General features: G+C 39.5%; 14 protein-coding genes and 5 long non-coding RNA genes across 63 annotated transcripts in view; 10 read left to right on the top strand and 9 right to left on the bottom strand.

Annotated features, from left to right (window-relative positions):
• The first annotated feature begins 1,208 nt into the window (after positions 1-1,208).
• LOC114011079 (uncharacterized) lies at positions 1,209-23,624 on the top strand. The gene is made up of 4 exons (XR_008749833.1): positions 1,209-3,008; positions 12,094-13,670; positions 22,206-22,308; positions 23,478-23,624. It is a non-coding gene; the product is annotated as an uncharacterized LOC114011079 (long non-coding RNA).
• SMPD3 (sphingomyelin phosphodiesterase 3) lies at positions 10,930-131,697 on the bottom strand. The gene is made up of 8 exons (XM_055818951.1): positions 131,393-131,697; positions 47,632-49,253; positions 35,192-35,267; positions 27,633-27,788; positions 23,451-23,540; positions 22,538-22,601; positions 17,091-17,253; positions 10,930-15,619 (listed from the first exon to the last, which is right to left on the bottom strand). The coding sequence occupies exons 2-8, from the start codon at positions 48,964-48,966 to the stop codon at positions 15,518-15,520; spliced, it is 1,986 nt and encodes a 661-aa protein (XP_055674926.1). The 5' UTR covers positions 48,967-49,253; positions 131,393-131,697; the 3' UTR covers positions 10,930-15,517.
• On the top strand, positions 23,802-39,154 carry LOC114011080 (uncharacterized). The gene is made up of 5 exons (XR_008749832.1): positions 23,802-23,936; positions 24,395-24,505; positions 27,600-27,718; positions 28,357-33,894; positions 36,637-39,154. It is a non-coding gene; the product is annotated as an uncharacterized LOC114011080 (long non-coding RNA).
• Positions 131,698-131,885: 188 nt separating the features above from the next.
• Positions 131,886-231,544, top strand: LOC129785641 (uncharacterized). The gene is made up of 5 exons (XR_008749794.1): positions 131,886-132,008; positions 132,991-133,091; positions 167,442-167,511; positions 227,259-227,304; positions 230,746-231,544. It is a non-coding gene; the product is annotated as an uncharacterized LOC129785641 (long non-coding RNA).
• Positions 199,992-220,387, bottom strand: PLA2G15 (phospholipase A2 group XV). The gene is made up of 6 exons (XM_055818695.1): positions 220,124-220,387; positions 212,029-212,185; positions 210,418-210,536; positions 208,748-208,846; positions 208,109-208,333; positions 199,992-204,240 (listed from the first exon to the last, which is right to left on the bottom strand). The coding sequence occupies exons 1-6, from the start codon at positions 220,257-220,259 to the stop codon at positions 203,729-203,731; spliced, it is 1,248 nt and encodes a 415-aa protein (XP_055674670.1). The 5' UTR covers positions 220,260-220,387; the 3' UTR covers positions 199,992-203,728.
• Positions 231,545-236,344: 4,800 nt separating the features above from the next.
• LOC101911679 (leukotriene B4 receptor 1-like) lies at positions 236,345-238,854 on the top strand. The gene has a single exon (XM_005233510.3). It carries the CDS (start codon positions 236,514-236,516, stop codon positions 237,522-237,524), a length of 1,011 nt encoding a protein of 336 aa, XP_005233567.1. The 5' UTR covers positions 236,345-236,513; the 3' UTR covers positions 237,525-238,854.
• Positions 238,855-251,330: 12,476 nt separating this feature from the next.
• LOC114011086 (uncharacterized) lies at positions 251,331-264,901 on the top strand. Of its 4 annotated transcripts, XR_008749866.1 has the most exons (8): positions 251,331-251,418; positions 253,285-253,370; positions 257,506-257,637; positions 260,978-261,359; positions 261,810-261,884; positions 263,112-263,204; positions 263,968-264,461; positions 264,788-264,901. It is a non-coding gene; the product is annotated as an uncharacterized LOC114011086 (long non-coding RNA). The 4 variants fall into 4 exon arrangements; XR_008749865.1 differs by lacking the exons at positions 251,331-251,418; positions 253,285-253,370 and adding an exon at positions 255,882-257,377 and having other exon boundaries at positions 264,342-264,461; XR_008749867.1 differs by lacking the exons at positions 251,331-251,418; positions 253,285-253,370; positions 261,810-261,884 and adding an exon at positions 255,882-257,377 and having other exon boundaries at positions 264,342-264,461.
• A 4,398-nt stretch (positions 264,902-269,299) lies between these two features.
• Positions 269,300-329,081, top strand: ESRP2 (epithelial splicing regulatory protein 2). 5 transcript variants are annotated; one of them, XM_055818679.1, is made up of 20 exons: positions 269,300-269,398; positions 270,316-270,440; positions 279,466-279,643; positions 280,902-281,016; positions 282,736-282,888; positions 283,870-283,998; positions 303,041-303,154; positions 304,997-305,111; positions 305,900-305,998; positions 306,120-306,174; positions 307,007-307,117; positions 307,956-308,088; positions 308,269-308,311; positions 308,817-309,118; positions 311,240-311,461; positions 312,767-312,965; positions 314,179-314,371; positions 315,389-315,566; positions 324,594-324,705; positions 327,708-329,081. In XM_055818679.1, exons 5-19 carry the CDS (start codon positions 282,754-282,756, stop codon positions 324,681-324,683), a joined length of 2,118 nt encoding a protein of 705 aa, XP_055674654.1. In that variant the 5' UTR covers positions 269,300-269,398; positions 270,316-270,440; positions 279,466-279,643; positions 280,902-281,016; positions 282,736-282,753; the 3' UTR covers positions 324,684-324,705; positions 327,708-329,081. The 5 variants fall into 5 exon arrangements, with proteins under 5 accessions (XP_055674654.1, XP_027636895.2, XP_027636896.2 ...); XM_027781094.2 differs by lacking the exons at positions 269,300-269,398; positions 270,316-270,440; positions 279,466-279,643; positions 280,902-281,016 and adding an exon at positions 282,389-282,522; XM_027781095.2 differs by lacking the exons at positions 269,300-269,398; positions 270,316-270,440; positions 279,466-279,643; positions 280,902-281,016; positions 327,708-329,081 and adding exons at positions 282,389-282,522; positions 317,763-317,796 and having other exon boundaries at positions 324,594-324,697.
• A 20,610-nt stretch (positions 329,082-349,691) lies between these two features.
• On the bottom strand, positions 349,692-453,642 carry NFATC3 (nuclear factor of activated T cells 3). Of its 3 annotated transcripts, none has more exons than XM_055818898.1 (11): positions 453,615-453,642; positions 406,789-407,920; positions 395,666-395,828; positions 379,652-379,851; positions 378,320-378,492; positions 377,348-377,488; positions 375,380-375,435; positions 374,612-374,738; positions 371,696-372,748; positions 362,781-362,882; positions 349,692-353,157 (listed from the first exon to the last, which is right to left on the bottom strand). In XM_055818898.1, exons 1-11 carry the CDS (start codon positions 453,625-453,627, stop codon positions 353,033-353,035), a joined length of 3,285 nt encoding a protein of 1,094 aa, XP_055674873.1. In that variant the 5' UTR covers positions 453,628-453,642; the 3' UTR covers positions 349,692-353,032. The 3 variants fall into 3 exon arrangements, with proteins under 3 accessions (XP_055674873.1, XP_055674872.1, XP_055674874.1); XM_055818897.1 differs by lacking the exon at positions 453,615-453,642 and adding an exon at positions 423,770-424,108; XM_055818899.1 differs by lacking the exons at positions 362,781-362,882; positions 453,615-453,642 and adding an exon at positions 423,770-424,108.
• Positions 453,643-454,044: 402 nt separating this feature from the next.
• DUS2 (dihydrouridine synthase 2) lies at positions 454,045-481,222 on the bottom strand. Of its 4 annotated transcripts, none has more exons than XM_055818904.1 (16): positions 481,098-481,222; positions 479,910-480,049; positions 476,567-476,612; positions 474,965-475,056; positions 473,961-474,004; positions 473,094-473,158; positions 469,682-469,725; positions 466,322-466,387; positions 463,611-463,681; positions 463,044-463,130; positions 461,566-461,734; positions 460,498-460,619; positions 457,646-457,789; positions 456,426-456,513; positions 455,728-455,801; positions 454,045-454,528 (listed from the first exon to the last, which is right to left on the bottom strand). In XM_055818904.1, exons 2-16 carry the CDS (start codon positions 480,030-480,032, stop codon positions 454,291-454,293), a joined length of 1,473 nt encoding a protein of 490 aa, XP_055674879.1. In that variant the 5' UTR covers positions 480,033-480,049; positions 481,098-481,222; the 3' UTR covers positions 454,045-454,290. The 4 variants fall into 4 exon arrangements, with proteins under 4 accessions (XP_055674879.1, XP_055674875.1, XP_055674876.1 ...); XM_055818900.1 differs by lacking the exon at positions 481,098-481,222 and adding an exon at positions 480,440-480,570; XM_055818901.1 differs by lacking the exon at positions 481,098-481,222 and adding an exon at positions 480,163-480,427.
• Positions 480,437-482,889, top strand: DDX28 (DEAD-box helicase 28; the record flags this gene model as incomplete). The annotated part of the gene is given in 3 exon segments (XM_005233513.4): positions 480,437-480,466; positions 480,469-480,540; positions 480,543-482,889. Coding segments are annotated over 3 exon segments (1,728 nt in total), but the record flags the coding sequence as incomplete, so codon positions are not given.
• Positions 482,890-484,103: 1,214 nt separating this feature from the next.
• Positions 484,104-515,266, bottom strand: LOC101923523 (galanin receptor type 1-like). 4 transcript variants are annotated; one of them, XM_055819032.1, is made up of 5 exons: positions 515,203-515,266; positions 514,075-514,216; positions 502,133-503,744; positions 500,408-500,473; positions 484,104-485,698 (listed from the first exon to the last, which is right to left on the bottom strand). In XM_055819032.1, the coding sequence occupies exons 3-5, from the start codon at positions 502,835-502,837 to the stop codon at positions 485,381-485,383; spliced, it is 1,089 nt and encodes a 362-aa protein (XP_055675007.1). In that variant the 5' UTR covers positions 502,838-503,744; positions 514,075-514,216; positions 515,203-515,266; the 3' UTR covers positions 484,104-485,380. The 4 variants fall into 4 exon arrangements, with proteins under 4 accessions (XP_055675007.1, XP_055675010.1, XP_055675008.1 ...); XM_055819035.1 differs by having other exon boundaries at positions 502,133-502,531; XM_055819034.1 differs by lacking the exon at positions 484,104-485,698 and adding an exon at positions 497,983-498,276.
• Positions 515,267-515,437: 171 nt separating this feature from the next.
• LOC101923693 (dipeptidase 2) lies at positions 515,438-540,285 on the top strand. 11 transcript variants are annotated; one of them, XM_055818926.1, is made up of 13 exons: positions 515,443-515,695; positions 517,242-517,366; positions 519,983-520,159; positions 524,693-524,982; positions 526,285-526,411; positions 526,848-526,977; positions 527,296-527,437; positions 528,288-528,357; positions 528,854-529,030; positions 529,570-529,657; positions 530,296-530,371; positions 537,374-537,509; positions 539,102-540,285. In XM_055818926.1, exons 4-13 carry the CDS (start codon positions 524,837-524,839, stop codon positions 539,294-539,296), a joined length of 1,287 nt encoding a protein of 428 aa, XP_055674901.1. In that variant the 5' UTR covers positions 515,443-515,695; positions 517,242-517,366; positions 519,983-520,159; positions 524,693-524,836; the 3' UTR covers positions 539,297-540,285. The 11 variants fall into 11 exon arrangements, with proteins under 11 accessions (XP_027636865.2, XP_055674901.1, XP_055674902.1 ...); XM_055818927.1 differs by lacking the exon at positions 517,242-517,366; XM_055818929.1 differs by lacking the exon at positions 517,242-517,366 and having other exon boundaries at positions 515,458-515,488.
• Positions 540,286-542,794: 2,509 nt separating this feature from the next.
• Positions 542,795-601,427, top strand: SLC12A4 (solute carrier family 12 member 4). 12 transcript variants are annotated; one of them, XM_013295998.3, is made up of 27 exons: positions 542,795-543,255; positions 547,250-547,323; positions 548,768-548,858; positions 568,088-568,365; positions 571,899-571,993; positions 574,239-574,370; positions 580,859-581,005; positions 581,603-581,657; positions 581,983-582,113; positions 582,447-582,688; positions 584,584-584,798; positions 585,782-585,946; positions 586,028-586,126; positions 588,225-588,282; positions 588,807-588,981; positions 589,382-589,500; positions 589,985-590,083; positions 590,442-590,561; positions 591,304-591,408; positions 592,436-592,604; positions 593,684-593,879; positions 594,589-594,758; positions 594,933-595,064; positions 595,163-595,270; positions 596,077-596,261; positions 599,007-599,140; positions 600,260-601,427. In XM_013295998.3, exons 4-27 carry the CDS (start codon positions 568,194-568,196, stop codon positions 600,349-600,351), a joined length of 3,315 nt encoding a protein of 1,104 aa, XP_013151452.1. In that variant the 5' UTR covers positions 542,795-543,255; positions 547,250-547,323; positions 548,768-548,858; positions 568,088-568,193; the 3' UTR covers positions 600,352-601,427. The 12 variants fall into 12 exon arrangements, 11 of the variants coding, with proteins under 11 accessions (XP_013151452.1, XP_055674896.1, XP_055674889.1 ...); XM_055818921.1 differs by lacking the exon at positions 568,088-568,365 and having other exon boundaries at positions 542,797-543,255; XR_008749829.1 differs by lacking the exons at positions 542,795-543,255; positions 547,250-547,323; positions 548,768-548,858; positions 568,088-568,365 and adding an exon at positions 550,760-551,530 and having other exon boundaries at positions 600,260-600,435; positions 601,160-601,427.
• A 23,476-nt stretch (positions 601,428-624,903) lies between these two features.
• Positions 624,904-938,979, top strand: part of LOC129785618 (uncharacterized) — a 786,935-nt gene continuing 472,859 nt past the window's right edge. For all 7 annotated transcript variants that reach the window (XR_008749761.1, XR_008749763.1, XR_008749764.1 and 4 more), the window contains exons 1-4: positions 624,904-626,048; positions 627,222-627,333; positions 801,701-801,891; positions 830,781-830,932. This is a non-coding gene — a long non-coding RNA (uncharacterized LOC129785618). The remainder of the gene's footprint in view (positions 626,049-627,221; positions 627,334-801,700; positions 801,892-830,780; positions 830,933-938,979) is intronic.
• Positions 663,409-741,386, bottom strand: SLC6A2 (solute carrier family 6 member 2). The gene is given in 15 exon segments (XM_055818449.1): positions 663,409-670,724; positions 672,320-672,391; positions 674,940-675,107; positions 677,892-677,992; positions 686,771-686,870; positions 689,513-689,641; positions 692,103-692,215; positions 692,982-693,106; positions 695,667-695,770; positions 700,233-700,367; positions 701,187-701,325; positions 714,857-715,094; positions 718,881-719,012; positions 741,023-741,158; positions 741,160-741,386. Coding segments are annotated over 15 exon segments (1,887 nt in total). The 5' UTR covers positions 741,331-741,386; the 3' UTR covers positions 663,409-670,700.
• On the bottom strand, positions 765,541-798,289 carry LPCAT2 (lysophosphatidylcholine acyltransferase 2). Of its 3 annotated transcripts, none has more exons than XM_055818444.1 (15): positions 798,101-798,289; positions 796,500-796,520; positions 791,907-792,046; positions 790,653-790,870; positions 789,269-789,381; positions 786,301-786,361; positions 785,243-785,301; positions 783,924-783,958; positions 781,595-781,649; positions 778,255-778,337; positions 777,576-777,701; positions 776,320-776,473; positions 769,315-769,413; positions 767,408-767,549; positions 765,541-767,147 (listed from the first exon to the last, which is right to left on the bottom strand). In XM_055818444.1, exons 1-15 carry the CDS (start codon positions 798,206-798,208, stop codon positions 766,900-766,902), a joined length of 1,662 nt encoding a protein of 553 aa, XP_055674419.1. In that variant the 5' UTR covers positions 798,209-798,289; the 3' UTR covers positions 765,541-766,899. The 3 variants fall into 3 exon arrangements, with proteins under 3 accessions (XP_055674419.1, XP_055674421.1, XP_055674420.1); XM_055818446.1 differs by lacking the exon at positions 796,500-796,520 and adding an exon at positions 792,342-792,423 and having other exon boundaries at positions 798,101-798,224; XM_055818445.1 differs by lacking the exon at positions 796,500-796,520 and having other exon boundaries at positions 798,101-798,287.
• CAPNS2 (calpain small subunit 2) lies at positions 769,421-776,306 on the bottom strand. The gene has a single exon (XM_013300401.3). The coding sequence runs from the start codon at positions 774,767-774,769 to the stop codon at positions 774,017-774,019; it is 753 nt and encodes a 250-aa protein (XP_013155855.1). The 5' UTR covers positions 774,770-776,306; the 3' UTR covers positions 769,421-774,016.
• On the bottom strand, positions 827,805-863,409 carry MMP2 (matrix metallopeptidase 2). The gene is made up of 13 exons (XM_005238887.3): positions 863,083-863,409; positions 858,576-858,802; positions 857,036-857,184; positions 854,768-854,896; positions 852,971-853,144; positions 847,005-847,178; positions 844,840-845,013; positions 843,584-843,739; positions 841,670-841,811; positions 835,747-835,883; positions 833,707-833,866; positions 830,129-830,238; positions 827,805-828,822 (listed from the first exon to the last, which is right to left on the bottom strand). Exons 1-13 carry the CDS (start codon positions 863,224-863,226, stop codon positions 828,719-828,721), a joined length of 1,980 nt encoding a protein of 659 aa, XP_005238944.1. The 5' UTR covers positions 863,227-863,409; the 3' UTR covers positions 827,805-828,718.

Genomic DNA, 938,979 nt, shown 5'->3' with positions numbered 1-938,979 from the left:
ACAGAGGGCACAGAGACAATTGTGTGTGTGTCTACCCTGGCTTCTGTGAATTCTTCATGTTGGACTTAAAAAACTTTGTGTGATCTGTAAATCGCGTGGGAAAGAGCTGCTTGTAAGGGTTATAGTGGCTGTTCCTTATACATGTGTGCAAAACCAAAAAAAGTACTTCTGCCTCTGTCCTCTTCCACGGGGCGTTTGACTGCAAGCACACACGTGGGGGAGGAAAGCCACTTTATCAGGAAAAAACCCCATCTACTCAGTAGCAGCATTCAGACTCCTATTTGTTCTCAGGCCTGACAGAAGCATTGTGATGATTTGCTGAGTTGGCAGGGCTGCTGGCTACTGGTATCTTAGTAAGCAGAGCAAGACTCCTATTTTTTCTTGCAAGGAACTTACTCTGTGTAACCACCACAGGCAGGTTTTTTTCTAAATGGCAACAGGTTTGATCCTGACTAGGCCTGCAGGCGTAGATGCATGTTTTAATAAAAACAGGATCCCCTGCCACTACTGACCTAATAGTGTTACAGTTCATATATTGCATGACAGCCAGTGTATAACTGGCAGATTTTTTTTAATGTGGCACAAGAGATGCTTGTGCTAAAGATGCAGGTTTTATTCGGGTATTAAAAATAATCATAAATAACCAAGTTTTGCCGTTCACATTTAACTTTCCTGTTGTAGTTTTGCTGCAGAAGTAATAACTTTTCTGTAGCTCTGAACTGTAATGAACGTTTTACTAGTCCTTGGTGGTTATCATACCACAAATCCACGAGAGGGTGCTGAGAATCCACTTTTAATTTCTAGTGCGTTTTCAAATTGTGTTTACTTCAAATAAGGAAAAGTGTGCAGGTTTACAATGCAGCTGTCTTGTGCAAATAAAACGCTCATTTTGTTAGGAGATACACTGTGCATACATGCACGAAAGTGGAAAACCAGTACAAAAAGTGACAACTGCTAGTAAAACTAATTTGGACTTGCCCGTACCATAAAAACCAGGCAGGCAACAGTGTCTCATGCTGAATACCAAGAATTAATAATAATCTTAGGACAGTGAAATTGTCATGGTCCTAATGAAGGACAAGTCTTGCATTTTAAAGGGTGTTTTCTAAGTCATGGCAGCTGCAAGATTTGTTCCTTTATTTGCAGAACTGGTACCTTTTGTCTGAAGGCTAGGCAGTTCAAGGGCTAAGATCCTCGAGCTTGCTTTTCTCCTTCATTAGTCCCTTTGAAACTGCTCTGCGTAGGCTTCCTGCATTTAACAAGATAGAGGATGCAGTTCAGGACTAATTAATTTAGTCACTCATCTTTTGTATTCTATTTGTAGTTACAGCGGGTTGTTAGGCGAGGAAGAGACAGCTTCCTAGTATTAGATCTTTCTGGTGTCGACTGTGAGCTGAATACAGTGGGTGCTTGCATTGTCATTCTACCTTATTGACTCCACTGTCATTGCAAAATACTAATTTGGTTTGGTACTTAATCATTTTAAATCTTCACATTTCCAAGCATTTAATGCAGATTAACGATTAAGATGCTTCTCAGGGAGAGGTGTGTTGTGTCATCCCTGGGTTTTTAGATGAGAAAAAACTGTGTGCTTTGTGTGGGTGTTCAAGTATTTCATCTGCCCCAGGCTCGCTATAAGATTAGGGCCTCAGAGCTAAAAATGACTTGCTCAAGGCCACGCAGAATAAACTAATCCCCTGACTCCCTTGCTCTGCTTTAATCATTTGTTTTCTTAGCACAGCGTGATTTCAAATGGAGCCTTACGAGGTTTGACCGAGATAGAGCAGATAAAGGCTGAGAGGCAGCAGATCCTTGGATATCTCAGTAATTAAAACAATGGGCTTTTTAACATTTTTGAAAAAAAATATATAAATATATATTACATACAAATTATATTTTTAATCGATAATATAGATGTATTTACAAGGCTGTATAGGGCTTTGGTTTTGTCTTGAAAGGCTGTCATGAAGATGACCCACTTTTTTTTCCACTTTTTTTTCCCCCCCCAGCAGGATTCAGTCTAGGATTTGAGAGCCCTGAAGATGCTTCTTTTGTGGACAAGGGCACTAATGAAAGAATAAGAGCTGATTATCTTCCTGCATGCAAAGGGAAGGCCCTGCAATTGCAGCTCTGATGGTGCTCTTCGCAGTGGCGTGGGCACAGTCCCAGGGTATCTTAGCTCTGAAGTCAGGCACGAGAGCGGCCGCGTAACCTCCTGTTCTGCGGGGGTTTGCTGGAGCGCAGCTGTGTAAGTGTTTGCTCGGGTTTTTGTCTTTCGCTCCTGATCTTTTTCTGCGGCCTCTGGTCTTTCTTGCCTTGCGCATCCCTCTAGATGAAGCATCGCACTCGCGCTTTGGAAGGAGTGGGTGCTGCCGTTTGTGGAGCAGATCCTGCTGGATCTCTACTCCCATAAAGTGACTGAGAGAGTATTGGAGAAACCCATTATTCACAACGCGGAGACTCGGCAAATAAATCAAGCTGCAGCGGCGAACAGGGTGGGAGGGACGGGCCAGCAGCCTTCACCGCAGCGCTCGGAAGTGCCGTGTTTCTTCTCAGGTGCGGTGGTTCTGGAAGCGCTGAGGCGGTGGCCCGGCGGCCTGCGGGCGCGCTCCGACGGGCAGCCGCAGAGCCGCTGGTAGCGGAGCGCTGACGGCGGGAAGGGCGCTGAGCGCAGCCAGGTTAATTAGTAATAAACCGACTCGCCCGTCGCCTCCCCGGGCGGCCGTTTGGCCGGGGATGCCGAAGGACTCTCGGGGACCGGACCGGGCGCGCCCCCGGCGCCCCCTTCTCTCCCGGGAGCGCGCCTGCCCATGCCCGCCCAGGGCGCGCGCCCCGCTCCTGATTGGCCGAGCCCCCTCCTCAGGCGCTGGCCGCCATTTTGGCCTCCCGCCGCCTCGGGGGGGGCAGACATGTTCTTCCCCGTACCCCCCCACGCCGCCGCCCGCCGCCGCGCCGAGGGAGCAGCCGGTGTGGGTAGCGGCGGGCGTCTGCGCCGCGGGAAGGCCGCTGTAAGCCGGGCCGGGGAGGCGTTGCGCTGCGGGGACGGCGGGGCTGGGCTGGCCGAGCCGCGGCGGGCGGCCCCGGGCGTCGAGCGGTTTGCGGGCAGGGCCGGGGGGGCCCGCACCTGGGCTGGGGCTGGCCGGGCGTCAGCCCTGGCGGGTCTGCGCCTCCCAGCGAGCCCGGTCGTTTCCTACATTAAATAAGTTGTGTCAGCACCTGCTTCCAAAGTCCACGGGTTTGCACAAGGGAGCCAAAAAGAAAAAAACCCAACCCCAAATAACTTCAAGCTGAGAGGCCTGCTTTGTTACATAACTAGCAGTGGGACTTGAGTAACAGAAGTTCGTGTGTTGAGTGTGTCTGTGTGACTTTCGACTGAGGAAACCAAGTGTGTGTATGGGTAGGGAGCTGGTATGAAAAGAATATTCATACCATACAATTTTGCTTGGTATTTTGCCACGTGTACATCCTGGCATGCTGGGACGTTGTACCGAGCAGTGAGGACCAAGGCAGTGGCTTTAGTACTGAATGTTCATGACCCTGCTGGTAATGTTTAGGGTCTCTTATCTCCTCATCTGATGTTTAAGAGCTCTCCATAATACTTCTCACAGCCTGTTTCCTGTGAGTGGAGCCTCTGTCCTATGGCCTTTTAGTGGAAAACTTAAGCTTGTGAAGAGGAAAGAACGTTTTGAACACACTTAGCCTTTTTCTTTAGAGGTATAAAACATAAGACTTAATTTGTTCGGTTGTTTCTGAGCTTAGTTGCTTTTAGGTCTAATTTGCTGCAAAGTTTATTTTTTTCTTCTGGAAATGTCTTTACAAATAATAAAATAGGTCTAAACAGCTGTTTTCCAAACAACGCTGACCAACAAAAAGGCCGACAGTGTGTAAGAATTTTTTGTGGGTTCTGCCCCCTTTTAAGATACTTTTCTGTTACGGCTACCGTTTGTATCATAGCTTTCTTTGCCCTAGTGGGAAGAAGGGGAAGTGGGGGATAAAAAAAAATAGTTGCAGAGCCCAGTTTTGGGTTAAATTTAGTGTTAAGTTTGTTGTAAACTATAGACGCAAGGCTGAAAACTCAGGGGAAGGGTTCTTTATGTTAAAGTCTAATTGTCCCTAGCTTGTTTTAAAGCATTTTTTCCCCCGTTTTGAAAACAAATGATCATAGCAGCTTTGTCAAACCTCTGTTAAGTGACACGGATCAGCTGCAGCTGCCTACATCTACAGCTGCCTCCGTTACTATGTGTCTCTGGTAGCATCTTCTTAGAGTAATTAAAATGATCTTTGGACTCCAGATCTAAGAGTTTGATTCTGTTAAGAGAGTTTAAGTGATAGTCCCTTAAGTGACCCTTTTGGCATTGCTCCTCACTAAGCCTCAGCCTTGTTTAAAAATCAGCGGCCATCTCTTTCATTCTTCCAGCCTCCCTTACGCCCTGTTGACCAGGCAGTCAGTCCTGAGAGCAAAGCAGAGTTTGCAGAGACTAACAGGAAAGCAAGCCAGGAAGTCTCACAGTTGGGCAGGGATTTGTACTTGTCTGAAGGCACTGATGAGGCATGGGGGAAAGTGCGGTAAGATTGTATCGCAGTTACCTTGTGCAGCGTGTGTATGGTTAGAGAGCACTAATCCTCTGTCTCTAGGCGTAGCATGCCAGAGGATGAAGATCTTGGTGGAAGTATATGTTAATACATTGTGGTCTCATGTTGAAAACTACTGGTATATTGCATTATGATGGCTTAGTATGTGTTTCTGTCTTGTATGAAACCATTAGGGAAGTTGTATCTCTTCTCCTTTATGCATTAAATAAATAAATAATATCTTTTTTTTAGATTTCTCCCCCTGCCCTTCACTTTTTGCATAATACTGGCTAGTGCTCAACAAAAACTAGCACTTCCTTCTGTGTTGCACAGCAGAATAAATGAACCATAAGGTCAACTTCTACATTAAATGTTACTTTTTCACCTTTTCTTGCATTATCTTGGTGTGTACTGTGCAATATACATTAAAAAAAGCTCCAAAAAGGGAAGAAGGCAGACAGCGATCTAGGAAAGATCATGTGGTTGTGTTCCAATACAAAATAGGCTTGCTCTGCAGGTTTCATGGGTATAAACTCATAAAACATCTGATTTTTGAGTGTTTTGTTTTGTGCTTGCCATGGACAGGAAGCTCTTCAAGGCCAGTCTCTTACTGGATTTGTATGCAATGCCTGCACTGCCAGGCTATGGGTTTTATTTGATGTTTATAGACTATATGAATGAAACAGCCTGGCAGAGGTGTAAGTACCATTTCCCGTCCAAAAGGGGCACCAGCACCTTGGATCTTCTAAGCAGTTCTTCCTAAACCGGGTTAGTGTCAGGGCTGCATTATGGAGAGTTGAACTTCTCTTATTATTTGTTGTAGATATGTTGACATGCAGATGTGGTTGGCAGCATGTGCCGTGTTCCATAGTGCGGTAAGGATGTGGTGTAGTCTTTTTGGGTGCTCTTTAGCCCATTCTCTTTCTTTGAAGCCTCCCATGATGACAGAACGTGTTCCTGTTCAGGATGCTGCCATTTTTGTATTTGTCAGTGTGCCAGTCAGCTAGGCTGTGTAGTCTGCCTGAATAAATAAAGGTATTTTCTCACAGGAGATCATCTGTTCAAATCGATGCGCTGCCTTATATCCACTGCCAGCTTCCTGCTGCTTTCTTGGATGCTGCTGCCTGTATCCCTTTGCTTATGGGGAGAATATTCCACTTGTGTCTCTGCTTCCTATCTGGGAACTAGATACACTGCTCCATTGTTTACCTCCCCTTAAAAGCTGGGAGCTTTGACTCTCTTTTTGAGACAGTCTATATTTGCATTCCCTGGGTTGGCTGGGCAACAGCTAATCAAATAATTATGTTTAAAACAAAATTTAATAAAAAAGCATCTCTAAAACCAAAAGCCAGGTGTAGTCATGCTTTTCACCAACAAAACTAGTCAGCAATGTAAATACTGTGGAATGTTTCCCAAATAACTTAAGGGCCATTTAATCTTTCTTAATGTTCTTCACTTTTTTGTTGCTGCGCTGTTGTTTTCTTTCCTTTTTAGATGCTCTCATATCTTTGTAGTGTGTCTGCAGTTTGAGTGTCTCCTCTTTCCATTCCGTTTTCTTTTTCCATTCCCCCCTGCCCCCCCCCCCCTTCCCCCCCACTTTAAGTACAGTCTTCTGACCTAGAGCCTTGACAGGAAGCTATTCATACTTGAAGAGTTTCTGCTAGTAGAACCAGTTCTGACCATATTTAAGATGTGTATAAAAGTATCAGGGTTTTTTTTAAAAAGAATAAACTGAAGGTCCAGACAGATAATTATGCTTGGGCTTGTAAATAATCATAACCCAGAAGCAGAAAAAATTCTGTACTTTTCCCCTGTCCTCAAATCAAACACAGGACTGAGTGGGACCTTCTGGATTGCCCTGTATAGTCCCTTTATGTAGTAGGGCTTGTGCATAAAATCTCTCTTTAAAAATACATCAAACTCTTATTTTAAAAGCACTGGGGTTTCAGAGAGGAATTTTTGTTTGTTTTGCATTCCATTGTGGTCATTTGGAAGCTGGTTTTGAACTTAACTGGTCTCGTGGTCAGAAACCACCTTCTAATTGTCAGTCCCTGGGAACCCAGGCCTGGACAAGGACCTTACACTGGGTGTGGAGCCCACTGCCCAGCACTTAACCAGACTCAGCGTTTCTTTCTGTCACTGTATAATAAGTGCTACATTTACAGCTTCTAATTTGCTCTAACATTGGAACACACAGCTGCAGAACGGTGAGGCCAAGGTTTTTGCAGTGAGGTGGAAGGACACTCAAGGTCAGCTGTGGGCAAGAGGGGTCTCACTGCGGTAAGCACTGTTAGTTCAATAAAGCTGCAAAGTTCCAAGAACACCAGTCTGATAATTAATGAAGTAGCTGCAGCATGAACTCCTTCTTTTGTGCTTATTGTGGGGTACAAGACACGTTTTGTTAAAAGTCTGAGTTTGCTGTGGTTATAAATAACTTTCTCGGCAAATGTGGAAAAGAGAAATTATATGTAACCAAGGAGTAACAGAAAATAGAGTTTAAATACCTGTTTCATAACCGTCTTATTTTTTGGCTGAGATAATGGACCGGGCTGCATACTGAGAATTAGTTTATCTTATGTGATATACCTTTCATTAGAAATATATTTAGCGTAGTGCTTGGCACCATGCTAGGTTTAGGATTTTTTTTCAGTTGGTGCCTTGCAGACCTTGCAGCTGCCTTTTGTTCCTTGATATCCTGAAGGTCCTTACTCTAAGCAATGTAAAGCACCCTCTGTTGGCTTTGCTGAAGCTGGTGACGGTGTGGCCGGTGACTTCAGCAGAAGTTTTTAATTGTAGAGAAAGGTCCAGCTGGATTTTGCTGGATATTCAAAATTCTGGAGTGGCATTTGAGAGGTATTCAAGAATCTGTTGCAGCAAAACACAAAGGAGGTAACAATTATACCTAGTTAGATCCGAAAAGTTAGTGAGTTTTTTACCCAAATTGTAGTAGGGCTGAGGTGTTCAAAGTCGTCTGCTGATTTAGAAGTTCATGAACATCTTTAATGAGAACAACGGTACCAAATTACATGTCGTCTTCCCCTCATTGTGCGTGTCTCTTTCTGTTCATTGCAGTGGGATCTGTTCAAAATATACTGCCCTTGGCTGATTTCAGGTTCTGAACTCCCACATCGCTGCTTTTCAAATGCCACAGTGCTCGGCGGGTGCCCATGCAGGCGCTGTAGCATGCAATGCTGTGGTAGTGTTGGAAACCCTGCAGTTGTTTTTACTACATCATCTAAAATCTTAACATTACAGAAGTATTGTTGTGGAACAGAGCAGTTTTTACTGTAGTTGCATCCTGAACTCTATAAGAGTCATTCTGTTAGGCATTTGTGGAATCACAGCTCACAGGTTGAATGTGATTGGGGCGGGGAGGTGTCCATGCCCCCCCCCTTCACAAACATGTTGTTATCCTTCCTGCAGGCAGCTCTGTTTCTCTGGTGCAGCACTGCAATGTCTTAGCCATCATCTTCCATTTTATGTTGTTAGAGCAGAAGGATTTATACCAGTTACCAGCTAATACAGTGTTTAATGTGTGTATCTGTGAGGCAGATTCCATTTTAGTGGGTGGAAAGCGGTCAGAGATATCAATATTCAGTATACTAATGACAGTGCGGCATTCAGGATTACATTAAGGTCGCTATTGAGCTCATCAGACTGATGCATCTTGCTGGGATTTGGAAAAGTCAAAACATTTGCGAATAGGAATGGGACTTTAAGGCTTCTGGTTGCTTTAGACATGCTGCCATGACTTGAAGAGCTTTAGCAGAGCTTTGCAAAAACACTGTTGTAACAGATGTAGTGTAACAGGGAAACTGCTGTGAAGCTTGAGGCTTTTGTTGCAGTGTTTATACAGGTAAAGGATCTTGTGATGCAGCTAGCTTACCAGCTGTGCTGTAGCACTTGAAGCAGTTTGGAGTTGTTCTGCTGGGTTTGGCTTTGGAGAAGTCAAAGGTTTACTTAAAAAAGGTAAAGAGAGGGGGGCTTGGCAGTGGTGGAAATTTCACGTGTGTGTTGGCGAGTATGAGATGCCCATGTGGGGAGTGAGGGAAGGTGAAGCATCAGCTTATGGACTTTCCAGAGGAACAGAGTAAGCAGGTGCTCTTTTCTAGGAATGATGCAGTTTACAGACAGGAAAGCCATCTGAAAGCTAGTATGTTAATAGGAACATGTCCTTTTATTTTATGTGTTTATATTCAGTTATCTTATCCTTTAAAGCACACAGGAAGGCTGTAGCATTTTTATACTACAGTTAGTCTCCTCTTTTGTTTAGTTTAGTGTTTAGATGTTTCTTGGTGCCTAGGGACCATTTTCCTTGGCTGTGTAGTGCTGGGTGCTGTATAAAAGACAGGGCAGTGACACGGTCATGTGCCCCAAAGAGCCTGTGTGTCAGGCGGGAGGAGGGTGAGGGGACAGAACATGGTGCAGGCAGACAGGTCGGGCTCATGGGTTGAGAGGCAGGTGGTTCCAGCATGGGCACAGTGGCAGGCGTAGGGCTGAGCACAGCCTCAGCAGCACATACGATTTGCAGTACAAAATGTTCGTCAGACCTTTAAAGGGGTTTGGGCACATCTGGGAGGAGGAAAAGGGAATGAATTATACGGCCCAGATCAAATGTTGACAGAGATTAATCTTCTTTAGGTCTGTGTACAATGTGTAACTATCCTCAGATACCTTTTTCTTCTCCCTTTTTCTTCTAATCTTACCTGTCATTAATGCCTGTTTCTTCCTGTCCACATTTAATGGTTTTAAAGGAGCAGTTGTTAAATCTGCCATTATGTAAAAGATGAGAAAGGGGATTCTTGTTTTCCTGCCAGTCTTCCTAGCAAGTCCTGCTCACCAATTCACAAATGGCTGCTTGAAGCCTACCCTAAATGTCAGGGAAAGTATGGAAGCAAATGGGCGTACAGCTTCAGGAGCAGTAGACGGGAAATCTGGAGTAGTCAAAAACAACAGTAGAGAGTAAGAGCACATCTTTTGAAAGGCCAGGAATACGCAGACAAGCAACTTGAAAATGCAGCAGCAAGGAGAACTGGTACATCAAAGTATTAAATAGGCCTATTAAAAGAAGAGGGCTAGAAGATGAGCAGTTTCAGCAGCATTCTGAACAGGAACTTCAGTTGGATAGGGAAGTCTGTGTTTTAATAGGTGCTTTGCCAAGCGAATCTGTAAAACAGCCAACGAGGCAGATGGCATCGCAGTTACAGTGCTGACTGGCAGGCAGCTGTGGGCATCAGTTCATAATAAACAACACTACAGCTCCCGGGGCAGAGGGAGCAGGAAGGAGTTACAATGTTCTGTACTTTCTCCTCTTGGTTAAATGCCTGGAAGATACAAACTGTCTGAGAAATGATTGTTTTACGTCTTGTGGTCCTGTGGCGCTTCATGGAGCGGAACCCGCTGGTGAGCCACTCAAATAATAATGTAAAAGGCAACAACAGAAGAACAGATGAGGTACTGCAGGAGAGGCACATGCTGGCCTCCCACCGCTGGACAATGAGGTCTGCCAACGTGCAACGCAACGGTAGTGTCAGCACGCAGACAAACCCCACCTGTACAGCAATGGAGGAAGCCACAGAGCTCCACCTCTAACATCCTGTCTCACAAGATGGAGCGGTTCCTTCCTGAGCTTATGACAAGAAGCTTGTGTGCTGTGCTCTTCCCTAATCACTTGCATTCCACCGATTTCCTCCTCTCTGCTTGTGGGAAACATAAATTCTTCCAGGTGGAGGCTGCTGTAAAGGGCTCTGAGGACTGTTCAGAAAGACTGAATCAGTACAATGGATTCTTTTCCCTTGACATGGTTTTGTTAAATCACTGGATTTCTTAAGGACAGATGTATGGGAAGGGAGTGAGGGGTTTTTTCTTTTTTAATTATCTTTGATTGGGCAGTATAAAGATAAAAACCTGCTGTTCGTTCAGAGACTGGATAACCGTTGAGATGGTAAGAGCACAGCTGCATAGTAAGAAACTGTTCTTGTGGCCTTGGGTCAAATGCTAGCAGGATGCAGTGCAGGGCGGATCTCCTCATACCCAGAGTGCGGACTGGCATGAGATGCGGGGTTCAGGCATGCGGTGGGCACCGCCAGGGCTTGGGTGAGGGCTGCAGGCCTTGCAAACCGAGCGGGGTGCATCAGTGCAGGGGGATGTCCACTGCAGAGGCCACAGTGGAGGGCGGGCGGACGAAAAGCACTGGTTTCTTTCACCCTTTATTTCCTGCAGATTGACCAGAATAGGCATAGCGCAGTGAGACCGTACTTGACCCACCCACTAGACTGCATCTTAAGAGTCAGATTTCTTGTTAGTGACGTCAGACTCCGCATCACAAAACCAGAAAAAGTGGACTGGACAGAATCATTTGAGCCTTAAAATTTTATTATCTTGTTTGCATCAACCAGTTATTCCTTTCAGCACCAATAAAAGACAAAAACCCCTCCCTGTTGTTCAAAATACCTTGTTTCTATCAGGTCTGAGATTGTGGTTTTCTTGCAGGTAAAGAAACCAATGAAAATATTTAAATTTTTCTTTTTTTTTTAATACATTTATAACAAAATGTCAGAAGGTGTGTGCTTACCATATAAAAACATTAGGTTCCATAAGGATACAATACCGAAAAAATCATTGAAATAAAAAAGGTTATTCTTATAGGATTTCTAAACCTCAGCAATAATACAAGTCTTTAAAAGCATCAAGATTATATTTAAAACAAGATGGCATGGAAAAATGAGACCTTCAGTAACAATTTGACCCTTACTGGAGTGGATGATAAAATTGGGAGTTTTTCAAAGTGCTTGAATTGTATTTCTGTTCTCATCCTGTAGTGCCAGGAGGAGGTAAAAACGCTTCGTTTCTGAGCTGATGATATGTGCTGACACTGCTGTGCTGCCGTGTGATCCCAGGGCAGCTCAGAGACCAAACCAGGGACAGTCAGATCGGCTTAATCTGGACCACCAAACAAAGGCCGTTTAAAAAGAAAATAATTCTTTATTGGAATTGCAAGTTCCTTACATCTTACTGTCTTACCCAGTCAGTAGGACTGAGGGTGTAGCCAGGCCAGCTGAGAGTGCTTCAGGGGCAAAACCTTGTAGCACTAGCAGGAGAGAGGTGAACTCGTTCCCTGGACAGCAGGCCGCAGGCTTCTCCTTGGAGCCCATCAGGTTACGTTTGCATGCTTTAGACAGCGTCAGTTAAGCATCCAGTTTGTGATGGAATGAAACTAGTTGGCCACCACGTGAACTAGTTCTAGTAAACGCTTTTTCAAATAGCACTGAGCTGCACACTAGGCATTACTGCCCTGGTATTCAGGGACTGAGCTGTGGTGCAAAGCAGGTGGATCATGTGTCCTTCAAACAGTGCACGGACTAACTGGATGTGAACGTGCCCGAGGGGCTGTGTTCTGTAGGTCCTGTTTTTGAAGTGATCTAAAGGTACCAGCTTGGTAAGGACCTGATGTCCTTGAAACTTCTGGAAGTTCTTAGTTTTTGGCTGTCCTCATTTGTGTCTTTTGTTCACTTGTTCTAGAAGTGCTGTTGTAAAATGCAAATTGAACATGAGAAACAGAAGATGCTACCGAGCTTTTATAAAAACAGATGACGCTTCATCTACAGTATCCCTGTTGAGCAGCAGCTATTAAACCAAGAATAGCGTTACCACCCACTTCTTGAAGATACCTGAAATTGCTGTACAGAGTGGGGTAAGCATAGTAGAGTAAGCTTAACTCATGTTTCTTATAAATAACATCCTACTGATAAACGGGGTCATGCTGTCCTTAAGTGAAGTGGGATTGACATCTGAAAAGGCTATCCAGGCTTCGGTTGCCTGGGCATGTTGTCACTCCCCCACCCCACCCCCCTTTTATTTAAATGCAAAGACTCTATTACGTAGTATCTGTCTAAGGCTTGCAATGATTGATATCCTGCGGTACAGGCGTTGCTTGAATGATTCGCTGTGAGACAGTCTGTGGAGCTGTGGTGGTAGTGTAGACAAACCTTGTTTTTCTCCAGGAGGTTACTCCCCTGGGAAGGGAAGCCTGTTGGTTACAGTTCACCGGTACAGCCGCTCTCTGACTCCTGCAAGCATACCAAGGCATCGGAAGGCACAGGATCAATGCAAAAAAGCAAGGAACATCTGTACAATGGTGCTGCAATGCTGTACCTCCCAGCATCACTCTCTTGCAAAGTTAGATCCTTAAGACAGTAAATTAGTAAGAACTACCTCAACTGATTAAATGTATGTGTATTGTTTAGAGAGAACACTTTACGACTGTTTCTTGATCACTGAGAATCTTAAGAACATCACAATCTAAAACGGTCTACTTCAGATTTGAAAAAATGTTTCTCAAAAAGTTGACAAAAGTGCCTGGTTTTTAGTCAGCACAAAGCCACAGAACTGATTTAAAAGTAATTCAGACCTTATTAGTTTTACTGTAAATAATGTAACATTGTTTGGCAGTAGATTTACGATTAGATCCCACACAGTGTCAAATTCAGCTCCTGCAACTGATACTTGGTGAAGTTGATATCAAATTGTAAATTACATTGTTAGGAAAGCTATTAAAAATACTGTACCTTATATTTAATCTTACTAGTGAGAAATAGCTGCTGGGCAGCACACAAATTGCTACTGATACTGTTTGGTTTTTTTAAAAAGGTTAATAAAATACAAGCAAGGTAGAAAATAGGATTAAAAGCACTGTTTCAGGTACAAGTTTTTCTGAACTGGGTGAGAGATAAGAAACCAGAAAAACACACTGCACATATGTGCACCCTCTGTATAAAGAGAAACGTACAAAGTGGGAAACTGGTGGTGCACTGGGATAGTACACTGAAGTCTCTGATGCTGTAAACTTGAATTCCGAATTTTATCAAAAAGGGGAATTGAGTCTGGTTCCATTTTTGAGTCCCCGTGGGTTACACTTGCAGACTACCCCGTGGTTTGGCACAGTACACTTGGAAGAGGCAGTCTCTGCTGAAGGGACGCTAGGACTGGAAGAGGAGGCGTAAAACATGTCAAGACCGGGTGCAGTGGGAGAGCGTGAGCAGTGGTCTACTACCTACTGGGAATTAGCCAGCGCTGTTGGCCTGGTACTTTCAATACTGGTAAGAGTTTTCACTACTTGGAAAAATCAGGCTGATGTAAGTAAAAGTTCTGTTGTTTACCATAGCTACTTAAGCCTGTACCAGAGGCTGTGCAGACTGGGATTCCTAATTTAAATCTATTCTGATTTAGCGCAGGCTGATTCCTAGTAGGTGTAAACTAAACCACAACAAGAGCATCTCAAGGAGTTTGTGGCCAGCGTAACTAAAACAGTTGACTTAATGGAGTAAGTATTTAGTATTAGATTAACTCTTCTCTTTTTTAATACAGGGAATTTGTCATGTAAGAGGTAATAACCCTAAAATGGAACAGGAAGTAGGCAGAAGAAACGAAGTATCGGTTAAAATGCAAGGGGTTACATTGTTACATCTGCAACACAAACTGGTCTGATTTTAATTCCCTAAAAAAAGGCCAGGTCTTGCTATGGACCCGAGTCTCAGCTTTTCCTCAGTTTTGTTAAGGTTACAGAGGCTGGTAGGTCAGGTCACAGGAGTAAGATGGCAGAAGGGAGCCCCATGTTTGAAGAGCTGCAGTGGAAAGAACATTATGAATTAGATGGCAGGACCCCTGTTAAAGTCTGTGAGTGCGTAACAAACGGAGAATTGTGTCTCACAGACATTAAACAAACCCTCTGCTCCAAGGAAGTAGCCACTGAAGGCCGAGAGTCACAGTTCTAGTCTCTACTCTAACTAGCCATGCTACACTTCCCCTTTAAGTGTACCGATTCCTTTAGGAAATTGTTAGGTTATCCTGCCTTATCCATCATACACTGTTCTACACTTTTTTTGCCCCCAAATGTCACTTATGTTTATTTTAACTCTAATATCTAGCATGCATTTTACAAGCTATTTCCCACTTACTCTTTCTAGCTAAGGCAGAATGTTGGCTCTGGTGTTACCAATGGTACTACAGGAATCTATTCACTCTACTGTAACATACATATCATCCCATACCATAATTCAGAACTGCCCCACATAGGGGAAAGAAAGAAAAGACATTACAGGGGAACTATATTTCTTCTTAAGGGAACAAGTTGCGCTTAGAAAGCTAAAGGCCTGATTCTGGAGTCATTATTCAGACAAAACACTTCATAGTTTCAGTGGGAACACAGCTGGAATAAGGGTAGAACTGCATTTGTAAAGTCTTAATTCCAAATCTTTTAAGTATCCTTAAATTGGACAGGAAGATACTGGTCTGCAAATTGAATAGAGTGTGTGTGTGTTTGTTTTAAGATCTATCTGTAATGACAGAAGGGTTTGCCAGTCCCAGAATGCCTCGCTTTGGCTGGTATCTGATTTTTTGAACTCACTTCCATTCTGATATTCCCCATGGTATCTTACTATTTTATCTCAGAGTGGCATGCAGTGCGGGCGCATGCTACTGATGCAAGCACGCTACTACAACTTTTAACAGGCTAAAAAAAGAAAAAAAGCTTTAGCTTCTTAGTTATACAAAGAAATTATGCAAAAAACCATTGAGCAGCACTAACTCACAGACTAATTACAAACTAAATTGTGCTATATATTAGTATAAAAACATGTTTTAGTAAGAATGGCACTGGTTCAGAAGGAATTAGGATTTCCATCTTGGTTCCGTTCGGTCCACAGTGAAAGCATTGGAGTACAGGCCTGCCCTGTTGCCTGAGCAACTTGTGACAGTGGCTTTTGGCCACAACCCCTTCGTTTCTCCCCTTCTTATATCCGCCACTGTTGGTACGTTCTGGGAGTAGCCCAGGTCAGGTCTGGTCATCTTTCCTAATGTGGCACCAGAATAGTTCGTTCTTATCCTCTGATATTTTCTTAATATCGTTAAACGTTTCCCTCTTCTAAGCTCTCAAAGCTGGTCCGTTTTAAGGGTCGTCTTCTCCTGTAGACACCATGAGGCGCATTGCTACTGGTAGGTGGTCTGTCAAGCCTGCTAACTGGGTAATAAAGCTGAACTCTTCCACTTCCTGCAGAAGGAAAACAAAAGTAAGGAGGAGGGAACTGGAAGACTGGTCTGTGATACCGCACACCAGGACTCAGCTGTTATACCTCTTTTTGGTTTACTTTGAACTGTTTCAACTGTATTAGTAGATGTACGGGCCTGGTCCAGCTTGGCTGGGCTGACGGTGAGCTGTCTGCCCCACGGAGCATGTCAGTGTGTTGCGGCGGATGGGCTGAACCGTCCCTGTGACACACGGCTGAGCTACCCTGGATGAAATCTGTGGCACCTTTGCTTCCCACGTACGCTAACAGCTGTGTTGTTCCAGGCAGACCGATCTGTAGTGCTGCAGTAGGTACCTGTGTGTGAGGGAGGAGGCACTCCCCTGGGAGGAGGCGCTGGCCACACCGTGCCATTCAGCACGCAGCTAAAAGGGAAGCCTGTCCTCACTAGATTGAGGTGTTCAAATTGGTGGGAACTCCAGGTGATTGGGACCCTGCTCCTGGTGTCTCTGAGTGCCAGCTTTAATTCTGGCAACACTTTGTAGGCCAAGTTAAAGTTCTATAGGAAATACCGCGTGCTTCCCAGCCTCGGAAAGCTGGATGGAGGAACCCTGACGCTCACCTCTGCAATGCAGTTGTTCCCTCCTACAGCAGGTGCTTACTTTGCTGGTCCTCTGGGAAGTGCTTCCATGAAGCACAGATATTTTAGTTCTCTTTATGCTGCCAGCATGAGCCTTATCAACGACCTAATCTGGGTCAGAACCATTCAAGTATTGGTTTTGCTGCTGTTTGTGCAAACCTAAGATGGGTTTACCATGTAGATGCACCCTGAGCAATTGTGCATCTGAGACGGGAAGCCTCAGAAGAATTTATCTGCTAAGCTGCTGCGTCCACAGAGTGCATGCAGACAGTACAGACTGCGGTATCATGCCCTGAGCTATGCTGAACTGCTCTGTTGCCGCAGCTGCGACAGGGTACGGTAAGTGTGAACTAGTTTCTCATTTTCCTCATGGAATTCTGTATAAGGCATGGCCCTACACCAGGGAGCAGACAGTGCGCTACAAGTTCTCATTCTGGTTGGCCCATGTAAAAATCTGCCTGTGTATCGCAGGCTTGTAACTGAGCTTGGTTTTCATAGGCACAGTAAGAGCATCCAGACACTTGAAAAGATAAAAAAATATTCAGACTGCTGGCATGGAAAACATTAGCCAAAACACTTGGTCTGGCAAAAGTTTAGGGAATGAAAACAGGGATTTTTCTTTGGTTTTGAAGAGCGCTGCATCTACCAGTGTTGCTACCAGAATCCCTGTACTCATCTTAATTTTGTTTATGCACTAGGTTTACAAACTCAATACTTACATGCAGAAGCAGAAAATAGCAAAGCAGCAAGCTCTCCTTGGAGTATGAATTTGATCCCAGGCAGGGCAGGCTGCAGTGCCATCCAGACAAGTTTGTTGTGTGAGTTACGGCTCTGTTTTTGCCAACTCTGAAACTCACCACTTTCCACTCCAGGTAGAGACCTTCCTCTGTATAGAGCATATAGTCGATCCTCCTCCCATTTCCTTTCAGTGATGCCTTCCTCCCCTTTTGACTGGAGCTGTGGTTCTTGCTGGTGGGATAGACTAAGTATCCTTTCCTTCCTTCTTCACTTTCCAGTACTCTGTTTCATCAAAAAACAAAACAAGTGCTTTAAATGTTTGCTCCTTCCATCCCTTTGTGCGTTACGCTAGCTTGTCTCGAAATCCCTGGTAAAGGTAATGCCTGTCCAGAAGGACTGTGAAGCTCATAAAGCACATCTTCCAAACGTGTTTTGCAGTACGAGGCTGTACTAACTGCTGACAGTGCTCTTAAAGCCTCATGGCGGGTCTGGCATCGCTGGTGCTGTACTGGTGGACCTACCCTTGTAGCCTGGAGGACACCTGAGGCGAGGCCCTTGCCTGCCCGCTAGCTGCAGTATATTGCAGCCCACAGCCCCTGCGCTGGTTTCCGCTGTTGCTGCATCTAGCAGACTGTTCCATGGGTTACTGCAGAACAACCCTGAGTGCTCTGATACAAACCTCTCCGTTCTGATCAGAGCAGCTCCTTCGGAAATGCAGACAACCAGGTTCACAGACAGGGTACGGATGAGGAATGGTTTTCAGGAGCAGACATTTGGGCGTGTGGTAGTTGGTTTTGTGCAAGCCTCAGCATCAGATTACTGTGGTTTGGACCCTGAGCTCTTGCTTCACTAATAATGACAGCGCAATTTGTTTGATTCCTGTGTGTGACACCCACTAAACACCTCTACAGAGCTGCACTTACTGGGTGGGTGTGGTAGCGCTGCCTCCATTTTGCAAAGAGAATATGCAGCCCCAGACCATATACAGAAGCAGTCAGAATGAAGAACCAGTTTTCTAGGTACCAGTCTTGTGTTCAGGCAAACAGTAAGCTGCAGCTGTCCCACCAAGATGTTTAGTTTGGGTGCTTACACCTTAACAGTAGGTTTTATGCTGGAGACTATTAAGGCCCTGAGGAACTCGTTAGCCCTGCTTTGAACGTGACTTTGGACCAGATAACCCACAAAGGTCCCTGTCACTCTATTTTTACGATAATTCGATGTTGCTGTGCTGTTCTGTATTGTTTTGCTGTTGTGCTGCTTTAAAAGGAAATTCTGTTTACCTCCTCGTATTCTATTTAAACGACGTACCAAAAGAACGCTACAGGCAGCAGGCACCACTGCGCATGCAAAAGCGGGAACTGCCCCTGTAGGGCGTTACGCAGACAGGTAACTATCTAGTACAACCACAGCTGGTTTGCTGTGCGCAGAGAGGGACAGCTTAGGCTGTGGTTTTGCTGTCTGGCTTGAAGCATGAACAAAGTGCTTTCAAAACCACCTCCCTGAAAATTATTCTCCTTCACTTTCACTTACCGGCCAAAACCTGAGCTCAAGGTTCTGTGGTTTCCCTTGTAAGAGTTGATTACGCCATTAAGCTGCTACATCAACTGTCGCAGGAGAAACACTGAGCCATGAACTTGGGTCCTAGCAGATACAAAGCCTTTAATTTCACCTTGGAAAAAAAGTAAGATATTTTTGATCACCCAGTTCTTAAGACTCGACTCTGGATGAGTTTTATGGGGTTGGGTTTAGGAATTTTTTAATGCATGCATGTGAGCACACAGAACGAAGGAAAAACAAGAGACAAAACACCAGACTCTTGTGATGTGTTTTAATGTTTGAGATTCAAATGGATCCTTCATCAAATTTTGTCTCTTGGGAATGATCTGAATGGTGGCAGAGAGGGCACAGCACATGCTACAGTCGTGTTACGATCTGTAAGTTTGGGTCAGTTGATATATACTTCATGGGTCTTCAGAAGGTGACAGTGACAAAATTCTGGTCACGTGGGTATTTATCAGAACTTTTGTTAACCCGCTTTGGACTTGGTGAGGTCTTGAAGGTTCTCAGAGTTTACTGTAACCAGTTGATGACAGTAAGTTTCCTTTTATGTATTACTCAGTTTTAGACTGTCATCTAGTAACTCATGCTAAATTAGGTTACGATCTGCACCCCGTTTGCAAGCTACAGAGAGCTACTGCAGATGATTCGCTTTTTTTTTCTAGATTCAAGAAAGCAAGCTCTTTGATGGGACTGACCTCCTTCAAAAACTGTATTTATATTTGGCAAAGCTAATTAAGTAACAAAGTAGAAGAAACTGCTGATTAGCACTGCAGTACTACTGCAAAAAAATCTGATCTGCATTAATTTAAAAGATGGATTTGTTTTAGCTTCAATTATGTCCTTTTAAAAGTCTGTGAACGCTGGGCATTCACTTAACTTGCACAACTGCTCATGGAACAGAAACGTTGATTTCAAATACATGAGGAAAACAACTTCTAAATGTGTGTGCATCTACTCCTGACTCAAACTTGGAGCACCTTACATGCAGTGGTTTGTTGTTTGTCTCTACAGAACTAGGCACAAGTACTGGACATATGGCTATGCTATGCTAACAGTTAAATGCTAACAATTTAAGTGAACATAACTAATTGTGACTGAGTTGCACAAGTAAACGTGAGTTTTGGCAGTGTAATTATGTTGATTCATAGGACACAAAAAAAGGGAGGATAAAGAGTAGTTGGAACTTTCTTTTTTCCTTGAAAGGTTTTCAGTCCCAAGTAACTCTGAAGTTTAGACGTATGACAATTCTGTCACACGGCTCTGTGGCCAGCAGCTGGTTTGTAGTGCTGACCACAGCTGCCACGAGCAAAGGAGCACGAAGGGCAGCATGTGTAAGGGAGCCATGAAGCTCAAGGGACCAGCTCTCACTTAGGTGAGAAGCACCTGAGCTAAGGAAGACTTCTCTTCCTGCCGTTGCAGCCTGGTGCCCAGAACTGTGAGCCACTGCCCAGCAGTGGAGACTGGAAAAATGTTGCATTTCCAGCTTGTTTCTTAGCTGTGCTGTAACGAGCTCTCCCGTGCCAGGCTCTGTTCAGGGTTCAGGGATGAAAACAGGCTTATGCCAGTGCTTTGCGTGACGGTGATGATGGTCTTTGTGAGATGAGATTATTTGTGTGCGTTTCATGAAGCCTTTCTGAACAGAAGCTTGTGTGGCTTCCAGCACTGTGGCAGGGCCCAGATTGTTACATCTAGCTTATTAATTGTTCTATAATTATGACTTGCTCATTATTTGTACCGAGTATGTTGTTCTAGTCTGATGTTTTACGTACACTGTACTTAACATGAAAGAGATATTTAAGTACTAGTTGTTCTGCTGCTTTTATGGCCTAATTAGTTTAGTAATGTGAACTACTTAATTTTATTTATAAACTAGAGAAGAGTGCTGATGAAGAAATAATTCTCTGGATAGCTTACGTTGCTGATTTAAATATCTGTTTCAAACGTCTGTAACATTTTTTCAAGATTTATTGAAAAATTTGAGAACAGATCAGTTTTAGGCTGAACCCTGTTCTGCTGTGTGTATGTATGATACCAGTTAGCTAGACAGTGCTCCACAGCTTCTGTGCTATTGAAGATTTTAATGTCTTTAAAGCCCACAATCCATGAATGGCTTTAAACTTTACTGAACTTACTGGTAATTTTGATGTTTACCAGTTCCTTGGAGAGATGGGAGGCCAGGCTCTCTTGGCCGCAATGGTTTCTTTAATATATAAGCACCTCTACGTAACGTACAGATGCAGGTCCCTGTTGCCCTGCAGAGCTGCGTACAAAGCTAGTGGGGTTTCTGGTCCAATAGAGTGTTTTTTCATCCGTTTGAGAGAATTACAACGTATTGCAGAAAACCGAAAGCCACATTTGGTAGGCCAGAAGTCTTACGTGTATGGGGTTACCAACACTCAAGAGTGTTTCCCAGTTGTCTCATACTGAGGTGCTGTACGTACACATAGGTAGTAGGAGTGATACTCTATTGATCATTTGATGGCTTTTTATCCATCAGTCATGTATTTGCAGTGGAACTTAATTACTGAACACAAGTAGCTCTGCAGGGAATAAAACAAAATACCCCAAAAGTAATTTGGTGACAGATTGTCTTAAAAGGTGGTTTGAAAACGCAGGGGCTTGGGTTTGTTTTGGTGTTTTTTTCAAGTTATTTTTTTAAAGAGCTCCAAGCCTGCTCTTGGAACTATAAAATAGAATGTTACACCCACATACAGATTTGCATTTGCAAACTTGATTGTAGGGCCAAATTACCTTACTTTTGCTTTCCAGAAATCCCTTTCACATGTACCAAATTCACGTTTTCAACATGTGAATAGAAATGCCTGAAAGTTTTGCAGGCTCTCGAACGTGCAAAGCGTGACTTGCTGTAACAGATCCTTATTTTGAATATAAACTAAGCCAAACCTTATGTCTACAGTTCAGTTTCTTTGTTCAAAACGGATACAAAGATGACTTCAAGGGGTAGCCTCAGCTAATATATTCAACTAAGTGTCTGTGCAGTGTACCGAGTGAGTAAATATGCCAACATAAACTGTGCCTCTATAATGTACCATTTCCATTATGTGTGTTAACTGAAGCATCTGCACAGCCTCATTAACTTTATTAACTCAAATAACTTTACCTCTTTAGTATATTTTGGTAACGAACAGCTAGAGCATCTTTTATAGTTAGTCACGCTAACAACATACTTAGTCCATTAAACTAGCCTTCAAGGTCGAGAAGGTGCAAAAGGATTACTACGTTAATTAAATAATTAAATGCTGCTCTCGAATATACAAAGCTTATTGATTTCTCTCCACTGGCATATTATTTAACAAACAGTACAGGTATTCAAGAAATTTATCTTAAGACTTCTGCAAATTAAGTTGTTTTCTTATTTCTCTGAAGTCCACTAGCTGAAACCAAAGATACCTGTCTCTCAATGTCAAACACTCCTCAGAAGTAATGCTGGTCAAGTATCACTAACAGAAATTAAGCTATAGTCCTAGTTACATCTGAAGTGCTATTTAATTCCTCTCTGTATTTGTGAGCTTGCGTTTTTAGGTCTATCACATTCTGCAAGCATTCTAGAAATGGGTAGTTAGTTTTTGAGTTGGGGGGTGGTGTTTTACACTTTCGGGTTTTTTTTTTTATTTGAGGAATACTACCTTTCCTTTTGTTGCTCTTCGTTACAGGGCTGTGACCAGCGAGCTGGCTGCCTGCAGAAAGACTGAGACAAGCTGGCCACGTACCCTTTTCAGTAGCGCTTGGAGTTTCCTGTCCTATGGGCCTGTCCAGGTAGGACCAACTCTAAAGACAAAACCACTGCCTGCAGTTGCTCTCATCTTTTTACCCATTGAAGCCAGTTCTGTTAGACTGAGAAAAGCAAACACTTCTCCTTCCCTTTTTTTCCTCTTCCCCAAGTACCCCTGAGTAAAAAAAAATGTTTGGTGGTTTGTAGGTTATTTTTAACAGTCTTTTTTTAAGGAATTTTCTAAAGCATGTAAGAGTTTTAGGAATCGCGTACTTCTGTAGGTTATCTGGAGTGCACACTTCTTCATCATATAATCCTTCGGGATCCAACAAGGTACCTGTAAACAGAAAGGGAGATGTAACTGTCCCAGCGTATGTGACCTGCCTCTCCAGAAGCTTCTGGGGGTGGGGAGCTGTGACGGCAGCATCTGTGCGGGCAGAGGGGACTGCTCGGAGAGCTCTTTGTGTTCCCTTCCCCTCTATCCTGACCTCCCTGCTGCCTGCCACCTTTCAAACCGTGGCCTCTGCCCTTCCGGTTTCTCAGCCCCAATACCTGATTATTTTTTTTTTTGTTTCTCTGCTACAGCAGAGTAAAGCCACGTTATTAAACAGTTCTGCATTCTTGCCTTTACTATCTCAGTTATAATTACTCCACTAGAGGAAGTCTAATTCCCAAGTTAAGATTTCACCAAGTTCAGCTGAGTTTCACCAACTATGAATATCTTGGAGTTGCATGAAATCTTTTACAAGATGAACCCTACAGGTTCGTAGCACTGAATTGCTTTGTTACATCCTCAGTTACGGTATTTATAGAACACCACATGGAACATTCTGATCAAAAGCTGCAGAAAGTACAGAAACAATGATTTGGCCTCCCCCCCGCCGCCAAAGTAATCTAGAGATTATTGTTAAAAAAGCAGAACAGGTGTAGGAAGGCATTCAGGCAGCTTGATACGCAAGTTCTAGAATGTGGACTGAAGTTTGAGATCTCTGTTTGGCTCTTAATTAAAACTCAGCGAGACACGGTTAAGCTTTATAAAATGTATGTTGCAGAAATAGCCCTTGTAAATACTTGGTGTCCACCAAATTCTTACTGCCAGTTAGCTGAGCTACCTGCTGCTTCCAGAGGTCGCCTGAGTGACACGACAAGTAAATGTTCACACACCGATAGCTCGAGAAGGTCTTACCGATTGCCCATGGTTTATCCTCCCCAGGACCAATTCGACATGGGTCTTTGTAGTGTGTAAACAGAGAATGCTGTTGCTCCAGCTTGTCCTCTGCAGGGAAAGAAGGAGCCCAAGAAAAGGCGCATCAGCTACATGTTGTGAACCTGTGGATAACTGCGTGTTCTGCCCCAGCAGAAAAGGCAAGTCCTCCTTCCTACTCACTGTACGTATATAGTATAGGTTGCATTTGAACTGGTTCAGTAGTACCTTTACTGCATAGCAGTATCTTGTCTTGATCAGAAATTTCAAGAAATGACTGCTAATGACAGTGCTTCCTGCAAAGCCTTTCTATGACAGGCATTTTTTAATAGTTTCTAGCTGTGAACTGAAGTGACGGTTCTGCAACGTTTCCTCACCCTGCCACTGACGTCGCATTGCTTACGCCCAGACAACGCTTTGGTCCAGCTAGCTGACACTACGGCAATGGAAATGGCTGTTTGTGGCTCGGTAAGTTTGAAGATAAAAGCTTGTGCTTTACTTACTTCAGAAGAATTCCCTGACTCAACGTTTTCCAAGCTGTAATAGATAAGAGAAAGGCCATGCAACTGCTAATTTGCTTGGGATATTGTCTATAGCATTAAAGCCATTCTAAACATCATCAGCATGACCTATCAACTTTAAATTAATTTCTTCCTAGATGCTGCTGTGAGCCTTGCATTAGATACAGTGCATCAAGCTCCTAGGATTATTTAGTAAGCTAACCTACAAAAATGTATACATCAGAATTTCAGATGCTGCACAAAGAAGTTAGTCAGGCTCTAGTTCTGCATGTGCTGTTTGATGCAGCAATCAGTATGCCTGGGAAGCAAGTGCCACCAGAACCTGCAAATACCACCTGCTACAATTCCATTTTTGTTACATGGTAAGAAACTGGCAACAGCTCCTGCTACCTTTCTTTCCTGCAGCACTTACACCTTTTACAAGGTTAAAACTTGTTAGCAACGCTTGAAGACTCTCCAGGGATGAGCAGAATATTCACCTGTTTGTCACTGCCTATTGCCAAGACAACAGACTAGGTAAGTACGCATGCAAACAGGTCCTCTGAAGGCAGAACTGTCACTGTTGTATCTGAGACATTGCATCTCCTTGTGTAAAACACTGCTCTGGCCAAGTGAAGCAGCTGTTGACCTCTCCCTACTAAGAAGGAAGCGGAACACAGACATGGAGCACAGCAGTGCTCTGTTCAGAGCTGGAGGCACTGTTATCGTCAGTAATACAGCTGGCTGTCCTTCAGCTGCTGCATCCACACCAGCTGATCTGGCTCATGACATCTTTCTAGTTTCCCCCACCTCCCCACCAGCCTTGTCATTGCAGGGAGACTGAAAACTCCATTTGCCAGGGTATCCTGGAGTGGGGGCAGAGGCTCGGCGGCCTGACCCTCCCTAGGATGTGCCACGTGTGCAATGCAGAGAACTGCTCTGTCTGTCTGAAAAGCTGTGCAATTGCTCGTTTCTCCAAGTTTTCCCTTGTTATGTCATACATCTACAAAATTTCCCTCAAAACCAAGACAGATTAAAGTTTTGTCACAAGGTTAATTTGTGACTCTGGCACTGACAGTGACAAGTCAGAGCTGATGAGACAAACTTAACCCATCTGACTGGAAGGCTTTTCATCCTGCACTAAAAGTCAGTCCAAAGCAACCTGACAGTAACTTTCTAATGATGTTCCCACTCATTGTGAATTCACTGTACGAATGTTGTCACAATGTTCTGTAAAGCTGGAGGGGAAAACAGAGTTGCAGAAAATTTCTCATAAGCATAAGGTCACTCGTGGACCTGGAGATCTTTGAAAACTGTACTGGCAGTGCATCTAAGAATAGAAGCTTGATATTCACCGAAACATTAATTACTTGCTGTATCAGTCTGTGGAGTGGGAAAGAATACAGAAAATCATATATAGATTACAGGAAGCAGATTACTGCTGAAGAAAAACTTAAGATGTTCAGTTCCCTATAATGCTAACAAATGTCCCTAAAACAATGAGTAATGTAAAAACGGAGGAGAAAGCTTTAAAACACTGCATTAATCTTGCTCAGTGCATAAGGAAAGAAAGTAATGTAAAAAAAAACAAAAAATGAAATAGCCAGCTTAATTTCAGCTTCCAGGCTGAGTGAAGTTTAAAGGAGAGGGGGACATAAAGAAGCAGCAGAGATAGAAAAATTAAAATGGATTTCTATAACCTATTTTCCAGTTCTCTCTAGTAGTCGTAGATTTACAACTGTTATTTACCAAAGCAAGTAGTTGGTTTTAATTTTTCTTTAAGAAGGCAAATCACAACAGCACTAATTATATACTCTGTGCTTCTCATGCAAGATCTTGGTTAGGGTGCCAGAACTCCTTAGGTGGAGGATACTGACCGTATGTTCTGCCTCACCGCTCCACTCCCCCCTCTCCCTCTGCGTGCTGCATAGCCCCATTCACTTTTCAATTTGCGATCTGGCCAGGCACTCTCCCCTTCGGTCTGCAGCAGATTGTTTATTTCCTTGGTGGCCACCTTTGCCTCCAGGCCACTCCGACCATACAACAGTATTGCAAGTGAGACAGTCAAATCGCAGCAGATGTGTCGCCTCCCTTCCCTCCTCGGCCTGTCTGGGCAGCAGCTTGGCTAGCTGAAGACCTGTTATTCACCACATTTCTTCCTCTCACTGCTGCTGTTGTATTTTTTCCTAATGCATGTTTAACTACACTATTCTGTAGCCATTACCACTTACTGTTCACCTCCATAGTGCCTAATTGATTCTTCTACCAGTTGGCGGCAGTTGCCAGCACCTGCTCAGACCATTTTGCAGTTACTTTGGATCATAGAGTTGTGACAGATTCATTTTTTTGTACATATGAGCTAGAAGTGAACAACAGAAGGGCTGTGTTTTGGGTTGATGGGCTTTTCTACCCAATTATATGTTTTTCAACTTTGAGAAAATCTTCCATTGTAAGTATCTGATACAAGTCATGAGATTAGAGAACACTAATGAGATCAGATGATGCTTGCTTTTTGTTTCTTAAAATTATTTTTGGTACCGTTGTTGCTCTCAGTCTCAGTTACCTGGGCTTCTTACGAAGTCTACAGAATTCACGCTGGATGCTGTTCACAAATCCACTCATTTATCCACAAACTCCGGTCTGAATTGCTTGATGCCACTTCAACCGCGGCAGCCTGAGCACACCTGTGCACTGCCCCTCTCCCCGGTGACGCAGCACAGCCAGAATCCCTCTGACGACCCCCCCTCGCTGCGCCAGCCTTGTGCTCTTTGTGCCTCAGTCCTTCCAGTGTGGCCCAGTCATGCCAAAGGCCTTTCAGCCACCAGCCTTGCGGGAGGCTGGCCGCTGGCCACCACTGATCCATGGGCCAGCTCCAAACCGGCAGAGTCAACTGCCAGGGTGCAAAGCCAGCAAGGACTCTGCTGGATGAGCCGCACCGAGCAGGAGGGCTGAGAGGATGCACAAACACAATGCTCTGCGCTCTGCGCTGGCAACTGAACTGTTAACAGAGCTTAGTGCTTACGTTTGGAAAAGGCTCCCATCTCTGTGAACTCACCACCCGTTAATTAGGGTTTGGTGGAGTTGTTTTTCTAGTACCCTCAGCATACAAATCTAGAAAAGTAAATATTAAAAATTTATTAAAATAAAAAAACCCCAGAAGTACCCAACATCAGTTATTTTTTTCCCAGACTGATTCAGCAATCTTTAGTTCTCCCTGCAGCGGTGATCTCCTATGTCTGTGTATATGCACCATCAAATTATTTTTAAACAGCATGAATTTACTACTTTTTCTCCACAAAAACCCCTTAACATTACGGGTATTTCATTTGTAACTAAAATTCTAGGACAGCAGGTGTCTACCTAATTGAAGTACAGCTAAACCACTGGATTTGTCCTCATTATTGCTACCATCAGTCACAAATTATCACCCTTTGTGCCTTAAAAACTGTCATGCTTCATAACTCAGCAGAGTGCCTAAGTGTGAGCTTCTCTCCTCGGCTCAGCTCAAGGCTGGTACCTATTTCAGAAGCAGCTGTAGCAATTAGGTCTTCCCTTGCAAAAGCCAGTCACTCTCTAGTATATTTCTGTAGTCCACAGGAATCTAGAGCCTTCCTGTTTCTTTTTGGAATAGGTAGACACCAGGAAGAGGAAAACCTTGTCTTACCAGAGGAGCAGTTATCGAAGTTGAGATCTCCGCAGATTACATCAAAAGCCACCAGCTCCTCTGGATTGGCTGTACTGGAGGAGGAGGTAGATTTTCTGAATTCAGACAGCCAATCTTGAAGCATATCCAGCTGCTCGCATCGAACAGTAGTATCTCCTGTAGCAAATAACGAAAACAAGAAATAAGACCTCCTTTTAGCATGTTACTCAGCCACATGTGGATTAGTTGCTAAGCTACTGCTAGACACCTTGAGAAAAAGGGTGCAAGATAAAAAATGTGTGGCGAATAGTATCCTCAGTACCTAGTGCTTAGCCCATTATGCGGTTCATTAGGAACCACACTTTCTGATGACCTGCGTATCTCCTGGAATCGATCGCACTGGGCACATCGGAAGAAATGAGCAGACAGGGCACGTGCTGCAGCCGGCCAGCCAAGGTGATGACGTTTCGATGATGCGCTACACGTAATCTGGTGTTCAGAGTTAGGATCCTACTTCAGACAAAACCGGACAGCCTGTTCTGGGGTAAACCACCTGATCTTTCTTTCCTTTGCTTTCTCATTTTTAAAAATGAAAAAATTTAAGTTTCAAGTGTTTCTAGTAAATACACATCAATAGTATATTTACTACTATTGCTCAACACTGCAGTAGTCTCTCCGAGGAAGGGTTCTATTTATGTTCAACTAAGAGTGCCTAAACTGGAAGTATTTTTTCATATTTTTACAGGTATGTGTAAGTACAGGTTTTGGTGGGCAGGACTTCAGCAAGAACGAACCAGATCCTGTTCACCAGTTGCAAGGAAGTTACTCCAGGCTACGTGTGCTGTGGATGTGCCCCCGTTCATGGAAGTGACGGGAGAGGGTTGAGACTGACTGGTTGCCAAGTATTTTTCGTTTGTGAAGCCATGTGGCACACAAAACAGCTCTTTAATTACAGCAGCTAACCACACTTAATTTCAAGCACATTAGGTGACATGAAGTCTAAAAAAAAAATTAATTACTGGCTCTCTTAAAATGATTACAGCAAAAGCTTGATGTGGGGAAAGGAGCATGAAGAACATATTCTAGAAATAATTGTTTACCGTCTTGTCTTCCCTTTCCTTTTGTTCTCACTGTACTTACAGTTGACAGTTTTGCTTGTTTCAGATTTGATATCTCAAGTCAGAACAACATTACTTTTCTTCAAAATCAAAGGTTTGTTTTCAAATGCCACAATCGGGAGAGCAGCAGACCCAGATGACTTATTCTGACTACAGTTTTATTTTAACCTGATTTACTGCTTTGTGCTAGCTATTACAAAGGCGTAAAACGCAATTAAAAACATTAGTTCTGTATGTCCAAAGCTGCTTTCAGTGGCCACTATGGAGATGGCGAACATTTAAGTCTATATGCTCCACAGCTTGTTAATCACTAGTCTCAACCGCTTAAATGTGAGCTCCGCAGCACGCTGTAACTGTGTTAGTGGACAGATAAACTTCAGAGTTTAGGACTTCACCTTCCTACCACTATTAAACGGTGAAGGGTGGGATTTTCTAGGGAGTAGAGGGGTAAAACAACAGTTAAATACAAAGTGAATCAGAAATGTTCAACCAAGCATGATTTGATACAATTCTAAATGAAAGAAATATCAAAAAGAACACGACTAGGGACAGAGCGAGCTCTAAGCAGGTTCTGACACCAACTTACCTCTTCAGGCTGGTAACTCCCAACAGCAAAGAATCTTGGTGGTTTTTTTTTTCTTTCACTCGTGTTATTCCCAACAAATCTTTATCAGTTGGGCTGTAATATAAAAGCAGCTACAAGTGCTTCCTGGATCTATTCCCCAACCTACAGTTTCTAGCTCCTTGTACCTCCAGTTCATGCAGTACCCCAATCGCACAAATCCAGACCGGTGTATTCTGGGGAAAACCCCTTGCTACAACAGCACAAGAAAGCCCTACCGTGAAGATGTAGCTAGACAAAAGCACAAAAAATAGGTCATGTGGAATAATACAGCCCGGAGCAGGTGACACCAACCACAAAAGGTGTGCGTGACTAACATATACGTTCTGCTTAACTCGAGCTACAGATAAAACTACAGGTTCACAGAAAGCATGAGCTTGAAAGGGAGCGCTGGAGATCGGCTAGGCTGACCCCTCTGCTCAAGTGGGGGCACCTGCAGCAGGCTGCTCAGGACCGTGCCCAGTCAGGCTTTGAGTATCTCCTATGGCCAGAGGCACCATAACCTCTGGGTAACCTGTGCCAGTGCTTAGTCACCCTTGCAGTAACAAACATTTTCCTTTGTTTAAATGACATTTCTTGCATTTCAGTTTGTGCCCATTGCCTCTTGTCCTGTCACTGGGCCCCACTGGAGAGGCTACCTCCATCTTCTGTACACCCTCCCATCAGGTATTTACACACTTTGACAAGCTCCTTCCTGAGCCGCCTCCTGAAACTGAGCAGTCCCAGCTTTCTGGTGAGGCCTATTTACAGTCGTGGACTACCCTCCTTTGGCAGCACCTGAATCTTTCTATCCTACCTCATGTCCCTAGGCCAGTACTTTCATCCGGCCTGCCTTTTTTTTACTCATAACAAAACTTTTAAGCATGGCGCATCTACTGCATACAATGCAGTAGCATCTTCCTCCCCCCACAAAGTCCTGAATATATGAATTGCTTAACTCTCCGAGACTGACTTTTACATCCCTGAACTGTCAAGGTTTTTTTCATTTTCGGTGAATTATCCATCTAGCATGGCTTCACTAGGATGAATGATAAAATAATGCAGCTGTTACCATATGGGCATAAAACTCAGGCAGCAACCTGTCACAGATCAGTGTGAAGAATGTAGCAAACCCACTGAACTGAAACACAAAGGTAAAATTCTCTAAAACAGAAAACTTGAGAAAAACAAAAGACGGACAGGCAAAAACATTTTAGGAGGATATTGTGAAAGGTGTCTGGTAACATGCATTGCTGTTACTGAAAAAGCATGAACTTTAGCGACATACATGCCCCTCGGTAAGAATGCTGAGCCCTTGCAGCAGCAGCGTACACCAGATAACCTCAGGGCTCTACAGAAAAATCGCAGCCTTGGAACTCCAGAAGCCCATGACACTTACTTTCATGTCTTTGGAGAAAAAGTGCAGACCTTTTGATGGTCTGGCATATCTGATTATCCCCACTAGAGGTCATAGAAGTAATTGCACTTCAGTACACTGCGGGGAGCGTGTGCAACGCAGTGAGCTGCATTTCCATGACAAACGGTGGGATCCTCTACTGCGACTCGAATATAACTGTTCTCTGAGATTAATATTAAACTACCGCTACCCAGATCACTGCAGCTACACAGCAGGTACTGCATCTATCTGTATGCAAAAGTTACTCGTGAGACTCAGCATCTTACCAACTCCCAATGATCAGTAGCTTTGGAGATGAAGATAACTGAACTAATCAGGCACCTAAGTAGAAGAGAAGCCAAACCTGAATGCAGAACAGTCAGGGGAGCGGACATTTCAGAAACTGCTGCTGAAATGAAATAGCATCAGTATATATTAACAGAAGAAATCTAGGTACTAGCTCCCAACACTAACATTCAACTTCTCTTTCCAGCCTTCAGCTCTAATTAAACATTCAGATAGAATCACCGATCTGACTGATTGCCACCAGTGATTAACCAGAGAATAGAGATTTGTGCTAATTGCTCTACACTCTTTTCGTCAGTAACTGGCCTGGAAAAATGCAAATAATTGTGTTGTGACTGGTTCCTGCAGTCAGTATTTCTGAATTCTTTGCAACTTCCCTTCAGCTTCAGGTTTTGTGGAAGGATGAAAGGGTAGTGTCGGAAACGCCAGCCAACATAAATACCTACTTTACCTTTGTTCATTATAGGATAATCTTGCTTGCCCTTTCCATTCACTTCAGAAATAAGTGGAATCCTGGCTTTAGTTAGAACTGCAGGTAGGTGCTACACACCGAGGAACTGTTCTGTCCTGCTCTGAAAGACATTAGAAGCAGCACTGTGGTGGCTGAGCAAAGCAGCTGACAGGCCTCATCAGAGGAAATTAAAAGATCCAGTGGAGGTTTTTAAAACCAGAATTCTCAGCACTGATAAGCACTACGGGATATACTGGCAGGGAACCAGGGGAAGATGAGCAAAAAAAAGCTTGTAAAATGCAGGGTGTAAAGCCTAGTCACAAGGAAAAATTGTTCGCAAGACACAGCCAAAGGCTTTGGTTTAGCCGTGAGACGGGCTGTGTCACACCTGACTGTGACAGATGAAGCAGATCCCTACATCTCCAACATACTTAACCCGGGCTAGGCTGGGAAAGCAAAACAACGTAAAAACAAACCACCCAAAAAGCTGAAGCAACAAACCCCCTTCTGTTCTGCCGGGTTACCTTTCAGCCTGGTCAAGTCCCCCCGTCCAGTGCAACACAGCCCACAGCTGCTGTGTTAGCACAACCGAGGGCAGGGGGCAAGGCCAGGCTGCCGCGCCATGGGTACGGCAGCTTTGCCCACCTCAGAAATGTTCGCGGAATCGCTGCCTAAGGACGCTGAGCGCTCACGTTCCTCCTGATGGCACCATCAGAATTTCAGACACTGAGGGATCTCTCTCATTCCTGAGCTGAGTTCTGCTTAAGCTGCATGCAGGCTTGTGGAACCTGAAGCTGGTGCTAGAGAAGCCTGCACGGCCAGTGCCTGTACTGCTAATGACTAGACTGCCACTGAACGCAGAGCAGGGAGGTGAACGAGGTTATGAGATAGCATCCAGCATGCTACGTCATCCGGACCTGGGCTGGAATAGCTTGAGGCTTACTCTGTTCTGATGGCTCGGTGGGCTGCCTGGAAGCCATGACTCAAAGGGACTTGGGAGCTGGATGGAGCCTAGGCAGCAAAACCTGTCCAGAACATTAATCACTGACTTAATTGAAAGACATAAAAGAACCATGTAAACTTAACAGCCCCTTGAAAATAATTACATTCAAGTCTCATTAAAGATCCCTTCATTTGTCACTGAAACGCAGCTATTTCCACAGTGGAAATGAAGAGCTGCTTCATAGCACCATTCAGTAATAGGCAGAGATTGAGAGGATGAGCTGCATCTAATTCTGAAGTTTTATTGGAAAAGGAGAGTGTCAGGTCTGAAAAAACAGTAATTGCTCAGAACAGAGTTGGGCCAGCGCACCTCTTGAGAAGAAGCATTAGTAGTTGGTCCCCGACCGTAAGCAGTTGGATCCCTTCACTTCATACTCATGCAAGTATCAGACCTGTCAAGTGTAAGTTTATGTATCCTAGAAGGGAAGCCAAATTCCACTCAGCCACATATGACAAGATGATTTAAACGGCTAACCTTTTAAACAGTACTTGTTTTTATAGATACCACATCTTTACATCGCTGAACTGGTTCTTGAGTAATTTTTTAAATGTGTGAAATGTTATGAATCAGATGATACAAATCAGAAAGCACAGCTCTGCCAAAGTTATGAACTTTAGTTTTCCATTTCATTACATAAACTAATATGATATATCAAAGGACGGTTAGACTCTTAAATCATTGTCTGCTCTATTTGAATGTAGTTTGAACCAGATAAGCCTAAAAATATAGAGCAAGAACATAAGTAGGAAAATGAAAGGTTGCATTTTACCCTTGACTGACTTTGAAAATAGAATATTACTTCCCCGTTCTTCTTCTTTCCCCCCTCTTCCCCTTTAATATTTTAGGGATTTCACAAGGTGGTTATCAAAGACTAACTAAGAATACATGACTAGGTAGTAAAAAGGAACAGAACTAAAAATGGAGGTTTATAACCTAAACTAGAACAGCAACAAAATCTCTGCTCCGCAGCAGCAATCTCACAGTACGTAACCATAATTTCAGAGTTAAAAATAGAAAACCAGAGAAGGACGTTACATTGTTAAAATGTAGCTGAAAAATTCATGAACCTTCTTTAGAACTAGCCAGTCTCTCTAATGTACTTCAGGGACTGGCAGTTTTGTTCCCAAGTCTGTCTGTCTACAACTGAAGCACTGACAAAGTGGAATGAATGCGAGCTGCCTGACTGGGTTAACCCGGACATGCTGCAGCGCGTCGGCTCGGAGTTCTATCATTTATAATACATTACTGTCTTTCCTCAGTCTGCAGCACACATGCTGTCTTCGTGCGCTCTAGGAGGGCTGTGTCATGCTCCCCAGCATGCAGGAGCACAGCACTCGTGGTTGCATCAAGTAAAACTATGGCTATCCATCCCTCTGGCTAAGAAAGTCTGATCTCGCACAAAGGAAAGGTTTGTAGATGTAGCTTTTACTACTACAACTGCTCTTAAGTACAGAACTGATAGTGTTGATGGAAAAGGTAGGAAAGCCCCATCCCTGGAAGAGTTCAGGGCCAGGCTGGATGGGGCTTGGAGCAACCTGGTCTAGTGGCAGGGGTCCCTGCCCACGGCAGGGGGGTTGGAACTAGATGACCTTTCACATCCCTTCCAGCACAAACCCTCCTATGATTCTGATTTTTTTCCATAAACATCCCAAGAATTCCAAGAATCGGTCAACTTTAATTAATGAATGTTCAGGTAAACAGCTAAAATGGAGAAGCATCTTGATTTCAAAATGGAATAAACAAACTGACCCTAGTATCTATAAAAGTTACTAACTTTTTTCCCCCGTTGCTTTCTGGACTTGGGTTGTAAAATGGAGGTAAGGCCACCCATCTACTGCAATCTTGCTCTGAGTATTAACATTAAAAGAAGAGCTGGGTGCTGAGCCACTATCATTAAAAAAGGTCATAAGATGGTTGAGGAGGCTGAGGTGGATGGATGTGGCTCTACCGCAACCTGACAGAGCTATGTGAAACTCCAGTCTGGTTATGGGAAGCAGTGGAGTCCACGTATCTCACAGAACCAGAAATCTGCTATTGAAGAACATCTCATTGTTTTCTAAGATTAAAGTTGAAGTGGAAATAAAAAAAATAATTAAAAAAAAAAGCCTTCCACAGCCTGCTAAGACATTTTGCACTTCATATATCTTCAATGGCCTTAGAAAACAGTTTCATGAAACACAGGATACACAGCGTACTGCGTCCTGCTGTAGTAAACGTAATAGTGGAACTGCTTTTAAACACGACCAAGAGAATTTTTCAATGAGTTCATTAACTTGCAAGCCATTTATGTATGAAGTTTACAGGTCAAAAACCCAGGGAATTCGGGCTGCTGATTTCTGGTGGAAAAACTGTCCCAACTTGCATCTTCTGATAATCCCCAGTTATGTACAAAGAAATCATAGTTTAACTGCCAATACAGTATGGGTTGCTGAATGCGTTGAGTGATGATGATAGTAATGTATTCGCTAAAATAACAGTATTTGGTTAAGAGGAAGCAAAGAGAAGAAAAGCTCTCAAGGGGTACTTTTTGTGTACCAAAACCATGAAGGGTTAGGGATGTACTTGTCTGCCTTTCACTGGTATTTGCAACACACACTGCACTTTGTCAGAAACACTGGAGGAGCAGTGCTTGCTACTTTTGCAGAAGAGTATCACCACAGGCCTAGGAACAGTGAAACACTAAGGTAGGGAAATTAGGACAGTACCTGCAATAGCTTGCAAGTGAGTGCAGGAAATGTATCCCACGATTCTTTGGTCCTGAGGTGTACTTCCCACTTGCACCTGGAACGGAAGGAAGAAATGAAAAGGCGGTTAATGGAAGACCTTGTACAACTCCACTTCCAACCCCGGCTGCGCAGCCTCTGTGCGCAGTACTGGCCTTGTTCACCGCTCTTGCCTTCTAGCTCCATTTCGAACCCACGGACACACAGAACCACCAGAGACACGCGCTGGGGCTCACTGGGGCCCCACCTGCTGCTAGCACAGCGATTCCTTCCTGGCCACCACCACTGCACATTCTGATTCTGATCTGCAGCACGTGCACAAACGTGACTTTCTCCTGCTCTTGGCAGTCCCAGTGGTTCTCTGGCCCAGTTGCGTTGCCACCCTTGCGCGTCACAGCTCTTGTTCATATGCAAGATTCAGGCCCGCCGAGTGCCGTGTAAAATATTATCAGCGGTCTAATTCTTGGTGTCTGTGTAAGACTAGAATGCAGAAGCAAAAAATGCCAAGGGAGTCTGGGGAAAAGGATGAAACAGGAAATAAATACTGTGTTTGGCCATGTTTTCTCTACTCCACAGCAAGTTTTGGATTTTGATGGATTTTTTACATTCTTCTTACAAAGTCACTGGGGATTTTTCCTATGTCTCAGCAAAGTGTTTATATTCTTCAGCCCACAGCACAGCCCCCATGTCTGTCAGCCAGATGAAAACACAACATGCACCCCTGCCCTTACACATGGAAGAAGCAGGGCTTCCAGGGAAGTTGGAATGGAGCATAATTCCTCATCTACTGCATATATTATGATCTTTTACAAATATATTTGCTGGTGGACACACAGGCAAATTGGAATCAAGTTCTGATTTAGGTTTTCAACTCTGTTGAAGGTTTTGGCAGTTCAGGACTTGTGCAGCTGCAGACCAAAATTCCTAATGATTTGAGGATCAAGATTTGGAATGAGGCAAGAAACCAATCTGAGCATATGTTTTCCCTCTTGACAATTGATGTGGCAACATTGCATCGACTACTTAAGAAAATGCCCACAGAGGAAAGCTGTACCCAGGGCTCTGAAAGGAAAACCACAGATGACTCCCTGGCACAAGGCTAGGCTCAGATTTCATCTGACACCTCTACATAACTCGCAGAGCTCCATTTCATACAGACAGAGTTTTGTCAGCTTGGTTGGTTTTCTCATTCTTCAGCTATCCAAGAACCATCTGATTCACTTTATAACTGGAAAGTCAGCTTTGCAGTAAGTGAATTTAGAAGTCGTTTGTACTCAACAATGCCTTGTTAACTTTCCATTTTTGTTCCAGCTAGAAGAGTATGTAATAAACAACTTACATTATTCTGTCCTCAGTCTGTTCAGTCCTCTTTTAGACAGTTTTCCAAATGGCTACTGATGGTGTTCTTTATTGCTGTTCCCATACAGTTAACCTGCTTCAGGGAGGGTGAAGGCAGAGGAAGACAAGGAAAATACACGCAGTCACTGTGGATCTACCCCTAAGCCAGAGGACTGTAGCAGAGTCTCAAAGGACGTGCCCATCTGCTGCGCGGCAGATTTCCTGGCCCCCTGGCCCTTCAGGACTGCCTCCCAAGGGACTCTGCCCACCAGGCTTTTAAACAGGCCAAAGTCGGCCCTTTGGGAGTCCAAGGTAGTGGTTCTGCTGAGCCCCCTTCCTTACTTCTGCAAGAACTGAAAACTTCATCACCTCATGATCGCTATGTCCAAGATGTCCTCCGACCACCACATCACCCAGCAGTCCTTCCCTGCTGTACATCTTTCAATGCCATCTACTGTAACCACGCTGAAAACACTGCACGTAATTTTTTCTGTCTTTATAACAAGAATGTACTGCTTATAATCCTCTTATTGACTAAAGCAGATGGAATCATTTTCAGTGTCTCTATCCAAAAAGCATAAAAGATTTAAGTCTAAAAGCTGAACATCCAAACATAAATTATTGTCAGTTGAGAAAAAGAAGTCAACTCAAATTGGCTTTAGAATTTCCTATGCAGCCTTAATGGAGTGCCTGACAAGGCCTCGTACCCATCAGCCAATTTATGCATGGGATCGCACTCATTTCCATTAGTCATAAATAAATACGTATCTTACAGTGTCCCTGTGTGCACAGATCTATACTGAAACGGACTCAGCATCTTCCCCCTCAAAAGAATGACAAGAAATGGCCTGGAAGAATGACTGACGGCCACTATACACACGTGGGTGAGTGCAACATACGCCCCTCGGGATTGCCACCATAGGGGAACAGTGCCCCTGGGCTGCTGAGCACTTGCTAGGAACAACGGCTGCTTTACACACCTCCCCCCAGAGGAAAAGGGAAGGGGCCTTCATAAGCACTTTGCTAATTAAAAAGAGAAATAAATATAAAAAAAAAAAAGCTCCAAAGCAAGAGCTGAAGACATTAACATAATTAGAATTTCCTTGGAAAGTGCCAGCATGGAAGTACATCCAAAGCAGCTTGTCTCCCAGATTTCACAATTTGTCCAACTTTTTTGTCTTGTGGGATTGAGGTGTTGGGGTTTTTTGGAGTGGCAGTATTGATGTAAACCGCCAAGCAGAGTCATTTTGAGTATAATAATCATCATAATGGAGGCAAATATTTGTGACAACTACTAAGAGAGAAGATAAATATCCTTGCAGCCTCCTAGTGAGTTCTCAGCTACAGTAGAAGCACTAGTGTATTAAATATGGTCTGAAATAAAATAGAAAGGTCTGATTATTCAGTCTAATTTGGTATTTCACAGATGAACAAGGTCTATGGGATGTGCAGACAGGAAAACTACTTGACCTCTGGAATATTACAAGCCCTGTAATTCTGCATAAAAACATTCCTTTGTGTGGCCAAATACTGTAGCTACTTTTAGACTGTTCCATTTTCAAGGGTATATTATATTGTGGTGACTCGGCCTGAGCAGCTACGTGGCAGCCCTGCAGGAAAGCAACACTTGAGCGTTCTTTTCAGCCTGCAACGTGGATCTTGGCAGAAAAGTTCCACTTCCGCCAAACCAAGTCAGCACTTCACACTAAATACAGAAGAAATTTCTAAATTCACATTTACGAAGAAAATAAAAGTCAGCAAATAAGCCAGAGTGGCTCCTTCCCCAGGAGCCTGACTTAAGTTCACCTCACCTGTTCTACCTTTGTAGCTTTGTGTCAATTCACAGGGTAATTCACTGAATTACCCTTCTGTAGGGAACTACTTCCAATACTGCTTTCTAAAAATCATTGTATAGTGTTAGTTGTGTCACGGACCACTCTTCTATGTCTGAAAATTTATATGAAGGCAGTATCTAAATATATTTATAAGTTCCCAATGTTTTAAAACAGGGTAATTATTATAGGAGGAAAAAGTTGTATGTGATACCCTGTTAAACTCTGATGTTACCTAGAGGTAAAGTTAAAACTGAGAGAACATACCTGTGGTTCTTAAAATTATATAATTTTATATATAACTTAATAACTTTTATAACTTAAAGTGTCTTAATTATATAATTTTTGACAAACAAATCAACGTTTTTCAATATTATGCTGACATATGCAAAATATATTCCAATTCTCAGTACATCTGCAGAGGTTAAGTCATCAAACCAGTCAAACCTTCGGAGGCTAGGAGTGGATCCTGATCACAGTTTGTTACACCTCTAACATTTTGTTAGCTCTTGGGGTGCGAGGGTATAAAAAGCTCATTACAGATGAGCAAGAGGCTTTCTTTTGCAAAGAGGAAAGCCTGTTAGGGTTCCGTTTGAAATTCAGAATGCCAGTTTCTACTGCAACGTATTTACATTTGTCCCCTACCTGTAAATTAAATAAGTGCAAAACTGACAGTTCTGAATTTTTATTTTCAGTTAAGAGCACTGACTGTGTGAAGTACACAAAAGCGCTTGACATCAAGTAGTTCTAATAAAGATTTCACTTCTATGCCATAGCATATTAGTACAGTCTGTTGAAAAGACCATGCTGATACTGTGCAAAATTGTCTGTGTTCCTGGAATTGTGTATCAAAAACTTGTCCTGTCTGGACTAAAGAGTGGTATGTCCTCCAGTTAGACTGGTATCAGGGAATAAACGGTGCTCGTGAAAGAAATCAGATTAACAAGGCTACGGCAGAAAGATTCTTGTTGGCAAGAAAAAAAAAAAATTAATGAGAAGCAACAGTTGAAATTTTAGAGCTAGAGTGAAGGCAATAGGTTTGAATTCAATCGCATTACTTGCTATCATGGGAATTGTCTGAGCTAACTGGAAAATCTTGCACATCTCATGTTTACCATACTCTGGTATAGTAAGCATACAAAGCTGCAAACATGACAAATGTCTTTAACAGTTTATATTTACACCGTTTCTATTACATCTGGATGTCAAGAAAAGCATCAACAGATACTTAAAAACACACACATACACACACACACACACAAAAAAGAAATGCTACCTAAATAGCAGGGGTATTTCAATACCAGCTTAAAAACCAGCTTCAAGAATGTCGCTGCTGTGTTAATAAATCATCAGCTACTTGGAAGAAAATGTTCCTCAGTGCTGAAAAATTTGGGCCATGCCATAACATGAGAAACCTCACTCAGTTAAAGAAAATAGATTCTCAAAGCTGACCAATAATGTGTAGACAAAACCAGAAGGTTTGCTACAAAGGTTAACTTAACCTTTTAGTGACATTTTCTAGAAGCTTCACATTGCCAGGAGGTAGCCATTCCAAACAATCCTGAGTAGACAGTTTCTTAAACATGCACCCTCCGATCTAGGTACTACAGTCTAGTATATATACATGTCCAAGCACATGCCACTGCCACTTTCTTCATGGGAAGCAAATCCAGGTGTGCAAACCAGAAGAGAGCTAAAATTTTGGCATACTCCTGGAAAAAGATCTCCAGAGTTTATCACCCCACAATCTACATGCGGTCAATAAACCCAAAGCTGGGAAAGCTAAATAATCTGAAAGCCATGTTAAGAATCCTTCAGGGAGATGGGATGCTATGCAGAATCGCTCTAGCTTTGGCCATTATAGTTTAATCACTTCTCAGACTCTAAATGAGCAAAACCATTCATTTCATCAGCTTAGTTGTCCATGAAGGTGTCAATTTCGCCATTGGAATAAATGTGCACTGTAGGACCAACTCCTGCATTATTCTTTTGAAGAGAGTATGTCTCCAAAGTATCCAGCTCTATGGCAAGCAAATTTATGGTGATGACAACAACAAAGCTGATGATGTCCATGTTTTGAAAAAGAAACGAGCCAGGCTGAAAAGCACACCTGCACGCTCTGTGGGGAAAAAAAACTCTCCTTAAAAACAAAAGCATGAGCACTGCATTTGCAAAGAACATCATCTAAGCAGGGGCCTTGAGTTCCTGTTTGTCTTAGAAATAAACTGCCACAGACAGACATTAAGAGCAGGGCACAGAAACAGACTTTACAGTAGATGTGACAGTGACTTACTCCCACAGAAATGTTTATCCTACCATATGTAGCCAATATTGTTTAAGTTCAAGGGAAGCTCCATTAAAAATATAGCAGCCTAAGATTGAACCGCATTACTGCAAATGAAGCAACTGTACGTGCAGAAGCAGTGGTAGCTGCACACACCTGTCGCTCAGACCTGCTGGCTTTGATGCTGAGACATGCCTGTAACAGCACGCTGTTTACACCTCTCTATTTTGACCACTGTGGGAATATCATTATACACATCCTATGTAATTATGACGAGCAAATGATAGAGTAAGGAAGATAACAGAAAGCAACGGAAAATACAGTTTGTCTTTCCAGTACAGCTTTTCCATCATCTCCCAAACTGTATCCACCCTTCCTTGACATTTTTTTCCCATTTCAGCCATTTCCCAAGACAAACAGGAGTCAGCACCAAGAAACTAGCTGGAATAGCCGGTCAAACCGTGTGCCCAAGTCCTCCTTCCTGTTACTCTTAAGAGAAGATGCCAAGGAAAACCTGCAACTACTTACATTCACAATTCAAACGTTCCTGTCGCATGAGGATGACTTAGATTAGCAGTAACTTCCAAGAAAGATGTGTTTTATTCCTGTACTTTATGTTCTTTGTAGTGGTTTTTTGGTTAGCTTAGACGTAGTGGAAAAAGATTGATCTTACTTTCAGTACTTTGACAGCTCTGCCTTTTGCCTTCAGGCATATGTAGCAGCTTCTAAAGAAGACACATTAGTTAAATTATAAATACGTTATTTAAGCATATTAAGTAAAGTAGTTTGAAATGTTATAGAGGTCAGCTCAAAATTCTGTTTGGTGCTCTGCAATTCTTTCCAGCCACATCTGCACTTGATGATTTTAGAATTCTGTTTTTCCCTTCCTACCACATGACAACAGTTACTGTTCCATGAACTCAGAGAATTAGTTATTTGGCAAAGCTCCATTAAACTTACACATGAGGGGAAGCAGCTGTAAATTGGTGCTGTGAACGAGGGGCTCATCCTCTTCTGAAGAGGAGCAAGCCCACAACTCACATTCTCTCAAATCTGTATTTGATTCTGCACAACAGTTTTAATTTGTCCCCATTATGAAGGAGAAAAAGACCATGATTAATGACGAAAAAAGACCGTGATTAATAACATTAATTATATCAAGGTGAAGGAACATGGTACAGTGCCATGGTAGGGTCTTTTTTTTTTCTTTTTTAAAAAAACATCTCGGGCAGGTTCTTGGACTCTATCCAATTCCTGCATTAACATTTTATAGCAGAAACTGAACTTGTGGAAAATGTTTAGGTTACCCTCCTGACTTAAATGGCACAGCTTTAGAGTTACCTAAACAAATCCATGAACAGCACTAGACATTTTTTAATACATCTTGGGATGACTGTAGATACTGGAAAACTCATCAAGGACAAGAAAATCTAACGACTGAAATCTCTAGATGATCTTTTCATGGGGTCAGAAAACAGCCATTCCCCTTTTCTGTGGAATCCTTGGACAAAAAAAGCCTCCCCTCGGTATACTGTGCCACTGTACAGCAGAAGTTGCCCCTTCACTCTCAGCCACAACACACTGAGTTGGCACGGGACAGCGAGGACAGCTTACGCGACCCAAGCCAAATGTATCTGCATCAGTAACAGCAATAAGGAGAACCACAGCGGTTAATTCGGGGAACCCTCATTTTGTCGTACAAAGCAGGCACCTCGAGAGTAGCAAATAGTAAAAACTGTGCTTCATAGCAGTTCTGCAATTAGAGCTACGGCTCCTTCTGCCATCTGTTACCACCGTATCAGCTCTTTTGGAAGCAAGTGTAGCTTTGCACATAAAGCAAAGGTTGCTAGGTTTCCTTTAAGCGATGAATAATATGTTCTCTACACAATTACTGTACTCCCTGGGAACAGCATTAATTTTCAGAGAATTTGAAAAGTAAATCTGTTAATAACCTTAGGAATTACTATTAATTAAACACAAGTCCTTTCAGAAATTTAGCAAAACCCACAAGACATATTTTCTCCTTCTGATTCCTTTTGATTTTGTTAGAATACTATTAGCTGTTCAGACTTCCCACATCAGACTGCAGTTTAGCTTTTGCTCTATGTTCACATACTGTGTTTTAAGCAAGAATTCTTATTTTTGCTGAACTTATCTCTCTGGGCAGATGCCAAACCCAAGAATAATTTCCTCCTAAGAACGGCAGGAAGAACTGCCTTCTATACAACATACTTCCATATCTCCCGGTCTCAGCAGGAGGAAAACCACTCCAAAACCTCTCCTCAGTTAAGAACCATTTTGAGAATGATACCTCTTTTGTTCCCTTCCCTACCCCCAAGTATGCATTTACTTGTCTTCTATGGTTTAGATCTACATTGCAGTTACAGCTATTACAATTTAAGGGTAAGAGAGAGGCAAACTTCTGTCAACAGAATTGACAGTTTTTATTAGATTGATACGTCTGGGAAAATACGGACAAGCTCTCTAACTCAGTAACTCATCAGGGCAAGGTAAGGATGTTTCCCGCTTTCATTGCACTACTGTCCAAAACTTACACAAACATCCCCGAAAGACAGTGTAACTAAGGCTACACACTAATCCCTCTATCTAAAAATGAACGTTGACGTTCTGAAACCTCCTAGTAAATTACAAACAGGTGATGCATTACACAATTTCTGCTCAGCACTCATGGATACCTTTTAAAATTGATTTGACTGCAAAATCATCATCCAGTTTCTGAAAGGGACATATATTTTACAACTCCCCTTTAAATCCATCAGAACCACTGTGCATTAAAATTATGTATGTGTCAAACCAACAGCTGCAGAGTAACCGAGGCCACTGCGATCTGCATCACGTTATATACAGATACATACAAGCTAGCTTTTTTAGTTTGAATCCCCAGCACAGGCTAGCATCTGTGTCAGTCTCGCTTCCCTCCTCTATCTGCAGCACAGCACCAGCAAGAGACAATTGAAGTGATAAAACCTGCAAAGCAGACTCAAGGGTTTTCTTAGGCATTTTAAATTAATGTGAAATGCAATGCTAGAACAGAGAGTCACGGCAGAGTGTCCCAAGGGCCCAGACTGTCAAAGTATGAAAATGGATTGGCTGATTTATATATTTGCTAACTTCTCCTCTGAGTCTTTAGCGGCAACTAGGAAGAGTGGTTTAACACTTCAGACCTGTCACTTGCATCTAAGTGACGGTTTCATTTCCCCCCCTTCTTAAATGCTATTTTTTCTGTGCCTGTGTCCCTCTTATGTCCCAATGAGACCCTCAGATTGGAGACAGATACATTGCTAGAGTCTGAAGAGATCAAAGTGCTGAATGAAAATCAGTTCTCCTGTAACACAGAAAACAGGCTTTATACAAGGGCTACTCACAACTATGTCATCCTCATGCCTCCCGCCTGATCTGGAAAGCATCAGCCCATACAGATGGAAAAAACGGTCTCTGATCTCTGTCAGGAAAATGGCAGCAGTGGCAACTTTCGTGGCAGACATTTTTAGGAAGAGAACAGATGAAGGCTAGCAAAATTCCTTTGAACAGCTCTCCGGTTAGCACTTGGCTAGCATGAAATCAGTAGCATGAAACAGTCTTAAAAGCCTTTGTAATTTACTTCCAACTTTCCCTTGGCTGTGACACCCCAGGTGTTAAGCCACAATCAAATCACTTGACCTTCCTGTGCTTTAGTTTCTCCTTCTATTAAGCAGATATTGACCTCTCTTCACTATGCACTCTGCGACATATGAATGAAAAGTAGTATGTAAGAGTTGATTGTTATTATAGCTACTAATAATAACCGCTGAGCTCTCTAAGTCTCTCAGGTAAAATAGTTCCGTATGACTAAGCAAATCTCTCAAATCCTTCCAAATCTCCACTTGAACTTCACAATCTAGATGGCGAAGGCAGGCCAGGAAAGGGGAGGGGGGGAATATGGAAATGGAAAATAATTTCCACTTCTGGAAACAGAACCTATTCCAACAGGAAAAAAAATGTGTGAAATACCTGTACCCTGGCAGTAGGGATCTGGTTTGTAAGCAAACTCCCCCAAAACAGTTTTGCCTTTTTGTTCAAAATAATTAAATTTTCATTGAATTTTTAGTTCTGAGATCTTTAATTTATCTCCTTAACAGTTACATTTATGGTAAGGATACCAACTGTACTCATTAAATGAGAGCCATTTCTCTGAACATTTTTTTGAATTTGGATGTTGGATCCTTCCTGAGGTTCAGAAAGATTTGAATAAAGGCTTCATCTTCCTCATGAGTGGAAACATTAAGTTTTATTTATATTTACTAAATATACAAGTCTTCTCCTCTGATTGCTTTTTACAATTGTGGAGTTTTTTTGAAATAATAGAGAGCAATTGCTCCCTTACGCAGAGATGCAAGCTACGCAAGGGGAACAGTCTTCCTAGGTATACTTCCAAACCAAAACTGAACTGATGTCTTTTCGACTTCAGAAATGGGAATGCTGTGCTTTCCACTGGAGTCAGGCACTTAAAAACACGGAGTTTGCATAGGACAGAGAGACTTAACTCCATGCCACTACTGAATGGAAAGCAATTAGGAGACCCTTGTTCTGCAAGGCTCTCTCTTCCCATCTTCCAAACCACACTGAGATTAATGCGTGACTAGATCGTGTTATATGCATACAAGGTCTTTTAAGAGGCAGTAAGTTACCTAAAAGCAGTGATAGAAGCTGTGCATTTTGAATGACAGAGTACCTTGCAATGACACCTTCCAACCACAGTTCCGATAGCTTTGCTAGCTTGCTGCTGTCCCACCGTAAGACCTCAAGACTTCTGAAGGTAATTAATTAGTTCTCACTGACTTCAAAAAGTAACCAGGCTTTTACTTACTGTAGCTTTTGTCTCTGGAGTCCACACACACTCAGTTGCTGATAAAGCACTTCAAGAAAAACAACCTTTAAACCTACTTTGTTTCAAAGCTAAAATTAAACAGATCATTCCTACTTTTTGTTGTTGTTGTTGTTGTTGAAGAAATGACCAATGATCACTTAATGTACAATTAAGAAAGGCAGGCACTGCGTGTCAGGACAGACTTACTCAGAATGAAAAAAAAATAATTTAGGTATAAAGTACAGTATGTCAGAATGACACAGACATAATGAAAAACAGCCTTTTAGCTGGGTCAGAATTCTGTCGTATTTAGAAGAATGTGGTAGTCTTCAAATCTTCATAATAATTAGTCCCTGCTCAACTGTAACGTTATTTAACAACTTGGATCCATAATTAAGTTCATCATCCCAGTGGAATTTTGAAAAGAGGCTTAATTTTCTCCAAGAGAAATAGAGACATCGCGGCCTGCCTAGCAGGTTAGTAAATCAATGACTCAGCATTGGGCAGTTGAAAGCAGATTGTTTTTAATCTTTTAATCCCCTATATATGCATATGTTGAAGGGTAGTTTTGTGACCCTGGTAATATGGGCATGTTTAGGGTACACTTCCTCTGACCTATTTTAGATACCTACAGTAGGAAGAGAGGAATCCTGCCCCACAGGTGGCTGGCTGTCGAGGAAGCTGGGGATGACCAGCTCCAAAGTCTAAAGTACCTACATTTGACCACAGAATTCCCATACTTCGTAAGTATTTAATTCTTTGGAGTGACTCGTTACAGTGTCTTAGTTTTACTACACAACATGTATGTTCATTGTTGCATGCAGCACTTTAGGACAGAAAACCCAAAATTTAGCTGTTTATAAACAGAAGAGTACAGTACAGAAAGCTTAGGCCCAATTTTTGGAGACCTGTATATAGATACGGATAGGCTTTTGTTTATGTCAAATGTATACAAAATACTGAACTATTATCAGACTGCAAATTCTAATATTTGTGCTTTTTATGCAAGCCACAATACCAGAAGCTTTTGCTTTGTTGACAAATTAGAACAGCAGGTACAAAAATCCTCACTGATCCTTATTAACAATCCATATTCTTAAAGGCTATTAATGGCTTTTGTTGAGGACCTGTGAGTGTATGCACTAGAAAGTACGTGTGATCTGAGCACCTGATGTATTTGGCTAGCATTAAGAAAAAAGTTCAGGTTTTAGTTAGTGAAACCCATTCCAAAGTAACAAAATCACAAAATCTGAAATCCAGTATTCTAGGAGATTTTCAGACGTGTCTAAATTTGCGTCTCTGCGCAAAGTTTTCGTTCTTCATTAATCACAAATTAGCAGAGCCAGCTTTCCAGTTTATGAAAAGCACGGCCAGATTCTCCCAAGAATTAAGCCTGAACAGCCACCAGTCTTGGAAAAGCAAAGCACTGCATGAAGATTTCTATTTCTGCTTTTCATGATAAACAGACATATAACCCCAGGCTTCCTGTTCTACCATTACTTCATTTAAGTCAACTGTGTTTAAAAAGCAAAAAAAGCTCTGTGCTCCCCAGTGTCCCAGGCAGGTGGTTGGTTGTTTTTTTTTGTTTACTCTTCTTTGCATCTCTCTTTAACAATTGTTGTCTTCTGCAACCAAGACAAAGGGATAGCCATGCATTTCATTGCAATTCTTTCACTTCTATTCTACTGACATTTAGACTTTTGATTGTCTTTTGATTTCCACATAAATGCACAACATGCATAAGCTGGTTTCCAACAGTAATGCCCATTGTACTATACTCATGTTACAAAGCTTAGAATTTGTGCATTTTATTAGAGATAGTTCTGTAAAGAAAGAAATTAAAATGACATTAAAACCACTTCAAATTTTGACACTTGAAATTATACTAAGTTTACCTCCAAAAGTCCCTCATTATGTCACGCACATCCATCACTAACACAGTGTCTAGGCCACAAAACCATATATATACGTTGTATCAGGTAGTCTGGACCTCAATATTGACTCTTTGAACTCTTCACAGAAATGACTGAGAGAAAATAACATAATTTATAACTTGTCACGTATACAGAATCAATATTTATGGCTTCAGAAAGGCTCTTACCTTGAGAAACAAGGCTCCCTTGGAAGCCAAGGAGTCTGTTCCTCTTCCATTGGGGTAACAGTGATAGGCAGCATCCATAACAGGATAGCGGCTGGCAAAAAGGAGACCACTGTTCACAAACTTAAAGCTACAGCAGCCATGGCAACTGTAGACCCCAACATCATAGACAATGTATTCAAAATAGTGATGAAGCTGCTCTTTCAATTTCTCCGCAGCTCTTTTGTCAAACACTTCCTGCAAACACAGAAAGTCCAAGTTGGCAGGGAAGAAAGCAGAGATCTCATGATCAAAGGTCTCATCCGTATGTTTCTTTTTCCGCACTGAAGTCTTCTTCATGATTGAAGCCTTGTAGAGGAGCTTGTTGTTGACAGTGCTTTGGTCCACTGTACCATCTCCAACACGCACTTTAACTAAGGACTCTCGTGAGGCAGAATAGCTGTCTAAACTCCCAGAATCTCCTTCCTTCTGTTTGTGGTTAGGTGTTTTTGAGATCTCTGCATCACCTTCCGGTGAGGGCTCTGCTGGGCCACTGGCATGCGCCTGGCCATTGACGGTATCTGTTTCTGTGTCTGACATGTGGCCATTATCCTCTCCATTTATGCGGACAATGCAAGTGTTCTCTTCTCCCTCGTTTGGCTCTCCAGCTCCACCTTTATCTTCTCTGTCCTCACTGTTGTTTGAGCCTGAATTGTCTCCTTTATACTCCATTGATGTTGTCCTTTTGATGCCAGCATTAACAGTACGATTAGCGCTATCTCCACCCTGGGGGGAGACCAAGCTGCTAAAACTTGCTGCACTGATGGATGTGTTGGTAGGAGAATCTATATATATTTTGATCTGTGGTCTGCTTGCCCCATTTCTGATCCTCCGGCCAATCTCTTTAGCTCTAGCCTGTGTATTGAAAACATTATTAAATCTTGCCAGAGAATCTGGCAGCAGGCAAACGTTGGCACTGCCGAAGCAGAAGCTTTTCCCATTCCCTGCAGCCTTCCATTCAGTGAGCAGTGTGGCTCCATTGGCATGGTTCTTGTCTTCTAGCCTGGAGTAGATATATGGCCTTCTGGCTGACTGGAGCGGGGACCATAGCAAGAAGCCAATCAGAGCAAAAGGAAGAGAGGCTACCAACAGTGCCAAGTAGATGGGAGTGGTAATAATGATGCAGAGTGCATGAAAATAGCACGGATCGTCTGCTCTTTGACGTTTTTCATAGGTGGTTGGAACAAAAGAGGCCACAAGCCTATCTGCTAACCAGTAACATGGGAAAATCAGGCCCCAGGAAAAAGAATGCAGAACCGACAGAAAGCTGTTGGGAAATGGGGAAGTGTATAAAACCATTGCAACTTAATTATGACAACACTTCAGGGCCTACTACATGATGTCACTGTATCAAGCATCCATAAGAACACTGGGCAGGGGCTGGGGAAGAAAGGTCCAGTCAGGAGTTTGTTTTTTTCCAGTGAGAGTCAATAACAAAACTTTAAGAGCACCATTTCACTGTGTTGGAGTAAAAATGAAACAAGGCCACTGTTTTCGTCTGGCTTTTTGGCATCTATATTTGTCGAAGGATGTCATTGTTCACTGGAGGCTGCCATAACGAAACACTCCGGAGGCAAAAAGGAAATCTGTAAAAGCAAAAGCAAAATATAAATTAATCATGATTAAGATTATTTAAGATTATTGGTTTTAAACTGCAGATTGCAGCTTTGAAGAAAACAATGCTAATTGAATATAGCAAATAAGAAAAACAGTTTCACATTTTTGCTCTGAAGACAGATGAGGTCTTTCAAAAGTTGTCTTACCAGTTGAAAAGTTGTCTTACCAGTTGGGAAATTCTGACCCAAGGTATTTAGCAAATGTCATGATTAACCAAAAACATTCAAACTGTCAGGGGCCTGATCTTACAAAAAAATGCTTGGCAGTATACATACAGCTTTTTTTCTTTCTTTTTTTTCTGTTCGTTAAGTAATTTAAGTCATCTCAACAACATCATAATTTGAGGTTTTAACACTGGTTTTGATAATATGAAATGCAGAACATTTTAAAAAAACAAGTACTCATATTCATCAAACTGATCAACCATTGGTGATGGCATCACCAGTGAGCGCAATGTCACCCTCCATAAGCTTAAGCTGTGCTGTTACCCTTTAAGAGGAGCAAAGCTAGATGGCTGACAAAGGCAGAATTCCCATTGACAATGTTTCAAGTTTCAAACCTAGCATGTAAATAACATTAAGCAGCACTGGATAAAAAACATTCACCAAATACGCAAGAGAGAGGATGTACATTGGCCCATGCTTTAACACCCATCTTTATTTTTGACATCTTGGAGAGATGAAAATTACATACAAATATTTATTGGCATGAGTTCAATTAAAATTTGGGGCACTCAGGTGGTCAAAATTAAGGAAGTGGCAGTTTGATGTGCATTTTAAACATTCTGCAGGGCACCCAGAGACAGAAGGCCATTTCTATTTCTATTTAATAGCAAATAAAACAATTATACGGGACACAGAAGAAATACCCTTTTACAAAGCAATGTCACCTTAGAATAAAAATGCAATTCTTCCATTTTCTCTCACTTTTTAGATTTCTGCTTCTTGAAACCAAGCCCTTGCAACTGGTTTATGTTCCTGCTCTCAGCGCATTTTTTACCTGTGGTACACATGCGAGACTGACAACACAGAGTATACTGTACAGGTCAAAAGTGGTGAGGCAGGCATTAACATACATGGCTTCACTAGCTCTCTTTTTACCACACATATTTTTTTCGTTTATTAATGATAAGAAAGTTCTTCCTCAGACCAGAGTCCCAATCAGCAGGACTGACTCCTCGTAGCACATCAGATTTGCAGCCATACAGTTCTGGTAGGCACCATGGCACAGAATTTTTTTAAAAGGAACAGATGAAGATGAGATAGTTTTGCAGATACTTCTTCCCAGAAGTGAAACACAACCCTGGGGCAAGCAAGCAAACATTAGTCTGAAAAAATCTAGCAAGATGGCGACAGGGGCTCCTAAGAAAAATTGACTGGAGATAGGAATCAAGCTCTAAAATAGAATGAGAAAAACCAGGTTGGGTGGGGACAAGACCTTCAGAAGTGAAACCAAGTAGTTGGTTGGTACCCAAATACTATAGAGAAGGAAAAGTCAGGAAGTGCATGCGTTAAAAAGGATGGCAGTACCACAACAGAAAATGGCATTTAACTACTGTGTTCTGGGCATGAAACATGGGGGATAGAAGAAAAAGGAGCTGTTTTACTGCAGCAACACACACCTGGCCTTCCAAGTGTAAGAATAACACCCCTGTAACTGCTCACAGCCAGCTGCACATTTTGCCAACACCAGGCAGTCAATTACATTTAATGGAATATACAGTCCTGTGTATTTGCACCTTGACGGTACTGGACACTGGAAAGGTGGGATTAAGGGAGGTGGGGTTTTTTTGTTTTAATTATTAGCTTAGCATAACTTCCACAATCTTATGCAACATGTTTGAGTTTAAATAAATGAGTGACTAGTCAAGTGCCAAATAACAAATGCTTGGCATTTATTCATTGCCAAGGGCATTTTGGAATGTTGATAATAGGGGGAAGCCTAGCAGATTTGTTTTCCTGAATGATTTTTAGGACTCTTTAATAAGAATGTTCAAAAGAAACTCTGGCATCTACATATCAGATAGAAAAAAATAACTTAAAACCTGTCCCAATTATGTAATTACCATTAGAAAAGAAAAAACTGTAAAGAAGCTATTTGGTTCTATTGGACGCTTAAAATGCTTTATAAAAGCACTGTCTATTTACATAATCACTCAGCACACCAGAAAGGTTCTTGTTTACAACGGTGCCAAGGGTAAACAGAACACTGTTGTTTGGGGTATGTGAAATGAGGACAGACTGCAAACCTTATACTCCAACTTTCAGGCTAAAAACCTTTCTGGTGAAACCTGCGGTTGTGCTGCAGAAGATAAGGTCGATTTGACTTTGACTATTTTAAAATTACACATCAGAAAAAATGCAGAACCACAGTGGACCCATAACAATTTGTCTAATTAGGTCTTCTATAGATAAGTATTTTCTTAATTATATGATGACAGGGTGTTACAACTCCTAGGGAAACGTGACATCAAGTGACAGTTCTGTAAATAAAGTAGTCAACGCCTGCTCGATGATGTGATGAAGTAAAAAAATCAATCCAACATAACTCATGCTGTTTCTGTTATGGACTGCAGCATCAATAATCTATGAGATAAACAGCTGTCCAGCAAACCATAAGACACTCCACTAAAATGGCCTCACGAAAGCAATTATCCAGATTATGGGGGCATACTAAATCAAAGGGATTCATGCTTACTGTGGGTCCAGTATACTGTCATGTGTATTAGTAAAAAAGGAAGAAAAATGAAGGCAATCAGAAATCCTTTCACAGGATAAGATTACAGACCAAGTGCCATAAAGCAAAGCAGTTCAGACTGAGGTCTGTTTTAACAACATTTAGCGAGAATGTAATCCTTTATAAACACTAAGGACTGAATGATGGTTCAAGGCCACATTGGTGACTTGTACATTTCCTCTGCCTTAAACAGGGATAGTAGCTTTGAAAAGCAGGAATTTGCTGGACAGTTTTTGACTAGGTGCCAGCTGCACTCCTCCCTGCTAGCCTGCTCAAGTGGGGAGGCAATGGGGATTTGAGTATGGAGACACATTCCATCCGTTTTTCAATGAATTTGTATAGAATTCTCACAACTAATGATACAGAAGTACAAAAACTCCGATACCACAGCAAGTTTTGGACTATGATAGCTGGAGAAAAGGGAGGAGGGAATCACAGATGTCCTTTAAATTTTTGCATGGTGCAGACAGAAGACATCACCACATCAAGGCCCAAATGAAAAGCGCTCCTCTTGCAAGTAAAATATTATCTTAATTTATTAATCTTATAGATGAAGGAAATAGCACAACTTGCCAAAGCTCTGCTACAGACTCACTGGCGTGCACACAAACAAGAAGTTTCCTACTCTTCTCTCTTGGCTACAAAACCAGATGCGTGGTACTGCCTCAAAGCCATCCAAACCCAGAGAATTAAGAGAGTCATGAGAGACATATTTTATCTCAACAAGATCTTGAAGGGTGAGGGAAGGCACCATGTGAGTCAACTGCGACTTGGAAAACATGACGTCAGTAACATCTCTCCTAATGCAACGGTTTAGATGGAGCCTAAAGCTAAAGTGCCTAATTCCTTGTGATGAAGGGTATTACTTGGTAATCCAATGCTTTATTCATAGGGGTTTGAGAGATTAAGGGAGAATTTAAGATATTGCAATGAAACAGATATTTTTGTATGCTACAAAGATGTAAACTGCAGTCTTGTTTAGTTGCTTTTATTATTTTCTAAATGCTTGAAGGCTAAAAAGAGAGTTTATTTAATTCTTTTTTTATGGTGGAACATCTCTAACTTTATGGAACATCTCAACTTTAGTGATAACAAGACATAAGGTGGAAAGGTTTCAAAGATTTTTATGATTATAATTATGCCCAGAAGTATGCTAGAGACATCATAGATCAAAAGAGATGTTCCTAGCTCCAACATCACTTACAAACTAAAGGACAATACAAGTCAACAAATGATATAGAAGAAAAACAACAAATGTTGCAATAATAAGGTTATGCAGACAGTCTAGAAATAGAAAAGTTTTAACTCTCTTTTCTTAGAGAACTAAAACACACTTTCAAATTCAGGTAACTCAAATTTCTTCAAACTTACTAACATCTCAACTGTATTTTTAAAATACTTGTAAATCACTACAAGAACAGCTGTTTTTAAAAAACAGAATAGAACTGTTACAGTGACTAACTGATTGGGAAAGTTACTCTATGGGTAACCTCACATAATAATTTACATATATTCATTAAAACTAGGTTTTCTTGAATTCTGAAAATTACTTGGTCTTCACTGAAAGTCGTAGCAGTATAAAACTGGATTCTAGGAAAGTAATTTATTTAGACTGTGTTGACTTTGTTAGCTTTATATCGTTGTCACTGTAATTCAAAGCAGACAAGTGCAGTTTACAACAATGCTACTACTATGCCATGCAAACCAGCAAAAAATTAGTGTGTGAAACTAACAGGTGAAATTAAGATCTGAATGGAGAGAGAATTCTTACTCAGGCTCCCATCACTGCTTATTAGACAAAGCACAACTTAATTTCTGCTTTCCTCCATGGTCTCATCTGATTTTGCTCCCACACACACTTAATAAAGTCTTTCTCTCTTCATTCAGTCTATTTCCCCTGATTATTCTTATAGATGCTTTTAATTAGTCTAGTTCAACAACTAACTACCCTTCTGGAAAAAAAACAAAACCCAAACCTGCTCCAAAAGGCAATATACATGTGACCTGTTTTCCATTAGGCTTGATTACCTGACTGTAATTACAGAGATCCAGCCACCTCAAGGTGTCAGTGGCTCTAATGGAGATCCTTTCTTGCTCCCTTGAACATCGCTTCACAGCCTGGTGTTTTAACTGAAATCCCGCCATCCTGACTCATTCCATGAAGCAGTTTAAGATGTATGGTAAGGGAGTTTAAGCAGTACTTACTGGCTCATCTTAACTTTCACTTAAGTCAGTAACATTTTACAGCTTATGAAAATCTTAGTAAAAATGTGGATCCACTATGATGAGAGAAGTTGAATTAGGTGTATTACTGATACTGATGAATACAGCACTACTCATTCAAACTAAGGATTTGTCAGAAGGAGAAGGGAAGGAGGAAAGTGTTTTTGCAGACATGCATCGTGATGTTAATTTCCCAGTTTCTCCCTAAACTTTCTTCCTTCTTTCTAAAGAAGGTAATCAAACATCGCCTAGCTGCTCTGCAGCTTGTCTCTTTTATGTCTATAGGCCACCATCAGGCAAGAAGCCATTATAAACAAGATGTCTAGCTTAAATGAACTAACCTGTAAGAAAATAAAATATTAAGAAGTGTGAATTTACAAGTCTCAGTGAATACGAGTGATGTCAGCAGTTAAGTACATGTCTGCAGGGGAAAAAACACCCCCACAAGTTCACACAGCCTGCTCAAGCCTCTGGCGTACTTAGTAAGGAGTGGAGTTATGACAATGCAATCTCTGTTCAAAATATAGAGGCATCAAACACTTGGGCTAAATGTTCAAAAGGAGCCTTTGGAACCTCAGTGATGCCTCTTGCTGAGTTGCTGTAAAAGCTGCACATTTAGGCAGATACGATGCTGTTATTAACCACAGCCCTGGCAGCTTAAGGGACCTATGAGGTCCATCTACTACTCGGAGCGTATCAGCCCTTCTGTAGCGGAGCCCACCACACTGCGGTTGGATGGGTAGTGGTAGGAGGTAGTAATCATGTTCATTTGACAAAAGATTAGCTGTAGCTGGTCTCCTGATCAGTCATCTTCAGAGAAAAGCTAAGCTCCATACTGGCATGGTATCCTACATACCTCCTCACCCCAAATGGGAGTTTTTCTATCACAAAGCTGAAACTTTGCTTATGATCAGCCTGTAAAACTTGCTCTGTGCTTTACAGTTAAGTGTGGCATGGCAACAGATTCTCATTTCCAAAAGCAAGTTGTCTCAATTTGGTAGTCCCAGATCATATTCCTAGGCCAAAACCCATACCCACACACCTTCTGCTACCTAAATTAAATTGGATTAAGTGTTAAAGTTAATATTAAAATATAAATGTAATTATGTTAATGTATGGAAACACACATTAAAAATATACCTAAACAATTCTAACTAATTGAAAAACATGACAAACATGACATTTTTTTCTCTTTTTTTCTTTCAAAATGGATGGAAAATTGAAGCTGAATTCATTACTGCAGAAAACAACCAGCTTTTATATTCCAGCAAGCAACCTTGATTCCACCCTGACACACCAGGCATCGCTTGCTTAAAACTTACATCTGGAGTCATAAATGCAGAGGGGATATATCGTATCTTTCAACCCTTGAAGAGTTTTACTCTTCACATGTACAAGCTGCAGTTCCAACAATGAACAGATAAGATAGTTGGTGTGCCTACACTGAGCTACACACCAGCTGTGCTAATGGCCCTCAGCAAGCCCAACCCAAACACAAAAAGCTTCACCAGTCCAACTCCAAATTCTAAAATATACCTTGAAAACTTTGTGCATTCAGAAAACCGTGACTGTGAGTGTGCCAATACCACCCTGTAAACATATACTGACTAGGCAGATACATGCCATGTGGGAACTTTTTTAATAGGGCATTTAGTTCTACTTAATAGGGCACAAAGATCTACAAATCTGAACTCCAGAAACTTTCATCAATTATTTTTATCTTTGTGGAAACAGAAGCAGACTGACAGCTTCTTTTGTATTTTAGAAGGGCCAATGGCACAGATGCTTCTAAAAATATTATTGTCATGCAAACTAAGTAACACAACAACCAATGACAGTTACTATCAGCAAGGACACACTTTAAAATACAGATTTAAGTGCACCATTTGAGTAACTTCTTCAGGAATTCAGAAAAATAATCCTAATCAGCAAAACTGTCTCTTCTGGTACTGGAGACAAAATCACATATTTGCAAATTACCATTCATATTCATGGCCTTAAGAGTTAGTAAGAAGTAGCATCAACAGCATATCTAATGGCTGAAAAAACCCTGCAAATACTTCATACAGCTTTAAGTTTTCAGAAAAGCTTTGCTATTAGGCAAGATTTAGAATGATAAAAAAAAAAAAATAATTATCTGACCACTTCGTGATCTCACTCAGTACCTGGAAAGCTAAACATTCTCTACTTTGAGACCTTATTTGGTGTACTTCAGTAGTGAGACAACTGCAGCTTACAAATGCATGAATCTGAGACACTAAGCTCTGTTTATACAATAGAAGTGGAATGGGGTCTATTTACAAAATCAGCTTTTAGTGTGCTTTAGCCCTCTATTTTACAGGAGCTGGAGTAATTCAATAATGGCTAAATAAATCTGATCTTTGTAATCTGATCTTTGTAGATGGTTTGTTTAACAAATCTTAGTGAGATGGAACAGTATTACCTTTGGGTGCCCAAGACAGAATTGGAGATAAAATTTTTCCTACTCATCTTTCAACATCTAAAACCTACCAAGGCCTGACTGCAGCCATGCCTAGTCCATAAATTGTCAGGGGTCATAGGCTCCCTGTAAAATGAAAAGCTGTACTTTCTCAAGCAGCACTCAAGCCTTCAGACATCTGGTTAGTCCAATATGGCTCATCAGATAGATTATAAAGTAATCAATTCTTCCCAGAGTGGGTATTTTTATACTGTTGAAGTTCTTAACAGCTGGCAAAGAACAGTTCTTTTAGCCTACAGTAAATCCAACACATTCCCTGCCAATAAATATCTGTTCTTCTATAAAAAAGCTCACCTACAATTCTAAAAATACTTTATAAAGAAAACTAAGATACAACACAAATTAATTAAAACACAGCTACCCCTACAAAGAAAATTGAAGTACGCTTACTCATGTACTACATACAGAAAACTGGAAAAACAGAGCATTTGTAGCTTAAGTAAGTTTTCATAGAAACCCTGAAATTAGACTCCTTAACTCACAACCTTCTGCCCTACCAACAAAGGTATAGTTCCTCAGGGTTCGTAGGGATCTATTTGTATGGCGGAGAATCATAAAAGAATCAGCATTACTCAAAACTCAAGACGTAAATACTAAACCTTTCCCCCAAAACTTGTTACCATATCAGCCTCTCTGACAAAAATGCAAGAATTCAAACTAAAAATTCTTTTAAGATTAAATTTTTCTGAGATAGGCTGAGTATTTTTGTTGCGTATTTTTGAGCAGCTAAATATAAGTCTATTAAGATTCTGTTTAAAGAAAAAAAACAACCCAGAGTACTCTATACTTTTGACTTTCTAATGTGGTAACAAATTCAAGCAAAATTACTTTGTTTGCTTATTTGTAAATCCATTTCACTGTAATACCCTGGTAGACTGAAGTACACCCCCATCCTCTCAAATTTTAATTCCTTCTTATAAAGTAAGACATAAAAAAAGGCAGTTAGCATTACTTTTTTTTAAATAACCCATCCAATCAGTTTGTACTTTGTCTAAGAGAACATTTGTTGCCATCTTTACATAAAGCATGGCTGAATTTTGCCAAGCTATTACAAAGCTATTCATCTCTCAAATACTCGTGAATGAAATATTTAAAACCACAGAATTTTTTTGGTGATTTGTCTTAAAATCACTTTTAAGAAAGCAGAGAGAAGATTTTGTGCAGATTTATTCTAGGAATGTCCTCATGCCATGTTGTAACTACATAATCTTCACTGTCTACAATGGAGTAACATGCTACTCTTTGTTACACTGGGTACCTCTGGAAAAGCAGTAAGTTATATTTTTTAAGACCCATGCCAGGTATCTACTTACCATCTAACTATATGACCGCTTCTACACATTTGTAGAGACCCTGCAGTGTTGGTTTTTTTAAAATGTGTTCACTAGGAAAATAGCATTCTTGAAAAAAAATCATATAGAGTCTCACAAGAATGCAAACAGAAGGACTGCAATATGTTTCCCACTCATCCTAAAACTTATTTCACTTTTTATTAAGCTTTGGGTTATATAGAAAATGCTGATCCTTCCTCTTGCCCTTCCGAGACATCCTGACAAACTGGAAAATGCGCTCAGTGTGTTCTGGACGCCTTACTGTTACAGCACAGGAAGCAATGTTCAGTCACAAAGCATCCTTTGAAGTCTGCTGACACTGCCTCGTAAGAACCAGGTTTCTGGCACTCTCCATGAAATTGCCAGAGTCTCCCATATTTTCTGCTGGCAGAACAGATCCTGGATCACGTCTGGATGCTTCCAACCTTTGTTTCAGAGACTCTTACTCCACATACATCACTGGTTTTGTGCATGAGTTGCAAGGGGGATTCAGTAGAGCAAAGTGAATGAAAAATGTAGGTGGGGTGGGGGTAGGGAGAGGGAGAAACTTATTTCTGAGTCAAAAGATTTTATCTATCTGTGGAAAAGCAAGTATAAAAGGGAAATCTCATTTTTGTACTTTGGACAGCATGATGTTTAATCCGTAACACACCCTGAAATATCAAAACTGTTGTTGTTACTCAAAGCAGTCCATGTTTAGAAAAGAAACAAGAGAAGCTACACGGAACATTCTAACACTTCTACCACTAGCTTAGAGAGTAGCATAAGCCAGTAAAAGAACTTGACAAGAACTTAAAAGGAAAAAAACATTTAACAAGTGAAAATGAGCAGCTACTTCAATTGCGCATGTATATCTGCACACAAAGTTCATCTTACTGTTCTGTGGACTTTTATTTTCTGTAAAAATACAGGAACTGTTTAGGTTTTTTCTGTTATTAAATACATTTGTAAAGATCAGGACAACCTACAGGTGTTTCGTTTTATACCCCTGATGCCCATTTTTTAATTACTCTTGCAACTACAATGAAACCAGGAAGTTTTCTACACCCAGAATGAGCAGGAGGGACAGAGTAGTTTATTTACATATTTAAAAGGAATCCCTGTAGTGTTCTTGTATGATCACCAACAGATGATGCATACTAGATGCCCCTCTAAGCCATTCGCAGAAAAAAATTGTTTAAATATTTAACACGCTTTTAAAAATTTCTCCTGACTCAAACCATTACCAGTTTTTTTCATTGTGACTGGAAGTAAAATGTATAATTGAAATAGCTGTTACTTAATAAATAACCAGAAGCTGTGCACACAAATGCATAGTATTTCCAAATCAGATCTTCACGCATACTTCATGCATGTTATTTTCCATATGCTAGAATATAAGACAAGTCTAAGTAAGATCTCAATCCAAATAACAAAACTTTATAGAGAACCAGAGGCACTGACTCCAAAATAGACCTGGGTCTATCTCCTGTATAAACAACTTGATCTCAGGAATACATTTAGGATGCAAAGCAAGCATCCGCGAACCTCACTGCTGCCTTTACTCAGTCAGGTAAGCCTTACTGTTGGCACTGTTTAGCAAGAAGACAAGATACTACAAATAAATACTGCTATTCCAGGGAAGAAAAAAACCTGACTGCATTAAAATCTGGTCAAAACATGGTCAGGAAAACAAAAAAGTGGGACTTAGTTTTTTTTACCAGATCTCTGATTCACAGTGCAAGCAACTAATTTTAGCTTCAAAAAGGTTGGGTTTAGTAACCTCTATGCAGCCAGTTCTACCATGGTAAATTAAATGGGTTTTGGTTTAACCTGTGTTTGTCAAGTTTGTTCCATGGACTAACTGTGCAGTCCACTATTTTCAAGGTGCATCCTCAGACAAGTATAATACCTGTATAAATTATTAGGGTTATAAAAGTGCTAAGAAGTACAGCACTCACCCAGCAGAATTTTTAATAGCGATGCCTAACGCTGGAAAGCCTTTTGCTACATCTTCCAAACCAACAGTCTCATCCTGTTGTTAAATAAAGTCACTTTACACTGTGATTCACTTCAGAATTCAATTTTTAAGAGTCATTTTGTAGAGCAGAAATACATTCCTACAAAATTAAATTCTCTTTACTAGAAAAGCAGGCCTTCATACATTGAATGCTGTGATCTTGGAACTGAAGCTCTTCAGCACTGAAATGAAATTTATATTCCAGGGTAAGTTTGCATTATCTCCTGCATGTGACAGGACAGTGGTCAAAGAAAAAGGGGCAAGTCATGGAATGCTACATTTCTGATACTTTTAATCTCCTTATTTTAGGATTATCTGATCCCCACTACATACCTGAACTTGTCACATACTAATATCTGTGTCTGTGTTATGAATGGTACAGCTTCAGTGATGAAACAGCAATATCTTTTTTCCAGTTACCTTTTATTAGCTATAAGTTGCATTTCTACCTCTGCTAACTGCTCCTTGCCTATGCTACACTTCACAGGACGTACATTTACTTGAGTTTTGCAGGCAGAGATGCCATTTGTTTGCTGGTCATGGCTTGTACTCCTATATTGCATTTAAACAGGACTACTCCCTGAGATAAATTTGCATTAGTAACACATACTGGAAAAGTATCACAGAACTGTTCGACAGAATAACATTATTTATATAATTCTGATTATTATCCACCCCAAATTTTGTAAGATTTGAAATGATGTAGAGGGAACATACTGTTAGTATCCTACATAAAATTTATCCTGATCACTCAAATAGTTTCTTAAAACACCATCCCCTGGATGCCTCCTTTTGAAATGTTTAACGAGGTATACATAAAGAGGGTAATAATTATAATGGGGGTGTAATGAGCTTCACTATCAACGGGAGTCGAGTACAGTAGATTTTTATTTCAGATAGTTATCGCTATGTGCAGTAAACACAGCAGCAAAACCAAAGAAATACAGCCTTTGAATTACCTCTAGTGAAGGGAATTCACAAAAGAGAGCATTAATTTTTATTCTTCATTTGTTATATGAATCTGTCAGGTGTTAAGCTAATAAATCAGAGACTGGAAGCCTCATGTACTGACATACAGCTATATAGTACAGCACACAAAGTAGAAATTTGAATTCCAGTGTGTCATGGCTACAGGTTACAAGAAACCACTTGTGCCTATGCAATTAAACATCAGTTTCCACACCAAAAAGACAACTCCTTGTAACACGATCAAGAGAAACAACTGCCTTACCTACTAGCAGCAGACCGCGATCACAAGAGATAGCCAGGGACCACCATAATACACGAGCTATACAGTTACCCTAGAATGAACGACCTTTTCCTAGGGAAGACAAGACATTTATTTACAAGCCATATTCACTCACTCTCGAGCCCTACAGCCAAAACAACTGCACAGTTCCTAAATGCTGCTGATGCATTTTGTAGTAAGTGTTGTCAAGCTGGTCAGGGCCTGGGCTGAGATCTCTGAACTCACGCAAGACACTGAAAGCAGGTACCACCAGCTGGTTACACTGCTCATTCTGGTTAACAGGATTATTGAACTGTTTTGATGGGAAATACTACTGGGCAAAAGCCATAAGGCCAGTATGTGTAAAATCAAGCCATCTCAACCTTCCAAAGATAAAAAACTTGTACTAAAATAAAAATGTTTGTGCTCTTGTTTTTTGTTCAGTGTTCCATTTTTCCTAATGAGTAATTTTTCCTTTGTATTTCAGACAGTCTCATGCATTTAAAGAAGTAATTTTGTAGCTGAGATTAAAATTACTCTCTGAAGTTATTATCCTGAAACTAATTGAGAATTACGAATGGCACCACTATGGCAAAGAAGTCCAACTGGTAAGCAGTGAAGACAATAAGCCTTTACTGCTCACTCAGCTGATAACACAACTCTACTTTCAGCATTATGAGCAATTAAACAAACAACTCACGCTGGTCAGTTTGAAAGCTCCAACCTAATCTCGCAAAGCTATTCTGGTAAACCACAAAGCTGTCAAGGTTCCTTCATATGCTGCTTAGCATATTAATTATGTCATTATGTTTTTAAATACACAGTTGATACATAACAATGAAATTACAAGGAATTGACAGAAGAAAGGAAGGTATAAATACAAGCTAGGTAAATTCAAAGCAAATTCATTTAAGTTCCAAACACACATCTTCAGTATGAAAGTCATTCTTTAATGTCAACTTTTATTTAAATGCTGTCTTACTGATTATTCTTTTCCTACATCCCAAGATCTTCTGTGCTGCTACATTATCTGTAAACAAACAAAGCAGAACAAAGACTAAAAGCACTAATTACACACGAATACTTCTCAGAAGCCAAATAGCTGCCTTGTTTTACCACATACATCCCTCCTTTCAATTGCAAGAACTCTGATGAACAAGTTTTGAGGAAACAACTGCTTTTGTAATCAACATTGATCTTCACAAGCAAAAGTGTATTGGCTGTTCCCTGTCTTAGGCCTCTAGTAAGCTGTTATTTCATGTTCACCAGCTACATTACAGCTACTTGATACCGTTATATAACACATACTTATACTTTTATTTAACACGTATGTACTGGAAACTGAAGTATTTAAGTCAGGATCCACTTTTCAAGTTTTTCATTGAGTCTACCTACAACAGCTCATACACACTGATCTACACAACTGATGTGCAACAAGTAATTCAGCCAGGTCTAAACATTTTTCAGACTGCAGCTGTGGCATTTCAAGCATGCCATTCTGAGCACTAACTCGCCAGTCAGCTACAGTCAGTATCAGTCTCTGAAGAAACACAACATCACCTACCTGTGGCAACACCCACATGAAAAAAGTACTTTGAAGCAAAACTTGTCTTGGTTGAGGAAAAAAGAACAAGAACCTCCAACTTTGCATTACTCTAACAGCACAGATGCTGATCAGCCTACATGATAGACTTCAACTCAAAACACTTCTCATGCTGTGTTGCGCTCAGTAGAATATTTGAAAAGTTGAAATAACAAAGGTTTATGGGCTTTCTGGGAGGAAGCATCTATAAAAAAAAATCTTAAAATTTTTTAATTTTTTTTTTCCTGACCTCCTACCCATACATGTACCTCCTAAGCAACCTCCCACTGGGGCTCAGAACAAGACCTTCTTTTGTAATCTTGGGATATGCTTGAAAAAATAAGTTTGAAGACACAGATTAATACTCATAAGTACCAGTGGTACATTTTAAAATAGATCTCAGAGTAAAGTGCTTGAATAACACTGAATGCAAAATGCTCACTTTCCCTTTTATTACTACACACAAAAGGCGATGACACCTGAAAATTTAGTTAATACCACAGCAGCTGAATGCCAGCTTCTGTCACCAGGACACAAGGGACCTGGATACAGGCGTCAGATGCCAAGGGAGATCTCCTATTACTGACCTTTTCTTCCTTAATTCAATTGCATTTCAAAAAAAGGCATGTTAAAAACATCATTAGAAAGGCTAACAGAGTAACATGCTGAGAAGTCAAATAGATTTGATTTAAGATAGCTTGTACCTATCACCTGCAAACCCAAACACAAGGAAGCACTGAGATGAACTACTCAACTCGATCCTTACTTCACTAGGTTTTGGAACTCTAAACGCATAGCAATGACTCATGAATGTGAATTAAGAATTCACCTATAAAGACCTAGGCTTTAGTAAGCCATACTACAAATAGAAATAAAAAATTGCCATCAAAGTGCACAGAAGGCTTTATAAATGAATTGAGGTGATAATGTTCCACTAAGTAGAATGACCCTTTCCTAAATCTCATCACTGCAGCAGTCATCCACATGGGCCCCTGCTGACACTAAGAGATAGCAGCATTAGATTTTAAACTACACTGATCCAAAGACTGGACATCATGTTCACTATCCTGGATGTGTTCCTGACTGGAAACAGGACATTTGAAAATAAATTACTTTTGCATGCATATATTTGGCTCAAAGATCCACTGTGATTACTACCTTACACAGAACACTGTGATTACATACAAACCTCTGGCTTTATGTGAAGGGCAGAGTGCTGGCACATTTTAAATTGTGAAAGCTTAGAATGACACTGATCATGTGTCAGCTTGCTGTGTAAGCCTAAGATTTTAGTGTCCAAATGCTTTCAATAATTACCAGAAAAACTGCATTACATAATTTCTGAGATAATCAGAATAATCAAACTTTAGTTACCGACTGTACTGATATCTTGGTTGCTTGGTACATCAGTAGACTTTTTTTTTTAATTCAGTCATCTCTCCCCATCACAATGTAAAGAGAAGAGAGCTCTAGTTAGTTCTCTAATTACATCCTTGCCTCCTTTTACAAAATACACAATGCTTCATGCATTAGCAGAAAAATCAAAACAGAACTCTGTCACCATTAAGTAATTTTTATGATACGTAAAAACTGTATTCCCTTAAAAGCTAACTTACAAACTACAGACTGCAGCACATTTCCCAGACAGGCACTGAGTAGTCAAACTCTCAAACATTAAACTATGACTGTCTTCAGTATACACTGATTCTTAAAAACGAAATACATTTGTATTCCGAATACCCTCAGTCTGAACTCTCCAATTACCTATAAAATACCTGGCCTCTGTCTGAAGCAACACACTTGAGACTTCCCAGGAAGCACAACATACAGTAGCAGTCATCAGCTGTAACTCTAGCAACCACAGGGAAGAAGAGTTGAGGAGGATTATTTGATATTGTGCCTCATACAAGGCAACTGCAACCTGATGCTTTCAGTTTCATGCAGTGAGGCTAGGACAGACTTTACGCTTTAATTCAATGAAAATAAAAAAAATCTCTTATTTATAAATGGATAATCTAGGCAATGTTTCCATCAAATCCTCAAAGTAATCACAATGCAGGATGCGTGACTTTATTTTGTTTGATCATACAGACCTGTTAGCCCTAGTTTTTAGTGATTTACTAGTTATTGGACATATTACCCACCATTTCTTTTTCCCTATGGTCTGTGACCACATCTTTCTTTCCCTCAGAAAAATCCTTTGAATCACTTCTATTTCATGAGGAATTATATCTGTATTATTATTATTTCTTTATGGAAATTCCTAAACCAAGAACAGGTTAAGTATACCTACACAAAAAAGATCATCACCAACCAAAGACTTAGCTATCACACAGCAGGAAACCTGAATCTTACAACATGCCTTGTTTTTTCCTGTGCCTAACACTTTCTATGTCGCAGTTTTAATGCACACAGACATGTTAAGTACCATTAATACATCTTGTTTCTACTCACTCATAGTTACACAGCATACAACTGCTTTTAAAGTAGCACTTTTACCTACTTTTAGATTTAAAACCCTACCTTCAAGACATGCTAAATTAAAGAGAAATATTACAGGAATGAACCAGAGATGCATCTCTTGTCACTAGCTTTGATATCGAAGTGGTAATGATGGAATTAAAAACTAACTGAACTCTTAGGCCAGGACTAAAGGTTGAGCTCCACAACAGAATAACACTGTAATTCTAAATAACTTGCATTACTTTTTTTAATTGCATCAGGAGGATAAACCTGATGATCAAAGTAATGACCAGGTTATGGCAGCCAATATAGAACAAAGCACCAATTCACAAAATTCTAGACACGTTTTACTGTTTCTGACACCTCTGTATCATCCATGGTCCCAACTCAAATACTGCCCTGCCTTTGCCTCTTTGCCACTGCACAACATAAGCAGCTGAGACAGGGTGATCCAGAAACTGCCGAGCAGGAGCTGGGGCAGAAACATAAAGCAAAGCACATTCCTGCTCCCGCACCTGCCACTGGCCCCTAGGCGAGCTCTTGGACCTCAGCGTGCACCTCCTCATTCACTGCCCAATTTCCCAGGCCAAGCTGCCTTCCCTGCTTGAGTTCTGTGCTGTGTTAGACCTTGAATTTAGGCACAGATTGTTAGGAAGGCACCACACTGATCAGGAGCCCAATGAACCAGTGAACCTGCAGCCAGTAGGCATATCAGAAGACAAGCTGCTCTCTGAATAGACAATTTTATTCTTTGAGGCAACAATCAGCTGTGCAATGTCAGTCAAGCAACTTTCCCCACTGAGATCACTTGATTTCTTGCCCTGTGTCTCACCCCTTCACACCACAAGCTTTTAGAAGTGCGTAACTGTCTGTATCTTGGCGTCTTGGATGGACAAATTATTATTCATTGTAGAAGATTTCCCATCATATATATAAAAAGATGTATTTCATACTCATCACATTAAAAACTGACGCATTTTCATCAACATAATTAATGTTTGTTGTATTATCACTCAAATAATTATATACAGTTGTGGTTCGAGAACAACACTCAGCTCTGAAATAGCACTCCATCTGTAGATCAATGCAAATGCAGCTGGTAATTCAGCTTTTGTGAACAGGTCATCAGCATGACTAGCATATTAACGTCTCAGCCAAGGAGCAACACTTAGAGGCATTCTTTTAAAGGTTAATGAAATGGCTCAATATGTACTTCAGCAGTAATTATTTCCAAGAAACTGGTTAAAAGCAAATGGGCCTCACTTAAATTTTAATTCAAATTATAATTTTAATATGAACAGTTAATATAGGTGTTGACTGGTTGTTATGAATATATGCTTGCTCCTGATCCTTTTGTAACCTGCTAGATTTGTTCAAGTTAATTGCGTATGGCATCACTGATTAAATTCCCTGGAAAAGGATGCAATACTTACATATAATGACTAATTCTCTCAGCTTATTGATTCTAAGTTCAGAATCATTACGTCAGTACCAATGCAGAATATGTGAAAGACAGATGCTATACTTGGTTCACAGAGAAAGCTCACATCAAGAGTAGCTCCTAGTAGCCATAACTATTTAAGATTAAATTTGTAAGCTGTTATCTACTTAATTTCACATTGATTTGGCCACCCACCAAAATAGTTTTCTGACAAAACAAATACATACATACACACACTGCAAACATCCGTTTGAAAGCATTCAGCATATTAATATATTGTTCACTGTAAAGACCCACATTAGAGTCCTCCAATGAGCTGTCATTACAAACAGATAAAAGCACATCAGTTCCAAAGACCTGAAGACTAAGGTTCCTTCAAGCATCCTACCTGCTGCTACACTAAAGTTACAATTATCTTTCGTATTTCTTCATCTAGACAGTATGTCTCTTGTAGAGTAAGCTTCACCTTTGCAGCCTGAAATCTTTGAGGGCTTCTTCGAAACACATCCTCATAAAGATCAGACCCTTGATGTAGAACTGCATTATTCCTTGAGTTACAACGCCCCAGATTACTGAGAAACTGATGAACAAAGGCTCAGTTAAGTCAACCGGCTAGCATTTCAGCTACAAGAAGAGCTGAGACTATATCGTAAATGCAGAGACCCTGAACGACTCTTGAAATTAATACTTTCTAATTGCACATGGGAATACAGCAAACAGAAGAAAGAATTAAAAGAAAGGAATTCTTCCTATGTCTTACTGAGGGGAAACATAAATGTTATGGCCAGCTTATCCTAGCCTCATTATCTTCTAAGGAGAAGTGTTCTATCTGCTGAAGGGTACCTACCTCAGTAAATTCTGGGGATTTGCTTTTTAACCAAAGGTTTGTCAATCTAAGTCTCCTGAGACCCTCCAATTTTTATCTGGTATCACACCCTGAGATATGGGAGATAAAACTTCAAAGCACTTCGCACAGTCTACTAAACGTTGTCAAAGGGATTATTTAAAGCTACTCCCTGTCTCCTGCCAACATAAGGCGCGAATTTAGCAAGAGATAACCCTTAGAATGCAAATAGCAAAGCAACATGGAACACTAAGAAACAACAATAAAGAGGCAAGCAATATTATATTCATAAAAATAATGCAGGAAGTTTCCAACAAAGAAATAATACTTCTTGCTTAACCAGCATGATTGCTGCCTATGTTTCACAAGAACAAGGCTGTTACAATATCTCTAGGAAATTCTGTACAAAATGCTATTTAGCATCTCTTGAAGTGTTCAGTAGCACGCATTGTTTGTCAGATTTGTTGTTTTATGTGCTTGCACTGGAAATGCTAAGCAGAAATTTTTCACCAACAGTACAGTTTTAAAAACAGATGTAGATAGTAACAGCCAAAAAACCCCTACCAGTATTGAGGTTACATGTAAGTATGAGACACGAAACACTATCTGCTACTATTTCTGTGGTGGTCTATTTCTTTGCAAGCGTTAGTAAAGAACTGGCCTTGACAGAAATGTTGTGCATGAAGAAGGAAAAGATGGAGCTCCACAATCACTGCAGAAATACAGGGATATTTTTTTTTTTCTCTCCCCCCCCCCCCCCGCATTTTTGTTATGTATTCTGCTTTATTTTTTAACTGCCACCTGTTTTAACATTCTGGAATTTATTATCTAGTGTTCTGTACTTCCTGTATTGTGTGCTGACTTTATGGAAGCATGAGGTAACCTAAATTATTTTAATTAAAATGTCTGTTTGCATCTACAAAATTGTTAAATAATTTTCTATCCTACTGCTCTTACTGTATATTACTATTATTTAAAAAGGCATTTTAAAAGTCTTCAGGTGATTTCTGTTATTACTATAAATCAAGTAAGTATGGGTACTATATAAATTAAACATGACACTTGGAATCAAATCTTACAATCTCCGCTAGGCAAAATTCCCAATTGAATTAACAAAGCTTTACCTGAGCTATACCTAAGTAAGAGCTAGAGGAGATGGTCACAGTTACCAGCTACCAACTCTTAAAAATAAATAATAATTTAAAAAATCATTCTAATGCATATACTTATTTTTTCCAAGCTCAATTAACTTCTTTAGGTATCACTGAAATCATCTGACAGTAACACCTAGCATCCAAGATACCCGAAAGTAAGCTGAATAATCTGTACAGACAAGAAGAAATGTAATTAGCTAAAATCCATAAGCATGTGCAGTTCAAGAATATAGTTATGATAAACAACCTAACCTGACTTTTAGATTTTCTATTACTCAAGCGCAATCTGCTCCTCACACCTCAGCGGATTAGGCACCCTCAGTGGGAATACACAGTTGCAGCCAATAGCAGACCAACAGCAACATTTTTAGTCTTGCATATTTTACTCTCTTAGGCCAGCTTTTATCCTTGCATTTCTGTGAGCAGCTCAGGCCTGAGCAAGTGGGAGCTGTACAGAGCCAAAGACAGTTGTCCACCAGTCCTAACTGGGTTGCCTGTCCCACTGGAGCAGATCACGACACTGACACAACTTTGACAGTAATGAAGACAAAAGGAAAGAGCTGGGAGACATGTCAAAAACAATTAGAAGCACTGGAAAACTTCTCTTCAAAAGGGAACTTACTGTGCATCATGCTAAAACATGCTTATGACTTTCCTTACCTAAGACTTGATCTATATGAACTGACAAGTGTGTAGGTGTGCATGAACTTTCATGTATGTATTTGCATACATTAACATTGACTAGCAGAACTGTTAAGCTGTTTTATAATCGCTCATAGAAAAGCTGTAGGAAAGAACTGGTGGATTTACTGTGGTACATATGTGCATGTTAATACTGCCAGCCCATCCTTCTCCCTAGTATTAAATTATTCCTTTCATTCAGACAAGGGCAAAGTATTTTTACTTTATGATATATAATCTTGCTAAAAACAACAGAAAGATACTAAAAGTAATTACAGATAATATGTAAAGAACAAAAAAATACCTAAAACTCAGCAGCAATGTATCTCTTTACTGTGTACAGGGATCCCAAGGGAGAAGGGGCTGGGGAAGAGGAAATTCCCTCATGTTCAAATCCCTTCTGGAGATTAATTCAATACATGCTCCCCTGTGGGTTAAGAAACTCCACATACATAAAGTGTACATTCACCTGTTCATTTTCTCCCAAATATGGAGAAGAGATACGTCCTTCAAGAGACACTAAGACAGAAACAAGAATCTCCCTCTCTTTAACTCATTAAGGAACTAAACAACTGACTGTCCCCTTTATGGCTCTGAAAACCTCCTCCTATTAATATCAACTTAAATGCTACTGTAATGGGTGCTGATCTACATAATGTTATGGTAACACATGCAGTTTCTTTCTCTAAACAAAAGATGTTGTTTTTCCAAACTAACTTGAAATCAACCCACTAAAAATTGCTTACAACGAAAAGCTACATTACTAGACTATCTTTTCATAACTGTTAGTTTATATTCATCTCAACGATAAAGATAATTTAAACTATGAAATGAAGTGTTCCATGCAGCTCAGAATTATAGAGTTGTGCTTTGGATAGCCATCCTTCAATAGCCTTGCTGTCCCTTCCAAACGGGTAAGAGGTTTATATACAGTGTCAATATACATATTTATATATGCGTGTCAACTAGTGGCTCATTTTTACTTTCAGAAATGCAGTTGGAAATAAGTAAACTGCAAAAATTTGCAAGTCTTCTGAATCCTGCCCTCAGTTAATTTTAAGTGCTTTTTTTTTTTCTCGCAATTTCTATGCAATTCATTACACACTGGTTTTTCTTCTTGGCCATAATAAAACCTGACACAGTAGTTCACTTTCTTCTTAATTATTTTTTGCTTTGTTTTAAGGTTTTGGGAAGTGCTTTATCTTTATCGTCTTTGACAGGGAGGGTACATGAACTAAAAATACTCTGTGGGCCTTTCTGCACCAGCTCTTTTCCTCTCTGTGCTGCCTGCAATTGTGAGGGCTTTTTATTTGATAACCCAGATGGTCTCTTCTAGTTTTACATTCCTTAAAAAGGACACCAAGTACTGTAAACTGATGCCACATGGCATACAAAAATCACAAAATTCTTTAAAATGTCATGCAGTTATTGAGCAAGTTTTAGCCCCATTCATGTAACTTCCCTAAATGAAAAATATCATTTTCAAATGCAGTTTGTCTTAACAAGCTCTGAAATCAGAAAATTAAGCTGCCTCTACTATATTAAACAACAAAGGCATAAATGCAGCACGTCTCCCCCAGATCTGCAGCAGAAGTACCGTGATTATTGAAAATACATTCCATCCTGACAATATGCAAAAGCAACATTTTTTTGGACATGATGATCCTGAAAATAGACACCAAGATGTATTTTTGTGTGGAGACAAGTATTTGACAAATACAGGAAGAGCAATCCTCCATCACTATTATTATGATCTACATCTTGTCCTCAGAGGTTATTCTTTGCAGTAACTATCTTTTAATGATCTGTCAATATGCCAGCAAGCACAGTTAGGTCCTGAACTCACAGGAACCCCTTACATGGAATGCAATGTAAGTGAACAACACAACTGATTTTGTGTTAGGAAACTGAGTTTGTAATCCAAGAGTAGCATCATTCCTGTGCATATTCTAGTTGTTCATGGAAGCTATGCTGGTAATGGGTAGCTCAAGACTGGTAAGAACTTTCAGATGGATAACCCTGACTAGACCAAAACACCATTAACACGTGATGACAACAAAATACAAAAAAATTCAGTAAGAGTCAAGCCAACACGGTTTAGAAGCTAGGAATAAGCTAGTAAGGAAACATGAAGAAAAGCACTGAATCCAATTAACAATAAATATGAAGATGTGCACTGGAAAATTTAAAACACATCTATGTAACAGTCAACAAGGAACTAAAGCACTGCTCTCTGTTAGGTATCTCCTTCAGGGTACACTGCTCACAACTCACCCTCTTCTGGGATGCAGGTCAGGTAACCAAACATTTGGTATGGCTGCCTCATTACTAAGAACGCATGTGAGAAAGCGTTTGTTGTTTAGTAGCCATTAGATTTAGAAGGTTTGTCCTGAAATTGTGAAACCAGTAAGAAGCCTTGTCAAAGGCTTTCCAACTGAAAAGCCTTTTTAAATCACCTTTGTTTTCACTCGAGGGATTTTTAAAAAGGCACAAAGAACAGCTTGGTGCTCAAACGCCTTTAAAAGTGTCTTTGACAGAAAGCCACCAGGGAAGTCATTCAGTGTTACAGCTCTGACTTTTTCCAACACTACAAATCAGTGCTTTGTTCCTCCTCTACAAAAAGAGCCACACGGATTTATGCAGTTTCTTCAAATTAAGAAAGAAACCTACCCATCCTCACACACAAAGCACGAAGGTGGGATTTTCTCATCTCCTCAGAAGTCAACAGGTCAAATAAGACTCCATCTTTACCTTTCAGGGCTCAGACAACTTAACTCTTATGCCAGTTTGCAACAGTGGTAACAACCCTATCCCTTCCTTCCAGATGCAGGCTGACCTACTTCAGCAAGACCAATAGAAATTAAAAATAAATAAATAATAATGTTTAAAAATATAATCAAAGAGAATAAGACAAATTCTTGAAAAGTATCTGCAATTAACAGTAGCAGAAAGAAACTACAGCAATAAGCAAGAAAAACTTTGCATCAGCAGAAGAATTCTTCACATGCCTACATGGGAAAAAGTACCAGGCTGTCATACCCACTGTGAGCAGCTGCTTAGGAACAATTACACACTGTCTGGATCACTTTTTTCCCCCCAAAGTCTGCCCACTGAAAGACCAACTGATGTTAAGTTCAGTGACTAGTTCATGATGGGACTTTACAAGAGAATAATTAGGTTGCCTTCCTATCACTCAGTAAGTTATGGTAAAACAATCAGTAACACTTTAAAATTTTAAATGCTGCTGCTCTGCAAACCCTGAAAACACTAACACACAAAAAAGCTTTTTGTGCTTGTGCTAACTAAAGGAAGATCTGGATGAAGCTGGCATCACATGCATACCACAAACGTGTAAAACAATCCACTGAACAATTTTACAGAATGCAGCAAGACTGTTTTCCTATCATCACCAGAACAAAAGCTTAAGTGCTGAACAATTATAATTAAAAGCCTAATAATCCAAAGACGTGACAAAAAGACACATGCCTGAAAACTACTTAGAAACATAAGTCCTGTTTGAAGGTCTCGAATCTGCTGGCTATGCCTGAATGAGTAAAGAGCATGATAATGAAGAATTGAACTAGCACAGTTGTACAAACATACTGCTTTGATTTCTGCAAAATCGTAGTATTGCCCAGTTAGCTCACAGTTTTGAAATCAAAGCTGTCACGGAAAAACAAGTATCTCTGAAAAGCCTTAAGGATCTTAACTCAACGACAGATATTTGTACTACTGAAGTAGACATCAAAGTTTATGTTACTGGCTGTTAGCTCTGGTTTTGGACAAGCAAACTTTATATAAAAGGGAAACACAAGTTTTATATAAACTGGGTTACTACAGAGGGATTTATTTTCAAGGTTTAGTATCATCTTTAGACTGAAACAAAATATCATTTGCAATAGATAAGGACTTTATCCCCAAATCCACTCTCAATGTCAGCCTTTGAAAACTGATCCACTTCACTCTTCAAGGTCACTACTGAACTGGAAACATTTTACAGTAATCACTTTTATTTAAAAAAGAAAAAAAAAATCTGTTCCATTCCTACAGTCATCACTTGCCAGCAGAGCTATATAAAGTGAGACCATTTTCAAAATTATTTGCTGAAATCAGTTTCTGGAGGCTAAAGTGGATCCTTACAGGGTGCTAGGAATATAGTTGCTGCTAACATGCTTAACTACCACGTGATATAAATGGAAGCACAGCCAACAGCTTATTCTGCATCTCAGGAGGCCAGGAGACTTTAAGAAAGAGTCAGAAGAAGCACTTGCAACATTTTTATTTAAAAAAAAAAAAAAAGACAAACAAAAAAAAACCCTTAGAAAAAACACTAGGTCAGTCCATCACTTCCCATGTATAAATAAAAGTTGTACATGTACACTTTTACTTTTTACAAGGAATATACATACAAAAATACATATATATTTGTGTAATACATATATGTACACACACATATATATTTATCCATATACACATACTTCATCTTTTCATTTCCAGACCCTCTAAAAAGATTTAAAAGTCTGATTCAGGAAGATGCTTTTCCTTTTGATCTCAACCTGTTAATGCAACCTTTTTCTATACCTTGAGTTTACTCTATAAACTGAATCTACAGCCAGATGAAGCAGATGATTTTTCAAGTAGGACCTAAAAAAAATTTTTACAAAATCTTGCTTAGCTGTTAGGGTAAAACCTAATGAGGCCTCTGTAAAGAACTTTCAAAGGAGTGTTTATTTCATAATAATCAAAGTACATATTCCAAACAGAAGCACTGTTTTTAAAATGGATATTCCAGCTGCCTGGAATTTAAATGAAAAAGTGTGACTTATTCCTCAAATTTATGCTTCATTAACATGAAGTTTGCAGAGAATAATAGTAATTACACTAGAAGCACACAAGCTTGGGTGAAATAGTGTTTTTTAAACTGTATGAAAAGAAGGAGGTCATTTGTTTGACACTACCTTTTTATGACATTAATCTGCTTTACAATGGCAGTTCTTGCAGCATATCTGAGTGATGGATGAAGAATCTGAGTACAAGACCATTATCATGCTGCTGCCACATTTGCCCTTAAATTCTTTTTTAAAAAATCGTATTTCACCCTCTTTCTGTGCTGAGACATACTGTGCTCTCTTTTCCTAATTATAGGAATGCAATGAGTTACAATACATTTTCATACCTTAGCCTCTTACACGTGCTCTGAGAAGGGTAGCTAATCTCAGGTGCTTTAAAGCTGAGTTATTTTATCACCTAAAGCATTACACGGGGAAGGGAGTATGGGGGAAGAAAGACAGATGAAAGGTTATTTTCTAAGGATGTCCTGGACAGGTAGAGAAACTGGCTGTGATCTAACAGAAAACTTCTGTTCTTACAGACACCTGAAAGCCATTTCATTCCTTAGCCTTCAGGCGCCTGGGCTTCAGAGAGGAACCCTGTGAACTAGACACTTAGGTTTGCCAGACAGCTCATACTGACAGCTATCTTTAGAGTTCAGAATTCAAAGTAACTGATAACATGAGCAAGAAACTAGCTGGAATTAGCTGTTTAAAGATATTCTGTTACTTGGTTAAAATTCTGACAAGCACCTTATAAGGTTGCAGAAAACTCACCCTGTTGGCCTCCACAGGCTTGTTCATCCATTGCCAATAGGCATCGGTACACTTTCAAATGAACTGAGCTGAGCTCAGTTAAAGGCTTATCAAGAGCACTCACCTAGTGGAGGTATTTGCAATCATACAGCTGCTGGATAGAAGTAACTACATGAAACAGTCCTGGAAGCAGACAGTAGAACACAAGCTGTCCTCAAGACACAGTGTTGTTCATTCTTTAAGCCTTTAGCATTCTCTGAAGAATCACAGGGAGAACATGACAGAGTGGAAACACTACCCAAAAAGGTCTCATAACGATGGTCAGCTGCTGATGTACAGTATTTACTTTCTTTGAGCAACCTCGGCTAGTTTCCACCATTATCTTTTCCAACATTCTTTTCTGAGCATCTCTTGTTTAAATTCACTAGTATCAGCCCACAACAGTCATTTAATTAATGATTTGTTCACTTTCCCCACTGACTTACACTAACATGGTCAGATAGCTTTTTGTCCTTGACAGGACCAAGGAAATACAAGGCCAAACCTCCCCAGTATACAGCACTGTCCATAGGAAATATTAATATAAACAATTCCAAAGCACAGCAGAAGACAGCAAGATCACTCAGAGAAATACGCTAGGAGAAAGCAAAATCCCCAATTTTGTAGAGAGTAACAATTAAAGCAGCTGCTCTCAAATACTGGGAAGTGGAAGGTCCCTGCTTCCTATCACTAAACAACAGGACAACATGAACAAAGGTGTTAACTGCAGGGTTCTCCAAAATACACCCACAGGACTACTCTCATCATTTATATTTGGGGGGTATTCTTATTTAAGGTCACTAGCAAGTTTTTCCTGTCATTTACTCAACCACACTTCACCTAACAGGCTAGGATAAAGGTCAGAGGACCAGCAAGCACACAGTTCACCTGAAAAGGATTACAAAATAATGACTTCAACTGCAAAGAGCTTTTCCTAATGCGTATATACACTACATAACATCTGAATTTTTAGGGTGTGGGTTACTTCAGTCAAAGCTTTGCTCTGTCAGGTTGGAACTGTCACATTGCAATTCCAGATTTGAACTTGGGTCTAACATGCTTCACTCCTAGCCTTTCACGTTCTTAGTTGCAACTTTCAAAAATTCAGTCTTTTTCTCCCATGTTTGTTTTGCTTTTTAGTATTTTATATTAAGTTGGAGCTATAAATAGATTTAGGCAAGTGGTTACATAGAAAGAAAACTGTGCCTTTACAAATGTCTTTAAAACATAAACTTAAAAGATTTTTTTTTTAAAAAAAAAAAAAAAAGGTGATTCATGTAATACAAGCCTGCTATCTGTACACATACTTCGAAAAAATCTGGATATATTTATGAAGGGATGATGAAGAAGCGTTAGAAAAAAACTTAAAGAATTCTTAACTCAACTTAAAGAATTTTTCTCCTAACAGATGCTCTGCATATGGTTACCTACTTACTGCAACATCCTTTCTTTTCATACACTAAGTAACTCTTTGGGCTTTTTTCTTTACCGTTCCCAAGGAATCAACAGTCCCACACGAAAATATGCTCCAACTGGGAATGTTATGATCACAGATCTTTATATGCAAGTCTTCTCAAGTCTTATACACAAGCATTCTACAGAAAACATCTGTAAATCTCCCCCAGTCACACTGCATAACCTATGAATCTACAAAAATGTGCTGTAAGCGCCTCTCTCCCTTCTGATGTGGGTTCTATCCACCAGTCTCCAAATCCTTTTATTTACTGATCAGAATTTGTCTACTTTGTGCAATTAGATCTAGACTGCCTTGACATATAGTCATGCCAAATATAACACCAAATGATTACTCTGAGATTCATGTCTTCTCGTATCACAAAAATATCCCCAAACCCTGATCCTGTAACAATGCAATACTGTAACCAGTTTTCTTATACTGCTATATGTATTTCCAGACACACATACACCTAATTCAAACAATAAAGGTGCTGTTATCCTTCTGAGTTACTCTCATCTTAACCCAATATATCGTGTTCATTTTAAAATCTGCATTTAGAAGTTTTCAAGATTTATCTTTTACATCTTTTCTCTTTGAAGCAGCATTTGTTTTCTTGATGAGAGGAAAGAGAGAGAAGGAAGAGGGTAAAAGATTATTCTGTTTTTTCCAGTGATCATTAATCTTTCCCTGTCTTGCAAGAAGTTGACTTACCACAGGCTAACAGTCCCAGAACTTCTTACTCCCTTATAACCTTCTGTTAGTCTTTGGTTTCTCACCCCACCTATGCCCTCAGACATCAGTCTCGAGCATATCTTGAGTTTACAAGCACTTTGCTACTGTCCTTAACAAAAGAACTCCCCCCAAAAGTGCACTATTCACAGCCGGCTGAATCTGCAATAAATTGCATCGATGCAAATCATGGCTTGCAGGAGTTTATCCTCTTTGAACACCAAAAGAGTGGGTTGCCACAACTACACCAAAGGCTGTAATCAGGGCAAAGCCTCTGACTTCCTTCCTCCCTCATGGAGGAAGTGGGGGAAAGCAGATATCGTAACAGTTTTACATATGTTGATAGGTTTCTCCCAGTGCTGCACAAGGGCTCTAGAACAAAAAGAAGTTTAGCTCCAGGAGGCCTAGCAAGGCTGGGGATACAACTAACGGAGGGCTGAAAGTTTTGACCACTTTGTAACCCAAACTTCCTGTACAATGGAATGGACTGCAGTTTTATACCCTAAACAATTAAAATCTACATTTGATATTCAAGAAACACTTATCTGCAGCAAGAATTTTCCCATTAAGTTTAGTAATTTTGACATTTTGAAAGAAAAATTTCATATTCTTTCCAGCACATTCACTCCAATATTAGCTCCTTCCTCATCACAATGTGAAATAAAAAATTCTATTAGCTAGCATGTTTACCAAGCCTTGCCAGTTTGTCTTAACTGAACAGCCACAGCAATAACACACATGCATCTGCATAAGCAATGGTTATAAAGCAATCAGATTACATTATCAATTATGAAGGTAACAGACTGAAAAATTTGTAGCTAAGCTGTGCTGTATTTCACATATTTCAAAAAGATACAGAACCTCATAAGAATGAGTTTCAAGTTAAAATTTCAAGTTGTCCACAAATTATAAGAAGATCCTTTGGCAGCAAGAAATCAAAATAATGAGCAGAAAACTCATTATATAACTGTTTTCTACAACTTATTTCATACATGGTCTGAACGACAAAACTATAAAATTTAACAAATGGAATTAAGTAGCCTTTTTTGTTGACATTTCTTAACCTGTCCCAAGATTAATTCATTTGACATTTTCAAGTGGTTTCAAGATACACTGATAAGTATAACAGCTAAATTTTCAAAATCTAACTTGTGGTTAAGAAGTTTCTCCCACCATGTAACTTGTTATTTATTCTCTCTTTTTCATAGTTTATGACTTATCAAACATGCAGCGAAGACTGAACTTCAGATCATGTATTTATTGAAACACATTGACAGGTTATTTCATTTTAGTGAACCAGTGAATTCAAAGTTTTTCTCCACTCACTACTCAATTGTTACATCAACTTCAGTACACAGATCAACAGTCTGTGAAGGTCTAAACAAAATTAGTTCTCATACATCATACAAATCTTAAGTTTATTCAGTTACATTTAAGAAAAGTACAAAACAAGGAAATCGGGGGTGGGAGGCTGTAGGAGGGTGGGATTAGGGTTCCAGTGAAATGTGGAAAGCACTAGAGAACATACGAAGTTACTCTAAATACTGGTATTGGAAGATTTTCTCAGCATCATGGCTGAGACTTCCAAGGAACCAAGGAGAAATCTGGAAAAGGAAAAAAAAAAAAAAAAGCAAAGGAAGACAACAAAGTCCAACAGATTTCCAGGGGAGATTCTGCAGGTCTAGAAACTAAAATATGGATTTGAGCTCTTGAACTTGCTGGTTGACAAAAAATATCTTTGTGTGACACAGTGCCCTGCTTACACACGTCATTCAAGACAACCCACAGACTGTCTAGAAGTCTCTGATTATTCTTTTAGATATGTATAGGACAAAATATATCGTATTATCTCTGATGATCATAATGCCCACCAGAATCAATTTATATGACTATAGTCATCACAGAATGGAGAAACAATGCTAGTAAAATATATCACATAAAATGAAGAGTTTAAGTAGGTGCAGGGCATACGTAACAGGGAGTTTTCCAGAAAGTAGAAAAGATACTTTTATTTGCTGACTGCAAGGAAAGCACCCAGTGTCCTATTGAGTGCTTGTAGTATTGATCCTTATAGTATTCACCTAGTTTCACAAATACTGCAGAAAGAGGAAATTTCTGTTTACATATATATATGTTTGCATACATATATACATTACATTCCTGATTTTCTGCTTCAATAAAAATCATTAAACACTTACTGATTCCTCCACCTCTATTTTATTGATTTACAGATAGGATCAAACTTAAAAATTTCACCTGCTCATAGCAAGTATGAAAGGCTTTGGGAAAAAGCTCGGTACTTTTCCAAGATCAATTGATCAAGTGCTTTCAGAATCCAGCAGCAAAACCCAGAAATCTTGACAAGAGCACTGCAATCAGAGTACTAATGGAACACAGGTTGCCATCACAGTACAGACAAAAGAGGAGAATTGCTGTTATTAGTTTTTAATACTAAACCCTGCACGCCTGGACGTCTATTTGCAAACACATGCATAGCATAAGCTTCAAGGAAAATAAAACTACAAGAGTACAAGCATAAGCAAAAAACTGTAACATAAATGCATGAACAAATAAAGAAGAAAAATCCCACAGTATAAGCTCTTCTTGGTAGTTTACAAATATAATACACAGTGCAATAAAACACTGGGATAGAGTTTTCAGCTCAAGTGTATTTTCTCTCAAAGGTCACCAGCATAGACTTCCACTTTCTACACAGTCATGTTGAAGTGTTTTAGAGTAGAGACTCCCTAAACAAATCAGAGAATGTCAAATATCTCTTACGTATCTGTTAGTCTTTTTACGATGAAGACACCATATGTAATTGCATTTTAACTGCTCATCTCCTTACACTGACCATCTTGTATTCTGCATCCTTCATCAGCTCTGCCATCCAAATTTAATATTGCTTATTAATATTACTTTATAATAATGTTACTACTGTAATATTGCTTTATTATTACAGTATTTTTTCCTCACTTATAGATTTCCTTCTCTCTTTCTCCATTACAATCACTCATGTTTAATTTAGCTATTGCTGTGTATTTTGATGGACGGTTACATAAAGCTCCAGTTTAATAAGTTTGTTATATAAACACTGTGAATAATGAACACACTGAAATTACTTGTATGTATGTTAGGACCAACTCTACCCAATGTGTCAATGGACTATGTTGATACTGGTTTACATTATTTTTTTCAAGATGAGCTGCATTAACGCTTATTTAATTCTTGAATACTGTGACTACTGCCTTCATAGCTGAAGATGTTCAACACCATTATTGTAAAACAACATTAAAGAGTGACAATTACATAAAATTTCCAAGTATTCTGATGACTAATGTTACCAAAATGAAATTTTAAGTACTGGCATTAAGACAACACCTTTCAAAACTAAAGAATAAATAATTAATTTGTAGAAGCTGGTGTTTCATTTAGCACAGCTACCTCATTACCAGTACCAACATCAACATAAGACATTCAGACAGTTTAGGGCTGGGTTTTTTTTTGTTAATAGCTAGCAAGATCTGCTAGCAGGGCTGGACCAATCAGCTTTCCTAACATCAAAAACATCAAGCAGCACTGAGACCTGTCAGGCAGCATCATACAGAGACTCAGAACCACTTTCCCCTGATATCAGAAATTACAAGCATGTTATAGAAGTCTTAATTATTTTCTCAGACATATAGTTCAAGTCCAGCTTTCTTGCTTGGGCAGTAATTAAGTGAGGTAAATTTTATTCTTAGACTGTAGAACTGCATGGGGATTCTCAACAGACTTTACTATCATCTTGGGAAGTCCTAATCACACAACTCTGCTGCACTGGCTTTAAATATTCAAAGAGATTCCTATGAGAGCAACCCATTGCCAGTTTAATGTGACTCATAACTTTTCTACTATAATCTTTACTGCCAGCACTGGATTACGATCAACTGAGTCCAGCTCCTTTTTAGCCCATTCTTTGACTGCTATTTTCTCCTTCACTCTTCATTTGCAAATCAAGGCTTATTTAGTAACATACAATCTCTATTTTAAGTACATCTTTCAGGATTTACGTCTGAGAGCAGCTCAGCACATAAAGATTAGTACATGAGCACATGCTAGGATCAAGCTGCAAACTCTAAGGTTCTGGTCTTTATTTGACAAATAAATCCACTACAGGAAAACTCAAGTGATGATTTTTTGAAAACATTCCTGAAGAAAATGGGAGGGGATAAAGGGTAACACATGTTAAAGAGAAGGCATCTGTTTACTAACTAGATGTTGTAATATACTTTCTACTTTTTACAATGCAGTTAGAGTTCGTATGTATGAGGTACACTTTCAATCAGGTGGTTAATTTCCGCATTCAGACAATCTGATGCCTTTTAATTCAGAGGCATATTTCACTTATGCATCAGAATACCAAGCTCATTTCCTGTGTAGTGGAAGGTAGATAGATGTAGTGCATAGAGTTACCACTTAAATCATGTTTCCAGGTGTTCCACCTGACGACACATGATGTAAAGACTAAAGTATCCTCTGTGAGCTGATTTCCTGTGATTCACAATTAAAAACTTTGCACTGACCAGTAAGGGCTAAAAATTTCAGATTCATTTCAGGTACACATGATTCATCTAGCTGTCGTGTCCTGCTGTTGCTGGCTTCTTCCCATTAAAGTAGCTGCAAAAGTTGCATTACTCTCTACAGAAAGTAAATTTATACATCTTGGTTTACGTTATTACACTTGAGGCCTGCTCAGTTCATTAGCTGTATGACCAAATGAAAGCGTTTTGAAAAACACACAGCTTGCTTCATTCATATGTTTTACAGGAAAGGACTGGGGTTACAAAAATCTTTGTTAAGTCAAAATTACAGCTGCCGCACTTTCACAGTCAAATTTTGTGGACAAATAAGGAGCCGGGTGCAACTGCTCAAGGAATTCACTCATCATATAGAGTCACAGGAAAATAGCTTACCATGCAAATGAGACAGTTCAAGACAGACTATCTATCCAAGACAAGAATTATATGCATCACACATAAAATATATCATTAATTAGTTTATGATCTGTGTATTGTTTTTATGTCTGTACTGTGTGTCAATATAACAGTTGTTACGCAGCAGCTCCTAAGCAGATTTTCTGCACTTGTCCCCCTTTCTATAGTTTAGGCTCATTAACACAACACTTGCAGATACCAAGAATAATTTCATTGAGCCTGGCACAATATAAACACTTAAATACATGAAGGTCTGGGTGCCATCGCAGAAAAACACTCCCAGAACAAACCAGTGGTTGACAGGAAACAGTCAGATGCGTTAGTATCTTAGTCATCTTTAAACTTTAATTTGTAAGTCTAAAGTATACACAGCTGCACCCAGTAGATCTAAACCACAATCCACATGTTCTGGTTTGATAAGCTTCTATCTACTAGCAGACCAGATTTTTAAACTTCATTGTGATATATATTAATCCCTTTCATAATTCCACATAACTAACAGTAATAGATTTAGTTACCTTTTTGGCTGAGATCTTACGTTTTAGCTGCATTTTCAATATTTAATAATAAACACTGAGAAAGTGCACTTGCTGCTGTGCTGAACATTTCTTAGTGTAACTGTGTCTGGAAGGAAAGAAACCTCATTGGGACATTATGTAAGTGCCATTACCATTAATTTCACTCTTTTGCCTTATGCCTTTTGCAAAAATCAGTATGCAAAAACACAGCAATTTACGTATTTTTAATTAGCTGCTATTGCATTAAAGACTGTTTTCCTTAATATGACCTGTGAAAAATCTAAACAGACTCAAATTTTGGAGCCACAGGAGCTTTATGATGCTTTCAGTCTAAATCTTCAAGACTGGCATTTCTAGTGCATAAAGTAACCTCTTAGAGACTTTGAAAAAGTGTTAGTAAAATATCCCACAGAATTTCCAGTTACATAAACAATCCACTGTCTTTCAAGAAAGTTCAAGTAAGTAAACTTGGCAAGCTCACCATGTTATAAACAGCTCTGTCTGTACTTTGCATGCATTTTTGAGTGGAGGATTGAGAAACAAAGCAGCAGGGGAAAAAAAATGAGCTGTTGAACTCCTAGAAAGGATTTGCTTCAAGAAGTGACCAAGTTTGTGAAGGTATTAAAAGGTACTTTCCAAAGCAGTGACTAAATCAAAACATTCAAATACGACATTATTGAATTGTAACATACAATTCTAATCAAGGTCTGTGAAGACCTTAGAGATTTATGGCCTGCTTAAAAACTTACTGAGAACTATACTCCCTAACCTCTTGTCATCTTCCCCCAACCCAGAAAGCACAAACACAGGGTGAGAGAGAGGAAAATGTAGAACAGTGCCCTTTTCTCAAATCTAAGGAAGGAGTACATGTGCAGTGAGGAAGGAGTAAGCTATGACTCCAAAGGGGGATGCAGCATTAGGTACACACATCTAGAATATTAAGAAAAAGGAGGTTTGTCTTTAATATTTGACAAATACCTAAAGATCAGCTGCAGGCAAATGTAGAAGAGTCACAAATAAGAACAGAAAAACACTTAAACTAAATTTTGTCCTGCATCACTTTCTTATGTATTAGTTTTGCTAGTGGTTCTCTTTTGAAAGACTTTGCTTATCCCCATATTGCCCCCACAAACAGACTGCATGTCCAAAGTAAACGAGAGCAGAGTACAACTCCAACAACTTTACAGAGACAACTTGATGGCGGGCAGAATTTGAGTCAGAAGCCACTCTTTCATCATATCCCATCTATTTTATAATCCATTTTTCATGGATCTTACTATACACTGTATATTCTGAAATGCCAAGTTCTCTTACACCCCATGAAAATAGCCAACTGTAGTGTGCACACAGAGGGAGAAGGGAACAACAGAAAGACCAAGTTTGCACATAATATTGAACATACAAATGGTAAAATATAACGTACATGAAAGCCTCAAATACTGCACAGTCACATGGAAAGGTACCTCCTACCTATCACACAGAGCTTAATTTCACAGCATCCATCTCTGTGTGGCTACACCCCAGGGAACAGTGTTGGCATGGTAACTGCAAGCTCTATGGCTTGCTTGCTTGGGTTTTTTTTCCTATTAGAAGTCATACACATTTTTTGTTAGCTTCAGGATCAAGTAAATTTGGACTGATAGAACTGTTGATTTGGAGCAAAAAGGAAAAGGGGGGGTTTGCCTGAAAACACAACCAAACCTGCAGGAGGGAGAAGCAGAAGCGCAGCGTAGATTAAAAAAACCCCAAACCATAAGGAAAAGTTATACATGGCTGTACTCCTCAAAACAGTGTCAAGAAAGAATATGCATGAAAACTTTTTCAATCTGACCAGAGCCACATTAAGGACAGAATGGGATAAATTTCATTTCTGCTCTGGTGCCTTCATTATCACTTTCAGTGGAAAAGCAGAAGAGTGGTCAGAAATAGAAAAAAGACTTTAAAAGATAGTTCATTTTATTTAAAAGTGACTTGTGTAAATGAGGATGTTTTTCAAACAAGTTTGACCCTAAGCTACCTTCACAGCCATCGTATTTGCAGATGTCAGGTCTAACATTTTTTAAAACAAAGAAAGAAAGGGGGAAAAAAAAAAAAGAAAAAAAAAAGAAAAAAAAAAAGAGTGCCTCATACCACGCTTCCATTATTTTTACTACAGAAAAGTAACTGGCAGACTAATGAAACAGTACATATGAGAAAAAATGTCTAGAAATCACCACGCATACAGTTTAAATTTATCAGTAACACTGTCTCAAGGATGCCCTCAATGTCCCAGTGAATGATTTCCTGTTAGCATTGCCCCTTTCTACATTCCATTTGCACAATATACACAAACTTGACCCAGTCAAAGTCACATAGTACATAACAAATTATACAAGAATTCACAAGACAATGCTTTCAGTGGATATGCTGTGGAGATGGCAAGGGGCTACTAATATATCCCCGTGACAAGTACCAAACAAATTAAGGAATCTTGTCAATCTAAAGGTTTACATAACTTTCTCTTTTATACATGCAGGGGTTTACTCAGCAGTTCAAAAATGCACTGAATAAAGTTATACTCTATGCATTTCAGGTACCTATAACATGTGATGCCTCTGCACTGCCACATAGTAACATCACCATCTCTCCTTGCAGAAACAAATAGAGAACATGATTCTGGTATCTTCTGGAAATTTCTGTGACTGTGAATTAGACAAGCTGTCACACTGGTATCCCAACTACGTTTTGTTCTTCCAAAGCATATCTCATTTGCCAGACGATGACATAAGAAAGAGAGAGCAATAACAGATTCTCTTTCTTTTTTAAAACTCAAATCCATTTCAAAATCATTTTATCAATTTCTTTCATTAATGGTCTAGGTGGCCATTAATCAAATCTCAACTTCATTCTTTCCCAGTTACAGCTTTAAAAAAAAGAAAAGCAATATAATTAACAGAAGTGCCTTGGCAGCTTGTAAGATCTCTCCCATGTCTTATTTCTTCCACTTTACCTCCCCTACTCTCTAAAACATTAGATCTCAAAAACCAATGTCCTTTCTTGCTACCCGCTAATAAAGCTAACCTTCCTCAAAAACATTCAAACTACTTTGGCCACCATCAGTGGGGACAAATGGACATGGAAATACTTCTGTGTTCATGTTCACACAATCCAACAATTGCTATCTGACAAAGAGAAGCTATAATGCCTGGCCATTCGTAGTGCTGTGTGCCTAATGTTTGCAGAAACAGCAGTGTGCAAGAAGGGGCTCGTTGGTGGGTTTCATGCCATGCTGTTACTTGACTGTTCCATTTTGTAGAACTCAAAGCGCAACCATTGGTAAGCCAACATTAGAGCGGTTCAGAGCATTACACTTCCTGTCTATTAGAAAGATGAATACTCCCAAAGAAAATCCTTTTAGCAAAAACAAGCAGCTGAAAAAGGAGGGGTTATTATTTGTGTTTCAAACAAACATTTATGAGACAAAGAACTGAAGTGACCTGGCACATTTACATTTTTACTACCAAGGAAAAAAAAAAACCAAACCCAAAACAAACGCAAACTTGTTCTGATTAGTACTGACAATCCCCACTTTTCTAGAGAGCCTGTTTCTCACCAGTACAGGTTCTTGGCAGCATACTGATTAAGCAGGTATGGCCAAAAGCCAACCAGGAACCCAAGTAAGTATTTAAGAGCTTTGCTTCTTGATTAAACAGTAAGGTCCTCCACCTCCACTTGAGCTCAGTTCAGCTTCATAAACAGTCCCTCTGCAGAGCTCCACTGTTTCTTGTAGTTAAAGAGTCCAGGCTTGTTCAGTGTGGGTTACCCAGTATTTCTGACTCACTGAATTCTGTACAGTAGCTGTACAGCAGCTTTGGGATGAATTTGCCTTCTAAACATCTAATTTCTTACACAGACATTGAGAGTGGAAAAAGAAAAAAAAAAAAACCACACATCACTTTCCCATAAAGTTTAAGTGGTTCCACTCAATTCCATATTCTTCCCCTCAGCCAGAAACACCTTATTTAAATATTATTACAGAATTCAATATGGTCATCTACTTCTTTTCATAATTTAGCATTTTTAATAATTCTTTACCAGATGGGGCCATTTCAATTTGTGTGTTAGAGAGGACACCAATGGAAGTGCAAGATTAACTTCAAAAAACCTAGTGGGGAAAAAGTTGTTCATTTGCAAATAGCAAATTTATAACTTAAAGCAATACTGGGTGCCATTCTATGCCTTTTTCTATTACCAACTTCATTGTAATGAAGGTTTGAATTGTAGGTCATAGTGTTCACTTCTTTCCATAGCTACTGTAGTTCCACACATAGAATAGTGTGCTACATTTAAAAAAGAGTGTATTTCAGAGTTAATAAAAAGGATACAGTGGCAAGTGAACATGAATCATAAATAAGACATAATTTCTTCAAATTCATTTTGGAATGGTCTATGAAACATTTGAATGACAGAAGGCCAAGTAAGTAGAGTATCCACATTTCAATGCAACGTGATCTATGAGCCTCTAGAAACTATCATAAAAAAGCTCAGACCCTGATTAGACACATTCATCAGCTTATTTTCCATGCTAAGACTCTGACTAAAGGCTAAGACCATGTTGTCTTGTTATCTAGGAAGGCTGGGACCAGTCAAGTGACAAATCTTGCATTATATAACCACATTCTTTTAAAACTCAGAACGATTCTTGTTCTGCCCATCACCAGGTTCTGTTATCTGCATTGCTTTTTGTTTTGTGGAGTTTGGGTTGGTTTTTTTCCTAAATTATTAGGAAATCTATACATATTTGTCACATGAGTTACACATCTGTATCTTACCAGTGAACTGAGCAGAGTGTTCTCACCTTTCCAATACAAAATCATTTCTTTCTATAACTAAGAAAAAAAACCCCTGCAACAATAACTTTACCTCATTCTTAAGATGAAACACCAGTACAGTTTTAAAAATGAATGCTAGGACAGTTGGTATTTAAGAAGCACTCAAATCGTGTAAAACTAGATATCTAGAAAATACTGACTAGAAGACCTAGTTACCTGGAGCTTTCTTATCCACATTACCGTTACACCAGATTGATTATCACACTGAGATCTGACTGCAAATGACTGGACATAATGATAGAATACTGCAAGCTATTTGTCAGTATTTCTGGGTTTTATATGTAAATAATTAATTTCATATACATGCTAGTCTTCACTGTCTAAATTATTATGACCAAAATCATTCACTAGAACCCCTTACAACATGGTATTTCATAGCATGGCCTAATCATATGCTATAGCAAAATAAGATTTGGTAAAGGCAGTACAGGAAATAAAGGAAATAAGATTACACTAATTCAAACACTGAATAAAGAATGGAATGACTGTCTTAATTCAGGCAATTTGAATTATTAATAAACTGTTTGCATCTGTAGAGATTTACTCTATTAGAAAGATTTCCTCAACCATCTGGATCAGGAAATTGGAACCTCAACTTCTGAAGGTCAGATACAACAAAATGGAAAGAGCTGCTCTTTTCCAGAACTTACTACTTTGACTCAAACAAAATTACCTGGAAGTTCATCCTCCCAAGTGGGTAACAAAGTGCCACAGTAAAAAGAGGGATATTGAGATAGCAAGGTAAACAGACTGTTCCAAAATTATTCTCAAATACCATAAGGAGATGGCGTTTCTAACACCAAAATACCATAGCAGCAGAGCAACAGGTGCAGATGTCACTTTTGTATCTGAGTTTTGTATGTCTGTCATCATTCATTAGTTAACAGTCGCTGCAAGAATAGAAGACCTACTTCCTCCTGCATGTGGTGCCCTCACCTTTCTGCTCCAAAGAAGAATACCTGCTGTGAAAGCTGATAGGCCATAACAGTTTTAGTCAGCCCATTAACCACTTTGAGAATAGAGAGAAAGCTTTTCACTCATGAACAAATGTTGAGTTCATTTGTTCATTCTTCTCACTGGAAGCATCTTAGATGTAAAATCACTCAGAATATGTAAATCACTTGATCTACATATTAGTAGACCTCTAGGCTTACAATAATAACCTAACTTTTTTCTCTATATGTAGCAAATTCTACTTCAAGAACAGCACTATTCAGCAATGTCCAAATTTGACTGAGACTTCCCATGAGAAATTTGTTGTCATTGTTGCCAACATGGCTAAAAAGAAACCATCAGTCCTTCGTGATAGATATCCTATCCCTTTAATCTTGCTTCACTGTATCTTTTTTTTTAAGTATTTTATTTATTATTTTTGACCTCTCCACATGCCATTCTTTCAGTAATTTGCCAATCTTCTTTACAGTTACTTCCACTTCAAAAAATGCCCTCCTTTCTAATGTTACTCTTCCCTTTTACACTGAAACCAATATTCAAAACTTACTTTATTTTGTAATTGCAATGAGAGACACAATTCTCTTCTACTAAGCCAATAATTATTACAGAGATTCAGGTAAAGAAACAGAGGTAATGTGTTAGGAGTTTCAAAATGTTTTTGCAGCCCTGAAGTCAGGTTTTGCACTCAGGACCAGAAGCTGTCTCTTCCTGATGGTTTATGAGACGCTACTAGAAAAAAACACAGATAACTGCCATACACACAGGGTGTACTGTAAATAAGCAATGATATTTAAAAGAAATCCAGTACCAAGCTTTAGAATGTTACATACAAAAGTTAATAAATATCCTCTGAATATATGTGTCACGCATTGTTCAAACATGTATGCCTTGTAATCAATACAACCCTCAGAAGAGATGCATACAATTAGAAAATGCTGTCATTGATTTAGGCATACCAGTTGGTAAATATACATCAAATGTACCATAAGAGAGTTCTACTACCATCTGCACTAGGAAAAAAAAAAAGTAATGATCACTTTTTATGATGCTTTGAAGTCAGCTGACATGGATAATTTTCTCATCCACATTGTAAAAAACTATTAGAGCTACAGGATCCTGCACATTCCAGCACTGCAGCTTCTAAAACTACGTAAACAGAAATCTTGGAAGTAAGACAATCAGAAGATAAAAGGACAGACGGTATTAGCAGTCTAGCATCACTGGGGCTTAGATTAACCACTTCCCTAACAGAGTTCCCCTATATCTCATCCTATCCCACTGCATCTTCTACACATCTGTTAAATGACAGCAATTCTAATTATGTTCTTGGCAAATCTTTTCCATCAAGTACAGTATTCCCAACAGTAATCAAAAGTTATGTTTCCAAGCCTGCATTCACCAGTACATTTGTCATGTATAATAGACATCTTAGATTTTCCTGATGAACGTTAAGTCACAAAAGCCAAATAAATTGCATGACATTTGTTTTGTACTTCCAACTGTATCACTCACTCAACCCTGCCATTCGTTTCTGCCATGACTGAGACATTCACACATCAACATTTTGCAGTTACGATATTCTTAAAACAAACCAACCCGCATAAAAACCCCAAACTCAACCAAAAAAATACATTACTGCCAATATGCTTGCCTTGCTATCATTCATATAAGACATTTTTACTATTCTTTCATAAATGTCAGAAATGCCTGTTCAAGAGGAAAGCTGCAAGAGAAAACACAGTAGATTTCTGCTGGAAAAGGACTATGCAGCAAACAACAGCATTTTCAGAGCTGTAGGAAAGGTATGTGGCAAAGCATGGTCATTAAAGCAGTTTTCAGTAATCAGGTAATCAAAGGTTTTACTTTATACTAATGCATCATTCTTGACATATAGCTGTATGGTTTTGTTCTACCATCAAGTTGCACAGATCTTAGATGGAGTTACTGAGCACTTCATGCACAGTCCACAGTGATTAGGGCTTTACAATTAGTATTTCTGAAATAAAATATGCTCTAACTACATAAGAAACTTCTTATAAAAAAAGTAGCATTAGCAAAATGAAACATACAACCAACTTCCAAGCTGAACAGTTACCACAAGCAGTTGTCAGAAACCCTTTACACAGTTCCACACCATCCTCTACAGAAGACTGGATAGCCTTATACAGTCACCACTTGAACTGTATACATGAACATACAGCACAAAAGCGGTAAGACAAAATAACAACTGTTTTTCATTGTGCCTCTGAACTACTTGGTTCTGAAGCCAGACAGACAAGCATACTCTTCTCCTTATTAGTTTTCAGAGGCACTGATTCAACATTTTGCATAAGAACCCAGGAAAATTTAACTGTGCAGATGCTTCTTAAATTTGCAGGTATCAGTAGAACACATTAACTTCTCAAAGGTTTAAAAAAATTCATTTATTTATAATACTAATACCTCAGCTACATTTCCAATGTTTATTCAATATGAATATCCCTAAACAATGTTTAACATTCCACAACACGTCAGAAGTTTCAGGCCTTTTTTTAAAGAATATCCATTTTTCTTTTGCACGTTCAGCACCCAGCCATGGATATTTCCAGCAGTGGGCTCAGCATCCTCTTCTCTCCGCAGCAGTATTCAGCACATTGCATTATGTTTCTGACACTGCAGAAAATTACCATAGTTTTGCCGAGAGATCTTGACTGCAACCAGTTCCTGCTGTACTTGCAGAGAGAGAGTACATGCAACTCTCTATGAATGCTGACCACATCAGAAGACAGAACCTTCCAAGACCTATCAGGGATCACATACCCCAGCTTCCCTGGACTGAAGAGCTAAAGAAGTTTGCTAAGTTCTTTTATCAGTAGGAATCACACAGGTGAATATTCACATCAAGTCCTGTATTTCTGATTTTAACAATTAATGCCAGCCTACCAAAGGTAAGAATAGTTCTCTAGTCAGGGACTAGTGGGAGAAAAATTATATCTGAATTATTATGAATACATAAAAATTATTTGGTTATTCAAATAAGGCTTTAAGGAAGAAAAAGTTTCTGTAACGATACTAAGATTTTTATCGTACAAACACCAATCAATTTATATGCACAAATCTTTGCAAACTCAAGAGCTACCAACAGCTTTCCTGAAAACAAAAAAGATCCCTCCCATCAGCCTATTACAAAGATTCCTCAGCTACTTGTACATTTAAACGTTCCTGAACACATACCATTACCAAATTCTTGAGAAAATTTGAAAAACAAAACAAAACCAAATGACATTCCCAACCCTAGCAGTTTGGTGTTTCTCCACAAAACCAGACTATGCTGTCAGTCCCCCAAAATACTAATTTCTGTAAAAAGCACTGCAGCATAGACAACCTAATGCTCCACAATATATTTCTAATGCAGAATTTATTACATTTAATACCAGACAACAGGAGCATTGTATATTTCCCAATAAACATTTTGCTTTCTAATTTTGAAGACATATTTGGAAATCATTATGCAGCAACCTTTTCTCCTCAGTGGGATTCAGCAACAGATTAGCAGCAGTTAAAAGTCTGAGATTTGTACCCTGTGGTTAAGCAAAGGGAAAAGCCATGCTGGTTGCTAATATTTTGGTCAAATCTGACTTTAAAGAAAATAGGCTTGAGACTACCAACTGTGATTTAAGTACTATCCTACATGGGACAAGTTCAACCTTTGCAATAATAGAACAAATTTTTTGATGACAGGTTCTAGAATCATTCTACGACTTTCTGCAGGGGAACAGTTGGACATACAAAAGTCATGCTGCTAATCGCTGTGGCTGTTTGTGAACTTGGTTCACGTACAAGTGAATCTGAATTCCTGCTGACTTCCCTAGCAACTACATTTGGCTTTATACAAGCAACACCTGGAAGTACAATTCTGCAGTTTGTCTGTGAATATGGCTGAGCTGATTATTTTACCTTAAGCCCACAATGTCTGTGAATTCTTGTGAGATGAAAAAAAGCCTATATACACAAAAATGGTTTCTAAACACGTAAAAATCCTTAAAAATTGTGAGCCAGTTGTGAAGATCTCTGGAAAACTTTAACAGAAAAAAGAAAGCAACCTACTAGTAATCTCCCCAAACAATATAAAAGTAATAAACAAGCTAAGTGGATCATGTTGTTTACAAAATTATCTAGAAATGGTTTTCATCTTTCTCTGTATGTTCAGGAAACAGACTTCAAATTTCCGTTCCTTTCATTTCAGTAGAGCAAGTAGTAGTAGCAACACATTGTCATTGTCATAAACACATTATCAAAGCCCTTCATATTATGAAGGATAAATTTCCTTTCCAGGTTTTTTTTCAGAAGGGACCAGACTTCTCCAGAGGGTGATCCCCATTATGCAATCTCTACTCTCTGGACAAACAGCCACTAGGCAACCTCTAAGCACCCTATTCAGTACAAGGTGTGCCTCCAGTCCAGTGTTTTCTTTCCCTTATGCCTCGTTACGTAGAGCTGCTGGGCCTCCATACCGATGTAAGATCAGTTTTCTGCTTCACTGTTTTCTATTTGGACCGTTCTGGTCTCTTTCCCTTGGAAAGTCCCTATTCAAACTGTGAAGCCTTTGGGACACACCCTGCCCTTCATATCAGCCTCATAAAAGTTATCAGGAATTATTCTGGCCCAGAAGCAGCTAGAAATTATGGGAAAAAAAATGGGGTGCACGGGGTGGGGGAAGAAAATAAGGAGAAAAAAAGAAAAAAAAACCCTACAGAATGAAGCAAACTGTACGAGAAATTAAATGAAAAATGCAAAAAAGTAATTTGATCTGTCCTTGTAAAAAGACAGCATCGCTCAAAGAAAGCAAACACAGATACCCTTCCCCCCCAAAAAAAACAGCACACTATAGGATTCAAAAGACAGCCTGCACTTGAAAAAAAGCACAAAAAAACCAATGCAAGAAACATGAGAGAATTCTCTATTTAAGTGACAAGAGAGCTAAAACATGCAGTGTAAAGCCTGTGGGAAAGAGCAGATCTGTTCCCCTCTTCCACTTCAAGTCTTGCAATTGTTCAGACAGAATCGCTTGATTACATCCCTAGGCTAATGTTTACATTCTGGTTCTGTCCATGGCTCTTACAGCCCTCTCTGAGATTGCAACAGGTTGGCTTTCCTCTCTCCATCCCCTGCGTTGCCATGTGTTCTCACCAACCTAAATGGACAAGACAGACTTTTTTGGAGCAGACACTGCCTTCTTACATTTTTGTACAATGCTGGTCAAAATTACTAGTCTCTAAAAGATCTAACTAATGAAGCGTCCAGAATCAAGAATTTGCCGCGACGCAGTACTGCACTAGATGCTGATCTCAACTGTTATCATGACTAGTTACACAGACATCTGAAAATACATTTGGGTTTAGGTTTTAAAAGTAGTCTAGAACATGCAAGATTCTGTCTTCTGTGAACGCCTATGAAAAGCTCTGTATGAAATTATCTTCTCCAATCAGTAAAAATCTAAAATAATGAAATATTTCATCAAAAGTGGAAATTTTTCAACTGTCTACCCTCTCCATCTTAATTTTGGTTCAAAATAATTGGTTTAATTTTAAATAATTGTATTTTGGTTTTAGGACTTTTCTTCTCCAGAAAATAACTGCAAAACCTGATTTTTTATTGAGAACACTAAATATTTCATTTTGAAAATAAATGTAAAGGTACATTAATTTTGGTTCAAAAATTTTTTTCTAAATGTGGGAGATAAATGGAAAACAATCCTATTTGGCAAATGATTTGCAATTAATCCATATTTTGACATACAAGAGACATAAGAGTTATGTAGAAAAAAAATAATCAGGAAGGTCTATTTCCTTTGTCTACAATATTCTTCAGTAGGAACTGATGATGATTCAGAGTTTGCATAATCAGATTTTTAATTTACACAGAGGTTTCAGCCTCTTGGGGGGAAAGAAGAAAAAAAAAAAAAAAAAAGACTATTTGCCTGGAATACAGAAGTGATTCAAAGACCCTAACATTGCTTATGGCAGTTGCCTCAATCTGGCACAAGGAGAAGGCCACAGGAAAAAAATCCTGCTGGATTTTTAAGTACACAGTAGATTTGGGTGCAGAAGAAACACCCAGGGCCAATAACCCAGAGGTCAATGGACTAAAAGCATTCTCTGCTATGATCTAGCACCCTGCCAAGGCACCAGGCCTAAAGCCTGGCTTTTCGGTACAATTGGGGCACCAGCTGAGGTCCCACCTTCCCTCAAACCAACAGAACTGTATGATCATTTGCAACATCACTAAATATGGAAGTACAGCATGGCAGACTGTGGAGGTTTGCATTTCTGGTTTTTGCTAGGTATTAAGGCGGGAACATCCTGTCCTCTTTCAAAGCTGTGTCCTGAGCAGGAAGCATATCTGAGGAATAACCAGTGCTCCCAGCTAAGCATGGTATATTAATATCCAGCTCACTCTCAAAGTCATTCAATCTGCACTTTCCCCGCTCCCTCTCTATTAATTTGACTTCGGCACCCGGTTGGCAAGATGAGGACCTGGATTTAAGGAGAAATTGTAACTGCTACTTTTCTCAACTGTGTGAAGACTGGGAAGCCACAGCTATAAATTACCTAGTCAACATCAGCAGGTGAATAGTCAAATACTTGGACTAATAGACCTAGTTTAGATTTATACTTTACATATACAATTAGCCATACCACTCCATTTTTATACTACATGGATATTAATGACATTGTTACACTTGTAATCATACAGTTTGCTTTAATGCATACAAGTTCCCCACGTACTAAATTTACCTTACTGAGCAATAATAAACTTCACATATTCAATGATGTATGCACTATGCAGTCTTCTTATTAGTAAGTGTCATTAAAGTGCCAAGCACTTGTGCTAGTAGTAAACAGTTATCACATCACCATTTTAACAGATGGGAACTCAGGTTTTACTGTGTCAAACTACTACCATAAAACAATTCTAGCATACCAATGAGCCATATTACTACTGGCTGTTCTTGAACTTGATTATTCATGATCACTTACCATCATTTAGGTTGAGCATCAGGATTGTTCAGCACCAACCCTGTTCAGAAGACATTGTACCATCCCAAACTAAGCAACCTTTTTACTTTGCATCTCACCTAAGAATTATTCAGTTTAAAAAGCTTAGCTCATTTTCAGATTAATGAAGAAACTGTCCCCCAAACAGGTTTCACCACACATCCAAATGTCTAAGTCCTTAGTAGCCTCTCCATAGTCATATAAGATCATGGGAAATCCAACTTGGAAGGAACCTCAGCAGGCCTGTAGTCCAAACTCTGGCTCAATGTAGGCTCAGCTATGAGGTCAGACCAGGTTATTCAGGTTTTATTGAGTCTCAAGTCCTTTCATTAATAAGAGCAAGGACAAATACAAGTGTATTTAGCCCATGCATACAAACATTCTTTGAGCTAACGCAATAGAAGCAAACCTCAATACCAGGAGCATAGTGCAGAGAAATCTGAGCTGGATCCACATGATCCAGGTTGATTCACAAAACACTTGTGGGCCGAGCTGATAAGTTTCAGCACAGTTCACAGTGAAATTACTACAATATTTCTGGTTCCCATGCTAGGAAGGATGCACAGAACTTGGGCGTTTGCTCCTCCTACTTTAAACTATCAGCTAGTGTCATCAAGAAAAGTGCTTATCCATTTTTTCCAAATCAAAAGAGAATTACAGTTTCTTCAGGAAGAAATACGTAGGTAACTCAGCCTGTTTCCTAGGCCTGTTCTTCATGCACTGGTACATGAGAAGACCATGAAATAAAGAAAAAAAACCGCATGCCTAAATAAGGTGTAAGGTTAGTTCTTGATGATTGAACCTTTTCCCAGTCCTCACTTGTTTCTGCATAAGACTATTGTTTCTTAACCAGAAATTAGATTTATGTAACTCAAAATCACTGAGGAATAAGTTAACATCATTTTCATCAAATAAAAATTAATACAAGAATCATAACAATCTAATATTTGAAACATTTTTAGAACAGTGTGTGTAAAACATCCAATTATATAACTTTTTTCTCCCTACAGGTCGAAAGAAATTAGATTTCCTAAAATAGATGCAGAAGTAAAATTTGATGTTTATAATACACAAAGTATAATTATGGTGATAGAGAATCAGTAGCACATACAGGTTTTTGCTAGTAGTGAATAAATGCAAGGGCTGAAGCTGTAGGAGAGCAAGGGGATAGATCTTCAAGTTTCTTGCTGCAGTTCACAAGATTAAAATTTAAGCAATCCACAGAATGAGCAAGCTTTATATTCAAATATTTCTGGCTGTTCAAATTTAGTCTCTTGTTAAGGCTCTATCAAGAACCTTTCAGATGCAAACAATGGGCTTTTCAAAAATAAGACAGCAAATCTCTGATAAAAGAAGCCAACTTCGAGTCAAACAAATGAAGATTATTAAACTTATTTTAATAACTGAAAGCATGAAATAATTTTTTCTCCTTAAAAATGTAAGAATTCACACATAGCTATCAGTCAATAACTGTCAATAGATTTAAGGGAAAGCAGTTATTAGTCTTCTATTTTAAATTGGTTCATATGTATCTGAAATAATCCAACTGCATATTACATAGTTAAAGTGCTTTTGTATATAATTTTTTTCATGTGACTGCCAATTTTGAGAAATTATTACATTTCACATAGAAAAGAGTTCTAAAAAGTTACAGAATGAAAACACCTTCATTCTGCTTGTACTAAGTCTGAACAACAAACTTCCACCTAACATACTGAAATTAGTGAATCCACCAACCCTGAAGGATGGGCTCAGAAACTACAGCTGAGGAATTGCTTCAGTGCAGCTACTACTGCAGTCTACTGGCTGGAAAACTACCAAGCTTCTGAACCTTCCCTGCAGCACTTTAAAACCAGAAGCAGAGGAGAAAAACAGCAGAGAGAGAGCATCAGCTGCCTGACAGGGACTGAGCACTCTCCACTCTTTTTAGTTTCAATTTCTGATCAATTTTTTAAACTAAACAGCTACATGCGTCCTGCCACTGCAAGCTAAGAAGTTATTAGCTACAATCATCTTCTCACTGAAGGCAGCAGCAAACAACTTCCATCAGTGTTAATAGATGCAAGAACAACAGCTGCTGCTATCATCGTTACACCTGTTCAGTGCACAGTTCCTGTCCCACTCCTTAGAAGAAACCATTGAAGAAAACTATGCAGCTTCCACTCAAGTCTACTACCACACTGGCTTCTAAGCCATCACCAACCAACCAAATACAAGTTAGATATTCGAAGCCTGTGAACAGCTTTCCCCTGTTGTGACCCAATTGCTAGCTGCAGTCTGAGAACAGAATGTAGTCCATGAAAGGATCACAAAACTTGATTTAAAACCATCATTTTCCCTGCAATACACACATTCATCGACATGATAAAATGGGAGGGAGGAATGAAGATGTAACAAATATTCAAACATTACTCCTATTTTTCAGTAAAGAAAAGCCTTTGTGATTAGATTGCAAAATAGCACATATGGATTTTTCTTTCATCAAAGTAACATGACTCACAGCTTTTTCTTTTTTCTGTAGTAAGATCACTTTATATTAAAGAAGGTACAGCAACATTGCAGTAAAGATTGATGTCTGTAGTATACAGCATACACAAAAATGCCTGTATAGCGTGTGCTACATGATACATATCATACAGACATGTATGATACATATCATACAAAGCAAGCAACAAACAGAAGGTATTTCAGCCTGAGAAACCAAACTTTTGATACTTCCCAGGTCCTTCAGCAGGGTGTGTGCCAGACAACAATACTAAGCTTTGTATACTCTAGGAGAAATTGTTCCGCCCCAACAGAGACCTTCAAGTAAGACTGTATATTATATACATGAAGCTAAGTAGTGGAAGTTGTACTATATTTTCTGTGAACAAAACCTTAAATATCTTCTGATATTTAAGTAATTTAAATTGTATTAAATGGTAATATTAAATATCTGCAACTTCAAATGTAGTTTTCTATATGCAAATTATTTCGGTATATACATCTTTTTTCCTCCTCTTACAAACAATAATCCTAAAGTCACTTCCCTTAGCATACAAAAATGTCCTAAATTTCCCTGCTAAGTCTCTCTGAATTCTAACATGTATCAAAAATTCATGCAGAGAAAGCAATGTCTAGAATAACAATTATGGACCTAGATAATTGGGGGGATAAGCCCCAGTATGTAGCTGCACTTTCCCAGGTCTAAGTCTACCAGCTGAAGCAGACATAGAACTAGCAAGGAAGAGTTTGAAGCAGCCTGGAACTACAGATTCCATCCTCTCCCAGAAGCATTTACTGATGCAACTCACAAAAGGGTTGAGACTGACTTGCAAGCACTGGGCAGAAGCAGCACCATCTCTGTAACTCCTGTCCCTACCATTACTTTTTGTTATTATAATTCTGTGGATGTTTTGTAAGGCCATGCCCCTCCCACAGTAAAACAATGAAAGCATATTAGTTAAGGTATCAACTGAATATACAATTAAGAGGCATGGGGAAGTGGTCCTCCCATATTCCTCAAGTTAACTCCCTTTAGTGAGACCAAGTCATGCACCAGGTTGCATATTATTATTATTACTTATTATATAATTGCATAACATTATATATATACATTCATACATTGCTCAGATTCTTATTATACAAGTTGATTCAGAAAGACTGTATGGAAATTAAGTATATCACACGCAGTTATTAGTGTGCTATGCTTGAAAGATCCAAACTGCTTTAGAACGTACATAAAATGATCAAAACCACTCAACTCATCCCACAAACAAAAAGGTGCATGGATTTTCTGGAAGATGGCAGTAATCATGCAAAATTTTTGCATCTTACTTGTAGAAATGGGAAGAAGGAGCTCTCTAGGTAACTAGCACTCTCACAAGATGTTATTTGTATCCATAGGATCTAAAGCAGCTACAAAATTTGCTCAATTCAAAACAAGCCTGTAAAGTCTTAAAACCTAACACACTGATTTTTACATTTGGTATTTTATCCTCCTGAAGAGGCTATATTAACACAAACTGGGACTGGAGTCTAAATTATCAGACACAAACTTTAAAAGACAGCTGCCTTGGCAATAAAAGAGGTATTTTTTTGCTAAGTAACTCACTGAACCATGGTGAAAAAAAATTGCAGCACTGAAAAGAGGACTTCTGACTTCACATTTGACTTGGGAAGAGAAAAGGTCACCTCTTGCAATATAGCTCTTGATGAAAGCCTACAACAAGTATAAAATCTTTTCAAGGTCATGCATTTCCAACCCATGAAAAGCAATCTGGTTAAACTCAATTACCTGTTTACTACCATCTTAGTTCCAAACAATTCAAATTTTATATGTGAAAGCTTTAACTCAGGCCTTAAAAAGTATTTAAAGGAAAATAAATACACCTCCAATTCCTGAGTGAATTGCTAATGCTAAGAGCCAGTGATATTTTAAAATCAACTCCAGACTTGATTATTCATACTCTGATAGCTGAACTACAGCAGTAGAATGAAAAAAGCACACTACCAGATCCACAGAACATGTGAGACAAGATTAAATTAAATCAGAAATACCATAATATCAAACTGAAGGCTTTAGAAGCCTCATGTACCACAGGCCAGTAACAGGAATGAAATGCTGTTACAGCCTTTTAAACCAAACAGAACACACAAAAAACCCCAACCCTTTTCTACAGTTTGGCTATCTGCAAATAGCTTTTAACACTTCAGCCAAAGAAAATGTTATTTTAAACACAGTCAGTCCTACAAAAATACAAAAAGCCCCGTAAAACACAAATAAAAACTTCAGGAACTTCTGCAGTAAAGCACTTATTTCTTTACATAGAATTAATTATGCTGGAAATCAGAACAAACTACAGAGGTAAGTATCTGAGCAGGAGAAGCATTCTTTTGGTGATGTAAAGGATTGAAAACTTTTTTTTTCCTTTTTTCTACTTCCCAGTTAACTCTACTAAAAACATGTAGGGCAGACTGATGTTACTTCCAAAATGTTCTTTGTGCATCATATTAGTCAACATTGCTTCTTATCAAAAATCCTCAAGGTATCTTGAGGACAAAAAAAAACCAAAATCATTACGCCAGTGTGAGCAATCGCCTTTCTAACTGAAATGGTTCAAACCTCAAACAGCACGTAGATACCTTAGAAAAAAATTAGTGACCAAAAGTCTTTCCCATAGAAGATATGACCATGAAGAGAGCTTCACAAGGAAGAAAAATACTGATGATGTCCACATGTGTTCAACAGTGCCTGTAAAAAAAGTATTATAAAGAAAATTTATTTTCCATTGTGCTGCCTGGCATTGCGCCTAACTACTGTGGTAAAAAAGAAAAAGGGATGAAAAACGATCCTGCACAGCTTTAACTCTCCATAAGCTCTAACTTGAAAATTATATTTGCTCTCAAAAAATGTTAATTTATCTGCTAAAAAATATCTAGGATTGCCAAGAGGTTAACGACATAGATTTTAAGTAATAGTTTAATATATTTTATTATAGCAAGACAGTAATTACATTTTATTAATGAGAAAGCAGTAAATCCAAAGTTAGACTTTTTATGGGCCTTTTCCCTGAAACATCTCCAGTCATTTTATAATTACCTCAGTCACAACCCAAATAAAATTCCAATTGGAAATTGCTTCATATCCAGCTCCCATGGTGTTTGGTTCTGACTCCAGAAAACTGATTTAATGGTAAGACACTAACCAACCTGAGCTGTCAACTTCTGCATTTTGTGCTTTTTGGATTTTGTTTAATTAAAAGAGAGACTCTCAAAAGTCTCAAACCCCTTTACACTGTACTTCTTGGCCTGAACATGCTGCTATATGTATTCAAAAGACTATCTGCTGGCTTGAGCATACAGTCAGTTCTACAGCTTAACATTAAGCCCATTTGGCAGACAGTTTCAACTAGGCTCCTAAGTGTTTTACCCACCATCATAAAGCAAAGCACTGAATGGAAGATAATGATGCTATAAATCCTCTAAGTACATCCACAGAATTTAACATACCTTTGCAGTTCTCAGTTAAGTCTAACAGCAGGTGGGCAACCAAGTAAGCAAGTCACTGAACTGAAACAGGTAACTCTGACATCAATCAACTCTGACATCAAACTTTTTTTTCCTTAAAGTGAGAGAATAGTTAACAAAAGCTACATGTATTTCTATTAGAACTTCTGATATAGACTTGAGACATAATTAACAAATTGACAGCTTTACTTAAAGTAATTCACCTTGAGGGCTGTTGCAGGATATCAGGTTGTACTTGTCTCTTCCATTACTGGGGAAGAATGATGCATAACAGCAGTTCTGAAATTATGCTTGTTCTGTATCCTGTCAGCATTCTATTTTATTAATTCTGTCAATGAGAAACAGACGCTATGCTTGTTTTTCTCCTGACAACAGTTCAATGGGGGAAGGCAACAAGCTTGAAGATAGCTCAGGAATTGTTTAATTGCTTTGCAAAATAGGATGCTACAGGACTCACCCTGAGTGCAAAGTAGCACATGAACAGAATACCTATCAACTTCAGTAAGTTTAGGACTGTACCCTAAATAATATTCATATTACACTGCACAATGACAATATTTCATGGGAAGAGGTCAGCATCGTTACTGAACAAATGACACACAACAGACATTAGGAGTATTACTGCCACTGTGCTCACCTCCTAAAGGTTAGCCATGTTCCACCAGCATGGTACCCACTAAGTTATCCAATAGATGCAGTCTCCTTTTTCTAGCATGAAAAAGTCTACAGAAAGTACTCTTCCAGGAAAGCTCTCAGAAAAACAAAAGTGTTTTTTTTCTGTTAGAAGTTAATTATTGTTTTCTCTTTGGATTGGTAAACACTGGCTATTAAGTCTTTCACAACAATATTTCACATTTTATTCATGGTTCAATCTGATGAGAAAAATATACCAAATTTCCTTTTCTTTACTTACAGTGACCAATGTATGGAGTATTTTTGTCTGGTAAAGCATTTGTGAAGCATTTACTTTATTTTCTGTTTCCTCTTCCATCCCAATCCTTCAAAGGGCTTTAAACAGCTTCCTGAAGTCACCAAAAACTCAAGATTTGCCTTCAATCTGACTGCAATGTGCCCACATTCTCAAGTACCATTCATAATGAATTCACAACTAGGTTGATTTCTCCTCACTCCCAGGTTTTAGAAGCAAGGCTTTTCCTTCATTGTTAGTTGCTAGCTATAGTAGGTTTATATGGCTTAGCTGTGTTAGCGTTGTGTCCCTGATAAACCATGATGCTACGCAGCTAATCATCTTCTCCCTCCTTTCCAACACCCTTCTTCAATACAAGTTGCTGCCTTTTTTCAGCTGCCCCACTCCCTGACCTTACAGACCTATTGATCTTTTAACATTTTGGGAGACAGCTGTAGAATGTGTTGCAGACTATTAGTTGTCTTATTGCATCTTAAGAAATTGATGATTCTGTTACTGTCTAAATCAAACAATCAGATACATACTTTCACCTTGTAGCCTTAAGTAACCATCACCACACTGTAAAGGCTACACAGTTAAATCAGTGTCTCCATTTCTGAATCACAAGAACTAGTGTTGGATCAGAAGCAGACAAGACAACGGAATGACTCTGGTCACTTTCTTACCCTTCTTCCCCAATTTTCAGGCCAAACCCGCTTCTACTGTAATAAATTTGAGGGAATAAATAGATGACAATATAACTTTCCCACCATTCCTAACTGCAGATTACTAAGGAAAACAGTACTGACCCATGGTGTAATCATCTTCTATGCCAGACCATCTTTGTGAATCTGTACCTTTCTCAAAATGAATCTTGGAAAGGGCAAGACTAGGATAGAAAGCAGAATCAAGTAGACATAGTGCTATTCATCCTATCTTGCAAGTCATTTCTCAGGGGCAGAACACAGAGAACCAACCAAACAGCTGCTTAAAGGAGCTATCTCACTATTATGAACTGTAGTGAAAGAACCATACTGTAAGCTACATACATCTCACTGCAGAGATAAAATTGTTCCGTATGGTTGTTGGTAGGGTTAAGTATTGTCTAGGAGATAATGAGCACACTCTGTTCTTGCTGAATATCATTTTGTACAAAATAGCAATGGAAAGGATTTTCCTCATTAATGAACCATGATGGGGGGAAGAATGAAACTTAAGACAGCTAATTTTTCCAGGATTATAATGTTCTTCATTTTTAGGTCATTTGAGTTCCATATTAATTATAGAAAGATGGAGGCTTTACATTCCCCCCGCTCCCTCTCTCATTACATATGTAATTGTAAAAGCTACCTTGCTGTAATAAAACATTAATCTCTGTACTACTTATTATGGGATCACAGACTTACAGTGATGGATGACCATGTGTCAGAGCATACTTCCACAGTACACTGTAGTATCACTGAGTCATCATTTAGAATGGCAAAGCCTGAGTCCAGAATCTTAGCTAAACTACCCTTTGCTTGTTTTAGAATGACTTGTTAAAGTAGCTTCTGAATGGTAACATATAGATACCTGACATGTTATTTAGGCGTAGTCATACCTCACTGAGTAATTCTGCACATGTACAAATACACAGAACTGTAACTATCTTCTGAAACGGGCCTTCCTTGCAGCATTAAAGGCAGAATTCATTATACCCATAACAGTAGTACAGGACATGGGCATGAATGTTATGCAGACTTAAACAAAAAAGACTGGAGAGATACTATTTCATTGCAGTTGATATGACAGTGCTTGCTTTGTAATGCAGTAATGACAGAAATTAGGACACTTGTTAACTTATTTGAAGATATATCCATGCAGTTCATATCATCTGCAGAAAAAAAAAAAAAATTGCCATGCATCTTCATTCAGCTGGTGTTCAAATACAATTTCTCATTGTGGCTTTTTAATCTTTTTTCATATGCTGTGTGGTCCTGGACAGCCACAATCTATAAATATGTCTGGAAGATACATTTACCCATCTACAATAGCTACCTACAGCTGCTTCTATATTAATAATATAAAAGAACCCAAACAAACCAAAAAAAACCCCATACTAAACTGAAGAAGTGTGTCAGTCAGCAGCTTTCACTAAAAAATAGTAAAAATAAGCAAATACTTGATTCCCAAGTTCTCCGAAGCCTGGACTGAGCGCTATAGAAAAGTCTAAGTTCAAAATTCTCTCAGCCTAAGATTCCTAAATCTTTAATTAAGAACAATCTTCACACAAAGTTAAGTACAGTTCTTTCAAATATCATACCTCTCAAGGCTCACTGCCTGGGTCATTGAAATTACAGTGTGCCGGTGAGCCAACTTCAGAAGTCTTAAAGTAAGAACAAATTTTAATTTTGGGGAAAAGACAAAAGAAACATGGCTCCTTGGTCCTTTTGTCTGAAGGAAAACTGGGACCTAACTGTAGTGCTAGTGATGACAATTTTTTAGATGAATACACATAAATATCAAAATAAGAAACATACAATATAACCAATGTACAGGCATATACATATATACACACAGGTACATATATTCTCAGCAAGTTCTACGCAACTTACATAAACAGGTCTTCTGAAAGAGGCAGGGGGCAGGGCCAAACTAAAAAAAACCTCCAGAATTTAATCTATGTTATATATCTAACTGCATATGTATAATCTGTTAAGTATGCATAAATCAGACTCACACACACTACCTATACAGAATATGCAAATCTCCCACACCTCTGAAAAGAGAAAACAAATAACAAAACCACACCATCTTGTTGATTTTTACAAAAAGGAAGGTTTACAGTGGGAAATCCCAGTCTTTGGATCAAACCAGTCAAAATCAGCATCACATTAGTAACAATGGGATGATGTTGCGTTGACAATCTTTTCTTCTCTGCAACTGAAATTATATGTGTATACATATATAACCTTTACAGAATATTTTCCTTTCGTCCTATCCAACACAAGACGTTGAGTTTCATTTACCCTTCAGTGTGTCCTCTTTTGTAGGGCTATATTAATGGTAAATAATTTTTTTAAAAAAGAGTCTGAAGTTCTAACTAAGCATTTAACATTTTCGCTGCTTATCCAAACTGAGTTATATTGTAAATTCTTATTTTCTCAATAATTAAGCAGAAAATACAGTGCAGTAAGTATTTATTTTTAGAGAAAGATCTTAACATAATATAAAATAAAAAATAAAGGTATAACATTCACATCTTCAGGTTTCACTATCAGTGGACATCATTCACATAATGCACTTAAGAACTACTTATGGAGGAGTGACTATAACAAATAAAGGGTGCCCATGGTCATTTACCTTTTGCAAAAGCAAATGTGCTATGCTGGGAAACAACAGCCATCTGAGAGACCTATGCAGTACTTTTAGATTAAGGCTAAAGAAATCCATGGTAAGACTTTTACTGCAGACATGTAAGCAGGACGCAGGAATGGCAAACTGTGTATTTCTTATCATCATTCCACAAAACTTCAGTGTTCATAACCTAACAGGCATCAGCCTTTAAGGATTCAAAAAACACTGATTTCTTTACTATTTTATACTTTCTATCACAGTTCATCTAAGCAAACAAGTCAAAAGTAACAAACTGTTTGGAAACCGCAACTTCTCGTTATTTATATTAGAAATTTTATGTCTGCTTTAGTTTTAAGTAACACTAAAACGCTCTCTTTTCATAGACATGTTGTTTCTTCATAATTTATTCCTGACGTACTTCAATTAATTGTTGCTTTTAGCACAAGCATTAGAATTAACAATACAACACATCAACATACTCCTGACATCAAGAAGAAGGGGTAAACACAGCCAATAACCAAATGTTCCACCTTTAAAATGAAAGACCTATGTTACTCACTTCATAGAACAAGCATGCCTTGCTGGTGCCACAACTCTTTGTGAAGGGGTGACAGTCACTTAGTTGTGCAGTATGTTAGTAACTGCAATCTGTTACAAGTGATTAGGTTTTGGACAGAACATATTCAAAGTAAATCTGTTCTGTGTTTACATATGTCTGTCCTGAGTATGGTTAATTTAATCAACATACGAAATGATATAAGACACAGCCAAATATGTTGTGCTCTTTTCCCCCTACAAAAATATCCAATATCCAAGAACTTTTATGGGCATAACAGGGCAGACTGCTCTGATCTCTGTAAGGTGGCTATTTTCACTCAGATTTACAAAGTTGAAATGAACTGCAGCCTGAAGTGCTTATGTCTTTCTGCTGACAATAAAGGTTGTACAGATGATTAGCTCAGAAGCTGTGTAGACCATGTGTTTATACCGTAGTTGCACAAAGCTAGACAAGTGGAATACCCCTCACAAAAGTGTAACCTGTGTGTTTTCCCTGGCTTTTTAAACTACTTTGAACTATTCTGTCTTGAACTTTCTGCCAGAACACCTGTTTCTTTGTTCTTGTTCTCTTGAAGATACAGCAGAAAAGGTCACTTGTACTAATAAATCCATGCCAGTTTTAAAATTTTAACTGTTATTAAACTATAGAAAAACACTATCATGAAGAGACAAACACCTGAGTATTTAAAGAATGGCTTTATATTTAGATAAAGTACTGGTAGTTACAGTTTTCATATAAAGGGGACAGCACAAGGCCTCATACAACTCGAACACTTAAAAATAAAGCTAATTAATGTATATGCTTTCTAACAATCATCTGTAAATTGGTACATTTTCCACAAATAATTCTTCAGCATTTCTAAAGGCAGGAGGGAACAAGAGTTCAAAATGTCACACACAGAAAACATCAGGGAAAAAGAATCCATATCTCCCAATTCCTAAATCTTAATGTTCAGACCATTAAGCCTCTTCAGGTTTCTTTTCAGGAACCATAGTTTAACACAAAGACAGTCTAAATTATGTGAATTTCAGCCCCAAAAACTTAATTAAATTTCAGCCTTTTTTACACCAAAGACTAAGAGCAAGAATAAAGGTTCCATACAGAAATGAGACAAAAAAAAGCTGAAAGGATTATTTTGCCTCTGTCTGAAAACATTTTTTCACAGGTCAGATTTACAGCAAAGGAAAATGAGTAATTGTGAACAGTAGAGCAGAACTAATTTCTGAAACCAGGAAAATCTTTCAAACAGGATTTACTATGAAAAAGAAAGCATGCTACACAGAATGCTATCTCAAATAGGGATTAGAAATAGGAAGCTCTCATGTAAATTTATTTTTCTAAAGAGGCAGATCAAACAATAACCAGAAATCTGCAAGTTCCATGAGATGCTGCCATTAAAGTAAGAAAAGGTATAATATATCTTAAGGAAAAGTACTCCTCTGGTGATTTGCCACTTGAAAATACTTGAATTTCTGATTCTAAAACAATACACCAAAGATACTAGAACCAGTAGGAACAGTTTTAATGGTATCTCATTTTTTTCTTTTCCAATGTCAAGCAGTAAAGAATGAAGGATACAACAGTGATTATCAGTGGACAAAAACTGAGGAACATGGAATACTGGTAATGTTTGAGACAAAGCCATACCAAAACACCTAATACCCAGGGGGAAAAAATAACCTCTGCTACAAACTAAACCATTTGTCTTACTTCTCCATGCATTCCCTTCCCCCTCCCTAGAGTGTTTACTACTCCCCCTCAATTTTTATGATAAAAACATGAAAGATATTCCTCATACAAAGGGTGGTTTACAATTATACTGAAGAGCCACAGACATTTCAAAGAACACCTAAATCTTAAGAGGCCAGAAATACAGTCTCACGACATTCACTATTACAAGTGTTTATGACCTTCAATCTTTAGTGAATTCCTCTGGTTCTGAAAGCTGTAGTGCAACACCAGCTTATATGCACGTTTTTGTTGGCTATTTGACTTCAAAAGCAAAAGGCAGATTTGGGTCAGATGCTAATTTATTATTTCCTTTATTTAAAACTTCATTAAAAGTAGTCATCGAAACAGTTCAGGAGAGAAACTCCATCAAAGGAAACTCTATTTTGGAATCTAGATCTCTGATAAACATTTAAGTTGCATATGGCGAAGCAGATGATACCTCCATACTGAAGTAGTTCAGAACTAGCTGCTCATCTTACCCATCAGAGGCACTTTTTCCAGTTTCAGATTTGCATTAAACCTTGAGATCAGAATCTTCTTGGGTTTAAATCTGTATTATACCATGGATTCTACACTATTTTTTTTGGTAGCAATTACTAAATTTGCTGCCAAACATCTGCAAAGTAAGTGCTCATTAACATAATCCAGGTAAGAATCGACTCTACAAAAACATGTGTAGTCACCACTGGAGCCCAACTATCTCAGGCAAAGAGAATAGCTGAGTATAATCCTTAGAAAAAATGCAGACATTGCTACAGTACCCAAATGATAGTGACAGATGATAGAGAAAGAAAAATGAAGAGAAAATTTTAAAAATTAAGCCACTTATTTGGGGCTCTAAAATATGACTTTGTTTTTAAAAATTTAATCAGGTCAAGAATACTGGTAGACATATGTATTTCCTAGAAATTTTAATCCACATAGCTGTAGATACTTCTGTCTAGGAGACCAGCAGGAATTGTTCTCTGTTGAGCATGGTTTATGTATGTCATCCATTAGCAACCTAAGCTTTTGAAGTTATGAACAACATTTCTGTACAGTCTTAAAAGACCTAATAGTACTTTTTGATGCCAAAGAACTATTTAATATTTTATAAGGAACATAATACAAATTAAAATAAGTAACACCTTTCATGTCTTGAATCACTAAAAGCTACAGGGATTCACATGGTATTTTTCAAAGTAATAGAGCACAAGACTGATGCTCACAGCTCCATTAGAAACATTTATATGCAAAACACTGTTTTTTCCAATCATGAATTTCTTTTGAGATTCATTATTGCCCTATAGTACATTTGTCTGAAAAGAGACTCTAGGGAGATGACACTTTCCTTGGTTAGTATTGTTGTCACTGCCAGAATGCATAAAAGGCAAACCGCTTTTTCTCCAGCTTTCAGCCTGAGCCAATCAAATGCAGACATTCTTGGCCTCTTCTAATCTTGAATTCTGGATTTTGAAGTTTACAGAATAATTGTAGCTTTCGAGCATGGAATAATTTTGTCACATAGCCCATTCTAGCTCACAAAAATGCTACTGGTGTCCTAAATCCCATCAATAAAAAAAATCCCAACTTGTTCTTTGCATTGTAGACATGTCAGCCTGATTAAAAATGATTGCATATTGTTAGCATTAATGCACATTTCATTATGAAGAAATGATCCCTGAAGGCACCTTATGCTCACCTTCCTATCAAAAAAAATAATTCATACCTGGAAATGTTTTTTCTTCTCTCTTGAGCTGGTATTATAGGCCCCTGCCTGGATTCCTGGGCCCTGCTGTGTTAAACACTTATACAAAAAGACAATCTCTGTACTGAAGAGCTTACAGATTCTTTCATTTTATTTTTAGACAACACCACAGAGTGACTGGAAAGTACAAGTAACAAGATGATTTTGAACATCATGATAAGCACTGTTTAATCACTGTAAAGGCTTTATAGGTATCACAGCAAATGAGAGTTTCAAAAGGATGGACTTGAAAGGAAAGGAGGTGACCTCAAGGGATATTCAGAGGCAGCTTCTTCTAAACACAAGGGAAGGTGAAACAAAAGAGGCTTGTTAGAAAGCTTGATACATAAACAACCAGGACACTTTGACTGCTCATTTGTAGTTCAGAATAAAAACAAACAGCAAGTGAGGGAACAGATAAGGCAGAGCAGACAGTAAGTAAGCAGATTGGAAGTAAATGGGAAGTTCTTGTCACAAGTATGCTAAAGAGGCATGGTAGGGAATCCACGCAGGGTGGCTAACTCAAGAACCATGCAAATTACCTTAGCAGAAGAGTTCTACATTGATGTTAACCACACAAAACTGAATTCAAGGTTCATGAAGGGGGGGGGGGGGGGGGGGGGGGGGGCAGGGAGGGTATTCAGAGTGAGGGAGAAGTCTGTGATTTGGTAAGCTGGTTTTGGGGGTCTGTTTCTGGTTTTGCTCCCGTTCATTGCAAGGTACTGTGGCAAGTTATTAATGACAGCAGCATTTAACATCACCCTGGAGTTCAATGCTTAAGAAAAAACAAGGACCTACTTCATTAACAGGGGCACCTCAAGCTACACCTACACTATCGTTTCACCGCTGGCTTCTCAGTTGTTATAATAAGCCCCATGAGTTGAAAAGCCACCTAGAGAATAAAGGTCTATAAAGGTCAAGACAACCCAAGTACCAGAAAGATACTTCATCATATACTGGGACAGAAGAAAAGCCAGAGTTGAGCAGGCAGTGTAATCTAGCCCAAGCCTGAAAATAATACAGACGCCTGAGCTGATACCAGTTCAGCTAATGCAGCCATATGGTGTAGCTCAGTCCTGTGTGGACACAACGGGACACAAAGAAACTAAGTTTCATTAACACAGCACTGAGGGTAAGCTAACAAACTACCTCTCTGCAAGCCCTACTACCTTCCCAACAGTCTACCACGTTCACTGCAAGCTCAGCGATTCTGTACTGCACTCCATTGCTCTATGTTACGCACCAACAACCAACGATGTTCAACAGTAACTGCAGCCATCTGTTTCCCTTTTCCAGGCCCCCACTGAAAACATTTCTGACATCAGCACTGTCTCCATAGCACCTAGAATACTTAAGTGAATTTTTCCGGTTTTCAAGCAAACCAGAGCTGAAAACTGGAGAGATTTAAATGCAAGATGACATCTAATAATGTAATAAACTACTCCAAATGGCAAGGAGTAACTGAACTATGTGCAAGTTCACTTTTTGTATGTTCACAGAATTTCTGACTCAGCCACTGTGAACCTGTGTAGCCACCAGAAAGGACTGTTCTTCACATCTTCCTTCCTGCTATACGCATTTTCACCATATCCTTTGCACTGACACTAGCACCTCAAGCAGCCCTGCACAGTCAACTAAACCAAGGAACTGATGCCACTAAAAACTGCGTAGCAGCACTAATTTGCATCATCCTAAAATCGAGCATGATCTGCAACCCCAAAGTACTATATTGTATCAGAGCATGTCACACTGCAGCTGAGAAATCTGAAATCTTTATGTGACTATTTGTAGATAAAAAAGGGCAAGAAGAGTATCTAAATGAAATTTGCTATTACTTGCTATTCTGCCAGTTGGCAGTCTTTCTATTCATATGCCACTGGGTCCCTTCCTCCGTCAGAAATACCTCAAGTGTGACATACACCTCCTCTGAAAAGAATGTGCAGCTTTTGCCTCTGCTTCTGCCACTTTTCTTAGACTTCACTCTTTACTGTACCAAAATAAAGTTATTTCCTTGCTGCTCAGGTTTATTTCATTTTCTCTGGCCTCTGTGGGTCTGTTTTTTCTTCAGAAATACTTATATTTTGGAAGTGGTATTGAATCACTTGATATTACACATGTAATTTATATGGACTCTGCCCCCTATTGATAGTTACTATCCCTCTGCTTCCTCCAATTCATTTAGTTCACTGTGGCACATTCAGAACAGCCTCAACAAAACGATCCTACAGCAGGCAGGAACTTCTCTAAAAATCTATCCTGTAGGATGCTGTAACAGTCTCAAAAAATTCTACTCACACAAGAGAAAGGACTTTTTGGAAAGGCATACAAAGTTAGTTTCTAATACCTTAAACCACAGAAGACAGCTACATTGATTTTATACCAGTGCTAGTAAATATTTGTGTTTTCTAGAGCACAAATAAATCATCTGACACTAAATATTTTAAAAACTGAAAGCACATTAAACACTAAAGCAGAAAATATGCTTCCATGTTATTTTTTTGAAGTGTATCTTAGACATTATTCTCACAAACTAAAGAAACATCATGGTAACAAACTGCTTGACCTTGTTACAGTAGAAGTGCTATGCAGTACATAGAACTATAGAAACTGTAGATCTGCATCTGAGAAAAATTCCAGTCTGTAGCCTTGATGAACAGATAATGGCACAGTAGTAATGTTTAACACTAACACTTCTTCCGCACTCTTTCAAAGCAGCCACTTAGGAAAAATGGCCTTGTTATTAGTGTAGTAGATTATTTTTTTCTTTTTGCCTCATTTTAAATTCTTGCCACACTGCTCTGGGTATGTACCCTTTATTACTAGGACACTTCTTACCTGCATGCCTGTAATTGGAGAGTAATGATGCCATAATGGGCTCACAATGTCAGTGAGGTGGCAGCTGAAACAGATTCACTATATTAGCCTCACCAAATTAAATCTTCATTTGCAGAAGGACATTCAAGGGATACAGATGTAAAACAGAGCTAAGTTACACCCCCAAAAGTGTGACAAAGAAAGCTCAATCTCGTAAGTACATCAAATACTTTGTCCAAAATGAGGCTTGTGACTGCTGTGAGATTTCTCTGAACTTCTGTGATAATTTTTTTACAAATTTGTAATATGTTCAGTCTTTGTGATGAAAGAGGAAAGATGTATAAAACATTCCCTTTCTCAAGGCTTATGTATTCACCACTGTGACAACCGTGTACATACCACAAAAGACAAGAGAGAAAATGCAGTGACCCAATGACGTGTCTGGGAAAATAGCTTTCACTGATCTACAGAGCATGTACAGGCTATGTGTTGCAATTTTAGTGTTCAAGTTCTACACTAAAAAAAAAAAACAAACCCAAACAAACCACATCACAAGATGAAACATTAGCAACTGCTACATGAAATTGATCACAATAATTTTAGAATCTACATGTCACTGACTTCAGAGCACATATTACATGTGTTTATCAGCGTGCACATAAGCAACACTAGAAGAATAACTGAAACTCTGAACCTTGTGTCCACGCTAACAATGAACACAACAATATTTCTCAAAGTCCAATCAAAATCTTAAATATTAAGCTTGCTTGCACGTGACACCAACAAAACAGAACAACATCATATCATCACAGGTAAGTTGCAAGTAAGGTACTGTCTCCATTCAGCCACAGAGACAGGCTCTGAAGCAAAATGGAAGGACCTGGACCTCGTTGAGTTGTAACAGTGCTTATGGGCAGTCCTCTCTGTGTCAGTTTTCTCAAGCTGTACAAACAACACACTATTCTAACTACATTTTTTGAAAGCCTAGAATTTGCTCCAGCTAACACTGGCAGGCTTGAAATAGCATGTCTTAAATCTCCAGTCTAATTTTATGAAAGCGGCTGTAAAGCAGTTAACAATTCATCTCTTTTCCCTTATCACATTTATTTGAATGTTTCTGAATCTTACAGCTCTGAGTTACTGATTTATAATTAGCCGTTTTATTTTTATTTGTTTATCTGAGTGTCACTCAGCTATTCTGCAAGAGCAACAGCAGCATATAGACAGGTATCCCATGTTCCTACCTAAGAATTACAGTATTATAGTCTGCTTAATCTGGATTATTTAAAGTCCATATTTAAACTGTGCAAACACAGCACAAAAGTAGTACAATACATGCAAAAATAGAGCTCTGTTTTGATTTGTTTTATCTTGTCTTTTCTTTTTCCCTCAAAAGTCCACAGAAAATTACTGGCTTGTTTTCTTCAGTTGCAAAAATTAATAATTCATTTTCCAGAGTTTATGCTGGCATTAAGTGACAGAGATAATGTATAAATTTTGTCCAAGAGCATGCTAAATAACATGGCTGTTTTATAATAATTTTCTCCTGCATTTAAAACAGAGGGTTTACTTTTCCCATGACAAATAATTTTCTATCAAATAAAGTTGATAAATATTTTTTTCCTGCTTCTATGAAAGCAGGACTAGAAAATTTTACAAGGAATCTCACACTACATTCCCACTTGGCAAAATGGGCACATCATGCACAGCTTCTATTCACTAATAAGGCATTGCAAAGTTTGTGGGACTGTAAACTAAGTAAGAAAAAAAATGTACGTAAGCTTAAGGAAACTGTCTTTCTGTGGCTTGACTTGGCACAGACATTACTTCTGGAAGTGTGAACTTTGCAAATTCATAATTATAATTTGTGCCCTGATAATAAAAGTTAAATACTAAATCCTTACACAGAATTCATATAACTACAGTAAGCACTTCTCATAAATGCAAACTAATCTCCAACCATGCAAAATGTATTTAACTATTCAATATCTAATCAGACACAGTGATGTTTAAGGGACCAAAGACAAGGCCAAAACACTGCACAAATGGACAAATAGACTAATTTCAAGTTACACAAATTATTCAAAAAGAACTAAAAATCTTCTACAGTACCTGAATCTGGAATAATAAGTTGCATAACTAGCCAGAAAGACCACAAGAATCAATATTACTATCTTGTAATAGCTCTGCCATTAAAAAAGATGGCTGATTGAAGGAAGTTTATTCCAACACAAAACATTCATTTTATTTGTACTGCAACTATTTTAATACAGGACTCAACACTGTTAAATCAAACTTAGTAGGAATAGCATCACTGATTACGTGAAAGGGAATCAAAGTGTTTATCCCAACCTCTAAGCCGGAAGGCTGCACAACTCTAGAAGGTGTGGTGGTATCTCAATATTATCACAATATTATTAATGGTTACTTAAGTAAACTTTAATGAAAGCATTTTACTCCTGTACTTTCCCAAACACATATGACGTTTTGCACTCTTATAACTAGCAGCCTCCCTGTCACAAAAGCTTGTACTTTAAATGAACACACCACCAGAACAGAGACAGCAAAACAAGTTACCTTCACTGTCAACTTTGGTCTCAACCCAGAAAATCACTTGCCTGCACATACCAGACACATACCCTGTCTTACTCTGTACTGGTTGGCAGCTTTGGGGTACTGAACTGAGTGGGGGCTGTTGTATAGCTACTTTTTTTTTTTTTTTCCCCATGTGTTATTACTGCCCTCACGGCATTCTAAGAATGTCATGCTTAGCTATAGAGACCAGATTTTCAACACATCAGTTCAGTTAGGCACAAAACCAAAATGGACAAATCTTCACAAGAGCTCAGAACAGTCAGTGCTAATCGTTTTTGAAAATCTGTCCCCAATTATAGATGCCAAGTACTTGAAAACCTGGCTCCAAGCTCTTAAAAATCTGTTTTCATGTGCTCAAACCCAACACTGCTTGGAACTCCTGACACTATGTATTTCCATGAGGGGAGGAGCAAAGCAAGAGGCAACCTACAACAAACTGAATAATAAGTAAGAAAGCTTACTACTACTACAGGTACTGGCACTGTCCACAGGCCAATTTTGGCTTAGCCCCTGTTTTATTTATATATTAGTCTTTCTGACCTAGAACTGAGCACCTCTTCCTTTTGCCAGTTCCTCACTAGTGTCAGCTTATGGTGTTGCCAGTAAGAGTAGATTAGAGCCAGAACAATGCACTGGCCTGAAAGAAAATGCAGCAATCCCTCAAAACTTTATTTTCCTGTAAACAAATCAGGTTGAATCTATGTAAATGAACTGAGTTTACACAACGTGGCCACAAAAGACAAGAATAGAATATTCATCCAACTGAAAATTTATACAATTGCAAAACAGAACATAGCCATTTGTTATTTAAGTGGACTATGATGGTATCACTTAGCTTTACCACATGCTCCAGGAATCACTTCCTAAAAGAAACTGCTGTGCAAAATGAGATTGAATTATACATTTTGAAGCTTTCACAACAACTTTGAATTTTAATATAAAATACGGAATATCAAGGCCAAAATTCTGCCTTCAGCACAATTCTTTGTCCCAAAAACATGAATAAAAGTTGTTTTGTTATTGGAGTTTCTTTAAGGATATCTGAATTTAGCAGTACAGTAGTTGCTTAAACTTTGATGTTCAAATGTAAAACTGAAATGACAGCTTTGGCCAGTTCATAAAGTTACTACACTATAAAGTCAGATTCCATTAATTCCCTGAACAGCCACACAGAAAAAGTAGAATCATCGGACTTTTTTGCATGCTGTGATCAGAACTATAAGGAGAAGTCTCCAAGCATCTTTTAAGGAACTCTTGCCTTTAAAAGATGTGCATGACATCTAATGTAGAAGTGTTTGGCTTTTTACTACTACCACCTGCTCTAATAATTTAAACGTTATTTTCCTAACACAAACTCTCTTTACCCCAGTTAAAAATATAGACTTTTTAAAGAGCCAATGTTAATTCTAGCTTATCTAAACATAGATGATTCTTATGAGACAACAAAAACATCAGGGACTTAATGTAAAAACCTTCTAATACCCTAGCGTATAATTACATTATTCATTAGCAAGTAACTTCAAGTGGGTGTAATTTAATGTTTCCTTCCTGCCCCTTGAGCAAACATAACACAGAATAGTTAATCAATTTGATCCTCAGTTCCTAATATCCACTGTCTCAATAAAATCTAATACAGACTCAGAGAAAAGCTCCACCACAGCCTACCCTCAAGATCAAGAGCGTTTATCCAACTTACAGGTTCACCCACTGAAGAGGAAGAGGACCACAGACAGACTCTACTTCTTTCATTTTTCAGTAAATTCAGCAGAAAGAAATTCCCCTCTAAGATTTATTTATCATCAGTTGTTCGTTTTGATTAACTCTGTGTTTTGTGGGATGGGCTGGTCACTCATGAGATGCACTACAAGCAGGCACATCGATTCTCACCTCAGACCTCCCCTTTCAACAAAAACAACAACCAGGTTGCTTTGATCTCAGCCTGGTACAGTCTGGGTAAGGATCCTCACATGAGAAAAACCCAAAGCCTCAGTGTCTTACACAATCTTCCTATTAAAGCAGTGCTTATTTAGTAACAAATTATTTAATAAAGCATTTAATGATTTAATAAAGCTATTTCCATTTAAACATCTTTCCTCCATGCTGCCTAGCAGGGTTAATTTCCCAAGGACAATAATGGAGAAACATAATTAAGAGAGCTTTACACACAGAAATTGACACTCCGAGGAGCAGGGTAATGGAGGAAGCCTGACAATAGCAGGCCTTCCCACTCCCTGACTCTCTTCACATCCCGGGTCTCCTCAGCCTCTCTCTCAGCTGCCGCTATTTTCTGTGCTCCTCCACACTTTTTTCTCCCCTCTCCTCTCTTTTTTTTTTTTTTCTTCCCCTTCTTCTGCAAGGCTAGGGTGATAAGGCCAAGGGAGAGATGAACGAAGGAAGCCAGTTTTGGTTACCGCCTACGGGCTTACCTCCCCTGAGGCGGCTGCACGTTCAAACTGAACCGGTCCTCGCCTGCCCTGAGGACGCTGCAATGGTGGCCTCGCTCCCCAACAGGCGCGACAGCGGAGAGCCCGCCTTCCCGCCAGCCCCGCTCTGATTGGCCGCTCGGCAGCAGAGGCGGAGACACGCCGAGAAAGCACCAACCAGAGGCGAGGGCAGCGCTGTGTGACAGCTGTAAGGCTGAGGAGGGTGTGAAGTGATGGTGGTTAACGCTGTGAGGCGGCGTGGTGAAAGAAAGACTTCGTTCTTCTTGGGAGCCAAATGCCTAACTTTGGTGAAGAGTGAAACATCAGCTGGTGTTCTCCAGATGAAGCATAATCTGTATGTTATTCTTCTCAATGTTGTATTTGTTTGGAGGTATCTAATGGTAGCTTCAGAAGTAAAGTGTCAGTGCCCTCTTGAGGAATAGCCTTGCTTTACCTTAGCTATATCTTTACAATACTATCAAACTTCTAACATCGCAGGCTGTTTCTAAACCAGGAAGGAGATGCCTTAACCGATTATGATTAAAGGACTCTGCCATCTTCATTGATACCAAACAGCCTGGCTGCCTTGCTGACTATTAGCCCACTTCTACCAGTTCCTAAACTGGGAGGTGACTAAGGTATGGAATCGGATTACTGAGTGTAAGCCTGGCAGAAGTTGACTGCATTAAGTGTGGGCTGCATGGGAGAGATAGTAATCCTCTCTGGGATGTAGAAGAGCTGCTGATGTTACCTGTTTGGCGTTTTAACATTTTTTGTCACTGAGTCCCTCCTGGCATCCTTTCTATGGCTACCTGAAAGGAGGCTGTAGCAAGGTGGCTGTTGATCTCCTCTCCCAAGTAATAAGCAATAGGACAAGAGGAAATGGCCTCAAGTTATGCAAGGGGAGATTTAAATTGGTTATTAGGAAAAATTCCCTCACCAAAAGGGTTGTCAAGCACTGGAACATGCTGCCCAGGGAGGTGGCTGAGTCACCATCCCTCAAGGTATTTAAAAGATGTGTAGGTGTAGCGCTTAGGGACATGGCTTCATGGTGGACTTGGCAGTGCTGGGTTAACAGTTGGACCTGATGATACCAAAGGTCTTTTCCAGCCTAAATGATTCTGTGATTTCCATGTAGCAGCAATGGCTTTCCTTCCCTCTCACTTGCTTCGTGTTGCTGTGACCTAGCAGAACTAGAATGCAACAAAAAGCTAGGAAAAGGAAACTTGTGATGGCCTGAAGAAGAAGAAGGGAAATACCATGAAAGTATGTTTTAATTTCTGATACATCTATAGATAGATAGTGGGGTGTGGGGTTTGTGGGGAGGTTGAGCTCTATCAGCTCTCTGTGAGCCTGTTTCCACTTAATGCAAGAAACTTCCAATTGATATACAAGTTCTCTATAGTTTTCGGAGAGAATGGTTTCAGCTAAGACTTGTACTACCTGCCTCTTTAAAGTAGCTTGATTAGTAGTAGACTTAGGTAGTCTTGCTGATGATGACTCTTAAACTGCTTTTTTTCCCTCTGAGCTGTAAGCATGTTAATTAGTTTTTGTCAGTCACACTGACTTATTTTTGTCATTCTGATGATGATTTTTATACTCATTATAACATTAGTGGTTTGTCTAAATCTATTTTATGTACTCAAAAGCCTGGGATAGGTACTTCATAATTATGTTGGCTTTTTGCATTAACATGTGATCTATAATGTTTTGGAGCCATCCCATACTGTTTATTTCATTAGGTTGCCTGGCCTGTGTATTAAAAATCTTTCTGCGTCTTGGAAAGTAATCTAATTTTCCAAATACCAGAAAGATAATCTTATTCTGTAAGAAATTTGACAGGATTTTTAATATTCTACTTGTCCATGCCATAGCCATTTTTCCTCTGCAGTAGTGGTAAACATCTCAGCACAGCTTAAAAAGAATTTCGGAAGAGCTGTCTTCAACAATGAACTTTTTATCTTGAACTTTCCAGCTTAAACACTCTTTAATATTATACAGTACAAGTACACGTTTCATGAAAACAGCATGTACTGAAGTATATAACCCTATAGTAATGCAACTGTAAATACATAAACAACATCGCAGACTCAAAAGAAGGATGCAGCTTTCTTATTGTTCTCAATGAATGGCAGCAGTAATGGGCTGGAAAAGTAGTAAGAAAAAGTAAATTGGCCAATCAGTAGTCAATGTAGAAACTTTTTTTTAGGTGCCCATTTAGGGTGTTATTATGTATCTCCATTTTTGACAGAACTATTGCTTCTTATGATGGTATCAAGTGCTAATAAAATTTAAGATCAGTTTTCATGAGATCTCAGGACACCTCCCTGTGCATTCTCAATTCTTGTTCTTCCTGCAACTGCCACCCCCTGTACATTTAAGTCACTCTGTTTCCAAGAATATGGCCAGATTTTCCAGGGTATTTTATTTGTAAATATGAAGAGACACGGATTGCACTATTTGTAGGATTTGAAAGCATGATTTTTGATTACACATATTATTGATTGAAAATTCGATTACAAATATTAAGTAAGTCTCAAGATCCAGGTATTGCGGTTGACTGCTATGAACATCTGGAAGTAAATCTGTAGTTGTGAGAAGTACAAGCTTTGTGGAAACTATTTTCTTTTTAGAAGACTTTAGATTGAGGGGCAGACTTTAAATTGGCAGGGCGGGAGTCACAATTCTTAGCTTCTGACACCATTTTTCGTATTGAATACCAAAAGCTAGCTTTTTGCAAATTAATTCTAGGTGATAGATTTATCTTTTTGGTGTTTATGTCTATTGAGCATTTTCTGTACTCACTTGTGAAATCACTTCTACATCTCTGAACTGTTCCCTGCTGGTTTTTTCGGGTAATATGTGACCTTTTTATCATTCCATTGTCTCTTTGCTTCTCCACTGATGCTGAACTGTCAGGCTTGGGGTCGCTTACACATTTCCGGCAGTTCAGCACATCATCCACATTTTTATAGAAACTGTTGAAATTGCATGATTCCTCTCACTTCACTTACGTGCTTGGCAGCAGTTCCTTCATGGGTATAGCTGTTGTTTTTCCTTTTTACTGAATGTTCTAGCTCTTGCAGTGTCAGTTCCTTCACCAGCCATCTGTCTTGCTGGCTCACTCGCTATCTTAACAGCCCTCCTTCTCAGACTAGATGCAAGTCCTAGTGCATACACCATCAGCTGTTAATTTTTTATTCAGAAGCTTTTAAAACAATTGTTGCTGCACACAAATATAGGATATTTCAATCCTCCCTATTTGGTCCTTGGCACTTATGGCTGCTTTCTTCAGCCTTCTGCTTTTTCCAGGTTCTTTTGTGACTTGTCTGTCTATCACTTCATTTCTTTTCCTGAAATTTTGAGAGATTTTCTTCAATTTGACAACCTAGCTTGCCCCTGAATTCCCGCTGGATAGTGCATGTCTGAATGCAAGGGAAGTCTAATCCAGTTCTGTTCTAATCCATTATTCAAAATCTCTGAAAGAGGCATCTAAATACTAGATGTAAGTCAGGTAACAGCGCCTGAGAAATGTAAAATGGATATCTTTTATCAAGAAGTTAGAGAACAACTTCTTTGTAGTAGTATCAGGGTTGCAGATAGGATATATTGTCTTGTAGCTCAGGGGCTGGCATATTGCTAAACAACCTAGCAATGTTTTTGATGAAAAGTTCTATTTGCTTGTAAGCTTCTTGGGCCTGGATGCAGAATTGCTTTATGAAGACCCTTATTATAGTAGTGGTTTATTTTTGTACACTATACCTGCTTTATAACTGCCAATATCTGCTGTTCGTTTAGATAGTGTTTAGAGCATTACAAACTAACACTTGGTGTTAGTGCAATTTTCAGGGGTAGAAATGTATTACATAGATAGTAATACAAATAAAGATAGAAGCATACCAGATATTTTTTTTATGTGTGTTGATAATCCTTTCTCAAACCCTCTGCTCCTTACCGTGACAAATTCAAATATTTTTTATTGCTAGCACCAATTAGTCAGGCAAGCAGCTGTCCTCATGAAGAAGGTCCCAGGAGATTAAAACTCCTGGGATACTGATTTGCATGCTAGACGTTGCTGTTTGTCATCTTCTAAGTGTCTTTCACACGTATTGTTTCTTAATGATAAAGAAAACTGCATGTGCTTACAGTGGTAACTAATAGTAAGCTGGATTTTATTTCCCCACTGTGCTTATGACCTCCAGGGTGAATTTAGGCCTGTTAGTTAATACCCCTCGTGAGGCACTTTCTATGCAAGGAAGGTTTGTTTCCAAACTAAACCACTGCAGCTGAAACAGGTCTTTTCCCATTGTGATGGTGTTATGCTGGTGAAGATGTGTTCATCATAGATTGGTCTGTTCTGGGCTAGGAAGTTAAAAGGTGTATTACTATAATGATAATAGGATTTCTGCTAGTATAATTCTTCCAGTGGTACAGAAAAGCTTGTAGTCTCACCAGAAGTTACACAGTGTCTTTCTGGCACTGCCCAGGTCTTTTTTGTGCAGTCTTTGTGCACAGGAAATGAAAACAGTCAAGTAAGACAGCAGCATGGAGGAGGGTGAGAGTGCAAATTAGTTTATTTCATGTCTTTCTCTCAGATAAAAAAACTTCCTGCCCCCAGGATGTGACTTCCAATAAGAAGGTGGCATAGTGCTAGTATTTGAGGCTGCAGAAGTTGTCTTCAAAACCCTGTTAACTGAGGTTCTCAAGTGTGGTCATGACAAGCCTTAAGATAGGACTGTGAGAGGTAGATGAATCTGGAAATGTCCAGAAGTCTGCAACTATGAACTGGTAACTAATAAACTTTTCCTCTCGTTATGTGAAGCTGCAGATATGCTAAAAAAATGCAAGTAGTGAAACCCAGGAAAGCTGCAGGCAGAAGTTGGTGAGCTACAGCTTGTCTTCCCTCCTTGTTACTAGGATGTACTCTGTAGCCTAGGTCAAATTAAGCATTATCTCATTAATATCAAGGAATGACATCGTTAGGTGAACACACTGCCTATGTTAATTTTCTGTGCTGGAAATACCAAGTAAACTTGCTACAGAAGAATAAAACTATTCACCAGAATGTGATTGGAAGGGTATTTTAAGAGCAGACAAAATTCACTTATGTGCTAGGCTAGAAGGAGCTAGCTACTATTTAGTCCTATTAACTAAAAGGAATCTCTCAATTAATTCCCTCTGCAAAAAGAAAAATCATTAGGCCTCACAAGATTTCAAAGTTTTGTGCTTTAAATAATCTCAGTTACCAAAGAGTATTCCTGTTAATAAATCAGTCAAAATCTGAACCAATATAGTTAAGGAAGTGTGAAGTGAATAAAAACTTAACTTTTGCATTAGGTTAATAAAATCTTTCTGTCGTGGAAAATACAGAGGCTTTAGCTTCATCATAGTTTTTACATTGTATTCTAATGAAACAGATGTACATTTTATTAAAACTACCTGAATAAGCCACACTTCCAGTTACCAAGACATGCTTGTCTGCAACATCCTGAAGTAACAGAAGCATCACTGTGTAGAGCTTATTAATCTTTTTTATACTTTCTAAAACAAGGCAGGCTATTCCACTCACTTATAATGGGTTCAATAAGAAGTTAGATTAAATAATTTTCCATATTCTGTAAAAATGAATTATATGATATAACTTGTGGTGCAGACATAAAGACTCTGCATAGGTAAGTTTTGAATGAAAAAATCTGGAGCTGGGCCCTGCAGCATTGTTGGAAGTAGCTCTTCAGAAGGCAGATTATGAAATTAGATCTGTAATCTCTGCTTGACATAGAGTTAATATGCAGCCTTTCCAGGGCCAAAGCTGTTTACTGGTTCTTCCATCTGTCAGGATTTTCCTAGCTTCTATGGGAAAGAAATGCATACATTTGAAAATGAGGAAAGCTTTCTTTGTGGACATGTTACGGAACACTTTCTAAGAACTGTAGGTAGCTACTGGCAGACCACCAGGTGAAGGAGCGAATGGATCTAATGGAAGTAGTTATTAACAATAACTAAACAAACAAAAAATCCTTTTTCCCCCTCTGTGGTGTGACACTTGAAACTTACTTGTGTGAGAGAAAATAGAGGGGAAAATAATAACCAAAAGCATTAGGACCTAAGGAGAATTATTAACTTGAATGGAAACCTATGGGGTGTTTTTTTAGTTTGTTTCTTTTAGGACTGAGCTTAGCTTTTTCTTTCTGAGAAAGTTTAGTGTGAAAAGCCTGCAAGATTAATGAAGGACCTTACCATTGTGAAATAATGAAATCAAGCATCATATCAGCTGGCAGAGATGAACTCTTCATGTTTGTGGTAACTTGGTGGTGCAAACTGTCTTGCAAAGTCAAAACAGTGAGCACATGAAGGAATATTTATTTTGTGCTGACCTAGTGATCTGGTAAGTAGTGTTCTGCACCTGTAGATTGACTTGTGTGTTCCATAGCCTTTTCTTGCAGGACTGAAATGAAGACTAATGTAATTAGATGTGTGGCAGCCTGTGGGCTGTGTGTCAGGGAAACTTCAGTACAGGTTTCTATGTTCAATAAAGATTTAGCTGTACCTGTACCATTTCACCTTATGTACCTTGGCTGCATTACTGTTTTGCTTTGGAAAAGCTGGAGGTTCTGAGAAGTGATCAGAAGGCTGGTTTTTAAAAAGTTGCAATTATCTATTTCTGTCACTCATGTTATTTGAAAATTACTAGTTTAACAAGGAAGCTGAAATGAAAAATTAAGGGCTTTCAGTGAATAAAAATCGTTTTATACCCAAGATATGCCCATCCATTTACAGCAGTATACAATTGGAATTAGGTCTGCCGGTCTGTGGTAGGTAGCCAACTACTTGTGCTTCATTTTCATTGTACATTGTTCTTTCAAAGGAATGCTTATCGTATAGCTGATACCCTGGCAGCAACTAGAGTAATCTACATAATTGCACCTTATCAGGACAGGCTTTTTTCAGTAATTTTTCCACCTTTGGTGTGGGAGTAAGAAAAGTTTCCCCAGGACTGGAAACAATGAAGTGCTGTTTTTAGATAATACAGTCATCTTTACTGTTGCATTGCCTTGCCATGTTTGAAGGGTACATGCAGCTTAAAGTTAAAGCTCTAAAGAACATTATGTTTCATCATGAAAATGTGATGGTATATGCATCCTGTATGACTAGAGAAAAGAATCCTCGTCTCCAGTGTGTGTCAGCAAAATATGTATATTTATGCTCAGGACTTAATTATGGGCACTAATTGTCAGGGTTTTTTCCTCTCTTTCTTTCTCTCTCAGATTCAAAGGGATTCCAACATGGATTTTATCCTTCTTTGCTCTCACTCCTGGGGACAAGAGAACACAACCTTTTTTCTACTTTCTGAATAGATTTACAAACATGTCCCAGCCCACATGGAAATAATAAAATCAAGAAGATTCTTATCTATCTTTATTGTTCTCTGCCAGTTCTTTAGCTTGGATAAGATACTTATGACTTTGTTGTGTTTTCTAGACTCTCCCTGCTTTTCCTTCTGCTGGTAGGGTCATCAGTGGAGTTCAGCTTTGAGCTGGATGAAGCACTTCTATAGAGAAAGCTATGACACTCTGATCTCTTATCTTTATGACAGGACCAATTTCACGGAAGTTAACTGTGCTGAGGAGCCAGGAACTGATTAATTTTTTTTTTCCAGTCTGTGATATTTGAAGTGTTTCAGGGCACACTTACTATTTTGATGTGTCTTCACTTATCATTAGAATTTCTCATTGATTTTGGTATCAGTGACAGACAGTTCTGACTAGCAATAGGGGAAGGGTGGAGTAGCCTGTATAGAAAACTACAGCCCCTCAACTGATAGCTGCTAATTTTTTTGAGGTAGTATTACCTCTTCCCAGGCAGGATTAAACTGCCTTTTCTCCATCCAGTAACTACTTTGTAAAGAAAGAAAACAAGCCGTACAACTTCCTGTGGTGAGTGATCTTTCTGCTAGCCTCTTTGCAGTTACCCTAAAGGAGTCTATGGATTTTTACCCCTTTTTCCAACATGGCTTTGACAATGTTTGGGTAAGCAAAGGGAGTAAAGTTACTATTTAACTCCTCTTTTGGCAGAGAGATTAAAGCAAGACATTCTGCTTAAAAGTGAATAGCTTCTACTGTACTTGAAGCACAGCATAGGTGGAAAAGAACCAAAAAAACCCCAAACATTTGAAGCAAAACTGTTAATCAAATGTTAACTTGTTAAGAAATAGTCAAGAGGGACAGATGGAATCCTGTGATTCTCTCTCTTCTCCTTGAGTCAGTTTCTAAAATACATTAAAAACTTGTGTACTTTTGAGTGGCAGATATGGCTTGTCACTTTGGAGGTTATTTTTGCTATTGTTAATACTGAAATAGATTATGCTTGAGTTGCAATAGTTGACAGAAATCTTAAGTAGCACAGAGAAAATACTTGTCTTGCATTTATTATCTCAGCTTTCAGATTTAAGGAGCTGTATGTAGTTAAACTTTGAAATTATGTAACAGTAACAGAATCCTGTTCAAGTTGGTGCCTTTTAGCAGGCAAGGGAGTGGGGGGGGGGTGATTATACAGTAAACACATTAAACTTTTTCCTTAAGTGTATTCTTTAAGGCAGCATTCAGCTACTCAGAACAGTGCCTAGCACATGCTCTCTGCAGTTTGCACTGAACTCACAGTGCATCTTGTGGTATTTTTCCCATGAAACAGTGATATAAGTCTGAGCCTTGGTGTACTTCATATTTAAATCAGAACTTCTCGGCTTATGTTGTCTAATTGTAACCCATTTTCTGGTAACATATTTCTGGAGTAAACATCCTCTTGATTATATGAAGAACATGCACTCTGAATGATCTCAGAACTGAATAGTTGTTAAATCTTGTTCTGGTTCTGTAATTGAGCTGTGTCATAGGTCACATGCTAATTTCCAAAGTGCAAGTTTAAACATATGCTGTGGGAATGTTAACAAAGGGCACCTTTAAGATTTTTTTCCCCATATTTTTAGGATGCCAATTTAATGTTTATTCACTCTGTATTTGCAATGCTGAAATTTTAATGCACATTCAAAGTAAAGATACCAAATTATGTCACCAGAGCTGCTCCCCACCTGCAAATGTAAGCAAGAATAATCCCTATCTGCAGGTGTAAAGCTAAATGGACAGACAGGCTATCTTGTACATAGATGTATAAGTTTGTACATCTATGCTTGTACATAGATGACTCTTCTTTTATAATGCCTGAGGCATCTTGGGTCCAAATCTAAAGACTGTATAACCATCTTAAACTGAAGCTAATGGAAATTCTGGCTGTTTCAGAAATTTTAAAGAATTTGGTCCTGTGTGTTTCATATGGAATAGCTAAGATGGCTGTATTTGCAAGTGTTACGAAGTTGCATTTTTTTGAGGACAAGTAGCAGGAGGTTTAAGTAAAAAAAGGAACCCACTAACTTTTTAATAGCAGCCTCAGACAAGTCTCAAAAAAAAAAGCAAAAAAGAAACCTGAAGAATGACAGAGTAAGTTATTTTGTGCAGTTCTTGCAAACAGGTGCTAGTCCAGGCACATCATCTATGCAATCTGTAGAATAGCAGGTGAGTGAAGAAGACAAAGTAGCATTTAACCTGAAGCCTAGTAGGCCAGCAGCCAGAGGGAATAATCATCACAGAGGCAGAACAGCAGGCATGCTGCCCAGGCATCCACTCCCATTGAGGAGACTGGGGTCAGCTCACACACTGAGTGCTTTCTCTCTGTTCTTTAAATATACTTGTTAAACCTCAGATTTGTAGTACAGGATTCAAGACTGAGAGATTTCACAGCTTCTCTCACCTTCACTGAGATTTCCTATAATCATGAAGTTGCTTGCTTCTGCTTTGACTTAAGAGGATGTTTGCCGATCACTTCATTAAGGTATGGCAGCATTCTGCCTGCTTTTAGAGTAAAATCTGAGTGACCCTGACAGCATAGCCATCAAAGGGTAGTATTTGCATGATTAAGTGGGGAACATTAAAATCTGATTACTTCCCAGTGAATAAATACAACTTTATGTGCAGAGTTTGTCTGTTATCCCACCATCTTTTTCTTACCCCCCATCCCAAACACTAGAAACAAAGTTGAGTAGAACTTAAGCAGGAAGGAAGATCTTGTATTCATTGTAATTCTGCATAGATACTGTCCCCAAGCTACATGTTTCTCAGAAACTTGTTGTTCAAGACAAAATAAAACAGAATTGAATATTTCTGCACAAAGCTTTGTCAGCATTATATTGTCAGATCAAATTACGGACTCTTCCTTTTTACAACAATGGCATAGTTCAACCATAGTCTAACGTTTTCCCAGATTTTACAGTGAGTCTGACCTGTGATACATAAAACTACAGGATTATAGCAATCATGCTTGGAGAGCAGCTACAATTTTCTTCTGTTTACTTTTCAGTATTGCAGAGAACTTGCTACAAATGCTTAAAACTTATAGTTAAATATTTGCAAGTTAGGAGCTGTACCTTCAAAAATTACTGAGACTATTACTTCCTACTTGAAGCAAGTCACTGGGATTACTCCTTTTGAGTTAGCAGGCCCTCTCTTGTAAGAGTTCAGTAACTGCTTATTGCATTGTGCATTTAAATATCTTCTGTGAAGGGTGGAATTGGGAGTATCATACTAACAATTTAAAGATATTTATGGGGATAAGTCAAGTCTAGCTATATTTAATGCCAAACATTGCTAGAATTCAAGCAGGAAATTGGAACTATACAATACATAAAATTATTTGTTTCTCTGTTTAGAGTTGTAGAAAATACTTAGGCCATCTCGGCCATAATCCAGGTAGCAGAACACCATATTAAAAGATCTTTTTAGTAATGCAGGGTACCCCGGTTCTCTTTCATAAAGGTATGTGTCTTGCCAATCTCCCTCATACAGACAACAGTAAAAAAGCACTAGTCTCTGCTCTTCAACAGCACCTGTTGATTTTTAACTGTAGCATTTTTGTACAGATTGTGCTTATAAGGATTTTTTTAATCTTTAAAAAAAACGCTTACTATGTTGCTGCATATTGTGACCATAACTGTGGCTCTAATGTTGAAAATATTTCCAGGTCAGTTTTTTGTGCAAGTCTTTTTGAAAAACGGGCTTTTACTTAAGTGTAATGGAAACATTTCCATGACTTCAGCAGTCTACTATAGAAGTTAAAATAAACATTTCCACAAAGAGATTGCAACTTGAGATTTACTGTACTGTGCTGAATGCATAACTGGACAGGGAAAGTTGCAATGGATCCTAAATCAGAAAAATATTGATTGTTTATTGCCTGAGCTGACATATAAGTAATTAGCATAAATGTTCCATTTGCAATAGCCTTTAGCATAAACAATGTCAGGGTAACAGAAGTGTCCTTTTTAAGATATTTTGGGAAGACCAGATCAGATTATTAAAAGCATTCTGCACTAGCTTTATTAGCACAAAGCAGCTTTGTCTTTGTCCTCACTGACCAGGTAAAAATACAAATGTGGCAGCAAGCACAGAGTCTCAGTTTATGAATTATGGCAATGTAGGGGTGTGGTCAGAGCATGCTGCTTAGCCCTTCTGATATTTTAGGGGCTTCTCAAGAGCTGTTGCAGGCAGCAGCAACTGAAAATACACAACTGAAATGTCTACAGTGCCCTTCTGGTATTAAGCCTCTTTCATTCCTATGCAAAAATGAGAACCTATTTTAAGATTTAACAGTGTCCTTTTCAATTAGAAGCAAACTGCCACAGTGAGATACTGAGACTGGGTTAAGCAGTGTATGCTATGGTTACCATCACTAAACAGAGCTAGATCTGTTAAGATCAAAATGGTTGACTTGTCATTCTATAGTAACTGTTCCCCATGGAAAAAATTCAATAGTATAGCTTAAATCACACATAGCTGATCATGTGCTCTGAGGCTTCTATGGTGCTGAGACTAAAAGGCAGAGGTAGGGAGGAGCTATGTCAGGAAATCTTTTAATTCTATTGGCCTGGGGTGGGGTGGGGGGGTGGGGGGAGGGCGTGGAGCTTACCTTGCATGCAGTCATATGTCATATGCACACATTTATTTTTAATTTTACAGTTAATGTGCTATTATAATTGTTAACTCAATTCCTAAAAGGCTGCTTTTAAGGGCCTGATGTTATGCCTCTGCATGTCCAAGGTGCCCACTGGATGGGGAGTTTTTGGATGTGCAGTGACTGTGAGATGGTACTCAATCTGTTCACCTTCCTTTATTACAGTAAAGCACAAAAACTGTTGAAGTGCAGCCTATATGAAACAAATTAAGTGCATGCTATCCTGGAAATGAATTATGTACTTGAACCTTATAATCAGTAGTAAAAAAAAAAAAAAACAAGTCAATGAAATATGAGAACAACTATGTTTCTATCCAGGCTGGAGAATCTTTAATAACATGGGAACTGCTGTGAGTCACGACAACTTAGTTTTAAACACCTGCCTTTCTGATCCCAGCAATTGCCTTTCTGGCTCTTTTTGCTGGTTTAATACATGATATACTACCATGGGAAGCAGGGGATGCCTTATACACAAAGAAATTCTTTCTTGATACAGGGCAGAAGCATTAAGAGTACGCTAATTAGACTGCCTTTGATTTTCTAAAGGAAGCACTTTTAAAATCTTCATTTGGTCCTTCAGTTTCTTGTCAAAATCAGCACAGAAATGGTGCAAGTTCCTTGTCTGGCTGCATGAAGTCTCCTAGGTTAAACTTTTCTCACTATCTACACCCAAGAAAACTGCTGTTTCTGTTTTGCCAACCTCCCCCTTCCCATGCCACTCTGAAAAATTGTAAGTCATCCTGTATTACTGATTTAAATATATATATATATGTACAGCTGCAGCCTACTTTATCTAGGGTAGCTAAGGAATACTCACCAATCCTTTGACAACACAAGCTACTACACACACAAGTGGTTAAGAACACTTGCTGCTTGATTATGGGTGTTTAATATGCTTGCTCAGTTCCCTGTTCATCACCCAGCACTAAGAGGAAGCCTTAAGTATCAGGCATAGCAGCACAACGCTTGGCTGTAAATGACTTCATGTAGGATGTAACTTGCCTTAAATACAGTGGAATTTTTTCCTCTCTTTCCTGATGCCTATTCACAGAAACACTGTGCCTGCTACTCTGGCTCTAACCTTCTGCTGCTTATCCTAGCTCTTTGGTGGGGCTAGTAAGTAAGAAATTCTTGCCATGCAAAATCTGTATGAGCACTACAGCTAAGGAGAGGGTACTCAAGGAAACCATTTTGCAGTCTTGACTATAGCACTACCTTACCTGTGTGACAAACACTGCCTTTATCTTTTCTGCTGCCTAACATGATTCCAAGAGCAAATCAATATATTTAGGTGGTTTGTTTCCTGAATATAGCCAAGCAGGGATATTTGCAGTTAACCAGCCGTCCCTCTCTTCTCTTCCCTTCCCACCCCCACCCCCCCCCGGAAATCAAAATAACGAAACTACTTAAAAAGCATATGCACTGCACCGCTTTGTTCCCCGCGGTCCCCCTGCCCGCGCTCGCTCCCTGCCAGGCAACTCGCGTCTCCATCAGCCTCCGGCTCTCGGGCAGGCAAAAGCCCCTGGAGCCGGGCCCCGCGGGCAGCTCGGGGCAGCGGGGCGGCGGGGATGCAATGCGGATGGGCGGGGAGGGAGAGCCTTTACCTGCCGCGTTCCCGCGCGGAGCCAGGGGCGCCTGGAGCTGCTGCATCCACGCCGGGGAGCGGCGGGCGGGCGGGCGCTCAGAGTGCCTGGCGGAGGCGGCTGAGCGCCGGGGCCATGGCCGCGCCGGGAAGCGGTGGGCAGGGAGCGCCGCCGGAGCCTCCGTAAGCCGGGGGGAGACTCAGCACCTGGGCGCTGAACAGCTCCACGGAGCGCCACAGGCGGGGCCGGCGCCGCGCTCCCCGCCCCTGGGCGCGGGAGGGCCGCGCCGCCGCCCGCCTCCCGCCTCGCTGTGCGGCGCTGCGGCTGCTCCGCCCCGCCCCGCTGCCGCCGCAGGCGGAGACCCGGCAGCGCGGGCGCGGCCGAGCAGAAAGGGCGGGAATGGCCACGCTTCCCAGCCGCCCCCGCGGCGGGGGGAGGTGGCCGTGCTCCCGCGGGCGGCCGGGAGCTGTAGTCCCGTGGCTGGCGGAGCGCCGGGGCTCGGTTGGGCGGCGCCTCCTGCCGTGAGGGGGCCACTGCCCCCCGGCCCGCCTGGCCGCCGCAGCCCTGCGCCTCTCCGGCGGTGGGTTCCCTCGGAGCGACAGCGCGCCTCCCGCCCTGCCGGGGCTGCTCCGCGCCGGTACGTCCTCCGTGGGTCGCTACGCTCTTTGTGGAGGCTTTTCAAAACGTTTCTTTGTTGTTTGGTTTCTTTTATTCCCCCTTTTTAAAATCAAAAGCTTGGGATATTACAGCCCTGCGGTGTTAGGGGCTTGCTTAGGGGAGAGGGCAAAAAAGTGATATTATAGTTCTTACGGTCTTTGAGAAAGTCCTGAAAGCTGTGCTCCCTCCCGCCCTCCCTCTCACCGAGATTCACAAGCTAGAAGATACACGTAAGCAGCTAAACAGTCAGGACTGCCTTGCTAATCAAATGCAAAGCCCTGTAAAAAACATAGCAAACCCGACTGTAACCCAATTGCAGCTGCCTTTCAGAAAGGCATCTCTAATACTAATGTTTATACAGAGCTCTTCAGATAGTTATGAAGCATTTTATGAAGCAGGGTGTGTTAGTTAATGTATTGGTTCATTTATAAGTTATTCCCAAGCAGATTTCCTATTTACTTGCTCATCAAAAGAAAAAGCCATTATTCAGTGCAGTTTTAGTTAGAAGTTAATGTACACTTTTGGTAATAATCACAACAGAAGACTCTTTCAAGAGTTGTTTAAGAAAAGTTAAGTTTAACAAGTTAATTTAGAAGTTTGAGGACTAGCCCATCTCTCGCCCTGAATTACGTGGCATTGAAAGGTGCTGAAGGCTTACATACAGATTCCTATATGTTTGGGTTACATGTGTGCCCCTGCTATTGCTGCTTTGAAACCCTGACGTCCAACCTTCATCTAGGTTGGTTTTTTAGCAACTGTATTGCAAGCAATATGACAGAAAGCTAGGACAATCAAATTAAACTAAGCAGTGTGTTTTATTTATGCTACATTAGCAAAACCTTCCTTTAGGTTGTCTTCATTCCTGTGTGGTTTATTCTAAGCTAGTGATGCAGAAGAAGTTAGGTTTACTGCTTTTTTTTTTCATTGGGTAGAGATTACAATGATTTCTCACCCCCTTTCAGGTGCTTTCTTGGATAGTTCTTAAATGTAATGGGTTTTGTTGATAGCAACTTGATCACCCAGCCCTACTGAGCAAGTTCACTTCTGCAGGTATCCTGAAAAGGTGAGAAGTTGACACTGACCCTGATATTACATGTTGCTTAGTGATTCTTGGATTTAAAGCACTGTCTGATTTGTGTTGTAAGGGATGCCTGCTCTGGTACTACATTATATGCCACCAGCGTACTAACTTGATCACGGTGTAAGTAAAGTCTGTGAAATATATACAGCTGTTTGATAATTGTTCTAATCTTTGCTAAATGATGACTACTAAATTGCTTCCTGAAGTACCTTCCCCAGTGTTTCCACAAGACTCACTTAGAACAGAATTACGTATCCTCAGTTCCCTAACTGGAATTTTTCAGCGTAATACAGTTTTAGCTAAGTTTGGTAGGTAAGTTTAAAACAGTATTTAATTTATTACAACTTCTATTTGATGGAAGCGAACTGTAGGTGTGGAAAGTATGGAACTATAAGGCAAATGCTTCACTTTCAGTACTGACTCTTAAAAATTAGTCATTGGTATAGTGAAGAACAAATAATGCAAAACAATTTCTTCCTTTTGTCATTTCCTTCACATTCAAGTAAGAATAGAATGTACTTCCTCAAAAGTAGGGCTTTGGTGTGCTATTTGAGTGCCCTCTCCAGCGAGTGTATGCTGTGTCTGAGGCAGTAGGAAACTTGCACTGATAAAGAGCCTCATTCAGGTAAACTGTATAGTTGAGGAAAACCTTCAGTAGTATGTGCAGCTGTGGGCACTCCCAAATTACAAGACAACAAATAAGCAAGCCTTTTGGTGCTAATGTGGAGGAGAGCCACTACAACTCCCTGCTCATTGCTTTTTGTTTCCCTCCACCATTAATCTTAATGAAGCCAGGTTTGCCCTTCTGTCAGCTGAAAGGGTCCTACTAAAGCAATAACCATTTTCTGCTTTGCAAAGCAGAAAAATTGAAATAGAAACACATGCATAATACTTTCAAACTAGTTGTGAATAATTAAATGTATTATTCAAACAGTAACACAGCTCAGATTATCTTTCAATTAAAGGACCAAAGCAATTTTATACAAGTTGCAGGTAATCTAGTTAATCCAAACCTCAGATCTCACATCTTTCCTACTCTCCTCTTCTCTTTCATACCCCCAGTTCTGAACTGTAACTTTTTGAGCACCAAAATAGAAGAACAAACATCACTTTGCTTCCAAACTCACATAGAAATTCCTGAGAATTACCTTTGAAACTGGAGTTTGGACTGCCTTCATTAAGTTTGTTACAGTTATACATGATTCTATACAGAAGTAAAAGTGGAATACCTTTATCAAATCAAATATGAAAAGTTCTTTAAGATCTTAACACAGGCAGTTGTCAGCTATTCAAGTACAGCTGAATAACTGGATTCATGGATCCTAGTTTCTGCTAACAGCAGCTGTAGTGTGCTGTTGTCAGCAGCAACCGGTCTGCTTACCCTGCAGACAGACTCCCATTTTCCTGCACATGTAAAACAGATTCAGGGAAACCCAGAGAGAAGATTAAATTTCTTCCCAATTTCAATCAAATTTCTGTGTTTATCTGAGCAGTTCATCTATCTTATGAAGGAAAGCAAGAAAAGATTATTAATGTTATTTTCTACAGATATCTCAATGTGTTGCTTCTTTTCAGTTTGTTATACATCCAAATTCTTATTGATGGGCTTAGTAAACGTTTAATTAGACATACTGAAGGATCACTGATCATTCTGTCTAAGGATTGCCCAATTGTGCTTCCACAGGTTTTCTTTCATTAAGTGAAAGAACAGCAGATGTCATGATTCATCCTCGCTACCTCCATTTTCTCATCCTAGATAAACTATAACCATACAGGGTCAACCCTTTCTTTTCCTTGCAAAGAAATAAACTGAGAAATTGAAATAAAGGAAGAAGAATCTCTGTCTAATTGATAACAGAATAGAAAAGCAGAGATTGTGCCAAATGGTATAGCTAAAATAAATGACACAGTCATATACAGTAAGAAGGATATATAAAGGAATAAATTCAAGGTAATTACTCAAAAATGCAACAAGCGCTTTAAAAAAATCCTTCTTAGAGACAACCTTGATCTGCCCTTAAGCAGTCACTATCTAAATAAGGTTTTGAAATTTTTTTTAGACCTAGTTCACATAGAGAATACTGAAAACTGATTTGAGATGTCCTGCATAACTCTTTCATGATTCTGCCATTTGAAGTTAAATCTTTTATCAGTATGAGATACCATGGCACAGTATTCTATGCATGTAGTTGTAATGGTTTGTTTATCATTATTGAAGCATAGATATCAAATACACAGAAAAAAACTGGCTGAACTGAGAAAGCAATTGCTTCTAGAGTATCAGTTAATAAACCAGGAGCAAAAAAGTGTGAAATAGTTGTAGATGTGCAAGATTTAAGAGTCATGAAAGGCAAAATGTCAGAAAATAATGCTAAAAGGCACTAATTAGACAGTCCAGCATTTTCTGGTAATTCTCAAAGAATTGGGGAATGCAAGAAGATGATTGAGTTGACTTCACAGAAGGTGACTACAGCTGTCGTGTTAGCAGAAATGAAATGGGGCACAGTGCAGTGTCTCTAATTGTGTGGTATTGTTGGAAAGCAGTCAGGTAAGCGAATTAAAGCAGAGAACAAAACCAGCAGAGAAAGCAAGCTATAGTGAAGACTAAGGTAATGGGGTAAGTATTGGAATTATTGCCTGCAATTTCTGTTCTGTCACTGCTATGAAAACATTTTTTTAATTATAATATGATTTAATTGTATACTTTCATTTATTAGTATCCACAGTGGGGAATTAATTTTTCAGTCTACCTTTATGCTGTGGCTCCTAACACCCTCATTGTGGAGCCTACATGAAGAGCAAAAAAACTTGAGTCAGGAATATTTTTTTGTAAGAGAGAAAGACCTATCTATGCCTTGTTCATCATAAGGCAGCTGTCCTTTTTGTAAAGAAAAGAGAACTGATTATACTGACTGTTCTGCTGTCAGCAAAGAAGGAAGGATAAGGGGTCTCATAATGACTATACCATATCTGGAACTATTAGGAAGTAAAAGTTAATCAGGAGAATAAAGTTAGGTTGGTCTTCCATTAATAGTGTTGTATTGATCATGAAAAATATTTTACTGGCAAAGCTGCCAAAAACCAAGTTCCCTTAATCTTCTGCTGCACCTTTAGTTTAACTTCTTTAATGGAGTGGCATTTCAAGTCTCTGTTTCTGAAGGGCAGGCAAACATGACATGACTCCATAATTAAGTTTAGGAAAAGGTATGTGCTAATTGAACATCAAATCTGTAAAAATAAAAATACTATTTAATTCAGCTTCCTAGCCACACAGTCAAAATAATGCCTATAAACCCTGACTTTCAATATTACTTGGATTTGCATGACGAGAGAGTAGCAATTGCTTCTAAATTCAGCTTACCATCAAGAACTGAAGGCCTGTAGTGTATAAAACCATTATTACAGCCTTATAAAATTGATTTTAAATCACTTACTGGACCATACAACCGGAAGGCAAGTTACCATAGATTAAGACATGAAGACATCTAGTACTTGACAGTTAGTATTCTCATTTGGTATTTATGGTACATGAAGTTAGCTTGAGGCTGCCTATAATTTATGGAGGGAAATTTTTATTGGTATGGATGAGAATTATCTTTCTTTAGCAGGGGAAAAAAAAGCAATACTTACAATCTAAGAACATTTTTGAGCATGACAGGTTATTTCTATTGCAGTCTAAAGGGCGGGGGGGAGGGGACGGGACGGACAGACACACCGTTTCAGTGTTGTTACTGGGTACAGCCCAATAAAACTTTCTTCAGGCTACCACCAGAAACTTCATTTTAATCACTTTTATGCTTTTAACTACAAGCTTTTTTATCAAAAGTGATATGTTGTTGAAAGGTTTCACAAATACAAATTGCAATCAAATCAACTATATAGAGCAGACTGTATTTAGAAAATGTTGAGTTAAAAATAACTACAATAAAGCGCCTTTTTTGTACTTTTTTTCTCTCAATCTTTCTCTCAGCTCTGAGTTTATATTCAAGACAACAATAGTGCTAAAAATTTTACTAAGGTCAAAATCATAAGAGGTTTTGTTACCTCTTTTGAGGTGACCAAGGTGAGTGATTTATCCAGTATGTGGATGATATCTTCAGGGAACAAGATGTTTTCAGGTTTGTAGGTAAGGGGTTTTTTCTACCTCATCAGTGTTGGAAAGCAGTCTGAAATCTATTTATTTTTTTGGTCTTTTTCTTTCTCTCTCAACCTTTCTCTTATTTGTTCATTAGAAATCTAAGTGATCTCATTTCAAAGCCCAGCTGACAAATGTCTTGAGGTCTTTGCAGATCTTAGTGGAAAACCAGGTAAAAGTGAATGATTATAATTAGAGAGTAACTACAGGAAAACACATAAGCTTAGGTTGAGGGCACACAATCCATTATTGTGTTCCTTGGTAGAGTGTACAAAAGACAGTGAAGCAGGAGTCAAACATTTATTTTCAGCTTCAGAGCTTGTTGTCACTCAGCAAATTGAACAATTATGGTTGGATCTGTCAATTTTTAAGCAGTGTATTTATCCAGAGTAGTAGACTCTGCTTCAGATTTCTGTAAGAATATTTATCTTTTTTCAAGTCCAGGATAACTGTAGCATCCAAGTGAGCAACAGAACACAAGGATAGTTATTAGCCTTGCCCTAATAATCAGAGACAGCAGGGCATGTCACGCTCTTGTCCTGTGAACAATTTTAATGAGGTGTAGTAGATACGACAAACCTGGTTTCACTGGATAAATAAAAATGACTGATTTTTGATCCTCCTGTTGAGAGCTGTACACTCATCTGTATTCCTTCTTCTTCACTGTCCATCCTTGGGAATGCGGACAGATTCCTTCATTACTGGATTTATATATTATATAAAGGTCCCCAGTAAAGGGGTCATTCCCCTTTATTTAAAAAACAAAACAAAACAGAATCAGCATACGCCCAGTGCATGAAACACACTTACAGCTCAGTTACTAAATTTAAGCATTTTTCTGATTAGTCGTTTGTACTTTTGAGTGATTACTACTTTATTATGTTGATTTTTTTAAATGCTTGTCCCTTCTTGATTTTGGGGCTTGCCATTTAATCAGAACTGAAATTAGTATCAATTAGTGAGTGTAATCGCTGAAGTTGATTTTTGGCAGTTCTCTCCCCTTGCAAGTATTGCCAGGTTTTGAGGATTACAGCTATTTCAAGATAATGGGCTACCTTCTTCGTAGGACTCAGATTTTGTTGATTATTTCCCTTCATTTTTAGTGTTTGAATTGCCCTTACAGAGAGAAGGAGCATGAACAGCTTCTGTTTAAAGCTTGAGACAAATAACATTAAAACAATGATTTGTCAGCAAATCTAAAAATTTGTCCTTGCATTTGGCTTTAAAGCTCTCCAAATTATGCTTAATATTTATTTTTATGGATAGCCCAGTGGTGGGGGAACTTACAGGTGCCTACAGATCTATCACTCAACACAATCAAAAGATGTATACTTTAATAACTTGGAAATTTAAGTGACTGTAGAGAAAGTGGGAAATTCAGGTATAAAACAAAGATTATTTTTTTTTAATGAATGAATGAAGTGTATTAAGAGGTCAGATATTTTAATGTAAAGTAGGAGCTCTATGGCTTTTTAAACCTGCTGAGAAATTGTTCTGAATTCGTTGAACATGATGGATTTGTGAGTTAGATTGTTACTTTCAAAATACCGGAAAAGTTTATTTTTATATATATTAAAATAGGTATCAAGGAACACACTTCACTGCCAGCCATCAGTAAAAAGCTCCTTGTTTTGGAACACATTACCACTTTCTGTCTGTGAGATATTTAAAATACCCTTCTGGGTAATCACGTAAATGATGGGTTGCCACAGAAATAGTGAGTGTTCATTCCGAGATGATTTTCTTAAGTGGTTCAGCAAAATCCCCATTAAAAACCTTCATGAAAGGTTACTTGCTTTCAAGAAGTTAGTGACAAGGCATGATTTAATTGAGAGTTTCTTGTATGGTTTTCTAAAGTCTGCCAAATGTTTTACTTAAGATGACATTGTAGAGATAAAATGTTTAAAATGTCCCAAAGTTCAGTACAACCGTTGTCCTATAGCATGAGTAACTAGATGGGAAGCTTTTCAGTTATACTAGATAAATGACCAATTTTAGAAAGGGTTTTTGATAGTGCGAATATCAGAGAACTGTGTGAAAGACATTTGGACTCAAAAAGATGTTTGGCTTTTGCTCAGCAAAATCAAAAATATTAAGATTTGGGTTGTGACTTATTGAAATAATTCCAAATAAGAGGCCCTTCCTTTGAGGTTGTAACTTCTACCTCACTTCACATCTTCCCAGTCCCTATAGCACTTTACATTTTGGGGTTTTTTTGGAACCGTATAGGAGATACTTTTCTGCAGCAGTACTGCTTTTGAGAGAAAGAGAGGAAAAGGAGGGCAGACAGGCAGATAGGAGAAGACGGACAAACGGCTTTGCATTTGATACACAGTGCTATCCATGCTGGATAGACATTTATGATTTGGAACACAGAAGAGGGAAAAACATTATTTAAACAGCTTGGCATAAATTAGGCAAAATGGCAGCCATGAATATGGAAGTACTTCAAGGGGAAAAAAATGGATCCTGAATAAAACCTTAACAATGATTGTATCACAAGAGATTTGTCTGTCAGATAACAAACACAATGTGGGCATGCTATGCAAATACTGTGTAAATATTAGATCCTATTTTAAAAGAATATCCTAAGATTTTTATAGGCAACTTTTTTAAGTACCAAGGAGCAATTTCAATCTGTTGCTAGCCTTTAGAAGGGCAAGTATCTTAACACTATTGAGCTGAATGAATCCATAGAATAACAGAGAAGTAATTATCACTGCAATGTAATTTTTCCATCAGATATCAACAGTGCTTTAATGCTAACAAAGGCCAAAAATTCAGTCTGAATACTTATTTTCAGATTTTGCATCTTTTCAGCTCTAAAAACTGCTTTTATTTGCATACCTAAACCAGTTTTACTACTGTGCCTAGAAATGGAACTAGAGCTATATTTCCAGTTGTAATTTGGATGCAGTCATTCTTGGGAGTACCTGATGTAACACTTTTATGGTGGACAATTCTGATCATTCTCTAAAAATGTTATCCAGTCCCAGTCAGAGCTAGATCACTTCTGGAAGAGTAGCTCTCTATGCTTGACTTCAAGAACACAAACTGGAAAATATTGGCTGGACTCTATAGTTAATATTTCAGAGGTCAGTTTAAATTTTTGTACATAGTTGGATGTTTGTCACGTTGTCAAAGAACAGCACTAGTTAAAATGTGCAGTGGCTTGAATATTTGAATGTTCTTGTTTCTGGTTCTTGCTGTTCCTAGGAAGAATGTGTGTTCATTTTATCAGATGTGATCTTTTATTAGAATTCCCCTTTATAACACAACCAGATAATTTCTTACCCCACAGATAAAATGGCTCTACCTTCTTCTGGGCCCAAAATGTTTAATAGCAGTAAAAACTGATAAGCTGAACTTTCCCTCTGTGTTGTGACAAACACTTCACAGAAATCTTAAACTCCAAAATGTTTTGTTCCTTTTTCTCCAAGTTCAAATCATGTTAATAAAGTCCAGCCAGTCAAACAAAGCTTCAGAAAATTTGAACATCCTTCACAAGGAGAAGTCAGTAAGCTAAATGGGGGGTGCTGGAAAATATTTGTGTTGCTTTTTCCTTTAAAAAAAAAAACAACAAAACAAAACAACAAAAAGCCCAAATGAATTTAATTCCTGGCTTACTGCTTTTGGCAATGGCTCCTGTATCTCACACTAAGCTTCTAGGAGGATTATTGATTGTATATGGTAAGAGCTTCCAGTTTCCACATTAGCCCTAGGAGGAAATTAGATGATCTATAAGTAAGTATTGTAAGCATAAAAACTGTGCTGAAGCCTTTCATTATTCATTTGAATTGGATGTTTTTGTTTTTAGGAGGCAACATTGATGTTATGGGTGGTTTTACTGTTTTGTGTAATGTTTTATTTATGTTGGAGTATAAAGCTACTTATGTTACTTTTTAATACAAGAACATTAAAATATAATTCTTTTGTGAATATTAAAATATAATATCAAAATACAGTTCTTTCTGTGAGCTGTTTGGGAAATGAAAACCAAGTATTTGCCACTTTCATAACCCTTCGAAAATTTTGAGTTTGTGCAAGTTTTAATTAGTTTAGCCTTATTAGGCAATAAAATAATTAGTGTATTTGAAAAGCTATACCATTAATTTAGATATGTAAGCATAGATCAAGCTGCCTATGTTTGGACATCCAAGGTGGGAAATTACAGAATCCTTTATAATTCGCATTTAGTTTAATATTGAATAATTGCTATAAACATTTTTCCTTCTTAGGTTCTAGTAAAAAAATGACTTTGATTCTCAGATTAATTTTGAATAACAGATTATTTCAGGAAAATTTGATCTGAGTATAGATTGTTAACTGGTACAGGGAGGGGGGAAGGATTAAGCTAATTAAAACAGGATTCATTAGGTATTAGTCCATAGTGAAACCATATGCTATCTGGTGAAAAATTTGCTGTTACAAAAAGTTAGGACAAAGTTTAACAAGGTTCATGGAATAGATTTCATTACCTGCTAAAACAGAAACATCTGAGAAAATAATGTTAGAGGGATGAGACTTAATTAACATATTGCATAATGATGCAAATTAAAAGATCAGACCAAAGTCTAGAACTCAGCAGCTTCTCTATTTCCTTCGAATTTTCTTGATGAAAAAAAAATAGATTTGAATATATTTGTGGCTACTTTTCCTTGGTTTGGGTGATCTTGCTAGTTGGCTTTCCTGCTAGATCTGTTTGCTTCTTGAAGATGAAAAAAAGTTAAGTTCTTAAGTAACTACGAGCTCTCCTCTACCACCCAAATACTGTCTATGATATTTTCTCCTGTATTTTCTGGGTTTGGAAGATTTTGGCATTTAAAGCCGTATGTTCTACAAGTTTTTTATTTAAGATGTTCCCATTAGGCGTTTAGTTTTAAAAACTTACTGATTATTTAAATTCTGAATTCCTCTAAAGATGTAATTCAACAAGATAATCAGGAGGCATAATGAATGTGAACATATGAATTTGGTAGAAATCTCAGTGACTTGCTGATTCAGATTTTGAGGGGTTAATTTTTTTCTGGTATGACATAATATTCTCTTTCAGTGAAATATCTTTAGTTTGTACTATCAGAGAGAGATTTGTTTTTCAAGTGATAAACTGCCAAGTTCCTTGCTTTTATCTCCTGCAGACACTTGAGTGCATTTTTTGAAACTGTTAGCTTTGGTAGGTGTAAAACTACGTCAAACCATACAATAGGTGCAAGATCATCTCAGCTGCAGAATATTGTTGAGGTTAAATGCTCAGTGAAGACTAAAAACTCGTTCCAGATTGGATTTCTGTGCTAAATACTTCCTTTCTCCAGTGGTAACTAAAAGAATGTGAAGATGATATTGAACACCCTGATTTATTTTCCAGAGTGCTTTTTCTGTGTGACATCCTGCTTGAATTTCCAGGTTTAGTGTTTTAGCAGTTTCACACTCGGTGACAAAAAAATGAATTGAATCAGCAAAACAATGTAATCAGTTTCTTGTGATTTTATGATACCTTCCAAAATATCTGCAGTTAACCAAAAAATAAAATGGATTTGAACAGCAGGCAAATTGTTATTAGAACGATTATGAACTTTTATCTATGCTGAGCATTTGCCACAAGACATTTAGTTGTGAAATTGAGAACAAACAGAAATGTGTTTTCATTTAAAGCCATTTAGATAACTCCTCATTTCTCCTTCTCAACTCTGTTTTATTTTTACAATTGTATCTTCACTGATTTCTGAATAAAAAAATTGGACTGGAGGGGGGGCAAGTTATTACTCCAAGGAAAATTTTCCCTAGTCTATCACTAATAGCTTTCATAAAGGCATACACTCTAGAAAAGTAGTAAGTCAGCATTTCAAGGGAATGTGATAGTAGAAGTGCCAGAAATTGCAAGCTGTTTAATCACCACTGCCATTGGAATATTCCCTGCTAAAAACAAGCTTTCCAATACTCAAATTGTATATTTAAAATCTAGAAGTCCTGATGATACAATTTTGCTATTTTGGAAAAAGTGTTTATTTACCCTCTGCTTTAACTGGGAGATAAGCTTGTCAACCCTGTAATAATTACTTTAGTAAGAAATTAAAGTTAATGCTCTGCATTATTCTTTCAACTGCATTTTAAGTAGGTTGCTGTTTATTTGGCTGGCTGTTTCCTAGGTATAACAGTAGTCTTGTAGTTGTAGAGTTTTCTGGCATGAAGACCCCTGTTCTTAATCCCCAAAGAACTACAGCATTAAGTAGCTTATTTATAACCAGCTTTGTGCATCCTACTTTTTTCCAACTTGGTAGGTTAGCACCCTTTAGTCTGGAAAAGAGGCAAGTAGAGGAAGTAGGATGAAGGTCTAAAAATTGGAGAGGGTGAACAGCAATTGTCTCATCAAGTACAAAGAAGAGGCAGTCACTCAGAAATAGCAGGAAGCATATTTAAGTCAAAAATATTCTTTACCAAGGTAAGCTATAATGCAGCTGAGAATCTGAACTAATTTACACAGTATGAACTTAGTGCTGAGTTTCAAATTTATGGAGAGAATAGAATATATACAGTCCTGCCCTAAGATTAGGTAATGTATTGCTGGAGATGATTTTCAAGTGGCCATAAGGCATAGTGTTGTCCATTGCAAAAACAGTTCTGAAATTCAAAATCAGAGCAGATTCTAGGAGACAAGGAAGTAAAAGTTAGAAAAGCTGTGTAGCTCCTTATGGCCATGAGCAGTAGACTGGCTGTGCGACAATATTAGTATATAAGTAAAATGATATGGTTGCTGAACAAGTGCATCACAAGCGTCCCAAAGATTTAATACAGATCAGCACCTTTCTTGAAAGTGATAGCATTAAAAAGCCAAATAATGAATGATTGTAAGTATTTAACTATTTCTTCACACATGGAACCCAAAGTGTTGGATTTAGTTGTGTTGAAGAGATATTAAGTACCTTCTATGCTAATTACTATATACCATTTAGGGTTGAGCAGTTTTGTAAAAGGTATTTGTCAGTTTATTGGAACAGGCCTGCCTAATTTATGCTATGAACCTCCCCAGATCATTGGTGTCAAAGGTTCTGTAATGTATTTGGGCAGATGGGTGAAATACTTTCATTTTCAAATGCTTAGAATGCCCAAGTAATCAAGGGAATTCTGCAACTTATGCAGAAATAAAATATACTCTTTTGATCATCTTTATGTGTATTTGTTGAACATGGTATGAAGTTAATTTATGCAGATTTTTGTAAAGGATAGGGAATGAGAACTGAAAAAAGCATTAGCTCCTCTAACAGAATTTTAAAACTTTTAGTGTAGGGTTTGCTTTAAAGGTTTGTTCTTAATGAAAGCATGCTCAATATTAGCCAAAAGAGGTAGACTGACTGTTGGGGTTTTCATTATCTATTTTTGTGCATTGTGTCCAGAAGATTTTTGTCAAGATGTGCATGATCTCCTCATTAAGCTTATTTAACACCTGGCAGTTCTGCTCATATTAACACTGTGTGCTTTGCATCATAAAAACCCCTTATTTCCTGTATCTTGCAAGTTCATTTTTTTCCAATTTGCTTCCTCAGAGCTGAACAAAGCATAGGTTCAGAGTAAAGGAAGGCAACACAAAACCTTTCCATTCTGCAAACATACCTTTGCACAAACACATGACACACAGACTTTACTCTAGAAAATCACGTCACAATTAAGCACAGTACTTACCCAAGAAGAGAAGAATTTGGGCCCTCAAGAGCTCATCTAAATAAAAGGTTACAGCGGAGTAAAGATTCAAACTGGATTAAGTCCTATCAGCTCTTACTGAAACAGTAACGTTTCAATCTCCTCTGCATTCCAGCAAAGTTCAGCAAGTAAAAGACATAATATTGTCTTATGTTTTAACAGCTCACGGGTGGCTTTTAGAGCAGAAGTTGCTCATCTGTTCACTATGAAACTCCTGCAAGCAGGTGCTGTCAAGTCTCATGACAGAGGTGATGGAATGCAGTTTCTAATTACAGGAATCATAACTTAGAATTATGCAACTTTCATTTCAAACCTAAACTAGCTTAGCATTATATCAGTTCTGATTTGTATGTTTATTTCCTTATCTAACAAAAAAAATTCTTTGTATTTGTTTTTGTTGTCTTTCTGATATGAAAGGTGCTCTTCTGAGGTAAGGTACCATACAACAGAGTGGCAGTGGCTCTCCTAAGTTGGCTGGGAAAATGAACGTAGCATCTAAACCATTTCCCTATTTTCTGAATCCAGTGAAATGGATTTATTTTTTACTGTACTTGACAATAATTACCATTACCAACAGTTGTATGCTGTGGTGCTGGTACCCTGTTCACTTAGTTAAGACTTGTTAGAATTATGCATCATCCAGTTGCCACTTGACATTAAAACTTAGCAGGAAATATGTTTACTTACCATTTAATCTAACTCTAATACAGAAGAGGTGCAGAGTTAATCATAGGTCATGAACTGAAATAAGACAGCTGTTCTTTGTGTTGTTACTAAATCACAGAGGTTTTCTGTTTTCTGAACATCAGGGTGTTGTCATTAGGCATCACTTGCCAAGGCTTATACCACAGGACCAAGAGAAATTACATTTTCAGTCAGGAGACCAAAATAAAAAGTGTTGGAAAAATACTTGTAGTCCTCTGGAAACACTTCTTGGACATAGAAATTAAATAGCATCTTTAGTTTAATGATGGGTTGGGGTTTTTCTTCCCCTTTGACTATTTTAAGATAATGGTATGGAATGTATTTAAGAATGAACTAGCAGGTACAAAGACTTGATATTCTGTACAGTTTCTCAGTCAGAAAATGTAGAAATCATGTACGTTTTCATATGCCCTCCACTTACTGGAAAGGAGCCCTGCACAGCTGTCAGGTCCTTTTATCTGTGTTTATTATCAAAGAGACTGTGAAGTAGACCTATAACTTCTTCTGCAAATGAGAGAGACTTTCTGCCAAATAGCCTTTTTTTCATTCCTTGTTACTGTGTGTATCTTGACAACAGTGTGTTTTGCATAGCTTGTGTGTGCAAAAGCCGTGGTGGAACACAACACAATTCTTGTTATTTCTTGAAGATTACTGTCTGTGAGCCAAAGAATAAAAAGACACTATCAACAGCACACTGAGAAATATAATCTCGTCCCTGAACTTTGACATTTTGCATTTGAGCTCTGATCTCTAAATGATTTGCTTTCAGGGTGCAGCTCCTAGTATTTGTTTCTTCACGAGTATTTATCTGTAAATGTGTGAAATCCCACAAGGAAATACTGAGGCAAACATGCTGTCTGGATGGCCAGGAGCTTGGATGTTAGGAGCTAGGTTTGAATTTAACTAAACCAAGGATTTGCATCTGAATTTGTTGGTGAGTACCTTGGCTGCAAACCAGGTGTTTCTGGGAGTAGTGTTCCCTCTCCTTATACTTTCATGAACACTTCGACAGTCTTGATTTCATTGTCATCTGCAGTGGATTTGTTTTTCATGTCAGAACACAAAGCAATAGGAAAAACATTAATCTGTTAGCTTTACTTTTAACAGTAACTCCTCTTTTTCTGCTAATACAGAGTGTTCCTACTTACAATAGATTTTTGAGATTGTTTTAGACTTACGTATGTGCTTCATTAAATGAGACTTAATTTGGTATTTGAAATATGCTAGTTGTCCTGCTCATTTCAGAAATTCTGACTTGCAGGTTAAGTTTCTACTAAAAGGCATAGCATTGACACTAATCTTCCAGTAAATTAATTAAATTGTTAAATGCCATGAGCACTGTTAAAGTTTTAATCAAATAAAAAAGTAATCTCTGTGCAAAATGTTCCCATCTTTCACTAGGACAAGCTATGCCTGATTTTGTTTACTTTTTTCTTGCACTGTTTTGTGGGACCTTCAGCAGGGATCTTCCTGGCTGCCACAAAAATTCTTGAGAAACACCTTATTTCAAATGTATAACTGGTTACATAGTTATGTAAACTAGCATGTTTTACAAATAAGTAAGATATTTACCTTTGTCATGTTTTCCTTTCCCCTCCTTTTGCTCGTATGTGGTCTGAAATCACTTGGTATATCAAAACGATACATTTTTCCAATTCTGTGATCTTCTCCCTGTTTTATCAAGCTGAAAGACTGAGTTATGGAACACAGTAAATATATGCAAATATAGTATGTTACAGTGTAACATGAAATCTAATGTAGCTCTTACTGTAACTAAAAGTAGAAAAGTGAAACAGATCCAGTTGCTCTGGTGTCTTAAAATGGGATCGTATCTTTTTGTAGGCAATTCATGGCCTACAAAAAGATAAGGAAATGGGAACAACCTACAAGCATCATGGAAAAGGAGGACTAAAGTATTCACAGCACACTGGCTGTCACAGAAAGTACTACTTAAAGCATTTTTGAAAGAAATTCATTATTTGATCCTAGTCACCAAGACAATAATGAAGATCTCTTTCTCATAGGTTGGGCCTGAGAACTGTTTAGTTATGTGTTACTGTGGTTATAGCTTAAAGGAGGCTCAAAAACATGCAGGGAAATTCAGGCTCCGTTGTACAGCTCCACTTTTCAGTTTAGAAAGGACTGCCTTTCCTATACATGTACTTCTTATGAAGTCTTCTCTGAAGCCTTCCTCAGTTCTTTTCAGCTGTGACTTTTCTGTATTCGTTCCTGTGGACAGACTGGGTTCTGCAGTGCCTATTAAGTCTGCCATAGTTTTCTCTTCTACCACAAATACTATATACCATTTTACCTTCTCTCTTCAGTAGACTGTCAGTCCATCTTCTAATCTGTAAAACGTTGCTCCCACTATCTAGAAGTTGAATTGGTAAATAGTTAAGAAGTAGACTTTAGAGCCCTTTAGAAGACAGCCACTCCTAAGCTGGTTTTTAGTTTTTTCTGGTTTGAACTGCAGAGCTGAATTTTGCCTTTTTATATATTTTAATGTGCTTTATACTACATTAATGTTGGGTTTTTTTAAGAATGTGTTGTGTAACTTTCACCTATAAAGCAAATGGAGAATTGGAACCTAACACAATAATGCCCTGTTTTATCTACAAAGTGGATTCAAAATTCCTAGTCATTTTGCAATCGGTGTCTGATACTGACCAGTGTCAGAGGCAAGGCTGAGCTAATTACAGGTATACTCAAGCGAATATAACATTTCTTGTCTTTCTAGCTTCTTGATCAGTATAATAAAAATATCATCAGAAAGGCCTGGTTTTGAAGTCTTTGCTCAAGCAGATAACTTAATCTTCTGTGTCTAAAATAACAATTAAACAGTATTTAAGGCCTAAGAAATGTAAAATAAAAGTTGTAAAACCACTAGTCACCCTGAATAGATCAAGACAGCACAAGGAAAGAGCAACTCCAGTCGTCTTTGAAAAGCCACGATGCATCATCCACTTTCTCTTTTCAGTTCTGAAATCTATATGCAAATGTATTAGACATACGTGGTCTGTTTTTGTATGAGACTGAAATCACTTTCTTTGCATCATTTGGCCTAATTCTGATCTCTGTGACTATATTATGGAAATGAGAAAACAACACAAAAGATAACATGAGTAATTTAATTTCTTCAGTTTTACTAACTAAAGCTCACAAATGGCTACATATGAGAATGCAAAACTGTTGCAGTTCTTAAGCTTGATTGATTTATGGGTGGAAGGCAACCGTATATTCCATACAGTATCTGACACCAGAATAAAATACAGTAGCAAAGTTACAGACCTAATGATGAAATGTTCCTTGATAAACAGCAAGAAAGCTTTGCTTGACAGCAGGCTGAAAATAAAGCAGAAATTAAATTCTTCGTTTCGTCATTCATGTGAACCTTTTTAATCTTTAGACGCTGGGGTTTTTGGGAGGACCCTAACCTGTCCAAATTGAGTTTTGACTTTTGTTTGCTTTTTGTCAGCCAGAGTAATTTCCAGAAGAGGTTCTGTAATGGCTCAGTAGCCTGTGATTTCTTGGCCTGTAAGTATGTGTAGACAAGCAGATATACTAGCAAGAATTCTGACTGAACTACAGGAACAGTTTTCTTGAGGTTAATGTTAAAGGATTTTTGTAGATTGTTCTAAGCATTCACTAGCCAGAGAGAGCTTAGTTAGGTTTCACAGTAACAGCTTGCCTAAGCTGTCTACTTAGCAGATCAGGACCATATACTTTCACGTGTACTAAATATGACCTATTAAAAAGATTTAGTGATCCTGTGAGATAGTCTGTGGAATTCACTAATGCCTTCTAAAAACATGGGTAGCACTACACAGAAATGGGTTTTAGTTTGACTGAAGTACAAGTGGACTATAAAATACAGAAATCGGTAAGAACTCAGGCTGTACTTCCTAGGAAGCTGAAGGCAAAACCCAGCCATCTGTGATGACAAGTTTCCAACCTGCTGCTGGTCTGACACTGATGCATATGTGGTACTGTGGTTGTGCTTTTCAGAAAACTGGTCTTTGGTGAAGATTTAGTTTTCCACTCCCAAATTAGTTAACTGTATGTGCCTGTGCTGCTGGAAGGAAGGGGGCTGAAAGAAAGATCCCTTATAAAAGAGAGATAGCAGGAATGCAGAAGCCCCTTTGATGGTGCATTTCCCTGTCACTTCAGGGACATTATTGTTCTGTTCAACTTGGCATAAGTGGGTGTTTTCCTTGGTCCAAGCGCTAGGTTTGTTCTGACTGGTTTGGATACTGACAGCTGTTAGGCTGCATTAGCGTGGCATTCTGCTTCAGCTAACACATCCCTAACTTGAAGTAACTGAAGTAGAGGAGACGTTTTGGTAGGATACTGCATTGGTTTATGTACATATAATGTTCTTCACATCCTAGAGGATATCAGAAATCAGTCAAGGGGCACAGATATCTTTGGTAGAGCTATACTTTCTAAATGAGCTGGTCTGTTCAGCTGGAATAGATTTCTTGAAAATGCAGGGTGTTTGTTTCAGCAAGAAGCTTATTATGTTCCTGTTTGCTGTGGCAGTGTCTCAGGACCACCTGCTACAGTTGGCCAACCTTGCTCATTCACAGGATTTTGCTACCTGTTCTGGTAACAGCTGTGATATGACAACATCTTTCTTCTTGTGATATGTGGTCCAATGATTGAAGCAGAAGGGCCAAAGTTCTGCTTAGGTTGTGACATTGAGTAGTTCTAGCTTTTGAAAGAATTTTTGCAATGAAATTAAATGGAGTTTGAGTGGCAACTACAGTGGCTGTGTTGCACTCAAGGCACCAAAATCTAGCTTGAAACAAACTGGCCTGTGATTAACTACTGCTGAGGAAAGTGTTTCTATGCTACTTTGAAAAATTTTACTTTGGTATGCAAAAGTAGTTTTAATTGCTCTGCTTTCCTGTACTCCTGAGAATTGTCACCATTCTTGCAGTTATGTTGGGTGTCGCCACACAGAAACAAGTTTAAAAGTTTTCCCAAACTATAGAAATTAAAGGCCCCTGACACTAGTTTAAGCCAGTCATACTTTTTGGTTTGTGGCATCTGTGCAGCCAGCAGCTAGCAAGACAGTGTTTTAAATCCTTAATTTCCTGCTCTTGCCTAAGCTTTATTTTTCTAATTCTGAATTTAATGCCTGTCTGTGTAATAACAGCTAGCACTTCTTATAGTAAAATGCTAGAATTACTTTTTGAAGCAAAAATGTTTACTCTTTATTTATCAAGTTAGGGGAGTAATTTCAAAGATGGATGTGGTCCAAAACATCTTTGCTAACTAGTGTATTTTGATCTTCTAATTTAAGCAATAAAGAGTGAAACTGAGGACACATTGGAGTCTACCATTAGTTTAAGGAGAAGCAAGCCTTGCAATTCTAGCCTTCTGCTATAGATAGACCTGCCATTCAGATCAATTATGAGATCTTTAATTTGGACTCTGCAGTGACTTTTATATAATTATGTTCTCTTTGAACTGCATTGATGTGGGTCACTAGCAAGCATTAAAAAACAAATCTGAAAACTGAGATGCTGTGGTTACAAAGCAAACAGTGAGAGCTGCCGTCATGACTGTAATTTCTGTCTCCCTTGATCTCCTGGGAAATCATAACAAATGAACAGAAAGCTTTTGGCTTCTGAAGCAAGAGGAAAGAAGAATCATCATCCTTCAGTGAGCGATGAGAAATGAGGAAACTGCACTCTGTTTCACACCATTAAGCTTTCAGTTAATACTCGGTCAGCTTCTAGGTTTATGCGTTTTAAAAACAGTTACAGAAGAGGGCTATCAATACTGAGACAAGCAGAAGAGAGCTTACAAATATGTCTCTTGTTCTAATGTTGCAAAACGATCATACTCCTCGGATTTATGTACCATGTGTTCTGTCTTTCCAACAATATTAATTCCTTGGTGAATTTCCAATTGGTGCCTTTCTCAGAATTAAATCTCAAGAAGGTGCTTTTTTAATGATAGTCATTCCAGTTACCTTTCCAGAAAATACAACTGTTAAATGTACTGTTAACTCTAAGATCAGTTCCTTTGATGTGATAATTTCAGATTTGGTCCCAAGTGAGTTAATTATTTCCTTTTTAGTTGAAACTGTTAGAAAGTTGTGTGAACCCACAGACATGATTGTGTTTATGGTCCTACACTTTGCCTTTGTAACAACCAAAAGATCCATTACCAAAACTGAAGTCTTCCCCACTGAGGCTGCTTCACCAGTATAAGGTAATAAAGATAGTCTTAGTAGAACACAGGACAAGTCTCTTTGTGGAAAGATAGTTAGGTAGTAAGTTTTGTAACATCAAAACACCTGCTTTCTGTCTGTCTTCCAGAAGCAATGCAGAAAGGTTGGCTGGGATGTGATGTTCTAACATTCCCTGAAAAAAAGTATGGTTGTCTTCGTTTTCTGTGATCAGTGTCCAGGTTTGTGTCAGTAGCTGGAAGGTTCAGGAAGCACTCCTAGAAACTCCTTTTTCCTACAGTAAAGGATATAGCTCACCTCGTATTGGGTATTTGCACATTTTGCCTGTATCTAGATGATACACAGCCGGTTTACGTGCTGTAGTTCTTCTGTTCCCTACAGCACACAGAGGCCAACAGCAGGAAAATGATGATGTTGTTTGTGCAGGTACTGAAGAAAATGCAAATGAAGGAGTTCTTATAACTCAGTAATTTGCTGAAATAGATTCTAAAATATCTTAAAGAATTAAAACCATGTCAAACTAAATAAAACATCTGAGAGCATAGGTCACAGCAAAGGATTGTGCACATTATTCTTTGGTTACAGTAAAGGATGGAAGTACACATTATTTACCCACTGCCACAAGTTGGCAAAAATCACTCCGAGTACACAAGAGACTGGAGTAAAGGTTGCCAATTCTAGAGCTATTACACACAAAATTTTATGAAGTTCTTTGTTTTAACCTGTTGTAAAGCATATGAGGATTAGTTCAGTAGTTTGGTAAGTGTTGAGGAGATGAAGCATTTGAGATGCAGAGATTGCTAAGCAGTGGGAAGTCCCTTAATTGATCAGAATGTGAAAATATATGGTTTCCAGTATGAAATGACAGCCTATGTTAAGGAAAGCATTTTCTAATACTACTTGTTCTAAGGACAACATTTTTAGAAAACTTAAATCTTTCTAGCTTCAATTCCGTTCTCACCTAGCTGAAAACATGGGCCTGATGAGCAAGGAACAGCCTATGTTCCTTTGGCAGGGTGATTTTTTTAGTGGTTGGCATTATATATGTATAATAAAATTATTTTTGGTATTATTACTGTTCTCTAGAGTGAACTATGCCATACCACAGAAACTGACCAACTCCCCTACCATAGGTCTTTTAACAGAAACCATTCCGTTGTAGCCTGAAGATAAAGTACGGTGAGTCTCTCTTCAGATGAAAATCCCACGTTGCAAAAATGCTCCAGGTTCTAGGGTCTATGCAAATTCCAGCTTAAATAAGTGATGCTTTTCTTACTAAAATCAGAAATACTTTTTTCCTCTTGAGAAAATTTTCTCAGAATTCTGGATGGTCAACTGCTAAAAACTTGTGAGGTATTTTAAATGTTTAGGCATTTGCCTTGAAATACAGCAGGATAATGCAGAAATTTTCTAGCTAACACTGGTCACAAGAAGGCTTTTTTCCACAGCAATTTTATGCATTATCAGCTCTTTAATTAGTCTGGAATTTCTGCTGTCCTTTTAATGCCTTTTAAATTTCTTTGGGCTCCGGAAGACTGGTCAAACACCCAAAGGAATGGAATTGAGTAGCTTATGTTACATTCATGGATTTAAGGGCACGTTTTCTTTAAGATAAATGTGTGCAATGATGGAATAATTGCAAAAAGATGTTTTCAGACACTTCAGTCACCTAAATAGAAGCAAGTTTTAAATTCTGATTAGCTAAGATGGAATGATCTTAGAGCTACATTTGGCTCAGTCATAACAGCCTACTTCTAACCTAGGATGTAATTTTTATTTCTTCCTCTTTATTTACCTGATCCTCATTTTCTGTGACTGGGTACTTGAGATAGTACAAGATATTACTTGGGATAAAAATTTTCTCTGCCTCCTTCCCTTCCCTGCCACCCTCAGCTTGTGAAGCCTGAAGTTTTATGGTATTTCTTAAACAGCACGTTAACTGCTTTCTTTTCGTTATACTTCCGTAAAGTGGGAATGGTTGGAATGATAAATTCAGTATGAGAAGCATGGCTGATGCAGACTCCTTTTCAAAATTTATAGTTGAGCTTTTATGAACTTTGCACAAAGATTGGATGTGACATAAAACAACAGAAGATTTGGGGGGGGGGGGGGGGGTGGAGTGTTTTTAGATAGATTTGTTAAAATGGCTGAAATCCTGGATCATGTTTAGTTAGAATTCTGGGAATCAGGTGATAAAATAATCAGTCCAGTATTCTGGAGCTTTGTTATAGAACATCATATTTTCAAAAACAGATGACTAGCCTATTAAGATTTGAATGTTCTGATGAAGTTTTGGAATGTAGCAGCAAAAGCGTGTCTGTCTTTGTATTTCATTGCAACCTTTGTAATTGAGGTTTTTACCAAACCTTCAGTTTGATTCCAAAACTGATACAGATTCAATACAATGACTTTTGAATGCTATATTTAGGGGTTTATTTTCTTTCATTATAAGAAATACCTCCTTACTCTGGGACTAGTCTCATTGTCTTGAGTAGAACTACTCAGAACAAATATTCATTTAATAACATATACATTTGAGGAAATACTTCAGTCTTCTCTATGGAAAAAAAAAATCATTGAGGATTATGGTAGTGAATACCTATCAGCTGTATTTTCATAGGATTGCTAAATGTAGCTGTCAATCTTGGAAATTTAGCCAGGCAAGTAACATTCCTGATGCAAGGTGCTTATGAATAACTCTTTGGGATTTGATTAATGGAGACCTTGGAAAACCTTGCTTTACTGCAGCACATGGGTTTTAGAAGCTGATTTGTTCTTGTGAGGTTTAAGGGAGGAGGGGGAAGAATCCTAAAAAAAAACAAACAAACCAGCACTGCAGTTACTCTAGAAACCATGTAAACATTGGTAATGGTAAACTTGCCAACAGTACACTGATGAGTACATAGGATTGCTTCACTGTATGAATTGTCCATCTTGTTAAATGGTACTAAATTTATTGTTAGCATAAATGGCCACAGTAATCTAGTTAAGATGCTTTTTCAACAATTTTATTTATTATTTTTTTTCATATTTGCTGTCTGGTTATGGATAAAGTATCTGCATTAAGTAGAGAGTATTTTTTTTTAATGGGTAGAGTACTGTGTAATCTCAGAAATACTTTGGTGCTGCAGGTTTTGACAGCAGTGTTTGCTAGAAGAGGGAAGAAACGGGCAAAGAGTGTCTAAATGTTATTTCTGTATGTCTTCCAATGTGTCAGTTACTTGTATTTGGAATATTGAGAACATAAGGTTATTAAAAGTCCCTGTGTCGGTAACTTTCTATTGTTCAAGTAATGGATCTCCTGTGTAGGAAAAAATTAATTTAGTGCCTTAAAAAAAAAAGAAAGATTTTTTTAAAAAAAAAAACTTTCTGCATCCTACCCTGAAGAGTATGCCATGAAGAGCTGTGAATGTAGCTTCAGTACTTCATGGACTCAGTCTAGCTGAAAACTGAGCTGGATGCTCAGAATTAATTTATGCTGGAATCTCACTGCTTCACAAGTACAATTATTCAGAAGTGGAGATTTCATTACTTTGCTGTTTTCTTCACAGACTGCTGCTGATTAACCAGAGCTTTAAGATTTTCTTTCTGTGTCTGATGAAGCTATTTTTGCTTCTTCAAAGTAAAACCTGCTGAGATGGAGTGCCAAAGGCACTGATGATATAAATGGCACACTGTGTCAGCTCTTACCTCAATCAGCTTTAAATAAACATTTGTTTCAAATGGTGAAACAATTAATGTAAACACAAAGTATCGAGTTCAGCTTTGCAATGCCAGTGCCTGTCTACTGACTCCAGCTGGTTTATACTGCTGTTGAATATGAACACGATTATGTCTCTCATAACTGGTGAGGCTTCCAAATGAACCACCCTTCAGACAGACATTGGTAGAAGAAGATCTAACAGGAGAAGGGATAAAATAACAGTAACTGGAAAATGAATCAAAGTTCACAATTGGGCAGGAACCATTAGGGACAGAAATAATTTTATAGTGCTGAGATCTGTTTCTTAGGAAGAGCGATGAAACGAGGAGGATTCTTCCATCATGCTGTTTTAGCTAATGTGAAGTTTTAGCCAAAGACATTTTGACAGAGGAATTCTGCAGAGGCAGCTGAATATAAGAGATGAAGGATTATGCTCTATATTCTATATATTGTAATGTATTGAAAGTTTTCACGAATTTGAAGTCTGGGGTTTTTTTAGAGGGATGTATAACAGTTGATCAAGCACAGGCTAGTCTGATCCCCTGTGATCAAAGGGACTTCATATGCTTACTGTGCTGCTCTTGACTCCTTAGGTCTTCAGAATTTAGCCATCCCATCTACATGGACAATTATTTAAAGGCTGGCTTCAGTTTTCTCTTTCAGCTGTGAACAATTTCAGAATTTCAAACAGGGGAAAAAAAGTATCCAGAAATAGAAATATGAGTTAAAAGTGTTTCAAACACCGTGGTGCTAGTGACTTCAGTAATAGATGCTTCAGTACTATTTAATGGTTCTTACTTTAAAAAAAGGAACATTGCTCTTTAATATGGAATTTCATCCCAAGTAGCCCTTTTTCATCAGCAGAAAGATGTTGAACTCAAATATTTTTCACTTCTGTGCAATAGGCAAAGCTGGAATTCTGCATTATTTTTGGAGCAGAGACCTTAAATTCAGTCATTGCTAAGCGGTAGTGTTTATTCTGTAGAAAACTCTAGCCAGGGCTGTGTCCAATAAGTTTTCACATCTCCCAGTTGATCTGTGTTTCAGATGTCTGCCATGCCAGTTTGGGAAAAGAGCTATTTCTGCAAAAGAAGCACAAAATAAGATTCTCGGAGGGGGCGAGGGGGAATCAAAGAATACTTTAAAAAAAAAAATGCAGTACTTTTACCATTCTACTGGCTGTCTTACTCAGGCACCTTTTTATTACTGCTGTGGTGGAATTAAGAGCAATAGTTCCTTTTTTTCTGTAACAGATGACTGATTTATGTATAGCAGATCAGAAAAATGTGCACAAAGGGTGGAGAGTTGATTTTTTTTTCTTTGTCTCTGCCCTTGGTTTTTAATACATGTCATTAAGATATACCAAAAAAAGGATTTAGTTCTATAAATGAAAAGAAGCTTCCAGATAAGCTCAGTAAATTGGGTTCTGGACTAGTCAGAGAAGCATTTTCACAGGAAAGGCTTGCAACTTCATTGAAAGTAACATAAATGTTGTGAACCATTGTTTGCAACACCTGAATTTTCCTCAGTCCATCCTATATGCAATCTGCTTCAGGCAGAAATGTTTGGCTATATGAATCTCAGAATAAATGATATAAGTTGAGGGTAATCTTTTAAAACATAGGATTTAATACTTTTTCTCCCTGTCTATTGCTAAACTGTTTAGTGTATAGTCCAACAATTTTCACAATAGTCCTTCCCAGCAATCGCTTGCTATAGCTGAACAGGTTCATCTTACTTAACCCATGACATATGATTAACCAACTTCTTCATGGTAGCGATCGAATTGTTTGCTTGATCTGTAGTTCCATATTAAAGGCAAATGCACTTCTAGAAGATATAGATTATATCCATTACAAAGGAAGGTATCCTGCAGCCTCAATGAAAAGCTAAATAAACATATTTAAAATTATAACAAGACATTTTGTTGACCGTACCAGTACAGGAAAACCTAATTGAAAGATCAGCTTGTCATATTATAAATAATAATAAGCTGTATTTTGAATCCTTCATCAAAATAGTATGGTTTCATTTTGAAAGACTAGCCAAGGGAACTGAAGTTTTGCCAGTCTAGTACAAATATCATTGCGTTTTTCAAATTTTGAAATGGAAAATTGTTACATATTCTCTATATCCCAAGACATGGCTATATACATGGAGGTTGCAGGGCTTGAATCTCATTTTGTGTAGAGGCCTTTTAGAAACAAGGCCTTGTAAATTCAAGGATGGTTCGGTCATGGAATTAGAGTAAGAATATATTTATAAGTTATTAATACTATGTGCCCTAGAAATGCTTTGTTCTGCTTCATAGGATGAACATATACATTAGCTTTCTCTATACTGTAATATCTGCAATACATGATATACCTTCATTGCCACACTTCTTTTTTATTCAGTGACATTTTTCCTTCTTTCATTCAGTTTTATCTCTAGTCATAAAAAGCAATCTATATTTAATATGGCTGTATCCAGCCAGGGGATTAAAAATCTAAAAATATTTTTACTCCAGCATGTGCCTGCAGGCTTGTAATTCATTGCATTCACTGTCAGAGCAGAGAAGGATGTGTTCAGGAGGAAATTGGCTAGTCTTTTGATCAGACAGAATATTACCTGAATAATTTTAAGAGCTCACGGAGAAAGGTTTCTTACCAGACCAAATTTGCTTTGCTGGACAAGGCAGCCTACATTAAAATGTTGTTAATAAGTAATATCCTGTCTCTCAAACCCCTCTATAATAGCTGTACATGTATCCTAAGGGAGAGTGGCTTGGAAGTATTCCATGTTAGTGTCTAAAAAGTTCTATTAAGTGTACTGTGAGCTCTAGAAATTTACTTATAGAATAGAAATGGGTGAAGGATGTGTGGACTATTTATCTCTCATTGAAGTGTGTGTTGAGAAATTAATGATTACTAAGTGCCTATACTCAGCACTGGTGAAGTAGCACCTGGCATACCGTGTCTAATTCTGGGCTGCCCACTACACGAGAAAAAGAAAGCTGCTGGAGAGAGTCCAACAAACAGCCACAAAAATGGTTAAGGGACTGGAGCGTCTTTCCTGTGAGGAAACAGAGAAAACTGGGGCTGTTTAGGCTAGAAGAAAGAAGGCTCGGGGGGCACCTCTTCACTGTGCATAAACCTCTGAAGGGAAGGTGTAAAGAAGGTGGAACTAGGCTTTTTTTCCATGGTGCCCAGTGACATGGAAAGAGGCAATGAGTGCAAACCAAAACACAAGGGGTTCTGTCTGCACATAAGGAAACAGTTTGTTTTGTGTTGGGGTTTTTTCTTACTGTGCAGGTAACTGAGCACTGGAACAAGTTGTTCATAGGTGGAGTCTCCACCCATGGAGATGCTCAAAAGCTGTCTGGACATGGTCCTGGGCAACCAGCTATAGGTGACCCTGCACAAGCAGGAGGGTTGGACAAGCTGACTTCCAAAGGTCCCTTCCAAACTCAATCATTCACCAATTCTGTGAGCAGTTTTATCTCTGCACTCTCCAGTAGGACTGTTGCAGGTAATATTGTATGCTCAGTTAAACTGATAGACCGTCAGCTTCAGTACATCAGGCACGCTCGTTTCATTATCGTTATTCTGCATGTTGTCTGTCCTAGTGGCAACATGTCTCACTGAGCTTTATGATGCACAGGGGACAGAAATTTGGGATAGGAACTGTGCAAAAGTGTGATGCAGAAATGCTATAATCCTGATTAAATTATTTGTAAATACTTATCGTAAGTTTTATTGTAAGAAAAAAAAATTACAAAAATTACTTGAAATTTTACATCAATTTTACACAGCAACAAATGTGTACTCAGTGTTTAACAGATTTTGTCTTTTCTGCCTTTAGTGATTCCCAAGTTTTACTCTTTGTACCACATAGATTTGTCATTAGAATTCTGAAAATAATGACTATAACTGAAGCTGCTGTGAACAAATACAAAATTATATTTCACTTTGTGAACATGAATTTAGAGGTATAAAATGTCATTTTGAAGCAATTACGTTTATGGTATAGAAAAATGTCCATTTCCATTTTGAAGTGTAGACTGTATAGACAAGCATACTTGCCATCTCCATCAGTTTTTGCCATCTTAATGGGAAAAGATCCAAATACTCTGCTTTTATTTACTTGAATATTCATAAGATTATTTGTTATATTTTACTATGTACGATAGTTTTGAGTGGTTATTCACTAAACATATTAACGACTAAAACTGAAGAAAGACTTGAAATGAGGAATAGATATTTTTGATGGATCTTGCTGAAAATATGTGTCTGTATAGATTGCTGGTTTTTAGAAATTTATTGTAGGTAAAATACAAAGGGTGCTGGTTTGAAGAATTTGATTTAAACAATATAAACTTGGAACAGCCTGGTAATTCTGTGCATTATCATGTTTAGTGAAATAAATGCTTAACTCTTTGTTCATCATAAACACCACCTCCACCCCCCTATCCTTAGATGTATTTGCAGAATGTTTCATTTTTATTTATGCCATGGGCTCATGAAAATCGATCACACTGTTCATGTAAGTGCAATTTTCTGGATCAGTTTCCAGTTATTGGCAGATTAATGCAGTAACTCTACTGAAGTCACAGGCAATTGCTGCTGCTTGCTCTTGCATGCTTAGTGATAAAGCATAAATATGGTGGTAACCAAAGCTCATCTATTACTAACATTGATAGGAGGATGAGTGAAGAAAGATTACAGCTTGAAAGAAGGTGTCATAGAGATAAGGGCAGAAGCAGTGCTGTTGTAGTAGATCCTAAATAAAACGCTAGCAGGTTTTCTGGATGGCCAGATGAACTTGATACATGTGAGGCTGTTTCTGTTTGTTGTTGTGTTCCCCACCATGCCACATATAGTGAAATACAATGAAAGCACAAAAGCTATCGGGGAAAATTATCAGCTGTCTACAAAAGACACCTGTAAGAAAGCAAGCTGATTTTCTTATGTGTGCAAAATCTGTCTGGATTTCACAAAGAACTGGATCTTTCCCAGTATTGTCTGCATTGTTCTGTGAAAGCTTACTCTGGAGTTCCAAGAAGGTTCAAGAAAGAATTGAAGTAGTCACTATTTGTGAAGTAACTTATGTGTAAATACCATAAACTTGGTGAATAGTTGTTTGCATGAATGATAATGGTTTTTTAATTATTTTTTGTCTTTCCCAGTCAGGACCTTAAATCACTGCTCTGTGCTATGTAGAGTATAGAAAGTTCTCCCCACCTTTCAGGCATGTTCCATGTAGCAGGAGGGAACCAACAACATATGTCAGGATAATCTCTCTGAAGGTCCATGTCTCTGTTACTTAAATAATTAACCCTATCAAAGACAAAGATTCTCTAATCTACTTTCCTGAAATTGATAAGAGATGCAGCCCGTATAAGTAGTTTAAAAATGAGCTATAGAAGTATTTTGCAGTGATTTTTTTTTCAAAGTTGTTTGTCTTGGAGTATGATTTTATAGTTCATAAAAAAATACCCTGTAATTGCATAGATTACTTGTCTTGAAATGTTACAGGTGTCTTTACATGCTTCAGTTTTGCTCCTTTTTGGAGGAAGGGCACTTTTCCTGCTGTTCTTATTGATAGCTGTAAATTACATGTGCATGTGTGGTTGTTGGTGTAGCTAGAGTCATAGGAAAACATAAGGTACTGATCTCACTACCTGATATAAGGAATGTGAAAAGAATGCCACTTTTGACAGACTGTTGCTGTCCAAATTCTAATTGTGCTGCTGTGCTTTATATCACTGTATGTTATCTGTTCTTACCTAGTTTTCATATTTCTTTTTGCCACACAGTGCATTCTGATTAAGTTCAGCTTAGAAAACAGTATATTGTGATATCCTGTAGAATTATTAAAGAAGGTGAAGTATTTAACATCTGTCCATAACAAAGTATTATGGGAGTCAGGTTGACTGCTGAAATACGCCTAAATTACTCTTTCTATTACGGTCTGCTTATTTTAGCTATACTTACTCAAAGCAGACTTGTTAAAAAAAAAAACCAAACAAACCACAACACAGCCAACACAACTTCACTGATCATACCTTGTTTCTGTTCCAAGTCACAGCTCAAAGCTTGGTCTGAGCAAATGAGCCAGGTTGTGGGCAAATGTGCCAGGGCCCAAAGAACAGGAATCATAGTCACAGTCATTTCCAACTTTATGCAACAAGCTACATTTGCAGCAAACACTGTTGGTTTTATTTCCACTGGGTTCTTTTCAAATGGGTGAGAATTAGAACCTTGTTTTTCCTCTCACATAGTTTTATATATACTTGCTGGGAAGTGAGTTATTGCCCAATATAGCTTATAGGGCTGCAGCAGAATCTTTCCAGTCTGGCTGTCTGCCAAAAAATAAAAAAGGTTCAGAAAATGTAGGGCTATCATATTTGCCTCAGATTTACTAGGAAGTTGTACGTGTATAGGCTCTATGGAACACACATGCAGTAAGCCTAATGTTTCCCCAAAAGACTGTGCTTACTGTGCTACTGATATATTGTTAAAATTGTGATTACTGTATTTCTGAACAAATGTATATGTTCAAGGTAGTAGATCAAATACATTTTGGAATGTACACACGGTAACAAATGTATGTGGAATTTTTGGACATATGGTGACCTGTTTGGTGCTGCTGTGTATGCGTAGCTGATGTGACCTAAATACAAAGTAAGCAGGGTATGTATGTACGAATAACAGAGTGGGGAATCCCAGAGGAACTGGGAAAACCTCAGCAGAGACTTGCAGGGATATGCTACATAAAACCTCATGGCTGAGAATCTGTATGTTACAATTCTTAGGATCTGAGGAGAAATGATTAATGAAAGAACTGTAGAGGAGTTATGTGGCTCAGTGTCTATGTATTATCTGTCCAACAACAGCTAATGTCATTATTGGTATTCAGGAATTATATCACCATCAACATTTTGTCTGTTATAATTTGCTGTGTTCACAGATGGGACCTCTAAACAGACGTTTCCAAGTATAATTCCAGTCATAATTCAGTTTTCATAGTACTTTGCATAAATGTCTATTTTTGATGATACACTGCTCTAATTCATTATAGCATTTTTGTCAGTTCTAGATTGGGCAAACTGACAAGAAAAGCTAATTGCTTTTCATATAGTATTATTGGTTTCTGAGAGATTTTGAGAACCAAATTGCACAGACATATGTCAGAGGGAAATATAATCCTGTGTACAATTTATGTACTTCTTGGTGTTGAGCAAGGAAGGCTAAGTACAGAAAATAGTGCTTTATAGTTAATCTGAAAACCTATTGATTTGAAGCACCTTAATTTTAAGAAAAACAACTGTCTGGCTAATTTACATAAAATATTGCAGTTATCCTTATAATGAATAAGCTCATTAATATTTAAACTACACATTAGCTGCATCTCTTACAAGGAGATAATATTCCCCATAACTTCCATTAATTATAACCAAATTAACATGAACTGAGAATAACTGATTGGGAGTAAATCTTTCATGGTTCAAGCCAAATCTTAGTAGAAGTAGTAAGGATACTTACGTTACAAGTAACAGTTATGGTAGTTATTCTTTATTAACTGTACATTAAGAAAGAGCACTCCACTCATGTTGCTCAGCTCAGGAAATTGTAGAACACACCTGAAGTAAAAGTAAAATAGTACAATGCCAACACTTGTATAATATCCATCCACATGTGTTTTCCTGTTCTTCAAACAATCCTGAAAAGGGCCAGTTTAGAGAATTTACAGAAAGTTGTTGTCATAGAACATAAAATCATTTAGATTGGAAAAGACCTTTAAGATCATCAAGTCCGATTGTTAATCCAGGACTGCCATGTCCCTAAGTACTGCATCTGTGTGGTTTTTTTAAACACCTCCAGGGATGGTGATTCCACCACCTCCCTGGGCAGCCAATGCTTGACCAACCTTTCGGTAAAGAAATTTTTCCTAGTACCCAAGAAGAGACCAACCCCCACCTGCCTTACAACATCCTTTCATGTAGTTGTGGAGAGCAGTAAGATCCCCCCCTGAGTCTTCTCCTCTCCTGGCTAAACAACCCCAGTTCCCTCAGAAGCCTGGTGCTCCAGCCCCCTTCCCAGCCCTGCTGCCCGTCCCTGGACACCCCCAGCCCCTCTGCGTCCCCCCTGCCCTGAGGGGCCCAGAACTGAGCCCAGGGCTCAAGGTGTGGCCTCACTGATGCCAAGTGCAGGGGGACAATTACTGCCCTTGTCCTGCTGGCCACACTGTCTCAGATACAAGCCAGGACACTATTGGCCTTCTTGGCCACCTGGGCATACTTCTGTCTCGTATTCAGCTGGCCATCAGCCAGTACCCCCAGATCCTTTTCCTCCAGGCATCGTTCCAGCCACCCTTCCCCAAGCCTGTAGTGTTGTGTGGTGTTGTTGTGACCCAAGGGCAGGACCTGGCCCTAAACCTCGTTGAACCTCACACAGTTGGCCTTGGCTGATCAGTCCAGCCTGCCCAGATCCCTCTGCAGAGCCTGCCAGCCCTCCAGCAGATCAACATTCCCCCCCCAGGTTGGTGTTGTCTGCAAACTTACTGAGGGTGCACTCAATCCCCTCATCCAGATCGTCAATAAAGATATTAAACAGGACTGGCCCTAGTACTCAGCCCTGGCGTATGCCCTGCATGACTGGCTGCCAGCTGGATGTAACTCCACTTGCTACTGCTTTTTAGGCTTGGCTGTCCAGCCAGCTTTTTACCCAGAGTAGAGTACACCCATCCAAGGCCATGAGCAGCCAGTTTCTCCAGGAGAATGCTGGAAGAAACATTATATTTTTAAATTATGAAAAACAACATTCTCTCATCCTGTCAGAGAGCACAGTTTAGAGTAGATTTGGTTTTGCTGTTGTTTCACATGATGCTTAGACCTTGCTTGGGCAAAAATTCAGTGTCTTGGGTGAGAGTATTCAGGTGTCCTCTGTTAGCAAAGTTAAACATACAACGCTTTCTCAGATTGGATTTGTTCTGGCAAACACTGGATCAATCTGAAGTTCTGGTAGAGATGTCAAAGGTGTATAAACTATTGAAGAGTCATAGGATGGTTTTGATTGGAAGGGACTGCTGGAGGTCATCTTCTCCAACCCCCTGTTCAGGCAGGGTCACCTAGATCATATCCAGAAGACTTCTGATTATCTCCACGAATGGAGATTCCACAACACTCAGTCCCCTTCTCAGTAAAATAATGTTTCTGTTCTACTGTTTTGCCACCTTTGTGCGGAAAAAAACCTATTTTGGTCTGGTTGAAACTTTCCATATTCCAAGCTGAGTCTGTTGCCCCTTGTCCTCCAAGAAGAGTCTGGCTCCACTTTCTCTGTACCTTGTCACTGGGTAGTTGAAGTCTCCCCTGGGCCTTCTCTTCTTAAAGCTGGACAAATCCTGTACTCTGAGCTTCTCCTTGTATGTCATATGCTTCAGCTCCCTGATCGTCCTGGTGGTCCACATGAGCTTCATTCAGTCTGTTGTGTCTTTCAGTACTGAGTTGCCAAAAATAAGACACAGTGCTCCAACGATGGTCTTGGAAGCGGCAAACAAGTTGTGCTTCCCTTAACCTGCTGGCTATGCTTTTGCATAGCATGCAACTGTTGTTCTTCACTGCCAAGAACACACTGCTGACTCATGTTCAGCTTACTGTCATCTGAGATATTTACTGCAAAGCTGTTTTCAGTCCAATCATTCCAGTCTGTACTGTTGTATTTGCATTTGTTCAACTTCATGAGGTCCTTGAAAGCCCATTTTTTTTGCCTGTTGAGGTATCTCTGACAGTGGCTGTAATCTCCAGCAAATCAGACAATCCCCCTGATTTTATATTGTCCAAATTGCATTCTGTCTAGGTCGCTAATAAAGACTTTGAAAAGTACTGTCCCTGGTATTTGTCTCTGAAGGACACCCCTAGTAACTGGCTGCCAGCTGGTCTTTGTACTGATCACCACCTTTTAAGCTGTATGGCCAGGCCAGTTTTCTGCTCTGCTCTTAGTCTACTTTACCAGTCCGTATCCTCACCATTTTGGCTCTAAGGATACAATGGGAGACTATGCCAAAGGCCCTCTGCAGGTTTGCTGGTGTTACCAAACTGGGAGGAGTGGCTGATACACTGGACTTTGTGCTGCCATGCAGCATGACCTCAACAGGCTGGAGAAATGGGTTGACAGGAACCTCACACAGTTCAGCAAAGGGCAATGCAAAGACCTGCACCTCGGGAGGAATGACCCCAGGCACAGGTCCATACTGGGGGCTGACTGACTGGAAAGCAGCTTTATGAAAACGTCTGGGAGTACTGATGGATGGCAAGTTGACAATGAGCTGACAATGTGCCCTTGTGGCAAAGAGTGCTAACGGTGTCCTGGGCTGTGGTCAGGGTGTTTGCCATCAGGCTGAGGGAGGTGATCCTTCCCCTCTGTTCAGCACTGGTGAGGCCATACCCAGCATAGTATGTCCAGTTCTAGGCCGCCCACTACAACAGAGAAGGTAAGCTGCTGGAGAGAGTCCAGCATAATGGACTGGAGCATCTTTCCTGTGAGGAAAGGCAGAGAGAGCTGCGTCTGTTTAGCCTAGAAGAGAGGAGCCTCGGGGGGGGCACCTCTTCAATGTGCATAAATCTCTGAAGAGAGGGTGTAAAGAAGGTGGAACTAGGCTTTTTTCCATGGTGCCCAGTGACATGGAAAGAGGCAATGAGTGCAAACTGAAACACAAGGGGTTCTGTCTGAACATAAGGAAACAATTTTTTTCTTACTGTGCGGGTGACTGAGCACTGAAATAGGTTGGTCAGATAACTCAAAAGATGTCTGGACATGGTCTGCTCTACATGACCCTGCATGAGCAGGAGGGTTGGACAAGCTGACCTCTAGAGGTCCCTTCCAACGTCAACCACTTTATGATTCTGTGAAATAAATATCCAGAGGAACTGCAAGCGTGGTATGCTTCCTAAATAGAGATGAAGCTCAGGTTTGATATAATGCATGGAAGAAAACTGTCAGTGCTAGCCAGTATGTGCGTTTGTGGATTAGGAAAGATGGCATCCAAAAACTCCAGTGATTCCTACCTGCCATAATCTTCTTCGGGGCCACTAACCCCTTATTTTAGAGTACATCAGTTTTAAAACTGATGCAACCTAATTTTGAGTAGGGATTGGATGACCCTGGAGTTTGGATAGTGGTCTTCTTATCCCATATTGGTTTCAGTTATGATTTTGTTTTATGTTACTATCTACTTGCATATTCTAAATGAGCCTAAATTTGATATATATGTAATAGCTGTGATCTTGCAGAACTGCAGTATTTATGTTTACTTAATACCTGTTGATCTGTTTATAATATCAAGGTTAAAATATGCAGTTGCATAGAGACTTGTGTTAATTGTAAGTTTATGATATCTAGCTGTACTTTCTAGAGAAAGCTTGCCCTATGGGTAGGATGTCAACTGAACCTTTTCTCAATACAATCCAAATTTTATGAGCTGCCACATAGAAACCAGTTTTTCTGCAATGACCTGAGTGGACAATCTGAAGCGGTACTCCATGCTCTGCTTTATTTATTTGTTTTTCATATTAAACATAATTCCTGCAGGGAATTCTGTTTCAGCCACAGAATGAAGGCCTGTGAACAGCTTCTTTCTGCCTGAATGTTCCCCTATGAATTGCTGATGGTTAGGAAAGCTCACAGTGACAGAACAGGAGACAGCAGCTTTGTACTTAGATGACAATAGTCTGTGTCTGTGCTAACTGCAGCTGGCACCATTAACTACCTAGCCATAGACTGAAATAAAAACAATTATCACTGCATGCATTAGAATGATGAAATCCACTCTGTTTCTATAGTAACAGGAGTGAAAATTTATATTATGAGCTTAAGAAAGTAGAATGTGACCATCTCTTTTTTTTATTTTTTGCAGTTTTACAAGGTGCAGCAATTCACAGAGAAAATAATGTTTAAGATGATACACATAATTGAAAAAGATAAAGGTAAGGTGCTTTACTGGTAACAAAACGATGCACAACATACATTCAAGTTGGAATGTTGATGTTTTTCTTTTAAGTATTCTGTTACGCTGAGACATACCCAATTTAGTGCTGTTTGAAGTAGATTCTCTTTTTGTTTATTACAAATGATCTTTAAGTGGAAGCTTTACAAAAAATCGAATGAGAGAGAAAAGTGAGGGCTTTAGCAAGTCAAAAATTTTAGATTGTTTTGCCATCTGGTCTGATTTAATGTATCATATGAAAAAACAGTTGTACATTTTGAGCTTTTGACTTCAGAAGCACATTGAGGTATCAAAACACTGTAAGAGATTTCTTTGTGGATATGATTATTATATTGCAGCATTTTCAAGTCTATCCAAGCTATCATCAATCTAGTTATTTTTTTTTATTAGTAGCAGGAAAGCTGTGGCAAAATATTTATCAATCTTAGCTAGGATTTGGGGGATGTATCTTTACTGATACTTATGAAGTAGAATATAATATTATAGACCTATCAAGAGAGCAGAGTTCCTGAGTTCTTTAGACTGATTTCAGCATTCAGTTTGAATATTGCTTTGTTTCCAAATCACCTCCCTTTACGAAAGATATAGCATGTTTAACTGTGCAATCAGTTGGTAACAGGCATAATTTTTGAAGCATTTAATAATTTACAACCTTCCCTCACACTACATATTTGTCTTGCCCAAAACCTCTTTCCTCATTATGTGCTAAATACATAGAGTGCTTTTACGAGAAACTCTGGAGCTAGGATCATCTCTGCTATGCGTAAAGGATTATGGAATATCTCTTCAAGTTACCTAAAGCTGCAGGAGCGTGACAGTAATCCATGCCTGTTGGTATTTCCTTGCATGCATTAGAGATGATCAGATAAAGAACTAACTCATTTCTAACTCTGTGCTAAAATATCCTGTACAGTCACTTGATGTTCTTTCTTTAGATGAAGTAATTAATTATATTGAATTTATAGGATATTTTTTTTTTTAGTAAGGTTAATTATTATCATTGATTGTAATTCCAGGGGTGTCTATAAGCACGTGTTTTAGAGAACAGCTAATTTTTAAAATTCATTTCACTGCAGTAGAGCATGAAATACAACATCATACTGTATCTTAACATGCCTTTCTAAGTTCAGGCTTAGATTGCTGATTTAACTGCATGTTTTTAAGTGTATGGATGTTTTATTTTTTTTTATATTATGCATCCCAAACATAGAAATAGGTCTTTTCTGTGTCTGCAGTTATAGTAATAAACACAGACATTCTTTAAAAACTGCAAATAATTTCATTTTAGGTAATAAACAAGTGGTTTGTTCCAAATCTGAAATATTCAAGGAATATTATCTCCGTTTCTAAGAGGATTCAAGTAAGCTTATCAGAAAAGTTTAGTAAGAGTAACAATTATGAATATTTCTAGCATCTAGATTTACACATTAAGTATCTAGTCAGTTATACCAAAATAAATCTTGTAGTTTACAAATCAGATCATACATCACATGTGAATTAGGAGATTATGTGACTGTCACCAGAACAAGAAAAGAAACTGCCTAAATAGAGCAGGAAGAATGAAGAAAAGTGCTTTTGTTCATGTATAAAAGAGCAATACTTTAAATCCACGTAACACAGTTCCTCTTTTGAAGCACAGATGGAATTAAGAATTCTATTTAAGGCACATAATGGCACTTCAGTTTCTAACTTGGTGAGATCAAGTGTGGTCTAGAAAATGGAGAAGTCTGGTTACTCTAACTGTACATTCTTCATTCTGATTTTGATGAGTCTTACGTATGTATGTTCTGCACTCCTGTGACAGTTCATCTCTAGATGGAAATATGGAAGATTAGCAGGAGAATTTGTGTGGAATGAGAAAAAAGAAATGTAGATTGCTTGCTTATGCTGTTCTTGGAATTCCAGTGACAGGATTATATTTTCATAGTTACATATTTATTTCACTTATTTTAGCTTGCTTGTTTGTAGAAAATGTGTAGAAATGTTTATTTGTACTTCCCTGTGTTTCTGTAATTACAAAAGCTGGTATACCTTACTCAAACTGTGTAGTATGTCCCAGTTTGGTGTTTACATGTCTGGAGTTGACTGCCCAAAAAAGACATGTGGGTCAAAATGAGAGTTTTGTGAATGAATACTTAAGGTTACAATTGGCATGCAAGTACTATATAAATCTTCCAAATTCCAATTAAATTTAGAATTTAGCAAATCAAAGTCCAGCTAATAATATCTTTAGAACTATACACAAGATTAAATAGTTAAGCTGTGAACACTCATGAGTACACATTGCTTTTTAAGCCAGATATTTTCCTACCATGAAAAGATGAATGATCATAACAACGTTAACCAGTAGATTCTGTTCGCATACACAGCTATGCATCAATAAAATATTATTGTAGAGAGATTTATTATTTTACATTAACGAACCGTGTGTTGTAATAAGCAGTAAACTGAAGAAGGGCTATGGTAAGGGTAGGTAATTACTGTGTTTTGTCAAGGCAAAATTTATTGCTTAATATGTCTAATTTTAGTTAGCACTTTAGTTAGTATGTAGCAGATCGACTTTATATTTTAGTGACAGTTTTCTATTTGCTGAGCATCTTTTTGTTCATTCAGTTTTTAGAAAATAAAATAATTCTTTCTTAATCCCTACAACACAACCCATCATTAATAAATATTCCAGGTTTTTCCCCCACATTGATAGATATGCAAATATATGTCATTGTTTACTCACTGATCCTTCAAAAACAAACACCAGAGGAAAAAATGAAACTACACCTTTCTTTATGAAAACATCTCAAGGAAATCTAGTTTTGGAAAATCATAGAGAGGATCAGGGAACAGGATCCTTTTCAAACCAGATCACCCTTTGGAAATGAAACTGAAAAAAATAGAAGTGAATGAATCACAGGTCATTTTATTCTGCTGGATATGATCATCTCAGATTAACATGCATAATATTTGCAGTTCATTCTTGTTTGCCTAAAAATTCTGCTTGAGATCCTGCATGTTAACACACACTTTGGATTGCCATTAGTATCCCTGTTTAACCTCTGCAGCTAGAAAGGCTCATAAACAGTTCGGCCTTTTGGCATGGAACTATGCAGAGAGAGAGTCTATAATGACAGCCTTCAGTGAAGAGCAAGTACAGAGAAAGTTCAGTAAAGTGCAAGATTATGGTTCCAGTTTCCAAAAGTATAGAAGAGCAAGGCTCTAGGCAAGACAGCTGTGCCAGCTTCTAAAAGGCACATGGAAGAGCAGAGATTTACAGCCTCCTTTGAGTCCCAAGAGCCATTGGACAGCATGGCTTTCAGTATAACTGGAAGTTTCCATTTTGTGGGTTTAAACATAAGAATTTAAAATTCATCTAGGGTGACTTTGATCTGGTGGGATTTTATTATATGGAATTTATTTCTAAGTCTTCCTGATATCTTTCTTTAACCGTAATCTTGCCTTCTATTCTTTCTAAGAATTATTCTCAAATTATACAGACCTATAAAAGAGGGAAGTATTTTTAAATTTAAGTAATGAGAATGCCAAAGGCTAATCTAATTAATAATCTGATTTTTACCCATGCTCCACCATTTCTTCAACATCCTTTAAAATATTAATTTGATATAAAACCAAAATGTCACACTACTTGCATATGCATATGAATGCAAGTCGCGTCTTCATGGCATATGGTATTCAGTTAAGCCTGGTATGGTTGACATATGTCTAAGTAAAGTCTCTTTCTGGTATTAGATATTTAAATTTATTCATTTGGATTTTGCTGTGGATAAGATGACACTGGGCATTTATGGCACTTCTAGAGATAACAGTTTTCTTGAACAAACGTTTCCTGTTTATTTAAACCTTTCAAGAGGGTTACTGGAAAATTTTTGCTATGCAGAATGGAAGTCCCAAAACTCCACTGTTGGTAATAAATTCAATTTGCAATGAACTAGTCCAATCTGACATACTCTGGTGAGTTTCACTGGACTGTTAAGTTTGTAGGTACTGGTCCATAAATCTATGCTATTTCAAAGAATAGCAGACTTTACAATGTCTCCCTCTTCTGCTGTCATTGCATGCTGTTCTATGATGAGGGGGTTCGCTGACATTTTTTTGAAAAAGATATTGGTAGTCTGGTCATTGTAGTCTTAAATGTTTTACCTTTGATTTCTTGTTTGTTTCTAGGCCAGTATTAAATGTGTGAACATCTGCAGTGTCCAGCAGAGCACCTTGCATAGTTCTTTTAATCCTTAATTCTTGATTGTGATAAGCAGCACTGGGTCCCAGAACTGAACTGTTAGCTTGTCATACTCCAAAAACGTCTGGATAATGCAGCTTTTCAGAAATTGTACTCACTTCTCTAACATTGCCATTGCAATACCATTCTGCAAATTCCTAAGTGAAAGTTTTTAACTTAATGTGAATAACTTCATTAGGGAAAGAGCACTTAAAAGTTCTAGATCTATGTGTTCTACTTTCCTAGACATCCATAATAACAAGGTACTTTAATTTTAATTTGTTTTAGTAAAACTAATGAGAGCAAATAATTCTTTAGTGGGAGAGTATAATGTGTTTTAAATATGTAGTCTGCAATGAATGCAAAAAATGTAGAATGCCATTTGTAAAGTTAAAACACACTAGAAGAAAGTACTCAGTAATTTCATAGCTGCATGAACTACACTTGAGTGATAATAGTCTTCTGCTCTTAGATTTATTTCCTCAGAAGAGTAAGATAAATTCAGATAGGATAGAGGAGATCTGTTCAAATTAAAACTGCATTGTTCAGCATAGGCTTAGTAAGAAGCTTGAACTAATACCATGAGTTTGAGATGTTTTGATCTAGACAAAAATCTTTGGGGCCTCAAACTTCAGATTGTACTTCAAATTGGGGGTACAGGCCCATATCTGACTCATTTTTATTCTCTCCTAAGTCAGATTATTTTTGGGTTGTTTGCAGTATACGCAGTACTTTATAACTGGGTAGGGAAAAGTTTGTTTTCTGTGAAAAGTTAAAGAATTTATGCTGCTTATCCAAATACCAATTGTTCATTTGATGAACATATCTGAGGCATATACCTGCTGAAAATATGTTCACCCAAGATTTACTTTTTGGTTCCATAGCATTTTGAAATGAAGGTTTATTTAAGTTTCTTGTGCAAAGAATGGGTGACACATAAGCATCCCATTTGGGTATTTGGGATTTATTCATTGAAAAGTATTCTGTCTACTACTGTGAACAGATTCCTAATCCAAGCGTGTACATTGTCTTCTTTTATTTCCTCCTTAATCAGCTTTGAACTGTGATCAACATTCCAGCTTTTGCTTTTTGCTGATTTATACACTTGGAATGTTAAAAAGAAATATACCCTTTACAATGAAAGACAGAAATCAGTATTGTCAGGATAAATCCGCCAGATCTTTAGCTACCTAGTGTTTATTAAGGATGCAAAGCTAATGAGGGCTCCTAATTGGCATGCCACAAATCTTGCTTTTATGTTAGCAAATGTGTAGGGCTTTTGTTGCTGCAAATAAGGTAGTACTGCAGTACAGTCATTGCAGCACTGTGGTTCCAGTAAAAGACTAGACAACAACTTGCTTGGAGTAGTTCTAGTTTTTTAGAACTATGTTTCAAAGGAAAATGTTTTTCAAATAGCTATTCTCCACACTGCATCAAGGATCATATTTCACAAGAGCTTAATTCATATCTAGAACCCAAAATTAAACAGTGATACTGTAAAAAACATGAACTGATTAGAACTTGCTGGTTGATCAGCATTTTAGGAAACTTAGCTACTTCTCTTTCTATCCTAAATGGAAACTGCTGACTTCTTTGAAAAATGTCTCTATAATTGTATACTTTGGTTGCTAACAGAAGGCTGAAAATCTGGGCTTGAAATGGTAAAGTACAAAGCACACAGTTTTAGTGATTTTTGAAAGAGTGGCTTTTAAATCTGTTTATTGGGTTTCGTGTTCTTTGTTCTTTGCTATTTAAAGTTTGCACATATGGTTGTGCTACTGTATGATACTACAGTGACCTTAGAATAGTTAGTGGTAGTTATCCTCAAAACCTAGACTGCTGCCCTATAGTACAGGAGTATGTTATTAGTCCAGGGCTATGTTATTATCTCTGAATCTTTTTGCATCCTTAGATTTTCTGCTTATAAATTTAATGCACTCACTAACGAGAGTAACACAAGTAACATGGAGTCTTTCCAAACCAATTGATGATTGTCAGCTTATGTACCCATATGTATCTGGTTGGTGACTAAGATTAGCGATAGATCTCCCTAATACTTATTATTTGTATTTGATTTGTCCAATACTAGGACATAATGCTACAATTAAAACATAATTTCTATATAAATTCTTTAAAAAGCACCCTAACATTTTGACAACTTAACAGTGAACATGGCTCTTTCATTAATAATCTGTTAGCATCAGTTGCTCATGAGGAAGCTGACTATCTTCCAACTTCCATTTTGCCTCTTAGGTTACAGGGACAAAATGGCATACACTAAACTGTCTGAATAAGAGTGTAATTTTGTTGGAAACAGGACCCCATTGATGAGCAGTACAAGCCAGCATGTTTCTTCAAAAATAATGGAATTCAAGGGATTATGCTGGTTATAGCCACAACAGTATGACAGGAGAGAGGTTATCTTTAGATGACATTATCCTAGCTACTATTTTGTCATTTCAGAGTCCCAACACATTTTACTAAAGGAATATTTTATTTTAAACAGAGAGGAAACTTCCTTCTACAAAAAGGACGACGTAAATCAGCACATGTATTGGGAAGGAAAAAAAAGCCTGTATTTTTGGTTTGCCACAGAGTTGTTTGCAATGCAAAACTGCCTGTAATTTCAGCATACAAATGCAAGCCTGATTACTGTGTTTGAGGGAAAGCTATTTTCAACAATATGACCTCCTTGAATGATACAGTTTTAACCACATTATCTTTGTGGATCCCACATCTTTGTAAGGTGCTGTTGCTACCAAAATAGCTATGGTTAGTATGTTGGCTGCCTAACTGTACTTAGAGCACTGTGGGCTTTTTTTCCTATGTTAGTGGAGAAAACCACGTTATACAGCTAGGGAGTCTTATTCTAGGCTGGGTATCTACACGAAGAGAAGAAAAACCATGCTAAGAAAATCAATAAGGCTGTAACTTTTTAACCACAGCTATTTTTGCATAGCAAAGTGAACTGGATGTTAAAGTACTCTTTTCCAGTCTTGTTTTTAACATGTGAAATGTTTAACAGTGTGATGTATTATCCCAAGGGTGTCTGGCCTTACCAGTTTAAGAGATTAAACAGTGGAATAGACTTCTGAAGAAAACCCGCTGATACAGCACTAACAGAGATAAATTCAGAGTTAGTTCAGAGTTAAGATTAAATATAAAAAAAGGAAAGCATATCAAGGCATTTGAAGGCAGCCATGGCAACCATATAACTTCTCTGTCTTGCAATTACATTGTCATTTAAAACATTTTAGGTTTAGGTCTCAGTTCACATGAAATTGAGTTCTAAACATTATTTTTCTTTTCCAGAAAAAAATCACATTTTCTCCTATGTCTTAACTCTCATTTCCTTGCGTTTATATGAAGGCAACCATAAGCAGCGTTTTCCACTGACTGATTTCCTGACAAGATCTTGCTTTATCTCCCATTTTGAAAGGAGAGGCTCTCTTCTTTTATTCTTAGGAATAGAGTTTAAAATAAGTGCATGCCAGTTCTTACTCGATTATTTTGCGTTTTGTTACAGGATTCATGCATCAGACATCAGTGTAGCTTAAAAATACTCTGACTGCTACATTCTTACTTAAATCTTTCCAAGCTGTTACAAGGCATATGAAATACAGGTCTAATTTAAACGTTTTTGCGCAACCATGTATCACAAATATAATACCTAGGTGAATCATGGGTATTTATTTACAGATTTAAAAATACATTTAGTAGTTGCCTTGTGAATGAAGTATACTGGTTGCCTAGAAAGCTCCAAACCTTGAGCAGTAAAGTTTTCACCATAGGATCTACTGTGGTTAGAAAAGGTTACTGTTAAAAATTATGCTTGCAATGCACAGCCATGATGTGGGGAGTACAACTACACAAATAAATTTGCATTTTTGGGACTGGAGTCTTGGGTCTTTAATGGAGGAGGAAGGTAAAAAAGAGAAAAGACCAATAAGTTAAGGCATTTTCATCGCTTGATAAGTGGGTAGGAGGAATCGCTGTGTATTGATTATGCTCCATGTCTGGTGCATTTAATTGGTATGTGTGATCATAACATTTGTTTATGCAGATAAATGTTTAAATATCTAAATTGTGGCCTGTGCTGCAGATTTAGAAGTACAGTGTACAGAAGTATGAACTGTGTGAAGGATGTATCTCAGTTTCTGAGGTAGATGTTAGTGAATTTATAGTCCATGAATTCTGAGCTTTCAAAGGATATTGATCTCATGTTTGTTGGACCGATGTTTCAGTTCTATATAATGTTAGTTCAGTGGTACCCTTGTGTCTATTCCTTATCAGCATTGTTCAGCACAGTAGTCTTGTCTGGAGAGCAAGACAAGCTTGAAAATGATTAAGGACTACTCATGCAAGAGTAAGAACAATGTTTAATGTATCCTTAAAGGACAGTTCATTATCTTTATAGTAATTTTTTGCCATATTAATGAAATCTAACTGTGCTGCCAAGGACTGTGGGGAACCTAGTAAATGAAGGCTTATTTTTATTTTTGTGTAAATTCTTCCTTTGATAACTGAATATCTCACACAAAAGTATATAGGAATTCTTCTAGCCGTTGTATTTTAAAGAAAGAAATTCTTGCAGAATCAGAAAACTAAGACCCAGACATGTAAAACATGGTTTAAATAGCTCCAGTGTAATAAAATCCCTCTTAAATAAGAAACACCACCTTTAGAAATACTTGTGTTTCTGTAAGAAGCAAGGAAAAATGTGTTTCTTACAGGTTTCTTAAATACAAATAATTTCTGTTATGTTCTCCAATCAATGCAGTGAAAATACTGAGTTTATGTGAAAAAATTATGTGTTTATGTTATATATAATATTTTAGTTAGTTGATAATTATTTTTGTTCGCATGCCTTTACCTACAGTGTGTGTATGAACATTTATATTGTGTTGGTTGAGGCATCAGTTGAAAATAATGCTTGCTTAGCTTCTGAGCTTTGTGGTTTATTTTGTCTATGAGTGATCTGACATTACCTAGGAAAAGATGAGCTCTGGAGAACTACAGCTCAACTTCATAGTCTTACTAATTTTTAATGTGAAAAAAACACTGTGTTGCTACCAGTTCCGAGTTCCAAATTTGGTAATTATATTTGATGCTATAAATTATGAAATAAAATATTTTTATATAGGGATGCGTAAGTAGTGAAATTAAAACACAGTATTATTTTGCAAAAAGTTGTGTAAGAAAAGCATAATTTAGTACTTACAACTCTTCTGTGGATATTGGACTATTTTAGTATCAGCTAATGTAATAGATGTTTAATATATAATAAAACCTGGTAGGATTTATTTAGTAGTAAATTCAAGAGAAACATCTACCTATGAATACTCTATGAAATTTATTCTTGAAGGGCCTTTTTCAGAAGTTGACCTAGTGTCTGTTACATCACCTCTGTATCCTTCAGCCATAGTTGAAGCATACCTTATAAAAATAAGACAAGGAGCTGATATGGAAGTGTTACTGTATTGATTTAAGGAGCTTTTCAAATTACTAGTCTGGTCTAGTACATGCAATATTTGCTTGCTGTTCATTACACATTTCGCGGTGTGATCTGCCATCTAGTGTATATTCCCCAAAAGGAGCAAAACTGCAAAATCCTGATACTAGCTTCAACAGTCCACTTTGAGAGTTACTGAATTTTCTGAAACATTAGGTGCTCAGGAATGTACTGTGTATATACAGTAGAATGAAGAGACAAGGTTTACTTCTGGTTTTACTGACTTTATTTTAATATTTGCCATCTAGCACTCTATCCAATTACCCTTATTGTCTGTGGATATATAGCGATTCAAAAACTGTTTTCCCAGTAGTATGATGTTTATGTCTCAGGTAATGTTGATACCTGCAGTGGCCTTTGTAAGAGTGCACACTTATGTTATATTCACAAAGAAGTTAAATTACAAAGAGTTTTCTGAGGGCTTCTAAATGCATCTGGCTGGGTAGGGAAAAATGTAATAATGTTAGCGATTTTGTAAGGAAGACTTACAGAATGCGTTTTGTAATGAAATAGAATATCCTTGTAATAAGCTGAATATGATAGCATTGACTTACTCTGCTTCTGTCATACAGACAGAGGTGCGATACCATGCATACAAGTAGAATGTTGCTTTAAAAGTGTGTTCTTCTGAAGAAAAAAAGGCTTCTGTATTTGGGGGCAAGGAAGTAGTGTCAAAAATTTGAAAAACTAAGGCTAACAGTGCCACAGTGAGCAATTTCCTTTCCTTTCCTTAGTTGAATAATTCAAAATGCAGGAGCAAATTGTGCAGATGAGTTAACTTTCTCTAAGGCAACAAAAACTGGGGCGCATGGTTCTGTCCCCAAGTTGAGATTCAAGCAAAAGTAAAATTAAATAAATATTTTCTAAATTATGTTTCCGTAAGGGTTTTAAACATGTTTCTTTTCTGTGCTGAATCAGAGCCATAATGTGTCTTTTTCATTGGGTACTATGCTATATATCCTCAATGTGTTCAGGAAATAGCCATAACTTACAAATTTAGTCACCAATCCATGTCATGGATTTAACTTAAAAATTGTCATTTCGTGAGCATCCATTACAGGTCATGTATGAAACTGAATTCTAACAAACAAGGATAACGGTTTGAAGAAATTACATGTTGATATATTCAACCGTAGTGATGTTCTGCAGTAGTCTTAGGTTTCTGTTTAAAGGGGAAAGGATTTGCGATACCTCCCCACTTAACATCCACCTTAAAATCATTCTTGCTTTGAAAAGAACTCAACCTTCCGTCTAAAAGCCAGCATTTTTGTCTCAAGGGCAGCGCCAGTGTGTAAGTAATGTTAACCTAGAGCTTTTAGGTTAAAAACTTCTTAATTCATATGAGCTTCTGAAATAATACTGTTAAAAAGCATAAATTAAAAAGTTTTCAAAAATCTTTATTTTAAGAAAATGAAACCGGATCTTGACATTTTAAAAGGAATGTTTTATTGCTTAGTAAGCCTGATGTTCAAAACTACAACAAAAAGATAAATTTTAGCACTTCTTTAAGAATCTGGATTCATTACAGGAATGGATGTTACCTGTTTTGATAAGTAGTTGGGTATGTGAAGCTGTTGTTGACAACTTTGGTGTCTTTTTACAAAGTTGATTTTATTAACACCTGGTACTTTTATTTTCCTTCCTCATGCCATAAATCACATAAGGATGTGTCATTCTTTTTGATCAAAGGAAGAGGGAGAAATGAAGAAACTCACTGTATCCAAGCTCTTTGTGTTTCTGATATTTTTCTGTATTGTGTCAGTTTTCTAAATTAGCCTCACTTTTTAACAGTTTCAGGCGAAGTGGTGTAGAAGCAGCTTGTTTTGTAATCTGGCAGTCATCTAATCTGAAATGGGAACTATTCAAAGTACTTGTCAGACAAATATAACTTTCTCTTGATTCTAGTTGAGGAAAGGAAATGGCTTTTACAGTGAGGGAATGAAGGCTACTATGAAGGCAAACTTTAGAATCACTGTATGTGTTAGCAGCAGTTGAAGTTATAGAGTGTAAATGGAAAAGATGAAATAGTATCTCTTACAAAAATGCAATACACAATTCCATTTGAAAGTTAATGCCCTAGAAAACTGCAGATATTGCTTTTTTAATTAATTGGATGCATTAAGTGTAAACAGGGTAACTCAGAAACCTATTTGTATATGTATAAGCCAATTATAACACTACTCTTGTTGCATGTTAAGTTTTGTAAAAACTTAAGTTGACTCTTCTGTGTTTCTATAAACTCTGCTATGCCCATTAGGAGGCTTTTGTCACAGCTGGATGTGACTCTGTGGGCATCAGTTTTTATTGATCCAGGTTAGGTCTTTCATAATTATAGACTAAAGGTAGCTCTGACAAACCTCTTTGGAAGTCATATACTTTACCTCCTTACGATAAAATGAATATGACTTTTCCTTTAGAAGGAAGGTAGAGTTTCACCTGTACAGCATGCCAGCCCAGATAGGCACTGAGAACCGAGTATCTATAACTCACTGAAAAGTGAGTTTTACTATCGTATAAAGATCTATTATTTGCTTCTTAGAGGAAAGGCAAAAAGTGAATCATACAATTCACTATCACTCAACCAAATTGGTGTTATATACCTGTTCAGTGGATATTCATATAGACGTCACTCATACTCACAGTTTTTAAATGTTTATTAAGTATGTACGTGAATTTAGAATTATCTGACTAAAATTCCAGTTCGCTGAGATTTAAAAACGTTACCTTACAAAATTAGTTTTTATGGGAATTATAATAGAGTAATAGTAAGAGTGTGAAAGACCAAATTGTTCTGTTCATTAGAAAATCTGTCTGCAGAATTCTAATTTCGCAATATTTATTGGTAGTGGTGGTGTAAGTATTGTGTGTCACAGAAGGAGCTTAGCCTGACTGTTCAGATCCCAGATGGAACTTGAGCTGCTGGCAGTTTAAAAATTCTGTATTTGACTTACAAATTCCTGCAAATGTTGATGCAGAGAAATAATCATGGAACAAAAAGAAATCAGAAAACTGGAAAAATAGAGCTGATCTGAATATATTACCTTCCACTTCAGATAATGTTTTCTTGACACTGCTGATGTCTGACTAACAGTTTGAAATGTCAAAGAGAGTACAATATGACTTCTATAGCTAAGGACAGGATGCTATTTGTGCAAGTTACTAGTTTATAGAGCTCTTCAATGCATAGGAAGTCTTACTAAGACACAAAATACCAATTCTAATGTCAAATCCCTCAAAAATCGTTAGTATAATTTCTGTGGACATATGAAAAGAAGGAATTGATGAAACAGATTTCTGGAATACTGCTACATTGGCCCTTTAGCTATTCTTAACCTGCCTGCCTTTTAGTTTCAAAGCTTTGGGGGATGTAAGCTTTTGAAACACTGTGCTAGGATGTAAACGTTATATCAGTTTACAGAAAACATCATCTCCGCTACTATATGCAGTAGAAAAGAACCCTGCAAAGTGGATGTATTGAGGGATTTTGAAAGAATAAATGAAAGTGGTTTTGCTACAGTTCATTTACTACATAAAACAAAAACCAATGATGGTATCTATTTAGAAAAATAATACAGAATGTGGAATATAGCTTTGTAACATGATTCTAAGAGTGCTAAAACCAAGTCACCACAAACAAAATGCTTGTTTAAGGGTTTGGGATAATATCCACGGCAAATCTTTACATTAGTTTTCACCTGACATGCAGATTAAACTGACAGAACTAGCTTACAAATCATATAAATGTATCCCAAACCAAACTTGGGTTAGGCTATCATCTTCAACTGTTTAGTTTTACTTTCTCTGTAGATGACCTCAAGTCATTTCCATATAATTTTTCAGATGCCAGCTGCTAGTATTGATAAAGCACTGACTCAAGTAATTTGGCCTCCTCTCTGCCAGCCATGCAGAAACTGAACCAGGGAGAGCATTAATTCTTATGGGTGCATTTTGCTTGAGGATTCCCTGAGGCCTCTTTCCGTGAGAGACGTAATCCCATCTCTCATGTTGCCTTTTGAGGAAACAGGAGGAAGAAATACGCATTCAGTTTTGTCACATGAAAAAATAACACTCCAAGTGTTATTACTGTGGCTCTGGATGTACGTAGGCCTCCCTGTTGGGGGAAGTGTATATAGTGCTGTGTGTTTTGTCAGGGTGTAACACTGTGGGAGGAGGTAGACTGCAAAATACACAAAAGAGGGTTGAAAAGTCCTGAAAAAACATTTACACAGCAAGAAAGAGAGGCAGAAAGAAAGAGGTGTACAATGGACAGGAAGAAGGCATAGACAAATGAGCATTATGAATACACTTAGGGGAAAACGAACAAAAGGGGACGACTTGATAACAAGATAGGAAATTACAAATGAATGGTAAAGAATATAAACATGAGGGGAAAGAGTTCTTACGCACCTGGAAGGCTGCACCTGGAAGCAAGCAGTGGTTGTAGAATCCTTACCAAAAAGAAAAAAAAAAAAAAAGTGTAATGCAAAATTATCAACAAAAATTCATTATAGGTCAGGGCATAAAAGCCTTTTAGCCTTATGCTTTGCCATGTTTGCTATCCACCTTGACATAACATGTACAAAACCCATCCAAAAATGTGCTGCCTGTCATGTGTGATCTCCTGCTTTTGTTGAGAACCTGTTCCCATAGCAACATTGCTATCGCATTATAGCCTAGGTACACAAGTATAGCAAATTAAATTTACATTTGTATGTGTGCACATACTTCTTTTTGTCTGAATAAACAGGCACACATAGTGTGTGGGTATTTGGGTGGCATACTGTATGTACCTTTTGGAGCCCAGGACACTTGGTTGAGATCTCTTCTCATCCAGAAATAGAGGTGTACTATATCTTCATGAAGAAATACATTTAAATAATACCACACCCCCTGAAGCCAGAAGACCTAGAACTGTAGATTAATTTCATAATTAGCTGTATATTCTGAAATTTTCAAAACATATTTTTGAAGCAAATAAATATTCTGTGGAAGTAGGTTATGTATCGCAAACCTGAAATTCTGCCCATTTTAAAGATTTTCATTTAACTCGTGTATGTGTAAGTTACATCTTGAGTTACAAATGTTGTGATAACCCAGTTTCAGCTTTGTACAGTTCTACATATTGGACTGCTTTAGTGGAAAGCTACACTGTTCTGTGATCACACCTTGTAAACATTATAATTACACTTTTTTCCAAATAATCTAATCAGGGTTCCCTCTATGGTAGGTATAGAAACCATTATCATTTCACCTGGCTGAGAGAGTTACATTAGGTATTTTGAAAGGTAATTACAGTGACTGGGTTATGGAGCTAGAATTCTAATGAGAGGATTTAGTGTTACTGAGAATGCAAAATGTGTTTAACAATTCCTTGTCCAAATACTAGGGTGCAAAAACAGCAAGTGAGAAAATAATAAAATAAAATACACAGTAAGCTTAGAGTGCAAAAATGAATTTCATACCAGCTCTCTTCCTTCAGGTATTGGTGGGAAATATCATGGTAGTATGCAGTAGTAGGAACTGTAGGATGCTGCAGCCATCTCATACTTGAATTCACTTGAATACAGTGCAGCTGTAGTTCCACATCTTCTTCCAGCTCTTTCAAAAAGCTGAGTGTTTTCATGTAAGTATCGCAGCTGACAGGAGCTAAGTCTCAGTTTTACCATGCAGAACAGAAGCTGTTTTTCAGCAGCTGCAGCAAAAACAGTGCATTATTTTCTCACAGGTGAATTTAGTGGAGTAATTAACTAATAATTATTGTGCCTTCTAGGTGATCTTATGTAACAGCTTTGGATGTGTTAAGTCCCATACTTCATACGGTACTTTGAAATATTTTGTGTATTACATTTGTAGAAGGATAGGGTAAAATTACAGAATCACAGAATGTGTGAATTTCTTCAGCCTTAAAGCTTTCTGCATCTGATCAGTGCTGAGTGTTACGATCGATAGCCATGATGCTAATACATATTTAGCAGATTAAGTGGCTCCCTGACTAGTACTCCTCTAACTCTTTTTCCCCATCATCAGTATCGTTTAAGGACCTGCACTGTCATAAAGAAAACTAGCAAGAATAAGAAACAACTGTCCTTTGCTTCGAGCTTTAGATGATGTGCTAACATTCTTTTGGTACGTACAGGCAATAGTAATAGATTGGTTTTATGTATCTGCTGAAGAGAAGACAACTTCTCTGTACTTTTGTAGCAGTTACAGTATAAGTTGGGTATAAGAATTTTTCTTTCATTGAAAGTAAACATTGTAACGGACTCTTAAAAGAACTGGTGCCTCTATTGATAGACACTTGTAAAAACCAAATTACATGAATAGCTGCTGCAGATAGTTTCGGTGTATGTGATGTAGCTTCATTTAGCTAGGGGAATGTAAATGTGTACAACACGTCACTTTTCTGGTTTTCTATTACTCTGATGTGTTTCCTGAAATGCAGTTTTAGGCTGTATCCAAACACTATGTTTCAGTGCTAGCCATAATAGCTGCTGATATATTATTACTCTGTAATTAAGTGCTTTTCTTTGAAGATAGGGAGATAATAACTTTTTCATTAATTTCCTTTTTGTAGAAAGAGTTATTACTTGATCCAAGAGAATTATGTGGGGGTGGGTGTATATATAAATTCATTTTCTTTAGCTGTTGACAAAGAAAGAGAAAAAATGAGATGGAACATAGAGGAAGAGGGAACTGACTGATGTGTTGCAAAACCTTCTCAAGGTAATTTATCAACATTTGTAAAAAATATGTAATTGTCAAGTATGGTATGGGACTTCTTCCTTAACAGGTTATTTCCAAGTAGGAGGAATACAATGAACTTACTTTTAGATTCATAAATCCAACAGAACTTTAGTTATTGCACTTGGGTCACAAATCGAAATATTTGAGGAACTACTATGCTAAATGTTAGCATAGATTTTAAAAAAGTAATATAGAGTAAAAAGCATGTCTAGTTTGAATTCTGCTTCTGTCTAGTGCCTTGTTTAAATGAAAAAAGATATGGCTGGCAGATTTTATTGGTGTGATACAGGAAACAGTCAATGTGGGGAATTACTCTCATCTTACTAGAATCTTTTCTGATTGCCCTGGGCAGCCAATACTTAGGAGACTGTAAACCACCTGATATGAATAAACTGGCCATTTTTTTAAGTCATTCTAAGTCCAAGCACATCAGGAGCCTTATAATGATGATTAAAATACATATAAAGAAAATAGTGCTACTTAATATATAGTTAAAAGAACCTACCAGACACTGTGAGGTACTAAGTTACCTGCTGTTTGCCATCTATGCGACATATCTTAGAGTGCAAGTGTCTCTTAACAAATGTGTACTAGTGGCTCAGAAAAAAAGGCTCAGGAGGTGTTTTCTTAACTTACCAGAGATGGCTGACCAAATGTCCCTTTGTACCTGCATGAAGCAAAGGTATATTATTACATAAATTATTAGAAATAAATTACCCAGTCTTTTGAATAATTTCCTCAACCAATATAGAATCAACAAGTATATGTAAGTTGATTCTAGCAGTTCTTAAAGGTATAGTTGTATGTCTGAGGCAACATTTCCATAGAATTCTCTTTATTTGCCCTGCACTAAGGGAGTCTATCCAGCTTTGATAGAAAAAAGTAAAACCAAAAAGCATGGATAATGCAGTATTGAGTATACCTTGTGGCTACACCTCAGCGTTTTCCAGTCCTCAGTTTCTAGGGACGTTAACATTTTAATCTGTACACATTTTTGAATGTAGCAACACTTGACTGATTAAAAACGTACCAAGGTTCTTAACCACAGCATATTGCAGTGGAAATCAGGCTTAGTAAGTAGTCTGCATGATGAATTCCTGGAACCAGGTAAAGTCTGCAGCATTAACTGAGAGATATTTTTTATTGCTTTTTTTTCTTTTATTCAAGTAGTGATGAAAATATAAAAGGTAGCGTATGTAATAATAATGTAGTAATAACTACAAAGGTGCAGAACAGTATTTCTCATGCCAACTTTTTATGTAAACTTGCACAAATCACTTAACTCTCTACCCCTCCTTCACTTCGTCCAGCTGTGTATGATGATAATGCTACTTGAGTGTCTTATGACTGACTGCAAGTCAAAAATGAACAAACTGATGAAAACAAGTGGGGAGGGGGTCTCTGTTGACTCTAAAGGGAACAGGAGTTTGTGTACTATTATATAAATGCTAAATAGGCATCCAAATCTGATTATTTTCATTTACAATTTCCTACATGTGAAACTTGTAGCCTGCATCATCTACTTCTGTGTCTAGCTGCATTAAATACCTCTGAACTTGGGTTTAGTAAAGAGCAAGTTGCACAGATTCAGATCAGATAGGTTATCTTGAGATGTATACCTTGTATTGTATAACAATATTACCTTTCTAAAAGAAATTACATCCTACTGAATCCTAGAGAAGCATATTTAAGGCTTAGCAGGCTGTTTCTGCAGGGAGGTGCCTGCATCAAATCAGCCCTGAGCTGACAAGCATGTGTTGCTATAGCAATGGAGACTATTGACTGTTAGCGTGCTGCTCCAGCTATGTGAGAAATACAAGTTCTAAGATCTGTGATACACATTTTCATTTTTTAAAGCATGTGTCTTCTATACTTTTCCCTTAAAAATTTGATAGCAAGGAATCGGTTTTTTTCTTTCTAATATTTTCATTGGTTGCAAGTTCACTATGGCAAGCTTCAAACTTGCCTACAGAGCATATTTATGAACAAAACTACTGAATAAAAGCAGCACAGTGTTTTACAGGTTGCAGGTTTATCGATGCTTCTATTAAACACTGGAAGCTTATATACTATTTAATGTACACTTTTAATACAATACTTTGTATAACTGATGTTAAAAGGCAGCAAAATTGGCTTTTATGTTAATGATGCTTGGTGTCAAAGGAAAACAAACATCATGCGTGTAAGCTGTGTTAACTGTCTATGTGCAGTGGCCTATTTCAAGTTAGATTATTTGTCCTTCGCCATTTGCAGGTCATAAATAATTCTCTGCTAAATGACAAAATAGGACTTGAGTGTTTGTAAGACATGAAAATTACCATAATGTAAATGAGACACACACTTTTTATTTTTTCACCCTGCCACTGTTGCTGGACATATCTGGAAAGGCAGAGAGATTTGGACTCTAAACAATATCTGTTCCCTAAAAATTGATGTAAATGCTCTTTGAGCATTAGAATGCATTCTTTCTTAAACATTGTCCTTGAAGGTTTATGCTAAAGGGAAAAAATGGATGGCTTTATGGATAGCTTTTGGTGTCTGATTATCACAATCCCTTTTACATCCAACAGTCTGCTGCAAATTGGATTTTGGTGGACAGTATTGCTTCGTAGGCATTTCTGCAAGACAGATTTTCTTGATTCTGTGCAATGCTTGGCTCTTTGCAGTCTCAGAAATATATACTCCATTGTTCGCTCTGATAATAAGATTAAACGCTTGTTATTTTTGTCTTTCCTTGCTCTGTTCTTTTCCGATTTCATGACTACTCATTTCGCAAATGGTATAGAATTCTTTCATTGTATACGTATGAATCTCACCACACGCTTACTTCCCCACATGTGATCGTAGTACAAAGAGCACCCACAAATAAAACATCTGCCTGTGCGTGCCCCCGTGAAAGGCCCAAGAGTTCTCACCAGAGCTGTATTTGTATTAACCTCACTTCCCATCATAAATCTTTGACACGTGAGTTAAAGATCAATTTTCCACATGTGTTTTCAGGGATTGCTTTGTAAACCATCCAGTACAAAGGCCGTAATTAAATTAGTTGCCATGAGCTTGCTATCAAAGCTAATCCAGGACAACTGAAGTTTGTAAACAAGGGGGTTTTTGTTGAACATTAATGAAAAAATACGGTGATTAAATGTGGAACTTTGGAGCAATTGCCACAGGTTTTATATTGCTGTAGTGTAAAGCAGATGGTATACAGTAATTTCATTGTCTGAGAAGATAATTTTTGATGTGGGCTTACACTTAAGATACACAATGACTAAAGACAGCATTACTCCCCCCACCACCACCAGATTAACTATACTGTGCAATTACTATAGAAATTAATGATTTTCTAGATTTCCTTTAGAGCATTCTTTTAACAATTTTTATGCAAAAATAATATATTCTTATATCTCAGAGGGCTTTACCACAGTGCACTAATAATGACTAAAAATACTGTGGTATCTCTTAGTGACAGAAATTTGCTTTCATACTACAAAATTATAATTTAATTGAAGAAATTATTTTAAAATTACATTTTCTGCTTTCAATGTATAAACTACTAATTTGGATATTTCTGTGGCTTTGTAAATAAAAGAAAGTTTCCTTTCTGATTTAAAATGTTCATAAATATTTTTTGTCTCAGAATTTGGCAGTGTTTTAATCAGGTACTCCAGAGTATTTGCTTAATAGACAAGTTAACTGCATGGTGTGGAGAACTGACATCTTCCAGATGCAAAAATTCTTGTAGGAACCTCTTTTAATTAATTAAACATTATTTTTTTCTTTTACCTAGTATTGGTATATAATGCTATTCCTTAGGAGTACAATTTTTCTGAAGGTAAGCCTAGCCTGTATCTGATAAATTTTATGTAGTGTTTTGAATTTGAGTTCAGAGAGAGATCCAGGTGTTTTTCGCTCAAGTCACTCTCAGATGCTTTACTAGTCATTTTTTATCTTTTGGGACTTTGCTGAGGGTGGCAGGAGGAGCAGGTTGAATTTTTTTCAGAACAAATTATTTTTTATCTTAACATGAAGAGAAGATTTTGATCATCAGTCAGCCTTAGGAGTTCTATGTTAACTTTTAGAGTAAATTAGAACATTCTTAAAAGTGAGCATGTTCACCGTAACAGTGAAAAAAATATGATATATAGTTTTCCTGTCTTAGCGTCAACTGAAGAAGATAATAGAAAATACTTAAATATGGAAAACAATTTGTAAAGCAAAGTAGCAAGCATCAATCTTTGTAAATACATTCTTATCTGTACGTTCAACCTGTCTTAATCATTGCATTAGCTATGCCAAATCATCTTCTAGCTGGCAGTTGCATGAGGAAAAATTAGTCAGTCTGAAAAGGAATACCTTGGTTTCCATGGAGCTGCTCTTGTCTTTATGGACATGTTGGTAGGTTAGAATCGTACTGTAGGTAGAAAAAGCAGCTCTGAAATAAGTGGGGAGCAGAAGTGTTGTGTAAAACGATTGAACAATACCTGATATTTAGTATTAGGCACATCACAGGTAAATACTTCTACAAGAATCAAGTTACTGTCAGATCACTTTTGTCAGGTAGATAAATATTTCTTTCTTCTTAACCTCTCTGGATTTTATTTGTGAAGAGTCAAAGACATTGTATATTATTAGCAACATAGAAATAAAACATCAGGAACTCCTCAGCTGTCATGTTCTATTTTGTAGTTTTGTGGTCAGTTGGTGCTATATTGTGCCCCATTATTTCTGAGCTGCCATCAGGTGCAGGGTAAGAAAGTTTCCATCAGCTCATGGGCTCATATACCTGATGCTAACAATTCTGAATGAAAGAACAGGAATAGAATACCTTAATCTAGGCTCCTCTTGGGCTAAGTATCTTAGTGAGTGATTTTTCTATTAAAGACACCACCTTTCCCCCAAAATCCCAACTGACAAAAAATACTGTCAAGCTCAGTAACAACACAATTGATGGACAATTTGATTTTTAAAAAAAAGTAAAGAAAGAAACAAACTTTTCTGTAATAGAGAATCACCATTTTTATAGTGGAGTATGAAAATTAGCAGTATTCCCGTTAGCTTTGCAGATTTCAAGATGCCAGTTCTTGGTGGTCAATGTTCTTTGTCAAAAGGCAACTGTGTCTGACTGGACATCCAAATCAATTGACCACTTCGGCCAACATACATGCACCTAACTATTTGAGCTAATTGAGCCTCCCCCCATAAATCTAATTATAAATATAAACAATATCGTCAAGGGCTTATTAAGACCATAATTACTAGTTTTGGAAACATCTATAATGAAACCTTGCCATTCTAGAAGTGCAATCTAAATCCACAAGGTAATTTTAAAGCGTCACCTAATAAGTCTCTGGAATTAATTAGTCCTTTCAGGCAGAAGTTTTGCCAGAAATAGAGAATTCAGTAACAAATTGTAATACGTGCTTTCTACTATACTTGGCCTGTAATTTCAGTGACCAGAACTGACAGTAAAGCTAATGAGACTTCTAAACGTAGTCAGCTCAGATTTGAATTTTGTGTAGAAGGAGAAAAGCATAAACACAGAAATTCAGAATCGATTGTGACTGCTTAAAAACGCAGTCATTGGTCACAGGTATAAACACAGTCTGTCCAAACAGCAAGCCTTGGTGCTTTTGTTGCTCTAGAATCATGCAGACACACAGCTATCTTCCCTTCTATAGCTGTGCAGTGTTCGGATTCAAACACTGCTATTTTCTTAGGATAACTTTTTAGCAGTAAAAAATTCACTTGCCAGCTCTTGGGTAGTTCTAACGCCTGTATGAACTAAGAAGCAAAGTTGCATTTCTTGCCTTGTCCACTGAAAGCTTATATTACAATATGTGACTCGTAAATTACATTACAAATTAATATGAGTAGTAATTAGTTGGAACAATTACGCAAAAGTGGCTGCAATAATGCTGCTTGTACAAAGCAATCTTACATTAGGGAAGATGACAATTTGTTACTGCTGTTCTAAGAGAGAAGTGTGATTTTCAAAGCTCCGCCCCACATTCATAGGAAGAACTCCCTGATATGATCTAAGTCATTGCTGCCACCTCAAGACTCGCCCTTGCTATAGTGCTTATTTCAACCCTCTTCATCAGAGCTAGAGGTTTTCCACCTTGCGTTGTTACAGCTCTTTTTAACACAGGAAAAGCCATGTCCATTTTTCCACCTTTAGTTTTATTTTCTGCATTGACCCTTCTCATTTTTGCTTGTCTTTCAACTATAAGCCCTTCATATTCTCTCCCATTTTATGTAATCTGTAGCACAACAGTACTTGTTGGTCTGCCATAAAATATGAATGTCTTTAAATTCAACTGTAGCAGAATTGTACATCTTTGTGATTCCTGTATAGTAACTGACAACTACAAGCTAGGTTTGGAACTTGCTTTGGGAGCTGGTTCATCATCTTTCAGTAAAATTTTGCTTATTAAATTTAAAGAGAAGAGGAAGTGGGAGTAAAGACAGGTTTGCATCAAGAATGTGGCACTTCTATTCAGCCTTGAAATAACCCTGTGAAGTAAGAGTGCTTAGGAAGTAAAAAGTGGAACAAGTAATTGAATACAGAAATAAAGAGCAAGGAAAATTTTTCAAGTGATTCAGTACCTTCCTCTGTTCTGAAGTTTGCCCACCCACTCCTACATACCACCTCCTGTGGTGCAGGACATTTTAATGCAATGTGGGAGGTTAGCATACAAAGTCCTACTGACTGCATTTGTGCATAGCTTCCCACACACCTTTTGAAGTAGGGTCCGTTATTTAGAAAAATTAACAAGTTTTATAGCTATATCCCAAACTACAAATGCGGTGGGTTGAAAATTACCTGTTACCTCCATTTTGAATTACTTGGTGTTGCATAATTTTTAACTTTGTTACTGAGAGAAGTTTGTGCACCTACCACAAGCAGTCAGTAACATGGAGAAGGGTGGTATTGTGCTGAGGACTGGAAAGCCACATGCTGCATCTTGAAACAGGTACCTTGCAAAGGATGCTGCCCAGTGAAGTTAAACACGCTCTGATGCTGATTCACTGCTTGCATTGATGACACACAGAGCTTAAGGGAAAACAGTGATTTCTTTGTAACTACTTCATAACAGTGATACAGTAAAGATGACATAAGTCAACACCAAAGATGTAATTAACAGCTTATCAGTAAAACTTAGTGACAAGTCTCATCAGCTTTCAAGGACATGCATGCTTTTGACTGTTTCAGTCAGTTTTCTGCCTTACAGGAAGCTAACATACTCTGCTCTTTGCTGAACCAGCCAGAGCTTTCCAGTCTGTTTTGCTTTAATAGGTTCCTGGTTCACAACTGGAGCTCAAGACTGTTACATTAAAGCAGATGGAATGTAAGGTCAGGTCTAAACCCTACGCTTTTATTATTTATCACAGCTTGACTAATTTCATCAGATAAAATATGGCATTTCCTGTTTTCAACCTGCCACTTCACTGTAAAAGAGTATTTTATGGGTTGTGTGTTTGTATATTTCTGAGAAGTCAATCTGAGCCAGCCCATACCTTCTACTGATTAGTGAAGCCAGACAAATCACTTTAATTTCTTAATTTACTAATTAGAGTACAAGAAATAGAAACAAACAACAAATGGTAGCAAATTAAATTTTCTTCTATTGGTCTGAAACATTCAGGAAAAATAGACTGAACATACATTTAGCATTTACAAAAACATTTCTGAAAGGAATAAACCTATAGTATCTTACTCAATTCCATTAATGTAACTTGCTTAAGGGCCTGATGCTAAATACTTATTCCCAAGAGCAGCCCCACATTAAGTCTTTTTGAGACTTTTTCCAATAGATCAAGGCTTTGATCCCAAATTCTGGCTGCTTCATTGCACAGGAATATTGTTATGTTAAACCTTAAGAAGTATTACAGAAACTGTATCTTGCTGAAAAACTAAATACATTTGTGATCTACCTCAGAAGGACTGGGGGTGGAGTGTCTTGGCAACGGTATTCTTGTGCACCTCACTGTTCTGTGCTTTTGAAAAAAACCAAACATGTTGCTACTACTTTGTCATACTTGGACATGTGTCTGACAGGTGTCGTTACCACCTTGAAAAAACAGAATAATTTTATGGATTAACAAAACTTGGGAATTTTTTTTTTTAGAAATAGATTAGGTAAAACTATCTCCAACTTTTACTATGGGTCAAATTTCCTCACCTAACCTCTATGGGATTTAATCTCAAAACATACACATTTTGCAAGTTGAATCCTTGTAGATTACTAATAAACATATGAAGTACAGGTGATAAAACTTGTCTTTTATTCTATTGTTAAGCTGCAACAGAGAAAACTCCTCTAAATTAGGAGGTAATCCTTTTTTAGAGATGTATACTACTGTCATGTATGTTTATGCCCTTGTCTCAGATGTGGTCATACATCAGCGATCATCCTCAGAAAGTTAATAATAAAGACAGCTGAACAAGGAATATAACATGATGACCTTGGATTTGTCGCACAGGCTGGTCTGAACTGGGAGATGAAATAAACTGTGGTCTGTGCTCTTAAAATGGAAGATATTAAAAAATTGGCAAAATACACTGAGGCATGTGGCCCTTAGGTGAGTCTCAACTCCTCAGCTAGGAATCTGAGACATCTTCAGAGCTGAAACCTAGAGACTAGAGCTAGGCAAATTAGCCACCATGAATACTAAAGGTCTCTGGAATGTGGAAGTCACACACAGTTCAGCGCCTTGTATTAAAATTAGTTTTAGCTAGGTGGAGATAGCAAACATTATACCTCATTAAGTTTCTCTTTCTCCACATGTAAATCCAGATTCTTTGGTGCTTCTCACAGGAAAGATGCTCTTAAGATACACAGTCTATACAAGTATCTTGTGCAGATATTTGATAACTTCAGGATTCCCAGACAGCTGCAGTCTTTACTGTTCAGCAGTCCAAGATCAGCCACTGCTGGCCAAGGCTTTCTAGGCAAGAACCCAGGGAGCTTTAAATTAGCACTTGCTAAGCAGATTTTGATGGAGGATAGTCAAATACCAGTAATGCAGTCCAGCTAGCTACTTGTTTTTAACTCATCTCCTCCAGAGTCAGATTTTTCCTTCTGCTTTGATGAAATAGATTTTAACAACAAACACAAATACATCATAGCCTGACAGACATCATTCTACCAACCTAGCCTCCCACTTCCTCCTGCTGCCTTTCTGACATTTCAGTTATTTCTTTTCTGTTTCTTGACACCCTTAAGCTCTGAGCTAAATTCTGTCTTTGTATTGGCATGCCTGCTAGGAAAACATGGGTTTCTTAAAATTTCATTTGCCATTATTGAAGCATTTGGTCTCTCTCCAAAAAGAAACTGTGCATAACATTTCATTGTTATCGATTTGCTTCTGTCTGTGTGGAAGATTTTCATGTAGCATTTGGCTTTGAAAGGTTTATTTGAGCTTAAGGTGCTGAAATTTTGCTAACTATTTGAGCAGGGGAAAAAAGCTTGGGCTCAGTGACAACAGCTGGGTCAGAAAGGCTTGAATCAAAGGCAGGAAGATGAGTGTTTGGGTCACTAGATTAGGAGCCAAAACTAGACTGAGAGATTTTTAATGGAATGTTTTCTGTTTATGTCCTATATTTTATCATATTTTAGTTTTTTTCTTTGTGGTATCATAATCTGGCATAGAAGTGCAAATAGACATAATAGAAATGCAGAAAATGTGAAGTGACATATACTGCAATATTTACCAGTGGACGAAAAATCAAGGATGCATTATCTTCACATGGGATTAACTGCTTTGAAATTTAGAGTTAGTTCAGCAAGATAAATTTACTAACAAGGAATGTGTTATGCAAAAAATATGTTCATTTACACGCTACTTTTTTCTCAAGTACTCTTTCTTCTATCAGTGTAACATGCCTGCATTGCCCTTGCTCATTAGTGAATGATTGTTCTGTAGACTGAAGGTGGTTTTAATGACAAAAGCACTAGCTTTGAAGTTAGAGGTACACAATTAGATACTGCCTAAGGGAATGTGAACAAGTTACCTGTGTTTGTCTCAAACAGGGACAACAGTACTGCCTTCATCTACAAATATGGCAAGAGCTCAAGACTGAAGCAGGTACAACAGAAGCAAGGATTTCACATATGTACCAGTTTATTACATTCTTTATCATTTTACCCTCACTAAAACTTCTTTTAACACTCCACTACACAATTTTACCTTCTAAAGATCCTTCCAAACACCTGAACTCTGTAAAGCAGGGTGACTAATCCATGTTTTGCAACCTACAGGTACATGTTTCAGTTTGGTCTGGGAAAATATTCCCCAGCCATGTTGATAGGCAGGGATCCCTTATTACTGCCCCTTGCCAGCCTTGTCTCCCAGATCTGTTTTGAGATTCCACCGTCATCTTTAATCTGCTCTGGTCATGGTAGTTTAAGTATTTATTGACATTTCCTATATTCTATCTTGCCTTTTTTTATTCAGATACAAAGAATCTGCTAACACAGTTAAAATAACAGTAGTGTTCCTGGCTCATCTTAAACTGCTTAGACCAATACTAGAATCCTTTGACTACCTCAGACAAAGCAGTTTCAAAAATAATAATAGTGCTGAAAATACTTAGCCTGTAGGCACAGTAGTTTCATACAGCTGAATGTACCATCTGGCTTGGTGACTGTAGATACTTACACTTTACTAAGTAAGGTAACATTTTTAGTTACACGTGCAATTGCAGATTGGTCACTAATTCTGCCTTCCCAGGAAGGTTACTAGGTGTGAGTCAGTGGTTACAAGCAAATGGAAAACTTTGAAGTACAAGATTCATCCATTGTTCAGCAGTGCACTAAGAAAACAGACCGAGAAGCATTTACAGCATTTTTTTAAAGGCATGATCAGTTTTGTACATCATAGCACCATACACTGAGTATATTTATACATCCATTCGATGTAGCTGTTAGAGAAGAGTGTGTCCAAGTGACAGGTTACAGACCTGTAAAATTCAGCAGTGTAGATCCATGCTTCATTGTTGGTGCATAGCCATAACACTTAATACTCAAAATTCTGACAGCAATGTCCAATTTATGCTTTACTCTGAGCAGGTAGAGGGGAGTGGATATATAATTCATGCCTCAAATTCTTATACTCAGTTTGAATCAAGCTGAAGTTTCTTGCTTTTTGTGTCAGAACGAACAATTTTTGCTTTACTGTTTAAAGTTCCTCCAAAACCAGAATCTCTATATGGACCATTGCTTCAGGACAGGAAACATTTTGTGGATATCAAACTTAGGTCTTCGTTTCCCAGTAATCCTGGATTTCTCAGGTGCAGTTAACACAGATGCCATTCAACATTACCAAACAAACCTCTAACTTAGATACTACTGCCATCTACTGCATTTTTTAATATAAATCAGAAAAGTATGCATCAACTCACACCATAAAAGTCACGGTTCTTGTCAGGTTTATGAGGATCCTTCATGTCGTCATTCAACCAGCCCACCTGTACAGCAAAACTATAAAATAAAAAGTATTCAAAGTTTTGGAGAAGAAAAATCACAATGTGTCTGAACCAGGAAAACCAAAATACCCAAGTATTTGTGTAGTTGTATTCATTAAGTCTCCCATAATTAAAAGCACCTTCCAATCAGTTCTAGCTGCTCAAATACAAGTTGGAAAAAACCCCAAACCCTATAGATGTGAAACACAGCCAAGATTAATGCCTTCAGATTATCTGAGGTTCATAACTCTCTAATGCTACCGATTCATGACACAATGTCTACCAGTACAAAAGATGTAAGTCTACACTAACGTATTTCTCTCCCAGGAACTGAGGTTTTTGTGTTATTGAATGTGGCTCATATCCAGGATTTGTCTTGGAATAAATGACAGTAGAACAAACCAGCTGTTAAGTCTTTTAATTCAGTTCCCCAGGAACTGATGTTTTGTTTCAGTATATGAATGAGATTTCTGCAGGGCATGAGGCACTTTAGACTTAGCTTAGTTCCTCCAATATTTATAAAGCATTCTGCACACTCCTACATCACTCCTTTCTAATGGAGAATGGGCAGGTTGAAGTAGAAAGACAGTGCCTCATATTTGTCATTAAAATATATAGGATTAAAGTCAGGTAAATAACTTTCCTTGATGCTATCCTGCTAGGGAATGTTTTTCTTCTACCTTCGCTTTCACTGTCACGACTAAACCTTGCCATTCCTTGCCACGACTTTGCACTGGAGTATTTGTTGGGACGCTCCTCCCTCTGGTGGGGACTTGATTAGTTGTGCTGCAAAGCCAGAGCCAAAGTCTGCATGAAACAGTTCCATTCATCTTTTTATAAAGTCGTTTACAATCCTATGGCTGTTTCCCAGAAGTGAAGTAAATACCGATTTTGATAACAAAAAGAGTCCTGCCGCACAGAATTTTAACCCGAGCAGCACTGTATCCCAGGAGGGAAGCTATGATTTTAGATACTGTTGCCAATGTTTAAATTCCAGACTTCCCAAGTATTTCCAGACAAAGCAGATGTAAGCTTTCTAAAAATTTCGATGTGAAATTGATGAAGCAGTTACAGCCTCAAGGTCATGACGTCACTGGGTATGATAATTCTTCCTTATCAAAAAACCATTATCTTTCTAAGCCCTCATGTTTAAAACAGAAGATTTAAGTGAACACACACAAAAAGCTCAAAAGCTATTGACCACTGAGAATATCCCATTTTCTTTTGTTACAAATTCATAATTGGTAAGCAAGCTTTACAATTGCATGAAGCTGGGGGAAGAATGGTAGATCAGTGTGATTTTTCAGTGGTTAAGACCGAGTATACTAGCACATTCTAAAGCATTGTACAAACATTGACCAAATTTAAGTAGCCCTGGAATTAACAGAAAAAGTAAAACTGATGGTCAAGTTCTGCTCAAGGCAATGCAGTAAATTACCAGGCAGACAGGATTACAACTGCTTTGAAAATTACTAGACGTAACATCTTACACTTTCTCCCCCCAGGCTTTGATTACAGATAGAAATCAAGGATTACTTTGATTTGGCTTTACTGTTCAAAACAGTTAATTTTTGTCTTGGATAGCTATCGGATTCATGCCTTCAGAGGGTACAGCTGACCTTTGATGTTTACCACTTCTGAGTGGATAAAACCTGTTTGCCTGGAAAGTTTGTATCTTTGGACCTCCAGTGCATTAGTTACCTCCATATTCATGTTTGACGAAGAGTAGCTTGCTGTCAAGGTATTAATCAAGGCAGAATAAGAAATGGAAGTAGCCAAGCATTAAAAAATAATAATAATAAAATAAATATCTCTTAGGCACAATCACATTGGCTCAACCGTATTAGTTGCATCGCAGGAGTGGGCAGTTCAATAGTGGTTGTGAAGCCTGGGTGAGAAAGTGACTGGCTTTAACACTTTCTCCACTGAGGCAGCCAGTCTTTGGTACATGTGAGAGGAATGATGTTGAAGTGTAATGGGTAGGAAAACTAACTAATTTTTGGTTCTTTTATCAACACATACCAAAAGACATTCGAGATGTGGTCAGATATTGTTAAGGGATGATGGGGGCAGGGTGGGGCATGTTTTATGGTTTCGGGTTTTCTTGTTTGGCTTGCTTTTTTAAATTCAGTTGTCAAACACTAGCAAAATCAGCCAGTGTTTTTCACTACTAGTAAGGCTCAATGCTGTACACACAAATGCAAACTAGCTCTGTCAGATGGCCTTGTTTTGTAAAAGCCTAGATTTCCAAGTTGTTCGAGTTACAGTAGTCAAACTCCGGCTGATATATAGTGTGTAACATCCGACTTCCTCACATGCATTAATTCCATCAAAACTAATAGTCATTGCATAAGTTGGGCTGTTGAAGAATCATCAGTAAAACAGTTTCTAGTTTGGATTGCTTTGTCAAAGGCATAAAGATGTATTTCCTATTTGCATTTTTAATCTACTGAACTGACTCAAGTTTTCAAATGTCATTAGGGACTTCATGTTACTGCTGTTCATCTAATTTTAGCTTACTGTACTTTTCCAATTTATGTAACACAAGTACAAAGGTTCATTAGTTCACCAGCTACTCTGTAACAACTTACAAAGCTACAGAAGTATTTTATTTATAATTTGGCTTTTCAGTATCCTAATATTTAAAATTATCTGCCGCTTTCCAGATTTTCAGCAGTACCTCTTTAACAGCCCTGCTAACATGCTATACAGTCAAAACCTAAATTAAAGAATTTGCTCCGCTATACAGAGGTCATTATAGAAATAACAGATTATTGTCTATGATTGTTAGCTGAGAGTGACAGTGAGACACATCAAGCACCTTTAAGTGCTGTATATACATACATACATATATATACACCAGAACATGCAAGCAGTACTGGTATATATAACTGAATAGAACCTGCAAAAGTGCTGGAAGTATGAATATGATACTATTATTGCTTCCAAATCTGCTGAGGTGGGGAGAGTAACTCAAGCTATTTGAGAACTAATCCCTAAAACCTGAAAGTACCTTCCTAAGCAATTTCACACAAAATTAGTGATCACCTGTTACACAAGAAGGAAAAAGAGTTCAGGTTTGGGACATTCTGCTCGGATGCTGCACTTTTTAGAACAAAAAGCTGGCAAGCAGCATCAATATAGACAAACATAAGATCAATGTTCAGAGTAAAACACTGCATATTCTTTTCTTGAATTTCCTGGGCTCATGATACGTTCTGCTTTTGCCTGAAGAATGCCAATTTGGGAACTAAACATTCCACTTAACTCTCATTTGTTGATCTGAATAACCACAAAATAAATTAGTCTTCAAACAGTCTATTAAGCTAGAACTTTGGAGGAAAACTATTTCAAGCAAAAGAGAAAGTCAACATAATTTCTAAAAACTATAATTCCATCATGAAAGCAAGCACTTAAGATAGCACAGCAAAACAGCATCAGGCAATATGCAACTATAACTTTGTTATATGTCGTATGTATGTTGTAACCCGCACTAGTGCCAGTGTTACGTCAACATTCTAGCATTACACAGGTCATCAGCCTTTCACATGGCTTAGCATCGCTCTAGCCAGGCCTCATTATCATTCTGTCCCCCCTTCCCTGTGCTCTCAGCCTTCCTAGATTCATCTGAGAACTGGCCCAGTGCTTCAGTGCAGGACTTCCCCAGGTTTAATAGGGAGCTGGAGGAAGGCCAAATTCCCCTTTCTCCTGCAGTCACATGGGGTCAATGAACCTTGAGGAGGGCATGAACAAGTACTGTATGGGACGAGATGTGTGATTAACAGGGATCTAAGGCACAGAGAGGAGTAACAATCACTAACACATCTTGTATCACAGTCTTTATCGTATCAAAAAAGCCCCCACAAGGCAAGTTTCAGCCTCATCATTTTTTTTTTTTTTTTTTTCCTCTTTCTCAGGAGTTATAAGGAACTATTTGTACTATAGGTCAAGTGAAGCATCCAGGCCAGCCACCAGAGGCTGTTTGCCCAACAGGCTTTTAGATTGCTTTGATAAAGGAGATGGTGCATTGTGGCTCTGAAGAGACTTTAATGGTAGACAATGATTCTGTAGGGCAAAACTCTGGAAACTATTTTAATTGCAAAAAGATTGTTTCATACAGCCACAAAACTATGGCCAACATGCATGGGTTTGTGGATGAGTTTGGAAACTAACAGTATAAAGATGACTGCGTTTAGGACACTTTAGGATTGAGGGACTAATTTCGAAATGATTACCTGAACAGAAGTGTGAGGCATCCCAAGAACTTTTTTTTTCTCCATATAAGAGGAGCAAGAAAAAAAGCAAACAAAAGATATTGATTAATCTCAGTCCCACATCTCCATAAAATCAAGAACAATTAACAGAGAACTCCAGATGTACTACAAGGTAGTAGGCAGCAGATACTGTGAGAAAATGAGACACCAAAAATCCCCAAGGAAGAAAAGCAGCAACAAGCTGACATTCCGTCTGGGCAGTGAGACAACACGTTATTCACAACAGGAGACAAGCTGTATTAGATCAACTTTATTATGTTATCAAAGATTGACAATAAAATATTCAAAATCTATTGAATGCATTCAATACACAAAAAGAGCATAGAAAATGCTAGGTCTCAGAATATGTTCCATACAAAATACTGTTAAGTGTAGAGCAGCAAAGTCATTGCCAAACATTCCCTGAATTTAAGAGGGCCTTGAACACACCGTGCTCCAAGAACTACCTTAATACCAAACATTCCTTCCTTTGGCCTGCAAGTCCTTTGCAATTATTGCTAGTTATTGAAGCTTTCTATTTTTTTTAGCAGAATCACACAGTGACTCTGAACCTCTTCAGAAGTATTACAATGACAGCTAAAAGCTTCTTCAGCATTTTCTATACATTTTGTCAAAAATAAGAAATACATTTGGTCCACAAGAGTATTTTTGGTTTCTTAAAGTATCCTGGAAGAATAAAACCAAGGAAAAATTATGGAAAGAGATAGATGATCAGTACGTGTTAGGTATAACACAAAGACGTATCGGTAAATTCAAACATTTCAACTGTGTAGTGTGGCAAAGCACCTCAGTTACTCCTCTTAAGGAAGTGCCACATTGTCCTCAAAGATTTATTTCTTAAAGACCTCTCTCCCCACAAGAATCTAGGCTGCTCCAATGCACCTGGCTCTAGCAGGCCTGTAACAGTAATGCTAAATACTCTTGCCTTGTAGAGGAACATGCCATAGTCAGTAAGCTCTTCTCAACATGCCGAGTGAAGTGGTTCAGTTTCAGCTACTAGAATAACGCAGTTTTACTTCCTGCATTCACTTTTCAATGAGAACTCCATCCTAATATGCAAGACACTTAAAATGAAAGGGTTGGAGATGATTTGGTAGAAAAATCACAACTTCTGGACATCAAACAGAACTATACCCTGCAGAACCGTGACATCCAATCAAAGTCTCGCCAGAAGCACCGTGCTTGCTCTAACACAGTACTCAGAACTCTGGTACACACATTCTTGCACAACAAGGCTTTATCGTGACAAACAAACAAAACAAGCCCTGAAAAACTTTCCACTTCATTTTACCAGGTTAACACAAGTTTATTTAAAGAAACACACTCTAGGGCATCTCAACTAATGGAAAGCTGATTTACAATCTTAAAAGATACAATCAACTGATCTCAGAAACACAGTAATACTAGGTTGCCAAAAATTAAAGAGCAAGAGGTTTCAGGTTTTTTTCTTCTGGGGCACAAAACCTAGTATTAAAAAGGAGTAGTAAAGGAAAAAAGGACAACAACAAAATAAGACCATCTTTTGGAATCCTGTATTTTAGAATTTCGAATCACAAAACCCCCTGAAGCTAAACTCTTAGTATAAAGAAAAAATGCCACAGGTTAATAGGCAAGGATCTAAATGAAGTTCAGAAACATTCCCTAGATCAGGTTAAGAACTGTTTATCTATGAGGTTTTTCAATTTTTTTCAGCCTTTCATGCCCATGTTGGTATCCTGCAATACGGCTCCACTCATTCCAGTGCTTATTAACAGGCATTCTACTGCAGCATGAAATACAGATTGTGATAAGCTGTTCTCTGTAATTTCTTTCTGTTGTAAACCAGTAACATAGCAATGTATTCAAAAATTGAGTCAGACCACAGGAAAAGCTTTATTGTCTTTGAGCAGTCTTGGAACACAAACTTGAAGCTTATCCAGCTGACAGCCCTGCGTAAAATAGAACACTTGGCTAAAGGACTTGGGGTGGGTGGGGGTGGGGGTGTGTGTGTGTGGGGGGGTGTTACTATTGTTGTTTGGTGTTGGGGTGGTGGTTGGTTGTTAGTTTTTTTATTTCAACATTATCAATTACAAATGGCTTGGGGCAGCTCAGTAATTACTCTGGAAAAGTTTAGGCAATATTGCTGCTGAACTATAGGTTCCTTGGCAACTGAGAAGATAAACATTCTGTTTTAAAAATCAGGAAAACTGTACTCTCCCTCAGCAAAAGTAATAGGGAAAATGCAGGAGGAAAAGTTAAGCTATGTAAGGAAGATACTTGGCTTATCTGTGACCCTAGTTCAAGTTGTTATGGATTTAAGTCATTTCTGAATTAAACCTTAAAGCCTGAAACCTACCTCCTATGCCAAAATGTTTGCATTCTGTAGTAACAAGGGTTCAAGCCTGTCATTTCAACACATCTTACTTAAACATCTAATGGCAGCAAACATTTTATGCATGCTACCAGAATAGTTAAAAACTTTACCCTTTAGACAACTTCAGTTTCTTAAGAAATGAATCCTTAATAGTTCTGATGAGTTTCTAAAACTCTTTAAACATTTTTCTTGGAGGACCTAGCATTTTGAAAGCATTTAAAACTGTGTTTTCAGAAGACTTAAGTGCAGTCTAACTGGGTGACTGGTTTTAAAGCAAGCAAGAGAGAATCTTTGAGTGAAACTCTCCAACAGGACTTCTGTAATCAAGGTTGTAAATACGGTGGCCTTTAGGCTATCATTTCTGTGGAGCTGAGAACTGAATTACTATTTTTTAAACATTGAGTAAAACAATACTGTAGCAAATTAACACAGCTGCATGTTCAGCAATTTATAGAAACATTTAAGGAACAGCGTATCCCAACTTGTTCAAAAAGCAATAATGGAAATTGTAATCTATGGGAAATTAGTGTTAAAACAGAGTTCCTTTTCAGCTGAATGTACTGTTGATCCAATCAGCAGTTGGTCAGTAGCTGGATCAGAGCCTAAGCTAAGATCAGAGTCTGACTGAGAACAAGGTTTACACTTCATACCGTATTATGCTGCCTTCTATTCCTCACCCCATTTCAGGAAGTTGACTCTTCTTTTTGAATTAACGCCCACCATCCCTTATAATTTCCACTACAGGAGATTGTTTTTCACCCAAAAATGCAATTCTGCACTGTATGGATTGATTGCCAATATTCAATTAACTTTATGTGCTACTCCACACAGCTACAGTTACTGCAAGCACCAACCACTGTTTAGCTTCTTTCCCTCATTGATCGATAAAGCACAAGGTATTCCTCCGATTCCAAATCATATGTAATCAGGTTCTAGAAGTTAACGAGCAAACAATTTCTCCTTCTTTTAAAAAAGAAAACAAAAAAAGGTGCCTAGTAAGAAGCTTCAAGTAATTCACACATCTATCTTTTTCCCCAAAAGCTGTAATAAAAGAAAGGCTGGATTATGACAAAAAGCACAGTACCAGGCAGAGCTCTTCCCTATCTTACCTAGTAGACATGCACATTTACAAACTAAGGTACTGGGAGCTGCGAATCAGAATATGCAATACCCTTTAAGAAGTTTACTGTGCTTCCCAAATTGTTAATATCATTCCCTTGTTTAATGGGCATCTGAAATTGCGATCCATCCTAGCCCTCCCACTCCACACCCTGCAAAGACCACACAAAGGAACTCTGGTATCTATGATTCTACGTAGTATGTGCAAGGGGCTGCACAATCTCCAAATGAAAGTCTGTATGAATATTGGACACAACACTAGAGGCACCAAAATGCATATTTGACCAAATTTGCAGAATATGGAAGTACCATATAAGCATCATAAACACAAATCAGAGACAAACAATCATTTAGGACACCAAACAACTTCTTAAACACAGCCTTAAAAAAACCCACAAAATAAATAATTCAAATATCTAAATATCAAGGGATTAAAAGGCATTTTCCCATATTTAAGGGAAGGCATCACAGGTGAGGAAAATAATTGTCAACACAAGGTATCACAAATTAAAAAGCAGCTTTTTCACATAGGAGATAGTAGTATCATTAGATAGCATCTGAATATGCTCATTTCCTGAAAGCTCAAGTATCATGACTTCCTGTTTTTGCATGTCCACCCACTTTTGACATTGCAAGGCACTCTGTAAGTTTACGGTACCGTCCCCATCGCTGTAAAGAATCTTGGGTTCTTTGTCAGGAAAGCTTTCATAATGGAAAGAATCAGGTGTTTCCACGCCAGTACCATAAAGACAGTGTATACGCACACCAGGTGGTGTCATCTGGTAGACCAAGGGTTCAGTGTCTTGTCTCATGAGCCAGCCATCTTCAAAATTGATGTCCCTGTAGAATTTTCGGTAATCCCGAAGAGTATAGTTAGCTGTAGGTGTGCTTACAAAGACCTTATCTGGAGGCCATGTGTAGTTGTAGGGGAGCATCCAATTTGTGGAAACCGCTGATCTCTGCTGGTCTCTAATCTTGAGCGAACTGATAACAGGTATTCTATTGTTGTCACCTTAAAAAAAAGACGAATTTCATTATCCACAAAGTAAAGCATGAATCTTAACCAGCAGCAATTACTACCACTCACAGTGATAGCATGAATAAAAAGATTATTCCCTTTGCTTACAGTGATAATTCCAGGTTTTCCTCATTTATGATTGTCTTCAATCTCTGCAAACTAACTTCTGATAACTTGCAAATTTAAATACAAGGTGATGAATGACTGACAAACCAAGAACACTGCTGCCCTTTCAATATGCTCCTTTTTAAAGGAGAACATATTTCCTATATAAGCCATGTAAGAAGTCAGCTTTTATTAGGTATTATTGAAACCATTTGCAAGTTTTGTCTTGAATGCTCTTCTGGAAATGTATTTTACAGCAATTCTGATACATAGATCATGTTTTTGCTGAAAGAAAACATATAAAAACTTGTGAAAAGACTTTATAGGCTTAACAAAATGTTTAAATGTTTGCATATTCAAAACAAGCAGAGTAGCAGTATTTCATTCAGGATAGCTATAAAAATTACTATATGGTTTATTTACCACTTGGCATAGTGTTTTACCCAGTTTATATACTCCCTTCATAACAAAACCTACCAGAACATGCCTACAATTGGAAGAAAATAGCAGATTCTTAATAGCGTACCTAAAAAGGTAACTATCATAAAAGGAAACAGAAGCGAAGCAAGTATTACGGTCTCTGCTTATGCTATCAAGTAAGAATGCTGCACTCTGTGACCAATCCAGTCTCTATGTGTAATACATTGGCAGAAGAAGAGTTAGAGCTTGTTAGCTTCTGGTGGAAACCATGGAAAACTGCCAGTATCAGCACCTTCCCTTCCAGTCAGAATTTCAATACTGCTAACTTGCTCAGAACACAGTTTTTCCTCTAATTTAGCACTAATATTTTCTAGCAACTCTGGCAACCTAGTCTACATCTTTGCCAAGCAGGGACAGACAAAACCAACAGTTCTTAAAAGACCAGTTGATAGTTACTATACTTGGAAAATGTTTTCTGCTGGCCAAGCTTTTTTTCCAAGGCATTATACTTTCTTAATATAAATATCTAGAGAACTTATTATCAATAAAGGTCTTAAGTTATCCAATACCAAATAAAACACAAAATTGTAAATTTTACCAAATTTAGACTTACTATTATTACAGAACTAGCATTTGACCAAAACATTTCAAGAATTTCTGTAGACATCAAGTCCATTCTTTTCTTTGTAGTTTGTACCAAAGAAGGCTCAAACTAACACATGACTAAGTTATAAATTATATGCATCTCTTCATATTTTAACTATTGGTCTTATATCTTCACAAAATTAAAAGCTACTTAATAAGTGGCAGATACAGTGACTACTAGAAACATTTTTTTTAAGAAAAAACTCTGAAGACAGATCTAAGTTAATTTTCATGGTGACTGTCTGGTCAGATCTATCTTCCATTATCACTATGGCTGGCAGACCTCAATTCTTTTGTCAGTGGAAACTTGAATCAGATTTTCCGTTATTAGATCCAGGTGGTTACAGCACGGTGATCCAGGTCAACTACACCATAAAAACTGAAATACGGAAACTGAAACTGCTATTCCTGAAATAACACCAAGGTGTATTTTTCAGTTCCGTAAGGTGGCACTATTACTTCACAAGGAGACAGACCTAAAGCACAGTCATCGAAGTGCTTATGAGGACTATGTGAAGACATTGCTAGTGTAACTGGGAAACAGATAAAAAGGAAACTCACAAGAGCACACCAAGAATTACAAAGGTCCTGTAGAATGTGTTTCATATTGCTGTGTGGTATACACACTTAACTGTGCACACTCACTACTAAGATACAGAATACTACTTACAAGTTTTCAGCAAAGACCAAGTTCTGAATTGAATAGTGGAAGGAACGTGTGCAAAACTTATTTCCAGTAGAATAACCAAATACAGAACCTGATTATCCCTGCCTTCTCTTACAGAACTGTTAGAAAATGCTTATCCGATCCTCTACTTTTCTCCGAAGTGCAGAATCACCGTATGACCAATACCATGCTCAAGGTAGCAGGCACAACATTTAGTCAACAACTGACATTTAGTGAACAAAATATTAGTTCTAAGGAAGACACTGCTAGGATCTCAAGCTGGAAAAAAAATAAAAGCAAAAACCAAGCCAAACACCAAACCAACCAACCACCACAATGTGCCTGCTCACTGTAGTGGGAAGCACATCCTAACTTTATTAGCACCGGAATTGTAACGATATAAGTATTGATCCTGCAAAGCACATGAACAAGTTAGCAGAAAGTGTCACAGAAGATAAAGTAATTCCACTTATGTAGCGTTTAGCAGTTTTGATAACAGAACTGTGGATTTGGCATGAACTTGCTAGCCATTAACGTATTATACACAGGAATGCAAGCAACAAGAATGCATTCATAGCTTGCCTTATCTTTCCTGCAGCAATGCAGTATTTTTCTTTAAAGCAACAATTCTTCTGCATACTAACACCCTAATAAGGTCAATTTTAGAAATTCTTTAACAGACTAATGTAATCCAAGTGTTAATGCCTGGTTGAGACAGAACTAGTCTGAATATATGCATTTTGATTTAAACTTTGCTACATGATGAAGTTTCTGCTCTAAAACACAGTTCAGTACAACAGACATACAGATTAAAAGAATTACTACATTTTAGTAGAAATTTAGCTATTCATTATGTATTTGTATAGCTAGCCACTTTGGATGAGATGCATTATAAAGGATAAATAAGATATGAAGCACAAAAGTTTAATCCAACAGAAATCTGAGACTAGACTTTTATATAATCATGTGGGATTTTATGAAGGTGATATTAATATTGCTCACTTCCTGCCATTTCTGTAGCATGCAAACTTGTCAGACAAAGCCTGTGGGAAAATGGAAATCAATTTTTACAGTGCCATTGCAATAGATTTAACAAGGTACAACTCAATACAAACATCCAATTTAAGTTTTATAGTTAGCAACTGAGCTGTGCGCTACTATTCAGAATCAAATGCCTTTGCTAAGCAAAGTATTCTTTGATCTGTCCATGCATGGCTAGTGGCTGCTGCGTGTTCTGTGTTTTGATGAAGTCCAGTTTCTGATGTCAGCTTTGTTTAGGAAGAAGCTAGTGATACCCAAAGCTAGCAAGTCAGAAACAAGCTAAAAAAACCAAGGCAGAAGCATCATGAACTAAGTGCAAAAGCACATGAAATAATTATATTATGTTATCACATGATAGGGTAAGTGAACTTTTTCCAGTCATTTGCAGTTACCTAGTGTAATAAATAAATACATTATGCTGCTTTATTCAATTTTTTATTTATTTATTTAGTCTTGGGCATATCCAGTAAGCCATACCCAAGACCTCAAAGATTCATTTTCATTATCTGTAGAGTTACAACTTTTGACAGGCATTTGTGCTGTGGGCACCATGTCTACAAGTTTCCCTTCACATAAACCTCAAGCAGCTGTGTGATCTTTAATCAAAGGAAACTACTAAATGCTCCAGAGTCCTTGTTAGCTTTGCAATTCTGAACAGAGAGCAATTAGGCAGGAGGCAGAAGTGGCAGAAATAGAAGACACCAGGCCAAACTGCAGATGACAATCTGCTGAAAAAAGGGTAGGAGAGGTCAAGAGGCAATGCAGCTCCTGGTTAAGGGATGTAAAAAAAATTCAGTCTGTTCCCATGAACATAAAAAAATGACAGTACGGTCACAGGGCTTAAAACATCAAGTTGCCATCACTTATGAAAAAAATTTTAACGTCATAGTACCTTGAATTCTTATCCTCCAGGCTTACAATTAACAGCCTAGTTTGTATCTTGCACGACTAATAAAATACATTGTAAACATTCAAGCCACCTACCTGAAGCCAGCACACGGAGAGTTTTAGCCACTCCTCCCCATGGAGCGCCTAATGACACATAATCCCTTATGTACTTGTCTTTCCAATCCTGAGTCTGATGGTTGAGGAAGTAGAGGGTGTACATATTACCCATACTGTGGGCAATTAAAACAACAGGACTTCCATACTGCTCATACATTAACTCTATCATCTTGCGAAGGGCCACAAAATAGTCTCCATTCTCATCTAAAGTAAACATACACAGGTTACACAGTTAATAATTAATCGTGAATGCTGAACTTTTTCAAAAATAGCTTTCTAGAGAATTGTGTTGAACTGTCTGTGAAGTTAATAACACAGACCTTAGAAATGCTAGCATTAAGTGAAAGGAGTGGGTGTTTTTGTGCGGACGTGTTTTGGTGATGTGGGGTTTTTTGTTTTGTTTTTAAGTCAGTCTTTAAGTAACAGCTTGCTTAAAGCAAAAAAAAAAGAAAACATACTACAGAGTTTTGATCTGGGTCCAGGGGTACCCAGACCCCCAGAACCAGTCAAAATTAAGTTTAAGTATAATTGTACAAGTGGGATGGGAGAAGAGACCCAAAACATTATTTGCTGACTGGGAGGGTAAAAATTTCATTCAAGTAACAGTATCTTATTTACTTGGTGCCTTTCGCCAGTCATAAGGTGCTCCTCTTACGTCTTCATCGCGTTTGTAGCCCCAATCTACTAAACTCTGCACCAGCATATAAAAGTAACTGCCTGTATCAGAGGAAAGAAACAGAACAGTGAAAAGATTAGCAGCCATCAGACCATCTCAAAACAAAGTTCTGGAGGCATTATCTCTGATACCATATATACAGACATTAAAACTGTAATCTTAGACTTTGACAATCTAGAAGGCTGCTTATTAAACAAAATGAATTATGCTCGCTGTTCCCCAAAAGTGAGAGAACACCATTACTCAAACTTCTTACTAATTGCCTGATCTATCAATCAAACATGGCAGTGAAGCATAGCACAGAACGGATAAATCTTCCCCAGCAGAATTATGTCTTAGCCTTGAACTGTAAAGAATACCCCTCAAATTACTGTGTTAGTTGTTGATTTTTGTTGCCTTTGTTGATTGCAGGTTAACATCAGGCAGGGTATATAATACATTCATGAAGATGGCCTGGACTTCACCAGTATTTATTCTCAGAGACAAATGCTTACAGCATACCCCAGGGCAAAATTCTGAAAACTACCCCAAAATTATTTTTCTCTCTCTCAGGTAGCAGACTAAGACTTAAATGACTGAACATACTGCTTTAATAGCAAAGAAAGGAAACAGTTGCAGACTGCCTGATGTTATATATTGAAAGATGTTACATATTACAAGCTTTGACACATAGGATTTTAGTATTACCACAAATAAATGCTTTAGTAACAGTCTGAAAAAATTGTCAAAGCATCCTATTGAACATCACTGCCATATTTAAATTTTGAGCAGAACCTCACTCCTTAGTCTTAAATGCTTATCATATAGTCCCTGAAGTGAACAGAGGCAATTTTAAATATGGCCCTGTTCTAGTTAAGTGCCATCTAGTGAAAATCATTAAGCACATTACTGCCCTTTTGGCGGTTGCTCCCTAAAGAAATCCATGCTATGAAGCATGTGAAGCTCGGCGCATTACTATTAAATTACTTAAAGTCTTCAGCCACAGCTAATAACACCTCACAAAAGCTTAGAGTCAGTGTTTTCTGAAAGACTACTACTCCAAAAAACACTAAACAAAAAAAAAACCACCCTCTGCAAATACATTAATGCAGAAATCTTCTGCAGCACAAATATAACTCTTAATAATTACTCTGACACCAACAAAAGAGAAGGAACTATAGGGTATGGTACTGTATCTCCCAAGCCCATTAACTCATTCTTAAGGCCAAAGAGTGTCTTACTCAGAACCAAGCTGAAGTGTGTTTATTTTGGTTTTGTTTGTCAAGCTTCAGTCACAGAATTTTCTACTCAATCCATCTCATTTTCCAAAAGCATCTGTCTTCAAAATGCCTATTCAAGTTTCATCCCGAGAACTGAAATTTGGCACAAGACTAGTAACATGGAATTTTCTTGTCTCTATCGGGTGAAACAACAGGCAAAATACAATGCAATGAAAACATTTAAAAGCCAAGTGAACCATGCGCTACCCTACTACACACACAAAAAAATAATTCAGTTTTTCTACTTCTAAACAGAACAGTAATTTGAAGTCACATTTCAGTAGCTTGTTGTATAAGACACACTAGATAAATCCTACAGCTAACAAAGCACTTCAGACACAGCTTGTACATACCAACGCTCCTTTTACTTGGGTCGAGGAATTCCAGGGAAAATGTCTGCCCAAACCCTGGCACTCTGATATCCACTCCATCTGGTGGTTCTGTAATCTTACTTGTTCGATTATATACCAGCCTGGGGGTAAAAAAAGAAAGAGGAAAAACATGAAACATGTCATACTACCACATGACAACTCTCAAGTGTATTGAGTCTTACATTCTGAGTGCGGTAACAAGAACTTTAAGTGCTATCATCCAGAAGGGGAAAAAGACCCAGGCAGACATTATAAGCCAATAATGGCTAAGAGGTTATACAATGTAAACAGTTATTTCAATTAGTTTAATGTTTGACATGCAGAATCTGAGACTTCTCTATAAAACTCAGTATGGAGAATTGTGGCTGAACTTCAACATTACTATATAAGCTACTTTATATAGTTCTATACCATTTCATTTTGCATGAAGCCACGTAATGGAGAAAATAATGTCAAGAAATAAGACTGTGGCAGTGGAAGATAAAATACCTGTAAAATCAGATATGAGAAAAATTCTTCTAGATAAGGAGTAATTCATTTCTGCTTAACTAGAACACCCATATCAGCCTAAGGGAGTACTTGACATTTCTTGATTAATAACCTCAGGAAACACATAGAGGTTTTAAGTGTTTTGTAGATACTTTTCAAATCAATTTGAGATATGAAAAATCTGGAGCATTGTGTCAGGGTTGTTTTGTTGGTTTTTTGTTATTGCTGGTTTGGTTTTGTTAATTTGTTTTGTTTTGTTATTGGTGGTTTGGTTGGTTTTAATACTATATCAATACAATTGCCATTCCTGAATGGAAGGTTTTACCCCTAGATGGAGTCTTAAAATCTGAATTGATACTCAAATCTTCATACACCAAAAATCTCTCTAACCTGTAAGGCATATAGCAAGACGTAAAGCAGAGGTACAACTACACAACAGCTTGGTATAGTCATATAAGAGAGCAACAAGGCAATACAATATTTTCAAATTGCAAAAGCTAAGCATTTCTTGTTTTCATAGAGATATTTATATGATTTTTATTGGAACATTAATGAAGCAGTTCGAACAATGAAATAGTCTGGAAGCTTTAAATTAGACAATGTTTTAAACCAAAAGAATTCTGGAAAGATACCTCCAGACTACCCTTGAAGGACTGACTGACCCTGTGTGCCTCCAGTGCCCATAAGACCGCTCTCTAATGACACATTGCCAGCAAAAGTGCAAGCTCACGTTCCTCCTGCCTGTCCCCTCTGAGCTGCCCAATGTACCCCCTTCCCCCATGCCTCATCAAAAAAGCAGAAAATGTTCTGCTTTAGATAAGCCTAGAGAAGTACTTGTCTGATAACTGCCCAAACAAACACTGGGTAACTGGTAGGAGATAAAGCGGAAGAAACGAAGAGAACCTCTGCTTTTCATCAGTGATGAAGTTACCTCATACAAAGCACATCTTCCGATTCATCCAATTACTCTACCTAGCAGAATTCCAAGTCATTTCTTTCAAGGGCCTTGAATCAGAAAAGCAACTTCAAGGCAGCCATCCCATACAAAGTATGTCAGTCTAAGGAAAAGGAGATAACTGCAAAGAGCAACATTTCTGGTCTTACCTGATATTATCAATCCAGCAGTCAATGATGACTGGCAGAAGCAATTCTAAATTCAGCCAGAGTGTAAAATAACTGTCTGTCTTCTTAGAGCAGAGATAATGCACTACCGATGGCTTATCTAACTTGGCTTCCAACTGATTACCCAAGTCTCCTGGAACTGAAAGATATAAAAAGGAGTCACTTTTAATTTTAGAGTGTATAACATTCTACATTATAATAGACACATCTTAATACTGTAGCCTTAATATGCACTACCACTGCATCCAGGGACACCATTAATTTTTATAACTGGATAAAAAATATTAGAGAAGAACAAAGTACTGCATGCACATCTTCCACTGAAAATATCTGGATTTTCAAAAGTTAGTAGCTGGGGAACCACCATGTAGAATAATTCTGGATCAACAGTTTGTAAGTTCAAAGAGCAGACTAAATAGGAACAGGTCACATTAGGCCACGGGTATGAAAAACAGATGGTCTCTGACATTATCAATATTATCTGTGTTTTAAACTACAAACTGAATCTTTCTGAAAGACTTTTTTTCTTCAGAATACTACACCTGCACATGCAAATCTTCCTGTTCTTTTTAGACAGCTGCCCACAAAGTAGCAATTTGACATGAAAATGTGAAAGCAGCTCTGTATTTTTTTTCCCTACTTCTTCACCTCCAAGCACACTTTTGCTACATAAGATTTAGTTGGCTAACATAATAATCCAGATACATAGTTTCATCTCTTTTACATTCAGGTTTGGATGCAACAACAGTTTTGATCTTCACTTTTTTTTCTCCTGATACATTACGTGAGAAACACTTGGAGGGAAGGGTCTTGTATTTGCATGCTCTCTGAAGTGCACTGTTCTTAAGGCATATACTAAATACAAGTACTCCCTTGATGAAGTTTTATTTTCCTTTCTTTTAAACACTAGATGGAGACAGGAATGTTATTTCTAAATTAGAACGAAATTTTAAAAATGCTCTTAATTTTCAGCAGCAAGTTTCAAGAGAAACTTCTTAACATTCTGTTATGTTTAACCATTTTTTCCTCAAGAACAGAAAGGCAAAGATACTCCAGCAACTGAAAGTTACTCTGTGTTAGAAAAAAAAAAAAAAAAATAGGCGTTAGGTACTTAAGGGTTCCCCCCCCCCCCTTTCAGCTCCACATATCCCCATCTTTTTGGATGAGTGTATAACTGTATCCTATTTTACTTGGCAATGTTTAATTTTTAGTGTTTTAATGCAGACCTACCCATACAGTTGCTTCCCACTTCAGTAAATTATTTAATCAAAACAGTTAAAGTTCTCTAGAACACTCATACTTAGTAATGGTTTAAAGAAAGAGATAATACCTTTTAGTGGAAAACCCAATTTAACTGGAAAAACAGATATGCTCTCAGAGAAACACTTACTGCAGAACTGAAAAAAGGGCAGAACTTCAGACTATAGACCTGGACAACCACACTGTTACAACCTTCAGCCACTGCAGGTTACGCCCCCCCACCACAAGAGGTATACCTCAGGATTTCTTTATTAACTACCCCTACTTTCTCATTAGGTTTTTAGTGTTTTTATTTCTGTAGTCTTAAGTGAAACGTTAAAAGACCCAGTAGCTGACCGCAGTTTATTTTAGGTCATATTTCAAGGACTCTGATACACTGGAAAGCATAGTAAGGGAGATTATAGTATTGCATCACACCCTAGAAAGTTTACTGAAGTTCAGTCTTGTAACCTCACAAAATGCTGTTTAGTTATTGCTTATAGAACTGTAAGGCAACAGCTTTTCCACAGTCTTGTGCCTGTGCTGTATCAGTGCTTTTAATTAGAAAATGAGCAGAATGCAATTCTATTTATATCAATCATTCATGGCTGGCCAGTCTCAGCAGCAGATCTGCCAAGGACAGAACAGGTTGATTCTGTCTTCAGTTTCAATGCAAAACAAAGTAGAAGAGTGACACTCTGTTCTACCCTGGAATCTCATTTCCTTGGGTAAAAATCAAGTTCTTTCAGCAAAGATACCTTTCAAAGACTTAGACAAACATGTGGAGTATCACAGTTTTAAGACTTGCTGAGGTTTCCAAACAGCTCTCAAATAATCATAAGCATGCCTGCTCAGAGTAGGAAGACTCACAACTGAAGAAGTTTAAAATTATGATGAAGATACATTTATCAACAAGAGTACTGAAAACAGGAAACCACACACTCTGACTTCATGGAGTCATCTTAGATTAGCTGCAAATTCAATTTAGTTAAGATATTTTATCCCCAAGCTTCTTGACAATAGAGGCTGTGCTCCTGTGTCCAATTCAGAGCAGAAGATGAGAAACATTACATACTAATTTTTACTCTAGAGATAAGGAACAAGTGGAAGAGTGGTAATTTTATGTAATTCTAAACAAAAGATAAGAGGCTAGTTCCACCTTTACTGAGATACAATACTCAAGTTTAAGAAAGTAGTGTTTCATATACATGTACAGCTGTGATGCCTGTTTGCTTATAAAGCAGGGATTAAAAAAAAAAGGGAGGGGGTGGGGTTCAGGTTTAACATTTCCTTATTAACAGTGTAACTGCTAATCACTGTAATTCACAACTTTAGGTTAATTTTCTAAATTATCTTCTGCAAGCTAAAGAATTCATGATGAAGCTATAGGGAATAAAATGCAAATTTTCATTTTTGGGAGTATGGAAAGAAACATGCAAGATCTTCAGTCCTCACTCCACACAATTAAACATTGTTAATGATTTACATTTTGGCTGGAGAACTACTTCGTGGCTTTTTGATAAGTAACAAGTTAAAAAAATATCACATTGAAGATTAATTCTGTAGGGTAAGGACATACCTCTGAATTGTCTGTGATGGAATTTATTTGAGAGCAGTAGAAAAAAAACATTTCTCTTTACTTTCAGACCATATACAGAAAGCATCTGTGGGCAGAGTAATCCGTAAGACTTTTTCTCCTCATCCTCTCATCTACCAATATTGGTAGTTTCCAAGCCTTTTACATTTGAAACATTATAGCAAGTTCTTACTTTTAAAAACTTGCAGACTGGCCCGGTAAACATACAAAATAACTGGTGAGTGGAGTTCTGCAAAATACATCAGCGCTAGAGAACTGGACATCCAAGAAAAGATCTCAAGCAGAACCCTTGCTTCCCTCATTTGCAGTTGTGTAATATGGGTATTGGCTTCTGAACTGCAACATGTAGAAATATAATGAGATTTCACATTTAGCAGAAAAAAAACCTGTTTCCATCAGATCTGACGATTTATCAGTTCTAGCATATCCTCATTTTTCCACAAAGACTGCAATCCCAACAGAACTTGTTCTAATACATCAATAAGCCCAATTCACTTCCAGTATTATAGTATCCTTTGCTGGCATTTTATTTTTTCTCTATTGCCCTGACAAAACTAGTAGATCTGCTTCTGGGATCTGTGCCTGTTTAGTTAAACCTTACAGAAAGCACATTTACAAGTTTCACTTGAGAATTTTAAAGATGCTACAGACTTTTCCAAGTCTGGGAACTACAATAACTAGTTTTATGATATACTGATACTCCTGCCTATCGCTATCCTTAAGTCTCAATGACTTATTCACAGTTCTTAGCAGAAGACAGTAAGCAAATTGCAGCTTGGAAAGTGACTTGCCTTAATACCACTCAGGAAACTAAGAAAAAAAAAAAGAAAAAAAAAAAAGGACATTCAAAAAAAGCCATGAATAGCAGAATCTTAATTTGGAAAAAGAAAAAATAGTACCTATATAATAACATGGGGGTGGTGAGCTATTCTTTTTGTGGCAAAAAGGCCATCAATTGATACTGGTTTTTTTAGTATTCTCTGCAATGCAAATGCCTTTGGATGTATATCAACTATCATAACTTTTAAACTGGTATGATTTCCTCAACTGTCATCTTTCTGGTTCTATAATTTACCCTTCCTTTAAAATGAACCAAGTTTTCTGGAAAATTTTAAACTCTGACCAAGTTCTTCAAGGAGAACCTCTCAAAGTAGCTCATAGACTCAGTGATAGACTGCCACAGAAAATGCTTGTGTTTAAAATTAGGAACAAGAAAGCAAACAACATCTCACATGATACTTCTAGATACCTCAGATCACATGAGGCATAAACATTTAAATCACTCCTGACATCTAGCCAGCTGACCATTCAAACACACACACCTCAATTAGTAGTCAGCAGGAATTCACAGGCAAGCCTCCTTTGCATGTAAATCAATTATTAACAAACTTAATTTAGGTGTCTTTCTAGAAAACTTTAGCCAAGTACCTGACAAATTGTTTGCAGAAGGTATCAGAACATTGATATAGTAATTGTGTTGAGTCAGCTCTAAAAGGTAAAGAGTTCAGTGAATCCGCTGCTGATCTTATAAGGTTATCAGCTCCCAAAATTGATAAGACATGAGATAGTATGCAGTGACTATCGATGGACTATATGAGAAAATGAAGGAGGAAGAACAGCCACAAAATAAAGAAACTTACCGTGAACATTAGAAGGCAAGCGTGTTGAATACATAACTAAACCGATAAGAGAAGCGCAAAAGTATTATAATTGCATGTAAACATGAAGCAGATACCCAGAAGTACTTGCACAGAATATATACATATATATACACCAATTTTTAGTAGGTATTGTCAGTAGAGCAGAGGTTTTCGGTAGGTTGCCCTGGTTCTTAAGTGAGATCTTACTGTGTGAATATATTGTGCTGGCTGAATAGGAAACAACAACAAAAAAAAGCGCAGCATGAAAGTAATTCAGTACCTTAAGTAGTCCTCCTTTTCCCCAAACATACTTGGGAGGAACTCCAAGACAATCAGCTTACATTTTAATGAGCCTTGTGGCTTTGATATCAAGCCTTCAAGCAGGACTCTGGAAGTAAGGTTTTGACTTTGACTCTCATGCTTCTTCTCCAGTACCGCTATTATATGACTACCCTTTGATGCTTTGTTGTTTAAATCTGGGGAAACTGAGCCACAGCATTGCAGTATTTTGCTGTCAGTTACTGCCCATGTCAGTTTGGTCCCTGCTCTTGCTCCCTTGCTATGTACAAACATGATCTTCACGCATAGTAGCTCCTGCTACTAAGGCACCATTTGATTACGCACAGACCAGCTTAAAAAATAACCTAATCCAAATGGATCGGTGCTGCTCTCCACATTCCTTGTACCAGCTGCTCCATTAAGGTAATTCAACTACAAAATTAATCACTGCTTCCTCAACAGGTTCATTTTTTCCTGCTTTAGCAAAACAAGTAACTCCACAAAGTGGCCAACAAGCAGGCACAAAGGAAAGCTCATTAGTGCTCCCCCAGCTATTAGATTGGCTTGGCTGTTTCACAGAACACCCTTCACCTGAGCCAGTGCAGGGACTCCACAAATCTACAATTTGTTGCCACCACAACTACAGCCAATAGTTACAAGGTTGTATTTAAGCAGCTCATCTGTTTTCAGATTTGACATTCCTAGAAGCAGTGGTTTTGTTAGTACTTTGGGAGCAGGACGAAGTTACCCATATATAGATGAGTTCCCATATTTGCGAGCTACTACTCTACTTCCTCCTCCGTTACTTGGGTAAGCACAGGTTGCAAATGCAAGTGGGGTGATTACATGAAAAATATGAGAACAAGTTACACTGGGTCTTGTGACCATCACTGGTCTAAAACATTTATGAAGTCGTCATTATGTTGACAACATTCCTTTCACCAGCATTCCTTCTTTCTTTATTCCTTAAGAGCAGATGGCCTACTTGCCATGCATAGAATAAGATCAAACTTGTTAACTCCCCTTTCTACTTAAGTTTTCACTTCCAAACAGACTAAGAGTGACTGTTTAGATCACCAGGCCACGTTTACAACAAGATAAAACCCTACTTAAAAACAGAACACATCGTGTGAGGAATTAAGGGTCTCTATGGCAGCCTGTTAAGTCAGGAGGACCAGCTCTGCATCTCCCTTTTGCATGGTCTCCAAAACCATCTCAGGCTTGTATAATGTACCCTTACATATACCTCTGAATCTGCTTTTGCATTTGTGATTCCAATGTAGTATGTGTTTTTCTCCCCTTTCCCAAACACCTGTTAGGCTAGCACTTAGAATGCCTCCCCAAATGATTCTCCTAAACCCTCCTACCATCCTCATCTCAGTAATTCCTAAAAAGCTTATCTTAACATGTCACATACGCAAGAAGGGTGAAGAAAAGGTCACAAGAAGTTAACTAGCACCAGGATGAGAACATTTCATACAGAACCAGCGAGTAACCACCAGTCACTCCTCCTTTATTTGTTTGACCTTCACTGCCCATGTCATGTCTAATTGAAGCTAAGCTCTTAGTGCAGGTGCCTTTACAATGTCAGTCATTTCTATACATAAAAAAACCCATAGTATTTTACAGTAGGAAGTTACGGCAAAGAGTGCCTACTTTCTCAAACGTACCAACAACCCAGAAAAGTTATTTATGTTAAAAACTATTGAATCTTCACTTTCTGGACAGGCCAGGACTGGGCAGCAGCGAACAGCAAATTTTAAACCACAGATGCTGACTAGAATAGGAAGAGATGCAAGTTCTTGCTGTTACAGTGAATTGTCATCAAATGCTACAGAAAATCTGTGTTTTAAACCCCTCACTGATAAACGTATGCTCAGCCACGCAGTATTTATCAGAATGTCTCTTAGGAAAGCAAAATGTAGGTCAGCCACAGTTTCTAAAAGCATCCTTAGGGAACATAGATACTTGCAATAGATCCATCAGTAGTAACTCCATGCTTCTATAATCAGTAACCTTTTATCCCAATTGCTTTTAAGTAGCCTTTGATTCCTTCATAGCTAGAATTGAACATTGGATGAGTGATAAAACACTCACCTGTTCATCAAGAAGCTTGCAGTGGAATAATTGCCAAATCTTATTGCTAAACCCCAGCATTACAGAGCTGAAAGATGGGATAACAGATTGCTTCCAGCTTTCACAGGCAGGACCCAAGAACTTTTGTTTGCATTTTAACTGCAGCGTCTTTAAGACATCCTTTTGCATTTTCTACTTCAGAATCTACAGCCTCTCAGTTAGTTCAGCCATCTCTTAAGACTTGTGAATTTGTACATGGGAGTCCCCTGATACGCAGCATCTTTAAAAGAGTTCTTGTTTAACATTTACCCTTTTTTGTCAAAAGTTTGTAACAGTAGGAATAAAGTCAACAGCAGAGCCTAAATTATTGTAAATAAGAGGAGCTTAAACTGAACATCATGCTATGATTATCCTTTTCCCATTTTATTTTTGTCTTCTCCCTCATCGAGATCAGTTGCATAATAAGAACATACAGCACATGAGTACATTCACAGGACAGACTACTGACACCAGTACCACCAAACGCACTTAATGTATTAGAGGAATTACAGGTTACGTAGTAAAGTTACTAAAACATTTAAAATTTATTTCTGATTCCTATCAACGGATACAAAAAGCATCTAACAAATATCACTTGGTAATTAGAGGAATACTTTCTATGTATTTGTTAGAAAGTATTTTGTTTGTATTAACAGGTGAAACAATGGGCCAGTAATCAACAGTCATTTTATGTCAAGCGATGGGATATGCATATTATTTTTCAAATACTTGTAGTTTGACTGCTCTAACACCCGCTCCCTCCCCTTTCCCCCTCCGACTGCAGCTTCTGCCACCAAAGGTTGACGCAGAGCAAAAACGTACGAAGCGACAGGCTGGTTTTAGTTAACGAGCTAAAAATATATTTAAGCCAGCCCGGTTCTTCCCGTACCCACCGAAAAACGGAGGCCACCCCACACTGCCAGCGTGGTCGTGCCCCCCCACCCCCCGTGTTGCCAACCCCCCGCCCCGGGCCTGCATTTCTGGCGTTGGCTGCCGGGTCGGGCAGCGTTATGGAGCTGCGGCTCCGTGCGCAGCGGCGGCGCCCCCCGGTACCGCACCAGCCGGGGCGATCCCGCCCGGCGGAACACGCCGCTGGCAGCGGGCTGGGCCGGGCGGGGCGCGCACCCCCCCAGGCCGCCCGCCGCCTCCGGCGACAGCGGGCTCGGCCGGGCCCGCGGCGCACCCACCGCCGACCCCCGGCTCTTACCCAGCACCACGGGCGGCCCCGCGGGCCGGCGGCGCGGCAGGCACCCGCCGCCGGGGCAGAGCAGCAGCAGCAGGAGGCTGAGGAGGGGGCTCCCGCCCGGGAGCGGGAGGAGCCTGGCGCCGGCCGGCGGGACCATCACCCCAGCGCATAACCCCGGGGCCGGGAGCCACCGCCACCCCGCGCCGGGCGCGTCGCAGTCGCTCCGTCGGGGCTGCCGCGGCCGCCACCGGAGTGCGGCCCCGCCGCCCGGCCCGGCCGAAAAAGGGCCGCCCCGCCCCGGCGGCAGCGGCGCCGCCCCCGCAGGCGTCACCAGCCGAGCGCGGAGGGCCCGACCGGCGCGGCCTCGCCTCCCGCAGCGGCCCGGGCGGGACCGGCTCCCCGCGCTGCCGCCGGCAGCCCCGCCGCGCCCCCGCCCCCACGGCCCTGCGCGGTGCCCAGCCCCGCAGCAACCGCTGTAAATGTGGCCGCCCCGTCGCCTGTCGCAGGGCCCGGCTGCCGCGGCCCCGGCCCGGCCCAGCCCGTGCGAGGCGGAGCGGACAGGCGGAGCACCCCGGGCAGGTAGAGTACTCAGGGCACGCGGGGCACCCCGGGCAGGTAGGGCACCCCGCAGGTCTCGGCCGGGGCCTCTGGTCCCTGCTGGCACACGCACTTCGGGAGGGGGACCCTTGTCTCAAGTTGCTACACCTGCAGCTGTGGTTGCTGCGAGTGAAGGAAGGGGCTGTTGCTGCAAAACTTACGTCTAAAAATAAGTAGCATGTAGGAGTCGTGGTCAGAATGGTTTAAGGAAAACCAAAAATAATCAGCAAAGCTGGGAATTTTAATATTACATAGCCAAGAGATTGAGCATCTGATATAAAAGCTTATGGGTATAGCTGTATTTCAGGCAATGCCAGACTAATGTGACAGCTAATTGGTACAGACTATCATCAAGATCAGGCATTTGGCAATACTGGAAAAAAAATCGTTAGACCTTTATACACATAACAAGAACAAGTAGACTTGTAATTACAGTAATTTTAAACCAGAAAGGGTATAAGCCTTTGTGCTTTGGCAATACCAGTTAGTAGGAGTTAGGTGCTCCATGTCTCGTTGGTGGGTGTCTGGTTGTGGAGGGGAAGGAAGAAAGGTATCCACAGAAGCAGAAACAAAACAGGGGGAAAAATGGTGCTTGGAATCAGTGTAGTCACATCTCATGATCAGTTGTGGTTGCGCTGATGGGCAGTACAAGGTTTCCTTGGTTCAGTCATAAATCTGCTCCCATTGTGGATGTAGTAACACTTTCTGAGCCCGGGCTTACCAACAAATGCTCAGAGTACAGCTATTTCCAACAGTGTTACATTGCAACACGGGCACTGCAGTGTCTGCTTCACAGCTTCCTACATCCCTCAATGTGTCTACTAATTTTCAGAAATATTCCTCACTTGAATAGTTAATACACTCGCATGAACAATATCACAAATGAAAACACAGGAGTAGAAAAGTACTCATTGACTTGGTAACTCCTGCATGCACTGTAAAGTATCAAATTCTTGCCTCACTGAATTCATTATTCAACAACATCTGTAATTCCTGCAGAAAGACATGTCAAAAAGATCTCTGTGTGAAGGCAGGATCTGGTAGAACAGATACACAACTGATTGACAGGAGTTTGGAAAAATGATGGGAGGTGGCTTGGCGCTGACATGGGAGGAGGAGGAGGACACATCCTCCTGTTACAAGACAGAGGAAGAAAATGCAATAAATCACTCAAGGAAACTAAGGCTAAGTCTAAATCTAGACTTACTTTTTTCAAGGCAGCTGCCACACCTTGTATATTTACAGTGTGTGGAAAGGCGTCAACATCCAACAAACCCAAAGGCATGTCCCAAAGACAGGTGCTTAGTCACCATGCAAGTGCTGACTTGAAATTACCCCCTACTAAAACAAACTACAGGTTGTACAAGTATGACTGACTAAAACTGATTGCAACATTGAGCCCCGTGTAGGAATGAAATGTTACAAAACATAGCAAAAGACTTTGTGGAAGGGTAAAACTACTTAATGAAAACTGATTTCAGTCACACAAGTCATTCTTTTATACCCCTGCACATGTCCAAATAGTCAGGGCAGGATCACTTGTGCTATGACATGAGGTTCAAGGAATGCCAGCTGTCAGGTCCTCACTACATCTTGTGAGCAGTTTCTGGACAGATCTTCTGTGCCTTTTAGGAGGGAGTTATTATGGTGTGATTTTTTTTTGTTTTGGTCTCACTTTTATTTCACCCTCTGTAAATTGTTACCTGTTGTCTTTGTTCCCTCCTTTTGAAGTATCTGACTGTCTTCCTGCTGAGCTAACAGAAAGAGATATGACTTACTATAAACTTGTTGCCACTCGTACCCAGAAGGCAGGTCTGCTGATAAGGCATTTCTGTTGTAGGCGGCTCAGAGCGCAGGCCTTTCGGTCTTGATGTAAACACTGCATTTGTCAGCATTTACTGGTTTGATTGCTCTTACTTGTGTCTTTGAATATCATGTATGTTTAATTTTTGCAACCTTGCCTTATTGATTCTACTCAAGATATCACACAGACATATCTATACTCACTTCAAACCAATCTTAATGTTTCTTTTACAAACCTTTATGCTGTTCTGGTAGCTGGGAATATCTTCGCACTTCTCTAAAAACCTTTCCACCTTCCTTTTCTCTAGGGAAAGCCTGCTAAGCACACAATTGCTATTTCTCCTGCTCTGCAAGCCCAGACTCTAGGTAACGGTCTTTCAGCTGATGAATCAAGCAGTGTATGTTAGTTATTTCTTTTGTTGTCTCCTTGTGGGAGATCAGGATCATTCACATTAAAAAACAAAGTAAATTAAGCTCTTTCCCTTCGTAAGGTTGTTCAAATATGCACAGCAAATTTCTGTTTTCACATTGAGTGCCTGGTTCTATTGTCACACGAAGAACGCAAAGAACCTTGACACACTGAAGGGTCCCTTAGCATTGCTTTATAGTTGATGATACCTTGCTATTAATCGAGTTAGTGTAACTATTTCTAAGAGCCATTAGAAGGGCAGTCCTCACCAGCAGGGCATTTGTAGATTAACAGCAGTTCAGGAACATGACCATGTGCAGCTACAGGACAGAATTCTACTAGTCATCATCATCATCCAAGGCAAATTCAAGAAATAACAGAACCAACTACAAGTCTGAACTGCCAGTAAAATGCCAGCAAGCTTGTTATTATACAAAGCACATGCTGTATACTGCTTCCTTCACATGTTTTGTATCCAAAGTTACAAGAAATGAAAAAAAAAAAGAAGTTGTTACAGTTGAAACTACTGACAAAAGCAGTACTGTACCTTCCTCACTTATATATGAGGTGGAAAAAGTCATTATTCATACTCTAGAGGCCAGTTTATTACCACTTTAGAGAATTTTTTTAATGTACATAATCAGTCTTCTAGGAAAATATATTCTTACTTCTTTCAAAAAATCCCAACAGAAACAAGCTAGGTTAAACACCAGAAACTACAATATCATTAGCGTTATCTTTGTTTAAGTCTCCTTGAGGGCTTGCACTGGCAACTTGACAAAAACTGTGAATTGGATATGAGTGTGCACGCTGGTTATTTAGAAGAAACAATCCTTTCTAGAAAACTAATATTTGCTTAAACATCTTTTATTTGATTGAACAGAATTCTCTGTTTGCTTCTGATCTTTGCCATTTAAGTAGTGTTTGTATTGGCTCAAATACCCCCAGGCATGATTGCACTGAGCTAGTCACACTAGTAGAAAACCAGCAAGTTTCAAAGGAAGATGTGAAGGCAAGCAAAGTGTTGGCGCAGATCTACACTGTAGGCAGAAGCCCATGTCATCACTGTCCCCATTTTAACATGTTTCATTCAGGATTTTACCAAGTTCAGAATATGTTAACACAACCATTATCATTTATATCTCTCAGAAATGTGCTGTCTTAACTTTACCACCTCACAGGATTTTACCAGCCATCCTAATTTTTGCATTTGACTTTACACCAGTACAAGTTATCCCTGAGACCCAGAATCCAGCCTTAATGAAAATGTGCATAGTGAAATAGATACTTGCAGAAGCCGCTTAGACAAGAAAGAAGGCAAAAGACTTAACAAGATGCTTATTATCATGTATACAAAAGATATTTGGGTCAATTTTCAGTGATTTCCTTGAATCATCTTCGTTGTTACTGAGTGTATAGACAGTGTCTGCTGCCCATCTCATTTTTTCCTGAAGATACCACTATGACATCTCTTCTTGAGTTCCCCTAAATTCTCTTTGTCTTTGGAAAATATTATAATACAGAGCTGTGATATTTCTTTCCTTCCAACATCACAGACTAGCCCAAGTATTCAGCTTTAAATAAGTGATGTTCATATGCACAATTTTGATCTTGTGCCCAAGGCCAGGAAGGAATCAACTGGTGAGAAGTCAGGCCTACCCAAAAACCTCCATAAGCCTATGCACTGATAAAAACTAACGTATACAGGGGTGTAAGGCACTTAGGAAGACAAGAGCTATACATTTTGTTTTCATTTGCCACAAGTAGACAATTCTTAAAGTTCACATTCAGAACAGCGGACTTGTTTGGTTTTAAGCTTCATTAAGAGAATACAGATTTTTTCTAAAGAACCTGGGAATTGCCCCAGCCCCCTAATAATTATTTTCTCTGTACCACAAGGATTTCCAGTGCTCCTTGACACAACAGATTTACCCTTCTAAGTTTTCCTACATCATTAGGCATCCTGGCCATTGTTTACTCATGACTTTATTTTGAAAAAGAAGTGCTAAAATAAAAGCGCACACCAGTATGATCTTTCTTCACTGTCCACAGATCAAGATAATTGCTTAGGTTTTTTTAAACAAAGATCAGCCCTTGCAACTCAACTCAGGAGGCAAAAAGCAAGTTTAATCCCTTCTTTCTCAAGAATGGTTTGAGGCCCAGTTGAAGTCAGTCATACTTTTACAACGTATTTTGGGTTTAGTACAATTGTGACAGACCTGTAATAATACTTACATGTTGCAGCTGACCTGAAAGGGGGACAGTCATAAACAAGTATTTTTCTTAAGAGCTGAGTGTGCATTTTTTTAATAGCAACACTGGGTTATGTAATAATATTTCTTCAGAGTAAAACTTTAAATATAGAAGATCCCATAAATATGCCAGACATTCAGTTCAATTTATAGCCTGGTTTTCTGAAATTAGCCAGAGGATGGTTCCACTTCTGGACTGCCTGAAGAGGATATTGACTTCTTACCTTTAGCACAGATATGTTTTTTCAAATGTTGGATGGGTTAGCAGACTTTTTAGAAAGTCACTGGTCTTGTTAACTCAGGCTGTAGTTGCAGTAGTGCAGTCCCAGAACACAATCTGACATGTGTTTGAGCCAGGGCTGCAAGGATACTTCCCCTTCCTTTCCCTTCTCCCTGCTTCCTCAGCACTTTACATACTGTTCCCCATGCTGCTGCTGCCTAGCATTAGGACAGTAAACAAGGCTTGAAATAGGTTCCTCAGTGTCTTTCAGGCTAAATTTGGTTACAGTGGGGAACAGGGTCAGAAAGAAGGGAAGAGAGCAACTGGTCAGTGGGAGTACAGAAATGCAGGCTTGCATGAGCATCAACCTAGAACATCAGAGCCTAGCCGTTTGCCAAGGTAGAATAGCCACAATTAATAGATCCCATCACTGTCATCTCTCCTATCTTCAAACCCTTAATCTGTATTAAAGATATCTTATTACTCTTTTGGCTCACATTTTGCCAAAGCAAATCAATTCGTCCTTGTAAATCATCCATGTAATAGGGCTTCACAGAAAATTGTGAGGATCTAATGGCTAACAAGCTGAATTGCAGAATTCCTCCTCAGTCAAAGAGAATTTTTTAAGAATCTGCAAGTGAGAAATTCATAGCAAGATTGCTGGGATTTCAGGTACTGGGAGTTTTACTCCAGATTTACTCAGAGTTGGTGTTCTGGGTTGGACCTCTGAAGAATTTTGAAATTGAAGCTAGGCAAAATATGGAATTAAAAAAATAATAATAAAAGGTGGCACAGGAAGATGGAAAAGGGAGATAGGATTTTGTGTAGGAAGAATATATGGGGAGAAGGATTTGAAATGATGTTGTGTTGAAAACTGAATAGGTTGAACCCTCAGGGACAGCTTATGTTTTGCACAAGTTTGCATGAATTACAACTTCCCAGCATGTTGCGTGAGTGATAGAACTTGGCATTTTCTGCTGTGCAGAGAAACTGTTTGCACCCTCGGAGGCAGACAGCTAAGGTGGTTTTGATCTGCAGGCAAGATACTTTTCAGGTGAAGAGAAGATTTGGAGAAAAAGAATTCAGCATGCTGTTGTAAGGCTAACAAGTCTTAGAAGACTGTAGGAGTGGCCAGGGCACAGTGACATACTTGTCCAGGAAAGCAAAAGAAATCTTGTTTGTCATGTGGCATGAGTCAAACAGAAGCATTTCAGGATTCTAGCTCACATATAATGAAAAGGCAAGGAGACCACTATTCTTCTGTTTAATAAGCAATTTCATTCAGTGTCACACCTTCTTTGGTATCCCAGTTGGGCAGGGTGTCAGAGGAGTTGCTGAGAAATACGGGGCTTAGGAAATTTGCTAGTTCAAACTGAAAAGACACAACACTGCTGCTGCTAGATCCAAGTGTTTACTGACAAAAGTGAATCCATTTCTGGAAACACAAGTGCATCCAGAAGAACTGAAACTGATGTTAGTCATTTAGTAACTTACTGAGGGGAATGTTGGTCTTTATCTAGTCTCATTAAGGTTTCACTCACTCATTTTCAGTGCTAAATTGTTCAAACACTAAAGGAAGGAAAAAAGATCTGACCCTGATCATAGTTATTGAGAGACTTCACTGCAGCCTATAAGAAACAACCTGAGAGTTCCTCTTTAGTGAGTGCATTAAAAAATGAACTGATGAAAGTGTAACTGAGTTTAAGGGATGTGTAAAGTTGGGGTTTTTTTCTTCATTTTATAATTATGGCTCTTTGGATCTGAAACATGTATGTAATCCCACTAACAGATGCATCTATAAAGCAAATGGTCTTCTTAGGTGTGGAGATGTAATGTACATAGACCACCCATTTATTTTCTATCCTTTAAATCCAGATGATCACATCAAAAAACTGGACAGGAGTACGGAAACTGACTACAGGTAAGAAACAAATAAGAAAGACCCAGATTTTACCAAAGTTTCTTTCATTAAAAAACCAAACAAAATTAACAAGATTAGCAAAATTAATTGTTAAGATCTGAGCTTCAGCTGTCAGTGCATGTAAAAGTAAGTGCCTGATCTGCTGTTTGGCTGATATCACTTCCCAATGAAAGAGATAGGTAGCCTATACATGCATCTAAATTGTGTAGACACTTACTGTCCCATCCTTTGGGCGTGTTAAGTTAAAAATTGCTGCTTGATGATTCCTGTGAGGACATACTTCCCTTCTAGTTTGGGGGACACAGGCAGCTGGGAATGGTTAATCATGGGAAAACGGTTTAATCAGCAGCATCCTGAGTAACATTGTGTCAGGCTGTGTCAAACGTGTCAGTGCAAAAACATAATTGTAGGAAAATCAGGGTTGGAAGGGGATTTTGAAGGTCATCATTCTAATCCTTTTATTCAAATCATAGCTAGGATCAAACTTAAATCAGGACAATTATTCTGATAGCTCTAGTGGGAAAATAATACAAGGACAGTAAAAAATGACAATTCTAATAAAATTCCACCATTTCATTTAACCCACTTCTAGGATTAACACTGAGTGAAGGGCATTTTGAACAGAGGGCAGTGAACTAACCTATCATGTTTTAAACTGCAAAATGGTATTTTAGAGACATCTGTGGACACGTTGGAAAGGGGAAGCTTCCCAGAGACAGTCTGGACATAGTACTTTAGGAAAGTGGATTTAGTGGGTAAACTTTTTTTTACTTTTTTTTTTTTATCAATATGCTATAAACAGCTTAGGATGCTTTAAATATTGCTACCATGCTGCGTTGCCAATACATTACTAGACAAATACTCCTAAGAGCTTCATGGTATGGTGAAAGTGATTTGGCTGTCAGTGTTTGGCAGCTGGAAGTGAAGCTGCTCAGATTACAAGCCGAAGAAGCAGCAGAAAATATATACTGCTATCGTGTGACATAAAAGCAAATTTTCTGCTGAAAGCAAGAAATCTGTATGAGCTTTCTTGTGGCAGATAAATTGGTCTCATGATTTCCTGTCAAAGGATATACCATTGTGAGGCAATTTCACTCTTCTGCTTAGACCTCATCCTAACATAATGTGTGAAAAGTTTTGCTGTGTTCGTGGGCTGCAAAGATGCCTTGCTGAGCTGAGAAAAAATTCTCTCAAAGAGTATATCTGACTCCATTTTATTGGATATTTCCTCATTTTGGCAAGCTTACGGAAGGTGATTGCTCTCAGATAACATAGAAAGGGCGAGCAGTTTTCAAAATTTAAGTTCTGTTTGAAAGTCTGTTTAAATTCTGGGTTTATATGCTTTGGAGTTTTCTTCTTGATGTCTGTATAACCTTGTATAGAAGATAGTACTACAGGATGATAAGCAGTAACCTAGCAATCCTCCTAAACTATAGATTCAACCTAACATTGTTCAAAACCTGAATCAGAGAACTAGAATTTGGATAAAGTTTGTGACTGGATCTGTGATTTATCAGAGGGAGGAAGCTAATGATTTGAGCAACTGACACTCAGCATTGGTGTCTAGCCCAGTTTTCTCTACTATATAGTCTGTTTTTCACACAGTAACAGACCTCAAAATATGCCCCAAACCAGCGCTCTGTGTATAGATTTATTACACATAGCAAACATTTTGCTATACCAACATGAAGTACATCCAGCTAATACGAAGGGGAACCAAGGCAGCAGAGCTGTAGCAATAGTTGCAGTAGTTTTGTGGTCGGATACCACACAAATTGGTTAATATATAGCAACTCAAAAGACAGGAAACCAGCAATCGTGAAAAAAGTAGTCACACAGTTTCTGTGTAGGGAAAGAACAGATATTAAAGATAAACCATTCAATACCATTGAGGAGAAATGCTTCTCAGATGGGTATAAGAAGGCACAAAGGACCAAGAAAAAACAACACAGTTAAAACTGGTTTTCACACAATACCAAATAACGGCATATTTAAATGATACTTGACTTTTAATGGTTTAAGCATGAAATTGGACACAGCAAACAGATACAAAGCTCTACCAGACAGAGGACAACCTGTGGTTTAAGGATTACATGGTAATTGCATCACATGAGGAATTCTATGATTGTGGAGCATCTGGACTAAGTGAAAGAAGAATGACACAGTGACCTTTGGAACAATGTCTTCTAAATGCTACAGCACAGACTGGGATTGAGGCAAAAAAGCACAAATTATTATTTTTGTGGTTTGAACGTAAACTAAACTAAACTAATCCCCAATTTTCAAAACAATAAGAATATTTTTGACAGTAGTTGAAGTACTGACATCCAAGCTATCCTCCTTTTTACACTGTAGCAGGGTGAAACAGACTTGAAATGAGGGATATTACACCTCCACGAAACTTAGTTTCTTTCATTCTCCCCCTGCAGAACACTGCAGTTTACCTGAACTCTTGAACTTCAGAGCTAGTGTGTTGCTCTGTTTCAAAGAGAATATAAAAGAACTGAATGAGGAGAGAAGGCAACAGGAATGATTAAAAGTGTGGAATGGTTTCTATATAGGCATTGATGATGTATGCAAGAACTCTTCAGTCTGGAAATAAGGAATCACTGACAGATGTAGGGTTTAATCAAATAAGGACTGTGAAAAGGATGAACAGGGATCAACTATTCACTGTTTCTTCCAACATATGAACTGTGAGGGCCAGACAAAGCTAACAGGAGACCAGCAAACAAAAAAAAAACGGAGGTGCTTCTTCACATAGCATGTACCAAAACTGCACTGCTAAAAGTTTACACCAAATCAAGGACAGACTTAGAAAGCCTACAGAGTAAATGTCCACAAAGCTTTACAAAACATGCAGAAACCATACCTGGCTTAGGAAACTCCTCAGCTGTAATTGGCTAAATGGCAGAGAGTATGTGGGGCAAGTATGTGGCTTGTCCTTATGTTCTTCCCATGGCAGCTGGTTTTGGCTGCTGAAAGGACTTTTTGGTCTGACTCAATACTAGAACATAAGAAATAAGAATGCCTAAACCCAGATCACGTTATTAGACTGAAGAGTCAAATGTAAGAATAATATGAGATTGGATGACTTCAGAGTCTATTAGCCTTAAAGTCTCTTAAAATCCATACATAATTAGATTATAATGCATATATAATAAGAAAATGGTGCTAGAAACTTCTGCCAGTAAAAACATTTGCTTCATTTAATGGAGAAGTTATCATTATTCACAGCCATTTCTAATATTAAATAAAAATTCTGTAGATTCTGTAGAAGGAATAAATCACATTACAGAATGATTAAAAAATTACCTGTGACTGAAGATTGTGTATATTACACTTTTTCTGTACAATGTATTATGTGTGATTTTAGTAAGTAGCTGTTACTGTAGCTGTGTGAAGCATCTCAGAATCAATCCTGGCTACTTTTTATTTCAGATTAAGGATGCTTGGACAAGAACATTGTGAAAAGCAGCATGGTACAGTGTGCTAGCCTCTCTAGCTATGCAGAACAACATACAGGTATGTTAATTACTAAGTGGCTGAGGGTGTAAGCATTCCTCTCTCAGTTTCTTTGGCTAACACACCTATGGTGGCTGCCACAGAGCACGAGAAAATCCTTATATTCCTCATAAAATTAGTAATCTTTCTACTTTCAGCACAGTTAACAAGCTTTCTGATGTAAGTCCACAAAACCAAGACTTCATATCACACTAGGGCCCAAGGTAGTGGCTCAATGCTTGTGTATTGAAGGAATTCAATAAAACCCAGAAGCTGCTCATATCTGCTGATTTGATCATGTTGCTTCACAGCATGGGAGATTGCAATTTGATCTGCTTTTCAAAGAGACTACAAGAACTATGCTAATGCAAACTACACGGAAGGACCAATTGTTAATATAATTGCCAAACTTTGCTACTTCAGAGGCATAGAAAATTAAATCAGATTCCAAGTTATTTTTGTTGTGCAAGGTGCTGCCCTTATTGTATTAGTTACAGCAGAATATAACATTGGAAATGCACATATATCAAAGCAGAACTAAGAGAGCTATAAATATGAGTATTTAGAAAATAGCATGATATGCAAGATGGGAAAGACATTGTGATTTTTATCTAAAAGTTGTCAATAAATGAGAAACAATATTGACATATAAGTCGGAACCATCTAACCTCCTTATGTGACAGAATGAGTTCTGTGGGTCTCAGCCCTGAACATGGTGCACCACGGCTACACTGCCGTGGCCTGCAGTCTGAGCCAAAAAACCGACAGATGGTTCCCCAGTGCCTCCCTGTGCTGAAAACACATAACTACATTGGCAGATCCTTTTACCTACCAGTATGCCATAGTAAATAGTGTATGCCTGGTTTACATGCAAAACAACAGCTACCACCTGTTGCTGCAGCACATGCATGGCAAGGCATTTTTAAATCACAGCTCCTTCATTAAGAGATACAATGCTAAAGACTTTCTTCCGTTACATTGCTGAATAACAGAGTCATTGATCCTATAGTAATATAATGCAATCCTATCAAACGAGGTGGGAATGGCAGTAGGTCTAGCTAAACAGTAAAGAAAAATCAAGTAACATTTGGCAGAAAATCATCCAAGCAGTATTTGTCATCAGTAATTTATTACTCAAAAGGAAGAGGACATACACAGTGGTTTTGATAAACCCAGGAGCAATTGCGGTGCCAGATATGCTTGTATATGTGAGGGTTTTGGCTAGTGACAGTTTGTGTACATACAAATAGCAACTTAGTGATAACTGATTTAGAACAGGCCAAAGTCTCACACTAAATTGTAACAAATGTGTATGTTTACTGCTTGAAAGCTTGTACTATGAATAACAGAAAGTTAAAACTATATGTTTTCATCATAATGTTGAGAAAAGATATTTTTAAGTTTTTCCATAATCTCTGTATATTCTTATTCATATTCCTGCTTATAGTCAGAATTATAAATACAGTTCGCCACTATCTTAATTAGCAACTCTACTCTCATGAACCTAGTATGTCTGTACAAGGAAAATATTTCACCATATACTTGGAATAGTTTCACAACTGCTGGAAACATGTTTTGATTGTCTGTGATCATTCTGTTAGGGTAAGAAAGGTACCAATATGTAAGCATGTGTTGATGCACATACAAGAGATGCCTTGTAAGCACTCCTTCTATCAGAAGCTCTAAAACAGTTTTCCCGGAACATAACAAACAGGAAGTCTTTTCTGTGGCCAGTTGTGTGAAACTGGCATTATTTGCTACTGACCTGGGTAAGGGGTATCATTTTGTAATATTATTAGAAGAGTGATTAACAACAATGCACATGGCACAGAATGTTTCAAACTTTCTATTTGTAGTGCAAGGTACACATCTTTTATTACGTTCTGGAACTGATCCCAGGGTAACTCTTCACCAAGTTGTTTTCTCTGGTGATAAAGAAGCACTGAGAGTGTTCCCATTTGTACTTGCTACCTCATGGGCTGCTGTCACAAACAGTGTTTGCAAGAGCTTAGAAATGTCTGGTATGTGTCTTTTCCTGCACTGCACTTTCCTTTGCAGTAGTTGCAAAGCAGAGACATTTTTAGCTGTTGTGCACCACCATGAGATCCCATTTATATCAGAGACCCTCCTGTAATCAAGAAGGCAACATTTACATCAGCTATGAACTAGCTCATAATTCTCTGATCAAGGCAAAATGTGCCATTTTCACACTGTCATTAATAGCACCATTCAACTGAGTTTGTTGTAAGATAGCTATACCAAGCCTGCTTCAATGGCTGAAGGACTAAGGTTTAGACTAGTAACTTCCTCCCTTCGGCTTTAGCAGGCAAACAGGGTTACTAACATCAGCTTCCAGCATCTCAGCAGATACGTGATACTTGGTGATCAGTATTGTACCATCACTTACTATGTGAATATCCAGGGGTTCCTTCTGAAGACAAATATTAGAGAGGATTTTAAAAGTCTTTTTGGTACAGCTATTCATACAAGTTACACGATACAGATTTCCCATGCATCAGCTACTCTATAAACTATTACAGGCATGTTCTTACTGCGTGGAGGGGTGAATGCATTTTGAGCAGAGGCTGTTAGCCCAAAGGCTCTCAGCATCTTGAAGTGAAATTCTGATTCTCAGAATAAATATGCAAAAGCTGGAAATATCAATTGTAATTTACAGTTAATGGTCCAAACACAACTATCTGAAAATCTTAGTAGCAGTGTAAATTACAAACCATCCAGCAGAGGGAGGCTCATGCATGTATACAAAGAAAAATAAGTAATTTCAAGGATGAATGAAATCCCCCCTAATATTTAAGCCAAAGCAAATTCTGCTCAAAATGTTTCTTGTGCAGTAGCGAGACTTCTTCTAGAGCTTGGAAATTTTTTAGAAGTTATTTGCCAATCTAAAGGTAACAGACTTAACAGAAAGTTTCTCATGTTAATGACTGAATTGTTTTTCACTGCTGTTAATAGAATTAGACCAGAGCTTATGTGGTCAGAAGTCCAACTGCATGTTCATACATTGAAAACCCCACCCACATCTGGTCACTAGAATGAGTAAAATACCGGTTGTTCAGCCACTGTGGTGTTTAGCATGTTGTTGAACATGCTACGCTGCTCCCCATGTTAATGGAAGTATTTGTCAAATTTCCCATACAGCTCGTGTCCTACTAGTGTACATTTGACAAGTCAGACACTTTTAGAGATTATCAAAGACAGCTTACAAACACTGTGAAGTTTTCATGGTGATCCAACAGTCACATAGATCTCTTCAGAAACACGCTCCCTAGCTAATGTTAATTCTAATATCTGTGATATTAAGTCTAATAGCCTGTCTTCAGAGTCTTACTCAAGGAAGTCTTAGCATTTCAACACCTGTCTGGGATCTTTTGTGAAAGAGAAATCTCAGGCTGTTGCTGCAGTTCTGAGATTCATTTGTTTTCTTGTTATAATGAAAGAGACAGCCGGAGGCAGAGGCCATCTGGCAAGCAAACTTCAACTAGAGAAACATGTTTCCGAAAAATCTAAGGACAGATGCCTCAGAAGTTCAACCAGATCCGTACACCACCAGATTAGAACTGTGTTAATACTGGTAGCAATAGTTGTGCAGGCAACTGCTCTTTGCCACCGAAATTAAAGTTTGATAGAGGAGAATCTTACAGAGGTTTCACCCAGTGCTACAGGAGCATACAGGTACTTTTAGGGATCCTTGATAGAATGAGGACTGGCCACAGGGTTGTAGTTACAATTAGAGCTTTATTATGACATAAAAAAAATAATTATCAGCATAATCATTATGATTGTCAACAATTTCTAGCAGTTAGCATAGCTTATTGTTACACAATATTTTTAGCAATTATCATAACTTGCAGTTAAGCAGAATTTCTAGTAATCAGTATAGCTTTCTTATTATCTAGAGTCTTTAGTTACCTAGGCTTTTAGTCACCTGGGCCCTCTGCAGATCAGGTCAAATGCCTAATAATTGGTGTGTGATATAATAATCACAATCTAGTTTCAGACTTTACCTAAAAGAACCTGCCTGTCCCTGTAGCATTGGGCAACAGGAGGTACCAGGCATCTCTCCTTGAATAATTTTTTTTTCCTATAAAAATCTGCAATTTAGTTCAATCTAGCTATACCACTGGCAATAAATTAATCAAGAGCCCTTCCAAAGTTACTTCAGGAGAAATAATGATTTCTGTATAGACGATAATGGTGATTTCATTAGAAGAAGAGACATTGCCCAGCACTTCCTCTCATTACTTGCTTTTGTCAAGTGGTTTTCAGAAATTCCCTTTAGAATACAAACAACTGGTTTGGGTTTTACCTTTACCCGATCTGTATTAAATGTAGTTAAAAATAAAAGCAACTGGAATTATCAGATTAAATCCAAATTAAATCTTTATTACACAAATAGTATTTTGAAGTTACAATACTTGACTTCAGTGGAGTTATTCTGGATTTGCTTTCAATCTCATTATACTCTTATGAGATCAAAACCAGCTAAGCAAACTAATTTGAGGGTGATGGTGTTGCAATCCTTTTTCCATGGTGAAAGATACTTTTCAACTTAATATTCTGCACTACATTTGCCAGGTTTGTAAAATCCTGCCTCAATACTTAGGGAAGAAAGAAAGCTATGCATAACTCCTTTTTTCTGTGCATCTTTTTATGGCAAATACCCTTCCAGTTTCACTTCTGTGACTTAAACATTTCTGTTGGTGCTGCTGTTTTAGTTCCTCCTTTAACTTTTTAGAAATTGACTTTAAAAGATGTTTTGACATTAGGATAACAAAATATTTTCATATTCCATGGCCAGACACTGAAGAATATAGGATTCACACAGGAATTGAATACTGCACTGACTACCAAACTTTCTGGGAGGTAAAGTCATAGCTCATTGCTGGCGCAGCAGGAGGACAGCATAATAATAAATTTTCTCTCAGACATGGAGCATTTCCTCCTATAACTCTATATTTGATGGTTATTGTTAGGCTAAAAGCCTGCAATTTCCCAGAGCATTAGAAATACAACTCCCACCCACTTTATTGTAGCAGTACAGTCTTGCTATAGGACAAATGTTGAGCTCCTTTATGCCAGCATATTTCTAAAGCACGATTGACTGTTTTCTGCTGAATTAAAAAAGATGACATGAAGGCAGTAAGCACAGCAGTTTTATGCTTTAGAATGGAATTTCACATCAAACATATAATGCACATTTGTGGTTTATCTGCCACCTCTCTTATTTTTGGCTTTGAATAAAATAAAATATGGAGTTAACCATAAAACAAGTAGAACAGCATAAAGAAGGTTTCTTTCTTCTCGTAGCTGTTGATTAGATCAGTAACTTTAACAACGTAACAAGCTTCTTTAAATAGGGACACTCTTGAAAGACCACCGACGTGCTTTAAAATCTGCTGAAGTATGACAGATGTATAACTAAAAGTAAAGTCAGGTGCTGCGCTGTATTTTTTATTTTTGCTTTGTATGCAAAAATGCACAGTCTTCCTAAACAACAGGAACTGCCGTATGTGGTCAAGTGTTTGTAAGAGTGAGCATTAGGATGTGAGCTCAATGCCATATTAGTCTGCAGAATGTCAGTTAGAGAACTTTCTCTCAAGTAGTTCACTAACACCTTCAGAATAAAAGCAGAGTGTAACTCACCGAGGATATTGGCAACCGAGAAGAACTGAATAATTTCCAGAATGAGTCAAGCTGAGGAAAGCAGTATCCACTCAACATGGAATATTGTGCGGTCAGTAGTCTGCATAATACTGAGCTTGTCGTTTATTATTGGGACCCCTGGAAATTGCATCGTCATCTGGACTGTTTGTACAAAAATGAAGAAAGTATCTCCTTCAGTCCTGCTGATCTTAAATCTGGCCATTGCGGATGTCCTTGTGCTGATTACTTTACCAGTTTGGATTTACTCCTTTGCTGACTCATGGGTTTTTGGAGTCATCTTCTGCAAAATACTGGTTTTCATTATTTACTGCAGCATGTATGCGAGTATATTTCTAATTACAGCACTGAGCTTGGAGCGGTTAATGGCTGTGTTTTACCCTTTCACAATTCAAAGATACAAAACAAAAGAAAAAATTTCTTTAATCATGTTCCTCATTTGGTTCCTGTCTATTACTTTTGGCATTTCTGTCATTCCATTTCAAGAGACGGAAGAAACGAACGGTCGACTACTATGCACATGTCGTAACTACTCTTCTAACAGACAGAAAGTGTCATATCTTTTGCTGGAGACTCTTGCAGGTTTTGTAATCCCTTTTTTAATTATTTGCACTTGTTACGTGTGTGTTGCAAGAAGAATAAGCAGAATGACTTACCAATCTAAGCAGCGATCAGAACGGCTCATTGCCAGCATTGTGGTGGCATTCATTTTATGCTGGTTCCCTCATCATCTCTTTAACATCCTAGATATTATTTCAATTCAGATAGAACTCTCTAACAAGGAACTATCTTTGGCACTGGATGAAATTGTAGGCAGAGGAGTGTACATCTCTGGTGCACTTGTATTCATCAGTAGCTGTATTAACCCTCTACTTTATGCTTTTGCTGCCCAAAAATTTCAGAACCACCTGAGATTTGCCAAGATATCAAAGCTGTTTGAACAGATGAGTCAGACTGTAACAGAGGAAGACAAGAAAAAAAGTTTGGGTGCAGCCAAACAAGAAGAAACTTTAGCAAGCACAGAAAATCTTTAACAGGGAACTTTGTGAATAGACTTAGTGAATAATGTGATTCTGCATCATGCCTTCATTAGTCCTTTCTCCTCGTACTCTCAGTTTTGTTTACTAAGCAGTCTGGGTAAAGCTAGAGCCAGGTAAAAGATTTTAAAGTTTGTTTTGTGTGTTATAAAACAATTGGCATTGACAGCCAAGTTCAGTTCCTAAGTTAATATGCAGATCATGAAACTAGCACTTGTACTTTCCATTAAAATTATTTGTGATTTCTAGAATGTGTGCAGAAATCAGAAAAGGACCATATGTGGACCACAGAAGCTTTGAAAGTTTAAAACTAAGTTTTTCTTCAGAAAAAGATGTTAGCTGTTCAAAAATCCTTATGTAATCTAAAGTTTTAAGAGAGCATACTGAAATTTTTGATATGGGTAAGAATGGTTTTCAAGTACATTAATAACACATAAAACTTTGAGTAGATGGAAAATATAAAGCTATTTTTATTCATTGCTTTATTTAGGTTTGAAAGTAATAAGGGTTGTTTACACAGTTAGGCTCATTTGCTGAATTCTCTTTTGCTAATAGGTTTTAACAAGTAAAATGTGAACTGTGACATGCCTCTTCAGAAAAAATCAGGAGGTACAAGAATTGTGCTGTATGACAAACACAGTTACAGCCTTCATGCTATATTTGATGTCACATACATTGCATACTTCAGTGGCAAACTATTGATATATTAAATATACATACTATGGGTATCCTCAAAGTTTCCAAGATGTCTATTACATTATGGAGGAATTGGATTAGGCTCTGCTGGGAGGGAAGGAGAGATCCTTGATACTATTTTTATGTGTAAGAAAATTATGGTAGTGATACAAAGTGTCTAATATCATAAGAACTTCACCTTCCAAATAAAAGCATTCTTTTCTTTTTCTTTTCTTGTAGAATAGAATAGACTTCGCCATAAGAAACCGATAAATTTAGCGCTTGCAAGGACTTTATTTTAGTTTTGTGCATGTGTGCAAACTCACTGTGGAAAAACTGCATGGCATCAAGTGTTTGCTTTTGAAGTTTTTTTTTCAGTTATGCCTAACATTTTTTATGCTTCTTGCTTATTTTTAAGTCAATAATTTGTAATAAGATCAAAATAACTACTGATTACTAAGAAACATACTGTAATTTCCTGTACGTTGTTCTGGAGAGCTGCTAAATGGGCATGTTACTTATCTTTACAAAGCAATTACAAATACTAGCTAGAACTTAATTTTAAAAATCCAGTTATGTAACAGCTAAGGATATTTGAGTTGTATTAATTTAGCTTGTAAATGGAAATAAACACGGGGCAGTAAAATCCTTACCTGCTGATGGAAGAATATTTCTCTAAAATTTGCATATGTATTTGTTATTCCTGCTTATTATTAAAAATTAATTTTTTTTTCTTAATAGGAAAAAAGTCCACACGGCAGAAGGCTTTCCATCAATAGGACTCCTTCACTAAAACTGACGTAAATAAAACTTTAGCCAGGCCTTATTTGCAACAAAGAGTAAGCAGCAGATGAAATCCCTTAGACTTTACCCCATCCACCTACCACTCTTTTTTCACCCCTCAAATGGCCCTGTAATTGCTATTAGTATATTTGCTATAGCAATGTGGCATCACCTCACAATAAAGGCAGCAACTTTAGTTATCTACAGCATAAAAAAGTGAAGCTGTGTTTCCCAATATGTTCTTGAGATAGGAGCCACTCACTGTTCAACCACACAGAACAAATGAGGAGATAGTAAGCATATGAACACTTCTGCAACTGAACCAGAGTTCTAGGCCGCAAAGAGCCAAACATTTCACAACTTACAGGTTGGGAAAAGACCCAGACAAACTTTAGTACAAGCTACCTGACCAGAATTTTCCTTTCTATCAGTCTGTGCCCTATACCTAGGTGTAATCAACCTTCTTATTAGGAATTAGGCTAAATCCTTAACCATCTCGGGGGGTGTATCACCTATGTCATGAACGAAGCCGTCTTTTTTTGTGCCATTTGCTATACAACAAGCCTTTGGGGAGCACTGGCTGCAGAGTAAGTGCCTTATGCTCAGCTATGCCAAACCCTGGACAGACTGTAAAGGGATCAGTGACCAGATATATACTCTGTGCAATACTGCCTACTGCAGTGGTGTTTGGGTTTCATTTGGTTTTTAGATCGATGGATAAGGAATAGTGAGTCAGACCTTTTTTCTTTTGATCCTGTCACTCACAGACAAGGGAACTTTGCTGCTGAGGCCGCATCCTGCCCAGCATTCAGCACCGTTAAAAACAGAACTAGTAACATCAGTATATCAGTAAATACATTCTAGGGAATAATGAAATATTAGTTAAGGCAGTTTTGAATTGAAAGCTGTTACTCTGAGGATTCCAAATCATTTACTACCAGGTGCTGCTCTTCCACTGGAATTACAATACTTAGTATAGAGACCTAAACTAAGTTAACTAAACAATGAGACTGTTTCTTATGGTCAACAGAATAAAAAGCAGCACATTAGCTATATTCAACTTTTGTGCTTTGACAGTAGATAGCATGAATTTTCTGCCTCAATATTCAGTTCTCACATTTTCTCCACTGCTTTTTACCTGCAGCTGCAGTACTGAATACTTGTAAAACATTAATCCCATCAAGGAGCTAGGAACTTCTGTCCATATTAATGGCCTTGGGTGGCTGCCTGCGGTAGTCAGTCATCTTTAAGAACTATGTTTCCTTTGAAGACTGTTTGAGGAGTGGTACAAGATGCTAAAACAGCAACCTTACCTAATTTCACTTTTCTACAGAGCAAATACAGTTAATTCTTGCAAACGTTGGTATGCACAGATAAAACCCCACTATTTTTGGCAGCACAGCCGTAACGTAACTGGGCTCATATGAGTCAGTGTAGAAATATAAGCTGGTGACATGGTTGACTGCTGTGTCCTTTGACAGGTATATATCCAGCCTATCAATGTAGTGAGATTTACCACATCATCTGTGCTAACATGCTCTATCATAAAACTACAGGGCTTCCAAAGGGCCCGTTCAGCCAATGGACTGTGGATATTCTCATCTCCTGAAGCACTGAATCCCAGCCAAACCTAAGACCTAGCATAGATTTGGTCCAAAATGCTGCATCTTAAGACAGTGATACTACATGCTTCTTGTTGACTACATTACATAACCATCTTATAGATTATATTGGAAGATCGATAGAAAGCAAAGACTTTCCTCGATTGTTCAGGCTAGTTCAAAGCAGTGACTTGGAGGTGTGAGCAGTCTTACTAGTAACTCCTGAGACACTCGTACCCTTCTGAGGAAAATGAGGTTTCGTCTCATGTGAGTTCCTGTTATTTTTTTTTAGTTCCTAACTTTTCTGTACTTGTTTATGAAGTCTGTCTGTAGTTTCAGTGTCTGGCTATTTCTCATGACACAGCATGGAGGAAGGCTGAGCTAAGAGAGGGCCGCTTCAGTCACCTGAGTGAAATCACCTCAGATTACACTGAAGTACAGGGAACATTATGTCAAATCAGTGCAACATTTCTTAGAACACCGAGTACTAGGGGGTGATCAGATGGTTTGAATTTCTCACGTTTGCAAAAATTAATAATCTTCTAACATTAAAGTCTTACCCAGCCTGAAACTTGCTGTGAAAATTCCATGGGTATACATCAGGAATTTATTACGTGTACTGCTGTAGAATCATGCTGCATAAAGTGAATTCATGCTGTATCAATGGGATTGAAGGAGACTCTGAAGTATTTTTAGTTCATACATAGCCAATATACAAGAAGGATAAAAAAAGAACACAAAGAAAAAGTATCAGTCTTATTGTTGCCTGCTGACATCAAAAGTTTCCTGTAAGCATCATGGTAAAATAGTTATTACAGAGGTCTGGAATAAAGCAGTGGAACTTTGTGCATATTTAGAGGCAACTTGTAATTTAAAAAGTAACATAAGGGAAGTCACAGAGTTCCTTATTTGCAGGCAGAAACAGGGCAACTGCATTATACTAAAAAATATATTTTTTTTTTTTCTGTAACAAAACCAACAGATCATTGTCTAGGAACAAGTAGAGCAAAAGTTAATAGACATTTTAAAGACAGTTAAGACTACAGCTCTGGAACTCTTAGGATCACTATTAACAGGATTAGAAAAAAGATTTGCATGCAGGACTTGGGTGAAAGGAATAAAAGAACCTGGAAGCTAACAGATGGCATGGAGACAACACAGGCACACAAATTCTTAAGAATCTGATCCATAATAAATATTTCAGAAGATTTATAAGTGGAATTAGCAAATACTAACAATGGTGAAGTTTTTCTTTGGTTGTATATGCTACAACTCTTGTATTACTTCCTTTTCTGCAAGTATCAGGAAAAGGAGAGAGTAAGGAAAAATTTAGATTGGATTGGAGTGGAAAAGGAAGTGAGAAATAAGTCATTTAAGGTTATTAAAAAGAAAATGACTTTAGTATGAAATTGAGAAGTTCAGCTGTGAAAATGGAATATACAAAGTGAACAGAGAGGGAAGTGAGAACTATTCTGTTGGAAGGCAGTTTCAGGTTTTTGGAAATTATTTCTTGTCAGAACAGTTCTTTATAAGAAGACTCCCCAGCTAGATCTCCACTGGTTGTTAACAGGTTAGAGAAAAAAATCCAATAAAACACAGTTTAGAGAGACATAACCCTGTACTCTGAGAGGGTGTCTTATGCTGCTTCTGTTAGCACTAGGAGTTGGGTGTGACCAGGACTATGATGGTGGCCACTAAGATTTCATAAACTTTACAACACTGTTTACAATACTAAGAAAATTCTTGCACTGATAGGTAGGGAGATAATAGAATCATATGCTATTTGATGCCTTGGTGTCTTCTTTCCTCTTAAATCAATTATTTTAAAAGTTTTGCTAATAGTTCTTAGTAAGGATTCATTTAAGTTTTAAACTAGATTCATTTCAGTTGAAAAAAGGTTCAGAATAGAATTGTTTTTATGGAATGTGTGAAGTCAGTGATTTAAGTGATGGAATTAATGGAAAGGATGCTATAAAGTCTTTTAGTACAGGTTAAACAGTCACAACTCTTAACTTAGCAAGATTATACAGCTGCTACAGCTGCAAAATCCACTTATTCTTAATTTAATAGAAAGCAGCTACCTGAACATCCTGATTGTAAAGCTTGCACTCCAGTTTTGGCTGCAATTGTGTAAGTACTAACAGTGTCTACAACTAAGTACATTACTATTTCCATTGACTATTAACTAGAAAACAGTGCTAACTGTACTGAGATGTCTAGAAACATTAGTGTGTTGTAATTATGGATGTCCATATGTCCAGATGGTCTTAAATCAAAGGATAAGTAGTTTGGACTTAGTAGATTTAGTGAAAAATCTGACTTTTCATTTTTGTATAGCAGACCTATTCATAGTGTGGCATATTACATAAAAAAAGAAGGGCTAAATATTTCATTTTCAGATTTGAAGTATCATTTATGGCCTGTTACTAACCTGGTAGTGTCACCATTAAAGTGACAATAGGAAAATAGCTATGTGAAGTTCACTTCTAGTCATTGACACCTCATGCTATGGTAAGATGTGGCAGTGTAGGCAATCTCAAAACATGCTCCAGATTCCATGTCTTAACTGTACTACGTAACTTCAACAATTAATGTAATATTAACATTCACTGTGTAATTCCCTATTGAACTTGATGAGTAGTGTCAGAAACTTAAAAGTCATAGGCATTTTTTTTTACACGTTATAACTAATGATTTATGTTTGTGCCGTTAGACTTAAAAATATAGCCACAAACCAACCATTAGTCATGCTGTAGGAAGGAGTGTTATGTAGTTGAAATGAAGTGTTTAGCGGAGCAATTTTTGTACATGCTTGTTCTCTCCTGCCACCATGTGGCTCTTCTATTTTAAAAAGTTAGGCCTAAGTCACTGGAACAACCATGCAAGTACTTTGTTTATTGTTTCAGTTGTGAACCATATTTTAAGGTTCAGGTCACTGGGACAGAAAGGTACACAAAAAACCACAACAGTATGTTAAGTATCCAAGTTCTGTTCATTTCAGAGTGATCTAGTTGATTCTTTCCTTACTTTCCAGGAACCCAAGCCCACATTATTTAAAACATTGTGTAAATTAGGCAGGCTGAGAATTTGTGACAGAGGATAATTATCTCATGCCAATTTGAGAAAAGCCTATGCTGAAAACAACTTTTTTCTTCCTCCTGACAAGCATCAATAAGCGTGTTGAGCTAGACCCCCGATTCTTGAACTTACATAGCTCATGTCTCGTCCCAGGTGGTAGTATTGATTTCTATGCTCTTGGTAGTTTTGATGTGCTCTCAAAAAGTTTCAAGAGGTCTTGACTTCATTGTGGTAAAATTAGGAATAGTTTTTTGCAGTCTTGAAGGTGTCCATGATAAGAAAATCACGAAAGCTTTGTCTGTAAGATGAAAGGAGAAATGTTAAGAGTAAAGCAGAAAACAGTGATTTCATTCCAAATTCCCTTTTCTCTATGGCAATGTTTAGTTTCTGTATGTAATGCTTTTAGACTCTGTCTATGAACATGGCTTGGCTTAATCCTCTTACATTTGTCACGTTGACTAGCATTATACTAATTGATTAATCCTACTTTTAAAAAGCCTACTTCTGAACAGAATCAGAAGAAACTGCTTTTGCTGAAGGACTACTCGTAGGCACTTCTAGGAAGAAGAGCTCAAGAACTGAAGGGTTCTACCCATCTTTCCGTAAATATCCATTCTACCCCAAGCCTTGCATTGTATATCACACTAAAACCCAGCCATTTCACATTACACACCTTATTGCTCTGTGGTGACTAAAGTAACATGAAAACTGAAGATTTGCTTTCTCTGTGCATTCACGTAGGGCTCCTGTTGTTTGTTGTTATGCAGTCAGGGCTGGTCCAGTTCTCAAGCCAAGGTGTCAGTGTGTACATCAGGGTCAGGATCAGGTCCGTCGAGAATAACCAGCATCAAATACAGCCCAGTGACCACCAAGCGGGACCACAGGGGTTAGTCAGGACTGAGGGCAAGCTGGGAAGTCAGTCCATAGGTCAGGGCTTGTATCAACAAGGTACATGGCCAAGCACCAGCATGGCTGTTGCAGAATTCAAAACAGGCACTCCAGCAGTTTGGCTCAAGCAGGGGCTGAACTCTGGGACCTATAGGCAGGGTCTGTGCCATGGAGACCCCAGGGGTAGCTAATCAGGGTCAATAAGGGTTATTAGTGCACTTAGGGACCTGATAGCTTCTCATCACCAATGCAAACACTAAAGAATAAGAACAGGATAATGCAAATTATTTGTGGAATAATGCCCACGCTATTTTATTATCACATGCCATTTTATGTAATGGCTTAAGTTGAGCAACTTTGTATAAAGAGGGGGAGCCTCAAATCAAAAATTACGTTGATTTTGCCTTTTAACATTTCACTTTTTCACTGGTATTTACATTCCTTGTAAATTTAATATTGCATCTGAAGAAGTTTAATGTAAGAACTTCGGAGTTTTTTTCCTACATCTAACCCTTTTTCTTTCCTTAACTTTTCAAGACTTACCAAGAGTGTTTGAAAAACAGCAAGATACTTCGCTTCCTCTGAGTTACAGAAAATTTAACTCCTAACTTTTCACCATTGGAAACACATGGAAATTCTATGGGCGAAAGAGCTAGGAAAGCGTACACTGTTCTGATCATAAAGATGTTATCACAAACTGCACTGAGAATTTCACCTGCTTTGGATCACTGAACTTTAACTGGAGTTAACCAGATGATTAAATAACCCAGTGTAACTGTCAGATTGGCCATGTGATACGATCTTTCATTTCATTCAGGTGAATGCCATTGGTTGAATGAAGTTAAATATTTAGCATCCAGAGCACAACAGCAAAAAAGCAAAAATGCTTGGTATGTGTTTGAAAACATAATGATGCATTTCCCAAGCATCAAATTCATATTGCATTAGCTATAAAATTCTTGTTTCCTTGTTTTTATATAAACTTTCGCACATAAATAGTTTTAGGCACACTGATAGTTTCACAGAGAAGTAGTGATGTTATTTTAATGTTTTAAATTACTGGTGTTATCCACATGCATTAAGCTACATCAAAGGGAATGAAACAGTTTAAGATCCCACAGAGCATTCTCCTGCCTTTTTTACCAGTAGGTGAGGGAGCTGCAAGAGATGAGCAGACCTCTAGCCCGAGCTGACCTGACAGCATGGTCTGGTTTACACTTTCCTCACACACACAGACATTCCTCCTTACATTAGGGGAGATAACACCCCTTTCTGTGCTTCAGCTGCTCTTGTAGTAGCTTAGTTCCTAAATCTTTATGGCAGCTTGGAAACACCATTTCTGAAGGAGGTGGGACCCTGCTACCCCAGGCCAGGGGTCACCCTCTGCCAGACCTCCCAGCGCTGCAACAGTGCATTTGATTTCAGGGGTACTCGTTTCTAGCTCTTTTTCAGCACGTTGGAGTAGCATAGTGAGACAACGGCAAACAGATACACCTCCAAATTACTTTGCCATTACTTTTTGTATGCTGAGGAAATCCCTTCTCATTTTCTAAATTTACAGGCAAAATGAAATACACAGAGAGTGGCAGTGATAAGCTTAGGAATACTTTCATGCTTTCAGGCAATTACTTTTCACCTTAGCTGCTTTAGCCAAAACCACTTCCTTTTCTTTCTACTTCTTCCCCTTCCCACATGTAAAGTGGCTCACCATCATTCCTGTTTAAGAAGTGTGATGGTGTCTCTGTTGGCTGGTATAGGTTGTAACTGTGCCATGGAAACATGCCCCAGATCAGTATTTTTCTGTAAGGTGGACCACAAAAAAAAAAAGAAACCCAATTTGATTTGTCTGAATCAAAAGATAAATATTAGCTTCTTAAACTAGCAACTTCCCATATTTTGATTAATATTACAGTTTATTTAGTTTTTCAAAGAGCTGTATTATAGAAATAGAAATTACTGAAGTATCCAATGGCAGGAAAACCTAAGGATTTACCTTGTTTTCTATAACATCATGAACTGTTTTGAACAGTTAATTATCTATCTCTGAAATCTGTTGTTTAAACGCTAACTCTGGATGTGTAATTAATGATTACATGATAACAAATAAACCAATACAGCATTAAAATACTTTTTTTTTTTTTTTAAGGAAGAAGGATTTTAACTTGCATAAAAACAGGCTCAGGAAATGGTAAATTGCCTCTTTGCAGTGGTTAACAGAACTGAAGAGATTCCATTCAATCAACAAGAAAATAGAGGGAAGCCATAGTAAGAAAGGCAGTGAAAGTAAAGAACTGTTTCTCTACTAAATTTATAACTGGCCTATGGAAACCAGGCTGCAGGTGTTCATGGTAACACGTAGTGTTGCAGGAATTTTAAAACTATAATTTTATGACCAGTTATACAAGCTAAGGCAGTGATATGAAGTAACCCTATCTGCTGCCTGAGAATATAAACTGGGGGTCAGGAGGGCACTCCTTTTAATGCCCCAACATCACCTGTATCATGAAGAAGAATTCTGTTTGTGTTTTTTCTGAGTAGAATTCACATTCCTAAAATCTTCAAATGCTTGATGGTGCTGGACAAAGAGTTCAGTTTTGTGTATAATATAAAACATTTCCGTAGAAATTCCATCATTTCTCAAAATGTAAGCCAGAGGTAAGAACAGATTACAGCTGCTGCCACGATGACCTGCATGCAAGCAAAAACCCTCTGCACAGCTGACAGAGGCTGTTTGTGACACCAGTCTGTGCTATTATTACTCCCAGTTTACACAGAGGAAAATGGAAGGTGAAAGGAAGTACCCAAGGCTACACAAGTGTCAGGGTAAGAGTTAGAAAACTGTAATGATATATTACCATGGAGAAGTATAGGTCTAACGAAAGTGTCAACATACAGCACAGGTAATTATATTATTAAAAGAATTTGCTGACTTTTTCTAGAATTGGTATTTCAGGAAGGACATCTTAAACTAGTACGGAATTAAACTTAGTAGGCTTTTGCAAGTGGCTTCCTGGATTGAGAATAATGGAGAAATAATAACAGAGAAAGTTACATTAAAATGTTAAAATTAACATTTTCTCACAGTATAGTTAGAATGAACAAAGAGTTGTATATATAAAGTATATATTAAGTATATACATATATGTTAAGTATATAAATAATTGTCTTTACAGGCAAAGCTTGCCACATCTTAATTAAAGAAGAAGTTTTAGCCTTTGATTGCCAAAGTCTCTAAGTAATTTTTAAACACAAGCAAGGAATATATAGTCACAAAGCAATTTTAGCAACTTTTATCTGGAAAAATAATTTTGCAGAAACTAAAAAACAACAAGTCTTCAGAGTGAACACCTACTCTTCAGGTATTTGATTTCAACATGTCTCAGAGGTCAGACTGGAATCCCAGGTTATTATTCCTTACATTTACAGGGTTCATACATAAGTAGTTGTTTAAGTCCATCACATATAACTCCTCCTTTTAGAAATGAGCCCAGAGGCTGCCTTAAGATGCCTTAGAGGCCCACAGAGCAAAAGGAGTGATTTTTATTCTGGTTTAAGGCTAGAACAAAAAAACCGTTGCAGACCCAGACTTGTAACACATTAGAAATATGCTCCAAAGCCTAGCATTTTTCACTGATAATAAAAGCTTTAATTTTTAAAATTACTAATATATTAAAGACCTCTCTTGTATCATCCCTGATTTTTACTTTCTGAAAGTATATTTTCTGGTATGCTGTGTCATGAATTGTTGTTTTAACATCAGACCTCTAAAATTATGTTTCAGACTGGTTGTGTATTTTCCATTTAGATGTAATGAGCGCAATAGTACAGGACAGATTTTTCGTAGATGGGTTTAATTTTGAGCAATTTCTACTTCAGAGAAGCCAAAGAAGATGAAGGCTACATCTCTTATAAGACCATACAAAGTGGATTTCCTTCTCAGTCTACAATTATTAATTGTATTAATCTCATGTGTATTAATCTCAGGTATTACCTTAGTTTCAGGTATTTATCACGGACAGTTTTCTTCAGGAGTGTAAACATCATCTCCAAGTCTGACTGCCCATTATGAATCATTGCATTTAGAAAAAACAATCCAATGGGAATCTAGTTTTGCTGGTGTTTTGTTCATGCCTTCTCAGCTCTCCATTTTTCACCCTTTTGCTCAGTATGTTGAACTGGGCGGATGCTGCAAATGACACACAACTCTCACTTAGCTTTCAGTTCTATGTAACGTACCTATCTCATTGCCTCTGGCATTTATTTACTTTATAACCTCCAATATTTGCATATTCACTAGAATATGGAGAAGATGATACATATTTAGAAAAGATTTAATGAGCTAATGAATGGTCTCAATCAACACAAGGAACCAGTCAGTGGACAATAACAGTTTGTGTTTGTGTGCACACATCTGTATTCATGCACGTACATTGTTGTATACAGGGAGAGATTGCATATATAGTGTCATGTTTTTTCACAGGATAAACAGCTTTTTTTTACTAAAGTTATAAGTCAATCAAATGCATATGTTATAAAAGGAAGGAAAATCCCTAATTGTGCAAGGAATTTGTTCCTGCATAACTGTTGTGTGCGTTATTGTTCTCACTGACTTTAATGTGACCACTCCTAAGCTTAAAATTAAATATGTGCTGAATGTTCTGATTTTCAGAGGAACCACAGTATAAAAATCTTCCTAACCAGAAAGCTAGTTCCAAGGATTTTTTTCTTTTGGAAGAATTTTGTAAGATGTATTTACTCTGCCTGATGGTGTTTCTGATATCTACAACCGTGTCTTTGCATGTGTAGTCTATTGCCATGTGCATGTCTTTGAAATATGAGATGTATCTACTGTCTAAAAATATTTAAAAGCTGTAACTCCCAGAAAGAAATGATTTTGTATCTTAAGAAAGAAGGCCCCAGTGTGGTCACCTAGCCTGAAAATGTATCTATTGTACACAAGTTCCTGTTGGCTAGCAAAGTATCATAAAGTCCGCTTTTGTGTAGTAATAGCACAAAATAAACTAGAGAAAGAACAGGTTGCAGACAAGTTCTGCAGAGCATGTGATGTGCTACGTGTTCACACCCTAGCACACCCTGTAGTAGCTTGTTTGTACATCTGTACCTATAGGCAGTAGAATCCTTGTTTCACCTTTTGCTCAAATTTCATGTAATAGTTACAAGCAGCCAGGGTAGTAGAAATAGAAAAAAATTAGTATTATGTTGGCCAAATTTAGTGTGAATACCATACAAAGCCTTCCTGACTAAGGTATATCAAAGTATATATAAGGTATATCAAAGAAGCAGGGAAATTTTTAATATATAACCAAAGTCTCTATAAAAAAGAAAATGGTGAACACTACTGAGAAAGGAAAACTTGAAAATGCAGATTCTAATCTATTTGCATAATGTAAGAGTTTGAGGCTAAAAATAAAACCCAACAGGCGTAATGAGATTTGCAATAAAAAACACAAGTGTGCAAATCTAATGCTAGTTTCCTCTTGAAAGCATGTAATACTTCAAGTAATATAATAAAAAAGCAGTGCTGTGGAACAAAATGGCAAATGAGAGGTTGGCAGTTTAGGATGCTACTAATTCTACTTTACTCAAAGTTTGGGGGGCATGATTTGGTTAACATGAATAGAAAAGACATCAGAATCTGAAGGTGTAAGTTTGAAAAGTATTTAAGAACACTAATAAACCCTCTTCTATGGGCAGAAATGATGGCAGTGTCACAGTTCTCACCATCTAACTTAAGGTATTGCACTAAGGTGGTTATGTTAAAAAACTGGGTCCCTATAAGCTCAGGGGATGTCTTAAATTAAATTAAAGGCTTGATGCTGCCAAGAAGGAATTCTTTCTTCCCTCCACCCTTCTGTAACCCTCTCTGCTCTTGGCTACGTGATCCCAATGCTTACCTTGAGCCACTTCTGGAACTCATCTGACTGCAGATTGTTCAATCTGATAAAACAGGAAAAAATTGCCCTTGCACACCTTCCAAAGGTGCACATTTTTGCCAGGTTAGTGAGTTTTGTTGCCTGACCTTGAAATCAATCAGATACAACTCCAGAGGCAATACAAGAAAGATGGGGGAGAAAAGAAAAAGAAGCCAGAAAGGACTGGATGCCCTCCTTCCAAGAACTGTTAATTTGGCTCAGCCACTTGTCACCCTCTGGACTTCTTGTTTAACCTGTAGGAAGAAGTCTCCTGGAGCAATTTAGAGGAGTACCTTATTCATCTGTCAACTATGTTAAAAAATAAGGAGATTACTTTCCCAATTGATTTTCTTAAACTAAAGGTTTAACTTTATGTGGTATAAATACCCCACCTTCATCTTCCATATTCCAATCCAGTCTCCAGAGCAATCTGGAAAACAGTCTATGGCCCTCAATTACTTTTTTCCATTGTTAATCTTTTCTGTTCGACATCTCTTCTTTCTGGTGACATTTTCTCCTCTCAGTATTCCTTTTGTTTACATTTCCAAGTGCTGTGCTTTATTTATTTATTTTATTTTTTGTTGAACTCATTCACTCAATATTTATTTTTTACTTCAGTGTCTGACTTCCATTTTTATTAACAATACATCTTTTGTTCTCATTATTACTCTTCTAGGTATATAATTGTATTTGCATTCTTCTCTAGTTGCTTTGCCTACACCTGTTTGAATTTTCTGCTGTGAATACTGTTTGCTGTTGGGCAACATAGTGCTCTCTACAATTGCTTACTTTCTGCATAACCTTTAATTTACAGTATTTTTCCAATTATATATTTTTTTCTATTTCAGTCCTTTTTTTTCCCAGCAAAAAAACCATAGGAAGTTGTAACTAAGCAAGACACCACTAGCAAATAGGAAAAAAGCCTCAGGAAAAGTAAGTGACAACACTTTTTATCTCATTTAACCCCTGTCAAATAGGCTGAGTCAGAGATTTGACTTTGTCCTGGTGTCATGGATCTACCCAAATATTTGGTTCAAAAGATGCTTCCATCAGCCTAGAGATTTGAATTTCTCCAGTTCTGTAGCATGTTACATCTGTAGCTCCATAAACAGGAGATCTCCTCAAGCGAACAGCAGCCTGTCTTCGTGCCATAGATCACATAGCACAGGTGCCTTAGTTCAGATGATGTGGGAAAGTGCTGGGGCTGTAGGCTGGGGGGTTTGGGTTGGGGCTGTGACTGACAGGTGTCTGTCTGCCAGTGAGATGAGGGGAGAGCAGGGAAGCTGCAGCACTGGTCAGCAGCTGTGCAGAGGGCTGGCTGTATGGGAACAGGTGTTTGGAGGCAACTGTGTAAATCTCATTTTCAGTACATGAAGCTTAATAGGTTTTAAGATTACTTTTTTTAATATATATTTATTTATTACACATGTATAAGGTTTTTATATTCCTGTGTTTGCCTATCAGATAAGTATTCTTTCTGATTTTACAGACAGAAAATGTAGTAGATTAAGTAACCTCTTTAGGATTTTTTAGAACCATTGTAGGTAATTTGAAATAGAATCAAGACTTTCTGATTCTACAGCAGCTCTTTTCCCATTAGAATGTCTTTCTCATGTACATCATCATACTCCACTGATATTTTTGGTGTACTTGTTCCTTGTATCAACATGTTCTCTTTGTGTATCTCTCCTGACAGTTATATGTAATTTTTTAAACTTTTATTTTCTCCTACATCCATCTTCTTGTTTCTCCCTTATTTCCTTATCCACATCTTTCAGTCATTCAGGTCCCCCGATGAGAGGTTTTACAGCACCTTTTTCATATTGGTGCTAAAAGAAGGAAGCTCACAATCTAAAATATCAGAAGAGGGATCAAAAAGATGGGTTAGAGCTACTGTATCAATAAGGCATTAGTGCAAGTCCTGCTAAGCCTGTGTTTTGTAAAACTATATAATAAATTTTCCTTCTGTCATAGCTTGAATTTGCAAATGAGAACAGGCTCACATAGCATTTGACAACAGAGGCTATACTATGACACAGGACTGATTAATTCTGCTCAGCATTTTGTATGTCTATTTTCTTGCCTTTTGTCCTCATAAATGCATGACATCATGCATAAATTGAATAGTCTTTCTAACTACAAAACAAATATGTGAATCACCCTTTTAACACTCTGTAGCTACTACTGCAATAATAAAGGTTGTTATCTGTAAACTGTGTCTCAACCTATTGCTGTGTAGACCATAACATATGCTTTTGGAAAAGTTATGGAAGCTTTCATGTCTATTAACCCTGTACATCCCTGGCGTACTAAGATGGGAATTCCACAGAGTCTCCTAACAAGCTATTTATCAAGGTATTTTTCACATAGCAAACCATAAAGAGTTCTCTTCTCTTCTCTTCTGGGCCAGTGTTTCCTGGGACAATGTTCTTAGGTAATGCTTCCATTGTTAATCATTAACATGGTAATGCTAAAAGAATTGTTTTGATCTATTAACATTTGGAAGAGTCTGAATTTGCTAACATGCTAGATTCTGCAGGTCTATACATTCCCCTGAAAATATTCAAAAATGGTGTACATTCACAGGATGAGGAGCAGCCCTTTCCCAGTGTGTATGTGTATGGTATGCACAGAAAATACATTAGAAATCAGGAATAAACTGAGTTTTGGCTTATAAAATTCAGGGATTGGTGATTTTCCTTTTGTACAGGATAATATAGTATCAGATTATTTTATTATGGTGAAGCTTAGTTGATCTGATAGAGTTTGGTCTATTTCATTTCCTTTCGTGTTTTACAGATGACTGAATTTTTCCCTTGGGATATGGGGTGAGGACTGAAGTAAGCAGGCTTTGGTCCTTCAACTCCTTTCTCAAAGTAAGGCAGGTAAAAGTAAAATTTACAATATCTCACTAACCGCTGTAAGAAAAGAACAACTTTGCTTCTAAATTTAGCTGAAATTGGTATGGGTCTCAAAAAAAAAAAAAGTTAATTGTGCACAGCGCTACCATGAGTATAAATGTTAATTAGGCAACTTTGATTCTGGCACATGGATATTACTTAATACAACCACAGTATCAAACAGAAGAGACAGCAATAGCCAACTTTCTGTCTCATGTTCTTAATACCATGCACAGAGATTTATTTCCTTTAGTATGTTGCAGTAGCTGTAGTAAACTAATTTAATGGAAGAAACAAGAAACAACACAAAGCAACAAGTCTAGTGATTTGCATACCTAGTAGACTTCCTGAAGCTGGAAGTAAACAGTGTTTATGGTATCAAAATTCCCTGCATGCAATCTTCCTCTCAACTGTTAACTGGCAGTTTACTGTAAGCATCAAAGTAAAAACATGTCTTGAGGCTGGATTTTAAGTTGAGTACTAATTAATTTGAGCAGGGTTTTCTAGGTTTAAGGGATAGTGTGAAAGGCAGCTTTTGGCATAAATAAATAAACAAGCAGCAAAAACTGGCGTCGAGCTGGAAATGTTGGGATAGCAGGTGAAAACAACCATGGAGGACCAACCTGAGAGGCCTGTAAATGTAAGGGTGAGGTGAGGGCAAAAAAGAAAGATGTTAGCAGAACCTCTGACTGATTTTAACAGCATTTTTTTGAAAGATTAAAATATAATATGGATATGACTAGTGTCAAAATTTGTTTTGCATGTATTCTGATTAGTTTTATGATTAGTCCATGACATTTTGATTAGTCCATGTATTTAATCATTTCATTTCCCAGATCTTGGATGACAGGCTTCCCTAGCACTTCCTACCTGTGAGAATATCCCAGCCTAATAGCCTGGGATATCAAGAAATAAGAAGAACAAAGCAATGATGACAGAAATATTATTTAATTTAGCTCAAACAATACTTTTGAAATTATTTAATGGTTCTGGTTTTATAAGCAATTATTTCAGAACATTATGAAATGCCCTAAAAACATGAAGCTTGTGTCACCTGAAAACAATTTTGCATTTTGGATGAGACTGAGTTAACAGCCTGAGGCTCCACTAGGTTTCAGAAGCTGGAGGCTGCACTAGGTTTCAGAAGCTCTAAAAAGATACTTTTTTTTTACTAGGGCTTCTCCATATCCTTCATAGAATTGGGAAATCTTGCAGATTTGGTTTCTCAGTTTTAAAGTATTTCTTTGTTCCACTGTTTTGATCTCTTGAAAACGTGTCTCAAAGTAATAAGAAACCTTCATCTTTTTGTTAGTGGGATCACAAGCTTTCCAGTGAATGTGACTGAACATACCAACCATATTTGCATGCTGACAGGTGGGGTAGCTATTCTTCCCTTGGGGCAGGGTTGGTGGATTTGAGGTTGTAAGTAAAAACATGTCTGTTGCAGTGAGTAATTGCTGTTGGGAAGAGCTTGCTTCAACAGCAGTTTTAGCCAGGCTAGCAATGAAGGTGGCTCTTCCCTCTGTGTTAATTTTGGATGCAAATTAAAAGAATCAGCTGAAATATCTTTTGTCAGAATCCTAATTAGGCTGGACAAAATGGCTGGAGCTTTTGAGGATTTAAAAGTTTCAGGTCGCCAGAGGAATTATTAAGTAGATACTCTAAATAACACTCTTTTTTCACTGTGGTGATCACTAGTTTTTACACATAAACTAGTGCATACGGGCATAAAATAAGAAGAAAATAACTTGTTTCTGTTCTTAGCTTTGCCTCAGGCCTTGGTTTAATGGTCTGGTCCAACCTAGCTTCAGCTGGCTCCCAAGGTCTCTAGACCTGTGTATCTGCTACTGTCTCTACTCAGAGGATGACTGACAGCTCGAATTCACAAGCAGGGACACTTCTCTTTGGGTGATTGCAGTTGTTCACACCCATTCTCTCCACCTTACTGGTCTTCAGGGATGCTACAGCTATTAACACTTGATTATTGCTTATTTTTGGACATATTTTTCTGTATTTTACAGCCTGCCATGTTAAAGAACACCAAAATCTGTGATATTTTTCTTCAGTGTGTTAGACTGTAAATTGCAGCAGTACAGCTACTGCTTCACAGGCTTCACAGCTGCTTCACAAGCAGCTGTGCTGAACCTCTGGAAAGAATATAGAGGCAAGTTACACATCTAGCTTAGCCTCTTTGTTACTTAGAACTGCAAAGCCACTCTCAGATCACCTCCTAGATTGCAGTTTGTAGCAAGGTGTTCTGAAACTAGGGTAGGTCAGGGGCTGATCTTTTAAAGCCAGCTGAACCTTTATGCAGAAGAAATGAGGTGTATACCTAGAAACAGTATTTTCATCAGCACCCTAAGCTCATGCATCCCTGTGACTAGTTACCTTCTGGTAATTTGGTGATATGTGTTATGGGCATAGGAAAGAAAACACCTGAAGTATTTTGATGAAAAAATAACACCAGTTCTGCATACTCATATTAAAAAGTATGCGGGTCCCAATAAAGTTAATAGCAGGTATAAAGATAGTAACATAAAAACATCTGAATGGTCAGAGGTTATAAGTGATATTATTTTTATCTCAGTTTAGAAGAGAAAACTAGACAGGCAATCCTGATTCTGTGAGGTTGCTGAGTTTCATTCTCTCATTTTCACACTAATATAGTACTGGAAAAACCTGATGCTAAAAGTTGAGTCATATTCATTGGTATGAGTCTATCATCACAAAATAAGCAGACATCATGGTTTTGTAAGTTTCAGAAACCAAAATTTCTGTATAAACCTGAAGTCATTTATATTTTCTAAATTAATATAACAAAAAGAGCATCAAGTTTATGTATGTAAACATAAACAGTGGCAACAATTTAAAGGCTCTTATAATTAATTTTAAAAACAGAAACCTCAGTTAAAAGGCCCTTATAATTAACATTCTAATTATATTTTTAGATGGTTAATATATATTCAGTCTTTCATATGCTGAGTATCTTTTGTAAGTTAGTAACTGGGCTGTATAAAGTGTATGACATCGTTTTTTATAAGACATTAATTGAGATCCCTATTTTCCTGAGGTGATTATTTACCCTGGGTCAGGGTACAGGTCTCTCAGGTAGCCTGCGCTATCCTTAGTCAGGGTCCAGGTCCACAGCGATTTAAGATGACAAGGACGATTTCTGTGTCAGCACAGTGACAGCTCCATCCCTCCCATCCCATGCCATACACATCCTCTCCCCATCAACAACAACCTTTCACTAGCTTATTTTCAGAAGTCTATATTTGCTTATATTTGCTTTTATCTGACCCTGTCAAATTCAACTGAGTCAGATTTTCCCACATTTTTATCATTACCTTGGCCATTCTTACTATAAATATCCAAGTCATCTTTTTATATAACGGTAGTTTTCTGGAGAAAGAAAAGTTTCAGTGATAGGTATTAAAGCAGTTTTCAGCCATGAGCCAGTCTTAAGTGGAAAGGGAACTTTCAGGAGCTGTCCAGGTGTTGGAGCTTTCTACAGGGAGGCTGGGGAAGCAGTTGGTAGTTCTTTTTTGGTAATATACAAGAAATATGTAAATTTCTCCAGCTTTAAGTGTTGACCTCTGTTAAAGCCAATCAATTCTTACAAGCTTTTTAGAAGAATCTTAGTGAAAATTATTTTTTTACTAGAACATTTTTGTAGAAAGACATGTTCTAAACTATATGTAAAAACAAAATAAAAAATACATGATAGAAAGCTTGTAGATTTGTGAACAATGGCTTTGATACAATTACGTAGACTTGTTTTTTTTAATTTTTAATTTAATGATAAAACCTCAATTGTTTTGTTTTTCTATTTCATGTAAATTTTAGTTTGGAGAAAAAAGGCTTTCTGACAATATTGGATTTGTTTTTTTGATGAAAGTGGCAGCTTTTTAGAAAAAGGCAAAGCCAAGTTTTTTCCTGCCTGCGGTCATCAAAAATCCCTGATTCCCTATGAAAGTAGAATTTCAGTCCAGGTATTGTTGCCAAATTTCAGCACGCTAATTACATTTCCTACCCGAATTCTTCCCTCTGATTTCAATTAGACAAGGTTTTCTCCACTCTCTGTGTTCAGATGTCTATGTTTCTGGTTCCCTCCCTTCAGGCACCTGACTTACACTTCAAGAGGACCACATTTCAGTGTGGCAGAGGCAGATCCTATAAACAGTGTGTGCACATCACTGCTTTATAAAACTTCCTCTGTGTCTGGCCTGTGGAAACGAAAAGCAATGGAAAGGTGAGATCATGCTATTCTGAACAGACAGTAGCATGGGAGTAGGGGCTGGTAAGGCATCGTTTCACACGATAATATTCAATATTCAGTAGTATGATAGTATTCAGTATTCCAAACATGACAAGGTAACAGAGATACACTGAAAGGCAACAGAAATGTAATAAAGAGCAGCTAATATGCAAACACCTTAACTTTCAGGAGATTGACCATCAAAACATAAAAGTCAGTTCCAGCAAGTTTTGACTGCTGAAATATCTGGCTAGATTGGGAAGAGATAATAAAATCTAGACAGCGTAATCTTCTCTGTCCCTACCCGAGGGCTTGCTTGCTGATGGGAAACGTCAGTTGTGTTACAAAGCTATTGCAATCCAGAATCCTTGAACAGAACAGAGATCATGGAATATACTTGGTAAAATTCAAGGCGTTGTGCCACAAATCCCTTTGATCCACTCTGATGATCAGTGTTTGCTGTCATATGAGGCTGTAACCTGAATGTGGGCTTTGCCTCTGGGTTGTTGTCGAGCTGCTCTCAACTTGATCCAGCAAACTATGTAGCTACTTCCCTGTAATAGGATGTTCATGAGGAAAGCTGCAGCCCTAGGTGAAGGAATAGAAAATAATTTTTTTGTGTCCCAGAATTCTAGCATTGCATGTCAAGAATAGCACAGCATTTTGAAGGTGTTTTACATCCTTTCCTTCCTGTTTTCACTTCCTTCATGTACTTGCAGTCACTAGGAAAAAACTTTTAATGTCTAGGTATGTTGGATCTGAGCACTTTCTGGTTAGTACATTCCTGGCAAGCTTGTCATGTTTGATACTGTGTCTGTAACTCCTGTGCCATTGTCAGCATACCATTAGCTGGTCATCTTGCACAGCAGATTTGCAGCAGATATCTGTTATTTGTGCACGGAAACAGAACCTGATGCTTGCCTTTACTGGCTGAACCAAATCTGTGGAGAGTTGTAGGCTAACTCACAGTGCTGCTGCTCCCCGAGTAGTATTGCTTTTATGAATAAAAAAGATTTTATCATCCTAAGCAGGAATCTTTCAGTAATAGGAAGGTTTATTTCAGTTGTTGGTTTCTAATGAAGATTCTTCATTGCTAGAATTTCTCTGTTGAACTGAAGATGGCTGAGTAAAGGCTCTCCAGTTTTTTCAATATCCTAGGCAAGATGCCAATTTCAGAGCATTTCTCTGAACTACTTATTCATGCTTACAAAACTGGCCCTAGTGAAAGAAAACAAAACCTGTTTTTCAGATGGAGAAGACTGAGGCACAGATGTTTACTGCTCTACCCAAAGTTCCATGTAAAAATTAAGTGGCAGAAGAAATGAAACTGAGGTTTCTTGACAGCTCTTAAATTTTAATGGTTCAAGGATCTTTTCCTATTGTATCCTTCTGTTAGTTTATGGTTGATTCTTAAGGGACCATGACCAATAGCAGAGGTTGAATCTCAACTGGTTTATCAGCTTTCCAGAACGTATTGTGGCAGATGACTTTTGAAAAACTTACTAAAGGGAGGCAGCTGAGGGAAGACCTCAGAATTGAGAGAACATACTCTATGTTCCAGGTTTCCAGCCTTACCAGATGTTTAAATGTAAAACTTGTATGTGCAACATAAGATCTTGGGGAGAAAAGCAATCATATAATAACTTGGAGTTCCAATGGTGGGTAAAGAAGAGTCCCATTTTCATTTTTATTGTTTTCTATGAGTCATGAATGTTCAGCTTTGAATTTTCTGACATAAGTTTAAAAAGAAAAAATGGAAACTGGTATTCCTGTCAGAAGGAAAATTTGGAGAATAACATTTTTGGAATGTGATGAACCATTATTTGAGAGATTAACCAGACAAAAAGGCAAAATGTAAGATACACTGAGATAGTAGAGTATGGTTTCCAACTTTCATGAAGTGTGAATGAACATACAGACTGGGTTATGGGGAATTTTGAAAAGCAATCTATATTACACTCAGCTGTACTGGATAATATTCTGAGAAGAAAGAGTTTATTTCTTTTACATCACAGACTTCATATGGAAGAATCTCAGAAGAAGATCAGGACCAAATAAATAAATGTAACTCAAATTAACATAACAGAAGGCCTATCTATGTGTACACACAGCTGCTCCGTCACTTTTCAGGTTCTAAACTATCAACAGGAAGGCCACAAGGCTAATTACAAAGTAATTCAGTTCTTACCCATAACAAAGGACCAAATATCACACTTGATTGCACTATCTTACTATACTCAAAAAGATATATAGAGGAGTACTTCAGATTGTGAATGCCTGTGTTCTTTTGTACTTACCAGCATTGTCTGGACAATCTGAAATCAGCTGGAAGCTTTTTTTCCTGTACAGCTCATTTAAAACCTAGAGATTAGCTAAAATGGATGACTGTCAAGCTTGGAGGGTGCTGTTATCAATGCAGTGAGCTGCAGTGCCTTCCTATTGAATGGCCTTGTCTCGGGTTACCGCACCATCACCTGTCGGGATGCCCAGAGGGCTTATTCCCTTACCACCAGAACAGGAAATAGCTCTGGCCTTAAGCCGATGAAGGAAAAGGTAAAGGGGTCTTACTATCCTTTGTAAGAAAAGAAAAGAGTAAGACAGGAAGAAAGGTAAAAGTAGTTACGATGCAGTTTTGGTTTGGGAAGCTCAAAGGCAGATGGGAGTGACCCCTGTAGCCGTACTGGGGGTATATGCAAATTGTTTGGTTGTTTCCTGTCCTAGTCAGATAAGGGCAATTTGTATTAATCTTTTCTGTAATTTCACTGAGGTTCGAGAAACTTTAGGTGAAGACTCTCACATAAAACACATTCCCCCATACGGCTTGCTCAGAATTGAACCGTGTAAATACGATATAGTAACACATTTATAGTAGCAAGTTTTTTATACTAGCAAGAGGTTTAAAGAGTCTGAGGATTCCTTTCTAGGATATAAAGAGTATTGGTCATTCATGACATGTTTGACATGCAGACATAAAATAAGAATTTTGCTGGCCTCATTGTGAGAGCTAACTTCGGGTCTGAAGCAATTGATGCATGTAATGATGCCCCGCTCTCTCCTCCCAGTGCAAAAAAGATGGATTTTTTTCTTTTGTTTGTACATTCCAAACATGTAAACAAAAGCCAAGATTTATAAAGTTCAAAAGTTACTGACTTTGTGCTTCCAAGGTTGGCCTCAACTACAAGCAAGGTCAGTGGCTGCTTTTGATTCCATGTATGACATCTGTAGAAGCAGCAGCCTAAAATTCAGTAAACTAACAGATACATTACTCTCATTGAAAGCTCATCCCTATGAAGCCTTCATTTTAACTTTTTTTATGGTTTATTATTTATTTCAGTGTCTGAGTGCCTGTGACAGAAGTTCTCCAAGACTTATCCTGAAATCTACCTGGCTCTTTCACAGAAGAGAAAAATAATGTGATGTTTTCACAACAAAATACAAAAATAATCTTTAAATTTCCTCAACAAATTTTATTCTCATATGACAACATGATCAAGTCATTTGAGCCTGCTGGAAATAATCAGATTGATTGTTACCCTTGACCTCTGAGAGTTCCTAAAAATTATCCTGAGCAGTGCTACCTATGAACTAAAACCAGAAATACTGGGTAAACCAGTTACGCTAGTACAACAGGAGCCAGGTGATGAATTCTGGTAATCTCCTACCTCACAAAAGAACAGCACTAATTACACATCTGAAGATACTTTTTTCTGCACTTTGTAAGTACAAGTTTCAGTTTACTTCCTAATCCAGAAGATTATACTTATAAATTACAGTTCTATTTTGGAAGAAAGAAATATTTCAGGAAAATAGATACGCACGTTAATTTCTCTTTGAAATAAATATTAGTGTATGTTATTGCATATAATCATTCTTATGGATTTTACTAATAGAAAAATTATAGAATATATAGTTTGGGAGGGACTTCTGGCATACAATCAAGTTACACAGGTCTTGTCTGATAAAGTCTTGACTGATGAATATCTCCAACACAGAGATTTCACAACCTCTCTGGGTCCACGTTTGGACATTTGACCACCTCATGGTGAAAAATACATCTCCTAGTATGTCATCAGAATGTCCTTTTCTGCAACCTGTGCCTCTGTCCTTTCACTCACCCTCCAAGAAGTGTCTGATTCTGTCTTCTCTATTCTTTCTAACCTTTACAGTTTAATTTATTTACAAAAATTAAACATCCTCAGAGGCTGACATAAGGGATATCTCAGATGAGTTTCATTCACATGGTGAGTGTACATTTCTGATAATCTGATTCTACCTGTAACCATTAAAATTAATGTGTATTGTAAATATTCTCTGTTTTCAACAGTAAGAAGCCAGTGGTAATGTCTCAGATAAGATGATAATTTCTTGCTTTCCAAAACTGAAGAGCTTGATTATTGTAATATTTATTTTTCAAGAAGAGCATTGCCTCCAGGCTGTAACCACAAATCATTTAGTATTTTTCTATTTTATTTTAAAATACAGTATTCAGAGCTACTGGGGAAGATATCAAGTGTGCAGAATGAAGATAAGTTATACATGGAACCTATGCCCAGAGCTAGGTACCTAGGGTACCTGCTGCACTGACAGGCCATTCTTGCTCCAGCCAGCATCACGCGGGGGCTCCACCACAGCCCTTGCCAGTTGGTCCAGGAGCCCTATTTCAGCCCAGGCCTGAGAAGCTGTTCCTGGCCTGAGCTCCCTGTCAAGAAGCAGCATGAGTGGGGCTGCTCTGTGGGTCTGGGAGCGGCCAGCAGCCCTGGAGGTACAGGTGACTGTTGTGCAGGTTGCCCCTTTGCTGGGCGAGGGCTAGTCCTGCAATACCTGACTTGGGTGTGCAGTGATCCTTCAGCAGCACCAGATGAAGCAAGTTAACAAACCAGGGTCCGTTCTGGGAGATCCAGTCAGCAGCAGGAGGAGATGGGGCCAGGAATCACACTGCAAAGAGACAAGCTACCTAAGGCACAGATACATGTACAGCATGGCTAAGGAAAGGGCTCAGGGCTGAGCTGGAATGGGCTCTTGTCCTGTTACATGGGTGGAAGCTCCAGCTGAGCTGAGTCTGGTCACCTAAGGCCTACTGGTGTACTTGGGGTGCTGACAGTGAATATAGTATAAGCAGAAATTAAAAAAGCCTTTCTGAAGTACCTTGCCACAGTTGGTTTCCTGAATGGGTTAATGATGGCTAAATCAAACTGTTCTGATGAGTCTATATGGTAAGAACCGGATTGGGATTGTTATCTGTGAAATCTATGTGCTTGGTTTTGATCTTCTTTCTGGCACAATGTTCTCTACGAGCCACCTATTAAATGAGGAAGGATACTCGTGTACTGTGTGAATAGCTCAGCGCTGTAGTTTTTGCAGTAAGAGGCAGTAATAGAGATGCTGATTTGAAACGTAAGATTTCTTTCACTGGCTGCTTTCCTGTGTGCTGCCTCATCCTGCTCACACATGTAATACTTTTCCTTCAGGGAAGCATCAGCCACTCCAGTGAAGGTGAATATGTAGAAGAAAAGCAACAGGACTATTTTACTACCCAGTCTCTGGATGCAGATAGCAGAGAGGTCAGTTACTACCCTTGCAATTTCATTCTCTACAAGATACTGCTCCACAGTGTGTAGCCTGCCTTACATGGGTCAGATACTGTTTCACTAATGAGTTCACACAGTATCACAAATTGACTCCTAATAGTGTATAATTAGAAGGCAAGCAACTGGGGCTTATCAGTCCCCAATAAGCTTAATTTTGATCTTCAAGGCATATCTTAAGCCTCCATCTTTTCACCTAATGCCTCCTAAAGATTTCAAAAGGAGTCTAGCTAGTCTGTGACTCTAACATCTCCAATACCTACCTATTCTGATTAAATGAAAGGACAGCTAAAAAGACTTTCATAGTGCACTAGTTTTCTGGTGAACAATTGCTATGTTTACTAGATTGTTGTTGCAGGTTCACAAATTGTAGATTTTTGAAGTTGTGAATGGAATAGGAATTCCTAGAAGAGTTTCACATTAGAGTATGAGATATCTTGGAAATTTTGCATCTGTTTAGTATGGGAAATTTGTAGCATCTTTGAAGAATGTATACATAAAGTCCAAGATAAATATTATTGTCAGAAAATTATTTTTTTTTCTTCCCCTCACTGCACTTGGAACAAATCACACCCCCTGTGGCTCTTTCTTCTTTCTTTGCTTTGGTTTTATGCATTTCCTGTAAGCCATTACCAGAATGTAAATGCTTCAGGATCGAATCAACTTTTATGGCACAGAGGTCAATGTTATTGGTTTATAATCTTTCTACTGTCTTTCTCCCTCCTTGTTCGTGGGCCAGCACGTGGTCAAGAGCATCCTGGGCATCGCTGTGCAAGGTATGAGCAGGTACCCGCTGCAGCACGTGGTGACAGTCTAGGGTAGCTCCTATGGTGAGCCACTAGAGGCTGCTCAATAAACGCAGCCCACAGCCTCGCTCCTCGAGGAGGGCAGGCGAGATATGTGCACAACTGAAGAAAACCACTGCTACAGCAGCTGCCTGAAAGACAACATGTTCTTCCTGGTTGGGATAGTGAGGAATTACAAGGATAGAAGTAAAGAAAAAAAAAGTTGAGATTTCCTTTTCTGATTTCTGGGTCATTTTATTTGCTGGTTATAAGCGTTAACAGTTGAAGACAAGATCTTGCTGACTGACGCTATTTCTATTACACATAGGCCATTCTGCTTGACGAAATTGTGGGGGGGAAATAATGCACAGGAACAAGCTAGAACTCCAGCAAAAACATCAACGGATTTCATCCTTGGCCATCCTTTTGAATAGCTGCTTGGGAAAAGGTGTGTATATGTACTTATATAATACACATTTTATATATATATGTGTGTATATATATAAATACATACGCATGTTGTTGAGGAAAGGGTTCCTAACAAATCCATTGATCCTTCTGTCCTCTTGTTTCCATCATCCATGGGAGTTTCTTGTAGTTTCTTGTTAAGCTTGGATGAGAAAGAGAAATTCTTTTCTGTTCATTGGAACTTCTGTCTCTTCAGTGCCTCTACCAAGAGATTACTTTACATTGATGTTTAATAATGTCCTGTGGGGAATCACTGTAGGTATTATACTAAACCCTGAATCCCTAAACTTCAAAATAATTTTCTAGGAGCTTTCCAGCTAAGAAGAACAAAAACTATACAGCTGTCATGAGTTCTGAAAAGCAGAATGAACTACATCGTAGAAATGAATTCATTTACCAGAATCTAGGAACAGATTCAAAAAGAGGTAAGAAAGTATCAGAGGCAAATGTGGGCTCTAGAATGACCTTTCAAAGTGGAGCTCATCTGAGTTCTGACACTTTCATCAGTAAATTTAATATTGTGGAGGTGAAGGGACAGTAGAGTCAAAAGCTTACTAGTAGCTCCGTGGTGATTCATCTGGAGTGTTAAATGTTGCATTAGTTAAGCAACAATTGAGAAAGAAGCTGTTTCCTGGAGATTAACAGGTGATGGGGAAGACCTGATGGCCTGAGGCTGCTTTTGTTTTTAAAAGGTGGGATGGAGAGGAAAAAAGCTGGCTGCATGGTATTTAGTCATGAGCAAAGCTGGTTAACAAATAAGTACAGGATGTTTCTAAAATGACCGTTCCAGCCATCAGATTGGAGTCCCTTCTTGAAAACCTGAATCACTTCATAGCAGACTAAAATTACACTTAAAGAAAGCAACTGTTCAAAAGGGTATGTCTGACATACTGCTATAGATGCGTGTTCAGAACTACCTAAGGGGAACACTCAAAATACATATGCTTGTGCATCTGATATGTTGAAAAGATCTGTCCTTCATACCATCAGGTTTTTGTGATATTCTGGGAAACAAACTGACATTCTTGTCCAAGATCAGTTTCTGTCTCATACATCAATAGTATAAAAAGTTTAAGGATAGTGCTGTACTATTCTTTTTCTTCAGCTGTTAAATGTGTGCTTTAGCTATCACTCAAAAGATTTTAAAATGTAAAATTCTGAAAGTAATTTGAAAGACCCAGAAGCTGAAATAGCTCCTGTGGGTATTTCAAAATACTGCTAGCTAGCTATGAGTGCATGACCCATTAACTAATGAAGAGTTTGTCTGCTTACTGTTTAATCTCACTTTATTGCTTTGTTTCCTTCTGTACATGCATCTGAAGTAAATAAGTTATGTCTTTAGATAAATATGGTCTGTACTGAACTGATTAGGATGTATGCCATAACACTTCAGTTAAGGAACTTCCTTAAGGAAGTCTGTTCTTATGTCACTAATGTTATATTTGTGGGAAGGATCATATAAGGGCACAATATCATGATCATTCTTCTTCACAGCAGTACTTGCTAAAGCAGCTTAAAGTGAAAACATCATTTCCAGCCCCAACCAACCCCCAAAAGAAAAAGGTTGTGAGACTGCAACTTAATTTAACTAAACGATAGTTAGGGAGTCAAGGCTTCTGAAAGTTCCCCAAAAAATTTACTAGCCAAAACAAGTTTTAAGCTCCTGGTTACAAACAAAAATCAGGTTTTTTGTATTGTGTAAGTAATAAGAGAGATGTTGCATGATGGCTTTGGCCAGTCTTATGGTTTGCTGAAAGTTCTTCCACTCCTGACTGTACGCCCCTCTATTTATGTAGGCTGCGGCAGTAACAGACTCTGTGTAGAACAAAGTCAGCTTGGTGGCAAAAAGGTGTTTTACTGGTGAATTTACGAGTTGCATTGGCTTAGCTAGAGTCTGACCACAACCACAGCAGGTACAAAGAGGTGGAAGACGTGAAACTGGGAAAGAGGAGTGGGGAGACAAGAAGGACCTTCCACTTCTGGCAGTGGCAAGCTGTCAGACCAGCTTAGCTGTAGTATTTAACCTCAAGAATTGTGCTCTGAAGTTTTGCTTGAACAGGCAAGTGTCAAATTAAAGATTTTTCTGAACAGAGTTTAAGTTCAGAATTCAATTCAGTTTCGCAGGTAGTCATGTGAGCCTGTTGTCTGGTAACAAATCAAACCACTGAAGTTTTATACTTAGGTATCATATCTATATTAAAGTTTTAAAATTTTCCCTTGTAATACAATGCAATTAAAAAAGACATACAGAGACTTCAATACCCTCAGCCAGTTTTGAGTAAACTTACCATGCCCAATAAGATGAAAAGTGGCAGAGCAACGTATCAGTTTACTATGATTTTAACAGTTTCTTAAACTCTGATCCAGCATTCTGTTAGCAACGCTGCTGAGCCTATTGAATATGCTATCACCCGTAACTTGTGTTTTCATTCCTGTCATCTGGAGCAGTTCTAAGCAGCAGAACTACTGAGCACTTCTGGCAGCAGAAAGGATCTTATGAATGTTCCCTAGTACTCTATGGGTAAAATCATCCCAAATGTCATACAATGTCTTTGTTGGCCTTTTAAACTGAAGCAGCTAACTTTGAAGGAAATTGGATAGTGTGTACCTGCCTTTTCTGACAGTACACCAAAGAAGGCTGCGCTTTCTGCTGTAGGAGCTCTGACAAGTAGATGGGATGTGTTATTGTTTTCAGCTGACAAAACTGTTCGTAAAGTAAACTTTATCTATTACCAAGTCTGGAAACATTTTCCTTATTCTGAGGCTGAATAGATCTTTGAAATGCTTTTGCCAGGCCAACTATTAGTATGTATTTGTGTTAACTAGTTACAATTCACACAAAATATGAAAAATCGTAGGCTGTTAGCCACATGAGAGCTGAATTAAGTTGTGAATTGTGTTTGCCTTCTGGATCACAGCTTGACTACCCTGATCTACATAGTAAAAAATGTTCAAGCAGAGAATACCATATTATTCAGCTGTAAGGGTTAATGTAGTAATGACGAAAGGTAAACTCAGCAAATAAATGGACATTTACTATTTAACATATGTGATGTAGTATTTCCACTAACAAATGCTGACAGTGCTGAATGTTCCTATGGACTGAAATTTTTTCTCTCAGTTTTTTGGAGCCACAATTTAAGACAAAAGATTCAGATTTTCTTTTTCCCTAACAAGCTGAAATACTCCTTTTCTTGTCCTGCCTCATTGAGACAAACTGTACAGCAGTGCCACAGCAGTATGTTTGTCCTCTTGCCTTGGGTGAATTGCGCAGTCACTGCCTAAGAACATTTTCAAAGGTGACCCAATTCTGGGTGGGCTGTAAAGAAAAATGCCTGTTTAAAAAGGGAAAGGGAAAGAATATCCATGGACTCTTCAAGGCTTCTGTCTATCACCTCTATATTATGAAAGCCTTGTATCTGATTCCCACATGTCATTATTATGTGTATATAAACATACATATTTTATATTTAAAATTGGATTATGTCTATTATTCTGTGGTTTTCTTTGTAGTGCATATGAAGTGTGAGACTTTTTACTGTTTGAACATGCCTCCTGTATTTTTTAGATACATCTACTTGTTTTGATACTCTTCTTCAGGGTAAAAAATTCAAATTTGTCCAGAGAACACACAAACCTGGGGGAAAAGTCTAATCATTGGGTAGAATTTTACTGTCATCTTCCCAAGACATTAAGGAGAATTATTACAATTAAGTTGAAGGAAGCAAAGAGAAAGAGAAGCCAAAAGATATTGTGCAACTGTTGAGCAGAGTTTTCTTCTATAATGCTTTGTAAAGCAAACAAAACCAAGAATCTCTTTATGTGAGGTTAGTCATTTAAGACTGACCATGCAAATCTGAATGGTGTTTGATCCATAGTGGTCCATACTGTGCTACCATATATAGACTACCATAAAAGTAGTGTAGGTACAGCTTAATGTTACATCCTTCTACTATTTCCTGAACACCATAAAAATTAGTATGTATTATTATTTGAATGAGTCCCTAGGAGAAAATCCACGATGAGATGTTTGTCCTGTTGATGGCACTTATTATTTGCTTGGAAGTTAAGACAGTAACTGCAGAGCACTGGTATGGGATACTGTGCTGCTACCTTCTTCCAGAGTATGTCTTATAAGAGGTTCACAATTTTATGGCTAAACACAAATGCATTATGATATGATTTCTATTTAAAGGCCTTACACACTAATTTCAGCTTTTTAGAGCATACTTCACTGAATTCCGAAGCCAGTGTGTGGTCTTGCAGTGATTAAATGGCAGTTATGTCTCATTAATATAATCCTACCCTTTAGCCACGGGCAAAGCACATAGTTTTGGAATTTTCAAAATGACAATGAAGGCAAGTATTACAAATATCCTTAAAACCTGCATTCACTGCATATCTTACCATGGTGGAATAAAATGCATCTAAATAGTGCAAAGCAGTAGGGTACATTAAGCGTGACAGTAGCAATGCATTCTTTATTCAGAATGGATACGGAGTCCAGGAATTATAATATAACTAATTTATTTAAAGTAATGGCAATAAAAGTTTTCCTTTCTTGCTTTAGCTTTCAACAGAAATTCACCCATGTACTATTCAGGACTAGTAAATGAATTTTTACAAGGCCCACTGGAATCTTTTATCTGCTGATTTCTATTCAGTCTGCTTAGCAGGAAGCAATAGTTGAACTTGAATGCAACAAGCTAGCTATGTGCTGAATGCTGCCTTCGCAACTGACCTATGTCATCTCACAATGAAACTTCTTGAGAAACTGTGCAAACGGTAAGAAATACGAGATTTTTTTTGCAGGAATGTGGTTTCCATCACATTTGGGATCTTTGCATGGCCTAGGAAAAATTCAGTCATCATCCAGCTTTGGACGTAAGCCTGCCATTGGAGTTGACTTGATACACAGTGAGTTCTTTTCTACATTCGTAATCAATAGAAGCGTATCCTCATCCCCTTCCAAAGGCCCCATTTGGCACACCTTTTGAATTGTGGCTAAAATATAATTTCACACTATTTTCGAGTAGGAGCAGGTACCCTGATTTTCTGAATCGTCACAGAGAATTCTGCCAGTCATGCCTTCTGTTATACCAAGGATATCAAATTGAAGCACATGGACTGCCACTGTGGCCGTGTGTCGGCATGTGTGTACACAGAGGAAGGATAATGAGACAGAAAGATAAGACATTAAACACCTATTCTATGTAGTACTTGTAGTTCATAACTGACATATGAAAAAAATAAATTGCTTTGAGTCAAGCAGTTCAGAAGTAATCCTTACTATGCTGACATAACTTAATTTTACTATGTTTTTAAGGTGCAGCCATATGTAGAGTAGGTGACAAAAGCATAATCCAGATGGAAAGCAATTATTAATGGCTACACAAGGAGCAACAGTTGCATAGGTATACTGACTGCAGAATGAAGCGGCTTAAACAGGAAGGCATTGCTGGGAGGGGTGGAGGAAAGGTATCATAAAGAAGCATTTATGTGAAAGGAGCACATCTCCTAGGCAGTCATCCTAAAAAAGGGTCCTGTGTACTGCTGGTAGAAAAGTGAGAGAGTCATATTCAAATCAAATGTAAAAGTAATAAGTGTATAATGGCATTGTAGCAGGTGTGAATTTCACCCTGTTAAGGCAGTTTTTCTTTGAAGTGTCATTTCCTTTCACTGCGGGGAAGAGGGAGACAGTGATGACTGTGTTATGAATGTGTTAAGTATTACTTAATTCATACTTGTAACACTATTGTGGGAAACTTGTGATCTCTACAGACTTTTGATCATTCTGTATTGCTATATACTCAGCTAATATTCTGCATTTTCAGATACTTGAGAGAAAGTATAAAAAAATATAAACCGAAGGAAAGCTGAGGAAGCCAGAAATGGTAAAAGGGAACAGACCAAGCGTCTGCCTTTGGCCCAAAGTTGAAAACTCCGAGGAAGCAGAAAGGTGAGGTATGAAAATGAATATGTAACAAAGGATCTATGTATATGTGCATGTAGGTATACATCCATATTTGTCTGTAATATGGAATCATGTATTGTGGTGAGTTTGCTGTCTAAACGTTAACATTGCCTTGGTTGAAATAAGATATATTTTGATTTAGGAAATAGATTAGGAAACTGAACTGGTATATTTTGATTCTTAGAAATTTGTTTTGGAGTCATTGAAGTTCTTCAAACAGTATATGTCTTTATTCTCTAAAGGGCTAAAGAAATGAAACAAATAGATCCCCGAGCTCTGATTTTTCCTTCGTGTATAAACAATGCTCTTGAAATGACTGGATTTTGTCTCACTCAAGGACACTGGATCAAGTAAACTCCTCAGTGTTTCACCCCCGTACAAATCTTTCTTGATACATGCTGAAGTTTTTATTTCATGTTAAAAATTAAGGCAGCAACTGAAGGTTTATAAGTTTGAGAGCATTCCAGTACACATCCCTTGCCTCAGTATTCCTGACCCATTGCACAAACCATCATGCCCAATACCATGCCAAGTTCCCTGTTGAAATGTGACAAATGTTTTTTGTCATCTAGCCTTGATTGTATTTTGGAAAGAAAAATGGAGACTGAAGAACAAATTTTATATTAATTAGCACTACTTGGCAATAAATGTTTGTTGCCCAAAAACCAGGAACTGTGGGCCTGACTTGCAGAATTGTTGGCTCAATTATCCCTTTTCCTAAAACAAACTTAATGCTTTTTGTCAGTGGTCATACAATATTTTTTTTCGACTGAGACCGTGTAATCCTGCATGCCTAATCCACAACCCAGATATTGCCAGTTCTTTAGGATTCTTGTAAGAAAGGGATGCTTTCTCTTCTACATGAGAGAGAAAACAAGTCTATCTTATGCAGCATATTGTCCTTACAGCAATGAAGAAGTTATTCTGTGACTCTGGGTGAGTGTATGCAGTGGTTTTGTAAATCCCTTTGAGCCTAGTCTTGAGAAAGGCCACTAATCCCAGTAAAAGGGTATTGCTTCATATGAAATTTTTACCGAGCTGTGGAATACATTCCTCCACCCCCATTGCCCAGGCTGTTTGCATACTGGGGCTTTGGTTGCCACTGCAGATAAACTGCACAAATAAATGAAACTGGTTGTTATTTTACACCCACTAGTTTTGTTCCAAGCATGTATATGCTCACAACCTCCTTCTTTCGCCCTGCCTCCCAGTAGTATATTGTGACTATTCTGGAAACTGCTGTTCCTTTGAAGCAATGAAGATGCATCTTCAAATGCATTGTCTGTCTCCTCTACTGCTTTTAGGTCTGTGCAACCAAGTTGTAATTCTTAAAGTATGAGTACTTTCCCATTGCATTTGAGCCTACATCATCCTAATGTGTACTGCAGGTTTCATTCTCAGAAAAGCAAAAGTAACAGTAAAGTAACTGATTCCCAATATTTAATTTTCTATGATTGTCTGCCCAATATATTTTCCTCTTTAAAGAAATCTTGGAGGAAACTTGCATTAAAATGCTGTTGATTTTCTGTCCTTTCTTTTAATTGCTGTGATTACAAAATACTTTCATGCCCATGAGCTGGAAGATTCTGATTAAATTCCCACAGAATACAATTACTCACACCTACTCCACCTTACTGCTGTGCTAGTAACTGCATCTTATTAATCATCCTTACAATCCACCCAAGCCTTAGCAGCTACTATAATTTGTAACATGTCACAAAAACGGTAAGAAATACTTGGTGGTAGCCTGAAGTCCCATTTGCAGTATGCAGTGGCAACAAAAAAAAGATAGTTTCATATCCTGAATCAGAGGGAAGAGTAAAGGGGGAAATCTTTGAAAGTACAGGAATGATTCATCAGTAAGAACGTTTCTAATATGAATGTTCAATGTGCTTTAGGCATTTTTAGGCAGCTTAAGTTTCAGCGGCGAGTGCCACGCTTTGATTATTTTTTTAAGTCGTACTGAATGAGTGTGTTTAAAATTTTTTTCTTTAGGTATACTATGGTTAAAAAAAGAAAACAAAAAAACCCCCAAACACCAAACCCCCCAACCCCTAAACCAACAGTCACAACAACTTTCTGAGATTTGTTTAAATACTGGACATCGACAGGACTGACGAATAGTTTTATATAATAATTTAAATTAAAGATGAACCAGAAAAAGAAGGATGCAAGTGATCTAGCAATTATACGGTGGTGCTGCCTCAGAGCACGGAGAGGGTTGGTTACATATAATGAACCCTTAGCCTGTCTGCTGGAACTGCCAGCCAGCCTGCCATTACTCTCATACAGCGTATGTATCAGCCCAGGGGGATTTGAGAGGAACCCATTCATTCATTTTCATCTAGTCACAAAGCAGCCACTGATGGACGAGCTGGATTCAAACTGATGAAAGGGAAGGAAATGTATTATCAGTATCCCAAGCATCAAATATTTTTGAAAAATACATCTCATGGTAAACATTTCCCCAGAACTTTGCGTGAACTATTTAACAAAAGCTCAAAGACAGGTGATACGCACTGGCTTTGCCAGCCAGCCAAGATCTTAAGATGGAGCCGTTTATGCTTTTTTATCTCCAGTTATCTCTCTGGAGTATAGGCGACTGCTCTTAGGGTTGCACAGTGCAGGAAGTGCTAAGTATGTTCATAAAGGTGTGGCTTAGCTCCCTAGCAATTCCATGGCAACAGGGCGTAGTAAACTAGCCTTAAGTAAAACAAACAGGCTTTGTGGAAATCAGAAGTTGAGAATGCAAGCTGTTCACATCTCTGTGATTAAAGCAGCTAATCTCTGATTGAAGGTGGTGGGCTCTGCAGGGAAAGGCTTGTTCCCCTACACCCAACAGGTTCACAAGGGTTGAACAGATAAATCTTGTGCTTTCAATACCAATGCAAAGGAATGTTTTTTAAAGTCATTTTTGCAAGAACAAGAGATTGAATTTACACATTATTTCATCACAAACATAATGTTAAATAAGAAGAAAAACCCAGTATCATTTATTAAAAATCTCATCACCCTGTACAGAACAGCCCATCTTACACTGACAGGAAAAGAGCAGAGCCCATAATACTGAAAAAAATCTCCACCTTTTGTTATTGAGCCCTTTTGCCTTGTTTTCCCCAGAAATTGTACTTTTAACAGTACAAGTTCAGCTCTTACATAAGGCGAAGCAGATTGCTGCGACTTTGATCTAGCTAGCAAAAATTGAATTTATAGACAGTTTTCCCTTCTCCAGGAATCTAGATGGCATAAGCACATTTTTCCTGCTATAGATACACCCTAGATATAGATAGATAGATATAGATATAGATATAGATGATATAGACAGGGATTCCTGCATAGATAGAAAGCAGTCGAGAGATCTGAAGAGGCAAGACCTGATCTTCACAGTCTTACAGCTTCTACAGACAACAGTCTATACAGAGTAGGTGTCAAATGCTACCCGCTGTGACTCATCCGTAACAGTGATAGCCAGCCTGATTGCCCTCAGTGACAGCTGCAGGTGTGCAGCAGTAACTGGCCGGAGGAAATCTCCATGTCCCCTGAGGCCATGCATTCGTGACGCTACAAGGCAGCAGTACCCCTTTTGGTTTCGCATTCCCATGAGTCACTGTCTTGTTTTTGCCAGACTGTTTGTGGGACCAGCCTCCGAACCAAATGAGGGAATGGATCCATCTTAAGGAATGCTCCACCAAGTTGAGGTGGTGTGGCACTCCCTGTGGTTTTAGCTGGATCAGACCCAGCTTTCTGAAACTGGATCAATATTTCAAAGCTGATTGATTCACGGTGTAGCGCCACAAGTAGTAGTGCAGAAGAATCAGAGGGGACAATGAGCCATAGGATAAGAATAATATCTTATACGATATTTATATAAAGGATAAGAATGAATAGCTGAGTCTGGATGAACAAGGTATGCCTGTAATTTATATTTATGTCAAACATTTTATTATGATACATGTGGCTGAAGTGTATGGTTTGTCATATGTGACAGGCCCAACCAACTCCTGACCACCCCCATGTCATCAGTAGAGGTATGTTTGTTTATAGTGTATACTAGGGTTTAATCTATCTGAAAATTAACGGAGGAATAGATCGGACTCCTCTGCCTCCATGCGCTTACACAAAGCAAAATGCTAGAGAATGGAAAGGAGCGGGTGAAAGATAAACTTATGTCCTAGACATCTACTTCCCCCAGAGTGTTAGCAGTAAGTTCACCCTAGTCACTGTGTAGCCGCAACCAGGACGTGCTGGGCAACTTTCTCTTGCCTGTGCCCCAGGATTCTTTCTCTTTTCCTCACCACCATATATTTCAGCGTAGAAAAGGCAAAACCTTGATGCATGTTAACTATGTCACCCCAAGGCTGAAATAATTACTTGAGAAAAGCAAGGAATGACTGAACAGAAGGTGACATTTCCCATCAAACAAGGGTGTGCCACATTGGCAGAGGGTTGTGGATAAGAAGGTGTGGTGGTACTGGCACTTATAAAACAGCCCTGTCATGGTACGTTATCACAACTCCAGCTTACTGTGAAGGGAAAGGGCAGAACTTCTTGCACCTGCCTGCCATGTGCTTCGTTATTATCTGTGTTTATAAAGCAGTTTTGTGGCTATTAAGTATTAAAATGCACTGAATTGAATCATATGGCATCTTAAATTTAAAATTTCTGCAGTATACCAAAGGAAAGAATCTAGGTAGAGCTGTACTCTTTTTTTTTTTTTTTTCCCCTTTTTTTTTTCATATTTTTGTTTTTTACTTGAACACATTTACTGACTGTGAAATATGTTACTTTGAGAATGTTTTTTCTCAGGAGTTCATATCACTCTCTAGTATCAGCCAGATGTATCGGTAAAGACACTACTTCCATCTTACTTCCACTGTCTATTCCACAGTATTTAAAATCTATCATCAGGCCAAAGGAAGAAGCATATTTGCTCAACCATGCTCAGAGGTTAAACTGAAGAGAGGATTTGTTGAATAGAAACAAGAGAATGTGTTTGAGTAAGAAACTGAGGACTCTACTGACATAACTGTAACTATATAATACATTTCAGTGTAAACTAGTCTTCCATGCAAGCAATTGGATCTAGAGGTGCTGTAGAAAAAAAAGAGGTATCTTTGCAAAACCTGTAGTTGTCTTATCAAGTTACAAATGGTAGAGCAGGAAATAAACTCATCTAATCTTCCTAGAAATTGGCATATTAATTCTGCTAGAGTCTGGTAGCAACAAGTCAGGCAACTTTTTAAAGACCATGTACTTACAAGATAAAGGTGGTAAAAACAAAAATACAAAAGTGTATCAGAGGCCTGATTCCTTGGGGAAATTGTTCCATCCTTGTAACTGGAGAGAACAGGGCCTCAAACATGTTCGAAATCCCCCTGTCAGATCCCAAGTATGTAATAATGGTAGTAGAAATGAAGTGGAGCAAAATAAACATAATCAAGATGAAAGACCAAGAAAGCATTGAATGACAGGTCTTCTATCATGTCTGTTTTGGACGCACATAATTGTATTCATCAGGTTATTATACAAAATACTTCGATTAAATGTTTTTAAAGCCTAAGTACTTCAACAGGTGGTTAGGTTTTGCTTAAGTTTTGCATTTGTATTTTACTTGTATTTATACTGCGGTGAGAAAAAGATGTGCATTAGCATATCTGTATGTGGAATAAGTTTAATTAAATTATAATGAAGAAACAGGTTAAATATCAGAGCAGCTAAATCAAATGGGAACGAAGTATTGTAGGAACACACCCTCCTTTTTTATCAGGGTTTTAAAGTAAGCTGAGAGCTTGTGGTACAATCTGAATAAAAAACCAGAGCTTAGTAATTTCTGCCAAGATACTCTCATGGGGCTAGTATTGGCCAGTTGTCAGTAAAGCTTGAGAAAATGTAACTTGCATAAATTCATTAATTGTGTAATACATACAGTTGGGTTTTTTGCCTTGAGCAGTTTGGACTTCCAGTATACAGTCCTTTGTATTCACTTGGGGATCAGTTCTTTCATCACTGCTATATTACAGAATTGATTATTAGCTCTCAGTAAGTAAGATATAGCATGCAGATCTTTTCATGTAGGTAGTGACATTCCTATTTCTTATGTTGTCTAATTAGTTTTTGTGTTTGCATGCAAGGCGACTGGAGTTGGATATCCAAAGTTCCAGGTTGCTTTGGCTCTCTGACTTTGAAACATCAGTGATTCTGTGTTTCAATGAACTTGCGAGAACTTTCTAGGTCTACAGTGTGAATGCATTTATATGGGGGAAAATGGGCGGCTGAATATCATTAATTCAGTGAAGGAATGAATACAAAATTTCTTTTGTAAAAAGTTAAAGGACTGCTGGGTTTCCTGTCTTGCTATTCCTATGACTGGAGGTCTCTGAGTTTCTCTGTTAAATATGAGGCATAAAATGACGCAGACTAAACCCTTCATGTAGACATCAGGTCATTCTCATTTTCTGTTATGAGTTAACCACTTGATTTTTCACAAGAGGATATAAGGTTTATCCTGTTGAACCTTCAGCATGCAAAGTAATTTTAAATTTTCTTGTTTATAAATTAATAAGATTATTTTATTTAATTGCATTTAAATAGTAATAAATCAAAGCCAGCATTTTGGCTTTTAGCTATTGCAGTGAATTATGTAATTAATATATGTATTTACTGGTTTTGCTGAAGTGTGATAGTGGTGGTAGCAGGGATGGTGGTAGTGGGTTTTTTTCTTTATAGCTGGTGTAACAACTCATTGTATTCAACCTCATCATTAATTTTTTACTGTTGGATATTCAGTCACACTGACAGATTTGTAAACTGCTATATCCTTTCAATGGACAAAGGGAGGATGGTTTAGTAATAATAATAAAAGTAGTAAGTGGTTTAATCTAAGGCTGAACATCAATTTGCTTAAAAACCTGCTACAGAAATAATATTTTCCATTGCATTTCCATTTTCATATTATACCTGAGACTAGTAAAACAGTGACCAATTGCAGTGAAGATTCATTTAGGCAGGTTCTAGGGGCAGTAAGGCTTCGCACAAAGTGAATTTTCGGTCACAGGTAAGGTAGATTACTACCTGAAACTTTCACTTGCATATTCATCTCATTAGGTAACAGAAATTGTATCACATGGCTTGTCTAACCACAACTTGAAGATCCTGTCTCAACTAGTTGCAGTGAATTATTTAAAAATTTAGCAGTGAGATCAGACTAGCCGCTAGGAGGTTTCTCACCAGCAAAGCAGTATGGCATTGGAACAGGTCATGCAGGGAGGTTTTCAAGACGCAGTTAGACAAAGCGTTAGCTGGTTCAGTATAGTGTTGGCACTAGTCCAGCTGTGGGCACAGTGTTGGGTAAGAGGACTTCCAGAGGTCCCCACCAGCTAACGTTTCAATAATTCTGGTTCCAGAAAGCTGTTTAGTAAGTTATCTGAAGGAAAGCTGCATTTCTGATGAGAAAAAAATTTAAATTCACTGTGTATTTGTTGTAAACTGTTAACTTTAATGTAAATCTAGAATAATATTGATGAAAGACACTACTATGCAGCATGTTTTATCTGTCCATAAATCTGATAGAAAAGTAAATGCTTAGATCTTTCAAAGCCTGATACCTGTAATCTAGAGAAATGTGGCCAAACAGCATACACTTGCACGCAAATGGGATCTGAGCATGTATAAAACCTTTGTAGGATTAAGACTCTGGATTGATTGTCATCCCATGAAGGAGAGAAGCTATGTAAAATAATAGGGGAAGTAATTTATTTTTTTTTTATTTTGCCTAGTCACCAATTCTATGTTTTAATTTACTTTTGAGTCAATAGAAATTAAATTCCAACTGGTACAGGATTCTAAGTGAGTGCTTTCAGAATGGCTTGATGGGGCTAATACATGCAAGCTAATACTCCATTGGAAACCACCTTTCTGAAGCACTTCTGCACATTGCCGAGCTTTTGTGAATATCCCAGTGGAAATTATTTCATGTTTCTACACTGCATTGTAATCATGACAGACCTACCAGGCAGACCGAAAAATCAGATCTCTCTAAACATCTGGACGGCAATCAAAGAACACCGTTAAGCAGTTGTTCCCATGCCCTTTCCCACTCATTTGCTGTTAAAGAAAGGATGCCAGAAAATTCTTTACATATGGGTTTATGTTTCAGGAATTACACTAAGCTCCTCCTTCAGAAAAGATTGCTACAGTTGCTTATAATCCCATCCAGGAGCCAAGGACTGAAAGGGTGTGAAATCTATATGTCTTTTCACATTTACCTGCAGCTCACTTACAGAACTTTTACTTCCTGTGCCAGTTCAGTTTGGAGGTGCTGAGGCACACAGATAATTTATTACTATCCCTACTGTGCAAATAGACACCAAAGTCCATACTTCCTTAATTTAGCATCTCTGTTTCTCAGAACTGCAGAATAATTTCAGCTAGGAGAGACCTCTAGAGGTCATTTGGTCCAACCTCCCTGCCCCACCAGCATGGCCAATTCTGAAGTTAGACCCAAATTCAAAGATAGTTCATTTTTCTCAGGGCATTTCAAACCATTTTACAAGGTTAAACATCATCATAATCATTGTCTTCTTTTTAACTGATGAGTGAAATATTTGTAAGGAAGACAAATAACTTCTCAATATTATACAAGTTCAGAATAGAAGATTGACTTCTAGTTTTCCTGAAAGGTAATTAAAGTATTGCTGAATGTGGCCAGGATATTACTCCAGATCTCATGTCTCCAAGTTTCTTACTCCTTTTATTAGGCTATAATAAAAGGGCTTCAGTGATCAGGACATTCTGTCCACAGGGGTTTTTAACAATACTGTAGTAAAGGTAAAAGGGGTGGTGTTGTTTTCTATTTTTTTTGTCTTTGTTTGGCTTGATTCATGAAGCAGTATAGTGTGTATAGTGAGAATGAATTTGTCACTACAGATTTGTCCATTGCAAGCACAATGCGTTTAATGAGCTTCTTCATCATTCTCATGTGATCTAACTGTAAATCCATTCTATTTTCCAGTTTTGTTTGTTTGCTTAAAAAAGAAACAAAATAATCACAATACTGAACTTGCATAACAATGGATGTCCATCTTGAAAACTTCTATTCTCCACCCAGTTACATTTATGAGACATTATCCTTGTATGAAGCCTACAAACAAGAACCTCTATAAATATGCCTGCCAAGATGAAAGCTAAAGGTGAGCAATAACTCTTTATTTCAGCAAGATCTTGGTTACAAATTAACTTTGCTAATGCTTAGTGTACAGAGGCTTGTCCCACATGTTGTTGCAGGAAATGGATCCTGTTGCTGTTGGGTGAACACATACGATGTCATTCCTTTAAATTTTTTAGATCAATAACATTGCAGAGACTGGTATAATTAAGGGTTGCATGCAGAGAGATGGAGGGTTGTAGATAGGAGGTGAATGGGAAACTGGTTGCATAATCTGATACTTGAAAATGTCTGAAATCCCAGGAAGGCCAGCATTTATTTAAATTTTTCTTTTAAACATTTTAGAGTATGTTTGAAGTCCATTTAGCTAGAATAGTTTTGAGAAGTCAGTTACAGTAGAATTATATGAGTCAAGATAGTCTAGGAGTAGAAACCAGATGGGTTTTGTAGGAAGAGCTACTACATTTTATTAGATGAGCTAATATAATTGTGAAAAGCATACAAGCTTTTGGGCTCACTAGCCTCTGATACCATGCATAGATCTGAAGTAAGTTTTCAAGGGTCTTTGGCATTGATATGAATAGTACTCCTTTAATTTGACAGGTTGCTGTAAGTGAATTATGCTACCTTTGTCTTTCACATTAGATCCTAAAAGACAATTGCAAACGTATTGGCATTCTCTGTGCCAGTTCACTGAGGCCTGTGAGCATATATGTCAAGCTGGCCAAGAATAATGACGTGTATGATCTTCTACAGAAATCTGCTAATTATAATCCCTTTTCTACGAAGTAATTACATATTAGGGCTATGAAATGACACCCTCACGAAGGCAGCTAAATTGTAGCAGACTGGTACTTCTGCGAACATAGCTACAGGTAAAATCTGTGTGTACATTTGCGTGTACAGACACTGCCTCCCCCAAACACCCCCATGGTATATGTGTTTTCAGGAAGAGTGAAATAGGTTGGATAAGAGGAACAGTTCTCACACTTGAAGGCAATGGTTTTTTATGGTTTTTATTACAGACTTAAGGAATAAGAATCATCCCATACACAATGAACAGGCTGTTATGCTTTTATTCAGGTTTTCATTTTATGAAGGACTTCTAGACAAGTATTGACAGAGGAAAATACAGCTGTTGTGTAAATTCAGCGATGCCAGAAAATAAATTGCTGAAAACATTTTGAGTATATAAATATATATGTTACAAATCCAAGTTTTCATGTCTGAGTGGGAATTTGCCCTTTCTGTAACAATGATCTATCTCCAGGACTTTTTTTCAGGCAGCTGTGCATGTGAGCAGCAGAGACAACAGCTGAGAGGCATTAAACAATTACCCTGTAATGTTCAGTGAGATACACCTGTGCACTGTGAAGCTCCCTGCATGGCCTCTGCCAGGTACATACTTGCAATACATGAATTCTAAGATAATTCACATGAGACAGCATCTTTGCTGTACTTCACTTTCATTGAAATAAATGGAAATAGTCTTGGTGATGGTGTTAGCATGTGAATCAGTGTTTGCCAAAGGAGGTCCATAATAACTGCTATAACTAACCAACTATAAAATTGGCATGTTAACAAGAGAAAATTTGATGTTAATATTTAAACCCATCAGACATTCACAGTTAAATGTCCAGCTCTGCATTTTCCTATGGTAGACATCAGTAGCTAAATAGCCGCACCATTTTTCATTCAGTGAAAACTGTATTTCAACACAACACTAATATTAAAGTACAAACTGAAGATTTAGTTGATGAAAAGAAAAATTATGACTGATCTAACTTGCAGCATTTGGACTTTAAAAATGGTTAGTAACTCATCAGTGGTGGCAGTAAAAAAAACAACAAACCACCAACCAAAACCATGGTCAAAACAGTTTAGAGGCTTTTTGATTGTTATGTCTGCTTTAAAATAAATTTGAGTTTGAGAGTATCTCCAAAAATTGTTTCATTCCCCAGTGTTACAAAGATTACTGCTGCTCCCATTGAGCAGAAATGCTTATAGTAGCTAAACTAGGTGGTGTTTTCCCATTGGGGAGTCTCCCCCGTGAACCAGAAGAGATGTAGAGAACAACTGCTGGCCGTGAGCTGCAGTTAATGCCCAGGAGGCAGTTCTTCACCGAGCTGTTGCAGGGTAGGGAACACAGGGCTTTAGATTTCTATTTTGCAAAAAGTCCTAGATGCACTCATTCTCAAAACCCAAAATTATTTTACTAGGACCTGCATTTGCAAACCGTATGCAGAGCAGGCCCTAAAATGCAAAGTACCTTCTGCCTGCAACAGCCCTTAAAGATTCCTGTATAATACTACACTTGTATTATACATTAACGCTGGCCTCGGTAGCTCAGTGCAGGCGCAGCTACGCGCGCAAAAGGCGATTAACGAGCAGGTGAAGACTCGCGCGTGTCCCAGAGCAAAGCCGTCGGTGGTGTTTGAGCCACTGCACGTGTGTACTCCTCAGCTTTCCGACAAGCCGGGCGCGGCTGGAGCACAGGGAGCCCCGCAAGCCCCCCAGGGGCCGCGGTCCCGCAGAACCGAAAGCAGGTAAGAGGCGCTTCCTACAGGCGGAATGACCGAGGGAAAAGGGAGTTTTCCTCTGATCTGCCTCAAAAACCAATCAGGCCGGATCCGCCAGGCGCTGATGCTCCCTGCGTCCCTCCTACACCTTTCGCAGAGGCCCAATGGCCTTGGCCCTCTGGGAGATTGACTAGAGTCACATGAGCTGCACCGAGGGCAGGTAACTCAGGAGAGGGAAAGGGGAAGGGGGAAGGGAAAAAAAAAAAAAAAAAAAAAGCCCAAGCCCAGGCTGGGCTTCTGCCATGATGTCAGAGGGAAAGAAACCCACAGCTTGCTAATTTCACCTCCCAATCAGCCCCGGGAAGAAGGAGATCACCGGGAGCAGGTAGAGATGCGAGCTTTCTCCATTTTTTTTGCCTCCAACACCCTCCCTCCTAAAGAGCTCTTTCTCCTCTCTTGATATTGTGACTCCTCGTTCGCTCCTTTCCCCTTTGATCACTTGGAGGTAGGGGGTGAGCCTTGTGGGGTTTTTTTTTTGTTGTTTGTGTCTTTCTTTTATTTTTTTCTCTCTTTTTTTGACCTCTGCTTTTGATTGTAGTTGTTTCCCCCTGTGGTCATGACGGCTTCGCACAGTGACTCTTTGGTGGTGTTGTTTGGGGCAACAGCTGGTGCATATGGGGCTAAACTGGGTTCGGATGAGAGGGAACTAATTCTCTTGGTGTGGCAAGTTGTGGATCTACACAGCAAGAAGGTATGGCTTCGACACCCGGTCCGAGGCGCGTTGCCCGGCCGCAGGGCGAGCAGGCGAGCCCGGCCGCTCGCCACCACCCCGCAGCCGCTCGTTCCTTTCGCAAACGCACCGAGGGGGGAGGGGGGCTCGGGGCCCGGCCCCGGGGGTCCCTCGCTCCCGGGTTATTCCCCCTAGAAAGCTCCCGGGTTTAGTCCTTTTGAAAGGAAGAAGTAACTTGGAAAGAAAGTTTGGTCGCTTCCAAACCCCCCTGCCCCCCGTCCCCCTTTGCACGTCTGTAGCTTCCAAAAGATCTATGGACTTTTGAACCTTTAAAACAAAAAGCTGACCCCCCTTTCCCCTCCCCGCCCCCCCCCCCCCTTCCCCCCGCCCCGGGCTGCAGGCGTGGGGCTCCCCGGCAGCTCCGCTGGGTAACCGTTGGACCCTTTGCGGCCTTGTTGCGGGAGACTTTTTTTTTTTTTTTTTTTTTTAATTTTCTCAAACCCAACGTTCAGATAACCTTTAAGACTTCCATGAATTTGTAGGTTAATCTGAAAATACGCGCTATTTTTTTTTCTCCTTCCAAAAGCCCTATCACAAACAAGCCCCCCCCCCCCCCCATCCCCAGGGCTTTGATAATACAAACACGACTATCGATTTCACGAATAGATTCGGGAAACTGCGTTCATACTATGAGATTTCTCCCTTTTGCAGTTTCCTCCCGCAGAAATGGGCGCTCGGTGCAGGAGGCATGGCATGGGAGCGGGCTGCGGTTCAGCGGGGCAGGGAGCGCGGCTCTCCTGGGGGGGGGGGGGGGGGGCGGGGGGGGGAACCGGAGCAAAAGGTTTCCCTTTGTGAAATCGCCAGATGCTTTTGCCTCGTTGCGATCGTTATCGGGGACGTGATACTGCACCTTTCTGATTTTTCTGCGGCCTGACCGCCTTGTTAAAAAGAGCTACCTTGATGGCTCTTCACTTCTGTCCGTAATTTCTGAAATGTTTTTAGGTGGGGACGCTACATAAATCCCTGGTGAAAGCAGACAACTTGGACTTAACGGAGCAGTGTCGCGAAGTGAGTGGCTTAACACCAGAGGGGCTGAGCAAAGCTGAACCACTGGACCGGGTTCTTCAGCAGGTGAGGTGCTGCTGTGGGAGCAGGGGTTATTCAGGGTGAAGCCTGGGGACAAGACTCAGTTGATCTGATAAAAGAAATAGACTTTAATTTTGCCTTTCGCTTTGAAATTGCTAGCAAGTTGTTGTGCTTATTTTAAAGTAAACCCAAAGGAGACCTGAACCATTTGAAATGGGAACTCCATAATTCTGAGTTATGTGCAGTACCAGAGTATTTGAGCTGATGCACTGGTCCTTGGAAGATCTAGCTCCTGATTGTTTTGATGGGTCTCCCTTTATTCCCAATTTTTCTTAATCAAGCCTTAAAACAGTAGGCCAATAAGAGCACTATTTAATTTAGCAGTGCTAATCACACTTTCAAAATCCAGGTGGCGTGTTTTAATCTATAGGTTCACTGCTATAATGTGTATTCAAAAACTTGACCTTTTCTCCTTTGTTGTTCTTAAACTTAGTTGAAATCTTCAAAACTGTACTTTCATAAAACATCAGCTGTGCTTGTTGTGTATCACTTTTCTAGATGGGCTTGGTTTAGTGGATTATGAAGTGATTGGGTTTTCTGTTTCTATGATTTGCTCTTTGGCTCACTTAATATCACACTGAAACAGGAAACTGTAAATTTGTATCATCCTCGTGGTTCAAGAGGCCCCAAGTTGCCTAAGAAAATTCAATGCAAGTGGCATATAGGTAGGCAGTTCCTGAGCTTGCTTGCTTTCACTGTATTTTCCATATCCGAAATGTGCTTGAATGGAAAAATACAATAGTGCATTTTTGTGTAACACACAAAGCTGGCTTTCCACACCTTGTCTGAATCATTCGTAGGTGTGTTTCAGCAAGAAACTTGCTTAGGCGGTAGAACAGGTTCATGTTGCTGTAACTTCTGGTGACACAGATAACTTGGCAGACTAGGTCCTAACCCTGTCTGATATTGAGTAGTTAACACTTGCACTCAGGAGTATCTTTGAAAATAGAAACGTGTAACTTCTGTGTGTCTTGAAATCTGTCAACATTAGCTGCAGATGGCGTTTATTCTCTTTCTACTTGCACTAGTCATGCTAGAGTCCAAAACCAAGAGGTGAGATTTTTTTTTTTTTTTTAAGCTTCAGAATAACCCCTGAGAAAATGTGCAGCTGCAGGTTTGATCTTGTCCCAGATCTTGCACTAAAGACATCTGGAACAGCTTAGCCTAGTACACTCTGTTTACCTTTATAACAGACACACTTTAATTATACTCAATACTTTATGAGAGATTGTATCTTATTGCTGTAAATTGCACTGTAGGTGGGTCTGCTTTAGCAAATAAACGGAAATACTACCTTTGTGTGTAGGTGGGTAGAGACTCTTGAAAAACAACCATTTTTTTCCTTTTTGTTTGGCATATCTGTGGAGCTAAATAATGATTTTGCTATTAATTGCTGGATGCCAGTTGTGATGTGGCCAGTTCCATTGTAGGTCTTCTGGAACACACTTTACCTAAGCTCATCTCCATTCTCCATGTTTCCTGACTCGGTGAGATTTAGGTGAGAATTGATTCATCCTCCCACTTGCAATGGTGGCAAAAAGCACAATTCCGTGTTCTTTAGTACTAGATCTTTTTCTGCATTTTTGAAGATAAGTCAATCCATATCAATTGCATTGTGTATTTTAAGGATAACTCAGGTATTTGTCAAAACATACTTTTTTTTTTCTCTCCCCACCCCCCCCACCCCCCAAGTGTTTTGATTAGCAAAAGCCCAGGTGGGTGAAGTGGTTATTTGAAAAGGCAGAGGAAAAGGAAGTAGACTCTTACCTTGATTTGAGATAATGTTATAGAGTATGTGAAATTAGCTTTCCACGCCCTCCTTGGATTGTGGTAGAAAATTTGATGATGTAGCTGAAAATCACTCACTTAAGCACACATCTCAGTCATGGTAATGAAAGTTTCAGTGCCTGCTTCTGGCTTTTGCCTTGTGTTCCCAGTCTCTGCATGTAGAGGGAAGTGAGAATCGCTAAGCACAAATCTGTTGTAATTTTTCTCTGGTCTCTCCCAACCTCAACCATTCTGTGATTCTGATGCTGTGATTTGTAACTGGTAAGCAGTAGATCAGCTACTGTGGGTCTGGAGTTTTTCCACTGATAACAGAAAGCCTCCATTTATTGCCATTTAGTTCACTTTCCAGCAATGATAGGGTCTACCAAAAGCCTGTAAACTGTGGTTAAGTCTGCTCTGCTTGTAACAACACAGGAATGATGCATCATTTCAATTTTACTTCGTATTCTTACAGTGTTGCGTCTCACATGACTTTCTACTTGAGTTAGTCTTAAGAAATATTCTAAAATATGGTTCCCCACTGATATATTTTTGCTGTGTAATTTTACAAAGTAAGATGCTGAAGCACAGTGCTCCCGAATAACTGAGCTGTTTTCTGCAGTGTATATTCTATACATTTTGCTGCAAGTTTTTAAATACTGTATAGGGTAATAAGCTTTTGATTTTGCAGATGCTAGTGTATCTATGGGATCCAGCTGTATTTTCTAATAGGTGATGTGCAGTGTTTTGATAGCTACGTTTTGGGTTGGGAGGGGATATCCAGATAATGTGCAAGTATTAGAGACAGTTACCTGAAGTCATAAAATGTGTGCCCTTTGGAAGCAGTCTGCTTGATGAATTCAGTTCAAAATGGCATTAATATTTTATCTCTGTTGTTGGACCAATAATGGTGAACTTACAGCTGCTGACTGGGATGTGTTGTAGTTGCAGAATGCTACCGAGTAGAAAAATGTGAGGATTTTTTTTTTTTTTAACAAAGTAAGTAGGAGATCTCTTGATCAAATATGTATTTGGAACTGTCTTGAACCTGTGATGTAATTACCCACCCTACTTACTAAAGGGAATAGTGTCCCACATTTCTTGCGTTACTGGGACATTCTTGCTAAGTTGTTCAGATCCTCATGTTGCAGGACTGGCTTTTTCAGCATGTTATTTATATTTTTCTAAATAACTGCTGGAGCTTTATGGTTTCCAAGCTTTTAAGGAAGGAAATTATTTTCAGATTGCTCTCTGAAACCTTGCAGGAACGGAAGCTTGCTTTTAAAGAACAAAACCAAAATGAACTTTGCCTTTTTCTCAGCCCCATTACTCTGTCATCAAAAAGCTGACATCTTCATGGGCTTCTCTGATTCTAGCCATGGCGGTTGGAAGTTAAAGATAGAATACCAAGTTGGAAGTGTGGATTTCTTAAGCCTTCCCATACAGAAAACCTGGCTGAATCAGCATGACTTGCCTTAAGACATGTTAGTTTCCTTTTGCAAGGCAGTATTTGCATGTCTCCCTGACAAAGGATAAGTCTCAGAAGAGCTAATAATTTTGGAGAGCTGTCTGTAGTATTTAGCTGTAATTACCATCTTTCTTTGAACGATATATATAAAAGGAGAGGCTCTCATGAGAGCTGGCTCTGGTTTTGAACCTATTGAAAGCATCCAAACTTAATCTGTGGATTGACATTTAAGTATTAAAAAAATTGTTTGAAAGACTGACCTACTCTTGCTATCTTTCATCCCATTGTACGTTGAATGCAATACACCAATGACAGATTTGATTCATACACGTAAACATAGAAAGACAAAGCTGGGCCTTTTTTCCCCTACTCCTAAACTATGCATAAACTGAAAACACTGTTGGGGTTGCCACTTCATCAGGTGATAGCAAATTACCAGTTCTCTAAACAGCCTTTGGCTGCCTATTGATCATCCAGCTGAGCTGCAGGTGCAATTTATTTTCTCACATATCAACAAATACAGCAAGAAACAAGCTGGTTAGATGAGCATTTGGAAACAAATGGGGTTGGGGGAGAGGTGGAAGAACCAGTGAATTCCTCTAACCTGATAAACCTGTTACAGCTTTTTTTTTTTTTTTTTTTTAAGAGGAACTTGTTCTGCAGCCTCTTCTTCACAAAGCACTAGCAAAAAGTTTTCTTGGCCAGCTTACCAGCTGTCACACCTTCATTTTGGATAAATGATTTTTTGAATATAGTTTTTTTTTTTATACGCCTCTGAACCTTCAGACTGCAGAAAGAAGCCTCAATATGCAGGAGGTGGGCTTTTGGCTTTGGAGGGGTGTGTGGGTTTTTTCTTTGTTTGCTTTTTTGTGAGTCTTGTGGTTGCTCTTCCAACTTCAGATTGGTGACGGCATCATGTCAAGAAAACTCCTAACATAGTCTGTATTTTTGAATGTGTGCTGGGTGTGAGTGCTGAAGTTTTGGAGCAGGTGTTTGACAAACCTTTGGCAAGTGTTACTGAGCCGGCTGTTCTCTCCACAACAAATACTTAGGGTGTAGTTTCACAAGATTTGGCTTCAGCAGTGAAGCCAGCTTCTTTCTTGCCCCTACACCATACTTTCCCATCTTTTTGTTGTGTCAGTAAAACTCTTTGTGAAGCTGTGCTGTAAACAGGAGCCCTGAAATGAGCAGGTAGGGTGGGAACTTCTAAGCTGCTTTGCTGTCCAAGCTCACGTCCCATGAAGCTACACCCTTTGGTTGTACTTTCATGATCCAACATGTTTGATGGTGATACCAGCCTAAGGTATTCCTGCCCCCGCATCATGTTCTCAGCTGCAGTTGTATGAAAACTTTTTAGTGGCATTTTTCACTTGGGTAGGTGCTGCTGCACGGACCTCCTTCACCTGGCTTCTGCCAATGCAGAATTTTTCAGGACTGCATGTGAAACTGAGGCAGGGCACTGCTCTGAGTTAAAACCAGCTCTGGTGCGGAGCAGTTCTGCCTGATGTACAGCGTGGCAGATCAGGTAGTCTTTCTGAGGGCAGTGGTAACGCCAAGGTGTGGGCAAGCAGTGTGGGTGAAAGAAGTGTTTTAAGACAGGTTGGGCTCCCAGGCAGTTTGTATTGTGAAACTGTGCCCTTGGTTGGGTATCAGCAGTGAGCGATGAGGATTTCCTGATAGACACAAGGCAGCCTTCAGGTTGTCAGGGCATAAACTCCTGCTCTTATAGGAGGGCAGAGTGGACTCTGGGCATGTAGCCTTATGCAGGGCTCTTACTATACATTAGCATCTCATAGCTCCCTACTTCCTTTGATAAACTTACATGAGCATTGCTTAAATTAGGTCTGATACCTAATAATCGTCAGTCTTCGTTTGTGGGGAAGTATGGATGTGCTAATGCATCCTGTAGCTGCTGGCTGTTACAGTGTGGATTTTTTTTTTCTTTGGCAATGAAAATGGATAGCTAACTTTTCTTTCAGAACCCTGGTTGTCATCCTGTTGTTGATGGTATAGGTAAAGTATTTTTCCCTTTACAAATCCTCTGTGCTCCCTAGCTCCCACTACGTGATTGCTGAAACATTCAAATCTGTTCTCTTAAAAAGAGAAGAGTTAATAGCAGAAACAGTTCCTCTGTTATGTATATTATATATATGTATATATGAATATACATGTGTAGATCACGTGAATGCATTTGTTAGTGGCAGCTTTTATGTTCTGTTAGTATTGCATCCTTCAGAGAAGCTAAAGTTATCACTTTTCCACAAAACCTTTCACTTGAATTCCTCAAGTATTCCCTTAAACCTTGGTTTGTTCATATATTAAGGTGCTTTTCACCTCAAAATGAGCAGTTAGATAAAGAAATTTGTCTAAAGCTGCATATTCTTTTCTTTGCATGCATAAAAATGTGATAGTCTTGGCTAGCTGGGCTGTCTTCTCTTAAAATTAAAAGTGCCAGCACTCATTAGAAGTGAATAATTTGGCCTTGTGATTTGAGGATGAGCCTGAGTAGACTTTTTGTGATAGTGGATGCTGCTGCTTGTTCTGGCGAAGTTAAACAGTAATGTTAAATCCCTTACCGAGTCTGGGTGCATTAGCATATATAGAAAAATAAACTTTACTATGACCTGTGCAGAGTAGCCTGAAATGCCTGTCTTCACACAGTGTGATGCTGTGCAGCATTTGAAAACTGTGTCATTAGGACATTTGAGTGTTCTTGCAGCTGTAATATTATAGCTGTATACCTGAATTTTTCTTGAAATTGTATTTGAGCTTTTTATTTAAAGAAAGCTTCATTGGAAGACAGTTTAACACACTATAGAAGCCTTTTAATACAGAGATTGCTGGACTACATGATCCTCAAAGACTTTGAACTTCTTTCCTCTAAACTTGCTGTACATAGGTACTGAAAAAGTCACTGAAAATCTGTTAATGAACTATTGTCAGGGTTTTGAGAGGTGACTGAGGAAAAATAAATGAGAAACTAAGGGATTTGTATCCTGCCATTTTGGCAAGAAGTATACATGCAGTGCTTCTACAGGTTCTTAGATGTTAACATTGAAGCATCTTAGAAAACTTTGTGTGGATACCGTGGATTGTCTGCAAACCTCTACTGCTGCTCTTTTCCTTTGGTAGCATTTTTTATGGTTCTTGTCGCAGCTTTTGAAAGGGTTGTACAGTCCTTGCATCTGTGTGTTGGTTTAGTTGGATTTCCACCCCCACCCCCCCCCACCCCCCACCCCCTTTAATTAAAAAAAACCGAACACCAAAGGACCTGGGTAGTGAAGTGCTGTCAAATGAGGGCAACATCTCTGTCAACGTGTTGCAGCACTTCTTTACTGAACAGTTAGGTTTAAGACTGATGCATAGATCCTGGAATTGATATTGCTAGCAAAGCAGTGCTGTGGCCAAAACTGAAAATGCTGCTTGGAGATTAATATTTTTTTTTTTTAGCAACATTATGTCAACCTTGTTTTATTGTATAATTTCTGTGGTTAAAATTGGAACTTTTGTGTCTCTTAATTGGAAACATAAACAGTAATTCTCCTACTTTGCATTCATATCTTTGCCATCTCCTGTCTGCTCTGGAAGAGCTTTATTTTTTTCTTTGTAATAGTTGCTGCTTTGCATAAAAACTGCAGAGATACAATGTTGTTTTCCATCATGATCAATTTCTGTTAGCTGCAGCCTTATTTCAAGAAAGGAGGAAAATATTGGTACTCTGAAAGGCTTCTTCATGTGTGTGTCCTAAGAAACATGACTGAATCAGAAGTCATGTTTGCTCTACAAGCCATTTTATCAGTGCTTTGCTCTGATAAATCTGTGTTGATGTTCTTTAAACTGTTCACAACTTACCCCAATATACTTATATACAATAGACTCTGTTCTTGCTTTGTTTGTAAACAGTGGCTTTACTAATCTGCCCTTCATTCATTAGTTCCCCCTGCTGTGAAGGTGTGAGTTATAAGATAAATATTACACAAAAGGTATTGGGAATTGAAATTTAAATGCTCACCAGTTGTGATGAATGACAAAACACAGAAAAAACAACCCTGCTGGTTCTCCTAAAATTTTGTTTTAAAATATTTTAGTTTCTTTTCCCCCCTGCTGCCTTCTTTGTTAAGCTGCAGCGAGCAGAGAGGGGCAAAAAGTGTTGAGAAGTGGATATTGTGTTAGCATTAAAATGTTGGAAAGAAACTTAATTTTAAGGTTAAGGAACAGCTCTATTCTCTCTTGCAAAACCTTGGCTTCTGTGATGATCTTAGACACCTGTTAGCTTAAAAGAAAAGGTTCTATTACTTGAGCTCTAGGGCAGTCTCTGAATTAAGTTATCATTCTTACAGAAGTGAAATAAAAACTTAATTAGTGGTGTTTCCAACCTCTGGTTCTAATTCTAGAGACATTGAAGCATGTGCTTTAACATTGTAATGAATTGTGTAGACATTGGCAGTGTGTGAAATTAAATGTCTTTACAGAGGCTTTCCTGCTAAGTAATTCTGTTGCGGTGAATTGCACTAAGAGTAAAGTAGAGCTACAGTATGCAACTTGGGAAATAAAAGTGCAAAAACCACTGTGGGGGTTTTGCTTTGTGAGCAGATCTTACTGTAGCTGTGTACCTGAAAGCCTGAAAGTTAATTTAGGACCTCTTGGCAGCTGAAGAGAGACACAAAACAGTGTATAACACATCTAACATCTTGAATCAAATAACTGTTGGAGCGGGATGCATGGGATTGAGAACTGGAAAAGACATAGCAGTCACAAGAATATGACTATGACAGAGTTTGGGGGTTTGTTTGATTGATTACTCGAGTGTATTAGCCGATGTTATTTCTTAGAGCAGAATTAAACTGCTTACAGGATAAACTTTTGCGTATGCTTAAAGCATGTGAAATGGCACCATGTAAATATAAGTGGAGGAGAAAAAAGTTGCTGCTCTTGTGGTATGCTTAAAGAAATAAAAGAGAATATAAATTGAACCCCCTCTTCCTATAAACCTCAGATGCTGAGAGTTGATTACAAGAAGCTGTGTGACTTGCCTTATATTCCAGAGAATGCCTAAGTCTTTTCAGTCATAATGAACACACTTTGGAAACAAGGAACTACCTGAAAGAGAGGATGTAGTTCTGTAAGAGGAAGCAATGTCTAAATGATGTCACTGTTAATGTCCTTGTTCTGTATTGGACAGGTCTTAATCCCTTGGAAGTGTAAATCTTGATGTTACTCAGTTATGAACTGTTAAAATATTAGAGATGATAATTTCTTACACTCATTTTTCCTTTTTTTTTTTTTTTCCCCCCCCCAAACGATCAGTTCCTCATGTATGGGATTGTTGGCCTGATCTGTGAGTTTTAAAATTTTGCAGATTAAAGGCAAACTGATTTAGGGATCTGCTACTACTTTTCCATGTTTTCGTGAAAGCTTGTTGAATGAGAAAGGGAAAACTCCCCATTTCTGAATCAGAGAAGAGACAGTTTATAAAAGTTTGACTTTGTTGCTGATGTTTGTAAGGGTTTGAGCAAGAATCACTTGGATTCTTATATAAGCAAAGATACTTCATGAATCTGAAGGCTGTTATTCAGGAAAGGCCATGCCTATGAGATTTTACAGTATTAAGTTTAATGGAAAGGCAGGAATATGAAAGAATCTTAAAGGAACCTGAGTGGTGGATAATAGGTATGTCTTCCTTCTTTTTATGTCTTCTCTTCTTACTTTCCTTGGATATTACTACAAAAAAAAACCCTGAAAAACAACCCAACAGGAAAAAAAAAAAAGCTTTAATTTTGCAGGTATTGGCTATTCCCCTACAACTGGTTAAGCTTGCACTACAAACAATGAGGTAGTGTTGAGCAAATAGAGCAGTACCATGCATTACAGTCAATAGAGCCAGTGCTAAAGATCACGTTGCTAATGAAAGTTTGTCCTTGAAACAGAGGTAAGTGGGAGTGGGGGAGGTATAGAACACTGTGTGAGAGAGCTTGTGCTTAAATCAAGACTTTAGGAAATATAGCAGTCAGTGTTAATTAAAACCTAGAGTTTGGAAGGTATGTTCAACCTTGTCTTTCAGGCTGTAATGACTCGCTGTGTGAGTTGAGCTGATAGCAAGCAGCCTGTGAGGAGTGTGAGGCACCAATGTAATCCTGCTTGAAATGTAGGTAAAAGGTTGGCAGAGTATGGATTGTTTTGCATTACTAATATTCAGAGTTTCCTTTTGCTTAAAGGCAGACTCATGAATAATCTGTGCTAACAAATATGAAGGTATTCTGCAAGATACACATTTTTTTGTGTGGTTTTTTTTGTTGTTTTTGATAGCTAGTGGGCTCTTTCATACAGTTTAATTTAAAGGTGAAAATTTATTTTATCTCAGTATTTCCTTATTTAGCAGTTTCCTGACACATAATATAGTAGTAAAGCAAGTCTAGAAACTGAAATTCTTATGTTGCTGGACTGGGGTGCCTTATCTTACACAAGGGTAACTTCAAGTAGCTTATTTGATGGAGTACTCTGCATATTTCAACACTCTCTTATTAAAACTGATTGTGCTTTTGAAGATAAAAGCTGTGACCTGATTGCTGTGACATTTAGATGGTCTGAACCATGGTCTTGCCTTTTATGCTTAATGCATTACTTGAATTAGATGCTGTAGATACCATAGCTGGAAAGCATGCAAATAATCTGGTGTTGCAAACTTCCATCTAAGAAATAATTAATCAAAAATGGTCATAAAATGCTCAAGTAGCATGGCTTGGACAGATCTTTGTCTTGGCAGAAGGTTAGATTTTTGCATTCTTTCCTAGGAAGAATTAAAACTTTTAGTTAGCTATTTACTTTGTCCCACAAAGACCTAAGCCCAATTTAAATGAGCCAAAGAAAAAGAAATAATAGGGAAGTTTCACCCTTAAGACAGTCCTGAGTCACAGTGGTCGGTTTTCAAAGCTCTACAAACTGTCACTGGGCAGATAAAGCTTGACAACTGTTGCTCCATTTCTGTATTACGTATCCTGCCTGTTGCTGAACCATGCTAAACAAACTTATTTTTATGCAGAAAATGAGCTGTAGGCTGCCCTCACCTAAGCTTAGTTTCCAGTCCTTCTGTGTAATTCTGAAGGAGCATGATTCATTCTAAAGTGCTGTTCTATGTTTTGTTGAATGGAAGGATGTGATAAACTTGAAGAGTACCTTCCATTTTTCTCCCTTGAACTCTTGCAATCAAGGTATACATGGGCTGTGTGGAGAACTCTGTGGTGACCTCTGTGATGACAGTGAGGAGGACAACAGGGGACAGGGTGCTATTACCTCCTGGAACTTCAGCTTCCCAAGAAAGTAAAAGATAAAATAAGAATTTTGTTTGCATCCCCTTTTTAAATGACTACTTCTGAAGTTTTGTGATATTTGGAATTCTGTGACAGAACCCCAAGCATAGGATAGTTGAGACCTTAACCCTGTTACTTTTGTTAGCTTATGCCATGGGTGGAAAATAATTGGTTTCTCTTCTGTGAGAGAGGCAACAGTATGAGTTTGTGTCTATACAGGCACCCAGTGTAGATGAAGCTGCTTTGGAACAGCAGCAGAAGCAGCAGGGTGTGTGGTACCACCTGGTTTGCTGTTGTTGGACCTTTGTTCAGGACAGAAGACAAAATGACAAGAAGATTAGTAGGTAATAAGAAGCAGCATAACATACTTGAGGAGAGGACAGTCACGGTGCTTGAAGCTCAGTGCCACGTCCTTCATCTCCCTGAGACTGAGGAGAGCAAATTCCAAAGTTGTGTGGAAATGCTGGCTGGTTTGGGGAAATACGTACTCGAGAGAGATGTATGTTTAGGGTGGCCATTGTGACTGATTACTCCTTTAGTTGTTTAATACAGCTCATAGTACCTCAAGAGGCATAAGGTGATACAGAACTTCACTGGTCATATTGAGCAGTTATATTGTCTGTGGCATGTTGGCAATGAAAACCATGCTTTTGTCCAGGCTAGTCTTTAGTCACCGAATCTCAGGCATTAGTGTTCAGTGGAGCAAAAAATTGCTTTCCTCTTAATAGGAGAAATCAGACTGGCCATACTGGTTTTGAACATTTCTAGTGAGCGGACCTGCGCTGCTTCTGTCATCTTCTGCAAGTTTTCCTTCCAAAGAAATAAAATCAGGGGGCAATTTCTTTTTCATGTTTGTGTCTGTATAGTATCTAAATACAGTATTTTTTCCCTATTTTGCTAGAAGGGGGAAAAAAAAAAAAGATAGCTGCAGCTTGTGGCTGCACTGTGGCTTGCACTGTTTTTTTTCCATCCAGCAATTTCAGTACAAGGTCACCACGTATCCATTATCAGATATGTGGAATAGCAGTTAACAGATGAACAAAGGCAAGGGCTTACTATAGGATTCTCTGTTTAAAAAGTTACCTAGCACAATAAAGGGTTATCATACTTGTAAATACTGCTGAAATGCAGTCTGTGCACCTCCCAGTAGTATTGACATGCTTTAAATTCCTCCATAGCATGGATAAGGCTGACATTATCACTAGGGTTTGAAGACTGAAGGAGCAGAAAACTGCCCTTGGAGAGTATTGTAAATAAATGTGAAACCCTCATGGGTGTAGGATCTGAGGCACAAAGTCCAGGTGAAAATATTTCCCAAAGCTGACATGTCATGGTATGTTGTGTGTGTTCAAGCTTTGTATAGCAAACCTGTGGCTTGTTACTCTTGAGATTTCTCATGCTGTATTAGTGCCTTTAAGTCTTAAGGGAGACTTCAGAGTTGTTTGGATATTTGGTTTTCAGTGGTGCTTCAATCTTTTCATGTTTTGGTGGCAGTAAAGTTCTGTTAATCAATTTTGGCTGCATCTCACCTCTTGATTCCCCCCCACCCCTGGTGACGTTGATGTAATGATCTTTAGTGTAGCTGCAGAGTATGCAAAATGGCAAGAGTCCAAAAGAGATTACAGAATCACACAATTGCTGAGGTTGGAAGTGACGTATAGATGTCGTTCCAGTCCAGCCTCTGGAAGCAGGGTCAGCTAGAGCAGGCTGCCAAGGACCGTGTCCAGCTGGGTCTTGAATATCTCCAAGGACGGAGACTCTGCAGCTTCTCTGGGCAGCCTATTTCAGTGTTCAGCCCCTGGAGATCTCCTTTCAGGAACCATACCTGCAACTATGCAATTGGTTTTCTGTGTTTTCTGGCAATAAATTGTAGAGGACTTTGCATAAAATCAGGCTTTGAGGCAAGAACTGCAATATCTCTGCCCGTTGAAACAGAACGTGTAGTACGGAGTTTTTGGAGTCTGTAATTTGGTTTCCATGCTTCTCTTAGCTGAAAGAAGACAGATCATTGTTACATGCTTTATGCTACAAGCAAAGAATGACCCACACCAAAGACCTAAAAGGCAGTCTAAAACTCTAATATAGTGAATTACAGTGATGTCTAGTAAGTCATGATGATTTTTTTAAACACAAGCAAGACTGGATATTGTATATGGCTATAGACAGTATGGCTTTAGTCAAAGCACCCGTGATGTGCGTTGCAAAGTGGCAGTGTATATGATGTTCATGGGTGAAGTATGTGGTCTTATTGCTAGGAGAGCTGCAATTAGAAAAGTTTAACATCTCTTTTTCAAGTGGCAATTCACGAGTGGCAAAGTGTGAGAGTATGCTTAAGACTGAACCCTGTTTCTGGACTGAAAAAGAAGTGCTTTATGTGGTCGCTACTTAAGTTGTTTCTACAACATAAACCACTGCTATATATGTGCAATTCTGTACATATCTTGTTGTATTATTGATTTGTTTTGTTAAATTCTATGTGATAATCTGATAGACCGCAAGCTGTAGTTCTCAAACTTCATAATGCTAATAAAATGTAACAAATTGCTTAAAGGAAATGTTGAGAAATACAGTGATTTAAAATTTAGAAATACTCTGGATTGTTAAACATGCAAACATGAAAGCTCAGCTGGTCTGATGAGATTTTTAGTATTATAATTTGTGTCACTATATATAATTCTATACATAAACATATGCACAGAGATACACATATCTGTATATTAGAGCTGCCTGCCTGCAATGGTTTTTATGCTACCTTCCACCTTTCTTTCTAATAATTAATTACTGGAGGAAGTCTCTTGGGTAGGTAAAATAATTTGCAGAAGAAAGCTGAAATAGATCTCTAGTTTCTGCTTCACATGGAGATGTATGCTGGCCAGAGTGGACATTTATTCTTGATTTCTTAAAATGAATGTGGAAAAAACCCGCACATGTAGCTAAATTTTTACAGGTTTGAGGAAAATGGATGTAAGCACGTGCTTTTAGGTGCCTCAGATAAAACCTCTTTCATTTCAAACAGTGTATTTTACTGATCTGTGGAGTATATTTTCACTTTCTCTAGGACAGTTGTGTACTCGTAATAAGAGTTCTTTAAGCTCGAGGGAATACATTAAAATACATGAGCCTAGATGAGCCAAAATAACTTTTCTTTTAAGTTACCGCTGAAAGTTTTCCTTTTTAATAATGACCAAGAGATGTCACTCCAGAATAATTTTGTTTTGTTTTGGTAGGGGTTTTTTTTGGTTGTGTTTTTTTTTTGTTTGGGTTTTTTTTGATGTTTTTTCCAAAAGACTGATCTAGAATGCTAAGCCTTTCCAAATTCTTTTGACAGGCTTTATCCCAAATCAAGTATCATCTGTCTGTCTGGTGTCTTAAGTGTCTTAATTTTTGGCAGGACCAGGTGTGATTTGTCTTCCCGCTTAAGTCTAAAGATGGCATAGAAGTCAAAATGAGCACTTTTGATATGCTAATTTGGCAGAAACTTGATAACCTATTAACAAGTAATCACCAAAATGTTATCTCTGGGCAACTTAGTAACATGCCTGTCCCTACTACTGATTTGAAACCACATCCCCACATCCTGGCAGCCATCCTTTGTGCAAAGAATATTGATAAATCTTATAACTCATCTTCTACTTGGGAATAGATGCATGTCTAGCTTAAGTGTGGGCTGCAAGCTAAGCTTCTTTCTGCGTTTTCATGTTATGCCTTAGCGTAGCGTTCCAAACCTGGTTTAATTGCAAGGATGCCTTTCATTCTGAAGCTTTGTGAATAATTTTGTGTCTTGTCTGGTGCTGTTAGCTGTGATGGGTCAGTAAGGCTGGATGAAGCAAAACAGAGAAACTTTGTTCAGTGCTAAGGGAAAGGATCTCATTTATAAGATACACTAGGAGCTGCTGTAGGTCTGGTGAGTAAGAAGCAGCCAATTGTCTGTTATTTCCTAGAGATAAATTAAAGGGAGAATTCCCCAGAGTATCTTGGTGACAGTATGGGTGCATCTCAGTATTTCAGTACAATATCAGGCACAGATACAGTGCAGATGCAGTGGCCTTTCTCAAGGATGAGAGCTATTTTTAGTTAGGGAAATGGGAATATCCAAGCAGCCAGAGGTTTATTTTAGTGCTTTGTGCATCGTAACTCTAGAAAGAACTTAATGAAGAACCTTCTTATTTCTCTGAGATCCACAGGTTCTGTTATAGTTAAGGCAACACGAAGGGGGCTGTGCCTTTTCAGCCACTTGGGATTCATTTGCAGCAAACAGCAGCTCCTGCTGGCTCCCATCCAGCTGTGGTCTGGCGAAACATGTCTCTGCTCTCTTTGTACTCTCAGCTACATGACCAAAATCCTGTTTAGCCAGTTTTTCAAACTGGTGCTTAAACTCTGTCCTTTCCTCTCACCACCTTTTCTCTGACAATTGTTTTAGGTTTTGTGGAGGTAAATGTACAGAGCAGCTTGTTTGATTCTTCCTCTTATCTCTGTTCAGTTTTTAATCTCTGTATTGAATTATTGAACGTATTCCTTTAAATATGGAATGATTCATTAGAGCTCTGCTAGAGAGACTGATCTGGTGGAATAAGCAATAAAGGGTGGAGGGTGATGCCTCCACTGTGGCTCTTGCAGTCCAAATGAGGGCTGGTTGTAAGATGCAAACAGGGGTAATTAACACTCCTGTATAACTCTGTTGCTATGAAATGAGTAGATTAACAGGGGAGACACGGGGTTTATAAGCTTGGTGGAGGCAGTCTTAAGGTGGGGCAGCTTTGCATGCTGCAGTGGGGGAATGCTATGGAGGACAGCATGAAGATGACTGATGGGAGCTAAATAGCTGAGGTGGTTTTTATTAGCGGAGTGAAGGAGATGTGGATAGAATTTGCAAAATGACAGTTGTGGACAGGTTGTTCAACATGTGAAACAGAAAAATTAAATGTAAATCTGGCACCAGTCTTAACTTGTCCTTCGCTTGCTACATCTGGGTGTATGCTGGTTCGAAGTTGTTTTTTGAGATGCTGGCTGAAATTCCTAGTGTGAGAAAGGAGGCTGAAGATGGCTTTTCCACGGAACACTGAATTGTTTAATTGTATTTCAGTGTGGCTTTATAAACACATCTGCACTAGTTGCTTTAACTCCTTTTGATACATGTGATAGGCTGTGTCTATTGCCTGAAAGACTTAAGGGTCCAGTGTAATCTATAGCAACGAGAGCTAGTCCAAAGCTATGTTTTTCACACTTAACCTTTCCAGAATTTGGAGGCATCTCATGTAGGTGAAAGAAGCCTGTTCAGGCTCGTCTCAAATATCTGTCGTCCCTCTGTGGCAGTGTTACGCTTGCTGTTTTGCCCCGTGCTCTTCTCCTAGGTGAATCTTCCCATTCACACTCTGCTACCTCATTCCTCAGTTAGCCCATGTGATAGCTGAGCTGTTTCGGATAGGAAGGATTGCCTAGATCTCCCGACTGTTCTTCCCACACTCCTTTTGCCCTCTTCTGGAGCAGTACACCCCAAAGTTTGAAAAAGGCTGGTCTTAAAATAGAAGTTTCTAAATAAGCACTCAGCAAGGCCTGGCAGCCTTGTGGCATTTTATCTTAAGGCACTTCAAGCTGCTAGCTTCTCCTAAGGAAAGTAGAGGATTGTTTTGATATGTCAATTGTCCCATTGGAAAGGAGTTAGCAATGTTGAATGTTATCACTGACGTTTAATAAATATGCAGTGCAAATACTTAGGCTCAGTTAAAAATAAAAACAGATGCTGCTTCTCATGCCTTCTTTAAACCTTAGTACACTTGAAGTATTGGGCTTATTGGTGTCCTTATGCCATATTTCACTCTTCTTGGTGTCTTCTCACCAGGGGCTTCTGAAAATAGTTGTGTATCTGTCATCTTAGCTGTATGTTGTGTGGGAACACAGTCTGGAAAATGTGAATATTTTCAGTGCAACAGCCTTGATTTTTTTTTTTTTTTTTTTACCAACTTGACTTACACTGTTTGGCTTGAGCGTTTCTTCCCTTGTCCAAATGTTCTTCTCTTTTTGTCTTCTAACTTGGTGAAACCTTTTGAGCTGCAGGTCTTTCACTTTACTTGGAAAGAAGGATACTGTGTACATTTGGTGGTGCTTACCTCAAATTGTATGTGTTGGATTTCTTCGTGTATCGGATCAAAACAGCTCGCCAGCTGCACTCTTTACATGAGCTCTTGTGCATCTTCAGAAGCACAGGGTACAAAGTTGAAGGCTTGGGGAGTGTTTTATTACTATTCATCAGTAAGACTCTGCTTCCTTTTGGCAAGGATCCCTGTATATCTTCTGGAGGCTAATTCCTATCATCATTTCCAATTCCTTTTTACAAATATTTGCTCTTTACTGTGCCCAAAAGTTAAAACAGAAAGTAACAAGGTGCTGCATTTAGTAAGAAGTCAGTTCTCCTCGTGTCTGTTATTGTGGTGAGAGTATTTGTTGTTGGTTTGTGACTCTGGCAGTCCCCAGAACTTCATTTCTGAAGTGGTTCCTTCTGAGTCCTCGGGAATTTTCTTCTTTTTCTGGTGTTTACACATCAGCTGAGGTATTTTGAGCACTCTCACATCTCATTTTTCTGACTTTAAATCATCCTTAAATAATGACTTGTTTTATAGCCTCAGGTTCTTCAAGATTTCAACTTGTAGTAGGAACACAGCCTGAACTAGCAGTCAGGAGGAAACTGGCTTTCTGAATCTGCAAGAGTTTGGGTTGTTTTGCATTTTTTTTTGTGTTTTGTTGGTTGGGGTTTTTTTTTGGGGGGTGTGTGTGTGTGTTTTTGTGTATTTTGGTGGTGTGCAAAGATCTACTTTGTAAAGGGTTTTTTTGGGGGGGGATATTTCACCCTTCTTGAAGGTTCAAACATCTTCTGTTTGCTATTAAAAAGAAGTTATTTATAGATATATTTATATCTGTGTATATAAATATCTGCAAATTAATCAACTTGCACATAGATGCTGATGTACGTGCCTCTCCTTACCCAGCTCTGCCCCTCAGTTCTCTGTCTTGATACGTAGTAGCCATCATTACAGCATTTCTGAGCCCAAAATGGTAGTGGGATGCTGGTTAGCTGTCCAAGCCTAGAAAAGGGCCTGAACTGAATTTGAGCAGGTAGGTTGAAATAAAGCCTGGGTAGTCGTGTCTCTGTTCCTACTAAATCATGTTCAATAAGCGATTTCTCCCTCGTGGAGCCTTACCTTTGGAGCACAGATGCTGCAACATTTGTTCACGCAGCAAACACCACGTAACTGCAGGATCAGATCATTAGAACATCATCTTTCCTGAGCAGAGATGTAACTATGTAATGTGTCACACATGTTGATTAAACAAACCGACCCTCTCTTCTTTTTCCCCCATACACAGGTTAAAAGACGGCATCAAGATGTTGTCTGAGCTTCAAGTCAACTTGTAATTTGCTCTTGAGGGTGGTTGTTTTGGAGTTGTAAGCTCTTGCTGAGAGCAGTGGATGGCTGCTGCATCCTGATGTTAATTATTGTTTTGTTTGTGAGGTGTGATGCTTTCCTGGGAGGGATTAGCACCAAGGATGAACCTTAAAATAATTATTTGTCCCCCTGAAATTTAGCTAACAAGCTACTGTTTACTGATTTGATACATGTAGGTACTACAATACGTTAGCTGACTATTATGAGCGAGGAATTTAACACCGGTATGGAGTAATAAAAGGCTAGAAACTTGTATAAGGAACATACATAACTAATGTTGAACAAGACAGATGGAGCCCTTTCCTCTTGAGAATTATTTACTGTTGAGGGTTATCCATTCTACAGCTAGGGAATAATTTTGTTTTACCTAGTGTTTGTAACACTGCATCTCTACCAAGAACTTTCATTGGCTTGGATCTGACTTGATTATAATTTCACTTTTGAAGGTATAAACCAGAATTTGTTTGGCTTTTCTTGGCATATAACCTCTGAAACATTAGTAAATCCTCATGGGTAGCTTTTTTATTTTTGAAGTTCAAATTTAAAAAATAAAGGACATAGCCTTTTTTCACCTATGGCACCTTTGACTTTGGTTATTGCAAAATCAGTGTTGTGATTGATCTTGAAAGGTTTTTTCTTTCAAAATATTTCATAGCTTTTATTCTAGTGAGTTCAGATTTTGAGCATTACCATTTTAATACCATGACCATTCATATGAACTGATAATTCTGCCATAGCGTTCACCATACTGCTGGTGTTCTCATTTTCTATTCTGCAAATGCATATAGTTTATTTGCCTACCTTTATCAGGAGCCCAAATCTGTTCTCCACCATGTTTTTTCAAAAGCTGTTACAAAGCGCTGAATTATTTTATCTACACCCTCCTCCTGCTGCTCCCCACCCCGCCAAAAAAAACCCCCAAAACCCCCCAAAAAACCAAAAACCAAACCAACAAACAACGCATTGCAATAATGGTAAGTGCTTGCTTTATGAAATTATCTGTATCATTCGGTACAATGAAATGTATCACTTTTATTTTTCAGTTTAGTCAGCTGGTATCCAGTGATTTGAAAGTACTTGGAAGGAGCTCTTACACACTCTGCAGTGATGGCCAGTTACTCATTAGACAAGTCCTCCACCCAGAAACATCTAAGAAGGTATGAGATCAGAACTGATGCAGAAGGGCAGTACTTACTGTGTTTTAAGGATGTCAAAGAAAGTAGCTTCTGTGAGTTTGAGTCAACCTTGGGAACTACAGTGCTCCAACAATATTTAAGATGATCTCCCTGTCTCAACCCTGAGTAATAGAGGAGTAGTTCTTGGCACTTGCTCTGGGAAGTCAGCTAGAGCACTTGAGGACTCCCTGATTAGCATAATGAAGAGGAAAATTAGGAAAGACAGGATAGAGATGGGAACAATACAAGTCTTCTGAATTCTTTGTCTCAAGAAATGAAAGCAAAGGTAGAGATCTAACCTCAGCAGAGGTGATGGAGAGCTATTGCTTTGTTTAGGCTTGAGTTAAATCACACACAGGTTCTGTGCAGAGCCGTGGGTTTTTACCAAGATCTGAAATTGGTAGGAGCCGTGTGTCAATGTCCTGTACAGAGTAAAAACACAGGCAGTGACTTGTCCTGGGGGATGGCAGTGGTTCCCCATCTGCATTTCTTCAGCAGGAAGCGGTGCTGCAGCTTATTTGCTACTCCCACACAAAGCAGCAGTTTCCACTCCTTAAGTTCCTGCAAGGGCAGGCTCCCTTGCGCAGGGAGAAGGGTCTCGCCTTGGCAGGGTTGAGTTAGCCTCTTAGCGGGGTCTGCAGGAGCCGCGCAGGAATGGGAGCTGCTGATATGGAAGGAGTTGACTGATCAGTTGTACTTTTTTTTTTTTTACCTATATAAGGCTATTGGTTCATGCTGAATTTCTACAAATATTTCTTGGCATTTGTGTTCTGTTAAAACATAACACTGCCTTTTTATGAAAAGCGCATGTTTATGAAGGGATGAAGCAAGTAAGGAAACACGAATAAATTTAACATTCAAACATGATGATACACTTTTTTTTTTTTTTTCCCCTTGGTGGGTAATTCTTTAAATTCTTGAAACATATGGATTAAACCAAAACAAACACTGTCATGTTGTGGTAGAAATAACTGCCTATGCCAGATGAAGGAATGGATCTGATAGTGTTGAATCTCTTAATGCATTTCTTTGTCTTTTTTCTTTTTTTCTCCTTCAATACTTTTTCACTTGCAAAGTTTATTTCTCCCTGCACATTAAATGTTACTAAGCCTCAGACCTTAGCTCTTGCTATTTCTACCATTCTGAGAAGCATTATCTTGTGACTTTTCTCAATTCTTTATTTACAAAGGTGGGTGCTGTTTGGCTAGACAGAAGACAAACTTTTATATAGTAAAGCAGTTGGAGAGCTTGAGAGAAATAGTAGTGAATTAAACTAGAATTATTTGGTTTATTCATTGAAAAAAATAAGCCAAGGTGCTAGTGAATGTTTAAATGTTTGTTTAATGATGTTATATAATTGAAGTTCTTATCCAATGCACAACAGTTTGTACACTGTAACAATATTTATTTAAACTTTGTTATCATGTTTTGGTACAATTATGCTTTCCAATGTAGCCACAAAAGAGAAAATACAGTATCCTAAGTGGGGACATTTCTAAAGCAGCAAAACCTAGGTAATTCCATGCCCCCCTCTTTTTTTTCTTTCTCTCTCCATCCCCCCCCCCCCCCCCCCAGCTGCCTTCTCTAGCTGTTTTGCACAGGTCTGCCCCTCAGAAGCTATTTGGTTTTGCTCATCTAGAGATCTAATTCTGTAAGGCTATGGAATTTGAACTGTGTTACAGAGGAACTAAACTGGTCTATCATAGACAAGCTGATGACATGCAACTATGTGATTTTTGAGACTGCCTCATTCAGTCCAAAAATATTAATGGGAATTTAAAGGAATGGTGTGTGTACAAAACAAACTTTTTGCCTTCGTTGTAGAACTTCTTGCTGTCAGACTGCTTCTATTCCTTTTACGATCTGCGCAAAGAATTTCACACTTGCTACCCTAGTTCAGCCACCGTGAAAGATCAGACTATCAAGACCATGGCAGAATGTATCCTTTTGCTGCAGTTTTTACACCAAAATCAATTAAGCTTCCTTAGGTTTTATCTCTGGATGTTACAGGTTTTAGTCTTCTAAAGGAAGACATGTGTTATCAAAACTCACAGGTAAAATGGAAGGAATGTTTGCTGAAGCGTGTGTTGGGGGGAGCGGCTCTGCTTGTAATAATTCTTTCCCCCTCCTCAATTTGAGTCTAACGCTGAGTTCTAAACCATGTTTAGTAAATCCACTAAAGAAAGACATCACTTGCCCTGATACTTGATCTTAAAGGAAAGCCTTAGCTATCAGTGGGCCCTTTCAGCACCACTTGGCCTGCAAGTTTCTGCTGTTCGTAGGTAGTCATAGTTCTCTTGTATAATCCTGACTGAACTGAGTTTAAAACAAAACCAAACAAAAAAAAAAAAAGCAAACCACCACAAAACCCCAGCACCCTACATCTAAATTTTAGGAGACTTGTTGTGGCTCAGCTGAATGTGGTTAAAGTTCAGTTATGTTTGAAGTGATAGGGATTTACTCAGCTTTCTTTTTTTTTTTTTTTTTTTTTTTCTTCTCCAAACTGTTAACTCTGAAATGATGTAAGCTATCAATAGTTTTTAGGCTGTTGACTGTTAAAGTGAATATTAACCAGTTTATGAGCAGAGTAACAAATGTCTAATGGTCATGTGTCCCTGCTAAGACCAATAAATTTGATTACCAGTTCCGTGTTAATATCAGGAAAGCCTTATGACTTGTTTACAAATGATTGTGCAAGTCTGTTATTTTCTGTGACTGCCTGTTTAGATCTAGGCTTGGGGACAGATGAAACAGAGGAGGACTTTGGTGTGTGGCAAGTGAAAACCATGGTGGCTATCATTTTCAGCATGCTGTCTGAAAGCTGTGGTAAGTGAACTATTCATACAGAACGCAGAAATCTTTCTTTTCTGTAAGAATTGGCAGTGGTACTGTCATTCTTAACTAATCTCTGACCCTGGTTATATTTAAACTTCCTGTTTTCTTGTAGATCATGTATTTACTGAGCCTGAAACTGTGAAATACAAGTACGAAACAGGTCCTTGGTAAGTGCCCTTGTTGCTGCTGTTTACAACAAAAGATGAGTCTTGTCTGCAGCAAGGAAAGGTTGTGACTGCCTCCCCGCAGTCCCTGTGACAGTAGGTCGGTTCCTGAGAACAGCAGCAGTGGTCTAGTGTGGACAGGCTGCGGCTGGGATGTTGAATAATGTACTTTAGTCTGGCTCTTTAAAGTCAGTGGAAGTTAAACGCTCTTTGTTCTCTAGCTTCTGTTTTGCATGGCAGCGAGGCTGACTTATCTTGCCCAGTGGTGAAGAAATATTTGTGAACTTTCCCTAAGTCAACAGGGGTAACGGCTGGTGCACCCGACATGCAGCTGAACTGGTGGTGCTTCTGAAAAGTGGGCTAACGCACTGTATTGCCTAGCGGGCTTAGGGGGAGAAGGAACAGCATGGTTCTTTGTTTTCAACTACGTTGCAGTAACTGGAGAATGAAACATCCAAGTAATACGTATTCGTATCTAGGAGTCCTTTGTAATCCTCTATGTTGGCTTGTTAGAATTTTCAAATAAAATTAAGTTGGTTCCTTATTACTTCACTTTGAGACAGTCTTCCTTTTTTTTTTTTTTTTTTTTTTTAAGGAATTGCAATGTGGTGACAACATAGTGCATCTTAGGTGTTGTATATTTAAAAGGATTATCCCCATTATCTTTCCTTTCTTTATTGAAATGAGTAACGGGATTAGAAGAATCTCAACAGCAAATATAGTCCTGGTTTAAAAGTTAAATTAGTTGCAAACTGATATTTGGTAAGATAATGGAAAACCTAGATTAAAGTTACTTTGACTTTTTTTCTTTTTTTTTTTCTTTTTTTCTATGCAGTAGTAAATCTGAAACAGTGGACAGCGAGACAGTAATACGTGCCAGAGGCTTGCCATGGCAGTCTTCAGACCAAGATATTGCTCGATTTTTCAAAGGACTCAATATTGCCAAGTAAGACAATAAGAATTTGCCTTGTTTTATCACTTCATCTTTAATAGTGAATTCATTTAATTAATTTATTTATTAATGCTCATCTGCCACACCCTGAACTAGAGTCCTTGCTTCTACTGGTTTCCCCCACCCAGGCCCCTTCCCACTCTGGGGTCATAACTGAACAGGTTTGCCAGCCTTGGGTGTGCAAGGAAGAGTTTTGGAGTGTGTGAAGAAGAAAAGAGACTTGGCAATTGAAACCAGATGTACATTCATTTATTGCTAGTACCTAAAGGGAGAAACTCCTACTGCATTAATCAAGGCAGAGTCCAAAATTTAACAGAAGATTACATTTTGTGCCAACTCTTCAGTATTGTTTTACCCCCTAATCAGGTCTCCAAGTGCTGTTTGGAAGAAATTTTCATATGACTGATGTGTGAGCACCTGTATAGAAATGTGTGTATATATAGAGAAAGTGAGTTTAATTCAGCATACCTGTCACTTAATATATATTTTCAGATTCTCAACACTAAGAAATACTTTTTTTTAATTATTTTTTAGAGGTATGCGGAAATTCAAGTTTGTATCTCTGAGGTGTTAGGAAGGGCTTGCAAATTTACATCTGCAAGGAAGTTGAGAAAGTGGTGAACGGCATGAGAGCCAAGATGTCACTAAACTGGATTCTGAAGTATAGTTGTGTTACATTAAAAATGAAATCAAGTTGTGGATAGTAGCAGTTTTCTTTTACAATCTGTAAACTCCGTATTAAAGTCTGCTTTATCTACTACTCTTATGGAATTGTTTATTAAATGTATTAAAGATTCAAACTAAGTTTATTTTTGTTGGCTTCACCTTCCAGAGGTGGTGTGGCTCTTTGTCTGAACGCTCAAGGAAGAAGAAATGGGGAAGCATTAGTTCGGTTTGTCAGTTCTGAACAGAGAGATCTTGCACTGGAAAGACATAAGCATCACATGGGCAGCAGATACATTGAGGTAAAATGTAGTGACTTAAAATAAATTATTTGCAGAGCAACTTGAATATTTTAGACTGCAGTTTTAAATGAGAATAAACTGCAGTTCTGTTTTGCTCAAAATACAAACGTCTTACATATGGAAGAGTGCGTGAGTTGAATGTTGTAATTTTCACGTGTGTTTTTTCTTTTTCTCTTTAAGGTTTACAAAGCAACTGGGGAAGAATTCTTAAAAATTGCAGGAGGTAAGTGATGCTGGGTTCAGTGTGGTTACTTAAATTCATAGGGGTGTTCTAGTTCTGGTATGGGTGGTATTTTTTTTTCCTCCTTGACTGAGGACACAAATGGTTAATGAAGTAGCTTTTCCTGTTTTGCTTTCCAAGAATACTTAACCCTGTCAAGTTCTGGTTTCACATGGTTGAATTTGAGCTGTGAGCATTTGGACTGATGTTCACAGACAGGTCTTGCTGTTTGGGAGGAAGATGAGTCTTTGCAGTGGGAGCATCTGTGTGCTTTGTATAAGTTCACATTGATCTCATCTTTGTTCCAGATTCGTTAAAATATGAAACACTTTCAGGGTAAGGGATTTTCACTTCAAAATAGATTGCTGGGAGTTAGTAATGTCTCGGGGTCTTCCGTGGGTTTGTTGTTGGCTAATTGCCTCCTGTATTGCTGCTTAATGCTTTGCTGCTTCTGTGTCCTGTGGAATCAACTGACCAGCATGACCATGTGCTGTTATCTTTCTACTAGGCACCTCCAATGAAGTGGCCCAGTTCTTATCTAAGGAGAATCAAGTTATCATCCGGATGCGAGGCCTTCCATTCACTGCTACTCAGGAGGATGTCTTAGGGTTTCTGGGGCCAGAATGCCCAGTCACAGGAGGGAAAGAGGGACTTCTTTTTGTCAAGTACCCAGATGGCAGACCCACAGGAGACGCATTTGTGTTATTTTCCTGTGAAGAATATGCACAGAATGCACTTAAAAAGCACAAAGAAATACTTGGAAAACGTTACATTGAACTCTTCAGGAGCACGGCAGCAGAAGTCCAACAGGTTGTAACTATTGGATGTGAGACTCCAGACTTAACAGTTAAAACGTTTCTTCTGACAATTGCATGCAAATATGTTGTAGACAACCATGAAAATCTATTGTAGTGAAGATACTACGTTCTAGAAAGGGCAGTATGTGCTTCCTGATTGGCATGGAAAATTGCGCAGCATTGCTTTTGTGGGTTTTTTTTTTGTTTTTTTTTTCCTGCCACAGTTTTTTGGTGGCTTTTTAAACATCCCTCAGATTGTAAAGTAAAAAGCCTTGGATAATTTCCTTCTACTTCTTAAAGGCTGACTGAAATCACAAAAAGAATCCCAAAAATATACTAGATTGATAGTATTGTAGTAATGATTCTTGAAAATCTGCAGTATTGTCTTTAAATTCTGATCTCCATGTACAGCATTTCTAATATGAAATCCAAATCTGGACGCATTAAATCAACTTTTCCTGCAGCTGTTCCCTTGGAAACTGAGAATTACCAGGACGTATCTGACCTTTTGGTGAAAGGAAGTGAAATACTTGTTTTCATAAGACAATATAATTCACTTCCCCCCTGTCCTTTACCAGTTTCTATCATCACCACCTTAATCTGGTAAAACCATTTTATTTTGGCACCAGCAACTCAAGCCTGTGAGAAACATCGCATGCTGCATTTTTCTGCATGACACAGACTATTTCTACACTGATAATGCCAAAGGGAACAGTTAGGAGATTCTGGCTACAAAAACTTAATACAGTTACTGTTTCAACCAACCTATGTCACATGAGAAGCCTATTCCACAGAAGGGATGGGGCAAGGGAAGGAATATCCAGACCTGTAGACCTGCCGTTTACCCTTAGTACTGTATACAGAGATCAGAACAGCCAAGGATCTGAGGTGTGTATCATGAAAACTAAGTGAAATGGTGTGGTGAGGTATTGTTTTTCCTTTGTTTCACACCCACCCACCCCTCTCTCGAGAGAATGAGACTAAATCCTCTAAGGATCAAAACCACTCTGTCACAATGACCAAGTCTTTGCCCTCACTTTTGTTAGGGAGACCTGGATAAAACTTATATTCTACCAATATGTCATTACTTCTTCCTCTGTGATGGCAGTCCAGGGTGACCACCCTGGGTTTTTTTTGCTGCTTGAGCAAGAGATGATTTTTTTAGGCTATTACAGGTTGCTTGTTTGAGTAAAGAAGAGGTAAAGCCATCTCTCCTCTACTTTGTGTTAGTACAAAGTAATTGCAATATTCTATACACAAGGGAGGGAGAAGATTTCTGGCCTGAAATGTGCCACAAGCAGATTCTTAAAAAAAGGCTTCTGTTGAGACAGGCTCTCTAGGCTGCATCATTATTGACAAAACTAAAGTTCATAACCTTTTTTTTGGTACCTCTTTCAGTGGAATGTGTCTGTTTATTTCTGATAATCATTGCTAGATATGTTTTTCAGCAGTAGGCCCAAACAGCAACTTATGTTCCCTTTGGCATTTGGGAACGAGTCAAGAGAAAATAGAATGTTGAGATCAAGATCTCCTATAGGTCTTTTTTTTTTTTTTTTAAACATGTTTTTTTCCTTGCCCCTCCGCCCCCTGCCCAAACCCCTGTACTTAGAGATGAGCCGTCAGGTTAAAAAAAACAAGCACCCTCACTTAAAACAATGAGGTTTTATGAAGGAATTAGAGCTAGTGTTTTTACTTATTTAGTTATTTCAGGTCTTTTGAAATGACTGGGTTTAATTTACCTGAATTTTAGTAAGAACCGTATGTGACAATGCAGGTTTATTAGCACAAATGGTGGGTTTTCCAGTGTTCCCTTTTGGGATATTCTAAAATGAACCGTAATCTGCTCTTAACGTCTTTTTAATGAGATTAGAAGGATCTGTTACTAGGCTTTAGCAAATTAAATTTGTTACATTTCCCCTCTTCCCTTTGGAGTTTGAAACTTTCAATTGCCCAACAGGAAACTATCCACAATAATTTGGTTTAAGAAGGTTGTGGGTGGGTGTTTGGGTTTTCCCCCCTCCCCCGATTCTGGAAGTGAATTTGTTTAAATGTGTGAAATAGTACTGTGAGAACTGATTTGTGCCCAGCCAGATGACATGTAGATCTCTATCAATGTGGGTTTTTTTGCCAACAGGTACTTAATCGATATATGTCAACACCTCTTATTCCCACTCTCCCAACTCCCATCATTCCTGTCATACCCCCGCCATACACCATTGCCACGGGCAGCATACGTGACTGTGTACGGCTCAGAGGCCTTCCTTACACTGCGGGCATCGATGACATCCTGGAATTTATGGGGGACGCCACAGGTGATATCAAGCCCCATGGAGTTCACATGGTCCTTAATCAGCAGGTAACAGCGTTTTGCAGGGCTAACTTCCCAGGTACTGAACAGGGGTAGAAGTCAGGGTAGCTTGGCTGTTCTTGGCTGTGCTTTAGGTCTTCCATAACCTTGAGAAGATACTGTGCTCTGTTTTGTCTGTCTTCATTTCTCTTCTCCTTTTACATACACACTTGCTTTTCTTTCTATAGTTGTATAAATAAGATGGGAGGATGAAACTTGTTCTTCTAATGATAGCTTTAGCCTGTCTTAAATAGTCCCGTGTATTTCAGCCGAGTGCTGGAAATACAAAAGATGGAAATGTCTCATGTTAGATGGCCTAGCTGCTCTGTCAGCTTCAGGGTTTCTGCGTGATGGTAGCTGTGTTGTTTGAGTGGTATTTGTGGGAAATACAGTTTTTCCTAACTTCTAACTTGATTAAAGACTTCTCAGACTTTAAAGGAAGCTGATAGTTTAAAGTTGTGTTTTGGATATATGTTAATGACATAATCATAGAGATATCTTTTCCCTGTTGTCTTGTGTTAAAAATAAACTCTAATAGCCACAGAAATATTGAGGTATTAAAGAAAAAAAAGACATATCTACTATATTTGCTTTGCCTTTTTGTTAAGAAATTTTTTAATATTCCATATTAAATATGCACATACTTTCACAGTATAATACACACAAAAACATCTCTCCAGTTGCAGAAAATCAGACCTGGAAATCAATTTATAATGTAGCTATGGACTTTACTAAAGCATGTCTAGAGCTTTATGCTGTTGTACTATTATCTGAAAGTAGTTACAGGGAAGGGAAAGCCAGACTCTTCCTAGGGCTTCACAGCAAAAGAATAAGATACAGTGTTAATAAACTGCATCAAGGAAAATTCCAATTGGGTGAAAAGGGAAAAAAAACCAAAACCACAATGAGAAATTAGTTAAGCACCTGAGTTGGGTGTCCAGAGATGCTGTGGAATCAGGAACCCCTGGAGATGCTCAGATTTCAAGTGGAGAAGGCTATGAGTGACCTGATAAAACTTGAAAGTTAGCCCTGCTTTGAACAGCGTTTGGATTAGAGGCCTCCAACCTTTGTTTCCATTAAATTATTCTCTGTTTCTTTCTGCAAAAGATGGAAGCAGTGTGTCAATTGGGTACCGGTTACGTGAGTCTTGCCTTTCTGCTCTTAAAAATAATTGTGAGTTATTAGTCATAGGTGCCAGATGAGGAAGAACAATACAGACTTTCGGTAGGCGTTTGATCTTAGTATTTCCTGCATTTCTTGTGCTCTGGGTATGTTAGTAACAGACTGAATTATGATGATTTCCCCTCCCCCCAGGGACGACCATCAGGTGATGCTTTTATCCAAATGAAATCTGCTGACAAAGCCTTTATGGTGGCTCAAAAATGTCACAAAAAAATGATGAAGGACCGTTATGTGGAAGTATTCCAGTGTTCGGGAGAGGAGATGAACTTTGTTTTAATGGGTGGCACTTTAAATCGTAGTGGCTTATCCCCACCGCCATGTAAGTTACCATGTAAGTCTCCAATTCTTCTGCTCTCTGCTGCTAAAGGCTGATATGTGGTAGGTGCTGAAGCTTTGTGGCCTTTCACCTTTTGACTTGGGTTTTGCCATGATCAATAATCATCCATCTGTATACATGCTGAGATTGGAATTGTTCCCTTTGGGCAATGATGGGACTGATCAGAGGCATTTTTATTGTATTTTCGGTGGTGAGTACAGGGCAGCAAGGCCTTGCCAGTGAAATTGTTGCACACTGCTTTTTACGGGTGTACTGTTCTTCTGAGCTCTGCGGTAGACTTGCCTGTAGCGAAACCTACTTGGAATTAGAGGGATTTAAAAGGGGGACAAATTCTATATTCCTAGCTGTCGATGAGTGCTCTTGCTATCTTGCCTTAGAGCATTGAGAAGGTACTCTTTGGGCTTATTTTTGAAGGAAAACACCCATAGGAATGATATGTTAATAGACCACAGAGAAGCGAAGTTGGATGGATTTTTATATTTTTATTTTATTTAAGATTGCAGTGAACCTTATTGTGGACTTATAATGGAACTTTACCGTACCATTCTAACCAGTATTACTATGAAAACACTAAGCAGATACCGATGCATATTTTCTAAACAGTAAAAAGCTGCCAAATATTATTTAAAAACAGTTCGACTGCACACCAAGCCAAGCTTTATGTTCCTATACAAACCAGATATTTGTTCATCAAAATGCTAGTGATCTAGTGAGGTTTTCTTTTTACCATTTGCTACATCCTAAAAATACTTTTTAAAGCTGCATGAGGGCTTATACATTAAGACGGATGGTCAGCAGTTGCGGATGCCCACATGTAGCCGACATTTCCATGCTTTTGTCCCACAGAGTACAACTTCTGTTAGAAAGAACACAGGATGTGTTGGTGTGCTGCTTTCTCTATGCACATGGCTTTATGCTTTCTTTGAATAACTCTGAAGTTCCCTACTTTCTATTTGCATATGGGCAAGGCTGCTCAGTTCTAGAAGTTGTGAACTCTTAAGAATTGCTTGTTTTGAATGCCCTGGTTGTCATTCATGGTGATAAAGCAGGGGTCTCCAGGGGAAAGGCTAGAGAGCAGTCTTTGTACAAGTGTTCCTTAACCGTGTCCAGATGGTATTAATCATGCTGGGGTGAATAATTCCTTTCCTATAGCAGAGAACTGCATTCTGATTGGGTGTTTTTTTGCTGTGTTCTGGTTTGGTTTTAGGTCTTTCTCCACCAGCTTACGCTGCTTTCCAAACAGCAGCTGTGATTCCAGCAGAAGCAGCGCTTTACCAGCCTCAAGCCCTCTTGCCAGCCACCAGAACTCCCCAGGCCTCTGCAGCTGCTCCACCAACTGTTACCTACTACCCAGCTCAGGCTGCTCAGCTCTATATGAATTACACAGCTTACTACCCCAGGTAACCACCAGACTTAGCTGCTTCTCTTGACGTTTCATCTCGGTGGAGCAGGCAACTGTGGGGTCATCTGTGAACAGCTTTTAAATTTCTACTTCTGGTGTAAAAATGATCCTGGGAAGCTGGTGGTCACCAGCAGAGGCAGTAGCCATTTTAACCCATTCTCTGTGGCCGTGTAATGAAGTTCAGCTTTTCTATAGGTTCTGTTTGAATCTGGCGATAATGTTAGTCTAATATTTAACAAGTGTGTTTGGCATTGGGGTAATGTCATCAGGGTGGTTCTATTTCTTGGCCAAACGAGAAGCTGTGTCAATACATGCCTCTATCCTCATCCCTTAGTTTGGTCTTGTGTGTGCGGTACTGTTCCCATACTGAAAACCTCGTCATAGGTGTGTACTAGGTTTGATATATCAGCGAGACCAAAGAGCACTTTACGTGTGTAAGCAAAGCACATGATCTCTGCCTTTTCCCTTCTCATACGTGGTATCAACATGGCTCATTGAACTCTGGTACTTGGCTCTGTGAGGAAATAGCTTGTTCATTGACAGTTCCTAGGCTTGTGACACACTGGCCTGAGTACCTGGTGAATTGTGACAGGCCCTGACCAGAGATGCTACTTTTTTTTACTCACTGTTTTGTGCCTCAGAAGTACTAGATTTGGGCCCTTGCCTGTTTTTCCATACTGTGATTCCACCCCCCACCCCCTGCTTCGTGGTTTTGTTGATGATCTTAGAACAAGTCATCTGTAGCTACTTATTTTTCTCCTCCCCTGTGAAATAACAAGTGCCATTCTTTGTCTTCAACTACAAATGTTGTCGTTTTCCTTTCCCTTCCTCCTCTGAAAATAAATTGTCAGATGCTGAAGAGAAATAAAGTCTGTAAAGCAGTCTACATCAGGGCTGCTTGTTTTTCTACGGGCTTATTCTCTCATCTAAATTTTGCGTTTCATCTTTTGCATATTCAGAGTACTAAAACCAGTTATTGGTTTTCATAATCATTTTGCCCTTCCTTCTCTTTCAGTCCTCCAGTATCCCCCACCACGGTGGGGTACATTGCAGCTCCTCCAGGAGCTGTAGCTGCTGCTGCCACTGCCACCCACACTCCGATTCTGCCCCAGCCTGGAGCATTAGTCCGTATGCAGGGCTTGCCATATAACACAGGAATGAAGGAGATACTCAGTTTCTTCCAGGGGTACCAGGTTAGTATGCAGTCCCTCTCCTTGATACTGTGTTTGGACCTCTGAGTAATGATCAGTGGGGATCAAACTGAGCAAGTGAGTGCTTTTGGAGGTTGCTGAACAAGTGTGCAAGCTCAATTTTGTACATTTAACGGGCAGATCAAAGTGTAATATACGATTTGCCTTCCTTCTTATATCATAAGCATGTCCTGATTTGAAAGCAGTGATTTAAGTGCCTAGGCGTTAGGGTTTGAGTTTGGAAAGGGAGAAGGCACAGAGCCCTGGTGTGAGTGGGGCTGTGAAGGGGCTGCCAGACGAAGGTGGTGAGGGCTCTCGGTCCTGGCCACTTTTTGGTGGGATCCTTAGGTAGGGCCAGTGTTTTGACCTTCAAGGCTTAAGTGTTTTAAGTCTGCGGAGAGCAAATTTCTAGTACAAAAGGCTGACCTAGGTGTGGTGACTTGCTTGCAAAAGGAGAGAGACAGGTGCCTTTGTCAGATGCTTTTTCAGTGTCTAATTATTTTGGTTACAGGCACGAACATTTTTCACTAAAACAGCATTATGTTGCAGCCTGAAGGAAAACTGTTCCACAAACCATTTTGGGCTGATAGCAAATATTCTATGTGCTATAGGTAACTTCAGTCAGTATATACTGATTCAGTGCTCTAGGTGGGTGTCTACCAGAGGGACATTATGGGAAAAAAAAAAAAAAAAAAAAAAAGCATCATGTACAAACATGGATTTTTTTCCAGCAGCACTAGTTTGGATTCATGGAATGGGTCTTGCCATGTCTTCTGCCTTTCGTCTCAGAAGATACTTTATTTATATCTTGTTTTGTCGTTACATGTTTGCTAAAGGGAAAGATAACTGAATATGGTATATGCTGGTTCTGTGGATAACAGCACTTACACAAATACCGGATCTGCCCTTTTGGTACTACTCAGAAGCCCTGACTTAAAAATCCTCTTGGTGGGTCTCAAGCCACTGTTCTAGTGATGTGTGAAAAGATGACAATTTTTGAGTGTATGTCCTTCAAAATTCTGTTAAGTTGGATAATGGTGATACTGCTGAAGGGTAAGAGGCAGATGGATTCTTTTTAATGCATAGCAGCAGTTAATGCAAAACTGTGAGGCGTGGTATGTTTTATTTTTTCTTTTTCTTTTAGGGTTCTTAAAGGACAATGGGCTTTAATTTATAGAGCAAGATGTCCGCTATGTAAATGAATGTAGACTGAGAACAGATGCTTAAATGTGTACATTCCAGGTTTTGAGTATTTGGAATATACGGTGCTCTACCTATTGTGGCTTCATTTCAAATGTTACATTTATGTTTGAAAGTAGTTTCGCATACTTGGGTTTTCAGTGGAAAAATTTGAAAGTGTGAATTCTGACAAACATAAAGAAACTAAATGTTGTTGTACGTTAGGGCTTTTTCTTCAACAGATATTTCCAGAGTTCAAACCAAATTCAGTTACTCGTGGCTTTCATGATTTCCAGACAAAGAGAAGTAACTATGCATCTGTTGCTTAGCCATTGATGTATTTTACTTTTTTTCAACTGACTGGGCGTTTTGGTGGATGGATTGCGGGTGTATAAAACCTTAAGTGGGGAAGCCTATTTTCCAAATTGAAATTCAGCTAGAAGTGTAAGTGCACCATTGAAAAATGTGACCTGAACCTGTCTGTGCATGGAACAGGTCAGTAACAATGTCTGCTAGCTCTTGTCTTCCACTAAATCTTCAGTGTAGTGAATCTGGACTTCAGGTCTGGTGCCGAATTTGCCTTTTTCCTTGTTTCTGCTTTAGAGAGCAGTTAATAGTGTTTGTATTGCACAATTAAATGTTTCAAATTAATAGAAATTTTGCCACAAGGTGAAAACCATGTTCTTCTGTTGCAACCTCCTGTCATCATCAGTTACTGTTATTAAATTGGTCACCTCTTTGATTTCTTTAGAAGATGTTGTCCAAATGAGATCGGGTTCAGTATCTTATAAAGGAGCCAAGGAATTATTTTGAATTGTTCTTGGAATCCCGCATGTGGTAATGCTAGTTTATACTCAATCATTCCTTTAGGGGAAAAAAAGAGGTGGTGACTTAATGTATTGGGACAATATTATGTCTCTGGAGCAATAACTAATCTTTTTTTCTTTTTTTTTTTTTTTCCTCCCCTTTCCTTTCTCCTCATGTTATTTTTTGTTTGTTTGTTTTCTGCTGCTGCCCAAGGATTTATTGCACGATGCTTCTGCTCGTTTATAAAGTGAGCCCCCAAAAATTGTCAGTGGTTTGGGCATGGTTTTAATCTCTGTGTAACTAATTGATGTTGGTATTCTGGGAACCAGATCGGAGATGCTGAGATTGAAGGGTGATTTTTGTCTTTGTATGTCATTGTGTGAAAGGAACAGGTTTTAAGTTTTAGTTCTTGCTTTATTCTCTTCTGTTTTCTTCCTTCAGTCTTCATGGGCTCTGGATATTGCATGTATGCACATGTTGCTACTTAAGTGAAAGCACCTTTCATACCAGACCTGCCTCTTAAGAGATAGACTGCTTATCATGGGCTTCAACAAGCTGGTCTCAACATCAGTACATGCTTCTAATAAAAAATAATGTAAAAATTTGCAGGTCAGCATTTGGATTTAGTATTATCAACACTAGCCTCTTGTTTAGTGGTTCAGCAGCTTGATTTCTTCTTGTAGTCCTGCTTTCTTGCTTTTATTGCTGAAAATTCTCTCCAGCTTGCATATTTAGTGTATGTTACATTAAACAATCTTGAAAAACCTGTGAAGAATTTTAATAGTAAGTCTTGGAGATGGGTAACTTTCCACATCGCCTTTCTGTATAATACTGTAGTGTACTGTAATCTTCAAAAGCGCTAATATTAGTACCCTTCGATTTAGTAAGTAATCCACCTCAAACTGCTTTTTAGTTGTATTGTAATGCAACAGGACTATTGATTTGACTGCAGTCATATACTGGCTACATAGCTAAGGGATGCTTAGGAAAAAAAAAAACAACCACCAGCAACAAAATAACCACCCAACAAAACCCAAAACCACCATCACAACAAACCCCACTGTACGATTCGGATAGGACAATGATGACAGTAGTTGCTTTGCCAGATGATGAAACACCAGCTGCTCAGCAGACACTGATCTTTGGGCATTATGTTGAAGTAAGTGATCTATTGATGTTTACAGGCAGCTTGCCTTATAATTTGAAAAATAAGTGAGTGTGAATTAAGAGGGATCATTTATGTTTCAGATCCTATGAGGAAAAATTTTGAGGAAGAAGTGGTGCAAAAATAGTAATGGCAAAGGCTTCTCAGTGTTACTTTAGGCCATCACTGTACAGTTGTAGAAGCAGTGAGAGTAATCAAGTAAATAAGGAACAGGTGTAGTATTTGGGTGATGAATTTGTGATGTTGTTTGTGCGTATCAGAACAATTTTTTTCAATAAAAGGTGTTTTTCTTTATTGGATAAATCCTCTGTGGATTTTACTCTTTAGCCACTAAATAAATCGATAAGAAATATTTCTACTTTTCAAATAATGACTTTTTTTAGTCACATGAGAATTTAGTTTTATTGCTAACATGGACAGAGTTGATATTCTATGTTAGGTTTATGTTATGTTAAGTTCTCTTAACAAGAACTGTTAGGTTTATGTACAAGTGGATGCAATTTAACTCTGCTCGTGGTCTTAGCTGACCAAAAGCTGGCTCACAACTGTTATCTTGCTGGGATTCACCATGCATTTAGTAGTAGTTGCCCAGTTTCTTGGAGGCTGGCATGAATGTAAAGTGAGCTCACAGCTGCCTGAAAAAGACCATGTGGATTAGTTCTTAGAAAGCAGCTATTGCTTTCTAAAGCTTGCTATTTAGATGCATATTTAATTCAGGACTAGTTAAAAAAATAAACTAGGTGAAGACTACAATTTAGGCACTACAGTCACCATATGAGCTTTATTGAAAGCCTCCTGAATTTGCTGAAAAAGGCTAGGGTGGAAATGTAGGGACTTCTTTGCGTACACGTTTTTATGTAGGAGAAGCTTAAAATAACTGCTATTCTTTAAATCTGCACTGAGCTTAGGTGCCTTTTATCTGCAGCTAAAAAGAGCTTTTGCAGTATATTAATCCTCCATGTCTTCAGAGACCCAGAATTCAAGGCTTGTCATTGCGGGGGGAGGAGGGTGGCCTGTGCTTAAAACAGTAATAAGGAAGCGAAGGGGAGTGGATGGATGGCTAAATTCCAAGGGCATTAACAACATTTCTGCCTTGTATCAGGACAGCGGCCTTCATTGTTACTGACTTTTTAGGGATTAGGTTTTTTTTCTCTGAAATGCACGCTTGAACAAAGAAGTATTCTCTATTTCCTATGGGTTCCTTTTGAAATCTGATGCTTCATAGTCTGAGAGGGATGCCCCATCCTCTCTGTGCCAATCCTAGGCATAGCACCTTCTGAAGGGAAAGAAGATGTGATAGAGGAAGAATTCCCTATTACTGGTATTTGAAGTCATCTGGCAACATAGATGTTACTATATGTTCACCCCCACGGACTTGGAATAGACTATGCTGTTTGTTTTGCTTTATTTCTCAGTTTATCTTCCAGCTGGAAATGTTGCCTGTGTGGTGAAAGCATCTGTGAGACTGGGTGTAGTAAATTAGTGGTTACTGTTTCTGTCTGTTGCCTCCCCTGCTTGAAGCAAGAGACTAAGCGGCACCATCTTCAAGCTGTATTCTTGGGAACAGACGTTACGTGTTTCACGATCTGTGCCACAGAGCACTCAGGTGGTTGCCGGTGCTTGTATCGGTGCTCTTTTAAGGTACAATTGCTGTGCTGCAGTGGCAAAGTGGGTTCAGGGTAATTTTTCCTGACTCTTGTGCCAAAGGTTACAGTTACCTAGTCATTAAATTGGGTTCTGCCTTCCAGACTTACTATATCTAGACCTTTTTCCAAAGCCCGAGAGATACATTTCTTCCTTTTGGGAACTGTTCTGTGACAGAGTTTATCAGTAGTTTAGGCTAGAATTACAGCTGCAGTCCTGAAGAAACAGGCAGTTTTGCCTATGATTTATTGCTTTCCAGGTGGGAACTAATTTCAGCTTTCATTTCCCTCCCTTTTTTTTTTTCCCAGTTGGGGCATGTCCAAATATCCTTTCTAATTCTAATTGTGGTTTTAGCAGTGTTTGGGTTTTTTCCCTAGATTGCTTTGCATATGCTGTTTTAGACTTTGAATGTCCACTGTAGGAACTACAAAAATGAAATGGAAGTCAATGTCTCGCTGGTTAGTGACCTGGTTAAAATCTCTGCACAGTTTGAGAGTCCCATATTTCTCTCAATGCAGCAGGTATTCCTGAAAGAAGTAAAATGTACAAGGAGAGAGTGTAGTATATCTCCTTTATTAACCAGTTTGTGTCTGATTCATATAATTCTGAAAAGTTTTGCACTGCAGTAAGCGTAGCAGATAGCCCGTCTGGGAGATGCTACCATACCGGAGGTAATTTTTGGTTAGAAATGGCCATCTCTCTTAGGAGAGAGGAGTTACTGTTATTCAATATACATCTGTCATTTATGTTATAATGTAGTTTACATAATATGTTATCTAATATTATAAGCATTATTTTATCTAGAAGTTGAAATATCTCTGCCATTTCAAATGTTAATACCTAGAAAGGTATTTACCTTATGCATGTAAGGTGAGCTGCTGATTCTGTAAAGAAGCAACATGTCCTTCAGGAAACATCATTTTGCCGTTATTAACAGACATGTCTTAAGCTATAAAAGTCCCCGCTTTTATAGCTTAAGATATACCTTAACAACAAGAAGAATGTAGGGAACAGGAAACACCATTCTTCACTATGCAGAGCAATCTCTGTTCCAGTCCGCTGTGGTTTTTCCCCTGGTGTGTATGCATATTCTTGTTGCCATCTTGCAGCCTGCCATGGAGCTAATTGTTGACCCCAGGATCTTGTTTAGTAAACACTTGCAAGGTTCTGTTTTGCTTCCTTCTCCTGGGTTAGATTCTAAATGCAAACATTATCCCATACCTAGTTTCCATCTTTCTTTATCCTAGCTCCCATCTCTGATCACTGGAAGAAGTCAGTGTAGGACTGGAGCACGTGCTGAGAAGCATACCTTGATGCTCTTCAGTCTGAGGCTGACTTTTCTAATGGAGCTCCTAATTTAACACTGGTGTTCTGTCCGGCCTTCCTTACTAGGCTAAGCTAGGCTTCTCGATTGCTGCTTCAAGGGGGAAGGAGAAGTCGCTCTATTGTCTGTATTTACTTCTGCATTCTCCTTCAGTTATTCTAGGAAACGGATCTTGCCTGTTAATCATCTATGAGCGTGTGAGTAGCCAGTTTAAAAGGATGAGATGAAAGAAGACTTTGATAGAGATTGTATTTCATAGATTGTCATTGCTTAAAAAGCAGGATTTGCCACTGTGTCCTTCCAGTAGGCCGCTATATTCTGCTGCTGCTGTTGATATACTCAGAGTAAGCGGAAACCCCTGGGTGAGGAAGATTCACAGAATCTTTTGGGTTGGAAGGGAAGCCCAACCCCCTAAGAGCTGGGAGCTCAAAGGTAGGAGAGGAGAAGGCAGCAGCTCTGAGGAAAGTCTGTATTTCAGTTCAGAGAAGCAAGGAAGGTGGGAATGAGATGATAGTAGGATAAGGGGAGGGTAGCAGAGACACAGTGAGGTCTGTTTTTAATTTCATTTCACTTAAATTTAAAGGTATTGCGGTATTTGGTAACTTTTTACCAGTTACTTGGGCATTAAGGGTAGGTATTTGAAAACGCTACTTCAAGTTTCATATTATCTTGGTATGGCCTTACTGTCTCAGGTCTCAGTAATACTTACACTGGAAACAAACTGCTAGAACCTAGCTCAGTGAACTTGCAACTGGTTATATTGGGAGGTTACATCACTAGGTGGTGGTTTTGAGATCTGAATGGAAGCAGAAGTGGGCCTACTGCATTGCAGGTGAAGCTAGCAAAACTGTATTTCCGTTCTGAGCAATGAGTTTACAGGTTTACCCTTGGCTTTACATTGTCTGATGTGGTTGGATCATTTTGTTTTGTTCTTCTGGGTTTCTGAAATACAGACAGAATCAGAAGTATTTGGGAACTTCCTCAGACAGGTTACGGTAGTTTCCATTTCATTCACAGGGAATAAGACTGACTCCATTTTATTTCCTAGCTTGGTTTGCAGTACTACTTTTTGGAATCTGTAAGTCTGAAGAATTTACTGTTCCACAACTTCCGTTTTAATTAACTGCAGTCTCTCAACCTATCTTTCTTGCGATTTAAAGTTGCTTCTGTTGCTAGGTATTTTGATCTGTCTTTCTTTCCCTCTTTCTTTCTTTAGGCCTAGGTCTAAGCTCTGACAACTTTGACGTTTCTGTCCAGGATAGTTTTCCCACTTTCATGTTTTCCACATTGTTCAAGTTTCGGGTGTAACCTTTTAAACACTGTCCCTCACAAGAGACGATAGATCTTTACCTGCTGTACATCTACTGATAATCTAAAGTATGTACTATCTTGAGACATTCCTTCCAAAGAGTAAATGTACATTTTGTAGATTTGTTTCAAGGGCAGGTCTGGGAACTGATAAATCTAATATTTGCACGGTCTGGTTGCCCTGGCAGAGACTATCTAGAACACACTTCTTATATTTGTCTTTTACTTAATGGCATGGGTCTAGATGTGAAGGTGGCTAGAATTCAGTAGTAAAAATTCTGGGAGGTTCTCTTCTTTTATGTTCTCTGGGCTCTTGGTTGTTGTTCTTTGTGGAAGGTGTATACTGTGATGGTTGGTTTTTTTCTTTTCAACTTCACTTTGGATGGATACCATGTGTCCTGTATGCCCAAATATAATACCTTTTTCTCCCTAAGCTGGCAGGAGACTTTTTGTATTATAGAAATTTCCAAAGGAAGGCAGCATAGTATGTCTACGTTGTGTGCGTTTGGCAATCCTCTAAAATGTTAGTGCAAACCAGACAATTTCTGGGGACATAGGAAGCTCTTCTTGCCACTGAAAGGATATTCTATAATGTGGGTTATGCTAAACATTTTGTCTTCTGGATTACAGGAGCCACTCCGGTAGTCTTTGTAGCATGTGCAAGAATGCTCGGTCCCTTTCCAGGATATGTAATTTGGATAGATTATGAGACAAACACAAAACCATGTTCATATTCCCCAAAATCTGTTTTCTGACTACAGATTTCATATTTGTACCAGGCCCTCCAATAGTGTGCATGATTAGTGTTCAGATTCAGGATCTCAAATATTTCTTAGATCTAATCTAATCCACGTGTGGTTTTTTTTTCTTTTAATTTATTGGTGTGACTGTACTGTAGAGTCACTATTGTTGTTTTAGTGTTCTTCTACTACAAATCTATCATGACGCAGTTACACTGTGTAGTTTATTTCTGTTTCCTATGTGGAAATTTACTATACTGGTATAAATGCTATTTTATCTTTTAAGTGTATTCATGCCAGGACATGGATTTTTCTTTAACTACCTTGGTGTAGTCTGTGTAAGTGTTATATGCAGCTAAAGTGTTTATCACTCTACCCTAGAGAAGCTGCAGTTTGTTTCCATGACTACATAGAAAAATCTGAATGAGATCCATATAATTCTTCGAATCCCCCACTTCAATATGCATGCTGGAAGATGCTCATTTGTCCCAGTGCGAGTCATTACTGGAAACACGATTATGCAAACTTAAGAGTTTTGTTACCTAATGCTCTGTCTCATGAGGAGAAGGAAAAAAGGAACACTTCATGGTCTGAACTATTCCCCTTCCTTGATAAGGAACAGTTCAAATACATAGTTTGGAATATTCCCCACATGTGTTTACTTTAAATCTATTTCTAGAACCAGTAATGCAGTTAATGTATTTTTATCTTGCATAAAAATAGTATCTGTCAAATTCACTGTCTCCTGCCAGTTGTTATAGCTGATGCTCTTAATTATGGTTGCAAATGATCGTCTGTGTGGCTTGCTGTACCAGAACTGTTCCTTCTCTTGCTGATTATCATATATCACACTTGTACTGTAGTATGCACCTGATGACTACAATGGCCTTATTCAGCTGAGTGATCAAACAAGGAGTGTGTTACAAGCACCGAAAGAGTGGGTCTGTTTGTAACTCTTTGTAACTTCTGAAGAAGGTAAGATGCGAATGGCAGAAACTGGGTCTCCAGTGGTGAGTGGGAGGGGAAAGAAGGGCTTGGCGATACAACTTTTCGCTTATGGCTTTTTCCCTTTCGTTTGCCTTGGGATCCTTGCTTTAAGCTTTCTGCTTATGTCCCGCTAAAAAAAATAATAAATCAAGTAACCTGCGGAAACAGGCTGATTATGATCTGTAGTTGATGGGATGGTAGTGGTGGAGGTAGTGTGATTGCCTGGTTCTGCTCAGATGGTGTGTTAAACTTCCAGTAGTTTATTTGTGCTTGTTTCTCATGTGAAGCTTTCTGTTGAATATCTTATTTAGCATAGCAGTAGAAGGTGATTTATTTATTTATTTATTTATTTATTTATTTATTTATTTATTTCCCCCCTGATGTGGCTACAAAGCGCACACAAATGTGTGTGCAAAAACCCTCAAACTTCTGGCTTTCTCTTTCCTGCATCATATAGCTGCCTGGAAATTAATTTCTATGCATCTTGATGTCCCTAATGCAATGTGAACTACTACACTTTCCTTTTTTTTAGGAGAGGGTTTTTTTTTGTATAGTGGCTTTTAAATGCAACTAACTAAATTTGTTAATAGTAAACTTCCCTGCATTTTTGGCACTAACACATAATTCCTAAAGAAATTTTGTTGTGACCTGCATGCTGCATGAAGCTCGTGACGTCCCAATACTATTGGATTCCATGCAAAATGCTACTGATTAGCTACTATGTTTTTTTCCTCCTGATATATACACACACACAAAAAAAACCTCAGTACAAAAGATGGCAATCAAATACTGTGCCTTGATGGAATCATCTTCATAGATAATGAAGATCAGCTCACATAACGGATCTGAAAACAACTGAGCTGATGTTTGATTTCTCATGATACTGTTAGATCTGCTAGGGACAAGATAGACTAGAGGCTGTGTGGCCTGGCAGTGTGCAGAACACCCGTTATTACTCTGAATATTTCCATATTTATGTGACCTTGGACAATCCGTTTGGCACTCTCCTTTTACCCAGATTAACTGGAAAACCAGATCAGCAATATGATTCTACTATGTGTGAGATGGAAAGAGTCTCTGACTAGAAAATAATCCACAGAGTAGCACATCCTGAATTTTAAGCAGTCCAGAGTGGTATCTTACAGACCACTTTTTTTTTTAGAATAAAAATTCCAGAAAAAAAATGTGTATGGATTTGAATCTATATTTCAAATAATATATGTACATAAATAAAATATGTTTCTACCTATAAATCTATATAAATATGAACGTAAAACTAGCGTGCCTTAACATAAAATGGAAGGGTTTTATTTAATTCTTTTAATTAAATTGCTCGCAGAATGTGTAGACTTCTCTGCTAACCTTCTATGCAACTCTTATAACATGGATTTCCAGAGCCTTACATTGATATTACACCGATGCTGCTATTTAAACTACGTCTTAAAGCTTTCCGCTTCGCTCCATGTGTGTTTTCAGCTGACTCTGAACAGCAATATTAAACTTACATTTGGGACTGGTGGGAAATGACTTGGTCCCATATGGATTAATAGCAAAGAGCTGGTCTAGAGCAGACCGGCTTTTAGCTCAGATTTGCGGCTCAACCCAAACTGTGCACAGTGGTGTTCTGAAATAAACCACGATCACTTCCAAACCTGAACTGGGCTTCAGACATGATGGTTTTTATTTGTCTTTGAATTTGTTTCTGCATGCTATTTCTTGATTAAAATCGGTTCTGCAAGAAGAAATTATATGAAGTCTGTACTAACTGTCTTATACGTGCTTTTAGTTTCTGAAGTGTACTGTTGCTTATTTCTTAAAAATACTACTGCCTATTAAGTGCTTGGGTGAGTGAAGCTCTGGAATGTACTTGCTTTATTTCCATATGTTTGCATGTAAAGCTGATCAGAAACTGCTACTGGTAATAACTGAGAAGTCTGACATTTCTTGTCATATACCAGGCACGCATAAATTCTACAAAAAGTGAAACCCTCAAATAATTTAACCTTTTATAAACTCATGAGGATGACTTAAATCACGTGATCTTAGCCGGAGTTGGGTTAACACCTATAAAACTAGTTGGTTTTCCACCATAGGCCATATGTTTTGTCTGGCACCGATTTCTCCAACAAACAAGCTTTGTATGCTGAGCTTTTGATCCCTCAACCTTTGGTTTTGAAACTTCACTGAGATCCATTTCTATGCAAAAAACGGGTCCTCCAAACTTAGTTTGGAAATAATTCGAGCATGTTATGGGAAATGGCTGGGGTACCATAGGGCGGACAGATGTCTGCTTTAAACTCGGCATTTTGGAACTGTCCTTTAAGAATTCATAAGGGCAAACACACTCCAAAGTAAATCGGCTCCAACTACTAAATAATCTCATTTGCTAGCCTGCTTTTTTCTTAGCCTTGTTAAAATTACAATAAACATTTAATTCAGTTGGACTGCAACAAACTCGTTTTGCTGAACTTGCACTGCATGCCTGTATTAATTTCAGCTCGTCCTCCCAACACAGAACTCTCGTACAACTCTATCATTTTTTCTTTTTTTTTCTTTTAAGCTTTGCATGGGAGTATTCATATGCCTTGTAGCCTTTGTCACTTGGCCAGTAGTCCACATACTACAAGAATTATTCACTGAATGCATGGACTTTCTGGCTCCCTTTATCCTTTATTAACATCTAAGTCTTTGTTTTCTTATCAACCTTTAACCTGAATTATTTCTTTAGCAAAATCTTTGCATGGAATCATGTCTACATCATTCTGTTCAGCACACCAGCAGAATAAGAGCTGCTGCTGTTCAGCAAGGTAAAAGCTGAATTCTTTTAATCTTCGGTCCCTTCTCCTTACTATTATCACATCCAGAATCTTTTTGCCACAGACACAGGAGTGGAGTGAACCAGATAGATGCACAGCATTAAAAACTGCATTTCTGAGCGTGTTCTGTGGTCTTAATAGTTTTCCTTCTTTTGTCTTCTTGCACCGTTGCAGCTCCAAGCAGATTCCATCCTCGTGCTTTACAACTTTAGTGGCCAGCCCAGTGGAGAGGCATTGGTGACTTTTCCAAGCCTGGAACTAGCTAAGAAAGCAGTGGCTGAGAAAAACGGACAGCTCCTGGGAGGCCGCTATGTAGAACTGTACCTGGTCTGACTTAAACACTCTCTGGGGGATGGGGAAGGAATGGTGCACTAAACACCGTGCCTTTGCAAAATGTGTCTTCCCTTGCCACCCAGGCAGCAGCAAATGTGCCTTTTCAGCATGATATGTTGGAATGTAGAGCGGTACATGTCCTGTATTTAATTTGAAAAATGGCATATCCTATGCCAAAGATAAAGTGAAACCAAAAATCATGTAGTTAATTTCCTTAATTTCTAATGTACTTGTTTAAAAATAAGCAAACTCGCTCCTGGCATCTGGTTAATTCTGAAGACAATCTAATAGCACTTCAGCTATCTCAGTCATGGGAGAAACCTGTTCAGTAGCAATTGAAGTGGAAAGCCAAGCTTGAGTCATTCAGATTCTTTGTTTAGTTTTTAAGAGTTTACACTTGACTAAGTGTCTGGTTGTTGTAGAGTTTAAATGTCTTTAGAAAGGTCTTCTGGAATGCATAGCTTTCCCTCTTTGAAGTGTAGATCATATTGATTTGTTTTGTTTTGTTCTTGACTAGAAAATATCAGGATGCTGGACCCCAAATGCAATTGTACTTTCTCATGTTTTCATTATACGTTGTTTTGCAAAAGCCATATTTGTCTTTCTTACCAATGTACTGCTGCCAACAATGTAAAGCAAAAAAATAAAACCAGCAAAACCAGAAAAATCTTCCCTGCCCACCCATAACTCCCTGCCCCAGCCCCAACTTTTAATCTCTACATGACAAAAATGGCACATAAACCTGAGTACTAATAAGTTATATTTTTTTATTTAAGCATAATAGCTTTCAGATACTGTATTAAAGATTTTGCTCTAGTTTATGTGCATGCAATTTGTTTACATCTTTAACTACTTTATTTGTATATTATGAAACAAGATATGTTGAAATTAAATCCTCTAGTGCATGCTTTTTTCTCTCCCCGTGTGTGTATATATATAAGCTAGAAGAAGTACTTTTATGTCATGTAGCATGTGTTTAAAAAAAGACATCTGCTGTAGAAGCACTAAATGACTTTGTTTTTACTGTGCCTTACTTCAAAACCATTCCAAGTGCAATACCAGCAGAGCAAAATGTTATGAATCCTGTTGTGACATGTTCACGGATGTCTGAATTGATCTTTTTTTGTTAGTGTACAATTTGAGTTGTACTTAAAAGAACTGAATGATGTATGCTTCTTTATATTACAACAAATAAAAGAGATGCTTAATGATGCATATTGGCTTTTGAAAGTTACTTATGCTATGTTTTAATGTTTTCTATGGGGCATCATTCTCTGATAACCTTTTGTTCATTTATCTTTCTCTTAGGTTTAGGTAAGCCTATGTGCCTTGCGAGATCAGTGTGATTTTTTTTTTTTTTTTTTTTCCCCCCCTCTTCCCTACCCCCTCTCCCCCTTTCTTTTTTGTACGTGCTGCTAAGCCAGAAATAAGCATGATACACACTTCACTTGTAGCGGAACACATGTTAGACAATGTGATGCAACTGTTGACACGCTTAGTTCACTTGTTCTGGTGCTAGAGGAAACAAAGTATTGAACTTGAAATTGTGTTCATGTTTGGATTTAATTGCCCTAATGGGTCACTAGCTTTTCTGCGCAACTCAAAATGCTATGTCTATGTCACTATCTAGCCAGACAACCTTTCTGTAGTAAAAATGGAGGAAGGGAGGGTGGGCATCATATAAAGATAATAAGGTTTGTTTCTTTCCAGTCAAAAGCATCCCAGTGCCAGATGCCATTTCATCGTTAAAACCTCCTAACCAAAGTTTTATCACAATCAGGTGGGACTGGAGGGAAGCTTTTCCATTATTTTAAAATGGGACTCTTTACATTAGTATGTTTCCAAGATTTGTCTTGGTGAAATCTATGGAAATCTGAGTATTAAAGTAATTTGAATACTAGAGAGGACTGCATCATTACAATTAACATTCTCATTGTGCCTTTGAGGAGAATGCTTTCCTCCCTTTAAATATTTTGGGAAGCTCCAGCCTGAGCAATGCAGTACCTATGCCATGTAGCTACTACCTGTCCATTTATTACCCTTACAGTCTGTCATGGTCCAGATGGTCACATCTTGTCTCAAATGATGGCAAAGCTATAACCGTCATAATCTGTACGGAACTTGTGGTTTTCTGTTAACAAAAGTGATGTTTAACCTAGTGAAAGGTCCTAGTCTTTTTACAGCTCCTGTTACCGCTTACATGTGCTCTTGGCCCTCCTTGGCAGGTGGGACAAGCTCAGCCAGGGCTGGAATGGAGCTCCTCAGCAAAGGCATCAGCTGTGTTTGAGGTGTATGCATTCCCTTTACGCTTCTACACTTTCACGTCAACAATGATTGCCGTTTAGGTGCATTCCCATGCTAGCATGAACTGAAACGATGAACAGACTGTGGTACCTGCAAGGTCTGGGCCTAACTATGTGTTAAAGTAGAGGCTTAGCTCTCGCCAGCTGCAGCTTTAATCCCTCTCTCCTGTGAGATGGTGGCAACAAGTCCCAGAAATCAAATTCAGCTGTTCCAGGCTGGGTGTTTGGTTTGTATAGAACTTAACAGGGGCTTTCTTGTGAGTAGAGAGCATTTTTCTTTTTTTAGAAGTTGCCTGTGCAAAGGGGTGCAGGGGTGGTGACAGCACCCTGGTTCAGCTGGAGCCCCCCACGGAGCCCTGACTGCCGGCCAGGCCAGCTGCTGCTCTTCCTCTGAACCGCTCTGTGGTCTTGTCTAAAAGCATGAAAGAAAATTACAGTAAAAGCCTGAACAGTGGAATAGCTCAGTTCAATGCATATTGCTCCGGTATTAAGAGAAAACAGGGCGCCAAGGGAGGCCGGGGCGCGGCCGCGGGAGGGCCAGGGCGGGCCCGGCCGTTGCTCCCCTCGGGGCCGGTGGCGGGAGAGCTCCCCTCAGGCGGGTTGCTCCCCTCAGGCGGGTGGCGGGAGAGCTCCCCTCAGGCGGGTGGCGGGAGAGCTCCCCTCAGGCGGGTGGCGGGAGAGCTCCCCTCAGGCGGGTGGCTCCCCGCAGGGCAGGTGGCTGGCGAGCGGGCCGCCGCTGGCCTGTGGCCCTTGGCCACCATAACAATGAGGCGGGCCCGGCTGCAGGGCTGGCGGGGCAGGGGCCCGGGGGAGGCCGCGTCTCCCCGCCATGTCGGAGGTGCCAGCCTCCCGATACACCTGACGGCAAGCAGGTTATTTCCCTACAGCCGCTTGTACAGGCAGACTGCGTTTGCAGGTGGCATTTGCAGCTGAAGCAAGAGGTTAATCAAATCCCCCATAATCGAGCCGTGCGGCCCAGCTGTGAGGGACAGGGCTGTGGTAGCAAGCCTGTTTCAGACGCTGGAGGCTTCAGGTATAGCAAGTAACTTGTGGAAGTTAAAGTGTTTAATTTATACCTTACCCACGCTTCTAGCAGCAGTGTGCACCGGTCGTACCGTCCGCTGGGAGCTGCTTACCTGCAGTTTGGCAGCAGAGGCCTCACTGGAGCCTTCAGATCCAGGAGTTCTTCACAAATGGAACCTAAACACTTGCTTCACGCACCTTTGAATGATGGCTCACTGCACTGGAGAAGGCTGGGAACTTGGGGTAGGACCTAAGTGTATTTTTTTTCTCTTTGATGTTTGCATTTATTCCTTGCATTTGAACTTTTAGACCATGCTGTGTTGTGGAAGCCTTATGAAAGGCATTGCTGTCTTTACATGCATGTGGATTAATGGAGCAAGAAAAACAAGGGCAGAAAGTGTGAAGTTTTAACTGTTTCACCAAAGTAGAGGTGAAGTTTGGGAAAGAACTGTGGTTTGACTGTTGCTGTTGTTACAGAAAGGGTCCTCAGGCTCTGTCATCAGCCACAAAACTTGTTTCTCAAAAAGGAGCTTACTCTGTGCTCACAACCAGCAAGATGCCTTACCTGTGCTTGTATTGCCGTATTATATAATTGGAGAACAGAATTAGCCTTGTTTATATTTTGTCTCTTAGTCTTACGCTTCTCACGGTGCTAGTTTGGAGATGATACCTGCACTCATGTGGTTCTGCTCCCATTCTCTTGATACTGACAGTTTTACCTAGAAATTATTTATACGTTGGTTGGTCCCATGTGGTGTACCTCCCCAGGTTAGAGAGAAGATAGTTGATTCTTAGTACTTTTGGTTGAGGTGGGGTGAGACTGAAGAGTCTGACATGGCCAATCTGTATTTTAATAGTTGCAGCTGTGCTTCCAGATCAGGTGTTTTGCGTTGGAATTTCTTTTGCAGAGCAGACTCACAGGCATATAAGTTTTGCTTGTTTATGTGAACAAAGATATTTTCAACAAACTTCTATTAGTGAAACACAGTGCCTGATTTTTTTAAAAGAAAAAACCCAACCTTTAAACACCTTTATTTTTTAAATAGTATTTGTTTCATTTCAGTCAGTTAAAATGAGTCACAAGGCTTACTGTTTGACCAGTTGCATCCTGTTTTGCATAGATCTGTATTTGACAAAATCTGTGGTCATGAATTTTGAATCTACTGCTTACAGTATCTTCTAAAAGCTGTTTGCATCTAAAGATAGCCTGAAACTTTTTAAAGCAAAAAACTCTTCTGATACGTGGCAAGATTTGTCTGTAGTAAATTTAAAATTATTCCTTTTTAAATTTACTTGTTATATGGATTTTTAGAAACAAACCCCAAATAAACCAGAGGCCTGATTTTATTTTTTTTTCCTTTTTTGTTTTTATATAATCAGTCAGGTGAGGGCCACTGTATTATTTAGGTAGATATGCAGTTGGAAACATAAATATTCAAATGAAGATGATGGCGTGTTAATCTAGACTTGCCAGTTGCCATTTCTTATATTGGTGTGTTATTATATGCCTTTTTCATTTTACTTTATATACTTAATGTTTTTTTCCAAAATATCTGGTTATTTGATGTTGCTTTATGTGTGTTTGCTGATAATAAAAAGGAGAGTTTAAATAAAATGCCTTTCCTTCTGTAAATATTACTAAAGTACTGTTCTAATTTTGTCTATTTAATGTTTAGCTGTGTCTTTGGAAGAATATCTTTTGTTGTGTTTTTTGTGTTTTTTTTTTGGTTTTGCTTTTTTTCCCTGTTTTTTAGCAATCTTTATTTAGTGGCAGGAGTAGGAGTTCTTATGTTTGTCAGGAGGATCAGTGGAATTTTAGTTTGGTATTGGAATTCTGTGAAACGGTTGGTTTGGTGCTCACCTACTCACGCTGATCTTTGCTACCAGTAGATGTCCCTTGTTGACCAGGGTTTGCAAGCAGTGTATTTGCAATACAAATGCTTGGAGGCCTGTGAGTTTCCTTGTTAGCAACTGCAGTAGAAGCTCCTTTATACAAATGTCAGTAAATAATCTGGTGTCTCTTAGTCTAAAAATCGGAGGTCGTTGTGTTTCCCATAAAACAGTTGATTTTTTTATTTTGTTCTTGTTTTCCTATATTAAATGTTTTCCATGGAGAGTGGTGTTTTTATTGATATTTGATAGGGTTGCTTTGAAATGTGCAAATTCATTTCAAATTGTGAAGATGACAGCAGTATCTGACTCTACTTACTTGGAAAAATAAACTTTTAAAAACTGCTCTACAAAAAGAAATCATTGAAATATCTAACAGAAATCTGGTGGAAATGGTTGGAAAAAAGGAGCGCTTTAAGTGTGACCCAAATTTGATCATACTGTCACAGAATGTAAGAAACTAAGGGACCAGGATATGAAAGCAAAATGACCCTTTAGTCATCTGGCTTTAAGGAAGAAAAAATGTACACCAATAGCATGAAGTTGAGGGTTTATGACTGATTAGATAGAAAAACCCCTATGATTGCAGCCTAAATTGGACATGTGTTTGATTGCAGTGGCTCTCTGCTCCCAACTCTTAGATCTGAGTGTGGTGTTCGTGCTTTGCTGATTGATTTACTTGCTCTTGGCCTTGCGGTTGCTTCTTGATTTCCTTGTGCGGTATAATGGCCTCAGTATTGGCAGGGTTTCTCTCAAAGAGGTGGTGACTTTCTCAAGCTGCTTGTTCAGCTTCTGGTTGCTGGGGGTTGTAAACTACTGTTAGCAGAGAGCAAATTTGCTGTTCTTGTTGTTTTGAATCCTGTTTCCAGCCTACTCCAGATCCACAGCTGCAGGATATTCCTGGCATGGTGGCCAGATATACAGGGGTGCTGGTACTTGTCCTCCTCCTGATGCTGCCTTTTCAGAGCAGGCTGTGCATATGGCTCAGAGCGCCAGCTAAGAATGAGAAGAACCAGGCTTGACATTTACTTTGTGCTTCTGTCTAAGGCCCATGTCTGATGTTCTGAATCACCCTGTATGTGTTAATTTCCCCTTGTAAAGAAAAAGCCAATTTGTTGGTGTAGGCTTGTTCTCATTTTCAGCCTTTGCCCCATTTCTTGGGTCATTTCCTTTAGTCGTGTTGAGCACTGTCAACTGGCAATCTTCAGAAATTCTCCTTGTAGAGGATCTCGTGCAAGTTAGTCACACAGACTGTAGTGAGCATATAGTATAAAATATCATAAAAAAAAGGGAGGGGTTCTTAGTGTTCAGTATTAGATCTTCTTGTGTTGCTTTGCCCGTTGCCACACTTTGGGACTGCCTCATTTGTTCAAGGGAGAATCCTGTGCAATTAGGAATGACTGGGGGGCCCAGGGAGTTGTATATCAATAGTTCTGCTATGTAAAAAAATCAAAACCACACTCTCACACAACCCTTAACCTTCAAACACATGAGTTGTCTTTGTAGATTTTTGTTGCTTTGAAGCGTTCCCTGTATGGAGTGTCATCATGTTTCCCATACAGTTCAAGAATAAGTAGAGTACCTTTAACTCCTTTAAAATGTGAACGTAGCAATAATAACTATAAGGAAAAATCATTAGCTCCTGAAGTGAAGAGTTTATAAAAGAAACTTGTGTTTCAGTTTTTTTTTTTAAAAAAAAAGCTCATTTGCAAGGTATATTTTTAAGTGAAAGTGTATGAAACAGTAATTTTTTACTTTGGAAGTTCTAGTTTTAAAATGCAGAGGTTTTTCTCTTTCTTTTTTTTTCCTCCTCCTCCTTCCTGTAAGTGTTAAGAGTGTCCATTTTACTCAGGCTTCTGACCCTGGACTAAGAACGTTGAGGTAGCAGAAAATACAAAGGGATGGTTAGAAACAAGTGAGGCTGAGCCAATACCAATACAATAAAAATCCAGACTTATAAGAATGCAACCCACCTTGTGTCAAAAGTCTGGGAACATTCAACAGGGCCTTCTACTGCTTGTAGACCTTCAAGGACATTCTTCCCTTGTTGAGCAATGAGTAAAAATGTGAACAACATGTTGTGTTGCTTTTATTTTGGGAGAGCAGCTTTTACAATAGACCAGATGATTATGCAGTTGTTCAGGTTTATATCAGTTTCTTGCACTGGTCCCTACCTTTTGGCTTGACTCTTACAACATTGTAACTTCTGAAAAATTTTTTGTTGTTGCTGTTTGTTTGTTTTTAATAATCACTTGTTATAAACATTGAATTTTCTCTTTGCTGGGGGTGGGGGAAATGCTAATGTGCTATTGTCATGGGTCACTTGTGTGTGTATATTCCCTTTTAAAATAACTTAGGCTGCTTGAAATTCATGCAAATGTGGCTTTAAAAATATATATTTATGTGCAAAAAGCTTCAAAATCTTTGGCTGCTTTTAAAAGAATATTTTAAAGCATGCAAGAACAAAATGAAGGAAACATTGTTATCTTTCTTATTACCACCATCCACAAGAACACCACTAGAGGTGGGAGGAAACAAGACTGGAATAATTGAGGGGAGGAAGAGTGAAGTGTACGATGGTATTTCGGGGAAGGGGAAACTTACAGGCATTTTCTTCCAGAAGGTCTGAAAATCTGTAGCTTGGTTTGTCGGAAAAGTCCCTCTGATGTGTGCAATGGAGTAGCGGTAAAATTTTGCTTTCTTTGCTACTTGAAGGCTAGCCCTTGTGGGCTTGTCAGGAAGAGCGAGATTTCTTCCTGATGTTTTCTGTGCTGATTCACTGTTGGGGATCTGCCTTCCTAGGTGCCGGTGTGGGCTGCCTTCGTTATGGATGGCAGATACCCAAAGACCTGCTGTGGGAGAAGAGTAAAGGTGTGGTGTAACTGAGTAGCAGAAAGGTAAGCAAGGGGTAGGTGCTTCCTCATCTCTAGTCAGGGCATGAGGGGTTAAGTGAGGAAAGGACAGTTTGAGTCTCATCTTGAATGTAACATCTGTTGCTACAACTTAATCCACTGAATTCTTATTTAAACATGCTCTGAAAATGTGGGTCTCGTTCCCATTGGATTAGGTGTGTCTTTCTTTTGTTTGATGCAATGCAGTCCTTGTGCAATCGTGAATTTTACTGTGAAAATCCACACAAACTACATTGAATATTAATTGTAGTAACAGCATTCATTTAAAATGGCCTTGAAAAGGTCAGGGCTACCTTTTTTGAAAAGTAATGCAGAAACTTAAAAATACAATCACTTTTGCCTAATTTTTACTGATACTGAAGTAATCTGTGCCTGGTGATTAGAAGCTGTAAGATTACTTACAGTGCTGTTTGTTTTGAGTGTGGTATTTACCTCTTAGGTCCTTCTCAAATGACTTACCAGAAGTTAAGTACGTTGTATTCCTGGTGGGATCTGGAGTGCAGGTTAGATGATGATCTGCAGGCTGTAAGTAGATAGATCCTAAACAAGTAGTAAAAAGTTGGTATTGTATCTGGTAGCACTCATGTGAATAACAGACCATTTGTCTTGCTTGTGAGGAGGAAAGGGCTTATAAGGGTGGCGGCGTCCATGTTTTCAGTGAAAAATGATTTCTGCTTGTCTCTAAATTGTAGCTGAGTGAAAAGATTAAAGATATTGTTGACTGAGAGATGTCATGTTGACTGAGCATGTCAGTGGTTTTATTAGAGTAACCTGATCTTGCTTTGTAAGAAGTAAACCCCCAGAAAATAAAGGATTCTGAATTGTGAGGTTGTGGGGATAGTTTTGGAGCTGGTTTGGAAAAGAAAGTAAATTATAATGCCATGGGCCTAGACGCTCCTGACAGCACCACAGAGTCAGTGTGTTAAGAACAGGGGACCTTGTGAATGCAGTGAAGGCAATGCTGAGTTGGGTTTTGTGGTGGTGGTGGGTTTGGTTTGTTTCCCACCTTGTTCTGTTCACTGGTGCCAGGAGATCATCCAGTTGTCCTTTTATAAAAAGCCACTCTGAGGGACTAGCACAGTGGTATTGTAGTGTAGTAACTCACAACACAACTGAAGGGGGCCTGAAGACCTTCCAACTACAGGGCAAGTTCTGTTTTCATATTGTGGCTTTCAGGCCGTTTGTAATGACTCTGCTATTTTGGGCAGTGGCACAGAGATTAACATCAGTCTCCTAAGGATTTGGAAGGTGGTATGATTTTCTGACCTGTTTTGAACAGGAAAAGCAGGTTGGAAATACGCTGGGGAGGCAATATTAGAGATATTAGCCAATACTGTGGGTAGGATGGGATGAGCTGGAGGCAGAGGATGTTACCACTGGCAGACTGTTCTTGGAGTAATTCTGGATAAGCCAGAAATGGGGCAGTGAAAGTGAGGAGAAACATCAGTCGAAGCACTTTGTAGATTTAACTAAACCAACTTGGAGCTGAGTAGCTCTGCAACTGCCAGCAACAACAGCCTCAGCAGCACTGAGTGTAGTTATATCAAAAAGCCGGACAAGTAGGGGTGCAGTTAACAGCACAGAGGTCATTCTGCTCCTGTTGCTGGTCTCATGAGCTGCAGTCACAACTGATCATAAAATTATGGTCTGTAGATTTTTGGAGACGATTAAGATAAACCAAAGTGGGGAAAAGGTTGATGGGTGCAACTGCAGTTTGTTCTTTGGACGTCTGTCATTGAGCATAAATGAAGATTTGGCCTCCAGATAACAGAAAAGGAAATTGGATTTGAAATCAGAAGGAAGAGCCAAGGAACAGCTTTTCTTATGCCAGCACCTCAGTTTTCATCCCTGTAAAACAAGGCTTATTTAGCAAGAGGGGATGTGTAATATTTGTATTGATGTCAATGTAAAAAGTGCATAACTTTGAGGTATAATTACGGAGCTGGTAATGCAGCAGACGCCCTTGGATCTTAGAACCCTTGAATTGGTGACTCTGGCAATTGAGTCAGAAATTATTCAGGAAAGCTGTTACTGAATCAGAAGAACTTTTGAACTTAATTGTATTTAGCAAGCACAGCATGTCTCTTCAGAAATTCTTCTCATTCCTCTGTATTGTTACCAATTTCAGAAATAGTCAGTTTTGTATTAGCTATAGATACAAAAATTGTGAAGTATACAGGAAAAATATGGTTGCTTGCTGTTTAACAGACTATGCCACTGAAAACTGAAGACTACAAACTCTTTGTGTAATAGGACTTGCATTTTTTCTCAATGCGCAAAACCACTGCCCTCCCTGCCCCCACTTGAATGTTTTTCTCTATTGTTCAGCGTACCCAGGAAAAATAAGATTCTGTGGTTTATAATTAATTTTTATTTTTTACCCACATAAACCATAGGGTGTTTTTGAATTTTCTTATTAAAAACACTCCATCCTTGGTCCCCCCAAATCAACAGCGGAACACTGATACCCGAGAGATTAGTTTTTGAGTACAGTTGTTGATGTAAGTAACGCAGGGTGCTTCGCAGATCCCTGTTGTTCAGATAGCATTGTGACCGAGTAGCTGTGCTGTGCAGAATGGTGAGTAGTATGACAATCTGCTTCACTGGAAGATAAGAATGTTGGAGAAAATACCAGTTATCCTCTCTTCTCTCTTAAATGGGTTCTGCTGATGTGCTTTAGGAGTTACACAATAAAGTTGCATGCTTGCTACCCTTCAGTCACTTCAGATTTCATAGGTTAACCACAAGGTGTTTTTCTTGAATGACAAATCTGAGATCTGAAGCTCAACCTTGCTGCTTCTTCTCTGATGGCAAGGTTTGCAAATAGATAGCCATGAATAATATGGAAAATAATCCAAACTTCTCCCTGTCACTGTGGTGGCTTTGCAGTGCTAAAAGGTGTAAAGCACGGTAGGGTGGTTGGTTTGTTTTGAATATGAAAATGGAAGTGGCAATTTATACCAAGGGCGATATAATAAAATCAGTGCAAAAGGAAAGCTTTTGTCCTACTCCTGTATGGTGGACGCTTCGTAACCTCTGCATAGCAAGCCTTTTAGATCAAGTTATCTGGTGTGTGATTTTCTTGAATCTTTCTCTGAATGGATTTCACAAGTAGTCTAGGCCAGCAATCTGCCCAAAGTAACAGTCATCTCTGCCCAGGTTTCCTCCGACATTCCCTAAATCTAGACTTGGTTTGTGAAAGGAGTTCATCTGGTTTTGGCTACATTTGAGTACATTTGAAGCATGATGTTGACATTTAGTTTAAAATTATCTTTTGTTTTCCACATAGTATCTCAACAGTGAGTAAGATGTGTAACTCATGACTATTTTTTTTAGATCACTCCCCCCAGATAACTTGTTCAGACCTTCATCTAGGAGCATGAAGAAAGAACTTTTTTAAAAAATGTTATTTTCTAGATGAATACAGTAAATGCAGTCCATTTTGGAGCAATAGTCAAACCGCACATATAGCCTTTTGATTCAAACATATTAAAGTATTGAAGATAATGTTCTCTTGATAATGCTTCATGATGGGAAAACATTCCTCCCTTGCAAAAAGTGCCTTTGCATTTATCTCACCGCAGCGTTTCCTAAAAGATTGCTAATGTGGAGCTTTATAAATAATCCTTTCTGCACTGCTGTAAGAGTAATTTAATGGACGTTTCTGGGAGGACATGCTGATGGGAAGATATTTATAGGAAGTATCAAGGGGTGCCTGACAAAATGAGGTGCAGGGTTTGGTTTTCAGTCAGAGCTCAGAGCCGAGGGGAGGGTGTTAGTGAGTAGACAGTTCGCTGCTGTGCAGTGTGAGCACACTCTGTGCCTACTGTTCCCAGCCCACCCACCATGTTCTGAGAAGAGCTCAGCTCTTCCACTGCTGTAAACATCGCTGCAGCTGCGTAAAGCCAGTGGAGTGGCTATGCTAGTTGCTGGAAGGCCAACTAAGGCCAGCCTTAATTATGCAGACTTTTAAGAGAAAATAATTTAGATGTTCCCAACATTGAGCAAACAAAGATTTCCTCTTAACCCTACTATAGCAGGAAGCCCTTTTCATAAAGGACAAGTTTTTTCCTTTCGGAATGGCTTCTCTTCCTGAAAGCCCTCACTGAATCACCAGTCCTACCTGGCCATGCCTCTGAATCCAGCCCCTCTTGCCAGGTATCTTCTTTCTTACAAAGGGAGATTTCTCCATGCGACATTCTGTACTAATTTTTAGACAAATAAGACTGTAGAGGGTTGGTTTGTTTGTTTTCCTCAATTTTTTGAGACATGCACTGTGGTAAATTTTGGGATACATGAATCTGTTCTGTAAGATGTAATGCTGCCTTTCATAAACAGACCTTCATGCATCCTTCTCTTTAGTTGCACGTTTGTTCTGTGGAAGCCGCCAGTTGTGTAGCGCTGTCGGTCAGGCAGCAGCCTGTGTGCCGGGGGGGGTGAAGGCTTCCTGAGCAATTGTTTAGCATGCCTGGTGTTGGAGGCAATCGTTCCATGTGGTTTGGATGGTTCTGTACTGTTGCAGGAACAAGAAAGGGACATTGCATTAATTGTTTCTATATAAATTATTGATTGCTTTTAAATTAATGAAACTGAGAGAAGCACGTGTTAAAAATTTCTGGGGTTCGTCAACCACCATCTGTTACTTAAGTGAATGTTATGTTGGGGCATAAATAAGGCATTAGGTGAACCTGAGTATCTTTCAGTAACAGCAGAATTTTGGAGCTGAAAAGGGGGACTGTATATACAAAATAATAGCAACAGAACGGAGTGAGATAATGTTCTCTAACCAAAGAGCTGACAGGAGGCATTACTGCCATTGTAGATGCGTGTCACAGAGAGTACAAGCCCTTGAATAGCACTATCCTGTCCCCTTACCCACACATCTGCTGCTTAGCAGGTTGCTTCCTCTGTGAGCACAGTGAGAGCTGGGGACCTGGGGAGAGTGCTTTGTCTGAACCTATCTAGTCCTGGGTTTTGAACTGGGGTTCCTAACTGGGAGGATCTGTATCACTGGTCCTTCTCCTCCCAAGTGGAGTCTGACAGGATTCACTAAGTGGCATGGAGGGGGAAAGAAGGAATTATCCTTCCATTAGTACCTTAATTTTTCTCTGCTTTGGGACTGACTTTAAATGGTGAATCTATCTAGGGGGAGGGAGGGAAATCATTGGTGAAGCTGTGGATGGTTGGAAGTCTGCATTACGGGAAAGACTGGTGATGGAACAGTTCATGATCAATATGTGGTGTGTTGACAAATACTGAGACTAAAAGGTGCGCGTCATAACCGGTAAGACTCTAAAATGCTTTATATATGTGACCTGAAATATCAGTGAAGACACATACTGAGTTCTGGGGATCACAGTATTTACCAGAGATTTTATGTTATCTCTGTGGGACGTAGTTGGAAATAACTTGTTGGAATTCAGAAAACGTTCCACGTGAGTGGCCTACACAAACTCAGATAATTATGTAATACCTACTTGAAACACATCTGTGTTTCAGCTAGCTGCGGTATTTCTTCATTTCTGGACTTCCTATGATGTCTGTGAGGGATAGCTGTCTCTTTGGTGACTAACATGAATTTTTTCATTTGAAATATCTCATAATGGAAACTGGGTTAAAACCAAATTATAGCACAAATCATCTATGGTACAGTAATACTAGAAATTTAGTAGATCCTACAAAGCTTATTAAATGCTGTGACGTTCTGCCCCCTGTGAGCCTTGGGGTTCAAGTATGTGCCCAATAACTGATTGCCCAGCAGGGAGCCTCCAGTATGGCCAGCAGTTTCTAGGAGTTATTTTTGCCTCTTTGGCACGTGTGCTGACAGCTTTCCCCTGAGCTGTGCCTTTTGAATTGGGATCCCGCTGTGTCACTATTTCAATGGAGTGGAAGGAGCCCTGGGAAGCTGGGTCACTTGCTGAAGTGCCCTGAAGTCTCAGTTTATAGATTCACCCCCTGTCAGGGGAAGGAATGCCTTGCTGTGACCCAGGTTACCTTAACCAGCGTGATTTAGATTGTGAATACTGTGTTTTACCATAATGCTCAGAGCACCCAGGTCTGTCATTGTCTGGCTTTGGTTTTTTGTTTTTAGTAAAAGATATAGGAGTAGAAATGAACGAACAACCCCATGTTTAGCCTAGTTGCATTTATGCTATGTGAGAAAACTCTCTTTTTGTGCGGTAAATGGCTTTGCTCTTTCCCCTTTGGATAAGAGCTACTTAAGGGTTTGGCCTTTGTGTCTTTGCTATTTTGGTGGGGCATCCTTAGCTTTTACAGCCATTATTCTCTTTCAAGTCTTCTAGAGGATTTATACCAGTTTAATCACTCCTGCTACCTCTTTTTTTCCAGAGCCTATTATTTTCTGGACTAGGGAACAGTCGGATTACCCTCTGAGAATAAAGGCTGTTTCCCTTCGGTATGTTTGTAAATGTTTCCACCTATTAAGCATCAGTTCTTTTACTAAACTGCTTAGTTTTTGCCTCGATGAGGTGTTAAACGCTCCTCTTTCCCCTTGATGGATACTGCCCTGCATTCTGTATCAGCCTGTGCTGAAGGCATCCTGCTGCAGTCATACACAGCTTGTTATGGGCTCTTGGTAGAGCCCAGGTGTTCCCACCACTCAGGGTAGCAGCTTGTCAACCTTTTCCTCTTTGTAGGCTTCCTAGTGTTTTCTTATCCTAAAAGCAAGTCTCCAGTGAACTCTTCTGCTTTGCTCTCCTCAGCCTTGTGATTAAGTGTATGTGGCTGCCATGTTAGCAGTGGTACCAGAAATTTGGGCTTTGCTTTCAGCTGGAGACGTCGTAGCTCAGTTAGCTGTCATTCCATTAGCGTCCTACGATTAGCTGTCATTCCGTTAGTGTCCTCTGGGAAAGGCCATTTGCCATCACTGTTTATGGTCTGAAAAAGGGGTAAAATAGTCCAGTCCTTAGTGAATTAGGAGTAGGAGCAGCAGTGGCTTTGCTGGAGCTTGGTGCAGAGGGACACTGTAGAAGCTGTGAACCTCCTGATAAGCTCTGTTGGGTTCAGTACAAGCGAGCCAAAGCTGTTTTCCTCAGTGACCTTTCTGCACGTGAGATTTCATCTCCTATTCCTGCTTGCTTATGTTTATTTTGTGGGAGTCATACTGAGAATAAAATGACAAAATACACAAATGGGGGAGAAATAATTCAAACTGCATGCCATCCTAAACCTCCTTCTCAGTTGCAAATAGAGAGCCAAAGCTGGTGTGCCATTAGCTTCTCCCTCTGCCGGATGCCTGTGCCTTTGAGAGGCTCACAAAGTATAAGCTGGATTCGGGCATGTGTTTTGTGAGCACTTGCACCTCATTTGCTAGACAAAAGAGACTCCAGAGAAGTGTCCTGAAAACTTGGTGAAAAAATGAGTTGTATCTAATTGTTTGTGAACTTTCTTTTTACCCCTGACTTTTCTTGGGGGGAATTGGAACAGCAGGCATAAAGATGGGATCTCTGTGTTGATTAAATGTTGTAGCAGCCACACGCCCACCCCCCAAGCTGCAGTTTGCCTTCTTTAAAAAAAAAAAAAAAAAAGTAGTAATCCTAAAACAATCAGTATGCTGTTGAGAGTAGAAAACTCGATTGTATATGCCTTACTCAGTAGAGTGCCAGCAATACCAAATGAAGATTTGAAGGTGCTTGCTTGTTTTAAACAACTTTACAAGCTTGAGGACCACTTCCAGAACGGTGCACCAAGTGAGCTCCACATATCTCAATAATGTGATTTCTTTTTTTTTTTTTTTTTTTAACATCACCACTGAGTATTTTTTGTGTTGCATGATACCCAGTTCTGGTTGTGCCTGCTTGGGCCCATCCACAGCAGATCTCCACTGTCTGCAAAGTGGCCTTGGGTGATGCACAAGCTACCCTAGTGTTGTATTTCTGATGAAAGAAACACAATGTAGCTTCAAATCTACCCTACCAGCTGAATGGAAAGAGAGAATTTAATTGCCTTTTTTCATTTTTGCTACTTTGTTTATGAAAGATTTAGTCACTGTTTAAATATTTAGTATCACTTAGTATTGTACTGCATTTAGGCTGTGTCCTCCCAACCCAATGGGATTTTTTTTTTTGTTACAACTGATACAATTCCATGTTACTCCACTACTCCAAATATTGTTTGAACTGCTAAGAGTTTATGTACTTGGGAAAAATCTTGGGCTTAGTGTAATCTATGTGCAAGTGATACAAAGCAATGAGGGCACAGTCTCTGTAGAGAGAATCCACAAGGGAGGGCAAAAATGGCACAGAAAAATTGAACAATAAACACTGGAACATGCCCTGCTTAGCCAGTGATCTGTTTAACTGTTGCTTATCTAAAGGGTATTTTATACAGCTTATCTAAAGGGTATTTTATACAGCTTAACTGTTATCTAAAAACTATTGCTAAAAATTCTGTGAGAGATTTTTTTTTCTGCATTCTGCTATGAAGTAGGGGTTGAGGTTAACCTTTTGTAGTGATGGAAGCCTGCAATTTGAGGAAGCCTTGCGCAGTAACCAAAAAGTTGGGTTGTGAGGTGTTGTCCCCTTGGCATGTTCTGTATTCTTTCTGGCTAAGGAAACCATATTGGTCTCCAGTGTCATTTTAGCAGCTGGATTAGTTCCAGAGGGTTTAGGTTCAGACAATCAGTATTTTAGACTCTCAGTGAAACTCTGCTGACAGCCACAAAATATATGCCTGTCTCTGCCACTCCAAACCACGATGTCATTCAGCCCAGTATTTGGCCAGTGTTGGATTGCTTGTTTCCTTCATTGTCTGTGCAACTTTTCCATTATAACTTTTGTCAGTGGTGAGGTCAGATGGCAATGATGACGTGCTTGGCATAGCTTCTTTTTTTCATATTCTTAGAAAAAATAATCCCATAGTAGCACTTAATTCAGTTTCAGTATTGCCTTATTTGTCCTATTGGCGTGATGACTTGTGCTCCTCATCCAGCTACTGTGACTACAGCCAGGCAAATGTCACAGGGGCGGTATTTGCTGTTGCTTGAATAAAGTTGTCCTTGACCTCTCATATTTGCTTTCTGTTGAAGATTTTATAAGCAAATTTTTATTCCTGGTAAGGGAAGAAGTGGTGGGAACATGGAACTGCACAAATGCGTGGATCAGCCAAACAGTAAGCGTGCCAATTAGTGCAGCTAGAGACAGAAACAGTTACAGTTACTATGAGAACTTTAGGCTATCACACAGTACAGACCTGAACACAAACTGTTGTAAGTAACAGGCAGTTGTAAGGGTTAATGTCTTGTGAGCAACCAGTACACACAGAGACACAGCATAAAAAGCACACAGTGAACATGTTGAATTAATGGCAGTTAAAATGGAAATGCACATCTCTTGTGAACTGAAACTGTTTCTGATTTCTAAATGGTTGCACCTTTATTATGATGCATTTCTTACAATGCTGGACCTTAAAACTAAAACATAATTTGTTAAATCGTAGAAAACCAGTGCTTTGGAGCAGGCTGTGCAGCAGCTTTGAAGGCACTAGTTCAAATGATGGAAGACTGGAAAAATCTGTTCTTACATCATACTCACAAATTTCCTACTTAAAAGCAATGACATACTGACTTCTAAAAGTTTGCGTTGTCCTTTTCCAGCACATTGTAAGAAAGACTTGGCTGGTGGATACACCAGGGAGTTCATGGAATATTTACAAACAGATCCTTTTATTGCAATAAGGAAAAATCTATGATGCACGTAAGAGAACTGGGAGGACACTCAGCTACTCTGTGCTGTTGTGTTTCTTCCAGTGTTGTTGCCACCTTGGCAGAGAGAATCCCTCATGCCTTTTGTAGCGAGCTACGTTAAGTTTAGGAAGGCAACCCTGACTTTTCATGCCTTTTCCTAAATAATGCTCGATGACACATTAAATCCTGAAAGCTGATGTTAGTGTTAGAGCCAGTGCTCTGCTAGCTCTACTCTTGCTGCTTGCAGAAGACCTAGTACATTAAGTTTGGCTTAGGAACTTGTGTGTTTGGTACCAGATGCTACAGTTGTTAAGGTGTGGAGGTGCTTATTGTTTTTTTTTAAAGTACCTGTTTTCTAGAAACATTTGCTTTCCTGACTGTCAGGATCTTCAGTAGTCTGCTTCCTTGTCTTCTCTGCTTTTAATTAAAAGAAAGACTTTTTCAAGTCATTAGATATTTCTCATTCCAGTGACACAAGAACTTCTGAAAGTAGTTTCTCCTTTTTTAGCTTTTCTCCCTTTTCTCCCTCCATCTTACTTCATGTGATACAACTGATTATCCAGCACCACATTCCCGAGCAATATTTTCATGAATGTCGGAGCTTACTTTAGGTACATCACATTTCTTTGAAAATTATGACACAATCAAGAATTACAGAAAAGAAGGTTGACTCACAGTAGCTTTTCTCATGTACTAGAGCTCAGGTGGATAGGAAAGAGCATGAGTGCACCGAATGATGAAACCACACTGACACTAGAGACAGAAATGGAGACCGATTACTAAGACTGGTGGAAAAACAACCCCCAAAAGCAAACAACCAGCAAACAGCACCTGGGGTTCAAATACTCGCTGTCAATTATTTGCAGTATGACCTATCAGAGAGTTACCTGTTGGCATTGAACTTCTTGATGCAAGGGGCAGGACCTCTCTGATCAGAACTGCTCTTTATTAGTCTTGCCTGTATCATTTTCAGGCCCTTTAGCCCATGCTCCTCACTCTCTTCCCTAGAAAATCAGTCTGTCCAACCTGCAGGAATTTTCCATGCTGTACATCTTTTTGATTTCTTCCAGACCCAACTTTTTATACTTTCATTGGTTCCCTTTTATCTTTATGGATAATGCAGCTCCTGCATGCAGAAGTCTTTATTGTCAATATTTTTGGTGTTTTTTTTTAATTATTTGCTTAGTCACAGTGAATCTTTCTGTAAGAAAAGGTGAATGGCAACAAAAGTTGAATGGCTGAAAAAAACAAACCATGACTCTCAAGATATTTTTTTTTGTTCTTTGCCTGTTTGCTTACCCAGTTTTATTATTCTCCTTTTAAATGCCTGTGTTTCATTATCACCATGTATATGTGATTCTGTGAGCTGTTCCAACTTGTTTTTTTATGGAAGGTGTAACAGTGTTAAACCTTCTTTATGGAAGGTTTCTGCAGTGTATTAAGAGGCCAGGACTAAGTTACTGGATGTGCACAGCAGGTAATGCAGCTTGCTAACAGGCTAAGCTGTGCACGGGCAGCTTGACGTGCCTTCTGTCTGGCTTAGCCTTCTTCAGCTAAGAACTACCAAAGTTTTCTTGTACCCACAAATATATGCATTTCTCTGTGGTACACATCAGTTGCACCAACGCTTAACTAGGTAATTTTATTCATAAAGTTGTCAAATGAGAAATGTCATAAGTTACTTTTTCTGGAGGGAGAGCCCTTGTAATGGGAGCAAGCGGAGCCTACACACACTCTACCAGCTCTTACCAGCAGATGTCACAGCAGTGACAGTAAGGAAAAGGTGGGGTTTGGTTTGTGGTTTTTTTTTTTTCTTTTCAGTGTCCAGACAATATTTAACGATAATAAATTTAAATAATAATTAATAATAAACCAACAAAAACTTGACACTAATTTTTCAGAAACTTGTATAGCTGACTTCTCTAGCAGATCAGCCTTTTCTAAAACAAAACAAGCCTTTGCAAAGCAAGTGTCTTATTTTTATCGCTTCTTAAAGTCTGGTTAGTTTTTTGGTTTTTTGGGGGTTTTTTCTGTTCTTTTACATGTAGCAGATATTACCGGTAACAAAGGTAACAGTAGGTTGTTGTAAAATAATTTGTTTCTTAGAGAATCTTGGCAAATGGCAATGCTTTTTGTGTGTTAAGAGTAGCTGATGAACGTTATCCTTTTTAGTAGGCACAATAAAGTTCAGTGTTAACTTCCATTACCAGAGAAGCCTGTATGCAAAACTATGCATGAATTTAAATATATTAGAAATTCTTTTCCATGTTGGACTGAGTACGCTTTTAACAGCCTTTCACATACCTTAATACTTCAATCACTACAGCAGTGGCTAGTTCCTGAATGATATTCTTCTAAATTAATTAAAGCCAAGGCGGCGGGGGAGGGGGGGGGGGCGGGGCGAGGGGGAAGGTGGGGGACCACTCGGGAAAGATCTCAGTTCTCACCTAATTTGCTACAGAGGAGCAAGTGCTGGATTCAAAGCACACGCTGGTATTTTGAGTTAGGCTGGGTGAGATGGCAGGAAGGATAGGAGCCTGGAAACAGGGAAGCAGACAGCACAAGCAGTGCTGGGGAATACTGTAAGGCAATACCAGCTACAGTAAGAGAATTAAAAGGCCGTGATTTCTGCCAGCACCTCCTCTGCATTGGGGTCCTAAATGAGCAGAAACTTCTAATACTCTTGTAAAGAAACTGACATTCCTTCTCTCTGAAATGACAGAACAGTCTTTCTCGAAGTAGAATTGAAGTTTTCATAATGCCTGGAATAAAGTCCCCTCTCTGCAGTGCAGCAGCCAGGGGTGTCAGGGTGAGTGCCCAGGGCTAGTCATGCTCAGCTTTAAAAGCCCTGGCGTGACTGCACATCCTATCATCAATCCTGTCTTATCATCAATCCTGTCCTATCAATCTCAGTGAATCAGCCTTCAGCCTGTTTGCACCTAAAAGGCGACTTGAATTGACAGCGAAGTATACGCAGTCAATCCATGGATTATTACTAGTGTTGGCATATGCTAATTATATACTGGGTAATCATACTAGAAAACATGTGGAAGAGCTTTTAGACAGCTTGTGCTATTTTTAGTAAAACTCAGATATAATTACTTTGCATTCAGTTACTGGCACTGTAGCTACCTCTTTCTGCTATATTTATAGATAAAAAACATTGGCGAAGGTAATCAGTCAGGACGTGCGCTCTAAATAAGAACCTAATCCTGAAGTGGCCTGTGTTCTCCCTGCACAAGGTGAGCACATCCCGGTGGGATGGTGGCTCTCTGCTCTCTCGTCAGGTGTGCATTGCTAACCAAAGGCCAGAACTGCTTCAGTGTGCAGTTTGGAACAGGCGTGTACCTTAATATGCCTGGGGATCCCACAGACAAGTAAAAAACCCTGTAACAAAGCTGCGAGGGAGATAAAAATAATATCTTTTCAGTAACACTAATATCACTGAGACTAGAGAGAGATTTTTAAGACCTCAATCTACTATACCATCAGCCAAGATTTGGCAAACAATTTAGACTTTGTAGGAATTTTACATCTATTTTTGAAACAGTTTAACTGCACTTGCCTATGATAATATCCTTTCAGGAGTGGAAATTACCCTTTATGATGTGCTCCCTGAATAGTCATTTCTGGTATATTAATTTCTCTAAATAATCTTGTGATCGTCTAATTGAAACAATGATACCTGCAAATAGGAAATCACTGTTGTGCAGACCGATGCTGTGTCAGCGCTGCTGATCGTTCCTTGCGCAGGTACAGGCTTGCTGTTGCTGGCTTTGAGTCCCAAACTGAAATTGCTTCAGAACTGCTGCCCTTCAAGGGGCCATGGTAAATGTCCCTCATTTGGTATGTCACACCTGAGCATAGCTGTTCACCACTGCATCACAGATAGGGAGTTTCTTCCCACTCTGCATTCGGGTCTGCATTTTAAATAAATGACAATACATTTGCATTATTTTTTTTTTATTTGAACACTATGATTTAAGAGCCTAAATGCAAGTTTTTCCCTTTATTTCTGCAAGTAGCACTGCAATCATAACTTACAAAAATGTTTAAAATACAAAATGTACATGAAATTACAATACAAGGCTCTGTAAACATCTAGAACTTAATCTTTATTGTCCCACATTTTTAAATATAAAATTTCAATTTGAATGATTTCTGAACCTCAAGGAATGACATCCATTATGAGTATCAAAAATAGAGTTTCAAAGCTTTGTTTGTATCAGAACAAAACTGTCATGTTATTTTCATTCTTTGGTTTAAAAAGGATGGCAGTTCCCCTGATAACATGAAAATTTTACTACAGAAATTCAGATTGCTAGTTTATGGTAATTTCATGAAATCACACCGCACCCTCCCACCCTCCCCACCCCCCCCGGATTAATATACTACCCTTTATTTGTTTTTAACATTGATCTTTGACCCTCCTTATAGAAAAGCTACCTCATCATTAAGGCTTTCCTTCAGGATAATCTAAATTATTACAAAGTTTTGGAAAAGTACTCGGGGAGAAGAAAGGACTTAAGGGCAAGGGAGTGGATGCCAACAAAGTATCAACAGTTGCCGGGTTCTGTTGTTTAATTAAATTTGCATAGTCCAATAGAGATTGTGTGCTTTTTATATCACTAAAATTATACAAGAGTAACAGTCTTTACCTACGTTATCACACAAGCTAAAATAAGACCCTTGTACTGAAGCTTTTACAAGGCAAATACAAAACTGCTTTAGTATCCAAAGCTATATATTTTTTTTTATTTAATTTTTAAATAGGAAAGCGTCTCTATGTCTACAGGCATCAAGGTATTTAAAGGCATCAGAAAATTTAGTGCATAGCAACTCCGGATTGTTTGGGCTCCTATAATTTAGGTACAGTGAATTCCAGCTACTTGGAGAACTTGCAAGGAGAGTCTGTACCAGTAGGATAAAGGAGCATAAATCCCATACAGTATGAAAAGCTGTTCAGTTAGAATTCTCCTACAAACAACGGTTAATGCAAAAGACCCAATACATGAATGAAAACTGGAACATGCCTTGCCACCAGCACGTAGCCAGAAGACAATTACGTAGCTTACAGTGTTGTGTGGTGGTTTTTGTACTTTTTTTATTTCTAAGGTGTCAAAACCATAAGTAGATGTATTTCTGTGTGAATCCTTTTCTAGGATCTTTAGTAGAGGACAGAGGAAAGCACCATTGCTGAGGGACAATTACAATATCACGCTTTTCAGATTACAGCCCTGCCAACTTTTTCCTGCAAATTTTAAATTTGCATTATTGGACAATACATTCACAAAAAGGATGCTTAAGATTCCCAACACACACATAGTGGCCTTGCATTAAGTTGTTTGAAATAACTATGAAATGTCAAGATAGTAGCCTTAGGCTGCACTCTTAAGTGGAAGTACATGATAAAAGTTGTAATTTCACCTGTTTAATGTGTGGTCTTTTTAAAAGTTCATGATTCGGTTATTACAAAGAGGCAATTATAGCTACTTTCATGGTATTGCTTGGGTGTGACTTAAATTTAGGTGTAAAATTTTGCCTGCAAAAGGCTCAACGGATAGTCTTCCCCATGACTGTCTGCCAAAATGAAGCATTGGTGGAATTTGTTTGCTCTTACAGGTATTACAATTCAGTAACAGTATCTGCTTTAAGACCATTTTGCTGTAATTTTAAGTTTACAGTAATTTTCTACAGAAAGAGGCGTGTACTCCATGTATGTTAAACCACTGAAATGTCCACAATTGTCTGAACTAGTTTCAATGCAAACACACTGTCTACATTCCAAAATTTTGGAGTGCATTCACTTTTAATTTTCGTTAGAGCATCATGGCTCACCCAAATGAGGAACTACAACTAACATCTTAAATGCTTTGAGGTTCCATGTATTTCTGGTCTTATTTTGCCATTATTGTTGTACCCTGTATGTTCCGTATCAGAAAGCTTTGTAAACGACAGCGTCTTCTGGGGGAGGGAAATATTTGTGGCCTAAGCAGGCAGTTTCAGATCCTCTCCTAGGTTTCTAATCATAGAGGCCTGAGATTTTTACTAACTATGTAAACAGATAGTCTCAAATGTCTGGGATGATGTGGGTAAGGGAAACGCATCCTTTGAACTGCTATGGATCTTGTCTATTTCTTTGGTAGCTTCTGCTTCACACGTTTACAATGAAACATGAGCAAACCATACTACCTAATCACAAATTGACAGCAAATTACTTGTTAGCAAACTGATGTTTATAAACAGCTTAAATTTAAGGAACGGTAATTTTCATCTCCATAGGACTTCTGAGTGGCATGGTCATCAGGCATACAGCGTGTAAAAGAAACAGATGTGATCAAGTGATTTATTGCATGGAAAACTCAAATGCCACTGAATTGGTGATTTCAAAACCATATTCTGCAGGGAAAGCAGGAACACTTAGATCCTCAGCAAATATTAAAATTTCTCCTGTATCTAACATGGCTTTGATGTTGCTGTTCTTTAATCTAAAATCCTACTGCTCAAATTTGATTACAAATGTAACTTTCTAAGAAAAAGCTATTTCAAGAAGGAGCCTGTGCTAATAAAGAACAGGAAGATTATCCACAAAGTTATAAAAGTTATATTTTGGAATGTCATTTCTATCCCAACACTTTCATGATGGAATGGTCTTTTTGCAGCCTATCAAGTAACATTTTCAGTTTATAAACAAGTGCAGATCTACATTTGGCTTTGCTTCCTATGAATCTAAGAAAGAAAACGCTACAGTATTTGTATACACAATGGCTTCCGTGGCATTGGCTTCAGATGACAGGTATGACTGATTTGCCATTGGAAGATCATATTAAAAAAAAATTAAACAATAGAAGCTTTAAAGGTTTTCCAAAATGACCAAAAGGTGTTACAAATCATCAGTTACAAACTACACTATCTCTAAGGGAAAGCAGCACACTGAAGATGTGTATTAAATCTTTTTCCACATTCAGTACTGTGAATATTATATGAGCAAACTAACATCTCCCCACATCTGAAGCACTTACAATATAAAAGTATTCTATTTAAATGCAAAAAGCAAAGCTTGTTTGTAACTTTAAAACAGTTAAAATATCTGGTGTAGATTCTGTGTGTCCATTTTAAGAAGTCTCTTTACAGCATCTCAGGAACTATAATTAAAATGCTCTGTCTCTACATCAAAAATGTAACCCACTAAAAGGGCTTTGCAAGGATCCACTGTTCCAGTTCATAAAGGCCACAGAGTTGGAAGCACAGTAAGTCTAAAGAGGAGGAAGAGGATGAAGAAATATTCAGAGAAACTGTTAAGTTTTCATGGATGTTCCGTTGTAAGCTTATCCGTTACTGGATTCCATCAGATATTCTTGTCTCCAGAGATCCAGGACATGCACGTGCAGACTGGCCAGCCATTGTTGTTCCATGTGACACTGAGATCTGTGACATATCTCTTCCTATAATCTCATTCACTAAAAAAAAAGCAAAAAAAAAAAAAAAAAAAAGCAAAAAAATGACTTTTTATGCTTTTGAAAAGGCAGGACTCATCAGTGTATCACTTCTAAAAAGAAATATTTCAGTGCTAAGCCTTGATGCAGTTAAGAAACAGAGGATGAATGAGGAACCTAACCTCAGTAACAGTTGAGCAAGGGGGAAACCCCCCCCAGTCCTATTTTCTCCTAGTTTTGCACTTTGTACTTACCAAATCCGTGTCGATGGATCCCTAAAACACTTGAAGAAAATAAGCACATGCATATGCGTGACAACCAGGTAATCCAAAGGCACAGCACAGGTCGGTTCAGTACAATTTCCCCACGGAATTCCTTCTGTTCAAGAGTGTTACAGGCACAAGTAACTAACTCTTGGCTCTTTCAAGCTACTTACAGAACTTCCTCAGAACTTGGATTTGGGTTAACAGAATATTCTTTTTAATACTATATACCTATTTAATTGGCCAGTTTTCTTAATAATTGCATTTCTGAAACTGCAGTAATAAACTTTTTTAGTTATCAGTCAACTTTTCTATAGTGAAATGATTGACTAATGATTGACTAATGCAGGTCGCATCAGTTTGTGTGTGTGTGAAATTCACAAAGATTAGCAAACTATTACTATTTACAAGTGAGGGACACCACTGTGAATATGATGAAGTAGCACTTAAGTTATCAGCAAACAACGATTTTGGAATGTTACCCTAAAGCTTAGATAATTGATTGCAGTATAATTGAGTCTGGAAGATGACAAACCCAATTATTCTAATGGATAAGTGTAAATGGAGTGATATGAGTATCTGTTTTAGAAAGTTGGCAATGGTAAGTTTAAGAAACAGTAGTATTCTAAGTGGAGATGAAAAATACCACATTAATGACAAAGTTTAGATAACTATTGGATTATAAGAAAAATAGGATTATTATTTAATAGTTAGAAGAGGCATGTTGTTTTCCATGATTGAGTCGCAGTAGGTAAACAGCATCTCTTATTCAGCAAGACTTTGAATGTGCTGGATTATAGCAATAAAAGAAAAGCCTCTGCCATGAGTCTGTCTGGATCCCTTTCATGGGATCCTTTTGTTGAGTAAGGACCATTCCCAGTAGAAACAAAATAAATTTTGCTTTGCTAGTAATCTGCTCCTACTGGAAATCTTAAGACGTGTGGAACCTAGGCTTTTTGCTCTTTTGTTCTCTATTTGCAGAACAATATTGATATACTTCACCACCTTTCTTAATGCTTCCTTAATTTTCCATAGCAGGATTTAGCTTCCTACTAACCATTCCTCTCTGGCAGAAGCATAACAAAATTAATCTACTGGTAGTGTAAATTGCTCTTTATGTTTATAGTGTTCAACAGTCTGAGCGTTGTCTTTTGCTGCAGCGGTAGCCTAAGTGGGTCTGAAAGAAAATGCAGTAGTATTGCGAATGCTCTGAAATACTTGTGAGATATACAAAATCTAACTCTGAAAACAAGTTTGGTTTATATTTTTTTAGTTTACTTAGAAAAGCTTTAAAATCACCTTAGGTCATATACCCGTATGTAACCACAGAGCAGGTATTTGTTATCTAAAAGTGAATCGGTGGCAGTGGTATTCCCTTGCATGAATGCAAGGACAGCTTGTTAAAAATACACATTATTGCAGGCCAAAGGTGAAAATAGTTCAGACCAGCTATGTAATAACAGAGTCCCTCGAGCGTTGCAAGGCTTGCAATTTATTGGCCTTCAAAAAAATCTTTCCGTCAGTGAACTTAACCGCATGAGCGCAGGTAGGGTACTTTTTCCAACTATTTTTATTACGTCAACACAATGCATAAGTGAGCAGCCATTAAAAAACAAGACTTTTTTTTTGTTTTTTAAACAAAATTTAGTTGTTCACTTATAAGAAGGATGCTCCACCAGCTTCTGTCAGGGCGCTCGTTAAGTTGCTCTGACTACAGGACCTCTAACAGCTATTACCAGCTGTACGCTGCTGAATAGTCGCTTTGTGCAAATCAGATACTGCAGCTGTTCAGCACTACTAAAACTTTCATGAGCCATACAATAAAAAGCAATATAGCTAAATGTCTTTTATATTTTGAAATTATGAAGATGGTTACTTCCTTTAAGTTTTGATAGGTGATACGTGTCTGTACTGATGACACTAGAGCACGCTGGTCTATACTGTTGCAACGGTTTGTAGGTCCCACAGGCAAAGGTGTTTCACTGAACAGCACGTAGCCACGTGGCATTAAGTTTTCCTCAAATCACATTACACTGTGAATACAATAGCTGGGTCATATGGTGCTTTATTTGCCAAAGTTCTGCATAATTCATTATGTGGAGTACTAAATTCAAGTTATAGGTTAATTTGGCTTTTTTGTTTGTTTGGTTTTGAGATTATTTTTTTTTAATAACCATGGATTTGTTTACAATAAGCTGTTATATAGCGGAGTTCAATAGCTCTGTCATGCCTTTCATTTTGCTGTTGGAGAACTATTTTTAGCAACGTTTCTAGCATGTAGCCAATATAGGTTTATCTGATTATATGTATTTCCATTTGAAACATGTACCGTCTCTAAGGGAAATGCTGTACCTTCTCTTCTTCTCAACAGAAAATTCTGGTGGAGTAGTTTTACTTGCCATAGTAATTTTGTTAGGATTGCTGATTTTTAAACCCAACCAGTATTCAAGTGTGCTTTTTTTTTTTAAAAAGAAGAATCTTAATCAGTGTTTTGTCAGAGTGCCGTGCAGGCCTAAGTAAAAGGCCAGAATAACTTTTCTGCTGTGCCTGGCAAAGGTGTTTTTTCACTTTTTCACAGACCGTAGCCTCCTGACTAACACATCTTCCAATTTTATACTTTCCAAGAGTGCCCTGTCTGGAAATCTGTAAGCAACAAAGGGATGGGGGAAGCTTGCAGACTCTGGAGGACTGCGTGTTGATTTAGATTATGTACAGATGATGGTACAAACGCTTTGAAGGAAGCACAGCCTGCAGAACCCAGCGGCTGAGATCCAAGTGCTCTGACCTTGTGCGGTGCAGCAGCCTGGCTGCCGGCCGTCAGAGCCCTGGGCAGGGGGTGCGGGCAGTGATGCCCTAACAGGCACAGGGTGGCCGCGCCAGCTGCCTGGCTGGCAGTGCCCAACACTCTTGGGAGCGCTGGGAGGGATCAACAGGGACAGTGCGGGGCAATGAACCAGCATGTGGGCTAGCAGGTGCCGGAATGGGCATTTAAACCAAAGCTGGTCTTTTAAAGACTGAAAAAACCCAAAGAAGCCATATTGAGTATTTACCAAAATTAGGCAGCCTGGAAGTCCTTTGGAACAGCTCACTGAAGAGATGTACAACTCTGCTTTATGGCAGCAGATAATGAGATGCCTGCATGTATCTAAGCTGGGAAGCATTTGGCTTTATATGAAGGACATTCTGTGTCTACCAGCATTACTGTCGTTAACTTGTCTGACTTAAAGAAGTTTAAAATATAAATCAAGTAGTCGGTAGGAAGAGTTAAAATTCTGCATAGAAATGTACATGACTGAAGGTAAAGTCATAAGGTGTTTTACTTTTTGTATTAATTTGTGATGGAGAAAATCATATTACATTATTTTTAAAGACTAAAACAGAAACGCAAAGGTTAGTATCTGAATGCATGACATATTACCCTCTTCCACACAGGGTCAGTCTCGGAACATTTAGTAGTCTGTGTTTGAAACTGAAAACTTAATTCATGAACGTAAACACAGGTCTTCTATAATGTTGTCTAGCAAAATCCAAGTTCTTAGGTGATGAATTGGGAGAGGAAGTCAGTATCTACAGTCCTGAGACAGGACAGAGCTCAGGCTATGCTAAGGATGCCTTACAAACAAAAGATGACTTCTTTTCTACACTTCCCAGAATACTTTATCCCACCTTTCTGATTTTCAACTATGGGTTGCGTGGGCTATGTTGTCCTAGAAGTGTAATTAGAAAGATTTCATATACCTTTTGCTTAACCTTAAAAGCCATCCAGTTAGCAATTACATACTGGGAAACCAAGTTGCGTGGCTTTTTTAATACATGCAATTATTTTTTTTTATAAAATTTCCTTCCTTTCTTCAGCACAAGTTTCAAGGGGAAGGCTGCAGAGCTTGTTTGGGATTCAGTAATACAGAGCTCAGTTATGCTGTTAAGGTTCTCTGTGGTCTGTCTGCCAGGTTCATTTGTGGCATTTATACTTCTGTTGGCTCTCTGAAGAGAGCCAGGCTCATGAGACTTAAGATGCAGGTGAACTGTCCTGTGAGTAGACCCTGACTCTTTCAGTCTACCTTCTTCCCTGCTTTTCCCCCAGTTCAGTCACTGCCTGGTTGGTGCCAGGTGTTCTGACTGTTAATCCCATACCCTGAACTTCATATTTTGCATACTAATTATAGAGGCCTAACTACTATTTAGTACTCATTTACTATATACTGATCACCTAAAACTGTTTTGGATGATCAGTGTCAACTGAGTGGACAGCATCAAAAGCGTCATCAAATGTTTTAGGCGGCAACCTTTAATAATAACTGGATCAGATCAAAAGGGAGAGGGGGTGGCACACGCTGCACTGTATAGAAATGTGGCAGATTCCTCCACTGCTGTGATAAATGCATTTTGAAAACTTATACAGTTTTTTTTTTGTTTGGTATTTTTGTTTTGTTTTGTTTTCAAATTGGGCTGTGAAATGGAAATGATTTTTAACAACTTTCCTAAGTCTATTTAATTGACCTCTTTGGTAGTTATCCCACATTTGAGAATTTCAGCTGTTACTTTATTTGCTATAGTTTCACCTTTTTCTTATGCAGAGTGTAAGCTGGCTGGTAAATTTATACTAATAGTTAAATTCTTAAATTTTGTTCTGCACAATCTATTTTTAACATGGTGGGGGAAAACCTTCTGCTACAAAGATTAGATTGGACTCGTCAACGCTAGTGATACTGTAGTATTGTGTTGCAAAGGTTTTTGTGGTTTTTTTTTGGTTTTGTTCTTTCCCCTTTGTGTTGCATCAAAAAAGCATGAACATGCTGCATTGAAAAAGGCACTGAAAGTCATCTGGAGGCTCAAACCCCTATAATCTTGCAAAAAAATTAAGCCGCATACTAACATCAATACCAGTGGACCAGAGTAGAGGAGAACTAGCTCTGACTTTTGGATCTGCTGTCAAGCTTGTAAAATGAAAGCAACCACGTATTCTTACTGCATTGTTCCCATTGTTTTGATTTCACATAGTGTTCTGTTTGCTTTTTTAAGTCCCTGCTAAGTGCACACGTGAAAGCCAAGCCACTGAGACTCACAGAAAACTGGGCCACAGCTCCTGGGAGGCCTCGTGCCCCCTGCTCCTGCCTGTACCTTCTGGGCAGAGAGCTTTGCCTCTTGGTCACTGAAGCCTTGCACCAGGGCAGCTGATAGTTACTGCTCCAGCTGTTTGCTGCATGAACTGCCAGACTGTTCATGAAGTTCTCTTAAAACTGTCGCAATTTGCAGTCCAAAGTTTTAAGATAACTAAAATTAGGTTGAACAGCCCAGCCTTTTGTGCTGTCAGTGACACATATAGCTAGGGGCAGTAATCTTATCAGCTGTTTCAAGAGATGCCTCCTGTGAGCAGTAGTGACCAACCTCTCTGGAGAAATTCTCACCTACAAAAAGTTACTCACATCAGCCAATTTGAACAGAACAAAGCTCTTGCGTTAAGAAGCATGACAACATCATGAAAGCTGGTGCTTTTAATAATAAGTTGCTGTGTATTTTGGATAAATTAAAAAAAAAATTACAAATTTAGACAAACAAGTTCCTCTTTTAAGAACTGGAGCTTTGAAATGTTTGTAGTATCTATGCCTTTTTTCCCCACTGTTAATCAGTTCTACAAATGTCACCTTAATTTATTCTCTCAGTCTGAGACCAACCCATAATTTATCAAGTCAACATATACCTGTGCCACCTTACTGAATAGTTTATATTAGAATAAAAAGATATTTAGACATAGCATGATCTCCAGCATGGGTGTTTGAAGTTCTAACATCAGAAGTAAAGGCATTATCTTTTTAAATCAAATGCCAACCAAATATGAGCATGCTTCTAGATTGCTCTACTTAATTCCCCCCCTAGAGCTGTGAATGCTAAGGGAACAAATACTTTGTATTGGAGCACAAAGGAAAAGATGAGCAATTCCTGAAGCTAAAGGCCTTTCTGGGAATAGCGCAAGTGACCTCTCATTCCCTTGCAGGAAGCCAGTAATCTATAATCAGCATCTATACTTTCTACAAGACAACAGAATCTCTCTAATAGGCAGTTACCACCAAGCATTTTAGGGTTTTGTTAGGTCAAAAATACTGCCTGAAAACCTCCATGGAGAACTATAAGCCAGCCAGTTCAACAACTAATGGGTTGTAATGGGTAATAGTAGAGACCTGAGGAAAACACATCATGATGCCTCTGCAGGATGTTCCACCAGCCTCCAACATGTGTTTGTCCTAGGGAATTCCCAGGCCAGAGACATCTTCTGTGCCGAGTGGTCCTGTTTGGATTTTTCTCCCCAGGGTCTTCAAGGTCTGTGCAAAATTCTGTCATCCACTCTACTCTGAGACAGTGAGTTCCAAAGTTTAACTATGTAGAGCTGTAGTAATGCTTTGTATATGCGTTGAACTTGCCGCAGGATTGCTTGGTGGACACTTTTATTATTTTGTCTCCCAAGAAGTATTTTGCATCACCTTTCCTGTGCCACCCATTCATTTTATTATACTTAGCGTGTTCTCCTCGTTCATTTTTCTGGCTGGAGCGTCCTAGCTGATTCAATGTAACTTCTGTTCTAAATCTTTGGTCGTGCTAATTGTCCTTGACCAAAACACCACGTATGCATCCAATTCTTTTGTGACGTCAGGGCATGATGCGGGCACATCACAGATCTGTATTAGCAGTATTTGTTTGTTCTTGGCTGGTTCCCTAAGCATTCCCAGCATTTATTCACCTTTTTAAGACTACTTTTAACACTCCTGAGCAAGTTTTCATAGACTTGTCCATTTAAATTCAAGATGGCTTTAAATAAGAATAGTTCAGAGAGCTTGTCGCGGTATGTATGGAATTAGGGCAGGTTGGTCTTTTTGCCTTCCCTTACCCTAATTTCCACTCCTTTAACTGATTTTCTTTAATCACAAGGCCTTCCTGGAGAGGTTTCTAGACACTTTTTGGTTTTCACTAGTCTGAATAGCTAAGCAGCAGTGTCATCACACTGACCAACTTCCAGTCCCCTGGCTTTAAACCAGATTTAAGCAAGAGGCTATACATTACAGTTAATAGTTCAACGGTTGCTTACTCTTTCAGAGTTGTTGTCTGGCATATCATCTAGCTGAGGTGAACTGTGTCACTGCCTGTTTATCTGTCTGTTCTGAAACCTTTTGACTGATACTTCAACTTGAGACAGGTCCTGCAACATGTCCCTTTTCCAAAGGACTTTGGCATGAGAATCTCTAGTTCCTCAACTGCAAACATCAATACAAAAGTTTTCTAAATTAAATTATTGAATTTTAACTTAATTCCTGAATTGTCTTCTATCTGCTGGCCAGGTTTCACATTTAACCTAATAATTTTCATGTTCTTTTCTGAATTTGAAAGCAGCTTGCAGTCTCACTGCAGAATAGTTGTACGCTTAATCTGAACCTTCATAAACAGTTTGCGGACTGTTTGCAACTATTTTTCTTAACTTTGTTTTCCTGTAACTCCCCTTTTTTTAGTTTGTCAGAGCCTGTAATGCTGAAACTGCTACAAAACAAAGAAAAAAAATTAAAAAATCTTTTAAGCAGTTACTGCATGCTTCTGTGGACCAAATAAAGAGATGTTTCCCCTTGTGGGTTCCTCTCATGACTTAGTGCTCCATGAAGCAGTCACACTTAGCCATTCTATAAAGGATGACTCAAGTATTCCATTAGCGTATTTCCTGCCGTTGCAGATTGTCTGATCTCCTGCAGCATGCACGCTATGGTTATGGTTCCTCTCCTGTTCAGCAGTATAATTTAGAAGCGATACTCTTCCTAGTTTAAGCTGAACATTAAATCTGTAAGCATTCTCTACCACTAGTTGATACAGTTGGCTTGTCTGATGTGACACTAAGGTTTACACAGGAAAGGTAGTAGAATGGTTCTGTACCCTGAAGAATGCTATCTCTTGCAGTAGCACCACACTGACTATCTTTCTTACACCAAATACCTAAAATACCTGTTATTTAATTTTTTTAAAATGCCAGTCTCTCCATTGTATTTTTCAGATGCTAGCATTTGTGTGTGTGCATATTCTCCTACGGGGCTGGTTTTCGCTTTGTGCGCCCTTTTAAAAAGGGACCTGTCGGTGTATATTTCCTAATTCTAAGTTTGGGGGTTGCCAACCTGTGTGTTACTCTTTAGTTGATGATACTGGTATTTGGGGGTTATTTTATTATTGAATTGAGTTTAAATTTTTCAAGAACTCCTGTTCTTCAACAATTATTCTGTACCTACCAGAGAGATTCTGAGCACATGTTCTTCCACAGGATATAGGCTAGAACACAGAAATAATCTAAGCCATAACTGGTATTTTACTAATTGATCTGCTGTTTCTAGATACAGAAATGTCGACTTAGTGTACAGAGCCCTTTCCCTAGTTTTGCCATTCTGAACAGCAGCTACTTACCTTACTAATAACATTTTGATGTGTAAGGAAAGAGAACTAAGTCAGTTTTTTTGAAAGACCAACATCGCAATTTACTTCAGTTTCATGGGCAAACTTAAGATCACTCTACACACTAATTGTGTGAGAGTTTTATTAAGGCTATACACAGAGCTTGGTTACTTTACTGTTAACAATCCCAGATCTACTGTACACTTACAAGTATCCCCTTTAAAAACCTATGGGGAAAGTAAAGTGAAATGTGTTATATGTGTTTATATATATATGTGTGTGTATATTTATATTGGAAAAAAAGAACAGTATAGTTCTTTGGCATTTTAGGCATGTTTGTAATAAAGTGAAAAACACTTAAGAGGAATGGGTATAAACACAAACACGACCAATATACTGTGTGCCAATTTTTAATATTATTACCATTTAAGAGAGTCATAGTGCGTAATCTTGTTTATATGTGAAATAAAGAAGTTGAAAGCATCTTAAAATAAATCCAGGTGATCTTTCACAATTGTAGTGCACATTCAACTAGAAATCTACTTATGAATCTGTATTCCAAATACTTAGGTATTCCATTTGTTTAAATTGACATGGCTTCATCCTTTTAAAAAAGGATAACCATTCTAAATTTCTCATGGTTAACTGATCTGGCCACTCTATGCCCTTGCCCATATTTGGCTTAAGATTTTCATATCCTCTTCTGTTTTACTAGATCCTACATCACTCAGGAAGTTCTGTGGCAGCTACACATACTGTAAGTGGAGGTTTTTACTGCGTGAGTGTACACCTGGTTCACAACTTCTGAATTTTCAACTATTTCAGAATACACAGGTGTCCAATTATAGCAATACTTAAGTATTACATAGTGCTTTTCACTTGTAGATGTTAAGACTGTTACAACACTTTCCCCTTTCCTTCGTGCTCCAATTTCAAACATTGAAGCGTTTCAGTAAGCAGACTCACCCTCTAGATTTTCCACATAGGAGTTGGACATGAGTGCTGAATGTTGAGTCCATTTCTCTGTTGAACCTGATGGCTGGTATTCCAGGTCAGAGATAAAACTGTCTGTGTCAGAGAAGAAGACAGACATAACTACTGACTGGACTAAATCAAGAAGTTACAGTTCACTCAACCAGGAAGTGACTTTCAGTTTTCTTTTAATAGCACTAACTTTAAATACTCAGTTTCATTCACAACTACTACATATGTTGACATAATTAACTATTTATAAATTATCAGAGTGCCTATTAAAAACAGTATCACTTATCTTGTATATTTAGTTAGTTTTCAGTTAGCAGCCAGAGCCATAAAGGTAACTGTTAATATTTTTGGATGTCTTCCTAGTTGTATCATCATGGATTTTGTACTAGATAAAGTTCATTTTACCATTTGTGTTAGTTTAGAACCTTCTTTCTGCAATTTTCTCAATCTGCTTTACTTACTGTGGTCAAATTAAAAGTGCTTATGCCCCTTGACAGCACCTCTACTGAACCAGGTAGGTGAAAGAGTACTAGTAAATAAAACCTTTATTTTTCCTACAATTTAAACACAGGAAACTGTTGCTGTAAACAGCCGTTAGTTTCCCCTTTCCCTGTCAGACTGTCTGTACCATTTGCCCAAGGTACTGATCCGCAGTCAGGCCACACACAGGTTGAGGTGTTGGAAAACTGAGTATTATCTTGGTATAGGTGGCTCTATCAGACCAAGGCAATGTGAGAAGCCAAGTAGGAAGCAGAGAACTGCATTCCACTGAGTTGTTTCTCTTGGGAGGAAAAATGTACAGTATATTTATTACTTTAGCCAACAAGTGCATGTTTATTCAGTTACAATTAGCGATTATGCAGAGGTTACTATAGTATGCTGGGTTGGGTTTGGGGTTTTTTTCCTGCCCAAGACAGAGCTGCATGTTTAGTAAACTAGGATTTAATACAATTAACAAAATTGCTCTAGAAACTGGCTAATTTGTGCCTTCTGGATAGAGCCACACGATTGCTTTGCCAGCATGGTTTCTAAGCCCTGCTTAGGGATGACTCCTGGGAAAACGAGAGTCTATTTTTACTTCCTCCTGAAACTCAAGCGGTACCAATTACCCCTTTGGATGACTCCTCATGCTTAACTGTTTAAAGCATAAAGTTATGTGTATTGAAACAGGAAGAGGAAAGCACCATCTGGGTTTCAATGGAAATGTCCACTGCCAGCTTGAAGGAAAGGAGTAGACGGAGGACAAATGCTCGTCAAATAATAGGACGTTAAGAACATTTTCCCCCACCAACTGTAGTAGAACTGCAAGACAGTGACATTTAAATAAAGATTTAATGAATCTAGGGAGATCTGCAGAAAAATACCTTGGGATGAAACAAATTAACTTTTACCAGCAATCCTCTTTAAAGCTCAGGGTTTCAAAGGAGCAGACAACAAACATGCTGACAAAAAGCCTCCAGAGAGAACAGTGAAGTTAATTAGCTCTTTTAGGCAACAGTCTCTGTACCGTAAGTCTGCATTGCTTATATAGCAAGGATTACCTGTCACTTTAGCAAAGAAATATGATTCTGAGCATTTTTTTCTAATTAATTTCATAGAGGGATTCTGAGGTTCTTGCATGTCTTAACAAAGCTGCTGACAGCAGTCAGTTTTTGCTTTTCTAAATCCCTGACAAAGTCACGTGTAACACATGTAACCTGTCTCCAGCCAGCACCTTCTGGAATGGAGCATGCGCTTGCCTTGGGCACGCAGTATTTGTTGTTCGTGAAACGTGGTAAATAAAGCAACAGCCTTTTAAAGTGTGTAATATAGCATAAAGATTTTGTTCAATGCATGCTAAAGTTAGATAGAACTTGAGGTACCAGATAAATACACATTAAAAAGACCTTTCTACCTCGTAATTTTATGAACATTTGGGAAAGGTTTATACTTCCTTAAGCAATATTAAATGTGTATTGTACTGAAAGAATATAACATTAAAATTAAAGCTATTAAACTGAAATAGAACTCAAGAAAAATGACATCCTGTACATATATCTATTTAACCAACCAAAATGTCATACTTTTATGAACCACGTCTTTGTCTTGGCTCTTCCCTTAAGTACAGAAAGGTTAGGGAAAATGTAAACCCTCTATTACCTGCACCAGATTTGGGTCAAAGCAGTAAGTCAACTTAAAATGACGGTTCTATTACAGATACAGACCAAAAAGCTACTGGAGTTACACCATTTGGTTTTCAGGATCTCTTCCTACAAGAGTCAAACAACTTCATTTTTTGTATCACGTGATTAAAAGTTTAGCCTGCGCATCCTTTACTACTACTGCTGCAGTATGATGCGTGGGAAATGGGACTTAATGTAGAAGATGTCACTGGTTTTAGAAAAGTAGATCCCCAAATATATTCTAGAAGGCGTGATGGATTTGCAGTGTTGCTCAAGTACTTGGTATCCTTTGCAAAAAGAAGTTTGATATAATGGTTTGGCAGATCATATCAACTGTCTAGGTTTGGTAGTATTGCTGCATCCACCTAGGAATTCATGCATTTTAGGGGACAGATGAGTCAACTGCTGTATTTACAGAGGCAGTGAGGATCAGTAAACCTCAAAGAACATTATGGATAGACTGCAGCGCATGCTTCTGTGAACATAGGCCTTCTTTGTCAGCTCCAGATAGAACTCTATCAGCTGCATCTCTGTGACGATCCCTGCAGCTAGATCCCATTTGTTAGGGCAGTATATTTAGCCTGCTTTTGACTCCGCATGACCAGCAAGTAGTACAGGGTCAACTTTCCCTTTAAAAAAAAAAAAAAAAAGCTGCCAGGCTATAATTAATGCTCAGTCTTCTCTGCTGTGGAGCAGGCAGCTGATTCTGCTGGTTTGTGATCAAAACCAGTCACATGGCAGGCCATGGCTGCAATGGCAAGCGTTCAGGACATGGTAGGTTGCCTTGCAAGTCACCATGCCACACCAGGCTTACTTTTAGTAATTTCAAGTTCAATGCCAACTTTGCTAAGTCCTATTTTTTTTTTTAATTGATAAAATGAGGCTGTACAAAATGTTAGGAGGAGTATGGACTTCCTGTGCACATTACAATTATAGCTATAGAGAGAGGCTGAATGTGCCTGTGGAGCACAAATATATATAGGATATACAACAAATATCCTTGTTCACATTATGATTATGACTCTGTATTTACGTACCATAGTGAAACCAACTCATTTAAGTCATATGTTTATCCCTTTCTCTCACGCAAGAAGATAGACGAGTCTAACATGGTAAGTATTAAGTGTGTGCCATGGAGCTAGAGCATACGTGCTGCGCAGCGGAAAGCAGTGCGGAGGTGTCCAAGCGTATTTTTCCCAGCGTCACAAGGGCATGCCTAACGCCTTCCAGTTCTGCTACTATTGCAAGTGCCTGCACCATGATGTAGTCACGTCACTTGCATTCACAGAGTAAGTTTCTAACCTCTTCTAGTTCTTAAATAGGAATCTTTTTGCAGTGGTGCAACTATTTGAGCTTACTTTGAATTATTTGAGGTGTTCTGTGGCTCGCGGAGGGCAATAGGAAGTTTGATACGTTTGCTGGTCATGGGTACTTGAGGACTGAAGAGACTTGTCTGAAGTTCTTTACACATCAGCAGTCTGCAACCTGTCTTCTCAATAGATGCCTTGCTGGCACAGATTTTATGAACACAGTGAATTAATCCACTGGAAGACACGGTTACAGCATTCTTTAACTGCTGAGAACCCCAGACAGTAACATTCTTTTCATTCACCCTTCCTCACTGTTTCAACCTTTTCCTTTTAATCTACTGCTTAGTCTGGAGATGTTTAATTCCTAGCACCTATTTACTAAAAGCAGATTCCCAATTCTCTTCCAATACATTTCAGGTTCTGCCTCATCACCTTACTCAAATTCAACATCTCACTGCAGAAGCCCATAAGCTTACGAGAAGAATTAGCAGTAAAAAGCAGTTTACAATTCTATCTCCATACTGCTTGATAATATATATATAATATACAGATTACTAAGAAAGGAGGAGTTTGGACAAAACCTTACTAAACAATTTATACTAGTATAATTTTTGGAATGCCTTTTATCAACAGGAATAATCCAGGAGTTCCATGTACAATGTAGGCTCAAGTTCTTGTCACACATATGCATGTCAGGCATGCTGCAAGATGCAACGTTTTGTTCCATACTTAGGAGAGTAAAAAAAACGCCTTGAGTTTGAGATGTACATCTTAAGAACATCTCAAATTTGAGTTACACTCAAACAAGACATTTTTGAGCCACTCTCCTCCATCCTAAGCTAGACTCCAGCATTCGGTATTTTTTGTTTCTGTAGGCCTTCAATGCTGTTTGGCAGGACACTGCCTTAATTAAGAATGACCTGTTAATGCACAATTTTTAAATACTTAGATAAATACAAAGTACAATCATTCTCCAGTACTTTCCTATTAGTTTCTACTGGGATTGTCCAGAAGTTAAGCTGAAGCTACAGTAAAAAGCTACCTGTAAAGATGTACATATTTTCTAGCAAAAAATCAGAATAATCCCTGAGCTTCCCAGCAAGAGAATTTATCAACTAGAGAATTATCACAGAACTATTAAAATGAATGAATGCAAATGGCTTAGAATTCTACATGGAATGTGTCTGACAAAACAACTTACTGCTTTATGTACACAAAACTGTTAGAGGATTTCTAGTTATGATTTATATCAAGTCCACATACTCTATTTTCTAATCTCCAGCTTTATGTAATGGAGATGCAATGAGTAACAAAATGTAAGAGGATTAGTAGAAGGTCATCCTGATTTGCTGAATACAGCCTAACATAATACCTTAAAAACAGTTACATGCAGTTGTACACGTTAGAAATCTCATCGCTGAAGAAAGCTATAAAATCCAAGGTAAACTCACTCCTAAACTGCAAGCCACAAGAGATTAAATTTTAGATCAACAGTATTCGATAGATTTAAATCTAAAACTTGACAGTGGGATGGGTAGGTAAACCACCACACTAGAAGCACTGTTTAAAAACAATGGGGAAAAAAAAATTAACAAGGCCTCACCATAGAACTAGACTGATTCTAACCGACTAGCTTGCCTTTTTTTTTTCCTCCAAGTGGGAAGAAATGGGACCTTTATTAGATAAGCATACAACAGAGCACCGTATGGATGATGGATATGGGAAAGGACAGAAATGACCAGCTGCCTGCTTCTTGTCACTTAAGCTGCCTTGTTTACACCTATTTGCAGCCCTAAATATTCCACTGTCCACACAGGGAAACATTAGCCTGGGGAGCGGGGCAGAGGGCAGGCTTGCTGAAAGATGTTAAAAAAAAAAAAAAAGGCAGCCAAACAGCCCAGGGGCAGGGGAGGAAAAGCAGAGGGGACAACTAAAGAGCAAGAAGCTGCTTTTATGTAGTTCCCGTCCAAACATCCACCAGCTTGTACAGATTGACTATTGCAAAGATCTAAGCGGAAAAAAGTACTGGTTTTCAGAACACCTTTTAAGTAGCAGCATACAGCGTAAGTTACTTTGAAATTGTTATTGGTAATGTCATCTGAATTTCCTATCCAGGTGCCTCATGCATTCTGATCCCTTGTTTCTTCAAGTGAATTAGCGTTTCCTGTAGGAATGAAGGATGGGAAGAGGGGAAGCCAAACAAAAGAGCACGTTCAAAGGTGGAGATTAGAAAAGCCTAAAGACATTAACCAGATCCTGTTGAAAAACAAGAGAACAAAGACCGGCACAAACTTCAGCAGTAAAAAAAAAAAGGGGGTGTGTGGAGGGATGGGTGGGTTTGGGGGGGGGTGGGGGGTGGGCAAGTAGTATACTTTATGTAGACGCCCAGGTAGAGGTTCTGCCTCATTCTTTTCCGCTCATATCCCAAACAGAGCCCAGCTTGCTCTAACTGGTAAAGGGCAAAGGAAGGCAACAAAGTTTGAAAAGAGACTCCATTCCGGCCATCAGCAAGTGTATTTGTCTTGGCAGAGAAGTTATAAAGGATCCAGGAGACGCTGGATCAAAACTAATGCAGATGCTCTTGGCTTGAACACCTATGGATTAAGCAGTTTGTAGTTCTGTAGTAAATAGTAGTGTTTTTTTGGTGTGTTCTGAAGAAAAAGCCTTAATGTTGGCTGAAGAGGCACTAAGATTCAGTTTTAGGAGTCTTGCTTACAGGAATTTATGCAACTACTATCCGGACTGCCACTTCTGTAGGTGGGATTGTTTGGGGTTTGGTTTTTGTTTGGTTGGTTTGGGTTTTTTTGCTTATTTGTTATTTTAAAACAATTTTAAACTACACTCTGTCAAGCTAAACAGCTTAGTAATTCTGGGACTAATTTTGTCATGAGGTAGCACTTCTATACTATGCTCAAATTTTGTTCAACGTTTTCTTAAAATATTTTCTTTGCCAAGAAAATATCTACTATGCTAATTTTTCAAAAGCGCACATTAACTAAAAGAAAGAAGATTATTTATGCTGTCAATGTTTTTTTTTGAGTTTGTTTACTTTTTTTTCCAGACTGCTGCCTGAAGTATTTAAGGTCAGTAATCCAGACATGATTTATACTATATTCAATTGGCTTTGCCTTACTGTTTTGAGAGGTTTATTCACCTTAACTGGTAACCCTTAAAAACCTATTTTCCAACTAAATATAGCTTTGAGATATTAGCTGGGAGAACATACTGTATCAACATTCATTTATGTATGCAATTATGTTTGGATTTTTTTCCTTTGTTATTGTAACATTAATGTAGAATAACTGATTTCGCTATTTGTGTCTAGCTCTATTTGTACAGAAACTAAAATTTGATTATGCACAAAAGAAAAATACTGAAATTATTTTTAAAACCGCAGTAACATGTTAGATAAGTTATAAAAAAAGCATTCTTGTCTAAACATGTTTTCTTTATTTAAAGCTGATTAAGCAGAGGAAACATTTACTCAAGTTTGAGAGAATTGAGCAGCTTGTGTCCTGTCACTGTGCCCTTCAAGATTTTTGGACGAGCAGGTTTAAGGCGAGACATCTGATTTGTATTTGCAGATTGGAAATGAAGAAAAAAACCCAACAAACCACCCCCCAAACGCAGCCCCCCAAGCACTCATCGAATGGCCGTAATATGAAACTGAAATGAAGGTAATCTCTGTGCTTGCAAATGTACTGTTGCTGCCAAGTGCTAGTTCAGCATTTAAAATCATGTTCAATTTTCCCTATAGGAAGTGTACAGTTTAATCATCAGTTACCAGATCTTCTTTAAACTTCTATAGCAAGCATTATTTTTTAAAAAATAAATTAATAAAGCTATGGCCATTTGACTCATATGTATATTGATTATACTTCTCTAAAATCAACTGATATCTTTGATGCAGGGGGAAAAAATTGGTTTTCTTTTCTGGTTTTTTCTGTGCATTAATTTCTGAACAAGTATAAACAAACTGCCAAGATGCTCATAAATGCTGAACGCTTCTGCTTCTATTGTGAAAAGTTTAACTACAGTATTTAGTTCTGTTTTATTTCTACATCTTTTTTGCGGGTGTGGAGGGTAGGAGGATGAGAAAAAGGTAGGTCCTAATGTGACACTTAGGGAAAAATTAATCTTTCTCACTGCTCTAGTACGGAAGCAGAAAATGCTATTTTTCTGTTGCATTCTGTTTCATAGAGCCTTGTTCTCCTCCCCTCAGGAAGTCCTTGATAGAATCAGTCCCTTCCTTTCTAAATAAAGTTACCTTGATTGATAAACAGTGTTTCTAAAAAGAAAGCTTTGTTTAATTAGGGTGGCCGTTTAATTGAAAGCCCAACTGTATTACCAGTTTCTCTCATTTTCTTCCCAGTACGCTGTGTCTGTTTTCTTACTAAGTTTTCTCATTACTGACTGAAGGTAGCAACAGCAAATTTCCATTTATGAAGGAACTGGGACCGATAAGGATATTTAACAGGTTACCCACACTGAATTCTTTACACTACTGCTGATGCAATTAAGTAATTACTAGGGATGATTAAAAAACCCCAAACCCCACAACATTTAATGCTATTGTAGAAAAGAGATATTAATAAGTTTCCCACCATCAACACTGAACACCTTTAACACACACCTTTTAAGGCCAGGCCTTCTGTTCTTCCAGCCTTATTAACATGACGTGTTCTTTAATAGCCTTGTATCTATGCCTCAAATACGCTGATGTTTAGGACCTGACATAATTCATTTTTTTTCCCACTTGGTTGGACAAGTTCTGTAAATTAACACTGTCCAAGTGTTTAGAGAACTTTATTGCCTGGACTTTAGCACTAGAATATCCTTGTTCTGTTTATGTTAAACAAGTGAATTTCTCAAAAAGGCAGCTAGAGTGGTATGGAGAAAGCAAACAGCTACTGTGAGCAGAGGTGCTGAATGCTGACAGCGTATCTACGGTACATCTGTGAAGAGACTATGACAGTGCCAAAATGCATGTGATGTATTTTCAGAAAATGAGCCTGCCCTTCAAAACTGGGACAACTCCAAGAAACAAGACTCCAAACTACATCTGTGCAACTTAGATATATTACTGTGACTTTCACTGAAACGTACCAACAAGACCGTCAGGAAAGGCTTCAAATTAATTCCTTATCTTTAAGGTATCAATGCGTAGGAGTTAATCCTCAAGCCCTGTTTTAAGTCTATGGGCAAATTAGACTAAAGTATTTGAACTGTGTAACTATGGTTTGCAGCTGGTATCGTTAGGTTTAAATAAGTTGTTGCTTTCACAAATGTATGACTCCATTTTGATGATACAAATTTACTTCTGTGAAGAGGAGTGTTTTCTAAACAAAACAGAGCAACCCTCCCACACCCACTTTGTAGCTTAAGGTAGATTATATCCCAGTATTAAAACATTATATCCACTTACCATCATCTAGTGTGATGTCTTGTAGTCCTATTGTTTGAAAATTCAATTCTCGATCTTCAGGTTCTGGTTTAATGTTAATAGCTGCCCCGTCTGGTGAAAACGGAGATGAATCGCATACGGTATGGTGTATTAGGGATGATGCTGCGTTAAGACCTCCCAGCGCTGGACTATGTGCTTGAGGGGAGTGCTGTCCCGAGTGACTCACAGCGGTTGGCGGGGGAGATGAGGCAGGTCCTGAGCTAGGAGACTGGTAAGGCATAGGCTGTAGCTGGGGTGAAGAAGGTCCAGACAGCGGCGAATGGACCAAAGAGTGGGAAGCTGTGGGGGATGGGGATGAAGCGGATGCTGGATTTGTCGAATGGTACGGGACTTGCTGCAGCTGGGGAGAAGACTGCCCAAGGGACCGGCTCATTGCAGAAGGGATGGAGCCCTGCCCCGCGCTTGGGCAGTGGTATCCCATCGACGGTAGGTGAGAAGATGACTGTCCCGAATGAGCTGGGTGTGCTAGCGGATGCCCTGCTGTACTTGGTGTCGCCACAGAACCTGGATTTGAAGAATGAAACTGCATTGGTGGTAGAGCTTGGCAGCTAAGATTTATCAAATGAGGTACAGCTGTGTCTTGCTGAAATGAAATAGCATCGAATCCTTGGCTGGAGGCAGAGTTCATAGGAAGACCAGACTGTCCGTTGTATACATCGTTAGACTGCATAGGCTGGTAAGAAGGCCTCACAGGAGGTGCTGATGTTACCTGAAAAGACTGAACCACAGCAGGAGGCAAAACATGACACTCTTCACTTGGACTAAGGTTTCTACCTTGCATATGTGGCAGGTGGGATACTGCGGAGGTCACCATTGCTGTGTATGGAGGTTGGACCGGACACACAAGGCTCCTGGGTGACGTGGACAGTAAGTTGTCATGTGGATGCCCTTGCTCTGGTGAGGGCAATTGAGTTCGGATAGAATGCAGGCCCTGGACGTTGCTCGCGTGAGGCAGGGCCAAAGATGGAACAGCAGACAAATCCACATCATCTCTGTGCTCTTGTTTCATTATAACTAGAAAAAGTAAAACAATTGTTACAATTCCAACCCATTGGTATCCTGTGATAAACGCACACTAATTGCTGCTTTACAGCCGCAAACAGTACTGCTCACGTCCTTGCTCCAGTTTCCCTTCTTTTGCTCTGCTTTCATTTTCTTTGACTTTACACCGGCTCTATCAACCCTTAAAAGTCAGGAACTCTCCTAGCACTTACTCAAAGGCAGTTATCTTCCTTTCTAAAATATCCTCCCATGCAATTCATGTTTTCACGGACACGTGCAACCCAGCCACAGAAAGTCCAGTACGTCAAAAGGACACACACATGGAGGGTGGCTGCTGCTGCGGGGCTCAGCAACACCAGGCAGGCACGAGCTCGGTCTCAGGCGCTAGGAAACGGTGAATGACATTTCTTAGCAGGCTTCAAACTTTGCTCAGCCTCTGATGAAAATGACAGATGAACTTTGGCAACACACTTAAACTAGTCTGGGTAGTGCGTGTTGTTTTAATTACAGCAGCCCTTTCAGCATATCCTCCAATTTCAATGATGGCAACAACTGTTCTTATAACACACACAAATTGACACACTTTCAGTTACAGGATTATTATTATTTTTTCAAGCTACCGGCACGCTCTTGAAAAAGACACTGATTTTTAAGTACAAACAGTGGAAAAATGTTAACACAACTGCCTAATTACTGCTTTATAAAATACAGTTACTTAATCTGCTATATATATTTATAGAAAAAATGTATTTTAAAATGTTTGTGCAATAACAGCTGCAGTTATAATTAAAACTTACTTCTTACTTAAGCAGTGTCATTACTTCATTCCACCATTTAAGTATGGAGTTCTCGAACAAAAATATAGTTTAAATGTGTTTAATAACTACCTTGGAAGCTGACATTCTTAAGAATGGTTGAAAAATACCACAAATCTGACACCACAATTATATAAAAGTATACTTAGTGTACCAGAAACCTAGGTAGCATTGCGTAAATTACACGTGAAGGTATGAAGTAGGTAATTTTAGAGCACAACAAGTGAGCAAAACTTAGCTGACATGATTCAAAAAAAACCACGTCAGGTAATGGAAGTTGGCTTTGTCAGCATACCTATTAGCTTTAAGAAGAATACATAAATATCCATATCTGACTTTTAAGACTCATCTACCTATCTGACTTAAAGTCTTCCAAACCGTACTAAAGGGTCCAGCACCAGCACTTGCACCTTGTGAATTCTGACTACTCTAAACGGGTAAAAATTTCTTAAAAGAAAAGACAGTAAGTGGCAGGCAAAGGAGCCGGCGTTGCATATCTAGTAGTAACCACTTCCTCATACCAAACAAAAGGGATTAAGATGTTTTAACTACACGTACAGTTAACAGAGCTAGAAGCAAAAACTGTACAAGTTAAACTATTTTCTCTCAAAATGCTGCAGTGTGTCCAGAAGCAGGGAAAATATTTTTATCGTCTTCCTTGTATTTAAACCTCTTCACGGTTTTTTGATATTTGAGGTGGGGGGAAAAAAAATAAATGTGTAAAACCTGTTCTTCTATGATCTCACTATTCTCGACATCATCACTAGGGTTATTTACAGAGCAGCTTCTGAGATTCATCATCACTTTCAAAAAAAAAAAAAAAGTAAGATGCAAATTATTCTGTAAAAAGTGCAACAAAGAGATACGTGGCTGTAATCATAGTATTGCAGCTTATTACTCTAGATATCAGCTTTTTAATTAGACAAACTGAAGTTGTTTTACAAAAAATTCAAGGCTGGTCTTCTCTACTTGTCAAAGGTACAAGGACTGTCTGAATTACTTTCAAATATCTCCTTTAAAAACCAAAGTAAAACTCAACCTTTTATTTTTTATTTAATACCTGGTGTATAAGTAAAACGTTGAGACTGGCTTTTTTTCCTCTTGCCGTTGCAGAGATAAAACTGCACCTGAACTGCAGCTGTAATGGTTTTGTTATGGTATGGAGGAACTTCAAGTATGATGTTTGCCTATGTGAAAGTTGAAACGAAAAAGTTTTACATATAGAATATAAGTGAAACAGCTATTAATTACAGAAAACACTAAAACACTTATTGCAAAAAACTAAAGCACACTGATATTTTGAAATGGGTAAACTTCAAGTTTATGCATATTATATAGTAACACAGTACTATAAGCAAACTTCTATTTGGAGACTTTTTGCTTCTTTTAGACACAAGTGTTCTGAAAGTAATGCTTTTAATTAGACACATCATCTAAAGGATGCTTTGCTCGTCTGCCACAGCCTAAAAAAAACTCCAGCAGTCAACGAATTGCTTTTTCAATCACTAAGCTTTTAAGAAAAAATTTAATGCACTGGAAATTATTTGTCATCTTGGCAAAATTATCTTCAGTTTTCTTTTTCCAATTTTCAATTTCTTTTTTTATTGCTTTCACAACAAACATACTGCTTCCAGTTCCTTCAGAGCATCATCTTAATGGCTATTTTATAGTATTAAGCCAATTTAGAAGTCTCCAACTGTCTGTCTGAATCAGCCAATGACCTACTTACTTTACTAAATTAATTCTAAATTTCAGAACAACAGTGAAGATGTTTGGTTTCTCATTTTAAAACAGAAAGCTTTCTAAAGTAAGAAAAATTGTTTCTCACCCCTTGACACTTTTCCCTAATTATTTTCCCTTCTACCTCCCACTGAGGTCGTCCATCTGTTGAGAGAAATTTGCAAATAATTCAAGCAAAAAGCATTCTCTGAAACACTTAAATACTTTATCTTAAAAAAACTTAAATACTTAATATAAAACTGCATTTATTTTCAGTCATAGAGGCCATTCAACTGACAGAGCTGTATCGTAACCGAAGCATGAAGTATAGAGATGCTTTAGGAGTTTCAACACTACAGCTGTTGTCCATATAAGGTGACAGTTGTGCAGGATTCTGCATTTTCACAGAACCTGCTGATGACATAGAATTAGATTTAATTCCAAAGGAGGCAATGTGTACTACAAGCGTACAGAGGGAGTTTCCCCCCTCCCCCCATTTTTCTAAAAACATTTTTGAAAGGTAGTTAAAGTACTACTAACACTTGTGATTAGTCAAACAAATGTGCTGATGACTTACAGTTTAAGTCACCATGCGAGAGAGAGAGAACGCATGCCATGCTTTCGTGCGCATACCCACAGGTTATACGCTTAAAACTAACACCCTCCACTGAGCTGAAAGACCCCGCAGTAGCTCAAACACCAGGGACGTCGTCTGTGTTGCGAGGGAAGTAAGTGGCCTTGGTGAACCTCTCTGCCCAGCTCTAGCGTAACCCGTTACCGTTAGTCTAACACTGGTCTCTGCTACTGGGTTTTGTACAGGTTTTCAGGGGACCTACTGTCAAGCAGCAGTACTTCTTAAAAAGGCATTCAAGTCGGCGTCAAAATACATTATTACATTAAACCCCCACTTCTGTGGGATTTGCTAATAAAAAAATCCACCCCAAGTCTTTTACTTAAATATTTAAGGAAATAAGAAGACGTAGAAGAATTGGACTTGGCTGCAAGCTTTTATTTTTAAGGATTTACTTTGCACTGTTTTCCCTGAAGTTCAAGTCAGGTATTCAAGCCAGATCAATGATAATTAAGTTAATCAAACGTTACGCTCTCTGTATTAAAGGGACAATCAGGGAAGAAAAGGAACTCTCATGTATTACATAAAGCTAGTCCTAAATTTTCAACTGTTTTTCATGCAGTTAAATTCTTCTACAGGTTTCGCTGCACGAAGGAAACGCTGTCTTTAGCACACCCTAACTGAAACGCATGCCTGCAATATAATTTTTAATTCTGCTAATATACAAGGGTAAGGTGCTGCAGTTCCCTCCCATGGCTAAGTGTGGAAGATTGAACCTGGGTCCTAGCGAACTGGCTATAATATCGCTGATTTCCTGGCAATTAAATACGTGACCAGCTTGTCAAGTACATACATGTTTAATAGGCGTTCAAGAGGTCGCTGTTGTTCGTACCACTGCTTTTCCACAGGATTTGAAGGAGACGCACACTTGCCTGCTTGCAGATGCAGATGAGGCAGAGACACGGCTGAAGCAGATGCTTCACACCAGATCTGAGCCAGATCTTGAGACTTTTAGTAAAAAATGCATCCCTTAAGAGTAACTTCTATAGAAAATCTTACGCAAACGTAGGGGAAAAAAAAATCTGTAGTGTTTTCTAACTAATATTTATTTCATTAGCTCCGGAGTAAGTCAGTTCCTACACAATGATTAAATCAGATGTAACACGACATCAATATCAAACAGCGCATTTCCATTATTTCCCTTTTTCATTTTTTTAATAAGGACAAAATACATGCTATCATCTTTCAAATGACAGATGTTCAGATGAACAGCGTCTTTCAAATACACACAATTCCAAGTCAGATAGCCTCTCACTGCCTTCCTGAATCAGAAGTACTACTCCATTAACAACCGTCACCCAGCTTATAGACCAGTGCCCAAACTGGTTTCAGATTACTACTGGTGACTTAACTTTACTTCCTTTTTTAAACCTCCTTACTTCCTAAAATCAAGCTCAGGTAGTGGTTTTGGGTTTGTTTTCAAGAAAAATGTAAGACAGTACTTACCTTGTCCTTTTTCAAAAAATATAATTTTGGATTCTGGAAGAAAATTGGATCCTGTCACCACCATTTCATGGCCTCCATTTACTGAGCAGCTATTGATGCTGTACTTCTCGATCTGAGGAAGTTCTTGAGCAGATCGCTGAGCTTTAAAAAAGAAAACCAAGGGAAAATTATTATTTGTGATTTCAATCATAGTGACATTTCTTTGATAATCCTAACTTGAAGAATCAGGAGTGAAACTAAACCAACCATTTATTTACATACATAAATCATATTTGTGTACGGTTTATTTTTTTTAAATTTTTTTTAATTACACTGATACTAGATACACTGATACATAGAAAAGAAACACCAAGAAGCCATGAATTCCAACAGTCTCTACTGTTGAAGGAAATGAAATTTTTAGTTTAGGAATACTGTTGTGGGTTTTTTGGGGTTTTTTTTTGGGGGGGGTTGTTGGGTTTTTTTGTTTTATAAAATTTAAAGTTACTTCAGTAATTTATAGACAAAATTCAAATTGTTTAAGGTCATGTTTTGATTCTTTAGGGCCAGCATTTAACAAATAAGCTCTCTAGAAGTTCAGCTGTTTGTTAGATAATATTACATAAAGACAAGTAATGGTATAGGCTCTTGGAAACGAAATGGTATTAGTTCTTCCTGAAATGAATATTTATTGTCACTGACATCTATCAGCTGCCTCTGCTCACATACAGGAACTTCTGAAGCTGCTAGCTGCGACTGCAGTATCGGGTTTAAAGCTGAAAACACTGCTTTTGTCTCCAAACCCTGAGGCTGCCACTTGACAAGTACCATCTTTAAATAAAGATATATTATTTTTCGATAATTTAGCTCTTTACACACAATGCTTTTTACATACATGTTATATATAATTCTGACAATAAATACTGTCAGAATGACAATACTACTGATACATGCACAAAACATGAGTATAAATTATATTTAAAGCAATCTTACAGCATTCAACAGGTATGGAAGCAGTCTGCAGAGATAAGACTTTTCCACTAGGCTGTGGGATGTGAACACGAAACACAAGTCGCACTCTGGTATTCTTTCTTCCAATATCTGTCTCTCCTTTACGGAGCTCTATATCTGAATTGCGAAGTTTCAAAATACCAGCACAATCGATACTGGAGATAGGTGAGGACGGATGGATCAGAAGAGAAATGGAAGAAAATGAATCAAACTATTGCCAAAGTATACTCTGAAGCCTTTCTTTTGTTAAAGAATGAAGAGCATTCTACTTTTTCCCATGTTATGCTATTTTAAATGTCTGAGATTAAAAGATCTGTTAGTGTCAAAAACGGCAGCAAGTACTCTGGTGAAACATTTAGTCTTGTAAATATCTAGCTGCTGCTTTTTTGAGCCTTTAAAAGATCATGTGTTACTGCACATTGTTTAGCCTTCGAAGTAAGTTACTTAAAACATCATTTACAAGGAGCAACAGACTTAAGATTTAGTTCTGCCTTAGGAAGGGCTAGAGAATGACAAGAGCGTAGCCATCAGATCCCAGCTACCACTCCACGTAGTTACTCACGACACACATACTTCAATCAAGTAACACATATACATAAACATGCGAGGAGTGTTATCTTGCGCATCATCGTGGGTTCACAGCACTCAATGGAACTAGCATGAAGTCTGCAACTAGGAAAATTTAAGCTGACTTCAGAAGTCACAGCAGAAATAAATGCGCTACATAAATAATTGTGCTTTAGCCTGCTCACTGAGCCTCCAGCTAGAGCAGGGCACTTACATTGTTGCTGTAACAAACCACTGAACTATTATTTAGCACATTCTATCTGGCAAGACCTGAAAAGTCAGAATAATGGAACTGCTAAAAATAAAAAAAATAACCAAAACAAGGAAAAGGCCTACCAAGATACCAGAAGTTAAATGACCACATTCAATCAAGAAAAAAACCAGCTAAACTCTATGACTGTGTTTTCATAGGAAGAGGTCTTACATACTCATAAAAAAACCAAAACAAAACTCTGCTGGCCAGTAACCCACATGCAGTTCTACATATGTAGAGTCCTATATACGTATGGATTGAACGGGGAAGTACAATCCCAGAAGCACTCATCTATCCCCCATCAATCTTACGAGCTTCCCTGGCTCTCTACTTCTTTCCTTCTGACTGCCTAAACATTAGGCACATCTCTTTGAACATGCCATCTTCATAGAAAATATGCTATTTCGCAAGATTTTTCTTTCACCTTTGCACAAATGAAAAAACAACCAACCAACCACATAGCAATTAACCAGCTAATTTATGCTGTGATGTACCTGGCTGACATATTGTTTTCAGGAAGAAGCGGTATTTCCAGAACTTTTGTGCTGGCAATTATTATCTCTTGACTAGCTGTTGCAACTGTTTTTCCAGTGATTCGGTGCACCTGGTAGAACGCATGAGGTCTTAAGTAGCGATCATCTGCTGTTCCGATGAACATTTGTAGGTTTACTGGCTTTTCGCTGTAGCCCAGGAGCTGATGAAAAAGTAGATGCAGTATTAAAATATTAGTTGACTTTTTCTGCATTTATGTGTGCATAATACAAATACAGAACTAGTACAAAGACTTAAGAGTCAAAGAGTAGTATTTAATTACAAACTCCAACCTCTTCAGATATCAGAAAACTGAGTACACGTCAGTTCCCCAACACCAGTATCAGCAACAACACTTACCAGAACAAATGTATCAAAATATCTTTATTACTTTTGAATCTTTCAAAGAGAAAAGAATTGTTTTATCTACAGAATTTCTACATCAAAGCTATGCTATGTTATAGGTGCATTTCTGATATTGTTTGTAATCAAAGCCAAATTATCAGTTCTACTAAGATACACCTAGTATGTTCTAGTATTTCTAGTAATACTAAAAGTATTTTCAAGTTTAGTTTTTCTACTATGGAATGCGATAGTGAGTTTTATTAAATTTAAGAAGTTTTGTGAATGCAAAAGTATTAGGGTAAGACAAAGAAAACCTAATTTAAAGTCTAATTCTAAATCAGGAAGCTGAGTATTGTTTATTTTTGCTAAAGAAAATGTTTTAAAACCCAGAATTTGATAAATATCAAGTTAATCCACGCATCTTTCCTTTTCTTACCTAAAAAACCTAACCACCCACGCACTTGACTGTCACAAAACCACCTGCTGCTTGTGCTAACAGTAGTAAGTCTAGGCACAAAACACATTGAAACAGAAAACACAGAAAAAGAAAAATCCCAAACTCTAAAAGAAAAGGTTAGTTTTATGACAGCTCATTGGTAACGTATTGTCCAGAAGAAAACAAATTTAACCAACAGCAACACGCAAGTTTCCTTTAGCCACCGCATTTTTAAATCTGAAGCCTATAAAATAGGTCTTATAAATCCATGAAGTTTACTTCACCTTCCTGCAACTGGCAGATTAATGCACACTGCAAGTTATATAATTTCTAAAAAAGCAATGCAGCAGATTTACGTTTCATTGACTTTGACATCAACTTATGATCAAACTGGAGGGAGGGCCAGGCAGTCATTCTTTAAATGTGTTTTTGTCATGTCAATATTTTTGTCTCTAGGGAGAGTTATTTGGTCACACAACAATATTATCCAAGCTCTTTACAGAACTAACACTTAAAAAACAAACAAAACCATGTCAATTTAACCTACTTAGAAGAGTCATTTAGTGCCAGTAGAGTCAGCAGCACAAAACCCAACGCACATCCACACCCAGAAAGCAGAAGCACCAGCGTAGGGTCCTTTATCTTGATGCACTACTATTGGCAGTAAGTTTTACGTAGACCATACAAATGCCTGTATCCTGTATTCAAGTTACAGCTATGACAGCACCTACCAGTCTTATCCCTTTTATTAGAGCTTTCTCAATCAAGAACAGAAATTTGGTTTCTGCCAGAAGTCTGGAACTTTAAAGAGTCATTCTCAAAGCTTTCCAAGTGACATGAATGCTTTTGTCCAAGATACAATACTTGCTCGTTAATTAACCCACTAGACACAACAGCATGCTCGTACTTCCTCTCTATTAATATTAGGTTTTGTTCTTTCCATTTACCCAATGGAGTTAAATGTGATTGAGAAGCAGAAGAGCTAAATCTAGACCACCCAAGGCAAATAAATTTGAGTTTGCTCAAATAAACCCAAAACACCACGTGAGGCTTGTTCTTTACCTCTTCATATTCAGCACACACACACACAATCTAAAATAATTCCTAAGACTGATTCCCGCGACTGCAGGAATGCTACTACAGATAAAAATCTACAGCCAAGCTGCAGCACGGAACTGTTGGTGAGCAACAACCTACATATCTTGAGCGGCTGACACAAAAGCTCAATAGATCAAATACATGATTTGCTATAGTCACAGCATTATGAGATTGCTCTAAAAAAAAACCCCACCAACCTAGAACGGGCATTTTCTCTAAGTGAGCAGAGAGGAAAGAACAGACACAGTTCAGGATTACTGCTTCTGTTGCTTTTCTGGGCTGGGAGATCTCTAGATGATTACTGTGGTAAGGAGACTGTGCTGCTTTTCATGGTTGTAGACAAAGAATTCTCAATTCTGTTGTCCTCAAATCTCCCCATACCTTTCTTGGGAGGCGTACAACATCTCCCAGCTGCCGTGCCTTTAAGAGTCCAGTCCCGGTCAACGCTTACCGTAAAGCGTAGCCTACATTTGTACTGCATCGTAGGTAGACTATAGAGGAGGTTGCGCTAAAGCAGACTGGTTCCTGCCCTTAAACTCAATGAATTCTCATCTGTCTCCCCAGCTGATTTCAGCTACCAGCAAGAATTCATGCATCCCCAGGCAAGCAGAGCAAACTTTTTTTGGTTATAAATTTGTATAAACCAAAGTTTAATAACATTATCTGCCACAAACAGCCAAGCAATCTGTAAAAGTCACGGCAGCTTTTATCAAATACAATGTCCTGTCCTGTAATTGGCCTATTTCCAACCAAGTTCTTAAATGATCTCATTTATTTGCATTTATATATGTATGTCTATCATTTGCAGGCTTTTATTCTGTCAAATATGTAAAATCTTTTTGTTCTCCCTAAAGTTCTCAGTACAAAGAGAGCTTAATCCAGAAAAAAAAAACCCAAAACCAACAAACAAAAAAACCCCCTCAGCCACTGAGTGGTGACAGTCTAGATTATCAGTTGCCTCCCATGTAAATAAATGGGATATTCCAGCATTTCCAAATGTTACAGTGGAGACACGGGAGGTTTCCTGTGACCATCAGCGTACAGGCAGGTTTCTATTCTTCATCTGTCAGATGTCACCTGTGATCTATGCAACCACAATGGACTTCACTCTTAGCTCTCGTCATGTTGATAGCGAAGCATAGAGACTCTTGTATCAAATACATAAACACCTAAGTTCCTTCCTGTACTTGATGCACGTCTCCAGAATCTTTCAAAAAGATTTAAAAAAACCCCAACAAGTAAGTATTTTCATGTTTTCCATGAGTCTTAATTATTATGGAAGTTTAAAGAAAATTTAAGGACACGTGTTAGTTCAGCATTTACAGCAGCCATCTTGTCGCCAGTTCTTAACACTGACTCCACCATCCATTTTCCTCAGAGTTAAAATTAAATCTTAACACAATGGAACACAGCCTAAACGTGACGCTTGTTAAGTATGTTCACTCTAATACTGGAAATTATATAATTTACAAGCCAGACCTATTCAAAAATTTGAACAGCTTCCAAATGGGGTCACTGTGACAAAACTAATTTCCAGTTAAAGCTATCTTCCCCTTCCTTAACAATGGACATATCCACAATGTTCTAGAGATACTAGTGATAGGAGAGAGAGAGAAAGAGGGAGGTGGGGGGCAGGGATACTCATAAAACTAAGCTGGTCCATCTACAGTCAGCAGAGAAGCTGTCCTCTACAGAAGCCTACGCAGAGCAGGAACCTGGATTCAGTGAAGCAAAATATACGCCACGCCAGCAGCCGCAGTAGTACTGGAATCGCTCGAAGCCAAAGCCATGTCTAACGCTAGTTTTGCTTTTATTGTTCTTGAGCAAATTTCACCCTCTCTGACGCTATTATGGACAACATACAGGGCCTGGCTTATGCAAAGCATGTTACGGCAGGGGAAAGTGGCAGGAAAGTCTGACAAAAATGCCCACCCCACCAGCAGGTTAGGTACGTATCAATAGGTTATCAACTGCATTTTCTGTACCATGCTCTTGTGATGCAAGCTTGTGCATTAGAAATTTGAAACTATGTTACTACAGCTTCAGAAGAAATAATAAACTCCCCACAACCAGACCCCCCACAGTAGTACCACCTTCAGTCACTTTCCTTCTGGTTTATATATTAAATCGAATGAAAACAAGAAACCTAATGTCCCACGCAAACTACAAGGAAGAATACTATAATGTAACAGAAAACACTTGTATAGTAATTTAGAAGAACCCTATGCATGTTATAATGCAAACCCACATAAATAAGGCATCTCATAATCACAAATGATCTGTAATAACATCAGGACAACCCCCTGAAAATTTCACACATCCTTAAAAGCCATGCTAGTGTAAACCAGTCTCAAAACAAGCCAACGAGCTCCCCCCCCCCGCCCCCTATGTCAATCAGATGCTCACACAACAGCTTTGTCTCAAATGAATTGCTGTAATGGATCTGCAAATAAGTCCTGTTAAAGGTAGCAGAATATATAAATAAATAAATAAATAAATAAATAAGGCAGAGTAGTAACATATTGGCAAGGTAGCAGAGATTTCATAAATTTATACTTTGCATTACAGATGATTTATCACATTTATTTAAGGTTTAAAATAAAAAGCAAGCATTAAATGTATGCTCGTACAACGTAAAGCTATAAACAGAACCAATATGTGCAAGCAGATGTGGCAAATTAAACTGGGGGGTGGGGAAGGGAAGAAGAACCCCATCTCCCACATTATACGGTGTAATTCAGGGCCTGATCACAGTACCTGATCACAGTAGGGGGGGCCACATAAGAAGGAGACATACCACAGTCTGAGACAAGCAATGAGCAGGTTGCACAGTTTCCTTGTGATTCCAACAGCTGTACTGACAGTAAAAAAGACAGTAAGTTTAATAGGCTATGGATGCTAATGAGACAGCCGGATGTGCTAGCGAGAAGTTTGAGGCAGCTGGAGAGACTGAAAAAAAAAATGTAAAAAAAATCCCAAATCCAAACTTTAGTATACCAATCTGTGCTTTAGAATTAACATTTCCCACTTAAATCTTGTCTAAGAAGTGAGCTGACAACTCTAGGCATGACATGGATTCTGCAAGGGTCAGATCAAAAATTTACGGCGTCTGTCATCAAAGACGTGTGTGCGGGGGCCAGTGAGCAGGTAGAAAATGATCCAATAGCTTGTGGAGAGGACGCCTGCACATCCCATGTCATTTCTGTCACGCCATCATTCAAAGCCTTCAGCGCTCATTCCTAGCACCACAAATTAAAGGCAGCCCTTGTCATACCATTCCTGAGAACAAAGGACAGGGCTGGATTACGTTGTTAATTGTCTGGAAGTACCCCGACTATTTAACTGCAGGTACGTCCAGTAGTTTGCCGAAGAGCTGAAAATATTCTGAAGTCCCTTACATGAATAATCCTGGGGAGAGTAAGCCTCGGGTGTCTGTCCCTACACAACCTGCACACAGTAAGCAGAGCGGAACTGTCTGCCCACCACACTTGGTCCCCACTGGGGACTGAATTATCACAGAATCTGAGCTACCTTCCACGTCCAGGATGGTGTCATCTCTCCCCTGAAAGAAAAATGGTATTTGGAGCCTGAATTGCCATTTTTGATGCCATACCTCTCTTGTGAATAATGGAGACTTACTAGCCCAAATCAACTTCAAATCAGGAAAAATTACGTATTTTGGGATTTAAAATTCATTCCTTTTAAATACAGTTCTGTTTTCATAGAGAAAGAGTTGATTGTTCTTTGTTTCATTGACAGTGGGGTGACACCTTATTATCTCATTTGCTTTATGCACAATTCTGCACGTTGAATAGCCCAAACATTTTAGTCAGTTAAAAAAAAAAAAAAAAAAAAAAAAAAAAGTCGTTCTTCAGTGAAAATACCTACATAATTAACTTGAAAACAGATGCTACATTTTGTTCAAACACCTAATGAAGCCATGGTAATCTGTACCTTTAGTTCACCTTCGTAAAGAATACATACTATATACAAGTAAGAACAGATTGTCTCTACACGCACCACAGGTATTTAAACTAACAGCACTTTACAATCTACTGGTAAGTGCTGCAGAATCACCGCGATGAAGATGCATCACAATTACCTGCTGCAATATCAGCCTGCCCGAGATTCAGTCATCGGTCGCTTACAGAAAGACAGTACCTTAAAGCTACTGGTGAACACTCGGTGTATTTTCATGTATACCTTCCAGCACTTACTCTAAACACGCAATCCTAGAGCTGCATACTACAAAAAAAGTTAACTTAAATTGTACTTTAAAAAACCCCCATATACCACTCTCCCAGGAGCAGCAAACAGTGTGCTGTAGACAAGTAGTAAGTTACTGCACGCTGTCACTACTGACCTCTAGAAACCCTCCTCTGTAATAGAACACTGATCCACCACCCACTGCTTTGCGGAGGAAACTCGGCCAAGTTGTTTTTGTGTTTCTATATCGTTTCCATAGCAAAGGTCAGTGCATGCGTAAGTTAAACTAAAGCTGGAAGGCTAAAGACTGAAGGTCACTACAGGATAAGCCAGAAGGGCTCCACGCCAAAGCAGTTCCAGGCATATTACTATACTGCATACAGTAAACGCATGCATGCATGTAAAAAAACCCCAACCTTTATCACAAACTCGTGCATTAGAATTAACGTTTTCCCCTTCAGTCTTGTCTAATAAGTGAGCTGACAACTCTAGGCATGACATGGATTCTGCAAGAGTAAAAATCAAAAATTTATAGTGTCTAATCAAAGAGAAGAATCTCTGGGGGCCAGTAAGCCAAGGGGTACAAACTGCAAAGTTAATAAGAGAATTTTTTGATCATCAAGTTGTATTTTGTTTTACAAAAACTTTCGTATGTTCTTAATGCACATATGGAAAAATCCCTTAAAAAAAAAAAAAGTACAACACTAGAGAATATAGATTAATTCAACCACTGAAGACTGTGGTCTTCACAGTCTTTAATTAATTAAATTAATTAATTAAAAGTAATTAATTCAACACTGAAGCATTTAAACTTGGAATTTTGTGGCAGTGGTGAGAACCTTTTCCTTGCTGAGGAAAGCAAACAGGTCACATTAAAAAGAGGCATCAATCCAGAGCAAAGAAGTTAGCATTTTTCCAGATTACAGGCAGATTACATTAGGGCCATATCTGGCTCACGTGTCATCAATTCCATGCTCTGATCTACAGCAACCCTTGCAACACTTGACAAGCTTCTGAGAAGACTTTTTTTTAGTCTCCAGTATTTGAAAGTTCTACCTCTGCTCCCCACCTTTTTTTAAATAAATGGAAAACATAGAACCTGCTTTATTGTTGCAGGCCAAGCATTACCAGTCTCTGTGCAAATGTGTTACCTATCCACAAGATTTCTTAAGACCTATAACAAGACTTGAGAAAAATACCCAACAGAAAATACACACTTCACAGTAAACAGGGGCTCATCACACACTGCTACTGTATGTTGAAATAGTCTGGTTTTCTGAACCAACCCCCCCTTTGTTTATTTTTTTAAAAAACCTCAATACCTAATAGTGTCACTGAATCCTTTCACATGCCTACTCTTTCAGACTAAGAACTAAAGAGAAAAAAAAAAAGGAACTAAAACTTAGGGGGGAGGTTAGAAAAATCATGTCATTAGCCAAGTTTCATGCTCAGCAATCAAGCAATACTACGATACTAATGACATTCAGACGGTGCCAAAACCTATTTGATCGTATTTTTAAAGTAATTTTCAGGCAAAACTTTCCAGCATTTATTAGGAAATGGCCATGTTTAACCAAACTTTGTCTGGGGTTTAATACTCATGTTTTATCTTTCATGTGCCTTTTCTTTGCTTGCTAATGGAAGAAGAAGATTCTATCAACACTTCAGTGCTCCTTCACCTCTGCACAATTAATGCACTGCTTACGGCATTACTGGATTGGTAAAGTAGGCTGATTAGAAAGAAAGCTTTTACACACAAATAGGCCTCCCTAAAAATAGGGCATAGTCTTGAAATAAAAGACATGTCACTTTGGGATAACAGTCTTTGTTCACTCAAGTTCACAACTCTATCTTCCCCAAATGCACCAGTATCCATATAAAAACCTCTGTGAAGAACGGGGAAGGAAAGACGGCTATATAAAGAACTATCAGCACTTACTAAGCATTTACTTCAGATGGAGACTTCCTAGGCTTTTCAACACCTTGACATGAAAAGCATGTTGTAACTCGTTATTTCCTCCTTGACAGTCTCATGGCAGCTGGATGCATTTCAGTGACTTTTGTATTCCTTAGAACAGCACCCAAAGTGGTGTAAATGAGGGAAGGAGGCTAACAAGGAGAACGGAGGCAAAAGGAAAGATAAAGCTGGTCTCTTAAACTAGGTATTTTTACTATTACTTTAGACGACTGTATGAGTAAAGATATGGTATAATTCACCATGAAACCTAAACAATCCTGAAGGAAAACAACTTTTACTGCTTAGATTTTAGTCCACTTCTAGGTTTTTGTTTGTTGGGTTTTTGGGTTTTTTTTAGATTTCTTTTAAATAAAATGGCACACCAGGCCTTTGAAGTGTTTTGCCCTCTGAGACAACAGAGATGTGACCCATAAGCTGGAATCTTGCTGACAGCAATACCAAAGAGGCACTGGTGCACAGCTTTGAAGAACCAAACTTTTTTTCTGACTTTTCTCCACAAGAATTTCACATTTGAGTGGTGTGCAGTGACTTTCTTAAAGAACTGTGAAGACTGCTGGTTTAAAAGCTGAAGGGTTACTCTGCCAAGCTTAACAGCCACCTATTAACAATAACTTGGGAATAAAAGCAAGGGATGACAAAGATCCAAAGGCATGAAGATCAACATAATTTGAAACAAAAGACACACAATGACTAACACCAGTGGTACAATTTATCATGGATTTATCAACAGTTGCAGTTTGAAAAGCTTGAAACAAATCATACATATAAAACCAAGAAATGAAGAGTTCAGTGAAGTTATTGAAAGTCAGACTGACCGCAGAGATCAGTGAGTGCTGACCTATAATCTTCAGTGGACTGTTTAAAAGAAACTAGAGAAATTTGTGGAAGAAAACTTCATTCAGACCTATTAAGCAATACTCCAGCCACTGGCTCAGAAAGTCTTAACAGCACGTGGGAATTTTTTTATTATTTCATTCTGACTCTGAAAAGGTTAGTGTTACAAAAAGTTAAATCTCTGATTTAAAATTACATATGTTAAACCAAAATATTTTCTTTCCCTTCCTGACGTGCAGTACTATTTTCTATCACTTATTTCACGTACCTTTCCACCAACTGAGAAGGAAAAGCATGCCCATGAAAAAAGCACCCTCCTTCCCCTTTTGCTAAATAAACTTATCAAGTAGACTGACTTAAAGACTTTAAAATAGTACAGACTTTTGGAATTCTGAAAAAAATAGCAAGACAGAAAAAGAACAAACTTTAATAAACTATTAGGTAGTGGCACAGGTCCAACTTTAGAAACATTTTAAAGGTCAGCACAAAGACAATCGGGTCCTGCAAAGGACTAAAGCAAACAAGTCATTGCAAATATCAGTGCATTACTGGTCATGATACCGTATGTTTACACAACGTACTGAACATCCTTCAGGGTTTAAAAACTTGGAATTCTATTTCTGAAGTCTCACACCTTTGCGCACTCACTCACTGCTTGCAGCCAGGACTGAAAGTTTTAAATACTGTATTTTGAAGTGTTTTAGCTCAGAGTTCTGTCCCATTCTACATTACCCAAAAAAGGAGATCAATTCGTAGCTGAAATAGTGTAAGACTAATACTACAATTCCTGCAGTGCAGCATTGCCAGTCAAATCTAACTAGGCATCACAATGCACTTTCCATCTGCAGTTTGCTCGACACTCTTGATAAAAAACCCGTGCTATTCCTGAAACACCAACTCCCAAAGCTAAATCATGCTATGGAAAGTTTTTGGACAAGCACTTCCAGGATAGAAACAGGTTATTCCCATATAACCTATAGATAACCACCCCCCCCCAAATTGTTTTTACTTTGGGAAAAGATTACTGCTTTTCCACATTTTTGTAAACATATGATACAAAAAGCAGATGACTGTGTTGTCCAGTGTGCCACTCAATGTTTTTCATATTAATTAATGCATTTTCTCAACTGAGTATTCAAACATATAGCAGATGCATCAATATGTCTTTTACTATCTATTTTGGGGATTCTGGAGCAGAAGATGCCTAAAGAGTCATCAAACTGTTCTTGAAAGATACGTGTTTTTAGAATCTCATCCAAAGGTCAGTGTTTTTCCCAACACTGACCACTACATGGTTCACACAGGCTGAGACTTACCTTCTGCCTTCTGGACTTATTTGCAGGTTGTTGTCACCAAACAGTAGGTAATTGGAGCTGGAATACAGCCTGCCTTCTGGTGATGTACAAAATAGGGAAGAATTCAAAACAAAAATACAAACAGAAAAGTGAAGAGCAGGAAGAATGGGAAGGGCCACGAAGCACAGAAGCAGCGCACTGTGTATCTGGCTTAGAGAACAGGGAGAACTCCGATATAGCTGTTAGTGAAGTAGTTACGTGAATTGGCCACACAGAACACCTGAGAAAAGATGACAGCCACAGAATTACAGGCCAGGAAACAGACACTCATTTAGACAATCCTTCGTCAATTTATTTGTGTCGGATCATCTCTGACATTACTCAATTAGATCCTCTCTTGTAGGTTAGAGTTTCTTTCACCAGAGCTCAGGCAGACTTTGACAGGCTTATTGAGAATGCATTCCTGTTTCAGAATTTTCATAGTAGGTCAAAATTAGTTTCCTTTAGCTCAGTTAGTTTACTTTTTCTTCCACAGCAGCTTTTCAGTCATGACTTCAAGCTCTGCGATCACTTTAAACAGCGCTGACATTCACTCCCTCTTTCACAGGTCTCCATTAAACCTCACTCAGAAGGTTACTGTTCGCTTGTCAGGGAGTAGAAGCATATAACCACTTAAATAAACTAGGTTTTATTTATCACTTCTTTAATTTTTGATCTTGCAGCTTTCTTCAGCTGTAATACTGTGAGTTGTCCATATGGATTACATGATGCTTCCCCTCCTCTGTTACTGAGAATCAACTACAGTAAGAATTTTCCTTATGGCAGAGGAATTGATGGACGATTCTATCCTTAAACCCTTCGCAACGTGGCAAAAAGACACTTACAGTACAGGCAAATTCTTAATAGCTATCACTGCCCCAAAGTTGTCATGCATGCACAGGGCACCAGTGGATTCTATACAGCGCCTGTTGCAGACACATCATCAATTTTAAAATAAATTACCCTTATCATCGGTTCACATCTAGAACAGGTTCCCACTGTGGTACACGGCATGGCCACAGGACCGATATTCCTTCTTGCATACGGAATGGTGCTAACAAGTCAGCGGTTACCCCAGCAGTCCCTCGGTATATCACATTGTACAGTTACCAGGAAGAGTATCACGTAGATCACCACCTCACTAGTAGCAGGACAAAAGATAAAAAGGAAATACTTCTTGCTCTGCACAACACAGTTTATGGAATTTACTATCAAAAGATATCATTAAATTTAAAATACTTAAGAAAACTCAGAAAATTGCAGAAGTTGATATAAGTACCAGGAACAGGAGTATACAAAACAAGTTTGTTCATTTTAAAAAAGTCACAAACCCAAAATACACAAGTAAAAAAAAACCAAACAACACCCAAAACCCAACTATCCCTGAGAGACCCTTATTGTGTGCCCACCTTCTCTACAATTCTCCTGTGGTTTTGATCATAAGCATTATCCAAGTGAAGTCTCATGAAGAACCCTAACCAATTCAGCCAACAGTAAAAACTCATTCTAGCAAGTGGTAAGTTTTTATGTACGATTTGACCAATGGGAAGGGTGGGAATTTCAAGCAATGATGATCTTTCCTTTAAAGTCATATGAAAAGTCGCAGCTATTTGCTTTGTAGATGGGTAAAGTACTCTAACCTACTCAATTACGACGGAAAAGGCAGACAGTGCTCAGAGCCTTTCTGTGTCTCCTGACAATGCAATACAAAATTTCCACATAATCTGGATGACGAACTTTCAGCATGCCACCCTTCTCCTTGCTAACTATTCTGCCAAGTTTTTTATTCCTTCCCTGTGAAAATTGCCAGCACTATCTTGCAGATTCTCTACCAAGGTAAAAGAAATTGTTCCAGATGACATGGATTAGCTGGAACATACTCCCAAGAAAGCAGAGATTAAAGTGACAGGAATCTGCTATTTAGAACATTTTGCATTAAAAAAGCTGAAAACAAGAGCATTACAGAATTTGCTTCCTTAAAGTCAATGGACTTACAAAACAAAGCACGATACTCCACTCATTTCTCCTCACATTTGGAAATAAGCTGATTAAACATCCTCACAACAGATGATGCCAAATTTATCAGAAGCTTAGTCTCCTAGCAACAGGTATGGTACAGTATTAGTAATAGATTAATGACATGCACTAATAGATTAACGGCTTGAAGCTATGCACTGTCTTAAAATCTTTAGTTTAAATAATACATCAACTGCACATGCAGAACTACAGAGGTTTCACAATTCAGAAATTAAATACGCTAGCTTTCTATAAAGTAACGTACAAGAGTAAAAGAAATTGTGTAGGAAGAAAAAGTACACAGGCCTTCAGACAGCCAAAGATGCAGCAGTTAGACTTGATGATCATTATAGGTCCCTTCCAACTGAAATATTCTATTCTATTTTATTTGCCCACATGCTTTCTTGTCTCTGACACTAGTTAACATACAGTTATTTCACACAAGAAAATTGTGCGTACTCTGTTGCAACGCTCACACACATGGCAGTGACTGGTATAAACCAAAGAGCAGCAAAAAGAAAAGGCAGGAACAAATAGTAATGAATATCTTGAATTGGATTTGCATAATAAGCTTCCAGAAGTGCTGGAAAAGAATTTCACTTTTGTATTTAAATAAAGTAATTTTCATCTGGTCGCAGCTATTTAGTATTTACCTTTCACACCAAACTTGGCCCTTAGCATATTGTTTTTCCCAGCAGTGAGTAAAAAGTTAATACAAATCGATGTTTTGTTTCGTAACAACTTCCTCTCTCCCATCAAGCATTAATTTCTAAACCAGCTGGAAGAGACCAAATTGCAAAATAGAGTATTGATTTGTATTTGCATTCATTTTAATTTAGAGAGGCATAGTACAATCCATGTGTTTAAAGCATGAGACTGTCAGACACATAAACACTACCCCCATTTTTAAAACCAGTCTTATTATAGCAAGGTATTTCACAATGGTAATGCAAATAAATAGCTTTTAAATCGTTGGTGTAATTCACATAGATCACAGATCTGTTTTTTCTAACTTGAATCTGGTACTGCAGCTTAGAAGCATGTAGTTCTGCAAGCAAAAGAAAGCTTACATACATTTGTCAAATCTTATAAACATCAGGAAAACAATTTCCCTTAATACAAACATTAGTGCAAGATATAAGCACTCGGGGTGGGGGCGTGGGGGGGAAGTAAAAAATTAGAGTGCAGTTCACAAAAGCTCAGCAGAGACTTGTATATCCGCTAAAATCTCTCAAGTTTCTGTCCTCATTATGTGTTAAACTTCAGTGCCAGCACCTTGGCTTGTGAAAGTTGTGTCTACTTGTTCTCCACAGACTAAAGCAACACAGGAAGAAATGTGTCCGGCCGACCTTCAGATTCCAGCCCAGTCCTGGCAGCCTCAATTTTCTCTAGTTTGCAGCACAGACTTTCCTCATAAGCACCTGACCCTTGCCTCTGCTGTGCTGAGAAATCTAGTAGGTCTGACAATAGGAGAAAGTTGGAGCTGGTTAGACCATGCTATTGTAATGAGAAGGAAAACATTGAGCAGCTTTGTAGACAACATGAAATTTGGGTGAACAGCTCAGATTAAGAATGGAAATGGAAGGACAAGTAAAGACATTCAAAAAAGAAGACGGAAAGCAGATAATCAGCCTTTTTTTTGAGGGAGAGAAAGGAAATATACAAGGTCTTAAGAGAAAAAAAAGGAAGAATGAAAAGAGTTCAAGGTAGATTATCAGAGAACAAACAGTTTGATAAATAGCCCACAGAATATGATTAGGAGTCAGACTGAGAGAAGAAATTCATCAGATGAAGAGCTTGGAGGGAGGAGATTGCTTAGGCAAGGAAAAAGTAGGTAGTCCAAGACATTTAAACTCTGCCCATACATCTTTATTTATATAGGTATAACATTCGAGCTGTTCCAAAACTGATGTAATTACAAAGCACGACAGAATTCACTGGCCAGAGAGAAGGCATAAACTATAAGGAGAAAAAGCAATAACATATTTATACTACAGTATGAGTAGGAGAAAGAGAATGGGGACTGATTATGCCAATCCTATTAGCACTTTGCATCTGGTCTCAAATAGTAATGAGTTACTTCCAACTACTGGAATAGGATAAACACATCAAATACATTTTAATGTATAGACTGCTATAGTTAAAGATTAAGCACTGAAACCCTGACTGCCATTTTTTGAAAAGAACAGGAAATACCCTGAATTTGGGGAAAAAGACAAACCCTGCTGTAACCTTAATGTAATCAGACTAGTATTTTTTTCTACTACTTGTCTTATAAAGATCTTATAACTCTTGTCTGATTTGACTTACAAATGAAGCATTAAATTTTATCTTAACCTGGTTTAGGATTAAGACAAAGACCATTAAGCAAGATTAAAGTGACAATTCAAAAAAGAGACATTGCTTTCACCCAAGTGTGGCAAACTGATAAATCAAGGCACCATAAGAAGCCCCACAGCCCCTCAGCACAACCTTCCCCATGCCCAGTGGATGAGGGTGGGTTCCCTTCCAAGCTGCACGAGCCAGTTGGCACTGTAGATATGAAAGGAGACATCAGTGATTACCCCTAACTAATCCAGAGCCCTTCCCAGCACACAGCAAGATATTTCTGCACAGACCTGAACTCTGAAAGTCAGCAAGGAGCACAGCACAGCTTGCACACACAGTTACACCTACAATGCCAAACCCACGCATCTTTCCCTCCAAAGAGTATGATGGCAAAGCTAAAGCTTTCTTATGAAAGCCAAGCCTAATTTACGACCTTATATTTAATCCTGAACTCAACAATAATTGGATGGTGTTTGCAAAGTATTTAAATAACACAATTTAGATGCCATTAGCATTTGGAACATTTGGCAATAAAGAACCCAGCCACAGCAACGGTTAATGGCAGGTACCAGTTACCAAGAGTCAGACCCCCACCCTCTGGTCAGCCGGATGAGGACCACTGCCTGCCCTACTGCATTTTCTTGAAACTGACTGAAACTGTTCTAAGAGACAACAGAACTTGCATGATTCTGTTAAGACAATGGAAATCATGTCCAAAAAAAAAAAAAAGAAAGAAAGAAAGAAGTAAGTCTTACTTGCTGTTACAGATAACCAATCAAAATCTAAAGAAGCTAGGTGACGCCTTACTTTCTAAGGAGGTAGATACCATTAAACAGCGAGTAATAACCTTTGGTTCATGCTAAAGGAAGAGAACAGTTCAGTTTAATTGACTCCAAACATTTAAGTGAAAAGTTAACAGAATTTATGGGTTTCCATTTCACAGAAATAACCTAACGAAAAAAACAAACAAGAGGCATTTATAGTATTCAGAAGCCGTCTCAACACCAAAAGATGATCTCTGATTCAAATGAAGCTATATTGTATTTCAGTATAGCTCAAACTAATCTGTTATGACCTTTCTTACCTGCCCCCATGCACACTCCTTCCTCCTTAAAGTTCATGTTGAATATGTTTGAGTAATGCACTATTGTGCTGTGAATCCATTCACAAACATAGAACTGCACAGAGCATAAAATTGTGATATGCACTGTAACTGTAGTAAGCTGTAAATCTTTAAACATCTAAACCCAACTTTTGTATTGAACAATTTACATTTAAAGGAGAAAAATCTTACCCAGGGAGGACTGTAAGCTTCACACAAGGCAACAATTCACAGCATTGTAAACAGCACCAATTGTGGTTAAAAAATTACCTTCCATTCAAAAAAAGGGAGACTTCCTACCTTCACGACAGGGTGTCCTCCAGTAGATGCTTTTACTGCTCCTCTGCTTCCTTCTGTTTCATAGTGAGCTCTGTGATGAGTTTTAGGCTGGACTTCTATTTTCAGTTCACACTGCCCATAATGACTTGGTAAAGGCCAGTCAAGGGGTGGCAATGAAGATGTGCTGCAATCAAGACAAGCACGCTATGGTTAATGAACTATGACACATGGCCACAGCACAAGCAAAGTAACTTCACTGTAAGACACAGACAATGATGTCACTTTCCTAACAAATGATAACCAAATAAGAATAGCTAGTAGCCTAAAATTGTTACTTGACAGTTCCAAATTTTTGCTGGTTCATTAAGTATTTCTTTTGGGGTTGTTTGAGTGGGATTTCAAAAGAAAGGTCACCAGTGCTATTCTATAATGCCTTTATATGACTTTTTTTATCCTCAAGTATATCAGCAAGCAAATGTTGTTTAGATGGAACAGTGTAAATTCAATCTGCAAGTCATTAAGTTTTAACTCTCTGCATTATTATCTTCCAGCCTGTTGTTTTTGTTTTTCAAAGATAGTTAACGAAGCGCAGTGCTTACCAATCGTTACAATGAACACTATATGATGATCCAAATTTTTAAAGCTAGCAGCCCTATCTGGGTGTAAGGACTTACTGCAACAGACACCAAAGACACCTAAAGTACATGCTTAGCTTATCCATAGATTATATTCACCCTTACACACAGCAGCAAAGTCACTTCAGGGAAGAAGGACAAAACACAGTTAATAGAAGTAATATGGAAGAACCTCAAAGGAAAATAAATCACATTACGTCACCAATGTTTTCATACCTACCCTTTTACCTGCACAGATTTATAGACTTATGATTCCAGTAAGGTGAACAAGTCACATTCAAGTCAGTCATTACATGGCAGAACAAATTAATTTATGAACATTTAAAAGTGAACATTCATAGCATCACATATCAAACAAGGATATTTACAATAAAAATAAGCTTTTAGTAAAATAGTTTTGTACTACCTTACTCTGACCAACAGGGAAAGCAAATTATGTTTTAAAGAGATGGACAAATACTGGTTTGTGTTGTCATCTGAGAAAGCTCAATTCCATTTCACAGGAAGTCAGGAAAAACCCACCACCAATCCATGCAACTTTCCACAAATACAAATAGCCACAGGTCCAAGATAAACTATATCTTCTGGAGAATTTAGCTAAGACCTATAAAAGACATCCACAATCGAGAAAGAAGATAATGTTTGGACAGAACAAAAAAAGAAAAGAAATCTCTGTCTTTAGCAAGTATCTGGATGGACTTGGGCTCAGCCTGCAGCACCATGTATCTACCTTTTACTATAAAAATCCATGTCACTAAGCATGGAAAAGAGGAAGAAGAAACAGCACCACTTGCTGGCCTCCTCCTACAGAACAACCTACAAGCCTGTTGACCTGCTGCTTCATGGAGCACCTCTACTGTGCGGTTCAGGAGAGAGCAAACATGACAATATAAGCCTTATCTCCTGAAGCACCCTTCTGAGAGCAATGGGAGGAGTAAGTATTTCCCTTTCTTCTTCCCGAAGGGAAGGAATGTAAGCAATAAATCATCCCACAAGCATTCAGCGTACAGCAAAGACTCTTCTTCCCCCAGTAAGGAGGTCTGATGTCTGGTCCTTCCACAGCAGTAGTATTTACTGGGTAGGAGAGGACTGCTGATGTCAGCAATAGAAGAGGAAACTGACAGGAATGCAGTATAAGCCCAATCCTTCCAGATACTTACCACAGGCCAAGACGCACTGCCTAAATGCTACTACTGGCTATCAACTAGACTTTGCCATTCACTTTTATAGCTACTGAAGGAGGACTCAAGTCTTCAGTCTGAAAAAGGAAAGAAAATGTCAGGATTAGAAGATACTAAAAGGAGTTTAAAAAGAAATGTAGCATGCAAGAAAATTTTCTTTAGTATTTCTGGAAACCTGTCTCCCCCCCCGCCATATAACCAAATATTCTGTCAAAACAGTTACGTCAACACACTGAACAGATACGATCCCCTAAGAGAACTTGGTATAACGCACACACCACAGACTGTATACCAATTATTGGGAGGCATTACTGAAAACTTAATAGTAAACTCAGTTAAGAAAAAAGTATTTGTTGCTTTTGATCACTCTCCATACAGCTTCTCAGAGAGGTTTAGTCCTTCTGCAATTAACTAATAGAAATGTGGCACAAGCTGTATCAGACTCCTATTATCTCCTGAAAAAATATTTGGAATACTAGAACAAACACAGAGACAGGAAAATAACCAAGTCTCAAGATTTTGTCATTCTTTGAAAACAAATACAAAATATCAGCATGAGAGAGCAAGCAAGCACACAACATATGTGCAGATGCCTAAGACATCAAAAAATTGGAAAGCTTTCAAAACACAGTTCTCCAAATAAATTACATAGCCTTTGAGGCTGTGCTGCATCAAACTAACGTCTCCTAGATGCAGCAGGCTAGAGTTACAGCTGCTTCCCTTTGGAGTTTGATGTTGGATACCCAAACTGTTATTTCTTTCTTAATGTTTTTCTTGCTGTTTCCATCACCCTCAACTTCTCAGCAGCAGTGGAATCTTAGAAAGTTTTAGGGTACATGGTCATGCACTTCTCTGCCCTGTGAGGCTATCAGTTTAATGTATTTCTGCTTCCACATCTCCCTTTCACTTTTTTTTTTTTTTTTTTTTTTTTTTAGATAAATGCTGATGAACTAGATCAGTGATCTAACATTATTTCATTTGGAAAGGTGAATTTTTTAATCCTATTAATTTACCAGGGCCCCAGTTGTCTATACAGCTTCTTCAAATAGAACTAGTGGGAGGGAGGCAGTGGGAACTTCCTAGCCAGCACTGTCACCTTCTGCAGGTCACATGCATCCACAAGCTTGGACACTAAATAGATTTAAAAAATATTAGAATACAAACTCTCAAGTTTTGTTTTTTTTTAATACTGTGTAGAAAAGGCTATCATGTCAGTATTTGGGGGGCAAAGATGTAACAAGTTTGCATATATTTTGAACACTTTTCAATATGAAGTAACACTATTTCGGTACCAGATGCTGAATATGGGAAAGTAAGTCTGATGCCGCTAGCTGTACTGCATTTAAGGATCTGTTCTCAAGAAAATACTGTTCAGTCTCTACTGCTAGGTGAGGATCAGCAGAAAAACTGCTAGACCTTTAACTCACCGCAGTTTTTTTTATCAGTGCTGAACTGTGCATTGAACTCCAGTGATCTCTGATAGTTTGGAACTTGGCTAAGTTCAAGATTTAGTGCTGCATTACTTTTAAAATACCTGGAACGTGTTTAAGAATAAGCTCACCTGCTTCAGAAATGAGCAAAAATTTGGTGTTACAAAAGGATTTCTGTCTCCCCCAGCTTACACACAGCACAATGGCATTTGCATTATCGATAAAGCCATCTAAGTTCGCATTCAGAACCCAGATTAACTGCTGAATGTTGGGTTCCTTGATGTCATTTTAAATCAGAAGACTGAAAGAAATAACAATTTTTGTTATTTAAATCTCCTCACTTTTCAGCCTTGATGGGGAGGAACACATTTGTAGACACTTCCACATGTTTCATTACAAAATTTTACCAGGTTCATTGCCAAATTACCATTACAATAGCTTGTGACTTAGTCTTCTACATAAGTTTCTCTACTTTTTTGTTTTCTTTAAATGAGTAAAAACCTTATAAACGTTGCAGTGAACTACTAGTAAAGCACCAAATTACGTGTCAGGAAACAGAAATAATGAGTGACAGTCATTCTAGAACTTTCATTAAATCAGATCTTAACACGCTGTTGAAACAGCACCAATCTGTAAACCTACAAACGTCAGGGTTGGACTAGATGATCTTTAAAGGTCCCTTCCAACCCAAACCATTCTGTGATTCTTCCAGTAACACCAAGGGAGTTGTATAGTTTGATTAATGCAAGCCTCCAAAAGCTCATACTCCTATCACATCAAGAATAAAGGCTTCAGGGAACAGCAGCTATTAAAAGAAACTCAGAAGGAGGGTAGTACCCTCAGCAGAAGCCACTGCATTTAAAATCATCACTTCAGTGATAATTTAACCAATATTAATTGAACAGATCCCTTCTGACTCTGCCTCTCTCACAGGAAGCGACAAACCCCAGAAATAAGGCTGCTGGTTTGCATTTGGCTGTGTCCCCACAGCAGTACACGTGGGACAGAAGGAAGAACAAAGCCTATGAGAACCATTACAAGTAATCCAGTTAAAAACTTAAAACAGTTACTTTCCATTCGTAGCGCTCATCCTGGGTAATTCATGGGATAAGTAGCTGGGGCTCTGTGCAGACAAACTGCTAAGCGCTGGTACCTCAGCTGAAGCACGTGTGCCATGAGCTCCGTTTTAGTCTAATGCTCTCCTGGACTCCTTGCTTAGAAAGTTTTTGAACACAGGTGGAACTGATAGAAGAACCCATTTTAGCCACTCTGTATGAACATGTTCCTGCCCCTTTGTAGTCACTAATTCTAGTAATAACCTTTCATATATACCCACTAGGATCTCAAGATGCTTCTGAAAGTTATTTCCTTAGCTGGTTGAGATTCACAGATCTCCTAGAGTGATTCTTTTATTATTTCTTAGTTGCAGCAAAAATAACATTTTCCACTTGCAGCTCCTCCCAACACATCAAAAGGAAAAAGCTCACTGACCATACAATGGATATTCCACATCTTTTCCTCATCCCAAATTCTTGCAGAGATTAACCAATAGCATATCCTGTGACAAGTCAGTGTTGCAACGCAGCAAACCCCTGAGAATCTCAAATAGTAACTATGATTCAATACCGTGGTCCTTTTCAAGAGTGCTTGCAGAGCCAAAATACTGCTGCAGTTGCTCTTCACTACCCAGAACAAAACAACATTTTCCCAGTAATTCTGGAGTTAAGAATTCTGAGGCCATTCCAGTTGCCACAGTGGCTTATCAATAGACTTTTTAAATATTGTTGACACCAAAAATATCACTGTTCTACTACTAGCAGACCCACAGTTAACTAGGCTTTCAGAGTACTGATTCAGTGTACTGCCAAGTAAAATCCATATTCTATCACTGCAGAACAAAGTCGAGAGCTGGATCACATGTACAGCACAAAGGTCCCATAATAAACACTACCTGAATTTCTCCGAATTCATTGATGGTGTGTAAACAACAGCCTAGCGTATTAAAAATATAAGAGGTTCAAAGTTCTTTTGCTTGTCTCACTTAAGTGGGTCCTTATCTTCAAAGTCAGCAATTTGCAAACATTTTCACTTTCCAGCTTTGCTAATGTAGCATAGCTGGTGTTATTTCTATTTATCAAAATAAAATGGTAAGTACTTAGCAGACTAAGTCTGCCTATAGTCCACTCACATTGAAAAAAAATATTATTTTTAAAGTTAAAACCAAAGTTCTAATATTTATGTTAAAAATAGAATCTAATTCTATTCCTCTCTACTTCCCAGACTTCTGAGAGAAGAATCCAGACAAGTGAAGAAACGTTTCCAAGTATTCAGCAATCTACCACTATATGTAAACGATTATTTTTTTCCTCCTGACAGAGTAAGCAACATTGTCAGCAATCCTAGATTCCAGCAGTAACTGCCAGGTAAAATAGTTTCAAGTTGCCATTAAGTATCCATCATTTAGGAGATTCCTGAGCTGTAAATACATCTATCAAAGCACGTTTGTTCATCACCACTGGAACAAAGAAACTACTTGATATCACGCACTTCTCAGTGCTCTAGATTAGATTTGTGACACCGCAGTCTGAAGACAAACATCAGTTTATATAGCAGTTTTTAAATCAATGTATAATTCTCTAAGAATTTCATGAGGGAAGACACAGTAGAAGAAACTAGATTTCTGACCATTAATGAATATTGCCTGGTTATCTACCAGACAGAAAATCACCATTTGTTCCCATAAAATGTTTCAGGGGTTAAAGAAAGAAAGAAAAAAAAGAATCAATGACCCATTAATTTTACTATTCTGCAAAGTGCCTGTTAGCTTAAGACAGATTAGATTCTCCAGATCTGCTTTAGAAAACCTGAAACTTAAGTGTTCCACCAACCACTCATGTTAAAAGCCATAAGCTTAAAGCAAAAGAAAACAAAACAACAAACCTAAAAGCAGAAGTTGCATCATCATTGACCATTCTAACTAAATGCCCCATGTTACCTACATCAGTGCTGGCCATGTCTGTGATGGTTGTTAACTCTGGAACACTGTAACCACGGTTGTTAACACCATAAATGTTGCTGTTCTGTTATGAGTTGTACTTTTAGTGACAAATCCTCCCAAAGTTATGGTACGGTACAGGATTAATTGCTCAGTACCGGTTTCTGAGTCATCCCTATACTCTTTTTATTCCCCTTGATGAAGTTTAAAGAAAGTATTGTAAAACAGACTTTCTATTTATTTTTTTTTTTTTTTTACTTTCTGGAAATCTTATGACTGTGAACTTGTTTCAGAAAGATGGATCACACAGAAAATCTATATACATTGTAACTGAGAACATTAACATCTGTAAAACAAGCACATGTATCACTTCAAAATACTATTTTGCTACTGATCTTCCTCATACAGCAGCCTTCTACTTGAGGAGGCTGACTGGAATCTAACAAGAAAATTTTAATAAAAGGGATCAGTCTTAAAGAGCTTCCCAATATTACATGGTTTCATAAATATTTACTAAATATTGAATAGAAATTTCACAAAGTTTCAAAGACTTAAGAATACACTTAAGATAATTCACATGCACATACAGATCCTTTTCTGATGGTGCCAGATAGTATGAGCAAGCAGATCAAATTTAGATATTTGAATATGAATAGACTTTATGAAGAAACACTTTCTCTGGTATTCTTCTAGACTATTTATAACCTATACCGACACAGGCTATCTAAGAAAATGAACTTGAAGCATCCCAAAAGAAAGGGATTTTCCAAGTGGAGGGTGGAGGGGAGGGAAACATGAGACACACAGATAAGGTCAATTCTTATCCCTTATCCTGGGAGAAGGAAGAAAGTGGTAACTGAAATAACAGTCATAAGAATAACAATGTAATTAATCAAATTATCAAATAACTTCATTGCTGAATATTCTGTAAGATGACCAATTTATTCTGCCATTGAAAGAGTGCTCATCTGCCCAGGTACTTGGTTAATGACATCACCAACAGATACCTTCACCATTCCCAGGTACAGAAGACACTACCCAGTTCCTTTCTACCTAACTGAAAGGAGTCGTTGCACTGGTTCTGCCCGTTGCCACTTGCCTAGACTTACCTTTGGCAAGGAAACAGAAACGTGACTCAGGGCACAGAATACACACACATATTTTACATGCTGGCAGATTATGAGTTTGTGACCAAATAACAAGCTGTCATGTAACAAGATTGTTTGGCTGGCATCTGAAATATGACTAAAATGCTCAAAAAGCATGGTACACATTTTAAATTTATTTAAAGTATTGCACACTTACTGAACATCAAAGAAAGAAGGCAAACATGGTCAGGACTTCACAGATAAACTAAATTACAGATGTACAAAACTTTAGATGGCATTCAGAGAAGAGTGTGAGGCAAGTTATCCCCACTTCTACCAGGGGTCGGTTTATTGCAGCTGGGTGTGCACACTGGTCACAGTCACTTCATATGCATGGAATCAATACTCCGGTTTACTACATGCACTACTTCGTACTTGACAATACAATCAAGACATTTAAAAAAGCATATAAATTGTTATATATATTGTAATATTATTACAACTAACATATTACTATATAGAATATGTAATAAAGATATAAATTGCAAATAATATCTAACTCCCTATGACAACTGTGGTGATCACTTTTGGTCACTGTCAAACTACTTAAACAGTGGATCTTCTTACATTTCAATTTTATTTGTAAGAGTCAACTTAGCTCCCCTACATTATAAGCATCAAAATCATAAAATATTATATGACAGAATTAAATGTTTTAACATACTGAAGATGCTTACTCTCATAACACCTGTGGAAAAGGCTACAACTGCTAAGTAATTCAACATTTCACTGAGGATACAGCTGCCATTGCAGCCACTTCCACTAATTCAACAGCCAGACTACGCTTTTGGCAGCAAATGTATACAGCGTAATAGTTTTATTTATTTTACTTGTGAATAAGTGTAGTCTTTATTGTCTTCTGCCCGTTTGCCTATTTTGTATTTAGACAAGTTCTTCAGTGCCAGCTTCTAAATGAATTGACATTTGTAAAAAATTTTTTACTTCTTAATGAAAACGGTAAAATTGATTTTTACTTGCTTCTGCTCAGTTCTCCCCACTACAACAGGAAACCAGTTTAACTGAATATCCATTTTTGTAACTATTTTGGTCATCCCACAAAAGAACCATAGATCCACACCCCATCTTGCCACATGCCTATACAGTTACGTGCTTTTTACCCTTCAGCAGTGCTCACTTTTTATGAACTATTTTATTTAGCCTGTGAGCTAACAAAAATGCCATGTTAGGACTCCTGAGTACCCTACATAAATACTATACAATTCCAAAATATACAATTAAGGAAAAGTACTTATTATTTTAGTTAGAATAAAAGGATTCTAGTAACAGTCTGAACACCTTTTATTAACAGGTGAGCAGACTCCAACAGAATTTAAAAAAACCAACAAACCACTTCAAGACAGTTAACGTATCTGTCAACACAGTAGTTTCAGATCTGGTAAAACAGAATTTTCCAGCTAGCAGCTTTGCATCTTTACTGCTCAACTTCACATTCATAAACAGTTATGCAGAAGAACGTTAGAGGGGGAATAAAATAATAATACTCCCACTCACTAAAATCAATACATTTCTGATGAGAGGAGAAATTAGTATCTGTGGTATGCAATTATGCAAAAATGACAACATGGCTGAATAAGCATTGTTTAAATATATTTAGATATTAACAATCTAAACTGGTTGAACTAAAGGATTTATATAAAACAAGTTTTAAAATTAACAGAAGTCTAGTATTAATAAAAATGAGCCTTGTATGTGACACTGATGTATGAACACACAGGAATACGTTCAGCAGTAAAACTGCAAAGGTCATTGTTAGAACTCAGATGAACACTGGAGTCTATTTAATAGTACCCATTAAAAGTTACCCTTCTACTATCAAGCTCTTAAAGCTATGATTCATTTATCTTCCATTTGTTTCAAGGATGTTTCGCTGTACCCTGAAAGTATGGGTTTGTATTTCACCCTTGTGTGTTTGTAACTTCCTTCATCAGTACTTAATAGCAAAAGTTACAGCTGAATTTTCTCCATTAGTTCTCTGCCTGTAACACGTGGGAAGGGTCAGCTGTAGCAATCTTTAAGAGATGACTAAGTGCTTCTGTATTTCACAAGATGTACACCCCAAAAATATTCACGTACCCAACAGAGAACAAGAACAAGTATTCTAAAACATTTTTTTCCAACAGGCTTGTTCATCTGACAAGTCATCAGGAAATAATACATCAAGACATTAAAATGATGCACGAATGATATCTGAATTTGGAACAAGGCACTAGGAAAGGGGAAATACACACAAACTAGCATGTCGCCGTGAAAGCTAGCATTGACTTTTTATCAAGTTGTGCTTTTGAGGGAAGTCCCCAAAAAAGAATACCTCTTCAGTAAGCTCATCTTACTGGACAACAGTTAATTCTAGTTTTCTGCTAAGAATTTAAAACTGAGTGGCAGGAAAAGCGCCTCCTATAGAGCATCTCTGAAACTTGGTCATAAACATTTCTTCACTTTGCGGGAGGAAAATGCTAAAACCATGAATAATTTCTAAGCCATTCTTTCTAAAATTAGAAATACAGATTGTGAAAACAAATGCTTTGCAACGATGATTTTGCAATAGAAGAACACTACTTTGTCATCAACTTTTAGGACTTAAACTTTGCGTTTTTCAAAATAAAGCATATACGTGGAGAATCCTACCCTATATTCCCCACACACACACTCCAAGCAAGAGTAATCTCTTCATCCACTACATCCTTGAAGAGCAAATCTTAAGCAGTGCCTGTGGACAGAATGATACTATTTTAATCAAAGTTATTTTAAAATCAATATAGACTAGCATGGAAGCACTGACATTTAAACCTATAATATGTTTTTTATACGGATAATTGTGCTTTACAGATATTAGTCTAATGTACCTTTCTTGCAAAGTGTCCACACAAAAAACATCTGCAGCTTCTTCTTCCCAGTACCTCCCTACCCCTTATTTTTAAAAGCTAGCAGAGCAAGAAAAGAGTTCAGCAATCAAATGAATAACTTGAGCTGAGTAATCACAGCATCTGTCCATCCAGCAGCAACGTTGCTTAAGGAGTTTACATTTCTACTCCACCCACTGCATTGTACTGGCAAAGTGATTCCAGAAGCTATATGGTTGGAATATAGCAAGTTTTTCCCCCGATGAACTAATTCCCTTTTCTGAGCCTCCACAACTCATTCTGCTAGCACATGACAGGACTACAAAAGGAAAAGAGCTAGTTAACTCAGCACCACAGTGGTGGCGATACTCTTGGAACTGCAGCCTAGAAGTTAATTCTTTCTGGACCATTTTCAGTATGGCATGCAAATATTTTTTGCTATTCTAATTCTAGAATTCTACCAGCCCAAAGCAGCAAGTAAAAACAAAAGCAAATAAACTCCCCATCTCTTCTGTCTCACAGTTTTATAAAATCACGTAAGTCAGGTTTCCCTAGCTATACTAAAATGTTAACTGCTCAGATTAGATGGAAGTGCAAAGCATGCACAAAATCTGCAGGCTTTCGATTCAGCTGGGCTTTGTGCATGTGCGCAAACAAACTTTATTTAAATAAAACTAATCCTATATTAAAATACATCTACTGTATTTTTAAAAGAAGAAAAAGATGGATATTTGGTCTCTCAAGTTATTTTTTCCCAATTATATCATCTACCTGCCTACAAGAAGTTTTCTTAAGGAAGTCTTAATGCACCGCTGAAATATAAATGCATTCATATGCCTATTTAAAATGCATTGGAGAAGAAAAATGGGAGGGGAGGACCTTCTAATCACTTACCGAAATATAGGTGTGTGACCAGGCTTTGGTTTGTTCCAAGTAAAGTGCGAAGGAACAGAAAGAAATTGGTCTCCGGGCAAATCTTTTTTCAAGGCGTGCTGAGTACCAGAGCAATCATCTACTGCAGTTTCAAGGGATGATGATAAGTTACCCTGTTCTTCAGGACAGATATCTATTTTTCCCGATAAAGTGGCAGTCTGATCCTCTGAGGTCTTTCTTGTTTTTAGAGGAATATCAGTCTCTGTACAACACTGAAATGGTGAAAGGCCAGAATTAAGGCCTTGTACGTTATGGATGGAAGTGTTTAGCCACGTGTCTTCAGTTATGCTTCCTCTGGGAGAATGGCCAGGTGATGGAGTTGGAGAGTGGTGAGGAGAGAGAGAACCAGCATAGCAAATCTCAGCACTGGAGTGTCGTCGTTTCCCACAGGGAGATGTAGGTCTTGATGAGGGCCTTGATGTTGGTCTAGGGCTTAGCCAATTTTCATCTGTAATGCTAGTTCTAGGCGAATGACAGGGTGACTGTCTAGGTGACAAGGCATGCCCAAATCCATAAGGCTGCTGCCAAGATTCATCATTGGGACCTCGTGGAGAACCACCGGGAGATGCCAAAGGAGAGCCAAGGGTAAATCGAGCAGCTGCTTCATTTAGCTCTGAGTCTACATCATCATAAACGTGGGAAATGGATTCGCAAGAGGAAGCATCTGAAAACCAACTTCTGGACGAAATGCTGCTGGCGGGGCTTGGACTGAGGGATGATTCCCTATATGATGGCTCAAGAGGAAGATAGAGATGGTCCCGTGAAGGCCTTTCCATATACTCATTTTCAGTGCCATTTGTGTGCAATTCATCTTCATTGGCTTCAATCCCCTGATGACAGTTAGGTGAAATAGATGTAATTTGAATACTAGGGCACTCAAAGGGCTTGGGTCCACCTAGTGGGCTGTACTTGGATTCTGGTACCTCACAAGTTCCTTCATAGTTCTTATGACTCTGAAGTCTTGTAGGTGGTGACAGAGGAGAGGAGTGAGACTGCAACCCATGGCGAGGAATACAAATTGGCTGATTTACAGAGGATGATGGTTGGTCTACATTAAAGATGTATATGGACGCACAGTCATCTGACTCAAGATCTGAAAACAAAAGGGGGGGGGGGGGGGGGAGGGAAGAAAAAAACAAAGAGGAACAGAGTCAGAATGTAATACTTGGGGAAAAAATGCCATAAACAAAAACCTTTGTTTCCCAGGTATAGCCTGTTTTCAACATCTTTGACATTTCCCATTACAGTAGCCACACAAAAGAAAACCAATTCTTAATTTAAGATTTTCCCCAGCCATATTTACAGCTAAATAGGGCTACAGTATAGTATTCTGTCAGAAATCTTGTTTTCAACCAGATTCCACGTTTTATACACATCTTCAGTGGTTGAAAACATAATACACACAGCAAATGGGTTTATAAATCTTGAAAGGATCTAAGCTGGAATACTCAATTCAAACTTTAATTTTCATAACTACACTCCATTCATAATTGAGCATTTTTAATCATAATCCATTAACAATTAATTTGTGACATGAATAGGAAGGACTATGATACTTTCTGCAAGCCCCCTACTCAATACTTACAAGCACTGAAATATCACATACATAATATTTATCTCCTTTAACACTAGAAAGCATCTTACAGTGACTCAGATTTCAATGAAGATTATAAAGAACTAAAAACATTCAATCAAAAGAGGCCTAGGAAAGATTATTATTAAAGATACGAAGAACCTTATTCCAAAGATATTTTTTTGGTTGCTTAGAAAACTCTAAAGTGCTCACCCCATAGAACAGCATTTCTCAAGTGCAATCTCGCAAAGTTTGAGCACAAGTTGTTCAGCAAAAAACGCAAAACAAAATATTCTCAGATCTCACTAACTTATCCAAAACACAGGAAATATTCCAAAGAAAAACAAGCAATTGAGAGGGAGTGCAAGCCCTGTTAACAAAATCAGCAGCTTTGTCTCACAGAACCGAAGCAGATTTTCTTGCCCCACTTCTTAATACTGAATTAACTGCCACTATGAGACATTTGTCCAAAAGGAGAGTAGAAAACACAGGTTTCTTTCTTACTTTGTAACCACTATGCTTTCACTCTTGTTTTCTCTCTCCTTGTAAAGTAGACCCTTCTCAATATTTAAGTATAGAAAGTAAGTATGCAAGAGACCTCAGGTACTTCACTAGTCTATCATCTAGCAGATGAAATTAAATGTACTCAGACCACTCCCATTAGACACTGAAACTACTCTCAACACCTGTTAACAATATTGTCTCTGCAACCCAAGTAATTTGTTTTAATGCTGAATCACTGAGAGCTTTTGACCCATCACTAACATTTAACATAATCCTTAAAATTATACAGTTTCTAGTGCTTTGTGTATGGGGTTTTATTTTTTTAAAGTATTTTTTTTCAGTAGTAAGGGAATATTACACAGACACATAAACATTTCTGCAAACTAAAATGCTCCTATGTCAAATGTGACAGTGAGGCATCAAGTTCATACTATCATTTTCCATAAATCCAGACTGCATGACATTAATCACTATCAAAACTGCATTTTCCTATCCTTTCACTAGGATAGCAAACATTTTAAAAACACTTTTATTGAGGGTCTTCCTTTTTGCCATTTCCCATAACAAAACATGAAATGCTGACAGTAGTGAGCTACAGGTTTTCCCCATCTATTGGTACATTCATGTGCAAGATCAAATGCTCTTGCTTCTTAAATCATTAGTATTAGAAGCATAGGTCAACAGAAGAAAAATGCAATCCTAATAAAAGCAATTATCCAGCTTCTCAAAATTTAGAAATAAAACAGTTACAGGTACAGAAATTTTGAAATAATAACGTTGTAGGAAAAGAACACTTGGAATACTTCAAGTCCTGTGTGTAACCATTTACTGTCATTAACGGCCTTAGGAACAGTAGCAGCACATTGTGCTAGAACTCTCACCGCTGCAAAGAGTCTTATTTCTCTTGCAGCAATAATCATGAAATCTTAAAATATTTAAGACAATTTGTCCACTTTTGATGTCACTGGGATTTACAAAAAGCAGATGTACATTCAAAATTTAAGTTTCAAGGAGCTGAGATGGAGAGATCAGCCTAGCACAGATTTATCAACACCAGCTAGGAAGAACTTGGGGGAAGAGATGCAGAAGGCAGGAGAGCACTCTTCTGACTCGGGCTTCTTTGGTCCCTCTCCACGAAAAACAACTTCTAATGAGTTTGGCACCGTGCTCTGCCATTACCCCTCCTCAGCAGCATACACACACACACACTCAAAAAAACAGGAAGCTAGAAACCTAGAGTAAGAATTATGCATCTAATGAACACCAAATCCCAAAAGACTGTGGAAACAATATATTTTGAAGTCCAAATCATGCAAACCATTTTCAGATACAACCAATAAACAAGTAGATATATTTTAGTTTTCACACACAAACCCTCCCCGTTACAGTCATGTATTAAAATAACCTGTTAGTTGCTCATACAAAGGACAACACTAAGCTTTAAAAATTCTGTCGTTAATTCTACTAGGCTATTTACCAATAACTATTTTTGTACTATTAAAGACTGTAGAGAGAATTCAGTCTGGAAGAGCCCTCTAACCTTGAAGGAACTAGCAAACATACAAAGATGAATGGAACTTGGATGAAAGAAATGGGGGGGAGCAGGACAACATGACAGGACTCGCACAAAAAAACCCACCACCAAACCCAAACAGCTCACAACCCTTAAGATGGAAAGGAGAACAGCTCAATAAAAAAGTAACGCAGGGCTTCCAGAAAGCAGCAGGTAAACAAATTCAGGGGAGTCTCACAACAGGCAAGTGCAAAGCAAAAAAAAAAGCTATGGAGAAGCCCAAGGGAAAAAAATGGAGTTATGGAAATCTGGTTACTTAATAGGAGAGCTATTACATCCAAACAATCCTACTGGGGGAGGAAAGACCGTAAAGCAGCGAAGCTGGCCAAGTCATGAGGCCTTCACTGACCGTAAAATATAAGAAAGAAGCATTCAAGAAACAGAAACTAGGTCAGATTACTAAGGTAGACCATAAAAACTACCACAAGAGCATGGGGGTAAGATGCTACGATAGGACAGACAGCAAAACACAAAGCCCAAGAGAAGCAGTGCCATTCACATCAAAAGCCTACCATGACCCTGAAAAGGCAGGTGTGTTAAATGCTTTTTCTCTACTTAAGTCAACCAAGTAAATTGATAAGAAAGTTAACAGCAATGCAGAGTAAAGAAAACTGGACTAAATAAAAGGTTAAAAAGTACCAAAGAAGTACGGGCCAATAAGTTTAGATTCAGTTTTAGAAGTGGTATTAATAGCTTATTTGTTCCAGTAAGCATTTAAAAGGAGACAGGGAAACAAAACAAGAAGTCGATGTTTGCAAAGAACAAAATCGCGTCAAACAAATTTTGTTTTACGATCAAAGGAGGTCTTCTGGATAGCTAGCACAGAAAGTAACTCAGCTTTGTTTTAACTTAAGATTTTTAACACTGCCATGCATGGAAAAGCCACTCTGTCTTCAGAAATTTAGCAAAGCTGCCTTCTCCACCTGCTGAGATCAGGTTTACTACCGAGTGATCACAAAAGTTAGCAGATGTTCTGTGTTCACATAGTGCATATAAGCTATATAAAGCTGCAGACTTGCAGTGCAATCTTACATCAGGCATCTGTGTCATCCTTTATCAATGAGAACCAGAAGGTCTGTCACTTTGACTGTACATTTGCTACTGTCTGGAAACAGACCAGTCTGCAGAAGCTCCTGTTCAGTATTAAAACAACACTGGCTCATCCCTTACTAAGCTGCTAACTACACTTCAACGTAAGCGGTCTAACTGGAGAATATAATTAAATAATATCCAGAACAACTGCTCCTAAAGTACATTTTGCTCACTATTTGCCATATCAGACTGCATATTCAGGACTAGTAATGCTTGCCCACCAGTTGTTCGCTCCTCAGCGATGTGCTGGCACATGCGTATGTGCAGCTGTGCAGCGAGCCGGATTTCTCCACAGAAGGAAGGTCAATTACTATCAAATGTCTGAACACAGGCCCAGGGTTTGTAAGCGCATAAACAAACAGGTTCAGACAATAGGAGTCGGTATATAGTACTAAGAAAGCGCAACACAGCCTAGGTCTTATAAAAATGCTACTGTGAAAAAAGCATCAGTAATCCAAGGCCTTTAAATAGCATGAGGAAAGACTTGAGCATTGCCACAGACATCATGTGTGTTCTCAGGCAAGTCACATAATCTGTCTCCACTCCCAAACCCTAAAAAGAACAACCACCTCTTCTTTCTCAGTTCTGTCACAACCGTTACCACTATCTCTTTCTGAACGTGATGGTATTAAAGAATGCCACAGAAATATCTGCCAATAAGAACAAAAAGCATAGGCAGCTCCATTTTTTAATTTCATTATCCTACTGATTTGCAGCAGTTAATGTATTTTTGGGGATGAAAGGCTAGTCTTAATCTTCACAAAGAACACAAAACACCCAATAGTCAGTTTTACTTTTGTGCATTTAAAAAGAAAAATCAGAGTGTATACCATGCTAAAGCTCTATAATTGGATATTTAACTCCAGTTCTCTGCTGCAAGCTGTAAATTCTCCAGATATGCCTCCTACAAATTTAAACATAAACTTAAAAAACACAACCAAGAAAAAAAAACCCTGAAAGATACAGCAATGCATTAGTTTATAAGCAGTACAACTGACTAGTAAGTCACCAAATATGGGACTAGTAAGGTATAAATTGTGAAAACAATTCAAGTAGCATGGTAGAGCAGGGGGAAGGCACATCCTTATAGACCAAGTTCAGCAACACACAAAACAGTGTGAAAGTTTAAGCTTTCAGAAAAGGATGATTTACAACAACTGTCATTTTATGAAGCAGTTCTCCCTCTTCAATGATTTTGTGTTCTGTTTTATGGCCATATCAGATTACGCAAAAAGGATAAAAATAAATTTTACTTCTGTCAATCATGTACACTAGAGGCAGCTCTGTCATGTCCATCAGAAGTTCATTTGTTTACTTGTGTTAAGAACACTGGAAAGGTACAAGAAAAACCATGTTCTCAATAGCGGGAGCTCATCAATGCAGAATAATAATGAAGCTGCACTAGTTTAAGCAATTTAAACAACAAAATAATACAGCATATCAGATGTTTACAACTGACACTGAATAAAACAGGAACATGCTGGGTCTCAGGGTGTAACTACATGTTGTGTTTTTTTCAGCAGCAACTACCCTCCCACACAGGCTCACACACAAAGCAGGAGGGGAAACGAGAAGAGTGGTATTTTTAACCCAGATGATTTTGGCAATCAGATTTGCAGTGCACCGACATAAACACCTGTATATACACAACTGACAGGATGGCAAGCTTTAGGACATGGGGAGAAGTGAGCAACCAGGACAGGAACTGCAGGTGTTTTCACCATAAAATAAAAATGTAACATGCAACTAAACCCTCAGGCCATAGCCTGGTATGCATTTAAACTAGAATGGCTGTCCTAGTATACATCCAGCTTCAGCCTGAAGCAACAGAATTAAGTTCTGAATAGGGAAATAACAGTAATGAAATTTTATTTGGCTTGTAAGAACAAACTAAATAAACATGAAAATCAAATGGATCTGCTCAAGTCATAAGCACGTTTCAGAAAATTAGGTACTTCTGTCACAGCAAATGGAGTTAATCTCATTTGAGGTTTTTTCCTTTTCTTACAACACCTACATTCTCATAATCTTTCATAGCAGAGTGCTTTGAGATACATCGGTAAAAAGTGACGTACAAAGCAGGTAAAGAATCCAGCTTGTAACCATAAGATTCAACAAGAATTAGTCATTTAAAGTTCAGTTACAAGAACAGAAAATAGCAACAGAAGTGCTAGGCAGTGTTTACACCCGTGCCTTCTCCCGCTCTCCTGGTATTTCTGGTTGATTATGAAGCATGTATTTATATGAACATTTATAGAGCTTGTCATTCAGTATTTAAGAACTATTCCTTAATACTCATAACAGGTTAAAAAATATTTACTTTTTGCTTTAAAAATCTGTAATTCTCCAGGGTCTTCTTTGCTTCCATTTTTCTCTGTGGGTGTGTCAGTGAACAGGGCACAGTATTTTACTGCATAACACATAAAACAGGAGCTGTTGCCCTCCAGTTTGATGAAGCCTCATTTGTCATTCAGTGTTAGATAGAAAGTCAGCCTAACATGACCCAGGAGTTCAAAGATATTAAGAAATACACTACAGCCTTTTGGAAGATTCTTAAAATGACACAATACATCTGTGCAGTAGTTACTAACACATAGTATTAACATCCTATTTGCCACTGCTATTCTGAAGATGAACTACATTATTCTATACAACCAGTTGTTAGACTTTGTGAAAGGACTGCAGCCCTGCAACCCCAGAGCATCTGGCATGTGTAGACATGGGAACTGGGAAAAGACTGAGCACTCCAAAACTGGTGTGTTGTGCCTGACCCACAGGAAGAAGACTGATCGTAAAGATAAGCGAGAACATCAGGCAAATACTGACTGAAGAGAACAAGGGAATTATGTGCTGTAGTTGCCAGCCAAAGGTTTGTCTAGACTCTTGATATTGCAGGCCAATTTATCACCCACAGCCTAACTCTTCCTTTGTGGGGGCAAAATGAGCAGATTCCATAAAAGGCTCTCCAGTTATTCCAAGTTCTGGTTTATATTGCACCTATAAACTGAAATTCTCACCTAACTACTGAAATGGATGTGTTCACCGCTGATCAGCTTCTGACACCAACGAGCTTGCTGACAGCAACCTGCTGCCCTGCACAGAGACAACTTCAGGTTTGCAGTCTGCTCCAGTCCTGAACCAAGCGCTGAGCAGAATCCAAGTTTCCAAGATCAGAATGTGTAAGTAGGGCCATAGCAAGCAAAACAAGACAGGAATGTACAAGAAAATGGATATTTCAGTTCATAGGAGAGTATGGTGACATAGGCTAGGGTCTGTGTGAAAGGCAGTAGAAAAGGAATGCAATAAGCCAAGGCAAGAAGTTTGAGTGGAGAGGGTTACACAGTAAAGGGAGGGGAGACTGAAACAGGCGCATGCCTCTTTCTGTTTATCATACAGAGCATGGCACAGAGGCTGAGAACCAGTATGGACAGTATTCGAACAAACTAGTTTGGGAACTCTTCACACCTCAGCAAAATTACACTGTACTTCTGCAGCTGTCCTACAACATGACAGAGGGCAAACTATTCCACAGCAGGCAATCCTACCGTATAGTTAGCTCAGGATTTCAAACCATTAATATTACAGCTTTTCACCAGTATAGTTTATAATACAGCTTTAATGTCGACTTCAGGTGCACAAAACTGAAAGGCTCCATACATCAAAGGACTGAAAGAAGCAGAAAGTTATCTGAAACTTTCCTGTCTTCCCAGCTGCTCACATGAATGTAGAATCAGAAACACCTTGAATTCACTTTGCTAAAACTGACACAGGCAGAAACAGGAACCAAACGAGAAAAGGGGAGGCTGAAGCTGAGCACGAACACTATTTTTCCAGCAACTTTCAGAAAGTTTCCCCCAAAATACAAGGGAGACCATATTAGTGTGCCTCACAACAATGCAAGCCCTGAAACTGCATCTCTTCACAGAGTCCTAAATAGCTTGTGTTTATTCCAGCAGGACTGGAGGTTTCACTTCATACCGTACCTAATCAGCCTCACCTCCTGCCCCCAACCAAAAAAGCTAGGCAACCTGGAAGACAGTAGCATTTGCTCTCAGAAGTCTAAATTTGACAAATTGCACTGATGAAATACAAAGACTCTGACCTAATTTAAAGAAGCTATGCAAAATACAAAATGGTGACAAGATTTGCTTAGTGGTTCTTTGGATTAAGCCACACATTCTCTTGTGGCCTTGTCACTCGAGTACAGTTATCCCAAATGACACCGTTACAAGCCTTTTGCAATCATACACAGTTACTCCATCTCCTCATCTCTTCTGAGTTTCTGATTTAGGGAACAACTCCTAGAAAGCATCTAAGATACACATGAGTAGCTATAAATCACTGTAGAGATTGTTACAGCCCATTATGCAGCCATCAAAAGCAGTGAAACACTGTTGCTAATGGTCAATAAGTGCACCCTGACTGCCTTATCAGCTCATCATTCTGTTCTTAGATTATGCTTTCATTTTGGGTAGATACAAAGGGTTACTCTGTAAAACAACTTCAGTTAGCAAGTAAAAGTTTGTTCTCTGTCCCAGCTACAAAGAGTCACAATTCTGTTCCCTCTCCAGCATGGTACAAATGTTGCCTGTCACTGAACTTATGTTTTAGTGGTCTTCCCATTTTCTTCTATTTACCAAAACCATTACAAAAAATAAAATCTAGGATTAAAAAACACTTATCCCAGCATTTGTTCCTAAAAAGGAAAGTTAGCAGCCACTAAAACATGAAGAATCATTAAGCCGGGAACTTAAAATTATTTGCTTCCTGCAATCTCGAATAACCTCATACATATGAAAAACGGAAAGAACTCTGTTTGAAAGGACCTAAGAGTAAGTCTAAAGAGGAATATTTACAAGATTTTGGAAATAACCCTCTCCACCAATCTATTAAAAAACAAACAGAAAAATTCAATTCCATCCAGCAATTTTGCTACATTAAAAGTATTTCTCATTTTTAGAAGTGATGACTATCACACAAAATGCAGTCTGAGAGGCTATTTTTTAAACAAAAGTAATTGCTATTAATCTAAATATTAATATGAATAACATGTTTCTACATTTCTGGGACTAATAAATTAGCTGTAAGTATCTGCATATGTTTCTACCTACGAATGTATTTTATGAAGTTCATATGAAGTTTTTGTTTCTGCTTCCAACAACCAAAACCAAAACCCCAACACCACCCAAACCAAATCCAGAGTTCTATTTTCACAAATTTGTTGCTGAAAGATCATGGGTTTATATAAAGTCAGATCTCCAGGAAGTTGATTCTTCTCTCCTTCCCCCCCCCCACATAAAAATGAGGACTGGGCCTCCCAAACTAAACTGACAAAAGTATCTTCTCTTCTACCACACCTATCGTCCTTTGTCTGGAAAGTAACCATAAGCATTCAGTGCCACCAAGACATTTAATCAGAAGAGCCACGTAAATGATTAAGTTCAGCTGTTCAGTTAACTCGCGAGATGTGCGAGACACAACACAGCCCAAAGCCCTGCGTATCGACCAGTCCTACACTTCAGATTTAAACTGATCTTCCCTGAATGACTTTGAACAATTCCACAATTTTTTTTTAATGTTCTCTTTTGCCAGAATTTCACAATACTCACAGATCTGTGTACTAAAGGTAGAAAAGAACACTGGCTTGTTAATAAGCTTGCTCCTGCCGTGCAGTTTTACTTAGCCTTACTGATCATTTCACTCATCTTAAATTCCACTGTCATCCGAACCCCACATGGCATGCCTGGACAAATGCAAGGACTTGGATGTTGTTTTACAGGCTGGGCTCACTGCCAGGTCTGCTCCACGCACTTCCCTGGCCCACTAGGGCAGCTTTAGGCAATGACTCCCATATTTATGTTGTTCCTGTGAAGGGCTAAACTGCTGCTTACTATCGAACCAGGCCCCATCTACCCTCATTTCTCACTCGTTCACAGCAACATTACTTATTTGGCTGCTCTCCGAGTGGGATATGACAAACTGCTTGCAGTTGTACAACACAAACAAAAGGAAAAGATGACCGTCATGTTTTAAGCAGAGGGCTACTTATTACTTTGAAGAAAGAAAGGGCTTATTTCTAATTTTCAGAAATCATGCAAGATAAAACCAGTAGCACAAATGCTTTTGTACCCTGCCCATCTCCCACATCCCAACAGTCAGGATTTGTTTCCATTTGCACTGTGCCCACAACTCAGATGGGAGGGAAGGGGACAGAGGGTGAGGTGCAATTATGATTTCACACACAAAATAAGCAAATTTGTCAAACCAGGGATCTTTTTCAAATCCCCGCACTATGCAGTGACTCACTACATAGTGCTCTCAATGCACTGTGTAGTGGTTCAAGAACCATATGCCAAACCATAAAAGTTATGAAATCAGATCAGGTGCAACTACAACTGCTTTGCAACAGCACACAAGAGAGTTTGGTATTTTCCCAAGTGGTCTCATCCTGGTCAAGCTTTATCCAAATAGGCAAGATGTGATTTAGCCAGCATGCCATGAAAAAACACAATGTATTCAAACACATCAGCTTCCCAGGAATACCATTTTAATGTTACTCTTTGTGGTGAGGCAACTGACTCCATTGACACCAGATTTGACTTTAATACACTTTTTCCTCTGGTTCTTCGTCAGTGAAATCTTTTCTTAAGTTATCTTGAAGTCACAAGGTTCTTGACACAGACCCTCTATTTTTGGCGAGATGCAGCTGTTTGGTTTACCCTCCTCCCCTCCATCAGCAGATTATATAACCGCAGCCTAAGACTGGATTTGCTTTATGTCCCTGCGCGTCAATCTTTTACGTGCACAGATACCAGCATCCGCTAGCTTGTACAATAAAATCGTAATAACTAAATTACCCTCAAGTGGTGGTTTCCATTACAATACATTTAATGCTCAACATCTAATAAATAAACAAACATTTATGTTAAAAAGTATGGTTTATGTCTAAGGGAGGAAAAAAAAGAAACTGACTCAAGCGACTTGTCCATTCATTCCTTTCTTAAAGTTGCACCAGTTGATCCCATCTTAATCCACATGAGCACTCTTTTGTAAAGCAAATGTTTAAAGACCAGCACACACAGCTCTATTTATATGTGTGGCTCAAATTATACATATTAACCACCGAGTTACTATCTTGTGCAAAGGCTTTCTCTCCTACCCATTTATATATAGGCAACCAAATCTAAACAGAATAAAAAGACTTTAAAAAGGAATAAAACTTCAGGTGAACCACACAGGTGTGCAAGATGGTCTGTTAAAAAAGTACTTCAGAAGATCATGTCTCACAAGTTTCTCTCAGCTAAGGAAAGCAAACTTTTTAGCAGTTCTGGATCAGAAATATTTGATCACAAAAATGAATTTCACCAAGAGCAACCCTCAGTCAGCTCACACCTCAGGTTCACAATTACTGCCAGCATTGAGCCTTTAATTATCCACTCAGTCTAACCGTGAGACTGCTCTCTTTCCCACCACAACTTGCTTAGTATCACTTACCTTAATCACCATCTCAGGGAAAAGAACAAAAAGTTCAAGCACACTGCAAACTTCTGGAAACAGCTTAGGCTGTTTTCTACTGTCTACCAACAAACCCTGACAGCAATACCTGTCATGAATACACATTTAAGAAGTGAAGAATATTTTACATATTCATGATCAAGGCAAAGGTATAAAGACTAGTATTGTGGTGGTGTTTCAGTACAAGGCATTGGTTTTAAGACTTCTACTATGTATCTAAATTAAACGACACTTATATTGTGCCAGTTTTTGCCACAGAGCTTGCTTCAGAGCACTCAACACCATGGGAGGGAGGTAACTGCCGAGCAGCCCAAGCAGCCTGCACACGCTCATAGAGAAAGAAGGTCAGACACAGAAACCTTCAAAAGAAAAGATCAGGTATTACTTTGACAGTCACAATAGCAACATGTGTATTTCCATTTTGATCCTTAGTAACAGCCTCAGGCCAACTAATAGGTCTAAGCTAAAAGACAAAAAAAAAAACCTCAAAGGAGAGCAACAGTATAGAAGTTTTCAAACAAACTAAAGATCCAAATCCAGATACACTGTCCATATCCAGAGCGAGGCTCCAGCTTGCAAAGATGTTTTGAATTGTCACTAAATTCATCACAGAACTGGGATATTTTTCATACTTCTCATACCATGCTTTTCAGGAGAAAAGTGAGATTGTGAGATTTCATCTGTAACAAGATTACCAAATAGTATTACTCAACCAAATATTAAGTCACAGGAAACAAGGAGAACCTCTTTTCAGCTTGTTTCATGGTTTCCAAGAAAATAAAACAGATATTATGAATCAGAAGTCCAAGGAGGGTATTTTTATCAGCCCTCATATTTTGAGAAAACAAATATACAGAATCAACGAAGGATGACTATTTAAATTGAAAGACAATAAGAACTTCTCCTCCTCTGCTTCACAACCCAAGAACAAAAGGTGGGTGTTAGGGTGAAATTCCACATATTGCTCTATTTTACTGGGTAGCAAAACCTTAGCCTGTCTTTCACTCTTAGAGGACCTCATCACAAGTAAGAGGAATGTTTTAGATAGGATTCTAAACAGCAATGCCAATACCCCCTCTGTCAGAATTTCCTGCGTAATGAAATAATTCATTTTCTGGATATGGAACAGTTTGCAGCCTCTAATTTTAAGTCAGTCCCCACTTCACATACCAAGAAGAAACAATTTTGGATGTTACAGAACCGTACAAGATCCTGAATTCCCAGCTTAGTACTACATACCCCAAGTTCTTTGAAGACCCTTACTTTGTAAAAACTCATTATTTAAAACGGGAGCTGAACCCTTAAAATAAAAATTTGGCTAAAGAAACAATCATAGCAACTTGCATTTGCTCCCCTTTTGCACAGTTTGGCATTTAAACAGTATGCCGCACCCTCAGCGGAGTTTTTAGCAGTAGCGTGAAGACCTTAATGCAGTTTATTTGTTTAATGTTTAATAAATTCTAGGCAAACTTCCAAAAATTATATTGAATAGTAATGCAAAACTGGGGGGGTGAAAGGGATGGAGACATCATTAGAAAAGCATTCCAAATTAAATTTGATTATTCAAGTGTCACACATGACATCTTAAAAAAATCTCTTCATTAAAGAGACCAAACATGGTGGCTTCTCAAATACATTAATTGAAAAAGTTAGTTACATGACCATCTATTTTAGTAGAGGGTACAGACCTGAATGATACTGTCATTCAAATACTTACTCGGGCATTACAAATGCAACTGATACAAGGTGGCAAGATGCAATCAGATGCGACTGCAACTAACCCAAAGGGTTTGGAGGAAAAGAGTATACCAAAGAGATTTGGTTCGCTTCAGAGTGAGTGCTCTATAGCATTACCCTTGCACACCGGAGGCCCGAGTTATTTTGTCAGGAAAAGATGAAGCTTTTTAGTACCTAGAACTGTACCACCTGTTTTGAGTGCTGAACACTACCAAAAAAAAAAAAAAAAAAAAAAAAGTGCCAATTTCTTTCCTCTTTGAGACAAGGGCACTAAACTGTCTAAGAAGAAGAGTGCAAGATTTTGCGGAAGGTGCTTAGTACCTAACTTCTACTTAAAAGCAGCTGAAGAGCTTTTGACAGTCTCTAATTTGGCAACCATTTGAGCAAATTTGCACTTCAGCTTACAAGCTATATGGAATGGGCTATGCCTTAGATTTCAGGCAAAGTATGCTACAAAGACTGCAGTATTTGACTACAGACTGCCAAGCATATTTAAACCATCTTTCGTGCATTCCCCTCTGCAGCAGGAACTACAACTTTCAGATCAAACACACAAGCACTACTGCAGAACATTAGTCTCAATTCCTGCCAGTTAGCACAAAACTAAACAGAATAGCTCACTTTTTCTTGCTTTTGGTTAAAAATACAGTTAAAGATAAAATCTACATATATATACATGCTTATGTACATACATACATAACAGAATAAAATCCTCAAAACACGACAGAAGTCTCAACATAAAAGAAAGCATTAACATAGATTTCCATGTTATTTACACAAGAACTTAGTACTAGACGCTTCTTTCACAAGGGTGCCAATCCCAGACACTTCTTCAGATACAGCACAAAGCATGAGGAACATGTTTTCAAGTATTCGCCGCGATCATGGATGACTTGGTATTTTTAACATTATTTATTTCAGATTAAGCAATGTTCCCTGTGACCTACATGTTTTTTTTTTATTCTCATACATTAGAAAAAAAAAAATCCTCACTTTGCTGCACAACGGACAACATCATTGAAGTGAGTGATACGGGCTTATGAGACCCAAGAACTTTAGTTTATCTAGCTAATATACTCGGAAGAGGAATAAGGGGGAAATGTAAGACTTCCAATATAAGTCCTCTCTTATGTGAAATCTATTTCTTCAGATGTAAAATTAACGGACAGAATTAACAGCTAAACTCTGGCAATCCTTTTAATAAAATACTTGAAGCCAGAGCCCTATTCTAACCCTTTCCCCTGAAGGCCACATCTGTGCACAGCAGGCGAGATCATCGCCAGTATTCCACAAAACAGTGAAATTACTGAGTTACAGATGCAGGATTTCTTACTGAAAGATCAGTTTATGGTCTGAGTATCACATTTTCAAAATCTGCCTTAGAAATAGTTTTAACTTATCAAGCACATAAAAATTCACCATATTCGGAGTAATAGCTGAACTGCTTCTTAAGGAATGCTACCAAAATACAAATATTATAAAAGGGAATTGAGTACCACTAGTATTTCCAGTTTTCTGAGCAACTTGTTTTCACATTCTCATCTATCATCAACTGAGGAACATAGCTAAGACCACTAGCTTTGTGTAGAAAAAAAAAACCACAACAGGAATAGGGGGGTGTCAAGTATTGTACTCTATTAACAGTCCCCATTGTTTCATATGGCACTGTAATACTTTCATTTGGCTAGCAGATCTCAGGCCCCCTTCCCAGAAGGGCCATCTGCTACTCCTGCCTATTCTAGGCAAAGAAAAATCTCCCTGTATCTGAAAGAATCTGTAAACTAAGTCTTAGCACCAAGAAAGTTAGAGATTTTGCAACAAATTAATTCTGAGTGTTCGCACTGGATTATATATGGACCGTATCGAACATTTTGTTTTCTAATCAACTTATGCAGGCAACCGAGTCAGAGAACAAAACAACATGGCTGCATCATTTAGCCTGGATCCAGCCGTGTTTCAGAGCTATCTTATCATCTAACTAGTTAGACTTAGTGCACTACCAATTAATACTTATTTCAAGTAGGTCAGAAAAAAAAAAGCACGCAGCCGTCGACCCGTGGTCCAGCCGCACACGGCACAGCTGGCTCTTCTGGATTCCCCGCAACATAGTTTGCAGGGAATACTTTATTTTCTGCAGTTTAAAGAAACATGAGGCTTTTTAAACGGGGTTTTCAGGCTCCGATACTACCAAACAGAATAAAATGGAAGGGCTCCGAGACGTGTGTATCGGCACACACGGACCCAGCAGCCCCCCCACCTCATCGCGCAGCGTTTGGCCCATCCACACGCACGTACACAAGTTTGTAAGAACACACTGGAGTAACGACGATGCGTTATACACGGGGAAGGGTTCGGTTGAAACTTTTAACCGCCAGAGCGCCAGACCAGCCCGCAGCCCGGCCCCGCCGCTGCCCTCCCGGTGCCAAGTGTAACGGCACGCTGTGCTCACCGGGACCCCCCGGCCGCCCCCCCGGGCGCTGCAACGCCGCCCCAGCCGGGCGCCGGCAGCACGGTGGCTCGCAGGCGGGTCCCTCCTCAGCCCCCGGCCCGGGATGGGGGAGCAGGCCCGCCAGACCCAACCGGCCCCTGCCCCCACGACTGCAGGGGGGTCCCCCCCCCACGCCCGCCCCGAGGGGTGCTCCTCCCGCACGGCGGAGTCCTCGGGTTTCTTTACTCGAGGAAAGTTGTAAGGGCGGCCCGGGGAGCCCCGATGGCGGATCGCCCCCCTCAGCCCCCCAGGTCCCGTGAGGCGGCCGCAGCCTGAGGGAGCAGGGAGGAGGGAGAGGAGGGCCGGCGCCGCTTCCCCGCCCCGCCACCCCCCGCCCCGCTCTCCCGCGGCGGGGCAGGCGGCAGCCCCCCCTCCCCGCCCTCGCCTCGCTCGGAGGAAAACAGGAAGCCGACCCCGACGGCCGGGGCGGCGGGAGCGGAGCGGCCGCGGCGGAGCGCACCTGCAGGCCCCAGCGGCGGCCCGGGGCCGGGCTGCCCGTCCTCCCCGAAGATCAGCCTGAAATCGAACTCGTCGGTGGCGCCGCAGTTTGCCGTAGTCATGGGTTTGGCCGGCGAAGCGAAACGAGACCCCCTCGCCCTGCCGGGCCGCGCCGGACTCCTGCCGGGCTGCGCTCCCCGCCGCTGCCCCTCAGGGCCGCCTCATAACACCGGATGGCGCCGCGGTCGGGAGGGGAGGGGGTGGGCGGGGGAGGGGAGGGCGCGGGGAGGCGGCAGCGCGAGCGGCGGCTCGGGCCCCAGCGCGAGCTCCCGTGCCTGGGCGCCTTCTGTCACTCAGCGGGGGTGGGAGGGCGCCTACTACGGGCCGCGGCTGGCCCCGCCCCGCCCGGCCCCGCCCCGCGCCGTGCCCCCGGGCAGCCCCCCGCCCCTCGGCGGCGGTTCCCACAGTTGGGCGCTCTCACGCGGTGACGTCGGCGGCCCCGGTGCGGCGGAGGGAGGGAGGGAGGGGTGGGGGGCACCCAGCGCTCGCCCCGCCCCGCGCCGCGCGGGCTGCCGGGGCTTGTAGTTGGTTGGTTGGCCCGCAGCGGGCGCCCAATCCGGTGGAGCCAGCTGAGCACAAAGGGGCGGGGCAGCGCCGCGGGGCGCGGGTGCCACGTGTCGCCCCGCCGGGGCCGGGAGCGCCAGTCCGGGACGCGGCAGCTCCGGGGGCCCGGCCGTCAGCCCCCTGCAAGGCGCACGCAGCCCCCGGGCAGAGCGAAGGGGTCTCGGGCTGCGCGCTGCTTTTCTAAAAAAAAAAAAAAATAAAATAAATAAAAAAAATATTTGTATGTAAATAGGTGGTGTTCTAGGCACCAATTCACGGCTTGGATAATTAGATAAGTTGGCGCAAGCTGAGGAATGTGGCTTGGGTAACACATGCCGTGAAGGGCGCTAAGCTGTCCACCACCTTCCAGGCTGCTGGGAAACAGTGGCGGTGCGGCAACTGTAAGGAGACTAATCGCAATACTTCTAGCAGCGTGTGCCATCAATGAAGGCAGCCCAGCAGCCGTTGGGAAGAGCACAGAAGTTCCAGAATGTTCTGCCTGCACAGTAACATACCATCATCTATTTTGCCTCACATTAAGCTTAAAAGACAAATACAAGAATGAAAGAAAACGTAGTTTAAGTTGTTCATATAGCAGAAGCATCATTGCCAGCAGTGGATGGCAGGGTAGAAACTGTAATTGGCCCAATCTGCCTGGAATTTGCAGTCTAAGAAATCCTAGAGCAAGTTAACGAAACTGGGTGCTGTGGCATTAATAAAAGATTAACTCTCAACACATGTGACCTAGGAGGATTTTAGGTTTGTGCAAAAACTTGGGCATTGATGGGAATTAAACTGCTACTCACAGCCCGTCACGTTTGCTTATAGATAGTGATGTGATAGTACAGTTTTATTTACATTATGGACTGAAACTTGCATTAAACAGAAATACCATTGCAATGTCCTTTAAACATTAAAGGACCGGGTTTTGTTACTTAGTTGAAAAATTAACTGAATGAAAGTTACTGTGTCATGACTTTATGGCCATGCGGAAATTATAGCTTTATCTGTTAAAACTGGGTGACCCATAAATAACTAATTGGAATTGTTTCTATGCACAGGGTCTTTTTGTGTTTGCTGCTGTTCAGGTGGATCCAAGCAGGTGTATTGTAAAACCCCTCCCGGGACAGGAGGGGTTTGCCCAAGTGAAAACGGGAGCTGCTTTTATTGCCCAGAATACAAAACAGCCATATGTTTATCTTTTTCTTAACCTACTAATGCACCATCCTTTCTATTGTCACTTCCCAGCACCGCTAGCTATTTCTTTACCTAAAATACATGAGCAGCTACAGCTACTGTTTCTACAATACTTAAACCGAAGGCTGATGCTCTTGTTAGGGCAGCCAACTGCCTCTCCTGAAGGAAGCCCAAACCTTTATAAGATGCTCGCACCCAGTTAGCCTGTAGCCTCTTTTTACCTCTAAATCCAAGGTCATGTAGCAAGACAAGCTGGTAAAGAATGTGTAATTGGATTAACCGTGGTTAAGAAAAACCCTTGTGCATTCCTGAATGAAAACAGGTCTACAATGAACAATTCAGTAAAACATCATACATATAAAATGGTTCTTAGCAGCTAGCTTCTGTCTAAAAACTTTTGGGTAATCTTTCACATTTTCAAAGCAGCTATGTTAGAATTTGTCTTATTGTTAAATAATTGTTGTGTCAGATTACAGCACATGGAGTAACCATAGTAGTTCCCTGTTCTGCTATACCAGTAGGTTATTCATTATGCATGTCCCTGGAGAAAAATACAACCAAACTTGTTCTCTCCACAGGGGGAAATGTGAACACAAGCAAGTATTTAATCTATGTTCTTTGATAAGATGCTCAGTGTGTATTTCTAAAGAGTATGTTAAATTAAAAATATGGGTATTATTGTCTTGTTCCTTTGCCTTAACTGTAAAACAAATCTTTTCTCCCCTGTTTGAGACATTATTCATTCTGAAAACTAAGACACATGCAGGTCATCAGGCAGTGCTTTTAGTCCTACCTACAGATGTCAATTAAAAAGAAAAAGGACCATACATCCTAAAATAAAAGAGTTACTGGTTATGTCATGACCACCTAGCTAACAAGGTAAGAATTTACAGAATATGTAGAAGGAAAGGTGGCATTGTAAGCAATTAATAGTTACTTACAGTAATCTTTATAAAGCTTTTTACATCAAAATAAGATACATCTGTCCGAGTTCAGAACTTCCATTTCTTGCCAGCAACATCCTTTATTTTTGTCTTCACCATATTTTTCATTTTGCTGTCCCTTTCTTACTGCACCAAAATGCGCATCCTTCCTGCATTTGAATTTTTAGAAGAAAAACACCTTCAGACCCTTTCTATACAGCTGAAGAGTAATTGGGGCATGACTGAGAGTGAGTTGGCAGAATCCCTAGAACAACTGACGTGAGCTTACATCAATTTCCAGGGACTTATGTCAACCTCGAGGTCCACAGCATGGATGCTGATTCGTGCTATCGAGAAGAAACAGTGGCAGTAACAAGGGAAACTTTATTTTTTTGTGGTTTTGCGAGGAGGGGTGCTTTTATTTATTTATTTAGTATGCATAGGTGGTTTCTGTCCTTGTTGCTTTTAGGCTATGTTATTGCATCCAGATGGGGATACACCTTGATCTGGTCAGAAGCTGGAGTTATTGCATGTGCTTTGAGAAGGAAGGAACATGCTTCCTGTGGTATTTGAATCTTTTCCAAACTGGGGCTATTTTCTAGGCGTGTTGTGACTTTCAGCTCCAAAAACCTGAGGGCTACATTGTGCTGTGTTTTATTTTCCACACATCATCCTATGCTGGATAGCTAGGAATTCTGGATCTGCAGCCACATCCCAGATCTGTATTTGTCTTGGAGTAATAGGGATTCCTCCCCCCTTCCTACGGGCAGCAAATCAAACCCAGCTGTGCAATTGTAGCCAGAATAGGCTTTGGAAGAAGCATGGTCAGGCATTCGTTCTGCATGATTCAATAAACCAAACAGCCTCAAATTAAGAATATAACGCATAAGGTTGTATTTCATGTGCTTGATATCGTTCCCGTTTGTGGTTGAATCTGGACCTGTTTAGAAGCCACACACACCAGCGTGGCATAGAAAGGGCAGATGAGAAAGCACAAAGAAAGACTCCTGGAATCAGCAGATAGTGTTCCTTGGCTGCATCTATGGCTCTGCCTTTTACAGCTGCTATTGAAAAAAGCACCAGTGCAACAAGGGAAAGTTTTTGACTGGTGTGAATGTATACTTAAACATTTAAACTCATTTGCAAATGGCATACAAACAAAATAATCGCAGCCTTTATGTCTTACAGTTAACGAGACACATCCATTGTTTAAGCATGCAGAATGGTGTTTGTGGGAGAAAGATACTATTTCACCACGGATGCTATGTTCAGGAAAGTGAAATCCAGCAGTCATATAGGAAAGAGGCTTCCATTCTGCACACAAGGTCATAGGGCATTTATATTTAATATGTGACATCTGGCATTTTAAATAATTTCCTTGGCTAATTACCAGTGCCTGCGTGAAATATGAATCTTCTGCCATTGGGGAATTAAAAGGAAAACAAAAACAAAACTAGATTGCATAGCATTGGAAAGTTTTGTAGGAAAATTAGAAGTTGTCCTAATTCAGGCATTAGAATACATGGTAACAGTAGATAGAGTAAAAGGGAGTAATTTGACTGAACTTGGATAAATTTTAAGTTTTTCATGAAAATCTAGTCATCCTTTTAAGACTCCCTATGCCATGGCTACTAATTACAACACTCCTATCTAGATCTTGTGCTCAGCATTTGATCAATGGGGCATTTGTAATAGCAAGGTTACAAAGTTGGGTGTTTGGTTTTTTTAAATGCCTACAAGGTGTGTGTTGACAAAAACATAACTACATAAAAACTTAATGAGGTCACAGTCTCATTTAACCATTTTATAGTTTTCCCCAAGAAGTTTCATCACTCTCCTAAACTTACTGCAGTCATATAAGTACACTTTAATATATTTTTCTTCAATATATTTTTACATTAAACAATCATTGCTTTGCTTTATTGTTTGTTTAACATTGTGCCATGTAAAGCAGACATTACTTCATAAAGTTTGCTGCTGCTTTATATTTCTATCGGTTTACAGAGCAGGTTGGAATCCTCCCATCTGGAGGTTACCATTGCACATGTAAAAAAAGATCACAGGGTCTAGAAATCTGGCACTTAACTGCATGGCTCTCTTCACAGGCTTTATATTCATAGCACTGTGTTCTCGGATCATCAAGTGAAAGCAAAGTAAAATTATCAGCTGCATTATTACTGATATCCATATACAAGGACACTCCAGGCACGAGTATTTACTTCTGAAATGATTGCTTTTACAGATACCTTAGAGTCTTATCACAAAGCCTAAAGTGGTTTGTGAGTGAAATCAGATGACAACTGAGATTGCTACCAGAACAAGAACAAACTCCTCTAAAGCACAGTGATATTTGCATAATATAAATATTTGCAGAAACTCAAACGGGGTTTCATATAAGTTCTTAGGCTTGATACAAAGACCAAGGTGGCGTTTTACTTACTTTCCCATATTTTAACTTTCATTTTTAACTATTCATTAGCCAGCAGACAGTCCTCTCGTACAGCAGTGGGACACAGAAAATACAGGTTCCATTCCAAGCTTCCAATTCTCTGTAGTCCAATTTTTAGTCTTTCTTAAAGCAGCACAAGTAACTTGCTATTTATGTAGACACTTAAAACACTGCCTTAGCTGCCTTTCTAAGGTGAGGGTAATACAACTTCTATTGTTCCTCTTTCTACTTAGATTGTAAATGCCTCAGAGTAAGGCCTCTCAGGTCTGGAATACTTCTTATGCACTGTTTGAACAGCCAAGCAGCCTGGCTAGATGATTTGAAGTTATTGGAAAAAGAAAAGCATCACACAACTGTTACAGCAAAATGGAACCCCAGTCTCCGAGCCTTTAGCTGTTCTGTTCCAGGATCTATATCTATTATGATACTCCTATGATACGGTTCTGCTTTGTCAGAGTGTAGTGCACGTACAGTTTAAGGTGCACCGTTTTTTCTGCATTCCATACATACATTTGATGTCCTTTGATTAGCTCAGACACAACCACAATCTCACGTGCTTACATCTTTCCTCCTTGTATAGTGTAATTTAATAAATTATATATCACCTTTGCTTATCAGTAAATTAAAGTTGCTTTATTGCTATGTTAATTGTCTTCAGGGGTAGCAAAAGAGTATTTCCCCTCATTGCAGCTTTTCACCGTAATTCAGAATAAGCAACCAGAAGAAATGCATTACTAATCTTTTCCTGACATGCCTGTTGCCAGGTTTGTGCGTGAAGCCTCATGGGCTCGCTTTCCAGTGGGGACTGTCGGCCTTGTGCAAATCACTCTTTTGTCCTTGACTAGGATCAGACTAAGCCAACATAAAACAATAGGTTCTAATACTGCCGAAAACTTCAAAGGCTCCCCGGTAGTTCGGATCTTGGACTTCTACCTTTTCTCTGTGAAACTGGATCCATTTTACAGCCGTTAGATCACATATGCTCACACCACTTGCTTAGTCTGTGCCTAATGAGCCTTCTGACCCAACATCTTAATTTGGATACAACAGGTTTTAGCTGAGAGGCGACAGGTGTTGAACACGACTGCAATATCCCAGCTGTGGCAGGTGCTTGTGTGTCTTTTTTGCTGTGATCCATTCCACAATGAAGTCAAACAGGCCAGCCAGGTGCTCTACATTTATTTTTTCCTTTGCATTGGAATAGAGGCAATAGTTTTCATTAGCAGCTATTACCTCTCAGGTTTTTAGTTGATTTGAGTTTCTGCCTGGCTTGCTGTCCAGACTGTATGTAAAAGGGTTGATTCTTTGACAGAACGAGGGCTGGGAGGTTTAACTATTCAATCTGGTCACAAAATCAATCCTCACTACAAGCAGTCATCTGATACTATACTGCTGGTCCCGGTCCTTATCTTACAACCCTATCCCCTTCCCAGGAATAGGCTTAGCTGCATCATCTGGCTCCTTATGTGTCAGACTGGATTGGGATAAACACACTGCTGTATATTTAAAATTTATGGAAAGCAGAAAAGACAAAGCGCAGAAATGAATAACTGATTAAATACTATCTCGGTATTCTTCCACAGAAATGAATAACTGACTAAATAGTATCTCAGTATTCTTCCAAGCTGGAACATGAGCTATTCAATTAATGAAATGATCCCAGTCAGCTTTGGAAGAATATGAATCAGTAAAGGGTCACCCAGTTTAAAATGTATTTATTTTTGCTGTGTTTGTAGATCCTATATATTTATTCATCAACTAAGTATAAAGAATCATCTAGCTGTTAATTTACATTGAACAAAACAACAGAGTTTCAATGAATGCTCACATAAAATGGATTTTTCACATGTATTCAAGCTAGAAATCTTATCCCAAGGATCTATGTCATCTAGTTGGCAAGCAGAAACAGATCATATTATCAGTCTTTTTGCTTTTATTATCAAAAAGGCCACAGATGTCTGAACATGCACAAATCATCTGTCTACAAATGCAAAATAAAATGTTTGACCTGCTGCTTACTCCTTTGGGGACAAGGGCCTGGTGTTCCCATATGCTAAGAAGCAGTAGTAATACCAATAAGCCACAAGGAGGTAACTAATGGTAAGCTGCAGAACAAATATTTTTAGATTAAGAAATCTGGTAAGAGAAAAAGCTAAACTTGTTAAATTCTACATTATGACATTATCTGATCAGTAAATAGTTTTGTGAGGTCCTTACCAAATTTAAATAGATTATCTTCTCACGAAAAAATGAAAACTGCCTGAAATAATTGTATAAACCATGACATTAACAGTGATTCATGTTAAAATAAAGATACATCCATTCTAAAGCATGATATGGACTTCAAAGCAGTCAAAAATCTTTTTTCCAATGTACTTCATTGCATAATGTCCTTTTGAGGCATTAAAATTGCTTGGGTTTGACAGATTGAAGATATGAATATGTATACAATATGTTATGTGCCTTTACCACATAAAATGTTATCTAGTTTACATTTGAAGTGTTCAAGACTGCACTGGTTTACTGGTAAAAAATCTTAACTATTCATTTTTACTCAGTTTGATTTTTTGAGAAAGCATTCGCTGGTGCTAAGGTTCACAATCTGTCAATCAATTATAGAAAGCAGCCAACAATTGCAAAATGCATCATTAGAAAACTGCTCAGCATGCAGTCAACTCTCTAATCTTGTTAACTACATTTAGTTTCCATCATTGTTAGGCAAAAATGTCATAGTGGTTATATCCAGAACAGCAGTAACAATTGGGAGGCAAGCATATAAGGAATGGAAACTGGTCACCTCCATGATAAAGGTAAGTGATTGGTAACAAGTAGCTTAATATCCCTAAATGAAAGGCACTATATCAAACTTAAAAGCTATTTAGGGAGAAAGTAGAATGGAAGACAAAAATCTCTATATATTATATACGTAACATCCAAAAGGTAGCAGAAACGCAGCAAAATGATGTTTTGTCCTTGAAAAACTAAGTTCCTTACACAAAAGCAAGAGAGAGACGAGGTTTGTAAAAGATGCTGGGTTGACAATGCCAAAGAAGAGTAATTAGCACAAAACCCAGTTTAGGCTGCAAATTATCAACAAACCAGTGCCCTACGCTGTGAAGTCCAGCGAATACACTTCAGTGATCTTCAGTCCATAGTAGGAAGACTGACATTTTCAATAATGATACCAGAGATGGAGGTGTCTTTGATGTATTGACACCTGCAGACTAACACTGCGAAACTATTGGCTGGAAAGAGATTCTGGGGGCAGAACTGACGTGGTATGGCTTCAACCAATATCATGAATATTAAAAGATGCCGTACACTTCTGCAAACCATCTTCAAGCACTTTTCCACAGACGGAAGACTAAAACAAACCAGAGCTTTAGCAGCAATTGCTATGAAACAAATATCTGGATGAAAAAGAATGCAAAACCCCTGAAGATCTAAAGAAAATCAGAACTAATGCATGGCACGGAGTAAAGTGTTCTTTCATAGGGACATAATGAGATTTTAAAGACATGTTTTTAATAATAAAGATAATAAAATGGGGGGTAAATCACAGAAAGACAGTGTTTTATGACCATTTGTGGAAGAAAAAAAAAATATCAAGAAAACAGCAATAAAATTATTCAGACTGGGAATTTATCTAATTACAAGGAAAAAATATTGAAGACTATTGTTTTGTCCTATTCTGTCTCCCTTTACTATTTCTATTTTTATAGACTAAAAGCCAAGCAAAACATTATCAAAAAGATGAATGTTTTTTCCAAGTAAAATATCTACTGCTGATATGGCATGTAACTTTTATACTATTATAAACAAAGAAAATAGGCAGACTGTAGGTACATCTGACAGTGCCCTCCACAGAAGCACATCAAATAAACTAATGGAAAGAGGTGCCACATATACAGACTCTTACCTGGTCAGCCACTGAGCCAGCAGGAATAGAGGGTACTGGACAGAAATCCAAGGTAGGACAACAAAGGACACATTTTCAAAAAACTACAGTAGTATGACTAAAGCACTGTCACTGTAAATAGATGTTCACGGCACACTAGCTGGTGATAATACCTATCAGGATGATAACAGCTTATTTCCTATTTAAATAAAACCAAACATGCCTCTTTTCCAAGTTTTGTTCAGTCTGCAACTGAACAGTCCAGAATATTTTCTGAAATGGGTAAAGAAAAAGATTTTAATAAGGGGAGGATCCTGAGGAATAATGTGTGTTTTAGCAACAGTGTGCACAGTAGTAATACACATTTGGTTAAGTTCCTTTTAGAGTAGGAAGTTATGGGTTGAAGCAGTTAAAGTGAAAATACCTCATAGATACTGTTGAAAAAAAGGAATTAATTAACCCATAAAACCACCAAAATGACAGGTTTCTAAACAGAAGGATGGAAGCTACATTTTCTGAAAAAATATTTTAATATTTATAACGTAACACAAAATAATAAATTCCATGGAGGTCCTCATACTTTCACGAAAATGCCTTCATTAACTTAATAAGCCTTTTTTCTGAACTAAATATACTCACAGACAAGAAAAGGCGAGGTCTCTGGAATCTGCTACTTTGTTTTCCATTTGAATTAAAACATATACATCTTTTCCAGTTTTGCTCAATTAAAACAGAAGAAACAATCCATCAGCCATGAAGTGGTTTCTGCTGGGCAGGGATTCAGCAGGAAGTAGTCAGCAGGACTGTGTATACCCACGACCACTGCAACGCATGACTTTTTTAGCATGTAGTAGCATTAAGCTGCCCTGATGGCTTGACATGCTTTTGCTCAGCAAAAAAATGCTGAAGAGAACAGCTGCCCTTCTTGGTGCTCTCCTGCAGGCAGACTCTAATCCTCTGGGTTTATACAGTTGTTCAAGAAATATTAAAAGGAAAAGCCTTCTAAAGCACCAGAGGCACCAAACAGGAAACTGCTTGCTCAGAGTTTTATCTATATCAAGAAAAAGTGTATTTGATGCTTTTAAAATTTTTACAGTAGCATCTTCCAAAACCAGTCAATATATTAAAGATCCGTATCACAGAATACTGTTTCATGTTTATTATCACAAAGGGAGGGGTGCGTCTGCTACAGTATGACCATACACTGGAAATTAATCTTTTCCAGTCAAGACAGTACATGAAAGTTATTTGTCTAGCAGCTTCCAAAGTTGTAAACCCAGTTCAACTGGCTACCAGGCTCTGACTGTGCTTGGTACAAAACTATTGGTATGCACCAGTGAATCAGACAAAAGATCAAACTAAAAATAGTTTCAACATCAGTATTTATATACCTTCAGAGTATTAAAAACAGTCTTACTGTTCCTGATTTCTTGAACTTTTTTCTCATTGGGAATGCTCTTAACAAATTATACCGAGGCTGTTATAAAATTGATTGTAAAAGTTTAAAATTAAGCTTTTAGATTAGAGTAGAAAATAATTGGAAGCCACAAAATGTTAGAGTAAAGCTTGAAAGAAATCCAAACTTCTTAAGGCACACAATTTCATGTACTATATCCAAGCAATGTTAACTCTTTCCTATGGCAGTCCTTTAAGTTGGAAAATAAATTTGATCCATCTTTGAAACATGATTTTAATCTGGGATTACAATCCCTTATTACAGAAAATTATGTCAAACATTTAGTATTAATTTCAGTGTTTCTGGTGTTAACAACTTTGTGAAATATTTAAAACTCTTCTGTTAATCAAATGTAACATCCGTTCACTGCGTGAGGCTTCATGTTAGGAAATAGTAGCTATATGTGGTTTATATTGCTAGAGAAAATCACAAATAAGAAGGATCCTAAAAGGAAAAGAATTGTTGCCAGTAAACTGTACAAGACCAAAGGTTAAGTAACTCTCAGAACACAAGGTTACGGGTCAAAGTAGTTAAAGGGAAAATATCCCAGAAATACATTTCAGAAAATGAACTAATTAATCCATAAAAACACTAGAATGACAGGTATTTAAAGAAAAGGGTGGGAATAATTCCTTTTTGGGAAATGTACTTCAGTATTTGTAACACAACTGGCCCAAATACGACTCAAAATTAAAAATGAAATTCAAATTGTGTAGGATTTAAATTCCTTTGTACTTAATATATCCGCATATCTCAGTAGTGGCTCGATCACTCAAGAAAACCAGTATTCTTAAAGGGAAGGTTTTGCATTTTTTCTGCTTCAGTTTAGGGTGTATTTCTGTAACACCTTAAGCCAACCTCATTTATAGTTGCCGTAGCCTGGCCCTCCACCCTACCCTGAGCTGCTTGGTGCTTTGTGCTGATGTGAGCACTGTGCAGTCAGTCAGCTCAGGGATTTGAGCCAGTTAAAAAACAGCTCTCCAAAGAAAGCAACTTTTTGTCTCAGTTCCCTGAACTGGCTCATTATATGGTAGCATGAGTGGCACAAGGGAGGGACCTCAGCTAACTCCGTTCCACACATGTTTGATATAAGGTCCTAAAGAGCCCCTGGGCCCATCGGCTGTCCAACAGTCAGTGGCTAACCATCTTTATACGAGCCCCATAGTTCACAGTCTAAATAGTGACTTAAACTATAATTAGCTTTAGGTTCCTCTAATAGGGCAGCTAGTAAATTGAACAGATGAAACCTCACAAAATCTTAACACTTCTGACAAGGGAACTGTACCATCTTTCAGCAGCAACTCAAAAATCACCCACCGTGACTTGTTACTAATTGTTGGCTGGAACCAACAGAGTGAAGGTACACGAGATAGCTGCCTGACAGAGACGCCAGCCTCACGCTTGCTGTCTCTCCTATGACCCTCAGAGAACCGACTTAACTCACTAAACCAGACGGAAGTGCCTCGCTCACCTTTGCCAGGTTAATTTTTCGCCTGGGGCAGTGTAAGGTGGGAAGGGAAGCACTTTTGGGAGCAGCAGTTTTTTTCAGCTCAGCTCAGCCTGTCGCCTTTGCCTCTGAGGCTACGGATGCTTGCGCCGGTCTGATCACTGCTGTGTTTGGTGAAAAGGTTACCTCTCCCAGCCACCTACACAGCCAAGCGGGGAACACTCCCTTTTCAGCTAGTTAAAATAAGCCTTGTTAGCCCACACAGCTTAAACAGCAGATCTTTCTTAACTCCCTTTGAAAATCAGGATGGAACCTGTATCATGATCATTACTTTATCACCTTAGTTTTCTTCACCAGCAACCCACCTGCCTATGCCCCAGAGCCAGTTCTCTGAGCTATCTTAGGGGCGTGTACCAGAGCTCTCTCATTATGCACCTATTTTGCAATGAGGCCACAACAGACGCGTGAAAGACACGGCTTTGCATAGAGCCCTTTCCTGTTCCTCTGTTGTTGTGCCTTCTACACACCACCTCCACTCAAAAAAGAAGAAGATTAAAAAAAAAAAAAAGTAATTTGTACCAACTGAACATACCCAGGTTTAAAAAAATAAGGTACTGATAAGGATGAACCTGCTGCTTCAACATAAATTGTTGATTGCTTGCCTTGTGCTAAAGTGCGTGTGTACATGGAAGCTTTTAAAACATTGGGTATCTGCAAGCTGGATCAAAGAACAACCTACAGAGAAGAAACACAGGGCAGCAAATGCACAATCACAGATTTTGTGACCTACAAGACTTGCAGGAAAAGCCAGTCCAAGTCAGGTACAGCACAAAAATCACTGGAATTGGTTCCATTTGACTGAATGCCAGAGCACACTCTAATCTAGGGAACAAAGCCAGACCTGACCCCATTTGCAGGACCTCTGTTGCTGTTTTAAACATGTATCTTTGCTGTGCCCGATAACAAACCAATGACGACAATAACTTAGCAATTAAAGAATAATTAGCAAAAGAAGCAATGCTTTGATCTGCACCAGTTAGTCTGCCATTAATGCCAGCTGGGTATATTAAGTATAGGTCTTTCTCTAACAGCATTTTAATCAATTTGAATAAACAAACTAATTTACACTACATGATAAATTGTAACAGCTAAGTCTCAAAGCCCCCTCCTTTATTCATTTATACTTAAAATCAGCAACTTAGCCACTAAGGTAAATTGCAGTTATAACAACAAGTAGTAGGAAATTAATATTTACATCTGTTTGTACTTGGAGACTAATAAGACTATGGTGCTAGGCAATACCAGCTTAATGGTTTCTCCCTTCCCTCTGCACCATAGAAGCATGCCATCTGGTTAGTTCTTTTGGCACAATCATTTGTGAGACCACCCTGTGAGCCAGACCAAGGGAAGTGACCCAGCTTCATTCTTTATTTGGGGGGAGCGGCGGAGGATTGCTCAGGTCAGGGAAGTTCCCTGATCTGATCCACAGTGTGGCCCCACAAAAAGCTGTGTCAGCACAACTGTTCAGGGATGGTGCAGTGGCTGCAGTAAGCAACGCAGACCAAGGATATCTGAAGTTAGCACTGCTGCCAAATGCTTTGTGTCACAAGACAAATGTACAAGAGCAGTACTAGTCACTGTGCATGCCCAGAATGGGCAAGAGCTAGAGAAAAACACTCCAATACACTGCTGTTGTGTCCATGTTCTTTACAAACGCCGGTAAAAAAGTACTGTGAACAAGTATGTAAGTGAACAGGTGGTATGCCAAGGATAAACCCAGTGACTATGATGCTGTAGAGTGACTTCAGAAGAAAACCTGTGATAAGGCTGATCAATAGTGAACTTAGAGAAAGTAAGTCCGAAAAGTAAGTAACGAGGTTTTCTGCAAATGATAAAAATAGAATTATTTGCTATAGGATTTTCTCGTGTTAATATAAGTTTTAGAGATACAGTTTGCATTCAGTAAAAAGAAGGATAATCACTTCAAAGGATCATTGTCAGAAAGAAGTATTATGCAATAGCAAATCATGAGGAAACACAGACTGAAACTTAGTTCATAAGACAGAATCTTTAAAGCACTCAGACAACAGTTCATTAATTTATCCCCCTTCCCACAATTCATACCAGTAATTCTGAAAACAATCTACTCGCTAGGGATGATTGTTGTTCTAAGCCATGGCCCTGATGAACATATTTTTTAGTCTCAGATATAAGTAAGAGCTACAAAAGGTTAAAAAAATGTGGGTATAGTTCAGATAAACATCTAAGAATTTGGAATTTCATCTGAATGCTTTCTGTCAGAAAAAAATGTGCTGTAAGTCTCATGAGAAAAAGTCTTATTTGTGATGTCGCTTGCACTTTTGTTTCTGTTCTCAGCTGGAATAGGATAAGAGTAGTCAACTCACACGGTGTTTTGTCTTCAAGCGTTGTGGGGAAAATTCAGTTCTAAGAATAGGATATTATGGTAAGACATCCCACATAAACTGACTTTGCCTCTTGTTACTAAAGGAAACAACAGTAAAATTTTGGTGAAAACTGAAAAGTTGCATGCAGTTCAAAAAGAAATCATTGCATTCATTTTACAAGTTAAAAAAGTCCCCACGTATTCCACTTGAAAGGCAACTTCTGATTTTTGGTTACATAGCACTAAATAAAAAATGCCTCTCAACTAACTTGAATAATAATTCTGACAACCACCAGGTTCTTATGGCAGTGCCTTGAAATGAAGGTTGACTATACACAGCAGTAGGACGAGCGTCTTAGCTATGGATGGAGTACACTGTCTACAGTAGGTAAGTTACCTCTCCAAAAGCTAAATTTAATTTCCAAAATGCCTTAGAAATTTGTCAGTCTTTCATTATAAGTCAGTGGCATGTAGTCTCCAATATTAGTCCTGAAAATGGAACTTGAACTTTTAAATTACCTAAGTAATACAAGAAAGAAATTTTTTCACCAGCAGCTTTATGTGACTAATACACGTATTTGCAGGGACAGACTATGGTGTACATGTGCACATACATTTTCATGCTGTGGCTCCAGCAGACTGCTTTACCTTACCAAGCGCAGCTAGAGAAACAGCACATCACTTCCATAGCAGCAATTCTCCCTTTTGACAGATCAGGTATATTTTTTGCTGAAACTGATGGGTATGGTCTATACTTCTTCAGACTAGCTCTACTGGCAAATCTTTAACAGATCTCTAATGTCACAGACATCCACATCAACCAGGTAATCAATATCTATGGGACATCATCTGGTAAATACTGCTTTTGTCAGCAGTGCTGACTTAAACCACCCTTGCCTCCAGGTTCCTTGTTCCCTTCTTTTTCTTTGTTCCTCGTTGGAACAAAGAAGGGTTGCTGGAGAGGGTGTGGAGAAGAGGTTGTTTTTAACCTCTATCAATTCCCTTGTCTGTTTTACCACAATATCCCATGAACAATTGTACTGCCACAACTGAGAAAGAAGAAAAGATTTTCATCAAACTACAGCAGCCATCCTGTCTGAGCGTAAGATGTTTCTGCTACTTATATAGGCAGCCAGTTAAAGGATAATTCTTGGAAAGCAAAAAAGTGTCAGTAAAAGATGGCAACAAAAGGTGCCCTTTAAGTAATAAAACTCTTCTAAGCTGAAACCTTAGGGGTGCCATTTAAATTGTCTGAGTGGAATTCAGGGACTTCCTTGCAAATACACTCCTTCGGCTGCTGCTTTGCAAATCCATATTATAGCACATTTGTGCATGTGTGCAAAACTGGGCTTGTTTACCCAGGGCTTGTGTGGTAGAGACAGTCCTTATTAACATTTAAAAAATTGTAAAAGGTCATATCTCTCAATGCTATGTATTCAGAACTCATAGTTCAGCTGGCATTTTGTCTGTGCCCAAAATACAGGATGTTGCCCTTTGTTCCAAAAAAGAATATCCATCTATAATTCAGACTTGTGTTAGGAGGACCAAGGAGATGCCCACTTAAAAAGGGTCACACAGAGTTAAGATCACATTATAATAAACTCACTCTGCTTAGTCTTCAAGGGGGTCTCTCCTTCTCTCTCCCACCCTAAACGCTATTGCAGTTGCATGCTGCTTTTGTATGAACAAGTTTGTTGTTACTGACTCTTGCAGTTTATTGGAAAATTAAAAATTAAAATATGCAGACTATTTTATAACCACACATAAATTTACAGACTTCCAAGATCCAGTATGTTTGCCTATCCCCAAACCAGATTACACAATACAGGCATTTGTAGGGAAAAATTCATAGACAGATTTTTAAAGGCTCTATAACACTCAGAAAAGAACTGTTTAGCAGCTGCTCATTCCCCACATTTATGAATACAGGGCTGAGTTATTACTCCATATAATACAGTACTTGTTTTGGCATAAGGTAGGAGGTAATCCCTAATGCTTAGTCTGTTTACAGGTCATATCTGCCTCCTCAGCGATACTGCCAGAGGCTGGTAAATTTTCTGAAGGGCAGTGGGACTAGACTTAAGTATCTTTCACATACTGATCAGCATATATGCTCCCTATATAGAATCTCTATAAAGAGATTGCAAAGAATATGCTTTTGTTTTAGGGAACAGAGGGATATTTTTGTTTTGCTCCTCCTCTCCCAAATCTTTCCCTTCAGCAAAGACTCTTGCTAATCCTGCATGTTTGGGGTTTTTTAATCTACAAACAAAAATATGGAGCCAGGAGTCAGATGAACACTAAAATGCATACATCCTTTCAAAAGAACTTCTATCTTATCTTCGGCTTATACAGATGTGGTAGGAACACGGAGACTGGAGCCAATTGTATTATTTTTGCCAATCTGCCTTAAGTTTAAGAGTGAATAATGTCAAGAAGTTTAGATACTTTCCCAGATACATGTTATATTGTTCACAGATAATGTCTAGTTTGTCTGTCACCTATCTCAGCAGCTCTAAGTACCACCTGGATTCATCAGGAAGACATACTGTAGAAGATATCAACACCTCATTAGTTTAAAAAATAAGAGATTCTCAAAAGCAGCATTAAAGAGTATTTAAAAAACGTTAGTGTGGGTCCTGGAACAAGTTTTCTTTCAAATCTTTTCCCTGAACCTTTGCCTTCTTATATTTTTCCATCCCTAATGCTCTTTGGGACCAGTCCAATATGGAGGATCTCTCTGCAAACCTTGGCTTCACTCATAGCCAAGTAAAGCAAAGGATCAAGCTCATTTGCCTGTCAAGAGCAACCAGAACTTCAAGTTTATCATTCAGAAATCATATGGACCATAAACTGAGAGTTTCTTTGGCTTTTTTTTTTTTTTTTTTTAAGAAGAACTGGTATCACAAGGAACCTTGAGAATGGACTTTCTATCTTCCCTACCTTGATCTGAAAAGGAGCATTACCCATCTTGAGGACAAGATCAGACTTACGCAGCTGATCTGTACTAAGTAGTGACCTCCTCCACACCGCCTGTAGTTGCTCTCAGACCTGCCAGTCTGACTGCACATGGCGCCACTCCCTAACCTGGTTCTGTCAAAATAATCTGTTTTTTGTGGCAAACGATCAGAGAACCATAGGAAAGGAATGAAAAGAAAAAAGTTCCTTTCTGTTGGATCCTGTACTCTAGGGACTGGACAGGGTTCTCCCTGACAGTTGGTTACCATGGCTATTAATACCCTGACACAAAGTGAATGAATACCATGATTTAGAAGAAACAAGTAAAGCCTCACTAGGAAACCTTAGGAATATCATTGGAGTAGGCAACTGTATAGCAGTTTCTTAAAAGAGAGAAACTGATGATCATTTGGAAAAAAGTCTTTAGATTTTAATGATCTGTAAAGTTTAGCCTCTGGCAGTTCCATTTTAAAAATAATCTTTTTCAATTAAAACCAGTTAACTCAGAAATTGCTGCAAGATGAAATATATTTGATCTCTTGTCCACATTTTGAACTGCCACAACTTTTGTTTGCTGCAGACTAACCCCCCCCTCCAAATATTAAATGCTGATGACTTACGTGCATACAGAAGACCCACAGCATCTGTTATACAGTCAAGAAACAACTCTGACCGCCTTACTGCCAGGAAAGACAACTCACTTTGTACAAGAATGCTATTTGTCTGTTAGCCATGCAAGAATCCACTTAGCTTCCATTTCAGCTCATTTGTAGTTGCCAATATCTACCCTTTAAATACTTACAGCTGCCACTTCTGTGTTGAAAAAGTATCTATTTTCATATTTCATTTAGGAGTGAGGCACTGTCCAAAGCATCTGGTAATGTGAACTGTGGGGCCCTGGATAGCCCAGGAACTATATCGTCTGGTTCAGAGTCATCCTAGATGAGAATAAAAGTGTTTCCTAAGTGGTTCTTCTGGCAGCAGGGGCCCCTGGTTATCAAAAAATTCCACCCAACAAACCCACTATTTTGCTGGCTTGTTTTTACCCTGCATCAGGTCCCCAGTCTAGTTAGCCCAATAATTGTACGCATAGTTACACTTGCGGAACTGAGATGGCGATGCCAGGGCAGGAAAAGATGTCCAGGGTTACCTCTCTAGAATTGACTTCCCAAGACACGCTTGTAAAACTGACTTGACCCCACTGTATCTGAATCACAGGCAAAGGACTTCAGCCTAAACAGACACTAATGCAAACCTTTTCCAAAGCATTAATTCTCTGAACAAACATTCAGAAGTGTGCTGTGAATTCAATAATTATTTCAAAATATTCTTGGTTTTCAGGAAACAACAGTGAGAGCAAAAGAGGTAAAACAAGGCATTTAATTTTAGATTCTACACTTGAATTCTTTATCAGCTGCCATGATCCATACTGTAGATTGGAAGAGGCAATAAACTATCTATGGTTTAAAAGATAGTCTGCCCTAAAATCAGTCTGTGCTCAGAAATGGAGATTTCCACCACAAACTCGATGGGTAGTCCATCAGAATTACAATTATTTTACCATAAAATAATGCACATAGTGGCCCACGAACTTCTGCTCCTGTGACTGGAAGCGTATGTACGCTACACATTTTTAGATCCACAGCTCATGCAGGCACAGCCAGCCTGGCTGTAAAGCTGCTGTGTTAGCTGTTGCTAACAGAACCCCTGCAGCACAGATTTCATTGCAGGGGTGCATGACGTTCTACAAAACTGAATAAAATACTTGAGAAGTTTAGCCAGCTCTGAGATCCATTTCAGTCTGGCTGTTCTGCCAGTAGCCAGTCATTTTAACTGGTATTTTAACAATACAACTTCAGTTACACGGAGATAACATTTGGCTTAGTTTGCTTAGCAAGTTCTGTTATTTCTGGGAGCAGCTGTTTTCCAATGTACAGTGTTCTTATTCAGCAGGGCTCTATTGCCATGATTCTCACCATTTGCAGGGATGATGTGATGCAGAAAAATTACCGATTTGACTAATACAAACATTGCCTGTAAAAAAGATCTACAAATGCAAAGGTTAGGCTGCCAGGAGGTACTTCTCTGGGCCTGAAGCTAATGAGGCTGTGGCTGTACCAGCCTTTCCTAGGTGATGAATATTGACTTCAGTGGTCCCTATATCCCCCTCCTTCGGCACTCTCCATTCCCAGGTACCCTTTCTTGCCTAGGTGCCATCCTTGCTGTTGTGCCACCACTAATACTTATGTGGTCTCAGAGTGAATCAGAACAGGGAACTGATTCACCAGAAAAATAAAAGCAACCATAAGCAAGTATCTGTGCTGGTACAGTGGAGGAGGTAATAGGTGATGGAGGCTGCAACAAGAAGCAGGAGGGAAGGACTTGATAACTTGGTTTGCACCACAGCCTATTATGTGAGCCTTGAAAACATACGATGTCTCTATGCTGCAACTGGAACTGTAGAGGGATGAAATTACTGGTGTGTCTGAATAGCTCAATGAAAGAGCTCAGCATAGATGTCATCAGCGTGCATAGTCCCTTGCCTTAGTTATATCTCCATACTTCTCAAGAAAGAAAATGTTGAATGTGTTTGAATTGAATGCTATGGTAGTTTATTTAGCAGCTTTAAGTGCCTCTGAAAATTGTGTGTTATTTGTTTTAGGAATAATTAGTCCCAAGAATATACTGGCAACATAGTTCAAATGCAGTGCTATTCTAACACACCTATGAGACTCAAGGACAGGTAGCAACTTCCTTAACCGATGGTCATTCAATATCCCTTTTTGGCATTCTTCAGTTCACCTCCCATCTCAGTAAAATACAATACATTTCAAGAAAAATCTCGCACAGTTCTCATGAAGTATTGGATACCAGTTCCTTCTTTTTAAGCACACAGTTTAAAATTTTCAAATAGGAAAGGGCTTAAGGCAAAAAATCCTTGCCTAAATAGCTTTTAAGCTTGTGAGAACTTAGATCCAAAATACATTACTTTAATCCATCTAACTTATGCAGCATTTTATCCTTTATAAGTAATTTGGTCTAAAGCTTTATAGTCAACTAACGAAAACTTGTAACAATACTGATCTCCATTTTAAACCATTCCCTGTCAAGAATCACGTAAGAAAGTATGTTGCTATTTCCCATATTTGTAGTGGGTAGTTCTGAATTCAGGACATTACCCCGCATCTTAGGACCATATCTAAATCACCAATAAAAGCCTTCAGGGAGATGGTAAATCATTTTACTCTAACACTGATATGGCTTCATGTAACCCCAGTTCCAGATCCCTGACCATTTCAACTTTCTTCTCTCTGGTTCATCCAACATCATGTTGTTTAAACTGCTTTACATGAAGTTTTTCTTTCTCCCATGACTTGATTATGATGAGTCCACTCCAAGTCCCTCATCTTTTTCCTCCTTTACACCACATCCACCTTTGCCTGTCATACAGAGCACAAAAAGATGTACTCCAGCTTCTCCTCTGTGAAAAACGGGTCAGTCAGCTTTGTGCTCCTCCCTGCCTTCTACCCTCTCTCTACAGTTATATCCTGTCTGCCCTACCCTTCATGTTTCTTCTCTTAGACGGTAAATTCTTCATAGCAGATGCTCCATATACTCTTAACACCTGGCCTATTTTGGATGTTGCTATAATATAGATAATAAAACTATATTCCACACGGACCTGAATTTGATCTCACAGTAACAACAACCCCCCCACCCCACCCCCAAAACCCCAAAAGCAACCCCAAACCCTGTGCATAATTGCTGAAGTTTTTTAAGTCATAAAATGCTGGAGTCTATTTTTAGACATTATCAAAAGTGAGTGAAACTGAACACAATCTGCATTTTCCTTTTATGGAGTCATGTTTTGTTTATAGTTTAGAAATTGTGTGTTAGATCTCACATGATGACCTTTAAAATAAACTGAGCTTAACATCTTGATATCCACAATGGTGTGGGAGTCTAGAGATGTGGTTGAAGATACTTGTTTCTCGTTAGGAGGAAACTAATGACAGATCATGCCACTTCCTCGCTTATCAAGGAAGATCCTCTTGGTGCTAGTTTTATGTTAAAACTACAGCAGTTCATGATGCACTGTAAGTGTATTTATAATATATACACACAGGTTGTTGACAGAGCTCAATACTGTATGTTGTTTGTTAATTGACTAATCTATATGAATCAGTAGAATAAAGTTGATAGATTTAATCTACTATGCAAAGGTTATGAACTTGTCCACAAAATACTGAATAGTCAATAAATGGGAAGTATACTGGGCAGAAATATGCCAGACATTCCTCAGTTCCATATCTTGATTCAATAGGAAGCACATCAGACAGCTGCACTTCCACTCACTTGGTCTGTGTCTTCTCACCGTGCTAATTTGCACAGAAGTATCAAAGAATGAATTACTATTACTACATTCTTTGAGGAGACCAGCTACATCATAGACTGCAACAGTCCAAACTCCACAGAAGCCCGTATCAGTGACCCTAAGTCTTGACCTGAAGATGATGTACTTGAAAGGACTAACAAAAATTTTACTGATTTTAATTGCCCTTTTCTTTTTCTGCCACTGATGTTTGTGCTGCGGTTGTCAACAGGATGTTTCATGCTAAGAACTGGGCTGCAACCAGCAGCTCATTCCAGTTGAGTTAAATACCTGCATAGGTACTATTGTGAGTGCAGGTGCTAGAGCAAAAGGTTCCCAATCCAGTTGTGGTTTTCACCTTCGTAAGCCATCTGAGGTATTCCTGCTATATTGCTGTTCTAGCCAGTCTTTACAGGTCAAGCAAGGTGTTTAAGGTGGTGACTAACATTTGGTGGCAGATTTTGTTGGGGCCAGCCAAGGTGGTGGCCACTTTCAGCTGTCTGCTCTGCCCCTATGCTAGATGCCCCTGCTGAAGGGACAGATGCATGCTTTTGAGGACCCCAGTTACAGCATAAGGAAGTAACATAACAAAACCCAACACAGACACCAGCTGAATGCTACCAGCTGTGCACTACAGAAGTCAACAAAGAAATATTTATGCTGTTTAATGATCTCTGCCTACAGAGGCAATCATTGCCAGGCAAAAATTGGAAGACAACAGCTACACCTTTTTTGTCATTCCAGCTAAATGCCCTCTTGAATGGAAGTCAACACCTGCACAATACCGTTGTAGTAACTCAGGTGTAACAGCTGAATCCCAAATTCATTTTAGTTCTCCCAGGGATGCAAGAAAAGCTTGCAGTGGAAATTCAGGGATTAACAAGGTGGCTATTTATGTTCGGATAAAAAGATCAGTCAGCTCGACATGCCTACTCTAAATATTGAGGTGGAAGAAAAGAATGGTATTTACAAAAGCTAACTTTAGCATAGTGAGGCTAAGAAAACAACTGAGCAGAAACTATTCTGAATTACTATTTGAAAACCCTCTCTTCCCCACCCACACTGACCTGCATGAAAAGCAGCCTCAATAAGCTAAGATTAGCTTTTGTCAGTATCCCAAAATCTATTAAAAGTTAAGGAAAACTCTGAAGGCTGAGCTGTATTTAGTGAAAATCAGTTTGAGTCAGTTATAGAAAAGCTAACCATACTTACTAAAGCAAGAAGAGTTAGCTGCTTTCCATGAGCCTAGGATCCTAGAACTGTAAAAAAATCCAAACAAAAACCAAAACAAACCAAAAAAGCCCTGGTATCACTCCATACTAAACTGAGAAACAGAGGAATAGCCCTCCTATTTGCTGATAGACACTCTTATCTCTGCAACCAGCAGGAATAAACTACAGAATTAGGTGAGAATTCTGGCCTTCCAACATAAACATTTTGCATTGGCCCCAGGTACCCAGTTTGAAAGAATGTAATTAGAGGATTAGAATGTCCTAAAACCAGACTGCTATGTTACCTCTCTTATTTTCCCAGAGGGGAGGTTTTCACGGCTCGAGGATCAGGTTTGGCTCCCATAAACCCTGTAAAATTTGTAAAGGAGAGTGTTCGCTTTTCATACACACATTCACACAGAAACATCATTATTGTCTGGTTTTGTCGGGCCGTGTAAGACGTCAGTACAATGACAACATGCACGTGGGGTTCTAAAGCACAGGGGAAGTGAAAAGAGTGAACTGTGTGGGCGACATGTTCTCTCCGACCAGGCGATCTGCTGAACTCACAGGCTGGGCTGAGGGGGAAATAGTACGCATAATGGCAGGCTAGCAGCGATAGGTGAAGATACGAGATGTTTTTAACAGGATGAGGTTAGCTCTTCCTTTCATGGAAATACATCAACCCTTTCTGGAAAATCTCCTTTTCATCTAAATTACTTTTTTTTTTTAAAAAAAAATTAAGATGTATGAAAAAATAACAAAGTGGGGGTGGAACAAATCTGTTTGTCTTCAGTGTGTTTCTCTGCAAGAAGAAATGAAATGGAAACTCAGTCTTCCATCGTACTTTGAGCTCCGTTTCTGTCTGTAACGGAGTGGCATAGGGCATCATTTTAAATAAATTGTGTGTTAGATATTTGTCTCTAACAGAATGGAGATTCCTTCTATTGTGGACTCACAGTTTAAATACTGAATAGCAACATGAGGAAAGTGGCTAAGTGCTGAATCTATGGGTAAATGCTGAACAAGTACTATTGCACAGAAAGATGTCACTGACTAGTTTTCCTTTTTTTTTTTGTCCCCTCTATCCCTTCACCCCAGCATGACTGCCATTACAGGATATGCACACATCTCGGGTCACACTGCATAGTCTGGCACCTATAGCAGTGAGCAAACTGCCACAGATTTTACAGTCTGCTCTGCAACATTTGGCATGCTGATAAAAGTTAATGGGAAAGAAGATAATTTATTAAGTCTCTATTAATTCTGCGTTCATAACACAGTATTTATATGGCCTATGGGCTATAAACATTGCAAGCACTACAACTGTTTTCCATGCTTAGGCAGAGAAAAATATGAAAGTGGGCATCAACTGTAATAAGAGAATGTCACAGGACAACAAGACAGTAAACTAGAATTACAATGTCACTGGTATGACAGGTAGGCATCACGGTCTAACTATACAGTGATTTAGTGGCTTAACCCTGCAGTCTCAATATTCCAACTTTCTGAAATAGTGTGATTCTGATGTCCCTGCAGACACTCCATCTGCCATTCCCTCTCACCTAAGGATCTCAACACTAAATTGAGAATTAACTCAATGTTCAATTAACTTCTGGAAAAAAATTACAAAAACCCCAGCATTATATGCCATACAGGGGAAATAAATGCACGCTTCTGCTGAAGTGAAACAGTCCCATATTGTTTTTAACACTCTTAAGATCTCATGGGTTTTGTGGTTCATATAGGTACCTCTACCCAGACATGTTTACTTGTGTTCTGTCTGGTGTCCATGATTTGGCTCTACTTCAGCACAGTGAGAAGAAAACGATGACAATGGTTTCAGCTTTTAAATTGTTTGCTGCCTGGGACTTAAATGAGCACGTAACTAGAGCAGATACACAGATGGCCAGGAAATTTGCTGTAAATTTTATAATGATTCAGACAGCTAGTGAAACAGTAAAGTACTAAATGGCATTCATGTCTTTGCTGCCTGAGAAACTTAAGAAATTAACTACTACAGTTTTCTCTAAGTAAATAAGTATGCGCTGAATCAAATCACATAAGTCACTGAGAAGCTTCCCAAAGAAGTTTGATTACAGCCTAATTTCTTTTTTTTCTATTTTTCTCAAAATTTTTCAAAAGAACATTTTCTAACACTTGACATTTAAAAAGGTTAAAAAGTACTAGCTTTTAGTTTACTATCTTTGTAACTCTCGCTTTTCTCAGACCACAATTAGGGAAACCATTTTATCAGTTTCTGTTTAACATAAAGACCTATGACCAAATACTAACAATCCTTGCTAACATCTGTAGAGCATAGAATGCTGTGGCAAGTATACAGGCATGCATGGCACATACAGCATCTTAACACTGCACAGATAATCTTACAAATCAACAAAAAAACTTAAATAGGAACAGTAAAATGTTTGTACAGTTTTAAAACTGGTAAGAAGTACAGATTGAAGACCTATATCAAATGTAGTTGTCAGCTCTGCATAATAGAATACTAATCAAAACCCCATGTTCACAACTATAGATAGATTATAACCACTTCAGTTACAATCACCAAGTAATAATTTTTAAAGGTAGTTAAACAGGAAGCTCATTTTTCATAGCAAACAATGACACGCTGAAGCATTTAAAAATTTATGGAGACTATCAAGGAAAAATAAGTTAAAAGCAGTAAAGTGAAAGATTTGTACTACCGTGCTTTGTAAACTCACACAAGAGGCTATGTCTCAGACAATAACTTTCTAAAAATGGAAAACAGAGACTCTCCCACCATGCCAGGGCAAGGGAGAAGTATTTATTTAACTAATAGATATTTAACAGGCAGATTCACATTAACTCCTGCAACACAGTTTCATTTGGGAGCTAAGTGAACACCATAAACGTATACTTTTTAAGCCTCTTCTCATAAAAACACTGAGATTAATGCTCCTTTGAGTAAGGATGACTGGACTAGACTCCCTCTGGAGCTCATCAGTTCTTTTCCTTAACTGACCTAGGCAACTGCTGTTTAACAATACATGAGGCACTCCCTCCTCACCAAAGGCTTTGGGTCTTACTTTTAGTGTTTTTCATCAGCTTTGTCATCAGAAACTCTGAATAAAAGCCTCAAACATTGGCTTCCTGCGCCATGGTACAGATGGAAACTTAAGCCTTACAGGCCACCTCATTGACATAGCTTCTTGACTCGGAGTCCAAATATAAGCAGACTCCTGTTTAGAGAATCAACAGTTCTCAAGTATGTTGAGCTTGTAGATTTGATTAAAGAAGTAGTGAAAAACTGTTTTTGTGAACGAAGACTTCTTTCTAGTTAACACCTGTTTGGGGCCTCTTGCAATCTTGCTAGTTAAGGTCTTTGAAAAGCATGCCCTTCTGCAGGTCATAAAGAGTAAGTAAAACCAAACCAAAACAAAAAACATCCTTACCTCTCCCTCCTCCCCCAGCAACCCAAGGCATGCTCACACTTTGAATCAGAGAGCAGCTGAGCTGACATGTGGCTCACTTGCCAGCTTTCTGAAATTGCAGTACTGGGGAACTCTAGGATTTTGATATTCAAACTCTGTATTGGTACCGCCAACATTTAACCTCACATTCCAGGGCGGGGTTGGGCTCAGAGCCCGGGACATTCCAAAAAGCATTCCAACCAGCAAGGCCCTGGAGGTAGCCCCACAGTGAGCACATCCATGCTAAAAGGCTAGTAAAAATGTCTTTGCATTCCCATTCACATGCATACATGTACGCTACAGGGAGGACAAGTTACAGTTCTCCCCATACCCACGGATCACGCTTTGCAAGGTATGGTTACAAATAGTTTCTGCAGCATCAGTATAAAGAAACAAAAACACAACTGTTTTGTTGCTTGCTTGCTGTAGCCCTGTGACAGAAAAAAACCAGTTGCTTCACTGAGTTCCATAGGATTAATAGTGAAACATTTTCACTAAGCAAATACTTAAAATAGAGCATAGCTTTCATTAGTATTGACCAAGTATCACATTCACACCACAATAAAAAAAAAAAAAAAAAAAAGTTCTCTGAAGTGTGAGGCTAAACATCCTCCAACCCAACTGTGGTCTCAATTGCCACCCTATGCAAGAATGCAGAAGTGCAACGGCTGGATCGTTAAATACTGTACAAGTCAGCGTATTTTTCTGGGAAAAAAAAAAATCTGCCACCTTCTGTTTATGAAAGGTACAGCAGAAAAGAGAACCACAGGAGAAACTCGTACAGATGAGTCACATGTGTAGTTTGCTGGTTTAAAACATTAGTTTAAAACTAATATGAATAGAACAATTTCTAGAAAGAAAGTACCAGTCACTAAAGCAATTACTTTAAAACCAGTGCTGAGAAGGGAACGTACGTGGCAAATACAATTATCCTATCTATAGAACTGGTTAGGATGAATTGAATGATCAAAGTAGGACAGTAAGTCACACGTGAGTTGTAACAGAGTTGAGAGGAATGAAAGTATGTAGCAAAGTCATTAATTCAAAACATTCTGACATGCGCACGCACATATATTACAATTGCAACTCTTCTTTAGTTCTTTTTGAAACTCATCAAGGGTGCCAAACACGTTGTGCTTTCTAGCCATTTGCCAGAATTTACAGCCCTTCTATATTTAGCATTGAATGCTCATTCCAACAGAGTGACTCCTCACTCTCATCGCCACATGCTCTGTTTGGCCTAGCTATGGCCATCCATAATTACAGCACAGACAGCCTCATTAATGTATACAACTATTACAACGAACTAGAAGGAGTAATTGCAAGCATGAGTACCACATAAGAATTTAAGTAAGGATTTAAAAACATTTAAAAACATTTGAAAACTTATCAGAAAACAGAAACACCCCTCCCCAAAATTTTAGCACCCATTTGATTTAATATAAATACAATACATATACTTTGCAGACTAGTGTTAATATAGTACTTGTTTCAGCTCACAGAGGACTATATATCCAGTATTCTCCAGTTCTCTCCATCAACACAACCAAGGCACACATTCTGTAACATCAGATGACAAGTAAAGCATCTACATGCTAGGGTATTCACACAACCTCAGATTTTTAGGTAACTATGTTCAGCTACAGCTCCATGTGAATTTCTGACAGCACACTGCTGAAATCTGTTCAGATGTTCATCATAAAACTGAATTTTACACATTCCCAAGTGCCCCTGGAGTCACCTATCTCTCACAGTAAACATGTGCTCTGAATTGCATTTTAAGTCAATTGCTGGAAAGAAACAATGTGAAAAGTCTACATAGGCTACACCCTGCTAAGGAGACAGGAAAGATGCACGTTCACATCACATGACAAAACACCAGGAGTAAAAAAGAAAAGGTACAAATACTGTCATGAAGGCCTTGGCTCCTATACTGAATGATTCTATCTCTTTTCTGAAAGAGGTCCATATCAGCAGTAGCAGAATTCCTCCTTATTGATTAATTTTTTTTTTTTTTTTTGGGGGGGGGGGGCTTTTTTATAAGCCAAAACAGAAACTACACACTTCCTATGGTTGGCTTCTCTACAAATCCGTCCCAATCCACTGTAATTTCTAGCAACCCATAGTAATTGCTGTCACACAAGTCCACACAAGCACCACCACCTATAATAATTGGGCTTTATCCAAAGATTAAATTTTAATTTTAGACAAACAATGATGACAAGAGACGAAGCCAGATTCTTCTAAGCGGCAGGACAAGAGACAATGAGCACAAACCGAAATAGAGAACAGTCCATGTAGACACAAGAAGAAAAAAAATGACTTTTTTTTACCGCAAGTGCGATCAAACACTGGAACAGGCTGCCAAGAAAGGTTGTCAACAGAGCCTCAGTCCTTGGAGAGATGTGAAACGCAGCTAGACACAGTTCCTGGGAAACTTGCTCTAGTTGACCTTGCTTTGAGCACAGGGGTTGGACCAGATGCTCCCATCTCCAGTGGTCCCTTCCAAGCTCAAATATTTTATGATATTAGACCTTGTAAGCCATACTTCTAGCAGGATCTAAGAATCACTTTTTTTTTCCCTATTACTCTATGATGGCTCCAAAGAGTCCTGACAAAACCAAGAGAGCACTCACAACAGCAAAATGGCTGCTTCCAAACTTTCTGATTAATACTGCTAATTCTTTTGCTCCTTCAGAGTAAAATTCTAGTGCTCAAATTATAGCAAATATAAGTATATTTAACTGCATTTACTGCAGTGTACAAAATGAAAAAACTTTCTTCTTAGACCACACAGATTTACTATAAATTACTCTGATCTAAACAGCAGACATATTAAATATGAAGACACATCTATTTAATTTCACAATCCTGAACATTATTTGGTGAGATATTGTTCTTCTATTGTAAAAGAATGGTTTAGCACTATCACTTGAGGAAGAAGATTCAGATTTTTAAATAGGAAGACTATTTATGAACTACATCCAAATGAATTATATTTTGTATGTTCTTAATACAAAATACTTTATAGAGATCATGGCATGATATCTCTGCCATTTTGTTTTCAGACCAGAACCGATAATCTGAAGATCTCTCACCCTGTTGAGGGATACTAAACCACCACTTCAATACCCCATTAATAACCGGAATCCCTAAATTCTCCTAATTCATTAGAACATTCTTTTGGAGATTCAAAACTTTAATTTAAATCGGACAAGCTCAGCTGGATTGCCATGAAATCAGACTGGATCTGCATCCTCTCTTGGCATATAGCACGTACTTACGGTTTACCTTAATAGTAAGTTATGATGATGGCAAATTTAAGAAGAGAACATGTGCTTTTGATTAAGACCACCAGTATCACCAGCTAAATACTGAGGCAAACTAGGTCACATTTCAAGAACAAACACATAAGGCTGTATTTGGATGCCTGCTTTTGCAATTAATACACATGTAGACATATACTAGAACTTCCAAGTTCCAAATACCTTCACTCAACAAAAACATGGCTACCAGGCTCAGCTCCAATTCCTTACTGGAAAGGCACAACTGTAATACCTAAGACCCAAAAAGGATGGTTAATTCTATCGTCATATTTCTGGAGGGTAAACTGTAAAAGAAATTATGAAAGAAGAATGTTATTTTCATGCTTATTGTTATAATTTCTAAGTCCTCCTCCCTGCAAAAACCTTTTTCTTGATGTCAATAAAGCTTGCAAGACATGCATAAAACTCATTTGACAAAATCATGTCTACTTGGCTACTAATATTTTCCTACATTAATTTTTCTGATTAACTACATAGTTCCATAATAAACCCATTTGCTTGTGGACGATGTATTCATGCATCTCGTACCAGCACACTGCAGACTTCTTAAAAATAAAAAATAGGTAATAAAACCAACAACAAAATTGCTTTTAAAATATTTGATATTTTTTAAAAATTTATTATTTGGGATACTCTTAATGTTCTTTAAAATCAAGTTGCTAATTTATCCTGTCTGAAAGGCACCATAGGGACCATGAGTGGTGAACAGTAAACATCTCATTGGCACTTTTACAGCTGGGGAATTTACCAGTCTCTGAGATAATCCAAATGAAATGTGAACAGCAAGATATATAAACAGGAGCTAATCTGTAGCGGCACAGGTGTGAAACCTCTAATTTCCATGCTATCGTGGCACCTTAGGCACATTAATGTCAGAAGTTTCTTCAATAAAGTTAGCTTTTTTATGGGAAGGCTCAGCAAGGTCTTCTCCATGGTCTCTGTTATTCAAGCTCTCCTGATCTTCCCTCTTGCGTTTGTTAATCAGGTGATTTTCACCCTCACACAGCTTTCCCTCTGGGACACCCAATGTTCTCAGGCAGACAATAGCTGCAGCCTGTTCTGCTAGTTTCTTTGACTTGTCCCTGAAGAGCAAGCAGATAGAGCACAGGTAAAAGTAGAAACAAGTCTCTACACTGCCAAGAGACAATCAATTTCCTGTCTCTGATGCAACATCATGAAATAAAAGGCATTTGTAGTCATCTCACAGCAGAACAAAAAAATAGGTCAGTTAATCACATGAATCTTGCTAGACATCAGTGTTGGTGCATCACTCCTGATGTAATATTCCTAGAAAATCTGCTTCTGTCATGTCTTGTGTCTCAAACACTCTTCATTTCAAAGTTATAAAGTCAAGGTGTGTTTGGCCCAAGTGACTGCAATCCTCAGAAAGTTAACTTTTACAAATACAATTACTAAACAAAACTGAGTTTTGAAGGCTCGTTTTTCTTGAAAGATAGCCTGGCTCAAGCAGCAACTGTTTCATAATAATAAAAGTTCTGTCATTTCCAACAGGGACTGCAGATTATACATTTGTGAAATTCAGCATTTGAAAACCATTTTCTTTGCAAAGTTTCATATCAGCATTTGAAAACCATTTTCTTTGCGAAGTTTCATATCAGCTGAGCTTAACTTCCTAAAGTCTCTGAACAGGATGTACAAACACCAGTAACTGTTGCGTGCATTTGTCCTCTTTAAAATGTTCAATGCTGAGCTCTAGCTTTGCAGTTAAATCAAGATCAACTTAGGTGTAAATGCCTGAAGTCAACTCCAGTATTACTACATGATTGTATGAAATGCTGTCATGAAATTTTAGAGCAGCCCTGGATGAGACTGTTGATTAACTGTGATCTCTGAGAAGCCACTAAACTGTCCTCTGCCTCACTGTACATAAGACACTTTATTGTGACTTGTTATTGAGAATGGATCTGCTGTAGTGGCTGAAGACATTTTCCCCTCCACCTCCCTTGGTTAGTTTCTGAGCAGTTCACAGACACAGCTGGATCAGGTCTCCTATTTGCTGCCCCTTTGTGGGCCAATATACTATGTGAATTAAAATCTGTAACTGTTTACTTGATTATGCCAAATCTTACTTCTTCTCACAATAATTTCTCAGAAATTTTTAATCCTTTCTCCCCCCCAGAGGTAGCTTTAGAAGGTAGCTTTTAGCTGACTTTGATAAAAGTCAATTGGAATAAACTGGAGTACCCTTTCACTGCAAGTTTTAAGCAACATTTCAGAAACAATTACAATACAGCTGCTAAAACCATTAAAGATAGCTTACCACAGAGTTGATCGGTATTTTTGCTCAGCTACTGTCACTACTGAACAAAATAATTTATCCAGTGGTCTTTGAACCTGGAGAAAAAAAGAATTAAAAGGAAGGGGAATGTCAAAAAACAATCATGTCATTTACAGAACAAACAACATTGCCAAGGTTCCTTGTTTTTCTTGTCTTTATACCACAGTCAAGTAACACCTTCAAAATTACTGTAATTCATACCAGAAATTTAACCTTGTGTATTTAAGATTAAAAAATAAGAAGCTGTCCAAGCTGCAAATCTTTTTGCTTAGAAAAACCCAAACAACAAATAACGTCCCCATCTAACAAAGCAATTGCTCCTGTCCAGTATAGTTTCTACTTATAACAGTGTGCAACAACAGAGAAAACATTCTGAATCCAAATTCTTTAAATCACAGAAGTACTAAAAGAAAGTCTGTCGTGGACTCCTATGTAATCACTTGCAGTTGCAGCAACTTCTTTCATACATGAATAAAAGCGACACTGACTTTTAAATTTTTACTTTCTAATAAAATAAGGTGCTATTTCCGTATATATGTGTATCACTATTTCTGAAGCTGCCTATTCAAAAACTATGCCAGACTGGTAAGCAGAATTTTTCACTACCTTGAGTCCTAAATTAGACAATTTCGTAAACAATGCAGAGGAAGAGGTTTGAAAGGGTTTCTTCATTGACTCACAGTTTCATAAACAGGCTGAGGATGCTTTTCTTTCCTACACCATTCCAGAAGATACATTTTTGGAGTAATCTGTGGTGGATATTCTCGCCTAGACAGAAAAATTTGTGGTCAACCACTGTGCATAGCGTTCTATTTTAAAACAAATTGTGCTGCTTGTTATACTACTTCTACCAGTTATACTTCGTGGTTTAATTTTACAGCTCAAATTATGAGAAAAACGCTGCTTCCTTATTAGATAATTCAAGTAATATGTCTGACATAACATCTAAAATAAAATGTAAACTTGTCTATTAATTCTTTCCAAACATTCACATTCTGTAGTATTACAACAAGAGAAAAGATACTTACCAGAAAGGAGATGCTAACTAAATATATGACACAGAAGAGAGATACAGCTTGACACTGCTTATTATAAGCAATAACATAAGATTAAACACTAGAAGAAAGAAAAGAAGCTGCTTCTGTTATGAAAGAGTTATCAAATAAAAAGGAGCAGTTGTCATTGATTCAGTTACTGACATGGAACTACAGCCCCTTGTATTTAGCAGAAAACAGAAATACTATTATGACTGGATTTGAGGAGCATTTTATATCACACCTCTTCTTGAGCTGTTTGAAAGACTTAATAGCAAAAATAGCAAGAATAACAAACATGGGTATAATATGGAAAGTAAGAGCAATTCTATAGGCTTCACAGATTATTATCAAAGGTTACTTAAAAGAATATTGTACATAACTCCATGAACTACTTTGTCAAGGAATACCTTATTAGTGGAATACGTTTAGAAGACTGCAGATGAGCACATATTTTTATCTGCTTAGAAAAGAGTATTATGAAGTTTGTGCAGGTCATAAAAAGTATTTATTTAAATCTCACTACAAATAACTGAAGTCTTTATCTTTGTATATACTCACATTCTTCTACATACAGATGTTTGAATTTTTTTTTAAATCGCTCAGCACTTTTAATATGTTAACTGAGAGAATTCAGCAGTCTCAGGAAGCCCAGAACTGAAGAACATCTTACAACATCCAAACAGCACAGGAAAAGTGGTGATGCTAGGGATTATGTCATGATGTACATAAATTCCTTCATAAAAATCCACTCAGTAAGAGCTGATACGTAAACTGTTATATTCAAAAAAACTTTAAGGCTTTGTCACATTCACAGGTTTTATTTACAGATGCAAGATAGTGAAAAACTTAATTTGCGTGCTTACTTGTCAAATCTAACAGCCATTTTTATTACATCTGGATCTTCCATTTGGTCATCTTCATCTTGTGTCTCAGTTTCTAATGATGCTTTCTTTGCTTCAAAAACAGCTGTTGTTTCTTCATAGAAGTCAGCCATTTCAAAGACTTCACTATTCAAACAGAATTCCTTTGTATTAGAGATCAGATTATAATTTTTTGTATCATATTATGATAAAAGTATAGAAATCAGTTGCATTTAAATAGAGTGTATGTGTACACGGAATTACATGAATGTATGGCAATATTCTGCACAGTGAGATTATATTGTTTCTCCTCCAATTCTTATCAGACACTGTTGAGCTACAAGTAGAAAAAGAATGTTCTCATTTCCAGCACTATATATTCAACTTATAGCCTGAAAGCCCAGCAGAATCAATCAGAAATACAGGTCCTGCAATATTCAAGTTATTAGCTCAATTACTGACTTGCAGGTGAACGAATTGGCAAAGAGCATCTCCAAGTGACTCCGGGTGCATCTGCTCCACAAGGGCAACACAAATGCAAAGTAGAAAAGAGATTCTTCTCCTAATTTTAGTATTTAAAAATACTATAAGCAATAAACCCCATAACATCAAAATACCTTAAAATCTCAGATTTTCTGACTTCAGAGTATTATTCACAAGCCCCAATACAAAGCAGGAAGCAACTAGTATTTGTGTCAAATGAAAAAGCCTCAAATCCTTTTAAATTTCAGATCCATGGCAGGCTGCATGTAGTTTGAAAAACGGAGAGCATTCTTTTTCTACAAATAACAACAAAACCTGCAGCAAAAGAAAACTTTTAATTTCTGACTGCTACGAGAACCCTCATAGCAGTTCATAGTAGGAGAGCGTAGTAGCAGAGCATAGTTCATAGTAGGAGGCTGTTCAACAACAAAATAATTCTGGCCACAAAGCCATCTCCAATGCTCTAAGTGGAAAAGCAATGAAGCTGAATAATGCTAACTGATGCCTCTAGAAGATAACTTATTTTGTACTGTTACGTACATTTTTTTTGCCTGAAATGCAGCAGGCTGTTCTCTTGCATTGAGTACTGAGGTTAAAACCCCTAATGGCTGTAACATCCCGTCACCACCAGGAGACAGCAGTACTAACATTTTTTGTCTGAAGATGTGTATGTAACTACATATTAGATAACTGAACGTTCCTCAGTTAGCTGGACATTAAACAGGCTGTTTAGAACATTGGTTAAAAAACTGAGTCTGCTGAGAGAAAGCAGTTTTAAAAACTTTCAAGTGGCTCTGTCCTGCTCTCATGCACACACGCTGCTCAAGCTGATTTTGAAATTGGTATTGCATCACATGTACAAAAGCTGATTATGTTCAATTTTGGAAGCCCCTAAAGAATTGTTACACATAGCACATAAACCCAGAAGTTTTACACTACACCTCTATCCAGTGTTTATGTGTATAAACTGTTACTCTTCTAATTACCTATTTAAAGGCTTGCCTCTTACCTCACAATTTATTTTCTTTACATACTACGCATTACTGTTCATTCATTAGAGAACATCACCACCTTTTTGGCTAAGATTTATTTGAAGTTGTAAAAGATTGTTTCAGTTTCAATCTAGACTATATCTCTTCTAATCAAATTGATAAATTATAAGCAAAATAGATGAACGATTTTTAGTACCGTAACTTACTATTAACTTCTGCAATGTAAAAAGTAACTTGCAAAGTTTAAATGTTGTTCATGGATTACAGTGCTCCTATAATTATGAATAATGAAGACTAGCTCCTTTTACATATAAAATGCAAATTCCTTTCATTGTATTGTAATGAAACAATCATGGATGACAGTGTTTATAGAGAGCCAAAACTGATAAATCACAACAAAATGGCAAAAGGATTGCAGGCATTTCCATTCATTTTGAACATGAACAGAATGCTGATTAGGGTTTGCTGGAAAACAATAACTCCATTTGCAAAATATTTCAAGCTTTCAACATTTCTATCCATTTTCATACACATAACAGTTTCAGACTGTTTATTTTATAAAAACAAAGAGACTCTCTTGCCTTCCATTCCATCAGAAGGATAATTACAGCACACAACATGGATATGACACACGCAAGCTCAGACCTCTATTTTGTTCAGTTTGGGATGGGTCCAAACTGGATTCCCCTCCATCCTGCGTGACTTCTTTAATCACATGTCTATTTTATGATTTCTCTCAAACTTTCCTTCTTCCTTTTCTGTCTTTGCCTTTGAGAAATTTCATCCAGACTGTTTCAGGTGTCCAGGATGAAAAGACTCATTAAAGCTACTGTATTTCCTCAAAACGGTTGTCAGCATCCATTACGGTATTGCAGGTATGAAAAGCAGCACGAAAGAAATATATTTAAGTATCATATGGGTGACCTTCATAAATTATTCTGAGTTTATCTCTAAGTGTTCATTCAAAACAAATATCTTGTCATAAATAAAACCCCACATGAAAAAGGGAAAATTAAAACAGGTAAGTATCTCTGGAAGATGACAAGCTCCTACACACTATTAGCCTCCAGTCTAACACTAGAGAATGCTGAAACTCTTCTTAATCAGTTAATGCAAATATTGGATAAATGCCTGTCACTCCGTGAAGTTTTATGAAATCAGTATGTTGAATACATAGACAGTTTTAGGGTTAAAGCTTTAACATCTGAGCATGATAGAAACACAAAAAGGTTAATTGTATTATTCCACGTCACTAACTGGATTTGGTTTTGTTGTTTGGTTTATTTTCGAGTTTTATGAAATGCCATACAGTGCTACAGACAAAGAACTGGTTTGCAAGTTTGGCAGAGTGCAATTCCTATTTCTGAAGTACACGCTTACCAGATCTCCTGTGTGGACTGCGCAGCATGGAGCTTCTTACCCTGAGTAGTTTCCAGCTGTTCCCTCAACATCTGACACAAACAATATTTTGTGTTGGTATAGTGATTATCGTATCTCACTGCCTGAAGGAGAGAGACAAAGTATATAAACCCATGCCAAATGTATCTTATATAATGCTCATGTCTCTCAATGAATTACAGAATTACTTTTGAAAGGTAAACCAGAACGCACAGTTTCCTCAATAACATATTCAAACCTACTTATGAATGTGAGTATTAATCTGTTTTGGCATGCTTTCATGAACAGAAGTTCAACTTATTCATATACTTATGAAGAAAGGGTTGACCAGTTGACCGTAACTGACTAGCAATGCAGTGATATTTCAAAACCAAAAAAAATTTAACTTGATGACAGATCAAAGCCAGATTTCTGATTAATTTCCTATTATGTTATTAAAATTGTATATTTTGAAGAGTAGATAAAACTTTATATATGGAGCTACTACAATACAGCATCACTCTGTTGGCAAATCATTCGCTTTGCTTCCCTGCTGTTAAAAATTCTTGACAGTATTTGTAAAAAGCAATTAATTTCTAAAAATGAATTAAGCAACAACTGAGTATTTAATATTCCTTCACTTTTCTGTTCAGTATTATTTGCACAACTGTAACATTAACAGAGTTGGCCTACATCTCATTATCTTTTCAAATTCCTAGACATTTTTAGATAGCCTTGTAAGCCTCATAAATGTTCCCAAGAAACTAGGGCTAAAAAGCATGGTACAAAAGATACCATGGTACATAATGTACATGGTACATAATGTACAAGGTACATAATGATCAGGAAAAACTGTTTTCTGAACACAGACTTCTGAACATTTTTTTTTCTGAAGAAAATAAAACAGAGGAAGCAGTGGTTGATTTGTTAGACTCGTGTCACACACAATATGTTAAAATACCCCCAGAGCCCAAGTCTTCAAAATGAAGAGGAGTTAAGATACTGTAGTAAGATTTGGATTAGCAGTCCTAAACAATGTTAACTACAAGTAAGATCTTCCAAAAAACATACGTATTTGATGTAATCTTGCATGACTTCCTTCAAGGGGAAAAGACCTTCTTTTCTGAAGATAGATGGGTTCCACATGGCAGCACGAGCTATCATTACTGATGAGGCAGCTGTTGCTTTCTGAAAGGTCTCAATGTCTGTATATTCTTTGATGAAGTCATGAGATCCTCCACTAAAAATTAACATCATTTTTATAATCATGAAAGTATTATTTGCTATTACTTGTGCTTTACACAGCCTTGTATTTTCAGTGTGATATTACACTAACAGTGGCAGAGTCTATTTAGGACATTATGTCAAACCTGCGGGGTCTGAGAGTTTTACTAGAACTTATTGAAACAAAAACAAAAAAATATATAATATTTGTCATTATCTGCATACTTCCCTTAAAAACAGAAGACTTTTCATGAAGAAAGAATATAGTTTGTGTTCTATGCAAACTGTGTGCTTTCACAGAGTTCTTAATAGATAAGGCTCACAGAGAATCACTTCTATGTTATTTCAAAAATGGTACCTTGTCATTGCCAGTTCTGTAACCTTCAACTGCATGCTTATTCTCTTGGCATAAGTGATACTGAAAACAAGTTAAGTATGGACAGCATCCCTTTCACTCTGGCACTAATATACGGCCAGTAACTACAAGTAATACTTCTCGATCAGTCACAGAACACTTTGAACTTAAAAGAAGGTTGCACTGCTTCTGTTGTACTGCCTCTGCTTTCAAGTCAGCAAGCCAGATGTGTTAGCAAGCAAAACGGACACTCAAACCACTTTTCCTTTCTCTTAAAAATTCTCTTCTCCACATCTCTTCAATGTAAAATAAAAGTTGGACTTTTGAACTAAAAACAGTAGGATCTTTATCCCTTCAAAAGTAGAAACACTGTCAAATTCAAAATAAAAACTAGAGAATCATAAATTACTTTAAAACCAGACATTTATATTGTGAAGACAGAACAAGCAAGCTTCCTGCACTAACAAAAGATTATTCCATAAACACAGCACCATTCTAGAAATCAGAGTATCAATTCAAATTTTCTTGCCCTCTTTTAGCACCATTCTACTTCCTTTTATTCACTCCTGTATATTTCCTGACTAAGCTTGAGGTACAAGTAGTTAAAATTCTCAAATAAGTTACGGCAGGGATCAAATATATTTAATCAGCAGGATTCCAAGTTGCACATTTATATTTCTTTAGAAAGGGAAAATTTCACTAAGTGGATTTAAAACAAAGACCATATCCTTTCCAGAGAACCATAAAAAACCCAGGACTGCTAAGGATTAATTAGAAGCAATTTATCAACAATAAACCTCTGATTTTTTATATCTTAATTGCACTTTGCATCATAAGAAGTACTCATACAGAGCTGACTCTTGTGACATGCATAAAATCTAAGAAAAATTGATAACCTCATCTTTTACCTAGGCAAACAAAGGATTCCTGGCAACGCACAATGTGAGTTTTGCTTTTAAGTCCAACTTACTTTGCTATTACTGGAATGGAGACTGCTTCAGATATGGCTTTGATCACATCACAGTGGACAGGGTGCTGAGGCCTCTCCTCCTTCTTCCTTTCCAACAAACAAAAAAAGGCAAGACCCAAGATTTCCTACGGAACTTGCAGATATCCAAATCACAGCAGACATGACTCAAGGATAATTGGTACATACTTATTTCCACTTATTTACTTTATATATTTGAAGTAATTTTCCCTTTTTTTATTTAAGCACAAGATAACTTTTTCATATCAAATAAATTTTAAAACATTGTTACTGTAACTCTATATCCAGATAAGCAGCATTTTTAGATACAGAGTATGCAAGATAATTCTAGTTTTATTCGGTCTTGCAGACAAAAATTTTAGAGAAATAGCAGCAAGTGGTTCAGTTCTTTAATTATTGGCCTGATTTTCTACACTGATTTAGTTAAAAGTTGAAATTAGAACCGTGTATTACATGTAGAGTACACTCCGGTCATATCTTAACTGTACCACATTTGTCAGCAAACTAAAAAAAAAAAATCTAAGTTTCTCTTGCCTAAAATTGATTTACCTTCCATGGACCGCAATGGCAGCAATACCAGTTTTTTCTATTCTTTTTACCAGGTTCACAGTATCCTCAACCTGAGCGATAAGAGAGAACAATGTGATTTTAGTTCAAAGAAAAAGGAGTAACTATCATGCGATCACTGTACAAACAAATGTTGGAAGCCTTTCATTTTATCAAGAGGGATACGATTCCTATGTTTCAACAGTAATGCACAACATGCACAACTGTTTAATATATACTTCAATTAAAGAACTACATATTATACAAAAATAAGAATCTATTTTCAATACTTCCTTGAAAGTATACATAGCAAACTTTCCCTAACCAGGTAACACAACGTTCTGTAGCAGGGAGAGTATTTTCCAACAAGTCTTTAGACTGTCGTTTGAAAATGATACAAAACACTTTATTAGCAAGTCCTCTCTAATGACTACTCTGTAAACTGTAATTGAAACGCATCTTAGTAAGAGGATGCATTCTGAAATCAGTGTGACATGCAATCACACGTCTATAAATATTCTTCTCAGATGTGTCTTAAAGAAGTTAACTAGTATCTAGAAAATTCTAAAGACATTCATACATGACCTGAGCAGGGAAAAGGGGAAGCTCCCAGTACATCTTCAAAGAGGAAAGATGCTCTTAAATGGCAGAAAGAAATATCACACTGCTAGATTGGCCTCTCTTACGCAGCTTTGCAGAAAAAGAGAATGAAAAGCAAATTTTCTCTTCAGAAGCTGGAGAATGATCTGTGGCTCATCAGAAAAATAGCACATTCAGTCCTTGAAAAAATGTAACATCTACCAGGTGGCATGGACACAGAGGCAGAAGCTCACCTGCTGTTCTGATAGATGTCGTTATGCAAAAGCAGCTTGAAACAAAAAGGAAGAGGCTCTTGCATAGTTGTATAAAATAAAAAGGTGAGGTGCCAGTTCTCTGATTCATACTTCAGTACCAAAATGATCTTAGAGTTACTGATTCTTTTCACACAGGCTTCATTTAAACATTTCAAGTGCATGTGTAAATAACTTTTCAACAATAGCTAGCTCAGTCACAGTTCATCCATCTACAGTAATATCTATTCAGGTCATATGCAATCACAGCATCTAGGCAGGCAATTAAATACACAATTGCAAAATAATCAGTCATTAAAAGAGAAGGCACGTCACCTTCTGGAGGCTTAAAATTATGTAGGGAATTCAACTGGAAAAAAAAAATCCAGTAAGAAAGCTGTATCAGCTGTAAAAAAAGAAAAGAACCTATGTATTTTCACTACATTCTTAGCAGTTAAATTCTAGAAAAATACTGACAAAACAAAATGTTACAGCTTTAGCAATACCATATTCTTACCATAATTTCTTCAAAATGAATTATCATACCCAGGAATCTATCCAGAAAAAAAGTAATTCTAATTGCAAGGAAGGTGTTGCAAGGAAGATTACGAACCTCTTTGTATAAGCTAGCAATTTCAGTGCTTCAATCTGTCAGATTTCTACAAAGGCTACAGAAGTTGTTTTTAACTTGCGTAACATTTGTAGTATTTATTGCTGTCATTGCACATACAGTAAATCAGGAGTCAATGCAAAATTTCCTTGCATTGTAGAGTATGAATAGTTTATAGAGCATATGGAGTTTCTTTCATAAACACAATTTCACTATTGAAAACTTCATCATTAACATGAGTGTTGGAAGTTGGAGAAGTAACATTAGGGTTTGGTCTTCCCCTATTGAAGTTTAAACTTCAAGCAGACTGTCAAGAAATTCCAAGTTCATCACACTGTGTTTATGTACATGTACTCAGTCAATTCCACATTTGGCAGTTGTTTTCAAAAATAGGAATGCACTTTTCCTTTTTATTTTCATTTAGTATTATCCACCAGCAAAAGCTTTGGGATTAACTCCATGGATTACAATAAACAGGAATAAAATATTTTTAATAGAAATATCTCCATTTGGACTTCAACAGAATAAAGCCAAGTGCAGATATCTAATGTTTAGTATTTTCTTGACATTTTAAATTAGAGAGGAGAAATGAAATTTGGCATCTGATGTGAGCAGCCAGAAAAGCAACCTGGTTGGAAGGGTAAAATTGCTTAACAGAAGAAAATATCTTCTGAAAAATACTGAGAGAGAAAATGCCTGCCAGCCTGAAAACCACTAGCCTGGGAACTAGAATCAGAATCAGAAGCATCCCCGGTAAGTGCAACTGGGTACCTAGAAACCAGAGACATCCTGACATACCATTGGGAAGTGCAAAAATCAAGGAACTGTAACAGCAACTTATCAACTGAAAAGGTAAGAAATAGTCTGGAAAAAGGGGAAAACATCCTGAGAAAGAAATAATCTGTAACTGGCTATTCTGACTGCAGGTACAGGAAAACTGTCTGGAAAAAAAATATAAATTGATCTGAGTTAGAGAAAACAATCATCTGTTGGCTGCCCCAGGTGAGAAATAGGAATTAACAACACCTCCTGGCTGCTCAAGGGGTGGCATCCTACACCCTCTTGTGTCTCTATGACATAAAAATCACGAACTTTATACACCCACTAACTGTTTAGGTCATGACAGCACCCCAAACAAATTATAATTCCAAGTGCTATTTCACAAAAACAGATCTAAAAGGCCAATAGATTAGAATGTCATATTTCTAACTTATCTTAAGATCACAGAAATAAACAACAACTAAACAGTTTAACATTATGATTTATGTTCTTACTGAGGGCAAAATGCGGATTTTGCAGGTTACTGGTTTACAAATTCCTTTAACAAGGGTAGTCAGTATCTGGAAAAAGAAAAAAAGACAAAACCATGATCATAGCAGTAACATTAATAAAGCCCTCCTTCCCCTCTTGAAGACACAAAGAAATTAGAACAATGTAACACCAGTTACTCTCCCTATAAACTTACCTACTAGATGGACGCATGCAGTCTGTATCGAGTGTATCACTTTATCCGATAGATATACAAACCTATTTCTAGTCAAAGCCATTTTTATTTGACTTTTTGATTTTAACTGGATTTTTACAGAGCAGTTAACTGCTGCTAGAGTTTTAACACTGCTTTTAATGCGGTGACCAGTAAACTCTGATATTATTAAAACAAAATGCAGAAGCTTTACATCTTCATGAAACTGTTTTCAATCTTATATTAGAGTTGTGACTTTCTTATGAAAACATAATGTAAGTATTCCCTAAAAAGAAATTTTATTTTAAGAAAAAGGCCAAAATGGAAAAAAAAAGGGATATACCAAGCAACATTACTGAATCTTCTAAAAGAAAACAAAAATTGTAAACTGAATTCCGTGCTTGACACAAAGCACATTTTATTCATTAAAAACAAACTCAGAATAAGCAGACAAATGAGCAGTTGTTAGTTTAACCATTCAAGAACCAAGCTATGGAAAGAATCTCCTTTTCACAGGCTGAATTTGAGTCCAACAGACCACACTTAAAAGGGCCATGTAATGGCCTATACATGTTTAAATCACTTATGAGTACACAATATGTGGTACCAGAAATCTATACAAATATCTACATAAATCGCACTCTAAAATATGAGTGGAAACCAGCTGATCCTGACTGTTATTAGAAAAAATTGTGGTTTTCAACTGGTTTTTGATATATTATCATGCATGTTATTCTGAATACACTTCCCTTGTATAAAATGGATGGAACTGCAGGTAAATTATTTCTTTCAGAACTGCATATACTATGAAACTTGAATTTTGGTTAATGTTACTGCACTTACTAGGTTCCCAATACAGAAATGAGCTGTTATAGCTAGCATTCACAAGTTCTTATACTCAGAACAACTACCAAGTAATTCACATCACCTTGCACTGTCTACTTAAATCTTTTCTCAGTGGTATTCACTCAAATGAAACAGTAAGATCCAAGACAATGATCTAAAACCCCTCTCTCTACTATTTTTAATTTCTATTACTTTTTGCATATAAATCAAAGTAAAATGACATCATTTTCCAAACATCATCACTATATTTTTCTTACAACAGCATCATCAGCAAATCTTCTAAGTCTTCAGTGTCAGCCTCATTAAGGATTCCAATGCGAGAACCAAACCCTACACCTTTTAATTGTATGGAAAGCTTGATTTGGAGCTGCAATTTGACGTCTTTTGCAGGCTATGAGTTTAGTTATCCCTTCACAGTTGGCTAAGAGTAATTTTCATGCTTAAGATTTTGCTGCCTATTAACACCTTACATTGAAAAGGGCAATTCCAAATTTTTGAATATCAGGTTTCTTGCTCTTCTGAAGATCAAAACAAAATGTAACGGTTGTAGAGGGGAAAAGAAACTGTAAGCAGTCATATTTAAAACTGGGTCTCATTCCTATGAGAAATACTTTTGCCAGATTTACTTCTAGCCTGCTAAATATTTTCCTCTCAATTCCCACTCCTGATTTTTTTTTCTTTCAGCCTTCATCACCTCATGCTTCATAAATTACAATTTAATTCTGCATGCTATTACCCCCCTTACTTAATTCATGGAACATCATACAGGCCTCAAAAAATTGGGTTCTGGTTCCAGTTCTGTTGCCTGTATTATTAGCTGACTTTCTGCAGGATAGTAACATTTATTTGATTCTGTTTCTCTTTCAAAAAATTGAGACTGATACCAAACTTCTACAAAAATGTTTTGTGATCAAGACTGGATCACTTGTACTTTTGCTTTTCCCGTCACCTAACGAAAGAGAGAGTAATAGGTCCAGTCTATTTCATTTGCTTTGACACACTTAATTTCATTTGCTTTGACACACTTAATAATGTTTCCAGTTCCTGAATGGTCAGTTTATACATCTCAGCTACCAACGTGGCTCTTGACAGCAAAAGATTCTTACATTTAGCAAAAGACTAACACTCCATCATGGTTATAACTTTGATGACATGCTCTTCTAATGGCGTGTCCTCGGAGAATGAAATAAATGACAAAGAACAACCTGTTTTCATGTCTGAGCTTACAAAGAATAGTTACTAAGCAATAGAACAGCTTGTTGAAACTGTGTAAGTCCTAATAGCCTACAAAGCTGAATGGTGTTATTACAATAAGAGGAAGGACTTACAGAAGAAAAATTGACTCAACACCCACTTTAGACAGAAGAAAAAGGCATGAGCTGCAGGGATCAGAAAAAGACTATCATTCAGAAAATGTCATGCAGATGAGTGAAAAGAGTCTGGTGTCTTCAAAGGACTGACCTACATCAAACAACCCTTAAAACAAAACACACCAAAAAGCCACATGGAAAAAGACAAAGCAATGCTTTTGGTATTCTTGTTTTGTCCAGATCTGCATATTTTTGACAGTACAAGAAATAAAGAATAACTACCTTGAAACATTTGGCACTGTGTACCGTGACTCAGTTATTACTGAGGTCAACTGTAACTAGAACTGCCCTCAAAAATGCTGAAGGAGGATACAGTGAGCAACTAGAAGCTAAGGGAAAATAAGACAAATTTCACAGTCAACTCATGTGAGCTATGAAGAATCAGGTCTTTAAACAGAAAGAAAATAAAAGAACTATATGCTAACAATGCTCCTGGAAAGCCAGAGCGATGTCTGGACTCCATTTAATCTCAGGAAGCTGAGAAGTCCTTAGGACAAAACCAACCAAACAAAACATATTATCTATCTATATTATGTAGAGATAGATGTATACGTATCTTTTTTATATAGGCTCATACAGGGTTTTAAGGATATATATTAAAGAATACATAAGGACATAGATATATACATACATATAAATCTTTTTCATACTGGATCACATAGGGTTTTATACAGATTTACATACATATGCGCATAAAACTCCTCCCACTGGAAATACAGCACCACACTGTGAAAGTTTTTAAACTGAAAAGGAAGAAGGCGACAATTTTACAGCCCAGACAATGACAAGGAGAACTAATCAGGATTATTTATCCATAACCTTAATGTCAGTATTCAGAAGTGGTTATTCCACTCTAGCTTTTCCAAATTTGTCTTCTATGCATTCATTCCTGCTTCCAGTAGAGCACAGTACATGTATTTCCCAAGGCAGTTCAAAACACACAAGGTGATACTTACAGACTCTATTTTGTCAGGATCAGATAGCAGTGCTGCTCCCATACCTCCCTGGGAAAATACACAGAAACATTACACACTAGGCAAGCACATTTTTCAACTCCATTATTTTGTCTAGGTCATGGTTTAACCTGGCAGGCAGTTAAAACACCACACAGCCCTCGATCAGTCCTGCCCCCCCCACAGTGATATGGGGGAGGGGGAAGTAAAATACATGGGTTGAGATAAAGACAGTTTAATAGGACAGAAAAGGAAGGGAAAATAAAATAATAACAGAATTAGAATACACAAAACAAGTGATGCTTGGTCACCACCTGCCGAATGATGCCCAGCCAGTTTCCAAACAGCAGCCCCTGACCAGCTTTCCCCCCAGCTTTACATACTGAGCATGATATCCTATGGTATGGAATATCCCTTGGGTCAGCTGGGCTCAGCTGACCCAGCTGTGTCCCCTCCCAACTTCTTGTGCCCCCCAGCCTACTCACTAAGGGGGTGAGTCAGAAAAGGCCTTGACTCAGTGTAAGCACTGCTCAGTGATAACAAAACATCTCTGAATTATGAACACTGTTTTCCACACAAATTCAAAACACAGCCCCATACTCGCTGCTATCCAGAAAATTAACTCTATCCTAGCCAAAACCAGCAGAGCCTAATAGCAGACCACAGCAAAAGGACGATGTTATGTTAATGAAAAAAGAGAAAACAGCAATATCTAAAATGCAGGAGCACTACTGAACACTTTGGTGAAACATTTCCTAGAACCATATCAGAATAATTAAGCAGTAATTTAAGGCACCAACTTGCTCCCATCACTTTATGGAGCAGACAGGATTTCAAAAAGCCATTTTTAGCAACTGTAATTATCTGGTTTCTATTCATTAAGTGATAGCTGAACAGGTTCATTGTTTTAACATTACACACCCCATTTGAGAGGTCTTGATGTCAGTAGTTTCCGTCTACACAGTATATTTAGAAAAACAGGCCAAGACAAATTAAATGGCTGTATTGAACACAAATTACAAAAAACAAAAAAAAATTGTTAATTTAGCATTTCAGCTGTTCTTTCTGCCCTATTTCATCTGCATACATAGATCTAGAAGCCAACAGGCAGACACAAGAAATAAGTTCAAAATTCTATGAACTTTTTTGATCCAAAACTACTGCTGCAGAATAACCATTCGCCAGCACTGAAATTTTTGATCTTTCATCCTTATACAGGGTGGATTTTTTGGTGTTTTGTTCTTAATTATTATTCTGTGAAAAGATAGAATAGTCTTCCATGTAATTAGTTATAATACAGAAGAAAGTAATTAAGGCTAAAGAAAACACTACTGGAAATATCACCAGACCATTATGAATTTAATGACATGTACTCAGCATTACTACAGTTCCTTGGTAATACCACTTTATCTCAAGCCACCTGGCAGAAAAACAGAGGAAGTTCAGAAACAACAGAATCTAAGTACATAAATAAAAAGACTCCGGAACAGGGGAAATTAAAATTTGAGTTTAAAAGAATGTGAAATATTATTTGCACCATACCTCACTTACCTTGTCATTTTCATAACTTATCATTGAAACAAAAAAGTTAATGGGATTAAAACAGAAAAGACCTTAGAAATGTATGTGAGTAAAATTAATGACAAGTTAGATGGGTTTTGGTCATGTAATTAAACATACCATATGTTTAGTATTAGAAGAATTTAAGCAATTATTCTTCAGAGTGCAAGCCAACCTACAAAACTAAGAAGTAGTGAAACAGAAAATCCCCCTACAAATTGATCCATCCTATGCCTTTCTTGCACCATCACCTGGTACTTTCAACAATGACCATTGTCAGATCCAGGGTGAAAAACTATGAACCGCTACAGTGAAGATACTAGATACCTGAAAGGTATCCAACGTTCTTACACACCTCACATGCTCCAAGGGAAAACCAATCTTTGTGATGGGAAAACATCAGCCTCTCTTGATATACACTATGTACAATCACTAGGACCCTTTGGTTCTTCTGTTCCAAAACTCCATGACATTATTTGTTCTTGTATTTCTTTAAGGCAACATGATCTGAAACAAACCCTTTTCAAGTAGTTTTAACAAAAGATATGTCATTAATGGAAAATACATCCATTTAGACAGAGCATCCTTTTCTCTTGGCTGAAAAACTGCGAAAGGAGGATGATATACTTATGTGGAGTAAAGTCTGTACAGCATCACCGCACCATGCAAGGTAGAGGCATATTTGGCAGTGTCAGCTTTGGCCTTTACTATTCCATTTTAACAATATCACTTTAATGCGTTTCTATCAGCCATGTTTTTATGCTCCAGGTACAATAAACTACCACAGAATTCTATTTTTTTCTACTGTGAAAGGGGACAGGGGGGAAAAAGTAGCTTTACTTGGTCCACAGGCAACTTGGTTTCACGAAAGAAAATACGTAAGCTCTATAAAATCTTAGGCTGACAATAGGAATTAGGGCAGATTTCCAGTTACCATTTACATTCATGCTCTTGCTTCAGTAAAAGTTCAGTAAAGAGCTTCCAGATGTAAAGATAGGTAACACAGAATTAGAAAGTAAAAGTACTGCCTATGTGGATATATTGCTTTTTTTCCAACTGAAGGATGAAGCATTACAGCTTCACATGACAGAGAACTTACTCCAAATGCTAAAAATGCCAATACTACAAAGATCAGAGGATAGAAAGTTTAAATGCAACAGCCAGACGACTTCTCCGGAATGAATTTTAAAGTCTTCTAAGTTAAAGTTCTTTTTCTTTGACAGTAAGTGCTAAATTTGTCTTTTCTATTCTGCATGAACATGACATCAAAATGGAGCTCCATGGCCTAATTCATTGATCTTTTGTCTGTACACCAACTGGCTTAACAGTGCTAACAACCAGTTTGACTACTTTGTTTTAGCCACAAATGACAGAGGACTAGTTTAGAATTGCATGTGCTTAACTACAATATCACCAAGTTTTAACTGATCCAAATAAAACTGACCAATAATTGAACTCAGCATTGCTAAGTTGCGAATGTTTACTTGCTTGGATGACAAACTGTGAGTCTTGTTTTTCTTAAGGCCAAGAAGAACATATTTCATTCATCCAACAAATTAATGAACTCAGGAAAACACTAAAAAAAACAACCCAACCACAAACAAACCATTTTATTTTATCCTGCCTTACAGGATTTACTTTTAAATGTAACATACAACACAGATTTCTAATAGACCATGTTATTTTACTGTATTAGGGCCATGACACCTTCAAGACTCTTTTGTTTATTGCAAGAAAATAAACTCACATTTATCTGCATGAAAATTTTACTGCTTTTGTTCAACCCAGAAAACAAGAACATGCATTCCACACCTCTAAGAAACAAAAATCTTAAATAGGAGTAATCAAAATCCACTTGCCTTAGTAGAATATTCTTTTGGGCATCCCATGTTGATATCAATACCAGCTACATCGGTCTCTCTAAAAGACAATAAACAATTAAAATATTTCTCAGCATATTAGAACAAGAATCAGGAAATGGACATCTTTCCAGGGAACTTGTTTCATCATCATTAAGGCTTAAATGAGAATTTAAGATGAAGTTTTTATTGGAACTTCTGAATTTCTAACTTCTTTCTTACATAATTTACATATTTATTTTAATAGCAGACTGAAGATGAGTCTGTCCACAGGCTTCAATGACCAGTGCCTTGCAGAAGCTGCAAATACTCATCTTAAATACGTTTATATAGGATTTAGTATACATAAATATATCAATCACTAAATTCACCGTCACTAAAGAAGTTTCAATAGGACTTGCTATCTACTTAAAATGGAGGCTTAAAAACGCCTTTTAATAAGGTTTGAGAGAGACTTTCCTGGTTTGCACACTTTACTGGGGGCTTCAAACCACAAACAGTAGGAGACATTTTCAGACATACTGGTCTTACTTGCAGCTGTGCAATACCCAGGGAAATTTCATATTGGAGAGATGCAGGACACAATTACTGCACTAGCAAAAAGCTATCAATCCCAGTATAGAACTTATGTAGCTGCTGCTTCAAACAAGAATTATTTTAAATAGAAATTGCAGTTAAACCATTATACCACTGGTCTTTTGATATGCTACTTTACTGTGCAGCTCCTACAGAACTTTTCTTAGTCCTATCAAGACCTACCTTGATCCTCTCAATCATAAGAAAATGTCTTCTACAATAATTCCTCTGTACAAAAAAACCTCTAAACAAACCCATGGTGGGAAGAGGGTGAGACGAGAACTTACACAAGCTTAGCTACAGCCAGTGCTCTTTCAGCATCTGCTGAACCCTGTTGGTAAAACAAGAGGATTTATAATTATAAAATATAACCAAATTAATTAAAAAATGTGCTTATTTGCACATGTGTATAACTACATTTGCTCTAAGCATTTAGTGTAAAGTGACAGAGACCCATTCACAGCACAACAGACAGCTAAAACATTTATCCAAAGCATGTACTAAAGCCAGCCACTGAATGACAGAAGGTGATGCAAAAAGGGATCCAGAGAAGTCTGTCCACCCTCTTAACCTACAGCAGTATCCAATGTTCTTAGCCCATCACTATTAGATATTAATTTATTATGGTCTTAAGAAGCTCCACTAATAACAATTCTACAGCCTCTACAAGCGACCTATTCCGGACGATCATTACCTTTGAAAAAGGTCTTTTTCAATATCTAACACAGTCCACACTTCTCCCTCCCTCCCTCCAGCCCCCATCATCTCTTGTCCTACACAGTGGTCTTGAAGAGCAAATTGCTGTCTTTTTATCTCCAGCAGCCTTTAACCCATTTGTGCAATGTTAATGCACACATTAATCCTCTCTTATCTACACTAAACAATGCCATTTATTTCAGTCTTTCCAGTGAGACTGTTTACTGGACAATGCAAGACTTAAGCATGTGATCAAATAACAGCATAATTTATTTTTGGTACCTATATGTTCAGAAATATATCAAAGACAACTATTACAGAAACAAGCTACTGTTAGAGAGCAAGGAATTCATCTTAATTACCTCTTCTAAAAAGAGCTGTACAGAGAGCTTATAATGTATCATATCTTGACCACATGTGTACCAACAGCTTATGAATTCTGCAACATATTTGGCATGAAACTTTACCTCCACCTGAAGCATCAAGAAATTGATAGTCTGCAATGGAGAGTGGCTTCAGACTTAGATTAATGTTACTAGCGCTACCTTGTGTAACTATGTTGCTATTAGAAGAGTAGCTGAGGTGGGTTTCTTACCATTTGAAAGACAACATGGTGCCTCTCCCTTTCACAAGTTCTGAAAACAACTCTTTCATTAGGTGCGACGAAGTCTACCGTTTCAAGTACTTCTACATGAAACGAGAAACAGATAAAACAGAAAAAATTATATACAAATGTAATCACAAAGTAATATGATTATGTAACTTGTATCCAAATGAAATGCTATCACAGAAGTCTTCTGTGAACAGCAGAACTAATGGCACCCTACCTCCTACATGTCCTTGAAGTACGTTTCTTGGTGTTGCTCTTTCCCTCCCATAGTACTCCCTAACATCCCCCCAGCCTGTCTCTTGGACAAGCATCAGCACCAGAACAAGTCTAATGATGAATCAGGCAGAATGAACATAATGGTGCTATTCTGGGGAAGGGGTAGGAGGGGAAAGCAGATTTGTAGTGGACTTCTGTTTCCCAACAGAAACACTATGAACAACTGCTTCTCATGCCACTCAGCTGGGGAGGTCTCAAAGACATCTTTTTAAGAACTTGTCTGTGAAAATCACATTAGGCCAAATCCAGGCCATGCATGTCAAGTTAATAAAAGAACGATAAACAGCAAGATCTTGTACGTCTTGCTTCTTTACTGCAGTAGACTAAAAGGCACGTAAGTTACAATGTTACAGACAGCTAACACCTACAAAGACTCATGATTGAAAACTCTCTACTGCAGTTCAAATTAATTTGGTTCCTGGACACTATCAAACTTTTCTTGAAAAATTAAAATGCTTTGTGACCAATATTAGTAGCTTTTCTCAGAAAATTGTGTTTTCCATTAGCACATACACGTGAAAAATCTCTGAAAAAAAACCTCAAACAACAAAAACCCCAAACCAAGTTTTCTGTTTACTTTGTAGTATACTAGCATACCAAGGCAGTAGAGAGGCTGAAGTCAGTACGTAGATACAGAATTGAGGGTTACCTCTTAACAAAATTTTATTATTTGTCTTGTTAACCCACATTAAACTGTTTCAGATTTTAAACAATGCACTGGAACTTTAATGTCCTGTTTATTCTAACTACTAGTTTCTTTCACCTGCTACCAGGAAGCACCATGTGAAACATGAGTAATGGCTTTCCACACTGATCCCATTTTTCTTCCTAAAAAGAGGAAGACATCATTCCAGGAGCTAAAATTATGCAGTCTTTCACTTTAGAGGGCCTGCACACCCAGTGACCTGATTGCTGTCAGAGTTTACCAAAAACCTCATTGAATCCTTGTAATAAATTAAGTCAATGGTGGAGAAAAACCTTATTATAGGGCCCTAAAAAGAATAGCAAACTGTCAATTACTATTAAATTAGCCCTATCCTCCAAAAACATTTATAGTTTTCCCAAGGGATATTAACTGGACTATTGAAATTCCTTTAAAAGGGAAACTGAAAGTTTGAAACTGTATAGCGGCAGACAGGTGTAAGGTAGTGGTTCAAAAGCTTATTTTAAGTCCCTAGACACAATTTAGAGAGATGAGATGTACTGATACCTCATTGTAATCACTATAAAATTACTTCAGAAAAATAATTACTTTTTCTCTTAACTAGAAAGAATGTTTACAGATATTAACAAAAGAAATGCCATACTTGCCATTTATAACCCTCTTACACTGCAGCATCTTTATGTCAATCAGCTCCTGAGAAGAAAGAATAAAATATCTCAGTGAGTTGAAGTGTTTAAACCACCCAGCTCTAAACAGTTGCCCATTTTATTAAATAACTCTCACAGGACACCAAATACAGAAAAAAAAAACCGCAAACAAAACCAAGAAAACTATGTAACACACTCAACTGAAGTTTCAAAATATGAATAGTACACATGAACATGACATGTTTGCATGGTTCTAGAAGAACCATTTTGTTCAAATACCTATCTAGCAAGCTAGAAACAAACCACTTGGAGTGGAAGGGGACGATAACAACACTATAACCACAGAATCAATGTACATCTATACTGGCTAAGCACATAGGTGAACAGAACAGCAGTATTATGCTTTAAAATTTTTTAACCTTACTCTTGAGTTTCAACAGTTCTCCACATTTGTTAAAAGACAAAATAAAGCTTTGCGTTAACCTTTACTGGAGAACCTACCATTCAGTCACCATTTGCTCTAGAACTAGTGACTTTTCTTTAGAAGGAACCAGGACTTCTACCTACATATATAAGCTTAACTACAGATGTATGCATTCACTTTATTAAGGAATTTGAGTCCTTTTTTCATATGTATCTCATCAACTTGATTATAGGTGAGCTTTAAGACAAACTGACTGCCTTTAATTAATAACTTATATGCTGAAATATGCAGCTGCTAATCCAACTGTTACATAAACCGGGAAAAAAGCCCACTACACTGTAGTGTTGTACTAGGTTTTTGTGGCAAGGTAGTAGTAGCAAGGGGGCTAAGGGGTGGCTTCTGTGAGAAGCTGCTAGAAGCTTCCCCTATGTCCAACAGAGCCAATGCTTGCTGGCTCCAAGACAGACCTGCTGCTGGCCAAGGCAGCCCATCAGCGACAGCGGTAGTGCCTCTGGGATAACATATTTAAGGGGGAAAAGTTACTGCGCAACAGCAATTGCAGCTGGAGAGAGAATATGTGAAACAACTCTGCAGACACCAAGGTCAGTGCCAACGGGCACCTGGTGTCCAGCCAGGGTCAGCCCACCACAAATGTTAGGTACTTGAAGTTGTTTAGTCTACTAGAGAATCTTTCTTTTAGCAAATAAGACAAGGTTTAAGACCTGCTGATGTACACGTACGGACTAAATGAGCAATAAATTAGACTAATTGCAATTTGTTTGCATTATACCATAGGTCTTAAGAGCAGTGCTTTTAATTTAAGCTTTTAACTAATGCTTCTCATCAGGTAACGTTCACTTTAAGTTCTGAAACACCTCTGAGTTCCAAAATTGAGGGGGTTGGGGGGAAAGGATTAGAAAACAAAAGGATAAATTGGAAAAACAAGTTTTAATGTACAGAAATAAAATTACAAAATGCAGTTATCCATGCTGTTCTGTTGCCAAACAACTGCAGTGTAATTGCCTAAAAGTATTTTATACTGTCTTGTCAGTTCTTAAGAAAACACACAAAGCATAGTTTTTCTGACAAAATTTATTAAGACAGATAACTAACTGCAAACACTACCCCATGTCAATGGCATCTTAACTCTCCTGTGTCTCAACAGCAATATGGAAAAAAGAAGAGACAATTTTTTTTTTTTTTTTTTTGAGCTGACATTAGGAAAACTACAACAGGGTTTTGGCTACAGGAATAACTTACATCCTACAAGTTTTGTTACATACTGCAACTTGTTAAGGAAGTTTGAGGGTCTCCTCTTTTGAGGCATTGTTCTCTGGAATTGTGGCAAAAAGCATGTGAAGGAGAAACTGCTTTAGCTATACAGTTTACAGCACTGGATTAAATAGCTTCTTATATTCTATGACTTCACCAGTAAGCAAAGCAATACTTTTATGTTTGTGTCCTGTTGTGGTTTGGGTCGTTTTTTCTAAAAAAGGACAACACAACAATTTCTACATTACTATCTTCTGCTCACTTCCTATACAATGGCCCTGTCAAATCTGATTAGTGAAATCCAGTAGCTGCTCAGTAACAAGGTTTTTTGTTGCTACTAAGAAGTGTAAGACACTGGAAAAGTACAAATGGTGTCTGAAGCCTGACTCACTTTTAGTGTTTAAGATGTCTAGATTCTGAAACTATGCTTTTGGTTTCTCTATACATGATCTACAGTTAGCCTCCCAGAGAATGAAAAAATGTATAGTCTCACTTAATCCCATGTACAGCAGTGAGGTCATAATTCATCAACTGGGAAACTGTTAATTATTATTTCTCAAAGAAGAAAAACACCTTATTACTCCCAATTTTATGACATCCAGCAGTAACTATTCTACTGAATTTTGAGATTTCTTCTGAATCACCCAGCAATAACTATTTTTCACATGGAGTTGATCCAACTAATTAAGTATCATTTGTAATTCTAGAAACTAGAGACAAGTGGCAAGACAAACAGCATATTATCTGTCTGAGAACAAATCTTTCCTTCCCCTCCAAAAAGGGCAATGAATTAACTACAAGAGAGCTGCTGTGAATTCCTGGAGAACATCATAAACAACAGATTCTGACAGTTTGTTTCAGTCTGTTCTACTGGCACAGATCAAACACTTTGCCAGGAAAGCCAGTATTTAAGCCACGTTTATGTTATGTTTAACTCTACTGTTGCGGGTTTTGTTTGGTGGTTTGTGCTTTTTTTTTTTTTTTAAATCTCAGCTGAGTCATTTAACTTGTACCCATGCCTACATTTGAGAAGAGCTAATAATAGCACTGAAGGGGAAAATGGGAATACTGATGCACTGCAACAATGACAGTGAAGACAAAGTACCTAGTCCTACCAATAATATCTGTGGCAAATGTCTCAGCTTCACCCAGCTTTACAAAAAGTTGTTAAGCAAGGACAGCAGCGCTGTGAGGGGTACATATGGATGCTCTGGCTTAGCACAGCAGAACTAACCAGGCGAGACGGCTGGTCAGTCTAAGACTTCCCTCAAAATTGTGAGACTACTCAAAAACAGAAAAAAACCCAAACCACAATCACCCATCCCCCCCCAGAAAAAACACAGTAGAATGTGAGGAAATCATTATGGTGAATCGAAATCATTGAACAGTCTTAAAATGAGTTTGCCATAACTTTTTGTTGTTTTGTCCAAATTAATTGAAATTATTGAAAAGTCTTCAAATAAGGGTTTGTCATAACTCGAAGACTGCTCAAAGGGAAATGCCTTAAGCCACGGCGATTCTTCTTTCCCCATTTTTCTGATGAAAACTATGTGTAAGAAGAAAAAATCCTACAATAAACAAAGCCTATTTGTACTTTTCTTAACAATGTTATCAGGTAAGACTGCCTCATCTGCTCATCCTTCGTACCTCACAGTACACGATATCGGCACCGTAGTCCAGAGCAAGAAGACGCATGGGTAACGTTCCCACCCGCACCATTGGAGCCAGGATCTTCTTTCCCATAAAGCACAGAGGTGCGTTCACCGTCATTCCCGTCGCGGTACTACCTGAAAGAGAGAAATCAGGGGGAACAGCCACGGAATAGAACTTCCCGCCGCCGAACGCCCCGGGCTTCCCTTTGGCGGGAAGCGGGCAGGGGCAGCGCGCGGTCCTGTCCCACCTGACAGGCTCCCCGAGCGGCCCGGCGGCCCCGCGGCTGCTCACCCGGCCCCTGCGGGAGCCCGGCGGCGCTCTGAGGCGCCGGGGCGGCCCGTAGGGGAGCTCCCGCCGCCCCGGCTCCTGCCCCCGAGCGAGGGGCGCCGGGGCCGCCTCCGCCAGAGCCCCTCAGGGCCACGGCGGCTCCCGCGGGGCTCAGCCCCCAGCCGGCAGCTGAAAAGGCGAAGGGCGCGTCGCTCCCTGAGGTACCAGCCGAGCGCCCCCCCGCCCGCGGCACTCACCCTCCCAGCGTGGCGCAGCCGCGGCTCCGGGGGGCGGGGGGAAACCGGAGGGAAGCGTCTCCTCACGGCGTCATCGGGCAGCGCCGCCGCCACCACGTGAGGGGCCGCCATGGCGCTGAGCCGCGGCGGGGCGGCGGTCGCGCTGCCGCGGCGAGCGGCGGCCACCCGGGCGGCAGCGGCGGGCGGGCAGCCCCCCGGCAGCGTGGTGCGCGTCCCCTGGGCCCTGCGGCTGCGCCTGCAGCGGGGCGAGCAGCGGCGGCGGCGCGGGAAGGGGGAGGCGGTGCCGGCGCGGCCCGGGAAGCTGCTGCTGCGGAGCCGGCGGCCGGAGCTGAGCCAGCCCCGCTGGCAGACGGTGGGGCGCTGGGAGCGGCCGCCGCTGGTGTCGGCGGGCTGGAAGCACAGGAAGGCTTGCGGGGACTACTTCCAGCTGGAGCCCTCGCAGGAGGCGGCTCCCGCCCTGCAGGCGCCGCCGGCTGACGCGGAGCGGGAGGGCCCGTCCTTCGCCGAGATGGGGCTGGCGCCGGCGCTGCTGGCCGGCCTGGAGGGCCTCTCCGTGTGCCGCCCGACGGCCGTGCAGCGCCTCGCCATCCCCGCGCTGCGCCGCGGCCGCAGCGCCCTCTGCGCCGCCGAGACCGGCAGCGGCAAGACGCTGGCCTACCTGCTGCCCCTGCTGAACAGGCTGCTCTGCCACCCCGAGGGGCCGACGGAGGCGCCGGCGGAGGGGCTGGCGTCGCCCCGCGGGCTGGTGGTGCTGCCGTCGCGGGAGCTGGCGGCGCAGGTGGGCGCGGTGACGGCGGCGCTGTGCCGGCCGGCGGGGCTGCAGGTGCGCGGGCTGACGGGCGGCGGCGCGGCGGGCGGGCTGTGGAGGCAGCTGCGGGCGCCGCCGCCGGGGGTAGCCGTGCTGCTGGGCACCCCCGGGGCGCTGTGGCGGGCGCTGCGGATGCGCTTCCTGGCCCTGGGGCGGCTGCGCTGGATGGTGCTGGATGAGGTGGACGCCCTGATGATGGACGACACCTTCGTGGAGCCGCTGGAGGAGATCCTGGCACATGCGCCTCTGGCTGCCGGTGCTCCCGGGCTGGCCGGCCCCGGGGAGGTGAGGACGCAGGTGGTGGTGGTTGGAGCCACCTTCCCCACAGGGCTGAGCCAGACTCTGGGGAAGTACACCGATGTGGGCCAGTTTGTCACCCTCGCCACCCAGAGCCTGCACCGCCTGCCATCCCACGTCCTGCAGAAGTTTGTCCGCCTCAAAGGCCAGGACAAGTTGCCTGAACTGCTGCAGCTACTCAAAGACCACCCAGCATCTGGTGGGGCTATTCTTATCTTCTGCAACAGTGCCAGCACCGTCAACTGGCTGGGCTATGTCCTGGATGACCACAAAATCAAGCACCTGAGGTTGCAGGGACAGATGTTAGCAGCTGCTAGAGCTGGCATTTTCGCCTCCTTCCAGAAGGGCGATGTGTCTGTCCTTGTATGCACTGACCTTGCCTCACGGGGGCTGGACACCAGCAGTGTGCAGCTAGTGGTCAACTATGACTTCCCAAACACCCTGCAGGATTACTTGCACCGCGTGGGACGAGTTGGACGGGTGGGAAGCAAGGGTCCGGGAACCGTGGTTAGTTTTGTCACCCATCGGTGGGATGTGGACCTGGTGCGGAAAATAGAGACTGCAGCCCGGAAAAGGAGAGGTCTCCCAGGCATGGACTCCTCTGTTAATAAGCCTCCAGGTTAAAGGAGCTTGATGCAGTTTCCCAAGTGGTGATATAATAGTCGAAGGGACTTCGGTCTAATGGCCTTGTGGGCCAAGCTTGAAGTCACTTAAGGCAGAGCAGAGGAGCTTCTCTGTGTAAGCTAGACTGGAAGAATAAAGAGTTGAGTTTCAGAACCACTTGATCAGGTTAACTTTGTGCACTGTTCTGGAAGCTGCAGTTGTCATTTCCATAGGCATCACAACTCATGGCTTTCCAAAAGGAAGCTAGTAATTAACAAAATACCTTTGGAGAAGACTGAAGAGTGATCTCATCTATTGATTTTGTTTAATTTTGTTGAGGCTTTTAACTTAAATTCAAAGCAGAATGAAAATGTGCCTGTGTGATGGGCAGCTCTGTTGTATTTCATTGCTTCCCACCACCAGCAGCTAAAAATTCATTATTAAAACTTAAAAATCACTATTGTTGGCAGGGGAAAAATAAAAGAAAACATTTTTCCTAATTTTGCTATACCGTTGGCCAATTAAAGACTGAAAGACAAATTATATTTGATTTTCTTGTAATGTAGCAGTTCATTCAGAGAATTCTACACCAGTTATCGCTAAGGTTTGGGGGAACGAGAAGGCACAATAAAGCTTGAAGTTTTTTTAAGGCCTTAATTTGTAATTTTATGTTTACCTTTCACTGAGAAAGGGTATCTTGCTGCTTCATGTTCTATTAAATAAAAAAAAAAGGAAGCCTTAAGTGTATGCTCATTTTTTCTGCTTGCTGTAGTGACATGTCCAGTCTCTGAACTGATTGTAAAAACGAAAAACCCCAACACACAAAAAAAGTCTCCTGTTAAAGGAAAGAAGCATGTTGACTCTGGATGCTGATGACTCACTGGTAACAGTGAGTACAAGATTTCTTTTGAATATAGTGCTATTGTTCTTTTTCTCCTTTTAACTCAAAGGACTAGAGTGAGGCTGAGGTTATTTCCTACCTAGCTGCTAGTTTGTATCCATGGTAAATAATCACACAAAAATAGCGCTTTAGCTCTGATTTCTGTTGCAGTGATTTATCACAGCCTTTTCTTTTAGTGGTTGTTTTTCCCATGCTATCTGCTTTAGCCTGTGCTAAAACTGGGTCTGTAGAAAGAGTAAGCTGTTAAATGAAAAGATCACAGCACAGTATCTAAATCATTGGTTTCAGAGGAAATAAGGTACTGGAGATAATCTTATTCTTGGTATACTGTGAGTAAAAACTAAACAAACAGAAAACTTGCCCAGGTAATCACGTTAAGTCTAAGGCTGTATAACCTTATCCTAGATATTGTACACGTGTGGTCCGTTCATACTGCAGTTAAGGGGCTCCTAGGGGAAGTTACAAGCTGCAGTAAAATCATGTCATACAACAGAAAGCTTTCAAATTTTAAAAATACAGTGGAAAAGTGATCCGCTCAGAGGCTGAAAGCCTTTGTATTTTCCACCCATATTTGATTCTCATCTGTGGTTCATTTCACTGCAAATCAGGCAGTTTATACAGGTCGGCTTCTGTTGTGGACACATAAGAATAGGGTAAATCCTTAAACAGAAACCTGGGGACAGTCTAGTAGGCTAATTTACAGGAGATCCTGTTTCCATTTCTTAATATGTATCTTGCATTATACCAGGTAGTCTGAACTGCTGAGAAATAGCTTCACTTAACTGTAGACACACATATTAATTTAAATGAGGTAAATTGTATTCCAAACATTCCAGATAAGAAATTCTAATATTAGCTTGCCTGCTTTTGCCTAAGCAATTTCAGGCTGACTCCATCTCAAGTGTCACATCATTTGAATCTGAATTTTTTCAAAGCTGTAGTGCTTCACTTGCGTTAGCATAAATACCCAGTTAATACCTGCTTCAGAGTGTCTTTCTTCTCTGAGGCAGCTGGTGATGGTGACTGTGCTTCCCAGTTCAATATACAGAGTTGCCTTTTCAAGTTTCTGAGGGATTTAAGTTGCTGCTTGGGATCTCACATGTCCAGCTTCAAGTATTTGTCTTCTCATTGAATACAACGTTTTACTTGGATATTTTTGTTGTGGTTTTTAGATGTATAATTTGTGGTTTAACTTCTGTAACTCACTTTTAAAAAACCAGTAACGTAGTCTATGAATCTGGAATTGTTACAGTGAATCCTATGACAGGTTAATCTGGATTGCAGGACACTGCTATCAAATTAGACAACAGAGTGAAACAATGAAGTCCTTTCAGCCATATGCTTCTTAATTTTGAAGTAATATGCACTTTATATATTTACAAACAATAACCTTGAACTAAGTACAAATGCTCTAAACTGATTGTTGCTTGGATGCTGTTGATCAAACCAGTTTATCCCCAAAAAAACTCCACCAAAAACCACCCAGAAAAATTTTAGCATTTATATACTAAAGTGACCAATAAAAAGCTTTGGATAAATATACTCAGAGAACACCATATTTACCAATAAAGCCTTTTGTAAATATTACTTTCCAACAAAACCACAGTTCTTTTAAGCGTATATTGAGAAACACCACTTTCCTACTGTTGCTCACAGACAGTTACTGGAGGCAGTGATTAACAGCAGTAATTATGTTGAGCACACAGGCGTTCAAACTGATACAGAGCCACCAAATGCAGACATCCACATGACACGTCTCACATGAAAGGTTTTACTACCCAATACATAAATACTATAGCAAAGCCTTCAAGGAGATTTAGAGACCCTATTGCAGCTAATGAGCTAAAAATGTATGTAGCTTGCATATGGTCCAACTTGTTTAAGAAACAAAGACATATTCAAAGACTTTTTAGTTTGACTTCTCCCAAACTGCTTTTCAGTGCTCTCTAAATGTCATATCGCTCATCGTTCACATTCCTAATGACTCTCTACAGACATAATTAACTGTTCTTGTCTGTCCATATGCTACCTTCTGTGTAACTTATTTTAGACTTTATGGGCATAACTGCAACTGGATACGAGTTCTATCTTATGGGCACCGCAAGGACATTCAGATATTTCTGTTGCACAGAGCCCAGTGCCTTGCAATGTACCCTAGGAGAAGCTATGTCAAGTGTCCTAACAGCCAGGTGGAAGAATGCCTCCTACCACCTTAGTAATCTGACAAAGTCCACATTGCTGCAGGCTGCAACTCCCTAAAATGGACTTGTATACCTGTTCTCCCCAGACAGCACCCTTTCCCCTTCTCTAGAAAGGCATTTGTGAGTCCAATTTACATTTTAGTGGTTGAGTGCGTGGTAGAGAAGTTCTCCATGCGTATCCTGACCAGTTTCTCGGTGGTATCCGGCCACAGGAAGAACCTGCAGGTGAAGACTTGCCGGCAGGCCTTGCGGAAGTTTTCTGAGAGGAAAGCGTAAATGATGGGGTTGATGCAAGAGTTCCCGTAGGCCAAGCAGTGAGAGATGATGCGGAAGGTGAAGGAGATGTTGTTCAGGGGAAACTGCCCGAACTCTGCCCACATCGTGATGATGTGGTGTGGCAGCCAGGAGAGCAGGAACACAGCCACCACGAGAAGCACCGTCTGCACCGTCTGAAAAAGGCAAGATGACACATCAAATGGTCGCAGCGATCGAGCAAGTCTGTGATACGAGTTTGCCTCCCCTCTTGTCAGTAGTGAAGGCAACATCACACAGGCAACGCTGACCACTGCCAGGTGGGCAAATTATGACAATATGAAAAAGGATGCCAAAAAACAACCCTCCTGCCTGGAAAACAAGGGTTGCCTGGTTTTGGCTCAAGCAAATAACACTATAGGCAATGGAGACAGCGCCTGTAAAAATCTCAAACAATACAGAGGCTGCAATAGTAATGCTAATTATGTTACATGGAAGGCTGGAAGTAATATTTCCTAGCATTTGGAGGGTGAGGAACATTAAAGCTATCGAAAGTAACTGCAGGCGAAAAAATGGCTACAAGGAAACATGCCACTGAGAGGAGTAACAAAGGCTGACCTGAGGAGAAAGATTTTTCTAGTAGCTTCCCTTTTACAGGAAAACCCAAGAAAAACAATGCATAGAGGATTTTTTTTTTTTTAATATGCAGATGCTCTTTGGTTAGAAATATTCCTAGCCCGATGATTACCTGAGGGAGGCTCACTGTGTGTGCCGGCTGGGTTAGAGGTGCGCCCCTCAGTGCTTGCTCTCCAGTTAAGCTGGGTAAGCCCCACAGTTTGACGTGAGGTAAAATTTTCCTGAAAACAGTGGTTTTTGAGGTCACCATCCAAAGTGAGGGTTAACATGAGGTGAGCTGTTGACTGCAGCTGTGGTAGCCCCACAGCTGCAGCCGGGAAAGAGGAATGAGGGCTGAGGTGGGGCCTTGTCAGGGCTGAGGAACACGGCAGAGTAGTGTGTAGGGGGTGGCTGGGTGGGAAGGGTGCAGGGAGAGGCTGGTCCTTGACCAAAGGTAGGTGGTAGGAGCTGCTTGAGTTGTTTTGGTGTGAATTTTAGCAGACTGTTTCTTTGGGCTTTGTTCCTTTTGTTGAGGGGAAATGGTAGCTTGGGGAGAGGGGCTGAAGGCAAAGACTGGGGCACCTGTACTTTGGAGGTGCGAGTCCAAGCTGTCCCTAAGTGGAGATCCTGGCTGAGGTAGGCCAAGTTCCTTGCCATGTAAATATTGCTGTGGAGCTAATGTTTAGGGGATCTGCAGGATGCATACCAAGGAATAACTTCATTGAACAAGTCTTTCTCCTCTTGAACAAAAACTCCTCAGCCTGGCATAGTTAAGGGTATGTGTTACAACTAAAGCACTCTTGGTTAAATTTTTTGGATTTTTAAAAGATTATTATTATTTTCCTGGAAGCCTTTGAAGAGAATGAAGAATTAATTTTATTTTCTGTAAGCTACAGTAAATATCCTTTTATTCTATTAAAGTGAACTATTTATTTCAGCTTCCTTTCTGTAAGACTCTAAGGCCTATAGGAGCAGGACCTTGCTTTTCAAGCTCAAGAAGGCTGAGGGTGTTGCTTTTATCTCGCTTTCTACTTCTAGCACACTCCTAGCAAGCCTCAGTGGTTACGACCTGGGGACCCTGAGCGCCTTTCCTAATGTTTTTATAAGGCTTGTTCCACTTGACTTCGGGCATTTTCAAGAATACTAGTGGTAATGGAAGGTGAACATTTCTTTACGTATTTAAGCCCTCCATTTTGGGGTACTGTAGCAGATGCAGAGCAGGTGACTTCCCTCTGCTCCCTTCACCTTATTCTCAGCAAAATGTATGCTTTTCAACTTCAGTATTTAGTGTTTCTCATTTGTATTTCGTCATTTTAATAAATACAAAAATTTGCAAATATGCAGGTGATATCCTTCCCCTAAGGAGAATTGTTGTATAGGTAGCAGAAAAGCAATGGAGGAAAATTGAAGCTTGGAATTCATTTCATCTTAAGGTTTACAGCCTTACTAGTCTAAGTCAACACTTTTGTCAATAATTCCCTGCATGATTTCAAATGAATAGTGTGTAATTACCTTCCTAGAAAAGGGATAATTTTCCAGTGAACGAAACCTCATTTAATCAGTGGTTATAATTACTATATCTGGTTTATCTAGTTGTTTTGTCTGCTGGAGAAGACCTGCAGGATTTCATACCTTGTTTTAAAGCACTCTATCACTATACCTGTTATGCTAAAATGTATAAATAGAAGTTATAAAGACTTAAGCTTACATATATTTCACACCTTAACTGGAATGATCTTTTAGAAGGGAAATGTTTTTCTCAGTCCCCCCAAAAAACAACAAACACAACAGCTGCTGCAAAACTTCTGTGTGTTCACTGACCTTTCTGCAGCACTGGGCAGTTGGTGTGACTTACCAAATTAAGCATGTCTCCCAGGCAGTATGTCAGTGGTGACACAGGTGGCTGAGTAGAGCTGGACTCAGGAAGGAGATTTTCTTGTATTCCCCATGAAACTAGGAGGGCCTTTCATGGGTTGTTTGGTCCTGTCTTGGTACCCTCTGTGGCTGTGTGCTTTGGGTGAGATGGAAATTGCAGCATGTTTTGCTAAGTCTGCCCCTCTATGGCATATGTTTGGCCTTGTTGGAAATGTAATATGAGGAGAATAAGGGAGTAATGAGTACCAGAACTAATGAAGCAAGGTTTCCTAAGGAATTAAGTCTTAGATGGATCCTCTGATGCCCTGAAACACAGTAGTGACATGACAGAAGTACTTCACAGCAGAGTATCTGCAGTCTTTCCCTTTGTCAGTGGATCTCCAAATACTTAATAAAGTTTCTTTCTTCTAGAGCCTACTTTATCAATGGCTTTTGTTGTCTTCCTGTACCAATGAGCTACTGTGTTCATGAATATTTACTGGCTAACAGAAGGCTTCTGTATTGCAGGCTAAATACCAGGATCATGTTCTGCAGATGATGACAGCATGGAGAAATGACAGCATGCTCCAGGGAAGAGCGGAGTGACATTACTTCATAGCAGAAAGAACACAAGGTGATTAGATCTTGGTGCATAACATCTGGGATTGTTAACAACTGATTGCAGTCCCATACACCAAAACAGTGGGAGACACTGCTAAAATACTTATGAAGTCTTATGTTTATAACCTGGCTTATCCAGAGGGGTTGGAGATATGGGGTGAAACGGCGGGAAATATATTTGTCTTCCAGATTCTTCTGTTTCACTTTAGTAACTGTCCAATAATGCTCTTGAAGTTTCTTAAGATTATTTAGAACTTTTAAAACCTTTTTTCTTTTTTTAATGGTAAATTTTATGGTTGTTTTTTTAATTAAAATTTTAATGTTAAAATACTTCAAAAGCTGCTTGAAGCTCTAGGAAGCTGCTATACTTCCGTGTTCAGATATAGTTCTTTATTAAGTATCTGGCTAGTGCTTACTTTATCTAGACAATTGGAGCTGGATCAAGACCTTCATATTATGCTGACCTTCCTAAGTAACAGTATTAAAACCTGCAGAACATGATAGCACACTAGAATTCTAATTATTGTTTGTAGCATATATTTAATCTGAACCTATATCTGAGTGAATCACACTGAAATGTTTACAGTATATTCTGCTTGTTAGGACAGTAGTAATATGGGGGAAGGATAAAATGTGCTTTACACATCAACTGCTTTTTCTTCTACTTGTTTAACACTGCAGAAGAATCAGTGGCATGATAAAGGGAAGTTTTCTCTGTGTTGGACAGGGACCCTTTTTGCTGTGTTTACATATGGTCTGCAGCAATGATCTCCTGCAATAAAACCAGATGATTATTGAAGTGAAAAATGTGTTTGGATGTGAGCCAAAAGTAGCACCCTCATTTCTCTTAGCTACATTAACAAGCCAGTTAAATCTGTTAACCTCTTTAGGAAGATGTTATTGCATTGGATCAAGACTTCTGTGCAGATAAGAGAAAATGGTTACCTACAATACAAGTTAAAAAAAGAAGGGATTTTTGTTAAACAGGTTTCTCAAGTAAGTCTGTATTAATTTTGAAAGGCAATAACCTGTAGGTTCATCCTGTACCTGGCATACTTCAGGTGCTTCCTTGTTTTGCCTGCTAGAATTCTGTCTGACATATGAGGTGACAAAGCATGTTTCCATGTGACTGAACAACCTCAGCTCTCAAACATCCTCAAACTGGCCACACTGGGATCCTTAAAATGCCCTTAAAAATATACTGGTATGATTAGAAGTTGGTGGAACTGAAAGACATAGATGTAGTCTTGTGGTGTCTAGCTCATCTACTGTGGTATGATGGGTACTAAAGAAATTATTAATAGGTCTCATCCTTAGCTTTCACCAGTAATAATGGTGCTGCTTTTTGACCCTCTGGCAATATTATGTAGCTTAGGCTTGTTACCAGAGCAACCTTTCACAGCATCCTTCTGCTTAAATTAGGGGGCACTATGCTGAAATACTCTTTCGAATAAAGGATATATACCTAGATTCTTTTTTCCTTTTATTATGAAACAACAAGCTGTGCATTTAACAAGGGCTGAGTACTAAAAAAATGAATTTGCAGTTGCTAGGTATTAGCACAAAGCTGTTTCTGAGGCTATTTGGGATTTTACAGGTGAAAAGAGACAATACTTGAGCAATAATATATAATTCATGACTCAAGAAACACATTTTGGAAACTGAACTTGTGTCTTTTTTCAGGTTAGGGAATGTCTAGTTAAGGTAGAGGTTAACTGAAACAAAACATTATGTTTGGCTTTTCATGTGGCAACTATGTAGCTAAAACTAATGTTAATAGAGACTGTGACCAGCTGCAGAGGACTGAACCAAATAGCTTGTGTACTGTTCGTTCAGTGGGCTGTGATAATTTGCACAGTTAATGGGTTACTGTTGGTCTAGCTGTGCCTGCTTAATGGTAGCTAGCCTTCTGGTTCTTCTCTGAGGGTTCAGTGGATCCGTAATAGACATGTACAATGGTCACTACTGGATTATCTAACTCTTTTTAAATACTCCTAGAAGTCTTTCAAGCAGCTTCACAAAATCACAGTGCATTATTTGTTGTGCAAAGTGTGCTTAAGCTATACAGTGAATGAACAGCATGGGTTCTGACTAAAAGAGTAATAAATTATTTTTTTGCATCAAATGAATGGATAAACTTCTCTCTTATTCAAGCCCTTGTTTCTGCCATGCAGATTGTCTAAAATATAAAAATCACAAAACAACAAGCAAGTATAGGTAATCTGACTCTCATCTATGCTTTCCTGCTTTTCTTTGTCTATTTTCCCTTTGATTAATTTTTTCAGCCCTGGGGAAGCTATTTCTTGCTTTTAGCCTTCCCCTGTCCTTCAAAAAGCAATGGGAAGTGTGTTTAAAAATGCTTTTTAGGAGAGATGCCTCATTCTGGAGGAAGATGAAGTCTTTAGCATTTAACTGTGTTTTGAGCTGTTGTCCTTGATAAGCTTCTAATGAAGCTGCTTCAACTTGTCAGGCAACTTGTCAAGGGCAAAATTAAGATTCCCCAGTAATGAGTCAAATGCTTCAAGTATTCCATGGGCTTGCCTATCTTTGGCAGAACTACCTGATGTGTTTGATTAATAAATGTAAACATTCCTAGAATTAGACTGCTTTGTCCGCTCTGTGTTTCAATGGTAGAGAGATTGTCACTTTCCTGATCTAGTCATAGTTTGATGCAGCTAGCTGCACATCTTTTTTCAGAGCTGATCAGACTATCCATTTGTACTGTGCACCTGAGTCACGCAGAAATGGGAAAGGACATTCAAGGAGGTTTTCATTAAACAGTACATTCTCACTACCTTGCAGAAAAACTGGACTTCATTAGTGAGGCAACTTCTGGTTTCTGAATATGGTGGAAGGCTTTTTTTCTCTTTTTTTTTTTCTTTTTTTTTTCCTTCCATGATTCTGATGGAAGAAGCATGAAGAAGCCTATGCCTGTTCTTCCACGTTGTCTCATCAGCAAATAATAACTGACCCTTCCTTTATTACTGCTCTGTGGGAGGTTGGGGGGTATAATGAACTTGTTTTGGACTTTCGGTCATCCTTACCTTTATTCCCCAAATGTAGTTTCAAGCAATAATGTTCTGCTGTGACTCCAAAGGCAGACTTATTCTAGCTGATGCTGCTTCCTCACACCATACCAGACTTCCTCAGCCTTTGTGCGTGGGCCAGGAATTTTCTCTTGGCTTCTAATACAAAGCCTGTCTAATGATGTCTTTTTTGATAAGTTATTTTTTCCTGTTAGGCTCATCTCTAACTTGCATCTGCCCTTCCCTAAAGTTTGAGAGACAATCAGTGCACATTTTGATTGCCCCATACTTGATTTGGGTAAGCTACAGAGTTTCAGACTTGGCTATATATGTCATACTTTTACTGTAGTGAAGGCTTGGCAAAAATATAGTGACCCATAGTACCCCAGGCTTTTGCTTTTCGATACTGCAGGTACGCTCTGTCAGTGCCCAGGAAGGATGTGTGACTTAGCGCAATCTACTAGTGTACTGATGGAAGTGCTTGCCAGCTTCTGAGGAAAACAATTTTTGTGGCGTTAGAATCTGGGATTCTCTGTTTTCTGGAGACAGAAATCAATCAAGAGCATCCCTTTGCTTAAAGTCCCTCTTTAAGCCAGTGTGCAAAGTGAGAACTGACAGTTTCTTCTCTCCTGATGCCAGGTTCTTCTCTCCTTTGATCACAAATCTGACTGCCCCAATGCACTTGCAAACATCCTTTTCCTTTCTACCCCTGAAGTTCTAACAGAAAGGCCCCAAAGCACAATTTCATCTTTAGAAATGTCCTTATACCTCAGCAATAAATGCACCACGTTTCAAACAGCTGATTCAAAACCCACCATACCTATCCTTAACTAACTTAAATGTTGGATAGCAGCTTCCTCTGCTTCAGAACAAGCACATCTGTTAATTACTTCTGAAGCACTTCTGAGTGCCCATTGGTTTCTTTTTATACCTGAGTGTGATAGTACTTTTCAGTGGTCTGAAAATGTTCTTTTTCTATTATTCTGTATTTTCCTTCTTGCAATCAGAGATGGCAGCTGGCTGTCATGAAGAAGCAGGTTTTCAGTTATCAGTTCATTTTGGCAACTTGCACTGTGCGCTGAGAGGTGGACTCTTCATTTACCAGCAGCTTGCTTGCACTGTTTTAACTGCTCATCTGCACATCTCTCATTCTGTGATTATGTCACTAAGCTCCTTTGCTGATGCCCTTAATACTTACTTTGTATTCATAAATGCCTCTGAGCATTACGATATTCTTATTATCCGCTAATTGGTAATGATGCTCTCAATTCCTGCTACCCTAGGCTTTTGTTAGCAAAACAACTTGCAGTGTTTCCCTTCAGATTAATATTCTGTTGCTGGATGGATCCCAGGATCACATGTGTTCCTTTGTTCTACTTACAGCTGTTCAAGTGCCAAGGCCTTGGACATCGCATGTATTAAGCCTATATGAAAACCTTCCATTTGTGTGAACAGAAGCCAAAGAAACAGTTCAGCATCTAGGAAAGCAGTTACCGTGCAACTTTTGTCTGCCTCTCTTGGCCAAGATATTCAGGAATACCATCTGTCTTGAAGGAGTTCTGTATGTTTTACCTCAAGCTGTTGTATGACCTTCAAAATGCAGTGCTCCAGGGCGGGTCCCAAATCAACTCTGTATTTGTGTTTACTTAGCTCTGGGAGCGATGAACAGCTAATTTGCATATAAGTAAATGTAAGGTGGTGAATATATGAGCCGAGGAAAAGTCAGCTTCATAGAGAGAGTTGTGCTTTGAGCTGACCATTACCATTTAGGAGCAAGATCCTGGGCCTATGATAGTTTTTTGAACAGCTTTGTTCTCAAGTAGTGGCTATAAGAGGGGAAATTTAAAATAAGTAATAAAATAAGGCAAATACAGTTTTAGGAGTTATTAGGAAAGGAATAGAGAACAAGAGACACTTCTCTCCACCAGGTAAGCATGCTTCACCTTTCTATTGTAGTTAAACAATAGAAAAGCATGGTACTAATTTGTTAGCTTTAAATGGCTCAATTGCTCTGTTAATTGAACTAGATTCCAGAACTACTGTCCTTTTAAAGGGTCTTGCAAAATAGCTGTGAAATGCTCATCCCCACAAACATTCTTAAACTTGAAAAAGCATTTCAGATTGTTCAGCTTGCAAGTCTTGTTACTTGTTCTTTAAAGATGTGCAGAACAGAACTGAGTAAGCGTTCAGGAACCCTGGTGTGCTCCAGAGACCAGTAAACACCACAGGGCCATTTCATGATCAGAGTAGACCTTGGGTTGCATTAATTTCCATTGTTAAATCATCTTATTTACTGCAAATGTACGTTCAGAGTTCCTAGGGCTGGGCTGTTATGAAACACTTTTCAGCGCTGTCAGACAGGGAATTGTTAACTTTCCTTTGAGCCAAATTATAGACTCCCTGTACTCTGCATAATGTGGAAAGAAAGTAACAGAACTGAAACATTTATTTATGATAGAGGGGTGCATAGGATTTCTCAGCATGTAATCTTGCTGGCTGGCCTCAAGAAACGTTTATCCAAAACAAAACGATTATCCAAAACTGCAAAGGGGAATCCTGCAGCATCACACCATCTCAATTGTAAGGATGGCAACTTGTGCAGCTAGTATGGCATTAAATGGGGAAACAGGCAGCCATATCTCTTCTGTAAGCATATTCTTAGATCATCATGCAGAATTTCAGCCTAAGCTTGCAAAAAATCCTAAACTTCTTCCTTGATCTAATGCACAAGCATTACATATAAATGGAAAAAGTGTATTAAATTGAGCATTTCCAACATGGACATGTAGATGTCAAGCATATATAAAAAATAATAAAGTGGGGATCTGAATTAAAGGCCAAACTCTTTTGATAGTGGAACATGAAGTCAGGATGCAAAAGAAACTTTGTGCAAGGGAAATTTTTGCGAAATCTCACGTGTGTGTAAACTGAAAAAGCTGCTGTAGTTTGTACATAATCATACTGTAGATTACAAATTGCAACCTTTTTTTGTGTCATATATGTGCCTGGAAGATTGTATGTCATCTGTAGGATTCTGTTAAATACAAACTTGTTCTTTTCAGTGAGTGCTTGAGCACTGACTTCGAGGGAGTGGCTGTCAGAGCTTTCCAAGCTGCTTATATACTGGGCCCACTCAAACAAAATGTGTTTGTAATTAACTTTACAATCATGTATCTAAACATTGCCTACAGTAGGTTGGCCTTAGAAAACAGGGCCCTCCTAGCTGTCCTAGTCCCTACATGTCTTCAAATACCACAAACTTTCAGTACAATATTTTGTCAAATGGGACAATGATAGCATAAAGATCACAAATAACGGAAGAGAAGGGAAAGGTGACTTTGCAAACGTCATGCACAGAATGAAATCCACGCTGGGACCCCAGGTATATCTGTGGCAATGTTGTCTGGGAGACAACAGCAGGGTCTTCAAATCCTGCTGAAGTGAAACCTATCATTTAAGACTTATTTAGAGATATATACTTCATATACCATGATGCTTGACAAGGGCCCCTTGAGGGGAAACTGAGTGGCAGTGCCGCTCTTTTTTTAGGTGTATGTGTCAGAGCTCTTCTTAATTGTGCAGATAGCTAAAAAACTTAAGATTGTTTTAACTGGGTTTTGTTTCATACTCGGATAACAGACCGTAGGCACTCTTGTTTGCGTGTGCAGCTCTGCTTGGTCCCTGGGTAGCTGGTGCTCCTGGGCTGGGTGCAGACAGTGCATACCAGGTAAGCCTGTGTGGAAGGCTGAGCACAGCACTGTGAGGACAGGCACAGGAAAACCATGCTGCGCCAGAAAAAGGCAGAAAGAAGTGGTAAAGAGCAAGAGCATTCTTAGAATAACAGATTTCTAGTACTGTAGATAATTAATCTTTTTTTCTGCAGGTTTGATTTATTAAAAAAAAGAAACTTTTTTTTTTAATAATAAAAAAATGTTGATACAGATTACTATTACAATATGATCTTTAAAGGGAGAGGCTGAGCTACAGTACCAAGTGTCTGGTATCTGGTCTTCAGTAATACACTTCACATGCTCAGAGTCACTTAAATCCAGTGTTATTTTGCTTTTCTTACTACAGCAATGCAACTAGGAAAGTCAGGCATATACTTACGCAACACAGACTGTTCATTTGGCCATGCTATCATCATCTCTTCAGAAATCACCCTCGGTCTGCATCTAGCAGTTTCTTTCACTTGTTCCGTAAGTGTTTGCCTTCTGGAGATTAACGTGTTGTTTCCAGATTGACAGAATGTACTAATAGCAGCTGCAATACTGGCTCCTCTATGACCTTTTGGGTGGCTTGAATTTGGATTTGTCCCTGTAATCCTTATTGCACGTGTTTCTGTGTTCCGTGACTCGAGCTGTGTATTAGGGTGATGTTTCTTCTGCCTGTTATATCAGTGTTTACAGGATTTGGGGGTGGAGGGAATGATATTATACTAAGACTCCAACAAGATCAATGAAAGCTATAGGTTCAGAAACGAGTCATGACACTTTAAAAAATCTTACCCAATATTACTGGGCTTTTTTAGAAGCAGCCTATAATGGAGAATAATAGCAACATGTTTTTAGCCAGCATGTGGAATGCTGCTCAACGAGAAGTCCCTTCCCTAAGCTCTATGACACTTTGTTTTTTGTTTGCTTTGTTTCTTAACTATGTTTTGTCTTGAAGTGTTCTATCCCAGGGAGGGCATTTAGCACAAAGCAGAAGAGATTTTAGTTTTTCAAATTCTGAATGATAAAACAAACTGTTTGCAGTGGTAATGCAGGCAGCCATTCACTGGAAAATCTTGCTCAACAAGGACTCTGAATCTGCAATTTGATTTTTTTGAGACCTGTACTCATGTATGTAGCCCAGGTGAATGTTCAGTGAGATCTGAACAAATAGCTGTTTGCAAAATTTACTACTTATTCTGTAAAAAAAAAACAACCACCAAAACGGACAAAACAAACAGAAAAAACAAACAGGAAAAAAATGAAATTGACCAGACCCAAACCCCTTTCCTGTAGGGGTGGACAGAGGAAAATTAGCTCAAGTGTCCTGCTTTCTTGAAATCACAGGCGTGAAGTAGAAACTGAGTGGTCACAGTTCCAGACTGTACTCTTCTGTACCAGTATGACACTTTGTTTTCCATATCAGTGTGGTCAAGATACATGCTGTGAATTAATAGATGTGAATTAGGTAATTTTATCACCTCATATTGGACGACTTTGCTGTTGTGTTACAATTTCTTTTGATAGATCAAGGCAATTAGGGTTTGGCCACTGAAGTCACACACATATTTTAGAACAAGCTAGACATTCTGTACATGCTATATTAACCTTTCAAAGGTAGAGCAAGATTCATTTGTCATACATCTTTGAGCAAAATAAGCAAAAGCTGTTCACTTAATCTCTGATGAAGTTTATGAATTACAACCAAACAAAACTACTTGTCACTAATAGACCAATTAACTACATATGAAGGAAGCTAATTTAACAGAACTGACACACATACAAATTTCTTGTTAGGCTTTAATGTGAAGTGTTCTTAAGGTGATCTGCTTTAAATGATTGACACTCGATGTGTTTCAAGTATACTTTGAAAGCATATACAGGAATTGAGTGAGTCTGCAACCTACCCAAGAAAGACTTCTTATGAAGTGGTAAGAGAAGTGGTTGAAATAAAAAATACTTGAAATAGGTATGCTAAAGATGCTGTTTGACCTGCAGAAAGGCTAGATGAGCAGTTTCTACACAGGAAGTGTTGGAAGGACACAAACTGCGAAAGAATGTTTGTGTATAGAGGAATGTATTTGATTTTTCTTTCATCTGAAAGGATCACCTATTTAATTGGGCCTAACTGTGCCAAATGGAACAAGAATTACTACTGGGTATTCCAGAATTATGGACAGCAAAATACTTAAGGTGAGGGAGGAAAAAGTGCTGTACCATTAACTTGTCTGAACAGGTCAAGTGAAAGTATTTTTTTTTAAGATTGGCTGTCTCAGTCTTATCTAATCAGGAAACCCAAAGCTGAAGAAACTGTAGAGCGTTTTTTTCATCTAACTCTACAGGTCAAATCTGAAAATAATGCAGATTCATTTATGACATTCATTTTTTAAATGTTATTTTGTAACTTCCTGCTTTATGGGAAAATGACAGTAGTAATTTTCAACTGTTGGTAGCGTTCTCTTCAAATATAACAAAGAAATGGGTAGTGGGCCATTCATATATAGGTAAGGAAAGACAGAAGGGGAATTTAAACCAACCAGACTGTTGAGGGATTTATTTGTGATCTTGAGACCTAAAGCAACTTTTCAAAATAATGAAGTCATGAAATTATTCTGAAAAATGACAGCGCTTCTTAGCACTTTATTTGCTGTATTTTACGTGAACAGAATTGTCAACATATCTTGGTTGCCTTTTCTCATGGTAGCTATTAAACACACAGAACTCTGCCTGAGCTTTCTGCTTGTAGTCTGCACTGTCTGCCCAGAAATTATACTCTTGGTTCTCAGATTTTAATTCATACTATATGTGTGGCAGCATCACTGTTCATCAGAAAGTCAGTAGGCAAAATAAGGTGTGGTATTCTTCAGCGTAGTCTGTTCCATGTAGGTCTAGTGGTGGTCCAGCAGCAGGCAATACATAGCAGCTAATTCTTGTATAATTTATTGCCTTAGAAAAGGTGATTAAAAGAATGTTTATCAGAATCCACTCAAAATCAGATGAGCTGGACTAATAACATGAATCTCAACAAGATTCAGGAACAAGCAGAATAACAAAGTGGTATTTGTGAGGCTTTACGCTTATTTTGTGAACTTAGCAACTGTGAAGAAAACTTGATCAAAAAACACTTCTAAGGGGAGAGGGAAAGTAACTCACATCAAGGAAATATTGTGTGTGGTGTATTATAACTTTTATGTTCATCTTGTATTGTGAGATAATATTGCAAATATCAGTTGACTTCTATCCTTACAGGCAGTGTAGGTACAAGACCAATTGTGGATCGATAGTCCAAAGTGTACTACCAATAAAACTGAGCATATGTTAGTAAATGTAACGAACCAGTAGAAACTAAATATAATCTATAGTTAAATCTGGTTAGGATTTATAGGCATAAAGGACTCCGTAATAGATCTAAATCAACTAGAAGCAGCACAGGCCAGACCATTAAAACTCTAGCAAAATATTGTAGAGGATGTACCTGAAAGATATTATTTTTGTATTAAAACCCCTGGAGTTTTGTTTGAGGTGCTACCATAGCTGCTAAAAAGCACAGTTAACCTCCTAAAGTACCTCTGTTCTTTCCTGAATAGGTTGATCATGAAGACATGTATGTTGATGGGAACTGTGTGTTTTTCTGTGATACCTTAGCTGCATACCTAACATTAACCTACTAAGACTGGTTTCTTTCTGAGATAAGGAACATATGGCTATGTTATGTTTAGGGATATAACAGTAATTTTTTTTTTTCTCCATTATAGTGAGTCTCTGGTGAAAGAGAAATCAACAGAGGTGCCACTTCAGGTTATTATGAGGTATAGCTGCAGCATGCTGAAAATCTAGTATCTTGAATTCCTCGTCTTGTGAATGGTCTAGGTTTAGAGAGGCGTCCTGTAATGCTAGAGAATAAATCATTGGACGCAACTTGTCATGCTCAGAAGTGGTTCTGTGTTTCAAAACATCTGTAGCTTGTTGCAGCTGTGGTACCACTGTCTGTCTTTTTTTGCTGGAGTCACATCAAAGCTTTAATTTCAGTGTCTTGTACCCTTTTCAATCAAATGGCCATGTTTGCTGTAATGACCCTCATTTTTGTCACAGAATTATGATGACATCTTGTAAGGCTGCTGTAATATTGCAGGCAGCCACTGAAACCAGCCAATGCATTGGCTGAGAGCAAGTCAAAGCATTCCCTCATCATCTCCACTGATGTCACATCTGCTTGGGGGACACATGTGCTGCTCCTTTGGGTTGTACTGTTGCTGTGCCACTGGCACAGAGTGTGACCTGACAGCAGCTAATGATAGTACTCCATTACTTGCTGTCTTTGAGTAGCCAGAAAGCCTATGGTTTCACTTATCAATGCATTCTCAGCAAGTGTAACATTTCTGACTGAAGCAGCATTTTCCCCTTTCACGTCAGGTAAATCTGGTGTTACATCACTGAAATCAGTGAGTTCTGCTACCTGAAAACTTCTATTAATTACAGCTTATTCACTCTAAGAATCTTAGAAAAGATTCTATCCTTAACATTTTCCCCATTAAATACTTGCAATTTGGCCTCTTTCATGCAGCTTGAGCCAGGAATAACCCTGTTCTTTGGCTTGCAAAGGGATCAAACCAGGATCTGAATTTACCACTTACTTAGATGCAAACATTTAGAAAGATCTTAAATGCAAACTGCAGCAAAACTGAAGTACTTCAGTTTCAGTTCTTCAGGTATTTTTGTTTCAGCTTGCTGAGGTGTACTCAAAACACCTGGATATTTTTATAGTTGGAGTATCTTACTGGCTGCCAATGTAAAAAGATGGTATTTGTGAGGTTCTATTATAGCACAATAAATCAAAACGCAGTCCAGCAGGCATGTATATAGAGATCAGTATAGCATTTCAATAATGGCATCATTATGTACTGTGTTTATAAAGATATAACAAGCTGTCAACATGAATTCTGAACCTGAACTGAAAGACTGGTACATGAACAACACTTCAGTACATGGGTGGAGCTTGAAAAGGCTGTTAGTTATTTTGGAAACCTGACACATCTATTATTATAGTCAGTGTACAGATTAAACCAAAGTTATTTACCTTCCTTTTTGATCTCTCTGACTTCTTGGAAACGTTCTTTACTTTCGTATGGAGATGATATAAAACCTTTGGGGGGAGAAAGGAGCAATATATTGAATGGGAAATTGATATGTGTATATTAGCATTTGAACTTTTCATACAAGCACCAAAAATTAAAATAATTGTTTTAGCATGACTTCAACCAAAGTTGAATTTGATGCTTTGAGACTTCTAATTCTAAGCCCTCCACAGTTCTTTATCTTTCAAGAAACATTGTTTGGAAAAAGCATTAAAACAGCTGTATTTACAGAAGATGTAGTTCAGCATGTTATTAAGAGCTTGGCTGGCACAGCGCTGAAATCCACAGCAGCCTTGGAGTCATGGAGGAGTCAAAATCTTCCATGGATTTTGATTTTTAGATTGTGCTTCAGATTATCTATATTTATCCTCTAGGCTGGTTCTATACACAGGCAGAGAGCAGGCTGCCAGTACTGTACCCTGGTGTGACTGTCCTGCCGCACCTGAATGCAGCACTAACAAATGGGGCAGGCAGAGTGGCTTCTCCTTTCAGAGGGAGAGTCATAAGAAATGTTAGAGCACTGTAGGGAAATTCTCAATTAACAACTTCTAGATTGAGCTTTTGAAATCTGATTACGGCATGGCAGTAATGTGGTAATATTTCTACTTCAGCCTTTGGAGCTAACAGACTAAATTTTCTGAATCAATTATGAACAAAAGTATGCCTCTTAAATGCAGCTTATATTCCAGTTGCTGCTTACCTAGGGCAGCAAGGGAACAAACTACTGGAGCTACAGTGTCAGGAGATAAGAATTCTAGTGGCTTTTCCCTCATGACAAGCAAAGCCTGAAGTTTAGAGATTTTTTTTAGCTTAAATCTAAGTGCCTTGTCCTGTCTTTAGCATTGATTATAGCAGAATAGATGAGAATTGAAAGTAATGTATTTTTTGATTAAACAGACATGAACTTAAATTCCAGGAAAACTGTTTTTTTTCCAGGAGGGTAGACCTGCAACTGACTAGTGACAAGGAAGTCCAGTCCCTAGCAGTCCCATGGCACACCACAATAGGGTATTAACTAAAAATTCACAGAAAACTTATTCTGCATGCTAGCCCAACTCATCGACTTACTATCAGTCTTAAACTTGCTAAAGATTAGTAGGGGGAAACCAAAAATTCGACTGATAGCAATCCACAAGAAGAAATGAAGAGGTTTATTGCTGACTAAAACTGATTCTAACATGTCTTTTTGCAAACCTTCACAACACACAGTGTCTGAGTTTTGTGTCCAAAGGAGGGGAAAAAAAAAAAGAGAGAGAGAGAAAGAAAAGAAAGAAATTGGGGAGATGTCTTTATCTAATACTGTTCCTGTACACTCTCTGCATAGTTTCTCCCTCCATGGGTTTATCCTTTTACCAGGAACAAATATTTGTTATCAAAAAAGAACAAACTGAAACATAGGAAAACCAGCAAGAATCTTTAGGAGTTTTACTTGTCAGGCTGGGTGTCAACTTAACTGTTATAATCCTTTCTGTGAGCTGATGTAATTTCATTCTGTTTTCCTTCCCTCCCCCTGCCTCAGAGAAGTATTCTATACCAGGAGAGAATATGGAAAGGACTGAATTTATTATTTGTTGGCTGGGTAGCTTGAGTGTACACATCCAAGCCACCAAGAGTCTGGGAGTGATCTTTCCCTCCGTTTAAAAATTACTCACATCCCTTTCACCCACCTTGGCATAGCAGCAGGTGATGAGCACCAGGGGCAGGAGGTATCCCACCAGCAGGATGGTAATCTTGTATATCTGCTTGGCTGTTGAACCGTTTGCCCAGTACTCCCAGCAGAAGGAGCTGTTGGGTGCTTGATGATGTCCACTCATGAGGGCCTGGTGCTGGGCCACAGGGATGGCAATGAGTAGAGACAGCAGCCAAATGACACCCACACCAAAGGCAGCATTACGCTTGCTGCGGATGCAGAGTGAACGCTTGGCGTGGACCACAGCAATGTATCTGTCCACAGACATAGCCACCAGAGTAAAGATGCTGACCAGCATTGTTGCCATAGCCAAGTAATGAACCCACTTGCAAAAGAAGGCGCCAAAGATCCATTCTGGCAGGGAGTAGATGGTGGCCTGGAAGGGGACACAGAAAAGCAGAAAGGAGAAGTCTGCAATGCTCAAGTTCAGGATGAAGATGTTGGTAGTGCTGCGTGATGGGCGTCCCCCAGATCGGAGACGCCCCAAAACAACCAACACCAATGTGTTTCCCACCATTCCCAGGAAGAAAATCAACCCAAAAAGCACCGGTACAATCACCACCTCTGGGCCACCCCTGGTTGCTCCTGACCAGCATGTTGGGGCTGTTTGGTTGGTCTCAAGGCTGCACTTGCTGGTGTTGGCTCCAAAGGAAAACACAAAGTTGTCTTCCTGCTCCTCCATGGAGACAGGCTGCCTGGAAGGCAGGGAGCAGTCGCTGTAGCCCTGACTGCTATCGGGCAGGTCTACGTTTGTTAGTGGTGGCCAGTCTGAATGCTTGGGGTTTCCAGTGCTTTGTCTTTTGTGAGCAATTTTCTCCAGATGATTCTTCCAAGCTCTGTCTGATCCTGGTGCAGATTATTCCAGGAACTGGCAAAAAAGGCAGCTGAGGAATTGCAGCTACAGGTTTGGCAGTTGGTGCTGGAGAAGCTTATGTGGCAGAGAAAAAGTCTGTGCCAGAAGGGCTGAGGATGAGGCTGCTCTGGAAGCTTGGAGCAGAGGCAGAGCCACTGCAGCTCAGCTTCTTCATGCCCCTCCTCTTCTGCTTCCCTCCCACACCAGTCCCTGGATCTGCAGCTGTCGTACCTGCTTTCCCAGCTCTGATCGGTGCTTTGGCATAAAACCCAAATGCTGTCTGTGACCTGATCCTTTCAGAAAATAACTCCTGATCAGCTCTGTCCCCATAGGTTATTACTCACCGGGAGGGGAAGAGCAGAGCAAAAACAAGTTCTCACCCAAAGGGATAGGTCAAGCAGCAGCTGCTGAGCAATACCGTGTGCAGTTCTGTGAGGAGCAGCATTGGAACTGGCTGCGTGAGGAGGAAAAACGCTAAAATAACGGTTTTTATCAACGAGCAGGTTTTTTGGTTTTTTTTGTTCCATAGTCTTTAATGTGCTCACATTAGAGCACAAAGCAATCTGAATAGTTGGGTTTTCAGCACAAAAAGCTGGGAAAGACTTAGATTCTGCAGCTGGGTGGTCCTGTCACTTCTTGGACATCTGCCCAAATTCCTTACCGCCTGAATATTCGTGGATCTTGTTGATCCAGCTGTAAAGAAGTTCTTCATTCAGCCCAGTAATGCCAAGAGCATCTGCACTGGAAAAGGAAACGTTCAGTCTTTCTAGCTGTGAGGAGCTCTAATATTCCCTGCCAGGGAACAGAGATAGGGATTTTTTATATATATATATATTATTTTTTTTTTAGAAAAGTGTTATTAAGGATTAATGGCTAGTTATTGTGGGGGTTATGTTTACTTATAGAAACAGTATGTATGTTTTAGAAGGCACTGAGTAACTTGGTTTTGACGGTCTGTTTCCTTATATTTCCTGACCGATTTTGTGAACTCTACAGGCAGTAAGGAGGGAACAAAGTTTAGGCAAATACTAACAGTACCGGCACACAGTGATTTATGCATACAGGGTAGCTTCTTGCTCAGAAGGGTACACATCTCTCTCAGTGGTTACAGGTCTTTGTCATGGTGGGCCACCACTGGCTTCTGTGGATGCGAGGTTTAGGCTGGAGGGAGCCCTTTAATTTTTGAAACAAAGTTTGGTATTGCCCTGCCTTGTGACTTCTTTCCAAGCTGCTGTTGAGAGGTAATTGGGCTGCCTTCTTTAGCCTGCTCTGATACACTCTTGTTTAAAATCTGTTATGAAGCTAGACTCCTGATTTTCCCCCGTGGTTTTGAGGCAGGTTATGGGGTGACGTGGGAAGTGGCCAGGGAGTGAGAGATACCTAAGTTGCAATGGAAAAATGTATCTACCCTTGTTGTGTGCCAGCGAGCAGATCACTGTAGCTGGACCATCTGTCTAGATGACACCTGCATTTCTCTTGGTCTTCTGCGGCCCGGCTGCCTTGTAAGCTGTGGCACAGCACCTCAGACACCATGAAGTCTTCCAGTCCCCCAAATCTGTCTGTTTGCTGGGTTCTCTGCCCTCCGCTGACAGCTGCTTGCAACGCTCCGCATTTCAGGGACCCTGCAAGCTCTGGGGCCGTGATGCAGATCCGAGTGCCATCTGCTGGCGTTTCCCCTTCACTGCTTTCAGGCGGCTCCCGTGGTGGCCCTTGGCCTTCCTTTCCCTCAAACGTCCAGTCAGTCCCGCTGTTCAGTAATGAACTCTGTCTGCTGCTGTTTTCCTCTCGTCCTCGTGCACGTACACACCCTTAAATCATGAAACTTAAATATACTTGCTTTTCCTTTTGTGGTAATATGTGAGCACTGTACGGTTATTTCTTATAATACTATTTATATGACTTCCTGTAACATTTTAGAGAAGGGTATTGACAGTGATTTCAATTGATGTTTCTGTATTTTAGACCTGTTTGGGTTTTTTTCACCCCTTTTCTTTATTGGGCAGCCATATCAGAATATATTATTTAAGAAGAACCTGTAGCAATCACAGCAAATGGGAGCGTGAGTGTGAACAAAATAATAAAAACTGCATCACGAGTGATTTCTACTGCAGTACACAGTGAGGAGGAACAGATCATAGGAATGTTTAGATTTCTAAAACATTTTTTAAAAAATCTCCTAAATTCTTACAGAAGCACATTACCAGCTTGCTTCTCCATCTTCAGAATTTTATTCATTTTTTTTTAATGGATTGCTCCAGGGTTGGTTTTTTTTCAGATTTCAGTGAGAGTGTTATAACTGGTGGAGTGGAAGGAAAGGTGAATATTCTGGATGGAAGGTGGCAGTGACCTGCTGAATTAGACAGCCACTAAACTAAGTGCAAAAAGCTTGCTTTCACCAGGGAACTGAGATGCTCCAAATGTGACTTCAAATGGAGGTTGGCTGGTGTGGGAGTATTCCTGGCTGATCTTACTTGAGAGGAAAAAATTTCCAGCAGTAATTTACATGCTTTGCTGAAAACTTATCCTGAACTTGTGCTTACTGTGGCATTCAAAAGTTCCGAAAAAGGTCAAGATTCCTTATTCTGTTTGTCTCTTTCTGCCACTTCTCAACTGCTTTAAATGGTGTGTTTTTGACAGAGAGAAATCCCCTGTCCTCAAGAATTCACAGCCCAAATGCAGTTGGAAGGGAACTGTCCATGCTTAGACAAAGTACTTGCCATAAGACATATTTATTAGTCCAACTAGGCAAAGAAGATCAGGTCACTTCACTGAGTGCAGGAGCACAAACAGCAAGTGAACCTGTAATGTCTGATTTGTTGGGGACATTCACATTATGTGGTACTTGAAAATTTGTGGTGTTTCACCTGAAAACTATGAAAAATTAATGCACTGTGGACTGGGGTCCATGAAATATCTCAGCCCTACAAATTCTGCTGTTCTTTAGAAACTCCGTTGCTTCCTGGATGAAGACAACAAACATTTAAAAATGAGTAAGATGCTGGAAGAAAAGGAAACTGAATATTCTTTGTGGGAGGAAAAATAAGGTAGAAGTTTGAGAGTCGTCATCTAGGTTGAGACTGAACTGGAAGCCAGATGCTGTTGCCTTTGTCTGAGCTGGTGTTGGGCCAAATGAAAGCATTGGGCTCACATGCTGAGTCCCTGACTAAACAGGCATTGGAGGTGTCTTGTTGAGAGAGGACAGCACTGGACCTCTATGGATAAATTGACAATCCCACAGTAAGGAGAAGAGGGGGAGAATGTCAGCCCTAGGAACAAGAATGGTGGGAAAAAATCCAAAACATTAGATGGTAGTATTTAAATGGTAACATTTTTAGCCTATGTAGGTACAAACTAATTTGTCCATTTTCTGATTGCTAATGGGTGCTTCAGCTCCTGAGTATGCTGAATATCAGCGTAAATCACTCTTACTCTTTTGATAGTGATGGTTCAGCTTTTTGATAACTGTGCATTAGCTCTCTAAGCCTCTTTTGAGTGGAAGGAGGTCACTCAAGCATAACAGTGGGCAAGAACCCTACTGTCACACTTCCTTCTTTCTCTCCCTGGAGAATGTGGGTTGCATCTCAGATCCAGATCCATTTAAGGAAAACAAACAGACATCCAGCCCCAAAAGTCCAATTCGTGGCTTTGAGTTCAGCAGCTGCTTTTCTATACTCTGCTTTTCAGAAAGCTAACTTGGGCTGAAGAGCCCTTTAGGCTGAGTAATGAGCTACTTAGATGCACCCACTAGGAAACAAGCAATGGTAGGTCTGAAATCTCTGCACCTGGATTGTAGCAACCCTCTCCAATTGTGATCTCAAGCTTGATTGTGCATGGGGAGAGAAGGTGAAGTGTCCATTCCCCTTGAAGTATGACCCCAAGAGGGGCACAAGGTCCTGCTGCCTGCTCTGCATATATTGGCCCAAAAAATGAGAGCCCAGATTAAATCCCTTTCTCACCCTACATAATCCCTTTCCTAAAGAAACTAAAACCTTCATCCTCTAGACACTAAGTTACTTGTCCACCAGGCCATAAATCAAGGTGTTTGGGGTACTCTTGCCCATGTGCGAGCTGTGATGAAGTGCTGCAGCAAGTACAAATGTCACAGGGCCAGAGAAAAAAATAGACTCTTAAAGCTAGGCGCTTGGTGGAGGAAAGAGTGAGTTCTGAAATATGACTTCTCTGCTTGGTGAGTTTTAGAGTTAAAAGGTCAATATAATGATAAGTAAATCCTCTCAAATTTTGTGAGTTATGAAGTTTGAGTCTCTTGTGTGGAGGATTGGAGCTGAACCCTTGTATTTCTCTCTGACCATGGAAATGTCAAACATTGTGTGTCATGAAAAGATAGAAACATCTTTTATGGGAAGTCTGAAATTGTTAATGTGCTATGTCAGTGTGTGAACTAAACTGGAACCTTAGGGGTCATAAATAGCCATTCCCTCTCGCTTGTGGATCTCAGAGGGCTGGACATCAGTTTGGTAAGTAGATATCAATTTGGCACAAGCCTGTGCATGTGTGCACAAGGGAGAGACTTCAAAACACGGAACAGGCTGGTTTCATCAAACAGCTGTCTGAGAGGGTACTCTCCTGCATATGGGTACCTAAAGTCACAAGTACCAAAGATCAATCACTTGGTATCTTTTGAAGTGTTTCAACTTGATCTGAACAATTTATTAGGCTGTAAAACTCTTTCCTGATGAAAGAGGTTTAGACTGTACATAACTGAGAAGAGAGTCCTTTCATTTTAATTGCTGACAGCTTCTAACACAGCTGCTCTGAGTCCTGTGATGTTGCCATTGAGATGGTACAGTAAGGATTTAAAGCAGATGGAGGTTTACTAATTAATTCTTAACCTATTAGATCAGTTCATACTATTTTTAAAAAAACTTAATCATGGAACTGTTTGAGTGGGCTGTTGGCTGGCTCTGTGGATGTGCGTGTTTGTATTGCTTAAGTGTTAGTTGAGGTGAAAGCTCATGGCATGTACAGCCATGTAACAACAGAAAAACAAAGCAAGTTCTTAAATGTAAATATAGGCTAAATACTGAAATTGTGACAAACCAAGCAATAGCATTCTGTGCTTTCCATCCCCAGCAAGGACAGGAAGATCACAAGGGTGTACCTACACAAATTTGCATCACACTTCTGGATTGAGACTGCTAATTGTTCCTGCTTTTTGTGGCTTGTACCATAATCACTCTCCAAATCAGCTTCTAATGGCCTGTACTACTTCCTAGCAAACACATAACCTAAAATATGATAAACTGAACTTGGGAAATATACTGATCTGGCAGAACTTCATGTTTATGTCACTCTAAAATTTGCATGGAGCTCATCTGAAGTTAGTATTTTTTCCCTCAAATCGTTAAACCATTAATCTGTTTCCACAGGTTAAATAATTTTAGATAAAATTCTAGCTGATTTTTGACTGTTATTCAAAGAAAGGTCTTATTTAGTAGAAGGTACTTTGAACTAAGAAAAGTCCTTTTGGTTCCAAGTCCTTCAGTACTATATCTGCACTGCTCTCAGGAGTACGCTCCTTTCCAGGAGTTTGAGAGTGTGAGCTCTTGTGAATTCTGGCTTTCACCCATTTTAATAGGTAGGGAGGGGGAGCTGAAGTGTACCATCAGTTCAGCTTCACGTAGATTTATAGAACAGTCTTGGTTTTTCAGACAAACTATTTTGTTTTGCTCAGTATCTCAGTGAAGGTATTGCTGAATTGTTTTCTATATGTTGTACATCTTCAGATTATTCACTAGAAACGACCTGTGGGTAGTTTATCTATTTTGCAGGTGTCTTAGCACATAAATTATGGTAAGGACTCAGTCTTCATTCCCTGAGGGAATTCCATTAAAACAGGGAATATTTCTAAAAATCTCTTAGGAGGCCTTATAGGTGATTCAGGCCACAGGACTGAATATGTCATCTGCATGTTGTCTGCCTGACCTGCTTATATGTAATCACTGAGTGCAGGCAGTGTATTTCAGAAGAAAAAAAAACTGTCCTGAATAATGTAGGCTGAGTGAAAATTGTTACCTGTAGCAGTGGGGAGACAAATCCAACTTTACAGAACATTCTTTGATGTATGAGAAAAAACGAAGGTAGTTATTCAGAAGCTTATGGAACAGATAGAATTTTAAAAAGCAAACCAACAACCAGACAACTTCTAAAGATTACTACTTCATTGTGCACATAATTTGGCATCAACTAAAGCACAGACATATGCTGCTCGTGTTCAAACAGTTGTCTTTAAAAGTGTGTCTGTAGAAAGCTTCAAAACAACTCAGAGATTTGCCTTTTTCATCCTTAAAGAGCTGTTTTATGGTGACTTGTAAAGTCAGTCTCCAAGGTAGAAAATTATGTTGGTAATAAACAGATCACATTCAACCTGATGCAGATCAAGGGAGCAGAAACATTTTGTTCAATCCTCCTCTGAGCAGTTTACCATATTGTTACTAAAACAACTGATAATAATCTCTTTGCCAAGCTCTTTTATCTCTTGAGGTAGTGTTTCATATCGTATGCTAAGATAAAGACTTTCTTTCTCTGCCAGAACCTCCTGTCTCCTGATGAAGGAAACTTAAATATATATTCTGGTAAAAGGCTTGAGGCTCTCAGTAACTCTTACACACTTCATATGCCCTGCTAAAATAGCTTATCTGCTATTTTTTTTAAAAAATATCTTTATTTTCTGTAGAATGGGCTGGGACTATTTTTTTGAAAAACAAAACCAAACCAAAACCAGAATATCTTTTGTTCCTTGTTTTATGTGACTTGAATGATCGAAGTTCTGAATGCTTTTTTACAGTTTAACTTCATGCTGTGTTCAGCTTATTCTAATTTAACTTCTTCGCTAGAAATAGAAAGTAAGTCACATGAGACTTACACTGATTTATAGTATAGGTTTTAGAGTCAGTATGCAGCCTATGCTTAGGCCAGTGAAGGTTGTAATATGCCTAAGCTGCTTCAGTCTTCTGTGATTAGATACTCTGTAAAGTCACATGGGAGAGTGTTTTTAGTTATCTCCAGTTGTTTTATACAAACAATCATGTAATTCAAAACTAATGGTGAATAACATAAATAACCTGCATCCTTCTCTCTACATTGCAGGAGCTCTAGGTAATATAAAGGGTAATTTTTCAAAATCCATTTTAACTTAACCCGTGTTTGAAATCTTCCAACTCCCACAGTGTATGACCCAGTAACACAAGATCTGATTCTTTTGTTTAACTTCCTTAGTAATTATCTAGGTTAACTATATGTACACGAGAACTCTGGAGTACGTTTTCCTGTGAACTCCAGTGCGAGTCTCTTAAAAGTGAGGCACAACTCAGCCTTACTGGCAGAAATAGATCCAAGCTGAATCACTGACTAGGAAGACTGAACTGTTGAACTATTCAGCTATTTTTGATTTGTTAGTCATATATACCTTCTAGTGAAACATTTTCCTTTTGGTAAAAATCAGTAACAATACTTTCCAATTACTTGAGAATGTGCTCAAAATACCCACAGAGATCTTTTGCCACATTGATGAATTATCAGACTGCTAAGAAATGAAATTAGTACTTCAGTGAAAGTTTTTCAGCTTTAGCTAGATACTCAGTCAACAGTCTAAGTCCCATCAGCTCCACTCTTGAAGCAAGAAGCAATAGCAGCTTGAAAACTGTAAGAACTCAAAATTCAGACAGTGACTTTTCTTTGATTAATAGGTATCATGGTTGCATACATGAATAAAAGCAGCAGTGCAGAAATACTGGGTTCTCTTTATGCAAACTGAAGTGTGTGATGCCATTGACTTTGTTTTAGGCCCTTTGACAACTTCTTTTGAGGCAGTTAAGTGAATTAAGAACTGGTGAGTTCCCTGTCTCTCCCAAACTGGCTCTATCAGAGGCATGATGAGGCAAGTCTGGTTAAACACAGAGGAGTTTAAATGCTCCTTAGTGTGGGGATTAATCCTTCATATGACACTTTCATGTCTTCCTTACTGGACAGGTAGATGCATGGCAGATATTGCTGATTATAAATACCCTACAAAGTACTTTTCCCTTACCTAGACTTTAAAAGAAAAATAAAACAACTCCATTTGAACAGCCACAAGCATTGTATCTATGCTTTGTTTGCAGACTTTCTTCTGCAGTTTAATTTTTGATAAGGCAGGTAGAGTTGTTTAATAAAGCTTGTTATTCATTTACAACCAACCAAGTAACAAATTATGATCTTGGTTGCAATGGAAATCATATTGGAATAAAGCTACAGAAGGTGAAGATTGTTGGGTATACAGTGTTGGCAGGTATATATAACAAACTAGGACAAGAAAATGCCAAAACCATAATAAACCTCAAAACAGGATGCTTGTTGATACTTGTTGCTTATTCTGTAGAGAATAAGGGAAGTGTTCTGGCTTGTGTCATGAGATTCAAGACAACATATCTTTCCTGTGTGTTTTTGTGGTTTTTGTCCAGCTCTTTTGTGAACTGAGTGTGGTCAGAGTGATGAGAGTGATATCTCACATTTTGGCCTTATACAGAAGAATGTCTTGATTTGGGTCCTCATATGTGATACATTTGTAAACATATATGACTATGCAAAGGGCAATCGAATCCCAATGCAGAGTCTGAGGAGACATACTTGTGTTGTGAAAGCTGGCAGCAGAATGTCATTCTGGAGAGGCACTGCTCCGCTTGTTAAATACCAGACTTGCTGGTGTTTAGAGGAAAAAAGCTGAGAAGGTATTACAGCTTCACTAGAGTTATCGGCTTGGTCCATCCTCATTTGAAAAATAGATCACTCTATGACAGCATGAAAACACTTAGCTTCTCATGGTGATAACCTAGTTTAGGGCTGGTTAACAAACCTGTTTTCCCTGCATGTGTATCAATTTTGGTTTACCTAGCTGGTTGGGTAAGATCACTTGTCTTGTTCATCTCCTAATACTCCTCTTTCTATAACAAGATACACTGTCAACTGGCTAGTTCTGGAGAATAACAAAATTCTGCAGTAGCTCTCCTGAGTAAGTCTTGGTCTTTTGCTGTGCAAATACCCCTTTTACTCAGGCTATTATCACAAAATGCTGCTTGTTGAGAAAGAAGAGATGTAAGTGTACATGCTGCTCTTTAATAGGAAAAAGTTTCCATGGTGATTTTCTCTCATAGCTGCAAGGGAGCTCTCTTTCCAATAGAACCACATCAATTGTCTGTCTACTGCCTTATTCAGATTACTGCCAAATTCCTCAGTTAAAAAAGCCCTGTCCTTAAGCATCACAGTATGTTGTGTAGATGATAATCAGAAACAATGGATCCTAAGTTGGTAAATTTTCTGGTCTAACAAAGACATCCTAAGACAAAGGTACTTTGAAGTCTCTCAACAAGACTTCTGTAAAAAAAAAAATAAAATAAAAATTTGCCCCCAGCTCAGGATGTTTAAGAGCACATGCAAAATATCCAGAAGATACCATCCTCTCTGCCACCATAATCTGTCTGTTATGTGACAGTAGATTTGAAGCATTTTGTGGAGACAGTCTTAAGCACCGGTGAACGCAGTAGCCTAAAGGTCACACCTAGTAACTTGCTTGCTGCTGACACCATAGTGTGAGTGACTTCAGTGGATGAAGCACTCCTGTCTTTCCTGAGCTGTATGATCTTCCATTTTCCCAGAATAACCTGGGAGTAAACACAAGTTAAAAAAAACCCCAAACCTAACAACAACAAACCCTCAAAAAAGCTCAGTACAAATGCCAATATTACACAGGCCAAAGTACAGAAATGTAATTTGCAATGCTGTGTTCATGAACACTGGTCAGTTCATATCACTGAAAGATTTAGGCTAGGTCTATGCTTAAACTTACACTTCCAGAGCTGCCAGCTGTGAGTGCAGGGGTAAAACATCTCTAAACCCAGTGTAGCTGCTGTATTTCACAGTAAGGGAGGGAATAAAGAGGACTCAGGTCTGGGTCAAGGATCACCTGGACATATCTACAGATCTGAGATAATGATCATGATTTAGGCCTCCCACTAAAAATCAAAGCAAAGTCTTTGAAACTCAAATTAAAAACCCGACCTGTTACTAAGTGGCAGAAATTAAGCTGATGAAGCAGACTTGCTCTAAACTGGGTTTTCTCATTGATACCAAAAGGATTTGCTCTTCTTGGAAACCTGTGCTGAGCAGGACACGTGGCATTCAGTGGAGCTTGCTGCCCTGCATGGCTGTAGGTGCCTAATGTTGCAAGGGCAGCTGCTACTTTAATAGAAATGGCTTTGCTGTTGCTGAAAATTGGTGTGGCAAGTCGCAGAACTAGAGTTTTGAGAATTCTGCTTTTAAACAGGAAAGAGTGCCTATATACGAAACAATCCAGAATGGGAAAGCAATGTTTCTAAGTTTTGGGTTTTGTTTGGTTTCTTTTTTTTTTTTTTTAACTGTTTCTGGAAACCTTTTTAGTTATAATTCCTGACCTGTGCAGGCAACAATTCCTGCTGTCTGCAAGGCTTTTGTGATCTCTTCTATTGCTATTTTAAGAGATCTTTCTTTTTATTTTCTTGTTATGGGGAAAAAAACCCAACAAAAAACCTAAACAAACCCTCCCACCTATCTGAAGCAAGTTAGCTTGCATCTTGGTTCACAGAAATGGTCTATAGTCCTGATAATTAGCAATCTGTAATCAGATCACGGATTGGGTGTGACTTTATTTGGGAAGCTCCTGCCACCTTGTGGCAAAAACTTGCATCTTTCTTGAGTCAAAATAATTCATTTGGATGCCTAATAACTTTGTTGAAAAAAATGTATAGCCAAACAAAAAGGAAGCAAGGAGACAGGATGATTTGCTTGGTTTGCTTCGCTATTTGGGCATCATCACTTGTAAATATTACACGTATTTTAAAATTAGCATGATTTACATGGATAGATAAGCTTATTGCAACTTTTTTTCCTGTAGCTGCTTTGCCCATCTTTCTTTCCAACACACTACAGAAATTAATTCTGTGAAAGTATTGAGCCAGGAGAACCCACAACAACTTCGGTGTTTGTATAAGAAGTTGTTGACAAGAGTCATTGATGAATGTCGCAGTAGTACTTACATGTGTCATCCTGCAAGGTATCTGCTTTCATTATGGCACTCTTCGCTTTCAACTGTAGAAAACGTTCAGCTAGCGATTACAAAGCTTCTTAGTGACTGCAAAGCTTTTGTGACATCTTGATATGCTCCATGAAGCCTTTTCTCTGTTCAGAAGACAGGAAAATAAAATTCGCATCAGTGAAGAGAAACGTTCATGTTTGTACTCCTTCATGTTTCTTTTGCATTTGGTAATTGGTGTCAACTGATGTGGTTCTGTACGTGCATATGCTGAGAGTGTACGGCATCATCTGAACTGTTTTCACAGATGCTGCTCAAACTAGGGTTGTGAAACTGTGGCAGCTTCAGCCACCCACAAGTGAGAGTAACGTGGGGAAAAGTAGGTTCTTGCTGACTTGGTTTGTAACCTCTTTGATTTCCCAAGCTTAGCTTAATATTTCTTGCAAGGTCTTACCTGAGAAATATGTTGCAGCTATGCTGATTTAAATAATTATAACAACCAATGAACCTCCCATCACCAACCCCTCCAAGTGTGAGCACACTCCATTTCAAGACCTGAAACTAATACTGAGATAATTAGAAGAAACAGATGGAATTTAATTTGCAATAGTTAAGGCTCCTGTATTGCTATTTTTGTGCAAATGGAAATTTTGTTACATGAGATTTCCTCTAACATGTTGTAGCAGTTTCTAGTTAAAACACTGATAGCTATGCTCAAGAAATGCCAAACTGACAGCCTGGGACATTGCCATCTTTACATGGAAGTCAGATACCAAGTTTGGATACTTGATAAACAGCATTTATAATACTATGTTTAAGTGGCTTGTTCCCAAGCCATTTCAACCACTGTATGTGGTTTTAAAGCTGATTCCCACAAAAAACTATATCCATGTCAAATGCTGGAGTGCTCTTATGCAGGATAGGTGATGTCATGAGCTGGTAGAGTATAAGGATTTATGGAGAAACCAAATTGCAGTTAAAAATGGCTGCCCAAGTAAGCATCTGCATTTGCAAAGCCCTACTTTCCCAGCTGTAGTAATCTACAATTTAATCTGTGCTGGCAGTAAAAACACTAGTGCTTTGGACATGTAAGCATTGAGATTAGCGGAGCTAGTCTGTGGCTGGAACAAACCTTCCTAGTGTGAAAAATAGTTCCAACACATTAAGTTATCCCTCTGTGTCCTGACAGCAGCTGGTATGAGTTTAAGTGCTGCAGTTATTTTATAGCTTCTTAGGGTGCTCCAAAATATGTCTGAGGTGAATATAACATGAGATAAACATAGGGATAGCTGTTATCAGGGAGAGACAGCTGTGTAACAACATTCTGGGCAGTAAAGATAGCTCTCAGGATATTTATTAAGAGAACAGTCCTGCCAGATGGACTCTGCAGGAAGGATGTAAATTACGAGTGCCACATGGTAAGAATTACACACAAACAGCTGCTAAGATTCATCCAAGGCTATTGGAATAAAAAGACAGAAGAAACATGACTGTAAGACAAAGGAAGAATTTTTTTTAGCATCTTTAAAAACCAGTTACATTCTGAATCTGCAAAGAGGTGAACTGTTAGAAGACCAAGCAGGAGCTTAGTGACTCAGCAAAGGCTGTTCTTGAACGAGGAGTCAGTGAGTTTAGTTTTGCTGGAGGCATGTGGAAAACACAGAGTTTTAGGCAGAAATCACATCAGAGACTGAACTTGATTTTGTAAGGAGAGAAAATTGACAAAATAGGAAAAATAAATTGCAAGCAATGATGATTATATGACATTTACTTGCTTTGGAAGAAGGGGATGAGAATTTGAAAAGTTGAACATTAAGAAGGAAAAATGAGCTAGAACTAGACCACAGGTGGGAAAATTAATCTGAGCCTGTTTATTTGCTGCTTTAAATTAAGTTTGGGAGATAGTTTCCCATCATAGGCATAAAAATGGACTTGGCCTGGATCAAGATTCAGATTAGGTAGAGGTTTTTTCTTGAATAAAATCTTTGTTTTTTCTCTTGGTACTAAATTTGTGTTGTTTAGGGTTGTATTGATGGGAAATGTTTATAAGCCAAGTTCACCAAATTAGCAATGTGAACCAGAATTCCAGCTGATGTTTCTGTTTAAGTTTTCCAATTACTGGGAACTAGAGGACTGATGACAAACGTATGTTCTAGTTAAGACATGACTTGCGCAATGGCTCAGTGGGAGTTTTGATAGTGAGATGTGATTCTTTCTCTGCAGTGGAATCATAAACAAAAACATGATGCCTGTTTAGTTTTCTGTACAAAGTATGAAATAAAATAAAAATTATGGTAAGCAAACCTTATGTCTTATGAAATGACAGGATCATGTTTTTGCATGTATTTCTTTGTTTCCAAACTGTCAGCTCCCACAAAGATGATGAAAAGTCCCAGTAGGTTCGGAGCCATAAGTATCTTTGAAAAGGTAACCTGTACTTTGTGAGCATTTTGACCTTTACAAATATACAATGGCACAGTAAGTCCTGTTTAAAATCCAGCAGGTATAGTAACAAGGGGTAGATATTTATTGGCTTAGGTATAGTCAATGTGGCAATATCAGGTCAGCAGTAAGGTGCATACCTATACCTCTGTTTATTGTAAGTTCAAATCTAAGATACTCATCTCAGAGCAGGTCAGCAAGAGTATGAGAGGCAACCGCCACAGATTGCAGCAAGGGAGATTCCAGTTGAATATAAGGGGGTGTGGGGGGAATAAATCACAATGTGAACAAGCAAGCATCAGAACAGGCACATGGACAGGTTGTATATGTAATCTTTTTCCTCAAAGACATCGAAACTTCCACTGGATAAGGGCCTGAGCAACCTGACCTAACTTTGAAATTACCTTAGGTGGGATCGGGTGGCTGGCCCAGATGACATTCCACCAGAAATCCCTTCCAACCTAAATTATTCTGTGATGAGGGGCGCCTATTTCTAAACCATATGAACAAAGCAGTGTTCAACACATGTTAGTGAGCAGATGCACGATGGACAGCACAGACAGACTGCCACAAGAGGGAGGAAATAACTGGTTTTGAGAACTGCACAACACAAGGCTTGTGGTTTCCTGGGTGGGTGGCAGCTGAGCTGAAAGCTCTCTGGCAGACCTTGTGTCTTTGAAAGGGGAAATCTCCAACTGTTTGTTAACTGTGAAGTCTGTGATATGTGAGTTAAAGAAACAGAGGACGTTTCTTGGTTGCTGCCCTGACGCCAGGAGGATCTGGTGCCAAGCTTTAGCGGTTGCATCCAACACAGTGATATGTGGATTTCGACTTCACTGCATTTTCCTAAGAAGGTAACCTGCTCCAAGGAGCCTTTAGATAAAAAAGAGAAAGCTATAAATCTCATGTCAGCTTCCACTTTTCAACTCTGCTCAGTCAGCACGGAAAAAAGCTGTGTGGGTTTTGTATTTCGAATGTTGTTTAAACAGGGATGCCTAAAATACCATATTCTTAATTTTGTGTAGTGCTTGCAATACTCCTTCAATTTGCAAGGATTGATTTCTGAATGATGTTATACTTATTTGCCTTTGAAACTGTTCAGGCAAAAAAAGCACAAGTCTTACTGTCAAAGCATAAAGAATATTTTGCATGAAACATAGAAGGTACTTCTGTGTAGCAAATCTGTAGGAAATTGTTGCAGCTACCAAGAACAGCAGTTTTGTACAAATACACTGAATGTAGAATTGGTAATATATAGGTAAGTATAATTTCTGTTAGCAGTCAGACTGCTTAAAGAACATGTATTGTACTTCCTGCCTAAAAATCTTCCTGAAAATAGCTATGGACTTCTTATTGATGGAGAAATAGTAAATATTTGGACCAAAATTTACAACGTGTAATGGTTTTTACATCAGAACAGTGTTATTGTGTGAACAAGGCTTGCTGCTTTTTCCTTAAGCATTTTGAACTGACAAATCATGTGGATTTCTGGAATAGCAGTTAAATGGTACTATGCCACAGAGTATACAATAAACTATAAAATCTTAGTGTTCCCTTTAGAATCCTTTTGTCACGTTTTGGCAGAGTCTTAGAGATACAGGTTGTACATCTGATCTGTATTTTGGGTTGATGACTTTGAAAACAAAAAAAACCTGTAGAAACTTATTTGCCTTTGTGATGCCAGCTTGTGAGAATTCTGATGCTTGGGTAATTTTTTGAGCTTTCCTTTTTAACATTTTGCATGCTGATCTGCCTCAAACAAATTTAACATTTTTCTAGACTAGAGATACAAGGATTTTTTTTCACTGTGATAACAAAGTCTGCATTTGTGGTCAAAAGGTAAGTTGTATTTGTTCTTTGACATTTGAGGGAAATCTCTACAGTTGACACAAGGCAGAAAAGGAACAACTTCTGACTGCTCTCTATCCTTCACAGTTCTGTAGAAGTGCTGTTTCACTAAAGTTTTTGGACCTCACAATGCATGTGTATTTCTGACACATGTTTATGGAAAAAAACTTCTCTAAGACTGCACTTCCATCTGAAGTTTGTTACCTCCTGTGAAAGCAATAGTTCCACTGGCTGCATCCATTATGGCAAAACTTCATTGTTAATGCTCAGTAATGCTCATCCTTGTGGCTTTTGTAGCATTGTTTTTTTAAAGATTTATCCAGAATATTAGAAATACTTCGGAACTGTGCAAAATGAATGAGTGTGTCAGGAGTTCTTCCACTCTTTTTGGAGAGGGTCCAGTTATGAAGGTGATGAGGGAAGTGGAGCATCTCCCTTATGAGGAAAGGCCGAGAAAGCTGGGCCTGTTTAGCCTAGAGAAGACTGAGAGGGGATCTTAGCAATGCACACCAATGCCTTAAGGGTGTGTCAAGAGGATGGGGGCAGGCTCTTTTCTGTAATGTTCAGTGACAGGACAAGGGGCAATGGGCACAAACCACAACACAAAAAGTTCCATCTGAATATGAGGAAAAATAACTTTATTGTGAGGGTGACAGAGCACTGGAACAAGCTGCCCACAGAGGTGGTGGAGTCTTCTTTCCTGGAGACATATAAAACCCACCTGGACACAACTCTGTGCCTGATTTAGGTGAACCTAATTAGCAGGGGATTGGACTAGACCTCCAGAGGCCCCTTCCAACCCTGACCATTCTGTGAGCAGGGGCTGGAGAAAACATGGTTTGCACTGACCCTGGCATGGAGAAAAGCCTGTGTTAAAACAAGGGACAGAAGCATGGGACAGGCAGCCTAAATGGAGTGGCTGGGAGGAACAGCATTCCTTTCGTTTAATCTGTCTGTAGCTTTGAAGTCTGCGGTGGACCATACACTAGGGAGCACAGTCACAGAGGGGAACCCTGGCACAGTTGGTGGCTCAAGTCTGTACATTCTGTTCTACGAGTTCTGGTTTGCGTTCCAGGAAATCAGTATCACCAGGTCTGAGAAAGAGGACATTGCGTATTAACAAAGGAGCCAGCTGGCTCCCTGCATCCGGCCACTATATTGGCCAGCCCTTCCACTGAGGTCAGCACTCAAGCTCAGTTTCACCTCATGACATGTGGTCCACTACAGTGCTATAGAAGTAGTTGTTAAGACTCTTCTCCTTTATTCTGCCTTTAGGAAATTATGTCATAAAGCATATCTGTATTGAAGTTAAAAGAATTTCAGTAACTTCGGATTTCTGAGAAAATAGTCATCATTATTAGCAATGAGATAAAAAAATGCATAGCATTAGCAGAGCTCCTATTTACTTTAAAACTACTGGATTGGGCAATTTGATTTGTGAGGAAGTCTTAAATTAAGACTGTGGACAGGAAAAAACCACAGTGAAGTAAAAGATGAGAACCTAATAGGAAAGAAATTCAGTAGCTGTCCTTTTCTTAAGGGAAGTTATGAAAAAATCTTTCTAGAGTTAAAATGTAATTTTTATTTGTAATAATAAAATTTCTTATGGAATTGTTTTACAGCAATGAATCTCCTATACTTCAGTTGCAAAGAAGTTTTGCCAACTGAGGTTATATTGCATCTGAAAAACTTGCAGTCTACATGCATGGTGGATAGCATGTGAAATACCTAAGGTGCACTTTTGGATTCAAGGCTGAAAGCTAAGATCACCTCATATTTAAGTGCTGTACTTGCCCCCAGTAAGTCTGGGACATGACATCCTGCTAGTTCCTTTCTTTATCCAAGAGATCCTGAAATGCCTTGCACCCACTCCTGTATCTATTCCCTTTTATCCCTGCTTTAAGCAATAAATTATTGTTTAATTTTTTTCTCATTGCTTGGTGGCACTTCATTGCACCTTTGCATAGGCAGGGAAGGAATAGCAGGTTGGAAATTATTAATTATAATACAGCACTAAAGGTTTCTAAGCAGGGGAACAGATAAACCTGACATGACTCAGGGTTGGTGATGGTGAAAGGAATTTCAAGCAAAAATTGAGAGAGATCATGAAAGACTATCTTGATGACAAGGTGAATTTCAAAGGGATCAGTATCTTTTCTTAAAAAAGTATTTCACAGCATGATGCATGTGTTCTGCTCCTAAAAGCATGTTTAATATTTATGTATTACTAATTATGTTTAATTATTATTTAAGGAATAGGGAGAATCCGTATTTCTGCGAGCAGTCAGCAGGAAGGTTTTCACCTAGGGTCCTGCTGGTGTAACTAAGCTGCTGCCATGATCTGACGTAGTTAATTCAGACCTACACTGGGATTATCTATGTGAGATCTCAGCATAAGTGGACTGGGGGCAGGAGGATGAACCTTCTTCATTTTTCAGGATATATTACTATCTTGAGCTGTGAGCTCTATTTTATTGCAGTTTATATATCTGATTTGGCACAATAATTCAACACATTTTCGTATTAATGTAATGGCTGTCATGAAGCATTTTAATAAATAACAAAATGGAAAATAAGGACTTCAAATGGATGAAAAGAATGTGATTCCTAACTGAGATTTGCTGCACTTAAACAGCAGCTGTTTACTGACCCTTCTGCACTGAGGTCTGGCCTGCCTGCTGGAAAGGAGAAAAGGGGGCAGGCACACTTGCCCAAACTTCCGAAGATGGTAAATGACAGAAGCATGCAAGAAAACTTTCCCTTTTTACTGTGAAAGTTTCAGTTAAAATGTATCTATTTTAAAAGCGCAAACCCCCTTGCTGCATCCTTATATGGCCGATACGGCCATCCTGCTGCATTATAGCTCTGTCGTCCCTGATGTGGGAATGCTCAGTTTAAGGTACGCTTTCTCAGTATTCATATTTTTAATGATAGTAACTTCCTAGCTGTTCATGAAGAGCTTGAGGAATGTAAGCCAATGGAGAAACTAACTAGTGTGAAGTAGCAAAATGTTATTTCTGTAGTGTGAGTCTGCAAAGACTCACTCTGCCTATCGTGGCTCTCCAAGGACTGTCTTTGTTTATTTTGGGCTGTGGGCTGACACCCCAAAATTGCTGAGGCTATCCTGTGGGCAGAGGTATGGTGGGGATGAAAAGCAGTTACGCTCTGAATGAGAGATGCAAATGTAGATACAGGAAGAGACAGAAGTTTTTGCTCTGAAGTGTAATGCAAAGAAGAGATAAAATCGCATTTTGCACCCTCAATCCTTATCTCTTCCACACTGTGTGCATCTGTATGTTGCATGTCTGTGAGGTTTTGCATAGCTGGAGTGGAGCTGAAAGTAAGAGGAAAGTTTTGTGTTTGTGCTCGTTGCCCTTTGTAGTGGACGACTTTGGGACAGACTTCTTTGGGACAGACTTATGTTCTGTGGGAGACTCAGCTGCGGTGCTTAACTCAGAACTGAAGAGAAGTACTTCAGTTGCTGGAGCAGCACCATGAGGCCGCCTCTGGGTTTGTCCCATGGGGACTAGTGGTGCACTTTGCTTTACAACCCCAGGTCTGGGAGAGAGGAGCTTGACCAGGGAAGTAGGAGGGGCCTTGCTGGGCCTGCTTTACTTTATATCCCCGCTGCCTAGTACCTTATGCAGAAAGCAGGAGGTTAATTGAAATAAATCAATTGTAAACAAACTGCTGCAGTTTTAAATGCATATAAGATTCTGGTAGGATTCTGTTTATCCTTTTTTCCATTGTGCCCTCTTGTTTAATCAATTTTATTGCAAGCAAGTAAGAGAAGGAAATCAAACACCATGTCATACAAGCACAACAGGGCTCATATTTTGAACATGGATGTCACTGTACCTAGATATAATGTGTAAGCCCACATATTGGCGACATGCCTCGTTTTTTCCCAAATACATAATCTATAAATATTAATTTTATTTGAGTACAAGTAATAACAGAGGTCAGCTTGCTCAGCATTGATGCATCACAATCAATAATCAATGAGAAAAACCCCGATACATAGACTTCTGATGTAAACTGATTCCCATACTGTCTCAAGGGCCTAGCCAAAAACTCTTAAGTTTTGGACAAATGAGAAGAAACTTGGAGTCAATCACTTCTGTTATGTTTCTTAATGAATGAGAACATAGACTGTTAAGCATCCTTGAAGGATTAATCTGTTTCTGGAGCGCTTTCCTCTATGTAGCATTAGACCCCTGTACTTCATAGATACTCTCTGTGCCATTTCTTACATTATGTTTTGCTTGTAGGAAACACTAAGGCATGAGGGTTATTAATTTGCTTTAGTTAGTGCCACAGCTCCCCTGGTATCATATCTATATTGGGTCTCCATTTGTCTGTGCACGCTACTGTGTTTATTCAGCTGTCCTAGAGCTGCTTCCTGAGACCACTTCAGGGCTGATTTTAAACCTGCTTCTCCATCTGTGCTCCTTTTTGTAGAAGGTTGTATGTTCCCACTGTTCAAAAGTACTTCCTGCCAGATGATCCCACAATTTCATGCATTCCCAAATCCTGTGAAACAGAAAAGGCCTGAGCCAGTTTCTCAAAAGAGGAACCTTAGGAAGTTTTGTCAAAGTTAAAGGATTTTTTTAGAATAGCAGTTTGCATCTTTCTAAACACATTGTGACATATCTTAATTTTTTTTAACTTTTGCATTACTTTGATGTAGAGATAAAATACATGCAAAATGGATTAATTTTTATTTTAAAACATTCTAATTGCACAGCTTGATTAAACTTATTCTGGCTTATTAAATGTAAGCCCTTTACAAATTTATTTACATTTTACCAAGCATAGGAAGGGCAAATAAGCCAGTTAACTTTTCCTTTGATTTATACTCTGCACATTGCAGGTGACAGGAAAATGGAATAATACATAGGCTGGAAATGTAAGAATCTTAATAATATGACTTTCACTGTGCTGCTTTTCAATATCCTGGTTACAGGCTTACTCTTATTTTGGCTTTGATTTTTATAATCAAAATGTTCTGGTAAGGGAAAGAAAGAAATGTGTGTAGAACAGGATGCCATCAATAGGTCATCTGCTTAGCATGACTTGAATTTGCTTCTAATCCACCAACACCTATGATTCTCTCTTGAGATACCTGTGACTTTATTGATGAACATGTGGCTTCATATTGGGAAACCACTTCCTGGGTTTATGTCCACCTCCTGTTGCTTTAGAAAATTTGCTGAAAGAAGAGAAGCAAAGCATGCAGGCAAGGTGAATTGCCTTGTAATGTTATCATGTCTTGGATATTTGCTATTTGTTTTTACCTCTGCAGACAAGGAATACGTAAAACCAACTTCCTTTATTAACAAACACAAACTTTTGTGATGCTAGAAGAAAGTTGATTAATATAAACTTTACTGACTCATCGTGGAAAACAAATGAAGAGTCAACTTTTTTTTTTTTCCTTTTTTTTTTCCCCTTGTCTTTTGGAAAAAATTTGAGCATTGACTCACTATACTAGAATTCTAGCCAAACTTTTTTGTTTTGAAAGAATTCACATGGCACATGCGTCTAGTTAGGATGTCACTCCAATGAATTAAGGGGGTGACTGCTCCTCAGCTTTATAGGTAATGCTGCCAGTAACTCTGAATGTGGCAGGGGGAAAACACCCAACCTTTTGCCTGAAAAGGCATTTTCACCTCCTAGCTTTACATAGAAAAGGAGGCATTTCTAATCTGTGAAAAAGTTTTTTGACTGACACCTGAAAGGCTGTTAATCCAAGTGTTTGAGTACTGTATTTTGAAAAAGTGCGGGGGGGGGGGGGGGGGGGGGGGGGGGGCTTGAATTACTCTTGAAGTCGCTACCATACCCATTTCCTCATGGAAATAAAGTGATCCTTTCAAATTTGGCACGTATTGTCCTTCCTAAGGTATGGAAAAGTGTTGGATTTCAACAGCTTTCCTCTTAAATACTCTGACATGACATGTGTTTCAACAATACAATTCAGTCAGAAGAAGCTGATTTTTGGAATTTCTCAAAAACAGTTTCAGTGTTCATTTCGGTGTGAGGTTTCCTAAACAATGAAAACAAACTAGTTAATGTAATGCAAAATCTATGTTATTGTGCTATTTTGGGAGGTGTGAGTCCAGGGTCCGTCAGGCTCACCCTGCCAGCTCTGACTGATGGGTTGGTTCCCTTCAGCAATCAGCTGGTGGCAGCAGCAGAGTTTAAGGAGTGGTTATATGTGCAAAATACAATAGCCAGAGACCTTAAAATCTTTGGGAGAAGGTAGCTGGTTTACAGTTTCCACCACTACCTTCCCTTCTGTTTAACTATTTCTTTCTTTTTTCCTCCTGCAGAATTCACCCCAGCTGTATCAGAAGGAGAGGCACTTCAGCTCTGGCTATACTATTAAGCCTGCAGCTTCCACAGACAGGAAATTCTGCTGTTTCATTGTCATCAGCAAGTAATTGTGGTACCTCTTTGCTTTAGCAAACTGGAAAATGGAAATGAAGAGAAATACAACAAAGTTGCTGTGGCTGTTGACGTTCTTCTCTGATATTGTGCCATTCAGCTATGAAAGCCATTCAGCCTTCTCGATGAGAGAGCAAGCTATTGAGCTAATGCAAGAAGCTCGTTTAATTGATGGGTATATAAAATATGTTCAACTAAACCCTCTTTGTGAATCTTGACAAGTGAGGAGGAAATGCTAAAGTGTGTTTGGATCAGTAGAGACATAAGCTGTTACTAGCACATAGCAGTTAGCTACTGTTGCAGCGATTTATTCAAAAGGAATTTTGATTCAGAGGGTACTTACTATGGGATCAGGTTATTCTAAATGGATTTGTGATTTTCTGGTCAGGTGTCATGGTTTAACCCCAGCCACTAAGCCCCACACAGCTGCTTGCTCGCTCCTCCCTACCCCACTGGGGCAAGGGAGAGAACTGGAAGAGTAAAAGTGAGAAAACGCATGGGTTGAGATAAAGACAGTTTAATAGATCAAGCAAAAGCTGTGGGCTCAAGCAAAGCAAAAAAAGGAATTCATTCACCACTTCCCATCGGCAGGCAGGTGTTCAGCTGCCTCTGGAAAGCAGGGCTTCATCACACATGATGGTTACCTGGGAAGACAAACACCATCACTCCAAAAATCCACCCCCTTCCTTCACCCGGCTTTGTATACTGAGCATGACGTCATACGGTATGGAATATTCCCTTGGTCAGTTGTTGTCAGCTGTCCCAGCTGTGTCCCCTCCCAGTTTCTCATGCCCCCCAGCCTGTTCACTCGTAGGGTGGGGTGAGGGGCAGGAAAGGCCCTGACTCTGTGTAAGCACTGCTCAGCAGTAACGAAAACATCTCTGCATTATCAACACTGCTTTCAGCACAAATCCAAAACAGCCCCATGCTAGCTACTGTCAAGAAAATTAACTCTATTCCAGCCAAAACCAGCACATCACGTCTTACCACTTAATTATTGTTTCCTTTTACATACTGTTCTTGTCTCCTTCCCAGAAATTAATGGCATCTTTCACTAGCGATGACTTCTGTGCAGAGCTAGAAAGCAGGCATCATACCTTGAAAGGATACCCTTGAAACGTGAAGGAGCGGTGTCTGTGGTGTGTGTATTTTGACCTGGGAACACAGACACTGATTATTCTAGCACACGCAGCACTGATTATTCTACCACAAGTATTTGTTTCTGAAGAGCATAGTAATGACGATAGGGAGAAAAATAAATACAGAAGCACAACAGGTACGGGAGAAGCAAAAGAAAGTGTCTTGCTGTCCTAACAAAAGCTTGTTTGCAAAAGAAGGGAGATTTTCAAGCATATGTGACTGCAGGACTATTGGCAATTAATGGTCTAAGGGACTGCGAAGAGTGGAAAAAATTATGCCTGGGTTGGAAGGGGAACAACTTATTTCTATCACAAATCCTATTTGTTTTCAATTCTAGCCACAATGACTTTGTACTGCGGCTGAGAATACTTTACCAAAATAAGCTCAGTAGAGTCAACTTAAGAGAACTCAACAAGACCCACACAAACCTTGTGAAACTTCAGGCTGGTTATGTGGGAGCTCAGGTACGTACTGCTATGGTTCTGGGTCTGAGAATATATTCTTACGTTTGCCTCCTTCCCAGTCACAGAAGTACTCCTGGCTGTGGTTTCAGCTCTTTCTGTTGAAAAAGAAAAAACAATGAAATTGAACAGCCACAAACATTCTTCCATCACTTGGGTTTCAAAATTTGTGTTTTATAAGCCAGGTACCCTTAACCAAAACAGTGGCATTTGTTTTGTGGTAAATAAAATTACATCTGCTTTCCTGTGTGTTAGGAGGCTTTAGTCATGTCTGGAGTGGATGCTCTTGCCTTGCATCCTAACTCTTTCTTTGGGGGAAAAAATTATAGTGTCAAATCCCTTGTAAACTGTAGGAAAATATTTTGGTCTGTGCTCGTGAAATGAAGATTTCCAAGTTGAAACACAAGTTATCTAGTTTACTTGTCAATGTCTCTTTCAGTTTTGGTCAGTGTATGTTCTTTGCAGCGCTCAGAACAAGGATGCTGTGCGTCTGACCTTAGAGCAAATTGATGTTGTCAAGAGGATGTGTAACAACTACGAAGAGCTGGAGCTTGTGACAACTTCCCAAGGTGATGTGTTTTCCTGCAACAGAAATGTTTTAGATGGGGTTGCAGGAGGTATGTGCAAAAGACAGATTGCTGAAAGCAGGCATGTTATCCTGCTTTAAAGAGTAACTTTAACTTCAGTTTTTACGTACCTATGCACAGTCCTGGACCACTGCAGTCATAAGAAAATTTGCCATATAAACATGCACTAGTATAAGCTCCTGTTTTATGAAAATGTCAATATTATTGCTTGCAATTTACAATATCAATTGTTGCGTAGTAGTGCCGGCTTCTTATCTGTTATGAAATTACTTTGGAATTATCTTGCTTTGGTGTTTCCAGGAATCTCTGACAGTAGAAGGATTGCGTGTCTGATTGGAATAGAAGGTGGTCACTCCATTGACAGCAGTTTGGCAACACTGAGGATGTATTATGACCTGGGTGTTCGTTACATGACTTTAACACATACCTGCAATACACCTTGGTAACTAATGTGCATGTTTTTGTGTGACCATCCAAATTATGGATTCAGACAGAATTCACCTGTGAAAGACAGAACTAAGTCAACGATGATATGTTTTTAGGGTAAATCACTTGCCATGTGTCAGGTGGGAGACTGAGGATCTGTTATGTACTGCTTGCTATGCTGGCAATTTGGGAACTTTTAAACCTTGTTAACAAAACAAAGATGGCAAAATTGCTATCCCCTTTGCTTTATTAGGAAAGTTATATTGGGCAAAACAAGCCTAAACCCCCCCCCCAAAACCAATTAGAAATGCATACAATGTAAATAAAAGAAGGTAAATGCTATGTAAAAACTCAGCAGTCAGCAGCCTTCAACACTGTCCACTCTGGCCAGCTCAAAAGTACAGGTGTCCATATATGCAACTACAGAGATGCATATTTAGTCCCTGTATTAGAATATTAGCACCAACTCTTTGCTGGATTGACAAAATTCCTTCTTCTACTGACTCAGGGAAAAGGGAATTATGTGCACAGAAGGCTGAAAAGTAGGCTTTCTGGCTGACAGGTAACTGACTTTTCAGTGTATCTTTGTTCTCTGGTGAAGGTTTGTGTGATCAGAAGATTTCTTGTCTTGCATTGCTTCACAAATGTACAACAGTCCTGAACCTGAAGGCATAACATCCAGAAAACAGTTACGAACATGAAAAACGTTGTGTGTAAACAAGATACGTATTAGGTAGCTCGTTATCCCTACATTTGGCTGTGTGACATGGTAATGATTTTTATTGTGTGTAGCATAAGAAGTTTCAGTTGCTGTTACTATGGTCTCCAGAATAAAATGATTCACCTTCCTCACTCCCCTTTTTAAGGTCTGAATCGTCATCCAAAGGAATACACAACTTTTATCCTAGTGTTACTGGTCTGACTGCATTTGGCCAAGTAAGGATCTCTTTTGAATGCTAATCTAAGCAATCTTTCACGCAACTAACAACTTAGGCCTTATCTTTTCAAAAGCAACTTGTAATTAAAAATTAATTACTGGAAGTTCTTGATAGTTAGGAGGTGATCAGGGTTCAGTCAAACCAAATTCTCTGTGATGTTCCTTAGGGTAAAAGAAGCACTAGATGTAATTATAACTATTGTTTTAATACAGATCAAATGTATTAATTAATATGCTGAAGTAGTGTGATGTGGTTCAAATGATTGATTTTAGATGACTAAGTTTTTTAAGTTTTGAGCATGTGGTGGTGTGCTAGTTAACTGTGAGTGAATAAATTACTGTTAGGTTAACAGATGAATAGAAACCCATAGAGGCACTGCATGGTTATGACTAGCTGACAGCTGCAGATTTTTTTTATCTGTTTACATATATCAGCTAAATGGTTTCCTTTAAATAAACTTTATACTGACACTGTTGTCTGTAAATCTGTTTTAGGAAGTGGTAAAGGAGATGAATCGCCTGGGCATGCTGATAGATTTATCTCATACTTCATATTCCACAGCAAAAGCTGCACTGAGTATCTCAAAAGCACCAGTAATTTTCAGCCATGCTTCAGCATTTTCTGTTTGTAATCACTCAAGAAATGTTCCAGATGATATCCTCCAGCAACTGGTGAGTTCTATGGGTTTGGGTTGTTGGTTGGGGTTTTTTTTGGAGGGGTGGTGGGTGGTGGTATTTGTTTAGTTTTGTGGGTTCAGGATGGTTTTTTTTTAGTTTTAATGGGAACATTTGGCTAGTCGTAGGCAAACTTGTGTGTACAAGTCATCGTATTTAGCTTTTCACTTTCCATCTCTGCATTGGATTTATAAGCAGATCCCTGGGCAGCAAGTTACACGTTTGCTTCTGAGACATTTTCTTTGGGTTGTGCTTTATTTTTGGATACAAGAATAAAGTATTTGAAAATACTTTGTAATTCTGGTTGAGTTTCTTTGATGTAGTCACTAGATTTCTGCTTATTCAGGCTACGTGAGGATATAACGAATCCAGGGTCAAGGACAGAAAGGCAACGCCTTGTGTTGCCATCTGAGCTTTGACTTAAAGTGTTGTTATGCTCACTGATGGACGGACGTAGAAAGATCTATATGACATGTCTGTGAGGTCTGCAGGACACATGAGCGTCCACTCATCACCTGTCTCTTCATATCTTTCAGAAAAAGAACAAGGGAATTATCATGGTGACTTTCAATGCAGATATACTGGCCTGTGGCAGAAAAGTTGTTAATGTTTCTACCGTTGCAGGTTTGAAGTTAATATACTGTAGTTTCTGTGGGTAGCTTCTACAAATTTCCTGGTGTCTGCGTCATTTTTAAGACTGCATAAATTATACTGCTTGTTTATTCCTTTCTAGCTCTAGGCATTTTTGGAGCTAATATTCCTTAAACAATAACAAGAGGTACAAGGTGTGTAGCTGGAGGACATGATGTTCCCAAATGGAGCCAAGAGCCATTAACCCCAAAGTAGTTATTACTTTCTGGAAAAAACCTTAAACCTTTGTAATTTAAAGTGGAAAACATAGGTATAGGTAATGAAAAGTTTATTGTTATATGTAGGCTACTTGTTGGGAATTAATGTGCTGTGATGATCATGTCTTTTTCCTCATTTGCAGCTCATCAGTGTAGCTGTTATTTTGAAGACTGCTGCCTGATATGCTTAATAACAGATAATATCTAGTTAAGCAGCAGTAACTATCCAGAATATGTCAACTACATTATTAAATTTTAACCTGTATTATCAGGATGTCTTTTGACTTTTCTATAAAGGATTTTATTAAGAATCCATGGTTAAGGAGAAGAGTTGCCTAGTGCTAATATGTCTGAACTGTATGATTTCTTCTTGCTGGGTGCTTAGATATTGTTTTCTTTGATATTATCTTTCAGATCATTTTGACCACATAAAGAAAATTGCAGGTTCAGAATCGATAGGAATTGGTGGTGACTATGATGGAGTGGAACGGTTAGTAGAATTGTACATATGCTGGCATCTGCTCCTTAAATTATGAAAGCTTGATTCTGTTTGGGGAAAAAAAGAAAGCAGACCAAAAATTGTAGGAAGTTGTCTTGTGATGAGTATCAAAACAAGTTCTGTGAAAGAGGGGTACAATGATTCATTTCTGGAACTGTATGAAGCAGTGCTACAAATGTAGAAACAGATCCTAATGCCTCTGCAGTTGTGTGTCTAGGCAGTGTTTTGCACATAGAAAAACAGTGATAGAGGTGCTTTCCTCCAGAAGCCAAAGCTGAATGACAAAAAAGCTGCCTCAGACTTTAGGTGGTAAACAGGTTAGGCCAGGGAGATGCTGCAAAATTCTTTTTATCTTTCTGTTGAATCTTCATCTCCTTTTGGCACATCAGCTTTTCAGTCAAATATTTATAGAGAGGTTCTACACCCCAGTGGGTTACTTCATTCTCTTTCTGAATAATTAACCAAGCTGACAACTCAGGGATTATGATCTTCCTGTCAGGAGTGTAGAATCACCCCTCTTTCCTACTCCCGTCTAAGTCTTGTATCATTTTGTGATCTTCCTTAGAGTATTCTGGTGTTATTTCATGCACAGGTTTTTCTGTCTTACCTTCAGGGATCAATGGTGTTTTTGTTACCATCTGTTCTGCTGTCCGTTTTGCCATTTGGTCCACAAAGTTATTTCCCATTTCCTGAAGAGTGTTACCTTTTTGATGGCTCCTACAGTGGATGACAGCCACCTCCTCTGGTTCATTCACCACTTCGAATAACTTCAGAATTTCAGTAGCATATTTTATTCCTTTCCCTTGGGCCAATAAGAGCCCTTGATCCTTCCAGATAGCTCCATGAGCACATACCACTCCAAAGGTGTACTTCAAGTCTGTCCATATGTTAATTCTTTTGCCCTTGGCCAACGTTAAGGCCCTTGTTAATGTTAGCAGTTCTGCCTTCTGGGCCGATGTTCTGGCAGGTTTTGATTACTTTCTGGTAGGTAGTTACCACATATCTAGCTTTTCGTTGTCCCTGCTGCATGTAACTGCTTCCATCAACATACCAGTCCTCAGCATCCTTGATAGGTTGGATCTTTTAGATCCAGACGACTGGAATATACCTCCTCTATTGTTTATAGACAGTCATGCTCTATAGGTCCAGCATCATTGTCACTAAGGAAAGAAGCTGAATTGACAAGGTTAGTAGTTGTGATGGTGACATCAGGTTTTACCAGAATGGCTTGGTATTTCAAAAAATGAGAGTGGGATAACCAATGGTTACCCTTTTGTTCTAAAACAGCAGTTACCACATGGGACACTAAGACAGTCATTCCTTGCCCCAGTGTAAACTTTTGTGTTTCCTGTACATTCAGGATTACTGCTGCTACTGCCTTCAGGCAGCCTGGCCATCCTTTAGCTACTTCATCCAACTGTTTGGAGAAGTATGCAACATTAATATGGCCCCATCTCTTGGGACAGAACTCCCAGAGCTACTCCTTGTTTTTCATAGGAGAACAAAAGAAACAACTTGGTTACATATGGGAGACCCAAAGTGGGGGGTCTTCATTAACTCCTGCTTCAATTGCTGAAAAGCTTTTCTGGATTCTTTAGTCTATTCTAACCAAGTTGGGTTTCCTTTTAATATCTGGTATAATGACTTAATCAATAGTCCATAATTATATATCCAAAAAGAGCACCACCCAGTCATACCCAAAAAGGTTCGTAGCTCCTTTACTGTGGTGAGCTCAGACGTTTGACAAATAACTTCTTTCTGTTCTGTCCCCAGTTCTTGTCCTCCAGATACCTCATATCCCAGAAAAGTTACACAAGTTTGCATTATTTGAACCTTTTGCTGGGATAGTTGGTATCCACTTAATCCCAGGAAATTAAGTAGGTTACCGTCCATCAGCAACAATTTTCTTTAATAGGGGTAGCGATTAAGAGATCATCCACATATTTTAATGAAGTCCCATTTTCAGAGGGAGGACTTCAGTCTTCTAATTCTTTGGCTAATTGATTTCCAAAAATAGTTGGGCTGTTTTTAAAACCTTGGGGTAACAATGTCCAGGTTAACTTGGTCTTTTTCCCCAAATCTGGGTTTTCCCATTCAAAAGCAAATAGCTTTTGAGTGCTCTCGGCCAACGGGAGACAGAAGAAGGCATCTTTGAGATCCAACACCGAAAACCATTTCCACCCAGGTTTTAATTTTGTTAATACGGATTGGCCAGCACTGGGTGTAAATCTTCCACAATTTGATTTATTGTTCTCAAATCCTGCACCAGTCTATACCCTTTCCCATCGGGTTTCTTGATGGGCAGGACTGGTGTATTATATTCTGATTCACATTCTTTTAATAACCCATTCAGTATAAAATTATCAATTATTTATCTTACTCCTCATCTGTCTTCCAATTTCAAGGGGTATTGTTTTACTCTTGCTGGAGTTGCACCAGGTTTGAGTCTCACCTCAATGGGTTTTGCTCGTTTGGACCTTCCTGGTACCTTAGAGGCCCAGACCTCTGGAAATACCTGATCCATCACTTGAGTGGTGATTTCTATTTGTTTTACATCAGTTATTAAGGCTAAACTCATTATTTTGGCAAATCTTTTTTCTTTTACTTTAGATTTCATTTGTTCATTATAAAACTTTATTTCAACATCTAATTGCCCCAACAAATCTCAGCCCAATAGTGATTTTGGGGAGTTAGACAAACAAAAATTAATGTACTCCCACTTGCAACCATTACATGTATTGTAATGGTTTTGGAAAATGAGCCTTTTTGACCTAACCAGTTGCTCCCACAATATTGGCAGCGTTATTTCCCTCAGGTTCCAACCCTTGATTCAACACAGAATATGAAGCACTGGTATTAACTAAAAATTCCGCTTCCTTATTCTGTGCCCCTAGCTTTATTTTAACCAGTGGATCTGCTAGGGTAGATTCCCCAGGTTCCCATCATTCAGTATCAGCTTTGGCTATGAGCCTTAATTTTCCTGATTTACCCAATTTTGGACAGTCTCTTTTCCAATGGACCAGTTCCTTACAGTAGGCACATTGTCCAGAGGCCCACTTGGGAAGGACCAAATTTTACTGATTGTTTCTTTTCACAGGTGGGTCATTCCCTTGCTGCATTACTGCAGCTATTGTATGCCCCATCTTTTTACGTTCTATCTCATCCTGGTTCCAAAATACCCTCCAGGCCTCCTCAAGCAGCCTTTCTCAATTCCTGACATCCAGTTATTTTGTTTACTGAAGTTTCTTTCGGATATCAGGGGTAGACTGCCTCAAAAATAGTGATATTAATTGCTGTTTCCCCCCATCAGATGAGGGAACCATAGTGGTGTATTTTCTCATTGATGTCCTAAGTCACGCTGAAAACTCAGCGGGTGTTTCCTCCGGCTTTTGTTTTACCTCATATAGGGTTGCATAATTTACTGATTTAGGAACTGTATTAGCCAATCTAGATTGTTCCCATTCTTGGTATTTCTTTAGAAGTTTATACACTGTGCTAAGTTTGAGTCCCAGTTTGGATTGACTAAGGGCAAATGCACATCCACCCTGCCTTTTAGGGTGTCAGCATCTGAGTCATCCCGGTATCCTTTTACTGCCTCTTTCCATGAATCTAACTTGGACATAGTAAATGGGACTTGGATTGCGACAGTTCCCATGGGACCCATAGCCTCATGAAGAGGAGTTTGAAGAGCTGGTCTTGTTTTATTACGGATATGGCTTGTGATTGGGGAATAATCACCCCCTCTTCCTTGGGTATCCCTAGATCCCCCATCACTCTCCTAATCTGAATCTTCATTCTTCTCTTCTGAAAAGGGGAATACAAGATTCTTTAGCATCCCTTCATCCTCCTCTCTCTTCCTTTCTACATTCCTAATACACCTTTGTCCAATGCTGCAAGTTGAGCAACATCTCTTGAGTCATTTCATTTCCTTAATTTTTTTTGCCTTCTGTTTTTCCAAAGCTAAAACCAGGGAAGCCTGCAGGGCTAGATTAAATCTGCGATTTCTCTGCCATTCTGGTTTCATAAGGTAAAGAACATATCAGCATACATTATTTCATACCATTTGCCTTCTCTTCTTAAAAACAACATTAGTTGTAACAAAGTATTATATTCTATAGTTCCATTAAGTGGCCACTTCTCTCTGTCATCTAGTTTATACAGTGGCCAACATTAGTTACAGTACTTAGGAAGATCTGCTTTTCTTTCAGTGCCCCCTGGGGACCCACCTATTTCCTTCCAGTGCCTCAAGATACACCCAAGGGGGCTTTTCTTAAGGATGCTGCCACTCAGTTGATTCCCCATTGTTCAAATAGGTCCCATACAGATGACCACGGTGATTTCCAGTTCCCATCTACTAGTTGTCCCTCTGCCTATCCAGTTGTCCGATAGTCCCCTTAGTTCCCCCAACTTAGACTGATGAGTTCTTTTCCACTGTCTGTCCCAATGGCAGGTATGACAACACTCACACTGCCACACACCCCAGTCTTGCGAGTCATGAAAAATTATTCCTATCCCATCCCGGTCCCCCTGGCCACCTTCTGCGAATCCCCTCCTTCCTAACTCAGAACACCGAGGACATGCTGCTTACAGTGACCACAGTCTTGACAAAGAGAGACCCCTGCTGTTCCTTCCAATAAGTGCACTCAACCGTTGGCCTAAACAAGACATTCACCTATTATTCACAATTTTCTCGAATTATGCCATTTGTCTCCATCGTGATGGGCAACAGCAGGACAACGGAACCATGGATCAGAACTCTGCAGTCGCTTCGCAGTTTCACCGCATCTCAGTCCTTACACTCCAGAGCTAGCTCAGCCATGCACTACATTCAAATACAATACATAAACCCCTTATTTAAACAAACCAGCATCAAAAGGGTGATTATTCTGCAAGCTATCACCACGTATGCTTCTATTTCCATTTTTTCCCAGGGCAGTTTCTCCTGTAGTAAAGACAGACGAACCCCACTGTTAATAAAAACAGACATGCAATCAGGGCTAGTACTCATGCAAAGTCATAAACACAGGTAGAATGATTACACTGGTACAACAATAGTTTTAAATTTGCCTTAAGGGGGCTTACCATGCTCCAAATATTCCCTAGAACCAATTATTAAACAGTCTGGGCATCCCCAACACTTTAGAACCAAATTGGGAGTCTCATAAAATACACAAATTCCTAATACCAGAACAAAGAATACCTTCTGCTGAATGGTCTGTCATCCACTCCTGCAGTGATCCAGTTGAAGTGGGGGGTCCCTCCGGGAAATCCTGGGGGTACCACAGCCAAGCAGAGACAGTCCCACCTGGGTTGCCAAATTGATACCAGAGATCAGAGTTTTGAGACCCCTTGCTTTCTAGCACTCCTTGTTGAGGTGGGAGGTTAGGTGTGGCTGGGCCAGGATTCCAAGATAAAACTCAGTAACAAGAGTCATTATTGAGCAGGTATTCTTTATTTGTGGCACCGGGTGCGTAGGGGGCTGCTGCTTCTAGTGTGTACTCCCCAGCTCTGGTTCTCACTATTTTTATGCTACAATCTAATACACATGCAATAACATTCCCTGGAAAAGGAATACATATTCAAACTATTTCCTCAAAATGTTTTACATATTTTTCCATCTCCTCGCACATGTGTGCTGCCACCTTGAGGGTCTTCTTGGAGGGTCTTCTCATGAAGGCTCAAAGTCTTTGTCAACATAAACTTTCAGCTTGGGGTCTCTTGCACATGCGCAGTTCATTTCTACTGACTTAAAAACTTCTTATCCTATTGTTCTGAAAAAACCATCCTGTTTGCTAGTTAAAGAAAAACTGTATTTTCCTTTGCAGTGCTTGTTTACTGTTGTCAGAGGTTATTTATGACATCCCCTTATCTAAACTCCCAGACCACAAGTATGTAGCAACTAAGTATTTCCCTACATTCTACATACATTAGCACATTGTACAAAGGTTAGTGAACCTCTGCCCACTCACCAAAGTTGGCCAATTTCTTATTCTTTTAACCTTACATATTAATCAGAGTTAGTTATCATAGCTCTGAAACTATAATCTCTGAAATAAATACACAGTTTGCAACAAAAGGACACATTTTACTGTATGCATTTTGAAAAAGACCATAATTTGCATTGGTGGTGGGGTTGCTAAGTTCCCAAGTCCTGGAAGAAAGTAATGGCATACATTCCCTGAGATACACATATCACCGCACCTCCACAGAAAAGAAAATTAACAGAAAATATTAGTTATCTCAAAACAAAGTCAGAGCCTCATGGAAATACAATTTAAAGCAGCTGTTTAATGCAGGTTTTGCAGCTTCTTCTAATTCCTTTTTATTCTGGTAAGAACTAGCACAAGACATAGGTCAGTTTTGCTTATTGTGATTTCTTCAGCAAAGAGTTCTGAATAGCTTTCTTTTCACTGCCTAAACTGCTGAATTCAAAACAGTATTAATATTCTAATTGTATTTTCTTTGGAAAAATGACTTTGTGAACGACAGCACACAAAATTGCTTGCAACTCCTTAGCGCATCCTGTGTTTGCAGGTTCCCTTTTGTTCTGTTACACAAGTGGATTGCACCAACTCCATCTGTCATGCAGCTGTTTCCTCTTACTCTAAAGGCCAGATATAAAAAGCAGATTAATGCATACATGAGTTTGTTGGTGGGGTTTTCTTTCCTTTCCTCTCCCCTCTCCCCTCTCCCCTTCTTTTCTTCCTACATGATGTTGTTCTGCCTATACATAAGTACACCTTCATTCCAGAATACACAGTTGTGTTCTGCTTATGGGATCCTCTGTACAGAAGAAGCCTTTCACTGTATCCCAGTTCTGCTTGTTTATGTCAGTTGAATTCTTAATTATTTTTTTTAAATTCTCAGAGGAAGAATTGGGTCCAAAGTGAGCTCACTCCAAAACTGAATATGTGCAAAATACTAATTAAAAATCTTTTTCTACATTTTTCCAGTGATGTGTGTTTAATATTCTTGTCTGACTCCTGTCAACAGTTTCCCTGAGGGTTTGGAAGATGTTTCTAAATACCCTTCTTTGATTGAGGAACTTCTTAGAAGAGGATGGAGTGAAACTGAACTGAAAGGGGTCTTAAGGGAGAACTTTCTCCGTGTCTTCAGGGAAGTGGAAAATGTAAGACTAAAAACCAAACTGAAATCTTGACTCTTACTAAGAGGGAGAGAGGATTTGTTGGTGGGGTTTTTTTCCCTGTTTCGTTTTTTGGTTTTGGTTTTTTTTGGGTTTTTTTTTTCTCTCAATGAGAGAGCTATGAGGGAATGTAAGCACTTAATGCAATAATTCCAAATGCTGGGAAAGAAACCAAGATGGCAAGAGAGAGTTAGCAGGATAAAGGAAAGTGAGAGAGAGCAGACAAAGCTCTTTGGAACTTTTTCTCTGTGGTAATCTGATAAGTACACATCACTGACTTCTAAATAGAATCACTTCATGGTTTGGAGAAACTGTGAACGTACCAGTGTCACAGTCTGGCTGTGTTCGCCGGTGCAGTAAGGAATGCTGACTCCTGCAAATCAATTTAATTCTTGTCATGGGATTGGGCTACTGTCCAAAAGGCTCCTGTCATGCCCAGATCACTAACAAGCCATAAACGTAACTACTAGATCATAAGGAGCTTTAAGTGTTACTGGTAGAAGCTAATCCAGAAGGATGAGAGAGGAGAGGAAGGAAAGAGACTGTATGAGAGTAAAGACCACCTAAACAGTAACTTTTTCAAAGCCTCTGTTGAAACTTGGAAACTGCTTGCCGCCTCCTGTTTTTATTTACAGGAATAATTAAGTAGATATTATACACAAAGCCTTATAGACAACATAGAATTAACAGACTTTTTTTCCATTTGCCTTTTTCGGGTATGTTAGAATGAACAGAAATCTGGGAATTTTGTACGGTTCCACTTAATCTGCCAAAATATCTAGCTAATGCTGAGTTGCACGTGGCAGGCTGACATTATCATTGAATCATAGGATGGTTTGGGTTGGAAGGGACCTCAAAGATCATCTAGTTCCAACCCCCTGCCACTAGACCAGGTTGCTCCAAGACCTGTCCAGCCTGGCCTTGAACATTTCCAGGGATGGGGCATCCACAGCTGCTCTGGCAACCCGTGCCTGTATCTCATCACCCTCACAGTAAAGAATTTCTTCCTGATATCTAATCTAGATCTACCCTTTTTTGGTTTATAACCATTACCCCTTGTCCTGTCACTACAGGCCCTACTAAAATGTCTGTCCCCATCTTTCTTATAAGCCCCCTTTAAGAACTGAAAGGCCACAATAAGGTTTCCCTGGAGCCTTATGAAGAGGTTGAAATTCATCACACGTAACTGATCCGTGAGATTTAGTCATTTTTTTCCTTCTAAATTAGAGACATTTGAAGGTCTGTCTTGAGGCTGTGAGTTGACTTTGGGGTACAAAGCTCATGAGTTGGTCTGCTTAAGGTTTTCCAGCTAACGCATCCATATGTGGAGGGAGCCAAGATAAAGAACAGCCAGACCTGTGACTCTTGCTTGTAATGTATCTGCAGTGAATTCTGGGAAGTGTTTAATAGGAATGCAAACATCGGGATAGTGTTGTTCATTTCCTCAAATTCAGATGTGGTTTTGCAATACAGTTTGAGTTGGTTCACTTGAAATAGCATTGAATTTGCTAGCTGCATAAAGTTTTGTGCTGTTGTGCCAGTCTGGCTTTCAGGGGCAACCTTTTGAATTTTTCTAGGTGCGGAACCTTAGTAAACTAATGGATGTAGGTGAAAGTGAAATCCTGCAAGAAGAAGTACAAAATTCCTGTCGCCTAGATCTACATAATTATCGGTTTCAGACAGCTAAGTCTTTTGGATTGCCTTCTGTGGCACAACCTTTTAGTCTGACACTTGTAATTGTATCATATTTAATACTGAATTATGAATCATAAGATCTATGGTGTCTACAGAGAGCTATATAGAGCAATCTGCAATGCAACTGGTTACCTTTTTTGGGTTTTGTTAATGTAAAGCTATGCTGACTTTTTTGTGTATTTCTATAAATTCACCTGCATACTTGAAAGTTAATGTAGATTTTAAATGTTGTAGCAAAAACATTTGGAATTTGAAGTGATAAATTCTGTGTCATCTTGGCTAAACCAGGACCAATATTGTTAATGGAAAGTAATCACATCTAATGAATAAATTCTGTAATGCGTGACACATGGTTTTGGTACCCATACTGTGGCACTTGATATAAATACTGAATCCAGAATCAGCAGTTCCACACAAGAACTAGAGAATATGATTAAGACATGTGTGCTAAGATGTTTTCAGATATTACTTCTTGTAAAATCATACAGCTTTCATCATCAGTCAATGGCTTAATCAGACAAGACCACCCCCCTGGTACATGTAGAAGAGTGGTTTTTTGGTTTCGTTTTGTTTTTTTTTTTTTTTCTTTTTTAAGATGACAAGATGGATGACACTGCTACTTCTATTTGGATTTCATCCCTACCACTAGCTTTAGGGATCCATCCTGCAGCACTAAACTCTTATTTTTGAAGCCTGACCAGGACAGTGGGCAACTGGAGAGTTATTGAAGGGTGGAGGTAGGTGTTTTGCATTCAGGTACAGGTGAGCAGGCAATGTTGTAGATACTTTTCTGTAATTTGGGAACTTCTATTTGCTGCATGTTCATGAAGCTAGGAGCAAGAATAAGGTAGGACCAAGCAGGAATTCTGGCTAGTCAGAGTGTGAAATCTTGTTCTGATATTTTTATTGCAGTCTGAAGAGTATAAAATCAGTATTTAAATAAAATTTTTGTTAGAATGTTCCACAGCTTTGTGGAAATATTTCCATATTTTTTAAAAAATATCCTTGTCAATATGAGGTTTTATTATTTTATTTTTGTTCTAGCTGGCTAATATCAGACCATTGCCAAAGGATTCATAGACATGAGATTAAAAAGAAATCTTTTTATAATAAATCTTCTGCTGTTTCAGCCTTCAGAACACATTATCAAATACACAAGGTATGTGAGGTTAGAAGCTACTGTTATACAGAAAAGCATATATTGCGATAGGCCCATTCTTGGTAGGCTAATATGGTTTAAATCTTAATTTTTAGTCAAATATCGTGAGACTCCTGATGAAATTGTAAGACAGCAGCACTATATCTTCTGGGGTCATTTCCCAGTTCTTGCTGGTAAATGCCTTCTCATGATACTTGCCGTTAATTGTGATTTTTATCCCATGATATGTGCCTTTATTTACTGATATGACATCTACAGAATTTAGCCTTAGTATAAAATAAAAGTTCTGTAATTGTTTTAAGGACAGCATTTGTAAATGCAAAGTATTTAACAACTGAAAGACAAGACTAAGCATGAACAGAATGGAAACAGCAAGTCAGTTATTTTCTAGAGTCACCTGAGACTGTTCCTGGCTGTATTACACGTATAAGTAGGGTTTCTGGAAGAAGACATGTTCTTTTATTGCTTCAAAATGAAGCTTCATTAATTCTTCTGATAAGGTGGTCTCCTTGATAAGTATATTCTGAATATACTACTGCCACTTACAGAATTCTTTACAAACCATGCCGAATAATCCAGTTGCATACAAGCCAAGTTTTAAAGAACATTTTCTCAATAAATCCTGGTTATGCATCTACAGTGGGGAATTACTGCACTGACTCGGAAGTCTTGCCTTCCCAAAAATGCTTGACTGCATCAGAACTTGTTTTACTGGTAAAATGATTTCAATAGGGCAAACACTTATTTCCCATCAGTACTTCTGCTAATAGCTTCACAAAGCATTGGAAAGCTGCCATCCATGGTCTCTTTCCACAGAATTAGTACTGTGATAGTAACTTCATTATATATTTGAGACATGCTTTGTTATTCCTTCCAGCCTTTTTCTTTCTACCGTGTCATCAAATTCCTCCCTGCTAACTTCTAACTTTTTCCCCATACTAAAGCATGGATTAAAAATGTATTCCTTTTCTTAAAGATATGAATAATACTTTTATATGACTGATTCCACCATACTATAGATATTTGTAGTTTATTTCATTGTTTTATCTACAGTGTATTGCACTTATTTGTTTGACTGCTTTGTGCCTTGTGGCAAAAAATATAAATGAAATTTAAATAAAATACTGTTTAAAATTGTGTATAGATGCTGGTGTAATCTCACAAAACAATGTGAATGTTTAGAACTCCAGGAAACGCTGAAACAACCGTGCAACTCTGCTGCAGAAGGAAAGCCAGGGTAACATGAGGGCTCTGAGTCTGTTCTTCACGGTGAAGGTAGCCTACCCCATGGCAGGCAGGAGAAAGTCAGGTATGTTTAACCCTAGAGCATCCTGGCTGTAGGCAGTCAGCCTCATCTTCTCTCAGATACCACCTAACCTGTAGAGAATTCCAAGCAAGTGCCTATGGAAAGAGAACGTGGATGACTCGGTCATTGCAGTGAGTCCATGATGACAGTGGTGACTGCAGCAAATCACTTGGTCAAGCTACTCAAGCCACAGTGGACAAGGCTTATGGGGAAGCAGACAGGTTGCCTGCACCAAGGTTGGGATAACCTCTACTTCACGGCATTGCTCACAGATGTGTGAAGATCTGGAAGTCCCTTTTTACGTTGCTAGTTACAATGTAAATTCAGAATGCTTCAAATAAGCTGCTTGTGGGAAACTGACACCCGAGCACAAAATCGTCAAACAAGAAATGGTAACTTGTGCGTCGTGCAATGATTATGCATGTGGTTTCTAGCTTATCTAATAGATGCGGTTAGTTATTTTTCTTAAACAATCAAAATCACACCACCTGAAACATGGTAGAAAGGCATCTCTTTAGAGTTCCATTTCAAAAATACAATTGTGTAAGATACGGCTACCACTGCTGCCAGAAAAACTATAGTGTCCCTTCAGTCTGAGTGCTAGTGTCTCAGTCCTACTGACAGCAGCTTGCAGTAGTCGTCACGACACTGCATTTCTAACAGCTCAGGCATAAAATGATTGCACTCTGATTTCTGCCTCCCAATGGAGAGGATGATTCATCCTGAAATTGAATGCTTTTGCACTGCACCAATTAATAAAAGCAATTTGCATTGGTAATTTTGAAACACATGCTAGCTCAACTGACAGATTCGATTATGGCTAGTGGTATCCATGAAGTATCAGATATAACTGAGATATCAACTTTGTAATAAGCTTTGCTGGCTGCCAAAAGGAAGAATGCAAGTCATTATTTACCTCTTCTAAATAATGAGGTGTGCTAACGTGAATTCTGAAAATAGTTATTACTATTTCTGTAAATCTCAAAATCGATGTACTATCAAGTACTTCAGGCTGATTTTCTAAATAAGACCCAAACTTCAAGGCATCTGTAACAATCCAAGGCCCATGCTTTCACATGTGTGATAAGACCCAAACTTCAAGGCATCTGTAACAATCCAAGGCCCATGCTTTCACATGTGTGATATGAACAGCCAAAAACTACAGATGGAATATTGATGCAGACTATTGATCTGATTCTAAAAGGCTGACGCCAGCACCATTCCCCCAGTACTGTCCTTTTCCAGACTAATGGGCTATAGCAGCCACAGAAAAAACCAACTTCAATTCTCAGTTGTCTCATCTGGGTAAGTGGGTGATGCTAGAAACTAAGCCTAACAAGTCTGTTGCCAGTTTAACATATACAGCTGATCTGTTCTGCAAAATCCGAGTAGTTCGGTTCACGTATCTTAACTTCTGATCAGTAGGTGACTTGTTTGGGCCACGGAAGGACTTTTGCATGTTTTACATTGGATACGGACTACTGAACTGTGCTGGTGCTTAACATCTGCACTCCTTCTTGCATATTATTGAGCTGCCTAAGCAACATGCCAGCATATTTCTATGTTTCAAGGTCAGTAAACATCACACGTTAAGTCTAATGACTCATATAAAAATTTATTAACTTCTGTCTGATCTTAAACATAAGGTTCAGTGGCCATCTACAGCACGGAACCAACTTGGAAAAGCTGGGTATTATTGCAGCTCCATCACTTTCTGGAGCAGGGTGCAGTGATGTAGCAGTTTAAGCCAGTGTCAACTTTGGCTGGTGCATTCCTGCCCTGTTTCTTTGCTGCATGTTGTCTCCCCTGTCCCTTGTGACAACACTCGTGTTTGTGTAACTATATGGTAAGCTGGTCCAAGGAGCTGATCTAGCTGAAAACTAGTTGGTTTCCTCCCTCAAGTGATGGGTTTCCTGCGGATCATGTCAGTGATTGGGTTAACCACGTTCAGCGTTAGTGGAGGGGAGGAGCGGCAGAGCAGAGCAGACTGCAGCAACTTGGATTTCTTCCATTTGCTATTGAAAGCAGCAGCTCCTCTGTTTGCTCTTCTTGGATTTATACATATGGAAATGATCAAATTGCTTCAAAATTTGAAAATGTAACATGTCTAAACTACAAAAAATATTAAATGATCAGAAGATTCTTGCCACTAACAGTGAATTTCATTTGCTATTAAAATTTGTTGGATTTAATTTGAAGACCCAGAGCAGTATGTCAGTGGATCTGCTGAACTGTTTTCAGGACAGACTGTGACGCTGAATAACCCCTTCTTGGATTCAGTGTTTCAAGAACATTTTTTTCCTAATGTGGTCTTGATTTTTGTCTTGTTATTTTACCTACAAACCTTACATCTACATAAAACAACTTGAGATGGTGTGGTAGGTGTCTGGTGCTCCTATAATTTTCTTTTTTTATATCTTTTTGAAACCAGATAAATGGAAAAGCTTCTACTAACTTTCATATTTATTTATAAAGTTCATTATGTAATTTATGTCAGAGGAAAAACAACTGGTGGCAATGGGAAACATTTTTGGCCCATTTCTGTATTTCACAGATGTTCAGGATCTTTGGTGATTGATCTAGAACCTCTCAGTCATTTGGTCCGGTATTACCAGATGAGCCTGTTTTGAGCCTGTTTCACTTCCTGGCACTCAAACTGCAAATGTTGCAATTCTTTCCCCAATGTCTGTACTGTTTGAGAAATTATTACAACCTGTTAAGTCTTTTTTTGTTGTTGTTGTTGCAAAGCAAAAGCAACAAACAACCCCTCTTCCTAAAGCTGTGACCTCAGAGAGATACTAGACCTGGTTCAGCTGCTTCTGTCATGAGTCAACAAATAGTGGGGAAAAAACCCGCCTAAGTAAACAAAAGTTCAGCATTTAGCTAACATCGCAGAAATGCTTCTGCCTTCTTCTAGTCAAGGCTCTTAGCCCTAGTGATCAAAACTCAAATGAGAAGTCACTTAAATTTGCTCTGTTTCTGTTGCTTCTCCCCAAATTGCTTTGTCAACTTCACTAGGATGACTCTTTCCCACATATAATGGGTAAGTATTTTTCCCTGAAGCCCTTTCTCAGCACCTGGTCTCGCTGTTTTCACAAAGCATTTCTTTTGCCGGTTCTGCAATGAAAGAAAAGCACAGGAAACAAGAATTCAAGTTCCCCTGTGGGTTGTTGCTGAGAAACAAAGACTAAAATAGCTAAGATTAAAACTGAAGCTGATACAGGTTTTGTCAGACAAATCAAAACAAAGTCCCTTTAGACGGCAATACAAACATTCAAAAGAAAAACTTTAATACAGCTTTGAAGATTTCATTTGAATTAACTTTCCTGAGTGTCCTCCTGTAGCTAAACTCAACATCTAAAGAATCTTGTCTAGGCCCGTGCTCAGTTTCTTCTCTGAGCTCTTTATTAAAAATTAAACAGATGATGACAAATCTGTCCGTACTAAAAATGTAACTGCACTGAAAATTGATCCCCGGAAAAAAGAAAAATACACAGCAAACCACTGAGTAGTGTTTTTCCAGCATCTTAATCCTACCCTGAAAAGTACTGCCATGTTTAACAAGTTTAGTGGAGAAAACCTGACTGAGTGTGGGAAAAAAATAATCTCAAAGATTTAATAACTTTTCAGTCTCTAAAGATGAGATTAAGGTATCGTGGCAGAAATGGCTATGCCACATATCAAATACAGTTATGAGTATAAATGGGGCAGAAGTTCCTTGAAGTGACTAAATTTTGAAGTGGCACCATAGTGTCCTCTTGTGGTCTTTTAATGTCTAAGCTGTGATGTGTTTTCTGTGAGAACAGCAGCAAAATTTTCAGCTGCAGTTAGTGTAGGAGCTCCTGTATACAGGTGTAATGTGACCTTCCCTTGCCTTATTTTTCTCCTGGAAATGGTGTGTGGAGGTTTGCACATTGCATCTCCCATAAGCTCTTACTGCTCTGTCCCCAGTTCTTTACATGTGGGTATACGCGTTGTGGTCCTCTCCAAAGGACCTCTTTCAGTAGCTGCTTAGCTTTGCCACGAATGAAATAGATCCTGATCTTTGTTAGTGAGAAACCTTTGCTGCAAGGTTGCTGGTTTCTGGCCTGCTTTGTCCACACAGCTGGTGTGATCCTTGGATGAGGAGCAGCAGGAATGTGCTGAAAACGGAAGTTCGCTATGGTGAAATGCTGGTCATGAACTTGCAAAATTTCTGCCAAGCCTCGTGTTGAGGGAGGCTGTACCTTGGCAGTGGCAATTTTTGTTTTGTTATTTTTTCTGATGGTCAGCACTGGGGTGTTTGTCACCCAGGTTCTACTCTGGCAGAAAAAATCTTTCAAAACAATAGTTATGGATCTACTGCAGTGCATATCCCAGCCTTCCTCTTTACACAGTTTTAAATATCTGTATTTACATTTTGATATTGGTTCAAAACTTGCAAGTATGTAATTCTTTCAGGTGTCAGGGCTTTGTGCCTAAATGTGTGGGAGATAACTGAGCAGGGTTTCAGTTTCCCAGAGAATTTTTTACTATGTTAGATCAATGCTATAGAATCTGCAAGTCTATAAATCTGCAAACCTTTCCACTAACCAACAATCCTGTTTCTGTTCTACCTGGATTATTTTTTTTTTTCTGGGCCACTACCCTGCTACTAAGTTGATAATCCAGGATATCTCAGAAATACTTTTCATATCGTATGGTTTAGAAATTTCCCATGGTTTCCACGCATAATCCATAGATTCATAGATTCACAATTCATAGATTGTCCCATTGACAAAGAAGAGAGAAGCATTATACTGGCCTGTATTGAGAGAGATGCAATTTGGTTATTATCTAAAAGATCAGAATGCAGGTATTCCACTCAAGAAGTTTTACATATTTTGGATAAACACAATTATGGATGTTAAGTCTCAGGCTTCTCTAGGGCACTGTACATATACCTCTAGGCAAGCCACATATTCTGCCTGGGGACATAAACATTACAGTCAGCAATGACACAGTAATTGGGCAGGTTACTCCACCAATGAGGCATTTCAAAGCTTCATGCACAGAATTATTTTTTTTTGTAATGTAATTAAAAGCACTCCAAACAATGTTAGGGGCAAAACAATTTTACAGATGAAGGTAAAAAAAAACCAAACAAAAAACCCCCAAAATAATCTGAATTGTAATTTTATGACATACTTATTTCTAAGGATGACACTTCTTGCTTGGCCTTGATTTTCCTAGTTAGAAAAAATAAATTATTTTCTTTAAAATTAGGCATCTCCCCACAAAGAAGGGAAGATAAGAAAAGCTGTCCTCAAACACAGTTTCAGATGCTGGCTCCTTCTATCCTTAAGCAAATGACAAAGCACTTTCATTGAGAAGGAGTTGAAATAATGTTACTTTTTGTTGTTTGCTTGAAGTTAACGTTATATATTGCGAGTCCATAGGCTAACAATAATCCACAGCTCATTTGCAGGGGCCTCCCAATGCGTGTACCACCTCCCTTTGCGAAGGCTGCGGCAGGCTGTTCCCTCCACTATATCTTTAAAAGCACTCCATGATACTAATATTAATTCTATGTTTACTTTCTCCTAGGATGACTGTATGCACACCACACGAGAACCTGTGAATTGCTGTCTGTCAGGGAAAGCCTGAAACACCTTGCACAAGTAAGTCAAATCTGTTTCTGTAACAGCCAATGCAGCGTGCAGTCAGGCTGTAAAAGCCAAGCTGCTTTTTTTTTAATATTTGAGTGGTGTCACCTGTAAAAAGAAGTGTTCAAGGCAAACTTGACCTTGCTTGCCTGCCCTGCAGATTTAAGTTAATTTAAACTCTTCAGCAGTTTACCAAATTACCCTTCTAGAAGACTCAGAGTTTCTCATAGAACCTTTTCCTTCTGGCATAGTTGTTTACTCTGGAAGCATACTGACCCTTCAGCTGGAAGCTTATACCTACTTAAGGCAGTTCACAAATACACAGTGGCTTACTAGTTAAGAACTGAACTGGGTCTTTGCTTATATGATTTCTAGGTAATAAACGATTTAGAAAGCAGTTCCTGATCGTGTATCAGAGGGGAGACCATGGATTTGCTGATTGTTAGGTTGCTGATTTCACTGATGCTCTTAACATATATTAGAGTACCAAGAATTTAGGCCTTTTCTTATCTAATAAGCCTTGATTTTCTAAGCTGGTCTCAGTGTTTTTCGCAGTGAAACCACAAGACTTTCTTAGCAGTTCAGTTTTTCTCTGTTGGGGGTGGGCTGTCTGGTGTATAGACAGGAGGGGGAAAAAAAAGCAATTAGTATTATTTTCTCTGCTCTTTCACTGACCAGTCTGTACCCTAATGAAACCATAATCCTGAATTCCATTTAGATCTGTAGAAAACAGGTATTTTTTGTATAAATTTGTAGAAAAAGGTAATTTTTGTAGAAATTTGTAGAAAAAGGACATCCCCATTACTTAATGAGAGGTAGTGGTGTTGTCTCAGGTAAATGCTGTAGTATTATAGATCATCTGGTTTCGTTGCAGCCTCATATTCGTATCAGACAGCTTTTAAACTTACCATGGCCACTCATACCTTCAGATGTAACAAATCAGTATTCGTACTCAGGGGTAAAACAAACAAACAAAAAAGTCAGTCACCCAGGCTGAAATTTCAGTTCTCTTACAAACCAGATGCTAAACAACAAAGTTCATATGGGTAGATAACGTCTTATCTGTAAATATGGGTTTTCTCCAAGTCTGTAAAGAACCAGTCTTCAGACAAAAGAAATATTTTTGCTTCAATAAACCTGAATTGTTTCCTAGGGCTAAATTCTCTCCTAAGACACTTGGATATAGTTTCCATTCCAGAGAGAGGAGTTGCTGGTATACATGCATGAGCTTGATTTTTTTTTTTCCCCTCATGCCATACAATTTCAGTGCCATTGTTTTGTGGTGGCATAGATGCATTTTTTGGTGCCTAAAGACAGCTCCTTGCTTTTGAAAGCTGGTCTGGCAAGATGAGAAGGAAGTACCCGGTTTAATTCTTCATCCTGAATAAGCATGACTCCAAAAACATTAACTCTTGAGACTTATTTCAATTCCTTTTTCAATCTCCTTTTTCTTGGACAGGTTACTTAGACCAGAGTTTCACTCAAAAGCTTTATAAAGTGGAAAGCAGGAAAGAAGACAGAAGACTAAGCACGAACTAACTTGCTCAGTGGTGAGTTATCACCTTGCCCTTTTTCTATGTAAAATTCTTTGCCACCTGTTATTCAATCTTCCTGTTTTCCTGGTAGACTCTAGCTTATTAGGTCATACTTACTGTGAACACTAATGAAACATAACTCAGCAAAAGAGGGTTAAACAGAAAATGCTACTTTTTGGCCAACTGTTCCACTTTCCTCTGGGGAAAAAAATATTGAAGATATTAGACAGTGGACTAAGCGGTGCACTGGGATGTTTCCAGCCTGTCAGAACTCATGTCAGAACATTAACAGAAATGCTTTCTAGATTATCAAAATTGGCCTAATTTGCCCACAGAAATTGCTGGTAAAACTTTACAGACCTCATTGAGATTGTATTTCCAAATATGCTCATTTTAGGGTTACTGTGGGGAAAAAAAATAATCTCACCCTAGGTCTTCAAGATACCATGAGTTCTGAATGGAGGAAAACCTGGGGTTTTTTTATCTCCTCCAAAACTGATGCAGCTGTTACTGAAATGCACGTGGCCACATGAAGATTATTGTTGTTTTCCTTAACAGAGCAAAGATATAAAGTAAAATGTAGGTATATGAAAGCACAGGAGTCTTAGAAGCCTTTCCACCGTCTGATCAATACTAACAGGTGTCATTGCTCTGGCTTTCCCCAGGGGTGGTCTACTAGCAAGTTTGTGTTAAGTGAACTGAGAGACCCATACGCCCTTATCAGCAGTCACACCACAGCATGGATCTTTCTTGTTTATTTCAAACCCCAGCTATTTAAAAGCAGACTTACTACTCAGTTCTTGTGAACGAACCATTCTCCCTCATTTGTCTCTCTTCTGCTCCTTACACAATTTCTTTCTTTCAGCGGCCTGGGGATTGCTTTGTCAAAAAGGTAGGCCAGATTGAGAAAGCTAGGGATAAGGTTCTTCTGAGCGTGGGAAATGTCTAGTCTTACCCTCCTCCTCTGCCCTAAGCCTCCCACCGACCCCTGTGCAATCTGAAGGCAAAACTTACATCAGTGCCGGACTGACCTGTCAACGTACACTGATTTCTTGATTAAGGGGTATTGCAGTCACTAATCTGCAAAACTAGTTTGAGCTGATAATTCCATAGTAAAACGCACACACCGCTCCCTAGAGCTTTTTTCAGACAGCTGCAGAACGCGTTAAAAGGGATCCTTTATTTTCAAGGCTAGCTTTCAAACAACACAGGCTATCAATTGCGTTATCAGCTATTAATTCATAATTAAACTCCCTGTGAAGGCTGCTGTGGACGAAACGCAGCCAAGATACCCATCGCTGGCGCCAGCTTTTTGAAACGCGAAGGCGAAATTGCATTTCGCTCCCCCCGGGCCAAGAGATGAAGCGGCTGGGCTGGTGGCCCCCGCCGCCACTCAGGCGCCCACCCCGCTGCAGGGAGGGGGGGGCGCCCCCCGCTGCCCCCGTTATGAAGGGGGGGGAGCACAACGGTGCGCGCCCGGCTGCCAGCCCGCTGGCGGAGCATCAGGGCCAGCGCGCCCGGCCCTGCCAGCCCGCTGCCTTAGCAACTGGCTGCTTTGCGTGTGGCTGGAGAGGAGATCCCCCCGGCTCCAGCCGGCGCTCCAGTTTCCCCGGTGCAGCGTTTTACCCCACGCTCCCCCTTTCCCTGGGGCTCGCCCCCTCGCCAGGGGAGCCCCCCGCTGCCGCTACCCGGGCGGGAAGCGGGGACCTCTGCGCGCCGGGACCGAGCGTGCAGCGCAGCACAGCGGCTGGCGGGGGGCGGCGCTGCCCTGCCGAGCGCCGCCCTTCCACGGTCCGAGGGGAGCCCCAAGATTTATTGTTGTTTTTTAATGGTGTCTCTGCTCCCTCAAAGCGCCGCAGGGCTCCCGGTTCCTCCGCCCGCGCCGCCCGGCCCCCGCCAGCGGAGCCACCGCCCCGCCCGGCCCCGGCGCCGTGGTCGTCCGCAGGCGCCCCCCCGGGCTGGGCGCGGCACCGCCCTCCCCGCGCCGCTGCTGCCCAGCAAATGGCGGCGGGGGCGTGTGTGGTGCGTGCTGGAGGCAGCCCGGGGCACGGCGGAGCGAAATTTCCGCCCCGAGGCGGCCCGGCAGCGCCGGCAAGGGAGGGCCGCGGGCGGAGGGCGCCGAGGGGGCCCGCCCCTCCCCGCCCCGCTCCCGGCGCGCCGCGGCTCCCGCCGCCCCCAGGCCCGGCGCCCGTCACGATGACTGCGGGAGGAAGGCTCCCCCTTCCCCGCGCCGCCTCGCCGCCTCCGGCCCCTCCTCCGCGCCCCCGCTGCTGAGCGCGGCCGCCCGGCGGAGCGACCCCCTCCCCCGCGCCCGGTCCTCGCTGCGGGGCCGCCCCGGCCTTGCCCGTCCGCCCGGCGGCTCGGGGGCGGCGGCCGCCGCTCCGCCTCGCCGCCCCGGCGGCTCGGAGGGGGAATGGGTGGAGTTGAGGAGCGCGGTTTCCTGAGAGGAAGTGACCGCACGGGGCAGGAATGCGCCGCCGGCTCCGCGCCGCGTCCCGCCTGCCTCGCTGCGGTGCCGCGGGGAGCCCTCGCCGCCCCGCCAGCCATGCCGCACTTCACCGTGGTACCGGTGGAGGACAAGCACCGCGCCGAGTACGACAGCGTAGAAGGGCTCAGCTGGGTGGACTACCGGGAGCCGGCCGCGGCGCCCGCCACCGGCGACTCCTACGACACCGTCAGCTCCGACGGTGAGCGGGGCATGGGCGGGGGGGCGGCGGTGCCGGCCGCTCCCGGGGCGGGGGGCCGGGGGCGAGCCTGCCTTCCTCCGCTCCGCATCGCTACCGCACACAAAGGCGAGGGGCGGCGAGGGGCGCCGCGCCCGGAGGAGCAGCCCTCTCCCCCGCACCCTCCGCGGGCTCCTCCGGGGCGGGCGGCGGCCCCGCTCGTTGCCAGGGCCGGGACGCCGCCGTGGCGCGGCCCGCGGGGGAGCTCGGCCCGGCGGAGGAGCGTCGCCGCCGGCCGTCAGCCAGCCCGGGCCGGGCGGCGGGTGGGCTCGGGGTGCGGTGGCTGGGGTGGCCCCGCCGGGCCGGGACCCGCCCCGGGGATGCCCCTCCACTTGTTGGTAGCCGTAGCCCGGGGCCGGCTGTTATCGCGGCTCCCGCAGGCTGCAGTCATCAGAGGCGATAAGAGCCCGCGGAGATACGCTCAAACGTCTCCAGCGCTCCTCAGCCCGCACGGACGGGTGACAGAATTCGGTTGAATGAGCCGAATCCCAGGTGACTGCTTTTCTTGCTTATGTCATTCCCAACGCGCCTGCCCAGCCGGGGCTCGCTGCCTCTCGCCGGCCCCGGCGCACCGCAGCGTGCTGGGCTGGCTGTGGCTCGCACAGCTGCCCCGGCTCGGCGGAGCTGCTTTGTGTGCGCCGCTAATACATTCCGCTTACAGAAGAGGAGCACGTAAGTAGGAGGGGATTTTGGGTGGTGAGAAGTACGTCCTTTCATTAGGCAGCTCGTATGGTGCTCAGCCTGTCTTGGTGTGCGGCTGTGACTTTTAGGTATAAATCAGTTTAAATACGGCAAGTCTTTTTACGGTAAAACTGAAGGCTGCTTACATCTGGAGAGTAGAGCAGTTCTGGTAAAAAGGCTAGTTTAGCTCTTTGTGGGATCTGTTTCTTTTTTCTGCCTTGGTTATTACGTTTAGCCCTGTAACCTCTTCAGGAAGATCTTCCCACGGGCTCAGCTGGTGGATTTGACTTACCCTCTGTGAATCATGTGTGACTTTAGGCAACAAAAGAAAAATCAGTAAACACCTGACCTGTTCTTCCTTGCCTGTGCAGTCAAACTTTTCAAGAGTGCGAATGTTATTCAGCACACAGTAATCCCTGAAGGGAGCCTGCGCTGCTCAGGCCTGTGCTTAAGGAAGCGAGCAAGCTTATTTTGCTGAGTGATGTTCGACTGTCATGAGATCAAGGTCCAATTCCTGCCTTGTCACCTTGTTCAGTTCTCTGCGAATCTGTGCCTCTGTCTCCAATATGCGCCATTCTTTTTCTTTCTCTTTTTTTCCCTTTCTTTCTTTGCATCGTTTTCAAGCAAATTTTAAATTTCATACACCAAGTAGCTTACGTAGGCCTAATGTCCATTGTGTCGGTTCTTTTCTAGCGTGGGCATTTTGGAATGAGGAAAGGTGGGTGCTTTTCCCATCTTGTGTGTTGTCACAGACAAGGTGAGCTCTAGCCCTAAAGGCTGTGCAGGGCTTTGACTTCATTTTGTCAAAAAAGGTCTGTTTTATTCTTGGGTTACTGAACATGCAGTTCCTGCATATGAAAGTAACAGGTGTTTTTCACCCATCTCAGCAGGTTGAGGCGGAGACCTGGTGGAGTACTTTCTCCACTAGCTAGCCTTGGCCATGGCTTGGTAAGTGTGACTTTGTGGAAGCCACTGCTGTGGCGGATAAGGGAAGGTCAGTTCAAACCGCCTGTCATTTGGATATCAGACTGTCTGTAGGATGTTTGCAAACAACACGCTGCAAGATACTTGGCTCCCTGTCTCACAGTCTTATCAGCAGCCAGCAAGCTGTGATCTCTTAAGTGCTGCTATTCCGACTGCAGCATGGAACCACGCTGCTGGAAGTTAGCTGAGTCTCTTTATTTTAAACAAACTGATAAATATCTAGTAACATCTCTATTAATATATGGTAGTTAGTTCTGTTTCAGTTTGAACTGTAGCTGCCTTCTATTTTTTAATTTACTTTCACAGTAATTAAGCGTTGTTTCATATCCTCAGGGTGTATGTATAAAGATATGTTGTCTTGCCTACTTGTACTGACAAGCATGTTCTTCTTCCCTGCAGCCTTTTCTGTCTCTTCCTAGGTTTCTTGGGTTCGTGGCTCTGTAGAGGGGAATCTGAACTCCCTTGTGTTATTCCTTTGGGTTTCGGTGCTTCGTTCTACATCCTGTGCAGAGTACCGCAGCCTCTTGTACTGGGGGAGCATTGATAACGTGACATAGTGGGGGGGTCGAAGCTCCTGTTGACCACAGAAGTATCTCACAGCTGTTTAGCACTGGCTGGAGCAGCGCTGTGGACCAGAGGGAGGAGAGTGACCCTCCAGAGCCTTCTGGAGCCGCTGGTTGTGGGGTTCGTGGAGGGATTTGTTGGTGTTGGTGATGCCCCTGGTTCCAGCCAAGGTAAACTGTGACTTGAGTATGCAATTCCAGAGTTTTAGGTTGTGGCCCTAGCACAGGGCATGTGGTTTGTATGGCGGTGCGTGAGTGCACACAGAGCTGCCTGAGCAATGCCAATTGTCCAGTCTTTCTGTGCGATCAAGTAGCGCCACTGCAGTCGGGACGAGTTGTTAGTTGTGATTGTTCTGATGAATCTTCTCCACGCAAGGTTTTGTTTTATCAGCTTGCTATTCAGAACCTTATTTAAAGACTTCTTTGGATTGATCAGAGATGGGTTAGTCATATGGCCCTTCGTGACGGTCTGTCATGGTAATGTAACTGTTCATAGCGGGTGTGTAACAGCGTGTGAAGCAGTTACTTTATTGTTCAGTACTCCTTGCGCAATCTCTTAGGCTGTTGCTTATGATTCTGACCGATCCTGGTTTCACTCTGCCCTTTTTGCTCCAACCTTTATTTGTCATAGCCTTGGTTTTGAATGTTTTTTTTTTTTTCTGAATTTTGCTTTCTTTAGGACATCAAATGATACGGTGTTACCTAAACGCTACAGACGTGGAGCCATTCTGCAATAGAATTTCTTGTCAACCATTTCCATAAGAAGACATTAGTCAGTGTGCAATAATTTAGCCTTCCCAGACAGCTCCAGTGCTTACTTGTGAATAAAATCAGCCTTTTTTTTCTTTTTCTAAGCATGTTCCACCAACTACCACTGCTTGTAATAGATTTTGACATCTTCCATTTAGCAAAAGGAGTACAAAGAATTATTCTGTGATCCTATGATAAACATGTGAGCCCTGCTTTATGGATCGGCAGGGATGAGAAATGTGAGTTTGGCATCCCTTCAGTCTTTGAAATAATGCCAGCACATTAAGTTGGGTACAGAGGGTAGGAAGAGGGACAGTGGGGCCTGAATAGTGTTTAAAAAAACCAAATAAGCTTTGCTTTAATAGGAATCTCAGCTCCACAGTGATTGTGCACCCTGTTAACCCAAGCGCAGCCATGTCATGTGTCCTGTGGGAAGTTATTTATTTTCCCGTGACTTTTGTTTGTGGAAATGAGACACTAATCAGCTTGGTGTCACTAACCAGCTTTGGTCAGCTGCCACCCTTGGGTTTTGCCAATGAATTGCTCTGCTTATGTTCCAGTTATACATGGCTTCCTTTCAGCCCAGAGTTTTCTAAGTAAACTTGAGACCTTTTCCTCACGCTTACAGTCTACATCAGTATGTACAGTGCCCTTGTGCAGCAACAGGTTGTGCTGGTCATTTGCAGTAAGCTGTTTTCAAGAAGATGGGTGAAGAAAGTTCTGGTGTGATAGCAGTGTGCTTATACCTTAGGTTTCTTCCCATTTCACTGCTTTTTAATATGTGGCAACTTACTAGTAAAGGTTTTAAGCCTTTTGCAAGACTTGAAATAAAGCTCACATAAAATATGTCTGAAGATACTTTCAGTGGGGATGCACAAACCATTCAAAAATTCCTTTTCAAAGGGCTTAATTTGTATATGTAGGTGTTTTGGCAAAGTCCAGAGATAGATAAAATTAGTGATGTGATGAATCAGGTACTACATCTAAATAGTAGTGACAGAAAAATATGTGCAAACACATTTTAGGTTATCTTAAATTCAAGAACTTCTGCTAGCAGCCATGTGGGTAAATGGCAGTTACAGTGGTCATAGGAGGATATTTTTGCGGAACCTCTGTAGCACGTGCATCTTCAGCAGCTTTAATACTGCCTTAAGATTGCAGAAAGAAGTCACGGAGGAGGGAGCCTGGGGAGAAGTTGAAACAGCAGCTCTGATTTGTTTGGGAGGAAAGAAGGTAACCCGAGAATAGAAATGTGCAGATGTCAGTGAACTGGCTTTTCGTTGATTTGTTTACTATTGTCTTGCTGAAAATGGTTTGGAGACTGTACCTTCTTCAGTTTGGTTGCATTTTGATGAGGAAGGAGGGAGTTTTGTGTTCTGCTAAGCTTGGCATCCGTTTTCCCTCTCTGTTAAGTTTAATGGGTGAATTTGAGATATTAAAGGTGTCCTGTCAGTGCTAAATATGTCAATATTCATCCCAGTCCTATAAGGGATACTTGTAGGATACACAGCAATTTTTTTATCATTTCAGATGCAGATCCTGAAAGGGGTCTTAGCAGTAGCATCATCAGTGTGAAGTCCTGTATCGTTTTTTCTTTTTTTTGTTAGTGCAGTCAGCAGCTAGCACAGCACTGAGAGCGGTGCTGAACTCTGCACTACTTTTCTCAGCAATACAGGTGCATAGATAAGTGGGCTCTTGCTTTCAGATAAGGAAAGATAAGAGTGGGGTATGTGAAAAATGAGAGTGGAGAAGTGTTCTGTGAGACAGTTGGCTGTTTATAACACTTGCGTGGGTGAAGCAGGTGGTATATACTTTCTTTATAGCTTGTAAGCAAAGGAATTTCTCAGAGAAGCTCATTTTAAGTGCAGCCCATGGTGAATACCTCAAATTTCTTATAGCAGCATGAGTGTCATAAGGTTTAATTCATCTATTAAAATGCTTGCCTAGGAAAAGAAAAAAGTTCATGTTACTGCATAAACTGTGACTTTTGCTAAGCATGTCTCTCACACCTCTTCTGATTTGTGTGGTGATACAGGCAGAGCTGGAGAGGCTGCAGCTGTCCAGTACCAAGGGGATCTGGGTGCCAACTGCTGGCGGCCAGGAGACTTGGCTAAATATAGAAAAACATGGGCCTTTTTGTGGGTTCTCTGGCATTTCAGTCATTTGGGAAAGCTCTGGGAAGGATCTTTGTGATAGGTCTAAGTGATCTGAAAGCAGCTTCTGTAACTGTACGTGTGTGTGTATGTTGCAAAAAAAAAAAAATAAATCTGAGAGAAGATAAGAAAAAAATTTCCAAACAACCCTTTGTTGGTCTTTGGTAGCTGCTGAGGTTTTGTGCTTCTGAGAACACCTGCCTATAGAAGACTAAGCAAATGCACATGAAAAGACATGGATTTTCCATCTAACTCTACCTGCAAATGCTCTCGTTTTGGTTTGCTAAGCGCCCATTTCAAACCTGATTTGAGACTAAATTTGGGGTTTTTTTTTATATGCCGAAGCTATACCTTTTATTCAATCTCTGCACTTTTCTAAAGAAATTCAAATAAATTTTGGGATTTCTTACCGTGTTTGTAGTACATATCTCTCTCATGTATAAAATTGGTCTCGGTGTGTGTTATTCAATTTCCCTTACAAATTTTTTCAGTGTTTCACTTCCTTAAAGAAAATGGTGACATTTCCATTCTATTCCTCACTGCAACAAAATTAAAGAATATATTTTTGCATGCTCTTAAATGTGAAGTTTAAATCTGCCTTTTGCTCTAAAGTTCTATGTAGAGTCGAGATTAAGGTCCTTTGCAGCCTCATTGACCAGGAAATGTAGCCAACTAGTAAATGCCACTAGCTGAAGTTAAAGAACCACCACCACTGAGGAAGTTAACACTTAGTGATCACTGCTTTAAGTGTGTAACAGAATGGGTGACACCCAGTGCCACAGGGAGGGAAAAGCTGCATTTGGTGAGCTTCCCCTTCCAAGACCAAGTTAAAGGTTTACACCTCTTCTTGACTGTGATGTAACAAATAATTTAATGTACAGGCTGATCTATATTACAGAGAAATTGCTGTTATCACCAGTATGTGGGAACAAGATTTATTTGACCCAAGGGTTCGTGTCTTCAACTTGATGGTTCAAGATTTTGCTTTAAATACTTTGATTTGTGACCTGAGCTACAGAGGAAAAAAAAATATGTACCACTTTAAGACATGGTCTAAAGCCTATTGGAATTACGTTTTAGGGATGTTTCCATTCAGTAACCTTTGAATTGCACGTTTTGAATCTCTTAATTGTACTAAGCTGAGTTTTATTTTCACAAATAAGAAAGTTTCAGGGTTTTTTTGTTTGATTGATTGATTTAGTAATAAACCCTCTTAATTATTATTTTTCAATAGGCATCTGTTTAAATGATGCCAAGTGATCCCTTAGCAATGAGTAGTTCTGTTCTTGTTCTTTCAGTTGAGCTGCTTTGGATGATTTCTTTCAGTATACTTGGATTTTGTCATGCATGGAGAACTGTGCATCTTTCACAGTGGCTGCTGTACTGGCTGCTAAGCAAACAATATCTTCTTTTTAAGCAAGCAAAATAACGAAATACCATACACACAAAAATATTAGTCTTTTAATGAAAGCAAATAATTGACATACATTTAATGTGTTCTGTCTTTAATTATGAAAAGTCTACGTGACCAGGAAAAATACAGCTTTTAGAATGCATGTGGAGTAAACTTCTCCAGGTTTTGGATATGATAGCATTTTGTATACTGTTGTGTAGCACAGGTCCCCTTTCTTCGGCCATTCTCCGCACCCTTATCCGCAAGTTATTTTGTAGGCTGTCTACTGCCTGTTTGTCCTCAGCGACTCTTAGTTTACACGCTGTTTCACAAGTCTCATGCTGTCACTTCTGAACCATAAAAAGAAGTTAAAGGAGTAGCAATTTTTCCTGATAGGTCACATAATAGGGCTTTAGATTTTGTGGTAGGTATTGGGTTTGGCCTGGAGAAGAAGACTGTTTGCTTTCCAGCAGTCTTAATTCATGTCTGAGCAACAGAGGTATAGGTTAGAACAGTTCTGGGTATAATTTTGTTCACAGTTGTTGGTACCGTTAAAGGTGCTTGGTGGTTTTTTTTTCTTAATCATCTTTTGATCTTCCTTCTGCTCCGTAGGACAGAGAAGTGAAGTTCAATCTGCAGAAGAGAGTGCTTATTGCCCAAAAGGAGCTTTAGCTTATGGATGAATGGGGGAGGTTCAGAAGTCGGCAGTTTTGCCAAGTTAGTTATGCTTTGCTGACTGGAAGCAGCCTAAGACTTGTCCAAAATGTAAATGAAATGGCATTTTGCAGAGCAGAAGATGAGAGGCTGGTGCCAGCTTGGGCTGGGCAGCTGGGGCAGGGGGTGAGGGAGGAGACTGCTGGTACTGTTGAGGGGACAGTCATCATCCCACCCTCGTATTGGTGGTCACAGTGATGTGATAGGAAACTGGGAAGCTCATATGCTTAGGGCATGGCTTAGCAGCATTTCCAAAGGTATTCAGATTCTGGGTTTGCCTAACGTCCCCTGGAAGGCTGTCTCACAGGTCCGTCCCCTTCATTCCAGAATGCTTAGTTGACCCCCTTCTCCCCGCTCACCCGAGTGACCTAGAAGCTCAACTTTTTCATTGATTGACATATGGTCTCTAATATAATTAGAATGCAATCCATTGATTACTTTGGAAATTAGAATCAAAGCTATAAGCTGATGTTGGAAGCTGACTTGCAGGGAACCATTGCAGAGGTTGTATAACAAGATCCTGGGACAGGAGAGGTGGCACACATCTCTGTGTTCAGGGCAGAGGGATGCTTTGCTATGTATAGATTCAAGCTAATTATGCCTGAACAAACCTGTATGTATTGGGTTTTTTTTCCTGCAGTCTAATTGCCAACCTTCATTTTCATCTCCTACCAGTAGCCAGCGATTTCTTATCTGAGGGGTTTGGAACATATGCCTCTTTATTGTGAAGCAAGTTAGACCATCCAAACTTTTGTCTTTCGCTTCCACATCGAAGGGAAAAAGGGATTTTTATGGTGTGCCATTAGAAGCTGCCCTTTTGCTCAGAGTAACTCCTAAGGAGGGCAAACTTGTTGAGACTTGCTCTTGCACGCTTTAAATTGCTGATTGCTGCAGTATAACTTTTTTTTTTTTTAATGCCCTGGAGTATAATTGTTTTTCATAAAATTATCTATAGCAGTGCTACTCTCTGTTATGACACTGTCTCTGCTTGCAAGCTGAGCAGCCCCGAGCTTAGCTCCTGTGTGCAAAGTCCACTTTTGGATTTCCCATGTAGGAGGTCAGATCCGAGTCAGGACTCAGAGTAATTCAAGAAGATGGTGTAGCTGCTGCTGTCTCTGGTGGAGGACAGCACATCAGTGTTTCTCCTCCGCCTTCTACCTTTGCATTCAGGAGCTTTGCCTTCTTGATACACTTCTAAATAATAGAATGCACATCCCTTTTACTATTCCTTACTATAGTATATATTTGTATCCAGAGCTGATGCAGAGGGCAAAGGTAGAGGTTCTTTAATAGTCTTGCAGGTCTGATTTAAGAACCTACTGCTCCCAAACGTTTTCTGCTTTCTCCTGCTAAAGTTTTCACTGTCCAGTCTGTGATTTCACAATACAAAGTGTTCAGCAGCAGTACCACTTGTCTGTCTCCTCCTGGCACGTCCCCTTCTTTTCCCTTGATTTGCATTTGTGTTCTGCACCCTGTACTGGGGCATGATCCCCAGGGCACAGCTGTTTTTAGAGCATCACAAGCCAACCTTTGCCAGGCTTATCCCAATTCAGTTCCCACATGGATCTAGCTTATATCTTGGCTACTTTGCCTAGGCGGACACAAACCATTCACTTTTGATGTGGCGGTATGTTCCAGAGAGTGTGGTGGTAATGGCAGGGATTAATTTCAGGGACATTGCAGCCAAACATGAAGGGAGGTATAGCTGAGCTATGTTTGGGAAGTCCTGTTACTCTATGACCAGACAGTGGGATGATTATCTGCTATGTGTTAAGATGTCTTTTAGCATACATGCAGGGAGCTTTGAAGCTGTAACTCAAGGCAACACGTGGAGAGTAGTTGCGGTATTTTGCCTCTGCCCTTTTAAGACACTGTATTCTGTACTTGGTGGTAGGAGCATATGTTTAGCAGGAGCAAATTGACTGTTATATGTCCCTGAGGTTCTTCTGACTTTGGTTCTGTTGCATTGCTTGATGTAATTCCTCGCTGTTGGAGCAGAAGGCAGGTGGTCTCATGTTGCCTATTGCTCCTTGAAGAGTTTCTATAATCTAGCGTGCTGTACTCGTTTTGCTTTGATCCTCTTGCAAACCGATGAACTTCTTGTAAAATGATGATAAAAGCCCTTGTGGCTTCTCCATGTATCTGACTTTGTCTTGATCTGTGCTGTGTGTTGCACACTGAAATATTTTCTGCTATTTTGGAAGACCTGTGAGCTCTTCGTAAACACGGCTTTGAATATATGTATTTTACAAATGCTGTGGTTTGTTGCTTATTGTGTGCAATATCAGAGCGCTCTCTGTCCTCTAAAATGCTCGGTGGGATGGAGTGACTTCCTTTGCCTGGGGAAGTCTCATGCTGACTTGTACTTTCTTTAAGTATTATGACAAGAGTTACAGTGAGTTTTGGCTGGTTTTAGTACTTCATGCTGAAAGGTCAGCTCTTCATCCTTGGAGCAGATACAACTTAGCTCTGTTTTGTCTTTCTCTCTCTTTTTTTTTTTTTTTCCTTTCCCCCCCCCCCCCCTTAGCTTAAAAAAAAAATCTCTCACACACTTTGTTTTCACATGCAAGAGTACTTCTCAAATGTAAGAAAAATCTGATGTTCAGCACTTTCTGTGTGAGATAACTGAATACAGTTAAAATATTCAGGGCTTCACAATAAGCTGTAAGTGATTACAGATGTCTTTTTACTGTTTTCTAGGAATGGATAGTAGATGTCTGTTAATATACTTTGTGTAGTATGTAACACATAGAATGTACATGCACTGAAATTTCCAAAGTGATTAAACCTCCTTTTTCTGTTATTTTCTGTACGTCTGGAGATATTTAGCAGTCTGGCTCATATCTCCTCTATTTCTGCTTGTTCCCTGTAGGAAATTTTTTGAGCTGGCGGCAATACTGAATTAATGGTTGCTGTTCCCATCTCCTTGTCACTCACACAATTGTGCCTGTACAATTGTTTCTTTGGCACATGTTGATCTGGAGAAGGGAGTAGTTCTGTCTGAAATTGTGGTGTGTGCTGTGGGTTGGTTGTTTTGGTGTGGTTTTTTGTTTTGTTTTTTTGTTTGTTTTTTTTTAGTTTGGATTTTGTTGTTCTCTCACCCGTCTTACTGTGCAGCCATGGTCAGCTGAGCAGGTATAGGGCTGAAAAAGATTTCTGTGCTTGGTATGGGAGAGGTGAATTGAGTATCGCATGGAATCTGCATGCTGGTCTCATAGAGATGTATGTTGCTATCTCTCAGAGAAAATGAGAACATTCTACAGCAAGGTCAGAGGCTTTTCCTGAGGCAGGGAAAATACTGGAATGCTTCTCCCTATACAGCACACCCCGTCTCAGAGTATCTGAGGTGCCTTCATGCATGTGAAGGGATGGAGTTTCAGGGAGGATAGTCGTGAGAAATGATTTGGAGTCGTTCCACATGAAAGAACCTCTGAAGTGGATTACAGTGAAGTACAAAGGTTGTTTTTATAGTGTTTTTTTCAGCTGGCAATGACAAGTTACATTATGAAAGCTCCTAAGTGATGTGAGTTCCTAAATCCAATTTTTCAGAAGTGACTTGGCATCTAATTTATATAGGCATTCACCTACTGGATAGGTCTCAGTGTGGTGTGTGCCATCCAGAGGACCTCGCTACGAATGAGCAGAATGGGAGGGGGTTCTAGTAATTAGGAACTGCTTAGAATCATTACGTTAGTATTTACTTATGTATCTTATATAAACCTCCATTTCATCGTGCTGATGCATTTTTTTTTTTCTTTGTGGTCTTGCATACAATTCATCCATTAATTGGTAATCATAGTAAAAAGTATTGAAGATGGAAAGAAATACATCACTGGTTTCACTTGAAAGCCGAAATGCCTGAAGGGCTAACGTCACAGAGCTATACTTTTCCTGGCATTAACAGGTTTTAAACGCTGTCTTATTTCACACTGGGCAAGCAGCACATTTGTGGCATTTGCTTTCCTGAATAAGTGTGCAAACAGCTGGCAATGTGCCTCTTAAATGTGGCTGGTTCGGGATTTCACAAATAGCGTTTTCAGTAAGATCCTGACATTTGTGTATTTTTCTCAAGTGTTGAAGAGATTAGAATGGCAGGATTATATCTGTGTCAGTTTAGCTTTCTGTGAGAAACCCTTTTGCTTCCTGAAAGAGATCAGTCCCATTCAACATTGCAGCCAGCAGCCAGTTTGTCAGAGGAGGTAGAAAAAAGTTATGTTGGGAATATGATGCTATGAAATTTGTCCGATCCTCAGGACTTCACAGAGGCGGCATTTACTAAAGCATGTACTAAGAGCAGAAGGAAGAATAATGGTAAACCAAATTACTGAAAATGGCAAAGAGCTATTGCTAAAGGGTAAGTACTTCATGTTGATATTAGTAACGACAAAGGATTATAGTGTTCAGAAACTATCGGTGTATCTTAACTGAAGAATAAAATCATTGTGCTTTCTGAAACACAGGATTAAATCCTTTGAGTTGTGCAGTGTTGGTCAACTTGATTGGTAAAGCTGTTCTCTAATCTAGTTTTGCAAAGTACAGTAGAAGTCTGATATAACTTCACGCGTGTTTATCTAGGGATAAATCAAAGATCTGTGCTTAATTGTACACTTAATTCTGTGCTCTGGTGCAGCCTAACTGTTGCATAGGGTGTTCTGTGGGAAGGCTTTGGCTGTTGCTTTTATGTAGAACACAAACAAGCGCAGCCTTTAAAACTCTGAACTGTTTCGGGGGAACTAATATATTATCAACAATAGACCTTTTTAATTTACTTTTTGGCAAACCTGTGCTTTGTGTCAATTTTGTAGATGCCAAAGCTGTCGCTGATTATAAATATATACGTGATGCCTGTGGTGTAGTGTGTAATGAATTTTAAGTAGTACACCTTTCCTAGTCGGGTTAAGTTCAGTAAAACTCAAAACTTTAATGACAATGTCAGTCTAGCAGTGAAGTACATAATGTTACGTGTTAGTCTGAAATGATGAATGAACACACTATGATCTTAAAATACTCATGAATGCCGGTAGTTTGGCCTTTAAGCTGCAGTTTCTGGTGGAAGCGTGTGTCTGGATGCGGCATGGGGGAGTTCAGTGTCAGTGGGGCTGATAGTTTGAGCCAGTTTCAAACGTAGAGGATCTCTTTGCTGTCTAAAAGCTATCCAGGTGTCTCTCCTCTCACATAGCCTTATTGTTGCGTGGGCTGTTATCTAGTGCAACTTCAGCCTTTATTTCCATAAAATACTGGGTCAGCCTGGAATTTGCAGCTCATGCGTCCTGCCACCCTCAGTGAAAAAGACCTGGTAGCCCAAGGTCTTCAAAGTGAACTAGCATTAACAAAATTTAGTTATTTCATTACCAACACCTAGTGTGCAAGTGTGGATGAGTTGTATCAGATGCAATGCTATATTTCCTGTTTTTCCTAATTCTGATGTAAATATAATACTACTAATTAAAAAAAACAAAACCACCCTCCAACACCCCCCCCCAAAAAAAACCCCAAAACCAACCCAACAACCCAACCCACCACAAACAAACCACCAAACCCCACAAACAACTGAACACCTAAACCACCCCAAGCCTAAGATCTTAGTATTTGGAAATATTTTGAGAACTGTTTTTTCTCAGCTTGGAATGTCACTATCAATCTTCTGCTACTGCAAAATAGCGCAGTTCACATTTTCAGTTTTGAAAAAACTGAAGATTAAATCCAAAATCATGACTTTGTTTTTGCATGAAAAAAGTGCTTTGGAAAATAAGGACTGCTTTGTAGCTGAAGTGAAAATAAGTGTTTGTCATTGCCAGATTTGTGATGTCAGGTGCCTGTTCTGCTGCCATCAATGAGTTGGTAATCAGAATTTTCATTTCAGAAATGCTTCCCGTTTCTGGCTACCTGTGTGTTGTCCATGGAGAAACAAACATTTCTAATAGGCTGTCTTTTTTATTATTTTTAAATAAGTTCTCTACTTTGGCCTAAGGATTTTTACTAAGCAATTGAAAGTGTAATTTAAGAAAAGAATCAATATCTGATTTCTGTTTATGAAATTTATGGATAATGATATCTGCAAAAATACATTTGTAATCAAATCAGTTGTTGTAGTCTCCTGAATGAACCAAGAAAGAGGTTTCATAACAGTTCTGAGGGTGAGTAAGGGTTTTGTTTAGCCCAGCCACATGTGAAGAACCACATAAATAAAGTATGTAAGCCAATTTAGAATGTATTTGAAATCAAATTGTCATCTACATGTTTCTCAAGTTATCTTAACCTGAGAGTCTGCTGATACCCTTCAACAATACTCTTGAATGCTTTGCTGCATTGAAGTGTGGAGATACCAGCGTTCTTGGAACTACTAGCAAAAGGCCAAGGAACTTGTTAGGGTTTTCTGTTCTTCAGCAGTGCTCAGTTCTGCAAAACTTTACTGCTGGTGGCAATGAGAAAGCATGCTATCTGAACATAGCACGGCCTTTTTGGAGTTTTATCTCACAATACAAGTGCTCGGGAAAGCAGTATCGTTGTTAACATCTGGAAAGTGCTTTCTCAAGAACTGTGTTAGAACAGTTTCTTTTGTAGAAGCAAACAAACCAAAACCCCAAAGTGTAGTTAAAATGGACATGGACAGCTTTTTCTATTAAAACTTTACCCTTAAGGCTGTGAACAAGTGTCCTCAAAGATAATGTTGTGACTAATAAAGTTACCCGATTATGCAAGGAAGAAATATTCTGCCTGAAAAGAATTTCTGTTTGCAGCAATCCTGTTGTTCCTCTGACTTTTTTTTTCCTCCCTATAGAATACCTATCTTGGGTGTAGTCATTTGCTTGTCGTCTTGTGAGAACAGGAAATGTAGCAAACCTATTTTGGTTTTTTGTGGTCAAAAAAATCAAACTGAATTCTGCCCTAATTACCAGTTGCGTAGAAAGTTGCAGAAGACCTTGACACATGAAAATCTGGAAAAGCATAAATAAATTGGAACGGAACTGGCTAGCTTTCAAAGTAGGATAAATTTTGCATACCTTAAACCATCCATAAATCAGGTTTTTGTTGAAGTTAGAGTCTCTTTAGAGGTAAGTTGCAGCAGGCCGAGATGTGTGTGAAGGAGAGGCACCGCAGGGATCAGCGAACTGAGCCATCCCTTAGTAAAAGGTGCGCCTACACGGTTAGTTGAATATAGCTGCCTCTGTTTAGATTGCTGAAATTAGCTTAAAGGAAGCCCATGCCAACTGCTTGGGTATCACCTCTTAATTTCTAATCTTAGATTCCAGTGTTATTGGTAGATGAAATATTACAAGTACAATTTTTATTTTTTTTAATAGTAAAAAAGTAAGAGTAAATAATGTTCTCTGTGCATGAAAATAGCTCAGTGTGTGTCCCTAGCTATCACAGGCTTCGTGGCCAGTGATGCTTGTAAAATAGTGTGTGAATAACAGAAAAAAGTGGTGTTAGCTCCTACACAGTCAATTTCATTACAGTTGTTTTTTTTTTTTTTTTTTTTACTGTGGTGTACACAGAGGAGTCTGTACGTGCATGGTACAATTACAAGTGAGGTAGTAACCCGTATGCTGCTCCAGAAATTCAATTACATTGAGGGGAGGAGTGTTGGGCTGTCCTTTGAGTTGGTTTTCTAGTAAATATCTGCTGTTTGTTAGTTACAGAGAGGTAAATAAACCAATGCATTTCTTTGTCAAGCCTAGCATTTCACTTCGAATTCTGATTTGTGCTCTGGTTCACCCTAAAGTTCTTTAAAGATATTTAGGCCCTCAGTTAAGATTTAGCTCTTGATATTTTGGGCAGGGAGAACGATGGCAACTCTACATGCCATGGCCACAGGCTGTAGCCATATCTGGAGCTTTGTCCAGCATACCTGCCTAGCCAAGCATGTCTGAGGGTCTCTGCGTTCCTCTTGAGAGGCTTAGCATGGAGTAGGTACCGCACCAACTTGGTGTAATTATCTCAGGCATATATGCTTGTGAAAGCCAAGCGGCGTAAGTTTGTTATCAAAGTTCAGTCCTCCTGGGAATCTTTATTTATTTTTTTTGAATATGTTTTAAGCCTTACCACAGCTCAGTTAGCATTACTCTGTTTTTCACTTGTTATCTGTGCTGTGTCCGTCTGGGCTTTCGGCATGCCCTAACTTGTCAGCTAGGTAGAGCCTCCCTAACAACTAGGTGGGCGTCTCTCTGAGTTAATCGTGTCCAAATGGAAAGATCTAAAGTTGTTGTAAGATGCGCTCATTTCCACTTACTGAACTGAACATGATGAAGTAGGGGAGTGGTGGTTTTCTTTAAAGGAATTCAAAAACTGACAATAAAGGAGAATAAAACCTGGACAGGCTGAGTCATGCAGCCATTCCTGCCACCTTCTCACAGGGATGAGTATTCTCTTAGTAGTCTGGCTGAGCAGACTTTATCACTGTGAAGCTTCCTGGTCTTTCTTTCCAGTAGTCTCGCTGTGCCTCATTGTTCAGCTTTTATTTATCCTCACTAATCTCTCTTTCTTATAGTTACTTTCATATACATGTTTTGTTTGTAATTCTCTCTAAATTCCGGTTTTCATCCCTCAAGTTACTGAAGAAAACACAATGGCTTGCACAAAGACTTGCACTTGGCATGCTGAAGCAGCAGAACTGTGTCTCTCTGGCCTAATATTCTTCCAGAAGGAAAGCAGTGACATGAACACTGTCCTCTGTGTTACTAATCTTTTTTTCTTTTCTTTTTTTCTTGTAAAGTAAAGACAACATAAACTTTTTGGAGAACAACAAAAAACCAGTCAGTAGAATATCTGCTACAGTTTTGCCTCAGTCTTTTTTCTTGGCAATGAGATGAAAGTTAGGCAAAAGTTTGGACATCCATTTATTGCTTTTATTCTGTCTCCTGGGCTTGTGTGTTTGCGTGTGTGGGAGTATGCATGCTTAAGAGTTTTAGGTTTTGTACCGTGGACCATCTTTGATATTTTATGGAACTCAGGTGATCCACATGACAATGAACTTCGTTCTACAGACCTGTGTCCATACCTGAGTAGGGGAGCTCTAAAATGTTCAGGGAGCTGTGGTGGAGATGTTTAGATCAACTGTGTAATTGTAGTGGTGGCCGCAAATAGAATTCTTTGGTTTGGAAGAGAACTGGTAGCACTCAGAAATAAAATGCCTTAATTATTGAAAGATAACAAAGAATGAAAGAATGAGAAGAATGAAACAAGTGGAAAGGAAACATTAACCTACTTGGAATATAGCTTGCCTGTCTCAAAAATTGGGATTAATTAGGGACTAAGGCAAATAAACTATTCTCTGTTGCAGAGTGTATAGCTCGCTCTTTAAGAAATGTTCCTTCCAAAACAATCTTGCATGAGGAAAACTAACACCACATAGCTACTGTCCAAGACCAAAGACTTGATAACTAAAAATGTGGAAAACTGTACGCATGTCACAAGATGGTGCTTGCCCAGGAGACTTCATGCTTCAGAATGTAAACTGTCCTCGTGTGAAGCTGGGGCAAGAATTCCCCGGAGTAGCTTTCCGAGGCCACCTCCGCTCTCTTCCAAAACTGATGGAGAAAACAAGCTCTTCCCATGCAAGTAAGTCTCTTTGAAGCTGCTGGTATTGCTCATTGGCAGATGGAATATACTAGACAAATCCTTTATTGCAGTATGTATTATATACTATGCTTTTTATTCTGTTTTATCAAAGTACATTTGTGGAGGAAATGGTCATCTGCCATAGTTTTTACTCATGAAATTGCAAACAGAATATGGAAAGAGGGAAAATGAGACGAACACTTTGACGATGTGATTTAGGATGTGTCTGAAAAGGAGATTGCACCGAATGTGCAGCTGTGATGAAGGTGGTTTTGGCTATCATTTAATTAGCGGTATTTAACTTAGCAGTGTAGTACTCCTCTTGAATCAGCACACATCTCTGCAGCACTCAGTTCTACGTGTTGGTGAAGTTAAAATAGGGTATCACTGTAAAGAACTTGAATATGAACTTATGCTCCTTTGCTTCCTGTTGAAAGTGTTCAGTGCTTGAGGGGGATTTAATGCAGCGCTTCATTGGATCGGTAGAATCATACAGTTTGAAAATTCACTTTTTATTTTTGCATTGTCCGCAGTAATTAACAATCTGTACAGACTTTCAGGATAATGGAGCTAGTGCCGTGAATGTGGTAAAAAGCCAGCTCTATTTCTCCGTTACCTGAACTTCCTTTCCATCGAGAAGAAAACGTGCCCTAGCAATTGCAAAAACAATATTCTCTTTCCAATGACTAGTTGTACTGATTTTTCTATTGCAGTTTGCTTTGTGTGGGCTTCCTGTGTGCAGGAAGATGTATAGAGCAAGCTCACCAAGGAAAAGTCTTAATGGGAAGGAACTGGGTGATGCTTGAGGAAGCAAATGGAGAATGGAGAGGAGTTGGAGGGGGGAGGGGAGGCGAGGGGAAGAGAGAGAGCATGCTTCTGAAGAGACCAATTGCGAAAAATTTAATGCAGTTAAAATGAAGATGCATATGAAAAATAATGCCAATTAACATGAAGATTCATCTTAAGTCACTGGTCTTTGTCAGGCTCAGAGGTGGTACAAAGTAATCTTTCTGAACTCTAAGGGTAGGTTATACCAATGCCGGTAATGAGAGGCTTTGCATTTTGAAGGAGCAGAACAATTTTCATCTTATATAAAAATCTGAGATTGAACGTATGAGTTATCTTGACAACAGTGTGATTTTATACATAAAAAGCATGAGAGTTTCTGTAAGCATTACAAGTAAAGGAATGCCCATTATACTTTTTTGAGGTAGTGGTAAGCTGCTTCTGTAAGGTAAAGTTGCTGACGGAAGAGCAAGGAAAGCTAAGACAGCAAAGAACTGATTTCAAGATCACTCAGTGATTTAAACAACAACAAAGAAAATACTTTGATTTTTTTTTTTTCCCCCAAACGTTCAGTTACCAGAGCTAGTATATAGGAAATGAGAAAACAAAACAAAATTACTCATGAACTTGGCGGTGTTTGGTAAGTGCAATGATGAGAAGATAAGGTATAGACCAGAGTCTTGAAGAATCCAGTAGGCACTATTTCTGTTGATGTTGTCGTTATCATTTGCAGCTGTGTCCAATTCAATGAGTAACACCTGGATGGCCAATAATTCCATTTCCTCAGCAAAAATCACAAATTTACTTCAACCACAGAAGGACAGAATGGACTGTGGCATGGCTTATAATACATACTGCAATAAAATCGCTCCTGTCTGCGTCTCCCGCCAATGTAGACCCAACAAATACAGCAAGCAAGTAGTTTTTGCGGCTTTTTTAGTAAATATTTACCTTTGCTGAAGTTGATAACTATTTTGATGCTGTGTTGCTAAGCTTGCTGATGTTTTTCTAGTTGTGCACAAAATTCTACACCGTGCAGCGATGTGAACATCTCTTGCACGTTGGTGGGGTCAGCAGATCAGCCGAGCCCACTTGTGCAAGGCAGCTGCTCAGTAACGTGTTGGTGTTGCCAGAGCTGTGAGAAAAGCGACAGGCACGCAAGCACAGTAGACCGCTATCTGCAAATATTTTTGGTCAGCTAAGTGTTTACTTCCAGAAGCTTAAAAAGACCTCTGTTGCTTGTGAAGAATGTTTTTCCAACAGTTGTGTTCAAAACACTTGTCAGCAATTCCCAGCAAGTTGTGTTCCTTCCCCTGTGTTCCCTTCCTGTCAGTAAGAGTAGTACTGAACTTTCTCATCATTTTTTTGCTTGTAGCAGTTACTTTTGTAACAGTGTGGCATATGCTGACCACTGGGTGTGGGGAGGAGTCTTCTCTTTGCCCGTTAGGTTCATTTTGGAAGTTGATTCAGATTGCAAAATGGAGAGGTACTTTCCCTTCAGTTACATTAATTTAGTGCAGCCTTGTTGTTTACCTTAGTCACTGAAAATATACACCAAAAAATTCAGCTGTTCAATATCTTGCTTTTTATGTATTCAGTGTACAATACTACTTTTAACTTCCAGTATTTTCATTTGAGATAATAATCTTTTTTTTAATTTTCAATTTCTTTAGTGCTTACTTTTTTTTGTAAATGGAAAAAAAAAGTATTCCTTGGATTAATCATTTTTTAAGGAGATACTCTTGGAGATCTCTTTAGTTTGTATTGGCTGAAAGAGCAGGGAGTGAAGAGTTACAGGCGAAAGAAAGGAATTTTTGTTTTTCAAGCAGAGTGTAATGGGAGTCATAGGTCTGAGAACTTCTGAATACTGGAATCAACTTCTTGCTTTTTTTTTTTTTTCCTCCTCCAGAGCTTATTTTACACTATAGTGCCCTTATGTGTTTTTGGTTTTGTGAGTTGTTTTTTTTGTTTGTTTGTTTGTTTTGTAAGCTACTACTTGTTACAAACAGCTCCACTGATCTTGGATGTAATTTTTTTTTTTAACATTGTTAATTGCATATGTGAATGCTTTGCTTTTGCTATACCTGATGTTAGGTTTTAACTTAAAAGCATAAAAGGAGTCTGAAGAATGCAGTCTAAATGTTCAAACTACAATAAAGGGTAAAAGCATCTTGAAGTGAGCACGTTTGATGTTTAGGGTTAGTGGGCATAGTAAAAACCCAAACAACAGCAAAACACCAACAGCAAAAAAAAGAAGGGGGAGAGGGAAGGGCTTTGGTCGATTTTTACCTGTATTGTAATAACAGAATCTAGTCTTTGAATGCTCAGGGTTACTAAATCTACTTAATCTGTTTGAACATGCTGCTCTAAATTTGCGCTTAGTGTTAGTAGTGATTTGTAAGTGCATGAGAATTGACCTGTTGCTTGTCACTGTTCTATGTAAGAGATGGTTTTAAAAGGGAATGTTAGAGAATAATGGTACAGATAGTGTTATAGCTGTGAGAGTACCTGTAAATTTTTCTTTGAGGTGACTTTTTTTTTTCCTATGAAAATGGAGGATTAGAAATAACTCTATTTCTGTTTCTAATACCAGAGTAACACCTCCAATATTGAGAATGTTGCATAACTTCAGACACTGAAAAGAAACAGATTCAGTTGTCCAAACAAATTTATTCCCTATGGTTTTTGTCAAGGTTACAACGTCTGTCTTTCTGCACTTACCAAAACCTGCTTTTTTTTCTTTGTAGGTCATGGCAACCATAAGGAGAACAGTCCTTTTCTGAACAGTTCAGAAGCTGGCAAGGGAGGTGATTACTATGACAGAAATCTGGCCTTGTTTGAGGTAATTTCCGTTTTTTTTTACTTCTAATGTGATTTGTGATCTTCCCAGATGGGAGGATTGAGCACATGGTATGAAGTGGAAGAGAGCATTGCAATGCTCCAGGCGGTGGGTCAGTACCTGAGGTGCCTGGTTCTCACTGCGGGACAGATCTAAAAGCCATTGGTATGGTCAAGGGTGTGTCTACAAAGTAAAAAAAAAAAATAAAATAATGGCAACACAGGTGATCTGAAAATTTAAACAGTGAAGCTGTGGCACTGTGGGCTAATTGGTATGGAAAACAAGCATGGGCTTGTTCCCTGTGTTGAGAAGGGCTGTGTTATTCTGTAGGAAAGTGCCTAAATTCAGGTGCCCAGGCTAGCCTGGGTATCCTGCGTTACAGCTGCAGCATGTAGGTGAGCCTGGGTATCCTGCATTACAGCTACAGTGTATCAGTAACACCTGTTTCTCTCCCATGTGCTTTTTTGTGGGTTGCTATCTGTTGTCTGAGAGACCAGTAGGCAGAGATACCCCGTGTGGTAGAAGAGCTCAGGTATTGTGCCCACTTGGACTGTGAGGCAGAGGTATGACTGTTTGCACGTGGAAGCAGAGAGGACCAGGCTGCCATGTGGGAAGCCAGCTGGAGCCACGCCAAGTCCAGCAGAATCCTCCTCCCCACCCTCCCCTCACTGGCACTGCATTAAGTGCCAATATATTGTGGTGCATTAAGACCAATTATTAATTCTAAAATATTTAATTCCAAAAAAATGTTTTCAGAAACTCAGGTGCTGCGGAGTGGCACAGAGTGTCACAGTGTGTGGCTCTGCAGCTGCTTTCCAGCTGGGCTGCCTCTGAGTTACAGCTGCACAGCAATGCTGGCAACAGGCACCCCGTGTTTCCCATTCTGGGAACTCGGCATGGGGCAGCCTGAGCTGGCTGTACACCCTGCCAGGCTGGCGCCTGCAGAGTTCAGCTGTGTGGCGTAGAGCCTGGACAAGTACAACTGACCTGCTGCTAAACGGGAACTTACTGTGGAAATGCTGCAACCATGTTTGCAGGCGGTGTGGTAGAGCTAAAAGACTTGGAAGCATGGTGCCAGCTGGGCTGTCTCCTCCCTCCGAGGCACGGTAAATCTGTGGTCAGGTTAAACTCTCTTGTAGGTCATGGATTGCTGGTCATTTGTGGCTGCTGCTAGTCACACACCTGTCTCTTTCACGAGCAGTAACACAGCACCACAGCAGTTCTGCAGGCTCTTTCTGTGGTACTAAGGAGAGGGAGGAGTGTGCTGAAGGCCATGCTGCTCAACTGAACGGGAGGCGTATGTTGCCTCGACCTCTGCCTGGCAGGAGCTGTAATTAGGTTTTCAAAGATGTGAACTGCAGATCAGATCAGAGGACACAGTAAGAAAAGGGGTGCTTGGCTCATGGCATCTGTTTAGCCATTTGGGGTCAGTTTCTGCATAGGTACAAAGTACATAACGCTACTGATACTACCAGTAACTGTAACAAAAGGTAGGATAAAACTCCAGATAGTGAAGTCTTTCTTAATTGGTTTGTATTTCCTGTGTAGAACATTGTTTCTGATTACCATGCACTACCTACTGTGCAATTAGATGTGTAACAAATTTTAACTCCAGAGAGAAAGGAGAAAGAAATTTTTTCGTTCTTTTTTTTTTTTTTTTTTTTCTTTTTTTCTCCTTGAACTTACTTTCAGCAAGAGAGGTTGACTGGAATGAATGTAAAGGTGTGAGGCCTCTGTAGTTGTGGCTTTTGGGATTTCAATCTAGAGCCACAAGAATTAGATGACATAGTTTAAAAAATGTAATAAAATTATCAGAGTGCATGCATGCCTACAGTGACCGCAGTTTAATCACTAAATCTCTGATTTGTTTGGCAACCCGACCTTTTTAAAAGTGCATCTGTTGATGTAAGCTGGCATTAGAGACACATGCAAGGTACACATTCATTTTCTTAGAGTCCCAAGGCTCAAACTTCTGGATTGTTCTAACTCATGCCTTTCAGTGCCTAAAGAGAAGGATGTACATGGTGCAGAGCTGTTGGTGTAACCTTTTCCTGTCAGGGTTGCCCTCCTCTCAGAAGATTACATCCTCTCATCAGTGGTTCAGACACAGTGAAATATTCTGTCATTCCCTGGATGATTCTTCTGTGTACTGCCCGGCAGCCTCGGGCATACCAAGGCAGACGTGACCCCGGCCACTCTTCATAAATGCTGTGAATTGCAGAAGCTGACTTGTTGTCTTCTTCCACAGGAAGAACTTGATATACGACCAAAAGTGTCATCTCTGCTTGGCAAGTTGGTCAACTACACAAATCTTACCCAAGGTGTTAAGGAACATGAAGAAGCTGAAAGTACTGATGGCTCGAAGAAGAAAGTATCAAAAGTAAGTAAAGATTCTCTCCGTGCCAGCTGTTGGGCGGGATGATCGCCGCTGTGATGGTTGGGGAGCTCGACTCCTTTCTGGTTTACCGTAACCTCTGTCAGGAGCCACACAGTGTGAAGAGGTAGCACAGAACTCTGTAGGTAACCAGATGTTGCCAAAGAATTGGGCAGATATAGTGGTTAAGCGGTACAGTGCAGTTACGTACACTTGGTATGCATTCAGATAAGGAGGACAGGCTTTTAGTGGTGCATTGAATAAACAACAGAACACCCCCAACACCCCCCACCCCACCCCCCCAGTTTTTTCTTGGTGCTGTTTTAGTTGCCCAGCAGTATCTGACACATCTCTACAAGCCTGGTAGGTATGACACAGGACTTACAGGTGGCAACACCCTTCTGGAGTGGTGGGTGGAGGTCAGATTGGACACCCTGGGGCAGCCGGAGTCATTCTGGTGTTAGGCACTTCAGCAACTGCCTTCTGCCCCAAAGGATCAGCATTCAGATGGGTAGCCCATTTGGGCTGGCCTTGTAATAACTAGGGAGAAGGTGGGGTTTGATTGTTGGTAGTTAGATTTCTATCAGGAGAGTTATGTTCTAACTGCTCTCCTTACTGCTCTTGGCGGTCTGGCAAGTGTTTCACTTAACAATAAACCCTCAAGTGGTATGGTTGCATTTTATGGCACCTGCATACCTGTCAGTTTGCTTGGAAGTTCTGTCAAAACAAACTTTTCCAAAAAGCTAAGATAGCACTTGAATTCTGCAGATTTTATAGTATTTCCCTGTCAAAGTTTGAGCCGTTTCAGAAAGAGATGGCAGTGATAATGTTGAAAAACAGCACATTGTTCTCAAGGAGAATGGCTGTTACCCCATGCTGAATGCTGGATTCCAGCTCCCTTACACTCCAGTTCCTTACTCTGCATGGTTTTACGCGGGGGGTTAACAAAGTCGTTCAGTCAACACAGAGCTTGACATTCGGTTTTATCTGAGACCACGTGCACTGAAGTGCTGTAACATTGTGGTTAATATGACATCATTACAAGAAGGAGTAAAGGTCGTCTGGGTGCAGTAACTGCGTTCTGGTACTCTAAGCTTACATTAAAAAAGTGAAACTTTTTAATTGTGAGTTTCTTTTGTGTGGTCCTTGGTATTACACTAATCACTGAGTCCATCCAAAGTTTTTGCCTTTGCATTACTAATATGAAATGTCAGCTGCAGCTCTGTTTTGGCATGCTTTTGGTGGGAATAGTGTCAGGCATCAGCTGTTAATACGGTGTTATTGCATATTCTAAAACAATTTTCAGCCTCTTAATATCAAAAGCAGATTGATTATTACCCTAACAAAGATAGAATGGAGGGGGATAGATACGATAGGTACAGTCCTTACTATTTTGAGAAAGCTCTGATCACTTCTGCTGTTTATTTCCTTCGTAATTGCCTGACCAGAATACCTGGGTAAGATGCAGTCTAATCAGAAAGCTAGTCACTTACTTCCCTGTTGAAGAATTGGGAGAATTTGGTGATGGTCTGTAGTGTAAAATTTTTTAAAGTAAAGGTGGTAGAGCTTTGTAGGGTGAAAATGGGGCAAACGACAGGAAACAAGACATTTTAAAGCCCTGGTAGCGTAATATGTAAGGTATGGGTTTAATATTTCTACATCTTGGTATGATTTCTTCAAACACTTGCATATTTTCCAACTGTTCAGCACCATAAAAAAGGGCTGTTGTCCTTGTTAAAGCTATGCTTCTGTGGCAGAGTAGACTTCGGGCTTAATACGTGGGTAGTCCTGAATTACGCTTTCCTGTGTCCCAGAAATGTGTGTTTGCAGACTTCTCAGATGTTTTTTGTAGACTGGGCTGGGTAACCACTCCAAAAGTGACAATATCAATCTGTGTTAATATCTCTATATTTTCTGTGTAAACACTGCAGTTTCCTTAAGTGAATCTTGGCCGAGCATGTCTGTCACTGAGATAAATTACCTCAGCTGCAAAATCGTAACTGTAGTTTGCAGTATTTCTCCCTCTCTTGCCATAAGCAATATGTAATTTTAAGTATCTTTTAGAATATAAGAAGGTTGAATATGACCTTGGTCAATAATTATGAACATTAAAACCAGGAAATTCAAAAGCAGTAACTGCACAACGCTATGGATTGAAGGTATCCGGACACCATGCAAATGGGATTCTTCTACACATTTGCTTTTGATCGTCTTTGAAGCATAAATCAATGCGCTGCTGTTACTTTACCCTTCCCGTTTGACCATTAGCACGGAAGCATGAATATCCACCCCAGCACGACAGCAGGTTCTGTTTTTAAGTGCCGGCATTGTTAACTGACTCACTGCTGAGTGCAGTACTGGGTGCGCTCAGCAAATAGGTACCCAGCCAGCGTGACAGCAGGTGAGCTGCTCGTCCTGATGTGTCACCGACTGGAACTGGCATCTCATAGACAAGAACTGGAGCAAGGAGGGTGAGCAGACTCTAGACCTGGTATTCAAAAATGGAATGAAGAAAGCAGCTCTTTCAGTAAATGACTAATAAAATGCTCCATCCGAACAGGTAGGGCAGGTCTCTCAGTGAATACCTTTTCATGACCTAGCGCACCCTCGCCCACCAAATCATGTCCCTTCAAGTGACAGAAATCCCCACCCAAAACCAAACCAACAAAAAACCCAAACCAACCAAAAAACACACACAGACAAAAAAAGAGATGAGGCAGTTGTGTGTACATGAAGTGATCAAATCTCTGAGGGGCAGGTATCGAAAAAATGAGATCTTTATTTGGAAGTTTAAGCTCAAAGGCCTAGGGAATGATGTGCTTCAGCTTGTGGGGATCGTTGTTGTCAGCACCTGCTCTCTACAGTGACAAGACCAAAAGAGACCTGAACATTTCCACAAGCTCTGGAAAACGCATTACGTGGCTTATCCCCCTTCTAATCTCTTGGAGCAATTGTTGCAGAGTTTGTGGCAGATGCAAATGAAGATAAGGACAGTTTCAGTGCAAAACAGCTTAGTATAAATATACTTCCCTGTTTCAGCATTCCCATTAAAGATTTTTGATAGTGGCATTCTGTATTAGGTACACATCAGACAAAATTGATGCTACTCCATGTAATAGGGTAGAAACTGGGTTGCTTTTTATCTTTTCTATATACAGTTTTGTATTAAAGCACTTAATGGTTATGGTGCTGTAAAAATATCCCCTTCTCATGATGGAAAAAATTAGATTAACTATTTTAGTTTGTGTATCTTCAATAAGGCAGTTCATTTCTGTGCTGCTCTCTGTCCTCATGCTACAGAGCAACCGTAAGAGCTGTCATTACTGATCAATGTCCCTGAGCCCTGCAGCCAAGTGCTTTGATAACCTATCATGCTGGCACAATGGAAACGGTGTCCTTCAGACTCAGATCAATATTTGTATCAATTATGTGTCTGCAGCTGATTAAAGTGAATCTGCATCACTGACATTTAGGCTGGTTTCGAGATTTTTCAGTCCCTTCTGTCTAAACCAGCATTCTTCATAATGTCTTTGTGTTTTATTTCCTTTGTGCAGCACGGGGTGTTACCTTTTTTTCATTTGGTACTGTTGAGACTGAACAGAACATCCTTATTTCAGATTGCGTTCCCTTGAGACTTCAGCGCTGGTTTAGTGTCACTTACCGTAAGATGCTATAAAAAAGGGTCGAGTCGCTGCAGCTTACTGGTGTTAAATATCTCTGTGAACAAGCCTGGTTCAAGTAGTGTTTGTGGATCATTCTTTCATACCCGTATTTTTATTTCTGCAGGGTAGGAAAATCCAGAGTAAATGCTTATGCCCGAGGTACACTTAGTAACGCTGTGGCATGGGTTTTGTCTGCGGGCAGGCGCTTACGCATTGCCAAGGCTGCGCTGCTCTGCAGTAGTCTCAGCTGTCCAGCTCATGCACAATTTCTCTTCCCCTGTGGCTGGAGTTAGCGCGTAACTGGATCTGCACGAGAGGCCACTGCAGAGGGAAGGGGAGGATATGATGAACACGGGAGCAAAGCTGCAGGGACCACACAGGGCAGAAGATAGGGAAGAGCTGAGCTCAGGTGAATTCTTGTGCGAAGGAGGCAGGTGTTGGGAGGTGAGGTTTCAGCCTGCCCTTTACACACCCGCTTTGATAGCGTTTGGAAGACTGTTGTATCAAATACATGACTGTGCTCCACTTGCTTCCACTTGCTTCTCCTGTGTAGGAGCAGTAGGTTGGGCTTTTTTCCTTTCCCAGATGCCAGTTGTGACAAACTCTTAGAAACACCCATACCTCTGAGGCACCCACACATCTGATAAATTCACTTGATGCTGGCTGCTGGGTTCAGAGGTGTTGAGAGGGAGTGGCTGACAGGTGAGTGGTCAGATAGATGCTAAAATTATGTGGAATGTCTCTTTAAGAAGGGCAAAGAGTACATCAGTGTGACGGTGGGAAGCCCTTAGGCAGGGCAAAATCTGCCCAGTGCCAGACTACACCATTTAGTCCTTTCTCAGTGTTTATGCAGTTGGGGACACGAGGTGAATCAGATGAGGGTGTTAGCATCAAAAGTATCTGAACCTTCCCTTCTCCAGGAAGCAGGTACACTAGAAATACTACTCTGAGAAGGTCCTCCTTTGCTGTAGCACTGGAGCAACTAATTTACAAATCCTTACCTTACCCTGATCAGGATACTTATGTCCAGGTGTCATTTCTGGATCAGAAGGCGACAGTTCCTTTGGTCCTTAGGCGTAACCTCGGCAAAGCCGATCAGGTTTGCTCTGCGGGTTGGTAATTTCTGTACCACTGGCTGGTGATGTTTCAGGGATATTTGTGCTGTGGCAGTGGGACAGCCGAGTAACAGCTCTCTGGCCCCGTGCTGGTGGGTCTTGCAGGGTGAGGTTGCTGCAGACTGTCGCCCCCCGGTTCTGTTGTCCAGGTCACTTCAGGCGGTTCACCCGAGTTGGAGGGTGGACGGGAAGGTCTGGGTGACCCGAGCTAGCTTGAGTCACACAAGGAATTCAGAGCTGACTTCCTGGCATTCCTAACAAAGAACTGTTCAGGTCATGTTCTCTTAGGCACAGTTTTCTTTCATCTCCGGCAGGGCAGATTCCTAATGCAGGTGGGGACGTTTTGAACTCTTAACATGTAGTTGCAAGTTGAAGCACTTAAATTCCTAGGTTGCTTATTTTGACCTGGTGATCTTATGACCATTTCATTCTTCCAGGATTTTGCTTTGTGTAATAAAATATACTCTTGATTTAATCTTAGGTAACTAAATTCTTCCATAGTGAAGAGAGGGTGAGAATAAAGTTTTTGACAGCTGTTTTACTGCTTACAGAGTAATATGCTTGTCTTAAGTACTTTTGCTTTTGTTTCATGAATAATTTATCTATAAGGGTGCATGTAATCTGTTTGTTTTTGCATTTAGTTAATGCCCTGTGGAAGCAAGTATGAGCAAGTGTGGTCACCTCCCTATAATATCCTTCTCATTTAGATGGTTGTTCATGGGTTTCTTTAAATGCTGTCTATCTGTAATATGTTTTGGAATTTTTATTTATAGGAAGTTTATATAGAGTAATTATAGAAAGGTTTATTTATAGGAAGAGGTATGAAAAGAGATGAGCCTTTGAGAAGTTACACTCTCTATTCCCACTATGTTTCAGCCCTTTGGATAATTTGAAATGCAAAAGAAAACCTCAGAAATTAAAAGCAATGAAATGCCTTGGCAGGAAACCACAGAGATTCGGGACTGCTGATGCCAGGTGTGCCAGCGCAGGGAACGCTTCTGTATTCCCTGAACTAACCCCCTACCAGTGGCGTTCTGATAGCAGTGTTTTGGGTCTGACTGTCCTCTGACCATCACTGTTAGGGCAAAGGAGAATTCTACAGGATACTACGTTGAATGCCAGTCTTGTGCAGTTCCTGTGAAGTCACGTAATTAAGTTGTATTTTCTTGGTCACTGTCAAAAGTAATTCAGAGTCTGATGTGAACATTAAACATCAGAAAAGTTAGAATAATGTGTTTTAGGTGGTATATATAATGTGGAAGAAAATACATGATCTATGTCTCCAGATTGCTTCCAAATGTGTATTACAACCATAAAAGTAAGTTTTCCATGAAACTAATCTGTAAACTCTGGGGAATAGGGTGGCATCTACCTTACTTGCGGTCTGCAGCACTCTGCAGGCTGCATACTAGAAATTCTGTGGTTCTACAATAAAACAAATACATATATGTTCTGTTGTTACTAATTGGTGTTAAATGCTGAGTATAATTACTTCAAATGTGAAGAGGTGATAGGGTCAGCATTTTGTTCAGAAATTCGTGGGTTTGGAGCTTGCTTCATGTTTTGTGGAAGTCCAGCACAATAGTATTGTTGCGTGCCTACCTAATGTTTCCCAGTTTTCTACCATTTGAAAAATGGAGGTTGTAGGTGTTTTTTAGCTGTGCTTTGAATCATTCTAGTTAATGAATGTCCATGATTTTATTTTTTTTTTTTTCAGTCACCCAGCATGGGCACCCTGATGGGGGTGTATTTACCATGCATGCAGAATATCTTCGGGGTTATTCTCTTCCTTCGGCTGACTTGGATGGTAGGAATGGCTGGAGTTCTTCAGTCGTTCCTGATTGTATTACTTTGCTGCTGTTGTGTAAGTATATAGGTAAAATAATAACGTGATGTAACCTCTGTGAAACAGTTGAGAAACTTGGAGAGGCTGCATTGTAGATGCATGTGTAAAGAAAAGCCAGCTTTATGCTAGACGCTTCTATGTTTGCAGCCATGTGATTTTGGGTTTTTCTTCTTTTTTTTTTTTTTTTTTCTTTGCTAGTATTTCTAAACTGCCAAACTGTATCTAGTGTAGATATAGTCTTAAAAATAGTGTTTGTTTAGCAAACAGCTGTTTTCTGTGCTTATGCCAGCGCATGGCTGCCTCTTTTGCTGGACTAGCCAGTGGTGGAATTTCAGCTCTGCAGATGGAGGGCCACCTGCCGCCTTTTATCTTGCTTTGTCTGCGGACATCCATTACTTGACCTGATAAAGCGGCGGTCATTTCAAGCAGAATTCTCAACAGCTTGATGATGAAACTCCTGCTACCCTTGTTTTCTTTTAGATAATGACTTGTCAAGGTGGAATAAATAGAAACATTGTATCCTATAGGCAGCGGCAGCTTTACTTTATCAAGAAATAAGTTACTTTTTAAAAAATGATGTTGACACAATTGTTTTCTTTTCCTTGTTTTCCCCAGACTATGCTTACAACCATATCAATGAGTGCTATTGCCACCAATGGTGTTGTTCCGGGTAAGTGTAATTAGCAAACTTCTCATTTGTGTTTAAGAAGAAAAAAAAAAAAATGTTATAAGCTGTTAATGTGGTTTTATTCCAGATAAATTTTTTAAGCCAAGATACAAAGCCTGAACTCACATTAGTGTTTCTTCTTTGTGTCAACTAGTCTAAATATTAATTTATTTGGTTTTTAGTTCCCCCTTTGCTAACAAAAAGATACTTCAATTGAACCCCTAAAAAGCAGATATACAGTGTATAATTTTGTTGTATTCTTGTTGTGAAATTTTGCAATTTATAATAAATAAATGATAATTTTACTCTCATTTTTCTTGTTTCGTAGCTGGTGGCTCCTATTTCATGATATCCAGGTCATTGGGCCCAGAGTTTGGTGGAGCTGTAGGGCTGTGCTTTTATTTGGGAACAACATTTGCAGGAGCAATGTATATCCTTGGTGCCATTGAGATTTTATTGGTGAGTAGTGCCAGAGTAGTCCTGCTTTTAAGGCAAATAGCATATAGAAAATACCCCACCTATATATAACAAAATAAAAAATAAATAAGGAAGTAGTATTCAGTCAAAGACACAAGCTCATCATTGCTAAACATGGCTCAGTTGCACTAGTGAAACAGAATGGGCTGTTACGTTATCCCTTGACTTTTCCTCTAAACTGAAGGTTCCTGGTGAAAAGCATGTTGCAAATTGGAAAGCAGTTTACATTTCTAGCATAGGTACAATATCGCTGCAGTAATATAGACAGAGTCCTGTTCCTGTGTCCCTTCAGCTTGCTTTTTCTTCTTCTTTCAGACATACATTGTGCCACAAGCAGCAATCTTTCATCCATCCGGGGCACATGATGCATCCAGTGCTATGCTGAACAACATGAGGGTGTATGGCACTGTGTTCCTCATCCTGATGGCAGTGGTGGTCTTTGTAGGCGTGAAATATGTTAACAAATTTGCCTCCCTCTTCTTGGCCTGCGTAGTAATATCCATCCTGTCCATTTATGCTGGAGCTATCAAGTCCATCTTTGATCCACCTGCATTTCCGTGAGTAATGTTTCTGGATGGGGACATAGCTTTGCCTACGTGTCTGGAACGTGGGGTTCAATGGAAGTTACTCAAATCTTGTGCCTAATACGTTGTCAAGCTACCTTTTTTGTGAATTACTTCAGATTTTTTTAAGCTGTTTGTAGTGACAGCGGTAGTATTCCGCATAAGCTCTTGGAATAGCAGTTTCTTAGGGTAAAATGAATGTATTATTACATTGTTTAACTGTTTGGGTAAAATGAAGTCTCGTGGTGAGTATACAGATTGATGGAGGCTGATGTTTCTCTGCTTCCTGCAAAGACAATCCAGTATCTTAGCCCAAGGCTGTTGAATTAAGCCAGCAAAAGTCTTGCTAAAATTTGTTTAAGGCAGTTAGTAGGAAGCAGTTTGGCAGGTCCATTTTCCCCGGGCCAGTCAGACATGATGTGCTGCTTTTGCGGTTGGAAAGTGGTGGTGTGATGCAGCTGCTTGCTGAGAAATAGGGCATCTCTTGGGAATGTGGGAGGCGAGGGGGGGGGCGTGCTGAGGCTCCAGCAAAGCCTCCCCTTGGTCTGAGAGCAGGTTAGCCTGCCGTATGGGTAGCGGTGCTCTGAACACGACATGTGCTTCTTGGCATGTTGGCGGTTCAGCATGTAATATGGTTGCTTAAATTCAGAGCTGGAGCAGCAATAACACAAATACATGCGTTTTACCAGAAATGCAAACAGTAGTTCCTGATACTGCTGACAAGAGATGAATGGAATGGAAATAGAGGAGTTGAGTCTGCATAATTGTTCACAACTTAAAATACTGTGACCATAACTAAGTATTTGCAACCCTCAAGTGCTCCCTTTAGATGTTTATTATAATGTTTTACAACAGTGGCAGGTTTACAGCAGTAAAAATAAAACGGTGCCTCTACCTCCCCCTCATTATCTCTTGGGCTGTTCTTTAAATGTGCTCCCCGTCTTTCTTAGCTGAGCTGTACTCCTTTTTCTTCTCCTGAAATAACTAGATGCTATATTTATTCTTATATTTTCTTATTCTTATTCTGGAGGGGAAGGCTTCTCTGAAGTTACAGTTCACAGGCCTGCAAACCCTACAAAAATGCCCCAGTCTCTTCCATTTCCACGACTTTAGTGATTGAGAACACCTGTGGAAAAATTACACTTACTAAAATGGAGGATTTTTTTTTTCCCTGTGAGTGTTTTCGGGCCCTGGGAAGAGAAGCTGAATGAACTGTTAGTGGCAGCAAGCTGTTAGGCTATACCGCCATGTCTGGTGGAACCGTCCTTGGAGAAGTGGATTAAAATTTTCAGTGCCGCAATAAACTGTTTGTGGTTAGGTGAAACACAACAGGCACTGGAGGATTTTAGCAACTATGTATAGTTATCTTCAGTTTATCAAAGTTTATTGAAGAAGCAGCTTTGCTTGTTGTGATTGAAATGTATATTCCTAATTCTGAAGCTAAAATGTCAGGTTATTTGAATACTACTGTACAGAAACTGGGATAATGCAATTCCAAATATCTTTAGATATTCTAAATATCCAGTAATTTGAATGCTGGTATTCTTCAGATCTCTTCCAGTCCAGTAGTTCTGTTAAACTGGGGGGAGAGTGGCCTAATCTTTATTTTTCATTGTTCAAGGTAAATGTACCAAATTCAATAAATAACACTGATACAGCTTTTTATACCTCTCCTAAAATTGTTGGAAAAGTAGCTTTATACTTCGGACCCTTAAAAGAAACATACACAGTCTTTGTCCTGCTGCCACCACCTTTTCGAAGCTGAGGAATGATGTAGCAGACTAGAGGCACTTGAAGTTTCCATGTTAAGAAAGAGGAATTATGGAGAAGGGGGAATTTCAGTTTCTCGGTACCATATAATAGCGCTGGTTTTCGTGTTTCCCTTCCAGGATTTGCATGTTGGGCAACAGGACTTTGTCAAGAGATCAGTTTGATGTTTGTGCCAAAACCATAGTGAAGGATAACATTACTGTGGCCTCTAAGCTTTGGGAGCTCTTCTGCCACAGTACGAACTTAACCACTGAGCACTGTGATGAATATTTCCTAATGAACAATGTCTCCGAGATAGCAGGAATTCCAGGAGCTGCTAGTGGCATTTTAAAAGGTATGATAGATTTTTTTTGTTTTTCCCTTAAAGAGGAGGCATGCTGAGCAGTTGAAATAAGTTGAACTGTTCCCTGCTGGTTAAGAAAGAGGGACTGAAGAAATGTAATTACAGTGAAGAAAATTATCTTCAACAGCGAAAACCAAGTGTTAGGATTTTTAAAAAGAGGAGATGGCACTTCTGTCCTGATACAGTGCTTGTCTGCTGTAGAATTGATTAAATTTGCCGTGTACATCTCATAATTTCAGCAGAAAATCAGCTATAATTATGATCTATACCAATATGAGTAAGTTGTTAATATCTTTCAAAACTCTGTGTATCTGTGACTCACTGTTTTGGACAGGTTAAGATACATCCTGAAAGATAAGAGCACTTGTATAAAAATAGTGTGCCTCTTTCTTTGCCCACTCTTGAATATAATATCATTGAAAAATGTTCACAATTGAAATGAACTCCAGAGAACAGTTGCTTTGTGCCAGTGCCGAGTGCCCAAGGTTCTCATTTTCACAGAAACCACGTTTCTAAAATGGATTCAGCATTTATTAGTGAAATTTCAAATGCCAACCACATAATTCTGTAGTTCTTCCACTGGATAAAGGACAAATCTGTTTACATCTAGAAAGCTCATCAGTATTGCTGCTTTGGGCTCTCTGAGCTACTGTGTGTGGGTGTGGTGGTTCGTTAAAAATATGTAGTGTATTTCTTGGGGTTAAAACAGGTATGAAGTTAAAGTTACATTTAGTAATATTAAAGGGTAAGAAATGCTAGGACTTTGTAGGCTGTTAATATGTATTTGTTGTTTTTGTTATGGATTCCCTTGAAAGCATGCAATGTAATTTTTCTTTCATGTAACTTGTATATGTCTTTATTTGTGTTGATCGTTGAATTGCATTTGTAATCTTCAGTTGTAGACTCGTTATAATGAGAACAGGTTTGAACTGAAACATGCCTTTCTTTTCTGTGGTGTAATAATAACATTGAAGACAACTTATGGAGCAATTATTTGGAGAAAGGAGAGATACTGGAGAAAGCACATCACCCATCTGTTGATGTAGCAGGCCAGAAGAACAACCTCCATCTATATGTGCTTTCAGATATAGCTACTTCATTCATGGTGCTGGTTGGCATCTTCTTCCCTTCGGTGACCGGTGAGAATACTGGGACAGAAGGGCATCTCGGGTCTCTGAACTTTCTTCTCCCATGATCTTATGTTCAAAATGTATTTTCAGGTATCATGGCTGGTTCAAACAGATCAGGGGACCTCAAAGATGCACAGAAATCCATTCCTGTTGGAACAATTCTTGCTATTGTCACCACATCGCTAGTCTGTATCCTTTTAAAATTAGTAGAGTCCTGACATGTTGTAAGCGGCTCGGATGAATGGCTGTGTATCTGATTGTGGAACTGCTTTCAGGTGACTGAATTATCGGTGTGAGTGTGATTGGTCAATGGAAGAAAAACAGTCCTTGAGCTGAAAGTATTGGAATTATTATCTTGTTGTTTTCCATCCCATTTTTTGTTTTGTTCTTTTGCATTGCTGTTGCTTTTCTTTGCTATGCAGCGGTCTATAGCTTTTCAGGCTGGTGGAATATAGGTACATGTTTTTTAGGATGCAGCGAGTCGACCGTGAAGATGAGGGAAGGCTTTAAAGGGGAGAGATGATAAATCTCAGTTCCTTGGAGCAAAAAAAAGTGCCTTTTAACTTGGGTGAGATGAAGGAGTATAGACGTTCTTGAACATTTTAGGGCAAGATAAACTGAATTTAGAAATGAGACTAGATGTTCCCCAAGTGGGTTTTTTTTGGAAGTGGGGGAAGGTTCATGTGTAGAGGTAGCTGCTCACCAATGAATTTGTGTATTTATTTTTTTTTTATGTCAGTGAAATAAGATCATTTAACCTCAGCTTACAGGACTGTATTTTTTTTCCCCTTGGTTTTTAATACATGCATCTGATTTAATGCGATTTAATGATTCTTAGACACATCCCCAGCTGGCACGCCTGGAAGTGTTACACGCACTGTGCTCAGTAGTGAGCTCCGTGTAGCTGTCAATGACTCATGGTTTCCTGCCTGTTTCCACTGAGTCTGGAGCATTTAATGTGCAGAGTATGACCGTGTTCCTCATACCAGATTTCTGGGTGCTGAGTGTGCGCTCAGAGAAACAGTCTTGATCCCAGTTGAAGTTGCTGGGTTTTGTATGTAGTTCAGGGCTTAGGACCACAGGAGCTTTGCTCAGGAAAGACTCTTCATCTCTTCTCTGCTGCTAGAGAAGAGATGAGGCCAAGGTCTTTCAGCTACATCTCGCTGTTGGGGTCCTAACTACAATTTCTCAACCTAGGAGATTGAACGCCTTTTGCCTTTTCTTTTTTTTTCTTTCCTTTTAATATGAGCAAGGACTTCCAGACTTCTTTGTAAGAGCTTTCTGAATAAATCCCACCCAAAAAGGGCAGCTGGCCGAGATGGTGACTGTCCAGGCAATTCTGCTGTTTCAAAGCTGTTTTTTGCCAAAACTTGTCAAGCTGTAAATCGGGATCCTAGCTCTCTTGTCCCAGCTTCTTAGCACAGCCTTTTCCAGATGTGGCTTTGGGAACTGACCCTGTACCAAGAAGTCTTCATTTCCTATGAATGTAATAAATCTATATTGAAACAGGCCACAGACGTAACCCCCAGTTCTGGTGTTGAAATATTTACAGTTCAGAGCTTGTTTGGTGGTGGGTGACTTTCTGTGTAGGTATCTGTATGCCACCCAGTGGAAGGCTTACACCGTAATGTCTAGGAGTGGTCCATGTTTCTCTCTCTTCGTATTTTAAAATTGCACTTCAGGGGTGGAGTTCAGGATTTAACCATTCATGGAAACTTAAATCACAAGATCAAAAAATTTACTTGAATTCCAGATCCCAAAAACCTGGAGTATTTTGTGCTCCCCAATGCAGAAGTAGTACAGTAGAATAACAAACCCCATATTCAAGGACTCGCTGGTGATGTGAATGCCATCGGAGACCACAAAACGAGATGGTGCGGTGTAATGGTTTGCTGTTTGTCCAAAAGATTTTCAGACGCAGGAGAAGGAGAGAGAAAAGGATGGTATTTAAATATCGGTTTCTGTTTTATACTAGCAGATTAAATGGATGTTTACGTAGGAAAATATTTCTGTGAAGTTACCTCCTTTATCATAAAGTTTAAACCTGTGTTTTTTCAAAAATTGAAACTTAGAATTATTATACTTATTATAATAACTTTGTCACTTTAATGTTAGAAGGTATACATGTTTGTTTACTCGCCAGCTTTACCAGGTACTTAGGGAGGTGCTGCAGTGTAAATACTGTAGGACAGAGGCACATCCTGAACTTCCCACAACACTTTCTATGGTTGTTTTCATCTGCCGTGTCTAAAGAAATCCAGCTTCCTTAGCACAGCCTGCACTCCAGACTTCAGCTGTGTGTTATTATTTGGAGCCTGCATAGAAGGCGTAGTCCTGAGAGATAAGTAAGTTTTACTGCTTTGATACTCTCCTTTCTTTTTCTTTTTTGCAGGGAAGGTGTGCTCTTTCCCATCTCACCCCTCCTCACTCTGTTTTTCTTTTTTCTTTTTTTCTTTTCCCTGTAACTTTTACTTCTGGGTGCCTTTTAAATCATGTTTGTATGTAAATTATAAACAATGTTTTGGGTACCTTCTTGTATTTGATTTGATAATTTCTGGCATGGCTCCCTCAGATCTTCCATCCTATATCTTAGTTCCTGCATCTTTCTAGGTGAAAGTGGAAAATGATGTTGTGATAATAAGAATTTTATGATATATAATAAAAAAAAAGTTGTTGAATTGTTGAAATCAGGCTGCAGACACTTCCTATCTGTGTATCAAAAGGAACTCTGATTGTTCACAACTTTCTGTATTTCCTAATCAAGAAAATACATAATATTTAAATGGTATCTTAAACCTGACCTAAACCCCCAAACTTTACTGTCAAAATACTCCTCCGACTAGGAATGTCTCACTGTTCCTCTCCGCAGGTACGGCGACGCAGTGAACAAGAACTTGGTGGTGGGCACCCTTTCGTGGCCCTCGCCATGGGTCATTGTCATAGGCTCCTTCTTCTCCACCTGCGGAGCAGGTCTGCAGAGCCTTACGGGAGCCCCTCGGCTGCTGCAGGCCATAGCAAAGGACAACATCATTCCTTTCCTCTGGGTTCGTACATCTTCAAAATAATATTTCTTTTTTTTAAAAAAAGATTCTGTGTATAGTAACTAGCTGTTTGACTTCATGCCCTTGCAAATCAGATTTATTTTCTCTAGTTTGCCCAGCATTGAAGTGAAGGTCAGTATTTTTTATTTTAATGCTTTGTTTTCTTTTCTTAAAAACTAGGACTATTTTTAAAGGAGTTTGAATAGACACATATGGTCATTTTATGAAGAAGTCTAACATCTAATTCTGTGAAGCATAGAAAACCATTAGAATAATTTTCCTTGCTCTAGAGAAGGAAGTATGTAGGAAAATTACTACTGTATTTTGAAATTTAATTTTTGTTTTTTTAATTATAGCCTTGTGAAATACTTGGAAGATAGGCATAATGTTTCTGTTTCTTTAGATTTTTGGTCATGGAAAAGCAAATGGTGAACCGACATGGGCTCTTCTGCTCACGGCATTAATCGCTGAGCTGGGGATCCTTATTGCTTCACTTGACATGGTGGCTCCGATTCTCTCAATGTAAGAAACAGGCTGGTTGCTGTTTAAGGGGTGAGGGGAAAGAACGATGTTCTTGAGTTCTGCTAATTTGATTGTCTTTCAGAACTGTATCTTCAACCAGTAAAGCAAGTTACTGGAGCCTGAGTTCCACATCTATTATTTCTATGAATTCTCTGACTTCAGGCTCTACGTATTAATCTGTTTCTGCTCTGGAATATTCTGTGAATAAACATGTCTTTAGTATATTGTCATTTTGTTTGGGAAAATGTTATTTTTATCACAGACCAAAGATTGTGTTGATGTTGTAGCTAATCTAACTTGATCCAATCAAAAAACTCTTCTGACTGCTTTATACTGATGATTCAGGCTAATAAAAATCATAGGGATAGGCACACATGACAGGCAGATGTATTTTCACTGTAAGTCATTCATGTGATTCAAGTATGTGCCAGAATCTATAAATATGTGTGCTAAAAAGTTTTGTGCCTTTTTTTTGCTTTTGCAGGTTTTTCTTGATGTGTTACCTCTTTGTTAATCTCGCATGTGCAGTGCAAACGCTTCTTAGAACTCCAAACTGGCGGCCGCGATTTAAATACTATCACTGGTAAGCAAAAGGCCAGCATGCTCAACGCCTGGGCTGTTACCTGTGGGTTTTAGAAGAGCAAGAGCAGCCCTCCCTGTGAGGGCTGTGGGCATCTTTTATTTCTCTGGGTATCTGTTCTAGACAAGAGTACGTTGATGTAATAGTCATAGTGGACCAGACTCAGGTATTTAATGGCTTGAGAGTTTCGTTGCAGCAACAGGGTGCTAAAACTCTTAAGGACTGGTGGGATTCATTGGAAGCTTTACTTCCACTGCCAGTGCAGAATAGACAATATATAGAAAAAAGAGCAAGAGAGTAATTGACTTATTTTTAAGTTTTTTACCCCGCTACTTACTAATATCTGTGTTTTTCTTTGTAGGGCTCTCTCATTTTTAGGCATGAGTATTTGCCTGGCACTGATGTTTATTTCATCTTGGTATTATGCTTTGGTAGCTATGCTTATTGCAGGCATGATTTACAAGTACATTGAATACCAAGGGTAAGTGTTAACTGGATAGAAAAGGGTAGGAAAAGGGTCCTTTTTTTTTTTTAGCAATTATCTCTAGCCCTTCACATTTGGAGAAGGAACTGTCCAGAGATATTACTTAGAAGGCTTTCCTTTTTAGTTATTTTTTTTCATTGTTTTGCTGTGTCAGTGCTAAACAGCAGCCCCTGAAGTGCTTTGTTGTTAAGCCTCTAAAGGTGTCCGGTGAAATTTGAGTCACTGGAAGCAGAAACCTGGTTAGGAGCTATCCTGCTGTCTTACCACACGCAGTTATTTCGGGCCCAGAACAGCTGAAGGCAGCATTCCAGTGTATCTGGTGCAAAGGTCTGTTCTAGAACAGTCCTTGAGAAGCTGAATCTGCAGGTGAGGTTGCCCAGGGTTGTTAATATCCGACGGAGTCAGGCTGCAGCATGGCTGTATAACTTAATTTTAACAAGTTGGGTATTGAAATACCTGATGTTTGTTTATGCTGGGGAAGCCTTCTCTGTAGTGGAGTGTTGATTACAAATTAAGCACAGAATGGTGGTGGTGGGATATACGTTGGACTGAAACATTTGCATTTTTCTCATGTGATACATGGCAGGTATCACAGACACACATGCACAAATGATAAATACACATGCCATGCGTGCTGTGTATCACATTCTTAAACTTTCTGTATAGCGTGACTGTAAATGTGCAATTAAACACTCATGAAACCACAGTCACAGCTGGCTAAACTGTGTGTCCTTCACAGTGCGGAGAAGGAATGGGGTGATGGCATCCGCGGGCTTTCGCTCAGCGCAGCACGATACGCCTTGCTCAGGCTGGAGGAGGGCCCGCCGCACACAAAGAACTGGAGGTACTGCTTTGGGACTAATAAAATGCACTGTCATGGTTATCTGCTTACGCTGAAGGAGTGAAACTGGACTCCAAACAAGACGCTGTTGGTCTGTGTGAATGAATTTAAATGCCCAGAATATTAAGAAAAACCCAAACAAACAAGTGTTGAGCCTGCGGGAAGCTGCCATGTCACTGCCCCAGCCCTGCTGTGCAGAGCCTGTGTGGCCACACCTGGTGTGTCCTTTGGATCTCTAATCTGACTCTGAACTTGCAAATTCAGAAGTGGAACTTGGGGAAACTGGAGATCTCCAAATCCAGAGGTCCAGAGGCCGTGGTAATTTGCACTGGGGGCCCAAAGAAGTCACTGCTGTCATTCTACAGTTAAAAACAGGAACAGTGGCCAAAATTTTTCCCCTCTGGCTTTGTCTGTTGAGGACAGACCAAGTGGGCAAGAACTCTCCTCTCACTCCCGCATCGCACAACTCGTAGGCTCTGAGCAAGAGGACTACGAATCTACCAAAGAAGAGAGTTTTATAAATCCTTTTGCACTGGCTCAACCATAGCTTAAGACAGAAAATAACTTAGTTGATGTGTAGCAATGCCTTAAGGGCATAAGGCAGGTGGGATTTGTGTTTAGATGAGAATGTTTGTGTTCCCCAGTTGTTTGGCCCCGGTATCCAGCTAGATCTGGAAGGACAGCCTTATGGCATGAACACAGTGTGTGCTCTAATAGTACTTGAGCGAGCCTTGAAAATCAGTCACGGAAATAAAACACTAACGCGAGCCTTTTAAGCTAAGTAAGTACATGAAAGGGTATTATTACTGTCAAAACAATGCAGCAGAATTTCCTCAATGCTTCAAACCTGGTTTGAATCAAGAGAAATAAAATATTAATTAAAACCCCTCTAATTTGTGAGATACAGAAAGAATGTACTGTTTCAGAGTTAATATTCAAGCACAATTAAAGTGATGTGAGATGCTTTTTTCTAGAAGTGTTTTTGTTAAAGCCTTAGTAAAAAATATATTCCCTTTATTATTTCCTCCAGACCTCAGTTGCTGGTGCTTCTGAAACTTGACGAAGATTTGCACGTAAAATACCCTAGACTGTTAACATTTGCGTCCCAGCTGAAAGCTGGTAAAGGTTTGACTATCATAGGATCAGTGATCCAGGGGAATTTCTTGGAAACTTACGGAGAAGCCCAGGCTGCTGAACAGGTCAGTGTCTTAAACAATTTCCTAAAGTAAAAAGGGGTGAGCGGGCAGATAAGTTTCATAATCAAACGTGGAAAAAAGTGTATCAGAGGCACCTGCGACGTGCAGGACTGATTGAGGAGTACTGCAGCTGTGCAGAAAGGGGCTTGCAAACAAGTTGCAGCTGCCAGTTGCAGCTTTGGGAATACAGTAAGGTCAATGCTGCAACTTGTGTAAACAGCTTTACTGCATAAAACTCTTCATTTATAAGAAATAATTACTACGGAAGTATATATATGCTGATTAACAGACGAAAGAGGACTGTTTAGCTTCCTGAAATACCAAGAAACATTTCATTAACTGTCAGTTATTGCGAACTTAGCAAATGTGCTGTGTCTCTTGCAGTGTGGTGATAAATGTATTACAAAAAGCACTGAAGGACGGTCCTGAAAATTTCTTAAGAAACCATTTCATGTTTCGCACTGTTGAACCATGACATTGTGGCCCTGCTTGCATCTGTACGGTATCAGTGCATGACTGTTACCTTCCCCGGAGGCTTTCTGTACAGGAAAACTGTTATAAAGGGAAAAGTAATTCATGCGTTGACCAAGTTGGTTTAGTTTTTAAACAAATAAAGGTGTTCTTGATAGGTGTGGGAGGTTTGGTGCTTATATTTGTAAGTTGAATATAATAACACAGCATATTACATAGAAATCTGAAACTGAAAATCTGAAGGAAGTTAATGAATCTTGGGTTTAAAAAGGTGAGTGTTTTAGGATTAGAAAACGGAAAGTGAGATAGTAACGCAGATATCACTACTACTATGAGTAAGAGATTATAGCACAAGCCAAGAAACCCTTATCTTAATGTCTTAGAAATAATTGTCTTTTGAAGGGAACTCTGTGTGTTCTAAACAAGTATTGTACGCAATTAGTGGGCATTTTCTCTTCTGTTTTATTAAGGAAGGTAGATGAGCAGAACTTCACTTTGAAATGTGTTTTACCTGTGGACGTGTGAACCAGAAATTTACACTGTAACCACATGGTAGAGGAAAACTAAAGAGTTCCATTTGGTTGTAAGGTTTTTCCTTGCCTGTCTTGCAGACTATTAAGAATATGATGGACATTGAGAAGGTGAAAGGATTTTGTCAAGTAGTTGTAGCCAATAAAGTTCGAGAAGGAATTGCCCACTTGATCCAGTCCTGTGGACTGGGTGGCATGAAACATAATACTGTGGTTTTGGGATGGCCGTATGGCTGGAGGCAAAGTGAAGATCCAAGGTCATGGAAGACGTTTATAGGTGAGCTTTAAAGGTTCTGTGCGATCAAACATTGTGAACTGCGACGTTTATTACACGCATGGTACACACAGGGGATTTTAACAGAATCCTTGTGAAACTGCTTTTGGTTTTTAGTCTGTTTTTACCAGTATTGATTGTGAAGTAGATGATTTCTTGCAAAACTGCTCTGTGTTTGGAATACCACTTCTTGTAGGTAAAAGACCTACGAAAGATCTTCAAAGATTAATCTAGCAGCCAGAGTTCATCTCTGTAATGAATGGTTTACAAATTACAGACTTGAGAGGCGCTGTTTTAATGGCAAACTATAATTTGTTTCCTAAACAGTCTTTCTTTTCACTGGTCCTACCCTATCCGTCTCTCTTCACTACTGGAGCTAACACGCTCCTTGCCTGTATCCCTTTCCTTCCTCTGTGGTGCACTGATTTAACACAGATTAGAGCAGAGCAGGTGCTTTCTCCTCACGCTTAGCTTTGAAGATTGCTGCTTTTATTTCAGGCACAAAATAGGGCTTGTGTAAGTCTGCTTTATCCTGGCTCTGCCATTTGGTCTGATCTGTCTATGCAAGCCTTGCTGTACATGCTTTATGTAAGCAATGACTTTTATGGTTTGCTGGCACTTACTCAGTGAGTAGCTTTTTTCTTCTTTTTTTAAACCGTAGATCACTCTTGCAGAATTGGAAGTAACTGTTTGTTCTCCCCTTTTTGGGCAGGTACCGTTCGGTGCACAACTGCAGCCCATCTGGCTCTGCTGGTTCCCAAAAATGTGTCTTTCTACCCCAGCAACCATGAGCGTTACAATGAAGGCAACATTGATGTGTGGTGGATTGTACATGATGGAGGCATGTTGATGTTGCTTCCTTTTCTTCTCAAACAGCACAAAGTAAGGAGCTAGCCAAAGAATCTCACCCAGCTACTGCTGTGTGCAGTAGTTTAAAGAAACAAGGTCCAGTAATAGAGCCTGTATCGATAAACGAGAGTGGATATATTGATAAGTTTGTTTCATAGAGCAAAATATTACTGTTTCAGATACTGAGAGTTTGCATTCCCTCACCAGGTTTGGAGAAAATGCAAAATGAGAATTTTTACTGTAGCTCAGATGGATGATAACAGCATCCAGATGAAGAAAGACTTGGCTACTTTCCTCTATCAACTCCGAATAGAGGCAGAGGTAGAAGTGGTAGAAATGGTAAGGGATATGAGCCTGTTTTTCACTTTATGATGCAAATGGTGGTATTTGGTTATGACTTGATTGCAAGCACAATGATTTTTTTCTTATTTCTGCAGCACAATAGTGATATCTCAGCATATACTTATGAGAGAACTCTTATGATGGAGCAGAGATCTCAGATGCTGAGGCAAATGAGGCTGACAAAAACAGAGAGGGAAAGGGAGGTATGTCATTTGTGGTTGATTGCTATGGGCTGCTGAGGTGGATGACACAAAGTGCCTTCCTAGTAGCGTTTTATATAGCTGCTGCTTAAATTTAACTCCTGTGTTCTGAAGATGTAAGGAAATACTTTGTGTAGCGTTTTTGTTTCCCAAAATTGCGTGTAGCCATTGAATAGCCTGACTGTACCTGTAAAACCATGCTAGAGATCATTTGTTTTGGGGGAAGATGATGGCGGTATAGGCATTGTGGAAACAATTTGTGTGTTCCCCTTGGTGACGTAAATGATACTCGATAACTTGAGGATGTGAGTCTCAACCCTTTCTTGACCTTTTGCTTTATATGGAATGTCTGGAGTTTGCCTCAATTTATAGTATATCCTGTTTTCTTGCTGAAGATTTCATTCCAGTGTGGATGGTTAGGACACGTAGCTATGAAAGGTGCAGGTGATCTAATTTTTCTGCATGCGTTCGTCCAGCTTGCTTTTGTTGTCAGTTTTGAGTCAGACTCGTCCATTGTTGCAGACCATGTCATGATGTGAGTTAGACTGTCTTTTCTTCCTGTGTAGATACAGGCTTCTGTCAGTCCAAATTCTGCATGGCTTGCACCCATCAAAACTGTTGAGTCCGTTTGGTGTGTAAGATTATCGGCCTGGGCAGATGCCTGGTATCCTGGTGTCAGAGGTGTTCTAAAGGCTATATTAACCATAAAAAATAAAGGGTGCAATGGCACAAAAAGTCTTTCGTTGCTTAAACAGAACCAGAGAACATAAAGTCTTGAGACTTCACCTTGTCATTCATGTGCCCTCTAGGCTCAGCTGGTAAAGGACAGACATTCAATAGCACGTCTGGAGAGCCTCTACTCAGATGAAGAAGATGAGGGGGACTCAGTTCCTGAGAACATCCAGATGACCTGGACAAAAGAGAAATGTGACGCTGAGAAGCGGAACCGAGGCAGTGCCGTGGGAAGCTTTAGAGATCTCATCAGCATTAAGCCGTGAGTCTTGCCTAAATCAACAGCTCGCACCTCCTGGCTCTCTAGATGCGCTGTGCTTTTGTTATCCTTTGTCTCCTAATCATTGGTTTAAACTTGCACCGTAAACATTGAGACCCAACTACTGAAAAGACAGCAGTTAGCCTCCTGAGAAATCTCTGACCAATTAAATGTGGCACACGTCCCTTGATATTTTACTTGGTATAGTCCAATTCTAAATTGGAGCTGTTAAATCCTGTTACAACTTTCCTCCTGTCTCCCAAATACCTCAACAAAACACACAATTAAAAACCAGTCTGATAACTTCACTGATCTAATCAGAACTTTAAAGAAGACCAGTAATTTCACTATCTAATGTGCAGTGTGGATGTTTAACACAGCAAGGAAGAAGCGGTGGAGATAGTGAAGAATGGTTGTGAGTAGAGTATGTGTGTGGTAAAACCCTCGAAGATGGGCTTGTTGTTGAAGGAGCGCTGACATGTAACGATAGTCTTAGTATTACCACGTGTGTGCCCCTCGAATAGCTAGAAGTAAAGGTCTGTTTTAGCTTTGTATAAAAATGTGTGACTCTCCTGTGACCTACTGTAATCTACTACGTCTTACACGAAGAATTCACTCAGTTGGTTTTGCATACTTGGCAAAGTTCCGGATTTTTCTTCCTAATAAAACAGTGAGAATTCAAATCTGTTTTAGGCTGAATCATACTGTAGAAATTCTGATGAATTTGGTGTTAACTACCTCTACTTTTTCCTCTTCCATGCTTTCAGAGAGTGGGAAAACTTGTAAGTTTGTTATTTAACTTAGAAGTACGTTAAGATGGTTGAGAGGGAAGACTTCATTTTCTCAACTAAAAGCAGGAAAATTATACGTAATTATGGAAGAAAAAGAGTCAAGAGTTGAGCAGTCTTAGTAATGTTTTTAAAAGCAGCAGGATTTGCCACTTAAGCTTGAAGTGTCATTATAAATAGCAAGTAACAAAATACGAGAGTTGTCCTGACAAGAACTAAGTCAGGATAGAGGCGGTTGCAGGTCTGAACCTATTTTCTTGAGCAGAGCGTGACGCAGGAAGCGGGATACATCACCCATTTAGAGGAGCTCTCGTTCCACAACACCGCTGTGATGTTTTTTCTGGCAGTTTCTGAACACTAACCAAACCCTTTCCTTATAGCCTACACCTTCAAGTTGCTGGGGAGATGCCAATTTTAAATGTCACTTTAGAGAATACCAAACCTTCAGTTTTTCAATTCTTTTTCCAAAACTCTACGTAGATAATAACAGTATATTGTTTCTGGGGCTGGTGTCTTCCTTACTTCCTGTAAACATAATCTGGCCTCTGTGTTGTCCCTGGCTTGCTGAAGCTGACGTAGTGAAGACAGAGGGTGTTCTGGCTCTGAGTTAAATAAGAACGTGAAATAACAGGGAGGCAATTCCCAGTGAGTAAATTGTGCTGTTAGTATAATAAACATTATTCTTACTGTTGCATCTTCTATTTTCTGTCTATATAAAAGACTTCTTTGCAAACCTAAATGTTTGGAAGACCAGTGAGGGTTACTAAAGACTTTCACTCAAAACATGTAAAGCTGAATTAACAAATCTATAAGTTCATATTAGATTTGTTTCCACTAATATTTGTTTTTTAATGTATTAATACAAAGGAACCAAAACCCCTGTAAGTTGAAGAAGATCCTCAAAGCTGCAAATATAATCTCCCTTTGATTAGGTCTATTTCTGTGTTGGTTTTCCTTTTTATGTTACCAAAATAATGGTTGATTTCCTGTAGGAAGGAAACATTCCCTGGCTCATAATCCCCAAAGGAAACTTTCCAGTTCTGTTCCTGCATGAATTGATGTTACTTTGTGATAAGAGATTCTGAATAATTAGTCCTGTTACCTCTCTCAGCCTGGATTCTTAAGGAGTGGAAGCTTACAGGATCATACTGCATCTATTCCTTCTCTCCCATAACTTTTGAACCAAGTGGCTACTCAAATTTGAAAGCATGATTGAGATTTTAAAGATATTTGGGTTATAAGTGTTTCCTGTAATAGCCTGGCAGAGTGGTTGATTAGTGTCCAACTGAAGGAAAGATTAAAATCCTTGTTATAGACCAGAAAGGCCCCAGAAGCAGGGATACATCCAGGCGTTTGTAGGCTGCGTTCCAGCCCACAAACGTGTAGGCAACCAGGCTTTCTCTGGAGATGTCAGCTGCTGTTCAACACAAAAAGACAAGCGCACCCGTGGGAGGCGTGGACTGAGCGCAGCGGTGCCGCTGCCCTGCTTGGTTCCGATGGGTCTCGGGCAGTTCTTCGGTGCTGAGTCCGGAGCGGTGCGTGGTCTGTGCAGCCGTAGGGGTGAGGGGATCTGGAGAGGGCTGCCCAAAGGCAAGGCTCTGCAGCCACGGGTGTCCGCAGTCAAAGAGCATGTCCCCTTGTGCAGATGTGGTTTAACCTCTTATGCAAGACTTTTATAAAATGCGCTTCTTGAAGAGCAATGTAACTTGGGAAACTGGAGACTTGGCTCCAGGGATTTTAAACCGATGGACTTAGCCGTACCTGAAGAATGCTGTGAAATCTCTTCTGTATCTTCATTGTTAAGTTTGAAAAAAATTACTGCGTGCTGAGCTGACATTTAACAGGGTATTTAGGAGATGTAAGGTATGCTTTTAAGGGCATTTTTATTAAGGGCCTATTTAATAATGCAGTTTTCAGAGGCGTGTTTCTAACAGTAAGTCTGAATGTGCTTCTTCTGCAGGAACCAGTCTAATGTCCGAAGGATGCACACAGCAGTGAAGCTAAATGAAGTTATTGTAAATAGATCCCATGATGCCAGACTTGTTCTCCTCAACATGCCTGGTCCTCCAAAGAATACTGATGGAGATGAAAACTGTATCCTTTCAGGCAAGGCCTGGTCCACCTGGCAGAGCATGTTTAATCTGTGCTTTTGACTTCATTTTGCCGCAAATGCTGTGACGCAGCGTCCGCTGAGCGGAGGGTACTGTCTTGTGCCTGTTATGTAGTAATTGCTGAAAGAGAAAGTTGCCGCTGGTTGCTCTGGAAGCCTTGGAGGTTTGAATTGAGTCGTGTCTAAATCCTTACTTCTTTTATTTATTTATTAAATTAAATTTATTGCTTTAATTCTCGATAGCGGATGTAGCAGATGTTTAAGAAGGCGTTGGCAGCAGCCAGCGCTCCGGGCAGAGCAGTGTCTGAACTCAAGCGAGGAGGAAGGTCCTGAAGGAGAGGGCTTATCTCGGGTGTAGCTCACGCGGCAGAATTTGGGAGCTTAGCTCCAAGTGCAGTGCTCTGGTAAGATAAAAATTCAAACCCGCGGTATTTGGGCACTGCGGAGGGGTACTTGCACTGTGCCCCTAAGCAAGCAGAGCTGTGATCTGGTGAGCCGGCTGGCGCTGCGGTTCTCTGTCACAGCCACCCTTCAGCCTTGGTTTGTACCGTTAAGTTAGCAAGCCTTTCACTGCCCTGTGCCAAAGAAAATGTATGTCACAGGTCACAAATCACAGACTAAATGATGGGTTTCTCCTAAATCTGTGTAGTAGTAGTAGTAGTAGTAACAGCTGTTTCACAGCGGTGTGCTGGCCAAAGGATAAAATCGTTCCTCTTGGCATAAGGGGGCTTCAACCACAGCTACTACAGCTCAGGAGAGTTGAGGTTGTGGATGGGGACGCTTATTCCTCCACCCTTCCCTGGAGAGGCTGAGCCGCTGTGCCTGAAAGCTGCTCGGTATCCGTGGAGCGTAGCAGGGAGGGAGTGTGACTCTGTAACCTGGTGCCACCAGCACCACTAACGGGCTCAGCTTTGGGCAGGTTCGTTTTGGAGCCAGCTGAGGCAGGCTTTGGCTGACACAGGGGCAGCCCCGGCCTCATCTCACAGAGGATGCCTCTGCAGCCTCCCCACTACCAAAACCTTGCCGCGTGAAGCCAGTACGGAAGCTAATGGCTGTGTATTTTGGGTTGCCTATTTCTTTTGTCCTTGACTTTACTGAAACAGACATGGAGTTTCTTGAAGTCTTGACTGAGGGTCTGGAGAGAGTATTACTTGTTAGAGGAGGCGGCAGAGAAGTCATCACCATTTACTCCTGATTTAGTACAAGCTTCTAGCACTGGTCTACATTTACCTTCTTGGCGATAACGGACATTCCAGTTTTAAATGGAGAAGAAAAAAAGGTTTTTTTGCCTAACTTTCTCCTCATCCAGTCCTATTCATAGTCTTTCCATTTGCAACATACATATCTTTTGGGATTGCAGTATTGTTACACCATCCAATTAGCAACATAAGTTAATTGTGAAGCTGCCACATTATTTTCTGCTTTGGTACTCCAGCATTTGTGCATGTAGTTTAAACACTAAACCTATTTTTAGTCAGCACTGCTATGTGCAGTATTTTTAGTAACTGTATGTAAAGTTAGGACATGAAAGCCAGTTACTGTAAAAAGATTTTAAAAGCTTTTTATATTAGGTTTGGGGGATAGAATTACATTATATAGCAGCTAGTTTCTGCTAAAGTTCAGCTATAAAGCATTTTCTAAGAGCACACTAAAACGTAAGAGAGGACTGAAAAAACTTTGTTTTTCTGGGTTTATTTCCAGAACTAAACTCTCAGTATTGGATAAGAATTTATACTTTTAATACATTTATTGATAGAGATTTAAATAAATTATGTTGATATAGTTGAAATTATGTATGTAGCTTGCTACAAATTGTGTTGCTTCTGAGACTTGAGGTTCTGTGAGGCCAGATCCCTATTTATTTTTGTATTTATTTGTCAGAAATATTGGATATGCAGATGCAGACTGTTTAGGATAACAGAGATCTCACAATAAATTTTGAGTTATCAGTGGATTGAAGGACCAGTCCTGTGCAGTTCTTCCATGCTTTAAATTTCTTGCAGACCATCCATCAAAGTACATTGAGCATGCTGGAGTCCCGTGTGTAGAGCCAGGTGCTATGCTGCACGCACAGCGATGGGATTGCACTTGCACAAGTACAGGGGACCTGCTGCTTCATTGTATGCTTTATGCCCTTAGAGGAAAAAGAAGAAAAGAAGACCCATATTAACCAATAAGTCTCTGGAGATTTTTTTCAAGCCCATTAAGTTGTACTTTATGTACAGAACATTCGTATTTTTTCAATAAAATGTTGCATACACTTTGAACCTATTTTCTGTTCTGTGTGCTGTGGTGAAGTAGCTAGGAAACCCCATCTGTCCTTCCCTGCACAGCACTGCTGTGGTCAGAGTTCAGCATCACCAGTAGATCCACCTCAGCATCAGCATCACCGGTAGATCCACTGCATGAGGGGAAGGTGGTGGGGACCTGTCGGTGCAAGTACCGCATGGTGGAGGTGCCAGCTTGGCCTTAAAGCGGCCTGGGGGCGTGCATGAGTGAGGCAAGGCTGCTGGCTCTGGAGTTACTACGGTGTGTAATAGCCAGGTAGAGCTCTGCACCTCTAGGCTATGAAACACACACACAAGCTGGTGCCCCCTCGAGATCTCCGGCTGTCGGGGAAAGCAGTGATCCCATGCGAGGGGCAGGTGTGAGCTGCCCTCCGTGGGATGCAATAGTATGGCAAGAAAGGTGGGGACAGGCAGACATCTGCCCCGAGTGCTCTTGCCAGCTGCTGTACTGGTTCTCTCAACCCCATTGTGACAGTGCTCCGGATTCTTTCACCGGTAACAGCGTGACCAATTCGTCCGTGAGACAGAAATCTGAGGCATATATCTTGAAGAATAATGTAATAATAAAAAAAAGCTTTTAATAAGAGTTTTATACTTAAAAGCCTAAGTTTGTTCTCTCTGCAAAACAGAACATACCTGATGGGAGCAGGATGGTATTGGTGCATGTGCGTTCCTGGCCAAGTTCCCTGCAAGACAACAGCCAGGAAACAACTCTAGGGTGTGCTCTCTACTGGGTATTTTTTATTTTCATTTTTTAACAACAGACTTTGCTTTTTTGGTTTTGAAAACCAAAATGCATTTCACTTACATTTTAAAACCAATGGAGAGAATAAAGTTTGATTATTTGTAAACAGAGTACTATTTGTAGAGAGATCATCATGTCTTCAGAGGACGGAGTAGTAGTATGCAAGTGTAAGCAATCATGATAGTTAACACCAATCTGCAAGCGTTATTTTATAGGAGTAATTAAAGTTTATGAAAACATCTTTATTCCTCTGTCTTTTGTAGCTCTCAGCATGATATATTAACTTTCTTTTACCAAATGTAAACTTCTAATATAAACACGCTGAGAAACAGTAAGTTCCATAAGGAATATGTCTGTTTGGATGATGTAACCCTACCTCACAGAAGGATTTCCGTGCCTGACCCAGGTAACCTGGTTGTGGCTCTATTCTTTTGAGTATCAAACCAACCAAATTACTATCCTTACAGATACATGACATTAGGTTTTCAGAGGTGATTCTATGCAATGTGGATTAAAAAAAAAATTGCCTTAATTCAGAACTTTATTAAAACTAAGGTTTTAATAGGCTCCAGTTGCTTAAGACGTCTCTGTAGATAGAAGGTTCAAAACAAGTCCCTCTGACGCTTGACTCCACCTTTGGTGTAAGCTTAGGGGTGCACCTCGGTGAAAACTGGCAGTAGCGTGTAAAAAGTCATGTAAGAAAAACATCGGTGATAAAGATAATATCTAGTTGAGTCAGCTTCTGTGAGGGTAACTGAATGGTCATCTTCCATTCCTGTTCCTATGCTAACGCCTTTTTTTGCTAAGGCGATGAGAACACTGCAATTAAAAAACATGACCGTGCTGATTTAAACTCTGCATATGTGTATAGGGAATCACACTTAAACCCGCTGTGGTACAGTTCTAATAATCAGGGAGTCATAAAAAAACGCACCCTACGGTAGCACGGAGATGTCCCTTTGCTTTATCTTTCATCTCCAGGACCCCCACCATCAATAAAACCTGCGATCAAAACGCTGTTTCCCTTCCTGTAGGGAGCAGGGTGCTGCTCCCCCCCGCAGCGGCGCGGTGTGCAGAGCGCTGTGCCGCCGGGCTCCACCAGGGGGCGCCCGACCGCCGCCCGGGGCCCTTCCCGGCGCGGAGCAAGCGGGGACCCAGGGCACGCAGGGCACCGAGGGCACGCAGGGCACGCAGGGCACCCGGGGCACCCGGGGCACTCGGGGCACGCAGGGCACGCAGGGCACCCAGGGCACCCGGGGCACCCAGGGCACTCGGGGCACCCAGGGCACTCAGGGCACGCAGGACACCCAGGGCACGCAGGGCACGCAGGGCACCCAGGGCACCCAGGGCACCCAGGGCACTCAGGGCACGCAGGACACCCAGGGCACCCAGGGCACGCAGGGCACCGAGGGCACCCAGGGCACGCAGGGCACCCAGGGCACCCAGGGCACGCAGGGCACGCAGGACACCCAGGGCACGCAGGGCACCCAGGGCACGCAGGGCACCGAGGGCACCCAGGGCACGCAGGGCACCCAGGGCACCCAGGGCACGCAGGGCACGCAGGGCACCCAGGGTACGCAAGGTGCTGGTGAATTCCTCTGGACTGGTAATTTTATTTTTCATACTGCCCATCTTAACAGTGCTACTTTGAGTTCTAAATGCGCTGATAGGAAATGAAACGTGATAAATTAAAAAAATAAAAATCCATTTAAACAATACATCCTCCCCCCCTGTCCCCATTTCTCATTTTCTCATCTGCGTCATCCATAACAATGTTTGCTTCTTCAGCAGTTCCCTCGGGAAGGGACAAACTGCCTCGTGCTCTGCTCTGGAGGTCAAAAGCTCTCGTTCTGTTCTGGAGTAATAATCCCCTTGTACAGTCACTGGTCCAGGACTGTGGGCGGATGCTGCCAGCACAAAGTGCCGCTTTCCCCAGGGAAGAGGTACCCCACTGCTCAGGATTCGCCACATCAGATCACAGCCGCCAGAACCGCGCTGCAGCCCCACAGGTGACGGGTTTCCAACAGAAATTTCCCATTGCAGCCGCACTCTGTACCCAGGCTCAGGCAGCTCTCTGAACTATGTGCCCTAAGTGGACGATCAACTAAACCAGTGTCTATGGTTGGCAATGTCTGTCCAAAATTATCTTTCCCCTCTTGCTGTTGGGAGAAGTGTCCTAAGGGCACATCTCTTCCTCCAGCCAGGCAGACACTGCCTGCTCCTGGCCGGCTGATGTTCACTTCTCCTGCCAGCTCCTGAAACAAGCCTGTCCCAGTGCTTCAAGAAGTGCCAACCGGCCAGTGCACTTACTGCGCGTGGTGGGCTAAGGCTGACCTGAGAAATGGGTGAAAGGCTGAGCAAACAGGACAATTCCAAAGGTGAAGGGGTACCTGGCTAGTGCTGAGTGGCAATGGGAGGTGTCCCTAATTTATCTCCCCATGGGCTTTTGTCTGAGCTTCTCTGTCACTTCTCTGCATCATCTGGTGGGACTCCCAAGACAGCTGTCAGTGTTTGACTCCATGAGGTCTGAGCCTCTCCAGCCTGCGGTGGTTTCTGGTATTCCCTGGCAATGTCAGTAATATAATGTCAGTAGTGAAACAGATGTGGCAAGATGTGTCCATGGCCCACAGAGATGGCATCGCTAACAGGTTATTAAGAAAGTTGGAGACCTCAGGTGGAGGTCTCAACCTTTTAGAGGTCTGTGTTGTGCAAATGGGCCAGTGATTCCATGATGATAAAAGAAACGTAAGAGGGAGATGGGACCACCTGCTGCATAAACCTTATCTGTTTTTAAATAAGTAAACCAAATTCATCTCACCAAAGGAAGTGTTTTTACAGAATTGCTAGAAGAGGAAAATACCAGCTGGGCCACTAATCTTCTAGGTGAAGGCAGTCAAGATCTATGACAGGATATTCTGGGTTAGCTTCAACAGGGAGATGAAAGCAGCTACCACTTCGATGCACAAATGTCCAGTGCTTGGAGCCGATTCATGTTTCCCTTCACCCAACCCAGGAGCTGCCTGTGTTTCTGCTGTCAGATACACACACAACCATTTAATTCTAGCTCAACAGTCCTCTCAGCTCAAATCTAGGGACTTTCATGAAAGGTTTTGAATTACGATAGCTTGCTGCTGCTTCTGGAGGCAGTCCTGCCTGCCCTTTCCTGCTTCTTCTTGTGTCTTCTACCCTTGCCCATTTTGTACTGGCACAAGCAGTCAAACAACCATGTCATAATGGGATGGGATCATGCCTTTTGGCAGCGGCAGCAAGTGATGCCTGTTTCAGCTGTGGCATTGGATATGAGACCAAAGTTAAATGTCTGGCAAAGTCAGGCATAAAATGATGCTTTTTAAGAAGAACCAAAGCAGACAATTCACCACATATTTTGCCTGCCAGCTCCAAGCTAGCAGATGTCCTCTTGATGTAGCTTTTTCTCTTGCCAATAAAGTACCACTGCCAGGAGGACACAACACTGTCTGTTTGTCTGTACACTCCAGGCATAAGGCAATCTCCACGGTTCGCACACGGTAAAGTTCTGGAGGGATTTGAGCCCTAGCTGTCACAGTGTAGGGAATGTGCCGTACACCCTCTTAGTGGGAGGGTTCAAGAGAAACACCAGCTTCATATTTTTGTAGGATGGGGTTGGCCTGCTCTTGACACTTCTGCAGGAGGTCAGGGCAGTGAATCTGAGTGAAGGTCCAGCCTGACCCAGACACTGAAGTTTCAAAAAGCGACACCTTTGAAAAGCTTTTGTCTTTAGCAAACTGAAACGTAAGAGCTGAGGTGAGCCTCTCTCAAGAAATGCTGTTTTCCACGTGACCTAATACAAGAGTGTCTGCATCTGTCATACAGACTGTGACTTACATTGAGCATTTGTGTATGATGTTGCGTATGGTGGTGTCAATGCTAGAGATGTGTGGTCCCTCTCTGACAACTTCACCCTTTGCATTGTGCAATAACAAGAGGTAAACCCAGCAGCCAGCAGAGCACGTGAATGAAAAAACAGTTTGTAAAAACAGAAAAAGAAATAAAGAACCCAAAATTAAGAAGCTTATGAAACATGAATGTAGTACTTTGCCATGCTTGCCTGCTTTAGATAGCCAAATACACAGGATTTTCTTGTCATACATCTGAAACAATTTCCTAAGTGTAACAATTAATTTCATTCTGCTTTGAAATTTACAGTATAATTAAATACTTTGATTTGCTTTCTATTGGATTAAAAAAAACCCAAACAGTTAATACGGAATCAGTTGCTGAGGCTTTAAAAGAAAGAAATTCACCACAGTAACATTAAAGATCTAAATGGAATATGTAAATAGTCCCCATCAAAATAAGCTGGCTACAATCAGGACTGAATATATTTTTAGTTGGCTCCTTTCATGTCCTTCACCAGAGTCCACAGAAGCTGTTCCCACAATATAACTCTTTGTGGCTTATCTGCTCTTTTCTCTTTCAAGAACAAGTACAATTAGCTTCCTCAGAGGCCAGCTGTGCGAGGGGTGAAACGTGGTCCTGTTTATCGTTTGTGGACTTTAAACCAGCACAACTCTTGCCTTGTCAGAGTGGCTTCAGCTCTGTTTTTCATAAAAGTGTGTTTGGGGGGGCTCCATTCATTACCATTTTCCACAAGTTGCTTGCGTTTATGGTGATATTTCTCACCTCAGACTGCTTACTGAAGTGGCCAGCCGGGCCAGCCAACTAAAATGAACATACTGAAAATAAAAAGCAGATGAGCTTTACTCCAGCCTCTCTTAGGTGGGTTCAGTTTAACTCCCATGTCCTGTTTTTCACACACTAAAGCTAAAACTGTCTTAAGATTCTGCCGTGAGGAAAGCTTAGCAGTTATATTGTTCCCAGAGTTGTGCATCGTTTCTACAATGTGGTGTTTTTTACCTCAGACTTTAAAAACAACTCCTTTAAACAGGCATGATTTACTCCTTGTGTCTGGGGACAGAACGCTCCCTTCACCTACTTTTTTCTGTCAGCTGTTGTGTCAGTAATCAATGGAAACCGACATAAAATTCACATCATTGAGTGCTTTACCTCAGCATATATACCATCAGGCCATACATCTTAAAAATGCAGACTGAGAGTACATAACGTTGTCTTGCAAGTCAGTATGGTCACATCCTTAGTAGCTAAATCAGATTCTGATGCTTGCATCTCGTGACAGAATTCCTTCTGATTTTCTGTAGAGACTGTGTTTTGGGTGCCATGGGAGCCCAGAACGGTGGCTTCAGAGAAAGCAGATTACTCTTTTTGTAACAGTTAGAGATCTTCCACTTTGAAGGCTCCTTGATCCCGATCCCCATGGATGTAAACTTCTAGGCAAAGTCAGGGAGATTAATTGAAAGTTCAGTCTCTGATCTAAAGCCCGTGCCGTTTTTTAATGTACATAAGTAAATGCTGTTGCTGTTGAAAAGTGCGTAAGACAGACCTTGTTACTTGAAATGGGTCTCAGGGCTGTAAAGACTACTACTTGGTGGGGAGGAGGTGGAAGAAGGATAGGTATGTGAGATGAAAATGCCAAGTTGTAAGTTTTAGATCACATACCCTCTAAGGCATTTATATCCTCTTTATATATTTCTGGATTTATATCCCTGCACTTTCCCCTCCCCTTGAGCTTGTCTCTAACACCAGAGTGGTGTTCATTTTCCTGAAACCCTCATTTTGCATGAAGTTTGAACAAAAATGAGAGTAGAAGTGACAGAGATGTTCTTTACTGTTACTTCTGTCCTGTGCAGAAGTAGGAAGTCAGAGAAAACTTTCTGGGAGACTGAAGTTAGAGGTAGTCTTATTTCTGTTTTAATTCACCTCTGTCACTGAAGTCTGCAGAGAGAACAAATCCTGTTAGAATGCACAATGCTTGTTTAATTGGACATTTGTGGTTACACCCAGAGTTAATTCTAGTAGGAGTATGTGTGAGGTGGCCTTTTTCATATTGCAATTCTGTGCTGTGGGGCTACAAAATGAATAATTTGTGTGTGTGATTTTATAGCTTAATGAGCAATGTACCTGCATTTATCAAGTTACATTTAGTGTCGCAATCCAGTTAAAGAGAGGCAGCTCTTAGTGCAGTCTGTAAAGAGGAAAAAGTCACTCCTGTAATCTCCTCAAAGTCTAACATGATTAAGAGACTGACCCTTCTCACACCAGGCTTAAGTATCAAAATCTAATTAGAATCTCATTACTAACCATATGTCCACAATCAAATCCTGGGTACTACAACTTGCCTGTCAGTATTTTTAGGGAAACTCAATAATGTCTTTAAATTGGGCACACAGAGGCAAATTATTTTCAAGAAGCAGAGAAGCAAACTTAGAAAAAAATTAGAAGTCGATAGTCCTACAGATAAAAGGTTTAGAGGAAAAAGTCTACACATTATAGCAAAGTTGACCTTTTCTTGATGCTGACATTTCTTTAGCTTTAAGGTGTATCTTTACAGATACCAAAATTGGTCAAGAAATTGATCTCACCTTTGTAAATAAAGAATTAGACTACTTCAATCCCTGATGTCCAGGTCATTTTGTACACTGGCATCATCAAAGAAACCCATGTCAAATACTCATAAAGAGACTCCAAACCTGCTGCGTTAGGGCAGGTAGCCTGTAACATCTATATATTTCTCGGAGATAGTAGAGCTCAAAGATGTTGTTCAGCTCCTCAGGAAACATGACTCAGGCATCATCAAGCTAGTATGGGTCAATTCTTTGGTTAAATTTTGATGTTTAAAATGAACATTTGATGTTCAGTTTGAAATCAGAAATTATTCCAAGTGCAATACTGTGAGTCTGAGTTACAGGTTGAAATGGAATGTGGATGAAAATTCTGCAGGCTGAGGGCATCTCCACAGGCTATTCATACCACAAATAAAACAGAAAAGAAACCTTAAGAGGTTCAGGTACCTCTGCTAAGCCAAAGGAAGGGGCTAGAATTTTTCTTGCGTTAAACTCATCAGAATTATATTTGGAAACCTTATTTACTAGCACAGATACACGGTCCTTCATACTGCTTGCTTTAGCACTGAAAACCAAACCGACAGCAGCAACATAAAAATCCAGCTTCTGTTTCCGTCAGCAGGTCCCATAGTCGCGTGTTCAAATAACCGTTACTTTCAAAAGGGCAGTTCAAATATGCTAGGTTTGCCTTTGTTGCCATACTAGGGATGTGAAATAAACCTCATCTCCATCATTGCCTGATGGACTGCGCACATCCTGAGGGAGAAGCTGAGGTTTCCCATCTCTGCTCTCAGCAAAACAAGTCTCTGACTCCAGCCCAGACGGTGCAGTGGCCACTCCCGGTACGTCAAATGAATGAAGTAACAAACCCTTTCTGCAGCCAGGCTCAAAAGCAAGGAGAACCCCCATGCTTTTTATTTGTTGCTTTTTTTGGTAACGAATGTTAAACATATTATGAATGGCCACAACTTCCACGAACGTAACTGGGAAAGTGACAATACCTATGTCATATCTCCAGCAGTCTCTTTAGCAACTTCCAAAAGCATTCTGAAGAAAACAAGGATGTGCTCAGTGCTCCGATGTCGTATTTCTTGTGACATGCCATAGGAATGGAAGCCTTGGGAATTTATGTAATTTCTTGTTCACAAACAGAATTGTGCAATTAAATGTTGCTTATTCTTTCACATTTCAAAATGTGCTGTTCATGTGTTCACTGGTAACTTGATGAAGTTTTGTATTTGAACACCTGCTTTCAGGAAGAAGTTTGTTTTTCCCTGAACTGAAACATTTTAACAAGGGGTCTCCTAAACAGAATTTGCCAGATGCTCAGTGTATCACTATGATGAAATGTGAATATGGGCAGTCAGTAGTGCTGCTCCATAGCTGCCTGTTTGCTTGGACGACAGTGTTAGACCCATCACATCATTGAGTTCATCTCTGTTCCAACATCTGCTCTTGATAATGTTAATAGAAGGTCTCTCTTTCCTCAGTAAAAGGCTGATCCTCCTCTGCTCCAGCATTTTCTCTCCAGTACCTTGTCCATACTGTACGTTTGCACTCTTTCTGAGCGCAAGGCTTACAGTCTGGCCTCCAGGTTACCTTCTGCATGCTGCTTGGCAGTAGCCTTAGCTACTTTGGATGTCCTGGACCATGAGAGCAAAGAAACCCAACTGGTTACTACTGGTATGGAGAAGAGTCCTGAGTACCCAGAGAGGGCATCTGGAGGTACCACAGGTGACCAGAGGACAGCAATGATAATTAGCTGCTTGAGGTTTCTATAGGCCAGCAGTGACTGCCACTCAGGTCTGCAGCTGTGTTGATGAGTATTAATACCACCTGTGGTAGAAACAGTTCTGTTTTCTCAAGGCTGTGGCTGTGTTTTTGGAGCTTGTGGCTAGTGCAGCTTTTGGCTTGGTTAAAATGGAGTCTCACCTACACCAGTGTGTCCTTCCTGATGGCAAAGTCCTTGGGAACAGCATGGCGCTGTGCTCCAGCGGTGTCTGTCCGTGGTTAGTTGTTTATCTTCCTCTTCTCTTTGGAAGTACTGGTTGTCTTCTGAGGCTTGTAAAGAGCTATTTGCCTTACTGTTCCTTATGAAAGCAAGTGTTAACTTCTCTGGTGTTTAGAGAGCTTATGATTTGGGAACTTGATTATTTTTTGATACCTCTTTTTCTATGGTTAGTCTTGATGATCTTAAAGGTCTTTTCTAACCTAAATGATTCTATGATTCTACCTAGAAGCCCTAGTGCTCTGCTGCAGGTATCTGCTATTAAAGGATTTTAAGCTTTTTATGGTGCAGTGCTACACATGCTTATAAGAATTCTGCAAGACTACAGCTCTTGCTCAACAACTTTGTGAGAGGCATTATTTGTGATACGTGTGATGACCACGGCTAAAGCTCCTCCTTATTCCTAGCTTATGTGGAGCTATGGAGTGTTTTGGCCTTTTGGAGGACTGAATAGCAAGCTGTTGTCAAAGGTGCAGCTGGATGTTTGGAGTAGCTATACTGTTCCTATGCATGTCTGTTATTCTGCCTTTTTAGAATGAACGTTTAAAGAACTGCTTGTGCCACTTCACATGCAGAAACAGAAAGGGGTTTGACCTTAGGGACTCTGTTTGGAGTAAGTTAACAAGCATGTGCATTTGAAGCATGGACTAGTAACTGGGGAGGAGGCAAGTCCATTAAATACCTAAAACTCAGATGGAAAAAGTCAGCTGTTCTACTGACTAGTTTATTAGCAGCAAATATGGAAATGGGCTTCCTGGTGTCCTTTCTCTTTAGTCAAATCACTTTATACATGATTATATGGTCCTGAAAGAGCAGACCTACAAGGAGGGGTTATGTGTGGAGAAGCTTCTCAGGTATCAGAAAAGATAAGAGCAAGATACATACCAGGTATCTTGTAGGATGGTGGAGTAAGCCACTGCTTTTAAAACCTAAGATCAGCGTGGCAGTTTCATAGGAGAACTAACTGGGAAAGGTATAGAGACTAAAAGCTCAAAACCTCTGAAGTAATCGATCAAAAACTCTTCCTATATATAGAGAGATATGTGAGAAGCAGTTTGGCTACTTAATCCCATAGTTTTGGCTGCATTGGCCTAGAGATTTTTGTGGTGAAAAGCTTAGACTTAGCCTTCACGCAAAGGCTAAACTGGCTACAGCGTAAGCAAGCTGCCTTGCTTTTCTTCCCTGCCCCGTTTACGTGCATACCTGTATTACTGACTGTCGATAGCTCCCGCAGAGCTAACCAAACAGCAGAACTTTTCTTTCAGTGAGAGGATAGGTGTAGCTTTTCAAAACACTGTGCCTTGGGGAAAGGTGCCTAAATGAGAAATAGAAATGCTGCTGGTGCCACTTTTTTGTTTTCCCGTTTATCAGAGGCCAGAACAGGATTATCGAGGGAACAGCACAGAGGCTTCACAAGATGCCCTGCAGCTAAAGGAAACCAACCAGGCCCTGCTAGACAGGTCAGCTAGTGACAGAATGTGACTCTGGTGTGAGGGCTCACAGCTACGGGAGAAATGAGGCACCAGAATGCCATGCCTTTGCCTTTTTACTGTCATCTAAGCAAGGTGTGAAGAGCTCTTCAAGAAAAAGCTGACTGCAGCTCAAGCAAAAGGATTCCACAGCTTGTCTTTCAAGTTTTGAGGTAATCCCAAAGAGGTTTTTTTTTTTTTCCTCTGCATCTTCAAGAATTTCTGGTGCCTCAGTATCAGCACCGAGCAAAGCTGCCATTTTTTTGTATAAGTTGTGGCACAAGCATAAGATTTTTGCTTGGTTAAACTTGTGCTCCCACAGTCACTGCAGAGCTTCCTTTGAGAAGCAGGCATATGAAACTGCGAGGAGGCCAAAGTAGCACAGAACCCAGTTAAGAAAATCAAAGACACATGACCTTGTAAGCAATCAGAATAAAAGGCAACCTGTTGCTACTTTGTGCTGTTTGGTGATACTGGAAATACTGATACTAAATCTTGTTTTGTGTGCAGAACTCAGATGTTCTATGGGAAAACTTATGTGATTTATCTTAGGAAATGATCAGAAGGGTGTGGTGAAAATGTATTACTTTGCCTAAGTTGTAGGATGCAAAAGAAGAAAATGTGTTACCTTGCAGTGAGCAGTTGATTTGGCTTTTCAGTTATGAAATTCATTCTGAAATCATCACTACTGAGTATTGACTCATGCTGGGATGGTGAGGGGGAGAGAAGAAGAATTGTAGTAAGAGCTTGTTTGTAGCACTGCACTCTTATGTGGGTTGTAAACAGTGTGCTGTGTTCACAAAGCATGTGTCACAGAACAGGTGAAACTGCCAGTTCAGAAAGGTCTTGTGTGGTTCTCAATTCTGTGTACGCTGCTGTACGGTAAGCCCTTATTTTTGAGCCTTTTAACATGTAAAATTGCACTGGTCGCTTTATCTCAGTCTCAATAGCCTGTATATAGCCTATTGCAAGAGCTGTTAAGTCTTAAGAGCTCCAAAATAGGTATTAAGACTCAAAAGCTCCAGTGAGATTTGCTGGTTATTGTAAACAAAAACCTGTCCTGTTTACCTTTTTCTAGCTTAATATTTGCAAACTCCTATTACGATTGCTTTCAAGCAAGTGGAGAGTACACTGCTGACTTGCCCTCTTCAGCATCATCTCCCTAGAAGCTCCACTGACTGCTAAGTTATGAGCCTTTCAGGATAAGTGAGATTTGTATCAATATGTTTGAGAGAGCTGATTAAATGTCAGAAGGACTTCTCTGATATGGGGACATTACCTCAAATAGCCTACTTCCAACATCTTCTGTGGTTATGAGAGCAGAAGTCTGCAACAACAGTTAATAAGAAGAGTCTATGAATAGGAATAACCTCGACTGTGGACATCATCTTTCTGGAGTTCACACTGGAGACCATTGACTCTGAATAGTTAAGAGCCCACATACTACAACAGAAATAAGGAGTAGTTATTTAGCAGAAACTGTAGTCTGCAGTAGTGTTCTTGAAATGGTGCTAAAGATACCCTGTATGAACTCTAAGGTTTGTCTGCACTGTTGCAAAAAGTCCAGAAGTGTGAAGAAAGGAACTAATGTCTTCCCTGTCACTGAAAGATATTACACATGGACTTGTTTACAGCTGCTGCAAAATGTTCTGTTTCCAGAATGGTACCCCATTCAATAACTTCCAGGTTGTCACCTCCTCATGACTGCAAATCCATCCAGAGCCTGCCTGGCGTTCTACTTTTTTCTAAACTGATGCTAGTACTACTTGGGGGGGGGAGGGGGGGGGGGGGGAGGAGTAGTATGATTTCTTTGCTGTCACCTGCTCTTCTAATGCTGCTAGAGCTTGTCTTTTTGTTTCTTTGAGAGAAGTCAGCAAGGCATGAACAGTAATTGCTGCTCTGGAAAAAGCAGTTCGGCTAGAACGGCTTCTTCTTTTAGTCTCCTGCTTTTCTGTGCCCTCCAGGTATGAACTGTTGCAGTAGTTCTTTGTGTGGCTAGTATTAAACAGCAAAGGTTGCAAATGCACTGGAAAAGGCTCCTACCCAGCTCCTTTTCTGTGACGGAGTATGGAAAATCCCCTTTTTTTCCTCAGCACGCTATGATGATCTGAGAGCTGTAATCCTATCCTACAGCGCAGGAAAGGATATGTAGAGGTAAATGGCTTATATGTAGAGCTTATAGTGTTTTTGGCTGGCCTGCATAAAAGATGTGGCAATCAAATAGCTAGCTGGTTGTTATGGCTTAGAGAAGCAGTTCATCTGTTGGGAATACATATTAGTGGTAAACAAGCTAGGTCAGAATGGTATGAAGGTTGTCACCAAGCTGTGAGCTATCAGCAGTTGTGCCCCCTGCTGTCACTGCTTCTGCTCAGGGCTGTAAAAAAAAAAAAATTAAAAAAATATCTGGGGTATCCTTAGCATAGACTTCTGTTTGAAGTATTTAATTTTTCAGGATACTTTAAGTATATATTATTTTCGAGATGGACAGCTGCAGGGAAGTGGTACTTATGATTCAAGTATACCTAGATTTTTTTTTTTTCCTGCAATTGAAGCAATAGAAAAAAAATATCTTAGAGCTGAACAGTAAGGACAAGGAAGGTGGAGCTGGGACAGCTCAAACCAGCAGGATTCTGGTTTCTTTATACTTGGAAGACAGTAATTTTACCCCTGCCAAAATACATGTTTATGATATATTTAGTGTGAGAACCATAATCAGAGCTGGATGAGAGACAAAATTTCTACATTATGCAAAAAAAACTTTAGTTTACAAAAACATATCCCAAATGGAGCCAAAGCAGAAAATAAGACCATTTGTACGATGAAACTTGCTGATTAACAGCCTGCAATAAAGTAAACTCGACAGCATCCTTGTCGATCTGATTTGTATTGCCCTGTTCCAGATGTGTACATGGTATACACTTGAGCTGTCAGAGCAAAGCAGATCTTTGCCAAAATTTTTTATGAGTTTTTCCTCCACAGAATCATCACTTTGACAGCCATTGTATCAGAATAAATGATTCCATTGACATCCTTTCTTCAAGAAAGATGTCAAAGCTGGAGCTGTATGGAAGAAGTGTAGCAATGTTTCTGGAATGCTGGTACCCATAAGACTGATGGCACCGATCTCTACTCCTGTTGCACTGAAACTTTGTTATAAAACTGGGACCACTTGTATTTCTTCTGTGAAAGCTGCAAAGCAAATACATAGATGTGAAGTAACCAAAGTTAAAAGGTGTCCTGTGAGCTGGTAGTGAAGTTTGATTTGGGAAGAATGTACTGATGTCAAGCTGCATGGCTGAAAAAGGTTAAGTGGGGAGACAAGCATTAATTTGACTGAAATTAAAGGTATTAAATCTAAGGGAAAAAAGAAAAAGGAATGAAGCAAACTCTGCCTTCCCCTCTACCCAAACAGCCTTAATTCTCAGTCCAACTCCTGAGACACAGAGCCTGTCATCAGTGAGCTGCAGTCACAACGCAGCTGGTAGGGGCTGTGCTGCTTCTGGGTGGGAACAACTGTCAGTTATGGCGGATGCTTTTACTGGCCAGAATTAAAGGCTATGTAAGGCAGGGAAGGGAAAGGAAGGCTGCTTTTCTAAATGTTCTAAAATTAACTATGTTTTTGGTAGAGCAGGAGGCAGCACTAAGCAAACTCAAGTTTTGCTTGAGTGCTAAGTTGCCTCCAGGAAGCCTGTGGGTTTTTGAGTGGCCATATTACAGTTCCCAGTTCTTCCTGAACGCCCATTTTGGATAGGAACGTGGAGTTTTCAGACTCAAGAAGGGAGAGGGCCTGCTCGAGGCTTTTGTCAGCAATAGAAGCAAGGTAAACCCTGCAGCAGTGTGACTTCCTAAACAATACAGAACTCAACAGACCTGTGAGTTGATATGCCCCAGAGATCTCATCCTGGAAACGTAGCACAGCAGGTGATGATACCTCTTTGATGATGTTCACAGGGAGAACAATTAAATTGAATTCTGTTTTTTTGCAGGAGTCCAGCCTCTGCTGGTTCACTTGTAGCAAAGACTGGGTTTTGCAGTACATTATAAACTATTATACATCATTTGACAGCCTCATTATTGTGGTATTGTGGGATTTCTTCCAGCTGTAGGAGGGAAGAATGTGTGGAGAAGTTGTGAAAAGTCAAGTAACCTTTATAAGGCCAGTAGGGGTTCTGCATTAATGCTTTGTGGTGGGTGATGAAAGGAGGTAAGTGTGAGGCACAGGAGGAGGATGTTATGAGAGACAAGAGGGTGAAATCTCTCATGCAGTAAAAACCTATTCCCAAACTATGCTTGCTCTACCCTCTTCCCTAAATATCAAAATATTCCCAGGGCACTTTGTGTCAATTGTTGTGACTTTTGTTCAGGCTTAGCCCATCTGTGATGTTATACAGTACTATTCCTATCCAAGATAACATTGTTACATTAATTTTAGTGATAGGTTTACTGATGAAATAGGTAAGATAAAGTGATGCCCTTGTTCCTTGCCATTAGGAACTTTCTACCACAAATAATGGTGGAGAATTCCAGGAGAAATGCTGTCAGGGCAAAATCCAGAGCAGTTGCAGAAGCCTAATGAACCTCATGGAATAAGGCTTTATATTAAGCACATATGTATGATTGCACTGATGACTTGTTTTGTTCTATAATTTTTATTACTAGCAAAATATCCTATTTCTTCCCCTCATAGGATTCTTTAATTCCATCTGGAAGATCTCTCAGCTCATGCACTGAAATGGCTAGAGATAGTTTCTGATATTTTAGACTTGTGGTGACTGATTTTCTTTAGCCAGGGAATGTACTGTGGCTATCCTCAGTTCTCAGAACAGCAGAAATAAAATAACTGGCTCATACATTGAGTTTGGGGCAGCATATTGGCTTGCCCAAAAGTTAGTGAGTTGTAAATGATGACCGGACTGAACTAAATCTAATTATTCTGTGGACGTGAGAAAACAGGATGCATTCTTTTCCAACCTGAGTTCTACATTTCATATATATGGGGTTTTTGGTCTAGCTACTAAGATATGAGGTCTAGTTCAAGAACTCTTCTCAAGCCTTCTAATTTCTAACCTAGATTTATTCCTAGTTGATGGCCACTTGCTCTCATAACAAATCTGCCCTTTAGCTTAAATAACTCTTCACCCTCAATAGGGTTTTTTCCGGGTAATATTTATAGATGACAACAGAGTCCTATTGTTTAGCTTTAATTCAGCTGTTTTTCCTAGACTGGCAAAGTCTATAGAAGAGAGTTTATGATCTGTATCAGCTTAAGAAGAAGAAAAGGATAACAATAAAAACAGGAATACTGCCTTTACTGAGATCCTAACAACTCCTGGATTCACCTAGTATTTAGTAATACTATCTGACGTAACACTGCAGTATGGGAAAGCAGAAAGGAATATTCATCTGATCATGTTGCTTGTGAGCCTTCTCAGCATCGTGCATTCTCATTTTTTCCTGTGATTCTGTCTTGGACTTAGTTCTTATTGCTACTGTTCTGCTGGAACTCATGAAAAGAGTCTGATGATCCATGAGGGGATTACAAAGAATTTTAAGACAAGGCTTTTGGAATTCCATGTTCCTACTACTACTCATTGTTTATAGGAACAACAAAGGTGTGTACTGCTAAGAATGATCCACATGCAGAGTACCAGAGCTGGGCGAGTGAAGACAGCAACCCCTTACCTCCTCCTGGAATAAGAGATTTCAGTCTTAGCTTTGAGCCACCAGGCTGTTCTGCTGAGCAGACAGGGGAAAAAACATTTCCTCGTTATAATGAGTCAAATTATAATGAGTATCTATTCTCAGAATAGATACTGTAGTATGAATGGGAATAGAGAAACAACTACGTACAGATCAGAGGCCATGACTCAAGTCTGGTTTTCTGTGAATGCAAGCTAACAATGGAGGAAAACTATACCTATCCTGACTGGAACTGTACTCCAGTATTTGATTGCTCTTTGGAGGATAAATCAATACAAGTTATGAGACAGGGAAGTTTTTCACATCCTTCCTGGGCTCTTGCTATTAGTGTGTATTTCTTCCCTGCTGTTCTCTGTTACACTGCTCTATCTTGTTTGGGGCCCAATAGCTTTGTCTCACTATTTTTGTTTGATTATATCGCATCTGTAAGATTCCTTTGGTCTGTAGCATAAATTTAAGTTTGATTCAAGTTTATTGTTAATAACCCCAATCTGAGAAGATCTTCAGTCAATTTAGGTAATGGCATACAGGCTGTAATCCTACTGGAGTTGTGGATTCTTTGGGATGATTGGATTAATTTCAAAACAAGGTTGGTGTCATGAGACACTACTTGAATTACAAGACAAAAGAGGAGTATCAATCCTTTCAGACCCTTCATTTCTTGAAATAATCAATGTATTTACACAGCTATCCCAATAAAGGCACATCAACAATTACTGTTATTTCAAACAGTATTGTTAATTTCTGAGCACACTCTATTCCTATGCAAAATTTCTCCAAAATCTAAGTGCAGTTACTTTAAAGTTTTCTAGTCAAAAGAACTTTAAGGTGACCAGGCTGTTTGGAAGTCCACCTCCTGATCTGAAGTGGGTGCCCTTTTAACCCTTGTGTGATGAATCAAAGAGTTTATTCCCTCTGCCTTTACTGCAGTGTAAATTCTTAACAGTACTGTGTAAGGTCTTTTCTACTTCCTCATAGGTTCATTGTTCCAAGTTTGAATATACAGAATGTCCCCTGGCTGAACCGGTGTGTCCAACAGGAGGGAGGCCTTTTGATTCAGATACCTGCGTAGCGAAGACCAAGTCTGTGAAAGAGAGATCAAATACTCTTTAATATCTGTCTGTCCTTTTGCATGCATTTGGTCTCCTCTAGTAACCAAAAGGTTTGCGGGGTGTTGTAGGCTTTTCTATACATACTAGCCTTCTAATTTTCACCTTAGTAATGTTAAATTTTTAGAACTTTCTTAGGAATTCTATTATTGGATTTTGAGAACAATAATCTACTTTTATAAATGAACAGAAATATTATTTGCAGTAAAATTAATAGTCTTAACAAGATAAACATTCCTTGAGGATAGTTTGATTCTCCATGGGCATATTACGAGTCTCAGGTACAGTTTATGGACTAAATTCACAGGAGACTCAAGATTTAATCAGTTTTGAAAATTTCCATTTCAAATCCACTGCAGGCCTAACAGTCCACTGTTTTTCTGGAGGAGCTTTCTTTACTCCTGTGTAATGTATCCAAGAGTTAATTCTGTCGATCTTTATTTCTGTATAGGTAGTCAAAAGTACAAGATATGGTCCCTTCCAAGTTTCTTTTAATGGTTTATCTCTCCAAGTTCAAACGTGGATGGAATCTCCAGGTTGGAATTAATGTATGGCAGTATTTAGAGGTAATGGTGCTGCTGTACTTAGATACTGGTGCAGGCTTGACAGTACCTTAGAAAGATATATCATATAAGTTTGCTTAACTCTATTTCCCATTACATGCATCTGGTTACCTTTCCCCCAAACAGAATTAACTGGGTATGGCTTCCTGTAAAGGATCTCAAAAGGGCTTTTTCTTTACTTCTAGGAGTGATTTGGATTCTCATTAATGCTGTTGGTGATACCTCTATCCACTCCAAATGGGTCTCTTGGCACAACTTAGCAATTTATCATTTGAGAGTTTGTTTCATTCTTTCTACTTTCCCATTTGACTAAGGTCTCCAGGGTGTATGCAGTTCCCATTTAATTTGAACGAACTTGGATATTTCTTGCACTATGTCAGCAATAAAATGGGGGTCTGTTATCTGATGATAGTACTTCTGGTATTCCAAATTGGGGAATTGTTTAAAAAATACCTTAACTACCTCCCTTGCCTGATTGGTGCAACATGAGAAAGCTTCTGGCCAGCCTGAAAAGGTATCAACCAGAACAAGAAGGTATTTATACCTATTACAATTAGGCAATTCAGAAAAGTTTATTTGCTAATGTTCTCCAGGAGTGACTACGTTTTTTGGGTTGCCAGGTGGTGGCCTTTGCTGAATTTTTGGATTAGTTTTACGAGAAACAAGACATTTTCTAGTAACGATGTCTGCCAGTGTCTGTGGTTTTGGTTCTATAGCATACCATCTAATGCTATTGTCCATTGGCTCTGCTCCTATACAAGTTTCTTTTTGCAAATCAGTGAGAATAGAATTAATTGGGGAGTGACTAGGACCTGGTGGGTGGGTGTCACCCTCCATCCTTTATTTTTACTACAATGTAATATTTCAATCAGTTTACTGTCTTTTTCTGAATACCGTGGCAGTTCTATCTCCAATTTCCTTGTAATGCTCCTTGGATCCCTTCCCATAAGGCTGCTGGTTTTGCTGCTGAATCTGCCTAGTGGTTGCCTTGAATTATATTCCCTTGACCCTTCTGGTGGGCTGTACTATGGATTATAGCCACTTCTTTTGGTTCCAATACTGCTTGCAAGAGATCTGAAGTCTCACATTCATATTCATGGGTGTTCCTTGGGAGTTCAGTTATCTCTCCTTCCAGATGGCTCCGTAAGTGTGTACAACTGAAGGTGTATTTGGAGTCTGTATATTTATTGGTTATTTGATTGTGTCCAATTCTTAGAGCTGATAGCTCTCACCTGAGCACTGCCTTTTGGGCTGAAGTATTTCAATGTATTACAGCATACCTAACCTTTCTCACTCCTCCATGCTCAAAACTGCTGCTGCCATCAGTGTGTAATTCCAGTTCTGTGTTGGGTTCTCCAAGGGTTGATCCTTCAGGATCATTCAGTCGTAGCCATGCAGTCATGATGTAAAGTTTCTTCTTCAGCTATTGGTAATAAAGTAGCAGGATTGAAACCTGGTGTTGTGTTCAGAATTGAGTCATTCTGCCCTAACACTAAGGCTTGGATTTAGCTAGCTGGTTGGGAGAAATCAATCGATATCCCTTATGTTCCAATATTGCTATCACTGTATGTGGGACCAATGCTGTGATGGGCTGACTCAAAGTGAGTCTGTGAGCTTCTTTAACTAGCATAGCTGTAGCTACTACTGCTTGCGAACATGCTGGCCAGCCTTTGTTTACCTCATCCAACTGTTCTGAAAAATAGGCCACTGACCTTTTTCTGTCCCCAGGGGACTGTACAAGCACTCCCAAGGCCACACGTTGCCACTCGTGTACATAAAATTTAGAAAGATTTAGTTGGATCTAGTAAGCCTAGGGCTGGGGCCTGCATTAATTCTTTCTTGATCTCATCAGAACTTTTTTGGGATTTAGGTGTCCATTCAAGGAGATCACCTGGGTCCTTAATAGCAGCATTTAAGGGTTCAGCTATCAGTCCACAATCAGGAATCTACGTTTCACACCAGCTAGCCATTCCAAGAAATCCTCTCAATTCCTGTTTTGATCTTGAAAGCGCACTTCTACAGATTGCTTCTTTTTGTTCCATCCCAAATTCTCGCTAGCTTTTAGAAATTTCATCTCAAATACTGGATTCATTCTTGTGCCATCTGTGCCTTTTTCTTGGACACGCAATATCCAGCTAGATCCAAAATGTTCAGTAAATCAATAGTGGCTTTCAGACAATCATCTTTCTGGTCCACCCCAATTCAGATACCATCTACATATATAACAATATAATGTTCTGTTGGTTACCTTGCCATTGTTGCAGTTCTTTTGATAGTACATTACCAAATAGTGTAGACCTGTTCTTGAATCCTTGTGGTAGCATGGTCCAGCATAACTGATTTTCTCCATGTCATTGGGGTCTCCCATTCGAAGACAAACAGCATCTGACTCTGTTTGCTTATTGGAATGCAAAATGTGGCATCTTTTAAATCTAATACAATAAAATATACAGTAGTCTCTGGAATCATAGTCAATGAGGTATAAAGGTTAGGTACCACTGGATGAAGATCAGCTGTGATCTGATCAACTGCCTGCAGATCTTGCACTAATCAGTATTCTTGGGATTTAGGCTTTCTTACTGACAAAATCAGGGTATTCTTATTGACATTCCTGCAAAAGTCCGAGTTCTAGGAAGGTGGAAATTAAGGGTTCTAACCCCTCCCTAGACTCCCACTGTACTGGATATTACCTCTTTCTTTCCCACCAGGGTCTGGGCTTCAATCCTATATTTATGGGATTCATGTTTTTCATTCTTCATCATTTCTTTGTAACCCAAACCAATGGGATTACTGCACACATAACCGACCTCTACTGGAAAGAAGATAACCATTTCATGTTGACAACAATGAGATAACAGGGATTGAATGCATAGCTAGACATCAGTAGTAGGTCTTCCCCAAAGAACAGCAAGAGCCCCTGTGATGACAAGACTTCTTGGGCTCTTCAGAAGTCAGGGCTTGTATACAATCTTAGCATATCCTCCCCCTTCTAAAGATGCATGTTTTTTCCTGCTCCTCTTAAGTAGTATGAAAGTCTTGGCACTAGATAGGCCTTCTAAAAATACAGAGCCTGCTGGTTACCTTTCTGCCTAAGTGATGGAATTGGAGAGCAGTCTGCCCTACCTGCTTAAAAGTGTCTTTTTCAGCTGATGGCTGTTGCTCAGAGATGTGCTCTCTCATTTATCCAGCTGACTTTTTCATGACTTCTTTTGTAGCCAGGATCACAAGAAATAGCTGCTGAGTTAAAGATTTACTTCATGTAGCAACTTTGGACTGAAAAAAATGTAGGACAGGAAATTGTTCCTTTTGTTTCATACAACAACCCTATTATTTGATAATGTAGCAACCAGCAGTCCTTTGCCTGACTAATTTCCAAACATTTATTTCATAATCTATTCCCATGTTAGACCATGTGCAACACTAAGGAAGTAAAGGGTGGCAACTTCTGGCTAAATATTCTGGCTAAATAGTAGCTTGCCTTTAACACTGCAACAACAAACAAGCCTCGATTGCTTTTCCAACAGTGAGCACGCTGTATAAAAGTCTTGTTTGTTCCTTGTGCATGTGATTTAAAAGAAAATGTTAACTGCTGTGACTTAATTCCTTCAGCTGAATCAGACCAGAAGAACAGCCCAGGGAGGCATCTACCTCAGAAGTAGACACTCAAGCTTTTCAAGCTGCACAGCCTGTAAGAAAAGGAGAAACTGCAGAATACATCTGCTGTGTCTTGGAATTGCTTTCCCTTACAACGTCTTATTCTCTATTCATGCTGCAGTGAGCCAATAGGACTTGAATTTTTATTCTAAACACTGATATGCAGTAAATCTCATGAACTAAATATAAATTCTAAGGGACTCCAGCATAACAAATACATTTACTGTACAAAGCTTTCCAGCAATCAGAAAACTTGACAATATCAAGATTAATAAAACTAGTAAGCCATGCACTCTTGAAAGGGGGTGCATGGCTACAGTCCACTCCCTGGGTACTCACCTTGTTTTTTTTCTTCTGACTGTATAGGCAAAGCATTTCTTACTGTGATAGGTGAAAGCAAAACTGTTTCATAGTTTTGAGAACAGAGCAACAAGTTGTCAGAAAGTAAGCTCAGCAAACAAGGTTTTATTCTGTCTGAGTTTGGGCATCACTTGCTTGAGCTAGTGGTACTTCAGTATATGTACCCTTACAATGCTGTAAAAAGGATTACCCATATGTAGATGTTAAATGGTGGCCTCACAACACTGAACTAGGGCTGTGTTCTTTGATCTAATAGTTTCTATGTAGCTACAGCTCTGGTGGCTGCAGACTTTCTCAAAAAGCTTGTCTAAAGAATAACCATACTAGAAAGTACCTGTGTGTAGGAATAATTTTAGTTTCTCCTGCAGTGTTCATTCTTTGAGAAGGTTTGTGATATTTTAGCACAAAATAAATTTTGAGAACTAGACACAAAGCAAACAGAAAGTGCTAAAAAGGTCACCTTAGTTCTAATTGTTAACATAAAACATAAGTAAATTTCCAACTTGCTGCCTTTACTAACTACTTATATTTAGTAAAAATGTTGGTCTGAAAAATGGTATTGATAAGTGTTTGTTTTCCACCATAAAATTAGTCCAGAAATCTGATTAGTATGGGGGAAACAGTAATTTTAGTGTTGCTGATATCTGGGGAGAAGGAGCTCACCAAGTTAGACAATTGTGCTAATGTTACTGATGAATTTGCAATCATAAGTGGCTAATTTGCGAGAGTGGTGAGACACTGGCACAGGCTGCCCAGAGCAGCAGTGGATGCCCCATCCCTGGAAGCGTTCAAGGCCAGGCTGGACGGGGCTTGGAGCAACCTGGTCTAGGGGAAGGTGTCCCTGCCCAAGGCAGGAGGGCTGGAACTAGGTGATCTTTGAGGTCCCTTCCAACCAACCCATTCTATGATTCTATTTCTTCCCTCCACCCTAAATGCTACAGCTGATAACCAGGCAAGCCTGCAGAGATTCAAAAAGAAGGTGGAGGGGACCTCTCCTGCCCTTCAGTTTTCTTTTGCACTGATAAATGGCATTTACTATAGGCATGTTACCTGTGAATCTAATTCCAGATCTTTAAGTAGATTGTAGACATTGATCTCTAGTTACGTACAGCATATGGTTAGACAGGAACATTTAGGAAAACAATACTGACTGCTTGGACTCAGATCTCTCGCTTCTCTTGCCCTCTTTTTCTCCTTTATTCACTACCTCTTGCTTTTTGCAGTTGGTGGGAAGGGAAGACCCAGATGCTGTCTATATAAAGATCCATAAGGATACTTGGAATTCAAGAACTTCAGTTTTAGTAGGGACACATTTGGTCCCTATTAATCCTCCAAGGATTCTTCTATGGCAGTAATAGAGGACGGGGGGGGTGGGGGGGTGGAAGGAATGACAAGTTGACATGATTTGAAATATAACTAATGATAGCTGTTACTGAACTGGCAAAAAGTGTGTATAAGTTGTTTTTCCTCTATAAATGAGGTGCAAAGATGTAGTCTTGAGCACTCCAGCTTTTAAGGCTGAGGCAGCTCTGTCTGCCAGGTGATACTTGTGTATCAACTCTGAGATTTCTATCAGCGTTTCACTCCCTCCTGTCAGCTTCTGCAAGGTTAGATTAATTGCTCAGGCTGTTATCCCAGCAGACAATTAATTCTCCAGTGAACAAGTGCTTTGGTGTCTCAGGCTGCTGTTGGAGCTACCCAGGAGCAGGCCGCGCTGCTGGGATGCGCTGCTAGGGAAGGCCAGCGTGGTGAGAGGGAAGTTCTATGGCTGAGGTAGCACCAGCTGCTGGGATGCGCTTTCATTTCCGAATAACTCCGGTGGCACCTCATTCAGCCCCCACCCCGTAACCACCTCTGACTTACAGTTCACCGCATCTGTCGCGGCTGCAGAGTAGCCCCGGGGGCAGCGGGGCGGCGGGTGGGCAAGGCGGGCTGAGTGGAGGCGCCGCCGGGGGGCGCTGGGGAGGAGGGCGGAGGCCGTCGGGGGGGCGAGGCGGGCGCGTGGCGCCTCGCGCTTCCCGCCCGGCGCCCTGGCTGGCCCCGGGGCAGGGAGGCAGCTGAGGCGGCGGGCGGGGGTCGCCGCGGCTCCCGCGGCCGGGCGGCTTGGAGAGGCGTGAGGGGGCTTGGAGCCGGCGGAGGTGCAAAGGCGGCTGCACCCCTCAGGCGGAGGCGCGAAGCGGCCGCTCCGAGCCCGGCGGTGCCGCCGGGAATCTGAGCGCTCAGCGGCTCCGTGTGACACTGGCGGTGGCTTCTGTGGGTTTATGCAGGCAGACCCTGAAACTTCCATTCCAGGCGGTGCTTGTCCCCTGTTGACCAAAAGCACTCGGTCGGCTCCGTGGCTGCCGGCGGGCTCGATAAGCGAGGGCTGTTACCCTCAGTGCCTCACGCAGCGCCGCTGGCTGGAAGCGCCCCAAGATGGCACGGGAGGGAACCTGCTTCACTGGTACACTGGGGAGCAGAAACCACACCGTGTGCTTCGTACAGAAGAGCTTGCTCGGAGAGAAACTGAAAAATAGACTTTGAACTTCGAGTATGGTAAATAAATGGCAGCTTCAGGTTACAGCACGTAACTAGAAGCGAAATGCTATGCTGCTAGAGAAAATACAATCAATACGTGACTGGTGAATCGTGGAGTTCCCACAGTTTCCCTCATTTAATGAGTATAACTTTAGCTGCATCATATACAGGTTTTAATTTTAAATTGGTAGTTGTCTTGCAAGAGGCAGTTAAGTTGCTGAATCTTGTCTGTGGTGGTACTGCTTGTCTACTTTGTTGAAAGTGTTTTCTTTAAAACACTGGGCAGGAACTGCCAGGTGTACTCCTGTAGTAGAAAAGCTTTGGGAATGCTTTGAGATGATATTTGGCTTTGCCTTCATTTTCACATCTACTCTGGAGCAGGCACTGTGAGAGGTTAGTGTCAAATGATGGCAAACACAAAGACTGGGTGCCATCATAGAACATTTTTAAAATTCTGTTTTTAAGCAAGAGCCGACTTGTGCATGCGGTGGTACTTTTGATAGCTGGAGCTCTGTAGAAAAACAAAAGAAGCAAATAATATATCCAGATCTAGGGCCCAAGTTATTTTGGGCTGTGTGAGAGTTGGCTTATGACTGAAAGGTAGAATCTAAAAGTTAAGCTCTAGGCAAGGATCTACTAATACACTTGGTGATAAACTAGCCCTGACTCAATCACTCATAAACTTCAGCTGGAAAATTCTGTGACTGTATAAAAAATTATTTGTATTTTTATAAGTACTTCAATTATTTTATGATGTAATGAAACATGAGCCTTTTATTTTTGAGAGAAACTGAACATATTTTGGTTCTTTTTTCTTACCCCACTCTACCCATAGAAAAAGCCCCTTATTTTTTTCTGGATAGCAAATAATATGTCGATTAGGTTACCGTTAATAGATCAAAAATTGGGATTAGGACCTGGGCAAGCAAATTCTGAAAACTTTGACTGGTAGGATATTGGTTGTGGGTTGTTATAGATTTCCCCCATGGATTTGAAATTATGTTGTGAGAACATGAATTAGGCTTCCACATAATTATGGTCAAAACTTACGATTGCAAGGTTATATGTATTATTTTTTTTATAATTCTTCTGGTTCCATAGGAGATGTTGTATTTGGAACTGTTGCCTTCTTATGTAGGCTGTTGTCCCTTAAAAATGAGATTTTAAAACTGCTTTTTGTATTTCTTTTAGTCTTACTGGTGAGACCTTGGTGAAATTACCCTGGGATAAATTTTTAGGCTCTTCAAGGAGTAGCCTGTGACCTGACAGAACTGGAACTTATTACAATGAGCATGTAATCAAGGTAAGCCTAAAACATAACTTGAATAAAACACCTACAGCTGATATTGCAGAAACAAAGTTTTAAAGGTGGCATGGATTGAATGTCTTTTTTATTTAAATGCTTTCTGTTTGCAATTATGAGCCCTGCTGGGATAATCTGGCTTGTTTTGCTAGTATAATAACACTAAGTTATCAGGTATGTTACTTTTTACAGTCTGGTGGCTTTTCTGAAACGATTCTCTCTGAGCTCTTCTGGCATATAAGCAGTTTTGCTGAAATTATAGCTGGTTGTCTACGAAGTTGCTGGCTAATAAGTCTTTTTGACTTTGTTTTGAAGCGCTTGATTTATTGCCCTAAGAAAATTATATAGGGAGTTGGTTATTTTCTTGACTCTTTCAATTGCTTTTAAATCTGGATCTAAAGGCTTTTAAGTATGACATGGATATTCTGCCAATATTATGGTTTATAGAAAAAACCCTTGTCATGGCTTTGCCTAACTACAAAATCTTCTAACCTTAAAAGTATAAGATGGAGCAAAGCAACATAATGTTTTTCTTGCTTTTAGTAGATGTAAATATCATCAAGAAAAGAGAATGTGTGCCACAAACAACACATAATTGTTTTCTGTCCCAGTGTAAGCATCTGTCCTTAAATAATAGTAGCAATTGTAGAAACTTTCTGATTGTGGACAGTTACACAGCTTGTTCAGAGAGTATCAACAGACCACTGCTTCCTGTTATTTCGTACAAGTACTTTTGGTTATGTGAGGTTGTGTTACGTGCTTGTAAAGTAAGAGAGTGCTGTTTTTACTGCCTTGAGAATTGGTCTCATGCTTAGTAACTATTTGGCTGTCTGGAATCTTTTCTGGGTTGCTAATTTGGTAATGTGGCTTGAAACTGACCTACTGCATTTACCTCTGTAGGCAGAAGGTACTCTCTCCTTGATCTTCTTTTCAAGAATGGCAATGGCAGTGTGTTGGCCCAGAATAGTATTTATTCCCCCTTCTGCTCACATAGGGATTAATTTTTTAAGAAGTACTGGATGTTAATAGGACTTTAGCTTCCTAACTTTGGCATTTCATTATGTCTTCTGGTTATTCCTACAAAACTAGTTTGTCTTCCACTAACAGTATTTACTTGGCTCCTGGTATTTCCTAACTGAAAATGTACTCTGAGGCTTTCATTAATGCTTGTTTGGTGTTATGTTTTGAAAGTGACATGACCTAGAAATATATTATCAGCCAGGTACTTCAACTGCCACACTATCTCAGAGAAATTATGAAGAGTAGGTGTGGGTGGAATGCACCATAGCTAGACACTGAAAGGGAGAATGCCATATCCTATTTGAACTCAAGGACAAACTCTAGCAAGGCAAGCAGCAGCTGTTCAAGCCAAATTAAAATCGGGAAAAACAGCAGCAGAAAACTGACTAATTAAAAAAATGAAAACACTTCTGATGCACTGAAAATGCTTAAGGAAGAACTTTACCCCAAATTACCCAAAACATAATTGAAAATGCATTTCTCTACCAAAAGTTTTTTCAGGGAATTATTTATGATCCCTCAAAGACACATATATAGTACATGCCAAGTAAGTAAATGGTTAAGTAAAAGTAGACTAAAAAACAATAATGCTGTTGTAGATGGGGAGTGTTTGGAATCCCTGTAAGAGCTTGTATTCGTTAATTATATAGTTAGGCAGAAGTAAAATAGAAATGAATTGTGGTTCCTCTTCCAAAGAACATAAAGGGAGACAAAGGTTTTAAATTATTCCAGAACATCAGAATTAAAATTTTTACTGTGGATATGGATTCAAATTTCTGCTGCTCTAGATGTGGAGCACAGAGGGGCAAATGTAAAATGACTGCTCAACTGCTGGCTGCAATTGCTGAGTTAGTTTTGCGTCCTTTGATTCTGCTGTCTTTTAATTTTTTTTTAAGTTTTAAATTTTTGTTTGGATGCAGAACAAAACCGTAGAAACTGCATTTTCTTATTTTCTGGCCAGGACTCATTTAACAAAACTTGTTTTAAAATGGTCTTTTTCCTTTTTTACTATATAACATTTTAGTGTTCTTTTCTAGACTTCATTCACGCTTGGAAATCTGTAGCTATGAAATACTGTAACAGGAGTTGCTTTTCTTCTTTTCCTGCTTTTCTTTCACGACCCCTGCCCTGCCTTGTGTGATAGTAGAAAGCTCATCAATATGCCTGCTCTCCTGAGATTTCTAGTTGCAGCAAAAAGTTGAAGCTTATGTGTTAAGTCAGATCCAGCTGTTTTGAAGTTCACCTTTGGAAATTGAAAACTCCATCTGGCTGAGTTCCATAGCTGAAAATACTTCATGCTGGTTTATGAGCGAGTTGGCTAATATTCAGTAAAGGAAATATTAAACAACAAAAAAGTGAAAGCATTAAAGCTATGATACCAGCTATGTTCATTCATGGATAAATGCTTTCAGCTTGCACATGACAGGTGCTGTGTCAAGCTGTGATCTGTTCCTTCATTTGGTGGTTTGGTGGTCATTCTACCTGTTGCTTTTTAGCTGGGAAGAGTGGGGTAAGCTGTATCCCCCTCTGCAGCTGTTCTTGTGGTATAATTGGACTGAAGACTAAGTGAAGAGTTAGGATGGAAAGGGCAGTTAGAAGAAAGTGTAGAGGAAAGTCAGCTGTGTGTGGGACAGTAGGACTTCCTGTGGCAATTTTTTTGCTTACTCAGCAGGGGTGATGGTGAGGCTCAAGACCTCCTACTGAAAGAACCTCTTTTGAGGAAAGCACTTTCTCCAAGTGTCAGATGGAACACTTGGTTCATTTGGTGCCTCCATCTGTTCTGTTTTGACAATTTGCAGGCTTGTGGCTTGTGTGAGTAAGCCTTTCTATTTAGATATAACATTAGTGTTCATAACTTTCACCGTACTTGAATAGTTGAGCTCAGAGTCAATCTTCATGTGTTATTTGTTACGGCACAACAATTCCTGATAACCTCATTTCAAGTATTAAGTTATGTGGCTTCAAAAACAAGCTGTGTGCCATGAAAAGTTTATATAAAGTAGATAGTTTGTATTATGCTGTGCTATCCTTGTTGCTTTAAAGTAATTCCCAGAGTGACCAGATTAATCAGAAGCATCACTGAAGCATTTTAGTGACTTGGATTAATTTTTCATGAATTCCTGTTGTGTTGATGTGGTAACTTCAATAGTTTAGAAAGCTAGCTTGTGAAATGCTGCCACAGCCCCACTCCCCCCTAGGCTGCGAGTTCCCACCACTGCTGTAGTTATCCATTGAGGCTATTTTTCTGGAAACACCCCTGAAGCCAGATCACTAAAGTCAGCAGAGTTAAACAAAAATTAAATTTTTGGAGGGCTGCAATCTGTGGAGGATGTGTGAGACAATGACCTGCAAGCCTGCTTTGCAGAAATAACAAATCCTGGAGTGTGGCCTGGATTCCCCACTGTGTACTGACGGAGATGCTTACAGTGTAGTTTTTTTATTTGTTCTAAGGCACTGAATAAGATTATCCTTATTACGACTGCAACTATAGCAAGAAGGCATAGCTACAGGCCTCAAAAGGGTGTAACCTGTGTCCTCTATCCAAGCAAACAAATATTTTAAGTCCCAATCTGTGGAACTCAATGCAGTCAGGTGTAGAAGTTTGGTTTAGAAATGTTTCTTTGAATTGCAGTATGCTCAGGGACATGTAAATTAGACTGATTATAAGAAAATACAAATCGTCTTACAGCAAAGAGAAACTAGTAGATGATAGAGGATAGTGGGAGGAAACAAATCCCATAACTGCCTATGTGATGTCTCCTGTGATTCTTGCCACTGATCAGACTGCTGAGGTATCTTGAATTAGAAGTGTTGGTATGTTCTGCCACAGTGAGGTTATTCAAATAGTACTAGTGTACTAGCTTTCTTTCTGTGTATTACTATTCCAGGCTACTATGCATTGGTCTATTATATGGCTTGCTTTTTCAGCCACTCTTGCCAACATTTCAGTTGAAAGACAGTTTGTTTTCCATAGGAATGGATGCACCTCTCACTTGCCCTGCTCTCTGTCCTTAAGTGGTATCAATAGCTTTTGTTGGCAGTAATAGATTATCTAATACTGATTATGATCCAGCTAAGGAGAGGTGATGGCTCTTAAACATCTTGCACACTTCAAATTATTTTCTAAGGTTTTGTTTTAAATCTTTGTTTCAAGTTGGTAATTAGACATGTAGAAATGACAGTTACTCAGAAATGACATTACTAAAAACAATAAATTAGGCAATTATTTACTCTCAACAGGAGTATATTTTACTACTTAAAAAAATCAAATGTTTTTTTCAAATTGCTGGTGGATTTGGCTGCAGACTGAAGAGTAGGTGCTATGGAAAATTCCAGGAAAAGGTGTAAAATGATGAGTGAAAAATGTCAAGGGTAATATTTGTTTAATGTGATTTCATTCATACGTTTATATCAAAAAATGTCTCTTTAGACCATCTGGGAGTTGTACTGTTGAGTCATGTTAGCCCTTTCCTTTTTTCACATTTACTCCATTTTGTTTGTACTTCCCAAATCTATTTTATTTTTCTCATTTTCTTTTACCCTGCTGGTTTGTTCTTTCTTGGCTTTATTTTTAATTAGTTAAACAGAAGTGGCCTTTGACATAGCAAAGATTATGAAAACAGTGGGACATTGGTTACTGCTTTGAAAGAATAAAGCAAATATTTTTGTGTGCGTGTTCTCCTTTGTCTGTTACCTCTCTCCTGGGGTTGTATTGTCAGTGAGTGAAGTAAAGGAGCCTCTTGGAGGGAGCAAAGGGAGTTTATTCAGAATCTTACTTAGTTTTCTGTGTATTATGGCTAGAGGCCCTAATAAATTTTAGTTCCACTGTGCTGAGCAAAGCTACAAATGCATAATGATAGCCTCTGAAGCTTACAGCATGAAGTATTATGATAGACCAGACCTGGCAAGGAGAAGAATTTTTTAGTTTTATGCATGCAGATCAACAACCAAGGATTTGGAGCCAGCATCTAATCGTGTTTAAGATCTCTTGAAAATCTGCCCTGCTACGATGGAAGCTTCTGTATGAAAGCTAGCCTCCTGGAAATCTTGCCTTTTATAGTCATTTCAGGGTCACAGGGGGAGACAGTGACATGAGGTCTGACAATGTTTCCCAGCTCTGGTGCCAGTCCAGCATTGTAAGCTTGAGAATATACCCTTTCACTCACTCCAAACCTCGTCATATCCAGGACCAAATGTGGTGAGCCAGTGCATGTTTGGTCTTAATTTGAGATTTGTGTTGCATTTCATTTGAAACTGCAGCATTTCATCATGACCAAAGGTGGTGGGAATTGAGATGTCTGATTTTGTTGCAAATGACCAGTAGAGCTCCCTGAACAATAAAGGCATGCATACTGTTCCCTTGCTTGACTTAAAAGTTGATACTGAGATTCTGCTTGTTAAGTAAAACTTAAATTTTGGCAAAATGAACATGCAAAATAGTCGCAGAATCCTGCATCTGTCTGTATGTTTCTCTGCAAGGGAACCAGTTAGCCTCAAAGAGGTTCAAGAGTGTTTCCTCAGGGATTTACCAAAAGAGGGAAGACCTATACTTTTGTTGCCTTCCTAGAGAAAGCTTTTGGGAATTAACCATTGCTGCTTGTCACAGGGGAGAAGTATTAAGTGCCTTGTGATTTGCATAGAGGGATCTTCACAGGTTGCCCAGAGAGGCTGTAGCTAGAAAAACATTCAAGGTCAGGTTGGATGGGGCTCTGAGTAACCTGATCTCACTGCAGGGGGGTTGGACTAGATGACTGTTAAAGGTCCCTTCCAACCCAAACCATTCTATGAGTCGATGTTCTTTTGAATTTTGTCTGCTGAAACTGAACAGGCCCGTTGCAGGTGACCGAAAAGACTAATTTTCCTTATCCTGGCTGTACAACCCTCAGCTCTGAGAGGTATTACATTTTAAGCATAACTCATGGCCTTCCACAGTTTGAATACAATGCAGCATGACTAACGAAAGACTGGAAATGAGCATGTGCCACATAAAATAACAGGATTCATATATTGTATATGTGAAAGTGTACATGAAATGTCCAGTGGATTGCTAAACTCTGAGGTTTTAAATCATGATCATTAATAAATACTAATCTGTTTTGTACTCAGTCACAGTAGTCATACATGTTAATGTGGTCTCTGCTTTCTGGGCCTCAAAAATCAAGGATGGAATTGGAGTTCTACTTTGCAGAAGGCCTTGAAGCGTCAATGAACCTCTAAGGACTCAGTTTCCTGCAGCTCGTCAGCAGCTTGAATTTGAAAAACAGCAAACAGTCTGTTACCCTGCTGCTGTAGGTAGAAGCTAGGTGGTGGTATACAGAAGTGGAACACTCCATGCTCCATGGAAATAATGTATGTTCTTATGAAGATGCACTATGAAAGAAGGCTAATAACAGAAGCACTGATTCAGCTGCAACAATGCCACTCCAAAGTGCCCCCTGCTGCCTGATTAGAGTTCTTAAGAAATGCAAACTTTGAAGCTGTATAAAGAATTTTAAAATATAAAGCTCCACACTTTGAAGATTGCACAGATGGGAGCTAAAACCAAAGGAAATACACTCAGTAGGAAATTGTATTATCTGGGTTTTTTTAGCAGTGACCAACTACAATCACTGACACACTTTCTAATGTATTCTAAGGTGTTTGCCAATGTAGGCTGTGAAGACTGTAAAGAAGGGTTCAGAGATAACGACCTTCTTATCAGCCCTGTTCATTCCAGAGCCTTTATCCAATTCACATACCTGGATTTCAGTATTTCTGCAGAATGAGTTTTTTGCTTCCGCTTTACAACTAGCGGCAGGAGTAAAGTGCCAGTTTATTTTACTGAACTGGCAGAGGGCGGCCCCATTTAGTCTCAGTTCTTGCCCTAAACCTTTGTCAGTCGTGAGAGAAAAGGTGGGTGAAGCTCAGGAGAAGAAAGGCCATACAGACTGTTCCTGAGAACATAGTCTTATCATCCAGCTCTGAATGTACTCGACAAACAGAAAGGACACAGAAAAAAGAGCTGGAGTACAGAAAGGAAGGTTGTATGCCATGTGTAACTGATCCAAGCTTCAAAATCCAGCATTCCTGCTCAATACTTCATTAGCTGCTTGAGTTAACTCTGAGAAGATTTGGGACACGATTAATTTTTAGTCTAAACATGGGCCTGGAAGCATGGGGTTTAAGCAGTGGAAAAGCATCATTTAAAGTAGTATAGTAAAACTACTGTGACTTGGTAGCTGTACTTTCTTTGCATGATAGCTGACATAGGTGGATATTGGGAATTAAGTTGGAATTATTTTTGAATAACTCAATGACATTCAGAAACTATCATATTTCTACTGTTCTGAGGGAAGTAAGTTTGTATGTTTATCTAGTTTATGATGGCCAAATATGTAGTTTCTTGGAATTAAAGCGAGCAAATGTACCCTGTGCAATTCTAACCATCCCCTCTAATGTTTTTGTCCGTTGTTATCGGGAAATCCTTCTACATTTGCATCTAAAACATTATCTGGCCCTTGTTTGTTTTGAACAGTATTATTTTCTCTGTTAATCTCCAGATTAGTTCTGTTATAAACTGAGTTTAAAGGTGATTGAAATGTCAGCTTTGTAGGCAGAAGCAAATACTAATTACTGTCTAGAGATTTGATTCAAGCGTTATAGAAATGAGCGTAAAGATTGAGGCAGTGAAGTTGCCAGAACAATGAAAGCAAATGCAGTCCATAGCATTTACGTATTAACCTCATATGGAGGGACTGTGTCTGAGGATGATCTTAAAGCTGCTGATCTAATGATGTTAGTCACTCCTGGAAATAAAATTTATGGCTTCATTTGTTACAGTGCAGAAATGGTGGTGGTGGTGGGGGGACTAAGAAATGAACCTGATGCTGAGGATTAATGCAAAACAGGAAGAATATTCCAGTGCATCTGTTTAGCAGAGTTTACTCAGTGCTGGGCTTCTGTTCTCACTCCTGCAAGATTTATTTTCTTTTGTGTAGGAAGCACATCTTTCAGGGAGTGCTTGTAAGCTTATAGCTCTAATGTTTCTGTCCAAGACATGCCTTGTTCTATTTTGTAAGCAGGAATTGAGCAAGGGCTGTTTGCTAGAAGCAGAGTGGGGAGAGAGAAGAGCCTTAATGCAGTCAGCTGTCACTGAGTTTTGTGAGACTGCAGATCTGTGGTAAAGGCATTTCTGAACTCTTAGAAAACTACGTTACTTTCACATATGAAGTGGTTTTGATACTATTTGTTGTTGTTTTTAAGATAGCCAAAAGTAGTGATTTTTGCTTAATGTTATGGTAGTTTGAGCTTATGGTTCTCTATGGTTAGTAGTTAGTTCTCAGCACTCGAGGCTGTATGACCATAAGAATTAATTTGTGTAGTATTTCCAAGAGCTGCATGTTGGTATTTCCCTAATCACCTAGTTCAGAGTGGTGCACTTTTCAGCATGGTCAGTATCATCCTGTTTCTCCCATTGAACTGAAGGAAAACAGAGACAGAGTTTGGAATTAATCCTTTCATAAATACCATTGCACCATGGAGTTGATGGTGATGAGACTACTACCAGCTTGGCATTAGTCATGCGCAATTGTAATTCTACACTGTAGAAATTATGTGCTCTAGACAGAAGGGAGAAGAGTGATGACGCTGGAAGAGAAGGTACAAGAAGGGCTTTGCCTTTATTTATTCTGGCTACCATAAAAGGTGAAATGAAATAATCTTTGTTTGGGACATACATACTTGAATTAAATTGTACATAACATTGTCTTGAAGGAACTGGTGAAAATTAAAAAGAAATTCCACAATATGAACTTTTAACAAAATGGACAGTGTGTTTTAAATGATAAAGGGCTCCTGCTAAAGTGTTAGAAATATAAAATAGTTGACATTTAAAATGTCAATAGTTTCAGCATTTACCATAGAGTTCTGACATTTTGAGTGACCATTGGAGCTTTTATTTGTTTTAAATGCTTCACTTAAATTCTTTTAGCAAATTATTGGTAATCTGGTCATCTTTGAAAAGTGGCATCTTCTTCTGGGACTACAGTTTATTGGGGAAACAGAGCTCTTAATTTTGATGGTTACAGTCAGTGAAATAAAGTCAGCCATGTAAAGATGGGCACTTGTTTCCTACTGCTTGCATTTACACTTTGCTCTGGGCAGGAAGAAAAACTCAGCAGGAGGTAATTTTTTCTTAACCCCCCCCCCCCCCCCCCCCTTCTTTTCTTTTTTTCCTTTTTCTTTTTTTTTCTCCCTCACCCCCCCAAAAAAAATAAAAAAATTGTGATGTGTATTAAAACCTTTTCTTAATGGTCAACAATAGTAGACTGAATCTTGGAAGACCTCCTTCCTCCCTGAATTTGGCTGGCTGGCTTTTGCAAATACCTTTACTCTATGTCTTAGTTTTCAAGGTTTAAGAAGGTTTAGGAAGTTTAAGTGATGATGGTATTCTTTAAAAAAGCATATTGAAGTTAGTGTTAGGAAGAAATTAAGTTTTACAACATTATTGTAGAGACTATATAGAGGCTTCTTACACTATTTTAGAAGATGACAGCTGTGTTTTCCCTATTGAGAACTTAACCTATACTCAGTTACTCAGTGTTTTATGACCACTAATCAAGGGTTTATACTGAAAGTTTTTGTTATTGTAATATTGAATGCAAATGACACTGAACTAACACTTCTATCAGGAAGATGCTGGGAAAACCAATATAGCTAAACAAATAATTCAGTGCCATTCTCACTTCCAGTGCATATACTTGTTTCACATATACTCCTAATACAGTTTCTGCAATATCTTTGTATCTTAAGGGCTCCTGAATGCTCATTTAGCCCAACAAAGTAAAATGTCTGGTGTGAGGATCCATTCCACAAAGTTTCATGTCTACATCATGTGCACAGTAAAAGGAATCCCCATCCCCAGTTCCACATGGGGAAGTGAAGCAAAGTTCAAGTAAGTGCCTTTTGGCTGAAGCAAACTGCACATCATGGCTTGTCAAAGTATACTTATTCTACATGAAACTTTGTGGGATTGCAGCTTTTCTGCAGACTGAATTCTTGTGAATGCATAGTATATTTTGGTTGTTCCTATTTTTGGCTTTCTTCATGAAAGAAACAGCATATAAGCTATTACTGCTATTTATGAAAGCACTTTGTGACCCTATACCATAGCACTGAACTGTAAACAGACTGCCTGCCAGTTTTTGAATCAAAAAATTTAACATTGCAGCTGAACAAAAGCTGATAATGGCAACTCTGACTCTTTTTTAAAAAAAATCCTATTTGGTTAAAATTCATCAATGTAGAAATAGTTTTAAAAAAATTAAATTTCTGTTATAACTCATAAAATGCTGTGTTTAAGAGTTTGGGGTTTTTTTCATAAATGTGATTTTTAATGTGTCCTGGAGATTTTATCTATTTAATTATAATTTAGAGTGTTTTCGGTGCCTGTTAAGGCTTTGGGAGTCCTGACTGTGGCAATGTGGCAAATGAATTGCTTCACTTAAGTAGAAAGTGTGGTGGGAATCTTCTGGCTTCTGTACCTGAAGAGGTGAATCTAAGATTCTTTAACTGTGCTCAGCTGATGGGTTTATATTGGATCTTGAAATATTTCAATCTTCAGAAGGAAATCCCCCATTAAATTTGAGATCCTTTTCCCTTTGAGGTGAACACTGTTTAATAAAGGGCGTGTATAAGCCATCTCTAATTCCATGAACAGAAAGACTTATAATAATTCCTATTCTCTGGCATATCAGTTCATTGCAGATCTTAAATATTGCACGAGCAACTTGAATTAAAAGGTGTGTGAATGATGGAAATGAACATGATGTTTCAATATTACCACTTTAATTTGTGTTAGCAAATGGAAGGAAACAATGAAGGGGGCAGTAGCTGTCTGTGTGTTTTCCTGCTCAGACTCAACAGAAGCACTTGCAACCCAAAATGTCTGGCCAGTCCCTTGATTCAAAGAAATTTATTTAGCACAATGGCAGACTCATTCAGTCTCCTCTTCTGTGGCTCCCACATAGAGGAGCTGCTAAGGAAAATGAAGGAAACATACTTCTGTAGACTGGGATAGTCTGGGCGACACCACCCATTTGTTTTGACATCTCTGTTTCATTACTTTTCCATCATCAGGACCAAACACTCTACTGAACTCAAATGCATAGTCTATGGCAGCATGTTTGACAAAATCAATAATTTCTGAGGAGTTTGCCCCTGTAAAATGGTAACTGCATTTTTGTGTGTGAGGACTGTTATGTGAGCAGGGCAAGAAAGAGTTCGGCTTGCTTTACTTAGGCCTTATCCTGACATAGAAAGCCTATTACCTACAACAGGAGACCTTACCACAGCCCAGTTTTTTTGTGATTTTTTTTTAATTTTATTTCCATCTTTCCTGTTCTGCTAAAGTACGTGCATTAAGATATTTTTAAATGAGTTTATTAAATATGATTTGTAATTTAGATTCAAGGTGAAAGATTCAAATATCTGTTCTGTACTCTGTGCCCAAGTTTAATTCAGTTGGCATTAATAAGATATATATGTGCACATTTGTGGACATAGTGCTTCAGATAAACTTTTATGGGTTGAGAGATACCACATGAAAGGCTATTATCTCTGACTCAGCTGTGATGATATTTTTAAAGGAGCATTTACCAGACTTCGATCCATAGACTGATTGCCATATATTGATAACTTCTTGGTTTTGTCTGCTAAGTTACAAGATAAGAGTTTAAAATCCTTTGACTTGGCATAGTTTCTTTGCTGTTGTTGGGACAGGAAGCTGTGCTATTACAAATGGGCATGTAGCTGGTTCCCATTTCTAACTATGTAAAAGATTTGAGACTCCCTGCTATATAAAGTTCAGTATGAAATGTCTTCCTTTGGTGACCAAAATCCTGTGTTTGATGACACAAAGCTTTGCCATCAAGTGGGATCAAAACTAGGCATGTCCTATAGGTCCTAATAAATGGTCTAACTGGGAAAGTACTGGCTTGCTAGAATTGTTGTCTAGAGACAGAGGGGGTGCATGAAAGACGGATCTGTGGAAGTTGTGTTACAAAGTCCTGAAATATTCAAGCGCGCTAGAAGTGACTGGCAAAACAGAAAGGTCTATGTGTGGTAGAATATGGTAGATGAGAAGAAAGATATAGTGGAGAGATCTGAATGGAAACCCAAAATCAGTATAGTAGTAGGCAAATAGTTGGTATTAATGCACAAATCTTGAATGGGCTGAGGAAAGTGAGATGAGAACTGAAGTGAGACAACAGCGTCCTGGCTTCTTCAGAAGAGGCTATTAGGGGTTCTATGTGAGTGATAGATGAGAATGGCAGATGACTCTGATTTGGCCATCTGGATGTGCAGGGTAAAAAACACACTGAAGGTGAGCCACCTCTCTCTGAGTGGAATTGGTGGAAGATTAGAACCAAATCTTGACATTGATCTAATTCCTTTGGAAGAGAAGAGAATTTGCATTTGTACCTTCCCTCCCCTTCTACAGCAATAAGCACTATGGTCTCTGCCTCTGAAATAATCTTAAAAGTCTGTAGAGACACCAACATCCTGGTGCCCTGTCATAGTTATACTACTGTTTGAAATTGTACATAACTGGCCATAGGACCCCTGAAGTGAAAGCTGTGTAACTTTTTTGTGTATCTTTTCTGGCAAAGACAATTAGTTTGTCTCTTTCTTAAAGAAAACAAACAAACAAACAACAAACAAAACCAACCAACAAACAAAAACAACAAAAGCTTGCAGCATGCCTTCTGCATGGACTGCAGGGAGAAGAGGAGCTGGCAGAGACACTCATGCGTGAATGAGGGAGAGTCTGTTTGTGTGGAATGTCATGAGAGGAAGGTCATTCAGGCCCATTTCTCAAGGAAATAGATGTAACTGAATCTGCTTTACACTGTTTCTCTCTTGGTACTACTGTTGCTCACCTTTCCAAATTGTTTGGAAGCCAATGCAGCTGTGTTGCATTGTAGATGTGACTGCCCTAAGGTTATAAGGGGAACAGATACAGATGGCGTTGAATAACCTTTTTTGAACACACTTTTGCACACTCTGATTAATTCTGCTGTGTCAGTGGCCTTGAAATGCTGCTGGAGACGCTGTGGTGCCTGCAGGTTTTCCCAGCAGCTTTAGTCTCTGTGTCATGGAAAGATTAATGCTGTGAGACACATGGCATAAGGGTATAAACTGACCTCATATGACCCATGATGACTTCTGGAATTGGTAGATAAGATTGTTTTCCAGCTTACTTGTTTTTAAGGGGCTATTCTCTTCCTGCAGAATCTTGCAAATAGTGCAGTGACTTCTCAGTAATACATAAGGGCTAAAAAGATGTCCTTTTATAGTACTCTCTCAGATATCATTCAGTCTTCAGTAAGAAGTTAACTTTGGAAGATTGTTACTGCTACAGTGGATCACACAGGCAAGTTTCCCTTTTTGTCTTTGGTTGTAAAGTCTAGAAGGAGAGCAAAAAACCTTGAGGTAAAGTTCCTGATGACTTTAACACCTACACAACCTATGAATGACAGGGAAAAGGGATTGTCAGCCTATTCCTCCAGCCAGAAAGAAGCGAATACAGCAGCTGTAATGGATTCTTATTACTCGTATTTTCAGAAGCCTTGATCCAGACCAAACCCTCCAGAGCCAAAGCTCTGTAGCTTTGGATGATCACCCTTGAGCAGAAGACAAGGAAGCAGCAGCTTTTACTTTAGAAGGCCCTTTTGGTATGCTAATGAAATCCTGCAGGTGACATGATTAATAGTTTTCTCTGCTTCCTCCTGAGGGGGAATTTTTAGAGATGCTTAAGTGTTTTTTTTTTTAAGAATAAGGACTCTGAAAATTAAGGGTCTATTTTCTGGGAGCCTTTTCTATTGAACTTCAATACAAATCCATAGCTTCCCTTTTGTTTTATAGAAAATGAGTGGGAAGGAAAGAGTTTGGATAACTAGTCAAAAATCTTACCATGTTTTAAACTGTCCTAGAATGGCTTTCACCAGCAGAACTATTTACTGTCCATGGTTTAACAGGTGACAGTATAATTTTTTTTTTCTCTCAGAAGGTGAAACTGCCAGTTACAGCTCTAGTTGCTATATAGTATGCAGCAGGTTCTGCTTATAAAGACTCATAAAACTGTGGAAAGTTTCCATGTGAGGGGACTGAATGTTGAAAAATAGTTCTCGTTTCAGAGCACACTTCTGTCTTGTTTAAACGCATATCTTTTTGCATTATTCATTCTTTTGACTTCAGTTTGAACAAAACTAGCCTGAAGTAGCAAGGTTTTTGCTTAGATTTATGTGCATTTTTATAGCCATCAGATTCTTTTGTTGCAAAAGTGCTTCTTACCATATTAAAAATCAGGATAAAAACAAATAAGGTTTTCTTTATTCAGAAATATTACACAAGATTTGAAGGATATGGATTGTTGTCCATTTTTAAATGTCATGTGTCTTTGCAAATCTTATGACATCCCTTGATTAGATTTTGTCTGTCTTTTATAGATAGTTTTAAAAGTTCGTTTCAGAACTAAATCATATATTGGCATGACTGGCACTCTGGCTGCTTTTCCTGATAGCAACGTTTCAGAAATTGATATATAAAATGCATATTTAGCTGTGAAGACTTAAAAATGGGGGGGTGGGGGCGGGCATGCACGGAATACCTGTAGCAGTGTCTCTAAAATCTGAAAAGCTTTCCTTGCTTGCTGACGTCCTGTCAGAGCTAGCTTCTGCAAAGTATGTTGATAGTTGTCTGGTGTCTGTCTTAACACTATATGCCCTGGTAGTGAATAGATGTACAGAAAAGGGAGTAAATGATGACTTGGCAATCCAGCCTTTGCTTCTCCCTTGCTTTCCAGACTCAGCTGTTGTGGGTCTTTCTAACACTGGAGGGGGAAAAAAAGTTAGATGAGGTGGGTCATAGCTCTTCCATTTTATCTATTGTGTCTATTGTTTCCTCACCTGTGTGAAAGACCAGTGCCCTAACCATCATGATGTAAGTGGGTCTTGTAAGTTGACCAAGTAAGCGGCAGAATTGTGACCTGCCTGGTAGTAAATGCAACTTTGTCACATATTCTTTCTGTAATCATTTTATCTAGACCCTTAGAGGAATCTCAACGTTTTTTGCCTTGGCTGAAATGTACTTGTTTGTCTAATAATTGTAAGGTAGACTGAATTGGGAGCTTTCCTACTTGACTGAGCTCTTGCCTTGGATGTCAGTGCTTGCCTTACTGAAATAAGAGGATGTTAACTGGTCTGAGTCAACCCAAATTAAACTTTTAGGTGATAGTAAAATGGGTTCCTGGTGCTTATGGCTTTTGCTTCTCACTTGCATTATTAGATGGGTTGGGTTTTCTGTTGAAAAGAATGATCTTGGTCTAGTCTTACTTTCCTGAAGATGCCATGTTTCCAGCCTAGTAAGGATGTCAGAAATTCTGGGCAGAGGGAGGTTTCTGAATAATCCAGCAGGAGAATGGCACTGATAAGATAGGAGCATGATCTTATGTGTAATCAACAGGGTTGGCAAGGAGAAGGCATAGCGAAGAACTGTGAGTCAGGAGTTAAAGCTTGTAGCAGATTGTGTGCATAAAATTATCTGCTGAATTGCAAGGGGCACTTAAAATCAGTTTAGTATAAAATTCATTTGAGTTCGGACCATAATTTTTTTTTTCAGCAGTTCTGACAATGAAGCTTGTGAGGACATATTCTGAGGCTTCTCATTTGGGCCAGAATTGTTACTACAATTTAAGTTAGGAGATAACTTGTTATTGACCCAGTCCTCCTGTTCAGCTCAACACTGGCAGATAAGCTTTATCAGGAACTGAGAGCCTCAGTGTAACTGAGAGGCAAATTCATCCCGGAGGTAACTCCATTGAAGTCGGCGGGTTATAACAGCCCACAGGAATATTCAGCACCCAATTAATTTCTATGTAACTAAGAAATTTTATTAAAGAGGTAGATTAATGGGAATTAGTTTTTAAATCTGTGGTCTATTATGTTTTTGTCTTCTCAGCCCTGTTCACTTCAGCAGGAGCTGCCATTCCAGTCAATAGTAAGTAGTGTGTCTCTATGGCAACTTTCAATAAAAGAATGATTTATTTGTACACACACATTTTGTACCTCATTTTTAACTTGGGGGATATGTCTGAATCCCTGCAAACATAAAGATTTATAGTTAGATCTTTTAAATAAATCAAACTCTACCCTGTGCCAGGGACACCAAGGGAGAATACTAAGCGATTGAGACTTGTGCAGAGAAGAGGAAACTGATGTGCTGTAGGAATGTTAGATCTGGATGAGGGGGCATATACACTGGCGCTTTACTGAACACTTACATGTTCAGAGACTTCAAGCTGTGTAAATTGTGTTCCTCTAATCTTTGGAATTTGAGGAGCGATTCTCAAGCTGAACGAATCAAAGATGGGATTTGTAAAGATCAGCTCCACTCGCTTCCTAAAGATATTAGTTATTAGTCACAATTTGTATTTCTCACTGCTGTTTTAGCGTGTACAGTTATAAGCTTGTTCCATGTGAAGATACATGGTATAAAAGCTGAATTACTTGTAAGTTTTTCCCGGAGTGCAAAATGCATATTTCATTTTTATATATATAATCTGCCTTTTATTTAATTGTAGTTATGTAAAACCTATTTTTTAATGTATTCCATTGCTTCTGAGTGATTCTAATCTTTGTATAGGTTCATTAGGCCAAAACTGCTTTTGTTTTTACTTGTGTAATTGAGCTAGCTGCTGTTTCCTGAGGTTGAGCTGAAGGTAGAAGTAGGCTCCATAAGTTGAGTAGGCCTGCATTGCAGAAAAAATTAGGTTAACAAACTTATTGTAAGTTAATATATTTGCAAGTGTATGGTTGATTGTATGGGAGAGAAAAGCAGTATTACCCAAGTAAAAGGCTGCAACCAAAATGAATCAAGAATAACAGCTGTGTATAGAGTGTATTAACCAGAAAAGCTGTGAAATTGTGTTAAATTTACTGATTTTTCTTTGGAGGGTTCATAGAACTTCAATGAATAATCAAATTTTTGTGAAGCAATCAAATACCACAGTATTTGCTTTATAGGGGAAGAATAAGGCACGACAGGGTTACCTAAACATATGCCATGAGTCTAAATGTACCTTCAGGTAACATTATGGAGCTTGATGTGCATTTAAAATTGCATAAGGCTTAGTCCACATTAAAAAAAAAAAAAAAAATCTTTGTACTGTTATGTATTTCAGACTCTTATCTAACACCAAATTTTGCTATAGGTGGGATATGCTAGAAAGAAGTGCTTCCTGAAGCCAGAAGTACTTGTTAGTGCTCAAGAGCTATTCTCTGCCTGTAGATACTGTTGTCTAAATAGTTTTTGTAATAAAAAGCCCCAGTAGGTCATGTCAGGCTTGTTTAGTATCATTACTCCTAAAATTTCTTTGGTGTTATTTTCATGAAAGCCAAACAGTGTCACAAAAAAGCTGTGGAGCCCTATGGCACTAAGAAACCCTGAAAATGAGTCAGCCTTAAATAATTTGTAGCAGACAACAATTGCTCTGTCTTCCAAATATGTGAAAACTATTAGCAGTTACTACGCAAGTTTAATTTGACATATAATTACATGGTATTTGTCTGTGAGCCAGCAAATATATAGAGCGAGCTTTGCTTGTTGTCTTGTTATGCACCAAAAACATGTGCTTGTCAGCTTACCCTTAGGATAAATACCAGCTTCAGCAAGGGTTTTTCCATTGGGAGCCCTACTCTGTAGTGGAACTGCAACTTTTTAAGAAGTTTGCTGCATGAAGTGATCTGTAACCTGGCTTACTTTATAGTTGGCAAGACATGAGGAGAAGGATGTATGAGTTGAAGTAAAATTGTGTATCGTGTTTTTTGCCATGTGGATCTGTTTCTTAGGCATCCGTGGCGCTGTGTCTTAGGAGGCAGAATTCACCATGTTTGTGTATCTTGCACATCAACATAAAGTAATATATATGTGTTGTGAGACTGGTTTTAACAGCAGTCCTGAAGTTACTGCTTTTCCTCCTGGTCATGTCAGTTATATCCAGTAAGAGCCTGTGATGGTGACTAATTTCAAAGACGGGATGACAGAGCTCCTTTTTGGGCCAGTAAAACCCTTCTGCAACTCGACACAGCCCTTGCTAGTTCAGTTGTCTTCATGTCTCCATATAAGTTTTATTTACTCGGAAGGCAGTGGTCATTTTGTTTTACAGGTTATAGCTTTTCTAGCGCTTCAGGTTTGCTTGCTAGCTCAGAGGCTTGAAATTGTTTGCCCATGTATAGCAGGAGTACAGTTTCTGTGTTTCTAAACCCTTTAAACATTATAATCTGGTGACTTCAGAACAATTAATAGTTTTGGTAATGAACTTTGATAGATAGTTGACAAGAAAAGTGCTGTTTGTATTGCATAGCTCATAGTAAGCCTTGTTTATAAATGGCTGAGGCTTTTTTTCTTCGAGAATGCAGTTGAATATTACTGAGATGGGGAAAGGAAAGGTTCTTTCTAGAATTCTAATAATGCTGTTCTAGATTAAAAATAAATAAATAAATAATTCCAGCAACAACTACTGAAAAACTTTCATTTGTTTGTTATATGTACCACATACAACACAATTGTATGTACATAACCTGATGCTTTTGTAATCCTGGAGATGTTTTTCTGGGATACGTGCTTTTTCTTTGGTTTGGGTGAGATTGTAAGAGGAGTCCATTTGTTTTCTTGGAGAAAAGGGTGGTCTCATATCACTTTCAGAAAAAGTAAGATAGGGTACACGATTCCTTAAAAATGTTCAGAAAATATTTTCACGTACTCTTCTACCAAGGCCCAGGAAGCATGGAATGAACTACAGATATTGTTTACTATCTCAACTGATAAGCTAATAGTGTAAGTTTTTTTACTATTTTAAAATAGTACAGAATGCAAAATATAGCCATATTTAGTGTGAAATTATAGGAATAACTATGGTTTCAGATTAAATGTTCAGAGATAAATTTACTCTGTTCTTGAATTGGTGCCTTTTCCATGTATTTGTGTAAAATGTACATTTTATAACCAATAAGATTTAAACAACTAATTAAACAGAACAAAGTCTGAAGTTCTTCAGGTAATAGGAAATCATACATTGTGAACTGTTGGAAGATTTGCTCATCTGCTTTGTATATTAGGCTGCAAAACACAGCTATCAGGCTGTTAGTGGCTCACAATTGAACCCCTCCGCCCCTCCTTTTATTGGTATGAAACTTCTGTTAAATAAAATCCTTGAATGCATTTATTGTTCAAAGTTCTTATTATGTTTTTCTGCGATTAAATTTTTTTATTATTCTTTGAAATGGTTAATTCAAATGTATGCTTATTTATCTGGACCACTCAGGAGTACTTGTGTTCTCAGACTGTCCATATCAGAAAACATGTCTGCAAACAGTGCTTGTTGGCATATCCAGCTTTTTCAAAAGTGTTGATGCTGGGGAGGGTTAAAATTTGGTGGGTCAGTTACGTTGTTATTTCATACACAATGTGAACCTATCATATTATAACTGGGACTTATTAGGCTCTAGTTGATGAAGAGCAAATACAAAGAATCCAGGAAGCAATTCAGCCTATTAAAGATCTGAATCTTTGATGTTGTCTAGTGGTGCCTTTTTCTACTGACTGTAGAGGAAGTCTAAATGTGTATACATTAGTATTTACATTCAGATCAGGACTGTGCTTTTAACACACATTTCCTGTTTGTGTCTCCTTGTATGTTTTGGCTTGCATTGCGCAATATCAGAGCTGTCTTCAGTGCACCTTACCTTCTGTGGTGCTGTCCATGGAAGGTCATGATCACACTGTTTTCAGTAATATATTAGGTATTTGCCTTTGCCTATGACTTTATAAAGTCATATGATCAGGAAAAAAAAAGGAACATAGTCATCTAAGCTTGTAACTGCACTTTCTCCAAGGTGCGTGATTGCACAGGTTCGTGGTCCTAAATTATTCTGTAGGAGTTTAACATGTGCTATTGGTAGAATGGAAGTTAACCTCTCAGGAGCTTCTTTCAAGTCCTTGCGCGAAAAATCTTTCATGTTTGCAGAAACTTCTCAGTTCCAAATTTCATGTTCAATTGCAATGTATATTTGTGCATGATGTTCCCCTTTATTTCCTCTGCCCCACATTTTATCTGTCTTTGTGAACATTCCAGAGCAGTTTGTTTGGTCAGTGACCATATCTGCAAAGTTTCTGCAGATCTTCTAAATGGCTTTTGCTAGGAAGATACAGGTATGCTCACACAATTAGATGTGTGTATATTTCTGGGTTGTTATTTTATGAGAGTATTGATGCTGTGGAAATTCTTGAAAATAATGAAAGCCCCCTCTCTAGGGATTATGCTAACTGTGATCAGTGGATTTGATTTTATAGTTTATTATAGCCAGGTCTAATTTTAGAATTTTATCTTGAAGCAAATAGGCATTGATCTAGTTGCCACCGGTTGGACACACAAAATAAACAAGAAATAAGGAGGAACCTCTAACTCTGCATACTTGATTTGTAATAGGGACAGAGTTGGAATGAAATGTTTTCTGAGATTTGAAGAAACTTGCAACAACAGCTGAGATTTTTTTTTTATAAAGTTCTTTTTTTGTGGAAGTCCTCTTGTAAAGAAGCTTTCTATGAATTGCCACATTGCATTGCTTGATATCAGGCTATTCTGTTGTATTTTGTATGTTGTATGAATATATACAAATTATATTAATGGTAATCATATATAGAAAAAACACTCTTCAGGAACTTTAGCTTCAGGACTTACTTTGCTTTCTTAGATATTTCTTCACTACCTTAAATTTGGGGTGGTGTTTAATGTTCAGTATTTATAGATGATGGAAAGAGCTTTTCTGGAGGCTTGTACAAGAATCAAAATAATGTGCTTGCACATAATTTTTCCTGCTGGAAGATGTTTGACATATTTTTGTACAGCTTGAAAACATTCAAATAAGATCAGTTGCAAGTTTTTGAGAATGGTAGCTTTTAGATCAGGAACCAGACAGATTGATGTTTTGTGAATTGGATTAGAGTTGAAAATGTCTGAATGAGTTTGATACCAGACAGCTAACCAAAATTTTTTTCTTCTTGAATTGGATTAAACTGTTGTAGTCACAGCAATTATGCTGTGGTTTGTGGGCAGTTTACTGACTTCTATTATTTAAATAAATTTTAAGGAATTTTGTAAGTTTGACCTTTTGTAACATCAGATAGCAGCAGGAGATTGGAAGGAAACCAACTGGCTAAAGAACTGTTGAAAAGCCAGATTTTTTTTCAAGCATATAATTGTTAATGAAGATGGATTATATTAAAATTGCAGAAGATCTTTGAAAGCTCTCAAATAGTTCTAAGGGACATCTACCTAATTTTTAGTGTTTAGTTCATGTAAGTTCTTATTTATTGCTATGTTGGAAATGAAGCCTTGGAAATCAAGAAATACTAGGTGGTAATTGCTATTCCAAATACTTTACCTTTCTGATGCATTTGTTCTAGCTAGGTAGTAACTACTTATTCTGCTTGCATACAAAAATTGTTAACATCCTCCACAAATGAAGGAAGAAAATCCCTGGGAAGGTCTGACAGTCTCTGTGAAATTCTTACTTATTTCACTCCAAACGGAAATATGGCAGGAAGAGACTTAAAGAAGGATCATGAAAACTTGAATTGTGAGTACAGAGTTGTTTCAAACCCAACACAAGCAGTAGAAAAATCAGTGAAGTTAATAGCAATTGATTTCTACTGATTTTGTGTGTACAGGATCAAAATCTGTATGGAACAATGTTTTTGTGTGTGGAGTCTAATAAACATCCTTTTAGGTGGTCATTTCATATTTGGCCCAGAAATGGGAATGTAGCATGAGTTAAAGGAACTCAGGATCCAATCAAAGTCATTTCACTTTCTCTGTCATCTATACTGATTCTGTATAACATATTCTGGTCTTGCTAAATACGTAAGTAAAGTTAGCTATTCAGTATACATAAAAGGACTATTTTTTTAAAATTGTAGCAAAATGTTATGTAGAAAAAAGCAGGAAATAATCTCTCCCCTGCTTTATAAAGAAAAAATTTCTGAAACAAAATTTTGGGAGGTCTAGCTTGGTTTTCATGACAGAAGCTTTAACTTGCCTAAAAATACAGTCTTGTATTTTACAAAATATTTAGTTCATAATCAATTTTTGTTAGACTGAAGCTTTATTTTGGTCAATTCTAACTTTAATCCCATGAAGACTGAGGATGCTAACAAAATAAAAGGTCTATTCTGGTGTGCTATAGGATGTGTGAGCTGGGTTCACGTTATTCCTGAATATCGAACTGGTATTGCTGATAGATAAGTACTAATGAGATCTAATAAAAAATAATGGTGATAACTCATTTGTCATGGACTAGAACTCAAACCCCAGAGAAAATGGAAATATGCCTCTTTAAAATATGAAACTGAAGTCTTTCAGAAGTCTTTTGGACAGGCCTTATATAATGCCTGAGTAGACTTTTCAAAGGCTATTACTTAAAGCAAAATATTTAGAAGAGGTGGTAAGGTGTCTCTGAAGCTTTGTCGTACATGGGACTCCTATGTCTGGGGAAAAATACCCCAAAAGCCAACCCACAGAACCGAGCCTGAACTGAACTTTTTCTGACCTGAACTTGCCTGCTATCCTCATTTGTATTGTGAGGAATGTCAGAGCTGATATATCTCCAACAGGACTCTGCACGGAAGGGGTGAATGGGAGCAGAAATGGTTGATCATTATTCTTTTTTCTTTTTCCTTTCAGTTGCTTAATTGTATCTTGGCTTTGTGTACAGTGACTTTTCTGTGCTACCTTTTTCTTGATGACAGCGTTGTGTACTTAAAGGGTAATGTCATTTGGGCTTCAGAAAGCATTGAAAAGTCAGTGGACGACATGAACTACTGAACTGGCATATTGCAAGGACAAAAACATCGGATCAGATGAGCAGGAAACGGCTTATTCTGTTCTTGGATAATGAAAAATAACCTACAAGCCTGAAAGGGACATTAATATTTCAGGTTTAATTTTTAAATAGATTTTAAAACAAAGAACAAAATAGTTCAAGGGATTCAGGATCATTTCAGTAGGTGCATTCAATTATTTGCTCTGTAACATTTAACAAAAAGCAAAAGAGCAAAATAGCAATTTAAAGATAGTTTGAAATTCCTAGGCTCTTAAGTGTTTCAGACTAGAGCAGGGCTGATGTGGACTTCTGGCCTTTCTATGTAGATACATTGGCATTCAGTCAGCACCCAAACTTTTCTTGCCATTCTTTTGGATGAGACAACTAGAAACTGAAAAAAAGTTTGTCCTTTTCCAAAAATAGGAAATCAGAGTTTTCATACAGTCAATTATCCACCTTATTTACTATCCCAACAGGAATGGGGCCATTGAAGCCCACTGGAACAGGAAGCCAAATGGTAGTATTTACATAATAAATCAAATCAGCTCTCTATAAAATTCAAACTTCATAATTTTAAAATGCAGACCCTTATCTATGTTTTCTTAGATTGTTTTACAGAAAACATAATGCTTCATTCTGTTTCAAAGGGATGGCAGGTTACCTTTCTATCATACTCTATTATTTGCCCTAGACCAAATGAGCTACCAATGGTTTAAATAGCTTAGCTGACATGAATCCTTTTGAGTAAAGAGGATTAGGAAACCCATACACAGGCTGCATAGCTGGCAAACCTGGGCTGACAAAAGCAGTAAGGCATCCTGTAGCACAGAGCAGCGTAGTTAGGGGACGGTATTAGTGTCAGCTAGCAGAGCTGATGCCAGTCAGTGTGTGCCGTGGCCTTACTCCATTAATACTGTATGTTTATTTAGAGGGCTCCCCTTTCACTGTGTGAAACTCTTGGTGATCTGTTTTTCACCACACAGCCCTACAATGCCTTTGTCACCTTCAGAATTTTCATTGCTGATGATGAAAGCTTAGTGACAGCAGAATTAAAAATTGTCTGTAAAGTTAAATCAATATACTCTTTACAGTCAGGTTTAATTAACTTCATGGTTTGAAAGCAGAAGCTTAAGGGAAGCTGTCAGTGACCTCTTAGCAGAACATGGAAGACTGAATGCTGTTCAGCTCTCGGGACCAAAGTTCTAATGAGGACAGTAGGTGGCAGAAAAATCAATCAGTTCTAGGAACTGAAACCAGGACAAGATCTGTTATCTTGCAGTCAGTGCCTGCTGCACCTCGGGCTCAAAAATTCTGGTCTGTGGTTCTTTTAATGTGTGTTCTGGAAAGAAGTCAGGAAATCGTTTAGATACGCATGTATTTGGTTGCAATCAGATCACTCATATTTACTTTAAGCTTTGAGGTAAGATAAGCTTCTCTTCTCAAGGAGGGAGGAATTGGTATTACATGTATATTGAACAGATTTCACTTTTTCGTCCCTTTATACATACCCCTTTTATATATGACGTGGAGAAAGAATAGAAGCTTTCTGTATAACTGGGCCACCTGCACTCAGAATATCCTCTGAGTCAGGAGTTCCTAGAGAGCCGCTTTAACTCTCTGTTTTGGTGACTCTTGCCCCATAAACAGAGTAGGTTCACTGTAGGGAATTTTTCAGTCTCCCACAATTGACTCATGCACAATGGCTAATAGTCATAATGAAATCTTTGATCTTTTCTTTTAGATTTTCTGTTTTTCCCCATATAAATAGAAGAATGAAGTACCACTCATTTGTAGTATGACTTTGAATTTTTTTAAAGTGATTTTTTGCTTGCCTTTGTCACTTGACAGAACACTGGGTACTGTGGCAGGTTTATGTTGGTCACTGTCTGCATATGCGATCGCAGTAACAGTGGTAAGGCTTGCTCTGTTATGGGCTGGATTTGTCACACACTTTCTTCAGGAAGAGGCTAATACTCTTGTCAGGCCACTGCTGTATTCCAGTTCACCGGCTCTCGTGCTTATCAACCTGTAGCAGCTTTGCCAAAACTAGTTTTATTTCCGTGTCTTTTGTCTGCTTTGGGGGTGAAATGCCAGTGTAAGTTTTTTTTTTTTTTTTTTTGAGTTCATTAGTTAATGATTGACTTGGAAGTGATTAATGGTCATAATGACATCCCTGGACCTTTTGATCTTGCAGAGACTGTTTTGCCTTTCTGTTCTTTCTGTATATACATGTGTATGTGTAGATAGGCACTGGGCAATGCACGCAATTGTCTTGGAAGACTTTGTCAGCAGCTTCCATTTTATCTTGCTGACCTGAAGCATCTTTTAAAAAAAACAGTGTTTTGTTGTCAATTCTTTTATCTATCAAAGCAGAAAATCGTTTGTAGGAAAAACCACTGATATTTCAGAAAGAAGAAATTATCCTTAAACTCTACTACATTTATACCCAGACACTTCCTATTAGAACTTTTGTGTAAAGTAAAATACCCAGAGTTGTTATAGTCAGACTTAAAAGGATGTGTAGGATAGCTTTCTTAGTTGTAAAAGATAATGTGTTCATATTTTTAAGGTGGCCTGTTGATAATAAGCAACAGTTGCTCAGGTGCAAGCATTAATGACAAAAGATAGATAACTGGGAATGAAAAAGAATGCTGCTGGCACATACATCAATCTGCAGATTAGGTACTTCAGCTGCTGTAGCAGAGGTTTTACATGCAGATAAACTGTGACTAATAGATAGTTTATATTAAGTATGGTCAGTAGTAGTCAGCTTTGCCCGTGGAGGTAAGCTGTTTCAGGTCTTTTAAAAGGCTGTGCTACCACGTGTGGGGTTTTGTTCTTTTTGTTATTAAATTTGCTTGACATTCCCATTTTTTTGAATAGGCTTACTATGTGTAATAATAATATGTGGGTTACTGCTGATTAAGGCTCTATTAATGACAAGACCACATGGCTTGTGATACTTCACAAAATTGTCTCTTCTGGCTACAATGTTGGTAGTTTAGTGGAGCATCCATATGCTTCTGTCAGAAGGGAAGGGAGAATTTTGACAGTATTAGCACAGGAGTGTGTGGCTCCTCCTCTTCTAATATGCTCACTAATACTGTAAAGCGTAATAGTACATAACTTTCTTAGCTGTAAAGTTCTTACTGTATGAAGTATTACATTGTGATAAAGTGATGTCTTCCTGTAATTTTTAAGGGTTCTTTGGACCATAAGATGCCAAAGTAAAGTTTGGCTACACATGAAACTTTTACTAAAGGCTGCGTGAGAGAAGAGAGGGAACTATGGAGACAGGGTTAAATTTAGTCCCACATTTTATATCATACATTTTTTGGATCCTTGCAAAATTTCCTTCATGTTGAATAATGGTAATTGAGCCTCTCTGCAGAGGTTTTGAGATGGGCAGCTCTCTCACTAAGGGATTCAGTATTATCAGAGACTCCTACTATTGCAGGAATAGAGATTATAATAGAAACACCTTTTTTGGTTTGTAAACCTTTTCCTGTCTATGATTTTTTTTCATTTTTCCAAATTAAAAAAATAACTGAAAACATGCAATGTCAATTCTGAAGCTTTCAATTTTGCAATTAAATAGCTGTAACTGTGATTGTTTCCAGTCACGTTCCGTGTCAAATCACACAAATTTCTCAAAAGATCTGCTTTCATGTGCACCACAGAATGAAGTGTCAAGCATCTTCCAATACTCAAAAAGTGGGCCTACAAGAAAGCTGGAGAGGGAGTTTTTAGTAGGACATATAGTAACAGGACAACAGGTAATGGTCCTAAGCTGAAAGAGGATAGATTTAGATTAGATATTGGGAAGAAATTCTTTACTGTGAGGGTGATGAGGCACTGGAACAGGTTGCCCAGAGAAGCTGTGGATGCCCCATCCCTGGGGGGATGAACAGGTTCAAGGCCAGGCTGGATGGGGCTTTGAGCAACCTGGTCTAGTGGGAGGTGTCCCTGCCCATGGCAGGAGGGTTGGAACTAGATGATCTTTGAGGTCCCTTCCAATGCAAACCATCCTATGATTCTATGATCTCTTCTTTGAAAAGTAGTAGTATAATTTCTTTGCCAGAAATTGTAGCTTTTTGTGACTTTTGCTATCTAATGTGCTTTAATTCTGCTGTACTGTCTGGGAAGGTTTAGGTAGAAGGCCATGAAAAGCAAGATTTAATGGGAATATATTGATGTAGGTGAAACTTTCAAAGGGAATTGAATTTCCATTTGATGTTAGACAGGTGACAGTAACAGGAAAACTTAAACTGCACAGTCACTACCAAATTCAGAACAGGATCAGGAACAGCTCATTGTAATATTTGGGCTGAAAGCCAACCTGTGGCACTAAATCACAATGCATAATGTTCTGTAGATAGACAAACACTTAAGAGTGGGATTAAAACCAGGTCTGCTTGGGTTAGAATAGGATTTGGACCTGGACCTGTTGTATTCTGTACAAGTACCTATTTATCAATTGGATACAGGGAGTAAGAAATACAGCAATCTCTTTGTGTGTTGAGAGTATGCACATAGATGAAAAATCGAAAGCAAGACATTTTAAAAAACCCAAACAACCAAACCAGCGTTCTTTATTTTCATTGAGTCCTACTCTGTAATGTACAAAAAAATGTTGAATATGCAGGTAATGACTCACACCAATTTCACGGTTGTCTCAGTGTTCTCTTAAGTATATATTAATTTCATGTCCCCTGATCTAAGCTTTGATTTTGAAAAGTCATTGGGAAGCACCTTAGTAACTTTGTGTAGGTGACAATTCTGTTCTTGAAATTAAACTGTCAGTCCAAAGCTTAATTGATCATTTGGCAAATAGGATTGTTACTTTTTAGATTTTAATGTTTTTTCATAAAACATCTGCTGCAGCATAATACAACTATTACCTTTAGAAGCAATCTGTTGCAGTCAGATTACAGTGTGTGGTTTATATCTAATGGGATCTGAAAATTGGTTATTACATCTTCAGAGAACAAGCTTGATTCAAAGTTACTCATTGCATCTATATGATGAACTATCATGCATGGCTGAGAAAAATGTGTGAATATCTTATTTCTTTAACAATGATATAGTTTGTCATTGTAGTGAATATGTAGATGTCACATGCATCTTTTAATAAGGGAATGATTTGTCTAGATCATGAATGTCTGAATAATCATCCTTTGGAAGTAACACAGAACAGGCTGTTATGATCCCTTCTTTAGACATGCTCTTTTTCTTTGTCAAGTTTATACAATAAACAAAGCAGTGACACAAATTGGATTTTTTCCTTAAAAGCCAAGCCAGGTTTTTTTGCAAGCTTACTTCTGTATGAAATTCAGTCTTTTTAAAGTACAAATATTACAAGAACAAATACTTGCATGAAATGGGTTGGAATTACTGAGTTGAAGCATTCAGGTTGGAAATATTTCTTCCTTCTGACTTTAAAGCTCAGCTGTTAAATCTTTTTCTCTGTACGGAAATAATTATGCTGAACTAAAAAGGCAACCTCTTTAAACATGTTATTCACTGTTCTTAATCTTTCAAGTGGAAGAATTGGCAGTTAATCGGTCAAATGGGGCCTTAATTCCATCTGCCTTATGCTTACTGAGGCTGACCAATGTAGAGAAAAGGGTGTAATCAGTCTCCAAGGGCTCTAATGAATCCTCATATGAATTAGGCTAGTGTAGCTGATCTTTCACCATCTGCAGCATAGCAGACCTGGAAAATGACTGGTCACATGTCAGTACTACTGTTCACCAGAAAAATCCTAGTCCTTGTTTGAATTCACATAGTTAAGACTCAATTTAAAGATACTCTGACTCTTCCATGATCCTGGTGTGTTTCTCAACTGCCCAGAATCAGTGAATTGCAAAAATGGCTTCACTGTGGGAATGGTCGAGTTCTGCATATTCAGTTCGACAGGAAAAGTCCACAAAGTCATTTAATAATAAAAAGTATTTTCTGTGTTAGAATAAAGGACCATGTAATGAAACTTGATTTCAGGAGTGGTTTTTAAGTGCAGATGTGTACAACACAGAAGTTCCCGAGGGACTAGAACACTCCTCTGCTGCACTGGAAAAGCAACGTCAGCCACGCAAATAGTCACGAGGACCAAAAACTAACCTGTAGTGTTGTACTCCAAGCTATTTGACTTGCAAAAGCCCAGCTGAACAAGTATTTCCCAACACTGTTAGTGAATAACCACTTTGACCAAAACGTCAGTTTTGTTCTCTGTTTATAAAAACTGTTGTGTTCACATTTGTTAATGTTGTTGCAGATAGTTTCTTGCAGAAATATCTGTAGAAGCAGTAATTTTCATGTAACTTTCATTGTGGAAAGCAAGCACTTATTTGGATAAAACTGAAAACCTAATTCTGAGCATTAATCACATGCATTTACCAGAAATAATATTGTGTGTCAATTAGTTAAGACAAATTGAATTATTGTTTTACAAACTGGTCTACAGAAAACGTGATCATGAGTTTAGATGAATGGTGTTGACCAACAATATTCCCTGCTTGTTTTTTTCTGGCTCTTGCGGAAGGAAAGGAAATTGTAAAAAAGGATTTTCATCTTAAATGTTTCAGTGTTATGTAAGGATCTTAAATTATGTTTTGTTTTCTTCTGAGTCTCAGTGACTACAAGTAATAAAACCCCAACACTGATGCTTTCTGAAAATATATGCAGTGTCATGTATTTTGTTTAAAGTTTATTTCTGTCAGTGTTGGTTTGAGAACTAGATCATTACTAAAGTGGAAATCGATGGCTTGACCATACATTTTTGCCTGAAATGACAGCAACCTTTACAATTTGATTTTAACAAGATACTGAAGAGAGATGAATTCATAGGTGGCTGAACTTTTAGTTTGCTTATGAGTATAAGGAGAAATTAAGACCAGCAGATACTGGTGTTTAGCTTTCCAGTTTGGTTCGGTGATGGTGATTTGTGTAATGTGGAGCAACTGTTCTTTAAAATGTGTAAATGTTTCCACCAACACCGTGTACATTTAAGAAGAAAATTACTGCCTTTTCATTCTTTATTGCAAACCATGAGAAGGGGAGAATTAAAGTTATGTCTCCAAAGTTATTTGAAGTGCTGCTTACTCCAAAGTGATTTATGGAGCAGGGACTCCTTTTCTTCTAGTTTTCTGTGTCTACATTTAATCAACCCCCCCAACACCTATATCTTTCCAGTGACCTAAGCTGTATTCTTAAATGTAGTTTTGAGGAAATACTTGCTTATTTAAACATTTCATGCTTTTCTGGGGAGTAGATACAGATTTGATTTTGGAGGAAGTTGCTCTAATTGTCCTTTGGAAGTGATGTTACTGTGAAAGCTTGAAGGAAAATATGACAAGTGGTATGTGGGAGTTAGAGGAGTAAACTATTCAGCAAACATTTTTCAGAGAATTTCCTTTCATGTTTTATAGTGGAGACAGCAGAAGTGTAATGAGCATCAAACTGCAGTGCTTGCGTGTGTGATAAGCAGGGTCATCACAAGAAGTCACAAAGTTCATCTGACTGTGATCTGAGCATCAGAGGAACAGGTTACTTTTCTTTAGGGTAGTTTGGTTTTACAATTATTGTATCAGAACAGGAAATGGGCTCGGGAGACAGAAAAACATTTTAGAATGAAGCAGGCAAACACTTGGAGCTGACAACATCAACAGATATAAACACAATAGCCCATGTTTCTGCAGCATGGTATGCTCGTTTGGTGCCCTGGGGTTTTGTTTTTCTAGAATGGACTCAAAGCAAGGTAGTGATGCATATGTCAATTAAAATTCTACTGTGCTGTAGTTGGAACAGGTAGGAAATTAAGTTCATACAGAAGTCAGTTTATATAAATTAAAAAGTTTATTAGCTGTTTTAGTATGTGTGGTTAGAATTTAACTATATTTTTGTACTAGGAAAAAAGTCACGAACAATAGATTCCACTTGTTCCTCTAGAAAATCTGGCAGTTAGATGATTGAAATTTGAAGCACCGAGCTTTTCTGTACTCTTATGGGAAGTGCACTTGTGTATCTGTAAAGATCATCTAACTTCAATACATTGAAAAAATTGCTTTCTTATTGCATGTTCCAACTATAACTATTTGAATATTTTTCTTCCGTAACAATAAAAACCTCAAATAAAAAGAACAGTTTGTTTGCAAAGAATTTCAAACATATTTATTATATTTTTTTAAAATTAAGAAAAAAAATGCAGGAATTCTTGAAGACTAAAGGTTTATATAATTTACTTGTCTTCTTCTGGCCAAAAATTGTTTCCTGTTACTAGCTTGCTGAGTTTTGAATGTCAAGTAGGCTTTGGATCTATTTGGCTGAATTTCTGCCCAAGCCAATGTGAATCGGCATTGTGTAAGATGTAATGATCTGAAAAAGATCAGCCAGTATTATGAAAATCTAAACACATACAGTAAGGATAATGCTTAGCTTTACAGAGCACTTTTCATCCACTGATTTTAAAGTACTTCAGAAAAGATCATCTCCCTTACCCTGATGAGCCATTCTGTTGAAACATTGATTGGTAGAGTGTATGCCTGTAAAGAATTATTTTGTTACTTATGAATCCTTGTGTTATTCTGGTGTCTTACAGACACCATATAGAATAATAAATAAAAAAAATATAATTATTTTGATGTTTGAAAACACACTTGCTATTCATGTTTGTTTAATTTGCAAGATGTATCAAGCTTCTGAATTGCTGAAATATTTGATGAGCCATCCTAGCTTAACCATTCATGTTTTCACTTTCACAAATTCTTCAGAATTTCAGGATAGATTAGGAGCTGTTAGCTGAAGAATCACTCCTGGTGTTTGAAAATTGAAGCTATTTGTAGTTATTTCAGTTCTGCAAGAACTTCTCTAGAATGTTCTCTATATTTTCTAGAATATCTCAGTTTTTACCTGTTGTTGATTTTGTACGAAGCTGTACTTCTCACGTATTTCACTTCCATAAATGAGAAGACAGAGCAGCATATGTCTTCAACTTTGTAAAAGCTGGAACAGTGGTTTTCAAAGTGGCTAGTACCCACAGACTGATCTAAATTTGTTTGATGGGTAGATTTCAAACCTGGTTTAATTTTGGTTTTCATCTATTTTGAATCTGACTAAATAAAAAGAAAAGCCTTTTAGTTGTAAATGCTGAATATTTTCATTCTTTTCTGTCTTGCTGAATATTTTAATTCTTTTCTGTCTTGTTCTTTCACCCCTCCTTGGGATATAAGGCAATCAAGCTGGAAATTCTGTTTATTTTAATGTGTATTTATTTCTTGGGTTTGAAAAATATTCTCCTATAGAAATGTTTGGGTTTAACTTTCATTTTGTATATTTTCTGCCTTGTCTTAGGTGGTATGAATACACAATTCTGTTCCACCAGGATGGAACATTTCTGTATTTTTAACCCTCAGCTTTTCTTTTCTTATGTACTTCAAGACTTTAGAATGGTAATGTCTGGATATGAGACTTTCTGTGAATTTTTAAGACATTTAAAACTTAGTGTTTAAGTCAGAAGAAAATGAATTGTCTAACAAAATTATCCTGCAAAAGTAATTCTGAAAATAATCTAGCATAATAATTTATTTAGTCATGGCATGAGCTGTGTATATTTCTGTCACATCTCATCACATTCTGTTTGTACATCTGCCCACAACTGATGTTTTCCAGTCTGTAGTAAAAGCAGCCATGCAGATTATGGTTGCATTTGGCATAACATTTTTTTGGGGTGGATATAAACTTATGCGGCCCTAGAATGTGTCAGTTTATTTTGAATGTGCAAGTGGAAGATATGATGGCTGTTCCCTTCAGAGGCTTATTTGTGTATGCTTATGTAAATGATATTGCTCCTTTAATTGGGTCCATGCTAGTTTCAGATTTCCATTGTTGGCTGAAGTGGATAGCTAAATTTAATGAGCTTCTTATAAGACCAGAAGATTGGTTCCTTGTCCTGTTACTATGAAATCTGAGAGAACTGTGCTTCAGAATGCTAATGTTAAACATAATCTGATATCCAGAATAATTCGGTGGAAAATACGAACTATTTGGATGTACCTGCTGCCTGGGCCTATAAACTTATGGTGTGCTGTTATTCCTGTATTCTGAAGGAACACAGTGGACACTGACCTATTCTGACCTATTAATAAAAGAATTATTAACCTGTTAGCAAGAGTATAAAGATGATTTTCTGGGAAATGGTTCGATGATAAATTGTGATCACATAGGGAAAGATTATATTGATGTAAGAAGAAAACTGTAGTAGTCACTCTGTATGTGACTCCTTCTCTAAGTTCAGTTTAATCTTTTATATTCACAGCACTTTAAATACATAGGTGGATGCCTGATCCAATCTTGCATGTTTCTTAACTTTCATCTAGAAGCATGATAGATAGATATGTTGCATGATAGAGCAACAGCGGCATATAACTTGATAGCTGCAGTGGTTGATAGATCAGCTGAAGGGTTGTGACTGGCCATTCTTTTTCTAGTCTGTATTACACAGTGATTTTGCAAGTGTGTCACTGGCCTTGTGAGAGGTTATCTGTTTTGCAACTTTGGCCAAGTTTGAGGGCAGGACCCATGAAGGGGCTTAGCATCCCCAAGGCATAGTTCTTCAGTTCTTGACTCTTAGGCTGGAATCTGCAGTACGGAGTTAAGCAGTAAGCTTCCTGTATACGTGGGTGGGGAGAACATTCTTGGAGAGGAAGGTCTCTGAGAAGAGGTGATGGACTTCTGAGATTGTGAGCCAAGGCATCTCCAAGGTGTATCTTGTGGATCTGGACCTTTTTCTGCCTTGGGCTTCTGTAAGTGGTGCTAATAACATGCTCTTATGAGGGTGTTAGGAAGATAAAGGCATGAAGAGGCTACTTGGTTGCTTTCAGGAGGGTACTAAAATCCCCACAAAATTCATAGGTGACGCTGAAAATAGCGCTGAAGAAACTAGGAGGAAGAGGAGCAGGTGTAGGACTGGATTGGGAGAATCGGAAGCAGGCAGCAGCAGATAGTTTTGTCAGAAAAGATTGTTGAGGTAACTTTCAGAACCATGTAAAATGCAGACACTTACAAAAGCAAAGTGCTTTTGCACTTGAATGATATAAAGTCGTGAGTTTAAAAGAATACTCTTCAATACAGAAGTGAATGAAAGCTAAGACAAATTTATTTTCAAAATGTAGGAGAGTTTATAGGAGGGTAAAAAATTCTGGGGTTTATTTGTGCTTTAGTAACTTCTTAGTATCTGTAAGAGTGAAGAGTAAATATTTGGCTTGTGTATACCATTGCTCAGGTCTGTCCAAGACCTTGCAAAATTTATGGAGAGATGCAGTATTATTGCTGTTTTTACAGTTGAGGAAGCAGAGTGCCTTTCTGTTTTCTACTGTTCCTGAATTACTTTTGATTTATTACTGGAATTCCACATTGATGGATTATGCAAGTGAACATTTCTGGCTGTGTCTCAATTATAGCATTATATTTTTAGTTTAAAAAAAAAGGCTAAACTGGTTGTCTTTGAACTTTTTTAAAAAAAGTTACTTGTATTTACACATCACATCATTTTTTCTCTCTTCATTATTTCTGCATTTATGAGTGTAGTATTTTAACTTTTTGGCAGCATTGTTGATTTGTGTCACAATAAAAAAAAATCAGATGTATTCTGACTTCCCCAACCTTCAATTTTCCTTTAAAAGATAAATTTTTTGTTGTGCTTCTGCATTTTAAATTAATGTAAGTTATAAATATTAGCTTAGGTAAGAGGGGAAATTGGAATTTCATGTGTACTTGTATGAATCTGAAATGCTGAAGAATCAGAGATGCTGAAGCAACTGTTTTTACTACTAGCAGCACTGATACCTGATTTGCCTCTTCTGTTTTGGTTGTTGACAAAGGATGTAACTGAAGTTCCTGCTTTTCCAGTAAATCAGGGGAATATCAGAAGAGATGATATAGTTATTCAAAAGCAAATAGGAAACTTGGCTTGAGGACAAAATTGCTTTATTATTTTAAGTAAGTCCTGCGTTGTTTTACTTTCATAATAGCATGCTAATGCTGAGTCTAAAAGACTTACCAATTAGCTGAAGCTTGGTGAAAATAGTAAATAGGAGATTGAAGAGTAGTGAAAAATGAAAATTTTGTGAACAGGCTTGGGGTGAACAGCAAAACAGTATAAAGAAACATCTGTGAAACACTTGAAACTTTTTGAAATTACCTTTGGATTATTTTAATACTAATTCGTGGTTTAGTGTTTTACATTATTAAGAACTGACATACAGAAATTCATTATTCAGTTTTTCAGATGTTTTAAAAAATAATTTAAACCATATTTTTCTTACTTGCTTGAAGGTAGTAGAGGTATATAAAAAATTGAAGGATGTACCTTAATAATACTGAGATCTGTTTAAAAAAAAAAGTGCTGAGGGAAGTAGATTATTCTCGGTATGTGCTAAGTATGAAATTTGTATGTAGATAATTGAGATTGCCTAACAAAATATACCTTTGGAAATAGTGCCTCTCATCATTTTCTTATGTCCCATGTGGAAATATAAGAAAATGGTTTGTCATTGTTATCTATTCTTCTTTCATGTCAGATAAGAGTAGCCTTTTCCTGGCTGACCCATAAATTAAGAATAATCTATTATAGCTATTACTACATATGGCAAAGTTAATGAGGCAAAGGGAATTGCTTGTAAAAAGGAAAACAATGTAGCCTTGGGGAATTACAACTTTTGTACTATGCATTTTGGTTCATGTTCCTGAAAGGTCTTGATAATTTCCTTTCAATGTGTGGTTGTGAAAGCTTCATTGCATCACTGTAATTGCATTCCTGAAAGGAGTTCAAATGTAGGAATTAATCCACTGGACAGTGAAAGGATGTGAACTGTTTTGTGAAGGTTGAGAGCTATATAGGGGTACTGCTTTTGGGCTTTTGGTTTTAGTTGTCTGCTAGTCTTTTAGAGTCAGTTCAAGACTGGTTTCTAGAGGCCCTTTCCACACTGCTGTCAAGCACTCCTGCTCCAGAAATGCCTGTCCCTGGGGGGCAAGTATGCCACTGCTGGGGACATCGCTGCAGAACCAAGGACCAGCTGTCACCATGAAGTTTTAGCTGAGAATAGTACGGACGAGAGGCAAAACTTTCATTTCAGCTTTTAATTCACTGTCATAAGTAAATTCTTGGTACATAAGATCTTTCTTTATACTCTTTTTATGTGCATATTTGTCAGATTTTATTTAAATAATTTTATACACAATATTGGAATAATCTGTTACATTAATGCACAGCTTAAAACAGTTCTTATTTACACTGAGCACAGAAAGACAGAGAAATGAGGACAAATACTTTACATTCACCACCTTTATCAGCATTTTAAGTATAGTTAACCAGCACACATCACACACATCCATATTTATAAGAAATGTAGTTTCTAATTACACACATGGGCATGTAGGTGTCTCCCTTTCAAAAAAAAAAAAAACCAAACCAAAACCAAAAAACAACCAACCTTTTAAAAAAAAAAATGAAATGCCATTTCCCCCAGATAACCAAAGACTTAACAAAAAAAAAAAAAAAGGCAAATGGACCTGCAGGTTGCACAATTAATGAAATCGGGCATGGAAGTGTGGTGGCTGTGTTTGGACACTTTTGGTCACTGGGGCACTTTGGAGAGTATTTTTACTAGTGGCAAGTTTTTAACTCCATGAAAACTTTTTCCTGAAAACTGCAATATGATCTCTTGCTTTGGAAGTAGACCTACTGGACACTAACACATTTGGTTTCATGTGAAGCTGTCTAACACAAAATTGCAGCCAAAAGATGCTTTGGATTTTTTTGCTTTTTTTTTAAGAATATAAATTAAAAACGCATGACTTCCTTTTATGAGATTAAGGCAGCAATGGAGAATATTGTGCTACAATGTGCATTAGCTGTAGATAATGTTCTATTCTCCTTTATCACATTTTTACATTTATAATCAAAGGCCAACAAATTATTGAACTAGACTGGCTGACTACAAAATCTTATAATGGAGAAATAGGTCTTGTGATAACCTTGTTACATCAAAGTTGAATTTCTCGCCTTACAATATACACTTATATTCTATGAAAATTAAAAAAACTGGTAAAAATATTAAAATATTTCCTATACAGAGGTACCCTTATGTAAGGTAAGGTCTAGTCACTGCTATAAAAAGGCATTAAAAATTAAGTAAAACACTGGTGTAAACCAAGTAAATGCTCGCTATAAAGTTTTTATTTGTAAGGCAATTCTTCATCAGACCTATTAGAAGTTATTTTCAAAATGTACTACTTGGAGGTTCTCCCTTTGTAACTGATACTACCCACAGCAAACAAAAGCTGAGTCTTGCAGACAGGTTCACGGAGAGAGTGCAACATAAATTACAAATGCAGGTCACCTGCAAGTTTGAGGCCTCTAGGCAGTGACCAAGAAACAACATGACACCTTCAAAAGAGAGCCAGCTTAAGGCTTAGTAATTTTCTTAATTCACTGAATTTATTCTGTTCCCTTATTAAAGAAATTAAGCAAGATTAGTTTAGTATGGCAGCTAAAGAAACACCTTTAGAAAGGAGGAAAGCAAAGCACACAGGTGGCCCAGTCTTGCTGTCAGTGCTTAGGCAAAAAAGGCGCAAGCAACGTTCTCAACATGAAAACTAAAGGCAGTAATGGTTAAGTTACACATTGCACTGTGGGACTGAGACTTAAGCCTGTCAGCTTTCTCCCCTCCTCGATCCTGCCCCCTCAGCCACTTGCATTGACACCTACATGATGTTCTAGGTAGGACAGTTTCACTGAATACAGTCATGATATCTGTGTTGCTTACAGGGTTCTGGCTGTCTTGTGTTTGCATGCTTCTGCTTGGTCAGTCATACAGTGATTGCAGTTTGTCTAACCATACTCTGTTTTTAAATGGTGAAGAAAAATGGATTAAATTCAGTACTTAAACCAGCTATATTACACTGTTACGTTTTTCTCCTGGTTGAAATGTCTTTATCGGCCATCCAGTTCTCTATAGCAATCTCTGATGCACGTAGATGCATCTATAATTCAGTCTCAGGCAGTGAACAGTACCACTGTACAAATTAATCACCAGCTGAGGATCTTGGTCCTATGTTGATTTAATTTTTATTTGGAACAATCTGAAATTTTTTGGCCTAGGAAAAGTTTCCCTGTGCATGGCATGGCTTACAAGTCTTGCTAAGCCAGCTAAGCTTAAGCAGGCAAAACTGTGTAATTTTCCATCTAGTCACAGCTAAGGAACACATGCATGTCTGCTTGGTCAGTCTGAGTGGTCTTGGCTGTCTGTCAGCAAAAACTGCCCTTTGAGAATATGGATAAGAGGGGGGGGCAAGTGCTTGGTGAAATGTTCCCATTAAAGTCTGAGTTACAACAGACTGAAATGGTAGAACAAAAACCTGCTTTCCACAGCGCAGAAACACTCAAACATGGATGTCTGAGATACAGCTATTCCCTGTATATGATCCTCTCTGAAACTCAGTGATGCAAGGTCACAGATGTAACAGGGTTAACTGAAGGCTTCTGTAAATTATGTTCTGAAAACTTTTTCAGATTGTTTTGCAGTATCCTGTACTAGTGTACCTTTTTCCTAAAGAAAGCCAGAATATGGCTGGCTTTCTCATGTACCAGCTAATATTAGTTTAGTAAATGAAGATCTGTAAAAATTCAAATGTCCAAGCAGCTCACAGATTCAGTCCTGTACGGTGATTTCTGGCCTGCTTTGCTTAAAATAGTCCATATGCTATTTTCAGCTTGTATGTAGATACGAATCTAGTAAGGGCTCTTCAAGGTCTTGTTTTTGACTTCTGTGATGTATTATAAACCATTTAGCTTCACATTCTAACAGCTTAACTTTCCACTAGCTGAAAGTCACTAACAGGAATGTGGGTGTGAGTCAGAGGAAGCAGACTGAAAAAGTGTTTTCCTTCGGAGGAGCCTTTCTGGAGGTGTTTCCAGAAGATTTGTCTCCCTGTGCTATAGCCAAAAGACTCCGATTTGTTCAAGGGTCTAATTTGAAACATACTGGCCTTTAACTTAAGGAGATTGTGTTCTTGCATGTGTGCTGATCTGTGGACCATAAATATTCTGAGCCCTGAGAAAATAAAGTGTATTAGAACAAACATACCCTATTTTACTGTTCTGAGAGGCTCAGAGTACACATATCGTTTCTGCAGGTAGATCATATACTGTTGTTTGTTGATCTGTGATAATTGTCCTAGGTCCAAGTCCTTCAGGCCCATTTTAAAATTTTTTAACAGGGCACTGAAAATACGGTATTTGTAAGCCTCATCTGTTTTGAAATTGCTCATCTATAGTTTAAATATAGTTAAATATGGTTCTTAGGAATGAAATTCTTAAATGTTTGCCAATGTCTTGTGAAGCTTAATGAATCAGTCCAGGATATGAATGAAAATTATCTACTCCCGTAAAAGCAAGTATCTGCTAATTAATACTGTATGAATCGGAAGAACTGCAAAAGAGACAATAAAAGCAAAAGAATTCTTTGTGGCCTCCTACAACCTAACAGTACAAAATAAACTTAATTCATGTCAAAACAATAGCATAAGAAGTGGATGTATATACAAAATGTTTGGTCTTGACCTTTTTAAATAATAACATTTAAATGGTATTTTGCTGAGAAGAAATGACCAATTATAGGAAATTTCCTCTGGGAAAATTACATACAACATACATTGCACGTGCAGTTAGGGAATGTACAATACTAACAGCCAAGTATTTCTCCTAAATTCTATATTTAAAATAATCGTGTTTGATCCTGGATTTCCTGCAAAATCCCTCACTATGGTAAGATGTCTTTCAAGTGTTGCCAGGGTGTATGCCTCGGAACATGACAGAACACAAGAAGGACTGGCAGAAAAGATATGGTTCAAACGGGCGCTGAACACTAAAGCACTAGTCCTTTTTGGACTGTTGCCCATGAAAGACCTACTGTTTCTAACACAAATCTAAATCTTTGGATTTTTAGTAATGTAGCTTTAGAGCAGTACCAAGTATATGAAGAATCATCCTGCTGAGTGACAGCAGGAGGGGTGCGAAGAAAACGATCGATCTCTTTCCTTGGTGCTAACTAACTTTCTGTGGCTTCAGGAGACGATATGGATCACAGGCAGGTCTTTTTTGCTGGCAGAAAGGAAGGTCAGAAGAGAGATGCTAACGTATGACAGCTGCTTCCTTTATCAGATTAAAAAAAGGCTTTCAAGAAAGTATTTTCTAGAATTGTCAGATGAGCTACTTAATTGATTCACTAAATTCTTCCTACCAAAGCAGCCAACATAATTAGTAAGCAGATGATACTGTATCTTGAATAAGTTTGTATAAAAAAATTTTTTTCTTCTTTTGGAAGTGGGATGCCTACTCCGTTGGCATATCTTTGCCATGCTATGGGGATAGCTGGGAGAGCACCATTCGCTGTAGTGGGTCTGTTCCCACAGTAGGTAAAGCTGAGGGAAAGTGTGAGCTGTCTGGCTGAAAATTCAAGACTGAGTGAGGGAAGACTTGCAGTTGAACTACATGGGTGACAAGGACCTGACTGTGTGAACATTTTTTTTAAAACAAGTGGTTGGACTGAAAGGAGATGAGTATCTTAGTGGCGTTTGACATTTTCCATACTGAAAATGTATTCAGGAGCTCAAAGTAGGTGCCTAAGAGGAGCTTGGTGCCAGAGCTGTGGCTTCTTATTGGACTGTCTGTACCATAACATTGAGTGGAGGAAAAGGATATAATAACCTGGCCTTCACAAAGATATTTGTCATTTGAATGGATGTCAAATGGCATTGTTTATTGTCCAAGAGGCATGAGGTAGTTGAGCATCTTATTCTGTGGAGAATTGAAGACATTGTTCTTCATCTCTGGGACAAGTATTATTTTTGGGGAGACTTCCTTTGGGTAACATCTTGAACTTAAAGCCTGGATGTGTGGTCATGCAATGTGTATTATCTTTCTTTTTCTTCAGGCTATTTCTGGTAATAAGATTCCTGCTTTCTCTGATTTGCCTGTTGTCTCCTCTATAGATTGCAAGTTCTTTGTCTATAAAATCTCAGAACAAGATGGCAATAGTGCAGTGGTGTCCTGAGCTATAAATACTACACTAAACCTAGGAAGTTATACGGTAATAGAAATAAAAACAATGTAGTAGGTAATTGCCTTGGGAGTTGGTATTAAAAATACAATCAAACCCTAATATGCTAGGTAAAGTTGATTTCACTCCCCTGTTAAGATAGCATTGCTCCTATTTCAGAGTGGTGATGAAACGTAACTTTTCCTGCATGGGTTATGCTATACGGATAGTAGCGATGGGGTGCGTCACCAGTGAACATTGATGCAGGTTGTTAGCATTTCCAATCATAAGCAAATCAAACAGTGTATAATGTGACAAGCTATTAAAGCTCCACGTTGAAGAGCCCCCAAGAGTTTCAAAACTTGGTGCGTATCTATGCTAAGAAGCTTTTTAGCCATGTTAAGCCAGTTACTGAAACAGCTGTATTATTGAAAAATAAGCTTTATAAGAACAAAAAGATTCTCATGTAGTTTAGCAAACAATAAAAACGGGATTAGATATGAAGTTGGTGGGATGGCTTTTTTGAAGCCCTCAACATATTTTCACTGTTTGGCCTCCTGTGTAATTACAGAACTAGAACTGCAACATTTGAAATTCCTTTATTATCAAAATATATTTAATAATATGGTTTAAACAGCTACCGGCCATCAGCTGGGCCAGAAAATATGACTTCCTTTAAAATTAGAAGAAAGTATCCTTTGGGTTTTAAAACCTGTTTAAATAAAACTACTGTTTATTACAGGAACTCTTTAAGAAAAGGACAATATTTGGTAAAATTCTGAAGTATTGATTATGTTGGAGGAAAAGGATGAATAAGGAGAGAAACTTCCCTTCCATTATTCTGAACAAAAATTAGTGTTAAAATGGGAAAGGCCAAAGTCACTTGGGACTTTTAAACTGGTCTATTTTAAGAAAGGAAAAAAAACTCCACAGAAATTGTTTTATAAATAAAAAGTCCCATCCTTTTAAATGGTGTTTTTAAAAAGAGGAAGAACTACATAAATTTCAAAGACAAGCTGAATTGAATGTATAAGAGGCAAAAAAATTCAGAGGTAAGGTCCAGAGGTAAACTCTAGACTGGGTTCAGCTGAGTAGCTACTGCCACTGAAAATTACTGTAGATCTAGTGATAAGTAAGTACAAGAAATAACTTAAAGCTACTGAATCTGGTGATCACTGGGAAGATACTACACAGCGGTAAGTGACCACAGGATAAGAACAGCACCCAAATGCAGAGTTTGTTCTGTATCTTCTACCTTGCATAATACTACCAGAGAGAAGAGCTGGAATAGAGCTGAGTATGCCTAAAATATCCTTCTAAATTACTCAACACAATCTTAATATATTTTGGTAGATGAATCCAGGTTAAATTATAATAATAGCATGTTCACAGCTGGAGAATAAAGCCAAAGTTTGGTATTTTGTGCCTCTGGGTAGATTATTTAATTCTAAAAATTATTGTCTCTCCTTATGTATTTTAAATTCTTTATCTGGAACAAAATATAACAAAAAAAGCTTAAAATCGTTCTATTTGCATGTCACTTTCACACTTGGCTGAAAAAGTCTGTGCAGTGTGGATCATATGATAAAGCCATTTCAATTGTTAGTATAAGGGAATATATTTTTCATTAAGTACAGTGTGGTAGCTGTAACAGGAATTCTGTTCTTGCTGCTCTTCAGCTTGTATAATTAAACTGGACAGAAAATGGCATGGACATATACAGGAAAGACAACCTTCTTCACCAAGAGAAGAAACTAATAACAAGCCACTGAAAATGAAGCAGAGTCTTCACTTCAGAAGGATGCAAACTCATATCCCAAAGGATAGTATGGCAAGAAAGCTAATGACTTTAGCACATAGTTAAAATTGCTCTTTCCTCATAATTGAGATGTATTCTTTCCTTAGATCTAAGAACGTTCAGGTGTTGTTGGTTTAAAATAGGTCGTGACATGATTATCTGAAGTAATTATTACTGTCAGAGAAGTTTAATTCACTTCTTCACAATAAAAGAGCATTTAACTTACGTTAATTGCTTTTTTGTCTGCTCCCCCCTCCTCCACTTCTGCCAATAGCAAAACTCACAAGTTTTGGTCATGTAGGGATCTCATGGCACCAAAGGATGTAAGAAAAATTAAACTGAGTCTTTAAAGATCATTTGAAGCCAAGTAATAGAAGGGAGGCATTGAGAACAGAGAACAGATGTCTTCCCTCAAAGAGTCAGTAGATAAGCTCTGAGCCAGCCTGGTCCAAGCATAATCGAGGGAGCTTTGAACTTGACTTTTCTGTATTCTCAGTTTAGCTTAACATATTGGCTTTTTCCTCAATCTGTTGGTTGTCATATTGTTAGCCAGTGTTGAAGCTGTAAGGGAACAGAAGTAGTTGTTTTTATTGATTCGCATGGTAATAGTGAGAGATGTTTTCAATACATTGATGACAAACCTAGAGTTACAAAGAGGTTTCAAACTAACAGACAAATTGTAACTAAATTTCTGAGGACTCCCGTCTGCGGTGAGAAATGTGCTGAATATAAAAGCTATTCAGTCAGTTCTCAGTTCAGTTTTAAAACTCAAAGTTGCTGAACATGTATGAGAAAAGTTTCTAACTTGTTTGGTTACAGTGGTGAGTTTTGTTTACAAACTCAAACATCCTGAACAAAGCACTAACTATGCTTTAGCGATAACAAAAGCTATTCCTAGCTGTTATTGAAGGCAGCAACAAATTAGTATGCCCTGGTGTCTGGCATGGTTTGATGTATCATTAGGAATTTATTTCTCAGTACAATCTCTTCTAATTTACATGAAAATAGTTTGCTTCCTTTTTGCCATTATAAATTTGGGTTCAGAAGACTAGAACTGTGTAGGAATGGCTGTTTATAGCCCATTTGCACAGGAACATCTGCCTCTTGAAAAATCGACTTATTACTTACAGTTGGAACATAAAATCCTCAGACAACTGAGGGCAGGAATGGGGGAAAGAGAAGGCAGGAAGGGGTGCTGTATTACTACTTATTCTTGGCCACATCAAATAAATTATGGTCATGAAACAGGAAGCCTTTTCTTCCTGCTTCCATTCTGCATCCCATAAATCTACACTTGGATTATTTCCTTTAAAATTCAAGGTTATGCTTCAAACAGTATTTTTCAGAGCAAGCAAAAGGCAAATTTCTTATTTTCAATACCAACATACAAACCACCACTATAAAATCTGGGTCATATTTTGAGGTGGTGTGCATAATTCTAGTTGCTTTCAACTTTGAAGACAGAAAGTGGTCCAGCATGAATGCTGATAAGGGTAACAAGCTTCACATTTGCATCCTTTTTATCTTCTACAAAAAGGACTTTATTTCAATAAGCTTATTTTATTTGCTAAAAGGAAGGCAGTATTTGGAAACCTATACCCTGTTTTTCATGGCTGCTTAAGAAGTCTCCAGCAGTGTTTTCAATCAACTGCAGGCCTATGGGGAAAGCCTATTCCACGTAACCAGCACATTATTTCATCACGGCCATTATGTCTAGGCTCTGACAGTGGATATTTGTTTTGCTGTTTACCATGTGTTGTGGTACGTAATTGGCGTTTAGAAAACATGACTTCAGATTGCTGCGTAATAATCAAGGGAGAGGCTATGACCTGTTCAAATATGTGTGATAGTTTGGAAATACCTTTGTGTCTTGGTGAGACATCTCACTGTATTTGGATACAACCTAAAATACGGGATTCAGGTAATCTGAAAATTGTGGGTTCTGCTTAGTCAAAGGAGGAGGAAGGTGCCAGAAGCTTTCCAACAGAGTTGATGTGTATGGTACTAAGCCTCCTGCATCTTGTCATGCTGGCAGAAATAAAGAACCACAGACCTGCAAAGGTATCCACTATGAGGAGATTGGTGCAAACCTGTAGTTGTTAAAGACAGGGAAAGGCTGGTACCACAATAGGAAGCATGGTGAAAGGAGTACAAACCTTAAACTGCCTGACATTTCCTTGGGCCACGAGTTGGTGCTCATTTTCAGGTGTGATGCAGTAAGCTAGTCTCTAAACCAGATAGGAAGAAGAGGAAAAAGTCAGCCATATGAAGTGGGATTATGTCTGTAATCCCCAATCTATAATGCGGAAGTAGCATGAACTTTATTTAAAATGGTAACTTAAATCTTTAATATCACTGCATCATGTGCCTTTAACTTAGCCACTGAGAGAATGAGCTTATTATAAGCCCCTTGGTGTTAGCCTTTAATATAAGAAGCAACAGTAGAAAGTTTATGCAAATACTAAGTCCAAATATTTAGCAAGTGCATATGGAAAAGAACATTAGGAACAAGTTGGTATCACAGGCCCTACATCCCCTAAATTCACACTTTTCTGTTACTGCTGTAATGGGATTGACCAGTCCCAGTGAGAGAGGAGGGAGGTACTGACTATTTCCCAGTTCATCTCCATTCTCTACCCTTGTGTTTGCCATTTGGGATCATATGTATATTTTGGTTTATCGTGAACTTTCAACCAGCTTCAGGAGTTCCCATTAGACTAAGAGCACACCTTTCTCAACACTTTTAACAGCCACAATTTAGGCCATCCTACTTATGATAATTATTTGGATGTAATATACTAGCATTTTGCTATATTTCTCATGGGGAAACTGGTGAGTTGCTGTCTAAAGGAGCTGTAAAAGATAAACCGGAACTTGCTAACACTACAAAATGAATGAGAAAATGTGGTTTTGGCCAAAGGCTTCTGCATCCCAGTATATCAGTAAACTTGTGCAAGCTGGCAAAAGCCTGTTGGGCCAGTACGAATTATTCTTGCCACTCAGATGTTACTAGAAAATGGGTTTGTAAACATCCAAGAATGGAACAAAACAAAGGGTTTATAGAATTGCTGGAAATGAGAACTAGAAATCATGCACAATGTTGAGATGTTGTAGCTGATGAAAACGAGGCGGATGGATAGGAGTTCCCACTTTGGGGTGCCTTTCTGAGATGACTGTAATGTTTCAGAAACAAGGCATTTATCCCTTTGGGTCTGCCAGGCCTATAGGAGGGGGGTGTGCCCTATCTGGGTGAAGGATGAGATCCTATTTTCTGCTTAATTCCTTTATGTGGTGGTAGTTCAGTGATTTGCCTAAGAGCGTCAGTATCTTGCTACACCATTGTGTAACTCCAGCTGTAGGAAGGGAGAGCAGCAGAACTAGGTAAAGTCAGTAAAGATAGGTTATAAAACTATGGCATATGATGGGACAAAATTCAATACTGTATAATAGTGAGAGGTCTTACTTCTGAGCACCGTTAGATGTGTTTAAGACTGTAGATAACTTATTGTGATAGTGATGGTAAAATTTTACAATGGTAAAATTAATATGATCAGTGAACCTTAATCCTGTGCCATTTTGAACTGATCAATAAACAAAAGTACAGGGGGTGAAATGTATGGAAATATGGATGTGTTTTTTCCCAAAGAAACTGTTTCTTTTAAATAGAATAAATACATTAATATGACACAAACATATAAATGAAGTTAAAAGAACACTATTAAGGTTGCAACGTTAAACTTCTTGCTGTTAGGCAAATCATTAGAATAAGATGGCTCAAATTATTTCTCCCTCAGTTTCTGCTTTATTCAGTGCACAGACCAGGCATATTATGCATGGAGTGAGTTTATGTTATGCAGGATGCTGCTGTCTGGTACCCTGGTTCTTTTACTGACGTTGTTAAAAAGCAACAGGCTAGATGAGACCATCAGGGATACCTGTATCAGATTTTTTTTTGATTTCTAGATCTATTTCAGTACCTTGGTCTATCTTGAATATTAATTTTCTTCAAGCATTCAGATATTAATGATGAACACAACAGAAAGATCTGCATTAATTCTAGCTTTGCAGAATGTTGAAATAATTCTGGTAAATATAATACATACATAAAAAAATAAAGAATACACATTTGACAGAGAAAATCAAAGTGGTTGCTGTTAAAGACAGAGTACTGGGCTAAATGGATCTATTGCTGTGACCCAGTAAGGCATTTGTTCTGTCCTTGACGGATGTTTGTTAAATGAACAAATGTCATCCTCCACACAGGGCCACTTTGGTGGCACATCCCAATCTTTCAGCATATGGATATATATATGTTTAGACTCTTCTAACGCTAAGACAAGAGAGATCTGAATTAATGTTGTGCATACAACAGTTTACAACGCTTCAGCCTGGAGTGATAAAGCATGCCTTGTACTGAACTCTGATTAGGTGGAACTGTGTGAAGACCATTACCATGCCTCAGAACTGAATATGAAGATACCATAACCTGTGTATTTTTTGGTTAATGAGGAAAAAATATTTCATCAATCAGATTAGTTGCATACATTAAAAATACTTTTTCAGAATTATTATGGTGTTGTCTGAAAAACTAATTTCAACCTAGAAACTCAAGCAGCATGCAATAATCCTACCTCAAAACTCCATTGCCTCTGACAGTTGGATCCAAAAAGTAACTCATAAGTAATAGGTTTTGTAAGAGAAACAAACTGCCAACTTAGATCTAGCCATTTCATTTCATAGCAACGTTTCATGACATTTTATTAGCGTTCTACTTACTTCTTTAAAGGTCCCACGCACATTCATGAATTTATAGATAATATAGGCAGGCACAAGTATCATTGAAGATAATGCTATTCCCCAGCCAATGCGATTTGCCCAGAGAGGGAAGGTGTAGTCATCATAGGTCAGAGGTTTGAAATTTATTATGCTGACTATCACAACAAACTAGGGAAAAAAGAATAAAACAAACCACAGTTTTGAGATAAAGTAACTTCGTGGAAAACCGTTTCATATTTTTTATTAAGCAGTACCCTAAGGTATATTTCAAACCAATTTTACCATTTACCTACATCCTATTTACTTTGTGCCTCTTACTGCTTAAACTGTTCAAGTTCTTGATGCATTTGCTAGTGTTAAGAGTTCATTTTAGCTACTCTGGACACAGATTATTTGAAATTTTGTTGGGGAGATCAGGTGGTTGTCTGTTACTGCCTCATTTAAACTAGCGTTACAGGTACAAAAAAGGGATTCTGTAGTTAAGGAAAACCTCTGCAGATCTGTTGTTTTCCCCTTCTTTGTTTTCCAGAGGCATTAGGCTTCCTTTAGAAGTTTTGTACCCATTTTTTAACAAGAGGCATAATAAAAACTCCAGCATGATACATTTACTGAGGAAAGGATAAGCAACTTTATGGCCTGGAAAAGAAAGTTACATTATTTATTTTTTTTTCTGCTGGTGTTATGTTGTCCAGTACTAGATGTAAGAAGGACGGGGTGGGGTACCACCCTATTTCCCTCCTCTTATATCCATATGGGTTGTGTAATATGCAGAGTTCCTCAATTTGTTTGTCTGGGCCTTTACATTCTGCTCGATATTGCAATTTGAAATGAGAGTATTTTGAGCCTAGGGTTTCAAAGGCTACACAGGGAGAGTGAGTAATGGTGTGGGGTAAAGGAAGCTGATAGTGTGAAATCTGGTTAGAGAAATACTGATTCCATGTTGAGATTTTTCTTGGGATGATGTACATAGCTGGAGACAATATGGAGAAAAAGCTTCAAGTAGCTATTTCCTAATATCAGATACCTGAACAACTCCAACTAACCTTTTTCTTGCAGAGAATTTTATTTATTGTTTGGAACATCTATAATACAGTACCAGTTCCAAACGGGGACCACCTTGCACTAAGCACACATGGGATTGTTAAGGCAAGAATTACACTGAAGTCTGGCAATTTTATAGCCTTTCCCTAATTATCCTAAACTATATATATATATATATATGAAAGAATTGATATCTGATTTTTTTCATTTTTATTTACTATGCTTATGGTCTTAGTCTCTTCTGGTGAAGCAGTTCGTATGCTTCATGTAAGTGGTGGTAAAAATGCTGTTTCTTAGATCAAGGGACCAAATTTCTAGAATTTGTAGTTTTTAGTTATGTAGGCTAATGGTAAACTACTTTTTTCATGCTAGTGGCCATCTTTATAGTTTTCACTTATAAATTAGTAAGTTAAACCATTTTTGTCAATTTAAGGTAACTTGCTTTATTTTCTTAGTGATCGAATAATAAACCTAAAAGGCTGTGAGAAGGTAAATTATATTAAATTTTCCCATATAAATCAAACTTGTAATGTCCATGTTGCCTTTTAGAAAAATTGAGAAAATACACAGCTAGAACAAAACTGTCCAATGTCCCCTACCCAGTATATCATTCCCATGGGTTTTAAAATATCTTCGTACTGAGCAGTTAAGTTGATATGTTCCAAGTTTAGTACTTCCAGCTGGAAAAAAATATTTTGCATTGTGGTGGCTGAAAGATGCGTTACCCACAGATTCATTCTGACCCTTTTGTTTGTTTGTAGGCTTTGGTAGGAAGGTAGTGGGGCTGTTTCACCAAGGAATGTTAAGCCACCTGAAGGTTAGACTGACAGTCCCTTCAGTCCCTTTCTCTAGCTAGCTTGCTAGATCTCTTTCTTTCTAAAACTTAATTTTTCAACAGTCTCCTAGTGTACAGAACCTAAGAATGCTTGGTGCAGCATTATTCTGTTCAACTTGAGTCAGCCTGTTTGAAGTGCTGCAGGATATAGTTCCATTCAAGCATCTTCATAGAACAGTGTTTAAAAGCATAATTAATATGTGCTTGGTAGGTGCTTACTGCTGAATTGGGGCCAGGAGCTCTTGTATTAAAAAAAAAAAAAAAAGAAAAAAAAGTGGTCCTGAAGGCTGTTATAAAAGCCCACCCAATGTATCTTTGGAATACCAATACTGTTTTAAGAATGTGCAACTTCAACACAATTAATAGTCTCCTAAAATCATAGTGAGGTCAAATTTCCATATTGTTCATCCTGACCTTTTGATTTACAAATATGCATAGGAAAAGATCCCAGTAGAAAACTGTAGTTTAGTTCTGAATCTAACCTTTACACAGAGCAACCAAATTCACACTTCGGGATTTTTTTTCCCCCAGATGTAATGAAGCAGTTGTTTTTCACATCAGGCAGCTTAAAAGCTGTATTTAATACATCTCTCCAGTGTTTCACATAGCTAATTAGTGGGTGCAGTTGCATGTTAGTTTTTCTAAGGTGTCATTCCACAATTTGGGGATCTTTGTATCCTCCAATGAAAAGTAAATTCTTGCTAACATAATCTCTTATCCCTGGCTAGTTTATTTTCCCAACAGAATGATTTACGTTTTATATGCAGAGATGCTGGGGGACAGGGAGAACACTGTCAAAGTGTTCAGTGTTCCCTAAGAAAAACTATTTTCTTTAAATCCTGCTCAACTGAAGGAACAGAAGATGAACACAGCCACAATTAGCTTCTCTTTCACTTCTGAAATGTATTATACAAAATATAACCAATGCCATTGAGGAGAAAAAAAGAATTAACTTAGTGTCTCCTATTCATCCTGACATCCTGCATAACAATGCATATCTTGCTCTTGGTACTTGTATATTCAAGGAAGTGATATACTACCATTCTTTCCATGATGAAATAATTATTGACACTTACCAATAAAAAAGCAGGGCTAACAAATTTCCAGCACAGTCTCCAGTAGAGGCCTGGCTTGAAGCCCATCATTTGTTGGATATCTTCACTGAATCTATCCACACCTAGAAAGGATGTGAACATCAGACTGGTGTAAATCAATACTGATGAGATGCTGGCATACCCAAACCCGTCTGCTTTTTCAGAAAGCAGACATGAATGACTGCCAAATCAGAAGGCACATAAGAGATGGTAGTACTGATCTTTCAGTGACTAGATGTGTCTTTGACATCACTGTATCCAAGACTTAAATGCTTGTGAGCACTTAAGACCTGTCGGAAATAGCATTACCTTTGAAAACTGGCATTTCACAAATACCTAGAATTGAAGTTGTGAATGGGACATGCTTCTTTTTTAATAGTTGTGGACTATTGTAACATAATTTGCTGAACCACCACCCCCCCAAACCCTTATTCACACAAACCTGATAATGAGGTAGAATCATATGATTCTCAGTTTATCAAAGGACGCTTATTTGTTCCACTTCATGGCATACTTTATTTCTTTCAATGTTTCACTGAATACCACAGAATGTTCATTGTATCTATGACAAACGTAATTTCATCTTTCATCACCTTTCCAAGGAACTAGGGCAATGATGCTTCTGTTCAGTGTAAATATGTAAAAAACTGTATCAGCTAGAAACAGGTGGTCTTTTTTAGAGTATCCTGTGTTTTTAACGATTATAATACAACTAGGATATTCTAAAATTGTTATCTCTGTACTCATCTAAGTATCTAGTCATGTAGTTGTAGGCTCCTTAGAAGACACATGATCTGTTCATGTGAGTAAGAACCAAGAGTAGTTAGAAATTTTAGCTGCTGCAGTAATTAAGACAGCAGAGGATAACATGAAAATCATTACATTAAGGCATAGATCAGAGATAAGTCCTGTTCATTGTACCAAGAATATAGAATATGGGTTTAGAAACATGAATGGTTTGATTGCTTGATTATTATCAAAACCTTGGTAGTAACATCCTTTATTTCAGTATCAGACTTTGTATTATCATGCAAGAATTAACATACAAGATTTCTATTGTCAGGAAAACTATTTAACAATGTTCTGTTCAAAGTCACTCAAATGTTAGCTACCTGCAGTAGGATTCACTGCACTGCAGAACAGACAAATGGAGGCACCAAAGCGTTTAGCAAGTGACATAATGGCCAGAGGGGAGAAGAGCTGCAAACACCTAGTTCTTAGTCTTTACTATCCCTTGAACCCATCTAGTCTGAGATTTTGTGTGTGTGTTGATACTTGCGTGTATTTAGTACTTAATCAATTGAAGTATTAATAGCTATAAAACCAGTGTAAATGGTTGCAGTAGAATTTTCTTCCCACAGCCAACGCAGAAAGGAAGATCCTCTGACTTTGTTGACTCCCCTTCAGAAACACTACCTAGACTATGACTTCCCAATCAGAATAGGTCATGCTGCACAGGCCAAGGTGAAAACAAAAAAAAATTGCTGTCCTTGGTTCCTCAGGACATAACCAAATTCTTTAGCAGTAAATAAGGAAGAAATGGCATTTCAGTCAGTGCCTTTTAATTCCTTATGGGTTTTACACATTTGAGTAAGTGCTATGAATTCTGTGTCTGAATACCTTAGAAAGCACTGCACGAGTATAATGTGCTTTCTGTGAGTGGCACTAGCCTGATAGAGCTAAACTTTTTAAATAGTCTACTAGGGTGTCAAGCTGTCTGTATGCGAGAAATGTGATGTGGTTTTTTTACTCTAGTAATATTAATTCATGTCAACTCATATGCTTTGGACTTTCTGGAAATAGTCTAGGCTTCAGTGTGATGTTTTCCATCTTCATTTATTGGAACACTTTTTTTACATTAAATAGTTCACTATAATTTACTATGCAAAGCAAACATGCATTTTGTAGTGACTGTAAAATATCCATTTGAATGGTACCTTCTTCCCTTTTTTAAAAAAAAATATTCTATTCTGGTTGGACTTACCAGTATGAGGTATCTTGCAAAAGTTTAATCTAAGCCCATGCTATTTTCCATAATGTATTTTAGAATGGAATGATTATTGCTGATATAAAAATTGGGGTGGGGGGTGGGGAATGGCCTTCTCAGTTTCTTTGAAAACAAAGCAATCTCTGACTTTACACCTTAGAGGCATTGGCTCCCAGAGAAGTAGTTCTCTCCAGTGCAATCTGTCATGTCAGACTACTAGTTTGTAATTTATTATACGTGATGTGTTCAGCAGGTTTACTTTTAATTCTGAACCCCATTAGGTAAACAGCAGAAATGCAGCTTTTTGCCATGAATATTTGTTAGAGAGGATGGATAGTTTAATGTAATAACTGTTTCTCTTCATGTGAATCAGTTCAGTAGGATTTTTTAATGTAGTTAACGTAAATTAATTACTCCTTTACACGCAGCAAGGATGTAACATATTAACAAGGTCTGGACATTTGAGTATAAACTCTTTGATTTACACACACACAGAGCACTTCCCGCCTCCCCCCCCCCCCCCCCCCCCCCCCCCCCCCGTTATGTACAGGTGAAGAAAAGTAGCCGAAAAGATGTGTAAATATTCTTTAAATTTAATCTAATTCTATTTGCAGTGCCTTCTGTGAACTTTAAAGTGACTGAATTTCGACTCTTATGAATACTGAGTGAAATTCATCATTGTGCAGAAGGTCAAAGACAAGGACTAGATATCTCCAAAAATTTTATTCATAGGTTTCCAGACAGACGTACTCAGAGCTCAGACAGTGCTTGGTGTTCAATTTCTGCTGAAATTAGAGGATAAGTAGGCCATGCTCTCAGGCTGCTTTTGCAACAGCATGCTTTTTCAATACTGTATATGTCTTCAAATAACCATTCTAAGAATCAACTTGTAAAGTGGAACATAACTATATCTACAGACAATGGCACCTGTAGGGCCTGGTTTTTTCCACTTCTTGAAAGCATTTACCCAGTTTTTTTGTGATTCTGTAGGATAAGCCGAAACTGTGGGTGACTTGTTACAGGAAGAAAGGGGTGTACTATAAAGAAAACTAGAATATTTGCTGGAGACTTGGTATTGAATATAGACGTAATAGCCTTGCTTTTCCAGTGAAAAACAAGAGATACTTACAATTTATGATCAGGTCCTGGTTAAACACACTGAACCCAAAGAGAATTTCAGTGTAATTTCTGAACTAACAGGCACTATAGCTGCCTGAGAAAATATCACTGCTGTAATGGTCTATTAAATGGCACAGAAAACTTGGGACCTTTCTTTATGTACATAATATCGTGTTGTCAAAGGAATTAATATCCCAAAAAGAACAGATTAGGAAGAAAGTGAAAAGCAGGTTGGCTATAAATGCAAGTCACCCTCCTCACATTGGGCCAACCTTCTTTCACCTCAGTGATGCAGAGATCAGAGTTCAGATAGAACAAAAATGTAGCTAGTAACTCCTGCACCTACTGCCCGCTAGAATTTTGTAAGTCATTTTACTGTATAGGCTCAACCAATGGCTTCAGAACCACTCACTGGCACGGAAGCCTTTGAGCAGGTCCTGGCCCTGAGGTGTAACTGCTAAAAGTGAAATAATTTGTGGTCATGTTTCCAAAAAGTAGTCTCATAACTGGAACAGTCAGTTGGATTCCTACAGGCAATCTTTGTACATGTTGTTTTCCTCTCCTATCTCGTTTAACTGTGTGATGTATAGTATTCTTTTATATGCCTGGATTTATTTTTTTTTTAATTAGGAAAGTGAAAATTAGTAATAATGCCTTTAATGCCAATACATATCATTTAAATGAATCCAAGAGATCAAATTACTACACTGAAATAACAGTAGTAAGAAGAAAGTTATACTGAACCAATCCTGAAGTTATTTTGCACTTAATTCCCTTTCCCTGTAAATGTTACTTCACTGTTTTTGCTCCCATACTGAGTTTTACTTGTATGGACATGTGTAGCAGTATATGAGCTCACACAGTTTGTATGCAGATTAAGAGTTATAGTGAAACTGCTTCATTGATCTGTCCTATATTTTGGCCCTTGGGAATTACAGTAAATCAGAGAATGATCAGAATATTCCTGTTGGAGGAGTTCTTGGGAGATCTCTAATTCAGCCTCTCGCTTGAATCAAGGTCAGCACAATTCAGAACAGCTTCCTCATGTCTTTGTCCAGCTGGGTCTTGAAACCCGCCCCCGCCAACAGCGTCAGCAAGTGCTCTTTGGGCAAAGTGTTCCAATGTGTAGCTGTCCTTAAACACAAGAATTTTTTTCCTCCTTTCAATTTGATCATGGTCTTCTGTCCTCCCATTGTGCACCTCAGTGAAAAGTCTGACTCTTGATAACTTCCTTGTAGGTATTAGAAGGCCGCTATCAGGTCCTCCCTAAGCCGCCTCCAGGCTAAATAAGCTCAGTTCTCTCAGACTTTCTTCACAGGGCATGTGCTTCAGCTCCTGAGCATCTTGGTGGCCCAACACTGGACTCTGACCAGTTTAACATTACCTTCATTTACTGAGGGTCAAAACCAGGACACATTATTTCAGGTGCAGTCTAACAAGTGCCAAATAAAAGACAGTAATCGTTTCCTGTAATCTCCTCGTTATGCTTCTGTTACAGCTCAGTATGCTGTTGGCCTTCATATGCTGGCAGGTCGTTCTTCTGACTCATTTACCCTGCTGCCCATAACCCTGAGCAGCTCATCTTTGAGTGCAAGTAGCCGATCCAGAAGGGTGTCACTTCTGGTTTGCCTGCCTAGTATCTATGCTAAGAAGTTGCTCCAGATATCTTCATCTGTAAGACCCAGGTTCTGATCTGGATGCTTCTTTAAGTTGCCTAAAGAAGGCTTCTTCCACTTCCTGACCCTGATCGGGTGCTCTGTAAGATTGTCCACAATGTCACCCTTGCTGGCCTCTGCCCTGACCCGCAAGCACTCAGCCATCCTGTCATCTGTTTACTACATTTCAATTGCTCTTCTGCACATAAAGATGACACCTACCCCCTGCTTCTGTCCTAGCAAGCATGTATCTGTCAAACGCAGAACCTAATCATACAAATCCTCGTCTAGGAGAAGATGAGAAAGACATTGTTTTTTCACACACTTCAGTGATCACTGGTGTTGGGAACATGAGAAAGAAGGGATAAAAAGAATATAAAAGCCATTGTGTGGTATTAATTCATAAATCCTATAGAGCACAGAACAAGGTATTGGCATATTTTGCTTAACCATGTAGTGAAGTAACAACAGCTGTCCACCATCCCTTTTTGTTCCCGAGCCTCCTTTTTAACTCAGGCAATACTGATACTCGGTGGGGACCCTTACGTGGTGGCAGCAAGAGAGTAAGCCATACCAGTACCATTGCCAAAGAAGGGCAGCTGTGCTAGTGTAAAAGCAAGCAGAACAGTAGGAAACATTTCCCCCCCATGGCAGTGCAGTAAGCCCTCCAAGCTGGTTTGCCCCATTTGTATTTCTGTTCTGTGGGTTTGTCTCTCATGCCAGGCACACATCCATACAAAAGCATCTGTGAGCGAAGATGAGTACCAGAAGTCAGTACTTGGTTAATTTCTTTCCCTTTTGCAAAATCAGTTGACCTTAGAGTTTTTTCAAATAAATAAAATTTCAGACTAAAGGTTCTTTTTTGGAAATTATTTAAGTAAATGAAAGCAATGAGATGACAGGTGAAAATTAAGATCATTGCTAGCTTATGCTGAGCTTAGTGTGGTCAGTCAGGGAGATGTTCACAGTAAAATCTGACTTGAGTAGAGAAACTGAAGAGCAGTTTTGTGTCAGTGGGAGAGATGTCTGGCTCTTCTTAGAATATTCATCAGATGGGTATCTGGGCTGCACAAGAGGGAAAATGGTCACAAGCTAGCAGTCATAACTAAAATACATCTGTATAGTAAACCAAACTAGCTTTCCCTCCTCTTACACATACAGATGGCCTTTGCAACAAGCAACTTCACAGTAAGTGGTCATAGGTATAATTTGAGCTAAATTTCCATGGGTTTGGTCTGTGCCAAAATGTCAATGCTCGCCTTTAGGCTGGCATAATATTTGGCTGGGTCATTAAGGCAACTGGGGTCGATCAGAAAAAAAGAGGTAGACAAGACCATGCCAGATTTAATCAGTTTAAATATCACCCGGGGCTGTAATAAATTCTTTATAAAGTAACAGGTCATGCTATGTCAGTAAAAACATCTATCAGCTGCCTAAGACAAATGAATAGATATTTTCCCGATTGTGAGGAGGCAGGAGGGAGAAAGGAAAGGCTAATGAAGGACAAGGTGCAATAAATAAACAAAATTTGACTAACCATGACTCAAGTCTGTGAACCACATGCAAGGCCTAGCTATTGTAAAGGGCAGTAAATCCTATTTTAATAGAAGAAGAGAATTACTTGCGCTTACTAAGTGAAGAACAGTTTTATGCATCTGCTTCCAAGCTAAGCTATGATCACTCTTCTGCATTCAGCTCTTTTACAGGGATTAAAGACAGTTGTCCGTGAAAAGTAGCACATCCGCTGTTCTGAGAAAGGACTGCATATGAGCTGCTAGCTCTGTGCTGATGTTGGGTGACAGTACATTAAAACTAAAAAGTATTTCTTTAGTAGATTGAACAGATTTATGCATGTATACCATTCTTTCACCTCATTCACTCATTGACAAGTTTTTAACTGCAAGAGAGAGTTTGTCTAGAAGAATATGGTGGCACAGAATGGATGAATAAGTGACTGAAGGAGGTAAATGGTAGTAAGAATGATAATGTCTAAGAACCTTCTGAATCATACATTAACTATAAATGCTATTTCTGAATAGAAATTAAGATGACTTTCAGGGGAAGAACAATCATATTGGAAATCAGGGTCGCTAGTTCAATACAGACTTCCATGGGAAGAGGATTTGCAGGCTGCTATGACATTGAAACCTGGTAATAGTGAAAGGAGTTGTGACCAACCAGAAAGCGTGACAATGGAATTAAGAGGAGATCGGGAAGAAAAACAAAAGCTCAAGAAACCTGATTAATCTAGCAGCAAACAATTTCATATATGACTGATAGTTCGGACTGTTGCAGTGAGATGACTTGTATAAGACCTAAAATGCAGAATCCCATTGCTTTATTTGGAGAAAATGAGATACTCTTTTTGGGGTCCTCTATAATTTTACTAACCCTGTCTATGACAAGAGAAAGGACTGATAGCGTTCTCCCTGTAAGAAAGGAAAGATCACTTTCACTGTTTCTTTACCAAGGTATGCCTAATTCAGATTAAATTATGACTTGGGTTTTTCTGCTTGATTTAGTGACTGAACAGCACTTTGTACTTTCTGCTCTTTCAGACGTGGTATCTTTTCCCGGGAATAAGCTTGAGGCTATGAATTACCCCGCCTGCTGTATGATAGGGGAAATTTTGAACTCTGGGTCAGTGCTAGAACATTAAAAGAACTCCTCTAGGTTGGGGGCATAGCAGGAAAAGAGAACGTTTGAAACACTAACTTCAGATATTTAAAAACACCTCATACTAAATGCTGAATTAGGGGTGGGGAGAGCACCCACAGGCCAGATACTCTCTCATAATGTTATAACCAGAGTTTCTAGCAGGCTATATATATAATCAATTATTCAAATATTTCTACTATAAGCAATATTCTGTTTAACCTTTCTGTTTCACTTTGAAGACAGTAGTAGTCAACTTTGTCACTTATAGCAGAAGATTTTTTTTTTCCTTGGTGAAATTAGGCAGCACAGGACACTTCACAAGACTGTGAAGTTCCTGTAGGCTACGGGCTGAGCTCAGGCAGACTCAGCGTCCTGCCTGCCATGTTGCCAAAGTCTGTGTTGTGGCTGAAAGCACAACCCATTTGTTGAGTTTTCCCAGTTATCCATGTGCATTCATATGGGTTTAGAGCAGTGAATGTGGCTGTTTGCCGTCATTGTGGTTATTTATAGAAGGAGAAAGAAAAAGAATGTTTTTCTTCTTTCTCATGAAGCTTGTGTATCAAGTGTCTTGCTTTTTATTTATGTTACTTTAGGGAGGAGAAAAATATTAAAGACTAAATAAGGCCAGGGAAGCTATTTAATAATCTGGGCACATCATCTGAGACCTGACTGAGATTGTGCTCCAGATTTTTTTTTTAGGGTGCTGTAGCACATCACTGCGCTCTGGTTGGCATATAGTGATTCCAGCCTAGTGCCAGAGATCAACTGAATATTCCTAAAGACTGCCATAGTGGGGATAAAGCCAACTACTGCACCCTTCTTGTGGCATAAATTAGTATGAAATACTAGAAATAGTATTCTTTTTGGTATTTAGGATGTTAGGTATTTCATACCATGCTATGAAATAAGATCAATTTTAAACCGCTAGGTTTTTATAATTAAGTAGAATAATTAGTCTCAAACAAAAGAGACTAATGTGGAAATTCTTATAACTCTCTAAAGACAAACTACTTTATTTGTATTGCATGGACAGAGCTTGAGGTTGGCTCTGGGGGGAAGTTATGGAAAGGAGGAACAGGTGAGCTGCATTTAGGCTAATTTACTTGCTTTGCAAGTACTAGGTACAAACTTGTTACTGCAACTCATCAGCTGTGTTAAGAGCTGCAAAATACTGGCAAAAGTAGTAACATTTCCATCCCATTGCGGTCTCCTTCGCAAGGCAGTTTTCTTTGGCTTTGTGCAGGATTTCAAAGCTTGGCCCACTGAATGTCTGCATTCCTGTCACTATTCATAAATCAGATTAAAATCACTATATGAAACCTGGCTTGTCATGGTTTCATGTATGCAAGGATTTGCTGTTTTCCCTTAAAACAATGTGTAAGCATGTCATGAACACTTGGAATTTTAGAAAAGGTTTTGCAGGTGCAAAATTAAGTGCTTACCATAAAACCAGGAAACTCCAATTGCCTCCATTAGAACAGCAAACAATATCGAAGTCCCAGCTGCAAATGTGTCCAGTAGTGTGAGCACATAAATTCCACCCTAGTATTGGGGAGTTAAAAGATGCAATACAGTGAAGTTACTAATAGAATCATTTCAATGCGGTTGCCAAAAATCTGCTTTACTTAAAACATTATCTTAACCTAAGTATTTTAATACGGAACTGATGCTGCAGCTGAAATATGAAATTCATATTTGCATATAAAATAGTGGAATCAGACTTGCAACTCTTCCAAAGAGGCTTCCTTTCAACTCTGTCCTCACTTAACTGGGAAACAGAAGCCTCAACTCGGCGTGATTAATGTGTGCTCTTGGCACTCAGTGTTCAGTGGAAGTTGAAGGCTCTGGCTGTTTGGGGAAATGCTCAGCAGCTCGTAGGACAGGGCCCGTCTACAGCAGTTAATGAAGATCTTCCTAAATTATTGGCAGGAATGGAGCACTACAGGAGTTTCCACAAGCCATTATGACTCAGTTTGTTCCTAAGGCCAGTTATTCTGTAGTCCAGTGGATCTGCAGTCTTAGATCGATGTCTCCTTTTTCCCAAACTGCCTGCATCTCTTTCCCAATGTTCCTGCGCAGGGAATAGTGGCATGTTAAGTCTCTGTTACCAGCAGCTTTGCCCTCTTTAGTTTCTTAGCTGTGGTATTAGCAAACCTTTGCAAACCAATGATCTTCCTTCATGACAGCACATTTCTGTTCTTCAGTGGTTCGTGACTGAGAACTGTAAATGCATTTACTAAAGTCTTGTTTCACTGATATTTTTTTAGCTGCCATTTGTTGCCTCATTTTACAATGTGGTATGAATTTGCTTAAATTACTGCTCATTTTATTTAGTTTAGGCTAATGGGGAAAGAAAGACTGTGGTAAGTTTACTTGTTTCAAAATGAACCTGAATAAAGCATTTTGGGACAGTCTTTGCCACGTGTAAACAACTGAAATGTTTGCAGTTGCAGTAGATTTTTTGTTAAAATCTTTTTTTTACAGCCACACTTAATCTGACTATACCTGTTCAGAAAGGGAGGAACAAAGGAATTATTTTTCATGGTTTTACCAGTCGTATAAATAGCACTTGTACTATCTAGGTCTAGCTGATTTTAATCTCTGCAGTCAGTGTTCTTTTTTCTTAAAAATATGGTTTTCTGAAACAGCTGTGCATATTTACAAAAATAGAGAGACAGTATTTAGGCCTTGTCTAGGTTTTTAATTCTTTGGGGACTTGTCCGGAAACTGAATGAACTTTGGTTGTTGTGTTAGAAAGAAAATGTTGCTTATTGAATGACATTTGAGCCTGACCTCTTGTTTTTGCTCTACACCTGCTCTAAACGAATGCCTTTGCTATCAGACTTAGTAAAGTGAATGACAAATACGGTTTTGTAAGAAACATGTTTTGAAAATACAGCCCTAAAATTTCAGAGGACAAAATCAAACTAATTTAATGTGATGGTATCATAAGGGTTTTTCTTTGTATTCTGTAAGAAATGTTCTTCTTCGGTTATGTGAACCAATACATTTGGACAAATCTGGGCAGTTTTGTGCATTCCAGCTGGTGGGGTGAACTTAAGTCTGAACAGGTGCCGTTATTTAAAAGGTAGAGCTAGGCTGTTATCTTGAACTGCTTTAACTCACTTGAAGGCAGGGAATTGTACCCAATAGCACCTGTTCCTGTTCTTAACCACTGAGTTTCTTCTCATCTTCTACTTCAGGAATTTTTTTTCCAGTTGAAACTTTGAATAAGGAATAATCATGTTCAATTCTTTAGGTAACACTAGAGATAGTATGGTATTAAAAGGATGGGTATTTTAAATTATATATCTAGTTTTCGTGTCTTAAATGTTTTCCAGTTTGAGGAAACCACAATAAAAATATTGGGGTATTCTTGCAGTGTAAAAAGAACTTTGTTATTTATAAACTTATGCTATTTCAGTAATCTTAATACAACTGGAAACCACTTCTAGGGAAGGAGAGAAGTACTTTCATGGTGGCTACCTCAAGTTTCAGTTGTTTTCTGACACTTTTGGTATCTCTCCTTACAGGGCTTTTTGCTTTTTCCTAGAACACTGAGGTTCTCACCGCTTAATTAGTTGTCAAAAACCAGGTGAGGCAAATCATTCAGGATGATGGTAGTGATAAATACAGGTTACTAGACATTCAGGATAAGTGCTTTTTATGGTGTTAAGAGTAAGAGATAAGATGTAGGTATGTGAAGGAACATTAAGAAACATGTGGGGGAAAGGAGGGTCATTATTCTAAACTCCTTTCACTAGAAGTGGATGCTTCTTAATTGCTTCAAGAAGAGAATAGCCAGATGACTAAGGGTCTGGTCATTTGAGATTCTTACTTCCTCAGACAGGAATAAGCACTCAACATAGTTACATTTAATGTGATTTAAAAAAAACCAAACAACAAAACAAAAAACACCAAAACATAGAAAACCAAACAAAAGCAATAGTTGCATAGATAGTTATTTGGAACAAAGACTTGTAGGTTCAGTTGATAGCTAATAATCTTGTGCAATAAGCAGAGAAGCTTCGTGTAGAAGCATAAAAGTAGTGTTCTGACCATAAAGTTGTTTAAGAATTAAAATTTGTGACAAAAATAGTCACCTGAGGCAATTCATATTTCTATCTGATGAGGTTAACTGCACTTTTAAGGTAGCTTGTTGATGGAAATTCTGTTGTACTTACATTAGTGATGCAAAAAAGGGCAAGTAGAAAAGTTCCAAAAGAAACACCAAAGGTGAATAGCTTTCTGTGCTGCTTCAGAATTTGGAAATCATCTGCCAAGCCAGTGATGACAGCCTCCATTCCGCCCATCTGAGAAAGGGAAGGCAAGAGCTCTGGTTAAACACTACCAACTGTTGGGTAAAGACAGATTGAAGAATGTAAAGCAGCTTGTATAATTAATTCCCAACCACTGTATGATTTCTGATATTTCAGCTGTAAATCACTGGTGTTCTGAAGTATAATTTATTTTCTTATGGTAGAGAATTGAGTCAGGGAACTGGACAACAAGTGCCATAGTTGGTGCGATAGCTATAACCTTTGCTGACCCTTTGCTGACTCACCAGGATAGTAAGCAGACATTACTTTGGGAAAAATAGTATACATTTTAATCTACTTTTGGGGAAAAGCTGGCAGCTTAAGTAACCAAACTCCTTTAAGAGATTTCTAATGTAAAGACAGACACAAAAAGCACCTAGGAGAAATGTGCTAAACAAAGATTCAGTTTAGCCATTGATTAACCAAATCCAGTTTGACAAAAATCTTTACAAACCTGGAAGAATCACTACATAGGAAGCTTGATGTAATTTCAGTTGACAACCTGAAAGAATCTTTCTAGAAGTTAATGCTGAACAATAGCCATTGTTTTGCAAGATAGGAAAGGTACTTTCCAAGTTTTCACTGAAATTGCTAGATTATGTAGGTGGTGATAGATTATAATTTCTTTCCACCAATGAAAGCATTCTGCTGCTGCTCCACCAAGAAGTTGTGAAAATGAATTCCGGTATCCCGTCATAATAAATAAACTTATTTAATATTTTGAGGAGGCTGGATTCCCTTCTTTTTCTGATGCTGAAAGATCATGACAAGACCCAGAGTGCTTGGTGCAGTACAGTAGTTGGTTAGCAAGTGCTGACATAGCCTGTCCCTTTCCTATAAGAATTTGATGAAACCAAAGTCTCTGGTTGAAATAAGTTACAGAGAATTATCTCACTAGAATTTGAACGATTCCTGTCTAGAGCCAAATTGCTGGGGGCAATGAACCTATTTATTTTTAAAGGTAACTAATGTTCACAAGTAAAATGTCTCAAAAGCTAGTGTAGCCTTGTATTTCCTAATGCCTAAGGACGGCATCCGTGAGTTAAGATGGGTTAATATTTGATTTTCTCAGAAACTGTTACCACATTGGCAGTTAAATGGTCTTGGAGAAGTTGCAAATGGAAGGAGGCAACTTGGATTATTTTGGCGAAGGACCACTTCTTAATGTATCATAATTTATTCCCCTTGTTAATTCCCTATGCCAAGCTAGATATGTACTCCAAAAAATGTTTGCAAACATTACTTCCATTTTCTGTCCTTTTCATTGTTGTTTGCTTAAACTTGCATGATCAGATTTTTTTTGCTTAAACATTTTGACAGTTCTGCTTTTGTACAGATGTCTGTATTTCTGTGCCAGTGCCAGCTTATATGCATGGATAAAAGTAGCCATATATAATTATTCCTCTTTAGCTTTGAGGTTGTTTGTTTTTCAGCTTTAAAAATTCTCATTTTCTCTTCAGGACTTCATCAGTCAAATATGGGGGAGAGTTAAGAAGACCACCATCAAAAATACTGAGTTGTCTTAGGGTAAATGATGAAGGATCCTGAACAAAACATGAACAAGCAAATCCCTCCCCTTTTAGAAAGAGCAAGTTATACTTGGCCACAGTTTATCAGTTTTTACTATTTTAATTAGCTCCACAAGCAAGAGTTTTCTCCATTTGCAGGAAAAGTGTGCTGTGCACTCTAAAGCCCTGTGTCTTTGTCATTCAGATGTTTCTTTGCATTGCCTTACATTTACTGCTATTGCAAAGTTAACTGTTTTGGATCTAAACACTTCTGAGCATTATTTTCTTCTTCTTAATTCTACCCTGTTCCTGCTGGTCATTCATGCCCTTCCACTGTGCTAAATCCTTCCTTTCCGTCGTTCATGTTTCTTACAGTTGAAAAATGGCCAAGCTACAAACCCAGATATAATCTTGCTTCAAACTTGTGAATAAAGGTCCGTATCTTAGTGTATAAAGACAAACTTCATTGAACGTGAGCTGGAATCCAAAAATCCAAACATTTTGGAAACATTTAGGCCTGAATCTGACCTTTACAGCTCTGGTAGAAACTGTTCTACTCAGTGTCTTACTGTGGCTTGTGTTTTGCAAGTAAAGTTCCAAAACCTTGTTGCAGGTTTGTAGCAGTAACAGTTCCTAGCAGTGATGTTGGGTCATACCTTTAAATAGTAGTAATTGCTGATGAACAGACCCTCTGTAAGGTTATAAAAAAGAAGCAGTGATTATTCATTTGGTGGCTTGTAAAAGATTTGATCTTTTCCCAAAACCTTAAATACTGTGTCTTTAAATATACTGCCAGGAGTAATGTTGCTATGTTGGCTGTAACTGTGAGAACAGCTTCAAGTAATGTATAGAATGTTTATTTGAAACGTAATAAGCCCCCTGTTTAAGGTTGGTACCCCTCCAGTTATAGAATATAACAGTAAAGGCTAGACGGGAAAAATACTCACAGAACTGTCAATGCCAAGAGTAAGGAGCATGATGAAGAATACCACAGCCCAAAATGTTGATCCTGAAAGAGTTGAAATTGCCTCTGGATACAGGATGAAAACTAAACCAGCTCCTGAAATAGGAAAAAAAAAAAGTAAAACAAAAAAAAGTATTGCTAAATGATGTTTCTTAGCTTCAGAAAGTGTTCATTTTAGTAAGATAAATTATGACTAAGCTGACTTTTACATCAGTCCACATCACACTGAGTAGCTGTTATAACAAAAATATATCCAAAATCCTTCAATAATGTACTCATGACAGTTTTGTATTAAAAAATGTAAATTATCTCATTCTTTTCAACTTCTAATAATCTTCTATGGCATTCACAACCTTACTAGTTATTTTTCAGCGATGTAGTAGAGAAGGAACTGTCTATATGTCTGCTGTTTGGCAGAAAAACTCTCTGATGTGAAGAGACCATAATCTTAAAGGTCTCTTCTAACCTAAATGGTTCTATGATTCTATACAGGAACTGAAATCATGGGTGGCCTGTTACCAGTGAAAGGACTCTACAGCTAAGCTTACCAGAATCATCAAACCAGTGACCTATGGCACTGAACAGAAATACTTTTGCAAGATACTGTGCAGTGATAAACACTTGTTTGGTGCATAGCCCAAACTTTTGAGCGGCAGGATGTTGGGGAACCTCAATTCAGTAGGGGTGAGATGAATCAATACAGTTTAGAGTTCACATTTCAGCAAGGCATTTATACACAGAGTAAGTTAATTCAGATCACTTCCATGAGATTTTCATGCACTTGTTTGAAACAAATATAAATGCATTTTCAAAGAAATGGTGAACAAAAAGGGGTAAAACTAGTATAAAATTAACTTCCTACCTTCAGTGGCTACATCCTCAATTTTAACTTTGTGCTCGTGAGCCATGTAGCCCAATATGGAGAAAATTGCGAATCCTGAGATGAAGCTTGTGACACAGTTAATGGTACTAGTCAGCAAAGCATCCCTAATGATGGAGAGAAGAACAACCCAGTGAAAAAAAAACACTTTAATAATAGGCGGGGATTGTCTTATAGTGGTAGGAAGATTATTGTGGAAATATTAATTGTGCAATTATGCTGATGGTCAAAAGATCATATCAGCATACTATGCTAGTAAATTACTTCTGTTTACAATTTTGATTTAAAAACTGAATTCTGTTCAGAAAAATCAACAAAGCTATATTAAATATTAATGTATTAAAGAGTAATGTCATCATTCTAAATGCTAGCTAGAACCTGTAACATAGCAAGAGAGTGGCCTGAAGTGAAAGAGCCTTACTGTTCGTCAGTTGGTGTGAGCAGATATTCAGGAGTACTTTCAGACAACTCCAGGAGTGCATTTTTAGCAAACTGTGCTGCCATGGCACTGGATAATCATCTTTAATCTGTAATGAGGTTCCTTCAACTACAAAGTCAACTAGGCTCTTCTGAAAAAAATACAACTCTTGTTTATCAGTTGTTACACTGTTGAATTTAGTTTAAAGGTTAAATATTATCCAGTGTACATCGTATAGTAATGATTGTACAAAGTTCTGGCTTTAATCAATCTGCCATGATGTTATGACAAATGTATGGGTTTTCCTGGGTGTTAATAATCCTTAACACCAATCCTAGGTTGAAGATAAGTAGACCATATATCTTTAGATGTCTACCTAACCTGCATACAAGAGCATGTAATCTGTTGCATGTGACATTTAGAGCAGAGGACATGGCTCTATGAACATCAGTAAAGCCAAACAGTGCTTTAATAAGCAGAAAGTAAATATTATTTCCTTTCATCAGTTATGCTACCCAAAAACATAGGTGCACACCCCATGCTTCATCCTCTTCCTTGTATTACTTTAATAATGTTGAAGAATTTATGTCCTGCAGTTTTTAAACTGTTTTGCTGGGGGAAGACTGCAGGATCAAGAGAGACCAGATTGGACCCATAAACCCAAAGTCTTTTCTGTTATTAAAGAGGAATATTCCTAGGTATTTGTCACTGATAAGATGCAACAGTATTTCTTGTATCTGACAATTCAAAATCATTCTTATGCAAGTGACTAATGCTTCATTTTGCTTAGTCAATAACTGGATTATGTGATGCTTATCTCATTATAAACTGAGCTGAAATAGCTCTCATTATTTTGCATCTAAAACTAGATCACAATTCAAGTACAGATTTTAATATTTTCTGGTCTTGATTTTCAGTATTATTACCCTACCTTACATCACTGACACTTCCTCTCAAGGAAGGTGTGTTGAAGGATAGGTGAGACAGTATGGTGCTGCACCCTGTCCTTCATTTGGAAACAGTAATATTTTCAGTTTCTTCTGTTTTAAAAAAGCCTTTTGAACAAAATACGTCAGGACATTATGGAGTTACTTGACTAACAGAAGGATATTTGTAAGTATTGTAAATGCTACTGAATTGAAGCTTGCTTTTATGGTTAGAACGAAGTATTTAGTTCTAAAGCACAGCATTTAATGAAAGCACAGATTACTCTTACAGGGAAGGCAAGGTTTATGAAGCAAGACTGAACAAATACATTAAGCTAAGAACTAAATAATATGATTTCACATATAGTCTGTGGTGTTTTCTTAGTTTCAAGAGGATTTTTTCCATTTCAGACCAAAATTAGAATACAGAATAAAGCCAATTATATAGGGAGCTGCTATGAGAAATTATTTGCAGAAGATGAGAAACATTATTTTGGAAAACTGCTGTGGCTAGCATTTTAACTGAAGGGTTCTCAAACCTGATGATATTACCTACTGCAAATAATCAGCTGGTAACCTAAAGCTCTCAGAAGTCAGTGGAAGTATTCCATGATTTTGACTTTCATTCTGTTCAAGGTAGTTCAAATCTATATATTTTCTTGTACCTTTTCACTTTAACATCTTTTTTTGCCATCCTCCAGTTTACAATGTATTTCTAATACATGTACTTTCTGAATTTATATTTCATGGGAAAATTTAAAGTGATGCTTGTTTTCATTCCAAATGGAATGTCAATAAGACCTTTAAATGTTGGAAGTTCTCCGAAGGTGCAGAGCAGTTGTGGTTGAATTTCCATGGTGGTGGTTCAGCAAAACACAAACTGACTTGATTTAAAGTGCGTTCCTAAAGTGGAGCTCAAGATAAAATATCAGAAATACAATCCCAAAGCACAGAAACGCTTCTGGAAACTAGAATCCTTCTGCTTTTAGTTCCTGGAGCAGTAAGATTTCATCCTATGTTCGCTGTTGCACTTAATGGTACTTTTGAAAGGCAAATACAAGCACAGTTTACACAGCTGCCTAAAGTCAAACCTAATCCCATTCTGTTTTGCTGTACAGCAGATATCTTGGCAGGTTCCTGTTACTAAAATTTTAGTAAGGAAGACAGTGTTTCAAGATTTGGGTTGGTTGCTATGTCTACATGAGACTGACCATCATTAAAAAATAACTGAAGATAAAAAGAAAGCTTAGTACTTATGCCAGCTGCAGTTAAAAGTAAAATAGTATCATTCAGAAATAATAATGAAAGAATAGGCAGTCTTACCTGTAACAGTTGTTGTCAAACTTATTGTAACTGGCAAATGCAATTAAAACGCCAAACCCGGCTCCTAAGGAGTAAAATATCTGAGTAGCTGCATCAATCCATACCTGCATAATGACACCAACATTGTCAGTGTCAGTTTGAACCAAAAGATACATCAGGGAAATGCAAGAAGTGTACAAGACAGCTGGTTTTGGAAAAATGATCAGCATTCAAGCTTATGGGAGTGCTGCTTAGCGCCCATGAGATGTACTCCATGTGACGTCATGGTCTGGAATGGCTTAACGTGAAATGGTAAGGGCCAAAGCAGTGGGGCAGGTTCTCAGTGCCTGCACACTGCTACTACGGTGGGGTGTACCAGTTGGATCTGTACTTCTGAGCTTTTACTGAGTACTGAAATGATTACATTATTTTTCTTCTGGGTGACAGAAATACACTTCCAACAGTTTTTGTTCCAAGTTAGTCTGGAATGTACAACAAGAAAACTAAAAATAGTTAATGGGTCAAGAGTTACAGGACATTTTCTTTCCCATAAGAGAGCTTTCTTCATGGGACCATTAGTACACTTTATATGATGCTTTCTTGTTTCAGAAGCTGAAGCCTGACATGCTGTGAGCAGAACCATGCAGGTTATCTATCACCTTTCCCACTTAGTTGACGATGGAGTTACTCCTGTGATAGTAATCAAATTTCAGTTTAGATGCAGCTAGGTACTTTTAAGAATTGTCCACTAAAGAAAACATGTTTTTAATGCTATAACATTTTCTAAAGTGACCCTCCAGTCCAACATCCACTCAAGATGTGCAGACAGAGTTGGGAACAATGCCACAGTGCTGGTCTCCTGAATCAGAAGCTTAAAAATAGCCTACCCTGGTTAATGAGGGTTTCACTTAGTTGTTACGCAGAGATATTTAAACAAGCATCTTCAACAAGGATAGGGAAGTCAATGGAGTGAATTATACTCAACATTTCTCAAAATGAGATCTTCAATGTTTGACTAAATCTGCCAAGTGCACAAGACTACAAAAAGCTCTGAATTTCATCTCCCTCCATCTCTACAAAATCAGATCCAATGTATTCAGCAGTGGCTTTTTAACAGATCTAAGCAACTTAGCAGTTCCATCTGCATTGGGATTCTAATGCTAAGCTTTCACATTTGGCCCAGTGGAAAGAAAGAGATTGCCTTATCCCATCCTAACATGATATATGAAAGGACTTATGCTAGTGATCTATGTTTTTCTCAACATAAATGATAGATGCTTTCAGCTACTGCCTGCTGAAGCCTGTGAGCCATTTATTGAACTCTTGATTTGTAGGGAAAATTTTATGAACTGTTGAGAGTTAATTACTGGAAGGATAATATGAAGAACAATCTATGATGTGTTTACTGCAAACTAGTGTTTAGGTAGATATGACTTTTCTCAATATGCAGTTAATACAAGGTTTTTATTTATCATGAATTTCTTTTACTAACTAGCAAAACAATTCTGTAAAATTAATTCCTTGCTCATTCCTTTTATATACCCAGTTACATCTTAATGTTCTATCTCCACACAAACTTTGAGCTCAAACCAGGGTTGTACTCTCTGAAAAGTGTTTATGTGGATAAGAATGTAGGAGAAGGGATGCAAAGCCTTCTATAATTTTTCTTGTTTTTTAAAACTTCCCATAACTTGTGGTGTTAACAAAGTTCCTGAGATTTTTCAAAATAATTTTTACTTAAACTATAACTAGATCTGAATGCTGCCACCATAAGGCACTTGGTTTTAGTGGTTCCCTAGCTCTTTTGTGTCTTGCCAGTGGAGTTGTACTCGTTATACTTCCCCTTTCTTACTATTCAAGCACGGTTAAGCATGTGCTTAAGTGCTATTGATTCAAGTAAGAGGTTAGCACCTGCTGCCTACCAAAGGAGTTACGCATATGTTTAAGGATCTGCTGAGTAAGAGTCTTGGCTCATAGTAGCTGATCAGGAGAGAAATTGAGAAGATCAAGGTGAAGGGAAAAAAGAGCAGAAACCAGAAATTCCTTTAGAACTACGATAAATGCAAAACAGTTTCTTTGTTATAACAAAGGAGGATGTGAAACAGATAGTAGGGCTGGTTCTTCTGCAGTTCACGCTCATGTTCTCTGTTCACTTCAGCTGAATGGCTTCTGATTGATGCATAGTCTAATATATTTTATGGTAGGATGTTTTTATGTGCATTAAAAATGAAAAAAAATAGAAACATTTTACAGGAGGCAGTCATCAATCTTTTCATCTTTCTTCATAGTTGTTTATGCCATTATAACTTCTCTGCATATTCTGTCTTGTGTATGTGGATTTAAAGAATTACTCTGCTGTATGGAGAGGAAACATTGTGTGCACACCCAGATGTTGTATAATCTTCAGGAAATGTGTTAAGGTGTATGAAAAGGCAAGTGTCTTCCTCATGTCTTATTTAACTCTGTATTTAACATTGATTCCTTTAGCAGAACAGAAAGGTAGCTGCTGTTTCACACAGATGTTTAGTGTATTCATTTGTGCAGTGGAGGAGAGTATTGTGGGTTTGTAGCTGCTGGACTTTCAGCAAGGAACATAGCTAGCATTGGTCTAGTTAAGAGGTCCTCAGGTAAATATCTTTCTCCTCTTTTTGTAGAGGCAGCCTTTGTGGATTCAATGTCCCTAAAAACTGAGGTGTCTCAGGGCTTGCTGTGCAGTATGTGGCCCTATAAAATGAGGTAGACCTTGGCACTGATCAGGACGCTCTAAGGTCTTTTAGAAGAGCATTGGCAGAGCCCTCTGTAGGTCATTACTGCTGGCAACTTATGATGTTTCTTTGTTAGATACTTTGGGAGGAAAAAAATAATCATATATCAGAAAGATTCAGGGGTACATTGACAGAGAACTGCAGCAGGAGTCTATTCTTTGGAGCCTGAGGACAAAGATTAACACACAAGCCTATAGCAGCAGCAGGTATCCCAGTCTCTGAGCAGGAGAAAGACTGGTGTGGCAAAGCAGTTTGTGAAAATTCTCCTTATAACTGATCTTTGGTCTTTTATTATTCTAGATCAACTCTTTCCTGTGGTCTGAAAAATTTAGTCTTAGAAAAAAATACCTTTAGGGTGATCATAGCAGCTGCAGCAGTATTAAGCCAAGAAAGAGCAGCACACAGAATATCTTTCCAAAAGCAGAAGGCAGCTATGATTATGGAGGCCTAGATTCTGAGCTGATGCAAGCTGGCACAGCTCCAGAGGCATCTAGTTGAACTTGTGATGTTTTTTCCCAAACAGCATTTAAAATATGTAAGAAAAATTTAAGCACCTCCTTTGTTCATCCTTCTATCTTTGTACTTATGTGCATGCATAAATGTGAGCTACTGAGGTGGCTACTGCCTTGGTGACAAAGGTGAATGAAAGTCCCATATCTGAAGGTCAGTTTGACTGTTGCAAAATAGAGTGAGATGGGGTCCGGGTTCTGGTGATAACTTCTGTTGTTGAAGAAATGCCAGTTCCCAAATTTAGTATTACAAAAGCAAGGAAGGATTGTTTTGCTAAAAGTGTGTCAAATAGGTCTGTATTCTAACACTCACTTTTAACACACAACTTTAATTATTCAGGAAAAATCAAGATAGGTTGCACAGAGAATATACAGTGCAAGTATGTACAAACTACAGACATTTCTGAAAGCAGCAAGTTTTCAGTACAGTTCATTTCCCTTTGGTAGAACTATGTGCTCACTTTTTCATTTTGTAAACATCTGGATGGCCTCTTGACACATCCACAGAGTTACCACTGCCTTATAAATGATTTACGATATTTTTAGAATAGCACAGCAGTAAGGTCTCTGTGGTCACCAGATCGTTGTTCTTTGTAGGTCTGAAATGCTGGTAATTTCATGAGTTAGTAACTGTACTCGTAGATCTTGCTTTACCAAGGATGAACTGTTTCTTGGTTCCAGGGTACTCAACAAATTGACTGGTTAGGCAATATTTAATGAGGATGCCTTGCAATGTTGTTAAATGATACAGTGAAATGGGCGTTACTTTGAACAGTAAGATAAGAATTTGCTTATTTGCAATACAGTACTATTGAAAATCTCTTTTGTATGAAGGACCATGATTTGATTAGGTGAGTTTGTCCTGACTTAGGATGTTTAGCAAGGTTTACATAGGCCAGGATTTTTGTTTACTAGGTTAACATTTAACCTAGTGATTCAAAAAGCAGGATTTTCTTCTTGAGGAAATTCTTAGCTTCTTGAGAACTAATTTTTTTCCATGACTCAGTTTTCATGTATAAAGGATAGTGCAATTTATAGCATGTATAGTCAAAGCGTGGACTTAAGGGACTGCCACACCTGAAACTGCCCTCATACAGGTGTTTTGTGATCAGAAGAGTTTGGGTTGAGGCTGAGATAGTCCCGTTATGGAGAGTGTTGGAAAGGTAGACTATCAGGGACAGTGGACTAGTGCTTATGCAAAAGCAGAAGTGTGGCTATAAATTTCAGAAATTAGCTCTAATATTTTCAGTTTTAATAGCAGGGGCAACAGATTTAATAATAACAAGGGAATAAGAGCAGAAGAATACACTTACTGTGGCTTCTTTTAATCTTCTGAAATCTATGTGCAGGTATGCATTTATTCCATTGTATGCACCAGGCAAGGTTATTCCATGTATTAGCAAGACAAATAATACAACATAAGGCAATGTGGCTGTTATCCAAACAACCTGCAGACAACAGAGATCCCAAAGATTAATCAACTGTTAACAGGCAATTTAAGAAAAACACAGCTACAGCTGGCACTTTCTTAGGTTTGTCTGTTCATTCCAGTGAAGAAGCTCTTTATAGGATGTCTTGGGGGAAAATGCTGTTATGTATCATGAGTATGTATGTATGTATGTTTACAGATGCCAGTAGGAGACAGTTTGGACAAACAGAAGACTCAGAGTGCTTATACATTACCAGTGTGTGTTAGACTGCTGATTAGCTGTTCAGCTATATATTAATTTGTTAAACAAGTGCACTTAGTGGCTGATGTTAAGTGATACTTTCATGAAAATGTACAAAAAGCTCTCTGGTGTATCCAACCTTAGAATTTCTTTTGAGGTGTTTTCTGAGGGATGTCAAAGAGTAATTTCAAATTACTTTCATCAGGTATTTCTCTTGTGGCATTTTATATAATAAAAACAAAGCATCTTAAACCATTGAAACATTAGTACATTTGGCTAAGAATAGGAGGCACGTTTAAGATAACTTGAAGTCTTTCAAAATACTTTCTGGATGAGACCACTGACGTTGAATTGAAAAGAATATGCTAATAAAACTTCCAGTGGGAATATTACACAAGCAAAACTTGTAAATAAAATAAAATAAAGACTGAGTCAGGATTGTGTATCTCCACCCTACATATATGAAGGCCTCTCACATGGTTTGCTCCCTGAGGATCCTTCAGAAGCAGTGATTTAGCCTCTTGCTTTCTAAAATTAGGAGAATTCTTAAAGGAGACAAAGAATGTAGTTGAGATAGAAGGACAATATTAGCTCTACCTTTCCTGAAGTCTTCACGCCTTTCCACAGACTAAAGAAAAGAATGATTACCACCACCAAGAGGCAGAGGGAAAGTTGCCAGCGAGGCAAGCCAAGGTCATGGATTCCACGGCTTTCGTGCAGGTGCAGAACTCCTCGCCTACATACCAGATACACAGAAACAAAGCGAAGTCACTGGGGGGAAAAGGCTTTTACATATCTCATCCTGTGGACAGCAGAAATGGATACTGCACTGCAGTAGTAGTTGCCCTACTGGTATCGCTAGTAGTTAGTGAAAACTGTTCTGTGAAGCCGTGTACTGCACTTCTTCCCACAATGACTTTATCGTCTCGCGGGCCCATCAGCATCTGTGTAGCACCATAGTGCCATAATGATAGCACTCCCTCCTTCACAGGCAGTATTTGGGGATTTTGGAAGTTTCATTCACTGATTCTTGTTTCAATGCTGAATAGATGCCCAGAGAGGCAGCATAATCTCCATCCTTGCACATCTTAAAACTTGGCCAGTAAAGGCCTTGAGCAGACTGATTTACTTTTGCAGTTAGCCTTGCTTTTGGGTAAAGAGTTGTATGAGATGACCTTCAGAGACCTCTTTCAATCTGAATTATTTTGTGCTTCTAGATAAGCAAACAATTGGCTTCTTGCAACTTGAGCACTTCCAAAGTTACTTTCAATTTCTTTTTCAACGGGCTATTGTGAGGCTACAAAGAAGTGGTTGGATAGGAAAAGTAGCAGTTGGTAAATTTAAATTAGATATAGTGCTCTGTGTTGTTTACAGAGACAGTGGAGTGATAGCAGAAGAAATTCTGTTGCTTACCAGGGAAGGCTAATTCTTTTAGAGATCTATACAGTGAAATGAACTGGAAGTGTAGAAAAGAGTGTTTTTCCTCATGACTGGTAATATTTACAATTAGAGTTGTCAGAACACATTGTGTGCAACAGGCATAGGGATATGGGAGAGATGTTATAGTGGATCTCCCATCCTTTAACTCAGTTCTATGCTGTTCAAGTGTCTCTTGCTCCTTTTACAAATCTAAAAAATGCAGAAATATTTTGCTTTACTGAAAGCTGTATTTGCAAAGAGGAATGGCATTGTGGCTAGAGCCCTGCACTAGAGCTAAATTGCTGATAACTCCTGGTTCTGATATGGATCTACAGGATGCTGGCTCAGGGATTCAGTTTCTTAGTGTTTCAGTGCCCATCCAGATAAAATGGTCACGACCTTCCTTGCCTCCTCCCCTTTCTCTGTCAACTTTTATTTACTATGCACTGCTTGGGTAAAACAGAAAGTTGATCTCTGTTGGTTTCTCTTAGCACCATGATAGTACAAACAAATCCAATCAAAGAAGCTGTTTTCAGTGGAGGACCTTGACATGCTTTGTGAAGATAACTACATTTTCGAGAAACTGAAATACTGAGTGTTCTGCTCTGCATGGCTGCAGACACATAGAGACTGAAGCCTGAGGTGTCTTAATTCCAGCCCCATTGGCTGTCCCTGTACAATCTCTTAGCAGATAGATGGTGCTTCAGAATTAACTTAAGCACTTGTCTTATCAAGTCAGAGATAAGTGAGATAGTTGAATAGGTTCCCAGATCAGGCAAACCTGTGTCAACTTAAATGGGGAAAACCGAAACAAATCTCTGCACTACTTAATTTTCCCAGCATGTTTCTACAGTTTAAGGCTCGTTAGAATGATCCTTCTATTGATAGGAGAGTTGCATACAATTTTGTTTTGGTCCCTAAAACATCAAGGTATGATCAGCTAAGAACTATAATAGTTTTGCTTCTGTAGTTTCTCATGTTTAATAAGAAATGCTGTATTTTTGAACTGTTTCTATGATTGATCCCAGGTTGGATAAAAGATACTTGTAGAAAGCATCCTCCTAAATTAAGCAACTGATTTGCTTCTGTTGCAGTAAGGCTAATAACAAGTGAGGCATTAAAAAGGTAGTGACCGTGTGTTTGTGGCATATAGTCAAGAATGTTCCTATTTAGAAAGTATAAGATAAGTTTAACAGTTATTATACAACAATATAGCTCTATAACAATATAGCTGTTACCTGTGGAAACAGTGAAACATAGAGGCAGATTTCTTGATTTCTCATGTAAAAACATGTTATCTTTAACTAAATGTAAATAAATAGATAGGTTTCATTCTACCTTTGCTTAGAGTGTGAATGAAAGCTATTTGTATTTCTGCTAATGAAGTATAATTTCCCAGAGGATCCACAACTGAAGTGGCTCCTGGGCAGGGATGCCTGATTCCATTCTAAACTTATCAGCTTGGGCAGTGATAAGTATAGCCAGGAAAAGCTTCACAGGTTTCTCATCAGAACATTTGTCCAGGATCCTGGGGGGGGGGGGGGGGGGGGGGGGGGTTGGCAGTCTGTGCTATCACAGTTACACTGCTATCGCTGTCAGAGCTGGATGTTGTAAAGCAAGTCCCTTGGATTATGATATGTAGATGTCTGCTCCGAAAAACTGGATCTGAACTTGCCGCCTTTGTGCTCATTTAACTTTTTGCTATTCTTGCCCAAATATTTTTCCGGATTTGTAAAGAAGCCGGCTTCCTTGTGTGTTTGCTTTCCAAGAAGCAGCTAGCAATGTGTCTTACTGTTCGGAACACTTGCCAGAACTGCCATTTGAAATGTGGGATTCCTAGGATTTTCAGGAGAATCTCCAGTCCAAGAGTTCTGTTCCCTTAATCAAGGTAAGGATCATAAAATAGGAAGAGAAACATACTTTTGTAACCAGTCAAAACAGCTGTGTAACTGGGCAGCTAGGCAAGGAAATCTTCATAGACAGCTGCTGTTTCTGAGCTGTAATTCTGGCAGGTTTTTCTTTCTTTTCCTTTTTTCTTTTTTGTTTTTCTTTGTGGCCTCTGAAGATAAGTCATAGAAGCTTTCTGAAAGATGCCCTTTTTGAGGGTTTCTGGGAAGTAGTTCATGAATGTATACCTAGTAGAAGCTACATTTCTGTTCCAGTGGCGCCATAAAGTATGAAAGATCTAGTGCTAGACTGCAATTTAGGTGAAGATGTGTTGATGTCTGAAGAGATGAAGGAGAGAAGCAGCAGCCAAAGGATTAGATAGACTAAACCTTCTTGGTTTGAAGGATATAGCTCCATAATGTCCTTTTGTCCTTTGAAAAACAGGCGTTTTTTGGAGAAGGGCAAATTTGAAAATAAGTTTGCATTTATCATCATCATCCAAGTTGGCATACATCAGTGATGCTATAGAAAATCCACTTAGCTCAATTATACCACGATTATTCTTACTTCACACCAAGGAGTAGTTATTTCAGGAGCAGCTGAGGCTGCTTTTAGGCTGTCTGTGTTAAGGCAGTTTGAGTTCTTAAATCCCTGACTGGCTCCTTTAGATTATACTCGGTCACTTCCCTTATACTGGCCACAAAGAGATCCTGCAAGATTCCCTGTTCAGGAAGCTCTGAGGTCAAAACACCTGAATTTTCAGCCTTTTGATATTACATCAGAATAATGCAATGTGGCCAGCATCCATTCCTGAACTGAGATTGCCTTCACTAGCTGCTGGATTGTCCCATTTCCCAATGTACCAGAGACATGTACCAGTCACAGAGAAAATGGCACAAATCCCTAAGCCAAGGAACCAGAGGAGATAGAGCACCAAGTAATATCAGCCTCTGTTGTCTGTCAACTTATTTAAATTATGTCCAAAGCTACTGAGAACATCTTCGGTAAAAGCTTCTGTCCAGTTCTGCTAACAAAGTCATAAATCAGCACTCTGAGTCAAAGTGAAAGGAAAAATCAGAGGCAGTAAGACAACTAGAATTAGTATTTTGCCTGCAGATTGTTGTTATTGAGAAAAGAATGAAAGTAGATGAGAAATAACTGCAAAAAGGAGACAAAAATATTATGGAGGAAAGACTGAGAATAAACATTAACAGATGGAGCTGACAGAAGGTAGAACAAGGACCTATTATGTTATGCTGAGTCAAATACAAGAGGAGGTAACAAATTATTTAAACTCTCTGATACCCTAGTCAGTGTTCTAACAACATTTAGTTAGTACAGCACCAAGAATCAAAGAACATATACTACAGATAAGAAATTCACTTTTTTTAATCAGGGATTTGTGCAAAGGAGCCTGATTTATGCTAAGACTTCTTTCCACTTAAGGGAGCGTAAATTACATTTGCAACGACTTTGAGACTGTACATCACTGTTAATATGAGTCCCAGGAGTCTTTCTGCCTATCTGCAAGAGGAGCAGGAATGTGAAGGGATTTCAGATTGAAGCTGCATTCAGAGATTCCAGTTTCTTTCTTTGGGAGATTTCTTCTTATTCTCTCCTTCCCTGTGCTCTCTGCTGGGAAGATTCCCCTAGTCACCCGGTAACTCTGGCACCAATTCTTGCCTTACTTCCACGCTGCATTCAGCTAAAGGAAATGAGTTCACCTCTGCTTAAATCAGTGAACAGTGGTTTGTTTGCTGGTACCACTGTCTTCTGTTTTGTCTTCGTGCAGCACTTTGGTCCTCTTTAATTTGGTGTCAGATCTCGAAGAGCCAACAGGAAGCCCAGCTGTTTGGTATTGACACAGAAACCCTACTAAAAGCAAATTATTGAGAAGGCAGGGGGCAGCTGCCCAGTGGGACTCAGTAAATGAAGGATCCAGTCATAGTCCTAATAATAGGTAATGTTGGAACCATAAATTCATCTCTGTTTTAGTGTTCCCATCTGTATAAAATAAGGATTATTATAAACCTTTGCTTTGTCTCTGCTTTGAGCAATGTAGAACATACTCTTTATGGAAGCAGTAATATAAACAGGGAACCAACCTACAGGAAAAAGAAACACCAAGGGTTGTGATCTGAAAATTACTTTGTATCTTGTTCACTCCAAAACATTTAATCCATATCCAGGAAACAGGAGGCAAGAATTCTTGTAGTTCTGTGTAGAATTCTCCTAGACTTTTTTTGTCAGACTGGTTCTTTCTAAGGACTTCCTAAGAAGTCTTTTGTATTATTCATCCCTAGGTGGATTTACATTATTGTATTTTAGAAGGTTTTGTACAGACAAGTCAAGTTAAAGGTGGTGGAGTAGGCCTCTTTTTTTGAATCCCAAATCAATTATAATTTTAGGTTTCAATCCAAACATGATTACACAACTCTATAGGCTCGTTCTTTCTCTTTTTATTAAAGGCAAAAGTTATTTGCCTAAATTTTGGGATCAATAGAAAGGTGTCATTCATCTAAACAATTTTTAGATGTGTTATCAGATTTGTTCAGATCCCAAAAATGTCATCACCTTGTCAGCATATTAGTATGTTAACTAACAAATGTATTTGTTAACATAGTAAGTACTTCTAAAAACTGAAGTACTTCTAAGAACTTCCAGGTACTTCTAGAAGTTAGTTACTTTCATGGGATCAAACCCAAATGGCTTGCATAAAGTAAGTATGAGTAAATTAGCTAATATACAAATAGATATAGTCCTACTCTCCTGGGCTCTGTTCCCTATTCTGGTAGTTAGACTAGGTTTTTTACGATTTAAAACTTAATGCAAATTAGATTGAAGATGCTGAAAGGACTGTCAGCATATACAGTGTGCAGTCTATAGAAACTAATTTACGTACTCAGTTTAGAAAGCAATTAGAAGCATTATAATTGTGCTCAGTTAGAAGGCTGTCCTACGTGCATCTCCTGTGTTATGTATTTGGGCAACCATAGTTCGGTTTTCGTTGCTGACAGTTTCCTTCAGAGTTTAAGATGGTTGGTTCTTTGATCTGTGGAAGGTTAGGCTATCTATATTAAGCAGGTGTGGATGGAGTTGTTTTTGCACAGTTTGCCAGGCTCCAGGTATTCTTACTTCAGGTACAGCACTGCTTAAATTCAGCTGTACTGTTTTCATGTGCCCACAAGGTCTACATCCAACTTGTGGTACAACCCCTGCAGACAAGCTGGCTCCACGCAGATGGAACACCAATGTCTCCTCACTGTAATTCTGGGGCTAGGGGTGTGGTGTGGAGACAGCAGAGTGGCTCCACATGAAGTCAGCAACTGCAACAGGCTTAGCCTGGCTCAGACCCAGCTCTGCCATACATACAGCTGCTGCCTGAGCCGCTTGGGTGCCTCTAGGTGCTTTGTAAAGAGCTCGGAGTATGGCATCACTGCAGTGCAGAAGGACAGCCTGGCTACAGGAGAGTGCTCTCCTACAGCCAAGAACATAGAAGAGAGGTGCTGAGCCACCTGACGCGCAGTACTACGTGTGCACTACAGAACTCTCCCCCACCCTGGAGTGCTGGGCATGCTTCAGAGACATGCCAGGGGCTCTGCAGCAGCCAGCTTGGGTTCAGCTGGAAGTGCTCACTCCAATCTGTTGGATGCTGCATTGTCTTTTGCCAACCCCTTTGTCTGGGTTTTTCTGTTACTCAAGATATTTCAGCTCCCTCTTGTGTTGGAGAATTGAGCTGTGTAATAGACTTAAAGGTAGGTTTTTTGGAATCACTTCCAGAAAGATAATTTACCAGTGACACCCTGGGTGGCATATAATTATTATTTGTACTGAATGAGATGGTGCACAATTTGAATCATGAGAATCCTGAAATTATATGTGGCCACTAGGACTAAATTCTTCATTCACTGAGAATGTTTATCTGAACTTACCGAGTTCTTTACTCAGTTTAATTCTCCTATTAACTTAATATTTCTGACCTCCCCTGCTATTTGTGCCACATCAGCACATTCAAGTCTGCACAGTGCTCTGAAAATAAGAGTATTTCAAAATCTGCTTCTAAACCCATTATATTGAGATTTGCGGGTAGAATGGAAATGCTTGAATTTCACCCCTTCGTAGATCTAATGAATACTGAACTCCTGGGAAAAGTTTATTGTTTGAGGATACATGGCAAAGCAGGTAGAGCACAAGTGCTCCCAACTGCCCTAGCCCTGGGTCAGCAAGTTGAATGGCTCTTCAGTCAGCATTTTCAGTGGGCTGTGCATTGCCCTAGATGGGAGGATCATGAAAGAAAAGTCCCAGCCCCTCCAAAGAAGCTGTTGAGCTTTCATGAGGCTTTACTGATTTCAGGAGAGCTGCATGGAGAGACACAAGTTGCCAGAAGAAAGTCAACTCCAGGAATGCCCATGCATCAAAAACTGAGGACCGCTGGCACATTTAAACAAATGAATGCTCACTTTAGGTTTGACATTTGTTGTAATGCTGAGTCCTTTACGCAATGAGGTTAGGTTTGTAACCTTTTCATGGATTAATGCTCAGATGTGATAGCTTTGGATGAGCAAACATTTCCCCTATAAGAAGCAGCATGTAAAACACTACTGGTGATACAATGTCAGTACTATGTTGTAGAGATCATTTGATGAGGAACAGGTGAATATAAATGGGTGTTTAGTTATGTGACACCTTTATTGGTTTTGCCTTGAGCAGTATGTGCAGGTGGAGATGCTCCACAGGGAAGGGCTCTGCTTCTTCTTGCCAGTATTTCACATACAAGGTAATATAGGGGAGGTGCTGCAGCACTGACCTCAGGTACTATAATTATTGCTCAGAGCCTGGTACCACTACCAAAATACATAGGAATCTGTATGTAAAGATAAGCAGTTAGAATTTCTCCTACAAGTTAGCACAAAAGAAGCCAATTACATGCATCATGATGTGCAACTCCTGACATTTACAATGTTTCATAACACCCCCCCTGCAACCTTAAGTTGGCAAAGTGGTCATTCTTCCAGTCTTCTGGACTTGCTACATAAGGGCGTGTTGTGGTTTAGGAATTGTTTCCATAAAGCTGTCCAAGCCTAAGAGCATGTGTACACACTGATATGTATTGTCTTCCACTGTACTCACATTTAATCTCTTTTCTCTTTGTGTAAGTAAATGGTCAACAAATGTGAAGACGTGAACATATGTGAAAAGTAAATTTCAAAGCTGCACATGTAAATATTTGGGGAAAAGCTGTTTTTATTTTATGCACATAAAGACTTGTAGCAGAAATTTCTGTGCACTGAGTCAAAAAGAGAAAGATTGAGTTACTTAGTTGAGTCCAAAAAAGTAAAAACAGTCAAAAAGTAAATATACAGTGTGTAGAGATGCATATAAATGTTAGTCTCAGACTATGGATGTATAAGCAATGCACCCAAACACTTCCAAATATGCCTGTGCAGTTCATATAGAACTGATATCTAAAGCAGCTTGTTTACTGCTGCTTCAGCCACGTGGCCATGAAATTTCCCACATGAAGTATTTAATAATGTACCTGATTCTGAGCCCTCTGAAATCAGAGGAGGAGTTCTGTTACATTCAGGGGATTTTCTAGGGGTGAAGGTACGGAACCTGTCTAGAATTATTGTTAGTCTGTGCTTGAGTGATATCTATGAAGGTAAACAGATGACTATTACCCAACTTCAAATCTCTCAGAGACACCTGATAACTTTTCTTTCAATTCAGGTGCAAAAGATGAATAAGTCTAGATGTCTAGAGAGATTCTTAATTTCTCATTGCTTACAAACTCTCCAATTGGTTTATAGCTTATGAATGTTACATGAAGAAACCTCTTAAAGAATCTTCAGATGTTTTCAGTGGAGGTTTTTTGTCCAGAAAAGAAGTATATTATTGAGAAATGCTGATATTGTTTAGCATGTGCTTAGAATCTTTTCTTACCAATTGTGATTAGCAGAATATAGGGCTATCCACTCTAATTAGTTCTTCTTCTCTAATTCAGTTTTTATAAACATTTATAGGCAGAATTGCTTATGCTTACTTTCGAAGTCATGTTTTCTCTCTTTTGGGAGAGGTTGCTTCGCAGTTGTTTTACAGGGATAGGTTTGTGCCTCCTCCTTTAGAGCACATAGCATTGATCACTCCGTTTGATGTGACGCTGGACTATGTGGACCCTTTGGTCTGTGCTGGTATTTCTGTGAAGATTTGTACCCCAAAGCACAAACCTATGGGTCTATAAAAGTGACCTTTGCTGTACAGGGTGAGAGTTTTTCAGGATATTGTTGGTTCACAGGCTCCTCATAAATTTATGTTTGTAAATATGATAGACATAGACTGCTGTGACTGAACACTGTCTCTATTCCTTGTTCTTAGGTAGCTTTTGGCAATTGCTCACAGCTGAGCAGACTTGTGAATTCTGTGAATTTCCTTTACTGAATCTGGCACAAAAAATTCCCTGTAAAAATGTGTTTTATTTCTTATGCAGAAAGAATGGATTACAGCCCTGAGAAAAAGTACTATCAGAGGAAAATAGCCGTAGCTTGATACATTTGTTGACAATTTCATTGTTTTGTTTAAAAAATTGCCAGGACTTGTTCCTACAACAGATCATGATTTTTTACAGGCACAGTACCTCGTGAGAATAGTGCTTTTGTTCCTCCAAACTGGTATTTTTTAATTGTCAGTGTAAATGAAAGCAAGATGGTAACAAACTTTTCCCAGACACGAGAACAGAGAGAAGAAATATAAAGTATGCCTGTATTCAGATAGAATATTTAAATAAGAGTGATATGGAGTATTTAGGGGAGCTTTTTTACAGTGGTGCACTTCCATTCTTCCCAAAAAAATGTTTATAATGAATTATTTTAACATATGTTGAAAGGATAGAAGGTCCTTTGCATTTTGTATGTTTAATTCCAAACCACTGAAGAGGAAAGTAATTAATGTGTTCCTCCAAAGAAATGTGGAATTCATGTTTTATTCCTAACTGGATTTCTCTTATGACTATTACTAGCAGAAGGGCACCAGTTGCTATCAGAATTTGGAGTGCTCGCTTTGCTAAGTTTGCAGTGTACAGATACTTTATAATTGATTTTAACCACCTGTAATGAAGTATTGTAGAGGTCCTGTTCCTTGCTGTTTGTAACCAACTGCCCCATTGATGTCAGTGGCACCTTGGCCTGAATTAAGCCTGAGCAACTGAAACTAGGCTCAATAAAACAAAACACTCTAGAAAGCCTAAGTGTAGAGCCACTTCTAGCTGAATTACTGCCTAACTCTTCAGGCTTGAAAACAAAAGCCAAATATGTTTGTCAAAGTCCTTCTTTCACTGCCTTGGCACGGAAATTGCAATTTGAAGTGATTTCTTCCAAGTCTGAGGCTTAGAGGTTTGTCCCTGCTTTCGCTCCCTGCCAAATACTGGATAGCTGAAAGATTTGGCCTCAATTCTTAGTAAGTTTTCCCTTCTTTCACTCAATGTAAGTGATGAGAATCAGCATATTTCTGTTGAACTTAGAGGTGCCTTTCTTGAAGTATTAGATGAACTATCCCAGCACAGTACTTCCACCTCTTCCTACAGTTTATTCCTGTACTGGTGGAGATAGTCAGCTCTGGCAGCTGCATGGTTTTAGGAAATAATCTACTCTAAACTCATGCTCAGGCCAGCTTTGTGTGGAGGAGCCATGTCCCAAAGAGAAGTGTCTGTTTCTCTTAAGGGTAAACACACCATCTTTCTGCTTGTGGCCTGTTTTGGAAGTACCTTTCTGTCATTCTCCAACAGCAAAATAGATGCTTGGTGTTTCTGGTCTCCTTGCTTCCAGTTCAGCCTGCCCACCAGAAGGCAAAAGTTTGTATATGTTCTTGATGTAAATATACAACCTAGAGAACCAAGTTCAGGCTTTACCACTTCCCATGTAGCCTTGGGGCTGAAGACTTCAGTGCTTGGGCACATTTAGCATCCTTACTAAGTTTTCCATAACCTGAAGTACATCCCAGTAACACAGAGCAGCAAGTTCTTGTTATGTTAGTTACTGTGGTTAAAAACATGGCCTCAAATACTCCAAACTGGATGGTGTCCTGTATGCCTTGGTAGTACCAAGTAGAATAATGGAACCTATTTTCACCTCCACTAATAAAATCACCCCCTTTCTATGCTACTTTTACAGCGGGCATCAATCCTTGTTTTAATGCTAATTATCACACCTTGTTGGGTTAGTGCTGGGTTTCCATAGGTATCCCTCTGAAGTCTGAGTGGTATAATTTGATTTCCATATAGTATAAAACTAGCTGCTCTATTTCCTTGTTTCTCTATATAACTGATAAAAACTCAAAATCTGAAATCTGCCGTATTAAACCTACTGCCCAAAAAATAATTGCTTCTGTTATTGCTAATGTCTTGCACAGCTGGATAGCAGTACAAACCTTAAGAAAGTAAGCATAATCTTAGAATTTGGAAACCAGTGTCTTCATGGTGCTGTTACTTAAAAACTCTTACTCATCCACAGCATTACTGAGGAAGGATCAATTAGCTACCTGGTTAATAATTTAGGATTTCTAGCTGTAAGGAATAGACTGACCTGACACAAACTTAATCCATCAGGAACTGTAGTCTCCTTTAGCAAAGATTTGTTGATTAAGAAGTGACTACTGGCCAACTACCAAGAAGAATCAGGTGTGATTCCTACACAAACACTGGGGTCAAGTTGAGCGGTTGTTCAAGCAGTCGTGCAATATGCTATAAGAACACGCAATATTCTTAAAGGAGAGTTCAGCTTTTACTTGAAGGGGTTTTCAGAGGGAATGTAGCCAGTCAAGACCTTTACTTGAACTATTACTTAATATACTGCATCCAAAAATGGTGCATCATTTTGTAAACCCTCTATACTGATGCAAATTTAAAATTACAACATCGCTTCTATTTCCTGACCCTGTTCCACATAATACGTATCTTTATAATCAGAAGATTCAGGTCTCCATGTTGTAAAAAAGCCATGGGAATGAGTTATTTGAAGTAATAAAAGAAGAAATACCGTTTTCTGAATTGGGCTGTCTTTATTAGGTTGGATCTGAATACACTAAAACTTTGCATGAGTTTGGGTCCACACCTGAGCTGTACAGCTGGACTTGATGAGCTAATCCAAATATTGGATAAGTGAACATAATGCCCCTTGTGATTCCCTGTTTTTACAGCTGGGGAAGCAGATGTTACAGATTGTGTTACATGAGTGGCTATTCTCATTTTTGCAATATAAACTAGCTGCTAATAAGTACAGGGCCTAGGGTCTTAATGACAGCCCCAAAATTCAGGGTTCAAAGCATAATGCAATGTCAAATTCCCTATTTCTTCTTACCTTCTGAAAACTGAACTTTGAATCTATTTCACAGCGAGGAAAGAACCCTAATATTTGAAGTTTCAGTTTACAGACAAAATCACAAAGTGAGCTGTTCCCCAGATCAGTGGAACTAAATCGAAACATTGTGAATAGGTTCTACCACAGCCTCACCCACTACAGTCAAAATCATACCCCAAGCATGATGTGACAACAGAAGATGCATAGAACCATTTTAAATCATAAAGGAGCAAAGCAAGAATATAGGGATTGCATTTTGCTTTACAAAGGCTTAAACACAAGACAATTATAAAGAAAACCTTTTTTTAAATGCTGTTCAAACATGTTCCGTAATAGTGAAGTTCTTTGTTTGAAGATGCTGAATGTATAATTTCTTATAGTTCACTTCAAAGTCAGGTTCTTTAACAGACTGCATGTGTATATAGCCTTTTGCTATAAATGATCTGTCTTTACATTTGAGTTATGAACACATCATATGTTGTCTTTGTAAGGGCAGTAGATTTCCTAGGTGTCATTATTTGCCATCATAGTGAGTTCCTTTGAACTGACCCCCCCTTACTGTTTTCAGAGCACTGAGATTAGTTTACCCAAACCCCTGCCGACAGTCTGTGTATCACTACTGATCCTTCACTGGGCTGTCTTCAGAGGAGAAATAGCAGCCATAAATGTTTCAGAGCTATAAACACAGATCTGAAGACCCCTACTGTAGCAAGGCATGGTTTAACACACATTAGGTTATTTCTGGGAACAGTAGTGTCTCTTTGTTTCTACAGGGTTGGACTCACTGCTCAGCAGGTGTGTGCTCTGATATCCTTCTGTTCACAGCACAGATATATTAATTGATTATTCAGATTAATTAAACAGCTGATTCCATTAGCCTGATGCCCATCCTCCTTTCTTTATCCTAACCAAATCCCATTTTCCCCTGGAGGTCCTTAATGAAATTATTTATACACAGATTGATATCTTTGTGTTATAGATCAGTTGTTAATTTATATAGCTTTTTGGTTTTGGTTCCAAGTGTTTAATTTGAGTGTGCCTTTGCCTGTCTTGGCCTATATTGTAGAATGTTCTTTTGGTTAGGAGTTGGAAAAAGCCCAACTCTGGGCTCTCACTGCATCTGTGGTGCTCTGCTCCTGCTCTGTGCTTCATCTCGCCTCATTGAACTATTGAGGCAGCTGAGCAAACAGAGGTCTGCTTTGAGATATTTTGCAAGTAGAGAAATAGGCCAAGCCTGTTGCACAAATTATTATTTTAAAGCCTTAAAGTCAGCTCAGGTTGGCATGCAGTTGTCCTTGTTGGAATATTGCTGTGTTTCCTTGCCCTGAAAAAGTTGGTAGGAGCAGAAGTGGTACACTGGGGAGGGTCTGCATCTTTTGTCCAATTCCGTTTTGTTCAGTGGTGAGTATGGCATTTGTACAGGAGAAACCAAAGTTCACAGAGGCAAGAGTCTTAATCACACAGGAATACAGATCAACATTACAACTGCATTTTAACCTTAGTCTTCTGATGCCTATGCTGAAGGCTGCATGCAAAGTTATTTTGCCTTCCAGAGGAAACATTCTTAGACATGGAATTTTGAATAAATAGAAGAGGCAATTCAATACTTACTCATAAAATTCAGCTGCAGGAGTGAGCTTGTACTTTGAGTATTTGGTACCATTGCCAAGCACTGATGCGTTGAAGAGTTTGGGATCTGTACAGTTTGGACTGTTCCAACTGTTGTCGCAGTTTGTCCAGGGGAGCTCAAATGTGAATGATGAAAATAGATAATACAGAGACCAAGCTATGATAACGTTGTAGTAGAAACCCACGTAAAGAGCTATGAGTATCACTGCATAGCCTACACCTAAGGACAAAGGAAAACTAGATTACACATTGAGTTTTACATGTAACAGCATATGCAAACATCATAGTTAAAGTAGTTAAACTCAGCCATACATGGTTGAAAATCATTTTAGATCTTCACACCAATAAAAGGAATTTTTCACATTACATACACACATGTAAACACCGTATCACTGACCTTAAAACAAAAAGTTACATTAATGGTTTTGGAAAATAACTGGCTTTTAGCCAACCCATTTGTTTGCCAGAAAAATAAATTAAGCAGTGCAGTGTCAGAATTTTCTCTTGTACAACTCCGTTGCTGATTTGCTTCCAATGCAGAAGATTGCAAGCCCATGTTAGGAGTGAAACTCACTTCATCTTCATAATGTCAGAGTCCTTGGCAACTTTTCTTGGAAAAGTAAAGCTTGAGACTTAAGTGAAGTTTCCCTGTGCCTCACATTCCCACCCTGAGCTAGTTTGGAACAGATGCTGATCCCTCTCCTGTTTCTTTCTCATTGTTACTCTCCAGATTGGCTTCCGTCAGTGTGTAAGTAGGTCCAAAACATGCATGAAACAGTCTGTGCTGTTCCACTGAGGGGCTCCCAGTGGTTCTTGGGCATGCCAGTAAATCTTGGTGAATATCAAGCTTGGGGCTAAGCCATGTGTGGACATTCAAACCATTTTGTTATCTCCTCAGGATTACAGAATTCCCACTCTAAACATTTTCTTTTGACTTTCAACATTTGACTTTTGTATTTTTCTGTACTGTGAAGTGTGCCTGGAGGGTCCCTTTCATGAGAGAGCCCCAGAGAGTGCATGTCCTCCTCATGAAAACAGACATTTTCCAATGGTTTCGGGGGGAAGCTTTGGTACTAATGTCAGAGCAGAATGAAAACTTGTTGCCAGAATTTTTCAGGAAGCTAGCTTTACCTTGGTTCATATCTTTCTTCCTTTACTATGTGCACAGCATTGCTCTCTGAATCCTACCCCAATGTTGTATGTGTTACATACAACATGTAGAGACTACAGCTGATTTATGACTATCATTGCTGTACTGTCACAGCACCTGTTTTTTGAACACACTGCACTGGAAGCCTAGAAGTTGGGCATTATTAGGCTTTCATATTTCTTGGTAAAGCAAAGAAGCAGCACACACTTTGAGTATTAATCCTTGCTTTAAAATTTGCATAAGGAGCAGATGCTGACTGGGAAGGAGTTGGCAGTTCAAAGACTGTTGAATATACCAAAGTTACTCTTTGCTCTTCAGGAGGCTTTTAATACATTGACCAGTTTTCCATCCCTAACATCAGAGAAAAGATTGTGAAAGTAAAGTTGAAACTGGATCTTGAAATTCCTCGATGCTTAGGTGAATCCAGTACATTAACACTCAATCTCTAGCAATACGTTATGATCCATAGAATGGAGCAAAGGGTTAAATCACCCAAGGGAGTAGTTCTTAAATGTTAATGTGAATGTTGAAATACTAACTATGAATAATAGAAGTTGCACTGAAATTGGATGACTTCTGTTTAAAAAAAGTTCGTGAAATTCTTCCAATTCAGGAGGACAATGATAGAACTTTAATATCAAGATTAAAAAATACTGGATCAAATGTATCTTAATTGTCACTTCTGAAATCATAATAATGTTCAGGAATGAATTTGCTCTCCTGTTTTTAGGTCTAGCTTTTCTTGAAAGTAATGCTGCACTACACATTATGCACTCTTAAAACAGACCGTGGAAAATGCAGAGATGAAACCAGACTGTGTTGCAAAGGTTACAGGGTATATTTTTAATTGCATGCATTATGAGAGCATCTCATTAGGAGCGGTGTCCTTAGAGTTCATAGCAATAATATAGCTAAAAATAGTACTATAGTGCTGTTCATTTAGAGAAACTGTTATAAATGTGTAGACTGTATACTTTCCACTTGAGTGAGAGATTTGAGTTATTCCAGAAACAACTCAAAAGCATTAGCAGTAAAATGTGTTTGTATGTTACTAGAACATTTGGTCAAAGCTTTAAAAGTACTCAGTTTATACTAGTGCTGAGGTGCAAATATAACTCAATGCTTATTACTTTTTGAGAATCAAATAACTTATGCTATTCTATATCCTAGCAATAAGAACACTTAAAAATCAACAGTAATGTATGTTTAGTCCACCTTGAAAATGTCAGCTTAAAAACACAGCTGGAATGTCAACAAGACTATACATGAAATAAGTTCTATTTTCCTTTCTCATCATCTTTTCAATCCTGAAGTCAACAGATAGAGTACCTCTGAGCACAGTGGTATTTAGCTTAAACACTTTGAGATCCTTAAGGTCTAATTTTTGCAGTTAGCTTTTCAAAATCCTTGTTGTCATCCAAAGGTATTAACTGATACTGGGAGGAATTTTGATTGAGCAAGGGTCTCCAGGTTCCCTGGTGCTGGCATGAATTTTGTCTCCTGTGAAGGGTTTATAGAAGGGCTAGGTAGATCTATATGAATTAATCTTAAAATTTTGGGGCACATATTTTATTAGCTCAATTATTTATTTTTTTATTAGATCTCTAATTTTGCTGTGAGTTTTGCGTTTGATAAGAAAAAACTCTGCAGTTTTCCTATTCTGCAGCACTAGACTCCTTGAAGAGGAAAGCTTTATTTTGAGAAAGAAGACTAACATTTACTCAGCATAACCTATATCCAAGCACCGGATTTGCCAAGTTTGGATTGCTATTGTTAAGCTCCTCAGCTTTTATCAGTCACAGGATGAACATGATCTGAATTTTAAGGTTCTAAGATCAGCTGAGCTTCACTGTTTCATTTTGGATAGCTCCATGTGTGAAAGGCTTTTACATAAGATGCTAGATACAGTCTGGTATAGATGCAAGGGAACATAGAACTTTTTCTGGTAAGCAATGCTTAAGAAAATTCATGAGACTCCTTAACAAATACTTGTTTCATGTACAGAAAGCATATGGCTTCTTTCACCCATGGAGGTCCCTTTATCTCCACGCCAAACACCCTGATCAGTATCCAGACACCTAACCGTGGCTATTTCTTCCTTGCAGAATGATTGCAACTCACTGCATGAGTCAACACTCCCCAGTCTTTTATTCAGTGATGCTGGATAGTTAACCCTAGTAGAAAACACTTAATAATAGTAATAGTGGTAATAATAATAGTGATGATGATGTTCAGGTTTTAGTAAGTATTTTTCATTGCTAGATTTGAAAAGCACTTTACAAAGTCTATCAGAATCATTGGTCCCATTTCATAGGCAGGAAAACTGAGGTACAGTCACAGATAACTCGTGATATTACAATTTGCGTGGCTGAACTACAGTCCTCACAACTCCATTTTAGTCTTCTATCCACCGTGGTATGCTGACTTCTGCAGAGAAAGAGCCACACAATGGACTGAACGGAGTCAGCGGTTATCTTAGTCACTGGGGCGGCTGGGGCTGAATTGACCTGGATGGGTTTTGGTTATTTCCAAGTGTTTGCATTGCCAACCCCACCCTCCACCTAGACATACCCAGTTCCTCCCACTCCCCAATATTCAGGGGAAAGGGATGACACAGCTGACTGCTACTGCTCATTGCTTTCTGCTGCACTCTTCAGCAATCACCCTGAAGATGATTTCTGGGGCTTTTCCCATTTTGTGCTCCACCTGTGGTAACAAAAAGACTTCTGACTTCAAGGGCTGGGGAAAGGTCAGCAAATACCATGCTGGCAGTGGAAAGACCAGAGACCTTTACTTTGTGATCACAAGTGTGTGGCACCCTGACAGTGCTATTCAAGTGAGCAGAGGGACACTTACCTTTGAAAACTGGACAGATTTTCCACACAGTGGCAGCCCCTTCTCGGTTATACTGTCCCAGTGCTAATTCCATATAGAACAGGGGCATTCCAGCAATGATTAAGAAGAGGATATATGGAATAAGAAAAGCACCTAGAAAGAGAATAATTAGACATCATAGTTTGTGTTATGGTTACATTTTGCTTTCTCTATTGCTTACTTTTACTGGCTAAAGACAAAGTCACTGCCTTGGGAAGTAGAAAGAAAATATCAGGAAAGAAGAACCCACATTCTCTTGTCCCTTTCCTGTATTTTTTAAGGTCTCAGAGACAGAACCCCTGAAAAAAGCTGTAGACCATGCTTCCTATTTCCTTGTTTCCCTTGCGCTTCTTGCCTTCAAGTTTAAGGAAATGTGTCCGTGAAAATTAATCCCTAACTGAAGAAGAAATGATGCCAAGCACACTTGCAGACCTAAAAGGGATTATGAAAAGTTTTGTTAAATTTTTTTAGTGTAGTACATTCAAAAGGGACCATGGAGGCCAGCAGCAGAGGGAAAACAATGTCGTAAGAGTTCCTGTAAATATAGTTTAAATCATACTGTATAAGGTGTCTGCAGGAACCTCTGGCTTGAAAATTAATCACTACTGGTCAGTCATATGGAATTTAGGCTTCCATAGCATATTTTGGTTTTTACTATAATAAATTCCCTTATTTTTATGAAATGTGTTAGACAACACACCCCTTTCCAGCTTAGTGATTTGCCATTCCTGTGGAGCAGGTGCTGGGTTTTACTGCTGGGCCCAAGCACAGCATCTCTACATCGCAGCAGGACAGTGCCAGGGCTGCTGGCACCTTCCTGCAATTTGTAACATAACTTAGTTGAGGATTCACTTGGGTGTTCATACCACAGAAACTGTCACCTGTGGAAAAATCCTGATGTGTCAGTGCTACTATGATAAAAAGTATTACCAAGTCAAACACAAAAGGATCTTCTAATGTAGAAACTATCTGAAAATTTCTTAGTTATTTTATATGATCCAGGTCACAGAAAGAAGACTCCCCCAGCACATGGCTACATATACTATAAAAAATTAGACTTGATGCCATGTTTAATAATTGGGTAACCTGTCAGTCCTCTGCTTTGCGGTACCTGTAAAGTGTAGCTTTTATTTTATTGTATAGCTTGCTTGGTCCAGAACAGTTCAATTAATGCAAAATTTGTATAAAAAGAATTATTAGATTGTTTTGATAAATAAGGAGCTGGCAGAGTAACTATATGTCCTGAATTACTAACTGCTGTCTTTAGGAGTTAATATGAAAAAGAAACTACATTGTAAAAAACATAGGTAAATTGTTCAGCAAAAAACCAAAGCAAAACAACAGAAGCCCAACAGCAGCAGCTATTTCTCCCAATAGCAAGTAGGAACTTTTGCAAACCATTAAAAACTTGCATTGCTTCTAAATATATAAACTTACAGAAGGTATGTGTAGTCTGTAAAAGTACTAAAGCATGACACTATCTAAAACATGTCAGTAAGCAGCATGAATTGCGTATTTTAAAAGTACTTCTGAAACTACTGTCACACCTTTAAAAGTGAATAGTTGTTGCTCCTTTACCTTTCATGTTTGCTTTTCACAGGTATTACTAGTGTAAGCTGCCTAGCATGATGGTTCAGAGAGGGAGTTTTGAGAATAAGAATGGAAAACCAAACTCTGTTCTTTTAGTTATACCACAAATCTACTTCTAAAAGTAACATACTGTTACATAATAAGGGCATTTGAAAGTTTTAACTCTTGCGATGAAACAGAGACAAGGTATATAACAGAAAGAATAGCTTAAAGCTTTGAGAATGTATCCTAAAAGCTGAAATATATTGGTTGTATCACTTTGGGGGCAAGTGTCATCTTATTCATGATGTTTATATGCAACCTCTGAATGCAACTACAGTGCCAGTGATACGTGTTTTAATAATATTTCAGTGGTGTTCATGAGCTGCTTTCTACGATTGTCATGTTGAGCTGTCATATGTTTGAGTATTGTAGAGAAAAAAATACTTGTACTCAACAAATCCTTGATACACTGAAGTTCGGAGCTCTGTTAAATGTTGAAACATACTCAGCTAAGTCAGTCTAGGATACTACATATTGCTTTCACTATATCTAGTATCTAGAAAAATTATTTTAGGTGCTTTTACTGTCAGGGTTCTTGTAAGTGACAGCCTTTGAAGTGCCATCCTTGCCTTGCTTCGATAGTATTACAGTGTGTGGAGCTGACTCACAAACCAAGCTTATATTTGGGATGTATGGCGTCTGCACAGAGTACTGTTCAAATAAATTTAATTTCAAGAGACTGGGGAAAAAATGATGCCACAAACTGAATAGGGAAATCTGTGTTTGCGAAAGTTATCCTGGAGATGTGTAGTGGACATACATATTAAATGCTAGTTTAAAATACGTGGTTTTAAAGTATGACTAATACAATGACGAACTGTGAAGTGTACTGTACTTAGGCATACTTGCTTAAGCATCATCTACTTGGCGGCGAGTCATTTAAAGGAGGTTTCTTTCTTTTTTTTCTTCCCCCGCCCTGCCCCCGCAAGGGATTAATAAAGTGTGGTGTAATTTTCAACAAAGAGCAGTTACACAGTATGGCAGGGTTCCATAGCTGGGTTACTTTTCAGGTAACTAAATGATTGAAGTATTTTGAAATTGAGATAAATATCAAAGTAAGGCTGCTTAGTCACATTAAGTTGACTTAGTGTTTTGGAGACTTCTGGAAACTTTTTGTTTAACAGCTTCTGATTTAAGTAAAAAATACCAGGAAGTCAGGTATTTTGTAAATGTCTTGATATTTACTCTTCTCTTCCTAGCTATATCCAGAATCAAACTTCATGGTGTTCACTGAACCCTTTCTAAGATCATGGGCCCTTCAAAGGAAAATAATGATGGTCAAAGTATCATTCAAATTGCTGCAGACTAGAATGGTACACAATTTGTAGACAGCATATGTGACCAGTTTCACTCTGTGATTGTACACTGGCTCCATCATAGGACTGGTTTGTGTGCAGTATCTTACGAACAAGAGGTATTGTTCGGAAGGAGACTTCATACTGTCCTGCAAGTGTGAGCTGCCTGTGGGCCAGGGAGGAGGCAAACCAGCATCCTGGTGGGCCTCGTGCTTTAGGTCCACTGGTACGAATGCAAGCATCCTGCCAGACTTCTCTGAAGGAGCAGCCTCGCTCTTAATGCCTGGCTGGTCTATGAAGTCAAAACGTTAGGAAGAGTGACACAGTGCCAGCTGTGTCACTCCAGCCTGTGCCACCGGCCACAGAAAGTGCTGTGCTTTAATTGCACAAATACAAGAGGCCAGTCAGATCTGTACAGCCCAGACAGCTGAGCATTTCGGGAGCACGCACTTTGGCTAATGCTTCAGCCAGACTTGCCAAGGTCTACCTACCTCAGAGAGCTGAGGGAATGCAGTCTGTGGGATTGCTGCATTGGCAGTAACATACTGATAGCACTCGAGAGGATTCCGCTCCCCCACTGTGTGATGGGACGGGGTTGAGCACACAGCTGCATCCCATAAGGCAATCCTGGTTTCAGCAATCCCTAATGGCTCCTAATTTCCCTTTAGAGCTAAAAATCTGAAGTAATTAACATCTGTAGTACAGCCCTGGCATAAGAGCCGTACTTGACTTGCTACTGAGTCATGTGCAGCTCAAAAGCCACGGGTTGGCCTTGGACTATTGTGAATTGCTGCATCTCTCTGTTGGCAGATTTCATGACATCTATATACATTACTTAAGGTACCAGTGTATACATGGAGTTAAGACAGCTTTGTGTCTTTTGCAAAACTAGATTAGGTCAAGCCCTCAGCATCTACAAGAACCATCTGTGTGAAACTACAGTGGAAACTTACTTTAGAAAAATGAAACACTATTACATTTAATTAATGAAGAACAAAATGCAAGCGAGTATTTGCATTCCCGTGTTCAGTGCCAAAACAACTTCTTAATTTTCGTGTAACAGAATCCATGCAAAGAGTGTCTCCTCCCTGTGTTCTTCAGCATCCACAGCATCCTGGGGGGCGGGAAGCAAAGAGAGATACAGCTCTAAATACTCCTCTCAATCCTATTAGGTCATCTCATCTTCCTTTTAAATACCAGAAAGAAAGAAGCATTAATTTACTAATGACTGAAAAAAGATCATTTAAACAGCTGCTGTTATCCTGAAAGGATTTGTTGACGCATACACAAGAAGCAGGCCAGGACAGGGGGTAACTGAAACAACTTTGAACTATTTGTGCTCGTTAGCCTTCTGCATTTGTTACCATGGTTATTCTAGTCAAAATGTTAACTGGCAGGGATGTCTGCTAAAACAAGAATCTTTGAGCAAGTATTGCAGTATATTTTCAGGTAGGACTGTTTCCAGTATTTGTGCAGGAAAAGAGTCTAAAAGCAAAGATCTCCCAATTGGTGAATTGAATTAAAGCTAATCTCTCTATCTGATAACAACACTGCTTTTTTTTTTTTTTTCATCCTGAATAAACAGTACCTCAAACTATATCAGCAAACAGTTGATAGAATGCAGTAAGTTCGTTCAGACAATGAGGAAAATGGGTGGAAACTAATCTGTGCAGAGTTTTGTGAATGAAAAAGGAAGTCCCCGATGCAGAGACCGTGAAATCTAGATTGTACAGGATCACCACAGGTAGAAAAACTAGGTAACAGGCAAGGCAAGCATTTCTTAGTACGTGAATGCTAGTTCTGGCTCTTCAGCCTACTAGCCACCAGCTGGCTTGCACAGCCACTGAGGGCACCTCTGAAGGAGGTGAGTTTGGGCCTACTGCTGACCCCTGCGAAGAAGGGATGGAAGGGTCAACCTTTACTGACCTGAGGTTAAAAGCAATAAGGGTTTGCATGGTACAGCAAAGAGAAGTCTGAGATAGAAAGGAGCATGATATAACCTCAGTGTCAAAGCCAAGATGATGATTTTAACAGCAGCTGTATGATGATGTTGAGCCCAGCCAGCGATAGATTATAGTGGTCAAAAATAACATTTTTCTGCAAAACAGATTGCATGACATACTATAAAAACTTCAGCAGCACTTTGTGCATATAAAATCCTCCAAGTATGCAATAAAATCTTCTAAGTATGCAACCTTTTTCATGGAAAGTATTTTTGAATCATAAACCAAATGGAGCTATACCATGGTTTCTTTTGAAGCCCTTTTATTTAGCGATTCCCTCTGACAAACTGTTGCTAGATTTGAACCTATTTATATTTCTAATCTCAGTTTGGGCTCAGAGCTTTCAGTTTTTCCAGAATTCCAATTTTAATAGTGTTCCTTTCACTCAAAAGGAAGTGAAAACAAATAGTTTCCAGAAATGGTTCAATGCTGTTCATGGGCTGATGCCAGCTGAAGCTTGCATTTTTTGTCTTGAGCTGTTAACCTGCTAGCGCCTTGAAATCACTTAAGTGCAGTGAATTTATAAACTGGTCACTGGGTTGTAACAGAAAAGGTTACTCAAGCCCTTCTGTGCAAACCCAGTCATCTCTTTGGCTTTTTGTTACAAGAGTAATGAGCTAAAGAAACCCATTAGTAGCTATTTTGAACAGATTAATGAGAGTTAAATGTACCCAGCCACTCAGAGCAGCATGATTCATTCATAAATAACACCCAAGTCATTGGCTAAGGTCCTATTTACATAAATTAATGAAATGATCACATTTACAACAGTGTGTAGTTTAAAGATAATCAGAGGAACATACAAGAACAGAATCCTGGCCTGTGTTGCCTGATAGGAAATTAAGCAATAAAGAAAGAGACATGGTGGGTTTGAGAGATCAAATCAGGTTGGTCCAAGGTGTGGCAGTGGGAGCTCTGGAGCCTTGTGGCAGGCGCCTGCTGCTGACCTTTGCTGCAGACCTTCACAACACTCATTGCTGCCAGCTTAGGAAATGAAGCCATTACAATCTTCTGCCAGGAGTGTGACCATAGAAAGTCAAAAAATCTGCTTTACAAGGTTGCAGTGATAGCTTTTGGTTTTACATTGTGCCTCCTTATAGCAGAGGTACTATTGGAGCTGGCCCTTTTGTTTCTAAATAAATGAACTGGCATCAAGGTGAGTTTTGAGAATAGTTTGGTAGAGTAAATAACCTGGAGTTTGTAACGATGTGAAAGTCTAGCTACTAACCTTCCTGCCCAAATCCATCTTGTTGATTTTATGCCTTTTTCCAACTACCTGGCTGGTTTAAACAAGGAATGAGAGAGGAAGCGAGCTGGAATGTGGAGCCAGCTTGTAGACTGTTCTGCTATGTGGTTTATGAAATCCCTATTACTACTGTTCAATAAGACAGGGGTTTTTGAGTGGTAGTATCCTTTCCTGGAACAGCTAACACTGTTGGGGACAAAACAGAAAACTTTCTAATTCATAAGCTGCTCAGAAGGTGCTGGTCAGGGGAAGTGGGTAGTACTTGACTGCTGGGTCAGCGTGCATATGCCTAGCTGGAGAACACTGCTGCTTCACAACAGACATGACTGGAAGCTTAGAGATGATAAATTAAGAGGAAAAAATATTATCCTATCATTTTATTAATAGGAGTGTTCTATTCGTGTTTTTTCCCCAACCTTGCAATTATTAGGGGTGACACAGGGATATATTCACCTGCAATTGCATATAAACAAAACCACCCATGGAAGGTGTAGGCTGTACTTGAGATGTGCAAAATGAAGTGTCTGTCAAAATGTACCCTGATTTATTGGTGGGAGAACATCTATGGCTAAAAATATTTTTGAATGAAGACATCAGAAACTATTTGCTGTGAGCTTGTGGATCAAGATAAGCAGGTTTTGCTGGAATCCAGCACTGGAAAATCCATAATAAGCTAACCTCATGTGATAAGTTTTCCTTGAAATGTGTGTACTGAAAACCTGTTTTTCTGTGAGGTGCAGAATATAGTCATGAATATGAAAGGAAATACTACTTCATCACCTTTAGCTGTCTCTTAAATGTAGGGAACTCCTTGGTTGGTGCCAGGGAGATTCGGGGAACTACAGTTTTACTTCAGTTCAGGTACAGACTGTTAGTCATAGTTTTCTCTCCCTTCTTAGAAAACTTTTGTGTTCATATGTGTTTGTTTTGTCTTAGTTGTAAAGTAAAATTAATGTTTTCCAAATTCATGGATCCATCTGATTTTGATGACAGAATGGTTTGTTAGATACTTTGATCTAACTTCCTAACATAAACCAGTTTCAGACAGAAGAACATACAATCCTGACTTGAAGATATCAGGCAGATGCATTGCTTCTTTTTTTTGTGTGGCTTGTTTCATAGTTTAATAACTTTGGTGTTAAAAAAAAAAATTAAAAAAGTCATTATTTCTGATTTTAATATATCTGACTTTTGATTGTGGCAGTGCTTTCCCTGATAAATTAAAATGCCCTGCAATACTTTCTGTTCTCCTCCTGTGAAGATGCTTAAGTGCTGCAATCAAGTGTTGCAGCCTTCTTTTTATAATCTGAAGAGACTGAGTGAACTAAAATGATGAATTACAGTGTAATAATGATTCCTGCTTTTCTGTCTAAAATTCCCACCTTACAGGTGTTTCTTGGTGTAGCAGGTTTGTGTACTGGCAGGTTGAAGAGTTATATGAAACATTTTTTGTACCCACATTAAGTTATGGTACCTACTTTGTGAGCTGTGTGTTTGATGCTTCAGGAATGCCAAGTTTATATCCCTGAGATGTTCCTCCACCTTGCTAGAAAACAGGCTGGAATGAATCCTCTGGATTTCAGCCCCTTGCTTACGCAGTTTTTGTCCTTGCTTTGGTCTTTCTACTCTTTCTAACACTCTCAGGATTGCCCTTGTGGGAGCTGCTCACTGTCCTGTGCACGCTGTACAGGGTGTAAACATGGGGAGACTCACCTCCTAGTTGTGCCGCCTGCATTGTGTGCCTAATACGAGGTAGTAAGCCTGCCCTGGCAGAGCAAATTAGAGCCGCAGTAGTAGCTAAAGTACACAGTGAGACAAGGCACATTAAGTGTGCTTCGTTTTGTACGTGTAACAGTGCAACCTCTGGTTCACAACACAGCCTCGGGTGGAGGGCGTTTCTCATAAAAACTGCTTTTCTTTTGCAGGTTGTCAAAATAAAAAATGGCCCCAAAGTTAAGCACCCTCTGGAGAGGACACAGTACCCATTTTAGGCAGCATGAGATTCATAACTGTGCCAGGGTAAAAAAAAAAAGTGCTTAAGACATCTTAAATCAGCTCTAGACAAGTGCCAGGCAGCTTTCAAGAGGATTAATGTACAAACCAATAGGAGGTAAATGCCTTGAAATTCTGCTAGAGAAGAATCAAGTATAAACACTTTGAGGGACACTTCAAGCTTGCCTTACCATTTAGTGATTAATCCAATTTTAAGCTGTAACTCCAATTTTTGCACTCAATGACCAAAGCAAAACATTCCTTTTTCTTCATGGCTTTATTAGAGATTTATTTATAATAGTGCAATACTTTCTGTACTATCTTAGTCTTTACAAACTCTTGCACAACAGAATCCTCTAAATTCTTCCTATCAATAAAAGGTTATGTTCTATCCCAGAAGCCTGAGACAGTTACACGTTTCTGTCTGTAAGAATTCTAGTAAATCTAAGATTTTGTCTCAGTCATTATAAATGAAGCCTTGAGGATGAATGCTCTTTGGATGCCACTGAAGGAAGAAGAATAACTATCCTGTAAACTACATATAATGCATGTTTATATGAGGCTTTTGAGTAGAAGGCAAACAGTTACATATACTATAAAGCCATTCTCCATGTTTTATTAAAACCCACCTGTGTTTTCTGTCAACACTACTGGGAAGTATTCTTAATGTACAGTTTTCTGGTACATCTATATCTCTTAGACATGCTATATAAACTACAAAGTAGTGATTTCACACATATTTTAAAATGCATAGTATGCTATCTAGCCATAAAAAATATTTTCTTTTATAAGACAAATGTTGCATCATTTTAATTTATTTGTAAACGTTAATTGCTGTGTGTGATGCTGATAGCAAAAATTTTGGCAAATTTACTGTTACAGTGATGGCTACTACTGCATAATTGCCTAGAACAATGCAAAACACTGTATTCTTATCAGAGATTATAGTTGCTATTGGAATGTGCTACAGTTTTGGAGGGTCTGGGTAAGGGTAGCTTCCAAATAGCTGTGGCTTCTTTAGTTTGTATTTTTCTACTAACACTGAACACAAGAATATCACAAAAAATGTCACAGCATTCTTCACAGAAAACCTTTCCATTTGGAAAAAAAATGTGTATTTGGCCTTGGGTAGTGCTGGTAATATTCTGTATGCAATGCAGAGCCATCGGGTGGGGTCTCTGAGAATTCGGGCATTGTGGGCAAGAAGCAAAACTTTTCAGTAGCGTCCCTGCAACAGGAGGGCTGTAAGAACTACTTCTCTTGATGTTTTCTTGCTCCAAAGGGTAAACTGAGTCTCACCTAGACCAGTATGAAACCACAACAGTGCTGCATCAGTCTAGCTGTACAGGCCAGCAACACCCTTCCTTCATTTTGTGTCTAGCTCCTCTCCCTCTTCTGTGGGAATTAATCACACAAAAGTTTTTATTTGTGTTTGAAACCTGAGCTTTATGTTTGTTCTCATTTAGTGGATTATTTTCTTAATAGGCTTCAAGCAATGAAGTAAATTTTCCCCTCAGTCCAAGCTGTCCAGTACATACTTCATCACTGCCATTCTGCACAGGGCCTCCTAGCTTGAAATGCCATAGAAGAATGTGAAAATGACCTCAGGGCTCATCATAGCTCACTGCCAAGATGAGGCAGAGGCCTATTAACAGTTTGACGCAAAATCCTTCTTGTTTCAGCACGGTGCAAACTTTTGCTAGCAGATTGCAGGGCAATTTTGTTCACTGATTACTCAGACCTTATGATATCTGTGTGACTGAGCTTGGTCTTTTCAACTTATTACAGAGCATTCCCCCCCCCCCCCCCCCCCCCCCCCCCCCCATTTTTAAACAGCTTTTAAACACATAATACCTTGTGACTGTAAAGCAGTATTTAGAAGGGAAAATGTAGGTGATCTTGAAGATTTTAAAATCTCTTAATTTGGGATTAGAGACAGTGGTTTTGTCATCAGCCTCTGTGTGCATCAGTGAAGGATTAACCTGCAATTTAGGAATAGCCTGGTAACTGTTCTCTGTCACTTTCTTTTAGGGAAGAGTCAAGGGAGAGAAAGTAACTGATGCCAGCTATATTCCTACAACTACTAATTTCAAAAGTTAAAAAAATATGGGTTAGGCCCGAGAATAATTTTAAATGTCTTAAAAAGTAAGATCTTCTAGTCTAATCCTCTTTTCTGTCTGCTGCCTTTTAGTCTTGTACTTGCTTTGGATTTTCCCAGCTTTTCTCTTTAGCCTGGAGGGCTAGAAAGGGATTCTTGCCTAATCATTTGTCTCTATGAAACAGAGAGTAAAATGCACTTCTTAAAATAGTACTTTTTTTTTTTAATTTATTGCTTGAGCCCTACATAGGAGAATGCCGAGGTCATAGTCTAACTCTCACAGAGTAAATTCATTTTGTGTAATAATGGCCATCATCTATGTAAGTCCTGACATTTTGCTTATTAAGAAAAGTACTGAGCAATTGTGCTGATATTAGTCAGTGGAAGTCTTCTATATCAGTTTAGTCTGAACAGTTTTTTTATTACTTTACTCTGTTTTTCTTCTCACATAATTCTTAGTCTGGAAATTCTGTCTACTTAGGAGTCTTTAAGAGAGAGGCGTCTGTTATTTGGGTTGAAATCCTGGCTCTGGTGACGTCAATGGAAAAAAACCACCCATTGACTTCAGCTGGGTCAGGATTTCTCCCTTGTGGTTTATGAATCTATTGATTTTAACTAAGGCAGTAGAGCTATACATAAATGAGAAACAAACTGCAGAAAAAGAGCAGATGATCAAACTCATCCCCAAAACAAAATCCCGGAGTGTCTCCGCTCTCTCCAACATCTGCCTTATGATCTCATTGACACATCTGCATTTCTCTTTAGAGAGGAGACAAAAGCACTGCATGGCACAACTATTCCATAGTTTTGTGATAAATTTTATAAGATGCCTATGGACAGCTATAATCACCCATCAGTTGGGGGCATGAGCTTTTGAGCTTGCTTCCAGCATCAGTCTTGTTGGACATCAGATAGTCCTGCAGGCTGATGAAGAGTCATTTAGCAAAGATACTTTTGAGTAGCTTCTAAGTTGTGAACTTGATGTTTTGATAACACTTGGCTTTGATAACACTTTCAAGTATCATAGTAAGTCACATATACTTAATTGTTCTTGCTCACTGAAACCCTTTGCTTTCTGTTACTGGTGTTGTGAAATAATGATGCTTCTGCCAAAAAGGCAAGGTGCTGAGACCTGCTGGAAGGCAGGTTACTTTAACATTGAAGAAGAAAAAAACCAAACCACATGGCTGTCTTGTGGAATGGTAGTGAAAGTTTGTGTGGTGCTTGTTTGCTTTCCAAAGGTAAATCTTTTGGAGGGACTGCAGAGAACAACATCTCAGACTTAGTATGTGAGAAATTATTTTCTCCTGTATCATTCCTTGGGGGGAAGGAACTGTGTCTCCATTTTAATGTTGCACTCATTTTAAAAATGGTATGTTCAGGGGGTAACATCTTGTTATCAGTGGACTATCTCCTTGCTGTCATTGTGGCCATGCTGACAAGTGAGCTCCTTGATGTGAATTAGGCATAACTAAAAGCTGCCACTCCTGTAATGTCCTAATAAATTAAATTAATTAGGGAATCCAATAAGGGTTTGCTTGGGAGCAATCCTTGCTTTTACTGGGTAACTCTATATTTGAAAGTCATGAGCCACCCTGTGAGGTCCTCCTGTAATTCTTTTTTTCTATAAATGCAGTAGGTTGCCGTTACATTAATTATCAGGTTAGGATTTACTAAGCTCTATAAGGTTCTATTGCTCCACCTTGTGGTCTGAAAAAAGTTTTCTGTTACTCTGAGTGGTGTGTCCAGCCTCTCCCCCTTTTTTTTATTTAAGCTGGACTTTGGCTGGAATCAGTATCATACTTTTCCTCGAGATACGGATCTTAAGGGCAAGTAATGTGTTGTCACCTTTGGCATGCTTCAGGGTAGACATTGCAAGTTGTTCGATTACAGAAGAGAAAAAGGACGAAAAATAAAAAATCAGTGAAGAGTGCTGTTCAGTACACCTAGTTCAGAAGCTGCTGAATAAATTATAAATAGCTAGCAAAAAATAAGATACACAATACTCAGCTGCTTTTTTCAGTACATACACTAGGCCCATGGTAACAGCTTGTTTGCATGATCAGGGAGGCAGTCACATAGGGTGCATTCTTCCATGCTGCTGATGGGCCAGAAAATCAGTGGCTTCCTCCAGTTCTGCAGTCTTCAGTACAGCTGAATGCTATGCAATTACCAGGCCACAATCCTTCCTGTACATCAATGCCACAAAAGCTGTTTCTCAAACTAACAAGTGCTGTAGCGAGACATGGCTTTTTACTCACTCTGTCACTAACTGTGCTGCTTGGAAATCATCCAATATTTTTCTCCAGCCCTGAAATAAAGACTGTAAAAGAGTAATATTCTTCTGCTGTTGAAATCACAGCTCTTGTGTATTTCAGTGGGGTGGGATCAAACAGGTACTGCTCTTCTGATACTGGGTTTGTTCTAAGGAAGCAGTTTTTAACAAAGCAGTCCAAGAAAGGCTTTTTGTAGTCTTAACACCACTGGTCTGGGAGTGTTGGATCCTATTTTGGACATTTACATTAGTGTATATTCTTAAACAATAGTAATAGCCAAACAATAGCAACCAGTTAATACCTATATTAAGAGCAATCACTTGTGCTTTTGGAAGTGAGTGGTTGTGTTCATAAAGCCTTAAAGAGTAGGAGCACTGGAAAAATTACCATCTTCTATAAAAAGGCTTATTGTATAATAAGGGCAGCTTGTCTTACTGCATACCAGCAATCAAAACGCTAGTCATAAAAAACGTTTATGGACTGGCAAAGGCAACTGCCTGCCCAATCCTGTCCAAGTTTTGTTTAGTAATACATTACCATAGATTTCTGTGCACTGGAAAGTTGGTAGTGTGCTTTGGATGAATATGAGTGTAAAGAAACATGTGGCTTATGTACCCAGACCTCCCTGCTGACAGTTTCTGTTTCTGAATGATAGACCCTAGTTCTCAGAGTGGCGTACTGTGCTGTCACCTTTGTCATGCTTCAGGAGAGAGATTGCAAAACTTGTTTAAATAGAGAATAGGGGAAAGGAGAAGGAAGAGTGAAATAAAACAAAGGATAGCTTTGATAAGTAGTTTAGATGTTCTTTCCTATGCTCTTCATGAAGAATAATATGTCAGAAAGCAAGGAACTTAACTGTATTCCCTTCCATTCCTTCCACCTCCTTCACCCTTCTTTATGGATTAGTTTGAAAATCTGTATGGTTAAAATTAAGTATATGGAATCTACACAGAAGTTAAGATGGTGAACCATACTACAGTTAACTTTCCAGAATTTCCATGAGAACAGGGATTATTCAGCATTACTGGGGGTCTAGGCACTTTTAGTGCTGATTTCCTGAAGGATTCAGACATCCATCTTTAGGAAGTCAAGCTGTGAGTGTCAGTAAAGCCTTCCATTTGAAACTATTCTGACATGGCACCGGTGCGTGAGACCTACACAATCAGGATGAAATCTTGCCATGAAAGGCTGAAAACTTGGAGGCAGGGAGAAGGAAAGGGGAAAATTAAGGAGTTATAGTTGGAGGAAGGAATTGTATGTTGTCAAGACATGGGTAATAGGCTACCAACATGAATCCTTTGTCTCCAAATGCCCTGAGGAAGTGAAATTGAAGATTTATAATCAGTGTGATATTCCTGGAATCTTTAAATACTCTTCATTGAAACTGGATTGGGGCAGTGGAATTGTCCTGAATACAGTTTATTTCAACCTTAATAATAACGATGATGATGATAATAATTTCTCGTTGTCATGTTTCAAGTCAAGAAGAGTCAGTTGCAAGATTCCCCGAAATCCCTTATCATGATTTTGTATATTCTATATGAAGGATTCATACAGAGAGAATGGAAAGTACTAACATCAAGGTAGTACTGAAAGATCTAGAACTGTATTACAAAGACACTCCATTTAAATTAGTCTCCTGCCACCTGAATTACAATATTCTGATATATCTCAAACTATGGAATTTATTTGGTTATGTTTTATTATTTTGTAACAGTGTTGAGAGCAGTTAGGTACCACAATCTAATAATTACAAAGTATGTAAATCCTATGGAGTTTGCAGTGCAAACTGGTGTTAGAGAGCCGTATTACAGTTCTTAGCTATTTAATCAATTGGTTAACCTGAGACAAAGGCTTTAGAACTGAGAGTAGCTGATGTGCCTACCATTAGACATAGCAAAAATTAAGGCATAAGCTATTGGATGTTGCTTCTCAGAACTGCTCGAAATTCTTTAAACGATTTGTTTCCATTTCAATTCACAGCAAGAGGCTCAGTAATTTGTGAACTGATTTTAATCATCAGTTCCCTCACAGCATATCTAAACACTCACTAGAGCTGTATGTTCCCTCTGATCTTATGTGTAAGTAGTTGTATTAGCATTCTGTTTCATATCAGTGTGTGTGGAGGAAAGTACCTGTCTCAAAATAACATCTTTAGACTGCTGGAGCTCTATTCACATATTCACTGAACTAACAGACAGGGTTTTTTTTATATTTTGCCAAAACATGAAAGGGCTATTGTGCCCCCAAACCGTGCAGACCATGTCTCAGTCTCCTTAGAGGTATTTTGGGTTCTTCAGTGAAGAAGGGCTGTTGGCTGCTACGCTAATATGGCCTTTCTATTTTCTATTGCTCCCAATGATTTGAATAAAGAGGTTAAAAAGTGTTAGTGAGAAAACACACTAGAAACAGATGAAGCTTAAGTGCCTGCTATTTCAGCTTGAATGAGTATCCAAAACCTGAGATCTGTAGGCAAACTGTAAGAAACTCCTGTATCTGTTTTAGTAGGTGTTAATAAGAATGTAGAGGGCTTCCTAATGCAACTTTCAGAATTTACGTGTTCAGGAGTGATATCTTTCCTATTGCAGTGGGTTTCTAGGGATATTTCAGTACTTCAGTTCCTGACAGAATTGTGAAAGGCATGCAGGAATGAAGGGGTGGGGGTGAAGACCCTAAGCAGAGATTTTAAATTTCCAAACAACTGAACAAAGTTTACTACTTGATGTCTTTTTCTGCCTCTTACTTTAGAATCACGTGCTTCTGAGTGGTAATCAAAGTGTATTCATTCAGTGTGGCTTAGAAGAGCATATCTTTGCTTTTGTCAGAACAGCTCATTTGGTCCACACCAGCTTTTTTATTGTGTTGATAATGTAGGAAAAGCAAAGGTGGAAAACCAGTTTTGGTGACTGACTGGAGCACCCCTTACATCAGTTCTTGATGCTTGCCCTGCCTAAATCACAGGATGGTCCTTTTTAAGTGTAACATCAAGCTAAGTACTATAAAACTTATCTGGAGCCTTTCTATGCTTGCATACCTCTAGAACCTTTGTAAAAATGTCAATCTAAGCATTGCTAGAATTGTTCGGGGACAAAAAACTTCTCCATTCAGCAGGTATTTAGTACCACTTATGCAGTATTTCATGATCTCTTACCCCAGAGTTAGAAACTAGAATTTTAGAATTGATGAAAGATTTGGGTGAGAAAGGTTCAGTTATTCCTTATCAACTATTTGTAATACTTCATATGTAATACATATATGACATAGTGGCTTCTAACCCTGCAGACATTGCAGTTCTGAAGATTTATTTTGCAGAGCCAACAAGACATGTAGAGGAGAACAGGGAATTTCAGAGAAGTGACTGGCAACTGGCATGTGAGCTACGGTGCTGGTAAGCCTAGGTGAATCAATGCTCTATATGCACCAGGTGATTAGTGGCTGATCAAGGAAGGGAAAGAGAAGTGATGAAGAAAGTCACATAGGAAAGGGAAGACAGCACCTGTTTGCTGGCCACTGAATCCAGCTCTGGGGAAGGAGGTATTGTCACACTGAACATTGTCCCCAATGCCACATGATACCCAGGAGTGCAAAGATCTTGGCCACAGTGTGGAGGTCAGCATAACAGTTTAATGTATCTGAGGTCACTGGTTTAATGTGCTAACGGGAATTGAAACCCCTTTATTAGGAAACCAAAATCACTAGATTTGCATCTAAGCTTTGATTGATTGATGAGTCAAACTCTTGGCGTAGGCTTTGCAGTTAGATTACTTCAAAGTTGATTTATTACTATCATCATCAACGCTATTTTGGAATGTAAACCATGATATTACAAGGTAAAGGTCATCCTCCTTTGAAGTGTAAAGTGCCAGATTATATTCTTTCTCAAATAGTGATTAAATTTGGTGGCAGACACTTGGCAAAACTCAGGGGGCAGGCAAGGTGCTGCTGGTCAGCATCACAGCTTGCTTTTGGTGATAGCAGTGCACTAGCCAGGCTCACAGCTCTGTGGGAGGCGATACTCTCAAAGGTGTCGTTCTCAATGTGTGATAGCTCTTGGCTCCTGGCTTTGTGCGAGCCTTGTCTGCAGGTATTTGGTATTATTTGTGTGCTGTCTTTGGTACCTGTGCTGCAGATTGCTCAGACCTGCATTACAGCTTATGGAAGTATGAATAGGAAAGGGAGCCCTGGGATAAACTGTAAGATATTTCTGTTCTAAAGCAAACTGACTGTTGGTGAACTGTTCTTTGAAGCACACAATTTCTTCTAGAAATACTGTGGTCTAAAAGCACTTAAAGATAAAATAATGCTTCAGAGGAGATTAAAAGTGTATATTCTGATAGCTAGAGAACTGTTAACATATTTATCTGCAGCTATTCGTAAATTCATGAAAAGCTTAATCTGATTCTTATGATACAGTAAGTCTCCAGCGACTAATCCAACAATTACACGCTTCCTAATGAGTAGTCTGTACATGACTGACCTTGCAAATACTTTGGCTCACAAAAAAAGTACGTTATGTTGGTAAATTCTTTCTCAAAAAATTTCAATGGGAAATATTAATTTTGCCTGTGACTATGCAGGAAAAAACCCCCCCAAAATTAACATTAAATGAACTATAAAACTAACCTAACTAAAAGTACCTTGTACATGAACTGCAATACCTTTGTCAACTAAGCATCATCCTCCCCCACTGTGAGCACATCAGTTAATCATACTAGGCATTACTCAACTTCATTTGGTATCAGTACAATCTTAGATGTAATCCAAATATCAGGGTAAATCTTTCCCTAAGTTGATGAGAGTCTGATTTTAATATTCTTCTTATTCTTTAATTCAGCATAGCTTCTTACAGAACTGGGGAGCACTTAAAAGGTTGGATGTGTTATAAAGACTCGTTTTGAGTACATTGATGTTGACCACTTAAGAGTGAGTCATACAGCTAGGGAGTTTCTTTTTAAAAAAAAGAAAAATGGGCTCTTGCCAGAAATGAGTTATAATGAGAATACAGCACTTGTGAGAACAGCCAGTAGAAATGACTGTAGCTGATGATTTCTCCAGTGACATACCCTGCTCCTTGAAACTCTCACAAATGGACTGCACAAAAATTTTTTTTTGTTTGATTTGCTGTGAACAGTGCTTATCCATTGTGCTGTGAGCAGCAGTCAAAACACATGTAAGTTGTGGTGTTTATTGATCAGCCAGACTAACAAGGTAATGTTGGAGAATTCCACCTTCTGGAGTGTTGCTTTATCAGCTTAACGAGAGCTTGCAGAATTTTATCATTGTACAGAGCCTCCCTGTCATCTTACAAAGTAGTTTAGAGCAAGGAGTGGGCATATCCTGCTTCCAAGAAGTCAGTGAGGGCAAGATATCATCCACTCTGTTCATACTAAACTGTTCTGAAAGTTTTCTGTGGCCTGTTTCATACTGTAATACAACCAGTGAATCTGTCTCTGCCCTTGTAAGGCAGGCAAGTCCTATGGAAGTAGGTAACTGATACAAAAAAATAAACACACTAGCTTTTTAGATCTTATTAAAGATTGGGGATTATTTTTTTTTATAGCAAAAGAATGTTTCCAAAAGTCACAGTTGTTCAAAGAAGGGTTTACATTCTGCCATCTATCTTTGTGCAGAAGTCCCATTGGGGGTCTCTCAGCAGGCTACTCCCAAAACACAGATGTTTCTGGCTATTCATTCAGCATTTTAGTGCTGCTGGATGCTTCTTACCCTAGCTGTTTGTTACTGGGAGCTTGTTAAAATACAAATGGGTTTTCTTGTTAACACCACCAGTGTTGTCTCGTTACCTAACGTAAAGAAGTCTATATAACTACCACTGGGTGGTGTATGCCTCATGTAAGTAAAACTTAAGTAAACTGATTATCAGAGTTTTGTATGTGTGGAACTTCAGGATCTAACCCAAAAGCCCATGTCTTTTTTTTTTTTTTTTTTAATCAGGAGATTTCCCTGGAGTTTATCAAAGAAGCTCAAGGATTTGGCTAGTAAGAAACTAGGTGTGTATGTGCATCCATTTCCTTGTAAAATTCAACTTTGAATGAGGGAATACAGTGTGTATTTATACTTTCCTTCTGAGTTCCTGTAAGTTCTCACGCTTTATTGAGAGCCACCTATTTTTACAAGCATGGAGAGGCCCTTAGCGTGTCTGCTGGCATTTTAAATTAATCATAGCCAGTCTTAGGGACGTAACAGTCCACACGTCACCCCACATCACATTTTTTCAGATGTAGAGGGGAATGCCATTTTCTATGACTTCCATGTCCTTGATGCTGTTGTTCAACAGCTAAGAACATTAGTAGAACCTTTATGGGTGCAGATTTTGGAAGCATAACAGAATTTCTTTTTGTCAGATAGCATGAACTATACTGAAAACAAGTGTTAAAATACTTTAGTGACTTAGGGCTTCTGGAATTGCAATGTGTTTCGTTTTCACTGCCTAATTTCTATCAATCTGTTGAAGTTCTGATACAAGTTCATAACCCACGTTTGATTATCTTTAAAGTCAGCTTTAGCTGAATGGCTGAGGCTGAGTAATTGCTGAGGCTTTCAGAATAAAGAGAAACTGAGGGAGAAAAAGGAAACCTTTTTCCTTCCACTGATTTACTTAATATAATGCCATTCCATTCAACTTTAATCTGTTTTGGTTTTTTTTTTTTTCCTTTATCTAGTAGCTCCTTTATAATATTAAAAAGTCAAACTGGAATCCTATTATGAGCATCCTGTAAAACTTCTTTTAATGAGCAAGTCTGAACGTGCTATATACAAGCATAGAAACGCCAACTGATTTTGTCTCTTTAGCTTGCTCGGTAGTCCAGCTAAAACTACTAGGATAATGAAATCAAATTTTCTCCATGTCTGTTAGTACCTTGATTTTTATTACATTTTCTTTATGGAGATACATAGGCCAGCAGTTATATGAAACCCTTTGGATTATTTTTTTGAGGCAGTAAAACTTGTGCTAGTGCTAGAAACGTTCTCTCCTGCAGTAGGAGTGTGCTGGGGGGGGGGGGGGGGGGGGGGGGGAAGTTTCTGATATCTTTGATTCAGGACTGGAAAGATATCAACAAAATCTAACAATACTCCATTGCTCATGTTCTTTGGTCTTGTATGAAAATTTACCCATGAAGCAAACAAGCTTCCCAAACCAGTTTGATAAAAAGAAGGGACTGAGATGGCTTTGAAACTCAGTAAACTACTTTTAGAGCCTGAATCTCTTACAGGAGTTTCTGTTAAATGAAATTGATACACTTGTCCAACATGGGAAGCAATGGATAGAAAATTTTTAAGATACCATAGAGACAATTGTTGTAAAGAGAAGGAATAGACCTGTTAACCAGTCCCTGGCTATATTTCCATTCCTTGCTTCTCAGTGCAGGGTCTGTCTTGGATATTCTGTTGTGACTGAATACTGTTAGCTGATATGCTGATGGGCATACTCCATCAAACCACACAGAAAAGGAAAAAACAATCTCAGTGTCTAGATATGATTAAACTTAATTAAGCCAACCACAATCAAACTCTTCATCCAGCTTATCTAGCTGATGTCCTCTGTGACAAGAGCTCCTTAGGAAAAGCCCATTATTATATGGTTTTTGACCTTCAGGATTATTCCACCTTTCATTATATGGTAAAATAAGTCTTAAGTGCCAGTACAGGATGTTGTGGTATTATGTATGTGTTCAAGACTGACATCCTAGGGGTTGACTGATGCTTAATACTGCGGTTTGCTCTCTATTGAAGAGCAGAGTAAAGAAGTGCTTAATATCAGTAAGCAGTTCTCAGTCATCCTGTAGACTTTGGTAACATAGGGCCTCTCTACCTTTGCTTGTAAAGGTCTGATTTACTTTGATGGTATGGAAGAATTGGTGCAAACTTTTCACTGAAAGGTGCCTCTTGCAGCTGTGAAGTAGTTTACTTGCTCTCCACTGCAATTTGAAAGTATTTGAATTAAAAGATGCTAATGAAGACCCAGGTTTCTCTAGCTTAACTGACATAAGATAACACATGGAGACTAAACAACATGCAGGAGGGTTGCAGACTGTTTGTTATCTCCCGTGCTTAAGCTAGCAGCAAATTATAAAGGAAGCAGGTTAAGAAATTGACCCAAAATACGATGGAAAAGAGTTTCAAGCACTTGGGTGTCACTTTGTGCAATGTGAGACAGGGGGATATATCTCTTTTTCTAAAAACTGCCCAATGACATAGAAACTACCAGTGGTGCATATGCACTGAGTGGTATGAATGCTGCCGCTGCTACACCTGCACCTGCCACTGTGGAAGCCTGCTGTGCCTATAACGCATTGTGTTGTTGTAGTGTGAATTGCTACAATTACTTTTGGACATAGTGAAATAAGGATGGAGATTAATTTTTAGTACTAACTACTTTCTTCAAGCCTGTTTGGGTGGTGGGCAAACAGATTTTCTGACTCCCAAAGTTGTGGATGGTACCAAACTAGACCAAATGTTTCAGTAGCAGCCCTTTCTAGTATCCTATCAAGTTCCAGTTGGCTGTAATTCCATGTTAATGGCTAGGGATTTTCCCACCCTGCAATTCCTGTTTTCACAGGAAGCAAGTTATTTCATACTACAAGTGTGAACCACTAGCCTTTATCACCAGGCAACCACACTATCGAGACATACATAACTATCTTACAGAACATGCTTGCCTATCTAGTTGCTCTATCCGTGCCGTTCGCCACTCACTCAGCAGCTCTCCATCTGCTTGGCAGGCTCTGCGCCTCCTCTGTGTGATGTGAAAGCACCCCAGGCACCTGCCCGGCTTGCAGATGGTGTTACTCCATCGCAGCGTGGAGTCATCACTGACAACACAGCGTATTTCAGGGAGATGAAAGGAGATGATGGAGTTAAGGTCTACTGAAGACGTGCCAGACAATCTGAGCTAACTGTAGTTATTGTGTGTAATTTTTGTTGTTGTTGCTGTCATTGCCAAACTGTGCGGGAGGTGAGGTTTTGTTTGTAACGAGTCTCCTGCCTACTTCGGAGGGGGGGGAGAACGCCCAGACTGCAGAACGGAGGGCACAAATCCTGATCTCACGTTAAAACTGCCCCAAGACACCTTCCAGCGGTCCGCCGCTAACTTTTCTAGGTGCCGTTTTTCTGCTCAAGTGTTTTTTGCTCGGGTTGTTTGTTGGGGTTTTCCGCTCTCGATGCTATTTTTCGCGAACGAAAAAAGCGCTAAGCAGGCTGAAGAGGCAGCAGAAAGCAAACACGCCTGTGCTCAAAACTAAGTTGAACTCCGCGGGGTGTGCGGGCGGTGCTTCCCGTGCGGGACCGGGGCGGCGCGGCGGGGAGCGGCGGCCGTGCGCCCCCGGGGCCCGCAGCCGCGCCGGTGCCCCGCGGCCGGGACGCGCGGTGCCGGCGGGCGCCGCGGGGCAGCGCTGGGGCAGGGCGGCGGGGCCGCCGCTCCGCTCGCCATCCGGCACCGCTCCCGGGCACGGCGCGGCCGACCTCCCTCTTGGCTTTCCCCCGAAACTCCGGGGGGGAAGGGGATGCCGCCCTTGCGGCGCGGCGCGGGTCTGGGGAAAAGGACCTCGCAAGCGGTGCTCTTACCCCCTCCATTTTTGTAGCAGAGGTATGGAAAGCGCCAGACGTTGGCCAGGTCCACGGCGAAGCCGATGACGGAGAGGAGGAAGTCGATCTTCTTGCCCCAGGTCTCCCTGTCCTGGGCGCCGTAGCGCGGCGCGGGGGGCGGCGGGCAGGAGGCTGCTGCTGGTGTACTGCACCCCGTTGTGCTCCTTCACCAGGATCAGCTCCACGTCCTTCCTCGGGGGAGGCGGCCCGGCGCGGTCCGGCAAGGGGGCCACCACCGACACTTTGCGGTCGGGCTGGATCTGTTTGTTCATCCTTGCCTTAAACATCCAGAGAGAGCGAGCTGAGGAGGGGGAGCGGGCGAGGCGGGGTGTGGGGAGCGCAGATAACGGAAGTGCACTTCCCGCTGGAGGCGACTCCGCGCTCCAGCCCGCCGGTGTCAGCGCGGCAGGAGCGAGGCACGGCCGTAATAAGAGCCATGCAAATGAGGCGGGAGAGGGGGGACCGCGGCGGGGGTGCCCCCGGGGAGCCAGGCTTCCTCCGCGGGGGAGCGGCCGGCAGCCGGGCTCGGAGCCTCCCGCAGCACCTGGGGCTGGCACACCGCCCCGGCCCCGGCCCGCAGCACCGGGACTGGCACACCGCCCCGGCCCGCAGCACCGGGCCACACCGCCCCGGCCCGCAGCACCTGGGGCTGGCACACCGCCCCTGCCCGGTCCCGCAGCACCGGGGCACGCCACCCCTGCCCCGGACACCGCCCCGCAGCCTCCCGCCCCGCAGCCGGCCGGGCCAGCGGTCGCGGAGCCGGCCGGAGCCCCGCGCTGCACCTCGGCGGCCGGCGGCGTCACCTTAGAGTCGGTGACTTAGGGCTCGTCCTACCGCAGGCTGCGGGGCGCCCGGCGCTGCTCCTTCCCGCATAGCCGGGCGGCGAGCTGAAAGCACCGTTAGCAGGCAACAGGTAGAGCCGATCGGGATTGCCCCCTTCCTTCCCGGCTGAGCTGCAGCACGGAGGCGGCTTTCCCCTCTTTGCTAGCGTGGCTTTAGTTGAACAGTAGAATTTGGCTTTTGACATCAGAACCTGGTGGGGTGCAGGTTGAATGGCAGAACTGGACACTGCTAATACTCCTACGCCAGGGTTAGTGGATGCCTGGCTTTTTCTTTCCAGGCAAGCGTGGGGCTGGTAGGATTCGGTTGTCAGGTTGAGGTATTTGCAGGACATTAACTGTTTGCTGCTATTCCAAATGGGACCTGAGTCTTTTACGTGTAAAACGAGCAATGGGACCTGAGTCTTTTACGTGTAAAACGAGCAAAGAATTTAGCTGGCAGAACAACAGTGATTGGTGCCAAAAGTTGGCTAAATACAGCAGCAGAAAGGGATTTTCAGGGTCTCTTCCTGTTACAGCTGTGAGCAGTAACTCTACATTCAGTGTCTGTTAAGGGAATAAAATTTGAGCACAAAAGGCAGAAACTGGCTCCCCTTTCCCGATGTTAAATAGTTTCCCTTCTGCCTGGCATCAATGAGAATAGGTCAGATCGCAGAGGATTCTCAGTAGTGTTACAGCCTACGGTTCTTCCTCTCTGCTAGGACTTACAGTATTATAATTGGTAATACACAAAGAGGTGCTAGTCGGAGTTCGCAAGGAATGCCAGGTTCCTCTGCAAACTTGGAATGTGAAAAAGAATCCCAACTCGAAGTTAAGGCTCGCACATTGGCATCTTCCCCTCCTCTCTCTAGGCCACAGACTACAAAGATGCTACTAAGACAGCTATTGACAATTTGCAGATTTTCTGCCTTCACAAAAAGCTCTTGGTTCAAGCTCCAAGATCCAAGCTGTGACTTGGATCCTAAAGGCCTCATCTGGGTGAAGTATTTGAGCAGTGGCTGTACGGTTTCAGAGCAACTATATGCTTAGAACAAGCAGCTTATATGTTCTCTTCTGCTTACTCTGTGATTTCGTGCCCCCATCTTCTCCAAATACATCGTATAAGACTATTTTCTCTATTCTTTTTGACACTTTGTGCCATATGTGCTGCAAGTACTTCCCCTGTGCTGTCATCACATAGCACCCTGTAAACGCTTACTGTTTGCCCATGCAGTACAACCCACATTTTTACGCTCGTGCGCAGCTACACTGCTGCCTACTCCTCAAACCATCCATCAGTCACTGCCACCACATGCATCAAATACATACCCATGTTATATGCAGTGCCCCCAGATATGCCCCCACTCCGCTGCATTTCAGTGAGCCTGTACACCCGTTTCCCACAGCAGATAAAGGACAAGCTCTGTTCTGGGCGTAAGGAGAGCCTCTGTCCCCGGCTGCAGAGCCCTGAAGCCATTTTGCCGACAGACTCACCAGGTAGCACTGGGGATGTTTCTGTCCCATTCCCTGGTACCTATGGGGAGGGGGAAGATGACTGAAGGGGGATTCCTCCTCCTTGGTTCCACCACTCTGGGGCTGCAGTCTCTCTGGGAGCTTAAGCTGTAGCCTAGCCAGTAAGGAGCTTTTAAAACCTGGTTCCCCTCTCTCCACGTGACTATTGCTGCCTTAATAATCTGCACAGACTTCCTACGCTAGACAGCAGCACTCCCATATTGCTTCTGGAAAAATAAGGCCTTGCTAAGGAACACCCTTTTCCCCACAAGGTCTCAATTAGCTGAGCTTGATCATGATGTCTATGGTGGGAGGAATCTAGAAAGCCCCCGCTTAATTTCCTGAGAGAATTAAGTCACTGTGCATATATATATGCCTTTAGTTCTTGCATGGAAAGTGTGCACAATCTGGTTAATGTAATATCTGCTGCACCCTCAAGGTAAGAAAGTCCTCAATTGGATTTTATAAAAAAGTTGCTTAATCTTGAATCTGTCTGGGTCTTGTTATGCCTAATGGAGCCTGACAGCGGGTAGGGTTGAAGTCAGAGAAGGGAATATTGTATTTAGAAACCTCAATGGAGCCAGGCAAAATGGCAGGGTGTTAGTGATATTCCACGGTTGACTGGGAAATAGGCTATAGTTTACTTCGGAAAATAGTCAGGTGTTGCCTGGTTAGTCACCCATTATTCAGATTCTTATCATTCTCTTTGGAACATATAGGAGAATATACTGTATGCTATAACAGTAAGCTGGGATTGTCACTCTCATGCATTAGTGTCTATGAAGAAAAAAACCCAAACAATGAACAACAGTATAGAGTGTACTTCCAGATTGCCATTTGCTGCTGGTGTGAAGGCTCACGGTGCGCGTTGGCAGCAGGGTTTGAATTCTCTGCCTTTGGCAGCACAGTCTTCTGCCACTGATACTACAGAACTACAGGAGCTGGCTGCTGTCTTTCCTGTGAACCAGCTTTTGAGAAAGGCTGTATCAAACAGTGTTCAAATATGTTGGAACTCACACTTTACAGCTGGTGCTTCTGAAAGAGTCTTGCTTCATGTTCTATCTGATACACTTGATGAAAGAGCTTGGCAGTTGAGCCAAACAAAACAGTGATTGAGAGGGGATATAATTGCTTTATACACAAACTGAGGTAAATGTCACTGAGAAAAAACCCCACCACCACTGCCATTTAAACCAAAGGACGAAAGAATCATGATAAATTTAGTTGGAAAATGAGAAGAAGAGTTCTAACGATCAAAGCAGTGAATACAGTGGGAACTAAAGACCTGGGTTTAGGGTACTGTTTTATGAGCAGGGTTGTATGGTGAAGTTGCTTCTGAGAGCTGGGATTTGGACTTGAAGACCCAGGACATCACTTGTTTATGATAAACTGAGATGAAATGAAAAGACTAGAAAGGGGCAAGGGGTATGTACACCAGCTCTATAATTTCATGGCCTGATACATCCACAGAAACTTTGAGCTCGTTCTGGCCTTGAGGCTCACTGGCACTGAAAGACTCAACATTTTTCAAATGAAGTGCATAAACTGAATAAAGTTAGGATTGGTTATTGTGTGATAGAAGAAACTCGGGGAATAGCCAGTTGCTGCAGGAACAGGGAACAAAGTAGACAACAGCCTTCTGACTGAATCAATGTTAAAACAATTTCACAGGGATAGGAACATGACAGTGGTAGGGATGCACATCTTTCTAGGTTAGCAGTCAAAGGTTACCATGCTGTAGACTTTATATGACACCTTTTGATGACAGTAAATATATCGGCTCCAACTTCTTGGACTGTTAGGAGTGGGTCTGGCAGGTTTGCTTCATAGTATCCCTAAAATAATTTTGCCATTCTAAATGTAGCACTCAGTATTTAAAAGCTTTGTGCTGTATTATTAGTAGGCTGTTGTCGTAGTATCTCTTCCCCAGAGCCAAAGAAACGCATCTCTTTCACTGAGAGGGCCCACTTGGGTTGGTCCAACACTGCATTTTGACAGTCAGTGTCTATCATGCTATAAACTGTCTTCAAACTGAAAATAAATATTACAAAAGCACTCCACAATGTTTTGGTATTCCATTTATGTAAGAATGCCAAGTTCTAGGGGAAAACAAGGTATCTGCCCGTGTCTTACAACACTAACATTTGTATCTTCCTTATCAAGCTTCTTGAGGTTCTCGCAAATATACGCCTTCCAAGCTGATTTTACTTGGGATCTGCTACCCTTGGCATCAGCTGACCTTCTTCAAGGGAGCCATCCATGTCACTCAAGCAAGCTATCCCGTGGCATCTTTATCATTTTATCACATATAGAATATGTGTTTGCGGAGACGATGGCGTTGAAGTCTAGGAGGTTTATTCCTCACAGTTTCACCACTGCCCCCTCTTGATAGGCACACCCTCTTCACCTCACTTTGGCCTCTTTCCCATTTACTAGCACTTACTATTCTTTAAAGATTTTAAGTCTACTTTGGAACATTTCACACCAGAAGTACTTAAGTTCCAGCTTTAGCAATACTCTTTCTCTCTTTTGCGATGATTTTAAATTGCTAGCTCTTGCTGCTGCTTTAGCATCATTTATTCTATTTCAGATGTAGTTGCATGAGAGAAATTTGCGAAGCTGCGTATAAGTGGGGTGAAACTGGGAGCCCTCCCAATTTCAGCCTGACTCTGCATGAAGTGCACTCCCTCCTCCTCCCTGCATCTTGGCCAGTGTAGGAGAGAATCCAGGTGCAGGGTCCAGAAGGGAGCAAGTGCCCGCAATGACTTAGTCTCTTCTTTGGATAGTAAGAGAATCGGAACACTTGGATCCACTTTAGTCCATCTTCTGAGTTCACCATGTCATATGTCCATGTAGTCTTTTGCCTTTCTAATTGTAATAAACCTTTCCTAAGTAAAAATGGCCTAGACTTCAGATGAAGTCTTACCAACATTTAGTGAAACAGTAATCATTCCCAGGATGATTAGCCAAGACTTTAATGAGAAGGGGATCTCACTTGCCTTTGTTTCACACATGTATTAAGTGTTTGTCCACAGACAGGTTCTGAACACTCAAGTCATTCTGCTCTATGATTCCTGTCATTCTTAAAGGCCAGGTTTGACATTTTATTCTGTTCACTTCCATCCCATTTCTGTTACTCTATGATTCCGTTTTTTTCCTGTGTGAGTCCCATTCTTCATTGATTTAATATTGCCTGCTAACTTCATCATCTCCAGATTTCATTAGCAAACACAAACTTGGGTGTGTGTTATTAATGCAAATATTTAATAAGCTCATTCCCAGTAACAGATCTTTCAGGATGGGTGATCTCTCTCCAAGCCTGTAATTATCCTTATAGCACAACATAGTATTATATTGTCTTTAGTCAGTTCTTCTCCTGTCTTAACAATTCTGTTTAACTCCATCTCTTCTGCTCAGACTAACAATTACAAGTGTCATTGTAGCAGCTGCTTTTGTGAAATCATGATAGATTAATATCTACCACATTTTCCTTGCTTTTATAAAAGGCAGTTAGCAGAATAAGGTACCAGATTCATCTGGTTTCCTTTGGGAAGCTCCTTTTGCATGTAGTAGTCTTCTGTGCTTATATGCCTATGGGTAGAATTAGTAAAAAGTGTTTTAACTTGGGAACTCCATGTGGCCGTAGGATTATATGCATCTCCCTAAATCAAGGCTTTTGTAAGATACTTCATAAATTCTGTCATCTGCAGACCCTGAACAAGGCACCTCACTCAATGTCAAAGGCTAGACTGAGAGATGACCTAAAATATATCATGATATGAAAACTCTTTTAATTTCAGATGATCCTAAGAGTAGATTTTTTTACTGCACTGCTGATGGCATGCTGCTGGATAGTATTTTCCTCCTGTTGAAAAGGCTAAACAAAAAACCAGAAGCGATCTATCCTTGCTCGCTGTAAGGACCTACCCATCCTTTCTCTTAGTACCAGTCTCTTGCTGATACCTCTGCCTGTACAGCAAGTAAAGCACACCCAATTGTGCAGGCTGCAGAAAAAAATGAGAATGAGCACTGGTATCTTGCTTGATTAAAAAGAGGCACCTTAACATGGGCTTCTGGCTTTAAGTTTGTTGTGTACTACACTGATTATTGTGTAGCCTAATTCATTTTAAGAGGCATCATGCAATTGTATCTGAAGACACAACAGGACTGATTCTTTTTCCAAACACAAATGGCTGATTTCACTGATTACACTAATGCCCAAACAAATGGTGAGAATATTTAAATTATTCACTGTTGGTGCTTTCTACGAGGCCTAATATTAACATTTGGGACCAGATTCTTTCCTTTGGTATTGCAACTCCCTTTGTGGCCAGTGAGAATGGTATGCACAAATCTGGAGAGGAGATGTGGAAATGAAAGCTTCACTTATCTAAATTCTGTTTGTCATTTTTGTCTTTTCTAAGAGTCCTCAAACAAGTGAATTGTGCTCATTAAAGTTGCCTTTTCAATAAAAGAAGGCGTTCAAGCAGCAGCTCACACTACTGTTGCCAAAGGCTTACACTGCAGTTATACACTGCAGTTATATCCAAATCAGAGTTCTGCTGTGCTAGACGCTGAACATGCACAAGCACATAAAAAAGTCAGATTCACCTTATCTACGTAGCAGCAATTAGCTTTCCGTTGCTGGTAGCTGGAGAGAAAGGACCATTGTGTCTGTCAGTGGTCCTGAGGCAAACAATTTCCTTAAGCTTTGATACTGTGGTTCCATCTCTTTGAGATAGGAGGAGGGAGCATGCACCCCCTCCCCCCGCCAACCGAAAACAGTAGCTAATTGAAAATAGTCTCCTCCAAAACACTGAACAAGACCAGTTCTTTATTTCTTTTAAAAACAAAGTGAATCTGTAAAAATACAAACATTCAAAAGGATCCAAGTCTCATCAGGGGTATTAGTTGAACAGCCAAAAATAATTTCTTCTCAAAGTTTAAGAACTTTTGTGGATGTTTTGCCTTATGTAAGTTTACACGTTCCTCTTACGGGTGTTTTGACGTGGTCACCTCATGTATAGGTTTTTGTTGGGAGAGGGGTCCGCCAGAGTCAAGAAATTACTCAATATGAGTTATGCATCTTGCTCCTCTTTATTGGCTTCTAACACTTCTTATATAGCCTCAATACACAAGCATGCTCCCAAAGCAAACATATAATTGGTTATTAGCCCCTAAGCGCGCGCTGCTCTCACACCACTAATTGTCATGATTAGAACAAGCATTCTATCCATGCAGCTATTTGCGTTAGCTATGTTTTAGCCTTGCGGTTTGCTACTCCCTTTATTCCCATTCCGCTCCCTATCTCCCTTGGCCTTGCACCTGTCTTCCCTAACAGCTGCAGCTTGTTACAGCCACGGCCTGGTAGTACAACAAAGTTACTTGGTCTCAGGATTCAAGAATAGATCAAGGCCACTTTCTTGTTAACTTCAGCACAACAACTTCAGCACTATTCTAATTCCATGCCTATTCTAATTCCAGGCCTGGATTGTGCAGATCTTTAGGGATTCTATGGCCATGCTTCGGCAGCCATTCTTCTACAGGTTTGAATGGGTTTTACTTATTTTTACTGTCCAACACCTTTGCAGTTCTATAGCAACAGGTCTATCAAGTTGTGAATTGATTTAGTGCTTGGAAACCTCCAGTTGCCCTCAGTTGTAGCATTTATCCGAGTGCAGCACCAAGTAGCAAATTAGCTTCCCAGCTAACATTGACTAGTTTGGACAGTTATAAGTAAATTGTTTTTGTTGAGCTGATTGCTTTAAAATTAAGCCTCCGAGCACTGAAAGAATCAGTAATGCCAAAGGAGACTCAGAGCCTGTCTTCAAAGTTATGACAAGTCAGGCACTTGGCAGTTTTCACAGTGACCTATATTTTAATATGGGCTATTGGATTATTTCTAAAGAGGCTTCTTAGCCATAAAAGAATTATGCTCATTGGCTGGGCTGTGGCAAAAATACAATTGAATTAAGGATTGAAATAATTTAGGATCCAGCTGGACAAGTTGTCCCTGCGGCTGAGCAGTAACAGATGTATTAAGCATTGGAAATTGCACAGAAAAAAAGGTATAATTGATCTAAGGTAACCTCACTACTTTATATTAAATAAATCAATGCTGATAAGCTGAAAGGTTAGAAGCAAGAAGCTGAATTGAAGGAAGGTGGACCTGGGAAAAAGCAAGTCCAGGTAAAACATGTTAACTTTTAGATCCTAAAAGTGGTAGGGACTGTGTACACTTGAGCTTTGTAAGTACAGTGGCTACGAGTTTCCAACTCAGCAAGAACGCGGGGGAGTGTTGGGGGAGAGCAGAGGAGGGGATATCAAACTGCATTCCCTGCAGAAGGGGCACATTTCCTAAGTGAGAAAAAAAAAAATATATAACTAGCCATCTCCATGTTAATTTGTGCTCTAAATCATTTGTCACTGAAAACCATAGGTGACCCACAGTCCCTGCTCACACACGCACGTACCTGTATGTGTCACTGCATTTCAGCTCCAGGGTTGGAGGGAAGGCTGCACTCTGGCAGCCACGTTACACAGGGCAGGTGTTCTAGAAGTGCAGCGTTGAGTGTGTTAAAAGAAGCAGGTAAACCCAAACTGTTGGCCAGTAGTGCAAGATGCGTTAAATTCCTTCTGGAGACACCCAGAGCCTGAACACTAGCGAATGAAGTGGAACTGGAGCGGGAGGCTATAGAATGAAGAAACAAAATTTCTTTTTCTAGCTATATCTGTTCTTTGAAAAGGCAGAGACACACTTTACACAGTTTGAGAGCAACTTCAAAGAAACTTATGTATGTATTTAACGTAGATGGAAATACTGGAGTGTCGTAGAATACTAAAGACAGGATTTCCCTGTTGTTACTCAACTTCTAACTCCTTTTTCTGCATTTCCAGACTAAGCACAAACGCTTTCATAGGCATGCAGCTCCTTTAGCCATGCATGAAAAGGTACCGAAAAGGATTCTTGTGGAATTGCTTTGAGTGTACCCGTATGGAAGTGAACTTCACTTGCCCGACTGACGGCTTTGGGCGCACACGTGCTACGGGCAACATGTGCTGGGGCTGGTGAAACCGGGGTGGGGGGGTGTTTGCGCAGGGGCAGTGCCGCCTCCATGCCCTGCTGCTTGTCCCGCCAAGCGGGTAACGCAGGTGCCAGGCTGGGGGTGCGTGTGTCCCGATGGGGGTCACTGAGTGTCTGGAGAGAAAATCGCGACGGTGCTTCGGCTCCCGAGCGGCTCTGCCTGCGCCCCTGGCAGGGAGCCTTGCGCGGCGGGCGGGGCCGGGCGGGGCCGGGCCGGGCCGGGCGGGGCGGGCGGCCGTGCTGCCTCAGGGCGCCGCCTGCTGGTGGCGCTGCGCAGCGGCACGTCCCCGCGCTGCCGCCGGACACGGCACGTCGGAAACGTTTAAAGGGAGCTGGGCCTTGGCTGACGGGCCTGTGCGCTCAGTCCTGTCGAATACTGCAGACCCTGCAGGGCCTAGAGCTCGGTTGTTTGCTAAGAAATGAAAGACGCCTACTTTGAAAATAAGGGAGGCACAAACTTCCTCAATGGTGCAGCAAATAGGCTGTTTTAAAGGATATATTTGAAAGCCATGAATAGCGATGTTTGTTAAAGGCCAGTCCCGGCTACAAGTCAAGCAATCAAAGTTTAGGAAACATCAAGATAATATTTTCGTTAACATTTTGCAGTGGCACAAGTGAATGGAAGAGCTGCTGTTAGAACTCAGACCGTGGCTGTGCCCTGATATTGCTGTGACAGCCAGCCCTCTCGCACACCGTGTCTCCTCTCTCTGCCACTTCCAGGCATTGAAACTTTTGTGACCTAATTCCATGTAGGTTTCCTAAAGCTAATACCAAATTTTGCCTGATCAATCCTTGTCCTGGTCAGACAAGAATCTTTGATGTAAAAGGAAGGGGAATGAAAATGCTGATTTTGAAGTTAGAGGTAGATTTGAAGAATCGGTTGTTTCTTTGTTCAATTCAAATAAAGAAGCTGAGATGTAACCAGCAGGTAATCATGCGGTCATCCCTCCTTGCTGTGAACATTTAGTTTTCAGACTGTTCTTAATCAAAGCACATTGCTTGCATCTCAGTAAAACATAAGCATAGAAATGGCTAAACATAAACTTATGTAATTAAAATATATGATGATATTTTGCCCAGTCAGAGCTTCAGTTTTTTGTTTACATACTGAAAGAGTCCTGATACAAGGGGATTAATTGTCATGAGAGAATCTTTGTGGGACAGTATACTCTGAACGAAAGATGGGGTGTTGCGGTGTATCCTCAACATGAAAAAAAAAATCTCTTTTGTTTTCTGAAGATTTACAGCTTGCGTTTTCTTGGTGTCCAAGTTACAATGAGAGAGTGTATAATTCCTCATGGTCAAGATCAAAACCTATCATTCACTGAGGGAGCTGAATATACTCAGCTCTATACTGTCATCTGCAATTCCTGTGCTGTTTCTGAGAGAATATCATGGCTTGTTTGATAGCAGAGTCTAGAACCCTGTTGTAATAGCAAGTCTACAGTGCACTTCATCCTGTGATTGTGTACAGTTAGAGATGGGGACAGAAGGTTAAGGTGGCAACAGGTTAGAGGGAAACAAGAGATACACAAACAGTGCCTCAGATTATGCTGTAGAAGGGGTCATCTGCTAGTCTACGGACAGAATCCAGATCCTCTGTTAATTCTTACCCTTTATATAGACTGAGGATACATGCGGACTATACAGTCTCTGTTCTACCTGAAATCCGTCTTCCAGGTAACTGCTATATAATATCAGGATAATTGCTCTTCTGATACACATCAGAGTACAAGCTTTTTAACATTCCCAGGAGGGATCGTGGTGGCAAGTATGACAGCACTGGGATTCCACATTGGTGACTGGAGTCTCATTGCACTTCATTCACATATAAGGACAACTTACCCTGCTAAGAAGAGCTGACAGGTATGCTCCTTTGCTTTCTTAGTAAACACCTGCATTTACAGTCTCCCCATTCTCTATCCCACTGGTGGCCTCTTACATGCCTTCACAGATCATCGTTATTAACTGATTAGTCCATGTAATCTCAGCAGAAGAGTATTCTCCCCACTTTCACTGTCTGCAATTTGGATTTTTCAAATTGAGGCATAGAGAGTATGTCTGTGCACTGGAAAGGCGAAGTAAGTTGTTACACAGCTTATCTCCAGGCATGGCAGAACATTGTGCTCTGTGCCCGCCTACCTTTCATCTGTGCTTTTGCCTCTGGTGGACTGTGGCCACTGTTATTTTAGGATCTGGGTACAGAGTAGGAACCCAAATTACACCTATCACTCCTGTTTTAAGTGACACCATTTGGCCAGTGCAGTGGGAATGGGATGGGACCTGAGCCCGCCTTCGCTCTGTAAGCAGAGGAACTGGGATGATACAAATATAGTTGCTCACCTGGCCATAGAGAAGAACCCAGAAAAAATGAATACAGGATGGAACAGCAGGGCGTGCTCTGAAAGGATCTCCTGCAGAAGGCAGTCTCTCTTAAAAGAGAATCTGAGCGAGTGCCAGCCCCAGGGAGCGCCTGGCAGCCAGACTGAGCTGGAACAGACCTGGGGAGGGCTGGTGGGCGGTGTGGCCTGGTGCAGATGGGCTGCTATACTGCAGCATCCCAGGGATCCTCCGTCTTTGTGGGTGGGCCAGGGCTGCCAGCTTGCCCAAACTTCACAATATTTAGGATGTTTTCATAAAGTCCCACCTTCTGAATTCATGTGTTTCTCTTAAAAACTTAGCTTCCTTTCAAGAATAAAAAGTTACATTTCTAGCTCATAAGCCTGAAAACGTAAACTATAAGGGCTCATAAATGAAGGATAATAAAAATAAATGCCTTACTATTTTTTTGGAAGAAAAGCAAAGATGAATTTAAGAGGCTTTTTCAGTGTGGTTTTGAATGTCTTCAGGAGAGGGAAACCACTTAAGCCTCTTTCTGTGCATTCGGGAAGACATTGCAGAACTTTTCCAAGATACTTCACATTCTGCAGGTTTGTGATGGCAGGGAGGTAGAGATGGGAAAGCAGATGGGATCAGGCCCGAGTTCCATAATGTTCCACTCAGTTGTGCTGTCCTGCAGCTGAACAGTGCAGGAATTTCCTGCACAAAGGAGCACACAGAAATTTTTTAAATTAAAAAAAAAAAGGAGGGGGGAGGGGGGAAGAGTGAGTTGAATTCATGTGAAAGGATGTCAAACCAAAAGCAAACCAGCACATCACTGCAGAATATCAAGATATACTAGCATACGTGGTATGACCTTCAGAGGAGCATAGAACAATGAGTTGTACATGCTCACTCCTAATTCCTCAAAGAAGTTTTTGCTGTTAGTGACAGGCCATTAATTATTAGTCTGCATATTAGTAATGTAATCAGTGCTATTTCTTAATACATTCTTGTGATCCTAGTGTTTTCTATTGTTTTGTTCGTCTGTTATTTTTGTGTGGGGTTTTTTTCTTTAATTTCCAGAGTTTAGACAAGGATCTGCCTGAGCTTCCACACATACTGCAGAAGGAAATCAAGGGGCACCTGTCTCAGCCTCGGCTTCTGCATCTCATTAGCAGTTTGCAGATTTTCTGGGGGAGTGCTGAATACCTATCCTGTACCTCTTCATGAGGGGCTCAGGCTGCTGCTGGCCTGCACAGCAGTGTCGTTTGCCTTGAGTTCAACTCCAGCCAGGAGTTCTGAGCCAGGGTAGTGTCTGATGCAGATGAGTTGAGTTAGACTCAAAACTTTCAGAGGAAGTTGGGAAATGTGGTTTCTCCTTCCTTTTATTTTTTTTTTTTTCTTTATGAGAGAGAATAATGAAGTTTGAAAAAAATGATAGGTATAGGTACTGCTTGGTTGGGACTTGGATGTGCTAGCAGCTAAGAACTTGTTTGTTTAGATTGCAAGAAGGGGTAGGCTAGCATATTTGCTGGACTCTGATCTCTGGGTAGCACAGGAACCCTTTCAATAAAATAAGTATGGAGGAAGTTTCAGGGGAGTTTGAGGATGGGAGGACAAGTTGTTTGAGTGTGGGACTTCTCTGAAGCTTTCTGCCTCTATTTTTCATCAGGGTTGTGCTCTAGGAGACCTTAGGTCAAATTTGGAAGGCAAACTCAACTTTGAAGGAGTATTGTATATTTAGTTATGTCAGTATATGCTGACTGGACAAGACAGAAAATAAGAAGATAGAACCAAATTAAGTTGGTATGGTTAGTAGCTTCACCAGGGAGAGGGCCACTGGAGGCAAAACTTGCCTATGTGTTACTACACCTAGGTCAGTTACTAGTTCGTCTTCTTCTTTTGGTTCTAGAATTGCTGCAGTTGACTTCAACATCTCCCTTTCCTATGGGCTTGAGCCCCCCCAACCCTTGACTTGTGTGTTCGTAAGGAGGCATAAGCAGGGTTTAATGCAGCACCAGCACTTCAGTATTCTCTTTCTCAATAAATTAATCATTAATGTTGACCACTGACTCCCATGTTATTTATCTTATGCTTTTCCCTATTTTCTCTTACCCTTATTCTCCCTTCTGAGTTTATTTCAGCAAAACTTTGTTCTAGTCTCTGCTGTTGGGTAAGTCTCTGCAGCCCCTATGGGGAGAAAGAGAAAATGGGTCAGAGCTACAGAGGTAGCAGCAGCACACGGTCTGCTTACTGGAACAAGTACGAGGCCAGGAACAGAGAAGTGCTGGAAGCTTCTTGCTGTGTTTCTGTGGTATAATAACACAGCTTTGATGGCACACTAATTCAGTTTTTTTACTTTTAGGAACCACTAAGGCAGTATTGATGCTTCCTTAACTGTGCTAGTTCATTATCATACAATGTAATTATCTGATTCTGGTATACAGTTTGTAGGACCTATTTTCTGGGGCCTGTTTCTTGGCAGATCTACCTGATAATGCAGCTTCCAAAAATGTACATTAAAGGGTGAGATTGCTGTGCTGAATAAATTATTATTTGTATTTTGGTGGGGTTTGGGGCCCTGTTGTGATAGGCTCTGTAAAATGTCTGACATAAGGCCAGTCCAAGCCCTAAAGAATCCAAGTTTAAAAATAAAAACCACAAACAGATAATAGGCTGAAGTCAAAATCCCAGTCCTTTGGAAGGAATTAGGCTGTAAATTGGAACTTGGCAGCTCTGGAGGGTTTATAATTAAAAATGCCAAATAAAACTCTGGTAAGGAGCCTTACCATGTCATTGCTGACATTAACATTAGGCTGCCTTACTGGGATTGATAGAGGCTTTCTTCCTTCTTGTTTAATAATGTATTTCCTCTTGGAGGAAAACGTGGTGGTAAAACTCAGCAAAGCCAACAATGTGTCTCATAAACAAATCCATTTCCTTCTTCAAACATTGTTTCATTCAAGTGCAATATATTCAAAATTCCTTTTACCACTGGATCTTTAATTGGTTCCCTTTGCAGGAGTGAAGCAGCCATTCTTTGAATCTCCCTTGAAGTTTGGCTGAATTTTAAAAAATCTGCTATGGTATCTCCTGTTGGGAATGCATCTTTTACTGAATTGCAGCAAGGAAGTGACCTTGGTAACATTCTTGATGTATGGCTTTATTTGGAGTTTCTCAGGAAAAATCCACACATTTGTTTTTAATGGTGGGCATTTGCCTGTAATATGTAAAGAAAAGAACCCCTTAACATTTCTTCAGAGGGATGCAATTGAATTTCAGGGTTGTTTAATGATTTTTAAAACAAACAAATGAAGGACACCTGTTTCTGGAGTGAGGAGATCTCGTTTTGTCTGTCTCTGAGAAAGCCTCAGCTGCTCTGTTTCTTCCAGAAATTTGTTTAGTAAGGCCCCAGGAAGGGGTAATAGGGCACTTTCATTTGTTTAACATTAGGCATAGCTTTTGCTGCATTTCTGGATTCATTGCTTTTTTTTGTTTTCCACACATTGCTGTGATGTACAGATGTGATTTGAATACAGGGCTTTTTATTGAGGCTACACAGCCTTTTTGCCTCCAGTTAGTAAGTGTAGTTATTTGAAATGCAAATGTATCTGTGTTACTTCCAGTCTTTAATGTTCTGTACAAAGAAGAGACAGAAATGGGGAGAGCAAAGGTAAAGGAGAAGCAATACTATCTAAATGGTTTTGTGGCTTAAGACTGAGTGCTGACTAAATACGGGAAGAATAAGCACCCATTTGGAAAGTGTTTCAGCAACTAAAAGAACCAAATTCAGTTTATTATATTCTGTAGGAACAAGTGAAATTCCGATTGCTAGTCACCAGACATTCATTGAAACAGGCTACTCAAGTTACCTTGATTTTAGCATTAATATTGCCTGGAAGAGCACTAACATTGCCTGGAAGGCTGTGGTTTAGGTTAGTGGTTTGTATGCCCTCCTTTTTTGGGATGGTTTGGAATTGTAAAAATTATTTTCACCCAGTCAAGGAGTAAGGGATACACCATGTGATTGCAACCATATAGCAGGGCTGGTAAATACCGCTAAAGCTGTGGAAGATGGTCTGCAGTGTAACCCAGGGCTGAATGTGTTCAATTAAAACTATTCATTAAATGTTTTTTCATGATGAATGGATTCAGAGAAAATCAGCTCTGGCTTTTGGACTATTTATCAATTAACGAGGAAACAAAGTTGTAATGAGTACGGTGATGAGCACTGACTAGATATAGTAGAAGCTCATAAGAGGCCAGAGCAAAATATGGTACTGTATAGCAATGTTCCCTCACCCAGCCCTGAATAATGAAAGAATTGAATAGAATTTGCCATTGTTGGAAAAAAGCTTACACACACAGACCTGCCTGGTGAGCTGGCACCGACTTTCAGTAGCAATAACTCAGTGTGCTACTGTGACATAGAAATGAAATGAGCTTCCTTGTGCATAAATGAGGCTTTCGGCAGAGAAAATACATGGGGGTTGCTATGCTGGGTGGCAAACACCTTCCATTATCCCATAGAAATGCCGACTGGAAATTTCTTGGTTTACTACTGTAAGCAAAAAGGCTGTATCATGCTGCTGCCGTGCCTCTAGTTGCAGTTGCCTAATTACCAGGACAAGAGTTGCTCTTCTACTAGTCCTCTGAATGCTGCCTGGCTTCTCTTCCGTCTTTGCTCTAAGCAAGCAGTGGGGGAAGAGTGGCTCGTGCTTTTTTTACCAGTCCTGTGCATAGGTCCTTCAGAGAGCTTATTTTCACGATTAAAATGGAGTTAGTGGGGATTTTCTTCTCTTCCATCACACTCTTTTTGTGCCCTGTGCTTGGTTGGGCTATGTTTTCTGAAGAAACAGACTGAAAATGTATTTTAACAGTACTTGGTCCTCTAAGTTGTAGGCGGCTTTTGGAAAATGATACTTTAGGCACAGAGGCAGCTCTCTGGGTGCTTCCACACAGCGTTTATCTAGACATCAAGGTAAATTTTTACTTATCTGAGACGCTTCCTCTGAAGTAACTGCTTCTGAAGAAGTAGAAAATAACTCTTGATTTTTTTTTTTTTTTAATGATTCCCTACTGTCTGAGAGTGGATGCCACCAGTGGGTCACAGATATCTGTCTAGTGGCAGACTTCTAACTCAAAATTAATATTCTTGTTTGATGGTTTGTTTCACCACTAAAGACATGAGCTATAGAGTTCTAGTAACTGAAGACTCCTCATGGATAAGTATTTTATTCCTTAGAGTTTGGGTGACCTGATTGCAATAGCACTGTTTTTAGGAAGAGAAGATGCTAACCTTATCATCCTGGTTTTATTATACTTAAGGTTGCATCTGAAACTTTTGCTGACGTGGTTTCTTTACTAATGTGTTGCCAAAGTAAATTTGGTTCAGTTTTGCTGTATCAGTATCATTTATTATGGAGAGCATCATGGGCTGAAAAACTTAATGTCATTAAGTTATTATGTATTTTCTCAGTTAGAAGACGGTGGGCTACCCTGATGGGTAGGTCTGATGCAGGAGCAGGATAAGATTAGAATATATTTTTCATCTAAGAATAGCGTGGAAGTTTCAGTATTTTAAAGAAAGGGATGAAATACTTAATATTTATTGCACTTACAGCACAAATTGTTTGCAGAGAAACATCCAGTCATTAAGAATGATTCAGTCTTGATGAATTACCCTGCCTTACACAGTGGTATAGCTAAAGGACACTTCTAGCTGGCTTTGTTTTTTATGACCAGGGTGATATATTCCCAAAAGACTGAAGCACTTTCTAAGGAGGGAAAACATTGTCCTCGTCGCATCAACAGTCCTTTCTTGGGTACATTGTGACATCCTTTTTGTGGGATGTGTTTGTCACTGTGCTGGATGGGAGATGTGTGCGTAATGAATCCAGTGGAAATAAACAGTGTCTTCCCCCTTATGAATATTTGATCTATGATTTATTTATCCACCCAGACTTGGACTAATAGCATGTCAAATGCTGCCTGTTTGTTTTCCTGTTGACATATTTCTATCAGCAGTGTCTTCTGTATTATGGACAGGAAAAATATTAGCAGACTTATAAAACAATGGCTTAATGAGACCAGTTCTTTGATGTAAGCTAGATGGACTCCACTTGGGAAAATAATAAGAGATTAGGTGGAGGGGAAGGGTTTTCTGTCTACTGTGAAATGGTTCACATCAGGCTGGAAGAAGAGTAAATTGAGACTGAATGACTCCACCACAAGGTCAGACACTGACCGGTGCTGACGGGCCAGTGTCTGCTAGGGCAGGACTTGCCTACGTACCCCTGTGTAACTGTATGGACACCTGAGATCTTTTTATTTTGCACCTTAGCATGCACCAAGTCATGGTGGAAAGAATCAGGCTTGATATCACTGAAAATGCCTAGTGAAAGCAAGCAAGTCAGAGATAGCTGCAGGTGAGAAGTACAAGTATTTTGGTAGGGAAAAAGATGCTAAAAGAGTCTAAATGCACCATCTTGCCATCAAAGATCAACTCTGTTTAATCTGTGCTTTTTGTGATCTGATGCGAAGTTTGCCTTCTTGCATCTGAAAAAAAAAATTTAAAAAATCAGTGGGAGTGTTAAAGCAAAGAATGTCATATTTGATTACAGGGTTTGGGACACCACGAGCACCCATGGGTAATTCACTTATTCCGCAGTCAGAACACTTGTTATTTCTATCTTTGCTGTGCTGGTACCCTCCTGTGTAACTCTTGGCAAGGTAGTCGCTTTCCTTTTGCCTTGTCTATTTATAAACTGTTAAATGTCCAGGGAAGATAGAACCCCTTATTATGTGCCTTATACAATACTTAGTTCAATGGCTGTTTCTTCTGCTAGAGCAGTGAACTCTATTGTAATAAAATTAATAACAATGGAGAGTTTTGTCAAAGGTGTCTCCTCTTCCTTGTCATTGTCTGAAGGGCTGGTTCTCTTTGGTCCACGAAGTATCTTTTCTACTCAAAGAGAAGTTTCCACTCTATAAAGCATAAACTTTTTCCTTTAAAAATGGCAATAGCCAAGGTAGAAAGAATGGCTCCTGCTTGTATTTATTTCAAAGGCTGTTTTAGGTTTAGTGTGGCTTTGAGTTAATAATAGTTCAAACCTGCATTCAAACTGTATAGGTGAAAATGCCTCTGTTCCTCTCTCCCCAGTGTATATTGACAATATACTGTTCTGCTTACAAGAGACATGCTGTCAAAGACATGTAATTAAATAACATTATGGACGTTGGCATGCTTTCATTCAAAAGAACAGCATACAAAATGTAAACATTTTAAATTATTTCTGCTTTGAACGGCTGCTGTAGTTCATGGCTGGTTATCTCCCGTTTCAAAGACTTCCGGCATTGAGGAAAACAGCTTTCCTAAAAGCTGCTGGCAGTTCTGGTATGACTCCTTCTAGTCTCCTACACTTTTTCCTGTTCATTTCTTTTTTACGTTTTAAAAAAACATTTTGAATTTTCCTGCAATCTTTGATATCAGGAGATATGAGCAGAAACACAGACTCGCGTATCTAATTGTGCACTCGGCCTTATCTTTGTCTGCAAGGCTGATGTTTACCTTTGAAAAGGAAATTATTATTCTTTTTGAACAATTATAGCCTCTAAGCTTTCATCATGTCTCTCTAGTTGGTAGTGCTTTGCTCCTAGTGCACTGTCAGATGCTTAGTGAAGTTTTAGGAAGATAATGTCCTTAACAAAAGGGAAGGGGTTTTTTTGTTGTTTTTTTTTTTTTTTTTTAAGAAGAAAGCTCTTTTTAATAATAATCTGAACTGATCAAAATGTTCTTGATAAACTTGTCTTTTAACTTCTGTAAGGATAAGGCTAAGATACTGCAGTAGGCAGGAATGAGCAGTTGTAGGAAGAGAGCAAGGGCGAGGCTGGTTAAGGAGCAGCTCTTTGGAAGAGGGTCTAGGGCTTACAGATTGGCGATAGCTGTGTATGAGTAGGCAAGGCTGTGGGTTTTTAGAAAAGCCAAGCTTTATGCTGTGTATGAGCAGGAATATCAACTGCAAACTATGGAAAGAAAGCCTTCTAGTGTACTGAGGAATGGTAGGGCTGTCCCTGGTGAACCTAAATGAAAATAATCAGTAGTCTAAAAAGTGCAGCCTGTGAGGAAAAAAAAAAAGAGGTTTTGCTTTTTGGCTTAAGAAAGGCAGGCTGGGAGATGCAAGAGTGAAACAGGCGTGATGATAAGCTCTGGATATAGGTATGTACAGATATAAATAGTTACCCCGCAGAGAAATAGAAATTGAAATCAATCAATTCTCCTTAAGCAAGGTGAACAGAAGACCTAATGTCTTCAGCTGCAGAAGTATTCAGGTTAGACCATGAGAAAAACTTTTCCAATAGAAATTGTTAAGGAATGGAATTGTTAAGGAATGGACTAGATTGTCTGGCAAGGCTGTGTAGTCTTCCTCTGCAGAGGCCTTTAACGATGTTTAGTTTAATGAATTCTCACTTTGCAAACAAATTCTGTTTTCTGGGTTTATGGGAAGGGAAGGATTTTTAGTGTGTTTATCGGGTATTTTTGCTAACACCAAGTTCACAATTAAAAGTTAACTAAGTAACATTCTTAAAATGTCTTGATTTTGCTCACAATTCCTAGAAAATACAAATTCCCCAATCTCCTTTGTAAAACCTATGACTTGTTTCAATGGTTCCTATTGTAGTACTGTTACACCACTAAATCAAGTCTCATGCAGCCATTGCATAGCATCAAGAGATTACACACTCAAGGAGACTTCTAGAAACTAGGGAGACATACTTTTACCTGTGCCCCGTTTAGAGAAAAGCAATGCACATGCAGGTGTAGTTTTAAAAGATAAGCCTCACTTAAACCTCATTTTAACATGCAAAAGAAGAGTTTCAATAGAATGTTTTCTAGATAGTCTAATAAAAATGAACTGATGAAATAATTAATATCATTGATTTACTTTCAGCACATTAAAGCATGTAATATCATGAAAAAGTACAACTTTGATGTGAGGATAGAGGAGGGGCATATATTCACTTTCAACCTGTTGCAGCATGGGGGACTTAAAAAAAGACAACAGTAGGTAGTGCCTGGCTGAGGTAATGAAGTATTTCCCATGATAACAGTGTCATGTGGCTTTGAAGTCTCACCATTCTGTGGTTGTTACAGAATATCTTAAGCTAAGAAGATGGCACAATAATTGAAAACTTTCATAAAATTTAATCAGTTGTGATTTTCCTTGGTGAGGGCTGTGTGATTCTTACCACCACTGACAATAACTAGCCATGGAAATTTTTCCTGTCTTCTAATTATTAGTATTATTATGTGCTTTTAGTAAGTACAAAGTATCTGGTTGATGCCCACAGGATTAAGCATACACCTGAGTGCTTAGCAGAAGTTGGGTCCTTAAATGACCCTTCTGTATTTCCTTTGTCACGGCACTAAACCTACTGCGCTTCTTGAACTTTATCTGTGTAAGTGCTGCATACTGTATTTATATCAGACACATTTTTTTGTTTGCATTTTGGCTTTATGAAATGTCAGAATCAATCTTAGACTAATGAAATGTCCAAATTTCATCTCAGCTATGAACATAGCTGCTAATCCTATAAGATGTTTACTTTCTGCCTCTCTGGCTATGTATAGTAACAGAGAGTCTGCCAACTTAAGCACTGCTGACAGACGTCTCCCTACTGCTAGTCAGTCTAATAAATGTTATTTCATTGAGTAAAGATTTAAAATTAATTAATTAAATGTCATTAAAATCCCTTGCAACCTTTGACAAGTTTGCTGTTACTGCAGACCAGTAGAAGTAGTTACCTGAATACTGCATATGCCCCCTGAATCCCTCCCAATTCAGTAACTTTTATGTTTTAATCTTACAACTTCTTAACTCTTGTCATTGTGGAATACATCTTTTAATGGTAGTAGCTACATTTTAGGTGGAAACATGGAGGGAGAAAGTAGAGGGAAAGGTAGACTGTTCCAAGGGATGTGAAACCAACAGGAAAAAGGTAAGTCGAAGGCCACTGATCAGAGTCCAACCTTCCTAGCAAATCAAAGAGAGTGTAACTACAAACCTTCCAAGCCTTTCTTTGAAACAGATTTGAATTTTTTTTTTTCCTGTGGCATTCTCAAAGTGAGAACTATGTAATTCTCAGCATGAAATCTCAGGCTGCTTTCCTTGTTGAAGGCTGTGTCAAACAGTTCACAGGCAGACTGTCCACAGAGGAGTTGTGGGTGTGTTTGTGCATGCGGTGACATTTTTTACATTTAGTTTCTAAGCTTCAGACCCTGATTTTCCACATCCATGCATTCTGAGTAGCCCTTGGCACCAATGCAAACACTACCAGAAACCTGCTGAGGCAGAATGGCGTATTTATTTGCACTGGCATAGTGCCTGAGGAATTACCCAGGAATAGGGCCCTGGCATGCTGACCACCATAGAAAAAAAGATCTCAACAAATGTTTCTCAGACTTCTGATACCCGGGGAACACTTTGTTTTAGATGGGAATTGCTAGGTAGGTGACAGATATGACCAAGCAGCCCTTACCCTGTGCAGCAGTCCTATGAATGATCATTAGACTTGTCACACAACGTGACCATTCTTTGAACTTCCAGGGCTCTTCATCCTGCCAGGCTCTTGAGAGGGGTTGAACAGCATACAGCTGTCTTGCAAAATTTCCTTTGCAAACCATTTGGGAATTACAGAAATTTTTTCCCTGCACAATATGGAGTGAGCTGATGAGGAAGAGGAGGCAACACCCACAGGAACACGGTGGGAATATGTGTTGGCACCTAACTTGTTCTGATGTAGATGAATACAAAAGCTCTGAAGCAGCAGCCACTGCCTGGCTTGGTACCTCTGGCTGATGCTGCACAGCTACTGACTGTGAAAATAGGAGATCCATTTGCAGATGCTTCCCATCAAAGTGTTACTGCTCTTCTACTGATGGGCATGTGATTTTGGTAGTTTCGGACCAGACCTTATAGTAGTATGATCTGACATGAAACCTGGATGTGTTATCTCTATTTCTACTTTTATTTAGGCAGTGGCACTGAAAGAGCAAAGGAAGTACAAATACAGTTTTAATTTTCTTGGATCAGAAGATCTTTCCCTCAGCAATCAAACCCCGGTGTGGCCAGTGGAGACCCTGTTGATTCATCTTCCTTACACAAATTGATCGGGATCTGTAGTATTAATATCTTCCTGGTTCCAGGGTGAACAAAGAAGGTCCACTTTTCTAGGTGACCCACCATCGCCTTCCATGTGTTTAGAAACAGGAGCCTAGCTTTTAAAAAATGTAAATGAGATTTATTAATAGTGTATATACATAGCTATCAGCAAACATGAGAAACAGCACCCCATGGGCCTCTGTTCTTGAGAATTAGCGTGTTTTCTTCTTGTCCGTGTCTGATTCTCACCCTTGTTTGGTTTCTTGCTTGCTCGAGTTTCTAAATACGTCACAGTGTCTTATTTTGGTATCTGTGAAGAATTTATCAAATCCATGTTACAGCATGACAGAGAAATAATGATTAAATAAATGATGTTTTCTACAGTGACATGGGACTAAATATAACTTTCCATAAGCTCTACTGTGCAGGACTCAAAATGATCCTTAAGCAGTCTGCAGACTTAAGAACTTGCACCTCAGGAAGCCTCAGGCAGAAAGGTGTCATCCCTCAATGCCTGATTGAGAACCATTTTCTCTTTAGTGTTTTTAACCTTCTCCTCCTGTTTAGTTCCTGCTCTGCCACTTAATGTAATGCCCGTTTATTGCAGACTGCTTCTAGTTTGGTCCTTTTAAAAGCTCCCTGAGGCACAATGATGCCTAGAAATTAATGTATTCCCTTCCCGCACATCAAGCAGATGTGTGCATATTGAGTTAGTGTCTCTAGCGTTTAGCTGATTTCTTTTCAGAGCACAGTTGAATCACTGCTACATACCAAACCCATTTATGGCGTTTCCTCCTTAAACCATTGGGATATGTAGATTTATATACACAGTATTTTTAGCTTTAATTGCAAAGCACTTGTATGACTTGCAGGTTTCAATAAAATCACTGATCCTAAATATGTTACACTATTGGGCAGCCCAGTCCTTCAGTTGCTGAATGCGGCTGGATTCAACAAGCAGCGTGCGTAAGGCACCCTTGGCATTCCAAGACCTCGACATGGTTGTCTTTGTCATCTTTGCTCACCCCTTTCTCTTACTGTTTGGAATACAAGTTGTCTTCTTTGAAAAGATTACTGCTGGTTGAAAAGCTAAGGACTTCGGTTAACATGCTAGGTAAAAGCGTCCTTGCCAAAGAATTAACATTTATTCCAGCTAACTGGACAGCCAGGTTAGGGTAACTCCTGATTCTTCTTTAAAGTGAAAGAAAATCCTCTCCTAATCTATTACACAAAGCCATGATTACTTCTCAACTGTGGTTAAGGTCACTCGTTTTACGTGTAAATGGTGATGCCTTATTTTCCGTCACAAAACAGAGGTATCTTTCCACATATATGCGAATCTTCTATCGTATCTTGTCTTGCTGAGGCAGTCAACAGAAGTAAGTCTTCGGAAGAGCATGAGTCCTGTCCTACTTTTCTAGCCTTACCATAAAGAAAAGTGCTATCACACTCAGAACTAAAAGTGACAACTTCAGGTTTCACCATGTTTATCAAGGTAAGACATCATAAGGATGATTTCCTGGAAATCCCCCCCCAGCCCCTTAAGGTAGACAGAGTACCCTTCCCACTGTACTGAAAAGAGTTAGCTGTTCAAGTAAAGTCTTTTAAAAATATAGATTTATTTTAAGCACATGAAACATCAGGATAGGCACAATTATAAACACAGATTAAACATGGCTATGAGCTTGCAGCCAGACAATGCAAGCAATAACTTATGAGGCAGAGGTTACCATTTCACATAGGAAAACCTTCTGAAAATTGGTTATTTTTGGTACTAGACATTCTAGGCTTTGCTCAACTCAGCTTTAATTTGAAAGTATCCTGTCACCCCACCCCTTCCAAGTTTTTATGTAGAAATATTTGCATAAATACCTATACGTTTTAAATGCTGCATAAAGTGCATTAAGATGAAGGATAGAAAAAGGTGCTGGCCCAATTTTCAGTGCACTAGAGGGGACTGAGGCAAAACATACTCAATCATTGACTAGAAGGAGCTTGGTTTTGAATCAGACCCTAAGAACACATTGAGTAATGGCACAGTAATGCAAACATGGTTTCTAGGAGACAACTTCAGAGTAGATACCAACTACTAGAACTATGGCTTGACAGCATATTTGCCTTGTTAAGTTTTGCACTGCAAGATCACATTCCTTTGTTGACAATTATTAGAATAAAAATATGCTGAAGCCTGAAATGTTCCTCCTAATGTGATGCTGAACAGTTGTTACTGTAAACAATATTCTATTTATTTTGAAATAGTCCATTAATTCTTGGGTCTTATTGTCTGCATTTTCCTGTGGACTGTGAGCTGCTATCCTGGAATTCCAATCAGTTTTTTGTTGTTAGAAGTGCAGCCATTTCCATCTTTAACTAGCCTTTAAGCCTAAAGCTGTTTCTGTTAACATCAGTGAATCAGCATGTCTTGTTCAGAAGCTTAGGCTTTATAGTTGACAAGTAGTTAAGGGAAATCTAAGGACAGCTAAAAACCACCAGCTTCAACTCTCAGCTTCTTGTAACTCATTTGTGTCTCTCAGAAACTCGGCAAAGGCTAAGGGATATTGCAAATTAAAACACTATGGCATCATTTTTTTCCCCTTAAGATATGTTGGGGATGTAGAGGAATACAGCAGCACCAAAAATTCCACTTTTTTTTACACAAGTGGAGAGGTCACAGCAGTGCTGAAGCCTCTTACCCCTCTTAGCACATCTGTTACTCTTGTGGAAGCATGGACTTGGAAGACAGTGAACAACATTCCCAGTACTGTGACATCAACAGTAGAATAGTTACAGTGGTTTTTCCCTTTCATTCAAAGAGGAATAACTCCTCCTGATATCAAAGTAAAAAAAAAGAAATATTTTTTTAAATTGTAACTTCCATCTCTTTTGTATCAGTTGTGCTTATGAACAGCTGGAGAAAAAAATTCTGTAGAATTCAAGAGCTGAATTCTTTAACTCTTCTCAGTCATCCTTTTTGTCAGAGGTACTTGAGTTATCCTCTTCATTGCCTTCCGGACAGACTTTATTTCTTGCAGTTGGTGTTGTTTCTGAGACTGGGATTGCACTTTTTCTAACTGGACTGTGTTTGACTTCAGGTGACTCAATGTCATCTTCCTCCAACATATCTAACTGGTATCTCTGTAGGTCTAGGTATGTAGTAAACAACTTGGCATATTCTGGATGCTTGAGTGCAAAGTTCTTGAACTCATCTGAAAAATACAAAAAACACAGATAATGTAGTGCAGCAACAGAATCAAAGAAAGTTTCAGTGCCTGCTTTTTGTACTGAAGGTGATCTCCAGTGACTTTCCTCCGAAGCATCTCAGGCGTGTCACACAAAGTATCCAGGTCTGTGCTTCAACAGTTTTCCAAAGAAACACGGTATAAGAACCATCGGATAACTTCAGGGACAAAAAAGGTAGAAAACTCAACTGTCAGAGTGCTCTTTGTTACAAAAGGACGTAACTTACCATAGGACAGCTTCCCAGTATCATCTGCATCTATTTCTTTAAAGAGCATAGAAACATCAAGCTCAGGCACCCCCAGAGCTGACTGAATGATGGAAGCGAACTCATCTTCTGTTATCGTGCCATCCTCATCCATGTCAAAGAGCTGGAAAAGACATATCGTGTAGAAATATTTCAGCGTCAGTTTGCCTATGAGCCTTCTGTACACATTAGCTACCCATATGAGGTTTCTAGTATTCAAGACACAATCTGCCAGCAGTGCCTGGGATTTGAAGAGACTGGTTGCACCTCAGCTACTTTCTCCTGCAAAAGTTTTTATGTATTTTCTCTGGAGTAAGACTAAGCAGACACTTAGCAGAGCAACGTCCATGTTATAGTTGGGATTAGAACATTCTGCAACAACAAAGAAAACTCACAGCATTAGTTCAGTAATAAAACTCATATTAAACTGAAAAAAACAAAACTTAAACAAAAGTTTATGGGTTTTGTCACCATAAGCTATGCTAAGGGTTTACTGGATTCAACCACTCTACACTGGAACATCTCAGGTTTTAGTCTTCACTGTCATTAAGTTATGGCACATCCGCCATCATATTACACTTGCCACAGTTTATGCTCTGGCATAAAATACCTATTTTAGTACATGTGATCAATTGGCCACTAAGGAATTATTGTAATTAACAAGTAATTTTGCTGACTGGAATGCAGGCAGTAGATGTGCACTGATCATCCCATCCTTCCCAACGCAGTGACAGTAAGCATCAGCTCTGAATCAACCCCTTGAGAAATACAAGGGATAGATGGCTGTAATTCTTAAGTACTTGCTACAGGCAAACGTTCCCATTGTGAAGGGAAGTACATGTAGTGGTAAAGAAAACAAGTTGCAAAAGGAGACGCATAGTTCCATTTCAGACTGAAACAGGCTTTCACCAGCTGAACCAGTAACTTCCTGCTGAAATCAGGAATTAAAACAAATTATTGATTTTATCAGCACAACTGTTAAGATACTGAAAAGTATAGTCTAGAAAACAAAACAGTGAAACAGCAAAAATAGCTCCTAGGCTTGCTTCTTCATAGGAATCTGTAGTTATTTCATCCCTGAAAATGCACAAATCACTTTGAACAGCTGTAGTGCTTATCTGTAAAGCAGCCAGTAGATATAAGGGATCGTCGTAAGAATTCTGGTACTTCAGAGTACTCATCAGTACAAAAAAGTACCCAGTTTAAGGTGAACAGGATCCATATCTCAATACATTGTTCAATATGTTTCATAAGAACAGATTAGTGGGTAAAATACTGCATCTGTGTCAAAGATCTACTGGAAAAAAAGAAGTCACTCAAGCATTTTCCCATTCAGGGACTGACAACCTGGGCATCCCTGGTCACACATTACCTGCCTGTACCTGGGATCTGAAAGGAGCTACTGCTCCTTGACTGTCTGTACTACCAAGACGCCACAGTACAAACCAATACATCTTAGATGCAGCCCGAGTTCGGATGTACCAGTCCTGAGCAGCCCTTCTCAATCCCTCCACTCTGTTAACAACTGTGACTCTACTGAGTGCTTGACCCACAAAAGGATATTGCTCCATCTATTGTCTACTTGTGACATTGAAGAATCACAGCAGAAAAAACCTCAGGCGAAAAAACTGCAAGTGCTGCTGAATCATTTTTGGAGTTAGCCTGCCAAGTTACATATTCATTAGTGCCTTTACATGGCTTTTGAAACCCTCTTCTATGATGCCTGCAATCCTCCCCTTCCCCTTCACACTCCAAATGTCAATTGGTTTAAGAGTATTACTCACATTTGCATAACAGATTGAAGCTATAAACTTATGACTTGAAAGCTAACATATTTACAGTCAGTCTTGATTTGTCAGGTTTGCAGATTTACACCAAATTGAACTTACCTTAAATGCCATCCGAATAGTCTCTTCTGTGTTGGCTGGGTTACAAAGAATAGACAAACCAATTACATATTCTCTGAAGTCGATGGTGCCATCTCCATTCTGTAACCAAAATACACATGGCAGTAGTTATAGCTGATATTGCAAATCACTTTAAAAGCTGTTGTACAAATCAACTATACAACATGCATTAAGACAGTTTACAACACTAGAGCTATTTATTCTTCCTGGAAAAAATACTAACAGCTTGCTAAATATATATAATACAAGGGCTGACATAGCAATGTACGTATCTTCAACAGATGAAAACTGGGTATCAATTTCTGTCTTATAAACAGCTAAACAAAACAGAAGATTTAAAACAACCCACAAGTTTTGCTTAGGTATATGGAACTCCCAGAAGTCTCAAACAAGAACTGAGGTGTTTAAGGTAACTGTAACAGTTCATGTAGCACCGGCACTTGCTTGAAGTTCAGAGACCCATGCAACATCCTAGAATAAACAGGCCAACAGTGAAGCTGTTGCCTTGAGTTAATTCTTCCTAAGAACCTTCAGCAATAAAATATATGCCAGCAAAAGGACAGCCTGATGCAGTAAATCTACATGGTCTATCTTAAGCCTTTCTTTGAAGCAAATGCATTGCCCTACATACTATTTTGAAGCCAATACACCGTCCCACCTTTTAAGCCAGAAATGCAATGAATTCATTGTAACAGCCTCTCTGATAATTCCAGTTTTGATCTGAAGGAACATTTCCATGCGTTAACTACAAAGCTGCATCAACAAAACATTTGAAGCTTGCTTTGATGGGATTTGTGATTAATTCTACATAAGCTGCATTATATTTGCAGATAGGGAAAATGGGAGATGCCTGTTGAAATACATGCTTAAGTCAATAGTGTTTCTGTGACGACACTGAAAATTTCTTGGGGTTTTGGGGAAACATTCTGTCTGGAGAAAAGCCGTATGTGAGAGTTAGGCAACGGACACAGGGTAGTTAATGAAAGCATCGTGGAGATGGCTACTAGCTCACAGTTTGGAACATCGACAATAAGGGCAGTCATCAAAAACATATTAAAAGCAAGCAAAAGTGTAAAGCAGAGTTCCCTTTGTGGTTAATGTGTTGTACATTCCAAGAAGAAAAAAAAATTAAAAAGTTGACTCCCCAAGTCTGAGAATAGCACAAAACTTTTTCAGACAAGCAAGAGAGGGGTGGTCTCCTGGGTAAATCTGTGGTGAACAGCCAGATCTAGATTCTATTTCTGTCTCTTCTACCAAACTCCAATGCCCACTTGAGCATACCAACCTTAACCTTTCTGTTTGTGGCTTTCTGGTCCTGAATAGTAGAATGTGGAGCTTGCCAGTGGAGAAACGCTAAGGCTGCTCTGTAGAGTGCTTTGAAAATCTTGGGTTCTATGAAGTAGGTATTTCTGTTATTGAATGTAGGGTTTAAGATAGTTCTTGATTAACACAGTATGTGTAATAATGTGTTCAGTACTAATTTTTCTTTATCAAGCTATGTATTTGACAGGATAAAAAACTGCTAAGATACAACTTTATTTAGCCTTCAAAACCACTTCAGGACTGTTTTGCACATACAATTGTTATTTCTTTATATTGATGGTCTAACCGGTCTTTTTTGAAGACATGCAAACTTTGAAGATCTTGTGCTTTAAAATCCTGTGAATTTTAGGGAAACTTTTTAGGAAAGATATGAATAATCTTTAAGTTACTTTCGTGTGTGTCTAAGGGATATAATTTTTTACAGCTTTTAATCATCAGAAAAGGACAATGGTCTCTCATAAATGCTGTTTTATTTACAAATCTGTGCTCTCACCATACTGCACAGTTTGACTTTAAATGTTTTGGCCACGTCATAGTTCTCATAACAGAGATAACAGATTGAACTTTAAAATATATCATTATAAACTTAAAACAACTGAAGCAAGAGTGTAGATAATAATTGTTCAAAGTTCCATGGAATATTATTTTTGGACAGTTTTGTAGGCTGTATTCTTAGCAAAGAATTGTGTGATGCGATCAGAATATTTTTTTTAATTTATTTTTAAAGTTAAGAATATGTATCACAAGAAAAGAATTGGAAAGTAAACTTTAACTAAAATAGTCTCATTAAACAAATTCTGCAACAAGTTAACACAGCTGTGTCTGCACGTGGAAAAATGACAAAAGCTAATAAGGGTCACATTACTTTCATTTAAGTGCTAAAACCCAGTAATCAAAACTGAGTGCAACCTGACAGACAGAACTCCAGCCACTTGAGTAGGATATAAAGTTACTGTACTTGCAAGATCATGTTGTGACTAGCTCTACTAAACCCTAGGACGCTGGCTAACTTCCAAATGCTCTGGCATTTTTGGTTGAGGAAAAATGATAGGGTTGTTGCCTGGAAAAAAAAGAGATGGGAGTTAAGCTGAAAATGCAGGAGAACCTTCAGTGCTCGTGTAGCACCACTGCAAACAAGCCCTGGCAGTAGTTTTTCTACACATATCTACCTGTGTTTGCAGCCTACGCACTTCAGAATATTTTAAAGCAGCAACATGTGAGCTGAGCTCCAATTCTCTAAACAGCAAAGTAAAACATCAATATTTAGATGTTTGTATTTGTGTTATAGAAAATAATCAAAACATAGTGTAAGCTCAACAGCCCTTGTTTTCTTTAAGGAAACCAGTTTTCTGCTACTGTTTTCACTATAGCAGGCTACGGCAACTAAGGTTTTGTTGTTGGGTTTTTTTTTAATATAATGCAGTAAATCTTACGCTTTTGGAAACAAGAAAATTTGCATTGTCAGAAGCAGTCTCCATTTAGAGCTGCACAAGGACCGCAAGACAGGTGCAGTCAATAAAGTTTAAAGTACTACTGCCTCAACTTTTTTCTCACTGTGTCAGGCAACGGGAAAAATCAACTGCGTATGTGTGCATGTGCTAGTCACTCATGTTGAGCTAAGTAAAGCCTGAGTCGCTTACACGGCTACCACAGAGAAGCTACAACTGGACCATTTTGGGGAGGAACTGCAGATGCCCCACTTGTGCTCATGTCCAGGCTCATCATGTAGGAGGCTATTCCTGTAGCTCTGTAATTTCCACTGTCTGTAGCTATGTGCAGGTTCTAACTAGTCAGAAAGGGGAATTACCTGGTAGGATGGTGCTCACCTGGAGGTATCACACATTCCCCTGTGCTCGCTCTTCCATCACTCAGAGCCCAAATGCCACTGCGGATAACTGTGTCCTTTTCCACTGACTAACTGGGAGGGTGGTGAATGCCATCAGGAAGGAACTGAGCTCTTTCATCACAATTTGCACATTATGAATATTTTTACTGTTTCTGTCACCCAGCTTGGTATTAAACAAAGTGCAGGAGAAAAGAGAAAGAAAGTTGGGGCAAAAGTTGTAAGTTACTTTTTCCTAAGCTGCAAGTAAAACGCTTCTGCAAGTACACCAGGGAGGAGATTTCATCGGTTTGGAAAATACTGTTTGCCAATTGTAACTGCAAGATTTAGAAATCAAAGCTATGGAAATTTAGAAACCAAACCAAACCACAGTACCGCATTAGCATTCAGATGCCCTGCAGATATTGTGTGGTATTTCTCAATTATTCACTGATGTCTCCCTGGGGAGGGGCAGGGGCATGTGGACTCTTACATCTGCGCACTAACTACTCAACTCATCCTTTCACATTCCAGTCAGCTAGCATACACCCTAGACAATTTTCTTTTAAAGCAGCAGAGCCATGTTACATTACAGTGCAAGAGCTGTTTTCGTCAACTATGTGATCCTTAATTCCAAGAAATGTACCTTTTACAGTTCATGTTATTCCTTTTTCTTTTACTCAAAAGCTGACATCTTAGACAGAACTGCGTGGCTAGCTTGAGTGGGACGCTGCACCCTGATAACATTTAACTCAGATAGTCAGAGGTTGATTTTGGCTGGCTGGCTGCTATGTGACTGCGTTATTACAGCAACCTTCCCTAAATATACATGTAGTATTTTAAGCTGTTTTCATTATAACTATAATAAGGCTTGAAGGAAAGAGAGAAAAGACTAGTTCATAGAACTGTAGGAAGGAGAAGAGGTTGTAAAAGTAGCCTTATATAACTCTTCAATTTTGTCCTGGCCAGCAGGTACAACTGACAATAATATGCAGGTTTTGCTTCAGCAGACAAGCATGAAACAACAGAATTAGGAAGGAAATTAAATATGATTATGTAAATTCATTGATCACCATAGTTATTGCAACTTTCATGTTCTCCCCCTTGTTAGAAATAACTGCACAATTCTCTTCACTAGCGATTGCCTTCAGGCAAACAGAGCTTTATTGCAGCTTAGCAAATGCTGACAAATCAGAACAGTAACAACAATGCCAAATTTATGAGCTTTTTATATAATAGTTCTACTCATATGCATACCACTCTATGTGAGGAAATGACTAAGCTTTGATCCTCCAATGTATTCCCTCTCTTCAGAGTCTAGAGACAGACTTATGCAGCTGTCCAACTGACAACTTACACAAACCCTTCAGAAAAGCAGCCTAATGCATGCACAGAAGGAATCACAACACTTTTAAGCTGGGCTATCTACCGCTAGCTATATCTGCCTTAGACCAAGGAAAAGACTATAGTTCTATTGTACAGGATTGTAGTCTTCCATGTGTATCTTCCAGACAAAGCTTATTCTTCTTTGCTGTGCCTTCACGAATACATGGTCAGCTGCAGCCAGTCTTCAATGGTCACTTTGATATGCCCATCTCCATTTCGGTCCAGGGACTTGAAGGCCCGGAACATGCTGTCCAGTCGTACCAAGCAGCTAATGAAGTTGTTGAAATCCATGCTGCCGTCCTCGTCGGCATACCTGCGCACGATTACCTGGCAGAACTGTTCGTTCAGGTGGAACCCTGCAGCCTTCAAGGCGCCTGGCAGCTGAGGTCTCCCAACAGTGCCTGACTGATCAGTATCATACTGCTTGTACACACACTGCCATTTCTTGATGTTGTTCCACAGATACTTAAACTCTTCAAAGCCCAGTTTGCCATTTGTATCATTATCCATGACTGCTACCATGCTACGGCATGTGTCTAAGCTAAAGCCATCTGTCTTCAAGTCTTGATGTCTGGAGACGACTTTGTTTAGGATGTCCCTTAGCTCTGTGGCACACACTTCCATATCATCTCCAGCCAGCTGGACAAAAAGGCGACGAAACTGTCTGATCTCCTCACTTTCATAAGCCTCCACATTTGTAAAATGATTGCGAGGAGGTGGAGGTGGCTCTGGATTATACTGAGCCGCTGCTTCACTTATAAGATTGACAAGACCTCCAACGAGTCCTCCAATATTGGCTCCACGTCCGCCTCCTGTTAGGAGATCTCCAAGGCCACGTGCAAGGCTCCCTCCACGACCGCTACCACTACCGCTTCCTCCACTCAGCAAAGCTTTAGCAAGGAACATCGTGAATATTTTTTGAAGGGAGTTACTCAGAGATCCAGTGCTTCTGTAACTCTCGGAAGCTGCGCTGCGTCTGAGCTGGGCGTAGGCAAAACACAGCTTATCTGCGTGCTTAGACTTCCCCGTGTCTGTGCATGTCTCCAGCTGTCAGAGTCATCTCAGTAGTTTCTGTCAATTGTTGATACGCCTCTATTTCTTTTCTTCTTCTCTGCATAGTTAGCTTTGTGTGATTTGAAGAATCTTTTTAGAAAAATAAAACAAATGATGAGGCTGAAAGCCACAGAGCAAAAGTCTCAAAATACCTGTGTTCATCACTGAAGCAATCTGAAAAGAGCCCTGCCACATTACTGTACCTGTTCCTCAGTGAAGCTGATCTCCTTTAAGATGAATGTAGCAGAAGCTTACTAGAGTCTTGTCTGTTCTTGCAGTCTTTTATGCCTTCAACTTTTTAGTGAATTAAGCATTATATTGTTAATTCTAGTCACTGCTGCTGCTGCTGCGCCAGATAGGGAAGTGAAAGGAGTCTTGATTGCTCTTAATTATTGTGGTGGCCACACCGTATTTCTATTGCATGTACTGTGCTTCAGGACTCGGACTACATGTTTGTAGGAGCCAATGGTTCAAGATGGGGAGGCAACAACGAAGAAAGGATGAGTCCCTAGAGCCCTGCTAGAGCTTCAATGCATTCAGCAACTAAGGAAATATATTTGACTCTCATCTATTTTAGAGCTTGTAAAACCTTTTTATCTGGAAAAATCTTGAAACAGTTTTAATTGGCATATACGGCACAGTGGTCTCCCAAGGACCAGTGAGGGCACTGCTAAAGCTAACTTGATCAGGAAGAGTGATGCTGAGTTGGGAGAGCTCCTACAATGAGAAACAAACTCCAATTTGTAAGCGGTTGCAGGACAACATGCTGCTTGCACTGTAGCACATGCTGGATGCCTAGACGTAAGACGAATTCTGTGCTATGCTCTAGTCACTGCTGCTTCTGTTACAGTCAGAGGGGCACATCCAGAGCAATTTAATCTTCAGAGAGAAGTAGAAAATGGGAGAGATCACCACTGACTATGGGGGAAAGCCTAAATGATCAGATTAACACATAGCCTCCTTTATGGCTGGAGATAGGCAAGAGGAGTCCTTATAATGTCTAATAGCACCCTTTACAAACACAGCAGGAACATACACTCTAGTCAGCTTCAATCTGCCTTAAATTATCTATTTGCAAGAGTTATTTAAGCTGTCGGAGTGTACATAAGCTCAGAATCTGGGGTAGGCAAAAGAAATATTCAGCCCTTACCAGCATGAAGATTATCATCTGATGGTGGTACAGAAACCTGATCTGATGGATGGCTGTTGTCTCACAAGCTACAAACTGACCAACCTTTTCCCATTGAAACATAAGGAGGAAACTGTTAAAGAGTCGCCTGTCTAGCCTACAGGAATTACTAATCAAGAAGCTTTTACTAAGCTGGACATAATGAATTAAATATCCTTTTGGGATGTGATTTTTAACACAACATTGTCAACAAGTCGGTTAACCAACTACTCACCCTGTCAAAGAGTAGAAACAGCTCTCTGAGGACATCTGAAATAGGCAGCTTCAAGTACTCTGCGAACTCCTCAATCCCAATTCGTCCCCCTTTGGAAGCACTCGCAATAGCAGCAAAGGTATCCAGCTGCTCTCTGACATGATTCCATTTTAGGCTATGCAAACACGAGGGAGAGGAGAGATTTCTACACAGCAGATCTTGGACAGATGGAATTTCAGTAAGAGTTACTACAGTGTTCAAAGTGAAAAACAGCCAAAGAGAGCAGGTGTGTACAGCATTAGAAATGCTGTACTTCCAACCTGATATTTTATATGAAACCAGCAATTAAAGACTGTTCTCCCTGGTTATTAATATTAAAAGCAGGCAGTTCTATGCTTGGGTATGTCAGACTTCCTTAGAGTAACTTCCCAACCCTAGAATCATCTGTCCAATTACTAGGCTAGTTTAGCAGAGAGCTTTTCATTACCAGAAACTCAGGGGCAGTGTTATTTTGCTGCATCATGCTCTAGGGTGAGTATTTCCTTAATAGAAGGGAACAGATCTCAGCTCTATTAGCTAACTCTCTGCTGAAACGCTAGCGTTACCGCAGCCTGAGAAGTATCTGATCTCTCTGCAGAAATACACCATGCACCTCAGTAAAAATAATTAGGATTGCCATGTATCTATTGAAGATCGTTCCAGACAAAGTTCTATAAATGGATATATAGCACATAACTTCAGATTTGACCACAGCCATGCCAGGTTATTTGATGGAATTGCATTACAATTAAGTGTTTCAGTACTCAAATTCTACTGTATGCAGACAGACTAAGTCGACACCGCTAGTGAAACATGGCTGGACAGTACAGCTACAAACAGTAACTCACTGGCTGGAGTCTCAGACTGGAAAGAAGACTCTTCCTACCACATGCTGCCTGTGCATCTCCACAAAAGTAATTTAAATTGGGTACCAAGATTACCATCAAGTGCCTAAAATAGGTACCGCTCTACCTTCCTCACCTTTTGGTGAGATTGATTCCATAAAAAGTTAGAAAAATACATTTTTCCCCTTGTAACACTACCCACAAAAATGACTTGGGATAGCTGTTACTGGGGTTTTCCTCATCTCTGATTTCCATATAGTTTATGTATGTCGGTTGTACGCATAAATACACTATATTACACATGGCCAAGTCAGTTGTCAGGTGATTTATCCTTCTGTAGATGGCCGTCAAGTGCTGCAGTACTTATGCCACCAGCAGCTAAACTTCCCTTACTTGAGTTTCTTGCTAATTTTGGTGAACTCCACCAGCCCAGCTTCCATGGGTAAAGTCAGCTGTCCTGCTGAAATCATCAGTCTGCAGTCTTCAAAAGTGTGATCAGTGACTGGCACATTCAAGGCACTGAAACAAAATCAAAGAAAAATAAAAATAAATTCCTTACATTAAAATTACTTTCAGTTGACTGTTTCCCTCCTCTGTCTTAGTTTGGCTTTAATGCTAACATACAAACCAAATGAGAGTTCATCTTGAATGGCTGCAAATAGGATAAAGCACTACATATTATTCTGTGGAACTCTGAGACCATACTGTGAAACTACATTATGGCAGTGTCATGATATTCTAAGATTTACAGTCTTATAAATGCAGCCCAGTAACCCTGGAGAACAAACCACCCACTTATTCTTGCCAAGCAAATAAGGAAGCAATTTATTCCAGCTTTCCATGAACTGAACATACTATGCTCCAAGGTAAGACAACCTTCTTTAAGTTTCATGTGAGAACAATCAGGGTGGTTTAGCATAGGAATTTGACACCTCTTAGTGAAAATTTAGAGCAATTCCTATATATAGTACCTGGGACTTGCCTAAATTGAACTTTACGGCTAGGATATGTATGGAATTGCTGAATATAAAAGAAGAGTTCTCAAAGATTTTATTAATGACTGATGACATACGTTGCCATGGTTTGTCGGACTCTGTTGGCAAAAAGAATGGGATCGTTCTTTTCTTCGTCGGTAGGAACATGAACAGGCAGAAACTGAAAGGGAGGAGTTATCCGATCAATTCAACAGCCACCACTTTATTAGCAACATGAACAGCTTCTTGCCATTGTTTGGAATGGGGAAGAGCAGAAAACCAGAGCCGTGCAGTGAAGTGACGGAGCTGGACACTAGAGGTCTCAGCCGCCTTAGAAACCCCTCTGGCTCCTCCACCCCAGCCACACCACCGAGACTCGGTCCAGAACCACCTCTTAGGCTGGCAGAAGCTGCTTTAATATGAAAAATCAACCCCCCAAAGAAGTACGGTATACTAAATGTATATTTAATTAGAAAATTAAATGCTACATTGGTAAGAATGTGAGTCTGAAATACTGTACGCACCTTTTCAAAGATCACTTTATAAGTGATGTTACATACTGGGATAGTTGATGTAAGATTTTTAATGTTTTTAAGTACACACTATAGTCCCACCTCGTACCTGGTGATTGTATCTGTCAGCATGTGACTGTTAAGTTTCCTGTAAGTTTTTGCTCCACTATGAAAATGTTAAGGAATCTTAGTTCTGAATTGTAAGTAGAACACTAACCGGATACTATACTTTGATTTTGGAGCTCCAAGCAGAGAGTAAAAAGCCCCAGCAAAATATCCTCCTCCTTCCAAACCTAGAAAACACCCCAGATGGCAACATATTTACTGCTGAGGATTTATTCAATGTTTGTATGTAAGAACTTGAAGTAACATTACACTAAAAATGTACTATAGATTAACTATTATCTAACACAGTGTGAATTAGCATCTGTTTGTTTGCAAAGCAGTGCATATGTGGGAGTATTTTGTTCTTCCTACTTCAGTCTACAGCGTTCGCTTGCAGCTCTGTTTACCATGCCTTTTCTCAGTTACGGTTATCATTTATCTGAGTTTGCTACTTCCTTGCCCTTAAATCTTAGAATACAGCAATTCTAGAATAAGTATAAGGTCTTGGCCATGGTTCATTGGAAGATACAATTGCTAATTATGTGTCAATGTGTCTTCAGTTATATTGCAGCTGCTGGTCATGCACTGATACAGTAGTAAATGTCCCATATAAATGCAGTCCTCCTGAACAGCCTTTTAGTATTTGTTTTTAAGGAATGCTGCCTCTTTATAATCAGAAACTGTAAGTTTATGGAAATGGTTATCTGTCAAATAGCCATAACAATTTTCTGTTTATAGTTAGAAGTTTTCTCCCCTTTAAGGACAGCAGGGGTCCAGCTGTTCACATTAAGGTTTGAGTTTTCATTCCTTCTGGAAGCAGCTGCCAGCTCTGTTCAAGGTCTGACATATGTCCCTGCTTATTACAACTCCCCTTCAGAAGTCACATATCTTTTAAATTAAGGAAGCACAGGTACACTGTACAGATACAGAAAACTGTGTCATCACTGGGTGAGATGAAGTCGTAAATCTGAGAAGTTTATCTATGCAAACATAGGTCATGGTCTTGAAAGCGGTCATTACATCATTTGAGGCTGAGGTCTTGCTCAGAGAGCAACCTAAATTTCTGGTAGGTTAAACACCACCTCTGTCGCCTTCAAAAAACCCACCTACAATTATTCATAAAACCAGTTTGCCAGAAACCACAGCTGGGGGATAAAGAATTTGATTTCTTGGCCTCCTGAGGTGGCATGCGTGATCTCACACACCCCCAGCTGCTTATCTGGTATAGACTAGTAAGTATACCTTCCCTGTCAAATTGCAGTCATGTAAGAAAAATTCTTCACTGCTCTTTCAGTAGCAAAAATACCTGTCTGATCTGCTTTTGACCCAGTCTCTCTTCTTACAGAATTTGCCAAATGCTGTATCTTTTGCAGCTGTAAAACTCAGTGCCAGGTTCACTGTTTAATCTCCAGTATCTAGTTCGTTAGAACGTGACTAGACAGGCGCACATGCTCCCTTGGACTACAGGAGTACATCACTGTTCCTGCACAGTAGGTAGAGGCAGCACAAGAGGGAGTGGAGAGGCTACTTGCTCACAGCATGGGACATCAATAGAAATGTCCACTCCTAAATGGAGCAGTTGGATTCTCTCATTCCTCAGGCAAATCTGCCCCTTCTCTTGTTAGAATGGGAAGGATTTTGAAATGGGAGGAGTTTTGCATTGATGCTAAGAAATAGTTCCAGTTTGGGGACACATACTGCTGTGAAAGCTGCATTATTTTTTCATGTTTCAGTTTCATCTTTTGGAACATTAAAGTTATTTCCCCTAACTGGCAAGTTTGAGTTCTGTTCTGAAGTTGAGGAAAATAAACCTTCTAGTGGACGGGCTACATTAACTTTTCCTTGCTCCCACATATATAATTTACATAGGTATATCCTTCTGTACAAAAATAATTAGGAGAATTAGCTCTTTAGTATACCTTCTATAAGTACACATCTACTGCATGTACTATACAATAACAAGGTGCTCCCTTAAAGTGAATTTCATTATTTCACAAAGACTATATTGCTAATTGTTAGTAGTAGCAACACTGCTTGTATTCACAGAGCTTTGCACAACTTTGCCAAGTTCTGTGTTTTGCAAATAAACAGCAAAACCTGTCTGAATCTCTCCTGTTCCTTTGGTCCCTAAACCAACTTAGTCCACCCTGACAATCCTTTGTGGTCTGGTAAGGAATGTGAAGTACAACACTTAAACTGATCACACCTCAGTTATCTGGCTCCTAACTACTGTGTTTTGAATGTTGACTCTTTGATAGGGAGCACTTAAAGAGTATATGTTCTGATACTAAGAAGCCTGTATGTTGTTTCCATTGTCATTGGTCTGTCTTTCTGCTGTGCAGCCAATTTTAATGATCAAGGGAACCTGTTTGTTATACAAGGCTCAGTACAAGTCCCAGCCTTCAGTAAGCTGTTAGTTGCAGAAACCTTTTAGAGTTCAGTCTGGGAAGATGGTGAGGAAGACAAGGATACTTTGAAGGGAGCAGGGAAATGAGAAGGTGGGAAAAAGAAGTTGTTACCTTTAACAGAACATATTCTTAGTTTTAACATGTAAAATGTATGTTGCGATAATTAAAAATTATTTTACAACGCTTTAAAAATAAAGGCATTTCTGACAGCTTCCTTTTGGGAACTCAGATTAAGTGATACCCCGATACGGACAACAAATCTCTAGCTATTACTCACTGTGATTCTCTTGTTGTTTCTGAGACATTTGTTTATTATTCATTAACAGTGACTAACAACGTGAATAATGCATTTATATTAAGGTATCAATTCCCTGGTTGCTGAACGTTAGTACAAAAATATTTCGGATTCTTACCTCAACTTCTACTCTTGTGAAGAGCTGACACAACGTCATTGCGCACAGCTCTTTTCTGCAGGCAAAAAGGAAGAAAAATACGTTTTACTTATTTAAAAACAAAGTATTTGCATGTCTGTAGGTGAAACATTTTAAAGCATAGACAAAACCACAACCAATATTGGGCAAGGTTTTGAAGTACTTTGCAGTGAAGTTCCCTGAAATGCTGCTTTTGACATTTCTGCAGGGCTTCTGAGGTACCTGCTGCTTGCTCGCTGGGCAGGCAACTTGTCTGTTGTCATGTGTATTAACAATACTACACAGTTCTTTGGCCAGCAAAGTTGGCCAAACTTTATCTTTAAAGAGGTGAATACATATTGGATTTTAAAGCCTTAAGAGCTTTGATGCTGAGAAGTAGCTTTACTTTATCTTTTATTCTCTCATCTGCAAAATGGGACTAGTAACTTCCTTCTGCAGAACTGAAGCAAAGTTTTTTTATTATTTGCTAGCCATTTTGCAAATTATAGTAGTGTTTACACAAATGTGTTAATGAATTGCCACTATGTTCTGGACCTTCAGTGCTTTTAGAAAAAAGTCACATATTTTAGTGATGGTGGGGGAGGAAGAAACTGAGAGAGGATAAGCGTAATCACTTCCACTTCTGGCCTGTTATTTTCACTTTGACTGTTAAGCAGAAATGCATTATTTTCTCTTTAAATCAGGGAAACTACAATAGAGAATCCTCAAGCCGCCTTTGTTCTGTTCTTGTTTTGGACAAAATAAAAAGGAGAAAAGGAAAAGGCAGGAGAACAACTATGGGATCCTTCCCACTTCCGGCAGGAATCCACTCTTAATGCTTGATTTTCTAACACATAACATTAGGTCTTCCTCCCAGTAAGGCACAAAAGTAAGAAAGAAACAGTAAGTGAAAGCAGAAACTGGGTCAGGAGGTTTCTGAGGGAGGTTGGTACTGTCCCATCCTGGCCACAATATCCAGGAAGTTTTACAGACAGTGTGACAGTGATCTGGTGGGGGACCATCCTTTCCTGGCTCCAGTTATTTTTGTTAAGAATCTCTAGATTCTACCTCATCCATCCTTTCTCTTCCCATGATTTTCCTAAGCTGTTCCTTTCATCTTCTCACAGATTCTGATTTGAGCCTTTATCATCCAGCCACCAAGCTTAGAGCATTTCTCAATTTTTAGTGAATGGGCAGCCTCCTCCTTTCCAAGGAATACCTCTAATTTAATTTTTCTTCACCTATTCCTACACCATCTCTCATAACTGAAGACATAGCTCCTTTTCAATCTTCTGGAATAAATCCTCCATAGGGGAAAACTGTAGCATGCTACTGAATTTGCAACATTCACTACTCTCAGTATGCTGATAACTGTAACAGCAGTAATAACAGCAAGAAATTCTTGGGAAGCTGAGATGGACATTTTCATCTAGGTCATCAATTCTACCTGTGCAGATGCTAGGATTAATTAATGATACCTTAAAAGGCGCTTATGATCTGCTCCATTAGTTCAGATGTGTTTCAAAATCAGGGGCCTTAAAAATCTTAGTCACTTAGTGAATCAGTACTACCGTACTTAAATACACTACATACTCCAGATGAAAATGCGGTATATGCATTCTGCAAATCCACATTTTAACGAATGGTTATAAGGTGAAAAGTATTTTCCAGACATATTTTCAGTGCAGCCATAGATGTTTTTTAATCCTTTAATAAAATATTTTAGCCTATCAGAAGGCCACCTGTGTTGAGTAAACACAGATCCATGGCCTAACTGGTTTATTGAAACCTTTTTCATTATTCCAATGTCAGATACCGTAGCCTCTTCACTGGGATCTCAAACAGTTGCTTTTGCTGAGTCAAGCAAAAATAATCTGAAGAACCCTAGATGTCTGAATAGGGAAAGATGAGGAAAATTAATACTTTTTTGGCCCATCTTCTTCATTTACTCTCATATGACTTAAAATGAGATGGAGGAATGAATAAACAGAGGGGATAAAATAACATTTATTTATTCTTATTTGTATCCCATGTAGGAAACTGTAAACATGTATGGATTTTGATGACTATGATTGTTTCCCAAAGACAAAGAATTTCACATCTTACTTTTTCTGTAATGTGCAACAAAATGCTTCCCCACTTGCAAACCCTTTCTCTAGCCATTCAGATATGAAATCCACTGCATGACAGCATTATCCCCAAGTATTTCCCCCTCATAAAAACAGATTGAGAAGAACATGTGTCTTGGCTTAGCTGAATCTGTCTGGCAGACTGTTTAGCAATGGGGGAAAAGAATTCTGTATGTAATTTTCGGTAGGATGAAGAAACTTACAATGAATAGCCCTGCCATGTCCAGGTCACAGTATCCTAAGGGAAAAAATAAAGCACAGAAATGTATGACAAAACCAGATTAAAGTTAGAGAGCAGGTAAGTTACAATATAAAACAGGCACAAGTTTAGTCAAAGCAGGTGATTGATGATTTTATAGTCCTGTAGTGAAAATAAAGGTGTCAAGGTGACTAGTATTCCTTGCCTTAGAAATCTGGAAATAAGCATGGCAGACTTCTGATAATATCAATTAGGAATAAAATTTATAGTTACTTAAGTATTTTAAATCATTCATTCTGATTCAAACAACCAAAGTAGGAAAAAAATAATCTAGTAAGACTTTTTCAGAGGACTTCACCAGTCCCTTTAGAAAGGCACCCTCATAAATATATTAGATTATTTTTTTAAGGACATTTCTGCATAGGTAATCTATCATGCTTTTTTTGCGTTGCTTTTTTTCCCTTATTCTATGTTTATTACTTCTTATAAGTAATTTTTTTACAATGTATACTGCAGATCCTGAAATCCTATCAGTGAAATGAGATACCAGTCCCCTTTAGTGGTTCACTTCAGTTTTGAAATTGACCTGTAAAAGAATTTCACCAAGGAATCTTTGTAAATAACAACAATGATAACAATCACTTGTTTTTCATCTTAAAAGCCATAAGGGATAAAAGTTCAGTCTTTTCTGGACTTGTTGGATGACCAGATAATCAAATAAAAAGTTAACAAGTTGCTAGACCCATGTCCCAGCCTTACACTTGCCAGTGAAGCAGACCAATAGGGCTGTACCCCTACACCTGGCAGAAAATGTAAACATTTACTTGGCAAAACAAGGGAAAGTTGCATGAAAAAAAACCACCTGCAAAGCTGCCCTCCTGAGGTGCCTGAAGGAGCGGGTGCTGGAGGTACTGCGTGACTCAGCTTTGCTTTTGCTCAGAAACTTTGCAAAACCCTTTGCAGTAAGAGCATTTTGAGCTTAAACAAAAAATTATAACTAGTAGGGAAGTTGCGTGCATTTTAGACTTCAAAGTACAGGCTCTGCGGCTTTGCAGGAAGTTTCTAACTTCCGCTGCAATACTTTCCCATGCTCCCTCTTACTTGAACTATAGCTAAGAAGTCCAACAGTAAGTTTTTCACAATCAGAATAGCAACTACACCATAATGACACTTGGGAAGCCTTGCTGCTTCCAGGAGCTTTCCAATGCTAAAGCCCAGGACAATAGATTCTCCAGTGACAATGCAAAATATTTACTGTAGGTAGCGTTTAAGTCAGGATTTTGACTTCCATACTACTAGTTAGTGATAGAAGAAAGTTCTCACCAGCTTGTTGGGGTATCGGAGCAACACAGGTTGTACAGGGACTTGTGGAACAAAGGCACCTGCAACCCGAAATTAGAATTGATTGTTAAGACCAAGCTTAATACAGCAGTTGGGAGTTTTAAGTGATTCAAGACATTGTATCTGGAAGAAGAAATTTTTAAAAAGGCAAGAAGAATGCAAAGTGTTCTTGTTTTGTTTGCATAGCTCTTTTTTTTTCTTTTCCTTTTTAGTTTCTTTTGTTTTTGTACATCAGCAGAACAACTAGCAAGTTATCAGAACAGAAAAGGGTTAGTCTCCACTTCAAGGAGAAAGCTGTCTGAGATCTGAGATTCCTGCACTGTCAAACTCGTTTTCTGTGTATTATCTCCCCATTGACTGGCATTCATTTCAAAGGATTAGATGCTCACGAGGCTGTTGAGCATTTCCTGAACCCTTCTCTGTTCTGATTATCTTCCTAAGTGATATAGATCTGAGCATGTCATAATGGTTTTGTAACTTCGCTACCGAGACACTGTTCAGCAGTAAGAAAGGAGAACACCATGGCTTTAACTGAAGCGCAGCACAACAATCTAATGATCAGTGATGCTATCAAGTATCTGTGTTAAAAATAATCTATGGGCCTGCCTTGCTAAGCACTATGCAAAGAGATTTCATAACTTGGTTGCCAAGTCCTGCATGGGAAAATGCACAGGAAGGGCATGACTGTAAGTTCATCTAAAAGAACATCTTAAGTAGTATATATTTTGGTAGTTCATCTCATAATAATCACAGTCAAGTTTCTGGGTAAATAAATTCCATGAAAACTGTACCCAGATAAAACCCAAACAACTAACTGTATACATCACGGGTATTTTGCATCCTACAAAATAGCAAAAATCAGAAAAGTAAACTGCCTAGTATAAAATAGTGGCCTTAGTGCCACTGAAACTTCAGTAATGTAGGACATAACTAAAGTGCTGTTGCGGAGGATGTACCTGCAGAAGTACAGGCCTTACTAGAACTACCAAATTAATACTCCATGCATTATTTTCCAACAACCATGCAAGAAAATCTCTCACCTTGTTTAAATGTGATCAGGCAAGATCGGTTTGTGCAGGTGCCTTCTGGGAAAATCAGTATCTTGGGATTTAAAGAGAGAGAAATACATATACACACACATTTACTTCAGCATCAGTTACATACGGGCTGACTTTTTATGCAGGCCCTGTGACATGTTACACTGCATCACAAGAATATCATCACTGTTTCAAAAGGAAATGAACAAATAAGTAAAGGATGCTTATAGTAATATTAATCTGATCCATCCTGATTTGGAAACAGATGCTTTGCAAGAGAGGAGTTCTGGGGAAAGGCCTTTGTCAGTTCAGAAATATGGTACAAAACACTTCAAGTGTTTCACTTGGAATGTTTAGTGTTGGTAATGATATGAGAATTGTTCCTCTGCCGGCAGCTCCTTATTGAACTGCTGGGTGTATAAACATCAAGAGTCTGGGCTGACATGAAGTCCATAAGGTACTTGAGCGTTTACAGGCACAGATGCCATCAACATGAGTGAGCTCCCAGCTGTGATGAGAAGATCACAGCTTGAGGGGTAGCAGCAAAAGGCAGAGAGAGCATGTGCATGTGATGCAGAGCTCTGAAGGCATTACGCACCACGGTGTAGCCTCGGAACCTGAATGACTCAGAACCACCAAATACCCAGAAGGTTTCTAAATTAGTGTCTGAAAGATACTAGATTAGATGCACAGTGAGCTGCAATGTAACACACTGAATCCAGCCCCCTAAGGAATATACAAGGAAGCTTTGTGTTTCTCAGATCACTACAGGATCATAAGCAGCATTCCAAAACCTCAGCACAAGAACTGGTCTGGAGCAAAAGAGTGCTCAAGGAGTGCTCTCACTTCACTCCAAACAAACAGGTCAAGACTAGATGAAAGATGGCATCATTAGTCACACCCAAGACACACAGGCTGTTCTAAGGTATGACAGCTGCACATACCTATCTACAGTTAGTCCTCAACTATGCATTCTGTCATCAGGAATTGTTTGCTGGTGCTATGGACACAAAAATGGGTATGTTTCTGCTTAGCCTATGTCATAAGCCCCAGAAAACCTATTAGTAACTGACCAAAGAGTAAGTAAACATTCCCTCCTTCCCCTTTGTTTTGGTACAAGGTTGGGAGAAGCACTAATCAGAACCTCACGCTATTAATAAGCACAAGTGCTGCCCAGCCTGTTGTGTTTTGGTTTTAGGAGGAGGAAACAGGGAATCCAGCTACTCCTCCTTTTCTATTGTGCTAAGAGAATGCAGCCCAGGCACTCTGAAGAGGATATGACAGACATCACTTTGTGGTCAGGTTTCACAAAAAAGAAAGAAAGAAAGAAAGAAAGAAAAAAAAACAGTAGGAGGAAGGTGTGGTCCGGGTACAGGGCTTGGAATTACCTAGTGACACCCCCAGTTGTACTGCTGACTAAGTCTTGGAGATTCCCAGATTACTTGACTCTTAATAGACTATTTATGCCATAATACATACCTAGTTGTTATCCCAAGTGCAGTATTGGTGTAGAGCCAATTCCCCTTTCCTCCCCATGCTGATTTCAGCAGAGATTAGGTCTACCAGGGCTTTGCTGGTATCACTTAATCCAGAACAGTTTAACAAATCATAAGCATCAGTGTAGTTTGTAAGCACAGTATTACAAAAAAAAGGCCTTCCTGGCTTTGACATGTGCACATTTTAAATCCTCCATGTAACTGTCAAATTGAAAAAATAACGAAGGCTCTAAAAATATTTATGGCAGTTTAGAAAAATGCATTTGTGATTCAAATTAAGGTAGTCTAAACACTAACTAAAAAGCTTTATGTAAGGTACTTGCTAACTAAAAATGATGCATGAAATGTCTAAATAATGCCATTTCAAAAAAAGAGGCAAGTATAAGTCTTCCCTACTTGAATATTCTCTGTTTCTAGAGACTATTCAGAATGTAGAGCAGTGCATTCAGTCTAGCAGTCATAGTGATACCTGCTACTGAAGTCTGTATTTTCACTTGCCTCTTTAATTTTCCTCAAGAGCCATTCACTGGAACAAAAGTGAAGGCAAAGTTAACTGTTCTCAGCCATTTAGGAGGTATGACTAAAGAGATCTGGTGACTTTAGCTACTGAACCAGTCGCTTCTTTAAGTAAATTAACCCCTAAGAAAACAAGTCAAGAACTAATTCAAAACACAAAGCATGAGTTTATACAGAAACCTGCACAGGGTATCTTTGGAGAAAGGTCTTGTATTGCCGCCTGTATTTGTCCAGCAGCATGGCAATGACACTGTATTCATAGTATCTGAAGGCAACGTGAGACCAGAGTCAATGCAACAGAAGAAAGCACAGACACACTGCCAAATGAGGTGTCAGTAGGTTCACAGCTGCTCCAGGTCTTTCTTCTTGCAAAGGATGCAGATTTCCATTCCAGCTGTCGTAAAAGCAGCAGAGTTGCTGCCTCAATGCTCTTGTCCATCCTAAGCAAGACCCGCCCCATTAGCTTGTCAGGATGGAAAGCCAGCCAAGGCCTAGAAATGCAGCAGCAGCTTCTTGCTGAGGTATGCCCATGGAAAACACTGTGCAGAACCAATAACTATTTCTTCCACATTAAAATCTTTCCACTAGGCAGACCGATCTAAATGTGCAACATGGCTTCTCACACATAAGAATACTGACTCACGTAATACCAATGCAAGTCATCTACTACACTGAAAACACCGTGCTAAGACTGAATAGGGAAATAAGAAAGTCAAGAGCATCTGCATTTGGAACAGCAGTTTGTACTGGCTGGATTTTAACTGACACATTTGTCACGACAAAACTCTTTCTGGGCACCAGCCTCTTGTCTTCCTTTCCTAACCCTGTCATATACCTGAGAGCTAACTTCTTCTCCGTACATCAACAGAACCCTGTTCAGCTGGGCACTCGTGGCATTGTGATGCACAGTGAATATGGGATATGAATACGTGACAGAAGAGTAGTAATGTATTTATTACCTGTGGCCACTGGCCTCTTGATAATGCCCGCTTAGTTATCTCAGTGACTGTATTCTTCCGTGAATCAGGGTCTTGACGAGAAACTGCTACAGGCTGAAGGGAACTTAAAATTGCTGTGGAAGAGATAAAAATTTTTATTTGTCTTATACTAGTGCTTAGAAAACACAAGGGTTCAAGGCTCTCTTGTAGCAAAACCTTGTTATTACACTAGGAGACAGACTGCACAGCTTTTAGACTACATAGATAACAGTAGTGTTGTTACTGTTCTCACTTTGCAAAATGGGAAGTAAGACACAGAAGATGTACATACACTGGCAGCTGAGGAGCTTTACAGTAGATATAAACATGCCAAATTCACCCAAACACATTCTACTAATATTGCTGTTGCTTTTCACGGAGCATTTGCACATAATTCTAAGGAAAAGACCTGACTGGGACTCTGCTCATGGGTCACGCTCTGACCTAACTCAAGCAGACTGCAACCAACAAGTAGTCTGAGCCTAGGCTAAGAATTAAAATGTCCCTTTCCAGTTACAAAGCATGCACAGCTTCTGTGGAAATTACAGAAACCTCCCCACCTCATTTAATCAGAAGTCTACATCGGAATGTGTGGACCTATTAAGATGTAATGAGAAACCTGTGGAAGAATTATTTTTGGTGCTTTTAAGAGAAGATCAATATATTATCAGTTTATTTCCTACAAAGACATTTTTCTATGTTGCCTACTGAGTTTAGTTTGGGGTTATTGTACAGACAGCAGAAAGCCTACAGCTGATTCTAGCAATAATGCAAATGGAGATTCTTTTTGTGCCAAAAGGAGAAGAAAATAAATGCATGAGTCATCTGATCTTTTCCATTTTCTGCATTTCCTTTTTGAGTAACTTCTCTTTCATTCTTTCCTGGTTTGACTCCCATTAAAAAAAAATAATCCATAAGAGTGCCTGCAAGTTTAAGCTTATAAATATGTTTTTTTCCAGACTACTGTAGTTTGGGTATGTTCTGAAATAACCTTCACTAACCTGTGTTCTACATTTGTGGTCCACACTGCTGGAAGACAGCAGTTGAACAGATTTATCAAGCTACCTACTGGGAGAATTTTACAAGAAAGCTTCTAGCCTGAGCAGTTACAAAACATGCTTTCAGTATAAAGTAAATTTAAAGTGATATTATATTTCATATCTGAAAAGAAATAGCATACTTTTAGACATTTTGACCAGTTCAGAAAGATAACTTGTTACAGGGATTTCACTGGAAACGATCTGTCAATATCTTTGGAACCTAAGGATTTAAAAAAGTCTGCCCCCACATCACTTTCAGAGATAAGGTTTTTGTTCTCATGTCAAATTGCTGGCTTCTAATATTTTATTTTTTCATAAATACTTACTGCCAAATACTGGAGTTGACAGGTTCTCTGCTCTAGACACTACCGATGGCATTCCAGTTAGCGCAGTAATAATGGCATCAAAAAAGCTTGAATGAGGAGCTGCAACAAAGATTGGGGCTTCCAGCAGATTTGCTACTTTCCCTTTTACTTTAACTTGGAAACCCATTACGAAGAACAAGGTACGAGTCAGGCATGAGAGAGCTGTCTGGATCATCCCCCTTGTAAACAGAAACACAAAAGTATCACCCATTTTACAGTTAGTATTTCTTTTGTACTTGAGAAGAAAAGCCCATAAAATATTTCCCAGATCTCACCAGCGCTGGGGCCAGGCACAGGGTAGCAATACTACTCACTAAAGGGGAAGAAGCAGAAGTAGGGAAGGGGGGGTACACCACCTTTTCATGTTGAAACCAGATTATAATTTTAGCGATAAGGCAAAGTACAGCACCTCGCTAAACTCTCCTCCCAGGTATGCCATTTCTCCTGCCGTATTTTATAGCATTGCAGCATAACACTATTGCAAGGGGAGGGCAAGTAATTAGCAGATTCGGTGTCCTTTTTGTAAGAACTTCCGTAACTGATATTGTTCTTTTACTATCAGTTTTAAACAAGATTAAATGACAGTGTTCCCTTACTGGAACATGTGCCCTTCATGGGACTCTCCGTAATCTCTCAGCCTCGTTAGAACTCACTTCCCGCGTCTCCTCCTCCCACATGCAGCTGCAGTGCATCGCAGCTAGCAGGGAACTTCATTACTCTGAGGTCAGAAGCTGAGCAACTGAAACCCAGAACCCACAGAGGCAGCTGTAAAGTACTCCTTCAAGGGCAACATAGCTAAAAGAGGAGCTGTCAAAGCTAATTTTGTTATGAATTACAGCATACCAGGAATGACAGGCTACACAGAAACTCAGCCTATATAACATTACCAAATACTTTTCTCAATTAGTTTCTTTTCTCAAATATCGCTATCAGTGTTATTACTGAAGTAATTCCTGACTTACAAATAGTCTGTAAAGATTTTAATACAGATTTGTTTTAGCCTCAACACAATTGAAAACATACTTACTTGAAAAGCTCCACTACTGTTGTAAAATACACTCATCAAAAAGTTGCTTCACCTAAATGGGTAAAACTAAGATTTGACTGAGGATTCCTTGTTAATCAAAAGAAGGAAAGGGAAGGGGCAGGGGCAGCTTTAGACCCTTGCTTTGTGTTATTAAAAAAAAATATCCACAAGTATTGGTCACTTTTTACCTTCTCCATCCTTTTAGCGGCACAGATCCTTTTCCAGGGTGACGGAAAGTTGCAATTGATGCAAACAACCATGCTAGCAGTACAATAAATGCAATGCATATGGCACGGAGGGGTAGCAAAATAATCCCCTGAAGAACAATCTGGAAACACAGAGAGGGAAAATCTTAAGAAATGGTATTGGCAGGAATGACACTGATATCCATGTAGTTCCATTATATGGACTTTCAAATACTAACATTACTGCTATGTGATTTAGCAAGAAAAGCATTAATGATTCCAGTGTTCGCATGGGAAGTCAGTCATTCACAGCATTTTGTTTTCACTTTTGGGTTCCCATTTCAAGTAGAACTGGCACATCTGAGTATTGGAGTTTGTGGCTTCGATGTTGTTAGACAGAGGTGTTAAACGGAGTAGCTGCCTTTAATTTATACTTACTTGCAGCACACAGCCAGCTCAGATGAGTCTGCCCAGCTGATACCCGTCTCCACTACGGAGCCTTCTGTCACTAGCTGTCTGTCTAGAAGCCAAGTGGAATTGTTAAGATGACTAAAATACACTCTTGCCCTTTCACAATGACAAATCTTGTGTTGAGTCACACTATTGCCGCAAGTGATCCTCACTACTACTGCTTGGAGTAGTGCACTGGCAACACAACTTCCTTTCCCCTCGCTGGGACTTAAGCAAAATGGACCTGTGCTTTAAAGCAAAGGTTCAGACCTTACAGTGCTGTTGAAGCTGCTTGGCTCATTGCCTTTGGAAGTGGTTTGCTCACCGCCCGCTGTAAACGTACAGCAGAACCCTTATGATTATGGAGATTAACTTGTTGCCTCCTGTTTGAAGCATCTTGGATATTAAGCTCTGTGTGCTAGGACCTCCTTGAATTTTTCAGAATAAACTGAGAAAGCTTAGTTCCCTTTCCTTCCCGCAATCAGAAAATTGTTAGTAACTTGCTTTAACTAGTAAACAAAATAAGCTATTGAGAGAGTTCTGCTATGGTCATAGACGACCAGGCTAGATAACAAAACCAGCATAAACCAGATCCAAGCCCATTCACCACTTCTTCAGTTAGTTATTCATGTGTGTTTGTAAGGGGAGAGGAGGGAAGGAGAAACACGTAACGCACCCTGGTTGTAAATAATCCTCAAAAATCATCCCCAGCCATGCCTAAGCAATTTTCAGTTTGCATTTTTTTGGTGCACGGCTCCAGCGAAGAGGTGTACCCGCACCAGATTGTTAACAGGCAGCTGTGGGGCAGGGCAGGGAAGGAAGAAACCACCCTAGTAAATTAGGTTAGAAACTGTATCCTGAAGGTTGGCCTTTGTGGTGCAATACAGCGCTGCGCAGACTGAGCAAGCACGGGTTATGGGAGGAAGGTGAGCTGTGTCAGAATGCGGAAGTCAGAGCACAGCATTCCTGGTAAACTAGTAAACGGTTCAATTCCTTTTGGCACCTAATCCAGCTCAGCTACCACTCACTGATGAGGATCAGCTCTGTGCACACAGAACTATATACACCCAAGCAGAATTATGAGAAGTTATTTTCTTTTAATTTTACTTGGGCTATGTTTCTAAAAATCCGTCAAAACCTACAGAAGAGTGCATCGCTGGCCACACGACTGACAGCTCCACCGGTTCAGAAGGATGGTAGAAGTTACTGAAATAGAGTTATGCTAGTTTAACTTATGCTTGTGAGCGTATGTTTCTTATGCTTTACTATCTTTTAAGAAAATCTACAACAACAGTGTTCCTCTCTCAAAATTAGCCTTTTTATTCAGCAAGGCTTTTAATAAATAATTTTTTAAAATATTTTTTTATTAAATAAAAAAAATTAAAAAAATAAAAAAATTAAAAAATAATTTAAAAATAAATTTAAAATAATAAATAAATAAATAATTTAAAAAATAATTTTACAGAATAGGCTGCAACTTGCATACTTGAATTATGATTATTAAACACCACAGTGGATTTTAATTTACCTCTTTCCTTTAAGAAGGAACAGGTGTGTGTAGTACATTTGGAATATAAGCATCTTTGAGTATCATTTATTCAATTCTTCAATATAGTAAGTTGGTTATAATTTTCCTTTCATCAACACAATCTTTTCTCATGCCACCAAATTCCTTCCATCTTCACATAACGTCCTTTTACTGTTCTCTTGTCAATAGCGAGGAGAGGCTCTGGCCTCTGGCTCTAAACCCTGTGATACTGACAAGGATTAACAGGAATTGCGAGCCTTCAGGACTCTGTTCTCTGTTACAAAAGGCACAGTGACAACAGACCAAACATGACAGTGAACACACGGTGTAAATTAGTATAAGCACGAGGCGCAGTCGCATGGTGTTGACGCTTATGTTCTGTAAGCGCTGCCGTATGTTTCCAGGAGAGAGCTGAACATTCAGGTATGATTATTTCCTTCTTTTATATAAAATTTGTATGTAACTAGCTATGGAATTTTAACCTTAACTTCATGGACAGCAGGAAAAGCACTGCTCTGGATCACAGAAAAGCATTTAGTAGCTGGGTATGAGAGATTTGGACTTGGAGATCTATCGCTGCCACTTTCTTTGGTGCCAGTCATGGCAAAAGTTAAACCGAAGATGCCTCCTTGGTTGTCTCCCAAAATCATCTGTCTCTCTTTTTTCTCCATATGCATCCTCTTGTGCTATGATCTATAGTCCCAGTTCAACATTTCAGCTGCATTCAGTTATCCAGAATGGGCAACATAAGCACAAATCTGTGTTTTGACTTAAAATAACTTTTCTTTATGAAAAAACCTCTATATATGCACTGACCTACAATGGAAAATAAAGGATGCAATAGTAAAAGGAAAACAATCTCTTCCTCAAAACTTTAATAAATTCATTAATCTATTTTAGGCAGATGCGCAGGTGGTACTGATTTGCTGATGCAAGCTGTTGGCTTTCTAGGTCATTGTGTAATGAGGCAGAGTTGATTTCTGCTCCATCAGCTGCAGAGTAGGGTAAGAAAAAGACACTAAAGAGAAAGGTCAAGGCATGCCAGAAAAGTATAGGAGAAAAACATACAGAAGAAAATACAGGTTTAAAGTTTAGTAACTGCTAAGTAGGATCAGAGCCGCTCTAGCTTCTGTATACAGTAATCCTGAAGATAGAATTATTCTGAGTCATCCAAAGAACCTTTTCCCGTATTTGGAACCCCCTGCATACTTTCTACTTCACGTATCTGCAACAACTGCATAGCAGGTCACTGCAGAGTTGCAGACACCTGCAGTAGTCCTTGCAGTCCAGGTCACACTCCCACAGCTGACTGACGCGTCAGAAACCGGGGATGGGGAAAAGCAGATCTACCAGAAAGCCACATAATTCAGTTTGAAATTTTGTTCAACTTCGGCTACTGACGAGTTACCTAGGAAGCAGCAGAAGAGCAGGCTGGGAATCAGGATGAAGCCCAACTCCTACTGAACTCCTCTGACATCCGAAAACGCAATCATGCCTAGCAAGGCAGGGTCTTCCGTGAGCACCCAGAGTACATCACACCTCTGCCAGGCAGTCTAGCTACTTGCTTCCAAGTACAAGGTTTAAAATTACTCTTTTAGAGTGCTGGTTGTGCCATTACGTAGTTCACCATTACATAAATCCACTGAGCATCTCTTCTGAATTAAGTGCAATCTAGCAATGACTTAACTAGTATTTGTGCTTTACAGTTGCAGGTCAGAAGTTAGGAGTGCATCTGAGCCATCAGGATGAACAGAATTAAAATTAAAAAAACTCCCAACAATGAATTTCAGCCAGCTTCAGTCAGAGGATGGAAACCAGAAGTATTTGAACAACTGTTTTAAAATCTTGTTTGGCACATGCAGATGGTTAGCACAGAACAACTGATCCTTGTTTTGCACATTCTAAAGAAGGACAAAAATCTCCTTGGCTGGTAAACTGTTAGCAATACAAGGACTGGTAAAAAACTGTAGAATCTTCTCACTCCACTGTTCATTCTGGCTACGCTCTGTTTTTGTATCTGAAGCTGAACGGAAATGCAAACAGATAGCCTGTCTCACTTTCAAGCCCCATTCATCAAGGGACAGCAACCTTTACATTCAAGGAGCTCACCACCATAGGAAAACCCAGCTTTCCCAAGCTTCTCCAAGAGCTTTGGGCTCTTAGAGAGAGTTTTGAAATTTTGTGTTTTAATTAGAGTATGTTAAAGGAATAGTATAGAATAGGGGGAATATAACAAAACAATCCCTTAACGTGCAGGAATAGAGATACACTACGCTTGATTTAAATGGAAAGGAAAGGGACACTTCTCTTTTTTGAGGTTCATAGTAACACTCTCTGGTAAGGCTTTTATTCCCAGCTGGTCCGATACGCAGTGCTGGGCAAGAGAGGAGCAGACATTTACAAGACAAAGCAGACAGTAGGAAGTATCCTAGTCTCTATGACATACAGACATAAAAAGAACAGAAAGGACCAACAAGCAATACAAAAAGGTTGTGTCTTTCTGCTTCAGAATTGTGTGACTACTGCAGTTTTGCTTCATAGCTCACTAGGATCGGGCCCTGAGCCAGCCGGGTGCATTGTGGAGTTACGTGTGGAGTGTATCTTGCTTTAAGACATACCATGTTTTTCATCCCTTCCTCCTGAAGGAAAAAAAAAAGTAGGATATATTTATTATAGCTACAATAGTAACTGTAGCTTAAAACTGCAAGCTTTTGAAAATTGTCTGTACATCCTCTAGAAAGAACAGCCAGTACAGAAAGCTGTCCATTTCTGGAACTTCATTAAGAAACTGGTTTCTTTACCTGGGGGGGTCATGCCTACAGCTACTGATTCAGATGTATTTGAAATGCGTTTCAGGCTGCTAGTAAAACACAGGGGATAAAAGGATTTGAAATTGTTTTCCAGGTTTCTCACATTTCCTCCACCCAGCGACCTTCAGGGCAAACACTGTTTATAACTTGAGGAAGGGCTATATGAAACATAAAATATTTAGTTGCACATCAGCCTCAGATATTTTTAACAATCGGCAGAAAATGCTGCAGGTTCACCTACACACTGACATCCTCACTGTCCTTACTGAGATGTCACTTCATATTTGGTTCATCAGCTCAATTTTTAAAGAAAATGGTTTTAAAACTTAAGAGACCAGAAATACTGTTTGCTCTCTTAAAAGTACCCTGTAAGTCCTGTATGTGCTTGTACAGCTGTACTGGAGCAGCATTCAGCTCAGAAGCCTAATTCAGTTCAACCCAGTGGCACCAGTCCATAACCTGGTGAAACTGGGGATACCTTTTCTGTTGTCCACACTGAACAGGGAACCAAGAGATTAACCCCCCATGCCCACCCCAGGCTTAAAATCAGCCTAAAGTGAGTTAAGCATCTGAAACAGGATTACTGTAAAAAGTTTTTTTCTTTTTTAGCTTAGCATATCAGAGAGAAGTTATCGTCATTTTCACTCTAGAGCCGAGGCATCTGACATGATGGATACACGGACTTGATTCAAGCAGGATGCAAAGTGGAGTGGAACAGGACTCCTGTTCCTTTTATCGTGCAAACCTTTTCAAAAGCTTGCTGCAAATCTTGCATTAGAAGTTTAAGTTCGAAGTCAGTAAGAAGCCTAGCAAGCATGCGGTTTGTGCACTCTGAGGAGCGATGGGTTGAAGAACTTAATTTCAAAAACTGTGACTTTTTCACGCTGAACACCACCTGCACCTTTGCGTTCACTGTTTACATAACCTATTAATTTTCCTCTCTCTTATCTCTAGACTAGATCAGGAAGCGGGCTACGCGCACTTGGGGAGGAAGGATTCTTCCTAGGTGCCTTTTCCCTGGAAAAGCCAGGCGCTGCACACGTTTGACTGGGGTCTGCGTTGCCGCTGCCCCTGCGCGCCGGCTGTAAGCGCGGTGCTGCGGCGGGGCCGGCCTGGCAGCCCGCGGCGGGCGGCAATTTCGAACGGCGTTTGGTCACACGGCCGCCGTCTCCCACGGGAAGAGGGCCCCCGCTGACACCCCCGCCCCCCGCAGCGGTGCCAGACCCCTGGTTCGGAGCGGCGCAAGCGACGCCGGTCAGACCAGCGGGAAGCAGGCGGCTCCCGGCGCAGCAGCGCTGAGGGTGCCCCCCCGCGCCGCCTCGGCCCCGCCGCACCGCTGCGCATCGCAGCACCGGGCAGCCCCGCTGGGCCGGCCCCGGGCCCTCGCACGGCCGCGCCGCCAGCCTTACCCGCAGCTTGTCCCCGGCGCTCAGGCGCCCCGGGTGGACGAAGGGGTTGCGGACGGTGGGCGGGCAGAAGGAGTGCTGCCTGGGCAGCGGCAGCACCCGCGGCGCCATGCTCCGCTGCGCGCCGCCGCCCCGGGCGATTGCGCATGAGCCGCCGGCGGAGCCCGCGGCCCCTCGGCCCGGCCCGGCGCGGCCCGGCCGGCCCTGCCCACCGCGGGGAGCCCCGCCTCGGGGCAGGCCCCTGGGGGCTGCGGGCCCGCCGGCCCGGCCCCGCCGCCGCGGGTCGCCCGGGGAGACGGCGCTGGGGCGGGCGCAGCCCGGGGGAGTGCCGCGGTCGGCCCGCTGCCGTGTCAGGCAGCCCCGGGGCCCCGGCCGCCCGCTCTGCCCCCGCGGCTGCTGCGCTGACCGCAGCCGCGTACGGCTCCCACGGGCACCGCAGCGCCGGCCGCCGGGGGGGTGCTGGGCTACCGGGGGGTGCTGGCCCTGGGCTACTGGGGTGGTGCTGGGGTCCCGGGGTGGTGCTGGGGTACTGAGATGGTGCTGGCCCTGGGGTACCGGGGTGGTGCTGGCCGTGGGCTACCGGGATGGTGCTGGGGTGCTGAGGTGGTGCTGACCATGGGGTACCGCAGCCGCCTTGTTGGCAGGCACCGAGTTCTTAGGACCAACGTGGTCTGTTACCTGAGAGAGAAAAGCGGCAAACACCACAGCTGAAGTCGATTTTAGGAGAAGGATGTGTTTCCACCCCTGCAGAAGGCTGATACGGAGATACCGGTCTTGAGTTGGTGAGGTGTAGAGATCCACTGCAGCGTTGTGTATGCGGGGCTGGCGTGGGATCTCTTCCCACAGGATGCGGCAGGAGGTGCCCCGCAGGGCCAGCCGCAGCTCGGGCAGGTAGCCCACGGGCCGCTCGGGCCGCTCAGGCTGAGGTGTGCTGTAAAGCACCCCGTGCTCCTGTGCCTCCGCCAGGCAGGTGCCTTCCGACACAAATGCCGCCACTGCTGCAAGGTTTCTGCCTGACCATGTGTAGGAAACGTGCTTGTCGGTTCTCGTGGCAATCTGCTACAGCAGTAGGGGTGAGCCAGGGTCTGCACAGAGAGCACTTGCTGGCTGGTAGCCTCTTACATGCCATTAGTACAGACACTTTGTTTTGTTTTGGTGCTTTTCCCTTTCTGCTAGCTTTGCTTCACACACAAATACTGGTACTTCTTAACATCAATCTCTATGTTGCTGGCCTGTTCGTGTTGCTCTAACAAAAATAATTATGAATGTCTCATAGTTCAGTCCCCAGTTTGACGTGACTGCTGCCACAAAGATATCATTAGCATTAATAAAATTTAATTATTCTCAAATTATTATTTGTGTTTTGTAACTGCAGGTGCTTAAGTAGTAATCATAATGTTATATTAGGGCTAACTGAAGCCCGTCTATAATGGAAGCTTGATGAGTGTAGGATTTCCCTTGGCTGGTTTCCAGGGTCTCCCTGTGGTTGCCAGTCCTTGCAACCAGCACTGGGCTCTGAAAAACCCGAGAGCTGCATACAAACCAGCTCAGCGCAACTGTCAAAGTAAGGCTGGGGGGAACTCCAGAGGAGAGGGACCAGTTCTACCTCTATCATTCTCAACAGATAATTGTACAAGCTCTTCTTAAAACCCCATGACTTCCCTGGCTGATCCGTTCCACCACTTCTCTGATAATATCTTGAAATTATTTTTTTTTTAATCTGAGCGTAGTCTTTGTCATTGCAACTTCTATCCATTCTCTGTGGATGCAAGAACTGTTCACTTTCCTCTTCGCAGCTACTTTTTGCACACCTGTGTAGTGCTATGGTTTTCACAAGCTTTCAGTAGACTAAGCAATGTAGTATTTTTTTGTAGTAGGTTTTCTTTCCCAGGTCATCAGTTTCTAGGTATCTGAGCATTCTTAATGCCTTCCTCTGGTCTTTCTCCTGTAAGTTCACACCTTTTTGGAAAGTACCCAGACTGGAAATACTACTCCCTAGGAGGGCTGACCAGTGCTACCGAGTGGGTGGGAAGGATTAGTTGGTGTCTAACACGTAATACTTGTATATCCCTATAGAGTGTCTAGCTTTATGTCATTAGCCTGACCCCGTGACTCACACTGTGATACACACTACAGAGTTCTAAGAAACACTGCATTTGTCCTTATAGTGATAGTGATCTTACCTCTAGAACTGGGAAATACTAAAACATCTGGCTTTGTAGATGTGGTTTTTTGTTATGTAGAAGAATGTTTCTGGTGACTTGTATATTTGTTAAAAACAATTATATTGATTAAAAATATTTTACTCTTCTAAGGCTGATTAGCTGTAGCAACATCAAAAAGGCTTAACATCACAGACACCAAAATACAAACACAGTGTGAAAAAAAATTGTAAACACATGAGAAGGTGCAATCATATGTAATTCTTTGGCTAAATTGGTGTCAGCGTCTCTTTTGAATAACAATGCCTTTTTAGTTTGTGAATCTATGGTAAAATGAATCTTTATCAATGGTCCACTAACATAAAACACCGTGAAGCTTTTGTGAAACTGATACTTGGAATCACCTCGATATCTTTTCTTTCACCAGAAGGTGCATATGGTGCTAGAGTTGGGCATTGAGGGAACAGTACCATTAGCTTGCTACTGATTATTTTGCTAGGTTGAAGCTACAGCTTCAGTTCCGTAGATCACTAGGAGGATGTATGCTTTCCCTGAAGAGCTTTACCCTACATTGTCTTGATTCTGCCTAGAAACTGTAAGAAAAGTGGCTCTGGAGCAGGTGTAGCTTCCGTATACCATCCAAGTGAATCATATTAGTGCTACATGAAACCCAGTAAGCATTTCCATGGTGTAAAACAGGGATTCTTCTCTCATATAAACAAAGCTTTTTAAAAGTCTTTGGAGCTTTACAGTTTTTAATATAAATTGTGTGTACAGTTTAAATTGGACTAAGATCTTCACCTCATCATAGCTGTCTTTGGGACAGTTTAGTTTCTCTTCCTGGCATTTGTAAAAATATATTCCAACAGATCTTCTTATCATAAAGATTTTAATAAAGCTATAGTGATTTCAAAGTAATTCAAGTATATATTAATTCTATAAAATGTAGTGTAGACAAAATCATATACTGCAGAATATTAAATCCTTGCAAACATTTTTTAAAAAAATCTTGTCAGTAATTCCTGATCTGAATCAGAAGCTACAAGAAGTTGCCCTTTTTTAGTATTTCCCTGTTTAATTACTCCAATTAAGACTGTTGTCTTACCTTTATAAAACATGCTCACAAAGGCATTTTTTAATACAGAAATTGAAAACCTGCTTTGTGTTTGAATTGCTCCCCGCTTGCATGTGACAAGAAGCCGCCATCTCCTGGCCACAGTCGCGTACCACTGCTGCTCGGAAAGGGCAGCATCTAACTGTTCGTAAGAGAAACAGCCACCTTTCCTCAAGGACTACCAACAAAACTTCATGCGAAGTACCATTCTGATTTTCCTGTTTCTTTCTGCGATATTAAATGTGAACTACTTGGGCAAACCGGGTATGAGAACAGAAGTAGATTGCCAATGTGTTTCCATTGTCAATTTGACTTCTTTCTTCCCAGACCATGGTCCCCCAACGCCAGTTCAGCCTCTGCTTGCCCCCTGGCCCAATGCTGACTAATGCCTTGCAAGAGGCCATCTGGATGCAGCTGCCAGCATGCTCTCTCCAGGGACCAGTGCAGCTGAAAAATGTAACGGGAGTCACATCAAGTTTGTCTTTCTCCACCTGGGACAGTCTGACAGCATTATCCAGGTAAGCCATATATCCTCAAAGGTTTTTGTGCTTTGGCCGTCCAACATACAGTCTCCGTGTCACGCTACGTAAATGGTACCGTGGCAGGCTGCCACAGGTATTTTGAACTAAAAAATCAGAAATATTTTCAATATTTGTATTTCAGAATCAGAAAGGCATTGTGTGAGGCTTCGAGGTGATACAGGCTTAGCACTAAGCAGTGTGAACATACTTGTCTCCTTGATGAATTCTACAGGGATAAGCGTGGCCTGTTGTGCAGGTGGTATCAGCTGCAGTAGTAGACAAAATACTTTCTGTACTGAAGAGGGATTAGAATCACCCTGTACTGTTTCAAGATTTGTGCTGATAAAGGACAAATTAAATGGCAGACCTCAGGGGAAAAAAAAAAAGATCTGATTATAGATGGTAACAGAAACAAGCATCACTTAACAGTCTTTAGAATATCTTTTCAGCTTTAAGTAAAAAATGCCATCCATGGGAATGTTCAACGGGCTGGATAACACATGGAGTAATTCATTAGGGATACATCAATCAATTTCAGTCTCCTGGGAATCTAGCTCTACGTATCCCTCAGAATTTATTGTTCTAGTGTGATTTCAAGTAAGAAAAGCAGTTCTGAGCTGTTCATTTCCCAGTGCTCAGGTACTTGTGGACTGGAGGATGCGCTGACTGGCATACGTGTATCCATCCAAGCAGGCACACATGCACGCACGCATGTATACACAAACCCAGACAGGTGCACAGATACATGTATCTTGGAGTTTTTATTTAACGTTAATTAGAACTGAGACACCCCTAAAGCTAAGCTTTCTCCTGAGTATTCCTAGATGTTTCCGCTTACAGAAATTCCTTTCTCTGCCTTTCCCTTCTTCCCTAAATGCTAGACTTTCTGTGCTACTGTTATAACCTTTTTATTGGTGCGCATAGGGCTCACCCAGTGTTTGCTTGCTAAGTTTCCATTGGAGAGTTGCTTCTAGCTGTTTTCATCCCAGGGAAGCTGGTGTCCCCAGTCTGTTAAGTGTGAGAATCCAGCCCATAGGTACAGGTAAAATAGTCTCAGAATATGTCCTAGGATGCTGCACCAAAGAGAGGAACCTCATGCTAAGAGCTCCCTGAAGCTTATTCTGCTGAATTCCTTGCTCTTTGTGCTGCTTGATGGACAGAAGGTAAGTAAAATCAGAGGCAAGAACCTAGTCACTTCAGTTGGCAAGTCATACCTGGTAGTGACTCCGCAAAGGGAGGCACTTAAGTAAACGCTTAGCTTGCATGTTGTTGGTCCCAGTGGGGTACGTAGGACTTGTGTTAGATTTTTGGTCCTAGACAGGCAGATAGATTGCTGAGCTAGCTCTGTTACCAAATTAGGGGAAAGCAACATTGGGTCTTGCTGATGCTGAGTGAAAATAAAGGTAGTATTATCTCAGGGAATCCATTGGGTATGTCCCCTTGGAGAATCCTCCTTCCTCACCTGAGCTGGCTGCAGAACTGGACAACTTGACAAAAATTTTTCTTCTGTTTCTCTGGGTAAGGAAAGCTCTAGACTGATGATGGGGGATCTCCAACTCCCAGTGCTCCCAAACTGGCACCTTCCCTGATTATTGAATTCACTTGAAAACAAAAGAAAAAAGTAGATTTACAAGAAGAAGAGAGACTCCAGTGATTTGTGTGAGAACAAGATATAAAATTAACTGGTTTTTTTTCCCTTTGAACTGAACCCAGGAGCCTCAGTAAAGTTTACCCTATTTAAAGCATTAATTAGGGAGCTGACTATACATAAAGATAAAACAGAACTCTTAAAGAAGTCTCCAGGGACTCCAAAAAACCCAGTTTTGTCTACATGAGGCAAAAGAATTTTAATTAGAAGCAACTGAATTGAAGTGAACTGATATGAGCAACAAAAAGAGAATTTATCCCACAATGTATTCAGGGAACATAATTGAATGTTCATTAGCTAAGAGTTATATACTGACTGTTAATGAGCAGAAATGAATATGTATTATTTCTTATTAAGCTGGAAATGTATGGAACTAATTGCATTTAAATATAGTAGCTATAAAGCTGTGTTTATTAAGAGTCACTACTAAGAACAGGAAAGACATAGGTGAATTTGTATTCTTTACTGCAGTATCATTTTAAATATTTATTATGCTAAGTGGTATTAATACATAGCTTTTCTTGGAAATGGTTGTTACGTTGTGCTAGTAGGACTGGGTGATGCCTTCATTTGGATAGGATTTATGCTTTGTTTATTATAAATTAGAGAAAGCAGCATAACCAAGACAGAAGCTGTTGGATTACTGTTGGTACTTCTTGCTTCTCATAATGAGGGTCCTCTGGCATTCATGATCCAATGGCACTTGGCTTCTTGGTACTATGGCTTGATAATAATTATCTCAGGAGAGAGTTTTGGCAAGATTTCTTTGTTGGAGAGGTACAGGAGAAAGCCATCTTGTTACTACATGTGGCAACAGAAGAACAGAATTCGTTTGTATTACGCGGTGGGTGTGCTGCGTGTGCACCCAAGAAGGGTCCGTGCCTGCCGGGGAAAGCCTACCATTATGGGATAGACTGAGCCTGAGAGGAAGCTGGTAGGGGCAGTGGCCACTGTGTCTTATGAGGGGACACTGAGAAGCGTGTGGCAGTAAGCAATCACGGGTTTGTTTAGGTTGGAAGGGTTCTCTTAAGAACATTTAGTCCAGCCCCCCCCAGATGTAGCCAAAGGCGCGTGAAGGGGGGCAAAGCAGAGGGAAGGGATGACATCGCTGCCAGCAAGGCGTGGAATGGAGACGCTGGTGCCCAGCAGCTGGGGCTGGCCCTTGCTCCCTCTCATCGTCGGAGTTTTGCGCGATGAGGGGTGGTGGCTTTGCCTGAATGTTTTAATGCATTTACTATGATTTCAGTGGTCTCTTGCGAAAAGAGAGGGACAGTAGAAGGAGAGTTAGAAGGAAAGGAGCAGCAATACCCTGAGCGGGTGCAGAGCAGCAGAGGAGAAAGAAATGCCACGAAGAGGCGTTTCTAGTTCCACTGATGGCTTCTCAGCGTTGAGTTAGCCTGGAGCGGCTGTGGAGTGCTGGACCAAGACACACCTAGTCTTGACTCTGGGAGCTGCATGAGGGCCTGCAAACAAAATTGGACTTAGACCCATGATTATTCATTGCAGCTGAAAGGCCACCTCTTCTCCTGCATGGCAAAAATAGCTGTTTTCATCCTCCTGCTCTCTTTGAAATTAGAGGATATTTTGGGACTGCAATCAGGGAGGGTTTGCACACCTTTGAGCTAGTCTCTGACATTTGACATCAGTGCTCTAGGCAGTGATTTTGTGAAATTTAAATTGCTGTCTTCCTGCTTAAATGGAAAAAAAACCCTTGTTTGCTCTGATTTGAATTTGAATTATTTTTAATTTTGCCGTTTATCCTTTTCTGACAAAATTCTCACAGATTATTACAGTAACCATCGGTTCTTCCTTTAGTAATCCAAATGTATGTTTATTAATTGTGCAGATAGATATATTTTTACTACAGGATTCTTCAGTAGCAGTAACAGCTGTGTGTTCATTTTTGGAAAGAGTGCAACTTTTTTTCCTGTTCACAAGAGGGCGATAAATCCCCAGTCATCTTTATGCAGCCTCTATACTAAGTGATCAGTGCATTACTGCAAAATGTCAGAAAAAGCAGCTTGCTGTCAGATAACTATATATATATATATATATATATATATATACACACACACACACACTGATCTGTGTAAAATATTGTGACTCCTTTTGTTTTATGGGAAGTTTAGGCTAGGCTCTGTTCATTTCGTGCCGCTGTAGATCCTATTGTCAATAGAAACTAGATGTGGAAAAGTTATTTATAATATTCCCTCCCACTACAAGTGCAAGTGTTTTCTTCATGGTACACTTATAAGTATTAAATTCAGATGAATGTCAAATGCCTCAAATAATGCAATTTTCAGCATAGTCTTCGGGAGAATTTCCCATAGCCTAAAGGTTGTTTTGTATGCTTATTTCTTCCTCATAGTGAAACTGTTTCTTTGGTAATCAGAATTTTCCATTTCTTAAATTGAATCCTTTGCTTCAATTTAAGTATCTCTTCTCTTGAACCTCCTCTTTAAATGCAATGTTTTTTCATCTAAATACTAAGACTACAACTTTAAGCATTTTTGTGGTGATAATATCAGTATGGGAAGCTGCCATTACCACTGCGATTTCTCTATTTGTGTAGACAATTTTATAATTCATTAGTACAGCATTGTATTTTTAAATATTTAGATTTATTCACTTTCACTTGCATTGTCTCTCTTAAATAGTTTCTGTTTTACATTGAACAGTAAGAATAATTTCAGGACTTTTACGTGGAATAAGGGAAAGAAAAAAGAATGACTGGTTCAGTATACTAAATTATTTTATGTCTCTGTTGATGTTACCTGAGCTCATTCCAGCTCCTGTGTTTAAAGGAGCTGGATTCCTTCCAGCTCAAAAGTTCCATGACCCAGCCCATGCAATTTTTAAGCTGTCAGAACAAATTCTTAACAATTTACACTATAGCATGGCCTCTGAAGAATGTTTTCACTCTGTGTCTTAATATGCAAAATAAATAAATGCCCAAAGTCTCTTGCAACGCGCTGAGGCAGTTGCTCAAGGCGTTAGTGCAGCGCCCAGCTGAGTTTAAGAGCCTCAAATGATGTGACTTCCAATATATCCCTTAAATAGTAAGACAAGGCCATAACTCTTGAGGCTCTTTCTACAATCGGAATGGAGTTCTGCAGCTGGCTCAGATAGCTGAGACAAAAACACCTTTATATTGTCTTTCAACAACCTCAGAGGTCTTTGGCGCAGAGATTCAGTCTTGCCTGGCCCCTTGCCCAGTCTCTGATTGCCTCAGGCCCGTGGTGGGAGGGAGCTGTTAGAAAGCAGAGATACCCTTAGCTTATTTGTTTTGATATTATCTTGCCTGTAACAACCTTCACAATTCACCTCCACCCCCTCCTCACCACTGATGTCTGCAGGGGCTGCACCAGCGCAAGGGCAGGGTTGTTGTGGGCATAGCACCACTTCTGCGCTACTGGGATGCAAACAGGAGCGTGACTGGGCAGCAAGCGGAGTGTGGAAGAGATGCAGTTTGGAGTTTTGGGGTGAAAAGCTTTATCTTGCTTACTCTGTTTAAGTGTAATTAGAGTCCACCCCATTCCTGCCCTCATCCCCAGGCAAGGTCGCTGGCCTCTTCACTGGGTTTTCTGAACTCCAAAGGCTTTAATGGGTTACTTGCCCCAGTCAGTGGTTCCGAGGTTGGGAGCTCCACTTTAAACAAAAACTCCTTCACAGAGATTCTCTCGGTACAGTCAGGCATTTTGGCTATTTTAGTTAAGACCAAAATAATATAACAAACCCATATGACTCTGCCTGCTGGTTTACCATCAGCTTTCCTCCGGACAGCGGCAGAGATCTGTGTGCTTTATTAATGTCTCCACACGGATTTGGGAGATGCAGCCCCAGTTCTGCTGTGCATCTGAGGGTATGAAAGTCTTAATAGGGAAAATTTGGTTGCAAATATGATATGCCTCACAGTAATGCATAACTCATGTGTTTCCAGCTAAGGAAAAGAAACCCTTCTTACCACAACTATGCACCTCCAGAACTCCATCCATATGTCAGAAAGATACTAGAGTTATATTTTTGTCATATTATTTAATGCTTTAAGTACACCACAATAGTAGGAGAGCAAGTATGCAGACAGGCCAACTCTTTGTGTATATTTATAAGAAATAAAGCAAAATTGAGAGCAAAAAAGCAAGAACTAGCAAAGCATTTCCAACCAACTCATTAACTGTGACTCAGCTTAGGTATCTGAGGAAATTAAGACATCGGTAACTATAATGAAGGGGGGAAAAGACGGCACACAATAAACCTTTTTTATCTAGCAACTGTAGAAAGACGTCTTCCCACTTTAGATGTGTTTGTTGAAGTCTGTAGTCTTCTTACAGTGGGTAGGATGAGAAAATCATCGAGAACATGCTTTAGTAACAGAAAGCTGAAGATCCGGCGGTATCACTGACTGAACAAAAACAGCAGGAGGCCCAGGCTGCAGCATGGGTTGTGTCAAACCATGATGTTCATTCTGCCTTGTGTGTTGATGTACGTCTGGACATGACCAGAGATTGTCCGTTCTGTAGCATTCACAGAAAGCTGCTTTGCACAAACAAGTTTCTGGATGCCTGCTGAAGTCCTGACACTGAAACCATCCTAATGCCGTTAATAAGAGAGGTATGACTGCAAGATTGTAAGGAAAGCAGCAAAATACAGGTGTGTGAGCTCAGTTAACACTCATGTCACCTGCCCTGAACCACACTGTCTTTTTAAATGCTGCAGGTGTGTTTCTGATGGTGAGGAAGCTAGGTAATTTAAGGCAAGACCAGGAACTTATGCTGTTTGGCAGTCAGGAGCCATGAAGATCTTAGCAGTGTCCCTTCTACGCAGGTACTAACAAATAAGGTTGGTATGACATAGGTACCAGCCTAGAATTTTGCTATGAAGCATATAGCTGAGATATATTGTGAGCGTTGGAGTGCAGCTTAAAAGAAATATTTTTTTAGAGGAAAAGGGCAAGAAGAGTGGAAATGACAACAGCCTTGCAAAAAAGGAGTGAATGCTAGGGAAAAGGTTTAATATAACTTGGTAGTTTTCAGGGACCTGCTGCCAGTTGTGCATTAATAATAAAGATTTTGCTTCTTCAGCTGGCTGTAGCCGAAGTTAGTGAGAAGCCAAAAGGCAGGGGTTGCTCTGAGGAGGAGCATGCAAGTAACCGGGAAGTTTCAGATGCCGATTACAGGTGCTTTGCCCAAGCGTTGGAACTTCTTATTTCAAAGAAGGTTTGAGTCTGGAAATGAGCTTTAGGGTTAGAAACACTGCCTAAGCTCTACCCAGCTGGCTTGGAGAAGCTTTTGGACACTGATATGTGAGGCAAGTTCAACAAACTGGGATTGGGCCTTGAACAGTAAAACAATATCCTCTTTTTCTTCTGTGGAATTAGATCACAGATGCGGATGTTAACAAAGGATTATGGAGCTGTAGCTCAATTCTCATAAAGAGAAATGGTGATTAGTTACAGAGACTTGTGAGCTTACTGCTTCCCAGCAGCAGAGGGGCAGGGACCCGCAGGGGCCGGGGTGCTGGAATATCACTCATGCTTCACTGGACAAATAACAGCAACTCTGTGCTGGTTTTCCAGTCTGTAGTATGATGCAGTTATCTTACTGAGGGATTGAAAGGCATAATCAATTGTAAAATGCATTGAAACAGAAAGTGCTATCTCAGTGCAAAGTGGTTTTATCTACTGCTGCACACCCAAAGGATTTAATTTTGAGGTGGAGACACATTTCTTAAAGCCTGTCATTTGTACTGAAACAATTGGAAATAATGAAGCCTTGGGTTAGTGTTGTTGGAACCTTGTTCCTGTTGAGGTTGGTGGCAATTCCGTCGCTGATTTCAGCAGGAAGAGGATCAGGCTGCTTTATCAGGAAGCATTAGGGAAATACAAGAGATTCTAAAGCTAAGGATCTGGGATTTTTGAAAAGCTAAATTATGTCGTGCCAGTCCTCACCCTGGTAGTCCAATGGTTTAATATAGACCTTTTGTGTCAACTAATTACTCAGGGATGTGTTAACTTGAAATATTAAGGAAACTGCTAGCTTTGTTGCTGTCTACAAAAAAACCCCACAAACATGCAGAATAAAGAACATCTGAATAGCCTAGGCAGAAAGCGAACGTAAGATAACATGTGTTCATTGAACAAAAGAAGGTAATTTGAAAGGATATGTGCCATTAAAATGGGTCATATGATCCGTGATAGAAGTTACAAATAAATGCAGTGCACCACTGTTGTGGAAATTGAAAAGTAACAGTCGATGGGGAGAAACCAGTAGAAAGAAAGATAGACAGAAAAAAAAACCTCCACAAAACAAACCAAAGAAGGCCTTGTGGAGATTTGTGGAGATTTACCCCAACTTAAATCAAGTTTAGAATGTATTGATATTTGGGAGATGTCTCTGACAGTTATGAAGTCAAAGAAGAAGTATGGCTTTTGCTCTGAAGAATTTCAGAGTGTATAGATCTGCTAACAATTTATATATCAAAGCAGTCACCAAATGGGCTGGAGAGGCAGAGCAACAAATCATTTCCAGAAGTTGCCATTATCAGGATTTAAAAGTAATGTTAATCTCAGTGTTGCTACAAAAATGAATATCAATGTCAGTATTTTAAATAAAATCTGATTTTGATTTTGGTATGGGGGCTTAGAACTCCCTGGAATTGGTCTTGGTAAACTGTTCTATAACCACATCAGCTGGAGTCTTTCGACATATAAATTACAGAAATCTGGAAAGTTTTCTAAACTATATGTATGGTCTTGTTAAATCACAGTGCAGTGTTTCATCTGACCATTGAAGACCCGTGTAGTAAGTAGAGCTAACAGAGAGGTGCACAGGTGACTTTCTTATTAAAAATCAGACTATCCCTCATTTATTTCGGATGTTTTTCTAAAGGATTGATGCTTCCAGATGATTTTATGCCTTTGCATTCATTTCTTATTTTGGAAAGGAAGATCTTTTAATAATGTTTAGCATCAACCTCTCCCACCCCTTCAATTTGCTGCTCTGGTAAAAGTGCTGCTCCTCTGCAAAAGCTCATAATGTGCTATATGAAATGTCAAGAATGATAAAGCAAAACAAAGAACCTCGAAAGGGAAATGTGCTGCCATGAATATCTGAAATGTACTGAACCACTGCTTTATTATACTTAAATTTCAATAAACACTTCTCTTAAGAGCTTGTGTTTCAGTAGGCAGGGAGATGGTTCTCTATGTAAATAACACTGTTTACCTTTTCTTTAAAAACTGTATTCTCACCACAGTGGTAAATCCTACAAGAAAGCTAAAACACAGTTAGGCTGTGAGATATGGAATAAAATCTCGGAAACCTCTCTCTGTGCTTGCTGGATTGCTATGTGTGGCCATAAAGCAAGAATGCCTTAGAGAACTGATTTTCACAATGTTTTTGCATCCGTTCTGGTTTTGAAAATAAGAAAGGAGGGAGCCAAAACCCTCAAAAGAGTGCTAATAAGCTCATTTTGCGTCTTCCTTGTTTTATGTCTTGCTCCAGTTTTTATAGTTTCACTCTTAGCAGATATGGTATAGCACAAGATTTATTTCTAAGTGCTTATCGCTCCTTAGTAGAAAGCATTTATGTTTTTCCATAAGAACTCTTTCTAGTCACCTCTTCCTTGATAGCGTTTTTATCCACTTACTTTACCCTGAAGTGTCACTTAGAACACTTCTCAGAGGTTGGCAAAGGTTAGTGTAACCATTAATGCATTAAAGTTGGATGCTGGAGGTGTTAATGCTTTGCTGCCAGTCTTGTTTTAGTGCTAGCTGTCTCTGGTGTCAAAGAACTTCATTTCCTAAATGCCAGGCCAGCGTTGCCCTTGTCTGAAGGCTTCCTCAGTAACTCTACTAACTTTCCCAGTCACTACTTTCAGTTTCCCAAGAAATCAGGCTTAGAGCCTTGAAAGTCTGAAAATGTTTCTGTAATTGATTTTACAAATATTTGCAAATATAACTGTTTTTTTTCTTGGTGGTCATTTCAAGACGTGTCATTTGCATCTTTTGAGGGCCAATTTAGCAGCAAGCGGGAAGACAAATACTTGAATAATATTTTCAGAATGAAAGGCAAGGCCCCCACTGCAGTTTTATAGTCTGCTTCATAGCATCAGAGAGCTTTTGTGTAATTCCTCAGGTGAGACAACTGTTACCTGTCATGCAGAGCTTGCTTTTTCTCCTCCTTTGTTCCAAAGAGGAACATTGTAAGGGAGTAGTAGCTCCTGTAATAATATTGCTGCCTGTGTTACATTAAGTGCTGTGGCGATGGCTTAGTTTTGCATGGACTAGAAAAAGGCTAGAGCTGCAAGGTTCTTAAGTCTGCTGGTGGTTTATTTGGTGCGTTTGGATCGGTTCTCACGCTGGTTTAGATGTGGCTAAAACTGGCAATCACAATGTTTGTCCACGAAGGCAAAGTTACTTGCTTTTGCACAGGCGGACACATCTCCCTTGGAGACGATGTCATAGAAGAAAGTAGTTTAATGAAGGAAGAATGGAAACACTGGAGAATACTCCAGGATTGTGTTTTTTTTCAGATTTCATCTTCCTATTCTCTGTCTCAAAGTAAACATTCCGTCTTTGCATGAATAAGTTGAATTGTGTGTTGAGGCCTCTGAATATGCTTGAATAGCGTAAAATGAAGAGGCTACGTCATAGCATGGTTGAGCACAAAGTTGTGGCTGAGTTGACGTGCTTCTGAGGGGAGAATACACATGTTTAAGGAACTTCAAGATGAAAGGCCAGGGATTTTAGCATGCAGAGTTGTGCAACAGCGGTCCAGCTGGGACTTCATTAAAGAGAAGGAACAATGTAAAGCATTACTGTGTCCTGTGACAATGGTCTAATCAAATGTCACTGAGCAGCTCCTTGGTACAGCATGGGTTGAAGTCTTACTGAAATAAAGAAAAAGCTAATTGCTATTTTTGGCTGCACTGTTGCGTGCTGGGTTGATTGCCTTGTCCATTTGGGAATGTCTTATGTAGTAAGCTAGAACACAGTGCTGCAGGTGCAGAAGTTCTTACCATGTTTTCTCAAGAGAAGTCCAATAAATCATTGTGCCATTTCTATCAATAACTCGAAATGCTGAGTGCTCTGGCCTTGTCTTTCTGAAAGGGAGGCTATATTCTGTTGTTCCTATGCATTTTGTAAAGGCAGTCAGGACACCTGCTAGATTTCTCAGTGCTGTTGGATTGAAAAGCTCCTGGCTTTTGGGCTAGCACTAGCAGTCTGCCACTAGCTGCCCATGATTCCACCAAAATTAAGAAGCTCCGTAATTATGAGGAGTGTAGTCATGCTTCCTTCTGCCCTGCCCTGCCTGTTGCTCGCCATGCAAGTCTTTGAGGCGGAGGGATTAGCAGATGCCTGTGGTTGCTCCGCCGTTCGTCAGAGAAGGTGCTGGTCTGGATCTGGTGCCTCTTCCTGTAGCAGCTCAGACTGCCCAGCTCCACAGCAAACTCCCCAGTTCCCAGAACTGCCCCAGGGATTAATTAGTTCATGTTTATAATGTGCTTTGATGTAGAAAGTGTTGTTATTATTACTTAAAACTCTTGAACTGCTCCTTGGTATAGAGATGCGAGGCTAATAGGTTTTAATTACAAAAAATACGTATGCTGAGAAACACAATCCCGTTGTCTGAATTCCAGTGAGTTTTTCTGTGTGGTTTCCTCTTGCCATCCAGTTGACTTTTAAGAACATGTGATTTAAATTTTTTTTTTATTATTGTTTAAAATGGGGGTTGCTTGATGTTAAAATATTTAGATTTATTCTGATTTTATTTTTAATAGCATACAGAGCTGCTTTGATTGAAAATATTTATACTGATGAAACACATGCCAGTAGGCTCTATTTGTATTGGTGCTCAGCTCTTCAGGAAACTGTTTGTCTGTCTATGTCGCTTGGCTATAATGCACTTAATGAAAACAGTGTTTCGTTGTTTTTTAGAGTAAATCTGGAGTAGAGAATTTGGAAAGAAAATGCTGCTGATTTCCCAAATAATTATAAGAAAAAGAAGTGTAAATCAATTTGTGTAACTGTATTATTTCTCATTCATTGTATTGCTTTGCGTCAGAAGCCTTGGAGAGGTTAGAAGTAGGTTTTGCTGTGGCCAATTGGTGTAACTGATAAAATGAACATGGATTCATATGGAGTAATTGACAGTCCATCTGTATTAAAGTTATTTATTCCACTACCTGTTGATCACATGCAATACTGCAAGTTGATGAAAGCAAGAGCTTCTTTTTACTTCTTCATCTAATGAGGAATTGTTTCCTTTATTCTGAGTCTCACTGGAGGCTGACAAGTCCAGACCTCATAAGCGTCTTTGATGAACACAGTAATATGGTGGAAACACTTTTTTCTAAAAATATTTAAATATTAATAGTTATATTATTTAATTTATTCTAATTTAACTACTGAAAATATGGAGCTAACCTTATCAAATGCTTTGGCTTTTGAAAGGCAAAGTAGTTCTAGTTTCTGTTTAGGGCACCAGGCTTAGCCTGAGTTAGCGATATTATAAAACAAAGGTGCCATCAATGAACTAACATGAAGCACATTTGAAAAAACACATCTGCAGTCAATAATCGTGAAGAGTAAAGAGCATTATGGACAAATTCATTGAAAAAATATTCTATATTGGGTATGAAATTCTTGTGCACGTGTATAAACAGCATAATTGTTGGGCTTTGGGGGTCTGATACAGGGCTCCGGGTAGACACTCAGCTACCAGGGTTTGTACGTTTGCACATAGTTCGTAAACAGCATGATTTGGAGCCCAGTCATGTCCTGTGGTTTCCTCATAACCTTCATGTTGGATGAAAAATAAGCTGTCGCTCATGGCATTGTGGAAACAGAACTACTTAAAAAGACAGTCATTGGACATGCTAAATTTTCTGTTGTTTATAGCTTTTAAATCAAGGGTTGTTGCCTATCTAAAAGTGACTGTGATAGGCGTAGTAATCAGTGGCTGAAATCTGAGGGGACATTTAAGGAGGTCAGGCTAAATTATCATAGTGTTGCTTCAAGAGTGAAAGCTACAAAAGCAATACTGAGCATATGCTTAATCAGAATTTTATGTACCACATTTATGAAATGGGTATCTACTGTTCTAAAGCACTTTGTGGGGGGAGCCGGGAGCCTTTACTTTAACCCTTCCTTCCCCAAAGTCAGCCTGAAGACTGAGTTATTTTAGAGTGCCACAAAAACAGGACGGAGGAAAAGAACATCCCTCCTTTATCCATAATGCAGTGCTGTTGTGTTTAATTCTAGGTCAGTGTTCTCTTCCCCTAATAAATAAGAGAATCTTGCATTTTGGTGAACTCAAAGTGTGTTTGTGAATAGCCACTGGTACTGTGCTACAGATAAAACCTGTTCATGTCAATAGTATGCACCCATCCCATCAGGGAAATGGAGAGGTCTTGCCTATATGGATTAGATTGTGATGGATATTAGTTAGTAAGGGAGAATAGATTAATCTATATAAATGTGAAGTATTTAGTGGTATTCTTCAGCTCCAGATAATGAAATGCCATCGAGGCACAGTTAAATTTCTGTTTATTGACAAACATCTGCTGCAGTAAAGAGCCTGCCAGGAGCATGGTCTATGTTTAGAATTGATTTTATATCCTGATAACTCTCCGTAGTTGTGTGAAACATGCCCAAGTGCTGGAATGGAACTCAGTAGTTCTGTCTATAGTAATAATTTACCTGTTACCTTGTCTATGATTATTCCTCTTCTGGTGATTTCCCCCCACTCCTCCCCCTTGCAAATAATAGCAGAAGGAAGACCTCTGCTTTGCCTCTCTAATGGTAAGGTAGCTCATCTCAGAGTTTTGAGCTGCTTAAATGTTTATTTTATACTGTCAATACTTTGTTAATATTTCTGTGATGCCTGAAGCATTGGTCTAAGTGCCTATCTGCCTAAGCAGCTGTGAAAGCTGTTTGGTCAAGAATAATTTTTGGATTCAAAGTGTAGCTTTATGTTTCTGCCCCTCAGGATCTGACAGTGAGTGCTCAGTGATGTACACTGGAAATCCTTGAAAAGTTCTGCTCCATAAATTCTATCTGTGCAAGGGTGGGATGGCATGGGGGAGACAAGACCAGTGCTGGCTTCCTGAGGGTGAAACAGCCATAGCCTCTGTGGAGGTGAGCCATGTGGCTACTTAGCTATCCATTTACTCTGCCGCTTCCCTTGCTCTTTTTCTGTGGTCATTCTCATGGCCTTTATATATTTTGGTTAATTCTGTGAAGTTACTGGCTGGTAGCTCTGTGGTTTCACTGTTAATCCAAGACTGGATTGTATTGCCCTTCCTCCTCTGTCATTCTCCAAAGATGTGTGTTAAGGGTGTGAGCGTGCAGCAGTCATCGCTCCTAATCAGCAGGTTTTCTCACTGCATCTACTCTATTCTCAAGCACACAAAGATATTTCAGACTATATTTTTACCGTGATGCCATAGTTGTGCCATAGCTTTTATTCATAGAGGCAAGGCCTGCCCAATTGCCCATTCTCTAGGCTGAGAAGTTGTATTTTTTTTTAATGTAATTTATTTTTATAATTTACAAATTTAAATTATGTAACATGTTAGCCACATGCCAAAATCCTTTAAAAAAATAACTTTGCAAAGGGAATTCTAGAGTTGAATAAACAGTTTCATGTGTTGAATTATACTAGAGAATTGCAGGGAAGGTGATCTGTTAAAATTACACTCAGGTGGTATCAGTTTAAAGAACAAAGAATTGAACAATGTGCGTGTTGGGGGAAAAAAATACAGATAATGGGTTGGAATATACACAGTGCATGGCTGAGATTCTGCAGAGGCGTGGGCCAGAGCAGTGCTTTACTGGCAGCACACTGTGCTGCTATAAAGACGATCTTTGCTCTTCAGACTGGCAGGAATTGCTGTGGGGGACTTACCTCCTACAACGAGGAAATGCCATCAGCCGTCTCCATCGCTCCCCACCCGCTCCTGGCTGAAGGCTGTGCGGCTTTGGATGGCTTTCCTCCTTTGGCTGGAAGGGATGGTCACTAAAATGCAGAGCCTGAGGGACGTGGGTAGGAGGGGGAGACAGACAAACTCAAGGAAAAAGCTTCCCCTAAATGAGTATAGTGTATATGTAGCGGAGTGTATATATATATAGCAGAGCATATGTGAGAGTGGAAGATAGTACAGCAGTTCTCCCTCTTTTTAAAGAAACGCCTTTGTAAATGCATTTTCACACTTAGTCCCAACAAAACATGCTTTCCTTTTGATGTTTAAATACCCTTTATCTTTTTGAATAGCTTGGTATTACCCCAAAATAACTGACACAAAAAGAGCAAAATCCTGCAAGCCTCCTGCTTGGCAGTCTCTTGCTCTGCATCGAGGACGCATAACTATATTTTCTGTGCTGCTTTTGGTACACAGGCTTGTTCTGGGGCCATGGTTGTGCTGTGGGGGAGGAGTGGGTTTGGGCTTGATGAAGGCGCTTTTCATTAGTTCTCACTGAACCAGCTCGAAGGGTGCCTGGTGCAGTGATTCCTTTTAGCCTGCAAGTGGCATTCTTTGTCCAGTTACTGGGCTCGACAGCCTAGTTTATCAAAAATCCTTACCTCAAGTGATTTCAGAATAACACTTTCTTTTCAAATGTTTGTCGATGGCAGCCTGTTTGCTGACTATGAAAATAAAATCAAACTAGAAGCAAGGCTTTGTCCACTGCAGTCACTTTCCCTCGGTTTGCTCTAAACCTGTCAGTTGAAAGCCACTTCTTGGCACTGCAGAGGCTTTTCTCTCCTTGAACTTCAGGAACACTTCTAGTTTACATCCACATTTCATAAATGTCCTTCTGGGATAAGCTGCCTGCCTTGGGGTTGTATGTAGGGGTCTAGTGAGGATGCAGCCTATTTCTAAACCTAGGAGAAAGTAGGACTGTGTAAGTCTCACGAACTTCGGTTATATTATTTCCACTGTAATTTCTGCAGAGGCTCCTTTGGCATTTTCACAGTATGCCGTGTAGCGTCTGCAGCAGCTCAGCTCTTGCCGTGGTTATTCAGGTCATACTTCGGTATTTGAATGTAATTCTTCAGAATGTTGGTATTGGCAAGCAAGGGAGCTACATCTCCTATGAAGATACAGGTATTAAAGCAGCATCTTTGTTTCTAGGAGCTACTTCTTTACCTGCTGCAGTTAATTTTACTCATGTATCTCTGCAATGAGAAAATGGCATAGAAACCCTGAATAGTTAGCTAATCATGGCATTCCAGATGTACCTGAAAACAACAGTGCACTTCCCATTGGTCCATTTTGGGTGATTTTTCACTTTTGAAAAACTAGAATGTATTCCCACAAAGAGTGTGAAACCCAAGAGGGCCTCTTTTCTCATAAAATTTTTGTTAGGGAATGTGGGAAGGTGGTTCTCCTTTGGGGCTGTGTTGTGCTCAGGAAGGAATATGGAGCTGGGAGTCTGGATTCTTTTACGGCTTTGAGAGATCTTTGCACTTATGTAGCAAAGTATTTAGTTAGGATTCATGGTACGCTTACAGACAAAATGTGAATAATTATCTTTTAATTTTTTTTTAAGTAGAGAAACTAGAGCCAGTTCAACACATGGAAAAAAGCTGAAGTTAATTTAAAAAATGAGCACCTAAACTGATGTTGTAACATGTGTGTTCTTAAGCCCTTCGGGTTCCATAGAGCATAGCCTTTGCCAGCAGTGATTAAAATACTAATGAGAAGGAATGAAATATTCCAAAGAGAGATGAGGAAGGTGAATTAGGCTTGCTGTTTACCTGTAAAGTTTAAAAAGGTGAGAAAGAATGTGTTCCCTTGAATCTAGACCGCTTCAACTTCATAAAGAAAAATTCCCCATGCATTCAGGACTTCACCGCCTGTGTGTAACAACCTTTGTATAGACACAGTTTTCTTAGAAACACTAAAAACTGCCAGTGTGCCCTAGAAACATCATATATTTTAGCAATATTTATTATGATGTTGGTTTTAATATTCAGAGACCACATCCAGTTTTGCATGGCTAGAATTTATGGAGCAGAACTTTTCAAGGACTACAATTATTTAAATAGAAATATTTTCATTTTTCATGCACAGACACCCTGTGAGGTTTCAGAATCCACACAGCTTTCAATTTTAGGAGTATTCTTCCCTGTGTTTTCAGGAACTTTTTGCATTCCTGAGTCTAGTTGTGGGATTTTCCCCCTAATGGGATCCAGGCTTAAATGCTGGAGTCACACATTCTGTCAATTAGTGCAAATAAGTTCTTCGAACTCATTTAATGGGTGCAGATAGATTTATTATTATTATTATTATTATTATTATTATTTTGCTCTGTAGCACTGTGCCTCCAGTGTATTTTGTCACACTTGTGTGAAGGATACTGGGATGTTCAGTTTTTAAGCTTTCCAAGAGGGTCACAGGAGAAAAGCTATCCATTGGGAAAGTTAATTGCATAGTACCAGTCAGTGGTCATGCTCAGCTGGTGTTCAAGGTGCTTTTCTGGTGGTGGTCAAACAGCAGAATTAGTTGCATCGCTTTTCTTTCTTGGGGTTGCCCGTTGTTGGCTCCCTTTAGTTGCTGTGGCACTGGTGGAAGCTGTGGCTGGACCAAGGCGGGTACTAGGTGTACCGTAACTCTGAGCCTGCTTGCAGGCATCTGTGTGGCTTGGAAGGATGGTGGCACAGAGCCACCGCTCTCTTAGGGAGGGTTGGGAGCTAGTGTATGGAATCTTTTTGTCAGAAACAATGGGTTTCCTTCTTCTCTATGAAAGCAGCAGAGGTACCAAGACAGGGTCCTTAACCACGTGCTGCCTGGGGAACCCACAGTGCTTGGGCTGTTGGCATCATCAGTTTATGGAGGCTTTGGCCAGTTATCCAGGCCACCTTTGCAGCCAATGTCCTTTCCCCCACCCCCCCCACCCCACCCTTTTTTTTATTCTGGGTTTGTTGGGTTGGTTGTTTGGGTCTTTGTGTGTGTGGTGGTGGTGGTGTTATTGTTTTGGGGTTTCTTTTGTCCAGAAAACTGAACTTATGACTTGCAGTCCCAAATGTGGGGGCCTGTCTTGGTGGAAAACTTGGTCTCAGTGAGGGGGAAAAAAAAATGTTTCTTTTACGCTATGAGAGGTTTGTACTGCACAACTGAAAAAAGGTGCCCAGAACTACTCTTACTGCTGCCTTTACTAAAGGGTGTCAGGTAAGAAGCTAGCAGTTGGAAAAATAAGAGTATAGACAAGAGCGCAAAGGATCTCAGACTGGCCAGGCAAGCTTCCCACTTTGTCTGTGCAGTTTTACCTTGCCTGTCTAGTTGTGTTTCCTATCATAACGTCTTATGAAAACTGATGGAGTGCTTTTGCATGGTTTGATTATTAGCTCTAGCATGATGAAAATCTTCAACAGGTTAAAATCCACTGGAGTGTCTGTTTCATGGGAGACTAAAGATCTCATAACATTATAAGCAATCCGTATTTAATAGCTTTCTGGATGTATTGGTGAGTGTGGCTTTTGATAATTTAATGTTAAGAATTGCTATCACAGTGGAAAAATCATTTGTATTTATTGTACTAAAGGTAACCTGCTAAGAATGCCATCTGCAAGCGTCTTTCAAACTGGGTTGGTGTTACGAGTGCACAGTTATGGCTGTGATTGGAGAGATACCAAGTAAGGGGCCCATGATGAAATTTTAATATCGCTTTAATTTTGAGATTTTATTCTTAATTTCCCTGCTAAAATCTGCTTGTGCCCAGTGTTGTCATCTTTCTTTGGAAGTGTGCACACCTCGATCTACAATATCGAGAATGGTGAACCAGCGTTTTACTACATTCTTCCCGTAAAGGTCAGTGGGGATTCCTGTGTGGAGAAGGAATACAGATTCAGATCCTGAGTAGGAAATGTGAAGCTCTGGATTTGTCACTTCTTAACAAATTTATTTTTTTGCAGTTTTCATATGACTACTTTGTAACGATTTTTTTTTTTAAAATTAAATGCTTGGTTATCTTTCAGAAAAGCATGTTTGCCACAAGGCAAGATGGCCTGTGTTTATAGTAGACAAAGTGAAGAGTATTTGCTGAGAGCATAACCCTATTATGACAAGCATCAGTTTACCTTGAAAGTAAATAGTTTCTAAAAGGATGTAAAGTAACCATGTTTTGAAGTCTTCAGATTAATGCAGCCTCCATGTGTATGATTATGTATAAAACTTGCCAACAACAACATGGCCAAATGATGTGGATGGACACCTGCTGGGCCTTCTTAAAAGTGCTTAATGGGGCTAAGCAGGAGGTCATTACCTCAGTCTAGTTTAGGCACATGTGCAGTTTTTTGGCTCCTAAATATTTTAGAAAGTATGACCTAAATCCTGATGTCCTATTGATTTCCTATGCCTGTAATAGATTTTCTGTGAGATCGAGATAGAGTAAATATCTCAGCCTATTCTACCTCATTTCTCCTGTTTCTGCCACACATTTTTGTCTTGTTTGTTTTAGACATTAGGACCTTTGACATCAGGACATGTCTTGCTGTCAGTGTGCCACGAACTGTATACCAAATGTCCACTCTCAACTGTGAACTTCTGCTTGGTGCAGGTGTACAGTATTTTATGCAAATGTACATAAATATCTACACATATTTATTAGGATTAATACATAATGAAATAATTGGCGTTGAAATTCTTATATGGCCTCTCTGGCTTGAATACATATAGATGAAACTCACTTATTCTGAACTTGAAATCAAAAGGAGACATGAAGAGTCTGTGTCGCAGGTGCATTAACAGCCAAGGGGATGCTGAGATTTAAATGGAAAAGCTCTATTTTAGATCATGGTTCCACTAAAAAAATACAGTAAATCAAATACAGAATCTGCTTACAACTGCTGTCTGATATTTCCCAATTTTTCTGCCCATAGTACAGAATTTGCATGCAGAAATAAAGAGTGTATGCAGACAAAAGTATTTTTAAGGTGACATGGTCTTGTTTCCTAGAGTAGGTTTGAGCTGATGATTTACAGGTAATGGCCAACTCCTCCCTGCCAGTTTCTTTTTTTGTCCCAGTGTCTAGTTGTTTATATAAGAAACAAAGCTGGAAGAACAAAAGAGTAAAGAGGTGATAAAAGCAGAGTGAAACCAAAACAAAATCTGTAAAGGGCCTGAGTGCTTTGATATATTTTGCATTTCCTCAAAGGACTTGCTTGAAACAAAAGCCAAAACAAAACCTGAAAGCTGAAGATCCCTTAGGCAGGTGCCCTACCTTTTGGGTTGGAAACTTACTGCCTTTTAGCTTCCTGATGTTCCCAGGTTCCAAAGCACTGCATAAAAGTGAGAGGAACTGGAATTTACCTATTTGAGCATAGAATCAAGCCATAGTTGTACGCACGTAATCAGTGATGTGAGACAAGAGACTGAGGACCGAGACAGTTCCATGCAGTATGCAGTGCTACAGAGGAAGGCGTCTAATGTAAGAATGGATGAAAGGCATTACTCAAGGAGAAGGCTCCTAGAAAGCCCTACAAATGAGGATTTTAATAGGACGTAAATAGAAGCCTCTTTGACCACATGGGAAAAAACAGAAGACTTTTCAGGGTAGGCTCTCCTACTTCCTACTTTTGAGCTGTTGAAGAAGAGAATTGTCAGTGGCCTTGAAAAGTACATGTTTCTTAATGGAAAAGGAAAGCATGAAAATACAGGAGTTAAATGAGCCTTGGCAAGTCATCAAATAGTGAGAAATCACTCTCTCTCTTTAGAGGACTATGTTCAACAGTTAGTGCGTTGACCACAGAGGGAAAGTGTTGCCTCTTGGCAGATTGCTTCACCTTGGTTTGCCTAACGCGATGGTCAGCTGCCATCCTGTAGCAGTGAGGTCTGCTGCGGTGGGGTTTTGCGTAAGTCAAATGAAGGGGCTGGAAAAGGAGAGCACTGGAGAGGGGCAGTGGCCAGAATTGTCTATTGTGAAGTGCAACCACAGAAGAAATAAAGTCTCCACGGCTTAACTATCTGTATCATGTGAGGCTGGGTGGGAGACCTGTGGCCGAGTTTCCTAATTTCTTGGCTAGCGGGGATTAGAAACTTTGTGTGCTGGAGGTGCTGGGTCTGCATCAGTGCCTGGCACCCAGCTGCAGAATGCAAAGCTGCTTTCTAGCTTCAGCCCTCCTGGCAGCAGTAGGAGGGCTGCTGTAATAGTCCTAGGGAAGACAGAATAAAGCTATGTAGCAGTCCAAGGTTAAAGCAGTGGTTAGAGACACAAAAAACAAGCCCACTTGGATAGCTTAATATTGTGAATTCCTGTCTTTTAGGAAGGGGAGGCCACCTCCAAATAACTCCAGGGACACACTGCCAAGCTCCAGGCTAATCTAAATTGAAAAAAATTATCCTCTTAGAATTTCAGTTTATTTTGGCAACGCTAGCAAATTCTTAACAGCGAAGCGAGTTAGTCACTCTGGAGTAGTTCTGAGAAGTCCCAGAGGACAGCACTGAGCAGTAACAGACAGCTGAAAGCTCAACAGTTTTCTGTTTTGTCACCCTGTAGTCTGCAGCAGAGTTAGCCAGGGAAATGCAGACCTGTAGTGACGTGAGGCCTTTTATTTTTATCTCCCTTTTTCAGAGTGCTTGTTGGTTGTCTGGTAGAGTCTGAGCATGTGCATGGTGAAGCTGGCTGAAGCGGAAATGTAGAAGTATACGAGGAGCCTGGAGATTTACAAGAAGAGGTGGAAGAATGACACAGAGGTTATATTGGCAGGCAGTGTGTTTGCAGCCCTCCGAGCGCTGGTTAGGCTGAGCAACGTGGCAGTGTTGGTGGAACCTGCTATGACCTGGTCACTCATTCAGCTATTGCAGCTATGAAGAAATTACCTATTGTTTGAGCAATAAAACCAATAAACTGATTATTTTGAAATACCTGACTTATCTCCACTAGTGCTACCAAGGAAGAACATCTGTGCAAACTGAATAATTGTACTTTTATCTCACCATATTCTCCTTTGCTCAGAATATGGTGTATTTTATGGAGAAGGGAAAAAACTGGTGCAACATGCTAAGCAGGTTAAGGTCAATTAGCATTCAGCCAATTGGACTGAATGATCGTTGCAGGTCCCTTCAAACTGAAACTTTCTATTCTAACATTCATATTAAATCCTTACTGTTAAATAAGATACTGTAATATAACCATGAGCTATTTCTTTGTGTGTGTGTATGTGTGTATACATGCAGGCACGTATTTAATACACCATTTTAAAAAGCTATTGTATGTACTTATTGAAATTATATAACTTAATTTCAAAGCCTAAGGTAGTTCAAGGCTGGAAGAGGCCATTGGTTCACTTAATCCAATCCCCACTTGGTCCAGGCCAGGATGTTTTTTCCCAATTATGCTGTATTAACACCAGATAAAATATGTTTAGAGTGAAGGATATTCTCCAGAATGGCAGGGAGTCTTGATTGGAAGACATTAAGAAAGAACAAAAAAGACTGCCTCTCACTTTTTTTTGGTAGTCTGGCACACAGGTCTGTTGTTTTTACCACTGATAAAGTGTGCATTTTTGCAGATTCCGTTGTTTTGTAGGCAATGGTTCATGCTGTATCTTTTTATTCATTAGATTAAAGAGTTCTGAGATAGAAACAGGCTTTTTTACTATTTGTCTCAATTAAGAAAAGATTAATTGGAGATCTTATTAAAAAAATTTAATGCAATGATGAGAATGAATGAATGTTGTTGAATTGTCTTGTTTATATTGAATATCATACACCTGAAAAATTTGTGCCCATTTATTTCTGCAGGTAAAGACTTGCTGTTGCAGTTGGGGTGGGGGGAAGCCCCATACCCACCTTCCTGGCTAGTTGTGAATGAAATTGTGGCTGTTTGTGTGCAAGTGCAAATCTCAGAACCAAACAATTTACCCTCAGATGCCATTTTCCTCTCACTTCTGTTTTAAAAGGCAGTGCCAGAAGGAGACGTGTTTCAAGTAATAGCATGTGATTCTGACTCTGCTTGGTATGCAGAAACCTTGCTGGCAGCTTCTGAGACTGCTCCAGTTCTGCCTGACTGTGCTGTTTCTCTGACAGAGTCTCCGAGTTGTTGGTTGTAGTGTTGTTTCAGAGTGTTCCAGTTTTATGTTTTTCTCTTTACTGCAGTTCCCTACGTTGAAATACCTTAATACTTACAAGCTTTACATAATAAACCTTACAAGCATTTTACATAACCGGTCTGAAACAAGCCTGTTTGCCCTTGCAGGTATAAATCTCCACATTTGCAGTGATCCCACAGAGCCCAATGTCTGCTCGTTTGTTGGCTTCCTCTCCTCCAAAAGCAGAAGAACGTTCATTCACCTAATCTTTGCTGCTAAAACCATGCATGTCTGTGTTTGTAAATAGACATAATTTGTCCAAAATGGGCCCCAAAGACCTACTTTCTCCTGATTTAAGGAACAGCACAGTTACAGTCAATTGCTTAAATTTATGGCTAACTGCTGCTTTATAAAATCATGCCAGAATAGCAGGAAGAAAATGTATTTTTAACAGATACAGAGTGTTAGTGAGACACAAAGTGTTAAGCATGATTCACAGCTCAGGCTGCTGTATCTATTAAGTGTTTAAACTATGGCATTTCATTATAGCCTTGGCTGCCTCCTATGTATTGTGACAGAGCGGTTGCTAAACCACTGCCCTTTACTCTATTGAGTTGGAACTGTCCCCCTGAGTGCCTACAGCCCGTCCTGCTCACAACTGACAGAAAATTTCCTCCAGCTCAAGGAGCGAGAGTGTCTGAGCTGTATCCATGTTGCAACAAGCCCCTGTGCAGCATGTGTGCGGCTCGACCCGCACACCAAAAAGTTCTCAGTGAACCTGGCTTCAGTTTAATAGAACTGTAGAAACAGAACAAGTTAGGTACAAGTTTGATAGAGTTTTGTGCTGGGGTTTGTGTGGCTTTGAGAGAAACACACTTTTGGCCTCTTTCTCCCTCTGTAAAGAAGGTAGTAAAAATCTTGATTCAGTTCTGAAAATGTCTTAGGAGAAAGATGCTGAGGGCAGGAAAGGCAAGGGCAGTGGCCTCGCTGACAAGGGCACAGTCTCGCAGTGCCCACAAGGCATGAAAAGAGTAGACCTGGGAGGATAATCCTATTTAGCCAAGAGACCAGAGATCACCAGAAGAGTCCATAGTGTTGGGGCAGGTCCAAAGCCAAACAGAGAAACGTCAGTGGGCTTGATCAGCATGGGACATGGCCAGGTACAGGCAGAGCTGCAGTGCTGCTCAGGCAAGGACGTTCCAATTCATGGTTAAGTCATTACAAACAGGAAGGAAGAGGTACAAAATTGTGGAGGAAATGTACGATTTCTTGAGTTTTGGCCATGGAAAAAAGAAAAGCGTCCCTAACTTCAGAAAATGCATTAAAGTAGTTTTAAAATTTCTTCTCAATTATCATGACTAGATGAAATCCTGGAGGTGGACCAGTTTGTTTCTGGGTTCCAACAGTGAGGTTTTAAAAGTGGTTACCAGCAAGTAGAAATAGATCCAATTTAGTCCTTTTCAGGATACATTTTGTGACTGTGGTATTTCACAGGTCAAATGTGAAAGGTTAACGAGAAGGGTCAGTATACTCCCCCAGCTAGTCTGATATATGTAGGTGATAATGTGGTCAATGTTACAGTCCATGAGCAGAAACAGATGTGTTTACAAATGACCTGAGATAAGCTTAAGGTTGCCAGTCTGAAACTGTACCCAAAGATGTGTGAGTTGGTTTAAGGATAGAAAATGTATTTCTGGGTTTCTGCCAGTGATGTAGTCATTGGAGAATGGATTCATGCAGGCAAGAACAAAACAAGAAGCTGAGCAGAACTCCTTAAACCCACCAGATGTGCAGAGTTTTGTAGGATTATGGTCTTTTATTATTACAAAAGTTAAGCTGGTAGATTTGCCAGTGTTGCAAAATATATACGTAAGTTGTAGATTAAAAGGAAACTATTTTAGTCATCAATAGAAATGTGATTTAGCAAGTTCAGAGCTGAAAGGGCCTATTGCAAAGGTTCCTCTAGTATATCTATGTGTCAGAATGCTTCCATATTAAATACAGATGCTAGAGCATGCAGTTCGGGGCAGTTTTGACACAAGAACATAAAAATCTTGAGGGGATGGTTATTGAGGATGCTTGAAACGGAGCTTAAATTCCCTAGGTAGAAACTATTGGAACACTCAAAAGGAACTCCTGGCAGTGATTAAAGCTGTTGGAGTAGTTCCAGCACTAGTATAGGGAGATATTTATGGTCAGGAAAAATCATACATCCCTGCAATGGCTCAATAGATCCTGCAATCCTGAAAAAGTTGCCAGGTGTCTGTAAAAACTGCCACACTAACATTTTGCAATTACAACTACTTTGTTTTGTGCCTTACTTTGTTGACTCTGGCGCAGGACTAATTGGGAAGGAAATTAATGATTTCTGAAGAGAATGAGGATGAAGAGAAGGAGATAAGTCATCTTTTCTTTTGGCATAGGTGAAAATAGTACTGGTTCATTCAGGTGAGAATTGTCTGTACTAATCAACAGCTTCCCAAAGTGGGAGTTATATCTGGATAGTGTGCAATGGAAAGATGGTACGGCAAATGCAGCCACTTCAGAAGCAGTATCTTTTCAGAACACTATATAAAAAACTCTGCTTAGAACAGGAAAGCACTGGCTGTAAACATGAAATTGTAGAGGACAGGAGAAGAAACCAGTTGATCACTGGCTCAGGTATTGGTTGGTTACTAGCCAGTTCTATGAATCATGGACTCAATGTGAGAGATGTGTTGGGAAAGATCTGGGTTGACCATTCGCATCAGTCTCACACAGAGAGCGGTCCATAGAGTCTCACAAAGCAGTTCATGTGCATGGAGCTGGGTAAGATCCTTGACCAAATGGTGTCTGAGCTCATGGGCAGGAGTAAGGTTTTTACATCTCTCTTTCTCAAGCTTACATTCCCCATAGGATGTGTTTAGTGCTGTGTCTATGCTGACTCTTCCTGTCTGGGTTGTGATGAGGTGGCTTGCTGATAAGCAGAAAGAGCATGGATAATAGACAGACATGTAAACTGTTCTGAGAAGGCAGCAGGCTTCATGGAAGTGTGGGACCATATAATCTCTTTAATGTAAATTGCTGCAGTTACATCTTAGAACGGAGAAAATAACCTAGGTTTCTAAATAAGTCCTGTACGCAGTTATATACTGGGGTAATGTTGACTTTCCTTTGACAGGTATTTCACTGTAACATGCTACTGAATTTCTAATTTCAAATAATGCAAGGAAGCCTGGCCATGAGACGTGTTGACAGTGTAATTTAATTTTATTTGTGTCGTTGGCACTTCATGTGTGGGACATCCTTTCCTGTTTTATTTTTTTAATGAGAAACATTCCATCAGATTGTGAAAAGAACATTTTCTGTTGCCCAATGCATAAGCAAAAAACCTAACCGAACAAGACTCCAATATTATGAAGAACAGGAAAATAAACCAAGTTAAACAATAATACTTGACTTTTATGTATAACGCATTGACTTCAAAAATCGGAGTCATTCCGTCCATATAAACAAGTTATATAGTAGTAACAAAGTGCATGAAGCAAATTGCTAAATTTAACTAAGGTATTAAAATAAAAAGTACTTTAAAACAATACTTTAACAGTTTCTTGCCATGATTCCATCATGCATCAACACAAATCAAATCCTGAGGCAACCTGTGCCTTTGACAGTCTTTCTGTATTATTCTGTAAATAAATGGAAGTCATGATCAAACTCGCAAGAGGGTGAAAAACATCAAGGCAAACCATCTATTTATAACAGAGTTGTATTTAAAAAAAAAAAATAAAATTCAAAGTGCACTGCTGGTACATCTCATTTGAGCCTTTTTGGGATGTGTATAACACAGGGGCACGATCCAGTCTCCAATGGTTTCAATGCTTTGTTTAAGCACCGAGGGAATAAAGAATGATGGATGCTCTGTTACTAGCACTACTATGACTAGCATGAAAACAGAAAAATTGTACCAGAATATATACGTAAACATCTTTTGTATACTGAGGAGGCAAACACTCTTAAATTATCTGATGTGTACAGTACTGGTACTTAAGGTTTCGGTGCCAGTACCAGACTGGTCCAGTAATTAGCATTCGGATCTATTTCTAATTACAGATAAGGCATATAACAAAAAAGTAAATATTTGGTTATTAATATCTTATACAGTTCAGCAACCCAACCAGTCAGAATTTATCTTGCCAATTTTAACAATCTTCAAACTCTTGTCTTCCAGTTGTAGATAGTACTGATCTTTGAAAAAGTAGGTGTATCCTGTGAAGGTAAATAAAAAAGGCACACTTAGCTTATGGAGCACATAATTCTTGATCAAAGCTTTTTTGTCTGATTTTAGAAAGCTTAATGAACTGGAAGAATTATTTCTCCAAGTATTTACACACAATAAAAAAAGATTTATTTTAAAAATACATAAAAATTCCACCCTGGACAAGAGAGGTCTTGTTAAGTGGAGCCTGAAGTCAGGTTACCATGTTGTGAGCCAGAATTTTCTGGGAAGAGATGTTTGCTGGCAAAATAGATGTTGAAAATGTAACAGAGTCGAGACTCATGTGATATCGGCAGTGCTTCCAGACATTTTGCATATCTGTGTGAAATATGAGGCCACTTCAAACCACGGGCCAGGATCTCAGCTGCAGTTGGTACGAGATTACTGTGACCTAGGAGATTATCATACCCAAGTTCTGGCTGTGCTAGAGCAGGATGATGCTGAAATGGTGCTGTGACTGCATGCTGGTACCTGTGGAGCAGTCAAGAAGTTGGGAAATTTCCAAGCCATAGGGACTGGCCTGGTCAAGCCTCCTGGTGTTAACATTTACTGTGCATCAGGCATTGGGTGGCAGGAGTCATTTAGTCTCTGTCTCAAACTAAACTAGAAAGAGAATTCTCCAAAGAGCTATTTTCCCCCATGCCCAGGTTTTTCCATGTTGGAAAACCAACATGAACTCAGATGTGAGCCTCAGGGACATCTTGACATAAAAGTGACTGCATCATAGATTACTTTCCTCCATGTCTCATCTGACACTTGTATAGCAGGTTTCTAGATCTGTACAACATAGCAAGGGGAAGCAATAAGATGCTTTAAGGCACTTAAGACAGTATATAGCTCTTTTTTAAAAAAAAAAAAAAAGAAAGGGGGAAGATGCTAATAAAAGCTGTTTCTTGCCTTGTTAATTTTTGCAAAGTGTTCAACATCAAGGAAGTAAATGATGAAGACTAGTAGCGGATTGAAATTAAATGACCTTCATGGTAAAGGTAAATTAGCATAACTACTACTATTATTATTATTTGCTTGGACAAAAATATTCAGGAGAGGTCATATTCCATAAACGCTTCATTTTAAAAAGTTTAGACTGTGAATTAGTAGGTTATTTATCAACTGCTGCTTAATGGGAAAATAGTGACAAAGAAAGTTTATTTGAACCAGTAGTTTGCAAAGCTGAATGGGAATTTGGCTCAATTTGGCTCCTACTCATGGACCACAAGAAATTAAAGTCTCCAATTAAGATTCACAGCAGACAAATAAGATTGCTCGTGAGTGACTTCAATCAGAATTACAACTTACCACTGTCACCAAGACCCAGGACAGCATCAAGGTTATCAGGAACGCCGTTCCAAGAGTCAGCAATGAATTTAGGGGATGCAAGCTCCATTTTCTTCTTCTCTTCATTGTACCTGAAGAAAATTATATCCCTGTTTTACAAATCTGTATTTAATGTTAAAATTGAACATTATTTTTCAGGGAGTCCTCAGCAAATGTGACTGTCTAGAACAGTCAAACAAATATAATAACAGAGGTTGTAAGTGTGTCTATTTCATTATACTTATTCCCAGCTCTTTAAAACCCTATGAAATTTTACATCTTTCCTTTTGGAAATGCAGTTCTTGCTGAATTGAAAATACAATTTCTAAGCAAAACCCTTTTCAGAAATGTAGCTTTAAAATTCCACACATAATTCAAGGAAAGGTAACTTTTTTCAGGTAGCAGCCAACATCTGAAGATAGCAGATTTTAATGTGAAATGGCTATCTTTTTTACATGTTATTTGAAATATGCTTGTAGTATAATAATATCTGTGTAACTGATGGATTGCTATTAAATTACTAATTACTTTCCCTAACATTTCATTAAAATCCCCTATTATTTTCACACAGTCTCTCTCTCAGCGATGATCAACAGAAAAATACCGAGTTAAAAATATATGCTTTTCCTTGCAGGGGAAGGGAGCCCAAAACCACAATGGCTTTTAGAGTCCATGCTTTAAAGAGGCAAAATGCAGCTGATGTAAATCCGCCTGACTCCGTAGAAGCTGGATCTAGTTTGCAGTGTCCTTCAGAAGCAAGTGGATCGGCCTGTGTCACATCGGCAGGTGATCAGTTGTTTCATTTACTGTGTGCTTTCCACTGTAGAATGCAAAGATAGATTTGTGCAAAGCCAGTTTTACACTCCCACAAACAAATAATTCAGGATCTCCCTTTCCGTATATAGGGAATAAATGTCCCAGGGGTGTAAGGTCCTTGAAAGTGAAGGTGGAAGGAGCCAGACTGTGCCTGGTTTCCTCATTTTTCTGATTCATAGGTGGGAGTCGGTGCTGAGCAGGAAGAGTAGAGATGTACTGAGGAGCAGTTACATGGGATATAGTTTGAACCAGGGTTCCAATGCGTGTGAGGCCTCAGTCGCCCTCAGTACCTCTTCAGGAGCAGGAGACTTCAGAGGGGTTGCCTTTGAGTAGTATTGGAGGGAGGGATGCATTTATGCTCTCGATTTCTATTTATCTGTATCTGTATGTATCTCATGTTACCTTTCCTTTTTTGCTGTATGGAACTGCTTGGATTATATCCAAAGTTACACCAGCAGAAATGAGCAGTAGGGTGGTCAAAATCAATTTAAGTGATTAATTTGAATGAATTACTATTTTTTTTCCTTGGATATTTAAAGAAAATCTAGTACCTTGCTGGGTAGCTTTAAAACGTTAACTGTGGAATCTGAGCCAGCTTGTCTTCTCCCTCACGAAACTTCACTTTGCTTAACAATCTTGTTATAATAACGCTAAAATAGCTTGGGGCTGGAAGGAGGGAGAGGAGAAGACTTAGAAAAAATCCATTTAAAGTAAGTGTGATAATGGCAGAGGAAAAACTATGGTATGTAACTATTTTGATTCCGTGGGGCAGAGTCCTTATATAAAATAAAACAGCCACATACTTAAGGCTTATAATGTCTGTGTTAAACAGAGATGCATTTTTTTCTGAAATATTTGTCAACTGCTTGCTTTCTACTTTACACAGATAGAAATCATTTGAGCTTATTTTGGTTTCTAAACAGTAAATTATGTATTCTGCAGTGACTGCTATTGATAAGGTACTTTGGTAGAAGTACTGTCTGTGACTAGAGTGCTGGGTTACTTGGAGTGCCTGGAGTACAGTTAATCAGAGGAGACCGGCAGCTTTGCTAACTCATAGTCTGTAGGTTTTGGTAGGAATCCAAAGTATTGCAAATGGCTGTGTCAGAACCACTTGCAAATGTTTAAGATGGTCTCTACAATATGACATTAAAAACGAATAACATTCTTTAGCTTTTAAGTTGTTTTTTTTTTTTTCCTTTAGATAATGGGGAAGAGTACTGTCCTCAAAATAATTGAAAGTTATGATCAAGTGGCAATTGCGAAAGGGTATTTTATTTACTTACAGGAATCCACAGCCATTAGGATATAATAAAGACACTCATCCAATTTGATCATAACATGAAATTAATGTTCACATAAAATGGACTCAATTATACTGAGACCTCCTTTGATATTTTATATAGAGCATCTCTCAGAAGGAATTCTTAAAGCTTGGAGAATCTTTTAGATTTCTGGTGGGTGTTTGTGATGTTTAATGTTCCTCTAAATTGTCAGTTCCACTTTCAGCCTGTTGTGTAATATCTGCATTCCTGAAATAAAGTTCTGGTCCTGGAAGAGACCTCTGACAGTGAAAGCAGACGTTAGTGTCTCTTTTGTTGTCATGCCATTCTGATAGGCAGCACAGAGGTAAATCACAAAGTTCCTCAAAGCACTGAAGTGCCGCTGCTTTTTAAGATGATCTTTTGTGCCAGATCTTCCGGCCAGATATGACAATGAAATTCTATTAAGTACAATTAGTAGACTCTTCATCAAATGTAATGTAGGATATTTATTTCCACCACAGTAATGACCTTGAGATATTTTAAGGACATTCTTTCCTAATCTATGAGTCCAATAGCTTTCTTGGATAGAGCGTAGTAGCAGGACTCCTGAGTTTGGTTGCTTACTTTGCATCATGTTTTGCTTCTTATGTAGTCTTTTGAACAGGAACCTTAGTGCAAATAGAGTTACGTGCATTTGTGGAATACCACATTTGTGATGCTCTTTGCAACAAAAACTTCTCTGAGCATGTACTGGAAACATGAAAAGGATTGTAGAGACTGTCAAAATGAATTGAAGCTAAGATTTTTCCCAAAGTACTATACAGATACACTTCTTGTGGTTTGTTCAGTTCTCCTCAGTGCCAACTTTATTAGCAGAGCAAATGTGTTAGTGACTGGTACATCGGCTGCTGAAAGGATTTACAGTCATCCCCAGCTTGCTTTGCTAGTCACACTGCTGTTTCTTTTACATCCAGCGCCTCCAAACCTGATGGCTTAGTGAAAGAATTTCAAAAGGCAATCTGATCAGCCTTTGGCTTCAAGCGATTGGAGATCAGCCCGTTCTTAAGGAATTACTTTCAGAGTTTTCTGCCAGCAGTTGTGAGCTGACAGTAGAGACAGCATGCCCCTCTTAGGAGCCTGAGACTGACGTGGGGCAGTTGCTGGTACATAGCGGCTGAGGGATGGGTTGATAGCGGTGAGCAGCCTGACAGGGACTCCCCGATATCCTCTCCCATTGCAAGCTGTTTTCTCAAACACGTGTTAGTTTCCTGCTGCTCTACTGAAGCGCTTTCCTAGCCATACTCCCTGGTTCAGCATCCTCACTCACCACGGCTGTCAGCGCTGTCCTGGCAGCCCTCAATTTGAATTCTAACAGGATGAACCTGTGTTTGGTTCCTACCTCCTGAACCTCAGCGTGCCTTCAGCCCTAGACACACAGCTTGGCTAACAGCGTACCACCAGCACTTCAATTAATCTTACTTCCAGTATCTGTCTCCAGCAAAAATGTAGGTCCTCTTGTTTCTGCCCCAGTTGAAAGCTGCATCAACACGTTGCACATCAGGGGGTAGTCCCAGATTGGTGAGTTTCTTTGGATAGCCCCTATCCAAGTTACTGGCTGAATAAACCCAGTACTCGTTTCCTAAGTAGGGGAGAAAACAAAGCAAACAAACACTGTTTATTAATTAGATACAGAGGAATATTTATTCTTTTATACTTTGTTATGTGACATTTTATTGCACTAACTGTACCACTGGTCTTTCTAATATTTTATCATCTGTGACGCACTAGATTAGAGTGCAGGTGTGCCGTGATTACAGTTTCTGCTTTTGCCTCTTAAGTGGTGTTTGCCTCTCAGCAAAAGACATCACCTCAGTGTGTTCTCACTTCCTCCCTTCTTAGCTGCCTTGTCTTTGAGGCAGACACTGTCTTAGTACAGTTGGGGTTATATTAAAACCTGTAGTTAATACTGGTAATTTTTTTATGATGACGGTGGTCTGAAACCAGGCATGCGCCCCTGAAGGTCAAATTCAGAAGCTCATGTTCACGCTCCATTTGTTTTGTTGAGTGATTTTATTGAGTGATTAACAGGAATTTTTTGCCCAAAATTCCTGTTTCTGTTGTCTTTTGTCATATGACATTTTCTAATGACTCTCCACTCTGCACTAGTGGAAGATGTACTAGTATTCTGTGTTATTTATATGGAATTATAATTTACTTGGGAAATACACTCACTGGATTCACTGAAAGCCGTGGAAGGAGTCATTCATGAAAGGAGGTTTCTTTGAATCTCTGCTAGTGGGAAAGGAAGTAAATAAAGTATTAATATGGGAAAAGTGTAAAGTGTAGCATCTGAGGTCCTGAGAAGTTACTGTGTCCTGGTTCAGGAACAAAGGGTGGGTCTCAGTAAGTGTTTTAAGATAGTCGGGTTACATGTAACTTCCAAATCGATCTGTGTTTAAGTTCTTTTTGGTTTTGTGGTTTTGTGTTTTGTTTGTTTGTTTGTTTGTTTTAAAGCAGGTTAGTTACATTTTCCTGAAATTATAAAGAGAGGGAGAGAAGTTGAGATGTAATGGGATTATATAGAGGCTTAGATGTAATAGGATTGTATATAGTATATGCAGTATTTAAAGTGTTTTAGCTCTCCTGAAATAAAACTTTTTTAAGCTCCCCACCCCCCATGTAAACTAAAGCAAATGGCCTTTGAGACATATGGAATAGATTATCATTACTTTTTTCTCTCCTGTACAGAAAATGTACAGCAGCATTGGCCATATGGTTTTTACATGATTGGAGATGTTTAGTCATGTTTTTAGTAGATACTGGAGCCCAGTTTTTGCTGGCTCAGTTTTACATGTTGAAAACAGCCTCCCAGCTCCGCTAATTTGGCTAGTACAGCCGAACCATGTGTGCGACTTATGACAGGCAGAGTAACGCATCCCGTTACCCGCCTCTCCCATGGAGGCAGCTAGCACGGCTGCCTCTGTCCTCTGCCTGATGAGCCACCAAGGAAGATGCTTGGAAGCCAGAGTGGAAGTCAGTCTTTGGCAAAAAAGGAGGAGACAGGGAAGGGCTTGAGGGTGGGGGGGAGGATCTAATTTTCTCAAGCAACATGTACAGAGACAAGAGCTTAAAATGAGAGGAAACAGAAGGAAAACAGAGCATTGACTGATGAAACAGAGCTCCCACAATTGTTGTTTTGTGGGGTGTTTTGGTTTTGGTTGTTTCTTTTTAATAATAATAACTCTTGATTAGTCCTGCTTATTGTTGAGTGCATCTTTCTAGGTGCTTACAGCTCCCCTTTGCTGTAATGGAGGCTGAATGCTGTTCGGAGTCTTTCAGATTCAGCCTTTGCCCTAAAATCCTCAGTGTGGGATGTTTGAGATCTGTCACCCATACCTGCTGGCTGTACTGGCTCTTAGGCAGGCCATTCCCTGGCCCAGTTACAACTCAGAGGAAACTGAGCTCAAATGCAGCATTTATGCAAACGGCTAATTACAATTTAAAACTTAAAACCAATACCTGAAAAAAATACAGCCTTCTCATCCTGAGGGGCCTCATAGACAGCATCAATTTTCTCTGGCAGATCAGGCCAGAATGTGGCAACAAGAAGAGGACCTGTGGGTTTTCCTCGGGGGTTTACAGTCCTCCACATGAATCTGAGCAGAACAGAAAATTGTATGAGATTTACAATGAACTAATTCACCAGCACATCTGTTTCTCATCACTTCTGGCAAAGGCCACATAAGCGTGCATGTGCACACATGCGCACACACACACACATTAGCTGCAACACACACTTTTAACTGGTTTCCTACAGTGACTGAAAAGCCAAAACTTTCATTTAGTAGCATTTGCTCAAACAGTTGCACAATAAGCTGCAAGCTGGACTGCAGGTGAAATTACTTGCACTGATTGCTGGGGATTTCCTGTTGCTTTTTGCGTCAGCACAAAATTTATTCTGTGCTTTGAGTATACAAATAGACTCACTTACAAGGCATTTAAACTATTAGAACTCTCCTGCTGTTGTGTATGGAGCAGATGGATGAATGTCAGAAAAAAGCAGAGATCTGTATTCCATGAATTGCTCTTGCAATTACTATTGTAGTGACTAAAAGTTCAAATTTAATAACAGTATAGCAAACCACTTGGAAGTGAGCTTGGCTGTAAAAGAAACTGCTAGCACTAAAAATGTTCATTAGAGAAATGCAAAGGGTAATTTATTAGCTATTTTATGTATCAGCAGGATCATCATTTGATTTAAGCTTTAAAAAGCTGTAATTATATTTAAACGGCACAGCTTTGTGCTGAGGGCTTTTAGTATTAAAAACAGCACTGCTATTTCCTCCTCCATAGAATGAACAACTTTTTTTGCCAGCAGAACAAAAGTTTTGCCATGGTCATAAAATGAAAAATCAACAGCCTGGTGGAATTGCTATTGCACCAAGCTATAGCTATTAAATACTCAGGCCAGACAGCTTTTACCATTGTTATGTATCTGAAGCTCAAGGTGCTACTGGCATCTTATTTTTTGCAGAGTATAAATATTCACTACCCATTCCTATCTAGAATAATTATACCTTTGAGAAACCCAGGATCTGAAACTGAGTTCTGCTTTTGCCTAAAATTTGGATGAGCAGTCCTAAAAGAATTTAATAAATTGCTGTATTTTTCTCAACAGAAGTTTGACTGTGAACAGAGCTAGCTAGGACAAATAAAAATTTTTGAAATGCATTTGCAAGTATGATTAGTTGCTACATGCTGATTTATGGTAATGTATAGTGTTCATGAGGAAGAGTGTAACTGGCGAGTGCATTTTTTTGGGTCTCAATTAAAAATATGCATGAATTTAACCTGACATGGTACTAATAATTAAGATAGTAATATTTTAACTTACTCTCATTTTGAATATGTGTCTACTTTTAACATGTACAAAAATACCTCTGAGCGTAACTCATAATTTTCATTTAAAAAAAGAGGCACAGAATAAGGATTTAGCTAACTACTCTTGCTTTTGACAGTGTTTAAACACATACGAAATGCTGTAAAAGGTAATACCATTTGTTTCATTCTCTTTTTAGACAGAAAAGCAGGATCCAATATGATACGAAACGGAAATCCATCTAACAAATCCTTCTAACGCTGCATTCATAAAAGTATCTCCTTTAAAAATCCAAGTTACAGAACTGTCAGTCAAATTAGGACCTGATTTATGGCTGAGTCAGCACTAATAATTACTATCTGTACAAATTCCAAACTTCTCAGAGCCAATGGAGACCTGAACACTAGGTTTTCATTAAAGCACATGTTTCAAGGGACTTGTTAAAATAGTGAGGTTTTTTCATGGCAAGCGAAACTTTGTCAAAGCTGAATTTCTTTTGGTTTTGAATCGGGTAGGAGGTATTTTTATTTCTACTCATTTTATTGAGGAAATGGTGAAATTAATTCTTTGGCCTTCTCATTTCACTTTGAACATGTTAAAATGTTTTAACTCATTCAGGTTGAATGTTAATATTATGTTTATAGGCAGATTTAATAATTTGTTACAGTCAGTATTTTACATTATATTTTAACATAATCAAGATTCCCATTATTATTATTATCATTATCATCATTATCATAATTATTACTATCATTATTACATGCAGTTATCTAAAGGGACCAAACCAGTGGGTGCTTCGTAATACCTGGTAAACTTCAGAAGTTTGAATTTTTGTTCATTTTCAGAACAAAAACATCTGTGTAAATGCTGTGCTCAGGCACTGTCGTTGCTTGGAGGATTCTGTGCCCAGTGGAAAAGCTCAACTGTTCTCTGGCCAACAGCACCTCCAGTAATTCCCTTTTATTTCCTTGGTTTGAGCAGGGAGAGAAAAATACTTTTTTGAAAGAATTGGTCTGATCTGACCTCCTTTTTGCTATTTACCCCTTTTGCCTCTGTAATATGACAGTTGGATGCTATGGTCATTTTCATGAATCATAGAAGTCACACGACACATTATAGACATTTGTTTTTTTGAATTCCAAAAGTGATTCATAATGCTGCTTGCCTGAGATTTGGAAAGCTGCAAGACTGGCAGACAAAGCCATTCCAGAGCAAAACAATTCAACAATTGTCTGCTTTTGCTGCATGTTAGATAAAGCATGAGTCAGTTTTAACAGATTGTTTTGGTATTTGCATAGCTCTTTGACCAACTGTATCTGAATGCAAAATACTTCTATTTTGTTGGGATTATCTAGAATACTGAATTGCTTTGACGCTTTAGGAATGGATTTAAAATTGTTCCTTGTTGGATCAAGCTTTGCGTGATTACCAGTTTACAAAAGGAGAAGCAAGCAGGAGGTCTGGCTGACAACCAAGGCCCACAAGTGAGCAAAAGAGGATCTGTATACTGTGGGTAGTGTGGAACTTGAAAGGTTTTTTACAGTGGTGAAGTATGTTTTTCCTTTTGAAGGCACTGAGTTGAGATGAATACTTTAGCTCTCTGATGACTATGCTAGCAAGACCGGGCACCCCTTTTGGCAAACTTGCTAGGGCAGGGTGGTGGGGCCAGCTGTGCTGGTGGAAGGGTCCAGTGCTGGCTTTCTGTGAGGCTGCTCTGTTGGTACATTGGGGCCATTCTGTGGCTGTTTCTTGCCATTAGGGATTGCTGGATTGTACGGAAATCTTAGCCTGCTGCTGATGGGGCCAAGAGGAATAGTACAAAACGTATCACAGGTGTCCCCACAGACAGATTGAATGAACCCTTTTTGCCCCTATCAGCCATAACAGAAATGGGGAACATTATGTTCTTACAACCAGAAGTTTGAAATTCCATTTCTGCATTGCTAAAACACAAAGCCTGTGATAAAGATTAATTCAAACTTCAAACCCAAAGCGCTATTATTCTGGTTATCACATTGATGGGAACTAGAAGGAAATGCACTGAAGGAAATTATTGTATACCACAGCCTGTAAAGTTACCCAATTGTCTGTTGGGTTTTGTTATAAAAAGCTGTTGAGCAGAGTCAAACTTTCCAGCATAGTAATAAATCCTTCATGTCTTCTAGCTGAAAATTTAAATCTGGAGGAGATGGCTTAACTTTGCACCACCAGAAATGCAAATAACTACTAAATTGCTGTTTTGCGTGGGGGGTCTTATTTATTGATTGATGCTTCCTTTTAAATTTCAGCTGACACTGGCAAGGAGCAGTGAACAGGTGAGTTGTAATACTTCCATCAGCTTCAGGTGCTCGTATATGTTTCTGTATGATAGGAGGGAGTTTTTTGTTCAGGCACACGCAGTGAATGTGCGTGGGCCCAGATCTTCAGTGGCTTTGGGAGAATGTTCAGGGTAACTGAGGATAAATGATTTAAAACTGGGCATTGATTTATGGCAGGGAAAAAGGAGCTTTAGTGTCTCGCACCATGGTGCTGCCAAGTCCTGTACTCCTTAGGAGATGCTCTTCATTGCTGAGCAGCTGGGTAATACAGGCCCTGGCAAAAGGCAGTGGGAGCTGCAGCTGTGCAGCCACCTCATTTTATCAGGAATGTCTCTGCTCTTGCATCAAAAATCTCTTTTGTGTCTTCTGCCTTGGAGGCCTTGACCACATGGAGCCTATCCCAATCACCAGTGTCCTTGATGTGTTATTACAGCAGCCATGAGTCACATAATGCTGTTGTTTAATGATTTTGGATGATTAAACCTCTCAGAGACAAGACTTAGCTCATGGATTTCCATGATTGTGTCTTTATTCAAAGTTCCTCTTTGGACTGGTCTATCATAATGGAAGTTATGCTAAAACTGAAGATTTGCTAAAACAGTGTCTCCATGGCAGAAGAGGCATTTGAGATTATTGCCTTTTATTTATTTATTTATTCTAGTTTTGTATAAACTACTTTTTTGGAGGAGTGCTTTTAGAAGTTGAGGTCAGAATTTTTCCTGCAATCGGATTTGAAGCTTTCCTCCAGAATGCAGACCATATGAAATGCAATCAGGAAGGGCAGTGCCTCCAGAGCTCTACTCCACTGAAAGTGATGGGATTTCCATTTCTGAATTACAATCCTTGTAGATTTTGCTACAAAAGGCATCCGGAAATATTTTATAGGGAATGAATCCTTCTTTGGCAAGCAACACACTGACTAATGCATCTCTTCCATTGCTAATTTTGTGATTAACATTACAGATGGGTAAATCTCTACAGGTTTTGGGGGTCATATCTGGTTTGCATATGCATTTAGAAGTTTGGATGTCTCCCAGCTACTTTCCCCTTTTAAGCAACCCTCATGTAACTGCAAAGAAGGCAGCAGGGCTGACACCAGGGTGAATTTTTGGTCTCCAATCTGTAAAATTGGGTGGAAAATATAATGAGAACAGTTGCGAGGTTTGTGGCATTTCCTTGTCCTGATTTTTAGCTAGAACTACCACCAGCTCAGTCATCGTCATAGCATCTTGGCATGTGCAATCACAGTGTGGGGCAGAAACCATAAATTCAAAACTGCCACAAAACTGCCTAAAATAACAACTGAAGTTGAAAATCCAGACTGTCAGAGAAGTTTGAGAATAGCTCTAGGAAAAGGTGAATTTATGGCATAATCATCTCACCTGTCTTTAATTACAGGCAATCTTTTGGACATGAAGGTTGTTGGGAGTAGTCAGCATGGATTCCCGAATGGGAAGTTGTGCTCAACCAACCTGGTAACCTTGTATGATGAAATTACTTGTTTGGTAGATGAGGGCAGAGCAGGTCAGAAAGCTTTTTGACTGCAATAGATTCTCGTAGAGACAGAGTTGAAGTATGGCTGAGGTCAGCAGATGGTTAGGTGGACTGAAAATAGGCTGACTGGCGGAGCCTAGGCAGTGTGGTCAGTGGTATGAATTCTAGCCGGAGGCCAGTAACTTGCAGTGTGCCCCAGGCATCAATACTGGGTAGAAGACTGTTTAACATCTTCAGTAATGATCTGGATGATGGGGCAGAGTGCACCCTCAGCAAGTTTGCTGATAACCCAGAACTGGGAGGAGTGGTTGATACACCATAGGGTTTCCCTGCCATCCAGAGGGACCTTGGCCCCTGGAGAAACGGGATGACAGGAACCTCACACAGTTCAGCAAGGACCAGTTGAAGGTCATGCACCTGGGAAGAAACAACCCCAAACATCAGGGCATACTGGGGGCCAACAGGCTGGGAAGCAGCTTTGTGAAAAAGGACCTAGGGGGTCCTGGTGGAAACCGAGTTGACCACAAGCCAGCAGTGTACCCTTGTGGCAAAGAAAGCCATATTATTTAACCATAAAACCAGAATTTGCCATCTCTTTCCCTTAGGATTTCATTAAGAAACTTTGCTGTCTCTGAACACACAAAAGAAAGGGCAGAGATTGTGCCAGATAATAAATATCTAGATTTTGATGAACAGGTCTGACAGATTCCTCCACTTGAGGCCCCATTGGTAAGCAATTTATCTCACTTACCTATCTTTGAAGAAAAACGTTTCTCCTCTAATTTGTGCGACTCCATCGAACACAATGTCATGCTTGCAGAGCTCTGGAGTGACCGGTCCAAGGGTTGGACGTGGGCCTGGCCCTGGTCCAGGTTCGACGTCAGTCGACGCTTCTGTAATGGTGGACAGAGATATTCTGTTAACTCTGAAATACAGTGCTGCACAGGTTACATGGAGAACATCAACTACCATAATTTCTAGAAGGGGAATAATTTGAGGCAGTGCTTGAAGGACAAAAAACCTGTAATAAAATCTTTTCAGAAGGGTGGTTGAGTACAGCTGAGAAGGCCTCAGGTTCCAGTCCTGCCTTAATCTGCTGTGTGGCCTCATTCAGGGCACTGAGCCTGTGTGATTGTCTATCCATGTTGAGCTGCATAATTAATTTGAAAGGTATTCAGAAGTGACTATACTGGGTTCAAATAGTAACATCACAGTTTTTATTTTACTGGCTTCTAAAGAAAAGAAACACCTTTCAAAGTCCTTCTATTCAAAATTATTGGCAACTCTGCTGAGAGAGACGTCAAAGTGGGTTTCTCTTCTTTCTAGGAGTGCCAACGTTTTGCAAGTAACAAAGATGCATTTTGAGCCATTTGTATGTCTTTCTGCCCCAATCAATAATCAAAATGTGCTCTTCATAACATGCCCTTTGCCATCTGGCTTATTTTATTTTGGTTTATTATTTGGTTGCTGCTGTGTTGCCTTATGAGACATTGACATCAGGTTGATTTACTGTATGAAACGAAGTGGAGTGTAGCTGATTTGAGATAATAATAATGGAAGAAAACAAAGTTTTTTAAAAATACGTTATATAGAAAGCAGTTTGTAAAGGATTATATCAGTCATAAAGAGGCAAGAAAGATAGTTTCAGGTTTTGAAGTGTGCCTTGAGACAACTGGGTTATACTCTGAACTCTAACAAAGATACTTTCTTTGTGTGAGCTTAGAAAACTCACTTAAGCTTGCCCATGTCTCAATTCCCAGTCTTAATTAAAGCTGCTAAGAACAAGTTAAAAATGGAGATTCAAATCAGTTTTTTGATAAAAAGGTGTCTCGTGTGGTGTAATCATTTTGGTATATACTTATTATCATTTCTATAGGTGTTGAATACTGTAGAATAATAGTCACAATTAGGAAGATTAAGAAGTGAAAAGCACAGAAAGAGACGGTATAGATTTTCTTTGACTGCTTAACTGACTGTGGTATACTTGTGCCTCTAGAAGGTAGAAAATACATACATGGGAGGAACTTCAGCCACAATAATACTTATGCATTTTACTAAGAGTATCTGTGGAGAAAATAATAAATTTTAAAGATGTAGCAACATAAAAATACTTCAATCCACTTTTTCCTCCAGGAGCTTTCCAAATATGTTTATGTCAAAGTATCAGCTCTCACACTCTCTGCAAATGTTATTGTGACTGTATGGCTTGAATTGTTGTGGGAAGGCAACATGAACTCTTTCCGAGCTGGGACAGAAAACAACGTCCTTCGCCTCTTACAGGGAGTTGCGATCTGGAAAGCTCAGAGTGTTGTAGACAATGACACCCAAACCCACCCGCATCAGGTATTTCAAGCTAGAGAAAAGCACGGCATTTCATTGTCCCAGTAAAGGTGTTAGAAATTTTCATCTAAAGATTTGGTTATGCAGAGTTCTGGAGCTCCTGTTAGTTCAATAAATTTAGTGATCCTTCATCGTTAAATTGTGATACGTAATTGAAGTAGGAGCCCTAGTAATAACAAGAACAAAGCACGGAGGAAGGAATAGAGCATGTTTCTGGCACTGGTGTTATCGTGCAGGCTGTAATTTACTGCAAGTTCTGAGTCCCAAACCTCAATCTGTGCTGCATGCTTTTCTGATGAGTTCTGTTGGTGAGGGAGGACTTTACCGTATAGCTCCTGGATCCCTTTAATGTCATCCTGGGAAAGTCGAAAGTTCTTGGTGTAGGTGTAGATAGGGGCCATAAGAGCTCCTGGATCCTCAGAGTGCTCTAATCCCATGGCATGGCCAAATTCATGAGCAGCAACCAAGAAGAGACTGTACCCTAGATAACATAGCAGGATAGTATTAGCTGCTTGCATCTAAACAGAAGTGTATCATGCAGGTTATTCATAGTCTTATAATTTTATTTTCCTTGCTACTCATAAAAAATCTCCCAATAATGAATATCATAATTAGTATTTACAGCCTCCAATGCTGAATGTTGTACATGTTGCCAGAAATGGTATTTCATTAGAGAGATTCTAAAACCTCTCCTGTAGTTGATATTTGCTGCTGTCTCACATGCAAGTGACTTTGACCACAGTCTTAATACTTCTGTGAAAAAAGATAAGTGTAGGAAGTAAAATCAAACTACTTTTTTTTTAAGCACAGAATTAAATTTGCAATCTAGACCTCAAATTTTACTTTTCATCATGAAATGGCATGCAAGTGGTAAGCAGGTCTCTGTATCTGTAGTGTTGTACCAAATATTGTTAGGTTAAAAAGCTTTTATCATAGGATGACATTTTATCAATTATGCCCAAACAGTGTCTGAAATTTGATGGTTACTTTCCTCCTAAAAGAAAAATCTGAATCTACCATTTGTTTGTAAATGTGTAAAAAGTCTTTTGCTGTATTTAATTTTACCCATGTTACGAATAAAGACAAAGATTAACAAAACTAATTAACCATACAAACTTTATCTTGTCTCTTATTTTTTTAAATATAGATTTTTATCTTTAGCAATATCAGTCACAAATTTACTAATTTTTTTTACATTTAGCATTTGTTCCTAATTTGGCCAATATCAGAATGTAGTTATTACATACAAGTGAAATACTATAGTGCTTGTGGCTTTTAGCCTTGGAAGGAAAAACTGGTGCTGAGAAAAACACTTATTTATTTAATGTTTTTGGGGTCTATGTTTTGGAAGTATACTTCATCCATATAATTTTAGAAAATCTGCGTGAGGCAGATGAGCTCTGAGACTTGACACTTAAACAGTAGTCTCACATTTAAATGTAGAGGTTTTGCTCAGATTTCGGGGTGGAGAGAAGTAGTGTACCCTGACAGTAGTGATGAGAATGACGTCATCGTAGGTGTGATGTCATTGGTGGGGTCCATATGCTGTTACCATTTTATTGCTCTGACAAACTGCGTTACCTTGATCTGGACAAAAGCCCCACTTGCGGTCGTCATCATAGCTACTGGTAGAAGCACACCACAGCTTGCCGTCGTTGCGACCCGCACTCGTACAGGACTCATATTTATTCCCAAGGAAGATGAAGGGGAATACACAAGGGGCTCCCTCTGAATTTCCACCAACTGTTGACATGGCTATGGAAAATGCCAGAAAAATACAGTGACAGTGAGGAGGGAATCCCTTTTGTGAGATTAAGCTGATGCATCTTCTGCTAAACTACACTGTAAAAGAAAGTGGAAAATCTGTGGTCCTGTTAAGAACATATGGACTGACATTAAAAGTAATATCTGAAAAGAAAGTTGTCTGACACAGAAAATGAAAAAAAATAGGCATTGCCATTGCAATGAACTCGCCAATAGTTTTGGTCGGAATAAGAATGAGCCCTGGACTGGTGATCGCAGCTCTGAGGAAGCAGCAGTTACAGTTTTGCGGAAGGTGCTCGCATAGCAAGTATCTTTTGGTGGTCTTTCCTGGTGATGTTTTAAAGAGTGTCTCAAATAGGTTGAAGGTAGGTTTAGTGTTCAGAAAGGTTTAAGGGCTATTGAATATCCACCTGGTCAGTAGGTGTCCCACCGACACATAAGCTTTGAAGTAAAAAAACCCAAAAGGTCCAGAAGAGGAGTCATATCAAGGAGGACTTGTTTTGTACTGAGAGCAGGGTACAGTTTAAAAGCATTTAGTTGTAGATATTTCCAAAGAAAAGGATATCAAATGTGGAGGATTTTTTTTACCCTTTTTTTGTTTTTTTTACCAATACTTTTGCAAAAACTTGTACGTTTTTCTGCTAAGTGTGTTCTCATCTGTGTAGTACATGGCAGTAATAGATAAGAAATAACATTTGTATATACATGTACAAGTATTTTCGGGGGGAAGATGCTTTAGCTAAATTTAAAATTACAGTTTACAATGGGTATCATAAACAGAATAGGAAAAGAATATAAAACTCATTTAAATTAATTTACACTGCTACCTAGCAATTACAGTTCTTTTCAAATTACGGTCTGTCTTCTGGGAAGGTACAAGTGAGCAACACAGAGGCAAAGCTGGTTGTGTCCCTAATTATTTATTATTTTTTTTTCTCATTCATTATTATTAGTTAATAAGCGAGAAATTAATTAAAAAAACCCCAAACCCATAGCTGTGTCAAGTAAAAAACTTTTAACCTGGAAAAAAACTTAAATAGGCGTATTTCTTGGTTCCAGTGATAGAGACTGTGGAAATATTGATTCTAGATATATTGGTTCTTTTGTTGAACTGTTCTTTAGATTTTTCTTTTCCTAACTGTGTAGCAAGTTAAAACGAATCTGATCCTTTCTTTTATTTTTTTTTTTAAAGTTCTGTAAGGTAAAGTTGAAGGGTTACGCCTGGTTATCAAAAGAAACAGGAAGCCAAATACCAATACATTAACTGGTGAGGCCACTTTCAAAAGACTCAAAATCCAGGATGGATGTACGTTCGAATGTAGCTTCAGGTGCTACAGGTGGAGTGTCGCTTCCCCTTGGCTCTGTTAAAAGCCTGAGATTTTAGAACTGCCATAGCTCTACTTACACAATCTAAGTACTTAAGGGACTCTGGTCTCTATCCTAAAATTCTACACCTGCCAAGCTATACAAGGCTATAAATTAATCTTTGTTCCTCTATGTAATAAAACTTGTTAAAAAGTATAAAAAATTGGGAAGAAAGAAGAAATCTATTTTCCTGGCGAAACCATATCACTTCTTTTGAATTGCTGAAAAGATCTATTAGCTCAAGCTTAACATACTAACAGGATTTTGTTTTCCAAGTGTAAATGGTAAGTATTAAGCTAAAATATTATGCATGGTTTCTTCTGCCACATGAGACTTCTCTTCCAAGGCCATTAACAAATGGTAATCTACTCATAAATATCCTGCAGTGGTAGGCGTTTAGTGCTATGGTTCAATGACATTTGTGTATCCCTCATAAACTTTGTGTGCTATGGCATACCGTATCATTTACAAAGGTTGCTCCTGTCCTAGTTACTTCCTTGGGCACCTATGCTGAAATTGTGCCTAACTCATCAACTTTTGTGTGCTCTGGTGAAGGTGTAAAAAAAAAAAATCCAATGACAAATTAGACTGTGTTATGCAAGCAACATTCCTCATACCAGTCTCCGGACAGAATCCATATTTCTTATCTCGATCATAGTCTTCAGTGGTTCCACACCATCGGTATCCATCTGTCCTGCCTTCTGTTGTGCACTGGTCGTAGGACTGGCCTTGAAATTTAAAGGGAAATTTGCATGGCTGCCCGTCACCATTGCCGCCCATTGTAAAAAGTGCTGTAGGGAGAACGAAAGAGAAAAATGTCAGCATGTGACATTCAATATCAACAAGGAATCACAATGTGCCAACAGCAATGTGTGAAGGTCCTGACAGAGATCAGACAGCCATCGCGCATGGTTCAGTTCACGCTTAGAACCTCTATTTTACACCAAGAATGAAGTGCCTTGGCAAGACAGAAAAGGGAAGTTACATTCTCACGAGTGAATAGAAAAGAATGAGTGATTGATCTTTAGAAATGAACTGCGAGTGAAGAAAATTCTACCAAGCTGTTTGAATGTGGTTTGCATTGTGTGTATCCTTTATGGCCCGTCTCATCACATGGAATTAACATCCCTTCTGGACAACACCACTTAGAAAAAGGATTCTGAGAAAGTCACTCATGTTCCTTAGTGCTCTGCTGATTCATTTACCTTGGATCAAAAGTGTCAGCTAGAATGGCAAGCTTCGTACAGAGCCACAGACAAATCGGATCAGTTTTTCCTGATGGCCACCTGTGTACATTTTCAGGTTCTTTAAGGGGATGACATACACTAGCGTTCAAGTCAGATAATAACCTGTAGACTTTTCCTCTAGGCTTTGCTTCTCATTTCGAAGAATCCCCACAGCTGGGCTCAGGCACGCAATAGATAAGCAAGAGGGGACAAATATGACTCCTCCGACAAAGCTGAACACCGGAGGCTTTGTTAATGTTCCTGAAGGTAGTGTATTGGTCTTCTAGGGGGTATTTATTGGCCATCTACATACGCAAACAAGGCCTCAGAGCTCAACCCTGAGAACCAGAAATCTCCCTCATGGATGGAGTACAGATTTAACTGAGTCAAGAGTTCTGGGACGTGGTTTAAGATTTTAGTAAACCTTCTGGAATGTCTAGAGGAAGACAGATAAAATCTCTCATGCTGATATTAAAAAAACGTATGTCCAAATTTACATGAAAATGCAGGGACTTGGAGCATCTAACGTCTTGTGAATCTGCTCTGTCTTATCTTGGCTGCTCTGTATCCCTGGGAATCCTTAATGGTAGGAGAGTGTCTGAGTGCCATGTGCTAGTGAGAGGAAACCATGAGGGCAACAAACTGGGCCGGGCCTTGCACTGAACAGACAAAAATCCTTCATGCAGCCATGCACTAATTCCCCTTGAGATTTAAGAACAGCACCTCAGAATGAAACACATCTGTTTGAATTCCCCATGTCAAGTGTGCATGATGTGGCATTTTGTAAGGCAAGGGGACACCTTTCTGCCTCTCCTACCCCCAGTTTAAAGCTACAGCTAAAACCCCAGTGTGTATGTGGGAAGGTGGCAGGTTATTACTGACTTTGCTGTTGTCATTTTTGATGACCAAAAAGCCATAATAATGTCTTTGTGTAGGGTTTGAGGGGCTTTGCTTTTGCTTAATCTGATACATTGATGGAAAGAGACATTGTTTATGAGTGTGCTTCACCTTTAAGAATAGTAATGAATAAAAATGCTAGACCTTTTCTGGCCGAAGAGAGACAGGGAAGGACTCTAATGATGGGATATTGTGACACAGATGATTCATTTTGCCTTTTCCACTTAAATCTGTAATTGGCCACAGTATCAGGGGCAGGAACCAGTAAATTACTGAAATAGATCCCAGTCTCACTAAGGAGAGGACTGCTCTGCAAAGCTTTGCAGTCCGGGCTCACATGGACCAGTTTGCTGAACTTCTGTTCTGGCCAAGCTCTCATCTGTATCCTTCTGCATCACGGGCATGGAAGCAGCCACGCAGAGGTCCTGTCTCTAGGCAAAAGATAACATACGCTGCCTCCCTAAGAGAGCAAGCTGCAAATGTTTGCATTTTGTCTTGCCTACTGAAGTGTTAGGAATCGTGCATTAACTAGGACTGTGACTATCGTGATTGTAGAAAGACTTTTTAACAAAGAAATGATAGGATTGGAAGGCAAAATTAAACTGAATTGTTTAGATGACTCATTTACCACATGAGCTCCTTCCAGCTTTAGATCTGGCAAACTCTGTATTTTAATAGCCATTTTTTATTGGTTTAAATGTAGTTAAGTTGCAAAAACCTTGTGGAAAGTCAGTCTCTTACTGCTTTGTGTGGAGTCTTTCTGAGTCACAGTCAAAATGCAGTTTCTCATCATGTGATGGTAACAATGGTTTTAAGTTTTCAAATCCTGCCCCCTGCCTTAACTAGAAAATTATTTGCTTTAGTGTAAATGAAAGCTAAAGACAGAGACCAGGTCAGTATTCCCCAAAACAAAACAAAAGCTTTATTTACTTGTCAGGGGACCTTAAAGGGCCTGACTCTTTTTCTGCATCACGCTAAGCTCAGCAATTTAAAAATCGGTGAAGATATGCTGATGTGAGAGCAGATTCAGGCTGGACATTACTAATCTGTGAGTTGCACTGCACTGCACCGTTAGCTTTTCCCAGAAAAATCAGCCAGTTGTGATGTACAGAAACCTCAGGCTGGAAAACTGCTAAACACCCTGTGGCACAGCTCCAAGGTGGAAGTAGCTGCAGCTTGCTGAAGGTTCTCCCTGGGAGAGCAGTCAAGCAGCAGCCTACAAGAACTGTGACCACTGGGGGGGAGATACAGGCAGAGTACAGGTCTCAGTAACATTAGATACTGGAGGACCAAAGTTAGGAGCTTAAACTCCTTGTAGTATCCGTGGGGTTGGGTAAAGAGAGAGATTCAAGATCCCTTGATCCCATATGGCAAAGGAGAGGTTCAGCACACCTGTGTAAGATTTAAGTAATAGGCAGATAACTTTCTGCTTTCCCTTCTTCTGCTTTGACAAGTGATAGTTGAATCTACAAAATTAAGATCTGGGATGAACTTTAGAAGAGTCTGATGCAACAGCATAGCTTTAAAAATGTTTCCAAATATGCAGGGTGGCTCTATAACAAGAAGAATTGAAACTAGCTTCAGTGAATTAAATAGGAGAGAAACAAACACTGGCAACTAGGAAGGTTGCCCCCCAACACAGAGTCTATGATGTAAATCCTTGCCTATCTGAATTTATTAGCTGGGGTTTAGCATATGGGGTCTTGGAATAATAAGTGAACAATGCCACTCTGAATTTAATAAGAAACATCTGTGTATAACTGTTCGAGGATCTTGCGAAACAAATACATCAGAAACAAAAGGCTGAAACCCTTCCCTTCTGTTTCAGAACCTTGACACGAGCATTTCCAGGAGCATCAACTTCCAGAACAAACTCTCCCGGAGAGAGCTTCACTGCTTAAGTTTTCAGTCTTGTATGAATTTCAGTTTTATAAAGGTATTAGTCAGGGTATGTGAATCTTGGTTTGTTCTATAATTTGGGCTTCATTCTGACTATATCTGAGCATTTAAAGTATTTCAAAGAAATAAGCCCAATTTTGCTCTTTTTTGGCCAGAAGAATTAACCTGAGGGAGAGGAGATTTGGGGAAAGGTGGGGGATGAAAGAGATGGCAAAGTTTTAGGAAATAATAATCGGGGGTGGGGGTGTATGTGCATGTACATGCTTATAATCTACTGAAGTAAATGTTAGGCTAAAGAAGCTAGTTCTGAAAGTCATGTAACTATTGTTAATTTATTTAATTTATTTTTTTTTTATGAACTGAAGTGTGTTAAAAGTTCACAGTCCTGTGTGTTCATCCCCTACAGTTGTATAAATAGCTGTCATCATGGTAGATGCCAGCTCTGGATGTGATCTATCACAGGCAAATAGGGTTCTGGAAGTTAAAGAATACTTTTTTACCACATTAGGTCTAGAAGACTGGTATGTTCTAAAACAGGTTATCTTTGTAAACCACTAGCATCCTGATGCAGAAAATGTGTAACCTTATATTGGAAAATGTATGGTCTTGCAAATGAACTTGAGAAATCCCCAAAATTTATCAAGCAGGAATCCATTTAGTGTTTGGCTACAAGAGGATACCAGAGAAGTTTTGAAGACAAGGTATCTGAACTTTTTCTACATGCACATATCTATGATCTTTCAAAAAATTACATGTATTAAACTGACACATACATATTAATACATATACTGGCTTTTTTACAGTACTTGTAGAGGCTTGCCTGGGACATACCGGGCTGTTCTTGTGCATTCCTGGCCTGGCAAAACCCTGGCCATGTCTTGTTTTGTTAGCTTTGCATCTTAAGCATCACTAATTTTCTTTCAGCATTCTGCATTCTATTCTCTTGTACTGACTGCGTGCGGCCATAGTATTATAAATAAATTTAGTACTGTTCCAAGCAGGATTAGCATGAGTTGACAAAAGCTCCATTGTTTTATTTCATTTTCTTTCATAACTCTCTTATTATTTGTTACGACACAGCAGTAGCAGGCAGGAGTTTTAGTGATCCCATGGATCCATTGCTCAGGATGTAAGGTAGCAAGAGTGATGAAACACTCCCTGCTGCCAAAAGCTCATAGCAGCTGGTTATCTGCAAAGGGGAAAAAAGTGAATGTGGGGAGCTGCAGTACTGGGAATACCTGTGAATATAGGTGCCAGCACTGGAGCTGGCAAACAGGAGATGGAACAAGTGGCTAAAAGCCCTTACCTTCTCTACTCTTCTCACTGCTGATAAATTAGCATAGTAGGCTACAGCCAATTATACTCAATTTCTTCTCTAAAAGTTTCCTGCTGTGTGATACACAGGACAGCAAATTAACATTCATACAATAATATATTGTCTGAGATCTTATATCCAATGGACTCACCAAGATTTGCAAGCCTATAAACACATGTTCCTGATGCCTAACAGCAAACGTATTGTCATAATTCCATTTGAAAGATAATAATCATATGGTGTATATTTCTTTAAAGTTATGGCTATATTAAAGTATTATACACATTGTCTAATCTGTAAATAAGTGTTGCCAAATATATAAATTGCTTGTGAAACAGAGGATTCTGTTCATATTCCAAAAAGTTAGAAATTAAGCATGATCTTAGCTTTCCTAGACCCTCTAGCAGTTTTATACAGATACTGAGTTACGATTTCTGACATACAGTCTCATTCCTGTATCTAAAGTGAGCTGTTGGCACTGCTTTGTAAGTAAGAGCCCTAAGACCTTCATTAAAAATAAAAAACTATATTCTAAAAATGCAAGTGCTCTCCTGGCTAGCAATTTGCAATGTATCAACATACAAATAACTTTGTACCAGCTTAGATACTCACTTGCAACTCAATCGTTTTTCTTTTGAAAAATGGTGTGAGGTCATTTAAAGGGTGATTTTTGACAATAAGTGTCCTGTTGCACTAAAAGGGCTCCTAGAGTCAGAGGATCTGGGCCACCAGTTGGTGAAGTTGGTATGCAGAGTTATAGACGTTTGGCTTAATGGGTTTCATCCTTAACTGCTAGTTTTTGTCAGTTACTGCTCTGGAAGGAGGTGCAATCTCAATTGTTTGTGGAATGGCCTGCAATTTAGGGAGATATTGCTGTCATTTTGTGTGCTCCATCTCCAAATTTGTCCCTATCTGTACTCTAAAAGGAGGTTGTCTTTCCTGGCTTATGAAACTCAATTTGTAGTTCATTGATGTATATATGGGGCTGACATTGCTTTGGGCATATCTTCAGTATGTCCTCGTTTTTAGAGAAAGGCCTTGCCTGGGTTATCATCAGCTACAGACTCCTACACCAAGGGAACCTTTAGGGAGTTTTGTCTGCTTAGATACCGAGGAGATACTCGAGAGCAGTAAATCTAAATCTGCCAGAAAGGAAGTGGAAAAAGTATGAGAAATAGTGGATGAGCAAATAAGTAGGGAACAGCCTACCAGGAAAAAAAACCAGTAGAAACAATGATCTACTTACACTCATGGGGACAAAATCCATATTTGCCATCTGCATCAAAGTCTTTGGTTGTGGAACACCAGAGGAATCCATCGCTGCGTCCAGCATCTGTGCAACTGGTGTATTCCTTGCCATTGAACCAGAAGGGAAATTTGCAGTATTCACCATCTGCGTTTCCGTACTTCACTCTAACCACTGTAAAGAGAACAAATGCAGTGGTGAAATTAGTCACCAACTGATATAAAAAAAAATACAGTTTCTGGACATCTTTTCTTGAGGGATACTGGTATAGAAATGCAGGCTGAATTTCCACTTTGAAATTCAATATGCTGCTGGTCTCTCCATTGGCAAGATGTTCATAGCTGAAATAATAACTGGTAATTTTGAAAGAATTACATGGATATTACTCATGGCAAAGTGTTAGAATGAACAGTCTTAAAATCCGCCCAGAAAAATATATATGTTGTTGTTACTATGGCAAGGCAAACTTATAAACATGCTGTTAATACATTTAGTAATTTAATTTCTTTGGTAATATGGTCTAAAATGTTCAGTATAGTTTGAAAGGTTCCAGGCAGCAGCTGAGCATGAGCTGAACATGCCTTGTGCCTCATAAACCACTTTGGCATTTCCAATGTGACTTGAATGAGATCTGCTGCAGCACTGGGGGACAGGGTGGTAACACAGGCACACCCAGGTCCTGGGCTTTATTTCAGTTTGTCACGTGTAGCCTTATGACTGCAGAAGTGGTGCTGTAATACACGTTAATGTATAGGTAATTCACTTATCCATAGCATTTCTTTTAATGGCAATAACTAACTGGATGCTTGTGCAGTATTTCCACTAACAGGGAAAACAGGTTCCTCTGGTTCGTTGTTAGTCTGAGGCAGGGCCCTAGCCCAGCTAGCACAGCTACCAGTCAGTGCTTCTGCTGAAGTTAAAAGAAAGCCAAACAGAAGGCAGTTGACCATTCTGGTATTGAAGTTTAATTATTTTTTTCAGTGGGAGGACAGCTGAGAAAAGTAGAATTTGAAATGAAAGGCAAACATGAGTTTGCATTCTTATTCCAAGTTTTTTGAATTATTTTACAATAGAAGAATTGCAATTAGTACTATATGATTATGGCAATGATCAAGCCAAAAAAAGAGGTTCCAAACTACTTGGTCTTGTTTGTCTAGTGCATGTGATGTATCTGGACTTCAGTTGTTTTTTTTCTGAAGGGCATGGCAGCTTGCCTGTTAAAGATTCTTGGAGGTGTTCTTAATCCAGTGTTTGATGTCAATTTTGTTTCAGTCAACAGCATGAGGGATTTATATTCCATTTGTTTTTGACAGATACCACAAGTATATAAAAACTTAATCAGGTGGGTGGTTCAATTTTTAACAACTGGAGCCACAGCTTAAGGAATCTTAAAAAGGGTATGTCAGCAGAAAAACAACGATCAGTCTGCCTCTTACAAATGGACTTGAAGATGTTTTAGTTTGAGCCTGAGTCCCTGAAAACTGAAACATTCAAAATTGTAGTTGTGGCTTTTTACTTTTCCCACAATTCATGAAGGTGTGCAGCATCAGGCCTGTTACTAATTCAGTTTTTCAAGGGGCAACAGTACAGGAAGAGAAAGGGAAATCCTAGATAACATTTTTTTAGGAATCATATAAACAGGTCGTAGATACCAATTTAAATTGTGTTAATTAATTTTCATCCCCTAACATTTCTTGACATGTCAATGAAGACATTCAGTGCAGTGCCTGAAACAGCATAAAAAAACCCATAGCAGCCAGCAGGCCATATGTTCTAAACCATTAAAAAGTCTGGTACCTTGCCCTTCTCCAAGAGTCCACAGTTCATCATCATCAAAGTGGGAGTCTCCTCCAATTCCTGGCCCCGGTGCAAAGGCATGAGCCAGGAGACCGTCTTTGCCGTCAAATGGATAGCCATCACCATGTTCTGCAGGCAGCAGAAAAAAAAAGAGCAGTTTCGAATGACCTCAGCTCTGTCAGAGTCTGTACATGGATTATGATTATCATGTGTACTTTCCCACCCAAGACAGCAGCAGAATACTTGAGTGACTTTATTGGTATGGGTTTTTCTGGCAAGACTGAACCAGAAGAGAAGCAGCCAGTTCTTACAAAGAATATGAAGTGTCAGTACTGCAGTTGTCACAGCATGTTAATTTATATCTCGTAAGTATTGTGGACAGAAATCAAAGATAGTGAAGAACAGTGAAATATTGTACATTGAATGTATGACTGCATACACATTGCTGTTTCTCAATGGAGACTGGGAGGGAGCTGTAAAACGGACATTGCAGATGAGGGGTATTTTCAGATAATTCCTATCAGTCTCCAGCACAGAGATTGGAAAGTAAAGGCAGATTTCTTTTTGCAGGCTACTCTTTTTCTGCAGCACCTCAGACTACTGTGCTCTTTCCTTTGTGCAGGGTGCTAACTACTTCAAGCAGGAAAGCTGAGTGTCCCAGCAGTGGGCCTCCAGAAAGCCAGCTCTTACTCAGTGCTCTTGATTCCTGTGAATGAGCCTATTCCTCCTCCACATCAACTATTCTGAGACTCGGGCAGCTCACAGGGCAGCAGCAGGTTAAGTAGCTCTCCTGTTATTACACTGTAGGCTTTTCTTGGAAGTACACCACGTGTGGGCAAGGCAGGCTGGCAAGGGCATAACCCTGGTATTCATAGCTTTCCCACCACACTGACCTGTGCATCAAAGCTGGCTGCCAGCATCTCCAGTTGCATCATTTCAGGCCTTTCGGTCTGATGTCTTGCCATTTAACAGAAGCCCTAAATACACAGGCCTGATTCTCTACTCTGTTACACTGATTCCGTGCCGGTGTCACTCTCTTAATGCTAGTTCAGTTCACTCATTTCAGTAGACTAGTGTGTCAGTTCTCAAGGAGAAGGTTTTGACATGTATTAGGTGCTTTATCCCCATTTATTTCAAAGCACATCCTTTGCTTAAGAGAAAGCTTAAAAACTAAAAAAAAATCGTGCATGTCCCAGCTCCTGTGAATGTGACATGAAGTGATAAGCATGAATGAATGTGGAAGAAGATCTCGTCCCACTGTTTCTGAGCTGACTATAACCAGCAAGGACTAAAACCAGCAGAAACACTTCTGCTTTTGTAAGACTTCTTTTTTGCAAACCAAGCCAGCCTGGATGAGGATCTGGAGTTTTGAGTTCTGTACAGAATCTCTCAAGCTTTTGAGGTCAACTCATCAGTAGCTAAAGCAAAGAAAACCAGCTTGAAATGGAGGCTTTTACAAAGAGCTCAGTTATTCTTTGAACTGCTCACTTGATTTCCAAAGTCTACCTCCCAAGTGATTGGCTGCACAGTATCTTCATTAGTATTAAAAATTCTGTGACTGTCTGTAAGAAGTTAAAATGCCCCAGGTTTACACTGAAAAGCTATAAACGTTCTTTCAGGGGAAGCCAAAATTAATTGAAAAGGCATGTACAACAAAAATTAATCAGGACACCCATCATCAGCTGGACTCAAACCAGAACTCCGCTTACCATCCGTATTTTTAAATTCCTCAAGACACCGAAGAATGCATTGGAAGCCTGCATTCTGCTATGCAAAAGAACTGAGACCAGCTATAGAGTGAAAATTGAAAGCCATAGGTCCATTTTTAAGCTCCAAGATGTTAGGACCTCCACCACTGTCACTGGAAAACTGATTACAGAGCTATAAATAAACAGTGCAATGACATTCCATTCTCTTCTGTGGCAGGAAGCCAGCTCACATCATCTAAAGGTCTATACCAATATTTCCCAGTTCTATTTCTGATTTGTAAACCTAAATATAATATGTTGCCTCTAGCAATTGTCTTTTGAGAAGATAAATATGGTATAAGAATATTTTATAAATACTTCTCTCTCTCTCTCTCGTATAAGAAAGAAAAAAAAACATCTTAGTGAAATTAGATCTTAGCCTGTATAAGCCAAGTGCAAACTAGGACAAGGTTTGCCAGAAAGGCTCACGTGTACTATTTATTGAGGGAAGATCATTCCAATACTAAGGATTAATGAAAGGAACTAAACCAAAAACATATGTAAAAATAGAAAGATATACCCCATCGGCCAAAATTAATCATAATGTCTGCTTCTCCATCGTTTATTCGGTTAAATCTCAGTGGCGTGACATCACTCCAGACTTGAAAGGCTCGAGCAAAGGCATCATCTACCGTCTCAGGATCCAAATCCGGGGTATAGCCTATAATCCTTGGAGGTAAAAGCAAGAGTTAAATAACACATAACCCCCCTCCCAGTTTTTGTTGTTTACTGATCAAAACACTGAGTAGACTCAGTAGTGAAACCAGTTAAGAGGTAACATGGCTGCACATGAGGTCTAAACACTTTTCTTCCATTCAGAGATGTGTTTAGATGCGGTACTTACTATTTATTTTCCTTCGGAATTGACACAGCAGTATGAAAAAAAACTATATAGCCAGAGGCTGTAAGGCCTGCGTGGCAGTGGGCCTTGCACAAAACTGAGGTGCTAGCAAGTCATACTGACATTTAAAACGTGAACACATCTTGATACATAAAAATTATTTGCCAGAAAAAGAGCCCAGTATTGTTGCAGTATTGAAGGAATGTTAGTCCTTCACCAGTGTACCGGTTACATTGGCGATAGGATATGTGGGGAAATAGGAGGTAAAAGCATGTGGGATGGAGCCATAGGCCTGGCATGGGAAAGGCACAAACTCTTTAGTGCATTGCTTTTTTCATAGATTTTAATTGGACTTCTTAGTGCCATACATTATAGCCAGACAACCTCCACGTGAAGATGGGTTTCCAATTCTTTGCTGCTGGGGCTGTGCATAGTGAGGGAAACCACTTTGTGCCTGAGGAGAATGAGGACAAATCAGAGAAAGCACATCAGCAAATGGGGGCTACGAGAGCTGCTATGGGTTTTTTCAGTGTTTATTAGGCTAGTTGCAGCATGAGGGATGCTTTGAGTCATAACTTGTGAGGAAACAGCAGACCAAGTCAAGCAGCTAAGATAAATCTGTTTGTTCTCATTGATACTAGTTTGTTCCTGGACCACCTAAGGTAATCGGATTTTTTTTATTATTGACTTCAATGAGAGCCATGTTAGTCCCTAACTCTTCAGAGTAAGAGTAAGAACTTAAAACACGCCAAACCTATTGCAATAGGCTTGCTTTAAATCATGTCTGTATATAACTGAAATGCGATTGTTTTGTTTTAAAATTTATTTGATGAACTCCATTTTTATGGCTGCTGAATGCAGAGGAGTTTGTCCTCCTACATGGCCTCTGCAGTCAGTAAGTACTGGTGGTCCTCGCTGAGCAGATGGGCAGGTGAGATACCCCTGCTCCAGTTCCCTTAGGATGCTTGCAGCAAAGCAAAAAAAAAAGCCAAAACCTCTTTAGTCTCAATCAGAACCATAAAGTTGATCTTTAGATGATTATTTCTGAAATTCTACAATGCTAAAGCATGCGGTAGTTATCCAAATACAAGGAGATTCTAATTCAAGAAATCCCATCCAGCCCTCTGAGCAGCTACTCCGCTTCTAAGTGTCTTGTTTGATTCATTCTTAAAAGCACTATGTTTGTACGTGAGCAAAACCCAACATCACCAGTCAGTACCTGTATGTTATATGATTCTTTTCCCATTTTGGCTTCCTTGGAAAGAAGTTGTAATTAGCTACATCTGGGTTACCACAGCGGGGTTTCTTCATTGTCTCAATAGTATTTTGATCCAAATCTCCTGTTTCAGGCAGCCCAAAAAATTTCTGCATTTTCTTCAGAGTGTCTTTCAGGACAAATAAATTGCAGTTGTCTTTTGGGCACCCATAGTATTTATTCAGGTATTGCTTGGAAAAAAAGCACAGAACAAAGACTTAAAATTCATAAAAGAACTAGTTAATCATTACAAATAAATACTGTAATACCATGATATCTTTCCATCCATAATTTGCAAGTTTTCTTTTCAGAATTACTATTATTAGTAACTGAGAGACCAGCAGAATCTCCTTAATTGACACAAACCATCCTTGATCACACAACATGGCTAATTAAGCAATCATCTCCACTATTAGCTATCACCTTTACTTAATGAATTGCTTTCTTAGTAAGTAGAGCATAGAGCTTTAATGTAGAACTACAAAGTAAAAATAGGTTTATCTTTTTAGGTTTATTTATGATGTATAAATCTGCTTACAGTTTTAGATTTTGTGTATTTTTTTTCTTGGAAGACTCTGGATTATTGAGAAACTTGTCAAGGTATCAAAGCAGCCACACAAATGAGACCACGTTAATTGAAAAGAAAAAAAGCATTGTTTATTCAAACTGCATAGAGCTATTTGAATGTGGCGTGTGATTGCTTTTGAGTCAAACATTGCAAAGACCTGAGGATGGTGGTCCTCAGTAACATCTCCGTTGCCTGGACACTGCAGCCAAACAATATCTGCATATTTAAATCTCCACTGAATGCTCCAGCAGATTATGGCCAGACTGATCTCTCTGATACAACCATGGTGGCAGATTACAAAATTCTCTCTCCTTAGAAAACACTGGTCATAAAGGATCAAAAAGGCAGTGCAGATCCCATTATTTTAATCTCTTACCTAAATTAATACCCACCCAACACTCCTCCACTTTCCATTTTAATCAGCATGACCTAATTAGCAGGTGTAGTGCAATTAAACAAACAAAGTCTGTTGTTTGCTGCTGCCTCTAATCCTGGCAGAGCAATGAGTTGGTGTGCTCCCTGCCAGCTGGTCTGGGTAAGCAGCCGTGACTTTCAGATGTGTGTTGGTAAGTTGTATATTTATGTTAAACTAAATTGTAGATAAACAGCTGTGGTCCTGATTACCCATACATGGTCCCCACCTTCTGTGCCACAAACAAGTGGGATCACACAGGCAAGTTAGTATTTTTTCCCCGTAAGTTCAGTGTCGGCTGGCAGAATAACTGTGAGCTTCTTGGGGTGGGGAGCAGCCCTGAGAGAATGCCTGGCAGTCCCTAGCAGGAGGTGAAACCTGCCAGGAAAACGTAGTCATTCAGATGAAAATGAGTGACAAGAAGTTACATCTTCAGCAACTGTCTAAAATCCTATATCAACTCTGTTCCTAACTGGAGGCTAACAAACATGGCCAGCTGCTGGCTGCCTAGAGGGGTTGCATTCAGTGTTGGATCCAGACTGAATTGGAGAAAACCTGTAGCTCAAGCTGCTGCCTTAGCTTTGACTGTCGCACAGGTAGACTTAGTCACGCTGTTCAGATGATATACAGCTTCACATTGTTGAATTTATATCCTCACTGAGGAGCAGATAAATGGATTATGAGAATATTAGTTTGGGTACTTCTGTAACAGTAATAACCTATCATTATCTAATTATTTTCATTCACAGGTTCTAAACAGCTTGACTAAACTATCTGGAGTTGTAGGCTTTACCCAGTAAAATGAATCTTACAGTTCTCTTGCATGGAGATTTCAGGAAATAAGTGCTCTTCTCTGGGTTTGCCATATTTATGCCTGGCTCTAAAAGCTACAGCTATGTCGAACAGCAGGTGTTCCCAAACTGGCGCTTAGCATGGCATGGAGCTGAGAGGTGCCCTTGCCAGTGATGCTGTCAGACAGGAAGGTTGCAAGTTACTGATCTTTCCAGTAAAAATGTCTGTAGCAGAGGAAGAAGCATCCTTCAGGTATTGTATCCAAAATATTAACTACCAATCTAAGACAGGAAAACACCCTGCATAAGGTAAAGGTGTATTTGCCAAAAAATATGTCATAAATATCAGGGAAAATTATTTCTAACTGAGGATTACAAGAAGCCTGACAAAATTGACTGCACATTTAAGTTCTTGTGCCAGAAAGTATTCCTGAGGGAAACCTTACTTTTTATGTATCTGATTAATTGACTGAAGTTCACCCAGGAGACTGGAATAAGACCACTACATCAGCAAAATGTAGCAAAGGATATTTGATGACTGCAGTTGGTAAAGCCTGGATTTCACCACCACCCTCATTAAGTCCAGGCGTACCTCATCTAGCCTGGAAATGGTTCAGAGCTTACTCAGAGAAAGGATTTAATCAAGATGTTACACCATTTCCTTCAGAAGGTCCTCCATCCACCTACTGACTAAGCACAGAGGATGCCGAGTTTCTGTGATTTTTATGGCTTCTGATGTGGTATTTCTCCAGTGGAGACTGTGGCGCTGACAACAGACGCAGAATGGGTTCACATTCACTACCACTAAGTTCTTTCTTCAGATAGTTAATGGGGCTTGCTGGAAATTATGTGAAATATATTAAGAACATAATCAAAGAAGCCAGGTTAGAGGATCTGTTCTTATCCTGATTTTCATTTTAATGCAGTTGGATAGGTTTCCTTGTCCTTCTGTTTGCATCTCCCAAGGAGGTACCATGATACAGACTGTACCTTCAGAACTGAAGGGTACTGAAGAAGCAGGATGCTGCTCTTGCCATTTTAGGTTTGGGAGTAAGAAAGACACTCAAAAATATAAAATGAGGCATGGTAAATAATTTTACTTCTAGGATTGTAAATAAAAAGCTAATCCCTCTCAGTTTTTCCTAAAATGGAGATTTTACTCAAGATGAGAAATGAACATAACCAGCTGTTCTATGAGAAGAGAATCTTGAAGAAAATGTAGTGTCTATGTAAACCACATCTTGGCCTAGGCTGTGAAATTCAGTTTCCCCAGAGTCAGCAGGGAGCTATGGTGATCTGGAATTTTGATCCAGCCCATTAATGAAACAGGGTCCAGCTGCAACATAGCAATTTGTGTTCTGATGCTGAGTGTTGGGGCTGCTGCGATGGAGGGTGTGAGGGAAAGGCAGCCAGTTAGCATTACCCAAGAATACTACGAGGAAGACAAAGGACAACTGCAGTGTTAAACCAGCTTGTAATTTTCCCCTGAATACACATAATAAATAGGTTGTTCAAAAGAAACAGAGATGAGGGGAGATGTGGATTGCTGTAATTGAATAAAAGCCTGACTGTGTCTGAGAAAACAGATTATTTAAGAGTGGTTAAATGACTATGAGACATGTGGGACCCCACACTCCTCTACCACATGCACTGCCCCCCCATCCCCTGGCTGCTGTGCTGCTAAGGCAAAACCTTGGGTGAATTTGTCTTGTTAAAGGCTGAGGAGTGCCCTTTTTGGGTCAGTTTGTCTGTTTTTCCTAAACTTTCCGCTACAGCTCCCATCTGGAAATTCTCTCTCTACCCTCCCCCAGACCTTCTGTAACCTGGCAAGCTTTCCCAAGATGCACACCAACTCCTAAAGAAAAGTGACCAACTTTCAGACCTCTGTGTCCTAAAATAAGAATAATTTATCTCAATCTTCCTTAAAATGGACTTACTGCTGAAGAAGAGAAATGTCTATAATTTACATGCTAAAATAAGGATAATCCATCTCAATCTCCCCTTAAATGGACTTCCCCATAATGTCATTTTTATGAAGGTCCACAGTGCTAAAATAAGGTTAGATTGCTGTAGAGTTATAGCTATAATTTGCTAATGTCACAGAAATCCAAACTCCTTTTTTTTTTTTTTGTTCCAGATTGAATTTGGAAAAAAAATATTTCTTTAAACCTCTGAGGAGATTTTTTTTTCTGAAGTCAAAACTAGTCACAATGGCTTCAGAAACTTGAGCCAGCTTTCAATTGTAATTGTCCCTTAAAGCTGTGTTTATGCAATGCACGGCAATCTGGAAAACAAACTTCTGAAAGCTGCAATACATGCATTGAGTGTCTCGACAGCCCCTCACTTCTACTTCATTTAAGTAAAAAAATTAGATGTCGCTTATTTACCCTTCTCCCCACTTACCATTGCAATCTTTTGATTACAGTCACGATGATTTAATGAAATTATTTTGTATGTTCAAACTTAAGAAAAAAAAAAATATACTTTCTTTGCCAGCTTTAAAAATTTTAAGAGAGGAAACATTACTTGGCTGTAGTTTTAACTTTTGAAAGCTGATACCTTTGCTAGCTAGCTAGCACTTCCAGAGATTCCAGGGAGAGAATGCTACAGTCATTCCTTACCCTCAGCTGAAACAAGAAAGAAACATCTGCTTATGAAACAACAATATAAATCTGAAGCAAAGATGAAACCAACACTTACCACTGCTAGTTCTTTGTCTGTTTTGGGAGTGCTGTCTCCAGGAAACTTAATGATTGGTGATGGTGCAGCTAAAGTTTTGCTCAAAAGATATACTTGGATTAATAGAACTTTAAAAGTGAAGCCACAGACAACGTGAGTCTTCATTCTGCCTAAACTTGTGCTCTCCTCTTTGCAAAAAGCTTTTCCCCAACTGCCTGGCCGTTACTTTAGCTGCACAATGTACCAGTTGCTTATCTGAACATCTTAACTCTCTGCACCGTTTTCTCTTTTGCTTGCTCTAGCAATTCCTTTGTATGTTTAAAACATCCAGATGCGCAGTCTCAAGCTACCACAAGAGGAAGTCTGAAAACTAGTGGAAACATGAGAAAAGGGCAGTTACCAGATGTGATTGCTGTGATTTTAAGGTAGCAACAGGAGATACTTATTACTGCTGAAAGAGGCCACATTTTCTCCTCATTTGCATATATGAAAGCATTTAGTTATGCCAGAGAGCAGAAAAAAAAAAGCAAAATCTGACTTAATCTGGAAGATTTAGTGTCCCACATATTTTACATAAAAAAATAAATACATTCCTAAACATTATTTTCCTGGCTAAGTATTTTTATTATTTTTTAGCCCATTTTTTTGCCACAGACATAATAATCTGCTTTAATCATATGTGGTTACACTCCTACGCAGTGCCTTACAGTAAACATTTTGATTATGGATTTTGAGGCAGACCCTGCACAGGCCAGCGCAGCCGAGTGAGGCTTCTTGTCCTGCTCGGGCTCCACAGACCGTAGGTTTGTGTCCATAGGGCTCACCCGCACTTTGTGTGGGCGCTGCTCCCCCCCCGCCTGTGCAGAACGTGCAGAGCTCTGATTAACATTCTTGTGGCTTGTTTGGGTTCAGAACCAGCTGGAGTCTTTGCCACCAGCAGGCATGGCGTATGACCTTAATCTGCAAGGTGAGAGAGAATTAGGCAGATTCAGCAATAGAAATTATTACCAATAATTAACGTTGAGGGAGTTGTACAAAATTCAGGGTTTGCTTATGATGGGGATTTGGTCCCCTGGTGCAGCTGCCTTAGTCTGAAATTTTGGTGTAAATATGGCCATTGTCGTGGACACTCTTTTTATTGTGCCATTCATAATATTGCCTGCTTTGAGATGTTATTACAAGAGGAACATTTTTGTAGCTGAATATCCCTAATCTAGGGGCTTGGCTCATGACTTTTTAAGATGGGAGGCTGGCAATCCTGCATGAATGCAAACTGTGTTCTGGCCAGCCAAGTGTCTACAGTTTCTATTAAGCGTGAGTCCAGCCATCACAGTTCCTCTGAGCTGTGTGTCAGCATAAAGGTTGTCACAGATTTCCACTGAATGTTAAATGAAAGTTTCCAGATACGACTCTCGCTTCCAAACAGGGCTGTTAATGAAAGGGAAATGCTTTGCTGGTGTTTGGTGTTTACTCATAATATTTTGATATTCGATTGTAAATAGTTAATATGAACAATTCTTTGATTTATGCTAATATCAAGCTATTTTGCTAACTGCGTCCCCATCATCCATGAACTGAATAGTCTTATGTGAAGGCAAGGATTTCAAAGGGTGAGCTGAGGGATTCAGAGAGAAAGCGTTAGCAGGAGCTTTTTGCTGTCCATATAGTTTCATTGACAACCCAACACAGCAGCTGTATGCACAGCCGTTGGGAGAATCAACCATGGGAAGCAGCACTTAATGCTCGAGAGGGAAAGAGGAGTTACAGGAGCTTTGTACATGAATGCAGCTTTTTTTGTAAGCAAGTAGCTTTTTTTTATGCCCTCTCATTCTCTCATCTATGATTCCAACTTGAGTTACAGTGGACAACTTTCCCCTAACAGTTCAGCTTTGAAATTATATCTTCTTTTCTTTTTTAGCTTTTCCCCATCAGCAAAAAACCACAATCATTTCTGAGAGTTGCCTTAATAAGCGGCAGTTCTGGACATATGATCCAGTTTTTCCACAGCCCTGCACATGGTTGTGGGGAATGACTCTCCTGCTTTGTTTGTGATGACAGCTCATATTTGTGTTTGGCCACGTGAAACTGTGAGAGAACAAAAGCTAAGAAAGCCTTCACTAGACGTACCAAGTTACTCTTAGTGTCTCCTTATTTAAGCAAGTAAAAATATTATGTGCTTTTTCACAAGATTTTGCAGTTATTTCTGTGCTCTGCATTAGGTCAAGGGCTGATGTAAATCTTAAAGCATAGGAACCACATCATTTTTTAAAGAATTTTAATGTAAGTTATTATGGGTTCGTAGCTTTCATTTAGAAGGGTAGTGCAGTGAAGCCACTTAAAGCCACGTGTGTCTTGGCACATTCCTGTTGCACTCAGAAGCCTCACTGACACTTCATGAATGCTCAGTTCTCAGTGTGTCCTACTGAACGTCAAATCAGAAATGGATGAGGGAGCTTTTGAATGGACTGTGAGGTCCGTGCAGTTTGAAAATCTCACTGTATTTTGTTGCTTGCCTTTGCTGGCAGTGAGGCTAGGTTGAAGTCACCTTCTACATACGTTTCCTCAAAAACATTGGCAAAGCAACAGAAACCATACAGACCTGCAGTGAAGCGCTGATTCTCACCTTGGATTGCAGTTTTGCTGGTAAACTGCTTTCCTGGTATTCCTTCAGCGAGTGAGCAGTTCAGCAAGTTGTGTTCAATTAGGAAATGTAATACATAATGGAATATTGGATTTATGGGTGTGGGGTGAATGGGTAAGGGGCGAACCAATATACTGAGTGTCTGACCGTTCAGTTACAGGGATTCTCTTCCATGAGATCCACGTGATCAGTACCGGCTCACAAGATCCTAGCTAAAGTGCCCACTTTCAGATAAGCAAAGCAAAATACACGCTCGTGGCACTTTGTGAGAGCGGGTGTTCTGTTGTATTACGAATAAATTTGGGGTAAAATGTTACTCATCTCCTTATACTTAAAGCTCTGTGGGATCATCCTGTTCTCGATCTGCCACAGAGGTGCTGCTTTCACAGACGAGGAAGGCGGTGGTGCTAAATCCTGAAAGGAGGGAAATTCTGCTGCTGGCAGGCCTCTGCTTTAGCCAGAGGTTGGGCTAGATGGCTTCCTGAGGTCTGTTGCAGCCTGAAATACTCTTGCTGAATTTGAAAAGACATGGTATGATGTGGTTTCTGTTCTCAAACTAGATAAGCTTAAAATCAGGGGGACAGACTGAACCATTTGAACTGATGTGTTTTGACACTGACAGGTTAATGGTTTAACCACTGTTAATGTTTAGTGCATAAACATTCCTCGACACTTTATGCTCTGAAGACATTACCTCTAACATTAATTAGTGACTTCTGAATAGATTCCTGGAAGTTAAAAATTAAGGGAAGAAGCAATACAAAACAAAGAGGAAAAAGTCCCCTGGGGAAGAGAACACAAGGCCATCTGCCAACTTTATGGGAGAGCTGAAACAGTAACCTGGAGCTCCTTTCTCTTACCTTAACACTCACTCCGTAACATATTCTGTCTATGTAGATAGATACTACCTCTGGATCAGCTACAGGAAATGGCCACTTATAACTACAACTACAGCCTTTACTGCCCTTTCACATATTATTTTTTTTTTCGGTGGAAAAAAATCATTTCACTGTTGCGTATAACTTCTACTTGAAATAAAATATTTATTTGATTTATATATTAATCTATCTTTCTTGAGTCAAAAAAGCCCCTCTCTAGTTCGTGTGTTTGTTTCAGGTTAGAACCACTCCATATTGAAAATTTTAAACCATCTACTTCATGAGCAAGATGCCAGATTTGCTTTTTAAATGCCTACTTTCATGCATTAATAGGAACTGTATGGCAGAAACCACACAGTCTGAGATGGCAAATGCCTCTTTTGAGGACATACTTCAGTAATAACATTAAAAAGGGAATCATGATGTCTTTTGAGCCATAAGTTACATATCTCAGTAGATCTGACTGTGATAAGAGACAGATGCGCGTGTATTAACATGCTGCTTTTATCAAAGGATTTTTCTGTTTCAGAAAATGATTTTTGAACATATTCAGGAGCACTCGGCAGTTTCAGGATTAGACTTCAGATGGTGTCCTGGGTAATTTGCTGACAGAGTAGTCATCCCTCCAGAAATTCACTGTAGCAATTCCTACTGCCACTAATTCCAAAATTTTGTCAAAAGCTGATGATTTCCTGGTGGTTCCAGAGGAATACTTAGGCAGAGTGTCAGTGCGCACAGGCCATGGAAGAATGATGGATTTATTCTTAGTGGAGTTTCATGTTTTAAATTGAAACCTGTTGCTAGGTTGAAGAAATAAATAATCATCAAGACAATTAAGATCTCAAGGAAGCAGCTGATCATCTGATTACAGAGTCAGCTGGCTGTAACTGGGCGCAGTGGGATGTGTGTCTCCAATTAAACTATTGCGGTATGTGTTTATAACCTCTTCTATTTGTTACTTCTAGATTCTGTGCTGTCAATTTAGAGCTTCTAGTTTAGGAAGCAAAACAGAAGTTTGATTAGTGTAAACGGACTTGAATTCATTTTAGCAGGATTCGTGAAAAAAAACCACAGCTACGATGAAAGTTGTCAAAGCTAACGTGGTGTTCTCAGCGTGTTTCCTCTGGAACTACTAAAGGACTGGAAAACCTGAAGCTCAGGGGACTGAAAAGTTTGCCTGGGCTTTGGGAAAGCTGCCCAAGTGACTATCCCAGGTGCGGTTTAGCCAGGCCTTTTGGCTCCTTCTCAGTTTGCCAGGGTTGCCTTGTGACTCATTCTCCTCTGCACAAATCCTGTCCTGTAATCACCCCTGCATCATCGTTCCGGTGCCTTCTTTCTTTCTGTCTGAGGAAGAGAAGTTTGTAAGTAGCAGGAAACGAAAGAGCTTGTGGAAGAAAGCATGGGACTGGACTAAGCGGAGGGATTCTGATGGCTTTTGCCACATGTCTGACTTCAGGGCACTGCAATAGAAAGTGGCAAGGCTACCAGCACAGTGCCAGACTGAAGCCCCACTGAACCTGAGGTGTATATGAATCATTTATCTACTCACAGCTTGCTCTTGGTGGTACCTCTGCTGAAGATGGACCATTTCTACAATAGTATTAATGTACTAAGGGACTACATTCTTTTTGGTGTTTAGTACTGGCAAGACACCAAGCTCCAAGTACCTGCCATTCGGTGTCTGGAACAGAAGTAGTGGGTGTCTGCTGATGGAGACACATGCACCTGTAGGAACAGAGAAAAGCATAATATTAGCAGTTTATCTGTTTTAGTAAAGTTGTCTCCAGGAAGTAATGATTAGTCACAGCAGTCCCTATTTTGAGTTTAAAAGGATTAATAACTTCAGTGAGAACTCATTTATATTGCGGGCAAGCGAGCTCATCAAAGACGTTGAAGGGTTGATCCTAAAAGAACATAAGCTTTAAACATCCACATCATTTATTATCTGGATATGCTCTCTGCTTGCTCAGCGACCTAATTCACCATATCTGACCACCACATGAGGGAGTCTCTAAACTGTTTGAAATCAGTGTGTGTGTGTGCGTGCACAGAAGAGTGAGAGTGGGACATTGTACAAAGGGTCAACAGTTGGTACCAGATGTGATTTTTAGCATTTAAGGTAGCGATTATATTTCTGCTTCTGTTTCTCTCTCTTCCCTTCTGTTTTGGGAAGTTAGGTCCTAAGGATGTGAAGTTCTGTTGACACATGGATTTCATTTGTTAGCTTGCTGCTAAATTAGAAATGAATTTTAAGTAAATCTGTTACTCTCAACAAAGCATTTTCCATTGCATTTGTTCATTATGCTTTTGCCTGAACCAAAAATTCCTGCTTGTGTCTTCAGCTGGTACTCATTGGCATTGTAAAGCTTCTGTTGGTGAATTAGTTCAGTAGAAATACACTGAACCGCTTTGGGCAAAACCCCAGGGCAAGTATACATGTGTCACCAGGAGAAACTTTGTGCCTTCTTAACACTGCCAGATAGTGTAAAGAAGGTTAAAACGCAGACTCCTGTGACAAATTTATCTCTTGCCCCTACACATTTTCCTAATGTAATTCTTACCTGTTTTAACTATTTTGATTTCAAGTATCTGGTAGGATAAAGTGGCAGCTGGTGAGTTCTTGTAACTTGAATTTGGTGCATTCTGATTACTCATTGCTGTTGAGCATTCTGCTAGCTAGTTAGTTCAGAAATCATAAAGCCATTGTGAATCTGGTTAGAAACTAATTTCAAACACTTCTGTTTAAAGTTGGTCATTGCCTGCCTGTCACCCCTGAGCTTCAGGCAGAGAGTAGATATAATAAAGAAATACGTGTTTTAGGCATGTGCATTTAGAGACTGATTATAGTAAGTAGCATATACCTGACCTATTAACTGTTAAGGTCACTAATTGAAATGTGTCTTCAGCGAAAATTATGCCAGTAAAATGGAAAGTATAGTGCTTTCACTAAAAATTATGTAGTTTAATAATACGATGGGTGTGAATGGGGAAATATTACTAAATCACCATAAATGGAGCACAATGTAAGGCAATTTCTTATGGTGAAACTGTGAAAATACTTAAAGAAAGAGTTTCTGTACAAGAACAATTAATAACAGAGATCACAAATTGGATAACTAATCTGGAATATTGTGAAAGTGTGTGTTGATAATGTTTTTCCGAATAAGGCTGAAGAACTCCCTTCTAGCTTATAGGGCTGTTGAATTTAAAGGGAATCGGGCTGACCTGTTGGTCAGGATAAGCTGCTCGGGGGAGGAAGAGCTGGAGCAAGGCCGTGGCGATGGCTTCCTCCAGGGCCTTCTTGCTTGTTGGCTGCAGCAGGGCTGGCTGCCCACACCTCCGGGTGGTTCGTGGGGGGAAAACAAGGTTCAAACTGCTCCTCATCAGTGAGGTAGGAAAGTGTCAAGCTTTCACTGTGGAGTAGTAAGAGGAAACCTTTCTTTTGGAAAACGAGTCAAGCTGATGTGGAGTAAGGGTTTGTTAGTTTGGGGTTCTCAGCCCTCTCCGAGGACAGCGCACCTGTAAAGGGCACAGAAGACCTGACATTGTTCCCATGTACACCCAAGCACCCTGCTTAAAACATAAAGAAGTGTCTCAGTTTGTATTATTTCAAAGGAAAACATGACTTCTACTATCTTAGACTTCTCCTTTTTCCTGCCTTTTCACATATTGGCTCTTCCCCTTATTGTCAAGCATTCAGTTCCACAGTGATTTGCCCAGCTGGTTGCAACACATGAAAAACACCTAGCTCTTTGGTGTTCATTTGTATTTCACTTTGTGAAGTGTCTAAAAAAATACATGGGTCTACCTGGAGGGAAAAGGAGGAACATCTGGCCAGTGACTTCTCTGAAAATGAACTGGAACTTGCAGATAAAATGTGCAGAATTTGCCTTTTAAAGAAACCCCACATCACTGATGGCTCAGCAGAAGAATGAAGTCTTGATGCTGCTGTATTTGCTTAAGCTTGGTAAACTCCACGTGATCATTAGTAGCACTGGGGACAGATCCTGCCATCCGTGTTGGTGTTGGCTTGCACTGTATTTTGTCAGTGAGCCTGCTGATCTTTATCAAGGAGCCTTGCACTGGAAGATGTAACGATGATGGGATCTAGCCTTTAGCTTGTAAGGAAGGTAGCCACTACTACACACCTAGTAAAAGCAAGAGCTAAATTGATGTGATTGTGTAATCAGCTCGAAGCCCCACAATACAGAGCTACGGAATTTCTGCTTTTCAAATTTCAGAGACAGACCATAAGGAGGACCTCGCTGAGTGACCCATTTCTCAAATTCTGGGAAGAGGCACATTCCTTACAAGCAGTGCCACACCAAAGCCTGGCTATCCCCCACTGCCGGTCTGTTTGTATTCATGCGAGATCTCTTTGCTGGAGTGATCGGCAAGTGCAATCCTGAACACGTCAGAATAATAGTTCTGCTTGCTTTGCTGCTGCTGCCTTGCAGCTGCTTGTTGATAGGCACTGTACATCTCACTTGCCATTATAGTGTTAGTATTCAGACACTGAGGGGCCTTAATTAATGACTTTGAAGATCTGGTCTTTTATAATTCATGACAGAACTTTAATTAAAATCAAATGTATAGCCACTGAACTAGCAAAGGATTTAAAGTGCGCAGTGTTTGATGGAGACAGTGATTCCCTCTGACCACTGGTGCTCTATGCTGAATGCAAATTCCATTTCATCCCAGCAGTTTCAGAGAACAGAATGGGCTTTTTTTGAAACAGAGAGGTCCCTGTTGTTATAGACTCTGGAAAAATGGTAAGGCCAAGGGACCTAAAGTCATCTGATTCCCCCTCCCACCCCCCTTTTCTCCTTCTAAAATCCTTATGTGTTTTAATGTCTGTATTGGTAGGAAGAAAAAAAAAAGACACACATTTGTATGATGTTAATATACTCATTTATTGTTTGTAGAGATGGTGTGTTAAAATGCTGTGTATCGATCAGGTACTCACTCCAGGACTCTTGTCGAGGTAGTAGGAGACTTCTTATTTCACAGAAAGGGAAACTGAGACAGTTTTCACTCTGACAACATAGGGGAAATTCAGGTATTTTTGAAGAGTTCAGCCTAGTGCAATGATCAATTACATCTTTTTCTGGCCCATGTTATGATAACTGGACTTAAGCAAATATGTAGCAGAATACATTACTATTGATTAAATCTGTTGTGCCAGGGAACAAGGTTTTCTTATGACAGTTGAATTTGTTTCAGTTTATTTGGTCTTACTGTATACCTTGATTCCCCTGAATTTCTTATCAAATATGTTTTTTTATCTAGTGGACTTATACTGCTATCCTGTCACTGCAGTGACTTCCATGAAGTTCTTTGAATGAACATGAAGTCTTGCTGGTTACCCTGCCTTCTCAGGGCAAAGATTCAGAGGACATTCATGGGTTTGATTTTACAGTTGTGGGTTGTATTTTAAGGTTTATCACCTCTTTTCATCTGCTAAGGGATAGGTCTTTCTTTCTGTGGGATAAGTTGATTGTTTGGGATTGCTACAGTTCCCTGTCCTGTGTATGGAGGCCATTCTATGATCATACCATCGGAAAAAACCCAACAAGAATAACTACCTGCTACATATACAAAAGCTAATAAATTAAACAAAATTTACAATTTAATAGAGCTAAGGGAAATTGGTCAATAAGTCACATCAAGATCTTTCAAAAAAATCGCCTTGAGAGGGAGATGAATAATGGAAAAAATTGCATTTGAATAAATTAGTTACTGCAAGCTGGCAAAATTTCAAAAATGTCTTATTTAGTAGCTATAGAAATGGTTTAATAGTAGGAAAATATGATTCACATTTTTTTCAGCAGTTGCTGAAAAATATGCTTGATAAATCTTGACTATCATTCATCCATCTGTAGTTGCCATCTTTACTTTTACAGTGGCAACAATTTCTTAGTTATAAACATAAAAATGTAAATATATCATATAAATGTAAAAGAACTTCCTTGGAAAGGAGACATTACTTGATTTCTTCAGTGGTTGCTTTTGCTAATGTTGCAAAAAGTTTGTTGGTTTTATATTACTAAATTTTCACGTAGTACCTCAACCAGCTGCTAAAACTACAATTTGTAAACTGTTAAAATTGAATTCCTGGGCATAGTCACGGAGGACTTTTATCTGGAGGTTTTTATTTTGTTTTTATCATCAATTTGCTACAGCAAACTGTTACTCGTATTTGATTATTTAAGGCCGTTCAGCTGGCAGATGTATTTGTGTATGTGCCTTAATAGCACTGGGCTGTTACCGTACATCCAGCCATCATTAGGGCAGCTGGGGCTGGGCTTGGGTCATTTGCAGAATGTGAAACCAAAGTAAATGTCACCTAATTGCAGACTTTCCTCTGGCTGAGCCTTATGTTGTGGCATCATCCTAGAAAAGCTTTGGCTATTTTTCAAGCTCCAGTATGCAGAAGTATGTTCAGTGTCTACACCAAGATTGCTCAGACCGTTACGGGCCCTGCACACGTAGGCCGGAGCTGTTGGAGCAGGCTGCAAAGTAAATCAGACTCACAGCTTTTATTTAGTGGCTTCCTTTGTCTGTAATTAAGTATCAAGGTCAGCGTCTTGGTCCATCAGGAAGATCTCAGGAACAGAATCACACCCTAAGATGCCAAAGAGGAGCAATATCTAAGAGCACCGCGCGAATCCCAAAGGGAAGAAGTGAGGGAAGCCCCCCAGCCCTCGGTGGTTAGGTGGGAGGTATTGAGTTCAAAGGGAAAAGTGAGTTTTCAGAGTGAAAACCTGAACCAGCGGCACCAGCTGCCTGTCCTTTAGCGGTCTGTATTAGTTGTTCATGGGAATGACTGAAGAAAGGCAGCGTTTTAATGGTCAGTGAGAACGTTTCTATAAAGGGATTCAATTCCAACTTTTTGTCTTTCAACGTTTTTATTGCTCTTCCCATGCTTTTTATGAGCCGTTAATTTCTTTCATACTTGACCATTATTAATACAGGGCAAATAAATGGCTAAACTACTTCCAGAGGCAACTTGATGGGCCATACTGCACGTCTACATTTTCCTGTCAGGAAGACTGATTCTAGGGCCATCTGCACAAGTTTTATACTGGTTTTTGTGCCTGATTTTAGGATGATATTAAATAATATTACTGCTGCTGCACACAAAATCCAGATCACGTAGTTCTGTTTCAAGGAATAAAGTGCTTAAGGTTTTACTCTCAAATCTAAATGGATATTTACTTTGATTTTATTTCTGGATTTCCTCTCCCCTCCCCCTTGCTGTCATGTAATAGGAAAGATCTGAATCAGGAACTGTGATCATAAGCAAATCAATACTTGTTTTCTGATGATAGTAAAATAGAGTGAGAAGTACAGTGATGGATCAGAAGGCATTACTGAAAACATGCCATCTTCTACGGTGCAGCAATGCCTGTGCAGTATTACTACGTTTCCCTTATTTTATTTTTTTTTAGCATTACCATCTGTGATGGAGCCATCTGCCTATTTCAGGAAGGGATATACTTTGAAATGCAGCAAGTCCTCTTGCTTTCAGCTCTTCACTTTGAGTGTCTTTGCAGTCTCAACAGTCATAGTTAATTATCTTTTTCTGCTTGATCTCCTGGGTAGCTTTGGGAATGGCAGTCCACGTGTCACCTGAGATGAGACATGATGTTTTGCCCAGAACAATAGTTTCATTTTGGACACTGCTTTACTGAGTTTTTGTCCACTCTTCTGATGCTTGTACCTGCAGGCTACAAACCTCTCTCAGGTAATTTGCAGATCAGGAATCAGTAACTTTAAAAACCCCCACCTTTCTGTGTTCCCAAGGGGGAGGTAGGACATTTAGACAGAAAAGCCCCAGATTCCCCTCCCAGAATTCACTATTTCAAGAAATATTTGCACGTATGTTGCTCATTAATTCAATCTTACTATGACTTACTTGTAGATTGCTCTGTGCTAAGCTGTTTCCTGGGTACATTAGCTTGTATGCACAGAAACTTAATTTTCATTTGTTTCACTTAAGTTCATCAGGTCTGTCTTTTCAATAAAGCTTTTTAGGGTTCCCCAATGCCATGTGCAGAGCTGGGGCTATGATTGCTTGAGATTTCAAAGTTTTGATGGCGGGGATGGTGGGGGAAGATCATCCTCTGCCTTCTGGATTTCATTCCAGTCAAGGAAACCTGTTGATACTGAACTCAGACGAGATCCTAATAATCTGTAATGTTGCAGATTATTAACTGCAGCCCTTGTCGCAATGAGTCTATGGCCTAATACAACATCTCAGGAAAACCAGTTGAACTGAGCACTGCTTTTTATATTACTTTCTGGTTTATTGCAGATAGCATGAGAACTGATTCACAGCAGTCGTTTGTTATTGATGTGACTCTACAGATCTGAATCAATGAAATATGCATGGATATAGCTCATTTCACTGCACGCACTCTAGAGGAATTCATGAGTTTATACCTCATAGGTTGCACAAACCTTCTCATACCCTGGATCGATTTTGTGATTGTGTTAAGAAATATAACTACCACTGAGGTGTGAAACAGGAAGACAGCAGAAACCATCAGAGATATTGTTGGCGTATTAGATTCGCATAGTTTTAGGAAATGCACCACACCTGCTAAAACTGTGAAAGAAAACCCAGTCCCTGTAAGGATGGTGAAGGGAAGAATCTGTCTCTTTCCCTCAAACTTCTTAGAGTTGCAATTAGTGCTGCTTTCCCCTCCAAAGCTGGAGCAAGATGTAACAGGGGATATTGCAGTTCTGGATGAAGAGTCAACACTATGATGGGATAGGAAGTTCAGTGGGGTTTTTTTGTTATTTTTGTTTTTTAAACCTGTGTGTACAGATACTACACCATGTCCATTTGGGTGGGATGGCAACCAAATTATTAATATTTTCTTCAAGATTTGGAAGAGAACTTTTTTCAAACCACAGGGTTCAGCTGCCAATTGCTGATTATTCTTGAAAAAACCCTTACAGCCTCAATTTGACAACACACCTGAGCACTTGTTTTTACTCAATAGTCATGTGAAACAAAAGAGATTAGTTTTATGCTTAAATGCCGGATTGGAATGTATTTACTTGAAGAAAATTAAATGCATTTATCATTGCAAAGAATGTAAATTCTATACTGTCAAGTTCTAATAGGCTGAAGTTCAGTCACAAGAATAGCACTACTCATAAACAGTATGAAGAGGAAAGCGGGCATAATAGCAAGAAGAATATTTAATATTTCCGAAGCACCTTTTACCCGATGAGTTTACACAGCTGTGTGCATAAAAATGATCAACGTTTCAACACCTCTGTGAACTAAGCTGAATATCTGCTTTCTCAGATGGGAAAGTCAAAGCACAAAGACTTTGAGTGATTTATCTGCATGAATTGGTAGCAAAGCTAAGAATCAAATTTTGGCTTGACTCAGTCTGCCATGGTGTTATTGCTTATCCCAACTATTTCAGTCATTTATACTACACAGAAGTGACAGGCTCTGTCATTCAGCTGGATAAAAATAATTTTAAAATATGATTTCAGCACAGCTCTTACTCAACATTCTCCAAGTTCCTTTTATAAGAAGTTTGCCTTTTTCTGTGCCATGACACCGAGCCTTGGATTTACATTTTACTGCGTTCCTTCTGCTTTCCACTTCCACCAAACAGTAAGTTTGGGCTGGCCTATTGAACTTGTCCAGTGTTAGTATGCTACTATAATAAACGTGTGAGTAGGCAAGGCTATGTGGAAAAATGCTTCCCCTCTTGCTGGCATATAACCCTAGTTGTGAAGTCTGTTACTTGTTTCTCATTCTGAGAGCTATGCAGCAACATATATTTAGAAGAGGTGCAACACGCTACCCTGAAGCATGGGCAGAACCTTTGATCGTGCAACCCAGCCATACTTCTCTCTCTGCCAGCCCCTGCGGGCTAAAGGTGCTGCCCCTCCTCTCTCCCCGTTGTGAGTCGTGAGAATGGGGTTTTTCACACTCCTTTTTGGTGTAGGATCTGCTGCTAAAAAGAATTCTGTTCTCATTAAAAGAATTCTGTTCTCATTATGTAAAGTGGAATTTCTAGATACTAAGGAACATCGCATAACTAAGAACCTTAATATTATGAGTTCTTTACAGCAAAAACACTTGTGTTTTGACCAGGAACTTTTCAGGTGCAATAAAACAAATAGCTGGTGTTTTACTCCTGAAAGTTTTGGTGGTGGACTCTTCTTCTTGTAGACCGTGGAAAGCTGGCCATTCACTTCACTGGGGAACAGGGCAGGGTCCCTTACTTTAAAGGCCTTTAATTACTTTAAGGTTTAAGTTTTCTGTTGTATAAAAGCCAGATGCTTTTCTTTGTCCAGCTGTCTCTCATACAATGCCCACATGCATATCCTACTTCTAGTTTACATGCTGTAAGTAACTACTTCTTAAATGCCATTACAGTGAGGGAAATGACTATAAAGCAATGGCACTCGCCCCCTAGACCTGTTCACCATATGTCTGACATATCTGCTTACTTAACGGAAACAAGCTTTTATTATTGCTAATAATTAAGAGACAATATAGTTGTGGGAAAGTGAGCTGGTTTTCTGCTCTGTCTGGCACATTAACAGCATCACTCTCGGGTAAATTTCAGTTACCAGATTTTTATTACTGGTGATGATACTTGAGCCCTTAGGATCAGACTTCCGATTCCAGGTTGCATTTGCAGAGCTGGAAGTGCAGGGGGAGAAAAAGTAGAAAAGAAAATCACTCGCTTTGTAAATTGAGTGGAGTTAGCCTGGAAGACATTGAGAGATACTAATGGTTCATTAAAGTGGATTTTCTTCATTTTTAAGTTCAAACAAAGTTGTGGGGGGCAGGAAGGGGGAGAGTTGTTAATGGTGTTTGTGGAAAAAATATGTCAAGGTATGAGAGATACTATGATGGATTGTGGGTCTTTCTTTTTAAAAGCTGTGACATGCTCTTACTCCATTAGCTGTTTTATGATATGCTTCTCCTCCAGGATTTCAGCCTCACCCCATCATCTGGTTGCACGTACCCACTTTTTTTCTGCCCCTCCAGCACACTCTCTAGGGGCACAGCTTGCACTTGGCATTCAGTATAAAACACTGCAACAGCATTTCTGAGTCCCACCGTGGTCATGCTGTTTCTTCTTCTGGTCACTTTTCTGGTTACTTTACCAAAAGACTTCTCTATGACTAGCACTTTTTTTTTTTTTATTTCAGTTTTTTATTGTTGTTGAAGTCCTAGTACATAATAATTAAGAGATTAATTAGTTCCTGCATGATAAGTTGTTTCTGCAAATGTGGTCAGAACGTGTAGTACCAGCTGTAATGATGAAATCCAAGCTGTGGTGGTTTAACCACTGGCATGTTGGTGATTTAAGTAAAAGACACTTGCTAAGTGGTTGTTTAGGTGAGTCAGGGGCCTCCCATCCCGTGACTTAGCCACATCCCAGACTTCTAAGCAATGTGCACCCACTGTTTCACTCCGATGTGACATTTCCAAAATTACTGCTCCTCTTCCTCAAATGCATGTGTTCCTTGGAGGCTCCAGCCTGTGGGAAGCAGACAGTGTTGCCTGCTTTGCAAAATGCCTGTCCTAGGTCTGAAAACATGGAATCAAATGAACTCGGAGGGGATCTGAGTCATTCCCAGATTCTGGGCTTGCCAGGAAATATCTGCTGTGCCATTGCTGCAGTACGACTTTAATGTACAGAGCTGGATTTGGAAGGCTCTGATTTTGTGGTTTGTTTTTATTTTTTTTCTGTCTGGTAATGCAAAACAATTGTCAGTGCCATTTAGCCAGTAAGTTCTGCTGAGATGATGGTGGAAGAGAAGCCAAGCTTGGTGAAGTCTGTCCCAGAGTGTAATACTGGCACCCTAATCTGTGCCTATAATCTGGAGTACAGGAAAGGTTCCATGTTTTACTGGAGATTGCTGCCTGTTCTTCCCTGCACTTTTAGTAGTTAAGTGACCGAGACTCAGGGACGACAGTAAGGTGGCAGGCAACAAAGGTGCATTGGGAAATGCCCCCAGCTGGGTATGTGTAGATACCAACAAGAGAGTAGAATGTGAAAACTCACATTTTTTTAAACTGCTCGTAACAATAACAAAGGAAAACCCCACAATGGTGCTGGATGTTTCAAAAACAACCCAGCACAGTTGAGATGTGGTTAGGATAACACCAGGTGCCTTTTGGTTTGGTCTTACTGGCAATATTTGGGAAAGAACTACATGCTTAGTCAACAGGATGATAAAATATCCGTACTCACATGGCTTGTTTGACTTGTAAGAAGCAATTTCTCTCTGGGTGAACTGGAGAGCTACCAGCTCCAGCGTTGCTTTGTGGAGTGGTGAATGTTGGTAATCTCTCAGGAGGTTGGTAATCCTTCCCAAACCGAACATTGCAGTGGTGCAGTTGTCCACCTAAGATCCATGTTGTTGTATCCTCACTGTGGTAGGCAAAAAGCAGGGAAACAGCCAGCTTTTTATCCCTTTTATGAAGCTGTGACTTGCAATCTCAGACCAATCTGCCTGTCTTCTGGGTCACTCACGATCAATAGCACAAAGCTGCACGTTCTTCTGACTCTTACCAGGAGCCCCAGCACATCTCCCATGGCTGATGTCTCCTTGCCTTTTGAGACCACTGCCGAGGGGTCCCACTGCCACCCCTCCAGTTCTTTGACATCGTCCTTCTAAGGCTTGCTTCTCAGAAGCACCCAAAATATTTGTAACTAAAAATCTGTTTTGTCTATGTTTGTCTGAAGATACCTGTGGGAACATAGCAGAGCATAGGATTATCTAATCGTTTAGGTTGGAAAAGACCTTTAAGATTATCAAGTCCAACTGTTATTAATCCCGTTATGTCATTAATCCTGATGAAATACAGCTTTGACTACCAATAAAGACATATTGGATTGGGTTGCATTAGGTTGTATTTCAGTGGAATAGAGAGCACAGCATAAACCCACTTTATAAAGATGTGCAAAAGGAAAGTTGTCGCTCTTGGTACTTTCGTTTTTTCACAAGGAGGTACCTATGACACTGAAAGGGCTGTCCCAGGTAGGTTTGCTCATTAAATAGTGCATTAGTTCCCTTGCAATCGACAGTGTTACAAGCAAAACATCCACTTTTAGTGTCTTCACTCTAATGCGTGATAGACAGGAAAAAATACAGTACCCTACTAGTTAGCCTGGTGTCTGTAGCAGCTTCAGGTATAAAATGGCTCACAAAATGTCAGTTGATACAATAACAGATAGTTTCCCGTGGCCTACCACCTATTTGTTAAGTATCAAAATTCTTACTTGAATGACATATGAGATTACTGACTGTAGGACTTGGGTTTTTATCAGTATTAGAATACTTCCATGCTTCATTTATGAGTATTTGCATATATAAACATATCTTATTCTTTAATAGGGTGTACAATGATGAGATCTTAACTTAGGCTAGAGTTGCTTCTTTCCTCATATTTTATGGAGCACATGGACTTGATTTTTAAATTTTTAATTCTAACACATCTTATTAAACGTGTAGGCATAGAGAAGCACCACTAGTCAGAGACGACATTATTATATGCATGGAGGGTTATCTTTTGCCTTTCTACCCTCATCATTCATTAATGATGCACAGAGGCTTGTCATTTGTCTTTTCAATTCTTTGACTTTATTTTATTGCTCATACTTTATGACACAAGGAGAGCTCTGTGGCAAGCATTTATCATCAGCCTTACATATCTATGGAAATATCATCTCTGTTGGGCCAGAAAAAGTACCTTTTGTTCTCTTTGTATGCTTATGAACTTAGTCTAACATCACTTTCTTATTGATGCTGTTTCTTTCAGTCTTTAATTTTCTGAGAAAACTACTAACACAGCTCTTCTGCACGCTGCAAAAGAAGCGAACCCATACAGTCTCACCTTTATCTCGCTTCATAGCTGCTTATATACCCCACTCCACACCAGGCGTGTTCATTTGAACCTCAGCAATAGCTCCAGTTTGCCATTCATACAGTGACCTTAGGTGTGATTAAGATGATGCTTAGCCTTTGTAAAACTGCCAGATAGAAATCTCTTCTGCCAGCTGTGTTGGGTGTGTGTCTTTGCAAGGCAAGCTGTGGTCCGCCGGGAACAGTGAGGAGACTATTAAAGCAGTTCTGACTTCTACATGTCACTTTGGCAAGCCCCCCAAGATACTCTGATCATAGAGTGTTTGGAGCGATTTAAGTTTTTCAAGTTCAGTTTAAAGAGCTTAATCAAACTTTCTGACACAACTGGCACACATTAACATTTTTCAGCTGTAAACACACAAACCCAGGAATTTCTAATTGCTAGTAATTAAAGCGTGGGGTTGGGTTTGAAATGCTTTCCTATTTTGAAGAAGTCTGAAGTGGTACAGCTCCCCAGTGACGTTATCAAGGAGACAGGGGGCTGCCTGAGGCTGCCTTGCTGCCTCTCCAAAGGTAATAGGGAAAAAAAAAAACTGGGCTGTGTACTCATCTTGCATAAACATTTGAACTGGGGCTACTGTTGTGTGCGTTCACAGCACAAATTTAGTTGGCTGACTTCCTTTTATTAAAAAATTAATTAGTTCGCCATGCAAAATATCACTTACTGCCTGGTATGACATTTAAAAGGGTCCTGGTGTGCATCAGTTTTATGCTGAAATGGTTCAAGAGCTCAGACACACAAACCTGGACTGTCCCAGCAGAATGTGGGTGGCTTCCATTGCTTTATTAAAAACATTTACGAATGAAATGTTCTTTGGACTGCAGCTAACCCTGAATTACTCTGAAAGGACCCAGAGACCTACCAGTTAGGGGCCAAGTGATATGCATTTCCTCTGAGCTTTTTGGAGCAGGGAGGGAGGTGGTCCTGTGATGCTTCAGTGCTTTATCCAAATGCTGACTATGGGAAAGAGTGGGGGAAGGGCTCCTGGGGAATATGATACACTAGAACTGTCTCGGCTTCCTCTGGAGCATCTGGGGCTAATGACTGTTAAGAGGAACTTGATAGGGGACATAGTCTAATTTAATATGGTAATTCCTAGATTTTCATGATAGCTTGATGCTTGACAAAAGCCACTGCTGTTTTTCTCCTTCCATGCGCTCACAGAAGATTCTTGCATAATCTAGCTCAAAAAAAGAGCAGAGCTGCTAAACCAGGGTTTGGCAGTCCATTCTCTAGGGATGCACTTGCAAGTATTTTTGCTTCTGAGACTGGTATTTCTGGTGGCCACATCACAATTCAGTTTTCAAGCGCTTGTCTTTTATTATCTCTCACAGGGTTTCTTGATCTTCCCGTCTCTTGTAGTCTGTTCAAAACTACAGTAAGAGCAGCCTTTATTGTGGTATTCTGGCACTTCTGTTTTCAGTTTCAGCTATAGCGAGGAAGCCCAGAAGGGAAAATGCCTCCACCACCACCCCACACCCCCCACACCCCTCTTTTTTTTTTAAACCAGTTAACCATTTGAAGCCTGATTTGGTTCAGCAAACGTAGAATGGGGTGGTGTTACTTACTCTGGAGGTTAAAATTGAAAAAAATTAGACGTAATCTAAAGTTTCTGCACTTACACCAACATGAAATGAATTTAAAGGAGTTAATATTTACGTCACTAAAATGTGTTCCATTGCAGTGCTAGCAATCCAGTAACACAAACGGGACCTTCTGTTGCAGGTTGACCAGTCGGTAAGGGCACACTGCTCTGGATTGCTGTCATACATGGGCAGGGAGTGGGGGAGACCATGAGAAAATGCTAATCAAGGGGCGTTATGGAAACATCTGAGTCTGATTCCTTATCTGCCATCTTTTATCTCAGCTTCTGCTCCAGGCCAAAGGATTATACTTATAACACAGCAGAAGCTCCATAGTTAACACATGTATTAGGACTATGATGGCCTCCACTATAAATGTCATGTTTCCTCTGGATATGTATCTGTGCCAATGAAATGAGTAAATATATTAAAACGGTATCTGACATCCTGAAAAATGGACGAAAGAGTAGTTTACCAAGAGATTAGGTTTATAACTAAGTACTTAGAGGGAAAGTGTGTGGGAGGATTAAAACTGTTACGTTCCAGTCACTTCATTATTGTAGGACGTTCAGTCAGTATGTGTTCTCCAGACCGTCCGTTTCCTGCTAGCTATGCACAGAGTCACCTACCACAAGGAACGACAAACCGAGTGCATTTCCACGCAACACAGATTGGGAGAGAGCAAGAAACAGAAGCTTAACAAAGCATTTATTGCCTAGTAAGAAGAATCGATGCACAACTTGATTGATTTGTATTTTATTGTATATTCTTCAAACGAAGGAGCGTGGGGTGAGAGGGTTTTGACAAGACAGGATCAGCTCTGCTAGTGGAGGGGACACATTCTGCAGTACTTTGGGTCACTGTGATAAAATGACTCAGGTGTTAGCAATTCTGCTATTTCCTTTGAAGACTTTCACAGCTGAATAAACATTACTACAGGAGTTCTGCCTGCTGTGCTTTCATTCAGAGGAGAAATGAAAAGGAGCGTGGTCCCCTTCATTCTGTAGGATAGAATCATGCTGGGATCTTTGGGAAACCACGTGAAGGTGTTTGGAGGTGAAAGGAGAAAGTCTAAATGTGTGGGAGAGAAAACGTGTACTGAGGATTTATGCTTTTTAAACTAAATTAGACAGTAGTAGAATGAAAGTAAAATGACCGTTCTAATGAAGGCAGCTGCAGAATTTCAGACAGACGGCAATTATGGGATGGTAATGTTTTCAGTTATACTTCTGCTCCCAGAAGGTCCCACTTGTAGGCAGAATCCATTGAGTGGCAACACTAAATACTCAGATTGCAGTCAAGCAAATTGCTTTTTAAACAATAAAATCTTGGAAGACCAGGTGTCTAAACGTTCTGCTTAGAGCTTTTCCATGGCATTTTTCGTGTTCTGACACTTGGAAGTGCAGACCAGAGTTTCCCCATTAGCCTTCCAGAAACCCACGGAGTAATTTTACAGGGATTAACTCAGGAGGTGGCCGTGCACTTGCCCCAGCTCTGCACGGACAGGTTCTAGCTTCAGGGCCAGAAGCAAGTCCTTGAGAGCCTGAGCAAATTGCTGGAAGTATGGGATTTACATGGTCTTGGTAGAAGCTGCTTGCAACCAGGATCCAGGGGGTGTCCGCCCTGCTTCTCTCGTATCCCAGGGTAATGAAAGTTTTTCCACTTAAGAGTATTTTAATAAGCATAATTACACACACTCGCTGTATGTAGTTTGCAGTGATCTGACTTCTCATCTCGTGTTTGCAAAGCCACAAATCAGAATGCTATTTTTAGTTGGAGACTGCCTTGGATTCATACTGAGTATAAATATTTATGAGAATATTGAGCTCAAATAATTCAAGAATGTTAAATTCATCTAAATGCTTCCAACACACGGGTGAAGTTTGTTGGCAAGTAAAAAAGGTGAAAGTTAATTTCTCCATTCTCTTACAACAGAATTTGCTGAAGTTACAGTTCATATATATTTTCCAGACTTGTATTTACTCAAAGATCATCTATATTAATGGCAGAAAAAGAGATGTTCTAAAGGTTTGGCATTATAATCTATTTTGTGTCCTCTGTGTCAAACAATGCAAGATGGTTTTCTCTCTGCGGGCAGCAAGTACTAATAAAGGCATCACAAATGTCTGAGGTGATACTAAGATCTTTCAAAGTTTGTTACAGCCAGCTGTGACTTTGAGACACTTGTGCAGTACACATCACCTGGAACCGCGTGTAACTGAAAAGTTTTAAATGCTTCCACTCTGCAGGTATCTGAGTCAGGTTTTCTTCTGCAAAGGTTGCTTGCTGAAGTGCCAGGGGAAAGGAACCATGCCAAGTGTTATCAGACTTGGTAAGCGTGCATGGGATTGTGACACGATGAAATAGGGTGAAAGAAGGAAATGGCAATTTATTCTCCTTGTTCCAAACTTAAAATTAATCCAAGACAAACAAGACCTTTACTCCACTTACACTGACAGCAGAAGTACTTCTGGGAGTCCCGTACATGTGCTGTACACAGACAGAGGAACACATTTGGAGGGCAGCTAGCGCTACCCCTCAGTTTTGCAAGCTCTCTCGAGACCCGTGTGCTACACTGGTATCCCTGAGCTTCCTTTGGCTGCATACAGTGAGTGTGCCAAATACTGCATCGCTGAACCAGAAGAAGATCCAAGAGTGATGGCTGTTTATGACTGCCAAGTAGGCTGTGTTTTCTCAGGTGCTCGAGCTGCTCATTAAGAGAACATGCGGTGATGAAAACTCTTATGCTACAGGTCTGTGAGCTCTTATGAGCAAGAAAGATTATGAATTACCTCAAAATAAGGGTGTCAAGGTGAGCTGGCTAACTATATATCATTCACTTGCATTAAGCCGTGCAATACAGCCTCTGCCGTTGGTGTTCACAGCCCAGGTAGGGGCACAGACGAGGCAGGAAAACTTAATGTCATTAAATGTACATACAGTCATGGTAAATAATCCCAGATCCAATACTAACTCTAGTACTAAACTTACCAATTTCATACTAAGCTTACGAAGTTCACAGATCGATCAGTTGCTGTCAAAGTGGTCTAAAGGCATCCTCCAGCTCTGGCAGCCCCCGAACCACTGACTCTTAGAAGCTTGTAAAGTTTGTAGAAGGGGAAGTCATGCTATGTGCTTATTGTCTCTTATGTTCTTCTCTAGACATGTACCATCAGGGACAGCCACCACAGAGCTTGATGGGACTTTTTCTTTGAACTATCATGACCTTTCTTATGTTCTTAATCTGAAGACACTCACTAAACTTAACTTTCGGTCCAAGAAGGGATGTGAGTACAAGGGTTGAGAAACAGGAAATGCTTCTTGGCATGAATTTGGGAATGTTTTTGTGTGTGTCCCAGAGAATTTCATTGGGAGTGACACCACTTCGGAGAGTTTCAGTTTCTCAGACTTAGCAGAAACCCTCCACGCTAATCTTTCTAGATCAAGATCATTTTCTGTTGTACCAATCAGTAAATTGGAAGCAGACTTGAAAGGATAAGTATTTTATACTACATTGGTTTGAGAGAAGCATTCTGCACTAACTGGGCCCCTTCAGGCTCTCTCGTAGGGTCAGCCTCACGGAGGGCACTCTGAGATTTCCAGTCTGTACAGCTTCCTCAGCCACGCTGTGTAGGGTGTTGTTTCACAACATCTATGTCCAGTGCTCCTGTGTTCACTAGCACAAGTCAGAGGGGCAATGGAAGGGGCCAGCTCTTAGTTTTTGGAGATGCCAACAGTTGTGAAGAAGGACCTTTTTGTTCCTAAGGAAACCTGAAGGACAGTTGAACAGTTGGCCAAAATATAATGTTTGGATTTTGAACTCCTCAAAGCATGACCTTTATGTCTGCGTTTATCTGCAAAATGCCTTGCAGGAGTCTAGTAAAAAATGCAAATATTTATATCCTCTAGCCATTCCATTTGTGCTTGTCTAACCATGAAGAAAACATTCCTTTCTCATTCCTCATTCTCATCCTTATCCTCTCTCAACTTCTTATTCAGACATGGAGGAGCAATGGTCTTTTCAGGTTTTCTGTGGTAAAAGAATATTCTTTCTGACTCTTCTATTCTGCTATATAAGCTCAGTGAAATTAATGGACAGGGCCATGTAGCATGGGCAAGAAGTGCATGAAACAAAGGCCTGGCTTACTGCCAGCGGGGGAAAAGCAAGCAGATGAGCTCTAGGTGTGCAGCAGAATGACTATCCCACTAGGTGACCTGCTGCTGGGTACTATCTGGGATGCAACATCAAAGAGGAAAGGGAGCAGACACCACAAACAGATGATTATGAAGTTGTTCTGTAACTGCCTAGCATGGCTTTTAGTAAATTAGTGAGAGATCCTTTTCTTTAATATTTGGTGACACATGCACAAAACCCCCAGCACATCTGATTTCTAAGGCATGATGGCATGTATTTCTCTGCCATCCAGAACATAAATAAATGTGAAAATGCCTCTTTATCTAATACTGATTATGATATCAGTTCTGAGCAATATGAACGAGATTAAAGCCTGATGCTTTTGTGTACAGCCTAAGGCACTCTCACAGTGGGAGGATGGTGGTCCCCTTGTTCCATGTACTGTTCCAAATTCCATAAACGTCTCAGTCGCTGCTGTCACCTGCTACCATGTAAAGATCAGTCTAGTTCCCTGCATCAACTTTGCTAAGTGCTTGTTCTTATTAGCCTGAACAGTGACAATTTGTTATTGCAGGCTGCTCTGGGACATTTCCCTCTCCAGTAGTACATTGTCTGCCAAATCTACATGTTATTGCATTTGTCTGTGCAGTGCAGGCTGCTTGTTGAGGATAAAACTAGATTTTTAAACTTGAACACCTTGCAGCTGTAGGCCAAATTCTGTTCTCTGATCAGATCAAGGCTAGCTTTTACTCATGTCATACCAACACCCCCCCTCCTTCATTTACATCAGGATAATTATAGGCAGAACTGATCACTCAGCTTCCATGTCTTTTGTTTATTGAAATGTAACAAAAGAGCTTTTATGTTAGTTTCATTTGTAGAGTTTCATATAAACAATAAAAACGACTAGGCGTTTTAAGCATCATTAAAGTCACTTAAGAAAACAATCAAGTTATTTTCTGGGTAGAGGGTGTCAGGGCCAGTTGATGGAGTGAACTAAACCCTTTTGGAGTCACTTTTATCATAGGAAGCCTAGGCCAGCTGCATTCCTAGCAGTGGGGTTGGGCTAGATGCTGAAACTGGACCAGCAAACCTCACAGAGGCATATGGAGGCTTTCCATCTCTGAGAGCACTCTGTTGTGGGGCCTGCTGTGCGTCCTTAGCAATCTGTGGGAGGGGGATGCACTTAAAATTTCTGCACCTTCTTATACTACCTAGTTCTCTGGAGAAATAGAATACTTCTCTGACAAGGCAACAAAACATTGATTTTTAAGTAAGCAAGACATTTGTAAACCAAACGTGAGCCAGAACCAAACTGCACAAACAACTCCAGTTCCTGGCCATCCCTATGGTCATTGATGGGCTTCTGACCTACAGCTATGGGGTCCTCAGGCAGGACCGTTGTTCCCTAAATGATCTGCTGCATTAGGTCTCCCTAAGTAAATACTTCAGGGATGTCCTTAGCTGGTGTAACTCCAACTGAGCTCCGTTAAAGTCAAAGGGAATTGAAATCACTTGAGCTACCTAGATTTGCAGCAGCTGAAATTTGTATTTCAGGTGGAGCTAAGGTTTCTTTTCCCTCACACCTGAAAGGTTGATTTCGCTTAGGAGTTAGTCTTTGTGAATGCTGAAGTGCATCTGAGGCTTTGTTGAAGGCATCATCTGCTACAAAGTAAGTTTTACTCAGTAATGGATGATTTTTTTTTTTTAATAATGGTTTTCCTGTGTGTGTCAAAGGCATCATGAGTAATGTAGAATTTTTCGGAGTAGTTTTACTCTACTTATTCTTTATTCCCATTAGAGAACAGGAGACTTTGACAAATCACTCTTATAAAATTTAATTTCAAACAGAAACATTCTCCGTTTTCTACTTCAAATAACTAGTTCTGTTCAGTTGCTAATTGAAAAAACGCTTGTTTATATTTGGGAATAATTCTCATCAATGTTGGGTAGTGGAAAATGTGATGAAAATGAAGCTGCCTAACATACCTTCACTGCAGTCAGTAGCCCTGTACTAGTTTATGCTAGTTCAAATTTCAAATGTGTCTAGCAAGCACAGAAATGAAGTAACTAGGCGCCTTTCTTTAAATGGGGTGTAATAAGCTGTATGGAATGACATTATAATACTAGTGAACAGTTAATTACTAGTTGCAGGCTACTGAATAATAAACCACGTTTGGGACTCAAAGGAACTTGGGAGCAATTTTCTCTCTCAAAAAGAAGTGGATTTTTGGTGGGTCAGGTTTGTAGGTATCTTGTACCTTTCTCTTGTATTTCAGCTTTGCCTACAGCCTGCCAGGCAAGAGAAGAGGCGAGTGGCTGCGCGTTTCTAGGTGTTTGTGCTTTTGGGATGTCTAGGTAATAAACTGATCTGACCATTTGGCAACCTTAAACAAGCCTTGGAAAGTAAACCCAAACTTCTGATGTGGCAACTTGAAAATGTGCAGGGTTTTTTCATTACGTTAAGTGAATCTTTTGAGGTGTGCAAGTCTGGTTAAGCATAAATCATGATAATGCACTTAAGATTGAGTCTAGGCTGATTATTATATTTATTATTATATATTGTAGTTCTGCCAGGAGACCCTGGAGGTACTGCAGACACTATATCTGGACTTCTCAACATTTGAGAAGAAAACAAATGTGTGGGGTGGAATGTTTCCTAATGAAAGATAATGTCTCGAGTATATTGTTCCTCCTTAAATATTGTATCTTGTAGTGGGGATGGATGTCATCTCAATGAAGAAGTTCAGACTTTAGTCAAAGCAGCTGATTCTGAACCTGTGTGTTTTGTATAGCTATTGCTCGTTTCTTCTAAGTGGTTTATTTGGGTTACTTCTAATTATGAAGCCTGTCAGCACTAGGCTGCTTATGTGGGCAGCATAAAAGATACTATTACGAAGGATTTTTTTGAATTTGTGGTTTTTTTCACTGCTTCAAGCCTTAATGTAGACTCTTCTGCCTTCAGCCTGTTGGGCCTTTAGGAGTCAATTTGACTTTCCAGACTTAGGTTTTTGTTGAGAGAACGTTGTAATAAATTACTTTAGGATTTTGGAAAGCATAAATTTAATGTGTATTAGTAATTGTAAAGGATTAGCTTCTCAAAACGAAATGGGCACCACTAAGTTAGCAAAACAGAGAATTCCTGACTGTATTTTCAGCTTTGTTGTATACATGTAAGGGAAGATGTGCTTATTTGTGAAGCCAACTTTACCCAAACCACTGTCAGTAAGTGTATATCTACAGCTGTGGATCTGAAATCAGTATTTTGTGTCAGCTCAGTTTGAAAACCAGAAAGTCTTGAGAGTACTTCTGGTATTGTGTTGGAAGTAGTCTTGAAAATTATTGTGTTATTATTACATTTCCAATTAACAGTGTATAAGTATTAATCTCTGCTAAACCTGGGGCGTAGATTTCTATGCAGGTGTAAAACATTGCTGAGCTGTGAATGAAATCAGGAATATTTTCTGTGAGGTTTGATAGTGGATGCAATGTGCATTAAGAGGACTACAATGTGGTGCACTGCTCGGTCATTTACACTGCCGTTTAGAATGGTTTCACCTGAATCCAGAAGTTATGAAACTTGGTTGATGGAGAGGGAGAGAATTCGACAATTGGAGTTCTCCAATTTCTGAAAGTTGATAGTTGCAAATGGTTTTCTGAGCCTGACAAAATTGTTTCGTTTTGGTCTTTTGAGGCAATCAAAGATCCAGTCTTGTAGCTGTAGAGTCAATCAGTAGATTTTGGTTTGGTTTGGGTTTTTTGGTGTGGTTTTTTTTTGTTGTTTTGGTTTGTTGTTCCCCCCCCCCCCCCCCCCCCCCCCTCTGCTACAAGACCATTCAGGGCTGAGGTGTACCTGGAACTCTACAGAGCATATGTAGGTCACCTGTATCTTGTACCTGAACAAATCTGGTACACCCCATTACAGATATCTTAATCTGGAACCCAGTAACTGCTGGGGATTCTTTTCTGGCTGTGTTTAATAGACAACTTAATTGTGTGGACATTTGATTTCAGTTATCAAATAATATAGGTTCCCTAGCATATATTGGTCCTTTTGCCTGCCAAAAATAGGTTACAGTGCAATTCCTCAAACACAGTGGTCGAGCTCAGAAACATAGATCTACTGCAACCCTACATTATATTTCTGAAAGTATGAATCAAAAGTGCACTGAAATCACATGAGAAATAATGCTGCAAATCATTCTTCAGACGAAAAGCAAGAAAAGAAATCCCAACTCTTCTAGAATACTTTTCTATATTTAGATTATTTTTTTAAAACTTATTTTAGAAAGTTAATTGTGGCCTTTGGGGGATATAGATGAATGCCAGCACAGTTTGGGAAAGTTACCCCACTCAGTCCATCAAAGCACTTGATGTGACCTTTGTGATTTTTTTACATCTTCTTTTATTGCTGTTGCTGGGCCAGTAACAGATTGTTTTTCAAATTTTACGTACTAGTCTGTGCAATATCTATTGTCTGTATTGTACCTTACCTTTTTTTGCTCTTTCCATGAGAATCCATTTAGATTTGCACATAAATTGCTGTTGTGCATTATAAGTGCAGTTTTATTACTGATCTACATGTTAGAGGAATTCAAATGGACATGACAAGCCTTGTAGATTTTTTTTTTTTTAAGGAAGATTGTATACTCCAAAAGGAAAAAAAGGAGAGGAGGAAAAAAAGGTAAATTTGTTCAAATGGCCTTATCCATTAAGAAACTCTGGGTATTTTTTGTAAGTGAAACTAAGCTCTAGGTTATAGCTGCGTACATACATAATCAGAGGAAGGGAAGCCAGTAAATTAATTTAACCCTAATAGTTCAACAGAAATTTAAACCCTACTGAGTTCATAACATGAAGATGTCCTCCAGGCTCTGGTTAATGCAGGTGATCGCTGTGCCGCAGCCTGCAAAGAGGTTTCTGGCCTTATACCAGCTGCAGTTATGAAGTGGCAGCGTTTCTCCCCTGCAGTTGTGCTTCGCTTTTTGGGGTGGGAGGTATAAGACGGTATTTCATTTGGAAGGAATGTCCTGGTGGGAAGCAGCGTTCAGGCAATGTGCGACGACCGTCTAGCTGAATAAATTGCTGTATGCTTGCCAAAATCACAATGCGATTTAACATACCTCTGCAGGGCTGGGCAAGTGTTAAAAGTTTGTATTATCAACAGCAACAAAAAAAAGTGTGAAGGAAATTAAATGGCACTTTTCCATGGCTGTTCAGACATGAGGGGGATAGAAGAATTGAGTTGTCTTATAATACCTGTGTATTTTCAGTAACTGGCCAGTACGACTACAGCGCTCTCTTCTCTCAGATGCAGGTCAGTGGCCTGACAGTGCAGGGTCCTGTAATTGACACCCTAAATAAACCCTGACTCTGTTTAACATCAAATCTAAACTCAGTCAAACAGTCAAATCCAACCTGTGATTTCGGCCTGTCCTTGGGCTTCTGGAGTTTGTTATTTCGGCCCACCAGACAAGCCAAGTCAGATGGGACTTTTTCCTGGTGTAAAACTAGGATGGAATAGAAGGATTTAGTTTATCTGCAGGATTATTTCATATGTATCTTTGACTTTAAAGACAGGTCATCTTTAAATATCTAACTACAACACAGAGGGAAATATTTGGCATAGTGATTGTGACAGGAGTCAAAACTTAGAGGGCTCTGTACCGGGTGTCGTCTTGTTACTTACAGCAATTGATGCAACTTCTGTGCCTCTGGTTCAAAAAACTATTAAAGCAGATATGAGGGCAATTTAAACTTAATGTACTTTATATTATGAACTGGGCAGCTCAAAAAGAGATGGTGTTGAGCATGAAGAAATGCTGCAGAGTACAGCACTCAGCACAGGAGCCAGTACTTTGAAATCCCAGGCTGAAAGACTTTATATAGCCACAGAGTTGTTTTAGTAAATATTTATGATCCAAAGTTGTTTTTCTGTTTGGGTATTTTCCTGAGACCTTCAAAGAGCCTTTGTGTGTATTTATTTCCTCTTTAAAAGCAAAAAGCCTTTGTGGGTATTTGGTTTTTGTTTAAAAGGAAAAAATAAAAGCCAAGTAAACCGTGTTTGAAATGCTATAATGCAGCAGTTTCTACTTTGCTCGTGTTGTGGTGGTTGATTTCTGTTCCACCAGCCTCTCTATACCAAATGCAGGCAGGCGGGTAAGTGCTGATTGAGAGGAAGAGTTAGTGCTAGGGCTTTGCCATTTGACTTGCAGTTCCCTACTAGCGTGGCACAGAAAATCTACAGCTTGGCAGGTCTGTACAGTGTTATTTAACACATCGTAAATGCTCTAAAGTACCCTTCCTAAGGTCAGATATCTGCAGTGAACTCCAGGGTGATATTTCACAAATATTCTGAAAGAATGAGCGTGAAAAACAAAGGCTGGTTTTGAAAGTGCTTTAGTAGCTCCAGTTAGCTGTAACTCCCAATGACTGTGATGCAGAATTGCTTTGGGGGCTGGATTAACTCTGGGTAAGAGCAGCTCTCCTAGTTTTCAGACTGCCAGCTGGCTACAGCCAGCAGAAGTGTTCATGGATCTTGGACGAAGTCCTGGTTTGGATGTTGCATTTTAAGCGGTGTTTGATCATTTCTGCGCTTAGCATGTGGCCATAAGATTTGGACTTGCTGAGACAGAGGTACTGCTTTGTGTAGGGCCGGCAGGATGGAGCGGTCCCTGCCGTATGGGCACAGTCCCAGCCCCAAACGTGACAGGGGAACCCTGCTTTGAGTAGCCTGCTCTTGCGGTCCCACTCTTATTGTCAGGCTTCACCAGTAACTATAAACTCTGACGAGAAAACCAGCAGAGTTTCAGGAAGACTTTTGATCTCCCATATGAAGGCAGTTGAGCGTTGTGGTGTGGTGTAAAAGAGTACCTAAACTTTTTCTTGTCCCAAAGATGTTAGTGAGATAAAATTTCTTGCCTGAATCAGGATTTGTAGTGTGAATGTCTCATTCTGCAGATTGTCTCCATGTGAGATACCTGACCATCCAGAAAAAAAAAAACCCAAAAAAACCCACCTGTCAATGGCACTGTGAACTTGCCATAAAGGTGTACACTGACACATGGCTCTGGAATCCCTGTCTGCAAGCAGGGGGCGGAGAGGGAGTGACACTTAAAGCTCAGTGACACACAGTCAAGGAGCATTGCAGTGCTCGTGCATTTGGGCAAAAGTGTCTTGAGAGATGCTCCTTTCTGCTGAACTGGCTCCGTGTGGCTGGCACTCGTAACCTCGAACAGGTCCAGTGGAGCGCTCGCCTTTCCTCTTGCTGTGGCAAACATCTCTGCTAGCTGCTCCCACGCATATGGAGAATGTCAACATTGAGCTTCCCTTCCTCTTTATCAGGGTCATGCTTTATTCTTAATTACATCAACTATGCTGAAGGCTTCATTACAGTTTGACAAGTCTGCTTTATCCTGAATGGCAATAAAGGAGGTGGCTTCTCACCATTTCTCCAAATGTGTGTGTCCACACAGGAAAGACAGTGGGGGGGGGGGAAAGGGAGAAAACTCTGCTTTAAAATATTTCCCAATTTGGTCTTCCTGTGGAATATTGCCTAATTGAATCCTATCGTAAAGAAGTGGTTGGTCAGGGAATTCTTGGATTCATAAATGAGATTGATTTATTTATTTTTTTTTTTTCGTATTCTGAGGATTCTCAACTGATATAACATGTGTAAACCTGTGATTTCCCAGGGCTAAAAGGCAAGGGTGGGGTGGAACTTTGCCCTTTTCTTAGATTAAAGAAATCAAGGTCATCTAAATGAATTCACGGAATTTATTATAACAAAGAGAGACATCAAAGCGTGGCATAACTTTGCCTTCACAACATTTGTAAAATTCTAATACTGAAGTCATTCAACTTGGGGAATAAAATCTGATGTGTGCACGTCAAGTGCTGTAATTCCTCAATCAACATCATGAAACCACATTTGATCAAAGGTTAACTGCACAGGTTTCACTTTTTTCTATATTAACACATTTTCTTCTTAGCATGTCCTCTAGGGCTTTCACTAACGTGTGTCAAAGTATTTAATGAGCCCTCAAATAAATAAATATTTTCAAACTGACAGATGTGGTCACCCTCTAGAGAGAAATTTTAAGAGGTCAAAGACCCTACTGCCCATAGTTTTATTTTATGACCTTCAGATATTTTTAGGATTGTTTCTGCTGCTTCTATTGGGGATACGTTGCATTTTCTGTTGAGAGTCCCTGTTGAAATCCACTAGAGCCATAGGATCCATGTGATGAAATAGAATTGGAAAGAATCTGGAAACAAGGAGGGAGTTTGGCCTCAGTGCTGCTTGTGCTGGCTTCTGGGAGGTTTTCTGGTCAGCAATTCATCGGGACTGGAGGTTGCCATACGTACGTGTATAGCAGTTGTGTTCCACAGCAGGGTTACGGAAAGGATTGGTAGGCATGGCAGAGCTAGTTTGGAGCCCAGCTTGTTTAAGAGTTCACAGGTGGTGCTCCACTGAATTATAGGACTGAAGTTTGTTCCTGAACTATTGTCTCTTGGAAGTGCTATTTTTACACTTGAAAGAAGTAGTTCAGGACTCCTGGGGAATACAAACTACTGATCCCATAAATCTGAAGGAGAAAAGTAACCCTAAAGTAGTGGTCCTATGCCCTATTTCTTCTGGCCATGTACTATTGAATTCCCAAATTCTCCTGTCCTGTTGCTTCCTGACTTGCACATGATAGTGCTTTTTTTATTTCTTTTTTTTTTCTTTTACTATTTTGAGTCCTCCTTCCCCTCACCCTGTTGTCAAGAAAATTCTATTTTCTTTCTGATGTGGTCAAGAAGCATGGTACAGAGCCTGTAGTAGACAGAGGATGAAACCGATCTTGCAAGACTGTAAAGCATCTTTCTTATTCCACTGCTATGTATGAGATAGGAGTGCTGTAAAAAAGCCAGTAATTGTAGGGATTTTATGAAGTTACACTTCCAAGGAGTAAAATCAACCGGATTTATCAGTTTGCATAGCTGGATCACATTGGAGGAATCACTACATCCTTTGGAGGGATGTAGACTCAGAAAAACATGTATGGGACTGATCCCTTTCGGTCTACTAACTCCTCTCCCCAAAATCTGACTTTAGCTTACAGTGAATAAAATATTTTGCACACGGGTACGTTATAGAAGCAATCTTTTACCTTACCAAACCATGTTATCGCTGCTCTGAAACTAGGAGTCATTTAGCAGCACAGTTTATCAGGAGGTCAAACATCACATGAAGCCTTTATTACTTCCAGTATTTATATCACTAAATCGATTTTTATTCTTCATTTCCTTCCGAAAGTTAAAGACTTGGTAATTTACATGTTCAGCTTAAATAACCATGATGAGATCATAAATGTATCTGCAAAGCCAGTCGTGGCATGACGTAGATTTTTTTTTGTTTGTTTGTTTTGCTTGAAGGATTAGTCTTTTGTAAATTGTTCATTTATGGGGATATTTTGTTTTCTCTAATGACAGGTGAATATCAGATTTAGAGGTGTGGTAACAAGCATCTGGGATTCTTCTTTGAAATGCACCGATATTTTTGATCTTCCAGAGTAATCTGATACTTTTCTGAAGAGAGTCCTGATAGTCTGTTTCTAGAGTTTAGCCACAACCAGGAACAGAAATGGAAGACAGTAGTTGGTCAGACAATTTTGCACTGCAAATGGGGTCTGGTTCAAATTTGAATTAAAATTTTAGACCTTTTATCTCTGTTTTCTTTTTGTTGAGATTATAAGAAATGGTTAGCTTCAAATAACCGCTTCCTTTGAATTTAACTGAATAGATTAGGATGTGATCTAAAGCTTTTACAGGAAGATCATGGCCACTGGTGTGTATGATAGAAACATGGCAAGAGTTCCTCAAGTAGCTGCCCTATTTATTTATTTAAAATACTAACATAAATGCAAAAATTGAGAGTTGAATGTATTATACTGTCCAGACAAAGCTGCGGTGAGTCTCCTGCTGTGGGTGAGGCAGGAAAATTACCCATTTGGATAACCAGAAGAACTGAAATATTAGAAATGGGTAAGATTTAACAGTAGAAAGTGCAAGGTGTTATACTTCCGGAGGAATTGCAGGAATGCTTGTTACACACTTAGGTAGCTCGGTGACCAGCAGGTTAGTCACATCTGGACATCTTTGATGTACATCTAGCAATGTCTGCCTGATTGTTTATATGGCATCTGATGCAATATTCTCCTGAATTTAGAAAAAACAGGGAGAAATGGATTGGGTACAACCAGTTCTTGGCAGGAAGAGAATATGTGTGAGATGGAAATAATCTTAGAAATTTATTCAGGTTGATTTCGGAATTTCTTTATAAGGTTTCACCAAAATTAACTGCTGTTCTATGGAAACATAAATCCAGTGCTGCAGACCTCCTGGGAATGAGGCTTACCTGAGCGTTTATTTAGACAACCCTGTGCCTTTAGGTACAGCCCAAAGCAAAAAGCAGTTAAGTGAGCTGCATCAGACTGTCTAAATGTATTGCTTTCTTCTCGCTCTCAGGAGCAAAGTTGCAGCTCAGAGGGTGGCTAATACATATTTTAAATAAGTGTCTAGATACAATTTACTGCCTCTTCAGAAGCACAAACTTTTCTTCTGTATTGTAGAAAAACAAATTTATATCATTTTGCAATCACCCTACCTAGGGTTTGAAAATATGCACTGGTTAACTATCATTGCACTGTTTTGCGTCATAGGATAGAACTGGGGATACCATGGGTAAATAAAATAAAAATGATAAAGGGGGGAACTGGCAATCCCCAGAAACATAGAAGCCTTCATTAAATGTTGTATTCATGAAGACAAGAGAAGTGTTTAGGCCCAAGTCTTGTTATTTGCTATGTTGCTTTCAGAGCTGGACAGACCTGAGCACGACTTGGCTCAGGTCTCTTCTTAAACTACAGTTTCCCCTGTGCTTAACAATCGGCTCGTGGCCTTTGGCCAAGAAACCAATGTGTTCTGAAGTTTTAAATGTGTGCAACGATGTTTTTGTTGGCCCTAAGCATCTTTTACTGTTGTAAAGATTTCTTCAAGGGTAGCCCAATCTCTGAAGGCCTGCGCAGTGCTGCTGTTTTACTATCTTCCGTAAAAGTTGCATGTGATGAAGCTGAAGCAACACCCTTTGCGTACGTATTAGTACTGGCAGGCAGCCACTCCGGCCGCTCTTAGTTCACTTCCAGTCCTGAAGCTCATCACTGATGCAAGAGCACTTGCCTCCACTCACAACCCCAGCACCTATAAGTGGGAATATAAAACCTGGGTTATGTTATGATGACCTTTCTAATGAACAACACTCAAATCTCAGAATCCCATCTGCATGGAAAAGAAATGTGAATGCCCTGGCTGTCTCTGTGAGACACCTTTTTAAACAGCAATGGTAGACTAGGCTGCCATCAAACGTCACAGGATCTCAGTCTTGGGAGATGGGACACACAAAAATGCAAGGAAACAACAATTTATGGATGATTCTATCTTGCAGGCTTATTGAGATATTTTTTCCAAAATTACTCTGGGGAAAAAATAAATATGAAACTTTGTTTCTTGATGTTTTCTCAGTTGAAGGGAGCTTCACTGCTCTGTACATGCAACCCCACGTCCTGTGCTTCAGGGCTGGTGACTCAGCTGGAGCTGCCTCTGCTCTTTGACTTCTGAAAAACCTTCCAATATACCCTTGGGGTTATGGCCTCACAGATTTTTCTTCCGGAGATGCTTTCGCAGGATCTTCACGTGCTCTTTCCTGAAGAGCTGCTTCCTTCCAGCCTTCCCCGTCTGCTCCCTCCAGGGGAAGAGGTGGCCATGCCGCTTTCCCCAGGGAGGCCTGGGGTGGTGGGACCGGGCTGACAAGTCCCCAGATCCCTGGCGCCTTTCTTGGCTCTCTGCTCTGGATAAGAGGGAAACAAAAAGAGAAGTTGGTAGAAAGTTTATATAGATCCTGAAGCCAAGTTGCGGTTGTATTTTAGGGAAGATGATTAATATTTTTTCCATGAGGACCTTTTAAAAAAAGTTGAAATTTAAACTGGGTAGATTATTTTTTGTTGTCGCTTTTCAACAGCTTTCAATTTGCAACCTGGCAAACTTTCGCACAAAATTAATTTTTACTTCTTTATTATAATGGAAATATTCCACATCTTCCCCTGAGCCCTATGTTTTGAGTTTTTGCTTTTGGTTCAAATGACTTCATTTGGAACTGGAATTAGATTTTCTGCTGCAAAATGCAGCTACCTATTCTAATGAAGCCTTATCAGATAAGCAGACTGCTGTCTCCATGCCTGGGATTGCTCAGTGTTTCCTACTTGTGATCAGTCAGTGCTTAAAAGGGCTCTGTCAGAAAGCGTAGAATCAAACTATTTTTGAGATTGATGGAAGATATGTAGGTGGCTGCAGGGTTGGTAGAAGCTAATCTGAATATGAATCTACTCCTGAATGTAACCAGGTGGTATTAGGAAGGATAGATCCTGTAAATTTGATACTGAACAGTCACTCTGTTGCAAAGTGTGAGCATAACCCACATATCCACAGCGGGTGGATCTGGAACTAATTGCCGAGAACGCTGTGGTGGAGTCTATATTGCCAGCCTAGGGCATTCTTAAATTGAGACCCAGCCCTCAAAAAATCATGGGATTTTGAAAGCAGTAGGGGTTCATATCTTGTAACTTGTGAATGATTAAAATGTGGAAACAACGCGTGTTTTCAAGTTTTCATGAATACTGACATTTTTAATTGCCTCGAAAACACCAACTACTAAACCAGAGCCTCGTGTAGTCACATAGCTGCATGAGCTAGGTCTTCTTAGAAAACAAATATTGCCATAGTGACAATCAAATTACATGTTGGCAACTGAATGAGCAGGTTTCCTTCAAATGACAAGCCAGATAAACTTAGCCATGAAAAGTTTGAATTGATTTTCATTTTCCATTAACCAGTCTTCTGCAGGGTTGATTATTCAGGTGTTCGGTCCAGTTTTGCTGGTGTTGGAAGCCAACGAGTAAAAATTACGATCTGATTTTGGAATTTGGTGGGGCTGAACAGTGTCTACAAAGCATATGGCCAAACACAAATTGTATTTTAAGGAGCTATTTATGTTTTTAAAATCTGGAATGATAGGGATTTTAAGTGTTTTATGTTGATTGAGCCTTCAAAATGAAATGGACTTGATTTGGTAAACATTAACACCTATTTAAAGCAGATTTACAGAATGTATAAAATATTTCTATAGATAAAACTACCGTAAGTGTTTTGCATATTATAAAAATCTAACAGCTTGGGTTTTTCCCTTCTAGGGGACGGAACTCTCTGGATTAAGCATGGAAACACAGAACATATACTCAAGTCTTGTATGAGTTTTTCATATACTGACATTTCGATCAGCACTGGCACTTCAGTGATACCCTGTTGAGAAACAAGTAAGGTACCTCATTCTGAAAAAAAACCAACACTTTAGATGGGTCCAAGGGCTTCGTAATTCATTTTAGAAACATTGTGACTGCAGTTTCAGTGGGTGCCTTTTCTGCCCCCCTTTTGTTATAAAAGGGTCATGTTAAAATTCGCAATACTGAAAAGCAGCAATGTCCTGAACGTTTCCCAGTTCTATGTATAGACATTAGTTAATGTGGTGGGTCCCGTAAAAAATAAAGAGATGAGGCCAGCCAGGTGACAGTGACACTGTCAGCTTTACAGCTGTGTTCAGGCTAGCATTTCACTTCAGTGTATTTAACAGTTCTTTCTACAAAAGTGTGTGCTTGAGCTTCTGAAGGTGCTTTCTGCTTCTTGGAAAAACAGTTTCAGCAGAAAAACAGGTTTTTGGTTGTTTTTTTTTTTTTCCTTTTTCTCCTACCCCTCAAGAAGTAGGAGCCAGCCTACTCAACTTTCAGCCTACTGGGTAACTGCAGTTCATGTTGCTAAATCACGGGGAGCTGGTCACTCCTGTTAGCAGGTTACCTGCCAGCCCTGCTGTCTTACTAATCGACTGCTCATCTGCGTAGTGACGGGAAACCAAATGTCATCCAGACTTTGAAAATAATCTTTGCTTTCCTCAAGTCTTGGCATTTGATTGTGACACGCCTTGGGCAGGACTTTTATGCACTTGTACTCCAAACTTTTAAAGAATTTGGCAAATTAGACAGCAAATACATGGGACAAAACTGGTTCACCTGTAGTTGTTAAGGAAGGCAGCTCTCAGTGAGTAGCTTGTGGCTAATTAGGGCATCAGTTATCTAAATGTGAACAGATTAGTCTTGCTCCATATAGTATTTGGCTGGTTCTAGGCTTTCCTTTTGGTAAGACTGATTTCCAAGATGTTTTCAGTCCTGGTTCATGCTTTTTAATCCCTCTGACTCGGAAGCTGAAGCAAACAGACGAAGCACTACTTCTGGTAGTAAGACTGAATCTGTTAAGCAACAGTGAGTAAAAAGTTTTGGTTCTTTGCTTTGTGCAAATTATGTTGTATAATAAAACAAGCTGGTTTATATTACCTACAGCCTTGGTTTAGACTTGTAAGACATGGTCTGGACCCAGCTTGGCTCTCCAAATGTAGGAAACTTTTCTTTAAAACTCGTGTGTAACATTAGAAGAGCTATATTAGATATGCTGTGCACATTTGCTAGGAGCCAGAGGAACTTTTTCTAGGCCGTTTATAACCCTCCACGTTTATAAATAGTGCTAATATGAAATGACAGCTTGGTGTGAAGTGCCCTCTGGTGGAAAATGGGGCTTTGGATGAAATATCTGAAATAAAACCAGCCAGAAGGAAAGCAAGCTTCCAAGCTAGGCCACCTTTTGAGAATGGCTAAGAGCATTATTGGCCTGGTATATTAATTACTGCTCTGGCAGCACAGAGAGGGGGAGTAAGGTTGGCATGTCAGGATGGGCTAACATCCCATATAATAATAATAACAAGGTATTCTTGTGAAGTTTGCGAATATAAGGAAATAACCTGAAAAGAAGCGCATAAAGAAGTTTGTGCAACTAGATGCAATCAGAAGGGAAACCATGCAGCTGGCAGTGCAAATGTTTCCCGTGGCCGTGCCCTGACTGTTTTGGGGGAAGGTGTTTGCAAGTGAAAGCTATGGCTTTCAACATCCTCAGCTACTACAGTTCAGAAAGTTACTGCTTTGGTTTGCAGGCGACATTTGCCCTCAGAGTGGGGAAGGCGAAGTGGTGTGGCACTACGCTGTGCATGGAGCGGCTCCCAAGTTCCTGCATGGTGCCGCCGGGCATGGCACTGCTGGTAAGCCTAAAGCCAGGGCACCTTCTGCCCTGGTGGCACTGCTGGAAAGCCAGCAGCGAGGTGTCACAGGGCAGGCTTCGTTACCTGTGTAGCTTTAAGAGAAGTATGGTTTCGGAACTGTTTAATGAGTGTGCTTTGCCTGAGAAATGACAGTGGTGAATTGAATAGACAGGGGAGGAGAGACATGTTGTTCGCTGTGGACCATGGTGCCAGAACTGAGTGCCAGGTTTTCCCCTTTCTGACTCCTGCTGCCTTTCAAGTAACTTGTTCTCAGGGGTGCAGCTTTAAGTTGGTTACTCATGTGAGTCCTGTGCTTCCAGCTGATGCACACATACATAGGGAAAGCATATTTAGCAGCATCAGAGAGCAGTAAAATTAAATGCATTCTCACTTCATTAAAGGGATGCCAAAGGGCCCATTTTCCTCTTGTAAAGCATTTTGTTGTACTGACAGCTACTACATTTTATTTATTACAATGGGGAGCTTTACAAAGCAAATACACCTCCACGTATATTATTGTGAATGATGGACGCTTTCCAGTGTGCTTGTGCCAACGGAGGCAGATGCAGCAGCTCTGGCTGACCCGTGTGAATGATGTGCCGTTAACGGTGACGGAGATGTCTTACACCTGAGTTACACCTGAACCCTGTCACGCGTAACAGGCAGTATACCTGCCAGGCTCCGGCTCGGGAAGCCCTTCCTAGATGTGCTGCTCATCATGGCAATGCAGTGCTTACTTTAAGAACTACTTGTATGTTTTGTTTAGAGATTTGCCTTTCGATACTGAAAGCTTAGGCCTGAAGTATTTACTACATGAGGTCCTTGAAACAAGCAAAGGCCTTCATAATGCTCGTATTGAAGGAATGTTAGAATTTAATTTATTTGAATGATGGAATGTTTAAAATAACTCAGTATTAAAAGTATGGAAATGCACGATTATACAATGTTTATGATGTTTATCAGCTAAAATGAGAACTAAGAATACTTGGAACAGATTTTTCCAGGATACCAAACACCAAGCAGTGGCGTTTCAAGGCTTTATTTTTATTTCATTGCACCATCTAGTGGGCAAGGACATCCGAATCCTCGGCAAGGGTAGCAGCAGCGCAGGCACACGCAGCCACGCTGCTTACCCCAGGGCATCCATCCAGCTCGCCTCCTCTCTGCCAAGTGCCTGGAAAAGGCGGATAGACAAGTAGACATTCAAATGTTGTGTTTTCCACAAAATATCGCGTGTGGGAGGGCTGCGTTCTGAGGCACCAAGCGGCACCGTTCTGCACTGTGCTCAAGAGTCTCTCTTTGAACGGGATTCTGCGTGAGATAGAACAGTAAAAAACCCCGTTTTAATTGCATCTGCCTATCTATGATGATAACGGGCTTCCTGGTGCAACAGGATAAATCACAGACATCTATGGGTAGAACTATTGTTGAAGTATAAACAGATAAGGATGAAGTTCATGTAATCACCTATGGGTTTTGGAAGAAAAAGATGTTACTTGTGTTGGCTCACCTGCCAAAACATACACAGTAAAATCCTAATGAAAATAGGGCAGTTAATAACCTTCACCTAAGTTAGCTGTGCGAATAGGGGTTATGGGGGAACAACAGGCTAGGAAAACGTTCTTTGTTTTTACAAAAGTCAGGCTTCATGAACATTTCGTGAGGGTCTGTAACCATTGCTTCTTGCATCAAATAAGTGCTTTTCATTTAGGGATCTTCAAATGCTTTACAAACGAAGCAGTTACTATACTTTTTGTAATTCTGTTGCATTCTCTTATCTGTAATGTCTATATCTCTTCTTTTTCAAAAAATTTAGCATTGCAAATTCAGTTTACCTTTTAATTTAAAAATAAACAACAGAAGTCAATGGTTTAGGATTGTCTGAGTAAGTTACTGCCTTGAACTCAGTTCGTAAGAAGCCCGAGCACTCTGCATGTTGCTAGGATAGCAAGTAATGCAAGGTAGTTTTATTACCACAATGTAGAACGTCTCAGGGCCAGTCTGGGTAACAATTCTATGGCTATGGTGGAAACTGGATCATATAAAGGGATTTATTCCTCTTTGAAAAAAACAGAGGCCACATTTAAGTCGGTGTGCTATTTCTTCTGTCCTTCTTTCACACACACTGCACTATTCTTTTCAGCACTTTCCTTTGAAGGATGATTTTTAAGGAAATGTGTATATTTCAAAGGTTTCTTCAGATAAAATGAACCATTTCCTCAAATTAACATTAATTTTATCTTTGTCAAGTACAGTCACAAACCAGTGGTGTAACGCCTAGGGAATCAGTCAGGATCGTTTAATGTTCTTACCTCAGCTAAAAAGCTCTTTTAATCAGAAATAGGTACATCTAGCATACCTGGCCTCTTGCAGAAAGAGAAAAAAGTAGATTCTAAGAAAATGATCTCTATTTTGAGAAGCCGTATCAGTCATGGTACAGAGAAGTCTGGCTTAGCAAGCTTTGTTCTGTTTTAGGAAAGCATCCTGGGAATGGGAGGAGTCTTGGAGACCTTAAGCCAGTGTTCTTTCCCCTGTTAGCTTCTTGTGGGGGTGAGGGAGAAGAAAAATTATTCATGGCTTAGAAGTTGCCTTTGTTGCATTTGCAAAGCACACTAAGAGATGTATGTTGAAGCATTAATACAGGTAGGAGTATTTTTTTCTTTTAAATTGCTGATCCATCTAATTTGCTGGTCAGCTACGTGTGGGGGATACTTTCCAGTACAAGAGATGAAAATTCTCTTTATCATCTGTTCTTTCCCACATAACAGCAGGTTTCTAGGGTTGATAAGGGAGCAGTTGTGCTGTGGTGGAGAAAAATATAAATTAGCATTGTTTGGAAATAATTTAATGGAATATTTTCCCCAAAACGATAACATGACCCAAACCAAAATTCTTTAGGGCATTTTTTAATGAAATTCCTCTCTTTAAAGGAGATAGAATAAAGTTTTGTATGAGTTTAACTTTTCTGACATCAGCTGTTTTGAAGCAAACTCTTCTCTGGGTTTGCAATAACTTTTGGGTCAGGAATTCCAATTAATAATGAAGCACTGAAATGAAACATTTCAAGAAATAATGTTCAGTTCATCTAACCTATATTTTGTTTTGTTGTTAACTCTCATTTTATGAAGACCTTCACGTCTTTACTTTTATATCACCAGTAAGGATGTGGAAGGATATCGGTCTTGTTGTTGCTTTACTTTTATATGGGCCTGTGGGAAAGAGAGGAGGAGTGAGGTGGATGTGGCCAAGCTTCAGAACCTATTGCTGGTGCTGCTGCCCAAGGAGCAGGGTCACCAGGCCGTGGAGGTACTGTAAGGCACTGAAGGTGCCCAGGCGCAGCTGCAAGAGGTGGCAGGTAGAAAATGCCCCTGGGTTGGCCTGGCTGTGTTCTGTTGAGGAAAGTTGACTGCTTTTCTTTTAATTTCTTCCCCCCCCCTTTTGTTTCAAATTTATAAAGGGTAGGCAACCATTTGTAATGCTGTAATGTTCCTGAAGGGCCATGTCGTCTTTTTACCTTCATTAGCAGTTCAGTGGTAGCATCGGTGCAGGTGTTTGGTCAAAAAGGTGTGTTTGGCTCTTCGTTTTTCCTCTGGTTCCAAGTCTTCTGAGGTTGGCCACGTGGTTTTCTAAGTTGTCTGAGCACCATGTACAGAGTGCTGTCTGGTGAGCGATAAAGTAATAGTACCTGATCTGTATACTTTGCTGAATAAAAGAAAACATAGCGTTTCACATCTGCTAGTTACGTGACTGTCCCAGCTTTGCATGACTGGGCTGAGCCCTTCTGTCGAAGGCTCCGTTCTGGATGTCTAGATTCATTTCAGCATGAAATGTCAAGATGTCAAGCCCACATTGAATGCATTGGAACCAAAGAAAAACATTTCTGCAAACCTCTGTGATGCACAAGCAGTTTCACACACGGTTCTACTCCAGAGTTTAACAACTTCATATGTGGTGCCCCACAAGCAGATCCTGGTGTGTGGGTGGATGCGGCTGGGATGGGGATGGGAGCCACAGAGCTCATAGCTCTGCACCCTGAGATGAGGAGCTCCTCGTGCTCTACCAGGTAGTGCTGGTGGGAGACAATATTACTTTTGTCTTCTGCCTTGTGAAAACCATGTCTCTGAACAAAATGCTCTCCTCACTGTTACGTCGTGTCTGAAATCAGTTGAAACAAGCTATTGACTTACCCATACTGGAGAGCAGACTATAAGGATTTCTGAGCAGGTTATGTACTTTTTTCAGTCTGCTGCCTGAACCGTGGTGCTGGAGAAGCAATCACAGTAGCTTGTAACTGCCCTGTCTCTGCTGAGTAACCTCTTGTGTGGGAGCTCTTTGATCCCAGTCAGACACTGGTGCTGTGCTCTGACTTGTGCTAGAAGGGCTGTTTGCCACTGGGTTTCCATGTGGGCTACTGGTACGAATGTCCTGTTGTGCTTAGGACTTTCATAATGTGTTTAAAGCCTCTCTTGTTCAGAAGATATTCATAGGCACAAAAGCCGCAAGTGCACAGCTGAAATTAGAGTGATACTAAAATACAACAGGAGTAAGATTTGCCAGAGCCGCTTGATACCGCTTTGGTCAAGTCAAGCTTTAAAATATTTTGAATCTCCTCTACTATTTTGAATTATATCAGTGTTTTAGCAGCGACTCCCAGTTTTGTGCTCAATTTGCCCCATCCTTTTCTAAATTACACTTTTTCCTTGTCTTATTTTTGGGTGAATTTCACCACAGATCCTCCCCAGAGCTTTCTTTTCTTGGCATCGCTGCATTAATCGTGCTTCTGCCTAATACTGCCCTGTGGGGCTCTGGCTTAGGTTTTGCCTACACCCTTGTGAGCCACAAGGAGCCTTAAGTTTTGCCTTTGCCCAGGCACATGCATGGCAAGCAGCCTATCTGGAAGACGTGAAATGGGATTAGTTCAAGCAAGTGGGTCTTGCTTGGAAGAAAGCACTGCAAGTTAGGCTGCAGATGGGGAACTGGATGTATGTGTACCACCTTGAGAAGGTATCAGCTGCTGTTTTAGCTTTAGTCCGTAGATACATAGGCAGAGAGAGAGATTAAAAAAAAAAAAAAATCAGGCATTTTGGCATTGTAGAAGCCATGACAGTCAGTCCGCTGAAAGTAAATATACAAGAGAAAGTAGCTGTGAGGATGGAAGATGGCTGGCTCTAGCAGATAAGTAGTGGCTGGAGAAGTCTTATCAGAAATCCTCTAGGAAAAGCAGCCAAAAACCCATAGGGCCAGGAGAAGTCTGTTCTATCAATCAAATTAACCCAAGAAAATTGTGTGATGAAGCCAATATTCAGTTTTGCCAGATCTCAGCTTCCTCCCCAGCTGCGTATTGTATAGAAATGCAACCGCATACAACAGCCTGAGCAAAGCAGTTTGTTCAGGGAAGGGGGAGAGGGATGTTGGGTTCTGCAAAGAGCTGCTCGTCCACAAAAAGCCCCCAGGCCCTTGTAAATCTGCCTGGCTCCATATGCAGACTTCTGCCCAGCTGGCATTTGTTGCCACCGCAGCTAGAAGCCAGCACTGCTGGAAAGTTAGTTCTAGAAACAGTAGACTAACACGTCAAGAGGAAAGACCTGGCTGGCCTTCCTGCTCCCATAAGTTTCGCCCCAGCAAAAGTTGTGAGCGTAGCTGTGCTGACATTGGAGCAATCTCCAAATGAAAGTAGTTTTGAGTCCATCCTCAACTGGGAGAGTTGGTTTGGTTTGCTGAGACTTGGAGAAATCAAGTTGCACTCTGGGATTCAAATACCGTGAAGACACCTTGGGTGTTAAACGGGGAAATTCTCAGTGATGTATTTTAGTTATGCGATGTTTCAAGTTCGGCTTACCCAGTTTGTCTGGCAAAGCTTCTTTGCTGCGAATTGGAGCTGGTAGTTATCATTACTAGGGTATTTTGTTTTGCTTTGGCACTTTGGTGATATCAGTAACGAGAGCCTTGTAGAATGTTCGTTTGGGCTTTGCTCTGATCTTACAGACTTCTTGTCAATGCCAGATCAAAACGAACAACTACTGGTGAGCAACTTCTACTGATATCTTCATTTAAAACTTGGGCCTGAGTGCTTTGGGAAGGTTGTTTGTGAACGTAGTGCTTAATCAAAAGATGTGCGGTAAGAGCAGAGAGCTGGCTTGAGGCATGAAAACAGGCAAGTTCTGATGGGGTCCGTCAAATGCTCCCGTCAGCTGACCTCGTACTGGAACTGGACCCAAAATTTTCAGGAGGAACTTGGTGCGTGACAGTTTATCACTTCTATAGTAAGAGATAATAAGAGAAATAATAATACAGGATTAACATTTCTCTTATTAGCTCTTATTATATAACACAGGATTAACAGAATGGCAATATCACTTATGCGTCAATGTTTCTTGATATGTAGCTTTAATATGTGTTGATACAATGTTAAGATAGGAAACAATGTCAGAAATAAGCATTTTCACTGTGAGGTAATTTGGTTGCAAAAAAGATGAATTTGGAACCCAAAACCAGTATTAATGAGAGCTTCCAAGCCAGGTTTCGGTTCAGGAAGCACCCACTTAACAGCCAGGTCTGGATCAAGCAGTGCTGGGAAGCGAAATGCCCAGAAAACTACTAGGCATAAATCTACCAAAGGATTCATATATATATTTATAGATAGATAGATGATGAACTCTATTTTGAAAATGAACGTGCCTTTTAAACTTTTAAAGAGTTTAGGCATGTGAGAGACTGTCAGTGGAAGCACTGCCTTTCTCATTGTTTCTGTTTTTTATAGTTACACAGCAGGGTTGAGGGCTCACAGCACCCACCAGCCCTCTTCCTTCTGAACTACCACATCTGGAGAAAGGTCCAGAGAAGCACTGTTGTAGAATGGAGTTTGAGGGACCTCTGTCCAGTACCTTTCAGAAAATTAGCTTAGAGTGGTTGAGCTTATTCCTGTCCCTTGTTCTACTGCTTACTCCCATGTCACCACTAGATCATTTTAAATGAGTATTGGGACCCCCACATGGACTGCCTTCTAAATTAGGGCCACAGAAAGAGCATGTATTGACTAATTCTGCTCTGTGTTTGAACTTGCACTTGAATAATCTTATAACTTTTTGACATCTACTGAGAATCCTATATCTACTGATAAGTATATCCAAAAGGCAAAGGAGACTGACAGAATGTAAGGGAGCTTAATATATAACATATTGCACCTCTTTGTTGACTCTGCTCCATTATTCCTTGCTCATTTGTTTTCTTGATAGGAGACACTGTATTATCACTCCAGACAGACATTTGCAGATGTTACTGAATCAAAATTAGGAGCTAAATCTTTCTGGTTTGTATCTAGTGGGAATTCTTTCCTGCAATCAAAGGCACTCAGTGTTTCAGCCCCTTGAAACAAAGCCTGAAAAACTATATAACCTGTATTAATCTGTCCATTTCCTTTGCCGCAGTGTTCTTGCCCGTTACTCTTATTTTTGAGGTGCATCTGCCGTTACAACACTCCATACTTCTGTTCAGGGGAACAGTGGTTTGGATTATGGGGTGATGGCCAAGTGACAGTACAGGAACAGTCCTATCAACATGGGTCATAGGACACCAGATGTATCATCGGCGTAGCAAACCCCAGTTGGCTTCATTAAAGCTCTTTTTTGAGAAAGTAAACTGGTTTGATAGACAGCAAGTTTCTCTCTCTGTTCCTACTGTCACTGCACCTTTTTAAATGTAAAATGTGGCTTCACTGTAGAAACCCATTAAAGAGAGATAATATTTCATTCAGGTAAGTATTGCCTTTCTGCTTAAAGGGAAAACACCATTGTGAGCTTAGTAAAGAATTTAATTTGATGTATATCTGCAGGAAGTAAGCCTTACATCAAAAAGTAAGTACCAGCAGCTGGGTTCAATATGGGATTTGACACTGTTTTCTATAAGCTCTTTACCAAATGTGTGCAGTTTCTGAAATAGCCACATGCCCACCTTATTATGATCCTTTCCTGGAAAGAGAAATACCTTTAATCTTAAATATGACATTCACATGCTTATTTTTTAAAGAATTGATTTAATATGAAGGATTTTATTTCCTGTTTTTTATTAAGATCCAGGTTCCTTGTCAAAGTACTGCCGTAAGTAACAAGCTATTGCACATCCTGTTCTTCATTAAAACAGGCAGGATATCAAAGTAAAAAACATAAGAAACATAAATGTAGAGGAATTTTAGGATTGAACTGTAATCTATACCATGCAAGTGACTTAATAAGGATCTCAAATGATAAAGGAATTCAAGTCTGGGCAACATAACCACAGCAACTTTTTTTCTCCCCTAACTTATGATCTAAACTACTATTTTTTTTCCCTGTACTATTAGAAACATCATGTTCTTGAATTAATATTTATGTTAGATTATGAAGAAGCTTGAAAGAGATACACAATCATTAATTCCTGCTAGTCCTGTTACTCTCCTTAAATTCTTATTTTTCAGTATGCTAGTCTTTTCCAGTCACTGTAGATGAATGCATATCTATTTATGAATACCTGTTTGCTTTAAGGAATTAATATTGCCAATTTTAATATTATTTATGGTCATTTTCAGCGCGTGTCTTGTTTGTTCAATTTGCTGTTGTGAGTTGAGCTCAAACTTGAGCTGTCCAGGAATTGATATACGCTTATCTAGTCAGGGCAGGCAATAATACACAAATGTGATTTTATTTGACCAATTGCACCTAATTAATAAACTCCTGCTGAGTATGATTACATTGGATGTGAAATATAAAATATCCTCAGGGAAATGGAGAATGTGGGTATTTCTGCAGATAAGGATACATTAGGTTTAATCTAGACATCATGGGTAACCAGAGCAATGTAGGAATAGCAGGACAGGCTTCCATGTAAACTAGTGACTAGAGGATATCTTCTGATTCAAGCCCACCAGAGTTGCAGATCTTTTGACTGCCTTGTCGCTAATACTGTTAGTTATTTTGGCTGGCCAAAGCTGGCATGAATGTATCTAGCAGAGTTGCGTGCTTGTCTAGAAGTGTGGCACAAAATACAAGTGGATCTGAATTTGTCCATGTAAATATTCTTTGCTGTTTATTTCTGTATTGCTTAAAAGCAGAATCAAGTTTAATTTCTGCAAATTTAATAGAGGAAATACACAGACGTAAAACGGAGTGGTGTTGGATTGGCATCGCTCTTTGAAAATGTACATGTGAGGGGGGCGGGGGATGGCCCAAATCAAGCAAAGAGACTTTTTGGATCCTCAAACTTAGAAAAGATAGGTAATTTCCTTCTGGCATAGGTATATGATGGACCCAGGAGACCTCATTGTATCATGTAGCTGGAGCTTAGTGTTGCTTGTAAATCACCCTTGCATCTGAGGCAGCTGGCACAGTACGAAGGCAATTACTTCATGAAGTGGTTTTTTTTTTTTATGTAAAAAACACACACAAGGTAAAGGACACGAAGGACAGACCAGAGAGGAGCTAAATATACAATTGGGCAGGTCCTGACTTTATTCTGTAGCGTATAAAATAAGCTGCTATTCATCTCTATTGAGGCGAGCATGAGCACTTGCACTGGCAGTGTGTGTAAAGCAGGCATGTAAAGCCAACACTCCCTGGGAGACACAGGCTAGCAAGGACTTAATCCCCTCTAATCCCTGATTGAAAAATTACACAGATACCACAAACTTTGAAGAAAGAATATATTAAAAGAAGCCTTGGAGGGGAGGAAAAAAATAAATAAATAATCCCAAGCTTTAAAATCTACAAGAGCAATGGGATGTCTTTAGTAAATGTTTCCAGCAACACCCAAGTCTATTTTGTGCCGCTTGCCCTTTCCAAGAGCTGCTTTTCCCAAAATATGTGGGGTAATGCGGCCTTGTGAGCAAAACCACCATTTCTGCATTTTCTTTCTGTTTGGGGGATGGTGGTGGTGTGTCTTTACAGCTGGCAAGCCTAGGGCAAACTGCATTTAAATCAGGGGGGGATTGGAAAGTGAGGAGAGCTGGGGGGAGAGAGCTGCAGATCAGGGCAGTGGTGAACAATAGGAGCCCCCCCCCCCCCCCCCCCCATTCCAAAGGCAAGGCGGAGGGGCTTGGCTGGAGGGCTGGGATCTATGAAAAACAAGGTGTGTCATGTACTGGGGGCTCTGCAGCCAGGCGAGGGGGAGGGTCAGTGCCAAACGACTCGCCCTGTCTCATCAGAGCCTAATAATTGCAAAGGCAGGTCACTGCTTTGCTGTGCGATGGCAGCACCGTAGGTGGGAATGCCAACATGCTGCTGCCTTCTCAGGCTGTGGCTGCCTTCCTCCCCTCTCTGCATGTAGATTGCATTTAAGTGAAGGGGACCAAAGCACCACAGTTCGTGATGATGTGGGCAGAGCAGCAAGGTGCTAGATGCTTGACATTCCTCCCATTCAGGGGTCCTGTCGGCGTTCGGAGTTCGGGCTCAGGCGTTAGTTCCTTGGTTCGCACAAAGCATTTCTCAAGACTGGGCCTAGGCTCTGCTGCAGGTAACGTCGTGAGTTGCCTCCAACTTCTGGCTCTGTTTTCTTCACCACTTGCTTCCTGCGGGTCTTCATATACAGTGGAAATGCACCAAATCAGAGAGGTGGTAAAGGAAAAGTTGTCTTTGTTCACTGCCCTAATCATCTGATACGCATCAGAAAGTTATATTGCTGTCTATAGGAAGGGCTTCTTATCTGCAGATGCAATTGGCTTTTGATGAGAGGGTGGTTGGGATATTAACTGAGCTGAAAAATGCAGTAGAGCTCCCTACATGGGTCAAATACAAATTCTAGCCTTGGATATATGCATGCTGCTCCAATCACGAGGACTAGGGAATGTGTCTATTAAAGTGGAATGAGCAGATGCCAAGGGAAACATCAACTGTTGGGTCACCAGTTTTTATGGATATTACACTATTTCTTCAAAAAGTGCAAAATGCAGCCCTGAGAATACAGAGTTCTGATCTATTTCTACTGCCCACATGGGAAAATATACAAAACACCTTTGAATTGTTTTTCTTAGATCATTTTGCCCATCTGCAGTTTTTTATACGCTAATAACATTGTACAGCTTTCATAAAGCCCTAAAATAGGTCAGATTTTGCAACCAGAAGATGCTCACCAGTGTTCTGCTTACAGTCTTGTAGCAGCAAATGTAGACAATGTATAAAAACATGGCACATGTGTCAATTTGCCATCTCATTGCTTTTGCTGCTCTGGCTCTATTGTCAGTAATAATACCACAGCAAGGACGGTTGGAGGGAAGCCAAACATTTATTTGGTCTTTAGGCTTTGATAGTATGTTGGCAGCTGTGTGATCTTTGTTAAATTCAGAAATGCAAAGTGTAGCTTGTTTGTAAGAATCAGATGAGACTGTTGAGACAGATGCTTTTTGGAGCAATACCCGGCGAGCTGTGACACATATGTAAATGGGGCTGTTCGACCACTTGCCCACGTATATTGAGTTTTGCCTGGTCTCTGGAGCTATTTAATTAAGTTGGGATTCAGTGTTACACAAATGAAACATTGTGAGCTTGGACAATGGAAATATGCCTTCCACATGCCTGCTAGCTGGGAAGCCCCTCTGCTGGAGGCAGAGAGCACACTGGATAAACACCTCCCCTAACTGGGATCTCAGAATGGTAATCCTTTAAGAGAGCATGGAGATTCGTTATTTTCCAACTAAGTTAGCTTTCTATGTGTTTTACGTAGTATGTCCATAACTAATCTCTCACTAGCAAGCCTGAGTTTGGTATTGGCAGTGGTTTGTAATAACTCTAAAAAAAAGCAGTGAAGATGCTGCTCCTTTCCTTTTTCAGCTTCTGGTGCGGCCAGGCTAAGCAAGGAGTTTTGTAAACATGAGCATAGCATAGCGTGAATATTATAGGAGTGACTAATATCTCTGCTTACGTGGCTGAGGATGTGGTTCTTTTGCCATCAGCAGGACTGGAAAGCATTTTTTAATGTTTTCTTCAAGGGTTTTTTAATGATATAGAAAAAGGGGGTGGGAATGAGTAAATGACTGAGTGTGGGAGTGTGGGTGCCCCAGGTCCTGTTCCTGTTTGAAATCTGTTCTTTTCCAGAGCTGCTGCTGATGGGGAGGCAGGTAGAGCAGAGAAGGTTTTCAGTCACTCACCTCTGCAGTGGACCAGCCAGCAGCGAATAGCTCCAGCTCCTGCTGCACTCACATTTTTAGTAGAAAGTTAGAATAGTTCTCTTTAACTTTCTTGCTACTCAAATGCAAAGGAGAAGGAATTGTCCCAAAGTATATATATTCCTTTCCATTACACATTTTCAGCCAGCTGGGTATGCTAATAGCCAGAATCATACAATTACGCAGATAAGTAGATGGATAGAATCAGACTGTCATGCAACTGCTTAGTACTGATTTGTTGTTCTTAGTCTACCAGTGTTCTTATATTGCTGTAGTCACTTCGAGGACTGAAATCAAACTGAAACATTATTAATTGCACTGATGGTTACTTGCTGTGGGCAGAGTTCAGCATGGAGGAGAGTTCAAATGCAACCAGCTGCAACATAAACTGCATAAACTATAAGTCCATGGAGTAAATGAAACCATGCAAGCAAGATTAGCTCCACCAGTCACAGCCAGAATGCTGAATGTTAAGAGGACCAGAATACTTTCGAAATGAGACTGACCAAGATAAAACAAACAAAAAGAACTTAGCCAGGAAACCACTTATCTTTGGGGTCTTGTTAGTCCCCGTGAGACTCCCAGAGCCACATTTCCTTCTTTGAAATAATGAAGTGGCCCAGAGCCACTATCTTGCAGAGCTGCAAGGTCAGCTATAAAAAGCTGCAGGTTGCTGAACTCAGCAGCTATTTTTGTTATTGAGGTTGGTGTCTACATGCCAACATGTTCAAGCCGAAATGTAACTTGCCCGGGAAATTACTTAGTGTGCACACAAATACAAGATTATAATTACAGCTACAGAATGCTGCTCACAGGAGAATTGGGCTTGGATGGGAAAGCTAGTACTTTTCTTTGCCCGTTTTGTTTGGAAAGAAAAGCAACAATGAGAGCTGCCAGTGTTTTGGTGTCAGGATCCTTTGTTTTTTCTGGCTATCTGAGACCTCTTTGATCCTCGTGCTGCCAGAAATGTTTGCTCTGGCTGGGCTCCTTCTTTCTAGCAGATCAACTATTTCACCACAGGTTGTGAGAATCAAGATCTTTAATTTGATGAACTTTAGAGTGTCTGTCTCTCAGGCATCTGTTTCTGTCCAGACCTCTCTGCGTTTTTAAACAGGTAAATTAATTTGTAAACTGTGACAATGGGTGGCACATGTAGAACCTGTATTCAGGTCCTCTGCCTTTGCTCAATGATGAGACTTCATTTGGCGCTGCAAATGTTATTGGATGCACAATGTTAATTAAATTCAGTGACCAGAGTATATTGACACAGAGTATCTTTTCAGATAGCAGGTTACAGTGCTGAAATACGTAATTCGTGGAACTGTCCTGCTGTTGTCTTTGGAACTTGTTGGATGAATGTGAATAAGACTCCAGCTATAAATAACTCCGATTAGTTACTAAGCTATATCCAGGCAAAAGCAAACCTATGCTTCGTGTTTTGTATTGTATTTGTGTGCTTTGTAGATCTCCCATGTCTTACAACAACTTCTGAGCTGGGACAGAATGAAAAAGTTGCCACAGAGCCGAGGGCCCGTATTGCTTAGTCTAGTTATTCTTGGTACTAGAAGCTCCAGCTATAATCTTTTAGGAGACAAATCATATTTTATATTATACAAGAAGAATGTATTAATTTTTCATATTTGTCTAATTTTTCTTGTCTGACCATCTGTATATATAAAGTATTAGTGAGATTAATCTTGTGATAGTTGAAATCCAGTTGGATGTTTTTAGTTGAAACACATATAAATAACTGAACTAGTATCACACCATAATCCAAAGCACTGATTTACATTATAGTCACATATCAGAATCTTTTTTTTCTTTTATCAGAAATGTTTCATAACATTTAATGATTACAGCAATGTAGGTGGTGGGATAAAATTGCACGTTGTGTTAAGGGTACTGCTGATGTAGGAAATTGCTTTTTGTATCCACAGATCAGAATACTAAATCATTTAAGAATTGGTGCATATCCAAAACGCATCTGTTGACCCAGATTCTGTTCTCTGATAACAAGACTGAAGTGATTGTTTTTCTGAGAACCCAATAGATTTTATTTACATTAATGGAAGTGCCAATAAGTGCTTGTTGTGGGATTTGTAGGATGCTGCTTTTCTTAAAGAAAACATTTGTGAAACTTGCCTTTGTGTTATCTCTGCTTAGCTTTCTGGTTTGGGGAAATATTACATCAAGAATTTAACAACAATACAAGCATTCTAGCAGAGACAAAGGGGAAAAACATGTTCCAGACAACTGCCCACAATAATGTAATGGTTCCTGGGCAGCAAGTGATGTAAACACCATGAACCGGATGCTTATAATACCAACTTTTTCAGAAATACAAGATAATTTATACTTGCACAGAAAATGAAACGGGGGAGGAGACCTTGAGCCCACCACATAAATCCTCTCTGTGTATTTTATTCTGTGTAATAGTAAGCGTTTCCAAGGATGGGGTTCCACCCACATTCTTTATTTCCCCTAAGTCAAGAGTCTCTTCTGTTGATCCCTCTGCTCTCTCCTTTGCTGAGCGAACACATGTTCTGGTAGAATTAGTCCTGGCATGGAGCATCCATACTGTGACCTGCAAAGAGTGAGCTGGCGCTCAGTCATAGTTCCTTTCCCATGTGGAGACATTTTTCTGCCTCCCTGTTCTTTGTGGAAAAGTGTAAGCTCTGTATAATGAGGATACCAGATGTTTGCCTTTAGACAGAACTTGCATTATCATGGCTTCCAAGCTGCCAGGAAGGTCTGGACTCCAGCAGTGGGTTATTTCCGTACTGAGAGAGAACGGAGTAGACACATGCATGGGATAGTTTATCCTGGTCTGTATGTATTCATAATAATCTACACTTCTGTCGATATAAAACACTCCAGAGCAAAACAAGTAGAGGTTACAACTCTCAGAGCTGAAGAAAACACGTGTGCTTCAGTCTCCAGCTGCTTAGTTTCTCATTGTAAACCACACCAGGCACTGAGATTCAGCTCGACTGCTCCAAAAACTCGGTCAAAGTAGTATTTATAGGCAAACCTGCAACATGGACCCGAGAGGAAGGAAATTTGAATTGCATCGTGTTTCCTTGTTCCGCTGCTGGGAGAATGGGGCGATCTGGGGCTGGTGGAGGACCTGAGCAGCCAGCATTGCTCCCGAGGTGGCCTTGTGCTCCCCTGCCAGCTCGGTCTGACCCCCCGGACTGGCTGGAGGTGCATATCCCCAAAGGGCTCTCCTGTGCAGTGGCAAGCTCTGGAAGGTCGCTCTGTCTTCTGATACAGACAGAGCCCAGCTGTCCCTCTAAAGCCTTTCCACAGGGAGGTGTAGAAAAGGACTATTGAAGAAACTGGGGCTCTGACTTATGCGTACATGCTTATACCCAATATGTACATATGAAACTGTATAACATTCTTCTGTATATGTAACCACCCTTCCTGACTCCACTTACAGCATATCTTAACGTGTGGATAGCACTGAGTTAATTTTTTGCTAACTTTTTGGTTATTTAATTATTTGATGGTTATTTTCTGGGTTCTGTCACTGCACCATTGAAACAAGGAAAATTTAGGGCACGTTTGTTGAGTAACTTAGAACAAATGAGACTTCTTTGAAGAACTGGAACACTCTCATTTTTCAGATTAGATTATTCCAACAGGCTTTTGGGCCCAATATTGTACCAATGCAACTAATACGGCTTCTGAACTGGTGCTGGCATGGGCCCAGTTCAGCTCTGAGCATGGGCAGAGCTGCCTGGCAGCTGTCAGTACCCATCTGTGGAAGCATAACCAATAACATTCATTATCTTTATAAAGACCCCTTGCTAGCAAATGCATTCAGCTTTCTGAAACAATAGTTCTCCTAACTAATTAAAAACAACATTACCAAAAAAATATTACATACTCAAGAAGTAAACAAACCATAAAACAATCAGCAAACACAGCAGTATTCCTTAGAAGTGTATCTGCTGGAGCACGGGGTAGAAAATGAGCTTGATTTTGGGCTGGAGAGGATTCTGTACTCCTGGGATCACCACCCAAGAGCTGGGACCACTTGCTGATCCTGTCATGGTGGCAGAGTTGCGAAGCAGCAGGTAGCAAATGAATGAAAAATCCCATCTGGCAGGACCTGAGGAGGTGGTACGTGAGAGCCTTAGACTCCAGCAGGTTCATCAGAGTACCCATGTAATAGGCAGCAATTACAAGAACATAAATCCTAGTGAATGTGATCACTGTTACTCAAGGCTCTGATCTCGCTTGTCTCAGAGCCGCCGATGGCCAGCATTAGCTGTTCTGCAGCTAATGTGGGAGAATGAACATTTCTCATTGACTTTCTCATATCAAGGAAGAACTAAAAATGTGTTTTCCCCATTTTGTCATAAAATGACCTGTGAAAAACTGCAAAGCTGAAAATTATTTCTGTACCTTGTTTGGCACGGGACCTTGTTTGGAGAGGGCATGATCTCTATCAAGAAGTAAAAATTTGTTCTCACTGTCTAAAGGAGTCCACTTGGACTGATCAGATCTGCAGGAGTGAATCACCTTGTCAGAATGATCTCAGTCCAGTAACATTCCTGTCTCCTCTGGGGCAAGAACAAGGCAGCCCTGACCTACCCAACCAGCAATTACATGCCAATAATTGAATAAGCAGAGAATGCGAAGCACATTCCCTGCTGTGGGCTTGTTTTGCAGATTTGGACATATCGCTTCACCTTTTTTCTTCCTGCTATCATTGATTATTATTTTGAGTTGTGTGGTTGTTAATATCCTGGTCTTCTAAAAAGGAGAAAAGAAGTCAAGTTTTAAATCCATAAATGCATGGCACTTTTTGTTGGTTGGTTTGTTTTTTAAAAAAGCCATGGTTGTGTTGTTGAGTGAAATGTTTTGCTCAAATCATAACAGTCCTGCAAAAATTTCTGTAGTATAAAAATGTGACTCATACACCATTCAAGCAGGAAAAAAAATGCAGGCTCTGTCTGTTAGTCTTGTCTCTTGCTCTCTGTCTGCAGCATATGTCCACTGTGGTTGCCTATAAGCAACTGTATACGTGCCATATTGCAGAGGCACCTACCATTGTGTTCACTGGGATGGAAATAGGTCTGGTTTTATCAGTCCAGGTCTCTCTGTGTTGCCTACAGCAGCATATCTGAGGACTAATCAATAGCAGAAAAAGAGATAAAGTCTATAATCTTTTTCTGAATAGCCACTCTTCTAATGTCAGGTGTTGCTGGAGTTGCTTTTGCTGTTGCCGGATCCTAATGGCTTTTCTCCTTAAGACTGATTTGGATGCTGATTTAAAAGTATTTCCAAGAGGAAAATACATTTTTCTGTACTGATAAGCCATCGATGCCCAGGTAGTATTAAATGTGTTGGCCCAAACGACACAGCAAGGCAGGTGATTGGAACTGAGTCCTCGTTTCCTGATTACTTGTGTGGTAACATCCTAAATAAGGCAGTGCTTATAGGAAAAAGGGTAGTGTCTTTTATTAAATCAGCCGATATTGTTGCTGGATACAGGCAAATCTTTGGACATGTGAAAACCTGAAGACCTGACCTTGAGAAAACCATGGATTCCCAAAACCTGGCCTAATAAAATACATTACTGCTCTTCACCATCCTTGAATTGGGTCCCTTCACCATCTGGGTTACCGCAGTCTGCAACAGGCAGAATTCAGGAGTAGGTGGTGTTCTGCTCTTAAATGTGATGTCCACAGCTTGTATTACTGTTGAATTAATACAGGTATTTACCAACAGGGAGTATTAAATGTATACTTTGTTAATAACAAAATATGATGTTACTATTTATTTTGCTCATCTAAAAATTGTCTTCCCAAGCTGAGCTCCCCGTTGGCTGAATTTGCTGTGGCAGTGTCTGGCTCTTAATAGCGGGGCTTTAGTGGTAACTGCAATTTGCACAGGAACAATGAACTCTCTGTCACAATGAAGCATTTTGATTAGATGAGCTCAGTTGAAAATGAAAATAAATTCTTCCAACTTAGGAAAGGTATCATCTGAGTTATAGCTGGGTCAGGTCAGAGCTGCGTGTGTGTTCTAAGTAATTCCTCTGTGGAATTATTACCATCACCATAATAATATCTCAATGGAATAAAAATGGAGATATTTGTCCTGATAGCCTTTCACTTTTTATTTGGAAAATCATTACAGTTACATTATCTCAAGGTTTATGGAGGAAAGATAACACCTGCTTCAGGAATCTACCGAGAAGTTATTTCAAGGGGAAAACTATGAAACTAGAAATTAGACAGATATAAAAACCAGAACACTGTTTTGCTTTGTGAAAAAACTCAGTCTTGAGTTGTATAAAAGTGTAAGTTAATCACAACTGGTCTTTCTGTATGTGGCAAGAACCGTCATTTCCAGCATGCTTTACCCTGCTTCACTCTCTTGCCCAGGAAGGCACATGTTGGGTAAAGTGAGTTTTTAATGGGATGAGATATTAGTTCTAACGATACATTCAGCCTGGCATAGTTCATTCTTGAATAGTTTGTTTTCCCCAGTATGTCAGCTGGAAAGGTAGAGATCCATTAGCTGTTGTTGCTTTTCTAGCCACTGTCTAGAGTGATATGTATGTGAGTCTTTGGATGTTATGAACTTTGTCTTTGCATCTCCATCTAAAATTCAATTTTAAGAAAGTCTCCTGTCACTTTATATCTCCTCTTTTCCTCTAGCCCCTGGAAAAATGTGCTCACCAGCACTTCCCTCCACTGTGGGCTTAAAATGTCTGTAAGGCTTCAGCTCGGTGTCGGATGCATTCCTTGATTGACAGTGTCTGTTTGTGTGTAGGCTGTGGAAAGTTATCTAGGGTCCTTCAAAATAGTATTTTACTCATTCATAACTATATTTTTTAATGTAATGTAGCTATAGGTTTCAAGCCACCCTTCCACTGTAAAGAAATTTCTTCCCATGTCTTTAATGTGTGCAAGTTTCTTTTGGAGATGTTCCACTTCTCATCCCACAGATTTGAGGCTACAGCTTGAATACTGAGGTCACCCCTGGAGCCCTGGGCTCAGTTCTGGGCCCCTCAGGGCAGGGGGGACGCAGAGGGGCTGGGGGTGCCCAGGGACGGGCAGCGGGGGTGGGGAAGGGGCCGGAGCACCAGGCTTCTGAGGGGTGGCCGGGGGCACTGGGGGGGCCCAGCCTGGAGAGGAGGGGGCTCAGGGGGGCCCTGGTCGCTCCCTACAAGTACCTGACAGGAGGGGGTGGGCAGGGGTCGGTCTCTGCTCCCAGGGAACAAGCGACGGGACAAGAGGGAACAGCCTCGAGCTGCGCCAGGGGAGGGGTCGGTTGGGTGTGGGGGAAATTTCTTCACCGAAAGGGTGGTCAGGCATCGGCACAGGCTGCCGGGGAGGCGGTGGAGTCACCATCCCTGGGGGTCTTTAAAAAACGTGTAAACGTGGTGCTCAGGGACACGGTGTGGTGGTGTGGGCTTGGCAGTGCTGGGTTAACAGCGGCACTTGATGATCTCAGATGCCTTTTCCAACTGAAATAATTCTATGATTTCATACAGAATTACTGTTGTGTGGACTAACAGAATATTTTTAGATTTCCATGCTTGCATTTCTGCTTGCCCTAGTTTTCTTTGAACACGAAGAAGGTAATCCTCCCCTGAAAGAAGTCATATGCATTACCTTGTGGAGAGAAAGCTGGTTTTAATATTACTTTACTTCCCTGCACTCCAGAATAATAGTTCCAGTTTTGTTAGTACTACTATTTTAGGAGAGAGAGAGAGAAATCTGGGCAGTTAATGCTTTCTTTTCATGGAAAGCCAGAGGAAACAGGAAACTTTGATGCCTGGTGATTTGATGGTGACTGATCTATGTTAATAGACTTTTCTTCTGAAATTCTTGCATCTCTCCCTTTAAATAAGCAAACAATCAAACAAGAAAATGTTGCCCCAAACAAGTTCTTTAATGCGTGCAACATCATGGTACCATAGTGAATCCCACCACAGACTTACGCAGCACTGATGACACAGTTTTCCGTACCAAAGGTTTAAATGTGGGAAGTAGGAAAAATGCATTTTCTTGCAGGGAGCAAAGGTCTCTATTAGCTGTGCTGACAAAGCGTGGGAAGGCAAACCAGCCATAAGACTCCATTAATTTGATTTTAATCTTTACTTTATAAACCTGAGATTCTGGATGATAGGACACGACCATTTTAATTAAACAGCTTGTACTTTTTTTTTCCTTTTTTTTTTTTTTTTTGGCAAGAGCTTTGCATAGTTAATAAGAACAGAATTAACCTACCTGTACATAACTATTTTTACTTCCCAGGTTATCATACTGGATGCTGTTGTTCACCACGAGCCATCTACAAATGCGCAGGTTTTAGGCAGCATTGAAGCCAATGGGCACTTGTGCTGACAGGCAGACTGATTAAAAATTAAATATATAATTATCTGCATCTATTTTCAACCTCCTAAAAACTTCTTTGTATCAATGGGTTTTTTTATTTCTTTGCACTTCGTGTTAGCCACCAACATTGGGAAGAAAATCCATTTCAGAGAAATGGAGGTGTCATGCTGCTTTCACACCAATGCTCTTAACATACCTTATGATGTCCTGGTTTTACTTGAAGTAAAACTAGTGTTCGCTTTTTTTCCCCCCCTTCTCTTTCTGAAAGAAAAACAGTTTGCAGCTCTGTCTGGCTAGGTAGTTTCCTGCAAGTAACTTTAAATGTCAGAAGCCAACTTGGGCTTTTCCTATGCTGATAAGGAATGCTTCTCGGTTTCTCAGTAGTCTGCCATTAATTAGCCCCACTTATTGGTAGCACATGTTGACCGAAGAGATGGTTTATTTTCTTTAGCGCAAAGGGTGGCAAAGAAATCAACAAGTCTTACATCGTATGATAACTTTCCTGGTTTGTTTTCTTTAATTCTTTTTTGCAGTGTAACTTCTCACATAAGCCTGCATGTGTGCATTGGCGTCAGCCTTCTGCAAACAGAAATAATATGTATGAAATCGTAATCGTTGCCAGCATCTAGTAAAGTGGCTCCTACCCAGGGCAGTGCGATCAATTATTTTTCTAGGAGGCCATGTATGTGGTGCTGTTAATTTTACAAATGAATTACAGGAAGAAAGAAAGAAGGACGTGTATCTGACAGATCACTGTTGATGAAGGAATTTATTTTGCCCAGTACTTGTTCACCGTTTGCGAGGAGGAGAGGATGCATTTGTATAGTTACTGGTGCTCACCCTGGAGGCTGAGATAGAGGGGTTTGTATTGTTCTCCTCTGTGAAATTGCTTTATGTGTCATCTCCTAAAGAAATTCCTGAAGTGTATGTGGACTGAAGCATGGAGAGGGAGTGATTTGTTTGGTTATTTTAGTGCTTACTGATACTTTTTCAGAGCAGTTGTGCTGCTGTCTCACTGAGTCCAGTGTGTAGCTGGGAGGACCCAAACCTGGAGGCTTTATGCAGATATGTTAATAAAGTAGGCATTAAATAATTTCTTAAATTAAGAGCTACAAGCTTGTATTCTGCTGGGGCTTGGTTATTTGTTATGGATCTGAATTTTAAAACGTAGACCAGCAGTCTCCTCCAAAGAGTTCCTTTTACTTTCCTGGCAGATAAATGTTGCAACAGTTTGGAAAAAAAGCCCTTAAATGATAAAGTATAAATTCCTCTAAATGGTTGGTCACTGTCCCGCACTGCTGTTGGGTTTTTTTTATTTCTCCACCCCCCACCCACCCCCCATCTGAACACAGCAGTAGCACAGCTGGAGTGACATTTCCAGATGATCCTTTTGAAAAATTGCCATAAAATAGCATGGGTGAGCCACCCAGCCCCTGCTCCTGCCCCGCTCAGGCAGCACTTAGGCTGTTAGAAAGGCATGGAGCATCTGAAAAGCCCCATGTCTGTTTAGGGAAAGATCCTCTTGCTGCCGTGTGTGGAAAACAACCCAAGGAGACAGGCAGCCAGTCCACATCCTCACAATGCAGAGCAGCCCGGGATCACAGAAGCACAAAAATAGTTTAAAGTCATTGAGGCGTAGTACTTTCTCTAAGAAATCTTAAGCTTTTCTTTGGAGTGATTCAAATTGACTGCCAGCACTAAACGGCTTCAAGAGGCATCCCAGCTACCTTTGTACTTCATTTATTCTGGCACGACTAAACACAGCCTTTCTTCTCCTCTGTTGACATGAGAGCTTGTGAGCTTTGCACTCATCCATGAGATCACACACTGGGTCTCAGTTTCAGACCTCAGTAGTAGCAGCTGGTGGAATAAAAGGATTCCTTGAAATAGCACCAGGTCCATGTGGTTGTGCCTGCACAGAGGGAAGTGCAGGCTTTGGGTAAGCCCTGTGATCTTGGGCTCCTGCCCATCCAGACTGCAGCACCTCTGGGAGCATGTTGTGGTTTCCTGCCTCTCTGCACCTTGGTTTCTTTCCAAAAGAAATCAAAGCACACAAGGAGATGGTGCACTTTTGTTTGTGTCCTGGGCTGTGGCTGAGCTGCACACCGTACAGCAGGCTGCGCACCCAGGAGCTCTGCTCTGCTCTCTATCTAGATGCTCTTGGACTACATTGTCACTACGCTGCCCTGCTGCTCTTCGACTTCTGGGGTCTTTGGCTGCAACGCCTAACGCTGGGCATCCTTAGAGACAGTATAATATGCTTGAGAAATAAAGCCTATAATCTATTTTCTATTGCTTAACGCGCTCACTGTGCCGGTCAAATTATGCTTCCAAGCCCAAAGCTTTCTCAACAGGACCAGAGGAGTGCTCCAGGCAGGGCAGGGCATCCATCCTTGGCTGCTGAGGTGTTCCTGGGAAGTGCGGTGCCTTCACTGTGCGTGACATTATAACATATAAGCTCCAGGCATATTCAAGATAGGGTTAACCTAATTGCACTCCAGAATCACTGCCATGTAATTGTTAGAATAGGAATATACACAAGCAGTGGCACTATGCTGAACTCTTTACGGGCATGGCTACATGTTTAACTGGACCCAAGCAGCATTAAAGCTAGCTGGTCCGTGTCTTGGCAGCCGTGAACATGCGTGTCCTTTTCCACCCATTTGTTTTGTTCTGGCTGCAAATAGTCTTGACGTGATTTGGTGCAAGACGTGCACTGAAGGTGTGCTGCAGTTGGAAATACTGACAGGCTGTGGAGGTACAAGGTGGTGCTGAGCTGTTTCCATGCAGTCACTCGCACGTGGTCTGTACCAGCAGTTTTGGGCGGTGATGGTCACGGCACATGTGCTTTCTCCAAGTGGTGATGTAGAAGCCTGTGTAAGAACTTCTTGTCTGTTAACGTTGGGGTTCTGCGTGTTCTGCATGTTCTGGGCATTTGGGGAGGGAGCAAAAGCAGTTGCAAAAGCAGAACAGCTGATAGAGCTTGGTTTTTTACTTTATGCTTTCTATCCTGCTTTAAAACAAGAGTTTAATATTTCAGTAGTGGAGAATAGTAGTCTGCTTGTTTGGGTTTTCAAATTTTTTTTTAAGTCTATTTATGTATCTATTTTAAAGTGAGAGGAATGGCAGGGAAATACTTACAATAAGTGAAACACACCACTCAGGTTTGCAATGGCCACGAACAGAGGTTGTAGGTGTATAAAACCAAAAAAAAGATGTATATAACCAAAAAATTAATTCAGTCTGTGGATTGAGGTGGGTGGACTGGTGCTGTACTTCCCTTCCAAGATCTGGCTCTCTGAACAAATGAAGGAATTTCATAACAGGTCAGTCAAATTAACACATAACAGTTTATAGTTTCAGAATTTGTTCTAACGTCTGTTATCTTCTAATGATCTTTCTGTTGAAGTAGGATAAATTTCAGAGGTACGTTTTCACATTAGGTGCTTTAAGTATGAACCTCCCCCCCCCCCCCCGACCCCCAAATTGTTACATCAGCTCTTTTTCTATAAAACTAGGTTCTTAGACTGTATATTTAAGCACATTGCCAAAGTTACACAGAATTCAGCAGCGCTTTGAATCTCCATCCATTTCTGCTATAAGCATTTAGATTAGGATAAAGCCCTGGTGATAAGTTTTTGGTGTTTCCAAGCTCAGCACCTCTTAACAGAACAGGTGCTGAGAAATCATGCTTCCTTCACAATATTTGTTACCAAATTTGCGGCAGGCATGCTTCATTAACACTGGTGGCGTGCATGTTTTGAATCTTCACTTTAGATAGAAGCTTGCAGACCTGACTTAAAAGATCAAAATAGTCCAGCTGCCCAGGGTGGGGCCAGAATATTATTAGATACGTGCTTCTGCAGCATGTCTGCCCCGGTCTGGAGGGGTCAGCTATCTGAGGATTGTAGGATCATGGAATAATTCAGGTTAAAGGGACCTCAGGAGGTCATCTAGACCCACCCTCTGCTCCAAGCAGGATCAGCTACAAATTTTGGTCAGTTGAGTGAAGACTGCAACATTTTTGCCCAGAGTGGAAGTTTAAAACATGCGTATCATCCGCCACAGCCTTCAGAACCAGCAAACAGAGACCCTTTACTGCGGGCTGCGCTTGCGAAGCCACAAGGGCTCAGTGCTTCAGAGGGAAGCAAAAGGCAATCATCTAACAGGGCGTTTATTGCATCAGTGAAGATGGTGTCTTAAGAACCGCTGATTTGGACCATGATGGAACCTTTAAAGGAGAATTGCTTTCAGCTGGGGAATCCGCTGGGACCCAGATTTGCAAAACAGGGCATTTACATAATCTTTGTCAGCATGCAAATTCCTGATTTTTGAAGCATAAAGGGTACATAAATGCTTAGTAAAGAGGGCCCTATGTGATTTTTTTTTTTTTTTGAGTCTTCCTCAGTTGCAAGAGAAATATTAGAATACGGTTGCTATGCTACCTCAATTTAAAGGCATTTGTAATAGGAAGAAATCTATTTTCTGCGTATTTGTATTTTTATGCATGTGTAGTTTTGTGTGTGTAGGTACAATATGTATACATGGCTGATCTATACCTTGTAAGGTTGCTCAGCTGCTAAGTTATACGCATTGAGAAAAATATTGTCAACCTATACGTTGTACATTTTATGCCTTCTAGAGACAGTTTAATAAAAACAGGTGCTTTTCCATAAGAAAAGTTCAGCAGCCATGAAGAAATATGCGCAGCGTGTTTCCATTTCATCTTTACATATCTTGTAATTAAAGATGTGCCAAACCCCTTGAAAATAATTCACTTGGTCAGTGAACCACATTATTCAGCGATTTGCAGATACCACAAAAGAGAAAGCTTAGGCATTTTGATTCACTCTGCAAATCGACAGTATTCCTCCACATTATGTCTCAGTGATGCCCAGCAAATTGACTCTCATTGCTTCACACCACATTACTATACATCAGGGCAAAGTAGCATGTTGGGGTTTTTTTGACCAGATGTGAAATGTTAGGTGGCAAATATTAAAATCACACGAAATTTAGCAAGAGAGCTATTTCCGAGGTAAATCTTGGGGAATTTCTTCTCAGTAGAATTATACTTTGTTAATATGCTTTAAGAAAATAAATAATCGATGGGTTCTGAGGCAAGTAGTAAAATCAATCTTGTCGCTCTTTAGGGCATGCCTGGCGTGCTTTTTAGGAGGTTCAAGGCTTTGTTTACATTAAGGAAAGTGGGGTCACAACACTGATGTGTTATGGCCTGATCTACTGCAGTGATACATAAATAGGGGTTCATCCCACTGCAGCTGAATCCACTCAGATTTCTGCACAAAGTGTTCATCCCTGCTGCTAGGGCTGCAGCACTCCGACTGAAGGAGGGAGAGTGACCCCCCAGGGTCGGGGCAGCCTGCCACAGGATTGCCACGTTGCCTGTTTTCTGGAGTTACTGCAGATCATCCCTGAAACTTCCATTTTTCCCCTAAAAAGAAAAATTTCATTCTCTTCACTGATGTCCTCAGCATACGGGTGAGCCCTGGGTAAGCGCGTGTCCTCCGTGTGCCCAGCTCAACCACAAATGGCTTTGGCAGGGGCTCTTCGCACCTGTGGAAGCAAGAGGGCAGGATTAACTTCTGATCATGCAGTGATTTTCCATCATCTCGCTTTGAACATTTGGAACGTAATTTTTATGTCTCTGCCTGACTAAAGAAGTGAAGTGGACGGTCTTCTCCTTTCGCTTCCCAGCACCATTGTGTTCATGGAGTCAGCAACCAAGCTTGCGTTGCTGTTTTGTATGCCAGCGGTTGCCTGGTATTTAAAAAAATATATGCTCTGTTTACATAATACAAGTAGAAGTATCCTTCTGCCGTAAGGATCGTTTGGGTATTTGGCTGTGGGAGGGATTGATCTCTGTAGGGGTGGGCTGCTGCACCGTGCAGCCAGCTCTGCAGTCTGGCAGAGGCTCAGAAGAGCGTGTCTTCGCTGGCCTCAGCCCAGCCACCTTTGAAGTTTTCTTGCTGGATTTATAGTCATTAGAGGCTTATGAGTTGTGAGCTCCTTGCGCTGCTGTGTGCTGTTCAGACCAGTTACAATGCTGTAAACAGAATACAGAACAAACAAGCAAATTAATATTAGATGTGATGGAGAGAAGAGACGTCCGATATTAATTCACGTGCCTCTTGGTGTGTGAACCAAGACCTCCTGCCTCTAGTGTCAGGTGTCAGGCAAATGGGAGCTGTAGTGTTCCTTAGTGTTCTAGCAGCCGCCTGATCTGATTCATCATGAATGTGATAGAAAATTGGTTTTGACATGATAAATGTCTACTGGTCAGTGTTGTCCCACAATGCTTGTGCAGTGTTAGCTGTACCTTGCCTGTTTTAGGTGCTATAAAACATTTTTTGTCTCCATGTTCGCTGTATAATGAGGGAAACAAAAGGTTTGGGGCTTCTCTGTTGATTTCATGAGCTCAAACATTTTTCATTTTCTGGATGGACCATGTTGCTGATGAGAATCATAGAAACTTGTATTTCTGTGTTAAATATTCTAGTTTTATGATGGAAAAAAAAAAAAAAAAAAGATGCTAGCTGTGCTTTGTGAAGTTTTAAAATTCTTCCTAGAATTTTACTTGATCTTGTTGGGGGAAAAAGAGAGGGCCTTGTCTTCTCCCTACAGGTGTTGGATCTTTTTGAGAGTCTGTGCTGCTAACACCACGTTTACTCCAAGGTCACGGGTTTATGGCATTCAGTGGTTTTTAAAAGATGGAAAGAATATCCTAACTGCTAGGTGGGACTTGGACTGTTTCTTAGTTGTGGAAAGGAAAGGTTGGCCATAAAGAAGAAGGCAGAATATTTCAGCTGCTCAGAAGGTTTAACACTAGTCACTTCAAATCTTCTTTTGCTGATCTGCTGAAGATATTGTAATCTCTCTAGCATGCAGATGTTGAACAAAAGAATATTACTGTAACATCCTTAATCTGTCTTTCCCTCTTCCCTTCCTTCCTTATGATCCACTACACATTCTCCTGGGAACTGAAAGTATAAAACGGAATTTGAGGAAAGGTGCATTTCTACTTTCCAAGAACTAATTCTCTGCAAAGAGATTATCTGTATTACTGTGAAAAGCTACTGCTCATTAGATGTCTAGCTGTAGATGCAGTTTAAGGCAATAAATATTCTGGATCACAGCACGCAAGAATATAATTAATCGGGTATTTGTTCTAATATGACTGCATAGGGATTTAAGAGGAGATCAGCTGTGTTTAGTGATTTCACTGATAGCGTTTTTCTTTCCCCAGCTGAAGGGTTCTACCTTTTTCTGGAATATCAAACTGCCCTAATTTACATAATGTAGTCTTTCTTTTGTATACCATAGAAAAGAACAAATAGGAAATAAAGAATTTTTAAATTATGCAAATATATGGGCAGTTCAAATCTTTTCACTTTTTTTTTTAACCAAGTCAGAGCTGTAATGTGTTTGAAGATAAATATCTGAGCTCTTGAAGCTGTCATAGTATAATACTATGCCTTTACTCAAACAAAACTCCCGCTGAAGTCCAGAAGCAGTGTGTTCATGCCCTAGATATGGGGAGAAGTGCTTCAAAAAACTAGTGGATAATAATCTGTGTGTAAAGGAGCTATAAATGCAGCTACTGAGGTAGGAAGTGGATGAAAAGGTGGTACAGGTGCAATGAGTTGCAAAGACAGTCCTTCAGAGCTGCAATTTGCCATTCCGGAGGAGTTCGACATGTCTGTGTAGCCCATGTTAATGTGCTTTGCAGGTGCTGGAGGTATTCCAGATGTAAGATGCCTGTGAGATGGTAGGTGTCTCCCAAGCCCCAGCCGAACGGCTGCTCCTAGCCCTGTGATCGATCTAGGAAGGGCACACTTCCTCAAGACTCATCTGTGAACACTTAGGTCCATCTAGCTCTCACCCATGTGCGAGCACGCATGTGGTGCTAATGTGCGTGGGGGAGAATAATCCCTTTTAATGAGTGGCAAACTGTCTATCTAGACAATTTGCATGGATAAGCGCAATCCATCATAATACATCACCAAAGATTAGCCTGCTTATGAGACTGACGTGTTTTGAAAGGAAAACAGCGAAGTGAAATTTATTTTCAAACTCCTAAGTCTGTGGCTTTGATCAAGAAAACAAAGCATGATGTTGTTTTAAGAAGACACTAATGACTGAAAAAGAAGTGATATGTTTAAAAATCTTGATCTGCTGTGGGTAATGGTTGCAGGGCTTGCCACCAGCTTCCCTTTAGTGTTGGAAAAACTCCCATGCTGTACCCTGCTTCACAAAGCTAGCAGAAATTTTAATACCTATATTTCTGATTTAACTAGAGTACATGTCTATGTAAGACTTATTTTTTTAAGATCAACAAATATATTTCATATTGCTTGCTGCAGAATAGAAAACCTTAAGATCTGCAAGCATCAATGAACAGTAAAATACATGGCCAAATGATTGACAGGGCAAGAAACAGACAGGTATTGTGTGTAATAGGCTAAAACCAGCCTCTGGAAAAAACATGAAAAAAGGAAATTAAAACAACAGAAAAACAAAGAGCATTTAAAATTTATCTTAATTCAATTTTTGTAGCTTTGCACTTGATGCTACCCAGCCAAAAGCGAGCATAATATTTTATGAATTTAATAGTACAGTTCTGTATCTGTATGCTCGTGTCTTTTATTCTCTATCAAAGTTAAATGAAAATGGAAACATAAAAGAGTTGACTGTGATAACATTCAGATGATTTGACTGTGATAAGATTGAAGTCATGTCTCAAACATATATTTGAAATGTTAGCTGCACCACTTTGCTTACAACCGATAGTAATATGAAGCCTTTAGGTTTTTTATTGAACAAGTAATACGTAAGGATGGGCACCTGATCCCTGAAAGAGAAACTCTTTTGGTTTTCATGGGATCATTGTGAAAAGAAATTTTGCTTCCCCGTTACAACTTCAGAATGAATGTTTGCACATAGCTTTCATTTTTATTTGAGCTACCACTAAACCCTGCTTACTTGGGTCTATCTCTCGCCTGAAGTTGGGTTTCTGTACAGGCAGTCTAGTTGAAAAGAACCAGTAAAGTGAAACTGCGCTTTCCACAAATGCTACAAATCTGAATGTTTCATTCAGGCTAATTGTACCCTGCTGCATTTCCACACATGATCATGGCTTTTTTCTTCCCTGTCTGACTGCCCATCTCTGTTATTGCATGCTCAGACAGTCAGTTAGAAAAAGTAAAATTGGATAGTGAGTTGCATGTCTTAACCAAAGCAATTGGTCATTTCCTTTTCTGTGTTAGGAGGATTTTCACTGATTTCATAAAAGTACTAGTTGATGTGGCCTTTCTGAGCAATGCAAATGCTATATTGAGTGATCTTCATCAAGTAAGCCAAAAACATTTCTAGCTAGTAACAAAGTGGACATAATTATGATTTATAAGGCCTCTTTGAATTATTACAGCATCCTTCATAATTAGCATTGTCACAAAGCTAGAAGGTCTAAAGGCTGCACAGGTACTGCTTTATTATTAGCAAAAATGCACAGAGTGAGATGTAGTTTGAACAAGTAGCCAAAACCAGGTGTAGCCTTTCAGCCTTTTAGGAGCGGGAAGGCAACTGCAGAACAGGTTCTCTCTCTTCCTTCAGCTTTTCCTCCTCTTGGTCATCTGAGTGTGAAAAATTGCTCAGCCATCAAATGTTTGGTTGGAATTCAGTCGTAGCGTATGTACAGTCATCCCTTTGGATCGCCCCTGCCAGCATTGCTTGTCAGAGAAGTTAGTATACATGTGATGTCATTGATCTTTCTGCAAGTCACATATGTATTTCAGTGCTGAGTAGATCCTTCTTGTGCTCTGTATCCAAACACTGATCTGGGTGTAGATATTGAAGACGACTGGGAAGAGCAGTTACAGGTTGTCACTGTTCTGATCAGCACTGAGTTCCTACCGTAAATGTTTCACTTTACATTCAATACGCTCTTTACCTGTGTACCAGTAATGTAACTAAATTCAAAGGTATAAAACATCAGGAGGTAAATGGGCATCCAAAAGACTGCCCGGTTTCTTCATCTCTATCAGCTAGCCCAGTATCGGCTTTCTACAGCTATTACTTATCGATGTATGGCTTCACATGGTGTAGATAACCACATCCATTAAAATGCAAAGATTCAAGGATGGGGAAATTGCTATGAAAGTGGTGAAAAGAAACATTCCTCTCCGGGGGTTTGTTTGCTTTCTGGTTTATTGGCCTGGGTGTCTCATTTGGTGGGTTTCTCCAACCATCTGTATGTAACTCGTGCGTTCTGGTGGGATTGAAAATGTGAAATATGCGAATTTTTATGACTCGGATGGATAGCTGCCGAGGTGCTGACTGTTCTGGATGGCAGATGTAGCAGTAGGCCGAGGAAGGGCTTTGAGCGATATTCAGAAAGGCTGGCTTGCCTGGCGCTTGGTATAAAAGCAAACATGATCACAGGAGAAAAGACTGCCAAAAAAGCCAACATCTTAACATCTGTCCCATATAAAATACCTTATTTTTCCTTCCATTGTACAATGTTTGCTTTCTGGTTTCAGCCTGTGCGACTGCAAAGCTGGTGGGGCATTCAGAGGCTCCTGGATATCTGTGTCAAAAAGCTCAAACCTATTTTAAGAGTTTTATGTTTCCAGCTAATTAGTACTTTAACTTTTGAATTTGGTCTTCTGTTTACTGAAAACAGTATGAGATATTAATTTAATTTCCAATGTGAAACAGATGTTTTTATTGTTAGGTATTAAAATCTGAAGTGCTGATATTTAGGCCACACTAATTACCCCTACCTCTCTACCTCACCTAACCCACGGGTCACCTCTCTAAGATGTTAACATCAAACCCTGCCACCAGGGCCAGGTGACTCCTTGGACAGTGCCTGCACCGTCACGTTTTGGCTGGCAAAACAAAGTAGTAGTTAAACCATAGCGTTAGGTGTGGTGCTTACTTTAAAGAAACAGAGTTTTTAAATTATAGTAAAATGAAGAAAGTAGGTAAACCGCAGTATTTTGACAAAAAGAATTTGCCATGCATGGCCATGAGGTGTGAAAAGATTTAGTTTGCAAGGAAGTAACCAAAACTACCAGCACAGAGCTATTAGATGCAGCAAGGATGCCAGGCTGGAATTTTCTAGTAAGGGGGTTGAGGGAGAGGTAATATACTTGGAAATGAGAAAGGATGATGCTTTTTCTTTCTACCTTTACCTTTGCTAAGGTGAGGACAGTGGGAGTCATGCCAAATTGTATGTGGTGTGCCTGGAACATTAGAAAAATTGCCTTCAGTGATAAAGTGGGAATGACGATCTGCTGAAGATAAGATTATACTGCTTAGATCAGAAGCTACCCAAAAGTTTGTAATGTTTGTAATTGTGAAAAAGTCATTGTTATTAAAACTTAAAAAATAATAAAAAAATCAGATTTTCTTTATAGACTTACACCATTGTTTTTATGGTTTGTTTGGACTCAGTGTTCTGCAGAAGGTATCTCTGAAATATATAGAACTATTTTCTTGCCAGTTTTTTTTATAATTAGTTCAACATGGCACAAGACCTCTAAATGACCTGTGGTGCTGTGTCACAGATTGCACTTTGTATGTTTATGTGAAATACCAGGATAAGAGTCGGCCTGGGAGCACTCTGGTGTTTTTCAAAGCAGAAAAGTCTCCATTGGGCAAATGTTTGTGATAACTACAACTTTATTAAAACTTTGAAGGGAGTGAGTAAAATGAGACTGCAGAACTTCATCAGTGGCTGAACTTTTCCCAGTGGCTGTCTTTTTGGCTGAAATTAAAATTTTAAAAAGAGCCAGTTCCTGCATTTTCATAGTGTTAAACCTTGTTTTGTTGATGACGCTCAGGTAAAGTGAGTGTAAATCATTACCATTTTGGTTTAATGCTTTGTACTATTTATTATAAGGGACTGAGTGTGATATAAAGCCAAGGTGGGTGCAGCCCATGGTCTTCTGAATGTACTAAGGCAGCTTGAACCAGTTGTATGACTTAAGTAGCTACATGTCCAGCCACGATTGCGAAAAAACTTTAGATTTTTGCGCATGGGCACAGTGTTTGTGCACCAGATCTAAGCTTCAAATAAAGTGAATTCTGTGTAGAAGGCTTCTGAAAGTTAAAGGAACTGTGTTCACCCCATGCAAGGAGTTTGCCCAGTGGAAGAAGCAGGACCATTGATTATTGCAGTTTGAAGGATGGTTAGCCTGTGATTGGCCAGTGCTATGAAGGTTCTTCAAAATATTCAGCCCTTAAATGTGCCAATGGACTGCAGCGGCCTTGCAGCACAGAAGTGGAAACAGGGTTCTTGCCTTTTCCAGTGGCAAGTGCAGCGCTGCACCATGCCAGGCTCTGTAACGCAACCCAGAGAGTCAACACTGTCATCTCAATCCTTGCCTTTGTGTGTATTTCAGTACCATTTTCTCCTTTACAGTGGAAAAAAAGGCTAAGAACAAAATCCGGCAAAAAGATGAGCTAAGTATCAGTCATTTTTGATAGATTTATTTTGCAAATAAAACAAACCTGGTTTACACTGTGAAAAAGTCATAAATTCTATAGCCCAACTGTACACAAAAGGCAGGGTCTCCTAGGCACTTTGCATCCTGCCAGCTGTACCAAAAACATTTGCAGAAACACATCATTTAAACAAGTCATGTAAACAGACTAATTTGTTAAAATCCAGAATATTACATTTAGATAATAATAATAAGGAATAATCTGTTTTCTCCTGGCTATTTGCATATTTTCTGGTCGGTAACTGTAAGAAGGAAGAACAAAAAGACCAATTGCAATAAACATGAAATCATGGTTGGAGGCTACAGAGCGAAGTCAGAGGATAAATGTGTCATGCAAAAGTATAAAGAATGTCCGAAAGACTGATACTGAAATGGTGCCTTCTGGTCAGAGTGCTTAGAGGGGACAAAACAGGTTTCAGGTAAAACAAACCTCAAAAGAATGGATGTTTGGAGGGGGTTCCTTTTAGCCTTATCATTAAATTGAATTAATTTGACTCAATAGAACTTTAAAGACTAAGTTCCTTAGGTCTCAAAATCCCAGCCTTAACCTTGGTTCCGCTTTCTAAATGTTAAAATCTTGCCTTTGACACTGGGCATGTAAAACTTCATATATCAGAAACAGTTGGGTGGACTCACTCATACCTCTCCAAGTTCTGGGATCACTGAGAAGGAGACTGCTCTGAAAACATATCCTCATGGTTTGGGAGCAAAATTCTTCATTTTCTGGAGAAGGAGAGACTTCGGGATTGAGAAAAAAGGTGCTAACAATCCAGTCCTGGATTTCATCTTTAAGCTTTATCTACAGTTGTACTAGTTCAACCTTGGCTGATCTTTCAGATATGTTGATTTATCCCTATTGTAAAACTTCACTCCTCTCTTTCCACTTAATGGCACCGTTTTTCCTGCATCATTAGGCCATGATGCACCACTTTCATGATAGCAGCAGCATAATTTTAACCAGAATTTATAAGCTGTTCATATATTCCTTCAAATAACTCAATGCCTCTTGTGTACCTTTGGTATGGTCCTTTTAGTTATTGCTTACAGCCGCATAAACCATTTTATTTGGAGGCATTTTGTAGTTCATAATCTTAGCAGAATTGTCTTTGCAAATTGCTTTCTAGTTACTATCGCCGAGTGTCTCCTTTAAAGACCTGAACCCCTTCTTGACATTTAAACAACTGGTCTTAATAGGATAATTAATGGGTTGAAAGTAGGAGAGACATCTCTAGATAATATTTCAAATTTTACTTAAGTTCAAAAGGAAAATTTCTTTGGAGAGACACCAAATCGCTCCTGTTTGTCTTGTTACGTACTTTTCTTCCTGAACTGCATTTCAGGAAAAACCTACAAGAAAATCCCTCTGCCTACCAAGTCAGAAAACTCGAGTAAGCTGATGGGTGCAGTCATTAGCTTCCAGCCTGAGGACCTGGGAGGAGGTGGCTGAATGTCTAACTGGTGCTGGAAACTTTTCCTCTTTGAACAGCTGAAGATGTGTCCTTTACTAAATTAACAGCCACCCTTGAAAGGAAAGTATATGAAGCATGGACCAGCAAATTAATTCAAATTAAAAAGAGAAATGGGATTGAATCTGTACTTTAAACTCAAATCCAGTATTTGTTCTTTCCTTCAGTGTAGACTTTACATGCCCTCCAACTGTGGACTACGTCAGAATGTAGTTTTTCATCGTCCATTCCCGTCTCGCTGCCCAATTCATAAAAAGCCCTGTGGTGGCTGTAGCTATGGATTCATAGAAAAGTAGAAGCTGGAAAGTATTTAATATTTTTAGCTGCTTTTTTAATAGAATTTAGGAGCTGGGAATGGGAGTTCTCCAGAGAAAACAGTTTCAGAAGTTTGTTGTAAAGACTGACTGTGTAGGTAAACCTTCTTAACTGCACAGTGGTTTATTAAGGACTATCAATCAGTTTGACTGGCATGCGCAAAATGTAGGGTTTTCATGAGATGAGAGATGATGTTTTCTTTCTGCTGTACCTTACAATGAAGACTGAAATTAATTTTCTGTTTGTTTGTGTACTACTATTCATCCTTGAATTCTGAGTTTGGTGTATAAATGAGAACTAACCCACGTATGACAAATTACTGGAAAGAAACCTTATATTGTTCCTTACCCTTCAGAACTGCATGATTTCGACATCTGAAGTTTGCTGTTAATTCTCACTACAATGGCAGCAAAGTTACAGTGGGTGAATTTTGTCTACTTGCTTAATATAACTTGAACTTTTACTAGCTTTTTAATAAGTCTTAAATGTGAACAAAATTGTTATCAATCCTAACAAGAGGACTCATTTTTGTTTGCTTTTAGTTATTGAAAGTTTTAAAATACTAAATCTGAGAATGTTTTTGTATATGTATATAAAATCAAGCCTCCCCATCAAACCCTGAATTTAAATGATTCCAATGGTGAAAACATCTGCCAAAGATTGCATTTTAAACTTCTTGAAGTCCCAGAGATTACTGGGGGCTATACAAATAACAGGGAGTTTGGTTTCAGTTTGCTAGTTATTCCTGAGGATAAAGTTGAGGAAATTAACAAGTCTTATTTAGGTCAAATTATACATTTTATGGGACCAGCATAAAGAAAGACTGGGTTTAGTTCGAAATGTAGCTTTCTGTTCAAAAGAAAACTTCAAAATGAGGTAATTTCAAATTTTCTGTATGAGATACTGTATTTGGAATTCTGGTTTTGCATTTTCAGAAAACAGCAACATGGGCCACACCAAAACATCAGATACAGGACATAAGAAATGTTTTAGTCGTGGGTGAAATCGAGCATTTTTATGATGGGGGGGGGTGGGGGGGGAAATACCACAAACTGCACCTTACCAAATGGGTGTCATTCTTCCAAGCATTAGTACGATACGGTAATAAAGAACACTATGAACAGGTGCTGTAACACCAGTGGGACAGTGGATTGGCATAGTTCTATAGGATATTTCTGAGGCCTGTTTCTATAGGATATCTGTGCCAAATCAGTTAGCTTGGAGTTCTGCAGTGCCCATATTGCACATGCTTCTCTGAGGCCAGGCTGGATTTCAAGGACACCAGAGGGAGCACCGAGACGGCTGCTTGCTAAGCAGAAAAAATAGTGGCCCTGAGAGGGGCCAGTGTACAGCTGGAAGTAGTCACCTCCCTTTATTCCTGCCCTCCAAGCTGGTCGACTTTACCTCTTATTTCTGTAACCTGGGGCCGCCTGTTTTAAAGGCCTCTGTACAATTTGAGGGAATTCACAAGTCTCCCTGAGGGAGGTTTAGGAGTCCGTGTGTACCTTCGGTTTTGTAAACTGGGGGTTGTCACGTGAAAGCCAGTCACGAATTACTTAAACTGTGTAGGGCTCTAATTTAGAACTGAACAATTCGAAAGTGCTTATTGCAGTTACAAAGTAGCTGCCAAAATCTCACAAATGACCATGTTAGTCATATTTTTTTCCTTCTTCGGGAGGAATCTTTCTTTCTTTTATTAATATAAAACCACAATGTCATTATGTCACCCATGCATCCACTGTGTAATTACTCCATTTTAAAGATAAATCCATTGTCTTGGGATGCATCCATCATGGATGTCACCTTTAGCACAGAAGGTGAGACACTAAATGGACACCTTTTACTAATATTAATTTCTATATAGTCATCAACTGCGAATAGACTATCCATTGTTCTCTTTGACAGAGACAGGCCAATGACAAAGATTAAATTATCCATCTTTGTGGAAACGAGGGATCTGCTGCAAAGGGTGCTCTTCAAGATCTTGCTTTTCTGGCCCAAGTATATTGCATTAATCTACAATTTGTTCATCTTAAACACTGATCAGGTATAGCGGAAGATTGCAGATGGCTTGTTCTTCATTGAAATGAAAGGTCAGGAATTAGAGAAGCTTGGAGTTTCTCTCTGAAAGATTTTTAGTCAAAAAGAAAAGCAAGTGCTTGGTGTTGTCTGTTGCCTGCTGTGTTAATCTGACACTCCAGGGCACTTTCTGGATCTTCTGCCAACCTTATTGCGGATTCTCATGCAATTTAAATGACAATTTGTAGTGCTCATTTAAATTATGCAAGAGTGTTATTCTCAGAATATACTGAAGGGTACATCTTTGGAAACTTGCTGGAGCCAGTGCAGGAGCCATCAAGGCCCCGGTGCCTTTAGCAAGTGATAGCCACTTTTACGTTATTCCCAGAGCCACCTAAAGAATTTTTTGGGGGCAGGCGTGCTGCATATGGCATACATCGGTTTTTATCTTGGTGTGACAAGTACGAGTACGACATGTCTCTGCAGACACACTGATACGGGAGAAACTGTGACATAGGATGAATCAGATCAATAGCCTGTGAAGATATTATCCCATTCTGGATAAAATTCTCCAATGTAACATGGCAGCTGGGGACATGGTTTAGTGGTGGACTTGGCAGTGCTAGGTTAACCATTGGACTCGATTATTTTAAGGGTCTTTTCCAACCTAAATGATTCTGTGATTCTATGTTTTGTATC

This window comes from Falco peregrinus, chromosome 14 (assembly GCF_023634155.1).
Source record: "Falco peregrinus isolate bFalPer1 chromosome 14, bFalPer1.pri, whole genome shotgun sequence".
NCBI classification, from domain to species: domain Eukaryota; kingdom Metazoa; phylum Chordata; class Aves; order Falconiformes; family Falconidae; genus Falco; species Falco peregrinus.
This window is presented reverse-complemented; position numbering and strand designations above follow the sequence as displayed.

Bases quoted from the DNA above. Each gene is read 5' to 3' on its own strand.
- NFATC3 (XM_055818897.1), bottom strand. From the start codon at position 423,869: ATGACTACGGCAAACTGCGGCGCCACCGACGAGTTCGATTTCAGGCTG. The intron at 374,739-375,379 runs GTGAGAAACAAT...ACTTTCACATAG, and splicing joins TTAGGGAAAAGTGTCAAGGG to GCAAACATCATACTTGAAGT. The intron at 353,158-362,780 runs GTGAGTCTGCTT...CTTTTTTTTTAG, and splicing joins CTATGTGGAAAATCTAGAGG to TGAATGAGATTATAGGAAGA.
- ESRP2 (XM_027781097.2), top strand. From the start codon at position 282,754: ATGACGGCTTCGCACAGTGACTCTTTGGTGGTGTTGTTTGGGGCAACA. The intron at 314,372-315,388 runs GTAACCACCAGA...CTTCTCTTTCAG, and splicing joins TACACAGCTTACTACCCCAG to TCCTCCAGTATCCCCCACCA. The intron at 315,567-327,707 runs GTTAGTATGCAG...GCACCGTTGCAG, and splicing joins GTTTCTTCCAGGGGTACCAG to CTCCAAGCAGATTCCATCCT.
- LPCAT2 (XM_055818444.1), bottom strand. From the start codon at position 798,208: ATGGCGCCGCGGGTGCTGCCGCTGCCCAGGCAGCACTCCTTCTGCCCG. The intron at 777,702-778,254 runs GTATGTCATCAG...ATTTTGTTTCAG, and splicing joins GTCCGACAAACCATGGCAAC to TGCCTTGAATGTGCCAGTCA. The intron at 769,414-776,319 runs GTGAGTAGTTGG...TTTTGGTTACAG, and splicing joins TGTTTCTACTCTTTGACAGG to AATGGAGATGGCACCATCGA.
- SLC12A4 (XM_055818914.1), top strand. From the start codon at position 551,257: ATGGGTGGAGTTGAGGAGCGCGGTTTCCTGAGAGGAAGTGACCGCACG. The intron at 590,084-590,441 runs GTAAGCAAAAGG...TTTTCTTTGTAG, and splicing joins CGATTTAAATACTATCACTG to GGCTCTCTCATTTTTAGGCA. The intron at 595,065-595,162 runs GTAAGGGATATG...TTATTTCTGCAG, and splicing joins AGGTAGAAGTGGTAGAAATG to CACAATAGTGATATCTCAGC.
- LOC101923523 (XM_055819032.1), bottom strand. From the start codon at position 502,837: ATGGAGGAGCAGGAAGACAACTTTGTGTTTTCCTTTGGAGCCAACACC. The intron at 500,474-502,132 runs GTGGGTGAAAGG...CTCCCCCCAAAG, and splicing joins TCACCTGCTGCTATGCCAAG to GTTTTATATCATCTCCATAC. The intron at 485,699-500,407 runs GTAAATAACTTT...TGCCTTTTTCAG, and splicing joins CAGAGAGATCAAAAAGGAAG to ACGGTGCAGACGGTGCTTCT.
- LOC101923693 (XM_027781064.2), top strand. From the start codon at position 524,837: ATGGAAATGAAGAGAAATACAACAAAGTTGCTGTGGCTGTTGACGTTC. The intron at 526,978-527,295 runs GTGATGTGTTTT...TGGTGTTTCCAG, and splicing joins GCTTGTGACAACTTCCCAAG to GAATCTCTGACAGTAGAAGG. The intron at 527,438-528,287 runs GTAACTAATGTG...CCCCTTTTTAAG, and splicing joins CATACCTGCAATACACCTTG to GTCTGAATCGTCATCCAAAG.
- DUS2 (XM_055818904.1), bottom strand. From the start codon at position 480,032: ATGACGGTGAACGCACCTCTGTGCTTTATGGGAAAGAAGATCCTGGCT. The intron at 476,613-479,909 runs GTACGAAGGATG...CTTTCTTCTCAG, and splicing joins CCGATATCGTGTACTGTGAG to GAGCTGATTGACATAAAGAT. The intron at 466,388-469,681 runs GTAAGTATCACC...TTCTTTTTCCAG, and splicing joins ATCCTGACAAAATAGAGTCT to ATACTGACTACCCTTGTTAA.
- LOC101911679 (XM_005233510.3), top strand. From the start codon at position 236,514: ATGAGTCAAGCTGAGGAAAGCAGTATCCACTCAACATGGAATATTGTG.
- SMPD3 (XM_055818951.1), bottom strand. From the start codon at position 48,966: ATGGTTTTATACACTTCCCCATTTCCCAACAGCTTTCTGTCGGTTCTG. The intron at 27,789-35,191 runs GTACTGTCCTAA...TATTTGCTACAG, and splicing joins TCACTTGCAAGCTATTGCAG to GAGATACTACTGTTCGATGC. The intron at 15,620-17,090 runs GTGAGTTTCAGA...TTCCTTCTGCAG, and splicing joins TCTACCTGGAGTGGAAAGTG to GAAGTGGAAGAGTTCAGCTT.
- CAPNS2 (XM_013300401.3), bottom strand. From the start codon at position 774,769: ATGTTCCTTGCTAAAGCTTTGCTGAGTGGAGGAAGCGGTAGTGGTAGC.
- MMP2 (XM_005238887.3), bottom strand. From the start codon at position 863,226: ATGAAGACTCACGTTGTCTGTGGCTTCACTTTTAAAGTTCTATTAATC. The intron at 857,185-858,575 runs GTACTGACTGGT...TTTACCTCCAAG, and splicing joins AAGAATCATATAACATACAG to GATTATAGGCTATACCCCGG. The intron at 845,014-847,004 runs GTATGAGGAATG...CATTTTCCATAG, and splicing joins TGGATTCTGTCCGGAGACTG to CCATGTCAACAGTTGGTGGA.
- PLA2G15 (XM_055818695.1), bottom strand. From the start codon at position 220,259: ATGGTCCCGCCGGCCGGCGCCAGGCTCCTCCCGCTCCCGGGCGGGAGC. The intron at 212,186-220,123 runs GTAAGAGCCGGG...TATATCTTTCAG, and splicing joins GGGGCCGCCCGTGGTGCTGG to TTCCAGGAGACTTGGGTAAT. The intron at 208,334-208,747 runs GTAAATAAGATA...TGTTTACTTTAG, and splicing joins TGACTGGCGAAAGGCACCAA to ATGAGAATGGAGACTATTTT.